Source organism: Carcharodon carcharias, chromosome 5, assembly GCF_017639515.1.
Source record: "Carcharodon carcharias isolate sCarCar2 chromosome 5, sCarCar2.pri, whole genome shotgun sequence".
Classification (NCBI taxonomy): domain Eukaryota; kingdom Metazoa; phylum Chordata; class Chondrichthyes; order Lamniformes; family Lamnidae; genus Carcharodon; species Carcharodon carcharias.
Window position 1 is genome coordinate 121,166,778 of NC_054471.1, and position 975,175 is coordinate 122,141,952.

A 975,175-nucleotide genomic window follows, 5' to 3' on the forward strand; every position below is an offset into this window, starting at 1 on the left:
GGGCATATGCCAAGCCATTAGGTTACAGATTGTGGTTGAGTAGAATTCTGCTGCTTCTAATGGTCCACAGCACCTCATGGATGCCCAGCCTTGAGTTGCTAGGTCTGTATGAATTTTATCCCAGTTAGCATGGTGGTAGTGCCATACAACACGACAGAGGGTATCCTCTTTATGAAGGTGGGACTTTGTCTCCACATGATCACTCCTACTGATACTGTCAAGGACAGATGCCTCTATGGCAGGCAGGTTGGTGAGGATGAAGTCAAGAATGTTTTTCCCTCTTGTTGGTTCTCTCATCACCTGCTGCTAGCAGCTGTCCTTTTGGACTCAGCCAGCTCAATCTGTAGTGGTGCTACCAAGCCACTCTTTGTGATGAACATTAAACTCCCCCACCCAGAGTACATTCTGTATCCTTACTGTCCTCAGTGCTTCTTCCAAGTGGTATTCAACATGGAGGAGTACTGATTCATCAGCTGAATGTGGGTGTGGGTGGCGGGGGCCGGTGGGGAGGTCTGGTGTTGATGTTGAAGACTCCCAGGGCAACTATCTCCTGACTGTATACCACTGTGCCACCACCTTTGCTGGGTTGTCCTGCCCCTGGGACTGCACATACCCAGGGATGGTGATGGTGTCTGGAAACATTATCTGTAAGGTACAGTCTGTGAGTATGACTATGTCAGACTGTTGTTTGACTAGTCTGTGAGATAGCTCTCTCAATTTTGGCATGAGGACGCTACAGGGTCAACAGGGCTGAGTTTGTTGTTGCTATTTGCCAAAGTCAATGCTGGGTGGTCTGGCCAGTTCTTTATCTGATTTTCTATAGCAGTTTGATGCAACTGAGTGGCTTGCCCTAAGCTATTTAAGACATATGTAGGCCAGATTTCCTTCCCCAAAGGGCATTAGTGAACCAGATGGGTTTTTACAAGATGGTTTCATTTTCATCACTAGACTTTTAATTCCAAATTTCTATTGATTAAATTCAAATTTCACCATCTGCAGTGGTGGGATTTGAATCAGAGTCCTCAGAGCATTACCCTGCATCTTTAGATTATTAGTCCAGTGACAAGACCTCTACACCACTGCCTCCCCACTCTGAGATTGGAGATAGCAAGAAACATAGCCATGGAAAGTTTTGAAAATGTGAAAAAAGTTTTGAAATGTGAATTTCAAAATCAATGCCAGGAGCTGATGTACATCTATAAGCATGGGATGGTGGGTGACTGGGACTTGGTGCAAGTTAGGACATGGGCAGCAGAGGTTTGAATGACCTTAATTTTATGGAGCTAGAATGATGGTTAGGAATACATTTGAATAGTCAAGTCTACATATAACATAGGCATGGATGAGGGCTTCAGCAACAGATGTGCTGATCATGGTGATGTGATGTTGGAAGTTCGTTTCAGGGTCAGATCAGGCACCAAGATTGTAAACAGTCTGGTTCAGCCAGGGAGAAGGATGGATTTGGTGATTAGGCAAAGGAGTTTGTAGTGGGGGTTGAAGAAAATGGCTTTGGACTTCACAGTATTTAATTGGAGGAAATTTCATCTCACCCAGCACTGGATTTTGAATATGCAATCTGATCATTTAGAGACAGTGAAGCATGAGAAATTGTAGTGGCACAAGGTTAGATCCTTGGTGTATACTAGAGGTATCATTGTGGGGCTGAGAACAGAAGCCATTGCAGGTAATTCTTTGGCTAAAATTATATAGGTAAGAGTAGAACCAGGTGAGTGCAGCCACATACAGCGGGATGAAGGTACCATTGGAGAAGGACGGTATGGCCAAAGCTGTCAAAGGCTGCGCACATATTGAGAATGACAAGAAGGGATAATTTACCTTTGTCACAGCAACACAGGATGCCATTTGTAACTTTGATAAGAACCATTTTAGTATTGTGGCAGGGTCAAAACCTGATTGGAGGGATTGAAACACGATGTTCCAGGAAAGACAGGCATGCTTTTGGGAGGTTACAAGATGTTCGAAGACTTTGGAGAGGAAAGGAATGCTTCAGATGGGGTAAAAGCAAAATGCTGCAGATGCTGGAAATCTGAAACAAAAACAGAAAATGTTGGAAAAACTCAGCTGGTCTAGCAACAGTTGTGGGAAGAGAAACAGAGTTAACGTTTCGAGTTCATATGAAGAAGTCTCAAGTCCGTCAGCTCTGAAGAACGGTTATACGGACTCAAAACGTTAACTCTGTTTCTCCTTCCACAGATGCTGCTAGACCTGCTAAGTTTTTCCATAATTTTCTGTTTTTGTTTCAGATGGGGTCATTGTTTCCAAGGCTGGTGGAATCAAGGGTTGGTATTTTGAGGAGGGGGATGATGATGGTAGATTTAAAGGAGAGCAAAAAACAGCATTTGAAGAGAGAGAACCATTAACAATATCAGCTAATGTGTGGATCAGGAAGGGAAGTTGGGTGGGCAGCAGTTTAGTGGGAATAGGATCAAGGGTCCAGGAGGTGGGTCTCATGGGCAATATGAGCTCAGAAAGCACAAGGAGAAATAAGAGAGAAATTGGAGAATGATGCAAGACGAGGGCAGGGGAATTTTCCTGCAAAGTTGGCCTGATGGGCTTGGGAGAAGGAGAAAAGTGGCAAAGGTAGTCGATTAGATAGTCTTAACCTTAGAGATAAAGAGATCCATGAGCCCCTTGCACCTGTTGTTTGATGTGAAGGTGGAGGAGAAAGAGGAGAGGGCTTTAATAAGTCAGTTTGCAGTAGAGAAAAGAAGTCATGGTTGTCTTTGCATTCCAGGATGATCCTTTCATATGAACAGTTTTGGCAGACCCAGTAGTGTTTTATGTGGTCAAGCCAGACCTGGCAGTAAATGGCTAAACCAGTTATCTGCCATATTCATTCAAATTTGCATCCCTTGGACCTAATGGAATGGAGATGAGAACCATACCAGGGGGATGACCAGGGTGAGAAAGAGTAATGACTTTAATGGGGACTATAGCATTAAAGGTGGAGGTGAGGGTATAGTGGAGCAGATCAGTAGCTGCAGACATGTCATGGTGAATAGAGGGCCAAAGGCCAGACTATTGAGATTTTGAAAGTGCATATGCAAATTAACCACTTACTTTTGTGTTTTCCCTAACTTTTTATGCTAGTTTAAGTTTCAGTTTGCCTGGATCAAGCCCTGCCATAAAACTGGCCAGACCCCAGATCAAAATTGCAAGTTTCCACCAGTTGCACTGCTTAAGGAATGCTCTGCAAATTGCATGCATTTTTAGACATGCAGACACCAGCAGGCATGTTATAGAAGTTTGTCCATATGAAGAGATCATTTTTTTTCTAAGAAACTGACAAATGAAATTAGTAAATGGTTCATCATAGTTCTTTTAAGTCATTTTAGTGATTTTAAATCAGATTACTCACATATGGTGGACTGGATATTCTTATTAAAAATATTTAATTTTGGTGACAAGCCCATTTTCAGCTGAATTAATAAAGCGGCCCTGAGTTGCCACTCTTAAACACATCAAGGAATATCTTTTAATGGAAAAAGAAAAGAAGGGCACGTTTACATGCTATTACACTGTCCAATTTTACAATTTGGTTAGGCAAATGAATTTTAATGGAAACCTGAACTATAATTTATCCAGCTCAATTTTGAGTGCATTTTGAGTGCAATTTTCCAATTGCGATCAAAGTGGAAGCTCTTACCCGATATGTTAGCCTTAATTGCCAAGGCAGTCTGTCATGGAGTTCAAACATTTCACCTTCTAACTCAGAAGTGGAAAAGCTGCACTATGGCAAATACTCAATCTCAATTCCAGAAGTGCCATTGCACAATTTTGGGAAGCGTTATTGATTTTTGTTTTTCTCAAATCTCACAGATATTTAACATAACTCACAGCTTGTAAGTTGACCCAGTGTGTAAGATGATTTAATTTCCCGGCCTCAAAGTTTTGTTTTTACATACATGAAAATATACAAATTAGGAGCAGCAGGAGGCCACTTGGCCCCTTGAGCCTGATGTGCAGTTCAATAAAATCATGACTGATCTGATTGCAACCTCAATGCCACATTCCTGCCTACCCCCAATAACCTTTAACCCCCTTGCTTATCAAGAATCTGTCTAGCTCTGCCTTAAAAATATTCAAAGATTCTACTTCCACCGACTTTTGAGGAAAAAATTCATCTCACCTCTGTATTAAATGGATGACCCCTTATTTTTAAACAATGTCCCCTAGTTCTAGGTTTTCCCACAAGAGGAAACATCCTTTCCACATCCATCCTGTCAAGACCCCTCAGGATCTTATATGTTTCAGTCAAGTCACCTCTTACTCTTCTAAACTCCAGCGGATACAAACCTAACCTGTCCAACCTTTCCTCATGAGTCAACATGCCCATTCCAGGTACTAGTTTAGTAAACCTTCTCTGAACTGCTTCCAATGCATTTACACCCTTCCTTAAATAAGGAGACCAATAAGCACAGTATTCCAGAGGTGGTCTCACCAATGCCCTGTATTACTGAGGCATAACCTCCTGAGTATTTAATTACCCTCACAATAAACAATGACATTCCATTAGCTTCCCAAATTACTTGCCGTACCTGCATATTAACCTGTTGCGATTCATAGGACATCCAGATCTCTTTGGTCCTCAGAGCTCTACAATCTCTCACCATTTAGATGCTGTGCTTCCTTTTGATTCTTCCTGCCAAAATGGACAATTTCATATTTTCCCATATTGCACTCCATTTGCCAGATCTTCACCCACTTACTTAACCTATCTATATCCCTTTATAGCTTCCTAATACTCAGCATATAAGTTGACCGCCATTTTCAGTCATTACTTGCTATAGTCGTATCAGTAGTCAACTTTAATTTGCTCCCCATAAATGCATGTTTTATGGATCAAGCAGGTGATACAGGCTGTGTTGCGAAGGTGCACAGGATTTAAGATGCACCCGCTCTTGGAGCTGAATTTTCTCAGAATTGCACTAAGTGCAGTAGTGAGCAGATAAAATGGAGTCCTACCCGCCAATGAAATTGACAGGTTTTCATGCTATATCTTCTCGAGCCCATCTCATTATGTATTAACTCTCGCGAAACACACCTTTTCCATGGTGAGCGGTATCTCTTTCGCCCGCTCGCCATTACCCCGCTGGTGCATCACACCAGCCATCATCTTTAAAAGGCAGCCGCCAGCAAAGTGCTCATCGCCAGCTCACCACTGCTGCCTGGGAAACATGGCCTGCAAAGGCAAAAACACTGCAGCCCCACCACTTCAATGACGGGTCCCTCAAGCGACTGCTGGATGCTGTGGTGGCCTGCCGGGATGTGCTCTACTCCTACTCTGGCCACAGGATGGGTCGCAATGTCACCAACCCAGCTTGGGAGGCAGTGGCAGCAGTAGTCAGTGCCAACGCCTTTCAATAGACAATAGCCACCCAGTACCACAAGAGGATGAATGATCTACTCCGTTCCACCAGGGTAAGTCACTCTTTTCATCACTCCCAACCCACACACTCATAAACCCATCGCACGCCCACTGTGCCCTCACTCACTGCCAGTGCAAGGGACATCACCATTCACTCTTTCACACACACCTTCATCCTCCTCATCCCATCTATGGGGCCACTCATCACCCACACAGGCCAGGCATACTTATCATCTGGTGAAATATAAGCTGGCTGAGGGGGGGGGGGTGGGACAGGTAGAGCTGGATAGAGGGCCAGTGATAGGTGGAGGCAAAGAAAAGATTGCCAAAGATGTCATAGACAAAAGGGCAAAGGGGTGTTGATGGTGGTGATATTATCTAAGGAATGTGCTAATGGTGACATTAAGGGTAGAAAGCAGGACAAGCAAGCAACAGATGGCCTTAGTGGGGGTGGGGTGGGGGGAAGGGATCGAAATCATCCTCCGCCATTTCCGCCAACTCCAGAATGATGCCACCGCCAAACACATCTTCCCTTCACCCCCCCGGCAGCATCCCGCGGGGATTGTTCCCTCCGCAACATCCTGGTACACTCTTCCATCACCCTCTACACCTCAACTCCCTCCCACGGCAGCTTCCCATGCAACCACAGAAGGTGTTACACCTGCCCCTTTACTTCCCCCCTCCTCACCGTCCAAGGGCCCAAACACTGTTTTCAAGTGAAGTAGCACTTCACTTGCACTTCCCTCAATTTAGTCTACTGCATTTGCTGCTCCCAATGCGGTCTCCTCTACATTGGAGAGGCCAAACGCAGACTGGGTGACCGCTTTGCGGAACACCTTCAGTCTGTCCGCAAGCGTGACCCAGACCTCCCTGTCGCTTGCCAGTTCAACACATCACCCTGCTCTCATGCCTAAATGTCCGTCCTTGACCTGCTGCAATGTTCCAGTGAAGCTCAACACAAACTGAAGGAACAGCACCTCATCTTCCGGACTTAACATTGAGTTCAACAACTTCAGATCATGTACTCTCTCCTCCATCCCCACCCCCTTTTTCCAATAATTTATAATTTTTAAAATATATTTTTCTTTTCCCACCCATTTTAAAGTTTATTTCGATCTATCGTTTTATCTCCACCTTTTAGCCCTTTCGATCCCTTCCCCCCCACCCCCACTAGGGCCATCTGTCACTTGCTCATCCTGCTTTCTACTCTTAATGTCACCATTAGCACATTCTTAGCTAATATCACCACCGTCAACACCCCTTTGTCCTTTTGTCTATGACATCTTTGGCAATCTCTTCTTTACCTCCACCTATCACTGGCCCTCTATGCAGCTCCACCTGTCCCACTCCCCTCTACCAGTTTATATTTCACCACATTTCTATTTTTCTTTAGTTCTGATAAAGAGTCATACGGACTCGAAACGTTAACTGTATTTATCTCCGCAGACACCGTCTGACCTGCTGAGTTTTTCCAGCTATTTTTGTTTTTGTTTCAAATTTCCAGCATCCGCAGTATTTTGCTTTTATACTTATCATCTGGCCCGGCAGGCGTCCAGATACATTCGCCCCATCTCTATCCATGCAGGACAAACTGGTTCACAACAGGAGGGAAAGGTCGCAGACAGGTGGAGGGACACTGGAGATCAAAGTTCTGACAGAGTTCAAAAACAGAGCCATCCAGCTGGCCGGCAATTACCACGACCAGTCCTGTGCTGACGGTGAAGGTGGCGCTGCTCTACCAAGTGAGGGTCTGGCAGTGCAACATCCATCAGAAAACCATGCCGTGAGTGATATGTCCTCTTTCACAGGCCACTGCCATGCACTAATTATCTCCCCTTGCTTTCGCAGGCACATCTGACAAACAGCCGACAGAGTCTATGACCCAGAGTCTCCAAGCAAGCTCCAAAGAAACCTCTGAAGAGGAATCTGAAGGCACCCTCCCTGAAGTCCCATCACAGCGCTCGCCCACACCCTCCACCAGTGCACAGACACACACCTCAGTGGGACCTAGCTTTAGAGTAGCCTTGGGATCACAATCTGGTGAGCACATCGCACTTTCTGATCCATAGCAGGCGGAGGCAGGGACTTCCCAGGTACCCAGCACTCAGAGGACTGCTGGAGGCCAAAACATTGCTGAGTCCGAATCAGAAGACATGCCCCTGGAATCGATCATGTTCCAGTTGCTGGAGCTGCAAAGGCAAGCTTGGGAACATCAGGAAAGGATGTCTGCTGCACTCCTCAGATTGCAAGGCATGATGGAGGGGTATGTCTGCCTTCAGGCTGAGGTGATAGCGCCGGCATTGCAACGCACCTAGGTCAACAATGGCAGGTTGGCGGCCGCCATGGAGATCTTGGCCTAGGATGTCACTCCTGCACTGCTGCGCAGGCTCAACTCCGTCGCTGATGCCATAGTTGGCCTCCAGCAGTGTGCTGGGCTGCTCAATTTCACTCCAGCTACCCATTCCGCCTTTCTGCTCACAGAGTCAGCCAGGGACCCTCGTGCACCCAAAGGGAGGAGGATCAGCAGGTTCACGCTTCAGGGCCATTCACCCAGGTGACTGTCTGGGAGTGACCGACCCATCTGACTCCCCTCTTCCCGTGACCACCGCAAATACAGCTTCACAGGCCAAGGAGGGTGCCACTGCCACACAGCAGGACCCCAAAAGCAGGCCAGGGCCCTCCAAGTCTCGGCCTTCCAGAGGACACCCGCCAAAGTCATCACAGACAGGGAGCCACGGTCAGCAGGCTGCCTCCACCTCTGCTGTGGATGTCCAGGGAGCACCAAGACGTAGCGGTAGGGTTAGGAAAGTTAGGCAAAAGTTGCACAGCCTGAGCATGGGTGTTAATCACATGTACATAATGTTCACTATTGTCAATAAACTCCTAAGAATATCTCCCTGCCTATGGCTCCTTGTTCTGATGAGCAGTGTTCTTGTCACTCAAATGTGAAACCTTTCTGTACAAGATAAAGGCAGGTGTCTCAGTCCAGAGCCTCTTCCCTGTGCTCAGTGCTGTCTTCAGATCACAGTGATGGTCCAGCCTCACACTCCCTGGAGACATTACTGATGCCTGCACCTTGGGAATGCTGGTCATTGCTGACAGAATGTAGTGGGGAGGCAGAGTTCTCTCATTCTATCTGTATGCTCTCAGCATCTTTAAGGTGAGGCTGGCCCCCATCACAGCAGCATCTGCAACCAGTGATGCTGTGCACCAGCTCCTGGAGGGTTGAGGTGCTGAAGGCAGACACAGTATCTAATGCGTCTAAAGTTTCAAGGCTCTGTCTCTGAGATAGCCCTGATCATGGAATGCAAGTGAGCTGCTCTCGGACAGACAGGAGTCAGACATTCTCAGAGGCTATGTGAAGATCTATGGAGTGTCCTCACTGCATGTTGTCATCATCCTCCTGTGATCGAGCGGCTATTAGGGCCTCCACTACATCTCCATGACAGGAGCATTATCACAGACGGTATTGGCGCTGAGATAAGCCAGGCTGGAGTGAAATGTTCACAACTGTGATGTGAGGATCTATGGAGACACCTCACTGCATGTTGTCATCATCCTCCACAAACCTGGCAGCTATGAGGACCTCCTGTGTGCACCTGCCTGATCTAGGCAGTGAGAGAGCCTCATCCCTGATGTTGTCATCACTGAGGACCCCCTCACACTCATCCCTGTCAGCCTCCTCCTCATTGAAGGAGACGTGCAGCTCCTCCATCTCTTCCTTAGCCAGCTCCTCTCCCCGTTGCAGCACCAGGTTGTAAAGGATGCAGCAGTTGACGATGATGTGTGATACCCTCTGCGGACTGTATTGCAGGGCTCCACCAAACTGGTTCAGGCATTGGAACCGCATCTTCAGCATCCCAATGGTTTGCTCCACCAAGTTGCGAGTTGCAGCATGAGCCTCATTATACCTTCGCTCTGCTGCAGTCTGAGGCCACTGCATGGGTGTCATCAGCCACGGCCTCTGTGGGTAGCCCTTGTCCCCAAGGAGCCAACCGTGCAGCCTCTGTGAACCCTGGAAGACTGCAGGGATCTGCAAACGACTCAGGATGTAGGCATCGTGCACACACTCTGGAAAATTTGCACACACCTGCAGGATGCATTTCTATGGTCATATACCAGCTGCACATTCAGTGCGTGAAAGCCCTTGCAATTGATGAAATCCCCTGAGTGTAGCGATGGAGACGTGAGCACCACATGAGTGCAGTCAATCGCGCCCTGCACCTGTGGGAATCCCAAGATCAGGGCAAATCAAATGGCCCTTGCATCCTGGCTGTCCTGGTCCCGGGCGAAATGTACAAAGTTGTGTGCCATGGAGAAGATGGCATCTGTGACCTCAAGGATGCATTTGTGGGTGGTGGATTATGAAATCCCACAGGGGTCACCTGTGGAACCCTGAAAGGGCATAGAAATTAAACACAGCCACTGACAGTGGAGACCCTCTATGTCCCCTTGGTGCCAAGTCCTGCAGTAAGTGGCAGATGTGAGCCATCAGCTCCCTAGAAATGTGCAGTCGTTGGTGACACTGGTTCCCAGTCATCTTCAGGAATGGCAGGTGGCATCTATAGGCCCTGGGTGTCACTAGGCACCGACCAGCCATGGCTCGCTGTCATTCCTGGGCAATGTGTGCGGGAGCCCCTGCTGCCCCTTCTTCATGAAGTTCTGCTCCTGTCTTTGCGCAGCCAGGAGCCTCAGTCACTCTCTCCTCCATCTTCTACGGTCTCTGTAGGCCATGAGGCACACAGCTAGGTCACCAGGATCCATGATCCTGACATGGTCCTCCTGCAGCATGAAAGAGAGAGAGATGTGGTTATCATGGCTGTACTGAGCACCTTTCCTGGCCCTGTGTGACCACCCCTTAATGCTTCCCGGAGCATGCTGGTCACCCCTCAGATGGCCAGAGATGAGTGTGCTGCATGGCTGCCCTGTCAACCTGCGACATGGGGGACACTGGTCCAACCTGGGATGCTGAGATTGCAAGAGGCAGTGAGCGCTTCCAGCAGTGACTGCTACATGGCCAGCGTTGGCGAGGAGATTGTACAACGTGTGCAGTCCAACTGCTCCACTGTCCAACAAAGTGGCGGCAGACTTGAAGTCTGAGCTGGGGGGTGGGAGGGGTTGGGGGCTAAGGGGGTACAGTGTGAAGCACTTGCTGGTCCTTTGATGCCTCTGTGTTGCTTGCATTGGGCGGGCAGGCTAGGAGCCTGATCCCAATCATATCACTGTGGCTGTGCCTGATCTGTCTCAGTTGCTGAAGCATGGTCAGTTTATACAGGTGTCCCTAATGCATAGCCATTTCCCTCGCTTACCCTGCCCCCCCCACCTATGCGCAGGATGCAGCGCCAGAGCAGCACATGAACCCCTGCCCTCAGCAGTCTCCTCCGAGGTTGGCCAGCACTTGCCCCTGGACACCTCCACCCCTCAGCAGTCGCCTCTGAGACTGGCCAGCACTTGCCCATGGTCACCCCCACCCCTCAGCAGTCACCTGCGGGACCAATCATCAGTTTCCCCCGCCCCACCCCGATGCCCCTGAGGCCTGTTAAAAACGGGCAAGCTGCGCAGAATGCTGCTGTTCACTCATCTCAGTTCCCCTAAAGTGCACGTCGCCTGCATGCTGTTGTGAAACACGTCGACATGATTTCCCGCCGTTGTGGATGGACGAAACGGCAGGGTTCCAAGAGCCTGGCGGGATGGCCTTTTAATTATATGCTAATGTAGCCTGCCTTCATGTCATCGTGAAGTGGTCCCGCCATATTTTCCGTGCTCACCACCTATCATGCCCGCCGCCACCAGGCTTGGAAAATTCCGGCCTTTGTGTCGGAAACAGGTGACATTTCAAAATGGCGATCACCACACTGAAGCCAGTGTTTCACTCTTATACTCAGTTAAAAGTCAACCCCTGTTTTTGGAGAGATTTTTCACGGCTTCAGGTGTCAACATCTATGGTATTTAACTGCAATTATTGTCCTATTGTTACACAATTTTGCTATTACATCCTTGTTAAGTTTGTTATGTGACTAGTTATTTTGATCACCTGTCAAAATTTGGATAGCCCCATTTATTACATATTTCACGACAATTAAAAGTCGATTTTAGAAAAGCAGCTGTTGGTTTTATAATACAAATGGGGAATGCAGTGACAAAGCAATTACCAGGAGATCTACTTGTGCATAATAATAAAATTTGAGTTTTCCAGAAAGTCTCAATCTTACTTTGCTTATAAATGATGAACAGCAGGGGTGGGCAAACAAAAGACCAAAAGGAATAATAGAAGGAATAGGATCCATCTGTACTTTTTTGTCATGAATTTCAACTAGTTGCTGCTACTTGCATTTCTCTCTGAAAAGCATAGCTACAAAAGATCCAGACTGGGCATGGGATACAATGGCCAAACTATGCTTTCTCCTCCAGCCAACACTAGAGAGACTGTCAAGCAATATTATTGCTTTAATGGTGCCAATTAACAGGAAAATTACATTGAGCTTTTATATTCTAGCTTTTTCCTAGCACTTAAAGAGGTCATAGTAGATATGAGCCAGTATGTTGCTCTCACAGCATGATAGAAGTCACAAATGCACTCTTTGAGCACCACCTTTATCAAATTCAACAGCATTATTAGAAGCAGTAGAAGAGACATATTAAAGTTAATAGTCCAAGTGGCTTTGGAGAGTACAAGGCCTAATGGACTACACACATGTAGAAATCTGAGCAATCACTCAGAATGCACCACTATTGCGCTACACTATAAATTTGAATAGAAATAGATTCTACTCCATCAACATACAGATTTTTGTGACCATCGCCTTAGAAGTTTGCGTTTAGAAGAGTCTTTCCATGCCAGTTGCAATATCTCAAGACAAAACAGTATGCCATAACTTTTTCAAGGAGTGAATAGGCTGGAAAGTTGACTGCAAGGAGATTATGTTTACCCTGGCTCATGGCATCCATACGTTACCCTGAATAAGTGGTAGATCATTAAACCGACATTTAGTATCTTGGAGTTAATGTTCTTCTGCAAGACTACTCGAGGGGACCTTGCAATACATGCTAGGACATGTTTACAGAATATTAATCATGCTATGCAGAATGCACAGTGTGCAATCAAAAAACGTACAGTCACAAATTCGAAAAAAGTCACAGCAGCCATGCAAGATGAAAATGAAAATGTGCAGGCAGCACTTCCAGCAGAAGTACTTGACACTAGATTTTTTTTGATAGGTTTTAATTAATGAGTACTACAATCAATGCATAGACATGGCCTTTTCAATAGATCACTTCTGTAGCAAACATACGGATGAATTACCTTGCCTATTACTGTTGTTGTATTTCATCTACCTTCGTAACCCACATCCAATTAATCCCTAAGACTACCTACTTAACCTCCAAAATCTCACCAACTCCAACCTCATCTTAGGTCAACAGCCACAGAATCCCTCCTCCAGTGTTTACTTCTCCAGTGCTCTTCTCAATGGCTTCCCACTCAGCACCTTTCATAAACTCCAACTGACCAGAGCATTGGCAGCTGTATCCTAGCCCACATTAACTTATTTGCACTTATCATCTTGATTTTCATTAACTTCAACTGTCCTTTCATCCTTAATCACATTAATTTCAATATCCTCATCCTCACTTATAATACTGCAGGGCCTTGCTCCTGGTAACCTCTTCATACATCCATCCCCAATCATACAACCCACTCTTTCAACAATAACTACTGAATTTTCTAACCTCCCTTCATCAATATTTTACCTTCTCATCCTCTGAATTTCTACTCCCAAATTTGTCACAGCTTTGCCCAGCATCAGCTTGAAAATCAGACACACACTCGATTACATCTAAAAAGTAGGTCAGGTGGTAGTTAGCTGAACACATGATTCATGCATGTCATGCACAGAGCAGAAGCAGCACCTTCCTTTTTAATGAAAGTGATCTAAATCCCTGAGTACCACTCTGTAACTTGTGGTCAGTTGAGTCCTCCACCTAACAGTGGTTGCCCTTTCCTGGCCTTCATGGCATCTCTCTACCTGTGCTTCATGCATCATTTTGTGATCTTCCCTCTTATTCACTGTCATATTATTATCATGATACAGTACAATGGGCTTATTTTCTATACAAGACTCAAGGCACAAATCACTCATAAGGGATTTGGCAAACACATTATGGGTTCATTTATTAAGATTGGATACATGAGAACAATCATACATAGATTTAAAATTTGAAGACATCAGACCTGTGTGTATGCAATGTTCAAAGCAAAAGTGAAACTATAACAGGATCACATGACACACTTCCCTTCTAGTAATAACATGCTGATAGCCCTTAAAGGCATCTTACAAATTCCCCATTATTTTAAAGATACTTTCCCCCCTTCCAAAGGAGTATAACTGTTTACAATACATGTCCATGTGTAGTTACCATTACATAGAACTGACATATCTATGAGACTGTAAAGTGTAAAGGTAATTTGTTGGTACACCCAGATCTTGTAATGGTAACTTTATCTGGAGGTTTCTTTAATTGCTTACAGTGGTTTGTGTGATTGTAGAGGTAGATTGATTCCCTTACCTAACAAGAATCTAAGGTTATCAGGATAGAAGGGAATGTGGAATTTGAAACAGATCAGCCATGGTTTTCTTGAATGGTGGAGCAGGCTTCAGGGGCTGAATGGCCTACTTCTGCACATATTTTGTATGTAAGTTCATATTATCATTCTTGGCAGTTGTTCCAGGCTGCATCTGGGATCTTTTCCTAGGTTGAAAAGGACTGTAAGACGGTTGAGGAATTGAAATGGATATGATTTGTCCTTGGTTATGCCTCATTTCATAGGACCTTGGTTCTGAGCATATCCTTGTCACCTCGACTGGTTGGCATGTAACTGCTGTGGTATCTTGGATGTGAACTTATTGTCCCAACTGTAAACTTGGCAATTCTGCACTTGCATTTTTATTGTACACATTGGTAATCTTCTCTTGTAAAAAGAGAAGATTAAAAGTTACTCTCTTGCTTCCAAGAGAGTAGAATGGGTTTGAGTGCATAAATTGGTACACGTTGGTCTGCCAAATATGAGCTCTGACAGTGATGGAATAGTTCCACTTAAAGGTGTTGCCATCAGGGGTAACATTGCAATGCACAGACATTGCTTGGTCTGTCTACATTTGAGAACTAGGTATTTCCCCATTTGAATTATTCATTCAGCTAGGCCATTAGATCTAGAATAATGAGGAGAAGAAGTAGTGTGATCAATATTCCACTTCTCACACATTTCCTGAAATGGCTTACCAATAAATTGCGGATCATTATCCATAATGTTCTCTCGAGGCACACCAAATAAATTGGAAATAGCACTTAGAGTGAGTGCGACAATTGTGCTTGATGCTTTCTGCAATTGTCGAATGATGGGGTACTTGGTAAAGTAGTTAACAATGACAATGAAGTCGGTGTCATGGGCATGAAAGAGGTCAGATGCAATTTTGAACCAAAGATGAGTAGGAACTTCATGTGGAATCAATGTGCTTTGTGCTGACTTGGCATAAGTTCCTGACATGCCTTGCGCTTCGTGACAATGACATTGTTCATACCTGGTGAATAGACTGTCTTTCTTGTAAGACTTCTCATCTGATCTAGTCCATGTGTGAGTGATAAGGTTGTTGAAGAATATCAGGTCACAAAAGTTCCAGTATGATGACCTGCCTGCCTTTAAAAATGACTCCTCAGAAGATGCCTGGTTCTCCTAATAAGGCCAAAATGGCCACACGTGTTCGTGTACATGCTGAATTGAATCAAGTCATCCTTCGATGATGGTTTTCCACAGTTTCTGTAGTGTAGAATCTTTCACCAATTCTTCTTATAGTTGCTGTCATATGCATTACAGAAAATGCACCAGATCAGTTTGGAGAACATCTTTACTTTCGGAAGTCAGTGAAGTCAACTTGTAGATCTACAGATATATCTTCTGCTTTCGCTGGGTTAGGCAATCGGCTAAGTGTATCTGATGTGAACATTAGGTTACCTGGTTTGTACCTAATCACACAGTCATAAACTTGAGTCTTTATCAAGAGATGTCGCAATCTTGGCGGTGCACTGGTCAATGGTTTTTGCCAAATCACCTGCAGTGGCTTGAGGTTGGTCAGTCCCACAAATCTTTTGCCAAAGAGATAGGTATGAAAATGCATGATTCCAAACACTAAAGCTAATATTTCCTGCTCGATGTCGGAGTAGTTGGATTGTGTCAGACAGAGATTTTGAAGTAAATGCAATTGGCTTGCCTTTTTTTAGTACGCATGCTCCTAGACTTGACATCTATCTCTAGGATCGTTGTCTCCCTAGGATTGTGAAACAGTAGTGTCGATGCTTCTGATAATGACTGCTTCGAAGAGATATTGGTGGCCTTTGTGGCACAGGAAAGGCACATTCTTTCTCAACAATTCCCTTAGGGATGAAGATTTTAGAGCAAAATTAAAGAGACCTAGCCATCTTTGAAGGTCGTCCTTATCTTGAGGAGTTGACACAGCTTTAATAGCCTCTATTTTACTTAGATCAGGATGTATGCCAGCAGTGGACTAAATAGGACCAAAAAATTGATCTGCTCCACATTGATGTTGCATTTCAGACTGTTGAACACCAATCCTTTGTTACGTGCATCAATAAATGCAGATTATGGTCATGTTCTTGCTTTGTTCTTCCCACAACAGCCATCTCATCTGCAATACAAATGCATCCTGGTACAGTGCATGTAATGTGGTCCATGTGAGCTTGAAAGGGATTCTGGCTAACAGGTAGCCCGAAAGGATGTTATTGATACAGTCTCGTCCGAATGGGGTATGAAATGTAGTAAGCTCTTGCTTTTTCTCAATGAGATGTATTAACCAGTAAATATTATTGGCATCAAGCTTGGAGAAGAATTTTGCACCTACAAATTTTGGATTTAACTCTTCTAATCTGGCTCCTTTTTAATGGTAACATTTAAGAACTGCATTTAAATGTTGTGGATCGAAGCATACTCTCAATGATCCATCCATCTTTATGACACGTGATTCAGCTACACCAATCTGTGTGCACTTGTACTTTTCTAGTGATTCTGTCTTTCTCTATTTTATCTAGTTCGATCTTTATTTGTATTATATGTGGATGCTGCAGTAATGTGGTGGATCAATTTATGGATTTACATTCTCCTGCAAGTATAATATTTGCAACCCCCATGGACCTACCAATTTTTTCAAAACTTTTCAGACATTTCACTGTTAGGTTGTGAACTGTAGTGCTAGGAGTCATTTCTGAGATTGATCTGCATTGTGATGCCTGACTGATTCCATGGATTGTTAATAGCTGGTAGACCTGCAATCACTGGGCCTTAGGATTGTGCGGTGTAGAAGATCTGTGATACCCAGGAGTCTTGATTGTACTTGCACTCCAGGATAATGGGTTCTGCGCATGGAATTAGTGAACTGTTGTATGCTGAAAGTTTCACGGCAGTAAGTTTTGCCATGGCCTTCCACATTTGTGGATATATGTCTTTTAGAATTTAGAATAGAGTTGGGGTAGTATGTTAGCACTTGGCCCTGTGTCAATCTTAGCCAATTACAAATAGTTACCAACTTTCTTAGGGCAGATGATTTGAATCTTGGCAAACACTTTGGATGGTGTAACGGCATCTATGCTTCCCATGAAATTCATGGTGTGAAACATGTGTTCACCAACCTTTGATTCATCATGAACATCATTATCATTTTATGGTTTGTCAATCACTTAATGTATATGTTTCTGATGGAATAAGAGATGGTCACTCTTGTTGCTTGATGTACCCATTGTGCCCCGTCCGTTTGGACCAGCGCACACCTCTTTGTAGCTGCACCAGCCTTTGCTCTACTGCGCTGCCACTGAAAATGGCTCTTTCTGCCACAGGACTTGCAGAATTGATGAAAAGATGGGCATTTCCTTGATGCATGCAGAAAACCATACCTCCACACGTCTCGCTAGCTTTGGGTGTTCTGGTGAGTGCATCATTAATTGGGGTTATACTTAAGACCTATAAGTTTTGTCAACCTGCAAATATCGCTTCATGCTTACATCCATCCTTGATTAGCTCTTCGATGCTATATGTTTTGGGCTTGTCCAGCAGATCTTTCTGGAATCTTTCCATGGGAGTGGATGTGATCACCAACTCAAAAATTCTGTCTGCTACATCTGCATTTTAAAATCACAGCATATAACCTTTTCTCTGCATCTGTAGATGAAGCGGTCTGTGAATTCTGTAGGCTGTTGCCGAAATGACATGAACAGTAGTTGATGGACAGAGAAGTCTAACTTAAATCTGAACCAGTCTTCCAATGTAGTCCATATCTTTTAGGGATCCTTTAGCTCTTTTCCAGTTAATCCTGACATGTTCAATCTGCGTAGTCCTTCATTCCCAATTGCTGGGCAAATTTTTATAGCTTGTTTGTCTGGTTCAGATACACCTGAATCAAGAAACCATAACTCACAATACTGTTTAGACATTTTGAATTTAGATAGTAGGTCAGCTGAATCCCAATTTAGACAGGGAAATTTTGCGGACATTCTGACAATTTCCCTTTGACATTCCTTCTTCTGTCGTACCTGGGATGAGTGTCACTTGTAGCTGCTTTTTTGATGCTCCACATATGAAGATGAGTTGTGGTAGGAATGCAGCACAGAGCAATGGCATCTTCCCTTTTTATGCAATTTTTTGTTCAGTAGTTCCCGAAGACACCCATAATAATTGCAACCTTCTCTGGCCCAATTTTTATGGTTTTTTTTTGTTGTTGTTTGACTCCCTCACTTGCTCTTGATCCGGCCCACACCCGGGTCACTTGCCTTTCCCATCTGAGCTAACCCAATGCTGGTCCTTTCTATGCACTGTCCCACTCACTGAACTGCAATCTCACCATGAGGGATCCATCCGCTTACCAGCTCTTTATTTTTGCACTGTGTCTTCAAAGCTTTTTGTCGGACCCAGCACGCTGTGTGTTAACATTCTCTGACACTGAGCAAAACGTCAAGGTTCTTCTCATGCACATTGTACCTGTACTTAATCTTGCTGCCACTGGTGTGACTACTGCTGGTCACCATGTCATGTTATTATAATGATATAATACCTTAGCTTTATTTACTATTCAAGACACAAGGCACCAATCACTCATATGGGATTTGATAAAAACATTATGGGTTCATTTATCAATACTAGGCACACGAGAATAGTTATATGTAAGTGTGAAGCTTGAAGACATCAGAGCCCTGTGTGTATATGCACTGCTCAAATCAAAAGTTAAACCAAGACTGGACCACATGACACACTTCCCTTCCAGTGATAACATGCTGATATCCCTTAAAGGCATTTTATAGCACTCACTTTTTAAATCCTCCCCAGTGGCTGTAACTAGGATGGTCCTTGCATTGTGGCAATGCTACATGGTGGCCCTGTGCCTAGCTTCCATTCTTGTAAGAAAATTCCAAAAAGAAGAGTAGCAGTTTCAACAGTTCACATGCTACTTATGCCATGTTGTCTATATGGTAATAGGACGCAAATTATGTGTTGTCTACTGTGGTAGATCACTGTTACTGGATTATGCTAATTATTAGGGCAGGTGAAAATCCATGTTCCCAAGGACACTAACCAGTAGGTGTGACTTTTGCACTTGTACTGGTGTCATCTACACCCTCTAAGGTCTCATGATGCATCTCTTCTCATTGCACAGTGAGTGATAATGACCTAGAAGATGATCAAAAGAAAATCGCATGAGCACTTGAGGGAAATAAATGTTCAGGGCTTTGGGGATAAAGTGGGGAAATAGGACTAACTGGATATCTCTACAGAGAGCCAACATGGACGAAAGGCTGAATGGCCTCCATCTGTGTCATGCTGACTCTATGACTCCATAACAAGGATTTTACCAACAGCCATAAAGTTCCAATGTCAGGGTGGCATGGCCACACAGGCGAGGTGCAGAATTGGGAGCGCAAGTCATAGAGTCATAGAGTTATACAGCACAGAAACAGGCCCTTCGGCCCATTGTGCCCATGCCGGCCATCAAGCACCTATCTATTCTAATCCTATTTTCCAGCACTTGGCCCATAGCCCTGTATGCTATGGTATTTCAAGTGCTCATCTAAATACTTCTTAAATGGTTTGAGGGTTCCTTGTTCTACCACCCCCTCAGGTAGTGTGTTACAGATTCCAACCACCCTCTAGGTGAAAATATTTTTCCTCAATCCCGTCTAAACCTCCTGCCCCTTACCTTAAATCTATGCCCTCTGGTTATTGACACTTCTGCTAAGAGAAAATGTTTCTTCCGATCTATCCTATCTATGCCCCTCATAATTTTGTATACCTCTATCAGGACCCCCTCAGCCTTCTCTGCTCTAAGGAAAACAAACCTAGCCAGTCTATCTTCATAGCTGAAACAGTCCAGCCCAGGCAATATCCTGGTGAATCTCCTCTGCACCCTCTCCAGTGCAATCCCATCCTTCCTATAGTGTGGCGACCAGAACTGCACACAGAACTCCAGCTGTGGCCTAACTAGTATTTTATACAACTCGAACATAACCTCCCTGCTTTTATATCCTATGCCTCATCTAATAAAGGCAAGTATCCCATATGCCTTCTTAACCACCTTTGCTGCTGCCTTCAGGGGTCTATGCACATGTACACCAAAGTCCCTCTGATCCTTTGTACTTCCTAGGGTCCTACCATTCATTGTGTATTCCCTCGCCATGTTAATCCTCCCAAAATGCATCACCTCACACTTCTCAGGATTAAATTCCATTTGCCACTGCTCTGCCCATCTTACCAGCCCATCTATATCGTCCCGTAATCTAAGGCTTTCCTCCTCACTATCATGATGCCATCAATTTTTGTGTAATCTGTGAACTTATTGAACATTCCTCCTATATTCACACCTAAATCATTAATGTACACTACAAACAGCAAGGGCCTGAGCCCGGTACACCACTCGTCACAGGCTTCCAATCGCAAAAATAACCTTCAACCATCACCCTCTGCCTCCTGCCACCAAGCCAATTTTGGATCCAATTTGCCAAATTACCCTGGACCCCATGGGCTCTTTCCTTCTTGACCATTCTCCCAATGTGGGACTTTGTCAAAAGCCTTACTGGAGTCCATGTAGACTACATCAACTACACTACCCTCATCTATACAACTAGTCACCTCCTCGAAAAATGCAATCAAATTTGTTAGACATGATTTCCCCCTGACTCCTCAGATGAGCAGAGAGGGACAAGTGTGCCCTGAAAGTGTAGAGGAGTGGCTGCCTGAAGCATCTGGGGGCTCCTGTCAGGACGCTTCTGGCATGGACAGCAAGCCCTCTGCCCCTTTGATGGTGACACAAGCACCTCAGGAAGCTGCAATGACAGAGGCAGCTCCTGCACCTGTGCAGAAGGTTCCCAATATGTCTGGGCCCTCAGGGCCTCAGGTAACCAGAGGACGACTGCCACAGCCACCGAAAACCACAGCGCGGAAAGGTCAGCGGTTTGCCTCTACTTCAGCTGACTGGCAAGCATGTAAAGAAGTCCACCTAGCCCCACTTGGGTTTCACAGCGTTAGATTATGTATGTATATGGCTCCTTGCTGTTTATTTGTCTGTAATGAATTATGAAATGCTGCATCAAAGAAAGATTCCTTCAATTATTTAAATAGAGCTCACCACCATCTTCTCAATGGCAACTAAGGATTGGCAATAAATACTGGCCCAGTCAGCAAAGCCCACATCCCATGAATGAATAAATCAAAATAACAGATGGATGGCTCTGTTGGGATTTGGATTCTATGCTAAACCCCAGAGCAAGAAACCTCTTGTTAGGGAATAACATTATTGGTAAAAAGGATAATCACTAACTTAGAAAGCAAACTAACAGTGTTTATTGGACAACAAAAATTAATGCTTAACATTCCACTAGTTGAGCCATGGCACAAACACTGTCTTTCCCATGGATCCCAGGACTTCTGTGGTCTTCTTCTTGGTTCCTTGAACCTGGCCGCTTGACTCACAATGTTCTTAGAGATTTTAACTCAGTCAACTTAACTCTAACATACATAAAAAATCCCTTTGCTGCTTTCAGACCTCAACTCTAATTTCTCAGTCTACCTTAACTGCTGTAGCCGCATGTTTCACAGCTACTCGCTGAGTGTTTTTCTCTCTCTCTCTGGGCAGAATTTTCCATGCCCACTGGTTGCTATTGCCTTAATGGAGATTAGTTTGGGAATTTGTTAAAAGTTATGATAGTAGTAATTTGTAACCATGTACATATATTCTAACCAGTGTAAATTAATAAAATGTTTCATTTAGGCCAATGTAAAACCTCAAACTAATGGTCTGGTTCCTGAGTTTAGAGTCACATCTCAAACATAGCACTTAAAATTATTGATTATGACAGTTGTTTAAGGTTTCCCACTGGAATTTTTAAATAACTCTGCTTTACCAGCTGCATCGGCCATAACAATAGGGGGCTCGTCCGGGATAAATTATATTTCTAATTCCTCGATTGGCTAGGAAGTGGTGAATCATAAAGCTTATGAGTAAGAAAGGGGCTCTTTAAATTCAGGAGTTGGTGAGTCATTTTAGAGGTGGTGAAACTGCAAGATGGCGTTGGCAATTCCTAAGACTTGTCTGGGAATAAAAGAAATAACTCTGATTGGGTTGGAGAAAATAACCAAAAGCAAGTTAACAGAGTTGGCGGATAAGTTACAATTGGGGTTACCTGCGAAAGCTAGGAAATCTGATATAGTTAAAAGTATAGCATAGTATCTACAGTTGGAAGTGAAACCTGACACTAGTGAGTCACAGCTGGAGGTGGTGAGATCTCAGTTGCAAAAGAAAAAGCTTTAATTAGAAGCAAAGGACCGAGAAATGGCTTTTAAAAGGGAATTAGAAATTCCAAAGATGGAGAAGGAGGAAAGAGAAAGAGAAAGAGAATTCCAATTGAAAATTTTGGCAGTTAGAAAAGAGACTTCAGAAGGTGAGGAAAGATTAATCTTTACAATAGAACCCAGCGGGGATATGTTTAAATATGTACAAGCTCTTCCAACGTTTGAGGAAACAGATATTAAAGCATTCTTTATTTCAGTTGAGATGCTAGCTAAACAGATGAAATGGCCACAAAAAATTGGACATTATTATTACAGTCTAAGTTATTAGGTAGGGTGCTTGAGGTGTATGCTTCATGTTCAGAAGTAATGTCTATGAATTATGATGTGGTGAAAAAAGCTACTTTGAGTGCATATGAGTTGGTTCCTGAAGCATACAGGCAGAAATTTAGGAACATGAGAAAACAGCTTGGGCAAACTTATACTGAGTTTGAAAGAGTAAAACAAAGTAATTTTGACCAGTGGATACGTAAGTTAAAAATAGAGACAACATATACAGCTCTTTGGGAAGTCGTTCTTTTGGAAGAATTTAAAGATTCAATCCCTTCAGTTGTGAGAACTCATGTGGAGGAATAGAGGGCTGATTCTGTAAGACAAGCAGCAGAGATAGCTGATGATTATGAGTTAATTCATAGAGCTAAACCTTTTTTCCATCACCCTTTCAAACTGGAAAAGGATAAAAGGTGGGAAGGTGAAAGGAAGGAAGGTAGTCAGGGAAGAGGAGTAGTTGGAAGTTCCCAGTGAGCTTTTTCTCAGAACAAAAAGGAAGGTGCTGAAGGTAGAAGTGACATTCAAAAATCGAGGTGTTTTCATTGTAATAAAGTGGAGCACATGAAGTCAGTGTGTTGGAGATTACAGGAAAAATCTGTAGGAATTATTGAGGTATAGAAAAGCTCTGGAAGTGAAAGTACTATGGATTCTGAGGTTCAGGCACAGGAGAAACCAGTGGTTTGTGTACAGGTGAAACAGGGAGAATCAGTGAAAGGTAAGTAAGTGGGGATGTGTTCACAGTTTACTCAAGAGAACTCTGAGGAGCAGGTTGCAGAAATGTTTAAAGACTTTGTATGTGAAGGAAAAGTCTTTCCATGTGTACAGGGTGGAGCAGGTAAGGATGTTAAAATATTAAGAGACATGAATGTTGTGGGATAGCAATATTTGTTGTTCAGAGGGAGTGTTGCAGGAGAAGGTAGTAAGAAGTGGGGTTCATGGAGATGCTAAATCTATTCTGTTGTGGAAGATAAATTTAAAGAGCAAATGGAAGAATGGTGAAGTTATAGTTGGAACGGTGGAAAAATTGCCCATTGCAGGGGTTCAATTTATTCTGGGTAATGATATAGCTGGATCACAAACATGGGTGATGCCTATGGTAGGTGAGCAGTCTGTGGAAGTGTTTTCAACAGAAGTGCTGCAGAAGGAACACCCTGGATTGTTTCCTGATTGTGTTATAAAGAGACTATAGGCCCATCGGGAAGAACAAAATAAACAAGATATGCAGGCAGCTCAAAGGCAAGGAGAAGGTGTTCAAATCCAATTAGCTGGCACTGTACTTGATAACATTTTTCTGGAGGAAGGAATGCAGTTCAGTTGAAGTGTTTAACTTAAAGAGGCTAGTGGAGTTACAGAAAAATCATTTGCAATTAAAACAGTTATGTCAGAAAGCTTATTCAGAAACTGAAGCAATTCTTTGTACCAAATGGCATGACTTTATACTGATATAGTCCACTTGGCATTCCAGTATGTATTATCTTCGAGGGAATATGTTAATAAGAAAGTAAGGATCGGGTTATATCTCAGCAAATGAAAGTTTGAGGGAGGTGCATCAGATTGTGATCCCATTAGGGTATAGAAATGAGATTCTAAAGATTGCTCATGAAATTCCAATGGGGGGACATTTAGGAATTAGGAAAAAACAGGAAAAGATGCAGAGGTTTTTTTTTTTGGCCAGCATTGCATAGGGATGCAGTCAAATTTTGTAGAACCTGTCATATATGTCAAATAACAGGAAAATCACAGCACGTGATGAAAGTGAAAGCTGATAAGAAGGCTAAAGTCCACAATATTGTTTCTGGAGAGTAAGTATTAGTTTTATTACCAGTACTCGGGGATTCATTAAATGCAAGATTTAGTGGACTTTACAGGATTGAAAAGAAATTGAGTTAAGTAAATTATTTAATAAATACTCTAGTTAGAAGAAAGAAGCAGAGGGTGTGTCATGTAAATATGCTTAAAAAGTACTTTGACAGGGAAGAGGAACAAAAAGAGTTAGTGATGGTGGATGATGAGAAAGAGATGGAAGTGCAAGACTCTGAAATTGATTTTCCTCTAATCAAATTGGATAATAAGGGGGTGCTTGAAAATGTAAAGGCAATATTGAGTTACCTTCCAAACAAGTGTAAAAGTGATTTGGAAACGCTATTGCAGTCACACAAACCTATTTATGGAAATTAAGTTGGGAAAGACACATTTAGCTTTACATGATGTATGTATCGAAATATCATCTTCAGTGAGGCAATAACTTTATAGATTAAATCAGGCAAAATTATCGCAAGTACAAAAAGAAATTGATTTCATGCTTCAAAATGATATCATTGCGTCTAGTTGCAGTGACTGGAGTTCACCTATTGTGCTGGTACCAAAACCGGATGGAACACAAAGACTGTGTGTGGACTACCGAAAAGCGAATGCAGTGACAAAAGCGGTTCATATCCCTTACACAGTTGGAGGACTGCATTGAGAAAGTAGGACAATCGAAATTTATTACAAAGATTGACTTGCTAAAAGTATATTTACTGGTACCATTGTTGGAGAGAACAAAGGAGATATCAGCTTTCGTAATGCCAATTGGACTATATCAGTTTAAAGTCTTGCCATTTGGTATGAAGATTTCACCTGTTATATCTCAAAGACTGACAAAGTAATTGCGGGTCTAAGCAATTTTGCGTTTATATTGATGATCTAATTGTTTTCAGTCAAGCATGAGAGGAGCCTTTACAGCACCTGGAAGAATTAATTATTCGACTACAAGAAGCTAATTTGGTGATGAACTTGGCTAAAAGTGAATTTGCAAAAGTGCAAGTTACGTATCAAGGCCATATCGTTGGATATGGTAAAGTGGCTCTGAGAGATGTGAAAGTCAAGGCTATCCTGGATTTCCCAGTACCTACAACAAAACGAGAAGTTTTGAGATTTCTGGGCATGAGTGGGTTTTACTGGAAATTTGTACCAAATTTTAGCCAAGTGTTTGATCCACTGACTGAACTATTAAAAAAGAACAAGAAGTTTCAATGGACACTGGAGTCTCAGAAGTCATTCGATAGTTTGAAAACTGTATTAAGATGACACCAGTTTTGTCAGTACCCAATTACGCCAAGCAATTTGAGTTGGCCATTGACGCAAGCGATATAGGCATTGGGGCTGTACTGTTACAAGAAGATGACACTGGAATTGAAAACCGATAGGGTATTTTTCACAGAAATGGAATGTACAACAGAGAAGATATTCAATGATTGAAAAAGAGACTTTGAGTTTGGTGTTAGCATTGCAGCATTTTGAAATTTATGTTGCAAACAATTCATCAGAAACAATTGTTTATTCAGACCATAATATTTTTTACATCCATTTAATCTATGTATTATACATATTGTAGGAAGATATGCTATTAAGAGTTTGAAGTTTAAAGTAAATTGGGACATTTAAAAAAAAAACCTGGACTCTGAGCTGGAGTGATTTCTATTGATACCAAGGACTTGTGTGTGTGTATCTATATATATATGTATATATATATAAATATATAAAATTTTGTTAATGCATGAATCTGGTAATGTATTAGTGTAATAAGTATAGAGATATATGAGATGGGTTATTAAAATGAAGTCGTCTTTTAGAATTCTGACAGTTCATTTTTAAGAAGGAGGAAGGTGTCATAAAGCTATTAATGTATATAATATTTTGGAAAATATTTTTCCAAAAAGAGGTTTGGTCTGTGAGTATGTCTTAATTGGATTAAAGCCAGTTGGTCTGGGTGCTTTGATATGTGTTAGTTTGAGATGTAAACAGAGGTAGAGTGTATTTGCATTTTTGAATAGAGCATTCAAAAAGTGGGGTGAAAACCTTTCTAACAGCTATCAAGCAATATGTTTATATTACTAATAAAATTGGTATAATGAATGGGGTTTCATGACTAAAAGGTAAAGTTCAGATAGACTGGTGATACAAAAAGAATTAACATTCAATGGGACTGGTAGGCATAACTTCAGTGGTTTTCGGGTGTGCAGGCAGAGGCAATGTAAGATCAAAAGGCAGCTGTAAGCCTCCAACTGGCCCCACAGTGAAAAGAGCCTCATTTTGAATTTTTAAGGTGAAAATGCTTTGCCTGGTGTTTTGGTTAAGCCTCTGGGTTGCTATTGCCTTAATGGAGATTAGTTTGGGAATTTGTTAAAAGTTATGACAGTAGTAATTTGTAGCCATGTACGTATGTTTTAACCAGTGTAAATTAATAAAATGTTTCATTTAGTTTAGTGCAAAACCTCAAACTGGTGGTCTGATTCCTGAGTTTAGAGTCGCATCTCAAATATAGCACTTAAAATGATTGATTATGACAGTTGTTTAAGGTTTCCCTCTGGGATTTTTAAATAACTCTGCTTTACCAACAGGAGCCATGAGCGGACAATGTGGGGGAAGGCCAAAAATTGGTTTCATGACGTCGTCAAACCTGTTTGCAGTTGTCCACTGCGCCCGTCAATAGTGGGCTGCATTTCCCGCCGCCGCAGATTGGGAACTTAATTTTAATACATCTGCATATCATTATAAGCCCTGATCACCAGAATCATCCCCCCACATTGGATCATCTGGTACCACAATGACATGTTTCACAACATAAGCGACGTACACTTGGTGATCTGCACTTCTCTCAGGACTTTGAGGCTTGTTTGCCTACCTTGCTTCAGGCAGCACTCATGGCCATCAGCGTCAGGCTTTGCAGGCAGCACCACATTACTTTTAGGGGGGCTCACAGGCAGGTCTCTACTTACAGGACCATCCATGAGGCGGGGGTTGCTTTTCAATGGCTGCAGTGTGAGGCCTGAATTGGGGAAGGGAATTATCCCAGGGTGTGTGTGGGGACATATGTTTGATCTGTGCAAGTGACCTCAAAGAGGTGAGAGCTGAGGAGGCAGTCTCCAGAAGAGATGAGGCCGGGGTGTGTGTGAGAGACTAAGTATTGATGTCCCCTGAGCTGGCAGTGAATGTGTGATGGCCCTGTGAGTGTGTGAGTTTAGAGTAATGAGATGGTTGCCTTACTCTGCTGGCATGGGTGAGATCATTCACCCTCTTTCTGCACTGGATGGCGAACCGCTTCTGTGCAGCATTAGCACTGACCACCACTACCACTGCTTCCCAAGCTGGAGTGGTGACACTGATGGGCCCCTGGGGTCAGAATGGGGGTGGAGGACATCATGGCAGGCTCCAAGGATGCCCAGAAGGCATCCTAGGGATGCGTCACTGAATCAAGGGGCTGCAGTCTTCTGTGCAGCAGTCCTGGGCTGGAAACACTAAGAGATGTGCAAGAGGTTGCACTTTAAATCTGGCGCCGAGCGTGAGGAAGCAGCAGGTGACAGCATGACGGGAGAATCAGAGAACGCCCGCCAGCGATATGGCATGTTTCCTGGGAATGTATGATTAATGAGCTGGGATTGGGATGATATGGTGTGAAAAGCCGCCATTACAGTCAGCGGGTAAAACGTTCCTCTTTCCCAACCGGTACCACACTTAGACGATTCCACCCTCTGTCTCTGAAAGCAGCTTCTTGACAAAGACTGTTCACTTTTTCTTAAAGCAATCACTGTAGCTCTAATACTGGATTGTAATACTGATCTAGATTTATTACGGCAAACCCTAATCCCAGTAACAATTAGGTTAGGCACTTTTGTGGATTCTTATGGAAATCTGCAGTCTATGAAAATGTAGTCACTTCTGGGTTCTTACAGCAATTGCCCATCGACTGGCAATGTTTTATGCAAATACTAATTTCCTGGCCAGTGCCTTACTACTACTAACTTTCCTTCCTGGCAAGATCCCACTTAGCAAGTGTCCTGAGATGAATGCTACCCCCTGGCAAGTGCAAAGATCTCTGGAAAGTGCCCTATTTATATAACCATTTTGCAGGCAGCTTTTGCAGCATTAAGCCCAAGTTGCACATCTGTGTCAACACAACTAATAACTTCTACCCAAACATTTGCAATTCTTGACCGATAGAAAAAGTGCTCCTGGCTTCTCTAAAGTACTATAACCTTAACTTGTATCCTATACTTACAATTCTTGACCAATGGGAAAAGTGCGTCTGGCTTTCCTACAACAACCCAAACTTAGCTTGCACCCTTTATTTACAATTCGGTTCCTCAGGCTTTCTAGTCAATCAGCATCCCAGTTTTGACTTTTGTTTACTGCTAATGTTTGACTCACTAGAGCCCAAACATGGTTTAAACATGCCCCAGCTATAACTCCATGTGTTCTTTCTTAAAACTACATTACAGTATTTTGGCATTTAAAGAGATGCCAACTTAAAGACTTCTTAATAACATTCAAATAATACATACAAATTAAGGCTTTTCATCTTATGTCCAGTACAGTTTGATAAATTAAGCCTTACTAATTTCACAAATGTGTCAATGAGGCGAAGTCCAACAGCTCTAGCCAAGGGTGTGATGGGAAGGAGCAACCAGATAAGTCAATGCATTCCCGTGCTGTGGCCTAATGATGACCAGTGAGATGCTAAGTGCACTCAAGGAATGTGCAACAAGGCTTTGGAAGGTTAAAGATTTATTTGGATGAATTGGGTGTATAATGAAGGCTTACGAGAACCATGGCTGTATTAGTGAGTTGTAATTCTCCTTGCATGTATCTCATCATGCCTTGCCTGCTGTCCCTCTTCTCTTCATCATGTTGTGCCTGGTCACTATCCCCTTCCATATCCTCATTCTTGGGCAAGGCTTCATGTTCCAGAATGTCCTCATTGTTCCAAACCTCTCCCCTCTGTTGTGCCGGCTGTGCAGTGCACAGTACACCACCACAGTATGCAAGACCATTTTCGGGGCATATTGAAGGGCTCCATCAGATCTATAAAGGCAGATAAACAATATCTTCAGGAGCCCATTAGCCTGCTCAATAGCCACTCAAGTTGCCCCATGGCAGATGTGGTATTACTCCCCTGCATTTGTGCTTGGATTCCACTCAGATATGAGTAGCCAGCTCTTGTCATCCAATATTCCTCCTTGAAGGCATGTGTGAGTCCTGAAAATGTTGGCCAACAGGGACTGCCTTAGTATATGCTTGTTGTGACAGCTTTGCAGGAACCTTGCTCAGAACTGAAGGATCTGTTACACATTGAGCAAGGTGGAAGCCCTTCCTGTTGGTTAAGGCTGCTACATTCTCCTTGAGAGCCTTAATGGCCACATTCATGGAGTCGATTACACCCTGTACTGAAATATTATAGCTAATTCAACCTGATTGTCTGGATCAGTATGGAACTGTATGTATTGGCTATCCTCCTTCAAGATGGCATTCATGACCATCATAATGCAGTGATGAGTGCAGATAACTGGGGGACCCCACACATATCTCCAGGAGATACCTGGAATAATCCTGAGACATAGAAATTCAGTACCATGGTGACCTTCAATGGGACAGACATTGGGTGCCAACACTTCCAATTGGGCTCAGCTCCTCCACTGTGGCAAACTGCTCAGTGAATGTCACCTGAGAGAGATGCAGTCTTCGACAACACTGCTTCTCCAACATTTTCAGGAAGCAGAGCCTCTGACAGTACACCCTCTGTGGTGGATAATGCCTTCTGTGCACAAGAGACTAGTTACATGCCTCTCTTCATTCTCCTGTTCCCTGCCCCCTTCCAGCATCACATCCTGGTTTTAGTCTGGGTGCTGCAGCTTTCTCCCTCTCTGATGCTTCTCCCCACTGGAGGTCTCAATGCCTGACTGAATAAGGCTGACAATGCCCCCCAACCCACCACCCCCACCTGTCAGCTGTTAACTATCTGGCTGGAGTGAGATTTCAGCAAGATCAGGAATCAGAAAAGGAACAGCAGTGTCACCCTCTTCTAGCCCCACCTTCTCCTGCTCGCTGATTCACGCAAGAATCTGGCCTATGATTACCTGGTGGTTTCATTTCCCACGTTGTGTACTGGAAATTGAACACCAATTTAAAGCATGCATGTCTCTTCTAGTGTCAGCCTGGGCTCAATGGTAACACTCTCACCACTGCATTAGAAGATTATGGGTTCAGGTCCCACTCCAGAGAATTGAGTACCCAATCTATGCTGTAGTACTGAAAGAGTGCATTGTCAGATATTCTGTCTTTTGAATGAGAAGTTAAACATAAATGATAGAAGTAAAGTGGAGGAGCCTGCTTTGGTTTCCTGGTCAATATTTACGCCTCAACCATCATCATTTATCTCATTGCTGTTTGTAGGAGCATGCTGTGCACATTCCAACGGTTCCATAGTCCCACGTTTCAGCATACCAAAAGTACCTAAGTACCTGTAAAGCACTTTGGACCATCCTAAAATAATGGAAGTTGCAGTAGAAACACATGTCTTTCTTTTTAATAACTGTCCAAGTGGCCATAAGCTTGAATTCTGGCACTGGGTCATTGAAAACATCAGCAGAGGATATATACCAAACTTCACAGGAAGCAGTGCATCATTACATAAAGCAGGTGCTAGGTACATTATCTATCAATGTTGACTTCTTCATCATTTTCCCCATGGAAAGTAGCCAGCAGCTCAAAAACGCATTGCACATTTTCTGTGTGGCCGATTTTCCCAAAGTGCAAAGCATATGTTTGACAGCTGGGGGCCCTGCCTTCAATCTCATATCTTTCATGAGGGTAAGGGCATTCACTTCATTAATGTGCAACTGCTCTGTGACAAAGCACACTAAATTATACATGTGAATACCCACTTCCCTGGTAACAGTCATGATACATTCATTTTAGAAATGATAGAAATAACTTGCATTTCTTTAGTATCTTTCATGACCTCAGGAAATTCAAAGCACTTTACAACCAGTGAAGTACTTTTGAAGTGTAGTCACTATAAAAATGTAGGAAAACATAGGAGTTAATTTGCACATAGTAAGATCTCACAAATAGCAATGACATAAACCACCAAATAATCTGTCATTCGATTTGTGCCTTTTTTTTATTCCTTCTTGGGACTTGGGCATCACAGGCGAAGCCAGAATTTATTGCCCACCACTGATTGTCCTTGAGAAGGTGGTGGTGAGCTGCCTTCTTGAAAGGCTGCCGTCCATGTGCTGTAGGAACACCCATAGTGCTGTTAGGGAGGGAGTTCCAGGATTTTGACCCAGCAACAGTGAAGGAATGGCGATATACTTCCAAATCAGGATGGTGAGTGACTTGGAGGTTGGAGGGGAACTTGCAGGTGGGGGTGCTCCCGTGCATCTGCTGCCCTTGTCCTTCTTGGTAATAGAGGTTGTGGGTTTGGAAGGCACTTTCAAAGGAGCGTTGGTGTGTTGTTGCAATGTATCTTGTAGATGGTACACACTGCTGCCACAGTGCGTCGGTGGTGTAGAGAGCAAATGTTGAAGTTGGTGGATGGGGTGCCAATCAAGTGGACTGTTTTGACCTGGATGGTGCTGAGCTCCTTGAGTGTTGTTGCAGCTGTACTCATCCAGGCAAGTGAAGAATATTCCAACACGCTCCTGACTCGTGCCTTGTGGATGGTGAACAGCCTGATGCGATTACAACTATACGTTATTTTGAAGGTGGTCGAGATGCCTGCCAAAAAGGCACCAGAAGGTCAGCCAGCAGGTTTGGTCCATAGAAAAGCCTTTTACTTCATTGATGTGATCAACATAAAAATTTTGCAACTCTGTGTCCGTTTTGCAGGCACTATCACAACATCTCTTTCTGCAACAGTCGTCCGAACTCCACATTTGACTCTTTCACAATTATTAGAGGATGGGCACTTGGATACGTGGGCTACCCCTTTCATACATGGCAGACGACACCCAACTATAAATCCACCACAATTGAACAGTTCAGATATAACTCGAGCCATGTGGCTGCAAGAAACATCATTAAGCATGCAATAGGGATTTTTGCAGGTGCTTGGATATGTCCAGGGATCCTTACAATACGAACTGGAGAAAGTTTCCTGCATTATTCCATTGTGTTGCATGTTGGATAATGTGTAATCCAGAGTGGACTATATTTGGAGAAGGGTATTTTGAATGAGAATGAGGGGTGATATCCTTGTGATTGGTGTGAAGGATGTGTTGCAGTGGAGGGAATTGTTCAGGATGCTGGGAGAGAAAGTGCCTGGATTGTTGAGAGAGATGGATAAATAAAATGATGACCAGTTATTGAAACATTTCCCACATTGAATGCAAGTCCTGGGTGAGATGCTGTTGGAACTGACCATCTTTGCCAGGCCGGCTGTAAGTTTGGCTTGAGCATCTTTTTTTTGTCCTGTTTATTCAGTGACAGGATGTTGGAGTCGAGAAAGCCAGCATTTATTGCCCATCCCTAATTACTCTTGTGAAGTCAGTTATGACAACCAATTGGCTTGCTAGGCCATTTTGGAGGGCATTTAAGAGTCAACCTCATTGTTGTGGGTCTGAGGTCACATATAAGCCACACTGGCATTGGCAGCAAGTTTCCTTCTCTAAAGAGCATTATTGAATCTTTTTAAATGACAGTCCAGGAGCTTCTTGGTCACCATTCCTAATGCTAGCTTTTTATTCCACTTTTAGTTAATTAACTGAATTTAAATTCCTCACCTGCAATGGTGGGATTTGAACTCCTGTCTCTGTAATACTAATCCAGTAACATAATCGCAACATTCCCATATCCACCTTGGGCATCTTCTATACACTTGTAGTCAGTAGAATGACCTTCCTTGCCCTCTCCTCTACCATTAATACCACCAGAGATGTTTCAGTGAACTTGGGGACAGCTTTGCAGCTAATTTCCTCCTTCATGAGCAAATCCATCAGAAATAAATGCAACTTCCATTCACAATTTAAATAGACTTTTTGAGGGCCCACTGGAAATCCTGCTGGAATGTGGATGGCTTCACATTCACAACGCAAACCACTAATCATTGCAAATACCCTGTGCTCAAACGGATGATGTCAGGAGAGTTTGACACTTGCCCTACAACCTGTCTGCTCACAATCAGCTCCCAGTTAAAATCCCTTCTCTCCTGTCAGCCTAGATTTTAAGTTCAAGCCCAGGAAGATATCTTGAGCACACAGCCATTCACAGCCATCGGAGATAAAAGTGCTACTAATCGAATTAAGCTGGTAAAGCACAATTAGAATAACAATATAAGATACTTCTATACAATACTAAAATATCACTCAAACCTTTTTCCAGTCTCAGACAATACAGAACTACTTTTAAGAATATGTGCACACTTGTTGGAAGATAGGAACAGAAGTAAGGCCATGCATGCCCCATTCAATTCCCCCATTCAATTAGATCATTGTTGATCTAACTCTTAACTCCATTATCCGCCTTGGTTCGTAACTCTTAACACACTTGCATAACAAGATCTGTCAATATCAATATTGAATTTTTCAATTGGCCTTGCCTCCCTAAAAATTTTCCATTCAAATGTTAGACAGAATATGTGCACTATTTTTCAATGGATGATGAGCTGTGGATGAGCGAGGCTTCAGACTGCAACTGTGCGTTTGTAAAACTGGTCCTTAGAGCTAATTGCATTATTATTTTCTAGTTTTGTGGATCCCTGTCATCTTAGACTTTCCGTTATTTTAAAAGGTGCTCCAGATAGAGTTCTGCAGTCAGCATTTCCCACTTTGTCTAGAAAAACCGGTATCACCCTGCCTCTCAGTTAGCATGTAACAGAATACTAGCATATGACATTCTTTACCAGGCACTCATTGAAGCGCCTGTTACTTTAGAGAAACAATGCTACAACGTAAGAGGATCACTGCAAGCCTGAAATATAATCAAATACAACAATTTAAAAGACTGGGTCTTATATGTAAAGTAGTTCCTATGTGTTTTATTCCTACTATTAGCAGAACTCCACTCACATGTGCTTACTAAAGTGGACTGGCACATTATCCTCACTATTGCCCTCTACCCTACTTCCACATTGCCATGGATACCAATCCATCCTTCTGCAGTTATCACGTTTTGCCCCATTCAACTGAACTCTCATGACACAGTGGAAGTAAAATAAACTTGTTTTATTTATTCATTTTACTCACCGTAACACTATGAGGTGTACATATGCTCAGTGGGCTAAATATTCCTTCTGTGTGTTTTATGGTAGCGACATGAATGGGGTAGGTGAGGTCAAGAAAATGGCAGGGTCGAGATTAATGCATGCCTAACTATGGGTGGCTACATTGAAATAAAGCAGTAACGATATGGTGGCCACATACATCACATTGTGTATTGTTACTACTTAATTTACTCTTGTCATAAGTAATGCCTAGATACAACAGACATCCAGTCTTGCCAGGCACTGGTAAAGGTGAAAGTGAATTTAAAGGATCACAGCAGGTTGTCAATTTTCTGTGTCTTTTAGAGGAAATAGAGGCAGGTGAACAAAGTAAAACTTTCACGAGAAGCATATGATGCCCTCCTGATATACCCTTACCCTAGAATATAGAGACAAAGCGCTGCCTTCAGCTGGCTCAGGAGCAGGGCTTCCAGAGGTTGTGTTTCACACAGGATTCCATCAATGAGTATTGGCAGATTTATTAGCTACTGCCACCATATGCAGAAAATTGCCAGTGACTGTGAAGACCCCATCACCCTGCATTTTTATGCTACTGGGTTATTCCAGGATAACTCTAAAAACATTATGAACATTAACTAATCAGTTGGGCACAGATGCATCAAACAAGTGAAAAATCCTTTCTTCCCTAAATCTCTTCCTCCATATAAACTCTCCTACTCATTTTTTTTTTATACATTCATGGAATGTGGACGCCTTTGGCTGGGCTAGCATTTATTGCCCATCCTTAATTGCCCTTGAAAACTAAGTGCCTTGCAAAGGAAGCTTGTAACTTGCCATTTCAGAGGACATTTAAGAGTCAACCACATTGCTGTGGGTCTGGAGCCACATGTAGGCCAGGCCAGGTAAGGATGGCAGATTTCCTTCCCTAAAGGGCATTAGTGACCCAACTTTTACGACAACCAACAATGGTTTCATGGTCATCGTTTGACTTTTAATTCCAGATTCTTTCTTGAATTCAAATTTCGCCATCTGCCATGGTGAGATTGAACCTGGATTCCCTGACCTTTAGCCTGGGTTTCTGGATTACCAGTCCAGTGACAATACCAGTATGTCACTGCCTCTCCATAACGATGGCTGCCCTCTTGACCTCGCCATTTCACATGGCCCCGCTACTCCCATTGTGACAGATAAGACCATCTCTGATCAATTCTTTGTATTGCTCTTCACTCCCTTCTCCCATCCCCCTCCTGACGCTACTTCCTCCTGTGTCCATCCCTGGAAAGAAGTCTGCCTCAAGTCACTTACCACTACACTTTCAAGTTCACAACTGTCTAGCCTTTGGACCTCCATTCATTATGACATTTTTGCAACTACTGATCTGCTAAATGATAACTTCTCCTCTACTTCTGATGCCCTTTTCCCCAGTATACCCCTCATCTTCATTCCTTTAAGTCCAAGGCAGGCTTCAATATCTGTGGTGGACAACTGGTTTAACCATCCATTGTCAGATCTTGCTCTCCTTTACTAACGCTGATCAAAATTCAAAGATCATCTTGGAATGTATTTTCTTCTTCAAATCATCTTCTTAAACTATATTTCCATGCCTCGTCCACCCTTCCTATCTGTTACTCCAGTGCAGCCTGGCCTTGCTTTTTTTTCTCTCACATATGCAAGTACCTGAGGGTGCCGACAAGTGATCATTTCTGTACAGCTTTGCCAAGAGACAGTAAAATAATGGACTGAACTTTGTTGGGTGGATCATGATCCTAACATCAGCCTCAAATCTGGATTAGGAACCCGGAAGTGGCCAGAGCAGAATGTCAACCTGATCTTCCTAGAGGCAGCCAATTGAAGTCATCTTGGGAAGCCCCATCCTGTTGGGGTGGCAGTCAGGTTTCCAGTATTGGGAAGGTCTGATCAGCATAGCTTTTTTATGTTCAACAGGATGGCTGAAATTCAGTTTTGTAATTGCATGGGGAAATAGTTAATTCCAATCTTCCTTACTGAAGTGTGACCTCCATAAGTTGATCCCTTCTAAGATATCATCGAAAGAATGATGTTTAAATACTCTGATGCAAGTGTACCTTTATCCTACATAACTCTGTCATTTCCTTTTCCCATGCTCCTGTTCTGTCTTCATTAACAGACATATATGACAATGCTGTAGTAAACTCTATGGCAGAGAATAGAAGATGAAAGGATGGGAAGCTTAAAATGGCTGAGACCCAATTTTCAGAATCCTTTCTTAGTTATACATCTGAGAAATGATATTGCTAACCAATTCAGTCAAAGTTAATATTTCAAAGTTTGTGGACTGTCAAACCTTGTGAACGCAATCACTCCCTGGACAACCTCTGAACTCAATCACTTCCTGGTTTGACAAACCATGCATTTAACTTACCCTTTTCTTCTACAAGCTTAATTTAAATCAAGTGCTATTTTTGTGTAATTGGCAAGATTCCTGGGATAACAGCTTTTGCCCTTATTATTCTGTAATTTACAAACATGCAGCAGGCTCACTCCCTATCTCCATTTTAGCATCAGCTGGCACTTCCACATGGGCTCTTCTGACCACCCACCATAACTTCAGCATAAATTTCTTGTTTAAGTTACTGCAAGAGATTAGGGAACTCACATGGAAATTTTACCACCTATATTTTTGAACTGGTGTAACACTGGCTTGACTTAGATGCCAATATCAAACTCCCTATTCTACTCCAGAAAGCCAAGTGGTGATGGAGCCTATCTTTGCAGACTTTTGTAAGCATACATTTACAGAGGTGTACATTACAAGCATTCACCTCCTAATTCAACAGCATTAGCTTCCGTGGGCAGGATTTTCCCATCGGCGAGCAGGGGAGTGGGGCTCGCTTGCCGACGTGTCAAATGATGCGCGGTGAGATCGGACAGAACTCCTGATGTCACCGCGTCCCATTTAAATTTTCAGGTAAATTTTCAGTTTAAAGTTTTTAAAAAAGTTATGGACATGTCCCAACTCATGTGACATTTCAGGGATTTTTTTCTCTATTTTTAATAATTTATACATTTGGTGACGATCTCCCTGAGGCAGCACTTAGCCTCAGGGAGATGAGTGCGCTCTTTTCTGTGCATGTGCGAAAGACCGGACCCTCGGGTTTAGGGACTCCCCCCCACCCCACCCCGCTGTCCACACAGGGAGCGCATAGCGCTTCCGTGCGGACATCACACTGGGTGGGCCTTAATTGGCCCACCCACGTAAAATGGCAACACGTCCCCGATTGTGGGGGGAGGCACTGATCAGAAGTGAGCCTCCACACACCCGCACTTCAACGTCCCTCCCAATGGGGGGAAAGTCCTTCCCCATCTATTCCTATTTATATTTCCCCTCTTTTTGCTTTTAAAGTGGGATTATTTCATTTCTAATTTCATCTTCTAATTTCATGCCTAATTGATCTTTCCACTGGTAAATACTGAAGCAAAGCAACTTTTTCATATTTCTACCTTTTCATTGTTGTTGCCTGTGCTTTTATTCTATCCATCCTTTAGTCACCCTATTCCCATCCTGACTTTTGTTTTTTACATTTGTACAGGTAAAATGTATTACTATTTTATTTCATGTTCATTGCTAATTAAATTTCATAGTTCCTCTTTGCCTTGCTAACTATTTTTTTACTTCTTTCCTAGTCTCACCGTATTCTCCCTTGACATGGTCTTCTCTGCTGTCCATGAGCTTAGTGTATGTCCCTGTCCTGAATTCAATTTTTACCTTATGCCTTTATTAATCCATGGTGTCTCATGAGTGTTGAGCTTGTTCTTGTTGTTATTGGAATACATTTGTCATGGACTTTGTTGAACAGTCTTAAATGTTTCCCATTGTTGTTCTACATCATTGTTTGCCAATATTGTTGTGCATATTAATTTTCTAAGTTCTGTTTTCATCCCTTCACAATCAGCTTTTCTACAATTTATTATCCTTTGTTATGCTTATGCCCTTCTCAATTATTATCCTAAATTGTTTTATATTATAGTCATTATTACATAGGTGTTCCTTTACTTTTACTTCTCTTAACTTAACTTTCTGGTTCATGCTCCATTATGAGATCCTGTACTGAATCCTCCCTTGTTGGGCTTCTTACAAAGTGTTAGAAAGGAGCCTTGTACAAATTGTAGGAACTCCGTTCACTTTTTCCCTTTACCTATCTTTTCTTTCAAGATAGTTGAAATCCCCAGGGATTATTATTCCGTGTTTTCACTGATTTCCTTAATTTCTTTCCAAATTTCTTCCGCCACTTCCCTTCTACTATTAGATGGTCTGTAGATGACACCTATTCATGTATTTAATTCTTTTCTATCTCTTATCTCTATTAACATGGATTCTATTTCTGTTTTTCTGATGGCTGCATTACTTTTTACTACTGTCATTATGTTATCCCTACTAATTAAAGCTACTCCATTTCCCTTTAACCCTCATATCTCTACTAAACATGTTAAATCCAGCAATGTATAATTCCTAGTCCAGATTGTTTTTGCAGCATGTCTCAGTAATCCCAACTGTATCAATTCCTTGCATTGTATTATTGCCTCCCGTTCCCTGTTGTGTTATGGACGCAGTGTGCATTGCTCTACAGACTTAGCTCACTTTTACCAGCAGTTTCTCTCACGTTATTTTTAACCATCTTTTTACCCATCTGTTCTAAAACCCTATGTATTCCCTGGCCATTTATGTTCTTTCTTAATTTAGCTTATCCCTAGCTCCTCCTTACTGAGATTAAGGAATACGTCAATAGAGGCTCCGTGGCAGACATTTAAAAAAACGTTTCAGAATGCACAGAATGGATACATTCAAGAAAGAAAAAGTCAAAGAGGAGGGCCTACTATCCGAGATGAACTATAAAAGTTAAAGGCAGTGTCAAACTTAAAGAAAAATCATATAATTATGCAAAGACGGTGGCAGGTCAGAAGATTGGAAAGAATATAAAGAACAGCAAAGAATGAAAAAAAGATTAATAAGGAGGGAAAAATTAAATTATAAGAGAAAGCTAGCTAGTAACATAAAGACAAATAGTAAGAGTTTCTATAGGTATTTAAATAAGAAAAGAGTTAACAAAGTGAGTGTTGGTCTGGGGAATTGATAATGGAAAGAAGGGAGATGGCAGTTGAATTAAACAAGTGTTTTGCTTCAGTCTTCACAACAGAGGACACAAGTAACATCCCAGAAATAGCTGTAAATCAGGAAATGGAAGGCAGGGAGGAACTCGGGAAAATTACAATCACCAGGGAAGTGGTATTGAGCAGATTGTTGGGGCTGCGGGCTGACAAATAATCAGGTCTGGGTGGACTTCATCCTCAGGTTGTGAAAGCAGTGGCTAGTGAGATAATTGATGCACTGGTTTTAATTTTTCAAAACACCCTAGATTCAGGAAAGGTTCCATTAGATTGAAAAATAGCAAATATAACTACTTTATTCAAAAAGGAAGGGAGACAGGAAGCAGGAAACTAAACCAGTTAGCATGACATCTGTCATTGGAAAACTATTAGAAGCTATTATTAAAGATGTTAGAGCAGGGCACTTAGCAAATTTAAAGGCAATCAGGCAGAGTCAGCTTGGTTTTGTAAAAGGGAATTCATGTTTAAGCAATTTATTGGAGTTCTTTGAAGAAGACACGTGCTTGATAAAGGGGAATTGGTGGATGTACTGTAGTTAGATTTCCAGAAGGCATTTGATAAAGTGCCACATCAAAGGTTATTGCAGAAAATAAAAGCTAATGGTGTAGGGGGTAACATATTGGCATGGATAGAAGATTGGCTAGCATACAGGAAGCAGAGAGTTGGCATAATTGCTTCTTTTTCTGGTTGGCAGGATGTAGTGTGCACAGGGATCAGTGCTCAGGCCTCAACTTTTTACAATTTATATAAATGACTTGGATGAAGGGACTGAAGGGATGGTTGTTAAATTTGCTGATGACACAAAGATGGGCAGGAAAGTAAATTGTGAAGTGGATGTAAGTAGGCTATAAAGTGACATAGATAGGTTAAGTCAGTGGGCAAAGATCTGGCAAATGGAGTATAATGTGGGCTAAAGTGAAATTGTTCATTTTGGCAGGAAGAATAAAAAAGAAGCTTATTATCTAAATGGTGAGAGATTGCAGAGCTTTGAGATTCAGAGGGATCTGGTCCTCGTGCATGAATCACAAAAGGTTAGTGTGCAGGTACAGCAGGTAGTTAGGAAAGCTAATAGAATGTTATCAGTTACTGTGAGGGGAATTGATTTCAAAAGTAAGGAGGTTATGCTTTAATTGTATAGCGCATTGGTGAGACCACATCTGGAGTATTATGTACAGTACTGTTCTCCTTATTTAAAGAAAGGTTTAAATGCATTAGAAGCAGTTCAGAGAAGGTTTACTAGACTAATACCAGGAATGGGCGGCCTATCCCATGAGGAAAGGCTGGACAGGTTAGCCTTGCATCTACTGGAATTTAGAAGAGTAAGAGGCGACTTAATTGAAACCTTTAAGGTCTTGAGGGGTCTTGACAGGATGGATTTGGAGAGGATGTTTCCTCTTGTGGGAGAATCTAGAACTAAGGGTCACAGTTTAAAAATAAGGTTTTCTCATTTAAGACAGAGAAGAGGAGAATTTTTTTCTCTCAGAGGGTTGTGAGACTTTGGAACTCTCCTCCTCAAAAGGCAGTGGAAGCAGAATCTCTGAATAGTTTTAAGGCAGAGCTGGATAGATTCTTGATTAACAAGGGGGTGAAAGGTTATCAGGAGTAGGCAGGAATCTGGGGTTGAGGTTACATTCAGATCACCTATGATCTTATTGAATGGCAGAGCAGGCTCAAGGGGCCAAATGGCCTACTCCTGCTCCAAGTTCACATCTTTGTATGTTTCATTTCTTGTAGGTCCCTCCTCCTATCTTATTGTTTAATGCATTTGTCACCTCCCCAATTACTATTTCCACCAGGACACTCATTCCACTTCAGTTCAGAAGGAACTTGTCCCATTAGTACAGCGCCTTCTCATCCCATCAGTGTAGCTCATTCCTGTCCCAGTACTGATGCTAGTGTCCTATGAAAAGGAACCCCTCTTTCCCACACCAGGCCTTTAGTTGCATGTTAACTTGCCTGATATTTCTGTTTCTATGCCAGTTTGTGTATGGCTTGGGCAATGATTCATTGATTATTACCCTCAAGATCCTGCTTTTTAATTCCTAACTCCTGATATTCCCTCAGTAGGTTCTCCTCCTTGCCTATACCTTTATTCTAACATGGATCATGGCAAATGGATTAACTCACTCTTTCCAAATTCTTCTCCAGCTGCCTCAAAATATCCCTTAATTTGTTACCAATGGTTATCAGCCATTTTGTGAGACCAAGATTAATATTGTGTTATCTACATTAGCAATTAGAAATAATTGATTGAGCTCAAAAAAATAATAGAACGATTTACATTGGTGTTGCGCTCTGAGGGCAGAACTTTTGTGTTCTATGATTCTCTCCAGCACTGACCACACCAAAAATCCCAGGGCTGCTCATTTGCATATTACTTATCATTGGCTGAACACAACTCCCATGTAATACGTGAGTGCAAAACTGGGGCAATAGAAATTGTTAGCGGTGCTTACCTTTAAAGAACCAAGAATGACTGAAGGTTGCAGCAGCAGTTTGGGAAGCAATGGTTAAGCAGTAAACGTTATGCCAGTAAATGTTTTGTTGACAGTTCACCTCAGGCAGACAACATGGAGAAAGTGCACCCAGCTCTTCTGCTAGCTCTAGAGGAGCCAGCAGAGGGTGGCCCAGGATCAGTACCAACAACAGCCAGAACACCAACAAGGTACAAGCAGATGGTCAGAAATCTTAGGATGCTGCCAACCAGGGGCCTGTGTTGAGCATTGGCAGGTAATTTCTAGATCTCTATAAAGGCATCTTGCAATCAGCCACTCATAAATGCATCAGGGAGGTCACCATTGCCTTGTTCACAAGAGCCAATGAATTTGTGCGATTCACCACAAACCCCAAGTGCCAGGCAACCAGAGCTGTGGGTTTTGCTGCCGTTGCTGGATTTCCACAGGTGCAAGGAGCATGTGACACTGAGAGCTGCCTGGGAACAGCCAGCAGCATTCATAAACTGAAAAGGGTTTCACTCTCTCAATGTGCAGCTGGTTAATGAACACTGCAAATGAATCCTGCAGGTGTGTGCTCAATTCCCAGCGAGCTCTCATGATTCTTACATCCTCACTCACTCTCAGATGCCAGGACTGTTTGCTCCGCCTCAGCAACTGCATAGTGGCTCCTGGGTGACAGGGAATATCAGTAGAAGATCTGGCTCATGACACCTGTGCGGAACCCACGAAGCAGAGGAGAGGGTACAATATATCAGCAAGGACAACAATAGAACAGACCACCAGGCTGCTGAAACTGAGGTTCCACTACTTGGACCTCTCCGGTGGAGCTCTGCAGTATGCAACAGAGAGAGTATCCAGGATCATTGTGGGCTGTGTCCTACACAACCTCATGCAACAAATGAGATCATTCATCCTTTTCCTGTACTGGACCCAGGTTTTGTATGGACCCCATGGCTGCTAACCTCTGCTGGACCTCCGTCCAAGTCACCTAGGTCAGGTGAGAGAGCCTCCAGCTGCCATCCCTAGGAAACATAAGCTCCTGCCCCTTTCCCAGACAGCCTGGAGGAGAACCTTTAGGGAGGCATCGCTGAACCATGGGCCATTCTTTGTCTGCGCTCAGACACTTCTCACATTGGTATGGGGCGGCAGCAGCTCCTGTGATCTCAGTGGCGGTTAGGGAAGAGGTGGCAATAGCTGCAGTTCCCCAAAGCACTTCAGACAGTGGGAATGATGCTCCTGGCTTGCAGAAAAAGAATCACTATCTGGCTGCCCTTTTAGTCATGGCGCCTGGACCTTCAACCGTGTGAGATAACAGGGAGGTTGTTAACTTCCTGCCACCCCCACCGCATGATTCACTGTGCTCTTCGCATGTGAATTGCTAATTGGCTGGCCACTGCAAGCTCATCTGTGGCCAGCTGTCCCACCTATGAGCAGAAGTGTCACATACATCTGGCCCCTCCACTGACAACCTCGCTGCTACCAGAAGATTCCACCCAACATTTCTGATAGGGTGACTTCTATGTATACCGGTTTATTTCAAACTGTTTTGTGTTGGGTTTGGGGTCTTGATGGGTTTTCTTTCGGGTTTTCCTGTTACCCTAAAAATGCTACCATAAACTGTTATTCGTAAAAAGCATTCTTATTTATTTACAGATCTATGTACATCTTAGTACTCTTTACAAGGTTACACTTCTGCTTCCCACCAGATCTGTCTCTTAGTCATGTGACATTGTATTATAGTTACATCAGTAGTTACATCAGTATCAGGTGTTCCTGATGTTAACTCTTCACTCTATATCTCCCCCCAATTCTTTAACTCAACTATGTTCATCCTCATATATTTCCCCTACAAAGTCCCAGACTTCACAGGTTACTCTCTGCAGTGCCTTGACCAATCTCATTGATCTGGTCCTGATTTCATTTCAATGTTGAGGATGGACTTCAATCTCTCATCATTCAATAGGAGTGCCTTCCACCTGGGTGGTTGTCGAGCTTCTACTTGTTTCTGGTTCTTCGTCTCCATCTGGATCTAAATAGTGTGTTTGAGGTTCCATTGGTTTCCTTTCCAATGATATTAGGGGTCTTTGGTTCCTTCTGATATTTCCCTGTCCAGCTCAATTCTACAAGATCTTGGCTGTGTAGCTCTTTCTATTACAAAGTCTTCTTTCTGTTGATCTCATATCTACACTCTCTCCCCACGCTGTAGAACTTTCAATCCTTGTGCCCTGTGCCAGAAGTTGAAACTATGTGCTTGGCTGCCTCTTTGTTGCTCCTCATGTTCCCTAAATTTCTCATGATCATCTAAGATAATGTTAGGTTGTAGTGTTTCTTGTAGAGTTGGAAATTCACAGCCATTTTCCCATCAATAATTTTGATGGCGAGAACCCAATTTATATCGATGAGGTTCTGTAGTTAAGAAGGGGTAAATTAATATCTTTGTTCTTTTTAGTCAATCCCTTGATTGTTCAAATTCCTCTTTCTGCTTTTGCGTTCGACTGAGGATATCTAGGCGAACTAGTCACACACACGAAATTATATTCCTGCTCAAAGTTATGGAACAGCTCATTAGCAAATTGAGGACTGTTGTCTGACACCACAATGTCCAGAATGTCATGTGTCACAAAGATTCTTCTTAGTGATGTAATGACTGCCTCTGCTTTGTGCAGTTTACTCACTTCAAGCCATCTGGAGTAGTAATCAATGATAATGATGAAAACTTTGCCTTTAAAGTCAGATAAATCCATTCCCAGGGGCTGCCATGGCCTCCAAGAAAAAGTTCTGTGGAGAGACTGATGCCTCGCCACCAGACTGAATGCTGGGCTCTTGCTTAGCATTTCGCTATTGATGAATTTTCTGGAAACTGTTTAGTCAAAATGTTTTTGGGATGACTAGCCTGTCATTAAAAACTAAGAAATCATCGATGATTGTGAGATGTTTTCTCTGTTCAAAGTATTGGGACATTAGGAGCATAATCTGGCCATCCATTCTGGCAACACCATTTTTATTTTAATGCACTCAGCATCCTGTTGTTGTGCTTGCTTAATTTCTTGTAATTTCTTTTCAATGTCTGGTAAGTGTTTGGCAATGAGTGAAGTATTATGGTTTTACTTCCTCAATAAAATTTAAACCGTCCATCTTGACTCCTTCCACAGATACTCTTGACAATGCATCTGCTGTTGTCTGGTACTTCCATTGAATGTACTCAGTAACTGAATTGTATCTCATGAGTCTCCATGTATAACGTTGAATTCTAGGCGGCATTTTTTCAATTTCCTTTCACTTAAGAAGAGTAACCAATAGTTTGTGGTTGGTTTCAATTTTAAACATTAATTCCATTATGTGATCAGAGAACTTCTTGCAAGTCCATGTGGCTGCTATTGCTTCTTTCTCAATGGATACCTCTTCTTTGTGTCAATGAGAGATCTTGTGGCATAATAAACTGGTCTTCTTTGTCCATCTTTTTGAACTTGAAACAGTACTATGCCCAAGATGATGCATCTGCTGCTACAACTGTTGGCAACTCTGAATCGTAGTACACTAGAATTTCTGGTGAAATTGGGAGATTTTTGATAATGTCAGGAGTATTTGCTGGTTCACATTCCAACATAACCGCCGACCTTGTCTCAACATCTGTCGTAATGGCTCATTGATTTCCAGCAAGTTTGGTAGGAACTTGCCTATTTGATTGACCATACCATGGAGTCTTTGCAGTTGTGTGATGTTTTTAGCTCTGGGAACTCTCTAATGATCTTTGTTTTCTGCAGGTCAGCTGTAATTCTTGAAGCTTGTACAATGTGCCCTAAGAATTGTAACATAGGCTTTGCAAATTCACATTTGTCATTTAATGTCAAACCTGCTTCTTGTAGATCTTTAAGGACTGCTCTCATTCAGTGGTCATGTTCTTCCCACAATGAACCATGTATGAGAATGTCATCCATTTAGCATATTACTCTTTCCATGCCTTTCAGGGTCAGAGACATTTTTTTTTAGAATATCTCAAGTACAGAAGCAATTGCAAATGATAACCCATTAAAACAGTAGTGACCAAATTGGGTAATAAAAGTAGTTAGCAACCTGGATTCTTTGTCCAGATGCAACTGCCAAAAGCTACTATTAGCATCCAATTTTGTGAAGAGTGTGCATTTTGTTAATTTGGCGGGACTTACATCCACTGATGCCATTGGGTGGATCTCATTCTCTACTGACTTAGTTAATTGAGTCAAGTCCACTCAAATTCTAATTGAACCATTAGATTTTGGTACTGTGACCATTCCAGAACACCACTTTGTTGGCATGGTTACTGGAGAGATCACACCTTATTGTAATATGTGTTCAATCTAGCTCTTGACTTTGTCAAACAGTGGATTAGAGACCTTCCGCTCTGTGAAAAGACACCTAGGCTTAGCATCCACCCACAGGGTTGCATGATATTCTGTTTCAAGCATTCCTAAGTGTGAAAATAGGGATTGAAATACATTTCTGAATATCTTACTGGACTGCTCATTAGCAATTTCATCAACCTTGTAAATGAGCCTCAGCTTCCAGCATGCTTTTCTGCTCAATAATGATGTTTCCTGGTTCTGTACAATGTACAGGGGTTCCACAATTTCTTTATCCTTGTATCTTAATCTTGCTAAGTGTTGTCCCATTACTTTTAGTGTTGTCCCTCTTGGACCTTGCAACTGGATGAAGGTTGACTGCAACATGATATTTTTAAGCCTTTAATTCATCAAATAATGCTAAAACACCTGCTCAGGCATCTAGCTTGAATTCTGTGAGGCGACCATCAATTTCTAATTTAATGCTCCAACACTTATTTTCTGTTTTTTAGCTTCTAAGATATTCTGTGGGCAGAACTTTACAGCCCCGTTTCGGCGGGGATGGGGCCGTAAAATGCAGCAAGATATTCTAAACCTCATTGGCTTTGGCAGGAACGTAAATTCTCACTGCCACAAAATTTCACCCTGCAGCTCTTCCACTTCTTGGATTTTACTTGGTTTCACTGATACTCCTTCTTCCTATGAGCTAAAGGAACTTTGGATCTATAGACTATTTTAAAATGCCCTAACTTCCCACTGTTGTGGCATTCAGCTTCCATTGCTGTGCATTCTTCCCACTTGTGTAGGGTTTTCCTGCCACAGTGAGAGCAACTTGATGAGCAAGGGGGTAACATGTTATTTGGGGTAGGTGGGAATGTGGAGTTGAGGTTAGAATTCGATCAACCATGATCTTACTGAATGGCGGAGCAGTTTCGAGGGGCCGAGTGGCCTACTCCTGCTCCTAATTCATGTATTTGTGTCTCAAGATGGTGGTTGGCGTGCTTTCTCCTGATTTTTTGGGCTTTTTCTTCACTGCACTTTCTCTTTTTTTATCTGACATAAATGGCTTCATTCATTTCTTTACAAGGGGCATCACTTTCTCCATGAATAGTCATTCTGTTTTGCTTCCTGAGCTCAGTCTGTCAAGCTATTTGTGCTGCCTTTGTGAGAGTTAAACCTTTCATTGTTTACAAATGATCTGATAGGGTTTCATCTAAGACCTGAACCAATATATGATTGTATATTAATTCATCTGTATAGGTCATTTATAAATGAGTCAATGGAGTCACCCAGTTTTTGTCTCCTCTTATTAAATTTCCCTCATTTGACGATCAAGCTTTTTCAAACACTGAAGTATGAATTGAATGCGACTCACATGAGCTCAAAGCCTCATCAACGCCATGTCTTGCAACAACATCATCTGCTATGGCCCCGACTGCATAGAGTAAATCACTGACCTGATCCCTCTGGAGGTTCTTATGCAAACATGAAGCTGCTCTTTACCTGGAAAACTTATTCCTCCAGTTGTCCTAGTGTTGAGCCTGTTGCAAGCCTGCGGTGCTTTGGAACAATTCTGGGAGTGGCAAACTAGATTCCATGCTTATCCTAAGCTCTGGATCTGATGCAGCTTCAGTAGTATGGTTTTTAGGTTGTTATCTGTGCTTACTGCTGTCTGGACTCCGGGTTCTATGTATCTGCTTGCATCTACAGCACCCATGATGCTCCGTTCATAGGCGTGTCTTCAATCTTTGTTTTCTTCTTTACCTTTTTCCAGGATTTGTAGGTCTTTCAGGTCCACTGTCTTCTCTTGGGGTTTTTCTGGGTCTTTACACTCTGTCAGCTGCCACCATGTTTTGGATGGTGCAAGTGAACAGAAACCACCAGCTGTCACCATGTTTCATTTTGGGTTCTGTAGTAGTAGGTTCTGGTACATAAAGGGTTAATATGTGACTGAGTACTGTACTACCCACACAGTGATGTCAGGAAGTACATGACCTAGAGTGAGGGTCAGTCTAGAGATGGACAGAGTTGAGTAAACATCTAGACTGGAGTCAGCCCCATACCTGTACCCGCTACTGTAAATATATACATAGTTATGCCTTGTTAATAAAGACTTGCTGTTAACATACTTTCATGTTAACATTCATTGTGTCTGAAGCAGGATTCTTCTTGGTGGCAATATCAGGTTCAAACACCTCATCCTCACTATAATACTGAGGAATTAAAAAGGACACCTTCAGCTGATTCTGCAATGACCCTAACTCCCAACTGAAGCTTCAGACCATGAGAAAACTCACCAGAAAAAAAAATAAAAAGCTCCAGAGACAGAAGAACCCGAACACAAACAAGAAAAGGTAGAAGTTTTACTCAAGCAGAAGATTCCATTGCATCCTCCTTGGAAGTCCAACTCCAGCAAACAGAGTTCACAGACTGCCAGGTGAGATAATTGTTTTAAATTCCAGGCCACCCAGTTGGAGAAACATTTTAAGTCATTTAGCCAGAAGCACCATTTGAAAGCAACCCACTGCTAAACCTAATCCCAGAGCCTGAGTCTCACACATAGTCCCGAGTCCGGCAAAAAAAAATCATTAGTAATTGGTCCAGTCTGGGTACCTCACAACCATCCAAGTTTGGAAACAGCAATAAGATAAAAGCAAAGTACTGCGCTTGCTGGAAATCTGAAACAAAATCAAAAATTGCTGGAAAAACTCCGCAGGTCTGACAGCATCTGTGGAGAGGAAGACAGAGTTCACGTTTTGAGTCCGTATGACTCTTCTTCATCTGATTTCTAACAGACTTGAAACGCTTACTCTGTCTTTCTCTCCACAGATGCTGTCAGACCTGCTGAGTTTTTCCAGCAATTTTTGTTTTTGTTTTGGAACCAGCAAGCTTGCCTTTCTTTCCCAAGAGTCCTGACTTGTAGCATGATATCGCTGAATGAATTAGGTCGGCAGCCAGCCAACCTACACCTACACCGACACACATCGTGGTCCCTTTTTTTCAGGCAGACGTGCTGCTGCCATTTTGAAAACATAGAGTAAATCATTTGCAACTCATGATTTACATAAACCGGCAAGCATGGGAAGATTCTTTCTTCAGCAGTAACCAGCGATTCCATTGTGGAAGCCTGTAATCTCTTAAAGCTGTACCCACACTTTTTAAAATCATCAAAAATGCATTGCAATTTCACACTTCAAGCTTCACTGGGATTCACCCATGGGCCAGACCACTTGCAGAATTGGCATCTTTTTGAGGAAAAGATTTTTAAGGTTCAGCATTGCTGCAGGTCTCAATAAAAAATCAGAGGCAGAACAAGTTAGTACACTTCTTTACTCGATTACACGACAAGCTATTGATGAATCATCTGCCAAATTTGATGATGTTTTGAAATATATTTCCACTTGAGATCCAATTAAATACTAGAGAGCGGTAAATTTAATAAGACAGTCCAGCTCCCTGGGAGCCTGTCGATTCCTTCATTAGCAATCTCTATGGGATGGCAGAGGGATGTGAATATGGTGATTTAAAGTCTGAGCTCATCCGAGGCAGAATCGTGCTGGGTGTTGCAGATGATTTACTTTCTGATCTCCTACAAGTTAAAGATGATCTTAGCCTCGATGAGGCAATCCAGCTAACTAGCTGCCTGAGCTACGTGAACAACACAAGACCATCTAAAGGGAAGAGAACACTTCATGGGGCAGAAGCCCACCCTCAGTCCACCATTTTGAGTCACAAAAATACAAGGAAAGCCCAAGTCAAAGAAAGCAATCCCTGAGCCGCCCAGCAGAGTGGCCTTGCAATGCTGTGGTGTGGTGCAAAGCGCCCTCACAGGAAAGCTCAGTGCGCTGCGGGTACTGCCAATGCTTCCACTGCAACAGACAAGGACACTTTGGTAAACTGTGCAAGCTAAACCTCGGCACGGCACAGATAGGCCAAAGTTCACCCAAGAGACCAAAAACCCAGAAGACACACAGCCATTCTTTTTGGGGGACATCAGAGAATGCGGTTCTTCATTTTGGAATGCTGACACCCTGGTAAACGGTCAACTAACAAATTTTAAATTAGATTCAGATGCCAGCATGACAGTCCTGTTAGTCAAGGAACCATGGCTCCTAGGCCTTTGCACAACAGGTATTCCACTGTATGGGGCAGGGGGAGTCTGACTCCAGGTCCTCAGCATGATCCTTGAACCACTGAGGTGTGGTGACAAACAAATCTTTGAGCTGATGTATGTTGTCCACAATCAGCCTTCCTCTCTTTTGAGCAGAGATGTTTGCGTAACTCTCGATCTTCTCCAGCTGGCAGAAGGTGTCAAGATTGCCACAGTCAGTGGCCGGCCAAAATGGCACGGTCCTCAGTCCTCAAACACAAAAGAGTATTCAGACCCTGATTTCGCCTGTGATCTTTCTTCTCTTATTGCAGAGCAGGCTTGTCCATTATTATTCCAGTTCTCGGAAAGTCCCCAATGGTCAGATCAACCTACCGCATACGAGATTACCATTGCACCTGAAGTGGAAGTGGTACCAGAGAAGAATCAAAAATCTAAGGAGCCTCTACATCCAACTAAGATTATGGTACAGTTGGTAGACACGCCAGCCACTGTGCACACACAGCAACTTGCAGCCAGTGTGCCAAAACCACAAGGGCTAAGACCATAAGACCATAAGACATAGGAGCAGAAATTAGGCCATTCGGCCCATCGAGTCTGCTCCGCCATTCAACCATGGCTGTTAAGTTTCTCAACCCCATTCTCCCGCCTTCTCGCCTGAATGCTGGAGCCTGGCAGCAGTTGTGCACCATCAACAACAAAAAGCAGAGGTGAGCATGCTCCTCAATCTTCTTCTTGCCACAGGAATGCGCTGCTTCAGCCTCAGGGAGCTTCCACTCAGCCTAAGCAGAAAAGAAAGAAAAAAATCACAACCAATTAGACGAATACTATTTTCATCCACTCTGCAAGAAACAACCAAGAGTAACAACAACCATACACTGCCAAGCCAGCCAGACCAACCAGACATGGTTTAACATCAAGCAATGGAAGAAATGGGTGAAAGCATACCCAAACACCAGTCCAACCTCCAAACTAACAACAAGATAAATCAACACCAGAGCCTACCACTCGCCTGACAGAACAGCGAACGAGATATGTAAGTGTTATAAATCCTCCAGATCACCTGAAGCTCTAACTTCAAGGACCTGAAGGAGGGAGATGGGGTAGTGAGAATGTTGTTAATGTTGATTCTGTAATAGCAAAATGTTAGAATAGCATTAAGGTTGTAATAATAAAGTTAATGCACAAGACTTATAACAACATAAGACTTGGAAGTAAACTAGAGTAACCCTATATCCATGGGACAAAGACTTGGGGGGAGGTGTAGTGTTAGGGTCTAGTACATACAGGGTTAATGTGGGACTTAGTACAGTACTACCCAAACAGTGATGTAAGAAGGCACATGGCTCAGAACCAGGGTCAGCCTATAGATGGATAGAGAAGGGAAAAACCTAGACTGGAGTCAACTCCATACCTATACCTCTACTATAAATTTGTACATAGTTATGAGTTGTTAATAAAGACTTGCTGTTAACAAACTTTAGATTATGAAGATAAAAGCAAAGTACTGCGGATGCTGGAAATCTGAAACAAAAACAAAAATAGCTGGAAAAACTCAGCAGGTCTGACAGCATCTGCGGAGAGGAATACAGTTAACGTTTTGAGTCCGTATTCTGACGCATTCTGATGAAGAGTCATACGGACTTGAAACGTTAACTGTGTTCCTCTCAGCAGATGCTGTCAGACCTGCTGAGTTTTTCCAGCTATTTTTGTTTTTGTTTTAGATTATGAAGTCTACTTCATGGTGTTCAAAGCAGGATTTTTCAGGTTTGGGGTCTAGATGGGTTTTCATTAGGGTTTGCCTGTTACCCTAAGAACGCTACCGTAGGCTGTTATTTGTAAAACCATTCTTGTTTAATTACAGATCTATATACATCTCAGTACTCTACTCAAGGTTGCAGTTCTGCTTCCCAACAGATCACAGTCTCTTAGTCATGTGACCTTGCATCATAGCTACGTCTATAGTTACATCAGTGTCAAGTGCTGCTGATGTTAACCCTTTACTCCTCACAAACGTATTTCCTATTTGCATGCAGAGAATCACTTAAATTGTGAGTTTGGAGCAACTACTTTGCTCCCAGGTTAATACTATTACAGGAGCTATTTGGATACATGAGACTTTTTGAAGAAAAGTGCAGTAATGCACTTACATGTGTGCTATGATAAGTCTTACTTCCGGAGATAGTTACGGAGCACTAATATCTAAGCACTAAACGCACATCTCTCCTGTGTGATTGCCTTATTGAATTTGACAGATGGCTCACACTTCTTTCCTTGATCACATAATCCTGTCACTGAAATGATTACCTATAGAAATGCACTGAAAGAGAAAGGGAATTGGATGCTATTGACTTTGTCTGCCACCTTTGGAGGGACCTTTCTTTGACATAGTATGTGGGCTTAAATGTTTACATGGCAGTGAAATTCAAGGTCACAGATACGAAGGTATCAAGTGCACACAATTTTTCGTATGTATTGAATAATCTAGATTTTGGCATTACGATAAAGATTATACGAAGCATGTTTCAGCTTTACTGTTATTAGCCTGAGTGATGAAGCTGAAATATTCAACTGGTTTGCTCTGCATTGTACTTGATTCAGAATTTATGTCAAAATTAATTAATCAGAGGTATAAATATTTTTATTGAATCTAACAGTTCTCATTTTGTGATTTTTTTTGGCAGACTGTTCTCTTACAATTACTCGTATGTTTGATGACCTTCTATGCTGTCTATTACATCACCAGCAGCATATCCTTTGGAGCTTTCAGGTGAGAATTCCTAATGCTACAGGAAAACCTACACATTAATGTTAAAACTCAGATGTCTTGAAGAATCTGTTTGTTCTCTGTTTAAAAATGATATCCCTCCTTACCGATACTTCACCCAAGCAAACATTTTAGGTGGCGAAGAGAATCACATAGGCTATTTTATCACAAGGGACATCATACGCAAACATGGCTTCTGCTTCACTTGACATGCATTGAGAAGAATCAGCAGTCCGCACTAGAAATGTGTAGCAATGGCTTTACCCTAGCTTGTTTTCATCTCACTAATATTTATGTACAAATAAGTGCCATAAAGGGTTGGATGTAGTTTGGTAGGTCTTATTAAGGTATTTGTAGTCTTAGGTAGTTCAGCATTAAGTATTTATTAACTACTAGAACCTATATACATAGGTACAGTAAAAATCCAAGCTGTCTCCATGCTTGCTTCAACAATGGCTCTGACAAACACTACACTAACCCCTGGTTGCAGGTCATGTGTTTTCTTACATCACTATGTGGGTGGTACTGTACTCAGTACCATGTTACGCCTTTATGTGCCCTTATACTACACCTTACCCCAATTCTTTATCCAACGTAGTTACAAGTTATCTCAGTTTGCCCCATGTATTTACGTTATTACTTCTACCTCATCTCCCTCCCTCAAGTCTCTGAATTCATAGGTTCAAGAGGTCTGGAGAGCTTGGGCAGAATTTTTGGTGACTGCTTTCAGCGGGCATGATAGATGGCGTGCGCCACAATATGGTCAGTTTCACTACGGTGGGAAGGCAGGTGGCGATCCTCTGCTCAGCCTGTTGACGGGGGACCGCGTTTTCCACCAATGGTTGTTGAGGAGCTTATTATAATACATCAGCATATCATTAAAAGGCCACCCCACCAGGGTTTTGGACTCCTGCCAGATCATCTGTCCAAGTTGGTGGAAAAGCACGCCAACGTGTTTCACAACAGCACACAGGTGACATGCACTTGGCAGCCTTCAGTTTGGGGGAACTGAGGTGAGTGAGCAGTATCGTTTTCCACAGCTCGCCGTAGTCACCTGTTGCTTTGCAGGCTTCAGGGCTGCCGGGGGCCTTGGTGAAGTGGCGTCCTGCCTCGGAGGTGAATGTTTTCGGGGGGGATGGTGTCCAGAAGCAACTGCTGCCCAGCCTTGGAGGCGACTGTTGCTGTTGTTGGAGGAGGCAACAACTGCCCTGGCATTGGACCCCACACACAAGAAATTGAGGTGGGGGATAGGGTAGGTGAGGGATGTGTCCATGCATTAGAGACACCTGTATAAACTGACCATTCCTCTGCAACTGAGACAGATCAGGCGCAGCCACAGTGATATGATTGGGGTCAGGCTCCTAGACTGCCCGCCCAATGCAAGCATCGCAGAGGCACCAAAGTGCCACCAAGTGCTCCATACCTTACCCACACTCCCCCAACCCTCACACCCCACCCCCCCAACTGGCACAAACTTCAAATCCAACACCACTTTATTGGACCGTGGAGCAGTCGGTCTGCACACATTGTACATGGTACTATAAATGTAGCAGTCACTGCTGGAGGCGCTCACAGCCCCTTGAAATTTCAGCATCCCAGTAAGAAGCAATCTCCCCCATGTCGCAGGCTGACAGGGCAGCCATGCAGTGCACTCATTTGTGGCATCCGAGGGGTGATCAGCACTCTCCGGGAAGTGTTAAGGGGCCATCACAGACGGACAGGAAAGGTGCTAAGTTCACCCATGCTAACAACGTCTCTCTCTCTCCCTCTTTCATGCTGCAGGAGGATCACATCAGGAAAATGGAGCCTAATGACCTAGCTGTGTGCCTGATGGCCTACAGAGAGATGAGAAGACGGAGGAGAGAATGACTGAGGCACCTGGCTGTGCAAAGGCAGGAGCAGCAAACTCATGAAGAAGGGGCAGCAGGGGCTCCCGCACATACTGCCCAGGAGCGACAGCGAGCCGTGGCTGGTCGGCGCCTAGTGACATTCAGGGTCTATAGACGCCGCCTGCCATTCCTACAGATGACTGAGAACCAGTGTTGCCGATGACTGCGCATGTCTAGGGACCTGTGGCTCACACCTGCCACTTACTGCAGGGCTTGGTACCAAGGAGACATGGAGGGAAACTGCAGCGCTCAATTTCTATGCCAGTGGCTTCTTTCAGGGCTCCACAGGTGACCTCTGTGGGATATCACAAGCCTCCACCCACAAATGCATCCATGAGGTCACGGATACCATCTTCTCGAGGGCACATGACTTTGTGTATTTCACCCGGCACCAGGACAGCCAGGATGCATGGGTCATTGGATTCACCCTGATCTTGGGATTCCCACAGGTTCAGGGTGCGATTGGCTGCACTCATGTGGCGCTCAGGTCTCTGTTGCTTCATATAGTGGACTTCATCAACCACAGGGGCTTCCACTCACTGAACCCGCAGCTGGTATGCGACCACCAGAAACGCATCCTGCAGGTGTGTGCAAGGTTTCAAGGGAATGTGCACGACGCCTACATCCTCAGTCAGCCACAGACACCTGGAGTCTTCCAGGGTCCACAGAGGTTGCAAGGATGGCTCCTTGGGGCCAAGGACTACCTGCAGAGGTCGTGGCTGATGACACCCTTGTGGCTGCCTCAGACTGTAGCAAAGTGAAGGTATAATGAGGCTCATGCTGCAACCCACAACTTGGTGGAGCAAACCATTAGGATGCTGAAGATGAGGTTCCGGTGCCTGGAGCAGTCTGGTGGAGCCCTGCTCACTATATTCTGGCAGCAATGACCAGCACTGTCGAGGTGCAGGCATCAGTAATGTTTCCAGGGAGTGTGAAGTTGGACCATCACTGTGGTCTGAAGGCTGCACAGAACACAGGCAAGTGGCCCTGGACTGAGACACCTGCCTTTTTCTTCTGCAGAAAGGTTTCATATCTGAGTGACAAGAACACTGCTCATCAGAACAAGGAGCCATAGGCAGGGAGACATTCGTGGGAATTTATTAACAAAAGTGAACATTATGTACAAGTGATTAACACCCGTGCCCAAGCTGTTCAACGAATTCTCCTTAACTTTCCTAACCCTGCCACTACGTCTTGGTGCTCCCTGGACATCCACAGCCAGGTAGAGGTAGCCTGCTGACTGTGACACCCTGTCTGTGATGACTTTGGCGGGCGTCCTCTGGAGGGCCGAGATTTGGAGGGCCTCGGTCTGCTCTCGGGGTCCTGCTGTGTGGCAGTGGCACCCTCCTCGGCCTATGGAGCTGGAGCTGCCGAGGTCACAGGAAGAGAGGATTGGATGGGCCAGGCACTCCCAGAGTCACCTGAGTGGATGGGCCCGGAGTGTGCACCTGTTGATCCTCCTCCCCGCTCCTGGCTGACTCCTTGTGGGGAAGGGGCATCTGGAGTGAGGCCGAGCAGACCTGCACCCCTCTCGTGGACTCACTGTTGTAGGCCAACTATAACTTCAGCGATGGAGTTGAGCAATGTCTTGGACCAAGGTCTCCATGGCAGCCTCCATCCTGCCAGTGTTGATCTCGGTGCATTGCAATGCCGGTGCTATCACCTCAGCCTGAAGGTGGATGGACTCCTCCATTGTGCCTTGTAATCTGAGGAGTGCAGTGGACATCCGTTCCTGATGTTCCCAAGCTGCATTTGCAGCTCCAGCAACTGTGACATGACCAAGTCCAGACACTCATCATCTAACTCGGATTCAGCAAATTTCTGGCCTCCAGCAGTCCTCAGAGTGCTTGGGACCTGGAAAGTCCCTGCCGCTGCCTGCTGTGGATCAGACAGTGCGAAACACTCACCAGATTGTGATCCTGTGTCTATTTTAAAGCTAGTTCCCACCGCGGTGTGTGTCTGCACTGCTGGAGGGCATGGGTGAGTTCTGTGATGGGACTTCGAGGATGGTGCCTTCAGATTCCTCTTCAAAGGTTTCTTCGGAGCTTGATTGGAGGCCCTGGGTCATTGACTCTGTCAGCTGTTTGGCAGATGTGCCTGCGGAAGCAAGGGGAGATAATTAGTGCATGGCAGTGGCCTGAGAAACACGACACATCACTCACGGCATGGTTGTTTGATGGATGTTGCACTGTTGGATCCTCACTTGGCAGAGAAGCGCTAACCAGCTGGATGGCTCTGTTTTCAAAGTCCATGAGGATCTTGATTTCAGACATACCTCCATTGGTCTGCGACCTCTTTCTTGTTGTGTGCCAGCATGAATAGAGATGGAAAGAGTGTAAACAGGACGCCTGCCGAGCCAGATGATAAATGTGCCTGGTCTATGCGGGTGGTGACTGGTCCCATGGATGGGCTGAGGACAATGTGTGTGTGTGAGAGAGTTTATGATGATGTCCCTTTCACTGGCAGTGAATGAGCGCCGTGTGGATGTGTGCTGGGTTTGTGACTCTGTGAGATGAGAGTGTTGAAAAGAGTGACTCACCCTGGTGGAGGGCATGGGTGAGTTCTGTGATGGGACTTCGAGGATGGTGCCTTCAGATTCCTCTTCAAAGGTTTCTTCTGAGCTTGATTGGAGGCCCTGGGTCATTGACTCTGTCATCCTCTTGCACCACTGGGCGGCTGTTGTCTTCTGAAGAACATTAGTGCTGACCATGGTCATATTGCTGCCCATCCTGCGGCCAGAGCTGGAGTACAGGACATCCCAGCGAAACTCCACGGCATACAGCAGTAGCTTGAGGGACCTGTCTTTAAACCAGGGGGCGGCGATCTATTTTCCTTTGTTGGCCATGTCTCCCAGGCAGCGGTGGGTGAGCGGATAGTGATGAGCAGTGTGCTGGTGGCTGCCTTTTAAACATGGTAGCCAGCGTGATGCAATGGCGGGGTGATGGCGGGGAAGTGAATGAGAGTCAGCCCGCCATGGAAATGGCATGCTTACCGGGAATGAAACATAGAAACATAGAAAATAGGAGCAGGAGTAGGCCATTCGGCCCTTCGAGCCTGCTCTGCCATTCATCACAATCATGGCTGATCATCCAACTCAAGAGCCTGCTCCCGCTTTCTCCCCATATCCTTTGATCCCTTTCACCCCAAGAGCTATATCTAATTCCTTTTTTAAAACATACAATGTTTTGGCCTCAGCTACTTTCTGTGATAGTGAATTCCACAGGTTCACCACTCTTTGGGTGAAGAAATTTCTCCTCTTCTCAGTCCTAAATGGTCTACTCCGCATCCTCAGACTGTGATCCCTGGTTCTGGACTCCCCCACCATCAAGAACATCCTTCCTGTATCTACCTTGTCTAGTCCTGTTAGAATTTTATAAGTTTCTATGAGATCTCCCCTCATTCTTCTGAACTCCAGCAAATATAATCCTAACCGACTCAAGCTCTCCTCATATGTCAGTCCCGCCATCCCAGGAATCAGTCTGGTAAACCTTTGCTGCACTCCCTCTATAGCCAGAGCATCCTTCCTCAAAATAGGAGACCAAAACTGCACACAGTATTCCAGGTGTGGTCTCAGCATGGCCCTGTACAATTGCAGCAAGATACCCCTGCTCCTGTACTCGAACCCTCTGGCTATGAAGGCCAACATACCATTTGCCTTCTTTACTGCCTGCTGCACCTGCATGCTTACCTTCAGCAACTGGTGTATGAGGACACCCAGGTATCATTGCACATTCCCCTCTCTTAATTTACAGTCATTCAGACAATAATCTGCCTTCCTGTTTTTGCTACCAAAGTGGATAACCTCACAGTTATCCACATTATACTGCATCTGCCATGCATTTGCCCACTCACTCAGCTTGTCCAAATCACACTGAAGCATCTCTGCATCCTCCTCACAGTTTACCCTCCCACCCAGCTATATGTCATCTGCAAATTTGGAGATATTACATTTAGTTCCCTCGCCTAAATCATTAATATATATTGTGAATAGCTGGGGTCCCAGCACCGATCCCTGCGGTATCCCGCTAGTCACTGCCTGCCGTTTTTAAAAAGACCCGTTTATTCCAACTCCTTATTTCCTGTCTACCAACCAGTTTTCTATCCATCTCAATACACTATCCCCAATCCCATGCTCTTTAATTTTACATGCCAATTTCTTATGTGGGACTTTGTCGAAAGCCTTCTGAAAGTCCAAATAGACCACATCCACCGGCTCCTCCTCATCAACTCTACTGGTTACATCCTCGAAAATTTCCAGTAGATTTGTCAAGCATGATTTCCTTTTCGTAAATCCATGCTGACTCTGTCTGATTCTGCCACGGTTTTCCACGTGCTCAGCTATTAAATCTTTTATAATGGACTCTAGAATTTTCCCCACCACCGACATTAGGCTGACTGGTCTATAACTCCCTGTTTTCTCTCTACCTCTCTTCTTAAATAATTGGGTTCCTCCAATCTGTAGGAACTGTTCCAGAGTCTATAGAATCTCAGAAGATGACCACCAATGCATCCATTATTTCTAGGGCCACTTCCTTAAGTACTTTGGGATGTAGATTATCAGGCCCTGGGGATTGATCGGCCTTCAATCCCATCAATATCCCCAACACCATTTCCCTACTGTAACTGATTTCTTTCAGCTCCTCCCTCTCACTAAACCCTGTGTTCCCCAATATTTCTGGTATGTTATTTGTGTCGTCCTTTGTGAAAACAGAACCAAAGCATGTGTTGCGTAAATAATGAGGTGGGTTTGGGACGATATGGCGTGAAATCCTGCCATTGTGGCTGGCAGGTAAAACAACATTTTACCCACCTGCTACTGCACTTAGTGCAAACCTGGGAAAAATCTGCCCCTTATAGCCATTCCATATCTTGTTCTCATCGCTGTCTGAGGGGTGACAGGCTCTGATGCTGTCGGTAAACTTTGTTAAATTGGTGGTTATTCTGGCATCTGTATGTATATTCTTTTTCTTATCCCATTCTTTGGCATTGAATCAACCTTTGTTGAGTTCCCTATTGTAGTGATAGATTGTAGCAAGTTTATCCCACCCTTTATGACGTGGGTGTATTCTGGGCTCATCTCTATAGTGTTTTTTTCTCTTCTTCCTTCATGTGGCTCACTGTGACACTTGCAGCGATGGAAGATGTCTCTTCCTGTTGTGCGGGTGTGACTTGGCAGTAAGCTCGCCTTTGCATTTGGCTATGTTGGTGTGCTATCATCAATCAATGGCTGCTACTCAGTTTTAGCATTGCTTGTGGCACTGTCATTCTGGCTGGGGATTGCAGAATCTACCCTGTGGTCTCAGGAATTATCTCTGCAACTGAAGTGAGGTTGGGGCTCTTCTTGTTGCTGGTTCCTCTCTCGGCTGTCATGTCCTCAAGGTGTCATGGTAACTATCTGAGTTGTTGACTGGTCTGACAAATGAGAGTCTTCTGGCACCTGTAACAAAAGTGAGCAAACCTGCTCTGCAAAGAGAAAATACAATTTTTATGGATAGAAGGGGGTTAGTTCAAACAGCACTGTCTTGCTTTTATCACTCGTCCATAAACAAAGGTGTTTTGAATTAGTGTTTTTTAAGAATAAGCGGGGACACATTTTCCCAACTCTTCGGTTTTTGTGTGATCTAATTTTACTAATAATCCCACAGCAAACTCGAGTTAGGATTAACTCAGCAGGTTAATTTATTGTACACATTCAAAACCCACGAAAGGAGTGTTAACATCGTCCGACTCCCATACACAGTAAAGGGAGGGAGAGAGAAAAGGAGGTTTTATAGTATATGGACCACAGAGAAAATTAATATTGGTTCCCGTGAGTTCCAGGGCCCCAAAGTCAGAGTCCAATGAGGAATTCTTTCACGTAGATATTTGATTGTCAGCTGGCTGGAGACTAATGTTGTAAGATTCACTTTTTCAAGTGTCTTCTTTTATTCATTCATGGGATGTGGGCATCACTGGCCGGTCAGCATTTATTGCCCATCCCTAGATGTCCTTGAAAAATAAGTGGCTTTCTAGGCCATTTCAGAGGGCATTTAAGAGTCAACCACATTACTGTGGGTCTGGAGTCACACGTAGGCCAGACCAGGCAAGGACGGCAGGTTTCATCCCCTAAAGGGCATTAGTGAACCAGATGGGTTTTTGCAACAACCAATGATGGTTTCATGGTCATCATTAGACTTTTAATTACAGGTATTTTAAAAAATTGTATTAAAATTTCACCCTCTGCTGTGGTGGGATTCAAACCTGGTTCCCAAAGCATTAGACTGGGTATCTGGATTACTAGTCCAGTAATGTTGCAAGATGAAGTAGGCACTCAGTGATGGCATCAGTTCTGTAGGATATGAAATCTTCCAGTAGATCAGGTTTGGTGGGCCAGTAGACCAATCTAGACAGAAGCTTGCTACTGTGTGGCCTGCCAGTTGGATGTTAAACAGCAGATTGGCCACACGGTTCAGAAAGGTATACTAAAGAGCTCAAAAGGCCAGTGACTTGGGTTATGTGATGTTCCTTCTCCACAGCGACTTCAACAAAGGATGTTTATCCAGCATTTGGAATTTGGCTTTATTTTCAGGACTAATAATTTCTCAGCCATTATGGGTTGAAAGGGGTGTCATTCAAGTTGAGGGTCTGGTGTTTTGAAAGCCATTGTCTCAACAGACCCACGGACTCTGCTAGCAAGGTTGGCTTAATCAAATGCAAATTGAATTCCTGTAGCTCCTTTTGAAATTGGTCTGTACAGCCAACGGTAGTCTGTTAGAAACTCCTTAGGCATAATGATTGTGACATTCCCGAAACTGAGAAGAGAATTCTTTTGTTCTGGAGACTGCTGAGGATAATTTCCGGAGAGACAGTGAACCATCTTAATTGTCTTTGTTCTGCAAAAAAGAATAGTTTAAAAATAAGAAATGGTAATAAGGATAAAGTTTTTAAATATATACAGGGTTGAGTTTCTGGTCCATGTTGGAGAAATCCAACACAATTCAGAGCTGAAGTCCCAGACGAGTGAATCTTTCTTGTTGGAGCCCCTGGTCTCTCAGCCAGGGGGTTCTTTGTCTGATAGGACCATAACAATGGCTCCTGTGTCCAATTTAAAGTTTGTGAGATGACTGTTAAATGAGATGTCTGCATTCCAAAATCCAGGATTTTAACCTCACCTAAGAAGCATGGCTGTGTAATTTCTTGATGTGCTGCCTTGACTTTGTGAATCCTCTTGGGATCTTTTGTGTGTTTTGATGTTTTAGCTTTACACAACTTTCCAGAGTGTCCTTTTCAATTACATTGAAAACATTCAGATGAAATTGCTGGATATTGCTCATACCTTTGAAGGTGCTTCATTCCACAATGCCGGCATGGTCGCTATATTGGTTGGTTAGGGTGTTGCTTCCCTTGGAATGGGGTGTCCCTGTTTCTGTGATGTTTCACTAGCTGGACAGTGGGGTTTACTTTGTACCATGATTTGCTTTCTCCCCCTAATATGGACCTGTCTGCAAGTAGATTTCAGATTGCCTGACAATCTGGTTGGCCTTCACAAGGATTTGATCTTCCTTTGTTTGAAGCATGTCTGAGAGTGCGTTGTCCACCACTCCTTCAACTCTTCAAGTTATTGCTATTACAGAGACATGGTTGAAGGATGGACAGGATGGGCAGATGAACGTTCCAGGATTTAGATGTTTCAGGCAGGATAGAGAGGGATGTAGAAGAGGTGGGGGAGTTGCACTGCTGGTTAAGGGGAATATCACAGCTGTACGACAGGAGGACACCTCGTTGGGCTCATGCAGCGAGGCAATATGGGTAGAGCTCTGGAATAGGAAGGTTGCAGTCACAATGTTGGGGGTTTACTATAGGCTTCCCAATTGCCGGTGGGAGATTGAGTAAATTATGTAGGCTGATTTTGGAAAGATGTAAAAGCAATAGGGTTGTTGTGGTGGGTGATTTTAACTTTCCCTATATTGACTGGGAATCACTTAGTGCTAGCGGTTTGGATGGTGCAGAATTTGTAAGGTGCATCCAGGAGGGCTTCCTTAGACAATATGTAGATAGTCCAACTAGGGAAGGGGCAATACTGGACCTGGTATTAGGGAATGAACCCGGCCAGGTGGTAGAAGTTTCAGTAGAAGAGCATTTCGGGAAAAGTGATCATAATTCAGTAAGTGTCAAGTTACTGGATAAGGATAACAGGAGTCCTCGGGTTAAGGTGCTTAATTTGGGGAAGGCTAATTATAACAATATTAGGCAGGAACTGAGGAATCTATACTGGAGGCGGATGTTTGAGGACAAATCAACAACTGACATGTGGGGGCTTTCAAATGTCAGTTGATAAGAATTCAGGACCGGCATGTTCCTGCTAGGATGAAGGATAAGCATGGCAAGTTTCAGGAACCTTGGATAACAAAGGATATTGTGAGATTAGTCAAAAAGAAAAGGGAAGCATTCATAAGGGCTAGAAGGCTGAGAACAGATGAAGCCTGTGGAACTTACAAAGAAAGTAGGAAGAAACTTATGCAAGGAGTCACGAGGGCTAAAAGGGGTCATGAAAAGTCACTGGCAACCAGGATTAAGGAAAATCCCAAGGCCTTTTATACATATGTAAAAAGCAAGAGGGTAGCCAGGGAAAGGGTAGGCCCACTCAGGGACAGAGGTGGGAATCTGTGTGTGGAGCCAGAACAAATGGGAGAGATACTAAATGAGTACTTCTCATCAGTATTCACCAAAGAGAAGGACTTAGCGGTCGATTTGTCTAGGGAAGAGTGTAGCCTGGATCATGTTGTGATCAAAAAAGAGGAGGTGTTAGGCGTCTTGAAGAATATTAAGGTGGATAAGTCCCCAGGGCCAGATGGGATCTATCCCAGAGTACTGAGGGAGGAAAGAGAGGAGATTGCTGGGGCCTTGACAGAAATCTTTGTATCCTCACTGGCTACGGGTGAGGTCCCAGAGGACTGGAGAATGGCCAATGTTGTTCCATTGTTTAAGAAGGGTAGCAGGGATAATCCAGGAAATTACAGGCCAGTGAGCCTTACGTCAGTGATAGGGAAATTATTGGAGAAGATTCTTCGTGACAGGATTTACTACCATTTGGAAGCAAATGGGCATATTAGTGAGAGGCAGCATGGTTTTATGAAGGGGAGATGGTGTCTCACTAACTTGATCGAGTTTTTCGAGGAAGTGACAAAGATGATCGACGATGGAAGGGCAGTGGATGTTATATCCATGGATTTCAGTAAGGCCTTTGACAAGGTCCATCATGGCAGACTGGTACAGAAGGCAAAGTCGCATGGGATCAGAAGTGAGCTGGCAGGATGGATACAGAATTGGTTTGGTCATAGAAAACAGAGGGTAGCAGTGGAAGGCTGCTTTTCTGAATGGAGATCTGTGACTAGTGGAGTTTCGTGGGGATCAGTGCTGGGACCTTTGCTGTTTGTGGTATACATAAATGATTTGGAGGAAAATGTAACTGGGCTAATTAGTAAGTTTGCAGATGACACTAAGGTTGGAGGAGTTGCAGATAGTGAAGAGGATTGTCAAAGGATACAACGGGATATAGATCAGTTGGAGACTTGGACGGAGAAATGGCAGATAGAGTTTAATATGGACAAAAACGAGGTAATGCATTTTGGAAGGTCAAATACAGGCAGGAATTATACAGTAGATGGCAGAACCCTTAAATGCATCGACGGGCAGAGGGATCTGGGTGTACAGGTCCACAGGTCACTGAAAGTGGCAACGCAGGTGGATAAGGTAGTCAGGAAGGCATATGGCATGCTTGCCTTCATTGACAGGGGTATTGAGTATAAAAGCTGGGAAGTCATGCTACAGCTATATAGAACCTTGGTTAGGCCACACTTGGAATATTGCTTGCAATTATGGTCACCACATTACTAGAAGGATATGGAGGCATTGGAAAGGGTGCAGAGGAGGTTTACCAGGATGCGGCCTGGTCCGGAGGTTACTAGCTATGAGGAGAGGTTGGAGAAACTCGGATTGTTCTCACTAGAGCGACGGAGATTGAGGGGCGACTTGATAGAAGTTTACAAAATTATGAGTGGCATGGACAGGGTAGATAGTCAAGAGCTTTTTCCCAGGGTCGAAGAGTCACTTACTAGGGGACATAGATTTAAGGTGAGAGGAGAAGACTATAAAGGTGATGTGCGGGGCAAGTTTTTTACGCAGATGGTAGTGGGAGTCTGGAATTCGCTGCCAGAGGAAGTGGTGGAAGCAGGTACGATAGTGGTGTTTAAAAGGCAGCTTGACAGATACATGAATAGGATGGGAATAGAGGGATACGGACCCTGGAAGTGCAAAATGTTTTAGTTGATGGGCAATATGATCGGCGCAGGCTTGGAGGGCCGAAGGGCCTGTTCCTGTGCTGTACTTTTCTTTGTTCTTTGTTCTTTGTTCTTCTATCCCTGATTAGCTCAGATTTCAGGTCATCTTATTCACAGCATTCAGCCATTCTGTACAGCTCAATAATAAATGAGTCAATAGGTTCTCCTGACTGCTGGACACATTTATTTATTAAATATTTTTAAATATTTATTTATATAAATTTATTTATATAAAATAATATTTATTAAATTCAGCCCTTTCCAAGGATTTTGTTACTTTTTGAATTCTTTCATGGGCCTTTGATAAGCTTATGGTGAGCTGCCTTCTTGAACATTGCAGTTCATGTGCTCTAGGTACACCCACAGTGCTGTTAAGGAAGGAGTTCCAGGATTTTGACCCAGTGACAGTGAAGGAATGGTGATATAGTTCCAGGTCAGGATGGTGAGTGGCTTGAAGGGGAACTTCTGGGTGGTGATCTCATGTGTCTGCTACCCTTATGCTTCTAGATGGTAGAGGTCATGGGTTTGGAAGGTGCTGTTTAAAGTGCCATGATTAGTTGCTGCAGTGCATCTTGAAGATGATACACATTGCTGTCTCTGTGCGTTGGTGGTGGAGGGAGTGGGTGTTGAAGGTGGTGGATGGGGTGCCAATGAAGAGAGTTACTTTGTGCTGGATAGTGTTGAACTTCTTGAGTGTTGTTGTCATCCAGGCAAGTGGAGAGCATTCCATCACACTCCTGACTTATGTCTTGTAGATGGTGGACAGGCTTTGGGGAGACAGGGAGTGAGTTACTGTGTGCAGATTTCCCAGCCTCTGCCCTATCCTTGTAGCCACAGTATTTATATGACTAGTCCAGTTCAGTTTCTTGTCAATGGTAACCCCAGGATGTCGATAGTGGGGGATTCAGTGATGAAAATGCCTTTGAGTGCTTTTGCCTGACACTTGTGTGGTGCACATGTTATTTACCACTTGTCAGCCCAAGCCTGAATGTTGTTCAGGTCTTGCTGCATATAGACATGGGCTGCTTCAGTACCTGAGGAGTGATTAATGATGCTGAATATTGTGCAATCATCAGCCAACATCCCCACATCTGACCTGATGATGGAAGGAAAATCATTGATGAAGCAGCTGAAGATGGTTGGGCCTCGGACACTACCCTGAGGAACTCCTGCAGTGATGTACTGGAACTGAGATGATTGATCTCCAACAACCACAACCACCTTCCTTTATGCTAGGTATGACTCCAACCAGCAGAGAGTTTTCTCTGATTCCCATTGACTCCAGTTTTGCTAGGGCTCCTTGATGCCACACTTGGTGACATGCTGCCTTGATTGTCAAGGGCAGTCACTCTCACTTCACATCTTGAGTTCAGTCTTTTTTCCATGTTTTCACTAAGGCTGAGTGATCTTGGTGGAACCCAAACTGAGCATCAGTGAGCAAATTATTCCTGAGTAAGCGCCATTTGGTAACATTGTCAACATTGCCTTCCATCACTTTTCTGATGACTGAGAGCAGAATGGTGGGGTTGGATTTTTCTTGTTTTTGTAGATACACCTGGGCAGTTTTCCACATTGCTGGGTAGGTGCCAGTGTTGTAGCTGTCCTGGAACAGCTTGAATAAGGGCACAGTTAGTTCTGGAGCAGAGGTCTTCAGTAATATTTGTAGACCACTGCCAGGGCCCATAGCCTTTGCAGTATCTTGATCAGGTGTTTCTTGATATCATGCGGAGTGAATCAAATTGGCTGAAAACTGGCCTCTGTGATGCTGGGAACATAAGGAGCAGGTTAACATAAGTGTCAAATGATTTTAAAATTTTATCAAATTTTGCAGATGATTTGTTGATTCCTTATCTAACTCTTAGATCGTTGACTACTGGCCTACCGAATAAAGCAGTGTGTTAACTTTTTCAGCTCCTGTCTTTTGATCCAGACCCGAAGGAATCATGTATCTAAGGAATCTCTTTCTCCAAAGTCTCCAATTTTGTGATTATCTGGGCCTTGGATAAGTCCAAATTGATCAGGAAGAGTGGATTTCTGATCCATGGTTAAAATTTTTTGAATTCAGGCTCAGCTTTCAGAGGTTTCTGAGAATCCAAGATGGCACTGCCATGTCCTTCTTCATAAAGGGTTTTCCTGCGCTTGCTGGTCTTGGCAGGCTCCCGCAATAATGGTGCTTGTGATCTCAGTGGATAAATTTTTTAAACCCTGGCTGCCTGGATCGATGGTTAGAGTTTCCCCCACTTTAACGCAATGTTCTTGGGTCTGGTAAGCATCAAATCGTGGCTTTCGCAGGGTTTTTTAAGCTGCCTACTCAGTCGCAATTAATTTTTAATTAATTTCTTTTTGTTCGGATCAAGCTCGGCTGCCATGTGTTCAGGTGCCAACTTGAGAATAGGGTTTCCCTGACTACAATTTAAATAGTAATTTCTGACCACTGCATTATTTAACTTTTTTCAAGACTTGTGTTGTCCAGGAATTTAAAATTTTTAGCTTACTTCTGCTAGGTATGATGACTCTGCTCACTCTGGGTATTGAAGCTGGACTTTCACAGGATTCAGTGGAGCCGTCTGCTGCAGTGAGGAATTTACTTTCTGCCTTCAAGTTCCAAACCTTCCTTTTGAGCTTTTCCCTGGCAATTTCTCCTGTGCCTTCACTTCTTGAGCTTTTCTCCAGGTCAGAATGCTTCTTTGATTTTCTTTTACAGTTTTCCAGTATTTTAATTTTCTTCTGCCGTCTCTACAGGGTTTTGAGTTGTTTCATTTGCTGCGATGGCCGTAGTTTCATAGATCTTATTAAGGTAATCATAGCCTTAGTTAGTTCAACAGTAAGTATTTATTAACTACTAGAAACTATATACCAAGGTATAATAAAGTTCCAAGGCAGTGCGTATGGTGGTGAAGCAGTATGGGAAGTGTGTCCTATAAACAGCCTCGCGGTGAAACAGTCTGGGATTAGAGTCCGATAGACAGCATCATGGTGAAGCAGTCTGGGAAGTGTGTCCTATATAGCTGTCTACATGCTTGCTTCTACACACAGCTCTGTCCAACACTATACTGACTCCTAGGTGTGGGTCATGTGTTCTCATAGAGTCTACAGCACAGAAAAAGGCCCTTTGGCCCATCAAGTCTGCGCCGGTCAAATAAGTACCTAACTATTCTAATCCCATTTTCCAGCACTAGGCCCATAGCTCGTATGCCATGGCATCGCAAGTGCACACCCAAATATTTCTTAAATGTTATGAGGGTTTCTGCCTCTACAACCTTTTCAGGCAGTGAGTTCCAAATTTCCACCACCCTCTGGATGAAATATTTCTTCTTCACAATCCCTATAAACCTCCTGCCCCTTACTGTAAATCTATGCCCCCTGGTTATCGATCTCTCCACCAAGGGGAAAAGTTCTTTCCTTTCTACCGTATCTATGCCCCTCATAATTTTATACACCTCAATCATGTCCCCCCTCAATATCCTCTGCTCCAGGGAAAATAACCTCAGTCTATCCAATCTCTCCTCATAAATAAAACTCTCCAGCCCAGGCAACATCCTGGTAAATCTCCTCTGCACCCTCTCTAGTGCAATCACATCCTTCCTATAATGCAGATTCCAGAACTCTAGCTGTGGCCTAACCAGTTTTTATCCCTGCTCTTATATTCTATGCCTTGGTTAAGAAAGGCAAGTATCCCATATGCCTCCTTAACCACCTTATCTACCTGCCCCGCTACCTTAAGGGACCGTTGGACATACACACCAAATTCCCTCTGATCCTCAGTACTTCCCAGGGTCCTACTATTCATCATGTATTCCCAATCCTTGTTTGTCCTGCCCAAGTGCATCACCTCTCTTACATCACTGCGTGGGCGGTATTGTAATTAGTCCCACTTTAATCCTTTATGTGCCAGACGCTTATACTACAATAAGCACTCATTTTGTCGTTGTATTAATGAACTACTTTTATTTAAAGCTACCTTTAAATTATTCCCACCAATGTATACAAGAGAAATGTAATAGAAGCATAATGTATTTACTTTTATCACAGGACTATCTGGGACAAAATTGGATAACATCCGAAAATGGGCACAGTGCTCACAATGTGCAATTAACTAGTGCCAGCTAACTTCATGCTGCATTGTAGCATGCAGGCGGCATTGAATGTACTATTGATTGACTGCACTCAGCATGAGGCCTGAGTTCAGGTGAGACTAGTACCACTTTAAGCAAGCCTGTACTATTTAAAGCCAGCCTGCACTTATTAAAAGGAGGTGCTTTCTGGCTGTAGCAGGTGTTGGAAGTAGCTGGGGAAGACTTTCCAGGCAGGAAGAACTCAGAATAATGACGCAACAGGACAGAAAACTCTAGATTTCTTCAACATAGCACTGGAGGTCTTGGCACAGGAGTAGGAAAGGAGAAGAGAGATCCTCGATCCATAGGGGACCAGGAGGGCCTCCAAACAGACGTTGCAAAGGCAGTGAAAACAGATAGTCATTGCAGTCAATGCCAGGAGTTTAACCCTGAAGATTTGGATGCAGTGCTGCAAGGAGTTCAATCAGCCATACAAGTGATCAAGATCAGTAAATGCATCTCCAAATCCCATATCCTTACAACTGAACCAATAGCCTCACATACTGCTTAATTCACCACAACCCCATCACTCATCTACCAACAATTTCTAACAACTACAATTCACACCTCACATTCATAGTTTCATTTTACCTTCATTTTACCTTTACCATAGCACTGCTGCAAATCTCACATTCACATCTCAAAGCAATGCCAGCTATTCAGCCATGAAGGGCACATCATCCAAACACCTCTCAACAGACTCACTGACACGCTTTCCTCTCTCTTGCAGAACAAGGTGACATACAACCCCAATAGAGAAGATGGTGCTCACTCAACCATGACCACTGACCATGTGGCCAGCAGTGGGTTTGAAAGCATCAAAGGTGATGGTGTGCTCATGTTTAATCCTCCTCCCACTTTCCTTACATCCCAGCCTCTCTTTTGATTTACAAGCAACAGATAGTCTAGAATTCACCTCACGCTTTCCCATTTTCAACCCACTGTAAGCCTACCGAAAATTGCCACTAGGTAGAGGAAGAAGGTAGTGATGATGAAGAAACTGTCACTCACTCTCAATCTTGCAGCCATCAGTTCAGAAACTGACAAACACATTTTAGAGAACAGCTTAGAAGCTGCATCTGTTTGTGGTGAGACACTGGACGTGAGTGACCTGCAGGGCAGGCAGGGTGAAAGGGTAGCACAGGTGCCAGCTCACTGGAGGATGAGGCCACACGCAAGGTCTGTTGCAGAGGACAGATCTTTGACTGGATGGTTACAGAAAAAAGCTGATGGGTATTCACACTTAAATGCTTGATGCATTGACAGGCTTGTCAGAAAGCCTATGATCACTGTCAAGGAGCATTGAAGAGTCTGGCACCAACCTTGCATGCGACTTTGTGCAAAGATTGGAGCCCCTCCTTTCTAGCGTGGAAGTAGTGGCCAACTCCATGACCACACTTGTGGACCCAAACATGATGTAGCGTCCAATGGTCGATGTCTCAGTTTCCATTACAGTACAAATTGAAGCCACCCAACCTCTGAATGCTGTAGTGGAAGCTCAAACTGAAGTTATGCAAGCTCAAAGTATTGCCATTATGGCTGCGAGTACCAGTTCTGAAAGGTGGTTGCAGGGTCTCACAGCAGCCCAACAATCGATCAAATAATACTTTGCTAGGATTTCTGAGCAATGTCGCGGGGAGTGGTAGTGGCATTGTGGAATATGGTTGCACACCAACTAGTGACAGAGGGAGTGAAACCCTACATGGCTGCCTATACCCTGGTTGGCCACAGCCAGCAGTCAAATGAAGATAAAACTGCAGGAATATGTTAAAATCAGCATTTGAAAAAAATATCTTTTCATTATCATAGTGCCTGCTGGTGGTTTAACTCTGGCTGCAAAGAATGCTGCACCAATGTCAATATGACCTTCAAGGATTTAAGTCAGTAGGACCCTGGCAGGCTTACGTCTGGATGCCCACCAACTGCTGGAGGGTTGTGGTTCAGGAACCGAAGGTGCAATCATTTCACTGACATTAATATAGAAGTAGCCGACATTTTGGCATTATACAGATGAACAAGCATTAACAACCCTTTCAAGATTTCTGAATCGTCTTTCAAGATAATCAAATTTTCTTTATGGATGATTTTTATGTTTATAAAACTAAAATAAAACTCTGAATTCATACTGAATGTTTACTGTGCAAACTTGTTTACACTGTAATAGGTGCTTCATCTTTACTTGAGCTTTTTTTTAAATTGACACCGCAGTTGAAACTGTTTAAAAAGATCCAGAAATCACCACATTCAAATCCTATCTCAGCTATCATTGTGTTGGCTGCCAGGAACAATTTATGCTGCAGGAGATGTTATGTTATCTCTAGAGTGAAATTTTGTGATATGATTTTCATATTTTTACTTTTTTCTGAAACTAGAACAAAGGTAATTTGTGGCAGCCGATGCAGTTATGTTATTGTATCAATCAGCCATTGCATTATTGCACACTCTTCTGTATAATACCACAATAAACAATTCCAATGCATTTCACCATGGCAACCGTATTTCTGGAAAGGAGAGAAAGGTGTCTAGACATATTGTGACGAGGTACAACAAAATGAGTAATCAGTTCAAATCTAAGACTGCTTCACTGGCACTTATTATTTTGGTGGTTTCTACATCGTTGGATAAAACACCACCAGGATAATCCAGTTGTGCAACACATGAGTTCACCCATTTGTGATCTGAATGGTGGGAAATGCATTCTGTCTATGTTTCCTCCACTTAGTAATAACCCAGCTTCAGCTGGAGGAGGCAAACAAACTCATAAAATAAGTCAGTCTCTGCAATATTCCCGTATCTCTCATCAAATGATTTAAGAATGACTGTGCTCAAAACCCATGAATAAACTCAGCCTGCTGTCTCAGCTTGAGAGTGATATGTGACAATGTGGGAGAAGGGATGAAATGAAAAGACTTGAATTCTTCTTGAAGCATGCTGTAGTCCATGCGGTGAAATTACCCCCACAATGCTGTTAGGCAGGAAGCTCTAGGATTTTGACTGAATAATGAAGCTACAGTGATATCTGCTCAAGTCAGACTGTGTGCGTGACTTTGAAGAGAACTTGGAGCTGATGGTACCTTTGTCTTTGCCCTTTTTGGTGATGACATTTGTGGGTTCAGGAAGCGCTGCTGAAAAACCTTTGATGAATTGCTGCAGAGTGTTCTGTAGAAAGTACACACTGCTACCATTATGCCAACAGGTAGGCAGTGGTTGCTAAGGTGGTGGATGGGGTGCCAAGCAAGAGTACTGCTTTGTCCTAGATGGATGATTGCTGCTGGAGCTGCATCCATCCAGGCAAGTGGAAATTATTCCAACACAGTCCTAGGGTTTGGGGAGTAGGACATAAGCCATCTTTCCACACAAACCCTAGCCTCTGATCTATTCTAATAACCTTGGCATTTATGTGGCTGGTCCAAGTTTCTGCTCAATGGTGAATTCTGGAAGCTGATGGTGGTGTTCAATGTTGTGAACTATCTCATTATTTGAGGAATTGTAAATGGAGTTGAACATTGGAATCATTAGCAAACAAGCCTGAGGCCTGACCTTAAAATGGGGGAAAAAAATCATTGCTGAAGCAGCTGAAGATGGTTGGGCCTAGAGCATTGCCCTGAGGAACTCCTGCAGCAATGTCCTGGGGCTGAGATGATTTGCCTCCAAAAGCCACAACAATTTTCCTTTATGTTAGATATGACACAAGCCACTGGAGAGTTTTCCCATTAACTTTGGTTAACTAAGGTTCCTTAAAGCCACCTTTTGTGGAATGCTACTTTGATGTCAAGGGCAAACACACTCGCCTCACTTCTAGAATTCAACTCTTGTATCCATGTTTGGACCCAAGGCTCTAATGAAGTCCAAATCCAAATGGTAACATCAGAACCCAAACTGAGCACTTATTGCTGACTAAATCCACACACCTGGCTAAAGATAGTGTCAAACACTTTCGGTGGAATTTCCCCAGATTTGGGAAAAGGACGTTTTTACCCCTTGGCTGCAATGGCTACTTTTCGCACCATATCATCCAATTCCCGACACATTCTGCCTCATTAATTATGCATTCAGGGGAACATGCTGGATCGCTGGCAGGTGGGTTCAGATTTGCCCCCCACATCTTGACCTCAGAGCTTCCTCGCTCCAGACGCCATATTTAAAGATCATCAGTGCACACGTCTACAGACCAGGACCAGTCCTGTCCCCGAAAGCAAAGAAGAGGCAGTCCCCAAATTTAGTGGAAGGCTGCTGCAATGTCCTCTACCCCAATCCCTGTTGCACGAGGTCCACCAGTGCCACCAATCCTCCCTGGGAGTCAGTTGCAGCGGCAGTTAGCACCACCAGAGCACAGAGGAGCTCAGCCATTCAGTGCAGGAAGAGGATGAATGCTCTCATCCGTTCCTCCAGGGTGAGTCAACCAGCTCATCATTCTCAACTCACACACTTACAAACCCATCACACATCCACAAGGATCTCACACCTCAGGGGACAACACCACTAACTCACACACACACTCACATCTCCATCAGGCTCATACCCTCTGGAGCTTGCGTCCTCATCCCATCCATGGCTCTGCCCTCTGCACAAACATTCCACGCAGTGCCATGCATCCTGCTCACACTGTCCATCTGTTTTCATGTTGGAGAAGCTGGCTCACATCAGCAGGGAGAAGTCCCAGACTCGGATTGGAGTGGCCCACATTAGGACCCTCACTCACTTTGAGGAGCCATCACACTGACTGGTGAGGATGTGGACCCTGTCTGCAGTGACAGTGAGGTCAGCAGTGAACACCCTCATGAGGATCCTGCACCAGATCATCCCTCTCAACGCAACTGTGAGTGCTCTCTCTCTCCTGCTTTTGACTCAGCTGACAGCCGCTACTAATCTCAACTTTGGATCACAGGAGCTCTGCCAAGTGACTAGCATCCTCAGCCAGCCAGTCCCTCAGGGTCCACCCAGGTCCTCACCTCCAGCCAAGAGGACACCTCCTCCATTGAAGAGCTGGAAATAAGCAGCATGGAAGACCCATCACAGCTTACCCACACCCTTCACCAGTGCAGAGACACACACCTCGGTGGGACCTAGATCTAGACAGGCTCAGGTTCACAATCTGGTGGCCACCACAGGGACACATGTCCATAGGAGGAGGAGGCAGATTCAGCTGAGCTCACCAGCACTCGGAGGACTGCTGGGGAAGAGGCATCTGTGAGGTCCGAGTCAGATGACAAGCCTCTGGATTTGGCTGACTCTCATTGTGGATGAGTCAGCAGAAGGCAGGGGAACATCACACAGAACTGTTGGAAGCCCTCAACAGAGTGACGTGCAAGTCAGAGGAGTGCGTCTGCCTGCTCTCTGATGAAGTGGTGCCCACATGTGCCTGAATAAAGTTCTCCATAGGAAAGATGGTGGAGGCAATGGAGACACTGATCCAGCAGAATGTGAGATGCGTGCAGACCTGCACTCCATTGCAGTACCCTTGGGTGAGCCTTCCTGACACTGCTGTAACATCTGCTGTAACCTGAGTGCACCTTCACTTTAAGAGGGGCAGGTTGCCTTTAAGAAGTGCAGGTTAGTCGTAGGTTGTGTTAACCCCATAGGCTGCTGGGTCCCTTGCAAGGGAAGGTACACACAGATTACAGCTAAGCAGAACAGAGAGGCATCCCAGGTTCTCAGATGCTGAAGGCCTCAGTGATGGAGAATGAAAGGAAGAGAGAGGCCATACTTTCACAGGGACCAGGAAGCATTCAATGTGAAAGGAATGGGAAAGGTGGCCAAGGAAGTCAGTTCCTGGAGCCATGTTCTGAGGACCTTTGCTATACTGTGAGAAAAAGTTCAATGACATTACACAGTTGGTCAAGGTCAGTAAATGCATCTTCAAAGGACAGCTTCTACCCTTCTACCCATAGCATCTCTCACATTGCTCAATGCATCACAACTCACCACTTGCCCATCAACAACCGGGACTCATACTTAACATTCAAACTCTCCACTTCACCCTCACATACTTAACAATGCTGCAGCCCCAGAACCAACAATGGCAGCTTCCCCTCCCCACCACCCCATCCCACCCCACCCCACCAACTATTCAAATGGCTTGTTGGCCTTTATTGCAAGGGGATTGGAGTACAGCTATGACGAAGTCTTGCTACAGTTGTACAGGGTTTTGGTGAGACCAAATCTGAAGTACTGTGTGCAGTTTTGCTCTCCAAATTCAAGAAAGGATATACTTGCATTGGCCGTGGTACAGCGAAGATTCACTAACTTGGTCCCTGGGGTGAAGGGGTTGTTTTATAATGAGATGCTAAGTAAATTGGGCTTAAATTTTCTGGAGTTTAGAAGAATGAGAGGTGATCGCATTGAAACCTACAAAATTCTGAAGGACTTGGCAGGGTGGGTGCTGAGAGGTTGTTTCCACCAGCCGGGAAATCTAAAAGATGGGGGCACAGTCTCAGGATAAGGAGCCAATCATTTAAGACTGAGATGAGGAGAAATTACTTAAATTAAAGGTTACAGCAGCTGTTGCAACAGTGTTAGGAAGGCTCACCCATGGCTACTGCAATGGAGTGCAGGTCTGCACACATCTCCGTGTTCTTCTGGACCAGTGTCTCCATGGCCTCTGACTTCTTTCCCATGGAGACCTCCACACTTTCACGTGTGGGCACTACTTTATCAGAGAGCAGGCACCTGCACTCTTCTGACTCGTGTGCCACTCTGTTGAGGGCTTCCAAAAGCTCTGCATGATATTCCCCCATCTTCTGCTGACTCTGTACAATGAGTTGGAAGGCCACACCCAGAGAATTATTTGAACTCTCTACCTCAGAGGGTTCAAGTGCTCCTTCGTTGAATACATTTAAGGCAGGGACAGACAGATTTTTGGACTGTCAGGGAATTAAGGGATGTGGAGTGGGTAGTAAAATGGAGTTGAAGCCCAAGATCAGCCATGATTGTATTGAATGGTGGAGCAGGCTTGACGGGCCATGTGGTCTACTCCTGCTCCTATTTCTTGTGTTCTTATTCAGCTATGGCAGACACATGATCCAGACACATTGCAACACACTCATTGACATTCTTTCCTCTTGCTGGACAAAGTTGTATATAACAGCAGGAAGCAGCAGAGAATCGGCAGGAGACCAGCACACCTGTATCTCTTGACCCTGTTTGGAAGAGACAGTGCTCTACATCATGGGACTGGCTGTGGCTGAGGCTGTTACATCTGGTATTGCTGAAAGCATTCAGGATGATGTGTTCCTTCCTTATTTCCTTTCTCAAATCCCACTGCTACCTGGCATGAAGTGAAAGCAGGATATGGGATGACCATGGACATTTAATTCCACTACTTCTTTTTTCCTCACCCTAATCCTTCCCCTCTGCATTTCCGCTTTCAGATACCCACTTGGCAAATCAATGAAGCTTCACGATGAAGGGTGAGAGAAACACTAGGCCTCTAATAGAAAAGCACCATTCTCACACTTGCAGCTACCAGCTCAGAAACTGGTACTATGTGCTTAAAGGCTGGTTCAGAAATGGGATCTGCACACTTGGAGGGCAAGCTCGTAGATGAGTCCTGCTGCTGAGTACTCAGCTGAGGACTTTGAATGGATAGCGTACAGGAAAATGCTGATGAGGATGCAATCTGAGATGATTGGCACAATGGCAATGCTGCCGCAGAGCCTCCTGTCATTGTCAAGGAGCATGGAGGAGTCTAGCTCCAATGTTGCACAGGGCTTCCTGCAGAGCCTAGAGCTCATACTTGCTAATTTGGAAGCGGTGACCAACTCCATGACGACACTTATGGGCCTACCAGTGATGCAGCATCTGATGCCTTAGCTTTCATTGCAGCTCAGGCAGAAGCCACCCAGCTCAGACTGAGTTCATGAGATCCATGTCTGTTGCCAAGGAAGCCCAGGCTTGCTACTATGCAGACATATACTTGTGCTATTATAGCTATGGATATCAGTGTTCCAAGGTGCATGCAGGATCCCACAGCAGTCTGTCATCCAGTAAATTGCTAGGATTTCTGAGGCACTGGCCCAGAGAAATGGCAGCAGTTCCGTGGTGTACAAATATGTAGTCCTCCTTCAGGGATGCCAGCACCTGTGCCCCTACCACTCCCACTCTACCAGTGGCCCTGTTGGTGCTTCTCAGCTAGACAACTCTCTCTGCTGCTGCCTATTCTAAGCTGGTGCAATCTGAAGCCTGGGTTCTCAAGATCCAGAACTGCTATAGGCTGCCCTGAAATGGATCAAAAATTCTGTCCAGCCAGGATGAATGCAGCATGATTGCTTCCATGATGGTGGACATTCACTGAAAGGATTTTTCTGGGCATAGTCACATACCAACTGCATGTTCATAGAGTGGTAGTCCTTGTGGTTGCAGTAAGACTCTGTTGATATGTGAAGACTATAAAGTCACATGCATGCAGCAGATGGACCTCTGCACAATTGGGAAGTCTGTTAGACTGGCAAACTCACTTGCCTGTTCCTTCTGTTTCTCTCTACTAAGAGAGAAGACTATGAATTTACCCCTCCTGGCCTCTGCTGCCTCCTTGGTGCAATTAACTGTTGGAAATATCAACTTCTTCCATCTAGAAGGATTTGGTTGCGAAGAAATTAAGGGCCATGGTTATCTTCACAGCCACTGACAGTGTCACCTTCACCCTGCTGTGAAACTGCAGATCTTGTTTTTGGAGGTGGCACAGTTCAGTCACTGTCTCTTTGATGAAACACAGATGATTCAGACACTGCTCCTGGCTGAGGTGGAAGTAGGAGAAGTGCTATATGAAGATCCTTGATGGGTAAGGCATTCTATGAGGATTGCCTTCCTCCTCCCTCAGTGGGCAGCTTCCCCTCTCTGCTGCCTGCGCTCCATCTCCCTGTCAAAAGGTATCTGCAACCATAGTCCCCATTACTGCAAACAGTCTATCTCCTGACATGCCTTCCAAGTCCTCTGACCTCCTTTCCAGAGACCAGCACCACTCCCTTGTTAATCCATAAACTTCTGTCAACTTCTCCAATAACACAGTACTTCCAAACACTCAGCACTTCACCTAAAAGTTGCATGGTGATCCCATTAAGAAGTGCTAGTGGGGTTACCTCACTTGAATGCCAGCTGGGATTGATTAAGCTAGGACGTGAACAAGACCTATGAAGTCTAAAATGGTAGTCGGGTGCCAAGTCATGTTTGATATCATGATCTACCTCTCTGCATGCATTGGAGCACACATGGCACAGCCATGCTAGTGCTCCTACAGTCACAGTGCACTGTGTGGACTACACTACAAGTGGCTGGGTGTGCTCCAGCTGACATTTTTAGAATTTTGGGCTTCTGTAGTGTTTCTTTATTCTATTTTATTTTTATTTTTTATCCCTACAAATTTTTCCTATGTTCAAAAAGGAAGTAATCGTTAAGATTGCTAGCTTATTGTACACAGTCACTTCTCCCATACTAGTTTCTGTGAACTGCAGTATAGTGATAGATATCAGTAAAACAGAAAGACTCAGGTGAAAAATTAACATCTGCGTGGACATGAGCATTGAATTTTGTGCCTTGTCTCAGCTACATGCACTGAGAAAGGAAAGTCAGAGCTGCAAAGTTTGAATTTTAATGTATCTGTAGTCAGAAAATTCTGAAATTATATCTGCCTGAATTATAATTGTCTCCTTGTTTCAACTCACTTAACACTTAACCAAATTTCAGCCTTGAAGGAGGGATATGACACCTGTCATAAGCCTCAAAACCAGACATAATTACACACACAAGTGCACCAGTAGACAGTCAGGGGCACAGCAGCAATGAGGCCTTTCTGATTTATAATATACAATAATTGTACCACTTTGAGATATGGAAAAGCTAGTGGGAAGCATGGAGCAAAAATAATCAGCCCTAAGATCTGCACGTATCTGATGATAACTTTCTCATTATACTCAATTGGTTACTTAGAACAAACAACAGTTCATTCTAGACCTCATTCCAATTTGACATCTTTGTTGTTTAGAGCTGTTTTGTAAAAATACAACTCGTCACTGTCAGTGATAACTATTATAGATGCAATGAATTAAATATATGTATTAGTCCTAAACATACCACAAGGTGTGGATCACACATTATTCCAATAGTGCTAATTGGAATAATTGTATGTGTAAGATGTATCTCAACATATACCCCATATATACAATAAAGTTAAAGTTTTGACAAGATTACTGTATTGGACCAGATCTCTGTTTTCCATGTTTATCTGCATAACCCATGGTTAATGAGGATGATTGCATATTCAGCAAACTGACACTGCCTCGATTTTTTGGATATAATAGAATCACATAACTCATTTGTTGTAGAGGGTTTATTTTCTAAACCCCATTATTCCAGGAGTGCATGTCCTGAGTGTATTCCCCATAGTTTTCTATCCATTAATTTTCCTCATACATACTCCCAGTGGGTAAGCCTCTCTGGTGGGAGGATTTTTTTTTAAATTGGCCCTTAGGTATTGATTACTAAGAATCAAACTATTAAACTGGCACCTGGTGATTTGACTGGATAGAGAACCACCTGACATTTAAACCGGCAATTTTTTGTGAATGGAAATAAATCTTTTCTGATTATCAAAGGTTCTCAATAAAAGCAGAATTAAATATGGACACAATTTTGTTAAGAATTTCAGGTCACTAAATAATTAACTATAATGGCCTGGAATTTGATGGAAAACTCTCAGCATTCACTATTATTACCCCTCCACATCCACCTACAATTTCAGGAATTAGCACAGCATCAATTAATGCAGAAACTTTGAATATTGTGATCTGTAATTTACTGCTCCACCACAGGCTGTGCTATGGACACCACTCCGGAGTCAGCAGTCAGTGAAATCAATAGATCTGACAAGGACACTTTTCCCATTCTCAGATTACTGTAAGGAACCCCATAAAAAGTTAAATGAAATGTAACTGGATTTTTAATTACAATCTGAGACATAACTATTTCTGTACAATCAATCCAGCCCCTGAAAAAAATATTTTTTATATTTGTGGAACTTGCTAAATGTTTTGATGATTAATGCTGGCATTGACATGATGGCCTCCTATGCTATAAATTTTTCTGTGTTTCTATATTTCTAAACACTAGATTTTTAAAATAATTATAATAGATATTTCAGTTTCTACTTTAAGAGCCAATAATTTACTTTCCATAAACGTTTAAGAAAGATTTGATTATTAGTGCCTTGGCTTTCCTGGTTTGCGGCCCCTCACAATTCTTTAATATGTTTGGTTATTTGGAAAACATGATGACATCACTGCAGCTCAACACTGGGAATCCCCATTAAACTAAGCTACAATCAATTAAACATCAAGAGAGTTAAAGTTCTTGCCACAGAGCTCGCTAGAATTCATTTCTCAGCGCAGTTTTCTTTCATGAGTGAGCACATTTGCTTTGCTCCTGACCTCAAAACCTGGGCCAACAAAAGAGGACAAAAGTTAAAAATTAGAAATTGGAGACAGTACATCCAAGATTTCCTGATATACTGTCCCTTTGGAAAGCCCTTTTGCTTCTTAAAATTGGGTCCTTATGAATCATATCTATGCATGCAAATTTTTGTGAAGAGAAGGATGCAGATATCCATGGATACAATTCTCCTAGTCCCTACAACAGTATTGTACAATTGTGATTGGAATAGCCTTTGTGCATTTTGCTGCAGGGTTTTCTCTATGTCTTTTTAAATTGATGGCTTTCAATAGCAACAGGCCAAGAGTCGTGAACCTATAAGGCAGTGAAGCAACTTTCAAAGAGTACCCAAAATAGGTGTGACGTCGACGGGCTGGCTTCTGCCTGTCTGCTTATACCAGCATGACGCCTGAGCAATCTTGAGATCCGAATCTCATTACTGTGCCACCTATGAGCCAGGAGTGCCAAATAGATGCCAGCAGCTCATCGGGTCAAGGAGGGTAGAAATTCAAAGAACTCCCACACTGAGATAGCTAGCAGCTCAAGTCTGGTGCAATGGAAGGCAATACTTGGGGGGATGGCGCTCGAGAACTTCTGCAGTGAACTGGAGTGTTTTTGGGGAAACCCAGGAGCACAAAATAAATGTCTTAGGCTGTTTAGTGATCTAGACGATACAATGAATAGATAATAAGAAATTGCATAATTGTATAGATTAGCCAAAAGGTTAAAATTGTGGCAAAAATTTATAAAAACAAATAATGAAGGAAAATTAGATAAATGTTTGAAACAGAGGAAAGTACAGAGCTGGAAATAGAGGGCCAAGCAGTTCAATTAGCTTTGCGTTGATCTAAATGAGTGTTTACCATCCTCTATTTTGTTAACTTTTCAGTTCTGTGGTAGTAGATTTAGGATATAAGATGGAAAAACAATCTAAGTAGAGCAACACTGAAGGGCAGGGTAGATGAACAAAGGAATTTTTAACATGCAGATATATAAATCATTAAAAGCTTGTTCACAGATACAAAAAGGTGACCAACAAATTCTGATGAGATGCTGAATTCTATCACAAGAATATAAAAGTGAAGAAACACGAGTGCTATTATACAGAGCACTACACAGACCCCATTTGGAACATTTAACTGGATGGCCATTAAAGTTTTAAAGGCTGTTCAAAGGTGACTGTGGAGCCAAAAATTATTTCAGGTGTAGTTAAATCTGGAAAACAGAAGGTAGAAAACATGTTTTAATATTTTCTTCTTTATCGTTAAAAATATACTAGAAGGGCCATAGTGCCTCAAACATGATGTTATGCAGGATCATATGCCTAATCTGTAGTCAGATCATGCTGTTTCTATTATATTTTAGTATATGTTTATACTCCAGCAAGCGTTTTTAAAATTCTGCTATGAAAATGTTGATTACATTTTTCAGGCTTCAAACATATGATTATCTGATACCATTCGACTTCAAAACAGAACCATCATGCCCAAGCTCAAAATACATGGGTAAGCAAGTATAAAGTTAATGTCGCACTGTGCATAATAATGCTGTTACTAATGACTGCTATGAGGTTTCCTTTGATTGTGAGTTAAGGAGACATTAATGTTGGTGGTAATATTAGCACATTATTGTGGTACTGAATGATAGGCCATTCATTTGCATCTGAATTTCCATTCATAGTGAGGTAATTTTAACTTTTGCTTATGGTGTAAAATGAGCAATATTGGATCGACTACCCTTTACACTCCTCTGACTTCAATTGAAAGGAAAAATTGGGCATTGTTTTAGTAGGCGGTTAAAGGTTAAAATTACCACCAGTGAGTTTTTAATCTTGCCATTGAGAAAAGGCCATGCGGTTGGAAAAAAATAAATTACATTTTATATTTTCCTTACCATGACCTTAAGATATGTCAAAACCCTTCTCAGCCAGTGAATTACTTTCAATGTTTAGTCATTGTTGGTTTGTAAGTAAACAAGGCAACAATTTGGTGCTAAGTCAAAGGGAAAGTCACAACAAAAACAGCAAATTTGGAAAAACTCAACAGGTCTAACATCATCTGTGGAGAAACAGAGTTAATGTTTCGAGTTCATATGGCCCTTTTTCAGAGCATTCTCCACAGATGCTGAGTTTTTCCAGCATTTTCTGTTTTTGTTTCAGATTTCCAGCATCCACAGTATTTTGCTTTCATCAAAGGGACAGTCACCCAGGCTGTTTCCCAGCCACTCCTAATCCTATATTTTTCATTGTTACCTTCACATCATCTGCTACGTTTGTGAAATCAGATGCAAAGTACTCATGTAATACTTTAGTTGTGTCCTCTGCCTTTACATGAAGATTTCCCTTTGGGTCCTAGATAGACCCAACTTTTCCCTAGCTAATCACTCACGGTTTATGATGGACAAATTCATTGTACAATGCAGACCCATATCGATTCCCAGGGGGAGGCAGTTCTGCATGAGTTTCTTCATAATATTAATGAATGATGCCATATGGGCCAATGAAGGTAGTAGCCCATGGCACTGCCTGCCCCTTGGGAATCCACATAACTCTGAGAGAACAAATTTCTTCCCTGCAAATATTAATAAAATGTTTTAGGGTTCAATTTAATGTTGCCTGATGATCTTTCACACAACCTTTCTTTTCCTCCTACATTAACTTTTTCAATTCCCTCCTGTACTTTCCATAATCTTCCTAGTTATTAACTGAATCTTGCTCCTGACTTCTGCAAAAGTCTCCTTTTTCTCTTTTATTTTTAACTTCTATTCCCTTAGTCACTCAGGTGCGTTAGCTTAATATTCTCTACCTATTCCTTCCCAAGGAAGATGCCTAATTTGTTCTATCACTTCCCTGAATGCCTTCCCTTTCTGTTACTGCTTTACTTTGCACTCACACTTTCTGATCTACCTGTGCTAGGTCCCTTCTTAAATCACTGAAACTGATGCTTCCCAAGTTGAGCACCTTTACCGTCAATATTTTCTGGCTTCTTTTCATAAATATTTTAAACCAAATTATGCTGTGATCAGTGTTGGTTATGTGACCTCTTACTGTAACATATTCCACTTAACCTATTCCATTTCCCAGAACCATATTCAACACTACTTCTTCCCTTGATGGACTGGAATCATATTAGAGGTAATTTCAGATGCGTTGGTGGTGAAGGGGTGGGATTGGTCAGCAGTAGCATGTGGGAAATCTGGAAGTTCATGTTTCCCCATAGCTGTAGAGTTAAAACTCCACAGAGTACATCTTGTATCAATAATATGTGCGGTATAAGGTATCCGGCATTGCAAGGGTTAATGTGGGACTGGGAAACAGTACCACTAACAGTCTGATGTAAAGAGACACATAACCTGAGACTAGAGTCAGCTGTGGACTCGACAGAGACCTGTGTAGAAGCAAGGATGGAGTTAGCACATAGCTTGGGTTATACCTTGGTACATGTACATAGTTATGTGTTACCAATAAACACTTAATGTTCAACCATAGAAGACTCAGAACCTCTTCACAAGACCAAATGAACATACAATACACACTATGTGGCAGCTAGTGAAAAAATCCAGAACCACGATGAAGCTGGAGCGGAAAATAAAGGAGCAGCATTCTGACCTGATTGAAAGCACCTGAAGTGAAGACACAGTGAGAGATCACCTGAAAGAAGCTCCATTACAGAACTGGAAGTAGATAGGCAGTAGAAAAATCTCCATAGTGTAGCTGAGGACCCCACAAGATCTCATGGAGGTCCATTGTGAATGCCCATAGAGTACAGAGTCAATGGACCTAGCAGGGGTGAGCAAAAAGATTCAGTTCTAAGCCAGGACTAGTTTAAAGCTTCAGTGCTGTAAAAACAGCCCATTTTCAAAAGCACTGCAGCCAGCCCTGCTCCATATTATGTGGTGACCAAGCTCATTCTAAAGGAAAATAAAAGAAGCAGAGGTTTAAAAACCTTAGACAAAGCTAGAAATACACTGTAAAACACTCCAAAATCCTCCATTGTGTAGGGAAGGCCCAGAATAGTTGATTGAGTAAATCAAACCTAAAGACAAAGAGGCTGGGACCACCATCTCCATGGAAGCCCACCAAAGCATTGGGAAAACTGAAAAATCAGTTACTGTGGTGTCATCTTTTTAATCTGCATAGCATTTAAAGCTGTACTCCTCTGAACTTTAAAGCAACTATTGCCAACAAACCAACCTCACCAGACCAACTTGGATTGATCCAAGGGCCAGACCAAACACAAAAGTGGGACTTTAGTGAAAAAGATCTTTAAGATACATGATAGCTTAAGGATTAGATGAAGGGGCAGAAGCTGAACAAGTGAATACACTACTTTATACAGTAGGTCTGATAGTTGATGATATTATTGCGAGGCAAGGAATAAACAAATCCTCCGATAAATTTGATGAAGTTTTAAAATCATTCAATAGATATTTTAATCTAGGAAGCAACAAAATTTTAGAGACAGCAAAATTCAACAAGCATATCCAACAGCTTGGAGGACTTGTTGACTCTTTTATAAATGAATTATACAGATTAGCTAAAGGCTGTGACTATGGTGACCTTAAGTCAGAACTCATAAGGGATAGACTTGGAATGGCTGATGATGCCCTTTCAGGCATACTACAGGCCAAGGTAAAGATCTGACTCGAGTAAAGGCCATCCAAATAGTCAGATAGTCTGAAATCTGCCAACAGCACCGATCTGTGCTGGCGCTAGAAAGATTATTTCAATGACTCCCTGGAGGGCATCTAGAGACCCCCATTTGAGAACCAATGTGCTAATGCTGTGCATTTCCAACATCTATCTATTGTTAATAACTTGACCGAGACCAGAATTTTTTTTAAGACAAAGAAATTCAAAATCCCAGTTATTTACTGAAATAATGAAACCACAATATTACACAGTTTAAAAAATGAATTTTTACTATAAAAGAGCCAACACTAAATATTACCTTAGCTAACCCCATATACTCTAAAACCCAGAAAGTTAAACATGAATTAACAGGTAAACTTTGGTCAATTATAACTATACACACTAAATGGATCTAAGACAGATTTTATGAATGAGCTCAGCAGTCCATCCAGCATATATGTCATCAATCTTAGTCATGAAGTCCTTCAGAACCCCGTCATCCTGACAAAGCATTTCAGCCCCTCTTCTAGGGTTTAACCTGACCCACAAATGACAGCAGTGTGCAACCAACCTGAATTCCACAGCCACAGTCTTCACCAAAAATGGCACATGTTTGCAGAAAATCTTCAACTCAGCTCATGGCAGTCTGGATGGTGTAGATCTACAAATCTTATCTTTAAATAAGAGAAACAGCTGCAGCAACTATATATTTGCTTATTCTCAACTTCTGGATCTAGCCTCTATCTTCTTCAGCCTGTCTATACTGCACCACTGGAATCATCAACTATTGAGTTCTGATCACTGTGACTTTTTATATAGTTTCAAAAAGAAGTTTTGGTTTCCAATCTCAGTTTCAGTCTTTGTTTCCTTAGGAAAGGGGAGGCTCAGTTTCAATACTTAGTTTCCCTTTTCAGTTTTCTTTTTCAATTAGGGTCTGGCTCAAAAAAATACAAGATATGAAACTGGATTCCATCACAGTATTTAGTTTTGTATTTCAAGCAGTTACAATTTTTGAAATTGGTATTGATTTTTAATTTGACTTTAATTAAAAACGATTTGTGGGTGTGCTTTGAAGGAAAGTAATTTTACCTGGACTGCAGTGGTTCAAGGCAGTGGTTCACCACCAACTTCTTAAGGGCAATTATTGATGGGCAATAAATGCTGGCCTAGCTACCGATGCCCACATCCCATGAATGAATAAATAATAAAAATTGATGGATGAGAGTAGATCAGATTTTCTAGGCCTCCAACCACTGATGGCATGCAGGCTGTAATGTTGAAGGCCTATGTACCAGAGTTAGCTGCTCCCCAGCTGCCAATCAAGTTATTCTAATACTGTATCTCGATGACACTAACACCAACCTGATAAATTGAGAGTTTGCCCATGAATGTCCTCCATACAGAAAGAGATGAACCTAACCCAACCAATTATTGTCCTACTAGTCTCCTCTCAAACAGTAGTAGAATGATGGAAAAAGTCATCAATAGTGTCATGAAGTTACTTGTTAATAACCTGCTCACTAATATGTCATTCTGGTTCAGCCAAAACCACTCGGCTCCAGACCTTATAAAGCCTTATTCCACACATGAATCTGTGAGCTAATGCTTAAGAGGAGGCAGCTGTCATTGACATCAAGGCAACTTTTAACTGAATGTGACACCAAGGAGTCCTAACATGACTGAGGACAATGGAAGTCAAAGGGAAAACCTTCCAGTAGCTGGAATCATATCCAACACAAAGAAAGAGGGTTTACTTGTTGAAAGTCAATCATCACAGTTCCAGGTCATTACTATAGGAGTTCCTTGAGGAATTGTTCTTGGCTCAAATATCTTCAGATGCTTCATCAATGATATTGCCTAATTTCAGTTGATCAATGCTAATGCCACTGACTGGATATCCACCCTCTCCTCACAGTTGCACTATGACTGTCATTTGTATAATCTACAGAATGCCCTGCAGCAACTCAGCAAGATGGCACTAACAGCACCTTCATCCCCTGCAAGTTATACTACTGAGATAGGCAAGGGTAGAAAGGGGGAAACAATCAACTACAAAGTTACCTCCATAAATCTCAAACCATCCTGACTCTGACATATGTCACTGTTCCTTCACTGATGCTGAGTCAGAATCCTGAGCACCATCACCAGGAGGACTGCATTGCACCAAGATCATGTAGTGGGCAATGACAAGCTGGATGTGATGTCATTGCTGGGGGTGATGAGAGACAAATGCAAATCTGGCAATGAGGTGGTAGTTGTTCCAATTTTCCTTCCTTCTCTGCTGTTAGTCTACTAAATCTACTTAGTTTGAGTCAAAAAACAAAGGAAGAGCTGCTACATTGCTAGAATATTTTTTTACATATCTAGAACTCCAAACAATGAGCAAATTTTCAAAACTGAAAGCAAAAATAGAGTAGTGATATTAGGAAACTTTATTGGCTGGATTTTCACTACAAAGGGCATTAGCTCAGGTCGGTAAATTTCCAGAGTCGACAGACCCACCTTGGTTTAAAGGCCCCTGTCACACACAATTGTCTCAGTTGGAATAAAAACAGTTAGACCCCCTAGCCCCCAACCCTCACACCCACTCACCCTCTCACCAAGCCACCCACTCCACATGGCCGTTCCATGGCTTCTATGCCAACTCACTGCCAACTCATGCCCCCACCCATTACAATGTTGTCTGGCTTTCTAGGTATTTCCATCCCTTTCTGTTTAAGATAATCTCTTGTTTGTTTGATTCCTGAAATTGTGGTAAAGCTGTCAGTTTCTCTTACTTAAATCTTCCACCATGTTGTCATAATGTAAATTTCTTGAATAGTTATCATCCCTGTGCTTGCTGACCTACGTTCTCATTCTTGTTTTCAAATTCTTCTATTTCCCCGCCCCTCCCTATCTCTGTAAGTTCCTCCAGCTCCACAACTCTCAGAGATATCTGTGCTCCTCTAATTCTTGCCTCTTGCATATCCCCAATTTTAACTGCTCCACCATTGGTGGCTGCGTCTTCAGTTGCCTAGGACCTAAGTATAGAATCCCCTCCTTGTGCCTCTTCACCTTGCTTTCCTCCTTTAAGACGCTCTTTAACATCTACTTCATTGACCAAACTCTTGGTCATCTGACCTAATCACTGGGATTCTGTTGGGCTGACGGGGGTCTCATCCAACAGTTGGATAACCAGAGAGGAACCTCTTATCAGTTCTGTGGGGGTGGCCCGACAGAATTAAGTGCTGTTCAGGCACTTGAGTAGCCACTATTGGGTCTTCCCGGCAATTGAGGCCCAGGCGGCGGACGTCCTGCCGGCTGAGTGTTGCTGGCCAATCAGAAGCCAGTAGGAACAATTATTAGAGGTCTGGATCATTGAGGGAACCCAGGCCAAAGGTGAGTGAGGGTGGGGTCATGGCATGAAGGTCATGGGAGTGATGGGGGGAGGTCAGAGGCAAGGGATAGGGGCTTTTCAGTGGCCACCCCACTGCCCAATGCCAGGTTTCTCAAATGTGCTTAGAGATCATCCCCCCCCTCAGGAGGCTGCTGGCAAACCCAACAGGGCTTGCAGGGCAGCCTTGCAAGGGCATGGAAAGGCCATCACTAAATTGTAGTGGGCTCAGGATAATGGTTGCCAATTGTCTCATTAATAAACCTAATTGACACCAAGACTTTCAATCTAATCGGAGGAGGCTTTGCTGCCACTGGGAAACTAACACTGGGATTCTCTTGCAATTAGGTGGGCCTGGTTGCTCACTTTTACCATCACAATAGGTTGCATTAAATTCAGCCTCATGTCTCTTAATATGACTCTGTGTCATATTTTGTTTTATTATCCATTATAATTTAGGTTGGGTGTCTCTCATTACCAATCCATTTGAAAAGGAGTCTGACAACCAAAAAGGTTTGAGAACCACTATATTGATATCTCAATTGTATCTGTTTATGGGTACATAACTGTCTAAACATGGGCAGAAATCTGTAATGCTGAGCCTCCAGATGAACCTAGGATGGATATTAGGGCCAAAAGATTAGCATTTCTGAATGCCCCTTTATGTACTTCCTGTCTTTATTTTACATTTGGGCTGAATATAGGTTGGAAGATCTGAGAGAAAAGTATTGCACGTTATATGACAGTTTTGACAGATCAATAAGCAAACCATAATCTTTAAAATAGATGCTTCCTAATAGGCTTGGTAATTCTCTGGATCAAATGACTTCATGTGAGAAATATTTGAAAAACATGGTAAAATGCAAATCATACAAATAAAAACAATGCACAAATATAGAAGCAGCTGCTTGGTGGTACAGAATTTGAGTATTGCTGAAAAAAAGCTTTTCATCTCACACTCATCAGGACAGATGCATAAATGCCAAATTTCAAAGGGACCAACAGTTTGTACTGCAGAAGAAAAGGGTGCTGATTGGTTGGCAAGTCGACTCTGATTGGCTGAGGCATTATCATGGAGATTGCATGCTGGAACTTTGTCCCCCATGCTTTTGTTTAATTCAAAAAAATCCACAAAGGCTGGACATGTTCTTTCTGCTTGCAGAGGACAGGTCCTTGCGCATGAATATATGTAGCTTCTAGCAAGTGTAAATGAACCACATTGTTAGCCTGACTGATAATCTTAAATTGGTTATTAGTGTAATTCTTCGCACGTTCAAGATTGTTCAGCAAGTGGTGTCCACCCGCATCTAATATCACATTTAATATTAGATATTATGTTCTGAGTTTTGCAAGCACAGGTTGGTTGAGTACGGTCTGCATGGTGCCTCTTGTGAACAGCTGCAGAAACATGATGTTTGAAATGAGCCACCAGTTGTTGAGATGAATGGCCTACATACCTGGCATTGCACTAGCACTGAAAATCATATACCACATTATTCATTTATGTTGTAGGGAGATGTATTTTTGGCTTGATTGCAGCATTCTGTTAGTGGAACTGTTACGGTATCTGTTTATGGATTATGTAGACTAAAAATGGGCAGAAATCTGTAGCCCTGTTACTGCCTTAAGGTAGCCATTCTCTGCTACCATATTAAACTTCTTTCAGACAGTTAGTGAAGGAAAAGACCAGAAGTCAATCTTTACTCAGTTTTAGATTAACTACAAAGTTAGACATTATAAGTATATAGCTTCTAATTCTAAAATCCACCATCAGTGTCAATAAGTGTCTATACTCTTTTGAGCAAACTAAAACAAATGGCCAAATTAACTAATTAACAACCACTTAGTGGAGTACTGCTGGGCCTGGGCCGCTTCTCTGTCAGGATGGTGTCCACCCTGTACTCGCTGCTGCAGGCTGCTCTGCTCTGCGACAACGCCATGGCCGTGCTGCATGAGGAGCGGTTCCTCAACAAGGTCGGCTGGGGATCAAACCAGAGCATTGGTGGTTTTGGAGAAGAGCCGGGGATTAAATCGCAGCTTGTAAATCTAATCTGATCTGTATGAATGGTGATGGGATTGCCATTGATAGTACTGAACTCCATAACAATTGTACTCATTACTTTTTGGATGAAGAATTGGAAGAGAGCATCAACACTCTCTATGGTGATGAGAGAATGCAGGATTTTCTACATAAGTGGAGATTTGCAACATATTTTGTTGTTTAGAGGAGATTTGCAACATATTTTGCTGTTTAACTCCACAATCTCCCTCAAAGTTCCTCTGAACTGTAATAAAAGCAAACCTATGGCATTACATATTTCAGTGTTTTGTAGACATAAAAATTAAAAGAAAATGGGATCAATGCAAAAAATGATTTGAACTTTTCAGTGTCCTGTTCCAATTAAACTATGGAAATTTTCAGTTAAAAAAAACAGAACTTGAAAGGAAACTTGTCAAAGTTAAATTAAGTGTCATTTTGGGAGCTAATGATGTTCTCCAGCCCCTGTGGTGTCCACAGATTGCAGATCTCAAGCAGACCGGCAGAAAGTGTCTCTTTGTACTCTTTTGTTACAACCGCTCCCCAGGCCAGGTTCCCCCAGTTTGTTATGATCCTGGACGAAGTACTCCAAATTGTTATTCTCCTGGGTGAGGGGGGATGAACTGGTTCCCCTTCTTTATTTAACCCCCTCAATTGGTCGCAACAAGGTTAATTTAAAATTAATTTAATTTCCCTTTAGGATACCTTTTCCCAGTTCAAATATATTTCTGTTTCAAAAGGAGCTAATTTAACCAGGTTTTCTTGAGTTAAAGAGGGATTGAGTTTATTAGTTACTAAAACGTGATAAAAAAAATAAAAATGCAACATACTTACGTACACACAGATTAGAAATGAGAAGTGAGCACAGAAATAAAACTTAAAAAGATATACAAATCAGTTTTTGGCTGATCCGCGAGGAGTAGATGATGAAATGTTGCAGCCATTCATAAGACCATAAGACATAGGAGCAGAAGTAGGCCACTCAGCCCATCGAGTCTGCTCCGCCACTCAAAGAGATCATGGCTGACCTGATAATCTTCAACTCCACTTTCCTGCATTGTCCTCAAAAGCCTTGATTCTCTTACTGATTAAAATTCTGTCTATCTCAGCCTTGAATATACTGAACAACTCAGTCTCTACAGGCTTCTGCGGTAAAGAATTCAATTGGTTGATTCTGATAGAGCTGACTTTGGGCAGTTGAGCAGTGGGTTTGGATATTCTTGGTTCTGCAGGTTAGCTGAAAGGAGTTGTCCTGTTTCCTTTTTGACTGTGGCTTTGCTAACTTGTGACTTGCTTCTAGCAATCAGAGTGAGAGGACTTATTTACCTGCAAGTGCAGGGATGCCTAGTTGATGTTCTTCAGCTGTGACCTCCCTAGCACACCCTCACACACCAGGCCTGGAACGCTAAAACTAGCTCACAGAACCAGGGTTGCAGTTGGCTTTTTAACCCCTTTCTTGTGTATTCCTGAAAGGGAAAAAACAAACATGTCTTTCACCCAGATCTGCCTTCTTTTCAACTCATATCATGTCCACAGTCTGGGATATAAGTCACAGGAGATGGTTTCTGCTAAGGTGGTAATCAGCCTTCATTGTTTCTACAACTACAGGAAGTTACAGTTCAGTTTTTGCATTTCATCTTTTCCATTGAGGTGTCTCTGTCTGAAGGAAGGCTTGACACCTTTTTAGATGCAACATTCCATTCTCTGGACTAGTTGGTCAAGCATAATCCACATAGAAATTTTCCAGCAAGTGGTTACTTTACAGCCTCGGCCAGCTTTTGCTTGTATGTCCTTTTTAAAAAAACACCACTTTATTTAAAAAGTTCAATATGTCCATAAGTAATTTGTGGCTATGACCCATGGTCATGACGCTTTTGAGTAACAAATAAACAATGAGCAAATGATCAAATGGTTAGCCCCTTAAAGGAGCACTGTAACAAAAAAAGACAAAACTTTAATGAAAACTTATCAAATTAAATTAAAATAATGTTCCCGGAGCTGGTGATGCACTCTAGCCCCTGCAGCACCCACTGGATGCAGAAGACCCCAGATACACCAGCCGAAAGTATTTCTTTAAATTTGCACAATTCATTATCAAATTATTGCCTCCCCCAACCCCATCCCTCGCCCCCCCCCCCCCCCACCAACCACACATCCCAACATCTGTAGACATCTAACCTCAATTTATACAATTAACGTGGCTTTTCAAACTTTCCTTGACTTTATTTCATTAGACTCTGGGAAGAAAATACATTTTTTGCTGCTACATGCCTGATTATAACATTGTAGTGTAAGTAAGTTTGCTTTTATTGTTTCTTAAATGATTGTGTTAATTTTTTCCTTTGCCTTTCAGCCAACCTGGTCTCAATGGAGATGACCTACTTTGTCTGTGGGTTGCTGTTTGCTGTTGTGGTTAAAGAGTGGGTATGGGATTATGCCATTACAGTTACTCTTATTCACATTGCAGTCACCTCAACAGGTACGTAATGTTTTAGCTCAAATATGTCTCAGCTAAAGGTATTCTGTATCATTTAAATGCTCAAAATATAATTATATTTTCTTAAGAGATGTATAATATTGATATAAACAGAACTCCATGCCTCTTACACTCAGAATAACACCATAGGTCTGTACGGAAAAAAACATATTGTATCACCATTTGAAGAGACTGCAAGAGGATCCATTTTCAGTAGAGTATGTATATGAGTGATGAGATGTGTAGTGTATTGAAAATTGAATTGTGCAATACACATAGAAGGAGTCTAAAAGGAGAATAAAGAATCCATGTTTTAACAGCACATGCAGTTCTGATTCTGAATGCATTTTGCTGAGTCTTATTGTTTCTTCCCAAGGACTCCACAGAGAGCAATCTGGTAATGTCAAATTTCCTGACCAACAGAGCTCTATGGTTACGGGCTTGCGGACACATAATGTGACAAATAGCCTTTTGTAGAATTGTCTTTAGATCAAAGCTAACACTACACAGTGGGAATGGGGGCGGGGCAATTTATTAGTCTGAGGAGTCTTGGATACAAATAATTGTCCTGGTCTCCCAAGAGCCATCATTATCAATGCAGGCACAGTGGACACCTGCAAACTCAATATTAGTCCCCAGGTGATGGGCTTTAATGTGCAGAATCACATTTCTAAGATCAGTAAACACCTAAACATAGCTATACCTTGTCTTGTGCTCATTCGATATTACAAGCTTATTTATGAACATGACACCGAAGGAAACCATCGACATTTGTGCCGCGTGGTTATATCATGACAATATGGACGCACCATCATTTTCTGAATCTGTATTCATTGAACTTAGGAATTTAGCATCTCAAACAGTCAAGTTGAGTTTTAATAATACCATGTGTGCCCAAATAGATGGCGTAGCCATGGAATCCTCTCTAGGTCTAGTGATTGCTAACATTTTTGACGGTTTCCATAAGAAACATTCTTTTGATGGAATGAGCCTTAACCTCCTACCAGGGGCATATTTCTGATATGTAGATGATACATTCACAATCTTTGAATATACAGCCACGTGTGAGGATTTCCTTACACACCTTAATATGCTCCATCCCATGCACAAAATTACTTTTGAGATGGAGCAGTTTAATGCACTCCCTTTCCTCAACATGCTAGTTGAGAAATCCGTTAATGGGCTCTCTATTATTGTCTATTGCAAGCTTACCTTTGCCAGGCAATATACGTATTGGGATTTGTACAGCTCCACGTACTATAAGATAGGCAGAGTACAGACCCTACTCAACCAGGCCGCGCTTGCAAAACCCAAAATAAAATGCCTACTTTTAGATGTGATTCTGAGATTGGGAAGCACTTGCTGAACAATCCTGAGTGCATTAATAGCTCCAACAACCAATCTAAGCTATTCAGTTGAGCTCGAAACGTGGCTTATTTATGCTTGCTGGAAGCGACATACATTCATAGGCATGTATCATTCTCTGCAAACAAAAGGAATATGTTCAATTACTAGGAAGCTTGAGGACCCTATAGTTCCCTGTTGCTTTCTCCATAGCAAAGCCTCAGTCAACATGCCAACCAACCAGCACTCTTTTCTCCTGTGGTATAAATTGTTGTGATCATTGAAATTTGACATTCTTGTGTTTGTTATGTTGAGTGCAAGAAGAGTTTTGGCAACATGTCTCTCTTCAGCAATACCTTGGGCTTTACTCACCTTGATCTGAGCTTCCCTGCTGCCAGCCTTTACTGCAGCATAGGAGCAAGATGTGCAGCCACAGCATGGACCACTGGTGAGGAGCAACAGGAGCAGTCACACCAATACTAGAAGCACCAGGAATCAACAACGGCAACTGCATCTGTCTTGTCCACTGCCATGCATCACTCCACAAGACAGAGAAAATGGACACAGGTCTCCAACTCGAAGGAAGCCCCAGCACAAGATATACAGGCAGAGGATTAGCCTTCTCAACTGAGTGCCTTAGGAGGCTCAAGACCTTCATGGCAGGTTTTTGCTGACACCTGCAGCCGCCCTGGAACAAGATCTTCTTCGAAAAGGGCCAGGTGGCCAGTGGTCATCAAGTTCACCATGGTCCTGAATTTCTTCACTTGCAGCTCTTTCCAGGGATCTGCTGGTGACGTCTCCAACCTGGTGTTCTCAAGTGTATCTTTCAGGTGACCAATGCCATGATTGCCAAGGCCACCTCTTTGTCCACTTTGGCACTGAGGCCAGACACAGAGAGCAGTCGGTTATGCTGCAGTTGCTAGATTCCCACAGATCCAGGCAGTCATTAACTGCACAATATGGAAATCAAGGCACCCAAAGATTAGCCAGGATTCTTTGTCAATCACCAGGGATTCCAGTCCATTAATGTTTAACTTATTTGTACTGTCATGCATGTATGAACAAGGTACATGGAAACTGCCATTATTCATTCAAACTGCAGCGGTCACATCTTCCATAGGTTTTTGTTCCTCTGCACAGAATTAGTGCCTGGCACCTTAGAGTCAAGGCTACCCTCTGAGGCCCAGGCTGATTACCCCAGAAAGGACTCCTGTCAGTGACCCCACCACCAGCCCCCGCCACCCACCCCCCCCCAACCCCCAACCCCCAACTAACCCAAAAGAAATCATTAATACACTTAAAAATCTAGCCATCACATTTCACATCCTCTTCTCATCTTCCAAACTGGTCATGCCATTCTCCTGAAGACTACTGTCCATTTAGAATTTGGGATAACAGATGACAGGAGAATGAAGAGTTCAGACAAAGTGTTTGAATTAGTGAAATCAACAGATAGATAACAACATTAATATTGTTATACACACCCAAGTGAAGCCCCTTGTGCAACTAAGTCTTTCTCATCCGCTTCCTATTACTCCTCCTATGTGGTGTAATCCCTGTGGCTTCAGCAGAGCTAGAGACAAGCTGCTGTTCCCCTGCTCTGACAGATGCGATGCCCATGGTGGACATCCTCTGGGTTTTGAAGTCAGTGAGGGCCCACCAAAGAGTGCTCTGTCTGCACTGGTGCAGGGCTAATTCTGTCATCAGGGCAGGAGGCAGCATGGGCTGAGGAAGGAGTAAGGGATGAGTGATGGGAGAGCCTTGAGAAGAATTCCTACTGCATTTTCTCTCTCATGGCTTGCATACATTTCCCTGCTATCCAGGATCTGGAGAGAACTTGGCTGCACTTCAGTGAGTCACTGAGTCACCAAGCCTCTTCTCCTTCCAGTGTAAAATGACAGACTAAGTGTATAGGCCATTAGTCATGGCCAATACAAACTCGAAGGCTTGCATTGTCCAATTCTCCATGCAGATGGCCACTCTTACCATGGAGGTCAGTATAAAATTTTGCTTTTAGAGTGGAACTCACCTGAGGTCGTGAAACATGATACAGAACTTCAAAAACATTAGAGATCCTTGGCTTCATAAGGAGAGGCATGGAAAACAAAAGCATGGTAGTTATATTAAATCTTTTTAAAACACAGGTTAGTCCTCAGCTGGAGTATTGCATCCATTTCTGGGCAACACACTTTATGAAGAATGTCAGCACTTTGGAAAGGGTGCAGAGACATTTACCAGAATGATACCAGAGATGAGGGACTTCAGTTTATGTACATACTGGAGGTGCTGAGATTGTTCTGCTTAGAGTGGTGAAGATTAAGGGTTTTAATTAAGGTGTACAAAAGTATGAGGGGTTTGATGGAGTAAATAAGAAAGTGTTCCCACTGGCTAGAGAGTCAGAAAACAAGGGGCGAAATTTTCACAGAATTGCACTAAGTGCAGTAGTGGGTGGGCAAAATGGAGTCCTACTCGCCGATGAAAATGGAGGGTTCTCAGGCCATATTATTCCAAGCCTGCCTCACTGTTTATTCACTCTTGTGAAACACGCCATTTCCATGGCGAGCAGGCTCTCATTCGTCCACCTGACATCACCCCACTGTTGCATCACGCCGGCTGCCATCTCTAAAAGGCAGGCGCCAGCAAAGCGCTCATTTCCACCAGCTCACCACATGGTCAGCAAAGGAAAGAAGGCTGCAGCCCCCGCTTCAGTGACGGGTCCCTCGAGCAATTGCTGGATGCAGTGGAGGCCCGCCAAGACGTGCTCTACCCCTGCTCTGCCTGCAGGATGGGCAGCAAAGCCACCAACCCAGCTTGGGAGGTGGTGGCAGCTGTGGTCAACGCAAATGCCCTGCAGAGGAGGACAGCCACCCAGTGCCGCAAAAGGATGAATGATCTGCTCCATTCCGCCAGGTTAAGTCAGTCTTTTCATCACTCCCAACTCATAAACCCATCAGACACCCACAGGGCCATCACTCACTGCCAGTTCAAGGGACATCACCATTCACTCTCTCACACACACCTTCATTGTCCTCATCCCATCTATGGGACTGCTCACCATCCACACCAGCCAGACATGCTTATCATCTGGCCCAGCAGATGTTCTGATACATTCTCCCCATCTCTATCCATGCAGGACAAACTGGCACACAACAGGAAGGAAAGGTCTCAGACAGGTGGAGGGATGCCAGAGATCAAAGTTCTGACAGAATTTAAAAACAGAGCCATCCAGCTGGCCAGCGATGACCGGGACCAGTCCTGTGAGGTCGGTGCTGCTCTACCAAGTGAGGATCCAGCAGCGCAACATCCATCAAACAACCATGCCACGAGTGATGTGTCCTGTTTCACAGGCCACTGCCATGCATTAATTATCTCCCATTGCTTCTGCAGACACATCTGGGAAACAGCCAACAGATTCCATGACCCAGGGCCTCCAATCAAGTCTCGAAGAAACCTCTGAAGAGGAATCTGGAGGCCCCGTCCCTGAAGATACATCACAGCGCCCACCCACACCCTCCACCAACACAGAGACACACACCTCGGTGGGACCTAGTTTTAGAGTAGCCTCGGGACCACAATCTGGTGAGCACATCACATTTTCTGATCCACAGCTGATGGAGGCAGGGACTTCCCAGGTACCTAGCACTCGGAAGGCTGCTGGAGGCCAGAACGTTGCTGAGTCCGAGTCAGATGACAAGCCTTTGGACTCGGTCATGTCACAGTTGCTGGAGTTGCAAAGGAAAGCTCAGGAACATCAGGAAGGGATGTCCAATGAAGTCCTCAGATCACAAGGGACGATGGCGGAGTCCGTCCGTCCTCAGTCTGAGGTGATAGCGCCAGCATTGCAATGCACCGAGGTCAACACTGGCAGGATGGCGGCAGCCATGGAGACCGTGGTCCAGGATGTTACTCCTGCACTGCCACACAGGCTTAACTCCATTACTGATGCCATAGTTGATCTCCAACAGTGTGTGCACAAGTGGTGTGCTGGGCAGCTTGATCTCACTCCAGCTACCCCTTCCAATGACGGAGTCAGCCAGGGGCCCTCGGGCACCCAAAAGGAGGAGGATCAGTAGATGCACACTCCAGGGCCATCCATCCAGGTGAGCCTGGGAGTGACCGGTCCATCCAACTCCACTCTTCCTGTTACCTCCGCAGCTCCAGCTTTACAGGCTGAGTAGGGTGCCACTGCCACACAGCAGGACCCTGAAAACAGGCCAGGGCCCTCCAAGTCTCAGCCCTCCAGAGGAAGCCCGCCAAGGTCATCAGCGACAGGGTGTCACAGTCAGCAGGCTGCCTCCACCTCCGCTGTGGATGTCCAGGGAGCACCAAGACAGCAGCAGGCTTAGGAAAGTTAGATAAAAATAGTTGCAAAGCCTGGCCACGGATATTGGTCACTTGTACATACTGTTCACTATTGTCAATAAACTCTTAAGAATGCCTCCCTGCCCGTGGCTCCTTGTTCTGGTGAGCAGTGCTCATGTCATTCAGATGTGAAACCTTTCTACACAAGATAAAAGGCAGGTGCCTCAGGCCAGGGTCTCCACTGCATCTTCATGACAGGAGCTTCTCACAGAGGGTATCAGTGCTGAGATAAGCCAGACTGGAGTCAAACGCTCACAACTTCGATGTGAGGATCTACGGGGACACCTCATGTCGTCATCATCCTCCACAAATCTGGCAGCTATGAGGGCCTCCCAAGTGCGCCTGCCTCGTCTAGCCAGCGTGAGAGCCTCAACCCCATCGTCGTCACCACTGAGGACCCCCTCACTCTCATGCCCGTCAGCATCCTCCTCATCAGAGGAGACATGCAGCTCCTCCATCTCCTCCTCTGTCAGTTCCTCTCCCCGTTGCAGTGCCAGGTTGTAAAGGGCACAGCAGACGATGACGATGCGAGACATGCTCTGTGGACAGTATTGCTGGGCTCTATCAGACTGGGCCAGGCACCAGAACCTCATCTTCAGCATCCTGATGGTCTGCACCACCAAGTTGTGAGCTGCAGCATGAACCTCATTATAGCGTCGCTCTGCTGCAGTCTGAGGCCGCTGCACAGGTGTCAGCCATGACCTCTGCGGGTAGCCCTTATCCCCAAGGAGCCAACCTTGCAAACTGTGTGAACCCTGGAAGACTGCAGGGATCTGAGAGGGACTCAGGATGTAGGCGACGTGCACATTCCCTGGAAACTGTGCGCACACCTGCAGGATACGTTTCTTGTGGTCATAAATCAGCTGCACATTCAGTGAGTGGATTCCCTTGCGATTGATGAAGTCCACTGAGGGTAATGATGGAGACCTGAGCGCCACATGAGTGCAGTCAATCACACCCTGCACCTGTGGGAATCCCGAGATCAGGGCAAATCCAATGGCCCTTGCATCCTGGCTGTCCCGGTCCCAGGTGAAATGCACAAAGTTGTGTGCCATGGAGAAGATGGCATCCGTGACCTCATGGGTGCATTTATGGGTGGTGGATTATGAAGTTCCACAGAGGTCACCTGTGGAGTCCTGAAAGGAGCCACTGGCATAGAAATTGAGCACCACAGTCACTTTTACAGCCACTGGCAGTGGATACCCTCTATGTCCCTTTGGCGCCAAGTCCTGCAGTAAGTGGCAGATTTGAGCCACCAGGTCCCTAGATATGCACAGCAGTCATTGGCAACACAGGTTCTCAGTTATCTGCAGGAACAGCAGGGAGCATCTATAGACCCTGGGTGTCGCTAGGCGCTGACAAGCCGTGACTCGCTGTCGCTCCTGGGCAGTGTGTGTGGGAACCCCTGCTGCCGCTTCTTCATGAGGTTGCTGGTCCTGCAGCCAGGAGCCTCAGTCGCTGTCACTTCTGTCCTCTGAGGTCTCTGTAGGCCAGCAGGCACACAGCTAGGTCACCAGGATCCATGATCCTGACGTAGTCCTCCTGCAGCATGAAAGAGAGAGAGAGAGACATGGTTTTCAGTGCTGTACTTAGCACCTTTCCTGGCCTTATATGACCACCCCTTAATGCTTCCCGGAGAGTGCTGGTCACCACTCGCATGGCCAGAGATGAGTTCGCTGCATGGCTGCCCTGTCAACCTGCGACATCCAAACCAGGATGCTGAGATTGCAAGAGGCTGTGAGCGCCTCCAGCAGTGACCTGCTACATGGCTAGTGTTGGCGAGAAGGTTGTACAACGTGTGCAGCCCAACTGCTCCGTGGTCCAATAAAGTGGTGGCAGACTTGAAGTCTGTGCCGATGGTAGGGGAGAGCCGGGTGGGGGGGTGGGCTGGTTATGGGTAAGGTATGGAGCACTTGGTGACAATTTTGTGCCACTGCGTTGCTTGCATGGGCAGGCAGGCTAGGACCCCAGCCCCAATCATATTACTCTGGCTCCACCTGATCTGTCTCACTTGCAGAGGCATGGTCAGTTCATACAGGTGTCCCTAATGTGTGGCCATTTCCCTTGTTTACCCCGACTCCCACCTCGATTGCCTGTGTGCGGGGTGCAGCGCCAGAGCAGCACTTGACACCACTCCCCCCCAAACCCGCCACCGACAATGGTCGCCTCCAAGGCAGGCCAACACTTGTCCTCAGACACCAGCCCCCCCAGCAGTCACCTCTGGGGCCTGGCATCAGTTGCCTCCATCCCCGGTGCCCCGAGGCCTGTAAACAACAGGCGAGCTGTGGGGAACGCTATTGCTCACTCACTTCAGTTCCCCCAAAGTGAAGTGCACCTGTGTTTTGTAGTGAAACATATCGACATGCTTTCCTGCCAACGTGGATGGTCAATTCAGTGGGTTCCAAGAGCCTGGCAAGATGGCCTTTTAAAGTTATGCTTATGTATTACAATTAGCTCCCCGCTGACCGATGGCAGGAAACGCGGTCTGCTACCGGCAGGCTGAGCGGGCGACTGTGACCTGCCTTCAGGCCATCGTGAAGCAGGTCGCATCATATTTTCAGCGCATGCCATCTATCACGCCCACCACCAACGGGCTGGGAAAATTCCGCCCAAGGGTACAGGTCGAAGATAGTTGGCAAAAGGACTAGAGGGAGATGAGAATTTTTTTACGCAGCAAGCTATTCTGATCTGGAATGCACTGCCTGAAAGTGTGGTGGAAGCAAATTCAACAGTAAATTTCAAATGGAATTAAATAAATACTTGAAAAGGGGACAGAGTGCAGGATTGTGGGGAAAGATCAGGGGAGTGTGGCTAGTTGGATAGCTCTTCCAATGAGCTGGCACAGATACAATGGGTCAAGTGGCTTCCTTTTGTGTATGATTCAATGATTTTAATAATTAAACAATATTACTGAAGCTTACGCTTGCTATATTGAAAGGTCATTTCATGCCCTGAAATTACATATTGCAAACTGCTGCCACAGTGAAATGGCACCACCATGAAGGGACTTTGTAAACTCAGGTCTTGCACCTTTTCTTCTTTATCTACCACACCTAATATTCTTATATTCAAGTGTTGATTCCATGATATGGCGTTCTAAGCAGGACTTAAGATGGACTCCTCAAGAATGCTGGTCTGCACTGCTGGATCAAGTGATCAGCCAGGCCTCTCTTAGTAAACTGTACAGACTATTATGAGAATATGTAACTTTCCAACAATGGTGATACAGTTCAGAACTGTAGACCTCCAATTATTCTGCTGCACATCCTGAACAGCCTTGCTTATGTGTGCACATTTCAAAGAGGCAGGAATGAGTTCAATGGAATCAATTGCCCTGTGACATACATAAATACAAGAAAGATGAAAGGCAGAATTTTACGCTTCACGGGCGCCCAACCTGATCGGACGTAAAATAGCACGAGAAGACGTCGGGGGGACATCATTCCTCATGCGCACAATCTTCAGGTCAGTGGGCACACGCAGTTGTCAGAGTTGCACCCACCATCAATTAAGAGGCCACCTAAGGCCATCAAAAACCCAAATTATCACAATTTTACTTTGCCTGTGCAATTTTGCGCTCGTCGCACAGGCAAAGCGGGCAGGTGGCAGTCCACATTTTGAAAAACCTCATTTTTGGGTGAGGTGAAAAAAGTAAGCAGCATTGCCATTGTGAGTAATGAGAAATTTAGGAAATAGTTTGCTGCTTGTTGCTTATTTGAACATGACAGCTTCATCTCTGTTCTGAGTTTCATTCTTAACATTTCTAGATTTCATTTCAGGACTCATTGGTGTCTCTAAGACCCCCGGAGGATTTTGACCATGTGGACCCTTCCAGGTATCAGGCAGCCTTCTTTTACCCTGGTAATGGGGATTGTGATCTCCACTGAGGAGGAAAAGAGGGACAGAAGGGAGAGGGGGCCAGGTGTCCCAATGCAGATTCCAAGGGAGCAACCTGTAGGAGGAGAGGCGCAGGCACAAGGGGCGCAGGCACAGCAGGTAGTTTTTCTTCTCTCAGAGGGTAGCAAATGTCTGGAATTCTCTATCCCAGAGAGTTATGGAGGCTAGATCACTGAAAGTATTTAAAGAGGAGGTAGATAGATTTTTGTTGAGGACTTTGGGTATTTGAGGGCTATGAAGAGCTGGCACGAAAAAAGAGTTTAGGTCTGGGGCAGATCAGCCATGATCATATCGAATGGCAGGTCAGGTTTGAGGGGCCAAATGGCCTATCCCTGTTCTTATTTCTTATGTTCTAATGTGGAAGGGGCCGCAGAAGACGGCACTATCCTACTGCTGATTGCTGCAAGGCAGCTACCTCAATATTTCTGAAGTACAACGCTGAAGGAGGCTCTACCTCTCCAGGGAGACCATGACCTCCATTTGTCAGATGATTGGGCCTGAGATCAGCTCCAACAATGTGGGTGGACACCCCATACCAGTGGCTCTGAAGGCCACAGTGGCCTTCAACTTCTCTGCCTCCGGCTCTTTCCAGGGGTCTTTCTGGAGTCTCCCAATCAGCTGTCTATGGTTGCGTCAAGCTGGTGACAGAAGCTTTGTTCAGGTGGGTACTGAACTTTATTCATTTCCGTACGGACAAGGCCAGCCAGGCTGAGCGAGCCTGAGGTTTTGTAGCAATTGCTGGGTCCCCCCGCATCCAGGGTCCCATCGACTACACACATGTGGTTGTCAATACACCTAGCAGGTCAGCCAGATGCCTTTGTCAACAGGAAGGGCTTCCACTCCATGAACATGCAGATAGTGTGTGACCACAGGATGCAGATTTTGCAAATCTGTGCACAGTACCCTGACAGCTCCCATGATGTTTATATCCTCAGACACTCCCTATTCAGTGCTCCAGCCCGACTGGATGGATGGCTGCTGGGTGACAAGGGCTTACTGTTGAAAAGGTGGCTCATGATGCCTCTCTGCCGCCCAAGAACAGAGGGAGGGTAGAGTTATAATAGGAGTATTGCCTCCACAAGGGTAGTGGTAGAGAGGACCAGAGGCTTTCTGAAGATGCGCTTCCGATGCCTGGACTGTTCAGGGGGAGCACTACAATACCCACCCGGAGCAGGTGTCACTGATAATGGTTGCATGTTTTGACCTCCACAACCTGGCACTAGTAAGGGGGGACCTACTGGAGGAAGAGGATCATGACACAGTTCCACAAGCCACAGGTAATGAATCCAGTCTGATTCAAGAAGAGGAGCACGGTGAGGAGAATGCTGAGGGCATGGAGGCAGACCTCTGTATCCTTCAGGGAGGCAGGGACACCAGGAATGCATTGTTCCAATGCTCCTTCAGCTAGGCTTTCAAAGATCTGCTCCCACTTCATGCCAGGGCTGCCACCTCCATCCCGGATGACTGAAATTACCCTTTCATTTGAACCCAAAGTCTACTCAGTGCCTGTGCAATAACGTTTAGAGCCACTCATGCCCATCATTACATATTGGTGTACCCTGCACCATAAAAATAAAAAGGTGAAGCGTACTCAGACCATTACAAGAAAAACAAAATTGATCTCATTTTGACATCCAAAAAGAATTACATAACGTTCTCTGGTCTTCATTCCCAGACCAGTAAACATAAACAAAACATTACACAGATCACCCGTGACCAGTCCCTCTTGTGCTCATGGTGCCTTAAATTTATGTTTGTGAGTGCTGTCTTGATGCCCCTCCCACCCCCTTCTCTGGCACCAGCATTGGAGACAGGCTGCTGACTCTGATGAGATCGCTCTGGACCTCTCTGCTCACCATTGATGGATGGGCACTTAGCTGGGATACTGGGTGCCTCATCCATCTCCCACATTGGCACTGACCACCTGAGGTCATTGCCTGTGTGAGGGTTTGCAGGTCAGAGTGCACCCCAGGAATCCCTGATTCTGTTCCTGGAGCTGCCTCTACATGAGAGTCGCCACCCTCTCAATGGAGGAGGCTGTGCATTTGGCCATTAGGCTCCACATGCACTCCTCCACAACAGAGACCATGGCATGCAGACATTAATGGATCTCTGTCAGATCCTCCTGCACATCCCGCTGGACATCCAGCATCTGTCACCTAATGGACGACTCCAGAGGCTCATCATCAGCTTTTGACTGAGCATCAAAGTGGTCTCCAGCAGACCTCCGGCGCCGGTGCCCTGGGCACTCTCTGCCTCCGCCTGCACCTCAAGCGAGTGTGAAGTGTCCTCACCGCTGTGCTCTGACATTATAGCCTAATGCCCATCGAGGTGCTGGTATCTGCACTGCTGACTGGTTCAGAGAGCGGGTGTGACGCAGGTGCAACAGAAGTCTGGCGGTCCTCTGGCATCAGGGGTAAATCTTTGGGGTCCTGCGATTGAGTGTGTGCTGACGAATCTAAGGGAGAACAAGATGTCATTAGTTTAAGTTGTCACACCGTCATCGTGCCTGCCTGGCACCCTGGTGAGACAATGGAGATCTGCATCATGGTGCCATCATCTTTCAATGATCAATGGGGGATCCAGTTTTGAGGCTCCCATCAATGAGAGACAACACAAGATTGTTTGCACCACCTGAAACTCCCACCTCTGTGCACAGCAATCTTACCTTCGTCTGACACCCCAGCCTCTCTGCGGTCAGTTGACTGAGATGTGTGGTGTCTCTCCAGCTACAAGGCATCCTGCTCAAAACTGGATAAGATTAGGAGGTTTGGGGGCCTCCGTCTGTCAGTGACCTTTCAATGGGTTGTCTTCTCCTGAAAGGACAGAGGAAGATTGATTAGTCCACTCTCTACCCATAGTGCCATTCCAGCCTGGCCAACCCCAACTGTGGAACACCTTACAGGGCACATCCGGATCATGACCCTTGAGCTGGAAGGCGCTCAGTCAAAGCAGCTAGGGCTCATCCCCTTGGCCAGCTCCAGCGTCATTGACAGTTGTCAATCAGACTCCAACATCCCTGAGCTCCACGGGGGATGGGCAGCCCTTAATATTTCTCCATGCTGATCCATGCCAACATGGTACTCACCCTTCCCGAGCACAACAGGTTGTTAAACCTTTTGTGGTACTGCACCCATTTGCGCCACACAATGTCGTGGCTGCTGATCTGTGCTGCCACCTCCTCCCAAGCTCTTTTTGTCAGGTGCAGTGGCCTCCTCCTTCCATCTCTGGGGACAAGGGTGTCCCTCCTGGCAGCCACCTGCTCCAGGAGGACCCTGAAAACCGGGGCACGAGTGCCAACCTGACCTGCCCTCCTGCCTGGCGTCTCCAGCCGCACTTGAGGCTATAACTTCGGTATTCAGAACGCTACAAATATGTTCTTCCTTGGCAGCCTTCAAGGAGCTGCCTGTGCCATTTTTAAACCGGCTGCCGGGTCGCCATTGGACCTGGTGACCAACAGGCCCCCACCTCTGCCCGGCCCTTCCCGACCACTGACAAGACGCATTTCACGCTGGGCGAGCCTTAATTGGCTAGCCAGCATGAAATTGTGGTTGGGGGCCGATCACAGGTGGTGACCCGTTTCCCAACCAGTCATGGGTCCGCCGATCGCGCCCACCAACCAAGGGTAAAACACAGGCCTAAATCTACCTGGTGTCAGTCTGCTAGTTCTATGTACACTTGGAGTGTCCTATTTCTATTTTGTGCAAACACACTTCTCTCTCTCATTACAGCTTACTGCTTCTGATTAGATCTGACTGTTTATTCAAACTGTTCAGAAAATGCTTGTTCCAATTAAATATAGGCCGAATAGTCCCAGATTTACACTAAGTGGGATAGCGGGCACGAGAAAGACGTTTTATCCATCGTCCGTAATGGCAGGTTTTCACACCATATCGTCCCCTTCCCAGTGTGTCCTGCGTCATTAATCATGCAATCATGGGAATCATGCCGGATCGCAGGGGGGCATTGCCCGTTTTGCCCACCACACTGTTATCTCATCGTTTTCTCACGCCTGGCATCACATTTAAACTGCAGCCGCGTGCATAGTTCTCAATGCTAGCAGCCTAGGACTGCTCTGGTGAAGACATGGGGGAGAATTTTCTCCCCGTCTGGAGGGGGTGGTGGTGGCGGGGGGGGTGGTGGGGGGGGGGATGTTGTGCGGGAGGCGGGTGTGGGCGCTGCCATTTTACGTGGGCAGGCCAATTAAGGCCCACCCAGCGTGACACTCACCCGGAAGCACTGAGCGTTCCCTCTGCGGTCGGGGGTGGGTTTATCTGAGTCAGGGAGTGGTATGTGTGCGAAAGAGTGCAAAAATCTCCCTGAGGCACAAAGCCATCTCAGGGAGATTAGTTTCACTTATAAAACATTGAATAAAGGTAAAAAATAAATTTTAAGGACATGTCCCCTCATGTGAAACTGTCACATGAGCTGGGACATGTCCATTTATTTTATTAAAAGTTTTTCAAATGCTTTAAAGATGTTCATGAAACTTCATCTCACCTGTGGATGAGGTTCCATGAAAAATGCAAAGGCCGCCTGGGATCTCCGCCTGCTCGCCAACCTTAAGGCTGGATGGACAGCTCAGGTAATTGCTTTATTGGCTTTTTAAGTGGCCTTAATAGGCTTTTGAACTGAAAATCTAAATGATGCGCTGTGACATCAGGGTGCATGCCCGATGTCACCAGGCCTCATTTTACACCTCAGCAAGTGGGCCCTGCCCCCGCTTGCCTAGCCGAAGATTCTGCCCATGGCCCCAAAAACCAAGAAGAGTGCAGCCCCCTAATTCAGTGACACATCCCTGAGATGCCTTATGGATGCCATGGAGGCCCGCCGTGATGTCCTCTATCTCCGCTCTGGCCGCAGTAGGCCCATCAGTCTCAACATCCAGCTTGGGAGGCAGTGACAGAGGTGGTCAGTGCCAATGCTGCACTCAAGAGGTCAACCATCTAGTGCAGGATGAATGATCTCATCCATTCTACCAGGTTAAGTCAACCATCTTATTATTCTCAACTTACCGACTAACAAGTCCATCACACATTCACTGGCATCTCACTCACTGCCAGCTAAGGGACATCACCACTCACTCTCTCACATGCAGCCTCACATCTCCATCTGGCCTCATCTCCCCTGGAGATCGCCTCCATGTCCTGTCCATGGCTCCACTCAGCACATACACGCATCTGGCATCCTTCTCATTTGGCCTGTCATGCGCCTTGCTCATACTCTCTCCATCTGTCTTTAAGCAGGACGAGATCACACACAATCAACGGGAGAGGTCCCAAGCAGGGGGCAGAGCGCTGGACATCATGGTCCTCACTCCTTTCAAGAGTCGTGCATTGGAGCTGGCCGGAGAGGATTTGGGCCATTCCTGAGGCGATGGTGAAGTTGGCAGTAACCACCCACGTGAGGATCCTGCTCCACATCATCCCTCTCGCAATGCTACTCTGAATCCACTGTTCTATGTTCAATGCGGCTGCCAAGCATTAATAATCTTCACTTTCTGCCCCAGGCGCATCTGACACATCACCCTCAGGCAAACTTGACCCTGATCCCAGCTCCCAGAGCACCTTGGATGAGGAGCCTGAGGGCAGCACCATTGAAGACCCATCACAGTGCTCAGCCACACTCTGCACCCACACAGAGATACACACCTTGATGGGACCTAGATCTCGATCAGGCTCAGGTTCACAATCTGGAGGTCACTACATGGACACGTGTCCACAGCAGGAGGAGGCAGGTTCAGCCGAGCTCCCTGGCACTTGGGGGACTGCAGGGGAAGACACCTGTGAGGTCCGAGTCAGATGATGAGCCTCTGGATTTGGCCTTCCAACTCATCCTGGAGAGTCAGCAGATGGTAGGGGGATGTCACGCAGAGCTGTTTGGAAGCCCTCAATAGAGTGGCACACAAGTCGGAGGAGTGCGTCCGCCTGCTCTCTGATGAAGTGATGCCCTCATGTGCACACATGAAGGTCTCCATGAGGAGGATGACGGATGCCATGGAGACCTTGGCCCAGTAGATTGTGGAGACGCACATAGACCTGCACTCCATCGCAGTCACCATGAGTGAGCTCCTGCAGTGGCAAAGTGAGAGGAAAACGGGACATCGCGACATCCCTTCAGGTGCTCCTTCCCCTCAAGGAGTCAGGCAGGGGCCCTCAAGCACCCAAAGGGAGGAGGAGTGGCAGCTGGACACCCCTGGGTCATCCACTCAAGAATCTTAGAAGCTATCTGGTCCCTCTGAGTTCTCTTTGCCTGTGATGCCCTCAACCCCATCTTCTGTCATCGCAGAGGGAGCAGCTGGCCCACAGGAGGGCAGCCAAGGCAAGCCAGGGCTCTCAAGGCCTCGGCTCTCCATGCCTACTTTATCAGAGGCAACCATTGCACAGGCTGTGGATGTCAGGGCAGCAATTGGGCCTAGAAAAGTTAAGAATTTCTGACTACAAGTGGTTGCATGGGTGAACACATTGTGTCATTTTACAACCTGAAAATATATTCACTTTCACTGAATAATGTATAATGTCTTTCAGCATCATTGACAGGCTTCACGTGTGCTCCCCCTGCATCTCCCCTCACCACCCCCACCCACCCCACTAGCAGTTCAGCTGACTGCTGGGGTTCACTTTCAGATGTCCATCTGAGCTGACCTGCATCTCCAGCCACTGATAACACTCCCAGGCAGTACCTGTGCCCGTCCAACATGAGGCTCCGCTCACTTTCAATTTTGACAGCCATGATAGTAGTTAATTTTCTAATCAGCTCCCCTGAACTTTCCCCTCCCCAGTCACCCACGTCCTTCCTCCATCATTGTGGACCCTCCTGGCATCACCTTCCCCCTCCCCACCATCACCAACCAGCCCGAACCATTGTCATTCCAGGACGTCCAGGTGAACGTGCACATTCCCTACCTTCCTGCAAATCCCACCCCCATCCACAATTACCTCCCTGACCTCCTCCTTCCCACCCCCCAGGGTCCGTGGTTGCCTCCGTGTCCCCACTTCTTGCTGTCTCCTCTACCATTATTGATGCATCCTCACCCTCACACCCTACTAGCTCCCTCTGTCCCTTTGCACATTCACCATTCCCTCTTACCATGCCCGCACTCTGTCCACTCCCCAGGAGGCAGTTATTGACTACACAGAGCCCTCCCTTTCACGTTCACCTGGACATGTCCCCCCACCTTACTCCCTGCTACACCCTTACTTCCTCAACCACCTTTACTCCCTCCTCACCCCCAGACACCTTCCCCTCTCTGAACTCCCTCCTCCCCTGGATACATTCCCCTCTCTGAACTCTCTCCCCTCCCCCGGACATCTTCCCCTCTCCGAACACCCTCCCTTACACCTTCCTCCCTCCTTACACCTATCACTCTACCTGCAACATTCTCCCCCATTACCCCCTCCTCTCCCCATACTCAGTTACTCAGTCCTCCATCTTCAAACCCCTCCCAACTTCACCCCTCCACCTTTGTTCCTCCCACCTCAACCTCACCCCATCCTGACACCCTCGTCACTCCCTCCCACCCACCTCATCCCCCTTCCCTCCAGGTACACCTTCCTCTCCCACTCATTCTTAGACCTTCCTCTCCCCCACCTTCGCCAGTCATCTGCTGCAGACCATGGCCAAGACTGTGTTGTTCCGAAGAATACCTGAAGCATCAATGGAGACCATGGAAGATAGTGCGAGTCCATGGCCAAGACTGTGATGTTCGAAGCATCAACAGAGACCTCCCACCTTCCGTGAGCTGCTTCATGATGGAGCCACGTGCATGAAGTTCCAACCAACATGTGATGCATGTGTTCCCCCAGGGTCCGGTAGCTGTAGGGCTCCAGCATCTTCTCCTCCTCAGATGTCCATGATCTGAGCAAGGCCCTACAGCTGAGTCCCAACTTCTCGCATGTCTCGCTTGCCCAGGCATGTTCCGGGCTGACATGTTTTCCCACCAGCGTAACGGTAAATCGGGCATGAGGGGAAAATTCCGATCAGATCTTTCATTACATCTCATTCGCGGGATTCAAATCATGTTGATGCCGGCCTCCAATGTGATTTGCATTCTGCCATGGTGGGCACCATCAGATGGTCCTACAGTGATTTCACACCGGCATGAAACCGATTTCCGCCCTTCATGCCTAATTCTCCTCCATGCCCACCATAACGACCCCACCGACAGGACCGGACAATTCTGCCCATACTCACAGTTCCACTGTGTTAAACAGTGACTGACAAGATCAACAAATATCGACATATGAAGTTGCAATTTTTTGTAAATTGTAATAACAGGAGTATTGTTGTTGGTCATGACTTACAATTGAATATCAGCATTACACACTTCTTTCAGGACAACTGAGGAATATGTGCATGACAGGTCTTTTCCAAGCCCTCCTATTCCTGGAATTTTCCAAATTTTAGGGAGAATTTTACAAAGTAATACTCCCAGGGGGAGTTTTGTCCACCAGGAGCACATATTGAGAATTCTGATTGAGTATTTTCCCCTGATTTTGCATCCATAAATATAATGGCTGAACAATCATATGCTCGGTTCTCATAGACAAGAGGTGGAATTTTTCCAGATTTGCACTATGTGCAGTCGTGGGTGGGTAAAACAACATTTTACCCGTCGGCCGCGATGGCAGGTTTTCACGCCATATCATCCCGAACTCGCCTCATTATTTATGAACTCCCGGGAAACACGTCGTTTCCATGGTGGGCAGGCTCTCATTTACCCGCCAGCCATCACCCCGCCACATCATCATGCCGGGCGCAATGTTTAAAGTCCAGCCACAAGAACAGCACTCATTGCTTCCAGCTCACCACCGCTGCCCAGGAGACATGGCCAGCGGAGGAAAAAAGACTGCAGCACCCCCGCTTCAATGAGGGGTCCCTCAAGCGACTGCTAGATGCCATGGATGCCCGCCGGGATGTCCTGTACCTCAGCTCTGGTTGCAGGTTGGGCAGCAACGTGACCAATCCAGCTTAGGAGGTGGTGACAGTGGTGGTTAGTCAATGCCCTTCAGAAGAGGACAGCCACCCAGTGCCGCAAGAGGATGAATGATCGCCTCCATTCCGCCAGGGTAAGTCACTCTTTTCATCACTCCCAACTCACGCACTCACAAACCCATCACACATCCACATGGCCCTCATTCACTGCCAGTTAAAGGGACATCACCATTCACTCTCTCACACACATCGTCATTGTCCTCATCCCATTCATGGAACCACTCACCACCCACACTGGCCAGACATACTTATCATCTGGCCTAGCAGGTGTCCTGCTTACTCTTTCCCCTCTCTATCCATGCAGGACAAGCTGGCACACAACGAAAATGAGAGGCCGCAGACTGGTAGCTGAATGCCCGAAATCAAGGTCCTCACGGACTTTGAAAACAGGGCCATCCAGTTGGCCATTATCTTGTCTGGTTCTGTGCTGGTGGCAAGGTCAGCGCTGCTCTACCAAGTGAGGATCCAGCAGTGCAACATCCATCAGGCAACCATGTCCTGTTTCACAGGCCACTGCCATGCATGAATTATCTCTCCTTGCTTCCACAGGCACACCTGCCAAACAGCCGACAGAGTCCATGACCCAGGGCCTCCAAACAAGCCGTGAAGAAACCTTTGGAGAGGAATCTGGAGGCACTCTCCCTGAAGACCTGTCACAGTGCTCACCCACACCCTCCACCAGCACAGAGACACACAGCTCAGTGGGACTTAGCTTTAGAGTAGCCCCGGGATTACAATCTGGTGAGCACATCGCACTGTCTGATCCACAGCAGGCAGCGGCAGGGATTTCCCAGGTGGGCACTCAGAGGGCCACTGGAGGCCAGAACATTGTTGAGTCAGATGATGAGTCTCTGGACTTGGTTGTGTCACAGTTGCTGGAGCTGCAAGGGCAAGCTCAGGAACATCAGGAAGGGATGTCCGCTGCACTCCTCAGATTGCAAGGCACAATGGGGGAGTCCATCCGCCTTCAGGCTGAGGTGATATCACCAGCATTGCAATGCACCAAGGTCAACACTGGTAGGGTTGCAGCTGCCATGGCGACCTTGGTCCAGGACTTCGCTCCTGCACTGCTGCACGGGCTTAACTCCATCTCTAATGCCATAGTTGGCCTTTAACAGTGTGTATGTGAGAGGGCTGCAGGGCAACTCGATCTCACTTCAGCTACCCCCTGCTCCTCAAGGAGTCAACCTGGGACCCCCGGGCACCCATAAGGAGGAGGATCAGCACGTGCACACCCCCGGGACCATCCATCCCAGTGACTCCAAGAGTATCTGATCGATCCGACTCCCCTCTTCCTGTGACCTCAGCAGCTCCAGCTCCACAGGCCGAGGAGGGTGCCACTGCCACACAGCGTACGAACAATTCCACAAAACACTGCCACAAAGCAGGCAGGGGCCTCAAGTCTCGGACCAGCAGAGGACGCCCGCCAAAGTCATTGCAGAGTGAGCATCGCAGTCAGCAGGCTGCCTCCACCTCTGCTTTGGCAATCCAGGAAGCAACAAGACATAGCAGCAGAGTTAGGAAAGTTAAGGAGAATTAATTTCACAGCCTGGGCATGGATGCTAATCACTTGTACATGCTTTTCACTATTGTCAATAAACTCCCAAGAATGTCTCCCTGCCTGTGACTCCTTGTTCTGATGAGCAGTGTTCTTGTCACTCAGATGTGAAACCTTTCTGCACAAGATAAAAGCATGTGTCTCAGTCCAGGGCCTCTTCCCTGTGCTTTGTGCTGCCTTCCGACCACAGTGATGGTCCAGCCTCACAGTCCCTGGACACATTAATGATGCCTGCACCTTGGCAGTGCTGGTCATTGCTGCCAGAATGTAGTGGGCAGGCACCACAAAGTTCTCTCATTCTCTCTGTGTGCCCTCAACACCTTTAAGGTGGGGCTGGCCCCCATCACACCAGTCTCTGCGACCAATGATGCTGTGCTCCAGCCCCTGAAGGGCTCAGGTGCTGAAGGTGGACACAGCATCAGAGCTTCTAAAGTTCCATGGCTGCGTCTCTATGATATGACCCTGATCAAGAGCGCAAGCGAGCTGCCCTCGGCCAGACAGGAGTCAGGCATTCCCAGAGTCTATGTGAAGATCTATGGAGTGTCCTCACTGCATGTTGGCATCATCGTCCTGCAATCAAGTGATTATTAGGGCCTCCTCCACGTCTCCATGACAGGAACATTATTACAGAGGGTATTGGCACTGAGATAAGCCAGACTGGAGTCAAACGTTCACAAATGCGATAAAGATCTATGGGGACACCTCACTGCATGTCACCATCATCCTCCACAAACTTAGTAGCTATGAGGGCCTCCCGAGTGCACCTGCCTCATCTAGCCAACGCGAGAGCCTCATCCCCGTCATCGTCGCCTCTGAGGACCTTCTCACCTTCATCCCTGTCAGCGTCCTCCTCATCGGAGGAGACGTGCAGCTCCTCCATCTCGTCCTCAACCAGCTCTTCTACCCATTGTAGCGACAGGTTGTAAAGGGTGCAGCAGACGATGATGATGTGTGATTCCCTCTGCGGACTGTATTGAAGGGCTCAACCAGACTGCTCCAGGCACCGGAACCTCATCTTCAGCATCCCGGTTGTTTGCTCCACCGAGTTGTGAGTTGCAGCATGAGCCTCGTTATATCTTCGCTCTGCTGCAGTCTGAGGCCACCGCATGGGTGTCATCAGCCACGGCCTTTAGGGGTAGCCCTTGTCCCTGAGGAGCCAACCCTGCAGCCTCTGTGGATCCTGGAAGACTCCAGGGATCTGTGACTGACTGAGGATGTAGGCATTGTGCACACTCCATGGAAACTGTGCACACACCTGCAGGATGTGTTTCCGATGGCCACAGACCAGCTGCACATTCATTGAGTGGCATCTTTTGTTATTGATGAATCCACTGAGTTTAGCGATGGAGACCTGAATGCCAAATGAGTGCAGTCAATCGCACCCGGCACCTGTGGGAATCCTGAGATCAGGGTGAATCCAATGGCCCTTGCAGCCTGGCTGTCCCGGTCCCAGGTGAAATGTACAAAGTTGTGTGCCCTCGGAAAGATGGCACCCGAGACCTCATGGATGCATTTGTGGGTTGTGGCTTGTGATATCCCACAGAGGTCACCTGTGGAGCCTTGAAAGAGGCACTGGCGTAAATATTGAGCACTGTGGTCACTTTCCTAGTCATTGGCAGTGGATGCCCTCCATATCCCCTAGATCATAACAACCGGGTCCCTAGATTTGCGCAGTCATCAGCGATACTGGTTCTCAGTTATCTGCAGGAATGGTAGGTGGCTTCAATAGGCCCTGGGTGTCACTAGGCATGGACCAGCCACGTCTCGCTATCACTTCTGGGCAGCGTGTGCGGGAGCCCCTGCTGCCCCTTCTTCATGAGGTTGCTGCTCCTGCCTTTGTGCAGCCAGGAGCCTCAGTCACTCTCTCCTCCGTCTTCTGTGGTCTCTGTAGGTCATCAGGCTTATAGCCAGGTCACCAGGATCCATGTTCCTGATGTGGTCCTCCTGCAGCATGAAAGAGAGAGAGATATGGTTAGTATGGGTGTACTTAGCACCTTTCCTGGCCCTGTATGACGGCCCCTTAACGCTTGCCGGAGAGTACAGGTCGCCTCTCAGATGGCCACAGATGAGTGCTATCAGCCTGTGACATGGAGGAGAAAGCTCCTAACCAGGATGCGGTAAGCACCTCCAGCAGTGACTGCTACATGGCCAGCATTGGCGAGGAGATTGTACAACGTGTGCAGTCCAACTGCTCCACGGTTCAATAAAGCAGTCGTGTTCTGACAATCTGTGCAAGGGGTGGGGAGGGTTGGGGGGTGTTGGGGGGGTGGGGGGGGGTGGGGGGGGTGTGTGTGTGTGTGGTTGGGGCGGCCGGGTGAGGCTAAAATCTGGAGCACTTCTGGTGCCTCCATGTTGCTTGCGTGTGCAGGATGAGGCTAGGAGCCTGACTCCAATCGTATCACTGTTGCTGCACCTGATCTGTCTCATTTGCAGAGGAATGGTCAGTTTATACAGGTGTCCCTAATACGTGGCCACATCCCTCGCTTACCCTGCCCCCCACCTCGATTTCTTGTGCGTGGGAACCAATAACAGGCCAGCATTGCCCCCCACCCCTGACAACCGTCACCTCTGGCAGGGCGGCACTTCACCCTGGCGCCCCTGAAGCCTGCAAAGCAACAGGCGACCCTGGTGAGCTCTGCAGAATGATGCTGTTCACTCACCTCAGTACCCCCAAAGTGAAGGCCGCCAAGTGCACATCTCCTGTGTGCTTTCCCGCCAACGTGGATGGATAATCCAGTGGGGATCCAAGAGTCTGGTGAGTTGGTCTTTTAATGATACGCTGATGTGTTACAATGAGCTCCCTGATGACCATTGGCAGGAAATGCAGCCCGCATTCGGCAGGCTGAGCAGACAATCACGAGCTGCCTTCGCACTGTGCCAGTGGGCACAGAAAATTCTGCCCAAGGCCTTTATCTAAGTCACAGGGCTGTGCAATGAACCCTCCATGACAGGCATAGCGAGGGTTTGGGAGGGGAGGGGGTGTGTACGTGAGGGACTTAAATCAGCAAATTTGGGAAGGACCACTTCTAACCAGCTCTGGAGAGGTGATCCATAAATATAATTTGTAAGAGAGGATCTGTTCCTCACATTTTGGCAGTGATTTGAAATTAATACTGGTCGGTGAGTGTTCCCAGGGCTCCAGCTAAAGGGAGATGGGAGCAGCTGAATCCAGCAAGTAGGTGATTTTTGTAGTACTGTTTGTGGTCTAGCAGGAGCAGAAGTGTTGTCTTTGGCACCTCAAGCAAATCTTCAGTTGTGATCGGCCAATCCTGGCTCCCCAAACTGCCCCACATCAACTTCCCACCCTCAACCTGCAATGTTTTCTGGTTTACCCCTCTCTCCCAATTGCTGGTCTGACCTCACCACCCCAGCGCCAACACTCCCTTCAGTACCTGTGCCCCCACCATGTTTCTAGGCCCCCTTTCCTCTGAAGATGTCATACTGGACTCAAAACATTAACTGTATTTCTCTCTCCACAGATGCTGCCAAACCTGTTAGCTTTTCTAGCACTTTATGTTTTTAATCCCTGGCCCTCCTGATTGCTTCTTCAAACCTCTCCAACTTACAATGTTTCTCAGTTTCCTGGGATTGTTTCCTATGCTGTCCAATTCTCTCCTCCCTAACCTGGGGCTCAAAGGGCCAACTTTCATGCTCCTGCTTCCACCCTAGCTGAGATCAGCTAACTCAGCACAGACTATGGATTTTGCCAGCACTTTCAGATCTGAATGTGGCAGTTACTCACTGTGTTAATTCGCTGGGTCAAGTGAGACAGTGCACAGAACTTGACTTTATGAAACAATTCTGGCAGTTGTCTTTATGTGATTGATATGCTCAGTACCTTTGTCTAAATGTGATTCACCATACCTGCATCTTGGTTATAGCAATGGACTTCTTCATTGATTTACCTAAGCTAAGGCATTTTACCTGATTAGCTAAACTGTGTATTAATTAACTAGATGCATGTATACGCTGAAAAAAAATGTATTGTTATGTATGCATATGCATTAATATTTGTACATACATAGGTACAATATTAGCAGGTTCAATCAGTGAAATTGAATAAGATGATGAAGTGATAATAAGCTAATTATTGAGACGGTTAAAGGACTAGAATTAAATCTTTCACCATATTAGCAGTAATCATTAACATTTGGATATATAGCATGCATTTATTATACCTAATGTTATACTGAAATAGAGTTTGACTCAATTTCCATAGGTGTTATCTTGATCTACTCCAGTAAATAGGTGCAAGATTAGTAGAACCTCCAAAAAAATACAGTAAAAACAACTTAATACACCACTGCTCTTGGGGTTTTACTGATCTCCCATAGAAGTTACAGCAAGAGATCAAAGCGTCCCCTGTTGAATTTCAGGGTCAGACAATTACGAGTATATCCATGCAATTATATCTGTAACTATACAACTGGCCCTCAATCACTCACACTGATCCCCCAACTGACCATGACCACAGAACTAAACCCCCTGACCCCACAACTACCCCCCTGACAATCCCAACCCAACCTGACTAGCCTGCACCATCCACTCCTCCCCGAAACCCTGACTCCCCCCACCGACCTGACCTGACCAGACCTGACCTTACCTGACTAGTCCCCGACCCGACCCTGCTGCTTCCAACCCAACCTGACTCGACTACCCTAAACCCACATATCCACTCACCCATATACCACTCTACCAGCCTCAACCACCTCACCGACCTACAACCTTATCTATCTATCATCCTGCCACCCTACCTACTGGCCATCCTGCCCACCCCACGCACCTACCATCTTACCCACCTATCACCCTGCCACCCAACCCACCTGTCACCCTACCCACCGGCTACCCAACCCCCATGACCACCCTACCCCTTACCCAATTACCTTACACACCCTATCCCATTATCCACTTACCTTACATCTCAACTGTGGTTTTCAAAGCAGCTTTTGGGACATTTAAACTTTTTACTTATCAGAATATGGCAGCTAGTGCGTAAAAAGAGGTCGTGGTTTCTGCACAGATTCTTTGCACTGCATCCTCCAAGGTTTCCTGCACTGAGTCAGATGTGAAAGATCCTCCATCAGAAGATCACTCAGAGGAAGTAAGTGGGCATTTTTTTGCCGGATCAGAATCGGAAATACGGGCTCCAATCCTGATCAGGAGAACTGGGCCCTAAATGAAAATAAACTTCACTGTTAGTATAAATTAAAAATAGATGTCCAAAGCAATGACTGAAAATATATTAAGGTTTATTGAAATTTATTTAGAGCTAATATTGATGCACTATCAATATACCAAAGTGGCAGTTTGTAAGTGTCTCAGTGAAGACCTAAAAAGATTGATATATGTCAATTTATTTTTTCAGTTATGGCAGAGTTTCCACTATTATGGCATTGGTGGTTGGCGCTAGGTAAGACTTTCAATTTTATGTACAAATATTGTTCCAATTATGATATGAAAACAGTAAATCTTTCAATTTGCTCTGCCTTCTCTGTCTGAAACTGTTAACTCTGTACACATTAGGGACTGCACTTAGGACTTTCTTTATCTATTTAATTCAAAAGTATACCACACATGCACACACGTTAAGATATTTTCCAGCCCCAGCACGAAAGTGGTGATTTCTCATTGAGCTGAACTCCCAAGATTTTTTAGGTTGACTAATGAATAAATATCTTATTACCCTGTATTTTTCAGCTCATATTCAGCCTGGTGCTTGAACTTCACAAAAGGGACGGCATAATAACTGCTAAAATTTAAAGGGATATCACCACTGGTAGGCAGGTGACCTTATACAAAGGGAAACACTTTTATAGAGGCTGTCAAAATTTCCCAAGTATATTTTAGTCTTTCCAAAAGACAAAAAATTGTTTGTTTAAAAAAGTGGAGCCTTGTAATGGAGAAGCCTTCACTTTGGGTTACAAAGTGGAGGCTCTGCTGCATGTGTTGGATGTGAAGAAAGTTGCTCCAATTGACAACCATGGCCTCCCTTCTCAGGCATCTAATATGCCGGTCAGGGTGTGACAGCCAGGTCCAATAAAGTATACACATCCTGCAACACCTGAGAACAAATGCAGAAGGTAACATATCTTAAGGAAGCTGCCAAGATATGAATGCCCACTTAGAACCATTTGCAAGATAGATACCGCAAAGTGTTGCAAGCTAATCTGTTTTACATTTACTGCTGGCCTATGCCAAGCCTGCAAAGTACCTTCCAGCTCTTTCATTACTTATCTGGCATACTCATACACCAGTATTGCACATAGTTAACCTGCATCTTACAATTGAAATGCTTGAAACAGTCACATCTTCATATAAATTGTTCCAATACTGTAATAAACTTGGAATGCAGGGCAGGTTTATTTTAAGAAACAGTAAACTTTATTTACAGAGCTCCTGATGAAGCTTGTTCCGAGACCTAGGCTAGAAAGTTCCGCCCCTACAATTACCCACGCTTAGGGCTGATTAGTCTGTACAGTCACATGACTGCCATAACAGTATGATAGGTTTAACTTACAATTATGACAAATTTCAACCTAACTAAATGGTGGTAACACACATGACAGGTTGCAGGAGGGCCATGTGGCCTGCTGTCAATGACCTCTCTACTTTGGAAATGTAGTAGTGCATTGAATTTGGACAGCCATATCAATGCAAAAGCAGATGAAAGTGCTCTTCATGCTGGTCAATGCACCCATGGACAGCGAATTGACGAGTGTAGTAATTATGACACCTTTAAGAATAATACTTGTTAAGAAAGATTGCATGATCTGCAGTAACCAACAGGAGAGTAGCAGGGGCTACCTAAGCAGTCAATGTAGAGATAGAGTTGCAGTTGAAAGCACACACATATAGTTGCTGCTGAGTATAATGTAAATAAACTTAATGTTTCCACCCAAGAAGTGTCTGCAGATCAACTCTATCATTAATAGCACAACTCAGCCATCCCATAACAACTAGAAAAACTCTTCTGTTGGTTCATACAAGGGAAGCACCTTCATAGATGTCTACTTCCAGTAAAAAAAACATTCTAACCTGAAAAATAAAAATCATTGGCAAAACTTGGAAAATAGGCAAAAAATCCTGTAGAGTTAGACAAATCATTTGATAAGCTGACTGAACATAAATTCTGCAGTTGCAATATCTTAATTAACAGAAATTAAAAGTCAGATTGTTAATATTAATACAACAGCAAAAGCACTTATATAACAGCCACAATAATTGAATTAACAGGTCAAAGCTTCTAAATATATAAAGTTAACCTGCATTTAAAAAGTAACAATATAATAAAAACTCAATTTAGCACCTCTGAGGATCATTTAAACAAGGTATAATAATTTACAAACATACATGATGAAGTGTGATAAAAAAGAACATTTAAGAAAATTTTATAAAATTAAAACATTGAAGTGTAAAATTTAAACAATAAACAAGGTAGAATGCAACTTAAAAGAAATGAGAAAAATAGCTTTGCAGCAAAACCAGTCAAATATGAGTACATACACACATAAAACATGAACTATTGGACTCTGCTTGCTATTGCTTGTGTAATGTTGAGACATGCTGATAACTCTTTTGTGGCGTGTTGGGGGTGGGGAGAGTGGGATCGAAAAAGAGCCTTCACTCATGCAGTTGATATTAAAAGTGATGGGTAAATATGGTAAAATTTATTGTTTGGCAGCTGGATGGTAAAAGCAATTATTATTAGCAGCTCTCTTTTAACATCAGAGTCAGTTAGAAGGGTGTGACAGGGAAAATGCGATTGGGAGAGTATTACAAGAAGCAAGTGAGGCACAAAGACTGAGTGGTACATGCAAGGCTTTTAGTATTATTGTACAGGCACTAGAAAATCTGAAAAGTACATATGATAAGTAAGAAAAATCAACCCAGGAATTGAGTAGAAAAAGTGGGGACAAGGCAGGGAGCAGGGGCTCATTTATTTTTTTTTAAGTTAGCAGCAGAAAAACATTTTTTAAATTTGCAATTTATATTTTAAAATTTAAATTCGTTTCTTATACTTTCCTTAAACTGATTTCCTGCCCAAAATCTGCATCTAGTAAATGAGATTTTCAGTTTAAGAGCAGCCAAGGAGATTGCAGCAGCTCTGTTGATGGGCCCAAGTCTACAACTACAATATGACAGCATGTTGGCATGGCAACTTTCTATTTTAAATGTTGGCTTTAAAAATCTGACATAAAATGATGCTTATGCAGGATGATTTGCCGGGCCTTCTTTCTTCTGGAGACACTGGACATGTGGAGTATGCTATGCCTGTCCATGCCCCTTTAGCTATCACTCATTACTAGTCTATCAGGCACCCCCTCATCACCACCCACCCCGCCCCCAGTCTCTTTCAACATATACTTCAAAATCAACCCCTTAAAATAATATATACAAGTAGTAAATGAAGTGAAAAAGATTAAAACCAGTGTATCTTTTGTTAAAATGCTAAATGTTCAAAAGGAAATTCATTTTCTATATTCTTTCATGGGATGTGTGTGGCACTGGCAAGGCCAGCATTTGTTGCCCATCCCTCATTGCCCTTGAACTGAGTGGCTTATTATGCCATTTCAGAGGGTGGTTAAGAGTCAACCTTGAGTCACACATAGGCCAGATTGGGTAAAGATAACAGATTTCCTTCCCTAAAGGACATTAATGAATAATTAAAGATAGCTGTTATGGTCACCATTACTGCTTTATTACTTGAATTTAATTTCCACCAGCTGCTATGGGATTTGAACCCATGGCCCCCAGAGAATTAGCTTGGGCCTCCCAATTACTAGCCTAGTGATAGTGGCACTACACCACCATCACCTGATGTCATAAAATGAATGGATAAATGTTGAATAGTACCATCTTGTGGTGTAGTTATGTAACATTTATTGTGAAGCTGTAGTTGTTGTCAATGTTGTGAATTGTGGGCAGATTTTTAAAATTGAAATATTAATTTTTGCAAAGCATTTTATTTCTGCTCCTTCACGCATCTTTTAACATGCTATCATGCTTGCACCAATTTTTTTCTGAAGTTTTACAATTGAGATGTTTAGAGTGTTCATGAAAGAATATCTCTGCCAACAAAGGAGATTTGCAATCACATTTTAGGATGAATCACCAAGAAGAACTGCTCAGTTCATAATGTTAGTCCATCTTCAAAAATGCGAAACAATTCCTTCCACAAAGAAAGAGCATATTGCAATGCTGTAGAAACTATTTTATTTATTTATGATCTTCTCTCCTGTTTTGAAGACACTAACTTGATGATGGCACATTGCCTTGGTTATTATCAGCCACCTAATTCCTTGGCCAAAAGGCCATTCTTCTTGTGTGGCAGCAGGTGTTGGCAGGCAATTCAACTTTAGGGAATATCACACCAGTTCAATGCCATCCTCAGTCAGCATCCACACATTTACACAAGAGCTCATTAAATAGTGATCACTAGAAGTCTCAGCTAATCCTCTCTCACTGGTCTGGAGACACTGGAACCAAAAATAGCACAGCTACCACTTCCTAAGCCAACATTAACTAACTGAAAAAATGCCAGTGGTTAATTCTATGGTTTTCATTATAAGGCTCAATACCTCCCAATACATCTCTGTGGATGAAATTGCAATCTAAAATTAAGGGCATGGAATTGGACTTAGCTAGAAAACTGGGTAGGAGATAGAGACAGAGAGTTGGAACAAAAGGAGATCCATGGACTGGGGTCAGTGAAAACTGGAGTCTCCATTAATTAGATCTGAGAAACCATTGACTCTCTCTACTTCTCCCTCTTGCTCACACGTATAATCTGGACTAGGGAATGAAAAGTAATACATTCCTATTTACTAACGTCACAGATATACTGAATTGTGAAAAAGAGAGCAGAAAATTCCCAATGAATGAAATAGATTATGCAAGTGAACAGAATTATGACAAGTGCAGTTTAACTTAACAAACGCAAAGTAGTAAGCTTTGTTCATAATTCAAGACTAGAACTGCTCAATAACATTTCCATAGTCTTCATCTCCATTCACAGCTACTCTGGTCATAGAGTAGCTCATGACAGCCAATAGCAGAACTTAGACAACTTGTAAGCTTTGAATGATGACTGCTGCTACCACTACTACACCCACTACAGCTTCTCTTTTTGTTGTGCCTTTAATGTAACAAAACGTCCCAAAATGCTTCACAGGAACATTATAATACCAAGTATGACACCGAGCCACATAAGGGGATATTAGGTCAAGGGCAGGTTTTAAGGAGTGTCTTAAAGGAGCTAAGTGAGGTAGAGATGTGGAGAAGTTTAAGGAGGGTATTCCAGAGCTTATGGCCTAGGCAACTGAAGGCACGGCCACCAGTGGTGGAGTGACTAAAATCTGATATGCTCTAGAGGTCAGAATTGGAGGAAAGCAGGTGTCTCAGATGGCTGTGGGGCTGGAGAAGATTGCAAAGATAAGGAGGAGCAAGACCAGTAAGGGACTTGAAAATAAAGATGAAAATTTTATAATCAAGATTTTGCTTGATTGTGAGCCAGAGAGCACAGGGGTGTTGGAAAACAGAATTTTGTGTGAGTTAAGATGTGAGCTACAGAATTTGGATGACCTCAAGTTTACAGAGGGTACCATGTGGGAGAGCAGCCAGGAGTGTGTTGGAATAGTTGACCCTAGAGGTAATAAAGGCATGAATGAGGGTTCCATCAGCAAATGAGCTGAGATAGGACAAAGTTGCGTGATATCACAGAGGTGGAAAAGCAGTCTTAGTGATGGCATGAATATGAGATTGGAAACTCATGTTGGAGTCACATGTTGCAAACAGACTGGCTTAATCTCAAACTGTTGCCACAGAGACAGCTAGAGTCAGTAACCAGAAAATAAAGTTTGGAGTGGGAACTGAAATTAATAGTTTTATTCTTCACTATATTTAATTGAATGTAGTTTCTGCTCATCCAGTACTGGGTGTTGGGTAAGCAGTCTGATAGGTTAGCAGCAGTGGAGGAGTCGAGAGAGGTGGTGGTGAAATAGAGTTGGGGGTCTTCAGCGTATATGTGAGAGCTAACACTGTGCTTTGTCCTATGAGAAATAGGAATAGCCACAGATAGATCCTTGGGGAACACAAGTGGATATGGTGGCGGGGAACAGGAAGAGAGGCCATTGGAAGTGATTCTTCGGGTACAATTGGATAGTTAAGAACAGAACCAGGTGAGCACTTCCACTCAGCTGGACAACAGTTGAGAGGCATTTGAGGAGGATGATGTGGTCAACTGTGTTAAAGTCTGCAGCCAGGTCAGAAAAGACGAGGAGGAAGGTTTACCTTTCTCACAGTCACTTTGGATATCATTTGATAGGCAACATTCAAAGAAAAAAAGAAAGATGCACATTTATATAATGCCTTTCATGACCACAGGATGTCCCAAAGTGCTTTACAGTTAATGAACTGCTTTTGGAGTGTAGTCACTATTAAAATGTAGGAAACACGACAGAAAACTTGCACACAGCAAACTCCAGCAAACAACAATGTGATATTGACCAGATAATCTGTTTTTGTAATGTTCATTGAGGGACAAATATTGATCAGAACATGGAATAATTCCTTTGTTCTCCTTTGAAATAGTGCCATGGAATCTTTTACATTTAACCGAGGTAGCAGACAGGGCCTTAGTTTAACTTCTCATCTAAAAGATGGCACCTCTAAGAGTGGAGCACTCCCTCAATACCTCTGTATGATCTTTGCGCTCATGTCTCTGCAATTAGAATTGAAACCACAACCTTCTGACTCAGAGACAAGAGTCCTCCTGAGTTAGGCACAACTAACTTCACGTTAGTAATAGAGAATGACCATCTCCAACAAGAGAAAGCCCAACCACCTAACAAGAGGATATGGCCAACCCACATCAACACCATGGCTACAAGGCCAAGTAGATAATGGGTACTCTGATAATAAATGGTATACCTCCTGACCAAATGAAGCTTAGCAGCAATTAACAAGCTTAGGTTAGGAGTGTGGTGGAATATTCACCATTCACCTGGATGGGTGTAGTCACAATAACACTCAAAATGTTCAATGTCATTAAGGTCAATGCATTTGATTAGGGCTCCAGCCACTGGATTCAATACCAACTCCTTCATCACAGACATGCTGTGGTTGAAGCAAGCAGTCTAAACATCAAATCCATATCTTAAATTGAAATAATCATGAACATAGAGGGTTAGGGGGAATAGGTAAACAAAGGAATTAAAGGGTTAGATGGCTGAGAAAAGCTAGTTTCTAGGTGGTAGAACTAATCAAACAGGCGTTAGTCTTTTTCATTTTAAAGTTTAGAATCTAAAAGCAACAAAGTATTGCTACAATTCTGTTTGGATTAGGGGACAATTCAGTTTCACGCATTCTCTATGTGTTCATTTTTGGATGCCCCATCTTAGAAAGTATACACAGGCCTTGGGGGCTGATCTATATTCAGAAATTGGGTAACTTGCGTTATATTTCCTGGAGATGAGTACATTAAGGGGTGAGCAGATGAAAGTTTTCAATAAAATGAAGGGGCCTGCTAAGTGAGATAGGGAACAAATGAAAAGCAAAAACAGAAAATGCTGGAAATACTCAGCTGTGGAGAGAGAAACAGAGTTAATGGGCAAGATTATAACTCACTCAAAATTCATCCACTTGTACAGAGTTAAAATTGGGCCCAATGTTTTAAATCGATGACCTTCTGCCAGTTCCAACAATATTTATCTATTCTTTCATGGGATGTGGACGTCAGTGGCAAGGCCAGCATTTGTTGCCCATCCCTAATTGCCCTTGAACTGAGTGGCTAGTGATTTTATACAGTGAAGAATGCTGATCTCAATGCATATGAGTTAGTGCCAGACCAGTCCAGAAATGCCTCTGTGGACATGGTAGCTGGTGGGATTTGAATTCAATGAATAAAATCTGGAATATAAAGCTAATCTCAGTAATGGTGCCATGAAATGATCATTGATTGTTGTAAAATCACATCTAGTTTACTCATGCTGTCTAGGGAAGGAACTCTGCCACCCTCACCTGGTCTGGCTTGACTCCAGACTCACAGCAATGTGGTCGACTCTTAACTTCCCTCTGAAATGGCTTAGCAAGCATTTCAGGTCAAGGACACTTAGGGATGGACAACAAATGCTGGCCCTGCCAGTGACACCCAAATTCCACCAGCTGCCCTGAAAAAGAGGATCAGGATTTTTTGACTGATCATAAATGCCAATTAACTGGGCATTTAAGCCAATTCACAGTGCAATTGAATGTGATTTTTTGTGACCCGTCCAACCTTACAGTTGGAGGACAGGCCAATTGGCCAAGCGGCCTTTACACTTTTCATGAAACCTCATCCAAGGGCGGGATGAAATCTCCATTAGGAAATAAAATAAAAAGCAATATCTAAGAAATCAGTTTTATGGGGTATGCTTTCAGATGCCTGATTGTGCTGCATAGACATTTTTTGCACCTTCTTTATGCTTTATTTTAGTATTTGCAGGTCTGCAGCTCCCTGAGGCAGCTGTCTGCCTTTAAGGAGCTCTCACAAAGTGTTCACCCATAACCGCAGTGACATCATTGCCCACCCTCTATCTGCCCCCACCCCGGCAGCGCTGAGCCTTTCAGCACACGTTTCACACTGGCTGGCCGTTAACTGGCCAAAGGCATAAAATTGCAGTCGGAGGCCAATCACAGTTGGGGGCCCGTTTCCCAACTGCTCCCGAGCACCTCAATCACGTGCGCTCAACAAGGGGAAAAGTCAGGCCTTAATGTTTAACTAATGGAAAAGATAAAGATAAAAATAATCCTGCATTTAAGCAGGAGGACAATTCAGCTGTATGGCTGCCTGAAACTTTGATAGATTTGGACATTTTAAGACCTGCCACCATAAAAGTGAATGGAGATTCAGGGTTAAAACATGAACAGGATAGTTCAAAGATTGTGTTAAAAGGTCAACACCCTGATGACAGTTTAGTGTCTGGTTTTAAAGATGAACAAAAGGAATTACTGAATCCAGTCGGTAAGAAGCATTATGGCAGAGAATTTTTTCTGGATTTATAATTCATACCTGGTGGTATCAGAAGGCCTGAGCGATTATCAGAAATCAGAAATGTTGCTCTTGACAAAATTAACCAGACTGAATCAAGAATACAATTTTCTAACCAGGACATGGGAACTCTGGAAAACCTATTCGAAATGAGAAAGGAGATTTGCTGCATTAAAGACAGAAAGTGAAGCCACCAATAGTAAAATGAACACTCATTTAGTAGAAAGTTGGAATTCCAAAAATTCATAGACACTGAACTTTAAATCTGAATTGTCATGTGAGATTGGGTGTTACAGTTTAGGCCTTATAATGCTGCCAAGACAGACTGTTTAATGGTGAAACGTGACAACAAAGGAGAGACTATTCTTTGCATTGCACGTGGTAACGTGTTAGACTGTTTACAATGTTATATTTTGATAGTGTTGTTGGAAATTATTTCTTCAGTATAAGTTTTCATCTTTTAGGGGCGGTGTTACGAGTGTGAGATTTTATAAAATGATTATATTTTGGACTGTCTTTTTAATTCAAGGTAAAATGATGTGCTGAAGAGAGTCATGTGACTTTCTGAGTTCTGCCCAACATTAATCTGGTGCAGTTTAGTTAACATTGAAGCTGAGGATCCAAGTTGAGACTACTTACTGAGAGCATGATGGAAAATGTTCATACCTTGAAACAGAGGCTGGTATAACTGGACTGATTGTGAGCAGACTTTCTACCTCAGAATTTTTGGACCAAGGGAGAAAGAGAGGTCTCACAGAGACAAAAAGCTGCAGCAGTTATGGTCAGGTGATGTGGGGGGAAGGCTGCTGCTCCTCTGTAAGTACCAAGCAGAATGTATGAGGCAGATGGCCTCTGGTCAAAGAGACACATCCTGCAGGAATCTAAATACTGTGGAAGATTTGTCCTGACGAGGCGGGCAGAAGGAATAACTGGAATTAGTCTTAATGCTCTGGAATTTTCCAAAACTGAGGGAAGCATCTTTCAACAATCATGGTCATTATGACTCAATGAAATGGGGAGAAGTGAACCCATTGGAAGCTGGGGATGAGTGTGGACTGTTTCCTATAAAGACTGTGATATATTCCTGTGGAGAGTGTGTTGTAAAATATGTATATGTAGCATGAGGTTATTGGTCATGTTAAGACATTAATAAGATTATTGTTTCTGTAGTTTGGAGTATTAGTTGTCTACTTAGTAATGTAAAATTGATGTTGATTTTAGTTTGTTTGTTATGATAAAAGTCTTGTGCAATTCCTTTAAGTTGGGCACTGGGAATTCAAGTCTCTTGTTTGAAGTTATTGTCTCCATAGCGATCGTTCAAACCTGAGGACCTCAATTGCATTCAATTACTGTACCCTTGGTATCTATTAGACCTCGAACAGGGGACTTTGCTGGATTGCATTGCTATTTGGCTCAGAGAGCCTCATAATAGGTGACAGAGGCATTGCTTGGGCATGTATGTTTACATTTTAAATTTCACATGGAGCAGTGCTTCTGAATGCAGCATGTCCTCCTCCAACTTGCACAATTTCCTAAGAGCTGAAGTAATAATTGTTAGTAGCCAAGTGGTCACTTGAACATTACTTGGCAATATATGGGGTACTCTAATCAGAGGTTCTTCTGCACTTTTGTGCAGGTGACATGCAACCATACTAATGTTCAACTTCCTGGGTTTACACATGAGTCATAAATCCTGTGCTAAGCCAATGTTATTGAACTGTTCCAGAGGGAGGAGTGGTTCAATAGGTGGATGCTGGATGATATGGGTCTTGTATTGCAACTTTGCCTTATGACATCTTGGCACAGCACAAACAGTCGTGCTGAGGCACGGTACAGTGAAACACTGATCATGCAGACCTTACTCTTAAGAAAGTCACCAGAACTTTGATAGAAAAGTGTTAGTGTTACTAAATTTGAATACTAGGTTTATTAATTATCCCAATATAACAGCAGAAAGAGGAACTTCAGTTCCATGCGTTAAGAATATGCACCAGTAAATAATTTCAATGCCACAGTGTTGTTACACGGGCAGTTACTTTAAAAGGCGTAGAAGATAATCAGGAAGCAGGTATCACTATTTACGGGTGAGGCAACTGTGATAACATGAGATTGTATTTTAAAGTTACACAAATTGATGATTCTTATTTCGATAGTAATAAGACAAACATCTTTCACTCATCAGGAAGAATGGGGGGGGGGCACACGGACATGAGACTATGCCTGAGTAAGACCATAGATTGAGTGAGTGAATTTGGTTCAGGTGGGAATTCGGAGCAGAGGGGCAAAGAGGCGCGCCTTTTTCTACTTTTTCTTCAGCTTCCAGTGGTTGGTGAGTTTCCTTCCTTGTCTTAAAGCTAAGTGAGAGCAAATTTCTATTACTTAATCTGTATGAATTATTAACTTTTAAAATAAGATTGGGCAGAAATGGCAGGGCTGATGGCATGACTTGCCTGCAGTATGTGAAAATCTGTGGAATGCACTGCAATCCTGGACAACCATATCTGCAGAAAGTGTCTGCAGCTTAGGCAACTTTGGCTCAGAGTTGCTGTGTTGGAGCCTGAGTTGTGGACTTTGCAGGGAATCAGGGAGGGCAAAGAGTTACCTGGACAATTTGTTCCTGGAGGCCTTTTGGTTAGGGAGAACTTTAGAGCTGATCAATGGTCAGGGGCAGGAGGGTGTGACTACGAGTCAGGAAGGTGAGGGAAAGCAGCATGTAGTGGTAGAGGAGCCTCAGCCATTGACATTGTCCAACAGGTACGAGGTGCTTACTATCTGCAGAGCTGGACTGCAGATGAACAGACTGACTGTGGCACTGTGGTGAAGAATGCTATTCAAATAGGTGGAGTGAAGAGGAATGTGGTAGTGATATGAAATAGTATAGTCAGGGGGATAGATACTGTTTTCTGCAGTCATGACCGGGACCTCCAAAGGTTGTGTCGCCTGCCCAGTGCAGGGTTAAGGGCATCTCTTTGTGGCTGTAGAGGACCTTAGAGTGGGATGGAGAGGATCCAGTTGTTGTGGTTCCTGTGGGAACCAAAGACATAGGCAGAACCAGGAATGATGTTCTGCTAAGGGAATGTGAGGAGCTAGGGACAAAATTAAAATGCAGGACATCAAAGGTGATTATCTCTGGATTATTACTTGAGCCACGCACCAACTGACATAGCGTCAAGTAGATTAGAGAATTAAATGCATGGTTCAAGGAGTGGCGTGGGAATAAGGGGTTTCAATTCATGGGCCATTGGCATCAGTATTGAGGGAAGAGGGAGACATTCAGCTGGGATGAGCTGTACTTGAACAGGGCTGGAGCCAGTCCCTGTCCAATTATCTAACTAGGGCTGTGGACAGGGCTTTAAGTTAATGGGGTGGTGGGGGCTTGGGTAACGGGAGATTTAGAAATCCAAATGAAAGTTCGAGGCATCAGAACAGTATAGCAATGTGGGCAAAGGCAAGGAGAGTGAGTTAGGAAGGGACAGAGTGTTTAACAAAATGTGTACATAGGCAAAACAGGACATTGCAGGGAATAGAAGTAAAAAATTGAATGTGCAAAGCATCTGCAAATTTTCACATAGATTGGGGCAATGAAATTGGCAAGAGTAGTCCAGAGGATGAGTTTGTAGAATGTTTTTGTGACAGTTGCTTGGAGCAATACATATGGAACCAACTAAGGATAAAGTTATCTTACATCTAGGGTGGAATTTTCCATGCCTGCTGGCATCAGGCATCATGGCGGGCATAAGCGGACAATATGGCAGGAAGGCCAAAAATCGGTTTCAAGACATCCTGAAACCAGTTTGCAATCGTCTGCTCCGCCTGTCAATGGTGGGCTGCAGTCCTGGGCTAGAAGCACTGAGACGTGTGCGCATAGTTGCACTTTAAATATGACACTCAGCATGAGGAAGGGGCGAGGTGATGGCATGACGGGCAAATGAGAGGCTGCCTGCCAGTGACCCAGCATGTTTCCCAGGAATGCATGATTAATGAGGCTGGATTGGGAGGATACAAGATGAAAAGCCCCCATTGCAGCCGGCAGGTAAAACGTTCTTTTTCCCGCCCGCACCACACTTAGTGCAAATCTGGGACAATTCCATTCCTGTATTGTGTAACGAGGCAGGATTAATTAGTAATGTTGTGGTAAAAGATCCTCTTGGAAATAATGATCATAATACCTTTGAATTCCATGTTAAGTTTGAAAGTGACATATTCCAATCTCAAACAAGAATCTTAAATTTGAACAAAGCCAATTACATGGGTATGAGGTGAGAACTGGCTAAGGTTAATTAGGTAAATGGACTAACAGGTATGGAGGTAAATGAATATTGGGAATCATTTAAAGAAACAATTCAAAAGATTCAACAAAGATACATTCCGTTGAAAAACAAAAACTTAATGAGAAAGACCCATCCATGTGTCACTCAGGGCGTTAAGGATAGTATGAGATCAAAAGAAGCGATTTACAATGTTGTAAAAGAAAAAGCATAAGCAAGTCTGAGCATTGGGAGTGTTTTAGAAACCAGCAGAGGGCCACCAAAAAATTGATAAAAAGGGAAAAATTAGAACATGAGAATACGCAATCCAGGAATATAAGAACAGGTTGTAAGAGTTTTTATAAGAATATAAAGTGAAAGAGAGTAACTAAAGTAAACTTTGGCCCCTTAGGAGCAGAGACAGAAGTAATTATCATGGGGAACGAGGAAATGGCAGAGGCATTGAACAAATGTTTTCTGTCTGTCTTCACAGTAGAAGACACAAGTTTCATACCAGAAATAGATGGTAGTCTAGAGGCTAAAAAGAATGAGGAAATTAAGAAAATTAATATCAGCAGAAGAAAAGCATGAAACCAGAGGGATTAAAATCCGACAAATCCTGGAACTTGATGGCCTACACCCGAGGGTTCTAAAAGAGAATGCTGCAGAGGTAGTGGCTGTGCTGGCTATGATTTTCCCAAATTGCTTAGATTCAGGAATGGTTCCATTAAATTGGAAGTTGGCAAATGTTGAACCACTTTTCAAAAAAGGAGGGAGAAAGAAAATAGGACAGTTAACCTAACATCAGTTGTTGGGGGAAATGCTGGAATCTATTATTAAGGAAGTCTTAATGCACTTAGAAAAGCCTTATGGCCAGGATTTTACTGCGGCATGTCTCTCCACCCACCCCCCTGGCAGATGCGGCAAGCTATTTAAATCTCCATTCAGTTCAGTGGGACCATAATATCCCGCCAGGTGGGAGGGGCCATAAAATCCTGGCCTATAATTAGAACAAATCAACATGGTTTTACTCAGGGGAAATCCAGTTTGACAAATTTATTAGAGCTTTTTGAGGACTAGTAGGGTAGATAAAGTACATTAAGCGTATCTGGATTTCCAAAAGACATTCAATAAGGTGCCACACAAAAGGTTAAAAGGCAAGATAAGGGCTCATGGAGTTGTGGATAGTATTTTAGCATTGGTAGAGGATTGTTTAGCAGATAGAAAGCAGAGAAACTGGGCTTTTTCAACTTGGTATGCAGTGAATAGTAGAGTGTTAGAAGGATCGGTCTTGGGTGCTCAGCTATTGACAATTTATCTTAATGACTTAGATGATGAGACGAGTAATATATCAAAGTTTGCTGATGACTCCAAGCTAGGTAGGAAGTAAGCTGTGGGGAGGGCACAGAGAGGCTGTGAAAAGATATAGATAGGTTAAGTGAGTGGGCAGCAAGATGGCAGATTGAGTATAATGTAGGGAAGTATGAAGTTATTCACTTTGGCTGTAAGAATATAAAAGCAGAATATTTTTTCGAAGGTGTGAAACTTGTAAGTGTTGATATTCAAAGAGACTTGGGCTTCCTTGTACAAGGAACACAGAAAGTTAGCATGCATGTGCAGCAAGCATTAGGAAGGCAAATGGCTTTTTGGCCTTCATTGCAAGGGGATTGAGTACAAGAATAAAGAAATTTTGCTGTAGTTGTACAGGGTTTTGGTGAGACCACTTCAGGGACTGAATAATATCCTCCAAAAGCAGGAGTGTTACTCGCCCGCGCTGACATATTATTGGGCATGGTGACATTAGGTCGCATTCCTGAAGTCATCACACCAGTTCTAGTTAATTCAGCTGGTGGGCGGGGCTAAAAATTAAGAATCCACCCGCATTGTTCAAATTGCATTAAAGTGGGTATTTAAGCTCGTTAATCAGGTAATGGACTGAAATTATACGTAGTGTGTGCAATAAAACGCTTGCGGAGTGCATCTCACACCAGATTTTTTGTTATGCAGCTTGTTAGGGAATCTTTAAAGGGTTCAGCTTAGCAGTTCTGAGTCCTGTAACTGATGCAAGTGCTTCATGCAAGAAGCAGAATTTTCATTTCAAACTTAACTTATTTAGAGGCCTTAGTCTACTGCAGAGAGATGCATTTAGACTTGACCATCACCCTAACTAGGCCAAATATGGGGATTGTGGTCTCTTTGGGAGACACAACCACCAGTGAGGAGGAGGGGATTGAGATAAAGAAGGGCATAGCGGGAGATCCAGCTAGCACTGATGGTGCATGATGGTGCCAGAGCTGCACCAGGCCCAGAGGTTGATGAAGCCGCCATGCAGTCCCAGCAGAGGCATAGAAGGATCTATGCAGCCCCTCAAGTTAAGAGACAGAGACTGCGCTATCTGCAGATGTCTGAAACACAATGCAAGAGGAGGCTTAGTCTTTTGAGCCACAGTCATATCCCTTTATGACATGCTGGCAGGGTAGATTTCATCTAACTGCATTGGGGGTCACCCGATGCCTGCAGCTGTCAAGGTCACTGCCATGCTCACTTTCTTTGTGACAGGATCATTTTAGGCAGCATGTGGAGACCTCATTGGCATAACACAGCCACTGTGTCAAGGTCTTCACTGATGCTATGTTTTGAAGGGCAGGAAACTACATCTCTTTCACAGTGGACAACCAGAGTCAACTCGAAAGAGCCAAGGGCTTGTGGCAATTGTAGGGTACAGGGAACCATTGACTACATGCACTACACTATAAAGGCTCCAGCTGGACAGCCCTACACCTTTATTGAGTGGAAAGACATCCACGCATGGAATCCAGCTGGTCAGTGATCATCATCTATGGATAATGCAGGTATATGTGAGTTACCAGGGCAGCAGTCATGACTCCTTCATTATGAATAACTTACAGGTACCAGACCTATTCAGCGGCTCTGATGCCCTGGATGGATGGCTTCTGGGTAACAAGGGTTACCCATTGAAAAGATGGCTCATAAAGGACACTCAGAACAGACACAGAGAGGACATACAATGACAGCCACAGGAGCACCAGGGCCATCATCAAACCATTGGGCTATTGAAAAAGAGATTCAGATCCCTTGACAGATCAGGAGGGCCATTGCAGTACATTCCATCACATGTGTTTCTCATGGTCATGATGTGCTATGCCCTCCATAACCTCATTATTTAGAGAGAGGGTGCACTTGAGGAAAGGGGGCGGCAGATAGGGGCCATTCATCTGAGGATGAGGGTGAGGGTGAGGTGAGGGAACATGGCAATGTTCAGTTGGAAGACCTTGGACGTGATCTCATGGACAGCTGTGACACCATGAATGCCTTGATAAGGCAAAGGTTTCAATAGTTTTTGAAGCCGCAGCTTCAGAGATGCATGCATGGCATGTGTCCAAACCTTATCACTTACGGAATGAGACTTATGTCACTGTTTTAACAACACACTTACCCTGTTCAGTTATTGATATTCGATGCATCCTGCCCTGCCTAAAGCTATTAAAGCTATTGTCTACCTCCCTAAAGAAGTGTAACAGCTATATCATATTAGAATAACTGCCCCCCTCGCTTGCAGCTGCATAGGAGAATAGCTGCTGATCTGCCACCTCCCTTGCCCTAGATGACTTCGGTGGGCATCCTCTGTGCAACTGAAGCCTGAGTGACCTGCCGCCTTAGAAGACTTCTGCTGAATGGCAGGAGGATCTTCTATCGCCGCGGCACTGGACGAGGAGTGCCTCAGGATAAGGGGTCAATTGTTTAGGGCTGAGATGAGGAGAAAATACCTCACTCAAAGGGTTGTGAATGTAAGGAATTCTCTACCCCAGAGGGTTGTGGATGCTCCATCACTGAATACATTTAAGGCTGGGATAGACAGTGTTTGGTCTTACAGGGCATTAAGGGATATGGGCAGCGGGCAGGAAAATGGAGTTGAAGGCCAGATAAGCCATGATCAGATTGAATGACAGAGCAAGTTAGACAGGCTGTATGGTCTACTCCTGCTCCTATTTCTTGTGTCCTTGTATTATCTTTTCACAAAGTTTACAGTAGCTTTTGAAACTGTAAACAAAAGATTAGAACACAGGTCACTTTCTGTTAAATTATATTGTGGCCTTTGGAAAAAATGTGTTTATGCTTTTTAGGTACTGTTTCGTTTAGGTTAATATAGCAGAGTCAGATAAAAATATGGTTGAGCTAACTGTTGAATTCTCAGGGGAAGAATATGACCTTTAACTCTAAGTACCTTCAGTTTAGAATTTATATTTCTGAGCAAAAATAGAATTACAAGGCAGCCTAATAGGCACCAAAGGAGTCATACATTGATGTGACAATTTATTAGTGACTACAAGTCAACGTATGAGATGCCAGATATAACACAAGTATTAAAGCTAGGTGACAGGAAAACATGATGGCCAAAAAATCCAGCACCTTAGTGTACATTTTTTTGGCGCTACAAGGGCATTTTGGATCTGAAATGGCATCTGCTGTGCACATGCACAAAGCTCTGATGTGAGCTACATCAAATGCCATTTTGGTGATTGTGTCAGCACCCTTGCAGTGAGGGTCTGCTGAGGGTATGAAGAGTATGCAGATCATGATGTCAATCATTGCATACTGCTGAATTGACACCATCACTGCCATTTTGGAGGTCAACACTCAAGCTAATGCCCTTTCTTCAACACACACTGCCGAACACCTGTTCAGCAGCAGGAAGTATACTCATCTGTACTGTTTAAAGGAAACATCAGCAACTTACAGGTTGGTTGTAGAAGCGTTTGCTGGTTCCCAAAGTTGTTTAAAATTGCCGCAGTCTACAGGTGTGGCACATGCTAAGGGACTCTTTTCTGACTTAAAAGATTCTCTACAAACCATCTGCTCTGAGACATGGGTGCAGTAGTTTGCATTCACCTTGGTCTACAGCATGGCAGGAAGGATGAGCAGATGTGAAACAAAGCAGGAAAAGCTGCTGGAAAAGAGAGGGGGAAGTGGAGGGATTGAAAGGCTCTCAGCAATTGCACACAGGGTATTCATGGAGCAATTATCTTACCTGACTTCCACAGTTTGCCACCCAATATAGTCTCGGTGATCCCTCTGAGACAGTGTATCCCATGGGAGCTGAATACATTTCCTCCTCTCTTGACAGAGAGAAGCAGGCAGAGAGAACACATGACTTTGCAAGGATTGGAGTCTTCTCTATGATACAGGCACCATTGACTACATGCACATTGCTTTGTAGGTACCACACGTTAACTCTGAGATCTACCACAACTGAAAGGAATTCCACTTCTCTAACATCCAGCTGGTGTGTGACCATACATAATATATCATGCAGGTCAATGCCCAGTATCCTTGCAGTAGTTATGATGCCTCCATTCTGCAATAGTCCGCTGTATCATCTGCATTTGAGATGCCACAGAAAATCAGGGGGCAGCTACTGAGCAACAAGATTTATCCTTTGAGGTCAAGGTTCATAACTTCAGTGTGCAACTTACACACAGAATGAAACCCATACTGTCACACAAAATGTGATAGGGCAGAGCACTGGGGTCCGAAAGCAATACTCCTGCTAATTGAACCACTCTGAAGGAGCCCTGCAGTATCTGGCAGAGCTCATGTCAAGATTTCTGGTGCTCTACTATATGCTGCACAACTTTATCATCATGAGGCACAGCCCTTGCCACCAACTATATGGCAACTAGCTGAGCTGCAGGAGGAGCAGGAGGAAGAGGAATGGGGGAGGAAACCATCCCCTTTCTGGACAGTAATATAAAAGCAAAATACTACTGAAGCTGCAAATCTAAATTCAAACAAAACATGATGGCAATACTCAGCAGACCAGGTAGCATCAATGGAGAGAGAAGCAAAGTTATTGTTCAGGTCCCTGTTCTGATGAAGGGTCATAGACCTGAAATGTTAATTTTGTTTTTCTCTCCAAAGGTGCTGCCAGACCTTCATCAGCCATCAGAAGTTGCATCATGATTGGATCCACAAGTGTGCTAATGGAGTTGGGCACCACTTCCATTCTGCGAAGGATGGTCTCTAAGTTCTGGCAACACCCTGTGCCAAGTTAGTGGCAGACGCCTCCCTGACATTGCACACAGGTTTTCTGGCAGGCCTGGAAATGCACCAAGCATTCCATTGTACATGCCCATCAGTCTTCTTCTTTAGCCTATCCTATCAAAGTGCTCATTTGAGTCCTCTGCGGCAAAACTTATGCACAACTTCACCCTTCAGCAAGCTGGTGCCTGCATTACTTTTGTCCCTGTCTGCAAGCCACTTGTACCCATTGTCTCATCGCAATTCAATCTCTAAGCTATCCTCTAAATTATGCAGGGGCTGGGATTTTCCATGGTTGCTGACGTCGGGTGTTTTGTTGCGTGAACGGACAATATGACGAGATGGCCAAAAATCAGTTTCACGATATTGTGAAACTAGTTTGTAATGTCCGCCAATGGCGGGCCGCACTCCCCGGCATCGGACATCGGGAAGCTCAATGTAATACATCAGCATATTATTATAAAGCCAGCCTGCCGGACCCTTACCACCACCAACCACCCCCACCGCACCCCCCCACCCCACCGCACCCCCCCCCCCCCCCCCCCCCCCACCCCCACCGACTGCTGGATCATCTGCCCATGTCAGCAGGAAAATACAACAGCATATATAAGGCATGCACTTGGTGGGCTGCACTTCACTCGGGTCTTAAAGGCTTGTTTGCCCATCTTGCTTTGGTCAGCACTCGCAGTCATCAGCGCCAGGCTTCACAGACAGCACCACATCACTTTTAGGGGGGCTCAAGGCAGGTCTCTACCCACCAGATCAGCCAAATGTGGGTAGCTTTTCAATTGTTGCAGGCAAGGGGGGAGAAGTAGTCTCAGGCAAGGTAAGAGGCTGTAGGATGAGACCTGTACTGGGGAAGGAGGGTATCTCAGGTTGTGTGTGGGGGCACCTTTTGATCTGTGCAAGTGGCCTCAAGATGGTGAGGGCTGAGGAGGCAGTCTCCATAGGAGATGAGGCCAGATGGACATGTGAGTGGTATGTGTGAGAGAATGGGTGGTGATGTCCCTTGAGCTGGCAGTGAGTGAGATGGCAGTGAATGTGCGATGGGTTTGAGTGTGTGAGTTTAGAGTTATGAGATTGTTGTCATACTCTGGCTGCATGCCATCCTCTATCTGCACTGGGTGGCCAACATGTTCTGTGCAGCATTGGCACTAATCACCATTGCCATCGCCTACCAAACCAGAGTGGTAATGTAGCTGCCCCTCCTGCGGCCAGAGTGGGCCTCCACGGCATCCAAAAAGCACTCAAGGGCTGCAGTCTTCTTGCCTTTCGGGGCAATGTCTTCTTTGCTACAGTCTGGGCTGGAAGCACTGAACAGGACTATACTTTAAATGTGGTGCCTGGCATGATGAAGCGGCGAGGTGATGGCATGATGGGTAAATGAGAGCCTGCCCACCATGGAAGCTGCATGGTTCCTGGGAATGTATAAGTAATATGGCAGTTTAGAATGATATGCTATCGCGGCCAGAGGTAAAACATTGTTTTATCCTCCTACTACTGCACTTAGTACAAATCTGGGACGATTCCACCCAGGGTCTCAGAATCTGATTAGGTGACTGCGACCATGAAAGCGAATAATGGTGTTTTTTTCTTTATCACTGTCTTCCTGAGCTCCCACCTTGTGCTTTACCAATTCTGCCTGGCTGGAATTCCAGCTCTCGTGTATCTGAAAGAAAAAAGGCACAATCATAGGGCTGTGCGAGGGGAGGGAGGGAAACTTGCTTCCACCATCTGCAGCTTGTATATTAGAAGAGATAGTGGGATGAGGGAGAAGTGGGATGTGAGAAAGAAGATTGGGCATGAGAATACCATTATCTTCAATAGTTTCAGCCTTTTCATTGCCCACCATCTCACCAATGGCTTGAGGTGTGAGTAGTGCCAAGTGGGTGAGCGTGAGGTGATGTTATCAATGTTAAGTAGGAGTCGTGATAGATGGAGATTGTTGTAGTTGTGTGATGGAAACATGGTGCATTGAGAAGTGTGTGGGACTAGTGGTGCAGTTGGTAAGATATGGTATTTGAAGATGCATTCACTGACCTTGATCACTCCTGTGACATCACTGAACCTTTTTGCCGCACTGCACCCAAGTCCTTGAGGCTTGACTGTTGGCATTGAGTACCACAGCTATCTGCTCCCACGGATTTTGCACTTTTTACCTAGAGGGGCTCCTGGCCCCGTGTGGTCTTGTCCTCCCCAACTCTGCACCAAGGTATCCAGTACAGAGCCAAAGAACCTCCGAGTCCATTCTCTCCTATGTTGCACTATAACCTTTTTCTTCTTGCTCAGACTCTCTTCTACAAACATTTCCAGCATCTGCTCCAGCCAGTATGCACCTCTCCTTTAAGTACTTGACGTGCTGTCTAATGGAAAGCCATGCTGAGAGTTAATCATGCATCACAATATCTTTTTTCACGATCTAACAAATTTTGGCCCCAGCATATATCTAAGGCAATAAACTGTCATTTGATGAGCCATTTTCCAAGATGTTAAAATTTCTTTTAACTATTCTATACTAATAACTAGCATTTTTTTTTTTAGGCCTCGCCTTTTTATTAGACCTTTCTGAAAAATACATCAAATAATGCAGATGGTCAACCTGCATTCAGACTTTCTGATGCCATAATAAAACCAGGCACTAATAAACATACAAGAGTGCTTAAATGGCTCATCTTTTATTTTTCTTGCATTCTAGCGGGAACATCTTTGGCCTCTCGTGCATTCCTATAACAGCATGACTGAGGTTTGTAATTCATTGGGTGAACAGCTGAGGGCATGAAATCTACTTTATAGCATTCACTGAGGCTAAAACAACATTGTGCTGAAGGATCCTGTTATAGTTTAATTGGGGTATTTTTCTGAACATGTACTTACTCTGGACAGTATTATGTGTCCCTTATGTAATCCTATCAGAATGGATTTCCTCTAACTACCCAAACCTAATTATCAGACCTGAAATCAGTGTTTACTTGATGGCTGCCATTATATCCGTAATATATATTTTAAAAAACTGATGTTTATGCACACGTTCTGGCTGCACCACTTGACTTCCTGGTGTCATGTTTTTATCACACTTTTTCAGTCAATACTTTTCCATTATAAATTAATTTATCAACACTTATAAAGCTTTTATACTTATGCGACTTGCCAGACTTTTAATTATACCTTAAGTAGTGATGACAATGTAGCACTTCTGCCTCCTGTTGTCCAACACTCATGGCAAAGGTGTCACTGACTACTTTCCATTGCTGAATTTCTATTTTCTTGCTGTTGCCACTCATGTTCTTCTTTCTACTGGACCAAAACATGGCTGGATGCCCCACTTCATGAAGAGGTAGCCCTTCTTCCTTAATATTGACAGGCCTCAGTGGGGAGGAAGGTTAGTGGGGATTGAGGGTATTACGTTGAAAAATATTTACCAGTCAATTGAATTTTAATAGCTGTAGCAGTTAGAAATATTCACTACACTATATAAAATAGTTTACCCTGAACTGGCAAAAAATCCAGGGGAATATGAGAACAAATTTCTTAATATAGCAAGTTGTTGTGATCTGGATTGCACTGCCTGGGAGGGTGATAGAAGCAGATTCAATAGTAATAGGGAATTGAGTAAATATTTGAATCAGAGAAATTTGCTGGACTATGAGGTAAGAAGTATGGAAGCGGAACTAATTGGGTAGCTTTGTCAAAGAACGAGCATAGACATAATGGTCTCCTGTGCTGCACGATTTAATGATTCCTTGAACTCTAGAATTTGGGAAAAATAAAAGGCAGCTTTAAAATTGTACTGTGTTAAAATAAAAATATTGTTGTTAGAACTTATTGTGGTATTGCTCAGTTCAATAATTTTTTTCTGAATATGCTGGGGAATTTTGAATTGCTATCTAAATTAAGGCACCTTCTCATGGGCAATTAGGGATGGGCAATAAATGCTGGCTGAGCCAACGAAAGCCACATCCCATAAACCAATAAAAAAAATTTGCTTTCTGGGGGGAATAAAACTTGATGGGCCCCACTAATTGGTTTCCTTGGGTGATTGTTTCTAATGTATAGAATACAAGACTGGTGGGAGGATGTTTAAATATACAAACTGAGGTCCAACAGCAATTTTGGGAATTTGCATGAGAAAATGTGTGTAACATCTGAAGTACATGTTAAGTCCCAATTTTTCCAGAAGTGGAGCAGCTAGTGGTCCTTAATTGGACAACTGAAGGATGAGCAGACAAAGTAAGTGTTAGTGCTTTTTAAGTTTAATGTGGGGCTATAAGGGGCTTTCATTGCTGCTCCTGGCCTCACGATAATCTACCGACACACTGCTAGCCTGTCCTGTGCCCTATCCCCCAACACCCCAGGATCTGCTGTCCCCTCCCTAAACAGTCTCCCTACATGTACAGAAACTAACTGATTTTCCAAGGCTGGCAAGTGGAAACAAAGGACAGAATTTTCCATGCTCACTGGCATCAGGCGTGATGGCGGGCATGAACGGACAACATGGCAGGAAGGCCAAAAATCAGTTTCATGCCTTCGTGAAACATGTTTGCAACTGTTCGCTTCACCCGTCAATGGCAGGGCTGCGTTTCCCGCCACCAGGTGTTGGGAACTTCTTTATAATACATCTGCATATCATTATAAGCCCAGCTCACCGGAATCAGCCTCCTCAGCACCCCCACCACTGGATCATCCAACGCCGATGTATTTCACTACAGCATTTATAAGGCATGCATCTGGTGGGCTGCACTTCGGGGGGAGCTCAGAGGTGACTGCACACTAACGTTGTGCAGCACATGCAAGAGTTGCCTGTTGGACCTCCAGGTTTTTAAAATTTATTTAGTGGATGTGGGCTTTGCTGGCTAGGACAGCATTTATTGTCCATTCCTAATTGCCCTTGAGAAGGTGGTGGTGAGCTGCCTTCTTGAACCGCTGCAGTCCCTGTGGTGTAGGTACACTCACAGTGTTGTTAGGAAGGGAGTTCCAGGATTTTGACCCAGCAACAGAGAAGGAATGGCGATATATTTCCAAGTCGGGATGGTGAGTGGCTTGGAGGAGGATTCTAGTGGTGGTGTTCCCATTTGCCTGCTGCCCTTGTCCTTCTAGATGGTAGAGATCGTGGTTTTGGAAGGTGCTGTCCAAGCAGCCTTGGTGAGTTTCTGCAGTAGATGATAAATACTGCTGCCACTGTTTGTTGGGGTGGAGGGAGTGAATGTTTGTGGAAGGGGTGCCAATCAAGCAGGTTGCTTTGTCCTGGATGGTGTCAAGCTTCTTGTATGTTGTTGGAGCTGCATTCATCCAGGCAAGTGGAGAATTCAATCACACTCCTGACTTAAGCCTTGTAGAATATGAACAGACTTTGCAGACTCAGGAGGTGAGTTACTCACCGTAGGATTCCTAGCCTCTGACCTCCTCTTGTAGCATCTGTATTTATATGGCTAGTCCAGTTCAGTTTCTGGTCAATGGATATTGATCGTGGGAAATTCAGCTATGGTAATGTCCTTTAATGTCGAGGGGCAATGGCTAGATTCTCTCTTCTTGGAGATGGTCATTGTCTGGTACTTGTGTGGCAAAAAAATTACTTACCACTTGTCAGCCCAAGTCTGGATATTGTCCAGGTTTTCTGCATTTGGAAATGGACCGCTGCAGTATCTGAGGGTTTGCAAATGGTACTGAACATTGTGCAATCATCAGCAAACATGGTTGGGCCTAGGACACTACCCTGAGGATCTCCTGAAGTGATGGCTTGGAACTGAAATGGTTAACCTCCAGCAATCACAACCAGCACAGGAATGGTCCAGATCCTCACCAGCCAGCTGGATGGCCCTATTTTCAAAGTCCGTGAGCACCTTGATTTTAGACATTCCTCTACCAGTCTGCCACCTCTCCCATTTATTGTGTGCCAGCTTGTCCTGCATGAATAGAGATGGAGAGAGTGTAAGCAGGATGCATGTCAGGCCAGATGATAAGTATGCCTAGCATATGTGGGTGGTGTGTGATCCCCTGGATGGGATAAGGCAAGTGAAGGTGTGTGTGAGAGAGGGAATGGTGATGTCCCTTGAATTGGCAGTGATTGAGAGCCCTGTGGATGTGTGATGGGTTTGTGAGTGTGTGATTGAGAGTGATGAGAAGAGTGACTTACCCTGGCGAAACGGAAGAGATCATTCATTGGCACTGGGTGGCTGTCTCTTTTGCAGGGCTTTGGCACTCACCACTGCTGCCACCACCTCCCAAGCCAGATTGGTTATGTTGCTGCCCCTTCTGTAGCCAGAGTGTGGGGATAGAGGATATCACGGCGGGCTTCCTCAGTGTCCAAAAGGCGTTCCAGGGATGCGTCACTGAATTGGGGGGGCGGGGGTGGGGGCTGCAGTTTTCTTGCCTTTCAGGGCCATGTCTTCTGTGCAACAGTCCTGGGCTGGAAACACAGAGTTGTGCGCGCAGCTGTACTTTAAATATGGCGCCCAGCGTGAGGAAGCAGCAGGGTGATGGCAAATGAAAGCACACTCACCATTGAAACGGCTGGTTTCCTGGGAATGCATGATTAATGAGGCAGGTTTGGGATGATACGGCATGAAAAGCTACTACACAGTGCAATTCTGGATGATTCCACCAAAAGTGTCTGTTTGACACCCATAACGAATTGCTGAAATTTAAACGAGGCCTGAATCTTAACCTGATTTGTGGCCTTGGTTAGTGGTTGTGGGTGCATCATTGATAATGAGCACATTTTGGAATCCAACCAAAAAATCTCACATATTCCCTGCCAGAAATAGGACACTGCTATTGGGGCTCAATTGTAACCCTCTGCTCTACTCAAAATGTCCACATTTAGATACAAAAATTATTTTATTATTTCTAACAGTGCATCTCCAGAAAGTACTTGTTTAATTTATTCTGTTATCAATTACATCAGGGGATAGCATGGCATAGGGAGAAGGATATTTTCACAGAATCAAAAGTACATGGAAACATAGAAAATAGGAGCAGGGGTATGTCATTCAGCCCTTCAAGTCTGCTCCAACACTCAGTATGACCATGTCCGATGTTTTGTTTTTTAAGCTCTACTTCTAATTTTTGTGGTAGTTTTAGTAAATTCCAATCTTTCTGTTTTAAATATTCTCAGCTGGTTCTTTTTAACTCCTGATATTCACTTTTAGCCCCAGTCTCTGTGTTTGTGGATTTCTTTAACTTATAGTCTGACTAGTTTTACTACCTATTCCCAGTATTTTTGGATTCTGTTTTTAGTGGCACTCTTGAGTCTGCTATTTCCTTTTAAGTTCTGCTCCCTGTATTACTGTTTCTTTTACCTTGCCCCTAGTCTGGCATTCCCACTTTCAGTGTGTGCAATTTCCCAATTCCACTCCTGCGGCAGGCTTTTGAGGTAATCGAGTGGGCACGGCGGGTGGGCCCGGGAGCAGCCGGGAAATGGTCCACTGCCTGCAATCTGCTCCCGACCGCGATTTCACGCTGGCGAGCCAATTAAGGCCTGCCCGGCGTGAAACGTGGCTCCACGCTGGCCGGGAAGGTGCAGGCGGGGGCAGGGGCCTGTCGGTCGCCAGGTCCAATGGCGACCCGGCGGCCGGTTTAAAAACAGCCCGGGCAGCCCCTGGAAGGCTGCCACGGAAGGACGTGTGTTCAGCGTTTCCAATGGAGTCGAGTGCGGCTGGACAAGACAGGCAGGAGGACAGGTTGGGTGGGCACTTGGCCCCCCGCTTTTCCAATGAGTGCCTTGCCGTCTTCCTGGAGCACACAGCTGCTAGTAGGGGATACCTTTGTCCCCAGAGATGGGAGGAGGAGGCCACCACGCCTCATAAGTAGGGCATGGGAGGAGGTGGCAGCAATAGTGAGCAGCCATGATGTGGCGCAGTGCACATGGGTGCCGTTCCGGAAGCGCTTCAATGACCTGCTGCACTCAGGAAGGTTGAGTACCATGTCGGCATGGGCCAGTGTGCAGAAGTGTTAAGGTTTGGCTGTCCCCCCGTGGAGATCAGGGGTGCTAGATTCTGAGTGCCAACTGTCAATGACGCAAGAGCTAGCCAAAGCGGTGAGCCCTGGCTGCTTGGACTGAGTGCCTTGCAGCTTGAGGACCACGACTCAGATGTGCCCCGTGAGGTGATCATCAGCTGGTGTTGGCCAGGCTGCAATGGCGCTGCAGGTAGAGAGTGGGCTAATCAATGCTCCTCTGTTCTTACAGGAGAAGACAAGCCATAACCAAGCAGAGGGGGCACGTACAGGTGGAGGGCAGGCCAAACTCCTGGTGCTCAGCAGGTTCGAGCAGGACATCCTGGAGCTTGAGAACCGGCATGCTCCACATGCAACCGGGTGTGAAGAGGCAGGGGTGCCAAACAAAGGTAAGAGTACAGTGAACACAGGTGAGAGTTTTGGAATATGCAACAATTCTGATGTAATGTCTTCATTGATGTGAGTTGCGAACCTGGAGTCCGCATTGATCATTGAAAGACGATGGCACCATGATGCAGATCTCCATTGTCTCACCAGGGAGCCTAGCATGCACAATGACAATGTGATAACTTTAATTAATAACAAGTCCTTGTTCTCCCTTCTAGGTTCACCAGCAGGTGTTCACTCTGTGGACCTTGAAGGGCCACTTCTGATGCTGGAGGATCATTGGACTTCTGTTGCGTCACACCTGCCCTCTGAAGCAGGCACCAGCACAGATACCAACACCTTGGTGGGCATTAGTTCAGCCACTAGTATCTTGGTGCACATTGGTGAGGGCACTTCACACTCGCTTGAGGTGCAGGTGGAGGCAGAGAGTGCCCAGGGTGGAGGACTGCTAGACACCAGGGCGATGCTTAGTCAAAGGCTGAGGATGAGCCTCTGGAGTCTCCAATAGGCAGCAGATGCTGGATGTCCAGCATGGTGTGCAGGAGGATCTAGTGGAGATCCATGAGGGTCTACATGCCATGGTCTCCATTATGGAGGAGTCTATCTGATGAGGTTGCAACAACTGGGGAGATGCCAGCCGTGGCACCGATCACTCCCTCCCAGGTGGGGCCAGCACAGACTCCACTGGCCAGAAGACAACCGCCAAGGTCATCAAGGCACTAGAGTCAGCAGGCTGTCTCCAATGCTAGTGCCAGTGAGGTGGGGGGAGGGGGAGTATGGCAGCACCAAGGTGTGGCATTCGCAAGCACAAGTTTAAGGCACCATGAACACAAGAGGGACAACTTACGGATGATTTTATGTTCATTTATGTTTACTTTATCTATACTGGTCTGGGAATGAAGATTAGAGAAGTTTATGCAAATAGTTTAGAATTGTCAAAATGAGATAAATTGTGTTTTTGTCATCATGGCCTGAGTATGTTTCACCTTTTTATATCATTGGTGCAGAGTGCACCAGTATGTTATGCTGGACAAAAGTGGCTCTGAACTTTATTGCACAGGCACTGAGTGTTCTTTGCATTCAAATGAAAGGGTCATTTCAGACATCCAGGAAGGAGGTGGCAGCCCTGACATGCAGTTGAAGCTTATCTTTGGTATCCTAGCTGAAGGAGTGTTGGATCAAGGCATCCCTGCCTCCCTGGAAGTTACTGAGGTCTCCCTCCACGCCCTCAGCATTCTCCTTACCGTGCTCCTCTTCTGACTCACTACTGGACACATCCTCTGTGGCCTGTGCAGCTGTGTCAAAATGCTCTTCCTCCAGTGGGTCCCCCTTTGCCAGTGCCAGATTGTGGAGAGCACAGCATACGACCACTATCAGTGACACCTGTTCTTGGGTGGTTATTGTAGTGCACCCCCTAAATGGTCCAGGCATCGGAAGCGCATCTGGAGAAGACCTATGGTTCTCTCTATCACCACCGTTGTGGAGGCATGACTCGTATTATAACACTTGGCTACCTCTGTTCTTGGGTGTCAGAGCCACCTCTTCAATGGATAAATGGATAAACCCAGCGGCCATCTATCCAGCTGGGCTGGAGCACTGAAGAGCCCCAGCACCTGGGAGTGTCTGAGGATGTAGGCGTTGTGGGAGCTGCCTGGGTACCTTGCACAGACTTGCAGAATCTGCATCCTGTGATCACACACTATCTGCACATTCGTGGAGTGGAAGCCCTTCCTGTTGACGAAGGCTCTCAGCTGACCCACTGGCGCCTTGATGGCCACACGTGTGCAGCTGATGGCACCTTGGGTGTGACGGAACCCAACTATTGCTGTAAAGCCTCTGGCTCGCTCAACCTGGCTGGCCTCATCTGTATGGTAAAGAATAAAGTTCAATACTCACCTGAACAGAGCTTCTGTCACCAACTTGATGCAACTCCCAGCTGATTGGGAGAGTCCACACAGATCCCCCACTGAGCACTGGATAGAGCCAGAGGTATAGAAGTTGAGGGCACTGTGACTTTCAGAATCACTGGCATAGGGTGTCCACCCACACAGTCGGAGCTGATCACAGGCCCAATCATCGGACAAATGGAGGTCACGGCCTCCCTTGAGAGGTGCAGCCTCCTTCAGCATTGCACCTCGGACATATTGAGATAGCTGCATCATTGCCTGTAAACCCTGGCGACAAGATAGTGGCATCTTCTGCTGCCCCTTCAGCCTTGGACTTCCTGCTGGCCCTGCGCCCCTTGTGCCTGCGCCTGTCCTCCCACAGATCTCTCTCCTGGAAGCTGCATTGGGGCACCTGGCCTTCTCTCCCTTCTGCCCCCCTGTTCCTCCTCAGAGGAGGTGCCACCAGTGGAGACCACAATCCCGATTACCAGGGCAATGGAAACCTATCTGATACCTGGAAGGATCCATATGGTCTGAAGCCTCCAGAAGCCTTGCAGATACCCTGGAGTCCTGAAATGAAATACTAAGAATGAAGCCCTGAACAGAGATGAAGCTGCCAAGTACCAATAAGCCACTAACAGCAAGCTATCTACCAAACTCCTCACTCACACTGGCAATGCTGCTGAGCCTTTTTATCCCACCCTTGGATGAGGTATTTGAAAATGTCGGCTGGCCGCCTGCCCATTTTATGCGTGCGACAAGTGCAAAATCGCATGGGCAATGAAAAATCATCGTCAATTGGACTGTTAGTAGCTTTAAGTAGCCTGTTAATTAATGGCAGGCGCAGGTCCAGCACCTGTTCATGCCCACCGAGCAAAATATCACGTGATGATGTCAGGATGCTTGCCCAACATCATCGTCTGCTGTTTTTCGTCCGATCAGACATGCGCCCACCCATGGGATGTAAAATTCTGCCCCTGGTGTTTCTTTTTAATAGCTACTCCTGTCCTTTCTGTCCCTAGCCTGTTTTAGGTATTTTCCACACCATAAAACCTTCTGAGATGTCCTGTCCTCAATTTTTATAATTACGCATTTAATTTTTATCATTTCTCACTACATTTTCACTCAGCATTCTCTTCAGTGTAATCTCCCTAACTCCCTTTTTCTACCATCTTCTATGATTTGCTAACTCCAAATTCTATGAAATCCCTTAAATTTCTTTGCGAATTTTCAACACATCCTGTCACTCGGGCTTTACCATCCATTTAGCACCACAACCTTTTCCGCACTAGCTACCACTGACCTCTCTACAGCCCATCTGTTTCCTCTCCTAATGTTTCTTACCTCCCAAGCACTTGAGCACTACTCTAAAATCTACCTCTTAAACCATCATATATCTAATACGACATTAGCCCTTTGACTAACAGAGAACCTAATATACAAATCTTAAATTCTATTAATGCTTTTAATACATCAGTTTTGTATAAAATATAATATACAAATTATATTCAGCATTTTATACCCAGAATAGAAATATATTCAATTAGGTTTTTAAGAAATATATGCCCATATTCCAGACTAATTTTCAACTTGCTACTTGGGCGTAAAGCTGGTGTTTTCTAGTCCTTTATGGCTTTAATTTCTATTCCAGTTCTATTCCTACATCTATAAATACATTTTACAGTACAATTTATATGTTTTTCATTTTTTTCTTGCTTCTACTCCATGCCTCTACTACTGGATGAAACCTTACTTGCCATGATATTCAAAATTGAAATTGTTGTTCATTATAGTTCTTTTCAACATTTCTTTATTGACTTACAATAACCCATTTTCCATTGAAACAGTCAAAGCTACTGTCCTTGTCAAATACTTATCATCTGACTTCCCATTTGCAATACCACAAGTGATCAACAAGAAATATATTAAAAATCACACATCTACAAACGCTTCCTGTCATTTTTTCCATTATAAATTTCCATGTCCACATTCATACTAGAAATAATTTAAGTAAGCATGTGGCATTATAATTACCCTATCCCTCCTGTGAAAATGTTGCAGTGCCAATCCTGCCAGTAGGGTGTAATTACAGCATAGTAGGTTTACATAGGCAGTTCCAGTTGTAAATAGGCACCTATAGATTTGCAATGGAAATATAGAAAGAAGGACAGAATGAATGACTTTGAGATGGTGACATGTGTGTGCTGAATGGTTTTGTTGTTGGATGTTAATATAAATGTAACCATGCACGATGGCAGGAATTACAGTTCTTTCTGTTGAGCAAATGTAATGAGAGATTTGGAGAATCTTTTGCTGGTGTCTCTGAAACAAATGTACAAGTTGCCTTATTTTTATTATATTTCACATATGACAATAGATTTCATTAGTACTGATCACATGATTGCAAAAATCAGAGCAAAAAGATGATTGACAAGCTAACTAGTTAAAGTAATGCCTCTGGACTAGGGGAGGGGAAGAAAGGGAGGGAAATAACCTGTAGGATGAAAACAATAGCCCACAGTTGCACAAGCTGAGAGGGGCATCCACACACCACCCACAGCCACATACTGGTGCCAAACTGTTTCATATGCAATGAGTATTCACAATATAAGATTTGAGCTCTGTGAAATATATCATGAGATGCCATAACTTAATGCTCATTTAAGGGGACGAAATCTGTCATCCTTATCTGGTCTGGCTTACATGTGACTCCAGACACACAGCAATGACTCTTAACTGCCCTCTGAATTAGCCTACCAAGCCTATCAGTTTAAGGGCAATTAGCGGTGGGCAACAAATGCTGATCTTGCCAGCAACACCCACATCCCATGAAAGAATTATTAAAACTAAAATGGTTGCAACAAATAATTAAAAACACACTAAACATCTAGAAAATTGTATCTAATTATAATCTGAAGAATTTCAATTAGAAAATATGTTGTAAAGTGCTCTAGGAAATGTAACCAAATTTATTTTAATTAACATCAGTTTAAAATGCCCATGGGTTTCCTGAGTTATTAGGTAATTAGAATTTTGTTCCTGCTTATACCATGTAATGGCACAACTTTGTAAAAGTCTGATCACTTGACAGGGTATTTCTTCATCCAATCAAGGAAAAAGATTTCCCTATGTGATTTTCATGAAACAAGCTTACAAAGAATCACTTCATAATTATTGCACTCACAGGTAATCCCCTCTTCCTCCAGACTGTTGGAATAAAAAAAAAATCCAAAGGTCACTTTGAATCTAGAAATGAGGATGTCTGTCTGCTGGACCAAAATCTGATTATGTTTCAATGTCTGTTTTGGTGTACACATTCTAAATCTTCTATTATTTCTAACTAGGTTGTGCTTTGTTAATAATGATCTGCAGTGGACAACTTCTTGTGCATTTTGCATTCCAAGATAACCTCATCTATCCACTTCTGGATGACTTTTGAGCAGAGAAGACCCTTTATGCAAGAGCTGCACTGTTGAATTGTTGCTGTGTTTTCCCTCTAAGATTGGATTGGGTTGAAATTTCACTGCACCACATTTGGTGTTTTTGGCCAACATAAAAATGTAAGAATGAGAAAAGGCCATTTAAATGAAGCAGATCACTCTGCCCTCTGGATGCAGATCAAAACATTAAAAAGTACTTTCTATCCAGAGCTATTGAGATAGATTTACAATTTATCAACTGGATGTAAACTGGCACTGGAGTCTGCCATCTGTTATAGAAACCAACCAATTCTCATTTCATGAGAAATGAATATTGGACCGCTCCTATAACAATCGATTGATCCATAATGGCAGTCTTTTACTGGGTGGTAAGTTGTAAATCTATCACAATCTCTGAACTCTCTCCTTAATCAGAAGTTAATTCCATGGAGTGAGTTTTGCTGCACTAGGTGGCAGCTTATTCCACAAGTTGACAAACTCTGTGTAAAAAGAAGGTTCTTATTTATTCTGGATTGGTCAAATAGCATTTTTCAGTTTATTACACTATCCTCTGATTTTGTGTCTGCTAATTGTGCACAAAATACCTTTCTACATCTTATCAGTTGCCTTTAATATTTTTTAAAAGTTGGATCATATCCCTTAACCTTGTGCTTTTTCTTATGCATAGACAAAAGGCAAGGTTGTGCTTAGGCTGTGTCTTACACTACAACTGTACAACTATAATTGTTTCTTTACAGGGAATCCAACCTTTGCAGCAGGTTATGTTACACTGAATGACTGACAGTGGTGTGACTGATGAGAAAAATTATTTTAGAAATTGTGAACTTCAAGTAGATTTCTCATTTGATGAGACAAGAAAATGAATTGACATTCATATTCAACAATTATTGAGAGAAATTTTCACTTTGGGCATGGGCAGTAATTTGTTGTTGATTGACTCTCCACTATACTTCCCACTCAATCTTCCTTTCCATTAAAATATTTTTCAGTATTGCCAGGAAAATGCTGATGTAATCAGGCGTTGCAAGCTGCTGGCTGGCCTATGTTTGCAACAAAAGCACTGGCCCTCTCTTGACAGCACTTGGAGTTTAAATATCTCAAAAGAGTTTAATTTTAATATCTTGGATGATACTGTACTGCAGATATTTCATATTATAAACCTAGAAGAATTGAATAGCTTATGCACAAAACAACTACAGTGAATCTGTTTATGTTGTCTTGTTTCACAAAAATCACAAGGAAACATTGAACAAAAGTGAATAGTGTTCAGTTTAAAAATATTTTTGTTTTGCTCCAGGTCCACAACACCAATTGAAATGTTACTGTAAAAAAATTGTTTAGAAACTAATATTTGTAATCAAACCACAATACTCTCAAATTTCAGAAGAAAAATCAAGCTTGAAAAATAATAGCAAGTTATATAGTTATATACATGTTTACAGAGTGTAATATTGTAATAAACTACCAGTGTGAGAAATAAATCTGACTGATCAATTGTAGAATGTGTTACAAATATGAAGTTTAAAAGCTTGTTAAGTTTTGGGGCTGTCTCTTTAATTTAAGGTAAAATGGAGGAATGAAAGAGTCATGTGACCTACTCTGAATTCAGTGCAACAAAAAATCCTGTGTGGCTTGGTTGCTATGGGAACAGGTGGGACCTAACTCAGGAGATTGTTGAGGAAGATGTGAAGTTCTCATACCCGTGGATAATGATAACAGCAGCTGTGCTGACTGTGGGTAGACTATTAGTCCCCAAATCTCACTAGGAGGTGTTAGGAATTTCAAGTTTTATAAATGGTTATACTTTGAACTGTCTGTGTAAGATAGCATGGAGTTGGATAGCTGGGGAATAGCTAATTAGCATTTCAAACTAGATACAAGGCCCATGTGATTCATGTTGCCATGGAAATGGGCTTTGGGAAGGAAGAGCCAATAGCAAACCATTGTAGTATCAGATTACAGAGTTACTAAGATATCTTTGAAACTCAGGCATAAGTCAGTTTGCAAGAATCTGAGAAACATAGAGCAGGAGACAGAGCCAGCTAGTCCTACATCTTAAAGCAGAGAAGATGCTGACGCTATTGTTCACCACACAGAAAACACTTGGGAGCTTGCTCTTAGATCAAAGAGACCAAATTCATGAGGATTTAAAGGAAGCTGGAAGATTTGCCTTGCTTGGGCTAGAGGGAAGGAATCTCCAGTGTAATTCTCACGATGAAAGTCAGTTCCAGGACTTAAAAGTTCCCTGGCTGGGAAAGCAAAAAGGAAACAAGCCATCAGGAACAGAGAATAGCTTTGGACTGGTCCCAGGAGAATGAAGTGTCTGCTTAAGAGGCAATGTAAAGTATAACCATAGCAGGAGAACTTTGGCCATGCCTTTAAGTTGCCTACAAAATGATGTTTAGTCACATTCTTTTAGTTTGTTTGTTACAGTAAAAGTTTTAAAACTTGAAATCTTGTCATGTGATTCTTTCAGTCAGTCACTTTTAAAGTTAACAGTCTCTACAGAGATCATAATAGCTGACTGGTATTAAACTTAAATAATCCAATTATTTGAGATTTGTATTGCTTGTGTTTCTTCCTTAAATCTGATGGATAAGAGCAGGATGAATATTGCATGAACATGTCTGGTCTTTGTATTCTGTCATTTTGAGATGTAAAATTCCTCTTTTGTGTTCAGCTTTTGAGGTTGAAACATCAGGGAAGTTTGTTCTCTGACTGCAGTCCCAAACAACCACTGGATTCAGCCTATAACACAACAAACACATCATTAACATACATATGATCTCAATTTCAATTGAAGTAACTTGCACTTTGACGAACATACAAATGTACCATAGCAAAAAACCTACCACATCCAAATTATTCAAAACTGTGCCTTAAAACTGCGTTATAGTTAATTATAGGCTGGTCCATATTTAAGTGTTTTTAAGAGGGATCTGCCTTAATTCCCCCGCATTCACTGCTCAGAGCTCAGTCCTGAGTATTGGTCAGTGTAACAATTTGAAGTATCGGCAGCACTCATGGATTAAAATGAGTCATAAAACTTGCACATCTGAGAGGGCTGTTGCCTTGGACACACTTTACAATGTCCTCAGGTTGTGAAAGATATATAAATAATTAACTTTATTCCATCCATAATTACTTTTTAATGTAGAGGGTTTGTGAAAACAACCATTTGGATCACATGTATGATTCAACTACCTCTTGATGGTTGAATAATATAGCAACACCCCAACACGTGAGAAAAGTTATTGTTCATGGAATAAAAGGGACAGTAGCATTGTGGATATAAAATTGGCTGAAAAATAGGAAGCAGAGAGTAATGGTCAATGGATATTTTTTGGGCTGGAGGAAGGTTTGTAGCGGAGTTCCTCAGGGATCAGTATTGAGACCCTTTCTTTTCCTGATATATATTAATGATCTAGATCTTGGTGTGCAGGGGACAATTTCAACATTTGTGAATGATATGAAGCTTGGGAGTGTTGTGAATTGTGAGGAGGATGGTGTGGAACTTCAAAAGGACATAGACAAGTTGGTGGAGTGGGCAGATAGGCAGCAGATGAAGTTCAATGCAAAGAGGTGTGAGGTGATGCATTTTGGTAGGAAGAACATGGACAGACAATATAAAATAAGGGGTGAAATTTTAAAGGGGTTGCAGGAGCAGAAAGACTTGGGCGTATATGTGCGTAGATAATTGAGCATGACAGGACAGGGGAGAGAGTAGTTAATAAAGCATATAGTATCCAGGGTTTTATTAATAGGGGCATAGAGTTCAAGAGCAAGGAGGTTATGCTGAATTTCTATAAGACACTCGTTAGACCTCGGCTGAAATATTGTGCATAGTTCTGGGAACCATATTACAGGAAGGATGTGAACACACTGAGACAGTGCAGAAGAGGTTTACAAGAATGGTTCCAGGGATGAGAAATTTCGGTTATGATGATAGTTTGGAGAGGTTGGGACTGTTCTCCTTAGAGAGAAGAAAGCTAAGAGGAGAATTGATAGAGATGTTCAAAATCATGAGGGAGCTGGACAGAGTGGATAGGGAGAAGCTGTTCCCACTCAGAAAAGGATCAAGAATGAGAGGGCACAGATTGAAAGTGATTTGCAAAAGAAGCAAGCATGATGTGAGAAAAAAAACTTTTTCACACAACAAGTGGTTCAGATCTGGAATGCACTGCCTGTAAGTGTGGTGGAGGCAGATTCAATCGAGGCATTCAAGAGGGCCTTAGATGATTATTTGAATGGAAACAATGGGCAAGTGTCTGGGGAAAAGGCAAGGCAACAGGACTAGGTCATAATTCTTATTTGGAGAGCCAGTGCAGACACAATGGGCTGAATGGTCTCCTTCTGTGCCATTAAGATTGTGTGATTCTGTAATAACACTTTTGTCATTTTGAACAAGGGATGGTTTAATTTTGTGAGGTTCAAACATTGCAGGTAAAGCCATAAAATATGCTCATTCTAATTTTGAACTAGAGATTGAAGCAAGCACACAAACGTTTGTGTCATCAAAGTGCACAGACTGCCTTGCTTCAAGAAGAAGACTCATCACCAACTTCTTAGGGCTCTAGAGATGGAAAATAAATATGCAGCTTGTCAGTGATGCCGATATCTCGAGAATTAAATTTAAAAAATAAAATCATTCAGCTTGTTATCCTTGATTTAGTTAAAAAAAATTTTATTTGCACCTATTATTTACAGAACACACATAAAAATTTCACCTTAGGGTACGTATTGCATTGCCTGCAATGTGCTATTAGATCTCTGGTCTTTGGGCATTGTGCACACTGACAGCATTTCCTTCTGTCCTCATACTATAATGCAAGATTATTTCATTAAAATAAATAGTCACATTCTGTCTGTAAATGTTTGATGTGCTGGAAGCACCACTGGGTCACATAAGCTGATTATCGTGCCACAACAACTCTTAAAGGGCTGTGGTTTACACCTAAAGATATCCTGTAGTTAAAAGGGGAAAAAGACTGCAGTTAGATTGGAGACAAACTGTTGCACTCAGTCACTTTGGGATCTTGTGCAGGATGTACCGCAGAGGCGAAAAAGGTGATTTTTTTTTCAAAGAAAGGAAGGGAAAGGTGGAGGTGGTGGTGTAGTGGTATTTTCACTGGATGAGGCCCAGTGTAATGCTCGGTGACCCGGGTTTGAATCCCACCATCATTTTAAATCTATTTACATCCATTGTTTTATCTCTACCTTCTAGCCTATTTCGATCCCTTCCCCCCACCCCACCCCCACTAGGGCTATCTGTACCTTGCTCATCCTGCTTTCTACCCTTAATGTCACTTATTAGCACATTTCTTAGCTAATATCACCACCATCAACACCTCTTTGTCCTTTTGTCTATGACATCTTTTGGCTATCTCCACCCATCACTGGCCCTCTATCCAGCTCTACCCATCCCCCCACCCCCCACCCCAAACCAGCTTATATTTCACCTCTCTTCTATTTTTCCTTAGTTCTGTTGAAGAGTCATATGGACTCGAAACGTTAACTGTGTTCCTCTCCGCAGATGCTGTCAGACCTGCTGAGTTTCTCCAGATATTTTTATTTTTGTTTTTGCACAGAAATATGGTGTGGTTGACTCTTAAATGGCCTAGCAAGGCACCAAAAAAAGTCTAAAAGGAGTGAAACCAGACAGACCGCCTGGCATCAACCCAGGCACTGGAAACAACAAAGACAAGCTCAGCCCTGTCGACCCTGCAAAGCCCCCCTTACTAACATCTAGTGCCAAATTGGGAGAGCTGTTTCACAGACGAGTCAAGCAACAGCCTGATATTGTCATACTCATGGGCAGAATTTTTACCTTGGCAGGTGGGTGCGTGCCCAACCGGCTCTAGCATAAAATCATGCACGTTGATGTCAGGCAAGCGTCCCGAAGTCAGCACGCAGTCGCGCGATATTTCAGTCAGCAGGCACGTGTGGGAATTGGCAGCGCACCGCCAACTATTAAAAGGTCTATTAAGGCTATCAAAAGAATAATTAACTTAAATTTTTCGCTGCCCAACCAACCTTACGGTTGGCAGGCAGGCGAAAAGGCCAAGCAACCTTTGCACTTTTTAGGAACTCTCATCCACGGGAAGGATGACTTTTCCAACAGCAAATAAAAATAAAATAAAACATTTTACATTTCATTTATAACTTGTCCCTGTTCATGCGACAGAGTCACATGTGGGGACATGTTCTATAACATTTTAAAAATCTTTATATATTTTTTGAAAACTGTTCATCTCCCTGAGGCAGCTCTGTGCCTCAGGGAGATTTTCACTCATGCGTGCTTGAAGTTCCCCACTTGCCATCCCCCCACTCCCCACACAGGCAGCACTGAGCGCTGCTGCTCACGTTTCACACTGGGTGGGCCTTAATTGGCCCGCCAGCGTGAAATCATGGTCTGGCCCTGATTGCTTCCCGACTTCCCCCTCTGCCTGAGCCCACCTGAGAAGGGCAAGATCCTGCCCCATGGAATCATACCTTACAGACAATGCCCTAGATACCTCCTTCACCTGCCATGGGTATGCCCAGCCCAACCAGCAGGACAGACCTAACAGGATGGTGGTACAGTCTGGAGAGAGTTGCTGTGGGAGTCCTCAACATTGACTCCGGACCCCATGAAGTCTCAGGGCATCAGGACAAACATGGACAAGGTTACCATGATTACCCAAGTATGATTACCATGTACCGCACCCACCCTTCAGCTAATGAATCAGTACTCCTAGATGTTGAACACCAATTGGGGGGAGCATTGAGGGTGACAAGGGTGCAGAATGTACTCTGGGTGGGGGATTTCAATGTCAATCACCAAGAATGGCTTGGTAGCACCACTACAGACTGAGCTGGCTGAATCCTAAAGAACATAGCTGCTAGACTGGGTTCAGGACAGGTGGTGAGGGAACCAACAAGAGGGCAAACCATGTTTAACCTCATCCTCACCAACCTGGCTCCCACAGATGTATCTGTCCATGACAGTATGGATAGGAGTGACTACTGCACAGTGAAGTCCCATCTTCACATTGAGAATGCCCTCTATCATGTTCTGTGGTGCTAACAATGGGCGAAGTGGGTTAGATTCGAACAGATCTAGCAACTCAAGACTGGGCAACCATGAGGCACTGTGGGCAACAGCAGAATTGTACTCGAACATAATCTGTAGCCTCATGGCCCAACATATCCCCCACTCTACCATTACCATCAAGCCAGGGGATCAACCCTGGTTCAATGAAGAGTGCAGGAGGGCAAGCCAGGAGCAGCACCAGGCATACCTAAAAATGAGGTGTCAACCTGGTGAAGCTATAACACAGGACTACTTGCGTGCCAAACAGCATAAGCAGTGAGTGATAGACAGTGCTAAGCGATTCCACAACCAATGGATCAGATCTAAGCTCTGCAGCTCTGCCACAGCCAGTCATGAATGGTGGTGGAGAATTAAACAACTCACTGGAGGAGAAGGCTCCATAAGTATCCCCATCCTCAATAAGGGAGGAGCCCAGCACATCAGTGCAAAAGATAAGGCTGAAGCTTTTGCAACAATCTTCAGCCAGAAGTACCAAGTGGATGCAGAGGCCCACAGATACCAGTCTTCAGCCAATTCAGTTCACTCCATTTAATATCAAGAAATGGCTGGAAGCACTGGATACTGCAAAGGTTGTGGACCCTGATAACATTCTGGCAATAGAACTGAACACTTGTGCTCCAGAACTTGCCGCGCCCATAGCCAAGCAGTTTCCGTACAGATACAACACTGCATTTACCTGGCAACCTGGAAAATTGACCAGGTATGCCCTGTACACAAAAAGTAGAACAAATCCAACCTGGCAAATTACCGCCCCATCAGTCTACTCTCCATCATCAGTAAAGTGAGGAAGGATCATCAACAGTGTTATCAAGTGGCACTTGCTAAGCAGTAACCTGCTCACTGATGCTCAATTTGGATTCAGCCAGGGCCACTCAGCTCCTGACTTCATTACAGCCTTGGTTCAAACATGGACAAAAGAGCTGAACCCCAGAAGTGAAGTGAGAGTGACTGCCCTTGACATCAAGGCCACATTTGGCCAATTGTGGCATCAAGGAGTCCTAGCAAATCGGAGTCATTGGGAATTGGGGGAGAAATCTCTGCTGGTTGGAGTAATCTAGCACAAAGGAAGATGGTTGTGGTTGTTGGAGGTCAATTAAACCAGTTCCAGTACATTACTTCAGGAGTTCCTCAGCGTAGTGTCCTAGGCCCAACCATCTTCAGCTGCTTCATCAATGACCTTCCTTCCATCAAAGGTCAGTTGTGGGAATGTTCACTGATGATTGCACAATGTTCAGCACCATTCATGATTCCTTAGTTACTGAAGCAGTCCATGTCCTAATGCAGCAAGACCTGGACAAAATCCAGGCTTGGGCTGACAAGTGGCAAGTAACATTCGCTCCACAAGAAGCAAGGCAATGACCATCTCCAACAAAGTGAATCTAACCATTTCCTCTTGACTTTCAATGGCATTGCCATCGCTGAATCCCCCACTATCAACAACTTGGGGAATACCATTGACCAGAAACTGAACTGGACTAGCCATATAAATACTGTGGCTACAAGAGCAGGTCAGATACTAGGAATCCTGTGGCGAGTAACTCACCTCCTGACTCCCCAAATCCTCTCCAGCATCTACAAGGCAAAGTCAGGAGTATGATGGAATACTCTCCACTTGCCTGGATGAGTGCAGCTCCCACAATACTCAAAAAGATTGACACCATCCAAGGCAAAGCAGCCCATTTGATTGGCACCACATGCACTAACATTCACTTTCTCCATCACCAACAAACAATGGCAGCAGTGTGTACCATCTACAAGAGGCATTGCAGGAAATCACCAAGGCTCCTTAGACAACACCTTCCAAACTCACGAGCACTACCATCTAGAAGAACAAGGGCTGCAGACACATGGGAACACCACCGACTAGAAGTTCCCCTTCAAGCCACTTATCATCCTGACTTGGAAATATATCGCTGTTCCTTCACTGTCGTTGGGTCAAAATCCTGGAACCCCCCCTCCCTAACAGCACTGTGGGTGTACTAGCACAACATTGGCTGCAGCGGTTCAAGAAGGCAGCTCACCACCACCTTCTCAAGGGCAATTAGGAATGGGCAGTAAATGCTGGCCCAGCCAGCAACACCCACATCCCATGAATGAATAAAAGAAAATGAGCATGAAAGTGATATCTGGGTCACTGAATAACAGAAGAATGGAAGGCAATTTGAGAACAATTCTTCACAACTACAATTTGCAGTAGAAGACAAAAGAATCAGCTCAGATCCGTATATCTAACTTGCATATTCATTGGTCAGCCCAATGCTGAGTTTCTCCTGAGATATCCACCTCCTTTTTTTGCCCCAGCCCCTGTATGGAGTGACTCCCCATCCTCAGCAATGTGGAAAAGTGTACAAGTATGTCCTGTCCACAAAAAGTAATATTTAAACAAACCAGCTAACCAACTATGGCACCATCAGTCTACTCCCTCAATCATCATCAACAAAGTGATGGAATATGTCAGTGACATTGTAATCAAATGGTATACCTACCAATAACCTGCTCACTGATGCTCTGTTTGGGTTCCATCAGGAACACACAACTCCAGACCTCATTACTGCCTTGATCCAAACATAGACAAAAGAGCCAATGAAGTGAGATTAGCATCAAGGCAGCATTTGAATAAGTGTGGCATCAAGAAGCCCTAGCAAAATTGAAATAAACGGGAATCAAGGGAAAGCCCTCCCCCGGTTGGTGTTATACCTAACACAAAAAAAGATGGTTGTTGTTGTCAGAGGCCAATCATCTCAGCCCCAAGACATCGCTGCAGGAGTTCCTCAGGATAGTGTCCTAGGCCCAAGCATTTTTTGTTGTTTCATTAATAACCTTCCGTCCATTTTCAGGACAGAAGTGGGTATGTTCGCTGATGATTGCACAATGATCAGCACCATTTGCGACTCCTCAGATACTGAAGCAGCCCATGTCCAAATGCAGCAAAACCTGGACAATATCCAGTTGTACCCACATCAGTCCTAGAATTTTGTGCATCTCTTTCTCTCTCCCTCTCCCTTCCTTTCCCCTCTCTCTCTACCTTTGTCTGACAGCTGGTAGTAAATTAGAATGATTACTGTGTTCAGCTATCAACAAAACCTGAATGATAATCAAATGCTAACTAAAGGCTGTTTACTTTAAAATTCAGCCTTTCTTTAAAAAATGAATTCAAATAATGATGAGGAAATGCATTTTGTCTCCCTCAGCTTAATTCATGTTGAAGTTTACATGATAGCAAACAGAAGTTCCATTAGGTTTGTAAATATTAAACTGTGTTTTTTTTACTCTGCCTCTTTTCTTTACTCTCTTTTTCTCAACCTCACACAGGCACAGTTTCTTAGTTTTAAGAAAGCCTCAAGATACATGAATAAACTTATAACATGCATCCTCCAGTTTTCCTTCAGATAATTTTGAAAAGCAACTGGATCGAAACTGACAGAACAAAAGAAAGACTTTTCATCAGTGCTAATAGAATGGTATTAATGTAGCAATGAACATTAGATACATAGAAACATAAAAGCATTTACGGTACAGAAAGAGGCCATTCTATTTGTGCAGGTTAAATAAGACCCATCCAGCCCGGCCTCAATTTTGATGCTGTCAGGAGGAGTTCAGGGGTGGGTGGATGGTGGTGGCGGTGGTGGGGTTTGGGGGGGGCGGGGTGGTGGTGTGGTTGTAGGGCGATAAAGCCCCCCAGGTCACCCTGCTTGAGTTTTGGTTGGATGGAAGAGGATTGCTTCCCTCATGACCGCCATTTCCACGTCGGTTATCACTTCCCCCGACGGTCTAGGCCCCTCCCCACAAGGGCACTTCCTCCCTCCCAGCCTAGGCGCCCATCCTCCCCCCACCACCACTGCCACTGCTTCCCCCTTCCCTCACACCCCACCCTGGGTCTCACCTCCCCTCCCTGCCATGAAATTTCCAGCCCTTCCAACCACCCCCCCCAACTAACAATTACCTGCAGCCGGACTCTGGGACTTCTTGTAGTCCCAGCCATGGATGCTGCTGCCAAAGACACTGCTGGGACAACAGAGCTGCCGACCAATCTCTGAGATGGGACTTCCTCCTGAGTGAACGGTGGAAATCCCATCACCAACCGATTAATGTTCCTCAGAAGGTTAAATGGCTGTGGGGCTGCCATGATCAGTGAGGAAGCCTTCCCCATTGGTGGGGTGGAAAACCCCACTATTTGAAAAATCCTGCCATAGGTGTGATCATGTTTTTCCTGTAATTCGGTGGCCAGAACTGTATGCAATACTGTAGCTGCAGTCTAACTAGTGTTTTGTACAGTTTACTATAACTTCCCTACTCTTATATTAGTTGTCGTCAAATAAAAGAAAGCATCCCTTACACTTTCTTTACTACCTTATCTACCTGTTCTGCTACCTTCAGAGATCTGTGGGCATACAATCGAAGGTCCCTCAGTTCCTCTACACTTCTCTGAATCATACCTTTAATTGTTTACTCCCTTGCCTTGATTGTTCTCCTCACATGCATTTCCCATATTTCTAACCACCTGATCAGTCCATTGATATCTTCCTAAGGTCTATAGATTCCTTCCTCACTATCAACCACATGGTTAATTTTCATATTGTTTGCAAACTTCTTAATCATGCACCTGGAGTACTGTGCACAGCTTTGGTTTCCTTACTTGAGGAAGGATGTAGTTGCATTGGAGGTGATTCAGAGGAGGTTCACTAGATTGATACCAGAGACGCGGGGCTTGTCTTATAGGGAGAGATTCAGCAGTTAAGGCATATATTCGCTAGAGTTTAGAAGGATGAGAGGTGATCTAATTGAGGTATATAAGATGCTAAAGGGGATAGACAAAGTAGACATGGAGCAGATGTTTCCCCTTGTGGGGCATTCTAGAACAAGAGGCCATAGTTTTAGGCTAAGGGGTGGTAGATTTAAATCCGGGATGAGGAGGAATTACTTTTCTCAAAGGGTCATGAATTTGTGGAATTCACTACCTCAGAGTGCAGTGGATGCCGGGACACTGAATAAATTTAAGGACGAGATGGAAAGATTTTAAATTAGTAATGGGTTGAAGGGATATGGGGAGAGGGCGGGAAATAGGAGTTGAGGCTGGTATGAGATCAACAATGATCGTATTGAATGGTGGGGCAGGCTCGAGGGGCTGAATTGCCTACTCCTGTTCCTAGTTCTTATACCCTTATGTTCTTATGTTCCTACATGTAAGTCTAATTCATTAATATATACTATGAACAGCAAGGGACCCAGCATTTCACTCTGCGAAACCTCAGCAGAAACAGCCTTCCAGTCACAAAAACATTCGGCCATTACTCTTTGCTCCTGCCTTTGAGCCAATACTGGATCCAACTTGCCACTTGCTTTTAAATTATATGAGTTTTAAATATTTGGCCAGTCTGCCATGTGGGGCCTTGTCAAAAGCATGGCTTGAATCCATATAAGCTGCAGCAGACATGTTAACCTCATTGACCCTCCTTATGTCCTCAAAAAAAAACACAATCAAGTTAGTCAGACATGGTCTTCCCTTAAAAAAAACTTATGTTGACTATCCTTGAATAGTCCATGCCCATCTAAAGAACAATTTATACTTAGCACTTTTTCCTGCAACCATGCCCAAACCCCACTGTGGAACCATGATGTCTCTGCTCCTGCACACCTCCACTACTAATGCCTCCAGCATCATTATAATAGCACTTTTTCCAATAATTTTCCCAACACTGAATTTAGGCTGACTGATCTGTAATTACTTAGGCTATCCCTCCCTCCCTTTTTGAAAAAATGGTGCAATGTTACCAGTTCTTCAGTCCTCCAGGACCACTCTTCAAATATTCAAAGAGCATTATTGTCATGAAAATATAATAATTCTCATAACATTATTGCGATTTATTGAAAAATGGGTTAATAGTGGGATTTAACTGAGTTGGAGATAGCTGGTCTGGAGGCTTTGAGTATCAAAGAGGAAGTTAGTTTTGAAATGCTAAGTATGTAAACATGGCTGAAGTTTGAGAATATGAGTTTCAAGGAAAATTTATGTTTATAGATAAGTTAGGTTAGTTTGAATTTCAAAGCGATGGTAGGATTTTACACTAAGCCAAACAGTGTGTTTATTTTCCCCAAAAGTTACTGATAAAATTAGCACTATGAAAGATTTATATTATGAGAAAAGTAAAGTTGCAAAAACATAGGAACAATGGAATTTGCAGTAAAAAGGGAGAAACATGTACAAAGGAGATGAGGCTATGTGTCAGAGAAGAAGACATTCTAAGATCTAACACAAGTGTGAAAAGTCTCCTGCCTCTGTGGGTCAAATCACAGGAACAGAAGCTGAGAAAACTCACTTTGAATTCCACTGTCCAGGACACTGTGTGGCTTTGCCGGGGTCTGTTTAAATCTATTTGTTTCTACTGTTGCCTGAACTGAGATGTAATTGGGAACCAGATTAATTAGGGGTTTTAAGAGTTATTAAAGTAGTAATTTGTAGACCTATGTATGTGCTTGAAATCTTTTCTTTTGTTAAAAATATTTAATTTAGTTTTCTAAAACCTGAAGTTGTGCTAGTTTTATTACTGCTGAATTCAGGGCACAAAATAAAATACATCTTACAAAATTGTTGTGACCTCATGGATTTGATCCACCTGGCACACACCATCTGCCACATCATAACATTATACAAATTCAACTTAGAGTGCCATAGCTTTGGGCAAAAATATTAGCTCAGGTTTTGCTGGAGCATGCTATTAATTTGGTCCATTTGTGCATATTCATGTTTTTTTTTAATTTTGCCCACAACATTGCTGATAATGATGTAAGTGAGGGCAACAGGGCACCTAGGACCTTGGTAACAATGGGGCAAACAGCATGGGTGCAAATTTTAGCAGCTCTACAAAGGCCTGGCACCATTTTTCTGGGAAGTGCTGTACTGCCAACCTCTTCTAGTGCAGCCCGTATGGCATGCCCTCTTGACAAGGGCATCCCTAGTGTTTTCCACTGGTCTATGAAGGAGCATTAACCTAATGTCACACAGCCCAACTGGCTGAAGTGGCACCAGGATACCTAGTTTAGACCACATAGATCTAGGCTACAAATTTACGTATCACTCTGAAAATAAGTGTTAAGTTGCAAAATGGGCCCCCTACTCATGCAACTTAAAGGAACAGAAACCCAAACTTAAGTAAGGTAATTCATAAGAACCTCTGCTATTGCAAAGTGTATGTAAGTACCCTGGAGTGTTAGAGGTGTTTTTCCTGGATTTGGCAGAAAGCATTGCAGGGAATTGGATGATGTGTGCACACAAAGGCTGTAATAGGTATGGGGGCAGCAGTGGTTATGCCTTTGTGATGGCAACACAACAGGAAGATGGAGCAAGAAATCCATGCTCACACCATCAACAATTTATCATGATAGATAGTATGATAGTGTGCTGAGAGTTGAGAAAAACTCATAAGGTAAGAACATACCATTATCCTCAATGTTTTCAGCTACGATGAATACCACAAACTCCCTCACAGCTAGCCCAATGATGCTGAAAGCCATCTTTGCTGTTAAGTGTCCTTGCCTCCCATCAGTTCTGCCCTCCCAACTTGTTCTGCAAGAATATCAGTGGTTGCATTGTACTGTCTTTGGGTGATGTGCCTGCCATAGCTGAATAGCTTGAAGCATTGAGAGATGGGTGTGAGTTTGGCAGCATTGGTAATCATGTGGAGGTGAGGCAGAGTATCTTTGTGGTCACCACAAGTCCTCAGTGCCAGGGAGTGTTGCTCTGTGGGTGATGGGGGTGTGGTGCTTTGAGCAGCGTGAGAGGCTGGTGTTGCAATGGGTAGAAGATGGGTCATGTGAAGATACACTCCTGAATGAGGTCATTAGATATCCTGTGGCACTATTTCCATGTCCTCTGGTCCAGACTCCTCCCTGGCCACGTGCTCCTATTCCCTTCGGAGTTGTCTGCCCTTGAAGAGCCTCCTGCAACCACACCCTCCACCCCACTGTGGAACCATGGTGTCTCTGCTCCTGCATACCTCCACTACTAATGCCTTCAGTCGGTCTCCCTGGAACCTTCTCCATGCTCTGGTCCAGATTTTAAATTCCACTAACATTATAAAATGCATAACACTGTTCAGCCACTCTGTTGAGCGCAAAGCAACCAACAGTACTAAGAGGAAACAGCAGTGAGGAACCCACTCTGCCCCACATTACAATCATGGTAACCTGGTGGGAGAACCAACATTATATGCTGCCCACCTCCAACGGAACTGACGTAGTGAGCCCTGCAAGTGACTCGCGTGCCCCACACCCAAAAAAACCAGGAAAGACCAATTTTTGATCCTATATCTCTTTAATTAATGACATTTAATGATTGAGAGATAAATAGAGGAAATACTGAGGAGTGTAAATTAAAATGGGTGAACTTAATGTCAAATCAGGTGCAGAAAGAGAAATAAATTGTGGGAAAGATTGGATTAAAAGGGAGAAAAAGATGACAAAGTATGCTCTAAATTTGACTTTTTAAGATCTAAAATAATTTGCAACCTGAAGAAATTAGACTTTTAATGGTCTACTCCTGGGTAAAGCGAGGTTGCTCAACATTCATAAACAATTCTCATGTCATTAAGTGGGTTCATATATTGTTAATTACTAGACCTATCTTGCTATGGCAAGTTTAATAGACAATTAATTTGCAAATGCACCAACTTCATGACACTGATGGGAAGGTTAAGCATGAGATGTTGTTTTCAAAAAGCTAACGACAGAGCAGTGTGTTATCAGTCAGCAACTGGTGGTAATTCACGATTCTTATTTGCTGCCAAGTTGCTAGTTGTCTTACTCAGTAATAATGATGTGCATCCATCAAACGTGTTACTCCTTCAGCAAAATCTAGGACATTGGGCCCATGTCTACTTTTATGAGAGGCCGAGTTTTTCAAGTAAATACTTAAACAGGGGGATTAAGGATACAAGAGGAAATTCAAAAGGCGTATTTAATTAGGCTTTTGTGATTTTGATATTTTTTTGTTTTTAACATTAGATACCCAATAATATCTTGAATTCCCCAGCAGCCATGAAAAATAAAAAGATGATACGTCATTTTCAAAAATAAACTTTATTAAAGGGGCTGTTTTCAGGAAGAGTTTGATTTGCTTGCAACGCAATGAGGGATTTCACGGATACAAAGCTCCTTCCTCCAAACAATAAGCTTTGTAAATATTTCCAGAGGACTATCCTTGCAGTAGTTTATTGGCGGCTATCCCAAGGTGACTGTGGTATCCGTGGGCGGAGAAAGCAGCGTCGGGGAAGGGTAAGGGTTCTTTCCCTAGACGCTCTATGGGGTGTTATCAGATTCGCCTGGTCTAGGATAAATCACTGCTCTTGTTTTTGTGTCGCCAAGTTGGTGCAGGCGCCACATTTTACTTTGGAGAGAGGCTGCGCTCTAACTTGACCTCGGCGTTTGACAGATGGGAATAAAACTAAGCCGGGCTCCAGCGTCTGTTACTTCAAATCATGTAATTCGATATATTCAACGGGAAGAGGGGGAGAACCCCAGTAACAGCATATGTGTTTGTTCGTTTAGTATACATTAATGTATTTTTAGAGATGATTTCCAGAGGGATTACAGTTTGTTATGTTCAGGTCCCCTAGGAGAATAAATACTGTTGCAGGAAAGTGACGAATGTTTTGAGCTACCAAAAGGTGGAAGAGGGATTCCAAAAATGGTCACGATGTATACTAAACTGGTACATTACCTTCATCTGAGGTGAGATTTATTGCTTTCAAAATGTTGGCGCAGCCAAATTTGGTTTTTTTTTGGCAACGTTTTTTTTTCATTTCCTGCCCTGCTATCATTCTGATGTTTGGACACTGAAAGAATTTGAGTGGTTTGTAATTTGGGTCCGTGACCAGGGTAAAACAAAAGGAACAGATGACTTTAGACACTTTGAAATGTGAATGATCCACTGACGATGTTTAGGGACATGGTCCATTTTGCAGCTTTAATTGTTTCCGCTACCATCGTTTACCTGGTACAATAACAGACTGTGTTTTGCTCTGATTTGTTTTTCTGTAAGTTCAGTTGGCCTGTCAGAACTGCGTTGGTGAAAGTTTCAGTAGGGTATATGCTTATAAAAGGAGGCATTGATAAGATGGATCAAAATGTAGAGATTGGATAATACACCATTGCAACACATAATTTTGATAGGATTTAACTTGACTGCATGCATCTTGCACCTATCTTTCTACAAGCCATAGTGCCCTACTATATGGGAATTTCTGAACTGATTGTATGTGATATCTAAAGATAAAAGAACGTCACAAATGCTGGGAATCTAAAAAAGAACAGGAGCAGGTGGGCATGCTCAATAGATCAATCAGTAAATAGAAGAGAAAAATAAAAGAGTGGATTTCCATCCCTTATTCAGCACCTGTTCGAAGCTCAAAGAAGATTGTGTTCAGAGGATTGCACACCCCTTATGCAACTCCTGTTCAGTGGTACAGCAACACTGCTCGACACTGACATGAAATCAATCTATGTATAAACCTACTGTGATCTCCATGGAGGGAACGTCGGGTTTCCTTCCTTCCACCTTTGGCTGCAGTGGGGCACAGCAGTGCAGTTACGCACGGGTGCAAACATCAGGCAGTTGTGGTGTGGCTTCCAGTCACTACATCAGGAAAGGTGTAGAAACCAGGCTGATGAACTCAAAAGAAAAATCAAATTGAGTACATATGATTCATTTTGAAAAATTGAAAATGTAAACATAGTTTTCAAAAGCACAATGATTCAGAACCATTTTCATTTATTTATTTTACTCTTCAATGGGATGTGGACGGCACTGACTAGGTAAACATTTTTATTGTCCACCCCTAGTTGCCCTTGAGAAGGCAGTGGGGAGCTGCCTTCTTGAACCGCTGCAGTCCTTGTGGTGTAGGTACACCCATAGTGCTGTTAGGGAGGGAGTGCCAGGATTTTGACCCAGTCAGTTTTGAAGAAGTCTGAAAAATCCATTTTAAGAAGTAATACCCATTGAAACATTTAAAAAATCTGATAAACCATGCTAACAAGTCATAATGTTACTTCTTAACAAGATTTACCAGACGTTTCATGTTGGTCTTTTAACAAAATTTATCTAACTTAAAAACACCAAAAAGCCTGATAAATCTTGTTTTAAAAAGTGATTACATTAAAACAATAAAAAAGTGTGATAAATCATCCTTAAAACATTTAAAAAGTCAGATTAATATTCTTAAAATCAATCCACTTTTAATATCTAAAGGATCTTTTCTGGTTTGGGCTTCCACGTTAAGTTTTTGTGAATTTATAGGAGGTCCATTACATCTGACAATACAAGCACTGCATTTTTAAGTGGAAATAGTTAATTAGTGAGAAATCAGTCCAAATTCATGATGGTTCCATACATGCCATTAGAAGTGGTTAACCCTTGGGAGTAGTGCTGTTGGCCCATTGCAACTTCCAGATTTACATGCCGCAGAGTACATGTTTCGGAGGTTGCAGGCCTCTCTGACATCTTGTGATCAACCATGTGCTGGGAAAAGTCTGTATTTTCTTTTGTGTGATACTCCTTTAAGAATAAAATGAGCTGGGGAATATTTTGAAAGAGGGTTAATTGGTTTCCTGATTCGCACTTCACTAGATTCCAAGATATACCCAAATGGTCTGGGATTGAACAGCTAAGAAACAAAGGGTAAGTAGAAAGCTAATTGCAGTGAGGTGGGGTCAGCCTGTTTTTTTTCTGTTTGGCAGTTCAGAACACTGGGAATTTGTGCAAAGAGAAAACAAGCTTTACTCTCTCTGAATGGAAGTTTTTTGTTTGGCAGTCTCCAGACAGATCTTGGTGTTGAAGTAGGTCTCTGAGAGTAGAGCAAATACTGTGTTACTGTTTGTGTTATATTGTTGAAAGACAAGAACACTGAAGACAAGGAGTGTTAGAGATTGTGGATCTAACAATACCTATTGGTGCAGTTTAAGGGGTGCCAGAGCCCACCACACTTAAAGGACTGGTTGAAGAGTCTCTGGGCATTCTGTGCCACCAGGCCTGCCGTAACCTGAGTTGAGAGAGGGTTTGCAGACATGTGCCTTGTCGGTGGTAACCATGTCCAAGAACTTCGGATGGAATACTGCTGCTGATGAACACAAATCAAGGGCCAAAATGATTAGATAGGAAATGAGAGATCCTGCAAAATGAAGGCCAAGTTAGAAAGACTGAGAGATTATATGTGAGATCATATGTGCGGGAGGTAATGAAGGTTTGTAACTGCATAAGGCGTATCTTTGTTGTACTGACTATTTTAAGCAAAATTTACCTTCTTTATTTGAAATATCCTTCACCTGGTAATTAATGTTTCAATTATGTTGATCTTAGTTGGTTTATTAAGTAAAAGTTTTTAAAAGTGAAATCTTGTCCAGCAGTTTTCTTTCCGATGGTTCTGTTGCGATTCCTTTCTTTTTAATAAGTTGCTGGTGTCTGTGCGGATCATAATCTAAGAACAGTAGGGGCTGAATACACAAAATCTGGGTCATTACCATGAGAATGTGTGAGATTGCCTATTGCTGTGTTCTATCTGTACATCCAAGCAATGTGTGAAACATCTCTCAGAACAGCAGTGCTGCAACTGTTCTTCTCCACTATAGGAAGAAAACTGGGCAAATCCAGAATTATTGAGGAAGAAGTGAATATTTTATCTCTGACATCAAAAGCAGAAAATGTATTTTTGCTCTAGAGGACCATAAGGATGATTTCTAAATTATTCTCAAAAATGTGTTGAATCTGATGTCATCCACAGTAATGAACAAACTGTGAAATTTTGGAAAAAACAATAACATTTATTTCTGGATGTGGACCAGCTGATTAGGTTTGTGAATTGTTGCTCTGTTTTGCTTTAATTCAGTGCAATATTCTGCCACAGCCCAGTTTACCCATTTGGTTATTTTGTGCTGCTCTGTTATGTTTGCTCTCTTGTGATCTTCTAAGTTTATATAGTAGATGGCTTCTGGAAGTGATAAAATCTAATCAGTACTGGTCTATACCTAATGACAACTCAGCAAGTTACTGTAATGTTTTCTCAACAATTGTGTTTAGTAAAACAAAGTAATTATCTTCCTGTTTTCCCAACCCACACCCATTTACACAGAGAATTGCTTTGTTTAGCACTATTCCCTTAGAACTCTAAGCAACACAGGTATGCAGGCATAAAAACAGAAAATACTGAAAAAAACTCAGCAGGAATGGCACCATCTGTGGAGAGGGAAACAGTTTAATAGTTTGAGCCCGTATGGTTCTACAAAGTCTGAAAAAGTGTCATATGGGCTCGAACCATTAAACTGTTTCCCGCTCCACAGATGCTACCAGACCTGCTGAGTTTTTCTAGGATTTTCTGTTTTTATTTCAGATTTCCAGCATCACAGTATTTTGCTTTTATCTAAAGGTGTGCAGGCCTTGTTTGTTCCTTTACAAATCATAGTTTTAGTAAATTATGAAAAATCAGATCTTGTTACATCTCCTATTCACACACGACCCTGATTTCAACATATTTCTACATTGCCACTGGATCAAAATTCTCAAACTCCCTATCTACCAGCATTTTAGGAGTACCTTTATCGGAGGGACTGCAATGATTAAAAACAAAGGCTCACCACCACCGTATAAAAGGCAACTAGGGATGGGCAATAAATGCCAGCATCGCCCACATCCCAAGAATGAAAACAACAATTTACCATCTTTAGGGAATTAAGGTCAAAGCCTAGTTCATTGCCCCTGTTAACTCAAATATTTAATTGTCAAAAAAACAAAAAAACTGCGGATGCTGGAAATCCAAAACAAAAACAGAATTACCTGGAAAAACTCAGCAGGTCTGGCAGCATCGGCGGAGAAGAAAAGTTCTGTCGAAGGGTCATGAGGACTCGAAACGTCAACTCTTTTCTTCTCCGCCGATGCTGCCAGACCTGCTGAGTTTTTCCAGGTAATTCTGTTTTTGTATTTAATTGTCAAAGTTAGTCTTGGGTAGCAGCATATAATGTACAAAAGCAAATTGGCAGCCTGGTTTGTACCTAGACCAATTTTCTTTTCCTTCGATTTAAATGATAATTGTCAGGCAGAGTTTAGAACTGGAGATTATCTACTGTTTTGCTATCTACTGCTTCAGGCTACCACTCGACAAACTTCACCCTGAATATCTTATTTTTTTTAAGAAAAACTTCTGTGATTACACTTTTCTTTGAACCACAAGCTTTCAATGTAACCTTTCAAAACCATTCATGGCAAATATAAACAAAGGATGACAAAACATTACATCAGATTTATCCTTCCCTATCTTACTGAACAGAGATGTTACATTGACTTCTCTCCAATTCTACAACATCATTTGCATACTTAGATTTGAGAATTTCAGCTAGAACCTTTGCTACCCTCTCTGACTTCTTTCAACAGGCTAAGGTGCAAGGCATCAGGGCTGTTGACCAACTCAACTTCAGTTCCACTAAACATTTTAGAACGCAAAACTTTTCCACAATTATTTCGAGCAAATGTGCAACATCTTATGTTCCTTTCTTCTTCAATACACCTACATTCTTGTTTCCGCTATCATTTACATTTACTTAAAATCCACAATTAAGCTCCTTTCCTACAACATATGCTTTGTTTTTTTTTGTTTTTAGGCATCTAGAAAGATCCTTGCTATTTTCCAATACATTATTTGATAGCCTTTTCTTAAGCGCTCCTCTCACCCTTTGAATCTCAGATGAATATAAAAGATCACATGACACTATTTAAAGAAGGACTAGAGAATTTCCCTTGATAAAAGCAGAGAATGCTGGAAATACTCAGCAAGTCTGGCAGCATCGGTGGAGAGAGAAACAGAGTTAGAGTTTCATATCTCTGACCCTACATCGGAAATTAAATGTTAGAAATTAAATAGATTTTACATAGGTCAAATGAGGGAGGATGGTAAAGGAACAAAAGGGAAGGTCTGTGATAAAGCAGAAAGTGAGAGACATTAAACGGCAGTACAGTTGGGGAGAATAGCCAAAGGAAATAATCATGGGACAAGTAAAAAAAAAAGTCCAGAGGAGGTATGAATGGCAGAAAAATGAACAACTGCCCTCCCAGGGGTACTCATAAACATGGGTGGATCTGAAACATGAAGGATGGAATTTTAGTTGGAATCCATGTGGAATAAGTCAGAGAGAATCTTGCTGAGGAAGTTGATGTGGCAGTGAGAGTAAGTATGAATGGATGCCTGATTAAACTCAAGAAGGGAAATGGAAAGTATTGAAAGTGAACAAGGTGAAAGAGACAAAGGGTATCCTCATGATGTTCTGCCCAATATATATTAACTAACCTCATTGAAAAACAGACTTTTCTCGTTGCTGTTTGTGGAACTTTGCCATGTGATATTGTTGAATGTGTTTACTCAATTATAATCATGAATGTACTTTCAGAAATGCTTGATTGGCTGTGAAACACTTTGGGGCATTCTGAAGTTGTGAAAGGTAATATGTAAATACACTTTTTTTTTCAGTTTCCTTGTTGGATCGGAAACATACTGATCTAGGATAAATTCCCGGATATATTCTAAAAAAAAATTCCCTCCTTTTGAGAATATATATTACCTTTATTTCAATCTAACTTGCAATAATTAGCATTATCCCTTATTATTGTCCTGTTGTTCTTGTATGTTTCTACAAGTGCCTTAAGATTTTTATAATCTTATTTGTGGCCTATACTAGACACCAAGATTTGTATTATTTCCCTTATGATCTCCTAATTCTATCCACATGGATTTAATGCAACAGTTTCAAAGTTTAGTGATAAGGCAAACAGTGAGCTGGACTGGAAAAACATCGGGAAGGCTTAGGTTAGTAGAATGTGCAGACTAGTAGAATATGAAATTCAAAATGAAGAAGTGTGAGGAGTAGTATTTTGGGAGGCAATCAAGGCCCATGGTTTGTGTGGGCAGGTTGGAAACAGTGTGGTGGCAGTACTTAGTACTTAACGAAATGAAAATAGTTCTGGAGGTCCTGACAAGATTTGAATATTTTAGCTCTGTCAGTGCTTGTTTCTGGTTGGAGTGCTGGCTGGAAAAATCAAGGGGTGGGGGGGGCAGCTGAAATCAGAATAGTTGGAACTTCAGCAATAATTCAGTATTTTCTTCCCCAGTTTTAGAAAATCAGCCTTCATTTCATTCAGCAGCATAGGATGCAGTACAGCCTCTGGAAAGCACCTTGGCCCATTTTAGTGGCCAGGTATCATTAGATAGATTACATAAATATGGCAGAAACACAAAGAAAATGACGATATGCATCACTTCTGAGGTTTCTGCTGAAGTTACAGAAGGAGACTGGGAGAATCTGCACAGAAATTTCACCCATATAACTATATGCAGCTACACTAGGTTGCCGACAGAGATAGGATTTAGTATGTCTAGATTTATTTAGTCTAGCCTACCAGGGGTCCTACCACCACCATCTAATCTCCTGCTATGCATTATTTTCAATTTACCCTATCATGTAGATAAAAACAAAAAAACTGCGGATGCTGGAAATCCAAAACAAAAACAGAATTACCTGGAAAAACTCAGCAGGTCAGGACTTGGAAAAATTTATTAATTTTGCTTCCAATCTCCACCCCTCCATCATTTTCACGTGGTCCATCTCTGACACTTCCCTTCCCTTCCTTGACCTCTCTGTCTCAATCTCTGGTGATAGACTGTCCACCAATATCCATTACAAACCCACCGACTCCCACAGCTATCTCGACTACAGCTCCTCACACCCCACTTCCTGTAAGGACTCCATCCCATTCTCTCAGTTCCTTCGCCTCCGTCGCATCTGTTCCGATGATGCTACATTCAAAAACAGTTCCTCTGACATGTCCTCCTTCTTCCTTAACCGAGGTTTTCCACCCACGGTCGTTGACAGGGCCCTCAACCGTGTCCGGCCCATCTCCCGCGCATCCGCCCTCACTCCTTCTCCTCCCTCCCAGAAACATGATAGGGTCCCCCTTGTCCTCACTTATCACCCCACCAGCCTCCGCATTCAAAGGATCATCCTCCGCCATTTCCGCCAACTTCAGCATGATGCCACTACCAAACACATCTTCCCTTCACCCCCCTTATCGGCATTCCGTAGGGATCGCTCCCTCCGGGACACCCTGGTCCACTCCTCCATCACCCCCTACTCCTCAACCCCCTCCTATGGCACAACCCCTTGCCCACGCAAAAGATGCAACACCTGCCCCTTCACTTCCTCTCTCCTCACCGTCCAAGGACCCAAACACTCCTTTCAAGTGAAGCAGCATTTCACTTGCATTTCCCCCAACTTAGTCTACTGCATTCGTTGCTCCCAATGTGGTCTCCTCTACATTGGAGAGACCAAACGTAAACTGGGCGACCGCTTTGCAGAACACCTGCGGTCTGTCCGCAAGAATGACCCAAACCTCCCTGTCGCTTGCCATTTTAACACTCCACCCTGCTCTCTTGCCCACATGTCTGTCCTTGGCTTGCTGCATTGTTCCAGTGAAGCCCAACGCAAACTGGAGGAACAACACCTCATCTTCCGACTAGGGACTTTACAGCCTTCCGGACTGAATATTGAATTCAACAACTTTAGGTCGTGAGCTCCCTCCCCCATCCCCACCCCCTTTCTGTTTCCCCCTTCCTCTTTTTTTCTTTTCCCAATAAATTATAAAGATTTTCCTTTTCCCACCTATTTCCATTATATAAAAAAAAAAATAAAAAAATTAAAAAAAAAACCCACTAAAGCTATACCTTGAGTGCCCTACCATCCATTCTTAATTAGCACATTCGTTTAGATAATATCACCAACTTTAACTTTAACACCTATGTGTTCTATTGTACTATTGTGGTTGACATCTTTTGATGATCTGCTTCTATCACTGCTTGTTTGTCCCTACAACCACACCAACCCCCTCCACCTCTCTGTCTCTCTATCTCTCCGCCCCCCACACACACACCTTAAACCAGCTTATATTTCAGCTCTTTCCTGGACTCGAACTCAAGTTCTGTCGAAGGGTCATGAGGACTCGAAACGTCAACTCTTTTCTTCTCCGCCGATGCTGCCAGACCTGCTGAGTTTTTCCAGGTAATTCTGTTTTTGTACCCTATCATGTACTCTGTCTCAACTATTTAATCTAGAGGAAAGCTTTTTAAAATGAAACTATATGAAATCCCAGAGTATCTGTCTCATTTTATAGCCTGACAATCGACTTTTATTTATTCCTAAAACTTTTCTGAAAATCATTAATCTTACAACCTTAGCTAAGAAAATGATGGAAGCAGTCAAACCAGATTGCAAAACACACTCATCCTACTTGGGTAGGAGCCATGAGGAGCAAAGCCTGCCATCTGTAGCTCATTGAGACTAACATCATGTCAGCCATATGTTGTAGCTATGTTCCTGGTGATAACTAATGGGAAATCAGTAAAGTGCTGGCTGCCCATTTCTCACTTGAAAACAGTCAATCAGCAGTTTAAGGTCTGGCAGGAACTGTGTGCACCTTTTTTTTAGTGATTTCATGGATGTGAATGTTATTGGCAAGGCCAATGTCTGTTCATCCCTAATTGCCCTTGAGAAGGTGGTAGTGAGCTGCCATCTTGAATCGCTGTAGACCATGTGATGTAGGTACATCCACAGTACTGTTCGGGAGGAAGTTCCAGGATTTTGATCCAGCGACAGTGAAAGGACAACAATATATTTCCAAGTCAGGATGGTGTGTGGCTTGGAGGTGAACTTGCAGGTGGGAGTGTTCCCATGTATCTGCTCCCCTTGCCCTTCTAGGTGGTAGAGGTCATGGGTTTGAAAAGTGCTATTGAAAATTGGCTAGCTGCTGCAGTGCATCTTGTATATGGTATACACTGCTGCCACTATGCGCAGTGGTGAATGGGGTACCAGTCAAGTGGGCTGCTTTGTCCTGAATAGTGACAAGTTTCTTTGAGTGTTGTTGGAGCTGCATTCATCCAGGCAAGTGGGGAGTATCCCATCACACTCCTGACGTGTGCCTTGTAGATGCTGGACATGCTTTATGAAGTCAGGAGGTGAGTTACTCAAAATTCCCAGCCTCTGACCTGCTCTTGTAGCCAAACTATCTATATGGCTTGGTCCAGATCTGGTCAATGGCAATTCTCAGGACGTTGAAAGTGGAGGATTCATTGATGGTAATGCCACTGAATATCAAGGAATATGGTTAGATTCTCTCTCTTGTTGGAGATGGTCATTGCCAGGCACTTGTGTGACGCAAATGTAACTTGCCACTTATCACCCCACTTGCTGTGCCCCTAGCCAAGCTGTTCCAGTACAACTGCAACACCGGTATCTACCTGGCTATGTGGAAAATTGCCCAGGTATGTCCTGTACACAAAAAGCAGGGCAACTCCAACCTGGCCAATTACGGCCCATCAGTCCACTCTTGATCATGAATAAAATAATGGAAGTGGTCATCAACAGTGATATCAAGCGGCACTTTCTTAGCAATAAACTGATCACTGACGCCCAGTTTGGGTTCTGCCAGCGACACTCAGCTCCTGACCACTTTACAGCTTTAGTTGAAACAGGGACAAAAGCGCTGAACTCCTAAGGTGAGGTGAGAGTGACTGCCCTTGATATCAAGGCCGCATTTGACAGATTGTGGCATTAAGGAACCCAGGAAAACTGGTATCAATGGGAATCGGGGGAAAGTTCTCCGCTGGTTGAAATCGTACCTAACACACAGGAAGATGGTTGTGGCTGTTGGAGGTCAGTGATCTCAGCTCCAGGACATTACTGCAGGAGTTCCTCAGGGTAGTATCCTTGGCCCAACCACCTTCAGCTGCTTCATCAATGACCATCGTTCCATCATAAGGTCAGAAGTGGGGATGTTCGCAGATGGTTGCACCATGTTTAGCATCATTCACGAATCCTCAAATACTGAAGCAGTCCATGTCCAAATGCAGCAAGAACTGGACAATATCCAGTCTTGGGCTGACACCTGGCAAGTAACATTTGCGCCACACAAGTGTCAGGCAATGACCATCTCCAACAAGAGAGAATCCAACTATCACGCCTTAATGTTCAAAGACATTACCATCACTGAATCCCCCACTATCAACTTCCTACAGGTTACCATTAACCAGAAACTGAACTGGACTAGCCATACTGTATAGACTCCCCAAAGCCTGTCCACCATCTACAAGGCACAGGTCAGGATGGAGTACTCCCCACTTGCCCGGATGAATGTAGTTCCTATAATACTCAAGAAGCTTGACACCATCCAGGACAAAGCATTCCACTTGATTCGCACCACATCCGCAAACATTCACTCCCTCCACCGCCGATGTACAGTAGCAGCAATGTGTACCATCCATAAGAAGCACTGCAGGAATTCACCAAGGCTCCTTCGACAGCACCTTCCAAACCCATGACCGCTACCACCTAGATGGACAAGGGCAGCAGAGAAATGGGAACACCAGCACCTGAAAGTTCCCCTCCAAGTCACACACCATCCTGACTTGGAAATATATTGCAGTTCCTTCACTGTCACTGGGTCAAAATCCTGGAACTTCTTTCCTAAGAGCACTGTGGCTATACCTACACCATATGGACTGCAGCAGTTCAAGAAGGCAGTCCAGCACCACCACCTCAAGGTCAACTAGGGATGGGCAATAAATGCTGGCCCAGCCAATGAAGCCCACGTCCCGTGAATGAATTTAAAAAAAACCTGAATGTTCTCTCGGTTTTGCTGCATATGAGCATGGATTGCTTCTGTATCTGAGCAGTCATGAATGTTTTTGAGCATTGTGCAATCATCTGCCAACATCCCCACTTCTGACCTTTATGATGGAAGGAAGGTCATTGATGAAGCAGCTGAAGATGGTTGGGCTGAGGACACTACCCTGAGGAACTCCTGCAGTGATGTCCCTGGGCTAAGATGATTGGCCTCCACCAACACAGCCATCTTCCTTTGTGCTGGGTATGGCTTTAAACCTGAACCAAATTCCAGGCAGGCTTTTAAACATCACTCAGCACACCCACCCAAACTAGGCAGGAGGCTGTTTCGGAATGAAGTTGGAGTCCTACTTCTGTTTCAGCTTCCAGAGGGAACTGATGATAAACATGCATATTGCAAGCTAAATTCATTTCTCCAGGCACTTAGAGTCCTAACTGGTGGTGCTTTATACAGATAGCTGGAGGTTCTCCCAAAATGTATGTTTTATGTATTTTTAAGATTTTAATGTGGTGAGGAAGAACAGCAGTGGTCCTCCAAGCCTGCAAAACCTTCTAACTTATGCTGATTTGTTTTACATCTCACCGAACCCATCCACCACATCCTCGAAACAGGCCTTAGCCACCAACCAGTTGTGCAATTTAGCCCAATTCCTGCCTGGGAAACTGGCAAGCTGCAGAAGAGTGCCTGTGTGGTGTCCATAGCTCACTGTTAACTAGGCCCAAACCTGAAGGTGTTTCAGGACTCCTGACTGCTGCATGGGGCCGGTTCCACAAGTGCATCGCCAATATCTTATGAGACATTGTGAGGGACATTGTGCCATGGAGTATCAAGGGGGACAATGTCGGTAGGTCTTTATTACAGGTAGAAACAAGTTTGAGGCCAAACTAGCCTGTTCTGTCACCTGCACTATCTCTATATCAAATGATAGCTGCATGTGTTTGAGGAGCAGATGGTACAGTTCGACATCTGGCTCTCTGACGATCTGGACCTGGTGCCATAAATTCCCAATGCCAATTGCCAAGCAGGTGTACCAGGTCCTTGAGAAATGGTCGGTGGTTTCTTGGCAGAAGCAACTAATACACCATGTCAGCTCTTGATCACTTTACATCCCTTCTTTCATGTAGTACCATGTAAAAGCTGACAGAATTTGGGGTCCTACTGAGAGAGCATGTAACCTTATAGTTAATCGGACATTTTGTACTAGCAGGTCTGCTGTCCCAACTTCCTTTAGGAATAGGATCCACTGGTGACCCCTATTAAAACCTGGTCTGTGTACCCCTGTTTGTAGATACAAATATGCAGATAACATCAGAAGCTGTCTGGCCAGCCTGGTGTCCCTCTGTTGTTCCTTCTCTATTTATGCAAATGATATCACTCCAGAGCTATTTTAATGGGAAACACATTGGACCAGGTTTTTATCTTTGAGGTGGGAATCAGGAGTCGGGAGATTTCCCTATGTTGCGGTCCTGCTTCCTGACAGGCAGTGCCTGCCAATGCTATTTTCGTGGCGAGGAGGTGGGCATCGGCTCGAGCTGGGCCTGCATCTCAGCCAGAAGGCTTGAGATGGAGATGAAGGCTGACTGATGCTAAGGCAGCCCGGTTAAAAGACCCGTCTCTGATCGCTGAGACAAAAGTCCAGATCTGGAGATGAATGCAAGGCCCCCCAGTCATCACCACCTTACCACACTCACCCCCTTAACTTCCCAACCCCTTGCTCCCTCATCCCATACCTCCAACGCACTCGCCCAGTATCCACTATACACAGAACACATAAGCCCATTATAACAATAGGAAGTCTTTGAGAAGCTCATGAATCTGTCAAAATAGGAATATAAAAACATAGATAATAGGAACAGGAGTAGGTCATTTGACCCTTTGAGCCTGCTCTGCCATTCAATATAATCACGGCTGACCCTGTACTTCAATACCATACTCCTGTTCTTTTCCCATACTCCTCGACACTTTTAGAGTCCAGAAATCTATCTATTTCTTTCTTAAATAAATTCATTGACTTGGCCTTCACAGCCCTCTATGGTGGGGCACTGCACAGGTTTGCCACCTCTGAGTGAAGAAGTTTCTCCTCATCTCAGTCCTAAATGGCCTACCTCGTAACCTGAAACTGTGACCCCTTGTTCCAGACCTCCCAGCCAGAGGAAACATCAGCCCTGCACCCAGTCTGTCCAGCCCTGTCAGAATTTTATATGTTTCAGTGAGATCCCCTCTCATTCCTCTAAACTCTGGTGAGGTCTAATTGGCCCAATCCCACCCCCACCCCCCCCCAATATAACAATCCTGCCATCCCAGTAATCAGTCTGGTGAGCTTTTGCTGCTCTATGGCAAGTATATCCCTTCTTAGGTAAGGAGACCAAAACTGTACACAATACTCCAGGTGTGGTCTCACCAAGGCCCTGTACAGCTGCAGTAAGACATCCTTGCTCCTGTACTCAAGTCCTTTTGCAATGAAGGCCAACATACCATTTGCTTTTTTAACTGCTTGCTGCACCTGCATGCTTGCTTTCAGCGATTGGTGTATGAGGACATCCAGGTCCCTTTGTACATCAACATTTCCCAATCTATTACAATTTACATTAGACTCTGCCATTCTGTTTTTCCCAACAAAGTGGATAATTTCACACTTATCCACATTATACTGCATCTGCCATGTATTTGCCCAATCACTCAAACTGTCTAAATCGCCTTGAAGCTTCTTACCACCCTCCTCACCACTCACATTCCAACCAAGTTTCATGTCATCAGCAGTTTGTTGGATCTTGTTCTCATGCTTGTTGGAAGGAGTTGCTACTCAACTCTTAAGTAAAAATGCTGCGTTTATTTACAAAGATACTCAGCAGCAACTAAACATGTGCTAACACTTCAAACTCTATGTCCACACTCTGCTGCTGCTTCTAACTACTGACTACAGAGGTAGCCCACAATACTCTGTTGTTGGATACTAAGATCACGTGATCTTCCATTATAAAATTATTCTTAAAGGTGTATCATACATCAGATTACCACATCCTTCCCCCTTTACTCAGAAATAAATTTTATATTGACGTTTCCAATCTTCTCAAAACAGCTAAATATTTACACTGGTAAGTAATTTACAAATTCATTCATTCTGGGGGTTTCCTTATGTGTGTAAAGCATCTCAGCTCTACAACTTCATATACTTTGTCAGGAACTCCTTTTCCAGAGTTGCCTAAACATCAGGTGCTTCACTGGTCTCCAGCAGATCTGTATCCTTCACTCTTGAAGGAACAATAGATGTGCCTGAACTGGGTTGAGTTCTCTCAACAGGAAATGCTGACCTGGTCACCAGCACTGATGGAATCAATTCTTGGTGCATAGTTTCTCTTTTCCTTAGATGATCCGCATGTCTCCAGATGACTCAGCCTTCCATCTCCACACGGTAAGATAGAGGTCCAGTTACTGCACTTATTTTACCCTGTAACCACTTTGGTCCTTCTCTGAATTTCTTCACGTATACCGTCTCTCCCATGGTAAATTTCCTCTCGTGACTATGCCAGTCGTGTCTAGTTTTCTGAGTTCCCTGAATCCTTTCCACCTTCCTCCCTAAATTTGGTGTTATTAAGCTCAATCTCAACCTAAGACGGCATTTCATCAATAAGTCTGCAGTTGTAACACCTGTTGTTGTGTGAGGGGTGGTCCTATAATGGAAAAGAAAGTGTGCTAGCTTGGTTGTTAAGGAATCTCCAGTTAATTTCTTCATGTCTGCCTTGAACATTTAAACCGCCCTTTCAGCCAATCCATTTGAGGAAGTATGGTACATGAGTGATACCGTTGAGGCTGATAAACTGCTGAAACTCAGCACTCTTATATGTAGTGCCATTATCAGAAATGACCACTTCTGATAGTCTGTTAATGGCAAAACCTTGACATAAATTCTCAATTGTAGCAAAAGACTTTAGTGATTTCACCTCATATATGTCAATCCATTTTGAGTGGGCATCAACAATGAGCAGAAACATTGTTCCTATGAAAGGTCGAACATAGTCAATGTGCACCCACACCCATGGTCTTCCTAGCCGTTCCCAAGAGCTGTTGAAGGTAACTTTTGCAGTTGCTGACATTGTACGCAATTCTTCACTAAACTCTCTCTTTCACCATCTATCGCAGGCTACCATAGCTGGCTGCAAGCTATGGTCTTCATTCAGGATATTCCTGGATGTGAGCTGAATAGTTCAATTAGCAATGGCTGTCCACCCTTTTGGAGGTACTATCACTTATGCTCCCCACAAAAGATGCCATCCTGGCTGGTTATTTCATGCCTTCTGTTGAAGTATGGTTTCATTTTGTCAGATACAGGCTCTTGTGACCAACCATGAAATACTTGTTCTTGTACTTTTGATAGGACTGGGTCCCTACTTGTTTTGTCTCTGATCTGTCGAACGCATACTGGTGATGGATCTAAGAAATGTAACAACAAAATAAGTTCTTGTGGAGCTGGGACTGCCATATCCTTTTCTATTAAGGCAAATGACTAAGTGCATTGGTGTTTGCAATTTAACTACCAGGCCTATGTAAGAAAGTATACTCTTATGCTGCCAGGATTAAAGCCTTATTTGTGCTTTTGCGTCTTTTTACGAGCTGCCGCCTTTCTAGCTGACTGTAATCTTTCCTTTTTGGGTTTCATTATTGACCTGACTAATCTCAGATGTAAGCTCAACTTGAGTGAACTCAGTGGTTGCGTCTCCCAGAATTTCATCATCTGCCTCCTTAGAAAATTCTGCAACTTTTCCTCCAAAGCCTCTTTGGCTTCATGTAGCGAATTCTTCAGCTTTTCCATCTCCTTTTTGTATTGGTTTGCTCTCTCCTGGAAAATTTAAGCATTGTTGTGTCTTTCCTGTCAACTCATCCTTCATTTTGGTCAGAGAGGTGCTGAATTCTTTCCATTTCTTTTCGTAATTTTCCAGTGGTACAAACTTTGACCTGAGGAAATCTGGTATTGTGTGAAGGTCTTTCAGCAGGTTTTCCTTTTCCTTTCAGAGATTGCTCCCCTCATCTCGAACTCTGTCCTTAAGCATGGTCTCTTCAAGTTCCTTCTGTTTTTCTTCCTTGTTTTGGCTTAAGACAGCCTGCAGTTCTTCAGGTTGTTGAGTCTTTACACACTCCTTTTCCAAAGCAGAAATGTTTCCTGCTTCTGTTTGTAATCTCGGTGATCCCTCAAGGCTGATTTCCCTTTGCCAGTTTTGTCCTAGGAGGCTTGGTCCTCTGCCTCTCAGTACCAACACTGGTAGCTTTACCGATTGTTTCTCATAATTAACAGTTACACTACTTATGCCTTTGACTTGAATGTGTTCACCCATGTATGTTTTTAATTGGGCAGTTGTTTCCTCCACATTTAATTGATGTCCCCCATTACTCAGGAATTTGAAGGTGTGTCCCCCAGTTACTGTAGTGGAAGCTCCTGTGTCCACTTCCATTCGAACAGGTCAACCATTCACTTTCACTGTTACATAGATTGGTTCCGTTCTTCCAACATTCAAGTTATAGAATGAATAAATATCTAAATCTGTTGCTTCAGGCTGTTCCACACTGTAGATCTCACTGTTCTTTTCCTTTTGTTTAAAAGTCTGCTTGACTCTTTCCTTGTGTGAGTGTTTTTATGACAATAAAAATATTCTATTTTTTTAAAGTGCCAATTGTTAAAAGATTATTTCTACCTCTATTGATATTATTCCTTGTTTTCACTGCAGAATTATTTTTTTCTCATTTTCCTGCTAGCAGGGGCTGTTTCCCACCTCTCAGCATTTTTGCGTCCTTTTTGGCTAGGGCTTCCCACCCGATGTAGAGGTCAGTGCCATTTTGTGCACCCTGTATGGCTTTCAAATCTCTTACCGCAATTCCCATTGCCAGTGCTATCTCTAGCGCCTTCTTAAAATCCAAATTTGTTTTGGATAACAATTGCTTCTGAATCATGTCCTCATTCACAGTACACACTAAACAATCTCTAAGCATATCATTTAAGGATGTACCAAACTCACAATGTTCTGTTAATTGCTTCAAGCTTGCCAGATAGCTTGCAACTGTCTCTCCTGGGGATCTAATTCTTGAGATAAACTTTGCATCATTACTAACGGCTTTGGTTGATAATGGCCCTTCACCAGGTTCACTAATTCATCAAAATTTCTCGAGTCTGGGGCACTGGGTGCCGTCAAACTTCAAATCAAACTATAAGTCTTATTCCCACATGTACTTAAGAGGATCACCCGCCTCCTCCCCTGAAATCTCATTTGGTTGGAAAAAGAACGAGAGACGTTCAATGTAGTGGGACCAATCATCTGTTGCTGGATCAAAAGGATCAATTCTTTCGAATTGCGGCATGCTATGAGGGAGTTACTTCAACGATTTGAATGGAACTTCTACTTACAATTGCTGTGCAAGGTACAGTGCCAATTTTGCTTCTCATGCTTGTTTCTGTTTAACTTGTTTAATCCTCGTCGCCAGTTGTTGGATCCTGTTTGCATGCTTGTTGTAAGGGGTGGTTGATTTGGTACTAATGATAGAGTTGAGTAGCAGACACTTCATAGGTAGAAACTCTGTTTATTTGCAAAGGTACTCAGCAGCAACTAAACATGTGCTAATACTTCAGACTCTATCTCTACACTCTGCTGCTACTAACTACTGGCTACAAACTACTAAGTACAGACGTCGCCCATGCTACTCTGCTATTAGATACTAAGATCATGTGATCTTCCATTATAACATTCTTCTTAAAGGTATATTACACATCAGATTACCACAATTACATGTTGTTCCCTCATCCAAATCATTGATATATATTGTGAATAGCTGGGGCTCAAGCACTGATCCCTGCAGTACCCCACTAGTCACTACCTGCCACTCTGGGAAAAATACCCATTTATTCCTACTCTCTGTTTCCTATCTGCTAATCAATTCTCAACCCATGCAAATATATTGCCCCCAATCCCATGTGTTTTAATTTTACACACTTATCTCTTACATGGGACTTTATCAAAAGCTTTCCAAAAATCCAAATACACCTCATCCACTGGTTCTCCCTTATCTATTCTGCTACTTATGTCCTCAAAAAAACTCCAGTAGGTTTGTCAAACATGATTTCCCTTTCATAAATCTATATTGACTTTGTCTAATCCCATTGATATTTCTTAAGTGTCCTGTTATTACATCCTTTTTATAGCCTCTAGCATTTTCCCTACTACTGATGTTAGGCTAACCAGTGTGTAATTGATTACTTGGAAATATTCTTTAAGAAAATCATAATCCTCTTAACAGCTCATAAATCTGTCAAGATAACAAAGCTCACATTCCTATTAACAGCTGATGTGAAAATTTAGCCCATTGTGCCTGCGCCAGATCATGTTGGGGGAAGGCAACACCAAAGCAAGTGATTTAAAATAAGATAAAAATATTAAGAGTAGTAACAGTTTCCTTCCTGAGTTCTTTAAATGGATTTGTGCATGCTGCTGAGTGCCTAACAAGCCATGGAACCCGATTTTCTATTAGTGAGAAGATGAAACAGTGCTATTCAGGGGAAAATTAAGGTAAAATGGCATGCATTACATACATCATGACCTTACTTTTGGCAAATATATATCCACATGACCAAAGGTAGGCAGATGCTTGAATGGTTACGGAAAATTAGTGAGAAGTAAAGGTGGACAGAGATCCATTTTAATGGAACTTCACCCCATTTCCCAATCAGGCCAGCCTGCTTTGCCCATTCAAATGGGACATTGGAAAGTCTACCCTAGGGTGACAACACTGAAATCTCTTTACATTGATATAGTGGCCATTTCAAATTAAATTTTGCAGCTGTATTTAATTAAATTAGTTTTCATTACTCAGTTAATATATGTTATGAATAGAATATATAGACAATATTCCACGATTTGTCATGCTTCACTAATTACGCTGACAGGCAATTGAGAGTTATCTAATCAGCCACCTTGTTGGGTGTAAATAATGTCCAATGTCTCCTTACACCTATATTTTCAGAGTAGTTATATGATGGAATTTCTTGTTTATTTGGACAAAGAAGAAAGAGGACAGATTACATAAGCCTCACACTCGTTCCTTATGTTTGAATTGATGCTTAAAGAATCAATGATTACTCTGCACAAAATGCTGCAGCATCCTACAGCAAGTAAGCTGGCCCTGAGTAATGCTGTTCTAAAGAATGGATTGAACTACTTTAACAACTCAAGCTAGATAATCTGGATCTAGAATCTATTTTAACAGATCCACTGCCAATTATGTGGGAGAAAACAAAAGAGACTTCAGTTATTTTATTGTCAATAAGAGTGCAATTGATCTGAAGTCTAAAATCGAAACTTCTTTTAATTGTGTCTTATGTACAAAAATTGCTATTTAATGATGAATTCTTTGATATGTGAGGCTCAGACAGTGGTGTATGGCCTCTGATAGGCATATGGGGATCAGACAGTGGTAGATACATTGGAACAGGAGTAGGCCATTTAACCTCTGAGCTTGTTCCATCTTTCAATGAGATCAAACTTGATCTGTGACCTAATTCCATATACCTTTGCCCCGTTTCCCTTAATACCTTGGATAACAAAAGTGTACCAATCACATATTTAAAATTAAGAATTGATCTAGCATCAGTTGTCATTTATGGAAAATAATGTTTCCTAATTTCACTTCTGAAAGGCCTGGCTCTAATTTTTTGATCCTGACCCCTTAGTCCTAATCACCTGAAGCAGCAGAAAACGCTTCTCTCTATTTACCCAATCTGTTCCTCTGTTTCCCTTAGCCTTCTAAATTCCCAGGAATACAACCCCAGTTTGTGTAGTCTCTTCTCATAATTTACGCCTTGGAACCCAGGTATCAATCTGGTAATTCTGTGCTGCACCGTTTAGAAAGTACTATGTTTTCTTCTTTTTGGATCCAAAGTAGATGACCTCACATTAGTTTATATTGAAATCTATTTCCTAGAGTTTTCCTGTTCATTTTATTTATCAACAACTCTTCGCTTGGCATCAGGTGTCTTGGTGGGCGGGGGGGGGTGGGCAACAATATGGCAAGAAGGCCAAAAATCGGTTTCACACCATCATGAAACCAGTTTACAATCGTCAGCTCCACATGTGGGGAACCTAATTTCAATACCTTATCATCCCATTATAAGCCCAGCTCACCAGAATCACCCCGCATATGCTGCATCATCCGAGCACATTGGCGTGATTGCATGCCACATGTTTCACAATTGTACATAAGTGATGTGCACCTGTTTGCCTACCTTGCTTCAGGCAACACTCGCAGTCATCAGCGCGAGGCTTCGCAGGCAGCACCACATCACTTTTAGGGGGGCTCACAGGCAGGTCTCTACCTACTAGCAGGGGTGGCTTTTCAATGGCTGCAGGGCTAGGGCTTGCTTGGGGAAGTGGGTGAAGTGGCCTCAGGCAAGGGAATAGGCTGCAGGGCAAGGGCTATACTGGGGAAGGTGGTTTCCCAGGGTGTGTGTGGGGGTACATGTTGATCTGTGCAAGTGGCCTCAGGATGGTGAGAGCTGAGGAGGCAATCTCCAGAGGAAGTAAGGCCAGATGGTGACGTGTGTGTGTGTGTGAGAGAGAGAGTGAGTGGTGATGTCCCTTGAGCTGGCAGTGAGTGAGATGCCAGTGAGAGTATGAAGGCCTTGTGAGTATGTGTGAGTTTAGAGTGACAAGACGGCTGCCTTACCTTGGTGGCACGGATGAGATCATTCATCCATTTTCTGCACTGGATGGCCGACCTCTTGTGTCCAGCATTGGCACTGACCACCTCTGCCATCTCATCCCAAGTTGGAGTGGTGAGACTGATGGATCTCCTGTGGCCAGAGCAGGGGTAGAGGGCCTCGCGGTGGGTCTCCAAAGCGCCAAGAAGGTGTCCTGAGGATGTGTCACTGAATTGAGGGGCTGCCCTCTTCGTGGATTTTAGGGCCATGTTTTCACCAGAACAGTCCTGGGCTGAAAGCATTTAGAAATGTATGTGTGACTGCAGTTTAAATATGGTGCTATGCATGAGGAAGCAGTGAAGTAACAGTGTGGTGGGCAAATCAGAGGCTGCCTGCCAGCAAGACAGTGTGTTTCTTGTGGCTGCAAAATTAATAAGGTGGGAATAGGACGATATAACGCGAAAACATGCCATTTCGGCCAACGGATAAAATGACTTTTTTCCTGCCCCCTACCGCACTTTGTAGAAATCTGGGACGATTCCTCCCTTTGTAATTTTATGCTCCCATGTATGCTGCTTACAATATCGCCTTTTTTTTTCTGTCATCGGTAAATTTAGATATGTGGCTTTCTATCCCATCATCTAAGTTGTTAATAAATATGGTGAATAGTTGAGGCTGCAACGTAGATCCTTGCAAGACACCACTAGTCACATCCTGCCAATTTGAGTACCTGCCCATTATCCCTGCTCTCTGTCTGCTGCTGCTCAGCCAATTTTCTAACCAGCTCAGTAATTTGCCTTCAATTCCATAAGCTTCAAGTTTAGCTCACAGTATATTATAATGGGTTTTATCAAATGCCTTCTGAAGTGCTGTAACCTGCAGAGCAATGGACCAAATACTGCAATTTCTTTCTCTTCAGATGCTTATCTCCCAACCTTACAACTCTCCCAAGTGTCCTCTCAATGTTCTCTGCTCTGAGGAGAACAACCCAAACTTCTCCAATCTACGTAAGGACGACGCAAAGAGGCTTCAAGAGGATTTACACAGGCTAAGTGAATAGGCAAGAACATGGCAGATGGAATGTAATGTGGGAAAATGTGAGGTTATGCACTTCAGTAGGAAAAAAACCCAGAAATGCGGAGTAATTCTTAAATGGTGAGAGATTGGGAAGTGTCGCTGTCCAAAGGGACCTGGGTGTCCTTGTTCATAAGTCACTGGAAGCTAACATGCAGGTGCAACAAGCAATTAGGAAGGCAAATGGTATGTTGGCCTGGGATGTCGGGATTGTCCAATGAGGAGAGGTTGAGGAGACTGAACCTATGTTCTCTAGAGTTTAGAAGAATGAGAAGCAATCTCATGAAGCATACAAAATGCTTACAGGGCTCAATAGGATAGATGCAAGAAAGATGTTTTCCCTTTCTGGGTAGTCTAGAACCAAGGGGCGCAGTCTCAGAATAAGAGGTAGGCCATTTAGGACTGAGGTGAGGAGTAATTTAATTACTTAGAGGGTAGTGAATCTTTGGGATTCTTTACCCCAGAGGATTGTGGACATTCAGTCATTGAGTATATTCAAGATAGAGATTGATAGTGTGGGATAATGGCCTACTGTTGCTCCCATTTCCTATGTTTCTATCTACGTAACCGATCCCCTCATCCCTGGAACCATTCTCATAACTCTTTGTTGCATCCTCCCTGAAACCTTCACATTTTTCCTAGAATTGGGTGCAGTACTCCAGCTGAGGCCAAACCAGAGTTTTATAAAGGTTTATCATAACTTCCTTACCTTTTTACTCTATACCTCTATTTATAAAGCCCAAGGCCGTTTGCCTTTTCAAAGCACCTTCTCAACCTGCCTGCCATCTTCAGTGATTTTTGCATTTATACCCCCAGGTATCTCATGTCTGCACCCCATTTAGAATTACACTCTTTGTTTTATATTGCCTTGCTTTGTTCTACCTAGCAAAATGTATCACTTCATTCTTCTCTATATTAAATTGCATTTACCCTGTGCCCACTTATCCCATCAGCCTATGTCCTTTTGAAATCTGTCACTCTCTTCCTCAAAGTTCACAATACTTCCAAATTTTGTGTCATCTGCAAATTTTGAAATTGTGCCTTGCAAACCCAAATCTAAGTCTTTAATATAGACCAAGAAAGGCAATGGTCCTGGTACCGACCAATTAGGTCTTGGAATCTCACTTCATACCTTTCTCCAGTCCAAAAACAACCATTCACCACAACAGTCTGTTTCCTGTCACCTTTTATTCCATGGATTTTAACTTTGCTGGTAAGCCTGTTACTTTAGGCACTTTATCAAAAGCCTTTTGGAAGTCCATATGTAAATCAACCGCATCACCCTCATCAACCATCCCTGTTACCTCATCAAAAAACTCAATCAAGTTGGTTAAACACTGCCACAACATGCTAGATTTCTCTAATTAAGTCACACTTGTCCAAGTGACTGTTAATTTTGTCCCAGATTATCGTCTCTAAAAGCTTTCCCACCACTGAAGTTAAACTGACTGGTTTATAGTTGCTGGTTTGGAAGATTATGGGCAATTTCAACCCTTACTTCCCTCAGCATCTTTGAATGCACACTATCTGATCCTGGTGACTTTAAGTACAGTCATCCTTTCTAATATCACCTCTTTATCAATTTTTAGCCCATCAATTATGTCAAGTATGCCCTTTTTCTCTATGACTTGGGCAGTATCTTCTCTCTTAGTAAAAATAGGTGCAAAGTAATCATTTAATACCTCAGCCATGTCCCCTGTCCCCTGCCCCCTTTCAGCTCCATAATTAACCCCACTTATTTTCTTACTACCCTTTCACTGTACATGCTTATAGAAGACTTTTGGATTCTCTTTTACGCTAGCTGCTAGTCTCTTCTCATCACTTTCTTTGCATCTCTAATTTCTTTTTTACTTCCTCTTTGAACTTTCTAAACTCAGCCTGTTTTTCACTTGTGTTATCAACCTTTCATCAATCATACACCCACTTTTTCTGCTTCATCTATCTCTTTATCCCTTTTGTCATCCCAAAAGCTCTGGCTTTGCTTATCCTACCTTTCTACTTTGTGGGAATGTACTTCGACTGTGCCTGAACTATTGCCTCTTGAACAGGTTTGCTACAGTTTTGCCTGTCAATTGTTGATTCCAATTTTCCTGGCACAGATCTGTTCTCACTCCACTGAAATTGGTCCTCCTCCAAATTAGTATTTTTACTTTAGCTTGCTCCTTGTCCTTTTCCGTGGCATAAAATTTATGATACTATGATCCCTAAAAGTTCCTAGCCTGATGCTTGATCCACTTGACCCACCTCATTCCCCAGAATCATAGGCAGCAATGCCTCTTTTGTCATTGGGCCAGAAACACACTGATCAAGAAAATCCTTTTTGATACAGAGTTTCTTAGGGTTCATTCCATTTCCTTGGCAATGATGCAGTGGGAGTTTTGCTGTCGATGGGGAGCCTGCGGTATAAGGACAAAATATCCCAGTAATGCCTCTTAGGTGCAACCCAAGGACAGTATTTCAAGAGATGGTTAGCTACTCCTGTGGTTCAAGATTCCCTTGGACCCTTGATGGCACTTTGATCCAAGGAGATAACCTCTGCTGTCTGCATAGTGCCTGTGTCTGGGCAGCCTGGTGTCACCTCCTATGTGTCACCTTTATGGAGAAAGAAAAGGCTGGTCCCATGAAGTGCTGCTGCTGCCCTGAGTAATGGCAGCATTATGCTGGTCTACTCAAGCTATTTTGCAGGGACATGGAGCTCAATGCCCACTGTGGACTTGCTGATCTGATGGCAGCTATCAGATCCTGAAAGCTCTGAGAGACAAAAGCCAGTGGAGCAACCAGTGGCCAATGGGTAGTATCCTGGTCTCCAGCGGGATGGCTAATCAAAAGCTGCTGTATATTCTGCTTCTGACTACAAACATGGGCAGTATTCTGAGCTTCTGTGGAGCCACGTCACTGAGAAATTTGAGATAGAGAGCTGCATCATATTTGAATTAAACTGCAATTCACACCTTCAGCTGTGGAAAATATCACAATGTTTCTCTGACTGCCCTCTCCATCTGTCCCAAAATCAACCCATTTCTCAATCCCCAAATAGTGCAAGGAAATTAGAAGAGCAAATATGAAGGTAAATTTCTGAGTACAAAAACAATAGGGCAGTAATAGTTGGAGACTTCAACTATCCTAATATCAGTTGGAACACAGAGAGCATGAAGGGCACAAAATTCTTAAACTGCATTCAAGAGAACTTTTTTAGCCAGCACGTAACAAGCCCAATGAGAGGAAACACAAGTCTAGATTTGGTCTTAGGGAATGAAGCTGGGCAAGTGGATGAAGTAGCAGCGGGTGACCATTTTGAAGATAATGACCATAGTACAGTTAGATTTAACATCAATATGGAAAAGGACAGAGATAGAACAGGAGTAAAAGTTCTAAGTTGAGGGGAGGCAAATTTTAGAAAGCTGAAAGGTGAACTGATGAAAGTGGACTGGATACAGCTACTAGGAGGGAAAACAATGTCAAATCAGTGGGAGGTATTCAAAAGCGAATTTTTACAGTCAATATGTAGACATGTCCCCACAAAGAAAAATGATGGTACTGCCAAATCTAGAGCTCCCTGGTTATCCAGAAGAATACAGGCTAAGATAAAGCAGTAAAAGCAAGCTCATGACAGTCACAAAAAGCTTAACACTGTAGAAAGCCTAGAGGTGCATAGAAAGTACAGAGGTGAAGTAAAAATGGAAATTAGGAAAGCAAAGAGAGGATACAAATAAATATTGGCAGGTAAAATCAAAGAAAACCCAAAGATGTTTTACCAGTACATTAAGAGCAAGAGAATAACTAAGGAAAGGGTAGGGCCTATCAGAGATTTATATGGTAACTTGTGCACTGATGCAGAAGATGTGGGCAAGGTTCTCAATGTGTACTTTCTCCGTCTTTACTAAGATAAGGGATGATTCAGACATTCAAGTTCAAAAGGAAGAGTGTGAAATATTAGATACAATAAGCATAATGAGAGAGGAGGTATGGAGGGACTGGCTTCCTTGAAGGTGGATACATCACCAGGGCTGGATGGATTGTATCCCAGGCAGCTAAAGGAAGCCAAGGAGGAAATAATGGATGCTCTGAAGATCATTTTCCAATCCTCACTAATTACAGGTAAGCTGTCAGAGGATTGGAGGTCTGTGAACATTGTACCAATATTTTAAAAAGGTGTAAAGGATAGGCCAAAAAATTGGTCAGCCTGACTTCAGTGGTGGGCAAATTATTGGAATCAATTCTGAGAGACAGGGTAAACTGTCACTTAGAAAGGCAAGGATTGATCAGGGATAGTCAGCATGGTCTTGTTAGGGGAAGATCGTATCTTACTAACTTAATAGAATTTTTTGAGGAAGCAACAAGGAGGATGTTGTCTATATAGATTTTGGTAAGGCACTTGACAAGGTCCTACATGGCAGACTGGTCAGAAAAGTGAAATCCCATGGGATACAGGGAAAGGTGGCGAATTGGATTCAAAATTGGCTCAGTGAAAGGAAACAAAGAGTAATGGTTGATGGATTGTTTTTGCAAATTGAAAGTAGTTTCCAGTGGCATTCCACAGGGCTCAGTGTTGGGGCCCTTGCTGCTTGTTGTATATATTAATGATTTGGGCATAAATGTGGGAGGTATGATCGGGAAATTTGCAGATGACAGAAAAATCGGCCGCATAGTTGACATTGAAGAGGATAGCTCTTGTCTCCAGAATTATGTCAATGGTTTGATTGAGTGGGCAGAAAAGTGGCAAATGGAATTCAATCCAGAGAAGTGTGAGGTGATGCATTACAAAACTAGGGAATACTCAATAAATGGGAGGATATTGAGAGGGGTTAAGGAAGTGAGAGACCTTGGAGTACATGTTCACAGATCCCTGAAGGTGACAAGAGCGGTGGATAAGGTGGTAAAGAAAGCACATGGAATGCTTTCCTTTTTTGGACAAGATATTGAATACAAAAGCAAGGATCTAATGCTGGAACTGTATAAAACACTAGTTAGGCAACAGCTGGCATTTTATGTACAATTCTGGTCACCAAATTACAGGAAGGACATAATTGCTCTGGGGAGAATACAGAGGAGATTTACAAGAATGTTGCCAGGGCTTGAAAATTGCAGCTATGAGAAAAGATTGGATAGGCAATGGTTGTTTTCCCTAGAACAGAGGAGGCTGAGGGGTGACCTAATTGAGGTGTACGAAATTATGAGGGGCCTAGATAGTGTAGACAATAAAGACCTGTTTCCCCTTGCTGAGGGGTCAATTACCAGGTGGTGTAGATTTAAAGTGATTGGTGGAAGGATTGGAAGAGACATGAGGAAAAATTTTTCACCCAGAGTGTGGTGGGCATCTGGAATTCACTGCCTAAACTGGTGGTTGAGGCTGAAATGCTCAACTCATTTAAAAGGTAGCTGGATCTGCACTTGAAGTGCTGTAACCTACAAGGCCAAGGACCAGGTGCTGGAAAGTGGGATTAAAAATGATCAGTGAGCTGCTGCTTTTCTCTTTTTATGGCTGGCACAGATACAATAGGCTGAATGGCTTCTTTCTTCGCAGTAACTTTGCTATGGTTCTAATGCTCCAGCAATTTAATTCTGCAGACTTATGAGTTGTACGTGCTTGAAAACTGACTTCAGAGCCTGCACATGGGCATGGTGCTCTTCAAATGACTTCCTTTTCCTGTGAGTAGCCATGAGTTCCAATCCGATAACTCTAGAGCCACTGGTAACCTTCTCCTCAACTTCTGCTGCAAAGTGGCGCAGCCCTCACCTATTCCCCACTCTCTGGTGCTGTCCTGCTCTGTGCATCACCCTAAACCAACTTCCCATAATCTAATTCCCCTGAGTCACTATTTGGCACATGACAGTGAGAGACCAAGTCATGCAGGGCACAACATCCAAAGGTTTCGCTGCAGGAACATGAGTCAGGCTCTCTTTCCATGGGCTGCTGTGCAGCCTGGTCATCATACTTACTATTATCATTGTAGTCAACAAAGAATAAATGTCTGTCTTGCTGCTCCTCAACCTCTTTATCATCATCATCTTCCTCACTGCCTCCTGGCCCCATCCCCGCGCCGCCTCCCCCTCCCCTCACCGTCCCATAATAAATCAGTTTTAGACAGTTTAATTGTTTTCTAAAGCAATCCAAATTGTTTATAATGAGGATACTCATTAAGATGTAAGAGACAGCAGCAGACACAGACTGCTGTTTTTATGATGCAGCCAGCATTAATTTATAAACATTAACACAGCTTAATAATTAATTACAGAAGAAATAGGTACATGTTGTGATCTTTGCCATTATTTCTAGTAATGGTACTTCTTTTGCTTAACTTGTATTATTCTGTGCTCATTAAATACAACTAATGTTTATAAATAAATTTGCTTCACCTCACCAGACATATCAAAATATGAACAGATACTTTTACTAGTTTGATCTAAAGTCCGATAATAAAAGTATGCTGTTATTTAGCCTCTCAAATCATGATATGAAAAAGTTATTTATGTGAAAATGAAAGTTTTCCCATTGAATCTGATACTGAGATTTATGGGATTGATTCTAAATACCTTGTCTAGACAATGAACCACTGATATTTATACAATACTAATATACTTTGGTTTTATGTTATACAATTGTCCAAATAATTAAATCATACATAAATTCTGCATATTTCATTTCTGAAATGTGAGAAATGCTAATGCAACCAATAGATAATGCTAAATGTATCTTTACCAATTGAGGGACAGAAAAGAGTATGAATGCTGTTCATGGACAAACTCCCATTAGGAGCCCAGTTAGAGAAATAAAAGACACAAGCATCAAGCTGCTGTGTCTCAGCTGAGTACTGCTGGGAATTATTTTTAAGTACTGCAATAAAAATGCATTATAGATAGACTGAAGAACTGGTTGGTAATTGGCCTCCTGCTATTTTCTAGATAGTGAAATGTAAAACAATGCATTTTGTGAACTGAAAAAAAGGAAAATATAAGGTTTTATGTTTGTTTTCACTTGGTCAAATTGGAGTCAACTATGGGACAAGAAATCTGCAGAAGTTCCTTCACTGCATCGTGTCTACATTGGTGAGGAGAAAAATCTACAAATGGATTAATGGTGCTTTAAACTGTATTCAATTATGATTAATAAGGGTTGGAATAGGCATTTGCACATAAGCTCCTACAGTTTGTATGTCATAAATAATGGTCAAAGCTATAGTGCCCTTCATAATCACTAACATTTGCTTGCACTTGCAATCTGCTGCTGAGCTCCTGTATTCATCTTCTTTATAGGGTTACCATCTACATGTAAAAGTGGGTGGCAAAAAGGTTTGTTATTTCTGTACACAGTATGATAATATAAATCACATTGAGGTGAATTATTGTGCTCCTAGTGCCATCAAAGATGTGGTTAACTGGAGAGGGGCCATATATTAAATACTGACTAAATTCATTATAAGCTGATTGCAACAGAAATTGTCTCCCAACTATGATAACTCAGGTGCATGTAAGTCAGATGACATTTTGGGTAAGCCATCAACAATTGACTTTGTTACACCAAAGAACAATAGTCCTTAATAATGAATATGTGCATTGTGCCTTTGATCAGGTTTGATAACTGTTCTCTAGTGGGCTACTAATAAAGGAGAATATCTATAGGTTTACCATTTCAAGTTGATGACCTTCATCAGAACTGGAAAAGGTTGGAAATATTAAATATTAGAGATTTTGGAGTTTTTAATCTAGGACAGAGGCATGGAAGTGGGAAAGAACAAGAGGGTTGATTATGCAAGGGAAAAGGGGATGATAATGGGACAAGTAAAGAAATAAATGTGGGACCAGAGAAGCTGTAAATTACCAGCACCCACTGGTATGAAATTGTTGAACTCAATGTTGAATCAGGAAGGTTATGAAATACTTATAGAGCTTTCATTGAGATTCATCGGAACACTTGGAAGGTTAAAAAATTGCAAAATAGGAAATCAAAGCACAAGGATTGTAGGAAAAAAGAAAGATAAATCCAGGAAGTTTTCAAGAACAGATCAGAAGGAGCATAGATTAAAATGAAATAAAACAATACATGCTAAAAATATTCAGTAGGTCTGGCAGTATTTGTAGAGAGAAACAGAGGTAATGGGCTGGATTTTCATCCTCAAAGTGGGTAGTGAGAGTCAGGAAAATTCTGGGCTTGCCCACCTTAGGAGAAAGTGCCCACAAGGATGGGATTTTCGTTATTTGGATTGGGGAGGTGGGAGTGGGTGTGGGCTGCAGTTGGGCCAGTCAATCTGGGAGAAAGTTTGGAGGCTGCCACAGGGGTTGCCGGGTGCTATAGGATACCATCCCAGTTATAATAAAAACAGAATGGCCCTCAAGCTCTTACCCCTCATTCCCAAACCCCGTCCATGCCACCTCCTGGCCCCCAACCAACCCCCAAGGCCCTTCATGCCCACATGCCAAGCTAAGCCCCACAAACAACCCCAATGGCCCCTCATGTTCCCATGCCAGTCTATACGTCTATACCTTCCATGCCCATTCAACCCCCTAAAACTGTATAGAAGCAATGAACGCTGTAATGACAGTAGGATGTGTTAAAAGAAAGCTTTAAAAAAGTCATTGGTAACTTTCCACTTTAAAAAAAAAACTCCTTTCTACTACAACCCAATAAAATGAATCATCCACACCCTTTTAAAGTATCAATAGCAGAAACTACATGCACTTAAAAACACTATATCTTGTGTAAATAAACATTGTAAAATTGACAGAGCTGACAATCATACTATGTTTTCCCTGGGGTGTAGGTGTTTCAACAGGCTAATGGGCTAATAGCTTTCTGGGGTCTCAGCCAAGCATACAAAAATGGGGCCATAAGGGTTGCTTTGGGGTGCATACTTTGGCATGGGCGGCATGAGAAGGACTTTTGAACTAACCTTTCAAAATGTTTCCTCAAACCGACTATGGTTGATGAAATCTCTGCGGTGCCATGAACCACAGCTCTTTAAAAAGCCTGTTCAACTCCATGAAAATTGTAGAGAACGAGGATATGCCTATCCCCCATAATGGTGCCAGCCAGGTTAGGAGTACAGAGTGTGATTTTCACACGTGAACCAGCCCACACCCTTAATAGGCACTCCCAAATATCAGGAAAGGGGTCAGGAATCCTGAAATTGGGACCCGCCTGCTATTTTTAAAGGGCTCCCAAATCATCCTGACTAATCAAAAATCTAGCCCAACGTTTTAGCTCTGATGACAGGGTTAGACAGACTGGATGCAGGATGATATTTCCTCTGGCTGAGGAGACTAGAACAAGGGGTCACAATCTCAGGATACGGGGTAGGCGATTCAGGATTGAGATGAGAAACTTCTTCACCCAGAGGGTGGTGAACCTGTGGAATTCTCTACTACAGAGGGCTGTAGAGGCCAAGTCACTGAATATATTTAAGAAGGTGATAGATTTCTAGACTCTAAAGGCGTCAAGGGGTATGAGGAGAGAGCGGGAGTATGGCATTGAGATATTGAATGGTGGAGCAAACTCGAAGGGCCAAATGGCCTACTCCTGCTTCTATGTTTCTATGAAGCGTCACAACATTGAAATGTTAATTCTATTTCTCTCTGCACAGATGCTGCCTGACCTAATTATTTCCAGCTTTTTCTGTTTTTTGTTTAATGTTTCTGGCATCTGCAGTATTTTGGCTTTTGTAATAGATTAAAAGGAGTAAGATCACCAAACTGATTTGTTTTTTCAGTACAACATTGAATTGTACATATTTGCAGTACAAAGTATTGCTCAAAAAATTGGTAAGCTAAACCACAAGTTTTTAAAAGGGTTATGATATAACATTGGAGGGGTATATAACGGCTGGTCAATCCATTGCAGCCTGTTCAAAAAATATAAGAATTGTGAGTTAAAGCACCTGAAGTTTCTTCTGATCAACAGAAATTTATTAATTTAATGCCAACTATTTGCTAAATAGGCTGGTTTCAGCTCGGGATGCACATCCATAACAAACTGAATAGAAACTGGCCAAACTCACTTTATGGCCAGCAGATGGAGAAAAGTTTCCGACCATCAATCTGAGTTAGCTTTCAGCTTGTGTCCTGAAAACAAAACACAAGCATGTGCTAATGTTAATCTACTCCATTACTGTTGCTGATCCCAACAACAGCACATTTTCTCCTCCTCTCTCCATTTCCCAGAGAGACTACTTTGCGTTGGGATTATTTATTCTTCAGCCACTCCAAACTTCCAGCTTCTCTTCCCTGGAACTTTGCAATGCAAAAGCAGCAGCTGCACCACATGTTTATTCCTCTCTTTCCATACTATTGTCCGGCTCCACAAACAGTCTTTCCATGTGAAGCAGCAATTTGTGTGTATTTTTTCCATTTCCTTATGTTATACCCAATGTACACAGTTCGGTCCCTCCTACATTGATCATCCAATAAGCTATAGTTATGACTAATGTGTATACAAGTTTGAACTAGACCTCTCTGTACATTTCCACTTCAGCACCACCCACTGCCTCCCTTCGCACCCACCAACTCAACTACCCGCAATTCCGTTTTCATTTCAATCATACCCTCTTTGGCTTTAAACACTGTTCCAATGAAACTCCAAAACAAACTTTAGGTGCTTTACCTCATAATCCTAGTGTCCACAGCCCTCTAGTTTCAATATTGACTTTCATAACAACAATCCTAAAGCTATAATGTTCCTTTTTTTCTATTTCAAGTGGTGCTGAAAATTTGTAGTTGACCTTGCTGATATCTAAGTGGAAAAGGCAGATTTTGGATGTAAGTCTCAAGGAGTTGAGGGTGATGTTTGTGGTTGGGATATTGACTTTTTGCCCTTTTTTTGGAACTGGTAAATTGTTTCCAGCATTTCCTGTTTAACTTTCAAGTTATTTGAATTTGCATCTTGTTTTTTCCATTTCCTTCATTTCCGTGTGTGGAACTCTTGGCTCCTTTTACAGTATCTTAATGGGCAGAATTTAACACTTCATGGGCGAGCATGTGCCGGACCTGAATGGACGTGATATAGTGTGAGATGACATCAGGCAAGCATCCTGACGTCATCCCACACGCGAGTAATTTTCAGGTTGGCGGGTGCTCCCGGGTGTTGGAGCCACTCCCGCCAACAATTAAAAGTTCACTTATCGCCATTATAAAGGTAATGTTTTGCGATTTTACATTTCCTGTGCAATTTTGTGCTCGTCGCATGGGCAAAATGGACAGGCAGGCAGCCCACGTTTAACAAAACCTCATCCAAGGGCGGGATAACAAGGGTCAGCAGCATTGCCAGTGTGAGTAGTGAGGTGTTTAGTGGATAATTTGCTGCTAGTTGCTTATTTGAACTTGACAGCTTCATCTCAGTTCTGAGCTTCATTCGTTGCATTTCTAGGATTCATTTCTGGACGGTGTCTCCGAGGCCGTGGGAGAATTTTGACCGTGTGGACCCTTCCAGTTATCAGACAGCCTTCTGTTACCCTGGTAATGGGGATTGTGGCCTCCACTGGAGGCACATCCTCTGAGGAGGAAGAGAGGGGCAGAAGGGAGAGGAAGCGAGGTGTCCCTCTGCAGCTTCCAGGGGAGTGACCTGTGGGAGGAGAGGCGCGGGCACAAGGGGCGCAGGGTGATGCAGAAAATGCCACTAAACTGCTGCCAGGGTTTACAGGCAGCGATACAGCTACCACAATGTGTCAGAGGTGCAATGCTGAAGGAAGCTCCGTCTCTCCAGGGAGACTGTGACCTCCACTTGTCAGATGATTGGGCCTGAGATCAGCTCCAACTGTATGGGTGGACACCCCATGCCAGTGGTTCTGAAGGTCACAGTGGCCCTCAAATTCAGTGCCTCCAACTCATTCCAGGGGTCAGTGGGGGATCTGTGTGGAGTGTCCCAATCAGCTGTTCACAGTTGTGTCAAGCTGGTAATACAAGCTCTGTTCAGGCGGGTATTGACATTTATTTATTTCCTTTTGGATGAGTCCAGCCAGGCTGAGTAACCCAGAGGGTTTGTAGCGATTGTTGGGATCCCCCACATCCAGGGTGCAATCGACTGCACACATGTAGCCACCAAAGTGCCAGCGGGTGAGCTGGGTCCCTTCGTCAATAGGAAGGAATTCCACTCCATGAACGTCCAGGTAGTTTGCGATCACAAGACACAGATTCTGCAAATCTGTGCAAGGTACCCCGGCAGCTCCCATGACGCCTATCCTCAGACAGTCCCAGGTGCCAAGGCCATTCAGTGCTCCAGCCCACCTGGATTTATGGCTGCTGGATGACGAGAGCTATCTGTTGGAAAGGTGGCTTATGATGCTTCTTCCCACCAAGAACAGAGGAGTGATATTATAATAGGAGCCGTGCCTCCACAGGGGCAGTGATAGAGAGGACAACAGCTCTTCTGAAGATGCGCTTCCACTGCCTGGGCCAGTCAGGGGGAGCACTACAATACCTCCCAGAATGGGTGTCACTGATGGTGATTGCATGCTGCATTCTCCGCAATCTGATATTGGAAGAAAAGGAAGTTGATGCAGCTCCACAGGCCACAGAGGATAAATCCAGTACTGAGTCAGAAGAGGAGCACAGTGAGGAGAGCGCTCAGGACATTGAGGCAGACCTCTGAATCCCCGGGGAGGCAGTGACACCAGGGACACCTTGATCCAATGCTCCTTCAGCTAGGCTGCAGGAGATCTACTCCCACCTCATGCCAGGCCTGCCGCCTCCATCCCGGATGTCTGAAATGACCCTTTCCTTTGAACACACAGTCCATTCAGTGCCTGTGCAATAAGGTTTAGAGCCACTCACGCCAGCATTAGACACTGATATGCCCTGCACAAAAAAAGGGTGAAGCATGCTCAGACCATTAAGACACAAGCAAAATTTATATCATTTTGACAACCACAACAAATGAACAGAACCATATCTGGTGTTAATGACCACACCAGTAAACATATTAACAAAACATGGAAGAACAGAAGATCACCCATGAACGGTCCCCATAAGAAGTACTAGCAGAAGTAGAGCATTTGGCCCATTGAGTCTGCTCCACCATTCAATGAGATCATGGCTGATCTGATAATCCTCAATTCCACTTTCCTGCCTTTTTCCCATAACCCTTGATTCCCTTACTGATTAAAAATCTGTTTATCTCAGCCTTGAATATATTTAACGACCCAGCATCTACAGCCCTCTGCGGTAAAGAATTCCACAGATTCACTACCCTCTGAGAAGAAATTCCTCCTCAAATATGTCCTAAATGGGCGACCCCTTACTCTGAGATTATGCCCTCTGGTCCTAGAGTCTCCCACAAGGGGAAACAACCTCTCAGTATCTATCCTGCCAAGCCCTCTAAGAATCTTATATGTTTCAATAAGGTCGCCCCTCATTCTTCTAAACTGAATGGGTATAGACACAACCTACTCAACCTCTCCTGATAAGAAAATCCCTCCATACCCAGGATCAACCTAGTGAGCCTTCTCTGTGCTGCCTCCAATGCCAGTATATCTTTCCTTAGATAAGGGGATCAAAACTGTTCACAGTATTCTAGGTGTGGCCTAACTAGCTCCTTGTATAGTTTTAGCAAGACTTCCCTATTTTTATACTCCATTCCTTTTGAAATAAAGGCCAACATTTCATTTGCCTTCCCTAATTCCTGCTAAATTTGTATGCTAGTTTTTTGTGATCCATGCATGAGGACTCCCAAATTCCTCTGTGCTGCAGCTTTCGGCATTTAAATAATATTCAGCTCCTCTATTCTTCTTGCCAAAGTGCATAACCTCACATTTTCCCACATTATATTCCATCTGCCAAGTTTTTACCCACTCACTTAACCTGTCTATATCCCTCCATAGACTGTGCCATCCTTGCCACTTGCCTTCCGATCTATTTTTGTGTGATCTGCAAACTTGGCAATAGTACATTCACTTCCCTCATCCAAGTCATTAATATATATATATTGTAAAAAATTGAAGCCTCAGCACTGACCCCTGTGGCACTCCACTCGTTACAGATTGCCATCCTGAAATGCCCCCTCTTATCCCAACTCTCTATCTTCTTTTAGTTAGCCAATCCTCTCTCCATGCTAATATATTACCTCCAACACCATGGACTCTTATTTTCTTAAGTAGCCTTATGTGCGATACCTTATCAAACGCCTTTTATAAATCCAAATATATTACATCTACTGGTTCCCCTTTATCTATCCTGCTTGTTACCTCTTCAAAGAACTCTGATAAATTTGTCATTTGATTTCCATTGCATGAAGCCATGCTGACTCTGCTTGACTATATCATGTATTTGTAAATGCCCTGCTATTGCATTCTTTATAATAGACTCTAACATTTTCCCAATGACAGATGTTAAGTTAACTGGCCTATAGTTACCTGTGTTTTTTTTAAATTTCCCTCCCTTTTTGAATAAGGGTGTTGCAGTGGCTATTTTCCAATCCTCTGGGACTTGTCCAGTATCTAAGGATTCTTGGAAGATTACTACCAGTGCATCCACTGTTTCTGTGGCTACTTCCTTTAATATCTTAGGATGCAACCCATCAAATCCAGGGGATTTATCGGCCTTTAATCCCATTAGTTTCCACAATACCTTTTCTCTAGTGATAGCTATTGTATTTATTTCTTCCCCTTTTTTGGTATTTTTGGAAAGCTATTTATATCTTCTACCGTGAAGACTGATATAAAATATTTATTCAACTCCTTTGCCATTCCCTGGTTCCCTATTATTATATCCCCCAGCCTCATTCTCTAAGGGGCCTGTGTTCAGTTTGGTCTCTCTCTTCCTTTTTATATATTTAAAGAAGCTCTTACTGTCCATTTTTATATATTAGTTTACCCTCAAAATTTATTTTCTCCCTCGTTATATTTTTGGTCATCTTTTGTTGGTGTTTAAAACTTTCTCAATCCTCTGGTTTACCACTAATCTTTGCCACATTGTAATGTCTTTTCTTTCAATTTGATACTATCCTTAACTTGCTTGGTTAACCATGCACAGTTTATGCCCTTCCCAAAATCCTCCTTTCTCACTGGGATGTATCTTGTTGCGAGTGATGGACTATTTTCTTAAATGTCTGCCATTCTTCATCAATCATTTTATTTGTTAAACTCCTTTCCCAGTCCACTCCAGCCAACTCTGCCTTCATTCCTTTGTAATTACCTTTATTTAAGTTTAGCACAATTGTTTCCGACCCAACTTTCGCACTCTCAAATTAAATGCTAAATTCTACCATGTTATGGTCACTGTTTCCTAGGGGATCTTTTACTCTGAGATCATTTATTAAACCTGCCTCATTACACATTATCAGATCCAAAATAGCCTGATCCCTGATTGGATCCACAACATATTGTTCTAAGAAACTGTCCTGAATACAATATAAGTTCTTGCTTGTGGCTACCTCTGCCAATTTGATTTTCCCAATCTATATGAAGATCAAAGTCACCCATTTTTAGAAAATTCATTCATGGGATGTGTGTGATGCTGGCGAGGCCAGTATTTATTGCCCATCCCTAATTGCCCTTGTTAAGAGGGCATTTAAGAGTCAAGAACATTGCTGGTGTTTCTGAAGTCACATGTAGGTCAGACCAATTAAAGATAGCAGCTTTCCTTCCCTAAAGGGCATTAATGTACTGTCTTTTTTAACATGCCCTCATTATCTCTGATTTATTCCCTGTCCTACAGCATAGTTACTGTTACGGGTCCTATAAACTACTCCCAGCAGTGTCGTCTTCCCGTTGTTATTTCTTACCTCCATCCATATGGATTCTACATCATTCTATCCAAGATCATTTCTTGCTGTCGTACTTATTCTATCTGGTACTAATAAAGTTACCCCACCACCCTTTCCTTCCTGTTTGTCGTTTCGAAAAGTTACGTACCCCTGAATATTTAATTCCCAACTTTGATCTCCTTGTAACCATGTCTTCGTAATGGCTATAAGATCATACGCATTAACCTCTATTTGTGTCGTTAGTTCATTTATTTCCAAATACTACGTGCATTTAAGTAAAGAGCCATTGCTTTTGACTTTTTACCATTTTTTCCCCCTTTGACCCTATTTGCTGCTGTTTTGTATGTTTGCACACTCTGTCACTTCCTGCCACATTCTGGGTATCATTATCTAAATAGCTGCCCTGCAATGCTGCCGTATCCTTTTGCTTTATAAGCCAATGTGTCCCCTCTCCAGAACCCTCCCCCCTCCTCCCCTTCCCCCAGCAGCGCTAGTTATTCGATTCGCCAGGACACTGGTCCCAGCAAGCTTCAGCTGCAGCCCGTCCCACCGGAACAGCTCCCTACTACTCCTGTACTGGTGCCAGTGCCCCATGAACTGAAACTTATTCCTCCCACACCAACCTTTGAGCCACGTGTTTAAGTCCTTGACTTTATTTACCCTATGCCAGTTTGCCCATGGCTCAGTTAGTAATCTTGAGATTGTTACCTTGGAGGTTCTGCTTTTTAATTTAGCTCCTAACTGTTCAAGTTCTTTCAGCAGAACCTCCTTTCTAGTCCTATCAATGTCATTGGTACCAACGCAGACGACGACAACTGGATTCTTCCCTTCCCACTCCCAAGTTCCTCTCCAGCTCTGAGGAGATGTCTTTAATCCTGGCACTGGACAGGCAATACAGCTCTTGGGACTCACGCTCATGGCTGCAGTGAACAGTATCTATCTCCCTAATTATACAGTCCCCCACCACTACTACGTTCTTACTTCCTCGCCCCACTTGAATGACTCCCTGTACCACAGTGCCGTGGTCAGTTCACTCATCCTCCCTGCAGTCTCTGCTCTCATCCACACAGCTTGTAAGAACCTCATAACTGTTGGAAAATTGCAGAGGCCAAGACTCCTTGAACGCTACCCCCGGGTCCCCCTACATGCCGTCACATCCCCCTGTCCCTGATCACTGACCAAATTTGAATTACCTAATTTGAGGGGTGTGACTGTGTCCTGGAGAAACCAGGTAACTTTGCCCCCCTCCCTGATGTGGCACAATGTCTGTAGCTCAACTCCAGCTCCTCAACTCAGAACTGAAGTTCCTTAAGCTGCAAACAGTTACTACAGATGTGTTTGCTCTGGATCACCTTGTTGTCCAGCAGTTCCCAATGCTGCAGCAGCAACACATCACCCATCCTGCCATCACAATAGTTTTTTAATTAATTAATTACTCCAGTATCCCCACTCTTTACGCTTTATTGTAATTTATTTTTACACCAGTATCAATCTTATACTTAGCAAGCTATTTTTAAGAAAACGAGAGAGAAAAAGAGTTAGAGTCCGAAACTCAAATTAAAACCCTTACTTTTACTTTAAAGACTAGAAATACTGACCAATCAGCTGCTTTCCTTGCATTCATGTCACATTGTGCTTCGTGACATCTCTCCGCCACTGGTCTCACTGCAGGTAGGCCTTTCAATCCACACCATTTATCCTCTCCTGCTCACCTCTCGCTCAAAATATAATGTCTTGAGCCTTAAGAATAGGATAAACCTTAATCACTTACCAGATACTCACTCACCAATTAATCAGTTTCTTCCCTTGTAGCAAGAATCAATTCCTGGAGGCTGAAAAAGTTTAAGCAAAAGCAACCAAACATCTCTTTCCTTTTTAACTCGCTTAACTCCCTGACGCACTCAACTCCCACACTCTATTGTAAGTCGCATTCAAGTACTAAGTCGCACTAAGTTGGCTACTTATATATGCTCCTAACAAAAGGCCTATCTGAGTCACGTAATGAGGATTCAGTTTCAGCTGCTCCTTGATTAAGCTGTTCTTTCTTTGGAAGCCTTGAAAAAACCCGCTTAAGGTTGGCAACTACAGAATTTAAACTGTAGATTTCAGTTTAATGCCAACTACAAACTAAATTAGGTTTGTACAAGTTAAAAATTTAGACTTTTTTTACCCAACAGCTGCACGCACTCAGTCCTAGGTTAAACTTGAGTCTTGTGCTCACGATGCCTTAAACTTATGTTTATGAGTGCTATATTGTGTTGCTGACCTTGCTGGCAGCAGCGTTGGAGGCAGTCTGCTCACACTGCTGTCTTGTTGGCCTTGATGACCTTGCTGGTCATCCTCTGGCCAGCCTGTGCTGGCCCTGCCTGGGAAGGAATGGCCAGTGCCATGGCTGGCATCTCCCCAGTCATTGCAGCCTTATCAGATGCCATGGTCACTGGTAGAGGGGCAGAGGAGCTGCTGCCATCATCCAGAGACAACAAGCAGGTCGTGCGCCAATGTGAGGTCACTCTGAACCTCCCTGTTCCCCATTGGTGGACAAGCACCTAGCTAGGATAGTGGGTGCCTCATCCATCTTGCACACTGGCACTGACCACCTGAGGCCATTACCTGTGTGAGGGTTTGAAGGTCCGAGTGCAACCCTGGATTCAGCTCCTGGAGGAGCCTCTCCATGAGGGTTGCCAATCCCTCAATGGAGGAGGCAGTGCACTCAGCGATGAGGTTCAATGTAGTGTTCATGCTCTGCATGGACTCCTCCAAAATAGAGATAATGGCACACACACCCTCATGGATCTCCACCATATCCTCCCACACATCCCGCTGGACATCCAGCATCTGCTGTCTAATGGAAGACTCCAGAGGCTCATCGCCTTCAACTCAGCATCATCCTGGTCTCCAGCAGTTTTCCAACAGCTGGCGCCCTGGGTAGTCTCTGCTTCTGAAGCTCCTCAAGCAAGTGTGAAGTGCCCTCGCCAATTGTGCACCAACAATCTAATGCCCACCAAGGTCCTGGTATCTGTGCTGGTGCAAGGTTCAGAGAGGGGGTGTGACGCAGGTGCAACTGAAGCTCAGTGGTCCTCCGGCGTCAAATGTGGCTCTTCAGGGCACTGAATTTGAGTGCATGCTGACAAATCTAAGGGAGAACAACAACATGTTTAAATAATCGCACTGTCACTGTGCATGCCAGACGCTGTGGTGAGGCAATAGAGATCTGCATTATGGTGCCATTGTCTTTCAATGATCAATGAGAACTCCAGCTTTGAGGATTCCATTAATGATGAGACTACACAAGGATGTTTGCACAATCCGACACACTCATCTCTATGCACTGCCCCCTTATCTTTGTCAGAGACCCCTGCCTCTCCATGACAGGCTGACCAAGGTGGGTAGCAACTCTCCAGCTCCAAAGCATCTATTTCATACCTCGTCATGATTAGGAGGCTTGGGGGACCTCCGCCTGTCCTTGACCTCTGGATGGTTTTATGGCTCCTCGTCTCCTGAAAAGACAGACCAGCATTGCAGCCTAGCCAACCTCACCTGAGGAGCACCTTGCAGGGCACACTCGTGTTGTGACCCTCGAGCCGCAAGGCACTCGGGTCAAGCAGCCAGGGCTCACCCCCTTGGCCAGCTCTGGTATTATTGACAGTTGGCACTTAGACTCTAACACCCCTGAGCTCCACAGGGTGATGGCCAGCCCTTAACAGTTCTCCATGCTGATCCATGCCAACATGGTACTCACCTTTGCTGAGCACAGCAGTTTGTTGAATCTTTTGCGGCACTGCACCCATGTGCGCCTCACAATGTCGTGGCTGCTGACCTCGGCTGCCACCTCCTCCAAAGCGTTTTTGGTCTGGTGTGGTAGCCTCCTCCTCCCATTTCTGGGTACAAGGGTGTCCCGCCTGACACCAACCTGCTCCATAAGGACTGCGAGGCACTCATCCGAGAAACGGGGGAACCAAGTGCCCACCTGACCTGCCCACCCACCTGATGTTTCCTTTGAAATGTGCCATTGTAGAGCCCTTGAGATGATTTGCATGGCGGATGAAAAAGGCATACTTAGCGATGTCAGCCAAATGGCCCAGGATCTCATCACAGAGAAAATGAACACCTTTTGTTGCCCTTGGTGTAACTTGCACATTCAGTCAGAAGAAATAACCAATTAACATGCTTAATTTTTGTCCTACCAGAGCCACAAAACATTTCTTACTTCTAAACATTGTGTTCCCAACTCTTTACTGGGACTGAAGCGGCTAAAGAGGTCACCTTGCCCTGCTCTTAAACTACAGTAAGACCTCCTAAGTGTTACTGGTGAGAGGCTGAAATTGCTTTTGTTCTAGGTGCTGGTACATGTTAAGCATTTGATTCTGTACCCTGGGTCAAATATATTTGCATTTTGGCACCAGGGAAAGCATTTTGGCACCAGGGAAAATATTACAGTATTGAATACTATTTTCATCATCAGTGATTAAGCACAAGTGATAAAGAGTCTGTTCAAAGTTTTTAAAAAAACTGCATTACTGTCAAGGGTAGGTTTCAGCTTTTGGACTGCCAACCAGCAATGTGTGCCAGCCACCCATCTGCCTGTACTGACAGTGAAGAAGAGGAGCTGTTTTAAACCCTTGGACTTATTTGACGCGAACCAATGAGTTGTAGGTAGCCCATATGCTTTGATTGGTACAATATGAGGCAGCTATCTGTACAGCAGCAGGGTATGGGAGCTGGTGGGACTTGTAGTCCTGGGGTGTGATGATGCCCCGAGCTGCAGCAGCTCAGATTATTTCTTTGGTGCCCAGAGGAGAACTCTTGCCCCTTCTGATCTCTCAACGATATTTTCAAACTTGCCTTTTTGTGGTCTTTTGGCAGGACTAGTCAGAATCTGTATTATGCACATCAGGCAACCCCAGTTTGCATATTAAATATGATCAGATATTTTAGCTGCACAGCAGTGGCCCCTAAAAATGGTGGTGATCAGAGTAATGATATCAATGTGCCAATCAGCCTACCAAATGCATTGAGGGCATTACTGCCATGTGAATGCCAATTTTGGTAAGTTAATATCTTTTACATAGATTTGATTTGACTTGTGTTGACAGAGAGAAATAGCTTAGTACATTGTAAAGCATGCAGGTCTGTCCTAAATATAATTATAATATTTCCTTTACATAGCTTGAGTGCACAAATCCTTAGGGTTTATATTGGACTGAAAAATGTGGAAACATTTACATTTATGTCTTTATGTGCGTGTAACACAATGAGCCTCATGGAAGTACGGCTTATGGACTAAAGCTGTTATTCCAGCATTCAAAAGATAGGAAGAGACAGGAATACCAATAACCCACAAACGTCATGTCAGATCTGAGTGCCAAGAGTATACTTCACCTAGGTGCATAACATTATTGCCAACACAAACACACCACTGCAATTCCATTTCCCAGTTCCCATCTCCCACTCACCAGAGCAAATACGGCAGTCACTGAGAATATCATCGTATGTTATCATCATGGAGGAGAAGAAAGTGAAGCACAGGATGGAGAAAAGGAGACTCAGGCACTTTTTATTGCAATGGGTTATCTCATCACTCAATTCTTTTTTTAAATCTTTCATTTGATGTGGGCATCACTAGCAAGGCCAGCAACTGTTACCTATCCCTAATTGCCTTTGAGAAGGTTCTGGGGAGCCACCTCCTTGAATCACTACAATCCATGTGGCACGGGTACACCCACAATGCTGTTAGGAAGGAAGATCCAGGATTTTGACCCAGCAACAGTAAAGGAACAGAGATATGGTTCCAAATCAGGATGATATGTGGCTTGGAGGGTAACTTGCAGGTTCTGGTGTTTGCCAGCATTTGCTGCCCTTGCCCTTCTGGGTTGTAGGGGTCGTGGGTTTGGAAAGTGCTGTTGAAGAAGTCTTGGTGAATTGTTCCAGTGTATCTTGTATATGGTACGCACTGCTGCCACTGTGTGTCAGTGGTTGAAGGAGTGAATGTTTAATTTGATACATGGGGGTTGCGATCAAGTGGGCTACTTTGCCCTGGATGGTATCGAGCTCCTTAAGTATTGTTAGAACTGCACTCATCTGAGCAAGTGACGAGTAATCCATCACATTAAAATGTTGCATAAGGATAAGCACTGAGGCTCTGCATGCAAGAAGAGCTGAATTCATTTCATTATCTCTAGCCAGATGGAAGCAGGTTGAGCAAGCATGCACGTTTGCCACGATTGCAGGCTTCTCCGTGCTGTAGAATCCCATAGATTGTCAGAGGGTACTGCTTGTAAATTTAGAGATATACTACAAAAGGAAAAGATTCCACTTCCTCAATGTCCGGCTCATGAGCAACCATACTCAATGCCTCGTATAAGTCAATGCTCAGTATCCTGGTAGCAGTCATGATGCCCATATGTCTCACCGTATGCAGATTCAGTTTATAAGCTACTCTTGAAAATAAGTACCTCAGTTAGTATTTGAGCTGTTTGCAGAGAGAACAAGTGCTAGTGTTCCTTCATCATCAGTCTCTTCTTACCCTTCCACTTCTTGTGTCTTTCCCAGGTCAAACTCAACCTTGCAATGCCTTCCAGCATCTGCTGCAGCCAAAATGCCACTTCCATTTAAAAGATGCAAGCTGGCTTTCCATGCTGCAGGATAGCTTGAAACACATGCTGGCCTCTCACAATGTTGCAGTCCCCGCTCAGATTTGCAGCCACTCATCTGCACACTCTGTGCTGGTGGCATAAAGTTGACATGTGGCCTGCATCAGAAGGAACGGACACAGGGTCAATTACTCATTGCACTCCCCGCACCTGTTTTCGGGGTCAATCTAATTTGAGATAAAATGAAGCCAGATTATTATTTCACAAAACCTCAAAGTATGAGCAAAGGACAAAAGTGGAAGTGAATGAAAAGCAAATTTTGAACAAATATCAGGAAAATATTTTACTCATTCAATGCTGAAAGTTTAGAATAATCTGCCATGCAAATCAATAGAGTGAAATTAATTAAAATGCCATGGTGGGAAAGTTAGACCTGCAGTATCATAAGAACTAGGAGCAGGAGTAGGCAATTTAGCCCCTCGAGCCTTCCCCACCATTCAATGCGATCATGGCTGATCTCATTTCGGCCTCAACTCCAATTTCCAACCCTCTTCCCATAACCTTTCAACCCGTTACTAATTTAAAATCTGCCTATCTCCTCAAATTTATTCAGCGTCCCGGCATCCACTGCACTCCGAGGTACTGAATTCCACAGATTCACAACCCTTTGAGAAAAGTAATTCCTCCTCATCTCTGATTTAAATCTACCACCCCTTGGCCTAAAACTATGGCCTCTCGTTCTAGAATGCCCCACAAGGGGGAACATCTGCTCCACATCTACTTTATCTATCCCCTTTAGCATCTTATATACCTCAATTAGATCTCTCATCCTTCTAAATTCTAGCAAGTATAGGCCTAAAATGCTCAATCTCTCCTCATAAGACAAGCCACGCGTCTCTGGAATCAATCTAGTGAACCTCCTCTGAACCCCCTCCAATGCAACTTCATTCTTCCTCAAGTAAGGGACCAAAACTGTGCACAGTGCTCCAGGTGCAGTCTCACCAATGTCTTGAGCAGTTGCAACAACACTTCCCTATTTTTATACTCTCTTCCTTTAGCAATAAGTGCCAAAATTCCATTTGCCTTCCTTATTATCTGCTGTTCCTGCATACTAGCTTTCAGTGATTCATGCACGAGGACACCCAGATCCCTCTGATTGAAGCATTCTGAAGTTTCTCTCCGTTTAAATAACAAGTCGCCTTTTTATTCTTCCGACACTTGTTCACGTTAAACTCCATCTGCCAGTTTTGGCCCATTCACCTACCCTGTCCATATCCATTTGTAGATTTCTTACTTCTTCATTGCAACATACTTTCCCACCTATTTTGGTGTCATCTGCAAATTTAGCTTTAGTACCATCTATCCCTGAATCCAAGTCAGTCCAGGGCCTCTTTCCCTATGCTTTGTGCAGCCTTTAGACCAAAGTGCTGGTCCGGCTTCTCACTCCCTGGACACATTACTAATGCCTGCACCTCGATGGTGCTGGTCATTGCTGCCAGAATGTCGTTGGCCGGCATCACAGAGTTCTCTCATTCTCTCTGTGTGCTCTCAGCACCTTTTAAGGTGGGGCTGGCCCCATCTCTTCGGCATCTGTGACCAGTGAAGCTGTGCTCCTGAAGGGCTCAGGTGCTGAAGGTGGATAAAGGATCAGATGCTTTTAAAGTTTCCTGGCTGCGTCTCTATGATGTGACCCTGATCACAAAGTGCAAGCGAGCTGCCATCAGACAGACGAGTCAGACATCCTCAGAGGCTATGTGAAGATCCATGGAGTATCCTCCTGCAATCACTGAGTCTCCATGACAGGAGCATCATCACAGAGGGTGTGTGCACTGCCATAAGCCAGACTGGAGTCAAACATTCATAGATGCAATGTGAGGATCCACGGCATCTCTTCACTGCATGTTGTTATCATCCTCCACAAATCTAACTGTTATGTGGGCCTCCCGAACAAGCCTGCCTTGTCTGGCCAGTGCGAAGGCCACATCTCCATTATAGTTTTCTTTGAAGACCTCCTCAACATCATCCCCGTCAGTGTCCTGCTCATCAGAGGAGACCTCCAGCATCTCCTCCTCAGCCAGCTTCTCTCCCCGTTGCAGTGTCATGTTGTAAAGCAGATGACAATGATGTGTGACACCCTCTGTGGACTATATTACAGGGCTCCACCAGACCAGTCCAGGCACCGGAACCTCATCTTCAGCATCCCGATGGTTTGCTCCATCAAGTTTGTGAGTTGCAGCATGAGCCTCGTTATACCTTCGCTCTGCTGCAGTCTGAGGCCGCTGCACGGGTGTCATCAGCCACGGCCTCTGCGGGTAACCCTTGTCCCCAAGGAGCCAACCCTACAGCTTCTGTGGACCCCAGAAGACATCAGGGATCTGTGACCAACTGAGAATGTCGGAGTTGTGGACATCCCCTGGAAACCATGCGCAGACTTGTAGGAGGCGTTTATGGTGGTGGCACATTAGCTGCACATTCAGTGAATGGAAGCCCTTACAGTTGATATAGTTGACCCCTTGTTGCGACTGAGATCTGAGCGCCAGTCAATGGCACCCTATGCCTGTGGAAAACTCAATCAGGGAAAATCCAATCACTCTTGCAGCCTGGCTCACTTGATCCTTTGTGAAATGCACAAATTATTGTGCTTTTGTGAAGATGGCATCCGTGACCTCATGGATGCATCTGTGGGTGAAGGCTTGTGATATCCCACAGAGGTCACCTGTGAAGACCTGAAAGGAGCCACTGGTGTAAAAAAAAAATTAAGCACTGCAGTCATTTTCACGGCCATCGGCAGTGGATGCTCTGCATGTTTCTGTGGTGCCAAATCCTGCAGTAGCTGGCAGGTGTTACCGACCAGTTCCATTTACATGCTCAGTCTTTGGCAACATTAGTTCTTGGTCACCTGCTGGAATGAAAGGTGGCGTCTGTAGACCCTGTAGCGTCTAGCTAGGTGCCGACCAGCTCTCTGTGGCTCTTCAGTGTGAGTTGGAGCCCCATCTGCCCCTTCTTCCTGAGGGTGCAGCTCCTCCCTGTGCACAGCCAGACAACTCTGTCGCTCTCTCCTCCATATGCCACGAGGCATACAGCTCATTCATCAGGCCACATGTTCCTGATGTACTCCTCCTGCAGGGTGAAAGAGAGAGACGCATGGGTGTACTAAGAACTTCCCTTGATTTAAGTCTGAAGGTCCCTTAACGTATCCCAGAAAGTGCTGGCCACCACTTGGATGGCCAGAGTTTAGTGCACTGCATAACTGCCCAAAACCCCACTCACCTCTGCCCCACTCCGGCATCCTTGCCCATTAGACTGCATGCTGTGCCCACAGTTCAGGTATTCTCCTAACCCGTGCTGCAAGGCTGCACTGTTAGCTTTAACCATTGAGGAGACAGGTCCAAACTGAGATGATGACATTGTAAGGGGCTGTGAGTGCATCCACCAATGACTGCTCCATGGCCAGCTTTAGCAAGGAGTTTGTACAATGTGCCCAGTTGTCCAACTGTTCTGTAGTCCACTAAAATGCTCATTAGTTTGCAGTCTGTGCCCAAGGGGTAAAAAGCTCTGGAGCACTTGATGGCACTTGCATGCCTCTACATTGCCCAATGGGCAGATAAGCTAGAGGCCCGACTCCACACATGTTAATGTGGCAGCGTCTGAACTGTCTGAGCTGCAAAGGAATGGTTACTTTATACAAGGTTTCCCTAATGCATGGCTGCTTCCCTGCCCCACCCTGCCCTGCACGTGCTTGTGCACTACCTTCAAACACAGTGCATCCCTTGTCCCCACCCCCAAGTCACCTCAACTCAGGGCAGTCTTTGCCCCCACACCTCCAACATGCCTCAAAATTGAAGTCCAACAGGCGATTCGTGCAAGCACTGCGAAACATTACTGTGCACACACCTCCAAGTTCTCCTCAATGTGGAGCCTGCCAAATGCACACCTTATATACGCTGTTGTGAAACACGTCGGCATCCATCCACGCTAAAGTGGGCAGATGATCCAGCGAGTTGGGGGTGGGTGATTCTGGCAGGCTAGCCTTAAAATGATATGCAGATGTATTACAATGAGGTTCCCAATGCCCAGTGGTGGGAAATGTGATATGCTATCAACAGGCTAAGCAGATGATTGCAAACTGGTTTCATGAGGTCATGAAATCGATTTCTGGCGATCTCACCGTATTGTCTGCTCGTGCCACTGAGTACACCTGATGCCAGTGGGCACGGACGATTCTGCCCATCATCTTGCACCTTTAAAAATAATTTCCATAACATAGGTGCAGAGGGAGTTAGACATGGGTTTCCTGGTCTGCTCATTTCCATATGATTACTACAGTCGTTGGCATGAAGTCTGTGTCAAACAGGTGAAAGGAGCTGAGCTACATGGAAATTCCTATGCAGCTTTTGGAAAGACAGTACCTGCACCGCTTGAGACAACCAGTAAGAGAGGAACAATGTTAATTACTTTCGCTTCAATCCCTAATAACTTCACAGCATTTCTTGTGGCAGAGATCCCTGTTGTGGTTAACAGGAAAGCTGCAGGAAATTAATTCATGCAGGTGGCACTGGCTGTAACATCAAAACCTTCGTGCCCAGGGGTAAGACTGGTTCGGAAAACATCCAGTGACCCCTTCGTGGCTGGCAAATGCACCAACCTGGATACAAGCACCCTCATCACCATCTTAAAGCAACACTTGCGCAGCCAACCCTTCATAATGCATTCTGGTAAAGAGTGGCTCTAATATAATATCTGAAGCAATGGCTACACAGTTCTCCTACTCAATTATTTTCTTGCCCAATCCAAAAATCCCTTTCTCTACTTTAACAGCCTTATACTTCACATTTCTTACTTCAGCTCTTCCATGTCACTCATTCCGCACTCCGCAACTACTAGCTGTATCCTGGTTATTCTATCAACTTGTAAGACAAATTGGCGCACACTATCTTCCCAAAGTAGGTCACTACCCATAATCCACTCACCCCCTGTGAAAAGAAGGCCCGGAAACTAATGGGCATTTACTTGGCTCTGGTCATATGGCAAAGTTAGCAGCATCTTAATGTCAGGGTATTGTAAGTGTTCTATAACGACATGTTGCTTCCCAGTTTTCCCTGTGCCAACATTATTTTGATCATTGGATGTGATGGAGAAGATAACTGGTGCCTGAAGCTGAAGGTTTTTACTGAACTATTTTTGATATTTACCTGGTCTAGGAGCAAGAACTCATGGGCAACTCAATGTGCAGTAAATTTCAATGGTGATCAAATGAGAGAAGCATTTAACTCCATTAGACTAATGGCTGGAGTGTTTGCCTCTAACAATGTTGCAAATTGATAAGTCCAATTGTGTTGGGTGCAACTAATTTTCAGAGGAACTCACTAAGCAGGTTTTGTTTCTAGGCAAACTGTGACAGTGGATAAGATTTTCAGATTCTGCTTCAAAAATGTTGGAATTTGGATCTCTGAGGTCAAAGACTGTTGCTCGTTGAATTCTGCCGCCCTTATGGATGGCAATGATAAAAAGACAGTTGTAATGAATATCTAAACAAATTATTATTTTTCTTTGTTGGATTTCTTTCCTAAACTGTGTGAATACATTTTCGTCATGAGTTATAACCTTTAGAAAACTTAAAATGTCATCAAAATTAAAAAGTAGTAGCTTAGGCTTTTCAATAAATACTGTTAAATCAAATCAAAGCCTATCTTTGCAAAGTAATTTGTGGCAGTTTGCTACTAATAGACCAAGAAACTAATAAAATATTGTAACATATGCAGTAAAGGAAGAATTTATTAAGTCAGCTGTTGTCTATTAATATGTGTACACTCAAGATTGTTTTGTAGGCCAATTTATTACCTTTTATCAGACAGTAAAAACTGGAGGACGTAAGATGTTTATGACATCGCATCAAGGCCAAATGTGCAAAAATCTGTTCAGGAAGCATTTGTAAAGGAATGGTCAGCTGTTTGTCTAGTAAGTAACAAAATGCTTTATCAGTATTAGGAATGTGAGATCTCTAAAACATTGGGGGAAAACATTTGATAAGGTCTGTTTCTGGATGCGGCGATTGCAATGTGCACTTACTCCATGCCCGGTCAAGTTGAGGCAAACTTGACAAACTTCATGCTGCCTACTCATCAACATTATTGTAGCATGCAGCCCAATTCAAAACATGCTGCTGACTGACTGCATGCTCAGCAGGGGGCCCAGGTATGTGCTTGGCTAGCAAAACATACAGCTAGGCTGCACTTCTCAACGGCAATCTGTGGTGGTGCATTCAGGCTAATCAACTGCTGGAACAGTGTAATAAAGGTTTTGCTTGAAGGAAGAAGACTGCAAATTGGGCAACAAGCCAGAGAGAGGTTCTCTGCTGTGGAGCTAGAGACGTTAGTAATGAAGGCAGAAAGGCGAGAGGTGATGTTTCTGTAGGAAGCCAGGAGGTTCTCAAGGCAAACCTTCACAAAGAAATGGGAGCAGGTGGCCACGGAGGTTAACTCCTAGAGCCTGGCCCCAAGGACATGTGTGGTTAAGGTCAGTGAATGCATCTTTAAGTGCTAACTCCTACCTGCCGCATCACCAACCTCACGCTGCTGAATGCACCACACTCCCATCACTCATCCAACAATACTCGGGACTCATGCATAACATTCAGATACTGCAACTCACCTCACATACTTAATGATGCTGTCAGCCTCACACCCACTTCTTGCAGCTTCCAAATACCTCCAGCTATTCAGCTGTGGCAGACATGAAACCCAAACACATTGGTTGACATTCTCCCCTTTTTCTTGCAGGACAGGATCATGCATGGCCACAGGGAGCAACAAAGAACCAACCTTTGAATGAAACAGGGTTCAGCATTACAGGCCTGACAGTAAGGCTGACGTTGAATCCCACGTCACAGTGAACATTCTCAAATTGCATTTTACCCTCGTCCTGCCACCTGGCATGTAGTGCAAGTTGCAGAAGGTATAACCATATTCGTTTTGTTTTCCCACTCTTCCCTGTCCTTCACTCCCCTCTGCTCCGTCTTCTGCATTTTTGCTTTCAGACACCCAAGGTCTCTACCTGGGCAGCCACTGCAGCCTCACCATGAAGGGACTGAGCAACAGCAAAAATCTGATGAAGTATAATTGCTTAATTTGAAAATGTAGCCAACAGCTCCAATACTGGCACTGGGCAAGTGATAGAGTGTAGTATAGAATTGAGATCAACACCTGGTGAGTTACTGAGCACAAGTGGACTGCAGCCAGGCAAAAGGAACGTGTAGCAAATGTTCTCGCTCACTAGAATGTGAGATCATAGACAAGTTCTGCTGCAGAGCACCGAGATTAGAACTTCTGTAGGGTGGCATACAGGAGAACGCTGATGAGCATGCACACACAAATGCTATATGCAGGAATTCAACCCTTACCCATAAGTTGTCTTGCTTTTCCTGCCCCAAGGATGTTGGGTTCTTCCAAAAGTACCAAGCAATCAAACTTTATAGTCCTTCATAAAAAATCATTTTCTGAATGGAAATGAGAAAAACATTTTCACCCAGACAGTGTATTTCGCATTTGTGAATATATATCATGGGTGAATAGTCAACTGTCAGCTCTGAGCTAAAAAATCTCATTGTTACAGGACTTTACAGAGATAACAACACAGATTATAAGAGCTCATCTTATAAGCTTCCATTTCAACATCTTATGAGGAGGAATGAAGTAACTACTCACTTATTGGCCGATATCCTGCATAAGTATAAAATATTTCATTTTTGAGTTAATATTTACGAAACATGTTTTGCTTGAAACTAAGACTTTCACCAGTAAAATGTCTGGAGTTTATCAGTTAGAGAGACTGAGGATAATTTTGGTCTTCTGTAATAGTGTAACACCAGCTGCCAATTCACCATCAGCCATTTTACATTATTACATAAGTCAAAATTGCACTCACAAGGTCAAAATCTACAGGACAGTGATTTTGGCACTTAACCATGCTAAGGTCAGCAGTGTTCCAAGATCAACAGATGTTCCCCCATTACCTATCACATGGGACACATCTTGTGTATCTGTAATGCTGGGAGGCCGGTAAGTCCAGCCCAGTGGTCTAGAGTGGGGCCTGATAGGGATAGGGTTCTGTGTCCAGAAAGATTGGAGCTGTCCAATGCACCCAGTTGTTAGGATTGCCTAAAAATTGCTGTGTCAAATAACGGGCCCTCCTCATTGAGGGGGCTCAGTCACATGAAGCTGGGCCCCATCTCATATCCAGTGGCCCAATACACCAACAATGCTCCACAAGGCTTGAGAGTCCAGGAGCTTGTGAATCCCTCATGTTGGAATCCCCTGTTGCCATCTGCATCAAGCCTTTATTGGAGGTGGAGGTTCTTGGGCAAGGTAAGGACCTGGCAGATCTGGACTATATTTGTTACCTCCTGCTCTATTCATGCTGGACTTATGGTAGGTATGTGCCAGAAAGGCCATGCATTTTCAGCCTTTGCTTCCTAATGAAATAAACTAGCTCAAGTTGAGGCAGACCTTACCAGAATTAAAAGTCATGAGAGGAGGGGCTGGGAAGCTGAGCTCTGCCACCTGCACAGGAGAATAATGGAGTGCTCATAACAATGGAACTCAAAAAGTAAAAGGCTGGTTGATAATGAAAGAGTCTGATTTGTAGTTTGCTATTTTGTGCACATTTGTTAGGTGCGCAAGTATGCTGTTTCATAAGAAATGTAATTGCATAGCTTATTGCAGGGCTCAAGTGGAATCCAAAATTGAATGATTACCGGATCAGTAACTGCAAAATGGGATTTTAAATTGGATCCAACATTATTGTAATACAGTAGTAGTAGGTGGTTGGACCACAAAGGAAAAATTGGCCATGAAGGTACTTTTCAATCATACTAAGGTCTCTTGCTGAGTTATATCTGGTACTGGGTGCATTACTATTGTTCTTGTTGGTAATATTATAGGATTGCTGTTCAACTGTGTGTAACATGAGCTATGCCTGTGACAATTTAGAAAGTATTTACGTGGTGGCCCTGTTTGTCCTTGCTTCAAGCAGCTGGAAGCAACCCAAGTGAAAACTATTAGAGCAGTAGGTGGGAGATGATTAATGCTGGAGTATAAACCCAGACCACCACCATTACCGTAACTTGTCATGATTCTGAGCTGAAAGGAACAGTGAATAGTGACTTACTATAAATTTTGAGAATGATGAATAGAATTGGTCAATAGAATAATAAGTGTTTATCCTCTCCACCACCATCCTATACCTCATGATTGTTTTTGTCCATCTTATGTCCTGACACAACTTTTTTGGAATTTAATATTAGTAAGATGAAAGCCATCCTGTGCTGTCCCACCAAAAAATTCACTCCTTAGCATTTGATCCTATCCTACATCCAGAATGTTCTTTCAACCTTAACCCAATCATAATCTCAATGTTCACCCTCAAATCCAATCCATCACAAAGACTGTCTATTTCCACTCTGAAATATTAATACTGTTGTCTCTACTTCATCCCACCAATCATGTTCATAGATTGTCACCTCTGGCCTCATCCAAGTCACCTTCACTTGCTTCCTAAGCTCCAGTGTACAGAAATTCCAACTCATTCAGAAGACTGCCATCCATAACATATCCTGTTCCTCTTAGGCTTGCCCCTTGGGAAATGGATTACCAGCCCTTAATAGAAGCCATTCACTTTTCATTCCAATACATTTGACCAAGTATTTTGCCCAGGAAGTGATGGTGAAAATCTTCCCCATTGTATCTGCTCTCTGCTATTTGCTGCTCCTCCACTGCTTGCCATATCGCTGGTTGCAAAGACATGCGCTCATGATGTTGAGCTTGTGCAGTATGCAGGAGACCATCACGTAACTTGACATGCACTATGCAGATTATTCATATCAGAACCATGTTAAAGTATCCTAATGGTCTGCTCAATCAGATTCTGTGTGGCAGCATGGTTTTAGACACTGCTGCCCATGTGTGCATGGATTATGCACCAGAGTCATAAACCAGTTGAGCAGTGGATAGCTCTTGTAATTCAGTATTTTCTCTCTGGTTTTTTGTGGTGACTCTAAATGCAGTTGGTATAGTGGACTGCCACAGAATGAAGGCATCAGGATATCAGGCATTGCGGAAATTGAAAAAATGTAATACCTTCCTGTGGCTGTACATCACCTAATTGACAGAGTGCCACAAAGGGATAAGCATGCAGTCAATGGCACCCTGTATCATGTGCGATGCCCATTATCCTGGCAAAGCCACAGGCTTGTTCTGCCTGCTTCACTCTGGCAAGAGAGAATGAAGTGGAACATGGAACTTCAGTGATCTCCCTTGCACAGCAGTGGATGGTGAACTGCAAGATGCTGCATATAATGCCTGCTCCAAATTGGAAGGAGCCTAATACACGCACATTCAAGGTCATGATCACCTTCACAGCCATTGGCAATACCATCATTACTTTTCTGAGATGGAGTTTTGCATGCAACAGGGGGCAGTTTTCGGTGAGCACTGCCTTAGTGAAGTGGAGATGTTGCGCACACTGTTCCTCATGAAGGTTGAGGTACCAGAATTTCTCCCTGAAGATCCTGGGTGTATATGGCCACCTGCTGAGAACCCCTTTCCCCTTCTTCCTCCAATACTTATGGCAACTTGTTCTCCTCTGTGTGCCTATACTCATTTTTCCCATCACACTGTAGATTAAGGGGTATGCAAACGACTGCAGCCATCTGGGAGCAATTTTTTTTTCATTCATTCACTGGGTATGGGCTTCGCTGGCTGGGCCAGCATTTATTACCCACCCCTAGTTGCCCTTGGGAAGGTGGTGGTGAGCTGCCTTCTTGAACTGCTGTAGTCCATTTGATGTAGGTACACCCACAGTGCTGTTAGGAAGGGAGTTCTAGGATTTTGACCCAGCGACAGCGAAGGAACGACAATATATTTCCAAGTGAGGATAGAGAGTGACTTGGAGAGAAACTTCCAGGTGGTGGTGTTTCCATCTATCTGCTGCCCTTGTTGTTCTTCATGGCAGTGGTCATGGGTTTGGAAGGTGCTGTCCAAGGAGTCTTGGTGAATTCCTTCAGGGAATCTTGTAGATGGTGCGTCAGTTTGGAGGGAGTGAATGTTTGTGGATGTGGTGCAAATCAAGTGGGCTGCTTTGTCCTGAATGGTGTCAAGCTTCTTGAGAGTTGTGGAAGCTGCACCCATCCAGGCAACTGGAGAGTATTCCATGACACCACTGACTTGTGCCTTGTAGATGGTGGAGAGGTTTTGGGGAGTCAAGAGGTGAGTTACTCATTGCAGGATTCCGAGCATCTAATCTACTCCTGTAACCATGATATTTATATGTCTAGTTCAGTTCAATTTCTGGTCAATGGTATCCCCCAGGATGTTGATAGTGGGAGATTCAATGATGGTAATGCTATGTCAAGGGGTGATGGTTAGATTCTCTTTTGTTGGAGATGGTCATTGCCTGGCACTTGTGTGTTGTGAATGTTACCTGCCACTTGTCAGCCCGAGCCTGAATGTTGCCCAGGTCTTGTTGCATTTGGACATGGACTGCTTCAGGATCTGAGGAGTTACAAATCGTGCTGAACATTGTGCAGTCATCAGCAAACATCCCCACTTCTGACCTTATGGTGGAAGGAAGGTCATTGCTGAAGCAACTGAAGATGGTTGGGCCTAGGACACTACCCTGAGGAACTCCTGCAGTAATATCCTGGAGCTGAGATGACTGACCTCCAACAACCACAGCCATCTTCCTTTGTGTGGAGAATTTACTCCTGATTTCCATTGACCCCTGTTTCTCTAGGGTTCCTGATGCCACACTCTATCAAATGCGGCCTTGATGTCAAGGGAAGTCACTCCCACCTCGCCTTGGGTGTTCAGCTCTTTTTTGTCTATGTTTGGACCAGGGTTGTGATGAGGTCAGGGGCTGAGTGGCCCTGCTGGAACCCAGGCGACAGGTTATTGCTAAGCAAGTGCCACTTGATAGCACTGTTGATGACCCCTTTCATTACTTTACTGATGATCAAGAGTAGACCGGTGGGGCAAAAATTGGCCTGGTTGGATAGGTTCTGTTTTTTGTGTACAGGATACCCCTGGGCAATTTTCCACATTGCCGGGTAGATGCCAGTGTAGTAGCTGTACTCGAACAGCTTGGCTAGGGGCGTGGCAAGTCCTGGAGTACAAGTCTTCAGTACCATTGCTGGAATATTGCCAGGGCCCATAGCCTTTGCAGTATCCAGTGCCTTCAGCCATTTCTTGATATCACATGGAGTGAATCAAATTGGCTGAAGACTAGCATCTGTGATGCTGGGGACCTCTGGAGGAGGCTGAGATAGATCATCCACTCAACACTTCTGGCTGAAGATTGCAGCAAATCCTTCAGCCTTATCTTTTGCACTGATGTGCTGGGCTCCCCCATCATTGAGGATGGGGATGTTTGTGGAGCCTCCTCTTCCAGTGAGTTGTTTCATTGTCCTCCACCATTCAAGACTGGTAGTGGTAGGACTGCAGAGCTTTGATCAGATCCATTGGTTATGGGCTCGCTTAGCTCTGTCTATCACTTGCTACATACGCTGCTTATGATGTTTGGCACACAAGTGTTATAGCTTCACCAGTTTGACACCTCATTTTTATGTATGCCTGGTGCTGCTCCTGGCATGCCCTCCTGCACTCTATTAAACCAGGGTTGATCCCCTGGCTTGATGGTAATGGTAAAGTGAGGGATATGCCGGGACATGAGGTTACAGATTGTGCTTGAGTACAATTCTGCTGCTGTGATGGCTCACAGTACCTCATGGAAGCCCAGCCTTGAGTCACCAGATCTGTTTGAAACCTATCCCATTTAGCACGGTGGTAGTGCTGAATGGGATAGGTTTGGTTTGAGCATAAACCTTGAAATAAGCAAAAAGGCTTTGCACCTGCAAATTCAAATATCAGAACAAACCACCAAAGACAAACTGACAGGAGCCAGTAAAAAAAAAAATCAGTCGAAATCAATCAGCAACAAAATGTATGTACTTGATAATCCCTTTAAATAGCCCTGGTCATGGGCTATTTCCTGTTGCTGTATGCAACCGAGAGAGATTAAGAGAGGCGTTAGTTGGAGTGTTGAGCTTCTGATCTGGGGTCAAAATAATGTCTTTTTGAGGGTTTTTGAGATATTCTCGACGGCTATTTTCTCATTTTTTGATTTTTCATTTTCACAAGCTCCTTTTTATTAGGTAATGTAGTCATGTAGTAACATTACCTTCTATATTTGTGTTGAACATGTTTTTAGGGTTTCCCACCCCTCATAACCCTCTATGCCAATCTGTTCCCCACCACCACACCCTTGGCCCTTTATAGCCCCTATGCCAACTCATGCCTCTAACCCACCATCCCTTAGCCTGAGACCAACCATGTTAACTCACCCAGTATTCACAATGGGTGGTCCTCTGTGGTCATGCATCTATGAGATAAAGTAAAATTCTATTAAATAACGATTTAAGTGTCTATTGCAGGCTTCACTATATTGAATAAAAACATCATTTTAAAAACCCATTTACTATATTTATGTTCCTTCAATTCAATAAGGTCTTATGAGAACAAACAGCTCTTTCACATGTAAATCCTTTATAACAACATGTATTGGAATTCATAATTCCACTTCAAAGCGTCTATAACCACTTGTAGCTGGCAATCAAACTGAAATGACAGGCACCCTGCTGTGATAGTGTATGTATGCATCAGTCATGCAGCACTAATTCAATAATAGAAACCCTCGGGCTTCTGTCAACAGGCAATAGCAAGCAATCATTTTTGTTAACACTCCAGAAGTTTTTTCAAAGATTTAAAAGGCAGGATTTTTAAGTGTCTTGACAGCTCCCTTTAACAGGTGCTTTTGACAGCTCCTCTCGACAGGTGCTTCTGGGGGTTTTAACAGTTGATTTTGACAGGTCTGTTGACAGTTCTAATCTGTTTGACAGTAAAGGATTTAGGCACTTTTACAAGCATTTATGCCTACTTTTAACAATTCCAAAGGGCACCTTACTTCCCTCAAAGGCCACTTAATGTCCCTCAACGGTGCCCTGGGGCCAGAACCAAAGGGGTAACTTACATCTCCAATGGGACATCCTGGCTATCCAAATGAATCTACAAAGCTCCTACCAGGTCTAATCTGCAGACTTTGGGATTTACACTCCATGCTACCAAAATCCCACATAAAATGAGCCTTGCCTCTATAAAAATGGGAATTGTCCTGGGCATGGGCGGGATTTACAATTTTAAGCCACTTCTGCCATTTTTGCCATGATGGAGAGGTTCTGTCCTGGCAAAAATCTGGACCCTAGATTGGAACTCTTTAACACAGAAGCACTGTAATTATATTAAAAACACACAGAACTTCATAAAGATGAACTGAATGATTGTAGCCCCCAATACCATACATTTTACAATGAACATTGAAAGCCTGTGCACAAATGTAGAAACAGACAGAAATATTCTGTCAGTCTGAAACATCTTTAATAAATTTCCCAAGCTTGAAAGATCAGATGAAGCTCTTGGGTGGAATCGTCCCAGATTTGCTCTATTTTAGGTAGCGGGCAGGGAAAACAACGTTTTATTCGTTGGCCACAATGGCGGCTTCTCACGTTGTATCCCGCCACATTAATTATGAATTCCCAGGAACCACGCCATTTCCATGGTGGGCAGGCTCTCTTTCACCTGGCATGCCATCACCTCGCTGCTTCATCACATTTAAAGTACAGCCGTGCACATGACTCAGTGCTCCCAGCCCAGGACTGCTGCACAGGAGGCAAGATGGCCCTGAAGGGCAAAAAGATTGCAGTCTCCTGGTTTAGTGACACATCCCTCGAGCGCCTTTTGGATACCGTGGAGCCCGCCATGATCTCCACTAGCCCCATTCTGGCCACAGGAGTGGCACCACCAATCCAGAATTGGAAGCGGTGGTTAGCACAAATGCCCTGCAAAAGAGGACTGCTGCCCAGTCCCACTAGGGGATGAATGGTCTCATCCATTCCGCCAGGGTAAGTCACTCTTCTCATCACTCTCAACTTTCACACACACAAACCCATCACACATCCACAGGGATCTCTCATCTCAAGGGACAGCACCACTAACTCTCTCACACACCCTCACATCTCCATCAGCTCATATCCTCTGGAGCTCGTGTCCTCATCTTGTCCATGTCTCCGCTCACCACACAAACATTCCATGCTGTGCCATGTGTTCTGCTCATGTTCTCTCCATCTGTTTCCCTGCAGGAGAAGTCTGCTCACATCAGCAGGGAGAGGTCCCAGACAGGGGGTGGAGTCACCCACATTAGGCCCCTCATTCACTTTAATGAGTGTGTCATCACACTGACTGAAGACATGGACTGTACCTGAGGTGATGGTGAGGTCAGTAGCAAATATCCTCGTGAGGATCCTGCACCACATCATCCCTCTTCAACGCAACTGTGAGTGCTCTCTCCTGCTTTTGACTCTGCTGCCATGCACTCATTATCTCTACTTTGGTTCACAGGGAGCTCTGCCAAGCGACCAACACTCTCAGCCAACCAGTCCCTCAGCTCCATCCACATCCTCACCTCTTGCCAAAAGAACACTTCCTCCATTGAAGAGCTCGAAACAAGCAGCCTTGATGACTCATCACAGTGCAGACACACATCTTCCACCAGCGCAGAGACACACACCTCGGTGTGACCTAGATCTTGAGCAGGCTCAGGTTCACAATCTGGTGGTCAACGCACGGCTACTTGTGCACAGCAGGAGGAGGCGGTTCCGGCAAGCTCCCTGGTGCTCAGAGGCCTGCTGGGGAGGAGGCATCTGTGTGATCCAAGTCAGATGACTTTAGGCCTTTCAACTTATCTTGGAGAGTCAGCAGAAGGTGTAGAAACATCACACAGAGCTGATGGAAGCCCTTGGGTCATGAGTTGGAGGAGTGCCTCTGCCTACTCTCTGATGAAGTGGTGCCCAAATGTGCATGTATGGAAGTCTCCATGGGAAAGATGCGGATGCCAATGCCATGGAAACCCTGGTCCAGCAGAACGCGCGGATGTGTGCTGACCTGCACTCCAGGGGAGCCATGGGTGAATTTCTACAGTGGCTACGCGAGAGAGAAACAGGGCACCTTGATGTCCCTCCTTCCTCTCAAGGAGTCAGGCTGGGGCCCCCGGGCATCTGAAGGGAAGAGGAGAGGCAGCTGGACATCCCTGATTCATCCATTCAGTAATATCAGAAGCTGTCCTGTCCCTCAGAGCATTTTCAATGCTGCGTGCTGGGGTTCTCTTTCAGTTGTCCATCTGAGCTGACCTGCGTCTCCGCCCACTGATCACACTCCCATGCAGCATCTGATATCGCCCACCACACCACTCATTTCACTTTTGATTTAGATAGCATGGTTGTGATTCAGTTTCTCATTTGCTTCCCCAATCATAGCTGACCCACTGGCATCACCTTCCAATTCCCCACCATGACCTACCAAAACAATCTTTTTCCTTCGGGGATGTCAAAGTGAATGTGCACATTCCCTTCTTTCCCTAAAATCCCATTCCCATCCACTTAAACCTCCTGACCACCTCCTTCCCACCCACAGGGTCCGTGTCTTCCTCGGAATCCCCACCATCCACCCTTGCCATCCCTTCTATCACTACCACTGAACCCTCACGCTGCAACCTTAATGCCTCACTCTGCCCTCATTCTCACCATTCCCTCCACCAGACCCACCCTCAGTTCACTCCCCAGGAGGCAGTGATGGACTCAGAGCCCTCCCTTGTACGTTCACCTGGACAACCCTACCACCCCCTCAGACCCATCCCCCTCCTCCCCCCATTAGCCCTGCCTCCTTTCTGACTCCTTCCTGCACTCTTACCCCTTCCCCCCTCCCCACTCGGACTCCCTCCGCAATCCTTCTCACCACCATTACCACCCCCCCAACCCCTGGCTCTCCGTACCTCATTCACCACCTCCCTCAATGAATCTCTCCCCTCTCTGCACTCCTCTCTCCACCCCCACCGGACTCCTTCCCTTACACCTTCCACCACCCCTTTACACTTACCTCTCCAGTGGCTGCCATCTGCCCCCACTCCCCCCCTACTCCCTCCCCCTCTGCCCCTGACACCTTTGTTTCCCCTCCAGCTCACAACCTCACCCCATCCTGGCACCTCTTCCTCTCCCAGTCGATCCTAGACCTTCCTCTCCCAACACCCTGGTACATCTTCCTCTCCCAAGCTCAGCTGGATCTTCATCTCTATCCCCTCGGCCATCATTCGTCATGAGCAGACCCTCAATGATGACTTTTCAACCTCGTGAGCTGCTTTGCAGAAGAGCCATGTCCATAAGAATCCACCCAGCATGCCATGGACATTCCTCCAGTGTGCCATTGCTGTCGGGCCCCAGTATATTCTGCTCCTTGGATGTCTGTGATGTGAGCAATGCCCTGGCAGCAAGTCCTGACTTCACACGTCACACTTGTCAAGACGTTTTCTGCATCGGCGTGCAATCATGCTGTTATGGGCAGACGATCCAGCCCGGTGGGGGGCGGATGGATCTGCTGGGCTGGCTTTATAATGATGTGTCAATGTATTGCAATGAGGTTCCCAACATCTGATCGTGGGAAATGCGGCCTGAACGGACGATCACAAACTGATTTCATGATGTCGTGAAACAGTTTTCTGGTTGGCTCGCCATATTGTCCGCTCACGCCGAGCACACCCGATGCCAGTGGGCACGGAAAATTCCACTCAATCTGGTTACTACACTTAGGTTTAGCAAAAAACAGAGAACAAGGATAGAACACAAGCTACCCTAAACTGTGGTGACAAACAATGTGGAAGATGCAATCATTAAAAGCCTTAACAATGATCCAAAATATGAACACAGGGAGAACCGCCTTTATAAATCAAAAGATGACATGCGAATAGCGCAATTTAGTCTATGCATTCCACTGTAAATAGTCCCAAATCTTATGGGAAACAGGATATACTTTCAGGACTAGCCTTTCAGGATACCTTATTGCCATTAGAATAGGGAATAAGGACAAAGATTTCAACAGGCATTTCATGCAACATGGGTTTCACTCCTTGAAAATGATGGGGCTTGAAACCAATATGAACTGGACAACACCACAAAGGAAAAGAAGAGAAACAATGGATTGCAAAATTAACAGTTAACAAATGATTTGAATCAAGTATAAGGCAGGAGTTTCCATCCAATCTTAAAACTGAAAATACCCATAAAAATCCCCTAAGTGCATTCCAATTAGATTTTTTTACCTAATGCTCAATAACCCTATCCAAATTCATTTTTGTTTGTTAATTGATATCCCTTTAGTATGTACATGCACTATGTACATACTAAAATACAGCTGACGCTGGAAATCTGAAACAAAAACAGAAAATGCTGGAAAAACTCAGCCTGTCTAACAGCATCTGTGGAGAAAAAAAAGAGTTAATGCTTCGAGTCCGCATGACTCTTCTTCAGTGCTGAGTTTTTCCAGCATTTTCTATTTTTGTTTCATAAAAATCCCCTGCCTGAAAGGGGGGGTGGGTATGCTGTGGTGTAGTAAAGGGCTGGAGAAAGGGGAGTCAAATGCCAACATAACATCTAAGGCATCACAAAGCCTGCCACCCGCCTGGCTCATGGAGGAGGCATTAAGAACATCTCATCTAATCATTGAGGAAACCTGGGGTTTGCAGATGGTCCTTCTGGAGAATATTAACAGAGATTCAGCTGTCTATCCAAAGCATGTGAAATATAGGACAGTCACTGCCCTGGATGTGGTGTATGTCCTGAAACAGCAGGAACAGACACTCTACACATTTGATGGTTGAAAAAAAAGTAAACACTGAGCCCAAAATAGCTAATTTACCCAGTTTATCTAACCCCAACTAGAAACCCCAAACATTCATCCAACCATAAGCTTGATCCTAATTTATGTAAGCCCAACACCAGGAACCATTTCTTACCTTCCTTCAAGATTGCCTCCTCTTGAAGTGATTGGTGATGATGGCAGCAGAACAATCCAGAATAAGTGCTCTAGTTTCTCCAATCACAGGCTCCCTCCCTCTTGCCGTTTCTGCTGTCAGGGCGATTAATAACCCAAGGACAGGTAACTGGCAAAGAACCAGAGGGGAGAAAAGGAGATTTTTTTTTATAAGTGAGTTATGATGAGCTGGAATGCACTGAAAGGGTGGTGGATACAGATTCAATAATAACTTTTGAAAAGGAATTAGACATATGTTTGAAAAGGAGATTTATTATAGGGCTATGGGAAAGGAGCAGGGGAGTAGGACTAATTGGTATCTCTTTCAAAGAGCTGGCGTAGGTACACTGGCCTACATCAGTGCTGTATGATTCTAGGATACAACACCTAGAATTGCTGGGAAGCCTGCCAGAAGGTGTAAGTTCTGTGCCCTTTCCAATTATAGTGTCTCCTTTCCATTGGCAAACAAGTGAAGGTGTTTTTCTTGGGAGTTCTGCATGGAGGAGAGGCAAGGTGGAATCAAAAGTGAGTGTTGGGGAATCTGTTGGAAACAGATGTGAGCAGAAACGCATATTTTGTAGTCGAGATGGATGTGTAGCACAACCACGGTTTTTATAAATCCCTAAACACACCAATCGTTTATATTAAAAATTGGAATTTCACTTCCTTTTATGTACATAGTGTATGTACATATTAAAAGGATATCAGTTAACAAACAAAAATGAATTTGGATAAGGTTATTGAGCATTAAGTAAAAAAAATCTAATTAGAATGCACTTAAGAACCTTATACACAATGATAGGTCTATAGTTAGAATGTTAGATAATGTGTGCAGTTTTACTTCAAAGATTCTGAGAGAAATAGAAAAATCCAAAAGGCTTGCATTTATATAGCACTTTTTATGATCACCAGAGTCTCAAAGCAGTTTACAAACAATTAAATACATTTTAAAGTGTGGTTACTGTTGTAATGTAGGAAACCCAGCAGCCAATTCAGAAAACTCCAATGAGCAGTATGCGGTCATGACCAGATAATCCATTTTTGTGATGTTGATTGAGGAATAAATATTAGCCAGGACACTGGGGATAATCCCTCTGCTCTTCTGAAAAACAGTGACATAGGACCTTTCACATCCACCCGAGAAGTTCAGTGGGGTCTCGGTTTAACATCTCATCTGAAAGATGGCACCTCCAATAATGCAGCATTCTCTCAGTAATGCACTGGAGTGTCAGCTTGATTTTTGCACTCAAGGCTGATGTAAAAATTCTGATGAAAGGTTACAGAGCTGAAACATTAACCTCTCCACAAATGCTGCCTGACCTGCAAAGTATTTCCAGTATTATCTGTTTTTATTAATAATTAAATGTGTGGATCAGGAGGAACTGTTGGATGATGCCAAGGAAAGCGACTAGTGTAAGATGTTTGGCATAGAATAAAAGGTTAGATTAGATTTTAGCTTGATTTAATTTTTTTTTGTCCAGATGGAAGAGAGGATGGAATAAAATGAAACTTTGCAGAATGTTTCCTGCATAGATTAATTTGGTGGAGTGGAGCCCACCAATATCTTTCATACTTGGGTAAAGATTTGGATGGATTTTTGTAAAATGTAAAAGAAAGTTTACAGAATAATTTTCATGTTATATTTTATAGAATAGAATCACAGAACAGTTACAGCACAGAAAGAGGTTGTCATGCCTGGTAAAGGCATGCCATATTATGAACTTTCAGTTAATATCTTTAAAAATTGCACACAAACAAGCTGTTACGATGGCTGCCACAAATCATGTGACTTTTGACATTTGGACTACGGAGTATCAAGTCACCAGTGAAAATCTAATTAAGTATGGACATAGGTGACAGTACCTCACAACGATTTGTGGTATTCACACATTTCCATTTCATTGTTTAAAGATGGGTTCACACCTAAAGACTTTGGAGTTTCCAGTCTGCCTGTCTCCATGTTTAATACTGGACAAAAGGAAAGATCAAAAGTCAATAGCCACTGTCAACTTTTCATTCTATTATAATGGCCTCCCCCTTCCAAACTAAAAACTTGGTGAGTCTCAGAAGTGTTTACCCAGTGGTCAAGTGATTGAAGCTGGCTTCAGGCACTTCACCCTTATTACCCCAGGACCCAGCAGATCCATCTAAACTAATCAGTTGTCAGTCAGTCTGAAAACTATACTCTGAAAGTATCTGCAAGTCATCAAGCAACAAAAGTACTTAACCTGTTCCAGTTTCAAAGTTCACCTGGAACCAACCTACTAGATATTCATTTACATGAAACCCCTCAACTGGCTGTGAACCCTTCATTTTACAAGAACATAACTTCAACTGTAAATCATCAAATCCATTTAAGAAACCATAGGCCTGCCATGTGAGAGACTGGAAACTGTAAATCAGGGACTGAATTAACTGTAATATGTAAAAGTGCACCATCAGTGTGTGTGTGAAAGAGAGACAGAGAGAATAGTGTTGCATTAATTCAGGGTAAGTGTGGAAAATAAATAACCTTTATTTTAAACTCTCAAAAGATTGCTGCTGAAATATTTAATTGGATATAGGCTCTATCTATTCCCATACAAGACACACATGTTATGAGAAGTAAGCAAGCAGATACATTGTTTGTGATAGAGACCAACAACAATTTAGCTAGCCACAATTCTCTGCACTTTCCCTGTAGTCCTGCAATTTTTTTCCAGGTGCTTATCCAATTCCCTTTTGAAATCTTTGTTTGAATCTACCTCTACCACCCTTTCAGACAATGCTTTCCAGATTGCAATCACTCGTGTAAAAAAAAGAATATTCCGTGCGCTGTTTTTGGTTATTTTGCCCTAAATCTTGTGTCCTCTGGTTTTTGACAATTTTGTCAATGGGAACTACAATCTGACCTAGGAGTACTTGATTCTGACAAGGGTGTCCAAAATGTTTCATTCTGAAATAGTACATTTAATCGCATCTATAGTAACATTCAGGAAAAGACAAATCAGTAAGATGTGTCATTAACCCAGAGCTTTTCAAGAATTAGGAGATTTCAACTGTGCCTGTCAATGCACTCCATTCACATTGTTCAATCAGAACTTGTTCCAAGCCAGCTCATTTAATGATGGCACAACATTTAAAAAAAAATTTAAAAAAATGAAACACATAAAAAAGCAGAATAATCTTAATGTTTATTGTCAATAGCTTATTTTTAAATGTGTATTTTTGATATTAATTTCCTTCACAACTTAATGCTTTTATTTGTAAAAGATGAAAAGAATATATATACCAACGTTGGCAAATACCAAGAAATTCGGTAATGACACGCTCGAAGTTCGGAGTCTTTAATTTTACTGTTCCTTGTTTGGAACAACAAAGGCTTTTTCATGCACTAACCCAACCCTTCTTCAGAATTGTAGGGGTGGAGTTTCAATATGGAAATAATCCACGTTGCCAAGCAAGGAAGGAGTTTTATTACCCTTGTCTGCTTTATGTCGTGTCCAGTTGATCAATAACTAGCAGAAATCATGCCTCACACACTATGGATCCACTGCCTACTTCTCAGAGCGTAGTTTTAACGGGATATTATTTAAATAATGAATCCACTGATGGTGTTGCGAATAGCGTAAAGGAGGAGACGGAACTCTCTTCACCAGGGTAGGAATATTATTCTTCAGTAAGAGGGATTGCATTATCTGTGAATGGCTTCAAAGAATCTCAGCACTTTGAAACATGCCTGTGCGTTAGTCATATTTCAATGTGTCAGTGCAGTGCAAAGGTTTCGGCTGCTGTGGTTAATTACTGTTGATCAATGATGCAAAGCTTTAAAAAAAAGTCTTTTCTAGTATTTCAGTATTTGTCTGACAATAAATTGTGGAACTGCATGTTGTTACAAACCTGAATACTATTCGGATTTTAGTCCCTGTGCTACATAGACTGAGCCTCTGTTAAGCATGTACGTGCTTGTTTTACTGGGCTAGATTGTTGAAATACACCACAAAGTCTTTAAAGTGAACTAAAACTGCAGCAGATCAAAACGAGTTGGAATTTTGTTTTGCAGAAAATATATTCTAGAAATTAGGAATTTATGTTCGCAAAGCAGAAACTCATTGTCATTATTGGCAATTGCAAAGAAATTATCTTTTGTATTCGAATCATAAATTACATCACATTATATGTTACATATTTCTGCATTTTTACGAGGTACTGGTGTTCAAATGTGTTTGCTGTTGCTACAATCACGTCATTGCACATCACATCTACTTCAAATCTCAAAAGGCTTTATTTTGATATGCCTCAGTTGAACATTTCAGCCTTTTTTTCTTGACAGTTTTGTGCCTCATTCAGAAACAAATACTGAGTTTACACAACTCCTGTCATTATAGCATTTCTTATCTGTGGTATTCTACTAAAGTTTTAAAAACTTCCAATAAAATCTTCATTTGCACTGCATGAATTATTGGTTCTGCCTTCTGTTATTATAAAACACATTGGCCTCATTGTTCCCATTTTAGAGGAGCAGAAGTGCTCCTCCCACCTCCACAGCATTACTGAAGACTGTTACCCATCAAATTGCAGAGGCTTGGCATCCAATCTTGCTCAGGGATCAGAGGCTGATCCTAACCAATTCCTCTGCCCTTTGACTCCATTGATAATTCAAAATTAAATAAGATTTTTGTTCATATACTTATTGGACATCTAGGCACTTGGATTCTTAATTGAAAGAGTCAGACCGATTCATTTAGTGATCATTATGAGTTGATACAGGAGAGAAGACAACTGGCTTGAAGACAAAGGGTGACTCCATAGACTGGACAGTGGAGCAGCTGGCGGACTTCATTCCCTTGGCAAGGCCCCTTAGTGTCACCTCTGAATAGAGCAATACAAGTAGCAAGACTAGTCAAAAACATATGGTGTGACATCAGTGGCAGTATTTTGGAGCAGGCCCTTCACTACCTCCACCAGATAAATCAGAGCATCCAGCAGGAAGGCATTGTCCTTATACTTGAAGCCAATATACACCTGTGGGCTCTTGGTGTTCCAGAGCATAATTATCAGTGTTGAAATTCCTGATGAATGTATCTTGGATGGGATGGAACTTCTGTCCACACTGACTGCATTCCTAACTCCAGTCCATATCTTGAAGGTAAAAACATTTCTATTTTGTGGGCAGTGCATTTGGTTCAGGTGAGATTCCACTGTGGTGAAATGCTGCAATTCAAAAAGTTTAGAACCTAAGGTTCCATATGCCAGTTTCTTAAACTTTATGATCGATTACCTTTGGGAAACTGTTGTCTTAAATTTAAATCTCACCCAAAGGTCTAAGCAATGTTGAACATACAGGTATTACTAAATGGTGAAATTACATAATATGACATGTTTCATTAATTTTTCAAAATAATTAATATTGTTCTCCCCCACTTCCACTTAGTGGAAAAAAGTGATAGGTATTTGACTTAAGTGGGTCCCGTCCCAAATTCACTACCTACTAAATTCACCTTGGGCCAGAATTTTCCATCAAATTCAGCATTAGATTAATAGAGTTCACTATCATTTATGCATAAACCCTACAGCAACTTCAGGCGTGCAGCTATACCTGAAAATCCCAAAGTTGCTGTCGATGATGTGCCACTCTCACTAAAATGGCATCTTTTTGTCTGATCCATCATTGAAATAAATTGAATGACATGAAGTTGCTGCATTAGCAGAAACAAAACTAAAATCAGAAACATAGAAAACAGGACCGAATGACCTACTCCTGCTTCTTCGAGCCTGCTCAGCCATTCAGGATGATCTTCTATCTGAACACCATACTCCTTGACACTTTTAGATTCCAGAAATTTGTTTCCTTTTTAAATATTCAGCGACTTGGCCTCCACAGCCCTCTGTGGTAGAGAATTCCAAAGGTTTACCACCCTCCGAGTGAAGAAATTTCTCCTCATCTCAATCCTAAATGGCCTACCCCGTATCCTGAGACTGTGACCCCTTGCGTAGACCCCCAGCCAGAGGAAATATCATCCTTGCATCCAGTCTAGCCATCCCTGTCAGAATTTTATATGTTTCAAGATCTCATCTTACTCTTCTAAACTCCAGTGAATACAGGCCTAGTCGACTTAATTGCTCCTCATGCAACAATCCTGCTATCCCAGGAATCATTCTGGTGAAACTTTGTTGCACTCTCTGTGTGGTAAGGAGACCAAAACAGATGTGATCCTCTAGGTCTGATCTCACCAAGGCCCTGTACAGCTGCAGTAAGACATCCTTGCTCCTGTACTTAAATCCTGTTGCAATGAAGACCAACATACCATTTGCATTCCTAACTGCTTGCTGCACTTGCATGCTTGACTGGTGTACAAGGACACCCAGACCCTTTGTACATCAACATTCACTGATCCATGCCAATATGTTACCCCCAATCTATAGTTTAATTTTACACACTAACCTCTTATGTGGGACTTTGTCAAAAGCTTTCTGAAAATCCAAATACACCACATCCAGGGGTTCTCCCTTACCTATTCTACTAGTTACGTCTTCAAAAAACTCCAGTAGGTTTGTCAAACACGATTTCCCTTTCATAAATCCATTTTGACTTTATTTAATCCCATTAATGTTTTCAAAGTGTCCAGTTATCTTTATAATAGACTTATCACATTCTCCACTACTGATGTTAGGCTAAGTGGCCTGTAATTCCATTTTCTCCCTTCCTCTTTTTTTACAGAAAGATGAATAATGGGGTTACATTTCCCACCCTCCAATCTGCCAGGATTGTCCCAGAATCTACAGAATTTGAGAAGATGACAATGCATCCAGTATTTCCATGGCCACCTCCTTTAGTATCCTGGGATGTAGATTATCAGGCCCTGGGGATTTATCAGCTTTCAGTCCCATTAATTTCTCCAGCACTATTTTTTTAGTAATACTAATCTCCTTCAATTCCTCCTGCTCACTAGACCTTTGGTTCCCTACCATTCTGGGGAGATATTTGTGTCTTCTTCCGTGAAGACAGAACTAAAGTAGTTGTTTAATTGCTCTGCCATTTCCTTGTTCTCTATTATAAATTCTCCTGTTTCAGACTGTAAGGAAACTACATTTTTCTTGACTAATCCTTTTTTTTTATGTACTTATAGAAGTTTTTACAGCCTGCTTTTATGCTTCTTGCAAGTTTACTCTCATACTCTATTTTTCCCCTCTTAATCTCGGTCCTCCTTTGCCAAATTCTAAACTGCTCCTAATCCTCAGGCTTGCTAATTTTTCTAGCAACTTTATATGACTCCTCTTTGGATCTAATACTATCCTTAACTTCTTCTGTTAGCCATGGTTGGGCCACTTTTCTTGTTTTTTTTTGCACAAGCATGAATGTATAACTGTTACAATGCACGCATTCTTTCCTTAAGTATTAGCCATTGCTTATCCACTGTCAAGCCTTTTAATTAAGTTCCCCAATCTGTCGTAGCCAACTCATCCCTCATTCCTTCATAGTTGGACCTTAGTTTCAGGTTGGATTACTTCAATTACCAGCCTAATGAAGAATTCTATCATGTTATGATTAATTTTCCCTAAAGAACCCCGCACATCAAAATTATTAATTAATCCCTTCTTGTTGCACAATACAAAATCTAGAATAGCCTGTTCCCGAGTTGGTTCCTTTTCACATTGGCCTTAAAAAAAATCTCATACATACTCAAGGAATTCATCTACTACCGTATTTTGACAATTTGGTTTGCTCAATCTATATGTAGGTTAAAGTCATCCATGATTACTGCAGCACCTTTGTTACATGTATCTCTAATTTCATGTTTAATGCTGTCGCCTAACACCACTATTGTTTGGAGGCTCGTAGACAACTCCCATCAATGATTTCTGCCCCTTGTTGTTTCTTAGCTCCACCCAGATTGATTCTGCATCTAGATTTTCTGAGCCAATATTCTTTCTCACTATTGTACTAATTTCTTCCTTAACTAACAACACCACACCACCTCATTTTCCTTTTTGCCTGCCCCTCCTAAATATCAAACACCCTTGGATACTCAGTTCCCGGCCTAGGTCACCCTGCAGCCTTGTCTCCATAATCGCAATTATATTTGCGCTGTTAATTTGTCTACCTTGCTTGTGAATCTGTATGCATTTAGATACCAGTGCCTTTAGACTTGTCCTTTTAACATTTTTACACATTTTTTGGTGCGATGGCCCTATTTGCTGCTAGTCCTTGTTTCTACTGCCTTCCACTTTTGCTTCCTACTTTTCTGTCTTTCATTCTTCTTTGTTCCCCTCTCCTGTATCTTCCTGCTCAGGTTCTCATCCCCCTGCCACTCTAGTTTAAACAACCCTCCCCCCCCACACCACCAGTGAATACCCCTGTGAGGATATTGGTTCTGGTCCTCCTGGGGTGCAACCTTTCCAGCTTGTACAGATCCCACTTTCCCCAGAATCAGTCTGAATGGCTCAGGAATCCAAATCTCTCCCACCTACACAATCTCTCCAGTCACACATTCATCTGGTCTATTCACCTATTCCTGATCTCGCTAGTATGTGGCACTAAGAGTAATCCTGAGATTACTACCTTTGAAGTCCTGCTTTTTAATTCATTTCCTTTCTAAATTATGCTTTCAAGACCTCATCCCTCTTTTCACCTATATGTCATTGGTGCCAATACCAATATGGACGACAACATCTGGCTTTTCACTCTCTCCCTTCAGAATTTCCTGCAGCCACTCAATGACACCCTTGACCCTGGCACCAGGGAGGCAACATAGCATCCTGGTGTCACATCTGCAGCCACAGAAATATCTATCTGTTCTCCTTACAATAGAATCCCCTGTCCCTATTGCTCTCCCACTCTTGTTTGTTTACCTCCCCCTCCCCCCCCATCTGAGCCACTCATGGTGCCACAGACTTGGTTTCTCAGGGGAATAGAGCAAGAGTCATCTTCCCCAGCAGTATCCAAAACAGAAAATCTGTTAGAGAGGGAGATGAACCCAGGGGACTCCTGCACTACCTGCCTCATGCTTTTACTTTGTCAGTCACCTATTCCCTTTCTGCCTGTGCATTCTTTACCTGCAATGTGACAACCACACTTTACATGCTATCCATGAAGATCTCAGCCTTGCAGATGCTCCGCAGTTGACTCCAACCACAGCTCCAGCTCTGAAATGCGGATTTCGAATACCTGTAGCTGGAGAAATTTCCTGCACACTGGAAGTGTCCCTGACTTCCCAAATCACACAGGAGGAGCACTGCATGTGGCCAAGCTGCCCTGCCATTATTTACCCTTAAATTGCTCCCTTTACTTTTACTTCCTCTAGTTAAAAAAGAGTATTAAATATATACTAGGGACCTTACTTCTTATAGCATAAACACTACTTAATCTAAACTAAAGACCAATTTTTAGTTTAAAGACTACAAAGTAGAAATACTGACCAGGTCCTACTTACCAAGGCTGCCATTGGTTTTAAGCCTGGTTTCCATCACTCTAAGGGTGCCACACAACTTGCATTATCAAAAACAAAAGAGCACCTCTTTCCCTTCCTCGCCTAACTCCTTAATCATCCAACCTCCACTAAGTTGGCTGGCTTTATATGCTCCTAAGAGAAAGGCTAGCTGACGTAGTCATGGAAGAACCAGTTTCAGCTGCTTCTTTGATTAACTAAGCCCAACTGTTCACTCATTGGAGACAGTTAAAACCCAGCTTAAGGCTGGAAACTTTAGAATTTAAACTGTAGATTTTGGTTAAATGTACTACAAACAAAATTAGACTTTTACAAAAACATTTAAAAAAAATTAAGACTCCTTACTCACCATCCACAAGCATTCAGTCCTAGGTCAAACTGAGTTTGCTGGCTGGCTTAAACTCTCCTAAAACAAAGTTAAGGCTTATTATTTCAAGGCTAAGTACTATTTCATCAGCATGCTAGGTGTTAATTACTGTCAGTCAATCTACATTTCAAAAGTACTTCATTACCTGTGGAGCACACTGGGACATCTGGTATGAAAGGAGATATAGATGCTTTCTTTCTAACACAAAAGCATAATAACTTGAACGTTGGAAATCTGAAATAAAAAAGCAAAATCGTGGAAATACGCAGCAGGTCTGGGAGCACCTGCGGAAAGAGAAAAACAGTGGAATGTTTCTGTTCGATAATCTTTCTTTCTAAATTGGCTTACCTTTGGATTGCCTCGTATACCCCAGTTCAGGCAACCATAAAGGCCAAAAAAGGTCCCAGTGAAATGTAGATGAAATGTAGCTTAACTTATTTGCTAAAGACATCAGTAACTGAGTCAAAGACAGATATGATTAACTAATATTACCTTATTTAGCGATATCAATGATAATGCAATGGGCACCATCACAGGCAAAACATCGAGGGTTGAAATTTGATATCAAACTATTTTAGACATTATGGTATTTTAGGTGCATTACCATGGGACTAAATTTCAATAGGGCCTCTCTTGTTTTGCTGTCATAACTGGCTGAATCACATTTATGTGCATAAAGTGGATTTCTGGCAAACCTCTGTCAAAGTTATGGTAGTAGAGCAGAAAGACCCCTAAAGAAATTCTCCTCCAATATCTCAGCATTAACTGGGTTTTGTTTAGTGACAGCATAAAATACATTGTTGAAGATTATAGTAGAGCTGTACCAATATTAAGCTTATAGCCCATGTAAAAATATATCATTGGTAAGTTTTCAATATCTGTCCCTTTATGCTGTGAGCATATACCCCTCCCTCCTTTATGTTGTAGTTGGCTGATGCAGCATTGAACATTTCATTCACCCTGGCATGCTTGGGTTTCATCACTGTTGTTCATCACCCACGGCCGTTGACTTATTTCTTTGATTGTGCTATAAATGTTTCTACTCTCCCTCTTCCTTAAAAAGGGCTATTAATTGTTTTGATGCAGTTTATAGTCTTCTATTTTGCTGCACACTTATCATTTTTACATTTCTAGCTTACCCTCTAGTCTTTGCCGAGGAGTGAATGATGCCTAAAATTTCTGATTATATTAGCATTTCCACTAGCAACTTCTCCTTAGGATTTGCATAGCCATCGGGGGAATGAGTTAATCCTTTCTCCAATTATCAAAAAGGCCAGACAACAAAAACACAATGAACTAACAATTAGTTAATTAACCATAGAATCATAGTCAACAGAACTTTAACATTGAATAGAGAAATAATTAGTAGAAAAGCTTAATTAATGAAATAAATAATAGTGCCAAAAGTAGTTTTGCTATTATATAGGATATGTAGCACAGAAACAGACAATTTGGGCCAATCAGTCCACACCAGAACAGTTTGTCACAGTAATTCAACATTTACCACTTGGTTATTATAGGTTTACAAGAGATCTGTCCGAGTTTGATACCAGTTGGTGAATCCTTAGACAGCTGATAAGTTAACTTAATTAGATAGCCAGTCTACTGAATAGATTAAAGAATGGAAGCTTATGGTTAAGAGTGTATTTAGAACTCATAGGACCTTGTCCTTATGAGCTGATGTAGATGAACTGGGGGCCTTAACTTCCTCTGGAAGAATAGTACCAGCCTTTCGAGATGTCAGATTAATGTATCTCTATCTGTAGATTAAATTCCTGTTAAGAACAAGCTGTTCCACTTGCAGACAGATTTTTCTCTTTTACTGCATGACACATTGGGCAGAATCTTGTGGAGGTGATGGGGGTCTGGCCTGCTGGCTGGAGAGCCAGCAAGAAACCCATCTACTGAGAGCTGCCAGCTTCTGATAGGCTGGCAGCTCTTTTGCTAAGCAGCGTCACAGGGGAGGCACTGGCTGTTCCCAGAACGACAACCAAATGAGGCCCAGCATCACAAAGCAATCCTAGCCTAAGGTAAGTAATGGTGAGAGGGGTTTCATGGGATGGGAGGGGTGGTATCAAGGTAGTGAGGATCGGCAGCAAGGACAGGATGGTGGCTCTCAGTGGGACTCCCTTCCTGGTGCTAGGTCCCTCAATCAGGCACTGAACACCCTTGAAGGCGCTACATCCGCCTTAGGGAGATGACAAGCAGCCACATAGGCTTACTTGTCATGCTCCCTGTGTGGCGATAGGCCTCAGTTGCAACTGAGTTAATGCCAGTGGCAGTGGTATGAGGCCCTTATGTGGTCATTAACTGTCCACTTAAGGGCCTCAGTTGGCGACAGGGTGGGAAGGTGCACCATGGGCCTTCCCACCCTTGACTTAATCCAGTTGGAGGTGGGAAGGCAGCAGGGAGCTCCCCTGCCCTCCTCCCACCTTATTAAATGCCCTGCCTTGCTAAAAACACGCCACTTAGAGAGGGTAGAACATTCCACTCATTACGGTTATCATGCTATCTGATTCAGAATCATGCCAACCACCAGCACTTCACACTGACATTCAGCATCACTGATACTCTATTGACATGCTGGAGGCAGGTCTCACAAAACAGCCATTTTGAACGCAGACATGTTTTTGTTTCAAATCAGCCAAGAGTGCTGTGCAATTTAATTAGACATAGGCGTACATCTTTATACATGTAAAACTGTCAGTAATCAGACAAGTGCAGAACTCTGCATATTGTATACATGACAGTCATCTGAATGAACAGGTACAAATGCGTTCTACATGGGTGGGCAGCAGATTCAATTGGGGATTTATATTTTAAGGTGGAAAATGCTTCTTACTGTAAACGAGTTTGTGTTGTAGCTAGAATGAATCGAGAAGAAAGGACTATCTTTCATTATTCTTATGCGGTTTTCCTTTCGATTTTTGAAAAGATGTAATCATAGATTCAAAGTGACTGAAGGTTTAGCAAAATCTGTCAGCAACCAGCTGCCATAAAAGAAAGGCTACCTCACTCCCAGGACGTTATTGTTAAGCATGAGCAACCAATGCTTCTCGCGATACTAGAACACAAATTACACCTAGAGGAAGCATTAGAATGGGTGATAGAATGGCAAGTGTCAGCACCAGGGCTAGGAAAGTGTAGGCTGGCATGTGTTCACTTTGGACTTTGTTATAATAAAATAGAATTGCACGGTTAGCTGCTCATACTTTGTTATTTACTTGGTTAGAGCCATAGACGAAAGGGTGCACTGATTTGCTGCAGACTATAGGCAGGGTTTTCCCCCCGTCGGGGGTGAAGTTAAATTGTGGGTATGCACAGGCATGCCTCCGATCAACGCCCCCAATCGGGGGCACGCCGCCATTTTACATGTGGGGGCCAATTAAGGCCCGCCCAATGTGAGGTCCACACGGAAGCACTATGCGCTCCCTGTGTGGCTGGAGGGGTGGGGGGGGGGGGGGGGAGATCCCTAAACCCAAGAGTGCGCTCTTTCACGCATGCACACAAAAGAACGCACTCATCTCCTTGAGACCAAGTGCTGCCTCAGGGAGACCGGCTGTTCTGTCACAAATGTTAAAAATACAAAAAAAAAATTGTGATATGTCCCCTCATGTGAATGCAAGGTGAAGAATAAGGAAGAAAATGAGAAAAAACAAAATAGCAAAGAAAAAGAAACAAAATGGAGCCGAGATTATGATCTGAAATTGTTGAGCGTAGTGTGGAGTCCAGAACGCTGAAGAGTGCCAAGTCAGAATATGAGACTGAATTTTGAAAAGTCACAAACAGCAGCAACTTTACACTGCGGATGGTTTTAACAAGCAGAGACTGGGACTTTTGCCTTTGGTAGGGGGTGATGCTGGGACTGCAATCAGCCCCCAGAATAACACGGCTTGGATCCCGGAGACAGGTAAGCGGACCTTTTCGGGCAGGGAGGGATCAGGCACCTCAGGAATAGAGCAAGTGGCATTATGGGGAGGGTGGGTTCTGAAGACTAGGTGGAGAGGCTCAAAAGGACGGGCATGATCTTGGGTGGGGGGGAGGGGCACAGTGGTGGATGTAACCATCCCCCTCCCCTTCCTTCCCACCCTTTCATTAACTTTGTGAAAAAAGCGGCTTCCCACTCTTGCCCAGCTTACACTGCCCAGCATACTATGACAGTGGAGACAGATTGAAATCCTGAATGACCATATAAGGGCCTCAATAGGCCTATGGGATGGCGAGCTAGTGGGCACCTTACCCACCTTCCTAGTATGTGCACCAGGTTAGGGGTAGGCAGGAACACCTGTTACATTTTATGTGCCCCGTGACTGAAAACATGCCAGGCAGTGGGGTCATAAAATCCAGCCCATGATGAGCTTATGTTAAGCTTCATTGAAACACTGCAGCAGGGCAAGGACAGAAAGGTCAGAGTGGGACCAAGGCGGAGAGTAGAAATGACAAGGGTCAGTGTCATGCTTGTGGAGATGTTCTGTAACGCTGTCACCCGGTCTACATTTGGTCTCCCCAGTGTAGAGGAGACATAGCATGAGCAGCGAATACAGCATACAAGTAATTTACTGTTTCATTTGGAAGGAGTGATTGCGGTCTTGGACAGTGAGAAGGGAAGAGGTGAAGGGCAGGTATTGCATCTCCTGCACTTGCATAGAAAGATGCTGTGCAAAAGGGAGTGGTTGTTAGAGATGACTGAGGAGTGGAGCAGAGTGTTGCAGAGGGAATGGTCCCTTTGGAATTCTGAAATAGACCCTTTGCTATGGCACATTTCCATGTAAGCGTGGGAGATGCAATACAATTCCTTTTAACTCTTTCTCAGCAGGGCTGTTTTGTTTGGTGAAATTGTGCAGAGTCCAGTAGGATCGAACTATGTCACATGAGCTGGAGCATATTGCAGAGCAGGTCCCAGTCAGCGCTCTGCCAGCATATCTTTGTTGAAATGAAGGATCCTATAAATCTGCACGAGAATACAAGTACACAAAAATTAGAGGCAGTAGTAGACGGTGGCATAGCGGTACTGTCACTGGACTGGTAACCCAGAGACCCAGGGTAATGCTCTGGGGTCCCGGGTTTGAATCCCACCATGGCAGATGATGGAATTTAAATTCAATGAAGGTCTAATGATGACCATGAAACCATTGTTGATTGTCATAAAAACCCATCAGGTTCACTTTAGGGAAGGATATCTGCTGTCCTTACTTATCTGGTCTGGCCGACATGTGACTCCAGGCCCACAGCAATGTGTTGACTCTTAAATGCTCTCTGAACAAGGACAAGGGAAATTAGGGATAGGCAATAAATGCTGGCCTAGCCAGTGACACCCATATCTCAAGAATAAATAATTTAAAAGTATCAGCCCCTTGAGCAAGCTCCACCATTCAATAAGATCATGGCTACCGTAGAGTTCTGCAGTTTCTCTCCATTCAAATAATATACTGTTTTTTGAGTCTTCCTGTCAATGTGGACAAGTTCACATTTTTCCATATTATACTCCATCTGCCAAATTTTTGCCCACTCACTTAACCAACTATATCCTTTTGTACACTCTCTATGTCCTCTTGACCACTTACTTTCCTAGCTACCTTTGTGTCATCAGCAAACTTAGCAACCACACATTCAGTCCCTTCATCCAAATCATTGATATGTAGATTTGGGAAGTGCAAGTCTTTCCTGTTGAGATAACTAAAGGATTTCTGTAAAAGTTCACAATCCCATTGTTCCAATACTCTATGCTGTTTGCCTGTTAGGAAAAAAAATCATTATGTTCAAATGTAGATAAATTCTTTGAAGTTTGTTTTCTTTTTCACTTTTTGATGCTAAAATGAAAATTTATACCATAGATTGCTTTATTCGACCTACAAGGTAACACACATTTGGCAGAATCTTTATGGAACATTTAATGCTGTATATACAGAAATAGCAGCACCCACTGAATGTTTAATCTGTGACAGTTGTTTTCTTTTATCTGCACAACACAAGAAAATCCCTGGAAATCACTGTTCCCATCGCAACCACACTCCAAATTCAGTGAAGCGGTTCAAAAGGCAGCTCACCACCAGCTTCTCAAGGGCGATTAGAGATGGGCATTAAATACTTATCTTGCCTGCAACTATCAAATTCTGTGAATGAATGATTTAAAAATGGTGAAAGGGAAGCCACTGGACATTATCCTAATGCAAAAGCTTGATCCAACACCATTATTTAACATTGCCTGGTCAGGTCTGTTTTTGGATAAATACTAATCAATTGTGTATTGCACTGCACATGGGGTGAAAGATTAAGTGTTATATTCAGGAAAAGCAGACTAGAGAGCAGAAGATAACTGCACTCAGGAAGTGGTAAGGGGGAGCAAAGGAATGCATAAGAGAGGGCAGGGAAGGGGGAAGTGGGGAGGGGGGGAAGAGGATGAGGGGAAGAAGAGGGAACAGGAGGGAGGAACGGTGGGATGAGGAGGAGCAGAGAGGTAGAATGAGGAAGGGGATGTAGAGGGGAGGAGAGAAGGGGAAGGAAGAAGGTGATGGGGTGGAGAGGAGAAAAGAGATGGGAGGGAAGGGAGAGACTGCTGAGGAGAGTATGAAGAAAGAGGGGAGAGATGGCGAAAGGTGGAGATAATGATAAGGGAGGGGAAAAGGTGAGGGACAGAGGAGATAGGGAGGAGGAAGTGGTGGAGAGGGAATGAGATAAGGGAGAGATGGGAGGATAAGACTAGAGGAGGATACAAGGAGACAAAGTGAGTCAGAGGTTAGGAAAAAGGGAGGAATAGATGCAGTATAGTGGGAAGTAGAGATGGAAGGTGCAGAGCATGAGTTTGAAGGAGGACAGAGGAAGGAAATAAGGAGCGCAAAGGGAGGGGTGAGAGTAGAGTGAATGGGAGTCAGCGGAGGAATATGAAACAGGGAATGAGCCAGGGAAAGCTATAAAACCCGCTTGAGCTGGTGACAGTAGTAGCAGGAAGGTTCTCCTTTCCTCTGCCAAGGCAATCACATCATTTCAGATGGGGTGAGAATGCTGAATTCCATTCCCTTCATCACACCCTGATTTCTCTTATGCTTAGAGGGAGGGAAGAAGTTCTGGTGAGCTTTAACAATTTGCTCTTCCCCGGTTTTTCCTAATTCTTCAATGCTCGAACTATTCAATGGATAGAGTAAATGCCCTTGACCTTAACAACAGATCATTGTGAGGGGGAACTTGTATGAAACATGATGACCTTGAGTGATCCCAATTTCTACCTTAGCAAGGGATGAACATTTATACCTGCAATGTATGTCCTTAGTGCTGTGGCAACAAGAATGGAGCAGCATTAAAGAGGTTGAATATAACCCCACCCTATCTGTGGCTCATCGCTTTAATTCACCTCACTCTGACCAATCTGCCTTTGATCTTCTACACTGTTTCAATGAAGCGCAATGCAAGTTTCAAGAACCTACCTCGGCAGAATTTTACATCCCATGGGCAGGCGCATGCTTGACCCGATTTGGCGTAAAATCACACGAGATGATGTTGGGTAAACGTCCTGACCCGTGATATTTCGCACGCGCAAAAGTCAGAAGCGAGCCCGCTGACAATTAAGAGGGAAATTAAGCCCATTAACAGTGCAATCGTCTCCAATTTTTCATGGCCTGTCCAATCTTACGGTTGGCAGACGGGCCAATCGGCCTGGCGGCCTTTACATTTTTCATCAAACCTCTTCCAAGGGCGGGTTGAAATCTCCTTTATGAATTAAAATAAAAATAAATATCTGTGAGCAGCATTTTGATGAGGTATATTTTCAGGTGCTTGATGGTGATGCATGGGCATTCTTTTTCAGCTTTTAAACTTTTATTTCAACATTTGAATGTCTGCAGCTCCATGAGGCAGCTGTTTGCCTTCAGGGAGCTCTCTCGCAGCGCCCGCCCTCTTCCTGTCCCTACCCCGGCAGCGCTGAGCTATTCAGAGCGTGTTTTACATTGGCTGGCCATTAATTGGCCAGCTAAGGTGAAATCGCGGTTGGGGGTTGACATCGGTCGGTGGTCCGCATCCCGGCTGCTTCTGGGCCTGCTGAATGCGTGCGCTCGCCAAAAGTAAAATTCAGGCCTCTGTAGTCTTAATACTGACATTACTAACTTCAGACTGTGGCTATACCCTCAATTCTTTTCACAACTTGTGATAGAGATCAGGTCTGCTAATATCTGAACAATTGGGATGTAGGTTGACACTTGAGTTGGAGACCCATCATCAAGCACAACGCTTGTGGAGATCTATGTGTTCTTATTCTCTCATGATTCGGGATTTACATTACTTCAATTGTATTTTCTGCTCAAATTTCATTTCTGCTGAACAGCTTTTTCCCTCTTTTTCTCAGTTCTTAATTTTTCAATTTTTTTTAACCAAGCAGACACTTCTTTTATTGTGGATTTTCCTGTGTCTTTTCACTCCTTCCCTCCCAGTTGCACATTCTTTTGTCCTTTCCATGACCCCATTACCTCACAGATCTATGATGCCACCTGTTTTGATTTTGTGTGTTTGCAGGCTATTTAAAACATCAATTCCCTCTCTGGCTCCTTCTGTTTTCCAGAATTATTAAAATGCCTGTTTATTTCTTACCCTTTGGTCAGATGAAGGTTGCATATCCAAAAGATATCCTGTTGTTTTCTCCTTACAGATGTGACCTGCTCTGTATTTTCAGCATATTCAATTTACTTTAATTTCATAATGACATCAAGCTATTTGTGCTACCTTTCTAACTCAGGTAACTCTTATATTATTGAAGTTTCTTGTGTGTCCTTTAGTGAATGAATAGTAACTTTTTAGATTGTGACGTAGTTTAATGTTTAAGAATTAAATATACATAGCACAACTTATCTGCAAATCGCACTGGTTTTGCGTACCTGATAACACACCGTAGGCCCCAGCTTCAGATTGCCAATATTATTATTAATGGCTTAATGTCAACTGGAAATAAGAAAGAACTTAAATTTACTTTGCTCCTTATCATGTTGTCAGGACATCCTGAAGCTCTTCTCATCTAATAAATTATTTTGGATGTAAAATTACTGTTATACAAGTAAATGTAGCAAGCAATTTAGCTCATCAGGTTCCACAATCAGTAAATCAGATGAAGGATCAATTAATTTGATTCTGCTCGAGGGTAATTTATTCACCGAATCACAGCATTATTACAGTGCAGAAGGAGGCCATTGAGCCTGTCATGTCTGTGCTGGCTCTCCATAGGAGTAATACACCCCACCCCTCCCACCACTGCCACTCCGTAACATTGTAGCTCTGCATATTCTTTCTTTTCAAGTAATATTTCAATTCCCTCTTAAATGCTTCTCTTGAGCCTGCCTCTGCTACACTCTCAGGCTGTGCATTCCAGATCCCAACCACTTGCTCCACATGTCACCATTGCTTCTTTTGCCAATTACCTTAGATCTGTGTCCTCTTGTTCTTGATTCTTGCACAAAACGGTAATAGTTTTTCCCTATGTACTCTGTCCAGACCCCTCATTATTTTGAACACCTTGATCAAATGTCCTCTCAACCTTCTCTTCCCCAAGGAAAAGAGTCCCAGCTTCTCCAATCTATTCATGTAACTGAAGTTCCTCATCCTTGGAACCATTCTCATGAATCCTTTCTGCACCCTCTCAACAAGGCCTTCATATCTTTCCTCAAGTGTGGCACGCAGAACTGGACGCAATACTCTATTTGAAGCCGAACCAGTATTCTATACAAGCTTAACATTACTTCCTTGCATTTGTACTCTATGCCCTATTAATAAAGCTGAGGATACTGTATGCTTTATCAAACACTCTGTCAACCTGTCTTGCCACCTTTTTTGATTCATTCATGGGATGTGGGTGTCACTGGCCAGGCCAGTGTTTGTTGCCCATCCCTAATTGCGATTGAGAAGGTGGTTGTGAGCTGTCTTCTTGAGCTGCTGCAGTCCATGTGGTGTAGGTACACCCACAGTGCTGTTAGGGAGGGAGTTCCAGGGTTTTGACTCAGCAACAGTGAAAGAATGGTGATATATTTCCAAATCAGGATGGTGGGTGGCTTGGAGGGGAATTTCCAGGTGGCAGTGTTCCCATGTGTCTGCTGCCCTTGTCCTTCTAGATGGTAGTGGCCATGGGTTTGGAAGGTGTTGTCTGAGGAGGCTTGCTGAGTTCCTGAAATGCATCTTGTAGATTATACACATTGCTGCCACTGTGCGTCGGTGGTAGAGGGAGTGAATGTTTGTGGGCGTAGTGCCAATCAAGCAGGCTGCTTTTTCCCGGACAGTGTCAAGCTTCTTTAGTGTTTTGGGAGCTGAACTCATCCAGACAAGTGAGGAGCATTCCATCACACTCCTGACTTGTGCCTTGTAGATGGTGGATAAAGTCTGGGAAGTCAAGATGTGAGTTACTCATCACAGGATTCCTAGCCTCTGACCTGCTCTTGTAGCCACAATATTTATATGGCTAGTCCAGTTCAGCTTTTGGTCAATGGTAACCCGCAGGATGTTAATAGTGAGGAATTCAGCAATGGTAATACCATTGAATGTTAAGGGGTGATGGTTACATTCTCTCTTGTTGGAGATGGTCATTGCCTGGCACCTATATGGTGAAAAATGTTACTTGTCACTTGTCAGCCCAAGTCTGAATATTGTCCAGGTCTTGCTGCAGTTGGACATGGACTGCTTCAGTATCTGAAGGGTTGCAAATGGTGCTGAACATTGTGCAATCTTCAGTGAACACTCCCACTTCTGACCTTATGATGGAAGGAAGGTCATTGATGAAGCAGCAGAAGATGGTTGGGCCTAGGACACTACCCTGAGATACTCCTGGAACTGAGATGATTGACCTCCAACAACTACAACCATCTTTCTTTGTGCTAGGTATGACTCCAACCAGAAGAGAGTTTTCCCCTTGATTACCATTGACTCCAGTTTCCTAGGGCTCCTTGATGCCACACTCATTCAAATGCTGCCTTGATATTAAGGGCAGTCACTGTCACCTCACCTTTGCAGTTCAGCTCTTTTGTCCATGTTTGAACCAAGGCTGTAATGAGGTCAGGAGCTGAGTGACCCTGGTGAAACCCAAACTGGGCATCAGTGAGCAAATTATTGCTAAGCAATAAGTGCCGCTTGATAGCACTGTTGATGACCCCTTCCACCACTTTACTGATGATTGAGAGCAGACTGATGGGATGGTAAGTGGTTTGGTTGGATGTGTTCTACTTTTTGTGTACAGGACATACCTGGGCAATTTTCCACATTGCCGGGTAGATGCCAGTATTGTAGCTGTACTGGAACAGCTTGGCTAGGGGCACAGCAAGTTGTTGAGCACATGTTTTCAGCACTATTGCTGGAATATTGTCAGGGCCCATAGCCCTTGCTGTATCCAGTGCCTTCAGCCATTTCTTAATATCATGTAGAATGAATTGAATTGGCTGAAGACTGGCATCTGTGATGCTGGGGACCTCTGGAGGAGGCTGAGGTGGATCATCCACTCAACACTTCTGGCTGAACACTTGCGAATTCTTCAGCCTTATCTTTTGCACTGATGTGCTGGGCTCCCCCATCATTGTGAATGGGGTTATTTGTGGAACCTCCTCCTCCAGTGAGTTGTTTAATTGTCCATCATCATTCATGACTGGATATGGCAGGACTGCAGAACTTAATCTAATCCGTTCGTTGTGGAATCGCTTAACTCTGTCTATCACTTGCTGCTTATGCTGTTTGGCATGCAAGTTGTTCTGTGTTACAGCTTCACCAGGTTGACACCTCATTTTTTTTTTTGGTTTGCCTGGTGCTGCTCCTGGCATGCCATCCTGCACTCTTCATTGAACCAGGGCTGATCCTTTGGCTTGGTGTTAATGATAGAGTGGGGGATATGCCAGACCATGTGGTTACAGATTGTGGTCGAGTAGAATTCTGCTGCTGCTGATAACCCACAGCGCCTCATGGAAGCTCAGTCTTGAGTTGCTAGATCTGTTCGAAATCTATCCCACTTAGCACGTTGATAGTGCCACACAACACCCCACTCCCCCCATACTCCCTCCCTCTCTGCCCCTGACACCTTTGTTTTCCCCCACCTCCTAACCTCACAATATCCTGGCACCTCTTCCTCTCCCAGTCGATCCTAGGCCTCCCTCTCCCAACCCCCTGGTACATCTTCCTCTTCCAATCTCAGCTGGACCTTCGTCTCCACCCCGTTGGCCATCATTCGTCGTGAGCAGACCCTCACTCACCATCGGCCGCAGACCCAGTCTAGCAGCTATGTCCTTTAGGACTCAACCAGCTTTATCTGCAGTGGTGCGATGGACATTGAAGTCCCCCACCCAGGGTACATTCTGCACCCTTACAATCCTCAGTGCTTCCTCCAAGTGGCGTCCAAATGGGGGAGTACTGATGCACCAGCTGAGGGAGGGTGGTACATGGTAATCAAAAGGAGGTTTCCTTGTCCATGAAACTTCATTGGGTCCAGAGTCGATGCTGAGGACTGCCAGGGAAATTCCCTCCCGACTGTATACCATTCTGCTGGTGGGACAGGAACATACCCAGGGATGGTGACAGTGGTGCCTGGGATATTGTCTGTAAGGTATGATTCTGTGAGGATGATCATGTAAGGCTGTTGTTTGACTAGTCTGTGAGACAGCTCTCCCAATTTTGGCACTAGCCCCCAGGTATTAGTAAGGAGGATTTTGCCATGTCAATAGGATTGAGTTTGCCTTTGTTGTTACTGGTGCCTAGGTCGATGCTGGATGGTCCATAGAGTTTTATTTCTTTTAGACTTTTTAGCGGCTTGATACAACCGAGTGGCTTGCCAAGCAATTTCAGAGGGCAGGTAAGAGTCAACCACATTGCTGCGGGTCTGGAGGGCAGGTTAAGGACAACAGATTTCCTTCCCTAAAGGGGTGAACCAGATCTTTTAATTCCAGATTTTTATTGAATTCAAATTTCACCATCTGCTGAGATTTGAACCCCAGTCCCCAGAGTATTACTTTGGATTATTAGTCCAATGACAATACCATTATGCCACCTTCAATGACTTATGCACGTAGACATCCAGCAGGTCCCTCTGCTGCTGCACTCCCTTTTGAATTGTATGCTTTATTTTATATTGTATCTCCATGGTCTTCCTACCAAAATGATTCACATCACCCTTCTCTGCATTGAATTTCATCTGCCACTTTTCTGTCCATTCTACCAACTTGTCTATGTCATCTTGAAGTCCTACAGTATCCTCGTCTCAGTGCACAATGCTTCCAAGCTTTGTATTATCCCCAAATTTTGAAATTGTGCCCTGTACACCCAAGTCTGGGTCACTCATTGTTTGTCTAGATAATTTTCGGCTTTTTTTCAAACATTACCAGGGGGGCATGTATATCCACTCAAGCTGGCAGGATCAAATGTTTTACATTTCATCAAAAAGACAGCGACTCCAACAACTCTCTCATTTCTGCACTGAAGCATCACCTAAACTACATGCCTTTTTAATGGGGCTTGACCTCATAACTGTACTTCGGAGGCAGGAGTAATGCCAATGGAGCCAAGCTGACACATGTTATCTTGAACTTAAAATGTGTTGTTAATTCACACCAACTTGTATGGGTTAACTGAGCAGTAAGCACGTATGGCTAGTGGGTTAAAGGCAACAAGTGAGTCCATTTAGAGGAGGAAGATTATCTTAATGTCAGTAAGGATTTTAAATACTTCAGACCATTGAAGCTATAAATGATGGGTGAACTAGGTTCTATACAGCTGGCAGACTTAAAATAACAGTAAATATTCCCAATAGAGAAAAATTGTCAACCTCACTGATATTTTGAGAACTAACAGTGACAATTATTTTTAAGTAACATTGTGGATTAATGCAATGCATTTGAAATAATGTTATAGGGATTTCAGACGGAGACATTTCTATTGTAAAGATAAGTTTAATAATTCCCTATAAATTCTTTACATTTTATGTCTTTATTATATACCTATTTCCAATAGTATACCCTGAGCTTAGAGGAGGAACTAAAATTAAGGCTGGAATTTTCCAGCCCCTCACACTGGCAGGATATACTGACCCTGCCATTGTGAACAGAGATTTCAATAGCTCGCCGGTTCTGCCACCAGGGAACCCGCTGTGGGGGGATGGAGGGCGGGGGGGTGGGAGGGCTAGAAAATTCCAGCCAAAGTCTTTTTTTGAAGGGGGAACTTGCATTAATTGTATTCTCTCTTTTTATATTGGTAGCTTTTGCTGGCTGTTCATGGGCTGTTATGGTTTGTTCTAGATTTTCTTTTCTACCTGTTTGAATATACAAGAGCCAACAAGTTTTCCCATCTGTGTTCAACCAAATTACATGATATTATCTACCATTATCACTTAACCATGCACCCCAGGATAACTAGATTGCACAGTAAACATGAAATCTCGTATTGGATCATAAGAAAGCTAATAAACTTCTCCAGCATAATTGATCATGGGATATGGGCATTACCGGCAAGGCCAGCATTTATTGCCCAATCCTCGTTGTCCTTGAGAAGATGGTGAGGAGTTACTGTCTTGAACTGCTAGAGTCTGTATGGTGAAGGTACACCAATTGTGCCATTAGGGAGGGAATTCCAGGATTCTGACTCACCGACAATGAGGGAACAGTGATATATTTCCAAGTCAGGATGGTGTATGACTTGGAGAGGACTTTTAGGTGGTAGCGTTCTCATGCATCCACAGCCCTTGTCCTTCTAGGTACCAGAGGTCAGGAGTTTGGAAGGTGCTGTTGAAGAAGACTTAGTGAGTTGCTGCATTACATCTGCTGCCACTGTGCTGGAGGGGGTGAATGGGAATGAACTGATCCAAGCAAGTCAGGAGTATTCAATCACACACCTAACTTGTACCTCATAGGTAAGTGGGAGGAGGGCTCATCTGAGGGGAGATTTGAAAAGTTCAAGAGAAAGGACAAGACAGTAGTGCAGGGTAGCGATCATGGATGAATTGATAGCACAACTAGAAGTAAATTAGTTTGATATGATAGCCATTATAGAGACATATTTGCAAAGTGACCACGGCTGGGACCTGAATATTCGAGTATATTTGACATTTTGTAAGGACAGGAAAAAAGTAAAAGGAACCCGGGTAACTCTGTTAATAAAGAATAAGATCAGTACAGTGGTGAGAAATGATCTTGGTTTGGAAGATCAAGATGTCGAATCACTTAGGATGAAGATAAGAAATAGCAAAGGAAAGTCACAGGTGGGGGTAGTTGATAGGCCCCCTGACAGTAGCTACATTGTCAGGCATAGAATAAATCAAGAAATAATGGGGGCTTGTAAGAAAGGTACCATAATAATTATGGGTGACGTTAATCTTCATTTGGTTTGGACACATCAAATTGGCAAAGGTGCCCTTTCATGAGTTCATAGAGTGTATTCGGAACAGTTTCTTAGAACAATAACTTCTGGAACCAACCAGGGAACAGGCTATTTTAGACCCGGTAATGTGTAATGAGACAGGATTAATTAATAACCTCATAGTAAAGGATCCTCTAAGTAACAACAATCAAATCATGATAGAATTTCACATTCAGTTTGAGTGTGAGAAATATGGTTTTGAAACTAATGTCTTAAACTTAAGTAATGGCAATTACAATAGTATGAAGACAGACTTGGCTTAAGTGGACTGGGAAAATAGATTAGAAGGTAAGATGTTAGGGAAGCAATGGCAGACATTTAAGGAGACATTTCATAGTTTTCAACAAGGATATATTCAATTGAATGAAACACCATAAGAGTAGGGTGCACACCCGTGGCTAACTAAGGAAGCTAAGATGGTTCAATTGAAAGAAAAGACATACAATGCTGCAAATAATAGTGGTAAGCCATAAGATTTGGAACATCTTAGAAACCAGCAAAGGATGATTAAAAAAATAATAAAGGGATGAAATTAGTGTATGAATTAGTGTAGAAAACTAACAAGAAATATAAAAATAAATAGTAAAAGCTTCTAGGAATATAAAAAGGAAGAGTAGCTAGAGTGAGTGTTGGCCTCTTGAAAGGTGTTACTGAGAAATTAATAATGGAAAACTATGGAATGTTAGAGATTTTGAACAAGCATTTTGTATCCATCTCAACGATAAAGTCACAAAAAGCATCCAAAGAATAGAATAAAATCAAGAGGCAAAAGGGAGGGAGGAAATTAAAACAATCATTATGACTAGAGGAAAAGTACTGAAAAACTAATGGGACTAAGGGCTGACAAGTCCCCTGAACCTGATGGCCTGCATCCTACCATCCTAAAACAGGTGCCTGCAGAGATAGTAGACGCACTGGTTGTAATCTTCCAAAATTCCTTAGATTCTGGAAAGGTCACAGCAGATTGGAAAAGTGCAAGAAAGGAGAGAGACAAAAAGCAGGAAACCAGAAACCAGTTAGCCTAACATTTATCATTAGGAAAATGCTGGAAACCATTATTAAGGAAACAGTAGGAGGATATTTAGAAAATCATAATGCAATTGACCCGAGTCAGCATGGTTCTGCGAAAGGGAAATCATGTTTGACAAACTTATTAAAGTTGTTTGATGATGTTACAAGCAGAATTGATAAAGGAGAATCAGTAGTTGTAGTATATTATTATTTCCAAAGGCACTTGATATGGTGAAACATACATCTTGTGTTATAACACACAACATAAGAGCTCATGGTGTTGGGGGTGATATCTTAGAATAGTTAGAGAATTGGCTAACTAACATAAAACAGTGAATCTGAATAAATGGATCATTTTCAGGTTTGTAAACTGTAACTAGTGGAGTGCCACAGGGATCAGTGCTTGAGCCTTAGCTATTTATAATCTACATTAAAGACTTGGATGAAGGGAAAGACTGCATTGTAGCAAAATTTATTTATGATACAAAGATAGGTGGGAAAGCAAATTGTGAGGAGGATACAAAGAGACTGCAAAGGGAAATAGATAGCTTAAGTGAATGGGCAAAAATTTGGCAGATGGAGTATAATGTGGAAAATGTGAAATTGTCCACTTTGGCAGGAAAAATAGAAAAGCAAAATATTAGTTCAATGGAGAGACAATGCAGAATGCTGCAGTACAAAGGGACTTGGGTATCCTTGTACATGAATCACAAAAAGCTAGCATTCAGGTACAGCAAATAATTTGGAAGACCTGGTATATGCCTCGCTCTACCATTATTATCAAACCAAAGGATGAACTCTGGTTCAATGAAAATTGCAGGAAGACATGCCAGGAGCAGCACAAGGTATACCTAAAGATGAGGTGTCAGCCTGGCAAAGCTACAACACAGAATTACTTGCAAGCGGAGGTAGCATCTGATAGAGTTAAGTGATTCCACAACCAACGGATCAGATTAAAGCTTTACAGAATTTTTAAAAAATTCATTCATGGGGGCTTTACTGGCTGGGCCAGCAATTATTGCCCATCCCTAGTTGCCCTGAGAAGGTGGCAGTGAGCTGCCTTCTTGAGCCGCTGCAGTCCATTTGGTGTAGGTACACCCACAGTGCTGTTAGGAAGGGAGATCCAGGATTTTGATCCAGTGTTAGTGAAGAAACGGTGATATATTTCCAAATAAGGGTGATGAGTGACTTGGAGGGAAACCTCCAGGTGGTGGTGTTCCCATTTATCTGCTGCCCTTGTCCTTTTAAATGGTAGTGGTCAGGTTTGGAAGGTGCTGTCTAAGGAGCCTTGGTGAATTCCTGCAGTGTATCTTGTAGATGGTATAGACTGCTGCTACTGTGCGTCGGTGGGTGAGGGAGTGAACGTTTGTGAATGTGGTGCCAATCAAGTGGGCTGCTTTGTCCTGGACAGTGTCAAGCTTCTTGTGTGTTGTAGGAGCTGCACTTAGCCAGGCAAGTGGAGAGTATTCCATCATACTTCTGGTTTGTGCCTTGTAGATGGTGGACAGGCTTTGTGGAGTCAGGAGGTGAGTTAACTTGCTGCAAGATTCCTAGCCTCTGACCTGCCCTTGTAGCCACAGTATTTATATGGCTAGTCCAATTCAGTTTCTGGTCAATGATGGCTTCCAGGATGTTGATAGTGGGGGATTCAGTGATGGTAATGCCATTCAACATCAAGGTTCGATGGTTAGATTCTCTCTTGTTAGAGATGGTCATTGTTAGGCATTTGTGTGGTACGAATCTTATTTGCCACTTGTCAAACCAAGTCTGAATGTTGTCCAGGTCTTGCTGAATTTTGATATGGACTGCTTCAGTATCTGAGGAGTCACAAATGGTACTGAACATTGTGCATTCATCAGCGAACATCCCCACTTCTGACCTTCTGATGGAAGCAGCTGAAGATGGTTGGGCCGCAGGCTCTACCCTGAGGAACTCCTGCAGTGATATCCTGGAGCTTAGGTGACTGACCTCCAACAACCACACACATCTTCCTTTGTGCTAGGTATGACTCCAATCACGAAGAGTTTTCCCCCTGATTCTCATTGACCCCAGTTTTGCTAGGAATCTTTGATGCCATACTCAGTCAAATGTGGCCTTGAGGTCAAGGGCAGTCACTCTCACCTCACCTCGGGAGTTCAGCTCTTTTGTCCATGTTTGAACCAAGGCTGTAATGAGGTCAGGAGTGAGCTGAGTGGTCCTGGCAGAACCCAAACTGGGCATCAGGTTATTGCTGAGCAAGTGCCGCTTGATAGCACTGTTGATGACCCCTTCCATTACATTACTGATGATGGGGAGTAGACTGATGGGGTGGTAATTGGCCGGGTTGGATTTGTCCTGCTTTTTGTGTACAGGACATACCTGGGCAATTTTCCACATAGCGAGTAGATGCCATTGTTGTAACTCTTTCGACTACAAACATGTTTCCATCTGTTTCAGATGAAGTTACATTGTTTCATAATTTGCCATTGTGAGATTTGAACTCTTGATCTTGGAGCTACAAACCCAATACCATAACCACTTGGCTATTTAGGCCAAGCGATGCCATTGTTGTAGCTGTACTGGAACAGCTTGGCTAGGGGCGTGACAAGTTCTGGAGCACAAGTCTTTTATACTACTGCTGAAATATTGTCAGGGCCCATAGCCTTTGCAGTATCCAGTGTCTTCAGCCATTTCTTGATATCACATGGAGTGAATCGAATTGGCTGAAAACTGGCATATGTGATGCTGGGGACTTCTGGAGGAGGCCGAGTTGGATCACCCATTCGGTATTTCTGGCTGAAGATTGTAGCAAATACTTCAGCCTTACCTTTTACACTGACGTGCTGGGCTTCCCCATTATTGAGGATGGGGATATTTGTGGAGCCTCTTCCTCCAGTGAGTTGTTTAATTGTCCACTGCCATTCACGACTGGATGCAGGAGGACTGCAGAGCTTAGATCTGATCCTTTGGTTATGGAATCACTTAGCTCTGTATATGCTGTTTGGCATGCGAGTAGTCCTTTGTTATAGCTCCACCAGGTTGACACCTCATTTTTAGATATGCCTGGTGCTGCTCCGGGCATGCCCTCCTGCTCTCTTTATTGAACCAGGATTGATCCCCTGGCTTGATGGTAATGGTAGGGTGGGGGATATGCTGAGCCATGAGGTTGCAGATTGTGGTCGAGTACAATTCTGTTGTTGCTGATGGATCTCATGGATGCCCAGCCTTGAATTGCTAGATCTGTTCAAAATCTTTCCCATTGAGCACGGTGGTAGTGCCACACAACACAATGGAGGGTATCCTCAATGTGAAGGCGGGACTTCATCTCCACAATGACTGTGTGGTGGTCAATCCTACCGATGCTGTCATGGACAGGTGCATCTGCAGCAGGTAGGCTGATGAGGATGAGGTCAAGTATGTTTTTCCCTTTTGTTCATTCCCTCACCACCTGCCGCAGACCTCATCTAGCAGTTAAGTCCTTTAGAACTCTGCCAGCTCAGTCTGTAGTAGTGCTACTTATCCACTGTTAATGATGGGCTTTGAAATCCCCCATCCAGAGTACATTCTGCACCCTCAATGCTTCCTCCCAGTAGTGGTCAATATGGAGGAGTACTGATTCATCAGCTGAGGGAGGGCAGTATGTGGTAATCAGCAAGAGGCTTCCTTGCTCATGTTTGACCTGATGCCATGAGACTTCATAAGGTCTAGAGTCAATATTGAGAGCTCCCAAGGCAACTCCCTCCCAACTGTATACCACTGTGCTGCCACCTCTGCTCAGTCCGTTCTGCCAGTGGGACAGGACATACCCAGGGATGGTGATGGTGGTGTCTGGGACATTATCTGTAAGATATGATTCCGTGGTGATGACTATGTTAGGCTGGTGCTTGACTAGTCTGTGAGACAGCTGTCTCAATTTTGGGCACAAGCCCCCAGATGTTAGCAAGGAGGACTTTGCAGAGTTGACAGCAGAGATTGCCATTGTCGTTTCCGGTTTGTAGCGGTTGCTAGGCCATTTCAGAGGCCGTTTAAGAGTCAACCACATTGTTGTGGGTCTGGAGTCACATGTAGGCAGATTTCCTTCCCTTATGGGTTTTTACAAGAATCATTAGACTTTTAATTCCAGATTATTATTGAATTCAAATTCCACCATCTGCTGTGGCGGAATTTGAACCCCAGAGCATTACCCCAGGTCTCTGGATTACTAGCCCAGCAACAACACCACTGCCATTTGTTTGTGGAACCTCCTGTTCCCAATAGTTGTTTCATTGTCTACCACCATTCACAACTGGTTGTGGCAGAACTGTAGAGCTTTGATCTGATCTGTTGATTGTGGGATTGCTCTTTTTCTATTGCATGTTTCTGCTGTTTAGCATGTATGTGGTCCTGTGTTGTAGGTTGACCAGGTTGGCATCTCATTTTTAGGTATGCCTGGTGCTGCTTCTGTAATGCTTTCTTATATTCCTCATTAACCTGATATGGTCCCCTGGCTTGATGGTAATGGTAGAGTGAGGGATGTTGGGGTTGCAGATTGTGGTAGAATGCAATTTTGCTGCTGCTGATGGTCCAACACCCCTCAAGAATATCCCAATTTAAGTTGTTAGATCTGTTGTTAATCTATTCTATTAGCACAGTAGTAATGCCACGCACCATTGAACCACAGATCCATAGAAAAGTTAACATGCAGAAAGAGGCCATTCAGCCCATCGTGCCTGTGCTGGCCAAAAAAAGAAACTAGCCGCTCATTTTAAACCTACTTTCCAGCACCTGTTCCCTAGTCTTGCAGGCTACAGTACTTCAGATACAGATCCAGGCACCTTTTAAATTAGTTCAGCATTTCAGCCTCAACTACCAACTTAGGCAGTAAATTCCAGACACCTACCACCCTCTGGGCAAAAAAGTTTTTCCTCATGTCTCCGCTAATCATTCTACAATCACCTTAAATCTATGTCCCCTGGTAACTGACTCCTTAGCTAGGGGAAACAAGACTTTCTTGTCTGCCCTACCAAGACCCCTCATAATTTTGTACACCTCAATTAGGTCAGCCCATAGCCTCCTCTGGTCTAAGGGAAATAACCCTAGCCTATCCCATCTCTCCTCATAGCTGCAATTTTCAAGCCCTAGCAACATTCTTGTAAATCTCCTCTGCACTCTCTCCAGAGCAATTATGTCCTTCCTGTAATGTGGTAACTAGAACTGTACACAAAATTCCACAATGGCCTAACCAGCGTTTCATACAGTTCCATCATTACATCCCTGCTTTTGTATACAATACCTCACCCAGTAAAGGAAAGCATTCCATATGCTTACTTGACCACCTTGTCCACCTGTCCTGCCTCCTTCAAGGACCTGTGGACATGCACTCAAAGGTCTCTCACTTCCTGAACCCCTCTCAATAACTTCCCATTTATTGAGTATTCCCTTGCTTTGTTTGCTCTCCCCAATGCATTACCTCACACTTTTATGGATTGAATTCCATTTGCCACTTCTCCACCCACTCAACCAAACCATTGATATCATTCAGGATTCGACAGCTATCCTCTTCACGATGAACTACACGGCCAATTTTTGTGTCATCTGCAAATATCCCAATCATGCTTCCCATATTTAAGTCTAAATCATTAATATATACAACAAACAGCAAGGGCACCAACGGTGAACACTGTGGAACACCACTGGAAACCGTTTCCAATTCACAAAAATATCGATCGACCATTACTCTTTGTTTCCCTTCCCTGAACCAACTTTGGATCCAATTTGCCACTTTCCCCTGTATCTATCCCATGAGATCTCACTTTCCTAACAAGTGGGACCTTGTCAAATGCCTTACTAAAATCTACATAGACAATATTCACTGCACTACCCTCATCATCCTTCTTGTTACTTCCTCAAAAAAATTCTATTAAGTTAATAAGACACAATCTTCCCCTCACAAAACCATGCCGACCATCCCTGATAAATCTGTGCCTTTCTAAGTGACAGTTTATCCTGTCACTCAGAATTGATTCTGGCCTATAATTTTCTAGCCTATCCCTCGCACCCTTTTTAAATAATGGTACAACGTTCACAGACCTCCAATCCTCTGGGATCTCACTTGTATCTAGTCAGGATTGGAAATGATCTTCAGAACATCCACTATTTCCTCCCTGGCTTCCATCAAAAGCCTGGGATACAATCCATCTGGCCCTGGTGATTTATCCATCATCAAGGATGCCAGTTTCTCCAGTATTCCTCTCTCACTATGCTTATTATATTTAATATTTCACACTCCTTTTAACTAGAATGTCTGCATCATCCCTCGCCTTAGTGAAGACAGAGATAACGTATTTATTGAGAACCCTGCCCACATCTTCAGCATCAACCCACAAGTTACCATGTACATCTCTGATAGGCCCCATCTTATCCTTAGTTATTCTCTTACTCTTAATGTACTGCTAAAATATCTTAGGATTTTCTTTGATTTTAACTGCCAATATTTTTTGCTAATATTCTTTGCTTTCCTAATTACAATTTTTACTTCACCCTGTACTTTCTATACACCTCTAGGCTTTCTACAGTATTAAGTCTTTTGTGACTGTCAAAAGATTTATTTTTCTGCTTTATCTTGGCCTGTGTGCTTCTGGATAACCAGGGGGCTCCAGGTTTGGCAGTACCACCTGTTTTCTTTGTGGGGAATTGTCCACACTGTGCCTATAGAATCTCGCCTTTGAATGCCTCCCACTGATTTGACAGTTTTTCCTTCTAATAGCTATATTCAGTCCACGCTCACCAGCTCTCCTCTCAGCTTTGTAAAATTTGTCTTCCCTCAGTTTAGAACTTTTACTCCTGTTCTATCTTTGTCCTTTTCCATAATGATGCTAAATCTAACTCTGTTAAGGTCACTGTCTCCAAAATGGTCCACCATTGCTACTTCATCCACTTGCCCAGCTTCATTTTCTAAGACTAAATCTAGAATTGTGCCCCCTCTCATTGGGCTTGTTACATGCTGGCTAAAAAGGTTCTCTTGAATGCATTTCAAGAATTTTGCAGCCTCTGTGCCCTTTACACTGTTTGTATCCCAACTGATATTATGGTAGTTGAAGTCCACAATGATTATTGCCCTACTGCCCACACAACATGATGGAGGGTATCCTCAGTGTAAAGACAGGCCTTCATCTTCACAAGGATTGTGAGGTGGTCCCTCATACCAATACTTTCATTGACATTTGCACCTGCAACAGGTAGATTGGTGAGCACAAGGTCAGTTAGGATTTTCTGTCATGTTGGTTCCTATCTGCCACAGGTGCAGTCTGGCAAATATGTCCTTCAAGGGTCAATTAGTATTGATGCTATCGAGCTGCTCTTCATGATTTACATTGAAGTTTCCTACCCAGGGTAAATTCTGTGCGCTTGCTACCCTTAGTGCTTCTTCCAAGTGGCGTTCAACATGGAGGAGCACTGATGCATCAGCTGAGGGAAGGCAGGAGGTAGTAATCAGCAGGAAGTTTCTTTTCGAATGTTTAACTTGATGCTCGAAGCCAAGTGGCCTGTCCGGTTTTATTTTCATTATACATCTTTTTAGCAGTTTGATCTAAATGGTTTGTTAGGCCATTTCAGAGGGCAGTTAAAACTCGACCACACTGCTGTGGGTTTGTAGTCACCCAGGAAGGATGTCGGGTTTTGTTCCCTAAAGGGTATTGGTGAACCAGTTGGGTTTTTATGACATTTTGATATCTTTATGGTCAGCATTACTGCTACTAGCTTTTAAACCCAGATTCGTTGGGGATTTTTTTGAACTGACTTCAAATTTACAAACTGCCACATTGGGATTTAAAACTCGTGTGCAAATTCTAGACCCCTGGATTACGATCTCATTAACATAACACCATAGCACTGTACCTGATAACATTGTGTGCATGGAGGGGTTTGTTGAAGGGCCAACTGTGCTGTTTTTGAGGTCCAGTTATTCTTCTTTTGTGGGGCTAGTTGGTCTTGAGTGGTGGTGCAAAATTGACGACCCACCTTATTTTTTTCCACTAAAAACCAGTTTCACCCCCTTTATTTCCAAAATAGTTATTACTCTTTGCATGTACTTGTAATGGACTTGCCCAGGTGCCTGGAACACAAGGTATCAGTAAACAAGGCTCCTGGTGGCACAGAGCAGTTCAATATTTAGCTGCCTGAATGACTGATTCTGCAACGTCAGCTGATAACATCTCTTTTTCCCTATATTATTTTCAAAATATGTTAGGTTAAAACACAATGCCAATAGCTGACATTTTGTTCCCTTTCTAGAATAAATTAAAAGTCACAGATGATTTTATGATATTTTCGTCCTGCAGCATGATTCTTTGTACTGCATAAACAACCCTTTTATTTTGGCACTTGAAAATAGAGACACTGTTTGTGTTCCCAGGTGACCTTGGCAACAATCTGAAAAAGTGCAGACTCCTTTTCTCAGTAGGTTGTATGTTGGAGTGTAACCATTAATTAACCTTTGGAAAAGAAATAGCTGAAAATTAAAAGCAATTGGAATGCAACATGAAACACGTAACCATTGTTTGAACTGATTAGACTACATTTTACTGCTTCTGCATTTCCTAGCCTACAATTTTACATCATTGAAGCGAATTGCTAGACAGTCCTCGGTTGACAGAAGTGGAAAACACTGGACATTATGTCACGAAAATCTAATTTGTTTCACAGAAAGAAAGAAAGAACTTACATTTATATCATGTCTTTCATTTCTTCAGGACAATTCAAAGTGCTGTACAGCCAATGAAATGCTTTTGAAGTATAGTCACTGTTGTAATATAGCTACGAGGGATAGTTTACTGAATGATAGCAGGAAAGCTTAATAGTTAGAAAATTACATGCAGCATGGGCCAAATTTGTACATGTTCTCCCACCAAGACCCTAACTGATAGACAAGATTGGAAAATATCTTTGAGATCACTGTGAGAAATGAAATGAGATGCCTCCCTACCTGTGATAAAGGCAGGGCTTCATAAATTGCATTTATTCCATTCTCCTTGCAGTATTTTATATGTTCTGAATAGAAGGACGGGTAACTGACTTCCATTCAGGCCTCTCCCAAAATTCTGTAACTGTCCCTTGTAAGTAGATGCCTGCATTATATCTTTTACAATGCTTTTTTTTCTGTTGTTTGCTACTGAATATTTGCAATTCAGTTCTTCCTTTGCAATCTATATTCATGGTTTCGCAAGGTCTCTCCATTGGGCTTACCAGGAAATGGAGTTCATCAAGAAGGAAGGAAAGCATGCACCCTTGTATTTTAGACGTCAAGTGTACACTCAGAATTGGCTCAAAAAACCATGTTAGCAGATCCATCTTTGCTATCTCTGCTCTACAGTGGAGATTGTAGATATGCCATTGATTGGTGCCTGAGCTGCAGGTGAGTTCTAGCACAAGGTCAGCCCTGCCTGTAACTATGAAAGTCACTGCAGCATGATTAGCAGCAATAATGATGTGACATTTAGCAAAGTGGAAAGTGTCTGTCAAAAACAGGAAGCTGCCTGAATCTATTGTATTACCATGTGTAATCGCGCAGTACTACTATATTACATATAATAAAAACAAAATATTTCAGATGCTGGAAATCTGAGATAAAAACAACAAATGCTAGAAATAACTCAGAAGGTCAAAACAGCATCTGTGGGGAGAAACAGAGTTCAGATCGTGATGACCCTTCATCAGTATGGAGAATATATTCCTTGACATGTTTGTTTCTGGTGTTGAAACAGCATTGTGTATGAAATTTACTATCACTCTGATTTTAGTTGTTTTAACTTATTTAAGACTTGCTCAGAAAGGTGTCTTTGTGTGGTTTGCTCCTGCTTCTTGGGGGCACTGTCCATAGGTTGTGTAAGTATCAATAGCTTGTGATGTTATAGAACTGTAAAATGTGTACTTTAGTCAGTTTATCTAAATAATACCTGGTATACTGCTATTGTATAGAGTACAGCCATTGTGTTGTGCAACTTAACCTGTTGCCTTGTTTTAATAAACACCTGAAGCTAGAGATTTCTGTTGTGGCAGATCTTGGGTAGGACAGAGCGTCTTCCTTCACCACTGCTGCCTGAAATCCTGAGGTCAGCAATGCTCTGCGCAAGGGGCTGCACCATTTCAATGCAATTGGGGCACCTGCGCTAGCGGAGGGAGAGATTTCGCTGTCTCACATATCAAGATTAAGGATCTCTTTTCAAAGAAATTGATATCGAGCCCTTTAAATGACTTTAATTTTCCTTTCTAAATCGTGTAAGCAAAAATATGTTATCTGATGGAACTCTGCGTTTTTCATTTCTTCCAGCTTTCATTGTCTTCCATGTTCACCTCCAATCCTGGAAGTATCATGGGTGTACTATTTATTTGCCTAATCTACATGTTTAGTGGAAAAATTACTCTTCTGAACTCTTTCACAAGGGAACTAAAATAACAACATCACATGCCAAACAATGTTCACTGTTTTATTAACCTGCAGCTCACATTGAGATAAAGTCTTTTTATAGGAGACAATGTTGCACCTGAGCTTTTAGCTGTCTTCTTGGAAGAAATAGTTTTTCAACAGAAAACTTCAATTGTTATTGTGCTGGTCTTAGATGGTTATTAATGCTGCTGACACCTGATGCGAGAGTCTTATGCAGACAGTGATTACTCCACTGTAAACTGGCTGTGTTCACAAATTCTGGCTGTCAGGGAGACTTGGACCCCCCCCCACCCTCCCCACCTCAGCCATAAGAATTGAATGAATCCAACAAACTCAACCATGCAAGAGGAGCCACCAGTACTACCAGCCATCTAAGACCAGTATAACAGTAGCTCAATGTAATAACTGAATGCAATAGCTTGCATTTTTATCATACTTTTTAAAAACAGGAAAATACTCGAAGGAGAGTTTGTCGTGGGGGCTGAATGTGTTTGTTATTCCCAATGTTTAGCTGGAGGAAGTTATGGCTTATCCAAGGCTGGATTTTGGATAAACCAGTCTAGCAGCATAGAGGCAGTGAAAATCTGAGAGAGCATGTGAGAGGTAGAACTAGTTATGGAAACTGATCCCTCATGGTTTAATGCCAACTACATAGTCCCAATAACCAATTCAGTCTAACATTAACCTAGAGCCAATGGGGTTTAGTGGGTTGGGTGGGGTGGTGGAGAGTAGTGTCTTAGTAGTGAATAATGGCTATTTATGGACTATGGACGCATCAGGAGAGACACAGAATGTTATTGTGAGGAAGGGCCTTGGAGTCCAAGTGGTCACAGTAGTTGGATGAAAGTCCATACAGGGGATCTGGAGAGGAGAGCTCTGACAAGGAGTCTTGCTACTCAGTAAAAGTGCATTTGTTGGAGATAGCGACATTCTCAAATAATGAAGGGGCACCTAAAAGAAAGTAATAATAAATAAATCTTAAAAATGTAACCATTTTAAACGATAAATTAACTGGAAGCGACAAAATCAGAAGATAATCAACATGGAAATAAGCCTGACAGCAATCTTTGCCTGCTCCCAGGCGCCGCTCAGTGGCCTTAGCATGCAACTGCAAAGCAGTATTTTTTAACCATGCTCTCACAATGGGCGGAATGTTCCGTACCTCCCGGCATTGGGCGCATTCGGTGGCTTCAGCGGACAGTGTGGCCTGATCGGTTTCAGTATGGTGTGAAACCAGTTCATGATTGTTCACTCAGCCCGCTCATGGCGGGCCGCGTTTCCTGCCATCGGACTTCGGGAACCTCATTGTAATACATCAGCATATAGTTATTAGGCCAGCCTGCTGGAATCGCTCCCCCCCACCCCCACCCTGCTGGATAGTCCATCCACGATGGCGGGAAAGCACACGACCTGTCTCACAACAGCACACAAACAACATGCACTTTGAGGGGAGCTCGGAGGTGGGTACACAGTAACATTGTGCAGCACTTGCCTGTTGGAACTCAAACTTGAGGGGCATCGGGACGTTGGGGTTAAGGGCAGCCGTGCCATTGAGGCGACTTGTGGGGGGGTGGGGAGGCAAGGGCAGCCCTGCTGTTGAATGTAGTGCACAAGCATTCGGGGGGCGGGGAGATGGTGGGGGGCTGGGGTGTTGTGGGAGTGGGGTGGAGGGTGGGCGAGGGAAGTGGTCACGCATTAGGGAAACCTGTCTAAAGTGACTATTCCTCTGCAACTCAGACAGTCCGGACGCAGCCACATTGATATGATTGGAGCCAGGGCTCTAGTTTATCTGCCCGCTCATGCAATGCAGAGGCATCAAAGTGCCACCAAGCGCTCCAAAGATTTTCACCCCCCCCTCCCCTATCCCACCCTCGGGCACAGACTGCAAATTCATGAGCATTTTAGTGGACTGCAGGGCAGTTGGACGATTGTTCACATTGAACAATCTCCTTGTTAAAGCTGGCCATGGAGCAGTCACCGGTGGAGGCGCTCACAGCCCCTTGCAATATCATCATCCCGGTTTGGAACAGTATCCCCCATGGTTCAAGCTAACAGGGCACTCTTGCAGTGTGAGTTAGGAGAATGTCTGTGCCTGAGCTGAGAGCACAGCATGCAGTCCAATGGGCAAAGCTGCTGCCAATCGGTCGGGTGGAGTGGGGCGGAGGTGGGTGGGGTCTCGGGCAGCCATGCAGCGCACTAATCTCTGGCCATCCAAGTGGCGGCCGGCACTCTCCAGGAAGCATTAAGGGGCCTTCACACTTAGCTAGGGCAGTTCCTTAGTACACCCAATGTAACTACGCATCTCTCTCTTTCATCCTGCAGGAGGAGTATATCAGGATCAAGGAGCCTGGTGAACTAGCTACATGCCTGATGACCTATAGAGAGTGAAGACGATGGAGGAGAGAGAGCAACTGAGGCTCCTGGCTGCCCAGAGGGAGGAGCAGCACCCTCAGGAGGAAAGTGCGGCGGGGCTCCCGCACACACCGCTGAAGAGCCAGAGTGAGCCATCGCTGGTCGGCGCCCAGCGACACCCAGGGTCAATAGACGCCGCCTTTCATTCCTGCAGATGACTGAGAACCAGTATAGCTGAAGACCGTGCATGTCTAGGGAACTGGTCGGTCACATCTTCCAGTTACTGCAGGATTTGGCACCATGGGGACATGGAGGGCATCCACTGCCAGTGGCTGTGAAAGTGACTGTGACGAGCAATTTCTATGCCAGTGGCTCCTTTCAAGGCTCCACAGGTGACCTCAGTGGGATATCACAATCTGCCACCCACAAATACATCCATGAGGTCACAGATGCCATCTTCTCCATGGCACACGATTTTGTGCATTTCGCCCAGGACCGAGACAGCCAGGATGCAAGGGCCATTGGATTCACCCAGAGCTCGGGTTTCCAACAAGTGTAGAGTGCAATCGACTGCACTCATGTGGCGCTCAGACCTCCATCGCAACACGCAGTCAACTACATTAACCACAAGGGATTCCATTCGCTGAATGTGCGGCTGGTGTGTGACCACCAGAAATGTATCCTGGAAGTGTGCGCACGGTTTCAAGGGAGTGTGCACAATACCCACATCCTCAGTCAGTCACAGATCCCTGGCGTCTTCAAGGGTCCACAGAAGCTGCAGGGTTGGCTCCTCAGGGACAAGGGTTACCCGCAGAGGCCGTGGCTGATGACACCCGTGCGGCGGCCTCAGACTGCAGCAGAGTGAAGCTATAATGAGGCTCATGCAGCAGCTTGCAACTTGGTGGAGCAGACCATCTGGATGCTGAAGATGAGGCTCTGGTGCCTAGACCAGTCTGGTGGAGCCCCACAATACAGTCCGCAGAGGTTATCACACATCATCATCGTCTGCTGTGCCCTTTACAACCTGGAGCTGCAATGGGGAGAGAAGCTGGCTAAGGAGGAGATGGAGCAGCTGGAGGTCTCCTCCGATGAGGAGGACACCGACAGGGATGAGGGTGAGGAGGCCCTTGGTGGTGATGATGATGGGGATGAGGCCCTCACACTGGCAAGATAAGGCAGGTGCGTTCAGAAGGCCCTCATAGCTGCTACATTTGTGGAGGATGGTGACAACATGCAGTGAGGACACTCCATAGATCTTCACATAGCCTCTGAGAATGTCTGACTCCTGTCTGGCCGAGGGCAGCTCTCTTGCAGTCTGTGGTCAGGGTCATATAATAGAGACTCAGGCAAGAAGCTTAGAAGCATCTGATCCTTTGTCCACCTTCAGCACCTGAGCCCTTCAGGAGCACAGTGTCATTGGTCACAGATGCTGAAGAAACGGGGACTAGCCCCAACTTAAAGGTGCTGAGAAAACTCAGAGGAAATGAAGGAACACTGTGGTGCCTGCCCATGACATTCTGGCAGCAATGACAAGCACCGTCGAGGTGCAGGCATCAATAATGTTTCCAGGTAGTGTGAGGCTGGATCATCACTTTGGTCCGAAGGCCGCACAGAGCACAGGGAAGAGGCCCTGGACTGAGGCACCTGCCTTTAACTTGTGCAGAAAGATTTCACATCTGAGTGACAAGAACACTGCTCATCAGAACAAGGAGCCAAGGGCAGGGAAACATTCTTGGGTGTTTATTAATAGTGAACAGTAAGTGCAAGTGATTAACACCCAGGCTCAGGCTGTGCAACTAATTCTCCTTAACCTTCCTAACCCTACTGCTACGTCTTGGTGCTCCCCGGACATCCACAGTGGAGATGGAGCAGCCTGCTGACTGTGGCGCCCTGACTTTGGCAGGCGTCCTCTGGAGGGCCGAGACTTGGAGGGCCCCGGCCTGCGTTCAGGGTCCTGCTGTGTGGCAGTGGCACCCTCCTCAACCTGTGAAGCTGGAGCTGCTGAGGCCCCAGGTGGAGTGGATTTGGATGGGCTGGACTCTCCCGGAGTCACTTGGGTGGATGGCACCGGGGGTGTGCACCTGCTGATCCTCCTCCCTATGGGTGCCCAAGGGCTCCAGGCTGACACCTTGAGGAGAAGGGGTAGTTGGAATGAGATCGAGCTGCCCAGCACTCCTCCGCGTACACACTGTGGAGACCAAATATGGCATCAGCGATGAAGTTGAGCCCATGCAGGAGCGGCATCCTGGACCAAAGAGTCCATGGCAGCCGCCATCCTTCCAGTGTTGACCTCAGTGTGTTGCAATGCCGGCACTATCACCTCAGCCTGAAGGTGGATGCACTCCCCCATTGTGCCTTGCAATCTGAGCAGTGCAGCGGACATCCCTCTCTGATGTTCCCGAGCTTGTCTCTGCAGCTCCAGCAACTGTGACATGACCAAGTCCAGAGGCTCGTCATCTGACTTGGACTCAGCAACGTTCTGGCCTCCAGCAGTTCTCCGAGTGCCAGACACCTGGGAAGTCCCTGCCACCGCCTATTGTGGACCAGACAGTGCAATGTGCTCACCAGATTGTGATCCCAAGGCTACTCTAAAAGTAGGTCCCATGAGGTGTGTGTCTCTGCATTAGTGGAGGGCGTGGGTGAGCGCTGTGACGGGACTTCAAGGAGGGGGCCTCCAGATTCTTCTTCAGAGCTTTCTTTGGGGCTTGTTTGGAGGCCCTGGGTCATGGACTCTGTCGGCTGTTTCCCAGATATGCCTGCGGAAGCTAGGGGAGATAGTTAGTGTATGGCAGTGGCCTGTGAAACAGGACACATCATTCATAGCATGGTTGTCTGATGGATATTGGACTGCTGGATCTTCACTTGGTCAAACAGCGCCGACCTCACCTTCAGCACAGGACTTGTCCAGATCCTCGCCAACCAGCTGGATAGCTCTGTTTTCAAAGTCCATGAGGACCTTGATTTCAGGCATTCCTCCACCGGTCTGCGACCTCTCACTCTTGTTGTGTGCCAGCTTGTCCTGCATGAATAGAGATGGAGAGAGTGTAAGCAGGATGCCTGTCAGGCCAGATGATAAATATGCCTGACCTGTGTGGATGGTGAGTGGTCCCAAGGTCGGGAAGAGAACAATGAAGGTGTGTGTGAGAGACTGAATGGTGATATGCCTTGAACCAGCAGTGAGTGAGGGCCTGTGGGTGTGTGATGGGTTTGTGAGTGTGTGAGCTGAGAGTGATGAGGAGAGTGACATCCTGGTGGAACGGAGGAGATCATTCATCCTCTTGCGGCACTGGGTGGCTGTTCTCTTTTGAAGAGCATTGGCGCTGACCACCGCTGCCACCACCTCCCAAGCTGGCTTGGTGATGTTGCTGCCCATCCTGTTCCCAGAGCAGAGTTAGAGGACATCACAGTTAACCTCCACTGTGTCCAAAAGGCGTTCCAGTGACAGGTCACTGAACCCGGGAGCTGCAGTCTTTTTGCCTTTCAGGGCCATGTCTTCTTTGCAGCAGTCCCAGGCTGGAAGCACTGAGATATGTGCATGTGGCTGCACTTTAAATATGGCGCCTGGATGATGAAGTGGCAAGGTGATAGCGGGCGGGCAAATTAGCGCTTGCTCATAACTGATACGGCGTGTTTCCCAGGAATGCATAAATAACGTGGCGGGTTTGGGACAATACAGCATGAAAATCCACCATCACAGCTGGCAGGTAAAACCACGTTTTACCCACCCACTACCGCATATCGTGCAAATCTGTGAGGATTCCATCCAATGTTACTATAATTGTGACCCCCAACTATTATGTGACAAAAGATATGACAAATGTAATATTGCAAGTCCTATTACAGCACTCCAAACAAATGTAACAGGACTTGTAGGGAAATGTTTGTACTATTAAAATAGAATTTTCCATTAAATGGGTTTTCACTGAAATGTGTGCTAAATACTGAAGTTAGTACATTCCCAATCTCTCATTGCATTATTTATGGGGAATCAAGACAGACTGAGATGTTTAGGTCAAGAATAGTTAGGGGGTGGTAGATAATTGCACCTGGCAGGGAAGAGAAGAGGAGACAAAGAGGAGGAAAGAGAAGGAGGCAGAGGAGGGAAGGATTGAGGAATGAAGGAGGAAAGGGGTGGGAAGGAGGGGGTAATGGGGAGAGGACAGACAGGGTGAGAGATTGCAGGTAAAGGGACAAAGCAAAGAAGGCAGAGGAGCTAAGGATAGAGAAGAGGAGGAAGAAAGTAATGGATAGGAAGATGAGAGGTTGAGGAAAAGAGAGCTTTTGCAAGATTAAATTCTCACAAAATGTAATGAGACAAATGGTCAGTTTTTTCCTTGTGGCATGTTTCAACCTCATAGGTTTCATTGGAATCATGTGAGTGACTTGTTTCAATTATTGTCTGACTTACTCTGTTAATCACAGGTTTTTGTAACTTAATGAAAATGAGCAAATTGAAGGTGATGATGGATTTGTGTTATTGTATAAAATAGGTAAAAGTGAACCAGCTGCCATTTAAAGACTGGAAATTAAAATTAAGAGAGATGTAAAGTGGACTGCAAATTCTCTACCTGTTGTATTATACAAGCAAAGTCAAAATCTACCCTATTGTTTTGGCTGTAGCAGCTAATGGAGACAATTCACTAGCTGATATAGCACTGAGCCATATGGACCAGGAGGGCCATTGGGTTTTTCCCTGCCCCAAAATGAGTTAGCAGTGAGATGATGTGAACTGGCCTCAGTATCTTTGGACTAGGGAAGAGAAGATTAGCAAGGATTAATAATCTAGTAGGTTCTACGATAAATAATCTGCAGTGCTACTGTTACCCCACCAGCACTCACCCACTAGGCTCACACTAGAAGAATAACATTTAAGTGAGGTTTTCAAAGACTCCTGGAGGTTATGGAACCGTTATGGAGGTTATGGAACCATCCTTCAATATAAGTTACAGGAGCATGTTTTTCTCTGGAGCCATGCTGGCACAGCACCAGTGGGCAAGGTGGAAACAATGAACAGGCATACTGCAAAGGAAGCCCAGATGAAAAGTTATATTTTATGATGTATTGCCTGCCATTTGAGCCATAGCAATACTGACTATGAGGAACATTCAAGCATTTCTGTTGCTCATGGTTGCTATGGCACTGGGGAGGAAGGATTATATATTTACATCTTGAAGGATTGTAATCGATTGCAAGATGATCAATCCAGTTGCCTGAGGCTTGTTACATTAAAACTCTTCTTTTAGAAAAACAAAAGATCCCCACTCTTCAGCTGCCCCTGGGACCATTACCTGTGCTGCCCTATTCAAATGCTTCCTCAAATCATTTTACTTGCATGCAGACTGCTCAAGGTCTTAAGAGTCCAACATTTTACTTTGATTTTTTTTTTCTGTTCATGCTTTGGCCATTTCCTTTCCTTTCAGTTTATTTCTTCTGTGGTTCTGCATCTCTACTTGTTTTAGTTATTACTAAGTTGGCATAAGACTAAGTTTAGTTTAGTATAAGAGGATAATTTAGTACTCATCATTGCAGTATTTGTCTACTGCCATAAAGTATCACTAGAAGATAATGAGTTCAGCATGAATGCAACAAAACAGGGTAATAGCATTCTATTTTATTGCAGTTTGCAGTCATGTTTAATGCGGATATGATGTGGTTTTGCACAGACAGAAGATCTGTCACTCATCAATATTTGTGACTGTATTCATAAAAATGCATTATAGAAATTTGAAATAAAAATAGAAAATACTAATTTGTCAGCGTTTGAAAAGAGAAAAGTAATTTGTATTTTACTTCATTTAACAACAATATCATGTGCACAGAAAAAAATCTTACCATGTTAACTTTTTTAGATCCAATGTAACAATTTTCCTTTACAAGAACGGTTGTAAAACAGAAGTTCAAACTCTCGAGTTTCTGATAAGACTTGGTAACTGATAACTATATTAGCAAACTACTTATTTCCATACATAAATAAAAGTTTTGTAGAAACTTTGCTAAAATTAACTTGAACAGTTTCAGCTCAGCTTCCTTAAAGTTAAAATCCTATGAACATAAGATATTCTAATAGGTGAAGTAATGTGAAGCAACTCTTTTTAAAGATCTGTGTTCTTTGCTTTACAGTCGAAGATGTGGGCAGTATAGTATGAACCAAGTGCATTCCAGTAACACTATGGCGAAGCTTCAGTATGAACGGTCCTACTCCCAGGATTCTCTGGACGAACTGTCCATGGATGACTACTGGAGTGAAGTGGAACACATCCAAACAACTCAGGAAAATGATCAGGAAGAGCGAGAGGAGATGGCTGTGAAAGTGCCTGATGGTATGTGAAGTCTATTTAGATAATTCCTCTCATGTTACTAAACTGAATTAATCAAACTACTATATCATTTTTAAGCTTGTTAAATAATTTCAGACAAGGGTTCCTCCATTCTCAAGGTTGAAGCTTGTAACCCTATGTTACAGAAAAATTAATTTTATTACACAGTATAAACTCTAAAATATGCACAAAATTTATCTGGAGCATGATGACAGTGCCTGAAGAGGTAAATCACTGTGCCCTCTCAACCTGAACTGATCATTATTTATTGCCATTTACAGCCATTTCTCAGAGAGCTCCACCAGTGTCCTATCAAAGTTATGACAGCAGATTCAGGAGAACCCTCAAGGAATTTAGGGCCTAGGGTTTCCATTTGCTTTTTTTTCTGCGGATAGAACATTTAAAAAAAACATAGTTCTTTTTATTACTCGGCCCTCGCCAATCGGAAGCTCAAACTTTGGAAGATTGAAGTGCTTGGATCCGAGACGCTAACAGAACATTTTTAGAACATAAGAAATAGGAGCACAAGTAGGCCATTCAGCCCCTTGAGCCTGCTCCACCATTCAATATGATCATGGCTGATCTGATTATGTACTTAACTCCATTTTCTGGACTGTACCCCATAACACTTGACTCACTTGTAGATCAAAAATCAGTCGTGAATATATTCAATGAACCAACTTGCACATTTTTCTGGGGTAGAAAATGTCTCCCTGTTCTGTTTCAGGTTACAAGATTGCCAACCCTCCATAATTGATCTGGAGTCTTCAGGAATTGAAGGTCAATCTCCAGGATATTGCTGTGTGCAAACCTGGAGAAAAATCATTGCGACATCACAAAAAATTGTTTTTTGTCATTTCCTTAAACATTTCTCTTTATCAGATATAATAAATATTGAAAATAAAAAAAAAGGCTGATTGGTCGGCAGTCAAGAATCATCCAATTAGGTAATGAGTCTTCTTGCTTTCCAATTGGCATAGGAAGGCAGTGCTTCACAAGGGTGGATGTGTTGGCCACTAGCGTAAGAGTGTGGGAGCAAGTCATGTGATGGAACCTCCAGGAATACATTTAATCACAGTTTGCAACCATGTTTCAGAATCTAGCCCCAGATTGTAGGGAGTAGATTAGTTTTTTTTTACAGCCTAATTAATTAAATTCCTTTATTGTCACTGTCTTTCATTTCATTTTTTTCCTTTTGTTTCCTGTGCAGAAGGGGAAGTGGAAGAAGAGTGGCTGAAGGACGCAGGTCTTTCAGGACTAGTCAGTGGAGACACCCAGGAGAGCATGGCATTACTGTCAACCCTGACCCGTACCCAAGCAGAAGCTGTTCAGAGAAGAGTGGAAACATTTACAATGACAATGAGAAAAAAGAACAAACAACACTTTCCTGATGTCAGGGACATCTTTAGTCTACAGGTAAGGAAGGTGGCTTCAGTCTAAAAGAAATCAGTGAAGCAGGCCTCTCATTCTGTTGAAGTTTGGATACCCTAAATAGAGCTTATGTGATGGAGACTTTAATCACAGGAGTTGCCAATGTTAAGACTGTCCTCCTCATATAGTAAGGAGACAGCATATTGGCGGGATTTGTAGGATTGGTAAAGACAAAGAATAACCATCACAGTTAAAGGCACAAGGACTTAAAATATACGCTCATAATACTGATTCATTTTTGGCCCTGAAACTCTATGGGGTTCTCCTGACTTTCTGCGCCAACTTGGAGTAAGTGGGAGAGCAGCAGATCTCCCAGGGAGACGGTTACCAGACAATTGCACCATTCCTATGGGGGTTCTGGCAAAGTCCCACCAAAGGAATATGGAGAGACTCCCACCAATGAATTCCAGGACAGTTATATGGTATAGTGACAACAACAACTTGCATTTATATAGTTCCTTTAATGTGGAAACTTGTTCCAACTCATTCAGAAAAAGAAGGAAAATGGAACATTAAACATTGAACATTAAAACCTGCAGCATTTCATGCAACAGGAGAGAAAATCAGAGGAGAGAGTCATGGTTGGTTTACTCTATATTCTTCTATTTATTGGCTAGACCGGACATTCTTATATGGTCTAGTAGCCTGCAAAGATATCAAGGATAGGTAAACAGAATACAAGCAACAATTTATACAATGATAAAGAGCATAAAAATTGAGCTTTCCTGCTAATAAAGATCAACAGTGATGGGCTGTGCAATGGCACAATGTGTTGGGACTGGAATGTACCAAGAGAAAAGAATGGATTTTGAACACCTGCTTCTCCATACAGCAAGTTCCCTATACATATATATAAATCTAATGGAATAGAAAAACACTTTAAATATACTTAAATATACTTTTGGAATTAAAAAGTTACACTTTACTGACAGGCTTAACCAACATTACTACTGGTGATATAAGCAGACAAAAGCTAAGTTCATAATCTGATGTTCCTCGATTGTTATAAATGGAGGAATCAACACATTTAAAATAAAATGGGCTAATATCCACACTTAAATTGCTGCAAAAAGGAATGCCATACAAAACCCATTAAGAATTTGTTTGCTGATATCACCAAAAGTAATTTTTAGGCTCATGATTTTCATTCAAATAAACAGGTAGAAATACGTGCCACCAATGTACATGGTACTTGATGCCAATATGTCACATATCCTATCATCTCACAATAACTGTGGGCAGAATTTTACGAGTCGACGAGCGGGGGCAGGGCCCACTCACCGATGCGAAAAATGACACACAGTGATGTCAGGGAGAACTCCCAATGTCACCGCGCCTGATTTAAATTTTCAGGAAGGCGGGAGCGCAGCAAAATCAACTGCGTACCCGCCGACCTGCCAATGGCCAATTGAGGCCATTGACAGGGTCCATTAAGTAATTAAAGGACCTGCCCGTCCAACCTTAAGGTTAGCGGGCAAGCCAAGAGGCCCAGAGGGAACTAGAAAAAACATAAAACCTCATCCATGAGTGGGATGATGTTTCATGTAGGCCTTAAAAAATTTTAATAAAGATTTTGTAAAAATTATGAACACGTCCCAACTCATGTGACATTGTCACATGAGGGGACGTTAAGGGAAATTTTATTTTTCTATTTTTATCTTTTTTACATATACAGCCGATCTCCCTGAGGCAGCACACAGCCTCAGGGAGATGAGTGCACTCTTTTGTGCACATGAGCGAAAGAGCGCACTCTCGATTTTGGGATTTCCCCCCGCCTGCACAGGGAGCGCATAGCGCTTCTGTGCGGATGTCACACTGGGCGGCCCTTAATTAGCCCGCCCACATAAAATGGCAGCACACCTCCGATCATGGGCGCGCCTGTACACGCCCGCCCATTAACTTCCCCCCAACGGGGGGAAAATTCAACCCTGTGTTTTCTCCTCATTTCCTTTCAGAGTTCTCCATGCTTCAAGATATTTCTGCAACTATGTATAATCAATCAAAATTCCAGGACACCCCACACAAAATTTTAGGCCTGATGTTCCAATTTACAATTTCTCAAAAAAGCAGCTGCATTTCAAGTGAATGTTCACAACCTTAGTGCAATATTTGATCCTGAGATGAGCTTCCAAACATATCTGTGCTATCACTAAGACCACTTATTTCCACCTCTGTAACATTGCCCAATTCAGCCCCTGCTTCAATTGCCCTTGTTGCCGAAGCCCTCATCTATGCCTCTGTTACATTTAGACTCGACTATTCAATGCATCCCTGTCTGACCTCCCACATTCTAGTCTCAGTAAACTTGAGGCCATCCAAAACTCTACTGCCTGTGTCCTAACTTGTACCATGTCCCATTCACCCTTGACTCTTGGCTCACTGACTTACATTGCCTCCTGGAGCAATATCTTAATTTATAAATTCCCATCATTCTTTTCAAATCGCTCCCTGGCTTTGCTCCTATCTCTCTCTGTAATCTCCTCTAACCCCACAACCCCCCAAGAAATCTGCACTCCTCCAATTCTGGTCTCTTGTGCATCTCTAATTTTAACTGCTCCGCCATTGGTGGCCATGCCTTCAGCTATTGAGGGCATGATCTCCAGAATTCCCTCCATAAAACTCTCCGCTTCTCTACTATTTTTTTCCTTAAGACACTCCTTAAAGCCTCCCTCTTTGAGACAACCTTTGTTCGTCTGCTCTAATCTCGCCTTATGTGGCTTAGTGTTAAATTTTGCTTTATAAAGCTCTGTGGAGTGCCATGGGCTGTTTTATTGTGTTCAAGGTGCTATATAAAGAAGGTTGTTGTGGTGAAATGACATCCTGCCTTCAGTGTCCCATTTTAATTATGTCACTTGTGCTGTAATTTAAAGTAAACCAGCAATAGGCCACAAATACAAAACCAGACTCCCATCATTTATTATCAACATACTCAACAAGGTCACCTCTTTTCATTTTTGGCTTTGGGGAATGGAAAACAATACTTGTCTTTATTTTTATGCATTCAATGCACAGTCTGAAGGCTGAATTTTTAAATCAAGTATCTCTTTCCAACAATAGTTTTTAATGCTATATTGGCCCAGAATTTGAAGAATAAAAGCATGTGAACAGCATACACCATTGTTAATGTGCAAATTGGCCAAAAACTTAAACAAAGTGCTCCTCAGTTAGCTTTTTAAAAGCAGCATCTCACACATAACCTCCCCTGACTTTCATGATGTAGCTGTATTCGCATATTAATTGTCTGGACAACTCACCACAAAAAGTTAAGTCTGGTAATTATAAGTGCAAGTGCTCTCTAAACAACATGAAAATTTGTAATAAACTTTGAGTGCAGGACAGGTTTCTTGTAAAAATCAGTGAACTTTATTTACAGACTCCAGATGGGGCTGCATGCTTCTTCCAAGACCAAAGCTTAAAAAGCTTCGCTCTTAAGATTCCCCATGCTTAGGGTTGATTGGTCTGTACAGCCACATGACCCCACAACAGCAAGAAATGGCCCAACCCACAATCACTACATAATTATTAATGACTGTCAATCGACATCTCTCACCCCTAAAATGAATAATTAAAAGTGTGGAGTCACATTCCTTCAGATAATGAAATGTTGGAAATTTCTAAAATGGAAAAACTTATATGGTTTTATTTTTTACTTTCTGTTTCTTTTTCTTTCTTAATCCATTTTCCTTTCCCATTTCTCTCCCTGTACCTGATTTAACATGGAATTCAGCCATCTCTGTCCATCCTCTATTTATTTCATTAAATAAGGAGTTACATAGTTTGTCCCATCCTTCATTAAAATCCTCGCACTTTGTCAACTCACAGCAAGTTACAGGACAAAATGTTTTTGAATTGAAAGGTGCAGAAAAAGTCCAACCAACTGAGAATGAGATACTCTGCTCAAGTAAATTCCAGCCCATTATCTTTCTCATTCTATTCACTTATATTAATAATTAAAGTAATTAACCAACCATAACCTGTGCCATATTGTTCAATTTCCTGCATGTACTCATGCAAAATTCCTTTGTTGACACATTGCCATCTGATAAAAAGAAAAGCCACATGAAGAAACAGCACATTCCTGACGTAACATTAGAAGGTCCAGCAGTATTACTGTCAGTCTCAATATAAATTTAAAAAGGCATGATGATATTCCCATAATTCCAGTGAGGGGCGGAAATCTCTCCATCAGCCAATTAATGTTCCTCGTGGCTGCGGGGCATCCCTGATCAGCGGGGATGCATTCCCCACCGACTTCATTGGCGGTGGGAGGGGAAATCCTGCCATCAGAATTACTCTGCCCCAGATGTGAGGAAGAGCTAGTATTTGTAAAATATTTATTCAATGGTGTAATTGTTCTGGTTGCTGTTTCCATATTCTCAGACTTTTCCCTTGGACATAAAGTGAATTGGTTGAAGGATTCACAATCTCATTAACAGTCTGACCAGCCATGATGTGAATGCCCGTTCCACCTTTATGCCAGCCAGTATGATGGCTGGTCCTCTCTGCTGGGAGGGCATTCTGAACTCCCACAACCCATATAATGAGGAGGGTAATCCACACCCACCAGACACAAGTTATCAACCGGAGATTAATCCAGAATTCAGAGCCGCCGCTTTCATCCCCCTTCACCAGGATTGTCTGGTGGACTTTGAATCCAAATCTTCTCAGTCATAAGTAGGAATGCCATCACAAAACCAAAGGCTCTTTTCTTTGCTATGGTGTACAATTTTCATGTAATTCATGCTTGGGACAAGTTGTAGGGCAGAAAGAGGCCACCTTATCAGAATTTTTTTTCTCTAATGCTTCAGCCTGATGGTAGTGAAGATCAGTGTTATGGCACTGACCTGCTCTTTGCCTCTGAATTTTGGAAATCATGTAGTCAGAACTAAAGTGCAAAGAAGATACCGTAAAGAGAAATTATAAAACAGATTTCAAATTGATCTAATTTTCGTACTGTAAAAATATGAATACATTCAAAGTAAATGCCAGTAAAAAGGTTGTTTTAAAAAGGTAGGGTTATTTACCCTCAACTATGTGCTCTCAACCAGTGCACACAGCATGAAGATGGAAATCATGCGTGCACTTAATCAGTGAAGAGCTGCACCCAGTGGTCGCTCATTATTGGGGAATTATGCATTCACTGCTCGTGATTTTAATGGGCAGCTTCACTATTTCCTGATCTACATGGCCAGTGATTCAGAACATTCCTCATGCTTTAAAAAAGCCTAACATAGTCTTTCTTTAGTGTGTTGCATGGATGTTCACTAGCTAAGCAAATCAATTGCTTACATTGCTAATAGGAGGGATGTGTTACAATTTGAAGGCTTATCTGTCAACAATTATGGAATATATTTATATCATTTCATTTTATCCACTTATGAAATGTTTTTTACTGTAACAAGAGGGAAGTATGTAGTACACTTCATTTTGCATTCTTTTCCCTTCTTTATTGTTTATAGCACAGCTATTTGAGTTGTCACCTTTTCTCTATTAGTCTTTCAGCCAGCAAGGAAATAATGTGAACCAACCAATCATCAGTGTCACTCTGATTACTTGATCGTCGCTGAATTATACATAGAGTTATAGACAGGGTCTTTATATTAACTTTCAGGCCTCAAGTACAAATGAAGCTTCAGCTGCTGCAATTGATGAAAATGAAAGGGAAGATACCACTGAGAAAATGGAAGGTATGACATATATTTTACAAAAAATAGTAAGTGTGCTCATATTTATCATTTTGGCTTTTATGCCACTTGTTTTCCAGTCATTATTACTCAACTGGATGAAAAAATATTTTACTCACATGTTCAGTTTTGAGCTACAGAGTTTCCAAAATCTTCTTACATGATGGACCATGTTCACCCCTGGCTATCCGTGGGTGTTTTTCAGTTAATGCCTTCATTAATTTTTAATTGCTTAATGAGGTAAACCATTTAGGCATTTGTGTTCTGCAATTCCTAGAGAAACTGTTAAATGTTGTTTCTTTTAACTTCCACGGTTCCAAAGTTGAGTTTCTCAATTTTAGGTGTGCTGTGACATGATATTATGGCCTGAATTTTCTCATTGGCGATTTGGGGGCGGGGCCTGCTCGCTCACGGGAAAATGATGCGGGATGACGTCGGGAGGAACCCTCGACGTCATCCCGGTCCATTTAAGTATTGAGGAAGGTGGGCGGACAGTGAAATCAGCTGTCTGCCCGCCGACCTGTCAATGGTCAATTAAGGCCATTGACAGGATAATTAAGGAGGTTAAAGGCCCTGCCCGTCCAACCTTAAGGTTGGCGGGCAGGCCAGGAGCTCCAGCGGGCAGTAGAAAAAACATAAAACCTCATCCACTGGCGAGATGAGGTTTCATATCCACTTTAAAAATGTTTAATAAATGTTATGTGATAATTATTAACATGTACCATCTCATGTGACATTGTCACATGAGGGGGACATGTTAATAATTTTTTTATTTTTCTATTTTTTAAGTTTGTAAAATTTTCACTGATCTCCCTGAGACAGCACTTAGTCTCAGGGAGCAATGAGCTCTTTTGCGCGCACGTGTGAATGCGTGCACGTGTGAAAGAGCGCACTTTGACAGATGGGGAATCCCTTCCCCCTGCCCCCCCCCCCCCCCCCGCTCAGGAAGCGCATAGCGCTTCCCGTTGGGCAGGCCGCTGGGCAGGCCTTAATTGGCCTGCCCATTTAAAATGGCGGCGGGCCCTGCTTTGACAGTGGAGTTCAGCTGCCCGCCGGCGGCCAAGCCGCTGGGGCCCGCCCGCCAACAAAGGGCAAAATTCTGCCCTATGTTATGGATAATTTATGCCAAATATAAGTACAATTCCTATAAAACATTGTGATATGATAGCCTTTTTAATATATAATACAGATTGGGTATCCTTCAACCAAAACCCTTGGGGCCGATTGCGTTTCGGTATTAAGATATTTCCGGTTTTCGGATCTACAGTAGACCTAGGCCAACTTATATTACAATAGCCTAAGCTTAGGCTAGCTATGGTCTACAAATACTAGGTTGTTTCTCCATTTGCCAACCACCACACACCCTACTTCTTACCTGTTAACACGTATTACACCTGTAATAAAATATTACATTGTTTTATTAACATACGAATTAACTGCATAGTCGTTCAAAGTTTGGTTTTTGGATGTGTTTGGTTTTCGGATATATGGATAAAGGATACTCGACCTGTAGATTGTTCTTTGATTACAATGCTCTATATGTCCTTTATTCATAAGGTAGAATTATGCAGCAGGAGATGTAAGGGAATGGTAAGCATTGAAATTCATTTCTCAGTTAGACTGACACAATCAGGACAATAACAAGCGCCTCTTTTCCTTCTAGGGCAGCTGATTGAACCAGCTATCAAGGCTGAAGGTATTCAACAAACAGCTGATATAAATTTAGAAATATCTTACTCTGAGCAGGCTGCAAAAAGAAAAAAAAAATCAAGCAACATAAATCCCAAAGGAGAGGATGATGCATCCCTGCCTGTAAGTAGAAACATAGAATGTCACAGAAGGAGGCCATTTGGCCCTTTGTGCCTGTGCCAGCCCTTTGAAAGAGCTTTCTAATTAGCCACACTACCCTGCAAAGATTTCCCCTTCAAGTATACATCCAATTCCCTTTTGAAAGTTTCTATTAAATTTGCTTCCCCCACCCTTCCAGTTGATGTATTCCAGATCAAAATAACTCACTGCATAAGTATTTCCCCCCCCTTCATGTTGCTCCTGATCTTTTCCTAATTCCTTTAAATCTGTGTCCTTTGGTTTCCAACTCTTCCATCACTGGAAACAGTTTCTCCTTATTTGCTCTATCAAAACGCTTCATGATTTTCAACACATTTATCAAATCTCCAAGTAACCTTCTCTGCTCCAATGAGAACAACCCCCCCACTTCTCCAGTCTCTCCATAAAACTGAAGTCCTGCACCCCTCATACCATTCTAGTAAATCCTTTCTGCACACTCTCCAAGGTCATGACATATCCTTCCTAAAGTGTGATATCCAAAGTTGGACATAATACTCTAACTGGGTCTAACTAGTGACATATAACAGTTTGATACAACTTCCTTCTTTTCGTACTAGGTCTCTAGCTTAGGGGCAGAAATTTACAGATGGCTGGGTTTTCGAACGGTCAACAGGTTTTGGCTGGATTTCCACCCACACTCCAGAGGATGTTCCAACTCAGGGAGCTGCTGGCAGGGACAGGAGGAGAGGCCTGGGTTGGTGGGGAGAGGAGTTGGGGTTCCTGATGGAGAGGCCGGGGGTAATATTGCATCCATGGGGAGGGGGAGGCAGACCTTGTGGGGCTCTGTGGGGGGGATTGTATCTTGGAAGGGGGCCAGTGCTAGAAGCGTTTCCCACCCCTTTCCCACCTGAGGTCCATGCAAGGTGATCTGCAGGCTTCCCCCAGGGCCTGAACTCCCCCTGCCAACCTCAAAATTGAGGCCGGGCCAGAAGTGACTCATAATATTGTGGGCAGGTCATGGGCAGGCAGGAAAGTGATAGGAAGGCCATCCGAGGAATTTTCTGGGTACCCCTGCCTCTAAACCTGCCAGTGGGCGACTGTAAAATTCGACCCTATAAAACAAATTTGCCTTTTTAACAGCCTTCTCAATTTGTCCTAACACCTTCAAAGATTTTTGTACATAAACTCCCAAGCCCCTCTGTTCCTGCACCCCTTTCTAATCGTACCATTTTTACTTAATATTGGGCAGAATTTTCTGTGCCCACTGGCGTCGGGCGTGTTCAGTGGCATAAGCAGACAATATGGTGAGAAGGTCGAAAAATTCGTTTCATGACATCGTGAAACCAGTTTGCAATCATCTGCTTAGCCCGTCATCTCCCTCCAATGAATGTCGGGGACCTCATTGTAACACATCTGCGTATCATTATAAAGCCAGCCCACCGGAATTATCCCCCCCACGCTGGACTGTCCGACCACGTCGGCAGGAAAACATGCTGGTGCAGAACATGTCTTGACAAGTATGACGTGCACAAGTTGGAACTTACTGTCCAGCCCTTGCTCACATCGCAGACATCCAAGGAGCAGAAGATGCTGGAGCCCAACACCATTGGGACACTAGAGGAATGTCCATGGTATGCTGTGTGGATCTTCATAAACATGGCTCTGCTGTGAAGCAGCTCACGGATGTTGGAAAGTCACCATTGAGGGTTTGCACACAACGGATGATGGTCAAGGGGGTGGAGAGGAAGGTCCAGTTGTGTTTTGGAAAGAAAGATGTACCGGCGGGTGGTAGAGAAAGGTCTAGGATTGACTAGGCAAGGGAGAGGTGTCAGTGGGTGGGGTGTGGGGAGGTGAGCTTAGGAGGGGGTGCAAAGGTGTCAGAAGGGTGAGGTTGGGAGAGGGAACAAAGGTCTTGGGGGGATGAGGTTGAGAAGTGGAAAAGAAAGATGTCGGCAGGGTGAGGTTGGGAGGAAAAACTAAGGTGTTAAGGGGTTGAAGTTGGGAGGGGGGAATAAAGGTGTCAGGCCAGGTTGGTAAGGAGGGTGAATGGGAACAGGAAGTGGATAACAGGGGGAAAATGACAACTGGGGAGGTAGGTGTAAGGGGGGGGTGGTGGTGGAAGGTGTAAGGGAAGGAGTTTAGAGAGGGAGGGAGTGTGGAGAGGGGAACGGGACCGGGGGAGGAAGGACTGTGGAGACGGGAGGGAGTAAGGGTGGAAGGAGAGGTAATGGTGGAGGAAGGAGTCAGGAAGGGGGAAGAAGTAAGGGTGTCCGAAGGAGTTAGGAAGTGGGAAGGACAAAGTGGGGCTGAGTCCAGGGTGAGAAGGAGTCCCATGGGGAAAGGAATTCCAAGGGGGAAGAGGTTCCATGGGGGAAGGGGCTCCAAGGGGGGAAGGGGTGCAGAGGGGGATATGTCTGGGTGAACGTGCAAGGGTGGGCTCTGATGAGCCCATGACTGCCTCCTGGGGAGCAAACTGAGGGTGGGTGTGGTACGAGGGAATGGTGAGAATGACCGAGGGCAGACTGAGGCCATAGGGTGGGAAGGTGAGGGTTCAATAGTAGAAGGGGTGGCAAGGGTGATTGGTGGGGACTCGGAGGCAGACACGCACCCTGGGGGTGGGAAGGTGGAGGTCGGAGGTGGGGGGGTGGGGGGTGAATGTGGATGGGGGTGAGATTTTCAGGAAGGAAGGGAACGTGTTCATTCACCTAGACATCCCCGAAAGAAAAGGGTTGTGGCTGGTAGGTCATGGAGGGGAGTGGAAGGTGATGCCAGGGGGGTCAGCATTGATGGGGAAAGGAAATGGGTGACTGGGGGAACAGGAAAGGATGGGGAAGCTAATGAACTGAATCACAACCATGCTATCTAAATTGAAAGTGAAATGAGAGTCGTGGTGGGCGAGGTCAGGTGCTGTAGGGGAGTATGATCAGTGGGTGGGCGGAGATGCAGGTCAGTTCAGATGGACATCTGAAAGAGAACCCCAACAGACAGCATTGAAAATGCTCGGGACAATGAGGTGAGCGTCTCTGTGTTGTTGCAGGCTGTGGGTAAGCCCAGGCAGCTTATTTCCAGCTCTTCAATGGATGAGGAGTCCTCTTGGCTGGAGATGAGGACCTGGATGGATTTGATGGACTGGCTGGCTGAGGGTGTCGGTTTTGGCAGTGTGCCTTGTGAACCAAAGTCGAGATAATTAGTGCATGGCAGCAGAGGCAAAAGCAGGAGAGAGAGCACTCACATTTGCCATTGAGAGAGGGATGATGCAATGCAGGATCCTCACGAGCGTGTTCACCGCTGACCTCACCGTCACCACAGGCATGGTCCATGTCCTCACCGGTCAGTGCAATGACATGCTCCTCAAAGTGAGTGAGGAGCCTAATGTGGGCCAATCCACCCTGGGGCAGAATTGTACGAGTTGGCGAGCGGGGGTGGGGCCCGCTCGCCGGCACGTAAAATGACGCGCAGTGACATCGGGGGGAACTCCCAATGTCACCGCGCCTAATTTAAATTTTCAGGAAGGCAGGAGCACAGCAAAATCAGCTGTGCGCCCACCGACCTGTCAATTGACAATTGAGACCATTGACAGGGTCAATTAAGTAATTGAAGGACCTGCCTGTCCAATCTTAAGGTTAGCGGGCACGCCAGGAGCCCTGGTGGGAGCTAGAAGAAACATGAAACCTCATCCACAGGTGGGATGAGGTTTCAATAAGTCTTTAAAACATTTTAATAAAGATTTTGTAAAAATTATGGATATGTCCCAACTCATGTGACATTGTCACATGAGGGAACATTAAAGGAAATTTTATTTTTCTATTTTTAATTTTTTTAAATGTACAGCCAGTCTCCCTGAGGCAGCTCTTAGCCTCAAGGAGATTGAGTGTGCTCTTTCATGCGCGTGCGTGAAAGAGCGCGCTCTCGATTTTGGGATTTCCCCCCCCCACTACCCCTACCCGCACAGGGAGCACATAGCGCTTGCACAGGGAGCACATAGCGCTTGCACAGGGAGCACATAGCGCTTGCACAGGGAGCACATAACGCTTGCACAGGGAGCGCATAGCGCTTGCACAGGGAGCACATAGTGCTTCTGTGCGGACATCACATTGGGCGGATCTTAATTGGCCCACCCACGTAAAATGGCAGCATGCCTCCAATTGGGGGCACTGATCAGAAGTGCCTCCGCACGAGCTCGCTAATCAACTCCCTCCCCGCCCCCCCGATGGGGGAAATATTCAGCCCCTGGCCTGGGACCTCTCCCTGCTGATGTGAGCAGGCTTCTCTTGCATGGAAACAGATGGAGAGAGTGTGAGCAGGACATATAGCACTGCATGGACATTTTTTCTCTCTTTTTCTTAAAAATAACTTGGAAGAAGATCTATACTGGTGTAAAAAAATTAATTACAATAAAGTGTAAAGAGCAGGGGATTCTTCAAGCGTGAAGAGCAGGGATACTCGAGTAATTAATTATTAAATGAAAAAAACTATGATAGTCATGGCAGGATGGGTGATGTGTTGCTGCTGCAGCATGTGGGAACTGCTAGACACCAAGGTGATTTGGAGCGAACACACCTGTAGTAAGTGTTTGCAGCTCGAAGAACTTCAGAATTGAGTTGAGGAGCTGGAGTCCGAGCTGCAGATATTGCGCCACATCAGAGAAGGGGAAAGTTACCTTGGCAATTATGAGTTTCTTGCAAGCTGTATGGATGAGAGCAGGGACTGTAGTGAGGATGAGCAAAGTGACTGTGGCACTGTGGTACAGGGAACCATTCAAGTGGGGGGAGTAAATAGGAATGTATTGGTAGGGGACAAATAATTAGAGGCATAGATACTGTTTTCTGCAGCCATGAACATGAGTCTTGAAGGCTATGTTGCTAGCCCAGTGCCAGGGCTAAGGACATCTCCTCATGACTGGAGAGGAACATGGAGTGGGAGGGGAGGGATCCAATTGTCATCATCTACATTGGTACCGACAACATTGATAGGACTAGAAAGGAGGTTCTGCTGAAAGAATTTGAACACTTGGGAGTTATATTAAAAAGCAGAATCTACAAGATAATAATCTCAGAATTACTACCTCAGCCACGGGCAAACTGGCGTAAAGTAAATAAAGTCAAGGAGTTAAATGCGTGGCTCAAAGATTGGTGTGGGAGGAATGGGTTTCAGTTCTTAGGACATTGGCACTAATACTAGGGTAAGAGGGAGCAGTTACGGCAGGGCAGGCTTCACTTGAACTGTGCTGGGGCCAGTGTCCTGGCAAATTGAAAATTTGGGCTTTAATCTAGGTGGGGAGGAGGTGCCAGAGGGGGTTGGGGGGTGTGCTCTGGAGAGGAGATACGTAGGTTTGCAAAGCAAAACGATATGGCAGCATTGCAGGGCAGCTACTTAGGTAATAATATCCAGAGTGTGACAGGAGGGAACAGAGTGTACAAGCATTTAAACAAAGCAGCAAATAGGGTCAAATGGAGAAAAAAAATGGTAAAAAGGCAAAATTGATGGTTCCTGAATGCACATAGTATTCAGAACAAAATAAATGAATTAATGGCACAAATAGAGGTTAATGGGTTTGATCTTATAGCCATTACAGAGACATGGTTACAAGGGGATCAAAGCTGGGAACTAAATATTCAGAGGTATGTGATTTTTTGAAAGGAAAAGCAAGAAGAAAAGTGGGGTAACTTTGTTAGTATGAGCTGGAATAAGTATGATAGCAAGAAATGATCTTGGATTGGAAGATGTAAAATCCATAAGGGTGGAAGTAAGAAATAACAAGGGGAAGAAGACACTGTTGGGAGTAGTCTATAGGCCTCCTAACAGTAGCTATACTGTAGGACAGAGAATAAATCAGGAGATAATGAGGGTATGTAAAAAAGGCAGCATATTAATCATGGGTGACTTTAATCTTCTTGTAGATTGGGAAAATCAATTGGCAGAGGTAACCATGAGCAAGAATTCATAGTGTATTTGGGACATTTTCCTCGAATAATATGTTGTGGACCCAACCAGGGATCAGCTATTTTGGACCTGGTAATGTGTAATGAGGCAAGTTTAATAAATGACCTCAGAGTAAAAGACCCCCTAGGAAACAGTGACCATAACATGGTAAAATTTAGCATACAGTTTGAGAGGGAGAAACTTGCATCAGAAATAACTGTGCTAAGCTTAAATAAGGGTAATTACAATGGAATGAGGGCAGAGTTGGCTGGAGTGGACTGGGAAAGGAGGTCAGCAGAAAAGACGGTTGATGAACAATGGCAGATGTTTAAGAAAATAGTTCATGACTCACAACAAAGATATACCCCAGTGAGGAAGAAGGATTCAAGGAAGGGGATAAACCAACCATAGTTAACCAAGGAAGTTCAGGATAGTTTAAATTTGAAAGAGAAAACATACAATGTGGCAAAGATTAGTGGTAAGCCAGGGGATTGGGAAAGATTTAAAAAGCAACAAAAGGTGACCAAAATAATAATAAAGAGGATGAAAATAAACTTTGAGTGTAAACTAGTAAGTAATATAAAATAAGCCAGTAAGAGTGTCTTTAAATATATAAAAAGAGAAAGGCCAAAGTGAACATAGGCCCCTTAAAGAATGAGGCTGGGGAAATAATAATGGGGAACCAGGAAAAGGCAGAGGAGTTGAATAAATACTTTGCATCAGTCTTCACAGTAGAAGACACTAATAGCATTCCAAGAATACTAAATAATCAAGGGACAAAAGGGGGGAAGAAATAAATACAATAACTATCACTTGAGATAAAGCAGTAGGGAAACTAGTGGGGCTAAAGGCCAATAAGTCCCCTGGACTTGATGGGTTGTAGCCTAGGATACTAAATGAAGTAGCTACATAGTGTTCTGTGGAAGGATCATGAGGACTCGAAACGTCAACTCTTTTCTTCTCTGCCGATGCTGCCAGACCTGCTGAGTTTTTCCAGGTAATTCTGTTTTTGTTTTGATTTCCAGCATCCGCAGTTTTTGTTTTTTTGTTTTTAACTACATAGATATTGGATGCAGTAGTAGTATTCTTCCAAGGACCCTTAGGTTCTCGAAAAGTCCCAGAGGATTGGAGGATGGCCGATGTAACACCCTTATTCAAAAAGGGACGGAGACAAAAAACAGATAACTTATAGGCCAGTTAGCTTAACATCTGTCATTGGGAAAATGTTAGAGTCTAATATAAAGATGTAATAGCAGGGCATTTAGAAATACATAATATAATCAAGCAGAGTCAGCATGGCTTCATTGCAATATTTAAACCAGATGGATTTTGATAAACGTGTCCACATAGCAGCAAAGTTCTGACGGCAGCAACACCCTGGAGTAACAGGTTGTTCACATCAGAACTGAGGGGCTACATGCCAATGACTCAAGTACCTTTGACTGTACAACCACAAGTTGATGAATGTCACCTGCCAGCACACTGGAGAACCCAACACCAGGGTGCAGAGATCTACCAGCAAGGCAGAACATGCCTGACAAGTTTATTAGAATTCTTTGAGGAGGTAAGATAAAGGGGAACCAGTAGATGTAATACATTTGGATTTACAAAAGACATTCGATAAGGTACCGCACATAAGGATACTTAATAAGATAAGAGCCCATGGTGTTGGGGGTAGTATATTAGCATGGATATAGGATTAGCTAACTAATGGAAGACAGAGAGTTGGGATAAAGGGGGCATTTTCAGGATGGCAACCTGTATCTTGGAGTGTCACAGGGATCAGTGCTGGGGCCTCAATTATTTACAATATATATTAATGACTTAGATGAGGGAAGTGAATGTATCATCACCAAGTTTGCGGATTACACAAAAATAGGTGAGAAGGCAAGTGATGAGGATGACACAAGGAGTCCACAGAGAGATATAGACAGGTTAAGTGAGTGGGGAAAAAACTTGGCACACAGAATATAATGTGGGAAAATGTGAGATTATGTTTGGTAGGAAGAATAGAGGAGCTGAATATTATTTAAATGGAGAAAGACTGCATAAAGCTGCAGTACAGAGAGATTTGGGGGTCCTCGTGCATGAATCACAAAAATCTAGCATACAGGTTCAGCAGGTAATAGAGAAGGCAGTGGAATGTTGGCCTTTATTTCAAAGGGAATGGAGCATGAAAATAGGCAAGTCTTGCTAAAACTATACAAGGCACTAGTTAGACCATACCTAGAATACTGTGAACTGTTTTGGTCCCCTTATCTAAGGAAAGATATACTGGCATTGGAGGCAGTCCAGAGAAGGTTCACTAGGTTGATCCTAGGTATGGAGGGAATTTCTTATGAGCAGAGGTTGAATAGGTTGAGCCTATAATCATTGGAGTTTAGAAGAATGAGAGGTGACCTTCTTGAAACATAAAAGATTCTTAGGGGGTTTGACAGAGTAGATGCTGAGAGGTTGTTTCCCCTTGTGGAACAGTCTAGGACCAGAGAGCATAACCTCAGAGTAAGGGGTCTCCTATTTAATACAGAGATGAGGAGGAATTTCTTTTCTCAGAGGGTAGTAAATCTGTGGAAATCTTTACCGCAGAGTGCTGTAAAGATTGGGTTGTTAAGTATATTGAGGGCTGAGATAGACAGATTTATAACAGTAAGGGAATCAAAAGTTGTGGGAAAAAGGCAGGAAAGTGAAATTGAGGATTATCAGATCAGCCATGATCTCATTGAATGGCAGAGCAGACTCGATGGGCTGAATGGCTTACTTCTGCTCCTACATCTTATGGTTTTATGGAATGTTTGTGTGGTGAGAGGAGCCATGTGGAGATTGAGGATGTGAGCTCCAGAGAACATTAGCCTGAAGAGAATGTGAGGGTGTGTGTGAGAATTGGTGTTGTCCCTGATATGTGATGGGTTTGTGAGTGTGTGAGTTGAGAGTGACGAGAAGAGTGACTTACCCCGGCAGAACAGATGAGACCATTCATCCTATAGTGGCACTGGGTGGCTGTCCTCTTTTGCAGGGCATTAGCACTGATCATCACTACTATGCTGGATGGGTGATGCCACTGCCCCTCCTGCAGCCAGAGGGGGGGGTAGAGGACATCATGGTGGGTCCCCACGGCGTCCAGAAGGCACTCAAGGGACATGTCACTAAACCGGGGGACTGCAATCTTTTTGTCTTTTGGGGCCATCCCTTCTTCTGTGCAGCAGTCTTGGGCTGGGAGCATTGAGAGGTGTGTGCACGGCTGCATTTTAAATATGGCGCTTGGTGTGATGAAGTGGTAAGGTGATGGCATGGCAAATGAGAGCCTTCCCGCCATTGGAATGGCGTGCTTCCCAGGAATGCATAATTAATGCAGTGGATTTGGGATAATACAGTGTTAGAAGCCACCATGGCGACCGGCAGGTACAAGGTCATTTTCCCTGCCCGCTACTACACTTAGTGCAAATCTGCGACAATTCCACCCATTGTCTCTCCTCATTTTCTTTACCAAAATGAATCACTTCACGCATCTCTGAATTAAATTTCATCTGCTCAATTCACCAGTGTTTCTGGCCTGAAGACTTTTGCTATCCTTCTCACTGCTTACTGCATTCTGAATTTTGTGCCCTCAGCAAACTTTGAGATTATGCTGTATGTACTCAAGAGCAGGTCATCAATATATACCAAAAATGCAGTCACCCTCATACTGACCCCTGATATACACCACTGTATACTTCCCTCCACTCTGAAAATTGTACACGTGCAGCAATTGCTCATTAATCCCATCAGCTTCAATTTTCCCAATCGCTTTAACATGTGTTACTTTTGACTAGATACAAAACGTCAATCATATAACCGTCAGCAACGATCTCCGGTACTTGGTCAAGGAACTCCAGTTAGTCAAACACATTTTGCATTTAACAATTTCAAGCGATTTTCATTTATTATACCACATTTTTCCAAGTGGAATTCATTTTTTCCCAAATTATTATCTCCAAAGGTTTACCCATCATAATCATCAGGCTGATTGGCCTGTAGTGCAGGGTTTATTACTCTCCCCTTTTTTTTGAAAGGGTATTAAGTTTGCAATCCTTCAGTCCTCCTGCATCAATAATAATTGGAAGATTGTGGCTAGTACCTCCATAATTTCCACCTTCATCTCCCTTAACAACTTCGAATGCATTCCATCCAGACGGAGTGACTTTTTTATTTTGGGTAATGCCAACATTCTCGGTACCTTTCCTTTATCCATTTTATCCTATCCCATTTATCAACTGCTTCCTCTTTACTATGACATTGGCAGCATCCTTTTCTTTATTGAAGACAGATGCAAAGTACTAATATTCTTTCCAACAATGTACTTTATTCATGAAGTTTGTAAAATTACATTACATGCCTATTCAATTTCAACCTTACATAATGTGTGAAACAGATCAGTTTCTTTCAATGCCATTCATGAGGTGCTTCACTATACTTGTAAGATTTTTGGATTCGGGCCCACAGATACCTAATTAGACAGTTGACTAATCATAGGTAATTTTAAGATGGTTTATTAAATTGATTAAGAAGCAACAGTTTAGATATGATGCATTAATTAATTAGACAGAGAAAGTATACGACCCGTGACCGTTTACCGGTCCCAGAGGATAGACAAATAGCTGCAGCCCCAGGTGGTGGGGATGGCAGTCTTTCACTGATTGCAGACGGTAGTCTTCCTTTCTTTCCTTGTTTGCCTTTCCCTCGGCTCGGCTGAGACGTCAGAAGGCTCTTGGCCTTCTCCCAGGCAGTAGTTCCTCCTTTGTGCCCATTGATATATTCTATCTCTGGGGTCTGGTAGCTTACCTAGTGTCAATCCCCTACCTCTACCCTTCAGACCAATGGATACGGGGCAGGTATCCAGACTGACAGGTTGGAGTTGTGCTCACAATAAGGAATGGGATCAGTGAATTAGTAAAGGAGGATCTCAGATCAGCAGAACTTGTTTGGAGTTGCTTACCAGCCACCAAACAGTAGTGGTAATGTGGGGCATTGCATTAATCAGGAGATGAGAGAAGCATGTAGCATGGGCAATACAATAATCATGGGTGACTTCAATCTGCATATAGACTGGATAAACCAATTGAGCACTAATGCTGTGGTGGAAGAGTTTCTGGAGTGTGTTAGGGATGGTTTTCTAGCGCCGTATATGTTGAGGAACCGATTAGAGGACAGGTATTTTAGATCTAGTATTATGTAATGAAAAAGGGCTAATTAATCATGTTGTAAAAGAACCTTTAGGGATGAGTGACCACAATATGATAAAATTTTACATTAAGTTTGTAAGTGAGGTAGTTCACTGTGAAGCAAGGGTGTTAAAGTTGAATAAAAGAAATTATTAAGGTATAAGGGACAAATTGGCTCAGGTGGATTGGGAAAATACATTAAAAGGTATGACTGTACATAGGCAATGGATCATCTTCAAAGAACTATTATATAGCTTACAGCACCTATACATTCATTCAAGGTGCAAAAACCCAAAAAATGTCAGTGAACCATGGCTGACAAAGGAAGTTAAGGATTATATAAGATTTAAAGATAAGGCTTACAAAGTTGCCAGAAGTAATAGTCAACCTGAGGATTGGGAGGTCTTTAGAATCCAGCAAAGGAAGACCAAGAAAAAGGTAAAGAAAGCGAGAATAGATTAGGAATGTAATCTGGCAATAAATATAAAAAACGGATTGCAAAGGCTTCTATAGGTATGTAAAAAGGAAGTGTTTGACTAAGACGAATGTAGGTCCATTTCAGGCAGTCAGGAGAATTCATAATGGGGAATAGAGAAATGGTAGAGAAGCTGAATGATTACTTTGTGTCTCTTTTCACTGAGGAAGATACAGGAAATATTCCAGATTTAGAGATCCAAGGGACTAGGGAGAATGGGGAGTTGAAGGAAATTAGTATAAGTAAGAAGGTTGGATAGGAGAAAGTAATGGGACTGAAAGTTAATAATTCCCCGGAACCTGATATTCTGCATCCCAGAGTATTGAAAGAGGTTGCTATAGAGATAGTGGATGCACTGGTAATCATTTTCTATAGATTGTGAAATGATTCCTGAAGATTGGAAGGTAGCAAATGTCACCCCACTATTTAAGAAGGGAGGGAGAGAGAAAACAGGGAACTACAGACCTGTGAGCCTTATATCTGTGGTAGGGAAAATGCTAGAATCTATTATAAAGGATGTGATAAATGGATTCTTGGATAATTGTGATCTGATTGGGCATAGTCAGCATGGATTTGCGAATGAGAAATCATGTTTGACTAACTTGTTGGAGTTTTTTGAAGATATTACTAACAAAATTTACAAAGAAGAGTCAATGAACTTAGTATACTTGGATTTTCAGAAGGCTTTTGATAAAGTCCCTCACAGAAGGTTGATTAGCAAAATAAAAGCACATGGTATAGGAGGCAATGCACTAGCATGGATTAAGGATTGGCTAACAGGCAGAAAACAGAAAGTAGGAATAAAACAGTCACTCTCGCATTGGCAGGCTGTGACTAGTAAGGCACCATAAGGATCAGTACTTGGGCCTCAGCCATTCACAATATATACCTATGATTTGGATGTCGGAACCAAATGTAATATTTCCAAGTTCGCGGATGATACAAAGCTAGGCAGGAATGTATGTTGTGAAGAAGATGTAAAGCCAGGAGGATTTGGACAGGCCTTGTGAGTGGGCAAGAACATTCATGGAACATAGTGTGGAGAAATGTGAGGTTATCCACTTTGGTAAAAGGAACAGATGTGCAGAGTATTTCCTAAATGGTAAGATATTAGAGAGCGTAAATGTACAAAGGGACCTGGGTGTCCTTGTCCATAAGTCACTGAAAGCTAACATGTAGGTGAGCAGTCACTTAGGAAGGCTAATGGAACACAAGAAAATTTGAGTACAGGAGTAGTGAAGTCTTGCTTCAATTGTATAGAAGCTTAGTTAGACCATACTTGGAGCACTGTGTGTAGTTTTGGTCCTCTTATCTCAGAAAGGATATTATTGCCATAGAGTGAGTGCAATGAAGGTTCACCAGACTTGTTCTGGGGATGATGGGACTGTCTTATGAAGAGAGACTGGGGAAGCTGGGCCTGTATTCTCTAGCGTTTCGAAGAATGAGATGTGATCTCATTGAAGCCTACAAAATACTTAAAGGAATAGTCAGGGTAGATGCAGGGAGTCTAGAACCAGGGGACCCAATTTCAAAATAAGCCACTTAGGACTGAGATAAGGAGAAATTTCTTTACTCAGAGGGTTGTGAATCTTTGGAATTTTCTACCCCAGAGGGCCATGGAAGCTCAGTCATTGAGTATGTTTAAAGTAGAGACAGCCATGATTGTATTGAATGGTGGAGCAGGCTTGATGGGCTGAATGGCCTTCTCCTGTTCCTATGTTGCCACCCTTCCCTGTTCGTCATCCCGCTCAAGGTCAGTTTTTAGTTTACGTCATGCTGAGGGTCATATCATGGTCTTTTCTAAACATTTGAGAGATAAGGGGGTGCACAGGATGTCATCTAACAACTCAGGAATGTCAACACAGCAGCCTGAACTATGACTGTTTAGAGGTCAAAGTGTTCAAAAACACTCTTTGCAGAAAGAAAATCATCCTGCTTAGCTAATTTCATAAAATGCAGAAAATACCCACTTATTAAAGACCCCCAATTTCTTACACACTTGCCATTACAACAACACACTACATGAGGTGCTTCACCTCAAGCTTCAGTGTATCCCTAAGCACATAGTCCTGGGCCTTGCAATGTTCAGTCTGCAACACTTGGCCATCAACAGCTCCTTGCACTGGAAGACCAGCAAGTTTCAGGCAGGCCAAAGAGGGTTTTTCACCAAGTTGATGATCCTCCAGCAGTGGTTGATGTTTATCTTGGTGTGCATCCCTGAGTGGAGCACAGAAGCTTACATTATGGAGCTGCTCGGGATGAAACTTGACTTAAACCATTGCATCTCTTTCCAGACCTTCTTTGCAAAGGCACACTCCAGAACAAGGCGGGTAACAGCTTCTTCCTCACTGCAGCCGCCTTCAGGGCAGCAAGCAGAGGTGGTGAGATTCCAAGCATGCTGGAAGAGTCTGAGGAGGAGGGCCCTTCTTACCACCAGTCAAGCTACGTCCTGGTGTTTGTTTGAAAGTTCTGGTGATAAGGCATTTTGTCATAAGATTTTGACAGTTTGCTCAGGGAATTATCTAACAGGATTTACCATCTTTTTCCACAGGGCCTCGAAGAAATTATGTGTGGACCTCTGCTTGATTGTCTCATGATTCTTGAGGGACAGGTGGTATGGTATTACACAGCAATGTGGCCAGATCCATTCTTCAAAACATCTGGGACAATTAGAACCTCAGCATGCAGTGACACTTGGAGCCGGATTTTCCCGGAGTCAGTAAAACTCCATGGAACTTCAAAAATTGCAGGCGGGAAGTCCTGCTCCCAATTCTGACAAATCCCATTTTTTGCCAGTAGGGGGAAAGGGAACAGAGTGCGACTCACACAGGAGATAAATCCGAACTCAGCAAACCTATTGCACATTATGGGATACATTTTACCAAGTGGTTCCGGTGAGTTGGGAACTTTCCCAACTCAAATGACCTGCCTCGGTAGTCAAAATCCAGCCCCAGGTGATTGCATACCAAGGGTCTATGCACAGTTTGATGCAGCCATACGCAAAGGTGGCCATCAGAGTGCAAGCGACATTAAATACATTTTTCCCTCTTTATCTAAAGGTTTTGTACATCATGACCCTGCAGTCACAGTTAAATTTCAATCTCCAAATAAAGCGGAAGATGGCTTGTATTTTCGCCATGGCATAGGAGCAGGGTTCGGGCCAGGTTTGTTCCATACAGAGCAACACTGAGAACACCTCACACCTAATGACCAGGTTTGAACCCACAATTTGAAGAGGGAGTATTATTCCCATTTGCTCAGCTTCTGTCTCACCATGTGTTTATTCTACTGCCAGCTCTTTTCTTCTTTCACAGGAAGAGGGCGTCGCTGGCTAGGCCAGCATACATTGTGCATCCCTGTTGCCCTTGAGAAGGTGATGGAGAGCTGCCTTTTGAACAGTCCATCTGGTGTAAGTACACCACAGTGCTGTTAGGAAGGGAGTTCCAGGGCTTTGACCCATCAACAGTGAGGGAATGGCGGTATAGTTCCAAGTCAGAATGCTGAGTGACTTGGAGGGGAACTTGCAGTTGGTGGTGTTCCCATCTACCTGCTGCCTTGTTCTTCTACATGGCAGAAGTCACAGGTTTGAAAGGTGCTGTCCAAGTAGCATTGGTGAGTTTCTGCAGTGCATCTTCTAGATGGTACACACTGCTGCCACCGTGTGTCAGTTGAGTGAATGTTTAAGGAGGTGGATAAGGTGCCAATCAAGGGCAGCTCTGCCCTGAATGGAGTCAAGCTTCTTGAGTGTTGTTGGAGCTGCACTCATCTAGGCAAGTGGAGAATATTTCATCGTACTTCTGACTTGTGCCTTGTAGATGGTGGACAGGGTTTGGGGAGGTGAGTTATTCTTCACAGGATACCTAGACTCTGACCTGCTCTTGTAGCCACAGTATTTATATGGCTGGTCCAGTTCTGTTTCTGGTCAATGGTAACCCCCAGGATATTGATAGTGGGAGATTCCTTACCAATGCCAATGAATGTCAAGGTAAAATGGTTGGATTCCCTCTTGTTGGAGAGGGTCATTTCCTGGCTTTTGTGTGGCGCAAATGCTACTTGCCACTTGTCAGCCCATGTCTGGATATTGTCCAGGACTTGCTGCATTTGGTCATGTACTGCTTCAGTACCTGAGGAGTCGCAAGTGATGCTAAACATTGGGCAATCATCTACAACCATCCCCACTTCTGAATTTATGATAGAGGAAAGGTCATTGATGAAGCAATTGAAAGTGGTTGGGCATGGGACACTACCCTGAGGAACTCCTGCAACAATGTCCTGTCACTGAGATAATTTACCTCCAACAAGCACAACCATCTTTCCTTGTGCTAAATGTGATTCCAAAGAGTGGAGAGTTTCCCCCCTGATTCCCATTGACTCCAGTTTTGCTAAGGCTTCGTGTTGCCACAATCAGCCAAATGCTTGACATCAGTCAAGGACAGTCACTCTCACCTCACCTCTTGAGCTCAGCATTTTTATCCATGTTTGAACCAAGGCTGTAATGAGGTCAGAAGCCGAGTGGTCCTGGTGGAACCCGAGCTGAGCATCAGTCAGCCGTTTATTGTTGAGTAAGTGCCACCTGATAGCCCTGCCAATGACACCTTCCATCACTTTGCTGATGACGGGAATGATGGATGGTAATTGGTCAGGTTGGATTTATCTTGCTTTTTTTGGTGCACACCTTGGCCCTTCTGAACCACACCCCCAGCACCTTTAGGAAGCCTGACCTGACGGTGAAGGGGACAATGGAGCAGTTGGCCCAGTTCCCAAAAAACATGGCCTTGTTCTTGCCACAATTTAATTTGGCTCCTGAGGCCAATTTGAACTGGTCACAGATGCTCATCAATTGGCAGACTGCTAATGTATCAGAGCAGAAGACAGCCATGTCATCCATATGCTGGAAAGCTTTGACTTGGGTACCTCTGCTGCCAAGGATTGCCATTCCTCTTTTGCCTGTATCTTTCCTGATGGACTTTCCAAAAGGTTCAAAACAGCACACAAACATGATGAGAGAGAGGATTGCCTTGTCAGATTCAGATTCGAGTGGAAAGCATTCCAATTTCTACCCATGTATTCATACTGTGTTACTAATGTCTGTGTAGAGAAGTTGAATCCATTTTTAGGTTCCCTATTTTGGAGACCACATCCATCATGTGTGTGTGCAATATTTTGTCAAAGGCCTTTTCTTGATTCAAGCTGATAAGGCAGTTGTCCACCCCCATGTTACACACATACGCAGTCGCATCCCTGAGTTGCGCTAGGCTATTAGAGATCTTCCTGCTGGGTACAGTGTAGGTCTGATCAGGATGGAGCCAACTGCAGAGCAGACTTGACTGATTGGCGATGACTTTGGACAGAATTTTGTAGTCATGTTAAGCTTTGAAATGGGCCTCAATTTCTGATTTCCTCCCCCTTCCCCTTCTGCTTGTAGATGAGGGTAATGATGGCTTTCTTCATGGATTCTGTCATGCTGCTAGCTAGAAACATGTACTCGTACATTTGCAGCAGGTCTGGGATGATCCAGTCCCACAGGATCGAATACAACTCAGCCAGTAAACCATCACATCTAGCAGTTTTACTCAGTTCGAACGACCAGATAGCTTTTGACAGCTCGTTCAGAGTTGGCAATTTGTCCAGACTCTTCCCAATGTCATCCAATAACTCCGTGATAGAGGACAGGAAAGATTGGGAGGCCATGCTGTCAGTGGGTTTAATGTCATATAGCTGGACATAATCCATAGTGTATCTGGCTACAATGACGTTACCAAGCCAGCTTCTTCCTTCGGGTGGTTGATCACAGAGCTCTTTCTGTGTGTATCTTTTGGAAGAAGAAACATGATCACAGCTCATTCTGCTCCACAGTAGAGCATTTTCACTGGCTCAAAATTTGCTTGCGTAAGCATCATTTGAGGATAAATAGCTATAAAAAATAGTGATTTTACCGAGTTACCAAAGGATAACTACTATTCATTAAATTATTCCTTACCAAGGAGTCTACACACGAAATAGACTTCCAGATGTAGAGGCGAAAACGACTTAATAGTCAGTTGGATGATCTAATACCTTCAGGAAAGGAAAAGGGAAGTAAAAAAAAAACTGAAGGAAAGTGGGGAGAAATAATAAACAGCCACACATTAACAAGCTCACTGCAAGAAATATTTTTCACAATCATGGAATAATCCTTACCCTTTTAAAGGAGCTGTGCCTCATTCAGATGTTACTGAGTTAGTTGAATGTAATACTTTGATTCAACTTTAGAAATCTGCAATTCAAAATATTTAATTGGAAAAGGTACTTCCAGCAGAGTGGCACCCCTATTACTTCTAAGACTGGCATTACTAATCCACTCATTACACGGGGAAAATTAATCCTAAAATCCATCCTAAATCTGGCTTTTACTGGCTTGAACCTTTGAAGCAATTTACTTTGAAGAAATTTTTCACATTTTTAAAAATTCTTTCATGGGTTGTGGGCATTGTTGGCAATGAGAAGGTGGTGGTGAACCTCTTTCCTGAACCTTTGCAGTCTATCTGCTGCAGATACACCCACAGTGCTGTTAGGAAGGAAGTTCCAGTATTTGGATCCAATATGCCTCTACAGGATCAGGTTCAAACTACTTCTTTCAAGGCTGAAAAGTCCAAATTTCTCTAATCATTTGTCATAGCTAAGACATCAAACATTAGAAATCAACCAGCTATGATGTTTCTGTTGCTTTCAATGCTTGAATACCTACCTTGCATCTTGGTAACCAAAACTGGACATAATATCCAATATTCACCAGACAACAGCAGCATGCAATTTGATCATGACTTCCACAGACTTACATTCTACTATAATAGATTTATGTTTCAGCATTCTGTTGGTTTTAATTATTATTGCTCTGTATTGGTAGGTCATGTTTAGCACCGAGTATACTCAGACTTCTAGGTTTCTTTCAGTTTCATTCTTGACTTTTCCACCATTCATAGGGAACATGTGTCACCCACTTTTTTCCCATGTTTAATATTTTACACTTAACTACAGTACATGTTGAAGTGTGAGATAATACGTTTTGAGGAAATAAAACAAGGAATAGGAGTGGACAACCATTGAAAGACATTGAAGGGTGACCAAAGAGATTTTCAAGTTTAAATACATAATCAAAAAAAAAATGTTGGCCCAGGTCTTTCACAAAGTCGCAATCACCATTGAATTGCTGCTCCAACCATACTTTTCTGAGCTCCTAGGCAGCTCTGCATTTCCGGCCAGGTATCTGAGCCCAGTTTCTCTAGAAATGCGGAGTACACTGTCCATTGGAGAACTCCTTGGCAGCAGAGTGGTGTCGGGGAAAGACTGGACACACACCTATTTTACAGCATTAGCTGCCATGTGATCAGTTTAAATGTCCAGTGTGAATGGTAGTGAATGGGTAAATGGATGAATGGGTGAGTGCATGAATGATTGATAGGCAAGGTGATAGGGAGGGTAGGTGGGTGAGGTAATTTGGTAAGTGGTTAGAGTTCCAGGTGATGAGGTGGTAGGTGGGGTAGGGTGGCTGATGGGTAGGGTGGCAGGTGGGCAGGGTGGAAGGGGAGTTGGGTGGCTGGTGGGCAGCCTGGTAGGTGTATAGGGTGGTTGATGGGTAGGGTGGCAGGTGGGTGAGAGGGATGAAGTGGGTAGCTGGTGAGTAGGTAAGTGGGTCAGGGGTTAGTCAGGTCAGATGGGAAGAGGGGAGTCGGGGCTGGGGGTTAGTCAGGATGGTCAGGTCGGTTCAGGCAGGGTAGTCGGGAGGTCTGGGGGGTAGTTAGAGGTCAGGAGGTAGTTAGGGGGTCAAGGGGGGAGTCAGTGGGTGGGGGGGGCGGTGGTGTGGGGGGCGGGGGTATGGAGGTCAATGTCAGTTATTGAGGCATCATGTCTGTAGTTACCCAGGAGTTAGATTAGGATTTTTCTAACTTTTCTTGAGTAACTATAAAAGCATGTATGTCAAAACTGTCCAAAGTCTCTGACTCTAACTCAGAGTTGGAGACTTCTGCGGAGGGTCCCAGAAAGCAGGGGAATTGCCCGTCCAAAGTTCAAACTTCCTGGTCAGTTCCCTCAGAGGTCAATGCGTCGGGACATCTGTAGGGTCAAAGCACAGCTTGGGTCATACACCCAGTCTGCCATGATCTAGAGACTGGAAGATCTGAGTCATAGATCAATTTATTCATTTCTTATGTTCCATGCTCATCTGCACTCATGCTGCATGTTAAGCATTATTCTTTTAAAGATGTTTTGTTTGTCCTATACTGAATCACCATTGAAAATCCTCTCCAGCTAATTTTCTTGAGTTGATCCCTCATTTCTTTGAAGCTAACCCTCCTAAATTTATACACCCTGTTCCTCATCAATCCTTAATATCCAGGCCCCAATATAATATCTAATAACCAGATCTCTATATATCATTGCTATAATGCCATAATTATATAATAACCAGGGGCAGAATTTTTTGCTCTGTGTGCAGGTTTGTGCCCAACCCACTCGAGTGTGAAATAGCACGTGATGATGTCAGGCGAGCATCCCGACATCATTGTGCACTTGCACGATATTTTGGTCAGCAGGCGTGCACAAGACTCCCCGCTAGCAATTAAGAGCACTATTAAGGCCATTAAAGTAGTAATTAACTGAGATTTTTCATTGCCCGTCCAACGTTACGGTTAGCGGGCAGGCGAATCGGCCAGGCGGCCTTTACATTTTTCAGGAAATCTCATCCACAGGCGGGATGAGGTTTCCGATATTAATAAAAAAAGATTAAAATGTTTGGACAGAATTTTCATCTGGTGTGTGTTCCAGTGATTGATTCTGATGCACGGGCATTTTTTCCCAGTTTTTAAAAGCTTTGTTTTTTGCATTTAAATTCTTCAGCTCCTTGAGGCAGCTCTTTGCCTTCAGGGAGCTTTCCTTCTGTGCTCCCCTACACCCGCGCTCACTTCAGCACTCACCCTCCTCCCATCCCCTCCCTGGTAGCACTGAGCATTTCAGTGTGCCTTTCATGCTGGCTGGCCATTAATTGGCCAGCCAGCGTGAAATCGTGGTCGGGGGCTGATCATGGTCAGGGGTCCATTCCCCGGCTGCTTCCGGACCCGCTGATCACAGGCGCCCACGGAACTAAAAATCCTGCCCCAGATTTCTGCACATCGATGTTACATCTCCTCATAGATACTTAAAAAGTGCCCTTGGCAAAATTCAAAAGTTCACCCAATATATCAACCAACATTTATCCTTTAAGCAATACCAACAAAAAACAGATGGTCCAATCATTTATTTCATTGCTATTTGTGAGACCTTGCTGTGCATGAATTGAATGCCAGAATTTGCTATATTACAATAACGATTACGCTTTAAAAGTATTTAATTGTCTATGAAGCACTTTGGATGGGCTGAGGCTGTGAAAGGCACTATGCATCTTTGTTTCTCTCTTAAGAACTACCGGCTGCCAAAAGAAAAGACAGGCACCACTAAGGCCGGAAATCTCGCACCTCAGGACATGAAGAAAGTGCGTTCATTGGCTCTGATTGAAATAACAGCTCTTTACGATACGGTTGGTGTGGATTTCAAGCATCATAAAGCAATTAAAGTCAAAATTAGAGGTAATGAGAATACATAATATTCAAATTTTGAAACACCTGCTTCCATATGAGGCTGATATATTTAACACTTTGTATATAAACTTTTCACTTATTTTATTCTTCATAAAATTTAAGATTTTCTTTATGCATGGGCATGGACTTAATTGCATTATTTTCTCTCAGGTTGAGTTGACACTGGATTGTAGCACTTGTGATATGTGTGGCAATAAGTCAGTAAGGAAAATAGTGCTCTCTGTCGTGAACTTCTTAATATTCCACAGCAATGTAAAGGGTTTACTATAGATAGCAACAGGTGAGAGTGCTGATTTAGAGTAAACTCCAAAGTTTGCATTGGAAAAACAATAAAATGGATAAACTCTTGTCACCACTATCAGCAAATTGGCATCTTCAACCCAGGATCAATTTGAATTGCGTGAGGTCATTTTTTTTCCTAATCCTAGCATAATCTTCAGGTATTCAAGCTGCCAAGGTTGATGACAAGGAGTGCAGTTGTAGGCCCAGATTATGTAAATAAATCTGAATCAGCAAAATCAATTGGGGTCATTAGATTAATGGTCAGCCAGGTGCTCATATGCTCATTTGGATGTCACATCAGGAAATCCATCACACGGGCTCCATATGCTTCCTGCATAATGAAAACTAACCCTTCTCCTTCTCTTTCATTTTCAGTTAGGACCATTCTGTTATGTGAAAAAGTTATTTCTGATCTTACGTTTGAAATCACTGCATGTTGAAAAAGAAAAAAAATCTTCTAACCATAAATTATCATATGAAATGTTGCAACGGCATCAGGATCTTTGTTTCAGTTTTATGGAACAGAAGGAGCACACGGTGTCCTTCAAGCTCAGTGAACTCTGGATTTTCAATATGTCCTTTCAGAAACGGGATTGTTTGGAGTTCCGCTTTCAATGCTATTGGAACAGGATCAGAAAAAAGTACCAGGAACCAGGGTCCCACTCATATTTCAGAAAGTAAGTACATGATGCAATGTATATTCAGCTGAAGGTCACTTCAGATTATCGGACTCCTGACAATTTGATAGCAGAGCTGCTTGAATTTTTCAAACGTTACATGAAGAAAAGCCATTTTTGCAACCAAGAAATCAGATCAGGAGCACCCCAGTGGAGACAAAAGGCAGAGTGTTAATGTAGTATCTCAACCATTAAGAGCTTATTATTTTATATGTTTGGAGAATGCACTCAGAGGTTCCTTGGGATGTCCATATTACTTCAGTCTGGTGCAGCATTAACGTATGATTTGAATTTGATAGACTAGCCCAAATCTTCTGGCCTCAGGATCGTCTGAGGCTGGACATACGACTGAAATGTATATTGGGACCCGTGGAAGTCCTGACACGCAGACCTACATGGGAATTGCGCGGGAAGTTTCAACTTGCTCCCAACATGACCCGACTACCCCCCGACATGACCCAAGTACCCCTGACCTGACCCAACTACCCTCTGTTCACACAACTACCCCTCGCCAAGCACCAGACTACCCCCTGACCTTCCCTAATAGTACCCCTAATCCACCCACATGTGCACCCTGACAACACTTCCCCAACCACTTGACTACCTGCTGACCACCCGACCTGGCTACCCCACTGAGCACCACGCTACCCTAATCGGTGATCATTCAGCTCTCCTCTGACCTGGCCAGACTACCCTCCCGACCCAAGCCCAACATACCCCCAACCATCCAACTATTCCCAGACCCAACCAGCACCTCACCCACCTACCACCTCACCCACATACCACCTTACCCACATACCACCTTACCCACCTGCCCCGCTACACACCTACCACCTGATCGGCCACACCTGATCCCACCTACCACACCACCCGCCTGCCATCTCATTCACCCTACCCACATTCCCTACCCACTATCCCACTTACTGATGTACCCACCTCACCCACCGACTACCTCACCCAGCCTACCCACCTCACCCACTACCCAATTGCCCACCTGTTCAGTTCACCCAACTACCCCGTGCCCACTTGCCCACCTTACCCACCTACTCACTTACCTCATCCACCTACCCACGATACCCATTCATTCATTCACCCATTCGCTAACACTCAAACTGGACATTTAAACTTACCACGTGGCAGCTGGTGCCATAAAAAGGGGGGTGTCCTGTCTTCCCCCAACTCTGCTTCAACGCAGCTCTCTGAGGGATGCTAAGCTTCACATTTCTGGAAAAGCCGGGCTTGGTAGGTGTCAGAACAAATGCAGAGCAGCGTCAAATCAGGGGAATTTTTGAACGGCGCGGCAATCCAACAATGATTGCCATTCCTCAGAAGATACGGGCCATTATATATGTACAATCTTTCTTCTTTATAGATCCTTAGCTGCATTGTATGTGTGTGAGTTATATATAACTAAGTCCTTATCTGGATAACCTAATTTGTTTCTAACTTTCTCTGCATTTGCCAATTTGTCTTATCCCTGATTTAGATATTGGCCAGAATTTTACGGCCCCATAACGGTGGGATGGGACCTTAAAATGTGGCAAGTTATTCTAAACTCCATTGACTTCAGCGGGACCATAAAGTTCCGCTGGTGTAACATTCCGCCCATTGAAGTTGGTGTGATACCGATTTTCTAACATGAAATTACAAATATTTTTGCAGCTTATTATTCACATAGAGGAAGAAGGGTTGAACACGGAAGGGATTCTCCGAATACCTGGACTTACATCAAGAATTAAGGTATTTTTATATTAATTGGAAAAAGACTACCTGCAAACGTACAAACTGGAAATATGTATTAAATAACTGAATCTGTGGATCTCCTTTATAATAATTATTTAATTTACACTTGAAGTGTCAGGATATAGCCATCTATGCTGGGTGTGCACAGATCAGAAGTCTAAAAACCCTTTGAAGGTGATGTTAATGCTATTTTTCTCAGTCAGAACAGGGTAGGTAGTTAAAATTGCTGTAAAGTATTTTAACTCAATTCTTTTTTAAGGGGAGGCATAAGGGTGGGGTGGGGGGAGGGGGTTGCAAGGGTATAATGTTAAAATTAGAGCCTGACCATTCAGATTTGAAACATAAAAGGGAGTGAAAATCTGGAACAATCTTCCCCAAAAGGCTGTGGGGCTGGACAAATTGAAACTTTCAACACTGAGATTGATGGATACTTGTTAGGCTAGTAACACAGACTTCTTTTGTAACAGCCTGACTGCAGTGAAGGTGGTATGAGAAACAAAGATATGAGTGTCTCCGGGATGAGAAAAAGAAAGATTATATTTTTCCGTTTGATTATATGCTAACAATAATGATGGATTGTTGAAAGTGATGGGGGAGGGAGTGACAGGAGCATTGGGGGATGTTGTTTTTTTTATAGTTCACAGGACGTGGGCTGGGTCAGCATTTATTGCCCATTCCCAATTGCCCTTAAGAAAGTGGTGGTGAGCTGCCTTCTTGAACCTCTGTAGTCCATGTGTTGTAGGAACACCCCTGGTGCTATTAGAGAGGGAGTTCCAGGATTTTGACCCAGCGACAGTGAAGGAATGGAGATATATTTCCAAGTCAGGATGTTGGGTAACTTGGAGGGGAACTTGCAGGTGGTGGTGTTCCCATGCGTCAGCTGCACTTGTCCTTGCAGGTGGTAGAGGTCTGGGGTTTGGAAGGTGCTATTGAAGGAGCCTTGAGTTTTGCAGTGAATTTTGTAGATGGTACACACTGCTGCTACTTTGCATCAGTGGTGGAGGGAGTGGATGTTGAAGGTGGTGGATGGGGTGCCAGTCAAGCAGGTTGCTTTGTCCTGGATGGTGTCAAGCTTCTTGAGTGTTGTTGGAGCTACAATCATCTAGGCAAGTTGGGAGTATTCCATCACACTTCTGACTTGTGCCTTTTGGATGGTGGGCAGGTTTTGGGAAGTCAAGAAGTGAGTTACCCTCCACAGAATTTCCAGCCTCTGAACTGCTCTTGTAACCTCAGTATTTATATGGCTGGTCCAGTTCAGTTTCTGGTCAATGGTAAGCCCCCAGGATGTTGATAGAGAGGCATTCAGCAATGATAATGCCATTGAATGTCGAGAGGAAATAATTGGATTCTTTTTTGTTAGAAACGGTCATTGCCTAGCACTTGTGTGGTGCAAATGTAACTTGCCACTTGTCAGTCCAAGCCCGGATATTCTCCAGGCTTCGTTGCATATGGGCACGGACTGCTTCAGTATCTAAGGAGTCGTGACTGGTGCTGAACATTGTGCAATCATCAGCGAACATCCCTACTTCTGACCTTATGATGGAAGGGAGGTCATTGATGAAGCAGCTGAAGATGGTTGGGCCTAGGACACTATCCTGAGGAACTCCCGCAGTGATGTGCTGGAACTAAGATGATTGACTTCCAACAACCACAACCATCTTCCTTTGTGCTAGGTATGACTCCAACCAGTGGAGGGTTTTCCCCCAATCCCATTGCCTCCAGTCTTGTTAGGGAGTTTTGTTGAAAGATGAAGTGATGAAGAACTCTATGATCCTTTGCCTGTGTAGAAGATGATTAAATTCATTGATGATGTGGATGTCACTGGCTGACCAGCATGTATTGCCCATGCCTAGTTGCTCTTAAGAAGATGGTGGTGAGCTGCCTTCTTGAACTGCTGCAGTTCTGCATTGAACCCAGGTCCTGGTGTGGTGCTGCTGACACTGACCCTGTCAGCCACCACTGTCCAGCCATGGGTCGTTTCTGTTCCTGCGGGTACTTGGGGACAGCACCTCCCTCTTTGTCTTGACCTCCACAATGACTTCCAAAGAAGCATCAGGAATCTGAGGGGTAGCTCTGTGACTCATTGCTGTGAAGATAATTGTTGCCACATTGTTTCAACAAAATCTTTCAAAAAGGAATGCAAGCTTTGTTCAAGAGCTTGTTGTGCAGAGAAATTGGACATGCCCATTTTCCAATGTGATTAATCATATTAAAATTAGGGGTCTAATTTCATTGCCAGTGAAATTCAGAGTGTGCCATGTGAGGATACTACAGTGAATCAGTAAGTTATACAATAGATCTCTTAATTTGTACAAACAAACAGATTACCCACATGAAAAAAAATCTACATGGGAAATAAACAACATTGTCCGTGCTAAGAGGTATGCAGGACTTTGCTTTCAAATGTAACCTAATGTGCTACTGATGATGTTGCTGAAGGTGATGCGGTAATCTTTTCTCCCCATATGTTTTAAGAGTCTGTGTGAAGAGCTAGAAGCACAGTTCTGTGAAGGAACTTTTAGCTGGGAAAATGTACGTCAGCATGATGCAGCAAGTATACTAAAGCTCTTTGTAAGAGAGCTGCCACATCCGCTTGTCACTCTGGAGTACCTTGATGCCTTTCTAGCTGTACAAAGTAAGTTATTAATCTCCTGTTTTACTGGCATTCATAATAAAAATGGAAACACAGGACCTGATTTTTCACCATGGAGACGAGTAGCTCAAGTCAGAAAATTTCCCAGCTTGGCTTACAAAGTGCCATGATTGGCCTGTTTTCATTCCGGGGGTGCGGGGGTGAGGGATGAAGTCATGCCCACCATCCCCTGACACAGATTGGAGACGGCCACAGGGGCTGCAGAGTGGCGAGACGGGCTGTTTTAAAGGCCTGCCTCAGCTCTCTGGGACTTCGTCCCATATGTTTTGTTAAATATTAGGCTCTTTGGCCCTCACCCCCCACTTCCCTTACCCCCACCCACTCCCCAAGCCCCAGCTATGCCAACTCTTGTCAACACATGTGACCCCTGCCTACCCCCCAATGGCCCCTCATACCCTCCATGCCAATCCATGACACCCACTATCTCCATGGCCTCTTATAGCCTTTATGTCAACTTTGTGCCATCTCAAGACCCCACCACCCTTTGCTCTTACACCATCCATGCCAACTTACCCAGTATGCATCTAAGCAAACCTCAGGAGCCATGCTGATTTGAAATAAAATAAAGTTCTAAGTATTTATCACAGACTTCACTGTATAAAATAAAACTCTTATTCATGAAAGTCTGTTCATAGATTTAAATCCCCTCAAGTATTTAATCCCTTATAAAAACAAACATTTGTATTCATAGCTAATCCTTTCGTAACCGCTTTGAGCTGTCAATCAGACTGAACTTACAGCTCCCCACTGTGATAATGACAGGTTGTGGAAAGCAGTCAAGCAATAACAACACTATAGTAATAGCACTAGGATTACATCAGCAAACATCTATTGAAACTGCTAGCACAGGTTCGTTTTACTCAGAGACTCAGGCCGGCAGTTTTTTTTTCAAATTTTGAGGGGTAGAGGATTTAGATATCTTGACAGTTTGACCATTCTACATACATGATGTATGCTTCAAGAGACTTATGTCTCCACCATAAAGTTGTGGAACACACACTGCAATTTAAAGCCGTTCCTGGAGCAAAAATCATACCTGCTTGTCTTTTGCCCCGAATTTGAATAGCCCGGCTGATTTGCAATTTCTATCTGTACACTTCACCACCCCTTCCCTTTGCCCCCTTTCCCTTTCTGGCGAAAATGGGATTTGTCAGAAATGGAGACAGGACTTCTGGATTCAGGTCTCATCCGCCATTTTTATTGGTTGACAGAGACTCCATGACCCCTCAAAAATCTGACCCATAATTCCCATGTGCGTACATAGAATTGTTTTCTCTGCAGAGGTCAATCAAGATTTTAATGCAAAATAGTCTAAATCTGGAAAGATGGTCATATCTATTTATATATTCGTAAATGTTTGTGCTTTGTAAGAATATATATTTGTGGTGATATAGGCAAATGCTACATTAACTAGAAAGTGAAAAGGTAAATTCCTGACATAGATTTTAATGAGCAGGGAATACTGCAAGATTTCCTGCAAGGATCTCAAAACTTGAATTTTCAATAAGCCTGATTCCCTGATCTCATTCTAGAATGGAACAGTAGTTGCAGGGATGCCAGTACGGAACAGTTGGGCCTGAAGTCTCTGATTGTCCATTCATTTAAATAGACCTGAAATCATAATCTACAGGTTGGCAATTTCCCAACCAACAACACCATCAAGCATTCCTCTTCACCAGAAACATCCAACTGGGGAATCAATCACAAAGTGTACTCTTGGCATGAAGATGTGCCCACTGTAAATATATATAATCTATAGCCTATAATTAAACATGAGAGGAAAACACAAAATTGCTTTTTTTTCCTGTACTTGCTTGTGTTTGACTTTCATTTCCTACTTTTTTTAAATTTCTGTCTTCCCGAATTAATCATTTTAATGGTAAGGCCCCAATTAACTCCAGACAGGTTTTGGGTAGTTGGGTAGGGTGTTGAGTTGGAAATTCTCCACTGCGTAAGAAATTATTTCTGGGCTATTTTAACTCCCAGGCCTCAATCCAATGACTCCTGGATTCTTCAGTGAATGCTGTCCCTATCAAATAATAGTTTGATATTTTAATGCAAACTTGTAGAAAAACCTTCCTATGTTGCCAGGAGAAGAAGGAGAGCTGCCTTGACAGTTATCTTAATTGCCCCACCCCACCTCTTGCCCATTCCAGCCCCTTCTCAGGATTTTCTATCGTACCATGACTGGAAGTGGCCCAACTTTTGTGCTGTTAAGATAAGGGAACTGCATGTGGAGAGGTGACAGGCAGGAGCAGCTCCCATATAAAACTCTAATGAAGCCCAAGGCCCAAATTCGGGCCAGACTTGGATCTATTAGTTGAGCGAATAAATTTCTGCCTGATAAAATTTTACCCTTTTGTTTGTGTGAATTTCACGGTAGTTTGGTTTGGGAACTGTTAGGTATGATCGTTTTTAATAACATGATGCAAATATTTGATTGACAGATCTATCAAGTAGAAAACTTCAGCTACAGGCTCTTAACTTGCTGGTGCTTCTCCTCCCAGACCAAAATAGGGACACACTGAAGGTATGATAGTCTGTTGTATTAAAAATACATTTATTAATTTTTCCCCTCAAAATTACATTTTAAAATGTGAATAAAATTGTTTATTTATTTTGACACAAGTTTCTTATTCAAAGCAAAATAATTTTGGCTCACGTTGCATGATTAAGGAATTTTTGGGTCTAGCTCTTGTGAACAATAGGTGGGGTTCTTTGTGATCAAAATTTGCACATTTTAGGAAATCTTGGCTGCGTATTCTGTGATTCCCTGAGATGTACTAACTGAAAATGTTGCTACCTGATGAAGCGTATTGGGTCAATCTCTTACGTTTCCTGACTGACACACATTTTTGATGAAAAATTAAATATTAATAAGATTTACTTGGGTAGCCAGCAGAGACTGGGTTAACGCACTATCTTTCTCCTTTCGGATTTCAATCTGAATACCGCCTAGGGATGAAAGTTTTCTTTTTCTGCTGGATTCATTAAGTATGAATTTGGGTGATAGTTTCAACCACATCTCTTACGAAATGTAGGTCTAGAATACAAAATTGCACATAACTTGCCCAGTGTCTATGGGATCCAAAGGAGGGAAGTAAAATGAGAAAAAGCTGGAAGTAGTCAGCAAAACCGACAGCATCTGTGGAGAAAAGAAATAAGGGCAGAACTTTGCCCTCGTCGGGCGGGCTGGGTGGGAAGCTGACCGCTGCCCGCGATCGGGGCAGGACTGCGAAATCAGTTAAGGCCCGCCCAGAGGGAAACACGCGCAGCAGCACTGCTTGTGTTGGGGGGGGTGGTGGGGGAGGAGGGTGAGCACGTGAGTTCACACATGCAAGAAAGTCCGCGCAGGAAAAGCTCCCTGAGGCACAGAGCTGCCCCAGGGAGATGAAGATCCAACAAAATAAAAATAAAGCATTTTAAGATGTTAAAAAACATGTCCCCTCTGTCACATGAGGGGACATGTGCCTCAGGGAGCTTTTCTTGCACACACTTGTGGCTCTGTCACATGAGCAGGGGCATGTTAGAAATTAGTATGAACAATTTTTTTTAATGATGGATTGAAACCTCATCCCACCCGTGGATGACATTTTGCAAAAAATGCAAGGGCCGCTTGGCCTTTTCGCCTGCCTGCCAACCATAAGTTTGGATGGGCAGCAAAAAATTTAATTCAATTAAATTCATTGTCATTTAATTCATTGTCATTGCCAACTCCCACACATGCCCGCTGACTGATAAATTGCGTGAGTGCACAATGGCATTGGGACGCTCATCTGACATTATCATACATCATTTTATGCTGGTTTGGGTTGGGCATGTACCTGTCCGACAAGCTAAAAATTTTTTGCCTAAGAGTTTAGAGATTGTTCATTAGAATTGTTCTGATGAAAGATCATTACCCTGAAACATTAACACTGAGCTGGATTTTACATGCCCTCGCCAGCGTATTTGAGGGGACCCGTAAAATGCAGCACGTGACCTTCCCATTGCCTCCCCGCCTGCCCCTGACCTGTCTCCCATTTTACAGGTGTCTGTGGTTGTGCTGAGCAACATGCCCACCCTTGGACCTATTGAAACCCTTAAGTGGCCAATTAATGGCCAGTTAATGGCCACTTAAGTGCCTCATCCTGCCCCCACCGATATTTTACCTGTGGCAGAGGAAGGCCCATGCCAAACAGATAGCCTAGCAGCTTTTATCGGGCGAGCTGGTGACAGGCAACAGTGGGACCTCCTTTGGGGGAACTCTGTGCCCATCGGAGGTAACCCCAAGGTCATAAACCCCTTTAACCCTCCCCCTCAGCCTTTCAATCCTGGTCCCCCATGTCTCTCACCCCCTTGCTGGCCACAATCCACTGATACACCAGACTTAACTTCAGTCTGTCCTCCAAAATTCAGGGACTGGCTGTAGTCCCAGCACAGGCCACTGCTCGAGCGTGGCGCTTCTGGGACTTCAAAGCTGCTGGCCTATTGGAATGCCAGCTCTCTAAGGCAGGATTTCCTCCCCAGATGGGGGCAAAAGTTAATGCTCTGCTGAGCGTAAAATAGCTGCAGGTAAATGGCTTTTCCATGGGTGGTGTCCTGAATAGTTTTTAGTTATGAGGGGAGGCAAGGAACACAGTGCCCCATAAAATGCAGTTTCTCTCTCTACAGATGCTGCCAGACCTTTTGACTATTTCCAGAATTTCTGTTTTCATTTCCGCTTTCTGGCATCCACAGTATTTTGTCGAAGTGGGTGAAATAGGTTTTGGGTCATAGCACAAAACTGGCAGTAATGAATCATCAATACTTTTTGCTCCCAGCTGATTTTCTTCCCTATTGACTTTATTGGACAAAGATTATTAGACCGGGTGTAAAGGGGCAATGAATTCACTCTCCCCAGTTTTCTGATGACACCCATGAACACTTAGTTTCAACAGAAGGAGTCCACAGGATGTTGTTTTATTTTTCATTTACAGGATGTGGGCTTCGCTGACTAGACCAGCATTTATTGCCCATCCCTAATTGCCTGTGAGAAGGTGGTGGTTAGCTGCATTTTTGAACCGCTGCAGTCCCTGCTGTGTAGGTACACCCACAGTGCAGTTAGGGAGGGAGTTCCAGGACTTTAACCCAGCAACAGTGAAGGAACAGCGATATATTTCCAAGTCAGGATGGTGAATGGCTTGGAGGGGAACTTTCAGGTGGTGGTGTTCCCATCTATCTGCTGCTCTTGTCCTTCTAGATGGTAGTGATCGTGGGTTTGCCCAAGGAACCTTGGTGAGTTTCTGCAGTGCATCTTGTAGATGGTACACACTGCTGCCACTGTTCGTTAGTGGTGGAGGGTGTGAATGTTTGTGGAAAGGGTTCCAATCAAGCGGGCTGAATTTTCCTGGATGGTGTCAAGCTTCTTGACTGTTGTTGGAGCTGCGCTCATCCAGGCAAATGGAGATTATTCCATCACACTCCTGACTTATGCATCATGCTGTGGACAGGCTTTGGGGACTCAGGAGGTGAGTTACTCGCCACAGGATTCCTAGCCTCTGACCTGCTCCTGTAGCCATAGTATTTACATGACTAGTCCAGTTCAGGTTTTGGTCATTGATAACCCCCAGGATGTTGACAGTGGGGTGTTCAGTGATGGTAATGCCATTGAATATCAAGGGGCGATGATTAGATTCTCTTTTGTTGGAGATGGTCATTGCCTGGCACTTAGTATGCCACGAATGTTGCTTGCCACTTGTCAGCCCAAGTCTGAATATTGTCCAGGTCTTGCTGAATTTTTACATGCTTCAGTATCTGAGGAGTTGTGAATGGTGCTGAACATTGTACAATTATCAGCGAACATCCCCATTTCTGACCTTAAGATGGAAGCAAGGTCATTGATGAAGCAGCTGAAAATGGTTGGGCCTAGGACACTACACTGAGGAACTCCTGCAGTGAAGACTGGAGCTTTGATGACTGACCTCCAACAACCACAACCATCGTCCTTTGTGCTAGGTACGTGGAGAGTTTTCCGCCTGATTCCCATTGACTCCAGGAAGGATTCTTGATGCCACACTCGGTCAAACGCTGCCTTGCAAAAGAGAAACCTCAAGTGTAGATGGGGTGTTCTTGTAAGATTGCAGTTACGCCACAATTTCAGGTTTATTCAATGAAGTTGTGCAATGTTTAACTTGGTATTGTTTAATGTTCCAGTTAGGTTGTGTGCACTGTGTATCTTAGTTCTGAATAAAGCTTGGCATTGGCTATGGCCCAGATATGGTCATAAAGTTAGTAGCCCCAAATTTAAAACAGCTGTTAAATATTTGCAATGCATATTGAAATAAAAACTGGCTGCATAATAAATATGTCAGCAGAAAACTGATTACATAGGTTTAGAATTGGAACAGAGCAGTATCTAAACCCTTCGTTTAATGGCTGGCAAAGTTGAGTGCTGCTACACTTGAACACTGCAGAGAAAGTTGCCCTGTGTGCCACTCCAGGACTCATGCCCAAAGAACAGCAGGGCATCTTGTATGGCAGGTGCCAACGGCAAAGCTTGCACTACCCACAAGACCATGGAACAGAGGATAAAGTAAAAGAGACACTTTAAAGAAGCTGCCAAGATAAATTTATCCAATATTGCAACTATCAGGTGTATCATTTAAAAGCACACATACTATGGTGGGATACCTCTTGGTAGGATTAATGTCAGCTGATTTTCTCATGACCTCAGGACATCCCAAAATACTTTACAACCAATGAAGTGTTTTTGAAATGTACTCATTGTTGTAATGCAGGAAACACACTGCCAATCAGTAAGCTCTTATAAACTACAATTTGATAATAACCAGGTAATCTGTTTTAGTGATGTTAACTGATGGATCAATATTGGCCAAGGTACCAGGGATAAATCTCCTGTTCTTCTTCAAAATAATGGTATTTTTGCAGGCCTTGATTTAATGTCTCATTCAAAAGACAGCATCTTTGACAGTGCAGAACTCTCTCAGAATTGCTTTGGAGTGTTGGCCTAAATTTTTGAGCTCAAGCCTCTGGAGTTGGACTTGAACCCAGAATATACTGAGTCTGAAACTGAAGAAAATCGTCAACTCAAAGTCTGTTTAAAAAAAACCCACCATATTTGCACTGAAGAACTTTAGTTTTGTGACTAAATCAGATTTACTATCCACAAGACAGGCAGTAAATTTATTAACAATTATTTAGAGGAAAATATTTGATGGCACTTAATGAATTGCTTGTTTACATTACAGATTGTGAAATACAAGGCAGAAACCCCTGAGACCGAAGCTCTTTTAAATATGCTAAAAAAGAATTTAGAATGTTTCCAAAATATAAGCAGTCATGTGTTTTTGATTTCTTTCAAAATGACACCTTTTTCTTTTTAAGATTAGGAATACGCTGCAGCCTTGATCATTCAATTAATATTCTTTTCCAGTCATTGCTTGAATTTCTTCAGAGATTAATAGACAACAAGGAAAGCAACAAAATGACACTAAACAACGTTTCTGTCATCATGGCACCCAACCTGTTTATGTTCAAAGGATATTGTACAAAAACACAGTTAGAAATGGCTGCTGGGACAAGCAACATAATGCGCTATTTGATTAAATACCAAGAGTTGCTTTGGATGGTAAGAACACTCTCAAATCTGCAAAGCATGATTTTTGAAGCTAAGCTTCTTGTGGTAATGTTATGACTTTGTAGCCCTGGTAGAGAGCCTAATGCTAAGAGTGCATATTGAGGACTCTGGCATTCCTGGTATAAGTATATCCAAATGTTCAGAAAATTGCGCACAGCGTATGGTAGAATGAAGTTATAAAATTATTCATCTTAAGCTTGCATAATTTTGCATGTCCAAGTGACAGTGAAGTCTTACATTGGCCAATAAAAAGTGAGGCCTAAATTTTTGTTCCTGAGTTAGGAGACAGAGTCTGGATAATTCCTAGCTCTGCAAAACCAACCTGGGTAAAAGTTCCCCGGAACCCTTGATTTTTGATCTGGTGAGGGATGGATGGGGGAGGCAGGGTGTAATGGGGGTCATGGTGCGCAACCCCAGACACAGTGTAGGGGCAGCACAGGGGCTGCTGGTTGAGGAGGTGTCTGGACGGAAAGGCCCCCTCAGTGCTGTGGGACTTCATTGCAGCTTTGAAAAAAACCAAAAAAGCCCTCTAGCCCTTACTCCTCATGCACTCTCACCCTTCCCGCACACTCCCCTGGCCCCATCCATGCCAACCTATGCTGCCACCTCATGCACCTCCATCCATGGCCCTTTTATAGCTCCTAAGCCAACTTAGTGGCAACTCATGCCTTCACCCATCACCCTTTGTCCTTACAGCTTTCATGCCAGCTCACACAGTATCTACCATGGACAGACCTCAGGGCCCATGCTGAGATTAAATAAATTTCTTAAGTGTCTGTTGTTGAATTCATTATTTAAAAACTAATACTCTCATTAATAAAAACCCTTTCACTACATTCAACTTTCTTCAAATATTTAACCCCTTATAACAACAAGCATTTGTATTCATAGTTCCACTTCAAATACTTTATAAGCATTTGGAACTGTCAATCAAACTGTGAACTGACAGGCACCCCAGTGTGATTGTGGTAGGCCATGAAATCAGTCATTTAACACCAATCCTGTAATGATAACTCTCAGGCTTATGTCAACCCACAGAATGAAATAGCAGGCACTTTTTTAACATTGCAGACAGTTTTGTTTCCAAATGGTTAAAGGGCAGGAGATTTAAATGATGTGACAGCTCCCTTTGACACCTCCCTTTGACAATTCCCTTTAACAGTTCCCTTTGACAGTTGCAATGAGTTTATCTACTTTTTATAGACATTCATGTCTTCTTTTAATAATCCCAAAGGGCACCTTACCTCTCCCAAAGGTGTACCAGAACTATATCCAAAAGGATACTCTACCTCTCCAGAAGGGTACCCTACCTCTTCAAATAACTCCGCTAACTTTAGACTTTCTTCCACTGGGGTAAAGTGCACAATTTGTGTTTTGGGCATCCCACTAACCAAAATCAGAACATACTGAAGGAAGTTGTACTTTAGTATGTGCTGTTGCCTCTGTGAACCATGGATGTGGAAGTGTGACCCGCCCCTGTCTTCCCCCACCTCAGCAAAAATGCTGGGGCTGAGTTCAGGGGTGGGACACCACAGCCATTCTTGCGAAGACAGGGAACATGAAAATTTAAGCCTGAGTGTTTCCAATTTGAAATTTCTATCCGTTTACTCCAAAACTCCAATTCTCCATTTCTACCATGTGTGTGAGTGGTGATGCCACCTGAGCTGTCAGTGAGTGAGATGCCAGTGAATGTGTGTTTTCCACCGACGTGGGTGGTACATTTGATGTGGGGGGGATGATTCTGTTGAGTTGGGCTGATAATGATATGCAGATGTATCAAAATGAAGCTCCCAATGTCCGGTTGCAGGAACCGTAGCCTGCCATTGACGGGCAGAGCGAACGATTGCAAACTGGATTCACAACGTGGTGAAACTGATTTTTGGCCTTCCCACCATGTTGGCTGCCCATTCCCGCCATGATGCCCAATGCCAACAGGCATGGAAAATTCTGCCCAAAGTCTTACAATGTGGATGATTAAGCCTATACAACAACAAAAAAGTACACTGATCAAAATGCTTATGAAATAATATAATCTCAAATAGTAACTTTTCAACTAGATAAGTACATTAAAAGGAAAAGAAAAATCTATATAAATTATTGGAAAAAAGGGGGGGGTAAATCGGAAAGGGGGTGGGGATGGAGGAGAGAATTCATGATCTATAAGTAGACATGAATAAAAAGTTATAGTAAAAGCAAAAAACTGTGGATGCTGGAAATCCAAAACAAAAACAAAAATACCTAGAAAAATTCAGCAGGAGAGGAGCACAGTTAACATTTCAAGTCCGAATGACCCTTCAACAGAACCAAGTAAAAATAGAAAAGAGGTGAAATATAAGCTGGTTTGGGGGGTGGGGGGATGAGGGTAGAGCTGGATAGAGGGCCAGTGATGGGTGGAGATAACCAAAAGATGTCACAGACAAAAGGACAAAGAGGTGTTGAAGGTGGTGATATTATCTAAGGAATGTGCTAATTAAGGGTAGGAAGCAGGACAAGCAAGGTACAGATGCTTTAGTGGGGATGGGGTTGGGTGAAGGAATCGAAAAATGCTAAAAGGTAGAGATAAAACAAAGGATGGAAATACATTTAAAAATAATGGAAATAGGTGGGAAAAGAAGATCTATATAAATTATTGGAGAAAAAGGGGGTGGGTGGGAATTGGAAAGGGGGTGGGGATGGAGGAGAGAGCTCATGATCTAAAATTGTTGAACTCAATATTCAGTCCGGAAGGCTGGAAAGTGCCTAGTCGGAAGATGAGGTGCTGTTCCTCCAGTTTCCGTTGAGCTTCACTGGAACAATGCAGCAAGCCAAGGACGGATATGTGGTCATGAGAGCAGGGTGGAGTATTGAAATAGCAAGTGACAGGGAGGTCTGGGTAATGCTTGCGGACAGACCGAAGGTGTTCTGCAAAGCGGTCACCCAGTCTGCGTTTGGTCTCTCCAATGTGGAGGAAACTGCATTGGGAGCAAGAATGCAGTAGACTAAATTGAGGGAAGAGCAAGTGAAATGCTGCTTCACTTGAAAGGAGTGTTTGGGCCCTTGGATGGTGAGGAGAGGGGAAGTAAAGGGGCAGGTGTTGCACCTTCTCTGGTTGCATGGGAAGGTGCCGTGGGAGGGGGTTGAAGTGTAGGGGGTGACGGAGTTGTGGACCAGGGTGTCCCGGAGGGGGCACCGGGGGGTGGGGGGGGGGGGGGGGGGGGGGGCGCTGAAGGGAAGATGTGTTTGGTGGTGGCATCATGCTGGAGTTGGCGGAAATGGCAGAGGATGATCCTTTGAGTGCGGAGGCTGGTGTGGTGATAAGTGAGGACAAGGGGGACCCTATCATGTTTCTGGGAGGGAGAAGAAGGTTTGAGGGTGGATGCGCGGGAGATGGGCTGGACACGGTTGAGGGCCCTGTCAACCACCGTGGGTGGAAATCCTCGGTTAAGGAAGAAGGAGGACATGTCAGAGGAACTGTTTTTGAAAGTAGCATCATCAGAACTGATGCGACGGAGGCGAAGGAATTAAGAAAATGGGATGGAGTCCTTACAGGAAGCGGGGTGTGAGGAGCTGTAGTCGAGGTAGCTGTGGGAGTCAGTAGGCTTGTAATGGATATTGGTGGACAGTCTCTCACCAGAAATTGAGACAGAGAGGTCAAGGAAGGGAAGGGAAGTGTCAGAGATGGACCATGTGAAAATGATGGAGGGGTGGAAATTGGAAGCAAAATTAATAAATTTTTCCAGGTCCAGACGAGAGCATGAAGCAGCACTGAAGTAATCATCGATGTACCGGAGAAAGAGTTGTGGGAGAGGGCCGGAGTAGGACTGGAACAAGGAATGTTCCACATACCCCATAAAGAGACAGGCATAGCTGGGGTCCATGTGGATACCCATAGCCACACCTTTTATTTGGAGGAAGTGAGAGGAGTTAAAGGAGAAATTGTTCAGTGTGAGAACAAGTTCAGCCGGACAGAGGAGAGTAGTGGTGGATGGGGATTGTTCGGGCCTCTGTTTGAGGAAGAAGCGGTGAGCCATCAGACCATCCCGGTGGGGGATGGAGGTGTAGAGGGATTGGACGTCCATGGTGAAGAGGAGGCAGTTGGGGCCAGGGAACTGAAAATTGTTGATATGACGTAGGGTGTCAGAGGAATCACTGATGTAGGTGGGAAAGGACTAGACAAGGGGAGAGAGCATGGAGTCAAGATAGCAAGAAATGAGTTCCGTGGGGCAGGAACAGGCTGACATGATCGGTCTGCCGGGACAGTCCTGTTTGTGGATTTTGGGTAGGAGGTAGAAGCGGGCCATCCGAGGTTGGGAGACTCTCAGGTTGGAAGCGGTGGAAGGAAGATCTCCAGAAGACATGAGGTCAGTAACAGTCCTGTAAACAGTGGGTTGATGTTCAGTGGTGGGGTCATGGTCCAGGGAGAGGTAGGAGGAAGTGTCTGCGAGTTGACGCTCAGCCTCTGCGAGGTAAAGGTCAGTGCGCCAGACAACAACAGCACCACCCTTGTCAGCAGGTTTGATGACAATGTCAGTGTTGGACCTGAGAGAATGGAGTGCAGCAAGTTCAGAGAAAGACAGGTTAGAGTGGGTGAGAGGAGCAGAGAAATTGAGACGACTAATGTCACGCTGACAGTTCTCAATGAAATGATCAAGAGAAGGTAAGAATCCAGAGGGAGGGGTCCAGCTGGAGGGAGAATATTGGAGGTGGGTAAAAGGATCCGTTGAACGGGGAGAGGACTCCTGCCCAAAGCAGTGAGCACGGAGACGAAGGCGGCGGAAGAAGAGTTCAGCATCATGCCGAGCCCGAAATTTATTGAGCTGAGGGCGTAAGGGTATGAAACTAAGTCCTTTGCTGAGCTCTGAACGTTCAGCATTGGAGAGGAGAAGGTCAGGGGATATGGTAAATACACGGTTGGGGCTGGGATTGGAAGACAGGATGGGGATAGAGGGACAGACAGGGGTGGAGGGTCCTGGATGGGTGTTGGTGTCGATGAGTTGTTGGAGCTTGTGTTCCTTTGCACCTAAAGGAAAGAGACAAAGTTTCTTGTTGAGGCGTCGGATGAGACGAAGAATTAAATGAAACTGGGGGCACGCGCAGCTTTGAAAAAGGGTGCAGTGGTGCTGCTGGAGGGAGAGGTCGAGTGTGTTCATATGGCGGCGCGTGGCACTGAGTGTGGATCTCAGAATGCGACGAGAACAGCAGTCCGAGGAGCGTTGTATGTCCCGGAGGTAACTGTAATCCTGGGTGGGTTCGAAACATGACGGATGGAACTTCAGTTGAAATCCATGTGGGGTAAATCAGAGACGGAAACAGTCACTGAGGAAGGAAATATGGCCGTGAAAACAGGTTTTAGTAAACACCTTGTCAAACACCAGGAAAGAAATGGAAAGCAATGAAGGTGAACAAGGCAAAAGAGAGATACAAAAATCCTGACGGAGAGAAGTTATGCTGCTGGGGTTAGATGAAGTAGAGTTCAGGAGGCTTCTGTATAGCATAAAGACAGGCATAGACCTGTTGGGTAGAATTGCCTCTTTCTGTGCTGTAAATATTTTGCAATATTTTGTAATCAATAATTCTGGTCCTGTCACAGGGTGTTGAAATGATCTCTTAAGTTAATGAGCCAAGTGTTGACAACTGTCAAAGAAGTCTATAAATGAGTATTTTCGTCCAACTCCTTTCAGATTCCAAAGTTTATTATGAATCAAGTGCGACAACAAAACATTGAAAACCATAAAAAGCTGTCCAAGGAAAAAGCTATGAAAAAGCTCCTGAAAAAGATGGCATATGATAAAGATAAGCATGACCGGAGCCAAACTGAGAAGAGTCTACCCAATGTGAGTAAGCCAACATTTAAATTTATTTTAAAATAGCTTAAAAATATAACTAATTATTTTATGGCACCCTTGCAGGAGTAATAAATGTGCCAAAAGACGCAAATTAGGCAGGAGGCAATTTGTAAAATATTACAATGTTATATTCCATTAACTGGACTAAAATTGCTTAATAGGGCCAAAGAAATCTAATTGGAAGGAACCACAGGAGGCCACTTCACAAATAGCATAAGATATTTTGAACTTTTACTTTTGTGCTCCTCCTGGGGCTATAAGTAAAATCCAGCCAGCCCCCAGCCGGCACCCCAGGGATGTCCCCCCTCTCCTAAACTCTGATTAAAAGCCAGCTGATTTCTATTCCTTCCCCAACAGTGAGCGAGCTGCCTTGAAATAAAGGTTATGCAACCAGCAGACAGGCTGCAAATGAGACATGAGCCTCAAAATGGCTCAGGACTCACTGCAGTAACAATACTAGTTGGTGTGTATAATTTTGCAGCTTTTATGCAGAATAGAGATAGATTCCAGTTATTCTTTGGATGAAGGATTACCTCCTGTGGTCATTTATACGGAGCTTTTCACCTTGATTACTGTTTCATATTTAAAGACAGCAGTGTTTTTCAGTGTTTTTTCCTTGCAAGTCTTTATTGAACTGATCTCAACATGCCAGCCTCCAGTAAGCTGCCGCATGGTAGAGATCACATGACTATGGAGAACCAGATAGGACATGTAGAACTGATTGCATTTCAAACCCAAACATTCCCTTTTTCAAACCAAACAAAGATACAAGCATTCCCCTTTTTTCCTAATGAACCGAAGACAGCAGTACACTGTTATCATGCCGTAATAACTGTTTGTTCAACTAGTCAGTCTCTGCACCTGCATTGCATACATATTCTTTAAATCCTGCAGGTCTTTTAATGGTACATGTGCACATTGTCATTGGCTATTTGTCTGGATGATGTTCCTTGTCCGGAGAGCGTAGCTCCTGTAGCACTTGTCGCCATCGTAGCTGTAGTTGCTCCATTTCTGTTGTTGGGGACCCTTCAACCTCTGGGATTGATGGTAGTTCTGTACTCAGTACAGCTGGTGAGATCCCTTCTTCCTGCCTGCCTGATTACTGTGAAGGAACAGCTTCACTAGTTGTGTGTATGTGGCTGCGGTTACTCCGGTATATTTGATCATTCACTTCACTGCGTACGATTGAAGTGACAATTTCTCTATGCATGTCTCACATTTCCATGTGGGCTGACTCCTGTTGAGAGTGTTAAAGGTTTGTACCCTGACTGGCTCTCCAATTCTCAGCTCTGGCAGTCTTGTCAAACTGGAATTTGGCTTTCTGTCATTTCACCATGGATTTTTCACTCATGCCTGTTACTACTTTTAGTTTTAGAGGCCAGAATTTTCCCGTCAGCAATTTGGGGGCGGGGCCCGCTTGCCAACAGGAAAATGATGCAGGATGACGTTGGGAGGAACCCCCGACGACATCCCGGTCCCTTTAAATTTTTAGGAAGGTGGGTGGACAGGGAAATCAGCTGTCCGCCCGCCAACATGTCAATGGCCAATTAAGGTCATTGACAGGATAATTAAGGTAATTAAAGGCCTTGCCCTTCCAACCTTAAGGCTGGCGGGCAGGCCAGGAGCCCCAGCGAGCAGTAGAAAAAACATGAAACCTCATCCACTGGCATGATGAGGCTTCATGTCCGTTTTTAAAAAGTTTAATAAAGTATATGTCGTTTTTATTAACATGTCCCATCTTGTGTGACATTGTCACATGAGGGGGACATGTTAATAATATTTTTATCTTTCTGTTTTTTAACTTTTGTGCACTGTCACTGATCTCCCTGAGACAACACTTAGTCTCTTTTGCGCGCATGCGTGAAAGAGTGCACTTTGACATCTGGGGATGCCCTCTCCCCCCTCCCCGCTGGGCAGGCCTTAATTGGCCCGTCCACTCAAAATGGTGGCGGGCCCCGTTTCAGCGGTGGGGGTCAGCTGTCCGCCTACCGCCAAGCCGGTGGGGCCCGCATGCCCACCAAGGGTAAAATTCTGCCCAGTATCTTTTTTGCTTATGGAAGAGTAGTTTGTGTGACATCAGTCTTTGGACTGGACTAATTTCCATGCCTTCAGTCAGTGTGTTTCTCCACTCGAGGATTGCCTTGTGTACATCTGTGCTAGATTTGCTTAATTTCTTGATGATGCCTTTGGCGATTTTCATTGCCACCTTATCCTTTTCATTCAACTGGGGATAGTGCAGAGATGACGTGTCATGTTGAATTTCCCAATCCTTTGTGAATTCTTCATTCATGAACTGAGAGCCATTGTCATACATCACAATGTCTGGAATGCTGTAACAACTGAATTGTGCTTTCAAGCATTCTACTATCCCTCCTTTCATCATTGAAGTCAGCTGGTCTAATTCCCAGTAGTCAGAATAGTAGTCTACAGTGATAAAATAATCAGTTCCTGCCATAGTGAAGAGGTCTACTCCTAACTTCATCCATGGTCTGTCTGGGATGTCATGCATCATCAACAGCTCTCTAGCTTCTTTAAATCGGTATTCATTACACACATTACACTGGCTAATGTGGTCTTTAACTTCATTGCTCATGTTTGGCCAGTAGAGCACTTCTCTTGCCTTTCTCTGGCTCGATTCACTTCCTGATGGCTTGCATGGATATGCTTCAGCATCTCACCTTTTATCTCCTTAGGGATGATGACTCTATTTCCTTTATTCAAGATGCCATCTTAGGCTGTCAATTCATCTCGGTATGCCCCATGTATGCTCTTGTGACCACAGGTGTATCCTGGATGCTCTCAGGCTATCCTTTCGTTACTACTTCTTGTAGCGCTTGGAGAGTTGCATCATGTTGTGTAGCTCGCTTGATTTGAGCAGGGCGCTTGTCTGTATTCACTGTCTCTGCTGGTCACAAGCCACTTGTCATTAGAGGTTTGAAGTAAGTGACCTGTTGCATCGTGTATAGTTCTTGATCAGACTCTTGCTGATCTCTCTCCAGTTGCCATCTGTTTAGACTTGTTTTGCTTCTTTCTAGACAACCACTTTGTGCAAAATGATTCATCTTCTTGCAGTTAAAACACTGCTTCCCCCATGCTGGGCAATCCTTCTTTTCCTTTGTATGATTTCTTCCGTGGTATTTGCATCGTGTACTTTGTCTGTGATTGCTCTGCTCTTTCAGCCTGGAATGTCTCTCAGAATAATGTAACTACTGGTCTGTTCTGCCATACATGTGCTCTAACTGATGTTTTACAAGCTCTGCAAACCTACACTTTCCTGAGCATAGATACAAATTCACATGATTCTTTAAGCTGTGTTACTGTAGTCACATACTCTTCAACCTTTGCACCTTGGGCTCCAGTATTGAATACATAGCATTCATACGTAACTCAGGGTTTAAAGCATTCATTCAAGGCTTTCAAAATCTATGTCATCTGCTTTCTTTGCTCATCAGTTAGATTTGGGGCAGTGTACAATTTGTAGTAGTCCCTCCCCAGCAGTGTTAGAAGTGTGGCTACCCTTATCGGATCTGGCTTGCTAATTAAATCTGTTGCCAGCTTATAGTTTTGCCATTGCAAGTGGAAAAACCAGCAGTTCTACCATGTATTAACTTTCAATTTGACAGGAGCTGGGATTGGAAAGTTTATTGTCATGTTCACTTAATCAGTATTTTACTTGCAGCCTTCAGTTTGTTTGCTTTCCCTTGTCCTTTTTCAGCAGCTTTTAGCAGATTTGAACATTTCTATCTGCCTGGGTTCTCAATGTCTTCTCTGCAGGACTTCAAATCTCTATGTTAATTCCACTTCCTGACACCATGTTTCATGTTTAAAGACAGCAGTGCTTCTCAGCGCTTTCTCATTGTAAGTCTTTACTGAACCAATCTCAAGATGGCTGCCTCATGGTAGATGTCATGACTATGGGAAGCCAGATAGGACATGTAGAACAGATTGCATTTCAAACCCAAACAATTAACAACTGCTATCTCTGGAACAAAAGAATACATGCAATTAACTTCTGTCAATGTGTTCCTACAGTCAGTCACTCTTCAAGGTGTAATACGAGTTCAGGCACCATCTCTTTCCAAAGTTTCCATGGCGATTCAACTAACAGAAGAGCTCAAAGCTGGTGATATTCTGGCACGTTTCCAGCAATGTCTTAGTCAGAGCAGGTAGGCCAAAACCTCAGGTTTACTTTCTCTGCAAATATTTTTCTTAATTACTCATTATTCTACCTTGACATCAAGACTAACCAATTGCTATCAGGTTATAATTTGGACTATATTTTCTTGCTTACTATTATTCATTGTACACTAAAAAACATTTAACTCCATTTTGAAAAAATAACCATCGTGTAATAAAGACTGCACTTTGTTCACAACAACAGGATGGCTGAATCTCCGCACAAAGAGGAAGTTTGCTTATATGAAATTGGAGGAAATATTGGTAAGAATTTACTATCAGTTGCATCTAGCATGAGGAATCTATAATTAAATTGCAGGAAGGAATTGATTTTATTAAGTGATATCAGTTTTGGAGAATAGTCATTTTGCAGCCAGTTTTAGCTTCACGTCCTGAGAGCAATGGGATAGATTCATGTCAAAGCTTCCTGTACATTGTCTCAATCCCAATCAAAACGACCAGTGTGGTGATTCCATTTCTCACACCAGTTGTCTCTGAGTGAGAACACCAATTATTGTTGAAAGTTATAAATATGTTCTGAGTAAAGGTTTAATAGGTTGAATAACTTGTTTTGCTTCATTACTTTTTGTTTTTTCTGATATGTAATCACTGAGAAATTGGATTTGTGACAGAGCTGATAGAATTTATATTTCTCATTGTTCCGAGCTGGACTCAGACAAAGGTCCAAAAGGTAACAGGAGCGTGCAATGTCTAATCTAATTCTTTGTGTATCATTCAAACATACATACAAATTAGGAGCAGGAGTGGGCCTCAACTCCACATTACGCCTGCCCCTAATAACCTTTGACTCTCCTGTTAGTAAATAAACTGTACCTCTGCCTTAAAAATATTCATTGACCCTGCCTCCTCCTCTCCCTGGGGAAAAAGTTCCAAAGATTCACGACCCTCTGACAGAAAAAAGTTTCTTCTCATCTCTGTCTTAAATGGGAGACCCCTTATTTTTAAACGGTGTCCCCTAGTTTTATTCCCTCCCACAAGGGGAGACAGCCTTTCAGCATCCACCCTGTCAAATCCCCTCAGGATCTTATACATTTCAATAAGATCACCTCTCATTCTTCTAAACCCTAATGGATGCAGGCCCAGCCTGTCAAACCTTTCCTCGTAAGATAGCGAACCCCCGCCCCACTTCATCCCAGGTATCAATCTAATGAACCTTCTCTAAACTGCTCCTAATGCATTGATATCCTTTCTTAAACAAGGAGACAAAAACTGTACATAATACTCCAAACATGGTCTTACCAACACCCTGTCCAATTGTAGCAAAGCACCTCTCTACTTTTATATTCCATTCCCCTTGCAATAAACAGCAACATTCCCTTTGCCTTCCTAATCACTTGCTGTACCTGCATACTAACTTATCCTGATTCATGTACCAGGACACCCAAATCCCTCTGTACCTCAGAGTTCTGCAGCCTTTCTCCATTTAAATAATATACTGCTTTTCTATTCTTCCTGCCAAAGTGAACAAGTTCACATTTTCTCACATTATGCCCCATCTGTCAAATTATTGTCCACTCACTCAACCTATCCACGATCCTTTGAAAACTCTTGATGTCGTCTTCCCAACTTACTTTCCTACCTATCTTTGTGTCATCAGCAAATTTAGCAACCATACATTCTGTCCCTTCATCCATGTCATTGTAAATAGTTGAGGCCCCAGCACTGAACGCTGTGGCACTCCACTTGCCACATCTTTCCAACCCAAAAATGGCCCATTTATGCCTACTCTCTGTTTCCTGTTAGCCAACTAATCCTCTATCCATGCTAATATGTTAGCCCCTACACCATGAGCTCTTATTTTGCAGAGTAATCTTTGATGTGGCACCTTGTCAAATGCCTTCTGGAAATCTAAGTTCAGCACATCCATAGGTTTCCCCTTTCTCCACATTGCTTGTTACTTCTTCAAAGAACTCCAATAAATTAGTCAAACATGATTTCCCTTGCACAAAACCATGTTGACTCTGCCTGATTGCATTGAGATTTTCTATGTGCCCCACTATAACCTCCTTAATAAAAGATTCCCTATGACTGATGTTAAGCTGACCAGTTTGTAGTTTCCTGCTTTGTGCCCCCCCCCCGCCTTTCTTTAGTAGAGGAGTCACATTCACAATTTTACAACCTGATAGGATCTCTCCAGAATCTAGGGAATTTTGGAAAATTAAAACTTATGCACCTACTTTCTCAGAAGCCACTTCTTTTAATACCCTGGTATGAAGCCCATCTGCTCCTGGGGACTTATCAGCTTTTTCTTCTAATAATTTTCTTAGTACCCTTTCCCTGGTGATTATAATTATTTTAAGTTCCTCCCTCTCTTTCACATCCTGATTCATAATTATTTCTGGGATGTTATTTTTATCCTCTACAGTGAAGACATGCAAAATATCTGTTCAATTCATCTGCCATTCCATATTTTCCATTATTAATTCTCCATTCTCACCCTCTAGAGGACCAACCCTCACGTTACTTACTTTTCCCTTTTTAAATATCTGTAGAAACTCTTACTATCTTCTATATTTCTCGCCTGCTTTATCTCGTACCCTAATTTCACCCTCCCTGTAATTTATTAGTCATCCTTTGTTGTTCTTTATATTCTGTCCAATCTCCTGACATGATCTTTGCAGAATTATACATTTTATCTTTCAGTTTAATAATATCTTCAACTTCTTTCATCAGTCACAGATGGTGTGTCCTTCCCTTGGAGTCTTTCTTTCACACTGGAATGTATCTTTTCTGACTATACTGAAATATCTCCTTAAATGTCTGCCACTGCATCCCTACTGACCTGTCTATCTCTTATCCTAATTTTCTAGTTCACTTTAGTCAGCTCTATCTTCATGCCCTCATAATTGCCATTCCAAACACTTGTCTTAGATCCAGCCCTCTTCCTTCAAACTGAATATGAAATTTAATCAGATCACTGTTACCTCGGGGTGCCTTCAGTATGAGGTCGTTAATTAATCCTGTCTCATTGCACATTACCAGATCTAGTATAGCCTATTCTCTGGTTGGTATTAAAACGTGCTGCCCTAACAAACTGTCCCAAAAATATTCTATGAACTCATTATCCAGACTACTTTTGCCAACCTGATTTGTCCAATCTATATGTGGATTAAAATCACTCATGATTATCACTTTCCCTTTCTCACAAGCCCCCATTATTTCTTCCCTTATACCCATCCTACAGTGTGATTACTGTTAGAGGCCCTATAAACCATTCCCACAAGTGATTCCTTACCTTTACTATTTCTCATCTGATCAAACTGATTTTTTGCACCTTGATTGCCAGAACTAAGGTCATCTCTCTCTATTGTACCAACATCATCCTTAATTAACAGAGCAACCCTTCCAACTTTTTCTAGCTTCCTGTCCTTCCTAAATGTCATGTACCCTTGAATATTCAGATCACAGCATTTGGCATCCTGCTGCCATGTTGCTGTAATTGCTATCAGATCAATTCATCTATTTTGTTATGTATGCTACATGCATTCAGATACAGAACTCTTTGTGCTGCCTTTTTAACTAGTTTTGTAACCGGTAGCCTTAACTGCTAGTGCACTCATAGGTTTGTACACTCTGTCCCTTCCTGCCACACTCTGATCATCATTTCCCTTATTGCTACCTTACTCTCTTGCCTTGCCTTCTCTATTTAATTTATCACATCTTCTCAAACTTATTCCATTGCCCCCTATTTATCTTAAATCCCTCTCTCCTGCCCTAGTTATATGGCTCTCCAGAACACTTCTCCCAGCACGGTTCAGATGAAGACCATCCCAACAATACAATCCCCACTTACCCCACTACTGGTGCTAGTGCCCCATGAATTGAAACCTATTTCCCCCACACCAATCTTTGAGTCATGAATTTAACTCTTTAATCTGATTTACTTTATGCCAGTTTGCTCATGGCTCAGGTGGTAATCCAGAGATTATTATCTTTGAGGTTCTGGTTTTTAATTTAGCCCCTAGTTGCTCACACTCCCTCAGCAAAATCTGTTTCCTAGTTTTACCTGTGTCATTGGTACCTACGTGGATTACAACTACTGGAACCTCCCCCACCCACTGTATGTTCGTCTCCAGTCTAGAGCAGATGTCGCAAACCCTCGCAATGTCGGCAACATAGCCATCTGGACGCCCACTTTTGGCTGTAGAGATCTGTATCTGTCCCCTTAACTATTCCATCCCCAACTACCACTACATATCTATTAACTGTCCCCGCTTGACTGGCTTCTTGTACTATGGTGTAATGGTCAATTTGTTCATTCACCCTGCAGCCATCACTTTCATCCATACAGGCTGCAAGAACCTTAAACCTGTTGGACAATTGCAAAGGCTGAGGCTCCTCTGCTGCTACCTTCTACATTCCCATAGTTGCCTCACTTACAGTCACATCTTCCTGTCCCTAACCACGACCAGATTAGAAAACCCTACCCTAAAGGGCGTAACTGCCTCCTGGTACAAATTGTCCAGGTAACATTTCCCCTCCCTGATGCATCGCAGTGCCTGCAGTTCGGCCTCCAGCTCAATGGCTCTAAGCCAAAGCTTCTCAAGCTGCAGACACTTGCTGCAGATGTATTTGCCCTGGACCACCCCTCCACTCAGGAACTCCCACTTTCTGCAGTCACAACACAGCACCTGCCCTGCCATCTTTTATTATATGTTAATTCATTTATTTTTAATGAAATGATAATTAATAAGCACTGCTACTCTTGATAACCTTTACTACTGCCAGTAAATCTTACTACAACTAATAAAACCTTAAAATTAACTAATAAGTTACACAAGTTTTGAAGATAAATGAGCAAAATATTCATAAACCAATCACTTATCTGTTTTCCTGTGATGTCACATTTTAATTCCTCTCAGAATGCAGCTGCTTCACTGGAGTCACAGATTAGACTTGATTGGATAACTCGTCTAGGTGGTGGTTAATTCCTCTGAGTCTGCTTTTTGCCTGCTGTTCAAGGTTTTTTTTAAAAAATATACTTTATTCATAAAATATCTGGAAGAACATTACAAAACATTTCAAAATCGCCATCACAAAAAGTACAATCAAATTCAACTTTTACACATGGATCACGAGGTGCATCAATATGATCAATGAATATTACAGTCATTTCAATATGGTCATTACAAACAATCAAACAATGGTATTGGAGTTATTAATACATATCATGTTGCACTCTGAGGTGCTTCAATACAATTATAATACAATTAGTATTCACTGCATACATTCATTGTGAGTTGTACAGCCCGAGGGGCTCTCAACAGTTCCCAGCCCCTAGCCTGCTGTTCAAGGTGATAGTCACTTCCTCTTTCCCCCCAGTTTTCTAGGTGGTGATTACTATCTCCAGATCCTCTGTTCACCTGCTCTTCTAGGTGGCAGTTACTACCCCTGGATCCTCTTTTTCACCTATTCCTCTAGGTGGTGGTTATTGCCTTTGGATCCTCTTTTTAGCCACTCTTCTAGGTGGTTACTGCCTCCAGGTCCTCTTCCCACCTGCCCATTCAAGAACCGCAAATTAGCTGACTGTCCTTGAATAATCAAAGCTCATCAGGCTGAATGAATATTCAGTAGCCTCAAGGATAAAAAATGCCACCCCAAAAACACCCTCATAGATACTGACTGACCTGGCGACTCTTCCCACGATATTTGGCTTTTATTTCTGTTCATGAATTATTGTGTTCAGTAACTGATTATCATGGTACTCATTCTGCAGTTATTTGGTGCACTGAAGAAGAAACCTTTTGGGCAGAATTTTGACATCAGCGTGCGGGGGTGGGCCTGACATGCCAACGCACGATGATGTTGGGCATGCATCCCAACGTCACCGCACGCCATCGCAATACTTCAGTGGTCGGGCGCTATGAGCTCTGAGGCATGCCCACCATTAATTAACGAGCCACTTAAAGCTCTTGAGCCATTAATACACCGTGAATTTTCAGAGCCCGTGTGATATTTCAGAGCATTGCACAGGTGCAACGGGTAGGTGGGTAGGCCACATTTTTAAAAACCTCATCCACGTGCGGGATAAGGGGCGTGAGTGAGCTCCCAAGTGGTCTTTGATTTAAACTTATTCCTACTTGCTTGTGTGAACAGGACAGCTTCAAATCTCTCCAGAACTGCTTGGACAGGAATAACAGGCTTCAGGTCAGGATTCTGGAGTAAACATAATTATTGGGGCCTTGCAGGTTTCAGGCAGCCTTCCCTTACCCTGGGAATGGAGGTTGTGCTCTCCACTGGAGGCACCTCCTCTGAGGAGGAAGAGAGGGCCAGAAGGGGGAAGAGGCCAGTAGTCCATATGTAGCCTCCAGGGGAGCGAACTGTGGGAGGACAGGTGCAGGCACAAAGGGCGCAGGGCCCACAGTAAGTGCAAGGCCGAAGGTGCTGCAGAAAATGTCACTATCCTGCTGTCAGGGTTTACAGGCGGCGATGCAGCCTCCTCGTTATGTCTGAGGTGCAATCCAAATGAAGGCTCCATCTCTCAAGGGAGACACTGACCTCCATCTGTCAGATGGTAGGCCCTGAGATCAGTTCCAACTGTGTGGGTGGACACCCCATGCCAGTGGTGTTGAAGGTCACGGCTGCCCTCATTTTCTATGCCTCTGGCTCTTTCCAGGGGTTGGTGGGTGATCTTTGCAGACTCTCCCAGTCAGCTGACCACAGTTGTGTCAAGCAGGTTACAGACACTCTGTTCAGGCTTGCATTGACTTTCATTTACTACTGCTGGGATGATGCCAGTGAGACACAGCGAGCCAGAGGCTTTGCCGCAATTGCTGGCTTCCCCCGCATCCAAGGTGCAATAGACTGTACACATGTGGCCATCAAGGCGCCAGCAGGTGAGCCCGGTGCCATCATCAACAAGAAAGGCTTCCACTCCATGGACGTGCAGATAGTGTGTGACCACAGGATGCTGATTCTACAAGCCTGTGCAAGGTACCCAGACAGCTCCCATGAAGCATACATCCTCAGACACTCCCAGGTGCCGAGGCTCTTCAGTGCTCCAGCCTGGCTGGATGGATGGCTGCTGGGTGACAAGGGCTATCTCTCAAAAGGTGGCTCATGACGCCCCTCTGCCATCCAAGAACAGAAGCTGAGCAGCGGTACAATAGGAGCCACGGCACCACAAGGGCTGTGGTGGAGAGAGAACCATCGGTCTTCTCAAGTTGCGCTTCCGATACCTGGACCGTTCAAGGGATGCACTCCAATACACTCCAGATCGTGTGTCGCTAATAGTGGTTACATGCTGCGCTCTCCACAACCTGGCGCTGGAAAGTTGGGAGGTGCTGTGACGGAAGATGATATTGACATAGTTGCTCCGGCTGCAAACGATGAGTCCAGTAGTGAGTTTGAGGAAGAGCACGCACAGGAGAACACTGAGGGGATAGATGCTGACCCGCGTAACCTCCAGCGGGGCAGGGACACCCGGGAGGCTTTGATCCAACAATCCTTCAGCTAGCACACCACAATGGATCTCCAACACATGCCAGGGCTGCAGCCTCCATATTCAATACCTGAGAGTAACATCTGCCTGGTGAGTAACATTAACTATGTGCCTTGTCAATAAAGCTCAATGACAACCAAGTCACTCATAACTTCATGGCCTCCCGTATGCCTGCAGAAGTACTGAAGCACCCTGAGCCTTGTTCAGGACTCAAACATTTAATAGTTTCATACAACAAAACAGAAATGAAAGTTCATTCAGAGGTGTTGAGCTACACACCAACTAAGAAGCAACTAATACGGGGGCAACAGAAAACCACCAGTGAGAAGCCTGTGTTGTACCTAAAGTGATTTATGCTTATGTTTTCGGGTGCTACGTCTAGGTACTCCCCCATTGCTGACACTGGCACTGGAGACAGCCTGCTCACTCTGCTGTCCTATTGGCCTTGATGACCTTGGCAGATGCCTTCTGGCCCATGGAGTCTGTGCTGGCCCAGACTGGGAGGGAGTGGCCAGTGGCATGGCAGGCATCTCCCCTGTTGCCACAGCCTCATCGGATACCACGGTCACAGGCAGAGGGGCGGAGGAACTGCTGCCATCATTCAGAGCGCCCTGAGAGGAGCCCGCAGAGACAATAAGCAACTCATGCGCCAACATGAGGTCGCTTCAGACCTCCCTGCTTACCATTGATGGATGGGCACGAGCTGGCATACTGGGTGTCCAATCCATCTCCCATACTGACACTGACCACCTGAGGTCAAAGCCACTGCGAGAACTTGCAGGTCCGAGCACATCCCCAGGAAGCCCTGATTGTTCTCCTGGAGAAGCCTCTCCATGAGAGTTACCACCCTCTCCATGAGGGTCAGTGCATTGCTGATGCTCCGCATGGACTCTTCCAACATGGAGACCATGGCACACATTCCCTCATGTATCTCAGCCAGATCCTCCCGCACACCCTGCTGGACTTCCAGCATCTGCTGCCTCAGGGATGACTCCAGAGGTACATCATCAGCCACCAACTGAGCATGTTCCTAGTCCCCAGTAGTCCTCCGACTATCAGCGCCATGGGCACTCTCTGTCTCCGCCCGCACCTAAAGCGAGTGTGAAGAGCCCTCACCACTGTGCACTGGGACACTAGCTGATGATATTATCCCCATCGAAGTGTTGGTATCTGCACTGGTGCCTGCCCGGCTGAGAGGGTGTGACGCTGGTGCGTGTATATCTTCAGGGCCCTCAGGGGTCAGTGGCGGGCCCTCTGCCTCCTCGGTTCCAGGCGTGCTCCAGTGAGTCTGAAATGAAGGACAAGGACATTTGATTAGTTGAAGTCGTAACACTGTTAATGTACATGCCTGTCTCCCAGATCAGGATGCGCTCCTCCCTCTATAATCAATGGGAAACCCAGGTTAGATGCTGAATTCAAAAAACAGTCAACAGTGGAATAGTTGCAATGACAGACATTGTGACCTCAGTGCCCGGCACCCTTACCTCTCTCTGGCACCCCAACCTCACCACTGGAGGTGGACCTGGGCCTCTCCAGCTCGAGAGCCTCCTGCTCGTATCTGGTGAGTATGAGTAGATGGGCCTGCCCTCCGCCAGTCCGCATCCATTCTGCATTATTGTTTGTGGTCTTCTCCTGAAAGGAGAGAGGAGCATTGATTAGTCCACCCTGTACCTGGATTGCCATTGCAGCCCTGCCACCCCCACCTGAGTGAAACATTGCAGGGTTCATCCGATTCTTGACCCTGGAGCCACCATACACTCACTCCAAGCAGCCAGGGCTGACCCCCTTGCCCAGATGCTGCCTCCATCGCATTTGCCACTCTCACTGTTTGACGTTCCAAAGCAAGGAAGCACTACCACCTAGAAGGACAATGATAGAAGGTGGATGGCTGCCCCGCCACCTGGAAGTTCTCCTCCTAGTCACTCAGCATCCTGACTTTGAAATGTTTCAGTGTTCCAGCACTGCGCCGAGGCTCAGATCCTTCAGGTTGCCCTCAAAACAGTACTGTGGGTGTAGGTGCACCCCCATGTAGCAGACACAGAAGCCAGCTCAGCACCACCCTCTCAGGGGCAACTAGGCATGGGCAATAAATGCTGGCCCACCCAGCGAAGGCCACATGCTGTGAATGATTCAGTGCAGCAACTACATTCAGAGTTATGGGGAGCCAAGGAGGGCCAACCTAACTGCTGTGCTAAGTGACCCATGCCAACACGGCACTCACCCTTCCCAATCGCACTAGGTCATTGAACCCCTTGCGGCACTGAACCCAGGTGCATTGCACCACATCGTGTGAGCTGACCCCTTCTGCCACCTCCTCCCAGGCACAGTTTTGTCATGTTGGGGGGCCTCCTCCTCCCATCCCTTGGCACAATGATCTCGCACTGTGCTGCCACCTCCTCACAGAGGGCAGCGAGGCACTCATCTGAGAATCTTGGGGCACAATGCCCTGCCAATCTGCCCTCCTGCCTGGACTGTTCTCCAAGAGCACTCTCGGGCATCCTTCTGTGCACCATTGTTGGCAGCCTTTGGAAGGCTGCCTGCGCTGTTTTTAAACAGGCCGCTGGGTCACCATTGGACCCGGTGGTCATTCAACTCTCGCTGCTGCCTGCCCCCTCCTGCTGTTCCCAGGAGCCATGATTCACGCTGGATGGGCCTTAATTGGGCAGTCCGCGTAAAATGGCAGCACGGAGCCTGTCACAGGCGACGATCAGCTCCGTGCCCATCCGTGCCCGCTCCCGCCATGTTAACCATTCTCCCTTATGATTGCACTTGACTCTAGTAGTTAAAGGAGCAGTCTTGAATAGAAATCCAGACATTCAAATTTGCCAGTCTTGTTTTCGTAGTTTCTGAATCAATCTTATTGGTATAGCAGAAGACGTGGGTAAAATCTTTCTGTTGTAGTAGCAAGAGTGGAGGGAAAAAGAACAAAGTGAATTGAGTTTTTCCACTAAAATCAGTTGATGTAAATAGTTGGATTTAGGAGTACTGATGTACTTACCAAGTGAGCTGGACGCTGCTGAGGTAGCTTCTGCCACTGGAACAAATATTGTATGGATAAGCAAGACATATGGAAAATTGCCATGCTAGTGCTTATCTGAACGGAATTCTCTTTCAGGAACAATGTTATATTATCAGGAAAATACACCATAGCTACTGACTTTTTAATACTGGAAGCATTTGTGGCTTTAAGGTTTAAATGTAAGAAATATCAATATCAATTTAACTTTTCTATAAATGTTTTGCTTTCAGGAGAACGCTGTCTGGATAATGATACGTACATGAAAGACCTATACCAACTTAATCCAAATGCAGAGTGGGTCATAAAGCCTCGGTGTCAATAAAGTTATACTATTAATAGAAGGACAGCATGCTTAGGAAATACTGGAGACGACTGGCCCTGTACAGCAAAGGAAGTGACACCAACCAGACAGACTCTTTATACCAGTACTGGAATCTTATTATAGGCAGTAGACCAGAAGGAAAAAACAATAACAGAATTACCTGGAAAAACTCAGCAGGTCTGGCAGCATCGGCGGAGAAGAAAAGAGTTGACGTTTCGAGTCCTCATGACCCTTCGACAAGTTCTGTCGAAGGGTCATGAGGACTCGAAACGTCAACTCTTTTCTTCTCCGCCGATGCTGCCAGACCTGCTGAGTTTTTCCAGGTAATTCTGTTTTTGTTTTGGATTTCCAGCATCCGCAGTTTTTTTGTTTTTAGGAAAAAACAATGTTGTTTATGATCAGCAGTGTCTAATTCAAGAGCAAAAACTGAACTTGAAACAGGGACAAATACTGAAAGATCAAATCCGTGTGTCATTATTTTTAAAGATCAGATTTATTGGATTTGTGTACTTTTAAGGATTTGAGATTGGAAGAAAGCATATTTTAATATGAGAAGACCATAAAAGATCATTTATATCAACAAGAACAAAGCTTTGCTGGAAAACAGTCTACTTAGTAGCAGTGTTCCCTCTAAGCTGCATGCCTGCATGGCAAAACAGCGATCCATCAAGTGCTGCGTACTTAATTATTACAGCTGTGCACATCCTGATGGTTAAGTGAAGTTTACTGCCACTCCAGTCTACCGGTAAAGAACTGGTTGACTCCTGCATGATGGAAATTAACAGAAGAAAGCCAAGCCTGACATGATCGATCAGGTAGAATTAACAGCCGAAATTCACTTGTGTCAGCTCCTGGATCCTGAAGCTATCATTCGGTGCGTAACCTTCCTGCAACCTACTCTCCACCCCTCTCTGGCTCACAGGCCCTTCTGCTCACCTCCTGCTGGCCCTTTCTCTTCCCAACCCTCCTGCTCACCACTTCCCTCCCCAATCCTCCCTCTGACATCCCTCCTGCTCACCACTTCCCTCCCGGACCCTCCTCTCACCCTCCTCCTGCTCACTGATTCCCTCCCACTCATTCCTTCCTGGGGTAGTGGGCTGGAGGCAGGAAGCAGCAAGCGGGAGGGTGGAAGCAGTGAGCAGAAAGTAAGTCGAAAAAGTTGTTAAGAGTTAGTAAAAGAATTTTTGGGACAGTTAATACCACTGATTTAGTAATTTTGCTGCAGCTGGTTTTGTAGAATTATGAAAGGAATAGTGATCCCAAAGACATTTGACACATTAAAAACACAAGGGCATTTCCAGGGGATTTACAAAAAGTTTTGGATCCCTAGGCCAGACCTCCAAATAATAACGCAAAGGTTCTTGTAAGGTTATCTCATGGGGCACTTTAAACTGTGTATACTTCCAAACACTACCTCTCCCAATTCACTTCTGTATGCTTTGTGAGGGACTGTTTACCTTGAAAATGGTGAACCGGTTTATTACTTTATAATACTGGGGTGGAATAAATGTCACTACTTCTTTAACAACTACCTCAACAGTTACTCTTCCTCCTGGGATTCCATTCTCTCTTCGTCACAATGCTGGCTTCCTCATCTTCCAAGATGCAGCTTCCCCCTTCAATATTCACTTAAATTACAGGGATAATGTGTCTCTCTGACCTGTCCCCTCCAGTTCACAAGAACCAACCTCCAAATTCACAGAGGCACTTTACCTCTGCCTGATTAAGTTTGCTAACGTGAAGAAATTACTGAGCTATTTTCTTACTATTCATAGCAGTTTTACAGAAAACATTCAAGAAATAGAAGTTGACTTTTCCACATTTTCTAATTCAAAAGAAAAACCTTTTCTATTTTGAGTTTGTCAAATTGAAACAGAAGATCCTTGTCTTGAGTCATCACTATCAATTCAACTTTTCTTCTGTCAAATAACTAAAATACAAACTACAACATAATAGCTAGCACATACCCCTCATGTATGGTACTATAGTGGCTATGGTACTGAACTTAAAACCTAGTGGATATGGGTTCAGAAGCCACAATGGTAAATTTAAAATTAAATTCAGTAAATCTGGTGATTTGTGGACTAGCATATTACCATTCCAATGACTGGGGTTAATTCTTTCTTCTTCGACCATACCAATGGTAACTTATTCAAAATATATATAGGTTTTGTTGTTTGTACTGGTGGTGTGCATCTGTACATTACCTTGATTTTGACATACGTAACAAAATTCGTTATGGGCATGGGTGGAACAGTTAGATGGAACATTGCTATGTTGTAAAACTGTCAGTCAATCATGCAGCACATCACCAAAAAACAAATTAACACCAAGATCTTCTAAGAATAAGCTTGAAAATACTTTACAAGTTATATCACAGACAAATTAGAAGTAATTAAGCAAAAAACTCTCTTCTATAGAAGGAAATTATTGTGACCTTGGATTAGGCCCATTATCGTGCATGAGTTTAATAAGCAAACCGGAAGCTGGAGGCTGAAGGCAATTTCTGAACTGGGCCTTAGACCTCATCACCATGATCCCAGAGAGCTAAGGATATGCAACAGACTTAACATTATGCTTAAGTGGAGCATAACTCTAACCTGAACTGGTTGGGCTGAATGGTTTGCTTCTGCCCTTGATATAGGCAGCCACCAGGCATCCAACATGGCTTTGTACTTACTTCTAGCACTTTTCGTTCAGAAGCATTAATACACTTAAAATAAACAGGTTAATGTCTGTATTAAAATAGCAAAGAAATTTAGTATGAGTATGCTGTGTTCATATTGCAAACAGTAATATCTAAATTTATTTCCATGCAACCTAAAGGTATCAATGCTTTGATGAAAAGTTTGCAACTAAAATAAATTAGATAGATGTTTTAGAAAATTAGAAAAAGGAGACAGATTACATAAGAACAAAGTAACAACAGATCTGTTGAAATGGCCTCCTGTGCTTCAATACCAATTCCATGTGGAATTTAGTAAATATTCTACAATTTGTCCTCTCAGTCTTATGGGATGTTTGTCACAAAAAAAGCATGCTTTAAAGAGTCTCCACCACGTTGATTCAATGGTACTGCTTTTAAGAGGATTTATATGTGATTTTTTTTATAAACAAATTATCAAATTGTTTTAGATTTTTCTTTAATTGAACATGTTCAAAATTTAATGGCTGTTTTATATATAAATATCTATATTGTTTTAATACATTTTCAGTTTTTAAACTGTACAGTTACATTTTCTAGTCCTGTAAATAAAAATAGTATATATGATCTATTTGTTGCTGCATTTGTCATTTAAAGTTTTTAGTAAGAAAGCATTGTACTTGGAGAATATTTCTGTGGATTATAATGTAATCATCACTGACACAAACAAACTTATAATATTTTGTCACCTTTCAGGTTGAACAATATAGTAGACAATAATGGTTGCATGGGTATTATGGCTTCACCCTAGCAACATGCACTGCACATATCTGGATAAAATATTGTATAGTACATAATATAATGAAATATGCAACTTAGTATTTAGTCACTGGACATTAATATTATTGTAAAGCATCAGATTTTGCACTTCCTGTTTATAGATTAATAAAAACTCAGAATTAGTCTGTGTTTGCACATGGGAGAAAGTTTCCCTGTCCACTGTGGTAACATCCTAACCTTATTCTTTATACTTGATTTGCCTCTGTCAGTAAACAAAGAAAATATTTTTCCTTGTGTCTTTTTTAATATCATTATAATAAACAGTCACTTGGTAGTACAGAACTTGAATATTGCTGAAAAGAGAGACATTTTGCTGAAGATTCTGTCTTGACTACTGTTACTACTACAGGAGCACATTATTGACATTCCTACATTTGTCCTGATGAGTGCAAGACAAAAGTCTTGGGCAACATGTCTCTCTCTTTTATCTCTCTCTCTCTTCAGGTACTATGCCCTAAGAGAGCATTGGTGACCATGGACCTCCAAGTTAAACTTGCTCTGGAAGCATGGATCATCTTGGTTGGTGGTACATCCATCCAGTTTGCAAGGCTTTTTAAAAAGATTGTTCTTTGTCTATTTCTTTTACCATTGATCTTTCCCATCAACATCATACTTACTAAATCATGATTTCTTATTACATGCCCAAGAAATTCCAAATTTTTCTTCCTGATCTTGGTCAGCTGAGTTTATTTGGTATCAGATTTTGTTAGCACCTCTTCATTGGTAGTTTGACTCATCCACGATATCTTCATTATTTGCCTCAAAAACTACAACCTGCAGCCTCAATTCTTCTCTATATTGCTTCACTGATCACCCAATATTCTCTTCCATATGTCCAAATTGGTGTGATGTAGCCTTCCAGGATTCACAGCTTTGTTTTCATGGCTAATTTTGAGTTGATCATAATCTTTTTCATTTTTTGAAATTTTTGGCCATTCCAATCCTTCATCTTATTTCTTGGTTACACTTCCTGTCCAATATTACTATATTTCCTCAGTAACAAAATCTGTCTACCTGTTTAATTTTTTCATCCTTCACTCTTACATTCTGGTATGATTTTCCTTTTGGACACTAATAGACTTTCCTTACCATTTATGCTCAGCCCTTCTCACTTTCACTCACTACTCTATCCAAAACCTTTTGCAGTTTCTTTTCAGAGTCGGTAATAAGAACGGTGTCATCAGCATATCTTATGAAGGTTGCAACCTCTAACTAATAATTCAGAAGGTCTTCAACCTCTCTAAGAATATTTTCACTATACAAACTGAATAAATGTGGGGAGACAACATGCCCCTGTCTGACCCTTCATATCTTCACAAAATCGCTCAGATCATTGTCAACAATATCATTTTAATAAATAAAGCATTTGCATGTATATAGTACTTTATCACATCCTTGGAATGTCCCCTAGTCTTTTACAAGCAATAGATTACTTCTGAAATGCAATTGCTGTTGCTATGTAGTTAAATACAGAAGCAAATTTGTGTATAGTAAAATCCCACAAAAAGCATATTGTGGAATGAATGTATAATATGTTTCTGTGGTGTTGGATGAGGGATAAATTTGTCCAGGACATGGGAAGAATTTCCTGTTGTTTTTCAAATAGTGCCATGGGTTTGTTTGCATCAGCCTAAGCAGTAGGTGAAGCCTTTGTTTAATGTCTCATCCTAAATGACAGTAAAACTGTTGTTCAGTATTGTCGACAATTTTTACCATCAGTTATGTTCTTTCATTAGTAGTGGAGCTTGACTCGCAAAATCCTGATTCCTAGGCACCAGTGCTAACAACTGAGCATATGATACACTATATATTGGGATAAGAAAGATACAGGGTTTAGATCTCTATCAAAGTTCAACATCATTAAGTGATGTATGTAGGCAATAATTTTCTGAGGACCGAATGGTGTCCCCATTGATGAGAGACCTTGCTTCCCAGCAGCACATATTAAAGTATTTGCCCTCATGATGTACTTCCTGGTTACAGCATTTCCAAACAGCAAATGGTTTCTTGGTTAAACTTTATACAGTTGATTCCATGCTCCAGCATTCACAGGAAGTGCATACTAGATACAAAGCCTATGATTTTCCATATATAAATGTTAATAGACTGGAAATTACAGGTAGTACAACCATTTTTCTTCTTAGTAACTGAAATTCTAAGTGTCCAAAATAAGGTTTTGGCCTTAAACCATCAAAGAGCACATATTTCACAATCATAATTAAGTTTTCCCATTATTTTTCCCTTTTGTGCCTTTCAATTATACTTATTAAAATTTCTATTTCAAGGCCTCTGAACAGTTGAAGGAGTTACTAACCACATCTATGTATTCTGAGCGGAGCATTTCATAGAAATCCACAGCCTGTAGTGAGCTTCTCAACATTGAAGTGGTGAGGCAGGTGAAAGTGGCGTGGAGTGATCGTCAGAGAAAAACAAAATATTGCAGTTGAATAATGGTGAATGTAAATTACAATCAATAATGGCCAGAATTTTCCGCTCTCATTGGCAGCAGGTGTCATGGTGGGCAGGGGCACAGTTTGGCGGGAGGGGCAGAAATCGGTTTCATGTAGGTGTGCAATCACAGCGGGATCATCCGGTGGTGTCCACCACGGAGGATTGCAAATCCCGCTGGATGCCAGCATGAACTCGATTTGCATCCCGCTAATGAGATGCAAACTAAGGCCCGACCAGGATTGTCCCCCCAAGCCCGATTTACCTTTACGCCAGCAGGAAAACACATCTGCCCCAGAACATGTCTGGACAAGCGTGATGTGCAGAAGTTGGGACTTGCCTTTAAAGCTGTACTCAGATTGCAGACATCTAAGGAGAAGTTTACCGGGCCCTGGAGGAATATATGCATTGTATACTGGCTGGATCCTCATGCACAGGGCTTCTCCATGAAGCAGCTCGCGGAACATGGGAGATCTCCACACAGCAGCTTCGACTTTGCTGAGGCTTTGGAACTTCACGGACTTTACCAAGGATTTACACCACCTTCCATGGTCTCTGTTGATGCTTTGGACCTGCTTCGGAACTTCAAAGACTTCCCTGGGGCTGGTACAGATGATCGGTGAAGGGGGGGGTGGGGGGGTGTTGGAGGGAGAGGGAGGTCTGGGCGTGAGTCAGAGAACAATGTGCAATGGGGGTGGTGGGGGTGGGTGGGGGCAGTGGGGTTGGGGTTGGTGGGGGGACAAGTGTTATGACACAGCAGTTGATAAAGGTTGAGTTATTTAAAATCCCAGAGGGAAATTTTAAACAACTGTCGTAACCTATATTTTCAATTGGTATGTTTGCAATGCAGCTCGGAATTCAGGAATAAAACCACCAGGCCTCGAAAGGTTTTTTGCATAAATAAATTAAACATTTATTAATTTAACAATAAATTTAAATGCATATGCATGTCTACAAATTACTACCATACTAACTTTTAAACAAATCGCCAAATTAATCACTCCCAGGTAATCTTCCCCGAGGTAACAGTAACCCATAGACTTAAACAGACACCAGGCAAAGCACATTTTTTCTTACAAATTCAAAATGAGGTTCCTTTCAATTTGGTTCCTTTGCACAGTTGTAGGCTTATAGGTGGCATCCCTCTCGCTCACAGACAGAACTTTCTTCTGTAAATACGTATTCTTCCCTTTGAATGTAAATTCTCATTGTATCACCAGGCCCTTTGAACTCCACCTCTTCTAACAATAAAACCCCTTTCCTAGTACTAATTTTATTAGTAATATAAACATATTGTTTGGTGTCTCCTAGCTAGGTGCACGATTTCACCCCAAGTCTTTGAATGGTTTATTCAACAAAATGCAAATGTATCCTCTACCTTACTGTTTACATCTCAAAACTATTATATATCAAAGCACCCAGACTAGCTGGCTTTAATCCAATTAAGACACACACACACTCACACCCACAGACACAGACCCTACTACAAGTCCAATTCAAAATAATTTCCACTAACATTATATGCATTCATATCTTCATGACCACATGTTCGGGGGTGGGGCTGAGAAGGGGAGTGTAAAAGTGTGGGGGGAAAAGGTGCCAAAGGGTGAGATTGGGGGGGAGGGAGTAGGGGGCAGGAGGGAGAATGGTGGGGAGGAGGGTATAATGGGAAGAATGGTGCAAGTAGGGAAGCAGTTTTAAGGGGAAAGAAGGTGTAAAGGAGGGAATTCAAGGGGGAAGGTATCCAGGGGAAGGACAAAGTTTGTAGGGGGGATGTTGTCTGCGGGGAAGGAGGCTGATTGGAGGGGAGAATGTATCCAGGGGGAGGAGGGTGTTCAAAGGGGGGAAGGTGTCCGGGGGGAGGAGGGAGGCCGGGGGGGAGGAAAGAGTAAGAGTGAAGGAAGGAGTAAGGGTGTAGGAAAGAGTAAGGGTGGAAGAAGGCGTAAAGCTGGAGGAATGTGTAAGGGTGGAAGAAGGTGTAAAGGTGGAGGAAGGTGTAAGGGTGGAAGAATGAGTTGGAGGTGGCGGTGGAATGTCCAGGCAAATGTGCAAGTGCAGAGTATGTGGAGTCAATGACGGCTTCCTGGGGAGTGAACTCAGGTTGGGCATGGTTGGATGGAATGGTGAGTGTGAGGGGGGGGCAAAAGAAACTGGTACGGTGGGAGGGTGAGGGTACATTGGTACCAGTAGAAGGGGTGGTAAGGGTGGCTGGTTGGGACATGGAAGCAAACACGGACCCTGGGGGTGAGAAGAAGGAGGTCGGGGTGGACAATGCCAGTAGGGGTGGGATTTTCAGGAAGCCTGGAACGTGTACGTTCACCTGGGCATCTATGAAGGAGAAGGGTTTGGGCTGTCGGGTAATGTTGGGGAAATCGAAGGTGATGCCGGGGGGTGGACTGTGATGGGGGAAAGGACATGGGTGACTGTGGGAGGGCAAAGGGTGGGGTAGCTTATCAGAAACTTGACCACGACCACTTCGCACAAATCGAAAGTGAGCGGAGCCTCATGTTGGGCGGGTACAAGTGCTGCATGGGATCAGTGGGTGGGTAGAGATGCAGGTCAGCTCAGATGGGCAACTGAAAGTGAACCCCAGCAGGCACCAATGAAAATGCTTAGGACGGTAAGATTAGTGTGATGGATGGTGATTAGTGCATGGGAGAGTGCTTGCACGAAGCTCTGAAAGCCCTGCCGCACACATACGTCTCCCTCCAGAATCACTCTTGGTCGGGCTGGGTGCAGCTGAATCGCTAGTGGGTGGGGGGAGGGGGATTGGGTGGGGATGAAGGGGAGGATTCATAAAGCCTTATATGAATCTGAAAATTTATACATTATTTAGTGGAAGTGAATGATTTTCAGATTATAAAGTGGCAAAACATGTTCACCCACGCAACCATTTGTGATCAAAATTGCTTAATTTGTATAGGCCCAACATTTCTTCTAGGTACTGCCCGGACACCTGCAGCAGTGGTGTGCAATGGTTTGCCCTGTTGCCTCTGATGACTTCGGTGTGGTTCCTTTGTGGAACTGAGGCCTTAAAGGCCCCATCTTGCTTTAGCTGTCCTCCTTTGGGCCAGCTGCTCACTCTGAGGTGACACAGGACAAGGTTGAGGGGGTCACAGGCAAAGGGGACTCAAAGGGAGAGGGCAGCCTCTGAGATTCCTGATTGGATGACCCAGGGGTGTCCAGCTGCCTTTCCTCCTTCCTTTGGGTGTTGAAGGCTTCCGACAGCTCTGTGTGATGTTCTGATGCCTTCTACTGACTCTCCGTGATGAGTTGGAAAGTCGAACCTAGAAGCTCGTCATTTGACTCAGGCCTGAATGTGCCTCTTCCCCAGCAGTCCCCCGAGTGCTGGGGAGCTCAGCTGAACCTGCCTCCTGCTGCTGCGGACACATGTCTGTGTGTGATCACCAGACTGTGAACCCGATGCTGCTCTAGATCTAGGTCCCACTGAGGTGTGTGTCTCTATGCTGGCAGAGGGTATGGGTAAGCGCTATGACGGGTTTTCCAGGCTGCTTATTTCCAGCTCTTCAATGGAGGAGATGTCCTCTTGCCTGGAGGTAAGGACCTGGATGAAGATGAGGAACTGGCTGAATGAGGGTGTCGGTCGCTTGGCAGAGCTCCCAGTGAACCAAACTCGAAATAATTAGTTGAGGTAATCAGGATCAAAAGCAGGAGAGAGGGCACTCACAGTCACGTTGAGAGAGGGTTGATCTGGTGCAGGGTACTCACGTGGATGTTCGCTGCTGAACTCACTGTTGCCACAGACATGGTCCATGTCCTCCCCAGTCAGTGTGATGGCACACTGGTCAAAGTGAGTGAGGGGCCTTTTGTTGGGCCACGCCATCCCTGGCCTGGGAACTCTCCCTCCTTTTGTGAGCCAGCTTCTGCATGAAAACAGATGGAGAGAGTGTGAGCATGATGCATGCTACGGCAGATGATAAACATGCGTGGAATGTTTATGTGGTGAGTGGAGATATGGACCAGATGAGGATGTGAGCTCCAGAGGATATGAGCCTGATAGAGATATGCGGGTGTGTGTGAGAGTTAGTGTTTTGTCCCTTGAGGTGTGAGATCCCTGTGGATGTGTGGTAGGTTTGGGAATGTGTGATTTGAGAGAGATGAGCTGATTGACTTACTTGGTGGAACAGATGACAGCATTCATCCTCTTCCTGCCTTTGGCTGACCATCTCTCTGCTCCATTAGTGCTGACTGCTGCTGCCACCGCCTCCCAGGCCAGATTGGTGACCCTGGTGCACCTGCTGCAGCCAGAGAAGGAGTTCACAGGGGCCTTCCTAGGTGTCCAGCAAGTGCCCCAGAGAGAGGGCTACCATCACCTTTGCTTTCGGAGCCACCTGTTGCCTGGAGCAGAACTGGTCTATAGACATGAAGTAGACTGTGCTCTAGTATGCTTTAAATATGGCGCCCGGAGTGAGGAGGCGCTGAGGTCATGGTGTGGTGGACAAATCTGAGCCTGTCCACCAGCGATCCGGCATGTTTCCTGTGAATGCATTATTAATGAGGTGGGACGCTCCAGAGAGTGGATGATACGGCATGAAAATCTGCCATTGCGGCTGGTGGTAAAACATTGTTTATCATGCCCACTTAGTGCAATTCTGGGATGATTCATGTTAATGATCCATGCAATAATTATTCTACACAATTTATTTTTAATCCTGTTACTACGGTGACTTGGTTTTTGACCAGTCAAATGCCATTTTAAGTACATAGGCCCTTAGATTTATAAAGCAATATCACCTACCCTGTATGGTCTCCAGTGTTCTTCAAAATCTAGCATTGCTCACAAATTTTGCTTCTGTCACACCACCTGGTGGAGATCTGAGGAAATTTTGGTCCATGCTCATTTTCCTGATGTTACCACACCTTATGTGACCTCTGATTCCTGTAAAATGCCCAGGATGCAGATGATACCTCAATTCTTCATCATCTGGACTACCCAAAAATAAATCTTCCTTCAAAATTCCCTGACCTTAAAACAATACAGATCACAGTACTGCCACAGGATGGACTGGAGAGATTGTACTGTGTGAGGTATGCTGTCAGATGGAGAATTAAGGCAGCAAAATTTGACTTCGTAGTGCTACTGTCTCATTGCCCTGGGACCCCAGAGTTGAAAAAAATGACATGAGATCCTCCCTGTTGACTTTTTGGCACAGCCTGTGCCGATCGGCATATTAGGAAGGGCAATAGTGCAAGCATGTATGGGAAGCACACACAATTACACGAGGGACACCCCTCGCCTGTGCTCCTTAAAAGGAACACCGTGCAACCTTCTGGTTAAGTGCTTTGAACTTTTGTTGCTGTAGAGTTAGTGGAAATGCTGTATACTGTGTTTTTGGCATAGCTCATGCATAGGGAATGGTGCTGCATTTGGAAAGGATGCTGCAGGTTTGAAAGACCTCTGAACAGGTAATTTGCTCTCAGTCATGGGTGCTATATTTTCAGACACTCATGGGTTACAGCATGACATGAAAATGGAGTACAGGCAGCAGAGGAGAGAAGTTGCTCACAGAGGAAGGAGGAGGACTCTCAATAGAAGGTTATACCTACGTAGGGCATTCAGAGAGTATTTCCCTGACCTCCACTTCAGCCTGGATCAGTGACTGTGGTGGTCACTGAACTGTGCCACCTATTCCAACTGGATCTACAGCTGCAAAGCACAGTAAGGATAGTTCGGCCAGTGGCTGTCTGGTCACTGATGCTCTCAATTTCTGTCTCCCAGGTCCTTCCACCCCAGAGGTGGCGATGTCAGCAGCATTTCTCAGTTTGCCATGCATCGCTGGATTAGTGAGGTTACTGAGGCCCTGTTTGCAAGGAGCGGAGACTTCATTGTCTTCCCTCTAAGCAGAGAGAGGCAGGAGGAATGAACAGGTGATTTTGCCAGGATTCTCAATGGTGTAAGGAGCCTCTGACCGCAAGCACAAGGCTCTTTATTTGCCGCATCTTAATGGGAAGATGTACCAGAACTGCAAAGGCTTCCGCTTCCTGAACGGGTGTGCAACCAAGCAGAGAACATCTCGCTGGTGAATAACCACTAGCCTGGCAGCCATTATGATACTTTTATTCTGCGACAATCAGTCATTTCCACCATCTTCGAACCGTCACATCAAACCAGAAAGTCCCTGTTCAAGGGCAAGGTCTAACATCTCTACAGGTGGCCAATGATTCCTTCTCCACTACCTAATCAGATATGAACTGCACCCCTCCAACAAGAGCCGTGCTGCAACCAGGCATGTCATGGAGCAGACCATGGTGCCCTCAAACAACAGATCTGCTGCCTTGACTGCTCAGGGGGAGCGCTACAGTACTTGCTGGAGTGTGTCTCATGATTAATGGTGGTCATCTGCACAGTCCATGGCCTAGCCTGGCCTGGCCAGCATGAAGGTGCACTTCTTGCCAACTGGGCTTCGGTGACCAACTTAGGAGGAGGAGAAGGAATCTGAAGCATCATCACTTCAGACAGGCTGAGCTACCTCAGGGAGGTTGAAGCGCTTTTTAAAAAATAAATAAATACAGTAAAAAAAATTAAAAATATGTCCACTCATGTGACTCTGTCACATGACATGGGACATGTTTTAATAAAAAAATAAAGTTTTAATTTAATGTTTATTTGCTTAAGGAAACCTCATCCTGCTCGTGGATGAGGTTTGCTGAAAAAAGTAAAGGCCTTTTCGCCTGCCCACCAACCATAAGGTTGGATGGGCAGCATAAATTTGATTTTAATTAGGTTTTTAATGGCCTTAATAGGACTTTCAATTGTTGACAGGCGCACGCCGGAGTCAGCTGCAGGCCCACCGAACGAAATATCACATGAGTGTGCGATGACTTCAGGACACACGCCAGACATCACTGTGCATCATTTCATGCTTGGGCATGTCAGGTGCGAGCCCGCATGCTGAGTGTAATATTCTGGCCTAGGAACCTAAACATGAATTCTTGTTACAGGAGTACAGGAATACCTGATGAAGCCAAGCAATCTGATCTGATGCAGAGCCTTTGGCTGGGATTCTCTGGCCCTACTGTGTCGGGACCTGCAGTGGGGTGTGTGACAGGCCAGCAAAAAGTCCACTGAGGTTCCTGGGACCGGAAGATCCCAGCAGCGGGCAGGGCCAGAAAATCCTGACCTTTCTGTGGAATGCTATTGCTCTGTGATACTCAGTCCTGTCATGCCTTTTTACTGCTGTTTACCATCTCCCAGAGCAATTTTCAAAATATAATGTCACCCAACCTTTCACGGCGCAATGAATTACATTGAATGGAGGTATTAATTTTTTTAATAATAAAATGTATTGAAATATTTATATCGATTCAAATGCATAATAATTAAGAGAAAATGTCAAGATTGACTCATTACAAAGTCACAAGAAATCAAAGTCATGATTTACTTGAATACATATATATTAATTTTTTATAACTTTTGGTCAATTTACAACAAATAAAGAGCAAGTAAATAAATAAGCGAGGTCTCACAGAGAAAACTACTGTAACAACCAGATATTCACCAAAACCCATTAATCAAGTTCAGAGAGGTAGTCAAAGTAGGTAACACATAGTTGTTTACAGGGTGCTTGTTAAAGCAAATGATTCTGTAGCTAGAAGTGTATAAGCTATTTTTCAACTATTCTCAAACTATAATATATGTGTCGTGGAAGAGGCCAAAATTTAAGAATGATTAAAAATCCAGATTTGCCAAGTGTTGAAAAAGGAGAGGAGACATCTTTTAAAATTCTTCTAGAATAGAATAGGAAGATAAATAGTAAATTAATGGCAGTTTCCAAAAAAATCAATTCTTATTTGTTTTCAACCTAATGGAAATTTATTATTGTTAGTACAATTTATTACTAGTCTGTAATTTAGAGAGAGCATATGGTTTAAAACATTTTTAATGTTTAGCGAGATAAAAACATTGTTTATTGAAAGAAGGGAAAATGTAGGCAGCACTTGTTTACTGCACGTATATAATTTCAGGGAAGCATTCATGGGTGTTGTGTATGGTCATGGAGTGGCCCCTGACTTCAGAAGGAGTCTTCTGCAAGCTGGTTTCCAGAGCTCCAGACTATTTCACTTTGCCTCCTTATAACTGCCAGACAAGCTGGAATTTGGATTCAATCCATTAATAGCAAATCTTCAGCAATTGATTCATTAAAGAAGTATCATTACTGTTAGATCTATTAAACTATGTTGTGCATAGGGGAGATGGTAGTGTAGTGGTATTGTCACTAGACCAGCAAACTTAGGGTAATGCTGTGGGGACCTAGGTTCAAATCCCACTCATAGCAGATGGTGGAATTTGAATTCAATAAAATTCTGGTGATGACCATTGGAACCATTGCTAATTGTCATAAAAACCCATCTAGCTTGCTAATACCCTTTAGGGAAGGAAATCCTCTGCCCTACATGTGACTCCAGTTCCACAGCAATGTAGTTGACTCTTAAATGCCCTTTAGACAAGGGCAATAAATGCTGGCTTAGCCCAGAATCAATGAATAAAAAAACCATGTTTAGGTACTCAGGACTCTGTTGACCTGCACAAAATCATATTTTGTGAAAAATATTATTTAACAACATGATGCAATGAAGGATGTGCATCTTGTGCAGACCTAATAGTGCATAATGAATAATAATCTCATTTTTTTTATTTATTCATTCATGGGTCATGGGAGTCACTGGCTGGACCAATGTTTATTGCCCATCCCTAATTTTCCCATAGAGGGTGTTGGTAAGCCACCTTCTTGAACCGCTGCTGTCCATGTGCTGTAGGTACACCCACAGTGCTGTTAGGATGGACATTCTAAGATTTTGACCCAGTGTCAGCAAAGGAACAGTGATATATTTCCAAGTCAGGATGGTGAGTGACTTGGAGGGGAAGTTCCAGGTGGTGCATCTGCTGCCCTTGTCCTTCTAGGTAAAGGTCACGGATTTGGAAGGTGCTATCGAAGCAGCCTTGGTGACATGCTACAATGCATCTTGTCAACGGTACACGCTGCTGCCACTATATGTCAGTGAGGGAGGAAATGAACATGGGGTGCCATTCAAGCGGGCTGCTTTGTCCTGGATGGTGTGGAGTTTCTTGAGTGTTGATGGAGCTGCATTCATCTGGGCAAGTGGAGAGTATTCCATCACACTCCAGACTTGTGCCTTGTAGATGGTAGGCAGGCTTTGGGGAGTGAGGAGTTGAGTTACTCGCCACACAATTCTCAGCCTCTGACACGCTCTTGCAGCACAGTATTTATATGACTGGTCTGGTTCAGTTGCTGGGCAATGGTGGCCCCGAAGATGTTGATGGTGGGGTGTTCAGCAATGGTAATTCCAGTGAATGTTAAGGGGAGGTGGTTGGTTTGTCTCTTGTTGGAGCTGGCCATTGCCTGGCACTTTGTGTGTTGTGAATGTTACTTGTCACTTATCAGTTCAAGATTGAAAGTTGTCCAGGTCTTGCTGCATATGGGCACAGACTGCTTGATGAAGCAGCTGAAGATGGTTGGCCCAAGACACTACCCTGAGGAACTCCTGATGGCATCATGCTGGACCTGATGGAAATGACAGAGGGTGATCTGTTGAGTATGGAGGCTGTTGGAGTGGAAGCTGAGTACAAGGGGAGCACTATCATGGTTCCAGGAGGGAGGGGAAGGGGTGAGGGCAGAAATGTTTGAAATAGATTGGACACAGTGGAGGGCCCTGTCAACCACACTGGGGGGAATCCTCAGTTGAGAAAAAAGGAAGACATATCGAAAGTGCTGGTATGGAAGGTTGCATCATTTGAACAGATACTATGGAGACAGAGAAACTAGGAGAACAGAATAGAGTCCTTATAAGAAATGGGCTGTGAGGAAGTGTAGCCATGGTGGCTTTGCAAGTCCATGGGCTTGTAGTGAATTTTAGTTGATAGCTTATCCTCAGAAATACAGACGGAGAAGTGACCTTTCGTGCATCAAAGCTACCTTGTTCCAACTTGGCATTGCCCCTTTATTACTGCTTGGGTTTCCTAGATACCAAGCTTAAATTTAGTGATGTAGAGTACTGGAAGACTCATGGATGTAAGTGGGATGCGACTGAACAAGGCGAGAAAAAAAGTGGCAAAATAGGAAAAAATAAGGGGGGCAGGGAAAGACTGAAACTATGGGTCAACCAGGGCAGTCTTGTTTATGAATTTTGGGAAGGAGGTGGGATGGGGGACCATGAAGGTGGAGCCAGTTCTGCCTGTAGAGCAGATAAAATACACCTGCAGACCTCTTCGGTCAAAATGGTCAGCCCTTTGCCCTCACCAGTTGAGTGTCAGGTTACTGCTTCTAGCTTTCTCACCCTCTAGTAGGTGCATTAATTTTTGCAAATGCCCACAGCTTTGCACAAATTACCTCATCCAAGAGATTTGGAAGTGTCCCGGCCAGGTCAGACAACTAGCTGAAGTCTTCCCTTGTCACACTTCTGACAACAGAGCAGACATGCAAAATTTTAGGACCTGTGTGTCATATGATATAGACTTGCAGCAATATAACTGCACCTGCATCAACTCAAATCAGTGTCCATAAACATCAATACAAAAATCTAAATTTAGCTCAGAAGGGTGAACTGATTTCCATGTGCATTACAGCCAGTAGGTTTTTTCATATCAGTTCTGCTGGGGTGTTTATACTCGGGCCTTGATTTTCAATTACTGGTGGGGGCAAGTTCGGGTATGGACGTGCGTTGAAAATTGAGTTCCCGGGGGCTGACACTGGATTCCGACACCCCTAGAACACGACACAATTTTCAAAGGGAGGGCAGAAGTGAGGGGGGGAGGGTCGGGGACCTGCACACCTCCAATTAACTGGCTGATGAGCTCATTAATAGGCCCCAGAGAAGCAGTTTAAAATTTTCAATCAGGAGATATGGGGAACATCAGGTTGCAGCTGTTGTGAACAGACTGCGGGGCCATGAGGGCTCATGGGTGCAATGGTGTGGTAACTGAAGGTATAGCCTCTCTTCCTGTCTATCAAGGGTCATGTAATATACTTGGAGGCTCCGACCAGTGAGCCCTAAGCGCAGGTAATCCAGAGCTGGGACTTCCTGATGAGAGTCCTGATTGAACATGTAGCATCTGAAAAGCTCCCTGTAATAAAGTTTATCAGTTTCTTGTTGAAACCAGTCCAGGCCATCAAGTCATTACATTTGGTGACAAGGGTAAAATAGCTCCAACGCTGCACCTTGCCTTGTTGAATCTTAAGAAAAAGACAAGACTACTCCCTAGTCATGCCACTCTTCAGCAGAATTGATCCTTACAATGTGATTATGGGCAACTGGAGCCAGTATGTAGAGCGCCTTGGATTTTATTTCATAGTGAACAAAATTACCATGGAGGGAAAAACAGAATGCTATAATTTTGAGTGCATCTGGTAGCAAGAGGACTTGAGTACAGGAGCAAGGATGTCTTACTACAGCTGTACAGGGCCTTGGTGAGACCACACCTGGAGTATTGTGTGCAGGTTTGGTCTCCTTACCTAAGAAAGGATAGTCTTGCCATAGAGGGACTGCAGCGAAGGTTCACCAGACTGACTCCTGGGATGGTAGGATTGTCATATGAGGAGGAATTGGGCCGACTAGGCCTGGATTCACTGGAGTTTAGAGGAATGAGAGAAGATCTCACTGAAACATATAAAGTTCTTACAGGGCTGGACAGACTGGATGCAGGGATGATATTTCCTCTGGCTGGGGGGTCTAGAACAAGGAGTCACAGTCTCAGGATACAGTACTGAATGGCGTGGTCGTGGTCTCCACAAACTAATCAGTTCTGCTGAGATGAGGAGAAACTCCTTCACTCAGAGGGTAGTGAACCTATAGAATTCTCTACCACACAAGGCTGTGGAGGCCAAGTCATTGAATATTTTTAAGAAGGAAATAGATTTCTGGACTCTAAAGGCATCAAGGAGTATGAGGAGAGAGCGGGAGTGTGGCATTGAGATGGGGGATCAGCCATGATCATATTGAATGGCACAGCAGGCTCGAAGGGTCAAATGACCTACTCCTGTTCCTATTTTCTATGTTTCTATGTCTCTAAGATATACAATCTTATCCACAGCTCGACACCCTGAACACGCCCAATTTAAGCCATTGAATGAATTAGTGGACCTTGTGAAAAAGCATTTCCAGCTGAAGCAATATGTAATAATTCAGAGGTTTAAGTTCAATTCCAGAACTAGGGCATCGGGAGAATCCATCGCAACCTAAGTAGCAAAACTGAAGCAGTTGACAGAACACTGCAACTTCGGGAACACACTAAATGATACGCTGCAGGACTGATTAGTTTGTGGAGACCACGACGACGCCATTCAGCACCGTTTACTCACTGAGTTCAACATCATTTGAAGTGCACCATAGAAATAACACTTGCCATGGAAAGTGCTGCGAGAGACTTGCAGGCTTTGCAAGACATACAACATGGTGCTGTTCTTCACATGGGGTGGGAACCTACCACCAGGCATGGAGTGAAAACCAGGGACACAGCGGTAAAGCGAGAGGCAATGTCAGCTGTTAGAAAAATGAAAAGGCCTAATAGAAACACTTCAGCAGGTTAATCTGATGTTGATGTGGGGGTGACCACCGACCAGACACCTACAGCTTCAAGGAGGCAGAATTCCATTACTGCCATAAGAAAGGTCAAATAATGAGGCAATAGAGGGCAAAGTCAAAATAGCCCATAAAGCAGCAAACCAACACAACTGAAAAATACTGCAGCACCTGAAGCTGCCGATAGTGACATCCATTCCCCGCACGAGGTCACTGCTGTAAAAACCGAACCTATCACTGTCACAATCCAAGTGAATGGAGAGCCACTAATAATGGAGGTAGATATGGGAACCTCAACCACAGTGGTGGGAGAGCACACATTTAAATATCTAAATGAAGGTACCCAGCCACTGAATCTGGAGTGGACGACCGCTAAATTGAAGACAATCACTGGACTATCTGTGGTAAAGGGCATTACCACAATGCCTGTGTCTTATAGGCAAGAGACAGCTCAGCTTCCAGTGATAATAGTAACAGGTGAAGGAGCGAGGGCAGAATTTTAAGTCCCACGGGCGGGCAGGTGCTTGACCTGATCGGGCATAAAATTGCACGGGATGACATCGGGCGAGTATCCTGACATCACCGCGCACTCGTGCAATATTTCGCTCAGCGGATGTGCTCAAAAGTCGGAAGCTTACTCACCGACAATTAAGAGAGCAATTAAGCCATTGACGGCGCAATTGTCTCTGATTTTTCGTGGTCCGTCCAACCTTACGGTTGACAGATGAATGAATCGGCCAGACAGCCTTTACATTTTTCATCAAACCTCTTCCAAGGGTGGGATGAAACCTCTATTATGAAATAAAATAAAAATAAATGTCTATGGATAGCATTTATGTGAGGTATAGTTTCAGGTTGATTGTGACGTACGGACATTTTTTTGCAGCTTCTGAAACCTTTATTTCATTATTTACAGGTCTGCAGCTCCCTAAGGCAGCTGTCTGTCTTCAGGGAGTTCAATCACAGCACTCACCTGCGCCCGTGGTGATGGTATCACCTGCGCCCGTGGTGATGGTATCACCCGCCCTCTTCCTGCACCCCCTCCCCGCAGCACTGAGCTTTTCAGTGTGTGTTTCACACCCTTTGGCCGTTAATTGGCCAGGCAGCATGAAATCGTGGTCTTGGGCAAAAAACGGTCGGGGGTCAATTGTGGTTGGCTGTCTGTCTCCCAGGCCCACTGATCACATGCACCCACCAAAGGTAATGTTCTTACCCTAGTCTTCTGAGCCAAGACTGGTTACAGAAAATCAAGCTTGACTGGTTTGAAATATTTCACCTGAGAACAGGAGGAGCTCCTGAGCTGCTAAGTAAATACCACAATGTTTTTCGGGATGAGTTAGGGAAGTTAAAAGGCTTGCAAGCAAAATATATGCGGATTCTCAGGCGACACCATGTTTCATTAAGGCCAGACCTGTGCCTTATGCATTGAAGAAGAAGGTGGACGTGGAATTGTGCTGGTTAGAAAAGCTGGACATCATTCAACTATGGGCAGCACCCATAGTTCCAGTGGTTAAGCCTGACCAAACTATACACCTTTGAGGGAACTATAAATTGACCATAAACAAGGCAGCTAAACTAGATAAGTATCCCATTCCAAGGATAGACGACTTATATGCAAAGCTAGCTGGATGCAAATCCTATACAAAATTGGACATGAGCCATGCATACCAACAATTATAGCTGGATAGCATGTCTAGAGGATATCTGACTATAAACATGCACAAAGGTCTTTATCATTATACTCGCCTACCCTTTAGAGTATTGCCTGCATCTGCAATCTTCCAAAAGACAGTGGAAAGTCTTTTGCAAGGACTTCCCTAAGCAGTAGTATACCTAGATGATGTTCTGATCAGAGGGTCAACCTGGAAAAGGTGCTAAGATGATGCATGGAAGCCGGCGTATGGTTAAAGAAAGAAAAATGTACATTTCAAGTGCAAGAAGTTACTTACCTGGGTCACAGGATGGTCACGATGGGTTTGCATCCGGTACAGAAAGTTAGGACAATCAAAGATGCACCCTCTCCATCCAGTGTAACCGAAGTTATGTCTTTCCTGGGTACGATCAACTATTATAGCCACATCTTGCCAAACTTATCAACAGTGTTAGCACCATTATATTTGTTGTTAAAAAAGAATAATCATTGTTTGAGGAATTCACAACAGAAAGAAGGCTTTGTGGAAGTAAAGAAACTATTGCATTCATCATGTTTATTGGTACACTAGAACCCATCAAAAGAATTGACATTAACATGTGATGCTTCTCCTTATGATGTGGGAGCTGTGTTATCACATTGAAGGAAGATGGATTAGAATGGCCCATTGGCAATGTCTCAAACCCTCTCCACAGCCAAGAAGGGTTATTCCCAGCTAGAATAGAAAGCTTATCGGTGGTATTTGGAGTGAAGAAATTCCACCAGTACCTACATGGACAACATTTCACCATCGTGTTAGCCCACAAATCATTAATGGGTTTATTTAGTGACAATAAGGCCATTCCACCAATAGCATCAGCAAGGGTACAATGTTGGGCTTTGATATTATCTGTGTATGAGTATGCTTATCTGCAAATACCTTTATGCACCATTCTGGCTTATATATTGCAAATGCAGATGCACTCAGTCGTCTCCCATTACCAGATTGCATTTTACATGCTCCAGTGCCACAAGAAGTTGTATTAGTGCTGAATTTCTTGGATTCTTCATCTGTGTGTGTGAAGCAAATTAGAAACTGGATGAACAGAGGTCCAATGTTATCAAAAGTCAGAGACCTTGTACTGCAAGGGTGGTCAAATTCACATGTTTCTGAAGAGTAGGGACCATTCCTGTCCCAAAAAAAGAGTTAAGTTGTCAAGATGGAATCTGGTTGTGGAGATCAAGAATCTTCGTCCCTTCACAAGGAAGAGAACCACTCTTGACAGAGCTTCACAGTGCGTCTCTGGGCATATCGAAGATGAAAGTGCTGGTGTGAAGCTATGTTTGGTGGCCAGGCATTGACAGTGACATTGAAAGCATGGTCAAGCACTGTCTCCATTGTCAGCAACAACAGAATTTGGCTGTTTCAGCTCCACTGCATCCGTGGGAGTGGCCTGGTCAACCGTGGGTTAGACGACATATTGATTATGTAGGGCCATTTCTAGGTACCATGTTTTTATTGATCATAGATGCACATTCTAAATGGATCGATGTATGTGAATTTAGATCACCAACATCGAGCACAGCTATCGAAAAGCTGCATCATTGTTTTAGCACACACAGCCTACCGGAAATCATTGTTTCTGATAACGGTGAAATTCTTACCAGTACAGAGTTTCAGAGGTTTATGAATTTCAGTGGAATCAGACATATTAAAACAGCTCCATGCCATCCCTCTTAAATGGTTTAGCTGAGAGAGCTGTGCAAACTTTCAAATCTAGAATGAGTTTATCAGAAACTCGACTTCCTCGCTTTCTTCTCAGTTATTGAGCAACACCTCATTCAACTATAGGTTCAAGACCAACTGAATTATTGATGAAATGCCACCTACATACATGGTTAAGTCTGGTGTTTCCAAACTTAGAGGGGAAGGCAGAGAGGAATCAGAGTAATCAAAAATTGAATCACAATATTCTTAGCAAAGCTTGTACATTCACTGTAGAAATCACAGTATTCTTGTGAAAATTCGGAAGTGGACATTGTTGGAACCATTGACTGGAAGTGGAAGACAGAATTGTTTGAAGCCACATGGACCATCTCCAGGATAGAGAGACATTCCAACAGCCAACTATTCCGCCTGTGATTAATTTCAAACCATTAATCCCTGAGGACAGATCGACCTAGAATAGACATGCCCAATGTCTCTGTGGAGTTGCCTAACCCTTAACTGCCACTGTGTCTGGTGCTGCCATTCCTGAGCATGTCGATCCTGTGGGAGAACCTCAAGTGGTAGAGCTATGCCACTTTAACCGAATAAGGAAAGCACACCAGGGATTTAATCTTTAATCACCTGACCTAAATATATATATTGCTGGATAGTCAAGTGTTCTCTGTAAATAGAAACTGTGGAAAAAAAACTAAAGGGAGAGGAAATGTAGTAACTGAAGGTATAGACTCTCCTACTGTCCATCAGGAGTCATGTGACGGCCTTGGAGGCTCTGAACAATGAGCCCTAAGTGCAGGTAATCAGGATGGGGGGCTTCCTGACAAAAGTCCTGGTCAAACATGTAGCATCTGAAAAGTTCTCTGTAATAAAATTTATCTGTTTCTTGTTGAAACCTGTCCAGTCTGTCAAACCATTACAAATGGTTAATGTATTTAAGGAAATGAGATTTATACTTAGTTGTTCAAACCAGTCACTGGTACTAAGAGGCTTGTGCTTATGAACAGTGCATGGTAGGATACTTGAGAAGAATGCAAGGCAGCTGCCATCACTTGGAAAGCAGGGGTTAGTAGAACCAATGGGCACAAGCAGAAGGAGGTGAGATGGAAGCAGGCTACTCTAATATTGGACAGAGAGGAGGAACTTCAGCAGATGCTGTGGTGAGATTTGAACACATGTCAGCAGAGTATTGGCCTGTTGGTCCCATGACTTACCACTACACCACCATCTTCCCAAGCCTGGTATTGGATAAAGAGGAGGGTCTGAAAAGTCATTCTTCCCCTGAGAAGGATGGAGAGGAGGAAGAAAAAGAGGAAGAGGAGGATGAAGGGGTGCTGCAGAAGAGCCCGCTCCCAGGCCTCACAGTGATCAGCAGGTTGGCATAGCTGCAAGGGACACACTAATCTATGAATGTTTCACTTGAATGCCTCTCTGCTGTATGACAGATGACTCCAACTCAACTTCAATCAGAGAAAGCAATGATCCAGCAAACATACACATCTGAAGAATCCCATTGCTACCCATAAACATTGAGAATGGGGGTCTCTACCTGCCAACATTCTCCCACATCACAGGCATGTAACCATAGACTCAGACCACACCCCCACCCCCCCAACCCAGCTCCCCACCCCACCTTATTTCACTGTCAACATCAAGCAGTGCTAACAAACAAGACTGATCAAGATCATAATCAATTATTAAAGGAGAAATAAATGACCAAACAAATTGAGAAAACTTCACCCAGTGGACAGCAGCGTCCTGCATGCCCTTCACCTAAAGATAGAACAATCAAATGATACTGGTCTTCATGGCCTCCCATCTCATCATCACCCACGGCCTGTCACAATGCCACCCTTGTGGTGTCCTGCACTGCCTCCTGCATTGGTGTCAGTTCATGAAAGTCAGCAACAACAACATCTGTATAAGACATCTCGTGACTGTTGTAAGCTCTCTTTTCTTGCAGGATGATGAGAGAATGATGTGTGAGTAGCCTGGCCTTCCTCACTTATTCCAGCATGACACTGACATGGGCTGTTGCAATCCTCAGTGATAGCTTCTTTTCAACTGAGCCCTATAAATGAGGGTGGCTGGCTTCTCAATGACACAGCTGGCCTCTTATTCTGACAATGTTAGGGAGAACTACGGGCACTCAGTCTGCTCAGCTCATGGAAATAGAACCATAGAAAAGTTACAGCACAGAGGGTGGCCATTCGGCCAATCTTGTCCATGTCAGCCTGAGGACACCCAGGTGCCCTTTCTAATCCCACCTTCCTGCTCCTGCATGCAGTGTTAGAGGCCTGACACCTGGGAGAGTTGCTTACCACTCACTTTTCCAGGCTTTATCAGATCTTTTCTGATAATGGTCCCATGTCATCCTGGTCACTCCTCTACAGCTGACTTCTACAGTCACCTTTCGATATCAATGTGGATTTGTTCAACAAGAGGCCAAGAGCAATAACTCTTACCTCTCAGCAACTCCCTTGGTAATGTCTCAAGGGAGGCATCTGAGAACTTTGCGGCCACCCATGGATGCCTGCCCGTGCCAATGCTGGTCCTCTGCACCATCCCATGCCATCACCTGAGTGAACAGCAAGCCCAGTCATGCTTGCTGCTTGCCTTTTCAAGAGGCTCTTGGTTACTGTGTCCCACCTCCAGGCTGCTCCCGACGCCACTAATTGGGTAATGAACTTACTCCTGGGCCAAGTAAACTCTTCGCATTTTAAAATCATTGGCACAACATGGGGTCGGGACCCAGAAATATTCTGGATGTCGTATTCCTGACCCTAGATTGAAAATCCAGCCCTGGGTGTCTGAGTTCAGGTGCAGAGCAGCAAATGGCAACTTGTCATGATCACAGGAGCTGAAAATGAAAAATCCGTCATGGAAAACAATGTTTTCCCGAAGAATATAAAATGCTTTTGCTATGAACCATTACATTTATCTAATCCAATTTACAACAAATGTCAGCATTTTTACACGCTTCTAAATGTAAACATTCATGTGCATCATTACTCTGCTAACGACACGTTTAAAATTAAATTGCCACAGGCATGCGATTCATTACACAACCAATGATAAGTTTACCATTGATAGTGTAATGATCCACATTGATGGTGGAATAATAAAAAAGAAAGACTTTCATTTATATAGCGCTTTTCATGGCCACTGGACGTCGCAAAGCATTTTACAGCAAGTCTTTCTTTCTCTTTTTTAATCATTAAACTGCCAGTGTAGGTCATGTAGGTCATTAAAATGCCAATGGAATGTGGATCATTTCATTGTCAAGGAACATGGATCATTACACTGTCTAAAGCACATGCATCATTACTCCATCAATGGTTTGTAGATCATTATAACACCAATCACAGATCTCCAGAAAGGCAGCAATGGTTTTCAAATTCAACTAATTTTCCTGAGCAAAGAAACAATATAACTTCAGAGCAATCGGCTGATATGTATTGAAACACACAATGGACTTGGATTGCAATATGCACTGTATGCCCTCAGTCACAGAGTCTCTTGGCTTAAGATATTTAAAACAAAACTGGCATAACAGCAACAAGAAAATTCAGCTCGGGATGGGTAAGGCACAAAATTCATAGATTCATCTCATCTGAATGATTTTGATGCTAGTTCCTGCACCTCCAATGCTGGTCTCTCCCTATTAATGCTAGAAACGAGCTTTACACCAACAGGAAGCACTGTCAGTGTTGCTGTTGGCCATGTGATTGCTCTTTATTAAAGGCAGGCTGCCTCTCAAAAGGAAGCTGCAGAAAAACATTGCCTGAAAGGAAATTCTTGTAAAACTGAACATCAGGGCATATAGAGGGAGTCAGACTGATGGATGCAGTGTTGGAGACATTAGTGATGCAAGTGGGCATGAGTAGAGATGCCATGGTTCCTATCAAAGAGAATTCCAAAGCCTTCTTTAGGCATATAAATAGTGAATGGGTGGTAAAAGGAGGAGTAGGGACCAAAAGGCGATTTAGGTGTGGAGGCCAAGAGGTATTAAATAAATACTTTCATATGTTTTTACCAAAGAAGAAGATGCTATGCATAGTGAAAGAGGAGGTAGTTCAGACACTTGAATGATTTAAAATTGATAAATAGGGGGTACCGAATGAGATACATCCAAGGATACTGAGGGAAGTGAGGGTGGAAGTTGCAAAAACACTGGCCATAAGTTTTCAACCTTCTTTAATCACAGGGATGGTGCCTGAGGATTGGAGAATTGTAAACATTACACCCTTGTTCAAAAAAGATAAGCTCAGCAACAACAGGCCAGTCAGTTTAACTTTGGTGGTGCAGAAACCTCTAGAAACACTAATTCAGGACAAAATTAAGTCAACTGGCCAAATGTGGGTGAATAAAAAAAAAGTACAGATTTGTTAAGGGAAAATGCTAGAGTTTTTTTTGAAGAGGTAACACAGAGGGTGGATGAGAGCAATGCAGTTGGTGTGGTGTGCATGGACTTCCAAAAGGCATTTTATACAACGTGCATAACAGATTTGTGAGAAACGTTATAGCTCATGGAATAAAAGGTACAAAAGCAACATGGATACAAAATTGGCTGAGTGAAAGGAAACAAAGATTAATGGTTAATGGATGGTTTTTGTGCTGGAGGAAGGTTTATAGTGGAGTCCCCCGGGGGCCAGTGTTGGGACCCTGGCTTTGCCTGATATATGTTAATGACCTAGACCTAGGTGTATAGGGCACAATTTCAAAGTTTGTGGACAGTACAAAACTTGGAAGTATTGTGAACTATGAAGAAGATAGTGTAGAACTTCAGAAGGACATATACAAGTTGATGGAATGGAAAGATAGGTGGTGAGAAGAATGCCGAGAAGTGTGAAGTGATTAATTTTGGCAGGAAGGCATGGAAAGACAATATAAGATAATGGCTACAATTCTAAATGGAGTGCAAGAGCAGAGGGACCAGGGGTGCATATGTGCAAAAGTTACTACAGGTTGCAGGACAGGCTGATAGCATGGTTCATAATCTATGCAATATCCTAGGCTTTATTAATAAGGGCATAGATTAAAAGAGCAAGGAGGTCATGTTGAACTTGTAAAAGACACTAGTTCAGCCTCAGCTGGAGTATTGCATCCAGTTCTGGGTGCCACACTTCATGAAGGATGTGAAGGCTTTGGAGAGAGTGCAAAAAAGATACACAGGAATGGTTCCAAGGATGAGGAACTTCAGTTATGAAGATAGATTAGAACTGTTTTCATTAGAGAAAAGAAGGCTGAGTAGAGATTTGAAAGAGGTATTCAGAATCATGAGTGGATAGGCAGAAACTGTTCCCACTCATGAAAAGATGGAGAACAAGACGGGGCAGATTTAAAATAATTGGCAGAAGAAGTAAAATGACACAAGGAAAAACTTTTTCATGCAGCGATTGGTTAAGGTCTGGAATGCTCTGCCTGAGTGTGGTTGAGGTAGATTCAATCGAAGCATTCAAGAGGGAATTAGACCGTTATCTAAAAAGAAAGAATGTGTAGAGTTACGGGGAGAAGGAAGGAGAATGGCGCTAAGTGAAATGCTCATTTGGAGAGCCAGTGCAGACAGGATGGACTGAATGGCCTCCTTCCATGCTGAAACAATTCTGTGATTCTGTGGATTTGCAAGGACAAGTAGACCCTGAAGAATAGAATGGGAACAGTTGGCCAGGAAGATCAACTTCCAGAGACCGGGCCCAAGGATCTGGCAGCAGTGCCACATGACAACATTGGCCTCATACAGGTGGTCAACATCAGTGAATGCATTATCGTGTGACATCTCCAATTCTCGACAACACCACCCTCTGACACTGTTCAATGCACTACACCACCATCACTCAACCTGAAGCACTCCCTCTTAGTCAAGACTCACACCTAGCATCCAGATTCTTCACCTCACCCTTACACACCTTGCAATGATACCAGCCTCACACACCCACCTCTTGCTGCCTGCACAGTCCTCTAGCTATTCAGCTATGGCACGCTCATCATCCAAACACCCAAATTACTGAGCTTCTGCCCTCTTGCAGGACCATATCACCCACAATAGAAGGGAGCAGAACACAGTCCAGAAGGGGAGTGGATATCTGCATCACTTAAGCCATACAAGCAGATGGTTTTCAACATCATGTGACTGGATCCCTGGCATCCAGTGTCACTGAGAACATTGAGGATTACAGGATGTTGCTACCTTATGTACTTTCTCAACTCCCAGTACACCCTTCTCCTGCTATCTGTCATGATGAGCAAGCTGCAGATGGTGAACCATAGATCTCCTGATTCCTACCTCAATCCCCTCTCCCTCACAACAACCTTGCTCTTCTGACTTCTTGCTTTCAGACATCCAAGTGGGTGGTAGTGCTGACCTATTGGAGAGGAGCAGAATGTTTTGTTGCATCAATCATCGAGCAATGAAAGGGGTTAGATTGCAATTTCTACACTGTCAGGCCATCATGCAAGGCCACATGATGCAAGCAGAGATGTGCTGGGAATTGGAAAATGGCTGTTGGGCTCACAGGGGAAATACACAAAGGGGTGAGACCTGGTGTGTGTGTGTGTGTGTGTGTGGCTGAGAGGATCAGGTACCTGCAGTGTACTTTGGTTCCAATGTGGAGGCAGTAGCGGAGGTTAAACTTCTGCACTTTGAAGCCTTGGTTGCCAATACCAGGGACTCATAGCCTTCCACTTAATACATAGAAGAATGAACATAAGAACATAAGAAATAGGAGCAGGAGTCGGCTATTCAACACCTCAAGTCTGCCCTGCCATTCAATAAGATCATGGCTAATCTGACCCAGGTCTCAACTCCTCATTTGTGCCAGCTCCTCATAACTCTCAACTCCCCAATGTTTCAAAAATCTATCTACCTGCTCTTTAAATACTTTCAGTGATCTAGCCTCTGCAACTCTCTGGAGTAGAAAATTCCAGATGTTTACTACCCTCCGAGAGAAGAAATCCCTTTGCATCTCAGTTTTAAATGAGTGTCCCCTTATTCTGTAACTATGTTCCCTAGTTCGAGGTTCCCCCACTAGTGGGAACATCTTCTCAACATCTACCCTGTCAAGCTCCCTCAGAATCTTGTACATTTCAATCAGATCACCCCTCATTCTTATAAACTCTAATGAATAAAGGTCTAACCTGTTTAGCTGTTCTTGATCAGTCAACCCCTTCATCCCAGGAATCAGCCTAGTGAATCTCTTTTGAACTGCCTCCAATGCCAGTACATCCTTTCTTAAATATGGGGACCAAAACTGTACACAGTACTTGAGGTGTGGCCTCACCAACACCCTGTGCCATTGTAACAAGACTTCCCTATTTTTAAACTCCAAACCCCTAGCAATACAGGCCAAAATTCCATTTGCCTTCTTAATTACTTGCTGCACTTGCATGCTAACTTTTTGTGTTTCATGCACAAGAACACCCAGATCCCTTTGTGCTGCACTTTTTTGGAGTCTCTCTCCATTTACATAATAGTCTGCCTTTTAATTCTTCTTACCAAAGTGCATGACCTCATACTTTCCTATATTAAGATCCATCTGCCAAGTTTTTACCCACGCACTCAATCTGTCTATATCCTCTTGCAGATTCCTTATGTCCTCTCACCAATTTTTGTATCATCAGCAAATTTGGGTACATTACATTCTTCCCCCTCCTCCAAGTCATCAATATCGATCGTAAATAATGGAGGCCCTAGGACTGATCCTTGTGGCACTCCACGAGTTACATCTTTCCAACTAAAAAAGACCCACTTATCCCGACTCTGTCTTCTGTGTGTTAACCAATCCTCAATCCATGCTACTATATTACCCCAACACCATGAGCTCCTATCTTGTGCAATAACCTTTTATGTGGCACCTTATCAAATGCCTTCTGGAAACCCAAATGCACTACATCTACCAGTTCTCCTTTATCAACTCTGCTTGTTATAGCCTCAATGAACTCGACCAAATTTGTCGAACATGATTTCCCTTTCACAAAACCTTGTTGACTCTGTTTAATCACGTTATGCTTTTCCAAATATCCTGCTATTTCTTCCTTAATAATTGACTGTAGCATTTTCTCAACAACAGATGTTAGGCTGACTGGCTTTTTGTCTCCCTCCCTTCTTGGACAGGGGCATCACATTAACGGTTTTCCAATCCGCTGGGACCCTTCCAGAATCCAGTGAGTTCTGGAATATTTTGACCAATGCCTCCACTACCTCTGCAGCCACTTCCTTTAAAACCCATAGATGCAGGCCATCCTGGTGACTTGTCTGCCTTTAGTCTCATTAGTTTGTTAAATACTTTGTCCTTCATGATAGAGACTGTTGCCTCCCATTAGCTCGTTGCTTACCTGTAATCGACGGGATGTTTATAGTGTCCTCCACCATGAAGACCAATGCAAAATATTGGTTTAAGTTATCTGCCATTTCCCTGTTCTCCATTATCAATTATCCAGTTGCATCCTCCAAGGGTCCCATGCTCATTTTAACCACTCTCTTTTTATATTCCTGTAGAAGATCTTGCTGTTTATTTTTATATTTCTTGACAATTTACTTTCATAATCAATTTTCTCCCTCTTTACTGGGTTTTTAATCATCCACTCTGGTTCCTAAAAAAAATCCCAATCCTGTGGCCTACCACTAGTTTTTGATGCTTTGAATGCCTTAGTTTTTGATTGGATACTCTCCTTGACCACCTATGTTAACTCCGGGTGGTGCATCCTTCTCATCGAGTCCTTCTTTTTGACCAGGATACATTTTTGCTGAGCGTTATGAAAAATCTGCTTAAATGTCTGGCACTGCTCATCCACTGACTTTCCCCTTAGTCTACTTTCCCAGCTGCTTTAGCCGAATCTTTCTTCATACCTCTGTAATTGCCCTTATTTAAGTTGAGCACACTGGTTTGAGACCCGAGTTGCTTGCCTCAAACTGAATGTGAAATTTTACCATGTTCTGATCGCTACCCGCTAGAGGATCCTTAACTATGATTTCTCTTATTAATCCCACCTCATTTCACATTACTAGGTCTAAAATAGCCAGTTCCTGGATAGGTTCTGCAACATATTGCTCTAAGAAACAATCCCAAATGCACTCAACAAATTTGTCTTTCCTGCCAATCTGATTTGTCCAGTCAATATGCAGATGAAAATCATCCATGACAATTGTCTTACATGCCTCCATTATTTCCTGATTTAAACTTTGTCCTACAGTGAGGCAGCTCTTTGGGGGCCTATAGACGACCCCCACCTGTGATTTCTTCCCCTTGCTATTCCTTTCCACCCAAATTGATTTCTTATCTATTGCACCAATATCACTACTCACCACCTCACTGATATCTTCCTTTATTAACAAAGCTACCCAAATCCCTTTTCCTTTTGCCTATTCTTCCGGAATGTTGAACGCCCTTGAATATTGAGCTCCCAGTCTTGGTCACCCTGCAACCAAGTCTCTGTACTAATTCTCAAGATATATTCATTTATTTCTATTTGTGCAATCAATTCATCTATCTTGTTACAAATGTTGTGCACATTCAGATAAAGAGCCTTAAGCTTTGACTTTTTACTATTATTACTCATTCTGGTTCTAATTTCTGCTGCACTCTTCTGCTAATATTTTGTGCCCCTTCCTGTCACGCTTTGATTATCCTCCACCTCTTCAATACCCTGAACCGCTGTTCTCTCATTTCTTTCTGATTTTTTAAACACCCCTTCAATTGAACACCCCCCCCCCAACTAATTAGTTTAAAGTTTTATCTACAACTCTAGTTATACGATTCGCCAGGACACTGTTCCCAACATGGTTCAAATGCAGCCCATCCCAATTGAACACCTCTCCCATTCCCCAGTACTGGCCAGTGCCCCATGAATTGGAATGCATTTCTCCCACACCAATCTTTGAGCCACACATTTACCTCCCTAATCTTACTTACCCTATGCCATTTGTATGTGGCTGAGGTAGTAATCTGGAGATTATTACATTTGTGGTTCTGCTTTTTAATTTAGCCCCGACTTGTTCGTAGTCCCTCAGCAGAACCTCTTTCCTAGTCCTACCTATGTCGCTGGTACCTACATGGACCATGACAATTGGATCCTTCCCCTCCCACTCCACGTTTCTCTCTAGCCCAGAAAAGATGTCTTTAACCTTGGCACCAGGTAGGCAACACAGCTTTCGGTTCTCTCCGTCTTTGCTGCAGAGAACAGTATCTATTCCCCTAACTATGCTATCCCCTATTACTACTACATTTCTCTTTTCTCCCCCTACTTGAATGGCACTCTGTACTACAGTGCTGTGGTCTGTTTGCTCACCCTCCCTGCAGCCTGTGCCCTTGTCCACACCAGAAGCAAGAACCTTGTACCTATTGGACAAGGGCACTGGTTGAGGCTCCTCCAAAGCTAAATTCTGGATCCTCTTACTTGCCTCACTTGCAACCACACCTTCCTGTCACTGACCAAGGACATTTGATGTAATTAGTCTAAGGGGTGTGACTGCCTCCTGAAGCATAGTGTCCAGGTAACTCTCCCCATCCCTAATATGTCACAGTGTCCATAGCTCAGACTCCAGCTCATCAACTCGGAGCGAAAATTCCTTGAGCAGCCAATACTTGCTGCAGATGTGGTCACTGTGGATCGCACTGGCGTCCACCAGCTCCCACATATTACAGCTGCAACACATCGCCTGCCCAGCCATCCCTATTCTAATTAATTAATTTGAATGTTAAATATTTTAGAAGTTAATTTGTTAACTGTACTCTTCAACTGTAATAACATCTCCCGATTTAAACCACTTGGCCAACTGAAAGAGACATCGAAGAGATACCAACCAATTACCTACCTGTTTTTCTTTGTTGTCACACTTCAGCTCTGACAGGTAGAAACAGATTGAAGGGGCTCTGAGCCGCTGGTTTTTATCTCCCGCCATTGCTGCCCTTCTCACACACGTCTGCTCTCCTTATGGGGTCTCTCTCTCTGAACTCTATGCTGCTTTATGGCTTCATGGTTTTAACCTCTATCTCTGAAGTCCTGCTGTTTTAATCTTTTTGTCCCATAGTCTCGCTGTTTTGACCTCTGTCCCGAAATCTCACTGTTTTAACCTCTCTGTCCCGAAGTTTTTGCTGTATTAAGAATATCCTGGCATTTATATACAGCACCTCATCACAACTAAATATCTGGAATTTTCTAGGAACATTGGAGTAAAATTCCCTCCATGTCCTCTTTGGTTACTATGGACTTGGTAACTCATTGCCTCTCCACTCTCCCTGCGTTCTGCATTTGGCGCTTTTCGCTGCTAATTGGCCTCTGAGGGAGTGAGTCATTGAATCCCTCCTTAAGGTTGGACGGGCAGATCCATTAATGATTTGAATTAGTTTTTCAATGGCTTCAATAGGCCGTCCACAGGTCAGCGGGTGTGCAGCTGACTCGGCTGCTCCTCCTCCAACCTGAAAATGGAAATGACATGGGTTGATGTCGGGAGTTCCACTCAATGTCATCCCGCATCATTTTACGTGTCGGCGAGTGGGCCCCGCCCCTGCTCACAGACTGGAAGATCCTGCCCAGTGATCAGTTACTAATTTAAGTATATAAATTTATAATAGAATAACAATAGATTATTAATTTTATTTTGTTTCAGTTGAGAAGAATATGAATTGGAGCACTTCATGGAAGACAAACCTCCTCTGTGATCTGGCTTGCTAATCATCATATCAAATACCATAATTGAAATGCACCTGACTGTAGCCTTTTTCTCTCATCCTTTCTTGATATTATAGATTACCATTTGTGTCAACATAGAAGTAGAGATCCTACAAAATTTTACAACACTACAAATTCCTTGCTTCCCATATGGCTTGGTGGTATAAATACGCTCAATGGTGTGACACTTAGCCATAAAACCTTGACTTGATTATTTGAGTGTGCTGAGTATCTCACTCAGGCAGATAAACAATAAGGATGCTACAATTTTTTTCATTGTTCAGGCTGTGAGGAAAAAAGAATTCAGCCAAGATTCCTGAAATTGATTCTTAACTGATGATCCCTTGAGAAAGTGTGCATATAGATCAATGTAGGTCACAAGTGGGAGACCTGAAAGCTAGGAAATCTGAGTCCTGGATGTCAAGGTATGTTCCATATTGTATCAGTGCTTCCTTGTTCCGCCAGCAATCTACTTAATTATGCTACAGGACACCATCTGCTGATAAAGCTGATATCTAACTGATGGGGACAAGTATTTATGCTCCTGTATGTTTGTGCAGACCGAGTCTTTTATTCTCTTTCATGGTTGTGGATGTCACTGGCAAGGCCTCCATTTGTTGCTCATCCCTAAGTTGATGGTTACAAAGTTTGGTCACATAATGTTCGTAATTTCATTACCATGGGTGCTGTTTTGGTTCTAAAAATATTGTCTAAGTAGTGAAAAGCTAGAAACAATGGAGATCAAACAGACTTGGGGATGCATAGATCATTAAAATCTCATGAAGAAGTAGAGAAAACAATGAAAAAGGTTAATTAAATGCTGGTCTTTTATTTTGGAGGGCTGGAATACAAGGAGGTAGAAGTTATGCCTCAGCTATACAAAGCCCTGGTTAGACTACACTTGATCACCAAATCTTAAGAACAATATATTGGCCCTAGAGGGAGCACAATATAAATTTACCGGATGGTATCTCCAAGGGTTAAATTGCGAGGTAAGATTATACAAACTAGGGTCATATTTCTGTAAGTTAGAAGTTTATGGGTAATTTCATCAAAGTTTTCAAGATGTTAAGGGTAACTGATGGCATAGATAGAGGGAAACTATTTCCGCTAGTTGGAAAGACTGGAACTAGTGTGTGTAGTCAAATAATTAGAGCCAGATCTTTCAGGAATGAAATTAGGAAACGCTTCTCCACAAAGGGTGGTTAAAGTTTGGAACACTTTTCCTTAAACAGCAAATGATGCTAGGTCAACTATTATTTTAAATCTAAGGTTGATAGATTTTGGTTAACAAACTATATTAAGCGCTATGGGGCAAAGCAGAATTAGATATGAGCATACCGTCCTCTTCGATGATTTTGGTCGCATCACTGGCCAAGGCCTCAGTCATGGCCACTCCAATAATGGTGAACAGCATTTCCTCCATGGGGATAAGTGAATGCAGCTGTGCCTGTCCCCTCCACACACCCCCACCCCGCCACATCCCTGTTAACTGCTATTGCCTCCAGTCATATTCTGTCTTGCCTTGTAAGAGAGAGGGAAGTGTGTCAGTGAGTATGGTGCAATCTGTTTGGGTGATGTGGCTGTCATGGTTGAATAGTTGGCAGTGTGTGCAAGCTGTGGGATGTGGGTGCAGTTGTGCTTAGTGTGTGAGATATAAGTCATGATTGATAGAAACTGTTGGTAGTTGAATGAACTGTTGGTAATTAGTAACATGATGAATTGAACAGCTTCTGAGGCTAGTGGTTCGGTTGGTAGGATATCTTAAACAAGGGAAGAGAGGTTAGAGAGGCAGAGAGAGTTCTAGAGCTTAGAGCCTAGACACCTAAAGATACAACCACCAAAGTTAGAATGGTTAAACTAGGGGATGTGCAAGAGGCTAGAAATGGAGGAGTATAGCGATCTCAGAGGGTTGTAGGACTCGAAGAGGTTGCAGGGATAGGGAGGAGTGAGGCTATGTAGGGATTTGAAAAAAAACTTAAGAATTTTAAAATTAAATGGTAACCGGACTGGGAGACATGTAGCTAAACAAGCACAAGGGTGATGGATGAATGGGACACATAAATTGGAGTTTTGGTTAAGCTCAATTTTATGGCAGAAAGAAGATGGCATACCAGCTAGGAGTGCACTGGAATAGTACAATTGAGAGGTAACGAAGGTATGGATGAGTATTCAGTAGCAAATGAGCTGAGTCAGGGCAGAGTTGGGTGATGTCAAGAGGTGGAAGTAGATGATCTTGGTGATGGAGTAGAAATGTGTTTCAAAGCTCACCTTGGGGCCAAATATGACATTACCATTGTGAATGATCTAGTTTAGTCTTGGGGAAAGGATGAAGTCACTGAGTAGGAAATGGAATTTATGGCTAGGACCAAAGACCATGGCTTTGGTATTTCCAATATTTAGCTGGAGGACATTTCTGCTCATCCATGACTGGATGTTGGACAACAGGGTGAAAAGTTATAATCAGCAGAAGGGTAGAGAAGTGGAAGGGTAGAGCTGGGTTCAGCAGCACAACGTGGAACCTGAAGTGTTTTCAGATGATGTTGCTGTGGGGCAGCATATGGCTGAGAAATAGGAAGGGCCAAGAGTGGACCATGCAGGGCACCAGAGGTCATGGTACAGAAATGAGAATAGAAGGCATTGTAGGTGCTTTTCTGGCTACAATTGGGTAGTTAAAAATGGAACTAGGTGAGTCCAGTTTCACACAACAAGATGATGGAGGAGAGATGTTGGAGGTCAACCATGTTAAAGGCTGTAAAAACAGGACAAGAAGGATGAGAAGGGATAGTTTACTCCAGTCACACAGCATATAAATTGTGATTATGATAAAGGCTGTTTTGGTACAGTGACAGGAATGGAAACCTGATTGAAGGGACTCAGACATTGAGTTTTGGGAAAGATGGACATAGACTTGGGAGGTGACATCACATTCAAGGGCTTTGGAGGGGAAAGAGAGGTTGAACATGGGGTAGTGGTATGGAAGAACAAAGGGGTCAAAACAGGCTTTTTAAGGAAACGGGTGGTAACTGCATACTTGAAGGGGAGGGGGACGGTTCCTGACGAGAGGGAGCCATTAACCATATCAGGTAACATGGGGGTCAGGAGGGGAAGTTTAGTGGTCAGCAGCTTTGTGGGAATAGGGTCTGGGGAGGTGAGTCTCATGAAAAAGCTGAGCTGGGAGAGAGCATGAGGGGAAGACATGAAACTAGAGGAAGGTGCGAGATCAGGGCTAGTGCAGGGAGGAGCTTAGCAGAAGTTTGGTGAGGGGAAGGAAGAGAACTGGCAGAGACAGCTGAAAGGATTGTCTCATTCCTAGTGACAAAGAAATGCAAGAGCTCCACATACATGTTGTTGGAACTGAGGGTTGGGGAGGATATTTCAGAATACTCAGAATTAGTGAGAAAGACTCTAAGGGAAGGATGTTATTACAGCTGTAGAGTACAGTTATGAAATTCACTTAAAAATATTTAACCTCCAAATTAATTAATTAAATTAGAGATGGCTGGGAGGGCTATGTGTTGCAGCTGTAATATGCGGGGCTAGTGGAAGCTGTGCGATCCACGGTGACCACATCTGCAGCAAGTGTTGGCTGCTCAGAGTTGATGAGCTGGAGTCCGAGCTGTGGACACCGCGACACATCAGCGAGGGGGGAGAGTTACTTGGACACTGTTTCAGGAGTCAGTCACACCCCTTAAATTAATTACATCAAATTTGGTCTGTGGTCAGGGACAGGAGAGTGTGACTGTGAGTGAGGCAGGTATGGGGATCAAGAATTTAGCTTTGGAGGAGCCTCAGCCAGTGCCCTTGTCCACGAGGTACGAGTTTCTTGCTTCTGGTGTGGACGAGGGCACAGACTGCAGGGAGGATGAGCAAACTGACCACAGTACTGTGGTACAGAGCACCATTCAAGTGGGGGGAGAAAAGAGAAATCTAGTAGTAATAGAGGATAGCATAGTTGGGGGAATATATACCAAACGGCAGCAAAGACAGAGGCTGTGTTGCCTACCTGGTGCAAAGGTTAAGGACATCTCTCCTGGGCTGGAGAGGAACTTGGAGTGGGAGGAGAAGAATCCAGTTGTCGTAGGTACAGACGACATAGGTAGGACCAAGAAAGAGGTTCTGCTGAGGGACTACAAGCAGTTCGGGGCTAAATTAAAAAGCAGAACCACAAAGGTAATAATCTCTGGATTACTACCGGAGTCACGTGCAAATTAGCATAGGATAAGATTATAGAGGTAAATGCGTGGCTCAAAGATTGGTGTGGGAGAAATGGGTTCTGTTACATAGGGCACTGGCACCAGTACTGGGGAAGGGGAGAGCTGTTCGATTGGGACGGGCTTCATTTGGACCAGTGTCCTGGTGAATCATATAACTAGGGTTGTAGATAGGACTTTAAACTAATTAGTTTCTGGGGGGGTGGGGGCGGGGGTGGTGGGAGCTTCAATTGAAGGGAAGTTTAAAAAATCAAAAGAAAACAAGAGAACAGAGGTGCAGGGTAATAAAGAGGCGAAGGATAATCTAAGTGTGACAGGAAGGGGCACAAAATGTAAGCAGAAAAGTGCAGCAGAAATTAGAACCATAATGGTAAGAAGTCAAAGCTTAAGGCTCTTTATCTGAATGTACACAGCATGTACAAGATAAATGAGTTGATGGCACAAATAAAAACAAATGGATATGACTTGATAAATATTACAGAGACGTTGTTGCAGGGTGACCAAGGCTGGGAGCTCAATATTCAAAGGTATTTGACATTCTGAAAAAAAAGGCAAAAAGGAAAAGGAGGTGGGGTGGATTTGTTAATAAAGGAAGGTATCAGTGCAGTGGTGAGCAGTGATAACGGTGAATTAGATCATGATGTGGAATCAGTTTGGGTGGAAATAAGGAATAGCAAGAGGAAGAAGTCATGGATGGGAGTCGTCTATAAGTCCCCAAAGAGTTGCCTCACTATAAGACAAAGTATAAATTGGGAAATAATGGAGGCATGTAAGAAGGGTGCTACAATTGTCATGGGTGATTTTAATCTACATGGTGACTGGACAAATCAGATTGGCAGGGGTAACATGGAAGACAAATTTGTAGAGTGCGTCACAAATTGTTTCTTAAAGCAATACATTGCAGAACCTACCCAGAAATAGGCTATTTTACATCTAGTAATGTGTAATAAGGTGGGATTAATAAGAGATCTCATTGTTAAGGATCCTCTAGGGGGTAGTGATGACAACATGGTAGAATTTGAAATTCAGTTTGAGGGCGAGCAACTTGGATCTCAAACCAGTGTCCTCAACTTAAGTAAGAGCAATTACAGAGGTATGAAGAAAGAGTTGTCTAAAGTGGGCTGAGAAAATAGACTTGGCCTATTTTCTGTCAGGTGTTTCAAATGCAAAATAAAGTTTCTTCAGTTGTATTTTCCAAGGAGTCATTATAAAATATTGTCTTAAATGACAATACCACTCCCTCCCGACCAAGATGGCCTGATGGAGATCGCAGCAGAGCTTTGTAGCCGCTGGGTTAACAGGGGAAGCTGGGTCAGTGCCGAAGAAAGGTCAACGACTCCTGCACTCTGCCAGGGTAAATGGCATGGTGGCCTTTCAGCAAAGTAGCTCCCATGAAAGCATCAAGTAATGTAAGTGTGGAAATGGACATGAGAACATACAAACATACATACAAACATATGAACAAGGAGTAGGAGTAGGCCATTCAGCCACTCGAGCCTGCTCCACCACACAGTAAGATCATGGCAGATCTGATAGTAACCTGAAACCTCCATTCCACATACCGCCCTTTCACCCCCTTGCTCACCAAGAATCTATCCACCTCTGCCTTAAAAATATTCAAAGACTCTGCTTCCACTACCTTTTCAGAAAGAGCATTCCAAAGACTCAGGACTCTCTGAGGGAAAAAAATTCACCTCATCTCTGTTTTAAATGGGCAACCCCCTTTTTTAAACAGTGACCCCTAGCTCTAGATTCTTCCAGAAGAGGAAACATCCTCTCCATATCCACCCTGTCAAGAACCCTCAGGATCTTATATGTTTCAATCAAGTCGTCTCTTACTCTTTTAAGCTCCAGTGGATACAAGCCTAGTCTGTCCAAACTTTCCTCATAAGACAACCCACCCACTCCAGGTATTAGTCTGGTAACCTTCTCTGAACTGCTTCCAATGTACTTACATCCTTCCTTAAATAAGGTGACCAATACTGTACACAATACTCCAAATGTGGTCTTACTAGTGTTTTGTACAACTGAAGCATAACCTCCTTACTTTTGTATTCATTTCCCTCGCAATAAATGATAACATTCTATTAGCTTTCCTAATTACTTGCTGCACTAGCATACTAGCTTTTTATGATTCATGCACTAGGACACCCAGGTCCCTTTGCACCTCAGAACTCTGCAATCCCTCACCATTGAGATAATATGCTTCTCTTTTATTCTTCCTGCCAAAATGGACAATTTCACATTTTCCCACATTAAGCTCCATTTGGTAGGTCTTTGCCCATTCACTCAAGCTATTTATGCCTTTTTCAGGCCCTTCAGAGCTCTGAAGAAGGGTCATATGGACTCAAAATGCTAACTGTGTTTCCCTCTCCACAGATGCTGTCAGACAAGCTGAGTTTTTCCAGCATTTTCTCTTTTTATTTATGAGTCAGTCTGACTGCCTTGAAAGCCTCGGCCTTCTCTGACATTGCCTCTCAGACATTTGTAGATAGTTTGCCCGCGTGTGGTATACTCGATTATGCACCATTGCTCAGCATTGCATGGTCCCCTGGTTGCCTGCTGCCTGAGCAGCCTCACCCTCTGGTATCATCCATGTTTGTCTTCTGGCTATTGTTGTACCTTGTCTAAGGCCATCCCCTCCTGGTTCCTCTACTGTTCCACCCAAGCCTCCAAATGTACTGAGTAAATTAGACTCATCTAGCTTCCAGAAAATGAGCTGTAGACAGAAGGCAGGCAAAGATATGTGCACCAATATCTATATGGCCCTTTCCTGACCTTATGCCTGTGGGCCAGTGGGGATCCCACTGCTTTGCATTGACCACACACTGTTCTCCACCCACCTATCGTAGTCTCCTCCCTCCTCAACTTGGTCTCCTTCCAAGTCTTCCTGTTGTCACAGCGATGTCCCTCAAAACTCCCATTATCACCCTAGAGCTGCCAGCCATCACCCTCCACCCTCTCTCAGTCACATTTGACCTTCATTCCATCACCATCGATCCATCTTTGCCCTATCTTCAGTAGCCGTCAACCCTACCACCACCCTAGAACAACTCTCAGTCTTCCTCAACCTCCCATCCGACATCCTCAATCCAACGCTCCCTATCACCCTTTGCCTCTTTACCTGGAAAAACTCCAGGTAATTCTGTTTTTGTTTTTGTTTTGGATTTCCAGCATCCGCAATTTTTTTGTTTTTAACCCTTTACCTCTTTGCTGCCATACTTGACCCTCCCTCCATCACCCTTGATTTGCCCAAGGTAACCCTCAACTCCCCCAAAGTTACCCTTTACCTGTCCTCAATCATCCTAGACCTCACCTCCATCAAGCGTGCCCCCCTGTCAGTCAACCTTGACCTTCCCTGTGTCATCCAGCTCCTTCACCCTGTTCGTCATCCAGCTCCTTAGGCCCACCATGACCCACCTTCCCTTGGGAAGCCAACACTCGAGGTCCCTGGACAGACAACACCTGACCTCAAAGAGGGAATTCAACCTCTTCTCCCCATTCCAATGACCTTACCCAAACAAGAAAAGCAACTCCTACTCATTCCAAATCCATCTTGAAGGGTATACCTCACCAGCTTTAACCAGTCGTGAAAGTGAGGGGCATGTTTCAACTTCACTGCCGACTTTCATAAAGGTACCATTTAATCTGGTGAATTTGTGTGTTATTGTGTATTCAGGATATGCTAATGCATTATAAATTGGTTCATTCCACTTGCTGTTGGAAACTCTAATTCTCCTCTAAGCCATTGCTGATTTAATTCAGAAATTTCACCCTGACATCAGAAATCTGATGCTGGCCTCATTTCCCACTACTGGCATCACCATTAAATCCTGCCCACTGTCTTTCAGGTAAGAGGTTACATTGAGGCCCTGACTGTCCTCTCAGGTGGACATAAAAGATCCCATGGCAATAATGTGAACAAGAGCAGGGGAACTATTCCCAGTGCCCTAGCCAATATTTATCCCTTAATCACAAAGACATTTTTGGAAATTTTTATGGAGTTTTATTAGCCACCGGATGGAGTGCTGGGGAGAGACCTGTGTTGCTTTCTTTGGGAAGGCCTGCTGAATTACAAGCCAATCAGGCAATAACATGCCACTAGTGGGCCTTCCGTGGGATCAGGAGCCCAGGGGCAGGAAGTCCCAATTTTTAGAGCGGCTGGCCAATCAGAAGAAGACAATTCTTTTGCTCAGCAGCACCACCAGAGAGGCGCCTAATAGATGCCCAGGATCTCCGAGCGACCCAGGCCAGAGCTAAGTAAAAGTAAGAAGGGTTTCGTGGGTGTGGGGTATTGGGGGAGGGCTGTAGGGGGGAATCAACAGCAAGGGGAAGCGGGTGGCTCTCAGTGACCCACCCCCTTCCTGATGCCCTTCAATCAGGCACTGAGTGCCTTTGAATGAGGGACTACCCCAGGAAATGACAACCAGCCTGCACAGGTTTACTTGTCACTCTCCCCATGCGACAACAGGCCCACCTCCTGCTGGTTTAATACCAGCGGCAGTGGGCCTTAATTGGTCAGTCAGCGGCAGGATGGGAAGGTCTTCCCATCACGGACTTAATCAGGGTGGAGGTGGGAAGGTGACAGCTCCCCACCCACCACCATCCTGACTGATTAAATGCCTTCCTCACTTCCAAACACACCACGGGAGAGGGCATAAAATACTGCCCGTTATGTGGTCATAATCACTTTGTTCTTTGTAGAAACTTGTTGTGTGCAAATGTGTTTCCTACATTGCAACAGTGATTGAACTTCAAAAAGTACTTCATTCGCTGTAAAGCGCTTTGAGGCATCTGGTGGATGAGGCAGGTGCTATTGAAGTGCAAGTCTTTCCTGCTGTCTGGGCTTTAGAGAAGGAAGAGTAGGTTAAGAGGGGATATGCAGGACAGCTGCAGTTCTACCTTAGAAAGTTAAGAAGGAGTCACCATCCACATATACATGCTAAGGCAATTGTAATTTGATATGTCCAAAGATATCTGCAAGCAGAGATTAAGGGGAAACATCTTGGGCTCCTCTTGTGCCCTGCTCTGTGGAAAGTTTGGCTGTGGAGTGGCATTTAATCAAGTTGGAGGGGACTCCACTACCTTCCTGTCTCCACCCCGATTATGTCTGTGGTGGGAAAGCCCATGGTGGTCCTTCCCGCCCTGCTGCCATTGAGGCCTTTAAGGGGACAATTAATGCCCACTTTAGGGCCTCATACTGCTGCTGCTGGTATTAACCCAGTGGCGGGCAGGAGGCTCGCCATGTGGGGAGCATGAAAGGAAACCCGCTCCTGGGGGTGGGTCCCTCATTCAAAGGCACTCAGTGCCTGATGAAGGAATCCGACATCAGGAAGGTGGGAGCTGCCCACCACCCCCCCAACCCCCCAACAATCCGCTCCTGACGCTAAATCCCATAGACTCCCTCCTCACAACCCCCACCCTGTGAGCCCCTCACACCATCACTCACCTGTACTGGGATCCATCTTCGATCTGAAGCTTCGAGTGGCTGTAGTTCTGGCTGCAGCCCTGCCTCCCCTGAGTATGGAACAGCCTGTGATTGGCTGGCAGCTCTCAGCCGCCGGGATTTCTGACCCAGGGGTCCTGGATTCCAGGGGAAGGCCCATTGTTAAGTGCCTGAATGGCACAAGCTGAAAAGTGAGGAGCTTTGGGTTTCTCACCAGCTCTCCGGCTTGCGGCCGAGATCCACTGTTGCCGCCACAAGATTCCACTCCTTGTCTGGAAAATGGGATGCCAGCCGTGAAAGTCTGATGGGGCTCTATGGGGCCTGTTTGAATCAGCCTTCAGGCTGATTTAGCTAGGCACCCAACATTCCCTCCAAAATAGGCATGGGTCTTTTGAAATAGGTCTTATGCAAAATCTCAATTTCAACTTTCAAGGAGAAATGGGCAACTGTGCACACCAGTCTAATTTCTCAAGCATTAAGAAATCTAACCAATGATTCTTAAAGGGGCTGCTGGAAGTCTCTCATATTCCTGGAAAAACATAAAACTTTAAACAATCTTGGGTAAGAAAAATCACTAAACTTATCAATTGCATCTTATAAATTTCACCAACACCTTCCTGTCATTCAAGGGCCTTTCACTTTATCAGAGGCAGTGCTTTAATACCATAACTGCAACTTTTTTTCCTTGCAATGACTTTTGGTGTTCCATGAATGTGCCTGGTCAATGTCATTCCATTGCTCTTTGGGACTGCTGAATCTACATGGTGCAGAATGCTTCAAGTGCTTCCATTTGTCCATATCTCCAAAATGATCCCAACAACTCCTCCTGACAGCCATTCCTAGAATCCTCCAGCATTTGATCTGTTCCAGATGTCCTGCTGTCTCATGCCAGCTATGGCTGTTCTGTCTGCACCTTGTGACATAGGCCGCTCTATCTCCTCTCAAAGACTACACCCTCTGTTGCTGGGGGCCATGGATCCTTCTCATTAATGTGCTGAAACAATAATCTCCTGATCTGAGCTTGGATGTGTTCTAGTTTATCCCCTGCTTCCTGAAGTCTTGCCTTTCCAATTATCCCAAATGCAGATACCTTTGTCATTGTTGCCAGATATTCATTGCTTGCTTCTCAGTAAACGGAATTTTTAAGTAGATGATAACTTGAATTAGTCAATTTGGTTTTAGAGGTGGTCACTTTTGATTAGTTGGCTTAGTGAATGGGACCTTTCAGCTGATAAGCATACTTCATACTCCCTAATGAGTCTTTCCAAAACTACAAGAAAAGATGCAATTTAAAAATATGTAAAGATTTTCTAAACACAGAAATAATGATCAAAATTTCATTACTTTTATGACTGATCAGAAAATTATTCTGTAGCTAGAATTGTTTCAGCTGCTGAAGGCACTACGCAAGATCTATTTTTAAAGGGTGGCCAAACATCTCTAAAGAGAAGAGAAAGCTGCCTTGCACATGATGAAGAGAGCATTACATGCCGGCTCTAAACCCTAGTGAAATTAAATTTGACTACAATTTAGAAGGCATGCATTCCTCCCTACTAAAACTAGTATTTCACTGAATACTATGTCCACTAAAATTTTCAGATTCCAAGGAATTAGTAGTCATGATGGTACCTAAATAGCATTTTTTTCTTTTTTAAAATTCATAATGAGGTCAGATGGAGATGACTCTAACATGACTACATTTGAGAAACATTTTGGTCATGGGCCAGGATATTTTGGATAGCAGTGTTTCCCTCCTGCTGTCCGAAGTGCCGGCGGGGGACACATCCCCACCGACTCTGCCTGCCCCACAGCCACCTCATGCTAAACTGAGCGTTAGTTGGCTGCAGGCAGGACTTGTGCCCTTCACTCAGGAGAAAGTCCTGCTGCTGACCAATCTGATTGGGGGTGAGGGGATGTCCAGCGACCATTGGGCCTTAAAGGTGGGACGCTCGAACTTAGAAGGGTGTTTCTGATGGAGGCGCGCCTCCCCTTCCCACCAAAGTCCTAAACCCAATTATTTTTGGGCTTCGCCCGCACCCAGGAAATCCTCCCATCAGCCTAAAAATTGAGACTGGGTGGAAAATGGCCCTTAAGTGGTCAATAGTTGGCCACTTAAGGGCCTCAATTGGAGCAAGGGCAGGTGGCCTGTCCGAGTCCTCTCCCGACCTAGCATAAAATCACTGAGACTTCGGGACAAGCAGGAACCCAGCAGGAATCCCATTTGTACTATTTCACAGTACCCCCACCTAAAAACCCGCCAGCAGGGGAGCATAAAATTCAGGCCATGGGTCATTACGGATAATAAGTAACGGTTCTTGCAAGTTCCAACCCTCAACCAAACAGAAGAACTAATACTTTCACTTCAAAGAGGCATTTACTGAAGTAAATTTGTACTATATTTCACACCATGCATTACAATCTTACACACACAAGCTCAGAGGGAACTCTACATAATGTAAATAATAAGGTGGCCAACTGCAAGACAAAAGAATACTTACTTTAGTTTTAATGAATAAATGAAAACTGAGAAAATATTTTAGAGTCATAATGTTTAGTACAGAGAAAAAAATAGTATTAATGTAATATGAAGGTACTGTTTAATTTGTATCAGCAAAAATGTTTCTGCCATGTACAAGATATATAGGCTTATTTTGAACCATATACTTTCATTTTTGTTTAAAACACACCAGTGGATTCCATTATGCAGGACAGGTAAGGGGTTGAACTCCCTGGAGCTCGACTGCTTTGCTGAAGTCAACTTCTAGAGTCTGCGTTCCCTTTGTTAGTTTCAGGTTACGTATGCAACCCTTGAAAGGAGTATCAATGGTCAATGCTAACTGTTTCATGTCACCTGAAATAGATTCAAAAACATGCTATTTGGTATTTATGCAATAAAGTCACTGCAGAAAACAGCTTGTCATGATTAAGGATAACAAAAATGAAGTGCAGATACTTTCTGCACTTGGCTTGGCCTGAATAGCCAAGTGGTTATGGTACTGGGTTTGTAACCCCAAGATCAAGAATTCAAATCTCACAATGGCAAAGAATGTAACTTCATCTGAAACAGATGGAAACGTGTTTGTACTTGAAAGAGTTACTTTCTGCACTTGTAATTTGACACAATAAACAATACACTAAGTGCTGGAAGCAGGTTAGTTAACACTTATGGAGAGAACAGGGATTAATATATCACATTTGGACCCTTCAGCAGATCAGTGGGCAAGCTGGTGAAATTGTGTATTATTATTATTACTCATTTATTTGCCTTCTTTTCAATTTTATTTATGTTATGCAGTATCATACATTGAGGGGAGTCTAAACAGCAGTATTTGAATGACTGACCAATTTGTCTCCCTGTATATAACATTGCCTTTCCCATTAATTATGGGGTATTATGCAGATATGTTTAATATAATCTGCCATTAATTTCCATGACATGAAATCCTCTTCAATTCATTAGTCAGGGAAAGTTGTCCAGATCCTCCGGAATTCCCTGATTCAGTTAAGGCAAACATATGTGGCTGGAATTTGTGGGTTTTTGATGGCTAACTGTCAGCATTTACTAACATTACCCCTCTAAATCTCACAGAAACATCAGGGTTTAGCGCAGACACAGATTAATGTGAAAATCCTGAAGTTGCAGTCTGTTATCTACTGCTTTGTCATAGGCTGTGCTAAGGACCTCCTCCGAGATGACCATCGGCAAAGTGCATTGATACGGTGAGGACTTCATTTTCTCCGCTTTATTGCTGTTGGAAACACCATAAAATGTGAAGCCTTGTTCAATGAGGTGTAACTTGGTTTTTAACCAGGTTTTTAATTTTACATTTGTGGAATGTTGCTAAAAGCCTCCATCATAATTAACTACTATACTTTTAAACCAGCTGTTGTAAATAATTTAAAAATTACTGGTTCATGGCATTTCAGCTTCTACATTAACCCAATATGTATACCCCAATAGTTATTTTGCTCTCTATAAACTTACTTGATTATTAGTGCTTTTTATTGTTTTGTCTGTGAAAATACTTTAATGTGATTGGTTGTTCAGACAGCTTGATGACATCACTACAGCAGGATGTTGGGAATCCCCACTAAACAATGCTACAATCAATTGCACATCAAGAGGGGGAAAGTTCTCACCATAGAGATCGCTAGATCTCTCGGTGCAATTTTCTTCACCATCAGTGGCGAGCGCCCTTACATCGCCGTTGATTGCAAAATCTAGGCCATGATCTGCTCAAGTATTCAGTAAACCACAATGCAATGCCTTTTGTATGACATAGCCCATTTTGGCAATACTCCTTGAAGCATCCTCTAGTTATGTATAAGAAGATGATTCATTACTCTTTCTAGGGATGGATACAAGAGAATTGATAAACTTGGAACCGAAAAATGTAGTCCCCAGAGATGTATTAGAACCTAATTATGGACTTGACCTTCTGATGGTACTCCTTAAACATCCCTGAGTAGATCCAAAAAATATATGGCACAGATGAAATCCTGCCATGCATATAATCTGTTTTCTCCCCTTCTTCTTAACCCCTAAAGGGTTCTTTTACCAAGCTGACTACATTTTACATAGTTGGACTTTAGTGTGTGTGAAACATCTTTTTCTATTTGGAAAATTGGAATTGAAATTTAGGCTGAAGTGGAAAGGGACAAGAATATATCAATATTCAGTCCAGGAATTTTCTGTGTTTCTCTCAACCGGTTGCCAGCACTTTTCTGGAAGATCTGTAGGAATCTGTTTACACCTCTCTCCAGAGTTTCAGCCAATCTTTTTCTGACATTGCAGCAACCAATTGGGAAAATCCCAAGGAAATTCCAGAAGTAAATTTTCCACGACATACTGTGAATGATTGTTAAATTATTTAACTCTTTTAGAAGTCACTAATACACTTTGAGGTAAGTGAAACACGGTGTTTAGTGTGGTTCTAATTTTTCTTCGGCATCATTAGAACATGCTGTTAGAACACGTAGTCTTCACTTGAAGGCAACATTGTACGCATTATACTGCTGTTGGTTCTCTCCAGCTGCTTCTGTTTAAGAGTGGGTGAGCCACACAGATGCAGTCAGTTGTCTCCTCTTCTGAAAACATTTATAGATTATACTGTTTTTGATTTTTGAATTTGCTAATTAGTTCAATTATGCAAGTGATAAAATGAAGTGCGTTCTGGAATTACAAACCTGACTATCAGATTTCCATTTTTAAATTTTGATGAACGTAAAGTTAAATACAGATGGACCTTATTTCTGAATCACTAGCAAAGGGGGCTGAGGAGAGATTTGAAAGATATAAGATTATGGGTACAAGATTAGGACAGATTTAGGTAAGGCAGAGAAAGAAAACACTGTTCCCATTAGCTGAAAAGATAAGGACTAGGGGGTATATTGGTGGGTGGGGGTTGGGTGGGGAGTTGGTGGTGGAATTTTATGGAGGCATCAGGGGTCTCGTCTGCCGGCTGGAATGCCGGTCAGTGACCCGGGTTGCCTCCTCTGGAAAGTACTGCTGTTATTAAGTGCCTCTCAGGCACAAGCAGCCACACAATTTTACTTGTTGCACATGCCGCATGACGACAGGCCCACCTGCATCTAGGTTAATACCAGCAGCGGTGGGATGAGGCCCTTAAGTGGTCATTAACTGGCCACTTAAGGGTTTCAGTTAACAGCTGGGCGGGAGGTCCCACTATGGGACCCATAGTGGGACTTCAAACCTTGGACTTAATATTGATGGGGGCAGCGGGTTGCCCGCACACCGCCCTCCTGCCTAATTAAATGCCATCCTGGTCTCCAAACATACCATGAGAGAGGGCATAAAATTCCTACTGCCACTCACCCAGCCTGACTCTCACCCTAGGTTTGGGGCAAGAGATGCAGGGAGGAATTTGAGGAAGAATATTTTTTCTCTGGAGCTCACAGCCTATGAAAGTAATGGAAGCAGAGTGATTAAAGATTATAAAAGGAAGTTGGGGGGCACTTGAAGGAAATAAACTTGCAGGGCTACGGGGATAGAGCAGGGAAATGGGATTGATTGGAATGCTCTGCAAAGACTTAATGGGCTAATTGGCCTCCTTCTATAGTGTAAAGCTTCCATGATTAAGTTTCTGTTTTAAATGCCCTGCCTCCTCTCCAACGATGCTGGGGTCCTGTGCTGATTTGCAGTGGAATTATAGTCATGTGAGAACACCCATTTCAAAGTCGATTTAATCAACAAAGACATTTTCTGTACAATATTTATCTACTCAACTGGACTTGCTTTAATGCTTTTAATGTCATATTTCTGTATAAATAAAACCATTGGTGATTTGCATGTTTTAATCTGTGGTTACTGCTGGTGGGGCATAAAACTGAGGTAAATCTACCCCTGATTGAAATTCGCTGAGAGGAAAATACAAGCTAAAATCATCACTTTTGTTCATGGGCATTGAGAGAATTGCCAAATTATAAGTATAATCATTTTAAGAATTTAAGTTCTCTCTCATAAACTGTGCTGGGCAATAATTACTATAGGACTTTCAAAGTTAGAAGAATAGTGAATTCTTTCACTCTGCTTTGACAGTAGAAAGCAAATACTCTGTATTTTGTGACAAAAAGCTGCAGGCTAGGCAAGCATTTTTTTTGCCCATCACTAATTGCGAGAAGGTGGTGGTGAGCTGCTTCTTGAACTGCTGCAGTCCAAATTGTGTAGGTACACCCACAATGCTATTAGGGAGGGAGTTCCAGGACTTTGACCCAGCGACAGAGAAGGAATAGCAATATATTTCCAAGTCAGGATAGTGAGTGACTTGGAGGGAAACTTCCAGGTGGTGGTGTTCCCATGTGTCTTGCCCTTGTCCTTCTAGATGGTAGTGATTGTGGGTTCAGAAGGTGCAGTCGAAGGAGCCTTGGTAAATTCCTGCATTGCATCTTGTAGATGGTACACACTGCTGCTACTGTGCATTTGTGGTGGAGTAAGTGAATGTTTGTGGGCAATCAAGTGGGCTGCTTTTCCCTAGAGGATGTCAAGTTTCTTGAGTGTTGTGGGAGCTGCACTCATCCAAGCAAGTGGGGAGTATTCCATCACACTCCTGACTTGTGCCTTATAGATGGTGGACAGGCTTTGGGGAGTCAGGAGGTGAGTTATTCGTTGCAAGGTTCCCAACCTCTGACCTGCTCTTGTAGCCACAATACTTGTATGGCTAGTGCAGTTTCTGGTCAATGGTAACCCTCAGGATGTTGATAGTGGGGGTTTCAGTGATGGTAATGCCTTTGAACGTAAAGGGAAAATGGTTAGATTCTCTGTTGCTGGAGATGGTCATCGTCAGGCACTTGTGTGGCACAAGTGTTACTTCCCACTTTTCAGCCCAAGCACTGGGTATTATTCTGGTCTTGCTGCATTTAGACATAGACAGCTTCAGTATCTCAGGAGTTGCGAATGGTGCTGAACATTGTGCAATCATCAGCGAACATCCCCACTTCTGACCTTATGATGGAAGGAAGGTCATTGATGAAGCAGCTGAAGATCTTTGGCCTAGGACACTACCCTGAAGAACTCCTGCAGTGATGTCCTGGAGCTGAGATGACTGACCTCCGACAACCACAACCATCTTCTTTTGTGCTAGGTATGACTCCAACCAGTGGAGAGTTTTCCACCTTATTCCCATTGACTTAAGTTCTGCTAGGGCTCCTTGATGCCAAACTTGGTCAAATGCAGCCTTACTGTTAAGGGCAGTCACTCTCACCTCACCTCGGGAGTTCAGCTCTTTTGACCATGTTTGAACCAAGACTGTAGTGAGGTCAGGAGCTTAGTGGCCTTGGCGGAACCCAAGCTGAGCGTCAGTGAGCAGGTTATTGCTAAGCAAGTGCCAGTTGATAGCACTGTTGATGACTCCTTCCATTACTTTACTGATGATCGAGAATAGACTGATGGGGCAGTAATTGGCCGGGTTGGATTTGTCCTGCTTTATGTGTACAGGACAAACCTGGACAATGTTCCACATAACTGGGTAGATGCCAGTGTTGTAGCTGTCCTGGAACAGCTTGGCTAAAGGCATGGCAAGTTCTGGAACACAAGTCTTCAGTATTATTGTCAGAATATTGTCAGGGCCCATAGCCTTTTCAGTATTCAGTGTCATCAGCTGTTTCTTGATGTCATGTGGAGTGAATCAAATTGGCTGAAGACAAGACTGGCATCTGTGATGCTGGAGACCTCTGGAGGAGGCCGAGGTGAATCGTCTATTCGGCATTTCTGGCTGAAGATTGTAACAAATGCCTTAACTTTCGCACTGACGTGCTGTGCTCCCCCATCATTGAGGATGAGGATCTTTTTGAACCCTTCTGCAATGAGTTGTTTAATTTTACATTACCATTCATGGCTGGATGTGGCAGGATTGCAGAGTTTAGATCTAATTCATTGGTTATGGAATAGCTTAACTCTGTCTATCACTTGCTGCTTATGCTATTTGGCGTGCAAGTAGTCCTGTGTCGTAGCTTCACCAGGTTGCTAATTTATTATAGGAAGGATGTGATTGCACTGCAGTGGGTGCAGAGGAGATTCAACAGGATGTTGTCTGGGATGAAACATTTAAGTTATGAAGAGAGGTTGGATAGACTTGGATTGTTTTCGTTGGAGCAGAGAAGACTGAGGGGCGACCTGATTGAGGTGTACAAGATTATGAGGGGCATGACAGGGTGGATAGGGAGCAGCTGTTCCCTTTAGTTGAAGGGTCAGCCACGAGGGGACATAAGTTCAAGAGGTGAGGGGCAGGAGGTTTAGGGGGTGTGTGAGGAAAAACGTTTTTACCCAGAGGGTGGTGACAGTCTGAAAGCGCTGCCTGGGAGGGTGGCGGAAGTGGGTTGCCTCACATCCTTTAAAAAGTACCTGGATGAACACTTGGCATGTCATTACATAACATTCAAGGCTATGGGCCAAGTGCTGGCAAATGGGATTAGGTAGGTAGGTCAGGTGTTTCTCACGTGTCGGTGCAGACTTGATGGGCCGAAGGGCCTCTTCTGCACTGTGTGATTCTGTAATACTGTGAAGACTATTTGTGTGAAGGAGAACATCCTGATATCAATCCTAACTTTGGTTTTACTAATTTGAAGCTGTGTCCCATTTCTTACTCAAGTAATTTAAAGCAATTTTCTTAATTACTTTTGTGTTACATATTAAATACTATGATGAGATCAGTCACCAATCAGTTTGTGCATACCTGGATACCCTCCAACAAAGATTGGATCATTGGTGTCAGTTGCAGTGGAGGTTACACTTAAGCTTCTGCTTTCTACTTTCTCTCCATCAACTATCAGCTCCAAACGGTATTTAATTTTATTGACCACAACATTGTGCCACTGTCCTTGACACAAACCATTGAAGTGTGAAGGCTCATAGACAGCTGTAAATATGCCAGCCCCATTGTCTACGTGAACAAATATCTGCATTGTAAGAGGAAAAGAAAAAGTAAAAGCAAAATACTGTTGAGATCTTTTTGAAAGTCACTGACATCATCATTTAAAAAAGATATTTGAGCATTTGTGTTGCAAAAATTAAACATTTCCCACTGTATTCCCTAATAGGTTATCAAGTGCATCGATATACTCCTCCTCATCATAGAACAATGAATCAAAGCATTTTTCTTTTATTTATGATTATAACTTACTTTTCCACCAACTAGTTCAATGCCCAGTCCATCCACTCTCTGACTGCTGATTCCCAGCAAGACTGCATCTCTTTGAGAAGTGCGGAAATCAAACTCTATTCGTAAATCTGTTCCGACCCTATAATGTGCAACTGAAAAGGCACAAGAGAGCATACAGTAATATGAGGCTCAGCATGTTGTAAGTTAGCATGGAGTAATCAGTCAAACAGATCATTTTGTTTTTTGCTGCTAATGTGTCCCTTAGACAAATATTAATTGCTGTAATGTGAATAAACCTCAAACAATAGATTGTACACCAAGCTAACCATAAGCCGGTAAATATCTAAAAGGCACTTGAGTCAAACCAAAATAAATTATTCTTAGGGTTTATCAGTGACATTACATAGGAAAACTTGGGCTTGTGCTTCAAAAGAACAGCTGTACATTAGAGAGGGATCAGAAAAGAGCATCAGGGATTTTGGAGTGCTTTTCCTTTTTATTATACTTCTACCTCAAAGCTTGATCCCAAATCTCTCACAGGTGCCAGAATTTTTTGTAGTGGTGATGGCCCCACCCACTGGGCTGAACAGTCAGAGGCAAGACTGCTTCCACTGGGACGGGAAGCCACAATTGTATTTTATAGTCCTCAGGCAATTAATGGCTGATGCTGTGGCTTCCACCACCATGTGAGAGGATATCCCACTTCCAAGAGCTGCCAGACAATCAGATGATTGGCAGCTCTTCAAGGCCAGCATCACTGTGGGGTGGGGGTGGGGGAGGGCTATGATCGGAAGACTTGGGAGTCGGGGGAGCAATCAGAAGTAGACATATCCATTGGGGTGGGGGGGCATCTATTGGCACAGGATGCCCACCAGAGGCCCCCCTGCCTGGCCCAAAGCAAGGTCGCCAGAGTTTACCTGGCAACCTCACCTTGCCCTATGGCTTGGCACTACCCACCATGTGACCTGATCTTACACACAACCCCTGCCATACTGCTTATGCATTTGATAATATGTCCTGGCACAGAGACACTGGCAACACTGATCCTTAGAAAGAATATGCAGCACAGAAACAGTCCATTCAGCCCAGTGAGTCCAGTATTTGTGCTCCATTCAATCCTCCTCCCACCCTTCCTTGTCTAACTCTATCAACCATCTTGTATTCCATTCTCCTGCATATGCTTATCCAGTTATTCCTTAAAAGCATCAATACTATTCACCTCAACTATTCCATGTGGCAGCAAGTTTCACATTCTCATCAGTCCCTGGGTAAAGAAATTATTTGTTTTCTTTGATAACTATCTTATATTGATGGCCTATGGTTCTGCTCTTCCCCAAAAGTGGAAACATTTTCTATGTGTGTCTGCACTATCAAAATCTTTTATAACTTTAAAGACTTTCATGAGGTCACCCATCAGCCTTCTCTTTTCAAGAGAAAAGAGATGCAGCCTATTCATTTGTTCATCACTGATGTGGTATCATTCAGCACAATGTGCCCCTGCAGCACAAAGAGGTAACCTTATACTTATAATTTGAGGTCAAGTTTAATCAAATTATCACCATGTTCCTGGAGCACAAAGCATGATGTACTGGGAACACCCTAACATTAAGAAAGGTACCTCGGTGTGAGGTGAATAAAATTTGGGTTAACAAGTGTACTAGTATGCTGTGAGGTTTCATTAGGGATGAGTCTAAGTAAAATAGTTGAGGAGAATTCTTGTTGTGTTCATGTAAGGATGTGAGCAACAACAGTAATTTTTATTTTGCAATGTTTATTGAGCACATGTTCAGATAGATTGGATTTTGGGCATTTAAGTGAATGTTGATTGTCACAAGGCTGTGCCCCTTCATTTTTGAAAATATGATTTTTCAACTTTCAACTGACTGAAAAATTTGCAATTTGAACTGATCCAGAGCCATTGCTTAAAAATGCAAGGCCACATTCTAAGGTGAAGGTGAGAAATCAACAAATCACCCTGAGGGGAGTGAAAAGAGAGAGACATTTCCTATAATCCAGATACCCATCAGAACTCATACCTGACTAAGGAGCCAACATTAAAAATGTAAAGCACTGGATATTGAAACAATGGCTTCCACAGACAGACACACCTGAAACCTCTTGGAAATACACAATGGGTGAAGTATTTCAAGACAAAGCTACCAGCCACTAGAGAGAGATTGCAAGTGACACAGGCAATATCCAGGAAGTCTTTAGTAGAGGAAACAAGCCGAGGGCTGCTCTCTCTCCATCTCTCTCTTTTGGATTAAGAGTGCCACTCAGTTCAAGAAGCCAACTCCACCAAGGCCTACCAGCGAAGCAAGGTCTCATAACAACTGCAACATCTGTGTTGCCTGCCCAGTGCTAGGGTTCAGGACATCTGCTTGCGGCTGGAGAGGAATTTGCAGTGGGAGGGTGAGAACCTAGTTGTCGTGGTCCATTGTGGTACCAGTGGCAATAGGCAAGGCAAAGAAGGGGGTTCTGCTTAGTCAGCATCAGGAGCTTGGCATCAAATTATGAAGCAGGACCTCAAAGGTCATAATCTCTGAATTATTACCTGAGCTACTTGCAAATTGGCACAGGACAAATAAGGTTAGAGAGATGAATGCATGGCTCAAAGACTGGTGTGGGAGAAGTGGGTTCCGGTTTGTGGGACACTGACACCAATACTGGGGAAAGTGGGATCTGAACCGTTCAGACGGTCTACACCTGAACCGTGCTGGGACCAGTGTTCTTGTGAGTTGTATAAGTAGAGAAGTAGAGAAGCAGAGAAGGTTTTAAACTAAGTAGTGGGAGCATGGGATCAAATTTGGGAAGCTGTGGTAAATCAAAGAGTAAAGACACGGCAAAACAAAAAGATATTATTACAGGAAATGATAAACAGACAGCAACAGGAAGGAATAGAGAGCACAAATCTAACATTAAATCAACAGATGAGACTAGAGGTTATAAAAAGAATAAAAGGATGAAACTAAAGGCTCCGTATCTGAATGCACAAAGCACTCAAAACAAAACAGGTGAGCTGAGAGCACACATAGACATAAGTAAGTACAATTTGATAGGCATTACAGAGACATGGCTGCAGGAGGACATGGATTGGGATCTGAATATTTAAGGGTATAGGACATTTAGGAAGGACAGGAAGCGAGAAATAGGTGGAGGGGTGGCTCTTTCAGTTAATGATGATATTAGCACAATAGAGAGGGATGACCTAAGTTCAGGAAACCAGGATGTGGAAATGGTTTGGGTAGAGGTGAGAAGTGGTAAAGGCAAGAAGTCACTTGTAGGAGTCGTGTACAGGCCCCCTAATGTAACCACATGATAGAGTGGAGCATAAAGGAAGAAATAATAGGAGCTTGTCAGAAAGGCATGGTAATAATCATGGGAGATTTTAATCTACATAAAGACTGGAAAAGTCAGATGGGCAAAAGTAGCCTAGATGAGGAGATCATAGAATGTTTCAGGGATAGTTCTTAGAACAGCATGTTCTGGAACAAGCCAGAGAGCAGGCTGTACTAGACCTGGTATTATGCACCAAGATGGAATTAATTAATGATCTCATAGTGAAGGCACCCCTAGGTAGCAGCAACCAAAATATGATTGAATTTTACATTCAGTTTGCAGGGGAGAGGAGTGGGCCCCGACTATATTGTTAAACTTAAATAAGGGCAATTATGAGGGCATGAAAGCAGAGCTAGCTAAAGTGAATTGGCAAATTAGGTTAAGGGATGGGTCAGCAGAGATTCAGTGGCAAACATTTAGGGGAATATTTCAGAATACACAGAATAGATACATTCCAATGAGTAACAACAAGTCCAAGGGACACATCATCTGTGGTTAACTAGAAAGATTAAAGATACTATCAAACTTAAAGAACAAGCATATATTATTAAAATAGTGGAAAGTCAGAAGATTGGACAGAATATAAGGAAGTAAAGGATGACTAAAAGTTTAATAAGGAGGGAAAAATTAGAGTACGAGAGAAAGCTAGCCAGAAATGTAAAAACAAATAGAAAGACTTCCTATAAATATATTAAAAAGAAATGAGTTAACAAAGTGAGCATTGGTCCTATAGAAAATGAATCTGGAGAATTCATAATGGAAAACAAGGAAATGGCAGATATTTTGCATCAGTCTTCATGATAAAGGATACAAGTAATATCCCAGAAGCAGCTATAAATCAGGAAATGGAAGGGAGGGAGAAACTAAGGAAAATTACAATTGCCAGAGAAGTGGTACTAAGTAAATTGTTGGAGCTGTGGGCTGACAAGTATGCGGGTCCAGATGGATTTCATCCTAGAGTCTTAAAAGAAGTGGCGAGTGAGATAGTTGATTCCTTGATTTTAATTTTCTGAAACTACCTAGATTCAGGTAATGTTCCATTATATTGGAAGATTGTAAATGTAACTCAGTTATTCAAAAAGGGAGGGAGACAGAAAGTGGAAAACTACAGGCCAGTTAGCTTAACACCTGTCATAGGGAAAATGTTAGAATCTATTATTAAAGAAGCTACAGCAGGGCACGTGGATAAATTCAAGGTAATCTGGCAAACTCAACATAGTTTTATGAAAGAGAAATCATGTTTAACTAAGTTATTGGAGTTCTTTGAGGAAGTAACATGTGCTGTGGATAAAGGGGAACCGGTGGATGTACTGTCCTTAGATTTCCAGAAGGCATTTATTAAAGTGCCATATCAAAGGTTATTGCAGAAAATAAAAGTTCATGGTATAGGAGGTAACATTTTGGCATGGATAGAAGATTGGCTGGCTAGCAGGAAGCAGAGAGTAGACATATATGGGTCTTTTTCAGGTTGGCAAGATGTAACAAGTGGTGTGCCACAGGGCTCAGTGCTGGAACCTCACCTGTTTACAATTTATTTAAATGACTTGGATGAAGGGATGGATGGGATGGATGCCAAATTTGTTGATAATACAAAGATAGGTAAGAAAGTAAGTTGTGAAGAGCACAAAAGGAGGCTATGGTAAGATATTAATAGGTTGAGTGAGCGGGCACATAGCTGGCAAATGTGGGAAAATGTGAAATTGTTCATTTTGGCAGGAAGGCTAAAAGAGAAGCATATTATCTAAATGGTGAGAGATTGCAGAGCTCTGAAATGCAGAGGGATCTGGGTGTCTTAGTGCATGAATTACTAAAGGCTAATATGCAGGTACAGCAAGTAATTAGGAAAGCTAGTAGAATGTTATCACTTATTGCGAGGGGAATTGAATACAGAAGTAATGAGGTTATGTTACAGTTGTACAGGGCACTAGTGAGGCCACATCTGGAGTACTGTGTACAGTGTTGGTCACCTTATTTAAGGAAGGATGTAACTGCATTGGAAGCAGTTCAGAGGGTTACCAAGCTAATACCTGGAGTGGGCAGGTTGTCCTATAAGGAAAGGTTGGACAGGCTAGGCTTGTATCCGCTAGAGTTTAGGAGAGTCAAAGGTGACTTGATTGAAACATAAAAGATCCTGAGGGGTCTTGACAGGGTGGATGCAGAGACTGTGTTTCCTCCTGTGGGAGAATCTAGAACTAGAGGCCACTGTTTAAAAATAAGGGATGGTCCATTTAAAACTGAGATGAGGTGAAATTATTTCTCTCAGAGGGTCATGAGTCTTTGGAACTCTCCTCCTGAAAAGCCAGTGGAAGCAGAGTCTCTGAATATTTTTAAGGCAGAGGTAGATAGATTCTTGGTAAGCAAGGGGTTGATAGATTTTCAGGGGTAAACAGGATGCAGATTCAAAGTTACTATCAGCCATGATCTCATTAAATGGTGGAGCAGGCTCAAGTAGCCGAATAACTATTCCTGCTCCTTGTACATATGTCACGTTTTAATATTTTCCTCTGGTTAATAAATTTGCTCTTCCTTTCACTCATGAAAACCTTGCTTGATTGGTTCCTTATTGCTCACTGATTAAATAGTTAAATCCATTCTGATTTGGAAAAGGCATATCCTTGTGAAAAAAAAAACAATGAGTAGAATCATCCCAGATTAGAACAAAGTGTGGTAGCTGGAGGGAAAAAAGTCGTTTTACCCATTGACTTCAATGACGGGCTTTCCTGCTGCATCGTCCCATTCCCAGCGCACCCAGCCTCATTAATAATGAATTCACAAGAAACGCGCCAGGTTGCTGGTGGGGCATCCTCTCATTCGCCTGCCCCGCTGTCACCTCAGGCCTTCAGTAATCCAAATGCCATATTTAAAGGCAGCCCCTCTATCAAACTAGCACTCTCTAAGGGATCAAAAGCTGCTGGAAAGTCATGGCTTCCAAAGGAAGGAAACATGCTGCCCCCAAGTCTAGCAACACCTCATTCGGGTGCCCACTAGACATAGTGAAGGCCCACTGCGATGTCCTTTGCCCGCTCTGGGCAAAGACCAACAAGTAAGGTTACTAATCCAGCATGGGAGGCGGTGGCAGAGGTGGTCAGCGTCAACGCCCTGCAAAAGATGATAACCACCCAATGCCAAAAGAGGATGAATGATCACCTCCGTTCCGCCACGGTGAGTCACTCTTTTCATCATTCTCAACTCATACATTCATTAACCAATCACACACCCACAGGGATCTCACTCACTGCCCGTTAAGGGATAACATCACTCTCACACACACCTTCATCTGCCCTACTGATTGTGTCCTCATCCCATTCATGGCACCACTCACCACCTATACATGTCAGGCATCCTTCTCATGGCAGGCATCCTGCTTACACTCTCCATCTATATTCATGCAGGACAAGCTGACACACTACAAAAGGTAGAGGTCACAGACTGGTGGAGGAATGCCTGACATCAAAGTCCTCACAGACTGAGAGAATAGAGTCATCCAGCTGGCCAGCGAGGATCTGGACCATTCCAGTGCTGATGGTGAGCTCGGCGGAGCTCAACCAAGTGAGGGTCCAGCAGTGCAACATCAATCAGATGCCATACTGTGAGTGAGCTCCCCTGTTCCATGCTCCCCTACCATGCAATAATTATCTCTCCTTGCTTTCACATGCATATCTGGGAAGCAACTGAGGGAGACCACATACCAGGTCCTCGACTCAAGACCCAAAGATACATAAGAAGAAGAATCTGATGACACCCTCATTGTAAATCTGTCACAGCGCCCATGCACACCCTCCATCAGCTCAGAGATACACACCTCGGTGGGACCTAGTCCTAGAGTAGCCTCCAGTCAGATGAGGAGCCTCTGGACTAGGTCATACCTCAGTTGCTGGAGCTGCAAAGACAAGCTCAGGAACATTAGGACGGGGTGTCCGCAGCACTCCTCAGATTACAAGGCACAATGGAGGAGTCCATCCGCCTTCAGTCTGAGGTGATAGTGCTGGCATGCCAACGCACTGAGGTCAACACTGGTAGAATGACAACCGCCATGGAGACCTTGGTTCAGGACAGCGGTCCTGCACTTCTGTGCGAGCTGAACTCCATCACTGATGCCATAGTTGGCCTCTAACAATGTCAATGCGAGTGGGGTGCGGGGCAGCTTGATCTCACTCCAGTTTCACCTTCTCCTCAATGAGTCAGCCAGGGGCCCTCAGGGAGCCATAGGGAGGAGGATCAGAGGGGCACATCCCTGGAATCTGAATACCCTCCTCCTGCAGGTTCAGTTCCACAGGCCAAGTAGAGTGCCTGAAAGCAGGCTGGGGCCCTCCAAATCTCAGGCCTCCAGAGGGCGCCCACCAATGACATCACAGACAGGGTGTAGCAGTCAGCAGGCTGCCTCCATCTCTGCTGTGGATGTCGGGGGAGCATCAAGACATAGCCGCAGGGTTAAGAAGGTGTAATTGCACAGTCCGGACATGGGTGTTAATCACTTGTACATACTGTTCACTATTGTCAATAAACTCCCAAGAATGTCTCTTTGCCTATAGCTCCTTTTTATGATGAGCTGTATTCATGTCATTTAGATCTGAAATCTTGGTACCTGCCAAGATAAAGGCAGGTGTCTCAGTCCAGGGCCTCTTCCCTGCACTTTGCGCAGCCTTCGGACCAGTCACGGTCCGGCCTCACACTCCCTGGAAACATTACTGATGCCTGCACTTTGACAGTGCTTGTTATTCCTGCCAGAATGTCGTTGGCAGGTGCCACAGAGTTCTTCATTCTCTCTGTGTCTCTCAGCACCTTTAAGGCGGGGCTGGCCCCCATCTCTTCTGCATCTGTGACCAGTGATGCTGTGCTCCTGAAGGGCTCAGGTGCTGGAGGCGGACAAAGGATCAGGTGCTTCTAAAGTTTCATGGCTGCATCTCCATGACATGACCCTCATCACAGAGCGCAGGCAAGCTGCCATCAGCCAGACAGGAGTCAGGCCTTCACAGAGGCTTTGTGAAGATCTGTGGAGTGCCCTCACTGCATGTTGTCATCATCCTCCTGGAATCTAGTGACTAATAGGTCCTCTGCTGCATCTCCATGGCATGAGCCTGAGCACTGAGGGTATGTGCACTGCCATCAGCCACACTGGAGTCAAATGTTCACAGATGCAAGGTGAGGATGTCAGGACTGTCCTCACTGCATCTCATCATCATCCTCCATGAATCTTGCGGTGACAAGGGCCTCCCGAGCGTGCTTGCCTCATCTGGCCAGTGCGATGGCCTCATCGCCAGCATCCTCACCCCCGAGGACCTCATCACCTTCATCCCCTTCAATGTCCTCCTCATCGGACAAGACGTGCAGCTCTTCCATCTCCTCCTCAGCCAGGTCCTCCCCCACTTCCCGCGTCAGGTTGTGCAGCACAAAACAAGTTACAATGATACACAATGCCCTCTGGGAACTACATTGCAGTGCTCCACTCGACTATTCGAGCCACCAGAATTTCATTTTCAAAATGCCCATTGTTTGCTCCACCAAAGCCCAGGTTTCAACATGAGCCTTGTTATACTGTCGCTCTGCTGAAGTCTGACACACAGGGTCCATCAGACACATCCTCTGTGGGTAGTCCTTGTCCCTGACGAACCAACCCTGCAGCCTCCCTGAACCCTGGAAGATGTCAGGGATCTGGGACCTGCTAAGGATGCAGGTGTTGTAGGCACTCCCTGGGAACCATGTGCAGACCTTTAGGATGCGTTTGTGGTGGGTGCACACTAGCTGAATGTTCAGCGAGTAGAAGCCTTTGCGGTTGATGTAGTTGACTGCTTGCTGCTACCGAGGTCTAAGTGCCACATGAGCGCAGTTGATGGCACTCTGCACCTGTGGAAAACCTAAGATCTGTGCAAACCCCATTGCTCTTGCTTCCTGGCTTTACTAATCCCAGGCGTGATGCACAAAGTACTGTGCCTTCACAAAGATGGCAGCCGTAACCTCCTGTGCGTGGAGGCTTGCAGGGTCTCGCACAGGTCACTTGTGGAATCTTGGAAGGAGCCACAGGCATAAAAATTGAGTGCCACGGTCACTTCCACAGCCACAGGAAGTGAATTCCCTCCATGTCCCCATGGTGCAAAATCCTGCAGCAGGTGGCACGTGTAACTGACCAGTTCCCTAGACATGCACCATCTTCAGCAACACTGGTTCTCCGTCACCTGCAGGAACGACAGGTGCCGTCTATAGACGCGGTGTCTAGTGTGGTGTCTACAAGTGACGACTCACTGTGGTTCTTCAGCTGTGTGCTCAGCAGGCCCTGCCGCCCCTTCATCTTGAGGGAGGTGCTTGTCCATCTGCTGAGTTAGACACCTTTGCTGCTCTCTTCTTCTCCACTCGTCTCTTTAAGCGATGAAGCATACCACTAAATCACCAGGTTCCATGGTCTTGATGTTCTCTTCCTGCTGGATTAAAGAGCGAGATGCGTGGGTTAGCATGGGTGTCCTAAGAACCTCTCCTGGTTAATTCTGAAGGCCCCTTCACACATGTATTAGAGTGTTGGTCACCACTTGAATGGCCAGTGTGTAGTACACTCATTGGCTGTCCGAAACCCCATCCACCACCGCTCTACTTCACTTGACTGATTGACAGCAGTTTTGGCCATTGGACTGCATGCTGTGCTCTCAGCCAGGCGCAGGCATTCTCCTAACACACACTGCAAGGCTGCGCTGTTAGGTTGGACCATGCAGGATACAAATCCAAACCTTCATAAAGACATTGCAAGGGGCTGTGAGCGCCTCCACCAGTGACTGTGATAGCCACCTTTTGCAAGGGTATTTTACAACTTGCCTAGTCAGCCAATTGTTCTTCTAGCCTCTAAAACATACATTAATTTGCAGTCTGCCCCTGAGGAATGAAAGGCTCTGGAGCATTTGGTGGCACTTTCATGCTTTTGCGTTGCTTGAGTGGACAGAAAAGCTTCAGACGCCCGACTCTAAGCATGTCAATGGAGCTGCTGCTGAACAGTCTCAGCTGCAGAAGAATGCTCACTTTTGACAAGCTTTTCCAAGTGCGTGGCCGCTTCCCTCACCCCACCTCCACCCACACCGCCGGCATGTGCCTGAGTATTTTCTTCCGTCTGTGCCGCCTTCTCCCACACCATCCACCACCCACAGCCCCCCCCCACCCCCAACACTGAAAGCAAGCCAGGAAAATGCGTCTTGCCTGTGCCCCCCGCGAATGCACAGTGCCTCTTCCTTGATGGCACACAGGAGATGGTCGTGAGCGCTATGCAAGGTTGTGTGCACTCACCTCCAAGTTCCTCTTGAAGTTCAGATCACCAGGTGCATGCCTTTTAAAGGCAGTCATGAAGCATGTTATTCTGAAGTCACACTGAAGTGGGCGGTAAATTTGATGCGGGGAATGATTCCGGCAAACAGGGCTGATAATGAACTGCTAATATATTGAAATTAGGCTTCCAACGGTGATGGGAAATGCAGCCCGCTGTTGATGAGTTGAGCGGATGTTTGCAAACTGGTTTCACAATGGCGTGAAACTGATCTTTAGCCTTCTCGACATATTGTCCCCACCTACCATGGTGTCCAATGCCAACAGAGCAGGAAAATTCCAGTGGTAAATGTTTGCTGTGACTAAGCAAAGAGGTTCACTAGAGGGGCCCCTGTCCTTCCCACCTGGTCATAACATGACATTTGCTTCATTAAACTTCATTAGCTGCATGCACTTTTTGGGTATTCTTGGATGTTTCTCAGTGTCTCAGATAAGTAACTTAATCATAATTTTGGTGAAATAAAGAACAGGAATGATCAGGAAATCCACAGAGAGATAGGTAAATACTTAGAAAGCAACCAATGGGATGTTGACTGTTGAACTCCAATTCCACCCCCCACTCCCCTCTCGAAGGAGGTGGTACCATCCTCCAGTACTGCTGCTCTCACTCTGCTCTTGCTTCTGGTTACTCAGGGTTTGCACTTAGTAGCATTTTCTTCGTGATACATGGACAAGAAGGACATATATAAACGGTGAGTTTTGACAGAAGACAAGACTGTTCTTCCTGGGTGTGCTACTGAGACTCACATCAATGGAGCAGGGAAACTGCTTCCCAAATGGAAACTGCCACACCTTGTCACTATCAGAAGTGAACTGTAGAGGAAACAGATTGTTATGTCCTGGGACTGTGTCTTTAAGTAAAATGAAGGGGTCTTGTGACATGTAGTCTATTCTGAGTCTGCCTTGTCATGGTTTGTGCTAATAGCGGATAGACTGTGAGTCTCCAAAGTCCCAGAAAAGTGTTGAGAATGTTGGTTGTAACCAGTCATGCTTTAAGCTGTCCAGTTATTTCGAAAAAGCATTGGGCTCTCAAAATAGCTAATCAGCATTTCTACTTGGGTACAAGGCCCGTGAGACTCATGTGGCCATAGAAATGGGCTTTGAGAGGGCCACAGAAACTCTCAGAAAAATTAGTCTTCCAGGATCCAGAAGAGGGAGAACAGCTATAGGCAGAAAAAGGCTGTGGTTTACCTCACAGGAATGCAGGTAGAAGCTCGCACTCAAATTGGAAAGACTATTTTTGTGAGGAATTAAAATGAGGCTGGAAGATTTACCTAGCTTTAGCTAAAGAGCGAAGTTTCCAGGAAAACTTGCACCGTGAAAGACAGTTCTGGAGTTAAAAGTCTCCAGGCTGGGAAAGGAAAAGATCTGAAGTAAACCCTCAGGGACTAAGAATCATTTTGGATTGATTCTGGGAGAATTAAATGTCTACTTGAAGGATAGTGTAATGTACACATGATAGCGTCCTTCTTTTGGCTGTATTAAACGTCTTAACCTGTGGTTTAAAGTATAAGTTGCCGACAAAAATAACATTTGGTCAATAGTGATTTTAGTCTGTGGCAGTAAACATCTTAAAAAGTGAAACGTTGGCCCAATAGCTGATTAGCTATTTTGAGAGCCCAATGCTTTTTCATCTTGAAATAACTGGACAGCTTAAAGCACAACCGGTTACAACCAAATTTCTCAACACTTTTCTGGGACTTTGGAGACTCACAGTCTATCCACTATTAGCTCAAATCATGACAAGGCAGACTCAGAATAGGCCACATGTCACAAGACCCCTTCATGTTACTTAAAGACACAGTCCCAGGACATAACAATCTGTTTCCTTCCAGTGTTCAAATTGTCAGAGACCAGATATAACCTGCATGATACTGCATCAGGACTTCTGTAGAATCCCGAAGTGTAACTCCAAGGGAGTTGCCCAGGAAGTTTGACTTCCAATGGACAATTACCCTGCTCCCTGGGACTCTCGGAGAAAGTCTCCAACTCTGAATTAGAGTCGGAAACTTCAGGCAGTTCTGATGTAATTAACTGAATAGTTGCCCAGGGAAACGTTAGGCAGAAAAATTCTAGTCTAACACCTGACAACTATACTATACAAGTGATACCCCCAAATCCCCTCCCCAAACCTTCCCACTGACCACCTGATTTCCCCCGACCCAACCTGACTAGCCCCACCACCTGACTACTTCCTGACCCCCACATCTCCCTGACTCTCCCCAACCCCACCTCACTAGCCCCTCACCACCCAACTCTCCCCCTTGACCCTCCAACCCCTCCTGACCAGGCCTGAGTGCCCCTCCCGACCCACCTACTCACTTACACATCTACCCACCTCACCAACCTGCCACCCAACAGCTCTACACTTCTGCCACCCTGTCCAGCTGCCACTCTATCCACCTAACACCCTGCCTAGCTTCCACCCTACCCACCTACCTCACCCATCCTCACTTACCCACTTACCTCACCTACCCTGTTCAGTTACACGCCTACATATTCACCATTCATTCACCTATTCACTAACACACTGAAAAGCAGTTAAGACATTTCAAAGCTTTTCAGTGCGTTAATGAACACTTACCGGAATACAGCAGCTAGTGCCATAAAAAGGGGGCGTAGCTTGTTGTCCCCCCAACAATCCTGCTTTATGTGCAAGCAATTTGATGGAATACTGCTCAGCATTTCTGAAGAAGCCGGGATTGGAAGACCCAACCGGAAATGCGGAGCTCCATTGTGGTGCAGAAAAGTAGGGGCGGAGCAGCAATCCAACAGTGACTGCTGTTCCTCAGAAGATTCGGGCCATCTTGTTGTGTCACCTGTCCAGCTATTAACTGGAAGTTCGAATTTCTTTTTGAAGGCTATTGTTCTCTACTGGTATTATAACACAAATGAGTGACTTCTTACTGTAATTTCACTGAGCTAATTTCAACTAAGTATTCATTAGGCTTCAATTATCCCTGGTGCCCGGTCCAATATTTATCCCTCAACAATCATGATTAAAATAGATTATTTGGTCATCATCTTGTTGTTTTTTGTAGGACCTTGCTATGTGAAAATTGGTTGTTGTGTTTTCTCGATTAGAACAGTGACTACCCTTTAAAATATCTGTAATTAGCTACAACATGTCTTGTGGTGTCAGAGATCATGAAAGATGTTATAAAAATGCAAGTTCTTTCTATTTTTTTTGTTGTAGGTTTTCCAGTCCTGCTAGTGGGGTAGTGAGTCTGGAGGAATCAATGAGCTTTAAGTAGCAAAGCATTGACAATGCTTGATTGTCTGGAGTAAGGTCTCATTTTCTATTCAAGCAGAACTCCCAGCCACATTGCTTTCTCATCTACCTCTTACAGATAAAATCTTTTATATTCATCTTTTAATTAAAAACAAGTTATCTCACAAATGTGCATATGATAATATTAATAATTTTCACAACATGCTCAACTATTAAAAATGTTTAGCTGGTAAAAATATATTTACATTTTACTGTTTAAAGTAATTGTTTGCCTTATTTCAAAAACAGAACTACTAGAGATTTCTTACAGTATACACTCATTCATGAGACTAGAAATTTATGCCTCTGTAAACTTTGGAGGTTTACTTATATATGGACCAAAACTCATATGGGACTATACACAGTATTTTCAAATAGCATGAAGCTACTTTCTTTGCAAGAAAAGTATTTTAAGATGATGGCTGACTGAAATTACACTGGTTGTTAACTATAAAATAACTACAAACAATTTCATTGTCGAAGTAATCAAATACTTTACCTGCTTTAGCAAAACCTGTTCCATCAAAATAATTTCCTCTTTGACTATTAAGAAAACAGACACCAACATCAAGGCTGGAAGTCGGATTATTCAGATCAAAAGTGTTGTTGTTCAATTTAAAGTTACGGAGGCAACCATTTATACTGTAGACTACCTATGGTGAAAAAATGAGTGAACAACAGATTAATATGAGTGTAAATGCAATCACTAAGCCAACTTTCAGGTACTTTTAAAGTCTTCATAGCTAACTCATATTTTAAACCTGGCTGAAATGCTGTTGAAAAGGTCTGAGTGCAGTTTGACTGCACCAAACCGGGGTCAATCTTGACTGCCTTTGCCTGGAATTACATGGGCTGTAATGTCCTCAAAATGAAGTCAGTAGCCTCACCATCCCATTAACTCTGATGACACAGCTAGTTCTATTTTAAGAGGAGCCCACCACCAGGTATGCAAAGCTCCTGCCTGTTTCAAGTAGTAGATCTCTATTAAAATGGAAATCGATATCCTATGACCATAAATAAGGTTATAATTACCAATTTTTGGTTGGAACTGGGTGAAGCCTGTGCAGTAAAATATAAATATACAAACAAAGTAAAAGTCCATTGGTTTTTAAATGAAGTAAGAGAGGAGATCAAATAGACTCAAGACACAATTTTTTTAATCCTCCTTAATATGAGCATTGTGCTTTGAGATTAAAAAGTAGGCAAATCACACTTCTGTTTCAGATACACAAGGCAATTATAGACCAGTTAGTCTAATGCTAATTTTGGGTAAGTCTTTGGAATCCGGGGCTGGATTTCACAGCCTCCCCGCTGAGCATGTTTTTGGCAGGGGGGCACGGAAACTATGTCAGGTGGCTAGCCCAGCACCTTCCCACACACCCATCGAGCTGACCCCCATAACATGCTAGGTGGATGGGTGCTGAAATCGGCAGCCCAACTGCCATATTTAAATGAATAATTAAAAGTTAATTAGGTTTGTTAGTAAGCCTATTGACTGGGATAATATGCTGTCCATGCCATAATACGGTTAGCATGGGCAGTTGGACCGGAGTGGGCAGGCTATTTTTGGCGGCCTATACGATAAACAAACAGATGGAAGGGGAGGCACCTCATTTGGGAGGTGCCCTCTGTGCATCGGAAGCACTCCCCCTTCCCAAGATGTCACACCACACTCCCACTTCTTTCCTCGCCACCTGCCCTCCAAAACCCAGCCCCCCACCCCCGGCTACCTGCTTCCTTGGCTGTTGGATCTAAAAGCCTGAGATTTACCTTTCTGCAGCAGCCATCCCCCTCCTTCGTGCTTCATTCCTGCAGTCCCAGTAATGCCCGCCACTGAGCTCTGACACTGCCAGGACTGCTAGACCTGCCGATCAACCAGATTGACCCGCAGCTCTCGAGGGTGGGACTTCCTCCCACTGAAGGGCGGAAGTACCACTCTCAGCTAGTTTTGTCTGCTCGCAGTGTGTTATTGCGGCGGGATTCTTTCTGGCATGTCGGCTGCTGGCCAATTTTCCTTCTGAGGGTTGAAAGTCCACTTTCCCCATAAAATGCAGACCCAAGTTTGAGGCCACATTTATAAATGTGTAAGTCAATCAAGGATAGCCGCCATGGGCATGTTTGACCAAGTTTTGAGAGTTTTCTTGAAGAAGAGACTGATTAGGAAGGTAAAGGGAATGGGGTTAATTCTGGTTGTAGGCTGGTGATAGGCGGACCATCAATTTAACTAATTTAACTGTCACTAAGAGAGTAAGGAGAGGGGTTAGGAGAAATTTCTGCATAGAGGGTTGAACGCTTTCCCACGTAGAGAAGCTAAGATAGAGATCATTATATATTTTAAGAGGATTAGACATATATTTGAAGTAGAGAGGAGATAGAAAGGTTGTGTTTAGATTTAGACTGTTCTAGAAAAGAGCTAGTCTGACAGTGGGCCAAAGGGCCTCTTTCTCTGCTGAAAACTTATATGATCCTATGGTAAGACACACAATTGTGCAGTATATACTATTGTGTCCTCTGACCAAATTAAAAACATAAACTACTATTACTTATCTATTTTTGTGAGACATATCATCAGGAGCATTGCTCTTGGCTAGATAGAAAGACAATGTTGCAATGGATCTGCAGTCCATTAGCAGCAGTATAAAAATATTCCACTCCTCAGCAGTGATAACGGCTTTTATTAATAAGCGCGTAAAATGTCTGCATCATCCCCTCAAAGAAGGTAAAGAAAAAATAGTTTTGAGACAAGTGAAAAGAATCCATTGCTGAAAAAAGAACCATTAAGTATTGACTGAGGAGCTGCAAAGTCTCTAATAGTTAAGTTCCCAGCACAAATGATTGCAATGGGAGTTAAGTTCAGACACTTGGGTATTAAGGTCAACATGTCTAACCTAAATTGCTCTTGATTTTCTGGCAAAGATTTTAATGGTCAGGTGATGAGGGGTGTTGTGACTTGGCATTATGTCCTCCTTGCCTGAATTGTCAACATATGTTCACATCAAATAAGACTCTGTACTGGGAAAATAACCTCAAAATTTCAAGGGTGTGATTTTATGTACTTTTTACATGACTGCTCTTGTTCACAACTTACACGGCCAATTCTTCTTGTTGTGTAGTTCTTTGGCAATCCTCCAATATAAATCATACCTACAACATCCAGAATATCTGCATTTTTAGGACTAACTGTAGTTGCCACGTTGAGACCAATTGTAACTGTTACTCTCTTCCTATCCCGGACAATTCTGACCTGCAAAAAATAGATGAAATTTATTAAAACAGTTACTGTATGCCCTATTCCACTTAAGTACAATTGCAAATGACCATCAAGTAAAAAGAAAAAAAAAATAAAGATTCACATGTAGCAGCATCCACATCCTCAGGACATCCCAAAGTTCTTTTGACATGTGATCATTGTTCCTTTGCAGACCAATGTAGCAGCCCTTGTGTATGTCATAAACAGCAGTAGGATGAATTATCAGATAACCTGATTTGGTGGTTGAGGGTTAAAAATTGGCCGGAGACCAGGAGAAATCCTGTTCTACTTAGGAATAGTGCCATAGGGTCTCATATATCAAGTCAAAAAGGCAGATGGAATCTCGTTAAAATGTGTTTTCTGAAAGTCAGCATGTCTGAAAGGCCGCATTGTTTCAGTGCTGTATGAAGTGCTAACCACTGTCACACATTACCTCAATGTTTTTCAAATAGTGAGGTATTTAGCCTGCTGACATAATCTGTTAATTACTCATTGTTGATTACCAGAATAAAAATTGCAGGAATTTTCCTTCATTCTCACAGGTTATTGCAGATATGTTTCAGTATTTTTCATTGTCAAATCCAATGTTAAATATTTTAAAACATATTGTTTTTAGATGTAAAGCAGGTTTAAAATTGTTTATTAGTCTTCCCATTTATTCCTAGTTCATGAAGTCACTTTTCTCAGCCTCTTCACCAACTCTCACTGGTATATAATTCTCTCCCTTGCCCTCGCCATTTTTGCTGGAACTTGGCACTTCTTGGGTTGAATTTAACGGTCACGGCAGTGACCCCATCCACCAGCCAGAAAACCGGATGCAATGTCGCTATGGCAACTGTCGGAAGATCCAACATGACTGTATGGCCATCAGGTAGTTAACTGCCTGCTGTCAGGGCTTCCATCCATTAAGGACAGAGCCCTGAATCCAAAAGCCAATCAGAGAACCAGTAGCTCTTCCATTCCAGCAGTACCACCTGGAGTGGTAACCACTACCCCGGTGAGCAGGAAGAGGTTGTTGTTAAGAGAAGAGGCGGGCTATATGAGGAGGCGGCCCTTGCTGTTGTGGAGAGATGCCCTCCATGGACCACAGGGTGCCCAATCAGGAGGGTTCCCTATTCCCAAATGATAAGGAGGCTTTTACTGGACAGCCTCCTCATGTGGTGTGTCTCCCCAACCCCACCATTGGTAGAATACCAGTAACAAAGGAATGAGGCCCTTTAGTGGCCATTATTTGGCCACTTAAAGGCCTCAATTAGCCTCCAGGTGGAAAAGCCACCCTCGACCTTCCTCATCCCTCACTGAATCGGGGAAGTCAGGAAAGTCATTGGATCACCCGTCTTCCTTCCTGATTCTATGGCTCCCCTTGCCTCCCAGCCCACTCCCAAGAGGGGAGTAAAATTCCACCCCTTGAGTCGCAGTGCCTGCTGGTGTTAATGTTGCATATACTGTGACAATTGAGTGCATGCTCTAGTTGGGATTAAGAGCAGCTGATACTAATTGGGGAAAGGTTAGGGCATATATATAAGAACCAATTTCCACCTGTGTGGTGGAAAAATAGTCTGCACTTATGTTAAACTGGGTTCTATGAATAAATCTATGTTGAAGACTGACTGGCTCCGACTTCTTCTTTTACCAGGTACCTGCTCAGCAGAATAGCAGCTGGCACTATCCTCACCCTCGCCCTCAATTTAGGTCAGCATTCTTGATCCTTACCTTCAGGTCACATTGGCATGCTTGCCCTCCTTCCTTTCTTGTACATGTTTGCACCATTTCCGCCCACCCTGGCCCACCTCTTAGTTTATGATAATATTCTCTACTCCCTTGCCCCTCAGCTCATATTTATAGGAACTCTTGCCCACAGCTGCAGCATTGTTCAATTCCTGGAGCAATAGCAGCTAAAAGGGTTTCCAGAAAAAATTTGATAAGGTTCCAAATAAGAGGTGATTAAGAAAAATGAGAGTGCGTGGGTTGGAGGCATCCTGTTGGCTTGAATAGGGAATTGATTAAAAGGCAGAAGACAAAGTGTAGGGAAAATGGATATGTGACTAGTGGTACTCTCCAGGGATCTGCACTGTTGCCTGAGCTTTTCACTATATTTATTATTAATTTAGATGAAGGAATAGAGTGCTGCATATGTATTTGCTGATGACACTAGGTTAGGTTGCACCATAAATCGTGTAGATGGGAGCAGAAAGTTGCAAAGGAACATTGATAGATTAAGTGATTTGGCAAAACTGGCACATGTAATTCAACAGGGAAAGTGTGCAGTCATCCACTTTGGACCTCAAGGATAGATTAGAGTATTTTCTAAATGTTGAGAAACTACAAACTGTAGACAAGGAGAGATTTAGGGGTCCAAGTACAGAAATCACTAAAAACTAGGGGACAGATACAAAAACCTAAGTTCAAAGGCTAATGGAACTATGAGGTGAAAATCATGATATTATTGTAGAGAGCTTGGTTAGGCCACATCTGCAGCATGGCATCGATTTTAGGCAGCACATCTCAGGAAGGATATATTGACCGTGGTGCAGATGAAGCACAGATTTCCACCAGAGTGGAAAGGGTTAAATTATGAGGACAAATTGCATAAATTAGGCTTGTATTCCTTTGAATATGGAAGGTTAAGGATCTAATTGAGGAGATTGTTTATTAAATCTTTTAATAGGGTAGGCAGAGAAAAACTATTTCCTCTAGCGAGGGAGTCCAGGACAAAGGGGCATAATATTAAAATTAGAACTAAACCATTCAGGAAAAGTCAGGAAGCACTTCACACAAATTAAAGTGCAAATCTGGAACACCCTCTCCAAAAAAGTTGTTAAGATCAATTGAAAATTTTAATACAGAGATTGATAGATTTCTGTTAGACAAGGGTATTAAGCATTAAGGAAACAAAGTGGGTATAATTAAGATAGGTATCAACCATGATTTAACTGAATGGGGGAACATGTTCCAGGGGCTGAACGGCCTATTCCACAGATATGGTACCATGGCGATTATGTTACTGGATGAGTAATCCAGGAGACCTGGACTAATAACATGCAGGTATGAGTTCAAATCCACCAAGGCAGTTGGGGTCTTCATTGCAAAGGGGATGGAGTATAAAAGTAGTGAGCTCTTGCTGCAGCTATGCAGGGCATTGGTGAGACTGGACCTTCAGTCTTGTGTACAATTTTTGTCTCCTTACTTAAGGAGAGATATCCTTGCATTCGAAGCAGTTCAGAGAAGGTTCACTAGGCTGATTCGTTGGATGAAGGGGTTGCCTTATTGAAAAAGGTTGAGCAAGCTGGGAGTTTAGAAGAACGAGAGGTGATCTTTATTTTTTATTCATTAATGGGATGTGGCCTTCGCTGGCTGGGCCAGCATTTTTATTGCCCATCGCTAACTGCCCTTGAGAAGGTGGTGGTGAGCTGTCTTCTTGAACCGCTGCAGTCCATATGGTGTAGGTACACCCACAGTGCTGTTAGGAAGGCAGTTCCAGGATCTTGGCCCAGCGACAGTGAAGGAACAGCAATATATTTCCAAGTCAGGATGGTGAGTGACTTGGAGGGGAACTTTCTGGTGGTGATGTTCCCATCTATCTGCTGCCCTTGCCCTTCTAAATGGTAGTGGTCATGGGTTTGGAAGGTGCTGTCAAAGGAGCCTTGGTGAATTCCACCAGTGCATCTTGTAGATGGTACACACTGCTGCTACTGTGCATCGGTGGTGGAGGAAGTGAATGTTTGTTGATGAGGTGTAAATCAAGTGGGCTGTTTTGTCCTGGACGGTGTCAAGCTTCTTTAGTGTTTTGGGAGCTGCACTCATCCTTGTGCCTTGTAGATGGTGGACAGGCTTTGGGGAGTCAGGAGGTGAGTTACTCATCGCGTGATTCCTAGCCTCTGACCTGCTCTTGTAGCCAGTGTTTAAATGGCTAGTCCATTTCAGTTTCTGGTCAATGGTAACCCCCAGGATGTTGATAGTGGGGGATTCAGTGATGGTAATGCCATTGAACATCAAGGGGAAATGGTTGGATTCTCTCTTGTTGGAGATGGTCATTTATCTGCCGTTTGTGTGGTGCGAATGTTATTTGCCACATGTTAGCCCAAGCCTGGATATTTTCCAGGTCTTGCTGCATTTGGACATGGACTGTTTCAGGATCTGAGGAGTCACAAATGGTGCTGAACATTGTGCAATCATCAGTGAACATCCTCACTTCTGACTTTATGATGGAAGGAATGTTATTGATGAAGCAGCTGAAGATGGTTGGGCCGAGGACACTACCCTGAGGAACTCCTGTGGTGATGTCTGGGAGTTGAGATGACTGACCTCCAACAACCACAACCATCTTCCTTTGTGTTAGGTATGACTCCAACCAGTGGAGAGTTTTCCCCTTGATTCCCACTGACTCCAGTTTTGCCAGAGCTCCTTGATGCCACACTCTGTCAAATGCGGCCTTGATGTCATGGGCAGTCATTCTCTCACCTCACCTCTGGAGTTCAGCTCTTTTGTCCATGTTTGAACCAAGGCTGTAATGAGGTCAGGAGCTGAGTGGCCCTAGCAGAACTCAACTGGGCGTCAGCGAGCAGGTAATTGCTAAGTAAGTGCTGCTTGATAGCACAGTTGATGACCCTTTCAATTTCTTTACTGATGGAGAGTAGACTGATGGGGTGGTAATTGGCCGGGCTGGATTTGTCCTGCTTTTTGCATACAGGACATACCTGGGCAATTTTCCACATAGCCGGGTATATGCCAGTGTTGTAGCTGTACTGGAACAGCTTGGCTAGGGGTGCAGCAAGTTCTGGAGCATAAGTCTTCTGTACTACTGACTGAATATTGTCAGGGCCCATAGCCTTTGCAGTATCCAGTGCCTTCAGCCATTTATTGATATCACATGGAGTGAATAGAATTGGCTGAGGACTGGCATCTATGATGCTGAGGACCTCCGGAGGAGGCCAAGATGAATCATCCACTCGGCACTTCTGGCTGAAGATTGCAGCAAATGCTTCAGCCTTATCGTTTGCACTGATGTGCTGGGCTCCCCCATTTTTGAGGGTAGGGATATTTGTGGAGCCTCCTCCTCCAGTGAGTTGCTTAATTGTCCACCACCATTCATGACTGGATGTGGCAGAACTGCAGAGCTTAGATTTGATCTGTTTCTTGGGGGATTGCTTAACCCTGTCTATCACTTGCTGCTTATGTTGTTTGGCATGCAAGTAGTCCTGTGTTGTAGCTTCACCAGGTTGACACCTCATTTTAAGGTATGCCTGGTGCTGCTCCTGGCATGACCTCCTGACTCTTCATTGAACCACGGTTGATCCCCTGGCTTGATCGTAATGTTAGAGTGGGGAATGTGCCGGGCCATGAGATTACAGATTGTGTTCAAGTACAATTCTTCTACTTCTAATGGCCCACAGTGCCTCATGGATGCTCAGTCTTGAGTTGCTAGATCTGTTCGAAATCTATCTCACTTAGCATGGTGGTACTGCTACACAACACAACAGAAGGTATCCTCAATGTGAAGGCAGGACTTTGTCTCCACACTGATTGTGCAGTAGTCACTCTTACCGATACTATCATGGACAGATGCATCTGTGGCAAGCACAATAAGGATGAGGTCAAGTATGTTTTTCCCCCTTGTTGATTCTCTCACCACCTGCCACAGACCCAGTCTAGCTGCTATGTCATTTAGGACTTGGCCAGCTTGGACAGTAGTGGTGCTACCGAGCCACTCTTGGTGATGGACATTGAAGTCCCCCACCCAGAATACATTCTGCACCCTTGCCACCCTCAGTGCTTCCTCCAGATGGTGTTCAACATGAAGGAGCACTGATTCATCAGCTGAGGGTGGGCGGTACGTGGTAATCAGCAGGAGAGTTCCTTGCCCATGTTTGACTGCATACAATCCCTCTCGATTGAATAGTACTGTGCTGCCACCTCTGCTGGGCCTGTCCTGTCAACAGGGCTGAGATTGCCGTTGTCGTTTCCGGTGCCTAGGTCGATGCTGGGTGGTCCGTCTTTTCATTCTTTTTTGTGACTTTGTAGCAGTTTGTTACAACTGAGTGGCTTGCTAGGCTATTTCAGAAGGCATGTAAGAGTCAACCACATTACTGTGGGCCATGTGTAGGCCAGGCCAGGTATAGACAACAGATTTCCTTCCCTAAAGGGCATTAGTGAACCAGATGGGTTTTTACAACAATCGACAATGGTTTCATGGTCATCATTAGACTTTCAATTCCAGATTTTTATTGAATTCAAATTCCACCATCTGCCATGGCGAGATTCAAACCCGAGTCCCCACTGGGTTACTAGTCCAATGACAATATGCCATCGCCTCCCCACTTATTGAAACATTTAGGTATTTGAGGGGGCTTGACAGGTTAGATGCTGAAAAGTTGTTTTCCCTCATGGGGAAATCTTAACTGAGGGGACACAGTTTAAAAATAAGGGATCTTCCATTTAAGATGGAGATGAGGAGTAAGTTCTTCCCTCAATGGGTCATTAGACTTTAGAATTTACTTTTCCAGACAGCAGTGAAGGTTGGGTCATTGCATCTATTCAAACCTGAGCTAGATAGATCATTGAGCTACAAGGGAGTCAAGGGTCACAGGGTCAATGTCATCCACCTGACAAAGTGGAAAATGGCCCAGAATAGTCCTATAACCAAAAAGTGGACAAATGACTGCCCCATCAGTCTACTCTCAATCATCAGTAATGTGATGGAAGGTGTTGTCAACAATAGCTTTTAGTCTCCAATAACCTGCTCACTGATTCTCAGTTTAGGTTCCACAGGACCACCTGGCTCCAGACCACATTACAGCCTTGACACCTACATAGACAAAAGAGTGGAATTCAAGAGTTGAAGTAAGAGTGGGTGCCCTTGATATCAAGTCAACATTTCACTCAGTCTGTTGTAAAGAAGCCCTGATAAAATTAAAGTCATTTGGAATCAGGGAGAAAACTCTCCACTGGTTGGAATCATACGTAGCTGAAAGCAAGATGGTGTGGTTGTAGGAGATCAATCACCTCAGCCTCAGGACATCACTGCAGAAGTCACTCAGGATAGTGTCCTTGGCCCAACCATCTTCAGCTGCTTCATCAATGATCTTCTTTTCATCATAAAGTCAGAAATGGGGATATTCAATGATGACTGTACAATGCTCAGCACCATTCGCGACTCCTCAGATACTGAAGCAGCCCATGCCTGCGTGCATGATGACATTCAAGCTTAGGCTAACAAATGGTAAGCATCATTTGTGTCACACAGCTGCCTGACAATAAACATCTCAGTGTCTGGATATTCTGCAGAGAGCAACTCATCTCCTAACTACCCAAAGCTATTCTACCACCTAAAAAGGCACAAGTCAGGAGCATGATCAAATATTTTCTACTTGCCTGGATGAGTGCAGCTCCAACAACATTCAAAAAGATTGACACCAGGCCAAAGCAGACTGATTGGCTGGGACCCCTTTCATTACATTAAACATTCACTCCCTCCACCACCTGCGCAGTGTGGCTGCAGTGTGAACCGTCTACAAGGTGCACTGCAGCAACTTGCTAATGTTTCTTCAATAGCACCTCCCAAACCCATGAATTCGACTGCCTATAAGGACAAGAGCAGCAGGCACAATGGAACATTCCTACCTGCAAGGTTACCTCCAAGTCACACACCATCTTGTCTGTTCCTTCATTCCCACTGGGTGAAAATCCTAGAACTTGCTACCTAACAGCGGTATGGTACCCTTCACTAGACAGACTGCATGGGTTCAAGAAATCTATTCATCATCACCTTCTCACAGGCAGTTAGGGATATGCAATATATACAGGACTTGCCAGCAATGTCTGCAACCCATGAATAAATAAAAAAATCTCTTGTTCCTATGAGCCAAGAATGGTAATGAGAGATATGTCAGCAAGCAGAGTTTTTTCTGACAGTGTGGGATTGACATTTTCTGTGGAGATATAGATGTTTCACAGATCCTGCAGTAAAAAATGCAGCATTGGTTTTTCATTGGCTTTCAACTTGTTTTGAAATAAAAAGTTGAACATAAATTAAAATTCCATTTTACTTGCAACATAAAGTATAAAGTTGTTTTTTAATTTTGGAAATAAAAGTATAAAATCTTCATTTTTTGCAGGTATTTCTATTAAATCAATGTGGCTACAGTTTGTACAAAGATTAGGACCATGGAATGACATGAGTGATAGGAGTCTTTTATATTGGATGACAAGCGAACAATGAATTCCTGATATAGATGCATCAGGCTCCAATTATATTTTAATGTTCCTGCTATGACCAAGATTCATTAACTAATACTGGCTTCATTAATACTAATCTTATTAGATTGGACACACACAAGCATGAGATGCCATTGCTTTCTTTGAATCTCAGAGCAAAACTGAGGCATACATATACTTGCATTTGTATATGTGTTCAAATATGCATCTGTGCACAGTTAATGGCACTCAGACTATCATGGATGTGAACACATTGGAAAGAGTGCAGAAAAGGTTTATGAGAATGGTTCCAGGGATGAGACACCTCAGTTATGAGGAAAGATTGAAGAAGTTGGGACTATTTTCCTTGGAGAGGTGAAAGCTAAGAGGAGACTTGATAGAAGTTTTCAAAATCATGAGGGGTCTGGACAGAGAAGATAGGGAGAAACTGTTCCCGCTCGTAAATGGATTGAGAACTAGAGGGCACAGTTTTAAAGTGTTTTGCAAAAGAAGCAAATGCGAGGTGAGAAAAAACTTTTTCACACAGCGAGTAGTTAGGGTTTGGAGTGCACTGCCCAGAAGTGTGTTGGAGGCAGGTTCAATTGAGGCATTCAAGAGGGGTTTGGATGATTACTTAAACAGAATCAATAGGCAGGGTTACAGGGAAAAGGCAGGAGATTGGCATTAAGTTAAAGTGCTCAGAGAGCCAGTGCAGACACCATGGGCTGAATGGCCTCCTTTTGCACCATAACAATTCTGTGATCACCACATATGGGTGTCAGTGTAGGAGTCACAGCTGGAGCAGTGGGATTTTCTTGTTGCCTAACTGTGATTTCCAGATTTAGTTCACTTTCAGGTAAAAATTGACATCAAGGTCATGATACAGTAGAACAAAATGTTTAGCATGATTTTGGTTGAGCAACAAACCTGTGGTAGTGACTTCATAGTACAAAGATAACCAACTAGCAGTGTAGTCAACAGTGAAGGATTAGCAATTTGAATGCAATTTGGATGTTATGACAACTAGTTTACCAAATAACAATCAGTAGTTCATTATTAAAAGTTGACAATCAATATCGATATATGTAGATTAAGGCCATCATCTGTGGCTTTACACGTAGGGAGCCACAACAAAGAGGACTTTTCATGCCAAGCAGGGTTAGAGGTCAGAAAATCATTGAATCAAAGGGACAGGAGATAGATAGGGGAGAAAAGTGGGAGACGAAAGAGAGAACAGTATGGTCAGAGTGAAGGGAAGAATAACAAAGGGGAGGTGAAAGAGGGAAAGTCGAAAGGAGATGGGAGGGAACAGAGTGAGGATATGAGAGGAGAGTCGAGGAAGGAAAAGGGGGAGAGAATGGAGGAAGAGGGCAGAGAAGAGGAATGAGGAGGAGGCAAGGGGGTTGGGAAGGGAGAAGGAAATATGGGAAAGAAGGGAGGGACAAGAAGTGACAATTGCAGAGAGATATTAGGGAAGGATGGGAACAGAGAAAGATGAGGGCTAGGGGAGAGGAAGAGGTAGGGGAATGCCATGCCAGTACAGGCATGAAGATATTAACACATTTTAAAACTGTATATATTTTTAAAATAGACATTGATGAAGTGCTAAGATGGCTGCCAAGTGAGTCACGTGACCATTGCAACTTAAACAGAGACTATCAGGCTGTCAGAAAGTTCTGAAATGAACTCTGAATGGACATGCTTAAACAGCACTCCTTTGCGAAATTTCACATGTGCTATTGTCAAAGCTTACTGCAAATCACAGAGAAAATTGATTTCTAAACTTTATGTTTCCAGGCTGATGATGTATCAAAGGAAAACTAATGAGACCACTTACCCACAAGTTAAGTGCCAAAGACCACCATTTACCTTCTATTGAATCTCAATGACCTTTGACCATGTGATTGAAACTCGTTCTCTGATACTGAAAGATCATCTTCTACCTACTATTGAACATTAATGGCCATTAATCATGTGACTGGAAACCAGTTATTTGATTCTGAAATCTTTTACCTCAAAACTGAGTGAGACCTGGGCAGTCCACAGAATAGTATCGACAAAACAACAGCTGCAGACAAAGGCTCTGCTACCTTTGCTTTTCCAGACCCAAGAGGCTTAAAAGTTTTTTGAAAGTCTCCTAGCCTGTTTCAAAAGTTTCAAGTTCACCAGTAAAAAAATTGGACCTCTGGATACAACAGAGTGCCTGTCTACATGACGTGCTGAACAGTCTTCACTTCGAAGGAACCCTGCAGTTAATTCAGATCTGACCAAAGCCATCTGAATTTACCTGAACTACTAATTCCAGAGTGGGAAAAAGCTCGCTTCCTCACCGGGCCCTCAAAGTCACATGAACTGCTAACTATTCTGTTGATATTTGTACAGTCAAAATATCTTGTTTAATTGTGTCTCTCTTGAGTGCATAATATGTGACTGATGTAGTGTTAGACATTTGGGGAGTGTGTGAATAAATAATCCTCTTTGTTTAAACTCATGAAAAGTCTGCTGCTGATGACCTTTAAATCGATCACTTATTAAATGGGAGTTTAGAAACACACACATCTACCTTTTCAAAATAAACCACACTGATTATGGGCAGAAGGAAACGGAATTAACCATTTTCCCCTAGGAAAGTGAGAGAGAAGGGATACAGCGAGAAGTCAAATAATATTGTCTCAACTGAGTCTGAGGTGCTAATGGAGGCTTTCCATTCACTGAGAGGGGGCTTGATATGTGACTTGACATCACTGGGAAGGAGGCAAGTTCTGAATGTAATTTCAGTGGAGGAGGGAGAAGAGTGAAAGGGAGGCCTGGTCAGTCAGGCAAGCTGCCTGCGGTTACGTAACCATTTTCTTCTCAAGGTTGATTCCAAAAGTTTGTTCCTTATATTTGCTCTAGGTGCTCTGTCATGTGATGATATGTCACATAACATTGTGCTCATAGCATCAACTACAGGTGCCGTTCCTTGGCATGTGCAGCCACAAAGCATTTTTAATATATTGGTGTTATATACCTTGTAATAGAACTCCATTTAATTAAATTAGTAATGAAAATTATTTTGCATTTATTACCTTATGCCATTCACCATCATTTATCTTCTTTTGAACAATTGTGCTTGCATTTCCACTTCCAAGATCATAGCTGAAATGAGCCATTCCATCTTTTACTTGAATGGTTGCAAAGTCTGCATGGTTAATTCTGGCCATATAAAATACAAGACCAGATTCTGCTTCTGTTTGGATTTCAAACTCAATTATTAGCCTGCAAGCAAGTCAAAACCTTCAGTTAAAATCCAATAGCTTGTCATGAACATAGTAATAATACCATGCAAGAACTTATTTTCATGACTGGTTTCATCACACATTTACAGTGTAATTTTTAATAACTTTTCATTTAAAAGCAAGTATAAAATAGTATCTCCTCAAACTGCTTGTCTCTGTGAGAAGGTTTAAATCAAATTGAATTATTAACAAGTAAATACAGGCTGCCACTGCCATATAAAATGAAGTAAATCTCTTATTTATGGACTTTAAGCATCACCTGGGCATAGTCAGAAAGGAAAAACTGTCCAGGGGGATTGTACACCCTTATCAGAATCTATCAGCTTTATCCTGTTAATTTCAATGGGAAGAAAACCAAATGAATTCTATGAAGGGAACAGATACTCTCTGCTAGCTTTCCCTTTCGCCATTGCCGCATGATGCTTAACGCAAAGGCAGAAATAACAAAAAATGTAATTTTTCTTCTGCCAAACCACGCCAAAGGTGTCAAATATTTCAAATCATGGCAAATTATTTCAAATTATTGGTTTGAGGTTCTCTCGACTCGTTTGGATGAGAGTGGGGGCTGCAGGGTGGATGAGCAAACTGACCATGGCGCTGTGGTACAGGAAGCCATTCAAGTGGGGTGAGCAAAAAGGAACATGGTGGTAGTATGGCACTGCATAGTGAGGGGGATTGACACTATTCTCTGTAGCAAAGAGCGAGAGTCCAGACGGATGTGTTGCCTGCCCAGTGCCAGGGTTCAGAACATCTGCTCAGGCCTGAGAGGGGGAGGATCCAGTTGACGTGGCCCACATCAGTACCAATAACATAGATGGAACTAGGAAAGAGGTTCTGCACAGTGTGAGGAGCTAGGCGCTAAATTGAAAAGCAGAATCTCAGAAGTTATAATCTCTCGATTATTATCTGAGCCGTGTGCAAATTGACATAGGGTACATAAAATTGGATAGATGAATACGTGACTCAAAGACTAGTGTGGGAGGTAGGTTCCAGTTTGTGGGGCACTGGCACCATCATTGGGAAAGTTGGGGTTGTACCTTTGGGATGGTCTACACCTGAACCATGCTGAGACCAGTGTTGTTACGAATCACGTAACTAGGGGAGTAGAGGGAGTTTTAAACTAAATAGTGGGGGCAAGGGATTAAATGTGGAAAGATGTGCTATATCAAAGAGTAGAGAATAAGTAAGAGAGGAAAATAGTAAAACGAGAAATGAGGGTTGGAGAATGGCAAGAAGGGACAGAGCCAAAAAAACCACAAAGAATCAAAACAAGATATCACAAAGATAACAAAAAGACTAAACTAAAGGCTCTGTATCTGAATGCACATAGCATTCATAACAAGTAAATGAATTGATAGCGCACATTGAAGTGAATAAATATGATCTGACAGCCGTTACGGAGACCTGGCTACAAGATGACAAGGATTGGGTCCTGAATATTGAGGGGTATATGAACTTCAAGAAGAATAGGGAGCTAGGTAAAGGTGGAGGGGTAGCACTGTTAATCAAAGATGGCATTTGTGTAATAGAGATGACCTTGTTACAGGAGATCAGGATCAGATGAGGAATAGTAGGGGAAAGAAGTCATTAGTGGGAGTAGTACACAGGCCCCCTAACAGTAACCACAATGTAGGACAAGGTATACAGGAAGAAATATTGGGCATTTGTCATAAAGGGATGGCAATAGTCATGGGTGACCTTAATCTACAACTGGAAAAATCAGAATGGCAGTAATAGCCTGGATGAGGAGTTCAGAGAATGCTTTTGAGATAGCTTCTTGCAGCATGTTCTGGAATCAACCAGAGAGCAGGTTATATTAGATTTGGTATTGTGTAATGTGACAGCATTAATTAATGACATCAAACTAAAGGCACCCCTAGGTAGCAGTGACAATAATATGATTGAATTTTACACTCAGTTTGAAAGGGAGAAGAGTGGGTCTAAGACTAGTGTTTTAAACTTAAACAAGGGCAACTATGCGGACATGAAAACTGAGCTAGCTGAAGTGGCCTGGGATACTAGACTAATGGATAGATCAATAGACAAACAGTGGAGGACATTTAAGGGGATATTTCAGAATACCCAGAATAAGTAGGGGCAGCATTTTCCCCCTGTTGTGGGGGGGGGGGGGGGGGGAAATGTGAGGGAGCGGGCGCGGGCAGGTGGGTTCCCGGCCAGCGCCCCCAAATGGGGGCGTGCCACCATTTTACATGAACGGGCCAATTAAAGCCCGCCCAGTGTGATGTCCGCTCGGAAGCACTGTGCGCTCCCTGTACGGGAAGAGGGGAATTCCCTGAGCCGGGAGTGCGCTCTTTTGTGCATGTGTATGAAAGAGCGCACAGATCTCCCTGAGGCAAAGTGCCACCTCAGGGAGATCAGGTGAAGCTATGAAAATTTTTTGAAGGGTAGAAAAATTTTTCCTGACATGTCCCTTCAAGTGACACTGTCACATGAGGTGAGACATGTCAATTACTTTTATTTAAACATTTTATAAAAATTTTAATACCCTCATGAAACCTCATCCCGCCCATGGATGAGGTTTCATGTTTTTTATGAAGGCCGCCTGGGCTCTTTGCCAGCCTGCCAACCCTAAGGTTGGATGGGCAGGTCCATTATTCATTTTAATTACTTTTTTAATGGCCTTAATAGGCCTTGACAGTTAGGTGGGCACGCAGTCGATTCGGCTGGGCGCCCGCCGAACTGAAAATCTAAATGACGCGGGGTGACATTGGGACGCCCGCCTGACGTCACCTCGCGTCATTTTACGCACCTGCGAGTGGGCCCCACTACCCACCCCACCACCACCCCCCCACCCACCGCACCCCCCCCTACCACCCAACATCCCCTGACCAGAAGATGCAGCCCTATATTCCAATTCTAAAAAAAAATCTAAAAGGGACGACCCACCATCCATGGTTAACTAAAAAAACTTGGGAAAGCATCAAACTTAAAGAAAAAACACCGTACTGTGCAAAGATGAACGGCAGGTTAGATGATTGGTCAGAATATAAAGTACTGCAGAATGGCTAAAAGGTTAATCAGGAGAAAGAAATTAGAGTATGAGAGGAAGCTAGCTAGAAATGTAAAAAGATAGTAAGAGTTTCTACGGATATTTAAACAGGAAAAGAGTAGGTCCTTGAGAGAGTGAGAATGGGGAGTTAATAGTAGATAATAAGGAAATGGCAGAAGAAATGAACAAATATTTTGCTTCTGTCTTCACTATAGAGGGTAAAAAATACATTCCAGTAATAGTTATAAATCAGGAGGTGGAGAGGAGACAGTAACTTGGAAAAATTACAATCACTATGGAAGCATTACTGAGCAAACAGATGGGGATACAGGCTGACAAGTCTCTGGGTTCAGATGGACTTCACCCTAGGGTCTTAAAAGAGGTGGCTAATGAGGTAGTAGATGTATTGGTGCTAATTTTCCAAAATTCGCTAGACTCTAGAAAGGTTCCATCAGACTGGAAAGCAGCAAATATAATCCTTCTATTCAAAAAGGGAGGGAGGCAGAAAATGGGAAACTATTGGCCTGTTAGCTTGACATCTGTCGTGGGGAAGTTGTTAGAGTCAATCATTAAAGAGCACTTATAACTGGGCACTTAGAAAAGCACAAGGAAATCAGGGAGAGTCAGCATGGTTTTATGAAAGGGAAATCATGCTTAACCAATTTATTAGAGTTCTTTGAAGGAGTAGCATGTGTGGGGGTTAAAGGGGAGCCTGTGACCTATGATACTTGGAAAACATTTGATAAAGGTGCCACATCAAAGGGTATTGTGGAAAATAAAAGCCCACAGAGTAGTGGATAACATATTAGTCTGGATAGAAGATTAGCTGGCAGGAAACAGAAAGTATGCATAAATGGGTCTTTGTCTGATTGGTCGGATGTGACGAGTGAAGTTCCGCGGGGGTCTGTGCTGGGACCTCAAATTTTTACAATTTACTTCAATGACTTAGATGAAGAGAGCAAAGGCATGGCAGCTAAATTTGCAGACGACACAAAAATAGGCAGGAGAGTATGTTGTGAAGAAGACATAAGGCGTTTGCATACAAATATAGGTAAGTTGAGTAAGTGGGAAAATATCTGGCAGGTGGAATATAATGTGGGGAAATCTGAAGTTGTTCACTTTGGCAGGAAGAATAAAAAAGCAGAGTATTACTTAAAAGGAGAATAGCTTCAGAATTCTGAGGTGCAGAGGGATCTAGGCGTTCTAGTGCAGGCATCACAAAAAGTTAGTATGTAGGTACAGCGTGTAAATCAAGAAGGCTAATGGAATGCTATCCTTTATTACAAGAGGAATTGAACATAAATGTAAGAACATTATGTTTCAGTTATACAGGACATTGGTGACACCACATCTTGAATACCGTGTGCAGTTTGGGTCTCCTTATTTAAAGGAAGGATGTAAATGCTTTGGGGGCATTTTAGAGGAGGTTTATTAGGTTGATACCTGGAATGAGCAGGTTGTCTTATGAGGAAAGGTCGGATAGGCTGGGCTTGTTTCCACTGGAGTTTAGAAGAGTGAGGGGTTACTTGATTGAAGCATATATGATCCTGAATGGTCTTGACAAGGTGGGCGTGGAAAGGATGTTTCCTCTTGTGGGTGAGTCCAGAACTAGGGGACGCTGTTTTAAAATTAGGGGTCGCCCTTATAGGACAGAGATGAGGGGAATTTTTTTCTCTCAAAGGGTTGTGCTTTGGAACTATCTGCCTCAAAAGCTTGTGGAGGTGGGGTCACTGAATATTTTTAAGGCAGAGGTAGATAGATTCACATTAGGCAAGGGAATCAAAAGTTATCGGAGGTAGATGGGAACGTGGAACTTGAAACATAAGATGATCAGCCATGGTCTTATTGAATGACGGAACAGGCTTGAGGGGCCGAATGACCTACTTCTGCTCCCTTTTCATATGTTCATGATTCAGCTCATGTCATCAAGATATCATGGAACAAGATATACCAAGTAATGTAATATTCAATTTAAACAAGAGGACAACTTATTTTATCAAACATATTAGTACAGAATCAAGTCCTATTTACTTTAAAATCAAATTTCCAAGCATAATAAACAAAAATCAGAGGCTTAAAATAATTTTTGCAATATGTTCCTCAATGACATTCGATTCTCTTTTTCTTCCCATAAAATATGACCTCCTTGTTCTCTTTGTATTTATTAATTTATTATCAGCAGTGATATGTACTAATATGTTCTATGTCAGGACAAATATTTCAAAAATGTGCAAACTGAGGGGTGTGCTCTTATCATTTAGCCTGGTTTTGAAATAGAATAGAACATCACACAGTAATCAGATTGTGCAAAATTTCAACTGTTACCTAGTTTTGACTTTGGTATCATCAAACTCCATGGCTATATGACTGTTTTTGGAGAGACCAAAGCGCTTAGCTCTCAGCAGTGTCACTGGGGATATGTCCACCGCACATGTATTCTACAAATAAATGAGCAAGAGTAAAGATTTAAAACTCAGACCACAGAAATCAATTATCACTAAAATATCAATTTTTTGCACAGTGAGTTATTATGATTTGGAATGCACTGTCTGAAAGAGTGATGGAAGCAATTTCAATAATAACTTTCCAAGAGGAAGGGGAAAAACTTGCACGGCAAAGGGCAGGTAAGTGGGACTAACTGGATAACACTTTCAAGGGGCTGGCACGAGGCTTCAGTGAGCAGAGCGGGGCCATAAAGAGCGAGGCCTCAGTGAGCAGAGCGGGGCGGTAAAGAGCGAGGCTTCAGTGAGCAGAGCGGGGCTGTAAAGAGCGAGGCCTCAGTGAGCAGAGCGGGGCTGTAAAGAGCGAGGCCTCAGTGAGCAGAGCGGGGCTGTAAAGAGCGAGGCCTCAGTGAGCAGAGCGGGGCTGTAAAGAGCGAGGCCTCAGTGAGCAGAGCGGGGCTGTAAAGAGCGAGGCCTCAGTGAGCAGAGCGGGGCTGTAAAGAGCGAGGCCTCAGTGAGCAGAGCGGGGCTGTAAAGAGCGAGGCCTCAGTGAGCAGAGCAGGGCTGTAAAGAGCGAGGCCTCAGTGAGCAGAGCGGGGCTGTAAAGAGCGAGGCCTCAGTGAGCAGAGCGGGGCCGTAAAGAGCGAGGCCTCAGTGAGCGGAGCGGGGCTGTAAAGAGCGAGGCCTCAGTGAGCAGAGCGGGGCTGTAAAGAGCGAGGCCTCAGTGAGCAGAGCGGGGCTGTAAAGATCGAGGCTTCAGTGAGCCAAGTGAGGGCTGTAAAGATCGAGGCTTCAGTGAGCAGAGCGGGGCTGTAAAGAGCGAGACTTTACTGAGCAGAGCGAGGCTGTAAAGAGTGAGACATTGATGAGCAGAGTGGGGATTAAATTTAAGGAAATAACATTTTAATTAAAAACAAACAAAAAGTACAGCAAGGGAGCTGAGTCCCGTGTGTTGTACGGCCTGCAGAGTGTGGGAATTCTTAGACACTCCTTGCAGTCTGGATGACCACATGTGCAGGAAGTGCCACTGGCTTGACCAGCTGGAGCAACAGGTTTCGGAGCTTGAGCATCAGCTGGAGACACAGCAGTGCATCCGTGAGGTTCAGGGTTACGTGGATAGCACGATTTTAGATGTGGTCACTCCACAGATTAAGGAAGTGCAGTCAGAGGGGGAATGGGTGACCACCAGTCAGAAGAAGGGAGGTAGGCAGGTCGTCAGGAAAGCCCCAGAGTAAAGATCATTCAAGAACCATTTTTCTGTGTTGGAAAACGGTGAGGGTGAAAGTTCCTCTGGAGAGTGCAGCCAGAGCCAAGTTCACAACACTGTGGGTGGCTCAGCTACACAAAGTGGGAAGAGTAAGAGTGCAAGAGCAATAATGGTAGGAGACTCAATAGTGAGGGGTGCAACCAGGCACTTCTGCAGCTGTTGATGTGACTTTAGGATGGTGTGTTGCCTCCCTGGTGCCAGGGTCAAGGATGTCACAGAATGGCTGCAGGGCATTCTGCAGGGGAAGGGTGAACAGTCAGTCTTTCGTTCTGAATACTATCCTGCCTGTTTAAAGTGATCTTAGATTTTTCTGCAATGTACCAGTAAAAGTCCAAATTAATCTTTATTTTTAAAAAATGGCTTTCATGTTTGAACAATGTATAAGGGAATTTGTTTTAGAACAATGATTTTTAGGGGATAAGTGAGCACTTCCTAGGGACTAAGAAATCTGTTCAAACACAATTACTGGACGACAAAAGGTACCAGAATGGAGCCATGGTCAGTAGCAAGCTTGCTGTTCCGCAGTTCAGAGAGATGCACACCCTAAGAAGCAGTAAACGTAAGTAAAAAATGTTAGTGTTCAAAGCAAAGGATGAGCTCATATGTCAGCCATTTCCAGCAGAGCATTTTAAAACGCTGTTAATACCACACATAACAGAAGCCTTGTATATATTGATAATAAAAAATTAAATTGAGCTACATTAGAAAAATATTCTAATGCTAGACCTGTGTTAGTAGCATGTATACCTGCAAATGTTGAAAATGCAAATTATAATGGTCTCAATACGATGAATACGTCTCTAAATTTATAATCCATTATTACTAATCAAAAATGTTGAACTATTTAGAAAAGCACACAGACAAAGCCAGTTGGCCCAACCATGCCAGTGTATGCTCCACACAAGCATCCTCCCATCCCTCTTCACCTAACCCCATTAACACTATCCTCAGTTTGTTTCTTTCTCATATGCCAATCTAACCTCCTCTTAAATGTATCTAAAAAACGTTCATCTTAACCACTCTTTTTAGCATGTAACTCCAAACATTGCACTTTCATTCACTGGCAACCAAGCTGTTCAGGAGGATTCTGAGAGTGAGGTCAGGAAAGCATCACCAAACCAATTCTGACAATTGTAATTACCCTGCATTTTACAAAAATAAGCACATAAAATCAATAGCAAAGGGATGTTTATATATCCAACTTGTAAGTGAATAGAGTTTCCTATTTTTACAATCCCCTCAATATGTTTACGATTGCCTAACAAATCCTGATGGAGATGACAATAAGAGAGAAAGTAGTTGCCAACTTGTCTGTAAAAAAATAAAATATTAGGAGCCTAAACCCATTTCCAGCAATGCTATGCAATAAATATCACTCATCGCATATTGCTCCCGTGAAGCCTTTTAACTGATATAGTTAAATAAATAGTTAAATAAATGCTTCATTGGCCACTAATGCTGCATAGGTAAAAGAAAAAAGCAAGTGGTATTTTACCGACAAATATTTTGGTTGCAGCTGATATACAATAGCAGTATAAAGAGGCAACTTGCAATGTTGTAAGCAATGTATATAAATCTTTTAAAAAAATAGCATTATGTCTTTTGATCTGCATGAGTTTTCAATTAATTCCAATAAGTAAATCATAAAATATTTCTCATTATAATTGAGATTTGAGGCTCTGAGCTACCAAACAGTGTGTGATTTATATTATTTATTTCCAGAGCCAAAGCAGCATTTATTGAATCTGACCTCCCAGTAAGGCATAATTGCAGGAGAACTTTAAGATTCCTGATACCAGTGGGGAGCCTTGACTTCATCAATGCAATTCTGGAAACTTGTATGCAGACTGTGCATGATTTTCAGATCTTTTAGTGGGCCGAATTCGTCTCTATTTGCAACCAATGCTGTTGTCAAGAAAGCACAAACAAATGAGATCACCTGCTATGTTAAAGTATGGTCAATCAGTTCTTTTTGATTTGAAAGTGGGAGCAACTTTCATTAATGCATCATACAATTTATGCTAATTTGGAAAAAAGAAACTTACTGGAGCAGGTGTAGGAATTTTTTCCAGTTCTGTGATAGGTTTGACTGTGATTTCAGCTGTCTCAGTTTCCTCATCAGGAAGTGGTTTTGAAGGTTTTAGGGTAGGGCACCTCCCAATGTCTGCATGCTCAAAAGATACTGGTTGAGCAAAGTCCAGTGGTCTAAAAGAAAAATGCAAATATATGGAAGAATAATTGTATGACTAATATAAATCCTACGATATGCAGTACTGTAGGAATGGAACACCTATTTATAAAGGAACCAACTACAATAGATCCTGGAAACATAAAATAAAATCTGAAAATTCTCGAATTACTCATCAGGTCTGACAGCATCTCTGGAGAGAGAGAGAGAATTAGAATTCATTTTTCAGGTCAAGTGACCTTTCATCAAAACAGTTCATCAACCTGAAATGTTAACTCTGCCCAATATAGGGCTAGATCTGCTGTGTATTTCCAGCTAAATATAAAGTTTATCAAATCACACAAATTTATCACAAATTCTCCCTTTATATGTGTAACAGTTGACATCAGACACGTTTTAGTGATGTAATCGAACAATTAAGAACAATTCATGTCTCCAGAAAGAGAAGAGAAGCTAGTTGTAATCATGAAAATTTTGGACAAAAGTTGTTTTTACTCATGACACCTATAGTATCTATGACAAAATTAACCAAAATTAATCTTCTAGTATTATGAAAAGATTTATCCTCTGAACATATTCAACTATTTGCTTCAAAAGCATAAAAACACAGCAAGTTTTCTTTAACGTAATTCAATACCTTGTGACTGGATGAGTAATTGTCCGTTAAAAGCAGTTTTCAACCGATGCAAACTTACTATAAAGAAAACCTTTTCATTACAAATTTGTTGGGTAGTGGGAAAAAGAATAAAGTTAACAAAGGTTTTCAAGTTTTTTTTTAGGGAAAAGTAAATAATAAGCAATGCTGAACTAGATTAGATAAGTAGTGAAAATGAAGAAAAATAGATATAGGCAACGTTTGCCCCCCATCGTGGGGGGGTGGGATATGCAGGAGCAGGTGCAAGTGGGCGGCTTCCCAATTGGCACCCCCGGTTGGGGGCATGCCGGCATTATATATATGTGAGCCAATTAAGGCCCGCCCAGCGTGACGTCCACCAGAAAGTGCTATGCGCTCCCTGTGCAGGCAGGGGGGAATGCCTGAGCCAGGATTGCGCTCTTTCGCACATGCACATAAAAGAGCACACTCATCTCCCTGAGGCTAAGTGCTGCCTCAGGGAGATTGGCTCAGATTTGAAACTTCAAATAAAGATGAGAAAAAAATTTCACTGCAATGTCCTCTCATGTGACACTGTCACATGAGTTGGGACACGTCCATAACTTATATTTTGAAATATTCTGAGATTTTTAAAACACTCATGAAATCTCTTCCCACCCATGGATGAGGTTTCATGCTTTTTCAGAAGCCTGCCAGGGCTCCCGGCCTGCCCACCAACCTTAAGGTTGGATGGGCAGGTCCATTATGATTTTAATTAGTTTTTTAATGGCCTTAATAGGTCATTGACAGGTCAGCGGACACGCAGCTGACGACCTGAAAATCTAAATGACACGGGGTGACGTCAGGACGCACGTTTGACGTCACCCCGCGTCATTTTACGTGTTGGCGAGCAGGCCCTACCCCCTCTCGCTGAACAGACGATTCTGCTCATAGACTCTAAAGAACAGAAGAAAATAGGGATGGCAGTTTGAGTAGAATTAAAGGCGATGAAGTGCTTTAGTGTTCTCCCACTCATTAGCTGTAAGTTTGATCAAATACCTGTAGCAACTATGGGCAGAACTTTTAGGCTGGCGGGTGGGCAGGGAATAGACCTTCCATCTTGATTGGCCCCCGACCGTGATTTCACACTAGCTGGCCAATTAACAGCCAGCCAGCGTGAAGCGCTCACCGAGAAACTCAGCGCTGCCGGGGTGGGGGGGCGGGAGGACAGCGGGCGCTGACATCAGCGCAGGTGTAGGAAAATGCTGACAGAAAGCTCCCTGGAGGCAGGGAGCTGCCTCAGGGAGTTGATGATCTGAAAAACATCAAATAAAGCTGTTAAAATCAGAAAAAAAATGTCCAAGTATCACAATCAGTCACCTGAACATATATATGATGAAAATGCTATCCATAGATTTTTATTTTTCTTTCATTTAATAACTCCGCCCTTGGATGGGGTTTCATGAAAAACATAAAGGCCGCCTGATCAATTCGCTCATCCACCAGCCATAAAGTTGGATGGCAACATAAAATCAACGTAAAATTGTGCTGCTAATGACCTTAATTGGCCTCTTAATTGGACGCACTTCTGCCTTTTGCACGTTCCCACCAACTGAAATATTGCGCGAGCGCGCAGGATGACATTGGCGTGTGATTTCACGCCAGGTCGGGTCGGGTGCACACCCGCCCACTGAGCTAAGAATTCTGCCATATGAAACGTAGCCTAATTGTTGCCTCCACCTTTTGTGGAAAATCTACAGCTCTTCTGTCAAAGTTATGGAGGGTGACTGGAAAAGCAACAATGAAAATTCAGCCCCGAAATGTTTTAAAATATACATTTTTCTACAGAATTATTCTGGTAATCCTACTGTTGACAGTGAGGAACATAATCATTGTAACATTAGCATGTAGCTCAATAAGAAATTGAATGCAGTAAAAGCAGACTACAAATGAGACCATATCAGTGAAAGTATATTCAATGGGTAAAATAATTTTACATGAAAGCAAACATTTTACAAAGAACATAATTACATTAACGTCCACAGGAATTTCTAAATCATTCTCCATAGTATAATGTGTTCAACTCAATTAATTTAAGGAAATTATTTGGTAGTACAGAACTTGAGCATTGCTGAAGAAAGACATTTGGTCGAAGCGTTTCATCTTGTACTCATCAGGACAATCGCAAGAATAACAATGTCAGGGGAAGCAGCAACTTGATACTGTATGATTAGTTGACAAGTGGACTCTGATTGGTCCAGGTGTTGCTACAGAGAATGCACCAGCTAATGACAGTTAACTGTCAAGCGTTGTTTGAAATGTAAACCAGGCAGCTTAACTCCGATTGGTCAAGGCATTGCTGAGGAATAAACCAGTGAATGGCTATCACTTATTTTGTTTAGCTGCAATAGGTACAATGTGTGTGTACATGTCCTTTCTGACTGGAAAGAACAAAGCCCTGTGTATTAACATATGTAGCTTCCAGTACACGCAAAGGCACCACACTACGAGCCTGACTGACAATCTTAAATTGGTTGTCAGCATAATTCTTAGTGCAAACCTGGGATGATTCCACCCTCATTGTGCTAAGTGCAGTAATAGGCGGGTAAAATGATGATTTACCCACCGGCCGCAATGACGGATATTTGAGTTGTATCATCCCAAACCCACCATATTATTTATGCATTCCTGGAAAAGACGCCAGTCCATGGTGGGTGGGCTCTCATTTGCTTGCCTGCCACCCAACCTGCCGCTTCATGCCGCCGGGTGCCATACTTAAAGTCCAGCCGCAAGCAAACATTCTAGACCACCACTGGAAGACATGGCCCTAAAACTGAAGTAGACTGCAGGCCCAGGTTCAGCGACACATCCCTTGAGTGCCTTTTGGATGCCGTGGAGGCCTGCCAGGATGTCCTCTACCCCCGCTCTGGCTGCAGGATGGGCAGCGGCATCACCAACCAGGTTTGGGAGATGGTGGCAGCAGTGGTCAGTGCCAATGCCCTTCAAAAGAGGACAGCCACCCAGTGCAGCAAGAGGATGAATGGGTAAGTCACTCTTCTCATCACTCAACTCACACGCTCACAAACCCATCACACATACACAGGATCCTCATTCACTGCCAGTTCAAGGGACGTCACCATTCACTCTCTCACACACAACTTCATTGTCCTCATCCTGCCCATGGGACCAATCACCACCCACACACACTAGGCATACTTATCATCTGGCCTGGCAGGCATCCTGCTTACATTCTCTCCATCTCCATTCATGCAGGAGAAGCTGCACACAACAACAGGGAGAGGTCGCAGACAAGTGGAGAGATGCCTGAGATCAAGGTCCTCACCAACTTTGAAAACAGAGCCATCAGCAACGATCTGGACCTGTCCTCTGCTGACATTGAGGTCGGCGCTGGTCTCCAAGTGAGGGTCCAGCAATGCAACATACATCAGACAACCATGCTATGAGTGATGTGTCCTGTTTCACAGGCTACTGCAATGCACTAATTATATCCCTTTGCTTCCACAGGCACATCTGGGAAACAGCGAAGACAGTCCATGAACCAGGGTCTCCAGTCAAGCCCGAAGACACCTCTGAAGAGGAATTTGAGGCACCCTCGTTGAAGACCCATCACAGCGCTCACCCACGCCCTCCACCATAGCAGAGACACACACCTCAATGGGACCAAGCTTTAGAAAAGCCTCGGGATCACAATCTGGTGAGAACATCGCACTGTCTGATCCACAGCAGGTGGTGGAGGCAAGGACTTCCCAGGTCCCTGGCACTTGGAGGACTGCTGGAAGCCAGAAATTTGCTGAGTCCGAGTCAGATAATGAGCTTTTAGACTCAGTCATCTCACAGTTGCTGGAGCTGCAAAGGCAAGCTTAGGAACATCAAGAAGGGATGTCCACTGCACTCCTCAGATTGCAAGGCACAAATGGAGGAATCCATCCACCTTCAGACTGAGGTGATAGCGCTGGCATGACAATGCACTGAGTCAACCCTGGTAGGATGCCAGCCACCATGGAGACCTCGGTCCAGGATGTCGCTTCTGCTGCACAGGCTGAACTCCATCACTGAGGCCATAGTTAGCTTCCAAAATGTGTACCTGAGAGGGATGCAGGGCAGCCCCATCTCACTTGACAACTCACTGGGGATAGTGCGCTGTAATATCAGCCCCACTGTTCCCCGAGCCACAACAAATGTGAAAAGTTTGACCAAACCACCACATTGCCCCAATTCTACCTAACTGTTTAATTTAGGTTAACAGAATACGAGCACCAGGTTTGTAAGCTTAATAAGTTAATAACTGTTTATTGAACAAACTGTTGTTAACCAGTGGCAAAAGAAAGAAGTATAAACTGCTAATTTCTAACTCTATAATCTAAACTCTACCTCTTCTTAAATCCCTATACACACACATACAAGACACATAAGACACACAAAAACATGGATTTTAAGGGTGGGATAAAACAGTACAAGTAGTACCAATTTGGATACAGGATACGATGGTTTGATTTTGTTTGAGGTCTTCCAAATTCTTTACAGTTCTTGTTGATGGCACGAGTTGGTCTTCCAATACTTTCAGTATTTAGTTCACTGGAAGAGCACTTGCCTTTCAATGTCTCTAATAGTGATTTCACCCTTTTGCCTCTTGACAGGGGTTTTCAGAGAGAGAGTTGGTTATAGAGATATGAGGAGAAAAAGCCAGCTAGCTATCATTGTGGAATTGCTGGAATAATCCACACACAGGAGAAAGAGGTTTTAGGTCTTGTTCCTTTCAGGTTGGGAGTTATTCTGCTGCACTGCTCTCATACAAAACCTAATCACCTGACCACGAGCCATTAAAATGTTGTTGCCCGGCAGTTCCCTTCATCCAGGGCTCCTTCCTGGCACCATCCTGTCTTTCATGGCGCACTTTGTTCCAGCACTGCAACATTGTATATATCTCTCATTCTGTTCCAGTGGACATGTCTTTTAACCTGCAGCCGTTGTAATTTAAATCCACAGTCCAATAAAAAATAAAAAGATATGTTCTTTACAACAGTCCAACAGAAATAAAAAAGTATGTTCCTTACAACACCCCAGCTACCCTTTTTCTCAAGTAGTCAGCCTAGGGCCCTCAGGCACCCATAGGGAGGAGGATCAGCAGGTGCACACGCCAGGGGCCATCCGCCCAGGCGACTCCGAGAGTGTCCGGCCCATCCGAATCCCCTCTTCCTATGACCTCAGCAGCTCCAGGTCCACAGGCCAAGGAGGGTGTTACTGCCACACAGCAGGTCCTTGAAAGCAGGCCGGGGCCCGGCAAGTCTCAGCCCTCCACAGGACGCCCGCCAAGGTAATCACAGACAGGGTGTAGTAGTCAGCAAACTGCCTCCACCTCCATTGTGGATGTCTGGGGAGCAAAAAGATGTAGCGGCAGGGTTAGGAAAGTTAAGAATTAGTTGCACAGCCTGGGCATGGGTGTTAATCACTTGTACATACTGTTCACTATTGTCAATAAGCTCTCAAGAATGTCTCCCTGCCTACGGATCACCCTTGTTCTGATGAGCAGTTGTTACTCAGATGTGAAACCTTTCTGCATAAGATATAGGCAGGGGTCTCAGCCCAGGGTCTCTTCCCTGTGCTTTGTGCAGCCTCTGGGCCAAAGTAATGGTCCTGCCTCACACTTCCTGCAAACAATACCGGTGCCTGCACCTCTGCAGTGCTTGTCAATGCTTTCAGAATGTAGTTCGTAGGTGTCACAGAGTTCTCTTTCTCTGTGTGCTCTCAGCATCTTTAAGGTGGGGCTGGCCCCCACCTGTGCAGCATCTGTGACCAGTGATGCTGTGCTCCTGAAGGGCTCAGGTGCTGAAGGCGGACAAAGGATCAGATGCTTCTAAAGTTCCATGGCTGCTTCTCTATGATATAACCCTGATCACAGAGTGCAAGCGAGCTGCCCTCGGCCAGACAGGAGTCAAACATTCTCAGCGGCTATGTGAAGATCAATGGAGTGTCCTCACTGCATGTTGTAATCATCCTCCTGCAATCGAGCAACTATTAGGGTCTCCACTGCATCTCCATGACAGGAGAATTCTCACAGAGGGTATTTGCGCTGCCATAAGCCAGACTGAAGTCAAACGTTCACAGATGCAATGTGAGGATCTATGGGGTCACATTACATCATCCTCCACAAACCTAGCAGCCATGAGGGCCCCTCAAGTATGCCTGCCTCGTCTAGCCATTGTGAATGTCTCATTCCCATCATCGTTGCCTTCGAGGATCTCCTCATCCTCATCCCCGTCAGTGACCTCCTCATTGGAGGGTGTCTCCAGCTCCTCCAGCTTATCCCACCGTTGCAGTACCAGGTTGTAAAGGACACAGCAGATGACGACGATGCATGATACCCTCTGCAGACTGAATTGTAGCGGTTCCACCGGACAGGTCCAGGCACTGGAATCTCATCTTCAGCATCATGATGGTTTGCTCCACCAAACTGCGAGTTGCAGCATGAGCCTCATTATATCTTCACTTTGCTGCAGTCTGAAGCCACCGCATGGCTGTCATCAGCTACTGCCTCTGCGGGTAGCCCTTGTCCCTGAGGAGCCAACCCTGCAGCTTCTCTGGACTTGGAAGCCTTCAGGGATCTGTGACTGACTGAGGACTGAGGAGTCATGCACACTCCCTGGAAACTGTGCGCAAATGTAATATTTCCAAGTTTGCTGATGACACGAAACTTGGTGGGAATATGAGCGATGAGGAGGCTGTTAAGAGACTTCAAGGCAAATTAAATAGGTTGAGTATGGGAAAAATACATGGCAGATACAGTATAACGTGGATAAGTGTGAAGTTATCCACTTTGGTGGGAAAAAGAGAAAGACAGAGTATTATTTAAATGGTGATAGATTGGGAAATATTGGTATACATAGGGACCTGGGTGTCTTTGTACACCAACCATTGATGTATCGAACACCAAACGGAGGATGTGTTTCTGGTGGTCCCTCACCAGCTGCACATTCTGCAAATGGAATCCCTTGTGGTTGATGTAGTTGACTACTTGTTGCGACAGAGATCTGAGAGCCAAGCGAGTGCAGTCGATGTCACCCTGCACCTGTGAGAAAACCAAGTTCTGGGTGAATCCAATCGCTCTTGCATCCTGGCTGCCCTGGTCCCGGGCGAAATGCACAAAGTTGTGTGTCCTCACAAAGATGGCATCTGTGACCTAATGCATGTATTTGGGGGTGCAGGCTTTGAGATCCAGCAGAGGTCACCTGTGGAACCCTGAAAGGGGCCAGTGGCATAGAAATTGAGTGCTGCGGTCACTTTCACAGCTACTGGCAGTGGTTGCCCTCCATGACCCCTTGGCACCAAATCCTGCAGCAGGAGGCAGATGTGAGCGACCAGTTTCCTAGACATGCGCAGTCTTTGGCAACACTGGTTCTCAGTCATCTGCAGGAATAACAGGCGCTGTCTATAGATCCTGGGTGTTGCTAGGCGCCCCTTCTCCCTGAAATTGCTGCTCTGTCTTTGCACAACCAGGAGCCTCAGTCCCTCTCTCCTCCATCTTCTTTGTGCTATTAGGCATACAGCTAGTTCACCAGGCACCAAGATCCTGATGTACTCCTCCTGCAGGGTGGAAGAGAGAGACATGTGGTTAGCATGGGCGTACCAAGAACTGTCCTGGTTACCAAGAACGTGTCCCTTAACAATTCCTGGTAGTGCTGGCCAACACTTGGATGGCTAGAGATTAGTTGTGCTGCATGGCTACCTGAAACCCCACCATCTCCGCCCCAATCCATCCGACTGATTGGTGGCAGATTTGTTCATTGGACTGCATGCTGTGCTCTCAGCTCAGGCATACTCCCAATCCACATTGCATGGCTGCCCTGTTGCCTTAAACCATGGGACAGACTAGCATAAACCAGGATGCTGACATTGCAAGGGGCTATGAGCGCCTCCAGCAGTGACTGCTCCATGGACAGCTTTACCGAGGAGATTGTACAACATGTACATCGTCCAACTGCTCCACTGTCCACTAAAATGCCCAGGACTTTGTAGTCTGTGCCAGGGGGTGGGTGGCTGGGGGGGTGTGAAAAGCTTTGGAGCACATGGTGGCACTTAGATGCCTCTGCATTGCTTGAGAGAGCAGACAAGCTAGAAGCCCAACTTCCATTATCAGTGTGGATGCGCCTGAACTGGCTCAGTTGCAGAGGAATGGTCACTTTATACAGGTCTCCCAAACGCATGGCTGCTACCCTTGCCCACCACCCTACCTCCCACCCTGAATGCTTGTGCGCTGTATTCAACGGCAGGGCTGCCCTTCACAAGTCGTTTCAACCACAAGGCTACCCTTGCTCTCCTCCAACAAGTTGCCTCAACGGCAGGGCTACCCTTAATCCCAACCCCCCCGATGCCCCGCAAGCTTGAAGTCCAATAGGCAACCCTGGTGAGCGCTGCACAATGTTTCTGTGTACCCACCTCTGAGTTCCCCTCAAAGCGCAGGCCGCCATGAATGTCGCATATGTGCTGTTGTGAAACACGTCGGCAAGTTTTCCTGCCCACGTGGACGGACGATCTGGTGGGCAGGGGGGAAACAATTCCGGCGGGCAGGCCTAATAATGATCTGCTGATGTATTACAATGAGGCTCCCAATATTTTGTAGTGGGAAACATGGCCTGCCATTGGCAGGCTGAATGGTTTACCGCAAACTGGTTTCACGCTGACATAAATCCATTGCACCATATTGTCTGCTCACGCCACTTCGCCGGCGGGCATCGAAAATTCTGTCCTGAGGATTATTCAGCAAATATTTTCCAATCGTAGAATCACATCTAATGTTGGACACTGTGTTTTGAGTTCTGCAAGGATGGCCTGGTTGGGTACAGTCTATACTTTGCCCATTGCGAACAGCAGAAAGGACATGCTGTTTGATACAATCGGCAATCTTTGGGATGTATGCCCTAGATACCTAGCATCACACGGCACTAAAATTCATAAACCACATTACTCATTTTTTGTGACAGGCAGAATGTCTTTTTGGCTTAATGGCAGCATCCTGTTAATGGTGAATACCACTTATGTTGCTACTGCATAGTAGCAGCTTGAAACAGCTAGCTTCACCTGTTGCTCAAATTCTTGCCCTTCCAAGATAATCTGAGGTAGATTGGGCACTTTTCAGGGCCGGAAGAGACAGCCTTAGGCCCGTTCATGAGTTTGCACAATATAAGTGTGAAATGATCTGATCAGGGTAGCCATTATCCTGCTGTTTACAACAGGCAAGGTACAGACCATACCCAACCAGCCTATGCTTGCAAAACTCAAAACACAGTTCCCAACATTAGATGTGAACTTGAGAATGGACAACATTTGCTAAATAATCCTCAGTGTGTTCAAAATTATGCTGACAACCAATTTAAGATTGTCAGTCAGGTTCATTTGCATGTACTGGAGTCAAGCTGCCTGGTTTAAATTTATAACAATGCTTGGCAGTTAACTGTCAGTCACCAATAAAGTCCACTTGCCAACCAATCAGCATGCTGTTCTCATACAGTGTAAAGTTGTTGCTTCCCCTGACATTGGTATTCTTACAATTGTCCTAATGAGTGCAAGGTGAAAAGCTTCGACAAAATGTCTTAATCAGCAATGCCCAAGGATATTGTTATAAAGGTCATTTACCAATCAAGCATTTTAAGAGATCGTATACTAGGAAATCATGAGTCCACTGCCTGTGGTTTTCCCTCCAATTTTAATGGATGGAAATGTATGGACGGTTGCCCTGATTTCTTAATTTGCTCATATGTTCAACTACATTCTTTTGTAATATGCAATCTCTAGGAGTACCTAATTGAGAAATAATCCCATTTATTTTTCCCTTTCCCTAAATCTGTATTTTTCGTAGGAGTAATGAAGCCTTACTTACACTGAATTAATAACTAAGTTCCATATACAGCCTTCAAAAGGTGTGATACTTCTTAATTGGCTGACTTGGAATGAAACAGGAACACCTCCAACAAACAGCCTTTTAATATTGAGAGGCAGATCATTGGGTAGTCGTTGTCTTTGAGCTTTTTCTTCATTCACTTGCACTACAAGCAACCTGACAGCAAAAAGAATCTCATGTTATCTGCATATTTAAGGCTTTTAAATACAAGACAGTGGAAATAATTAATTAAAATTCATGCCAAACCATTTGTTCCAACAGAAACTTGTATAAGGAGCATTATGTTAACAGTACAAATGAGGAGAAATTTCCTCAGGTTTATAAGTTAGTTAGCAGACAGAGTAAATCGTCCCTCCCAGAAAGTGGCCAAGTTCAGTTTTAGATGCTTCAGTGAAGTTACCAGTGGGCACATAATAATCAACCAGGGCAGCATTGGGGGTACACAGTAGTCACCTAGGACAGAAATACAGGGACATAGTAGTCTGCTTAGACAGCATTGTACATTACATTGTACACAGTTGAGACAGAAATGGAGGTACTTAGTAGTCAGCTGGGACAACAATGGGAACATGGTAGTCAGCTGGGGCAGCTTTAGGCACATGATACGCAGGTGGCTAGTGACCTCATTATCTCCCTCATCAGAGAGGTGAGGATTAACATCAGGAAGTTTAAAATCAAATGGGGTTTCTGTTCCAATTATGATTCAATGACCATGCTACAAAATGCACACCAGAAGAGAGAGCAAGAGCTAGGTACTGTCCTTTCATTTTATCCACATATAACAGTGATTGCACGATGTAATTCATTTATGCAAAGTACATTATAAGGCACTAGTTTTAAATGACTAGCCTGCTAAATTTCAATGTCAGGCTCACTGGAGGAAATTCCAAACTTTTGTTAACAGTAAAGATATAGAAAACCCACTAGAATTTTAAAAATTCAATCTGAGGCATTGTCAGATAATTTAGGAACTATCATACCCTTTAGATCTATGCAGTCTAACACTATGTTCCTTTCCATCATTGAACACTACAGATTCTGGTTTTATTGTGACACGCCGATGTTCTCGAGTTCCAGTAGCGATATGTACTTCCAAGCGCCCTCTGTTTAGGAAAACTGCATAGTAGACCTATTTGTATAAAGCACAAACTTATAGTGCAAGTTACATGGACATTATTGGCAATAATTTATTGATCATAACAAAAAGTATTTCAAGGTAAATGTGATACAAGAATATATTCTCCTACTGCAATTTTTTTACTAATTTTCTTGGTTCTAGGGATACTACTGGGTGTTAGATGTCTTTGAAAATGTTGAATAACCAATACCAAACAAAAGAAAAGAACATTTTAAAATTGCATATACTTAATAAGTAACATAACAAATACTTAAAATATTTAGTACTTCACATGTCTATTATTTCCATTGGTTCAATATGTAAATACAATATGCTGAGGAGCATAAAATAAATACTTAAAAGATGTTAACAGTGACCAATACAACAGAATAACATATAGTAAACAACACCTGTCCAGTTTGGCGGCGTTTTCTCCTGAGTTGAGCTGAAGCTTTTCCACTTCCATAAAGTATCATTCCAGTCTCATTTTTAGTGCTGAAGGAAAGAGATATTTCTGTGCCTACATTCAATGCATGTGGTTGAAGCTCAACAAATCCAGGTTTATGGAAGCTAACAGTGTGGACATTCTGTCAAAAAGAGCACATTAGTGAACATCATGCAAAATACTAAGACAACCTCATAAACAGGAGCATGTACTGTATGTTGTTAAAATACATTATTTTAAATACAAAGAAAATTGCTGTCAAATGTACAATATCATAAAGCCAGAGATAACAAACCTCCAATATACAGCCTTTTGTTAATCCCAGGTAATCTGTGCCACTCAACAAATTATATGGTGACTGGGAAATTTCTATATCTCTGAGGCAGCCACTATATTTCTTTAAATTGACTTCAGGCCTGTAACGGATAAAAGTATTTTGTCAATGTAAATTTGTCAGTGTTTTTCTAAGATTATAGACACCTTACTGAAATAATGTTGAAGAAATAAAATTAAAATACTGGTGGTAAAAGGGATATTAATTGTAGGATTAAAATTGACAATAAATATTTCTCCTCACTTCTTTAACCCACAGTGGAAACATTTAGAAGGAGCACATAGTTACAAATAGAAGATTCACTGTTAGGGTGAAAGAAATATGGTTTAACTGCTCCATTAATATGTCATAAGAGTTCTTTTGAGATAGGGTGAGTGCAATTCTTGTGAAGAAATGCACTGTTGTTCATGATTCTTCATTTAAGGTTGAATGTATTCAGGAATCTTGCATTTTAGTAGGATATTGTGTAGATGACTAATGTACCATGGCAGGTACAAGCATTCAAATATCTCTATTAAATCCCGACTTAAGTCTCTTGCTGAGTCAATATTGTATAGTTACTAATAAATCCAATAGGGAATTCCGGAGAAGCTTCTTTTTCCAAAGAGTGGGTGGAAATGAGGAACTTAGTATCACAAGCAGTAGTTGAGGCAAATAGCTTAGATTTATTTAAGGGAAAGTTGGATAATCGCATGAGGGAGAAAGGAATAGAAGATTTTGCTGATATGATTAAATAGAAAGAAGAGTCTTGTGGAGCACGAACACCTAAATGGGCTAGTAGGGCTGAATTGCCTGCTTCTGCACTGTACATTTTATGTAATTCCATGAATGGTCCTTCTGAAGACATCTCTTCTAGCTCCTGTTCTTTGTCCTCTTCTGCTATTATTTGAGGATTGCTCTCCTTTTCAACCTAATATATGGCAATATCCCTTTATCAGAAGTGTTAAAAGACACAGCAGGTTACAATAACCTTAGACACCTTAGCCAAGCTCTACTACAGATGGTCTGAGCTTGGCCTAAATAGCTAAGTGGTTATGGTACTGGGCTTGTAACCCCAAGATCAAGAGTTCAAATCTCACAATGACAAACTATGAAACAATATAACTTCATCTGAAACAGATGGAAACAGGTTTACTCAAAAGAGTATCAAGAGTTCAAATCTCACAATGGCAAACTATGAAACAATGTAACTTCATCTGAAACAGATGGAAATGTGTTTGTACACGAAAGAGTTACAAATGGTCTGCTGATTAGTCAATGCATCAGATAGTTTACTTTCACATCTTGATAATTTGTCCTAACAAGACCCAAGTAGCTGCATGTGCTTCACTATATCTTTCTTTTGTCTGGTGAAAGGGCGTCTCAAAGGAGTCATGAGCTCAGTCTTGTTACCCAAGCGGCCATCCCATCATCCTGACTTGGAATTATATCGCTGTTCCTTCACTGACACTAGGTCAAAATCCTGGGACTCTCTTCCTAACAGCATTGAGGGTGTACCTATACCAGATGGACTGCAGCAGTTTAAGGAGGAAGCTCACCATCACATTCTTAAAGGCAATTAGGAATGGGAAATAAATACTGGCCTTGTCGGTGATGTTCAAATTCCATAAAAGAATAATGGTGACACCATGGATTTCTACTGCAAAAACCTAGCAACTACCATGGTAGTGGGCATTAACTTGCGTGATTCTGTGTCTAAGGTCACAGCAGCACATTCAGGGAGTGGAACCCTTTTCTGTTCCATAGTGGGTAAGGATCTATGTGTGCCATCGATAATATTCTGCTTTTTGTTGTGGGGGGCTGGTGATGGCGGAAGACAGATGGTAAAAGTTCAGATCTGTTTTCTCTATTGGCTGGTTTCCATGGAAGAGTTAATTAAATCACAGGTCTGGGAAAGCAACGCACCTGTTAATTGCTTGACTCAGCCATGCACTGATATGAATGATTTGAACGATTTGAGGCATAAAATTCAAGGTAGCAGACACCTTGGCAGCCTCTGATGGAGCAATCTTTGAAGTGATTGTAAGGTCTGCTAAAGAAGACTATATAGTGTCTCACAGCATCCCTGATGAACCATAGGCACCAACTTTAACTTTTCCACCAGACGGAAACAAATCAGGTATCAGTTGCAATGGGTTAAGTCACTTATGCCCTCTGGTTCAATTGCCTTCTGCTATGTCTTGATCTTAACCTGATCTTTTGAGCAGGTGAGTGTGTGAAGGGCACTAGGGCCTTCTCTAAATAAACCGATTGTGTCTGATGAATTCATCAGGACCTGATCTGTATTTTTACTTGAAAACTTGTGTGGGACAGCAGTGATGTCTTCCCCCTCAGGCCAAACCAGATTGTGGACCAGAAGAGGTCCAACAAGGCAAGTGTAAAGATACATTTTCAGGTTGTGGACCAGAAGGAGCAGGAGTGCTCCACCACTGATGGTCGTACCTTCAGCTGCATGGCTTGAAGCTCTCAAAAGTCTCCCTAATTGCCTTTGTCTCCCTGTCCTCCTTTAAGATCCTCCTTAAAACCTACCTCATTGACCAAGCTTATGGTCATCTGCCCTAACATGAAACAAAGTGTGACATTTTGGTAGGATGATTGAGGAGAGGTAATATAAAATAAAGGATAAAATTCTAATGGGGGAGCAGGTGCTGAGGGATCTGAGGATGTAAGTGCCAGGACAATTTGAAATGGTGGTTAATAAGGCACACAGGGATCCTGGCTTTATATGTGGAGGCATAAAGTACAAAAGCAAGGAAGGTGTAGAGAACCTTTATAAAACATTGGTTTGGCCTCAACTGGAGTACTTTATCCAATTCTGGGACTACACTTTAGTGAAGATGTGAAGGCTTCAGAGAGGGTTCCAGGGACAAGAACTTCAGTTACATGGACAGAATGAGAAGTGGGGCCTGCTCTCCACAGAGAAGAGAAGCTTAAGAGGAGATATGATAGAGGTGTTTAAAATCATGTGGGGTCTGGACAGCACAGGTACGCAAAATAGTTCCCATGGACAAAAGGATCGAAAACCTGAAGACACAGATTTAAGATGAATGAAAAAAGAACCAAATGTGACATGAGGAGAAACCTTTTTACACAATGTATGGTTCAGATCTGGAATGCACTGTTTTAGCGTGTGGTGGAGACAGGTTCAAAAGTGAATTGGTTCTTTACCTGAAGAGAAAAGCTCTGCAAGGCTATGAAGAAAGGGTGGGAGAGTGGCACCAACTGAGTTCTCTTGCAGAGAGCCAGAACAGACACAAAGAACTGAATGGACCCCTTCTGTGCTGTAACCATTCTATGATTCTATGGCCTGAATTTTCCCTTCAGCGATTTGGGGCAGGGCCCGCTCGCCGACGGGAAAATGACACGGGATGACGTCAGGAGGAACCCTCAAAGTCATCCTGGTCCATTTAGATACTGAGGAAGGCGGGTGGACAGTGAAATCAGCTGTCTGCCCACTGACCTGTCAATGGCCAATTAAGCTCATTCACAGGATAATTAAGGTAGTTAAATGCCCTGCCCGTCCAACCTTATGGCTGGCGAGCAGGCCAGGAGCCCCAGCAGGCAATATAAAAAACATAAAACCTCATCCACTGGTGGGATGAGGTTTCATGTCCGCTTTAAAAATGTTTAATAAACTTTATGTGACATTTATTAACATGACCCATCTCATGTGACATTGTTACATGAGGGGAACATGTTAATAATTTTTTTATTTTTCTATTTTTTAAGTTTGGAAAACTTTCACTGATCTCCCTGAGACAGCACTTAGTCTCAGGGAGCAGTGAGCTCTTTTGCGCATCTTTGACAGATGGGGACTCCATCTCTCCCACCCCACCACACCCCCCTGCACAGGAAGCGCATAACCTTAATTGGCTTGCCCACTTAAAATGGCAGCGGGGCCCGCTTCGGTGGCGGAGGTCGGCTGCCTGTCCACCGCTGAGCCAGTGGGGCCTGCCTGCCAACCTAGGGCAAAATTCTGCCCTATGATTCTAAAATCTCCTTATGTGGTTTGGTATCAATTTTTTCTTGATAATGTTCCTGTAAAATGCCTTGGGACATTTTACTCTGTTAAAGGTGCAATATTAATGTAAGTAGTTGTGCTCCTCCAGGCCACATAAGCAAGCCTTTAAGATTGGGGCTGTTGTCTGTCAAATAAGATCTTTTTGGGATATCAAGGTACAAATATTTTAGCCTGTAGGTGGCAATATATGGGCTCCTATATAAGTTTAAATACCTGTCTTTCAATGTCTGTTCCTTTGAAAGGATGCACAGTGGAATAGTCCTATGTAGATCCTGGATAATTAGTCCCTTTCCAACGAAACCCTTGATGAGTGATGTGCAGTTTGAGAAAATTTGAATAACCAGTAATGAAGGTTAAAAAAACCAAAGCAGCAGACAAAATCCTAGGTCAAGACAACCCCTAAGCTGACACGTTGTTAAGAAAGAAAACCTGATATGCCTCAAGGAGCCTAACAGCTAGTGCCTGTATTATATGTGCACTGAGTGACGCAGCACTACTCTGCCAATGTAATTGCATTATAGAACCATTAGTTAATTTATATTAAATTTAGGCATTAATAAAATTGGCTTATGCCAGATGTGCTGAGCATCCCTGACATATGGTACTGAGGGTTGTGCATGGTGCACAGAGTGAGCCTCAGTGTTCAATATTATGAATCACGCGTATCTGCTGAGTAGAGATATCCCCAGTAATAACTGCATTATTGACCCCTTTATCTTACATCAGAATCAGAAACTCATTCATCCGATCAAGCTTGAGTGGATCAACAAATGAACAATTCATTTAAAGTTCCGAAGCGATCTATAAGAAGTCAGTAATATGCTCACCCCTCTTTAGGGGCACCTAATGCAGAATCATATCTCACAATGTGTCACACATTCAACTGCAGCTAATCTTTTCTCAATTTCTGGCTTTTAGATTACAAACTGGGACTTACACCTGTGTGTTCTGTAAAGCATCCTCAGTGCATGATACATACCACCTGACTAGAATAGGTCAGCAGATTTTATCAATATTCAATGACCAGATCAAACCTTCTTTCTAAATAGCAATGAGTCATTTAAATACAGCATCATCAGTGTTTTGCACAAGCACACTGTGTATTGCAACATTTGATGTGCGTTGTTTGCCAAGGTGCAACAGCAGTAAGCAGTTTGACTGGCTAGCAGGAGTAAAGCTTGCACCTATGGCATAAAGAATGTGAAATACTAGCTTCACATGATGTAAAGAATATCAAATTGCGATGGAATTAAGTGCCTTAATTGTGAATATTAACATTATGCGCTATAAAAAAAAAACATGCACTGAAACACTCCTTACCTGGCCTTCATACTGGATTAAAAGAAGTACAAAAGGAAAACAAAATTATTATGTTAATATAATTTATATATAGTTATTAGAAAATTAGAATTTCCTGAAATATAAACAGAAAATGCTGGAAATACTCAGCAGCATCAGTGCAGAGTGAAAGAGAGTTGACATTTCAGATCTGTGACCTTTCAGATCTGTGACCTTTCATCAAATCTTTCTCCACTGAGGCTCCACAGATGTTGCTAAATATTTCTTGCATATTCTGTTTTCTATCATTTCAGATTTCCAGCATCTGCGGTATTTTATTTTCGTATCCCAAAATTTGCCTAATCTTTCTATACTGCTTTTGGAATCAAAGCTTTTCATAATTCTTGATTTTATAAAGGATTAATTAAGGATATTTTTAAGCATAGCTTTTTTAATAATCAAGCAGAAAAACAATTTGGAATTGACATCCTTTTCGTTTTCTTCCCACTCTTGAACTTAGGAGAATATATTGGCTGAAAGTGAGTGATTTTCACAAGACACTGACTGCAAGACTCTTCCACAAATGTACTCCCATAAACAAGAGAGAGTTATCATTGTTTCAAAGATTCATTACATGTGTCTCAGAGAATAAAGTTTTTACACAAAGCATTAGAATCCAATCAGGCATCTTTACAATTTGGATTAGTTTCCTCCCTCTTTAGCACCATATCATACACTAATGTGTCAGGAGAAACAGTTGCCTGACAACATACAATTCCATGGATTCTGCCAACGTAATTTCTTGATAAATTTGGTAATTGTGTAGTTAAGCTCTGTGAAAGGTTATTTCTCCAACAGTCTCGATTGCTAGAGTTTATACGTTAGAGGAAATCTAAGTAGTACTAATGTCAATTTGGTGCTGAAAAATCAAAAGTACTGTGATGCTGAAAATCTGAATTAAAAAGAGAAAATGTTGGAAACATTCAGCAGGTGAGGCAGTATCTGTGGAGAGGGAAATATCAGGTCAACAATTCAGATCAATGATCTTTCATCGGTACTGATGAATAAGGATTCTGACGAAAGGTTGTCAACCTGAAATGTTAAACTTCTGTTTTTCTTTCTCCACAGATGGTGTTTGGTCTGCTGAATGTTTCCAACATTTTATGCTCTAATCACTAGATTTTGGATTTAAACTCAATGAGGTAATTTTACAAGTCAGCAGCGAGTTTTACCTGCCAGGACAGCATTTTGGAAGTATGAGCGCACAATAACCACAAACCCCTTAAAATGCAGTCAGGGAATCTTAGGCAATTTACACTGAAGTTTATGATGCACACTGCTAGTGAGTAAGGCAGTTGGTGAAGCTCACTATCAGGAGTGCATGCTCATAAAGTTACCCTCATGTGTACAAACTACATACAAATGCAATGTACATACAGTTAATATCTAAGTACACTGGATTGGATTTTCTGCTGTGATGCTGCCCTTTTTTCATCTTCAGTATATTAAAGGTGATGTTGAAGTGGACACTTAGCTCAAGGAAGATTTATCTACTTTCCATCTCTGATACTGCCACTCTGTTAAGTGCATATTAACTGTATTTAATTGTATACATATGGTGAGCATTAACTGGGAATTCACTTGCAATCTTAAAAATAAGAACAGACTGAATCTATGGTGGTTGGGTTAGGAAATGCATGTTTGTAATGTGTGTCTCTGTAACAAATGATATAAAAAGGTGTGTGGAGGTTGGCTCCAGTTCTATCTTTCTCCACCTGCCTTTCTGTCATATAATGTGGTAGCAGAGTGTGGTTACCTAAAGGTAAAGATAGGGAACTAAGAAAGATATTTCAGACAGAAAATTAAAATCCCACTGGTCATTGTGGAAAATGGCAGAAAGCAAATGTAAATTGTCCGGGTATGATTACTCTCCAATGTTCTCAAATTCTGCACCATATGACTAGTGGAAGATTGAAATGGATTTGTGGACACAGTATGTCCTACCAAAGAGAAACCAATTTATGATCTTTTTTAAAATCAGAAGTAGAGTATTTTTGTGAGATGGATACCCATCAGTTGGATGGTGATGAAGGTTTTGATCTCTTCACAGAGTTCTTAGATGAAATCAACAAAAAAAATATTTGTTGAATGGTAATGAGGCATGGTTAGAATTTTATAGATTTTCCACAGGAGAAGATATAATGAACCTTCACAGAATACATAGAAGATTGACAAAACCAATTGGGGTTCCTGGATCGGTACTGGAGTTTAAATTACTGGATTGTGTTACAGTGCCTATGGACAGACAACTGGCTGTTGGAGACCCTGTTGGATTAGATGTCTAGTGTCTTAAAAATATATTGGAAAACAATCATTTCCTTTAGCCTTCATGGAACAAATGAAACATTTCATGGTGACATCAAGAATAGAAAACTCATTATTGCCAGATTTCAAAATGGTTGAAGGGTCTAGTCCCGATCAATTAGTCTATGGGAAAAGTCCTAAATTGCCTTCTGCGCTGTGTAATAGTCATCCTACTCTAGAAGGACAATTAAATATGGAATAACATTAAATCAACAATCCTATTTAGAAAGTACTACCCCATCGTAGTTAACCATACTAGTTCATCACAGAAAGATGATGTCATATCTAACAAAGAGACAGAGCAATTGCAAAGTTTAACTTAGTTAACTACAGTTGCATTGGGTGTGCTCTCAGGCTAGACCAGGTGTGAGTTTTGATATGTTAAAATTAAGCACTACAATGAAACACCCTAAAGTAGAGAATGTCTACAGACAAATAAAACATTAAGACAAGTAAATCTGGATAATTATGTATTTAAGTTCCCTTCCTTAGGTGACCAAAAGAAGATGAAGTTAGTCACTTCAAACAATGTTTCACATGGTAATCTTCCTGATAGGTATTCTAGTGCAACTGGTTTCATAATACTTCTGATGGGTGGGAATGGGAAATGTTGTCTTTAGCTTGGGAAGCTAAGAAAATAAGAAGGGTTGTTAAGAGTACCCTGGCTGCAGAATTGCTGGCTCTTTTACAGTGGATAGGGAATTCTATTCTATTTGTCAATTATTTTAAGTGAGATTCTGTACAATGAGCTTACTGAAGGTGGTATATCCATTGAATGTTATATAGATAATTATTCTTTGTAGTGTAATATACACCCTACATAAAGTTTGAGTAAGAAAAGGTTATGGATTAACCTAGCTGGCTTGAAACAAAAGCTGAAAAAGCAGGGAATCTCTAAAATTAAATGAGTGAATGCCATTCATCGACTGTCAGATTTTAAAATGAAAATAAATGCACATACAAAACAATTGTTAGGGATCCTAGAAAAGGGGCATCCCAATGTAACGCTTTGTACGGAATATAGAGGTTTTTGATTTAATTTGTTTTGAAATTTTTTTTGTACATATAAACTTTAATTTTTATTTAAAGAGAGAAGGAAATCTGTTAACTATGGTAACGATATTTGATTGTTTGCAAGTGGTGGTATTAATTAGGGATTTATTGTGCTTTTATAAATAGGAATAGACTGAAACTGGTGGTTAGGTTAGAAAATACATATTTGTAATATGTACCTCTGCAAATAAGTGCAAAGATTGAGTCCGTTCTATCCTTCCCCAAGTGGTTTTCCAGAGTATCATGAACTCCACCTTCTGAGACCATCAGAGAAGTCTGACATTCGCCCTGGGCAGAATGGAGGAAGAGGGCATACCTGGTCCTTTCTAGCACATGTGATGGTTATTTTCTTGATGTCAGGCCATAAATCAGCAGATTTGGCATGGTGGGATTTATGGCCCAGGATTTCCCGGTTGGTGAGCGGGGGCTGGGGGGCGGAACCCGCTCGCCAACATGTAAAATGATGTGGGATGACATTGGGCAGAACTCCCGACATCACTCCATGTCATTTCCATTTTCAGATTGGCGGAAGCTCAGCCGAATTAACTGTGCATCCGCTGACCTGTCAACGGCCTACTGAGGCCATTGACAAAGTAATTGACGTAATTAGTGGACCTGCCTGTCCAACCTTAAGGTTGGCGGGCAGGCCGGGAACCCTGGCGGACCTTGGAAAAAGGACAAAACCTCATCCATGGGCGGGATGAGGTTTCATGTAGGTTTTTAAAAATTTAATAAAAGTGTAACGGAAAGTGATGGACATGTCCCAACTTATGTGACAGCGTCACATGAGGAGACACATCAGGGAATTTTTTTTTCCTGTTTTTAACATTTTTTAATGTGGAGCCGATCTCCCTGAGGCAGCACTTAGCTTCAGGAACGTGAGTATGCTCTTACGTGTGCATGCGCCGGCTCAGGGAATCCCCCCTGTCCGCACAGGGAGCACATAGCATTTCCTTGCGGATGTCACGCTGGGCAGGCCTTAATTGGCCCGCCCATGCAAAATGGCGGCGCACCCCCAATTGGGGGCACCGAGCGGAGGCGTGCCTCCACGCACCGGCTCCTGAACTCCCCCACCCCCCCACCCCCACCAACAGGGGAAAAAAATCTGCCCATAATCTCTGGGATTTCAGCTTAGTACCATAACCATTAGATTGCCATAACACTAAATGTATATATACTGAGTATGCATATACTTGTCACAAATTAAACAAGCACAACCTTTTGGTTGTAAGTGAAAAGTTGGAAGTTTGGAAAGTGGGATTAAAAATGAGCGGCTAGTTTTTTTTTTCTCTACTTTTGGCTAGTGCAGACATGATGGGCTAAATGACTTCTTTCTGTTCTATGGTTTTTTTTCTATTTCAGGAAGCAAGAATATGTACAACTCATCATCAAAAATGTATTACTGCAGAAAGATGTACCTTAAATTTTGTAAGAGAGGCAAACCACCAAAATATATCTTCTCACTAGATTTCAGATTGAGACCAAAGTTCGTTCCTGAGGAAATTATGACCAGGTTTTCTTCTTTATTGCTTGTTGTATCACGTATGGAAATATTTGCTGCCAAAACAGAAAATATTTGGTTAATTATCAAATGTAATCAGAATGCTTTTGTGTAGTGAAAATATTACTGTAAAAAGCACACCTTGTTTCAGAATTCTTGATAAGGTGAAAGTTTTCCATTTCCCATCATTGTGGCGTCCTCTACTGGTGACATTAGCTGCACCTGAGCCAAGGTCATAACTAACCTTTATTCGCCCATCAGTCAGTTCAACGCTCATGAAATCTCTCTATTAAAATTTAGGAACATATAAAAATAGACAAAAAAATAATCAGTGGATTTCTGCTCAAACATGAGAACTGAAAAATAGTTTGTTTTCAATGTATTGACACTGCATTTACCAGATCCTTTGTGGCAAGGTACATGAGCAGTGCATCTGAAGTAAAAGTCCTGAATTTGAATATGATCGCTGACATATTTGGATTCCAGCGAGTTGGTCGACCAACAGCTGCATAACCTTCTCCATCAAACTGTACTGTGCCTTCAGTGTCAGTGGGTTGTGGACTTTAAAAAGGGGGAAACAGAGAATTTTATTAATAATATTAACATAATTTCATTTAAAATTTTCACAGGTAAAGTCACCTGAGAGCTTTAAAAGATCTACAATAGTTACATAAACCTAAGATATTGTGTTGGTAAAGTTCTTGTCTGTTTCATATTGTCATGCACACACTCTTCCCTTCAAGGTATAGCAGGGAAACATAGTAAGGATCAATCATCTAATTATCAACCTGCGGAACTATGTCATGAACATTCCCTCCGTGGCTAATAAGTCCAGTTCAAAGGCAGGAGTGCTATCCACTGAGCCACAAAACCATGCTGACAAAATATACACACTAATGGTTAAGAAATGCATATGATATTCCTTTGTCCACTATTAGAATTCAGGTGTTTTGATCCTTTCTCCTCAGGCACTGTACCTCTCACTGTGAAAAACATTGTTACAACTCTCCTCAAAATACCACCCTTGACCTCTCTGCCCTTGCTAGCTATTGCACCACCTCCAACCTCCCTTTCTTTTCCAAAGCCTAACCAAAGTCATGCACATCATTGGCAAATGCATATTCCATCATGTTCTACTCAACTTCTCTGCAGGCTTTAACATAATCAATTACACCATTATCCTCTAATGTCTTCCCTCTGTTGTCCAATTCTGTCCGGCCCCACTTTTACCTATTCAATTAATACCCAGGCATCTCCTGTAATAGTTTCTCTACCTGCCCCACACCTCTAGATTCCACCTTGGCTTCCTATCACAAAGATGGTCTACTTCTATTTCCATAATATTAATGTCCCAACAATCATTTCATGAGAACAAAAGAATATAAGAAATAGGAGGAGTAGGCCATTCAGCCCTTTGAGTCCACTCCCCCATTCAATGAGATCATGGCTAATCTACTTCAACATCATTTTCCTGCACTATCCCTGTATCTCTTGATGCTTTTAAATGTGTAGAAATCTATCAATCTCAGCTTTGAACATACTCAACGACTGAGCCTCCACAGCCCTCTGGAGCAGAGAATTCCAAAGGTTCACCATCTTGAATGAAGAAATTCCTCCCTATCTCAGTCCTAAACGGCCTGCCCCTTATTCTAAGACTGTGTCCCCTGGAGAAACATTCTTCCTGCATCTACTTTGTCAAGCCCTGCAAGAATTTTGTATGTTTGAATGAGATCACCTCTCATTCTTCTATACTCCAGAGAATTAAGGCCCAGTCTATTTAATCTTTCCTCACTGGACAATACCTCCATCCCAGGAATTAGCCTAGTGAACCTTGGCTGCACTCCCTGTCTGGTAAGTATATAGGTAAGGCCAAAATTGCACAATACTCCAGGTGCGGTCTCACCAATGCTCTGTATTATTGTAGTAAGACATCTTTATTCCCATATGGCAAATCCTCTTGCAATAAAGACCAACATACCATTTGCCTTCTTAATTGCTTGCCGTACCTGCATGTTAGCTTTCAGTGACTCATGAACAAAGACACCCAAGTTGAAGTTCAACAATACCCAGCCTCTCACCATTTAAGAAACACCCTGTATTTCTGTTTTTCCTACCAAAGTTGACAACCTTACATTTCTCCACATTGTATTCCATCTGCCAAATATTTGCCCACTTATTTAGCCTCTCCAAATCCCCTTGAAGTGTCTTTGCATCTTCCTCATATCTCACACTTCCGCCCAGTTTTGTGTTAACTGCAAACTTGGAAATATTACATTTAATCCCCACATCCAAATCATTGATATAGATTGTAAACAGCTGGGGCCTAAGCACTGATCCTTGCAGTTCCCCACTAGTCACTGCCTGCCAACCTGAAAATGACCCATTTTTCCTACTCACTGTTTTCTGTCCATTAACCAGTTTTCAATCCATGCCAGTTTACCCGCCCCCACCAAATCCCATTTGGTCAAAGTTGGTTTACTAATCTCTTGTGTGGGACCTTATCAAAAGCTTTCTGAAAATCTAATATAGCACACCCACCGATTCCCCCTTATCTACACTGCTAGTTACATCTTCAAAAAACTCTAACAGGTTTGTCAAACATGATTTCCCTTTCATAAATCCATGCTGACTCTGCTCAATGCTACCAACATTTTCTAAGTGTCCTGTTATTACATCCTTTATTATAGATTCTAGCATTTTCCATACTATCTCTAAAGCTACCTCTTTCAACAATCAGGTCCGGGGGATTTATCTCTTTAGGTCCATTAATTTCCCTAGCACTATTTTAAAAAAATACTATTAATATCTTGGAGTTCCTCATTTACACTAGTCCCTTGATTCTCCATTATTTCTGGGAGGTTTTTCCTCCATGAAAACAGACATTTGTTTAGTTTCTCTGCCGCTTCTTTAATCCCCATTATAAATTCTCCTGATGAAAGCATATGAAGAAGAAGAAGAGTCTGATCTGCCCTGTCCAAGCTGTCCAAGTCAGCTCTGAAGTAGAGTCATATGGACTCGAAACGTTAACTCTGTTTTTCTCTCCACAGATGTTGTCAAACCTGCTGTGTTTTTCCAGCATTTTTATGTTTTGGTTCATGAATTCTCCTGACTCCACTTGTAATGGGCCCACATTTGATTTTGCTAATCTTTTCCTTTTTACATACCAACAGAAGCCTTTACAGTCCATTTTTCTGTTTCCTGCTAGTTTACTCGCATAGTCTATTTTCCCCTTATTAATATTTTCTTGGTACTCCTTTGCAGAATTCTAATATTCTCCCAATCCTCAGGCTTAGCTTTTTTTGGCAACTTTATACAACTCTTCCTTTGATCCAATACAAACCTTGAATTTTTTTTCGTTAGCCATGGTTGGAACACTTTACTTGCTGGGTTTTTATGCATTAAAGGAATATATTTTTGTTGTAAACTATGGTTTAGTTCTTTAAATTTTAGCCATTGCCTGTCTACCATCACACCTTTTAACTTAGTTTCCAAAACCACCATAGCCAATTTGCCCTTCATACCTTCAAAGCATCCTTTGTTTAGATTCAAGATGCTAGTTTCTGATTGAACTACATCACTTCCGAACTTAATGTTAAATTCTATCATATTATGCTTACTCTTTCCTAAAGGCTCTTTTACAACAAGATTATTAATTATCCCTTTCTTATTGCACAATACTAAATCTAAAATAGCTTGTTCCCTAGTTGGCTCTTCCATGTACTGCTCTAAAAAAACCATCTTGCATACATTCATCCTCTACAACATTAGTACTAATTAGGTTTACCCAGTCTACATGTAGATTGAAATCTCCCATGATTACTATATTACCCTTGTTATATGCACCTTTATTTTCCTGATTTATATGGTGATTTACATTATCACTGCTGTTTGGTGGCCTATAAGCAACTCCCACCAATGCTTTGTGCCCCTTGCTATTTCTTAGTATTACCCAAACTGATCCTACGTCTTGATCTTTAGAATCAAGGTCATCTCTTGCTACAGTACTAATGCCGTTGTTAATTAACAGAGTTACCCCACTGCCTTTTCCCAGCTTCCTATTCTTTCTGAATGTCATGTACTCATGGATGTTCAGGTATCAGGTTTGGTTTCCTTGTAGCCACGTCTCTGTAATGGCTATCAGGTCATTCTATTTCAGCTGACAATTCAGCTGTTTTATTGAGAATGCTATGGGCATTCAGATATAGAGCCCTTAATTCAATTATTTTTTACTATTGTCGTAAACCCTGACCTTGTCTCCTGGCACACTCATAACCTTATAATCACTGTTCCATCCTGCCATACTATGGTTATCATAACCTTTATTGCTACTTTGGTCTATTGCCTTGTCATTTCCCTTTAATTTACTCAATCTTCCCCCGCATGATCCCTGCTCCCCTCTATCTAGTTTAAAGCCCTCTCTATTTCCCTTGTTATATGACTCATTGGAACACTGTTCCAAGCATGATTCAAGTGAAGTCCATCCCAATGGTACAGACCCTATTTTCCCCAGCACCGGTATCAGTGCCTCATGAACCAGAACCTACTTCTAATCTAATAATCCAAAGCTATCTGAAAAAAATGATGAGTCAGCTCTGCTAAAGCTAAGCTAGCTACCTAACTAATTAGTTACAGCTGCTCTCAGAGAGCTTGCATATCCCTGTTTAAGACTGGAAGTTACTTGGTTTACCACTTAACTTAAAGAGTAATTTTTAGTTAACTACTAATGTAAACAAAAACTAGACTTCAGAGAGAGATTAACCCTTACAATCCCCTCATTCCCCAAAATCTCAGCTTCATGCTCTGTGCATTCAAGCAGCAACTCAGTGCAGCCCACTTGAAGTGGTAGCATGGACAAAGAGTCCACGCTGCTGTATTTGAGATCCAGTCTAGTCACTGATGTGGGTTTGAACTCCTCTATTGTGAGAATGTGTTTGTGGATATGGTAACATAGTGGATATGTTACTGGATTAGTAATCCAGAGGCCTGGAATAATTATCTGGAGATATGAGTTCAAATCCCATCATTGCAGCTGGGGAATTTAAATTCAATTAATAAAATAAATCTGAAGTTAAAAGCTTCTGAACCCTTGACACGAGAAGATGATTCACCCACTATCAGTAATGGTGACTGTGAAACTACCAGGTTGCTTTAAAAAGTCATCTGGTTCAATAATAGCCTTCAGGAAAGGATATCTGCCATCCTTACCTGGTCTCACCTATATGTGCTTTCAGACCTACAGTAATGCGGCTGACTTTTACCTGCCCTCAGAAATAGCATAGTAAGCCACTCAGTTGTAAGAAAAACAAAAGTGCTGGGAAAACACAGCAGCTATGGCAGCATCTGCACTGCAGTGGTTCAAAAAGGCAGCTCATCACCATATTCTCAAGGCCAATTAGAGATGGACAATAAATGCTGGCTTAGCCAGCGAAACCTATATCCCATGAAAGAACAAAATAAAATTGTGGTGAGAGAAAGAGAGTTAACGTTTTGAGTCCAATATGACTCTTCTTCGGAACTGAAGAGATAGAAATGTGATGGATTTTATGCTGTTGAAAAAAGGGGAGAGGGTCCAGTGAAGCAAGAGAGAAGGTCTGTGTAGGTTAGAGGGAGGGGCAGAATAAATGATAAAGGTATCATCAAACAAGAAGCAAGAGAGTGGTGGTAGTAAAGAAACAAAGCATTGACCCATAGTAGGTGTTAATAGCAGAGTAAAAGGTCAGTAATGTCTAAAAGCGAAAACAAGCAGCAGCAGCAATGTGGGTGACTCTTAAATGCCCTCTTAAAAGCCAGTCAATTGGATCAAACCGCTACAAAGTCTAAAAGCAATTAAACCAGATGGACCATCCAGCATTGACCTAGGCACCAGGAATGACAATGGCATACTCAGCCCCATTAAACCTGCGAAGTCCTCCTTACTAACATCTGGGGGCTTGTGCTAAAATTGGAGGAGCTGTCCTACAACCTACTCAGGCAACAGCCTGACATAGTCATACGCACAGAATCATACCTTACAGACAATGTCCCAGACATAACCACCACCATCCCTGGGTACATACTGTCCCATCAACAGGCCAGACCCACCAAGGCGGTGGCATAGTAGTATACAGTCGGGAACGAGTTGCCTTGGGAGTCGTCAACATTAACTCTGGACCCCATGAAGTCACACTTTCCAAGATGGACTGTACTCAAAATATTTGCTACTTAACATCCACTATCTTGTATGGATATTTAAGTGCTTCATGAGCCTATTATTAACATCAAGAGGTTTTTGTAGGCATTGTATAGAGCTGAAGTTTCACATGCAAGTGTTTTTTCACTTATGAGTTTACAGAGGAATAGGAATACGCCATTCAACCGCTCAAGGCTCCTCTGGCATTTAGTTAGATCATGCTTGATCTGTACCTCAACTCTGCTAGAATTTTTTTCTGAAGCCAACTCCAGTACTCGCCCACCAAATTGAAAATCGGAATGACGTGCAGTGACGTCAGGACACATGCTTGAAGTCACCGTGTGCCATTTTACGTGTTGGCAAGTGGGGCCCGCCCCCGCATGCCGACCAGGAGATTAAGGCCTATCTCTTTGACCAAGATTTCTGACACCTTTCCTAGTGTTTCCTTCCTTAGCTTGGCATCCATTTCTTGGTTATGTCTGTAGAAAGCACTATGGGAATTTTTGTTGCTTTAAATACACATATATTAAATGCAAAATGTTGATGTTAACCCATTTTCCTTAAATAGCAGCAAAGGAATATCTTACAAATAAGTTTGCATTTTATTTCTCCAACAATTACAAGAAGGATGTGCAAAACCTCTAATTTGTGAATTATTAAACCTGAATCTAATTACTGTAAATGAAAATAGGAGAAGTGCACATTACACATGGAATGAGATAGGGTAGTCCCTGAATAAAGTAAAACTTTTAAACATTTGCTATTTTGTTCCAAAATATGTTCCACCATTAGATGATAAGAGAGGATAGATTACAAAAGTTAGTTAGGTCTCAGTTGAGTTTTATATTCAATTCTGGAGGCACACTTCAGGAAACATATTAAGGCATTAGAATGGGGGCAGAAAGCTTTACTGAAATGATATCAGGGATGGCAGACTCTAGTAATATGATGAGGCTAGAAAAGTTGGGATTGTTCTCCTTACAGCGGAGAATTTTAAGAGGACATTTAATTTGAGGTGCTCAAAAATCATGAGTGGTGTCCATCAAGTAAAGAAGCACAAGCTATTTCTGCTGGAAGGAGGGTTGGTAATTAGTGGCACAAATTTAAAATAATTGGCAAAAGAATCAGGTGAGAGATGAGAAAAAAATGTTTTTGCACAGTGAGTTGTTATGAGCTGGAATGTACTGCCTGAAAGGATGATGGAAGTAGATTAAATAATAACTTGCAAAATATAACTGGATATATAGTTGAAATGGGGAAAAAAATCCTGGGCTATAACAAAAGAGCAGAGGAATGGGACTAATTGGATAGCTCTTTCAGAGAGCCAGCACAGGGATGATATGGAACAAATGGAGTTGGAAATTGGGGCTACAATTGTAGCTATACAAAAAGCGAATATAGGCTCTCCACTGGGAGAGTGGAATTACATTTTAGTAATAATTTTGCAATGTAATGCCCCTAGCAGAAAGTTCCACTCATTTGGAAATCATGTCAGATATGACTTTCTGATACTTTTTAAATTCATTCAGACAAGGCCTGCATTTATTGCCCAAACCCTTATCATCCTTGAACTGAGTGGTTTATTAGGTCATTTCCAAAGCAGTCAAGAGCCATGTGTCTGAAGTCACATGTAGACTAGGCACATCAGTGAACCAGATGGGTTTTCAATTACAATCCAGTACTTCCCATGATTACTATTAATGAGACTAGCATTTTATTCCAGATTTATTAATTGTATTTAAATTCCCCAATTGCCATGGTGGGATTTGATACCATGATTCCAGAGCATTAATCCAGGCATCTGCTTTACACATACAGTAATATTACCACTATGCTATTGTAACCTGGTGGGTGAAGCTCCTAATCAGGAATGCAAAGTCAGAAAATTATCCCTTTTTATCCCAAATCAAAATGGAATAAATTGAAGTGATGCTTGTCCTGGGACTGGAAGCTTTACTTAGAAAAGCTAGGAATACATACCTCACAACACAGCCTTTGCATTCTCCCTGTCTGTCTCTGTAATTCCATAATCCAATAGGTTTACGATCCAAATAAGTTTCTCCCATACAGCCAGAGAAAGTGGTTGTTTTGACCACATCTGATTTCTTAAAGGATTTAAGAAAAAGAGCTTTAATTACAATACCGATGCAACCGATTTTATTATTTGCGATTTTTTTTGCCAGCACATATACTGTGATTCCAGTTACAAGCAGAGATTTTGAGTAGAGCGATATGTAAGATGCATCCAACTGATCCATTAGCTATTTTTTTCCTCTATGGTGCTCTAAGAAAATGGGGGTCGAATCAACTTGAGAAAGAAAGACATGCCCATCAGTAAAACTGTCTCCAAATAGAAGTTTGTCATTGGTTTATGAAAAATGGCATGGTCCTCCAAATTTAAAAACCTAAACACAAAGGTGTTATGGTCTAAAGCGTCAGACATCATTACCAACCACTTTATTTTTGTGGTAGGCAGAATGGCTAATTAGAAAAAACTGTTGGCCTGTAGGTTGCGGATCCGCAACATTTTCAGAAGAATCAGTCAAAATGCTGCTGGTCTATATCACTTGAAGAAAGGAGGACCTCGTTCAGATGCAAGGAAAGAGGCCATCCAAAGAAACTACCTAGGCAGAATGGAGAGAGGTGACTATCGCATCAAGTGCCACTTGCACTAATCCTCAAATGTCAAAATCTTAGCAGCTCAGGCAAAATAATAAGAATCCGCCACAGTTTCCAAGATGGACTGTACTCAAAATATTTACTACTTAACATCCACTATCTTGTATCATATTTAAGTGCTTCATGTGCCTATTGTTAATATCAAGAGGGTTTTGTGGGCTTTGTATAGAGCTGAAGTTTCACGTGCAAGTGTTTTTTCACTTTTGAGTTTACAGAGGAATAGGAATATGCCAATCAACTCAAGGGTCCTCTGGCATTTAGTTAGATCATGCTTGATCTGTACCTCAACTCTGCTAGAATTTTTTCCTGAAAAAATGTATATTAGTTTCATGTGGACTTGTTTCAGCCCAATTGATATTAAATGTTGTGCTGAAATATCACACAGAAGTAAAAAGGCAAAAAAAGACTAAAATAAATACTTTTGAGGTGGTAGTTTTATACCATTTGCATTGTTCTAGCAAAGTTATTTTTCACATTTTTTCTATGAAGGACATTGGAGAATTTGATGAGCATTGTACATTTTCTCTAATATGTCATTTAGCACAATTAGCCATTCACTGTTAAACCTAGGAACTGCAATGAATAATGTGTCTGCTTGTGGAAATTGCTTCTATTTGTGAACATGAGAACACATGTTGGGAAAATAGTCTGAATTGTAAGAAAGACTTCCCTTCATTTTCAATTATTTTTCAGACCTTCCCTTGTCACCTGTGTCATGCATTTGATTTGTTGGTGATAGACCTTCAGTCATATATTCATCAATGTTGCTTTGCAAAGTTGGTTATGAGGTAGCATAACAGTGATCCAGAGGTGACAGTAGTTTGGATTTTTCCAATGACTTCCCTCTATTTCCCTTTCCAATTGAGAAATGCCTGGCTTCATATCACATCAGCATCATTCACAACAGCATTGGAAAAAAGGCGACGTAGTGGCAGTGTCACTGAACTAGTAATCCAGAGACCCATCTGGCTCACTAATGCCCTTTAGGGCATTAGCCATCCTTACTTGGTCTGGCCTACACGTGACTCCACGCCACTCAGGTGTATCAAACTGCTACAGAACAGTGGACCTACAACACATGGACTGGAGCAGTTGAAGAAGCCACCACTACCTTCTCAAGGGAAATTAGGGATGGGCAATAGATGCTGGCCTAGCCTAAATAAAAAAAAGTGCTCCATGAAACAATGCAATCAAATTGTCAATAATATTCAAGAATACTAATTCTTAAAGACCTGATACAGAATAGTGTCAGTTGTAACTCAATGTTTAGTACTCTTGCCTCTGGGTCAGAAGGTTGTGTACTCAATTCTGCAGAGGTTTGAGCACAAAATTTAGACTGACACTCCAATTAAGGTTGAGGGACTGCTGCACTGTTGGAGCTGCTGCTTTCAGATATTAAACCTAGACCCTGTCTGTACCCTCAGCTGGATGTGTGGATGGTATGATATTGAGGAAGAGCAGGTGAGTTTTCCATCCTGTCCTGGCCAATATTTATTCCTTAAACAATACACTGCAATAGATAATGTAGTCATTACCAAATTGTTATTTTGGGTACCTTGTGTATAGATTGGTTGCCACGTTCCTACATTACAATAATGACTACACTGTGAAGAACAGTACTTCATTGGCTGAATAGTGCTTTGGGATGTCCTGATGTCGTGAAAAATGCCTTATGAATGCAATTCTTTCTGCTCCTTACTGCTTATTAAATGATCTAGTTATGTAACGAAAAACGTAATCTTTTAAATAAATATATCTACCACTTAAAGAACAGATCATATATGCAAATTGGTCTTTGATGATATTTCTGCTATATCATTAATATGATAGATCAAAGAACCATATTCTTGAATAAATGTTATACCATACCTTCACTTCTCCTGTTAGACCACCAACAAACAGGTAAGCATTTTCATCCACATCAAGAATTGTATAGCCTTCAGGTGATACTGCACTATATGTGGTTGGCATGATGCTTGCCCTTGGACCATCTAGCGCACGTACAGAAACTGTACCATTTCTTCTAAACCTTTTTTAATAAAAAAAGATGATCAATTACTGTTGTAGTTTACAAATTAAGAGATAATTGAAGATGGGACATTGCAGAATAAAATTAAATTTATTTCAAATGAAATTTAATTTTTGCTGCAAGCTTCAATAGCCAATGTATAATATTCTTTTCATCGTAGGAAGATGAAGGTAAGAAAATAATTATTGTGATAGCGAAAATAAAGAGTTAATACTAGGGCACTAGAATATGAAACGAACAATGTGAGGATTTTTAAAAATCATCCCCTTGCTTAACTTCTTTTCTCATACTTTTACATAGAAATACAGAAAATTTTTGTCAATGAAGGAGGCCATTTCAACCATTCATGTCTACGCTGGCCGAAAAGGAGCTATCGAGCCAGTTTGCACTTTACAGCTCTTGGTCCATGGCCCTGTGGGGTATGGCACTTCAAATGCACATCCAAGAGATGAGAGCATCTGCTTCTCCCACCCTTTCAGTTCCTGACCCTGACCGCCCTCTGGGTGAAAAGAATCTCCCCTCAACTCGTTTTTGCTTTAAATCTATGTTCCATAGTTATTGACCTCCCTGCTGAGGGAAATAGATTCTTCCTGTTCACTCTATCTAGGTTCCTCACTTAATACACCTCATTAAACGTCCTCTCAGTTTCCTCGGTTCCAAAGTAAAAAACATTCTCTAGCTTATCCAACCTTTTCTCCTAGATAAAGTTCTCCATTCCTGGCAACATCCTTGTAAATCTCCTCTGTACCCAGTGGAGCAATTTTTAAATCCTCCAAAACACTGTTCTCTGAACAAGCTGGGTGCAATGGAATCTTTTCTAATCCTTAGTTGGGCTTATATTAACCACTTTGCTTAGACATATGAAAATACAAGGATCACCTACATTGTTCCAATTGTGAGATTTATAAGGTTATTATATTTTGGGACTGTATCTTTAAATTTAGGGTAAATGTATGGGTTATGTGACCTGCCCAGCAGTCTGCCTGACAGCGAGCCAGGGTGAAAACAGAAAATTCTGGAAAGACTCAGCAGGTCTGGCAGCATCTGTGGAGAGAGAAACAGAGCTAATGGTTCGAGTCCGTAAGACTCCTCTTCAGAGCTTTGAAGAAAAGTCATATGGACTTGAAACAAGTGCCAGGCAATGACCATCTCCAACAAGACAGAATCTAACCATCACCCCTTGATGTTCAGTGGCATTACCATCACTGAATCCCCCACTATCAACATCCTGGGGGTTACTATTGACCAGAAACAGAACTGGACTAGCCATATAAATACTGTGGCTACAAGAGCAGGTCAGAGGCTAGGAATCCTGTGATGAATAATTCACCTCCTGACTCCCCAAAGCATGTCCACCATCGACAAAGCACAAGTCAGGAGTGTGATGGAATACTCCCCACTTGTCTCAATGAATGCAGCTCCCACAAAACTCAAGAAGCTTGACACTATGCAGGACAAAGCAGCCTGTTTGATTGTTTTTGGATGTGGTGCCATTCACTCCCTACACCACTGATGCGCAGTAACAGCAGAGTGTACCTTCTACAAAACGCACTGCAGAAATTCACCAAGCCTCCTAAGACAGCACCTTCCAAACCCATGACACTACTATCTAGAAGGACAAAGGCAGCAGATAGATGGGAACACCGCCACCTGGAAGTTCCCCTCCAAGTCACTCACCATCCTGACTTGGAAATATATCACTGTTCCTTCAATGTCACTGGGTCAAAATCCTGGAACTCCCTCCCAAAGAGCACTGTGGGTATACCTACACCACATGGACTGCAGCGGTTCAAGAAGGCAGCTCACCACCACCTTCTCAAGGGCAACTAAGGATGGCCAATAAATGCTGGCCCTGCCAGCTAAGCCCACATCCCGTGAATGAATTAAAAAAAAACCTGTTGAGTTTTTCCAGCATTTTGTGTTTTCATTTCAGATTTCCAGCATCTGCATTGAGCCTGAGTGGTTGATTGTTAGGGATCAAAGGAAGACACAGTTTTACTGAAAGGTACAAGATAATTACTCCTGGGGACAATGACCTGAGTACAATCCCTGAGTATACCATGAGTAGACCCTGAGGCCTGTGAAGCTGTCAAGGGAACTGTCAAGATGTCAAGGCATTTAAATCTCCTGGTCTTTACACTTTTGAAAACCCTTTCTGCAATTTTTTAAAAATCAGTGCACGTCATTCACTCTGTTAACATAAGCCTGAGGGTTATCATTACAAGACTTGTGCTGCAGGACTGATTTCATAATCTATCATTATCACTGTGGGGTGCCTATCGGTTCACAGTTTGATTGACAGATCCAACTGCTTATAAAGTCTTTGAAATGGGGCTATGAATAAAAATGCATGTTTTCATAAGGGATTAAGTAGTTCGAGGAAGTTAAATATAGTGAATGTTTTTTTAAAAATCAGAATTTTTTTTTAAAATAGTAAATTAATTAAGAATTGTATTTTATTTCATCTCAGCATGGGTCCTGAGGTCCACTCATGGTGGATACTGGGTGAATTGGCATGGAAGGTGTAAGAGCTCAGGGTGGTGGGTGGTGGGCATGGGTTGGCATTAATTGGCATTAAGTTGGAATAGGGCCTATAAATGGTATAGGTTGGCATGGAGGATATGAGGGGCCATGGGGGTGGGTGGTCATAAGTGGCATGGATGGGGCATGAGGATTGTGTGGTGGGTGAGGCAGCCTTGGTTCCTATTTGTAGGCTCCAATTAAAATGATGGTGGGAGGAAAGGCAGCAGGAACAGTGTGGTCAGTTCTGCTTCATGAGTCCACCACTATCCTGTTCCCACTCATCCCACTTAGGGATGAAAATTGAAGCCATAATATTTCAAACAAGGCAGTGAAATTTCACTGCTAACAGACTGGTTTACATGTACCCATGGGTTCTATTGATTCATTGTTTTATTTTTAATCAAAACTACAATCCAAACAGCAATGTGGATGATTTGTTCCCAATGTGAGGTACTAAGACCTCGCACTGTGTATTTTTATAAATTATATATAGATATGCTCATTGCTATTTCTGAAATTTTAAAACTGAACAAGGACCTTTAGAATGGCTGAACTTACGGGCGGAATTTTGTGTGCCCACTGGCATCAGGCGCGTTTGGCAGTGTGAGCGGACAATGTGACGAAAAGGCCAAAAATCAGTTACACGACATCATGAAACCAATTCGCAATCGTCTGCTCTGCCTGTCATTGCGGGTCTCATTTCCCACAAACGGACATTGGAAACCTCATTGTAATACATCCGCATATCATTGTAAGCCCAGCTCGCTGGAATCATCCCCGAAGCTAGATCATCCACCCATGTTGGCGGGAAAACTTGTCGGTGTAGAACACGTCCTGACAAGTGAGACATTTAGAAGTCAGGGCTTACTATCAGGGCCTTGCTCACACTGTGGACATACAAGAAGCAAAAGATGCTGGAGCCCGACAGCAACAGGACCTTAGAGGAATGTCCATCACACGCTGCGTGGATTCTCATGGACATGGCTCCACCGCGAAGCAGCTCACGGAAGGTGGAAAGTCACCACTGAGGGTTTGTTCACAACGGATGATGGTCAAGGGGGTGGAGAGGAAGGTCCAGCTGTGATTGGGAGAGGAAGGTCTAGGATCAACTGGGAATGGAAGGTATGTCTGATGGGGAGGGGGGGGTGTGGGGGGGGAAGAGAGGGAGGGGGTGAGGCTGGGATGGGGTCAACAAGGGCGTCAGGGGGGTAAGGTTGAGAGAAGGGAACTAAGGTTTTAGAAGTTGAAGTTAGGAGGGTGTTGCCAGATGAGTTTGGGGGGGTGGGAGTACAGGTGGAGGAAGGGGCAACAGGGGAGAACATGGCAAGTGGGGAAGTAGGTGTAAGGGAGGAGGAAGATGTAAGGGAAAGAAAGAGTTTGGAGGGGGAAGGAGTCCGGAGAGGAAGGAGGAGTCCAGAGAGGACAAGGAGTAAGGGTGGAGGAAGAAATAAATGTGGAGGAAACAGTTATATAGGGGAAAAGTAAGGCGGGAGGAAGGAGTCAGGAGAGGGGACGGAGAAGGGTGACAGAAGAAGTAAGGCACGGGGGAGTCCAGATAACTAACAGGCCGTTGGTCGGGGGGGGGGGGGGGGGGGGGGGGGAGTCCGAGGGTGGGGAAGTCCAGAATGGGAGGAAGGAGTTCCAAAGAGGGTGGCAGAATCCCGGTGGCTGGAAGGAGATCTAAAAGGAGAAGGAATTCCAAAAGGGGAAGGAGTTCCAAGAAGGAAGGAGTTCGGAAGTGGGGAGGCATATCCAAGTGAACATGCAAGGGAGGGCTCTGTTGAGTCTACGACATCCTCCTGGGAAGGGAACTGAGGATGGGGGTCACAGGAGAAAATGGTGAGAACAACTGAGGGCAGAGTGAGGCAGTACGGTGGGAGGGTGACAGTGCAATGATATAGGTAGAAGGAACTGCAAGGGTGGTTGGTAAGGACTCGGAGGCAGATGCAGACACTGGGAGTGGGAAGGAGGAGGAGGTTGGGTAAGTTAATGTGGATGGGGGTGGGATTTTCAGGAAGGAAGAGAACGTGCATGTTCACCTGGACATCACCGAAAGAAAAAGGTTGTGCCTGGAGGTCACAGAGGGGAGGCGGAAGGTGATGCCAGGGGGGTCAACAGTGATGGGGTAAAAGGAAATAGGTGACTGGGGGAGGGGAAAGGACAGGGGACCAGAAGAAAAATGTTAGTCGCATCATGCTCACTAAATCGAAAGTGAAACAAGAGTCGTGGTGGGTGAGATCAGAAGCTGCATGGGAGTGTGATCAATGGGTGGGCGGAGATGCAGGTCAGCTCAGGTGGACAACTCAAAGCGAGCCCCATTGAAAATGCTCAGGGCATTGAGATGAGTGTGATGGAGGCAGGATCTGTGTGTGTGGGAGAGTGATCACACGAGGATCCAAAAAGACCCTGTCACACACACATACAAACACTTCTCCCTCCAGAATCACTCATGGGCCGGCTGTGTGCAGCTGAATTGCTAGTCAGGGGCTGGGTGGTGGGAATGCAATGGAAGGACTCGCAAAGCCTGTCAATGAAGCTGAAAGACACCATTACACATTATTCAATGAAAGTGAATATATTTTCAGATTATAAAAGTGATAAAATGTGGTCATGCATGCAACCACTTGTGATCAGAAATTCTTAACTTTTCTCGGCCTACCACTTTTTCTAGGTGCTGTCCAGACATTTGCACATTATTCAACTGAATATATTTCCAGATTGTAACATGACAAAATGTATTCACCCATGTAACCAACTGTGACCAGAATTTCTTAACTTTTGAGCGCCTTAGACTTTAGCTGCTGTCCTGACATCTGCAGCAGCATGGAGACAGCCTATACAATTGTTGGCCCTGTTGCCTCTGATAACTATTGCATGGGTCCTCTGGAGATCTGAGGCCTTGAGGGCCCCAGCTTGCTTTGGCTACCCTCCAGTGGGCCAGCTGCTCCCTCTGCGGTGACAGAGGATGAGGTTGAGGGGCTCACAGGCAAAGGGGACTCAGAGGGAGAGGACAGCCTCTGAGACTCCTGAATGAATAACCTAGGGATGTCCAGCTGCCGCTCCTCCTCCCCTCAGGTGCCCTAGGGCCCCAGCCTGACTCCTTAAGAGGAAGGAGCACCTGGAGGAATGTTGAGGTTCTCGTTTCCCCCTCGTATTGCCATTGTAGGAACTTACCCATGGCTACCGATGATGAAGTGCAGGTCTGTGCACATCTCCATGTTCTGCTGGACCAGGGTCTCCATGGCATTCACTGTCTTTCCCATGGAGACCTTCATTCACACACATATGGGCACCACTTCATCAGTAAGCAAGCAGATGCATGCCTCTGCCTCGTGTGCCACTCTATTGAGGGCTTCCAACAGCTCTACGTGATGTTCCTGTGCTTTCTGCTGACTCTCCAGGATGAGTTGGAAGGCCAAATCCAGAGGCTCGACATCTGACTTGGACCTCACAGATGTCTCTTCCCCAGAAGTCCTCCAAGTGCCAGGGAGTTCAGCTGAGTCTGCCTCCTCCTGTTCCGGACATGTGTCCGTTCAGTGACCACCAGACTGTGAACCCCAGCATGCTCTAGATCTAGGTCCCCACCAAGGTGTGTTTCCCTGCAGGTGGTGGGTGTGTTTAAGTGTTGTGACAGGTCTTCCAGGTTGCTTATTTCTAGCTGTTCAATGCAGGAGGAGTCCTCTTGGCTGGAGGTGAGGATCTGGAGCTGAGGGGCTGGCTGGCTGAGGGTGTTGGTTACTTGGCAGAGCTCCCCGTGAACCAAAGTTGAGATAATTAGTGCATGGCCGCAGAGTCAAAAGCAGGAAAGAGAGCACTCACATTTGCATTGAGAGACGGAAGATGTGGTACAGGATACTCATGACAATGTTCAACACCGACCTCACCATCACCTCAGACAGTCCATGTCCTCACCAGTGAGTACGATAGCATACTCCTATGGAGGGGCCTAATGTGGGCCACTCCACCCCTGGTCTGGGACCTGACCCTACTGGTGTGAGCCAGCTTCTCTTTCATGAGAGAGTGTGTGCAGAACACATGGCACTGCATGGAATGTTTATGTGGTCAGCAGAGCTATGGGTGGGATAAAGATGCAAGCTCGAAGGATATGAGTCTAATGGAGATGTGAGGGTGTGCGTGAGAGTTAGTGATGTTGTCCCTTGAGGTGTGAGATCCCTGTGGATGTGTAATGGGTTTGAGAGTGTGTGAGTTGAGAGTGATAAGAAGAGTGACTTACCCTGGCGGAACGGATGAGACCATTCATCCTGTTGTGGCACTAGGTGGCTGTCCTCATTTGCAGGATATTGGTGCTGACCACCACTTCCCATGCTGGAGATGTCACCGTGTTTGCTGGCCTTTGCCAGAGCAAGGTAGAGGACATCACTGCTGGACTCCAAGGTATCCAAAAGACATTCCAGGGACGCGTCAATAAATCAGGGGGTGCAGTCTTCTTGCCCTTCGGGGCCATGTCTTTCATGCAGCAGGCCTGGTCTTGAAGCACAGAGGTGTGCGCACGGCTGCACTTTAAATATGGAGACATGGAGCCCAATGTGATAAAGTGGTGAGGTGCTATTATGGCGGGCAAATGAGAGCTGACCCACTATTAAAATTGTGTGTTTCCTGGGAATGCATAATTAATGCATTAATAATGATGTGGGATTGGGAAGATACGACATGAAAAGTTGCCAGTGCAGCTGGCAGGTAAATGTCCTTTTCCTGCCCGTCACCACACCATCACTGCAAATCTGAGATGATTCTGCCCTATGTCTCTCTGTGACTCCTGAACAAAAGAAGCTACTTGGCAGTTTCAGGAAAATTCACACCTCGTTATCTCTGAGGACCCACTAACAACCACTGTATACTGTACAGCCCAACTCCAAAGAGAGCGATACAAAGGCCATTGGCATTTAATACCCCAGGCTGGCCAGAAGGAGATGGGGCATCTGCTAAGAAAAAGGTTCTGCAACCTCTCTTTCAATTCCTAATGGCTGAGACATTTAACAGTATTTGGATTCCAGACATTTGACACACATCATTTGTCACAGGCCTGGTGGAGAGTTGGGAGTTATGTGACGTGAGTCTCTGGCTTGTGGAACAAGTAATATTACCTTGCTGAACTGCATAGCTCAATCTGCTCTTTACCATCTAATTAGCAGCTTCACAGACATGGAGTTCTGCCTAGGTGGAGTACCTGGCTCGCACCTTTATTGCTTCTGCTGGCAATTATGTACCATCACCTACAAGACAGGCATGCAGAGATAAATCTATCTCACCGGGTACGGTCATCACCATCGGAAAAGTGAATTAATCAGCATTGGCTTTCAACCCAATGACCTCCATGAAGGAATGCTGTACTGGACTTTGAATCTGGATTCTGCAACCCGCATGAAACCATACTTCTTTCCTCTGTGGTCTCAGTACTGTCAATCTTTCTTTTCTCTATCCCTCTCTTTACTATCTGAATGCGAGGGGGACATTGAAAACCCACTTTTGCATTTTGACTGTATGCAAATAAACTAACTCTTTGCGTTCATCCTATTTCGAGTTTGCTGTGGGGTTATTAATAGAAAATTGGATCATATCTAAACCGAGGTGTTGGGAAATATGCCACCACTTATAGAGGGAAACAAATCAAATCGCCTTTCTGTTTATGGATGGGTGGTGAGGAGAAATTAGTGCTGTTTAAATTAACCTCCCTCCGGTTCGTAGCACCAAGCCCTCACATACTACAGACAGAGTGTCATATTACTATACTGACCAACCACCTGGATATTTAAAACTCTGTGAAAGAAGAACACCACTGATAAGTTGAAGAGCAGGTTTTATTAGTATACGCCCTTGATGAAGGAGAGTTCTTGCCATCAGGAGTGGAACTTTGTAAAAAAAAGTCTTGAAATGCCATAGTTTAGTGTAAATAAAAGAATGCCTATTCACAGTTGCATTCCAAATGATTTGAGAAACAGATTTAGTCAGAAGAAATAAATTTAGAAGTGTGAAACTTACCTAGAGGCTTCAATTCTGTACCAGTACTGGTCATTAATGATCAAGTCTGGATATTCAACACGTCCAACACCAGATCCTACATCCCACAGGAAGTTGACTTTGCCTTTTCGCATCTCAATTGCTAAGAAGTCAGTCTGTTGAATAATAGTAAAATCAAAGTTGAAGGTTAATTTAGGAACCACACTAAAACTTTGATTTATTGTTTTTCAGAGAAAGCAATATCTGTATCATGCAAAATCTTCAAACACAGCAATGCAATGTGCAAAATGCTCCTTAAAATATATAGGCTACGGACATAGAATCATAGAATGGTTACAATGCAGAAAAATCCATTCAACCTATTCTGTCCTTGCCAGCGCTCTGCAAGAGCCATCCAGCCAATCTCACTCCCCTGCCATTTCCCACAACCCTACAATTTTTTACTCTTCAGATAATTATCCAATCTTTTGAAAGCCACAATTGAATCTGCCTCCACCACAATGCTGCTGGTTCAAAGCCAAATCAATTAAAAAATTCAGATTCTCTATCTATAACAAGCAATTTGGAAATCTCACTTAGTATACATGCTAACATTAAGTATTTAAATAGATAATTGATTCATCAATTAATATTCCACAATTCTTTTAACCCATTTGGTACTGATTTCTCTATTAAGTTTTAAAGTACATGCATTCACACATTCTTGGCTCAGCTGTAACACTGACACTGAGTTAGAAGGTTGCAGGGTGAAGCTCCACTTGAAAGACTTAAGCATATAGTCTATGCTGGCACATCAGTGCAGTAATGAGGGAGTGTGGCACTGGCAGAAGTGCCATCTTTCATGAGATATAAAACTGAGACCAATCTGTGCTCTTTGATGGACATAAAGGATTCCATGACTTTATTTGAAGAGGATTAGAGGAGTTCCCCTGATATTCTGATCAACATTTGTCTCTCAGGCAAAATCAGTAAAAGTGAACTGACAATCATTGCTATTTGTAGGACCTTGCTGTGAATTAATTGGTTGTCGCACTTCTATATATTATCAGTGACTAAACTCCATAAGTATTTTATTCACTCTGAAGCATTTTGGGATGCCCTGAGGATGTGAAAATATAAATACAAATGCTTTCTTCATTCTTCCACAATGAACTATGCTCAAACAGAACAACTGTTTTGTGAATTAGTGGTACATGCTGTAATTCTAATCCCAACTCATACTCCACTGGCAGTGCAAGATAGTTGAATTGGCCTAAAGCTTATAGTATATTATTCCACACAGCTAATATTCTATAAATTTACTTTAAGTACTAGCATTAAGAGAACCCATGAAATTCCACAGCTCTTATTATTTTCATAGTACTCTCCAAATAAAATCTTAAAGTTGAAAACTTTTCACAAACTAGAGACTCTGAATGCTTAAAATGTATTGTTTCATATAATATCCCAGTTGGACTATAGTAAGCCACTATCTGTTATACCTGGCCTTTCCTATGGCATCTGACTGTTCTACATGAAAGACCACTGTGGGGATTTAGATTACAGGTCAGAAATTGGTTTAACAGCCTGTAACTTCTGTTTGTTATTGCAATATAATAGTGATTTGTAAATGTAGAGTACTTTATTTTTATTCATTCATGGGATGTGGGTATTGCTGGCTAGTATTTGTTGCCCATCCCTGATTGCCCTTGAGAACATGGTGGTAAATCAACTTCTTGAACCATTGCAGTCCACATGATGGAGGTACACCCACAGCACTGTGGAGGGAATTCAGGGCTTTGACCAAGTGACAGTAAAGAAACAGTGATTTATTTCCAAGTCAGAATGGTATTCAACTGAAGGGGAACTTGCAGGGACTGGCTTTCCCATTCTTCTGATGTCATAGTTCTTCTAGGTATTAGAGGCGGCGGGTTTGGAAGGTGCTGTGAAGGAACCTTGGTGAGTTGCTGCACTGCATTGTGCAGATAGTACACACTTGCAGTCGCAGAGTGCCAGTGGTGGAAGGAGTAAATGTTTAATGTGGTGAATGGGGTGCCAGTCAAGCAGGTTGCTTTACCCTGGGTGGTGTTGAGCTTCTTGAGTGTTGTTGGAGTTGCACTCACCCAGGCAAGTGGAGAGTGTTCCATCACATTTTTGACTTGTGTCTTGTAGATGGTGGACAAGCACTAGGAGCCAGCAGGTAGTTAGTTACTTGCTGCAGGATTCGCAGCCTCTGATTAGCCCTTGTAACAATAGTATTTATTGTAGCAGGCCCAATAAAACTGCTGATGCTGTCTGATTAGTAGACTGTTGGTGGTTGGTAGAGTTCACTGTGAGGTTGGTACATGATTACTGTGGGTATGGTAGACTGTCATTGTGTGAATGATGGACTGTCACTAAGGTTGATAGAATAGTGATGAGACTGACTGCATTGACAGATGTACCAGCTTTCGCTTCTCTTGTCCATTACTAACGGGCTAACCAGAATGCGTCTGCTGAGACCATACGATCTTTCATAGCACTGGACCAATGACCCCAGGCAGGAAAGGAGTTAAGGCAGAAGATGAATAAGATCAGCCATGATTGTATTGAATGGCAGATGAGGGTCAAAGACTACTCATGCTCCTATTTTTTTTATGTTCTTATGTACCCTAAGCCTCTAATGGTGAACCTATGCGGTGTACTCTCAATGATCCTAATTTCTCCTAGATAACTGGACACCTAAAAATGTATTTAAACTGTACAAAACCGTGACCTAACCCAGGATTTCTCAGGTGGGAGTCTGCGACCCCCCCCCCCCACCCCCCCACCCCCGGCACAGCGGCTCCCTGTCTCCACACTGAAGTGAATCTAAAGTCTAACTGCCAGTCTTCAGCCAATTTGATTCACGCCACATGATATCAAGAAATGGCTGAAGGCACTGGATACTACACAGGCTATGGGCCCTGACAATATTCTGGCAATAGTACTGAAGATTTGTGCTCCAGAACTTGCTGTGCCCCTAGCCAAGCTGTTCCAGTGCAGCTACAAAACTGGCATCTACCCGGCTATATGGAAAATTGCCACGGCATGTCTTGTACACAAAAAGCAGGATAAATCCAACCTGGCCATCAGTCTGTTTTCCATCATCAGTAAAGTAGTGGAAGAGGTCATCAACAGTGCTATCAAACAGCACTTGCTTAGCAATAACCTGCTCACTGATGCCCAGTTTGGATTCCGCCAGGGCCACTCAGCCTTGATTACTTCATTACAGCCTTGGTTCAAACATGGGCAAAAGAGCTGAACACCCAACATGAGATGAGAGTGATTACCCTTGACATCAAGGCAGCATTTGACAGAGTGTGGCCTCAAGGAGCTCTAGAAAACCTGGCATCAATGGGATTAAGGGAGAAAACTCTCCGCCTGTTGGTGTCAGATCTAGCACAAAAGAAGATGGTTGTGGTTGTTGGAGGTCAGTCATCTCAGCTCCAGGACATCACTGCAGGTGTTCCTCAGGGTAGTGTTCTCAGCCCAACCATCTTCAGTTGCTTCATCAATGACCTTCCTTCCATCATAAGGTCAGAAGTGGGGGTGTTTGCTGACGATTGCACCATGTTCAGCACCATTCGCGACTTCGCAGATACTGAAGCAGTCCATGTCCAAATGCAGCAAGACCTGGACAATATCCGGGCTTGGACTGACAACTGGCAAGTAACATTTGCACCACACAAGTGCCAGGCAATGACCATCTCCAACAATAGAGAATTCAAACATAGCCTCTTGATGTTCAATGGCAAAACCATCACTGAATCCCCCAATATCAACATCCTAGCGGTTACCGTTGATCAGAAATTCAACTGGACTAGCCATATAAATACTGTGGCTACAAGAGCAGGTCAGAGGCTAGGAATTGTGCGATGGGTAACTCACCTCCTGACTCCACAAAGCCTGTCCACCATCTACCATCCCCACTTGTAGGAACTGCACTCGTCCAGGCAACACTCAAGAAGCTTGACCCTGTCCAGGACAAAGCAGCCCATTTGATTGGCACCACATCTACAAAAACTCACTCCCTCCACTACCGACGCACAACAGCAGCAGTGTGTACCATCCACAAGCTGCACTGCAGGAATTCACCAAGGCTCCTTTGACAGCACTTTCCGAACCCACAACCACTGCCATCTAGAAGGACAGGTACAGCAGATAGATGGGAACGCCAGCACCTGGAAGTTCCCCTCCAAGTCACTCACCATCCTGACTCAGAAATATATCACCGTTCCTTCACTGTCGCTGGGTCAAAATCCTGGAACTCTCTTCCTAACAGCACTGTGGGTGTAGCTACACCACATTGACTGCAGCGGTTCAAAAAGGCAGCTCACACCACCTTAAGGCCAACTAAGGATGGGCAATAAATGCTGGCCCAGCCAGCGAAGCCCACATCCCATGAATGAATAAATTTAAAAAGTAAATTTAATGCCAACCCTGAAAACACCTTAAGTATCCATGCTTTACCTTTCAGCCAAGTAACCGATTGACATTAGTACGGTATCACTTCAGTCCCTGACCCCAAACACGCACAGGACATAAAGAGCTGGAAACTGCTGGTCAATGGTCAGTCCTTGTGAACTGTCCATTGTTGGCTTCAAACATAACTGCTTCAAATGAAACAAACCCAATAATATAAATATTACTAAAAACGCAGCAGTCGGCTTTCAAAGAAAGGATTCATTCTAGGTGCTGAAAAAAATCCTGGTTGAAGACATTGCAATTTGATTGTTCAGTCAATAGATGGGGACAAACTCATTTTTAAAGCAGTCATGCTAAATTTGGTAAGCTCAGCTTCTCAAAAAAATGAATTTGCTATAAATTGAACCATTTTAAAATGGTGCAGTTGGCTCTTTGCTCTCTCATCATATCCCTTTTTCTTTGCTTCAAATATTCATCTTGCTTTTCATTAAAAGATACTATGATTTTTGTCTCAATAATTCCCTAATCCCAAAGCATTCCGTGTTCCAACAATCCTCTGCCTATGGAATTGTCTCCCAACATCTCTCCTCTGTGCTAGAATGGGAATTTTCAATTGACAACCCCTCGTGACTGACGTCACTATTCTATCAACCTCAGCAACAGTCTATCAACCACGCAATGACAGTCGACCAACATCACAGTGACAATCTACCAAGCTCACATTGACAGTTGACCAAACTTAGTAACAGTTTACCAACCACACAGCAATAGTCTGCTAATCACACAGAACCTACACACCACACAGTGGTAGTTCACTAACCTCAAAGTTACAGTGTACCAACCTTGGTGACAGTCTCCTAACCTCGAGAACAGTTCACAAGATTAAGCATAGCCAAGCCAGGATGAATATTAAGCATGAAATATCTGTGTTTGTTGAAAATACCTTCACATTTGGCAGAAATGTTGCTCAGCAGCAGCAACAAATTTCACATTAGATAAGCAAAATAAAAATAAATATTTTTATGTTTAACTGTATAACTTATTTTTGTATAGTTAAAATACTGGTGCTACCGGGTTTTTATAATCTCAGAGTGGGGTGTCTCAAAAGCAAAAAGGTTGACAGGGATAATGGTGAAAGTGGTCTCGAAAGTGGGACTTTGTTTAAAGTGCTTCCACTTCTCATTTGTTGCATCCATCGTCAGTCAGCACCTGCAGAGATCTGGGGGAAGCAGTCATTAGTGCAATATGTCACAGGCTTCAAAAGCCAGAGGACATTAGCCAAGAGCAACTCAGCCATCAAAGGAGGAATTTGAGCAGCCACCCTGATCTCTACTAAAACCACAGGGGTTTCACCAGGTAGGAGCACGAGGAAAAAGATTAAAGATTTATAATAAAAACAGAAAATGCTGGAAATCCTCAGAGGGCAGAACTTTATGTCCCATGGGCAGACGCACACCCGACCTGATTGAGCGTAAAATCACGCAAGAAGACATCAGATGAACGTCCTGACATCATCCCCCGATATTTCGCTCGGCGGGCGCATGCAAAAGTCGGAAGCGTGCCAGTCAACAATTAAGAGGACAATTAAGCCCATTAATGGCACAATTGACTACTTTTCATGGTCCATCTAACCTTACAGTTGGCAGATGGGTGAATAGCTCAGGCGTACTTTGCATTTTTCATGAAGGGAGGGATGAGGTTTCCATTATTAAATCAAAAAACATAAAAATCTATGCTCAACAATTTTATAATGTATATGTTCAGGTGACCGATTGTGATGCTTGGACAATTGTTGTTCTGATTTTCAAAACTTTATTTCATGGTTTTTGGGTCAGCAGCTTTCCCTCAGCCCTCGCCGGCACCCGCAGAAACGTCATTTCCTGCCATCCTCCTGCTCCCACCCCGGCAGTGCTGAGTTTTCCAGCGCGTTTTACGCTAGCTGGCTTTAATTGGCCAGTTGGCGTGAAACGGCGGTCGGGGGCCGATTTTGGTCGGCCATCCATTTCCCGGCCACTCCCGAGACCACCAATCGCACCCGCCCGCTGAGCTGAAAATTCAGACCAGGAGGTAGGGAAGCTTCTGCAGGGAGAGAAACAGGGCTGATTAACTTGGGGGCAGGGGATGGCAGGGGATGGGAGCAGAGAGATCGTGCTGTCCCCAGGCCCCATACCCCACCCCCGGAAGCAAGGTCAGCATGGAGCCGACCCACTCCATGCCCACCTACCCTGTAGCCGTGATGTGCTGTGGGCAGCTTAGACAAGGGCCAAGTGGCCCTTTACTGAGGAGAAAGCCCTGCCCTCTGAAGCTGCCAGCTAATCCTTTGGCTAGTAGCTCCATCTGTCCCAGCAGCTGCAAAAGCATGTTAGTGGCTGCTGCCAGGACTGCAAGAGGAAAAGGAAGAAGGTCATGGATCCTTGGAACCAGGTAAGTCCAGGGTCATGGCCAGGGAGGGTTTGGGCAGGTCAGGGAGTGGGGTTGGAGGGAAATAGGTTTAAGGCTGCAGGCAGGTAGGAAGAAAGAAAGGGGGTATTCCATCTTAGGTTGGCTGCTCCGATCCGCAAAGGGTAGCGCCTGAAGATAGAACCCTGCATTCATTCCCGCCCTGTGAAGAGATTAATTTGAAAAAAAAAATCGGGCTGCCCACTTCCATCCGACTGCCAACGCCGAATGTTTTATGGCGTGGGCTGTGTATTATCGGGTCAATTAGCTTGGTAACAAGCCTAATTAACGCTTGATTACCTATTTAAACATGGTAAGTGGTTTGCCAATTTCGACACACGACCATCCCTCATATTATGGGGGTGAGCTAAGGGGTGGGTGGGGAGGTGGTGGAGTGGGCATCTGCCCCATTTTACGTGGCCCTCCATCCCTACCTGTCAAAAACAGGCTGGGGCCGGGGGCAGGTGGGGGCATGTAAAATGCAGCCCAGAGTTAATGTTTCAGGTCAAGGACCTTTCTTCAGAACTGAATGAAGATGAAAATATAATAGGCTTTGAGAAAGTGAAATGGTGGGGGGAGAAAGAAGAACAAACACCTGACCAGCACTCTGGTAATACAGATCCCATTTGGAACCAGTGCTAACATTGATGCCCACGCTACTCTTCTGCCACTGCTGTGAACAATGTTCCCATCCCCATAACACCCCAGGCACATGCTCTTCTATCCCGAAAAATCCCAGTGTCTCTAAGGGCAACTGCCTGAAATTCCAGTTTCTGCCACCATCTCCTGCAACTCTGACCACATCATGAGTGATACGGTTGAAACTCCAGATAAATATTCTATTAAGCTGGCCTTGTGTTATCAAGCAAAATCAAGTCATTCTTCATAGGTATGCAGGGCACTTGGAATGCCACCAGTGCTGCAGATGCAGCACAAGATCTCGACTAGCAGCCCCAAAATTTTGTTCAATGTTAAAATTTACTTTCAAGGCAATAAAGAAAATGACAAAAATCCAGAGTCTGCTCTGGAAAAGCATACTCACATATTTTGCACTACCAAGATAAAATAGTAGATTCTCAAGCTCTGACGTCTTCACATTCAGAACAATTGAATTGTAGGTGCCCTTTTTTATGTCAGGACGGTAAGTGCGGATACAATCACCACCAGATGAGACTGATACTTTTATCTAAAATAAGTGGCAACAAATAGTTATTGAATGGAGAGTAGCAAAGTTAAGAAAAATACTGAACTTATATTTGTCTTATTGATCAAGTTACTCACTGAGTTGGCATGTTTACGGGCTTGATTTATAAGCTCTTTGATGTGAGAGATGTTCTTGCCTAGAGTGTCCTGAAGATTTTTGATAGGTTTTAGTTTATTCAGCAACTTATCTGTCTTGTCTTCCAATTCTTTAACTTTCATATCAGCATCAGCAACTTAATGTGACGAGAAATAAATATAAATGTACAAATTATTGTTTCATCATTTATTCAGAATTAAAACCTATGAACTCACTTTGATACATCTTTTGTAAGAAAGGGGATTACTCATTATAATAGTCTTTATCATTTCAAACTGAAGTTTGTGACACAAACTTACCCATGGATCTTATCAACTTCCCATCTGCAGATAAAGAATAATGGTACCTACAGAAGATGTCTAAAACCTGTTTAACATTAACTTATTTAAACTCTCAGAGACGTTCCCATCCCTAAACTGGACCCCATCTGGGTGAGTACAAAAGGTCGGTGCAGTATTTTGTTGAGCAATCTCCACCTGAAAAATCCGTCCCATACCTTGCCCTTTTCCTCACACCCAGTTACATTGTTGCTATAGTGAGAACATTGCTAAATGTGAAGGTTTTTGAGATATATAGCAACATGAAAAGCCATGATCCATTCCTATATTTAACATGAGTATTTTGGATTGGCTATGTAATTTTAAAAAGCACTGAGTTTTAATGATAGGAAACATGCCACAATATTGCGATTTTTGTTGCTTCTGGAAACTTTCTGCTTTGTGTATTCGGTTTTCTTTGTGCAGTTGTTGACGCACTCCTTAATGTAACTGATTATATCAGGAATAAATCCCCACTCCTTAAAGCTTCTGGGTGGAGCTGAAGTTTAGAGCAATAGGAACTTCTGGTTTTTTAGGTATAATTTTATGAACTCACTGATTCTCATCCACTGGGAGCATAGGTTAGGCTTTTGGGCACAGGTGCCACAAGATTGTCATCCATTGACTTTAATGGATATAAAATCAAACTCTGAATATGATCCGCTGGCAGACAACAATCTCTGTTGGCAGCATGAATTTGCAAAAACTATCCTTGTGATGCTTGTATCTTCTCTGGGGATCCAGAATAACATGCAGACTACACTGGCATTGGGCAAAATGAGAAAACTGAAATGATCCTGAGAACATTGAGTGCAAAACCACAAATGAAATGTTACTTAACTTAGACATCATACAAAGTGTGAAAATGGAGCTGATAATATACTTGAGGCAAATGGGGTGCAAAATAATAAAAGTTTAAAGAAAATGATCAACAAATCCTCAATCTGGAAGTTCCTGCTACTAACATACATTTGAAGACTAAATGTAAATAAAAAAGCTAATTCACTATGTTGGTTTGGATATCATGGTGATTACACATTTACCTCATTCCTAAATTTTCTTGAAACATCTACAGTATTGGTTATTCTTACGCTGTAAAGCTTCCAGGAAATTATGAAGTGAGTTGCACCATCTTTCACGCTGAATATTTCAGTGATAGAGTGGGATAAGCTCCAAGTACATCACTGGTCCCTGTATAAAAATGATTTACATATTCTATATGTCCAGTTATTACATTTCCTTTGTGAAGTATTTTGGTGAATTTTTGAAGTAATCAAGGTGAAACATGTCAACAGAGGGAAGTTGAACATTTTCCACTTTAGCTCACCAGTGGTAACATCAAGCACTCCTAATTAAAATGAGCTACTGGGTAAAGCTCTTGCTGTATTGCCACAACAGACTGACCCATACTTGATAGAATAACTCTGTAGTAATTATGGTTTTATTTAGTGTGTAATGTACCTTTAAGAATAATACTTATTAAGGAAGATCACATGATCTGTAGTAACCAATAAGAGTAGCGCAGCAAGCTCTGTTAGAATTGAAGAGGTAATCCTCTCGAAATGCCACAATTTAGGAGAACTGATCCTTTTGAACCAGCTGCAGACGTTTGGTCTCATTACATTGAACACTTCATGCTCTTTTTTTCAAGCAAAAAAGATTATGGGGGAAGAGAAAAGGTGAACGATCCTCTTGAGTACTTGTTGGAGCAAAACCTATAGTCTGATTCGAAATTTGACAACACCCAGTGCCCCAGATTCGAAGAATTTCGATGAATTGGTGGACCTCATGAAGGGTCATTTTCAACCAAAGCCCTCAGTCACGATGCAGAGGTTCAGGTTTAATTCGTGAAATAGAGCCCCGGGTGAGCCAACTGCATGATGCGTGGCAAAGTTGAAGCAGCTAATGGAACATTGTGAGTTTAGTGCAACTCTAAATTACATACTCTGGGATCACTTAGTGTGTGGTGTGAATGAGGACACTATTCATAAAGATTATTGTCTAAAGTGAATTTAGATTTCAATAAGGGTCTAGAGTTAGTGCTGGCCATGAAAAGTGCAGTCAGAGATTCAAAAGCAATACAGGGTGTGTAAAATGGCACTGTCCTCCACATCCGGCAGGAAACCCCAGCCAAAAAGGGTGCGAAAATGCAGGGCTCTGCCGAGAAGCAGGAAACAGCCCCCTCTAGCTGAAGAATAAAGAAAAATAACTTAGCAACAAAAGAATCATTTTAATAGAGGTGGAAACAAGCAGTCTTTTAGCAATTGGTAGTTTAAAAAAAATTGAATGCTATTATTGTCACAGAAATGGACATATGATGAGGCAGTGCAAGGAAAGATTCAAGCAGACTTGTAAACAAAAGGAGCCCAATGAAATCTACACTATAGAAGAGCCTGAAACAAACAACAAATTCAGACATTTACTCATTCTTTAATCTGAAAGTTAGAAACACAGAACCAATATTTGCCACAATGAAAGTAAAGGCAAACCTGTTAGAATGGGAGTGGATATGGAAGCTTCCACTACAGTAATTGGGGAGCATGCCTTCAGATATCTGAATAATGGTGACCACCAATTAAGTTTGGAAGAAACAACTGCCAAACTCAAAACATATGGGTGAAGGCATTCAAGTAAAAGGCATAAGCAGAGTAACTGTCCATCATAATACCATGAGCAGAATATTTTCCATGTTGGGCATGCTCAGCAGGAGCGGGAGGGGGTGGCCTCAGAGCTCTGCACCGCCATTTTACGCGGGTGGGCCAATTAAGGCCTGCCCAGTGTAATACGCGAGTAGTAGCGCTGAGCGCCATCTATGCGGGGAGGGGGAGGAGGGAGAGTTGGGCCCAGTGCTCTTTCACATGCATGTGCGCAAAAGAGTGCTTCAATCTCCCTGAGGCATGGAGCTGCCTCAGGGAGATTGAAGCAACTATTAAAAAAACAAAAATTTAATGAAACATGTCCCCTTATGTGACTGTGTCACATGAGATGGGACGTTCTTATTTTTCATTGAAACTTCTTATTTAAATTGTAAAAGCTTTAGGAAACCTGATGCCGCTCGTGGATGAGGTTTCCTAAAAAATGTAAAGGCTGCTTGGCCTTTTTGCCTGTCTGCCAACCGTAAGGTTGGACAGACGGCGTGAAGTTGAACTTAATTACTTAATTAATGGCCTTAATAGGCCTTGTAAATATCGGTAGGCACACAGCCGACTCCAGCGCCGGCCCACGGGACAAAAGATCACGAGACTGCGCAATGGCACGTATGCCCGATGTCATTTTACGTGCTGGCATGTTGGGCACACTCCCGCACACCGACTGAAAAATCCTGGCCCATAAGATGTAGGAGAAGTAGGCCATTTGGCCCATTGAGTCTGCTCTGCCATTCAATGAGATCATGGCTGATCTGATAATCCTCAACCCCACTTTCCTGCCTTGTCCCCATAACCCTTGATTCCCTTACTGATTAAAAATCTGTCTATCTCAGCCTTGAATACTCTTAATGACCCAATCTCTACAGCCTTCCGTGGTAAAGAATTCCACAAATTGAGTACCCTCTGCGAGAACAAGTTACTCCTCATCTCTGTTTTAAATGGGTGCCCCCTTACTCTGAGATTATGCTCTCTGATCCTAGACTTTCCCACAAGGGGAAATAACTTCTCAGCATCTACTTGTTAAGCCCCCCTAAGAATCTTATGTTTCAATAAGGTCATGTCTCATTCTTCTAAACTCCAATGAGTACAGGCACAACCTACTCAACCTCTCCTCATAAGAAAATCTCTCCATACCTGGGGTCAACCTAGTGAACCATCTCTGGACTGCCTCCACTGCCAGTATAAAACTTTCCTTAGATAAGGGGACTAAAATTGTTCACAGTATTCTAGGTGTGGTCTAACCAGTGCCTTGTATAGTTTTAGCAAGACTTCCCTATTTTTATACTCCATTCCCTCTGAAATAAAGGCCAACATTCCATTTGCCTTCCCTATTACATGGTGAACTTGTATGTTAGCTTTTTGGGATTCATGCACAAGGATTCCCAAATCCCTCTATGCTGCAGCCTTCTGCAGTCTTTCTCCACTTAAATAATATTCAGCTCCTCTATTCTTCCTGCCAAAGTACATGTTCCCATGTTCCCATGTTCCTACATAACGTTCCAACTGCCAAGTTTTTGCCCACTCACTTAACCTGTCTATATCCTCTGCAGCCAACTGGCAAAGCTACCAGTGATGGTGTTGATAGGCAAGTCTTCAAAGGTGAAGTTGGCTAAGGGAAATCAACCCTGATTGGCCACTGAGATTCCAAAAGGAAGCTGGAAGTATTCCTGTTTTGAAAAAGGAGTGTATAAGGCTTTTGACAAGGTCTCTTATGGGAGAATGGTCAAGAAGTTAAAAGCCCATGGGATCCAGGGCAATTTGGCAAATTGGATCCAAAATTGGCTTAGTAGCAGGAGGCAGAGGCTAATGGTCGAAGGTTGTTTTTGTGATTGGAAGCCTGTGATGAGCGGTGCACCACAGGGATCGGTGCTGGAACCCTTGCTGTTTATAGTGTACATTAATGATTTAGACATGAATATAAGTATTATAATCAGTAAGTTCGCAGATGACACAAAAGTTGGCGGTGTTGTAAATAGTGAAGAGGAAAGCCTTAGATTACAGGATGATATAGATGGGCTAGTAAGATGGGCAGAACAGTGGCAAATGGAATTTAATCCTGAGAAGTATAAGGTGATACATTTTGGGAGGACTAATATGGCAAGGGAATACACAATGAATGGTAGGGCCCTAGGAAGTACAAAGGATCAAAGGGACCTTGGTGTACATAGATCCCTGAGGCAGCAGCGCAGGTAGATAAGGTGGTTAAGAAGGCATATGGAATACTTGCCTTTGTTAGCCAAGGCATAGAATACAAGAGCAGGGAGGTTATGTTGGAGCTGTATAAAACACTAGTTAGGTCACAGCTGGGGTACTGCGTGCAGTTCTGGTCGCCACACTATAGGAAGGATGAGATTGCACTGGGGATGGTGCAATGGAGATTCACCAAGATGTTGCCTGGGTTGGAGTGTTTCAGCTATGAAGAGAGACTCGATAGGCTAGGGTCATTTTCCTTAGAGCAGAGAAGGCTGAGGGGTACCTGATGTAATTCTGAGGGGCATAGATAGGGTAGATATGAAGAAATCTCTCCCCTTAGCAGAGGGGTCAATAACCAGGGGGCATAGATTTAAGGTAAGGGGCAGGAGGTTTAGAGGGGATTTGAGGAAAGATTTTTTCACCCAGAGGGTGGTTGGAATTTGGAACATGCTGCCCGAGGGGGTGGTAGAGGCAGGAACCCTCACAACATTTAAGATGTATTTAAGAAATATTTAGATGAGCACTTGAAACGCCATTGCACATTGGGCAATGTGCCAAGTGCTGGAAAATGGGGTTAGAATAGATAGGTGCTAGATGGCTGGCACAGATATGATGGGCCAAAGGGCCTGTTTCTGTGCTGTATGACTATGATTCTGTGACTCAACAACCTGAAGAAATGCAGGCTGTCTTAAGCCAAAACATGGATTAACAGCAGAAGAAACTTGAAGAGACCCTGCTAGATGGCAGAGTTCAAGACGAGGTGAGCAAGGTTCGCAGGAAAAAAGAAAACCTTTTAAAAGACCTTCACACACTACAATGTTCCCTCAGGTCAAAGTTTGTATCTCTGGAAAAGTATGAAGAGAAACAGAAAGAATTCAGCACTTTTCTGAACAAACTGAATAATGAGTTGGCAGAGAAGACACAACAATGTTCAATTTTCCAGGAAGCAGCCAACAAATACAAAAAAAAAGAGATGGAAGAGTTGAATAATCAGCTAAATGAAGCCAAAGAGGCTTTAGAAGCAAAATTCACAGAATTTTCCCAAGAATCAGGCAGATAACGAAATTTTGGGAGACTCAGCCACCGAGCTCAGGCAAGTTGAGCTGGTTTCTGAGAGAAGTCTCACCAATAGTGAAGTCAAAAAGAAGACTGAAATTAAAGTCTGTGCTAGAAAGAAGAAGGCATATGGAACGAAGACACAGAAATACTAATCGGGCTTTAATTCTGGCAGCATCCAAATACACTTTTGTACTTAGGCCTGGCAATCAAATCGCAAATGCTGTTGCCCTTAGTTGCTTGCCTTTACAAGAAAATGATGAACGTGTCCCAGTTCCAGAGGAACTTGTTTTGTTATTACATTTTTTTAGATTCCTCACCAGTACGTCCTTGGCAGATCAGAGACTGGATAAGTCAGGACCCAGTCCTATCTCAAGTACGAGAACAAGTGCTGCATGGTTGGTCACAGGAGCCCGTATCTGATGAAATGAAACCGTACTTTAACAGAAGACATGAAATAACCAGCCGGGATGGCATCTTATTGTGGGGAGCACAAGTGATTAGTTCCTCCAAAGGCAAGGGAGCCACTTTTAATTGAACTAACTAGTGCCCATCCAGGAATTTCACAAATGAAGACTATAGCACACAGATATCTATGGTGGCCTGGGATGGATGGTGAAATAGAAAGTTTAGTAATCACTGTATGCAATGTCAGCAACTGCAAAAGTTGCCACTGACAGTTCTATTATACCCATGGGAGTGGCCAGGTAGACCCTGGGTGCGGTTACACATTGACTATGTTGGACCTTTTCTGAGAATAATGTTTCTGCTCATTGTCGAAGACCATACGGACTGGCCGAAAGGGCAGTTCAAACTTTCAAGGCAGGCATAAAAAAGCTAACAGGCTTTCTTTTTCATTACAGGACTACCCCTCACACAAACAACAGGTGTCACACCCATTAAGTTATTGTTGAAACACGGTCTCAGGACAAGATTGAACTTAATAATGCTGAATTTAGAGAGGAAGGTGGAAAGGAGTCAGGGAGGCCACAAAACTAGGCATGACTGGCATAGTCGCGAGAAGAAATTTACCTTGGGAGAACTGGTATAAGCGAAGAACTTCGGAGAAGGACTAAAGTGGTTACCAGGTGAAATAACTGCAGTGACTGGGCCTCTATCTTACCACGTGGAGGTGGAAGGCCGGATCATTCGTAAACATGTGGACCACTTAAGGAAGGGAAAGACAAATTACTAACTTTTGGTTCCACTTGTGACCATGACCGGGTCTGCGTTTCCTGTCGAGGATACTCAACCAAGAACAGATGTTTCTGATGTTCCTGTAAGAGAGTTAAGGATGTAGAACTGCAAGTTTCCACCAAACCACCTGATGTTCAGGCAACACTGGAGAAGGAGGTACCTGACAAAGAATCTGAAGTTGTGGAGCAGCAACATATTACACGTTTCAAGAAACCACCTGAACTTGTAAATTCCTTACCCAGTGTAAATATTATGTTGCCTTGAAAAATATGTACTTGTAAATACATGTGTAGGCAAGCTAAAGGGGGAGGAATGTAGTCATTATGGGCAGAATTTTGCCCTCATCAGCTGGGCACAGCAGGCAGGCTCGGGAGTGGTTGCAAAGCCGACCGCTGCCCATGATTGGGCCCGACATGGGTTTTATGCCAGCATGCTGCAGCGCTTAGCACTGCCGGGGTGGGGGCAGGAGCAACTCAAGCACAGTGGAAGCTGCCTCAGGGAGCTGAAGAATTTTTAAAATAAATAAAATGTTAAAATATTAATCACATGTCCCCTCATGTGACTCTGTCACATGAGCAGGGACATGTTGGAAATTAGTTTGAAAATTTTTATTTATTTATTTATTTAAATCACTGAATGAAATCTCATCCCGTCTGTGGATGAGGTTTCTCAAAAAATCCAAAGGCTGCTTGGCCTTTTCACTTGCCCACCAACCGTAAGGTCCGACAGGCGGCAAAAAATGACATTTAAGTAGAACTTTAATGGTCTTAATAGGCCTGTTAACTGTTACCAGGCACACTGCCGACTCCCGCATACGCCCACCGACCGAAATATCGCACAACGACATCGGGACGTATGACTGATGTCATCACATGTCATTTTACGCTCGTTTGGGTTGGGCACGCACCCACCCAATGAGTGCAATATTCTGCCCTCTGGTTTTATTTAGTGTGTGATGTACCTTTAAAAATAATACTTGCTAAGGAAGTTCACATGATCTGTAGTAACCAATAGGAGAGTAGTGTGGGCTACCTCATCTTTCATGCTGAATATTTCAGTGATGGAGTGAGATCAGCTCCAAGTAAATTCCTGGTCCCTATATAAAAATGAATTACATATTCCATATGCTCAGTTATTACATTTCTTTTGTGAAGTATTTTGGTGAATTTAAGTAATCAAGGTGAAAAATGTCAATCAAGGAAAATTGAACATTTTCTACTTTTGCTCACCAGTGGTAACATTAAGCACTCCTAATTAAAATGAGCTACTGGATAAAGGTCTTGCTATATTGCCGCCACAGACTATCGCATACTTGATAGAATAACTCTGTAGTAATTATGGCTTTATTTAGTGTGTAATGTACCTTTAAGAATAACACTTGTTAAAGATCACATGTTCTGTATTAACCAATAGGAGAGTAGCGCAGGCTACCTCAGCAGTCAGTTGAGATAGAGTTAGAGTTGAAAGCACATGTGTAGTTGCTGAGTACATTGTAAATAAACTTAATGTTTCCACCCAAGAAGTGTCTGCAGATCAATTCTATCAACAATGGTTGCAACTCAGCCATCCTTACAACAAACCCCTGCTTCATTTGTACAAGATAGGCAGTTTCCAAATAAATTGCCTGTGTTGCCTTTCTGATTGAGACTGTCAGCTTAATGCTAATGTAAGAGCAGAATTGTATTTTGCAATTTTCTCAGTGGGAATTAGGTTGAGATTCTTCAAATTCATTCTACTTAAGACTTCTCAAATTATCAGCCACATTTAAGCACTATAATTGAAGAGAAATTACTCTGATTTTTGATGTCAATAAGATGAAGTAAGTTAACTGTGATAATTGTACATCTTTTGATCACACAGAGATATGGCAAGTATAACTAGAACTTACTCGTTTTAGCTGGTGTGTTAATGGCAGCATTTGCTTTAGCAATGTCATCTTTCAGCTTGCTGCAGTTGTCCTGCAATCCAAGTAGATTCTGGTTCAGATCTTTTATTTCTGCCAGCACTGCATTTGCAGTATCATTTGCTTGTTTAGCTTTATCTTTAGCTGCTTGTATCTTTGTGCTTGCATCTATTGTGTGGAAGAAATGTACACATTACATAGTTGCAACTATTCACATGACATGACAGTATAAAATAGGTAAGTATTCACTTCACTATATAGTTAACATTAAACAGAAAGGGGGCATTGTACAGCTGATTTTCTGAGTTTATGTTGCCAATGGAAGTCCACTGGAGACACAGGCCAAAAATTGAGTACTTTTCCCATTGATTTTATACCCATTCAATAGAGTATAGCACAGAATCAAAGGAGAATCTCTGAATAATTTCTGTCAGTAGATGAGACTTACAAACAATGATAACAGAATGTGACCAATTTTATCCTAAAAAAAAGCAACACTGTAGAAATATAAAGAGCCACATATTAGAAAGACTTACCTTTGGGAATGGCGTGGAATTTTACAAGGCTATCATTTAAGGCTTTTAGCAAGCCTTTGTTTTTTGCAGTACCATCGTTTAGCCTATTTTGTAAATTATTCAAGTCATCTCCTTTTTCTGAAAGGCAACAATAAAAATTTCAAGAGATGGCATCAATGACATATATTTCTTAAAGTAAATAACTTATTTGTTTGTACATTTCTAATTGCCTGTGTTGAATTCTGCTGATTCTTTTATACTTTTGAATTATCCAAGCTATGGTTTAGTGGGTGGATGCACCATGTGATTTTGTGATGAGCCATATGAATCAGGGCAATCATCATTTCATGTGTAATCCACACTTAGTTTGATGATTTCACCTGTAGTTGGCAATGAAGGTGCTTCAATTGGCTTCAATGTCATTTAGCTAAGAAATTGAAAAATCAAAGTGTTCCCACTTCTGATAACCATTCATTAACTTACACTGCAAAGTATTCAACTCTGGGCATTGAGAGCTTGGTCTAAATAGCCAAGTGGTTATGGTACTGGGTTTATAACCCTAAGATCAAGAGTTCAAATCTCATAATGGCAAACTATGAAACAATGTAACTTCATCTGAAACAGATGGAAACGGGTTTGTACTCGAAAGAGTTACAGCTATTTCTGGGATATTACTTATGTCCCTGGACAGGGAGCACGCGGTGTCTGCTGGCACTCTCGAGGCCTTCCGTGCTCGGTGGGCACCGCGGGGACTGGGGTGTATTGTTGACCCCTTTAATCACATTTTGATTTAAAGTTTGTAAGGTTCCTTTAAACTTTTGTCCTTGGTTTTACAGCTGACCTGAATTAGGGGCTGTGTCTGATTTATCCCAATTTTGTTGATTTGGTTTTCATTTAAAAGATTATCAAGAGTTCAAATCTCACAATGACAAACTCTGGGCATTGAGTGAGGATGAGGTTGGGATAGGACAGAATTGAGCTGGACTGAACCCCATCATAGTCAGCCTACCAACAGCCACTGTGTGAACTCTTAAATTAGGTATGGTCACTTAAACAGGGTATTACATGTGACTGCTGGCACCATTACCACAGAATCCATCAGTACAATTGGGAGAGTGCAGAAAAATAAGAACTAACTCACCAGGAAGCAAAGTTGACAGAGATGTCAACTTGCTCATTAGTTGAAAGACATATAAATGAAAAAAATAAACTATTAAGAAATTACAGGCTAGATATATTGTGTTTTAAGGACAAGGACCATTGCATACTCTTCATGAATCAATCAGTTTGATTCTTCTGTCTATAATTCGTGTAATAAGTTGTTGATCACATGAGATAATGTTCAGTACCAGAAATGATAGTCAGCCTATCATATCAGTCATTAAATTTTACCAGGATGCTATAGACAAATTTAAACTTGACATAGTCTATGATTTAAAACAGCATCTTATAAGAACAAGCAGTATAAGTAATTTTGCATTATAGACTGCTGGAGGAAATAATGATTGGCATTACTAAATCAGTAATTTTTATTCAAACATTTCTCTTAACTCCAAAGCCCCTTCCTGTGAATAAAACTCTATTTCCTATAAAGCATAGTGTGTACTTATATGCTTAACATCTGTTAATGTAGCAAAACTATGGATTAAACAGAAACCCTTGTCACTGCAGTTAGCTCATTGGATAAGGAGTAGCATAGAAAGATGTAGATCTAGAGGCAACAGCCATAAAGGCTCTTCAAACACATCAGTAGTAGGAGGAAAACGAAAAAAAGAAAAAGCTTCAGTAATAAACTATGAATAACCTGTTTATCTGGATGGTTAAAGCGAATATAATTAAATGGCTGGAAATGATGGGAATCATGTATATGACATTATCACATCATTGTACATCAATTTGCATGCATCCATATACAGACTGGCAGGGTGCACTCTGCATCAGGCCACAATATGATTGGGAAATTGTAAAAGGGTTAATCAGGGCACTGAACTTGCATTATTGGTCTGGATCTAATTTTCTGATTGGGATTGGGAATGCTTTGTGCTCTAAGAAATGGCCATTCCTGATCAGAAATCTACCCCAGTATATAGACAGGTCCAGGGATTTCCTGGGGGGAGGTGCTGCAGTGCTGATCTATTGGGTGTTTTTACAAATCTATTTTTCATCTGACTGAAAATTTATTTTATTCATTAACAGAACTAAGCTAGCACATAATCAAAAGGTTTTTCTAGTGATATCACCCAGCTTGGCAGTTAACTATTATATAGCATATATAATGCTAGCCAGTCATCTTTTGTGTGAAGGAAACCAGTACATTATAAAATGTACAATCCCCAGGTCTTTGAATAATCCGGATTTTAACCCTAGAGGTACTGCACCAAAAAGACATAACAAAATAACACAAATATTCCTTTTCATAAATGGAGCTTTAAACAGCCTTGTTTCGTTATGTTTTGATTAGATACTGAGCCCTAAGCTTTTTGGAATATTAAGCTACTCAGTTAATTTTTTATTTACATATGGCACTTTATGAGTATAGATCCATCCCTTATCTTACCTTTTACATCTGCTCCCAATCGTTTGGCCTCATTCAACTGTCTAAAGCTTCTTTGTAGTGAACTCTTTGCAGTTTCCTTCAAAGATCCATCTGGACCAGATGCCTGATTAAAGAAGCATAAAGCATGGAAAAGTATTATTACTTATACGTAAATATTTACATTATTATGATAAAGCCACTGCCTAACAATGTCTCAGGGTGATTTTGTCAGAGCAAAATCCTGAGGCACTTGAAAAAAAATTACTATTTTCAGCTATGTGTAAGCATACCTTTGAGTAGATCACTCAAGCAACAGGTCTCCATCGTCATGCATAACTAAAATCAATCTCGCTTCCTAGAAGTTAGGGCTAATTTTACAATGACGTGCCAACAGCGGGTCCCACACCCAGAGGTCAGAGGCGATCTGACTTCTGGGTTTGCCATTGTTGTGTGCCCAACAAAATGCTAATAGCTGCCATTAGTGGCAAGGGGGTGGTGACAAACAGTCATCCTGCCCAATGTGTTCCGGAAGGTGGGAGGTCAGCTCTGAAGCTCAAGGCCGTGACCCGGAACCTAGTCACAGCCAGCCCTTTAAAGGGCCCCCTGTCAGCGGTCAATTTCAGGTGAGCCCTCAAAACATGCTGGAGGAGAACAAAGTTTTGAGTAGTGCAGACCTTTGTCCTTTTCAGTGTATCCAGCCAAGTAAATTTTAATTAGTGCTTATGCCTGTCAGGCATCTACAGCCTCACAGTAACCCAGATTTTAATAAATCAGCAAGTTTACCAGCTTTAGACATTGAGTAGTTATACATTGATTGTATCTTTTCATGCATAGATGTCTGCACCATCGGAGTATGGAGAAAGGCTGCAGAAGAGGAGGAACCACCAGCAGTTGCATGCTGCATGGCCAAGGAGGTCTTGAGTGTTGACGTACTCAGGAGGAGCTGGTCACAATGCCGTAAAAGATTCAATGACCTCGCGAGGTCAGCAAGGATGAGCATGGCATCAGTATGTGTAAAATGTCTCCAGTACGAGACAGACGTAGAGAGCGAATGCACTAAGTGTTCAAGATTATCAGCTCATCCACAGTTGCATATTTGCAAAGGTGCACAGCTGTCCGGAATGATGCCATGGATAATTCCAGCCAGTCATTAATTTTAAAGCAAAATACTGAGGATGCTGGAAATCTGAAGTAAAAGCAGAACATGCTGGTAGAAGTCAGCACATCTGGCATTGTCTGTGGAGACAGAAACAGAGTTAACCATTTCAAGTACAGATGACTCATCTTCAGAGCACTGAAGAAGAGTCATTTGGACTCAAAGCATTAACTCCATTTCTCTCTCCACAGGTGATACCAGACCTTCTGACTTCTACCAGCATTTTCTGATTTTAACGCAGTTATTAATTTGAATGGTGGATGGTTGGCATGATGACATTCTGACACCTGAGCATAGGTTTCAGCCGGCCATGTGCTGATCTGATAATGGTTTTGAGACATGACATGTGACCAGTTGAGATTGTTGACGCCAACTCCATATCAGGAGAAGCGAGCCAGGAACACTTGTGAGCACTCCTGCACAGGTGGGGGAATGGCAAGACTGTAGATCCTTAAGTAATTTGAGGAACAAGTGCTATCCCTTGTAGACAATCAGAGATCCAAGAGTATAGGCAGTGGTGAGATTGGAGGGAAGCCTGGTTCTGGTGAGATGGCAGATGTATCACATTGGGTGATAAGATGAGATGGTCAGTGTGGTTTAAAGCTGCAATAGAAAAATGCACCGTGTTGGCTGCTGGGATTGCACACTCTGGACCCTTGACAATCATCATGAGCAGAGGATTCACATCATCTTTCATGGATTCATTGTTACCGTGGAGCTCATTGGTGCATGCCTGGTCGTGAAAAGGTATATGTGATCAAAGATTAGGCGTAAGGTGTTATGTAACATGATAACCAATTACCCATCCCCCACCACCTTAATGATTTATATTTGTTACAGGAGACAATTCAGCAACTTCCCTCCACCTCCTCTGAGGAGGAACCCATAGTGGGTACACTGTCACACCCTCTCTCGGCACCTAGCACCATCGCAGATACTGGCACATTGGCAGGGTATAATGTGTTGGTAAAGGGTCATGCGCACACATTTGAGGGCACTTCACATTCGCATGTGCTGCTGCCGGAGAGTTTGGTGGAGAAGGCCCTGGGCAGTCAGAGGAGTGCCTGGGGTGATACAGAGCCTGATTCTGAGTCAGATGATGAGCCTCTGGAGTCTTCCCTAAAGTGGCAAATGCTGGATTTGCAGTGCGAGGTCTGTGAATATATGGCTGGTATACCAGAGGAGTTGTGTGCTCTGGCCCAGGCTGTGGAGGTGTCCATCCAGGCCATGAGCGCTGCGATCACCCACTCTTCAGAGCACCAAACCTCCACCATGGACAGACTGGCGACTGTCCTGGAGAGGCAAACCAAGCACATTGCAGATGTGATTGTCAGGACGTGCTCTGACCTTCACACCATTGCTCTGGCTGAGGCAGGGGTTCGGGCCCAGGGTGATGGTGAACTGGGAGCTTGGTCACCCAGCCAGTTCCTGGATCCTCACTGGTTGGCAGGGAGGACAAACCAGTATTAGTGGCGGGGGATGAGCAGCTGCTACCTCCATCTGTAAGTTCCTCTCATGGCACTTGTGAGGGGGCAACATCTGCTCCATCCAACAGCTGTTCACACAGGCCTCAACCAATGCCATGGCAACTGAAGACTCACACGTATCTGCACAACAGTCTCCTGGAGTGGCCAGCATCTCAAGGCCTAAGCTGTGCAGAGGATGCCCGCCGAAGTCATCCAGGTCAAGGACAGTGGCAGATTAGATGCCTCTGTCCAATGCAGCCACAAGCAAAGGGGGAAGCATTGCACCAGAGCACACATCATCATTTTTGTCCATATTCATTGTAGTCACTAATAGGGGCACATGGGTGAGAACTGCCAATAACAGTGTATTTTGTTTGTTAATCCTTGTGATTAAACTCCAAAGTCACACTTCCTCAGGCTTGTGTTCTTTATCATAGCTGCGGAAGATGTGACTAGTGTCTGTAGGTGAAGCTTGGGTTTCAAAATTTGAGGGATAGCTGGAGTACATGTGCATTCTTGTGGGTGAGTGGAGAAGTATGGCATGCAAGGGCTTCAGGAGTTTGCTCATTGTGAGTGGTCTTCTGCCCACTCAATTTGCCAATCAAATAAAATCTCTCCTATCTTGTACTTTACCTAATTTATGAACATGCACTGAGTGATTTTTATAACTACTGAGTTAGTGCATTCCAATGAAATTGCATGCCACTTTAACATGTTATTTAGCTACAGCAGTTACCACAGATTTGCTACTTTAATTGCTTTACCCATAGGTGGGGTGGAATCTTACAGCCCTGTCGTGACAGGGATGGGGCTAGAAAATGCGGCGAGCCATTAATAAGTCCACTGACTTCGGCGGAACTGGGAGGGGACATAAAATTCCACCCCTGTACTTGAAAAGGAGTGATCTGGAGGGCAATGGGGCAAGAGCAGCAGAATGGATGTGAATGGATGTTTTCTTCAAAAAGTCCACACAGGCATCATAGAATCACAGAATAGTTAGTGTAGAAGGGGGCCATTCAGCCCATGAGCCAAATCGTTTCCCTCGGTCCTGTGTGATATATATATATTAATGATTTAGATGAGGGAATTAAATGTAATATCTCCAAATCTGTAGATGACACAAAGCTGGGTGGGAGGGTAAGCTGTGAGAAGGATGCAGAGATGCTTCAATGTGATTTGGACAAGCTGAGTGAGTGGGCAAATGCATGGCAGATGCAGTATAATGTGGATAAATGTAAGGTTATTCATTTTGATAGCAAAAACAGGAAGGCAGATTATTATCTGAATGGCTATAAATTAAGAGAGGGGAATGTGCAACAAGACCTGTGTGTCCTTATACACCAGTCGCTGAAGCTAAGTATGCAGGTGCAGCAGGCGGTAAAGAAGGCAAATGGTATGTTGACCTTTATTGTCAGAGGATTCAAGTACAGGAACAGGGATGTCTTGCTGCAATTGTACAGGGCCTTGGTGAGACCACACCTGGAATATAGTGTACAGCTTTGGTCTCCTTATCTGAAGAAGGATGTACTTGCTATAGTGGGAGTGCAGTGAAGGTTTACCCGACTGATTCCTGGGATGGCAGGACTGACATATGAGGAGAGATTGAGTTGATTAAGATTATATTCGCTGGAGTTTAGAAGAATGAGGGGGGATCTCATAGAAACCTATAAAATTCTAACAGGACTCGACAGGGTAGATGCAGGAAGGATGTTCCCGATGGTGGGGGAGTCCAGAACCAGGGGTCACAGTCTGAGGATATGGGGTAGACCATTTAGGACTGAGATGAGGAGAAATTTCTTCACCCAGAGTGGTGAGCCTGTGGAATTTGTTACCACAGAAAGTAGTTGAGACCAAAACATTGTATGCTTTCAAGAACGAGTTAGATATTGCTCTTGGGGCAAAAGGGATCAAAGGGCATGGGGAAAAAGCGGGAGCAGGCTATTGCGTTGGATGATCAGCCATGATCATAATGAATGGCGAAGCAGGCTCGAAGGGCTGAATGGCCTACTCTTGCTCCTAGTTTCTATGTTTCTATGATTGTATGATCCCACCAGCTGCTTTCCTGTTGATATTCTCCCAATAGCAGTTTCTCACTGCTATTGCATCATGCATTCTCCCTCTGGCTGAATATGCTTCTTCTCACCACTTTGACTGTAAACAGCTGCTCTTGGTCCTTATGATACTCTAAGCTAGAGCCCATTCCTGTCCCATGATGCTAGCTGTGTCTTGTTGTTCCAACAGGAAAAGGCCATTCAGCCCCTTGAGCCTCCTGCACCATTCAACTAAAACATGACTGACCTGTGCCTCAACTGTTAAAGCTTTGCAAAGCTTAGAACATGGCATCCCATTTCTGTTGGGCTAATATATTTTATTTGTTTTGATTAATTTCATGAATCAGTCGAGTAATGAGGAAATGAATGAGTATAAACGGGTACATATTCGTACAATACAGCAATAATCAGAATTCATATAACACTTAGAGTCACGAGACACTCTTTCTCCTTACCAGCCTCACAGCTTGATTGGCTGTATCCTTGGCTTCTTTTGCCACTTTTTCAGCTTCATCAATTTTATCTTTGATATTTGTATAAGCTTTGAAGGCTGCAGTTGCATTAAAGGACAGATTCTTGGCTTCAGCAAGGATGCTGTTTTGTAGGAAAAAATAAATGTGTAAATAACAATAACCAAAAACAACTATAACATTGAACATTTTTATGCTTGCAAGTATTTTAAGAAGATTTTGAACTTTTCTTTTAAGGGAGATGTTCCCTCTAATGAATTAGCTGTATCTGATTTGATTTGCTTTTTCTTCTTTGCAAGGAAAGATGACATAGTTCTACAGCGAAGATGATGAGGCAGTTTGTGTGCTCCCAGGTCACCACCTGTGCTATTCCTCGACAGCTACCTGTAAGTACCACTCTGGCAGAGATAGCCCTGAAATAAAATCCCAAATCTGCTTGGCTATGATAGGGAGTTCAGCAACTGGGAGCTCCAATAAGTATCTCTGTAACTCCATGGTGCTATACAACAATGTCAAATGCAGAAAATACTGTAAATGCACAGGAAGTCTATCTGAAAAGAGGAAAGTCAATGTTAACATTTTGGACAAAGACTCTTCTTTAGAACTTCAGTTCTGATGAAAGGTCTCTAACAGGACTGTTAAGCTGCATTTTCTCCTTTTTGATGCTGTTGGACCCTCTGAGATAGCTTCCCACTTTGGTTCTATCAATGTCCGTTAGCAGCACATGTCTTAAGTTTGGGTATAATCTGGAAAGAACTTAATTTGTGTCATTTACCAATGATTAGAAAATCATGTATAATGTCTGTCTGAATTTCAGTTCTGTGGTTAAAGCTCTGAAAATTATGCCTATTATACATTTTCAGCACTTCATGTTTTATTTTAATATCTAATAATATATGTTTGCAACAGTCTCAATGTTCTTTGAAAATAATTGTTAAATAGTAGTGTTCTTTTCCTTGAGTTCTTAGGACTGTGAGGACTTAAACAATTTACACTGTTTCTTGGGGCTGTATCTTCCAGTCAGCAAGCGGGGGGGCGAGGCCTGCTCGCCGACGCGTAAAATGACGCAGGGTGACATTGGACATGCGTCCCGACGTCAGCCCCCGTCATTTAGATTTTCAATTCGATGGGTGCACAGCCAAATCAGCTGCTTGCCTGCCGAACTGTTGAAGGCCTATTAATGCCATTAAAAAAGTAATTAAAGTGATTATTGGACCTGCCCATCCAACCTTAAGGTTGGTAGGCAGGCCAGGAGCCCAGGCGGGCTTCTGAAAAGACATGAAACCTCATCCACGGACGGGATGAGGTTTCATGAAGTTATTAAAATTTGTATGAAATCTCCAAATAAAAGAAATTGACCTGTCCCACCTCATGTGACAGTGGCACATGAGGGGACATGTCAGTAATTTTTTTCCTCATCTTTATTTAATGTTTCAAATCTGAGCTGATCTCCCTGAGGCAGTGCTTTGCCTCAGGGAGATCTGTGCGTTCTTTAGCATGCATGCGTGAAAGAGCACAGTCCCAGTTCAGGGAATCCCGACCCCACCCCCCTCCCCGCCCGCATAGGGAGCGCACAGTGTTTACTGGAGGACATCATGCTGGGTGGGCCTTAATTGGCCCGCCCAGGTAAAATGGCTGCACTCCCCCACTGCACCCCCCCCACCCCACCATGGGGGCAAAATGTTACCCCCCTTAGAGATATAAATTGATTTTTCTCTTGCTCGGGAAACTCAAACTAACGCATTCTTTTCAAACTCATTTTGTAAAAAGGCATTTGTTCCTCCAATTCTTGCCACTGGTGCATCTCGTCCCTTTCACCCACCACTGGAATTCCCTCCCTACACCTCTCTGTCACAGCGTTGCTGCATCTCTCCCTTTAATACTTTCCTTAAAATCTACCTCATTTCCCAAGCTGTTATTCCACTCTCCCAATAATGTCTTCTTTGATTTGGCATCCATTTTACTCTGGTTAAATGGGCCAGATATTCAATTGCCCACTGAGTCAAACCAGGTGTGAGTGAATTTAAAAATGGCAGTCCCAGAGGTTGCCTCAGGATCACGATGCCTCCAGGACAGTTTGGAATTTTAAAAGTGCTGGTGCGGGGAGAGGGAACTGGAAAACTGCTCACCTCCAATTTAGCCTGATAAGCTCCTTTAAGAGCTTGTTAAGGGGCTTGTCCAAAGGACAGTGTGAGTCTTAATCTTTATTTTGGCGAACCCAAACAGTCTGGTGCACACCAGGGCCTAGCTGTTGGTTTCATTGTATGGACTTCGAAAAGCTCATTTGACCTAGTGGAAGTCTGAATGTTGATGGGCCAACAAGCGCTGTCCCTTTTTCTGTGCTTGCAGGCCGCTTCCCTCCATGATCCAGCTTCTATCCTTCTGATGAGCTGCATGCAAGGCAGCAACAAGCCCCAATGTAGCTGCTACCTGCCTCTGCTGATGATGCCAAGCTAGCAGCTTCCACCTCCTGGGGGCATTCGGTGCCACTAATTGGGCACTAAGCTCACCTCCCGCCCAATCAGCCCATTTACTTTTTAAAATAGCACGTCTTAGCAGCATACTTGGGATCCGGAATTCATCCAGGTGTTGGATTCCTAACCCTACTTTGAAAATCCGGTCCCGTTTCTCTGAAGCACCTTGACATGTTTTCCTATGTTAGAAGTCCTATATAAATATTGTCGTTAACTTACCCATCCAGGATTCCAGATGAGTCATTAAGTTCTGCAGCATGATACTCTGCATGAAGGACCAGTTCTGGAAGTTTATCATCATGAATGCCAGCTGCAAGTGCATCCATTTTGTCTTTTAGCTCTGTAATTAAATGTTCCAGATGTTTTTGCTCTTCTAGATCCTGTAAACCAACAGAAAAATGGGCTTAAAGTAAACAATGGATAATTAGTTGTCAATTTTATATTTGGTCAGAATTTTACGTCCCGCGGAGCAGGCGCGCGCCCAACCCATCCTGTCGTGAAATAACGCGAGCTGATGTCAGGCAAGCATCCCAACATCATCGCGCACTTGTGCGATATCTCACTCAGTGGGCGCGTGTGGCAGTTGGAAGCACGCTTGCTGATAATTAAGCGAGTAATTAAGCCCATAAAGGAAGCAATTGAAAGCGATTTTTTGTGGCCCGTCCACTTTTACGGTTGGCGGACAGGCCAAATGGCCAGGCGGCCTTTATATTTTTGCTTGATCAGAGAGGGATGAGATCTCCATGGGGAAATAAAGTCAAAAGAGATATCTGGGGACTGTTTTTATTATGAGGTATACTTTCAGGTGCTTGATTGTTCTGCATGGACATATTTTACAGCATTTTTGTTGTTTTGTTTATTATGTGAAGGTCTGCAGCTCCCTGAGGCAGCTGTCTGCCGTCAGGGAACCCGCTGGAAGTGCTCACCAGCATCCGCGGTGGCATCGGCCCCTGCCCTCTTCCTGCCCCCACCGGCAGTTCGAGTCTTTCTCAGTGTGTGTTTCATGCTGGCTGCCTGTTATTTGGCCAACCAGCATGAAATTGCGGTCAGGGACCGATCGCAGTCGGGGGCCCGTTTCCCATTTGTTCCCGGGCCCATCGATCGCGCGCGCTGATAAGCAAAAAATTCAGGCCATTGTTTTTCTACATGCAGGAAACATCCAGATATATTTCACCATGAAAATTAAGTCAAAATGCACAGTGACAGCAACAACTTAAGTAAATACTTGAGGCTTTACAGGATAGCTAGCAAAGTGGTTACTGAACTAGTGATCCAGAGGCCTGGACTAATCATTCAGCAAGATGAGTTCAGATTTGACGATGGCAGCTGGGGTATTGAAACCCAGTTAATTAAATGAATCTGGAATAATAAGCTAGTATCAGTAATGGTGACTGTGCAACTGCCGAACTGTTGTAAAACCCCATCTGGTTCACTAGTGGCTTTTGGAGAAGGAAATCCGCTGTCCTTACCTGATCCACCCTCTGTGACTCCAGATCCATAACAATGTGATTAACTCTCATCTTCCCTCTGGAATGACTCAGCAAGATACACAGTTCTCAAGAAGGCAGCTCACCACTACCTTCTCAAGGGCAGTTACAGATGGACAATGAATGCTGGCCTTGCCAGCGATGCATACATCCCATGAATGCATAAAATAAGGCATACATTAGGCATACACATGTTTTACTGATTTACAAGGTCTGTACTATCAGCTTTCCTAAAGCTACTTTCGAAGAGTCAATCTTTTATATCTCTGGATCTAAATGTAAATCATTTTAATACATGGTATGACCATACATTAGTTACTCTCATTGTTTTAATTTGGAAATACAAATCTCTTCACACATTTACCACAAAATAGATCCCATCAAAGGGGCACTATATTATACTGGAAGAAATATGCACCTGTCTGTACAGTATTGATAAGTTATTCCTTGTTACCATGATCATGGTTTAGGGCTGCAAATCAGAGGGAGCTGGAAGCAGGTATTTTGTGTAGGATTCCCCATGATGTGATATGAATGAAGAATGATAAAGACAAGCTGGTACATAGCAATCCAGGATTCTGAGTCATAACTGTGATGGCTAAGTCAGTATATGATATTGCAAGTTAAGTAATTTATCTTATCAACTGACTGATGGTGAGAAATTTCTGGATATTCTCCCCTAAATTGTTTATACTATGCACACATAATAACAATGCACTGCCATTATGCAGCTAAGTTACATTTATCATTATTAATTATTTTTTTTTTACTTACATCTAATCCCAAAGAGACTGCTTCCAAAAGTCGTTTAGCTTCAGCTACAAGGTAATGACCTTCATTAAGAATGTCTTCTGTGTCCTTCTTACTATCTTCAACTCCCTGTTTTCTTTTCTGAATTCGCATAATAAAAAGGAAGGAATCAGTTCTTACTATGTGGGCAAATACTTTCATTTTTTTATATAAATTTCAGTGCAGTAAGTCCTATTATACATGGAACCAGTAACTACTGCAGCTGGAAAACAGTGCCTTGACTCTCAAAAATGTGGCAGTGCCATTCTCCAAACTCTCCAGTCTATCAAAACAGCACAAGTAAATTATGTTCCTCATCTAGTAGGATAGGCTGAATTGACTGAATTTATTTAACTTTTAGTCTTCTACCGGTATAAGATACTTGTAAACTTATTTTCCTGCATTCACAGTTTTGGAAAAGAGATTAAATTGTTTTACTGTTCCAGAGCACTGTGCTAGAAACCTAAGAGTAGGGGTTCAAAGTTCTTGCTAAGCCCAAAACAAGGGCCACATTCGAACTGGTGGGCAGAATTTTCCATGCCCGCTGGCATTGGGTGTGTTCGGCAGCGCAAGCAGACAATATGGTGAGAAGGCCAAAAATCAGTTTCACTACGTCATGAAACCTGTTTGCAATCGTGCCCTGCCTGTCAATGTTGGGCTGTGTATCCCACCGTCGGACATTGGGAACCTCATTGTAATACATCTGCATATCATCATAACACCAACCAAACAGAATAATTTCCCCCACGCTGGATCGTCCTAACATGTTGACATGATTGCATGCCGAGGTGTTTCACAACAGCATATATGAGGCGTGCACTTGACAGGCTGCACTTTAGTTGGGACTTCAAGGTTAGTCTGCCTACCTTGCTTCAGACAGCACACTCATAGTCATTAGTGCCAGGCTTTGCAGACAGCACCACATCACTTTTAAGGGTGGGGGGGGGGGCTCATAGGCAGATCTCTATCTACCAGACCAGCCATAATGGGTGGGTGGCTTTTCAACGGCTGCAGGGCTAGGGCTTGCTTGGGGAAGGGGAAGAAGTGGCCTCAGGCAAGGGAAGAGACTGCAGGGCGAGGGCTGTACTGGGGAAGGAGAGCATCCCAGGGGCACATGTGTTCATCTGTGCAAGTGGCCTCAAGATGGTGAGGGCTGAGGAGGCACTCTCCAGAGGAGAAGAGGCCAGGTGGACACATGAGGGCATGTGTGAGAGAGTGGGTGGTGATGTCCCTTGAGCTGGCAGTGAGTGAGGTGACAATGAATGTGTGATGGGCTTGAGTGTGTGAGTTAAGAGTGATGAGATGATTGCCCTACGCTAGTGGCATGGATGAGATCATTCATTCTCTATCTGCATTGGATGACCAACCTCTTCTGTGTAGCATTGGCATTGATCACTACTGCCATCACCTACCAAGCTGGAGTGGTAATGTTGCTGCCCTTCATGTGGCCAGAACGGGGGTAGAGGACATCACAGTGGGCCTCCATGGTGTCCAAAAGGCACAAGGCAGATGCATCACTAAACATGGAGGCTGCAGTCTTCTGCCTTTCAGGGCCATGTCTTCTTTGCAGCAATGCTGGGCTGGAAGCACTGAGAAGTGTGCGTGCAGTTATACTTTAAATGTGGCACTCAGCATGAGGAAGCGGTGAGGTGATGGCATGGTGGGCGAATCAGGGCCTGCCTGCCATCTAAATGCCTTGTTTCCCAGGAATGCATAATTAATGCAGCAGGATTGGGACAATATGGGGTGAGAAGCCACCATTGCAGCCAGCGGTTAAAGGATCGTTTTTCCTCCCGCTAGCGCACTTAATGCAAATCTGGGACAATTGTACCTGATATCTGTGGATACCATTACCCAGCCATATCACCAGTCATTTATCTGCAAAAATCATGTGGTCATTTCTGAACTGCCAAGACATGGTTCCTGTTACTCCACCAAACATTCAGAAGAATAATGCTTTTTTTCCCCCCCCAAAACTGAGATACACTGATTGCCATGATGGCAGGAAATCAGTGACAGGACAACAGAAATTACAGCATATGCGCACTGCACCCTTTTATTTTAAAGAGCCAATGCATTCAAATCAAATTGGTTTAAAGTCCTTCAAATGTTGCTTCTTACAAATAGATCCAGGAGAGGAATTCTACTCTAAGGAATGAAATTCCAGTGGAATTGTACTTCCCATTGCTTCACGTCCACCCCAGTGCTGAACCATTTTCCAGGCACAGGGCTATCTGCATCCATATGGCAAGTTCCTGGAGGGATTCCTGCAATCAATCATTCCACCAATGCCTGCAAGGAAACTTTAGTGGTGCTAAACTGGGGACAAGAGTGGAACTGTAGCGCAGTAGAGGAACTGACACCTTCAGAAAACAATTAGAAGGGGAGCATAATGTATGGGAAAAATAGAAGTCCAAATGAATCAATATGTAGCAACATAGTCACAACAGTAACTGCATTAATTGACTGCCTTTAATGTAGAAACTGTCCAAAGATGCTTTGCTGTTGGGGGAGGGAGGAAGGGGTAGAAAAATTAAAACTATGGATACCAAGCATGGAGAGTAAGAGTAAATGACTAAAATGTTGGCTGGAATGATGGGATTGATGAGAAGATAATTAGACGGCCAGAGAAAATTGTACAGATAGAAGGGGTTTGGAAAAGGAGTAGAACCAAGGTGGTTGAAATAATCGTTTACCTCCAATGCAGTCATATTTTTCTGATTAACAGCAGACAGGTGATTAGTCTGCTTGATTTTTTCTTGTGCTTCTTTCAATAGCTCTTGGGCTTCATCAAATTTGTCTTTGTAGTCAGCTAGTTTGTTCATGAGCTCATCCTTCAGCCCTCCAGTGGTCTTATGGGGATCGTCAAACATCTTTTTCACCTTCTCCAAAAGCGCACTGGCAGCCCTGAAGTCCAAAACCATTAAGATATAAATACAAAGAAGAAAGATTTGTACTTTATGAAATAAATAAATAAGGACTGATTTTCATGTTTATTGTCTCAGGATATACACATTTTCCCTAGGTGCAAAGTTTTTTTTGCTGGGTCTCTGCCCATTTTACATTGCCCCAGAATTTCCAGAGCTTCCCAATGGAAGTTGGTGGGGGGGTGGGGGGGAGGGTTGGAGCCATGACTTCAGTGTGCGCAGGCCCAGAATTGAAATGTAAATGAGATGAGAAGAGGTCTAAGGAGAGGGGTGAAATATGAGCTGGTTTAAGGTGGGTGGGGGGGAGAGAAACTTCACTCCCTCCACCCACCTTAAACCAGCTTATATTTCACTCCTCTCCTTGGATTCACCCAGTTCTGTTGAAGGGTCATGAGGACTCAAAACGTCAACTCTTTTCTTCTCCGCCGATGCAGCCAGACCTGCTGAGTTTTTCCAGGTAATTCTGTTTTTGTTTTGGATTTCCAGCATCCGCAGTTTTTTGTTTTTATCTGAGAAGAGGTCTTCCTGGCCTCCCACTTCATTTTTTTCTGCTGCAATGTTTCCTGGATAGAGGTATCCAGTGAAACCTGGTTTGTCCCTGGATTCTAACCATGGGGTCTATGGATGTTTTGTGGCCAACAAAAGACAGGAGGTTAAGTGGCATTTTCTATGTTATTCATCCATGACTCACACAAGTCCCAGTTTCAGTGTGTTTTTAGGGAATAGGAACTTTCTGCCTGCTGACCCATCCACCAAAAGGCCCCAATTCCTGACCCTTCTGTCACTATAGGCCACATCAGGAAAGGAAGGCCTGTACTAGGGGTGATCCAAGAGCATGTACGTAGCTGCTGATATGAAATATCGGCACTGTTGTGCTTAGATAGAAGCAGTGGGCTCAGGGGATGCTGCTCTTCTACAGCACCAGGATGGGGGAGGGGTGTGTGTGAAGGGGAGCGGAAAATTGGCTTGTTGGTTTCAGTACTACCCACATCTTTTCAGTTTCCAGATATTTCCCATTTTAGAACAACTATCAACTTCACAAATCACAAGATAATTACAGGCGCAGAAGGCTATTTAGCCGATCTTAATTCATCCAATTCCCCCTATTACTGCATCTAATAATTTCTTAAAGAATTCCAAGTTTTTCAAGGTTTTCACATCCATTATTTCATATGGAAGTTCATTCCAAGGGTTGATTATTTGTCAGATGAAGAATTATTGATAGGAATCTTGAATTTATTTTTACTAGATTAGACTTGAGTTGCCCTCCGCTAAAAATTTAAGTAAAGGAATATTCCAAATTTGTCTATCCCACGCTTGTCGAAGATCACCAATTAAATGCCTGCTTCTCCATGCTAAAAAGGTTTAAGTTTTTTCCAGACCTTTCTGTGTAACTCCATCCTCTGACGCTGGGGGAGGGGGGTTTGGGTGGGATTTTTAAATTGTGAGTGCCTTAGTGGTGGAGTGCACCAATCGCTCGCCTGTGTCTGGAGTAAAGGCACCAAAGCCGCACTGAGGCTGAGACCTCATTTAAATAGAAACGGTGAGCTGCGGGTATCTAAGGGCTGTCTCAATGCAGCTTGCCGCATGAAGGCAGTACAACCAACAATGGGTAATTCAGTTGTTGGGGGGGGGGGGGGGGTGCGGGGGGGCGGTGGTGGTGGTGGTGGTTGTGGTGGGCACAGGAGGAAGGAGATGTACACAGTTGCAGAGGAAAAGCCTGGAGTGCCAGCACTCCTACTCCTCCTGACTCCACAGGAATACATTATAACTTACTGTTTTGATGCCACCTCTGCTGTAGCTGATGTAAAACTGATCAGAGAGAGTATTAGTGTTTTGAAAAGTGCAAAATATATGTTTTGTTCACTTTAAGTTACCATATAGAATTGTACCAGCAGAGGGGGCTTGCAAGCAAAAACAGAGGCCAGAATTTTTCTGTCGGCGATTTGGGGGCGGGTCTGCTCGCCAACGCGAAAATGACGCAGGATGACGTCAGGAGGAACCCCTGACATCATCCCGCCTCATTTAAATATTCAGGAAGGTGGGCAGACAACAAAATCAGCTGCCTGCCCGCCGACCTGTCAATGGCCAATTGAGGCCATTTACAGGATAATTAAGCTACTTAAAGGACCTGCCCATCCAAACTTAAGGTTGGTGGACAGGCCAGGAGTCCCAGCGGGCTTCTGAAAAAAACATGAAACCTCATTCACTGGCGGGATGAGGTTTCATGTCTGTTTAAAAAATCTTTAATAAAGTTTTTGTCATATTTATTAACATGTCCCATCTCGTGTGACATTGTTACATGAGGGGGACGTGTTAATAATTTTTTTATTATTCTGTTTTTGAGGTTTATGAAACTTTGACCCCGAGATAGCACTTTGACAGTTGGGGAAGCCCTCCCCCGCCCCCGCACAGCAAGTGCATAGCGCTTCCCATCGGGCAGCCCGCTGGGCAGGCCTTAATTGGCCCGCCCACTCAAATTGGCAGCGGGGCCTGCTTCAGCAGCGGCGATCGGCTGCCCGCCCGTTGCCGAGCCGATTGGGCCTGCCCGCCCATCAAGGGCAAAATTCTGCCCAGACAGTATGAAGAAGCTGTTTTAATAAAAAAAACCATGGTGCTGGTGCACTTCACTTCTGATCCGTTTCTAGTCCCAAGAACCTAGCACTGGTAGTGAGGATAATGCATAATAAGACTATATGAAATTCTTTGGAGGATTTTGCATATTGTCTCCTGAGAAAACAGCATTTTCAGTTGCAGAAAGTTTCAGACCTAGAGGAACACTCAAGCTGTTTCAAAAGCATAAATCTCAGATCAAACAGGCAGGAAAGCTTTAGAGAGAAGTTTCATCACTATTGCTGATGAAGGTGGAATTTTCTGTGCCCAATCTACCACGTATTGCTGTACATTTGGAACCATCATCTTCCTCCCATGTTGGCAAAAGCGGCTGTGATGTTTCAAAGGTGCTAGGGTAAGTTTTGCCATCACAGAGGATAAAATGAAAAAGGCATTACTTCTCCACTACGGTGGTGAAGAATTCATAGACATTTTTGAAACACTTAGACCGAGCAAAATGACTATGACTCAGCTGCAAAGGCTGAGTTTTTCCAGCATTTTCTGTTTTTATTTCAGATTTCCAGCATCCGCAGTATTTTGCTTTTATTTTATGCTAATGTGTTATTTCACACCTAATAAAAACACATCTTATGAAACAATGATCTACAAACACACGAAGCAATAGGCAAATGAGACAATTAACCAACATTGCACATGCTTGAGACAATTAGCAACCAAATGTGACTTTGGTAAAGTTGAACAGCTCAAAATGGAAATGAAAACACGAATCTTTGTCTTTCCTGTGTCACCAATGTGCCAGCAAGCACTGGAAAAAAATAGAAAGCACTCAGAACTGCTGGAGCTAGCAAGATCACTATCACCCTCAGAGTCCAGAGCTACTGAAGTTGACGCTGTCAAAAATCACACTCGAAGTTCAAATCCTGTGAACACTGTTCATCACTCACTTGAATGGAAACCACTTGCAAAGCAACAAAAGCAGTCTCACAGACAGATTTGTGACTTGTCCGAACAATGCTTCCATTGCCCACCACACCAGACAGTGTTCACGCAAGTTCTGTCGAAGGGTCATGAGGACTCGAAACGTCAACTCTTTTCTTCTCCGCCGATGCTGCCAGACCTGCTGAGTTTTTCCAGGTAATTCTGTTTTTTTTTTTGACACCAGACAGTGTCCTGCTACTGGAAAACTATGCAAAGCCTGTGGAAAACCCAACCACTTTGCTTGTGTTTGTTGCTCATCAGAAAAATCAAGTACGAAGACCAATACCAATGAAAGGGTGCCATGTATGTATACTGTAGCAACAGGCTGACAGAATGTCACCAAATTAAAGGCAAATGACCCTGATCATAATTTTGTCCTCTCTTTCAAACATAGCAACCAGCTATCTGTGACAGTGACCACTGGCTGCTCGAACGTAGATGCTCTCAGAGATACAGGAGCATTTGTCAATGTCATAGGAGACAAAACGTTTAACAAACTTCAGGATTGCCCCATTCTCTGCAAACCAGTGAACAAAAAAAATTTCCCTTACAACAGTAACAGACCTCTGAAAACTCATGGAACTTTTGAAACACCAATCTTATTCAAAGACACCAGAACGATGGCTATATTTTATGTCATATCTGAAGAATTTGACATGCTTACAGGTTTTCATAAGGCAAGAGATCTGCACGATTGCTGTCACATACTTGATTCCTACGCATACCAACAACATTCTTGAATTGTATGCTGATGGGTTCACTGGCATAGGCAAAGTGAAAGATGTTAGATGCAAGTTACATGTTGATCCCAATGTGCCCCCAGTAGTGTATCAACGATGAAAAATACCATTTCATGTCAGAAGCAGACTGAGAAAGAACTTCAACAGTATTTGACCTAAATATTATTGTTTAGGGGATGATCCTACCCCTTGGGCCTCACCCATAAAAGTCATCAAAAAACCCAAGAGCAAGAACCAGTTTAGAATCTGCTTTGACATGCAGATACCAAAGCAAGCAAAACAATGGGAAAGACACTTGACACCGACAATTGATATCATAGAGAAAGTACAAGGTGCTAAACACCTAGCCTCTATGTAGGATACAATCAAATTGAACTTCACGAGGCATCAAGATATCTTACAGTATTCTGCACTCAAGTTGGACTTTTTCATTACAAGAGGCTTAACTTTGGAGTCAATTCAGCATCTGGGTATTTCAGCACATCAGTCAGTCTGCATTTCAAGGACTTGAAGGCATGCTGAACATCAGTGATGATACCCTTATCTACAATGACATTGAGTGACACTTGGGACATGCCTACAACGTCTTAGAGAATGTAACCTCACCTTGAGCAAAGACAAGTGCTTGTTCAATGAAAGAAGAAACAAGTTCTTCAGTCACATGTTCAGTGTCGAAGGAGTATCCCCTGATTCGTGGAAATTTGAAGCCATTGCATATGCTGCAGATCGTACAAAAGTGCTGGGAGTCCAGAGTCTGTGAGGAGTTATCATGTACTGGGGTTGCTTCATTTCTGACATTGTTACATTATCTGGCCCTACCTACACGCTCTAACAAAAGAGACTACAAAGTGGGAGTGGACTACATTACACAAACAAGCTGTACATCAGATCAAACAACAGTTGTCAGCAAGTTGCACAAATGTCTATTTTGACCCTGAGAAAACCACCCAGCCAGTTTTGGATGCAAGCTCGATTGGCTTAGGTGCAGTTCTTGTGCAAAAAAACAAGACAGGGAATGCATCAACTGTTGCGATGGCAAGCCAATCACTAACACCCGTAGAGCAACGTTATTCACAAACAGAGAAAAGCACTCTCAATCCTACGGGATATCTTACACTTTCACCCCATTTGTATGGAAGCGATTTTGAAGTCACATCTGATCACAGGCCACAAGGGAGCTTATTCAACAATCTATACACTGTAGCAACCACCCACTCGAATAGAGCATTGGATACTCAGCTACAAAAGCATGAGTTCCATGTTGAGTATAAACCAGGCAAGCTCAGCTCAGCATCTTAACTATGTAAACCTAAATGCAGTGCCAAAATCGCTAAAACTAGTTGACATCAAAGCGGCAACAAAACAAGGTGAGGGGTTACAACTATGCAAGACAGCTACAAAATCATGAAACTGGAAAGATATGATCGAAAGAACATCTACAAATGAAGTCGCTCACATGCTACAAAGTCTTCACAATGTTCCATATGAGCTTACTGTTCTCAATACCTCTGATCTCGTGTTCCACAACAACTGCATTGTCATTCCACAATCATTGAAGGAATATGTTGTCGATATGGCACATGAAGGTCGCAGGGAATTGTCAACCCCTTAGGGAAAAGGTATGAATCCCAGGAATTGACCACATGATTGAACGCAAAATCAATCAATGTTTGTCATGTCTAGCAACCATAATGTCAAATCTTCATCATTGACAACTACAGCAGATTCCCAGTTGTGGAAATAGTTATGTAAACTTCAACGGAAGCAGTCATACCAAAGTTTGAACCAATTTTCACATTGTTTGAAATCCCTCAAAAAGTGAGAAGTGACATTGTACACCTATTCAACAGTGATGAGTTCAGTAAATTTGCAAACTATCTAGGTTTCACTCAATGAAAAATCACACCAAATGGCCAAGAGTTAATAGAGAAGTCGATAAACTTATGAGGACCTTCATTAAAGCAATATGCAGAGCTACAGCTGAGAGCAAGTCAAGGACGCGAGAACTGTATCATTTTCTTCACAATTACAGAGCGATTCCTCACTCAACTACTGGAAAGGCTCCAGCTACACTCATTTTTGCACACCCTATGTCTTCCTGAGCTCCCCATGGAGCTGACGATTGATATGTAAGTGAACATGATCATGAACAGAAGGATGGAATGAGAGTAAACCACAGAATCACACAGTGCAGAAGAAGCCCTTTGGCCCATCGAGCCTGCACCGACATGTGAGAAACACCTGACCTACCTACCTAATCTCATTTACCAGGACTTGGCCCATAGCCTTGAATGTTATGACGTGCTAAGTGCTCATCCAGGTACTTTTTAAAGGATGTGATGCAACCAGCCTCCACCACCCTCCCAGGCAGCGCATTCCAGACCGTCACCACCCTCTGGGTAAAAATGTTTTTCCTCACATCCCCCCTAAACCTCCTGCCCCTCACCTTGAACTTGTGTCCCCTCGTGACTGACCCTTCAACTAAGGGGAACAGCTGCTCCCTATCCACCCTGTCCATGCCCCTCATAATCTTGTACACCTCGATCAGGTCGCCCCTCAGTCTTCTCTGCTCCAACGAAAACAACCCCAGTCTATCCAGCCTCTCTTCATAACTTAAATGTTTCATCCCAGGCAACATACTGTTGAATCTCCTCTGCACCCCCTCAAGTGCAATCACATCCTTCCTATAATGTGGCGACCAGAACTGCACACAGTACTCCAGCTGTGGCATCACCAAGGTTCTATGCAACTCCAACATGACCTCCTTACTTTTGTAATCTATGCCTCGATTGATAAAGACAAGTGTCCCAATGCCTTTTTCACCACCCCACTAACATGCCCCTCCACCTTCAGAGATCTATGGACACACCACCAAGGTCCCTTTGTTCCTCAGAACTTCCCAGTATCATGCCATTCATTGAATACCTCCTTGTCAAATTACTCCTTCCAAAGTGTATCACCTCACACTTTTCAGGGTTAAATTCCATCTGCCACTTATCAGCCCATTTGACCATCCCGTCTATATCTTCCTGTAGCCCAAGACACTCAGCCTCCCTGTTAGCCACTCGGCCAATCTTTATGTCATCCGCAAACTTACTAATCCTATCCCCATATAGTCATCAATACAGCAATACAGGAAATTTAGAGCTACTTCACTAAAGGCAGGAGATGAAGTACTTGTGAAAGGTAATGGTCATGTTGGAAAGGAAACATTCCCTTATGACATCCAGCCATATGTTGTGACCAACACATAAGGACCAATGATCACATTGAGGATACCTTCCATCACATTGTGCAGCATTATCATTAAGCTAAATCGGATAGATTTCACAACTCAAAGCGGGGCAACTGTGAGGTGCTATGGGCCACCAGCAGCAGCAGGATTGCACTCAATCACAATCTGTAACTTCATGGCCCAGCATATCCCCCACTCTACCATTACCACCAAGCCAGAGGATTGATCCTGCTTCAATGAAGAGTGCAGGAGGGCATACCAGAAGCAGCACCAAGCTTACATAAAAAAGAGGTGTCAGCCTAGTGAAGCTAAAACAAAGGACTACTTGTGTGCCAAACAGCATAAGTAGCAAGTGATAGACAAAGCTAATTGATTCCACAAAAAACGGATCAGATCTAAGCTCTGCAGTCCGGCCACATCCAGTCGTGAATGATGATGGGCAATTAAACAACACACTTGAGGATGCACAAATATGCCCATCCTCAATGATGAAGGAGCCTAGCACTTTTTTTTATTATTCATTCACAGGATGTGGGCTTCGCCTGCAGGGCCAGCATTTATTGTCCATTCCTAGTTGACCTTGCGAAGGTGGTGGTGAGCTGCCTTTTTGAACCACTGCGGTCGATGTGGTGTAGGTACACCCACAGTGCTATTAGGGACCGAGTTCCAGGGCTTTGACCCAGCAACAGTGAAGGAATAGCGATATTTGCAAGTCAGGCTGGTGAGTTACTTAGAGGGGAACTTCCAGTTGGAGGCATTCCCATCCATCTGCTGCCCTTGTCCTTCTAGATAGTAGTGCTTGTAGGTTTGGAAGGTGCTATCGAAGGAATATTGGTGAATTTCTGCTGTCCATCCTGTAGATAGTGCACACTGCTGCTACTGTGCGTTGGTGGTGGAGGGAGTGAATGTTTGTGGATGTGGTACCTATCAAGCGGGCTGCTTTGTCCTGCATGATGTCAAGCTTCTTGAGTGTTGTGGGAGCTGCACTCATCCAGGCAAGTGGGGAGTATTCCATCACACTCCTGACCTGTGCCTTGTAGATGGTGGACGGGCTTTGGAGACTCAGGAGGTGAGTTACTTGTCACCCGATTCCTAGCCTCTGACCTGCTCTTGTAGCCACAGTATTTATATGACTAGTCCAGTTCAGTTCCTGGTCAATGGTAACCCCCATGATGTTGATAGTGGGGGATTCAGTGATGGTAATGCCATTGAACATCAAGGGGCGATGGTTGTATTCTCTCTTGTTGGAGATGGTCATTGCCTGGCACTTGTGTGCTGCAAATGTTACTTGCCACTTGTCAGCCCAAGCCTGGATATTGTCCAGGTCTTGCTGCATTTGGACATAGACTGCTTCAGTATCTGAGGAGTCGTGAATGGTGCCGAACATCGTGCAATCATCGAAAAACATCCCCACTTCTGACCTTATGTTGGAAGGAAGGTCATTGATGAAGCAGCTGAAGATGGTTGGGCCGAGGACACTACCCTGAGGAACTCCTGCAGTGACATCCTGGAGCTGAGATGACTGACCTCCAGAGGAATCCGAGATGGATCATCCACTCAGCACTTCTGGCTGAAGATTGTAGCAAATGCTTCAGCCTTATCTTTTGCAATGATGTGCTGGCTCCTCCATCTTTGAGGATGTGGATGTTTGTGGAGCCTCTTCCTCCAGTGAGTTGTTTAATAGTCCACCATCATTTGCGACTGGATGCGGCAGGACTGCTGAGCTTAGATCTGATCCGTTGGTTGTGGGATCGCTTAGCTCTGTCTATCACTTCCTGCTTATCACTCCCTCCAGATGGTATACATCTGTGCCACCATCTCTGCTGGTGGGACAGGACATACCCAAGGATGGTGATGGTGGTGTCTGGGACATTATCTGTAATATATGACTCCATGAGGATGACTATGTCAGGGTTGCTTCACTAGTCTGTGTGGCAGCTCTCCCAATCTTGGCACTAGCCCTCAGATGTTAGTAAGGAGGACTTTGCAGGGTCGACAGGGCTGAGATTGCCGTTGTTGTTCCGATGCCTAGGTCAATGCAGTGTGGTCTGTTCAGTTTCATTCCTTTTTTGTGACTTCGTAGCAGTATGATATAACTGAGTGGCTTGCTAGGCCATTTCAGAGGGCTTTTAAGAGTCAACCACATTGCTGAGGGTCTGGAGTCACATGAAGGTCAGACCAGGTAAGGACAACAGAATTCCTTCCCTAAAGGAAATTAGTGAACCAGATGGGTTTTTACAACAATCGACAATGGTTTCATGGTCATTATGAGACTTTTAGTTCCAGATTTTTGTTGAAGTCAAATTCCACCATCTGCTGTGGAGAATTACCTGGGTCTCTGGATTACTAGTCTAGTGACAATAGCATGATGCCATCACGTCCCCTGATGCCTCCCCATCATGCAAAAGATGAAATAGAAGCATTTGCAAAAACCTTCAGCGGGAAGTGCCATCTCAGCCTCCTTCAGAGGTCCCCAGCATCACAGATGCCAGTCTTCAGCCAATTCGATTCACTCCATATGATATCAAGAAATGGCTGAAGGCACTGGGTACTGTAAAGGCTATGGGCCCTGACAATATTCTGGCAATAGTACTGAAGATTTGTGCTCCAGAACTTGCCGCGCCTTAGCCAAGCTGTTCCAGTACAGCTACAACACTGGTTTCTACCCAGCAATGTGGAAAATTGCCCAGATATGTCCTGTACACAAAATGCCGGACAAATCCAACCCAGCCAATTACCACCCCATCAGTCAACTCTCAATCATCAGCAAAGTGATTGAAGGGGTCATCAACAGGGCCATCAAGCCGCATTTCCTTAGCAATCACCTGTCCACTGATGCTCAGTTTGGGGACACTCAGCTCCTGACTTCACTACAGCCTTGGTTCAAACATGGACAAAACAGTTGAGCTCCCGAGATGAGGTGAGCATGACTGCCCTTGACATCAAGGCAGCATTTGACAGAGTGTGGAATTGAGGAGCCTTGCAAAACTGGAATCAATGGGAATCGGGGGAAAACTCTCCACTGGTTGGAAGTCATACCAAGCACAAAGGAAAACGGTTGTGGTTGTTGGAGGTCAATCATCTCAGTCCCAGGACATCACTGCAGGAGTTCGTCAGGGTAGTGTCCTTGGCCCAACCATCTTCAACTGCTTCATCAATGACCTTCCTTCCAACATAAGGTCAGAAGTGGGGATGTTCATTGATGATTGCACAACGTTCAGCACCATTTGTGACTCCTCAAATACTGAAGCAGTCCATGTCCAAATACAACAAGACCTGGACAATATCCAGGCTTGGGCTGACAAGTGGCAAGTAACATTCATGCCAGGCAATGACCAACTCCAACAAGAGAGAATCCAACCATCACCCCTTGACATTCAATGGCAATACCATCGCTGAATCCCCCACTATTAACCTCCTGGGGGTTACCATTGACCAGAAACTGAACTGGACTAGCTATATAAACACTGTGGCTACAAGAGCAGATCAGAGGCTAGGAATCCTGTGAAAAGCAACTCACCTCCTGACTCCCCAAAGCCTGTCCACCATCTACAAGGCACAAGTCAGGAGTATGATGGAATACCCTCCACTTGCCTGGATGAGTGCAGCTCCCAATGACACTCAAGAAGCTTCTCAACATCCAGGACAAATCAGCCTGCTTGATTGACTTCCCATCCACAAACATTCACTCCCTCCACCACAGACACACATTGGCAGCATTGTGTAACATCTACAAGATGCACCGCAGGAACTCACCAAGGCTCTTCAGGCAGCACATTCCAAACTCATGACCACTACCATCTAGACTGACAAGGGCAGTGGACACATGGGAACACCACCACTTGGAAGTTCCCCTCCAAGCCACTCACCATCCTGACTTGAAACTATATTGCCATCCCTCCTAAACAGCACTTTTGGTGTACCTACACCACAGGTACTGCAGCAGTTCAAGAAGGCAGCTCACCACCACCTTCTCAAGGGCAATTAGGAGTGGGCAATAAATGCTGGCCCAGCTAGTAATGCCTACATCCTATGAATGAATTTATAAAATATCACTGTTCAACACGGTCACAAATCATCACACAAATTCTTCAAAGCACTGAAAGCACCATTCATTATCATTGAATTTGTTTCCCACATTGAAAAGCAGGCTGATTTGTCCTGGATGTTCTGCAGCTTCTTGAGTGTTATTGGAGCTGCACTCATCCAGGCAAGTTAGATTATTCCACCACACTCCTGCCTTGTAGATGGTGGGCAGGGTTTGGGAAGTCAGGAGTGAGGTACTCACCACAGGAGCTGTTCTGGTGGGATGGGCTTCACTTGAACCATGGTGGGACCAGTGCCCTGGAGAACTGAATAACTAGGGCTGTAGGGAGTGCTTTAAACTAAACAGAGGAGGTAGGGTTCTGGAGAGGGACACGTTGGCTTATAAAGCAAAAGATGTGGCAGCATTGCAGGGCAGCTATTTAGGTAATGATACCAGAGTGTGACAGGAAGGGACAGAGTGTACAAACATAAAAAGAACAGCAACTAATAGGGTCAAAGTGGGAAAAAATGGTAAAAAAGAAAAATTAATGGCTCTTTACTCAAATGCACATAGTATTCGGAACAAAATATATTATTTAACAGCACAATTAGAGGTTAATGGGTATGATCTTATAGCCATTTTGGAGACATGATCACAAGGAAATCAAAGCTGGGAAATAAATATACAGGGGTATGTGACTTTTTGAAAGGACAGGCAGGAAAGAAAAGGTGGTGGGGTAGCTTTGTTAGGATGAAATGGAATAAGTACAATAGCAAGAAAGGATTTTGGATCAGTAGATGTAGAATCCATATGGGTGGAGGTAAGAAATAACAAGGGGAAGAAGACACTGATGAGAGTAGTCTATAGTCACCCTAAAAGTAGCTATACTGTAGGACAGAGAATAAATCCGGGAATAATGAGGGCATGTAAAAAAGGCAGCATATTAATCATGGGTGACTTTAATCTTCATGTAGATTGGGAAAATCAAATTGGCAGAGGTAGCCATGAGCATGAATTCATAGAGTGTATTCAGGACAGTTTCCTCGAACAATATGCTGTGGATCCAACCAGGGATCAGGCTATTTTGGAGCTGGTAATGTGTAATGAGGCAGGTTTAATAAATGATCTCAGAGTAAAAGATTTCCTGGGAAACAGTGATCATAACATAGTAGAATGTAGCATTCAGTTTGAGTGACCTGCTAGGCCGTTCAGAGTCAACCACGCTGCTGTTAGTCTGGAGTCACATGTAGGCCAGACCAGGTAAGGATAGCAGATTTCTTTCCCTAATGGGGTTTAGTCAGCCAAATGGGTTTTTACAACAATCAATAATATTTTCATGGTCACCATTACTGAGACTAACTTTATATTCCAAATTTTATTTACTGAACTTAAATTGCACCAGCTGCTATGGTGGGATTTGCACCCATATCCCCAGAGAATGGACCTGTGCTTCTAGAACACTAGTCCAGTGACATTACCAGTATGCCACCCTCTTCCCTACTTCTACTTTGAATATTTTTGAGGAATAGTCACTCAGAATATTAAGTATTTTGTGCTTGTCTGCATTTATAAGCCCATTTGCTTATTTTATGGTTCACACCTCTTCCAGGACTGTCCTCTTGCTGTTGTGGTACTGAAAAAAATGTTGTTACATTCTACATCAGCTGCTTTGATATTTTCGATGTCCCTTTCGACCCTTTGTTCACCTGTTTTTGCTTGATCTTTTATTCATCCCAATGAGTCACTTCATCTTTTTCTCTCCAGGATTTGCAATTTGCCATCACTATTTTACTTAAATCAATGTAATAAATTATTATTGTACTGTTGGTTGAAATCTTAATTTTACAATTCATATTTTGATTTCTTACTGAAGAAAATACTAAGTGTTGAACTGAGATATAGGGCAGAATTTTGCCGTCGGTGAGCAGGGGGCAGGGCCCGCTTGCCGATGCATAAAATGACGTGGGATGATGTCGGGTGGAACCCCTGACATCATCCCGCCCCATTTAAATTTTCAGGAAGGCAGAGGCACAGCAAAATCAGCTGTGGGCCCACCGACCTGTCAATGGCCAATTGAGGCCATTAACAAGATCATTTAAACAGGTAAAGGACCTGCCTGTCCAACCTTAAGGTTGGCGAGCAGGCCAGGAGCCCCGGTAGCAAATAGAAGAAACATAAAACCTCATCCACCGGCGGGATGAGGTTTTATGCAGGGTTTTAAAAATTTTCATAAAGTTATTATGTAAATTATGAACATTTCCCATCTCATGTTGTCACATGAGGGGGGACATGTTAGGGAATTTTATTTTCTATTTTTAATATTTTTCAACATGGAAGCGATCTCCCTGAGGCAGCACTTAACCTCAGGGAGAGGTGTGCTCTTTTGTGCGCATGCGCGAAAGAACGCACACTCGCTTTTGGGGAATCACCCCCAGCTTGCACAGGAAGCACATAGCGCTTCCTGCCGAACGTCATGCTGAGCGGGCCTTAGTTGGCCCGCCCATATAAAATGGCGGCATGGCCCGCTTCTCTGGCGGGGATCGGCTCCCTGCCCGCCGGAGATTGGGTCAGGCCCGCCCGCCCAACAGGCAGAAAATTCTGCCCATAGTATGTGAAGAATAAAAAGACTTAAACCACGTACTCAAGTTCATCTTCAGCCATTTCTTCGTGTTTTTCAAATGATCTCTCACGCATCTCTGCAATCATCTTTTCAATATGCTTTTGCATGTATTGCAGATTTTTCTCTGTAACCCCATCTTTGATTCTCAGTGTTTCATTTAATTTTATAGTTTTTTCTTTTAAATCTGGAAAAACAAACAAAAGGAGCCAATTTCAAAATATAAAATTCCAAACGGTCCAAGATTTTCATTTATATAAGATTTCATTATAATGTCTCTCAGAAATGTGAAAATATTTCACCCAAATGAATCATTTTGGAAAGCAGTTATGATTATATCAGTGTAATTTTGCATACATCATAAAATCATTGGCCGAAAGAAAAATACAAGAGAATTCCCCGTACTTCTTGAATTGTACCATGCACCTTTATCATTTATCTGTACCACCAGAATAAAAACATTGGATGTCATCATCACCTCATCAGAAAGGCAGCCCCTCCAACAATTAAGTACCCTCTCAGAATCTGCACTACTACTTTATCTAGGTTACCCTAGCTTATTTGTTTGAGCGCATAATCGTCTAACTTAGATAGTTACCGTTTGAGACAAATTGCCACAACAGGGATAATTTCACAAAATTGTGATCTCTCTGGCATGCCAAGAGCACATAGCAGAAATTTGCATACAGGCTCCCATAATATTTTGCTGATTGATTTTATTGGATAGAAAATTATAGGGCACACCAGCCTGCATTCCTGATAATTCACCTCCAGTGAGCCAGTATTCCCACAGATAGCAACATTTTGTAAATTTGGCCTTAATATTTTTGTTTATGTCTAATTATAAGCACAGTGGTGCTGAGTTCATACTTATTGATTACTCTCTGATTTGATAATAGAAACACAGAAATGACTATTTGCTGATTTTACTTTTAATCTTAAGGATGTGTGAAACTCAAATCTGAAGCCTTAATTATACAAAATGTTAACAATCCTCATGTTGCTGCACTGAATGAGACTTCACAGAATGCACACAATTGATATTGGAATAAATTGCTTTCTCCTAATTGTTAATTGACACATGTGGGATGCGTTTCTATATAATGTAACTATATAATTGTGCTACTTGCTGTAAAAAATGCGCTGACATCAGCTGGAAAAGTGCCACCAGTGCAAATACTCGTGCCTACACTTGTCATTCCTTCATTAAGATAATTCAAATTGAGTCAAGATCTTGCACCAGGATCTGGCTGGTGTAAAAGAGGTAGAAATAACATCCTATCACACACAACCTCTAGTTTTTCTAAAATGTTCATGGAGACATAAATGTAGGGCAAAAAAAGACTGAAAATTAAATGCATAATGGTCAATTGGCATAAAAGAGAAAACCAGTGATGTTGGTGATAAATGTAAAATAAAATTTTACCAACCCATCAACTTTACACAAATAAATAGGTCTGAACAGCAGCCTGAAGTGTACATAAGGCTTGGAAGACTCCAATAAATAGAAATGTTATTGTCATAGCCTGAAGATTTTCAACATGTAGAGCTAGATTTTCATGGAGGAGCCAGGATGGCTGAGCCTGGAAGCTTAATGACTCAGCAGACCCATCACATATAAAAAGGATCCCATTTGCCATATTTCCATTTTGGGGAGGCAGAGGTGGAATAGTGTCTGGCTTGCCACCGCTGGAAGAGTCCACAGGTGGCTGTGGAGGCAGGTGAGTGCCAAAGAGGGATCATTAGAAGGCCCACCGCGGTTCTCTGGGCCTTTGGTCTGGTTGTATTAAAGACTATTAAGCCCTCTAGCTCTCACCCCTCACATTCCCACACCCCAACATCCCCATATGCTCCCACCATGCCCCCCATGTCCCCACCTACTTCCATGTGCCCTCCATGACCTGATACCCCTCCATACCCCCATCATATTGCCCAATTCCTATGACTTCATGTGCTTTCATGTCCACATGCTCCCTCATTACATCACTGATTCCATTAATGAATCTTGAAGCTCAGCCAAGCATTCATAATGAGGCCATCTGTAGAAACAGATGTCTGGCCACCTTTTTTGATGCAGTTGCCAGATGGCTTCGTTTTGAATGATTTGTTAATTTCCAAGACTCAATAATGGTATCAGCCCAGCAGGAAGTCTGTTTAGATAGCTTGACGGGAGTATTAGCTTTGATTGACTTACATATTTATGAGCTTATAATAAATTATTCTTTCTTTGATGTGGCATTTCAATGTCTGCATGTTTATTTAGAGAAGCTTAAAAGGTGTGAAGTTTGTGAAGTGAGGTAAAACTTCTGTTATTGATCTTATGAATGGCTGTGAATGATACTTTGGTAAGGTTGTAAGAGTAGCAATTTTTTCGAAGGAGATCTTTTTGGATGCTTTTTTAATTAATGAAAATTTCAAACACTTCTTACTGTTAGTATATGACTCATTGGTTATGTACATAGTGCACAGAGGGTGAATAGGTATGGAGAATGTGGGGTGGTGCTTGGAAGAAGTGTGGGGGCAATGGAAGGCATTTGGAAGGGACATGGGGAATATGAGGACATGGAAGGAGCATGGGGGTTATGAGGGGGCATGGGGTTACGGGTGTGCATGGAGGGCCAAGGGGGCATGGAAAGGGCATGGGGGATATGACGCAACATGGAGGGGAACGGGATTATGAGTGGCCATACCTGTCAAAAGGTTCTCAGATCAAGACTATGGTCCATGACTACTCTGAGAAGCTGTGAACCATGAGTCCTTGAGAAGCTGGACAGACTCCACAACAATTGTGGGAATGGGATGAGATGCCTACCCCCACAATGGAGCCAACTAGGTAGGGAGTGCAGAATGTGGGCTGGCTATCTGCTTAGTTATCCCGGGGCCAGCAAAAATTGCCAGAAACAGGAATGGAGTGGGAATCCCAGAATCGGGTCCCACCCGCTGTCTCTAAAGTCCTGCGGAGTTGACTCTATAAAAAGTCCAGGCTATAGGTACCTATCATGTTATGTGAAATTAAAACACTATCAAAAGTCAAGGATCACAGCAAGTGATGTCCAGAGCTTGACAATGAAAAAGCATCCTCATGATATTAATATAAATGTGGTGATGTCTACCTTCAGAAGCCAACACAGTATATCTGATGGAATTTTCTAACTCCATTGCTCGTTTGTAAGTCTTCTCGGTGTCCTTATCAGTTTGCTCACCATCTGCTGAAACTTTTGTTGTCTAATTTTAATATAAAAATAATTCAGTTAAAAATGATTTGGCCAGCAAAAAAGGGTTTGAATTAATATTATTTAAAATTAATTTGTACATATACTTGTCAAATTTAAAACATATTCAACAATTTATAATAATAGAAGCAAAAGTGCTTTAATTCACTGTAAAACTCTTGAACTATTACAACAGTAATTTTTAGACTATTACTATACATTTAATCCTTGTTTTTATTTATTAAAAGTATTTCATAATTTATAATAAAATGTTCACAAATGCAATAAACATTTATTTACTATATAAAAGTTTTATCACAAATGGTGAAAATATTAAATAAATCCTCTAAAACTAAATCCTCTCATTGTATGTGCTGAAATCAGGTATTACCAAGCAGAAATGTTAAGCATTCATCTATATTTTGCTGTTAAGCCTGCATTACTGTATCTATCCCTTACCCTGTTCAGTAATTCATCCATCTCTGTGATTAAGGTATCCAGGTTACTATCAGCCAGCTGTAGAAGTCTCTCTGGTGCTCTCTGAGGTGACATTAGGTACTGCAGATATATGAACAAATTCATTAATTACAAGAAATATTCAGAGTAAGCACTGAAATATATAACTCACGAGTTTGTATTTTTGTTCATTTGAAACACAATTAGTATATAAAAGACAAATGAACATTTTGTATTTTGCACAGTTGAACTTGCATTTACTGAACAACACACCAAAGTTATCAAATGTAAAACATTATGCCAGCTACTATGAATAGCATAAAAGCAAAAAACTGCGGATGCTGGAAATCCAAAACAAAAACAAAAATACCTGGAAAAACTCAGCAGGTCTGACAGCATCTGCGTAGAGGAGCACAGTTAACATTTTAAGTCCGTATGACTCTTCAACAGAACTAAGGAAAAATAGAAAAGAGGTGAAATATAAGCTGGTTTAAGGGGGGTTGGGGGGGGGGTTGGTGGGACAAGTAGAGCTGGATAGAGGGCCAGTGATAGGTGGAGATAACCAAAAGATGTCATAGACAAAAGGACAAAGAGGTGTTGAAGCTGGTGATATTATCTAAGGAATGTGATAATATTTAGCCTATTTCAATCCCTTACCCCCACACCACCCCCACTAGGGCTATCTGTACCTTTATTATCACATTCCTATCCAGCTCTACCTGTCCCATTACCCCCCCATCCACCCCCCACCCCACCCCCCGCCCCCCAACCAGATTATATTTCACCTTTCTATTTTTCCTTAGTTCTGTTGATGAGTCATATGGACTTGAAACGATAACTGTGTTCCTCTCCGCAGATGATGTCAGACCTGCTGAGTTTTTCCAGGTATTTTTGTTTTTGACTATGAATAGCATAATCTTTTTATAAATCTTAGTGGCATAATCCAAGAAAAGTAACAAAGAAACTCAACCAAATTATAAATTTTGTCCTCAGAAGTCAATACAAATGGAAATCAGGAGAGGAGGTGGCTAAATCTATATTGTCTGTTATACATTAACATTCAAAGACAAAATCACACCCGTGACTTGTACATTTCACAAGTGCAACAGTACCACAGCTGTTCTAAGGCTGCTTGTTAGCTTGAGTAAAATCTAACTTTTCTGGCACAATGGTATTCAGAAAGAGTGGGAAAACTGGACATTCACTGAAGAACATTGGGATGTGTGACTGAAGAAGTTACAACAGAGGAATGTGGAAATTTGGCAGTCAGTGAGAAGTAAGCGCAGTAGATGGCTAGGTCATCTACTTGCTATAAAAGTCATCTCAATGCATCACAACAAGACAAGTTTTTCTTTCAGGTTCTTAGCCCTTAAAATCACTCAGTGGACAACATGCAGCATATCTGCCCAATAGTAATACTGCATTGTTTGGCATGTTTTTGTATGAACAGCAATTTGCTGCATTCCCCCATGTTAACACATGTCCCCTTTCTCTGTGCATGGAATTACTAAGATTATATAGCTGGTATCAGGGAAGAGAGAAAGCTAGCTGACTGCATAAGCACCTACCAAGCACTCCACAGTGCATAGGCACAAAGTCAGAAACATTCAGTCTGGAGAAATAAGATAGAGAGGGTCAAGAGGTTTAAAATAAGAGAAATAAGATAGAGAGGGCCTAGTAAGGCACCCAGCACCTGCGAGAAGGAGCAGGCAAAGGTAACCATAGACAAGCAACATAAAGAAGAGGGAGTTAGGGAGGGTAAAAACAAGAAAATGAGTGCCCTGGCAAATAAAACTTCTGTGGCCTGTTTGATGTGGTGGTGAACTAAATTCTGATTAAAGTGGCAAATGTCACCAGTGGTGGCTTGAGAGATTCTAGTAGCTTGAAAGTTGAATGCAGGGTTGACCTACATAGCAATAAGCAGAGTTGTCTCTATGCAGGACTGGCACCTGACATTTCTGGGGGATTCTCTCACGGCAGATTGATGGAAGCCCCCAAAAAAGATGCAAATAGTTAAATATGGTCATTTACTTTGTATCTCTGGTGCTCTGCCAATTTCCCATTGAAATAATGACAGGAGGTTGAGGGAATGCCTTGAGAATTTAGAGCCCATGTCTATAGGTCAGACTTCTGTAGGTACAAAAATTGTCATGAATCAGGTGTGGGCATGTTTTCTCTGACATGACTAAAGAGATATGTCAGGGCTAAAATATAGAGTCTGGGCCAAAATTCTGAGGGGGTATCAGATTGCTGAGGCACAAGTGTACTTGCTTTTTCTTCCCTCTGCCTGATTTCCTCTTTCTTTTCCAGATTCATGGCAGTCATTGGCAACACACATTAAGATACACATTCTGAGCAGTCTGGAAAGAGCTGAAGTTGGCAGTTTGTGGGTAAAACAAAGGGCAGAATCATCCCAGATTTGCACTAAGCGCAGTAGCAGGTGTTACCTGCCTGCTGTAATGTTGGATTTTCAGACTTCCCATCTCATTGATAACACATTCACGGGAAACACACTGGATCGCTGGCAGGCGGCCTCTGATTTGCCTGCCACACTGGTACCTCACTGCTTCCTCACTCCGGGTGCCATACTTAAAGTGCAATCGCATGTACAGTTCTCAATGCTTGCAGTTCAGGACTGCTCCAGTAAAGACATGGCCCCAAAAGCCAAGAAGAGTGCAGCCTTCCTGCCGCGCACCCCCACCCCCCCAAAACCCCCTCCACCCCTCCCCCGGTTCAGTGACACATTCCAGAGATGCCTTTTGGATACCATGGAGGTCTGCTGCGATGTCCTCTGCCCCCTCTCTTGCCACAGGAGGCCCATCAATCTCACCACCCCAGCTTGAGATGCGGTGGCAGAGGTGGTCAGTGCCAATGCTGCATATAGGAGGTAGGTCATCCAGTGCAGAAAAATGATGAATGATCTCATCCGTGCCACTAGGATAAGTCAACCATCTCATCACTCTCAACTCACCCACTCACAAGCCCGTCACACATTCAGTGGCATCTCACTCCCTGCCAATCAAGGGACATCACCTTTTACTCTCTCACACCTCCATCTGGCCTCATCTCCTCTGGAGACTGCCTCCTCATGTCCATGGCTCTACTTAGCACACAGCATGCCTGACATCCTTCTCATTTGGTCTGGCACACGCCTTGCTCACACTCTCTCCATCTGTCTTTATGCAGGACAAGATCGCACACAATCAACAGGAGAGGTCCCAGACCTGGGTGGAGTGCCAGACATCAAGGTCCTCACTCCATTCAAGAGTCACACGTTGAAGCTGGACGGAGTGAACTGTTCCTGCAGCGACAGTGAGGTCAGAGGCAAGCATCAATGTAAAGATCCTGCACCCGATCTTCCCTCTGTTCAGTGCTACTCTGAGTCCACTGTTCTGTATGTAACGTGGCTGCCAAGCACTAATAATCTCCACTTTCTCTGCTGGATAAATCTGACACGTTGCCCTCAGGCAACCTCAATCCCGAGCCCAGCACCGAGAGCATCTCGGATGAGGACCCTGAGGGCAGCACCGTTGAAGACCCATCACTGTGCTCACCCACATCCTCCACCAGCGCAGCGACACACACCTTGGTTGGACCTAGATCTAAAGCAGCCTCGAGAGCACAATCTAGTGAGGACAGTACACAATATGTTCTAGAGCAGGTGGAGGCAGGGACATCGAAAGTTGCCGGCACTCGGAGGACTGCTGAAGGCAAGAAATCTGCTGAGTACAAATCAGATGATGAGCCTCTGGACTCGGTCCTCAATCAGTTGGTGGAGCTGCAAAGATAATCATGGGAACACCAGGAAGGGATGTCCGCTGCACTCCTCAGATTGCAAGGGACGATGAAGGAGTCCGTCCAGCTTCAGTCTGAGGTGATAGCGCCAACATGATGACACACGGAACTCAACACTGGAAGGATGGGGCTACCATGGAGACCTTGGTCCAGGACATCGGTCCTCCGTTGCTGCACAGGCTGAACTCCATTGCTGATGCCATAGTTGGCTTGCAGCAGTGACAATGCGAGAGCGATGCGGGGCAGTTTCCTGCACCCTCCAGTCCACCTCCACCCCACACCCCCAGCTTGTGCTTGTGTACTTCTTTTTGGTCTGTGCTGCCTTGCCTCCCCCCTCCCAGCCCCACCTGCAATCGAACCCTTGCCCTGGCACTGCACTGAAAGCCAGCTAGGAAGAAGTGACTTACCTGTGCCCACCATCCTCCCTTCCCCTGCACCAACTGAATGTGTGGTGCCTCTTCCTTGATGTCCTGTGGGTGATCCTCACAAGCATTGCGTAAGGTTGTGTGCAATCACCTCTTGAGTTCCCCTCGAAGTTCAGCTCGCCAGATGCGTGCCTTTTAAAGGCAGGTGTAAATCACACCATTCTGAAGTCACACTGACGTGGGAGGTAAATTTGACATGGGGGGGACGATTGCACATGTGGGCACAATGATGAGATGCAAAAGCATTAAAATTAAGTTCCCAACATTAAACAGCAGGAAACCCGGCCCACCATTGATGGGCAGAGCAGATGATTGCAAACTGGTTTCCTGACTGTGTAAAAGATCACTGGAAGTATTTAAAGAGGAGGCAGATAGATTTTTGAAATATCGGGGAGCTGAGGGCTATGAAGAGCTGGTACAAAAGAAGAGTTGTGGCCTGGGACAGATCAGCCATGATCTTATTGAATGGCAGGGTAGGCTTAATGGGCCGAATGGCCTACTCCTGCTCCTATTTCTTGTTATTTATGTGCTAAAACCGATTGTTGGCCTCATGACCCTCTGAGAGAAAAAATGTCACCTCAACTTCATTTTAAATGAGCGATCCCTTATTTTTAAATTGTGACCCTAGTTCTAGATTCTCCCACAAGAGGAAAACATCCTGTCCGTATCCACACTGTCAAGACCCCTCAGGATCTTATATGTTTCAATCAAGTCGCTTCTTACTCTTCTAAATTCCAGCGGATACAAGCCTAGTCTGTCCAACTTTTCCTCATAAGACAACCAGCCCATTGCAGGTACAAGTCTGGTAAGCCTTCTCTGAACTGCTTCCAATGCATTTACATCCTTCCTTAAATAAGGCGATCAATACTGTACACGATACTCCAGATGTGGTCTCACTAGTGCTCTGTACACCTGAAGCATAACCTCCGTACTTTTGTATTCAATTCCCCTCGCAATGAATGATAACATTCTATTAGCTTTCCTAATTACTTAGTGTACCTGCATACTAGCCTTTTGCAATTCACGACTAAGACACCCAGATCCCTCTGCATCTCAGAGCTCTGCAATCTCTCATCATTTAGATAATATGCTTCTCTTTTATTCTTCCTGCTAAAATGGACAATTTCACATTCTCCCACATTATGGACAGGACATTCCCCCCATCAGGGACGAAGTTGAAGGGTAAGCGTGCGCAGGCGCATTTCCAATCAACTCTCCGATTGTGGGCGCAGCGCCATTTTACGTGGGTGGACCAATTAAGGCCCGCCCAGTGTGACGTCCACTGTGCGCTCCCTGTGCAGGTGGGGGGGGGGGGGGGGGATTCCCAAAATCGAGAATGCGCTCTTTCACACATGCGCACGAAAGAGCGCACTCATCTCCCTGAGGCTTAGTGTTGCCTCAGGGAGATCGGCTGCTCTGTGACAGAAATTAAAAATAGAAAAAAAATCTCTGACATGTGCCTCCATGTGACACTGTCACATGAGTTGGGTCCATAATTTTAACAAAAACTTTATTCAAATTTTAAAAAACCTACATGAAACCTCATCCCACCCATGGATGAGGTTTCATGCTTTTCCTAATTCCCGCTGGGGCTCCTGGCCTGCCCAGTAATCTTAAGGTTGGACTGACTGGTCCATTAATTAGTTTAATTACTCTGTCAATTGCCTCAATTGGCCATTGACAGCTCGGCGAGTGCGCAGCTGATTTTGCTGTGCTCCCACCTACCGGAAAATTTAAATGGGGCGCGGTGATGTTGAGAGTTCCGCCTGACGTCACCGTGTGTCATTTTCCGCGTCGGCGAGCGGGATCCGCCCCCCACTTGCCGATGGGAAAATCCTGCCCTATACTTTTCCTACTCACTTAACCTATTTATATCTTTTTGTAGCCTCCTTTTGTTCTCTTCACAACTTACTTTCCTACCTATCTTAGTGTCATCAGCAAATTTTGGAACGATCCCATCCATCCCTTCATCCAAGTCATTTATATAAATTGTAAACAGGTGAGCTCCCAGCACTGATCCCTGTGGCACACCACTTGTTACAAAATGCCAACCTGAAAACGACCCATTTATGCCTACTCTCTGTTTCCTGTTAGCCAGCCAATCTTCTATCCATGCCAATATATCACTCCCTATACCATGAGCTTTTATTTTCTGCAATAACCTTTGATGTGGCACTTCATCAAATGCTTTCTGGAAATCTAAGTATAGTACATTCACCAGTTCCCCTTTATCCACAGCACATGTTACTTCCTCAAAGAACTCCAATAAGTTGATTAAAGATGATTTTCCTTTCATAAAACCATGTTGACTCTGCCTGATTACTTTGAACTTATCCAAGTGCCCTGCTATAGCTTTAATAATAGGTTCTAACATTTTCCCTATGAAAGATGTTAAGGTAACTGGTCTGCAGTTTCCTTTCTGTCTCCCTCCGTTTTTGAATAATGGAGTTATATTTTCTATCTTCCAATCTAGTGGGACCTTCCCCGAATCTAGGGAGTTTCAGAAAATAAAAGCCAATGCATCAACTACTCCACTAGCAACTTCTTCTAAGACCCTAGGGATGAAGTCTATCAGGACCCGGGCACTTGTCAGCCTGCAGCTCCAACAATTTACTCAGTACCACTTCTCTGGTGATTGTAATTTTCCTGAGTACTTCTCTCCCTTCCACTTCCTGATTTATAGCTGCTTCCGGCATGTTACTTTTAGCCTCTATCATGAAGAGTGATGCAAAGTCCCTGTTCAATTCATCTGCCATACCCTTGTTTTCCATTATCAATTCTCCAGACTCACTTTGTTAACTTGTTTCTTTTTAAAATATTTATAGAAACTCTATCTGTTTTTATATTTCTGGCTAGCTTTCTCTCATACTCTAATTTTTCCTGCCTTATTAGTCTTTTTGTCATCCTTTGCTGTTCCTTATATTCTGTCCAATATTCTGACCTGCCACCTATCTTTGCACAATTATATGCTTTTTCTTTAAGTTTGATACTATCTTTAACCTTTCTAGTTAACCAAAGATGTTGTGTCCATTCCTTGCACTTTTTCTTACTTGTTGGAATGTATCTATTCTGTGTATTCTGAAATATCCCTTTAAGTGTTTGCCACTGTATCTCTATTGACTTAACCCTTAACCTAATTTGTCACTTTAGCCAGCTCTGTTTTCATGCCCTCATAATTGCCTTATTTAAGTTTAAAAAAAAGTCTCTGATCCACTCCTCTCTCCCTCAAACTGAATGTAAAATTCAACTATATTATGGTCGCTGCTACCTTGGGGCGCCTTCACTATGAGATCATTAATTAATCCCATCTTGTTGCACAATACTCAATATAGTATAGCCTGCTCTCTGGATGGCTCCAGAACATGCTTATCTAAGAAAGTATCCCGGAAACATTCTATGAACTCCTCATCTAGGCTACTTTTGTCCATCTGGCTTTTCGAGTCTATTTGTAGATTAAAATCTCCCATGATTATCACTGTGCCTTTCTGACAAGCTCCCATTATTTCTTCCTTTATGCTCCACCCTACCATGTTACTATTAGGGTGACTCCGACAAGTGACTTCTTGCCTTTACCATTTCTCATCTCTACCCAAATCATTTCCACATCCTGATTTCCTGAAATTATGTCATTCCCCTCTATGGTGCTAATAACATCATTAACTAATAGAGCCACCCCTCCACCTTTCCCTCACTTCGTGTCCTTCCTAAATGTCCTATATCCTTTAATATTCAGGTCCTAATCCGTGTCATCCTGCGGCCATGTATCTGTAATGCCTATCAAATTGTACCTACTTACGTCTATGTGCATTCTCAGTTCATCTGTTTTGTTTCAAGTGCTTCATGTATTCAGATACAGAGCCTTTAGTTTTATCCTTTTATTCTTTTTATAACATCTAGTCTCATCTGTTGATTTACTGTTAGATTTGTGCTCTCTATCCCTTCCTGTCACAGTCTGGTTTTCATTTCCTGTAATAATACCTTTCTTTTTTGCCTTGTCTTTACTCTTTGATTCACCACATCTTCCCAAATTTGATTCTTTGTCCCCACTATTTAGTTTATAAGCCTCTCTACTTCCCTAGTTATACGGCTCATAAGAGTGTCCCAGCACGGTTCAGATATAGACCGTCCGAATGGTACAGATCCTACTTTCCCCAGCACTGGTGCCAATGACCCATGAACCAGAAACCATCTCTCCTGAACCAGTCTTTGAGCCATGCATTCACCTCTCTAATCTTATTTGTCCTATGCCAATTTGCACTTGGCTCAGCTAATAATTCAAAGTTAATTGGGTGAAGCTTTCAGCTGCCCAATATAAACTGGCAAGCAGCACACATAGAATTAAATTATGAAGTGGGATTTTTCCTTCGTCGGGTGGGCCCAGGAATGGCTGAAAAATGGTCTGCCGGCTGTGATCGAGCTCCAGCTAATGGCCAGCCAGCGTGATACACATGCAGGGAGCTTCAGCACTGGCGGGGTAGGACTGGGAGGAGCGCGAGTGCTAAAGTCTGCACATGTGCGGAACAGCGTGCATTGACAGCTCCCCGAAGGTACACAGCTGCCTCAGGGAGCTGAAAAATTTTAAAATGAGAAATAAAGATTTTAAAAACAAGGGAAACATGTCACATGAACAGGGACATAATAAAAATGATGTTTTAATGAGGTTTCCTCAAAAATGCAAAGGCCTCCTGGCCTATCTGCCCACCTGCCAACTGTAAAGTTGGACAGGCAGCGAAAAATAGGATTAAATTTATTGATTAATAGCCTTAATGGGCCTCTTCATCGTCGCGGGTGCATGTGAGAGTCGGCAGCATGCCCGCCGACCGAAATATCGCACGAATGCACAGTGATGTCAGGATGCTTGCCTGTTGTCATCGTGCACTATTTTACTCCCAATGAGGTTGGGCGTGCGCCCGACTGTGGGACGTAAAATTCTGCCCGTGAGAAAACATGAGGAATTCATTGTGGTATATACTTTAAGCAATTTGCATTAATATGAGGGCTATAACAACAATCACACGCATAAATAACTCAGACTTAACTATTCCAATGCTCTCTGGATAGCCAGTCTCCTATCCTTCATCCTCCTTTGTCTTCCATTCATCTAATACGTTGCTGTCCATATCCTACCCTACATCATCCGACATCTCTGTCCTCACAAACCAATATTAGCTTCCCATCACCCAATTCCTCAAAATCCTCATCCTTGTGTTTAAATCCAGCATGGACCGGTTGGTCCAAATGCCCTGTTTCTGTGTTGGATATCCTATGTATATCCTATGTAAAACACTTCATGGGCCCACCTCACTATATCTCTGTAAAGTCCACCAGCCCTGTAGCCCTTGTTCAAGTCTCTCTGTTCCTCTTGACTCTGGGGTCTTGTATACCTCCTCTTCCCTTCACTCCACCACTAGCTTTGCTACCTTTAGCTGCTTAGGTCCTGTACTCTGAAATTTCTTCCCTAAACTGATCTGCCTCCTTCCTCCATCTCCTCCACTAGAGGTTCTCCTTGAAACCTACGTCTTTGACCAAATATTTGGTTATCCCTCTTAATATCTCCTCCTTTGGCTTGACATCCATTTTTTTTTCTGATTACACTTCTTTGAAGTGCAGTGGGATGTTTGTCTTATGTTAAGGCGCTCTATAAATGCACACTATTGTTAATGATTCAAATTTGACCTTGTCTCAACAAATGTTTTATCAGCTCACCGTCTAGGAGGTTGAAGAAGTTCACTGCAATATGCATTTCAAGTGAGAAGCGGATACTAATGTTACACCTTGGGTTGTGCTATTGTACGGTTTGATATTGGACACACCCTTGAGCATAAAATGCTCAGAATACTTATGGAAGTGATCAGAACTGGAATGCCTGAGAAAATGTTCAAGACAAAACCTTTAAATTGTAAAATACCCTTGGCAAAAGAGGAGTAATTTTAAATGTCTATGGGCAGAATCGTCCCAGATTTGCACAAAGTGCACTCGTGAGTGGGAAAAAGGACGTTTTATCTGCTGGCCACAATGGTGGTTTTTTGCGTTATATCGTCCCATTCCTGGCGGATCCCGCCTCATTAATTGTGCATTCACGGGGAACACGCCAGATTGCTGGTGGGCAGGCTCAGATTTACCCACCAAGCCATGGCCTCAGCGCTTCCTCACTCCGGGCGCCATGTTTAAATTGCACCAGAGCGCATACCTATTTCATGTCTTCAGACCAGGACTGCTCCAAGTGACAGCACTTACCCACACCCTCCACCACACCTCTGTGGGGGGACCTAGATCCAGAGCAGGCTCGGGTTCACAATCTGATGGTCACTGCACGGACACATGTCCGCAGCAGGTGGGAGCAGGGTCAGCTGAGCTCCCCAGCACTTGAAGGACAGCTGGGGAAGAGGCATTTGTGAGGACCAAGTAGATGACAAGCTTCTGGAGTCAGCCTTCCAACTCATCGTGGATAGTCAGCAGAAGGTGGGGGAGCATCACGCTGAGCTGTTGGAAGCCCTCAACAGAATGGCAAGCGAGTCGGAGGAGTGCGTCCGCCTGTTCTCTTATGAAGTTATACCCACATGTGCATGCATGGAGGTCTCCATGGGGAGGATGACGGATGCCATGGAGACCCTGGTCCAACAGAATTTGGAGATGTGCGCACACCTGCACTCTATCGCGGTCACCATGGGTGAGTTCCTGCAGTGGCAACGCAAGCGGGAATCGGGGCACCACAACATTCCTCAAGGCACTCTTTACCCTCAAGGAGTCAGGCTGGGGCTCTTGTGCAGCCAACGGGAGGAGTGGCAGCTGGACACCCCTGGGTCATCCACTCTGGAATCTCGGAGGCTGTCCTGTCCTTCTCAATCCCCTTTGCCTGTGACCCCCCAACTCCATCCTCTATCACTGCAGAGGAAGCAGCTGGCCAACAGGAGGACAGCCAAAGCAAGCTGGAGCCCCCGAGGCCTCAGATGTCCAGAGCGCACAATCCAAAATCATCAGAGGCAAAAGGGCCAACCATTGCACAGGCTGTCTCCAACTGTCCTGTGGATGTCAGGGCAACACCTGGAAGAAGTGGGAGGCCTAGAAAAGTTAAAAATTTCTGATCACAAGTGGTTGTACAGGTGAACACATTTTGTCACTTTATAATTTGACTCTTACTTTTTCACTTTTACTGAATAAGGTGTAATGGTGCTTTTCAGCTTCATATACAGGCCCTCCTGTATCGCCCCACCCTCCCCACCCCCACTAGCAGTTCAGCTGCACGCAGCCGTATCATGAGTGATTCTGGAGGGAGAAGTGTGTGTGTGTGGCAGGACCTTTCGGAGCCTCATGCAAGTACTCTTCCACGCACGTGGAGCCTTCCTCCATCACACTCATCTCAATGTCCTGAGTATTTTCAATGCTGTCTGCTGGGGTTCACTTTCAGTTGACCATCTGTGCTGACCTGTATCTCTGCCCACCCACTGATAACACGCCCATGCAGCACCTGTGCCTGTCCAGCATGACCCGCTCACTTTCAATTTGAGAAAAATGGTAGTCATCACGTTTCTGCTCAGCTCCCCTGCACTTTCCTCTCCCCCAGTCACCCGTGTCCTTTCCGCCGTCACTGTTGACACCCCTGACATCATCTTCCACTTCTCCACTGTCACCTACCAACCAGAACCCTTTTCTTTCCAGGATGTCGAGGTGAATGTGCATGCTCCCTACCTTCCTGAGAATCCCTCCCCCATCCACATTGGCCTCCCTGACCTCCTCCTTCTCACCCCCAGCATCCATGTCTCTCTCTGAGTCCCCACCAACCGGCCTTGTTGTCCCTTCTATTGCACCCTCACCCTCCCACCGTTCCGGATCACTCTGCTCCCTCTCATACTCACAATTCCCTTCTTCCAGGCCCACCCTTAGTTCGGTCTCCAGGAGGTAGTTGTTGACTCCACAGACCCCTCCCTTGCACATTCACTGGTCATCCCTCTCCTTATGCCATTCTCCACCCTTACCCCTCCTCCCCTTGGATACTTTCCTCCACCATTACTACTTTCCCCTTCAGAGCTCCTTCCTCCCCCCGAACACCTTCCCCCTCCAAACTGCTTCCTCCCCCCAACACCTTTGTCCGCCCCTCCCAACCACATTCCTCTCCCAGCCACACCTAGACCTTCCTCTCCCACGCGCCCACCCCCCCACCGCCCCCCCCCATATAAATTATTGGAGAAAAGGAGGATCGGAAAGGGGGTGGGGATGGAGGAGATAATTCATGATCTAAAATTGTTGAACTCAATATTCAGTCCGGAAGGCTGTAAAGTGCCTAGTCGGAAGATGAGGTGCTGTACCTGCAGTTTGTGTTGAGCTTCACTGGAACAATGCAGCAGGCCAAGGGTGCATATGTGGTCATGAGAGCAGGGTGGAGTGTTGAAATGGCAAGCAACAGGGGGGGGTCTGGGTCATGTGCTTTTGTCCCTCTTTTTTCCAATAATTTATATAGATTTTTCTTTTCCCACCTATTTCTATTATTTTTAAATGTATTTCCATCCATTGTTTTATCTCTATCTTTTAGCTTATTTCGATCCCTTCCCCCCACCCCACCCCCACTAGGGCTATCTATACCTTGCTTGTCCTGCTTTCTACCCTTAATGTCACCTATTATCACATCCCTTAGATAATATCACCACTCTCAACACCTCTTTGTCCTTTTGTCTATGACACCTTTTGGTTATCTCCATCTATCACTGGCCCTCTATCCAGCTCTACCTGTCCCACCAACCCCACCCCCAACCGCACCCCCCCCTGCACCCCCCCCTCCCCACCCCGCCACCCCCCCCCCACCCCCTTAAACCAGCTTATATTTCACCTCTTTTCTATTTTTCCTTAGTTCTGTTGAAGAGTCATACGGACTCGAAACGTTAACTGTATTCCTCTCTGAAGATGATGTCAGACCTGCTGAGTTTTTCCAGGTATTTTTGTTTTTGTTTTGGATTTCCAGCATCTGCAGTTTTTTTGCTTTTATCTTAGTTCAAAGAAGAGATCGTTTGGGCACAGTCAAGGTATATTCCCATGAAGGGAAAGGTAGGGTAAGCAAATCCAGAGCTCCCTGGATGACAAAAGAAATAGAGATTAAGATGAAGAAAAGAAAGTGTTTATGACAGTTGTCAGGTGGATAATACAATGGAGAACCAGGCTGAATATAGAAGGTTCAGTGGGGAAGCAATAAAGCAAATAAGAGAAGCAAAGAGAATAAGAGATTAGCGGTTAACATAAAAAAGAATTCCAAAGTCTTCCAAAGGTATAGCAATAGGTGGGGGGCAGGGGTGTAAAAGGAGGTGTGGGATCGATGAGGGACCAAAAAATGGAGACATGGAGTCAGAGGAAATAGCTGAAATATTAAATGATTATTTTGCATTTGTCTTTACCAAGGAAGAAGATACTGCCCAGATTGTGCTGAAATTGGAGATAACCCAAACATGTGATAGATTTAAATTTGATAAGGAGGTGATATTGGATAGGCTGTCTGCACTTAAACATTGGTGAGGCACCAGGACCAGATGAGATGTATCCAAGGATACTGAGGGAAGTGAAAATGGAAATTGCAGAGGCACTGGCCATAATTTTCCAGTCTTCCTTAGACTCAGGTGTAGTGCTGGGTTCTGGAGAATTGCAAATGTTACGGCCTTGTTCAAAACGGGTGTAATGATAAGCCCAGAAACTATAGGCCAGTCAGTTTAACTTCAGTGGTGGTCTAGAAAGAATGATTCAGGCCAAAATTAGTAATCACTTGAGCAAATGTGGATTAATTAAGGAAAGCCAGCATGGATTTCCTAAGGATAAATTGTGTTTAACTAAATTGCTGGAAAGACGTAACAGGGAGGGTTGATGAGGGTAATGCTGTTGATGTGTTGCACATGGACTTCCAAAAGGCGTTTCATACAGTGCTGCACAACACACATGTGAGCAAAGTTATAGATCATTGAATAAAACGTACATTAGCAACATGGATGCGAAATTGGCTGAGTGACAGAAAATAGAGAGTAGTACTTAATGAATGTTTTTTTCAGACTGGGGGAATGTTTGTAGTGAGTACCCCAGGGGTCAGTTTTGGATCCCTTGCTCTTCCTGATATATATTCATAACTTAGACCTTAGTGTACAGGGCACAATTTCAAGCTTTGCTGATGATACAACACTTGGAAACATTGTGAATTGTGAGGAGAATAGTGCAGAACTTCAAAAGGACATAGATAAGATGGTGAAATAGGCGGACAAGTGACAGATGAAGTTTAATGCAGAGAAATGTGAATTGATTCATTTTGGTAGGAAGAACATGGAGGGACAATACAAAATAAAATAATGCGGGTGCAGGAGCAGAGTGACCTGGATATATATGTGCTTAAGTCATTGAAGGTGGCAGAACAAATTGAGAGAACAATTAATAGAGTATACAGTATCCTGGGTTTTATTAATAGGGGCATAGAATACGAGAGAAAGGAGGCTATGTTAAACTTGTATAAAACACTGGTAAGGCTTCAATAAGAGTATGTGTCCAGTTCTGGGCAACACACTTTAGGAAAGATATGAAAGCGTTAGAGAGAGTGCAGAAAAAGATTCATGAGAATGGTTTCCGGGATGAGGAACTTCAGTTAGATAGACTGGAGAAGTTGGGACTGTTTTCTTTGGGAAGAGAAGGTTGAGAGGAGATTTGATAGAGTTATTTAAAATCATGAGGGGTCTGGAAAGAGTAGATAGGGAAAAACTGTTTCTACTGGTGGAAGGATCAAGAAGGAGGTCACAGATTTAAGATAATTAGCAAAAGAAGCAATGGAGACATGAAAAGAAACTTTTTCACACAGCAAGTGGTTGCGATCTAGTATGCACTGCCTGATATTGTGGTGGAGGCAGGTTCAATCGAGGCACTCGAGGGAATTTGATATTAACTGAAAACGAAGAATGTACAGGGCTACATGGAGAAGGCTGGGAAATGGCACAATGTGAATTGCTCATTTGGAAAGCCGGTGCAGACACAATGGACTGAATGGCCTCCTTTTGTACTGTAACAATCCTGTGATTGTGTGATTCTGCTTATGTTTCTCCTTCAGTTTTTAATAAATTCGTCACCCTGTCAGTCTCTGCCTTACAAAAAATAAATTGTTGCGTAACTGAAATTACTATTTAGCTCAAAAAACGTTCACAATTTGTTGGTTACATAAATAGAAGAAAAATGCTGACTTTTTCAACTGATATAATACTATCAAAATACATTAAAAACAGTAAATCAATATTTTCAATACAATTCCTTTCCTTGTCTTATTCTTTTTTACTAAATTTAGTTAGCATATCCTAAAAGACTAGTTTGAAACAGAAATCTGTACTTGCCTTCAATTCTTGAGATACATTTTCATATCTGTAAAGCACCTTATAAGGAGGAGGGAAGGGTCCAGAGAGATTCAGCCTTGTAATCAGTTGATTAAGGTGTTCAAGGTCATTCAGCAGAAGTCCCGTGCATTCATCATCACAAGCTGATGTAAGATTTATTCAACATCAATATAAAACTAGTTAGACTACAAGCAAATGGTATAAAAGTTAAATGCAATCTGTCTTTTCCACATTAGTATGTTTATATGTTTACACAACAAACTTTTATGTTCAAGGAACAATAAATGATTGCAATAAAGTCTTACGATTAATATAGATCCCATCTTTGAAAATATTTTAAAGCACTAGGCTAGATATTACAGTTGGTCATTGTAGCAACTGAAGGCAATGTATTGATAGGATATTTTTACATTTTCAAACTGCTATATTAATTCACATTTTAACTCATTTAGTTATTTGATTCATTTTATACTGGTCAATGGAGTGTGTGACAACAGTGCACATGGCAATGAAATACAAGCATCTTAAATATTCATAAATGAACTTTGCTGACCAAATGTCCTATCCTTTTTACATTGTATGCAGCATAACAACATAATGCTTTATTACCATAACTTAAAAGACCATTTTCTATTCTTTATCCATTGAAATATGACCATTATCAGTACTGCAGATGTGTGTGGATAAAGTAATCTGAAAATATTTTCATTAAAAAGGCATGGAACAACTAAAGGTAATGACACAGATGTTTTAGCCGACCTTACCAGCATTAAAGTTAAATTCATTCCTGCTTTTCTTTACTAATCTTCCTGATTTGCCCCCATTCACATTTACCGTTTAGCTTGAGATCATAGCCTTTTCTCTTTGATTTACCTCTCAAAATGTATAAGCGCACATACTTTCTGCATTAAACTGCATCTGCCACTTATCTTCCCATTCTCCTGTTCTGCCTTGTCCTTTAAAATCTCATGGATTGCTCCTGGCAATGTATTTGTTACTCCTCCCAGTGGGTCTCATTCCTTGTTTTATCCCCTGTCTCTTTCTTCCCTTCTTGATTACCAGTTCCTCTGATTTCTTTCCTCACAACTTGTAGTGTGACTACCATTCAATGCTACTGTCTGGGAACCTTTCTTCTTTCTGAATATATATAACATTCCGATGATTACAAACTTCCTAAAAAAATTTTTTAATGTAAACTGAAAACCAAATGTCTCTGATCTAACCAACCAAGGAATAATTGCTGTTATAGTGAGAACGTTAGCACTTTCCAAAGCTGGCAACTGACACTTGTTAGTGTGAAAAAATGAAACTTAAACCTATGTTAAAACACAACACGTATCTCAAAACAAATCAAAAGCCACAATTTCAGACATTGCCCAAATCAAAGGCAACAATTCATGCATATATTTCTACTTTGTGTAACCTTTCTCCTGGCTTACTCCATTTTATCAAAATAATTGAATTTCTGTTAAGCAATATACTGGGAAATGTTAGGAAGTAAATTCAAGATCTCACAATTCTAGTGGAGAGCAATGCTCAAATATACTGCAATTCATAAAATCATCCTTCTGCCTATTTAGCTGGACCTCCAACCCTCGCTACCTTTGAAAATGGCTTCCTGCCGGGGTGCAAGATCAGTAAATTTAATTTTACAGCCACAAGGTCAAATGTATTTAAGAAATTTTATTTTGTCACTTAGCTTGTAAACATAAAGTGCTCATGCCATCAGCAATTTCCCTACAAAGATAGGAAGTAGCTCAGCTTATTAGGAATAAGCCACGTAGAGCAAAGGCCAGACCATTATTTCAAACATTGACAAGTTTCTCTTATGCCTTATCATGTAGAAATCATTAGCGGGACTGAGAATTAATTATTCAACTGCTGCATGATTAAAAACTTGTCAAAATATATAATTAGATCAACATACTGGAAATCAGTATGCCTTCATAATAATAAAACTTAGAACTCCTTGAGATGGTAGATTCTTGGAATAATCATGGATTTCAGTGTGAAATCTGTCATTAATTACGGAAATAAAGGACATATTCACAGAAAGAGGTACAGAACAGTTATAATGAAATGACAATAGGCAAAACTTATTCATCACAATGTTGGTGGATAAACACTTAGGAGAGAATTTTTCCATGTCGGGGCATTGGACGGGAACGGGCAGCCACGCAGCCAATCACCACCTGCGATTGGCTGCGCGCCGCCATTTTACATGGGTGGGCCAATTAAGGCCCGTCCAGTGTGACATGCACCCGGAGGTGCTGAGCGCTCCCTGTGCAGGTGGGGGGAGGAGGCTGAGTCGGGGCCTGTGCTCTTTCAAACATTTTTGAAAATTTTAATAAAGAAAAAAAATTCTTAAGACATGTCCCCTCATGTGACAGTGTCATGTGAGCTGGGACATACCAATGAATTTTATTAAAAATTTTAATAAAACTTTAAAAACCTTCATGAAACCTCATCCCGCCCGTGGATGAGGTTTCATGTTAAATGCGGAGGCCGCCTGGGCTCTTTGCCTGCCCGCCAACCTTAAGGTTGGACGGGCAGTTGAATTAATTAGTTTAATTGCTGTTTAGATGCCCTTAATAGCCCTTTGACAGTTCGGCGAGCACCCAGCCGACTCCAGTGTGTGCCCGCTGAACTCAAGATCCGAATGACACACGGTGACATCGGGATGCATGCCCAATGTCACCACACATCACTCTACATGTCGGTGAGCGGGCCCGGGCCCTGCTGTGGCTTGCCAACCCGAAGATTCTGGCCTTAGTATGTTCCCCTTTCTGTTATTTTATAAGAGACATTAATCACAGGCTATAAGTCTGTTCTTTTTAAGGGAATGTATTATTAATAAGGCTTTTCAAAAATTCAAAGGGAGGGCAACCACAGGTTAATACCTCTATTAAACTAATGGATGGAGTAATGCTTAGCAATGTATTGCTGAAAAATGAGACATGCTGTTGAAACCTTTTGTATTGCAATCATCAGGGTTGATGCAAGAATGCTAAATTTCAAAGGGAAAGACAATTTACACTGCACAAGAAAAGGATTGCTGATTGCTTGGCAAGTCACCTATGATTGGTTGAGATGTTGCCATGGCGAATGTACTAGGGAGGATTGCCCTTCATGCTTTTGTTTACTCAAAAAAGGTGCAAAGTCTGGACATAGTCCTTTTGGCTGCAGAGGACAGGTCCCTGCATATGAATATATCTAGCTTCCAGCAAGCATAAGTGAAATACCTTATGAGCCCAACTGTCAGGAATGAGAGATAGTTTAAGTTACATGCCTATTTGTGTGCGTTAGAAATAAGATATATCTTTAAGTTAAAGCTTAATTTGTATTTCTGTATTTATGTGCTAAGAAAGGGGGAACTTAAGTTTTAGTTTCACTTTAAAAGATGCCTGCATGTTAATGAGGTTTTGTGACTCTTGCAGGGAAGTCAAAACAACAGGGGTGCAGAGGGAGGGACCCAAAGGGCAAGAGAGGAGAATTTTCTCCCCAATGGGGGGCGGGGGCGGGGTTGGGTGAGAGCAGGCACGCAGCCAATTGCTACTCGCAATCGACTGGGCACCGCCATTTTATATGGGTGGGCCAATTATGGCCTGCCCAGCGTGATGCGCACCCAGAAGCACTGAGCGTTCCCTGTGTGGGCAGGGGGAGGGTTGCCTGAATCAGGGAGTGTACTCTTTTGCGCAAGCGCACTATAGAGTGCAGAAATCTCCCTGAGGCACAGAGCCGCCTCAGGGAAATTTGTTGAAGTTCTGAAAATTTTAATAAAGAAAAATAAATTTAAGACATGTCCCCTCATGTGAAAGTGTCACATGAGCTGTGACATGTCTATAAATGTTATTAAAACTTTTTATAAAACTTTAAATACCTTCATGAAACCCCAACCCGCCCATGGATAAGGTTTCATGATTAATGCAAAGGCCGCCTGGGCTCTTCGCCTGCCCACCAACCTTAAGGTTGGACAGGCAGCTCCATTAAGTGTTTTAATTGATATTTAAATGGCCTTAACAGGTCTTTGACAGTCTGGCAGTCGTGCAGCTGACTTGGGTGCGCGCCCACCAAACTGAAAATCTGAATGACGCGCGGTGACATCGAGATGCACACCCGACATCGAGATGCACACCCGACATCACCGCGCATCATTTTACGCATCGGTAAGTGGGCCCTGCCCCCACTCACTGAACCGAAAATTCTGGCCAGAGAAACCCAAAGCAGTTTGAGTTCAGTTGGTGATTATGCCCTAAGGTGGAGGAAACAGTTTAAGTCTCTCTCTAGCTGGACATACTAGCAGATTGCTGAGGAAAATAAGTCTAAGAATCTTGGATGTGTTGCTTTAAAGTTAAAGTAACAGGGAATGTCAAGTGAGTTCTGGATCTCAAAGCAGATACCAAGTTCTCAGCAGTCCACTGGGAGACGGAGCTGCAGGGAGCAGGTCCTACAGGAAAAAGGGAAAGGTCCCAAGAAGCCCTTTAAGTTAAGTCAAAGGACAAGGACAGGAATCTGGATCAAGATCCTATTCAGTTGAAGTGAAAGCAAGGAGCAGAGAGGAACACTCCAAGTTTAAAGAGAGAAAGCTGCAGGAAGCAGACTTAAGGCAAAATAGGCTTATGAGAAGCCAGAAGATTCAAGGAGACAGCCAAAGGCTGGTGACTCCTTATTATGGGCATGTGAAGCAGTGGTGTTCTGTTGGCACAGCTGAGTATTTGAGACAGCGTGCATGGAAAGCAAAGCTTGAATGCATGTAGCGATCCAGGGGGAGGAACATCATAAGGAGAGTTTGAAACCCTGGAGGTGGACCCTTGTGGAAGACGTCTGATAGAAAGTGTCATTTGGGAGAATATTCCAAAGCGGGTTTTTCGAGAGTAAAGATTTGAAACAGTGGAGGTTCGTGTGAAAAGTGGAGTTCACTGAGACTGGTTGGTCACGGGGTGACAAGCATCTGTGGGGAGTTGATGAGAGATCCATAGCATCTGTTTGGGGTGGCATCTGTCACTTGGTTTCAGAGTGTGGTGTGCCTGACCACAGGTCACCTATTGGTTTGCATGGACTATATTTTTGGGTGAAGGAGTAATTTAATATAGTTCATCTTTTCTTGTTTAATAAATGTTTTATTATTTTATTAAAAGTTCATCAGCTGATTCCAGCAACTCTGTTCAGTAGCCACTCTCCACATTTCAAAACAAAAATAAAAGTTAGGATCTATCAAGCCAGGTTCCACCCTGGGATCGGGCTTGTCCAGTAGTAACGCCAGCTGGGACCATAACACAACTGATAATCTTAAATTGGTTCTTAGTGTGAGTCCTAATGCACTCAGGATTGTCAGTAACTGCTGCCCAATCATGGAATCACATACAATGTTAGACATTGTGTTCTGAGTTTTGCAAGCACAGATTGGTTGGGTACGGTCAGTACTCTGCCTATTGAGAACAGCCAAAGGGTTGTGCCATCTGATATGCTCCACTAATTATTAGGACACACGGTCTGGGTACCTGGCATCGCACCAGCACTGAAATTCATATACCACATTACTCATTTGTGTTGTAGGCAACCTTACTGAATAATCAAAAGCATGGGGGCAATAGCTCCCTGGCGCATTCACCATGACAACATCTGAACCACTCACAGCCGACATGCCAATCAATCAGCACCCATTTTCTCATGCAGTACAATTTGTTGATCCCTTTGTAATTTGGCATTCTTGCATGTGTCCTGATAAGTGCCAAGTGAAAAGCTTTGACAGCATTTATCAAATATGATAGTAAATAGTAATTTTCAATTTCATGGTTTCAAAACTCATCATGGCCACTAAGCTTTATGGCTGGTTTCATTTTCAGCCTTTGTAGTATTATCTGTGCCGGCCTCAACCTTTCACCTAGATTTCTCAAAGGGAAAAGAAAATTGCTGTAATTTTAAAAAGTCTACCTCCCAATTGACAAACTCAACTTCATAACTTTCTGGAAGATGAAGTCTAAAGTAAAGTCCAAATTCAATAATTTAAACAGCTTCAGTATCAAATTATACAAGACTGAGATTAGTGATTTGTGTAGAATTTTGAAAATACAGCTATCTTTATTTCTTATACTGAATGAAAGTCAAATGAAGAGCTTCTAAGAGCTGCCACTATTCCTTTGTACTGAAGGTTTATGAATCTGCTACCATTTCTAGTTCTGGAAGAACTTTTTGACAATGTTGATACTTCATCCTTTAGCCTGATGGGCCTGGATTTTTCCCGTGTCAGGTAGGCTTGGCGGGTGCAGGCGGGGGTGGTCGCGGAACCGACCACCGCCGGCGATCAGCTCCACACCAACATTTTACACGGGTGGGCCAGTTAAGGCCCACCCAGCGCAAAATGCGAGTGATAGCACTCAGTGCTACCTGTGCGGGCATGGGAGGAGGGAGTGTCAGGGCCAGTGCTCTTTCGCACATGCACGCAAAAGAGCGCAACAGTCTGCCTGAGGCATGGAGCTACCACAGGGAGATTGAAGCACTTTTGAAAATAATAAATAAAATCAATAAAAATTGAATGCAGCATGTCCCATTTCATGTGACTGTGTCACATGAGATGGAACATGTTTTTATTTTTCATGAAAATTTTTTATTTAATTCATAAAAGCTTTCGGAAACCTCATCCTGCTCATGGATGAGATTTCCTAAAAAATATAAAGGCCACTTGGCCTTTTCACCTGCCCACCAACCATAACTTGACATTAATTAATTCGTTAATAGCCTTAATAGGCCTATCAATTATCAGCGGGGGCGCAGCCGACTCTGGCACATGCCTGCCAAATGAAACATCGTGCGTCATTTTTCACGTCGGCGTGTCAGGCCCACCAAAGCATGCCAAATGAAAAATCCTGGCCATGAAAACCAGAACACCTTTCTGAATACACGTAGTAATCTATGAAGAAACAAGATGAGGATTAAAACCATTCTCAGTATAGAATGGCATTAAATTAACAAGATTATCTGGTAAACTTGAAAGATTGTTGCAGGTCTGTTTAAAGAAACAGATTTCTGAGTACAATAAGTTTCTTATTTGTAAATACATCAGCACGAAATGCAACATTCTAGTTTGGTTATCAAAGGGTGCGAACTTGTCGCACTTAAAATTACTGGATTAACCCAAAGCTTGCAAAATTGAAAATCTGGCTTGTAAATGGTTTCAACAGCATCAATATCAAACTATAAAAAACTGAGGCTGGAGGCCATTTGGTTGGGCTCTGCAAAATCAGCTATTTGCATGTATTGCAAGCCTTCCCAAATGATGAATCAATAACTGCATGGTTTATGAAGTCCAGTGATTTGAATTTGTCATGTTGGAGAAAATATACATGCAGACAAGTCAGCACACATGATTTTAATAATATTTGATGTTAGGATACGTACAAATACATTTCGTGCCTTCACGAACATGCCACTCCATGCAGCTATCACAGGTCCAGCCCTTCATTCCTGGTTTGCATTTACACTGACCAGTGGCTTTGTCACATGGTACAGGTAATGAACCAAAAGGATCACACTCACATTGTATACAAGAGCTTCCTTCAATTCTTGGATTACCATAGTAACCAGGTGCACACCTAACAATGACAAAATCAGAATTTGCAAACAGTGATATTCAAATGCATTGGTAAACATAAACCGTAGACTCAGACGTCCTGAAAGAGGTTTTTTGAGATTGGATCCTGGAACTTACTTGTTGGATATGTTTCTGGCTCAGTGCCATATTCTTGAATCAGAGGTATTTAGACATTACACATGACTACCCCATCATTTCCAGTGCTGGTACATGCCTGCTCACATACCTGCAGATCCACATGCAGTGTAAGTGCGCCTGCACTCCAGGAAAATAAGTTAAAAAAATGTTTCAGTGTTGTTGCTTTCTCAATGGGCAGATCCCATAAAACAAATGATCTTTCTGTGATTGAATGATTTCAAGAAACTAGCCTGTTAAATTTTAAATCCCCAAGGCCTTTAGAAACACTAGCTTCAAGAGATGTATTAGCATCCTTTGTGTCCAGAATTGTTATGTGTGAATAATAGAGAATAGATTGTATGATGTAATGTCCATATTTTCATGGTCCATCCAATTTCTACCTGCTCTTGCCCAAACTACGCAACCCTTTTGCCTCCCCCTAATTTCAGGGCCAGCATATATATTGATTTTGTTTTCATATAAGAAAAGATCTTAAGCATTATAATGTTTTAAGAACATATGTATAATACCTTAGAATTGTTTACTATACCATAGTTACTTAACTATCCTAATAATTAACAAATTAATCCTTGAATTATTATACTACATGCAGATGATCAAAATGACACTTTACCTGTCACAGTACTGCCCCTCATATCCCTCTTGACATGCATCACAGCGGTAAGCATTATGTCCTTCCATAATGCAAGTAGGACTAAAGCTAAAAATAATTAAATACGAAAGGTCAACTAAAGCTAAATAGATAACACATTAATCTAAAAATATTTTACTTTCATTTTCAATAATGGCAATAAATGTCAGGCCGCACTGATATTAAAATAAAACTAATTACTTGATGTAAGTTTTCCTTGCAGGGCCAGACTGAACTGTAAGGTTATTTCATTGGAGTGCAGAAAGAATCTTCCCTCTATGACTGTATATCTAAATCGCAACATGGGTCAACATTCAACTCATCCAGAAAACATGTAAACAGTTTCATCAGGCAGGTGGCATGCCTGACTCACACAATGAAAAGTCTGAAGTGACACTGCTGCCAGGGTTGTCTCAACAGTTTTGTTAAATTCTTGGTCTTCACTGAAACATTGAGTAGCTTTAACCACAGATAATGAGAAAGTTAAAATACCATAACGCAAAAATAAAAAGATATGCTCTTAAGAAATTCCCATTTGCTCAGAAACAAAAATCAGGAAAAAGGAGCAGAGATATATATTTCTTACTTGAGGTTGAGAGAGGAGGTGGTGGCTATGCTAGGCCTATGCCTACAGCAAACAAAACTCCATCATTAAAATGCAGATGAGGTGGGCGGAAATTTTTCTGATCGTCTACCTCATTTTCTTCCTGATAATCTGTCAATCATCTTTCAACAAATCTCAGATAAAGGCTCTCCTGATCACTCAGTTGATTAAGCCTGTGAATAACTAAGCAATAAAAGGTAAGCAGATCCTAGGTTCATTCCCTGGTCAATATTGAGCTGCCTGATCTCAGCTAGGGCTACTGTATAGGCATTATTAGTGAACTTATTACCCACGGATTAAGGAGGGAAAAATTGACCAGATTGTGGTTGCTAATTGCTATTTTACACTTGTTGCTCCAATTGAACAAGTGAACTTAGGTGGGGATTAGATCAAACTTAGCTGCAGTGCTCTTTATGGTTGAACAGAATGTTGTCTAGAAGCAAACATGAACAAAGATCATTTGGTAGAGGTACTGGAGAATGACCAGCAAGAATAAAATGCATAAGAGCATCAGCACGTTAGGAGATTGGGTGGAAGAAAATGGGGAAAAAATTTCTAGTGACATGCAAAATATGAGGTTTTGCATAAAGAAAACATTTTTAGGAAGTGGTAAGAATGGTTTCTAAAGCTCACAGAATAATTTGGATGAGTTTATATATTTTATGTTCATAATTCTACCGGTTCTTAAAATTATTAAATTAAATATTCATATGGAACTTCCACAGATGTTCTCCAACTGGAGCTCAGCAGAACCTTCAAGAGGAATGATATAAATTTCTATACACAGCCACTGACTGGGTGTTCTGATCTCGAGATATGACGAGTGATCATGAGGACCTTACAAACATTCAGGCCCATTTTGTCTTGTGGATCTTGGCAATAGCATCTGAAATGTTGGAATGCGAGAATCTTACTTGTTACTGGAAATCTGAAGAGGGCAAGCACAAGGACGGCAATCATTTGGCGATCCTCTTACTATCCCATAGTACGCAGGAGCACACACTTCACAATGGCCACCAGCTGTGTTGTCACGACAATTCTGGTGGGAAGAGATTCTGGTTAGTAAAAATGTACATCTTCATTATGAACTGCATTAGTTGATATTTGTATATCTAAGCATTTCAAGTCAGGAACTGTTCACATATTATTTCAATCAAAAAAGTAATACCATGGAAAGCATATTATCCTGACATTTTGAACACAATATGTCCAAGCAGTTCACTGGAAAATGCAATGAAGCCATTTGAAAGTCTCTTTGACTGATATTTTGAGCTGAAAAAAATCCTGAATTTCTCAGAGCAGCCAAAATCAAGACTGTATTCTTATTAGTTCAGTGCACAACATTCTGCCTGTCCACAATCATTTCATGCGCCCAATGATTTATTGCTTTGTAGTAAAGGACTGTCAGCAGCCAAGTACTCAAAATCTGGCTTCATAACTTCAGAAGTTACACAAACAGCGAAAAGTATATTTTTGAAAAATAGCTGTTTTGAAACCATAGTTATGTGATCTCTCCTTTGAGCAATAAACTGCAGAAAAGGCTGAGCTCGAAGAACAGTCATTCTTCTTTCTGGGGAAAAAACATTTTCTATTGTTGAAAAATTGCTTTTTGTATAAAGGTTGTTGGTTAGAAAAGATGCATTAGACATGATTTCTTTGTTGGCAGTACACCAGTAACTTCTTTCCACAGGAAAAGTATTCACAATGGCCCAGATTTTGCTGCAGCGTGCCCTGTAAGACTTGTTTGTGCACACGTAAGTTTTAAAACTTTTTTGCCAATAAAGTTGATGGAGTTACAAGCTCATAGTGGCATATTGAGGACAACAGTGCACTTTGGTAAACAATGGGACAAACAGTGTGTCTCCTTTATGATGATTAAAGGATTGAAAAATAAACAAGCTGGTGAATTAGAGTGGGTGAATTCAATGTTACATTAGAAAAATAAATGAAAAGAGGGAAAGAAAGATTGGAAAGAGAAAGAAAATAGGCAAAAAGACAAATTTAGAAAAAATTAAGATTAAAAATTTTCCATGATAAAAATCCCCTAAAACATTTAGGAGGGGCATATTAGTGGGGTGGTGAAAAAGGCATATGGGATACTTGCCTTTTTCAATCGAGGCATAGATTACAAAAGTAGGGAGGTCATGTTGGAGTTGTATAGAACCCTGCTGAGACCACAGTTGGAGTACTGTGCACAGTTCTGGTTGCCACATTATAGGAAGGATGTGATTGCACTGGAGGAGGTGCAGAGGAGATTCACCAGGATGTTGCCTGGGATGAAACATTTATGTTATGAAGACAGGTTGGATAGACTTGGGTTGTTTTCACTGGAGCAGAGAAGACTGAGGGGCAACCTGATCGAGGTGTACAAGATTATGAGGGGCATGGAAAAGGTGGATAGGGAGCAGCTGTTCCCCTTAGCTGAAGGGTCAGTCACGAGGAGACATAAGTTCAAGGTGAGGGGCAGGAGGTTTAGGGGGGATGTGAGGAAAAACTTTTTTACCCAGAGGGTGGTGACAGTCTGGAATGTGCTGCCTGGGAGGGTGGTGGAGGCGGGTTGCCTCACATCCTTTAAAAAGTACCTGGATGAGCACTTGGCACGTCATAACATTCAAGGCTATGGGCCAAATGGGATTAGGTAGGTAGGTCAGGTGTTTCTCACGTGTCGGGGAAGACTGGATGAGCCAAAGGGCCTCTTCTGCACTGTGATTCTATGATTCTGTGATCTGAAGAAGTGAGATTCCATGCTAATAATTCTTCACTTTCTCAGCCAGAGAGATTGATTGGCAGCCATTAATAAGTAAAGAATCATCAGTTACCAACCTACAAGCTCAAAAATTTTATCTAAATCTTTTCAGCTTGCTATATTTCTCTCCAGCTTGAAAGCTCTCTTCAAAACTTACAACTTTACTCATGTTTTTGGTCACATCAATAATTTTTCCTCTATTCTGCCTCATTGTCCACAAATTCCTTTGGTAAAATAACCTTAGACATTTAATTTCATGAGTGGTGTTATATGAATATACGTTTTGTATTTTTATTCTCTACTTAGGTTTTGTCCAACCACATGTTGCTGCCCATGAAAAATGTATGGGGCATCATAAGTTATTCTGAAGTAACTTGGACTCTTATGTTTTTCTTGCCCTTCCCTCATCTCTTCTATTGGACCTCTACACTGTTCATTAAATGACTTAAAATTTAAAGAAAAGGAGTGGCAAAGGTTTTGTGAATTGAATGAAGCAACTCTAGATGTCATGAGAAGGTAGTTTCTGTGTGAACTGCTGCAGCCTTTGCGTTAATAGTACTCCTACGATGGTGTAGCTAGGGAACTGTGGGATTTTATATCAATGACAATGAAAGAATGGCAACTTTTGGTGGGGCTTGGAGGTAGGGGGAACCATATAATCGGGTCGGAAGGACCAAGTTGGAAAGTCCATTACTTTTGTAACTCCCCCCCTGATAAAGTCAAGGGACGGGAAGGCCGAGTCGGCCTTCCTGTCCACAGGACTGTTAAAGCCCTTAAGTGGCCCTTAATTGACCACTTAAGGGCCTCAACCCATGGTATTCTGCCAGCAATATAGTGTGGTGGTGGGGAGGTGCACGCCATGTGGGGAGGCTTTCTGGCATTCCCTGAGAGGGTATGCCTATGGGCTGGGGGGATACCCTCTTGATTGGGCACCCTGTGCCCCATAGGGTGCCCCCTCAAGTCGCATGTGCCGCCCAAGCTGGGTGAACACCCCTTGCCCTCCACAATGACCCCACTCCTCCCCAAGCCCTGCCTGGCTGGCCCTGGTGAGTCCACTCATCTTCTTTTCAGGCCTCCATCACTGATTGCTATTCCTAGCTTCCTGCAGTATCAGCAGTGCCAGCGCTCCCAGTGGAGCTGCTCCCAGATTGGCTGGTAGCTTTTGGAGGCAAAACCTTCAGCTTTAAAGGCCTGGGAAACCCAATGGCAGGCAGTAGACCGCCTGATCATCATTTAATACTATTGGGGTTCCTGGAAATGGTGACAGCTGGATTGCCACGGACCTTCTGGCTCATCAATGGGGCCACTGCTATGGCCAGTAAATTCAGACCATAAATGTCCAAGTCAGGATTGCATGTGATTTGGAGGAGAACTTAGGGAGATGATGTTCCTATGATATTGTTGCTCTTGTTCTTCTCAGTGGTTGAACTTGCAGGACTAGGAGCTGCTCTAAAAGAAAATTTTGTGAATGGCTGCAGTGCATCTTGTAGACAGTATGTGCTGCAGCCATAGTGCACCAATGGTGATTGGGTGGATATTGAATCAGGTACCAGAGCAGCTGAACAGCAGCCTTCACTGGCCTGAGTGATATTGAGATTATTAAATGTTCTTGTGTCTGAGCATATGAGAGGTGAGTATACCATCACATTCCTGATCTGTGCCTTTAGATGGTGAAGAGACCAGGAGACAAGCTCATACATAGTGTCCAATCTCTGTTCTGTTGTCATAGCTTGGCTGCTGATATGGCTGGTCCTTTTAAGCTTCTGGTCAGTAGTGAGCCTCAAGATGTTTATAGCAAGGGGCTTAACAATGATTATGCCTTTGAAGCTTAGGGGAGAAAGAAGGGCTTTTTCTTGCTGGAGATTGGCATGACTGGCACTTCTGTGACATGAAAGTTACATGCAGAGTACTATTTGAGCTAAATTCAGTAAGATTTTAAAAATGACTTAAGGATAAAGCTAAGGTTCCTTCACTTTTGAGCTCTAATCTGGTGTTGGATCAAAATCTGGTGTTGGGCTTCCAATAATGTAAGCCTTTTCCCTGTTTATAACAGTGATAATGTATGTAAAACAAAACTCCTGTCCAGAAATTAACTTCTTCAGCTATTTTGAGCAAATAATAAGAGACTATCTAGTACCTGACATATGGAGGTCTTACGGTCACAGGTTTCACTATGGCCATTGCACTGACAAGGTACACAGTTCCACACCATCGGTCTGGGCCCCCTGATTGTTGATCTCAATGATGTTCTGTAATAACCTAGGGCACAATCCTGAAGTATAAAGAAAACAGAAGTCATTGTTAGCTTTTATCACTTTCATGTTTTTGATGGACACTGTGCTTACCATGACAAGAGATATCAAGTGCTAGAAAATTGAACAATTTTGTACCTTGATACTTAGGCCCAGATTTTTGCCACAATGGAGAGGCTCTCCATCATGGTGAAAATCCTATAAATGGCTGAAATGTTTACATTCCGCCTCCGAACCTAGCATTTCCCACCTTCACGGGTAAGGGACATTAATCGGACCGGGATTCACACACATACAATTGACGGAGGCAGCTGGATATTTAAATCACTAGGGCCAGAATTTTCTTGTTGGTGTGCAGTGGCAAGTCCCGCATGCCGACGCGTAAAATGACACATGGTGACATCGGGCGAGTGTCCTGATGTCACTGCGTGCCATCGCAATATTTAGGTGGGCGGGCACGCAATGTTCTCCGATGCGCACCTGACATTAATCACCCAGTTAAAGCCCTTGAGGCAGCAATTTTTTGCTATTTTTTGGGGCCCATGAGATCTTCAGGATGTCACACGGGTGCAAAGGGCAGGCGGGTAGGACACATTTGTATAAACCTCATCCATCGGTGGGATAAGAGGGATTAGTGGGGTCGCGAGTGGTCTTTGTCAGATATTTAATTGTGAAAGTTACTCATACTTGCCTGTGTGAGCAGGAATACTTCAAAATTCTTCACAGCTGCTTAGACAGGTGTAACAGGCTTCAGGTCAGGACTCTACAGTAAAGATCATTTCTGGGGCCTGAAGGTTTCAGGAAACCTTCCCTTAGCCTGGGAATGGGAGTTGTGCTATCAACTGGAGGCACCTCCTCTGAGGAGGAAGGGAGGGCCAGAAGGGGGAGGAGGCCAGGAGTGCACATTCAGCTTCCAGGGGAGCCACCTTTGGGAGGAGAGGCGCAGGCACAAGGGGTGCAGGGCCAAGAGGAAGTCCAAGGCGGAAGGGGCAGCAGAAGGCATCACTCTCTTGCTGCCAGGGTATACAGGCGGCGAAGCAGCTACCTCAATATGTCTGAGGTTCAGTGCCGAAGGAAGCTCTGTCTGTCAAGGGAGACAGTCACCTCCATCTGTCAGATCATAGGCTCTGAGATCTGCACCAACTTGGTCGGTGGGTACCCAATGCCAGCGCCATTAAAGGTCACAGCTGTACTCAACTTCTATACCTCTGGCTCTTTCGAGGGGTCGGTGGGTGATCTTTGCGGAGTCTCCCAGTCAGCTGTCCACACTTGTGTCAAGCAGGTGACAGACACTCTATTCAGGCATGCATTGACCTTCATCCACTACGCTGGGACAATGTCAGCCAGACAGAGCAAGCCAGAGGCTTCGTGGCCACTGCTGGCTTCCCCCACATCCAGGGTGCAATACACTGTACACATGTGGCCATCAAGGCACCAGCAGATGAGCCCGGTGCCTTCATCAACAGGAAGGGCTTCCACTCCATGAACGTGCAGATGGCTTATGACCATAGGATGCAGAGGTACCAAGGCAACTCCCACAATGCTTACATCCTCAGACATTCCCGGGTACCAAGACTCTTCAGTGCTCCAGCATGGCTGGATGAATGGCTGCTGGGTGACAAGGGCTATCCCCTCAAAAGGTGGCTCATGACGCCTCTCTGCCATCCAGGAACAGCGGCTGAGCAGCAGTACAATAGAAGCCATGCCTCCACAAGGGCTGTTTTGGAGAGAACCATTGGTCTTCTCAAGATGCACTTCCAATGCCTGGACTGTTCAGGGGCGCACTCCAGTACCCCCCAGATCATGTGTCGCTGATAGTGGTTACATGCTGTGCTCTCCACAATCTTGTGCTGGAAAGGGGCAACACTGTGGATGAAGAAGATGTTAACACAGTTGCTCTGGCTGCACACGATGAGTCCAGCAGTGAGTCCGAGGATGAGCACGCATAGGAGAATGTTGAGAGGGTTGACGCTGATCCAGGCTTACTCCAGAGAGGCAGGGACACCCGAGAGGCTTTAATCCAATGAACCTTCAGCCAGCACACCACAGATGGACCTCAAACCCAAGCCAGGGCTGCAGGTTCCATGCTCCATACCTGAGTGCAAAATCTGCCTGAATAAGAACATTAACTAAGGACCTTGTCAATAAAGCTCAATGTCACACAACTCACTTTTAACATCATGGGTAATCGTCCACCTGCAGAAGAAAGGAGTCACCCTGGGCCATGCTTATGTATCAAAATTTAATGATTTAACAAAATGAAGTTCAGATAAAAAAAAACATTACAAAGGTGTTGCACATCACACAAGTGGTCATGAACTAATAGCGGGGCAACATAAATGCACCAGTGATAAGCCCGTGATGTGCCTAAGGTGCCTTAAATTTATGCTTATGGGTGCTACGTCTAGGTGCTCCCCCCTCGCAGGCATTGGCATCTGAGATAGCCTGCTCACTGTGCTATCCTGTAGGTCTTGATGACCTTGGCAGCCGCCCTCTGGCCCATGGAGTCTTTGATGATACCGCCTGGGAGGGAGAGACCAGTTCCATAGCTGACTTTTCCCAATCGCCGCAGCCTCATCAGATGCCACGGTCACTGGCAGAGGGTCGGAGTAGCTGCTGCCCTCGTCTGGAGCGCCATGAGAGGAGCCCACAGAGACGACAGGCAGCTGCTGTGCAGACGTGAGGTCGCTCCGGACCTCCCTGCCCACCCTAGATGGATGGACACCGAGCTGGGATATTTGGTCCCCAAACCATCTCCCACACTGGCACTGACCAGCGGTGGCCAATGTCGCTGTGAGGGCTTGCAGGTCCGAGCACAACCCCAGAAGGCTCTGATTCTCCAAGACAGTCACCACTCTCTCCATGGAGGAAGCATGGCGCTCGGCCATGAGGCTCATTGCATCGGTGATGCTCCACGTGGACTCCTCCAGCATGGGCACATGCCACGCATTGCCCCATGTATCTCTGCCAGATCCTCCCGCATGCCCTGCTGCACTTCCAGCATTTGCTGCCTCACGGACTACTCTAGAGGCACATCATCAGCCACCAACTGAGCATGTGCCTGGTCTCCTACAGTCCTCCGGCTGCCGGCGCCATGGGCACTCTTTGTCTCCACCCGCACTTCAAGCAAGTGTGAGGTGCCCCGGGACACTAGCCCATGATCCAATTCCCACCGAGGTGCTAGTATCTGTGCTGGTGCCTGCCTGGCAGAGATGTTGTGACGCTGGTGAGTCAAAATGTTCAGGGCCCTCAGGGCTGAGAGGTGGCCTCTCTGCCCCCTCCTCCTGGCCCTGCTCCAGTGATGCTGAAAGGAAGAACAAGGACATTTGATTAGTTAAAGTGGAGACAATGACAATGTGCATGTCTGTCCCCCAAATCAGTATGTGCTCATCCTTCCATAATCAAACTTCAAACATTGAACATTTAGCAGTGCCATGGCTGCTGGGACACACATGGTGACCTCAGTGCTCAGCAAACTTACCTCCCCATGGCACCACAGCCTCACCACCACCAGTGAACCTGGCGTATGGTGCCTCTCCAGATCCATGGCCTGGTGCTCGAATGGAGTCACAATGGCCAACTGGGCCTGGCCTCCACCAGTCCGCATCTGCTCAGCGGCATTGTGTGCAGTCTTCTCCTGAAAAAGAGAGAAGAGCATTGATTAGTCCAGCCTGTAACTGGATTCCTATCGCATCCCTGCCACCCCTACCTGAGTGGGACATTGTAGGGCTCCAGTGCTTCGTCACCCTGCAGCTGCCGTACACTCACACCAAGAAAGGGGTTGACCGCCCCCCACCGCCCCCACCCCAACCACCCGCCCCAGCCCACATGCTGCCTCCATCACATTTGGCAGCACACGGGCTAACCTTGCAAAGCAAGGAGGCACAAGCACCTGGAATGCAAAGGCCAGCAGATGGATGGGTGTCCCGCCACCTGGAAGCTACCCTTCCAGCATGTTAGCACCCTGACCTTGAGATGCTTCACAGTTCCAGGGCTATGCCTAGGTGCAGATCCTTGAGTTTGCCCCCAAAACTCTACTCTGGGTATCAGTGTCACACATGCTATGGTTCCAGAATCCATCTCAGCACAACCCTCTCAGGTTGAACTAGGCATGGGCAATATCTGCTGGCCCACCCAATGATAGAAATATGCCATGAAGGATTCAATGCTGAAACTGCACTTAGAGTTGTTTGGGTGGCAGGGGGGTGTGCCTTAGGGGGGGAAAGGCTGACGTCTGCATTAAGTGACCTCTGCCAAACATGGTACTCACCCTTCCCGAGCGCAGGAAGTCGTTGAATCTCTTGTGCACTGGACCCACATGCGTCGCACCACAACATGGGAGCTCACACTCTCGGCCACCTCCTCCCAGGCACGTTTGGTCAGGTGGGGGGTCCTCCGCCTCCCGTCCTTTGGAAGGAGGACCTCCCAACATGCTGCCACCTCCTCCAGGAGGGCAGCTAGGCACTCATCCAAAAACCGAGGGACACGCTGCTCCACTGCCCTATCCTCCAACCTGGTCTGCTCCACTGCCTTACCCTCCAGACTGGCCTGCTCTCCAGAAACCCTCTGGGGAGCCCTTCTACTTGCGATTGTGAGCAGCCTTTCCAAGGCTGCCAGTGCTTCATTTAAACAGGTCACCGGGGCGCCATTGGACCCAGCGGTTATTGCACGCCCGCCACTGCCTGCCCACTCCCACTATTCTTGGGAGTCACGCATTACGCTGGGCGGGCCTTAATTGGCCCAACCAGCATAAAATGGTGGCGCGGACCCAATCGCAGCAGCTCCCGCTTGGCCCGCCCAGCATAGGGAAAATTCTCCCCCAGCTGTTTCCACTGAAGTGGGATTTTGGATGGCTAGGAGTGTAAAACGCAAAATGTGCAGATTAGAACAGGTAAGAAGAGACCTGAACTTGGTGGATTCATTTGCATAGCCACGGTAACTCTTTGGAGAGATAAGGCACCCCTTTGCATAAGGTCCTGGGAGACCTTTGAGAGAAATAAGGCACCCTTAAGGAGAGGTAAAGAAACCTTTGGATTGCTAAAAGTGAACATGATTATGCACTATTTATGCACAAACTCATTTGAACTGTCAAACTGTCAAAGAAGTGTTAAAGAGCTGTCAAAGCTGATGAAGAAGTGTCAAAATTGTTAAACCTGTCCAGGAAGTGCGAAAGCGGTCAAGGAACTGTCTAAGGATGCTAGGTGATTTGGCATGGAGAGAGTAAGAGCAAAGGGTGGTGAGTGGGGGGAGCATGGGTTGGCATAGGGGTGTGGGGGCAATGGGGTGGGTAGAGGGGCATGGGTTTGCATTGGACATATGGGGGCAATAGGGGTTAGGTAGAGAGGCATGGGTTGGCATTGGGGATATGAGGTGTGGGTGGGCAGGTGGTATGGATTGGCATAGGCTGCATGGATGGGGAATAGGGAGTATGTGGGGGTGAGGGGTAAGGACTAAAGGGGTTTTTTTTGTTTTATTATTATTTATTTATTTATTCACAGCGCCAGGGCACATTGTGGGCCCAACCTGCCTGCGCATATTTTCCAGGGTCACCCTGACTCCTGTCTGTGACTCATGACCCAGACTGTGCAGGTATGCGGGGGCCTCGAAGGGCAGTGGCACCTGGGAGTGGTGAAGAATATAAGAATCATGAGAGCTCTCTGGGAACCAAGCACACAACTGGAAGAAATGTCTCCTGTGATCACAGACCAATTGCACATTAATAGAGTGGATTTGCAGGGAGCTCTGATCATCACATGTGTGCAATTGATAACCCCCTGTACCAAAGCCCACGGATCTTTCAGCCTGGCTCCCTGGAACTATTCTGAAGTGCACAAATTCTCCGATCATCTTAAAGAGGCCACTTTTCACCTCTGACACAGCAATGTGCAGCTGCAAGTGGGATGCCACACATGCCCACTTGGAGTCCTGGAAGAAGCCGCTGGCATAGAAGTTTAATGCTACATTAACTTTCAAAGCCACTGCCATTGGGTTGCCTCCCGATGCAATGAGACACAGGTGATCAATCTTAGTTCCAGATAGCCATCTAAGTCAATAAATATTTAGTACCACACAATTGTTTTTTCTGAAATGTACTTTGAAGAATGTGATTAAGTGATGTAATTATTGAACAACTGAAGTAACTTTTCTTGATTTTACAAAGCTTGCTTTGTAACAGATATGAGTTAAAATCATCTTCTAAACTAATGGCATCAATTCTTCTTGAAATTATTATTTGTTAGAACAAATGTTCAGCATGCTGAGTGAATAACAATGAACACAGTGCTATATTTTTTATGCATCTCATCATCTAACTTTGCAGGTGATTGGCTCAGTGTGTATTTATAAGAGCCATTCTTATTTGGTAAACTGTCTTAAGGATGAGTCATTGCCCAGCTGATTCTATCTAGCTGCACATGCTTTATTTTTAAAACTAAAAAGAATATAATACTGCTTCTAAATCTTACAGAATTTTTGGATTTCACATTTCTTACAAAGAAGTAAAAAAGACAGGATTTTTCATTTTCATTTTCAGATGAAACCTCTTAGCCTCTGAGTAATGCAGGTTGTGAGACAAGTTCATATGCCTGTAGCAGAGCTTCTGAGTTTTGATGTGTAAAAAGTATTTTTTCAAACTATTTTTAGAAAATTGCAGAGACAGCTCATTGTGACCATGATTTTAATTCATTGCTTAAAAGTTTCAGCCTAATTTCTTCATAAAAGGCATCATTACCATGACGTCAATAGAGTAACAACTTCTTTGAATCTACTTCTGACATAAAAAAACTTTATTTTTATTTTTTATACACTTATTTTTATTTATTTTTTATTTTTAGTCATTTATTCATTGTTTTATCCTTTTTTAATCCCTTGTCTATCCTTTTTTCCCCAACCATTGCCCCCTCCCTCCACCCCCAAGGGCCATATGTTACTTGTTCCATGTTGTTCTTTCACAGAGTGCTTACCCTTGTTCTGCTATTAACACATTCTGCTTTCATACCTTTATGCCACCATCAGTATCTTCTTTAGCCCTTACCACTACCATTAACACTCCCTTTGTCATTTTGTCCATGGCATCTTTGTCAATCTCTTCCTAGTCCCCACGTATTGCTGGCCTTCTATCCAGCTTCACCTGCTCCACCTTCCCTTAAACAGTATAAATTTAATCACATTTCTACTTTTATTTAGCTCTGATTGAGGGTCATATGTACTCAAAACATTAAAAACTCTGTTTGTCTCTCCACAGATGCTGTCAGACCAGTTGAGTTTTTCCAGCATTTTCTGTTTTTAATTCAGATTTCCAGCGTTCGCAGTATTTTGCTTTTATAAAAACTAGAGTATTATCACATCATTATCTGTTCATATATATTATTTGTTTCATTTATCTCTACAAACGTGTACTTTTATTTTTACTTCACCCTTTGTTTCATTGTAACATGGGCTCCAAGAACCATTCATATTACCTGGCATGACAGTCCGGAATAACTTTCTGGGCAAAAGCATTGCTCAATCTGTTGGGCATGTTCTGCCAGGAAGTAGCTATCACTGGCTTCAGCCACTTCCAGAGATATTTCTGAGATTCTGGAATGACAATGAAAGAGAAAAAGAATTTGGTAAAATTCTTGAAATAACAATTGTGCCTGTAAATTGAAACTTCCTCTATTTTGTTTTTACAGTCATTAATATGTGTATGTTTAGCCAGATTGCACATTTATGGCAAGTACATGAGCTGTTGGAATTGCAACTCATCATTCTCCATCAAATCAGCCATGCTGAACTTTAGTAGTAATGTTTTACAAACACTGCTTTCCCTGAATGCATACTGGGTGAAATTCAGCACCTACATATCATAGTCAATGGGAGAAAAAAATGTCACTTTGTTTTGTTCATGGAATACCATTAATATAATAATAATTCATTAAGTTCTTCTAGCACAGATAAATGTCACTCACGATCGTACATTTGGTATAATGATTCATTAAAATGGCAGGATCTTCTAATGGACGAACATTTTTGACAAATGAAATGGTCCCTTAATCTGATAAATTCTACTAAAAACTTTGCAACACATGGATAATTACTCACGGCCTTAACAAATAAACACCACCAATAAATGAAGCAAAATGTCTTAAGGATTGCATCACGTAAAGGAATCTAATCAAGTAACACATGTTGCTTTAGCATTGATACCAGCATAATACAGTCAAATTTCAAGTAGCAAAAGCCCCTGCTGCAACTATACAGACAGCAATAAAAAGGAACAGAAATAGGTATTTTAGCCCCTCGAGTCCATTCCACCATTCAGTGAGACCATGGCTGGTCTGCAACTTAGCTACATATAATTTTTTTTTGTTTTTTTTTCCACTTTGTTTTAAAATCCTATTTTTCAAGGTATGTTTTTGGCTGAGCTTGTTTGTACCCCCTCATATCCCAAACAACTCAAATTTTCCTAATTTGCATCTTTTCAAATTACTTCAACCTTCAGCGGACATGTATTGACTGGCCAAATCAGATAATTGTTTAGATTCGGGAGATTTTTCAAGCCAGGAGCAGGAATTCTAGAAAATCAATTGCAAAATGAAGACTTTTGGTCCAGGATTTGGATTTCCAAAACTAGCATTCTAATTTCATACATTGGTTTCTACTTATACCTGGTTTGTCTCATGAAAGTCCCATAAGATGCCTTGATGAGGATGGAATCAATGTCATATAGTACATCCATGAAGTCTTTGCGAGACACAGGTCTGCCATCTGGTGAATTGTCATATTTCCATTCATGCTAAAGAAAAAGTATTCTGAAGATTATTTACAGAAAATCGTTTTGTTTGACCTCACTCCTTCCCTCGGCCCCCAATCGTTATGAACTATTTGAGCGAATGAGCAATTTTTAATGTAAAAAGTCTAACTGGCATTTCCACATTAAAATGTAAATAATGGTGAGTTCATTAACCCTGCACCCTTAGTGATGAATGGTGCTTGAAAGGAAATTGTGTCAGAGATAGATTATAGTGTAACATTGTAACTCTATTCTTCATAGGAACATAGCATCAATAAATTTACCCTATAATTTTTGATTAACTTATATTATTACACAGGTATGAAGGGTAATTTCACAGCCCAGTGAAATAATCCACTAAGAAATTTAAAATGAGACCAATTTACTGTAATAAATTAGCCATTCATGCTTAGATTGAATTGTGAATTTCCAATTCAATAAGAATCATCAAGAGCCAACTGATTTTGCACCTGAACCATGGACTGGAACTCCATTACTGCACTGTCAAAAATTCCATCCTTGAGATGAGATGTTAATCCTGAAAATGTAAGATTACTGCTTGTGGCATGAGTTGTGTTTGATGGAAGCATTGTCAGTGAATCAGATATGTAGGTCAACAATTGTCTTTAAAGACGGGAAAATCAGGAATGCAAGAATTAGACACGCTAATCATTGTGCCTGATTCGCCAATTTGCATTCCCAACATCGAGACTTGAATAGAGTCTTGCAATTTCAGTGCCCGTAAGCCAAGATTCTATCTGATTCTTCCAGTGGTTCAGGGTGTACATTAATATTCCCAAGCCACTATTTGAGGTAGAATGTGGAGTTCTGATCAACGTCCAGTTCTCAACCAACAATAAGACAAATCAAATTAACTGGTCATTTATTTCATGAGTATATAACATTTGATTGCTGTGTTTTCCTACATAACTGCTATCACTGCACTTCAAATAATTATGTAAAGTGCTTTGAGATGATTCAACGTAATAAGGCATTGTATAAATGCAAATATTAGTTTTTTATATTGAAGACATATTTAGTATTGAAACAGTTGGAATTTCTAATGGCTTATTTAAGCAGTAAGTTTTTTTCTTATGTTCTTAAAGCTAATTGTGGCACATATGCTGTATGTAAATGGACTGGATGTAGATTTTCATCTTCATCATCTGGGTGTAACAGTGCAGAGCAGACCAGCAACCTCGTTTGGAGCCTGAGTGCCTGGGACAAAGAGAACCATAGCACCAGATTACCACATTGCCAAAAGGAGATAATATTTACTCCTCACTATATGTCTGTCAAGATCTAGATGATTCTGGGTAGCAATAGATTCTGAAAGCAAAATACTGTGGTTCTGGAAATCTGAAATAAGAACAAAAAAAGAAACTGGGAAAATGCAGAGGGCAAGAATCGTCCCAGATTTGAACAAAGTGCAGTAGCGGCCGGGAAAAAAGTTCTTTTATGCGTCGGTCGCAATGACGGGTTTTCGTGCTGTATTGTCCCAATCACAACATGTCTCACCTCAACAATTATGCATTCATGGGAAACATTATGAATTGCTGGCAGGCGGGTTCAGATTTGTCCGCCGCACCATGATCTCAGCGCCTCCTCATTCTGGACGCCATATTTAAAGTGCACCAGAGCGCATGCCTACTTCAAGGGGGGAATTTTCTCCCCGTCGGGTGGGCCGGTCGGGTGCGGCCGTGGGCGGGCATGGAGCCGATTTTATGTGGGCGGGCCAATTAAGAACCAAGGACAGCGGGAGCGGGTGTGAGGCGACGGGACTGCAATGACTAGCGGGTCCAATGGCGATCCGGCAGCCTGTTTAAAGACTGCTCCTGCAGCCTTGAAAAGACTGTGAGCCATGGCCAGCAGAAGGGCTCCCCAGAGCGCTGCTGGTGAGCAGGCCAGGCAGGAGGGCAGGTCGGCAGGGCACTGTGCCCCTTGCTTTTCAGACGAGTGCCTTGCTGCCCTCCTCGAGGAGGCAGCAGCACGGCTTGAGATCCTCGTCCTTAGGGACAGGAGGAGGAGACCACCCCACATGATCAAACGTGTCTGGGAGGAGGTGGCAGAGATAGTGAGTCCACACGATGTGGTGCAAGGTACTTGGGTTCAATGCCTCAAGTGCTTCAATGACCTCTTGCGCTTGGGGAGGGTGAGTACCATGTTGGCATGGGTCGCATAACACAGCAGGTAGGCTTTCCCCATTCCACTACCCCCGCCCCCCCTCATCTCTGAGTGCAGTTACAGCATTGAATCCTTCACAACATGCGTCCATTGCTGGGTGGGCCAGCAGATATTGCCCATGCCTAGTTCACCCTGAGAGGGTAGTGCTGAGATGGGTCCTGCACTCATGTGGTAGACTGACACTCACTGCAGTGTTTTGGGGGCAACCTCAAGGATCTGCACCTAGGCGCAGTGCTGGAACTTCAAAACCTGTCAAAGTCAGGCTGCTGACATGCTGGGAGGGGAACTTCCAGGTGGCAGGGCACCCATCCATCTGCTGCCCTTAGCATTTCATGTGCCTGTGCATCCTTGCTTTGCAAGGTGAAACCATGTGGGTGCAAAATGTGATAGAAGCAGCATGTGGGCAAGGTGGGTCAGCCCTGGCTTCTCGGTGTGAGTGTATGGCAGCTGCGGGGTGATGATTCACTGGAGCCCTGTAACATTTCACTCAGGTGGGGGTGGCAGGGATGCGATGGGATTCCAGATACAGGATGGACAAATCAATTCTCATTTCTACTTTTCAGGAGAAGACTGCACACGGCACCACCGAGCGGATGCGGACTGGCGGAGGCCAGGCCCAGTTGGCAATTATAACCAGATACGAGTAGGAGACGATGGAGCTGGAGAGGCGTCATGCACCCAGGTCCACCGATGGTGGTGAGGCTGGGGTGCCTGGGGGTGATAAGATTGCTGAGCACTGAGGTCACAATGTCTGCCCTAGCAACCATGCCACTGTTGAATGTTCTGTGATTTAAGCTCCCAAAATGGGTTTCCCCTTGACTATGGAAGGATAAGCGCATACTGATCCGGTGGCCAGGCATGCACATTGACATTGTCTCGACTTTAACTAATCAAATGTCCTTTTCTTCCTTTCAGCATCACCAGAGCAGGGCCGAGAGGAGGAGGCAGAGGGGCCACCACTAACACCTGAGGACCCAGAAGAATTACAATCACCAGCGTCACAGCATCTCTGCCAGGCAGGAACCAGCGCAGATATTAGCACCTCGGTGGGAATTAGATCATCAGCTAGTGTCCTGGGGCATGGCGATGAGGGCACTTCACGCTCACTTGAGGTGCAGGGGGAGACAGAAAGTGCCCATGGCGCCGACAGTCAGAGGACTGCAGGGGACCAGGCACATGCTCAGTCGGTGGATGATAGTGTGCCTCTGGAGTCATCCCTGAGGCAGTAGATGCTGGAAGTCCAGCAGGGTAGGCGGGAGGATCTGGCAGAAATGAGGAAATGCATGCCATGGTCCTTGTGCTGGAGGAGTCCATGCGGACCATCAGCAATGCATTGACCCTCATGGCCGAGCGCAATGCTTCCTCCATGGAGAAAGTGGTGACCCTTGTGGAGAGGCTCCTCCAGGAGAACAATCATGGCTTCCTTGGGATGCGCTCGGACCTGCAAGCCCTCACAGTGGCATTGGACTCAGCTGGTCAGTGTCAGTGTGGGGATTGGGCATCAAGTATCCCAGCTAGAAGCGCATCCATCAATGATGAGCAGGGAGGTCCGAAGCGACCTCACATTGGCGCATGAGCTGCCTGTCATCTCTGCAGGCTCCTCTCAGGGCACTTCAGATGACGGTAGCAGCTCCTCCGTCCCTCTGTCAGTGACCGTGGGATCCGATGAGGCTGCGGCTACTGGGGAGATGCCAGCTGTGGAACTAGCCGCTCCCTCCCAGGCGGAGCCAGCACAAGCTCCATGGGCCAGACGACGCCTGTCAAGGTCATTGAGGCCAACAGCACAGCACTGTCAGTGCCGGCGAGGGGGCAGCTCCTAGACATAGCACCTGAAAACATAAATTTAATGCACCTTAGGCACACCACGGGCTTCTCACTGGTGGTTTTATGTTGCCCTGGTATTGGTTGATTATAATTTGGTGTGATGCTGAACATATTTGAATTAAATTTCTTATCTGTTTTATTTTGTGAATTAATTAAATGCTTCATATGTGATCATGCCTCAGGGTGATTCCTTACTTCTGCAGGTGGACGGGAAACCATGATGTTATGAGTGACTTGTTTGTCATTGAGCTTTATTGACAAGGCACATAGTTAATGTTCCTAATCAGGCAGATATTGCTCTCAGGTATTGAGTATGGAGACTGCAGCCCTGGCATGTGCTGGAGGTCCCTTTGTGGTGGGCTAGCTGAAGGATCGTTGGATTAAAGCCTCCCAGGTGTCCCTGCCTCCCTGGAGGATGCCCGGGGTCAGCGTCACCCCCTCAGCATTCTCCCATGCATGCCCATGCTCGGACTCACTACTAGACTCATCATGTGCAGCCGGAGCATCTGCATCTTCTTCCTCCACTGCGTCCCCCCTTTCTAGCACCAGATTCTGGGGAGCGCAGCATGCAACCACTATCAGCACACACGATCTGGGGGTATTGGAATGCGCTCCCTGAACGGTCCAGGCATTGGAAGCACGTCTTAAGAAGACTGATGGTTCTCTCTACCACAACCCTTGTGGAGGCGTGGCTCTTATTGTACCGCTGCTCAGCCTCTGTTCTTTGATGGCAGAGGGACGTATTGAGCCACCTTTTCAGGGGATAGCCCTTGTCACTGAATAGCCATCCATCCATCCGGTCTGGAGCACTGAAGAGCCTCGGCACCTGGGAGTCTCTCAGGATGTAAGCATCATGGGAGCTGCCTGCTACCTTGCACAGACTTGCATAATCTGCATCCTATGGTCACATACTATCTGCATGTTAATGGATTGGAAGCCCTTCCTGTTGACAAAGGCACGCGGCGCAGCTGCTGATGCTTTGATGGCCGCATGTGTGTAGTCGATTGCACCTTGGACGCGGGGGACCCCAGCAATCGCTGTGAAACCTCTGGCTCGCTCTGTCTGGCTGGCCTCGTCCCAGCGGTAGTGAATGAAAGTCAATGCATGCCTGAACAGAGCGTCTGTCACCTGCTTGTTACAACTGTGGACGGTTGACTGGGAGACTCCACAAAGATCACCCACTGACCCCTGGAAAGAGCCGGAGGCATACAAGCTGAGGGCAGCCATGACCTTCAACGCCACTGGCATGGGGTGTCCACCCACACAGTTGAAGCTGATCTCTGGGCCAATCATCTGACAGATGGAGGTCACTGTCTCCCTTGAGAGATGGAGCCTCCTTCAGCACTGCAACCTAAGACATACTGAGGTAGCTGCTTCGCCGCCTGTATACCCTGGCAGCAGGATAGTGGCGTCTTCTGCTGCTCCTTCCACCTTGCACTTCCTGTTGGCCCTGCATCCCCCACATCACCATCAGGCTTGTGCCTGCGCCTGTCCTCCTAAAGGTGGCTCCCCTGGAGGCTGAATGTGCACTCCTTGCCTCTTCTCCCTTCTCGCCCTCCCTTCCTCCTCAGAGGAGGTGCCTCCAGTGGAGAGCATAACTCCCATTCCCAGGCTAAGGGAAGGTTTCCTGAAGCCAGCAAAGCCCCAAAAATGATGTTTAGTCCAGAGTCCTGATCTGATGCCTGTTACTCCTGTCCAAGCAGCTCTGAAGAGTTTTGAAGTATTCTTGCTCACACAAGCAAGTAGCAGTAAGTTTGAACATTAAATGTCTACCAGAGACCACTCAACCCTCTTATCCCGCTTGTAGATGAGGGTTATAAAAATGTGACCTACCTCTGCTCGTTGTGCCCATACGATGATCTGAAGGTCGCACATGCCCCGAAAAATCACCATCAATTCGTGGCTCAAGGACCTTAACTGGCCCATTAATTAATGGCGGGCACGCATTGGAGGTCATCACGTGCCCACCCACTGAAATATCGGAATGGCACGCAGAGGCTTCAGGACGCACGCTGATAAGAAAATTCTGCCCCATATCTACAGACCAGGACTGCTCCAGGCAGATGGCCCCGAAAGCAAAGAAAATGGAAACTCAAAATTTCAGTGATGCCTCTCTGGGATGCCTGCTGAACACAGTGGATGGCCACTCGATGTTCGCTACTCCCGCTCTGGCCACAGAAGGTCCACCAAAGTCACCAATTCAACCTGGGTGGCAGTGGCAGCAGCGCTTTGCACCACTGGGGCATAGAGGAGGTCAGCCATCCAGAGCAGGAAGAGGATGAATGCTCTCAGCCGTTTTACCAGGGTAAATCAATCACCTCATCACTTTCAACTCACACACTCACAAGCCTATCACACATCTACAGGGATCCCACACCTCAAGGGACACATCACTAACTCTCACAGACACCCTCACATCTCCATCAGGCTCATACTCTCTGAAGCTCACATCCCCATCCTGTCCCTGGCTCCGCTCACCACACAAACATTCCATGCACCCTTATCATCTGCTGTGGCATGCATCATGCTCACATACTCTCCATCCGTTTTTATGCAGGGAGAGGCCAGGGGTGGAGTGGCCCACCTAAGATCGCTCATTCAATTTGAGGAGCATGCCACCATGTTGATTGGCGAGGGCGTGGACGCTGTCTGTGGTGACAGTGAGATCGGCAGAAAACACCCAGGTGAGGATCCTGCACCACATCATCCCTCTCTCAACTGAGGGTGCTCTGTCTCCTGCTTTTGACTCTGCTGCCATGCACTAATTATTTCTACTTTGGTTCACAGGGAGATCCGCCAAGCAACCTGTGCCCTCAGCTCCACCCAGGTCCTCACCTCCAGCCAAGAGGGCATCTACTCCACTGAAACACTGGAAATAAGCAGCCTGGAAGACCCATCACAGTGTTTACCCACACCCTGCACCAGCGCAGGAAAACACACCTCGGTGGGACCTAGATCTAGAGCAGGCTCGGATTCACAGTCTGGCGGTCACCGCGTGGACACGTGTCCACAGCAGGAGGAGGTAGGTGCGGTTGAGCTTTCTGGCACTAGGAGGACTGCTGGGGAAGAGGGATCTGTGAGGTCCGAATCAGATGTCAAGCCTCTGGATTCGGCCTTCCAACTCATCCTGGAGAGTCAGCTGAAGGTGGGGGAATATCATGCAGTGCTGTTGGGAGTGCTCAACAGAGTGGCACACAAGCCAGAGGAGTGCATTCGCTTGCTCTCTGATGAAGTAGTGCCCACATGTGCATGCAAGGTGTTCTCCATGGGGAGAATGGGGTACGCCATAGAGACCCAGGTCCAGCAGAACACAGGGATATGCACAGACCTGCAGTCCATTGCGATAGCCAAAGATGAGTTCCTGCAGTGGCAACGCGAGAGGTAAACAGGGCACGTCGACGTCCCTCCACATGCTCCTACCCCTCAAGGAGTCAGGCTGGGGCCCTCGGGCTCATGAAGGGAGGAGGAAAGGAGCGACAGATGGACGCTCTTGGGTCATCCACTCAGGGATCTCAGAGGCTGTCCACTCCCTCCAAGTCCCCTTTGCTTGTGGCCCCCTCAACCCGTCCTCTGCCACCCCAGAGGGAGCAGTTGGCCCACAGGAGGACAGCCAAAGTAAGCAGGGGCTCTCAAGGCCTCCGCTGTCCAGAGGATGCTCGCTGAAGTCAACAGAGCAACAGGGCCAACCATTGCACAGGCTGTCTCCAACCCTGCTGCAAACATCAGGGCAGCAACGAGAAGAAGCGGTAGGTCCAGAAAATTTAAGAGCAGGCTGCAGGGGTGAATATATTTTGTCATTTTATAATGTGAAAATATATTCACTTTCAATGAATAATGTGTGCCTCAACTCCAAAGACCCAGGTTTGATCCTGACCTCAGGTACCTGTCTGTGTGGAGTTTGCATGTTCTCCCCGTGTCTGCGTGGGTTTCTGTCAGGTGCTCCGGTTTCCTCTCACTGTCCAAAGACGCGCTAGTTAGATGGATTGGCTACAGTAAATTGTCCCTCTATGTGTGTGTGTGTGTGTGTGTGTGAGTGTGAGTGTGTGCCCAGTGATGGACTGGTGTCCCATCCTGGGCGTATCCCACCTAGCGCCCATTGCCTGTTGGGATAGGCTCCGACTCCCCACAATCCTGAATTGGATGAAGCGGTTCTGGAAAAGTGAGTGAGTGAATAATGTGTAATGTTGTCTTTCAGCTTCATTGACAGGCTTGCAAGTCCTCCAACTGCAGCCCCCCCCACCACTGACAGTTCAGCTGCACGCAACCAGATCACGAGTGATTCTGGAAGGAGGAGTGTGTATGGGACAGGGCCTTTCAGAGCCTCATGCAAGCACTCTCCCATGCATGCAGACCCTTCATCCATCACACTCATCTCACTGTCCTGAGCATTTCAATGCTGCCTGCTGGGGTTCTCTTTCAGTTGTCCATCTAAGCTAACATATGTCTCCACCCACCCACTGACTGCACTCCCATGCAGCATCTGTGCCCGTCCAATGCGAGGCTCCTCTCATTTTTCATTTCAACAATGATGATCGTAGTCAAGTTTTTGATCAGCTCCCATGTCCTTTCCCCTCCCCCAGTAACCCATGTCCTTCCCCCATCACTGTTGACCCCACCCGGCATCACCTTCCACCTCCTCAGCGTCATCTACCAGCCCGAACCCTTGTCTTTCCAGGATGTCCAGGTGAACGTGCATGTTCCCTCCCTTCCTGCGAATCCCACCCCCATCCACACTGACCTCCCTGACCACCTCCTTCCCACCCCCAGGGTCCGTGTCTGCCTCTGAGTCCCCACCAACTACTCTCGCTGTCCCTTCTACTGCACCATCACCCTCCCACCCTTCAGTCTCCCTCTGCCCCTCTCACATACACCATTCCCTACTATAACGCCCATCCTCAGTTCACTCCCCAGGAGGCAATCATCGAATGTGCACATTCACTTGGACATCTCCACCCCTTATTCCCTCCTCCACCCTTACTCCTCCTCTCTCCAGACACTTTCTTCCCCCTGGACTCTTTGCCCTCTCTGAACTCGCTCTCACCCCCAGATACTTTCCCCACTCTAAACTCCTTCCCTTACACATTCCTCCCACCTTCCAACTACCTCCCCACTTGCTGCATTCTCCCTCATTGCACCCTCCTCTCCAGTACTCCCTCCTCCCCCACTACCAACCTCACCCCGGCACCTTCTGGCATGGGGCGATGATTCTGATCGGGCCTTACTTTGCATCACATTAGTGGCATTAGTGGGATGTAAAATGGGTTCTCGCCAGGCTCCAGCGGGATTGGCGTTCCACCATGGCAGGCACCATCGGATGATTCCGCTGTCTTCTCATCATATTGTCGTCGTCCCCCGGACCGCCTGCCATGCGCCCAATGCCAACAGATCCAGAAAATTCTGGTCAGGAGGTCAGGCAGCATCAGTGGAGAGAATCAGAGTTAATGACTAGAATTTTTCTAATCCCCCCTGCAACGGGTTCCCCCACAGCGAGGCTGGAGAGCCATTGAAATCTCCTTTCACCAGCAGGGCCGGAAGATCCCAACAGTGTGAGGGGCTCGAAAATTCCAGTCAATGTTTCAGGTCAATGACCTTTCATCAAAAGTGAAGAAAGATAGAAATGTGTGAGCTTTTAAGGTGCAACAGCTCCATTCTTTGGCTCCAAACTTACTGCTTACATAAGCCATTAGAAATTTCAACTGTTTCAATTCTAAACATGTCTTCTGTGTAAAAAAAACTAATATTTGCATTTATAAAGTGCCTTGTTACAATGAATCACCTCAAAGCACCATACACAATTATTTGTAGCACAGTGATAGCAGTTATATAGGAAAACACTGTAAACAAATGTTATACAGTCATGAAATAAATGACCAGTTAATTTTAATTCTCCACTTGCTCCCACATGGGCCTTTCTGTCCTTGGCCTGCTTCAGCATTCCAGTAAAGCTTGAGGAACAGCACCTTATCTTTTGGCTCAGCACTCTACAGCTTTCTGGACTCGACATCGAGCTTAACGCCTTTAGATCATAACCTCAGCTTCCATCTTGATCTATGTGTCTTTTTTACTTTGTTTTTGTTTTGCATGGTCGGTCTTCGTCTTGCTTCTTTCTTTAGTTCTTCAGTTGCATTCAAGTGGTTTTTACATAGCCATTCATGTCTCATTTGGACACAATCTTTGTTTCTTTACTATATCTGTTACCACTCTCTTTGACTGTACATCATGAAACCTTTTGTTATTTAATCTCCCCTGCCCTCCACCATGTCACAGACCTTCTTGCTTGTTTTTCCTGCCCCCTTCCCTCTTCTCCTGGCTGAAAAACTCTCACATTTCTATCTTTTGCAGTTCTGTTGAAAGGTCATTGACCTGAAGCACTGGCTGGAATTTTTCAGCCCCTCACGCCAATGGGATCTCCCGGTCTTGCCAATGTGAATGGAGATTTCAAAGGCACGTTGGCCTCACCGCGGAAGAACCCAGCGCGGGGGTGTCAGCAAGTCATTGAAATTTCCGTTCACATCGGTGGGACTGGAAGATCCTGCTGGCATGAGGGGCTGGAAAATTCCAGCCATTAATTCTGTTTCTCTCCACAGTTTCTGCCTAGCCTACTGAGTTTTCCTAGCTTTTTGTTTTGGTCCTTATAATGATAGGTTGCACTATGATGCTAAAAATGTATATTCCTATAGAATAAATAGTTCAAGGGTGACTTACTGTTACTGTCTCGCATATGAACTATAAATGTTTACTTTCTCTATCTCAAACATTTTTCTCATACATTTACTGCATTCCCTTATGGTGTTTGTTACTGAGAATGAATGTGGGCTGTGCATCTGGCATGGTTGGATGTGGGGACAGAGGGGCAGCATCCATGTGGGAATGTCAAGATTGCAGTGAGGATTAAAATAAATTGTGTATCTGGTAGGGCTGAGTGGGGGATGGCAGAGAGTGGCACAGATAGAAATTTAAACTTTGATGCTCAGACTGAGTTCAGATTCTAAGACTTGTGGTGTGAGGTGTAGTGGGAATGTATGGAGGTGATAACCAAGCATCATCTATGCACTTGGAACTCTCTTACCAACATAAATGCTGGGCAATTTTATGAAAAGTTACAGTGATAAAATTACTGGCACCAATTATATATTATTTGATAGTTCTATTTATGTGTTAGCTTCACAACTAAGCTCAATATTGCTTTTAAATTCCTCATTCTATTTATTGAGAAGAGCCAACAAGTCTTCCATTAGAGCTATATTGATGGCAGTGATAGCCTATTATCTTTTTAGGTAGAATATTATTGATTATTTCTGTGCATTACTTCTTCAGAAACAATACAAGAAGTTTTCATTAGGTTATAGTTTATAAAATGATTGGTTGAAGGGCTGCAATAATAATTTATGCTCAGAAGCAGACATTCTTACAAACACAAGGGGGTAAATTTTAATACCCAAAAATGGGTGTGTTGGGGTTGAGTCAGAGGTTAACTTTTAAAAATCTCAAGCCTGACCCCACCCACCTCTGGGTTTAATGGAGGCCAAGGAACAGACAGCCAACAGAATCCCAGGAGATGGGTTGGCAATTTAAATGTTTCAATGAGGTTGGAAGCCTCTAAGTTAACCCAGTTTGAAGACTTAACAGTGGCTGGTCGAGTTACTCAGGCCTCAAGAAACCCGGCAACTGAAGGGAGATGAAGACAGCTTTGGGGAGAAGGTAATTGCCTTTATAACAATGCTTGTGGGCTAGGAGAAACAGAGGTGCTTCCCCTCCCAGTTCTCCAATCCCAAGCCCCCACTATCCCAATTAGACATCTTTCCCATTCGAAACCCTGGGATTGGAGAATAGATTTACCTGCACCTGCAGCCTATTCTGGAGTCCTGTCTGCCTGACCAAAAGCCAAACCTATTAATTGGGCTGACTTCTCAGCAAGGTGCTTGTCAAAGATAAAAGATGAGGCTATGGAGTTAAAACTCCACAGTATGTTTCAATCAGAAACTCTACCCACCACCTGTCCGCAACCTATTCTTGTTAATATCCAGGACAAAACAATGGTATAGGTAATGATTGCTTTATTAATAATTTAAAAGTAATTAATATTTCTATGTTTTCCGTTTGCAACACTTGAGATTAAAAATACGTACCTCAGTGAGCTCTACCTCATGTCTGGTTAGCTGACCTATTTGAGGAGCAGATACATGTCGTACAACAGTCATCTCTCTTGTGGGCCCACCTCTCATAATAATTTGTGGCTCATAGGTAGATTGACCCACTTCTTCTCTAGCTTCAAAGTAAATGGCATACCTCAGCTTGCCACCATAGGCCATGAGCTATGAAACAAAACAAGGCATAATTACAGGTAAATTGAATACATTGCATTGACCTCTTGAATACTAAATACAGTTTGCAAAACACTCAAAATGGCAGAAAGCAAGAAACCCAACTGGAAGGGCCAGGAATTTGAGATGGATCCTGGTTATGCCTGAATTCTGTCCCATTTACAGAGCCCCTTTAAACCCTGGTGGAGGGGCTATGGGAGGATCTTTCATCCAATCCCTATGTCAAGTGGTATCTTTGGGGGAGCTTATTCGCTTGCCAGGAATTCTGCCTGTATGTCTCAGTAGGCTTCAGTGAAACTCACATCTGCAGAGCTGGAAGTAAACTCTCTTAAAGCCTTTAAAATGGCTTTCAACTTTTACTAATTAATTCTGCAGAAAACTGTTATCTTAAGGCTCTGAGGAATTTCTCAGCTTTTCTTTCTTCAACCCAAACCAGCCTGGAAGCATAGCCACTCTGCACCTCGTAGGGGGATTATTGTAGATACAATTGAAGAATTGAATTTAATTAATTAATTCTTTAATTAATTGAAGAACTCTCACAGGCGTGAAGTTTCTATCCTCACAAGCATTTGTTGTTAATCCCGAATTGCCCTTGAATAGGTGGTGGTGAGCCGCCTTCTTGAACCGCTACAGTCCATGCGGTGTAGGTATACCCACAGTGCTGTTAGGAAGTAAGTTCCAGATTTATGGTCCAGTGACAGTGAAGGAATGGTGATAATACTACCAAGTGAGGATGGTGTTTGGCTTGGAGGGGAATTTTCAGGTGCTGGTGTTCCCATGCACCTGACTGACTTCTATTTAACCAATGGCCTAAACAGGGAAGGCATTGCAGCCCTCCCGCCAAGTGAAACTAGCAGGGAGAAGACCTGGAACCATAAGAACATAAGAAATAGGTGCAGAAGTAGACCAACAGCCTGTCAAGCCTGCTCCGCTGATTCAATAAATCATGGCTGATCTTTGGCTTCAAATCCACTTTCCCACTCGCCCCCCATATCCCTAGATTCCCAGAGAAATCAAAATTCTATCTATCTCAGCTTCAAATATATCCAACGATGGGGCATCCATAACCTTCTAGGGTAGACAATTCCAAGATTCCTAGCACTTTGAGTGAAGGAATTTCTCTTTATTCAGTCCGAAATGATCGGCCCTTTATCCTAAGACTGTGCCCCTGTGTTTTAGATTCCCCAGCCAGTGGAAACAACCTCTCAGTGTCTACCCTGTCAAGCCCCTTCACAATCTTATATGTTTCAATGAGATCATATCTCATTCTTCTAAACTCCAGGGAATGTAGGCCCAATTTACTCAGCCTTTCATCATTGGAAACCTCTCTCATCCCAGGGGCCAATCTAGTGAATTTTCACTGTACTGCCAGGAGAATCTAAACAGATAAGGTTTGATTTAATATTTTTAATCTTGTCCTTTTCTGGCTGATGATTTTGGTCACAAAAATTGTTTGAGCTTTGTCTGAATTTAAATTAATATTATTTTGGACAAAAGCTATGTTTTGTGAAGAAAGGAGACATTTTAAGAAATTCCCAACTTTGATCATGTTTTGCCAGTGGACATTTTAAATTTTTGAATCGCTGCTCAGAGAAAACATGAAGTTTAATCACACTATTCATATCTAGAAGGACACTAGACATAATGGAGTAATCCAGTAATTCATTGGAATTCTTAAGCAGCTTTTTGAATACTCTCTTTAAGATAATTTGACTCTTCATTGTATCAGCCTTGAATATTTTCAGCAAAACTAATGAAGCTTTTTTAAAGTATTAAATTGTAATCTTAAAAAAATAATGACAGTCAGTTGTCAGTGTTCCAGAATATTTGGTTAAAGTCACAATGCTCACATTTAATTACCTGGAAATGGCATACCAAATGCAAAGTTATAAATGCCAGTGATTGGAGTTGCTCAATAATGCTCTCTGAATAAAACACAAAACATTTGCCATCCAACACATGTGATTCTCGTGGAGATTGTAATAACAATTTGTACCCTATGGGGGCACTTTCGTGCAGTTTGAAAACACTGGCCAGGATTATCTACCAGGGGCAAATTCTGTGCTGGGCATCTGTTGTGAGGTCAGGAAACCTGGAAAAATAGATCAAATGTATGGCAGAATTTAACTGCAGGTTGCAAGGCTGCTTCAAATATTTTTTCTGTGAGTTTTCCAGCTGTAGGCAGCCTGATAGGCAGGCTGGAGGCCTTTTGGGTGGGAACCTTGTTTCACAAAGCTGAAGCCTATGAGAGAAGATTATTGGGGGAATGAGAGATTGTAAAAGGTGGGACTCCAAGTTGTGGGGATGGGTCCAATGGTGGACTGAGGAGTAGGTTGTTGAAGTAGATGGTGGTCGTGGAAGGAAGGCAGTCAGATCGCAGCAGTGATGAGATGTAGGGAAGATTTCTTGTTGAGCCTGGAGGAAATTCTCCTGCTCCTCCTGCCCCACAGGCAGTGCTGTAAAGGTATTTACCCCATGCATTCAGCCCTTCTCACTTTCTTTAAGCTGCTAGGTTTCGAGAAACCGGGGAGTCCCGGCTGCCTGAGGGTATAAATAGAATGACTGTTAAAAAGAAGACACAAGGCTTCTGGTTCAGAGGTAGGGATCACAAGACCTCCCATTCCCATTCCAGCATGTAAATAGAGCACTCAACTTCCACAGCTTTATAGCAGATATTCATCACTACCAGAAGTGCATCTCTTACCACCATGTCATAACTCCATTAATCTAACCTAACTTCCACATTGATTAAGATAATCAATGATTTTCATCAGTTAGTTTGGTAAGTAATTGTAATCCATTTTATCAGTTTAATGTGAAGTTGAGAAGATAATTACCTTTTCCCCTTCAAACTGTTCTGGAAGTTTCCAGTAAAAAGGCTCATAAAGAAGATGCTTGATCACTATGCCTACGTTTGCTACTATCTCTGGATGCTGATGAAAGACACCACTGGTTGTTTTTCTGTCATTGAATTTATTTACTATTTCCAGTACAGTCTGATCAGATTTAAGCATCAGCTTCAAGAGAAAAACAAAAGTGATTAGATATAGCAAGAATGTAAAATTCCAGCTGAATCCTTACTGTGATTTTAGACATATTTTGTAATAATTTGCAAATACAGCAAAACATGTGCAACCAATATTAAGTGAACAATGCTAGGTCAAAGATTCATGCCAACATTTTACTCAAACAAAACAGACCTGCAGCGTGGCTGTAAATCTTGGTGAACTTTTTTGCCATTAAATGAAAACTGAAGGATAGTTTCATAACAATTCAAACCACAAAACATGGTATTAAGATGGCATAGCAGGTGTTATGTTTTGACCTGAGGTTTCACATAGTCACAATTCCCAACATAGTCAGTTAAAACATAAGACATAGGAGCAGGAGTAAACCATATGGCCCCTCTAGCTCGCTCTGCCATTTAATACAACTATGGCTGATTTCATGCCTCAATTCTTTTCCACCCATTTGCCATTGTTCTTGATTCTCAGAAAAATCAATAATTTATCTATCTCAGTTTTGAATGTATTCAATTATAGAGCATTCACAAACTCAGTGTTATTCAGAGTGGATGATGAACACATTCAAAATATTTCCCCACATAGAAGGGAAATTGGCAGATTGTCATCACCATCTGCTCTTGTAAATCACTAATGACCAGCTACAGCACTTGGAGGAAATGATGCATTGAAGGGCCTAAGAAGTGGGAAGCAGTCAAATTTTGAAAAGAAAACCCTCCTTTCAAGACTTTGTACCATAAACAGTGCTATACAAAATTTTAAACACTGTATTTTAATTCATAAAGCATCATTATAATATTAAGATCAATTATATCATTGAGTAAATCTGAAACCAACTTAAATATCTTTATCTGCAAATATATTTCCATTCAAATTAAATATGCTAACTCAAGTTTCAATTGCTCAGCTACAATTACAGCAGCAATCTTTGAAATTGTTCTGGGATTCTTTTGGCTTTTGATAGATGAATACAAAATGAATAGCAATACACAAGAGAGAGCTATAGTTACAGTAAACAACTGCTTTAATGCTTACTGAGATACATGCTGCTCAGAAGTATTTCATCAAAAGTGAAAATGATTAGCGGTTCACTTACTCTCCTGTGGATCAGCCCTTTTGCCTCAGTACATTGTGTAGTCACACCTGAGCAGTAACAACTACTGCATCCATGAGGATTGCTTGAATAGAGTGCAAAAGCACCAGTCTTGCACCTATCACAACTAATTCCCTCCACGTTCACCTGCAGAAATACATTTGGTTGCTTAAGAGATCGACATTAACAGTTCATATTGTTATTAAAATTCTTTATTTTAGATAATATTTTGCATACAACTACATTGGATATACAGTTCAAAAACAGGACATTCAGCCCAAACAATCTACACCAGCTTATGCTTCACTCAAGCCTCTTCCTGTCTTTCCTTATCTAAATCTATCAATGTAATCCAATATTTCCTTTTCCCTCATATGCTTGTCTAGCCTCTCCTTAAATGGTCTGATACTATTAGCTTCAACCACTCCAAGCCCAGAATCTTCTGGTCAGCATGTGGGGGCGGGCCCTGCTTGCCGACACATAAAATGACGGGTGGTGACACCAGACGTGAGTCCCGACATCACTGTGTGTCATTCAGATCTTCAGTTCAGCGGGCACGCACCAGAGTCAGTTGTGTGCCCACCGAACTGTCAAAGGCCTATTAAGGCCATTAATAAGTTAATTAAGCTGGTTGTCTGGGCTGCCCATCCAACCTTAAGGATCCACGGTAGGGATGAGGTTTCATGAAGTGTTTATAAGTTGAGTAAAAATTTGTATTAAAATTCATTGACATGTCCTAGCTCATGTGACACTTTCTCATGAGGGGACATGCCTGAATATTTTTTTTTTCTTTATTTAAATTTTTCACAATCAAATTAATCTCTCTGAGGCAGCTCTGTGCCTCAGGGAGATTTCTGCGCTCTTTTGTGCGCATGCGCAAAAGAAAGCAGGCCCAGACTCAGCCATTTCCCCCCGCGCGCACAAGGAGTGATCAGTGCTTCTGGGTGTGCATCACGCTGGGCGAGCCTTAATTGGCCTGCCCATGTAAAATGGCAGTGTGTAGCTGATTGCAGGCGGCGATCAGCTGCATGCCCACCTGCGCCCACTCCTGCTCAGCCCCCCCCCTCGATTGGGAGAAAATTCTCCCTGAAGTCTGACTGCAACATGGTTTTTGTGAATTTGTAAGAGGCTGAAGTATTTACTCAATGGCCAAGATTTTATGGGCCCACCGCAGTGTGTCTCCACCAGGCAGATGCGGCAAGCCATTTAAATCTCCATTCAGTTCGTCGGGACCATAATATCCTGCCGGGCGGGAGGGGCCATAAAATCCTGGCCAATGTCCGTGCTTAACCATTTACTAAAGAAACTAGTCTGGCAGACATTCTTGGCCAGAATTTTTATCTTGATAGACAGGCAGGCCCCAACGGCTTGGCGGCAGGCGGGCAGCTGAACTCCACCGCCGAAATGGGGCCCGCCGCCATTTTGAGTGGGCGGGCCAAATAAGGCCCACTCAGCGACCTGCCCAACAGGAAGCGCTATGCGCTTGCTGTGCAGGGGGGGAGGGATTCCCCATCTGTCAAAGTGTGCTCTTTCGTGCGCACTGCTCCCTAACACTAAGTGCTGTCTCAGGGAGATTACTAACAGTGTCAAAAACATTAAAAATATAAAAATTATTAACATGTCCCCCTCATGTGACAATATTACACGAGATGAGAAAGTTAATAAAAATATTAAAGTTTTAAAAAATGGACATGAAACCTCATCCCACCAGGGGATGAGGTTTCATGTATTATCAGAAGCCCGCTGGGGCTCCTGGCCTGCCCACCAGCCTTAAGATTGGACGGGCAGGGTCTTTAGTTATCTTAATGATCCTGTCAATGGCCTTAATTGGCCATTGACAGGTCGGCGGGTGGACAACTGATTTCGCTGTCTGCCCCCCTTCCTCAATATTTAAATAGATTGGGATGACATCGGGAGTTCCTCCCGATGTCATGCCACGTCATTTTCCCATTGGTGAGCGGGTCCCGCCCACAAATTTCCCCGATGGGAAAATTCTGCCTCTTGTGTTTAAAACAAATAGGGGTTCATTTTTATTGAGTCAGCGGCCCACCCAGGCAAAGATATAAAAATATTTAAAAAGGTAAACACATGTCTGTCCTTCACAACCCACTCACACACACACACACACAAGCATGAAGAATTACAAGTTATACAGTAGGAAGGTACTTTCTTAACCAAATTAATGTTCAATGCAGAAAGGAAAAAAATAGAGAGTTCACTGTTTATGAGTCCTTTGCTGGTAACTGTGGCTGAAGCAGAAATTTTTAACGGTCCCCTTGAAAATTCAGTGGAGTTGACGTCCATATAGATTGCAATTTCTGTAAATGGTCTCTTTTTAAAACATAATCCGTCTTTCCCAAAAAAGTCAATGATTTTTGCACTGAGGTTCCTTGCAATTAAACATTCTCTATCTCCGTGATGGATTTTCAACTGGAACAGAAATAGGGCCTTGACTTGAGGGAGAAGGGAAGAGGGAAAATATTACAGCCCCATTGGGAAGTTTTTCCAGCCTGCTCTTTTAGTAGCTCGCATGCTATATTAAAAGAGATTCAGAAAATGGTTACTCCAGTCACATGACCTCTCTCCCCACAATGATTTCAGAAGGTATTTGCTTAGCTGATGAACTGACTATGGTTTTTGTTTCATAGCTGAGATAATTAGATTCTGTAATGTGCAGCCATTAACTCCTGAATATCCTTTATCCATCTTGATGAGATAGGAAAACACCTTTCCATGCAATTATTGTCCTAGTAGACTTTCTGTCGCCACTTAAGGCCCTTACAGAAATGCAAATATGACATCCTGTGCAGTTTCCATTTAATTGTTTGGCAGTAGTTCCTGATATCAGCAGGTGTGAAATTCCATAGATATATGTTGTGGCATGTCTGAATTATAATTTGTATTAGAAGCTTTCAGAAACTGGTCAACTTGCAATACTAGACATCAGGTAATTTGTGGCAGCCATCTTAAATCAGTGTCTTTTCTTGCTTTTAAAAATGCCCTTTTTGAACAGTTCAATATATGTTGATCAGCCAGTGTACTCATGTACAAGCCACATCATCGTGAAAAGATAATTTTATGACCTTTTACTATCAGAGCAAAGCTCCATCAATCATGCTCTGTGTATAATTTTCCAACCATCTAAAATAATACTTAGAACGTTGTATTCAGACCAAAGCAGAATTTCCAATCTGTGCTCTTAGCAGAAAAGGCTCCAAGCCAGAAGGTCAGAAGTTTAATCTTCCCCTTACAGGAACTGCTGATTTTCTATCAATTTCAATGGGATGAAGTTCGGATCTGTTGATAGCAACAAGTAAAAAACTCCATCAAGCGATGAAGGTAAAAGCCACCCCCTGTGAGTCTTGACTGGGTGTACATCTCAATGAGCACATAGATAAATATAGATTGTCTCCCGCACTTTAAAAAAAAATTCTACCAGCTGATTATCAAGCATCAATGCAGAAATCACAGATATGGGGCAGAATTTTGCCCTTGGTAGGCCACCTCAGCGGGGGCGTTCAGGAAGCTGACCACTGCCCGCGATCAGCACCGTATGCCAATTAAGGCCCACCCAGCGTGAAATGCACCTGGGCAGCGCTCAGCGTTGCCTGTGCGGGTGGGGGGAGGAGGGCGAGCAGGCCAAGCGCGAACTTTGCGCATGTGCGTGAGTGAACACTTCATAATCTCCTCAGGGAGATGAAGAGATATATATAAAAAAATAAAAATGTCATAAAACATGTTCTCTCATGACACTGTCACATGAGCAGGGACATGTTCTTAATTCAATTTTATTTTATTTTTATTTGCTTTTGGAAACTTTATCCCACCCATGGATGAGGTTTCCAAAAAAATGCAAAGGCTGCTTTGCCTTTTCGCCTGTTCCCCAACTATTAGATTGGAATGGCAGTGAGAAAATGTAGCTTAATTGATTATTTAATGGCCTTAACAGACCTTTTAATTGTTGGCGGGTGCACTGCCGACTCCAGCATGCTCTGCCGACACGCTTGGCCAACATCAATGCGCGTCATTTCACGCTTGAGCGGGCCGAGCACGTGCCTGCCTGCCAAGTGAAAATTTTTGCCCATTCTTTCAATTTTGTTCAGATCTTCATATTTTACAAATTCAGGATGGTATTTGGTGAAGAATGGCCCAATTTGTGTCTATTGGTTTAAATCAATTCCAGAAGTTTAAGAACTAGTATTAATCTGTTCCAAATCAGATCAGCCATTCTTGGGATTATTCTCAAAACCATATTGAGGAATGCGTAGAAACACACTAATGGTGAGAATGAAAAACTACACGTTAGTGAAATTCAAAGGGATGGAACAATCAAAAGGAAAGTGTCAAAACAAGTTGACAGAGTTCTGAAAGCTTTTAGAAAAGGTGCAGAGGCATCTTAGTAATTTGAACCGATTAGCTGCATTTACAAACTCTGAATGAGCAGGAAATATGCAGTTACGACAAAAATGTAGGGTAAGGAAGCCCAGTATACAGTCTACGGTGTATGCTTGCAGAAGGTGTCCTTCCAACAGATGGCAAAACTCTGTAGCTGGTCAGGCATGAGTCTGCAGAGAAATCACAGAAGCCTAGCACTGTTTGATGGTTACTGAAATAGAAGTTGTGCTATGTGAGGTGGTTGCGAAGAGGATCAATTTCTGTGCCATTTCACAAAAGTATCCATGTATGTCTGAACTGCAATGTGTCTGGAAAGATGTAGAAGTAGGCTTGATATCACCACAGTAAAGTGCATGTTTGCACTGGGTGTTCTCACAATCAGTGGCATAGTTCTTTATCAAGCTTTCTGTTCATTGACAGGTAGCTATTTGTCCATCTGTCTTCTTTCAACCATTCTCTCCACATAAATTATCTTACCCATATCCATAGACACTGTCTTGACCATGCCTTCCATATAAGTTTTTCACATCCATCTTGCTCATAAAGACTTGTCCGATCGCTTCCTTGTCTCCCTAATTAGCCAGATCCCTCCACCTCTTTCTGACCCATCTTCTATGTGCATCCACCTGAAATAAGCTTTCTCCCAGTTCAACTACAGTTGTACTTTCAAAGTGCCAAAAGTCTAGCCTTTGGCTCTCTATATACCATGGTACTTCTGCAGTTATCACTCTGGTCAACCACTCTCTGTTCTACCTTTCATGCCCTTGACCCAGTAAAACCCTTAACTCTTTCCCAACCTGATGGTTCCATTTCATAATGCTCATGACTTCACTTCTTCAACTACAAATAAATGCAAATTATTATTTGTCTTTAGATTACCTACGCGCCATGGTTTGGTTCCTAGAATTAAATGCTGATTCTTTAATAGCATTCCCTTGACAGAAAACTAACTGATGAAGAAGGCTCTCCTATACTGTAAAGGCATTGCCAAAAAAGAGCTTTATTGCTACTTACGTTACTGTTTCAGTCCAAGGATAATTGAAGTCACCTATTATTATAATCCTTGGTTTTCCTGTATTTTTCTCCAATTTGTCTATATGCCTTTTTATCTGTTCTCCACTCTTTGGTCATCTATAATATACTCCCAATAGAATTATTTGTTACTACTCATTTCTTAACTCTAACGAGATTCAGTTTTTGGATAGTATGTTTATAGAGAAAAGGCAAGAAACCAGTACTGCTTAGGCAAATTTATCATGACGAACAAAATGGTGGCACCAGCTCCGTGAGCCAACTCATTTCCTTAGCCCCTGTCATGTGCAGGATGCTAACGCAGGTGAGTGAGAAGTTTGGTCATTTTAATCTTTGAGCCTCTTGTCCTTATTCGAAGATCGATTCCTGCCCAAAATCAGTAGCAATGAGGAGCAGGTTGGCAGGTAGGAATCAAATTTTGAGCATGAGGAGCTACCAACAGGGAGCTTATGGAGTGGTTCCCTAGCATGAAGCAATTAAGTCGCTGAGGAGTGGGATGAGGGGAGGAAACCCAGGGGAGGCCCACCGTTTCCTGATATGGCCCAGAAGAGTAACCTGTTGCCCCGATACTCAAGAAAATCATTATAACTGTGGAAAAATTTACCTTTCTGGGCCTCATCTGGCTGTGGATACATCTGGTGGCAGTTTTTGCAAGTGCATTTGGCAGCGTGTGCAACCTGCGCAGGCTGGGTTCAAAGGGCATTGGGTTCCAAGTGTATTATCAGACCCTGACTTTTGAATGTTTACAAAGCCTGTGGCAAATGTCTCATATGGCTCTCAAAATACAGCAGTTATTGTAAATTTTGAATCTATGCTATAACATAATTTGTTTCCTTTATTACATTTTTACACATTTGCTGTTCTTTGTGATAAAAAAGGTTGACTTACAAAACTCAAATAAACCTGCAGATTGTCAATGAGTTTCATAAAAGCAGCTTTTTAGCAGCTGCTAAGTATTTATTGGGCATTACAACTCCCACCCATTACAAAAGATAGACTTACCTTACAGTTACACTGTCCATTATATACTGCACATGAACAAATTCCGACTTCATCACAGGTTTGACTCTCTGTCCCTGCCAAACCACAGTCACAAAGCCTGCATTGTGGATAATTCCAATAACCTGCTCTGCATCGGTCACACTTTTCTCCTGTGAATTCTGGACGGCAGAAGCAGCAGCCTGTTACATCGTCACACTGTAGGTTTAACGATCCCTCAATAGTACAGTTACAGGGCTAAAAAAGAAAGACAATAAAAGACATTTTTATAAATTTGCAAAATTTTGCCAAAAATAAATACAATATTATGAAATACACAGTTTAAGAATCAAACAAAAGAATTGAACTAAAATGGCTGTCCCAATTATTATAAATGCCTAGCTCATGGTTCATAGTAATATTTTAGAGGTAATTTTTAGTTCTGGGAAGATCAAAGTTTAACTTTGGAAAATGAGATAGATGAAACTAAAGCAGCTTGGTGTAGAAGTAGGAATAGGCAATTCAGCCCTTCGAGCCTGCCCCACCATTCAATACCATCATGGCTGATCTAATTTTGGCCTCAACTCCAATTTCCCACCCTCACCCCATAACCTTTCATCCCATTACTAATTAAAAATCTATCTATCTGCTTAAATTTATTCAGCATCCACTGCACTCTGAGGTAGTGAATTCCATAGATTCGCAACCCTTTGAGAAAAGTAATTCCTCCTCATTTCTGGTTTAAATCTACCACCCCTTAACCTAAAACTATGGCCTCTGGTTCGTGAATGCCCCAGAAGGGGAAACATCTGCTCCACGTCTACTTTGTCTATCCCCTTTAGCATCATATGTACCGCAATTAGATCTCCTCTCATCCTTCTAATCTCTAGTGAGTATAGGCCTAAATTGCTCAATCTCTCCTCATAAACCAAGCCCCGCATCTCTGGAATCAATCTAGTGAACCTCCTCCAATGCAACTACATCCTTCCTCAAGTAAGGGGAACAAAACTGTGCAGTACTCCAAGTGCAGTCTCACCAATGCCTTGTACAGTTGCAACAACACTTCCCTATTTTTATATTCTCTTCCTTTAGCAATAAATGCCAAAATTCCATTTGCCTTCATTATTACCTGCTGTACCTGCATACTAGCTTTCAGTGATTCATGCACTAGGACACCCAGGTCCCTCTGCACTGAGACATTCTGAAGTTTCTCTCCATTTAAATAATAAGTCGCCGTGTTATTCTTCTGACCAAAATGGATAACCTCAAACTTATCCACGTTAAACTCCATCCGCCAAATTTTGGCCCATTCACCTAACCTGTCCATATCCATTTGTAAATTTCTTATTTCTCCATTGCAACTTATTTTCCCACCTATTTTGGTGTCATCTGCAAATTTAGCTATAGTACCTTCTATCTCTGAATCCAAGTCATTAATATAAATTGTTAATAGTTGGAGCCCAAGGACCAAACCCTGTGGCACCCCACTAGCTACAGCTTGCCATCCAGAAAAATACCCATTTATCCTGACTCTCTGTTGGTTAGCCAATCCTCCATCTAAGCTAATATATTACCCCAGCTCCTTGTGATCTTATCTTGTGCATTAATCTTTTGTGCAGCACCTTATCAAAGGCCTTCTGGAAGGCCAGATATACATCTACAGGATCCCCATTATCCACTTTGCTTGTCACATCTTCAAAGAACTCTAGCAAATTAGTCAAACATGATTTACTCTTCATAAAACCATGCTGACTCTGATGGATTGCATTTTGACTTTCCAAATGCCCCATTACTACTTCCTTAATAATGGATTCCAACAATTTCCCAACAACAGACGTTAAACTAACTGGTCTATAGTTTCCTACTTTCTTCCTCCCCCCCTTTTTGAATAAGGGCGTTATATTAGCATTTTTCCAATCCACTGGACCCTTTCCAGAATCCAGGGAATTTTGGAATATTATTTCCAATGCATCCACTATCCCCACTGCCACTTCCTTTAAGACTCTGGGATGTAGGCCATCAGGTCCTGGGGACTTGTCACCCTTTAATCACAATAGTTTGCTCAGTACTTTTTCTCTAGTGATGGTGATTGTTCTAAGTTCCTCCTTCTCTATACCCTCTGCATTACCTGTTACTACTGGGGTGGTACTAGTGTCCTCCACCATGAAACTGAGGCAAAATATTGATTAAACGTCTCTACCATTTCTACATTCCCACTATTAACTCCCCAGTCTCATCTTCCAAGGGACCAACATTCACTTTAGCATATTCTCTTTCCTTTTATATACTCGTAGGAGCTTTTGCTATCAGTTTTTCATTTTGCACTAGTTTTCTTTCATAATTTACCTTTGTTCCTTTTATTATTTTTTCATGACCCTTTGTTGATCTTTAAAAGTTTCCCAATCTTCCAGCCTGCCACTGACCTTTGCAATTTGTTATACCTTAGTTTTTGCCTTTATGTTATCTTTAACTTCCTTGCTTAGCCATGGATGTTTTTTCCCCCTCTTACCATCTTTCTTCCTCTTTGGAATATATTTTACTTGAGAGGAATTGAATATCTCCTTAAATAGCTGTCACTGTTCATCAACTGTCCTACCTTGTGGCCTTACTGCCTAGTCCACTTGGGCCAAATCTGCCCTCATGCCTATGGAGTAACCTTTGTTTAACTCCAGAACACTAGTGTGGGACTCATGCTGCTCTCTCTCCAACTAAACTTGAAATTCTAGCATGGTATGATCACTCTTCCCTAGAGGATCCTTTACTATGCAATCATTCATTAGTCCCATCTCATTACACAAAATCAAATCCAGAATAGCCTGCTTCCTGGTTGGTTCCACAACATATTGCTCCAAGAAACAATCTCTAATACACTCTATGAACTCTCCCTCGAGGCTACCCTTGCCAATTTGATTAGTCTGGTCTATATGCATATTAAAATCACCCATGATTATTGCCATGCCTTTCTTACATGCTCCCAGTATTTCCTGGTTTATACTGTGCCCTACTGCTGAACTACTGTTTGGGGAAGACTATTACACTTAAAGGGTTGGGGCCATGCAGACTTCAGGGATTAACAGCTAGGAATGTAAGATCATAAAACAGCAGGTCGGCTTACTTAGCTGGAGAATTGGAGATGAGGGCTGGGATTTTCTGGTCCTGCCCACAATGGTAGAGAGGCAGCCAAAAGTTCATTGACTTTCGGTGGGACTAGAAAACCCCAGCCACAGACAAGACTGGAAAATCCCACCCAAGGGCAAAATTTTCCCCCTGTCAGGGGGGGAGCAGGCAGGTTTCCAATCGGTGCCCCAATTCAGGGGCGCGCCATCATTTTGCGTGGGTGGGCCAATTAAGGCCTGCCCAGTGTGACATCTGTCAGGAAGTGCTATGCGCTCCCTGTGTGGGCGGGGGGTATTCCTTGAACCAGGAGTGCACTCTTTCACGTAGGTGCGCGAAATAGCGCACAGATCTTCCTGAGGCAGATTTTCAACTTTTAATAGAGGAGTTTCAAAATTTTCCTTGCCATGTCCCCTCATGTGACACATGAGTTGGGACATGTCCATAACTTTTACTTATACCTTTCATTAAAATTTAAATACTCTCATGAATCCTACCAGTGGATGAGGTTTCATGTTTTTTCACAAGCCCGCCTGGGCTCCCAGCCTGCCTGCCAACCTTAAGATTGGATGGGCAGGTCCATTAATGAGCTGAATTGGATTTCTAATGGCCTTAATAGGCCATTGACAGGTCGGCGGGGGCACATCTGACTTGGCTGCACCCCTGCCGATATGAAAATGGAAATGACATGGGGTGACGTTGGGAGCTCCACCCTAAATCACCCCGCGTCATTTTACATGTAGGCGAGTGGGCCCTGCCCCACTTGCCGACCAGAAGCTCCAGTGTTGACACTGCTTGCAAAGAAATGCAAATGCAGCCCAGAGAGCTGTTTTGTTTTTGGTGTCAGAGCTCCAATTAATTTAAAAGCATTCAGTGAGCCCTGGAAGGCTATGTCATCATGGAGATGGATGGAGCTTTAGAAAGATCTAGGGTTTCCATTTATCTGTGTGTTTGCTGGGATATGTGTAGTTCGCAGCAGGGGAAAAGGCCATTGTGAAAAGATGCTGCTGTTAGCTGGCTCTGTGTAGTTAGGGCTCAGGAGAATTCCTGGGAAACAGACAAGGTGGCAGGAGGTCACTGGCTCTGTGTTGGAAAAGGCTAAGGCTCAGAAGAAGTCCTGGGAGCCAGTTATAGATTGGTGTAGCTGGGAAGGTTGGGGCTTGGCAAAATCCAGGGCAGTACCAGCCCAGTGAATGCAGCCGGCTCTTAAAGAGCTGAAATTGCACCATTAAGTAGAGGCTGGAATGCAGATTTAGAAATCCAGGGGAATGGAATCTATGGAGATGAGATTGAAATGCTTGGAGTTGTGCAGTCATTGAGGCAGTCCAAGTTGGAGTGGCTTTGAGGGAATTCAGAAGTTTGATCTCCGAAAGTGAAAAGTTTGGAGTCCCTCATGAGGGAGAGAGAGTTCCAATGAGATTGGTTGATGTCTGAGTGGTGATGTTATGCGTATATTATTATATTTCTCTGATTATGTATATATTCCGTGTAGGTAAGGCTAAGCTGTGTCTGTGTGCACACAGGGTTAATCAAAGTTAAGGATGTTGGAGTTAGGTTGTCTGTAGAATCTAAGGGATGAAAGGTTAAAGGTGTCATTTTCTTGCATTTTGTAATGATGCCTTATGGTGGGTGTTAACTTCTAAGGAAACAGAGTAGATCAGAAATTAGTATTTGGGGATAGGTTTTGAAATTGATTTGTAGCTATTGCATTTCATACAAGTCTCAAAGGTAATAAAGAATATTTGCATTTTACAAGAGATTTGTGAGTAAACAAGGACAGGAATTTTAAATTTTATTGATCTGAAAAATGGAGGTAAAATAGGAAGATGAAAGGTTTTGATATTTGGGAACCTGAGTTTTCAAAGAAATATTTAAAGACAATGGAGGACTAAGATGAAAGGGGTGAAAAGGTATTTATGAAAACCGGGTTTCAGCTGTAGTAGTCCCACTGAAGGCCAGCTCTGGTGTTTTGGAGTGTGCTGAACAGCTGTGAAAATCCTTAAATTGAAGAAAGCAACTCAGATTTGGGCTAGGAGAACATTTGGCCTAAGAAACAGCTGATTTTAAATCTCCCTTTGGAAAACCCACATCAGCGTGGATTTGTTCTGGGAAGTTGTGGATTGTATTTCTGTTTGAAGTGAAAGCAATTTCTCGGTTTAGGTAATATTTCCTGGATTTTATCATTAAGAATCTATAAGGGCTGTTGCCAAAAAGATGGTTTTATTGTTACCTTTGATAAAGCATTTTTGGGCATTATTTTGTAAGATATTTTTTGAACTGTGTTCTTTTATCTTGTGTGTTTAAGTTTTTCCCCTTTTCTTTAATAAACATTTTAATTCTTCAAATTTTAAAAGGTATCACTGGAATCATGGGCTTTTATGTTCAGCAGCTTTCTCTCCTAATTTCTACAATACATGAAAAAAAAATTATGATCAGCCAAGCTGGATTTCAATCTGAGGTCTGGCTTGCTCAGCATCAACAAAAGCTGTGGTCATAACAACGGGTTGCTGAGAAACGAGATCTGTCTAGATCGCATTTGCTATTTGTTATACAATGTGCTGTGTTCACCACAGTTTGCCTATCCACAAACGTTAGAGTATTAGATAGATATTGTAAATTGTTTTATCTTTTCGACCCTGCATAGTAAAGTTTATGTTTGATTGTTCAAAACTCGTGGAATCTTGAGGATTTATTCTCTTAGCAAGTGCCTTGAACTTTGTCTCCTTTAAACAAAATGTTATTTGTTCCTAACCGGATCATACCACAACCTTGGGGGGGCCACCATGTCACCATGGTAGCCCATTATGTTCCAATATGCAGATCCATGAGGTGGAACAATATCAATTCATATCTATGACTCCCCTCATGGAAAATCCTATTCTTGTCATGCAATTGAGAGAGAATAAGAGGGAAAATCAGAGAATGATTTTCTAAGGATCAATTCCATCTTCCTCCAAAATGTCCACCTCAGTAATGATACCGACATGAAACCTGGGTACAAGTTATATGTTAATTCTCTCATCTGAGGATTGTGGATGACCAGAGAAAACCCAGGAGACAGAGTGGGGTGAAAACAATTCAATAATTTGAAAATTGTGTAACATACATCAAAACTAATCTTCTGCCTATAAGTGAGGTCTGGAAACCTTGACCTGCAGATAAAGGGATAGGATTACCAGCATCTCTCATGCCTCACAGGCCCTCAGTGATCCTCTGTTTCTTAAGAATATAAGAAGGTAATAAATAAAAATAGGGGTAGGCTATACAGCCCCTTGAGCCTGCTCTGCCGTTCAATTTCATGACTGATTCCTCTATCCTTAATTCCTCTATCCCACCCAAACCCAATATTCCATGAAATAAAAGCAGAAAATGCTGGAAAAACTCAGCATGTCGGGCAGCATTTGTGGAGTGAGAAACAGAGGGTGGAATCATCCCAGCGGGCAGGAAAAACGTATGTTTTTGTTCACAGCTTTTTCAGATTTCCAGCATCTGCAGCATTTTGCTTTTATCCCAATATTCTATGGTTCCCGATTCCAAGAATCTATCAATTTCTTCTATTTCTTCAAATCTCCTTAAAGGGGAATTTTAATTGGGAAATTCACAATTTCCCATAATAGTTCTGGGAATTTCAAAAAATAGAAATTTCATACAAAGGCTAAAAATAACAGTGCACGGAGATTAAAAAAAACAAAATATAGGAAAATTAATGTAGATAGGCCTCAAAAATGGTTAGCTAACTTTCTTTTCAGCCCTTTAAGTTTACTTTCTGTGTACTCCTTTAGCACCTATGAACCATGCAAAGTGGTGTATATTCAGCATATAAGCTGCAAGATACTGTAGTGTTTCAATGGCACTCTAATGTCATGAAAATATTTTATTGTATATTATAATATGTATAATAATGTAGCTTCAGCCCTTGACTACATGTCCACCTGTCTGTTGGAAATGTTGAAGAATGTAATGTTACAACTATCCATACATTCAATCCCTTTGTGGGAGGTGCAATATAACTAAAAGGGATTGATCAGATTTTCATGGGAATGAGAAAGGGGAAACTAATGAAAGATTGGGACCTTAATTTTGAACTTGAGGTTGGGAATCCAATGCCCAGACCATTACCAGGTCTGACCCTGCACCACGTCTGTGTCTTCAACCCTGACGCGATGCTATCCTTAAATGCAAATCCCCTAATTGGGCCGGTGGCCACTCAGTGCGCTGAGCAATGCCAGGAAACAATAACTGATTCCAGAGTGCAATCCTCAAAAGGCAGATGGCAGCCATGGCTGGGCTTGCTGCTGCCTTGGAGAATAGAGAAGGCAGGAGATCAAAGATCCAGTAGCCTCAAAGAGCAAACAAGTAGCCAAATGGTTCAAGAAACCCCCCCCAACTCTTTACCAAAATTTTTGTTCAGCAGAAACATGGCTCCCCGAATTGAACCTGACAGCTGCGTACTAATGTGCACCAGAGTGCTCTGTTTTGCCAATATGCAAGTTGAAAATCGTCTTCTGGCCTTCGCCAGCCCTTTCACAATCATCTCCAGGAGCTTCACAGGCTAGTAATTGGAGGCAAGCGAGTTGCTGTCTGTCCTGCCCTCACTTTGAAAATGCCAGTGTGTCCCAGAGGCATCGGGCTCTATTTTCAAAACCTGCCCACACCCGACCTCCACCACTTCAAGCAGTTGAAAATCAAGCCCAGGTGAAAGAACGAGTGAAAGAAGTGGGAGGGAATGAGTTAGAATGAGACAGAGAATGAAATCTAATATATATATATTTTTTGTTCTTTGGATTTGGGAAACATTAGCAAGGCAGTATACATATTACTCATCTTTAGTTACTCCAAGAAGATTAAATAAACCACAAGGTTTAGAACTGGTGTCACAAACAAGACAGCCCAGTTAGGAGTAGTAGGTTCCCTTTCCTAGAGGACATGAGTATTTTATAATCATTTTTCAATACTAGCCAGAATACACAATTTTTCTAATTTACTATGATGGCACTTATAACCTCTGAGCTGCTAATACAGTGCCATAATGACTAGACTACAGTATCAGTTGATGAGAAAGATAAATGGGAGAGAGGAAATAAATTCACAATGAATTGTGGTTACTCCATGATCATACTCAACAGTGACATTCCCTGCCCCTGACCAAGGGGTCATTAGGAATTCACCCTATTTCCATGGCTGGCATTTGCTCCAGTTAGGGTGAAACTCAGATGTTCACCTTCTTCAGTAGGGTCTTCAGTGTGGTGTTGATGGCCAGGCTGTGTGGCCTTTCCCATCACCATGAAAGTCCAGCATGGAACAGCTCTAAAAAAAATTCTATTCAGGGAATCAGACCACAAGCCCTGACCATACCTTGTCCTCCCTTACTCCATTCAGGGCATGCACTTTCAGGAGGTCAGTATGTCTCTTCTCACTCACCATATCAGCCTACTGTTTGCACCATAGTCATGAAGGTGCAATTACCTCCAGCATATTAAAGCCCCACCCTGGGCCCTGCTCTTGCAGTCTGCGTGATTTGAATTGTTTGGGGGTGAGGCAAAGCTCTGCCTCCAAACAAGGCCATTGGGAGTTCAATGTCTGTGTCCTAGAAAAGTCTGCAGAGTTACAGCAGGTGCCCAGTGAAAATCTCAAGCAATTTATGTCCCAAAGTTTTATTCTAGGTTTTTAGGTGCATGACCACTAAGTATTTGGCTTTTGACACTTTATTTGATGTTTTCCAGTATTTTGGAATCTGTAATGAACAAGGAGATTGCATTTTTATTTCATCTAAAAAGACAAGTGACATTTCGTCAATTTTATTGAAAACAGTTTATTTTATTTGACAGTTAGGAATTAATTATATTAATTCTTAGTAACTTCTTTCTCCCAAGAGCAATAGAAAAAAGTTTTGATTAATTTTCTGCTCTTTTTTTAAAAAGCCTAATAATGAACAAGAGATTCAAAATCTACTCCAGTGAGGGCTGTAGGAAGCAAATTCAAAACCTTGCATCTCTGTCCTCCATCTCCTGTTCAGTTTGGCGTTTATTCCCATCCCTGAAGTGAGCAACATCTTCTCTTTCTCTCCTTGTACAAATTGACTCTCATCCTTAACTTACGTGTACATGCCCCGTGCTGCTGCTCCCCATCAACTCATACACGCACTCTCTACCCTGCTCTGCACACCCTTCATGACAGCGCTCTCCTTCCTACTCCCCCCGCCAATTCACGTCCGCCTGCTTCTTGTTGCTCTCCACACCAGTTAAAGCTTTCACTTTCTTCCTTGTGTCCTTGCTCCCACCAGTTCACGGTGAAATTCTTCTTCCTTTGCAGGGAAATCATACAGATGTGCAAGAACTATAGAATGATGATATTGGGGGATTTTAATTAGCGGAAGCTGAGAAGAAAGAGTGGGATTTTGGTTTTCAAGGTTCCTCCCGACAACTTTTTTAGTCCTGACTTGAAAGTTTGGACGGCTCTCTCGGCTGGTCCGTTTGATGCTGGGTGGTAAGGGCAGCTTGGATCTGTTTAATGCCATCTGGACTGGTGAAGTTCTGAAATTCAGCACTTGTAAATACAGCTCCATTGTCTGGTACAATAACTTTGGGCAATCAGTGAGTCGAAAAGCATTGGGGTAACCTTTTGATGGTAGAATGCGATGTAGGTGATTTCACCTCAAAAATCTCCCCATTTTGAGTATGCGCCAATTATGAGCAAAGACACTGTGCCCAGGAATGGACCCAGGTAGTCTATATGGATCCACACCCATGGTTGGCCAGGCTGGTCCCAAGGGTGTAGTGGGGCTGCGGTTGGCAACATTTCCTGCATTTGGCAGTGTTGACAGTGATTGACTAGCTTCTCAACATCTGCATCTATACCAGGCCACCACACATAATTCCAGGCGAGCATTTTCATTTTAGAAATACCAGGATAAGCGCTGTGTAATTCAGTTAGGACCGTTGCTGCCTGGTACAGAAACGACCACTCTTGCTCCGCAGAGTGTAATGCCATCCTGACAACTCAATTTATATTTGTGGGTAAAAATGGTTTAATTTCCTCGGAGACTGGCTCATTTAACCATCCTGTAAGTACCTGGTCTCTTACTTTGGACAGAAGCTGATCTCGATTGGTCCAATTCCTGATCTGTTTTGCGCAGACGGGTGATGTGTCTAAAAACTCAATGCATAGACAATTTCTTGGAGTACAGGAGTACATGAGATGCTTTTTTGCAAGGGTTGGTGGCTAAGAGCTTCCGCATTTGCTATGTGTATCCCAGGTCGGTGCTCGAAAGTGAATTCATAGGCAGACAGAATTAATGCCCGTCGCTGAATTCTTGCCGAGGCTGACGACGGGATAGCTTTGTCTTCTTTGAAAAGCCCAAATGTGATTTATGATCAGAGATGATAGTAAAGTGCCTGCCATGTAAGTACAGATGGAAGTCTCTAACTCAGAAGACGATTGACAGTCCTTCCTTCTCGATCTGTGAATAACCTTTTCCAGCCACTGAAAGGGTTCTTGATACATAACCTATTGGCCTCTCAGAGCCGTCGTCCATTTCATGGGACAACACTGCACCAACGTCATATGGAGAGGCGTCACAGGTCAATATCAATTCTTCAGATGGGTCAAAGTACAATAACAAGGTTGAGGATTGCTTCAGTTGTTTAACTCTGTTGAAGGCTGCCTCCTGTGGAGCCTTCCAGGACCAATGATGGTGTTTCTTCAGCAGTAATGTGCAAGGGGGCCAGTACAGTTGATAAATTGGGTAAAAATTGCCCGTAGTGGTTTACCATCCCTAAAAATGATTTGCGTTCAGTGATATTTGTGGGGGAAAACACCTCCTTTATCACCTTAACCTTTTCTTCCACGGGGTGTAATCCTTATTCGTCTACACGGTGCCCCAGATAGGTAACCTCAGTGGCTTGGAAAATGCATTTCTCCTTTTTTAGGTGAACTCTCGCTTCCAGAAATCTTTTTAATACCTCCTCTAAATTTGCTAAACACTCAGCCTCTGTCGATCCAGTTATGAGGACATCGTCAAAGTAAAACACAACATATGGTAGTCCCTGTAGCAGACTCTCCATCATCCTTTGAAATATTGCACATGCCGAGGACACATCAATAGGGACGCACATATACTAGAATAAAACTTAGTGTGTATTTATTGTGACATACCCTGGGATATGTTAGCTAACTCGGGTTGCTGGTATGCATGGCTGATATCCCAACTTAGTGTAGGGTTGACCCCCTGCTAGCTTTGTGTAGAAGTCTTCAATTCTTGGAATTGGATATCTATCCAACTTGGCAGCCCAATTAACTGTTAGCTTATAATTGCCGCAAATGCGGACAGTCTTATCCAGTTTCAGTACAGGGATGGTAGGTGCTGCCCATTCCAAAAACGGAATGGCTCTATGGTGCCTAGTTCCCCCAACCTGTTTAACTCAGCATCCACTTTTTCTCTTAAGGCATATGGTACCAGTCTTGCTTTAAAAAAACTGGCAAGTTGCCTCTGGATCAACATAACTCTTGGCTTGCAAGCCTTTAATTTTTCCTAATTTGTTGTGAAAGATGCTGTCATTTTTTTTTAACAATTCCAGCAGTCTTCCAGCCAGCACTTGAAAAATCTCAGACCAATGTAACTTGATTTCTCTCAGCCAATCAAGGCCCAGAAGGTTTGGTCCTTCCCCAGTCACTATTATTACTGGGAGCTGGGCTGACTGCTGCCCATAGCTGACAGGTACCATGGCGATGCCTTTTACTTTCATGGCTTCTCCCGCATAAGTCTTCAACTGGGCAGAAATTCTCTCCAGGCTTAAGGATTGGGAACCTTCTCTCAGATACTGAAATGTGCGCTCACCCAGCACTGTGGCTCATGCCCCTATGTCCATCTCCATAACTAGAGGCTTCGCATTCACGTGGAGCGTGACAGTAATAGGGTTTGCCTTGACTGCTTTAATATCAAAAAGAGAGTGAATGTCAGAATCAGTTACTTCAGGCTCTTTCATATTATGCACTTCTAACATCTTTGCTGGCTGGTTACTTGGCAGTCTGGATTTAGCTCTGCACTGCTTTATCAAATGCCTTCTTTTGCAATAGTAATAGCACTCGGCATCCTTAAACCTATATGTTTCAGGGGTGTGGTTACCCCCACATTGGTAACATTTCAACTTCAGAATCACTGTCTGATTGCCTCTGGTATATTTTTTTGATTTCCGGGTAATGGGAACGATTCCCGCTTCGCAGCTGCTTCTGCGATTTTAGCGTCGCACCTGGCTGAAGGTTCCTGCCCTAGGTTCCTACCCTAGCTGGTAAACGGTGCTATTTTGCAAGCTCTGTAGCTCCTGCAAATCTTTTTCGGTGCTTTCCATGGCCAGCACTATCTCCATTGCTCATTTAAAATTTATATAGACTTCTGCCAGCAATCGACGTTGAATAGAGTCATTGCGCAAGCCACAAACTAACCAATCCCGTAGCATGTCGTTCAAGATCACTCCGAAATCACAATGTTCTGATGATTGCTTCAACCTAGCAATATAAGTCACAATCAACTCACCTGGGGCCCTCACCCTCGTATTAAATTTGAATCTTTACATAATGATTGATGGCTTGGGCTGAAAATGGCTCTTCTAAATCCACAAGCTCACTGAATGATATGGAGTTGGGCACGCTTGGGACTGTGAGACTGTGAATAAGGTTGTAGATTTGACTCCCACAGATGCTCAAGAGAATTGCTTTGCGCTTTGCCTCTTCCTCCCCTATTTCGTTAGTCTGGAAATAAAATCCGAGGCATTTGATGTATTGACTCCAGTCCTCCTCCATAGATTGATCCTCCTGAAGAGAGGCATGCTGGTGAGTATATATGTTTTTCTCTTTCTTTCTTTAAAATGAGATACTCCCAGTTGTAGGGTGAGAGGTAGCACCAGGACCTTTTATGCTCTTCGCCAGATGTAGAGATGTCCTACCGAGAGGCTTCTTTAGTTGGACAACAAACTTTATTTACAGAGCTGCTAAATTAGCTACCTTCTTCTAGCAAGGCTACAACACACACGCCTAACTAGGAAAATCCACAACTCTTTCTCCGGTACATCGATGATTACTTCGGTGCTGCTTCATGCTCTCGTCGGGACTTGGAAAAATTTATTAATTTTGCTTTCAATCTCCACCCCTCCATCATTTTCATGTGGTCCATCTCTGACACTTCCCTTCCTTTCCTTGACCTCTCTGTCTCAATCTCTGGTGATAGACTGTCCACCAATATCCATTACAAGCATACCGACTCCCACAGCTACCTCGACTACAGCTCCTCACACCCCACTTCCTGTAAGGACTCCATCCCATTCTCTCAGTTCCTTCGCCTCCATCACTTCTGTTCCGATGATGCTACCTTCAAAAACAGTTCCTCCGACGTGTCCTCCTTCTTCCTTAACCGAGGTTTTCCACCCACGGTCGTTGACAGGGCCCTCAACCGTGTCCGGCCCATCTCCCGCGCATCCGCCCTCACGCCTTCTCCTCCCTCCCAGAAACATGATAGGGTCCCCCTTGTCCTCACTTATCACCCCACCAGCCTCCGCATTCAAAGGATCATCCTCCGCCATTTCCGCCAACTCCAGCATGATGCCACCACCAAACACATCTTCCCTTCACCCCCCCCCCTCGGCATTCCATAGGGATCGTTCCCTCTGGGACACCCTGGTCCACTCCTCCATCACCCCCTACTCCTCAACCCCTCCTATGGCACCACTCCATGCCCACGCAAAAGATGTAACACCTGCCCCTTCATTTCCTCTCTCCTCACCGTCCAAGGGCCCAAACACTCCTTTCAAGTGAAGCAGCATTTCAATTACATTTCCCCCAACTTAGTCTACTGTATTCGCTGCTCCCAATGCGGTCTCCTCTACATTGGAGAGACCAAACATAAACTGGGCGACTGCTTTGCAGAACACCTGCGGTCTGTCCGCAAGAATGACCCAAACCTCCCTGTCGCTTGCCATTTTAACACTCCACCCTGCTCTCTTCCCCACATGTCTGTCCTTGGCCTGCTGCATTGTTCCAGTGAAGCCCAAAGCAAACTGGAGGAACAGCACCTCATCTTCCGACTAGGCACTTTACAGCCTTCCGGACTGAATACTGAATTCAACAACTTTATGTCTTGAGCTCCCTCCTCCATCCCCACCCCCTTTCTGTTTCTTCCCCCTTCCTTTTGTTTTTTTCCAATAATTTATATAGATTTTTCTTTTCCCACCTATTTCCATTATTTTTAAATCTTTTATGCCCCCCCACACCACTAGAGCTATACCTTGAGTGCCCTACCATCCATTCTTAATTAGCACATTCATTTAGATAATATCACCAACTTCAACACCTCTGTGTTCTTTTGTTCTTTTGTCTGTGACATCTTTTGATGATCTGCTCCTATCACTGCTTGCCTGTCCCTACAACAACACCCCCCCCTCCACTTCTCTGGCCCCCCACCTTAAACCAGCTTATATTTCACCTCTCTCCTTGTAAAGAAAAATCAGTTCTGTCGAAGGGTCATGAGGACTCAAAAACGTCAACTCTTTTCTTCTCTGCTGATGCTGCCAGACCTGCTGAGCTTTTCCAGGTAATTCTGTTTTTGTTTTGGATTTCCAGCATCCGCAGTTTTTGTTTTTATTTAGTAATAGAGAAAAGCAAGGAATAACCTGAAGTAAAACTTCTAAACTAGGAAAGGGCTAACTTCAATGGGATGAGAGTAGATCTAGCCAAGATAAAATTGAACCAAAGGCTGACAGAAAAAACTGTAACAGAAAAAAAGGTGATCTTTAAGAAGATGTTTCAGGTACAGGCTAAGTAATTCCAACAAGGGCAAAAGGTAGGGGAACCAAAGCCAGAGCTCCTTAAATGATGAAGGAGATAGAAAGCCTGATGAAACAAAAAAAAGAGTGTGCTTGACGCTTGTGAGGTGAATTCTTGAATGCGAAGCAGGTCAAAGAAAATAAGTTGAGTGTGGAAGTGAACAGGAAAATAAAACTGGCAAAGAAGGTATAAGAGATAGAATTGCAGTTGACATAAAAGGGAACTGAAGAATCTTCAATTGCCATGTAAATAATAAGCAGGTTGTAGGAGGCAGGGTGGGCCTATTAGGGACAAAGAAGGTGATATGTGCTTAGGGTGCAGGGGAAGCCTAGAATGATCACTTTGGATCTGTGTTTACTAAGGAAGAGGATGCCGACAAAATATCTGTAGAAGTGGAGACATTAGTGGTAATGCATGGGGGTGATGTACTGAAAAGGCTGGCTATGCTTAAAGTGGATAAGTCATCTGGTCCCCAGGTTGCTAAAATAAGTGGGATTGGAGATAGTGGAAGGGCTTGCCATAGTCTTCCAATCTTCCCTAGGTATGGGGAGGAGTTGCCAAAGGATTGAAGAGTAGTAAATGTGACACTCTTATTCAAGAAATGGTGCAAGGACAGTCCGATTAACTACAATAATGGGTAAGGTTTTAGAAACAATAATCAGGGGAAAAATCAACAGGCACTTGGAAAGGTTTGAGTTAATTAAGGATACCCTGCGTGGATTTATAAAAGGCAGATCAAGCTTGACTAATCTAATTATTTGTTTTGATGTAGTAACGGAGAAGGTTGTGAAGGGAATGCAATGGACGTCGTCTATTTAAGAAAACACTTGACAAAATACCACATAAAAGCATGGCCAAAAGAATTCAGGCTCATGGAATAGGAAGGTCAATGTCAGCTTGGATAAAATGTTAGCTTAAGGACAGAAAACCTCAGCCCATGGTAAATGGTTGTTTTCTTCAGAATGGAAAATAGAAATGGAAAGTAGACAGTACTTTCCCCAAGGTTCAATGCTACGACCCCTACATTTTTGATATATATATATATAAGTGACTTGGATATTAGGATACAGAGAAAAATTTCAAATTAAATGTTGAAACCGAACTTGTGGATGTGGCAAACAATGAGGATGACGCAAATTAATTGCAACAGGACATAGATAGGCTTGCAGAACTAGTCAACAAGTGACAGATGGAAGTTAATACATTAAGGGCGGAATTTTGCCATCCCACCCACATGGGTTTGTGGCAGATGGGAGCAGAGAATCCAGTTTCAAGCAAAAACTTGGAAATCCGCTGGCATAAAAACTGCTTGCAATTCTCCCAATGGTGGGTTTATGGTGGGTTGGTTGTCTTGCTGACTAGTGGTGTGAACGCCATTTTCATTCATTAACATTTCATGAATGCTCATTAAAACTGCTGCTCGCTGGAATCTTGTCAGGCCTTCCAATCTTGTGTCACACCAGTGGAAAATTACATCGGCCTCAAACCCATTTGAAAAGGGGTGCACAAGTCGGACCTCAGTTCACTGGTAACTTCGAGGTGAGTGGAACATACATAGCCTACTTGCAATAGTGCTGTGCCGGTCTTGTAATAAATGAACGCCACACAGTTGAGGCTGTAGGGTTGGTCAGCTCCTTCTCTTTGCACAATGTCCCGAAGAACACCACTGTGCTGTGGTACACATGCACTTTCATGCAGGCCTCCACTTTCAACCGAGGGTGGGCTGTGAGGCGAGAATGGGGTTGATGAACAAGAGGGGACCAATGGGGAGGGAAGGCTGTGGAATGGTAGTGAGGGGGAACGGCAAACATGAGGGGGGCAACAGGGAGGGAAGGCTGTGGAATGGCAGTGAGGGGGAAGGGTGAAAATGAGGGGACCCTTTCTGGGGTTGCCCTCCAACCTCTTGTTGCCACAGAAGTGAGCAGGGGCCGGCTTAGGAAGAAATGAGGAAGACCTCCTTGTGATGAAAGCCACTTAAAGCCAATGGCTTCATTAGCATTGTTAAAGGGCTACTCAGAACTCAGTGGCTTCGCATCACATCTAAAGGGTAACACATAGGGCTGAAAATTGCACTTGGCAGGTGTGTGTGCGCCCGACCCAACCAAGCATGAAATGACGCGCTTTGAAGTTGGCCGAGCGTCCCGATGTCGACGTGCCATCACACGACAGTTCGGTCAGCAGGCATGCGCCAGAGCTAGCAGTGCCCCCACCTATAATTAAAAGGCCTGTTAAGGCCATTAGGTAATCAATTGATAAAAACAAAAAACTACAGATGCTGGAAATCCAAAACAAAAACAGAATTACCTGGAAAAACTCAGCAGGTCTGGCAGCATCGGCGGAGAAGAAAAGAGTTGACGTTTCGAGTCCTCATGACCCTTCAACAGAACTGAACAGAGTTCTGTTGAAGGGTCATGAGGACTCAAAACGTCAACTCTTTTCTTCTCCGCCGACCCTGCCAGACCTGCTGAGTTTTTCCAGGTAATTCTGTATTTGTAAGTAATCAATTGAGTCTAATTTATCACTGCCCGTTCAACCTAACAGTTGGTAGGCAGGCAGAAAGGCCAAGCGGCTTTTGCACCTTTTTGGAAACCTCATCCACGGTCGGAATAAGGTTTCCAAAAGCAAATACAAATAAAATAAAACGTTTATTTTTTAATTAAAAACATGTCCCTGCTCATGTGACAGAGTCGCATGACCGGACATGTCTTTTTAAATTTTTCTGATGTTCAATAATTTGTTCAACATATTCTTCATCTCCCCAATGAAGCTCTGTGCCTCAGGAAGATTATTCTGTGCTCTTCTGCGCACATGCGCAAACTGCGTGCTAGGCCTGCTTGGCCTCCTCCCTCCGCCCGCACAGGCTGTGCTCAGTGTTGCTGCTGGCGTATCACGCTGGGTGGGTCTTAATTGGCCTGCCCGTGTAAAATCACAGTGCACTGCCGATTGTGGGCAGCGGTTGGCTTCCCGACCACGCTGGCCCACCCCCGCTGAGCCTGCACAAAGGAAAAATTCTGCCCATAGGAATGTAGGATTTGGGAATGCTGGTGATAGTGAAGGAGGCACAGCTGTATCATATATGGCATTCCATCAATGAAGGCCTGTCATGTGTTTCACAGGTATGACACCCCTAACAGGCCAAACATCCACTTATTGACCATGAGCAACTGATTGGTCATTAATATGCCACATCAGAGATTGGAGTACAGAGTTAGGTTGAGTCACTCATCTCACTTAAATTTTAGCATCCCACGCAGGGCTCAAGATGTTACATATCTGCGATGCCATCTTGGTCACCTCGATGTGTGAGCGAGTGTCTCAGGGACAAGGCAGCATCAGCCACCATGCAAGTAGGGCAGGAAAAACTATGGGCCCTTACAGTCTCCAAACATGTCATCTTCTGTGCTTCACTTTCTTGCCCCTTGAATCATTAATGTTTTCGATGTTTCCTTTCAGAGAGAAGGCAAAAGCAGATATGGATCCAGGGCTCAATGCTGCCTTTGTCAGGGTCCTAATGCAATGGAAGAGGCGAAGGGGGTCAGACGACTCTGTGCGCAGCTGCAGCAGGAGGGACATGGTCAAGCGGAGCTAGAGCTTGAGCAGGAGGATCAGGGAGAGAGGCCCAGACAATGCAGGTTTAAGGTAGAAAAGTTTCCTATTTACAAATGAGTGAGAGGCAATGCCATGCACGCCTGCACTTGTCGCAAGCTCTGGTACATCACATATGCCACATTCTTCGTGAAGACCTGACGCTACATGGAGTTGGAGGATATTCCCTGCCAGTGGATTTGAAGGTGACCACAGCGCTCAATTTCTTGGCATCTGTTTTTTTCCAAGGATCAACAGGGGTATCTATGCGGCATCTCTTAGTCTACTTCACATCAATGCATAAAGGAGGTCACAGATGCCCTTTACAGGAAGGCCCATCATTATGTCAGTTTTGCTGTAGACGAAGATAGCCAGTCTGCGAGATACACCGGCTTCACCGCCATCTCAGGCATCCCAAGAGTGCAAGGTGCAGTCTGTGGATATATGGGCTCCATGGCATCAGGCCCTAAGTTCACCTGGGAACCAACCTCCTTGATGTTCGACTACAAGAAACCTCACAACCTGCTGTGAACCCTTCACTCTATAAGAGCCTCAATTCAACTTTAAATCATCAAATTCGTTCAAGAAACCACAGGTCTGGGAGATCAGAAATCATATTAATTTGAGTTATTTAATTGGAATGCACACTCCAAGGGTAAGGAAAAAAACACCTCTTTATATACAAAAACATACTGATTGCAGACAGATAGAGAGCAAACACCTTCTGTCTGTGACAGCTGGCACTCTGTTCCTAATGCATGTTGCCACTTCCTTTCCGCACCAAACATGTTGATAGTCTCTTTTTCCCCATCAAGCTATAACTCTCATTCATCTCCCATCACTCTATTAGCATAGTTCCCTACCCATTGGTATCCCTTCCAGTTCCTACCTCCGGTTGTTGTTTCTCTGAGTGATTAAACTCCATCACGTTCTGTGGGAGGGAATTCCTCATCTTGTGAAAATTCCCACCCAACGTATACAGAGCCGTTCAGCCACTTAGGAGATAGACACAGAAACTAATAGCAGCACTGAGGGGACAACTGGAAGCCAAGATCACATTGATATTGCCCTGAAAATACTGACTCGGTGATAAACCAAATGTCATCCTGTGTCAGAATTTTTAGCGCAACAGCAAAGAAGAATTTGCAGCTTCATGTTTATATTTTTGCCTATAAAATCTCAATCCCATGCCCTTTCACCCTTGGCAATGATTGCTAACAGTTTAAAATTAAAAGAGTGATGTTTTTTGCTAAATATTTCTGTCCATTTAAATTTCACTTACACTCATTTACCCTCAGTGCTAGAATCTACTCTAGAAGGGGAGCTGTGAAGAATAATTAAAGTTAGCTTAGACCGAGGAAAATTAAGTATTATTTGAGTTCTAAACTATTCAAAACTGATTTGGACCTTTCATCAAAATTGCTCCAAGGGCTAAAAACAATATTCCCATTGCATGGATTTCACTTCGCCAACAAATTTTGCCAAACTCACTTAGGCTTTATCTGCCAAAATACATACCACCAAGAATAAACCCTTTCAAATCTTATTACCAACAACATTCAAACAAATCAAAATAGCAAATAACAAATATAAGCACAAATACAGAGTTGCCTGAGCTAAATTTTTTGCTCATTGGGTGCGCGCGATCAGCGGGCCCAGGAGCGGATAGGGAACAGACCCTGGCTGCAATCTGCCCCAACTCGTGCTGAGAAAGATTCAGCACTGCCAGCATGGGCAGGAAGAGGGCGGGTGCTGACGTCATCCCAGATGCTGGTGAGCATTTCCAGTGAACTCCCTGAAGGCAGACAGCTGTCTCAGGGAGCTGCAGACCTCCACAGAATAAAGAAAACAACAAAAATGCTGCAAAAATGTCCATGCTGCATAATCAAGTGCCTGAAAGCATACCTCATAAAAACACAGCCCCCGCAAATCTCTTTTGATTTTATTTCCCCACTGAGATTTCATCCCTCCTGGATCAAGGTTTGAACAAAAATGTAAAGGCATCTGGGTGATTGGCCCAACTGTCAACCGTAAAAGTAGACAGGCCATGAAACATTGCTTTCAATTGCCTCCTTAATAGGCTTATTTACCCACTTAATTGTCGGCGGGCGTGCTTCCAACTGCCGCGCGTGCCCACCGAGCAAGATATCGCACAAGTGTGCGATGACGTTGGGACACTTGCCCGACCTCATCTCACGCTATTTCATGGCCCGACAGGTCAGACACACACCCGCCTGTGGGACGTAAATTTCTGGCCCAGAGGTCAGAGCTATATGTGGCCCATTCATTTCAGTTTGGGCACTCTTTCTCAAACCATTCAAGTCACCTTTGATATTAACAAATCAGTTCAGCACCATCTCATAGGGTGAGGAGACATATGTGCCCATAGTTATGGTTACAAACAAAATTCAGCAAAAAGAAGACTTTCAAAAGGTTTCAAATGAAATTATAAAGTTATAAAAATGAATCTCTACAATAAAAGCATGTCAATTTTAGCCTAGCACAATAAGCATACTTCACTCAGCAGACATAACATAATAGAAACATTCTATTCATTCAACCATGATTTTATTAACTGGTAGAGCAAGTGCGATCCCTTGGTGGGATATATGGCCTAGTCCTGCTTCTATTTTTTATCTTCTGCTATTTCTTATTATACAATTCCAAGTTTCTAATTATTTTACACACAATTTAATAATTCACTATCAAACTCTTCCTGAAATCTTCGAGCTAAAATAAATAACAAGAATGTAATCATAAAACCACTTCAAACTCCTCTATTTTTGGCTCAACTGCATCACTTCAGTAGAGTGATATATCTTCCAAGTGCCAGGAAAAACGGTTTTATCTTCACTATTCAAATGCAAAAATGTTTCGATTTGTATAGATTACAGTCTTGGTTATAAGGCACTATCAAACTTAGAGATTTAGATGAATAAGTAATTTGTTGAAACATTGCTCTTGTACTTTACAATATTGTTACAGCCCCTTGATGTAATACAATTTGGCACGTGTGATCTTCCTTATGGTTTTTGAAACTGGAGTCCATTAGTAGGGCATTACAGCTGTCAGATAAAGGTGTTACACCAGGGAGCAGTTTAATTTTAAAACTTAGAAGAGCTTTACTATGGAATTGTAGTGCACAGATCCATGCCCACAATCCTCCACAAAGTGAGTACCAATTACACCTGTAACATAGTAGGCAAATATCATGCAAAGACTGGATACACGAGGAAGGGAAATTCATCTGGGAACTTAAAATATTTGATAGTGACCCATTTATAAGTTGAACTACCAGAAGGGAAAAGGCCTGCTGCCCACCCTCTCAGTTGGGAATGGAGTGTGACATGCAGAATCCCAAGAAACGGGAAAGAAATTATTCAATACTTTAAAATTAAAATCTCCCTATTTTTCTCCTTACAAACTATATTTTTACTATTTATGCTGCCTAAATAAACAAAGTAAAGGAATGGTAATATTTGGTAATAATGGTAAAGGCACAGTTCTCATGCACATATTAATAAGAATCACCTGACATTTAAAAAATGTATTTATTGATAAACTTACTTTACATCCACTGGCAAAGTTATGACCCCAGAAATGTGCAGCACATTTGTCACATTTTTCACCCACTGTATTTGGAGGGCAGACACACTGTCCGGTTTCTGAATCACAATGATTGCCAACATGGGCACATTCACATGCTTTGTAGAGAAATGGGAAAAAAAAATCAACAATCTAACACTTTTTAAAGAAAACAGATTAGCTTTCTTCCTCCCACTGACAACTTAGCTGCCAACCATTTAAGAGCCATTTTTACACATCAACAATTAAGCATAAATAAAATATGCAAAATTTCAAATCTTTGAGGCAATTATTGTTTGGTTATAACTGACAAGTAACTCATATTTATTAGGAGGAAATAACAAAGGGCAATAAAATGAAAAATATAGTTTTGATATTTATTAGTAATAATTCATGGATTTTTTCACAATATCCTTGCAGTAATTACGTTATCACATCAAGAACATAGTGCACAACTCAGTTTGCATCTGTACTAATAGCTGCTAATAGGACTGAAGCTGACCCAAAGCAAAATAAATGCTACAACACAACATTGAAACAATATGTAATATAATTGATAGCAGATGCAGAGAATTGATTTGAAGCAATGATCTAATCTTGGTGTTGACATGCCAGTTATAAAACATACTGTGCTGTTATGGCTTACAATGTAATCTGAGACCTTCCAATACTGGGGCAAGCCTACATTAATCTCTCTATACCATATATAAGCTTTCAATCACCTTAAATTTCCAATAAAGTGCAACAGTGGATGCAATTTTTTCATGTGATTTTGTACCTCAAAGCTAGTTGCCTGCTCCTTTCAGTATCTGCAATGCCACGGAGTCAGTGATTTTGAAATTATGTTGTGAGTTAATTGAGTTCAAATCCTTAACACATCCATCTAAAATTCCTCTCTTAGAAAATGCATTAACCCATTTAAAATAAAGGAGTTAATGCCACTGCTAAAATAGTAGAACAATGAATTTTAGACAAGTGCTTGAAGCATTTTTATAGTCTATTATCCTGCAGCCTAATTTCAAGGCAATTGTTCTTTACTTCTAACCTCTCCTTGGTCTGTGCATTGCCTCTATTTATTTATATGCTTGAAAGGCAGTTTTTAATTAATTGAAATATGAAAGAAAACTATTTGCACACAGTTAGCAAAATAACATTATCTGGAAATGAACAATAGATACATATCATGTTCCTCCTTTTGCTAAATTTAGTTCAGAAAGACATGAGCTATTACCTGTGTGTGAAATAACTAAGCAATTGTAGTAATCTGACGTGTAATATACTTTAAAGAAAAATGTTATAATAGAAGATCATATGATCTTAATATCCAATAGAAGAGTAGCGCGGGCTAGCTCAGTGGTCAGATGTCTATAGTCAAGGTCTGTAGTGTAGAGACAGGTTTTGAGTTGAAAGCACACAAGTGTAGCTGCTGAATATCTTTGTAAATAAACAGACTGTGTTTCACCCAAGAAGTGTCAGCTGATCTACTCTGTCTATTGTACCAACTTGGATATCCCAAAACAAGCATGCAGCCTGGGTCCCTAAGTCCCAACAAACTGGTGGCCAGGATCCATCAGCAATATTTACTAAATACTAAGTTGATTCCCCAATTCCTCCCTTCCTGTGGAACCTATTATGAAATCACAATATCATATAATTGTCTGGAATAGCTGTGGGGCTTCTCCTGATTTATGCCACATCTTTGGCAGAATTATAAAATGGTTAAAGCACAGAAAGAGGCCATTTGACCTGTTGTGTCCCTGACTACTCTCTTCAAGAGCAACTTAGCTAGTTCCAAACCCTACCCTTTCCCTGTAGCTCTGCAAGTGTTTCCTCTTCAGATACTTATCCAACTCCCTTTTGAAAACTCTGATTGCATGTGAGGAGACAATGATGTGGTACTCATGCCACTGGACTAGTAATACAGAGGGCCAGGTGAAAGCTCTGGGGGCACAGGTTCAAATGCCACCATTAATAAGCCAATTAGGGGCCTCAGTAGGCCCAAGAGCAAGCAGGCTGCCTGACACTTAACCATCCTTCGTAAAACTTTCAGGCCGGTTGGGGTTACGTGGTGGCAAGGCCATCTGCTGGATTTTACATGCCCCCATGTTCACCTTCAAATCCACTTGCAGGGAGCACAAAAAACAGTCTATCAATTCACCTTTCATAACCTATCTTTCATTCAACCACTCCCAAGGCTGAGATTAAGAGCAAACCCATATAGGCTGAATTTTGCCCTTGGCGGGGGTGCTCAGTGGGGGTGGGTGGGGGCGGCCAGGGAAGCTGACCACTGCCCGCAATTAGCGCCGCACCGCGATTTCACACTGGTGGGCCAACTAAGGCCCGCCCAGCATGAAACGGAAGTGGCATCGCTGAACATTGCCTGTGCAGGAGGGGGTGAGGGGGAGTGCAAATATGAGCACGAGTGACCACTGCATAATCTCCCTGAGGCAGCTGCGAGCCTCAGGGAGATGAATAGGTATAAAAAAAATTAAGTAAAAATGTAATGAGACATATCCCCTCGAGTGACTCTGTCACGTGAACAGGGACATGTAAACAATGAAAAATTAAAGTATTTATTTTATTTTTATTTACTTTTGGAAACCTTATCCCGCCCATGGCTGAGGTTTACAAAAAAATGCCACTTGGCCTTTTCGTCTGCCTGGACAGGCAGTGAAAAATTTGATTTAATTGGTTACTTAATGGCCTTAACAGGCCTTTTGATTGGCGGCAGCGCACTGCTAGCACGTGCCCGCCGACTGAACTATCGCGCGACTATGTATTGACATTACCACACTCGGCCGACGCCAACGCACGTCATTTCACACTCAAATGCGTTGGGCGCGCGCCTACCCACCTGCCAAGCGAAAATTTCTGCCCATAGAATTACATGGAAACAGGCCATTCGGCTCAACCAATCCTTGCTGGTTCTTATCCTCTATATGAGTGTTAGTCTTAATTCTACCTGCCTGCATATTCCCAGATGCCATTGCTTACTTTTGCCTATCCAGCCTACTCTTAAGCATTAATATGGTCTCCGTTTCAATAAGTAGCTCCAGGGGCAGAATTTTGCCATTGGCAAGCAGGGGGTGGGGCCCACTCGCTGACGCATAAAATGGCACACAGTGACGTTGGGCGGAACCCCTGACATCATCGCGCCCCATTTAAATTTTCAGGAAGGTGGGGGCGCAGCAAAATCAGCTGTGGGCCCGCCGACCTGTCAATGGCCAATTGAGGCCATTGACAGAATCATTTAAACAATTAAAGGACCTGTCCGTCCAACCTTAAGGTCGGCGAGCAGGCCAGGAGCCCCGGTGGCAAATAGGAAAAACATGAAATCTCATCCAGCAGCGGGATGAGGTTTCATGCAGGGTTCTAAAAAGTTTAATCAAGTTTTAGTGTAATTTATGAACATGTCCCATCTCATTTGACATTGCCACATGAGGGAGACATGTTAGGGAATTTTTTTTTCTATTTTTAATATTTATAAAAGTGGAAGTGATCTCCCTGAGGCAGCACTTAGCCTCAGGGAGATGTGTGCTCTTTCGTGCGCATGCGTGAAAGAGCGCACTCTCGTTTTTGGGGAATCCTGCCCGCACAGGAAGTGCATAGCGCTTCTCGCCAGACGACACGTTGGGCGTGCCTTAATTGGCCTGCTCACGTATAATGGTGGTGGGGCCCGCTTCTCTGGCGGGGATCAGTTCCCCGCCTGCCAGAGATTGGGTCAGGCCCACCCACCTGGCAGGCAGAAAATTCTGCCCCAGTAGCGCATTATTAAACACCATGCATGGATTTATGAACTATTTGGGTCTCTAAATAGTACTTAGTTTCAATAACCAATTACCAGCATCAGCAAAGTGTGTAATATCCAAATCTACTACAATGTTAATTAATTTAGGCATCTCTTAAAAAAAAATTAAATTAATTTACATACGAACACAGCCGCCTTCTTGGAAGTTGTGAAAGCCTGGGGCACATCTGTCACATTTTTGCCCCGCCACTCCAGGCTGACATCTGCACCGGCCTTTATCATCACAGTCAAATGATTTTGATCCAAAGGAATTGCAGTTACAGGGAATGCAACCCCTTGAAGAATGCAGATAAGTTCCACTCTATAAAATGTAATTAAATAGTTGTCAAAGATCAACATAAAAAGAGCCATAATCTAGAACAATAAGATATGCAATTCATTGCAGGGAAAGGCTGCATTAACTAAGGGAAGAAATCACAATTATGTCACAAATATCTGAATTCAAAATGCAATAAACCAACAATCCTTCCTTTTTGTGGAATTATGTATTTGTTTATACCACGGGAGTAATCAAAACTAGAATTTCTGTTGCTGATATTAGCAGATGAAGAATTAATGTGTTTGACAATTGTTTGCCCATTGCTTAACCCATTTATTTCAAATGCCGCAATGATATATTCAAAATTTGTTCAATTTTTAAGTCAATATGATTGAGTGTAACTTGTGATGAATAAAATAATTAATATAAATTATGTTTAAATACATATCTCCCATGTCACTGCTCATGGTGAATCAGAGAATGCAGTATTTTATAACCATATGAGCATTACATAATGCATGGAACAATATATTATTCTGCTCCAGAGATGATGACTGTGTTATGTAAACCCATCAAATTTAATTATTGTTAACTAAACATTAAACGTGATCAAAGTTTTATTGTTGTTCAGGTCATTTCTTAAAGTGTGATTGGTAAGTCAGAGGTTATAAACACGCTGGTTCCTGTGCACATTATTTTCAATTGCACAGGGACTTTTCCTGTACTTCCCAAATGACTGCTTTTTTTTGCTTTACAATATTAAAATTTGACACAGTAATCTGTTACAGAAAGAAACAAAAGAAAGACTTGCACTTATGTAACACTTTTCACAACCACCAGATGTCTCAAAACACCTTACAGCCAATGAAGTACTCTTTAAAGTGTAGTCAGTGTTGTAATGTAGGAAACGTGACAGACAATTTGTGCTCAGCAAACTTCCAGAAACAGCCTTGTGATAATGACCAGGTAATATGTTTTTTAGTTGTTATTGAGTGAAGGATAAACATTGGTCAGGCCACCAGGGATAACTCACCTGCTCTTTGAAATAGTGCCGTGGGATCTTCCATCCACCCAAGCAAGCAGATGGAGGCTCAATTTAACACGTCACCAAAGACAGCATCTTCAACAATGCAATGCTGCCTCAATACTGCACTAGAATGTCAACCTTGATTTTTATGCCCCTAAAGTGGGACTTGAACCCAGAACTTTGTGGTTTAGGAGCAAGTGTGCTATCAACTGAGCCACAGCTGACAAGAATACATGCACACAAAATATTATTTTTACCATAGTACCAACAATGCTACTATGGTACTCCTTAAAGTAAGTGGATGATATGCGTTTTCCTGAGAGAAGGAGCATTGCACAACAGTTGAATTATTCTGCTATTATGGTGAAACTTCGTTCTTTTAAGGCAGCAGGCTCTAAATATGATTAAGTAAGCACTGAGTGAGATTGTTAAAAGTTAAATTATTGTTCACCATGCCTGTTACAACTTGGCTATATTTGTTGTTTGTTAAGTGTGCTAGATAAGGTCAATTATGAAGTTGCAGTCATTTGACTCCAATATTCTCTGTTGTTGGACAGATTTTGTGTGCATTCTGAATGATTGTCTTTGCGACATGAAAATTGGAATTAACTATAATGGCTCAAAGCATACATTAACCATACCACTTATTTACATGTGTGCATACATACAATATCATCGAGAGACTAGCAAATAGAATTGAAAAAGTAATCTTCTGCATTTGTGCTTCTGGCAGAAAACTTTGGAGATGGTAGCGAAATCAAAATTTTGGGTGCAGCTTTGTACAGTTTTCTAAACATTGAAAAAAATATGGTTGCAAAATCATACAAAATATACTTGCAACAATAGCTACTAGGAGAAACTGTCAAAATTTAACAGCAACACAAAGGATGAGCAATGGCAAATGAAGAGAGATGTGATAAATGAGGGTATTCTGCATTATTGTGCTGTGTGCTGAGCTGTATGCAGTTTAACAAAAATATACCTGCAATGTGGCTGTGATAATGGGCTGAATTTTTACCTTAGTGGGCGGGTGCCCACCCAACCCGCTCGAGTGTAAAATGACACATGTTGACATCGGAAGAGTGTCCAGATGTCAAGGCACAGTCATGCAATATTTCGGTTGGTGGGCACGCTGTCGATTCCTGCATGCCCGCCAACAATTAAAAGACCTATTAAGGTCATTAAAAAGATAATTAACTTAAATTTTTCTCTGCCCGTCCAACCTTACGCTTGGCGGGCAAGTGAAAAGGCCAAGCGGCCTTTGCACTTTTTAGGAAACCTCATCCACAGGTGGGATGAGGCTTCCAACAGCAAATAAAAATAAAACATTTTACATTATATTTATAACATGTCCCTGCTCATGGAGTAGAGTCACATGAGGGGACAAGTTTTATAACATTTTTAAAATTGATATATTTTTTTTAAAAAACTGTTCATCTCCCTGAGGCAGCTCTGTCCCTCAGGAAGATTTTCAAGTGCACATGCATGAAGTTCGTGCTTGCCCACCTCCCCCACCTGCACAGGCAGTACTCTCCGCTGCCGCTTGCGTGTCATGCTGAGTAGGCCTTAATTGGCCCACCAGCGTGAAATCGCATTCCGGCCCCTATCGTAGGCAGTGGTCGGCCTCCTGACTGCTCCCACCCACCCCCGCCAACCCCGGCTGACAAGGGCAAAATTCTGCCCCATGTCCAATATAGTTTTTATAGTCTCAAGAATGTTAAGTGTCTTCTCCTTAGGCGGTCCTTCAGGCATGACTTGCTTCCACTCCAGTCAATCAGTTCTGAGATGGCTGATAAATACAATGCACAATCTGCCCATTCTGCCTCATGTGGGGCAGGTGATGCTTGGATGGTTGCATAGATGAGTTGAAGGAAGGTTTGTGCACTCTCTTTGATGCCTTTGCGTGTTCCCAATGGAGTCTTACAGGATAATTGGTGCCTTCTCAAATGGAGCTTCTCCATTTTGGTCGGTCACAATCCAGGGACTCCTGTGAGTCAGCAGGGGTGCTTGACATCTTCAGGGATGTGTTGAGGGCATCCCTAAAGCACCCATCTTCTCAAGGGCAATTAGGGATGGGCAACAATTGATGTCCTAGTCAGCAATAACCACATTCCATGAAAGGGTTAAAAAAAAATTAGGGGCAGAATTTTTACCTTGTCGGGCGGGCGGGGAGGGTAGGCCCGGGGATGTCCACTCAACAGTTCACCACCCACAATAGGGCCCTGACTGTGATTTCACATTGGCTGGCCAATTAATGGCCAGCTGGCATGAAATGCATGCCAATAATCTCAGCGCTGCCTGGGTGGGGACGGGAGGAGTGCGAGCGCTGAAGTGTGCGCATGCATGCGGGTGCACTCAGTGAAAGCTCCCTGAAAGCACAGAGCTGTCTCAGGGAGCTGAAGATTTTTAACCTGAAAAATAAAGATTTCAAAAATAACGGAAACATATACCCTCATGTGGCTCTGTCACATGAGCAGGGACATGTTAGAAATGAGTTTTAAAAAGTTTTATTGGTTTTTTATTTACTGTCCGAAACCTCATCCTGCCCGTGGATTTGGTTTTGTTAAAAATGCAAAGGTTGCCTGGTCTATTCGCCCACCCGCCAACCGAGCAGTTGAACGGGTTGTGAAAAATTTAATTTAATTAATTGATTAAGGGCCTGAATAGGCCTCTTAATTGTTGGCAGATGCGCTGCCACCTCTCGCACATGCCCGACGAGCAAAATATCGCGAGAGTGCGTGATGATGTCGGGACGCTCGGCCAATTTCATCATTTACTAATTCAATCCCGTTTGGGTTGAGCACGTGCCTGCCTACAGGATGAAAAATTCTGCCCTAGGTTTCATTCTTTATCTGGAATTTTACACAGGGGTGGTGTCTCCCACCCTGGCTGAAAAGTCAGGGGCAAGCATGTCTCCACTAGACCAGGTAGCCCTGCAGTGATTTAAACAGCCATCAAGTTATTAATTGGCTCAGGGTGAGAACTTCTGTCTCCATCTGGGAGGAAGTCCGACTGCTGATAGTCGTTGGCCAATCAGGTTGCCAGCAGTTCTCTAGTCCCTGCCATACTGCTGCTGAGTCTGCAGACAGTCTCCCTTGACAATCATCGAGGGAGCTGGATGAAAAGTTAAGTTGCAGTCTCTTGCCAGGCCAGTCTGGAAGGCTCTGGTGAAGGGTGTGAGATCAGGCTTGGGAGGGCAGTGGGGGAGGAGGTTGGGGGGTGGGGGGGGGGGTGGTGGAGTGGAACAGCTGGTGTGGGGGAGAGCCTTCAATTGGGTACAGGGTGCCCAAACACTCCAAAGCCCACAAAATGGCCACCTGGTCTGCCATGTGACATGGATATCTCCATCCGCTGGTAAAATACCAGCGGTGGTCGGAGGAGGGCCTTAAATAGTCATTAATTGGCCACTGAAGGGTCATAGTTGGCCTAAGGGCGTGATGCCTCCTCTATCACGGTAAAAATACCAGCAGAGGTGGCAAGGCAATAGCCACAATGCTGCTGCCATGATACCTGCTGTTATGCCCACCCCTGCCTGCCAGCCCATTCTCAGAGCAGAAAGCCAAGAAAATTCCACCCTTTGAACTCTCTTACTTTACCAATCAGCAAACTGAGTAATCATTGTCCAAACGGAATTTGCATTTATATTTTAGACACAATATTTAATGCTCGGAATAAATAGATTGGAGAAAAGAATGATTATGTTTACAAATGAATGGAATAAATTTTACTTGCAGTGTCATAGTTCTGGAAATATATGTGGCACATCTGATGGAATAAAAATAAGATGTTGCATTTATGCAATTTAGGGGAAATAGTGAAGTATGTTTTGAAACATGCATAGAATTAACATATCTTCACATCATACTTGAAATATGCCTATAAGTAATGGCAAGACATTCTAGATTTTAACCTAATAGGATCAATTAATAAATAAAATGAAGAATTAGATTGGCATTTCATTATAGTAATTTTCAACTCTGCTTCAGAACTCCCTTGAGAGTTCTACATATTAAGTCAATTCACACCATGCAAAATTATTAGTTTTCAAACCTGCAATCAACAAAAAATTGAAATATTATTTTTTCTAGCTGTTTCTCCAAGCAAAAAAATGCACTAATGATCCAAAATATATACATTTTATTGCTTATGCACCTTTTTATTGAGTCATACAAAATATGGGGTATACATAGCTCGTAAAATCACTTTTACTGAGGAAGTAATATCTTAAGTGACTCCTTTATCATTAAAAGCAGTAAATTCTGGATCAGATCCTATGCATACAACTCTAGGGGCAAAATTCTGCCCTAGATGTTCTACTGTGCAAAAAGAAAGGTGAGCTCTGAGCAATATATTTAATAATTCATAAAATTCTTTTATCACCAGATTCTTTTCTGTGACAAATACCTCCACGTCAGCAGAGTCTTGATTCTAAAGCACATTTATAATCTATTGCTTTGCTAGTTATTCACTCTGTTGATGCTAAATAAGAATATTCGCAAAGGTAGATTGTGGCAGATGAAGCACTTCCAAATTCATGTATTATGCTATAACTATTTGAAAGAAAAGGTAGCCTAACTCAAGTCCCAGCTAGTACAATAATTCTTCAGGGTGATTTAACTTAAGGCACACAATAAATAATCTAAACACACTCATCACTTGGCCTAAGTCACATTTTCCTGTGAGCTGCAGGTGGAAAATGGGCACCCACGTGCAGCTTGCTAGTTATGGGCAGGCAGGAAATCAGCCAGGTTCCCAGATTGACTGTCAGGTCACAGCATGGAAGAGCAGGAAGCAACCCTGGGAAGGTAAGGTTTGTGCTGCTCCTTCTGGCCATACCAGGAAAAAAAGAAAAACAATCCTGAGCCATTTTCTGAAGGGTCTTCAGTGGTCGCTACCCAGATAGTGGCTGCCAGAATGCAATCACAAGCGTGATGGCAAATGACCTGACCTCATTTTGCAGGCTGCTGAAACCCCATTTATACCTGGCAGGGGCTCCAAAAGTCAGTCCTGTTGTAGAAGAATGTTATCCAGAACCAGGAATGGTCCAATCTCTTGCTCAATAGCATTCTGTGCACATCTGCTATTTTTTGACTGGGTATTATGATTAGTTCATTATTTGCTAGTTGCTTTGACACCAAAAATTTGGATTTCCCCTTAAAGAATGCAGAATTCTTTTAAGAGAATATTATTTTGAATTGGAAGTGCTTCTATTCTTCCTCAGAATAATCCATTTTACTAATACTGAATTTATTATGCGATTTGACACTGAAAACTATTTTTCTTAATTTAAACCACTATTTTCTACTTGAGCTTTCATTGTCTGATGATTGGTAATGATACTATCAAAAATTATTTGAGTGATCTTAAGAGTTCTTTTTATTCAGATCGAAAATATTGCCATTAATAAATAGGAAATTAGTGAAAAATGGGAATTAGGCAATTTGTATTCATTTGTATTCATACTACACTGCTGCTTTATATTTAGTGATACCAGGGAACTTACAATGCAAAAATATTTTGAAGCTAAATCATCTAAAATTTTCATTAAATGTCTATTTTATGTGATCTGCTGTTGTGTCCACCAGAGCATGAAGAGGAACGGTTTTGCTATTTCACTCACAGCCAGGATCAAGCAAATGCTGATCAGGTTGAGCACAGGCAGTTACAGAATAAACTTCAATCTCCTGTGCCCAATCATGGAACTAACTGCACCCAACTTGAAAAAGCAATGCCCTACAGCACCAGATTAACATTTTCCATTGAAATAATAGCCCACCTTGCACCATAAGTGCTACAAATATGTGCCAAATTCTGTGCAGTTTTATGCTTGGCACCTTGCCTAATAAAAACTAGGCTAAGCCTGCCCAAGCTTGTTTATGTTATAGTCAGCAAAAGATAGGAAACATTCACTACATGAGTTTAAATTGGATTTAAATCCAGATCTAAAATCTTTAACATTGTATTGCTCTACAAAAATGTGCAATGGCAATATTTAAAAAATATGACACATGCTTCCCAAAAGGAGAATGCAACTATTTTTCTCAATCCACACAGTTATGAAGGAAGACACAGCACACAGGCATAATGCACTTTTACCCCTCTGGCAGAGGCTGTGACAGGCTTGTATGCACCACGTGGACAGCCACCAATGCCTGTTGCCCACCACCGTCGACGTTGGCTTTGAACAGGTTTTGCCATTTCTGAACCCTCATCGTACTGTTGTTCATAGAGCTGCCTGCTCAGAGCACAGTGTTTCCCCAAGAAGCCTGGCTTACAGATACAGGTCCCTGTTTTGTCACACCGGAGTGACATGGAACCGATGGGGCTGCACAGACATGGCATGCAGACTTTCTTTTCATGATCCCACCAGCAGTTAGGCTTTACAGTCGGCAGAATATAAAAGAAAACACAAACATCAAAGAACAAACGTAAGACCAAACAGATAGGAATAATTTTCAATCCTGAACCAAGCTACTAGGTGATGACCAAAGGGATGATAAGCTCTCATAATAATAGAAATAAAGTTCAACAGAACTTTAAACAGACTTCGTTATTCAAAATGCAAGAATTAAAGTAAAACCTCAGCCTTGAAATTTTCCTTTCGATTTCCTCCTCGTTTGCTTTTGTCACACAGACTGAAGAAAGGAATTGCATTTCTTAGCATTATTCATAACCTCAGGGCATCCCAAAACACTTTACAGTCAATGAATGATGTGTAGTCACTGTTATAATGTAGGAAATGTACCACAACCCAACCTTGATCAAAGCATACGAACCACAACCTTTCCAGTCTTCTAGGAATGTTGCTCTGAAATGGATATTAAGGGCTGTGTGAGTAGTATGGGTCTGCACAGCCTCTACCATCTTCCAGAACTTCCTTGGGGATGCACCTGACCTCCATTCAGCACTTCCTAGATGGTCCAGTTGCAATCACAAAATTACCCAAGTAAGAAGTACTGGAGAGACATTAAATCACTCGTATTTTGCCAAACCAGAGTGAACTAAAAACTCAGGAATTTCAGTCAAACTCAGGCTTTTGAGGTTTGTATCTAAATGCATGCAATGGATGTCAAGAAAGCATCTGAACTTCTAACCTAACTGAGATACATGTGGGAAGAATGACACATCTATAATGTATTAAAACCATGAGCTAGTAATGTGGCCGTAACACCAAAGCACTTCAGTGCAATGGCCATGGGTACTTAGTATTATTGAATAGTGAAGACCTGATGCATTGATTAAACACTCCAGTATTAATGGGGTGTCATTACATAGAATAACTACTGGGGTCTTAATGATCCATCTCTTTACAATGTTTGAGTGCCAACAACACTTGGGTGTCATATAGGAGGCACTGAGCACATTGGCACTGAACAAGCCTTAGCATTTCATTTTGTGACTTACATCAACTTGATGTGCTAAAGTTGCTTTGGCGCCATGTGTTAATTGTATCTGAATTGAGTGTCTAACGGTATTCAGGTGGTGCCTAGTAATTGAGTCCAACCTATGCTCCTCCACATGGGGCTGAAGCTCCGGCTCAGCATGCGGGGGCAGGGCCCATTTGCCGAGGTGTAAAATGGCGCGGGGTGACGTTGGGTGTGCGTCCTCACTTTACCGTGCGTCATTTAGATTTTCAGTTCGGTGGGCGCACAGCCGACCGAACTGTTAAAGGCCTGTTAAGACCATTAAGAACTTAAGGTTGGCGGGCAGGTGAAGAGGCCAGGTGGCCTTCGCATTTTTCATGGAACCTTATCCACGGGCGGGATGAGGTTCCATGAAGGGTTTATAAATTAAATACATTTTTTCATTAAAGTTCATTGACATGTCCCAACTCATGTGACACTGGCACATGAGAGGATGTCTTAATTTTTGTTTTCTTTATTAAAACTTTTGGAACTTAAACTAATCTCCCTGAAGCAGCCCTGTGGCCCGACTTAGGGAAACCCACCCCCACCCCTACCCCTCACCGCCCACACAGGGAGCGCTCAGCACTCCCGGGTGCGCATCATGCTGGGTGGGCTTTAATTGGCCCGCCCACATAAAATGCCAGTGCAGACCCAATAGGGAGCGCTGATTAGTTCTGCACCTGCCCCTGCACAACCCCCCCACCTCCCCTCCCTCCTCCCCTCCCCCCCTTCCGGAAGAGTGAAAAATTCTACCCACGGAAACAGATTGAAGGAGGTGCTGTTGGTTGAAGGTGCATGGTATGTGATGTGTGTCTCTGTAAATAAAAACCTGTAAGTCTAGGCCTCAGTTTAATCGTTCACTGCTTAGTTATCTGAGTTATATGTGATATGGGCCACATCACTGATGTACACCACTTTGCCATATTTCCTACATTTACTTGCTATTTTGGAGTAGGTTATTTAAGTGAAGGCCGCAAGTCAAATTGCCTTGCTGCACTCCCTCTCTTTCATACACAGTCACCCCTTGCCCAAGTTCCTCTTTACTCATGGCTGTGGAGGTTACTATGTGGCCCAAGTAAACCAGGATGTTGTTAAGGCCAGCCTTCAACTTGTTAATGGTTGCTAGAGCTTGATAACTCACCCAAAAATTCAAGGTTCTCTCAGTACATTATGCACTATACACTAGAACCACCTACTAACCATTTTAAATTCTTCTTGCTTTATTGTGTGAGTTCAGTTTTGAGGGGTACAGAGAGTTAGTGAAGTTTCCTCTGATGACCTCTTCATTTCAGCTCTACTGTTGCAAAACTGAGATAAGCCAATTTTCCATAAGGATGTGGGAAAATAAGGGAGAACAATCATTATACAGCTGCAACTGAACGTTTCATGGAAGCAGGCTCAAAGGAAACATTGGCCAGAAATCAAGTTGTCCGGCTGCCATCTTGGCTGCTTGAGACAGGTTCAGCAAGACCACAACAGGGAAGAAAAGAACTCTACTATTTGAAATGATTTGATTTCTAGCAGTAAACTCAAAGACAAGTCTCCCCCTTTAACTAATATGAAGTTTAACATGTTAAAGGGTAACTTCGGTGGTCCCTTGCTCCTTGTGGAGAGCAGTGCTCAAAGAAAATGAAAAACAATGGGATTACCATGCTGTTGCCCTGATACTGAGCTAGCTCCCTTCAAACATGCCGGAGTGTGATGTAGCTGAATTTGTGTCACAGTTTACACTAACAAATCAAAACAACTAATTCTTTTTCCAAAGTCAAATTTTATTTCTGCATTTGTTATTTCAGTTTCCAGTTCATTATCAGCTATCAGGAAAATCTCAGTATACTGAATTTTTGAAAAATGCCTTTAATTCACAGCATTTCCTTTTCAAATTTGTATTCTTAACTTAATGCAGTCATATGCAAAGTATTGATTTACAAGTTGTGAAAATAAAAGAAAATGTAGTAAAAAATAAAAAATGGGCTTATCTAAGTCAAAAATGTTAGTCTAATAAGATTGTAACGAAGGGTGGAATTTTCCATTCCGGGACTAAGTCACCTGGCAGGGGCGGAGATGGGGAGTGCTTCCCACCGCAGAGGCCACTGGGAATTTGCGCTGCATCGCATGACCCCAGCCTCATCAATTATGCAGTTGGGGGTTTGCGACATATCGCATGTTGGCGTGTGCCCCTCCATCCTATCCAGGCACCATTTTTAGAAGACGTACGGACATAGCTGACCCACTGTTGAGGATAGAAGATGGGCCTCCTGAAGATAGAAGATGGATCTCCAAGAACACTCTGAAGCTGGAAAATGGACCTCCTGGAAGACTGTGAAGCTGAAAGATCCATCTGATAGATGCTCCCCCCACCCACTGCTGTGTGTTTCAGAGTCCATTGTCACTGGAGGCCTCCACCCAGAGCTCTGGAGGCTGCCCCAGGTCTTCTTCAGATAAGTACCAACATGTACAACCCACATTGGTCCAGACCAATGTGTATGATCTGGACTGGCGTGATTTCCCCTAGCAGCCCTGACGATCGGGTGGGGTGGGGAACGATTCCGTTCAGGCCTTCATCTGCATCCCATTAAAAAAACAGGATGCAAGTTGGTTTTATGCCAGCCTCTGACAGGAATGGTGACCCACCATGACAGGCGGGAGTGCGAGATCCCACCGTCATTTTACGCTGGCGAGAAACCGACTTTTCAGCTCCCATCGCACTTTCCCCTCTGCCCACCTACCACGGGCGTACTGGAAAATTCTGCCCAAAGGAACTGATTGCCCAATGTGGTGATGCAGGAATCATTTGAGTCCATGATGTAGTTGAGTATAAAATGGAGCCTAGTCCAGAATTATTACATTGTAATGTATTGATCATTACATAATGGGCGGAATTTTCCAGTCCTGCCAGTGGCGGGATTCGTGGCAGACAAGAGCAGAGATTTCAGAGAGAGGTCAAAATCAGAATCACACCATGGCAAATCAATGCTGTGTTTTCCCCTCACCACTTTCATGGCAAGCTGATGGCGGGTCGGGTTTCCCACTGATCCATATTGGGAATGCCATTTACATCTCATGAATACTCATTAGAAACACAACTCACAGGAATCATGCTCCCCCTCCTAATTACTTGCCACGCCAGTGGGAAATTAGATCAGTCTAAATCACAATCAGATATAAGTGGTGTGCAGCTGTCTACCCTCACTTGGCTCATGACTTTGGGGTGAATGCATCTTGGCCACTAAGGTCTGTGCGTTCACGCCTCATCTACAAGGCTGTATCAGTAAAAAGCTAGTAGCACAGACACAGCCCTAGGGCATTACAGTGGCTTTCTGTTTGTGGGTGGGAGCGTTGATTATATTTGCGCAGTTATTCGTTAATCTGTTGCATCCATCAGTCTACAGGGAGAAGGAGGATTGAATAATGGAGCCTGCGCTCAATGCTGCCTTCTTGATGGCAGTGATCTGATTGAGAAGGAGAAGGGCCTGGTGCCGCCTTGTGCAGCTTCAAGAGGAGGCCCAGCCTGAGGTCCATGTTCCAGGGGAGCCCCAGCAACACCCAGAGGATGAGGAAGTTAGACGCATCCCATGGATGCGACTCACACAACCAAAGGTTCACCTATCTAGAGATGTGTGAAAGACAATGCCGCGCACGTCTGCACTTGTCAAGAGATGTGGTGGATCATATCTGCCACATTCTGCAGGAGGATCAAATGCCCCCATGGACTGGGAGGACATCCCCTGCCAATGCCCCTGAAGGTCACTGCTGTGCTCAATTTTTTTGCCTGCGGATCATTCCAGGGAGCCACAGGGGACCTATGCAGCATCTCACAACCCTCAGCACTAAATGTATCAAGAAGGTGTTAGATGCCCGCTATTGTAAGGCTCATCATTATGTGAAGTTCCCACCCAATGAAGCCAAGCTGCTGGATTTCTGGGGTTTGCAGTTATCTCATGGTTCCCTGGACTACAAGGTACAATTAATTGCCCACATGTGGCTTTGAAAGCTCCGTGGCAGCAGTCCCTTATGTTGACGAACAGGAAAGGGTTTTCCACCCCATGAATGTTCAACTGGTGTGCGATCATCAGAAGCACATCATGTACGTTTGTGCCAGGTACCCAGGGAAATCCCATGACTCACATCCTGAGTCACTCGAATATGTGCTTCACATATTCGAAGGGCCTCAGTTATTATAGGGCTGGCTGGTTGGGGATGGCTCATGACACCCATGCATCTTCCTCAGAGTGCCTCAGAGGAGAGATACAACATGATCCAACATCAAGCAAGTCATTGGCATTCTGAAGATGCCCTTCTGATATTTGGACCACTCAGCTGGGGCTCTGCAGTACTCCCACAGAGGGTGACATGCATCATCATGGTCTGTTGCGCCCTTCACAACCTGGTGCTTCAAAAGGGGGGATCCCTTGCCAGAGGGAGACATGGAGGAGGCTGAGACCTCCTCAGACGATGAAGAGCAGAAAGTGCAGGAACCTGAAGAGGGAGATGAGAATCACTTACACATGAGGATGCTATCGAAGGAGCACAACGTGGAAGATGTGCCCGTGCTATACTGATAGCCACATGATTCCAGGAATAAGGTCCATGCAATGGGGTACGGCCACATTCCTTCTGTCCCTTATTGCCATTCTAGTGCACTGAGAGGCCTTTACAACCAGTAACATCAAGGCAAGATTAGCATTCAGACTTGCACTTTCAACCCTCATGATTCACCGGGCCCTAATCTTTGGAAAGGTCAGTGGTGAGCTCTGGGAAGTGAAAGTCTGTATGAAGGCCCAAATGCTGCTTCAAAGGACTTGATACAGTCATCACCACCTTAATGAGAAATTTGTAGAGATGCATGTATGGGTGGAGGGACCATCATGGGTGCAGGTCTTGTGCTTTGGCGCTACCAATGAAGACGGCTGTCCCAATTTGAGAAACAATTACAGCCAACCTTCCAAGGCCATTGAGAATGCCTAACTCCATGTTGTCTTGTAAGGGGTAAAGATTACTAACACATTTTGCAAACACTTCCAATAAAGGATTTGACACATCTCCCTGACAAAACACAAAGGTTGAGTAACTATCACGACTCAGCTACACACCACATGAATTTGAGGCTCACAAAGGGAGATGATCACTGAGGGGGTGCATGGCTACCCTCGCAATAATTGATGCATATGCACGAAACTTTCAAATGACAAGATCATTCTCATGAACAGCAAATGTATTTACAAACCTGCATAATATAGTGACTGAACAGCCTTGACCCAGAAGTGATGATTTTTCTAACCTGACTGCTAGATCTTGGTGCATTCCCATCATCCGCAGCTGAGGTAGAGGCAGCCTGCTGACTCCTGTTGAGTTTGATGATTTGGGCAGTTGTCCACTAGAGGGATGTGACCTGGACGGCCCCAGCCTGCTTTGGGTATCCTCTTGTTGGGCAGGTGCACCCTCCTCGGCCTGTACAGCTGGAGGTAGTGGGGTCACAGGCAGAGGGGATTGGGATCAGCTAGCCACTCTGAGTGACCTGAGTGGATGGCCACCGGGTGTCCAACTGCTGGTCTTCTTCCTTATGTGTGTCTGAAGGCCACTGCCTGACTCCCTGAGGAGAAGAGACTCCTGGAGGGAGGTCAAGATGCCCTGCCTGCTCTCACCTAGTCACTGATGGATCCCACTAATACCTATAGCAATTGAGTGCAGGTCCAAGTGCATATCCAGCAGGATCTGCTGGGCCAAGATCTCCAAGGTGGCCACCACGCTTCCCATGAAGACCTCAAGGCGCTCGCATGCGGGAGCCACGACATCAGACAGAATATGGATGGGATCCACCATAATTCGCTCTAGTCTTTTGACCGTCGTTGCATCCACATGCATGTTATAGACTCATAGCAGTGCTCATCATCTGACTCAGACTCAGCAGGTGTCTGATCTCCAGCAGTCTTCCAAGTGCCAGAGACCTGGGCTGTCACTGCCTCACTGCTGTGGCGACGTGTCAGTGAGGTGTTCCCCAGAATGTGACCCCGAGCCTAATCTAGATCCATGATGTCTCTGTGCTGGTGGAGGATGCAGGTGAATGCATTGACTTCATCTGATGTATCCTCAGCATCCCCCTCCGAGGTGGCCTGGGTACTGGTGCTTATGGTAGCGCTGGTGGCCTGCCTGGGCCTGCTGGTGCCTGTCAGAGAGAGAAGATAGGTTTAGTTCGTAAGTAGTCAGATTGCAATATTGCATATCACTCACTGTGATTATCAGGAGGTGATCAACTGATGGAGGGCTCATCCGTACTAGTTTGCTGGGAGAGGTTGATCTTGCCTTCCCCACAGGAGCAATTTTTGCCTTCGTCTTCCAGTTCGGCGACATCCTCCTCAAAGTGGGTCAGCTCCTGGACGTCTGCCATCCCTCCTCCCTTCTGGGATATGACCCTCCAGTTGTGGGCGAGCTGGGCCTGCATGAAGACAAGTGGAATGGAAGGTGATGAGAAGAGATGGAGGAGAAGCCGGGAAGTGTGCATACCCGCTGTGTGTGCTGAGCCCTCCCCAGTAAAGGTTGAGGATGCAGTTTATGCAGCATGATAGATGAGCTTCTGGTGATGTGAAAGTGTCTGTGAGACAATCAGTGCTGATGTCTCCCCCGTTGGTATTGTGCGAGATCCCTGAACAGTGTAAACCTTTGAGTGCATGGTGCCATTATGAGAGTGAGGGATTGGATTGAGTTGACGGTTGACTTACCCTGGCAGAGCGGATGAGATCACTCATCCTCTTCCTACACTGGATCATGTTTCTTGTGAGTGGGGCCCGATGAACTGACCTCCCTTGCAGATGCCTTACAGGCCAGCTAGATGTGGGCCTTCTGAAACCATCCCTCGGGTAGAGGACTTCCTGGTGCTTGCAGACTCCACGGATGAGGGCCTCAAGGGAGTCATTGCTGAACCTGGGAGCAGATGTTTAATTTGGTGGGGCCATTTCAAGAAGTTTCCTGCATACAGCTGGCCTGCTGAGAGTTATGCCTGTGCTCAGGTGGCGTTTCAATATGGCACCTGGGCCTTCGGACCCCATTAGGTAACAGCAGGATGGATGAATCAGTGCCCGCCCTGTCATGTAATTCACTGCATAATTAATGAGCTTTTGCGCATGAAATCAGGCGCGATTTCCCTCCACACTGCCCAGTGAGAAACACGCCGCGAAACCTACCCAGCGCCACACTTTGTCTCTGGGAGGGAAAATTTCACCCAATGTCTCTAAAGTCTGAACACTTATTACTGATCAGAAATTAAAACTGCACTGTTTAAATAAAGCTCGGCAATATTTTCATATTCAACAGAGTCAACAGGGTCTGCCTGGATTACTGCATGGAGGACAGCACTAAGGGGATTGTAAATCGGAATAAAAGGGACAGAAGAGTATCTGTGCGAAACAAATATAAAATCACTGCCTTTGACCCTGGTCCTTGATTTGATTTAAACTCAATTATGCAATACAATCTGAAAGTTCCTGCACTTCTTAATTTAAGTTTTGCAGGGTAAATGTAAATGTGATATATTGGACTGGGTTTAATCTTGGCACATAAACCAGGATGGTGCTCATTGCTAGCATCCTGCGCTAACCCAACTGGAGTATGCCGGGTTAGCTGGGGGCGAATGTGCGGACATATTGGATTCCCAGCTGGCCTGTAGGAAGTGGGGAGTGGTTTGCTGGGCTACCGAGAGATGTGAGACAATTCACCAGCATGCTAACGAAGCTGAAAGAAAAGTAAAAATTGAAAAAGAAACTGACCTGCTCATTGGAGGTCCTATGAATGTGAGCTCAAGTTCCACCATCCATGAAGTTAACATGCCTTTTTCTTCTGGGAGGACTGGCCAGCAAGCCATGATGTGGATGATGCAGGTTGACACAGTAGCCTTAGAGACCCCACCCTTTCCATCTTATTGACTTTGAAAGGAGAAAATGAAAGATTTCTTTCTTACAAGTCCCATGGAAATCCCATGCACCGCTGGAACATGGCATATTTGGGTCCCCACAAAATTTTATGTCATTCTGATAAATTTGACAGGTGTATGCCAGGAACAGCTGGGGATACTCTTCTGCTCCTTTTATTTCACTCTCAAAGGAAAACATAATTCCTAGTTCACTCTTAGTACATAGAATGATAGTTATGAGAAGCTGTCAAAGAAATGTTTATATAAATATTTCAATTTCTAGAGTTTATTTAGCAAAACTTACCAAGCAATGATCACACTTTCTTCCTGCAACATTGTGTTTACACTGGCATTGTCCAGTCTGCTTGTCACAGAGCTCAGCAACAGATCCATTAACATGGCATTCACAGGCTTCAGATAAACAAGATCAGCATTATTCCAAAATGAACTGTACATTATATTTTAGCAATTATGTTGAAGTTGTATAAAATCACATTTAATGGGCTGATTTTCATCTAGAGGCGGTAGCGGCAGTAGAGAAATTTTTGGCTTGGCCCACCTACCTCAGGAGAAACTGGAATCAAGCTTGCCACACCTGGAAAGAGTTCAGAGGCAGCCGCAAGGCTTGCAAAGTGCGGAGGCGGGCTGTTTAAAAGGCTTTGGGGCTCTGTCTTAGCTGTAATAATGACAGCAAGACAAAAAACAGCCCTTTAGCCCTCACTCCTCAATCAACCCCCCACACACACTCCCATGCCCCATCTATGCCAACTCATGCCAAGCTATGCCCCTCCACCCACCCCAATGGCCTCTCATAACCTCCATGGCAAGCTTTACCCCCCCACCCACCAGCTTGGCCCCTCATATCCTCAAAGCCAAACTGTGCCCGCAACCAACCCCCATGGTCCCCCATAGTCTCCATGTCAAGCTATGGCACTTCTATGCCCATTCACCCATTGCACAGTCTGCACAGACCTAATGAACCCTTAGTAAGAATAAAATGTGTGAAATGTTATGGCACAGCCGATGGTAAATGCTGAGCTACTCAATTCACAAAGGGAAACTTGAAACAACTGCCGCAATTGTTTTGCAATTTGTATAAATTTCAAGATGCGTGCCTTGAATTCAGGAGTAATAAGACCACCGAGGCTTATAGGTTTCTTACAAAGCTAAATTAAACCTTTATTAATAAAATAAATGATTTTAAGTACATAGATCTACAAATTACTACTATGATAACTTCTAAATCCCTCTTAGTAATCTAACTCCCAGTTACACTTATGTGAAGGCAACAGTAAGCCACATAGATTTTAAAAGACCCAGGCAAAGTAACACACACTACCCTGAAACAGTCGAATTCAAAGTGAGTTTTCTTAACTTCAGTTCTTTGTAAAAAGCAGAGTGAGGCTTAGATGCTGGAGGCTTTTTATATGCTTTGATCTTAGAATGCCTTCCCTTGCACACAGCCTATTCTCTTTATTTATATTTTCCCCATTGAATGCAAATTCCTATTGTTTCACTATGTGTTTGGACTTTACCTCTCTAATAATAAAAAAATCTCTCATGGTATCAATTTTACCAATATTCTTTCGGAAAAATAAACACACTGGGCAGCGAACTGTCAAAGGCCTATTAAATCCATTTAAATATCAATTAAAATACTTAACTGAGCTGCCTGTCCAACCTTAAGTTTGGCGGGCAGGCAAAGAGCCCAGGGGGTCTTTGCATTTATCATGAAACCTCATCCACAGGCAAGATGACATTTCATGAAGGTTTTTAAACTTCAATAAATTTTTTTTAATAAAATTCATAGACACGTCCCAGCTCATGTGACACTGTCATATGAGGGGACATGTCTTAAAATTTTTTTTCTTTCTTAATTTAAATTTTTAAAAATCAAACTAATCTCCCTGAGGCAGCTCTGTGTCTAACGGAGTTTTCTGTGCTCTTTTGCATGTGCAAAAGACTGCAGACCCCAACTCAGCCTACTCCCCCCGCCCACACAGGGAGCACTCAGCGCTTCCGGGTCAGCGTCACGCTGGGCAGGCCTTAATTGGCTCACCTACATAAAATGGCAGCGTGCTGCCGATCACGGGCGGCTATTGGCTGCGCACCCCGACTCATACCACACACACACTACAACCCTATAAAAGTGTCAATCATCCAGACCCTTTAAAACATCAACAGCCGAAACTGCAAACACTTTATAATGTATAAATAAGCACTGTGCAATTAACAGAATAGATTAGAGAGCAATAGCTGTCAATCAAGCAATGTTTTTCCTGGGGGGCAGCTGTTTTAACAGTCTAAAGGACATCTGGGCTTTCAGTTAAGCCTTGTTATGCATTCTTGGCTGACAACCCAGCATTGGGACATGGGTAAGTCCTTTTGAACTCACCTTTCAAAAGATTCCCTCAGCCAGACTATGGTTCACCTCTGAGGTGCTGTGAACCACATGAATATAAAAGCTGTCCTTTAAAAGCTGGCCTGACTCCATGAAAGTTGCAGAGGGCTCGGACATGCCTATCCCCACAATGGAGCCAGCCAGGTCAGGAGTGCAGGGTTCGGGCTTGCAACCCACACAAGCCACACGCTTAACCTACAACCTACACTGGTGCAAATTGAGGTGGCCGGTAATGAGGTCGGGAATCAGGGAACCGGACCCCAGCCCCCCTTTTACATCTCCCCAAATCCATGAAAATCCAGCCCAATATGTCCATTAACATACCAAAATTCAACCATTATTGCACAGAGACTTCTAATTATACAGCCTGTGCCACCAATGTAATAAAGGGAAGTAAAACATATTTACAAATGACATACTGTATGGCATTTCAACAAAACATGCATCATCTCCGACCACCTTGTTATAACCTGTGTGTCAGTGAAATGACTTCAGGTGTATGGTATAACTCAAAAATTTGTTCAGTGGACTGATTTCCATGAATTCAAATGCAAGAATTGTGAGGTGCCTCTACTAGAGAGCGTGTGCATAGGCAGTTCCATACAACATATACAATTCCACATGATTGTTTGGTTGGGATAAGATCTGCATTTTACAAACAGTGTGAAGAAAAACTGGGTGAAATTTTGACTATGAAATTGTGATTTTTTGTGAAGTGCATATCAGGCAGATGGTGGGTGGAGCAACTGTGGCTCAGCCTGAAGGAATCAGTATGGCACCCACAGCAATTTTATTGTGGCCAGGCCTGATTTATATTAGTTTGCTGAGCTGCAAAGTGAAACCAATTGGGTGGACAGGAAATCCAATTACTACTTAAAAGTATTGAACAGCATCTTAAGGAGATGCTTTATATAATGTTGAAGTTTGGCCAGGGAGATTAAACAGCCATATGCAAAATTACTTTGAATAGGACATTCAGGTTCTCTGATGCAGCAATGAAGATGATGATTGAACAAGTAGCTTGGAGGAGGAAGATGCTTTCCTCTGAGACAGGTGTGAAGTTAATAGGCATGGAAAAAGGTGACAGCAAATGGCAAGAATCTGTGTAATGTTAATTTTGCAGCCTGCTCCCAATAAATAGTTTCAGACTCTCTGGGTTTCAAAATGGGTGGAACATAACTTCAGTCATGGAAAGGCAGATTTTAGAAGTACAGTTGCATTGAACGTTTACTAGTTAAGATAGGAGTAGTTGAAAAGCAATGATCATGACTCATGGCTTGGCCAAAAACCTTCTCATTCCAGGGAAAGCCTGCAGAAGCCATTGATTGCAAAACTATTTGAGTGTCCTGTACATGCAAGCCAAGAAATCAGATTGTTATGGTTGGAGACAAAGGATGGTCCAGGGTGTCTAATACAATAATTTCTCTTTGCCATTAATGAAACTTCACCTTTAGAGACATTGGGGATAGAAACCCCATGAAGATACACCTTCATTTACTTCAAGCTCATTCATGCTCCCTGGTTAATATTACAGTGCTAACATGGAATTTGTGGCAAATATTAGATAGGGCCGTAATGCAAATATGTCACTGGGAATTAGTTTTTTTTAATGCTTGTCTCTATGAAAATCAAATGTGTAAACAAAGTGTGGCAAATTAACAGCTGAGATCCCAGCACAACTAGAGTTAAACTTATGTCAAAGTTGTGCTCAGTTTCCATTCAATTACAAGATACAGCTACATGTTGTTGGACCTTTAAATCTTTTTCTACTTGTAGATCTGAATTTTAAATTTCCAGGGCCATCCAATCGTACTTACTTAATTAGTTTTGGCTAAAATGAATAGAAAAGATAGCTTGCTCGTGAACATAATATACTTTGAAAAAATAAAAAATGTATATAATGACGTAATTATGCACACTGCAAAAATCATTTCTTCATTCTTCTGTCCTTATAAATCAACCTGGATACATATTTAGGCTTACATACTTTCTAAGTTTTCTCACAAGCTTTCGGCCAATTATTTCTATTTGTACTCTCTCATTTAACAATGCTGCTGGATACTTGTAGGCTTCCTTTTTTAATATTTAAAATGGTATATTCTAGATAAAGTCATAAGGTTTTCAAAACATTGAAAGTACCTGCATTTCTGGAACATGTTATGGCCTCGGGATTTCCTAAAGTGCCTTTTAACCAATTATTCACTTATGAAATGCATCCGTTATTGTTATGTATGCAAAAAGGTTAAACAATTTATCTTGAATTAAGGCCACTATTTTGATTAAAAGATGCAATAACAAAATATGCATGTATCATTGCTTGGTTCGGTGCTGTCAGCCTATGTTTACATATGAGTCTGAAGATACTAACTGGTTTATTCAAAGTATGGCATTTGTAAGCAAAGTTACAACTGACTCCTGCGCATTCAAACTTATTTTATCTCTATTCCAATAACATAAGTTTCTTCCAGCTCATGTTTGCTATACTTGACAGAATAATATAATCAAAAGGAGACATGGGGCAATTTTCATAGCATTTTTAATGTTCGTATTCCTACTGTAATTAAAAATATAATAAAGACATTTCCTTTCAAACAGCTGTAGATCCTGCTGAGATTTGAATACAATGGAGTTCCAGACTGTAGAAGCATAGCACAGGGACAGAAAATGAGCCATTTGGATGCTGTTGTTTGATTTCTTTTGTGGATTTTTTTTGCAATTGACAGCTCTTTGAATTCTCCAACAATAGAGGGAAGGGCGCATACAATATATCAGAATGGTTGTGTGCTCTGAGTTAAAGATAGCTTTGAAAATATAACACAAAAAATAGTGAAAGAACACATGAATCCCACTGTTCGCATTAAAGCATGCTGATTTATCAGTATACAATAACACAAAAGATACCAGTGCAGTGACATACTTTATTTCGATTATTTTTCTGTTATTGTGCCAGAGGCAAATTATCTCATACAGGTGCAAGCTCATTAATGGTACCCAAAGCCAGCTCAGATACTGCATGTTTTGACGCTGAAATAATTTCAAAGATTGGCCTAGCTCTGTTGACTTATTGTAGCAGCATTACCATTTGAAGATGACAGACAAATAGACCAGAGGTCCAGTATCCACAAGTTCTTACCTATTTGCAGTAACCCATGAACACGGCTGACTGGGAACTGAAGGCCTGCCCAGGATAAGCATAACGTGGATTTGGCCCAAACTTTATTTCCAGTAATTCTCTATAACCTCAAACACTTTCATACTAATATTATGCCAATTATTTTTTGAAGTTCTTTGGATCCTGTTTCAAGTTAATAAGAAGTTAATTTTCTGTTCCCTACATAACAATAATCATTTAAGTCCTGTTTCGATCAGAATAAAAACGATCTATCAGCTGAAATAACCAAGTGGTTTTGAGACCCAATAGTCGGGCTTTTTAAATGGAGCCCAAAGTGTGACCTGCATTGTGCACGGAGAAGCTTTGTGCTGACAGGAGCCAGCATTTAATGAGTGATTCTTGATCTTCTGCATGGTCAAATTTGAATCCTCCTTCAAAGGCTCGGAGTGATTTTCCAATTTTGTGCTCTGGTTGGAAGCCTTGCCTGCTGCAAATGCAATTCGGATAATACTGATTCGCACTTGATCGGCAGCAAAGTTAGCAATTGCAATCATAAAGTCATAAAATTACAACTAGTGTACTAACTTAAGGTTATTTTGGGGTGCTTGTTTTTCACATCACTTTGTTTTATCACTTTTTTTTTTAAAAAGTCATCGGTTCTTATGGCTGCAACAATTATAATTTAAAATACACAACCCCTTTAAGCTACTGCAATAGGCTTTTAAATCCCCTATCACTGCCACTTTTTCCACCCCCACCCCCGCCAAGCCACAAGTTCACACTAGCATGCAAACTTGTGATGGGTTAAAATAATTGGGCTGGTCTCCTCCAGTCTCGCAGGTAAGAAACCTACCATATCCATGTCCCTCCTTTTTCCATTCTCAAACCGTAAGATTTACCCTTCTGAAAACATCAAGGTGAAGGATATATTGCTCTACTGTAACTTATGTATCCAGGTTTTTTATTGATCAAGATTCAAGGTTCAAAATTATTTCCATTTACCATCTGCCCAAAGTACCATCAGTTATTTTACTTTGTGACACAAAAGAAAGATAATTCTCATAATAATAGTGATTTATTATAAAAGTAGGTTAATAATGGGATTTGGGTAGTTTGTGTGTGTGTGTGTGTGTGTGTGTGTGTGTGTGTGTGTGTGCGTGTGCATGCATGTGTGATTTAAATGAATTGGAGACTGTTGGTCTGGAGGTGACTCATCAAAAGAAGCTAGGTTTGAATTGCTCAGTATGGAAACATGGCTGAAGTCTTAGAATGTAAGGTAAGGAGAATTTGCATTTTATGATAAATCAAGGCAGCTTGAATTTCAAAGAGCAGCTAAGCCAAGTAGTGTGTTTATTTTTCCCAAAGGTTACTGACACCATGAAAAGATTTATATTATGAGAAAGGTAAAGTTCCAAAGATATATTGGAACAATGGAATTTATATTAAAAGGAAGAAACATGAATAAAGGAGAAGGAGGCAATGTGTCAGGGAAGGCATCGTAAGATCTAACAGAAGTGTGAGAAGCCTCCAGTATTGTGCATTAAGCCTGCTGTCTACAGAAACCGAAGCTGGGAAAAGCCACTTTGAATTCTACTGTCCAGGGCATTGTGTTGACTTGCCTGGATCCGTTTAACCTTTTTTTTTTACTGATGCCTTAATGGGGGTGTAATTGGAAGCCAGATTAATTAGGGGTTTTAGGAATTGTTATAGTAGTATTGTATAGGCCTATGTATGTGCTTGAAATCTTTTCTTTGGTAAATAACTGTTCAGTTTAGTTTCCTAAAAAATCTCTGAAGTCCTGGTGTACTTATTACTTCTGAATTCAGGGTACGCATCTTGTAATAAATAAAATTGCAAAACCACTGTGATCGCGTAATAAAGTTTCCCTGTGGATTTGATCCGCCTGCCACACATCATCCGCCACGTCATAACATTTGTCATATTTAAGGAGCAAATACCAACTCAAGAATGCAACACACTTACGTCGGCAATTCCTGGCTACAATAGCATCTCCAAAGAATCCTTCAGCACATTCATCACAGAACTGACCAGAAATTCCCTCAATACAGCGTAGACACTCTCCTGTCAATGAATTGCAGCTGCCAGGTACTGACAGATCAAGGTTACCATTGCACAGGCAGGGCTGGCATAATCCACCAGGTTTACTAGGTCGCCCAAAGAAGCCTTCAGAACACCTGTTTAACAAAGCAAAATTTAGAATTAAATCTCTGAATGATAATTATGTTGCTTTACCTTGTAACACTATTTAGAATACAGATATTCCTAGAAACTCAAATTATATGGTTTTAAAGTAGCTTTGTATTCATGGATAGAAGTAGTGTTTAATTTTACATCAGTTTTGAATTACAACAATAATTCTGGGTCCACGGTGAGGCACACTCACAAGGTGCATAAATCAGAGAATTAGATATGGTGGTCTGAATTTTTGCTCCCAAGTCTAAGAGTGCAGAGTCAGGAAAAGTCCCAGCTCCACAAACCCAACTAGGGAGAAAGTGCCCTGAACAGTCGGATTTTTGTTGCAGGGTTTGGGGATGTGCAGGTGTTAACAGGAGTCAAGCACGCTGCCCCGGAAAGAGTTCAGAGACAGCCTGAGGAGCTGCCGGGTGCTGAGGCAAGTAGTGTGAAATGTTCGCCTCGGTGGTCTGGTAATTTGTCATAGTTATAAAAAAAACACTCCAGCTTTCACTCTTCACACCCCCTCAACCACACACACACATTCCCCAGGCCCTATCCATGCCAACCCATACCACCTCATGCCCCAACCCTCCCATTGCCTCTCATATCCTCCATGCCAACCTATGCTCCTCTACCCACCACCATTGCCCCATATAGGCCCTTTGTCAGCTTAGTGCCAACTCATGCCAACCCATGCCACCACCTGCTTCCTTTTGCCCTTACAGGCTGCATGTCAACTCATCCAATACAGACAGTCCTCAGGACCCATGCTGAGATGAAATAAAATAAAGTTCTAAGCGTCTATCGATGGCTTCAATTTAAAAAAAACTCTCATTCATAAAAAACAATTCACTACATTTACATTTCTTTAAGTGTTTAATCCCTTTTAAAACAAATAATTTTTGTTTGATTTGTTCGTACACAGATTCATACCTTACAGAAAATGTCCCAGACCGGACCATCACAACCCCTGGGTGTGTCTTGTCCCACTGGCAGGACAGACCCAGCAGAGTTGGTGGCGCAGTGGTATACATCGGGAGGCCGTTGCCCTGGAACTCCTCAATATTGACTCCGGCCTCCATGAAGTCACATGGCATCAGGTCAAACATGGGCAAGGAAACCTCCTATTGAATACCAAATACTGCAACACCCCACCCCCCAGCAGATGAATCAGTGGTCCTCCATGTTGAACATCACTTGAAGGAAGCACTGGGATTGGCAAGGGTGCAGAATTTATTCTGGGTAGGGGACTTCAATGTCAATCACCAAAAGTGGCATGGTAGCACCACTACTGACTGAGCTGGCCGAGTCCTAAAGGACACAGCTGCTAGACTGGGTCTGCAGCAGGTGGTGAGGGAAACAGACAAAGGGGAAAACATACTTGAGTTTATCCCCACCAACGTGTCTGCCGCAGTTGCATCAGTCCAGGACAGTATCGGTAGGAGTGACCACAGCACAGTCCTTGTGGAGACAAAGTCCTGTCTTCATATTCAGGATACCCTCCATCATGTTGTGTGGTACTACGACTGTGCTAAATGGGATTTCAAACAGATCTAGTAGCTCAGGGCTGGGTAACTATGAGGCACTGTGGGCCATTAGCAACAGCAGAATTGGACTCAACCACAATCTGTAATCTCATGGCCTGGTTTATCCCCGACTCTACTGTTATCACCAAGCCAGGGGATCAACCCTGGTTCAATGAAGAGTGCAGGAGGGCATGCCAAGAGCAGCACCAGGCATACTTAAAAATGAGGTGTCAAACTGGCGAAGCTACAACACAGGACTACTTGCATGCCAAACAGCGTAAGCAGCATGCCATAGACAGAGATAAACAATTCCACATCCAACAGATCAGATCTAAGATTTGCGGTCCTGCCACCTCTAGTCATGAATGGTGGTGGGCAACTAAACAACTCACTGGAGGAGCAGGCTCCACAAATATCCCCATCTTCAATAATGGGCGAGCCCAGCATATTGGTGCAAAATTTAAGGCTGAATTATTCTCAAGGGGAACTAGCGATGGGCAATAAATTCTGGCCCAACCAGTGAAGCCCACATCCCATGAATGAATAAAAAAAAATTGCTACAAGCTTCAGCCAGAAGAGCCAAATGGATGAGCCATCTCGGCCTCCTCTGGAGGACCGCAACATAGAGGTGCCAGTCTTCAGCCAATTTGATATCAAGAAACTGCTGAAGGCATTAGATACTGCAAAGACTATAGGCCCTGACAATATTCCTACAATATTACTGAAGACTTGAGCTCCAGAACTTGCTGCACCCCTAGCCAAGCTTTTCCAGTGCAGCTGCAACACTGGTATCTACTTGGCAATGTGGAAAATTGCCCAGGGATGTCCTGTACACAAAAAGCAGAACAAATCGGACCTAGCCAATTACTGCCCCATCAGTCTACTCTCAATCATCAGTAAAGTGATGGAAGGGGTCACCAGCAGTGCTATCAAATGGCACTTGCTTAGCAACAACTTGCTCACTGATACTTTGGGTTCCATCAGGGTCACTCAGCTGTTGACCTCATTACAGCCTTGGTTCAAACATGGACAAACATAGACACCCCATCCACAAACATTCACTCCCTCCACCACTGACGTACAGTGGCAGCAGTGTGTACCATCTACAAGATGCACTGTAGGAACTCAACAAGGCTCCTTAGACAGCACCCTCCAAACCCACGACCGCTATCATTTAGAAGAACAAGGGCAGCAGGCACATGGGAACACCACCACTTGGAAATTCCCTTCCAAGCCACTCACCATGCTGAATTGGAAATATTTTGCCATTTCTTCACTGTCACCATGTTAAAATCCTGGAACTCCCACTCTTTTAGCACTTTGGGTCTGCCTACACCATATGGACTGCAATGATTCAAGATGGCACCTCACAAGCACCTTCTCAAGGGGAATTACGGAGGGGCAATAACTGTTGGCCTAGACAGTAATGCCCAAATTCCATGAATGAATTTTTTTAAAAATTAATTCAAGTGCTTAATCCTCTATAAAAATAAGCATTCGTGTTCAAAGCTCCATATCAAAGACTTAATCATCATTTGCAACTGTTAATCAGTCTTTGAACTAACAGGTATGCCACTGTGATAATGATAGGTTGTGGAATCAGGCTTGCAGCACTATTTTATAATGACAGCTCTCAGACTTATGTCAACAGACAGAGTGAAATAGAAAGCACTTATTTTTTTTAAATTATGGGTCAGGTGATTTCAATGCCTTGACAGCTTGACAGTTTCCCCAGCAGCTTGACAGTTCCAATGAAAATGACAGTTCCAAATAGTTTATCCACTTTTTACACACATTCATGTCCACTTTAAACAATCCCCAAGGGCACATACCTCTCCCAAAGGGCACCTTACCTGTCCCAAACTGCACATTACTTCCCTCATAGGTGTCCCTGGACCTATCCAAAAGGGTATCCTACCTCTCCAAATAACTCCAGTAAGTGTTAGAGCCTCTCCTGAAAAGAGTAAAGCTCACAAGTCATGTCTTGAACATCCCACTAGCAAAAATTGGATCTGTTTGAAGGCAGCTACACATGAACATATGCAGCTGCATCCATGAATCATGAATGTGCAAATCACAACCCACCCGTTCCTTCCCTGGCGAAAATGGTGGGTGCCAGGTTTGGGGGTGGGAATTACAGAGTCAGGACTCCAGTGCCATTTTGGCTAAGCCATGATCCTCTCCGTCTTTACGAAGATTCAGGCCAGTGTTGTAACTTTATCTCTGGCCCTTTTTCTTTTAAATGGACAGCTTCCTGCCAGGAATCCGCTATATGAGCTGTCCTAAACATCAAAACTTCATTATTTGAAAGATAAGCCTTCCCATAATGTGAGCCTCAAAATTATTGCTGACAATATTAGATTACAAACACAAAGCGTATTACACTTCTGGCATGTATTAATTGCAGGTGTATCTTCCGGCAGAAGAGGCATCCTATAATGCTTTGGAATCTCATACCATAACTGGCTTCTCATCCACCAAAAATAAATATTCCAACCCTTGGGCAGGCACTCAACATATAACACTGGGGGCAGAGAAGTATGAGTGTGGGTGGAAGTTGTAGCTTTCCTTTGACCATCTCTTGCCTTTCCAGCTCAGTAGAGAAGAATACTCCCCACTTACCTGGATGAGTGAAAATCCCCCAATACTCAAAAAGCTCAACACCATCCAGGACAAAGCAGCCCGCTCAATTGGCACCACATCCACAAACATTCACTCACTCCACCACCGACGCACAGTAGCAGCAGCGTATACTATCTACAAGATGCACTGCAGGAATTCACTAAGTCTTCTTAGACAGCACCTTCCAAATCCACGACCACTACCATCTAGAAGGACAAGGGTTGCAGATAGAAGGGAACATCACCACCTGGAAGTTCCCCTCCAAACCACTCACTATCCTGACTTGGAAATATATCGCCGTTCCTTCAATGTTGCTGGGTCAAAATCCTGGAACTCACTCCCTAACAGCACCGTGACTACAGTGGTTTGAGAAGGCAGCTCACCACCACCTTCTCAAGGGCAATTTGGGATGGGCAATAAATGCTGACCCAGCCAACGAAGCCCATGTCCCATGAATGAATTAAAAAATCTTCCCTACACATCCATACCAACATTCATCTTATACATTCGGCAATCCAGAGAGATTCACTTGGTGGGGGAGGGAAGCTTGGGGCGGGGATACAAAATTTTAACAAAGTATTGTCACTGGGTGAGATATAATATATGGGGGGGTGGGGTCAACCGGCGAAGGTATGAATAAACTTCTGATGGCACTGAGTGGCTATTTAGAAGATGTTAGCCTCTGACTGAAGAGCATACAGACTCTAACCTCATGTCTCTTGTTCTAAATAGAGAGATGTCAAATGAGATTACAACAATGTGAAGGCACTGAGGATGATCTCTGAGAACATGAGGTAATTGGTAAGGTTTATGATGGAGTGCAATGCAATCCTTTATGCCACCATCTCCTATGGAATGCCCACTTGTTGGAATGGCAGTTCCAGAAACATATTTATCCATCCACTCCATTAGGGAAGTTAAGGAATGGTCAGTGGCTCCAATGTGGAGATAATGACTGCTGGCCATCAAGCCTTTGGAAACTGTATAGATTGGAATAAAAATAGAAATGTTGGAAACATTTGGAAGATCAGGGGAACGTGTGGAGGAAGAAACCTTTCATCAGAATCAAACAATCTAAGGTGGTGTCTGAGATCATCAGGCCACCACTCTCTTAGGATTTCCAAGTTCTCACTGATACCTGCTAATCAACTGAATCTAGGACCCAGTACTAATGACATGAAAGAGTCTGCACACAATGCTGTTATCCTTCATGAATGAAACACATATGGGCCCTTCAGCCTTCCTTGTCAGATATCACCTACAAGGCCCCGAGGGGAGGGCCAGCTGAGTCTCAAAAGACGTTTGGTCATGGTTTGCAGTCAGCCATCGTTGGCTCTCCTGGTCTTCAGGAAGTGCCTAGAAGGAGCACCATAGGCTTGTGGATAGTCCACAGGAATGTCAAGAGGATCACAATGTTCATAAGAATTCAGAACTGTAGTGAAATAGAGTGATGCTATTAAGGGGAGGAGCACGATGAAATCCGGGGTGCATAATTTGCCATCCCATCTCCACCAACATGCAAGAGGCTATGACTTTAACAGAGGCCTTGAAATAGATGACCCAACGCTCACTGGAAACAGGAAGGAACCTTGCTATCCAATGGAACATAGGATAATATGATGCTATTATGTCCCTCTTGAAATTTTGAAAAACCAATGGGTGATGCATGTGCAAATCATGTTTTGGGCAGCCTAAACAACCCCTCAGCACTATGAAGGCCACTTTCTTCTTCACACATGCACCTCAGATAGGGAGATCATCATTGGGAAACCCAGCAGTGGCAGTAGGAGGTAAGGGGAAGAAAAAATAAATTAACTGGCACAAATTGTCATGAGAGCTTCCCCACCATTTACAAACTTGTTTCAAGTGGAAGTTTCCTATGCAAGGTTGTTGCTGGTCTCCTTCATGGTTCTTGACAGTAACAGTAGGCTATTTTGTAGGCTGACCAATGCACAAACCATTTCTGTGAGAATTCCAATCAACATTTCTTTGTATACTGCTCTAACAAAGTTCTCTGCAGCAGAATTTGCACATGGCTTCACCCTCCAGCAAGTTAGCATCTGCACAATCTGACTCCATTATCATGCACTTATGGATCCAACCATGACACAGCACACAGTCTCAGCTTCCATTGCAGCACAAGCATCAGCCACCCAATATTGAGTGTTGCAGTGTCCTCTAACACATTCATCATCATCACTGACAATTCCTAGCATCAATGATGGTTCTTCCTTGCAGATGGCCTAATGGAAGTCAGATTTCAATGTTGGCTGTGGACTCACAAATGGATTATGAGCCCTATCCTAGCCTTGCAGGTTCTCCCACAGTGAGATCATCAATTGTTGGCCTCTAGAGGTTGTGACAGATTGTTGACATGAGTAGCTGCCCTTTTTCCCTCTCTCTCACTGTTCTCTCTCAGTGGCTGTTCTTGTTGATTGGAAGGTCTTGACACAATGTCTGATGATGGATTAGATTTTGGGAGCGGTTGGGCATTGACTTCCCATGTGTTGACATTAATAGAGATGACCTTCATGAAGGCTTTATGGTCTGATATCAAAATTCTCAAAAGCTGGAGTACATAATTTACCAAAGGCTGAGAAAGCACATTTGATTGGATGGAGTACCTCTTCATCACTCTCAGCTTTTTGCGACAGATATCTTCCAAGATATGGAAATTAAGGAACTTTTTCAACACTTCACCATGAATCTCAATTGAAGGCATTCAATTTGATACAGTTGGTGTGTGTTGGTAGGGGACTTTAGTCTTCCAGGGCTCCTTGATGTCACACTGAGTCAAATACTTCCTTGAAGTCATGGGCATTCACTCTCATCTCATTTCCTGTGTCCAGCTCTTTTGTCCATGTTTGGGCTAAGGTTCTAATGAGGTCAGGAGCCGAGGGCCCTGGTGGAACCCACACTAAGCATTCATGAACAGGTAATTGCCGTAAGTGCCACTTAAGAGCTAAACCTTCCCTCACTTTGCTGATGATCAAAAATAGACTGATGGGGCAGTAACTGGCCAGGTTGGATTTGCCCTTTTTTTGTGGACAGGACATACCTGAGCAATTCTGTCAGGGACTATGGCTTTTGAAGTATCTAGTGCCTTCAGCCATTTCTTGATAAACATGAGGTGAGTCAAATTGGTTGGAAGACTGGGGTTTGTGATGCTGGTGGCCTCAAGAGGAGGCTGAGATGGATCATCCACTCGGCGCTTCTGGCTAAGATGGTTGCAAATACTTCAGCCTTGTCTTTTGCACTGATATGCTGTGCTCCACCATCACTGAGGATGGTGGTATTTGTGGAGTGTCCTTCTTTGGTTAGTTGTTTAACTGTCCATCACCATTCATGACCATATATGACAGGACTGCAGAGCTTTGATCTGATTTGTTAGTGTGGGATTGCTTAGCTCTGGTTATCACATTTGCTTCCGCTGTTTGGCACGCATGTAGAACTGTGTTGTAGCTTCAACAAGTTAACAGCTCATTTTTAGGAATCACTGTTACTGCTCCTAGCATGCTGTCCTGAACTCTTCAGTGATCCAGTCTTGGTGGTAATGGTAGAATAGGGGATATAATGGGCCATGAGGTTACAGATTGTGGTTGAATGCAATTCTGCTGCTTCTGATGGATGGCCAGATTTGAGTTGCCTGTTCTGTTTGAAATCTATCTCATTTAGTACGGTGGTAGTGCCACACAATATTGAGGGTATCCTCAATGTGAGGAAGGGATTTCGTCACCATAACGACTGTGCAGTGGTCACTCCTACCAATACTTTCCTGGACAGATGCATCAGGTAGATCTCTGATGACAAGGTCAAGTAGGTATTTTCCTCTTGTTGGTTCCCTCAACACCTACTGCAGGCACAGTCTAGCAGCTGTGTATTCCAGGACTCAGCCAGCTTGGTCAGTAGTGGTAGGACCAAGCCACTTTGGTGATGGACACTGAAGCACCCCCCACCCAGGGTACATCAGAGATATCCAGACAACAGAACTGTTGCTTAAACACTGCAATGGTCTGCTCAAACACATTTTATGTGGCAGCATGGTAATCATTATAGGCCTGTTATACATGGGTGAACGGGTTGTAGACTGGAGTGGATAGCTGTTGCTCCACAGTAGCCACCCTCTGATTTCTCATGAGGCTCAAATGCTAATGGAATAGTAGACTGCCACAGAATAAAGATATCATTAATATTTCCAAGATACAAAGTACTGATCTGAATCAGGCACTGAGTATGGTCGCAGGCCAATTGGACATTGAGGGAGTAGGATCCCTTTCAGTTGCAGTACATCTCCAAATTTACACACAGTGCCTGCAAGCTAATGTGTGTGCAGTCAACGGTGCCCTGCCACCCTTGGGGAGAAGCCTACTATCCTGGTGAAACTGCATGCTCACTCTGCCTGCTTCTCTCTAACAAGAATAAATAAAATGTTTTCCCCTCTCTTGCATAGGGAACCTTCATGACCTCCATCATATAACAGAGCACAGCAAATGGGGATGTGTTGCAAATATCACCTGCTCCAGCCTGGAAGGAGCCTAACCAAAAAACACTCATGGCCAGTTCACCTTCCCACTCATTGGCAAATTAATCCTCACTGTAAGGTTTTGAAAATACTACTAATTTTTAGGCTTCTATGTTGGTCCGAAGCAACATTTACGGATTTTATCTTGACCACCTTTTAAACAGTTCAGTTTGAATTTGTGCTCATGAGACAATTAATGCTTAAGGCAGCCTGGGAACAGGATGGCAACTGTTTGTGAGGAATTGGTCTTGAAGATCTTAATGGCCTTACAGGTGCCGAAAAGCCTGGATTCAAGGAATTGTATTTGTTTAAATTACACTCCTTGCAATTGAGGGCTTCTTTGCCGGTTGTAAAGAAATAAGCAAGTTTGAATTCAGCAGGCTGAGCTTAGTATGATACAGCTTTAAACAAGAGCCATGTACTTTAATAGGTTTTAGTTTGCTAAATGTCTTAATCTACAAACCATATCTGTAGGACAGAACATCTATGGCCTGAAGCTTCTGGTCAGCATGTGGGGGCCGGCCTCGCTTGCCGACACGTAAAATGACATGCTGTGACATCGGGCATGCGTCCCAACATCACTGCGCATCATTCTGATCTTCAGTTCGAACTGTCAAAGGCCTATTAAGGCAAGTTAAATAGTAATCAAAACAATTAACAGGGCTGATTAACAGGTGAATAGCCCAGGCGCCCTTTGCATTTTTCATGGAACCTCATTCACGGGCAGGATAAGGTTTCATGAAGGTTTTTAAACTTTAATACAAATTTTTAACAAAATTCATAGACGTGTCCCAGCTCGTGTGACACTGTCACATGAGGGGGCATGTCCGAATAATTTTTCAAAATATTTTATTCACTTTTTGATAATGAAATTGAACTCCCTGAGTCAGCTCCGTGCCTCAGGGAGATTTCTGTGATCTTTCGCACACATGCGCAAAAGAGCGCAGGCCCCAACTCAGCCTCTCCCCATCCCCCATCACGCCCCCAGGCCCGCGCAGGGAATGCTCAGCACTTCTGGGTGTGCGTCACACTGGACGGGCCTTAATGGCCCTCCCGTGTAAAATGGCGGCGCACAGCCAATCGCAGGTGGTGATCGGCTGCATGCCTGCTCGCTCCCGCTCCTGCTCAGCCCCCCCGATGGGGAGAAAATTCTCCCCTATATTTCAAAAAGGCATCTTTTCCTCACATTATGGTAGGAATTATTACTTTTAATTGTCATAATATTCATAGGAATTGGGTACTAAAATTATATGAATTGTTTGTGGTAGGTTGTATTATTGAAAGGAGGGCATACATTGTTTGTATAACTGCTCTGCCCGAGCCCGGGGAATAAGACATGGACACTTGTCTTCAGTCCACATTGACCTAGTTACTAAGGTGGGATGACACCAGATTACTCTCACCCTTAAGCCAATGAACAAGATTAATTTGGACTATTTCCTAATAGTCAGAATTAGGGATAAAAATTGGAAAATCATAGTTTTCATTGACACATTGTTTCTCTGGCATAATTCTGCTGAAATGCAGTTCAAAGTATTGTAACTTCAAAGGCAGAAGAAGAATGACATTGCCTGTGCTGGCAGCACTCAAGGAATCCTAGAGCCTTGACGGATAAGAATCTTCCATGCTATCTTCACTGCTTTTGTTAAATATATGTGACATCTTGTTTAATAAATTCTACTTGAATCATAAATATGATTGTCTGTACCTTGATTGGTTGGGCACAACTGAGGACCCCATTGTTATAAACTAAGAATTCATAACTTAGGCATGTTAATTAAAAGGGTTTTATACCTCAAAACTTCCAAAACTTACGTCACCCTACTCTTGAGGCTGCAGTTCAAGCTGCAACAGATGACAGATTTCAGCGAGCACCTCCTTAATGAGTAAAGACATTTTATGCACACTGTCCTTTGCTGAGGCTAATAGAGGAGAAATGTTCCCTGCACATCCTGGGTTAATACCACCTCCTGCTAAGAGCTGTCTTGCAACTCCTCTCTCCTGGAGCAGCTTATCCTCCTCTGTGCTGCATTTGTTCATTCTCCCTGTCATGCTGCAGGCCAAGGTGGATAGAAACTAATCCACCCTTGACTTATGAGCAGAGCTCTTGAAGTCAGAACCAAGGTCTTCACCAAGCGTCCCACCATTCCTTGATGGCTCAAAACACTTCTACAAACACACCAGTAGCCAACAGAAATGAATCAGCAACTAATTTGAAAGTAGTTGATAATCTTTTTTTATTCATTCATGGTATGTGGGCATTGCTGGCCAGGCCAGCATTTATTCCACATCCCTAATTGCCCTTGAGAAGATGGTGGTGAGCTGCTTTCTTGAACCGCTGCAGTCCATGTGGTGTAGATACACACCCACAGTGCTGTTAGGAATGGAGTTCTAGGATTAGCTCAGTTAGTACCAGAAGTGCATGTGCACAATGCACGCGCTATTTCAGTACTGAAACAGCACCTATAATACTGAAAATACATGCGCTACACAACCTAATTTTTTTGGCATTGTAGCCCAGTTAATTTCACTTACAAATAATGAAATCCAGCAAGCCATCCAAACTATTCAATGAATCTAGGTTTACACATATTTTTCACTCAGCCTATTTTTCACTCTGTATAGCTGGACTAGCTATATTTCCTTCTTTTATAATACTTAATTAACTAGCTGGGAGCTAGAAATAATGGGCTGGATTTTGCGGTTGGCGAGCAGGGGGCAGGGCCTGCTCACCAATGCGCAAAATAACATGGGATGATGTCGGGGGAAACCCCCGACTTCATCCCGCACCATTTAAATTTTCAGGAAGGCAGGTGCGCAGCAAAATCAGCTGTGCGCCCGCCAACCTGTCAATGGCCAATTGAGGCCATTGACAGGACATTTAAAACAATTAAAGGACCTGCCCGTCCAACCTTCTGAAAAAACATGAAACTTCATCCACCGGCGAAATGAGGTTTCATGTAGGGTTTAAAAAAGTTTAATAAAGTTTTAGTGGAATTTATGAACATGTCCCATCTCAAGTGACATTGTTACATGATGGGGACATGTTAAGGTTTTTTTATTTTTCTATTTTTAATGTTTGAACAAGTGGAAGTGACCTCCCTGAGGCAGCACTTAGCCTCAGGGAGATGTGCGCTCTATTGTGCGCATGCGTGAAAGAGCGCACTCTCGCTTTTGGGGAATGCCCCCCCACCGGCTCACACAGGAAGCACATAGCGCTTCCCGCTGGGCATCATGCTGAGCAGGCCTTAATTGGCCCGCCCACTTAAAATGGCGGCAGGGCCCGCTTCTCCGGCGGGGATCAGCTCCCCGCCCACCAGAGATTGGGTCGGCCTCGGCCGCCCAGTAGGCAGAAAATTCTCCCCAATGAATATTTGTGGCTGTCAATGGCCGCTTTTCTACTATCAGATGTAACAGGTACATGTTTTATAAAATTGACAAGATTAAGATCAGAAAATTAGATTTATTGACAATGCATTAATTAATTAAAAGGAACTGAGCCAAAGCTGTAACCTTTCTTTTCTCATTTCATGCTTTCTTACATTCTTGTACTGAATATCATACAAATTCTGAAATCTCATCAGCCATCAGTGCAACTCAAGAGTTATGTGGTGAACATTAGAAGAAGCACAGCCAACCTGGAACATGGGAGGAGCAAGAGACAAAATGCTCTTTTTCACTGGGATGAGTGTCTTCTCTTTGATGGTTATTAAAGTGTTAACTGAAACACGAGTGGAATGTCTCAAACCAGGTTCCAGTGGATGTGAGTGTGCAACTTTAATTTGTACCAATTAAACAATCGCATGCTCATGTATTCCTCCTTGAGCTTTTATAGTGCCCTTTTTTTTATCAAAATGCACTAGGAAATGATGGAATAATTGAATCCAAGACAGCTCTGATGTAAATTAAAATAAAAGCTAAATACTGCAGCAGTAGGATGCTGGAAATCTGTAATGAGAACAGAAAATGCTGGAAACAAATAGGAGGTTAAACATTTGTTTTACATGGATGCAGCCAGATCGACTGGATGTTTTCTGGTTGTTGTTTTTATTTCAGATGTAAATTAATGCTTGAGACCTTCCCAAACCCAAACAAGTTAGCAGTTCATGTCAGAATAACTATAACACTAAATGTATTCTGTATACCTGGAAAAAAAGCTAATATATGATGGCATTTAAGCCTGTCTGTAAGGGTTTGACAAAACCAGTCAGGAGATTTGGTTCAAGAGCTAGTTTAATAGCGTGAGGTGCAGTTATAATAAAATCATTATGAACTAGACATGAGAGAAACTCTTCTTTAATCCAATGACAGAATTTACTTATACATGTCACATAATCTGTGTACATCATGGTGTTGTAACAGCCTTTCCTATTTAATTGCTAATGAATCTGACTCCTCAATTTAGGCAATTCATTGATAAGTCTAATATGTACAGGGCTGCACATTCTTTATCTTCAGTCCTCCACCACTGGGCATGTCCACGTTTATTAAATGCAGCATATGATGTGCATATATGATGGTGGTCTGAGGTTATATCAAAACCATTCCATCAACTGTATACAGCTAAAACAATCTGGCCATTGCAACTGAACAAAAACTACATGATGTATGCATATCATAGTAGGAGGTTTCATATTATAAAGCCATCACTAAGAGCCTTTGGATTTGATATTGTTTTAAGTAAATGCTGCTCACTGTGGTTGAAGTTAAAATGCTTTGTTCAGGCAAAGTAGAGGTCATTTTATTTTAGAGTAAACTGTTCAAGATTCCATTGCAGGCAGGAGTGAATCAGAATATCTGGCCCCAATCTTAGGGTGGGATTTTTTTGGCCCCATCAGCACAGGCATCATCTCCAAATTTTCCCATCCTGCCCGTGACAATGCTCACCGGTGTCAGGACCGGAAAATCCTGCTCTTGCTCTTCTGAATTGCTGCCCAGCATGTTTTGTGATGTGTGATTTTGATGCCTGTCGGTCTGGCTGCAGGCATGCATGCAGTTTACTGAAATTGAATATGTAAATTAGGCTTAATTTTAAGATTCTGGGTCCAATGGGCACCTCCACAAAATGGATACAGTCTGATTTGGAGTAATTAGTAAAATAAGGTGGAGGGATGTTATTTTAGTCAATATTGAATTCTTGTTTTTATTTTTTTGGCTGGAGCATTTATTTAGTCCAAATTATACATCTCACATAATTTCTCTCTGTATTTATGTCATATTACTAAAGCCACTAGCTTACTTGCCAACGTGTTTCTTCATTATTTGCAAGTGTTGCTAAAAGACAAAACAAACTGTGGCAAGCAAAGTTGAGAATATGCAACATTCCTTGACTGTTCACATGAGGTCACATGCACTAAAGGAGAGCTCAATTGTGACAGGACAACATCACAAGGGATAAGCCACCACCAGAGTTATGTGCTTGCCCACTGGAATCATGTACAAAAGCACAGTGGCTACATTCTCCACATGAGCGCGAAAGAGCGCACTCACCTCCCTGAGGCAAAGTGCCACCTCAGGGAGATCTGTGTTACTTTTAAAAAGATAATAAAGGATGAGAAAAATTTTATTGACATGTCTCCTCATGTGACACTGTCACATGAGCTGGGGCATATCAATTACTTTTATTAAAAATGTAATACAAATTTTAAATCCCTCATGAAACCTCATCTCACCCGTGGATAAGGTTTCATGAATTTTCTGAAGGCCGCCTGGGCTCTTCGCCTGCCCGCCAACCTTAAGGTTGGATGGGTAGGTCCAGTAATCATTTTAATTACTTCTTTAATGGCCTCAATAGGCCATTGACAGGTCGGCGGGCAGCTGTGAGCCTGTCGAACTGAGAATCTATATAACGCGGGGTGACATCAGGTGTGCGTCCCCACATCACCCCGCATCATTTCACGCGTTGGCCAACGGGCCCCACCCCCACTTATCGACTTGAAAATGCTGCCCTGTAGAAAGATGAGAGAAAGTAAGATTAGTCATCCTTCTAACAGAGGAGGATAAGGGGAGAATTAATAAAGGTGTTCAAAATTGTGAAGGGTTTTAATAGACTATTTAGAGAGAATTGTTCCACTGGCAGGAGAGTCAGTAACAAAGGACAGATGTAAGATAAATGACAAAAAAACACAGGGAGCAGATGAGATGATTTTTTTTTACGGAGTGAATTATGATGATCTAGAAAGCACTGCATGTAGGAAACAGATTTAACAGTAAATTATAAAAGAGAACTTTTACTTGAAAATTAACATTTTGCAAGGCTACAAGAAAAATGCAGAAGAGTGGGGCTAATTGGATAGTTCTTTAAAGAGTTGGCACAATGATCTGATTGGCCTCGACCTTCTGTGTTGAGAGATTCTATGAAAAAGTGGTAAATGCTGTGTGAAAGTTTTATGGTTATTTAACTGTTGGTGTGGCAAATGGCCATTTAGATGGAGTCGATGCTTTGTATGAAGGTTACTGTCAACCTGGAACGCTGCATTCGAACAGTCATCTATTCTACCCTTTCACCAGGGATTTTAAATCTTCATTTGTAGCACTTTCTGCAGCATCATCTCCAAAAGTTCATCATTAGATGAGAAAATGTTTGTTGGTTCCCTCATTGATCCTGTCAACCTTGTTGCTTCCTTCAGCCTCCAGCAGAACAATGACAGGCAAATACCTTTCAATGTCAAGCAGCAGTAGCCCTGGATCTTGTGAATGGCTTTTCATACATGTTTTTATTAAAATAGAGGAGTTGCATCACTAAATTTGATGAAACAAGTCCTCCCAACTGTGAGCTAGGGTGCACTTGCACTACATCCAGTCCAAAATTGATTTTGCTGGTCTGGCAAAATCAAGGTTGAGAGCTGACCCATGCTAAATTAGTTCAGAAGGCATGATACTCAAACTAGGTACAAACTATAAAGATATTCCATTCTGTAGCATGGATACCCTCAATCTAATGAATACAAATTCGCCAAAATTATATACATTTTTAAAAAGCTATTCTGTACAAAGTAAACACTATTACTTGCAGCAACAGTTTTGGGCTCCCACACAGCATGATGGCATGTATTTGGCACATCATGTATTTGTAAATTGTCACTGCCACAGATGGTTAGACGTGCCCCAGTTGAATGAAAATTAACAAATAATTTCATCAATAATGAAATAGGTAATTAGAAGCTGACATTCCATCACTAATTATATATTTAGTTTTCATTTTAGAAGTGTTTTGCTAAATTGTGCAGAGCTGTGGCTTGCATAACAAGTGCTGATACACGTAAAATATTTAATTTTCAGAAGAAAATTGAGCAGTGAATCATTTTCTTCTTCTGATTAGTTATTCCAAAAAGCTTGACATGATCTAGTACAGTGCAGTCTGCTTGATGGGCACTCCATCCACCACCTTAAACATTTGCTCCCTGCATCAGTGGCCACACCATGGCTACACTGTGTACATCTACAAGGAGTGCTGCAGCAATTCACCAAGGCTTCTTCAACAACACCTCCCAAATCCATGGCCTCTAACAATTAGTAGGACAAGAGCTGCAGGTGCATGGAAACGCCTTTAATTCCAAGTCCCTCCAAGTCACACACCAGCCCAACTTGGAAATATATCACCATTCCTTCACTGGGTCAAAATCCTGGAACTCCCTAACAGCATTGTGGGTGTATCTACACCAAATGGACTGCAGCAGTTCAAGAAGGTGGCTCACCATCACCTTCTCAGGGGCAATTACAAACAGGCAACAAATGCAACAAAGGCCGTCTACTTGCACCTTTGTAAAACTGCCTGCTTCATCAGCCTATCTCCTGCTAAAACCGTCATCAATTCTTTTATTTTTGCAATCCTGTGCAACCCTCTGCCTTTGTCTTCTCCTTTAAGACCCTCCTTAAAACCCAGCTGTTTAACTAAGTTTTTAGTCATCTCTCCTATTATCTCTTTCTTTAGCTAACCACACATTTTTCCTTAGGTCTGTGTGAATTGCCTTGGGATGTTTTCTTTGTTAAAAGTAATATATAAATTGAAATTGCTGAGTTAATGCTGTCACTGAATAAGGTACTTTGATGACAAGTTCAGAAAAAAAACTATAGAAAAATGCACCTACTGTGTCTCAAAACCAGCAATATTGGGACCAAAGTCATACCAGATTTCAAATCTTGCCGGATTTCAGATTGGGAAGTTTGGGCCACGGGTGGGTCAGGTCAAACCAGCTCGAGTGGAGTCCAGGGTTGCTCAGAGCACAGAACTAGACCAGTGCTCAAGCGGCAAAGGGGATAACTACTCAGGCACCACACTGTGCCAATGTACCACCTAGCAGAATTGTCCAGGCAAATTTTTTTTATTTTACTCAGTTAGAATTGACACATGGCACATTGTAAAAATATGCGGTTTTTGGTCTACTCTGGTTTTTGGACAGCCAGCTGAGACACTGGCCTGAATTTTTCTCATGTCGGGCAGGCTCGGCAGGAACGGGTGGGGGTGGGGGTGGCTGTGGAGCTGACCGCCACCCGCAATTGGATCCGTGCCGCCATTTTACGTGGGTGGGCCAATTAAGGCCCGCCCAGTGTAAGACACGAGCAGTAGCGCTCAGTGCTACCTGTGGAGGCGGAGGGAGGAGAGAGAGCGGGTCTGGTATGCAGTTTACGCGTGCGCACGAAAGAGCACTTCAATCTCCCTGAGGCACGGAGCTGCTTTTCAAATAAATATATAAATGGATTAAAAATTTTATTAAACATGTCCCCTCATGTGACTGTATCACATGAGACGGGACATGTTTTTATACTTCAGAAATTTTTTTTTTACTTAAAGCGTTAGGAAACCTACAAAACATAAAGGCCGCTTGGCCTTTTTGTCTGCCCACCAATCGTAAGGCTGGACGGGCAGCATAAAGTTGACCTTAATTATAGATTTAATGGCCTTAATAGGCCATTTAAATGTCGATGGCTGCACAGCCAACTCCATCGCGCGCCCGCTGAACGAAACATCGCAAGACAGCGTGATGACATTGGGACGCACGCTCAATGTCATCACGCGTCATTTTACCCATTGGCATTACAGGCCCGCCCCAGCATGCCAACTGAAATATTCAGGCCACTGTATCTCTATAGTGTTTCACTTAGTTTATTCCACTCCACCTAGTAAAATACAAGCATAACTGAAGTCGGGAAGGGCAAAATAAAACAATGAGTACTTGTTGGGTGGAGGCAGTACATATTAGACAAAGTAGACAGACACATACCATAATTTCAGCAGCATATTAATGGAAATCCAAAAAAAGTGGTGACAGTAGTAATTTATCTCATTTTGTTGGGGCTTCTGCTGAACACATGGCATGGCATCAGCGGAACTCCTGTGGAAATTCTACCCCATTGTTGCAAGTGGTTGAGAGTAACATTCGCACCACACAAGTGTCAGGCAAAGACCATCTCCAACAAGAGAGAATCTAACCATCGCCCCTTGATGTTCAATAGCATTACCATTACTGAATCCTCAACTGTCAACATCCTGAGGGGTTACCATTGACCAGAAAGTGAACTGGACTAGCCACATAAATATTGTGGCTACAAGAGCATATCAGAGGCTAAGAACAATGTAACGAGTAACCCAGCTCCTGACTCCTCAAAGCGTTCCACCATCTATAAGGCACAAGTCAGGAGTGTGATGGAATACTCTCCACTTGCCTGGATGAGTGCAGCTCCAATAACACTCAAGAAGTTTGACACCATCCAGGACAAAACAGCTCGCTTGATTGGTACCACATCCACAAACATTCACTCCCTCCACCACCAACACACAATAGCTGCAGTGTGTACTATCTACAAGATGCACTGCATGAGCTCACCAAGGCTCCTTCGACAGCACCTTCCAAACTCACAAACACTACCATCTAGAAGGAAAAGGCCAACAGATAAATGGGAACACCAACACCTGGAAGCTCCCCTCCAAGCCACTCACCATCCTGACTTGGAAATATACCGTTGTTCCTTCACTGTCCCAGGGTTCAAAATCCTGGAACTCTCTCCATAACAGCACTGCGGGTGTATCTACACCACATGGACTGCAGTGGTTCAAGAAAGCAGCTCACCACCGCCTTCTCAAGAGCGACTAGGGATGGGCAATAAATGCTGGCCCAGCCAGTGAAGCCCACATCCCATGAAGGAATAAAAAAAAAATGTGTGCAATAAGGGATATAAGATTACAAAACCTTAAGGACAGAAAACAGGAAAAATCATTTTAGACATGAAGCTATGAAGCCATACTGGAGTTAGTCACTCAAGCAGAAATCATATCAACATTGAAGAATAAGTTGGAGAGAATAGTTGATGGAAAGGAGGTTAATAGTATAAGGGAACAGGGCACATGCATGGAATTAGAATTACTGCTGTTATAGAGGATAAACGCAAAGATGGACTGGTTGGCTGGACAGCTTGTTGCTGTTTCTCTGTATTGTCAGGTACTGAAATCAGAATAATTCAGTAAGGATTGAGTGGCATTGAGTGCTTGTTCACTAAGTGCATTGTAGGCTCACTAAGAATCAAAAAAATGCCAGCAGGTTCATGGCTCATAATTAAGTTTCAGATCCTGAACTGAAGCTCAGCTCCATTATGAATTGGACACAGCATGGTTGGCCTTGTTTTCTTTTTCGTTTCCTTAAAATGGAGTCACTTGATAGTTGCATCTTGATTGGATGTCAATATTCTAGTCTTGCTGCAGCCATTTCTACCTTTAGCTAAAAGTAGCCCTTTAAGAGCTGCTGCACCACATAACACAGCCCTTATTTGCATCATGTGCTCTACACTGAAAATACTGCAATATTATGCAAAGCAGCTGGCCTCACCCATAATATCATTTCATAAAGCTACTGAAAACACAGCAGTCAAAATGTAACATGCCCATTGCCACAATGCCAGGTTTGCATTATCAATCACAAGTTTTAAGTTTGGATATCAAATTGTTCCTTATTTTTCTTTCTGTATATTTGCACTGTTAAGAAAATTAAAAATAAAAATAACTCTAGGCTTTACAATTTAAACTGGTTGCATGGTAGTTTCTGCTCTTTTTCATCCAGGGTTTTAAAAACAATAGATGAGAACATTGCAGATTTCCTAACTTTGAATTTCCAAAATTCTTTTGATTTGGGATTTAGATTGACAAATAACAAATGTCACTCCACTATTTAAGAAGGATCAGAGATGGAAACAAGAAACCATAGACCAGTTAGCCTAGCACCTGTTGTCTGGAAATTACTACAGTGTATAGTTAAGAATAGGGGGCTCAGTTGGCTAGATGGCTAGCATTGGCGCAGAATAATGTTAACAGCATGGATTCAATGCATTTTCTGGCTAAAGTAGACTTGGGACCTGCCACCTCGTTCTGCCCCTGAGAGTGGAAGACAATGGAAAACCACCACTGACAAAAACTGTCAAAGAAAAGCACAGGTCAAGCACCAGCAGACAATGAGTCAAGAGCTTGCCTTCAGGCACAGCACACATGAATGAATGAATAATTAAGGATAGTGAGTGAAGACCTTGGGCAGGGTTTTGCCCTTTGCCGAGGGTGCTTGGTAGGGGCGGTCAGGAAGACGACTGCCGCCTGCAATTGGCTCCGCACCTCGATTTCACACGGATGGGCCAATTAAGGTCCACCCTGCGTGGATTGCGCGCTGCCTGTGCGGGTAGGGGGAGGAGGGAGAGCCGAGTCTAGTGCGCAGTTTGCGCATGTGTGAGAAAGAACGCTTCAATCTCCCTGAAAGACGGAGCTGTCTCAGGGAGATTGAAGCGCTGTGTAAAAAAAAAATGAAGGTGAGTAAAACTTAATAAAATGTGCCCTCACTCTGTCACATGAGCTGGGACATGTTTTTAATTCAAAAATAAAGTTTTTATTTAATGTTTATTTGGTTTAGGAAACCTCACCCCGCTCGTGGATGAGGTTTCCCAAAATCGCTAGTCTTTTTGCTTGCCCACCAACCATTAGGTTGGATGGGCAGCGTAAATTTGAATTTAATTAAATTGTTAAAGGCGTTAATAGGACTTTTAATTATCGGCTGGTGCGCAGCTGACTCCGGTGCGCGCCTACCAAGCGAAATATCGTGTGACTGCGCAATGATGTCAGGACACACGTCCGATGTCGTCGCACATCATTTTACGCTTGAACGTGTCAGGTGCACGCCCGCATGCCAAGTGTAATATTCTGCCCCTTGAATAGTTTCAGATAATCAAAGACAACCAGCTTAGATTCGTAAAGGGTAGGTCATACTGATAAACCTGATTAAATTTATTGAAGAGGTACTAGAGTAGTGGCAGGAAATGTCTACCAATGTTATTCACATGGACCTTTGGAAGGCATTCAATAAAGTCCCTCATAAGAGACTGCTGGTTAAAGTTGAAACTCATAGAATTGAGAGCAAATTATTGACTTGGTTAGGAGATTGGCTGAGGGGCAAGAAACTGAGAGTTGGAACAATGGGTGGGTACTTTAATTGGCAGCATGTGGTGTCCCACAGAGGTCAGTGTTGGGGCCTCAGCAATTGCCTGTCTCTATTAACAACTTAGATGGCAGGATAGAGAGCTACATATCCAAGCTTATAGGTGACACAAAGATAGATGGCATGGCAAATGGATTTCAAAAAGGCAAGTGCAAGGTCATCCACTTTGGACCTAAAAAGGAAAGGTCAGAATGCTTTCTAATTGGTGAAAAGCTAGAAGCAGCGAAGATCCAAAAAGACATCAGGATCCATATGGATAGATTATTAAAATGATATTAGACTCAGGGGTGCTGCCAGAGGACTGGAAATTGCAAATGTTACACCCTTGTTCAAAAAAGGGTGTAAAGAAAAGCCGGGCATTACAGGTCCATCCATTTAACCTCACTGGTGGGGAAGCTTTTAGAAACAAAAATTTGAAACAAAATTAATAGTCGTTTGGGCAAATTCAAGTTAATTAAGGAAAACCAGCATCAACTTGCTAAGAGCAAATTGTGTTTAACTAATTTGCTGGAGTTTTTTCTTGAGATAACAGGGAGAGCTGATGAGAGTAATAGTGTTGATGTGGTGTACGTTGACTTCCAAAGGACATTTGGTAAAGAGCCGCACAATGGCTTGTGAGCAAAGCTAGAGCGCATGGCCTAAAAGGAACAATAGCAACATGGAAATGAAATTAGCTGAGTGACAGGAAACAACACCCGGAGGAACATGCTGCTTGATTTAATCTGCCAAAAGCTGGGACTTACAGCCTAAATACCAGGCATTGCAGCAGCACTGAAATCAAACAGCATGTTCCTTCAGTTATTTGTAATAAGCAGAGTACAGACTGTACTCAAACAGCTCACGCTGTCAAAACCCAAAACAAAATGTCTACTGTTAGATGTGATTCCACAACTAGGCAGCACTTACTGACAATCCTGAGTGTGCTAATTGTTGCACAAAGAGCTAATTTAAGATAATCAGTTGAGCTTGTAACATTGCTCATTTATGCTTACTAGAAGCGACATATATTCTGTTCTCTGCAAACAAAAGGAATACGTTCAAGTCTTCTACGTTTTTTTAAAATTACCCAGGAGCTTGGGGAGCCTATAGTTCCCTGCTGCTCTCCCCATGACAATGCCTCAGAGTCGACTTAGAAACCCATTGACCACTACCATCTAGAAGGACAAGGCAGCAGATATATGGGGGGGAATTATCCCAGATTTGCACTAAATGCGATAGCAGGCGGGAAAAAGGAAGTTTAACCTGTGGGCTGCAATGGCAGCTTTGCATGCTGTATCATCCCAAACCTACTACATTAATTATGCACTCCTGGGAATCACACCCTTTCCATGGTGGGCAGGGTCTCGTTCACTGCTATGCCATCACCTCGCCGCTTCATCACACCAGGCACCACATTTAAAGTGCAGCCTCGCGCACACCTCTCAGTGCTTCCAGCCCAAGACTGCCATAAGAAAGACAGGATGGCCCCTAAAGGCAAAAAGGCTGCAGCCCCCTGCTTCAGTGACGCGTCTCTCGAGCACCTTCTGAACGCCATGGAGGCCTACCATGCTATCCTCTACCCCACTCTGCATGCAGGATGGGCAGCTGCATCACCAATACAGCATGGGAGGCTGTGGTTAGTGCCAATGCCCTGCAAAAGAGAAGCTGAGAGGATATTCCCTTTCATGGGGGAATTGAGAAATAGAGTGCACAATTTCAAAATAAGGGGTCTCTCATTTAAGATATAGAAGAGGAGAAATTTCTTCTCTCAAAGGATCAGTATGTTTGGGATTCTCTTCCACCAGACAGCAATGGAGGCTGGGTCATTGAATATATTCAAGGCTGAGTTAGGTAGATTTTTGATTGACAAGAGAGCTAAGGGTTATGGGGGAAAGGCAGCAAGGTGGAGTTAAGGCCACAATCAGATCAGCCATGATCGTATTGAATGGTGCAGCAGGCTTGATGAGCTGAATCAAGCAGATCAGCCCCTATTTCTTATGATCTGATGAAATCAGGAATGATGTGATGGAATATTCTCCATTTGCCTGGATGAGTGCAGCTCCAACAGCATTCAGGAAGCTCAAGCCATTCAGGGCAAAGCAGTCCACTGAGTGACACCCCCTCGATCAACTTGAACATTCACTCTCTCCACCATTAGCACATTGTGGTTGCAGCATATACCATCTACAAGGTACATTGCAGCAACTCACCATGGCTCCTTTGACAACACCTTTAAGTCTACTCTACCAGCTAGAAGAACAAGGGCAGCGGGTGCAAGGGAGCACCACCACCTGCAAGTTCCCCTCTAAGCCACATATGAAATATATCGCCGTTCCTTCAATGTCACTGGGTCAAAATCCTGGAACTTCCTTCCTAGCAGCACTCTGGGTGTACCTACATCAAATGGACTGCAGCAGTTCAAGAAGGTAGCTCACCACCACCTTCTCAAGGTCAACTAGGGATGAACAATATAAGTTGGCTTTGCCAGAGATACCCACATCCCATGGACAAACAAAAGAAGAATTGGCCTAGAAGGAAATGGGACTTCCAGAATTATACCTGGGCTCCCTAAGTTAAATTACAAGGATAATTTGTATTCCTGGAGTTTAGAACATTAAGGGATAATTTGATCAAAGCTTAGAAGATATTAAGGGAAACTGGTAATGTAGACAAAAAGGAACCATTTCAGCTTTTTGGAGAATCCGGGAATAGGGGGCAGAGTCTAAAAATTACAGCCAAACCATTCAGGAGTGAAATTAGTAAACAATACTGCCCATAAAAGGCTGAATTTAATTCCCATGGTGGGGTCTTGGCAGCAGACACAGAAGTGGACACAATCTCTAAATGGAGAGGATATGAATGGCGACCACAATTACGTGGCGACTGGCCAATTAACATCTTGGTAGCATAGGGCCCATCTAATCCTAGTGCAGTGGTGGGCAGAGAGGCATCGATCATAGCATCACCTGACAGGAATGCAGGCACTGGCATCATCTTTAAAGGGCTGCCAGACCTACACACTGTGCTCACTTAATCTGTATGCTCAACTGAGTTGTCGTGGCAAAGACCCCTGTGGCTACACTGAAGACCCCTCAAATCTCTAGGGTGCACTTGAAACCCCTGAACCCTTTTGACTCAACTGGGAACACAAGGGGCAGACCAACAGACTTCTGCAAACATGCCAGAGGGCACACACCGCGTGGCACCATGGTTTAGCAATGCCTCCCTGCAGGTTCTCCTCCAGACTACAGGGAAGGGAAAAGGCAAAACTTCTATTCCCAAGGGACAGCAAGAAGAAACCCTGCCACCTGACCAAGGTAGCCTGGACAGAGATAGCAGAGGTGATCAGCAGCTGTGGGGTCACTCTCCCCAATCCTGGATGCAGTGCTGCAAGGGGGTTAATGACTTTCTCCACCCCGCCAGGATGAGCCCCACTTACTGTTCAGCTTGTTGAGGTTTAAAATTGGTAGTGCAGGATGGTTTGCCACATGTGGAGGGATTGTTCAAGCAGGTCCCGGCATTGAAGTGCACTCGCACCAGCTGTCTGATGATGCATTAATGCACCTGGGTGTCTATTGTTGGCAGCCCCCTCTACGTCCCATGAGAAATGACATATAGAGAAGGCATCTGGAGGCCCTTGTCATGGGCCAATGGGATGCCAGCAGCCATTACCACTCCCTTTGGCTTTTGAACCATGACATTGTTTGTTATTTTACCCTATCACAGACCTTCCCTCTCGTAACTTAAATATAACTTACATATCCTTCATTTCAAAGAAAATAAAAGATACCAGAATCAGAATCCAGAACCATTCTGCAAATCCAATGTCCTTTCTCATTTTGGAACAGGGTGAGGATGGATAAAGTCTGGTCTCAAATTGAGTTTATCTACAACTATCAAATAACAGACTAAAATATGATTCAACTATGAATAGCTCCTGATATATTTCAATCAGCTTATCACACTTCATACAAGCTATGTTTAATAATCATGGGAAACTCAATTATTTTTAAGCTTATTTCATATTTGCTTCTTTCATTTTATCTTTATTGTGCTGGCACCTTTATGCTCCCATTGCTCCTTTGCTTCTAAAATAATATGTACTGCAGCAGCTGTTACTTACCGTAGCTTCCCCACTGAGTAGTGTGAGTAGCCTGACAGAAATAGCCCTCTGCTACAGTGACACATGATGACAGGTGTCTCTTTCAACTGTAAAATTTGCAGACAGTCCCAATATAACATGTTTTCTTTGACATGACTATCAGTATATCAAAGCATACTCTTTAATTGAATCATCTCCTAATATGGTGTGAACGTTCCAATTATGTAATCACTTATGTTATGTTTTTGCATTTCTGGAAAACTAAAATCTTATGTTCAGAAATACTAGAAATTCAATAAAGTATTGTGTCCTAACTATTAATCGACTCACCATTTTATTTTTAATAAGACCAAAAAGCCTGTGAACTGAAAATATTGACATTTCAAATTATTAATTTTCAACAGGAGCAGAAAACCCTAAATTGTTTCTTTGGTGGAACAACTTCATGTGACAGCCTATGTTAACACTATTATAAAAGCATAAGACCACCTTTAGAAAGGTTTGAAGGTAATAGAGGTTACATTTTCTACACATGTCAGACTGAAGTATTCAAGTTCAATGATCTACACTGTAAGTGGCCAGGTTTATTTATGCACTGTTCTCAATCACCCTGAAAATATAAAGGGTGGTTTTTACTTCAGTTTGATCACTTTCAGATAAAATGCATATTCATGTGCCAGATGCCAATAGAAATACTTCAAAAAGGACATTTTTCCAGTTTGCATGAGACAATATGATTGTCATTATATATCATCTGTTTTGAAAACGATGTGCTATAACTATAAGCAAATAATGATTACTCTTACAAAACATGAGAAAAACAAAGTACAGAATGTGGAATATTGTTTATTTAAAATAAACTTGATAAAAAAGTGAAGAAATAAATAAATATTATTTGTGAGGGAAGTGGAAGGTTGATTCTGGTCCATGCAAAATTTAATTCACAAACAACTTTTCTGCAACAAACTTCCCTTTGAATTTTTTTTCATCAGTGAATCTTTTACTTGTGGATCAAAATTAAAAGGCCAAAAGTTTCTTACCTGTCACACCGAGATCCTGAATATCCAGGAGGGCACCGGTCACATATTATCTCTCCCCTAGAATCCAGGTGACAGGTTGGACTAAAACTATGTTGTTCATGTTGTTCAGACACAGACACAGACACAAAAAGATAAAACAAAAAAAATTGTATCAGCTGCATAGCCAAGTACTCTTTACTGAAATCATCACTGTGAAACAGACATGGACTGCTTTTCTTTTCCGGCACCAAAGATAGAACAGGGATCTCATTCCAGCTAACAGTTTCTGGAAAGTCTATTGGATATTTTGGTCGACACTGAGTATAGTAATAGGATGGCAGCATCTCAAAGGCATTTCAGCTTGAAATTCCCTGTAGCATATTACGGTGTACTATATAAAAAAAGGAATGTACAGCTGCTTGCCTGTGTCTCTAAGGTCTGGGAAAAGCAGTGTATCTGACTGTAATCACAAATTAGCTACTTAGTAGCTTAATTAGCTACTAAGATTAACAATTGTTTATTTTCCTAGACATCATTGGGCAGTATTTTCCAATCCTGCCAGTGGTGAGTTTCATGGCAGGCAGGAGCGGAAAATTGGGGGTGGGGCCAAAAGTCGGAGTCCTGGAAATGGAAAATCAATTTGGAATTTTCGCCTCACCACTTTCATGGTGGGCTAATGGTGGGTCGGGTTTCCCATTGATCCATGTCGGGAATGCTATTTGCATGCATTACCATGTCATGAATACTCAACAAAAATGCTACTTGCTGGAATCACATTCCTCCTCCCAATTACATGCCACACCAGCAGGAAATTAGACCTGTCTAAGTCGTGTTTGGATTTAAGTGGCATACAGCTGTCCGCCCTTACTTCACTTATGACTTCAAGATGATTGCAACTTTCAAAACCTATCTGCAACAGCACTGCTCCGGTTCCTCAGCAATGCCAGTGTGATGCCACACTGGTACGGATGTAGGGTCAGTCTGCTCACAGTGGGTGCCTCTGTACTACTGAAGGACAGCACTCAGTGTATGCCTCAGGTCTCAGGCAGGGCTGCACGTTGAAACAGGGGCCAGCATTGCGACCGGTGTGTGTGGGAGTTGTGGGGGCAGGTGGGGTGGTGGTGGTGGTGGTGTGGAAGGATGACAGAGACATAAGGGAAAATGTGATACGGTGGAATGAAGAGGTTGAGGGATGGGCGGGCAGGTGGCGATGACAGGCTGAAAGGAAACCAAGGGTGGGGAAGATGGAGCCCGACATGGAAGACTAGAACACAGACACAAAGGTGATTGGTGAGAATCAAACTGTATGAATAGGAGAGGATGTATGGAGACTCCAAAATAAGAGGGGGTGGGGGGTTGTGTTAGTGTGGCACAAGATAGATAGAGTGCACAGAGACTCTTTTTTGTTTCATTCACTCATGGGATGTGGCTGTCGCTGGCTGGGCCAGCATTTATTGCCCAACCCTAATTGCTCTTGAGAAGGTGGTGGTGAGCTGCCTTCTTGAGCTGCTGCAGTCCATGTAGTGTAGGTAAATTCACAGTGCTCTTTGGGAGGGAGTTGCATGATTTTGACCCAGTGACAGAGAGGGAATGGAGATATATTTCCAAGTCAGGTTGGTGAGTGGCTTGGAGGGTAACTTCCAGGTGGTGGTGTTCCCATTTATCTGCTGTACTTGTCCTTCTGGATGGTAGTGGTTGTGGATTTGGCAGGTGCTGCCTAAGGAGCCTTGGTGAGCTCATGCAGTGCATCTTGTAGATGGTACATACTGCTGTCACTGTGCGTTGGTGCTGGGGGGAGTCAATGTTTGTGAATGGGGTGTCAATCAAGTGGGCTGCTTTGACCTAGATAGTGTCAAGTTTCTCGAGTGTTGTTGGAGCTGAACTCATCCAGGCAAGTGAAGAGTATTCCATCACACCCCTAACTTATGCCTTGTAGATGGTGGACAGGCTTTGGGGGTCAGCAGGTGAGTTACTCACCACAGGATTCCTAGCCTCTGACTTGCTTTCATGGCCACAGTATTTATATGGCTAGTCCAGTTCAGTTTCTGGTCAATGGTAACCCCCAGGATGTTGATAGTGAGGGGTTCAGCAATGGTAATGCCATTGAACATCAAGGGCGATGGTTAGATTCTCTCTTGCTGGAGGTGATGATTGCCTGGCACTTGTGTGGCGTGAATGTTACTTGCCACTTGTATTGGGTATTGTTCTTGTCTTGCTGTATTCAGACATGGTTGCTTCATTATCTGAGGAGTTGCGAATGGTGCTGAACATTGTGCAATCATCAGCAAACATCTCCACTTCTGACCTTATGACGGAAGTAAGGTCATTGATGAAACAGCTGAAGGTGGTCGGGCCGAGGACACTACCCTGAGGAACTCCTGCAGTGATGTCTGAAACTGAGAAAATAGACCTTCAACAACCTCAACCTTCTTCTTTTGTGCTTGATATCACTCCAACCAGCAGAGAGTTTTCTCCCGAATCCCATTGACGCCAGTTTTGCTAGGGGTCCTTGAAGCCACACTAGGTCAAATGCTACCTTGATGTCAATGGCAGTCATCCTCTCTTAATCTCTGGAGTTCAGCTCTTTTATCCATGTTTGAACCAAGGCTGTATTAAGATCAGGGGCTGAGTGGCCCTTGCAGAACCCAAACTAAGCGTCAGTTAGCAGGTTATTGCGAAACAAGTGCTGCTTGAAGTACTGTTGATATCCCCTTCCATCACTTTACTGATGATCGAGAGTAGACTGATGGGGTTGTAATTGGCCGAGTTGGATTTGTCCTGCTTTTTGTGTACAAGACATATCTGGCCAATTTTTCACAAAGCCGGATAGATGCCAGTGTTGTAGCTCTACTGGAACAGCTTGGCTAGGGGCACGGCAAGTTCTAGAGCACAAGTCTTCAGTACTATTGCTAGAATATTGTCAGGGTCCACAGCCTTTGCAGTATACAGTGCCTTCAGCCATTTCTTGATATCACTTGGAGTGAATCAATTGGCTGAAGACTGGTATCTGTGATGCCGGGGGCCTCTAGAAGAGGTGGTGTAGGGGAAAAGCTTGCACATGAGGGATGAGCTGCACAGAGACTCATGGAGGTGGCGGGAAGGGAGGCTGTGTTGTGATCAGCTACGGAGATTCGGGAGAGCTCAGTAAAAGATAGTCACAGTAGATTAAAGGCAGTCCTGGGGGTTTATGGACCTCATAGTCAGGGTGAGAGATTAAAAGTAGTTCTGGGGCTTTGCAGGACATGCTATAGGGCTAAGCATGGCACCCACATCATAGTCACATTCCAGGGAGAGACAAGGCCTTTCTGCTCAACAGGGATAAGGCACAGCTTGGTGGGCAGGGCATGGTCATTGTCTCGTAGTCAGTGATGATGGGGTTGTCTTGCTTGGGTCTGGGCTGCAAATGGGATGGTCATGATTAGCGGTGGCATCTGCAGCCTGTAAATGATGAAAAGGTAATTAAATGGGTGGGTGGTTCTCCTCTATATGCGTCATGCACACAGCCTCAAGATGGGGAGTGGTGAGGTCCACATAGGGCATGGGGACATCAACAGTGATGGGTTCCAGAGAGGAACTGGAATGTTCACCATGATGACAATGGGATCCAGGGTGGCTGGAGAATAGGCAGAGGGAAGTTCCAGGAAGATTGGAGGGACAAGGACACTGACAAGGGGAGGGTTGAAGCTGGTCTCAAAGTAAAAATGCAGCACCACCATCTTGAAACCAAGAAATTGTTGCCCAGATTAAAATCAAAACTGGAAAAGAATCTGCCTGGGAGGGGTCTGACGCAGGGTGGGAGGAGTGCACAGCTGGACGAAAGGGCCCTTTCAGGGGACACCCTCAAACTACTTAGACTCACAACATTGAAATAGAGTCAGAGCTGAGAGAAAAGAGGAAGACTTTCTTGAGAAGATGCAATTGGAGCCATTGGCTTTTGGTGCACTTCAACGAGAGACTGCAGGTGTCATTGGCTTCACAACACAGTTGCTTCATTTGACCATTAACAGAGAGGAATGTGAGAATGGAAAATGCAGGCAACTGTTAAGGAAGCACAGCTGCTGCATATCTGCCAGATAATCAAAGAAAACCTCTAATGTGCTTCCTCCAATTGGCATGGATATGGACCAAAGGGCATCCAATCATTGCTGGAGTGCAAGTTGAGCTTAATCAGCATACCAGATCAGAGATTGCAGGAGTGTCTTTGATAAGGTGGCAAATTTCATGAATGCCTGCAAACTTCTTCCAACCTTTGTGAGACAGAGAGGTTAAGTATCAGGTTTGGTATCTTGGTCATTCAGATCTGTGATTTTGTTCCTCAGCTACAAGGCTGTATCAGCAGATATTAGTGCAGATGCAGCCCTAGTACATGACAGTTGCTTTCTGTGTGTGAGTGGGATGTCCACTATACTTTTCCATTGTTCATTAATCTGTTGCATCTATCAGTCCACAGGGAGGAGGAGGATTGAATAATGAAACCTGTGCTCAATGCTGCCTTCTTGACGGCAGTGAACTGATTGAGGAGAGAAAGGTCAGGCACTGCCTAGTGCAGCTTTGAGAGGAGACCCGGTCTGAGGTCCATGGTCTAGGGGAGCCCCAGCAACACCTACAGGATGAGGAGGTTAGAACCATCCCACGGAGGTGACTCACACGACCCAGGGCCTCCTGAAGAAGATTTTTCATGTCTCTAGATGAGCGAAAGACAATGCCGTGTGCCACATTCTCAGGAGGATATACTGGGAGGACATCCCCTGCCAGTGCCCCGAAAGTCATTGCTGTGCTCAATTTTTTTGCCTATGGATCATTCCAGGAATCCACAGGGAACCTATGCGCCATCTCACAGTCCTCAATACATAAATGTATCAAGGAGGTGAGATGCCCTCTACAGTAAGGCTCATCATTATGTAAAGTTCACACTCAAAGCTAGCCAGGCTGCTAGATTTCTGGGTTTTGCAGCTTTCTCAGGCTTCCCTAGACTACAGGGTGCAATTGATTGCACACATGCCACTTTGAGATCCCCATGGCGGCAGCCCCTTATGTTCATTAACAGGAAAGGGTTTTCCACCCCCTGAATGTTCAACTAGTATGTGGTCATCAGAAGCACATCATGTATGTTTGTGCCAGGTACCCAGTGAGTTCCCATGACTCACATCCTGAGTCACTCCCAGGTGCTTCACATATTCAAAGGGCCTCAGCGATTACAGGGCTGGCTGCTAGGGGATGGCTCATGACATCAATGCATCTCCTCAGAGTGCCTCGGAGGAGAATTACAACACGATTCATCTTCAAGCAGGGCATTGGCATCCTGAAGATGCCCTTCCAATGTTTGGACCACTCAGCTGGGCCTCTGTTGTACTCCCACAGAGGGTGACACGCATCATCGTGGTCTGTTGCACCCTTCACAACCTGGTGCTTTAAAGGGGGGATCCCTTGCCAGAGGGAGACACGGAGGAGGCTGAGAGCTCCTCAAACGATGAAGAGCAGGAACCTGAAGAGGGAGATGAGAGTCACTTGCACATGAGGATGCCATCGAAAGAGCACAATGTGGAAGATGTGCCTGTGCTACACTGATAGCCACAAGATTCTATGAGTAAGGTCCATGCAATGGGGTACAGCCAGGTCAGTGGTGAGCCCTGTATCCCTGAGCTCTGGAAAGTGAAAGTCTGCACAAAAGCACAAATGCTGCTTCAAAGGACTTGATGCAGTCGTCGCCACCTTAACGAGAAACTTTTAGTGGATACTGAGATGCGTGCATGTTGGACAGACCAACTGCAGATCTTGTGCTTTGGCACTACCAATGAAGCTGGCCATCCCATTTTGAGAAACAATTACAGCTAATCCTCCAAGGCCATTGAGAATGCCTAACTCCATGTTGTCTTGTAAGGGGTACAGGTTACTAACACATTTTGCAAACATTTCCAGTAAAGAGTCTGACTCATCCCCCTGACATAACACAAAGGTTGAGTAACTATCATGACTCAGCTGCACATCACATAAAGTGAGGCTCACAAAGGGAGATGATCACTGAGTGGGAGCTTGGCCACCTTCGCAATAATTGATGCAAATGCACAAAATTTTCAAATGACGAGGCCATTCTCATGAACAGCAAACGTATTTACAAAGGTGCATGATGTAGACACCCTTGACCCAGAAGTGATTATTTTTCTAACCCGACTACTAGATCTTAGTGTGTTCATGACATCTGCAGCAGAGGTAGAAGCAGCCTGCTGACTGCTATGTCCTGTTGCCTTTGATGATTTGGGTAGTTGTCCTCTAGAGGGGATGAGTCCTAGACAGCTTCGACCTTCTTTGTGTGTCCTGCTGCGGGACAGGTGCACCCTCCTCGGCTTGTACAGCTGGGTAGTGGGGTCACAGGCGGAGGGGATTGGGATCAGCTAGACACTCTCGGAGTGACCTGGGTAGATGGCCATGGGGTGTCCAGCTGCTGGTCTTCCTCCCTATGAGTGCCTGAGGTCCCCTGCCTGACTCCCTGAGGAAAAGGGGCTCCTGGAGGGAGGTTAAGGTGCCCTGACCCCCTTTCGCCTAGTCACTGATGGATCCCACCGATGCCTACAGCGATGGCATGTAGGTTGAGTGCATATTCAGCAGAATCTGCTGGACCAAGGTCTCCAAGGCGACCACCACATTTCCCATGGAGACCTCATGGCATGTCGGAGGCACAACTTCAGACAAAATGCGGATGGACTCCTCCATCCTTCATTCTGGTCTGTTGACTGCCTCTTGCAATTCTACCTGATTTTCTGCCGCCTGTCGTTGCATCTCCAGCACGTTCGAGACAGCTGTTTGCAGAAGCTCATCACCTGAATCAGACACCCTGGGTGCCTGATCTCCGGCAGTCCTTTGAGAGCCAGAGACCTGGGCTGTCATTGCCTCTGAATGCTGCAAAGACGTGTCGGTGAGGTGTTCCCCAGAATGTGACACCGAGCCTCATCTAGATCTCTGCCCCTGCACTGACGTGTCTCTGTGCTGGTGGAGGGTGCAGTTGAATGCCGTGCTGGTTCTTCATCTGATGTATCCTCAACATCCTCCTCTGAAGTGGCCTGGGAGCTGGGGCTTATGGTAGCTCTGGTGATCTGTCTGGGCCTGCTCATGCCTGTAAGAGAGAGAGAGGACAGGTTTAGTTTGTAAGCATGCAGAATACAATATTGCATGTCACTCACTGTGATTATGATCAATTCATGGAGGGTTCACCCATACTGGCCTTCTGGGAGAGGCCATACTCAATTCCCCCACAGGGGTGATCTTTGTCTTCATCTTCCGGTTCGGCAGCATCCTCCTCAAAGTGGGTCAGCTCCTGGACGTCTGGCGTCCCTCCTCCAGTTTGGGACATCATGCTCTGGCTGTGGGCAAGCTTGGCCTAAATGAAGATAAATGGAGTGGAACATGATGAGAAGAGATGGAAAAGGGGTTGGAAAGTGTGCATGCCTGCTGTGTGTGCTGAGCCCTCCCTGTTAAGGGCTGAGGATGGAGTTTGTGCAGGATGATAGGTGAGATTCTGGTGATGCTAAAGTGTCCGTGAGACAATTCCCCCCTGGCTAATATTGTGTGAGATTATATCAGGAAGTTTCCTGCACACAGCTGGATTGCTAAGAGTAATGTATGTGTTCGGGTGGTGTTTAAACATGGCACCCAGACCTTTGACCCCATAGGTAAGGGCAATGAATTAGTGCCTGCCATGCCATATGATTTGGAGAGTTACTCACTGATGCCTAATTATGAGCTTCTGAGCCTGAAATTGGGTGCACGTTCCCTCCCCACTGTCCAGTGGGAAACGTGTCGCAAAACCCATTCGCCTGAATGGAAAATTCCACCCATTGATTCGGCCTGTAAAAATGTAAGATGAAGATACTGTGCAACTGATCTTGTAGGAGAGTGATACAAAATAATTTGTGTGTGCTGTTCTTCTTTACCTGTATAGCCATTTGCTTCTACTCTCCTATACATTGCACAGAAGAGAAACCCATCTTCTGTGCATGCCTAAAGGAAGTTAAGGGTAGAAGATGAGTTAGAAGATACAATGAGGTAAATTTTTTACCTTGTCACCTTGGCAAAAAACTGGCATTACAGCTTGGCCTCCTGTTCCAAAAAAACTGCCCAATTTTCAGTTCTATTGATTCCACGCAGAGTCTAAAAATTTACACCATTGATTTGTAACAGTAGAAGTGTTTTATAGTGGCAAAACAAGAAGAGGCACTGAGCTACAGTCTAAGCCCATCTTTATTAAATCATGTTCTGAAAATTTTGCTGGTGCTTGGGGACAAAATTTCAAGACTATGTCCAATGTTCTATCAAAACCATAAATGAGTATCTTGTGAAGTGTTTCTTTAAGTTGATGCTGAATAAAACTTACTGCCTTACTTTTCGAGAAAAAAATTACATGTTATAACTGGAGCTTTGAGTCACGACTTCTTCAGGCTTTGTTTAATACTGAATACCAATTGGATGTTTCAAAATTAAGACTGCCTGTACTTTCTTAATAAGTGATTCATTATCTCTGTAGCTGTCAGACTGAGAATGTGAATGGCATTAAGATGGGGGTAGGGAACAATGAATCAGGCTGCAGTTAAGGAAGCATTACAGCATCCTCTGTGAGTTCTACTCACCATGAAAAAGATATATTTTAAAAATCCCCTAAAAAATAGTCATTACATTTATACAGTAGGAAGCAGTGTAGTACCCAAGCTATATAATTTTCCTCATTTTGTATCTTCATTGATTTCAGCACAATTAGATTATGTGATACTTTAGGAGATTATCTTAATGGACAAAATATAATTATGTTTTTCTGGCACTTGATATTATTATTAGTATATATTTGCCTGGATCTTTGTATGTAAAAATATACTTTGTATCAACCTGCTGAGCTATGGTGCTCAGCTAGGTTACGAAGACTGTATCAGTTACTGTGAAAACCCGAACTGAATGGAGACAAGGAAAAGAAGGTGAACGGAAAACAATGTGAACAACGTAAAAGAGACAAATGGAAATCCCATCAAAGAAAAGAAATTCTTCAAGGTGGACATTCCTGGAAGAGAATTGGCAGCAAATTAAACACCAATACCGAAGTAAAATACTGCAGATGCTGAAAATCTGTAATGAAAACTGAAAATGCTGGGAGTTAACATTTCATCAGAATCAGTTTGACCTGAAATGTTAACTCTGTTCCCCTTTCCACAGATGCTGTCTGACCTGTTGAGTATTTTCAGCATTTTCTGTTTTCATCTTAGATTTCCAGCATCCACAATATTTTGCTTTTGGAAAATTTGGCGAGTGGGCGGGATTGGTGGGCCCGGGGGCAGCTGGGGAACGGACTCCCAACTGCGATTTCACGCTGACTGGCCAATTAACGGCCAGACAGCGTGAAAGGTGTGCTGAAAGGCTCACGCTGCCAGGGTGGGGGTAGAAGGAGGGCGAGCGCTGAAGTCAGCGCAGATGTGGGGGAGCGTGAAATGAAAGCTCCCTGAAGGCAGAGAGCTGCCTCAAGGAGCTGAAGAGTGTAAATGCTTTAAAAAAACAGAGTTTAAAATCCAGAAAAAATGTCCACGCATCAGAATCAATCATCTGAACACATACAAGATGAAAATTCTGCCCATACATTTTTATTTTAAACATTTAATAACGGGAATCTCATCCCGCCCGTGGATGAGGTTTCCTGAAAAATGCAAAAGCCGCCTGGCCAATTTGCCTGCCCACCAGCTGTAAAGTTGGACGGGCAATGAAAAATCTTCTTTAATTCTAACTTAAATGGCCTTAATAGGCCTCTTAATTGTCGACAGGTGTGCTTCCGACTCTCGCGCACACCCTCAAGCCGAAATATCGAGCAAGTGCACAATAATGTCGGGACACTGGCCCAACATCATCACGTGTTATTTCACACTCAGGCAGGTCGGGCACGTGTCCACACACCAAGCAAAAGATTCCGTTAAAGTTAGTTATTTTGCCAGTGGCTGCTCATTTCACAACCCATGTTCTAACAATGATACTCAATCCCACTATGCATGCCACCAGGTGGACTATAGGACTATAGGGCAGAAACTTGTGCCCACCCCATGGCAGGCAGGCACTTTCCTGCAATGGCTTTCCTGCCCTGCTGCCAACTTTAAGGAGCAATTAATGCTGCTGTCTCATCCTGTAACTGCTAGTATTAACCTAGTGACAGGCGGGGACATGCATCGCCATGCAGGAAGCACAATAAGCCAACCCTTGTGGGATTGCTTATGGGCTCCCGGGACGGTGTGTGCGGTGGGGGGCAGGAGGCCTTCCCTCGTTCAAAGCCACTCAGTGCCTGATTTATGGCCCTGGTATCATGAAGAGAGGCCCATTGCGATTCACCACCCTGCTCTTGCTGCCAAGCCCTCTCCTCTGTGAACCCTACCCTGCGAACCCGCCCCACCATCACTCACCTCTGGCCTGGGATCCAGCGACAATCCTAGGCCTCAGCTGAGTGTAGTACCAGCAGCAATCACTGCCTCTGTGATGGGTCTCCTGTTCAAAACAACTGCTGGCCTTTGATTAGCCTGCCATGGGGGGGTACAGACCTCCAGGGTCTTTGATCCCAGGGAAGGCCTATCACCAGCAGGTGAGGTGCCTGAGTGGAACAAGATATTGCAGTCCTTCCCAAAAAGAAGCAACATGGGTCTCCAACCAGTGGCCAGGGCCCCATTGTCTCCATAAGAGTCCAGCCCTAATATGAAAAGTTCATTTCCTGATGCTACAAATATAGATATATTCATAGCTTACTTACTTATTTGTAGGAATTAGCAGTGGACAGCTGCAAGGATGACAATCATTGGGCGTTCCCCGAGTTGTGTCTCCATAAAAGCCAGACCGACACTTATCACAAAATGGGCCAGTGGTATCATGCAGGCAATTCTGGAATAAATTGTATTTCCTTTAAGAACCTTCTTGATAAAAGACAAATGATTATTTTTTTGTTTAATTATTTTAAATTAGATAGCAATTTATTGAATACATAGAAGAGTTGCCAGCAGAACAAACTGTCCCTCCACAGTGTCCTTTGCTGCTAAACTATATCTTTTTTGAATGAACAAATTAATTCTGACATCCCAGTTTCATTAGCTTTCTTAGAAGTAACTTCAACATCCCTCTCCAAAGATCACAGATACCATTAGAGAGTTAGTTATAATTTAACAGAAGCCTGGAGATTACTGTGGACAATGTAATTGTGAAAATGTTTAATACAGTTGCATCAATTTCTTCGTATGCTACTTTGATAGAGGTATCAATCCATTTAAAAAACCAAATTAATGTCTCTGTCAAAATACCAAAGAAAGAATTTGACATGAGCATCCATCAATTCTCAGAAAGCTGTAATGATTGCCTGATACAACGGATATACTTACTAAATATTGTTTTGAGAGTAGGAAGTCTGACTCTTTCTTCTCCAGTTCCCCTCTTCTCATTCAGCAATCAGTACTCCTTTCCTGATCTACACAGTTCTACTCTGAACCAGCTACAAAGAAGTATATGAGAGCTTTCCAGTCACCCCGCTGCTTCAGGAAAGGCATCGGGTCTGCACTGAAACTGCAGCAAAGCTGAAATTTGGTTCTCAGCAAAGTGGAGGAACTAGTCCTCCATTAGACCACCACATGGAGTCAGCAAAGTGGAGGAACTGGTCCTCAGTCACATCATCACATGGAGAGTGCTGAATATCTTATGCATGCTTTAGAACACTGATGTGATAATTAGCTCAAAAAACACACCAGGTTACTTTGCAATAGAAAAATTTTCCCTTCTTCAGGCAACTTCCAAGTAATGAAAAATATTGTAACAATTATAACAGCTTCAAAGCTGCAATGGAATTAAAAGTATTTAACATTTCTTCTCAGGTTTCGAAACACACATTCTGACTTTCTGTGAATTGTTTTGCAGTTTGCAAATTTTAATTTGGCGTAAGGTTATACTGCACACTATACTGCATAACAAAAACGAAGATTCATTATTATCAAAATTTTCCATAAATGTATGAACTATGTACAGTGCTTAGCAATAAATATTGCATTTCTAAAATGACATTTATGTGGAATGTCCTTCATTAATTAGAGTTAATCTGGGGCATAAAGATAGAACACTCCCTCAAGAGAGGAACAAATCATAAAACCAATTATTACAATGAAGAAAGCACCACAGTCTAAAGCTAATTTCATCATCCTAACACACAAGTAGCATTTCATGTAGCACTATTTAAATAATAAAATGATAAAAGTTGCTTTAAGCTTCATGCCTTGTCAGACTGGATAAAAACAAACTATCTTTGAGTTAATGAGAATAGTCAACTTGGCATATATGTGAGTCACAAAAATGATAAGAATAAAAGAAAACCATCATTTTAATGCAAGTTCACCCTCATTGTTGTGGATCTGATGTGTTTATGCATTATTCTGGTATGCTATAAACTTCCAAAAATAGTAGTGATATCAAAACTTTATAGCGATTCCTCTAATAGCTCAGCAAAAAGCTGAGTTTACCTAATGAGTTTGCTAATCTCAGCCACTGTGGGGGTAAAGGCACCACAGTTGCCTTTATTATGGACAGGAAATGTGACCAAGGTTCATATTCTTCTTGGAATCATTAGAAGTGCACATTTGTGAACATTAGGTGAAAACAGAATTGGGTAGTCTACCAACACTCATTATTTAATCATGAATAGTTCCACCCAAGCAAGGTATTAGAGGGTTCCTGGTACATGTGAACTGTCCTGCAACAAAGAGTCAACACCTTTAGAAGAGAAAAGAAGAGGAGACAAATATTGCAGGGGGAAATTTCAAAAATAATTATTTTAACAATTTTAATTTCTTCTATGTAATAAACTTTTATTATTTCATGTATTTAGAAAATCTTTCAGAAATGTCTCAAAGCCCCTAATATGTAATTGATTATGGTGAATTGCAATGATTTTCATTAGGCATGTTGTTATTCCATGTAAGTGAAAAAATGAGATGATTAACATACTACTTGTATGTGCACTTCACGGCACTTTTGCAGCTGAGCAGGGAACCCCTTTGAAGTTGTTGGGTAAGGTTCATTACATATTGTTGGCTGAGAGCGCAGGCAGGTATTAAAATATGAGAACACCTGCTCCCCAGAGGAAACGTTGTTTGATTGACAGCTCAGGATCCTGATCTCTGAGGTCAATTTCACAATGTTTGTTTAAAGAAGTTAAGTGATGCCACTGGTTTTTGAAACATCAAAGGGCCTGGATGATTGGTACTTTTATTTGCTTGTACTTCAGACTTTTTTCAATAAGAGAAACTTCTCAATGATGGACTTTTTTTCAAGGCCTTTTTTACATACCCAGTTTACACTATAGGGGCCACTGGTTCTAGAGAGTGTACAGTAAGTCAATGGGGATGCAAGTGCCATAGCTTGGTATGGGGCATGAGGGGATATGAGGCAGAAGGACAGAGCTTGGCTTAGGGGGCATGAGGGGAACTTTTGAGCTTAAATGATCCCCGTATGCACACTAGGGTTCATAATTCCACTGAGGGATCATGAGCCACGACACTTTAAAAACCTGGCTCAACTCCATGAAATTTGCAGAGGAGTAGGAGCCAGCCAGTTCGGGAGTGCTGGATGCAGACTTTTGACAGAAAGCAGCCATACCCTTTAAAGACACTCCCAAAAGTCGCACAGCCCGGGAATGGGCTCAGGAATCCCGGACTCGGAATCCAACCACCATTTTTAAAGGGCTCCCCAGTCAACTCAACTTGGTGAATATCAAGGTCATAGAGTTATAGGACTGGATTTTACCTCCCCACCAACCCCCCCACCCGCCCCAACAACTGCCGGTGGTGAGGAAGCAATTGGAAGGCCCAGCTACCCATGGGTCAATTGGTCAATTGAGGTCCCTAATTGTCCCATTAATGGACTTTGTCCCAGTGCCACAGGGATTCAACTAGTGACAGAAGAGGCCGACTTCAAGCATCCAGCCAGGTAGCTTTGACTGTATGTGTTGGTGACTGGCAAGGGAAGAGTGCCTTCTTAATGCACCCCCTGTGCATCAGACACCTCCACCCCCCACCATAGGGTAATTCTCCCTCCACAGGTTTTTCCCTCCGCCTCCAGCCCTGACAATCTAGGCCCCCAACCTCCCTTGCCGGGGCCAGCCAGCTTGGCCCTGGTGACACCCCAGCCTTACCTTATGTCCAGCTCCATCACTAAACACCCCCTCAGGGACTATATGCAGTTCCAGCAGTGGCCACCTGTCCCAAGGCACTCCTGGGATCAGACAGCTGCCGGCCATTTGATTGGCCCACAGAATCTTCCCCAATCAGGACAGGAGTCCCGTTGCAAGCCAGTTAAGGCCCGACAGCCATTAAATGGCTGAGAGGCGAGCCTGCGAATCACAGCCAGGATCAGCCCAATTTTTATGCCAGGGAGGCAGGGACACCACCCGCAGGGAAAAATTCAGCACTAGGTTACACTTTTCCCCAGCTAACTGTGATACTCAGACAATGCTCATTCTTTAGTTCATAAGTTTTTTTCTAACACTTGAAGCATGTTCTGTACTTCATTAGTTTAGATTCCTAATTGATTATTTATTTATATTATAATAACATAGTGAACTGGTTTACACATTTCTTCAAGCCTGGTATAATCAACTTCATGCTGATTTTCTGCTAATCCTTCAAGTCCTAGAAACCATCCAGTCACATTCCTCAATAATATATTTTATTCCTTTGTAATGGAACTCGTTTAAATGGCTTACTGCAAGACTCCTTAAATTACTCAGCATTTACCAAGTTTATTTAAAGTCAAAGATCCCAGGATTCAAATCATATGTTTGAAGAATGAGTATTTTCATTTATGTTTTAACTACAGCTCCGTGGTTCATCAGCACAGCAAAGGTTATTTTGATGAAACTGGAGTGCTGAGACAGAGATCTGGAATTGGAATAGGAGTTTCAGCACCACTAAGAATCCTTTATCCTTTAACTTGTGGAATGTTTTATGTGCAAATACTGCCCAGGGTAAAAATGCCCTTTGGTAGAAAGATGGGCTCTGAAAATCTATAACATGGCATATCGGAGCTTAAGTACAGGGTGGTCAGGATACAGTGTCAGATTCCCTATCCTCACCCCCAGGAGAAAACTTAAGATGCCCCTGCTGCCCTTATAAGAACTGGAGGGGATGGGGGATGGTGGTGGGGAGTGGGGGATGGGCAGGCAGCACAAAAATTAATAAAAATTTCCTGGCCACAATTATTTTTGGATTCAGGCAATGATTCCAGCCTTGAACTTCTGGTGAGCCCCAAGACCATCATTTTCTCAGCCAGAATGCCTGATCCCATCAGCAACAACAATAGGCTGTGACCCTGACATACTGGGCAAAATTTTCTGCCCACCGGGTGGGTGGGCGGGCCTGACCCAATCTCCAACGGGCGGGGAGCCAATCTCCGCTGGAGAAATGGGCACCACTGCCATTTTAAGTGGGTGGGCCAATTAAGGCTCGCCCTGTGTGCCACCCAGCGGGAAGTGCAATGCGGGCAGTGGGGGATTCCCCAAATGCGAGAGTGCGCTCTTTCACGCATGTGCACGAAAGAGCACACATCTCCCTGAGGCTAAGTGCTGCCTCAGGGAGATCGCTTACAGCTGTATAAACTTTAAAAATAGAAAAATAAAAAAATCCTTAACATGCCCCCCACACGAGATGGGACATGTTAATAAATTTCACTGAAATTTTAATAAACTTTTTTAAACCCTACATGAAACCTCATCCCACCGGTGGATGAGGTTACATGTTTTTTCATGATCCGCCTGCCAGCCTTAATGTTGAACGGCTGGGCCTTTAATTGTTTTAATTATCCTGTCAATGGCTTCAATTTGCCATTGACAGGTCGGCAGGCCCGCAAATGATTTTGCTGTGCCCCCGCCGTCCTGAAAATTTAAATGGGCTGGGGTGACATCGGGGGTTCCGCCGACATCATCCGCGTCATTTTGTGCATTGGCGAGCAGGCCCTGCCCCCTGCTCGCCGACGGCAAAATTCAGCCCACTGAGTTCCTGCCATATGTTCCAACCCCATTCTTTCCTTTGCTTGATTGGATAGCTGCTGGCCATGCAGAAACTATCTAGCTGATAGAATCCTGGTGAAGCTGAAATAGTAGGTCCTTCAGAATACTTGCAGATTTTTGAGGCCATTAGTTTATGGGTAGAATTTTGCACTTGTTAGACAGGCTTGGCTGGGGTGGGCGGGAGTGGTCGGGAAACTGACTGCTGCCCACGATCGGGGCCGGACCACGAGTTCACGGTGGGAGGGCCAATTAAAGCTCAGAGTCTGAGTGCCAAGTGTCAGTCACGCTGGAGCTGGCCAAGGGGCTGAGCCCTGGCTGCTTTGACTGAGTGCCTTGCGGCTCGAGGGCCATGGCTCAGATTACCCTGTGAGGTGTTCCTCAGCTGGGGTTGGCCAGGCGGCAATGGTGCTGGATGTAGGGAGTGGACTAATCAATGCTCCTCTGTCCTTTCAGGAGAAGACATCCCATAATAATATTGAGAGGTTGAGGACTGGCCGGGGATCCTCACACCTCCTTATCATCTCCATATACGAGCTGGAGGCCTTGGAGCTCGAGAGGCACTATGCGCCTCGGTCAACCAGCCACGGTGAGGCTGGTGTGTCAGGCGAAGGTAAGAGTGCAGTGCACTGAGGTGAGAGTTTTGGATGGTTCAAACATTCTTATGCAGTCTCATCATTGTTGGGAGCCACCAGACTGGATTCCTCATTGATCATTGAAAGACGATAGCACCATGAAGCGGATCTCCATTGTTTCACCAGGGTGCCTGGCAGGCACAGTGACATTGCTATGACTTAAACTAATAACATGTCCTCTTCTGCCTTAGATCTGCCACCAATCAGCGAAGTGCAGTGCCTGCAAGAGCTACCCCTGACCCCGGACGACCACCATGCTCCCCAAGCACCTACGTCACATCCACTCTGAACCAGGCACCAGTGCAGATATCAGTACCTCGGTGGGCATTAGTTTGGTGGCTAATATCTCGGTGCACATTCCTGAGGGCGCTTCACACTCACTTGAGGGCAATCAGAGGCAGAGAGTGCCCAGGGTGCCGGCAGTCGGAGGACTGCTGGAGACCAGGACGATGCTCAGTCGAAGGCTGATGATGAGCCTCTCAAGTCGTCCATTAGACAGCAGATGCTGGATGTCCAGTGGGATGTGCGGGAGGATCTGGCGGAGATCAAAGAGGGCATTGTGTGCCATGATCTCTGTTGTGGAGGAGCCCCTGTGGAGCATGAGCTCTGCATCGATCCCCATGACCGATAACAATGCCTCCTCCATGGAGAAAGTGGAGACTCTCATAGCGAGGCTGCTCCAGGAACAGAATGAGGGGTTCCTGGAGTTGCGCTTGGACCTGTAAGCCCTCACACAGGCACTGACCTAAGCTGGTCAGTGTCCGTGTGTTAGATGGATGAGGCACCCAGTATCCCAGCTGGGTTTCCATCCATCATTGATGAGCATTGATGCGTCGGTGCATGAGCTGCTTGTCGTCTCTGTGGGCTCCTCCCAGGGCACTCTGGATGACACAGCAACTCCTTCACCCCTCTGCCAGTGAACCGTTGCATCTGATAGGTTGTGGCGACTGGGGAGATGCCAGCCGTGGCACTGGCCACTCTCTCCCAGGCAGCGCCAGCACAGGATCCACTGGCCAGAGGACAACTGCCAAGGTCATCAAGGCCAACAAGACACCAGGGTCAGCAGGCTGTCTCCAATGCCAGTGCCTGTGAGGGGGGAGCACCTAGCCATAGCACCCTTAAACGTAAGTTTAAAGAACACAGATCCCCCATTGAGCCCTGGAAATAGCTGGAGGCATAGAAGTTGAGGGCCACTGTGGCCTTCAGAGCCACTGGCATGGGGTGTCCAACCACACAGTCGGAGCTGATCTCAGGCCCTATCATCTGACAAATGGAGGTCACGGTCTCCCTGGAGAGATGGAGCCTCCTTCGGATTGCGCATTGGATAAATTGAGGTAGCTGAATCGCCGCTTGTAAAGCCTGGCAGCATCTTCTGCGGCCCCTTCCGCCTTGCGCTACCTTCTGGCCCTGCGCCCCTTGTGCCTGCGTCTCACCTCCCACAGGTCCCTCCCCTGGAAGCTGCATTGGGGCACGTGGCCTCCTCTCCCTTCTGCCCCTCTCTTCCTCTGCAGAGGAGGTGCCTCCAGAGGAGACCACAATCCCCATTACTAGGGTAAGGAAAGGCTGTCTGATATCTGGAAGGATCCACACATTCTGAAACCGAAGGGGGCCTGGGAGACACCAATGAATCCAGAAATGACAAGTGGAAATGCTAAGAATGAAGCCCCGATCAGAGATTAAGCTGAAAAGTACCAATTAGCCACCAGCAACAAGTTATCTCCAAAACTCCTCACTACTCACATTGACAATGCTTCTGACTCTTCTTATCCCTCTCGTGGATAAGGTATTTGCACATTTGGGCTGCCCCCCTGCTCGTTTTGCCCATGTGATGACAAAAAATCACATGGGCAACGTTAAATCACCATCAGTTGGGTTGTTAAGGGCCTTAACTGGCCTCTTAATTAATGGTGGGTGTGGCTCTGACTCTTGCGTGTGCCTGCCAACCAAAATATCGCGTGAGAGCGTGATGATGTTGTGACGCTCACCCGACATAATTGCACGTCATTTGCCGCTCATTCGGGTCGGGCGTGCGACCACCCAGCATGCGGAAAATTCTGCCCTATGGTACTCTGGGAATTATCTGGTCGACTCACCAAATTTATTATGATACTGATTATTATGCAAATTTAGAGATATACACCAAACCAAAGACCTTATTTCAGCAAATACTGAATTAAAGAGAAAAGAGTGCCTCCCTAGTTATGTTGTTTGGCTGCATTCAATATTTTATGGCAGCTTTCTCAGAGTTAAAAGCAAATGTTTTGAACATCAACATGGAAAATAATTTTAAAGTATCATTATATCATAAACTGAGATTTCCCATTAAATTGGGTTTTTTTTTGTAACATGTGGTATTAAATGACTGTAACAACAAATATTATGAGAAACAAATGCAATCAATGTTACTACTTGAGTAGGGATGTGAGTAGTGCTGCTATATTTCAGAATAAAAAATATCACTCCAAATATGAGGGTCATGAGGACTCGAAACGTCAACTCTTTTCTTCTCCGCCGATGCTGCCAGGCCTGCTGAGTTTTTCCAGGTAATTCTGTTTTTGTTTTGGATTTCCAGCATCCGCAGTTTTTGTGTTTTTAACTCCAAATATTACACTGGTATAGACACATAATCCAGACAAAAAAATATTCTCACCCCCACACCCAGATGGATAAATACATTGCATTAATTGATACTTACCAAACATTCCCCAGTAACATCATCACAATAGTTAGAATGGCCATAACAAACACATGGTTCACAGATTCCTCCGTAGAGGGTGCCATTTACTCGTCTGTACCGAGGTGCACAGGACTGTGAAAAGGAAAATATCTTTGTTATTTACTGAAAGAACATTTTCCCTCCTTGTATATTAATAGATTTCATGATATGTGAAATGTCATATTTTTAATATTGGTATAAATATAATCAATATGAAGTTTTAATCTTGTCCACTTTAGTTTATGATTATACAAGATAGAGATGAATCTGAGTTTTGTGCTGATTAAGTTGGTGACTGCTAGTGATGACGAGTTGAATATCTTTCCACTATTTGCATTTGATGTAAGCACCAAGCACTCCAAGGTCAGGTATACCAATAAGTAAATACAGGGCAAAGCTTCATATCTATTACTTCAACATCAATGGATCGGATTTTATGATCAGCAACAAAGGAACAGTAAGCTGTTTTTCTAGATAAGCTCATTAGAGCTATCTTGTATCCATTATTGAAAGATGTAAAACTTCTATTACTATATAAACTTGATTACATTTTACAATTCTCTCCAATAATACTGCAAAGGCAATGCCTAATGATTCAATTTGACTGCAAATGTACTACTGTTATGGCTGCCCTGACCAAGAACATTTCAAATGGAATAATAAATTCTTCCATGTGTAGCAACATAGTTAATTACTTCTAGGGTAATAAAGAAATACAGCCACAATCGATGATTCATGCAAAAAAGAAATCCTGATTGGACTTATTTTTGCTTAGCAAATTAGAAGCATTGAAAGTCCTATCAATTTGTTTTTCTCTCCTTAACAGGATGAGATAAAGTCAAAAGCTTGGAGTAAAAGAAAGGTGACTGCATAAATATGTGAGCTGAATAAGGTAAGTTTGTCTATGAAGATAGAGGCAATTATAAACCTTTAATTCTTTTTTTGCCTTCTCACCCAGCAATTAACTATACCACCACAATGTCAAGGCATTTGCTGGAACCATCGTGCCTGGCAAAGGATAAATTGAAATACACAGGCATCATTATTCTTATAGAGATGAAATGACCTTCTGTGTCAGAGCTAATATACATACTAAAGCCAGGGATTTAACTTGGAGTGGGATTTGGGCAAGTAGGGTAAGCGTCAAATATGCCCAATATTGGCAACATGAGGTGCAGACGATATTAAGCCTTGGACCTCATCTGTATGCCTTCCCAAAAGATGGGTAAATAGGAATAGAGGTTTAGCTGATCAGAGCCCGTCAGCTTACACCAAAGCAAATTCTACTCCTATTCTGTCATTCAGCTATTCATAGCTGATCTATACCTCAGCTCCATTTATCTGCTTTTGATCTACACACCTTAGTAGCTTTACTTAATAAAATCTCTCCAAGAATTGAAAAGTTCAATATTTTCAGCATACACTATCTTTTGGGGGCAAGATTTCTAGATGACATCCTGTGCGGTAAAAAGGAGTTCTGATGTCGCTCATAAATGGCCTAGCCCGAATTTGAAGATTGTACACTTTTTCTGGATTCCCACAACAGAGGAAATAGCTTCTTTTCATCTACTTTATCAAATCCCTCAGTCATTTTAAACATCATGAATAAATCATTCCTCCACCCTCAAATCAAATTTATTCAACCTGCTCTCATAATTTAGTTCTTTAAGCCCTGATATCCCACCGGTGAATCTGGACTGCATCTCCTCCGGGCCACTTTAACCTTTCTGAAATGCAGTGCATAAAGCTGAGTGCAGTACTCCTGGTGGGCTCTGATTAAGACTTTAATGGAAACGTCAGTTTCACAAAATCAAAATATTCAGATGCTGGAAATCTGAAATAAAAACAGAAAATGCTGGAAATACCTAGCAGGTCTGGCTGCATCTATGGAGATAGAAACAGAGGGCTGAATTTTCTGGCTGACGTGCAGGTGGCGGAGTCCACACGTCAGCGTTTAAAATGTCGCGCGAGCGTCCCGACGTCAGCGGGCAGCATCGCGATGTTTAGGTCAGCGGGCGTGCTATGCAGCGCCATTAATTAAAGGCTTTGTTAAGGCCATTAAGTCACCAATTGATGATGATTTTGAGGAGCCCGTGCGAACTTGAGCTCACGGGTCTAACGGGCCAGGCGGGTGAGTGATTTTTTAACAAACATCATCCAGTGGCGGGATGAGGTTTGATTTTGGATTTTTAAAAAGTTTAATAAAGTTTTTGTGCACTTGTTAACATGTCCCATCTCCTGTGACATTGTTACATGAGGAGGACATGTTAATGATTTTTTTATTGTTCTATTTTTAATCTTTCACAGCCTTTCAGCGATTTCCCTGAGGCACCACTTAGCCTCAGGGAGATGTGCACTCTTTCATGCGCTTGCGCAAAAGAGCGCACTCTCGCAGTTGGGGAATCCTCCCCACCACCCCCCCTCCCCCCCCAGCCCATACAGGAAGCGCTTAGCACTTCCCATCGGGTGTCACGCTGGGTGGGCCTTGATTGGCCCACCCACGTAAAATGGCGGCGGGGCCCGTTTCGGCAGCGGCGGCGATCGGCTGTCTGCCTGCCGCCGGGTCAGTTGGGCCCGCCCACCCGCCAGTCAAGGGCAAAATTCAGCCCAGCATTTCTATCACTCTAACAGAGTGAGTTTTTTTCCCACTTTAAAGGTAAGAGTATCAGCATTTTTTTTTAAGAAAAACTAAATAGTTTTCTACTTGGCTTAAATTTAAGGAAATAGTCTTTTAATTAACAACAAAAAGTACAGCAAGGAAGCTCAGTCCCATGTGTTGTACGGCCTGCAGAGTGTGGGAATTCTTACACACTCCTTGCAGTCTGGATGACCACATGTGCAGGAAGTGCCACTGGCTTGACCAGCTGGAGCAACAGGTTTCGGAGCTTGAGCATCAGCTGGAGACACAGCAGTGCATCCGTGAGGTTCAGGGTTACGTGGATAGCACGATTTTAGATGTGGTCACTCCACAGATTAAGGAAGTGCAGTCAGAGGGGGAATGGGTGACCACCAGTCAGAAGAAGGGAGGCAGGCAGGTCGTCAGGAAAGCCCCAGAGTAAAGATCATTCAAGAACTGTTTCTCTGTGTTGAAAAACGGTGAGAGAGCAGAAAGTTCACAGCACTTTGGGTGGCTCAGCTGTACAAGGGGGTAGGAATAAGAGCGCAAGATCAATAGTGGTGGGAGACTCAATAGTGAGGGGTGAAGTCAGGCACTTCTGTGGCTATAGACACGACTCAAGGATGGTGTGTTGCCTCCCTAGTGCCAGGGTCAAGGATGTTACATAACGGCTGCAGGGTATTCTGAAGGGGGAGGGTGAACAGTCAGAGGTCGTGGTTCACATTGGTACCAATGACATAGGTAGAAAGAGGGATGAGGTTTCGCAACAAGAACTTGGGGAACTAGGTAGCAGATTAAAAAGCAGGAACTCAAAGGTTGTAATCTCTGGATTACCCCCTCTGCCATGTGCTAGTGAGTATAGGAATAGGAGAATAGAGAAGATGAATACGTGCCTGAAGAGATGGTGCAGGCGTGAGGGCTTTAGTTTCCTGGATCACTGGGTCTGCTTCTGGCGAAGGTGGGGCCTGTACAAGTCGGATGGGTTGCACCTGAACCAGAACGGGACCAATATCCTTGCAGGGTGGTTTGCTACTGCTGTTGGGGCGGGATTTAAACTAATTTGGCAGGGGGGTGGGGTACAGAGTGGAGGTACATTAGGGGGTGATGCACAGCCAAATGTGGTTGAGAAACTAAGTCAGACTGGAAGGCAGAGCAAATATAAACCTGTTAAGGCACAAAGGAATAATGTAAGACTAGATTGCATCTATTTTAAGGCAAGGAGTCTGACAAGTAAGGCAGATGAATTGAGGGCGTTGATTAATACATGGGGTATAAAAGAGGAGGTGGTATTGCACTGTTGACCAACGAATCAATTACTGCAGTAAGGAGGGATGGTATCTCAGAGGGTTCCTCAAATGAGGCCATATGGGTAGAACTTAAAAACGAAAAGGGGCAATCACTGTGTACTATAGGCCTCCAAACATAGATAGAGAAGCAGATATGTAGGCAAATCTCAGAGAAGTGTAAAAATAATAGGGTAATGTTTGTAGGGGATTTCATTATTAACTGGAATAATCTTCGTATGAAAGGTTTAGAGGGGGCAGAATTCTTAAAGTGCATCCAGGAGAGCTTTTTAAGCCAGCAGGTAGAAAGTCCAACAAGAGAAGGGGCGGTACTGGACCTAATCTTAGGGAATGAAGCCGGGCAAGTGATAGGAGTGTCGGTGGGGGAGCATTTCGGGGATAGTGACCATAACTCTGTAAGATTTAAGGTACTTATGGAAAAGGACGAAACTGGACCAGAAATAAAGGTCCTGAATTGGGGGAAGGCCAATTTCAGTATGATAAGACAGGATCTGGCCAAAGTGGACTACGTGCAACTACTTGTAGGAAAGTCTACATCAACCCAGTGGGAGTCATTCAAAAAGGAAATAGTGAGAGTTCAGGGCCAACATGTTCCTGGAAATGTGAAGGGTAGGACCAGCAAGTCCAGGGAACCCTGTACATCAAGGGATATAGAGGATTGGATAATGAGAAAAAAAGGAGGCTTATGGCAGATACAGAGGGCTGAAAACAGCAGAAGCCCTAGAGGAGTATAGAAAGTATAGGGGGTACTTAAAAAAAGTATTTAGGAGAGTAAAGGGGGGGCATGAAAAAATACTGGCAGGCAAGATAAAGGAAAATCACAAGGCATTTTATAAATATATTAATGGCAAGAGGATAACCACGGAAAGAGTAGGACCCTTTAGGGACCAAAGTGCAACCTGTGCAGGAGCTGGAAGACATAGGTGAGGCTTTAAATTACTTTTCCTCTGTGTTCACTATGGAGATGGATGATGTAGGTCTAGAAATCAGGGAGGGGGACTGTGATACACTTGAACAAATTAGCATTGAAAGGGAGGAGGTATTAGCGGTTTTAGCAGGCTTAAAAGCAGATAAATTCCCTGGCCCAGGTGAGATGTATCCCAGGCTGCTATCTGAGGCAAGGAAGGAGATTGCAGAGGCTCTGACACTAATTTTCAAATTCTCTCTGGCCACAGGAGAAGTGCCAGAAGACTGGAGGACAGCGAATGTGGTACCATTATTCAGGAAGGTAGTAGGGATAAACCAGGTAATTACAAGCCAGTGAGTCTAACATCAGTGGTAGGGAAACTATTGGAAAAAATTCTGAGGGACAGGATTAATCTCCATTTGAAGAGGTAAGGATTAATCAGAGATGGTTAGCATGGCTTTGTCAGAGGGAGATCATGTCTAACAAATTTGGTTGAACTTTTCTAGGAGGTGACTAGTTGTGTAGATGAGGGTAGTGCATTTGATGTAGTCTACATGGTCTTCAGTAAGGCTTTTGACAAGTTCCCACATGGGAGAATATTCAAAAAGATAAGAGCCCATGGATCCAGGGCAATTTGGCAAGTTGAATCCAAAATTGGCTTAGTGACAGGAGGCAGAGGATGATGGTCGAAGGTTATTTTTGCAATTGTAAACCTGTAACGAGTGGTGCACCGCAGGGATCGGTGCGGGGCCCTTGCTGTTTGTCGTGTACATTATGATTTAGACGTGAATATAGAATGTATGATCAGTAAGTTCACAGAGGACACAAAATTGGTGGTGTCATAGATAGTAAGGAGGCCTTAGATTAAAAGAAAATATAGATGGGCTGGTAAGAATGTCAGAGCAGTGGCAAATGGAATTTAATCCTGAGAAGTGTAAGGTGATGCATTTTGGGAGGACTAACACCACAAGGGAATACACAATGAATGGTAGGACCCTAGGAAGTACGGAGGATCAAAGGGACCTTAGTGTGCGTGTCCTTAGATCCCTGAAGACAATGGCACAGGTAGATAAGGTGGTTAAGAAGGCATATGGGATACTTGCCTTTATTAGCCGAGACATAGAATATAAGAGCACAGAGGTTATGTTGGGGCTGTATAAAATGCTAGTTAGGTCACAGCTAGAGTGCTGTGTGCAGTTCTGGTCACCACACTATAGGAATTGCACTGGAGAGGGTGTAGAGGAAATTCACTAGGATGTTGCCTGGGCTGGAGCGTTTCTGCTATAAAGAGAGACTGGATAGGCCAGGGTTGTTTTCCTTAAAGCAGAGAAGGCTGAGGGGGGATCTGATAGGTATACAAAATTATGAGAGGCGTATATAGGATAGATAGGAGAAACTTTTCCCCTTAGCAGAGGTGTCAATAACCCAGGGGAATAGATTTAAGGTAAGGAGCAGGAGATTTAGAGGGGGTTTGAGGAAGTCTTTTTCACCCAGAGGGTGGTTGGAATCTGGAACACACTGCCTGAGGGGGTGGTAGAGGCAAGAACCCTCACAACATTTAAGAAGTACTTAGATGAGCAATGGAAACACCATAGCATACAGGGCTATGTGTCAAGTGCTGGAAAATGGGATTAGAATGGATAGACAAGCCAGCACAGACATGATGGGCTGAAGGGCCTGTTTCTGTGCTGTACAATTCTATGACTCTATGAGAGTTAACTTTTCAGGCCGATGATTAACTTGAAACGTTAACTCTGTTTCTCTCTCTTCACAGATGCTACCAGACCTGTTGAATATTTCCAGCATTTTTTGTTTTATTTATATTTCTATGAAGCATCAGTTCCTCCATTTGTGTTCCAGTCACCTTCAGATAAAGACCAACATTGTATTAGGCTTGCTGTACCTGTTCATGGCCTGTTTATGATTTGTGTAGGTGGACATCAAAATCCGTATGTTCTTTCACAGCACCTAGTATTTTGCCATGTTCCAAAAAAAATTCAATTTGTCTTTCTAGGTTCCAAAGTGAATGACCTCACCCATGCTCAGAATGAATTTCAGATGCCACATTTTTGTTGACATATTTAATTATCTGTGGTCTTTTGTAACTTTGTCCTCCCATCTATGCAATTTTAACTGCCTCCAAGCACATGGTAGATTAAATTTAATGTGGACAAATATAAAGTACAGTACTTGGAAAGGTAAAATATGCAGCATATCTATTATGCAAATGATGCTGAGACAGGTAAAATGAAGCCAAATGTAGTCTAAGGAGGTTCAGCATTCAACATTCCAGTCAATGGAGGGCAGCAAGAATGTAAAAGAACTGCCATTTTTGCAACATCCGCCACATCCTCAGGATATCCCAAATTACACATAGGTATTACAGCATTGTCATGTGAAGCTGTCACAGCCAGCATTCTAAGTTATGCTTTTCTTCTGCTCCTGTGGATGCCCATACCAAGGAACTAGAAAAGCTCAATGTGGAGCCTCCTTTCACCAGCTCCTCCTCCAGTGACAAGATGAATCCACTTTGAGAGAATTAGGGATAGCATTTGGTGTGGCAGATAGGTGAAAAGGAGAAAGTACAGTTGGATTTGTAGGAGATATAACCATGTAACTAGAGGAGCAGCTTAAGAACTCCTACACCTATCAAGCTCAGGAATTTGGACCTCACAGGGCCTGTCAACAAATACACTTTGTAGCTCAACAGCAGTACTTTATGGAACCAATTAACAGTGTGTCAAGCAGCATTTACAGTTTGGAAGCACTCTGGAGACATACAAAACCGACAGCGATGCTGCATGAGTTGCTGATTGATCTGGAACAACAACAATTTGCATTTATACCGTTCCTCTAATATAGTGAAATATCCCAAGGCTTTTAAGTGGAGGGAGGGAATTCCAGGCCTTAGGGCCCCAGTAGCTGAAGCCATAGCCACTAATGGTAGATGTACAAGAGCACAGAACTGGATAAATGGAGATATCTTGGAGGGTTGTGGGGCTGGAGGAGGCCAAAAGATAGGGAAGCTTGAGGCCATGAAGAGATCTGAAAATAAGGATGAGAATTTTAAAATTTAAATATTGTTGGAGCAAGGATCAGGTCAGACCACAAGTGTGTGTGACTGGGGTGAAGTGGGGAGTCAGTTTTGAAAGGTCAGGGTTGGGGGGGTTGCAGAGCAAAGGAGCACCTGGGGAACATACCTTGGAGGGGAGGAGGTGAGTGATGGAGGCACCCTTCCCTTTCCTACCCATGTTCTGAGCAGGTGACCTGCTGGGCTTCACCCTCCCCATCCCAGACCACCTCCTGCCAGCCTCAAAATTGAAGCCAGGTGAGAAGCAGCCCTCAAGTAGTAATTAATTGGCCACTTAAAGGGCCCAATTGGATGGAGGGTGGATGGGCTACCCTAGACCTCGCCTGCCCTGAATAAAATTTCAGACAGGTCAGGGCGGGCAGGTAAGTGGCGAGAAGGCCACTAGGGAATTTTATGGGCTCCCTGCCTGCACACCTACCAGTAAAATTCTGACCATACCTACCCACAAATGCTCTGGTAACTGTAATTCTAGAATCAACCCTTGGCCTAGGATGAGCTTTATTCCTTTTGGCAGACTGTGGTACCAAACTTATCAAGCTCTTCTCCCTCTTAATTTAACTGAGGTAGTTAAATAAGTGGGGATATGGTAACATAGTGGTAGTGTTGCTGGACTTCTAATCCAGAGCCATGAATTCAAATCCCACAATGGCAGCTGGGGGAATTTAAATTCAATTAACCAATAAATCTGGAATTAAGTGCAAGTCTCATAAATAATGATCATGAAACTACTGGATTATAAAGACCTATCTGCTTCACTAATGCCTTTTGGATCTGGCCTATGTGACTCCAGACTCACAATGATGTGGTTGACTTTTAACTTCCTTCTGAAGCAGCATTCAGTTGTAGGTAGCTCACCACCACCTCCTCAAGTCATTATAGCTCACATGCCAAGAATATTTTTTTTAAATTAACGCAATTAAAGTAAATAAATCTGTTAAGAGTTCTTTAAGTGGTCATATATTAACAATTTCCACAGTCATTTCTGATTGTACCCCAAGACCTAAATTCTTACTTATCTGACCACTTTTCAGTGAAGCGGTTGGAAAGGCACAATAAACACAGGGGATTCCTCTGTACACTGTACTCGATGAAAATTTGGGTGCAGAGGTAAAAAGACCCTGCAGATTTTTCCAATTGTTCAATTCATATTTGCTGATTGATGTTGACAGTTCTAAACTGATATAGTTGCTTATCATTTTGCCATATTGATGATAAAAGATGAAATTTTGGAGACCGGGAGATTCACTGACAGCAAAATCTAGATTCTGCAATTGTTACTTACTTCACAAGATGTGCCAGAGTACTCGGGGGTACAGTGACAAATCTCAACGCTTGTAGCTGTATGTTGGCCTAATGAATTTGGATTAGCTGTCTGGAGAATAACAGAGCTCAACCTGTTCAGGCAAAAACAGAACAAAAATATATCCTCTTCATAAAACATCATTAAATTTAAATCCATTCGAATAATCACAGATGAGAAACTCTAATTACTTTTCTGCCCAGTGGATTTGTAGTGAGTTAATTGTCATGAAACAGTTCAGGAACTTGGTCTTCCAGCAACTTCTGTTTTAATTAGAAATAGCGGCATATCCATAAGGGCACCCTTGCTGAGAACATGCACCGTTGTCTTCGATGTAACTGATCCATGCAACTTGGCGAACTCATGGAATCATACAGCATAGGAGACCATTCAGCCTGTTGCGCCTTTGCTGGATCTTTGAAAGAGTAGTTATGCTTACTGCCATCATGCCCTTCCTCCCCACTTTTCACACTAAGTTATTTTTTTTAAAGTACCTCTCCAACTCCCCTTTAAAATTGTCTCAAAATAATCAAAACACGTTAAAATCTTTTAAAGCATTTCAATGTTGCAAAGTGCTGTATGAATGCAACTATTACTTCATGGATCACTGAAGTTTTAATCTCAAGATCTGTATTTTCAGGTTACAGTAATTAAAATAAATTTAATTTCCAGATAATAATTCATGCAGAGCACAGATACAATGGTTAACAGCACACAGGCTTGAAGTGGAAAATCTAATTAAATTTGTCTGACTAATAAAATGAACATCCATTTATATAGCACCTCTCACATCCTCAGGAAATCCAAAAGTGACTCACAGCTAATGAATGAAATGGGTAAAATTAGGGAAATGGTCAGAACAACAGTGAATAACATTGAAAACAGATAATGTAAAGTATTGCACATAGGAACCAACATAATATATTATAATGGCATTATTAGTTTGAGGGAGTCTCAAACATGAAGGCAAATCAGGGTCATATCATCTTAGGACAATGATGCCACCTTAATTGGGAAGTCAGCGGAAGTCTGCAGCAGCCACACCACCGAAGAAGCCCTCTAGGGTAAAATTGAAACTTTCCATTATGAGAATAGAAAGAGCAGGAATGTTCCGCTACCCCACCCCACCCTGCCTCAGCGCCTAGTCCCCCCAACCATCCCACCTCCAGTCCCGGGTTCCTTACCTTGAGCTTAACTTCCCCACTGTTTCGGCCATTAATAGGGTGTGGCTGTTAAAACTTGTTAGGCATTTCACTGTCAGTACTTAATAGGTCAGATGTCCTCCGAGCTCTTTATCATAGTAAAATATCTCAAGGTGCTTCACAGGAGCATTACGCAGCAAAATTTGACACCAAGCCAATAGGATAACATAAAGACAGATGACCAAAAGTTTGGTCAAAGATATAGGATTTAAGGAGAGAAGCGAGGGAGAGAGATGGAGAGGTTTCGGGAGGGAATTCCAGAGCTTAAAGCTGAGGCAGCCTAAGGGATAGCCACCACTGATAGAGCAGATAAAATCAGTGATGCTCAAATGCTAGATGTGCATGGATGTCTTGGAAGGTTATGGGGCCAGAGGAGATTATACTGATAGAGAGAGGCAAGGCCATGCAGGGGCTTGTAAACAAGAGAGTTGACCAGGAACCATTGTAGAGGATAGGAGAACAGGACTTCTTTTAATTCCTTCATGGGAGAAGGGCACCATCAGCAAGGCTAGCATTTGCTGCCTATCCCTAATTGCCTTTGAGAAGGAGTTGCCTTCTTGAACCGCTGCAATCCATCTGGTCCAGGTACTCCTGCAGTGCTGTTAGGAAAGGAGTTCCAGGATTTTGATCCAATGACAGTGAAGGAATAGTGATATAGTTTCACGTCAGGATGGTAGGGTAGGGAACTTGTAGGCGGTGGTGTTCCCATGCATCTGCTGCTTTGTCCATTTAGGTGGTAGAGCTGTGGATTTGGAAGGTGCTGATGAAGGAACCTTGCTATTCCTGCATTGCACTTTGTATATATATATATATACACACACTGCTGCCACGTCTGACCTTATGATGGAGGGAAGGCCATTGATGAAGCAGCTGAAGACAGTTGGGCTGAGGACACTACCCTGAGGAACTCCTGCAGTGATGTCCTGGCGCTGAGATAATTGGCTTCCAATAACCGCGGCCACCTTACTTTGTCCTTGGTATTACTCCAACCAGCGGAGAGCTTTACCCCAATTCCCATTGACTTCAGTTTTGCTAGGGCTCCCTGATGCCACACTCGGTCAAATGGTGCTTTGATGTCAAGGGCAGTCACTCTCACCTCACCTCTTGAATTCAGATCTCTTGTCCGTGTTTAGATCAAAGCTGTAATGAGGTACAGAGCTGAGTGAACCTGGCAGAACCCAACTGAGCATCAGTGAGCAGGTTATTGCTAAGTAAGCGCCACTTGATAGTACTGTTGATGACACCTTCCATCACATTGCTGATGATAGAAAGGAGGCTGATGGGGCAGTAATTTGCTGGATTGGATTTGACATGCTTTTTGTTGGCAGGACATACCTGGGCAATTTTCCAGTTTTGTAGCTGTACTGGATTGGCTGGCTAGGGGCATGGCTAGCTCTGGAGCACAAGCCTTCAGTACTAATGCCAGGAAGTTATTAGGGCCCATTGCCTTTGTCATATCTGGTGCCTTCAGCCATTTCTCGATATCACATGGAGTGAATCGAACTGGCTGAAGACTGGTATCTGTGATACTGGGGACCTCAAAGTAGGAGGCCGTGATGAATCATCCACTCAAAACTTCAGGGTGAAGATTGTTACAAATGCTTCAGCCTTGTCTTTTGCACTGATGTGCTAGGCTCCCACATCATTGAGGGTGGGGATATTTGTGGAGACTCCTTCTTCTGTTTATTGTTTAATTACCCACCACCATTGATGACTGATGTGACAGGACTACAGAGCTTTGAACTGATCTGTTGGTTGTGGGATCACTTAGCTCTGTCTATTGCATGCTGCTTCCGCAGTTTGGCACACAAGTAGTCCTGTGTTGTAACTCTTTTGAGTACAAACACATTTCCATCTGTTCCTATTCAGATGAAGTTACATTGTTTCATAGTTTGCCATTGTGAGATTTGAACTCTTGATAATCTTTTAAATGAAAATCAAATCAACAAAATTGGGATAAATCAGGCACAGCCCCTAATTCAGGTCAGCTGTAAAACCAAGGACAAAAGTTTAAAGGAACCTTACAAACTTTAAATCAAAATGTGATTAAAGGGGTCAACAAAACACCCCAGTCCCGCGGTGCCCACCGAGCACGGAAGGCCTCAAGAGTGCCAGCAGACACCGCGTGCTCCCTCTCCAGGGACATCCGGCAGCGAATAAAACATGTTTCCATCTATTTCAGATGAAGATACATTGTTTACCATTGTGAGATTTGAACTCTTGATACTCTTTTGAGTAAACCTGTTTCCATCTGTTTCAGATGAAGTTACATTGTTTCATAGTTTGCCATTGTGAGATTTGAACTCTTGATACTCTTTTTTTTTGAGTAAACCTGTTTCCATCTGTTTCAGATGAAGTTACATTGTTTCATAGTTTGCCATTGTGAGATTTGAACTCTTGATCTGGGGGTTACAAACCCAGTACCATAACCACTTGGCTATTTAGGCATCTTCACCAGCTTGATGTTAATGTTTTAAGTTGGTAATTAAGCACAGCTGTTCCCAATTGGGGAGGATTAGGGAATCATTGCAAGAGTATATAAACCAATTCACTCTGGGTGTCTTTGAGGAATTGGGAAAATCTGTGATTTTGCTTTACTATCTTGGAAATAAGTCTGTTTTAAGGTACGGGCTAATGTCAGATTCATTCTTCCTCAACATACAATTATTGAAATTGACATGGTAACAGAGGATGAACATAAGCTTTGACAATTGGTTGATGAATAAGAAGTTTTTTTGCCTCTGGCCTCTGAGAGAAAAAGAAGCATACTACTGCTGGAAGACGCAGTAGCAGAATGGCGGAAGGATGTTGCGAAATCTCTAGCTTTGACTATCCACCAATGTTTTTTGGAGGTGGAACCATATCAACAACGGAAAAATGAAGTTAATATGTGGACACCAGTTACTTCATTACTGCGAAAGAAGCAAGCCATGGCTTTGGCTTTGTCATTAGCAGCAAAAAGTAAGGTTAGGAGTAAAGTACTTTCAGAATTGGACAACAGATGATTTGGATAACGAAGACGGATTGATCTGTCTATTGCAGTTTTTGAATACATTTTACAAAAAGGATGATTTGTTAGAAGCATATGAAGCATGGTCAACCTTTGATAGGTTTAAGAAAACGGATGATCAGTATATTATGGACTTTGGTAAGTGGTATCAGAGACTGAAAAAGTTTAACCTTGAAATCCCTGAGTCCCTGAGTGTATTGGCATTTAAATTACTCGATTGTGCATAAATTTCCCATGTCGATAAACTTTTGGCATTGACAGGGCTTCAATTCCATGGGAAAGACTCTCTCCTAGACCAAATGGCTGCTGCCCTAAAAAATTTTGGAGGGAAGCCATCATTTCCAGCTACTTTCTATTAAATACAGGCAACTCTGCGGTAAAGCAAATGATGGCGTTCTCCATGGTGGCTGAATTTTGAGATCGCCAAAATTCCAGTACAAAGACATTGGCTGGGACTTTCCGGCCCAGTTTCGGCCGGGACCCGTCGCAGGTGAGGCCACGCCCCAGCCAGAAGTCAATTGACTTGCGGCGGGACCGGACGATCCTGGCGGTGGGCGGGTGCAGAAAATCCCGCCCAGTGTCGCTGATGGACGGTATGAAGGTAGTTGCACTTTTAGCCAATTTGAGATATGAGACAAAAAGCAGATCTAGGATGGCAACTGTAGGTGCTTGAACCTGAGAAATACATGGGGAATAGTTAATCGGTGTGATTCTAAGTATCATTACACGATGAATTGCCTGCAGCGAAAGAATCGTGTTTTTGAAATAACTCATGAAACAATGCTGAAACTGATGATGGTGACTTCCATGAAGAAATTGTTGGTTACTGGGAGTTTGAATCCAGTGATGAATATTTTGATGGCTGATTCTTTCAACTGCATGTACCGCGTGGTTACACTTCCACAGCGTGTGGAGTGAATTGGCTTAACTGCTACCTGGAACCTCTGGATGAAGCAGATTGGCGATAGGTTAAGAAGTATGGGAGCTTCATCTACTTTAGGTTGGAGGATATGCTAACATCATCCAAGAGAGTCATCCTCCCTAGCTGGGTTCAACCTCTTCATCAGTACAGATGTGATCTCTAGTAAGATATCTCTATTGTTGAAAATTCAATTGAAAGAAAGCACAGATGAAGCTAGACATGGAGAATGACAGAGTGATTGTGTTCAGGAAAACTGTGGATCCACATTTTACTTGGTCAGACCATTATTGTCTGCCATTAAGGAAGCTGGATATTTCTCAGAGTTCAAGCAATCTTGTTAACTTTTGGGGATAAAAGTTTGATGGACATAAAGAAGATTCCTTGGAAGTTGCAAAGAAAATTTGCACATGCAGGGTCACAAAAATTAAAAGCTCTGCTGTGGGATGCTGAAGTGGTTGATAAAGAATACAACAACCTTACTGAGCAAATCAAAGTTCAATGTGACATTTGTGTTAAATATTGAAGGACACCACCACATTCTGAGTCTGCCACTGGCCAGGGAATTTAATGATCTCGTGGCAATGGATTTAAAAATATAGGACAAGGAATGAGTTTTTTTTTTTTACTACACTTTGAAGATACGGTGACTATATTTAGCCTATCTACGGTAATAATTGGTAAGGACAGAAAGAATATTGTCGATAAGGTTATGAACATGGGTACCAGATTAGGGACACCAATGAAATTCCTGAAAAATAATGGAGGGGAATTTGCAAATTATGAATTTCAGGACATGTGTGAAAATTTGAATATCATAGTCATGCATACTGCGGCTGAGAGTATGTTCAGCAATGGCTTGTTTGAGAAGAATCATGCAGTTGCAGAAGATGTTGGCCAAGCAACCAGACTGCAAGTTGCAAATGGCATTGGCACAGGTGGTACATGCAAAGAATTCTTTACAAATGGTTGGGGGGTATAGCCAGTGCCAGGTGTATGGAAGAAATCCGACATTGCCTTCAGTGCTACTGGATGCACCCTTGCTTTGAAAGTACTGCAAGTATCCCTGTTTTTTTTCCCCCATTCAAATGCCTTGCATGCAGGCAGGAAAGCTTTCAGCAAGGCGGAGGTTTCCAAAAGAATTAGGAGAACAGTGCGACAATGGAGAAAATCATCTGAGGCAGAATTTAGTTCAGGTGATCTGGTTTGTTATAAAAGAGAGGAGCAAAAGGAATGGAAAGGCCCAGGGAAAGTTATAGGACATGAAGGGAAAACAGTGATTATTCAACATGGGAATCAAACGATAAAAGTCCATTCTTCACAGGTCATTGGAATGAAGTATGAATTTGCGAATATTGACAATGTGATAGAAGATGATGAAGGACCATGTGCATCGCATACTCATATATTTTGTGGGGCACATGCAGAGAGACAAGATATAATGGATCAGAAGTTGGATATCAGTAGAAAATCTGATTGTGACAAACAGGAAGGAGCTATTTTGTTGGAGATCAGATACCCAAAGTGGATTCCTGGGTATCGTATCGTCCAGAATGATCAGATAGCTGGAGAGATGCAACAACAATGGAATGGGGAGGAAAATCTACTGGAAAATATAAGAATTGGCTGCATGTTCAGGATGATGCTCAAGCAGTGAAGGCCATGGACTGGGAAAATGATGTACTGGAATGGAAAATAAGGAAGTGAAGCCCTAGTTGCAGTAATGGGTCGCTAATGAATCTCGGTTGAGGAAACATTCATGCACAGTGGATAGGGCCTCTGACGGGTTAAGCAGGGGAACTAACCATAGAAGCCTGGAAAGACTTAAATAGGCAAGTAGGGCTTACAGCCTAACTAGATGACATAGGAAAGTGGAGAATGCTGAATCATTACGACAAAGTGGCAGAAGCAGGCATCCTCATGACCGTGAGGCTTTTGTTATGGCTGACAAGTTAGGGGATAAAGCTATATGGGAGGCTAACCAGAGGGAGTTGGACAGTTGGAGGGATTTTGGGGTGTATTTAGAAGCCCAAAATAGGTGTCAGCCAGTGTTATCACATAAGCGTGTCTGCACGGAAAAGGTCCTAATGGATGGCATTTATAAGGCCAAGGCTAAGTTAGTGGCCTGGGGATTTGAAGAATGCTTAACAGATAGAAAAAGACAGTGGATTTTCCCTCAGCAGGGAAGGTAGTTTTAATTTTTTTCGGCCCTTCTGGCAACGTTTTCATGGGAGTGTAAGTTGATAGATATAAAAGTTGCATTTCTGCAGGGGGAATCACCTCCAGAGGGAAGTGTTTCTCAAACCTCCTAAGGAGGCACCAGAGGTGGAGGGAAATCTTTGGAAATTGAATAAGTGGTTTGTTAAAGTGGTTTATGGTTTAAATGATGCTTCTAGAGTGTGGTACTTTTCATTCGAATTGGTGTTGGTTTGTCTCCAACTGAAGGCCATGTTTGACTTGTACCACAGCAGAAACTGGCAGGTGTCTTCTTGATGACTTCCTATGAGACGGCGTTAGTGAGTTTCAAAACAGATTTATTGACAGGATTAGGACAGACTTTAAGGCTAGGGGTCAGGTTAATGGGGCCATTAATTATATTGGATTAGAAATAAAACAGTATAGGTCTGAGGTCACAGTGGATTAGAAATAAAACAATATAGGTCTGAGGTCACTTTGCATCAGCAATCATATTTAGAGAGTGTTAGCCCTATTGCAGTCAGTCGGGCTAGGTCTCCACAAAAAGATGTTGACGTTCCCAAGGATGAGACTGAGTAGCTGCAAAGTCTGGTTGGCCAATAAACTGGTTGGACACACAGACAAAGCCAGGTCCAAGCTTTGATGTTCTTGAGCTGAGCACTATAATGAAACAACCCAAGGTCCAGGATATCTTACGGGCAAACAAAACATTAAAAAAGTTAAAGATGGAGAAATGTATACTCAAGTTTCCATTTCTGGGTGACCCTAAGAATATAAAATTGATTGTGATCATTGATGCCTCTCATGCAAACCTTATTGATGAATTTTCAAGTGCAGCAGGTTTTATATTATTTCTTGTGGGTCAAAATGGGAAATGTTTTCCCTTGGCTTAGAAACCCAAGGAAATAAGGTGAGTAGCAAAAAGCACCCTGGCCACAAAGACTCTCGCATTAGTAGAGGTGGTTGACATGGCATTCTTTTTACCTAAAGCATTAGGAAAAATACTACATGGGGGAAATGATGAAGGAAATGTCCCAATAGAATGTTATATTGACAATTGATCACTTTAGGATAACGTACACTCCACAAAGAGTGTGAGTGAAAAACATTACAAATTGGTATTACAAGTCTAAAACAAATGGTGGTGAGAAAGGTAATCTCTAAGCTCCAGTAGGTTGATACAAACCGTCAGTTATCAGACTGTTTCACCAAAAGGAATGCTTGTAGTGAAAAATTGTTGGGGGTATTAGAAGGATGACTCAGGATTGAGTTTTTTTTTGAAAATTAGTGATTTGTTTTTCTGTCTTCAGTTTTTAACTTTTTTTTGAAAAGGAAATGCACTTTTTTTGCTGAAAGGAAGGGAATCTGTTGATGTTGAAATTGTACTGCAGTGGAATACACACTTTAAATAGGTAATTAAAAACAGCTGTCCCTAATTGGGAATTGGGAAAGGATTAGGGAATCATTGAAAGGGTATATAAACCAATTCACTTTGAATGTTTGAGAGGCTTGGCCTAAATAGCCAAGTGGTTATGGTACTGGGCTTGTAACCCCAAGATCAAGAGTTCAAATCTCACAATGGCAAACTATGAAACAATGTAACTTCATCTGAAACAGATGGAAACAGGTTTGTACTCGAAAGAGTTGAATGTTTGAGAGGAATTGGGAGAGTTTGTGACTTTACTTTGCTGTGTTGGAAATAAACCTTTTTTAAGATACAGGCTAGCTTCAGACTCATTCTTCCTCAACATACAATTTTTGGAATTAACACCTATTTTTTATGTATCCCTTGTGCTGCTCCTGGCTTGCCCTCTTGCACTCTTCATGGAACCAGGGTTGATACTGAGCAAAATGCATTCTGCCATGTTTATAAAAAAAACTTGTAATATCAGATTGTCTCTTTGATGTAGATTCTGGTTTATTGACACAAACCAATAGGATTTCAAGTATTACAACTTCTTCAAGCTGTACTCCATTCCCTAAAGAATGGAACACCTACTGTTCTGAAGCGGGTAGGCACTTGAAACTAGGCCAAGCATTCAGGGTGGCACAGCTGTCCAAACAATAGACTATTCTGCGGGAAGGAAAGCACAGCAAGTGCTCATTTCAAGTTCAAGGCAGAGTGCCTGTCAATGAATGTAAGGGAGTAGGTGGTTAGACTTTTTTCAAGTGTAGATTTTTTTCAAATGTCAAAACCAGAATGTAAGGGACAGGTGGTTAGATTTCTTCAAGTGTCAAAACCAGTTTTTTTGTTTTACCAGCCAAAGCCATTTATATCACAGTAGAAAAGATGACATCACAAGCTGACAGGACATTTTGTAACATTTTTCATTGCTTTATGATGCTTTCTCCTTTGGAAAAGCAGTGTAATGCATGTGAACAAATACACAAGGCTGGTCAATGTAAGGGTCAACTTGCCTTTGAAGGACAAATTCCTATGATGAATCACTGCATTAAACCTAGATCTGCATTACAATACAGCAACTAATAGTGATATTTGAAGATGAGAAAACACTTTATACTTACCTTTCACAAATGTTCCTGACTCTTCATCAGGCATTCCATTTTCTTCACAAACTCTCAGACTTGCTGTGCTTTTAATGGGTTCCTGAAACCCACCGATAGCAGATGAAAATAGTGTGCAAGAGCAAATCCGATTTTCAGCCCTGTTTAAAATAGGGAACTCGACCTCAGCGGGGGGTGTGGGCATGTTTTGCACACTAGGCATTCCTGACCCACAAAAAAGCCAGAGGAAAGTAATGTGGGATTGGGAATGCGGTGGAAAACCACATTTCCTCCAAAAGAAAATCTGTGTGGCCATTTGGGCACTGAAATGCACCTCTGCACCCATATGAAAATTCAGTGCTAGCTATTTAAAATATTTTTATACGCTATTTTTGTTTCCTGCAGCATTGCCAAGGCAGAAAATTTCCCATGTATTTTATCAAGAATGTCTAAGCAACTGATACCTTTGACTTCATTTGCTTATGAATTGAATGTCTATTTTATTACCAAAATTGAAGCTTTTAAGTCAGAGCTGCCTCCCTTTGGTGAAGTCATTTGCAGAAAATATTCTATGCATCCTGGAACAGTTTCACTGTCAATAGTGGGAAAGGAGGCACATTACTTTAAACCAGCCTGAGGGCTGTTTTCAAACCACTTGAGCGTAAGAATCCACACTAGGATTTGGGAAATTTGTAATACAGCCTGTAGCACAATGACTCCAGAGAGTCACAACTGTCCACTGTAAACAGCCAGCTCCATTGTTTATTATTTGTTTTGAGACATACCCTGCATTTGACAGCCACAGAATAGCTTAGTTAGTACAGGACAAAACCCTCATTTGAGATTCGCCATGTCAACAGGCAAATTACAGGAAAAGCTGAATTAAATTTAAGGTGAATACCATTCTTGTTTTTGAAAAGTAGTAGTAATTTAAGTAACAAACTCTCTCTCTAGATTTTTTCCTTTCCTTTTTAATAAATCACCAATAATGAAATGCATGACTAAGAATGTACCTGCACACCATGGTTGGTTAGTTACTTTAGATAAATTTCTCACAACAATGTAACTCAAGAATAATGGCAAATTAGCTGTAGCATATTTCACAACACCCCTCATTGTGGCACAAGCAAATAATACATGACTTCTTCATAAGTGGAAATTGTAGTTCTTTCAGCCAATAACTAGAAAATTAATATTGTGATTCTATTTGTAACAGGCAAGCAAATAAATGAAAAACAGAAGTAACTCTCCTGTCACTTAAATTTTGGTAAACTATCTCCTGAAACAGCATGCTCAGTTTGCGAAGGAACAACAGGAAAAGGTGTGATGGATCGTTTCTTATGTATGTCACTGGGCTCAGCATATCAGGATTCATGCGAATGCTTACAACTAAACAAAGGGGGGGGGGGTGGGTTGAAGCAAAATACTGTATTTTATTTTCAGGCACATGACCAGCATATCCTGCAGGATATTTAAATAAGAGCAGTGGTTCATTGAACTATTTTCATTGGCTGTTAAGTGTTTGCTGTTCCTATGTCCATGCCAGTGTAAAATTCAATCATTAAAGGTTTCAGTTAATAGACCTAAGTACAACAAGTGGGCTGAGGTCTTGAATTTCAATAAACATAATACTATCTGCTGTAAATGCAAAGAAAATGTATTGCAATAGTTTTTACCTATAGATGGCAGTCTGGTCGTAGCTATAGGTGGCCCTTATTAGAAGACGGGTAATGTTTGCCAGAACAGTCATGAAGTCCTTCCTGTTTACCAGTGACATTGTGGAATGAATCACAAAATTCTCAGGTCGTAGAACTATCATTTTGGTGTGGTCTGTCAATGGATCAAGCTCAATTCTTTCAACACCATTGCTTATGAGGATACCATTACCCTAACAAACAAAATGAAGGACAGAATTAGTGTGTCACAAAATCTGCAAGATAACTTTGCCCTAAATCAAGTCTTCACTTGAAATATTTTTGCTATCCACTGAAAGATGTATATCATGCCTTGTAACACTTCAGTAAATGGCTTGGTAATCTAGAAAAATCTTCCTTGATAACTCAACAACAGCTAGTGTTTATATAGCACCTTTTAATGTAGAAAAAATTCCCAAGGTGCTTCAGCAAAGAGTGAACATTTAGAAGGTAGCTCATCAAAGCTGTGTGTTTTAAGGAGGCATTAAAGGAGAGAAGAGGGAAATGAAGAGGTGGAGGTGTTAAGGGTGGGAATTTCAGGGCCTGAAGCCTAGAAGGGACAGCAGCCAATTACAAGCTGAAGGGAAGGATGGATAAACAACAGGCCAGAGTCAAAGAAACAGAGTTCTGGATGATGTAGGGCTGGAGGTGCTTGCCAAGATATACTGTAGCATGGCCATTAGGGGTTCAAATATGAGGATGAAAATTTTAAATCTGAGGCATTGAGAGACCAGGAGATAATGTAAGTCAACAAGGACAGCATGCAAGCTAGGATTGAGGCAACATAGTTTGAAATGGACTGTAGTTTATGAAAGATATACAATAGGAAGCTAAACCCAAATCCTCCGCTCTTGGCCATCCATCCCAGCTGAGCAACCTGTCCTGAGCTTGGCAATCACACAACCTCATAATCCATCTGGTCACGCTTTCCTGCACTCTGACTCCACTCTGGGACTGGACCCTCCATGCTATCTGGTGTCTTTTGGGTTCAAGCCAAGACTTAGAATTTACTAGTTTATACTTAACCAACAATACATTTAAGGAAACATTTGTAAACCTGCAGTTTTGTCTGGTTGAACAATGGGAACTTTTTTTAAAAATTCATTCCTGGGATGTAAATATTGTTGATCAAGTCAGCATTATTGTCCATCCTCAGTTGACCTGAGAAAGTAGGTTGAAGGGTACCAGCTACACCTCTTAAAAGGTCTTGCATAAAATCCCAGTGTTTATCTCAGTGATCAGATCCATGCCAATTTTCCAGCTTTATATGCAGAGATAATACACTACGTTCTGTGTGCGCAGGAGTTTTATTTACAAGTGTTTTTTTTTTAAATGTCTGCTCTTTCATGCTTCCAGCTTGTTGCTGTTTACCTTCAGTTTTTCTGTTTCTTTACAACCACAGGCTTCACTAATATTACACAGAAAGAGAAGAGGCAACAGACACAAAATCAAACACCGAACAACTGAACAAACATCATTTCCCCCTTCTAAACTAAAGGAGGGACGTCTTGTGGTGCAGTGGGTAGTGCCCCTGCCTCTGAGCCAGAAGCTCCGGGTTAAGTCTGACTCGAGACAAGGAGTGTGCTTTCATAATGCGGCCAAACAGGTTGAATATCAAATTGTAGATCCCTCCAACAAAACCAGTGGCAGGCAGTAAGAGCATGAGAGATTCCTGGTCAGCCATGTGTGAAAAGAAATTGGAGCCTCTACCATCACTATCCGTGGCTCCAGGCTGTAACATGCATGTAAAAGTGTATGTTGCCACAGCAATTTGAACTCCTTAGGGCGCTGGTTGGCTCAGTTACCTGGATGGCCGGTATGGATCAGATAGATGCCAACAGCATGGATTCAATGCCGATTCCGGCTGGGATGAATTATCTGTGGTGGTGATCATGGCACTGTGGTTTGGATCTGCCTTTGAGCAGGGAGATCAAGGAGAAGAAGCTAAAGGACCTTAGTTTAAATTAAAGCAACAAACATATGTATATCAAGTCATTAGAGTTCAGTGTGTCCATTTTATTTAAGTACAGAAATAGTCTTTGAGATACGAAGATCACCGATGACATCACTGAGATCTATGAACTTGAGGATGAGGTTCTGTGTCATAAGCTCGATAAGGCAGATGACCAACATTGCGGTCGCTCATCAGCAATAGAAATGTATCTTCATAATCACTGTCCTCGAAATATCCTGCTCTACTTGTTATCAAGCATCTCACATTGCACTTTGTTTTGTCATCCAACTTATATGTGTGGGTACTGAGCAATTGTTTGATCTGCTTTGGTCTCGATAGAGATGATGCGGGTTTGTGGTCATGATTTGGCCTTTTAATGTGAACCAAAATTCCAGCTTCAAATTGTGGTTTCTTTGTGCATGTTTGCTTATCAAAATATGCTTTTGCTTTACCTAGTGTTTTGCAATTTTTTTTTCTCTGTCTTTGGTATGAAATTTTCATTGGATAACTGTTAGCACTCAAGAATGTTCAGCTGTGTGCAAAAGTTACGACAATCATAAGTTCTGCCTGCTTTCCAGTCAGAGAACGTGGGGTAGATCAATTTATGCAAAGTAGGATATGAATGGATAGATCAGACTATTTCCCACCAACATACTAACACTCAGACTATCCTTGATCACCCTGATTAATCGATCAATGCCACCATTCAGTTGTGGGTTGTGTTGTGATGTCAGATTATGGTGAATTCTGTAGTTTGTTAGGAATCCGTGAACTGACTAAAATCAAACTGTGGTCCATTGTCAGCTGTGATATTCTCTGGCAAACTCAATTACATTAACAACTCATCTAGAATGTCAATGGCTGAAGTGGTAGTTATGGAATTTGTTGTAGCGATTTCCAGCCATTTCCTATATGGATCATGAACAAAAAGCGAAACACATTGATAGCTGGGAGCTTTTTTTATTTTTCATTTACAGGATTGGGCGTCACTGGCTAGACCAGCATTTACTGCCCATCTCTAATTACTCTTGAGGTGGTGGTGAGCTGCCTTCGTGAACTGCTGCAATCTATGAGACATAGGTACATCCACAGTGCTGTTAGGGAGTTCCAGGATTTTGACCCAGTGACAGTGAAGGAACGGTGATATATTTCCAAGCCAGGATGGTGAGTGGCTTAGAGGGGAACTTCCAGGTGCTGGTATTCCCATATATCTGCTACCCTTGTCCTTCCAGATGGTAGCAGTCATGGGTTTGGAAGGTGCTGTCGAAGGAGTCTTGGTGAATTCCTGTAGTAGATGGTACATACCATCTTGTTCGTCGGTGTTGAAGGGAGTGAATGTTTAAGGAAGGGCTGCTTTGTCCTGGATGGTGCCAAGCTTGTTGAGTGTTGTTGAAGCTGCACTCATCACTGCACCCAGGCAAGTGGAGATTATTCCATCACACTCCTGACTTGTGCCTTATGGATGGTGGACATGCTTTGGGGAGTCAGGAGGTGAGTTACTTGCCACATGATTCCTAGCCTCTGACTTGCTCTTGTAACCACGGTATTTATATTGCTAGTCCAGTTCAGTTTCTGGTCGATAGTAACTCCCCGGGATGTTGATAGTGGGGCATTCAGCAATGGTAATGCCATTGAATATCAAGAGGTGATGATTAAATTCTCTCTTGTTGGAGATGGTCATTACCTGGTACTTGTGTGGCACAAATGTTACTCGCCTGGATATTGTCTGGGTCTTGCTGCATTTGGATATGGACTGCTTCAGTATCAGAGGAGTCACGAATGGTGCTGAACATTGTGCAATCATCAGCGACCAGACCCACTTCTGACCTTATGATGGAAGAAAGGTCATTGATGAGGCAGCTGAAGATGGTTGGGCCTAGGAGACTCCCTATGGAACTCCTGAGTGATGTCCTGGAACTGAGGTGATTGACCTCCAACATCCATAACCATCTTCTTTTGTGCTAGGTGTGACTCCAACAAGTGGAGAGTTCTCCCCCTGATTCCCAATGATTCCAATTTTGTTAGGGCTCCTTGATGCCACAGTCACTCAAATGCTGCCTGCATGTCAAGAGCAGACACTCTCATTTTACCTCTGGAGTTCAGCTTTTTTGTCCATGTTTGAACCAAGGCTGTAATGAGGTCAGAAGCTGGATGAACCTGATGTAACCCAAACTGAGAATCCAGTGAGCAGGTTTTTGCTAAGCAAGTGCTGCTTGATAGCACTGTTGAAGACCTCTTCCGTCACTTTACCGATGATCGAGAGTAGGTTGATGCGGCAGTAACTGGTTGGGTTGGATTTGTCCTGCTTTTTGTGTACAAGACATACCTGGGCAATTTTCCACATAGCCGGGTAGATGCCATTATTGTAGCTGTACTAGAATAGCTTGGCTAGGTGTGCGGTAAGTACTGGAGCACATGTCTTCAGTGCTATTGCCAGAATATTGCTAGGGCTCATAGTCCAGTGCCTTTAGCCGTTTCTTGATATCACGTCAATTGAATTGGCTGAAGACTGGCATCTGTGATGCTGGGCACCTCCGGAGGAGGCCAAGACGGATCATCCACTTGGCACTTCTAGCTGAAGATTGTTGCGGATGCTTCAGCCTTATCTTTTGCTCTGATGTGCTGGGCTCCTCCATCAATAAGGATGCGGATATTTGTGCAGCCTCCTTCTGTAGGCTGTTTAATTGTCCACCACCATTCACCACTGGATGTGGCAGGACTGCAGAGCTGATATCTGATCTTGTAGTTGTGGAATCATTCAGCTCTGTCTATCACTTGCTGCTTATCCTGTTTGGCATGCAAATAGTCCTGTGTTTTAGCTTCACCAGGATGACACCTCATTTTTAGGTTTGCCTGGTGTTGCTACTGGCATGCTCTCCTGCACTCTTCATTGGTCCCCTGGCTTGGTGGCAATGGTAGAGTGGGGGTTATGCCAGGCCATGAGGTTACTGATTGTGGCACTTCTGGTAGATCTGTTCAAAATCTATCCCATTTAGCACAGTGGTAGTGCCACACAACACAATGGAGGGTATCTTCATTGTGAAGATGGGACTTCGTCTCCACAAGGATGGTGCCAGGGTATCTCCTATCGATACTTTCTTGGACAGATGCTTCTGAGCAGGCAGGTTAATGAGGATGAGGCCAAGTATGTTTTTCCCTCTTGTTGGCTCCCTCACCACGTGCCCCAGACCCAATCTAGCAGCTATGTCCTTTAGGGCTCATTCAGCTCGGTCAGTTGTGATGCTACCAAGCCACTCTTGGTGATCCCAACTCAGCACATTCTGTGCCCGTGGCACCCTCAGTGCTTCCGACAAGTGGTATTCAACATGGAAGAACACTGATTCATCAGCTGAGGGAGGGTAGTACGTGGTAATCAACAGGAGGTTTCCTTGCCTGTGTTTGACCTGATGCCATGAGACTTCATGGGGCTCGAAGTCAATATTGTGGACTCCTAGAGCAACTCCCTCCTGACTGTATACCACTGTGCTGGCACCTCTGTTGGATCTGGCATGCCGGTGGGACAGGGCATACCCAGGGCTGGTGATGTTGGTGTCTAGGATATTGTCTGCAAGATATGATTCCATGAGGACCTTGCAGTGTCGACAGAGCTGATTGCCGTTATCGTTTCCGTTGCCTAGGTCGATGAGGGGTTGTCCGTCCAGTTTAATTCCAATTTAGACTTTGTAGCAGTTTGATACAACTAATTGGCTTGCTAGGTTATTTCAGAGAGCAAATAAGAATCATCCATATTGCTGTGGATCTGGAATCACATATAGGCCAGACCAGGTAGGAAGGCAGATTTCCTTCCCTAAAGGTCATTAGTGAACCAGATGGGCTTTTATGACATTTGACAATAGGGTTTCATGGTCATCATTAGGCTCTTGGGGCGGAATTTTCATGCCCATTGGTGTCGGGCGTCATGGCGAGCATGGGCGGACAATATGGCAGGAAGGCCAAAAATCAGTTTCACAGTGTCATGAAACCAGTTTGCAATCAACTGCTCCCTCAGTCAATGGTGGGCCACATTTCCCACCATCGGACATCGGGAGCTTCATTGTAATACATCTGCACATCATTGGCAGCACTCATACTCATCAGCACTAGACTTCACATGCATCACCACATCACTTTTAGAGGGGCTCATGGACAGATCTCTACTTACGAGACCAGCATAAGGCAGGGGTGGCTTTTCAATGGCTGCAGGGTTATGGCTTGCCTGAGGAATGGGAAGAAGTGACCTCAGGCGAAGGAAGAGGTTGCAGTGCTAGGGCATTACTGGGGAAGGGGGTATCCCAGGGTGCATGTAGGGACACATGTTGATCTGTGCAAGTGGCCTCAAGAGGTTGAGGGCTGAAGAGGCAGTCTCCAGAGCAGATGAGGCCAGATGGAGATGTGAGAGCGTGTATGAGAGAGTCAGTGGTGATGTCCCTTCAGCTGGCAGTGAGTGAGATGCCAGTGAATATGTGATGGGCTTGTGAGCTTGTGGACTTGTGATGGGCGTGTGAGTTTAGAGTGATGAGATGGTTGCCTTACCTAGGCGGCACAGATGTGGTCATTCATCCTTTTTCTGCACTGGATGGCCAACCTCTGTGCAGTGATGGCACTGACCACCACTGCCATTGCCTCCTAAGCCGGAGTGGTGACGCTGATGGGCCTCCTGCAGCCAGAGCAAAGGTAAAGGACATTGCAATGGGCTCCACTGTGTCCAGAAGGCGCCCCAGGGATGCTTCACTGAATCCGGGGGCTGCAGTCCTTGCCTTTCAGGACCAGTTCTTCTGTGCAGCAGTCCTGGGCTGTAAGCACTGAGAGGCGTGCATGCGGCTGCACTTTAAATATGACACCCAGCTTAAGGGAGCGGTGAAACGACGGCGTGACGGGTGAATCACAGGCCGCCTGACAGTGAAACAGCATGTTTCCCGAGAATGCATGAGTATTGAGGTAGAATTGAAATGATACTGCATGAAAACCTACCTTGGTGGTCAGTGAGTAAAACATCCTTTTTCCCGCCCGCTACCGCACTTAGTGCAAATCTGGGACAATACCTTAATTCCAGATACTAATTGAATTAAAATTTCATGATCTGCTGTGGTCCCAGAGCATTACCCTGCATCTCTGCACCACCGCCTATTTGCGCTTCTCTAAGATATCAACTTTTGAGTTGTTGCCATGGTTTTGTTGGCCATTGGGTCAGTTGTAGAGGTGCAGGACACTGTTCAACAGATTTTTCACGAGTGTACATGGTGCCCAATTTCTAATGAACTCTTCCATGTGACAACCTAATGCTGGCCACCAGATTTTCTCACAGATTGTTGTTTCATCCAAACAGCACCCGAATGTTCTTCATGCACAAGATGCAATACATTGCTATCACACTTTTGGGATAACCACACGAGTTCCACATATAATCCAGTTGTCAAATAATGTGAGTTCGTTATGTACTCTGTAATATATGGCCAGTTCCTCTTCCATTTTGTGAGGTGCCTCAGTTTTTAGGTACTGGCATATTTTATACAGTTCACTGTCTGTCACTGATTTTGCTTTAACTCCTTTTCTGTGAGGTTGCTTGTAGGATGGTAAACAGCAGACTGAGCTTGCAGTTCCACAAGGCAATATTATTGGTTTCACAAAGTAAAGGTCCATGTCACATGACTCCCACCTCTCCTGTCTTTCACAAGGGATGCGCAATCCTCATCTGAGTCCCCAAGATAGTTAACTGTTCCTACCATTAAGAATTGAAAGGGAGGTTGTGGGGCCCTTTGTCCTCGCAGACGAGTACTCCAGTTAGCCAACCAGGGTTATGAAATGCAGATGGCCTTTTTATAACTTTCTTTGAATTTGGTCTTTGCAGTCCATGGGGGGATGGGGGGGGGGGTCATTAGTGTCTCTTCAGAGGTAACAAGGTGCAAGTTTTTTTAGATGCTGCCATGGTACATCTTTTTGTTTGAGGGTCACAGACAGACATAGCTTCAGCCATTTTAAAAGGTCTTTGTCCAATTTTTAAACTTTTAGAAATAGCCATGAGGATATCCATATCAATTTTATAAAAAATATACAGGGTGAGTTCTTAGTCCCTTCACAGTGCTCATGACCTTGGACGAAAAAAAAATAGTTCTATTTCATTGTTGTTTATGTGGTCTTATGAAGGAAGAATAGTAAGCGAAGAAGTGTACCTGCATTCTCTCATTCACACTGGCATATCAGACACACAGCTAGCAGGGGCAAGGGCAGCTACCTGCTGCATTTTCCCTTATCCAAGGTTTAAATCTGGGTGAATGTGTCAGCAAGGATACTGTCCTGTACTGGGATGGGGATGTTTTGGTGACTTGGGAAGATTAAAATCTTCCATATGAGAAAGTCTATTCGGGGCTAGAGTTCTGGGGGAGAATTCTCTCCCCGTCGGGTGGGCCATTCGGGAGCAGGCGCAGGTGGCAGCAGAGCTGATTGCCACCCATGATCGGCTCCGTGCTGCCATTTTACTTGGGCGGACCAATTAAGGCCCACCCAGCATGAAATGCGGCTCCAAAGGACAACGGGAGCGGGCGGGCAGCGGTAGTACTGCAATAACTGCCGGGTCCAATGGTGACCCGGTGGCCTATTTAAATAGCGCGCAGGCAACCTTGCAAAGGCTGTGAATCATGGCCAACAGAAAGGCTCCCCAGAGCGCTGCTGGTGAGCAGGCCAGGCAGGAAGGAAGGGCAGGAGGGCACTCTGCCCCTCTTTTCTCTGATGTGTGCCTAGCTGTCCTCCTGGAGAAGGTGGCAGCACGGTGGGTGGTCCTCGTTCCTCAGGACGGGAGGAGGTGTCCCCCCCACCTAACCCAATGTGCCTGGGAGGAGGTGGCAGACATAGTCAGCTCCCATGACATAGTGCGACGCACGTGGATCCAGTGCCACAAGCATTTCAACGACCTCTTGCGCTCAGAAAGGGTGAGTACCATGTTGGCATAGGTAACTTAACACAGCAAATAGGCTTTCCCCCCATTCCACCCCCACCAATTCTGAGTGCAGTTAATGCATTGAATCATTCACAGCATGTCTCCCTCGCTGGATGGGCCAGCAGATATTGCCCATGCCTAGTTCATCCTGAGAGGGTTGTGCTGAGCTGGGTTCTGCACCCACAGCATGTGGTAGACTGACACTCACAGTACTGTTTTGGGGGCTACCTCAAGGATCTGTACCTAGGCACAGTGCTGGTTCTGCAAATCATCTCAAAGTCAGGCTGCTGACATGCTGGGAGAGGAGCTTCCAGGTGGTGGGGCACCTATACATCTGCTGCCCTTGGCGTTTCACATGCTTGTGTGTCCTTGCTTCGCAAGATTAAACTGTGTGATGCCAAATGTAATGGAGGCAACATGTGGACAAGGAGAGTGTCACCCTGGCTTCTTGGTGTGAGTGTATGGCAGCTATGGGGTGATGATTCACTGGAGCCCTGCAATGTTTCACTCGGGTGGGGTGGCAGGGATGCGATGGCAGTCCAGATATAGAATGGACAAATCAAAGCTCCTCTCTCCTTTTCAGGAGAAGACCGCACACAGCACCATCGAGCGGATGCAGACTGGCAGAGGCCAGGCCCAGTTGACCATAATCACCAGACACAAGCAGGAGGCGATGGAGCTGGAGACGTGCCATATGCCCAGGTCCACCAGTGCCGGTGAGGCTGGGGTGCCAGGAGGAGGTAGGATTGCCATGCATTGAGATCACCATGTGTGTCCCAGCAGCCATTGCCACTGTTGAATGTTCAGTGATTGAAGCTTCTAACATGGGTTGTCATTGATTATGGAAGGATGAGCACATACTGATCTGGGGACCAGGCATGCACATTGACATTGTCTTCACTTGAGCTAATCAAATGTCCTTTTTTCCCTTTCAGCACCACCAGAGCAGGGCCGAGAGGAGGAGGCAGAGGGGCCACCTCTGACACCTGAGGGCCCAGAACATTTACAATCGCCAGTGTCACACCCTCTCAGCCAGGCAGGCACCAGCGCAGATACTAGCACCTCACTGGGAATTAGATCATCGGCTAGTGTCCCGGGGCATGGCAGTGAGGGCACTTCACACTCACTTGAGGTGCGGTTGGAGACAGAGAGTGCCCATGGTGCCAGCACTGGAGTACTGCAGATGACCAGGCACACGCTCAGTCGATGGCTAATGATGTGCCTTTGAAGTCATCTGTGCGGCAGCAGATGCTCGAAATCCTGCAGGGTATGCGGGAGGATCTGGCGGAGATATATGAGGCAATGCATGGCATGGTCTCCGTGCTGGAGGAGTCCATACAGAGCATCACCAATGCAATGAGCCTCATGACCGAGTGCCATGCTTCCTCCACGGAGAGAGTGGCAACCCTTGTGGAGAGGCTCCTCCAGGAGAACAATCAGGGCTTCCTGGGGATGTACTCGGACCTGCAAGCCCTCACAGCGGCATTGATCTCAGCTGGTCAGTGCCAGTGTGGAAGATGTATTAGGCACCAAGTATCCCAGCTCGGTGCCCATCCATCAATGGTGAGCATGGAGGTCCGAAGCAACCTCACGTCGGAGAAGGAGTTGTCTCTGCGGGCTCCTTTCAGGGTGCTCCGGACGAAGGCAGCAGCTCCTCTGCCCCTCTGCCAGTGACCATGGGATCCGATGAGGCTACGGCGACTGGGGAGATGCCAGCCGTGGAACTGGCCGCTCCCTCCCAAGTGGGGCCATGAAAGGCTCCACGGGCCAGGGGACACCCGCCAAGGTCATCGAGGACAACAGGACAGCACAGTGAGCAGGTTGTCTCGAATGCCAGTGCCAGCGAGGGGGAAGCAGCTAGATGTAGCACCCGGAAATGTAATCTTAAGGCACCTTAGGCACACCATGGGCTTTTCACTGGTGGTTTTATGTTGCCCCGCTATGAGTTGATGACAAGTTGATGTGATGTTGAACACCTTTGCATTCAGTTTCTTTTCTGCTTTATTTTGTTAATTCATTAAATGCTTCATGTGTGAACATTGCTGAGGGTGATCCCTTACTTCTACAGGTGGACAGGGACCCATGATGTTATGAGTGACTTGTTTGTCATTGAGTTTTATTGACAAGGCACATAGTTAATGTACCTAACCAGGCAGATATTGCTCTCAGTATCGAGTATGGAGTCTGCAGCCCTGGCGTGTATTGGAGGTTCATATGTGGTGGCCAGCTGAAGGTTTGTTGGATTAAAGCCTCCTGGATGTCCCTGCCTCCCTGGAGGATGCCCGGGTCAGCATCACCCCCTCAGCATTCTCCTGAGTGTGCTCATCCTTGGACTCACTACTGGCCTCATCGTGTGCAGCCAGAGCAACTGCGCCTACATCTTCTTCCTCCACTGCGTCCCCCCTTTCTAGCACCAGATTCTGGGGAGCGCAGCATGCAACCACTATCAGCGACACACAATCTTGGGGTTATTGGAGTGCGCCCCCCGAACGGTCCAGGCATCGGAAGTGCATCTTGAGAAGACCGATGGTTCTCTCCACTACAGCCCTTGCAGTGCTGTGGCTCCTATTGTACCGCTGCACAGCTTCTGTTCTTGGATGGCGGAGAGGCATCATGAGCCACGTTTTGAGGGGATAGCCCTTGTCATCCAGCAGCCATCCATCCAGCCGGGCTGGAGCATCGAAGAGCTCCAGCACCTGGGAGTATCTAAGGATGTAAGCATCATGGGAGCTGCCTGGGTACCTTGCACAGACTTGCAGAATCTGCATCCTGTGATCACACACTATCTGCATGTTCATGGAGTGGAAGCCCTTGCTGTTGACAAAAGCACCGGGCTCACCTGCTGGCGCCTTGATGGCCACATGTGTACAGTCTATTGCACCCTGGACGCGGGGGAAGCCAGCAATGGCTGCGAAGCCTCTGGGTCACTGTACCTGGCTGGCCTTGTCCCAGCGGTAGTGGATGAAGGTCAATGAATGCCTGAACATAGCGTCTGTCACCTGCTTGGCACAAATGTGGGCAAGTGATTGGGAAACACCGCAAAGATTACCCACCGACCCTTGGAGAAAGCCGGGGGCATAGAAGTTGAGGGCAGCCAGACCTTCAACACCACTGGCATGGGGTGCCCACCCACACAATTGGCACAGATCTCAGGGCCTATCATCTGACAAATGGAGGTCATGGTCTCCCTTAAGAGATGGAGCCTCCCTCGGCACTGCACCTCAGATCTATTGAGGTAGCTGCTTCGTCGCCTGTAAACCCTGGCAGTAGGATAATGGTGTCTTCTGTGGCCCCTTCTGCCTTGTACTTCCTGTTGGCCCTGCACCCCTTGTGCCTGCGCTTCTCCCAAAGGTGGCTCCCCAGGCGGCTGAATATGGGCTCCTGGCCTCCTCCCCCTTCTGGCCCTCCCTTCCTCCTTAGAGGAGGTCCCTCCAGTGGAGAGCACAACTCCCATTCCCAGGCCAAGGGAAGACTTCCTGAAACAAGCAAGGCCCCAAAAATGACGTTTACTCCAGAGTCCTGACCTGAAGCTTGTTACTCCTGTCCAAGCAGCTGTGAAGAGTTTTGAAGTATTGCTGCTCACACAGGCAAGTAAATGTCTGACAAATAACACTCGCAATCCCACTCGCCCTTCTTATCCCGCTCGTGGATGAGGTTTATAAAAAATGTGTCCTACCCGCCTGCCTGTTGAGCCCATGCGATGACCTGAAGATCGCAGTTCCCGAAAAATCAGCGTCAATTACTGGCTCAAGGGCCTTAAATGGCCCATTAATTAATGGCAGGCGCGCATCAGAGATCATTTTGCGCATCATTTTACACGTCAGCCCCCCACCCCCGCACGCTGACCTGAAAATTGTGGCCCTGAGTTTCCCCTGTTCGGGATAAGCAAAGCTACTGGTTTCAGAACTCTGCCTGTTCAACTCCTGATCAAGTATCTTCAAAAGAATCTGAGGGATGTTACTGGGTGGTTACCATTCAATGGGTGAGTGATGGTCAAGCTGCTCTGGGCTATCCACAGGGGAATGCTGGACATCTCACGCTGTGAGTGCCAGTGTTTTTGATCATGGGGCTGAGCTGCTCTTGACCAGCCTAGCTCCTCCATGCCCACCTTGGTAATCCTTGGGTTCAGCTATTCAAACCCAGGGACTGTGGTTAGTCTAATTGTCAGGAGATTGGGGTGTTTTAAAGGGACTTTGTCCTCTTTAGGGAATTCCGGTTCAGTGTCCAGCTCAGGTGCTAGCACACACGCTGCCTATGTCCCGGAACAGTACAATGGACTTGCTCACATTTCGGGACAGGTAGAGGACACTGTTCCTGAAGGGAGAAGACTCCAGAAGCTCTGTTGGAGTTTGTCCGGCTCAGACACACACAGCACCATGCCCTTCAAGGGGTAAGATTTGGTAGTGAGAGCTTCTGCCTGCTCTGCTGCACTATCTACTGGGGCATCCTTCAGGAGACTATTCATATGGAGCCCTATTAGACCTACAGGCTTCCCTTGCAATCTCCAGCACTCAGGTCTGGAATGGCCAATTTTATGGCAATGGGAACATACCTGTCTCTGGGGTTCTCCCTTTGTGCTGCAGGGAGGCTTCTTGCTCCCTGCTTTGTGTTTTCTTTTCTGGGTGGGGGCAGTCTTTCCTATCTAGATCACCCTGCTTATCTTTCCAATGCCCATGGGAATGGTTTGGAAAAGGTCTGTCTGACTTTTCAGTCCTATGGATAAGATTAGCTGCCTGCTGTGCCTGCTGCATGCCGGGCTGTGAGGGTTCTCTGCTCCTCTAAGTGCGTCCATAGTTGGAGGGTAAGCAATTTTTGAATTCCTCCAATCAATACCAACACATACAATCCCTCACAGGCGAGTGGGATTCTTAGGGGCCTTACCCATGGGCGAAAGTGATTTGTTTCAGCTGTTTGAACTAGATGTAGGTCTATGTGGGCTTCTTACCAGCATTCTGGAATTGCTGGCAATATGCATCCAGGACTAACACGTAAGCACTTATAAAATCAGCATGTTTACTTTCTCTACATTTATTTATTAATTTACTCTTTTAGAGAATATGAATCACCATAACAGTGTAAAAGATGACCTAATTACAGGAAGGAAGGATAAATAACTTGCTTTTATAAAGCACCTTTCACACCTTGGGACATCCCAAAGTGCTTCGCATTGAAGTACAATTCAATGAATGTCCAAGCAATTGTTTCATTGGTGCTTATTAAGAGATAAACATTGAGAATGACATTGGGAGAGGACCCCTATCTTCTTCCAATGGTGTCGTGACATCTTAGAATGGTAACATGAAAAAAAGTTGGTAAATAAGTTTGAATGCTGCATTGAAATGCCATTGTAACTTGGACTTACAATATGCTATTGTAATTTGGAGGCAAAGTATTTAGAGAATGAGGCTGAGACAATTTACAGCATGGTTGCTATGGTGAGAGAATAGGGAGAGAAATTTATAGAAGAAGCATGTTTATTACTTCATCCAAAAGATGGCACCCCCAACAATACAGCACCCAAGCACTCACTCAGTAAGCACCGAGTTGACAGCACTGTTTCAATGCTCAGCTCTCTGACAGGAGCCTTCTGACTCAGAGATGAGAGTGTTAAATTCACATTTACTTTTCATTAAGGTTAATGAAGAGAGGACAATATGCCTCAGTGTAATTAGATCAATACCTCACATATATATAAATATTGGTTCAAGGCTGGGATAGTGAAAATGAGCATCGTTCATGATTAAACAATGATTTTATGAGATAAAAGGATTTTCTTACATGTCCTACACTTCAAATAAAATTAATTTCAACTTATAGCTTCCAAATGACCAGACTGGATCATTAGTAACAATTCCCTTATGCTTCTGCATTATTCTTGTTTCATGAACATTTTAATAAATGCTTGATAATAACTGATGCACTTGTTCTTTGTGTGATTTAACAATAAATAAAAAGGTTAAAAAAAGAATCGGCCTCTAATTTGAAAAACACAAACAAAGTGAATTATAAACACCAACCTCTAAGAAGATTTGAGACTTTTGATTGTGAGACAGATATCCTGTGGAGTCAGCAGAGATGGTGAAAATCAATTTCCCTCCATAGGCTGTCAGCTGGAGTCAGAGAAGCACAATAATATGTTTTTAGAAAGTTCTCTCATACTGATTAAAACATGCACTTGAGATGTTCTCGTAGGGCATTGCAAAATCTGAGAATAAAACCCACGTTAATCTTTAAATTGTTGTCATTTTTCATATGTATGTCAGTCTCAAGAAGCATTTTAATGTAAAATGATAACTTTGCTAATTTATCTGTGATATAATGATAACTCATTGTAATAAATGAGAATATCAAGGTCTTGAATTGAACTTTGTGCACTAATGTGCCTAATTATTTTTATTTCAGACTATAACTTTTACAGCACCACTATTAACAAGACTTCACTGAAACATTGCAATTTCTGAATTATCAACAAGTTTTTTACACATGGGAAGTTGTGTTGCTTTTAGACAACAGTTAGAAATTGATGATTTGTGTTACACCCAATTTGTGAAACTGCCCATATCAAGAAAAGGGCACTGGCAGAACCCATTTCATGAACTGGATAAACCCATTGCATAGATCATGAAATAGGCAGTTTAACTGCCTCCTTCATGAAATGGCCAGTGCTATATACGAGTTTTAAAATCTTATTCATGGAATTGTTGCTCAAGCCTGTTGCAGTGTATAAGCTTAACATCATGTACTAAGTTGCCCAATAACAGCATGAGCATTGTAAAATAAAAAACAGGAAATGTTGATAAAACTCAGCAGGTCTGGCAGCATCTGTGGAGAGAGAAACAGAGTTAATGTTTCAAGTCCATATGACTCTTCTTCAGAGCTAAAGAGCATTGAACATTGTAAATTTGGGAAAGCAAGTTTGTCCACAAAGGCACAAATGATAGTTGGTGGAAAGTGTAAAATTTAATATAAGTTTCAAAACAATCAGTTCATATCTGCCTATTTGACTTCAAAAGCTCACACAGTAGGTGATAGAAGGTGTGCAATTCCATGCTGGAAGTGAAATTAACATGGTGTTGACTTCAAAGGCTCATATGGCAAGTAAGACTTAACAGTTCAATGGTGACAAGTTCATCTCTGCTTTGCTGTAAGCAGATGAAAATGTGATGGCATTCACACTTTTTGTAGAACCAGTATTTGGCATAGAAATCTATTGTTACTAGCATAACCCCTGCAAACGCTGAAGATGGATGACTGTTTTGGGAGCTGTACTGTTTTCTGGTCTGCTGAATATGAACAGAAGATCATTGCTATCCTCAAGCATGGCAAAACTGGACAGAAAATCCCAAGAGACAAATATCACATCCTGAAATTTTGTGCTTACTTCTCTCGGTGGTGTGGACAAGGTTACCAAGAGCAATGGTAAGTATGTGGCTACCAAGGAAGCAGCCCTAGACATCTTGCAACAAGACACATTGAAACTGGCCATGGTGGTGAAAAGAAGACTCATAAGAAACTTTCTAAAAAGTATGCAAATATCCCACGATCTCTTATAGGACAGTACATCAATCGCTGTGAGAGATGTATAAAAAAGTGCCGCAGGCAGGAGACAGCAACAGGAGTGGTTGTGAGACCTCTGTCAATGACTTGAATGAACATGGACAAGTAGACCTGGTTGACAGGCAGACTATGAAGAACAGAAGTTATTGGTTCATATTGCTTTTCGTGGAGTACCTGAACAAGTTCCATGTCATTCGTCTGTGGAAATGGGCAGTTTCACAAATTGGGTATAACACATACATGCATATACACACACACACACACACACACACACACACGCACAATCAGTGCTGTGCTACTAATAAGTATTGTAAAAAAAATGCTGGATAAATATATGATTAGAAAAATGATTCAAGGACAACATGAATAGCTACAGCTAAGAAAGATTGAATGCTGCATTGGAATGCCTTTGTAAATTGGACATATCATTTTTTATTTATTGTGGTTAGATGGAGGGAGAAGTGGAGAGGCAAAAACATTTACAGCGAGAGACCCAGACAATTGACCGCATGGTTGCCATGGTGAAAGAATGGGGAGGGAGATTTGTAGAAGAGCATGAGTCAGAGTAGCAGAGAGTTTTGGAGGATTGTCGAAATGAAAGAGCTAATAAAGATATGGGTGATATTGTGAATGAGGATGAGAATTTTAAATTTGGGCTATTGAAGGACTGGGAGCCAATGTAGGCCAGCAAGATTAAGAGTGACAGATGAATAGGACAGTGTGGGTCAGGCTGTGGTCAGTATTGTTTTGGATGGACTGAGGTTTCTGCGGGGTGATGGATGGTAGGGCATCCAGGAGACCATTGGAATAGACAAGTCCAGAGGTGACAAAGGCACGCACGAGGATTTCAGAGGCATGTGGGCTGAGGTGGAGGTGAAAATAGGCTGTCTTTGTGATGAGGTTGGAAGCTTAGTTTGGGGGATAACAGAATGCCAAATCTGAGAGCAGCTTGGTTCAACTTGACGCAGTAGCCTGGGATGAAGCTGGATTCAGTGGGAGGTGTACAGAGATTGTAGCGGAAGTCAAGGTAATGGCGTCAGTCGTCTCAATGTTTAACTAGAGGAAAATGCAGACTCAAATTCAAATTCAAAACTGGATGTCAGACAATCAATCTGACAACATAGAGGCAGTGAAAGGGTAGAGCTGAGTGTACTTGTGGTAGCCAGCTCCATTTCTTTGGATGATGTTATCAAAGTACAGTATGTAGAGGAGGATAGACCCTTCAGGAACTTCTATACTAAAAAGCCATTGTGGGAGATGCTCTGGCTACAATTGGACAAGTAGGAGCAGAATAAAGGGAGGTCATTGCACTGATCTGGACAAAGAAGAAAAGGCACCGGAGGAATATAGAGTGGTCAGTTGTGTCAGTGGTTGCAAAAAGGTTGAGGATCATGAGGAAGGATTGTTTACCATAGTCACAATCAAAGGGAATATCATTTATGACCAGGTTAGGATCATTTTAATGCTGAGGCATGGGTGGAAACCTGGTTGAATAGATTCAAATGTGGAGACAGATAGACACAGATTTGGGAGGCAACAACACATTGTAGCACCTTTGGAGAAGAAACAAAAGTTAAGACTCAGTGGTTGATTTGAAGGACAGTGTGTGTGAGAGTGTTTATTTTGCAGGAGACGATGGCAAATCTAGTTTTGGAAAGGAGCGGAAGACCATCTACACACAGGGAAGAATTTACAATGTTGGCAAACATGAGGCTATGGAAAGGAAGTTTGGTTGATAGCAGTTTAGTGGGAATAGAGTCTGGAAATTAGGAAGTGGGTCTCCTCAGAGAAAGTATTATGAGAGGAGAAGCTAGATAAAGCCACTTCGATAAAAGGAGACCCGGAAGGTGGTTTGACTTGGTGAGCATGGGGAAGAGGCGAAACACAAGAGACACCTGATTGTCATTAAGACTGAAAGCATCCAAAGAAGTCCATGAGCTTCTTATGTTAGTAGAAGGTAATGGTGGAGGGGACTGAGGAGACTCTTGATGGTAGAGAAAAGAGGCTGAAGTGATCTTTTTGCTCTAGGATGATTCTTGACTAGTGAACAATTTTGATACAGGAGAATAATTGGAACTCTTATTTTTCAGAAATAGCAGAATAAGCGAATGATACAATTTCTTCTAATTCTTCATTGCCAAAAAATAAGCGCCAGTTCAAGATTCAATTCTCGGATTTTACCCAAAGTGACGCCAGAGCTGCTATAACTTGCCACAAGGACACTGGTTAGGCAAGGAAATTAAGAAAGATTCCTACTACCGTGGCCCTATACTGAAGGTATATGTGTGTAAACATCACAAGGATGACATGAGCATCAAATATCATGGCCTATGTAGTTAAGTAGCCTGTCAGCAATCATAATAAAGGATCAAACATGAAATCTGACCATCTGGGCAAGGCAGCAGAAAGCAACTGGCACTGAAGAGCTCTACTGCAATGAAACTGTCTTAAGAAGTGGATGAAAAATTAGAGAAAGACTGCCACAAAGTTAATTTCAATGTGATTTATACATAAAACAGTTTCTACTTACTAATGCGCAAGATAATTATCTTAAAACTGTTTTTGTGGGACATCTCCTCTGGAGAAATTACATTATGATTTACAGCAACTTTAAACAATAATCATGAGCCAAAAATAAAATCCTTACTTATTGAAATAGGAAATGTCAAAGTGGACCTGATCAGGTCACTCATTTGATTCTCATAATTCTACAATGTAAAAATTTTTTTTTAAAGTCTGAGCATTCTTAGTTGGGAGATGACTGGAGGATTTTCACAGGATGTTGATCCAGCATAAGTGAAAATTACAAAGCAAACTGGAAATTAAACTCTTAATGAAAAAGTCCAAACAAAAAATGTTTTTGCAAGCATTGTAAACTTCCACAAACAGGATGCAGGCAGGCAGCATAGCCTATTAATATCTTTGTTGAGCTACCTTGGTTGACAATTCAACTAGTTGTTTAGTCTTCACTATTTATTGCTCTGAAAAGCAATTAAATTACAAGCATTTTCATCAGTCTAGAAAGGAAGCACTGAAATTCCCTAGATTCATAATTTCAAAAGTATTATTTTCTGTTGGCTTAATTTTAAATATATTCATTAAAAAAAGATTGACAATGGTGTTGCAGAAGACAAAATGCTTATATAATGAATTGATGCAAGAAATTGCAAGCAAGCACCAGACCTGGCTGCGATCAGGCCAAACCAATTTTGTATTGGGGGCCTCAGATGCAATAGGCCCTTTACTTCCATATTAACACCTGTTTCAGGTGTTTATCCTGGATGGTAATTCTTTTGCCTATACCAATATGTCTGAGGGTGCACATGTAATGCTCATGCACCTCCTGCCTATAATGTTGGAAGCTTAGACACCTATTTAAGGCCAGAAAAAAGTGTGCAGAACAAACAAATTTCTAGGACAGAGGGTTCAATGTGATTCTGAAGTCCTGAACTACATGAGCATGGGTACTAGTAGGAGGCAAAACCCTTGGGACCTCATTTGCATTTCCAGGAGAATCCTCAAATCGAGGTGGTGAGTTCTCATCTGCAGCAAGTGGAAGCATATCAGCAGATTGTTACTGAGATTGGAGTGTATGTGTCCCTCATTTTTTTTTTAACTCACTGTTTTTACTTCCTTTTATTCAGTGGTAGAGGACATGAAGCAAGAGGCCATTATGGCTTTGTAGAGCTCTCAGTCTACAGCAACACTGCACTTCCCACCCCCCACCCCCCCACACCCCCCCACCCCCCTGTAATTATAGATACATGCCCATTCCAAGGGCCATTCCTGTGCTGGAAGTAAGCCAGGACTGGGAATTCAGTCCTCAAGCCAGAACTACAGGTGACCTAAGTCCAGTCAAGTGCAATCTTACACTCGGTCAGAGAAAGAAAAAGTCAGCCCCATAGTGTCCTTCTGTAGCTGCTTGAAGCCATGCTGCACAGCATGGCATCCACTCTTCCCCAAGACCTTGAGATACATCCCATCTCCCTTCCTTTTTATGTTTAGACAAGGCTGACTACAGAATGCTTCCACTGGACTGAATTTTATGACCCTGTCGTGATGGGGGCGGTGCTGTAAAATGCAGTGAGCTGTTCAAAAGTCCATTGACATCGGCACGACCATAAAATCCATCCAGCATAAAATTCCGCCCACTGTCATAAATTTCAGGCCCAGGCTTCATTTACAATCCACCAGTCACCTGAAACAGAATAAGTGAATTAACTGGCAGTGGCTCGTTAAAATGACAGCCTGGAGCCACTAGTTAGCTAGAAAGGAGGGTTTTTCACAGAGTCTTGCAGGCTATGACTGTGGGAGTACCCATACTACATGGACTGCATTGGTTTAAGAAGGTGGCTCACCAGCACCTTCTCAAGGATAGCTATAGCACCTGGAACTGCCTTAGTTTGCAAACAGTTTGCAAAAAGGCTGCTCCCCAAGAGCCATGTACACACCTGAAGGATCTGTTTTTAATGGTTTCAGACCAGTTGTACATTGAGCAAATATAAGCCCTTCCTGTTGATGAAGGCCGCTGGCTGGTCCATGTGAGCCTTGATGGCCACATGTGTGCAGTCAATTACACCCTGCAATTGGGGGAATCCAGCAATGACTGTCTGGGTGATTCAGTAGTGTACATCATTGCCAGCACTTTTTAACAGGGCATTGGCCACTTCCTTGATGCAGTGAAGAGCTGCTGCCTTTGAGACCCCATACATGTTCACATTAGATCCCTGGAAAGAGCCGATTGCATAAAAATTGAATGCAACAGTTATCTTCAGGGCCACGGGCACTGGGTGTCCACTGAGGCCTGTGGATCATGGATCATCTTGCTGCATGGCACACAGGTCAGTGCTGGCCTTTGGCAGCTTTTGTCTTTGTTGATATTTTCACTTGGACATCTGCAGGTAATTTAGGCAAGTCTAGGACACACTGAGCCGCATTTGGGCCCTTTTTGGCATGGCTACATACTGCTGATTCCTTCTGCATGCTTCTGTAGCTTGCTGCTGCTGCAGTGGCGCCTCAGGAGCCTGGTCCTCCTTCCCTCGGCGTCACTCATCTGCTGCACGGGGATCCGGGAAGATTGGATGGATGAGACCCATGGCCAATGGTCTCTCCTTTTCTTGTGCACTGTCCTTGGAGTTAACCTCCATGGGACCCTTCCCTTTGACCCAGCAACAATGATCCTCAGCATACCTTACTGAGAGGTCACCCCAATATCTGCCCCTCTGCTGCTGTGAGCGGAAAGGTAGATTACTTCCCCATTCTTAGAAGTCTCCTGCTGCACTCTAGCATTGGACTCCTCGCCCCCTTTCTTCCATCAATGTGAACAACAATTTAAGGTAAGTACAATATGGCTAACTTCCATAGGTGAACCTGAGGCTTCGCCATAGTGCTGCCAGCTTTGAGGTCAGGAATCTAATGGCCCGTGATCTTCGTGTACCGCTCAAGTTAATTCCAAACCCTGCAGTAAATCACAAACAGCAGCAAGTAAATGAGAATAAATTACCTTGTCAGCGAGCACAATTATCTTCCCGACATGTCGTAGAATGTGGATCCACACCAGCATGTTCCATTCCAATTCTATACATCCCATCCGCAGCCTCACAACCTGCTCCCAATAACCCCCTTAAACTCCTCCCTTTGCCAATATTCAAAATAGGATTAAATAAGTGGATGAAGGTGCAGTAACTGAAGGTATTGCCTCTCCTACAGTCTATCATCACATGATGCTCTTGGAGGCTCTGACCAATGAGCTCTAAGCGCGGGTAATCCAGGGGGTGGAGCTTCCTGTCAAGGATCCTGTTAAAGCTTGAGATTCAGAAAAGCTCGTCTGTAATAAACCTCTTGAAACCTGTCCGGTATGCAAAGTCATTACATTTGGCGACAACAATGAAATAGCTCTGATGCTGCAACCCACCTTGCTAATGTGAGGGAGGACATTGAATCTAAAGTGAAAAGAAAAGACTGCTCACCATTCATGCCACTGTTCGGCAGAATCGATCCTTATGATGCGACTATGGAAGACTGGACCAAGTATGTAGAGCACCTTGGTTTTTATTTTGTAGTGAACAAAATTACCGTAGAAGAGCAACAGAAAGCAATCCTTTTGAGTATATGTGGTAGCAAGACATACAATCTCATTCGCAGTCTGATGGCCCTGAATGCACCCAATTCTAAGTCTTTAATGAACGAGTGGATCTTGTGAGAATGCATTACCAGCCGAAGCCATCCGTAACAATGCAAAAGTTTAAGTTTAATTCCAGAGTTAGGGCCCCAGGAGGTTCCATCGCAACCTATATAGCGAGGCTGAAGTAGTTGACAGAACACTGCGGATCCAGGGACACACTAAATGATACGCTACAGGACCGATTAGTTTGTGGAGTTCACGACAACGCCATTTAGTGCCTTTTACTCGTAGAGGTCGACATCGATTTGAAGCACACCTTGGAAATAACACTTGCCATGGAAAGTGCTGCAAGAGATTCACAGGCGTTGCAACACATACAATATGGCGCTGTTCTTCACATGGGGCAGGAACCTACCGCCAGGCGTGGCGCAAAAACTAGGAACACAGCAGTGAAGCGAGAGGCAATGTCAGCTCTCAGAAACGTGAAAAGGCCTAATAGAAACACTACAGCAGCCACTCCAAGGTTAATCTGTTATAGATATGGAGGTGACCATGTTCATGACACCTGCAGATTTGAGGAGGCAGAATGCCATTACTGTCATAAGAAAGGTCACATAGTAAGGTAATGCAGGGCAAAGTCGAAACAGCCCATAATGCAGCAAACCAATATGAATGAATTGAATAATACAGCAGAGCCTGAAGCTGCTGATACTGGCATCTGTTCCCTGCACAACATCACCGCTGTAAAAGCCAAACCTATCACTGTCACAATCCAAGTGAATGGGAAGCCACTAATAATGGTGGTAAATACAGGAGCCTCAACCACAGAGTTGGGAGAATATACATTAAGATACTTAAATGAAGATTCCCAGCCATGGTATCTGGAGCGGACAGCCATTCAATTGAAGGCATACACTGGAGAATCTATAAAGGTAAAGGGCATCACCAGACTACCAATGTCTTATAGGCAAAAGACAGTTCAGTTTCCAGTGACAATAGTGACATGTGAAAGACCTAGCCCAGGATTTTCCAGCCATCGGGCGGGCTCGGCAGGTAGGCCCAGGAGCGGTCGGGAAGCCAATCGCGGCCTGCGATTGGGTGGGCCTCGACCGCGATTTCATGCTGACTGGCCAATTAATTTATGCTTCAAAATTACATCAGAGGGCCCAGTTACGGCAATTGGATTTCACCCATGTAATAGTGCCAAAACCGGGTGAATCACAAAGATTGCTGACAAGTGAATGCAGTAACTAAAGCAGATTCATATCCTACTCCATAATTAGAGGATTGTATCGAAAAAGCGGGACAATCAATGTCTATCATAAAAATGGACTTTCTGTGAGGATATTGGCAAGTGCCCTTATCGGAAAGGGCAAAAATTGTATCAGCTTTCGTGACACTGGATGGTTTATATCAATGCAAAGTAATGCCCTTTGGTATGAAAAATGCACCTGCAGCATTTCAAAGACTAACAAACAAAGTGATTGAGGGATTGAGCAATTGTGCTGTTTATATTGACGACTCAATAGTATTCAGTCAAATGTATGAGGAACATCTACAACATTTAAAGGAATTATTTGATTGACTGCAGGAGGTCAAGTTGTTGTGAATTTAGCTAAAAATAAATCTGCGAAAGCACAAGTTGCATATTTAGGCTACACTGTTAGACATGGTCAAGTGGCTCCATGAAATGCAAAAGTAAAAGCTATTGTGGAATTCCAGCTGTCTACAGTGAAATGGGAAGTTTTGAGATTTCTAGGCATGAGTGGATTTTATCGGAAATTTGTGCCAAGCTTCAGCAGTGTAGTTGCTCCGCTGGCTGGATTGTTAAAAAGGGACAGAAAATTCCAATGGATACAGAAGCGTCAGAATGCATTTGACAGCTTGAATGCTGTACTAACAATTACACCTGTTCTATCAGCACCTGATTATACAAAGCAGTTTAAGGTGGGGCTATTGATACCAGTGATGTCGGTGTTGGTGCTGTATTGTGACAAGATGATGAACTAGGAATTGAGAAGCCAGCAGGATATTTCTCACAGAAGTTGAATGTACACTAGATGAAATATTCAACTATCGAGAAAGAGACTTTAAGTTTGGTGTTAGCTTTGCAGCATTTTGAAGTGTATGTTGCAAACAATTCTTCAGAGGCAGTTATATATGCTGACCACAATCCTTTGAAGTGTCCAGTAAAGTTTCGGAACAGAGGTGGAATTTATTATTGCAACCATTCAATTTAGAAATTATACATGTGGCTGGATGAGAAAATTTGATTGCAGGTGTGTTGTCAAGAGTTTAAAATTCAAAAGAACTTGAATATTGTCAACTAGAGAATGGACTGGAATGAACTCTATTTTTATAAAAGACTTGTGCAAACATTTTCATGGTTAATGCACACACACTATGGTGTAATAGTTTTGTTGGTATAGTTAAATGTAGTAAGTGATTATTATTAGGGCTTCTGTACACCTCTCCCAGAAGCGACTTTTCACCTTTATCATTCCTGAACTCTACCCAAACTGCTTCTATATCCTGGTTTCCTGCACTTAGGCCATCCCTCTCTACTGTGTTAATGTCATCTTTAATTAACAGGGCCACCTTTCCATCTTTTCCTAACTTCTTAGCCTTTCACAAGTCACATACCCTTCAATGTTCAGGTCCCAATCTATCCCATCCTGTACCCATGTCCCTGTAATGGCTATTATATCATACTTATTTATCTCTCTATGTTAGTTCATCTGTTTTGTTTTGAATGCTATGTGCATTCAGATACAGAGCATTAAGTTTTGTCTTTTTATTATTTTTGTAACCAATAGCCTTATCTATCAATTTACTCTTAGACTTGTACTCTCTGTCCCTTCCTGTCATGACCTATCATTTCCCAAATGAATATCATCCTCTCTTAACTTGTCTCTACTCTAATTTACCACATCTTCCCACATTTGATTCATTGACCCCACGATTTAGCTTAAAACCCTTTCTGCTTTCCTGGCTATACAATTCGCAAGAAAACTCATCCCAGCATGGTTCAGGTGTAAGCTGTCTCAACGGTACAGCCCCCACTTTCCCCAGTACTAGTGGCAGTGCCCCACAAACTGGAATCCACTTCTCCCACACCAGTCTTTGAGCCATGCATTCATCTCTCTAATCTTATTTGCCCTATGCCAATTGGCACGTGGCTCAGATAATAATCCATAGATTATTAACTTTGAGGCTCTGCTTCTTAATTTGGTACCTAGCTCCCAATGCTGACTATGCAGAACTTTCTTGTCTTAAACCATAGGAATGTTGAAACAATTCTGATGCCTTAGCCAGAATGTTATGTATCACTGGGGCTTTCTGTATTTTGTACAACTTTGCTGTGCACCATAGAACACACATTAAGCTGTCAGAAAGGATGGTATTGACATAGAGGATACTGAGCATTGAAATGCTGAACAAGAACTGTTAGCAACCAAAGTATCTAATAAAATATGATTCATGTATCAAAAAAGAAAGACTTGCATTTATATAACACCTGCCATGGCCATTGGACGTTTCAAAGCACTTTACAACTAATTAAGTACTTAAGAATTGTTACCAATGTTGTAATGTAAGAAACACAGAAGCCAATTTTTTCACAGCAAGCTCAGATAAAGATTGAGATCATCTGTTTTTGTGATGGTGATTGAGGGATAAATATTGGCCAGGAAACTGGAGAAAACTCCCCTGCTCTTCTTCATCTCAAGCATCATGTTTGATTTTGTGGTCAAGTCCTGAAGTGGGACTTGAACCCAGAACCTTGGTTCTCAGAGGCAACAGTGCCACGAATGGAGATATGCCTGATATCTCATGAGTCTGTCACATCAAATATGATTGTTCTCTCCCAGCATTGTACTCATTTCCTGGAAGTACATGCCTTCACCATTGCTATGAGTTATCCTTAAAGTGGCAAGCAAGTCATTCATCTTACTGGGGGTTCCATTCTACAATATTATTATAGGAACACTTCCTGGACATAATGCAAATGAAAAGATGTATACTGCTGCGTTGGTACTATTTGGCACACTGTAGTTTACTCTTGGTGTATAATGTGATTTTTCACTCCCTAACCTTCTGCGAAGTTCTCTCCCAATGATTGGAGAATGGGAGATGTCTGTAGCTTTGCATCCATCAAAGGCTGCTAAGATAGCAGTGGTCATTCATTATTGCGATCATTGGCCTGAGGGGCATTGGCTGTAGGCTGCATTTTTGACTCTACTTGATATTTGACACTTGCACAATAATTAGATGGAAAGAAACAAGGGTACAGAAATGTTGCTGTCTACAGAGATAACTGCAACACCAGCGCTTTTCTTCTGGGTTCTCTTTCAACATGCCCACTGATTGTATGGAAAGAGATTCAGAAAGAACATTGAAACATTGAAGTCCTTATCCATCCAGCCTCTTGGCTTGTCCAGACAGGAGAAGCAAAGGTCTAAGCATTCATAAGAGAAGCTACTGCTGCATTGCAATCAGCATTTCGTCAGCCCATTGTCCAAGCCAGAAGACAGGAAGAAAAAAATTATATATATATATATATATATATATAAGTTTATACACGTCAGCCAGGCTACTTTATAAAGTTATTATTTTTATTTTTAAAATGGACAAGGCTTTACCCTGACTAGTCATGACTCCTAGCAGAGGTATTTCTAACCTTCTGAAGCCAGCAGGGACCTTGTTATCTTTAAAGAGGTGCTAATGCCCTCTGTGATTGCTGACAATCAAATTCCAAAGAAATGCACCAACACCCCCTTTACATTTCTAAGGCAGAGCTCCGGCCAACGCAGATGGTATGTCTGCAGAGGACAAAAGGGACTCCGTCTCCTTTAATAAACACCTCAAAACTCTATACTTGAGAAAATACATCCTTTGTCCAACACCCAGGAGAAAAATTGGGAGGTAAGTCACATGACCTCCCCAAGCTGCTAGAACCTGTAATATTGCCATGTAGAACTGAACCCAAGCAGTCTACCATTGTATCATTTAACAGGTAGCAGCGGAAAGGGCTCTGTCCAGATAAAATTCCTGGCCCTTATCTACACTGTGAACTACTGGAACATTAAAACATCTGTTTCTGTGCCTTCAAGGCTAATTCACCTCTACGTGCCTTCTCCCATTGTGGCAGTCCTCGCTTCTGGAAAGACGGATCAACCTGCAACAGTTTCAGCCTGTTAATCTCTGAAGGAATACCCCACTGGACCTTTGGATTCTGGACTCTGGATTCACGTGAAATCATAAATCTTACTTTTATCATGGTTTTGCCCTGTACCCCATTCTTTCTCTAATCCCTATTTTAATGAGTGAGTGCAAAAAGGGGCAGATGTTATGAAAACCTCTTCCTGCATTTTGTGCCTGTGTGTAAAATAAACCAATCCTCTTATTTTACCTTATCTCAAGTTTGCTGTGGGGTTATTAATAGAGGATTGGATCAATCCAAACTGAAGGGTTGGGGAAAACATGCCACCACTTACAATGGGGGAAATAAGAAATCAAAAACACCTCTCTGTTTACGGACGGGAAGTGAGAGGAGAAATCAGGGCTGTTTAAATTAATCCCCCTCCTATCCATAACACTATTGATTCACCTTTGAACTGCCTCTACCCTCTCATTTTGTGCTTCTACAAGATGCTCCCCATTGGCTCTCCTACGGGAGGCTGCCCTTCAATCCATATGAACAGAGTGCACACTGAGAAAGGAAACCAGCAAAGCAAGAAAAACAAACTTTCAAGCTGTGCCCAGAAATTGACTGAGGGATGAAATCCTGCAGTTATTAAAGCTGCACAGTCTGTTAAAAGGAAGATTCCATGCTGAAATAGCCAGGACTGTAAGTTATAAGCAGCACCTTGTAATTGCAATTAACTTCAGTAGAAATATCAAATGTTTGGCTCCATTTGCCTGCTATAGGGAGCTACTTTTGAAATTGTGGATTGCACAAATGATGGAGACTGTGGCAGGGATTTTCCTTGTCCACTGGCGTCGAGCACGTTTGGTGGCATGAGCGGACAATATGGCAAGAAGGCCAAAAGTCAGTTTCACAAGGTTGCAAAACCAGTTTGTGATCATCTGCTCTGCCCACCATCTTCCTGCCATCGGAAGTCAGGAACCTCAAATCTTCTCTGCCCACTCAAGCAACACAGAGGCATCAAAGTGCCACCAAGTGCTCCAGAGCTTTTCATCCCTCAGACTGCAAACTAATGAACATTCTGGTGGACTGCAGAACAGTTGGACGACTGGGCATGTTGTACAATCTCCTTGATAAAGCTGGCCATGGAGCAGTCATTGGTAGAGGTGCTCAAAGCCCCTTGCAATGTCAGCATCCCAGTTTGGACCAGTCCCCCTAATGGTTCAAGCTAACAGTGCAGCCTTGCAGCATGGATTAGGAGAATACCTGTGCCTGAGCTGATGGCACAGCATGCAGTCCAATGGGCAAAGCTCCGCCAATCGGTCGGGTGGAATGGGGCAGAGGTGGGTGGGGTTTTGGGTGGCCATGCAGCGCACTAAACTCTGGCCATCCAAATGGCGGCCAGCACTCTCCCGGACGCGTTAAGGGGCCTTCTGACTTAACTAAAACAGGTTCTTATTGCACCCATGTCAAACCACATGTCGTTCTCTTTCATCCTGCAGGAGGAGTACAGCAGGATCATGGAGCCTGGTGAACTAGCTGTATGCATCGTGGCTTACAGAGAGTGAAGATGACTGAGAAGAGAGCAACTGAGGTGCCTGGCTGCGCAGAGGGAGGAGCAGCACCCTCAGGAAGAATGGGCAGCTGGGAATCCAGCACACACTGCCTAAGAGCCATAGTGAGCCATCGCTGGTCGATGCCTAGTTAGATCCGGTGTCTATAGATGCCGCATTTCATTCCTGCAGATGACCAAAAACCAATATCGCCAAACACTGCGCATGTCCAGGGAACTGGTCAGTCACATCTGTCAGCTGCTGCAGTAGGGCACAATAAAAACCAGAGAATACTGGGAGCATGTAAGAAAGGCACGACAATAATCATTAGTGATTTTAATATGCATATAGACTGGACTAATCAAATTGTCAAGGGTAGCCTCGAAGGAGAGTTCATAAAAAATGTTTCTTGGAGCAATATGTTGTGGAACTAACCAGGGAGCAGGCTATTCTGGATTTGATTTTGTGTAATGAGATGGGATTAATTAATGATCTCATAGGAAAGGTTCCTCTAGGGAAGAGTGATCATAGCATGCTAGAATTTCAAGTTCAGTTTGAGAGCGAGAAACTTGAGTCCCAAGCTTGGGTTCTGGAGTTAAACAAAGATAACTAGAGAGGCATGAGGGTAGATTTGGCCTGAGTAGACTGGGCAGGAAGACTACGAGGTAAGACAGTTGATGAACAGTGACAGATATTTAAGGAGATATTCAATTCCCCCCAAGTAAAATATATTCCAAAGAGGAAGAAAGATGGTAAGAGGGGGACAACGTATCCATGACTAAGCAAGGAAGTTAAAGATAACATAAAGGCAAAAACTAAGGCAAACCAAATTGCAAAGGTCAGTGGCAGGCTGGAAGATTGGGAAACTTTTAAAGGTCAACAAAGGGTTACTAAAAAAATAATAAAAAGAGCAAAGGTAAATTATGAACGAAAACTAGCGCAAAATGTAAAAACTGATAGCAAAAGCTTCTACGAGTATATAAAAGGAAAGAGAGTAGCTAAAGTGAATATTAGTCCCTTGGAGGATGAGACTGGGAAGTTAATAGTGGGGAACCTAGAAATGGTAGAGACGCTTAATCAATATTTTGCCTCAGTTTTCATGGTGGAGGACACTAGTACCACCCCAAAAGTAACAGGTAATGCAGAGGGTATAGAGAAGGAGGAACTTAGAACAATCATCATCACTAGAGGAAAAGTACTGAGCAAACTATTGGATTAAAGGGTGACAAGTCCCCAGGACCTGATGGCCTACATCCCAGAGTCTTAAAGGAAGTGGCAGTTGAGATAGTGGATACATTGGCTATAATATTCCAAAATTCCCTGGATTCTGGAAAGGTTCCAGTGGATTGGAAAAATGCTAATATAACGCCCTTATTCAAAAAGGGCAGCGGGGGGGGGGGGGGAGGCAGAAAGTAGGAAACTATCGAACAGTTAGTTTAACATCTGTCGTTGGGAAATTGTTGGAATCCATTATTAAGGTAGTAGTGGAAAGTCAAAATGCAATCCATCAGAGTCAGCATGGTTTTATGAAGAGTAAATAATGTTTGACTAATTTGCTAGAGTTCTTTGAAGATGTGACAAGCAGAGTGGATAATGGGGATCCTGTAGATGTAGTATATCTGGCCTTCCAGAAGGCCTTTGGTAAGGTATAGCACAAAAGGTTAATACACAAGATAAGATCACATGGAGTTAGGGGTAATATATTAGCTTGGATAGGGGATTGGCTAACCAACAGAAAGCAGACAGTCGGGATAAATGGGTCTTTTTCTGGATGGCAAGCTGTAACTAGTGGGGTGCCACAGGGTTTTGGTCCTTGGGCCCCAACTATTTACAATCTATATTAATGACTTGGATTCAGGGATAGAAGGAACTATAGCTAAATTTGCAGATGACACCAAAATAGGTGGGCAAGTATGTTGCAATGAAGAAATAAGAAATTTACAAATAGATATGGACAGGTTAGGTGAATGGGCCAAAATTTAGCAGATGGAGTTTAACGTGGATACATGTGAGGTTATCCATTTTGGTCGGAAGAATAAAAATGCGACTTATTATTTAAATGGAGAGAAACTTCAGAATGCTTCAGTGCAGAGGGATCTGGGTGTCCTCGTACATGAATTTCCAAAAGTTAGTATGCAGATACAGTAGGTGATAATGAAGGTAAATGGAATTTTGGCATTTATCGCTAAAGGAATAGAGTATAAAAAGAGGGAAGTGTTGTTGCAACTGTACAAAGCATTGGTGAGACCACACCTGGAATACTGTGCATTGTTTTGGACCCCTTACTTGAGGAAGGATGTAGTTGCATTGGAGGTGGTTCAGAGGATGTTCACTAGATTCATTCCAGAGATGCGTGGCTTGTCTTATGAGGAGAGATTGAGTAGTTTGGGCCGATACTCATTCGAGTTTAGAAGGATGAGAGGAGATCTAATTGAGGTATATAAGATGTTAAAGGGGATAATCAAAGTAGACGTGGAGCGGATGTTTCCCCTTGTGGGGCATTCTAGAACCAGAGGCCATAGTTTTAGGCTAAGGGGTGGTAGATTTAAATCAGAGATGAGGAGGAATTACTTTTCTTAAAGGGTCGTGAATCTATGGAATTCACTACCTCAGAGTGCAGTGGATGCCGGGACGCTGAATAAATTTAAGGAGGAGATCAGCAGATTTTTAATTAGTAACTGGTTGAAAGGTTACGGGGAGAGGGTGGGAAATTGGAGTTGAGGCCGAAATGAGATTAGCCATGATCGTATTGAATGGTGGGGAAGGCTCGAGGGGCTGAATTTCCTATGCCTGCTCTTAGTTCTTATGTTCTTATTTGTTGCCACAGGGACATGGAAGGCATCCACTGCTGGGGGCCATGAAAGTGACAGTGGCACTCAATTTCTATGCCAATTTCTCCTTTCAGGGCTCCACAGGTGATCTCTATGGGATATCACAAGCCACCACCCACAAATGCATCCATGAGGTCATGGATGCCATCTTCACAAGTACACACAATTTTGTGCATTTTGTCTGGGACCAGGACAGCCAGGATGCAAGAGTGATTGGATTTGCCCGGATCTCAGGTATTCCACAGGTGCAGGGCGCCATCGACTGCGCTCACATGGTGCTCAGATCTCCATCGCATAAAGGGGTCAACTATTTCAACCGCAAATGATTCCATTCACTGAATGTGCAGCTGATGTGCGACCACCACAAACACATCCTGAAGCTCTGCACACGGTTTTCAAGGAGTGTGCATGACGCTTACATTCTCAGTCAGTTACAGATCCCTGAAATCTTCCAGGGTCCACAGAAACTGCAGGATTGGTTCCTCAAAAACAAGGACTACCTGCAGATGATGTGGCTGATGACACCCATGCAGCGGCCTCAGACTGCAGCAGAGCGACGGTATAACAAGGCTCATGCTGCAACTCGCAACTTGGTGGAGTAGACCATCGGGATGCTGAAAATGACGTTCTGGTTCCTGGGCCAGTCTGGTGGAGCCCTGCAATATAATCCACAGAGGGTGTCATGCATCGTCGTAGTCTGCTGCACCCTTTACAATCTGGCGCTGCAACAGGGAGAGGAGCTAACTGAGGAGGGGATGCAGGAGCTGGAAGTCTCTTCCAATGAGGAGGACCCCGATGGGTATGAAGGTGTGGAGGTCCACGGAGGCGATGATGAGGGGGGTGGGGCCCTTGCACTGGTCAGGCAAGGCAGGCGCACTTGGGAGTCTGTCATAGCTGCTAGTTTGTGGAAGATGATGACAACATGCAGTGAGGAGGCACCATAGATCCTCACATGCATCTATGAACGTTTGACTCCAGTCTGGCTTCTGGCAGCGCGAATACCCTCTGCGATAATGCTCCCATCATGGAGATGTAGTGGAGGCCCTAAAAGTTACTCGATTGCAGGAGGATGAGGACAATATGCAGTGACGACACTCCATAGGTCTTCAAATAGCCTCTGAGAATGTGTTGACTCCTGCCTGGCCGAGGGAAGCCTGCTTGCACTCTGTGATCATGGTCATATCATAGAGACGTAACCATGAAACTTTCAAAGTATCTGATCCTTTGTCAGCCTTCAGCACCTGACCCCTTCAGGAGCACAGTATCACTGGTCACATTTGCTGAAGGGATGGGGGCCAGTCCCACCTTAAAGGTGCTGAGAGCACACAGAGAGAATGACGGAACTCTGTGACTCCCGCCCACGACATTCTGGCAACAATGACAAGCACCTTCGGGGTGCAGGCATCAGTAATGCGTCCAATGAGTATGAAGCCAGACCATCACTATGGTCTGAAGCTTATACACTGCACAGGGAAGAGGCCCCAGACTGAGACACCTGCCTTTATCTGTGCAGAAATGTTTCACATCTGCGTGACATGAACACTGCTCATCAGAACAAGGAGCCAAAGGCGGGGAGTCATTATTGGGCATTTATTGACAATAGTTAACAGTATATACAAGTACTTAACACTCATGCCCAGGCTATGCAACTACATCTTCTTAATGGCTTGGCCTAAATAGCCAAGTGGTTATGGTACTGGGTTAATAACCCCAAGATCAAGAGTTCAAATCTCACAATGGCAAACTATTAGGCTTGGCCTAAATAGCCAAGTGGTTATGGTACTGGGTTTGTAACCCCCAGATCAAGAGTTCAAATCTCACAATGGCAAACTATGAAACAATGTAACTTCATCTGAAACAGATGGAAACAGGTTTACTCAAAAGAGTATCAAGAGTTCAAATCCCACAATGGCAAACTATGAAACAACGTAACTTCATCCAAAACAGATGGAAACATGTTTGTATTCAAAAGAGTTACATCTTCTTAATGGCTTGGCCTAAATAGCCAAGTGGTTATGGTACTGGGTTAGTAACCCCAAGATCAAGAGTTCAAATCCCACAATGGCAAACTATGAAACAATGTAACTTCAATAGGAACAGATGGAAATGTGTTTGTACTCGAAAGAGTTACATCTTCTTAATGGCTTGGCCTAATTAGCCAAAAATAGGGAGGGTGGTCAGGCGCTAGTGTGCCTACGCACACAGGTGGCGACTTTCCGCATTCAGACCCTGCAGCGATACCTCTACGTCGAGCCTCCTCCTAGATGGTGTGCCCTGACGACGTATTTCTTCCGTCAGGTGCACAGCCTGAATTATGACGTGCAGCTCCTGTTTATAGAACAGAGGGGCCTCGGTGGCTCCTTGCAGGCGTTGCCCGTCTTTTACCAGGACCTGATCAAAGTCTGGAACATGGTTGCCTCACAACGCAGCTCTCCCCCGTCAGGAGTAGTGGCTATCATCAGAGAGCCGCTGCTCAGGAATCCGCCCCTCCGTCCTTTTCAGTGGTTGGTTGAGAGAAGGGCTGTGGCCGCAGGGGTGACTAGGATCGGGGACGTGCTGGGTGGCGGAGGACTAGGCTGGATGCTCCCGCAGGAGTTGGCGCTTCGCGCGTCTGTGAGTGTCCAGGTCGCAGCCGATGCCATCCAAGACCTGAGAACGGTCGTGCTCGGACCTGATGTAATTTTAGGTCTTGAGGTGGCCCAGGTGCGCGGTGGTCTTCCGTCTGAGCGTTCCCCTGTTCGGACGGAATTCCACATTGGCCCCAAGCCCCGAACCCTCCCTCGGGTGCTGGTGCCCCGCAATATGAGCCGCCTCGGGGACATGACCTCTGTGCCTTTTGGCACAGCAAAGAGGAGCTTTTTGTATGGACTGCTGCTGCATACCTTCCATTTTCTCGCCCTTGTCCGCCGCCCGGACACGCCCTGGCATGCCTTGTTGCCGTCCAGCAGCGGAGGCCGCCGATGGGAGGCCCTCTACGGAGGTGTCCTCCCCCTTTCTATCGGGGACCTGGGTTGGAGGATGTTGCATGCAGCAGTCCCCTATAATAGGAGAATGCATAGGTTCACGGACTCTCAGGACACATGCCCTTTTTGCAGTCTTGTGGAGTCCGTGGACCATGCATACATAGGGTGCGGTAGGCTGCACTCCCTTTTTAGTTATTTGAAAAACCTTTTATTGATGTTTTGTTTGCACTTCAGCCCCACGCTCCTGATCTATGGGCACCCGGTGCGGAAGGGGGTCGGGAAGGAGGAGGACCTCCTCGTAAACCTGCTCCTGGGCCTGGCCAAGTTGCCATTAACAGGTCCAGGCAGCGGGCAATCGACGGGGGAGTCCCGCCCGATTGCTTATCCCTCTTCCGCGGTACGTTCGCTGCCGGATGTCCCTGGAGAGGGAGCACGCGGTGTCTGCTGGCACTCTCGAGGCCTTCCGTGCCCAGTGGGCACCGCGGGTCTGGGGTGTTATGTTGACCCCTTTAATCACATTTTGATTTAAAGTTTGTAAGTTTCCTTTAAACTTTGTTCTTGGTTTTACAGCTGACCTGAATTAGGGGCTGTGCCTGATTTATCCCAATTTTGTTAATTTGGTTTTATTGGTTTTAACTCAAAAGAGTTACATCTTCTTAAATTTCCTAACCCTGCTGCTATGTATTGGTGCTCCCCGGCCATCCACAGCGGAGGTTGGGGCAGCCTGCTGACTGGTACACCCTGTCTGTGATGACCTTGGCTGACGTCCTCTGGAAGGCCAAGACCTTTTTTTTATTCATTCATGGGATGTGGGATTCACTGGCTGGGCCAGCATTTATTGCCCATCCTTAGTTGCTCTTGAGAAGGTGGTGGTGAGCTGCCTTCTTGAACCGCTGCAGTCCATGTAGTATAGGTACACCCAAGGTGCTGTTAGGAGGGGCATTCTAACACTTTGACCCAGTGACAGTGAAGGAATGGCGATATATTTCCAAGTCAGGATAGTGAGTGGCTTGGTGGGGAACTTGCAGGTGGAGGTGTTCCCATCTATCTGCTGCCCTTGTCCTACTAGATGGGAGGGGTCATGGGTTTGGAAGGGGCTGTCAAAGGAGCCTTGGTGAATCTTGTAGATGGTACACACTGCTGCTACGGCATGCCTCCGCAGCATCCAAAAGGCATTCCAGTGAGGTGTCATTAAACCTGGTGGCTGCAGTCTTTTTGCCTTTTGTAGACATCTTCCCTGTAGTAATCCTGGGCTAGAAGCACTGAGATGTGTGCGTGTGCCTGGACTTTAAATATGGTGCCTGGAATGATGTAATGGCGTGATGATAGTGTGGTAGGTGAATGAGAGCCCGTCCACCATGCAAACGGCATGTTTCCCGGGAATATATAATTAATGTGGTGAGTTTGAGATGATACGGCGTGAACGTTTAACCTGCCTGCTGCCACATTTGGTGCAAATCTGGGACAATTCCGCCCTGCGTATATGGACAAAATTTCTTCTTAAAGGATAGCAGGATTTTAAGTTCAATTTCAACTCAGTAACCTATCATTAGCTCAGTGAACTCTCTTTTACGTTTCTCTGCAAATAATGTCTTGTGACATGATCTGTTGGGAGTCTTTGGAAAGGGACACTTTGCACTTTTCAAATGGATTGCATTAAATATGTTCAGTCAGGTAAGAGTAAATGTCTGTAGCTATCCATGCAGACATGCCACACATAGCTGTCATTCTCGTCAATCTAAAGATGATAGCTAATGTTCTAGGTTTGGGTGAAACTACTGGGGTGTGCATTCAGCTAGAATCTTGAAAGATAGGTTATTTATCATCCTAATAGTCTATTACTTATAATAGGTCACTACTCATCCAAGAGACTATATATATATATATAATATATATATAATTGCTATGGTCTCTTTCACTATGAATTGGCTTGCTCTCAGTCAGTGCACTTCCAACTTTAAGCTAATTTATAAAATATTAATAATAGTTTGTATGACACATGAATGTGAATGATAAATCCCTTACTTACTGAAAAGAATAGCAATACTTGCAAACAAATTCCTTGCCCCTTTGTGAAGTATCTTCCAAAGTATAAGTCATTAATGTTGCAGTACTATCCCCACATGAATAGAGTTAATTTTTCTTTTTGATTATTAACCATCATGCTGCATGATTTAATGACAGGTATTTAAGTAGCCAATATATCATTTTTTAATATAATGATATGAAAATAAAGATGTGCAAATGTGTCATACTTTTTCTAGAAAAAAAGCATTAAATTATTAATGTGACTTGGAGAGGTAAATGATTGTAAACTGGATGACTTAACTTGACATAATACATTCAGTACATGGCCAATTAGTTGTTACTTCCCTAATAATTAGAACATGAAAATTCTACCAGCTTATTATCTGGGAAACTCTTCCACATTTACTGTTTTGTTTTCCATGTACTCATTTCCGTCTTAAATTCAATGCATTGTGGATACATTTAAATTAAAATAATCGTTTCACTAATGTCGTCTTATTATGGATTTATTGGACAGATTTTATTATCAGGTTAAACGATTTTACAGAATATCTTCCTATTTTATATCATGCACCTGATTCTAGCATGTAAAATATCTGTAAGATGAAGTGTGCCCCTTAAGAGACAGAAATTTAATTTAAATATTGAAGTATGTGCAGGACTATCTTGTATGACAGACCCCAAATTTGTGCACAGAGAATATCCTGCTATATAAACAGTTGCTTGGTAGTATAGAACACGACTATTGCTGAAAAGCATGGTGCTAAAGCTTTCCATCTTGCACCTATCAGGATCAAATGCAAGAATGCCAAATTCCAAATGATCACAACAATTTATATTGCAGGAGAAAAGGTTGCTAATTCCTTGGCAAGTTAACTCTGATTTGATTTACATGGGAGCTTGTGGAGCCTATAGCCCCTTATTTCTTTCTCCATAGCAACGCCTCAGCCAATCAGAGTTCACTTGCCAAACAGGCAACACCCTTTTCTTTTGTAGTGTAAATTATTATGATCGTTTGAAATTTAGCATTCTTGCATTTGGCCTGATGAGTGCAAGATGAAAAGCTTTGGCAACACTTCTTTCTTTTCAGCAATATTCTGATTATTATTAAACCCTTTTAAGTTAAGCACCCAGTGATGAAAGATAATATCAATTATATTGGTAAAGAATACAGTACAGTTACGTTAATAACTTTTTAGGTAGATCATCATTTTTATTTATTTCCTACTGGAGTTTGGATTTCATAGGTTTTATACCAAGTGAAATGCTCTTTTTTGCCTGCAATGCTTTTCCTAATGAGAATCTGATATTGAGCTTTTTTAAAAAAACAGGAACATCAGCAAAGGAATGGCAGGCAGTTCAGGCTGCTGTGCTCAGCTACTGGTATCACAAGATCATAAGAAATAGGAGCAGGAGTAGGCCATTCGGCCCATCGAGACTGCTCTGCCATTTAATAAGATCATGGCTGATCTAATTGTGGCCTAAACTTCACTTTCCTGCCCATCCTCCATAATCCTTGACTCCCTTCTCAATCAAAAATGTGTCCAACTCAGTCCTGAATATATTCAATGACCTAGCCTCCAGTAAGTGAGGTTCCAGCAACCGATATGGCCTCCCCAGTGGCACCGCTGGAGCTGCCAGCAGCTCTCGATAGACGGGACCTTGATCCCAGAAAAGGGCCGCCGCTGGCTACTTAAGTTCCTGAGTGGCACTTAATACCAGCGGGCCTTCCTGAGGGAGGCAGTACAGGTCTCTCGCTGGATCTCCAGCCAGTAAGCGAGATCTGAATACCTCCATAAAATCCAGCCCCTTTTTTAAAAACTGTGCCTGCTAAATCTAAATTCACCCACGAAAGGAAACATTCTCTGCGCACATAGCCTGTCAAGCCCCCTCAGAATCTTATGTGTTTTGATAAGATCACTTCTCATTCTTCTAAACTCCAACTGTGACTGCCCTTGACATTAAGGCCACATTTGAATGAGTATAACATCAAGGAGCCCTAGAAAAACTGGGGTCAGTGTGAATCAGGGGAAAACTCTCCACCAGCTAGAATCATACCTAGCACAAAGGAAGATGGTTGTAGTTGTTGGAGGTCAATCAACTCAGTCCCAGGACATCACTGCAGGTATCCCTCAGGGTAGTGTCCTAGGCCCAATGATCTCCAGCTGCTTCATCAATGACCTTCCTTCCATCATAAGATCAGAAGTGGGGATGTTCGCTGATGATTGCACAATGTTCAGCACTATTCACAACTCCTCAGATACTGAAGCATGTGGTGCCCATATGGACAACATTCAGTTTAGGCTGATAAGTGGCAAGTAATATTTGCACCACACAAGTGCCAGGCAATGACTATCTCCAACAAGAGGGAATCTAACATAAAATCAGACAATGTTGGTAAAACTCAGCAGGTCTTTTAGCTCTGAAGAAGAGTTGTATGGACTTGAAATGTTAACTCTGTTTCTCTCTCCACAGATGCTGTCAGACCTGCTGAGCTTTTCCAGCATTTTCTGTTTTTATTTCAGATTTCCAGCATCCGTGGTATTTTGCTTTTATATAAGAGAGAATCTAACAATTGCCCCCCTGACATTCAATGGCATTACCATCACTGAATCCCCCACTATCTACATCCTGGGGGTTACCATTGACCAAAAACTGAACTGGAGTAGCCATATAAATACTGTGGCTACAAGAGCAGGTCAGAGGCTGGGAATTCTGCGGAGGGTAGCTCACCTCCTGAACCCCCAAAGCCTATCCACCATCTACAAGGCACAAATCAGGAGTGTGATGGAAAACTCTCCGCTTGCCTGTGTGAGTGCAGCTCCATCAATACCCAAGATGCTTGACGCCATCGAGGAAAAAGCAGCCCGATTAATTGGCACCCTATCCACCACCTCCAACATCCACTCCCTCCACCACTAATGTACAGTGCATCTACAAGATGCACTGCAGAAACTCACCAAGGCTCCTTAGACAGCACCTTCTAAACCAACGACCTCTCCCACCTAGTGGGTAAGAGATACATTGGAATAACACCACCTGTAAATTTCCCCCCAAGCCACTCACCATCCTGACTTTGAAATATATCACTATTCCTTCATTGTCACTGGGTCAAAATCCTGGAACTTCCTCCCTAACAGCACTGTGGGTGTACCACACCATATGGGCTGCAGTGTTCAAGAAGATGGTTCATCACCGCTTTCTCAAGGACAATTAGAGATGGGGATTAAAAATGTTGGCCTAGCCAGCGACGCCCACATCCCGTGAAAGGATAAAAAAATGATCAACCTGCTCAACCTTTCTTCATAAGACAATCCCTTCACTCCAGAAATCAGCCTAGTGACCACTCTGAACTGTTTCCAATGCAAGTATATCATTCTTTATGTAAAGAGACCAAATTTCTACACAGTATTTTCCAAGTGTCGTTTCACCAATGTCCTGCACAGTTGTGGAAAGGACATCCCACCTTTTATATTCCATGTCACTTGCAATAAAGGCCAACATTCCATTTGCCCTTCTAATTACTTGTTATACCCACATGCTATCTCCATACCTCCATCTACTGGTGTATATAATCCATTTTGACAAATGATTAGAGCTAAGGCAGCAGACCAGATGGTATACATATGATAAGTGAAAGCCTGATTAATGATAATTAAGCAGCCTCGGCCCACATGTAACAAGACCTGGACAACTTTCACACTTAGATTAATTAGTGGCAAGTAACATTCACATCACATAAGTGCCCGCCAATGACCACTTCCAACAATAAAGAGTCTAATGACCATCCCTTGACATTCAATGGCATTATCATTGCTGACCATAGAGGAAGCAAGGGTTATGGGCAATATATAAGAAAGTGGAGATTAGGGCATTTAAGACTCAACCACATTGCTGTGGGTCTGGAGTCAAATGTAGGCCAGACCAGATGTCCCTAAAGGGGCATTAGTGAACCAGATGGGTTTTTGCAGCATTAGTTTTATGGTCATTATTGAATTCAAATTTCACCAACTGCCATGTCAAACCCAGGTCCCCAAAACATTACCCTGGGCCTCTGGAATATGAGTCCAGTAACAATACCACTAAGCCACCACCTCGCCACCAGTATAATCTCCTTGCTCTTGTACTCTATGCCCCTATTAAAAAAGCCCAGGATGCTGTATGCTTTATTAACTGCTCTCTCCACTTGTCCTTCCACCTTCAATGACCTATGCACATATACATCCAGGTCCCTCTGCTCCTGCACCCCCTTAAGAATTGTGCCCCTTATCTTATATTGTCTCTCCATGTTCTTCCTACCAAAATGCATCATCTCAAACTTGTCCATATCGAACTTCATCTGCCACCTATCTGCCCATTCCAACAACTTTTTATGTCCTTGTGAAGTTTTACACTGTCCTCCTCACAGTTTACTATGCTTCCAAGTTTCATATCATTTGCAAACTTTGAAATTGTGGCCTGCACACCAAGATCTAGATCATTAATATAGATCAGAAAAAGCAAGGGCCCCAATACCGACCCTGGGGAACTCCACTACAAACCTTCCTCCAGCCCGAAAAATATCCATTGGTCATTACTCTGTGTTTCCCATTACTCAGCCAATTTTGTATCCACATTGCTACTGTCCCTTTTATTCCATGAGCTATAACTTTTCTCACAAGTCTGTTGTGTGGCACTGTATTAAATGCCTTTTGAAAGTCCAGGTACACCTCATCAATGGCATTACCTTCATCAACCCTCTCTGTTACCCCTTCAAAAAATACCAGCAAGTTAGTTAAACATGCGGCAGAATTTTCCCATTGGTGTGCGAGGGCGGGACCCGCACGCCGACACGTAAAATGACACGCGGTGACATCGGATGAACGTCTCGATGTCACTGTGCGCCATCTCGATATTTCGTTGGGTGCGTACGCGATGATATCCGATGAGCCTCTGCCATTTATTAACAGGCCACTTAAGGCCCTTGAGGCGCCGATTGACGGTGATTTTTCGGCACCCGAGCGGTCTTCAGGTTGGCGCACGGGCACAATGGGCAGGCGGCTGGGACACATTTGCATAAACCTCATCCATGGCCGGGATAAGGGGGCTTAGTGGGGTCATGAGTGTGCTTTGTCAAATATTGCTTTTTCTAATTTACTGATACTTGCCTGTATGATCTGCAATACTTCAAAACACATACCAGCTGCTTGGACTGGACTCACAACCTTCAGGTCAGCACTCTACACTGAGGAATCTTTTTTGGGCCTGCACGTTTCAGAAAGCCTTCCCTTAGCCTGGGAATGGGAGTTGAACTCTCCACTGGAGGCACCTCCTCTGAGGAGGAAGGCAGGGCTAGAAGGGGGAGGAGGCCAGGAGTGCACATTCAGCCTCCAGGGGAGGACAGGCGCAGGCACAAGGGATGCAGGGCCAAAAGGTAGTCCAAAGCGGAAGGGGCCGCAGAAGATGCCACTATCCTGCTGCCAGGGTATACAGGCAGTGAAGCAGCTACCTCAATATGACTGATGTGCAGTGCCAAAGGAGGCTCCATGTCTTAAGGGAGACAGTCAACTATATCTGTTAGATGATTGGGCCTCAGATCTCCGCGAACTGTGTGGGTGGACACCCCATTCCAGTGGCTCTGAAGGTCACAGCTGCCCTCAACTTCTATGCCTCTGGCTCCTTCCAGGGCTTGGTGGGTGATCATTGCAGTGTCTCCCAATCAGCTGTCCACACGTGTCAAGCAGGTTACAGACGTTCTGTTCAGGCGTGCATTGACCTTCATCCGCTACCGTTGGGACCAAGCAAGTCAGGCACAGCGAGCCAGAGGCTTCACAGGTTGCACCCGCATCCAGGGTGCAATAGACTACACACATGTGGCCATCAAGGCGCCAGCAGGTGAGCCCGGTGCCTTCATCAACAGGAAGGGCTTCCACTCCATGACAGTGCAGATAGTGTGTGATCACAGGATTCTGATTCTACAAGTCTGTGCGAGGTACCCAGGCAGCTCCCACAACGCCTACGTCCTCAGGCACTCCCAGGTGCCGGGGCTCTTCAGTGCTCCAGCCTGGCTGGATGGACGGCTGCTGGGTGACAAGGGCTATCCCCTCAGAAGGTTGCTCATGACGCCTCTCCACCATCCAAGAACAGAAGCTGAGCAGCAGTACAATAGGAGCCACAGCACTACAAGAGCTGTGGTGGAGAGAGCCATCAGTCTTTTCAAGATGCACTTCTGATGCATGGACCATTCCGGGGGTCCACTCCAGTACCCCCCAGATCATGTGTCACTGATGGTGGTTGCATGCTGCGCTCTCCACAATCTTGTGCTGAAAGGGGGGACGCAGTGGCAGTGGCTGCACACGATGAGTCCAGCAATGAGTCCCAGGATAAGCAAGCACAGGGAAATGCTGAGGGGGTAGATGCTGACTTGGGCATATTCCAGGGAGGCAGGGACATCCAGGAGGCTTTAATCCAACAAACCTTCAGCTAGCACAGCACATATGGACCTCCAGGACAAGCCTGGGCTGCATGCTCCATTCTCGATACCCAAGTGCAAAATCTGCCTGGATAGGAACATTAACTAAGGGCCTTGTTAATAAAGCTGAATGTCCCACAAATCACTCATAACATTATTGGTAACCATGCACCTGCAAAAGAAAAAAGGCACCCTCAGCCTTGGTGACATGTCTGAGTTTAATATTAGAACAAAAGGAACTTAAGAAAACAAAATGACAAAGGTGTTAAACATCACACCAACTCATGAAGCCCTCATTGCGGAGCAACACAAAAGCACCAGCAATAAACCCGTGGTGTGTCTAAGGTGCCTTATGTTTACGCTTTCTGGTGCTACGCCTTGGTGCTGCCCCCTCGCTGGCACTGGCATCTGAGGCAGCCAGCTGACTCTGCTGTCCTGTTGGCTTTGATGACCTTGGCAGCTGTCCTCTGGCCCGTGGAGCCTGTGCTGGTCGCACCTGTGAGGGAGCTGCCAGCTCCACAGCTGGCATCTTCCCAGTCATCGCAGCCTCATCGGATGCAACAGTCACTGGCAGAGGTGGGGAGGAGCTGCCGCCCTCATCCGGAGCACCCTGAGAGGAGCCCACAGAGACGACAGGCAGCTGCTGCACCGACGTGAGGTCGCTTCTGACCTCCCGGCTCACCGGGATGGATGGGGACTGAGCTGGGAAACTTGGTGCCCAGACCATCTCCCACAATGGTACTGAGCAGTTGAGGTCAATGCCAATGTGAGGGCTTGCTGATCCGAGCGCATCCCCAGGAAGCCCCGATTGGTCTCCTGGAGGAGCCTCTCCATGAGGGGCACCACTCTCTCCACAGAGTACATATGGCATTCAGCCATGAGGTTCATTGCATCGGCGATGGTCCGTGTAGACTCCTCCACCACAGACACCAAGCCAAGCATAGCTTCATGTATCTCCCCCAGATGCTCCAGCGCATTCTGCCACATTTCCTGCATTTGCTGCGTTGCAGACGATTCCAGAGGCACATCATCAGGTACCGACTGAGCATGTGCCTGGTCCCCTGAAGTCCTCCGACTGCTGGCACCATGGGCACTCTCTGTCTCTGTCAGCTCCTCCAGCGACTGTGAAGTGCCCTCACCGCTGTGCCCCGGGACACTAGCCAATGTTCCATTTCCCACCGAGGTGCTAGTATCTGCGCGGGTGCCTGCCTGGCAGAGATGGTGTGACGCTGGTGAGTCCGAGACTTCAGGGCCCTCAGGTGTGAGAGGGGGCCTCTGCTGCTCCTCCTCCTGGCCCTGCTCCACTGATGCTGAAAGGCAGAACAGGGACATTGGATCAGTTAACAAGGAGACAATGTCGATGTGCATCCCTGTCAGCCGGATCATTATGCGCTCATTCTTCCATAAACAATGGTCAAGCCAAGTTGCAAACTTCAATCACTGAACATTCAGCACTGCCATGGCTATTGGGAGAACAATGGTGACTTCAGTGCTGGGCAAATCTACCTGCCTGTGGTACCCCAGCCTCACTGATACCGGTGGACCTGTGTGCATGGCGCCTCTTCAGATCTAGGGCCTCCTGCTCGAAGCGGCTGAGAATTGCCAACTAGGCCGGCCCTCCTCCATTCTTCACCCGCTCGGCGGCATTATGTGTATTCTTCTCCTGAAAAGGAGGGAAGAGCATTGATTAGTGCTAAATTTACCTGGACTCTCTTCGCGGATGGCCCACCCCAACCAGAGTGGGACATTGCAGGGCTCCAGTGCCTCCTCACCCTGCTGCTGCTGAACACACACACAAAGATGCTAGGCCTGTCCCCCCCACATCCCCAAACCCCCCTTGGCCACATGCTGCCTACATCACATTTGACACCACTTGGTCTAACCTTCCCTAGCAAGGAGGCACAAGCACGTGGAGCGCAGAGAACAGCAGATCGATCAGTGCCACACCCATTGAAGCTCCCCTCCCAGCATGTCATCACCCTGAGTTTGACGTGTCCTGGAGTTCCAGCTCTGAGCCAAGGTGCAGCTCCTCCAGGCTGCCCCCAAAGCAGTAAAATGGGTCTCAGTGCACCACATGCTGCGGGTGCAGAACCCATCCCTTCATCACCCTCTCAGGGTGACCTCGGCATGGGCAATATCTGCTGGCCCACCCAGCGAAGGACACAGGCCGTCAGTGATTCAACGCAGTCACTGCACTCAGACTTGAGGGAGGTGGGGAGGCCCGCCAGGGGGGAAAACCTACCTGCTGGGTTAAGTGACCAATGCCAACATGGTACTCACCCTTCCCGAGCGCAACAGATCATTGAAGCACTTGCAACACTGGACCCAGGTGCGCCACAACACGTCATGGGAGCTCATGATCCCCGCCACCTCCTCCCAGGCATGTTTGGTCATTTGGTGGGGGGTGGCCTCCTCCTCCTGTCCTGGGGCACAAGGACCTCCTGCTGTGTTGTCACCTCCTCGAGAAGGGCAGCAAGGCAATAGTCAAAAAAATGAGGGGCACAGTGCCCCCCTGCCCTACCCTCCTGCCTGGCCTGCTCACTAGCCAACTCCCGCACAACCCACCTGACAGGCTGAAAATTCTGCCCATCATTTTCCCTTTAGAAATCCATGCTGGCTCTTCCTAATCAAACCACATTTTCCCATGTGACTACTAATTGTGTCCCGAATAATTGTTTCTAGAAGCTTTCTCACCACCGAAGTTAAACTCACTGGTCTGCATTTGCTGGGCTTATCCTTTCAACCTTTTCTGAACAAGGGCATAGTGTTTGCAGTTCCCTAGTCCTCTGGGACTTCCTCTGAGTCTAGGTAAGACTGAAAGATTATAGCCAATGCCCCTGCAATTTCCACTCTCATTCCTTCAATATCCCTGGATGCATCTCACCCAGTCCCCAGTGCCTTGTCAACTTTAGTTTACGGCAGTTTATCCAACACTTCCTCCTTATCAATTTTGAACCCTTCCAGTTACAGGGTTTCTTCCTTTGTCACTGTGGCCTCAGTAGCATCTGCTTCCTTAGTAAAGACAGATACAATGTGCTCATTTAGCACCTCAGCCATGCCCCCTTCCTCCATGTGTAAATCCCCTTTTGGTCTGTACCTCATAGCAGTGTGAGTGTACTGACACTTCAAGACCTGCAGCGATTCAAGATGGCTCACCACCAACTTTTCTAGGGCAATGGGCCTTTCCAGCAATGCCCACTTCCATGGATGAACAAAAAATGCTCATGCTCTTGCTACCTCAGAAACATCCAAATCACAGCATGTCATGATTTCAGTAGGATTGCATGATGGAAGCCAAGCCAAGGTAATCATCAGCCAGCATAGCCTGATTAGACATATCTGCTATGCTTCCACCAACTGCACATGCAGGCAGTGTCATCCTTAACCTGGTAAAGACAATGGAGAACTGTCTTAACAGCAGAGAATCAGATGCAGAGCTGTAATCCTCCATAACCCAGTTGTTTACCTAAATTGCAAAAACTGTTCAAATATGCCAAAGGCCTAATCAAAGGGTTGAAGTTCTGAGAAGCGTGCATTTAATATATTGATCATGGAGAATTGTTCCCCCTTATTTTGCTTTGGAATGTCAAGATGGCTTGTTTAAGTGTGTGGCCCCTTTAATTCCTTTTGCATGGCTGCTTACACATATGTGTACACACATTCACACACACATACACGCGTACACACACAAGCAGACGTACACACACACACACGGCTGACTTGTGTGTGCACGCGTCTATGTGTGTGTATAATCTGTGTGGGCTTTATGGAATAGTTTACAGGGTAAATTGAAGTAGAGGGATTATGGACAGTGAAAGTTATGTTAGAATTGCTTAGATAAGCACAGGTTACAAGGAAGTTCCAGAGAGGGGAGATATAAAGGTCAGTACAGTCAGACTGTCACAGAAACTTTGGCTGAGCCCTACCATATTGAATGAATCAAATAGCCTTCATGATGACACTTTTAGGAGCAATACTTTTTAAATGTTGCAGCCAGTCAACAGTTTTAATATATCATTTGAAACTTCTTGAAAATTAGATACCTTTTGGCCCAAATATGCACTTGGCGCACTCCAATAATATGGCTGTAGTAGAATCCTGTTGCGTTCATATTCATTAATGTTCACCTGCAATAACCCATCTACGTTCTGCTGCCTGGGCAGAATTTTTGAAATGCCTTCCAAATTGGTGAGGAACCAATCAAACATGTCAGTCACCTAAAAAGCAAAAGTTAAGGAAAAAAATGTATTACTTATCTAAGTCAAATCCTTCTAGACATCGCAATGCTAGCATGTACCTTACTTTGAAAAACACGATCAAAAATGAGTCCCCTCACAATAAAAAGCTGTGAGCATAACAGGTGATTAAATGTTGATGGCCAGCAATCTCAACTCTGAAGATCTGTTGCAGTTTTTCCAGTGTCTGCTCTTAATTTTGACAAACCCCCAATCCCTCCAAAAAAAAAGACATAATCTGCTGACTACAGCTGTTTGCCTGTTTCCCTGTGTGCTTATATAAGTCCCTTTTCCGAAAGTTACAGTGGGACACAGGAAGAACCCTCTTGGGAATTTAGGGGTCCCTATGTCTTAATGCACACAGACTGAATAGACACTGAATTTTATTTTTTACCAGGCGATTTTCAGATCATGTCTTCAACTGACATTTACATTGAGGCTTCTCGTGGCGTATCAGTTTGTCAGCCTTAGCTGAGAGCCTAGGAAAGGTAGGAAAACTAACACAGATCCAGGTGACTGAGCAAGAATTAGCACTGATAAATGTTGAGTTTCCAATTGGGTTCACCCAATTTACAGGAGTTAATTGGACAAACCCAGCTGGAAAAGTGATAAGGTTCTGAAACATGTTCTACAGATATGAGGAGAGAGAAGATTAAAGTGGTGCTTCTCCAAGATCAATTACTGCCAGCCACATATATGAGGAAACCTTAGTCACACTACCCATAATTTTCCATTAATTCAATGGATGGAAAGTTAAAAAGACGCATGGCTAGCAGGTGAGCTCTCTGCCTTTCATGTAAACTCAAAAAGATTATTCCCCACTCCCCGCTGCAATAAAATATAAAAACATTAAACAAAGGTTATTTGCCACTTGATATCTCTTACGTTATCATAGGTCCATTGAGAGGAATCACATTCACTGGATATCCCTGAACAGAAACACTGGTCACAACCATGGTAGTTCTCTGACTGCAAGTTGAAGAATCCTGTCTTACATTGGTCACAGTTTTCTCCTTCAGTATTGGCCTACAAATTGCATAAAACAGAAGTTATATTAATGTTTATGTTTAATTTACAAAATTTTTCATGTAATGGAAAGTGCACATCATTCCAGAAAACCGAGACATTTTCTATCTAAGAGCATTTTGTTTCCAGTAAAATCACAGAACAACAATGTTAATAAATTACACTAGAGAATTTTGAAGTGTTACTTATATTACACCAAAAATATGAAATTGATGGTGAGATATGATTGTTGGAAAAGGATTTCTACACGCAGTGTTATTTCCTTCTTGGCTATAGCTTGAACTGAACAAAAACATGAACAGTTGGCTAGTGACGTGTAACTAAATTATCCATTACTTAAAGCTAATAGGATTTAACACTAGAAGCCTCCAGCAAGTTATTTAAATTCTTGAGCATTCACTGAAGTGGTGCAGCACAATAGTTTGCTGAACACGCTCCATGGGCAAAATCTTATGCCTGTCCCTGTAGAGTAATGGGCTAATGGCTATGTTAATGAGATCATGATGTTATTAATGATGTAAGTGTGACATCAAGGGTCAGATGATCAAGAGGCTCCAAGAGAGCAAGATGCAGAACAGTGTGTGTCCTAGAAACCATGTACTTGTTATGTAATCTTGTAAATAGTGTAAATTAATAGCTTTTAGAAAAATTATATACTGTCTATCTCAAGCTACTCATAGACTAAGTTAAACCTCCATGAAACATGGTGGCAACGCTAGAGACTACAATTTAAGAAACTGAGGCCACAGGTCAGTAACCCCACGGGTGAAGATCTGGAACAGATCTAGTTCGCAATGATGAAGCGAACCGCAAAGTACTGTGGTGAGGGGACAGTGAGATACGCACGATGTCTACAGCTACTGAACAACCATTATGCCTTCCACAGCCTTTCGAACACATCAAGGGTCTGAAGCAAGGAGAATGATGGGAGCTCTGGAAGAGACAAAACAAAAGATACCAAACAGCTCTGGATTTACAGGGGCAACTCAGAAACACCAGGTCTGTACACATTTATATTCAGTAAGGGTCACAGCTGATGATGATGTCTTGGCATGCCAAGGCATCAAAGAAACTTTGGTGTCATATGGCGAAGTTGTGGGGGCTTTCGAGAGTACTTCAGCCCTAAGAAGAATCTAGTTATAGAAAAAGCAAAATTCAACAGGAGGAGCCAAAGGCTGGGTGAATGCAATAATTCCTCTACTAACTATTTGAATCCGTCTGCTTGTGGTTACAGGGCCTTAAAGCATAAGCCTATTAGTGACCATATTGTCGTCACTGTCACTGTAGGCTCTGTCGGATCTTTTGCAATCCAAAGGTGATTTGACCTTGGAGACGGATGAACAGCTTTCAAGGTAGGCGGAGTTGCAACAGCAGAATCGGGATGTAATTCAGGGAGACTTCGAGACTTGGGAGGGGTCGATTTAGTATGCAGGCCCAAAGATGGATGCCCCACTGAAAAGCCCATGAGAAAGCATGCTAAAACCATCGAAGGGGTGGAATGAACCCTTCCAACTATTTTAAACTTTTTCAGATGCTGCGCTAAAGCACAGCGCCACTGCAGAAAATGCCCAGCAGGGGGAGTCAAATGCTTTCACTGTAGCGAGACTGGACATTTTAAACAATTTTGCAGATCTATAGCACAACTGAAAGGAACAGAAAGACAATAAACCTTTCATCATTCTGAAATACAGCAATTGGGATATAGGGACATTCAGGATGAAGTGTTCCTGGGGGAAATAAAAGTTCCCAATAAGCTGTTCTGGTCGGTAGAGCTAGATGTCAAAGGATACAGAACAGATTTTAAATGACACATGGTTTATGGTCACAATCTAATCAGATAAATTGGACTGGCTTAATAATGTGGCGATCCAGTTGTCAAAAATGAGGCCACAGGGGCTAGGAGGCACAGACCTCAAAATGAAGGGCCAGATCCCTACAACCTTTAAATATAAAGACAGAGAAATTAATGAAACCCTTTGTATCCTATAGAATCAGCAAATTTCTCTAATCAGTAGGGCGGTGCATTTAGACCTTGGCCTGGTACAAAGGGTCGATGAGGTAACACAAGACAACTGTGGAGCCGTATTTAGGAGGGAATTTCCCAGATTATTTCGGGGACTGGCAAAGCTTAAAAGTGAGTATCACATCACTCTACTCCCGGATGCCAAACCCATTTGTTTATTTACCCCTAGGGGTGTGCCACTCCTGCTGATCAAAAAAGCCGAAGAGCAACTCGACAAGATGCTACATCAAAGAATTATCTCCCTGTTACAGTACCTACAAAATGGTGCTCAGGTCCAATGATGGTCCCTGAACCTTGCGGTTAAATACTGACACAACTAAATAAAGCCATCCAAAGAGATGTCCTCTGTTGCTCTGTTGATGATAGCCTGGTGAAGTTGTCCAAAGGTGTACTTTTTACAAAGCTGGATACCCACAGTGGATTTTGGTAGATTCCCTTGACCAAGAATCAAGATGGTTGACCTTGCTTATCACTCCTTTTGGTCGCATTTGTTTCAATCCGACTTCCCTTTGGTTTATCCTCTGCACCAGAAACCTTTCAACACACTAAGTCCAATATTCTTGAAGGCAAAAAAGGCATTATTTGCCAGATGGGTGACTTGCTTATTCTTGGTGCAAGTAAGGAAGAACACAGCCATAGAGTTCAGGAAGTTTTAAAAGTGCTTGAACTTGATAAGTGTGAATCTGGGAAGACCACTATTAGATTTTCAGGTTACATCATCCACCAAAAAGGGATAATGGTAGATCCCCCAAAAAAACAAGGCAATTAAAGAGTTTCCACAGCCCAAGAGTGTTTCTGACGTATGACAATTTTTAGGCATGGTCAATCAGGTGGGAAAATTCATCCCACATCTGTCCGAAATCAATGAATCTCTGAAAGACCTGCTGAGGAAAGGTCAGCAGTGATACTGGGGAATCAAGCCTTCAACAACATTAAAGAGTTGTTTGTCTCTTCCAACATATTGGCACATTACAACCAAAAACTGCCAACAATAATAGCAGCTGATGCGTCAGTGAATGGGTTTGGAGCTATTTTACTGGAGATCCTTGAGGATAGCAGGAAAAAACTAGTTTACTATGCTTCTCGATCATTAACAAAACTGAATAACATTATGCAACAATTGAAAAGGAAGCACTAGCAGCAACATGGGCCTGTGAAAAGTTCTCAGATTACTTAATGGGCTTGCAAGTCAGGATTAACATGGACCATAAACCTCTGGTTACTCTCCTGAGCTCTAAAGAAATTTGTAAGATGCCACCAAGGATGCAGTGTTTCAGCTAAGATTCATGTGCAATGGAGTAAGTGCTAGGGAAAAGTCAGACCACAGCTGTCACGCTGTCATGAACTACAGTCAACCAGGCTACAGAACATCACTTGACACTCATCTCTGAGGTGGAAGCATGCTCCTGATCAATTACAGGTACCCTACTGGCCTGTGCAAGCAAACTCTGGGAGATCAGAGATGCCCAGCTGATGAACATAGAATGCAGCCAAGTCCAAACATACTGCTCTGAAGGTTGGCCTGAATGTGTCCCAAGCAATCAGGTGTTAAGGCAATACCACGAACAACAAAGACATCTAATGATTGTCGATGACCTTGCCTTTAACGAAAGACTCGATATCACGGGGCCGAAAAAATTCAGCACTGGAACTTCAAGAACCTTTAAGGACCCTATAGTGTGTTCCAACAATGTTTGTTTAGCAGCATGAGTCTCATTGACCCTTCTCTCTGCAGGAGCCTAAGGCCGCTGCACGGGAGTCAACAGCCACATCCTTTGCGGGTACCCTTTGTCACTGAGGAGCCAGCCCCGGATCCTGTGTGGTCCCTCGAAGATGTTGGGATTTACGATCTACTCAAGACGTATGAGTCGTGGATGCTTCATGGATATCTGTTGCAAACCTGCATGATAAGTTTCTTATGGTCGCAGACCAAATATACATAGTCTTTCCTGTTTATGTATTGGAGTGTCTGTTGCCAGTCACATGAGTACAGTTGATGGCACCTGCGCATGTGAGAGACCAAAAATCTCAGCAAAGCCCAGTGCTCTGGCGCCCTGGCTTACTTGATCTCTGTCGAGGTTGACGTAATTGTGGGCCTTGATAAAAAGGGCACCTGGTGACTTCAAGTATGCATTTGTGCGTGGATACTTGGGAGATCCCACTGAGGTCCCCAATGGAGCCCTGGAAGGAGCCACCGGTGTAGAAGTTGAGCGTGGCCATTACTTTCAGAGCCACTAGCAATGGATGCCCTCCCAGTCGGCGTGGCACCAATTCCTGGAGAATGTGGTGGATTTGAGTCACCAGATCCCTGGAATTGCAGAGGCGTTAGCTGCATTGGTTTTCGCTCATCTGCAGATAAGACATGCAAGTTCTGTACACCCTTGGTTTTGCGATCCCCCTACACACGATGTTTCTGTGAGCATCACGCTCTGCATCCGGAGAGGGACCTGCTGGCCCTTGGCCTTGAGAATTTTGCTCCTCCCTTTGGTGAGCCAGGCACCTCCATCACAATCTCCTCCTTCTCTCCTGCCTGTATGTGGTTATGCAGGCAATGATAAATCCAGGCTCCATCTTTCTGATTGTCTCCTCTCTGCAGCATCAATGAGAAACAGACAAGAGTCAGCATTAGCTTCCAAAGGTCCTCTTTCTGTCAACGACTCACCAGTGAATGTGGGTTCCAGGGCTTTGTTCCCACATCGGCAACTACTCGCCCCTGAAACAATGGCGGGTGCACATAAAGGTGCCTCCACATCCATCCCCCTCCCCCCACACTCCTTTGCATGGCCGATTGTTATGACATCGCTTTGGCCAGGCACTTGGCTGTGCTGCTTTCAGTCTAGGCGCTGGGATCCTCATTCACTGCACTCTAATAATACACTCTTTGTAATAAACATGGGCGTAAATGTATCATCAGGAAATGAGATTATTTGAGGGGGGCCTGAGGCTTCTATTCCGTAAACCGTCCAGCACCACAACTCTAACACTGAAGCTCGTCCAGATGCCCAAATGCTCAGGAGTTTGTTATTGCTCCAGGGAATCTCCACGCTGAAAACAAGGGGTTAAAACAAAGAAATCGATTAGTGCCACTTTGCGGGATTAGTCTCGCATGAATGTGCATCATTGCTTCACTTTCCTGATTCCATACATTGTCATTGAAAAGCTCCTAACATTCCTCAACTGTGCCTCTTTCCTCATTTGGGAATGCGCAGTTCAGTTGGGAGCCCCTTTAACCAGCCCCTCCAGTGCATGCACCTGCCCTGCCATCTGCCCGCAGAGCCCTCACCAGCAGAGCTTCTCCACATTTTAATTTTATACTGCGCCATTGCTACAGGTTGGGAGATGGTGGTGTAGAGCTCTCACTGCCAGACCAGCTTGGACCCTCCCTGTGTGACTGTGGAAACCCCTCTTATTGTCCTGGAGGAGCTTAAAGTTCAGATTTCCCTCCCTCCAAGAACCTCAATCTTCCCCCTGTATTCCTTGATCCCACTGTGATTGTGGTGGATATCCATTTGTTAACCCCTGAACATTTTGAGGTGGGTGTGACTATGCCCCATGTGGATCTCACCTCTCCCCATCTTCAGGCCACTCTCGGATACCCCCACAATGCCTTTTCCCCATCTGTAGGTTACAGGTGCCTCCCATGACTGAATGTGCCATCTACGGCCCAGTTTGACGCCAGAAACCCCACAGACCAAGGTGCGTGATGTCACAACAATGCTCAGCCTGCTGAGTACGACTGAGACTGAACTGACATGAGCTCCCCCTCCCTGGTCTGGGATAAAGACAGTCTTCGCAAGCTTAATGCCAACTGAAGCACTCCTTCACTCAACGCTCCTCCTATTCGGGCCCAAGTGGCTTATGTCATTTTGTAACATACTCTCTCCCTATCCTGGCACGAAGGATGTTAACCCCCCCCCATACTCTCCCCCCAGTCATGTGAGTGCAACCTTTCCCCCTCACACATCCAAGTACAGCCCTGACCCTGTAGCAGCCCCTTTCCATGCCTGAAGTCAGCTCCCCCTTCCCCCCTACAGCTCGAGCCCTGCAACCCAGCCTTACCACCAGCCTGGTAGGTAGACTTGCCCCCGACACCTCCCCCCGCCGAAAGCAGAGCAATGTGGTGTTGCCTGCGAAGCCTGACGCTGATTACTGCGAGTGCTGCATGATGCAAGGTAGGTGAACAAACCTTGAAGTCATGAGTGAAGTGCAGGTTGCTAGGTGCACGTCGCTTATATACCGCTGTGAAACACGTCATTCTAATTGCCCGCCAACGTGCCCTGATGTTCCAGCATGGGGGGATGATTCCGAGAAGGAGTCCATATAATGAGATGCAAATATATTGAAGTGATGCTCCCGACATGCCGCAGCGGGAAGCGTAGCCTGTCATCAAAGGCTGCAGCGCACAATCGGGAACTGGTTTTAGGGCACCGTAGAACTGATTTTTGACCTTCTCACAATATTTTCTGTTCCTGTCTGCTGCAAACGGAAGTGGAAAATCCCGGCCAATGTCATTTGCCTGACCGCAATAGTGAGAAGCCTGAACCATCTAGCTGATGGGGCCTTGCCTTCACACACTGACATGCTGCAAGTGCCAAATAGGCCCTGCCAAGCAACTCACAGGGTGATTGCCCCATTTGTAGTATCCACATCACCATATAAGTAGGGAATAGGTAACTTAATGCGCTTGAGAAATCAAACCTGGGGTCATCCTGGTCAATGTTCCCAAAAATAATACAATGCATATACCCACAGAATCACAAAAATATTAACTGATATCGTTTATGAATGATTTCTTGAAAGTTGCCCAGAATAGAAATACCACCTTTTTCAGTTTATCACTCACTAATTCTTACATTTAATGAATACTGAACTCTGAATGATATTGTGGATAGTCCATACTTTTATCATGCTTAACTGAAGAAAAATAAAGACATATTTTGATAAAATAAACTAAGCATTTATGTTTTACCCCACTTAATTTACAAACTCCATGGAACATTCATTAAAGTAGAAGCTTTAGTTATGTATAATTAGGATGCTACCTTGCAAATGCATGGTCCAATACACGGATCATCATTCAAGCTTCCATCAATACTACAGTTACATTGAACACAACTAGGATAGCCAGTGAAACCAAATGCACATCTGTCACATTTATCTCCACCATAGCCAGCCTTGCAGTGGCAAGAGCCAGGAAGCAAACCTAGAATGATAATGAGAACTTGCTGTAGTAAAAAGCCAAACACTTTACATTGTTGCTAAACATAAATATGATATATGTTTATAAGGACATTACCTCCTTCCATGCGTTTGATATCCTTAATACATTTATTATGCAAGGACCCAATTAGATTGCACAAGCAAGGTAAACATGGATTTGGTTCAAAAGGGGAAACCTGGAAAAAAATGTGAAAGCACGATTCACAAAAATGAAATCTACATTTTTTAATAATATTTTGTGGTATGATTTTTTACTTTGCTTTACAGTGCATTATGAATAAATACCAATATCTAGCACTCAATTAGTTGAAAGAAAAGATTTTGGAGCAAGTTTTATTTACTTGCAAATGGGAGTTAGCAGCTGCCACATTTCATTCTTAATCCTCCTAGGTACAATGGAACACCTGGAGACCTGGCACCTTCTCAGTGATTTTGTGCCATTATTCAGACAGGTGACGGGAAAAGAGGTGAGCACCTGTTTCATCATAGCCCCTCTGGCTTTTCTGCTGCCCTGTTTTCTGCTGTCATTTTCAGTGGCTGAGAGAAGCACCTATCTTCTTTTTTTCATTAATGGGGTCTGGGCGTCATTGGTAAGGCCAGTGTTATGTTCCTTCTATTGAGTCACTTTGCTCAGCGAACACAGTTGCACACTGATCTACTAATGAGTGAGTTGGTAATCAAGATGATGCAGTTGAAGAGACCATTGTAAGATGAAGCACATGCTGTTTATTAACATAATTAACAGAGGACTAACACAAGTGTCTTCTTAAACCAAACCTACTCTAAAACTACGGATTAACAATGTAGCTACAGCAATTGGGTAATCACATGATCAATCACAAAACAATCACATGGTCAATCTGCTCACATTCTCTGAAAGGTGTCGTGCACTTCAGATTACCACAGCCAGCATTTATGGACCACCCATAACAACTGAGTGTTTTGCTTGGCCATTTCAGGGGATGGTTAAGAGTCAGCCACATTGTTGTCATATACAGTCATATCTAGAGTCATATACAGATCAACATAGCAAATTTCCTTCCCTAAAGGACATTATGAACTAGATGGATTTTTTATGTCAATCTGATAATTTCATAGTCATCATTACAGGTTGCTATCTTTTTAGTCCAGATTTATTTAATTAACTGAATTAAATTCCTGAATGCATATTGGAGTTTGAACTCATTCCTCTGTGTAATTAGTCCAGGCCTTGGGATTACAGTGGCGTAGCCAATATGCGACTGTACCCCTAGTCATTTCCTGAATTGTGAAATGAATGCCCAAGGTTGCTAGATACTACCTTGAAGGCACAAGTTGGTTGAAAGGAAATACCATGTGCATTTAGAATTTCTTTGAGACTTTATTACCAAGTTATTTTTGTTGGAGGATATGCAGAGGGAGGCCAGGATGCCCTCTATGGCACTCATGTAATGGTTGCCTGACACAAAGGTACCCAGGCAAACATTCCTGTACCTTTAGTTGACAAAGCAACAAGTCTGCACAGTCTTCACTTTCAGAGAGCTGGACATCCACTCCAATTCTGGGTTCAGCCCCTGTGATGGGGCAAACCTTGGCCGGGTCCATTCAGCCCATGCTTTACCACAAATCCAGCTTCAGATCCAGAAAGGAATTTAAGCCAGGCAACAGGGGTCACAAACGCCAACTGGAGAGCCAGCAAGAGCCCCGCATCATCTCCTGGTATTAGGTGCCAGTCAGGCACATATGTTTCCTATGGTGGACATTGCCGGGATCATTATTCCAAAGACAGAAATATCCCCCCTCTAGAGCTGCTGGCCAATCAGAGGCCAGAAACTCTAGAGGGGGAAGGCGATGGTGTACTGGTATTGTCACTGGACTAGTAATCCACAGACCCAGGGTAATGCTCTGGGGGCCACGGCAGATGAATAAAATCAATAAAAATCTGGAATTGAAAGCCTATTGAAATTGATTGTTGTAAAAACCCATCTGGTTCACTAATGCCCTTTAGGGAAGGAAATCTGCTGCCCTTACCTGGTCTGGCCTACATATGGCTCCAGACCCACAGCAATGTGGTTTACTCTTAAATGCTCTCTGAAATGGCCTAACAAGTCACTCAGTTATATCAAACTGCTACAGAGTCTCAAAAAAAGGATGAAACTGGACGGACCACCCAGCATTGACCTAGGCACTGGAAACGACAACTGCAACTCAGACCCTGCAAAGTCCTCCTTACTAAAATCTGGGGACTAGTGCCAAAATTGGGAAAGCTGTCTCACACCAATAGTCAAGCAACAGCCTAGCATAGTCATCCTCATGGTATCATTGCTTACAGATAATGTCCCAGACACCACCATCACCTCCTGACTCCCCAAACCCTGTCCACCTCTACAAAGCACAAGTCAGGAGTGTGATGGAATACTCCCCACTTGACTGGGTGAGTGCAGCTCCCACAACACTCAAGAAGCTTGACACCATCCAGGACAAAGGAACCCACTTGATTGGCACCACATCCACAAACATTCAATCCCTCCACCACTGATGCACAGTAGTAGCAGTGTGTACCAATAACAAGATGAGCTGCAGGAATTCACCACATCACATTACATAGACAGCACATTACAAATCCATGACCACGACCATCTAGAAGGACAAGGGCAGCAGATAGGTGGGAACACCACCACCTGGAAGTTCCCCTCCAAGTCATTTGACATTCTCACTTGGAAATATATCGCTGTTCCTTCACCATCGCTGGGTCAAAGTCTTGGAACTGCCTCCTAACAGCACTGTGACTGTACCGACACCACATGGACTGCAGCGGTTCAAAAAGGCAGCTCACCACCACCCTCTCAAGGGCAGCTATGGATGGGCAATAAATGCTGACCCAGCCAGCGAAGCCCACTTCCCGTGAATGAATTTTTAAAATAATGCCTGGCTATGTTGGTCCCACCGGCAGGACATACCCAGCAGAGATAGCGGCACAGTGGTATACAGTCAGGAGGGTGTTGCCCTGGGGGTGCGCAACATCGACTCTGGACCCCATGAAGTCTCACGGCATCAGGTCAAACATGGGCAAGGAAACCTCCTGCTGATTACCACGTAACACCCTTCCTCAGCTGATGTATGAGTGCTCCTCCATATTGAACACCACTTGAAGGAAGCACTAAGGGTGGAAAGGGCACAGAATGCACATTGGGTGGGGGACTTCAATAGCCATTACCAAGAGTGGCTCGGTAGCACCGTTACTGAGGGAGCTGGTTGAGGCCTAAAGGACATAGCTGCTAGATTGGGTCTGCGGCAGGTGGCGAGGGAACCAACAAGAGGGAGAAACATACTTGACCTCATCCTCATAACCCTGCCTGCCACAGATGCATCTGTCCTTAACAGTTTTGGTAGGAGTGACCACCACACAGTCGTTGTGGAGAAGATGAAGTCCCATCTTTACATTGAGAGTACCTCCATCGTGTTTTGTGGCACTACCACCGTGCTAAATAGGATAGCTTTTGAACAGTTCTAGCAACTCAAGACTGGGCATCCAAGAGGTGCTATGGGCCATCAGCAGCAGCAGAATTGTACTTGAACACAATCTGTAACCTCATGGCCCAGCTCATCCCCCACTCTACCATTACCATCAAGCCAGGGGATCAACCTGGGTTCAATGAAGAGTGCAGGCGGGCATGTCAGGAGCAGCACCAGGGATACCTAAAAATGAGGTGCCAACCTGGTGAAGCTGTAACACAGGACTACTTGTATGCCAAACAGCATAAACAGCAAGTGATAAACACAGCAATGTGATCCCACAACCAACGGATTCGATCTAAGCTCTGCAGTCCTGCCACATCTAGTTGTGAATGGTGCTGGACAATTTAATAACTCACTGGAGGAGCAGGCTCCACAAATATCCTCAATGATGGGGGTGCCCAGTATATCAGTGCAAAAGATAAGGCTGAAGCATTTGCTACAATCTTCAGCCATTTGTTCCCGGTGGGTGATCTATCTCAGCCTTCTCTGGAGGTCCTCAGCATCAAAGATGTCAGTCTTCAGCCAATTCAATTCACTCCACGTGATATCAAGAAATGGCTGAAGGCATTGGATTCTGCAAAGGATATGGGCCCTGAAAATATTCCGACAACAGTGCTAAAGATTTGTGCTCCAGAGCCTGCCATGCCCCTAGCCAAGCTGTTCAAGTACAACGTCAACACTGGCATCTAACTGGCTATAAGGAAAATTGTCCAGGTATGTCCTGTTCACAAAAAGGACAAATCAAACCTGGCCAATTACCGCCCCGTCAGTCTACCTTTGATCATCAGTAAAGTAATGGAAGGGGTCATCAATAGTGTAATCAAGTGGCACTTGCTTAGCAATAACCTGCTCACTGACGCCCAGCTTGAGTTCCGCCAGGGCCACTCAGCACCTGACCTCATTACAACCTCAGTTAAGTATGGACAAAAGAGCCGAACTCCCGAGGTGAGGTGAAAGTGACTGCTGTTGAGGTGAAGGCCTCATTTGACCGAGTGTGGTATCAAGGAGCCCCAGCAAAACTGAAGTCAATGGGAATCGGGGGGAAACTCTCCACTGGGTGAAGCCAAAGCACAAAGGAAGGTGACTGTGGTTGTTGAAAGTCAGTCATCTCAGTTCCAGGACTTCACTGCAGGAGTACCTCAGTGTAATGTCCTCAGCCCAACCATCTTCAGCTGTTTCATCAATGACCTTCCTTCCATCATAAGGTCAGAAGTGGGGATATTCGCTGATGATTGCACAATATTCAGCACCATTTGTAACTCCTCAGATACTGAAGCAGTCCATGTCCAAATGCAGCAAGACCTGGACAATATCCAGGCTAGGGCTGACAAGTGGCAAGTAACATTCGTGCCACACAAGTGCCAGGAATGCCCATCTCCAACAAGAAAGAATTTAACCATCACCCCTTGACATTCAATGGGATTACCATCACTGAATCCCCCACTTTCAACATCCTGGGGGGTACCATTGACTAGAAATTTAACTGGACTCACCATATAAATACTGTGGCTACAAGAGCAGGTCAGAGGCTAGGAATCGCATGATGAATAACTCACCTCCTGACTCCCCAAGTCTGTCCACCATCTACAAGGCACAAATCAGGAGTTTGATGGAATACTCCCCACTTGCCTGGATGAGTGCATCTCCCACAACACTCAAGAAGCTTGACACCATGCAATGAAAATATATTGGCTTTCATAATATTATGTGATTCATTGTAAAAGTGGGTTCCCCCACCCAATGTGCATCTGTGCCCTTTCCACCCTTAGTGCTTCCTTCAAGTGGTTTTCAATATGGAGGAGCACTCATACATCAGCTGAGGAAGGGCGTTACGTGGTAATCAGCAGGAGGTTTCCTTGGCCATGTTTGACCTGATGCCGTGAGACTTCATGGGGTCCAGAGTCGATGTTGCGGACCCCCAGGGCAACACCCTCCTGACTGTATACCACTGTGCCGCCATCTCTGCTGGGTCTGTCCTGCCGGTGGGACCAACGTAGCCAGGGATTATTTTAAAAATTCATTCACAGGACGTGGGCTTTGCTGGCTGGGTCAGCATTTATTGCCCATCCATAGTTGTCCTTGAGAGGGTGGTGGCGAGCTGCCTTTTTGAACTGCTGCAGTCCATCTGGTGTTGGTTCAGTCACAGTGCTGTTAGGAGGCAGTTCCAAGACTTTGACCCAGCGACGGTGAAGGGACGGCGATATATTTCTAAGTGAGGATGTCAAGTGACTTGGAGGGGAACTTCCAGGTGGTGGTGTTCCCACCTATCTGCTGCCCTTGTCCTTCTAGATGGTTGTGGTCGTGGAATTCTAATGTGCTGTCTAAGGAGCCTTGGTTGATAGTTGGATTTGGATTTGTTTCTCTGTGTGTATCTGTGTGTGTGGGATTTAATTGAATTGTAGACAGCTAGTCTGAAGCTTTTGAGTTATCAAAAAGAAGCTAGATTTGACATGGTAAATACATAAACTTGGCTGAAGTTTTATAGTGTGAAGAGAATTTGGATGTTTAGATAAACCAGAATAGTTTGAATTTCAAAGAGATGGTAAAATGTTACACCTAGCCAAAAAGAAGCTAAGGCAAACAGTGTGTTTATTTTTCCAAAAAGGTTACTAATAAAATTATGAGGAAAGTAAAGTTGCAAAGACATATTGGAACAATGGTATTTACATTAAAAAGGGAGACACATGTATAAAGGAGACGAGGTTATGTGGAAGGAAAAAAGGCATTCAAAAAAAGCCTCCAGCCTCTGTGCATCAAGTTGCTGTCTACAGGAACCAAAGCTGAGAAACATCACTTTGAATTCGACTGTCAAGGGTATTGTGTTGCTATGCATGGGCCTGTTAAATCTAGTTGTTTTTAATGTTGCCTTCACAGGGGTATAACTGGGAGCCAGGCTAATTAGGGGATTTAGGAGTTTTTATAGTAGTAATTTGTATACCTACGTATGTGCTTAAAATATTTTGTTTAAATAATAAATGTTTAAATTAGTTTTGTAAAAAAACCTCTAAGTCTCGGAGGATTTATTACTACTGAATTCAAGACATGCATCTCGAAACAAAATATAAATTGCAAAACAGTTGTGGCAGCTGTTTCAAGTTTCCATCTGGGATTTGAGCAGCTCAGCACTTACCATCCACTATGCCATAACACATCATCCAGGACAAAACAGTCTGCTTGATTGGCATCACATCCACAAACATTCATTCCCTCCACCACTGAAGCACAGTAGCAGCAGTGTGTACCATCTACAAGATGCACTGCAGGAATTCAAGAAAGCTTCTTAGACAGCACCTCCCAAACCCACAGCCACTCCACCTAGAAGGACAAGGGCAGCAGATAGATGGGAACACCATCACCATCTGGCAGTTCCCCTCCAAGTCACTCACCATCCTGAATTGGAAACATATCACCGTTCCTTCACTGTTGCTGGGTCAAAGCCCTGGGACTCTCTTCCTAACAGTGCTGCGGGTGTACATACACCACATGGACTGCAGCGGTTCAAGAAGGCAGCTCACCACCTCCTTCTCAAGGGAAACTAGGGATGGGCAATAAATGCCGGCCCAGCCCACAGGCTGCATCCTGTGAATGAATAAAAAAAAGCAGCTCCTCATTGCCGTCAGCAACAATGTAAGGGCAATGGTTACTGCCAACATTGCACCCACCAGGGACCCAGGATCAGCGAGGGACCGAGGTCATAGGTGAGTGATGACATAATGGGGATTGTGGGGAGGTGGTCTCTGGCTGGGGAGGGCGGGGGAGTAGGAAGACAGGGGAGGAGAGTGGCGCTCAATGACCACTCCCCCTTCCTGATGCTGGGTCCTTTGACCAAACACTGAGCGCTTGACAATGAGGGATCCCCCGCCCCCACCACCCCAGGAACCTGCAAGCAAACATGATAGAGTTTGGTATGCAGGTTCGCAGCCTGGCAACTGCCCTACCTACCACTGGTTAAATACCAGAGGCAACATGATGAGACCCTTAAGTGAGCATTAATTTCCCACTTAAGGGCCTCAATTAGTGCACGGGCTGGAAGGTTGTCCATTCGTATTCCTGCCACAAATTTAATTGGGGCAGAGGCGGCAGGGCCACACCCACCCGATTAATTACTCCCCACCTTCAAACTCCCTTCAGAGTTGGGCATTAATGTCTGACGCCAACTTCAGGTGCACTGCATCTAACTGGCATCTGGTGCAAGGAAGGGAAGGGTAGGAAGAAAGGAGCAATGGAATGTTTGGGTCATGAACTTAAATGGGTAAACTTCGCAACGCCTTGCATTGCTGTCAAAGGGCAAAATAATGTGAGTAGTGTGCCCACGGTTTCTTTAGATGCACTGGCTGTGGCAAGCCCATTGAGCAACACAAGGCCTTGTGTGTTACCTCTAATTTAAAAATACAGACAAGTTAAAATAAATGAAGTTATTTTTAACCCAATCCCATATTTTTGTTGAGGATATGAAACAAGTGAATGCATAAAATAAATACAATACTTTAAATTTCTGAAAAATACAACTTCAAACTCTAAATAAAAAATTCTATTACAATAAAATGACTATTTTTCTTCTCCATTACAATTCATTTAATATTACTAATTCCAAATATGCATACAATTTTTTTTAATATTCATATCCACATCTATCTAGCATTATATAAAATGAAAGATTATCACAAATGGATGACCACATTTATCTATTTCCAAGTTAGTTTTGCACACTATTTGTAGGTGGTGTAATTATGAAAGTGTTGTTATGGAACAAAAGGTTTCGTAATGCATCCTTAAACATTATCCATGTAGGAATTGTCAGATTTGAGAGAAAAACAAGCAAACAGAAAAAAAATCCTTTGTTACTATACCCATTCAGGTCTGAAGTATTCATCAATGCAGGTCTCACAATTTATCCCAGTTGTATTGTTAGCACAGTCAATACATACACCTCCACCAATGTACTCTCCCTTTATGTTTAAACTCTGGCTCCTGTTGGCTACATTCTGGTCATAGTAGCAATCTCTAGCTTTTCCATGGCAATTACATTCTGAAATGATAAAGGTTACTTTGTAAGACAAAATAATGTCACAAAGTTCCACTTATATTAATTGTTCATTGAAGTGAGATGTTATTATTAAGTATGATTTTCTTTCATCGTTTTTGTAAGATATTTTGTCTTGGATCATTAATTCCTTTTAACCAAAGCATGTCACACATACAGAGCAGAAAGACTGCCTATTTTCTCAGCTTGGCTAGTTGTGCTTTGATCCAGTCACCGAGATGTGCAGAAAGGTGGCAAAAGGTAACTCACCTTCTGGTGCTCCTTCCACCCTTCTTGAGAAAAATAGTGGTAGCTAGTGACAGTCACCCACCAGAGGCCCAGGATCATCGTGGGATCCCAAACCAAAGATAAGTGGAGGCCAGATCGGGATTGCAGGATAGGAGAGTGGTGGTGGGGTGATTCAGAGGCAAGGGCAGAGGATGGCTTTCAGCCACCACCCCACTGCCCGATGTCAGATCCCTTGATCGGACACAGACAGGGTTTGCTGGGTGGCCTTCCAAGGGCACGGGAAAGCCATGCAGCCTCCATTTAATCACTGAGACACCACTTAATTTTAATCAGCTCAGGGTAAATGGATGTCAATTGGCTCATTAATTAACCTATTTGACATCCTGCTGCTGCTTTTGGCTGAGAATCCCATGTCAGCCCCTTCCAGGCTTCAACTTAATTGAGAGAGGTTTTGCTGCTGCAGGAAGACTGATGAAGGGTCTCTCCCACAATTAAATGGGCCTGGCCCCCATGACGGGATGCATTAAATCTGGCTCATAGTTACACATGGGAAATATCTTTTGACCCATCTGAATTCATCCATCCAGAGAAAGCCCAAAGCCAAAATAGGATCCAACCATTTCTTAAATGATTCTTGGATTTTCTCTCCTCTGCTCAATCTTCCTTTATATAGAGAAACATTTCCTGAAATCAGTTCTAAGTTTACCTTTTATGAGTTTGAAACAAAGTCCCTTTGACCGTCCTCTAAAAATTTAATTAGTATTATTCTGGATTCACGGTTTCCATTACTTAACCATCTTATATATTTCTATAAGATCAGTTCTGAATTGTTCCCTTTGCACGCCTAAATGCCTCATCTTAAATCAGCCTCATAGTTTGTCTCTGAGCTGCCTCCAGTATGTGAATGTCTCTCTTGTGCCTTGGTTACCAGAAATTACCAGTATTCAAGGTATGGCCCATAGCCTTTAATTTCTAGTTAATTTCATTGCTAACCTTTTAGTGATAGCATGCATTCCAACATGAAGCTTTGCATATGCATGCACTTCCTGTGCAGTAATACTTAATTATTTCCCTGTCAAGCTATTTCCATCTTACGATTTCCTTTGTATTTGACTGTCGTGCTTTCTGTCACAGTTAAGTTTATTGACAGTGAAATTAATCTAGTGTTACAGCTCAATACAAATAATACCACATTGACAGCTACTTCCAAACTCCAACCAAAGAGTAGTGGTTACAGGAAGAACCCTCTGCTGCTTTGTCATTCCTTGTCATTCATGCTGCTGAAGGTCTATCTCCAAATCGAGTTCCATATGTTGTCCTATATGCAGAGCAAAGTTATGTACAATGCAGCACTATAATCATGCAGGGCACTTTATGCAGGCTGTACTGCAGGAAATCACCAGACCTGGTGCTTGGAGATTTAAGTGGCATACTGTACTAGATGAGGGCTGTAGTTGGCCCATGGATTAATTATAATGGAGCCTTTGTAGTCAAACTTGGATTCTTAAGAGCCAAGTGTGTGGGAGATAGCCTTTATCTCACAGCAGACAACTTCTCACTTGCTGCGCAGGACAAAGAGTGGGGGACGGACAATTAACACAACAGAATAAACATCAAGGCACCTGCCAGAAAATCATGCTCAGATCTTATGATGTTGCTGGTCATCACCAACCAGCAATTCATGAAGGCAGTCACATTGTGTGAAGAAGCCTGCAGGACAACATAGAGAAAGGGAAGGCACTCAGCCTCTCAAGCCTGTTCCAGCATTCAATTATATCATGGTTGATCTGTACCTTAACTGCATCTACCTGCCTTGCATCCATTTAGAAACTTATTTTGGATATTACAAATTTCACTTATGTGGAAAAGAACATTTTTGAAGTATTTTAAATGATTGACTTACAATTATTCCTTATAATTTTCACTTATGTGCGATCACTTGGGATTGGTTATTTGCACAAGTCCTTAGTTATTTTTCACTGGTAATTTTTTACTTGCTTTCTTTGTTTTTGATTCATACGTTCCCCACCTTTTGAATTCCACTTTACAGATTTTTACATTTGAGTGAATCAATAAAATGTAATGCGTAAAGTATTGAAGACAAAAGTGTAATAGCAAAGTGCAAGCGGAAAATAGTGAAGATAGGTAATTAGTGTAAGTTTCAGAAAATAAGATTATTAGAAGAAAAGTATGTGCTAGATGCAAGATTTTTAGTGTGTAGAAGATGTGATGCCATTAATATTATTTGCATTCCTGTTATTTGGAAATCTGCATAACCACATGCTTTTCCCAAGTAGCAAAACAGGCTATGGTCTTTTATGTAGACCATAAGAAATTGAACCAGGTGCTAAAGCTGGCCATGCAGCAGTCACTGGTGGAGGCGCTCTCAGTCCCTTGCAATGTCATCATTCCAGTTTGGACCAGTCCCTGCCATGGTTCAAGCTAACAGTGCAGCCTTGTGAGGAGAATGTTAGGAGAATGCCTGCGCCTGAGCTCAGAGCACAGCATGCAGTCCAATGGACAAAGCTGCTGCCAACTGGTCAGGTGGAGTGAGGCGGAAAAAGGTGGAGTTTAGGGCAGCCATGCAGCACACTTTTCTCTGGCCATCCAAGTGTTGGCCAGCACTCTCCTGGATGCGTTAAAGAGCCTTCAGGCTTAACAAAAAGAGGTTCTTATATTTAAGAAGGAAATAGATTTCTGGACTCTAAAGGCGTCAAGGGGTATGGGGCAAGTGTGGGAGCATGGAGTCAAGACAGAGGATCAGCCATCATCATACTGAATGGCGGAGCAGGCTCGAAGGGCCAAATGACCTACTCCTGCTCCTATTTCCTATGTTTCTATGTTTCTTAGTGCACCCATGCTAACCCAAGCACCTCTCTTTCAATTTGCAGGAGGAGTACATCGGGATCACAGAGCCTAGTGAACCAGCTGTATGCCTCATGGCGTACAGAGAGCGAAGACAACGGAGAAGTGAGCGACAGGGGTGCCTGGCTGCACAGAGGGAGGAGCAGCACCCTCTGGAAGAAGGGGTTGCTGGGGTTCCCACACCGCCGAAGTGCCACAGCCATCCATTGTTGGTTGATGCCTACCTAAACCAAGGGTCTATAGGCATCACCTTTTATTCCTGCAGAGGACCAAGAACCAGTGTCGGCAAAGACTGCGCATGTCTATGGAACTGGTCGGCCACATTTGCCAGTGACTGCAAGATTTGGCACCACATGGACATGGTAGGCATCCACTGCCTGTGGCGATGAAAGTGACAGCGGCGCTCAATTTCTATGCCAGTGACTCCTTTCAGGGCTCCACAGGTACCTCTGTGGGGTATCACAAGCCTCCACCCACAAATCCATGAGGTCAGGAATGCCACCTTCACCAGGGCACACAACTTTGTGCATTTCGCCTGGGGCCAGTAGAGCCAGGACACAAGAGCGATTCGATTCACCAGGCCTCGGGTTACCCATAGGTGCAGGGTGCCATTGACTGCATTCACATGGCACTCAGATCTCCAACACAACACATGGTGAACTGTGTCAACTGCAAGGGATTCCATTCACTGAATGTGCAGATGGTGTGCGACCACCACAAACACATTCTGCAGGTCTGTGCACAGTTTTCAGGGAGTGTCCAGGACTCCTACATTCTCAGTTTGTCACAGATCCCTGAAATCTTCCAGGGTCCAAGAAGCTGCAGGGTTGGCTCCTCGGGGTCAAGGGCTACCCGCAGAGGATGTGGCTGATGACACCAATGCGGTGACCTCAGACTGCAGCAGAGCGATGCTATAATGAGGCTCATGCTGCAGCTCACAACTTGGTGGAGCAAACCATCGGGATGCAGAAAATGAGGTTCCGGTGCCTGGACCAGTCTGGTGGAGCCCTGCAATGTAGTTCACAGAGGGTGTCACGCATCGTCATCACCTGCTGCGCCCTTTACAACCTCATACTGCAACGAGGAGAGGAGCTGGCTGAAGAGGAGATGCAGGAGCTGGAGGTCTCCTCCAATGAGGAGGATGTCAACAGTGATGAGGGTGAGGAGGTCCTTGAAGGTGACGATGACGGTGATGAGGCCCTTGCACTGGCCAGATGAGGCAGGCATGCTCAGGAGGCCCTCATAGCTGCTAGTTTTGTGGAGGATGATGACGACATGCAGTGAGGAGATGGCATAAGATCCTCACATTGCATCTGTGAATGTTTGACTCCAGCCTGACTTATGGCAGCGCACATACCCTCTGTGATAATGCTACTGTCATGGAGATGCAGTGAAGGACCTAATTGTTGCTCAATTGCAGGAGGATGATGATAACATGCAGTGAGGATGCTCCATAGGTCTTCACATAGCCTCTGTCAATGCCTGACTCCTGTATGGCCAAGGACAGCTTGCTTGCGCTCTGTGATCAGGGTCAGATGATAGAGATGCAGCCTTGAAACTTTAAGAGCATCTGATCCCTTGTCCACCTTCAGCACCTGACCCCTTCAGGAGCACGGCATCACTGGTCACAGGTGCTGGTGTGATGGGGCCAGCCCCACCTTAAAGATGCTGAGAGCACACGGAGAGAAAGATGGAACTCTGTGACAACTGCCAACAACATTCTGGCAGCAATGACAAGCACCATCGAGGTGCAGGCATCAGTAATGTCTCCATGGAGTATGAGGCAGGTCCATCACTTTGGTCTGAAGGCTGCATAAAGCAGAGGGAAGAGGCCCTGGACTAAGACACCTGCCTTTATCTTGTGCAGAAAGGTTTCACATCTGAGTGACACGAACACTGCTCATCAGAACAAGGAGCCATAGGCAGGGAGACATCCTTGGGAGTTTATTGACAGTGTTGAACATGATGCACAAGTGATTAACACCCATGCCCAGGCTGTGCAACTAAATCTTCTTAACATCCTAACCCTGCCACTATGTCTTGGTGCTTGACGGCTATCCACAGCAGAGGTAGAGGTAGCCTGCTGACTGCTACACCCTGTCTGTGATGACCTTGGCAGACGTCTTCTGGAAGGGGACCTGCTGTGTGGCAGTGGCACCCTTCTCGAGCTGTGGAGCTGCTAAATTCATAGGAAGAGGGGATTCGGATGGGCTGGACACTCCCAGAGTCACCTGGGTGGATAGCCCTGGGGTGTGCCTCTGCTGATATTCCTCTCTATGGGTACCCAAGGGCACTTGGCTGACTCCTTGAGGAGAAGGGGTAGCTGGAGTGAAATCGAACTGCCCCACACCCCTCTCAAGAACACACTGTTGGAGGTCAACAATGGTGTCAGCGGTGGAGCTGAGTCTGTGCAGCAATGCAGGAAAGACGTCCTGGACCAAGGACTCCATGGCAGCCGCCATCCTATCAGTGCTGACCTCAGTGCATTGGCATCCTGGCGTTATCACCTCAGAGTGTAGGCAGACGGGCTTCTCCATTGTGCCTTGCAATCTGAGGAGTGCAATGGACATCCCTTCCTGATGTTCCCGTGCTTGCCTTTGCAGCTCCAGCAACTGTGACATGACCGAATCCAGAGGCTCGTCATCTGACTTGGATTCAACAAATTTCTGGCCTCCAGTGGTCCACCAAGTGCCGGACACCTAGGATGTCCCTGCCAATGCCTGCTTTGGATCAGACAGTGTGATGTGCTCACCAGATTGTGACCCTGAGGTTACTCTACAGCTAGATCCTACCAAGGTGTGCATCTCTGCACTGGTGGAGGGTGTGGGTGAGCGCTGTGACAGGACTTCAAGGAGGGTGCCTTCAGATTCCTCTTCAGAGGTTTCTTCGATGTATGATTGGAGGCCCTGGTTCATGGACTCTGTCAGCTGTTTGGCAAATGTGCCTACAAAAGCAAAGAGAGATAATTAGTGCATGGCAGTGGCCCGTGAAACAGGACATATCACTCATAGTATGGTTGTCAAATGGATATTGCACTGTCGGATCCTCACTTGTTAGAGCACTGCTAACCTCACTGTCAGCACAGGACCGGTCTCGATCCTCACTGCCCAGCTGGATGGCTGTACTTTCGAACTCCGTGAGGACCTTCATTTCAGGCATTCCTCCACCAGTAAGCGACCTCTCCCTCTTGTTGTGTGCAAGCTTGTCCTGCATAAGTAGTGATGGAGAGAGTGTAAGCAGGATGCCTGCAAGGCCAGGTGATAAGTAACAAAAACAGAATTACCTGGAAAAACTCAGCAGGTCTGGCAGCATCGGCGGAGAAGAAAAGAGTTGACGTTTCGAGTCCTCATGACCCTTCAGCAGAACTGAGTGAATATTAGGAGAGGGGTGAAATATAAGCTGGTTTAAGGTGGGGGGGTGGGGGTGGGGAGAGGAAGTGATAAGTATGCCTGGCATATGTAGGTGGTGAGTGGTCCCACAGATGGGATGGGGACAATAAAGGTATGTGTGAGAAAGTGAATGGTGATGTCCCTTGGACTGGCAGTGAGTGAGGGCCCTCTGAATGTGTGATGGATTTATGAGTGTGTGAGTTGAGAGTGATGAGGAGAGTGACTTACCTTGGCGGAACAGAGGAAATCATTCATTCTCTTGCAGCATTGGGTGGCTGTCCTCTTTTGCAGGGCATTGGCACTGACCATGATTGGCACTGTTTCCCAAGCCAGATTGGTGATGTTGCTTCCAATCCTGTGGCCAGAGCAGGGGCAGAGGACATCACAGTAAATCTCCACAGCATCCAAAAGGTGTTTGAGAGACGTGTCACTTGAACTTGGGCACTACAGTCTTCTAGCCTTTCAGGGCCATGTCTTCTTTGCAGCAGTCATGGGCTGGAAGCACTGAGAGGTGTGTGCGCGGCTACATTTTAAATATGGTGCCCGGCATGATGAAGCAGCAAGATGATGTTGTGGTGGGTGAATGAGAGCCCACCAGCAATGGAAACGCCGAATATCCCAGGAATGCATAATTAATGTGGGACGATACGGCGTGAAAAGCCGCCATTGCAGCCATCAGGTAAAATGTCATTTTACCCGCCCGCTACTGGGATGATTCGACCCTATGCTCCATTTGCTATATCTTTGCCCACTCACCTAAGTTATCTATATCCCTTTATAGCCTCCTTATGTCCTCTTCACAACTTACTTTCTTACCTATCTTTGTGTCATCAGCAAATTTACCACCCATATTTTTGGTCCTTTCAGCCAGTCATTTATATGAATTGTAAAAAGCCGAGACCCCAACACTGATCCCTGTGGCACACCACTCATTACATTCTGTCAACCAGAAAAAGACCCATCCATGTCTACTCTGTGTTTACTGTTAGTTAGCCAATCTCCTGTTCAAGCCAATATGTTACCCCCTACATGATGAGCTTTTATTTTCCTCAATAACCTTTGATGTGGCACCTTATCAAATGCCTTCTAAAAATCTAAGTACAGTACATCCACCAGTTCCCTTGATCCACACACGTGTCTCCTTCAAAAAGCTCAAATAAATTAGTTAAACATGATTTCCTTTTCACAAAACCATGCTGTCTCTGCCTGATTACCTTGAATTTATCTAAGTGCCCTGCTATACATAACATCTTTCATAATAGCTTCTAACATTTTCTCTATGATGAATGTTAAGCTAACTGGCCTGTAGCTTTTTTCCAATTGAGTGAATCTAGGGAATTTTGGAAATTTAAAACCAACACATCAACTATCTCACTAAAACAAAATCAGAATTACCTGGAAAAACTCAGCAGGTCTGGTAGCATCAGCGGAGAAGAAAAGAGTTGACGTTTCGAGTCCTCATGACCCTTCGACAGAACTTGAGTTCGAGTCCAGGAAAGAGCTGAAATATAAGCTGGTTTAAGGTGTGTGTGTGGGGGGCGGAGGAGCCACTTCTTTTAAGATGCAAGGATGAAATCCATCAGGACCAAAGGACTTGTCAACCTGCAGTTCCAACAATCTGCTTAGTCCCACTTCCTTGGTGATTGTAATTTTCTTGAGTTCCTCCCTCCCTTCCAATTCCTCATTTACAGCTATTTCTGGGATGTTACTTCTATCCTCTATAGTGAAGACGGGTGCAAATATCTGTTCAATTCATTTGCCATCTCCTTATTTTCCATTATTAATTCCCCAGAATCAATGTTCACTTTGTTAACTCTTTTCTTTTTTAAATATCTATAGAAGCTCTTACTACCTGTCTGTATATTTCTCTAATTTTTCCCTCCTTACTAATCTTTTAGTCATTCTTTATTGTTTTTTATATTCTATCTAATCTTCTGACCTGTCACCCATCTTTGCACAATGATAGGTTTTTCCTTTAAGTTTGATACAATCTTTAACTTTTTTGGTCAGCCACGGATGGCGGGTCCTCCCCTTGGAATTTTTCTTTCTTGTTGGAATTTATCTAATCTGTGTATTCTGAAATATCCCCTTAAATGTCTGCCACTGCATCTCTATTGACCTATCCTATTAACCTAAATTGCTGCTTTACTTTAATTAGCTCTGTTTTCATGCCCTCATAATTGCCCTTATTTAAGTTTAAAGTACTTCTCTCCCTCAAACTGAATGAAAAATTCAATCATATTCTGATCACTGCTACCCAGGGGGTGCCTTCACTATGAGGTCATTAACTAATCCTATCTCATTGCACAATACCAGATCTAGTATCACCTGTTCCCTGACCAACTCTAAAATGTGCTGGTCTAAGAAGTTATCCCAAAAACATATTACGAACTCTTCATCTATGCTAGCTTTGCCCACCTGATTTTTCCAGTTTATATGTAGATTGAAATTCCCCATGATATTCGCTGTACCTTTCTGACAAGCTCCCGCTATTTCTTCTTTGAGACCACATCCTACTGTGTGATTACTGTTAGGAGGCCTGTGCACCACTCCCACCATGACTTCTTGCCTTTATCATTCCTCATCTCTATCCATACCACTTCTATATCCTGGTTTCCTGAACTTCGGTCATTCCTTCTCTATTGTGCTAATGTTTTCTTTAACTAACAGTGCCACCCTTCCAACTGTTCCTAACGAAAATGTCACACAGCCTTCAATTCTCAGGTCCCAATCTATGCCATCCTGCAGCCATGTCTCTGTAATGGCAACTAAATCTTGCTTATTTATCTCTATTTGCACTATCAGTTCATCTGTTTTGTTTTGAATGCTACATGTGTTCAGATACAGAGACTTTGTCCTTTTATTATTTTTGTAACCTCTAGCTTTATCTGTTGATTTACTCTTAGTTTTGCACTCCCTGCACAATCTTTTTTCCCCTCTCTTTATTTTTCTCTGTACCTTATGTGATGTTGCATTTACCTACTCTAATTTAAACTTCTCTCTTTGTTATTCTATTTATTTCTTTGTTGTTCTTCTGTTTACATCTCAATTCTTCAATCTAATTTGGTTAAGAAAATACCCACTTAGTTGTCCCATTCACTCATGCTCCACATGCCATGTTGCTGAAACATTGTAATTTCAGCAAATTTCCATGCAAAAAAGTTAAAAACCTAAATGTACAAGAACAAGTCTACCTAATGGATGACCCATTAGATATCCTGATACAACAAAATCTGGATCAAAAGTTTTCCTTTTTTTCATATATTCCACAACAGAAGAATTGTCATGTCATGTAGAAGGATTTTTAATTTTGGTTTACCTATTCATACATTTTTTAAAATGAATGCTGCGCACGACAGCACCTCTAAAAGAAGTGAGGTATAAATTTGGTCATTAGCAGACTTAAGTTAATGCCCCAGAGGCAATTATTAACGTGGTCCACTACCTGCACAACCCGCAGAATGCCTGCCCTGGGGGAGTCGACATAAGTCTGTGTCGAACAAAGAAATAAATAGAAGAACAACAAAGAGAGAAGTTTAAATTAGAGTAGGTAAATGCAATGTCACATAAGGTACAGAAAATAATAAAGAGAGTGAAAGTAAGTTTGTGCAGAGTACAAACCTAAGAGTAAGTCAACAGATAAGGATAGAGGTTACAAAAATAATATAAGGACAAACTTAAGGTACTGTATCTGAATGCACATAGCATTCGAAACAAAACAGATGAACTGATAGTGCAAATAGAGATAAATAAGCAAGATGTAGTCACCATTACAGAGACATGGCTGCAGGATGGCATAGATTGAGACCTGACAATTGAAGGCCATGTGACATTTTGGAAGGTAGGAAGTGAGGGACAGGTGGAAGGGTGACTGTTAGTTAACGCGAACATTAACTCAATAGAGAAGGATGACCTAAGTTGGGAGTTTCTCTCCCAAGTAGTCTGGTATTTTATAATAATATTAATTGGTGGCGTGTGGCTTATGACTCTTTTGATACTTTGCTGTGGTGTAACATGTACAATAAATACAACAATGTTATTCCAATTCTTCGTAAACAATACTATTCTTCTTATCGTGTCCACGAACAGTGTATACATGGCCCAGCCAGAACTGGACAAATTTTTGCACCTTGTTGTTGAATTCGGCAAGATCTGCAACAGTGCAGGGCTCCTCTAGTGATAGGCATTGCAGGAGATGTTGTGTAGTCTGTGGCTCAGTTCCACATTCACAAGTTGTTGGGCTGGTTGTATATGCCCATACTATTAACAAGCCATAATTAATCAAAATTAAACTAACTTTGGCATTTACATGCTTTTCAACAAACCTCAGATCAATTGTTATATTTAAATGAATGTGGATGATAGATCCATTTGCAGAATGATCTGTTTGTTTATTTACTTACGTTCACATAACTTTCTGCTATAAAATGTTCCAGCTTCCCAGGGTTTCTGATGGAATCCAGGACAGCAACGATCACAACTTTCCCCACAGGTGTTGTGCTCACATTTGCAGCTAAATTTCTGCCAGATGAACGAAATACATTAAAATGAAATAGAATAGAACTATTTGTTAACTTAAATATGAACCGTAATTATTTTGTGACCACAGCCAGTACTTGCTACTTTGTATAAAATGTAATTATATCCATTTCCTACTAACAAGATAAAACGTATTAAGAAATAGGAGGATTAATTAGGCCATACAGCACTTTAAGCCTGCTCCGCATTCAATAAAATCTTGATCTAAGACCTCAAATCCACTATCCCACCCGATCCTCATATCCCTTGATTTCCTTAGAGTCCAAAAAGCCTTGAATATACTCAATGACTGAGTGTCCACACCAATCTGAGGTGGACAAGTCCTGACTCAAGAACCTCTAAAAAAAAGAAATTTCTCCTCACCTCAGCTCGAAATGTCCAGCCTCTTATCCTGAGACTATGACCCCTAGTACTAAATTCTTCGACCAGGGGCAACAACCACTCAGCATCTATCCTATCAATCCCTCGCAGAATCTTATATGTTTCAGTGAGATTATCTCTCATTCTCCTAAACTCAAGACAATAGTTCCAATCTACTCAATCTCTGCTCTTAGGACAACCTTCTCATCCCAGGAATCAATCTAGTGAACCGTATTCTTGCTTTGTCCCTCTTCAGGCAACTTGTCCTGTGGGGCAAGGATATCACAGAGCAGCTGCAGGACATTCTTCAGGGGAAGGGTGAACAGCCAGAAGTGATGGTTCACATTAGTACCAACAACATAGGTAGAAAGAAGGATGTGGTCCTGAAGCTAGATTTTAAGGACCTAGGAAGACATTAAAAGCAGTGCCATATGCTAGTGAGCATAGAAGTAGGAGGTTAGAGTTGATGAATGCATGGCTGGAGAAATGGTGTAGGAGGAAGGGATTCAGATTCTTGGGCATTGGTTGCGGTCCTGGAGGAGGTCGGACCTGTACAAACTGGGCAGTTTGCACCTCAATGGGGCTGGGACCAATATCCTAGCTGGGAGGTTTGCTACTGCTGTTGGGGAGGGTTTAAAGTGGCTTGGCAGAGGAATGGGAACCTGAGGACAGACTCAGATGGACCAAAATCAGAAATGGTAATGAAAGGCAGAAAATCAGTGAGTGAATCTGGAAGACAGAGGAAAGAAAAGATAGAAAAGAGAGAGTTTGGCAGTACTCAAAGGTATATACTTCAATGCAAGGGATATAGCAAATAAAGCAGATGAGCTGAAGGCACAGATAGAAACGTGGTGGTATGATATCATAGCTATTACAGAAACATGGCTTAAAGAGGGACAGGAATGGCTGCTCGACATTCCTGGTTATAGGATTTTCAGACGAATTAGAGCGGGGATAAAAAAAAAGGGAAGTTGCAATTTTGGTTAGAGAAGCAATTATAGCTGTGAGGCCATGTGGATGGAGCTTAAGAACAAAAAAGTGGCAGTCACACCACTGAGAGTGTTCTACAGACCCCCAAACAGTCAGATGAGCAAATATGTAGGCAAATCTTTAAGAAGTTCAAAAACATTAGGGCACTAATATTAGGGGATTTTAATTACCCCAATATTAACAGGGATAGTTTTACTGTGAAAAAAATGGAGTGAACAGGACTCATAAGGTGCATTCTGGAGAACTTTTTTGGCTAGTATGTAAGCAAGTCCAACAAGAGAGGGCATGGTTCTGGAATTCGTCTTGGGAAATGAAGCTGACCAGGTGGAAGGAGTGACAGTGGGAGGGCATTTTGGTGGTAGTGATCATAATTCAGTTAGTTTTAACAATTATGGAAAAGAACAAAGATGAAACAGGAGTCAAAGTTCTAAATTAGGGTAAGGCCAACTTTACTAAGCTGAGTAATTTAGCAAAAGTGGACTGGAAACAGCTACTTGAAGGTAAATCAATGACATGCAGTGGGAGACATTCAAAGGAGAGATTCAAAGGGTTCAGAGTAAACACATTCCCACAAAGAAAAAGGGTGGGTATGTGGCCAAATCTAGAGCACCCTGGACATCAAGGAGTTTACAGGGTAAGATAGGGCAGGAAAGAAAAGCTTATGTCAGACGTCAAGAGCTCAATACTACAGAAAGCCGAGAAGAGTTTAGATAGAGGAGGGGTGAAATCAAAAAGGAAATTAGGAAAGCAAAGAGAGGGCATAAAAGAATATTGGCAAGCAAAATCAAGGAGAACCCAAAGATGATTTATCAATACAATAAGAGTAGGAGGATAACTAAGGAAAGACTAGGGCCCATAAAATACCAAAAAGGTAACCTACATGTGGAGATGGAGGATGTGGGCATGGTTCTTAATTAATACTTTGCGTCTGTCTTCACAAAAGAGCGGGCCAATGCAGACAATGCAGACAATGCAGTTAAGGAGGAGGATGTGATGTACTGGATGTGATAAACATAGAAAGAGAGGAAGCATTAAGGGGATTAGCATCCTTGAAAGTGGATAAATCACCAGGGCTGGATGAGGTGTAACTCAGGCTGTTAAAAAGAAGCCAGGGAGGAAATTGCGGAGGGCCTGTCCATCATTTTCCAATCCTCACAGGATGCAGGTGAGGTGCTGGAGGATTGGAGGTTTGCTAATATTGTACCTTTTTTAAAAAGGGAGCAAGGGATAGACCGAATAATTACAGGCCAGTCAGTCTCACGTTGGTAATGGGAAAATTATTGGAATCAATTCTGAGGGACAGAATAAACAGTCACTTAGAAAGGCATGGATTAATCAAGAACAGGCAGCATGGATTTGTTAAGGGAAGGTCATGTCTGACTAATTTGATTTAATTTTTTGAGCAAGTAACAAGGAGTATTGATCACGGTAGTGCAGTTGATGTGGTCTACATGGATTTCGGCAAGGCTTTTGACAAGGTCCCCCATGGCAGACTGGTCAGAAAAATAAAAGCCCATGGGATCCAGGAAAATGTAGCAAGCTGGATATAAAATTGGCTCAGTGATAGGAAGCAAAAGGTAATTGTTAATGGATGTTTTTGTGACTGGAAGGCTGTTTCCAACGGGGTTCTGTAGGGCTCAGTACTAGGGCCCTGGTTTTTGTGGTATATGTTAATGATTTGGACATAAGTATAGAGGGAATGATCAAGAAGTTTGCAGATGACACATAAATTGGCCATGCGGTAGATAGCGAGGTGAATTTCTGCAGACTGCAGGAAGATATCAGTGAACTGGTCAGGTGGGCAGAAAAGTGGCAAATGGAATTCAACCCAGAGAAGTGTGAGGTGATGCATTTGGGGAGGTCAAACAAGGCAAAGGATTATACAATAAGTGGGAGGATGCCGAGACGTGTAGAGGAAGTGAGAGACTTTGGAGTGAACGTTCATAGATTCCTGAAGGTAGCAGCACAGTTTGATAAGGTAGTTAAGAAGGCATATGAAATCCTTTCATTTATTAGTCAAGGTACAGAATATAAGAGCAGGGAGGTTATGGTGGAACTATATAGAACATTAGTTAGGCTACAACTTGAGAACTGTGTGCAATTCTGGCCACCTCATTTCAGAAAGTATGTAATTGTATTAGAGAGGGTAGAGAGGAGATTTACAAGAATCATAGAATCACAGAATTTTAACGATCCCATGGGCTTTTCTATTCAAATAATCATCAGACGCCCTTTTGACTGTCTCAATTGAACCTGCCTGCACCATACTTCCAAGCAGTGCATTCCAGACTCAAATCAGTCCCTGTGTGAAAAAGTTTTTTTCTCACGTCACATTTGCTTCTTTTGTCAATCATTTTGAAACTGTGTTCTTGGTCCTTTTACGAGCGAGAACAGATTCTCCCTATCTCCCTTGTCCAGCCCCTCATGATTTTGCACATCTCTATCAAATTTCCTCTTAGCCTTCTTCTCTCCAAGGAGAACAGTCCCAACCTCTCCAATCTATCCTCATAGCTGAAGATTCTCATCCCTGGAACAATTCTTGTAAGCCTTTTCTGCACTCTCTCCAATGTGCTCACATCCTTCCGATAATGTGGTGCCCAGAACTGTACACAATACTCCAGCTGAAGTCTAATGAGTGTCTTAGATAAATTCAGCATACCCTCCCTGCTCTTGTGCTCTATGCCCCTATTAATAAAGCCCTAGATACTATGTACTTTATTAATTGCTCTCTCCACCTGTCCTGCCACCTTCAATGACCAATGAACATATACACCCAGGCCTTTTTGCTCCTGCAACCCCTTCAAAATTTCACCTGTCTGTCCATGTTCTTCCTCCTAACATTCATCACCCTACACTTCTCCGCATTGAACGTCATATGCCACCTGTCTGCCCACTCCATCAATTTGTCTCTGTTCTCTTGAAGTTCCAAACCGTCCTCTGCGCAGTTCACAACACTCCCAAGCTTCGTATCATCCGCACACTTTAAAAATTCCCCCTGCACATCAAGATCTAGATCATTAACATATATATCAGGAAAAGCAAGGGTTCCAATACCAACTGCTGGGGAACTCCACTACAAACCTTCCTCCAGCCCGAAAAATATCCATTGACCATTACTCTGTGCTTCCTATATTTCAGCCAATTTTGTATCCACATTGCTACTGCCCCTTTTATTCCATGAACAATAGCTTTTCTCACGAGTTTGTTGTGTGGCACTGTATCAAATGCCTTTTGAAAGTCCATGTACACCACATCGCCCTCATCAACCTTTTCTGTTACTTCTTCAAGTTGGTTAAACACAATTTCCCATTTAGAAATTCACGTTGGCTTTTCCTTATCAACCCATATTTTTCCAGTGACTACTAATTTTATCCCAAATAATTGTTTCTAGAATCTTGCCCACTGCTGAAGTCAAACTGACTGGTCTGTAATTGCTGGGCTTATCCTTAAAACCTTTTTTAAACAAGGATGCTGCCAGGACTGGAAAATTGCAGCAATGAGGAAAGACTGGATAGGCTGGGGTTGTTCTTGTTGGAACGAGGAGGCTGAGGGGAGATTAGATTGAGATGTACAAAATTGTGAAGGACCTGGATAGAGTGGATGGGAAGGGCCTATTTACTTTAGCAGAGAGGTCAGTGAATGGGGGTATAGATTTAAAGTGATTGGTATGAAGATTAGAGGGGAGATGAGGAAGCATTTTTTCACCCAGAGGGTTGTGGGAGTCTGGAACTCACTGCCTGAAAGGGTTGTAGAGGCAGAAACCCTCATCTCATTTAAAACTTGCCTGGATATGCACCTCAAGTGCCGTAACCTGCAGGGCTACGGACCAGGTGCTGGGAAGTGGGATTAGGCTAGGTGGCTCATTTTTCAACCAGCATAGACACAATAGGCCTCTTTCTGTGCCATAAACTTTCTATGATTCTAAGGCCCTTAAGTGGTCATTAATTGACCTTTTAAGGGCCTCAATTGGTGGCTTAGTGGAAAGTCCACAGGCCTACCCGCCTCAGGCTTAATTTTATCAGAGGCGGGAATGTAGCGGTGTATTCACACATCACCCTCCTGCCTCCAAACACACCACGAGAGAGCCACAAAACTCTCCCCGTGCTTTCAAATTCCTCCGTGGCCTCGTCCTTCCCTATCTCTTTGATCTCTTCCAACCCTCTGAGATATCTATGCTCCACTAATTCTGGTCTCTTACGCAAGCCCAATTTTAATCGCTTCATCATTGGTGACTGCACTTTCAGTTGCCTAGGCACCAAGAACTGGAATACTCTCCCTACACTTCTCTGCCTCACAACCTTGCTTTCTACGTTTAAGACATTCCTTAAAACCTGCCTCTTTGACCAAGCTTTTGGCCATCTGACCTAATATTCCCTTATGTGACTCAATGTCACACTTTGCTTTATAATGCCGTTGTGAAGAGCCTTAGGGCATTTTATTACGTTAAAGATATTGTATAAATTGTTGTTGTATTAATAGTGGCACCATTCTAGTGAATCTGGTGAATCTTTGTTACAGTAAGACCACCAAAACTGTACACAATACTCCAGGCATGGCCTTACCAAGGATCTATATAATTTCCGTAAGATTTCTTCACTCTTATATTCCAACCCTTTGTAATAAAAGCTAACACACCATCTACTTGCCTAGTTGCTGGCTGAATCTGCATGTTAACTTTCTGTGATTCTTATACAAGGACACCCAGGTTCCTCTGAATACCAACAGTTCTCAGTCTCTCACCATTTATAAAATATTCAGCTTTCTATTTTTCCTACTGAAATGGATAACTTCACCTTTCTCCACGTTATATTCTATCAGCCACATACTCTGATCGTATACTTGACCAATCTAAATCCCTCTGCAGCCTCTTTGCATCCAGCTTACAGCTTACTTTCTCTCCTAGGGGATTGTCAGTAAACTTAGATACATTACATTCAATCTCCTCATCTAAGTCATTGATATAGATTGTAAACAACAGAGACCCAACCACTGTTTTTGCAGTACCCAACTTGTTGCAGCTTGCCAACCCAAAAACAACCCTTTTATTCTAATTCTTTGTCTTCTCTTCATTAATCAATCATCTACCCATTCTAATATATTAACCCCAGTTGTATAAATGCTAATTCTGTGTAATAACTTCTTGTGTGACACTTGATGGAATGCTTTTTGAAAATCCAAATACACTACGTTCACTTATCTAACCTGCCTGTTGCAAGTTCAAAAAATTTTCAATAGATTTGCACAATTTCCCTTGTATAAATTCACATTGACTGTTCAATCGTAATTTGATTTTCTAAATGCCCTGTTACCATGTTCCTAACAATAGGTTCTAGCATTTATTCATCTACTGATGTCAGGCAAACTGAACTGAAATTCCTTGTTCTCTCTCCATCTTTTCTTGAGCAGCAGTGCTACCTCTATTCCACAAATCATCCTAAAATCTATAGAAGTTTGGAAGATCAAAACCTATGTATCCAATCCATTTAGAGGAGTGAATGTGCCCGAAAGGGGAGATTTGTGAGTTTCATATACCTTTTGGCTGGTCCACCATGAGTAGGCTTTACCATGAGTGGGCTTAACAAAGGAAGTGCATGACAGTTCTCCAAGTAACTTCTAAAAAAAAGGAATATACGTACATTTGTTACTAAATCGAGAGGACAAGCACTTGCATGTCCGTAGCAGATGCACATCCCACCAACAGAAATGTCTTTCAGAGAGTAGTAATACTAAAAGGGAAAAAGAACAAGCATTATAAACTTCAATAATTGTATATTATTGTTCTACCTTGCTTACTCTGGATGCGATCATTGAAATGAGAACGTCAAACATAGGGGCAGCATTTTTAAATACAATAGATAGCCCCAACCAGGGCCAATAATACAGTTAATTAAGCAGAGGATCCTAGCTTCAAATGCTGGCAAGTTTCATTCTATTTTAAATCATGTTCAGTTGAGCAAAATAAAAACACATTTTAGAATGAAAAAAGGAAGAGGGAGCCACAAACTGGATACAATGCTTCAAAACCTATCAAAAATAGGATCCTCAAACATTCCTGGTCATTGGCAATGAAAAAGTAAGCAAATTAGCATTCCCTCATGCCACTTATTGGGTGATGATGAAGTAAGCCTTTCTAATATCAATAGCCACTTATATTGTATATTTGAGTTACCAATAATCATGTCTAGTAGTATCTAATTTTACAAAATGTAAATGTTTGATACCATAGCTATGGTATCATTGTAGTTATGAACTACCAATTTCTCCCTATCCCAAATGATCAGTATTAAAAATATTAAAAACCATTATCCAAGATTAACACTTCCAATGAAATATTTTATTGGTATTACGATAATCATACCCACTTCACTGCAATGTACTATTAGTAACATGGATAAGGTACAATCTGAAACAGTTTTAATCAAATTAATATCTTTTATTTGTATCGTCCAAGGCTATATGCAGATTTTAATTAATTTATAGCTCAGTTATCCTGCAGCTTTGTATTACGCCAAGCATAACTATGGGCAGAATTGTCCCAGATTTGCACAAAGTGCACTAGCAGGTGGGAAAAAAAGTCATTTTATTCGCCAGCTGCAATGATGGGTTTTCGCCATTCCCACCCCATTAATTACAGAGCCACAGGAAACACGCCGTCTCACTGGCAGGTGGCCTCTGATTTTCCCACCACACCATTACCTCACCGCTTCCTCAAGCCAGGCACCATATTTAAACTGTAGCTGTGTGCACACTTCTCAATGCTTGCAGCCCAGGACTGCTCCGGTGAAGACATGCCCTCAAAACCCAAGAAGAGTGCAACCCCCCCAGTTCAATGATGCATCCCTGGGATGCCTTATGGATGCTGAGGTGGCCCACCACAATGTCCTCTATGCCCACCCTGACTGCAGGAGGCCCATCAGTCTCACCACTCCAGCTTGGGAGGTGGTGGCAAAGTTGGTATTGGCAGTGCATATGCTGCACAGAAGAGGTTGGCCATCCAGTGCAGAAAACAGATGAATAATCTCATCCATGCCACCAGGGTAAAGTAACCATCTTATCACTCTAAACTCTCACATTCACTGGCATCTCACTCACTGCCAGGTCAAGGGACATCACCACTCACTCTCTCACGCACACCCTCACATCTCGATCTGGCCTCATCTCCTCTGGAGACTGTCTCCTCAGCCCTCACCATCTGAGGCCACTTGCACAGATCAACATGTGCCCCCACACACACCCTGGGATACCCCCTTCCCCAGTACACCCCTCGCTCTGCAGCCTCTTCCCTTGCGTGAGGCCACTTCTCCCCATTCCCAAAGCAAGCCATAGCCCTGCAGCCATTGAAAAGCTACCTCCACCTTACAGTGGGACTGGTAGGTAAAGACCTGCCTGTGAGCCCCACTAAAAGTGATGTGGTGCTGCTTGCAAAGCTTGGCACTGATGACCCCGAGTGCTGCCGGAAGTAAGATAGGCAAACAAACCTTGAAGTCCCAAGCAATGTGCAGCTCGTCAGGCGCATGTCACTTGTGTACTGTTGTGAAACATGTTGGCGTAATTGCCTGGATGATCCAGCTTGGGGGCATGATTCCGGTGAGCAGGGCTTATAATGAGATGCTAAAGTATTGAAATTAGTTCCTGATGTGCGATGGTGGGAAACATGGCGCACATTGACGGGTGGAGCAGATGATTGTAAACTAACCAGTGTGTGAAGCATTCACGATGGCGTGAAACTGCTTTTTGGCCTTCTTGCCATATTGTCCACCCTCCCTGCCCACCATAATGCCCAATGCCAATGGGGCGGGAAAATCCTGGCCTACGTTTTTGAAAGGTTAAGCATTGCTTCACGTAATTTTAGCTCTACAGTTGCAGCATAACCTTAATATATTTTTAAAAATTTGTTCTTATGATATGGGCAAGACGAGCATGACCACAATTCTTGCCCATCCCTGGGCTCCTGGGAGCAATAAGAGCCACAAGTATTTTCAATAGTAGTGTAGGCTGTTCATGAATTAATTGCCTTCTTTTCACAACAAATTCAATGTCTTTTGTGGTCATTTTCTAGTGCTAACCAATCTATTACCAGGTTTATTGAATTCAGTTTCATAATTTGTCACGGCAGGATTTAATCTCAACATCTATTATTAGTTTATTACCATAATCAATACACAGTTGTAAAGTTTTGGGCATAGTTCTGCAGGTATTATTAAGGTATTCGTAGTCTTAGGTCGTTCAACAGTGAACTATGTACTTAGGTACAGTAAAGGTCCAAGCTAGGAGCTGTCTTCATGTTTGCTTCTACACATGGCTCTGTCCAACACTACACTGACCCCTAGGTGCAGGTCATGTGTTCTCTTACATCATTGATTGTACAGGTTGTACTGTACTCAGTCCCATGTTAACCCTTTATGTGCTAGACCCTTATACTACATACACTATCATATCTTATCCTCCCAAATTACATTTTAAACTTTGCCTATTTAAAGAATGATGTAGAACCAACAGTATCACTCAAGTCTGTTAGCTTTGTATGGCTTTACATAAGTAGTGATCTCACACTGATAACTTAAGTATAAAAATGTCACGAGGTTGAAATAGCTGCATTTTATTTGTTAATGTCCACATTATTGTGCAAAATTTAACTAAAATAAATTTACAAGTTAAGATATGGAATGGCTTGCATAATTAATAAAATGGAAGAAAAGTTTAATTAAACATTATTTTAATAAGGTTTCTTAAAGCCAAAGGATTTAAAAATCATTTAGAACTCAATCGAAAAAGTATCTATAATAGCTAAATTACTGAATGTAATATAACTCAACTTACATTGATTTTTTAAAAAATGGCAAAAAGTCTCACCCTTCTTGTAACAATAGGGTCAATATCCTTTGGATCATTGTATGCTAAAGTCATAAGATCAGCATTAAGTGTCCGAATTCTCTCAAGCCTCAGACGAATATAACGAGTCGAGGTGAACTCCAGCAAAGTTGAGGATGGATCTTCAGCACTCGGCCTTCCATTGATAAGGGAAGTGTGAATCTGAACACAAAATAGGGCAACATCAATATTCATGAGCAAATGCTCAACTTCATGTTCGCAAGTGTTCTGTAGGAACTCACTTTCATCAAATGTTTACAAATCTGTCAGTTATTTTCTAAGCATCTACTAATACAATGACAATACTGAATGAAAGCTTTACAGTAAGAACTGCAATATATTGCTTGTTGAAATCTAACCACTCAAATGATCACGCAAAACGAGCCGTACTTTAAAAAATTTGCCATATTTCACTCTATGCCATAGAAATACTTCACTTACAAAATTCTGTATAACTAGTATTTTTCAAAATATTAGTTCACAAATCATTTCTGACCATTGTGCTATAAGAACAGCTCTTTAATACACAAACATTTGTACAGTGGTTCACAGATAGCTGAAGTAATTACAGGTCTGGAACTGGAGACATTATTTATTTGGATTACTTCTTTCATTGATATTGAACAAGGCAGTTAATTTTAAAGTAATGGAACTTCAGCAAATATTTTCCAGTATAATGTGAGCAACCAGAAATAGTTCTAATTTACAAATGCTAAATAAAGGACTTGATCCAGTTACAAATGTCTTGTTTCCTCTCTACGACAGACATTTTCACATTTCGACCACGATGTCAACATTATAAGCTGTTGTTTTCATAAGGTTATTCAATAGCTGGCAGTTAAGCAGCTAACCCAGCTGGTTGATTACCATATTGGTAAGTGGCAACTTAGAGGAAGCAGGGGAATGGCTGATTGCCTTTCTCAGAATGGTATCACAGCCGATTGAATTTGCCTTTTTGAATTTGACGGGAGGGAAAGTTTGAAAATGTCTGTCCTTAGCATTATTCCTGATCAACAGAACGAAGGAATGGCAATTAAACAAATTCCTCCTTTTACAACAACGCTTGTGGTGAAAACTTATTTTTAGTGATGAAAAATGGCATACATCAGCTTTTTGACATATTTTCCTGTCAGACCAATTTTCAAAAGGAGAGGAGGTGAGGCTCAAAGAAATTATTGATATTTTAGAAGTGTGGCAGAAATGCGACAAATCTGTCCATTTCAAAATCCATTAAAAACAGTTGGAATAAGTTCACCCTCGTCTACGTGAGCTGATCTTGCTGTCACAGGAAAGATTCCCTCAATGGCCTTTCAGGTGATTCTCAAGGAGGGTTTAAAAATGTTATAGGCACTATTTAGTTCCTTGGGTCTATATCCAGATGCAATAGATTGCCAGGGTGCAGTGAATATCATAAAACTGCACGGGTTCTTTGTACTGTAAAACTCATACAATTTTCCAATATCTGCTGTGCATCAGACTATCCTGTGTACACAGGTGCAAATCCAGAAAAGTATTATGTTTTAATTTTAATTTCTTATTTCCCACTTATTTTCATTATTTTAAAAATTTATTTCCATTGTTATTCATTGTTTTATCCCCAGCTTTTAGCCTTTTCGATCTTTTTTCCCACCACCATCCCCTCCTCCTACCCCGCCCCCACTAAGGCCATCTGTCACCTTCCAGAGTGCTTACCCTGGTCCTGCCATTATCGCATTCTGCTTTCCATTCTTAATGTCACCATTAGCATCTCCTTTAGCCAGTACCACTACTATTAGCAATCCTTTGACCTTTTGTTTATGACATCTTTCGCAATCTCTCCTTTGCCTCCAACTATCGCTGGCCTTCACCTGTTCCACCTCCCTGAAACAGTTTATTTTTTTTTACCACATTTTTATTTCCCTTCAGCTCTGAAGAAGAGTCATACGAACTTGAAACATTAACTCTGTCTTTCTCTCCACAGGTGCTGTCAGACCTGCTGAGTTTTTCCAGCATTTTTTGTTTTTGTTTCAGAAAAATATCCCCTTATATTTTGACAGGTCATGAATTACTGCTTATATTTTTACCCTTTTCTTCAAAGCTCTTTGTGCATTTATTCATGACATGGATGCCACTCTTCTTCAGCAGCAGTTCCATTAAAATATGAAATATATAGAATTGCACTAATCTAACTGTGGGGCACAGTCCTGCTTGTCTCATGCTCAAAAAGATTTTGAAAAAGTTCACAGGACCATCAATATGACTGCCAGATTTGGCCAAGACAGGGATAGACTGGGTCCTGAACTTGCAAAGGACGCCATAACATTGTAAGGGGCTACGCCTTTACCTGCCCCTTGCAAGGCCAGTGACACAGAAAGGATGAAGATTCCAGAGGACAGCAATTTCAAGTTCCAGCCCGTAGTTAGGACCCGATGTGTGGTTGGTAGCAAGTGGAGTTCACCTAACAGTCCTACCCAGTTTTGGGGCCAACATATCAAAGTGATGAGCCAAAAATAAATAAATTTCAAAGCAGGTGGGGTTGCAGTTTCTATTAGTTTTCTTAAAATGGCCCCAGCTGAACTCATACGCTATGTGGCCTCTTCTGCTTCTCCTGGCCCTGCCCCTGACCTCATAAATATCAAGAAGGTCAGCAGCTGAGCATGCAGGTGGGTACATCTTGCCACTTACTGGGGCATACAGCCCTTGGGAGTTTTCTGGGTTGTGTTTCCTGAGTTTTCCTGAAGCATTTTTTCATTTTTGTGTGGTCTTTCCCTTCACCCGTGAGTTGTGTCCATAATGTTCAGCACAATATAAATTGTTTGTTATTTATTATAAATTATTCAGCACACTTATTGGTGATATCACACAGCACAGATGCAATATTATGTGCAAGTCAGTACTTGCAGTACTTCATTCAATTTACATTTAACTTTAATTACAGTATGTTATGTAGCATTTGTTTTAGTACAAGCAACATCAGTACTGCGTACCTTAACTTCCAGCCTTACCTCACCATTTTCCAGAGGTTGAATTTTTGAATAGAATGAGGTGCAAATAATTTCATCATCTGATGTATACGTTGGGTTACCTGGCCTAGGCACAATATTGTAACGAGTAAGGCATTCTGTATCTGTTACAGCGTAATACTGCCATGGTTTGTAAGTTATTCCATCAATTGAATGCTCCAAAATCCAATTCCCAGGGCGTGGAGAATTGGCTGCCTTTATTATAACATATGCAATCTGGAACACCTGTAAAAATGCATAGTAAATTTAGTATCAAATTACCAGTATATATCAGTAAATATAATTTTAAAGTTGTGGCCCTTTTGTAAAACTGAATAATTTTCATGCAGCTTTCTTTAAAAAATACAGAATCTACTTTGCAGATGGCTTTAGTTTGGAATCACTTTAAATGTATGCTACAGCATTTTTCTATAAGAAATTTTGCACAAAAATGTTAAAATGTCTACAACATAATCTCTAACATGTGACAAATTCTGATGCCAGTTTGTGGCTAATGGGTTGGATTTTACGGCCCCCCCACTGCCAGGCTTGTTTTCAGTGGCAGAGTGGGCACGTAATGTACAAGGGATGGCAAGCCCACCACCTTCCTGCCCACTCCTAAGCTGTCCCCCTAACATGACACATGGGCAGATGCTGAAATCAGCTTCCCACCTTCCATTTTTAGATAAGACAATTAACGGTCAATTGAACTTGATGCCAAGCCAATTGACCAGAACAATACGCTGTCCTTAGCATCAAACGGTTGATGCGGGCAGGTGGTAAGGAGTGGGCAAGTCATTTTTTAAGGAAACTTTAAAAGGCGGGATGGAAGGTGGGTGTGCATCCTTCAGCGGTGCCTGTGTGAATTGGGAGCAAACCTTCCCCATGATGACACCACCCTCTATGTTCCTCCCAACCTGGACTCCAAAACCTGCCCCACACCCCCCTCACCCCCACCCTAGTCTCCCTGATCCCTCCCTGTCCAATACCGTTGAGTTAGCTCTTTCCAGGATCCATGCCCTATTCACCTGTGGGGCTCCTTGCAGTCCCAGCAGCACCCACGATTAAGTTCTGGGGCTGCTAGAGCTGCTGGCCAATCAAATTTGCAGCAGTCCTCGAGGGCAGGACTTCGTCCCACTGAGGGGCAGAAGTTACACTCTCTGCTCATTTAGCCCACCCACAGTGCTTTATAGCTGAGGGGCGAGCTTCTTTCAGGTGCATCAGCTGCCGGCCAACTCTTGCGTTGTGGGGTAGTTGTGGCGGGTGCTGGGGGGGTGCAGCGGTGAGCCTCTCTCCCATGTGAAATTCAGCCCAATGTTTATTCAAAGCAAATCACTCGTCAAATACTCATGACTAAACCAGATAATCATCCAGGGGGGGATTTTCTCCTCATCGGGCAGGTATGGCGGGCAGGTAAGGGTACGGCTGTGAGACCGATCATGGCTCATGACTGGGCTACGACCAGGATTTCACACTTGCTGGCCAATTAACGGCCAGTCAGTGTGAAAGATGTGCTAAGAGCCTCAGCACTGACGGGGTTGGGGCGGGAGGAGCACGAGCGCTGAAGTGTGCGTATGCGCAGTGGGGCAAGCACTGACAGCTCCCTGAAAGCACAAAGCTGCCTCAGGAAACTAGTGGATTTTAAATACAAAAATAAACTTTTTACATATGAGATGAACAGTCACATGAAGGGGGACATGTAAAAAAAGATGTTAAAAATCTTTTATTGCTTTTTAGTAAGCATTGGAAACCTCATCCCGCCAATGGATGAGGTTTCATTAAAAATACAAAGGCTGCCTTGCCTATTTGCCCACACGCCAACTGGACGGTTGAGTGGGCAGCAAAAAAAACAGCTTAATGAATTACTTAAGGGCCTTAACAGGCCTCTTACTTGTCGGTGGGCGTGCTGCCGCCTCTCGCACATGCCCACAGAACAAAAGTTCGCAGGAGTGCACGGTGACGTTGGGACCCTTGCCTGACAGCATCGCGCACTATTTCACTTCTGTTCGGGTTGGGTGTGTGTCCACAGGACAAAAAGTTCTGCCCCCATTGTCCACACAGTCACATTTCCAATTTTTATTAACTGTTTGGCAATTTCAGCTTTATGCTATTGTGCACTACAGGTTTATTATTGATCACCAATATTGAACATTCTATGAATGTTGACCGTTGAGGTGAACCAATATTCAGATTGCTGTGTAATCGGAAACTACATAGAGAGAAAGTCATCTGATGAACGTTAACCTAAAGATTGTCACACAAATGTCTGGCATTCAACACCAGCGAAACTCGCATCCCACTTATGTGTCATGCCCAGAAGACACAAAGGAAAATATATATGTTTATATCATCCTGTCTACTTTATGGACAAATGGACAAAGGCTGTACATTGACTGAAGCCTGACTATCTCAGACAAAAGGAATTTCTAGCCTACAGAAAACAGCAAGCGTCTCATTATTTCCAAAGATGCGCTAATGGCCCTGTGACTGCGGAAATCAATTTCCAAGGCAATGCACAAAGGTCATTTACATTACTGAGGCAGAGCTCTGGCCAATCGTGACTATACGTCTGCAAAGACAAAGGGGCCTTGAAATCACTGAAACTTTTTAATGGATACAACATTAAACATCTCAATAATCCAGATTAGGATTAGGACCCTTTGTCCAAACCAAGGGGAAGAAATGCGGTTTATGTCAAATGAACACCCCCCCCAAGCTGCTAGAACCTGCAATATTGCCTTGTGGAGCTGAATCCAGGCAGTCTGCCATCTTCCATCAACAAAGCAGCAGCAGAAACAGAGCTCTTTCGAGGTTTAAATCACCTGGCACTCATCTACACTGTTTTCTACTGGAGCATCTGAACTTCTGTACCAGTGCCTGCTGCAAAATTCATTCCAACGTGTGTCTCCCATCGTGATAGTCAGCGTTACTGGAAAAGTGAATCAGCCCACATCAGTTTCAGCCAGCTAACCTCTCTGACGGAATGCACCATTAGACGTTTGATTCTGGACTCTGATCTCATGTGAATCAATAATTCTTACTTTGTCTGTTGTCTTTGCCCTGTACCTCTTTATTTCCCTTATCCTTCCCATGACGCTTGGCTGGCAGCCCAGGCATCTATTTTAATAACAGAATACCTGCTCCCCAGGCTCTCTGATCTCTGCTGTCAATTTCACAATGCTTATTGACACAAGTTAAGTGGTTTCAAGTGTTTGTGATTTGTAGTTTTTGAAACTTCAAATCATCTGGATGATTTACACTTTTATTAGTTAGGTAACTAGACCTTTTTTGTATAGAGGAGAAATTTATTACTGGATACATTTCTTCAAAACTTTTTTTTTACACAAACCATATTACACTGTTCATTGGTTCTAGAAAGTGAACAGTGGGTTAATGGCCTTGGAAGTGCCAGAACCTGGCATAGAGCACACAAGGGGCTTAAAGGGGTGGGTGGAAGGGCAGAGCTTGGCATTGGGTACATGATGGGCCTGAAGGTGGAAGGGGGGCATAACTTGGCATAGAAAGCATGAGAGGTCTTTTAAGCTTCTCTTTTAAAAGGTCCCCTCAGGTACACTAGGGTTCACAATTCCTCTAAGGGGCTATGAACTGCAACTCTTTAAAAACTTGGCCTGACTCCATGAAAATTGTAGAGGAGTAGGAGATACCTATCTCCGCAATGGATTCGGCCAAGTCAGGAGTGCCGGATCCGGGCTTCTGACAGGAAGCAGCTTGCACCCTTTAAAGACATTCCTAAAAACTAGAAAGCCTGGGAATGGGGTTGGGAATCCTGGAATTGGGACCCACCTGCCATTTTTAAAGGATCAGACCATAAGACCATAAGACATAGGAGCAGAAGGTTATTCAGCCCATCGTGTCTGCTCTGCCATTCAATGAGGTCATGGCTGATCTGATAATCCTCAACTCCACTTTCCTGCCTTGTCCCCATAACGCTTGATTCCCTTACCAATTAAAAATCTGTTTATCTCAGCCTTGAATATACTTAACAACCCAGCCTTTACAGCCCTCAGTTGTAAAGAATTCCACAGATTGACTACTCTCTGAGAGATGAAGTTCCTCCTCATCTCTTTTTTAATGGTCACCCCCTTACTCTGAGATTATGCCCTCTGGTTCTAGGCTCTCCCACAAGGAGAAACAACCTCTCAGCATCTACCCTGTCAAGCCCCCTAAGAATCTTATATGTTTCAATAAGGTCACCTCTCATTCTTCTAAGCTCCAATGAGTACGGTCCCAACCTACTCAACCCCTCCTTAAAGAAAATCCCTCCATACCCGGGATCAACCTAGTGAACCTTCTCTAGACTGCCTCCAAAGCCAGTGTATTTTGCTTCAGATAAGGGCACCAAAATTGTTCACAGTTTTCTAGATGTGGTCTAACTAGTGCCTTGTGTAGTTTTAGCAAGACTTTCTTATTTTTATACTGCATTCCTTTGAAATAAAGGCCAACATTCCATTTCCTTTCATATTATCTGTTGAACTTGTATGTTAGCTTTTTGGGATTCATGCACAAGGACTCCAAAATCCCTCTGTGCTGCAGCCTTCTGTAGTCTTTCTCCATTTAAATAATAATCAGTTCCTCGATTCTTCCTGCCAAACGTGCATAACCTCACATTTTCCCACATTATATTCCATCTGCCAAGTTTTTGCCTACTCACTTAACCTATCTATATCCCTCTGTAGGCTCCTTGTGTCATCCTCACCACTTGCCTTCCCACCTATTTTTGTGTCATCTGCAAACTTGGTGACAGTAAATTCACTCCCTTCATCTAAGTCATTAATATATATTGTAAATAATTGAGGCACCAACACTGATCTCTATGGCACTCCACTAGTTACAGGTTGCCATCCTGAAAATGCCCCCCATATCCCAACTCCATGTCTTCTATTAGTTAGTCAATCTTCTATTCATGCTAATATACTACCCCCAACACCATGGGCTCTTATCTTATTAAGTAGCCTTATGTGCAGTACTTTATCGAACATCTTTTGGAAATCCAAATATATTACATCCACTGGTTCCCCTTTATCTATCCTGCTTGTCACCTCATCAAAGAATTCCAATAAATTTGTTAGGCAGGATTTCCCCTTCATGAAGCCATGCTGACTCTGATTAGATTATGTATTTCTAAATGCTCTGCTACTACATCCTTTACAATAGACTCCAACATTTTCCCAATGACAAATGTTAAGCTAACTGGCCTACAGTTACCTGTTTTTTGTCTCCCTCCCTTTTTGAATAAGGGTGTTACATTGGCCATTCTCCAATCCTCTAAAGCTTTTCCAGAATCTAAGGAGTCTTGGAAGATTACCACCAGTGCATCCACAATCTCGGTGGCTACCTCCTTTAATATCCTAGGATGCAACCCAGCAGGTCCAGGGGACTTATCGGCCTTTAGCCCCATTAATTTCCCTAGTATCTTTTCTCTAGTGATAGTTATCGTATTTATTTCCTCCCTCTCTTTTGCCCCTTGATTATTTAACATTTTTGGAACGCTATTAGTATCTTCTAGACTGACGCAAAGTAATTATTTAACTCCTCTGCCACCTCCTGGTTCCCCATTATTATTTCCCCAGCCTCATTCTCTAAGGGGCCTATGTTCACTTTGGCTTCTCTCTTCTTTTTTATATATTTAAAGAAGCTCTTACTGTCAATTTTTATATTGCTTGCTAGTTTATCCTTGTACATTATTTTCTCTCTCTTTATTATATTTTGATCATCCTTTGTTGGTTTTTGAAACTTTCCCAATCCTCTGGCTTACCACTAATCTTTGCCACATTGTATATCTGTTCTATCAATTTTATACTGTCCTTAACTTCCTTGGTTAGCTATGGTTGGTTTATCCCCTTCCTTTATTCCTTCTTCCTCACTGGGATATATTTCAGTTGAGAGTCATGAAATATTTTCTTAAATGGCTGCCAATATTCATCAACCGTCTTTTCTGCTAAACTCCTTTCCCAGTCCACTCCAGCAAAATCTGCCCTTATTCCATGGTAATTACCCTTATTTAGGTTTAGCACAGTTGTTTCTGACCGAAGTTTCTCACTCTCAAACTGAATGCTAAATTCTACAATATTATGGTCACTGCTTCCTGGGTGATCCTTTACTCTGAGATAATTTATTAAACCTGCCTCCTTACACATTACCAGATCCAAAAAAGCCTGATCCCAGGTTGGATCCATAACATATTGTTCTAAGAAAATGTCCCGAATACGGTCTATGAATTCTTGCTTGTAGCTACCTCTGTCAATTTGATTTTCTCAATCTACATGAAGATTAATGTCACCCATGATTAATGTGCTACCTTTTTTACATGCCCTCATTATCTTCTGATTTATTCTCTATCCTACAGTATAGCGACTGTCAGGGGACTTATAGACTACTCCCACCAGTGTTTTCTTCCCCTTGTTATTTCTTACCTCCACCCATATTGATTCTACATCTTCCAATCCAAGATCCTTTCTTGCTATCATACTTATTCCATCACATACCTTTCTTTCTTGCCTGTCTTTTCGAAATGTCACATACCCCTGAATATTTTGTTCCTAGCTTTGACCTCCTTGTAATCATGTCTCCATAATGGCTATAAGATCACACCCATTTGTGCCGTTAATTCATTTATTTTGTTCTGAATACTACGTGCATTTAAGTAAAAGGCCATTCATTTTGCCTTTTTAACATTTTTTTCTACCTTTGACCCTATTTGCTGCTGTTTTATTACGTTTGTACACTCTGTCCCTTCCTGTCACAATCTGGATATCATTACCTAAATAGCTTCCCTGCAACGCTGCCACATCTTTTTGCTTTGTAAGCCTATGTATCCCCTTTCCAGAACCCTCCTCCCCTCTATTTAGTTTAAAGCCCTCTCAACAGCTCTAGTTATTCGGTTTGCCAGGACACTGATCCCAGCAAGGTTCAAGTGAAGCCGCACCCAACAGAACAGCTTCCTTCTACACCAGTACTGGTGCCTGTGCCCCATGAACTGAAACCCATTCCTCCCATACCAATCTCTGAGCCACACATTTAACTCCTTGCCTTTATTTACCCTATGCCAGTTTGCTCGTGGCTCAGGTAGCAATCCCGAGATTATTACCTTGAAGGTTTTGCTTTTCAGTTTTGCTCCTAACTGTTCAAGTTCTTACAGCAGAACTTCCTTTCTAATCCTATCAATACCGCTGGTACCAACATCCTTCCCCTCCTACTCCAAGTTCTTCTCCGGCCCTGAGAAGATGTCCTTAACCCTGGCACCAGGCAGGCAACACAGTCTTCAGGAATCACGCTCACGGCTGCAGAGAACAGTATCTATCCCACTATTTACACTGTCTCCTACCACTACTAAGCTCCCATTTCCTCCACTCACTTTAATGGCTCCCTGTACCATGGTGCTGTTGTCAGTTCACTCATCCTCCCTGCAGTCCCTGCTCCCATCCACACAGCTTGCAAGAACCTTGTAACTGTTGGACAGTTGCAGGGGCTGAGGCTCCTCAGACCCTACCCCCTGTTCCCCTTACCTGCTTCACCTGCAGTCACACCCTCCTTCCCTGATCACAGACCAAATTTGAATACCTAATCTGAGAGGTGGGACCTCCAACTGGAGCAAAGTACCTGGGTAGCTTTCCCCTTCCCTGATGTGGCACAATGTTTGCAGCTCAGACTCCAGCTCCTTAACTCGGATCCAAAATTCCTTGAGTCGCAAACACTTGGTGCAGATGCGGTCGCTCGTAACCATCTTGGTGTCCAGCAGTGCCCACATGCTGAAGCAGCAACACATCATTCGTCCTGCTATCGCTGTCGTATTTTGTACAATTTATTAATTAATTGCTCTAGTATCCCCACTCTATACACTTTATTACAATTTTTTTTATACACACCAGTATTGATCTTGTACTTAACAATCTATCTTTAAGAAAAAGAGAAAAAAAGGGCTAGAGGTCTAAACACAAACTAAAGACTTTACTTTTACTTTAAAGACTAGAAATACTCACCAGTCCTACTCATCAAACAGCGGCTCTCCATGTTCTTTTCCCTCTCATGCTCTTTAATGGTCTCACACTCTTCTCTCACTCTCTCACCATCAGTACCCCCGCTCCTCTCATACTCTCTCACTGTAAATGACCATGCTATTTCTCTCTCACTGTCTCCCTGTAAATGGCCCCGCTGTTTCTCTCACACTCTCTCACTGTAAATGGCCCTGCTGTTTTTCTCACACTTTCTCCCTATAAATGACCACGCTATTTCTCTCACACTCTCTCACTGTGAATGACCATGTTATTTCTCTCACACTCTCTCACTGTAAATAGCCATGCTGTTTTCTCACACTCTCTTCCCAAGTCAAATCAACTTGGTGAAAATCCAAGCCTTTAAGTAATGAACTAGTCTGGAAAAAATGAACCTGCTCTCTGGTATATGATGCTCTGCATCTCACTGCTTCAGTTCATAGTCTTTGTTTTATCTTTACATCCCATCAACAAAGTTCAGAGCTTGCCAGTGCAATTGTTGGAGTTGCTTTGGGTTCCACTGTAGCCAAAGGATCCAGTCCATCACTATGATACAGCAAGTTTGTTGAAACAACATAACACCTGACTCACTCAAGGTAAAAATATTACACACCCCAAATATATTGAAAGATACTGGCCTAATAATATAATTGTAGCTCTACTAATCCAAAGCTCTCTAAAACTTGCTTAAGATACAAATAGCTTTGCTGTTGCCTTCCTAAGATCTTTGGTTTCGAAAAATTTGCATTGTAATTTCTCCCTTCTTTTTCTGTTACACCTATGTATTAACAATATTCTACAACAGCATAGATTTCCTGTCCACAAGCCATGCATCCTGTATCATGATTCAATCACACTCCTGATGATAATTTGAAGCATTAAAAGCTCTACAGAAAAATCTATAATGAAAATCTGCATGTAAACATTTATACTGCACAACCCTATTTAGCATGTAGACATTTCACTATGTAGTTTGATGACGAACCAGTCAAAATTTTCAAATTGCTTTCTTTCCAATTTTTTTGTCCAGCAACTGGAATTTTAATCAATTACAATATTAAAATCACAAAAATAATAAAATTGCCCATCAAACCTCCTTGCGTCTGTGTCTTTCGACAGCTTCACCAATTTCTTCAACCCCTCAGCTTGATTCATAAGCCTGGATTTCAACTGGATAGTTATGCTTCATTGCACTTGGAAAGCGATTTCAATCACATACATGTATTTTGAGGGTGTGCATTGAGCAGAATTTCCAGCATCCAATCTGTGCATCAGCATGAATTAATGGCCTCTCATCCTGAGTTTGAAAGTTTCTTTGCTCTTTCCAAAAGACTGAACAAAACATAGGTTGAATTCTCGGAGTTTTATTTCAGGGAAGTTTTGATGAAAGATCGTTGACCAGAAATGTTGGCTGGGATTTTACATGGCATGTAGAAGCGGGATAGGAAGCAGGAAATGTGAAAAATAGGGAGGAAGGACAGTGGATGACAGCCTCTCTGTGGGCTTCTGGGGGGATCCCTGCTGATCCCACACTATGTGGCACATGGAGGATGCCCCTGCCACTCACAGTAGCAATAGCAACTCCCTTGCAACACCAGCCCAAACCTCACCAATCATCATATCCCCTGCACACAGCTCCTTCACTAGAGCCTGCTTGACTGGTCCCAGTAACCTTCAACCCCACTTATCTTGCTGCCAGGTCACCACTGAATGTCCTGGCTGGGTGCAGTTCCAAACGTGGCCACCGCTACAACTAGCCAGCAGCTCATGGAGGTGGAGTCTCATGCCTTAAAAGGACTGGAGCCCCAATCCCACCTCATCAGCTGTATGATGGACATAAAGTCCAGCTGGGCCTCCCTCAAATGGCTGAGGCAGGGTTGCCTCCGGCCTTCTGGCCTAACGTCAAGGCCACAGCCACCTTGACAAAATCCTGACCACAAATTCTGTTTCCTTCTCTACAGAAGCTATCTGACCTGCTGAGTATTTCCAGCATTTTTTTCATTTCTTATTTCCAGCATCTGCGCTATTTTGTGTTTGTAAAAGCAATGACATTTAGTAAGCTGATTAACAATTGTGCTTTTCTGTTCTGAAATGTTACAGACATCAGTAATTAGCAATACCTGCAATGTGTCGACGTTTGGAAAAGAGAAGTCAGATTGCTTATCGAGTGTGGATTACTTCTACTCATTCACTCATTTATTTAAAAATTACCGTTCATTTTTTGAGTCTTAAGGAACTTATTTAATATAAAAACCCATAACCTGTTCAAATGATTAAGATTTGAAAGTTCAGTCAGTTAATTTGTTGATGAAAATCTGTGTTTATTAAAGACTACACAAATTGGCAAGTTGCTAATAGTTTGCTAAAGGGTAATTTTTCTACCTCTATGCATGCCAGGAGAGGAATAAATTTAGCGAAGAGAAAATCAGAGGCTCGAGTGTGTAATTTCACAATATGTGCTCTCATTGTGTGCTGGGAGTGCATAAGTAGATAATTTATCCATAAGTGCTTAAAGGTAAGAACTGTTAATGATGTGGGCACAGGAGAGTGTAAACACAGCTGTAGACTGGTCAGGACAGGAGGCTGATGGATGGGAACATTATTGGAGGGTGGTGTGTGACAGTCCAAAGGAAACCAATTACATGTTTGTATCCCATTTTTCTGGACTCACTTCCATCACATGACTGCCAGATCCCTAAAAGGGCAGAAATTTCTGTGCCCACTGGCAGCGGGCATGATAGGTGGTGGGCGCAGACAACATGGCGCGGTTGGTTTCACAATGGCGGGAAGGCAAGTTGCGATCGTCCACTCAGCCCGCCAATGGCGGGCAGCGTTTCCCACCAACAGTCATTAGGGAGCTCATTGTAACACATCAGCATATAATTAAAAGGCCAGGCTCCTGGAAGCCCGCCATTTCGTCCGTCCATGTTGGCAGGAAAGTACGTCGATGTGTTTCACAACAGCACGCAGGCGACATGCACTTGACGGCCTTCACTTTGGGGGAACTGGAGGTGAATGAACAGCATCGTTATGCATAACTCACCAGGGTTATTTGTTGCTTTGCAGGCTTCAGGGCTGCCGGGGTGAAGTGCCACCCTGCCTCACAGGTGGCTGCTGTTGGGGGTGGGGGGCAGGGGGGTTGGCAACTGCTGCGGGCAAGAAATCGAGGTGGGGGCAGGGTAGGTGAGGGAGTGGTCACGCAGTAGGGGCACTTGTATAAACTGACCATTCCTCTGCATCTGAGACAGCTCAGGAGCAGCCAGTGATTGGGGTCCCGCCCCTAGACTGCCTGCCCAGGCAAGCAACGCAGAGTCACCAGTGCCACCACACACTCCAGACCTTACCCTTCCCCTGGCACAGACTGCGAGTCTGGCACCACTTTACTGGACCAGGAGCAGTTGGGCTGCACACATTATACAATCTCCTTGACAACACTGGCCATGTAGCAGTCACTGCTGGAGGCCTTCACAGCCCTTTGCAATCTCAGTGTCCCAGTTAGGCGCAATCTCATGTCGCAGGTTGACAGGGCAGCCATGCAGTGCACTCATCTCTGGCCATCAGAGGGGTGACCAGCACTCTCCGGGAAGCGTTAAGGGGTGGTCACACAGGGCCAGGAAAGGTACTAGGTACAGCACTGAAAACCATGTCTCTCTATCTTTCACGCTGCAGGAGGGCCACATCAGGAGCATGGATCCTGGTGACCTAGCTGTGTGCCTGATGGCCTACAGAGAGTGAAGAAGACGGAGGAAAAAGCGACTGAGGCTCCTGGCTGTGCAAAGGCAGGAGCAGCAACCTCATGAAGAAGGAGTAGCAGAGTCTCCAGCACATGCTGCCCAGAAGCGACAGTGAGCCGTGGCTGGTCGATGCCTAGGACACCCAGGGTCTATAGACGCCGCCTGTCATTCCTGCAGATAACTGAGAACCAGGGATGATGCTCTGGACTGAGACACCTGCCTTGATCTTGTGCAGAAAGGTTTCACATCTGAGTGACAAGAACACTGCTCACCAGAACAAGGAGCCATAGGCAGGGAGGTATTCTTGGGAGTTTATTGACAATAGCAAACATTATGTACAAGTGATTAACACCCATACCCAGGCTGTGCAACTACTTTTATCTAACTTTCTTAACACTGCTGCTACATCTTATTGTTCCCCGAACATCCACAGCAGAGGTGGAGGCAGCCTGCTAACTGCAACACCCTGTCTGTGATAACTTTGGCGGGCATCCTCTGAAGGGCCCCGGCCTGCTTTCGGGGTCCTGCTGTGTGGCAGTGGCACCTTTCTTGGCCTGTGAAGCTGGAACTGCTGAGGTCACAGGAAGAGGGGAGTCGGATTGGCCAGACACTCTCGGAGTCACCTGGATGGATGGGCCCAGAGTGTTGCATCTGCTGATCCTCCTCCCTTTGGTGCCCGGGGACCCCTGGCTGACTTTTTGAGGAGCAGGGGTAGTAGGAGTGAGATCAAGCTGCCTGACATCCCTCTCGCGTACACACTGTTGGATGCCAACCATGGCATCAGCGATGGAGTTGAGCCCACGCAGCAGTGCAAGAGTGAGGTCCTGGACCAAGGTCTCCATGGCGACCGCCACCCTACCAGTGTTGACTTCGGTGTGTTGGCATGCCAGTGCTATCACCTCAGACTGAGGACGGACAGACTCTTCTATCTTGCGTTACAACCTGATGAGCTCAGAGGACATCCCTTCCTGATGTTCTTTAGCTGGCCTTTGCAGCTCCAGAAACTGTGACATGACTGAGTCAAGCGGCTCATCATCTGACTCGGAATCAGCAACATTCTGGTTTCCAGCAGTCATCCGAGTGCTGAACACCTTGGAAGTCCCTGCCGCCTGCTGTGATCAGACAGCGCGAGGTGCTCCCAAATTGTGATCCTGGGACTACTCTAGAGCTTGGTCCCACGAAGGTCTGTGTTTCTGCACTGGTGGAGGGGACTTCAGGGAGGGTACCTCCAGATTCCTCTACAGAGGTTTCTTCGGGCATTGATTGGAGGCCCTGGGTCATGAGCTCTGTCAGCTGTTTGGCAGATATGCCTGCAAAAGCAAGGGGAGATAATTAGTGCATGGCAGTGGCCTGTGAAACAGGGCACATCACTCACGGCATGGCTGTCTGATGGTGATGCACTGCTGGATCCTCACTTGATAGAGGAGTGCTGACCTCACCGTCAGCACAGTACTGGTCCAGATCATGCCCGGCCAGCTGGATGGCTCTGTTTTCAAAGTCCATGAGGACCTTGATTTCGGGCATTCCGCGACGGGTCTGCGACCTCTCTCTCTATTCGTGTGCCAGATTGTCCTGCATGCATAGAGATAGAGGAAGAATAAGCAAGATGCCGGCTAGGCTAGATGATAAGTATGCCTGAACTATGTGGGTGATGAGTGGTCCCATGGACCGGATGAGGACAATGGCGGTGTATGTGAGAGAGTGAATGGTGATGTCCCTTTAACTGGCAGTGAGTGAGGCCCATGTGGATGTGTGATGGGTTTATGAGTGTGTGAGTTGAGAGTGATGAGAAGAGTGGCTTACCCTGGTGGAACAGAGGAGATCATTCACCCTCTTGTGGCACTGGGTGGCTGCCCTCTTCTGAAGGGCGTTGGTGCTGACCACCGTTGCCACCAACTCCCAAGCTGAATTGATCACATTGCTGCCCATCTTGTGACCAGATCAGGGATACAGGACATCCCGGCGGGCCTCCATGGCATCCAGCAGTCACTTGAGGGACCCATCATTGAAGGGGGGCTGCGGTCTTTTTTCCTTTGCTGGCCATATCTCCCGAGCAGCAGTGGTGAGCTGGGAGCAATGAGAGCTGTTCTTGCGGCTAGACAGATATTGACCTTGGAAGCCATCACTCACCTAGAAATTGAATGCCACTGTGACCTTGAAGGCCACTGGCATGGTGTTCCCACCCAAACCACATGGCTGCATGTCTTGATGAACAATCTGACATATCTCTGTGACCATTTCCTGGGACATCCTCTGACATCTTTGGCATCGCCTCTCTGACATCTGGAGGTAGTTTGTTCTTGTCCTCTGGACGCGTTGTCTTGTTAATATCCTTCTTCACTGATTTCTGGGTGTCTGCATCTGGCCCAGCTTCCCACTCTGGTGCTGCCTGTTGTTGGCCTGCGGCTTCTGTTGTTGGACAGCAAGAGCTCTCCTTTTTTGTGTTCTCTTCTCCTGTCCCTGAGGTTGCAGGAATATCAAGTGAATGAGACCCATTGTTATTGCAGTAATAGCACTGTGTGAAGAGGGCAGACATACATGTGAGAGCTTACTCATCCATGGTACTCATCCATGTAACTAATTATTAGGGAGTCCCTTTAATTAGCTAATTGTGCGCACCCTGAAATCCACCCACCCAAAGCTATGCTCCTCCCATTTTGATCTGCAATCCTTGCAACTGAACATGTATTTTTGGTGAGCCACAGTCAATGTTAAGGGTTACATTGAAAACCCAATCCTGGACCTTCCACCCTCCTCCTGTCATTCTCACACTTGCCCCCATCACCTTTGACTCACCCACCATAACCTTTCATCTTCCCACTGTTACCCTTGACCTTCCCCCCTATTACCCTGGACACTATTACCATTTTCCTGAACATTCCATCTCTCTCCCCTTTGCCAACTCCCGTGACCACCCCAATGCCCATTCTGACACTGAACCCTCTCATTATCTGCCTCAATGGTTTTGTCCAATCCCATGAACCAATGCATGAGACCTTCAAATATCCAACCCTGATTCTGGACCTACCCCCAGACTGAATTCAACTCCACCCTCTAAAGATGACTGTTCCTCAGCCACCCAGTGTTACATTCTCTTTCTCTTCTCGTAAACATTCCCATCATAAACAAGGCTTGGTGGAATAATAATGCTGGTTATTTCTATGAAGAGAAGGCAATTAACAGATAATGTTCACCAGGAGACAGGGTGCAGAATCACCTAGATTTGCATTAAGTGTGGTAGCAAGCAGGTAAAACAACTGGTTTTACCCGCCAGCTGCAATGGCAGGTTTTCATATCATATCATCCCAAACCCGCTGTATCAGTTATGCATTCCCAGGAAACAAAACATTGTTTCGATGGTGGTCTGCAGCAGCTGGTAAGGGAACCAACAAGAGAGAAAAACATACTTGACCTCATCCTCACCAACCTGCCTGCCGCAGGTGCATCTGTCCATGACAGTATCGGTAAGAGTGATCACCACATGGTCCTTGTGGAGACTAAGTCTCGCCTTCCATTGAGAATATCCTCCATCGTGTTGTGTGGCACTACCATCATGCTAAACAGGATAGATTTTGAACAGATCTAGCAACTCAAGACTGGGCATCCATGAGGTGCTGTGAGCCATCAGCAGCAGCAGAATTGTACTCGAACACTGTAACCCCATGGTCTGGCATATCCCCCACCCTACCATTACCATCAAGCCAGGGGCATCAACCCTGGTTCAATGGAGAGTGCAGGAGGACAGGCCAGGAGCAGCACCAGACATACCTAAAATTGAGGTGTCAACCTGGTGAAGCTTTCAAACAGGACTACTTGCCTGCCAAACAGCATAAGCAGCAAGTGATAGACAGAGCTAAGTGATCCCACAACCAACGGATCAGATCTAAGGTCTGTAGTCCTGCCACATGCAGTCGTGAATGGTGATGGACAATTAAATAACTCACTGGAGGAGGAGGTTCCACAAATATCCCCATCCACAATGATGGGGGAACCCAGTTCGTCAGTGCAACAGATAAAGCTGAAGCATTTGCTACAATCTTCAGCCAGAAGCACCAAATGGATGATCCATCTCAGCCTCCTCTGGAGGTCGCCAGCATCAGAGATGCCAGTCTTCAGCCAATTCGATTCACTCCACATGAAGGCACTGGATACTGCTAAGGCTATGAGCCCTGACAATATTCTGGTAGTACTAATGAAGACTTGTGCTCGAGAACTTGCCACACCTCTAGCCAAGCTCTTCCAGTACAGCTGCAACACTGGCATTTACCCAGCTATGTGGAAAATTGCCCAGGTATGTCCTGCACGCAAAAAGTAGGACAAATCCAACCCGGGCAATTATTGTTCCATTAGTCTACTCTCAATCATCAGCAAACTGATGAATGGGGTCATCAACAGTGTAATCAAGAGGCACTTACTTGACAATAACCTGCTCACTGATGCACAGTTTGGGTTCCGTCAGGGCCACTCAGCTCCTGACCTCATAACAGCCTTGGTTCAAACATGGACAAAAGAGTTGAACTCCCGAGGTGAGGTTAGAGTAATTGCCCTTGATATCAAAGCCGCATTTGACTGAATGTGGCATCAAGGAGCCCGAGCAAAACTAGAGTCAAGGGAATCAGGGGAAAACTCTCCACTGGTTGGAGTTATACCTAGCACAAAGGAAGATAGTTCTGGTTGTTGGAAGTCAGTCATCTCATCTCCAAGACATCACTGCAGGAGTTCCTCAGGGTAGTGTCCTCAGCCCAACCATCTTCAGTTGCTTCATCAATGACCTTCCTTCCATCATAAGGTCAGAAATGGGGATGTTCATTGATGATTGTACAATGTTCAGCGCCATTCACGACTCCTCAATTACTGAAGCATTCCTGTCCAAATGCAACAAGACCTGGACAATATCCAGGCTTGGGCTGACAAGTAGCAAGTAACATTCGCACCACACAAGTGTCAGACAATGACCATCTCAAACAAGAGAGAGCCCAACCATCGCCCCTTGATGTTCAATGGCAATTCCATCACCGAATTCCCCACTATCAACATACTGCGGGTTACCATTGACTAGAAACTAAACTGGACTAGCCATATGAATACTATAGCTACAAGAGCAAGTCAGAGGCTAGGAACCCTCAACAAGTAACTCACTTCCTGACTCCCCAAAGCCTTTCCACCATCTACAAGGCATAAGTCAGGAGTGTGATGGAATACTCCCCACTTACCTGGATGAGCGCAGCTCCCACAACACTCAAGAAGCTTATACCATTCAGGACAAAGCAGCCTGCTTGATTAGCACCACATTCACAAACATTTGCTCCCTCCACCACCGAAGCACAGTAGCAGCAGTGTGTACCATCTACAAGATGCACCGCAGGAATTCACCAAGGCTCCTTCGACAGAACCTTCCAAACTCATGACCAGTACCACCTAGAAGGACAAGGACAGCAGATAGATGGGAACACCACCACCTAGAAGTTACTCTCCAAGTCACTAACCATCCTGACTTGGAAATATATCACCGTTCCTTCACCGTCACTGGGTCAAAATCCTGGAACTCCCTTCCTAACAGAACTGTGTGTGTACCTACACCACAGGGACTGCAACCGTCCAAGAAGGTAGCTCAGCACCACCTTTTCGAGGGCAACTAGGGCTGAGCAAAAAATGCTGGTTCAGCCAACAAAGCCCAAATCCCGTGAATGAATAAAATAAAACGTTTAAGGTCGGGGACTGATCATGGTCAGTGGTCCCTTCCCCAGCCACTCCTGGGCCTGCCGATTGCTTGCACCCACTGGATTAAAAATCCTGCCCCACGTGTGCATGGACAAGAATCAAGGTACAGCAGAGAAAAAGAGGCCTTAATGTACTCCTTGCATGATTTGAGATGGTCCATAGTGCAGCAATAACATGATGTCATTCAGTTCCATCCAATGTTCTTTAAGGAACTACACTTGCATTTGGATTATTGTCTTGTGCTGTAAAAGCACTGACTTCTCATGCATCCCCCATTCCCTTTGCCCACCATTTGCATCCAGGTCTTTAATCATCCTGCCCTATGGCTCTGGAATTCTCTCCCTAATCCTCCCCACCTCACTCGTCCTTTAAGACCAAACCCTACCTTTTTGACCATATTTTTAGTCACCCTCCTAATATCTCCTTCTTTCATTCAGTACTTTTGTCAGATTACGCTCCTATGACATGTCTTGGAATGTTTTACTGCGCTAAAGGCTCTACATAAATTTGGTACTTTTTAAGGCTGGTTCAAAAAAAATTTAATACTAGTTAAGTGGCAGATTTGCACCTTGAGAAATGTTGAAGGATTGTTATTACAAATGTGTTGAACAGATTGCATTTTCTCACTTCCATTAATGAAATTGTTTCTCAGTAATGATGTTTTAAAACCATGATGGTGGATTTCCTTAAGGTTTCAGGCTTAGGTGAATATTTCCTGTGAGAAGTGCCATGGAGAAGCCATTTCCAGCACTTCTGCACCTTACCTTCTGGGAAACAGGTTCACCAACTTTCCGGTGCTTCTGGAGGCAATCCCGAATGCACCAACAAATCTTCAACAGCCTCATTTACATAGAGCTGCCCATTCTGGACTTGCATCATTATTGCACTCATGGTAAGTTACACTCCCAGACTATTGAGGTACAGCAGTTGCCAAGATGACCTGTTAACTTTCTGTCCACAGGCCTCTGCACTTCCTCTGACTGCTTTGTAGGGGTTTCAGAACACAAACAGATGTTCAGATATCTTTCCCCTCCCCAACCCATCAATATCAGGGACACTAAGAAGTTCATATGGCATATCTCATGGCCTCTTCTTGTGTTTTTTCTAGGTGTCACCTGAGGACCAGCATTACAGGAGATCGTTAGCTCCTCATGCTTGTCAAAAGGATCTTATAGCATTAATCTCATGGTAACTGGCTCCTGGTATGGAACCACTGCTGACTGCATCTCTGGAGGGTGTTCCTGGGTGGCCTGGCCTCAACTGCTATGGTAGTCTGGGAGGATGTCTGGCATGTCCTGAGTACTTGCAACTCCTGAGTGACTTGATGCTCATCACCCTTTTCATCACCATTATTATCCTCCTCCTGTGCTGCTTGCTGCTTTGGTGATTGTGCATTAAGGAAGGGTGGAAGGCAAGAATAGGATATCATCCCTTTTGGATTAAGGAGACAGTCAAGTTCTGGAGGGTTGTAGCTATGTGATGCTCCAAACGGAAGTCAGGGTGACACTGTATGGCCTCAGTCACTATCCTGGCACCTCCAAGATGCCTCTGGCTTCACCTTCTCCCATGGCTACAGCTAAACGTTTTGCATAAACTGCCTGACCTTTTCCTCATATCAGTTGGAGTTGTCTGCTGCAAAGAGTTAAGTAAATGAGGATAAAGCTGACGTTAAGGAATATGTAGGCACAGGAGAGGTGCAAGGGATGCGTTGACATGAGGACATTAAAATGGAGGAATTGTTTTGGTGTTCTGCATACAGTTGTTCAATGTTTGGGGATAACTCTAACAAATTGCAAGATAGGGGGTTGGAGGTGCCTTTAGCCGGACTGAAGTGTGAAGGATTAGTTGCAGAAGTGCCATTTTAAGAGAATGACGAGTGTCCTGGTGGGCAAGAATTGAAGGGGAGAGGTGTATAACACATTGCCTCAATTGCTCTGCTAAAGATGTTGAACTTGTTAATACACTGTTCTGCAGTCTTGGGGAATGAGAGATGCAGTTAGTGCCAGAGCCACCTCTTTCCAGGAGACATGAGTTTGGGGACATGACTTAAGGGCAGCCACATCTGTTCCTCCTGTACCCAATATGCCCCCAGAAATGTTTGGAAATCTGAATGAGTGGAATGGTGTAATCTTAGACTCTGCCAAGTGCCATTTCCTAATGTTCTCTGGGCACAGATATTGCCGGAATATTCAAAATTCTATACAAGTATAATAATAGTATTGTTAAGACATGCAGGGAATTAATGTGAGAGAGAACTGAAAGAGCAAAACAGTGTTCCTGCTTTAACTACTTGACTCCAGTGGGTGGAATTTTATGGCCCCTCCCACTGGCAGGATTTTCTGGTCCCACCAAAGTCAATGGGCTTTTTCTTTATTCATTGGATATGGGCATCACTGGCTAGGTCAACATTTTATTGCCAATCCCTAATTGCCCTTGTTCAGAGGGCATTTAAGAGTCAACCACATTGCTGTGGGTCTGGAGTCACATATAGGCCAGACTAGGTCTCTAAAGGACATTAGTGAACTAGATGGGTTTTTACAACAATTGTTTCATGGTCATCATTGGACTTTTAATTTGAGATTTTTATTGAATTCAAATTCCACCATCTGCTGTGGCAGGATTTGAACCCAGGTCCCATTGAGCATTATGGTGGGTCTCTGAATAACTGGTCTAGTGATAACACCACTACACCATCACCTCCCCCTTTTGAACAGCTCACTGCATTTTATGGCCCCAACCCCGCCACAATGGGGCCATAAAACTCCACTCAGTGTTTTGCAGAGCCCTTCAGGCTGAACTATGCATTTGAAAGTTTTCAGAGTTCAGCTGCTTGCACCAGGTTCCTATTATATACCAGTGGCTGATGTAACAATTTGAGCCATAACTTCCTCAGAGCAGCAATCATCATCGGATTGCCACTCCCATGTCCAAATAATATTGCAAAATGTCTTCCATGCCTGTCTTGTCCAACCTTCTGACTCAGGCCAGGTGAGATACAGGCATGTAGCTGTCTCCGAAACCCAGCGTCGCAGTCCAGCAGAATCATTTTGAAGAAGGACATGCCAATTTTTTACCGCACTAGCTGCCGTAAACCAGGTAAGTTTAAAGGTCCAATTGAAATTGACAGACCAGGGAGAAGGCAAGTGCCTAAGGTGAGTTGATAGGATTTGGGGGGTTTGGAGATCGGGTGGAGATGGAGGGTGTTGGACATCAGAGGGGGTGGAGTGGGTCAGGCATTGGGGTGGGCGGGGGGGGGGTCGGACATCAGTGGGTGGAGGGGTTGGACACCAAGGAATGGGAGGATTGGAGGTCAGGTGGGGGTGGGGGTGGTCGGACTTCGGAGGGTGGGAGAATCTGGGACATCGGTGGGGGGTGGGGAGGGTTGGACATCTGGGAGCTGGGAGGGGTTGGGACATCAGGGGGATGGGAGGATTTGGATATCAGGGGAATGGGGAGAGGGTCAGACATCGAGGGTGGGGGGAGCCATACATCGGGGGGCAGGACGTGTCAGTCATCAGCGGGGTGGGGGGTTCAGACCTCAGGGAGATGAGATGATGCTGGACAACAACTTGGGGGGTTGGACATCGTGGGGGTCTCAGGGTGTCAGACATCAAGGATGTGGGAAATGTCGGACATCGAAAGAGGTGGAGGGGTTTGGACATCGGGGGTATGGGGGCTGTCAGACATGGGGGGGTAGAGGGGGTTTCAGACATCGGGGGCGTTGGAGGGGTGTCGGATATCGGGGGGTATCAGATGGTGGGGTGGGGCTGTATAGGAAATCGGTGCGGTGTGGATTCGGGTCAGGTCAGGTTGGGGGAGGGTCAGTCCTGCAAGGGTGGTGGGGAGTCGATTTAGGGTGTCGGGCCTTCCAAGGTGGGGGGGATCGAGTCAGGTTGGTGGGTCAGGGGGATCCCCATGGGGAGTCACGGCGGGACGGGGGGGGGGGGGGTGGGAAATACTGGGTGTGATGTTTAGTCAAGGGAGTGTGGGGAGTCCGGGTTGTGCCCCGTGTTGGGTTGGGGGAGCGGCGCTGGGGCTGTCTGGGTCTTTACAATAGTTACCCAGAAGTTAGACAAGGTTTTCATTCTTCTAACTTTTTCTGAGTAACTATTTGTATAACACAGACAGAACCATCTTGAAGTTTACAATTTTAAATTGAATTTTCAGATAGTTCCCAGAGGCCAATTGCCCGTAGGAAGTTTACACTTCTGGGCAATTGTTGTGCAAACCCTTACCTTTGAAGTTCCGAGAGGGGTTCCCCCGTGCATCTTTGTCGTACCCCCAAATCCGACACTGGGGCGCTCGGAAGTTACAGCCCTTTATTTTAATGGTACAACAAAGGTGAAAATCACATCATGGAAATTCTGGATCCATATGTTTGTAAGATTTCATTAGCACGTTTTAAATTTGAACTTAGAATGGGCATTACACTAGTATTTCTTTCAACAAAGGACAATAAGAGATGCTAGCACAGGATGGGTTTGACCTTTGCATTCCTGGCAGTGAACCTCCTCCACTGAGATCACATATCAGGAATTCCAGTGTGCATTAAATAATGGTCAGAAAATTATGTAAAGTGTATGCCTGATTTTCGAGTATGTACTCAAAGTGGACAAGATGCCCAGTGCATATTTGGATTTAATGATCTTCTGTGAAGCACAACAGTCTAAGCACCACAATTGTAATCTTGAGGGAGAATGGATCGTTGTAACTAATAAAAGGTATTATAAGGCAATGTTTCATATTTATTATTATAAAAATACAGCCCCATATCAGGGAAAAGTTAGATTATGGTAAAAATTATCCTAAATGAAATATCTTTTACTGAATTAATTCTAAGAAAAAAATAGAATTCTAATAATTAGAAGTCTTCTAACCTTCTCATGTCAAGAAACAAATTAATATTTTTGTTTTTGTGTATGTTCATCATAATGGAACTTACACCAACAGCAATTACATGGCAACAAATGAATTATTTCCATTTTCTGCTTGGTGGTAATTGTGATTTCTTATCATCATTGTTTCACAGACAAGAACATGTATTATATGATTTATTTATTCCGAATTTTGTTTATCTAAATGCGACTGCAAATGTCACATTTAATAGTTGCTGATTTAAGCAACAGGCGTGTTTTCAGCAGACTGATGCACTAAAATGCTCAACAGATTTCTGTCTTGGGGCAGAATTTTACGTCTTACGGGTGGGCGCGCGCCCGACTCAATCGGGCATAAAATAGCGTGTGATATTTCACTCGGCGAACGCGAGTAGGTGCTGGATCTGTGACCGCCATTAATTAACAGGCTGCTTAAAGCCAGTAATAGCCCAATTAATGCCAATTTTTCATTGCCCGTGCGATGTCGCACTTGGTGCACAGGAAAAACATGCAGGCGACCAGCTGACATTTTCAAAAACCTCATCCAATGGTGGGATAAAAAGGGTCAGCAGCATTGCCAGTGTGAGTAGTGAGGAATTTGGTAGATAGTTTGATGCTGTTTGCTTTTTGGTACTTGGCAGCTTCACCTCTGTTCGGTGCTTCATTCTTTGCATTTCCAGGCTTTATTCCAGGCAAATGCACATGGGATACAGGATAATTTTATAAGGTGGATTCAAAATTGGCTTAGCTGTAGGAGATAGAGGGTGATGACAGAAGGCTGCTTTAGTGACTGGAAGCCCATGTCCAATGTACTGGGTCCCCTATTATTTGTCACTTATATAAACGACACAGATGACGAAGTGGGGGGTAGGATTAGTAAGTTTGCGGATGACACAAAGATTGGCCAGGTGGTTAAGAGTGAAGTTGAGTGTCTTGGGCTACAGCAATATATAGACGGGATGGTCAAATGGGCAGATAAGTGGCAGATGGAATTTAACCCTGAAAAGTGTGAGGTGATACACTTTTAAAGGAGAAATTTGACAAGGAAGTATTCAATGAATGGCATGACATTAGGAAGTTCTGAGGAACAAAGGGACCTTGGCATGTGTGTCCATAAATCTCTGAAGGCAGAGGGGCATGTTAGTGGGGTGGTGAAAAAGGCATTTGGGATGCTTGCCTTTATCAGTTGAGGCATAGATTACAAAAGTAGGGAGGTCATGTTGGATTTGTATAGAACCTTGGTGAGGCCACAGCTGGAGTACTGTGTGCAGTTCTGGTCGCCACATTATGGGAAGGATGTGATGGCACTGGAGGGGGTGCAGAGTAGATTCACCAGGATGTTACCTGGGATTAAACATTTAAGTTATGAAGAGAGGTTGGATAGACTTGGGTTGTTTTCGTTGGAGCAGAGAAGACTGAGGTGGGACCTGATTGAGGTGTACAAGACTATGAGGGGCATGGACAGGGTGCAGAGGGAGCAGCTGTTCCCCTTAGTTGAGGAGTCAGTCATGAGGGGACACAAGTTCAAGGTGAGGGCAGGAGGTTTAGGGGGGATGTGAGGAAAAACTTTTTTACCCAGAGGGTGGTGACGGTCTGGGAGGGTGGTGGAGGCGGGTTGCTTCACATCCTTTAAAAAGTACCTGGATGAGCACTTGGTACATCATAACATTCAAAGCTATGGGCCAAATGCTGGTAAATGGAATTAGGTAGGTAGGTCAGGTGTTTCTCATGTGTCGGTGCAGACTCGATGGGCTGAAGGGCCTCTTCTGCACCATGTGATTCTGTGATTCTGTGATTTCAGGTCTCCTTGGTATCTCCAAGACCCCTTGAGGATTTGGACCATGTGGACCCTTCCAGGTATCAGACAGCCTTATGTTACTCTGATAATGAGGATTTCGGTTTCCACTGGTGGGCCCTCCTCTGCGGAGGAAGAGAGGGGCAAAAGGGACAGGAGACCAGTGGAAGGAGAGGCACAGGCATAAGGGGCACAGGGGCCACAGGAAGTCCAAGGCAGAAGGGACTGCAGAAGACGCCATCATACTGCTGCCAGGGTTTACAGGCGGCGATGCAGCTACCTCAATATGTCCGAGGTGCAATGCCGAAGGAGGCTCCGCCTCTCAAGGGAGACCGTGTCTTCCATTTGCCAGATGATTGGGCCTGAGATCAGCTCCGAGTGTGTGGGTGGACACCTCATGCCAGTGGCTCTGAAAGTTACAGTGGCCCTCAACTTCTATGCCTCTGGCACTATCCAGGGGTCAGTGGGGGATCTGTGTGGAGTCTCCAAATCAGCCGTCCACTGTTGTGTCAAGCTGTTGACAGAAGCTCTGTTCAGGCAGGTACTGACCATTATCCTTTAGCGTACGGATGAGTCCAGCCAAGCTGAGTGAGTCAGAGGCTTTGCAGCGATTGCTGGCTTCCCTGGCATCCAAGGTGCCATCAGCTGCACACATGTGGCTATCAAGGCACCAGCGGGTCAGCCAGGTGCCTTTGTCAACAGGAAGGGATTCCACTCCAAGAATATACAGATAGTTTATGACCACAGGATGCAAATTCTGCAAGTCTGTGCAAGGTACCCTGGCAGCTCCATGACATGTACATCCTGAGACAATCCCAGATGCTGAGGCTCTTCAGTGCTCCAGCCCGACTGGATGGAAGGCTACTGAATGACAAGGACTATCCCTTGAAAAGGTGGCTCATGACTCCTTTCGGCCACCCAAGAACAGAGGCAGAGAAGTGTTACAGTACAAGTCATGCCTCCACAAGGGCGATGGTAGAGAGGACCATAGGTCTTTTCAAGATACGCTTCCGATGCCTGGGCCATTCAAGTGGTGCACTACAATACCCCCAGAGTGGGTGTCACTGATAGTGGTTCCATGTTTTGCTGTCCACAATCTGGCACTGGCAAGTGGGGACCCACTGGGGGAAGGGGATTTTGTCACAGCTGCACAGGCCACAGATGATGAGTCCAGTAGTGAGTCAGAAGAGCAGCACAATGAGGAGAACGCTGAGAGCATGGAGGCAGACTTCAGTAACCTCGGGGGAGGCAGGGACGCCTTGATCCAATTCCTTCAGCCAGGCTACCAAAAATTTGCTTCAACCGCATGTCAGGGCTGCCACCTCAATCCCAGGTTTCTGAAAGGACCCTTTCATTTGAACAGAAAAAACACACAATGCCTGTACAATAAAGTTCAGAGACACTTAGGTCCAGCATTACATACTGGCATTCCCTGCACCAATGTCAGGCCTTGACAACAAAAACAAAATTTATCTCATTTTGACAATTCCAAACTATTTACATAAACTTCTCTGATCTTCATTCCCAGACCAGTCTAGATAAAGTAAACATAAATGAACATAAAACCACCCGTGACTTGTCCCTCTTGTGCTCATGGTGCCTTAAACTTATGCTTGCGAGTGCTACATCTTGGTGTCACCCCCAACCTCCACATCACCCCACCTTGATGGCACTGGCATTGGAGACAGCCTGCTGACTGCTGTCTTGTTGGCCTTTATGACCTTTGCGGTCATCCTCTGGAGAGAGGAGCCTGTGCTGGCCCCGCCTGGGAGAGAGCAGCCAGTGCCACGGCTGGCATCTCCCCAATCATTGCAGCCTCATCAGATGTGACGGTCATTCAGAGAGCCCTGAAAGGAGTCTGCAGATGACAAGCAGTTCATGCACCAACATGAGGTCGCTCAGGACCTCCTTGCTCACCATTGATGGGCGGGCACCTAGCTGGGATACTGTGTGCCTCATCCATCTCCCACACTGGCACTGACCACCTGAGCTCAGTGTCTGTGCAAGGGCTTACAGGTCTGAGCACAACCTCAGGAATCCCTCATTCTGTTCCTGGAGCTGCTTCTCTATGAGAGTCGACACTCTCTCAATGGAGGAGGCAGTGCACTTGGCCATGAGGGTCAATGCAGTGCTCATGCTCTGGGTGGACTCCTCCATAAGGAGACCATGGCACACATACCTTCATGGATCTCTGCCAGATCCTCCTGCACACCTCGCTGGACATCCAGCATCTGCCACCTAATGGACGACTCCAGGGGCTCATCATCAGCCTTCAACTGAGCATCGTCCTGGTTTCCAGCAGTCCTCCGACTGCTGGCGCCCTGGGCACTCTCTACCTCTGCCTGCATCCCAAGTGACTGTGAAGTGCCCTCACCAATGTGCACTGAGTTACTAGCTGCCAAACTAATGACCACCAAGGTGCTGGTATCTGTGCTGGTGCCTGCTTCAGAGAGCGAGTGTGATGCAAAAGAAGCTCAGTTTTCCTCCGGTGTCAGGGGTGGCCCATTGGGGTCGACAGAATGAATGCCTGCTGGCAAACCTAAAAGGGAGAACAGGGACATATCATTAGTTAAAGTTATCACACTGTCATTGTGCATGCCAGGCTCCCTGCTGAGACAATGGAGATCTGCATCACAGTGCCATCGTCTTTCAATGATCAGTGGGGACTCCAGGATCAAGGCTCACATCGGTGAAGACATTACACTGTAATGGTTGCGCAATCTGAAAATCTCACCTCTGTGCACTGCAGGCTTACTTTCGTCTAGCACCCCCGCCTCTCTACGCCTGGTTGCACGTGAAGGTGCCAGCTCTGATGCTCTAGGGCATTTTGTCCGAACCTGCTGAGCAGCAAGAAGTTGGGCTGCCCTCTGCCTGTACCTGCCTTCTCTGGCTATGGCTTGTCTTCTGCCGAAAAAACAGAGGAGCATCGATTAGTCTGCTCTCTGCCTGCAGTGTCATTGCAGCCTGGCCAAACCCAGCTGAGGAACACCTTGCAAGGCACATCCGAGTTGTGGCCCTCAAGCATAAGGCAATCAGTCCAAAGAGCCAGGGCTCACCACCATGGCCAGCTCTGGTATCATTGACAGTTGGCACTCAGACCCTAGCATCTCTGAGGTCCATGGGGGAATGGCCACATCTCAACACTTCTGCACACTGGCCCATGCTAACATGGTACTCACCCTTCCTGAGCGTAGCAGATCATCGAAGCGCTTCTGGCACTGCAATCATGTGCACTGCGCCACATCATGGCTGCTCACCATTGCTGCCACTTCCTCCCTCTTGGTGAGGTGCGGTGGCCTCCTCCTCCCATCTCTGGGGACAAGGGTGTTCCTCCTAGCATCCATCTCCTCCAGAAGGATGGCGAGACACCCATTGGAAAAGTGAGGCCAAGTGCCCACCTGACCTGCCCTCCCACCTGCCTTGTCCAGCCACACTCAACTCCATTGGGAACACTGAACAGATATCCTTTCGTGGCAGCCTTCCAGGGGCTGCCTGAGCCATTATTAAACCGGCCGCCGGACCTGGTGGGTGACAGGCCCCTAGCCCCGCCTGCACCTTCCCGGCCAGTGCAGGACTATGTTTCACGCTGGGTGGGCCTTAATTGGTCCACCAGCGTGAAATAGTAGTTGGAGGCCGGCCTGTTACCCGGCCGCTCCCGGGCCTGCCCACCCAACGGCCTCAAAATCCTTCCATTGGTTAATCATGGACGGAGAAACCCCTGGGAAGAAAAAAGTTCTTGCCAGCTGGAAGTAAGGAAGTTCAGGGAGCAAATCAACTTCATTAAGCTTCTAATGACCAGTAACATAACAACCTTGCCTGAGGACTGGCAGCAAATCACTTGCCAGCTTTGGTTCAAGCATGGTGTCCTAATGGACTATAAAGAAGAAAAGAAATTGCTTTTAAGCACAAAAAACAGAAAAATTCAAAAAAAATTTCGAAGAGCACAATACAGGGATTCTGGTACACAATGGACATAATTTGCAACCAAATTATTATGTACATAACCATTGCTGTTGTTATAAACAAATAAAATTATTAAATCAAGTTTTACTTATTACAATGACATCAATGATTTTCATGTGATTACAATGCATCATAATTGTTTTGTTTTAATTCTCAAAACGTTTCTCTTGTGACAGCTGGCATGAGAAAAGTTTAAGTTAAAAATACGCTTTTAAAGTTGCATAAAGCATAAAAAATTCTGAGGTGAAAAGTGAATAACAGTAAAAGTTGGCATATGCTGTCAATACAAAAGTGATTTATGCTTAAGCTGACAAGCAATTTTCTTAACCCTCACCTCTATTATATCTTGTCAGCTGGAAAAATCTGTCAGTTGCCTATCAATCTCCAAATGCTTACTGTATATATTTCCAACTTCTGTCTTAAAAGCAAGTGAGGTGTGATGAGTGCATTCAGTTTTATACATTATACTTTATTTTCCATTACGTCTTTAGAATCATATTTCAAAATGAAATCTGAAATTATATCACCCCAAGCAACTGGTTGTGTTTCATTAACAGATGGTTAATATAAAAGTAAGCACAATAACAATTTTTAAAAATCATCCAAATTTGGTCAGTAAGTCACAGAATTGTTATGGTGCAGAAGGAGGCCATTTGACCCATTGTGTCTGCACTGGCTCTCCGAATGAGCATTATGATTCAGTGCCATTCTCCTGCCTTTTCCCCGTAACCCTGCATGTTATTTCCATTTAAATAATCATCTAATGCCCTCTTGAATGCCTCAGTTGAACCTGCCTCCACCACACTTCCAAGCAGTGCATTTCAGACCCCAACCACTTGCTGTGTAAAATTGCTTTTTCTCACATCACATTTACTTCTTTTGCAAATCACTTTAAATCTATGCCCTCTCATTCTTGACCCTGTTATGAGTGGGAACAGTTTCTCCCTATCTATACTGTCCAGCCCCCTTTTTATTTTGAACATCTCTATCAAATCTCCTCTTAGCCTTCTCCTCTCCAAGGAGAACAGTCCCAACTTCTCCAATCTATCTTCATAACTGAAGTTTCTCATCCCTGGGATCATTTTTGTAAACCTCTTCAGTACTCTCTCCAATGCATTCATATTCTTCCTAAAGTGCGGTGGCCACAACTGCACACAATACTCCAGCTGAGGTCTAACTAGTGTCCTACACAAGTTCAGCATAACCTCCTTGCTCTTGTCCTCTTTGCCCCTATTAATAAAGCCTAGGATACCATATGCTTTATTAACGTTTTATTAACAGCTCTCTCCAGCTGTCCTGCCACCTTTAATGACATTTGCACATATGCACCCAGGTCCCTCTGCTCCTACACATCCTTTAGAGTAGTACTCCTTAGTTTATACTGTCCCTCCATGTTCTTGATTCCAAAATGAATTACCTCACACTTCTCCACATTGAATTTCATCTCCAGTCATCTGCTCACTCCACCAACTTGTCTATGTCCTTTTGAAATTCTACACTGTCCTCCTCATAGTTTACAATGCTTTCAAGTTTTGTATCCATCCAAAACTTTAAAATTGTGCCCAGCACCCGAAGATCTAGGTCATTAATACAGACCAGGAAAAGTAAGGGTCCCAATACTGGCCCATGGGGAACTCCACTACAAACCTTCCTCCAGCCCAAAAAATATCCATTAACCATTACTTGCTGTTTCCTATTCCTCAGCCAATTTTGTATCCACATTGCAACCGTCCCTTTTATTCCATGAGCTATAACTTTTCTCACAAGTCCGTTGTGCAATACTGTACTGAATGTCTTTTGGACATCCATGCACACCACATCAACTGCATTATGCTCATCAACACTCTCTGTTACCTCTTCAAAAAACTCCAGCAAGTTAGTTAAACACGATTTTCCCTTAAAGAAATCCATGCCGGCCCTTCCTAATCAACTCAGATTTTTCCATGTGACAATTAATTCTATCCCGAATAATTGTTTCTAGAAGCTTCCCTACCACTGACATTAAACTGACTGATTGGGCTTATCCTTTTAACCTTTTTTGAGCATAGACATAATGTTTGAAATTCTCCAGACCTCTGGCATCTCACCTGAGTTTAGGGAAGGCTGAAATATTGTGGCCAACGCCCCTGAAATTTCCACTCTCACTTCCTTCAATATCCTTGGATGCATCTCATCCGGTCCCGCTACCTTGCCAACTTTAAGTACCAACAGTTAATCCAATGCCTCCTCCTTATCAATTTTGAGCCCTTCTAGTGAGAGAGTTTCCTCCTCTGTCACCATGACCACGGTAGCACTTGCTGGGTAAAGACTGATGCAAAGTATTCATTTAACACATCGGCCACACCCCCTGCCTCCAAGTGTAAATCCCCTTTTTGGTCCCTGATTGGTCCTACTCCTTTTACCACCCTTTTACTATCTATGTGCCTATATAATACTTTGGAATTCCCCTTTATGTTGGCTGCCATTCTCATAATCCCTCTTCACTTCTTTTATTTGCTTCTTCATCTCTCCTCTGAACTTTCTGTACTCAGCTCGGTTCTCAGTTGTATTTTCTCCCCGACACCTATCAAAAGCACACTTTTTCTTCTCTATCTTAATTTCTATCTCCATTTTCATCCAAGGAGCTCTTGATTTGTTTTCCCTACCTTTCCCTTTTGATGGAAAATACCTTGACTGTGTCAGAACCATTTCTTCTTATAAGGTAGCCCATTACTCAGCTATAGTTTTTCCCACCAACCTTTGGTTCCAGTCTATCCGATCCAGCTCCATTCTCGCCCCACTGAAGTTGGCTCTCCCCAGTTAAATATTCTTACTTGCACTGTTCATTGTCCTTTTCTTCCGTCATCTTAAACCTTATGATGCAATGATCACTATCTCTGAAATGTTCCCCCACTGACACTTAGTCTACTTGGCCCATCTCATTTCCAAGAACCAGGTCTAGCAGTGCCTCCTTTCTTGTTGGACTGGTCACATACTGCTGTAGAAAATTCTCATGAACACAATCTAGAAACTCTTGCCCTTCTCTGCCCTATATACAATCGCTATCCCAGTCTTTATTCAGGTAATTAAAGTCCCCCATTATAATTACTCTATAACGTTTGCACCTCTCTGTAATTTCCCTGCAGATTTGTTCCTCTACATCCTTCCCACTAGCTTGTGGCCTACAGACCACACCGAGCAATGTAATTGCACCCTTTTTATTCTTAGCTCTAGCCGAATTGATTCTGTCCTTGAACCCTCTGGGACATCCCCTTTCTCCAGCACTGCGATGCTCTCCTTAACCAAATCAGCCACCTCTCCTCCTTTTCTTCCTGCTCTATCTTTCCTGAACACCTTGTACCTAGGAATATTTAACACCCAGTTCTGCCCTTTCTTGAGCCAGGTCTCTCTCATCGCCACAACTTCATATTTCCACATGGCAATCTACCTGTAACTCACCAATCTTATTTACCATTCTCCGTGCATTCACATAAATGCAGTATAACCCTGATTTAGACTTCATTGCTTTCTTCCTTACTCCAACTCTGCCTAACTCCAACTAACTTACTATTCTCTATCCTAGTGCTATCTGTCTCACCCAGTATTTTATGCACCTTGGTATTACTCCCTAATATTCTCTCCTGGTTCCCACACCCCTGCCTAGTTAGTTTAAAGGCCCCCCTACCACCACCCCCGCCCCAACCAACAACATTAGCAAAACACCCCACAAAGAACTCGGTCCCAGCTCTGCTCAGGGCGAGCCTGTCTGGCTTGTATAGGTGATATCTCCCTCAGAGCCAGTCCCAGTGTCCCAGAAATCTAAAGCCCTCCCTCCTGCACAATCTTTCCAGCCACACATTCATCTGCCTTATCCTCCTATTTCTATACTTACTTACATATGACACTGGGAGAAATCCGGAGATTACCACTTTTGAGGTCCTGTTTATTCATTTTCTACCTAGCTCCCTAAATTCTGTCCGCAGGACAACATCGCCTTCCTACCTAAGTTATTGGTACCAATGTGGACCACAACCTCTGGCTGTTCACCCTCCCCCAGAAGAATGTCCTGCAGCCACTCAGTGACATCCTTGACCCTGGCACCAAGGAGGGAACACACCATCCTGGAGTCATGTTTGCTACTGCAGAAACACCTGTCTGTGCCCCTAACTAACAAATCCCCTATCACTATTGTTCTTCCTTTCTTCTTCCTCATGTCCTGTACAGCTGAGCTGCTCATGGTGCCACAAACTTGGCTCTGACTGTACTCCTCTGACAAATCAACACCCTCACTAGCATCTGAAATGGAAGCCGATTAGCGAGCGGGACCCTGGGGGACTCCTACACTACCTGCCTGGTTCTCTTGGACAGCCTAACAGTCGCCCATCCTCTTTCTGCCTCCATGCTTCTAACCTACGGTGTGACCACCTCTCTGAACGTGCTATCCATGTATCTATCAGCCTCACGGATGCACCGCTGTGACTCCAGCTGCCGCTCAATCGCTGAAACCTGGAGCTCAAGTTTCTGCAGCTGGCAGTACTTCCTGCACATGTGGTTGTCTAGGTCACCAGCGGTGTCCATGACTTCCCACATATTGCAAGACACGCATTCTACATGACTGAGCTGCACGTCTTAACTTTACTTCCCTTACGTTAACTTTATTTTACTTTGATTTACTTATATTACTTTAGGTTACTGGCCCTGACTTCTCCTTATTCCTAGCATTGCTTAGTAAAATCCAAGTAGCTACTTTTTAAAAAATAATACACGTTTCTAATTTACAGCTATTTAAAGACAATCCCTAACAACAGTTTCTTACCAACCAATGAACTTACAGTTTTCCTGTGATGTCGCTAATTTTTCTTTCAAAATCAGCTCCAAAGGTGAATGTTACACCCAGGTCCGTCTCTGCTTAGCTACTCCTGTTTCTGACTTAGAATAATTCCCATGAATACCACACATCTTTCCCCCATGCACTGAATTCCCACCTGAGTCTAATTTGCTACTCACTCAGTCTCTGTCTCACTCTGGCGTAGTTGCCAGTCTCCTCACGCACACCCCTTACTGTACCACATAAGTACATACTGAGCCGCACAGATTTGGAAGAATATGGGTTTAAGGCAAATATCAACTAAGATAACCCAAGTGTCCCCAAACAAGGAAGAGAAAAACGTTTAGAGGCCCTGCTGATTGCTATCCAATGAGCCAGTTCTAACAATATATGTGTATGATTAGCAGGGGGTTGAGATTCTCAGTGCATTATTCTTAGTGCACTAGTTAACATGCTTCTATCAAATTCTTTTGTACGTTACTTAAGCAGAGAATCCCCACATTTTAATTTGGTATGAATGCATGAACCATTGGGCTGGATACTCACTCCCCTGCCAGTGTGTTTGAAAGCAGGGAGCTCATAAAAAGCCTGCCCACCACCTTTCTGCCCACCCCCAACCTGTCTCCCATCTTACCGGGGCAGTGGAGGCATCAGGTGGCCCATCCATCCTTGGGTGTATTGAGGTCCTTGGGTGTCAATTAATAGCCATTTGAGTGCCCCCTCCTGCCCCCATTGCTACTTAACCCACAGAGGGGGTTGGGCCGCACCAAGCAGATAATCCAGTAGTTTTTACTGGGCCAGATGGTGCTGGGTAAGAGTGGGAAGGTAACCTCCTCTGGGGGTTCCCTGTGTCCATCAGTAGCATATCCCCCAACTTCCAAGGTCATAACCCACACCCCCTTTAACTTTTACCTCTAACCTCTCAAACTTGGACCCCTCACTCCTCTCACCCTCCTCACTGGGCCCTGCCAGCCAGGCCCCACCGATACACCGGACTTATCTTCAGTCCAGTCTCCATAACCTCCTTTTCTTTGAGGACTGGCTGTAGTCCCAGCAGTGTCCACAACTCAAACCCACCACTGCTGGAACTACAAAGCTACCAGCTGATTTGATTGGCTGGCATCTCTCCAAGGCAGGACTTCCTCCCAAATTGGCAGCAGAAGTCTCGCCCTGAGCCAATTAACACCCTGCCAAGCCTAAAATGGCTGCAAGGCAGCCACCTATCTCTTGGGTAGACTTCCAACTTGCTTTCAGCAGGAGGGGCGGGGAATATGGCACCCTCTAAAATCCAATCTTTCAAGTTAAAAATAGCCCTGAGAAGAATTTCAGCCTTCAAGTGAAACCAGGATTGGGTTCAATTCAAATAAACAGTTGAAAAGGCAGCATTTCCCCGCCCCCCCACTACCCTGTCGGGGGGGTGTTGTGCTGGAGTGGGCGCGAGCAGGCAGGTTCCCAATTGGAATGCATGCGCATGCGCACGGAAGAGTGCACAGATCTCCCTGAGGCAAAGTGCTGCCTCAGGGAGATCGGCTGAAGTTTTAAAAATTTATTGAAGGTAAGAAAAAATTTTCCTGACGTGACCCCTCATGTGACACTGTCACATGAGCTGGGACATGTCCATTACTTATATTTAAAAATTTTCCAAACATTTTAAATCTCTCATGAAACCTCATCCTGCCCAAGCTTTTTTGGAAGGCTGCCTGGGCTCTTTGCCTGCCCGCCAGCCTTAAGGTTGGACGGGCAGGTCCATTAATCATTTTAATTACTTTTTTAATGGCCTTAGTAGGCCTTTGACACATTGGCCAGCACGCAGCCGACTTGGCTGCGTACCCGCCGAACTGAAAATCTAAATGACGCAGGGTAACATCCAGATGCACGCCCGACATCACCGCATGTCATTTTATGCATCGGCAAGCGGGCCCCATCCCCACTCGCCGACCGGAAAATGCTGCCCTTGTACTCAATATCCAGATCATTCATAAGGAATGGATACTTAGACAAATCATCAGAGGACTGCTGGCCCCCTTCACCAAAAAATAGGTCAGTATCTTCAGGAGAAATGAATAAAAAATAACATGGTAAACAAAAAAGTATATATGAGTATGCTTATGATCATAGCTTAAATAACTCAACTCTTATTTACACTGATAAAATTACTGGCTGGGAATTTCCTCAAAGCTGTTCCCACTCTGCCAAAACATTGCCAGAAGTGTGTTGCAAACCAAATTTACCAACCAACTTATGGCAATGAAGTGGTAGCATCTCTGAGGAAATTCCCAGCCATTATCTTTGCAGCAGCTGAGCAGCAAAACGGGTGCTGGCAGCTTTTCAGTCTTTTTTTTTAAACTTATGCTTCAATTTTTGAAGCATATTAACTTATATGCGCAGCAGGCACCTAAATAATAGTCAAGTCAATTAAACACAAGCACTCACTGCAAAGACTCAGACATGAAAAATAGCCCCTTGGGCAAAGTGTCAGGTGCTGCAATAATCATGGACCTGTACCCCATAATGAATCACTCACCTTCAGAAGAGAAGCAAAGAAAAAAAGCAGCAGGAAATTTAGAAGGGAAATTATAAAATATAAATTTTGACCTTTGTTTAATTCATGTTATGTGTCCATAATAAATGAAAACCATCTAGAATAGCTACATAGAATGTAATACATCAACTTTTCAAGGAAGTCTCAGTCTTTCTTGGTAATAAATACAATTTATAGTCTATAACTTTGCACCATTAGGAATAAACGGTCTTATTCTAAAACATATGAGTTTTCCTGTTTGTGGAAATAAAAAAATGAGAGCTTTTGTTTGTACACATCTACTGATGGAGTATCATAATAAGCTGTCATCTGAGCACCATCATCGGACATATCCCTATTCAAGAACTCCTGAAATCATTGTTGCCAGGCATTCTAGGTGGCTTCCTCCTGATGTTCTTTTATTCTATTCTTCTTCTTACCCTTTACAAGTTCCAAACCAGGAGTCTTTCATTTCTTCCTATGAGCTCAATTAAAATCACAAACAATTACTCGTTGTCAATTCATCCGTTCATCTCTTCCACTCTTGCTGTTGTTTTGTTTCATCTAACTTCTTAATTCTCATCTAAGCCCTGGTCATATCTCATTTTCTCTTTCCTAACCATAGTTTCCACCAGAGTATATTTGGACAAAATAGGCTGCCACTTGCACATCAAGTTGAAGTGGGTCCAGATATAAATCAACACAAAAGTTGTATTATGGCTTGAGAGCCAGGTCCCAATCTGACTCCCAAACACATTAAATCCTAAAAGAATAGATGCTGTTGTCCATTTTCTCCTAATATTAAAATGATCTGCCTAGGAATGGAGTTCTGTGACATTTCAGAAATTTTTGACCTTTTTTCTACAGAACAGATTGGAAAATATGATATCCTTCCAATGCTCTGCTTTTGAAATAATACAAATTCTCAACTTTAAGAAGGCCAGCCTATGAAGGATTATTAATCTGGTAAACAAAAGTGTTTACTCCCCCAGAGACCAAATAACAAACTATTTATTAGCCTATCTGGGTAATCGAAAAACATCTCTCATCCACAGTGATGAGAAACTCTGATTTTTCTGCCTGTTAGTCAAGAGGGGGACAATGCATCTGAAAGGGAGCCATGGTACTGCAGCGGGAAAGCAGCTGGGGAAAACAGGCCATGAGAAGGAAGTAAAACTGAAAATGCTGCAAAAAGCGCAACTGGCTTATCAGCATCTGTGGAGAGGTTTATGGGCTGGATTTTACGGGGCGATGTGGCCCAATGCCTCTCCCACCTGCCGTAAAATTTCAGAAGGTCAGGTGTGGGCCCTTCCACCCATCCGAATGCGAGCTGGCAAGCAGGTTTGAGCGTAAAAGTGGGCAGGGTGGTGGACAGGTGCTATGATCGTTGCCTACCCACCTCTGCTGGTACAAATCAGCGGTGGGATAGATGTCAGGCAGCCCAGCCCTTAAATAGGCAATTAATGGCCACTTAATTGGACCTCTTCCTGCTGGCACTGGCACTTTACCAATGGCTTGATGTGCCTCCCCCACACCCCAACTGGCAAGGCCAGATGTATCCTGGTGGTCTGGCTGAAGGCTTGGGGGGCACATTCCCTCCCATTAAGTCACGGTGTGCCTCATGGAGGGCCCCTCAATTGTAAGGGCTGCCCCGCTTGTTCCCTACCCCCAACCTCCTGTCTGTCACTGCACTCAATCCCACACTGTCCTGCCTCTCACAGGGGCCTGCCTTAGTGTGGATGGGAGCAGGGACTGCAGGCAGGATGAGTAAAATTAGCACAACACCATGGTTTGGGGGGGGAATGAAAATGGTGGGGTGGGGGGAGAGTGAAAAGGAACGTAGTAGTCGTAAAAGACAGCATAGCTAGGGGGAATTAACACTGTTCTCTGCACCCAATAAAGTAAGTCATGAAGGCTGCTTTGTCTGCCCAGTGCCAGGGTTAACAAGATCTCCTTGTGGCTGGAGAGGAATTTGGAGGGGAACTGAAATACATGCATATGATATGACAGCCATTACAGAGACATGATTGCAAGGTGACCAAGGCTGGGAACGGAATTTGACATTTCAAAAAGATAGGAAGAATGGAAAAGGTGGTGAGGTAGCTCATTTAATCATGGATGAGATCAGTACATTAGTGAGAACTGATCTTGGCTCGAAAGATCAACATGTAGAATCAATTTGGGTGGAGATGAGAAATAGCAAGGAAAATAGCAAGGAAGTCATTTATAGGCCCCCTAATCATAGCTACCACTGTAGGACAGAGTGTAAAACAAGAAACAATGGGAGCTTGTAAGAAAGGTATTGCATTAATCGTGAGTGATTTTAATCTTCAAATCGATTGGACAAATCCAATTCACAAAAGTCGCCTTTAGGATAAGTTCATTGAATGTATTCAGGACAGCTTCTTAGAACAATATATTCTGGAACCAACTCAGGAACATGCTATTTTACACCTGGTAACGTATAATGAGATGGGTTTAATTAATGACCTCATTGTAAAGGATCCTTCAGGCAAGAGTGATCAAAGCATTATAGAATTTCACATTCAGTTTGTAGGCGAGAAACTTGAGTCTAAAGCTATGTCTTGAGCTTAAATTAAGACAATTACAAGGGTCTGAATACAAAGTTGGCTAAAGTGGAATGGGAAAACAGGTTAGAAGGTAAGACAGTAGAGAAATAGTGGCAGACATTTAAGGTTATTACATAACTCTCAATACAAGTATATGCCATTGAGAAAGAGAGACTACAAGAAGGATGCACCATCTGTGGCCAACAAGGTAAGTTAAGGGTGGTATCAAATTGAAAAAAAAGGTGTACAATGTTGTGAGGATTACCGGTGAACTAGAAGATTAGGCAAATTTCAGAAACCAGCAAAAGATATCTAAAAATTTAAAACAATCACGATCACTAAAGAAAAGGCTCTGCTGCCATCCTTCCACTTGCTTTACAGGGGCAAACAGCAGGAGATAGAACATCAATTTAGCTTCATGGCAGCTGCCAGGATAGTGAGTTCAGGCATCCCTGATGGTTTCTCCAGTTGTACTTTAATGGAACAGAAGCCATTGCAATTCATGAAAGCGGTTGGTTCGCCTGTTTGGCAACACGTGTGTAGTTCAATTTACCTTGGACTTGGAAAATGCCTGTGCAAATTCCTGAGCCCTATTCTCCTGTTTCCAGTTATCCATAGAGAATGTGGTGAAATAGTTCATTTTAGCATAGTATGAGTCACTTGTTTAATAAAAGTTTGAGTTGTGGCCTAATTAATTCTGCTGATATATTTGCTACACTTTGAATATAGCTAAGGACTATAGGGGTTTCATCTTACAGGGGCATGGTCCCCACTCACCACTCCCCCAGCCCTAACAGTTAGGAGTGAGCATGCCTCTGCTTGGCCTGTTCTCTGCCTAGACATTTAACAACCATCCAGCTATTAACTGGCTCAAGCCAGGCCTTCCACCCGCAAGTGGGGAGGAAGCCCTGTCTCCAAGAGATCCCAGCAGCACCACAGGGATCAGGGGCCATTTATGGGGCTGCAGCCAGCCCAGATTTTAAGTAAGTCATTGATATCACTGTGTGTTGGGGGTGGGGAAGGTGAGTGGTGGTGGTCAAGTGCCACTGGAGTGGAAAGCTCAAGGGTGAGATTAATTGGGAGGGTGCCTCTGATGGGCACATGGGTCTCATAATGGAGGTACCATCCCCCTTGACCAGTTACCAACCTGAGCAGTATAACATGCCAGGCTGCAAAGTTAGCCACTGCTAGGCCTCTTCTGCCACAGGTAAAATGCCAGTGGGGATGGGACGAGCCCCTTAAGCTGGCCATTAAATGGTCACATAAGGGCCTTGGTTGGCTCATGAGCATGCGGACCTCCCAACACCTTGCCCATCATTGGTAAGATTGCAGTGGGGGCAGGTGGGTAGGTGCCAGGAACAGTGCCCATGCACCATGCCCCCCACCACCAGCTGCCAACCTGGGCGCCATAAAATCCAGCCCTAGATATCTTCACTGCAACTGGGAGTGCCATATCAGGTGATGTCAAAGTTCTGTAAAAGTCTCTTTGGAGGTGCACCGTCTCCTTATGTATCACCTCTGAGAAGTTAAGGTTTGTAACTCTGCATCTCTACAAGCTCTCCTCGAGTCTCAGCAGTAGATATCACACATGGCTACTGGTGCTTCTCTCTTTCTGTGCAGAATGGAATAGCCAAAAGGATGCCAATTTTCCGAAAAAATAAAGCTGCTGGTATTCCATTAAGCTTTGTGGAAATTGTCTAGCTACAACAAGCAGTTAAAAAAGTTATTTTTTTTTTTAGCTAAAAATGAATGAATTAATAGCCAGGTGATTGTGAAAAATTTTGCAGAAATCCACATGAGAGTAGGCAAATGCCCCTTTATGTAGCACCTCTCATTGGCCAGTAAGTGCTAAGTCTAAGGGACAGTGTGTGGGAAACCAGCTTAGGACTGGAGAGTTCAGGTAGATCTATAAATAAAAAGAACTATAACTTTAACATTATAAACCAAAATTTGAAAACTTTAAAATTAAAATAAAATAATAAAGATAAAAAAGCAATAAAAATAAAGTAATTTAAACAAACATCTAAAACACATACCTTTGTAGTTAAGAAGCATATAATCTTTAGTTGTCAGTGGTACTAGCATTCAATCAGCGTAGTAAATTTTATCATACGTAGGAAGAAAGTAATTAAAGTAAATTATCTAAATAACATAAGTTAGGATGGCAGGACAGGTGTTATGCTGCAGCTGTGAGATGTGAGAGCTTTTGGACGCCAAGGCGATGCTTGAGGAATTCCAAATCAGGATTACTGATCTGGAAGCTGGAATGAAGACACTGCGCAACATAAGGGAGGGGGACAAATACCTGGGCACTTTGTTCCAGAAGACAGTCATAACTCTTAGAAGAGGGTCATCTGTTTTGGTCAGCAGTGAGGAGCAGGAGGATGTGACTGTCAGTGAGCCAAGTAATGGGACCAAGCAGACAGCAGTAGAGAAGCCACAGACCTTGCAATTGAAGTGCTCAACACATGTGTGGATGAAAACAAGGTCTGCATGGTAGAGGAGCTGACTGGCCATGGCACTGTGGTACAGGAAGCTGTTCAAACTGGGGGAGCAAAAAGGAGTGTAGTGGTAGTACAGTGGTATAGTGAGGGGTATTGACACTATTCCCTGCAGCAAAGAACGAGAGTCCAAATGGTTATGTTGCCTGCCCGGAGCCAGGGTTCAGGACATCTGCTCAGGGCTAGAGAGGAACTTGCAGTGGGAGGGAGAGGATCCAGTTATCATGGTCCATGTAGGCACCTATGACATAGGTAGAACTAGGAAAGAGGTTCTGCAAATCAATAGGAGGAACTAGGTAACAAATTAAGAAGCAGAACCTCAAAGGTAATAATCTCTGGGTGATTGCCTGAGCCACGTGAGCATTTGAGAGGGCAAATAAGATTAGAGAGACGAATGTGTGCTCAAAGACTGGTGCATTCTGGTTTGTGGGGCACTAGCATCAGTACTGGGGAAAGTGGGGGCTGTACCATTGGGATGGCTTACACCTGAACCGTGCTGGAACGAGTGTCCTCACAAATCGCATAACTAGGGAAGTAGAGAGGGCTTTAAACTAAACAAGAGGGGTAAGGGATCAAGCTTGGGTAGAGGCAGCAAATCAAGGTGTAGAGTCAAGACAGGAGATCAAAATAGTAATATGAGAAATGAGGGTCAGAGAATGGCAGGAAGGGACAGAGAGAAAAAAACCTAAGAATACACCAACAGTCAAGGCTAAGTATTACAAAGGTAACAAAAAGTCAAAACTGAAGGTTCTCTATCTGAATGTGCATGGCACTCATAACAAAGTAAATGAATTGATGACTCACATTGAAGTAAATAAATATGATCTGATAGCAATTATGGAGATGTGGCTACAGGACAACAAAGATTGGGTCCTTAATGTTGAGGAGTACATGACATTCAAGAAGAATAGGCAGCTAGGTAAAGGTGGAGGATTAGCACTGTTAATCAAAGAGGGCATTGGTGCAATAGTTAGATATGTCCTTGGTTCAGGAGATCAGGATGTTGAATTGGTTTGGGTGGAGAAGAGGACTAGCAGAAGAAAAAAGTCATTAGTGGGAGTGGTCTACAGGCCCCCTAACAGTAGGACAAAGTATTCAAGAGAAAATATTGTGTGCTTGTGATAAAGGGATGGCAATAATCATGGGTGATTTTAATCTACAGATAAACTGGAAATATCAGATTGGCAGTAGTAGCCTGGATGGAGAGTTCTTAGAATGCTTTCCAGATAGCTTCTTAGAGTAGCATGTTCTGGAACCAACCAGAGAGCAGGTTATATTAGCTTTGGTGTTGTGTAATGTGACCGGATTAATTAATGACCTCAGAGTAAAGGCACCCCTAAGAAGCAGCGACCATAACATGATTGAATTTTACATCCAGTTTGAAAGGGAGAAGAGTGGGTCTAAGATTAATACCTTAAACCTAAATAAGGGCAACTATGTGGGGATGAAAGCTGAGCTAGCTGAAGTGAACTGGGAAACTAGGCTAGAGGATAGATCAATAAAGAAGCTGAGGCAGACAATTAAGGGGATATTCCAAGGTATTCAGAATAAGTATATTCCTATTACAAAGAAAAATTCTAAGGAGAGGACCCACCATCTGTGGTTAACTAAGGAAAGCATCAAACCTAAGGAAAAAGCATACAACTCCACAAAGGTGAGTGGCAGGACAGATGATTGGTCAGAATATAAAGAACGGCAGAGAATGACTAAAAGGTTAACCAGGCGAAAGAAATTAGAGTGTGAGAGCAAGCTAGCAAGAAATGTAAAAATGGATAGCAAGAGCTTCGACAGGTATTTAAAAAGGAAAAGAGTAAGTAAAGTGAGTGTTGGTCCTCTAGAGAGTGGCAGGGGGAATTAATATCAGTTAGTAAGGAAAAGGTGGAAGAAATAAACAAATATTTTGCTTCTGTGTTCATTATAGAGGATAAAAAAACATTCTAGTAATAGCTGCAAATCAGGAGGTGAAAGGGAGAGAGGACCTTGGTGAAATTTAAATCACTAGGGAAACGGTACTGAGCAAATTGATGGAGCTGCGGGCTGACGAGTCTCCAGGTCCCAATGGGCTGCATCCTAGGGTCTTAAAAGAGGTGTCTAATGAGGTAGCCGTTGCACTGGTGTTAATTTTCCAAAATTCGCTAGATTCAGGAAAGATTCCATCAGGCTGGAAAGTAGCAAATATGACTCCTCTATTCAAGAAGGGAGGGAGGCAGAAAACAGGAAACTATAGGACAGTTAGCTTGACGTCTGTCGTGGGGAAGTTGTTAGAATCAATCATTAATGAGGTTATAGCTGGGCACTTAGAGCTCAAGACAATCGGAAGAGTCAGCATGGTTTTGTGAAAGGAAAATCATGGGGAGAATTTTTCCTGTGGCGTGGATGAGGTTTCCTGAACAACTCGAAGGAAAAACGCAAAGGCCGCTTGGGCTTTTCAGATGCCCGCCAACCTTAAGTTTGGATGGGCAGCGTTCTCAGCTAGTTTAATTACTTTCTTAAAGGCCTTAATAGGCCATTGACATTTCAGCAGGCGGCAGCCACCTCCGGTGCACGCCCGCCAAATGAAATATCGAGATGACATGCAATAACGTCGGGATGCATGCCCAAAGTCATCGAAAATGCCCGCATGCCAACTAGAAGATTTAGCCTCATGTTTAATCAATTTATTGGAGTGTTTTAAGGAGTAGCGTATGCGGTGGATAAAGGGGAGCCTGTAGACGTACTGTGCTTGGATTTCCAAAGGGCATTTGATAAGGTGCCACATCAAAGGTTATTACAGGAAGTGAAGGTGCATGGTGGAGGGGGTAACATATTAACATGGGTAAAAGATTGGCTGGCTGGCAGAAAGCAGAGAGTAAGCATAATTGGATATTTTTCAGATTGGCAGGATATGACCAGTGGAGCCCCAAGGGGTTTGTGCTGGGGCCTCAACTTTTTATGATTTACATCAATGACTTAGATGAGGGGAGTGAAGACACGATAGCCAAATTTGCAGATGACTCAAAGATTGATAGGAAAGTATGTTGTGAAGTGGACATGAGGAGACTGCAGTTGATATAGGTAGGTTGAGTGAGTGGGCAAAGATCTGGCAAACGGAGTTCAATATGGAAAAATGTGAAGTTGTTCATTTTGGCAGGAAGAACAAAAAAGCAGAGTATTACTTAAATGGAGAACATCTGCATAATTCTAATGTGCAGAGGGATCCAGGTGTTCTCGTACATGAGTCACAAAAAGTTAGTAAGCAGGTACAGCAAGTAATTAAGAAGACTAATGGAATGCTATCTTTTAATATGAGAGGGATTGAACTTAACAGTAAGGATGTTATGCTTCAGTTGTACAGGGCATTGGTGAGACCGCTCCTCGAATACTGTTTTGGTCTTCTTATTTAACGAAGGATGTAAATGCATTGGAGGTGGTTCAGAGGAGGTTTACTAGTTTGATACCTGGAGTGGGTTTTCTTATGAGGAAAGGTTGGACAGACTGGGCTTGTTTCCACTGGAGATTACAAGATTGAAGGGTGATTTGATTGAAGTATACAAGATCCTGAACGGCCTTGATAAAGTGGACATCAAAAAGGACCTCTTGTGGGTGAGTGCAGAACTAGGGGGGCACTGTTTTAAAATTAGGAATTGCCCTTTTAGGACAGAGGTGAGGAGAATTTCTTTCTCTCAGAGGGTTGTGCGACTTTGAAATGATCTCCCTCAGAAGGTGGTGGAGGCAGGGTCATTGAATATTTTTAAGGCAGAGGTAGATAGATTCTTGTTAGGCAAGGGAATCAAAGGTTATCAGGGTTAGATGGGAATGTGGAAATCGAAACACAAGAAGATCAGCCATGAACTTATTGAATGGCGGAGCAGGCTCGAGGGCCCAAATTATCTACTCCTGTTCTTATTTCTTATGTTCTTATGTTCACAGTGCACTGCACACAATATTTTGGCAGGCTGTGGAGGTGGCAGAGCTGATCAACATGAAAATGGTTGTCAGGTCCTGATTACAACATAGAATTCTCATTTAAATATATTTATTTGGCCACTGCCAGTTTTGAGATAGAGAAATGACCATTTCAGGCTATAAAAGTCAAACTGGACTGACTTCCAAAGGAAAGTCACCAAAAATGGGATAGTGACAAGGTGAAAATCATTCCCTGAACATATTGTGCTACATACTCAGCCCTGGACATGCATGGATACATTCTGGGCTGCGTGTTAATGTGCTTTGTAAAGACCAAAGGGTCTGCTTTCCAGATGCCAGTAATTTTCATGTTGGCTTAGTGCTAGATAGAAAATAGTGCTCTTGGTCTGATAAGTGCCACATTGCACTTTCTACCATGGGGTTTAGGTCAGTGATGAGCACAGACCACAACTGAAATAAAACATCAATCTAGTCTATTACTGAGGAAAGGGCTGAATCACCTTAATTTATTATTGCTGAAAAAAAGAGACATGTCAAAGCTTTTTGCTTTGCACTTATCAGAACACTTTGCAAGAAACCAATATTCTTGTATCCTGATGAGTGCAAGTCAAAGAGCTTTGCCATGTCTCTTTTTTCAGCAATACTCAAGTTCTGTACTACCAAACAATGACTTAATTTATGTAGGTGTGTAATTTCTCTACATTCTGCACTCCTTGCACAATGATTAGTAATCACTGAAATATGAATAAACAACCACTTGCATTTATATTTAACATAAAAAAAGTCCCAAGACGTTTAATAAGGACAACTCCAATTAAAATATTTTTGACACTGAGCAACACAAGGAAATATCAAAACACATGACCAACAGAGTTGGCCAAAGAAATGGTTTTTAAGGAGCATCTTAAAAGAAAAGAGGGAAAGATAGAGGTGCAGATTGTTTTATGGAGGGAGAATTGAGAGATCACAAAGCCTTATAGGGCTGGAGGAGTTACAGAGACAGGGAAGTGAACGGCATTAAAACGTGGATGAGGATTTTAAAATTGAGGTGTTGTTGGATCAGAAGGCAATGTAAGACACCAAGCACAGGGGTGATGGGTGAATGAGACTTGGAGAAAATTAAGATTTAGACAGCAGAGTTTTGGATGAGCACAAATTTATTGAAGGTGGAACATGGATGGCCAGGAAAGCATTGGAGGTGTCAAGTCCAGAGGTCACAGGTGAGGGCTTCATGAGCAAATGAGGGAGGGTCAGAATCAAGTGATGTTACAGAGGTGGAAGTAGGAAGTCTTAGTGATTAAATGAAAATTTGATTGTAAGGTAATTTTTGGGTCAAACATAATACTAAGGTTACAAACGAGTTCTGACAAAAAGCCACTGATCTGAGAATTTAATTCCGCACTTGAGAGGGTAGCTGGGAGGTAGGGGAGCCACAGAATCAGGATGAGAGGGGATTTGTAGTGTCTGTCAACTTCATGATGCAAGGTAATTCACTTAGCAGCAGGGCCTTCCCACCCAAAGACCAATTGAGGCTCTTAATTGGCCGAATAATGGCCTGTGGGGAGACCAGCCAGTAAAAGCTGGCGTTCTCCTTTTACAGATTCATTGCGAGAGGTCTCTCATAATTGAGCAGCATGTGCATTCCCACCCCTTCCCTCACCCTCCCCCTGCATAAAGCCCCACCATCCTCAACAATGACTACCCCCCCCCACCCCCCCACCCTCACACCACTTGCCAGTCAGGCGGACCCTATTGAGCCACACATATTTTCCTTAATTCTTCAGTCTCTTACATAAGGCCGGCCTGGCCAACTGAAGTCCTATCAATGACCAACGCACCCAGTGGCGGTACTGAGGCTGAACAGTCACCGACCTTCCGTCAACTCTTGGAGGTGGGACTTGGATGGTAACCTCAACACCAGGCAGTTAACTATTGGATGGCCATTGCATCAGGGATTCTGAAAAGGGTCGCAGTGGATTGCCCCTGGCTTTCTGGCTGCAGCGGTTTAATTCACCCATTAACTCTGTTTCTCTCTCCAAAAATGCTGCAGACCTACTGAATATTTCCACAATTTTCTGTTTCTAATTCAGGTTTCCAGCATCTGCAGTATTATGCTTAGTATGTATTCTGTGTTCTATGTTATTGACCCAAACCTTTTATTTAGGTTCTCAATATAAATATAGAATTGATGATCATGTTAGTTAAATAAAACTAAAATACTGCAGATGCTGGAGATCTGAAAGAAAAGCAAAAGGTGCTGGAAAAACTCAGCAGGTCTAGCAGCATCTGTAGAGGGAGAAAAACAGACCTAACATTTCCAGTCCAATACGACTCTTCTTCAGAACTGAAGAGAGGTAGACGTGTTTTTACGCTGTTTAAAAATGGGGGATGGGGGTGGAGTGGAACAAAAGGGAAGGTCAGGGGTGGGTTAGAGGATGGGGGAAATTAAATGGCAAAGAGGTTATGGAACAAAGGCAAAGGGAGTGGTAATGGTTGTAGTAAAGAAACAAAGCATAGGTCTAGACTTAATGTTAACAGCAGAATAAAGGTCAGCTCAGTCTGGAAGCAAATACAGACTGACACTTGGCAAAAGATAAAAGAAAAATGAAGGACAGAGTGTATGGTCTAAAGTTTTAGAACTCAATGTTGAGTCCAGAAGACTGAAAAGTGCCTTATCGTAAGATGAAGTGCTATTCCCCCAACTTGTGTTGGGCTTCACTGGAACATTGTAGCAGATCAAGGACAGAAATGTCAGCATGAGAGCAAGATAGTGAATTGAGCTGACGAGTGATCATGTTATCATGCTGTTACCTGTTTTAGGTCTAGAGTGATGGTCACATAATGGTATTCCATTCCATTTTGAATGCTGGGGCTTTGCCACCATCTGTTCGTGCCATCAATTGCATTTGTTATCGGATGCCGTTCTGTAAAGGAAATTGGGATGACACTCAAAAACTGTGTAAAATATGAGTTTAAACAGGCTTATTTTTGATGGAGGCCATTGTACGCAGCTCATTAAAATTTCATGAACTGGTACAGAAAATAATCAAAAGCTAATGGAGTGCTGGAATTTGTATCTAGATAGAGTAGATGTTATGCTACAGCTATACAAAATCCTGGTTTGCAATACTATGAGCAGCTCTGGGCACTGGAAGTTAGGAAGGATACATTGGCCTTGGAAGAATACAGTTTAAATTTACCAGAATAATACCCAGAGGCCAAGGATTAAATTACAAGACAAGATTACACAAACTAGGGTTGCATTTCCTGCAATTTAAAAGATTAGGAGTGATTTGATCAAAAGTTTTCAAGATATTAAGTGCAAAGAATAAGATTGATATGGAGAAACTATTTCTGCTGGTCAGGGAGTCTAGGACTAGAGGATATGGTCTAAATGTTAGAGCCACTGTAGGAGTGAAATGAAGAAACACCTCAACACTCAAATGAGTGGCCGATGTTTGGAATTCTCTTCTACAAATAATAATTGATGTTGGATCAATTGTTGATATGCAATCTGAGATTGATGTAGACTTTTGTTAACTAAAATGTATTAAGTGAAATGAGGCAAAGGCAGGTATATGGAATTAGATCACAGACCAGCAGTCATCTCATTGAATGGCAGAAGAGGCTCAAGGGGCTAAATGTCCTACTCCTGCTCCTATGTTACAAATATATAGATGATGAGGAGGAAGAATCCTTGAGGAAGAGGAAGGATCACTGATGAACTCCAGATGTGATATTGGGAAGAGAAGCTGTTACTGGAGATGCTCTGGCAACAATTGGATAAGTAGGGTTGAAACCAAGCAAGAGCAGCATCATGGAGCTGAACAATGGAGGACAGGTGTTGGAGGAGGATTCTGAGGTTGCAGGCTGCAGAGAGGTCAAGGAGAAGGCATAATGCATTATATACACAAACACAGGGAATATCATTCATGACTTTTGATGGGGCAATTTTGTGTGCTGTTGGAATGGTGGAAACCTGATCAGGGAGTTGTTACAATGGACTCTAATAGATTAGCAAAATGACTCTCGTTATAATTTAGAATTGGATTAGAATTATCACAGATGGGGATGGGGATAGAAATAGTATCACCATGCCGAAAGATGGGTAAGATGTAATAACATTTAAATTTGCTGGTTACTACCAGGAGTACGTCCAGGAACCGAATGAAAAAGGAGTTATTTGCTGATACCTTCCTTTACAGACTTGCTACCAGGCTACAGACAAGGCTACAGTGCAGCCAGGGGCTCTTTATGACAGAAAAAAATGGAAACTCAAATGCTTGCATTATAATAATGAAAATCATGTTACCGTGATCCAAAATATTGTGATCAATATTAAACCATCAGATATAATTAAATATATCTGTGATTCACTTGCAGATCCATTTTTGTTATAGTGATCAATTTTAGGTTTTGAAATAGTTGTAAAATAATAGTTCATTCAAACATCCAAACTAAGTAATTAAAATTTACCAGTTTCAGAAAGAAGAAAAAAACCTTGCTTCCTACTCTTAAGCCAAATCCCCATGTATAAGTTAATGAGTAAGAATAGTCTCCCTCCTTTCCAAATAATTACAGAGAACACCATTAGTCTATCCAACAGGAAAAATCCCAGACAGTAGTAATTTAAAAAATAAACAATTCCTTGAAGTCTGTCTCCATAAAGAATCTGCCACATACCCTTCGGATTTCCACTGCTCAAGTCACAGACTCTGCACTGTGGGTTCCTAAATGGTCGTCCAGGAACATGTTCTACCAGTTTACAATACATTTCAGGCCCATTTTGACCACAGGTGGCATTGGTACTGATTTCAGCCATAGTGGCAAGATTTAGCACAGCAGGAAACAACCCTAAAAAGAACAAAATAAATTATGTTAAAAGGCAGCTTCTCAGCATAACTTTTCATTTACTACAACTGAAGAAAAATTTCAATGATAAGCAACACTTTCTTCAGGACATTACACATTTTGGTGCAATATTGCTTCTGCTTCAAACGATTTACATACGATATGCAGGAAATTGTTAAGCATGTTCTTAAATAATCTTATACATTTAAGTTAGGCGATATTTAACAGATATATTTTATATACTTGCTTCTTGATGACAGTTGCATTATTTGATAGGTTTCTTTATATTTCATGTCAATGCTGCTTTCTTAAGAATTCCATAGGGGTGGATTTTACAGGGATTACCTGCAGCCCTCCCCCCTCCCCACAACCAAAAGGACCGTCGGCACTGCACTGATCAGAAGGGGGAGGATTTTGGAGGCTCGGGGTGGGATAAAGCAGGGATTCGAACTTGGTGGGGGGGGGGTGGGGGGGGTGGTGGAGGGCGCAAGCACCCAATGGGCACCAGGTCAACCCAAAGGAGGCAGTGAAAACTGTTGAACTGCTCGCCTTGCCTCCACCTTCTCCTACCGCAGATAAAATTATGGTGGAGGCAGAATAAGGCATTTAAGTGACGATTAATTGGCCACTTAAGGGCTTCAATAGGCCCAAGGGCTGCCAGACTTGTTGCCCACCTAACATAATATGGGAGAGAGGTCAGGCCTGGGCAGGTAGGTCACCTGTTTTATTTTACAAGCCCCCACCACTCCTGCCTTCAAATATGCTGGCAGGCATCATAAAATTCACCCATAGAATATGCTAAATCTTCACCCCTTTGTATTGTTTAGTAATTATTCTTACCAATTTGCACTGATTTTTAAACATAGAAACAAAATAGATTATTGGATTTCTTTTTTTGCAAGCAATCTGTATTACCTAACTAAAATAAATACTCTGCATTTTATGAAGATTCCAGTTTCATGCTTTGAAGGTGGAAAAAAGTGACTTTCCTGCACTGGGAGCCAAGTCCAATCTGGCAGCATTCAATGAAAACTGAGATAGAATATAATGTTGGTACTATGGCTGTTTGTGCTCGTACCAGGAATAATGGCATCACCTCAAATGTAGCAGATGTTGTTTCTATTGGTGTAGCAAGTCGAAAATTTTGGCCAATATGTTTTTAACAGTTTTGGAATTTGTTGCCAGCTGCTTGTACAATGCCTCAGACATTCAAAACATGATTACATAGAGCTCACAGCATTAACAGAAATAATCCCTGTGCTCTTGGCTTTCAGTAAAGATCAAAATTTTTTTTAAAAACGCATTAGTAAATTTATTTGAAAAATTAATCACGGCTGACCTCTGCAAATTCGAAAAGAATTTTAAAACAATTTGGGATTACAGATCAGCAAAGATATAATATACTTGTTACATATCAGTGGGGGAGGATATAATTTATGGGATGCCCTGGAAAATTGAACATTAGTATTCTGTCCTCTTACTTCAAAACAAAACTGCACAGAGAAAGAATTTGCATTTGTATAATACCTTTCACATTTTCTGGACGTTCCAAAGCATTTCACAAACAATAAGCATAGTCATTGTTATAATGTAGGCAAACACAACAGCTATCTGGCACACAGCAAGATCCCATAAACAACAAGATAAATAACAAGTTACTCAGTTTTTGGAAAGGTTTTTGAAGAATAAATGTGAAGACTCCTCCCCTGGAATTCTTCAAACAGTCCCATGCAATTTGCCCTTTTAAGTTTTTTTTTGTTGTGTGTGACTGGTTCATTTAAGTGTGTGGGCTCTTTAAATTGTTTTGTGCTGCAGTGCACATGTGCTAACTTAAAGGATCTGACTTGTACACAGCCAGCACAGGAATTCTTGGGTTGCTGTATGGCCATGCAGCAATGCAGCTTAAAGGGAACATTCCTCTGGGATCTTTTACATCCACTTTAACAGATGGACAGGGCCCCAGTTTAACATCATGTCCAAATGATGGCATCAATGCAGTATTCCCACAGTATTACACTGAAGAGTCAGCCAAGGTTATGTTCTCAAGCCCCTGGAGTGCAGTTTGAACCATGAACTTCTGGTGCAGAGGTGCAAGTGCTACTACATGTCCTGAACCAAACAAACACGTTGAAAATAAACTGAAGGCCCCCAAAGATAAATTATCTATTTATTGCAGCTTTGGAGTTAATAAAACAATGTGCAAAATGTCTTGGTGATTGTTATGCTGAAATTAAAGCATAACATTTTCTTCCTAAAGTACATTTATTTACTGCAGTAATTGTAGCTGAAAGGAACGTAGCAACTTATGATGTTGTATCGTATCATGTGACAGTGTAAACAAATTAGCTCTAAGCACGGGAAACCTTAGAGTGCAAGTTTTTCTTCTAGTTGTGGAGCTTGATGGAAGGATGTAACTGCTGCTGCAGCCTGTAAATAAAGTTCAATGTTTCTAATGAGAAACCTGTCTGGAAGATCAAGTCCATAACATTTACACATTGCAATCTTTGAATAAGTTTGAAATCTGGCAAAATGATAAAGCTATTACTTTTCCAAATAGTAACATTGACCAAGGATCTTTCTTTTTCTTTCAACTATATTTCAAATTTTAATTCTGAAAAGAATACACAAAACAGTTGGAAACCAAGATGAGACCAGGACCCCATCACATACTGACCTAATGCAAAAGAATCAAGGTACCCATAATTACTGTAATTGCAAGAACTCTTGATGCAGTCCTTGTGGAACAGATACCTGGCAATGGTGGTCAAGTGAGGAGACCTCCCCGACTCTTTAAACTTTGCTTTGGTTAGCAGCAAAATTTGACTGCAGGCACATCTCAGCACTTGCACAAAGATATCCCACCAAAAGAGGTTCAGAACTACAATGTGATTTTCCTCCTAATTCAACGAAAGATCCACAAAAAATTGTGATACGCATTTTTAAAAGAGACAAAATAAAGTTATCCGTTAATTTAATAACGCAGTTGCACAAAATGTAACTGACACTAAGGCTAAAACAGTAGCTGGAATTTTCAAGTCCTCCCCCCACTGCCCGCTCGTGGCAGGTTGCCCTGCAGTGGGGCCGGCAAGCCATCGAAATCTCCGTTCACATCAGTGGGACCAGAAGATCCTGCCGGTGTAAGGGGCTGCAAAATTCCAGCCAGTGTGTTGGAACAATGGGCGGGATCTTCTCCTCACGCCATAAGTTCCTTTGCGTGGAGAAAGCGGGAGTAATTTGCACCGCAGAGCGGGGTGGGCTTTTATGCGCAATCCCCACTTCATTATTTATGCATGTGCGCAGTGCATTGCAGATCATAATGACTCGTTATGCAAAAAGATTTTTCCTCACATTGCCTTTGATTCTTTTGCCAATCACTTTAAATCAGTGCCTTCTGGTTCTTGATCCTTTCAAAGGGAGCAGCTACTCTCTATTTACTCTGTCCAGATCTCTCATCATTTTGAACACCACCATCAAATCTCCTCTGAACATTCTCTTCTCCAAAGAGAACAACCCAGCCTCTCCAATTTATCTACCTAACTGAAGTTCCACATCCCTGGAACCAGTCTTGTAAATCTTTTCGTCTCCCTCTCTAAAGGCTTCACATTCTTCCTAAATTGTGCCGTTGCTCTCAGGGTAACCAAGTAATGAATTGCTCTGTGATGTTCTGTGCCCCTACCAGAGAAATAACTAAGCGTCATAGTGCATCTGCCCATAGCAATGTAACTGAGATTAAGTGTGAAAATGTCCCAGATTTGCACTAAGTGCGGTAGTGGGAGGGTAAAATGATGTTTAACTCTCCAGCTGCAATGGCAGCTTTTCATGCTGTATTGTCCCAAACACACCGGATTAAGTATGCATTCCCAGGAAACATGCCATTTCCATGGCGGGCGGGCTCTCATTCGTCGCCATGCCATCACCTCGCTGCTTCATCACACCAGGCGCCATATTTAAAGTGCAGCCATGTGCACACCTCTCAGTGCTTCCAGCCCAGGACTGCTGTACAGAAAACATGGCCCTGAAAGGCAAAACTGTAGCCCCCAGGTTCAATGATGCATCCCTCGAGCACCTTTTGGACTCAGTAGAGGCCCGCTGTGATATCCTGTATCCCAGCTCTGGCCACAGGATGGGCAGCAACCTCACAAATTCAGCTTGGGAGGTGGTGGCAGTGGCAGTCTGCACCAATGTCCAGCAAAAGAGGACAGCCACCCAGTGCCACCACAGGATGAATGGTCTCATCCATTCCACTAGGGTAACTCATTTTTCTCATCACTCTTAACTCACACACTCACAAATCCATCATACATCCACACCTCAAAGAACAACATCACTAACTCTAACACACACCCTCACATCTCCATCAGGCTCATATCCTCTCGAGCTCACGTCCTCATCCTGTCCATGGTTCCGCTCACTACACAAACATTCCACGCTGTGCCATATGTTCTGCTCACACTCTCTCCATCTGTTTCCTTTGCAGAAGAAGCCCACTCACATCAGCAGGAAGAGGTCCCAGGCTGGGGGTGGGGTGGCCCACATTAGGTCCCTCACTCACTTTGAGGAGCATGTCATCGCACTGACTGGTGAGGACGGTGGACTATGCCTGCGGTGATGGTGAAGTCAACAGCAAACACCCTCATGAGGATCTTGCACAACATCATCCCTCTCTCAACACAACTGTGTGTGCTCTCTCTCCTGCTTTTGACTCTGCTGCCATGCACTAATTATCTCTACTTTGGTTCACAGGGAGCTCTGCCAAGCCAACGACACCCTCAGCCAGCCAGTCCCTCAGCTCCAACCACATACTCACCTCCAGCCGAGAGGATTCCTCCTCCATTGAAGAGCTGGAAATTAGCAGCCTGGAAGACCCGTGAGAGCACTTACCCACACCCTGCACTGTGCAGAGACACACACCTCGGTGGGACCTAAATCTAGAGCAGGGTGGAGTTCACAATCTGGTGGTCACTGCATGGACACAGCAGGAAGCAGGCTCATGTGAGCTCCTCGGCACTCAAATGACTGTTGGGGATCAGGCATCTGTGAGAGCTGAATCAGATAACAAGCCTCTGGATTTGGCCTTCCAACTCATCCTGCAGAGTCAGCAGAAGGCATGGAAACATCACACAGAGCTGTCAGAAGCCCTCAACACGGTGGTACACGCGTAGGACTGTGTCCACCTTCTCTCTTATGAAGTGGTGCCCACACGTACCTGTATGGAGGTCTCCACAAGAGGGAAATGGGGCGCTTTGACATCCCTCCAGATGCTCCTTCCCTTCAACGAACCAGGCTGGGGCCCCTGGGCACCCGAAGAGAACGGTAGCTGGACAGCCCTGGGTCATCCACTCAGGAATCTCAGAGGCTGTCCTCTTCCTCCAAGTCCCCTTTGCCTGTGAGCCCCTCAACATCATCTTCTGTCACCTCAGAGGGAGCAGCTGGCCTACAAGTGATTCTGGAGGGACAAGTGTTTGTGTGGCAGAAACTTTTGGAGCCTTGTGCAAACATTCTCCCATGCACACGGATCCTTCACGTATCATACTCACCTCAACGTCCTGAGCATTTTGAATGCTGCCTAGTGGGGTTTGTTTTCATCTGAGCTGACCTGCATCTCTTCCCACCTAAAGATCACACTCCCATGTAGCATTGTCGTTTCACTTTCAATTTGGACAGCATGGTCTGGATTCACTTTTTTATCAGCTCTTCCCCTCCCCCATTTCCTTTCCCTCATCACTGTTGACCCCCCCGGCATTATCTTCCACCTCCCCTCCATGGCCTACCAGGCACATCCTTTTTCTTTTGGGGATGTCCAGGTGAACGTACACGTTCCCTTCCCACCCAAAAATCCCACCCCCATCCACATTAACCTCCCTGACCTCCTCCTTCCCACCGCCACAGTCCGTGTTTAGCCCCAAGTCCCTACCAACCACCTTCGTCATTCTTCTACCACTACCATAGAACTCTCACCCTTCCAGTATTCCACCTCACTCTGCTCTCGGTCATTCTCACCATTCCTTCATTCCACACCCAGCCTCAGTTCACTTCCCAGGAGGCAGCCATGGACTCATGAGAGACCTCCCTTGCACGTTCACCTGGACATCCCCTCCTCCGCTTCTCCAATTGAAACCCCTTACCCTTTTGGAATCCCTTCCCCCCTTGATCCTTTCCCACCCCAGACTCCGCCCTCGCTTAGTCCTTCCCCCTTACTGATTCCTTCAGGCACCCTTATTTCTTCCTCCAGCCTTACTTCTTCCACCACCCTTAGTCCTTCCCTCCTCCCAACACTTTCCTCCAGCCTTACTCCTCCCTCCAGCATTACTCCATCCCCTTCATGACTCCTCCAGACACCCTTACTTTTTCCTCCAGCCTTATTTCTTCCTCCCCTCTCTGCACTCCTTCCTCCCCTGCACTCACTCCCCTCCCCATACTCCTTCCTCCCCACAGACTCGCACCCCTCTTTGCACTCCTTCCCCCTCCAAACTCCTTCCCTTATACATTCCACCTCCCTTACACCTACCTCCCCAGTTGCCATCTTCTCCTCCGTTACCCCCTCCTCCCCACCGTACTCCCTTCCCCATTCCCAACCTCCCCCCCGAAACCTTGATTCACCCCCTCCCAACCTCACCCCACCATGACGCCTTCATTCCCCCCTTCCCAACCTCATCCCATCCTGACACTTCTTTCTCTTCCAGTTGATCCTAGATCGTCCTCTCCTAACCCCTGGTACATCTTCCCCTCCCAAACACAGCTGGACCTTCCTCTCCATCCTCTCGACCACCATCTGTTGTGAGCAGACCCTCAACAGTGACCTTCCAACTTCCGTGAGCTGCTTCGCAGAAGAGCCATGTCCATGAGAATTCACCCAGCATGCCCTGGACATTCCTTCAGTTGTGCCATTGGTGTCAGGCCTCAGTATCTTCTGCTCCTCGGATATCCATGATGTGAGCAAGACCCTAGCGATAAGTCCCTACTTTTGCACGTCACACTGGTCATGATGTGTTCTGCACCAACGTGCAATCATGCAAACGTGGACAGACAATCCAGCAGCGCATGATGAGTCTGGCGGGCTATCCTTGAAATGATATGCAGGTATATTACAATGAGGTTCCTGACTTCCGAAGGCAGCGAACATGGCCCACCATTGAAGGGCTGAGCGGACAATCACAAACTGATTTCACGACGATGTTTAACTGATTTTTGGCCTTCTCGCCATATTGTCCACAAACACCACCGAACACTCCCAACACCAATGAGCACGGACGATTCTGCCCTAAGACTTGAGTGATGAGAGGTTGCATTTTGGCACAACAGTATAAGCACAGCCGGTCATGTAGATAGCCACTTGTTTACTGAAAAATCTTCTGAGGCATCCTTCAGTGTACCATATTTTGATTGAGTAAAACTAAATTAACATTTATATCTTGTATTTTGATGATAAATACTCAAAAACATCACCATCATAATTTTTGAAAAAAATTCAGAGATTAAAAACAAGTCATGTGAGTACCCATTAATGCTTTAGAAAATATGGTGTTTAGATAAGCTAGTCAACACACACATTTAATTTAGAAAATGCTTTTTCAATTTTCAGCTGATGCAAGTATTTCCTTTGGAAGTGGTTAAAGAAAAATGAAGAATATTCTTTGATCAAAATCTGTTTTAAATTTTAGTAGCATGAAGTGTGGGAAGATCATGGCTAAAGAACATAAAGAAAATAAAATGTTGTACCGGAAATCTTTCCCAGCTGTGTACTGAGGGCTCTGTTATTCAGCTCCAGATGTCAAAAAAAAGTTCAAATAACTTCATAATTTTTCAAAATAACTTCAACCTTGGTAAAAAGAAAATTTGACCAGATAAAGGACAGTTAAAAGAAATGGAACAGGTACAACTTTATTGCTTTCAATTTCAGCACTTATAATAGCCATGGATTTTTTAAATGATTGTAAAGAAATAGCATACAGCCACTGCATATAAACACTGGCTGCAGCCAAAGGAAACAGTTTACCCTGCAGTTCCAAGACTGCAGTTAACATTTGTTTTACAATATCCTAAAACATTTTTTTTAAAAAAAGGAATTCCCGCCTGTACACTTTAATATATCCTCATGCTTCACTTTCTACAGCTTGTGGAAATTACTCACCAAAAACTATTGCCCTTTGCAAGCAATCTACACAATATGTTGAAAATCTGGCATTTAACACATATTCCCTGAACTGCTGTTTTACCATCGCATTTTGCCAAAGGACATTCTTCATCATATTTTGTTTTCTTGAGTGCAAGAAAGTAATTTTGCTAACGGAGATTGGTCAAGAAGTGAATGGCATGTTAACGAATCTTCTTGCTCCCAACAAGCCAAAAGATGTGCCATTCAAAATAATTATCATCAAATTGGAAGAACACTAGACCACAGGAGATAGAAGAAAGCTACAAATTTGGAAACAGAAAAATAGTGAAACACTTAGCGAATATATTGAGGCACTGAAGAATGAAGAATCATTACATTGCAACCTTGGTACATTCTTACATCGTGCATCACAAGACAGATTTATGTCTGGATTGGTGGATGAATAAATCAGTTACAAAACGCACAAAATCTTATGTTTGCCCAGGTCTTCTAAAGCACTGCTTTTCAATCTAGACATGCATTTCTCAAAAGGGAAGACCTTTATTTTGAGATAATCAAAAGGAGGAAGATTAAAACATGGAAGAAACCAGACTGGAGTCTCCTTAAATTAGACATCACTAAAAGCATCTCTTCCTGGCATGCACTCACTTACCAGACAATCTAAGAAGACCTTTCTTGGGTATTCCCATAGTACAAGAAAGGAAGTAGCAGGGGAGAGTAAGCAGCCAGCTGCCTGGTTGAGGGAATTTTGTCACACTGGTCCCTGAGCCACCTCCAATATTCTGTGCAGAACTCTCTGGTAGGCAGACCAGCAATAAAGATTACCCTTTTTCCTTTATTCTTTCATGGGATGTTCATGTCACTGGCAAAGCTGGCATTTGTTGCCCATCCATAATTGCCCTAGAACTGAGTGGCTTGCTAGGCCATTTTAGAGGGCAGATAATAGTCAATCACATTGCTGTAGGTCTGGAGTCAGCCAAACCAGATAAGGGCAGCAGATTTCCATCAGTGAACCTGATGGGTTTTTACAATAATTAATGATAGTTGTCATAGTCATCATTACAGAAGCTAGCTTTCAATTCCAGGTGTGTTAATTTAATTCAAATGCCGCCCCCTGCCATAGTGGGATTTGAACCCATGTTTCCAGAGCATTAGGCTGGGCTGCTAGATTACTAGTGACGGTACCACTACATCAACATCTCCCCAGGGATTGGAATTGTACACACTAGCTCTTAAATTGGATTATTTATTTAATGCCAAAAGGCTGTAAAAAAAAAACAAAATAGTCAGGAGCGAAAAATTCAGTTTTGTCTCAAATTCAGCCAAATAATGAAGCATGGAGTAGTTTTTACATGATGAGATCCTTGCATTCCAAATCACATCAGATGGGATTGTGACACCTTTTAGAACTTCCTTTGCAATATACACCAACATAAATTTAAAAAGCTATAGTGTCCTCATTACATTGAAGATGAGAAAACTTTCACTGCCTTGAACCAGCTTTCCTCATGTCATAATGCAAATCTGCATAGAAAAGATCTTTATCCAATTGCTGTTTCCTGAAGGTTTAATGGTAATGTTGTCCGTGCTACTAGATCCACACTGATTAAATGAGTATAATAAACTGCAGCCAACTACAAACCCATTACTACAACAAAAGTGCCCAGCAGCTTCTAAGCTATCTGCCTGATGCACATCTCATTCTTCTGCATTCAAGTTATACTCAATCTGTATATAATGCTTACATTACTGTGAGAATAAACTGAGATTCCAAATGAGAAGAAATTTCAAATTCATTAAAACAAAACTGTGATAAATATGCACAGAGATGAAAATGCATCTATGTGCATAACATGCAGTGATTGGCTATGCTATACCATTCTTATCATCCATGCTGTATATTTTGTCAGCATACAAGTCCCTGACATTTTAACTTTCAAAATCTCACAGTATCATAAAGCAGCAATAACTCAGAGGTACAGAATTCTTCCCATTGAAGTTAAAAATTGTAATTGACTTGGCATACCAGATAGGTTTCTTACTTGAAACAGATAGCTTTATTTACAGAGCTCTTGTATAAACTACACACTTGAAGCAGGTCCATGACTAGAAAGCTCCACCCCTAAGATTACCCACGCTTAGGGCTGATTCGTCAGTACAATCACATGACCCCTAAAAGTAGTAGGAAAGTTTTTATTCACATACACTACATTCTTCCCCCTTTCGTTGTTTTTTTACATTTCTTATTTACAAAAATATCTTAATCCACAACATATACACATGTACACAGGTCATGCCATTATAGATTACGTCTCTGAGGTGGTTTTTCTAATTTGGTTAGAGCGATGTAGCTCTACAACTTAAGAACCTCTCATTGGGTCAAAATGATCAGGAACTGCAGCATTAAGGTCATCCTTAGACAATGGCAGTTCAGGATTAGTTAATTCAACAGGTATGTCTATTCTAGGTCAACCTTGCACCTCAGGGATTAAAGGTTCTACATCAATGACAGGTGGAATAACTGGTTGTTGGACTGTCTCGCTACTTCTTAGATGATCCACATGTTTTCAAACAAACTGGTCTTCCACTTCCACTTGGTATGACAAAGGTCCATTTCAGAGACAATTATACCAGGAACCCAACTCAGTACGTTTCCAAAATTTTGCATGAAAACTCTATCTCCAAGTAAGTCTTCAAGCTTTGCGATGAATATCATGGGCAGGATTTTCCAGTCATGGGGGGTGGGAGGGTATAGCAGGTGGGCCCACGCGCAGCCACGAAACAGACTGCTGCCTGCGATCGGGATCCGACCATGATGTCACACTGGTGAGCCAACATGGCTCTGCACTGTCCAGGAAGGGCTGAGTGGGGGTGGGGCGTGTCGGCTGCCAGGTCCAATGGCAACCCAGTGGCTGCTTTAAAATGGCCCAGGCAGCCCCTAGAAGGCTTCCATGGAGGAAGACCACTGAACCTTCACTATGAACCTGAGTGAGGCTGGACATGGTAGGCAGGAAGGCAGGGCAGGTGGGCACTCAGCCCCCCCCCCCCCCCCCCCCCCCCCCCCCCCCGCTTTTCTGATGAATGCCTCATCATCCACCTGTTGGAGGTGGCTGCCAGGATGGACACCCTTGTCCCAGGGGTGGGAGGAGGAGGAGGCCACCGCACCTCACCAAGAGGGCATGGAAGGAGGTGGCAGCAATGGTAACCAGCTGTGACGTTGTGTGGCGCTCCTGGATTCGGTGTCGTAAGCGCTTCAATGACCTGTTGCACTCAGGAAGGGTGAGTGCCATATTAGCGTGGGTCAGTGAGCAGATGTGTTAAGGTCTGGCCATCCCCCTGTGGACCTCAGAGTTGCTAGATTCTGATTGCCAACTGTCAATCATGCCAGAGCTGGCCAAGGGGGTGAGCCCTGGCTGCTTGGACTGAGTGCCATGTGGCTCAAGGGCCACAACTTGGAAGGGCCCAGCCATGTGCTTCTCAGCTGGGGTTGACCAGGCTGCAATGGCGCTGCAGATACAGAGTGGACAAATCAATGCTCCTCTGTTGTTTCAGGAAAAGACAACCCACAAGAAAATAGAAATGTCGCGGGCCAGCAGAGGCCCCACTAACCTCCTAATCCTTTCTATGTATGAGCAAGACCCCCTGTAGCTCCAGAGCCAGCATGCCCCACGTGCAACTGGGCGTGGAGAGGCAAGGGTGCCAGACGGAGGTAAGCATGCAGTGCACAGAGGTGAGACTTTCGGCTTGTGCAACCATTCTAGTGTAGTGTCTTCATTAATGAGAGCCTCGAACCTGGAGTCCCCATTGGATCATTGGAAGATGATGGCACCATGATGCAGATCTCCATTGTCTCACCAGAGTGCCTGGAATGCACAGTGACAGTGTAATGACTTTAACTAATGACATGTCCTTGTTCTCATTTTAAGGTTCACCAGCAGGCGTTTGCTCTCCAGACCCCAAAGGGCCACCCTTGACACAAGAGGACCACAGATCCGGTGCCTGGGTACCTTCACTTAGGTATTTAAACGTGTGTTCTCCCACCACTGTGGCTAAGGCTCCCGTATCTACCTCCATTACTAGAAGCTTCCCATTCACTTGAAGGGTAACAGTGATTGGTTCAGTTTTTACTGCTTTGATGTTGTGTAGGGAATAGATATCAGTATCAGCAGCTTCTGGTTCAGTTATATTGTGCACTTCAATCATCTTGGCCTGCTGTCTGGTTGGCTGTCTCAATTTTGCCCTACATTGCTTTATTACAAGCAGTTTTTTGTGCTTGTAATTCTGCCTCCTTAAATCTGCAGGTTTCTGGTACATGGTTAACCCCACATCGGCATCAGAATAATTTCTGAATTGCTGGTGAAATGCTTCCACTATGCCTTTTTGTTTTTCGAGCAGTAGAGACTGTCTCATACTTTGTTGATGTCTCTCTGGTTTTTGCACCACACCCAGTGGTAGGTTCCTGCCCCAATTGCAGTACGGCGCCATGTTGCACACTCTGCAAAGCCTGCAAGTCCCCCTCAGTACTCTTCATTGCTTGCACTATTTCCATGGCCCACTTCAGGTCAATATTAATTTCTGCAAGTAAACGGCACTGAATAGCGTTATCATGTACACCAAAAACCAAATGGTCAAGCAACATGTCATTGAGTGTATCTAGCTCAGTCAACCGTTTCAACTTGACGGTATAAGTTGTGGTGGACTCACCCAGGGTCCTTACTCTGGAGTTGAACTTAAATCTCTGCATAATTACCGATGGCTTCAGCTAAAAATGTATCTTCACAAGGTCTACCAACTCATTAAAAGATTTAGAACTGGCCTCGTTCGGGGCCATCAGACTATGAATGTGGTTATACGTCTTGCTCCTGTGGACACTTATAAGAATTGCTTTCTGCATCTTCTCTGCTGTTATTCCATTCGCCACGAAATAAAAACCTAGGCACCCCAGTCTTCCATGGACAATAACGGTCAATTCTACCAAAGAGTGGAATGACTGGTGTGTATACTTTTCTTTCTTTCATAAAGAATTGATGTACTCACATTCACGAGGCAAGGTGCAGCATCAGGGCTATTTATTTCCATCGCCAATTGTAATAAACTTGGTGGACCAGGCAGGTTTCTTACTTGAAACAGATATCTTTATTACAGAGCTCTTGTAGAAGGTACATGCTTGAACCATGTCCACGACTAGAAAGCTCTGCCCCTAAGATTACCCACGCTTAGGGCTGATTCATCAGTATAATCACGTGACCCCCTATGAGCAGTAGGAAAGGTTTTACCCACAATGGCTACAAAAATATATCAACATAAGCATCTAAAATATACTGGGCAGGAATTTCTGCTAGGTTGTGCTCTTTTTTTCAACACAATTCAACTGAAATCAACTGAACAAGCACAAAAGATCATAGAATTTTAAACACTAATTACGCTCAGTGCAAATTAAGTTTCTGCAATACTTTGTGCTGGGCAGTTTTAAAAACATTATGTTAGAAGATGGCCCTACCAACAAAACTGGCCATGCCCTGGGATCAAATTAATTACCACTGCAAGTTGCCCCTAATTGCACCCATGTGCAGACTTACATGGAGGCTTGTAAAATTAAGTATAGGCACAAGGACACTAATGAGTAGGTTTTAGAAGCTTTCAAACTTTTTAATTTCCTAAGAACTGACTAAAAATCATTTTCATTTTTTTAAATCACGGTTAATGCAATAGGCAAATGTTTATTTTTGATGATTAACCAATTTTCAGTTGTATTAGTAAAGCTGTGCCAGGTCACTGCTCTTAAAAATGCCCAGAACTATTTTTAAAAAGAAAACATGACTTTCTGAAATGCTCCCCAATTGTGCTGACTCATGGCAGATTTTAAGTTCTGTGATCTGCAAATGGGTCTGAGTACAAACTTGAGGAAAAGGAAAACACATCTCAAAACGAGCTCATTTTAGAATTCAGTTAGTGTCCAGATCACTGATTACACTAAAAGCAGAAATCTTTGGGGCTGAAGTTTTACACGGGGGTTGGATGGGGCCGCCATCCCCCAGCATAAAAGCTGGACGAGCCCGCAAGCACTTGGCTGGCTCGCTCAAAGCCATTTAGCTGTTGAAAAGCCTTTAATTGACCATAAGCGATGACCACTCCTGGGAGTGCAATCAGCCCCAAAGGGGAGATATCTATGGAGCTCACACTTTTAGGTAAATCCAGGGTCTCACCAGGGACAAGTTGGCAAGCCCCAGCAAGGGGGGTTGGAGGCCGGATTCAGCAGGTTGGAAGTGGTTGAGAAATGTGGGGGTGGGGGAGGGAACCTTTAATGGACACAGGACAGGTGTACAGGACCCCCTGGCCCAGCCCTAGACACCAAGCCCTGGACGTTTCATATGGGATTCCCTGATTTCGGGAAGAATCCCAGCCGCAGCAGGAGGCAGGAGGAGGCCCTTAAGTGGCCATTAATTTGCTATTTAAGGGCTTCAACTGGCCTACAGGCAATCGGGCCACCCAATTCTGCAGTAGGTAAGTTATCCGTGGGGATGGGTGATGACAGGCAGGCGACAGATACCAAGTGCTACTGTGGTGCCCTTTTTAATGCCTCCCCTACACCTGCGGGTTGCAAAATTCAGCCCTTGATCACTATATTTAACTGGTATATTGCTGAGATTTCATGCACAATACTTGTAAGCTATTGGGATTTTTTAATACCAATTATTCAGATATTTCTCCTACTGCACACTATTCTCACTATATAATTATTCAGTTGTAACAATTGAGATTACTTTCTTGCCAGTCCCTCTTTGCTTGAAAATAAAGCTAAAATATTCCACCATAAGTTTTAGCACCTCTTCCCAAATGGGTAACCTCCAGAAAGATAGAATTGCAAGTTAATTCAAAATGAAGCTAGCAGAAATATTTTAGTTCAACAACTGAAATAAATTTTTTAAAAATTATACATTCAGAGTTACCAACAGACATGATAGATATAGCAGCAATGTTTATTAATTCAATTCCACAAGGCATGCTGTTAATATAGTACTAATGCGGTCATAAAACACAGATTTATGGGAACAGCATCACAGTTACGGACTGATGTATGTAATGGAATTAGTCAGTGGATGAACTATAACACTGAGCGATGATCAAAGAGAAATCTCAACACATACTTAAATGTTTTTATTTGTTTATGTGAAGTAATATAAATATTTTTTAAAATATGGTGATTCCACGCACCCTTCAGCCTGCATTAGGACTTTATATTCAGTCATGTTCCCTCACCAAAGGGAACTGTAATCTGCCTTAGCAACTGCCTATGAATGCAAAACTTATGCCGAATAAACCTTGCTCAATGAGCTTTGGCATACCAAACCTATCTGATTAGACCCCTGTGAGTACATTCATTGACTAAGTTCTTCAGTATATTTGGAATCATGATCAGAGGAGACTAATTTCAGGAATAACATCCTATTTTCCATGCTGAGAAATAATTAGGAGGAAAACAAATCAAGCCTATGCCTCGGTATTAAATAACAGCTTCACCAACTACCGGTGTATTCCACAGCTTCTTCCGGAGACTGACATTATATATATCAACACAGACCATTACAGGTCTAATGCAAAAAAAAAGCAGGAACGAATAACTTCCCAAATATTGCTTGTTGCAGTATGTAGGGGATCTGAAGAAGCTCTATTCAGAGATTGAAACCCCAGGAGAGAATACTGGGAGGCCTTGAGCATTTCATGAGTTTAAAAAACTTTGTTCAAGGGGTTGTTTTGGAATGGTTACCTGTGGATCCATTAGTTTTTTGGAACTACAACTTAGCCACCCACACCACAACACATGTTTTTTCTTTCCTTTCTCCACTCCTCTCCTGAGGATGCAAGCTCCCTTGAATATACTCAGTGATGCTGGCAGTTCTCTGAACCTCACCCAAGTTACCATTCTTCATTGCACTTTGAGATATAAGGGTCCATGTTACAAACATGAACAATGACAAACAGGTAAAGACTCTCTGGTACATTCAGCCTGTCCCACATAATTGTAGTACCCTGTGTATCACAATATATACACTCCCCAAACATACCCAAAACTGAGATTTCCTGAGAAAACCAAAAACACCAGATAAAATTAGGCCATCTGAGGGAACAAAATCTGGGAAATTCTGCTCTGACCTAATTAGCTCATTGAAACTAGCCTAGGGGACTGCTCTGCCCTGAATTTTCTGAAGTACCTATCTTCGGTAAGAGAAACAGGTCCAGATCACGCAAGAAGGAATTCAGTGAGTCCGTCCACTACACAAGTTGGTCGCCTGTACCAGAGGTCCACTGGACTCTTGGAAAAGAACCAGCCTGTGGTATCTAACCTAGATCTGACTTAATGCAACTTTAAATTGTGAGTCCTAGTCATCGCTAACCTATCTGGAGCCTGCATCTGCACAGACAGAATGGCAGAAAGAAAAATGATTGCAAAAAATTGTTGTCAGCTACAAATATCATTGGTGAAAGAGCATCAAAATTTAAGTTTAAGAAAAATCTTACATTTGCTTTTTCTCTTTTTTTCAATCCAATCTTTCACTCTCTATTTTTCTACCTGTACCTGATTTGACATTGAATTCACTTCCTTTAATTCACACTAAGTGCTCCTGCAATTTATTTCTCAATCCTTTACTTCCATTCATTAAGGAGATACTTTGTTGGTTACCCTATTCTTTCAGGTCCTTTTCTGTGCCAGCAACTTTGTGGGCAAAAGATCTTTTGATCTGAAGGATTCAGGGGAAAGCCTAACGAATGACAGATGTCACTGTGTGCTCCTACAGCAAAATCTGGCCCTTGGGGCAATTCTGGGTAAGGGTCAAAGGGAATGTTGAAATGGTTGTGGGGAAGGTAGTGAGGAGGGGTGAAGGGTCAAGTCATTGGAATAGGAAATTAGTTTTGCAGTGGAAAACTTTCAGTCCCACTATGCTGTCAAAACAGTTACTTGTACCGATTATATGATAAACATACGATTAAAGTGGAATGTAAAGTTCTCTCGCTCCATTCTCTAATTTTAGTGAAAGGGTATTTCACACTTAAACTCATGTCTACTTTTTCTCTAATACTAGCAAATGTAGGAAAATATAACTGATTATGATCAAATCATAACTTATACAAATTTCCAATCATAGGTTTGGTAATATCAGTCTCAGATGTGCTCATCAATCTACCAAGTCACATGTCTGCATTTCCCCTGTATAAAACAAAAGCTAATATTTTCTTTAGGACACATCATTTGGATCTCTAAATAATGTACCCCACAAGCTTAAATTGAACTGAGAATCAAACAGAGAAAAGAAGGAAAACAAATACTGTCTTCTGCTACCTTCTATTCAACTAACAAAGGCATGAAAAATAATCATTCCCTTGTGAGAATTAAAGATATTTTAACCTGGAGGAGGAAAAATTCATTTGGGAGTGTTAGTGAGGGGTGGTTAAAATCCACCACATTTCTAATATACCATCCGGAAAACCATTAACAAGCCTGTGATTATATCTGTCTACAATCAGTAATAATGTTTCCTTCAATTTTGACATAGATGTCATACTGTGAGTCATCAGGTTGTAATTTAGGTTTATATAATAATTTAATGCTTCCGTTGGCAATAAATTCCAGACAGTCCTGTGATAAGTAGAAGGTCACAGGAAACTCCTGCTGTGCAGAAAATTTACCCACACACAAATTTCTCTTCAAATACAGTTTCATTGGTGGTCTATTGTGTGAATACGTTTTGCTTTTGGACTATACACTCAGTGTCTGCCAATAAATTCTAAAAGCAGCTTTTGAGACTCTAATACAACTTCATGAAGTGGAGTTAAGGGGACGTTTAGGCCCAAAACAAGCTTAGTTCCATATGATCAGCTGACCTCCACCACCCCCAACAGAGATCTGATTCACCTCCTACCACAACCCCATGTCAGGCATACCTGATATCTGCTCTCAAGCTGCTTTTCCACCCAACAGGCAAGCAGGCAGAAAACCAGTTGAAAAAGTATAAAAGATATCCAGTGGAATGCCTAGGAAAGGATTACTTAAGGGCTTCCTGTCATAAATTCCTTCCCCCTCAACTACTGCCTGGTTATGAGCTATTTTTCATTCATTCATGGGATGAGGGCATCAATGGCAATGTCAGCATTTATTGCCCATCCCTAATTGCTCTTGGGAAGGTGGTGGTGAGCTGCCTTCTTGAAACTTCTAGGTGGTAGAGGTTGCAGGTTTAGAGGGTGCTGTTGAAGGAGCCTTGGTGAGTTTCTGAATCTTGTAGATGGTACACACTGCTGCCACTGTGCATCGGTGGTGGAGGCAGCGAATGTTTAAGATGATGGATGGGGTGCCAATCTAGTTGGCTGCTTTGTACTGGATGGTGGTGAGCTTTTTGAGTGTTGGAGCTGCACTCATTGAGGCAAGCAGAGAGTATTCTATCACATTCCTGAATTGTGCCTTGCAGAAGGTGGACAGGCTTTGGGGATCAGGAGGTGAATTACTCTCCATAGAATTCCCAGCCTCTGACCCGCTCTTGTAGCAACAGTGTTTATATGGCTGGTCTAGTTCAGTTTCTGGTCAATGATAACCCATAGTATGTTGATAGTGGGGGATTCAGTGCTGGTAATGCCATTGAATGTCAAGGGGTGATGGTTAGAGATGGTCATTGCCTGACACTTTTGTGGCGCGAGTGTTGCTGGCCATTTATTAGTTCAAGTCTGGATATTGTCCAGGTCTTGCTGCATTTGGACATGGACTGCTTCAGTATCTGAGGAGTCGCGGATGGTACTCAACATTGTACATTCATCAGCGAACATCCCCACTTCTGACCCTCTGATGGAAGGAAGGTCATTGACGAAGCAGCTGAAGATGGTTGGGCCTAGGACACTACCCTGAGGGATTCCTGTAGCGGTGTCCCAAGACTGAGATGACTGACCTCCAACAACTACAACCATTTTCCTTTGTGCTAGGTATGATCCAACCAGTTGGGACTTATCCCTCTGATTCCCATTGACTTCAGTTTTGCTACAGCTCCTGATGCCACACTTGGTCAAATGCTGTCTTGATGTCAAGGGCAGTCTCTCACCTCACCTCGGGAGTTCAGCTCTTTTTTTCCATGTTTGGACCAAGGCTACAAGAGGCCAGGAGCTGAACAGCCTAAACTGAACCCAAACTGAGCGTCAGTGCAGCTTGAGAACCCTGTTGATGATACCTTCCATCACTTTGCTGATGATTGAGAGTAAGCTGATGGGGTGGCAATTGGATTTGTCCAGCTTTCTGTGAACAGTACATACCTGGGCAACTTTCCACATTGTCAGGTAGATGCCAGTCTTGTAGCTGTACTGGAACAGCTTGGCTAGGGGCGTGGCAAGTTCTGAAGCACAAGTCTTCAGTACTATTGTCAAAATGTTGTCAGGGCCCATATCCAGTGCCTTCAGCCATTTCTTGATATCATGTGGAATGAATTGAATTGGCTGAAGACTGTAATGCATACTTGCATGGGGACCTCCGAGGAGGCCGAAATGGATCATCCATTCAGCATTTTTGGCTGAAGATGGCTGCAAATGCTTCAGCCTTGTCTTTTGCAATGATATGCTATGCTCCCCTATCAATGAAGATGGGGATAGTTATGGAACCTCCTCCTCCAGTTAGTTGTTTAATTACCCATCACCATTCATGACTGGATGTGGCAAGACTGCAGAGCTTGGATCTGATCTGTTAGCTGTGGGATCACTTAGCTCCCACAATTTCATGCTGTTTCTGCTGTTTGCCATGCAATTAGTCCCGTGTTGGAGCTTCACCATGTTGAACCCTCATTTTTAGGTATACCTGATGCGGCTCCTAGCATGCCTCCTGCACTTTTTCTTGAACCAGGGTTGACTCACCCCAGTTTAATGGTAATGGTAGAGTGGGGATATGCTGGGCCATGAGGTTACAGATTGTGGTTGTATATAATTCTGCTGCTGATGGCCCACGGTGCCTCATCGAAGCCCAGCTTTGAGTTGCTAGATCTGTTCGAAATCTAGCCCACAGATCATGGTGGTGGTGCCCCACAGCATGCTAGAGGGTATTCTCAATGTAAAGACAGGACTTCACCTCCACAAGGACTATGCAGTGGTCACTCCGACCAATACTATCATGGACAGGTGCATTAGCAGCAGGTAGATTGATAAGGACCAGGTCAAGTAGGTTTTCCCTCTTGTTGATTCCCTCACCACCTGTTGCAGGCCCTGTCTACCAGCTATGTCCTTTAGGGCTCAGCCAGCTCCACCGACCCAAAATACTGTCTGTGCTGCAGCCACCCTCAGTGCTTCCTCCAAGTGCTGTTCAACATGGAGGAGCATGGTTTCTTTTCCTATGATTGACCTGATGTCATGAGAGTTCGTAGGGTCTAGAGTCAATGTTGAGGACTCCCCAGGGAAACTCCTTCCCAACTGTGTGCCACTGTGCCACCACTTCTGGTGGGTCTGCCTGTTGGTGGGATAGAATGGTGATACCCAGGGATGGTGATGGCAGTGTCTGGGACATTTTAGGGTATAATTCCATGAGGATGCCTATGTCAGGCTGTTGTTTGACTAGTCTGTGGGACAGCTCTCCCAATGTTGGCACTAGCCCCCAGATGTTATTAAGAAGGACTTTTGCAGGGGCGACAGGGATGGCTGTGCGGTTGTCATTTCCGGTGCCTAGGTCGATGCCATCTGGGTTCATTCCTTTTAGACTTCATAGCGATTTGCCCCTGAGATTAAGGCACATTCACAATGCCATTAGGTTGGTAGCTTAAAGATTTTCACCCAGTGATGATGAATGATCTGCAATATATTTCCAAGTTAGAATGGTGTATGCTTTGGAGAGGAACAGGCAGGTTGTAATGTCGCCATGAGCCTGCTGTCCTTGTCCTTCTAGGTGAGTTTGGTGGTAGGCAGGGATCTAATCAGGTGGGGAACCTGCCACCTTCCCATTGCCATGCCAAATAAGTCCATGGTGAGAAGACCCGTGAAAGGCCTTCCTGTCCCACTTCCAATTGAGACCCTTAGGGGACTCCTCCCACCATTGCTTGCATTAATCCAGTGGTGGGCAGGGGGCTCACCATGCTGGAAGCACAACAAGCAAACCCTGGCGTGGGTCCCCGGGGAGGGTTCCTCATTGTCAGGCACTCAATTCCTGATTGATGGGCCCAGCATCAGGAAGAGGCTGAGAGCCATCACCCTGCTCTTGCTGCCAACCCTCTTCCACCACCTTCCCTGTGACCCTCACTCTGGCACCTCCATCTGCCATCAGTCACCTGTGCCTGGGTCCCTCCTTGATTCGAGGCCTTAGGTGGATCTTGTACCAGCAGCAGCCATTGCCTCCCCGGTGGTGCTGCTGAATACAGAAGAATTGCCTGTCTTTGATTAGCTGGTAGCTCTCAGTGGGTGGGACTTGTGCCCCAGGTCCTTGGTCCTGGATGTGGCCCACTGCTGGCCTGTTATGTGCCTGAGTGGCACAAGTGGTACAGTTTTAGTCACTTTAAGGAGGGATACACTTACACTGGGATCAGTTCAGAAAGGATTCACTCGGCTGTTTCTGGGGTGAGGGATTTGTCTTATGAGGAAAAGTTAGGCCCATAATCATTGAAGTTTGGGGATCTTACTGAAACATAAAAGTTTCTGAGGGGGCTCGACAAGGTAGATGCTGAGAGGATGTTTTTCCCCCGTGCAAGAATCTAGAACTAGGAGGCACAGTTTTAAAATAAGGGTCTCCCATTTAAGATAAAGATGAAAAGGAATTTCTTAATTTTCTCAGAGGTTAGTTAGTGTTTGGGGCATGCTTTCTGCCCTTCAGAGAAAGTGTTAGTAATCTTATTTCTAATACCCAGTAATCAAAATGGGAGCTGATCATAATTTTCCTGTACTGATTTCTGAAATACAAATAGCCAATCACTGCAGGTTCATCTTAATGCTCCTTTTACATGCCTGAAGTAGCTAAATTGCCAATTAGCTGGTATAACTTGAAAGGCTCAGTCATACTTAAAATTGTTCCATGGAAATAGAGATGACTTTAATTTATTCACAACATCTAACCAAGAGGTATTCATCTAAATCATAAATATCTACCTTCTGCATTAAAACTTCATAATTATATATCCTAGATTAAATGACCCATACAGGTCCCCTACATTATTCAGAGGTCATTTCATCCCTAGGCATCTTAGCCAAGACTGTTTCTGAAGTGCTTACATGGATGATTCAGCAAACATTGCTGTACAGCAGTCAAGAACCCTGACTCCACCCAGACCTTTCCTAATACAAGATGAGATTAATTATAAGACCCCAACTGCTGTTTCTGAATTCGCTTAGCTAATTCAACATAGATCAGGGATTGAAGCCATCTATCTTTTTGTCTAAGGTTCTAAAGTAAAAGCAAAATACTGCAGATGTTGGAAATCTGAAATGAAAACAGAAAGTGCTGGAAATATTCAGTAATTCCGGCAGCATCTCTGGAGAGAGAAACAGAGTTAACAGCTTGAGTTGAATAAGACTTATTTCTGATTAAGGAAGAACATACTGCCTTGGAGGCAGTACAGTGAAGGTTCAAAGGCTGGTTCCTGGATAATGAGAGACTAAGTAAATTGGGCCTATACTCTCTGGAGTTTAGAAGAATGGCAAGCGATCTCATTGAAACATACAAGACTCTGAAGGGGCTTGAAAGGGTAGACACTGAGAAGTTGTTTCCCCTGCTGGCAAATCCAAAAATCAGGGGCATAGTCTTAGGATGAGGGTTGATTCTGTTTGACTGTGATGAGGAGAAATTCCTTCAATCGAAGGATTGTGAATCTTAGGAATTCTCTACCCAAGAAAGTTGTGATGCTCCAGCATTGAATATATTTCAGGCTGAGACAGATTTTTGGTCTCTTGGGAAACCAAGTGATACTGGGGAGAAAGCAGTAAAGTGGAGTTGAGTGAGAAGATCAGCCATGATTGTATTGAATTGTGGAGCAGACTGGGTAACCGCTTTGCAGAACACCTTCGGTCTGTCCGCAAGCATTACCCAGACTACCCTGTCGCTTGCCATTTCAACACTCCACCCTGCTCTCATGCCCACATGTCCGTCCTTGGCTTGCTGCATTGTTCCAGTGAAGCTCAACGCAAACTGGAGGAACAACACCTCATCTTCCGACTAAGCACTTTACAGCCTTCCGGACTGAATATTGAATTCAACAACTTTAGATTATGAACTCTCTCCTCCATCCTCACCCCCTTTCCGATTTTCCCCCTTTTTGTTTTTTCCAATAATTTATATAGATTTTTCTTTTCCCACCTATTTCCATTATTTTTAAATGTATTTCCATCCATTGTTTTATCTCTACCTTTTAGCCTTTTTCGATTCCTTCACCCCACACCACCCCCACTAGGGCAATCTGTACCTTGCTTGTCCTGCTTTCTACCCTTAATTAGCACATTCCTTTAGATAATATCACCACCTTCAACACCTCTTTGTCCTTTTGTCTGTGACATCTTTTGGTTATCTCCACCTATCACTAGCCCCCTATCCAGCTCTTCTTGTCACACCCACTCCCCCCCCCCCACCACCACCACCACCACACCCCCCCCCCCGCCCCCCGCTTAAACCAGCTTATATTTCAACTCTTTTCTATTTTTCCTTAGTTCTGTTGAAGAGTCATATGGACTTGAAACGTTAACTGTGCTCCTCTCCACAGATGCTGCCATACCTGCTGAGTTTTTCCAGGTATTTTTGTTTTTGTTTTGGATTTCCAGCATCCACAGTTTTTTGCTTTTATCTTAGTGTTTAATTGACTGCCACTTCTCTTCAAGGAATGCCTACCTTGAAGAAATTTTTTTCTTCTCTCCGTCAGGATTTTCATATCTCCCTTTTGCCTTGTTCACCTTCATTACTTTCCATTTCTCTCCTGGTGTTTGAAAAGGTGTTTACTAAAACCTACTTTCACAGCCATATTTCCTTCCTCAGTGACGGTCTCCAGGATTACAGGTATCTCCGGGATATACAACGCTCCTCGGACTGCTGTTCGCATCACATTCTGAGATCCACACTCAGTGCCATGCACCGCCATACGAACACACTCGACATCTCCCTCCAGCAGCACCGCCGCACCCTTTTTCAAAGCTGCACGTGCCCCCAGTTTCATTCTATTCTTCGTCTCATTCGACACCTCAACAAGAAACTTTGTCTCTTTCTTTCAGATGCAAAGGAACACAAGCTCCAATAACTCATCGACACCAACACCCATCCAGGACCCTCCACCCCTGCCTGTCCCTGTGTCCCCATCCCGTCTTCCAATCCCAGCCCCCTGGCTTTCCCCTCTCCAACACTGAACGTTCAGTGCTCAGCAAAGGACTTAGTTTCATACCCTTACGCCCTCATCTCAATGAACTTCGGGCTCGGCAGGATGCTGAACTATTCTTCTGCCACCTACGTCTCTGTGCTCACTTCTTTGGGCAGGAGTCCTCTCCCCGTTCAACTGATCCTTTTACCCACCTCCAATATTCTCCCTCCACCTGGACCCCTCCCTCTGGATTCTTACCTGCTCTTGATCTTTTCATTGAGAACTGTCGGCGTGACATTAGTCAACTCAATTTCTCTGCTCCTCTCACCCACTCTAACCTGTCTCTTTCTGAACTTGCTGCACTCCATTCTCTCAGGTCCAACCCTGACATTGCCATCAAACCCGCTGACAAGGGTGGTGCTGTTGTTGTCTGGCAGCCTGACTTGTACCTCGCAGAGGCTGAGCGTCAACTCGCAGAGACTTCCTCCTACCTCTCCCTGGACCATGACCACACCATTGAACATCAAGCCATTGTTTCCAGGACTGTTACTGATCTCATCTCCTCTGGAGATCTTCCTTCCACAGCTTCCAACCTGATAGTCTCCCAACCTCGGATGGCCAGCTTCTATCTCCTACCCAAAATCCACAAACAGGACTGTCCCAGCAGACCGATCGTGTCAACCTGTTCCTGCCCCACAGAACTCATTTCTTGCTATCTTGACTCCATTCTCTCTCCCCTTGTCCAGTCCCTTCCCACCTACATCCGTGATTCCTCTGACATCCTACATCATATCAACAATTTCCAGTTCCCTGGCCCCAACCACCTCCTCTTCACCGTGGACGTCCAATCCCTCTACACCTCCATCCCCCACTGGGATGGTCTGATGGCTCTCCGCTTCTTCCTCGAACAGAGGCCCGAACAATCCCCATCCACCACCACTCACCTCCGTCTGGCTGAATTTGTTCTCATACTGAACAATTTCTCCTTAAACGCCTCTCACTTCCTCCAAATAAAAGGTGTGGCTATGGGCACCCACATGGGTCCCAGCTATGCCTGTCTCTTCACGGGTTATGTGGAACATTCCTTGTTCCAGTCCTACTCCGGCCCGCTCCCACAACTCTTTCTCCAGTACATTGATGATTACTTCGGTGCTGCTTCATGCTCTCGTCTGGACCTGGAAAAATGTATTAATTTTGTTTCCAATTTCCACCCCTCCATCATTTTCACATGGTCCATCTCTGACACTCTCCTTCCCTTCCTTGACCTCTTTGTCTCATTTTCTGGTGATAGACTGTCCACCAATATCCATTACAAGCCTACCGACTCCCACAGTTACCTCGACTACAGTTCCTCACACCCCGCTTCCTATAAGGACTCCATCCCATTCTCTCAGTTCCTTCGCCTCCGTCGCATCTGTTCTGATGAAGCCACTTTCAAAAACAGTTCCTCTGACATGTCCTCCTTCTTCCTTAACTGAGGGTTTCCACCCACGGTCGTTGACAGGGCCCTTAACCGTGTCTGGCTCATTTCCCGCGCATCTTCTTCTCCCTCACAGAAACATAATAGCCTCCCCCTTGTCCTCGCTTATCAGCCCACCAGCCTCCGCATTCAAAGGATCATCCTCCGCCATTTCCACCAACTCCAGCAGGATGCCACCACCAAACACATCTTCCCTTCACCCCCCACCCCCAGCAGCATTCCACAGGGTTTGTTCCCTTCGGAACACCCTGGTCCACTCCTCCATCACCCCCTACACCTCAACACTCTCCCACGGCACCTTCCCATGCAACCGCAGAAGGTACAACACCTGCCCCTTTACTTCCCCTCTCCTCACCGTCCAAGGGCCCAAACACTCCTTTCAAGTGACGCAGCATTTCACTTGCACTTCCCTCAATTTAGTCTACTGCATTCATTGCTCCCAATGTGGTTTCCTCTACATTGGAGAGACCAAATGCAGACTGGGTGACCACTTTGCAGAACACCTTCGGTCTGTCCGCAAGCATTACCCAGACTACCCTGTCGCTTGCCATTTCAACACTCCACCCTGCTCTCATGCCCACATTTCCATCCTTGGCTTGCTGCATTGTTCCAGTAAGCTTAACACAAACTGGAGGAACAGCACCTCATCTTCCGACTAGGCACTTTACAGCCTTCCGGACTGAATATTGAGTTCAACAATTTTAGATCATGAACTCTCTCCTCCATCCTCACCCCCTTTCTGATTTTCCCCCTCCTTTTTGTTTATTCCAATAATTTATATAGATTTTTCTTTTCCCACCTATTTCCATTATTTTTAAATGTATTTCCATCCACTGTTTTATCTCTACCTTTTAGCCTTTTTCAATTCCTTCACCCCACACCACCCCCACTAGGGCAATCTGTACCTTGCTTGTCCTGCTTTCTACCCTTAATTAGCACATTCCTTTAGATAATATCACCACCTTCAACACCTCTTTGTCCTTTTGTCTATGACATCTTTTGGTTATCTCCACCTATCACTGGCCCTCTATCCAGCTCTTCTTATCCCCGCTCCCCCCCCACCCCCCAAACCAACTTATATTGCACCTCTTCTCTATTTTTCCTTAGTTCTGATGAAGAGTCTTACGGACTCAAAACATTAACTGTGCTCCTCGGAAAATATGGTATGTTCCTGCTCCTATTTTTTATGTTCTAATCGCAATGCCTCAGATAATGAATTAGTGTGTGCCCGCATACAGCAACACCTGAACAACATTCAGGCTTGCGCTGATAAATGGCAAACAACATTCATGCCACACAAGTGCCACACAATGACATTTTCCAACAAAAGCAAGTCTAACTACCTTTCTTTGGCATCCAATGCATTCTCATCCTGCAGTTCCACCTTTAAAGATCCATGTAACTGCAGCTTTCAATCTCAACCCAAATGAATAGGTGCAGATGAGATAACAGCTGTCCAGAGTGATAGCCTGCATCCCACAATGGCAGCAGCTGAGACTGGAGATTTAGACATGACAAGACCTATTTTAAAAGAAGAACCCTTTCTGAGCATCAATTACTGGCACAAGTATGCAGTATCATACCAAAGGTTATGTTGCAGCTGACAGTCCAGGCAGGAGAGTTCACTAATCACACCACCAATACATAGTGACAGCAGTGTGTACCATCAACAAGAAGCACTGCAGGAACTCACCAAGACTCCTTAGACAGTACCTCCAAACCTGCAGCCTCTACCACCTAGAAGGACAAAGGCAGCAGATACATGGGAACACCACCACCTGGAAGTTCCTCTCCAAGCCACAGGCCATCCTGACTTGGAAATGTATCACCGTTCCTTCACAGCCGCTGGGTCAAAATCCTGGAACTTCCTCCCTAACAGCACTACTGTGTGCCTACACCACATGGACTGTAGCGGTTCAAGAAGGCAGCTCACCATCACCTTCTCAAGGGCAATTAGGGATGGGCAATAAATGCTGGCCCAGCCAGTGAAGCCCACATCCCATGAACAAATAAAAAAAAAGCAATGTGCAAAGCTTTCAATGACAAGTGTACACTGTAATCCACCATGGTGTTTGTTCCAATTCCATGTACACCTGCAAGACAATGGCCCTAATGCCAGTCAGTGTTTCTCCCATGGATATATGCTTCCATAAAGACCTGATGTTCTTTGTGGGCTTCTCTCTCTGGTTTCAACAGGCTTGGGGGTCATTTAAAGGGAACTTTGTTTCATTGATCCCATTTTTTTAATCTGCTGCAAAGCTGCCCAGTAACTATGAACTTTGCAAATTGCATCATAGTTATGCATAGTTTGCACCATGTGTTTTATTTTATAATGCATGCATACCATATGAGCAATTTACAAGCATGGCAGATGTTTCACTAGATTATTGTCATTCCATTGCAGTTAAGGAAAGTTAAGCTCAAAATTGTTTGAGTAAAATTTTCATCTTTACCACTTGGGTGTTAAACATTGTGTGGGCAGAGCACAGAAAGGATATTCTAGCAGGGAGGATAACACTTCTCTTAATGAATAAATGGGGTTTTACTCAACATCTAGGCTGTATATTTTTAAAAACTTGAACTCTAGAAGATTACTTTTAAAAAGTCTATTATAACAAGTACAGTAAACATGCTGAGTAAAATAACGTATAATTCATTATACATTGGCCATGACCTTATAAATGGATCTGATGTCACCCTCCAATAAACTGTAATTTGTTTTGTCATTCTTACCAGCTCAGTAAAGCCTTGTTAAATACTTCAAGTTGCATTAGCAGATCTGTACTTATTATGCCTAGAATTTTCAATTCATACAATGACTTTAGTAATTGCTATATAAAAGCAAGTTCTTGCTTATTTCTGAATAAATGCAAGCCCATTATTTCATTGATTACACAGATAAAATCAGTGGGGACATATATACAGCATTATTTTTATGCTGTGCACAGAAAGAAGCAGGGGAAGGAAAAACAGATCAGGAGAGTGAGATGGCAACAGACATGACCCCAGATTTAGTCACATTCTTCACAACTATTCCATCCCAATTAAGGCATGATTACAAATCATAGTGACTCTACTTCTGTCCACAGTTGGTGCATCAGTGTCCAGTACAGGATATCCCTTTGTCACCTTTCCCACCTTCATTCGCCATCAGATAGGAGCAGCATAAATGATCACCCTAATTTGAAAGGAATGTGAGAGCTGTTCAGAAAGTAGGCTTTGCCATGCATGAATGGTTGCATATAATGTCCCAATTTTATTTTTTAAACCCTTTCTAATCAAGTATAGTATAGCATTATGCAGAAAGGCCTAAATGGCAACGTGACTCCAAACAATGAAATGGGTAAGAGGGCAATTCTGTAAAATTGTATTTCTCCCTCACCTTGAGCCAAATCTTCCCCTAGGCTTGGGAAAACCCGACCTGCACACTTCCATGGCTCGCGCACCTGACCCATGTGTGACTTCACATGACATTTTTGTCTTTTCACACCAGGGTTGGATTTGCAGTGCAGTTTGCAAGTTCTGAACCAGTGCACGAAGAATGTGGGTGCAAAGGAGGCCAGTTAGAAGGCCCGCCTCAGTTCTCCAACACAGTATCCCAACAGTAGTTAAGTTCCGTGTAAAACTCAACTCTTACCTTCCTCACCCCACCCTCGCCACCACCCTAAGCCAGCCCATACCGCTCAGAACAATCATTTTGCCTCTATGCTCCCATGTATCCTCCATGATCCTTAGATCACCCATGCCATTTCTATGCCCTCCATGTAATCTCCATAACCATTTGCCCAGTATGCACTATGTACCTTCCTATGATTCCATGAAGAGCAATGGAAAATATTTTACATGCATTGGGGGGGGGTGGAATAAGCCTTGCACCATCTAATAAGAGCACTCATATTGATATAATTGATATTGATATCACTGATACATCGAAAAAATGCAGTGTGTCATGTGGAAAAAACTTGTAATAATTTTAAACAAAAACAAAAATACCTGGAACAAAAACAAAACTTTTAATCCTGTTAGCTCATCTCAACAAACAATAAACCAAATCAAAGGGACATTCTGTTATTACAACTTCTTAAACTGTCATTCATTCTCAGGCAAATGCAACACCTACTGTGTTGAAATCCTTGAGTGCTTGAAACTCAGCCAAGCTTTTAGAATGGCCACAGCTCTCCAAAAAATAGGCTACTCTCTGGGAAGGAAGGAACAGCAGGTATTCATTTCAATTTCAAATCAGAGTGCATGTCAATCAATGTAGTTAAACAGGTGGTCAGATTTTTTTTTACAAGTGTAAATTTTTTTTCAACTATCAAAACCAGGGCCAGGATTTTCCAGCCCCTCCAACCCAGTGGGCTATTATGGTCCTGCCGAACTGAATGGAAATTTAAATGGCTTGCCACTTTCGCTGGGTGGGGGACATGCTGTGATGAGTCTGCAAAATCCTGGCCCAGGCTTTTTTTTAATCAGCCAGAGCCATTTAAATCACAGTGGAAAAGATGACAGCATAGGTTGACAGGATAATTTGATACATTTTCACTACATTATGGTTCTTTTTCAATTCAAGAAACATACCAATGCACATGAAAAAAATACAAAAGGCTAGTAAATACAAAGGTCAACTTTACTTTCACAGAATCACAGTACAGAAAAGGCCCTTCGGCCCATCGCGTCTACATCAACATGTGAGAAACACCTGATCTACCTATCTAATCCCATTTACCAGCACTTCGCCCATAGCCTTGAATGTTATGACATGCCAATTGCTCATCCAGGTACTTTTTAAATGATGTGAGGCAACACGCTTCCACCACCCTCCCAGACAGCACATTCCAGACCGTCACCACCCGCTGGGTAAAAAAGTTTTGCCTCACATCCCCACTAAACCTCACCTTGAACTTATGCCCCCTTGTGACTCTTCAACTAAGGGGAATAGCTGCTCCCTATCCACCCTGTCCATGCCCCTCATAATCTTGTACACCTCGATCAGGTCGCCCCTCAGTCTTCTCTGCTCCGACGAAAACCCAAGTCTATCCAACCGCTCTTCATAACTTAAATGTTTCATCCCAGGCAACATCATGGTGAATCTCCTCTGCGCCCTCTCCAATGCAATCACACCCTTCCTATAATGTGGTGACCAGAACTGCACACAGTACTCCAGCTGTGGCCTCACCAAAGTTCTATACAACGCCAACATGACCTCCCTACTTTTGTAATCTATGCCTCGATTGATAAAGGCAAGTGTCCCATATGCCTTTTTCACCACCTCACTAACATGCCCCTCTGCCTTCAGAGATCTATGTACACACACGCCAAGGTCCCTTTGTTCCTCAGAACTTCCTAGTGTTATGCCGTTCATTGAATACTTCCTTGTCAAATTACTCCTTCCAAAGTGTCTCACCTCACACTTTTCAGGGTTAAATTCCATCTGCCATTTATCTGCCCATTTGACCATCCCATCTATATCTTCTTGTAGCTCAAGACACTCAGCCTCACTGTTAACCACCCGGCCAATCTTTGATGAATCACTGCATGAAAAACACATCTAACTTACAATATAGACCTAATTGTGACATTTGAAGGTATGAGAACACTTTACGCTTACCTTTCAGAATGTCCCTGACTCCTCAGCAGGCTTTCTATTTTCTTCACAAACTCTCAAAACTGGCTTTTAATGGGCTTGCAAAACCCTCACCGCCAGATGAAAATGGTATGCCGGAGAAAATGCAATTTTCATCAACCATTTAAAATGGGGTACCTGACATCAGTGGGGATAGGTCTGTGTTTTGTCCACTCGGCATCCCTGACCTGCAAAAAGGCCAGAAGAAAATGGCACAGGGTCAGGAATGCAGAGGAAAATAAGATTTCCTCCAAAAAAACTAAGGGCGGAATTCGCCATGCCCGTTGGCATCAGGCATCATGGTGGACGTGGGCGGACAATATGGCAGGAAGGTCAAAAATTGGTTTCATGATATCGTGAAGCCAATTTGCAATCGTCCACTCCGCCCGTCAATAGTGGGCCACGTTTCCTGCCGCAGCATGTCGGGAACTTCATTTTCATAGGTCTGCATATCATTGTAAGTCCTGCTCGCTGGAATCATCCCCCTATACTAGGTCATCTGGACATGTTGGCATGATTGCACATCGATGTTTTTAACAATTGCATTTATAAGGCATGCATTTGGCAAGCTGTACTTCAAGGGAAACTTGGAGGTGAGTGCACAGTTAATGTTGAGCAGCACTTGCGAGGGTCACCTGTTGGACCTCAAGCATGAGGCACCGTGCATTCAGGCAATGGCACAGGCATGTCGCTTTTTCCCAACTGGCTGACAGTGCAATGCCAGGACAAGGGTTGCCCTGCGGTTGAAGCAACCTAGTGGTGAGCAAGGGCTGCACTGCAGTTGATGTTAATGCACAAGCACATGCAATGGTGGGGTGGGGAGGTGGGGAGGAGGGTAGGAGGGAATCAGCCACACATCAGGGAAACCTGGTATAAAGTGACAATTCCTCCGCAGCTGAGACAGTTCAGGCACAGCCACCATGACATGTTTGGAGTCGGGTCTCGAGCTTGTCTTCCTACTCATGCAGTGCAGTGGCCTGAAAGTGCCACCAAATGCTCCAGAGCTTTTCACTCCTCAGGCACAGACTGAAGAGCCATTGGACGACTGGGCATGTTGAATCTCCTAGGTGAAACTGCTGCCAATCAGTCAGATAGAGTGGACCAGGGGAGGGTGGGGTTTCAGGCAGGAATGCAGTGCACTAAACTCTGGCCATCCAAGGGTGGCCAGCACTCTCCAGGGTGCATTAAGGGGCCTTCAGACTTAACCAAGAGAAGTACTTAGTACACCCATGCCCCATGCTAACCCGCACATCTCTCTCTTTCATCCTGCAGGAGGAGTACATCAGGTGCATGGAGCCTGGTGACCTGGCTGTATGCCTCATGGCTTACAGAGAGTGGAGATGAAGGAGAAGAAAGCTACGGAGGCAGTGCAGAGATAGGAGCAACATCCTCAGGAAGAAGGGGCGGCTGGGGCTCCTGTGCACGCTGATGAGCCACAGTGAGCCGTGGCCCATAGATGGCGCTTGTCATTTCTGCAGATGACCAGCAACCAGTGTTGCTAAAGACTGCGCATGTCCAGGGGACTGATTGGTCACATCTGCCAGCTGCAGCAGGATTTGGCACTATGGTTACATTGGGGGCACCCACTGCCAGTGACTATAAAAGTGACTGTGGTACTCAATTTATATGCCAGTGGATCCTTTCAGGGCTCCACAGGTAACCTCTGTGGGATATTGCAAGCCTCCACCCACCCTCCTCAGGGACATGGGCTACCTGCAGAGGATGTGGCCTCAGACTACAACAAAGAGAAGGTACAAAGAGGCTCATGCTGCAACTCGCAACTTGGTGGAGCAGACCATCAGGATGGTGAAAATGAGGTTCCAGTGCCTGAACCAGTTTGGTGGAGTGCTGCAATGTTTCCACAGAGGGTGTCACGCATCGTCATCGCCTGCTGAGCCCTTCACAAGCTGGTGCTCCAATGGGGAGAGGAGCTAGCTGAGGAGGAGATGGAGGAGCTGCACATCTCCTGTGATGAGGAGGACATCAACGGGGGTGAGGATGAGGAGGACCTCAAAAGCGAGGATAACGGCAATGAGGCCATCACACTGTCCCGATGAGGCAGGCACTCTCTAGAGGCTGTAATAGCTGCTGGGTTCAGGGAGAATGATGATGACATGCAGTGAGGAGACACCATAGATCCTCACTTTGCATCTGTGAATGTTTGACTCCTGTCTGGCTGATAGCAACGCACATACCCTCTGTGCTAAGTCTCTTGTCATTTCAGCAGGATGATGATGACATACAGTGGGGATGCTCCATAGATCCACACACAGCTCATGTGAATGTCTGACTCCTCTCTGGCAAATGGTACCTCACTTTTGCTCCGTGAATAAGGTAATTTCATGGAGATGCAGCAAGGAAACTTCTCCTGATCCTACAAATCCTTCGTGAGCTGAACCCTTCAGGACCACACTGTCGCCAGAGACAGGTAGTGTTGAGTTGGGGACCCAGCGTCACCTCACCTCAAAGGTGCCTTGAGCACGCAGAGAGAATGACAGAACTCTGTGCCGCTGGCCCAGGACATCTTGGCAGTAATGATAAGCCCCATCGAGGTGCAGGCATGATTGATGTGACCAGTGACAGTGAAGGCACACTATTAGTATGCTGGGAAGGTTGCACAAAGCACAGGAAAGAGGTCCTGGACTGAAATCCATTTTATCTGGTGCAGAAAGGTTTCACAGCTGAACAACACAAACACTGCTCATCAGAAAAAGGAGCCATAGACAGCGGGACATTCTTGGGAGTTTATTGACAGTAGTGAACATTATGTACAAGTGAATAAAACCTGTGCCCAGGCTGTGCAACTACATCTTCTTAACTTTCCTAACCCTGCCACTAGATCTTGGTCCTCCCTCGACATCCACAGCAAAGGTGGAGGCAGCCTGCTGACTGCTACACCCTCTCTGTGATGACCTTGACAGGTGTCCTTTGGAGGACTGAGACCTGAGGGGCCCTGGCCTGCTTTCAGGGTCCTGCTGTGTGGCAGTGGCCCACTCCTTGGCCTAAGGAGCTGGATTTGCTGGGGTCACAATAAGACGGGATTCGGATGGGCCACACACTCCCATAGTCACCTGGGTGCATGGTCCCGGGGTATGCACCTGCTGATCCTCCTCCCTATGCGTGCCCGAGAGCTGACTCTTTGAAGAGAAGGGGAAGCTGGAGGGAGATTGAGCTGCCCTGCACCCCTCTCACATACACACTGTTGGAGGCCAACTATGGTGTCAGTGATGGAGTTCAGCCTAAGCAGCAGTGCAGGAATAACGTCCTGGACCAAGATCTCCATGGTGGCCGTCATCCTACCAGTGTTGACCTCAGTGCATTGGTATGCCAGTACTATCACCTCAGAGCAAAGGCACATGGACATCTCCATCGTGCTTGCAATCTGAGGAATGCGGCAGACATGCCTTCCTGATGTTCCCAAGATTGTCTTTCCAGCTCCATCAACTGAAGTATGACCGAGTCCAGACACTCATCATCTGGCTCGGACTCAGCAGATTTCTGGTCTCCAGCAGTCCTCCAAGTGCTGGACAGCTGGGAAGCCCCTGCTGGCAACTGCTGTGGATCAGACATTGTGATGTGCTCACCAGATTGTGATCCCGAGCATAGACTAAAGCTAGGTCCCACCAAGGCATGTATCTCTGCACTGGTGGAGGGTGTGGATGAGCGTTGTGATGGGACTTCAGTGAGGCTTTCAACAGATTCCTCTACTGAGGGCTTGAGTCAAAGAGCTGGATTGTGGACTCTGTTGGCTGTTTCCCAGATGTGCCTGCGAAAGCAAGGGAAGATAATTAGTGAATGGCAGTGGCCTGTGAAATAGGATACATCACTCACGGCATGGTTGCCTGATGAATGTTGCACTGCTGGATCCTCACTTGGTTGAGCACCATTGACCTCACCATTAGCACAGAAATGGTCCAGATCAGATGACTCTGTTTTCAAAGCCCATGAGGACCTTGATTCCAGGCATTCCTCCACCAGCCTACAACCTCTCCATTTTGTTGTGTGTCAGCTTGTCCTGCATGAATAGAGATGGAGAGACTGTAAGCAGGACGCCTGCCAGGCCAGATGATAAGTGTGCCTGGCATGTGTGGGTGGTAAGTGGTCCCATGGATGGGGTGAGGACAACGAGGGTGTGTGTGACAGCGTGAATGGTGATCTTCCCTAAACTGGCAGTGCGTGAGATCCCTGTGGATGTGTGATGGGGTTGTGAGTGTGTGTGTGTTGAGAGTTCAGAGCCAGATTGGTGATGTTGCTATCCTTCTTGCAGCTAGAGCGGGGACAGACGACATCACAGCACGTCTCCATGGCGCCCAAAAGACATTCCAGGGACATGTCAATGAATTAGGGGGCTGCATCTTTTTGCCTTTCTGGGCCATGTCTTCTGCACAGCAGTCCTGGGCTGGAAGCACTGAGAGGTATGCGCATAACTACACATTAAATATGGCACCCACTGTACGGAAGCGGCAAGGTGATGGCGTGGCAGCTGAATCGGAGGCCGTCCGATATCGAAAGAGTGTGTTTCCTGAAAATGCATGATTAGTGAGGAAGGACTGAATGAAACAGCGTGAAAAACCGCCTATGCGGCCAGCAAGTAAAACATTCTTTCTCCCACCCACTACCACACTTAAAGTAAATCTGGGACGATTCTGCCCTAAGTGTCCATTTGTGCACTGAAACTCGCCTCCAAACCTGGACAAAAATTTGGCCCGTTGTTACAATAGCAATTATCACATTGTAAAAAGAGAATTTGTGTGTCAACTTAACTTCCTGTGGCCCGTTCTACGGACAAATAATGTGCGAATGCAGCAATGTCATGAAGCTGATAGCAAGCATAAGAGCAAGATGCCGATTTTGCAATGCTAATGACAGAGCAATGCAAATTATCCAGCAACTTGCAGTGATTTCCAATTTATGCAGTACCTCTCCTTTGCCTCAAGTTGCCGGTCGATTTATATGTTAATAATAGTGGGCGCCATTCGCATGTCATTACTTTTTTTAGCACATTCTGATCCATTGTCATTTGTTTTGCTCCATAATGTATCCATGACCTCCTTGACACAGCTGTGGGAAGCAAACTAGCTAACATAGAAGCATAGAAACAGACATAGCCATTCAACTCTCAAACCTCTTCTGCCATTTGATTAGATCATGGCTGATCTCTGCCTCAAAACCATTAACCTACCTTTCACTATATATAGCACCTTTCACTACCTCAGGGCTTCCAAGAGCTTCATAGCCAATTAGGTATTTTTAACACGTCATCACTATTATAACATATGGAAACTCAGCAGCCAATGTCACAGACTCACATAATTGTTACGGCATAGGAGGAGGCCATTCGGCCCATCATGTCAGCACTACTTCTCCAAATAAGCAATACACCTAGTGCCATTCCCCCACCTTCTCCCTGTAACTCTTCACATTCTTCCTTTTAGAAAACTATCTAATTCCCTCTTAATTGCCTCAACTGAACCTGCCACTACCACACTCTCAGGCAGTGCATTCCAGATCCTAACCACTTTATGATTGAGGAAGCTTTTCCTCTACTCTTTTGAGTACAGACCCGTTTCCATCTGTTTCAGATGAAGTTACATTGTTTCATAGTTTGCCATTGTGAGATTTGAACTCTTGATCTTGGGGTTACAAACCCAGTACCATAACCACTTGGCTATTTAGGCCAAGCAAGCTTTTCCTCATGTTGCCAGTCTTTCTTTTATCAATTAAATCTGTGCCCTATTGTTCTCGATCCTTCCCAACGATCAGTCTTCCCTATCTACTCTTTCCAGGCCCCTCAAGATTTTGAATACTTCTTTCAAATCTCCTCTAAGTTTTCTCTTCGCCAAGAAAAACTGTCCCACCTTCTCCCATCTGTACACATAACTGAAATTCCTCAACCCTGGAGCACTGTGTATAGTACTGGTCTCCATTTTAAGGAAAGATGTAAATGCGTTAGAAGCAGTTCAGAGGTTTACTAGACTAATACCGGGAATGGGCGGGTTGTCTTATGAGGAAAGGTTGGACAAGTTAGGCTTGTATCCAATGGTGTTTAGAAGAGTAAGAGGCAACTTGACTGAGACCTTTAAGACCCTGGGGGGTCTTGACAGAGAATATATAGAAAGGATGTTTCCTCTTGTGGGAGAAACTAGAGCTAGGGGTCACGGTTTAAAAATAAAGATCACTCATTTAAGACAGGGATGAGGAGAAATTTTTTTCTCTCAGAGGGTCATGGGTCTTTGAAACTCTCTTCCTCAAAGGGCAGTAAAAGCAGAGTCCATGAGTATTTTTAAGGCTTGATTAACAAGGGGGTGAAAGATTATCAGGAGTAGTCAGGAATGTGGAGTGGAGGTTACAATCAGATCAGATCTTGCCTTTGGAACTCTATGTTCCTGTACTCTATGTCCTTATTAATAAAGCCTAGGATACTGTATACTTTATTAGCCGCACTCTCAATCAGTCCTGCCACCTTTATTGACTGATGCCCATAAGACACCCATGTCCCTTTGCTCTTGTAACCCCTTTAGAATTGTACCCTTTATTTTGAATTGAATCTCCGTGACCTTCCTACCAAAATAAATCATGTAAAATTTCTCCTAAGTAAATTTCATCTACCTCTTGTGTGCCCATTCCACCTTGTCCACATCCTTTTGAAGTTCTGCACCATCCCCCTCACAGTTCACAATACTTCCAAGTTTCGTATCATCTGCAAATTTTGAAATTGCGCCCTGTACTCTAAGGTCTAGGTCATTAATATATATTGGAAGAGCAAGGGTCCTTACACCTAGTCCTGGGAAACTCCTCTACAAACATTCCTCGAGACTGAAAAATATCCATTAACCACCACTCTCTGTTTCCTGTCACTCAACTAATTCCGTATCCACATTGCTACTGTCCCTTTTATTCCACGAGCTCTAACTTTGCTCACAAGTCTTTTGTGCAGCACTGTATCAAATGCCTTTTGAAAATGCACGTACATAACATCAACAGCATTACCCTCATCAACTCTCTCTGTTATCTCTTCAAAAATACCAAGCAAGTTAAACACAATTTGCCCTTAACAAATCCATGCTAGTTTTCCTTAATTAACCCACATTTGCACAAGTGACTATTAATCTTGTTCCAAATTATTGTTTCTAGAAGTTTCCCCAACACCAAAGTTAAACTGACTGGTCTGTAGTTGCTGGGCTTATCTTTACATCCCTTTTCGAACAAGGGTGTAACATTTGCAATACTTCAGTCCCCCGGCATCACCCCTGAGTCTAAGGAAGACTGGAAAATTATGGCCTGTGCCTCCACAATTTCCACTCTAATTTCCCTCGGTATCTTTGGATGCATCTCATTCATTCCCAGTGCCTTATCCACTTTAAATACAGACAACCTTTACAATACCTCCTCCTTATCAATTATAAATACTCCTAGTATATTAAATGCCTACTCTTTCACCATGACCTGAGTAGCATCTTCTTCCTTGGTAAAGGCAAATGCAAAATATTAATTTAATACTTTAGCTGTACCCCCTGCCTCCATCCATAAATCCCCTTTTTGGTCCCTAATTGACCCCACTCCTCTTTTTATCACCCTTGTATTATTTAGATGTTTACAGAAGACTTTGGGACTGCCTTTTATGCTACTGCCAGTCTCTTTTCATACTCCCCCTTTGCTTCTCTTATTTGCTTTTTCACCTCCCCTCTGAATCTTCTCTATTCAGCCTGGTTCTCTATCTGTTATCCACCTGACATCTGTCATAAGCACAATTTATCTTGTTCATCTTAATCTCTATCTCTTTCATTACCCAGGGAGCTCTGGATTTGTTTGTTCTACCTTACTCTTTGTGGGAATATACCTTGCCAGTGCCCAAACTATCTCTTCTTTGAAGGTAGCCCATTGTTCAGGGCCATTTTTCCTTCCAGCCTTTGATTCTAATTTATCTGGCCTATATCCATTTTACCCCACTGAAGTTGGCTTTCCCCAAGATCAGTATTTTTATTCTGGATTGTTAGAACCATACAACCAAAGAAAAGTTACAGCACAGAAAGAGGCCATTCAGCCTATCATGTCTGTGCTGGCTAGAAAAAGATCAAAAAGAACTAGCTGCTCATTTTAATCCCACTTTCCAGCACCTGGTCCATAGCCTTGCAGGTTACAGTGCTTCAGATGTAGATCCAGGAACCTTTTAAATGAGTTGAGTGTTTCAGCTTCAACCACCAATTTAGGCAGTGAATTCCAGACACCCACCACCCTCTGCGTAAAAAAGTTTTCTCTCATGTCCCCTCTAATCCTTCTACCAATTACTTTAAGTCTATGCTCCCTGGTAATTGACCCCTCAGCTTGGGGAAACAAGTCTTTACTGTCTACCCTAGCGAGGCCCCTCATAATTTTGTACACCTCAATTAGGTCACCCCTCAGCCTCCTCTGTTCTAAGGAAAACAACTCAGCCTATCCAATCTTTTCTCATAGCATCAATTTTCAAGCCCTGGCAACATTCTTGTAAATCTTCTCTGTACCCTCTCCACAGCAATTATGTCTTTTCTGTAATGTGGTAACCAGAACTGTACATAAAATTCCAGCTGTGGCCTAACCAGCGTTTTATACAGTTCCATCATTATACCCCTGATTTTGTAATCAATACTTCATCCAATAAAGGAAAGCATTCCATATGCTTTCTTTACCACCATGTTCACCTGTCCTGCCACCTTCAGGGACCTGTGGACATGCAATCCAAGATCTCTCACTTCCTCAACCTCTCTCAATGTCCTCCCATTTATTGAACATTCCCTTGCTCTGTTTGCCCTCCCCAAAAGTATTACTTCACACTTCTCTGGACTGAATTCCATTTGCCACTTTACTGCGCACTCATCCAAACCATTGATATAATTCTGGAGACAACAGCTATCCTCTTCACTATCAACTACATGGCCAATTTTTGTGTCATCTGCAAATTTTCCAATCATACCTCACACATTTATGTCCAAATCATTAATATATACAACAAGCAGCAAAAGCCTGATCACTAAACCCTGTGGAACGCCACTGGAAACCATTTTCCATTCTCAAAAACATCCATTGACCGTTACCCTTTGTTCCCTGTCACTGAGCTAATTTTGGATCAAACTTGCCACCTTCCCAATATCCCATGGGATCTCACTTTTCCGACCAGTCTGCCATGTGGGACCTTGTCAAATGCCTAGGATCCATGTAGACAACATTCACTGCACTGCCCTCATCAATCTTCCTTGTTACTTCCTCAAAAAAATCATTTAAGTTAGTAAGACACGATCTTCCCCTAACAGGACCATGCTGACTGTCCCTGGTCAACTCGTGCCTTTCTAAGTGACAGTTTGTCCTGTCTCTTAGAATTGATTCCAATAATTTGCCCACCACTGAATTCAAACTGACCGGTCTATAATTTTCTGGCCTATCCCTTGCATCCTTTTTAAATAATTGTACAACATTTGCACAGCTCCAATCTTCTGATACCTCATCTGTATCTAGTGAGGATTGGAAAATGATCCTCAAAGCATCCCCTATTTCCTCCCTGGCTTCCTTTATAAGCCTGGGATGCAATCCATCTGGCCCTGGTGATTTATCTCCCTTCAAGGATGTCAGTTGCTCCAGTACTTCCTCTCTCAGTATGCTTATTGTATCTAATATTTCACATTCCTCCTCATTAACTGGAATGTCTGCATCATCCCTCTCCTTAGTGAAGATGGAGACAAAGTACCTATTGAGAACTCTGCCCACATCTTCAGTACCAACGCATAAGTTACCATGTATATCTCTGATAGGCCCTACCCATTCCTTAGCTATTATCTTGCTCTTAATGTACTGCTAAAACATCTTTGGGTTTTCTTTGATTTTATCTGCCAATATTTTTTCATATCCTCTCTTTACTTTTTGAATTTCTATTTCTACTTCACCCATGTATTTTCTATACTCCTCTAGGCTGTCGACAATATTAAGTCTTTTGTGGCTGTCATAAGCTTTCTTTCTTTGCTTTATCTTAGCCTGTTTGCTTCTGGACAACCAGGGGGCTCTTGATTTGGTAGTGCCACACTTTTTTTTATGGGGACATGTGCACATTGTGCACATAGGATCTCACTTTTGAATGCCTCCCACTGATTTGACACAGTTTTCCTCTCTAGTAGCTGTGTCCAGTCCACTCTCGCCAGCTCACCTCTGAGCCTCGTGAAATTTGTCTTCCCCTAATTTAGAACTTTTGCTCCTGCTCTATCTTTGTCCTTTTACATAATGATGCTATGGTCACTATCTCACCAAAATGATCCCCCACTGCTACTTCATCCACTTGCCCAGCTTCATTTCCTAAGACCAAATCTAGAATTGCACGCCCTCTCGTTGGGCTTTTCATGTGTTAGCTAAAAACATTTATCTTGTTCTTTGTCCTTTTCCATAACCAACCTAAACCTTATGATGCAATGATCACTGTCCCCTAAACATCCTCCTACTGACACTTGATCTACTTGGCCCACCTCATTCCCAGTAGCCAGGTCCAGCAGTGCCTCCTTTCGCTTTGGACTAGAAACATACTGCTGCAGAAGATTTTCCTGAAAATACTATAGGAACTCTTGCCCCTGTCTACTGTCTACACTACTACTACTATCCCAGTCTATTTTCAGATAATTAAAGTTCTCCATTATAATTACTTTATAATTCTTGCACCACACTGTAATTTCCTTGAACATTTGTTCCCCTACATCTTTCCCATGCTTGGCCTAAATAGCCAAGTGGTTATGGTACTGGGTTTGTAAGATCAAGAGTTCAAATCTCACAATGGCAAAACTATGAAACAATGTAACTTCATCTGAAACAGATGGAAACGGGTTTGTACTTGAAAGAGTTACATCTTTCCCACTAATTGACAGCCTGTAGACTACACTGAGCAATGTAATTGCACCTTATTTGTTCCCTAATTCTAGCCAAATTGATTCTGTTCATGATCCCTCTGGGACATCCTCTCTCTCCAGTACTGCAATACTCTCCTTAATCAATCCCACCACTTGCTCCCCTTTTCTTCCTTTCCTATCTTTCCTGAACACTTTACATCCAGTAATATTTAACATCCAATCCTGCCCTTCTTTGTGCCAACTCTCTGCTAGAACTAAACATCATATTTCCACATGGCAAACTGCGCCTCTGCACCTGTAACTCACTAATCTTATTTACCACATTCCGCACATTCACATACATGCACAATAACTCTGATTCAGGCTTTAGTACTTTTTCTTTTACTCTGGTCACACCTAATAACTTACAATTTCCCTACTCCAGTGCTATCTATCTCCCCCAGTATTTGAACACCTTGGTATTCATCTCTGATATTACCTCCTGTTTCCCACACCCCTAGCAAGTTATTTAAACATGTCATGGATCTTTTACATTCTTCTGTGAGGGAAAACAGCATCTCGGGTTAACATCTCTTTCAGGAGTCAGCACTGCCTCAGTATTGCTGACTCCTGAATCAGCCTAAATTATGTCCTCAACTATATGGAGTTGGATTAGATCCCATGATGATCTGACTCAAAAGTAAGACTGCTACTACTAGCCAAGGCTGGCACCCAAAAAATATAAACAGAATAATTGAGATTTCTGTGGTGTATGAGTACATTTAGCACAGGAAAGAGATTCCTATATGAACTTAATGTACAGACAAGGATAGGAATTTGTTTAGATTCGATTTCATATGTGTTGATATGGTGTAATTTTAAAATTTACACTGTTCATTAACTATACACAACATCCAAAATTGCCCAGAAATTTAGTGTTATGAAACACAAGAAAATATGTCAAAAATTCTGAAGCTTATTTCAATTTTACATTAAAGTCCACACATATTCACTGAGTACAAAAGCAATTTACCAAGACTGTGATCACATACAATGACAGAAACAGGCCATCAACAATAATTAAAGCAATTATGCAAGTGCTCAATAATGTTGTAAATTTTCACTCCACCTAAAGTAACGTGCCACCAGGGAAAATCTTTGTAGGTTTCATGGATTTTGCTGATGTGGAAAGCATAAATAAATTAATTATAAATGTAACCACACCAGCACCAATAATACAATGGCAGATATGCCCTAGAAAGATCAGATGAGGAGGCATGAGGCCTACCATGCAAGGTACTCAGTACATCCAATGAAGGCATATAGTGGGCAGGGAACCAATACAGCACTTAACTTATTCATAAGAGCCATTTCCTCACATGCTTTTTAAATGAATGAATATTCTGTGAGGCATTTGAAATGTCTTATTGGTGTTCCAGCAATACAGCTCTCATTTGGAATGCCCACTAAAAGGGAAGTTGTGGTTAATTAAAAAAAAAGACTGATTTGGGTACCTTGGTCCTATCAATCAAAGCACCCAAATGTCAGTGCGCCCATCAGTGATGCATGCATTTTTTCCCATCTTCCTCTCCTCTCACCCCTCCCATCCTCCCTCTCCCATCACTCTTCCCATCCTCTCTCTCCCTTCATGTGTTCCATTCTTCCTCTTATTTTGCAGGCTCCATTCTACTGCTCCTCACATATCCCATTCCACCTCCTCTCACACATGCCTCACATATCCCTCTCCTCTCACGTGTCCCATTCTACCTCTTCTCACGCATCCTATGCCATCTCTACTCTCATATCTCTCATTCTAATGTCCGCTCACTGTTTGTGTTCTCCCTCTCCTCACACATCTATTCTACCCTTCTTCATATCTATCCCATTCTATCTCTCCTCGTACATCCCACACCTATTTTGTTATTTTGTCTTTCCCAACACAAAAGTACACACTTTCAGGAGTGTAAGATGAAATGCAAAAAAAGTGGAAAGGATACACATGGTTTGGAAGTCTGGGATTAGATCATAAAGAAACTTAAAAATCCATTCACCATGCCAAACAGTGAAATAAACCTCACTAGTTTTCACCTGCATTTTCCAGCTGGTATGTGTGGATCACATGTATGCTCCCTATATAAAATCAATGGCCAAAACTGAATCATAATCCCGTCCATTAGAAAGCATTAGGAGCTCATTGAGTTTAAATGAATTGATCAACTTCATCCAAGGCTCTGCCTGTATATCTGGCCGTGATGGTCATACCCACTGGGTTTGGTACTTTAGTTGTTGTGGGCCTTTTTGGGCCATATGGATCCAGGTTGAGTCCTGGGCCATTAAGAACTTTTGAATGGGGAACAGTCCCAAATCTGACTCTAATTGACGGCTGACAGCCAGATGCTCAGCAGGCCCCATTACTTGCATTTGGTTCAAGCTCTCTTTTCCCCTCACAGGACAACAAACTACTGGAAAATTTTCCCGCATCTCCCACCCCCCTTCCACAACCCCTTGACCGATGAATCTGGGGTGGGGGGGCTCTCATTCTGAAGCTCAGTGCATGGCCTTGTCCAGTTTGTCGCTTCCTGCCCTTCTGCACATACACTGTGCATTTTATAACATACCTCCCCTTCCAGCTCAAGATCACGGCTCCTCCAAACAAAGCTGTGTTTTTCCCACTCTCTTGCTTTCTTTTAATTTCCTCTCTCTCACATTAGAAATTCCTTCAGTCACAGCTGCATTCCCCCCAGTGCACCCCACCCCCCGCCCCACCTCTTTCCAGCCACTTGCACTTACCTTTGGGGTTTAATGCTCAGCCCTGCCCCAGACTCAAGCTCACTGTTGTGCGCAGCCTGTTTATTACATTGTGTGCAGCATTCCAGGTAGCTGCTTGATCATGCATGTTGCAACTTGGAAGGAAGATTGCTGGTGAGGCACTCAGGGCAGTTATCCCCACTAAGCGAAGAATATAACAAACAAGACATAAAAAATATTCTGAGGAGAAATGAACTAAAATAGGCCACAGATGAAGTTCTAATGGTCTGCCATTGAACATTCAGTAGAAAAGAATGTACAGCCACCCTGGTGAAACAATGCAGACCATTCCATATCAAAGGGACAAGGTCATATGCAAGATCAAGGTGGGCTGTCAATATTGTCAAGGATGCATTTGTAATACCTGCACCAATCAAGGCCTTATGCTGCTGCTCTGAAGGTAAGCGAGAAGCTTGGAATGGTCCTAAACAAAAGGTATTTTCCCTTTGGCTCACAATGGGGATTAGTTTTCAGATAATCAATCCCCTTTTCTTGGTGAAGGTTTGGGTCCTTTCACTATACCTCAATAAGACTTGGGTCAATTAATGTTAATTCTACTGCAGACATGCACCAAATGGGCAAAATTCCCAAAGGATCTGGGAACTACCCCATTCATGCCCTTGATACAAGAAGATACATGAAAAATCTGTCCATGTGCCCCCAAAAGAAAAATGGCTACAGCTATGAAGTAAGACAAAATCTTGGCAGAACTTAGGTGGGCCCTAAAATAAAAGCAAAATTCTCTGGATGCAGGAAATTTGAAATAAAAACAGAGTACTGAAAAGACTCAGCAAGCAAGGCAGCATCTGTGAAGAGAGAAACAGAGTCAAGGTTTTGAGTCGAATATGACTATTCTTCAGAAATGAGCCCTTGGGGTCCAACCAGTATTTTGGTCCTACACATACATTAAAATTAATATAGACCTGTGCAACATTTATTCAATATATTGCACTGTCTTGCAATTATTTCATGATGTGGCTACTCCCAAAGGATATGCAGCAAGTTTTACAAACAAAGACTTCCTACATTTAACTGTTCTTGATCTGTCTCTGTCTTAAAACCTCCTTTGGATGCATGCAGCCTGGAAGCAGTCCACGTCATGGAAAATTCCGCTGGGAGCTTTTGGGTCAGCAGCAACAACTCAGCTACACCATAACTTTAAAAATGATTTATTTTCCTATTGTCCCAGAGGACATTTTTCTGAAATCCAAAGTGGAAAAACACCATCAACTACGTAACACATATGGACATAATGAAAAATAATCAGGATGTGTGGTAATGGGCAAAGAATTAAAATGAAGTCACTTTTCATTAATTAGTAAATTACAGCTCACAAAGATAATTTCAAATAAGCCATTATTAAGACACTGGCTCAGCGGATGTGCAGGTTAAATGTTTCATTAAAATTGGCGAGTTTACTGAGTTCTGCCAATTTTTTGCTTCATTGCAATAACATTCTTTACATTAACCCCCATCGGAACATTGTTTCTCTGTAGATTAGTTTTCAATTTGCTTTCTCTTCTTTATTTTAAAATCAAACCTCATTTCCATGGGCTCATCCTACTCACCCTATCCCCCAAATATACATTTGCACAAAGTAAAAATAAAGTTAAATCATGCGCTAAAACAAAAATTCCAGCACAGCTCTTACAAGCACTAGTCAATGCTATATCAAAAGTTACTGCATAGATGCAATGGGTCAGCCAAAAGGCTGAAGTAAATCGCACCCTCTGGGGATAGTTCAGTACATTCTGTTCAACTTCCTAAATGTTCTGTTTTTTTCCCTCTCTCCAAGGAATGCTATACTCTTCTTCATATATTTGAGACAATAAAAAAGGCGCATTTGACTTCTATACACAGTACCAAAGTTAAAACAGAGGGAAAAAATAATTATGTGTTATTATCAAATATATAAATTTCTAACATTGCGAGCTAAGAACAAGGTTTGCAAGTCTCATGTGTTTGTTGTCAAACAAAGGATCAATTTCCATATCATCAAAAAAAAAGATCCTTGCTCACAGGCATGCTGCTGTTGATTGTGTGGATTCCTGATATTCTAAATTCTGCAAATCTGCATCATGCAAATAAGCACCTGGAATTCATCTTGGTTTCTCCAGTAGAAGATTGGCAGAACCCCTGGAGAAGCAACGTTAATGACTATATGTGTCATTTCTCAAGGCATTGCACTGATCTTCCACCAATGTAGAAGTAGGAGGTTGAGAAAATTCTGTTGAAATTCAAGTGTATCATGTCCAAGTTTCATGCGAGTTTTTCCATTTGCGTATGGAGCACTCTTTTATCAGAGGGAGCAGAGCATGCTGTATCTAGCAGCTCTCAAAGGATTCCTACACTAATTCTGTTGCAAAATGTCTGCAAATGAAGCAAAAGGTAATCCACAGCGCAGAGCTTATTATACAGCAGGCACAGTGTGAATGCAGTCTCCTACATCCATAGATATTGGGGGCAAATGCACAAAAGTTCTCAAGACTGAGATGCACATCAAGGTGGGCTTGAAGAAATTATGTCCACTGAAAGGAAAACAATGTCAGTGTTCCAAGTACTCAGCCTATAGGATAGTGCTATGTCAGCATTACAGGGCATAGCAACATAGTAGTTCTGTCCGTGGATTAGTAATACAAATGCCTGTGCAATAATTCAGAGAATGAGTTCAAAATCCAACCATGAGAGTTTGAGAAACTTAATTCAATAAAAAAAAATCTGGAAATAAAAGGCTGGTTTGAGTAATTGTGCCTTTAAAGCTATCCAATTCTTGTAAAAATCTAATTAGTTCACGAATGACTTTTAGAGAAGCAAACCTGTCAACCTTATCCAGTCTGCACTGTTTGTGACTCCAGTCCCAAGCCAATGTAGTTGATTCATATCTGTCCCCTAAAATGGCTGAGCAAGCCATTAGCACCTTCTCAGAACAACTTCCGGAGTCAGGAGGCAAGTTATTCTCCATAGAATTCCCAGCCTCTGACCTGCTCTTTTAGCCACAGTATTTATATGGCTGGTCCAGTTCAGTTTCTGGTCAATGGTAACTCCCAGGATGTTGCTAGTGGGGGATTCAGCGATGGATGCCTTTGAATGTCAAGGGAAGACGGTTAGATTCTCTCTTGGTGGAGATGGTCATTGCTTGAAACCTGTGTGTCGTGAATGTTACTTGCCACTTATGCCCAAGCCTGAATATTGTCCAGGTCTTTCTGCATATTTGCATGGACTTTCTCAGTATCTGCGCAGTTGTGAATGGTAGTGAACATTGTGCAATCATCAGCGAAAATCTCCACTTCTGATCTTATGATGGAGGGAAAGTCATTGATGAAGCTGCTGAAGATGGTTGTACCTAGCACACAAGCAGGAGGAATTACTGCAGCAATGTCTCAGGATTGAGATGAAAGCCTCCAAAACCCAGCACTATCTTCCTAGGTCTGACTCCAACCAGTGGAGAGTTTTTCCCCTGATTCCAACTAACTTCATCCCACACTCAGTCAAATGCTGCATTGAGGGCAGTCACTTTCACCTCGGCTCTTGAGATCAGCTCTTTTGACTGTGTTTGGACCAAGGCTGTAATGTGGTCTGGACGCAAGTGGCCCTAATGGAATCCAAACTGAGCTTCAGTGAGCAGTTTATTGCTGTGCAAATGCAGCTTTATAGCAGTGTCAACTACACCTTCCAACACTTTGCTGATGATCAAGATTTGACTGACAGGGGCGGTAATTGACTGGATTGGATTTGTCCTGTTTTTTTTGTGGATAGGACAGAACCTGGGCAATTTTCTGCATTGTCGGGGAGATGCCAATGTTGTAGCTGTGCTGGAACAGCTTGGTGAGGGGTGAAGCTAGTTTTAGAGCTCAAGACTTCAGTACGATTGCCAGGTTGTTGTCAAAGCCCTTTACCTTTGCAGTATCCAGTGCCTTCCGCTGTGTCTTTAAACCACATGGAGCAAATTGATTTGGCTGAAGATTGACATCTGTATGCTGCTTACCTCAGGAGGATGCTGAAATGGGTCATCCATAGAAACATAGAAACATAGGAGCAGGAGAAGGCCATTCAGCCCCTCGAGCCTGCTCTGCAATTTAACTAGATCATGGCTGATCTACCTCAATGCCATCTTCCTGAGCTATCCCTGTATCCTTTACTGTCATTTGTAGCGAGAAACCTATTGACATCTGCTTTGAATATACTCAATGACTGAGTCACCACAGCCCTCTGGGGTAGAGAATTACAAAGATTTACCACTCTCTGACTGAAGAATTTCCTCCTCATCTCAGTCTTAAATTACCTACCTCTTATTCTGAGACTGTGTCCCTTGGTTCTAGACTCCCCAACCCAGGGGAAGCATCCTTCCTGCATCTAACCTGTTGAGCCTTGTAAGAATTTTCTACACTTCAGTGAGATCACCTCTCATTATTCTAAACTCCATAGGCCCAGTCTCCTCAATCTTCCCTCACAGGACAATCTCACCATCCCTGGGATTAGTCTGATGAACCTATGTTGCACTCCCTCTATGGCCAGTATATTGTTCCTTAGATAACGAGACCAAAACTGCACACTATACTCAAGGTGTGGTCTCACCAAGACTCTATTGCAACTCCATGCAATAAAGGCTAATATACTTTTGCCTTCCTAATTGCTTGTTGCACCTGCATGTTAGCTTTCAGTGACCTATGAACAAGAACACTCAAGTCTCTTTGGACCACAACATTTCCCAATCTCTCCCCATTTAAGAAATACTGTGCATTTCTGAATTCCTACCACAGTGGATAGCTTCACATTTTTCAACGTTGTGGATGGAATCATCCCAGATTTGCAGTAAGCGCAGAAGTGGGCAGGTAAAACGACGTTTTACCAGCCAGCTGCAATGGCAGCTTTTCACACTGTATTGTCCCAAACCGGTGCATTAATTATGCATTCCCAGGAAACAAGCCATTCCAATCACGAGTGGGCTGTCACTCGCCTGCCACACCATCACCCCACCACCTCATCACACCGGGCGCAACATTTAGACTACAGCCGCATGCACACCTCTCGGTGCTTCCAGCCCAGGGCTGCCGCACAGGAGACAGGATGACCCCACAAGGCAAAAAGATTGCAGCACCCCGCTTTAGTGACACGTCCCTTGAGCACCTTTTGAACACCGTGGAGGGCAGCGTGATGTCCTCTACCCCTGCTCTGGCCACAGGATGCCCAGCTGCACCACCAGTCCAGCATGGGAGGGGGTGGTCAGTGCTAATGTCCTGAAAAATAGGACAGCCATCCAGTGAAACCACAGGATGAATGATCTCATCATTTCCTCCAGGGTAACTCACTCTTCTCATCACTCTCAACTCACACACTCACAACCCATCACACATCCACAGGGAACTCACATGTCAAGTGACAACACCACTAACTCTAACACACACCCTCACACCTCCAGCAGACTCATATCCTCTGGAGCTCGCATCATCACCTTGTCCATGGCTCTGTTCACCGTACAATGACACTGCTCAATGATCACACTCCCATGCTGCACCTGATCTCACCCACCACGACTGTCATTTCACTATCGATTTAGACTGCATGGTTTGGATTTGTTTTTTTGTCAGCTCCCCCATCTTTTCCCCTCCTCCTCCTGTCACCCATTTCCTTTCCTCCATCACTGTTGACCCCCCTGGCGTCACCTTCCACCCCTCCCTTCGTGACCTACCGGCCACAAACCTTTTCCTTCGGGGATGTCCAGGTGAACATTCACATTCCCATCCTTCCCGAAAATTCCACCCCTATCCACATTCGCCTCCTTGACATCCTCCTTCCCACCCCCAGGAACCATGTCTGCCTCCGAGTCCCTACCATCTACCCTTGCCATCCCTTCTACCACTACCATCGAACCCTCACCCTCCCACCCTACCGCCCCATCCTGCCCTCAGTCATTCTCAGCATTCCCTCATTCTATACCCACCCTCAGTTCGCTCCTCAGGAGGAAGTCATGGACTCATCAGAACCCTCCCTTGGGAGTTCGCCTGAACATCCCCCTTCTGGCCCCTTCCGCCAACCCCGGACTCCTTCCCCCCTTGGTACCCCTTCCACCCCCAACCCAGACTCCCCCCGACCTTGGTCCTCCCCATCCCAGACTCCACCCCCGCTTAGTTCTTCCCCTTCCAGACTCCTTCAGACACTCTTACTTCCTCCTCCACCCTTAGTCCTTCCCCCCTCCCGACTATTTCCTCCAGCCTTGCTTCTTCCTCCAGCCTTACTCTCTCTCCTCTCCACACTCCTTCCTCCCCATGCACTACTCCCCCCACCAAACTCCTTCCTCCCCACGGACTCCCTCTCCTCTCTGCACTCCTTCCCCCTGCCGAACTCCTTCCCCTACCCCTACTTCCTCAGTTGTGGTCTTCTCCAATGTTACCCCTTCCTCCCCTGTACTCCCTCCCCCTTCCCAATCCCACCCTATCCTGACAACTTCATTTCCCCCCTCCCAACTTCCCCATCCTGACATCTCTTCCTCTCCCAGTTGATCCTAGACCTTCCCCTCCCAAACACAGCTGGACCTTTCTCTCCAGCTCCTTGACCATCATCCGTTGGAAGCAGACCCTCAACGGTGACCTTTCAACTTACATGGGCTACTTTGCAGGAAGCCTTGTCCATGAGAATGCACCCAGTGTGCCATGGATGTTCCTCCAGTGTACCATTGGTGTCACGCTCCAGCATCTTTTGCTCCTCAAATGTCCATGATGTGAGCAAGACCCTAACGGTAAGTCGTGGCTTCTGCATATCACATTTGTCAAGATTTGCTCTGCACTGGTGTGCATTCACAACAACTTGGATGGACAATCTAGCGGGTCAGATGAGTCCAGCGGGCTGGCCTTATAATCATATGCAGATGTATTACAATGAAGTTCCTGACATCCGATGGCAGGGGTCGCAGTCCGCCATCGACGGGCTGAGCAGACGATCACAAACCGGCTTCATGAGGTCATGAAACCTATTTTTGGCCTTCTCGCCATATTGTTCGTTCATGCCGCCAAGCACGCCCGACGTCAGCGAGCATGACAATTCTGGCCTGTATTTCATCGGACATGCTCCTGCCTACTCATTTAGTCTAACTCTCCTTGAAGTCTCTTTGCATCCTCCTCACAACTCACATTCCAACCATCTTTGGTGTTGCATTCCCACCATCAGCAAACTTGGAAATATTACATTTGGCCCCCACATCCAAATCATTGATCTAGATTGTGAATAGCTGGGGCCCAAGCACTGATCCTTGTGGTACCCCACTAGTCACAGTCTGCCAACTTGAGAATGATCCGTTTATTCCTACTCTCTGTTTTCGGTCCATTAACCGATCCTCAATCCATGCCAGTGTGTCTCCCCCAATCCCATGAGCTCTAATTTTGCTTACAAACCTCCTGAGTGGGACCTTATTGAAAGCTTTCTGAAAAATCACTCACTTCTAAAAATGCCACTCGGCATTTCTAGCTGTAAGTGTTTGCAAATGCTTCAACTTTATCTTTTGAACTGACGTGATGGGTTCCCCCATCATTGAGAGTGGGGATACTTGTGGAACTCTTCCTCCTGTTAGTTATTTAATTTTCCACCACTATTCATGCTTGGATGTTGTAGGACTGCAGGGCTTTGATCTGATCCATTGGTTGCAAGATCATTTAGCTCTGCCTTTTGTATGCTGCTTCCAATATTTGACATACAAGTAGTCCTGTGTTGTAATCCTGTGTTGACACCTCATTTTTAGGTGTGCCTGGTGCTGCTCCTGGCATGCCCTCCTGCACACATCATTGAAGCAAGGTTGATCCCCCAGCTTGACGGCAATGTAAAGTGGGGGATATGCTGGGCCATGAGGTTACAGATTGTGGTTGTGCACAACTCTGCTGCTGTTGATGGCCTACAGCTCCATACGGGTGTCCAGATTTGAGCTGCTAGACATGTTCTGAATCTATTTAGCATGGTGGTTGTGCCACACAACATGATGGAGGGTATGCTCAGTTTAAATACTGTTCTTCATCTTCACAAGGACTCTGCAGTGGGTATTCCTACCTATACTCTCATGGACAGCTGCATCTGCGATAGGTAGATTGGTGCGGACGAGGTCAAGTAGGTTTTTATGTCCTGTTGATTCTCTCACCACCTGCCGCAGGCCCAGCCCGGTAGATATGTCTTTCAGGACTCAGCCAGCTCAGTTAGCAATAGTGTTACCAAGCCACTCTGAGTGATGAACAATGAAGTCCCCCACTAAGAGTACATTTTGTGCCCTGGCCACCCTCAGTGCTTTTCCCAAGTGGTGTTCAACATGGAGGAGCACTGATTCATCAGCTGAGGGAGAGTGTTAGGTGATAATCAGTAGGATGTTTCCTTGCCCATATTTGACCTGATGCCATGAGAATTCATAGGATCCAGAATCAATGTTGAGGACTCCCAGGGCAACCCCCTCCTGACAATATGCCACTGTCCTGCCACTCTGGTGGGTTTGTCCTGTCATGGGACAGGGCATACCCTGGTGTCTGGGACATTGAACTTTTAGGTATGATTCAGTGAGTATGACCATGTCAGGGTGTTGCTTGACTAGTCCATTGGACACCTCTCCAAATTTTGGCACAAGCCCTCAGATATTAGGAAGGAGAATGGTTGCGTGGTGGCGATGTTACTGATCTAGGAATCCAGAGGCCCAGGCCCATGTCTCTGGGGACATGGATTGAAATCCTACCACAGCAGCTGGTGAAAATTCAATTAATAAAAGCTGGAATATTATAGCTAGTCTTATTAATGTTGACCATGAAACTATCATATTTTGTTGTAAAACCCCAGCTGATTCACTAATTTTAGAGAAGGAAACCTGGCCTGCATGTGACTCCAGGCCCATTGCAATGTGGTTGAATCTTAATTGGCCTCTGAAATGGACTAGAAAAGCCACTCAGTTCTAGGGAAATTAGGCATGGGCAACTAATCATGACCTTTCCAGAAGCATCCACTTCTCATGAAAGAATAAAAAAATGCAAGGTTGACAGGGCCCTGGTGTGCTAAAATAACAACCCTCTGTTTGCTCTGTTCTTATTGGAGAAGGCTGAAATGATTTTTTCAAAACTCTACCAACTCAACCAATATGAGTTACAGGCTTTCAAATAATTGGATGAAGGCAATGGAGTGTGGGGTCAAGGCAGGGCTTGATGGTTTCAAGCAAGCCTAATGAGTATCTTCAATTCAACTTCCTTATCTTGCATACGTTTTACACTCAGTCAAGGATTAACAGGCTACTACATATGCAGCACTGATTCCGTCTTGCTACTCTGCACACACCCATGAACCAGTCACTCCAGATGGACACAAATTCAGAGCCACTTACTCAACAAGTTCAAGTTGGCCCATTGTGTCTAAGCTGGCTCTCTGCTCGGCTAATCAAAAATTTGATCCCCCAAAGTCCTGATCTCCCTCCAGTGTCTTGAATCTTCTGCCTTAAATGTTTCTGATGTTTCCCTTAAGATTCAGTTATCCCTGCCTCAAAGTTCCTGTGATTATTTCCATGCTTCAAGAATTTCTCCTCACATTTTAATTTCAAATTAGTGACTCTTCATCACTATCAACACAACAAGAGGAAATAGTCTTTTCCTAATTGAAACCTAGCATTTTAAAAGGCTGAGTTGATTATGCATCAGCTCATTCATGCTTCAGTTGGAAGGGTCCAACTGAAGGATATCTCATGTCTTTTCCTATAACTAGCATTTTTTCTACAATGATGAAACCACAGCCAGATAAAAAGCAAATATTGTAGATGATGGAAATCTGAAATAAAAACAGAAAATATCAAAAACATTCAGCAGATCAGGCAGCATTTGTAAAGGGAAAAAACAGAGATAATGGTCAGAATTTTCAAAGGGCCACAGGAAGGACCCAGTGTGGGTGGGCTGTAAAAATCATGGTCCAAAGACATCTCCAGATCCTAATGCCTCTGGGATGGTTTCGAATTTTAAAGGGCCAATGGTAGAGGCGGGGGGTGGGGGGGTGCTCACTGCTAATTACCTGGCCTTTAAGCTCCTTAAGAAGTTTGTTAAGGGGCGTGCGTGTGGTAATTTTCAACTTTTAATTTGGAAACACTCCTTTCAAGCGAAGTAGCACTTCCTTCAATTTAGTCTACTGCATTCGTTGCTCCCAATGCGGTCTCCTCTACACTGGAGAGACCAAACACAGACTGGGTGACCACTTTGTAGAACACCTTCGGTCTGTCTGCAAGCATGACCCAGACCTCCCTGTTGCTTGCCATTTCAACACACCACCCTGCTCTCATGCCCACATGTCCATCCTTGGCCCGCTGCAATGTTCCAGTGAAGCTCAATGCAAACTGGAGCAACAGCGTCTCATCTTCCAACTAGACACTTTAAAGCCTTCTGGATTTAACATTGAGTTCAACAACTTCAGATCATGAACTCTCTTCTCCATCCCCACCCCCTTTCCCATCCCACTTTTTCCAATAATTTATGATTTTTTAAATTTTTTTTAATATATTTTCTTTTCCCACCTATTTCTATTATTTTTAAATTTATTTCTATCCATTGTTTTATCTCCACCTTTTAGCCTATTTCGATCCCTTCCCCCCACCCCACCCCAACTAGGGCTATATGTCACTTGCTCGTCCTGCTTTCTACCCTTAATGTCACCATTAGCACATTCCTTAGCTAATATCGCCACCATCAACACCCCTTTGTCCTTTTGTCTATGACATCTTTGGCAATCTCTTCTTGGCCTCCACCTATCACTGGCCCTATATCCGACTCTACCTGTCCCACCCCCCTCAACCAGCTTATATTTTCCCTCATTTCTATTTTTCCTTAGTTCTGATGAAGAGTCATACGGACTCGAAATGTTAACTGTATTCCTCTCCGCAGATGTTGTCAGACCTGCTGAGTTTTTCCAACTATTTTTGTTTTTGTTTATTTAGTGGGCCTGAAACATCCGGCGTATGTTAGTGCCCAACTGTCAGCTTCATTGAGGGGGCATTTGTAATTTAATTTTATTAGTTAAAAATGGAAGTACGATGGGCCAACCAGCACCAGGTCCAGCACTGTACCTTAAATTTGCTTGCAAGGCCACTTTCCTCCATTTTCCAGCTGCTAGTCCAAAAGTATTAAATAGGGCATACCAACTTCACCCGTTCAGCAGTTTAAGCAACACTCATTTGCCCAAGCTTTTACCCCTGTGCACTGGCTTAGTTAATTTGAACCAGGTCTCTTACTTGTTGAATGAACTTTGCCCTTTTTCCAGCCCAGCACACTAAACGTTGACAATCACATTGTAATAGGGTCACCGTACTACAGAGAGATGAAAAAAACTGTTTGCTAGAAAGGCTCAAGTGCTGTTTTTAAGTGCCGGAAGTCCCATCAATCGCTTTTTGATGCACCAGTCTGGTTAACTGCACATCAGCCTCAGTCTATAAATTGCAAATTTACATAGCAGGTAGCAGATGCAGTTATTATATTCCTTGTTGTTGGGAACTCAGCTGCTCGTGTACCCTATCTACTTCTTTGGTATCACAGGTGACTGCAGGGACTCTGTTGGTGATCTCCTTACATGCAATTTTTACTGGAATGTATTCTTCAGTCCTAAATGGGGCCAAATCCCCAAATTTTTCAGGAGGATCCAAAGTATGCATCTCCAGAGTGTCAATTATTGCCATCAATTCATCCATCAATTGCCAAATAATAACCAACTGGACCTCTCCAGGCCAAAATAAAAGCAAAACACTGCAGATGCTGGAAATCTGAAATAAAAACAAAAATGCTGGAAAAACTCAGCAGGTCAAGCAGCACCAATGGATAGAGAAACAGAGTTAACATTAATTCCCTTTCTCTCTCCACAGATGCTGCCAGACCTGCTGAGTTTCTCCAACATTTTTTGTTTTTATTTCCCATCCAGGACAAGTTTTCTAATCCCCAGACAAGGGTGCTGTAGGTCAAGTCTGCTGGCCAAATCTTCCAATGTCTCTGGCCTATTCAAATTAGGGGGATGGACTCAGTGGAAAATTAGACCAGGTCAATCCTCTGAGCTACAGATCAAAAAGAGCCTGTGAATTGAGCTGCCACAACCCAATTCTTCCCAGAGTCTGAAAATCGGGCATAAACGCTCTTGTGCTTTAACTAACCCCAGGAAGCGAATAAGCGTTAGATAGACAAATGTAAGCTATTTATTCAAATTCCTCACTTTATTGCAAGTTTTACTCATAGCAAATTAGTTGATTTGCTTTTTGGGACCAAATAGTAGACTTCTAGGATGGTCAAAGTGCCTGCACTAATCAAGCTTTGTGTAACTTTCCTTTAAGTACCAATGATCTATTAATACAATGCATCATGATGAAGCAATTTTCTACCTTCAAAATGTCAACTTAGTAAAAAGGTGCACTAAATAGGAGACTGCAAAGCATGGTACTGAGTTAAGGTTATCTAAAGCAAAGTTAAGATCATGGATTGGATCCCATTTTTTTAAATTAAAAAGAATTCTGTAATTATACATTTTTTTGGATAATATTCAATGGTGGATTCAAGAACGTATTGGAAATTCCAGCACAATTTACATATAATTTCCTGATTATTTAAAATATTGGTGAGAAAATCATGTAGAACATGCACCTGAATGTCCATTATGCACTTCCCACAAAAGTGAGAAATTGCTCCTACACATAATGCAATCTTGTTCATACAAGTTTACAAGTTCATACAGTTATGTAGTAAGCTGTGTTATTGACACAACTGTTTGTAATTAGAGAATATTACGCCATTATCCAGGCTATCTAGCCAATGAGTAACAACAGGCTGTGCTCCTGTACTTGTACAGCACAGTACTCAAGGGACTATTCTTGTAGCATGATTTCCAATGGTTATTGAGGGGTTTATGAGGCTGGAACGGGAAGGATAAACATCTGGCCTTAGAGCATCTAAGAGGGAGAGGGAGTCCATGGACAGCAAGAATGATATACAATTAGAAAAAGAATTGAGACAGCTGGTTGCATGTCCAGCTCCTGGGTTAATCCATATGTTGGTTGTTTGAATTGTACTTAATATACTTTTCTCACATAATCACTGGAGGATTTGGGGGGAGGGGAAAATAGAGAAACAGGGCTACATCATTATAACAATTTGTACCTTTTAATCCTGAGTTTAAACAAAGTGCCCACCTACAGAGGGTTCGATATTTCTGAGAAACAGTTACAGTCGTATTGGATTTGAGAAGAACTCAAGCAATGAACATAATTCAAATGTGTGCAAGATGTACCATGAGAACATAGCAAGTAACATAGGAACATAATTGGTTGGCTATTCAGACCCTTGAGGCTGTTGTGTCACTCAGTTAAATCATGGCTGATGTGTAGCTGCTTCAACATTAACCTAAAAAGGAGGGGATAAAGCTGGTGAAGACTGTGCAAGGTGTAGTATACGTAATGTACTATTTTCAACTTACCAGCTGCGTTCTGTCATTTGTGAAGGTGGTGAGTGACTGTTTCCATATCTCCTAAGGGTGCATTTTATGTTGCTTGGAGGTAGGTGGCCGTCCAACCCAGAAGTGGTGGATCGCTGACTCCCACCCCCACCCAATAATACATCTTTCATCCAATTAGCAGGCATCCAGCAGGACGCCAGCTAACAGCAGCGAAAAATGATGGGCAGCATGCCCAAAAAGCAAAGCATGTTGGAATGTCTAGGGGCAGAATGGTCAGGCTATAAACTGGAAGTCGGTCATGGCCACTCATTTAAAGGGCCCCCCAGAACAGGACTGTGGCACCTGCAGCACAAATAACACTATTGAAGCTGAAGCTTTTTGCAAGAAGATCTTTAAATCCTTTGAAGAATTGCAGCAGCTAAGAGTTTGGTTTTACTCATGCATTGACTTATTTGCTGTTAGTCGATGATTCAGGACCGTTCTCACAGAGGAAAGGATATTTGAACGCAGCTGACCCATTCCCCTTATGAATAGCAAGTGTCTAGGAAAAGACTCAAATTCAACCCTTTATCTGTCTTTGTTTCTCCACAGATGGAGTACAGAATGCAAAGGGGCCCAATTAAAGGACAGCCCCACAGTTTGATGATGATTCCCTGTGAATCCTCCTCCAGGCTGTGTGTGATTGGCAGGAAGTGAGAAAGAGGAGATCCTCTATTTAGATAAAACAAGCCTGGATGGAGGTTGCAATGGGGGTCAGCAGTGTGGGGTCATCCAGAGAACCTGGAGTGCTAGAAAAGGCTCAATGACCTCTTGAGGTCTGCCAGGGTGAGTGTCTAACCATTTTGGAGCTCAACATCAATGGAAGGGTGCGAGGGTGTGAAGTGGCTCGAAAGTGGTGTTGCCCAGTATATTGCCCAAGTGTAGAAGGTGACACGGCACAGACATTCCACTATGCATGTCAAGGGGAATTTTGGGAGCTGGGGAGTGGGAAGGTGCCTTAGCACTTGTTAGCAGACAAGGAGCATTGAGAAATGTTGGCCTCCGAAAAGTTGGCCACACATTTGAAGGCACGATTGCAGCATAGCATTATCATTCCAATGTCTTATTTCATTCGTGAGAAGAAGGCGCACAATGACAGGGAAAGAACCAGGATTGGAGGTGGTCAGTCCAAGCTAACCATCCTCACCCCATTGGAGGAGGATGTCCTGGAGCTAGAGGCCCTTTATTGGAGCCGATCCATTGGCTGAGATGAAGAGGAAGGCCCCAGGGCAGTGAGATTCTAATGGCTCATACCTCTCTCCTGCAAAATGTGCTTTAGGGGAGTCGGGGTTGGGAGGTGTGGGCAACTGTTTTGGAAACTGTTAAGGCTGTCTGCAAGGTGGCATTGATGGATTTTGTCTGTGGAGCCTTGCACCAGGGAGGATGGTCTGTCTGACTGTGGAAGGGTATAAAATTTAAACACTGGTTACTATCTCCTAATGGTGCCAGTCTGTGTTTTAAAGAAGCATGTTCCTCTGAACTCACCTCAAATGATGATGATGTTGCTCATTCTCCTTGTTTGTTTGCTCCGCAGGATAAACAGCAGCAACAGCTGTCACAAGCCCTGAGGCCACGTTGCTAACCTCTGAGGGGGAAAGTGCCTCAGAGGGTGCAGCGTCACATCCTTGTTCCACACCCAGCACCAGCGCAGATACATGCACCTCAGTGGGTATATGTGACTTGTCTGTAAGTGATCAATAAATTGGTGACAGCACATCACAGTCACAGCACCAGCTGTCGGAGACCGGCACTCAGAGGTGTTCTGGAGGCAGCCTAGATGCTGAGCCCCAGGATAGTGACGAACCTCTGGAGTCATCTGTCAGGCAGCAGATACTGGACGTACAGCACAAGCTTTGTGGAGATGTGACAGGGATTCCAGAGGGGTTATGCACACTAGCATGGACAGTGGAGGAGTCCATGCAGGCAATGACCGCCTGATTCACCCACTCTATAAAATGCATGGCTTCCTCCATTGAGACTGGTGACTGCCGCGAGGGGGCCAAACCCAGCAGTTGACTGATGGGATACATACTGGGTACACATTCTGACCTGCACTCTATCACCTTGTCTCTGAGCTCCAGGGCCCACACCCAAGACGAGAGAGGGATGAGGAGCCTGGAGTCACAACCAGATCCTGGTTGATGTAATTGACATAATTGGTCTGGTGAGAGTACAGAGGTGATTTACAAGAATGTTGCCAGGGCTTGAAAATTGCATCTATGAAGAAAGATTGGTAGGCTAGGGTTGATTTCCTTAGAACAAAGGAGCTGAGGGGTAACTTAATTGAGAAGTACAAAATTATGAGGGGCCTAGAGAGGGTAGACAGGAAAGATCTGTTTCCCCTAGTGGAGAGATCATTACCAGGAGGAACAGATTTAAGGTGACTGGTAGGAGGATTAGAGGGGGGGTAATGAGGAAAACTTCTTCACCCGGATGGTGGTGTGTCTGGAATTCGCTGCCTGGTTTGGCAGTGGAGGCAGAAACACTCAACTTTTTTAAAAGGTACCTGGATCAGCACCTGAAGTGCTATAACCTGCAAGGCTACAGACTAAGTGCTGGAAGGTGAGAATAGAGTGGGTGGCTAGTTTTTTTTTCTCATTTTTGGCCAGCACAGACACAATGGACTGAATGGCCTCTTTCTGTGCCGTAAGTTTTCTATGGTTCAATGGTTCCTCTCAGGAAAGTAGGAAGGGCCAAATGGACCTCATGGCGGCTGATGAGCAGCTACTGTTGCCACCTGGGGCACCTGTCAGGGCACTTCTGATGGGAACCGCCTCTCCTCCGTCCCTCTGAAATTGACACAGATGCTTCAGAATGGTGTGGTGACAGGTGGATTACCTGCCACTGTGGTGGAGACTCCCACTACACTGGGGCCCTCATGGCCTTAAGCAACTAGATGAGTGTTCTTTGAACATGATATTCCAGCTGCACTGATGCATTCTCTCTGTGTGTTGTTTTTAATTTGGATGGACTAGTTGGTGTTAAGGGAGTTTGTGTTCATGTGGGTTCCTCTGCATGGCATTGTTTATTGACTCTACATAGCGATGCAGACACAGCTCCAGTGAAAGGGATAAGAAGGTGGCAAGGGCCTAGGAGGTCTTGTTGTATTGCAGACATATCGCTAATGGAATCTTCTCACAATTAGTGCATCTCTTGTCTCCCTGTCATCCAGACCCTCCCGCAGACCTCCTTCCTCATTAGAGTCATCATCAGAGGATGGGGCTGTGTCCATCATATCATCCTCTGCCAGGGCTTCTCCTCTCTGAAGGGCCAGGTTGTGCAACATACAGCATACCACAATAATTAGTGACACTTTTAAACGTGCTATTGCAGAGTGCCACCTGATTGATCCAGACAATGGAATCACATTTTGAGCACACCACTGGTCTGCTCAATGAGGGCCCTAGTTGGTGAGTGGTTCTCATTGTATCTCCTCTCAGCCTCCATCTGTGGGTTTCGTACTAACGTCTTCAGCCATCTCCGAAGAGGGCATCCTATTTCCCCTAGAAGCCAGCCATCCAATGCTTGTGCCTGTTGAACATTCCTGGTACCTGGGAATGCCTCAGGATGTAGGCATCATGGCTGCTGCCTGGATGGTGTGTGCAGGCCTATATCATGTGTTGCCTGTGGTCACATACCAGCTGCATTTTAAGGCAATGATACCTCTTCCTGCTTATGAATGCCCCTGGCTGTTGGAAAGGCACTTTAAGGGTTACATGTATGTTGTCTGTTAGGCCTTTGGAAAACCAGCAGTACTGCTGAAACCTCTGGCTCTTTCAGCCTGACTTGCACTGTCATCTTTAAATGAAATTAATTCATGCACATGCCTGAACACAGCATCAGTCACTACCTTGAGGCTGAGGTCTGGAGAAACACTGTAGCAAAAAAAGTCAGGGCCTCTATGATCTTCAAGGTCACAGACACCAAGTGCCAACTTACACAGTTGGATGCAATGTCAGCAGCCAGCGTTTTAGAGATTTTTGTGACTGTCTCCCTTGACAGCCAGAGTTTTCAAAGGCACTGGCGCTCTGTCAACTGTAAGCTTGTCAGCCTTGTCAGTCTATTTGATTCCTATCAGCAGGATACTGCTTTCTCCTCTGTCTACCTGCATGCTGCTGCTGCCTTCCCTCCACAGGCCCTTGCTCTGCAGCAGGTTCCTCACCTTGCTGGAATCCATGGCGCACCTGTCCGTGGCCAGCTGCCCTCCTCTTTCTTCTTCTCCTCGCCCCCTCCTCACTGGAGGAGGAGCCTCCCATTGAATGTATGATTCCCATGGGAACAGCGATGTTCAGCACAAATACTGTACTGTAAAATGTTGGTTGTAGTACCTCCTGATTGATCCCTTCCTTCAGGAAAAGCCCTAATGCAATGATGAAATGAATGAAAAGCCAAATTACCAGCACTAGCAAAGTCTCTCAGCCTTGTTCTGGTGAAGTCAGCCATAGCCCCACTGGTAGCATTTATACCCCTCTTTGCAACACCTCCTGATATAGAACATAACTCCCACTAACCATGTGTCCCATGCACCCACTGTATTATGGCATGGGCAATGTAAAATTCAGGAGAATAGCTTTTTTTAAAATGGCGCCTACTTCCTTTTATGGCAGACCGGCGTGTTGACATTGGGTTCGCGACCTGATGTCATGACACCGGATTTTACATATGTGCAAGATTGCAGCAGCCCCAAATCCCGAATATAAAATTTACCCCTTAATTTCTGTACATTGAAGGAGTAGCCCAGATTGCATCCTGTTTCAGCTTTTAAGTTCACTGAGAAAAAGGAGAAGAGCAGCGTGCAGCAAGTGGAGACATGCAGAAATTCATTTAAGATATGGGCCAGGATTTAATGGAGCCACTGGAGAGGACATGATAGCAACTCTGCTGGGAGAATTGGCCGGGAGTACTTGCTTCCGATTCCCGGCATCAGGAAAACCGAACCAATTTAGTGGGACAGGAAGTGCCCGAAACAGGAATCCCACCCTCTAGCAACGTGATGTCAATTAGGCTCACTTAAAGCCAATTATCCCTGAGACTACTGGAATCTAATGATGGCTCAAGGATTTAAGGGGACTCCAGCGGCTCCTGAACCATGTGTCTCTTCACTTTATGAGGACAGCTGCTATCTTGGTCCATTGAACTCAATCAGCTACTTCCAACAAGACAAAATAGTGTAGTGGATAAGTGTGGCGGCTTCAATCTCCATGTTCTTTCGTGGGTTCTTATAGGAGAGTGTGTTCTAAGCAATCACCCAAAGTGCTGGATTGCCTAGTAGTAATATTGTAGTTCTCAAAGTGGGTCCTGCTTACTGTTTCTAGAAGCATAATCATTTAAGTACACTGCCATAAGATATGCAGCATCTGGTAAGTTTAAATTCCCAAAACAAAATATATGTCATAAAATAATATTTTGGCAATTAAATAAAATGTAAACATTCAAATTAGCCACATTGAAGGATATTCAATTATCTTTGATTTTGCACTTCCAGTTTGGAGTGTGGCGCTAAGTCTCCTTGAAATTTAGGCAAGTATGAATTAGTTTTCATAATAAGGCTTATGAACATTTTAAAAAAAAGACTTGTATTTATATAACACTTTTCATGATCTCAGGTTATCCATAAGCACTCAAAAGCCAATGAAGTACATTTTGAAAGCTGTTGCTGTTGTAATGTAAGAATCATGGCAGCGAAATTGGCCAGGTCCCATGAACAGCAATGTGATAATAACCAGATCATCTGTTTTTAGGTTTGATTGAGAGCTAGCTATTGGCCAGCGCACCAGAACTCCCCTGCTCTTCTTCAAATAATGCCATAGGATCCTTTACTTACACCTACTAGTGCAAACAGGGCCTTAGTTTGACATCTCATCCAAAATACAGTAACTCCAACAGTGCAGCACTCACTCAGTACTGCACTGGAAAGTCAGCCGAGATTTTGGATTCTGCATGAAAACTATACAAAAATCTATGATTTTCTGACTTCAAGGTGAGAGTGCTACCCCTGAGCCAATGCTGGAGAAGATCAAACCTGAATCCTAAGTTTGAAACTTACAATGAAATTTATTATAAACTGAATGAGTACTTCCATTTTACATAATTTAATCTTAATTTTCCCATGCAATTTTTTCTCTTGCAAGAACTTTAAGAAAAGTGATACATCCAATAAGAAGCAATCATGTCAATACAACCTATTTTATAATTAAACTATGAGCTTCAGGATAAGGTTTTGAAATTATTTGCAATGAGTTTTCACTATATAGTGCTAATTATATTTACTGCCTTATTTGGAAAATTGCCCTTCAATTTCTTTGATACAATTTCATTCTCATAAATAATTTGGTAATTGTTAATAATCCCTCGAATTGTGTCAGATTTGAGCAGCTCAATAACCCGTATATATTACTTTCCACATTTTAATGTGATTTTTTTTGGATTTCAACAACCTCATTTTATTGCAGCAGACTCTTTTAACAAGACTATTTTCCAATGTTAGGAGATTAAAGTGGAGTTTCATAAATCACTGGCATTTAAGTGCATGGGCATGATGATTCAATGATGAACCATGTAGTAGGTACTGAAGGTCTCCATCTTCAATCCACGTTTAGTAAACTGATCTCAGCCGGGACAACAGTGATAGTATCGCAATTGGTCAGTGTCCTTGGGCTAGTGAGGGAAAGAATCAGCTTGGGTTCACATAAACAATCACAATTTAATTACCCGTGGTAGAATGTGCCTGTGTATATGGATATCAGGAATGACTGCGATGCCCAATGGCATAATTTGATGACATTTACTCTCTGCACTATACATAAAGATGAAAATTGACCACTTGGCTAAGTCACCAGATGGTTGCAATGCCTGCACAGCTATAGCCAAGAAGAGTTAACATTTTCAAGAAAGGAAGCAATTCAGTTTAAGAAAAAAGACAAAGTCAATTTCAATGTAGAAGATCAATTGCAAATAAAGTAAATCTGGAGAAACATATAAAATTACAATACGGAGTAAGCCATTCAGTCCAAGCAATTCATGCCAGAGTTTACCCTCCATACAAGCAAATATTTCTAATCACATTCACTCACCCTGTTCCCATATACATTCAACACCCTTTCCATCATCCAGCTGTCTCGTCTAATCTTTAATGCTTACAACTGAGATTCTGCTCAATAAACGCTGGAAATGAATTACACAACCTCACAGCTATAGGTGAAGAGGTTTCTCTTATCTTCAGTTCTCAAACTCCAGTGCTTAATTTGATATCTATTGCCACCTCATTCTGCACCACTCAACTACTGGTACTAGGACTATGACTGCAGATATGAATAAAGATCCACAGAAAAATTTGTTTTCATTGTAGAAGAAAAAGATTGGGAGAGGAATGATGCAATTTTTTTAATGCTAGAGGGAAGAGATAATGTAGATGTAAGCAGGCTACTTAATTCAGTCATCATCTAGAAGCTGGATAAAAATCCTGAAACTCCCTTCCTAACAGCACTGGGGGTGCACTTACACAAGATGGACTGCAGTGGTTCAAGAAGGTGGTTCATCAGCACCTTCTCAAGGGCAGTTAGGATGGGCACTAACTACTGGCCTTATCGGCTATGCTCACAGTCCACGAACAAATAAAAAACAGCTGCAGAAAATATTGTACGATCATCTCTCATATGCTGGAAAACATGATGCAAGGTAAATGAAAATTTAGGGAGATAAAGGCTTACCCACTGGCCTGCCTGACTTCATTTTCAAGCGGGCTTCAAAAATGCACCCCTGTCCAAAACAAGCTGCAGCCTTGTCCACTGCCTTCCCCTTCCCGCCCAATCCCAAATTGAGGCCCTTAAGTAAGCCAGTTAATTCGTTCATGGGATATTCAACCAGTTAATTCATTCATGGGATGTGGTTTTCGCTGGCTAGGCCAGAATATATTGCCCATCCCTATTGCCTCTGTGAAGGTGGTGGTGAATTGCTTTCTTGAACTGCTACAGTCCATGTGGTGTAGGTACACCAACAGTGCTGTAGGGAGCGAGTCCCAGAATTTTGATCCAGTGACAGTGAAGGAACGGTGAGTGGCTTGGAGGGGGATTTCCAGGTTGTGTTACCATGAATCTGCTGCCCTTGTCCTTCTAGATGGCAGTGGTCGTGGATTTGGAAGGTGCTGTCTAAGGAGGCTTGGTGAGTTCCTGTAATGCATCTTGTAGATTATACATACTGCTGCCATTGCACGTCAGTGGTGGAGGAAGTGAATGTTTGTGGATGGGGTGCCAATCAAGTGAATTCTTTTGTCCTGGATAATGTCAAACTTCTTGAGTATTGTTGGAGCTGCACTCATCCAGGCAAGTGGAGAGTATTCCATCACACTCCTGACTTGTGCCTTGTAGATGGTGGACAGGTTTTGGGGAGTCAGGAGGTGAGTTACTTGCCGCAGGATTCCTAGCCTCTGACCTGCTCTTGTAGCCACAGTATTTATATGGCTAGCGCAGTTCAGTTTCTGGTCAATGGTAACCCTCCAGGATATTGATAGGGGGGGATTCAGCTATGGTAATGCCATTGAATGTCAAGGGATGATTGAATTCAAATTTCACCATCTGCCATGGTGGGATTCAAACCCAGGTCCCCAGAACATTACCCTGGGTCTCTGCATTACTAAGATAAAAGCAAAATACTGCGGATGCTGGAAATCTGAAACAAAAACAAAAATAGCTGGGAAAACTCAGCAGGTCTGACAGCATCTGCAGAGAGGAACACAGTTGACGTTTCAAGTCTGTATAACTCTTCATCAGAAACATCAGTTTTGATGAAGAGTCATACGGACTTGAAATGTCAACTGTGTTCCTCTCCGCAGAGGCTGTCAGACCTGCTGAGTTTTTCCAGCTATTTTTGTTTTTTATCTCTGCATTACTAGTCCATCAAAAATACCACTACACCACTGTCACCTCTCACGAAATCCGAACAAAACAAATCCAGTTTCATTTTATTCTACGTCTCATCCGGCGCCTTAACAAGAAACCTTGTATCTTTCTTTCAGGCGCTAAGGAACACAAGCTCCAACAACTCATTGATACCTACGCCCATCCAGGACCCTCAGCCCCTTCCCGTCCCTCTGACCCCATCCAGTCTTCCAATCCCAGCCCTGGCCGTGTACTCACCATACCCTCCGACCTTCCCCTCTTTGATGCTGAGCATTCAGTACTCAGCAAAGGACTCCGTTTCACAGCCTTATGCCCTCACCTCAATGAATTCCAGGCCCGGCACAACGTTGAACTCTTCTTCCGCCGTCTTCGTCTCCATGCTCACTTCTTTGGGCAGGTGTCCTCTCCCAGTTCAACGGATCCTTTCACCTGCCTCCAGTATTCTCCGTCCACCTGGACCCCTCCCTCTGGCCTCTTATCTGCCCTTGAACTTTTCGTTGAGAACTATCGGCGTGACATTGGCTATCTCAATTTCTCTGCTCCTCTCACCCACTCTAACCTGTCTCCTTCTGAACTTGCCACACTGTGTTCTCTCAAGTCCGACCCTGACTTTGTTATCAAACTTTCCAACAAGGGTGGTGCTGTTGTTGTCTGGCATACTGACCTCTACCTCGCAAAGGCTGAGCACCAACAGACACTTCCTCCTACCTCCCCCTGGACCATGACCCCACCACTGAACATCAAGCCATTGCTTCCAGGATGGTCATTTCCTCTGGAGATCTTCCCTCCACAGCTTCCAGCCTCAGTCTCCCAACCTCAGACCGCCCACTTCTACCTCCTCCCAAAATCCAAAAACAGGACTGTCCCGGTAGACCGATCAAATCGGCCTGTTCCTGCCCCACGGAATTCATTTCTTACTATCTTGACTCCGTTGTCTCTCCCTTTGTCCAGTCTCTTCCCACCTACATGCGCAAGTCCTCTGATGCCCTACATCATATCAACAATTTCCAGTTCCCTGGCCCTAACTGCCTCTCTTCACCATAGATGTCCAATCCGTCTACACCTCCATCCCCCACCAGGATGATCTGAGGGCTCTCCGCTTCTTCCTTGAACAGAGGCCCGAACAATCCCCATCCACCACCACTCTTCTCCATCTGGCTGAACTTGTTCTCTCACTGAATAATTTCTCCCTAAACTTGTCTCACTTCCTCCAAATAAAAGGTGTGGCTATGGGTACCCGCATCGGCCCCAGTTGTGCCTGTTTCTTTATGGGCTATGTGGAACATTCCTTGTTCCAGTCCCACTCAGGCCCCCTCCCACAACTCTTTTTTTGGTACATCGATGACTGTTTTGGTGCCGCTTCATGCTCTCGTACGGACCTGGAAAAATTTATCAATTTTGTTCCCAATTTCCACCCCTCTATAGCCTTCACATGGTCCATCTCTGACACTTCTCTTCCCTTCCTTGACCTCGCTGTCTCAATTTCTGGTGACTGTCCACCAATATTCAATACAAGCCCACCGACTCCCACAGCCACCATAACTACAGCTCGCCACACCCTGCTTCCTGTAAGGACTCCATCCCACTCTCTCAGTTTCTTCGTCTCCGTCGCATCTGTTCCGATGATGCCACTTTTCAAAACAGCACTTCTGACATGTCTTCCTTCTTTCATAACCGAGGTTTCCCACCCATTGTGGTTGACAGAGCCCTCAGCCGTGTCCAATCCATCTCCCACACCTCTGCCCTCACACCTTCCTCTCCCTCCCAGAACAATGATAGGGTCCCCTTTGTCCTCGCTTTTCACCCCACCAGCCTCCACATTCAAAGGTTCATCCTCCACCATTTCCCCCATCTCCAGCATGATGCCACCACCAAATACATCTTCCATTCAACCCCCCTCGGCATTCCATAGGAACCGTTCCCTCCGGGACACCCTGGTCCACACCTCAATCACCCCCAACACCTCAACTCCCTCCCACGGCACCTCTCCATGCAATCACAGAAGGTGCAATACCTGCCCCTTTACCTCCCCCCTCCTCACCATCCAATATTCATTACAAGCCCACCAACTCCCGCAGCTACCTCGGGCCCAAACACTTCTTTCAAGTGAAGCAGCACTTCACTTGCATGTCCTTCAATTTAGTCTACTGCATTAACTGCTCCCAATGCGGTCTCCTCTACATTAGAGACACCAAATGCAGACTGGGTGACCACTTTGCAAAACATCTTTGGTCTGTCCGCAAGCATGACCTAGACCTTCCTATCGGTTGCCATTTCAACACACCATCCTGCTCTCATGCCCACATGTCCATCCTTGGCCTGCTGCAATGTTCCAGTGAAGCTCAACACAAACTGGAGGAACAGCACCTCATCTTCCGACTGGGCACTTTACAGCCTTCCAGACTGAATATTGAGTTCAACAACTTCAGACCATGAACTCTCTCCTCCATCCTCACCCCTTTTTGTATCCCCTATTTTCAATATTCATTTTTATTTTTAAATTTTTATTTATTTTTTCCACTTATTTTTATTATTATATTTTTTAATTCATTTTCATTTTTATTCATTGTTTTATTCCCACCTTATAGCCTATTTTCAAACTTTTTCCCACCACTGTCCCCTTCCCCCCACCCCACCCCACTAGGGCTATCTATCACTTGCTCATGTTGTTCTTTCCAGTGTGCTTACCTTTGTCCGACTATTATCACATTCTGCTTTCTACTCTTAATACCACCATTCGTACCACCTTTAGCTAGTACCACCACCAACAACACCTCTTTGATCTTCTGTTTATGACATTTTTGTCAATCTCTCCCTTGCCTCTACCTTTTGCTGGCCTTCTATCGAGCTACACCTGCTCTACGACCTCCCCCCCCCACCCGCCACCCCCCCTCCCCCCCACCCCCACATTAAACAGTATAAATTTGACCACATTTTTACTTCTCTTAGCTCTAAGGAAGAGTCATACAGACTCGAAACATTAACTCTATCTTTCTCTCCACAGCATTTTTTGTTTTTGTTACAGATTTTCAGCACCCGCACAATTTTGCCTTTAAAACAAATCCTGTCGTGTTTGCATGTTTACTTGCAGGTTTCCTGGGGTTCCCTTGTTGAAAGGCACTCAGTGCCTGATTGAAAGAACTGGCATCAGAACAGTGGGGGACAATGGGGTCGAGGGGAGGGCACGGGCACCGCTAAAGGCAACCTCCTTCTCTTGCCTTCTACCTCTCTTTCCGTCCTTCTCCTGCAACCTGTACCCTGCCCTCACTCATCTTTGGTTGGGGTTCCTTGTTGATCCTGGGCCTCTGGTCTGTGCATTAGCGACAGCTGTCACCAGTCCCAGAAGGGCTGATGGCAATGGGAAGCTGCTAACCTCTGAGTGGCTGACAACTCTCAGGTGGGGAGGGATTTCCAACCCAGGGGTCCTTAATCTGGGGGAAGGCTCAAAACTGGTCACTTAAGTACCTGATGGGCGCTTAATGCCAGAAGACCTTTACCAATGGTAGCAACTTGGGGCTCCTGCCAGTTCTTCAGCCAGGAGGGAGGCCCCCATCACAAATATTAAATTCTGCCCTAAGACAACTATCCAACCATATAACTACCTGCATTTAAGGCCATCTGACATTATGGAATTTCTCAGAAAATAAATCGAAGCGGGACAAGATTGTTTTCAATATCATGCAGCACATTAACCTCACAATGTGGGACCATAAATCTTGGATGTCAGCTAGAAGAACTGGATCTGATGAGGCAGCCATCATTTGGTCATTAGTCTAGCACCTTACAATATATTTACAAACTCTTAACTCTCGAAGTTGAAAACAATTTTTAAAAAGCAGTGCTAGCACAACACATTGGAACACAAGCCCATTCACTCAAGGAATGGTAGGATGAAGATTTACTCTCAGTGTCCATCTGAAAGTTGGATCCTAATCTAATCTGTGCCAACAAGATTGAGAAGACCGTTCCAAAGACATATAGGATCCTTGCATTATAAATAGAGAATAAAAGCAAGGAAGTTAGTCTGAATGTTATGAAACACTGTTCGGCCCCAGCTGGAGTAGTGTGTTCAATTTTGGCCATCACACTTTAGGAAGGATTTCATGGCCTTAGAGAGGGATTGTTTTAATCCACTCATGGGATATTGGTGTCACTGGTAAGGCCAGCATTTCTTGCCCATCCATAACTACTCTTATGATCCCAGCTGAGGTTAATGTTGGACAAGTCAGATACCAGAATGGAACCTGGCTTGAAAGACCATGCGTGGAATTTTCTGTGCTCACCGCTGTCAGGTGTGAGCAGACAATATGGCGAGAAGGCCAAAAATCAGTTTCACAACATCGTGAAACCAGTTTGTAATCGTCTGCTCAGCCCATCAATGGGGACGACATATTTTCCACCATCGGACATCGGGAAACTCATTGGGCTGAATTTTCTGGCTGACGTGCGGGTGGCGGAGCCCACACGTCAGCACTTAAAATGTTGCGCGCTTACATCGCGTGAGCATCCTGACGTCAGCATGCAGCATCATGATGTTTAGGTCGGCGGGCGCGTTTTGCAGCGTGATGCGCACCCGCCATTAATTAAAGGTCTTGTTAAGGCCATTAAGTCTCCAATTGTCGACGATTTTGAGGGGCCCGTGCGAACTTCAGCTCGGGGCACGGGCCCAACGGGTAGGTGGGTAAGTGATTTTTTAACAAATCTCATCCACTGGCAGGATGAGGTTTGATTTCGGATTTTAAAAAGTTTGGTAAAGTTTCTGTGTACTTCATTAACATGTCCTATCTCGTGGGACATTTTCACATGACGGGCACATGTTAATGATCTTTTTAATTTTTCTAGTTTTGAACTTTCACCACCTTTCAGCGATCTCCCTGAGGCACTACTTAGCCTCAGGGAGATATGCACTCTTTTGCGCGCATGCCCGAAAGACTGCACTCTCGCAATTGGGGAATCCACCCCCGCCCACACGCATAGCGCTTTCCATCGGGCTTCACGCTGGGCGGGCCTTGATTGGCCCACCCACATAAAATGGTGACGGGCCCGTTTCGGCAGCAGCGATCGGCTGCCCGCCCACTGCCAAGTCGGTCAGGCCCGTCCACCCATCAAAGACAAAATTCAGAGCATTGTAACGCATCTGCATATCATTATAAGGTCAGCCCACCAGAATCATCCCTCCACAATCGTATATATAAGGCGTGCACTTGGCAGGATATACTTTGAGGGGAACTCGAAGTGAGTGCACAGTAACGTTGCGCAGCGATCGCAAGAGTCGCCTGTTGGACTTCAAGGTCTGAAGAAGGGGGGACAAGGGTTGCCCCATAGTTGAGGTAACTTGGGCGGGGAGCAAAGGCTGCCCTGTGGTTGAGGTGACTTGTTGGGGGGGGGTGGTGCCAAGGGCTTCCCAGTGGTTGAAGGTAGTGCACAAGCACTTGGAGGGGTGGGGGGGTGGGTGGAAGTAGCCATGGATTAGGGAAACCTGTATAAAGTGACCATTCCTCTTCAGCTGAGACAGATCAGAAGCAGCCACATTGACAGGCGTGGAGTCGGGCATCTAGCTTATCTGCCCAATCAAGCAACGCAGAGGCATGAAAGTGCCACCAAGTGCTCCAGAGCTTTTCACCCCTTGGGCACTTATTGCAGGCTCATGAGAGTTTTAGTGGACTGCAGAACAGTTGGACGACTGGGCAAGTTGTACAATCTCCTTGCTAAAGCTGGCCATGGAGCAGTCACTGGCTCACAGCCCCTTGCAATGTCTTCAATCAGGTTTGAACCAGTCTCCCCCATGGTTCAAGCTAACAGTGCAGCTTGCAGTGTGGGTTAGGAGAACGCCTACACCTGAGCTGAGAGCACAGCATGCAGTCCAGTGGGCATAGCTTCCACCAATCAATCAGGTGGAGTGGAACAGAGGAAGATGGGGTTTCAGGCAACCATGCAGCACACTAACCTCTCGCCATCCAAGTGGTGGCCAGCACTTTCCAGGATACATTAAGAGGCCATCAGACTTTCATTCCGAGGTGAGGAATCTGATACCTGGAGGTCCCAAGCCCATGTTGCGTCAGTAGCATTGAGGCAATGCAATTTTGAAATGCAAAGAGCCTGGTTAGCTTAGGGGTGGGTTCGGCATCCAATCTGTAGCACTGATAGTGGTCTGGAGATGGCACCTAGTAAATTAGGGCCCTTTGAAAAGGTGAACGTAGCCATAACTGGAGTTGCAATTCACTGATATAATGGAGCCACAGGAACCGCAAAGGGATAGTGCAGGCATCCACAGGAGACACATGATTTTCGGATGTCTCCCTTCAGGCTTTAACAAACACAGTGGCAGATAAGAGAGATACCCTGTCCCCAGAGTCTGGAAGAAAAAATGCACCTAAAGACACAAAGAAGGCCTGGGTGGAGGTGGTGACGGAGGTCAGCAGCTGGAGTGTAACCAGAAGGACGTGGGTCCAGTGTAGAATGAGATTCAATGACTTGATAAGGTCTGGAAAGGTGAGTGGCAAGTGACACCCAGGTAACAGGCCTTTAGCTATCTCCACATCTGTGTACATACAAGCTGAGCAGACTGAGTGTTCACTGTTCTCCTTAATATTGACAGAACAAATGCCCAGTTGCACTGAGGCATCAAAAACCCCAACATATAGGGCACAATTGAACAGGAGGTATCAATGAGGAACGCAACACTCCATTTGGATGTCATACTGGATTAGGTGAGGAAGGGCAGCCTGCTCATAAACCTTTATCTCCTTATCCTGCAGGCAGAGAGAGTGAATGAATCATATGAAATACCTCAGATTGGGAGTGATGTGTCAGAGTTGCACACACTGATCCCAACGCTGGTCATTGCAAAAGTGTCTTCCCATCAAGCCGTTGGTGATGGTGTGATGGGAGGTCATGAAGAGCAATGTCATTTTATGGCTGTACCTTCAGGTAATGGGCATGGAGGTCACTCCTGCCCAATACAAACTGTGGCTGTGCAACCATTGTCAGTTATGGGGTTGGTTCTTCGAAGGCACCAATTGAGTAGCCCAAATCCTCAACACCAACTTCTTGTGTTTCCCACATGGTCAGTCATGGAGGGGGAGTAACCTGTCCCAATCCAGGCATTGCTGGCCTCTTCAGCGAGGAGGGATGTTCTAGAGTGAGCAATAGCACATAATTCCCCCACACGCAGAAGCACTCACCTCAGTTGTGCCTCAGTCCAGCTTAGGCAAGGGAACACAGGCTGTACAGCACATCCACGTGAGCAGGAGGAAGGGAGCAAGTCAGAGTAAGCTATGGGCTCAGAGTACGGGGACAGATGCAGCCATGCTCCGCTGGGAGGAGATGCTGGACCTCAGGTGTCACAAACACAAAGGGTTTTTCTGGAGCATCAGAAGCAAATGAGTTTCTGTATGTCAGAGTCCCTGAGACATTATGGAGCCATGTTCAGTAAATAGAGGAGTCCATACAACGTTTGTGCTTCATGGTGACTCAGGGTTCTGAGTATGAGTTCCTCCATTGAGAAAGTGGCCAACCTCATTGAGAGCCATATATGGCATCACCCTGAGTGAATGCAGGAACAGCATGCTGACATACACAGAAAGAGTGAGACTATATAGCATGGGTCACTCAGTGTCACTGATGGCACAGAGATGCTTGGAGTGCATGCCAGCTGTTTGCCAGCCAGTGATCTCATCCAACAACAGCTTGCAACAGCTTACATTTATGTCGCAAATGTACCAAGGGACTTCACAGAAGCATTATCATACAACAAAGTATGACAGCATGCCACATAAGGGGACATTGGGCTGGATTTTCATCCTCAAAGAGGGTAACAGGAGTCAGGAAAATTCCTAGATTGACCCACCAGCCTCAGGAGAAAGTGTCCACAAGGACAGGATTTTCATTGTGGAGGGTGGGTGCAGGCTGTAGCCGGGCCAGCTGACCCAGAAAAAAGTCTGGAGGCAGCCACAGGGGCAGCTGGGTGTGGAGGTGGGCTGTTTAAAATGCCTGCCTTGGTGCAGTGGGACTTCATCCCAGTTAAAATTAAAACATAAATGTCCTCCAGTCCTCATCCCACAAATCTCATTACCCCAAACATACTCCCCATGCCGCATCCATGTCACCTCATGCCCCACAACCACCACACCCTATGGCTCCTCATGCCACATGCCCCCCCCCCCCCCCCCCCCCCCCCCCCCCCCCGCCCCAACAACTCTAATGGATGTTTTAGCCATCAGCCAAGAATGCATAATGAGTCTTTGATGAAAGCCCAGAAATCTATTAGCCTGTTGAAACACCTGAACCCCAGAGAAAACATTGCTTGATTTCCAGCTCTGGCTCTCTGATATATGCTGTCAATTTCACAATGTTTATTTACATAAAGTCTAGAGGTTTGAAGTGTTTGTAGTTCCTGCCATTGATACTTTAAAGGTCTAAATGATTGACATTCTTATTGCCCTGTAGTAAAAATAAGCTTTTTTTAAACTATGCTTGAAGCTTTTTTTCACACATACAACTGAAACTACTGGGCTCTTTGGTCCTATACACTGTATAGTGGATGAATGGGCATGGAAGTGCCATAGTTTGGCATGTGGGGAATTGGGCTTGTTTGGTGGGGGGAGGGCATACATTGACATGGGGAACATGAGGACCAAAGGGGTTGTTTTGGGGGGTAGGCCTTGTGTTACAGTGTACAGTTATGATATTACAAATTTTCTGAAAACAGTTTCAAATGTTACATTTTTTTAAAAAACTTGGACTGAGTTTAAAGGCTGTTTTAAAATGACCCCAGGCTACCAGACAAAATTGAAGGTTTCAGACCATGTCTCCTCTTCTGAGAGGACAAAAAATACTTCTTAATTTAATTATGATTCACTGTGGTCTCGTCCAGGAGATAACAAAGTTTTGTTGACACTTCATACTATGAGTGTAAATTGTGCCTTGGCCAATTAAGACAAAAGCTAAGGACAACAGGTGGGAGGAGGGCCATTTGAAGTGTTGATGCCTTTTTGGGACTTTTGGACAGGTCACATGATAATGGTGGCCACTTTGCCTTACCTGTAAAAAGCATTGAAAAGGTAAGGGAGCCACAGATTCATAGAGAACTGTCTTGAAGAAGCTTCAATCCAGGCAGGCAGAGAAAGAGAAAGGCATCTAAAAACAGCTACTGGTCCACTGTAACGTAACTAGGCAGCTAAAAGTACCATGCCTGCAGAAGTAAGGACCTTCTCTCCTCTCCATAAACCCTGATTCTACCTACAAAGCTTACCTTTTAAAGCAATCTCCAGCAATTCAACAGTGGAAGCTGTCATAGCTGCAGACAAGTCTGCAACCTCAAGACCTTCACTTCAGAGAATGCAACATCTCCAATTCAAAACATATCAGGCCTATACCAAAAACAGGCAAATCTTGATTTAGGTTTATAAGTATTGTTTTATCTTAATTTGTGACTAATCTTTGTGTGTGCTTATGTGTTAGTAACTTTGGCCTGAATTTTCCCATCGGAGATATGGGGGCGGGGCCCGCTCGCCAACGGGAAAATGACCCAGGATCACGTCGGGAGGAACCCCCAACATCATCCCGGTCCCTTTAAATTTTCAGGAAGGTGGGTGGACAGTGAAATCAGCTGTCGGCCCGCCGACCTGTCAATGGCCAGGAGCCCCAGCGAGCTTCTGATAAAACATAAAACCTCATCCACTGGCGGGATGAGGTTTCATGTTCATTTTAAAAATCTTAAATAAACTTTATGTGAGATTTATTAACATGTCCCATCTTGTGTGACATCGTCACATGAGGGGGACATGTTAATTTTTTTAAATTTTTCTATTTTGACACTTTGAAGCACTGTCAGTGATCTCCCTGAGGCAGCACTTAGTCTCAGGGAGCAGTGCGCTCTTTCGCACACATGTGTGAAAGAGCGCACTTTGATAGTTGGGAAATCCGCCCCCCCCCCCCCCACCCCACCCCACCCCACCCCCGGAACAGGAAGCGCATAGCGCTTCCCGTTGGGCGGCCCACTGGGTGGTCCTTAATTGGGCCGCCCCACTTAAAATGGCGACGAGGCCCACTTCGGCAGCGGAGTTCGGCTGCCCGCCCGCCAAGCTAGGGCAAAATTCTGCCCTTTATCTTTTCTTAAGTAACTTTAATAAAAAATAGAGCGAAATAAACTAACCTTTTCTTTGTAAAGTAAAAATGCCTTGCCTCTGGATTATTTTAACATTGAATTTCTCACTCCACAGGTAAGACAACACACAGATACAAATACATTATTCACAGGCCACTTTGAGGAAACACCTTTTAGGGTATCTGTGACACTGGCATGAAAGACATGAGGGGCCGTAAGGGTCGTTTTGGGGCCATAGATTGGCATGGGATGGACCTTAGGCGTTGTTTGGGGGGCATAATTTGGCATGAAAGGCTTGAGAAGGACTTTTTGAACTTACCTTTCAAACTTACCTCACGCATGAACCACGAGCCTTTGAAAAGCTGGCCCAACTCCATGAAAATTGCAGAGGACAAGAACATGTCTATATCCGCAATGGAGCTGGCCAGGTCAGGAGTGCAGGGTGTTGCTTTTCACCAAACCAGCCCATACCCTTAAAAGGTCCTGTTAGAAATTAGAAACCCCATTAATGGGTTTGGGGATCCTAGAATCAGGGCTCGTCTGCCATTTTTAAAGCACTCCTGAGTAATCCCAACTCAGTGTAAATCTAGATCCTTAAGTCAGATGACCAAAAGATTGGTCAAAGAGGTAGGCTTTAAGAAGTGTCTTAAAGGAGGAAAGCAAGATAGAGAGGCAGACAGGTGTAGGGAGGGAATTCCATAGTTTAGGGCTTGGCAACTGAAGGCACAACCACCTATGCTGCAGCAATTAAAATTGGGGATGGGCAAGAGGGCAGAATTAAAGGAGTGCTGATATCTAGGAGTGTTGTGAGATTGGAGGGACAAAGATAGTGTGGTGCAAGGCCAAGGAGGGATTTGAAAACAAGGGTGAAAATTTTAAAGTGAAGATGATGCTTGAGCAGGAGCCAATGTAAGTCAGCGTGCACTGTGATGATAGGGGGATTATTAAATTAAGATGCAGGTAGAGAGTTTTGGATGACCTCAAAATTATCAAGGGTAGGATGTGGGAGCCTACCAGCAGTGTGTTGAAATAGTTGAGTATAAAGATAACCAAATAATGAATAAGGCTTTCAACAGCAGATGAGCTAAAACAGGAATGAAGTTGGGCAATGTTATGGCTTTATTGGCCATGGCTTAATTGTCAGAAAAAGAGCTCAATGACCACTTAACTGGAGGCATGCGGATTTCTGCCCCCCCCCAACCCCCAAACCATTTTTGAAAATGACATCACACACCAGGGCCTTCGGGATTCAGTGATGCCATCTGAAAATGCAATTTTCGAATCACACCTTTACGTGAACTTGGTCCCATGGGCGATTGAAAATGCAGCCCCTGGATATTTCCTTCAAAGAGCCAACACAAGCATGATGGGCCAAATGGCATCCTTCTATGCTCTATCATTTTAAGATTCTAAAAGGTATCAAACAATTACCAACCAGATTCCCAAATAATAGGGGAAAAGCTGGGAAAAAAAAGTTAGAGATTTTCTTCAAATGCCTAAAGGTTTCTAGACAATGCTGTATTTATTACTGTCCCTTCTCTGCCTTATCTTTATCTGGGATCACATTTGCAACTGTTAGCAGCCTGTACTACTGGCATTACTGATTACAAAATATATTGAAATTAAGGGATACTGTTCTTCCTAGCTTTTTGGCTAAATTTCAGTACTGATTGTTAGTGCCACATTATCATAGTGCAAAAACTATGTGTGCAAATAAACATCTCCTTAGGGATATTAAAAATGCATTTAATAATAAAAACTAATCATCAGAGCCCAGGGCTAAGGCTGGAAGTAATCGACTAAGATTGCTGCTACTGATTGCTATCCAGTAAACTACTAAGAGAAAAATAAATGGACAGTGGATAATGACAGCATTGGGCTCAGCTGCACTGGCATTTGTAAGGTCACATGGTAAAAATGTCCTCTTTGTTGAGATGTTTCAAAGCTAGTGGCCATGGAATTGTACGCCAACATGAGCCAAAACATTCAGCATAGAAAAAACAATCAGTGAGACAGTGGAAATAAAAAAATGATTTATTTCCAATAGGTAGCCTGCAACATGTGAATGAATATGAATGAGCATGTGCTGAACCTACATTCTCACTCAAAATCTAGTGGACATCAAACATGACTAAATAGAGTTTCTAGAATTGGCTGATACCCTTAAAGTTAAATAACTCATTATAGAAATGGAAACACCTATTCTTTAAACTATTCGTGAGCTGATGAGTTGCAAAAACAGTTCTGAATTTTATTAAAGATAGTACCAAGACTTTGCTCCAGAATTCTTGCCTGTTTTCTCTGATTATTTCTGTAGGTATTTTCTCCCAAAGCTTAGATGCTCCCTCACTATACTATTTGCCAATGAGATAGTGGTTAAGTGTCCTGTTTCTAGGTTTTGCCCAATAGTTTACAGGCAAGTCCATTTTGGGGCCTTAGGTTCTGATACTGAGAGTTTCAATATTGGTCTAGGCAGTCAGAACCTCATTTATACTACCCAGCTCCAAATGAACTTTTCCTGTAGGCATTCTTGCATGTGGAACTCCCCACCTAGCAGTTAAATCATAAATGCCTAGGTTCTGCACCCACTCCACCACTGACATTTTAGCAGACCTTTAGATTTGCAACTTTATAAAAGCAGAGCCAGGTTAGAGTTCATAACAAGGTACATAAGGTAAAGTACTTCACTGGAGCATTGCCAAAATAACATATGTTTGTCTTTATTCATTTGGCAGCCGAATAGATTCATTTTCTCAGAAAAATTTTTCTTCAGTTCATTCCTCGCCAGATAAAATATTCTATACAAATAAGCATGGCAAATTTGTGAAATGTTATAACTGATTGAAAAAATTGATGGTTGGTCAGACACAGCAGATTCCACCCCTTCCCCATCTGCCGCGCCACCCACCCCCAGGACCAAAAGTGGGCATGGGGATTTGGGATAGCCCGCCTTGGTGGAATCTGAGTCTGCATTTTACTGGTGGAAGCCAATTAAGTGGCTACTGCCAAGGCTGCCATCCCGATTAAGGACAGTGGCTCGCCCCCAAGAGCTGGCAGCCCAATCAGAGGGCCAGCAGCTCAATAGGGGCCAGCAGTTCAACATCACAACTGATAGCAATGGCCACTGTTGGGGCCGCACCTGAAGAATGAAGGCGCATCATTGGATGCCATCCTCAAAGTAAGCTAAATGGGGTCTAGGGGTGCAGGAGACAGTCAAGCAGGACCCATGGTGGGGGGTTGGTTCAAGGATCAAGGTGGTAGGTTGCTGAGGGAATGAGACGCCCATTCCAGGGGGATGGCCATTACTGCTGAGGTACCCTTCATTGCTCAAAGAGTACGCAAAAGGGAGGCCCCAACCCCCAGATCCCAACAGGAGTACACCAAGGTTTACCTATCTCCCCATGCAACAGAAGGCTGACCTGACCTGGTAAAAGGCCAATGGAGGCAGAAAGAAGCCAGTAATTGGCCACCTAAGTGGCTCAATTGGGCTCCAGGTGTGTGAATGTCTTGGGAAAAAACTGTAAGATTCAGCAGGATTCAGTAAAAAGCAGAACTGCTGCTTGTGCTGTTAAAACATGGATTCCCTTATTCTCCCTCTAGACTCCCTCTGCCATAAATGGGTATGATAGCCTTAAGTGAACAAAATGCACAATGCAATTTTCAATAGGCTAGCAGGTGGGCAGGTCATCTGCCACCTTTCCTACAGCTAGAAAAGCAGGAAGGCATGGGCATGCCACCAGAAACCTTTCAGTACCATTTTGCCAGCCTTTTCTCCTCCGGTCTGACATATATCGATTTTAATGAATAAAAAATCAAAGGCTACATATCCAGTAGGCAGGGCTTCCTGCTGTCAGTGTTCACTCTGAAAACTATACCCATAATGTATCATTTTAAAATCAACTTATTGTCCAGAGACAGCCAGTACCATAAAGTTTGTGACTGTTGTCATTTCAAGACATCTGGCCTTTTGAAGAAAATACATCAACATTTGAATTCATTTGTAAATTCTCTGCTGAGCCTCAGTAATTGCTTTACATGCACGGTTAAGAAATCTGCAGGGGTCATGCGCACTGGCACTTCATCCTACCCCTGTGTTCATCATCACCATCTCACTGCGTTCAGTTCCAGGTGCAAAAGTAAAGTTTATGGAATATGTGCTATAGCAACACTAAACCCAATTATAACTAGGATTAAATGTTTAATGTTAAAATGTTTGACTTAAAGTCTCAAGTGAGCATTCTTTGCTACTCTGCACCCTTACCACCTGCTAAATAATCTAACAATAAGGAATACTGCAAGTCAATAATGTACAGTGGGTGCACTAAGCCAGTGATAAACAAGTCGTCTATAATTTTATTGCCAAAAAAGTGTAACTTGTATCTCACATAACTTAAGTGCAATCCCCTATTGTGATTAAAGCTTAGGAACCTAGGGATTTCAACGTATTCATTCTATTGACAACTTTCCAAAAGGTGTCCACATTCACATTATACCTTGAATGTATTTACGTTAACTGTCAGCATAAATGCTTATCAGGAAAAATATTGTCTGAAGTAAAATAAAAGTACCTTCTATTGAAAATCTGCCTGAAATTTATTGGGGGGTGTGCTATCATAATTGTGTTTGCTGGTGGAATATTAATTTCCATTTAACACAGCTAAAAATAGCTGTTCAGTTAACACATGTTAATTACAGTTTGGCCAGATTTAACTCTGTATACACAAAAATGTACCCTAAAACTTCTTGAAAAATGATAATATAGTGTATAATTAATAAAGATTTAATCATGCAAAAATTCTCACATTGGAAGAAACTCTAGGCATATCTCTAAGGAGTAAATACTTCAACATCTACAAAACTTCCAATTGTAATGTCGATATAACTTAACTGTTGATAGTAGCAAAATATTTTTTCAAAGGAGCAACATACTGTGGATGCTGGAAATCTGAAGTAAAAATAGAAAATGTAGAGAGTAGGCAAAAGACCATGTTAGGTTGGCAACATGTAACAAGTGGGGTGCCACAGGGATCAGTGCTGGCATCTCAACTTTTTTACCATTTATATAAATGAATTGGATGATGGGATTGAAGGAATGGTTGCCAAATTGCTGATGACACAAAGATAGGTAGGAAAGTATACTGTCAAGAGGGCATAAGGAGGCTACAAACAGATATAAATAGGTTAAAGTGAGTAGGCAAAGATCTGGCAGATGGAGTATAATGTGGGGGAGGTGATGGCATAGTGGTATTGTTGCTGGGCTAACAATCCTGAGCCCCAGCGTAATGCTCTGAGGACCTGGGTTCAAATCCTACCTAGCAGATGATGGAATTAAAAGTCAAATGAAACTATTGCTGATTGTTGTTAAAGACCCATCTAGTTCGCTCATGTCTTTCAGGGAAAGAAATCTGTCATCCTGGTCTGGCCTTCAAGTGACTCCAGACCCACAGTAATGTGGTTGACTTTTGAGTGCCCTCTGAAATGGCCTAGCAAGCCACTCAGCTGTAACAAACTGCTACAAAGTTAGAAAAAAGGAATGAAACCAGGCGAACCACCCGGCATCGACAACAGCAATATCAGTCCTGTCAACCTTGCAACGTTCTCCTTACTAACATCTGGGGACCAGTCCTAAAATTGGGAGAGCTGTCTCACAGACGAGTCAAGCAACAGTCTGACATAGTCACCCTCATGGGTAATGTCCCAAACACAACCATCACCATTCCTGGGTATGTCCTGTCCCACCGGCAGGAGAGGACCAGCAGAGGTGGAGGCACAATGGTTTACAGTCAGGAGGGAGCTGCCCTGGGTGTCCTCAACATCAACTCCAGACCCCATGAAGTCTCATGGCATCAGGTTAAACATGGGCAAGGAAACCTCCTGCTGATTACCACGTACCGCCCTCCCTCACTTGATGAATCAGGGCTCCTCCATGTTGAACATCACTTGGAGGAAGCACTGAAGGTGGCAAGGGTGCAGAATGTACCCTGAGTGGGGGACTTCAATGTCCATCACCAAGAGTGGCTCGGTAGCACCACTGCTGGCCTAATCCTAAATGGCAAAGCTGCTAGACAAGGTTTGCGGCAGGTGATGAGGGAACCAGCAAGAATGAAAAACATACTTGAGATCATTCTCACCAGCCTGCTGCAGATGCATCTGTCCAGGATAGTATCGGTAGGAGTGACCGCTGCACACTCACTGTGGTGGCGAAGTCCCACCTCTATATTGAGGATAGCCTCCATCGTGTTGTCCTGTACACAAAAAGCAGAACAAATCCAACCCGGCCAATTATCACCCCATCAGTCTACACTCCATCATCAGTAATGGAAGGGGTCATCAACAGTGCTATCAAGCAGTACTTGCTTAGCAATAACCTGCTCACTGATGCCGAGTTTGGATTCCGCCAGGACCACTCAGCTCCTGACTTCATTACAGCCTTGGTTCAAACATGGACAAAAGAGCTGAACTCCCGAGGTGAAGTGAGAGTGATTGCACTTGACATCAAGGGAGCACGTGACAGAGTGTGGCATCAAGGAGCCCTAGCAAAACTGGAGTCAATGGGAATCAGGGGGAAACCTCTCCGCTGGTTAGAGTCATACCTAGGACTAAGGAAGATGGCTGTGGTTGCTGGAGCTCAGTCTAACTCAGCTCCAGGACATCACTGCAGGAATTCCTCGTGGTAGTATCCTCGGCCCAGCCATCTTCAGCTGCTTCATCAATGACCTCCTTACCATCATAAGGTCAGAAGTGGGGATGTTCACTTAAGATTGCACAATGTTCAGCACCATTCCTGACTCCTCAGATACTGAAGCAGTCTACTTCCAAATGCAGCAAGACCTGGAAAATATCAGAGCTTCGGCTGACAAGTGGCAAGTAACATTCACACCACACAAATGTCAGGCAATGACTATCTCCAACAAGAAAGAATCCAGCCATCACCCCTTGATGTTCAATGGCATTACAATCACTGAATCCCCCACTATCAAGATCCTGGAGGTTACCATTGACCGGAAATTGAACTGGAGTAGCCGTATTAGTACTGTGGCTACAAGAGCAGGTCAGAGGCTAGGAATAATGCCCCTGTGGGTGTATCCACACCATATGGACTGCAGCGGTTCAAGAAGGCAGCTCACCATCACCTTCTCAAGGGAAACTAGGCATGGGCAATAAATGCTGGCCCAGCCAGCGAAGACCACGCCCCATGAATGAACAAAAAAATAGTAAACTACCACCATGCTAAATGGAATAGGTTTCGAACAGATCTAGCAATTCAAGACTGGGCATCCAGGAAGCGCTGTGGGACACCAGCAGCAGCAGAATTATAATCAAACACAATCTGTAACCTCATGGCCCGGTATATCCCCCACTCTCCCATTTCCATCAAGCCATGGGATCAACCCTGGTTCAATGAAAGTGCAGGAGTGAATTCCGGGAGCAGCACCAGGCATACCTAAAAATGAGGTGTCAACCTGGTGAAGTTACAACACAGGACTACTTGCATGCTAAATAGCATAATCGTCAAGCGATAGGGCTAAGCGATCCCACAACCAATGGATCAGATCTAAGCTCTGCCACACCCAGCCATGAAAGGTGGTGGACAAATAAACAATTCACTGGAGGAGGAGGCTCCACAATTATCCCCATCCTCAATGATGGAGGAGCCCAGCACATCAGTGCAAAAGATAAGGCTGAAGCATTTGCTACAATCATCAGCCAGAAGTGCCGAGCGGATGATCCATCTCAGCATCCTCCGGGAGTCCCCAGCCTCACAGATACCAGTTTCAGCCAATTCAATTCACTCCACATGATATCAAGAAATGGCTGAAGGCACTGGATAGTGTAAAGGCTACGGACCCTGACAATATTCCAGCAATAGTACTGAAGACTTGTGCTCCAGAACTTGCCGCACTCCTAGCCAAGCTGTTCTAGTACAGCTGCAACACTGGCATCTACCCAGCTATGTGGAAAATTGCCAAAGTATATCCTGTACACAAAAAGCAGGACAAATCCAACTCGGCCAATTACCGCCCCATCAGTCTACTCTCCATCATCAGTAAAGTAATGGAAGGGGCTATCAACAGTGCTATCAAGTGGGACTTGCTTAGCAAGAGCCTGCTCACTGATGCCCAGTTTGGCTTTCACCAAAGCCACTCAGCTCCTGACCACATTACAGCCTTGGTTCAAACATGGACCAAAGAGCTGAACTCCCAAGGTGAAGTGAGAGTGACTGCATTTGACATCAAGGCAGCATTTGACTGAGTGTGGCATCAAGGAGCCCTCGCAAAATTGGAGTCAATGGGAATCAGGGGGAAATATCTCAACTGGTTGGAGTCATACCTAGGAAAAAGGAAGGTGGTTGTGGTTGTTGGAAGCCAGGGTTCTCAGCTCCAGGACATCACTGCAGGAATTCCTCAGTGTAGTGTCCTCAGCCCAACCATCTTCAGCTGCTCCATCAATGGCCTTTCTTCCATCTTAAAGTCAGAAATGAGGCGAATTTTTTTCACTCAGAGCGTCGTGAGTCTTTGGAACTGTCTTCCTGGGAAGGTCGTGGAAGCTGAGTCTTTGAATATTTTTAAGGCAGAGGTGGATAGATTCTTGGTAGGCAAGGGGGTTAACAGCGGTAGGTTGAATGCAGATTTGAGGTTACTATCAGACCTTATTAAATTACAGAGCAGGCTCAAGGAGCTGAATGGCCTACTCCTGCTCCTTGTTCGTATGTTCAAAATATTTTGCTTCTCCCTTTACTGCGGCTGCTGAGTATTTCCAGCATTTTCAGAATTTATATTAAAAAAGGATTGTCTTTGTTTATTCAAGAGTATCTATGGCTCAGAACTTCTCATATTCCACTTTTAGATATTTACGATTAGAATTGCACATATATTTTGCACATCGTATGAAAAAGCAGTATCGATATTTGGAAAGCTAAACAGGTCCATCAAGAACCTAAGAAGTAAGGAAATTCTAACAAAATTATGTATTTAGCACATTTACAAAATCTCCAACAACATCTGGATAACCATTCAAACATACTGAAAAACCTACTATCTCATTGTCATCTGCTGGACTTGTTGTTCCAGGACTTGAACTATAACTTAAAGTCCAATTTTTTGATTAGCCAATAGTTAAGTCATTCTACTCACTAAAGTAGAATTACAAAATATTTTCCATGTCTAATATTACACTTGTTCTTTATTATACAATAACTGTTCCACAGATTAATTCTCAATTACCCAAACTTCCTATCTGCTTTGGAATGGCTGCATCCAATGCTGATCAGTTAGAAAACTGCACACTTACCTAGTTTAAAAAGTTTAAGTGCTGATGTAGCATCCTGAAGAATTCCCTCAGCTCAGGAATCTACACAGAGACCTGTGAAGAGGATCATCGCAGAAGACACAGCCTGTGGTATGAGGGTGTTCACATAACAAGCCTCTAGGCCTCTTAGTGTGACACCAAACAACATTCTAACATGGTGGCAGCAAGTAAAAGACCCCAAAAATCCTAAGACATGAAACGGTAAAGAAACTGCAGTCTGACCTGAGCAAAGTGCACCTAATTTGAAGACGCAGCTGAAGATCGCCTAAGAAAGCAACATTGCAGCCATGGAGGCTGAAGGGCAGAAGAAAGGTCCACTGGGCAGCTGAAAAGATGTCCAGCAGAGCACGTGGAGGTTCAAAGCCAAACCTGATCGAACGCAGAATCAAAGGGCCTAGCCAGATCATATAAAGGATGAGCAACTTCACTAAAAGGCTGAAGTAACCTTTAATTATGTAATAATCAGAGCAGTAATCAGGCAGGGCATACCGATTGTTTAATGTGCACAGCTGGAAGAATGCCGCTGTCGGGTCCGGAGATGGTGCCACATCACATGACGGCTGAGCTCAAATGAATGGAAAAAAAATTAAACAGAAGGCAGGGCAAAAAATTACTTTCAAATCAATTTTCCAAGCTCAGAGAAGCAAATTGCTGGCCAAAACTGTTGGTTTAAAAGATTTCCTGCAGAATCACAAAGTTTTAAAAATGGCTCCGAGATTACAATGGTAGCCCACCAAAACCTGGTAAGCACGAAAGAAGAGGAAAAACAATTACTGCAGCACCATCTTGAAAAAAAATTAAAGCTGTACTCCACTGTTCTGAAAAACAGCCCTGTAAGTTAAAACGACCAGACTAATTTGAGCTCATGCAAGGCCAAAACCAGATGCAAAATTGGATGCCGTAGAGAAGAAAATGTTTAGATTACAGAAGTACATCAAGATTAAGTAGGAAATCAGAGGGTGTGCAAGATGATACATTCTTGTACTTATTTGGTAAAAATGCAGGCAACACAATCACAAAACAAGGTATAGATGAATTCACAATTACATTTGGTGAGGTATTAAAAGCCTTTCAAAATTATTTTAAATCCAAGTTGTGGAGAGTGCAGACCTGAAAAAAGGTATAGAACACCTCCAGTAAAGCACCAAAAGGGCAGGAGACCCCAGAGCAACAGAGACAGTATCGAAGCAAGACACTAGATCACCACAGACCATGCCAGCGCAATTAAGTTCATGAGTCAAAGAGTTTAGTGCAGAGCAAAGAAAAGGCTGAATTGCAGGCTTAAACATAGAACTTCTTGAAAATGCTGACACAGTACCCAAACTGCAATAGCACATGGTAAAATGGAGCGAGCAGATGGCTGTGAATGAAGGAAAGTTATCTGATGTAACCCAAAAGCATAAAAACCTGCATAAAGAAAATGAGGCTATTCTGCAGAAAAATGCTCGTGTCAAAGCTGAGTTGGAAGAACTCAACCAAAAGTATAGCCGGGCACAATAGCCAGCAGAAAAGGCACTCAAAAAAAGTCACTGCCCTGAAAGGGTCTTTGATGAATCAATATGTGGCCCTGGGAAAACGTGAGGAGTTTTAAAAAAATGTTGAATACAACTTCAGAAAATGCTGCATTGGAACTAGCAGTAGTGGCAAAGCAATGCACTGATGTTCAGCATGAGTTGGCAAGAGGCCAAAAAGAAAATAAACAGTTGAAAGAATCACTAATCATCCTTCAAGATCAAATGCAAAAGGAGCACGAAGAAATGAAGGCTGCCTTGAACAGCAGAATGGAAGAGCAACAGAACAAAGTCAAGGTAACTCTGTTGAATTACAAGAAAACTCAAGGCAGAGCAAGTGAGCTTCACAAAGAAAAGGAAAACTTGTTGAAGGTGCTTTACAAGCTACAAGAATCCCTTGGGTCAAAGTTTGTTCCTCTGGAAGACTATGAAGAGAAGTAAAATTAATTTAATATCACTCTGAATGAAGTGAAGAACCAGTTGGCAGAGGAGACTCAGCAATGTTCAATATTCCAGGAGGAAGACAAGAGTTACAAGAAAGTGACTGCAGGGCTGAAGAAAATAGTTGGGCATTTGGATTAAAACTTGGAAAGACATTATATTTCTAAAGATATGTATGAAGAAATGAAAAGCAAGTTTATTAATGCTATGCTTAAAAAGGATAAGTGTGTGGAAAAATAAATGAGGAAGTATGCAGAGGTCAAACTGCAAAGTGAAAATCTATAGGAGGAAAAGGAAAAGATGAAGGATTCTTGTTAGGGGAGCAACAAAAAGTAGAAAACTTGCAGCTCCAATTCAACAGTCAGAAAAAGAGTTCTCCACCATTTTTGCAGCATATGCAAAGGAGAGAGAAGATGAACATGAATATTGTTAGGCTGACGACCAGCTGAATGGAAAAGAGGAGGCATTGAAAGGAAGAGCCATAGAGCTTTTCAAGCTGTGAGTGAATACTGAAGCCATGAGTAGCACAATTACAGAACTGAAACAGCTTAAGACTTTGTCGGTGACAGACCTGGCCAGCTGTGAAACCAAAATGAAGAACAAGGGCAAAGCACTTCTGTGGACGGAAAAAGAATAACTTGGTAGTTTGTCAGTTCTACAGTTCTCGTCCACCTTTTAAGAGAATTTACATCTTACTCTAAAAAATTTTAAGTCACACATTGCGGGATAAGGCCCTCACTCCAGCAAAAATGCTAGGAATGTAGGCTAGCATACCCCAGCCACTGTTCGCAACAGGGAAAGTACAGATGGTACCCAACTAGCCTGTGCTTGCAAAACTCAAAACCCAGTGTCCAACATTAGATGTGATTCCGTATTGGACAACATTTGCTAAATAATCCTCGGTGTGCTAAGAATTATGCTGACAACTGATTTAAGGTTGTCAGTCGGGCTCACAGTGTGGCGCGTTTGTACAGGAAGCTACATATATTAACACACAAGGCCTTGTTCTTTTCAGATAAAAAGAACATGTACACACATTGTGCCAGTTTCAGCTAAACAAAATAAGTGACAGCCATTCACTGACTCATTCCTCCGGGCAATGACTTGGCCAATCAGGGTCAAGCTGTCTGGTTTAAATTTCAAACAATGCTTGGCAAATAATTTTCAATTACCATCACTATGCATTCTCCATGGCAACACCTCTGCCAATCAGAGCCCACTTGCCAACCAATCAGCATTCTCTTCACATAATGTGTAATTGGTGTTTTCCCTTTATATTGGTATTCTTGCAAAGTGTACTGATGAAATCAAGACAAACAGCTTAGACATGTCTCTTTTATCGGCAATACTTAAGCTCTGTACTACCAAACAACTAATCGTATGGAATGTTGTTTCTGAATTTCTGGAACTCTGCTTGCAGTGTGTAGCAATCAAGGGCTAATAATGTAATTAGTAATGTTAAACTAGCATCCTAAAGCGTTTGTTCAATTATCTTTAGCATTCACACATATATATCCAGAAATCGTGGATAAAACTAGTTAATTGGCTGTGTTTTACACTAGGTCAAAAAAAGTTGCTAATATTTGGATGAGCTATCAGCTGAAGCATGACTAAAGTTTGCAAATAAAAACAGAAAATGCTGGAAAAACTCAGCAGGTCTGGCAGCATCCGTGGAGAGAGAAACAGAATTCACGTTTTGAGTCAGTATGACCCTACTTCAGAACTGCCGAAGTTTTCAAACCTCCTCTCCAACTTCCAACTATTTCCAATTGACATAGTCAATTGGCATTTGCAACACTCGAGCTCAGTCAGCAAATTTACTGCTTGACATAACACTGAGGCTTAAAAACCAGAATATCCTGAGTTTTGTTCCTCATCTATATCAAGTTAACCTTTCTCATTGGGCAAGCTGACATTTTGGTCAGCATCCCAAGGCAAAAAATAAGCTCTTGCTTCTGGTTAATGTTCAGTAACCCCTGATCTAAGCGCTCATATTCATCTGAGATGTTATTATGGTCTGAATGATTGAATAATTCAGAAACATTCTTCGGCCAAGCTTGCAAAAGGACAGCCCACTGGCAAGCTCCTATTATTGCTTGATATAAACTACAACCCATTACAAGCTGTATTCTTCACCAGAGGAGAAATAAGTAGAGAAAGCTGGGGGAAGTATCAGGTGGAAGAAATTGTGAACAGGTTTGTGTACCTTGGCAACGCTGTATGCTTACTGCAATTTAATCTAGATGTGCATAAGATATGCTTAGCAAGCAGGAGTCCATGTCAACAAGACCAATAAGTTCCTGCATAACAAATATTAAAAGCAATACTGTATATTTAAAATGTCAGAGTTATAGATCATCTGGTAGTGAGACATGGGGCGGAATTTTTCATGCCCGCTGGCATCAGACGTGTTTGATGGTATGAGCGGACAATATGGCAAGAAAGCCAAAAATCGCTTTCACAACGTTGTGCAACCAGTTTGCAATCATATGCTCTGCTTGTCAATGGTGGGCCGTGATTCCCACTGTTGGACATCAGGAACCTGATTGTAATATATCTGCATATCATTATGAGCCCAGCTCGACGGACTCATCTCACCATGCTGGATCATTCAAGCACATCGGCGTGATAGCACACCGACATGTTTCACAACAGCACATAAGCAATGTGCACCTGGCGAGCTGCACTTCGCTCAGGGCTTTGAGGTTTGTTTGCCTATCTTGCTTCGGCAGCACTTACAGCCATCAGCGCGAGGCTTCGCAGACAGCACCACATCACTTTTAGAGGGGTTCACAGGCAGCTCTCTGCCTACCAGACCAGCCGTAAGGCAGGGGTGGCTTTTCAATGTCTGCAGGGCTCAGGCTTGCTTGGGGAAGAAGGAGAAGTGGCCTCAGGCAAGGGAAGAGGCTGCACGACATGGATTGTACAGGGGAAGGGGAGTATCCTAGGGTGTGTGTGATCAGTGCAAGTGGCCTCAAGATGGTGAGGGCTGAGGAGGCAGTCTCCAGAGGAGATGAAGCCAGATGGAGATGTGAGAGTGCGTGTGAGAGAGTGAGTCATGATATCCCTTGAGCTGGCTGTGAGTAAGATGCCAATGAATGTGTGATGGGCTTGAGTCTGAGAGTTTATAGTGACGAGATGGTTGCCTTACACTGGCAGCATGGATGAGATCATTCATCCTCTTTTTGCAATGGATGGCCAACCTCTTCTGTGCAGCATTGGCGCTGAATGCTACTGACATTGCCTACCAAGCCTGAGTGGCAATGTTGCTGCCCCTCTTACAGCCAGAGCAGTGCGGGCCTCCACTGCATCCAAAAGACACTTGAGGGATGCGTCACAAAACCTGAGGGCTGCAGTCTTTTTGCCTTTCAGGGTCATGTCTTCTTTGTAGCAGTCCTGGGCTGGAAGCACTGAGAGGTGTGCGCGCACTTTAAATGCGGCGTCCGGCGTGATGAAGCGGCGAGGTGACTGCATAGCAGGCGAATCGGAGACCACCTGCCATCGAAACAGTGTGTTTCTCAGGAATGCATGATTATTGAAGCAGGATTGGGACAATATGGCGTGAAAAGCTGCCATTGTGGACGATGGGTAAAATGTCCTTTTTCCTGCCCACTACTGCACTTAGTGCAAATCTGGGACAATTCCACCCATGGATTTATTGAGAGGATGATAGAATATACTTGTTGATATTGAAAAATAATCTTAAAAAAATTGTTTGACAACTTCACTTGCAGCACAATCTTAAGGAACTGTAGAGAACCGTGATGGAGGTAATGTTTTTCTAAATGTTTTGTCAGCAGAATAAGGCCAGATGTTCCAGATGCTCAACTACTTAACAAAACTTCAAGCTTCAAATTGCAACAAATTATTGGAAGAGCAAAAGTTTTGGCATAGCCTATCAACAGGTGATCTCAACAAGACAGGAAACATCAAAGAATCTGTCAATTACAATCAATATAAAGAGTTGACTTGTATGCAAACTCTGTACTATTTAGTTGTATCTGAAATTGTAAAACGAACTCTTGATGAATTTACAGATGTTACGAGCATCAAGGAATATTGATCCAAAAAGCCTAACTTTTCAAACTAAGATTTAGAAAAACAGAAGTAGAAAATATTTACAGAACCATTAAATCAAGATATTTATGCATCCGCCCACCCACTGTGCAGCCCACATACGGAGGCAATTTAGCCTTCTCAATTACAGTTACAAATACATAAGAGTTACTACACAGAAAAGAAGGCATTTGGCCCAAGCGGTGCCAGTGTTTAACCACCACAAATAAACAATTCTAATCACTTTTGCTCACCCTGTTCAAAAAAATGCGCTGAATTATGATAATGAATTATTCAACTCTTCAAAAAAAAGTTTTACAGCTTGAACATAGAACAATTTGAACATAAGTGTATAATAGCTCCAAAGAGCTATATATTGCTATATAAAGAGCTATAGGCCAGGATTTTCCCCTCGTTGGGCGGGCGCGGCGGGTGGGCCCCAAGTGGTCGCAAAGCCCACGATCGGGCCCCAACATCGATTTCACACTGGCTGGCCAATTAGCAGTCAGCCAGCACGAAACAGGCGCTGTAGCACTCTCTGTGTTTGGGGGTGGTGGGGGGGTGGGGTGGGGTGGGGGGGGGGGCGAGTGCGGAAGTTTGCATATGCGCACAATGAAAGCTCTCTGAAGCACAGAGGTGCCTCAGGGAGCTGAAGACTTAAAAACATAAAAATTAAACATTTGCCACTGTTAAAAACATGTCCCTTTATGTGGCTCTGTTACATGAACCAGGACATGTTATGAATGAAGTTTTAACATTTTTATTTAATTTTTAGCTGCTGTTGGAAACCTAATCCCACCCATGAATGAGGTTTCCTAAAAAATCCAAAGGCCGCTTGGCCTTTTTGTCTGCCTGCCAACCATAAGGTTGGACGGGCAGTGCAAAACTTTCAGTCATTTATTATTTTAATGGCCTTAAAGGCCTGTTAATTGTTGCTGGGCATGCTGCCGACTCCCACTTGCGCCCGCCAGCCAATCTATCACGCAAGTGTTGTATTGTCACTGGACTAGTAATCCAGAGACGCAGGTCTGGAGACCCATGTTCGAATCCCAACATGGCAGATGGTGAAATTTGAATTAAATAAAAACCTAGAATTAAAAGTGACCATGATACCGTTGTCGATTGTTGTAAAAACCCACCTGGTTTACTTATGTCCCACTAGGGAATGAAATCTACCATCTTTATCTGCCTACATATGACTCTGGACCCATAGCAATGTGATTGACTCTTAAATACCCTTTCAAATGGCCTAGCAAGCCACCTCAGTTGTATTAACTGGACATCCATGAGGCACTGTGCACAATCACCAACGGCAAAATTGTTTACAACTACAATCTGTGACCTCATGGTCCAGCATATCCCCCACTCTACCATTACCATCAAGCCAGGGGATCAACCCTGGTTCAATGAAGAGTGCACTAGGTCATATCAGAAGCAACACCAGGCATACCTAAAAATGAGGTGTCAGCTTGGTGAAGCTAAAACACCGACAGGGATATGTGCATGCCAAACAGCATAAGCAACAAGTGATAGACATGGCTAAGCAATTCCACAACCAACAGAAAAGATCCAAGCTCTGCATTCCTGCCATGACATCCAGTCGTGAATGATGTTGGACAATTAAACATCTCATTGGAGGAGGAGGCTCCACAAAAGCCCCGTCCTCAATAATGAGGGAGCCCAGCACATTGGTGCTACAATAATCCTCAGCCAGAAGTGCCGAGTGGATGATCCATCTCGGGCCTCCTCTGGAGGTTCCCAGCATCACAGGTGCCAGTCTCTAGCCAATTTGATTTACTACACATGATTTCAAGAAGGGCCGCAGGTCCTGGATACAGCAAAGGCAATGGGCCCTGACAATATTCCGGCAATAGTACTGAAGACTTGTGCTCCAGAACTTGCCGCACTCCTAGCCAAGCTGTTCCAGTACAGCTACAACACAGGCATCTACCTAGCCATGTGGGAAATTGGTCAGGTACATCCTGTACACAAAAAGCAGGGCAAATCCTCCTCGACCAATTCCTGACCCATCAATCTACTCTCGATCATCTCATCAACAGTGCTATCAAGTGGCACTTGCTTAGCAATAACCTGCTCACTGGCCACTCCGCTCCTGACCTCATTACAATCTTGGTTCAAACATAAACAAAAGAGCTGAACTCCAAAGGCAAGGTGAGAGTAACTGCCTTTAACATCATGGCAGCATTCAACCAAGTAAAGAATCAAGGAGTCTTTGTAAAACTGGAGTCAATAGGAATAGGGGGAAACTCTCAGCTGGTTAGATCATACCTAGCGCAAAGGAAGATAGTTGTGGTTGTTGGAAGTCAATCATCTCAGTCTCAGGGCGTCACTGCAGGAGTTCCTCAGGATAGTGTCCTCAGACCAACCATCTTCAGCTGCTTCATCAATTACCTTTCTTCCATCATAAGGTCAGAAGTGGGGATGTTCACTGATAACTGCACAATGTTCAGCGCCATTCATGGCTCCATGTCTGAATGTAACAACACCTAGACAACATACAAGCTTGGGCAGACAAGTGGCAAGTAACATTTGTGCCACACAAGTGCCAGGTAATGACCATCTCCAACAAGAGAGAATCTAACCATTTCCCCTTTGGCACAAGTCAGGAAATATAGAAACTAGGAGCAGGAGTAGGCCATTTGGCCCTTCAAAACCACTCCGCCATTCATTATGATCACGGCTGATCATCCAACTCAATTGCCTACTCCCGCTTTCTCCCCATATCCTTTGATCCCTTTCGCCCCAAGGGTTATATCTATCTCCTTCTTGAAAACATACAACGTTTTGGCCTCAACTACTTTCTATGGTAATGAATTCCACAGGCTCACCACTCTCTGGGTGAAGAAATTTCTCCTCATCTGAGTCCTAAGTGGTCTCCCCCAAATCCTCAGACTGTGGCCCCTGGTTCTGGGCTCCCCCACCATTGGGAACATCCTTCCTGCATCTACCCTGTCTAGTCCTGTTAGAATTTTATAGGTTTCAATGAGATCCCCCCCCTCATTCTTCTGAACTCCAATGAATATAATCCTAACCAAATCAATCACTCCTCATATGTCAGTCCTGCCATCCTAGGAATCAGTCTGGTAAACCTGTGCTGCACTCCCTCTATAGCAAGTACATCCTTCCTCAGATAAGGAGACCAAAACTGCACACAATATTCCAGGTGTGGCCTCACCAAGGCCCTGTAAAATTGCAGCAAGACATCCCTGCTCCTGTACTCGAATCCTCTGGCTTTGATGGCCAGCATACCATTTGCCTTCTTTACCGCCTGCTGCACCTGCATGCTTACCTTCAGCGACTGGTATACGAGAACACCAGGTCTCATTGCACATTCCCCTCCCTCAATTCATAGCCATTCAGATAATAATTTGCCTTCCTGCTTTTGCTACAAAATGGATAACTTCACATTTATCCACATTATACTGCATCTGCCACGCATTTGCCCACTCACTCAGTTTGTCCAAATCACACTGAAGCATCTCTGCATCCTCCTCACAGCTCACCCTCCCATCCAGCTTTGTGTCATCTACAAATTTGGAGATATTACATTTAGTTCCCTCATCTAAATCATTAATATATATTGTGAATAACTGGGGTCCCAGCACCGATCCCTGCGGTACCCCACTAGTCACTGCCTGCCATTTGGAAAAAAGACCCTTTTATTCCTACTCTGTTTCCTGTCTGCCAACCAGTTTTCTATCCATCTCACTACACTACCCCCAATCCCATGCGCTTTAATTTTACACACCAATCCCATATGTGGGACTTTGTCAAAAGCCTTCTGAAAGTCCAAGAAAACCACATCCACTGGCTCCCCCTCATCAACTCTACTAGTTACATCCTCGAAAAATTCCAGTACATTTGTCAAGCATGATTTCCCGTTCGTAAATCCATGCCGACTCTGTCTGATTCTGCCACCGTTTTTCACGTGCTCAGCTGTTAAATCTTTTACAATGGACTCTAGAATTTTCCCCACTACCGACGTCAGGCTGACTGGTCTATAATTCCTTGTTTTCTCTCTACCTCCTTTTTTAAAAATTGGGGTTACAATAGCTACCCTCCAATCTGTAGGAATTGTTCCAGAGTCTATAGAATCTCGGAAGATGACCACCAGTGCATCCAATATTTCTAGGGCCACTTCCTTAAGTGTTCTGGGATGTAGATTATCAGGCCCTGGGGATTTATTGGCCTTCAATCCCATCAATTTCCCCAACACCATTTTCCTCCTAACACTGATTTCTTACGGTTCCTCCCTCTCACTAACCCTGTATTCCCCAACATTTCTGGTATGTTATTTGTGTCCTCCTTTGTGAAGAAAGAACCAAAGTATGTATTTAGTTGGTTAGCCATTTCTTTGTTCCCCATTATAAATTCCCCTGTTTCTGACTGGAAAAGACCTACATTTGTCTTCACCAATCTTTTTGTCTTCGCATACCTATAGAAACCTTTACAGTCAGTTTTTATGTTCCCCGCAAGCTTACTCTCATACTCTATTTTCCCCTTCTTAATCAATCCTTTGGTCCTCCTTTGCTGAATTCTAAACTGCTCCCAATCCTCAGGCCTGTTGCTTTTTCTGGCCAATTTGTATGCCTCTTCCTTGCATCTAATACTATCTCTAATTTCCCTTGTAAGCCATGGTTTGGCTACCTTTCCTGTTTTGCTTTTGCACCAGGTAGGAATAAACAATTGTTGCAGTTCACCCATGCGCTCTTTGAAATTTTACCATTGCCTATCCACCGTCATCCCTTTAAGTAACATTTCCCAACCCATCATCGCCAACTCGTGCCTCTTATCATCGTAGTTTCCTTTATTAAGATTCAAGACCCTAGTCTCAGAATCAACTACGTCACTCTCCATCTTGATGAAGAATTCTATCATATTATGGTCGCTCATCCCCAAGGGGCCTCGCACAACTAGATTGCCAATTATTCCTTTCTCATTACACAATACCCAGTCTAGGATGGCCTGTTCTCTAGTTGGTTCCTCAATGTATTGGTCCAGAAAAACATCCAGTATACACTCCAGGAATTCCCCTTCTACGGTATTGTTACTAATTTGGTTTGCCCAATCTATATGCACATTAAAGTCATCCATAATTACAGATGATCATTTATTGCATGCATCTCTAATTTCCTGTTTAATGCCATTCCCAACATCACCACTACAGTTTTGGGGTCTATATACAACCCCCACTAACGTTTTTTGCCCCTTAGCGTTTCTCAGCTCTGCCCATACAGATTCCACATCGTCGGAGCTAATATCTTTCCTCATGATTGCGTTAATTTCCTCTTTAACCAGCAATGCAATTCCACCACCTTTTCCCTTTTGTCTGTCCTCCCTAAATACTGAATACCCCTGGATGCTCAATTCCCATCCCTGGTCACCCTGTAGCCATGTCTCCATAATCCCAACTGTATCATACCTGTTTACATCTATTTGCACGGTTAATTCATCCACTTTATTGCGAATGTTCCTCGTGTTAAGGCACAAAGCCTGAAGGCTTGTCTTTTTAACATTACTTGTCCCGTTCCCACTATTTGTCACTGAGGCCCTGTTTGATTCTTGCCCTTGATTTATTTGCCTATCACTTTTGTTATTCCCCTTTCTGTCTTTTGTTCTTGTCCTTGATTTCCCTTCCTCTGACTCCTTGCATAGCTTAAACCATCCCCAATCACTCTAGCAAATATTCCCCCGAGGACATCAGTCCTGGTCCTGCCCAGGTGTAACCCATCCAGTTTGTACTGGTCCCAACTCCTCCAGAACCGGTCCCAATGTCCCAGGAAGCTGAAACCCTCCCCCTCACACCATCTCTTCAGCCACATATTGATCTGATAAATCCTGCTATTCTACTCTATCTAGCACATGGCACTGGTAGTAATCCTGAGATCACTACCTTTCAGGTCCTACTTTTCAACTTACTTCCTAACTCCCTATATTCTGCTTTTAGGACCTCATCCCTTTTTTTACCTGTGTTGTTTGTACCAATGTGTACCACGACCATTGGCTGCTCACCCTCCCCCTTCAGAATGTCCTCTAGCTGCTCTGAGACATCCTTGACCTTAGCACCAGGGAGGTATACCATCCTGGAGTCTCGTTTGCGGCCACAGAAACACCTAACTATTCCTCTTACAACTGAATCCCCTATAACTATTGCATTCCCACACTTTTTACTCCTCCCCTGTGCAGCAGAGCTAACTGCGGCGCAACAAATTTGGCTGTTGCTGCTTTCCCCTGAGAGGCCATTCCCCTCAACAGTATCCAAAGCGGTATATCTGTTTTGCAGGGGAATAGTCACAGGAGATTCCTGCACTGCCTGCCTAGTCCTCTTGCTCTGCCTGGTGGTCACCCATTCCCTTCCTGCCTGTGGACTCTTAGCCTGCGGAGTGACCACCTCTCTATACGTGCTATCCACAGTCCTCTCCACCTCGCGGATGCTCCACAGTGTCCCCAGCCGCCACTCCATCTCTGAAACCCAGGCTTCCAGGAGCTGCAGCTGGAGACACTTCCCGCAAACATGCTGGCCCAGGGCATTGGAAATGTTCCTAGCTTCCCACATAGAGCAGGAGGAGCACACCATGGCTTTGAGTTCTCCTGCCATGACTTACCTCTTCAAATTAAATTAAACCTTTTGAAAGATACTTAATATCAAATAATATCAATTACTCTGGGGCCCTTCTTCCCTGCTCCTCATTGTTACAGAATATAGCCCTTATAAACGATTTACCACAAAATAAGACCTTAAAATCTAGCAATAAAATTAGTAAATGCTTACCAGGCCATACTCATGGTACTCAAAGGATCGCCTCATTCCCTCCTCACCGAATTCCCTCAGTCACCCCTGCTCTCCCAGCTCCTTTTCAACTCCCGGCTCCTCTCGTGCTTCTTCTAAACTCCCAATTCCTCTCACGCTTCTCTTCAACTCCCGGCTCCCTCGCGCTTCTCTTCAACTCCTGGCTCCTCTTCAGCTTCCAAACTCTCTCGCGCTTCTCTTCAACACCCGGCTCCTCTCATATTTCTCTTCAACTCCCGGCTCCTCCCGCGCTCCTTTTCAGCTAGAAATAGTGTGATGAAATACCCTCCACTTGCCTGGATGAGTGCAGCCCCAACAATATTCAAGAAGCTTGATACCATCCAGGGTGAAGCAGCCCGCTTGATTGGCACCCCATCACTCTCTCCACCACCAACACACAGTGGCAGCAGTGTGTGCCATCTACAAGATGCACTGCAGGAATTCACCAAGACTTCTTGGACAGCACCTTCCAAACCCACAACCACTGAGGAAAGGGCAGGGGGGTGGCTGTCATCAGGCCCATCCTTCTCGATAGCAGGTTCCTTGATCAGGCCCTGACAGCCTTAGAATGAGGTTCCCCAACAACAACACCCTCATCCCACACCCACTCTCCCCCTACCCCACTGACGCCACCACTAGGCCGCAAGCAAGTACAATAGGGTTTGCTTGTCAGTCTCCACTCATGGTAGGTCCCCTGCCTGCCACTGGTTGAATACCAGCAGCTGCAGTGAGATGAGGCCCTTAAGTAGGCACTAACTGACGAATTAGGAACCTCAATTGCCGCCTGGGCAGGGAAGCAGCTCACAAGTCATCCAGCCCTGGACTTGATTGAGTGGGGAGGCATGTAGGCAGTGGAGTCCCCACTGCACACTCTCCTGTCCAATCAAATGGCAGCCCCAGCCTCAGAGCTTGCCTTCAGGGGTAAACATTAAATTCTGACTCTGGAGTCATAACAATACAAGAGACCGCCATTTGGTACATCGAGTCCATGGTACATAACATAGCGATCAAAGGAGCCATATTATGTTCCTGGAAGATGAGCAACCACAAGCTGTCGCATAAAAGGACAAGGAGGGGGAAGAGGATAATGCTAAGAGGCTCATAGAAAGCTCAGTCACCACTGCAGAAAGCAGAATATATGCAAGATTCCCTCCCTGAACAGATCTTTCCTCCAGTTCTACCTTTAACTTCAATTGGATATTTTCATATAAACAGGCATTCTTTAGTGATACTCTTTATGTGGAAGTTTTTAATTCCAAATGTAAGCAGTAGTTATGAAGTCCGAGATGATTTTTGCATCTGTATTGAAATTAATGGTAAAGCTGTGTTGTGTGTTTAGTATGACGCACATCTATGCTACTCCTGTGATAGCTAACCAAGTGTGAGGTGATATTTCTTACTCACCTAAAAGGAAGAAGAAAGCATGCAGCTTTCTGAGAATCCTGAGAATCCTGAGAACCCACTGCAAATTGTCTTACAATTCAACTAGCCACTTACCTTGATATATAGTGTAGTGGTTATGATACTAGGCTAATAATCCAGAGGCCTGGAATGAGAGTTCAAATCACATGATGGTTTGAAAAATTGAATATAGCTTCAAAAAAACTTTAAAATTCCTGATATGAGCCCGAGGAGCTGCAGAATCATTGTAAAAGCCCACATGGTACATCCAATCTGGCCTATATGCAATTCCAGTTCTGTAAGTAGCAACTTGAAGCCCCCTCATATTACCTACTATAAACTCCCTTGCTCTGAAAATTTGGGGTTATACTTATAATCATCCAGGTTTTTCCACAGAAATTGTAAATTCCATATCAAGTGGCTGTTTAGCTTTTAGGTTTTTGCAAGGTTTCCGATTGCCTATTCAGTTGGATGTCAGTTTTAGGTCACCTAATGCACCAAGCTCACCAGAAAGCACACAAAGTCAATTTATGCATTTCAGCTACTTTACAAAAAAGGGCATAAAATTTAGTTCATCTTTCATTATTCTTTCATGAAATGTGGACATCACTGGCAAGGCCAGCATTTGTTGCTCATCCCTAATTACCCTTGAAGTGATTGGCTTGCTAGGCCATTTCAAAGGGCAGTTATGGTCTGTGGGTCTGGAGTCATGCGTCGGTCAGGCCAGTTAAGGACAGCAGATTTCATTCCCTAAAAGGATATTAGTGAATGATATAGGTTTTTACAACAATCAATGATAATTTCATGGCACCATGACTGAGACTAGCTTTCAATTCCATATTTAATTGATTGAATTTGAATTCCACCAATTGCCATGATGGGATTTTTTTTTTTTATATTCGTTCCTGGTTTGTTGGCATTGCTAGCTAGGCCAACATTTATTACCCCTCCCTAATTGCCCTTGAGAAAGTGGTGGTGTGCTGTCTTCTTGAACCCCTACAGTCCATGTGTTGTAGAAACACCCACAGTGCTGTTAGGGAGTTCCAGGATTTTGACCCAGCAACAGTGAAGGAACAGCGATATAATTCCAAGTCAGGATAGTGTGCAGCTTGGAGGGGAACTTGTAGATGGTGGTGTTCCAAGTATCTGCTACCTTTGTCCTTCTAGTCTAGGTCACAGGTTTGGAAGGTGCTGTCGAAGAAGCCTTTGTAAGTTTCTGCAGTGCATCTTCTAGATGGCACACACTGCTGCCACTGTGCTTTGGTGGTGGAGGGGGTGATTGTTTAAGGTGGCAGATTGAGTGCCAATCGAGCAGGCTGCTTTGTCCTGAATGGTGTCGCACTTCTTGAGTGTTGTTGGAGCTGTACTCATCCAGGCAAGTGGAGAGTATTCCATTACACTACTGGCTTCTGTTATTCTCCATAGAATTCCCAGCCTCTGACCTGCTCTTGTAACACAGGCCTGAATTTTCCCGTCGGCGATTTGGGGGCAGAGTCCGCTCGCCGACGGGAAATGACACGGGATGACATCAGGAGGAACCCCCGACATCATCCCGGTCCATTTAAATATTGAGGAAGGCAGGGGGACAGCAAAATCAACTGTCCACCCGCCGACCTGTCAATGGCCAATTAAGGCCATTTACAGGATAATTAAGGTAGTTAAATGCCCTGCCCGTCCAACCTTAAGGCTGGCGGGCAGGCCAGGAGCCCCAGCGGGCTTCTGATAATACATGAAACCTCATCCACTGGCGGGATAATAAAGTTTATGTGCTTCTTATTAGCATGTCCCATCTCGTGTGACATTGTCACATGAGGGGGACATGTTAATAATTTTTATATTTTTCTATTTTTAAAGTTTTTTAGAATGTCAGTAATATCCCTGAGTCAGCACTTAGTCTCCATATAGTTCTGCAATCTGTCAGAAACGAAGTTCACCAACTTCTGTGTTCCCTAGTTGTGAAGAAGTTTTTTTTTTAAATGTTGCTCAGGATATGGGTGATGCAAAGAAGGTAGGACTTATTGCTCATCACTTGCTGTCAGAGGGGTAGTGATGCAGTTTTCCTTGGACCACTTACACAATAATGTTAGGTACAGAATTCCAGAATATTGCCCCAGCAACGATAAAGGAACCCCGACATATGTCCAAGTCAAAACCATAGAGCAGATGATATTCCCATGACACTTCTGCTTTTGTTCTTCTAAGCAGTGGAGATGAGTGCCTCCTCTTTCACTTTATTCTAAAACATTTTCTCAGCATTGAAACAAGATTTAAAAATTTATCATATGCCTTCATATTTGCAAAATATTAATGTACAAATGGAAAAAATATGTGTCCATTTGTTAAGTCTACAGAAAGGTTATTTAATTTATTACAAGAAAGAATGACTCACATGCATATAACTCCTTTCATGTCTTCTGAACACCCCAAGTGGTGCACAGCCAATTAATTACTTTTGAAATAGTCACTGCTGTTTTGTAGGCAAGCACACTGCCAATATATACACAGTTAAATTGCACAAACAGCATTGAGATGAATGACCAGCTAATTTGTTTTTGTGATGTTAGTTGAGGGATGAGGGATTTCCAGGGCATTGAGTAACGTTTCAACAGTTCTTCAAAGTTTTGCAATAGGATTTTCTGGTATTTAATTCAACAGACATCGGACAGGATTTTACGGCCCCTGCTGCCTGGTGGGTTCCTGCCGAATTGAATGGAGATTTAAACATCTCGTCGCATCCGCCAGGGGGAGACACACCGTGGCAGGGCTTTAAAATGCTGTCCATTATATCCTCAGTAATACATTTAAGGGTCAGTCTAAATCTCACGCTCAAATTTTGCAGTGGTCTTGAACCCATAACCTTCTAATACAGAGGCATGGATATTACCACTGAACCAGATAGAGGCTAAGGCTGATTAGAATGGAATCTAAATCAGTAGAGGTGATTTGAGACTCTAGTGGGACACAACAATATACTTTCATTTCTGTGATGGATTCCAACTGTCAGAGGGAGAAGACTTTAATCCTATTTACTGTAAGGGTCTGAAGTGAATGAGTTTAGAGGTTTCAATCTAGTTCTCAGTGGGTGTCAGTTTACTATGCAAAGCTACTCATAATTCAGACCGGTCTCATTCCAAGAAATACAAGGATGGCTGTTGTGGGAAAATAACAATTTGTACAGCTAAAATAAGATAAAGGCAGGGAACATTTTTTTGGAATAAATAAATAGCTTTATTCTGCATCTGCCTTAGACACAATCTAATCTATGCTTAACATCAGAAGCAGCACTGTCACATCTCACATAGTTGAGTGCAGATATGTTTCAATAATAATTATAATTAAATAATATTCAATACGACACACCCTATTAACTCTCAAGCAACCTTGCAGAAGCACTCAGATCTAAATTTTATTTCCAAATTCTGAAATTTGAGAAAAAAATCTGATGCTTATGCTTATATTTTTTCATAAACCTCTTCAGCAGAAACATACATGAAGTCCAGAAAGACAGGGTTGATCAGATAAAGACCTGGAAAATTATGTGTGCAGTATTAGCATATGAACAATCTATAAGAAATTGGCTTGCTATTTTAATAGAGCCATTGATCCACTTAAAAATAATTTCAATTATTTTGAAATAAGTTAACACCTTAGTTTAATTAAATTAAATTAATATAAAAGCATAAGCGTGATTTACGATATAATGAATCAACTGCAGGTCAGAGTTTGGGTATTTTCTGGTGAGTGACTCGGCACATGACTCCCAAGCTTGTCCACCATCTGCAAGGCAAAAATCAGGAGTGAGATGGAACCCTGCCCGGCTGAGTGCAGTTTCATAACTCAAGAAGCTCAGCATCAATCGGGGCAAAGCAACTATTTGATCAGCACTCCACCCACCACCTTAAACATTGACTCCCTCCACCACAAGTGCAGAGTGGCTGTAAGGTGTACTATTTACAAGATGCACTATAGCAATTCACCAATGTTTCTGAGACAGCACCTCCCAAATCTGCGATCTCCACCACCAATAAGGACAAAGGCAGCAGGCACATGGGAAGACCACCACCTGCAAGTTCCCCTCCAAGTCACACACCATCCTGACTTGGAAATAGATCATTGTGTTTTCGTGATAATCCTGGCACTTGCTACATAACAGCACCATGGGAGTACCTTCACCACATGGACTTGCAGTGGTTCATGAAAGCATCTCACCACCACTTTCTCAAGAGGAATTAGATTCTAGTAATAGAGACTAGCCTCAACAGTAAAACACACATCCCTCAAGTGAATTAAAACAACTATGAATTGCAGTAAGTGCAATAGCAGGTGTGAAAAGCGTTTTACCTGCCGGCTGCAATGACGGGTTTTTGCGCCAAATCGTCTGCTTGCCACCTCATTAATTATGCAGCCACAGGAAACATGCTGCCTTGCTGGTGGGCGACCTCTGAATCGTCTGCCACGCTGTTACCTCACTGTTTCTTCACTCCGGGTGCCATGTCTAAACTACAGGTGGGCACACAGTTCTCGATGTTTGCAGCCCTGGACCTCTCTAGTGAAGACATGGCCCCGAAAGCCAAGAAGAGTTCAGTGAGAGTGCCTTTTTGAAGCCTTCCCTGATGTCCTCCAGGAGGTCCAGCAATCTCACTACTCCAGCTTAAGGGAGGTGGTGGCAGTGGTGGTCAATGCCAAAGCTGCACAGAAGAGGTTAGCCATCCAGTGCAGAAAGAGGATGAATGCTCTCATCCATGCTGCAAAGGTAAGACAACCATCTTATCACTCTAAACACACATACTCACAAGCCCATCACATATTCACTGGCATCTCACTCACTGCCAGCTCAAGGGACATCACCACTCACTCTCACGCACACCCTCACACCTCCATCTGGCTTCATCTCCTCTGAAGACTGCCTCCTCAGCCCTGACCATCTTGCACATATCAACAGGTACCACCACACACCCCCCCACCTCCAACACACACCCCAGGATGCTCCCCTTCCCAGTACAGACCTTGCCCTGCAGCCTCTTCCCTTTGCCTGAGGCCACTTCTCCCCCTTCTCCACGCAAGCCCAAGCCCTGCAGCCACTGGAATGCCACCCCCACTTTATGGCTGGTCTGGTGGGTAGAGACCTGCCCATGAGCCCTAAGAGTGATGTGGTGCTGCCTGCAAAGCCTAGCGCTGATGACTGCGAATGCTGCCTGAAGCAAGGTTGGCAAACAAACCTTGAAGTTCTGAGCAAATTGCAGCTCACGAGGTGCACATTATTTATGTTTAGTTGTGAAACATGTCGGTGTCATGCCCAGGTGACCCAGTGTGGGGTATGATTCCGGTGAGCAGAGTTATAATGAGATGGTAAAGTATTGAAATTAGGTTGCCAACGTGCAATGGCAGAAAACACGGCCCTCATTGACGGGCAGAGCAGACAATTGCAAACTGGTTTCATGGTGCCGGAAAACCGATTTTTGACCTTCTTGCCTTATTGTCCGCTCACACCAGCAAACACGCCTGCTACCGATGGGAACGAAAAATTCCAGCCAATGTTAAAATGTTTGTTGAACCGTCTGTGGTGAACTGGAATTTTTGATGAAACTTGAACATTCAATGAACATGAAGCTCTCTAAATACATCAGATCCCATACAACAGTCCATGATGTACACAACACATGAACAAAATCAATTTCCTAGTTTCAGCATCCTAATTAGTTTACTTTGTTTCTTTTGCTTTTACACCTATATATGCAGCATTACTATTCCCAGTACTGCTGCCTACCTTTCTAAAGAACACAATGGAAGAAGTTACTCAAAATTATAACAGGAGTCAATGTTTTAAACATGCAATGGTCTATGCAGTTAATGGCCTAAAAATATATGGAGCGAAAGGGATGAAACTGGGATCCTTAAGCCAATGGAGGACATTGTTTTGAACCTGGATCCATCAGGTTTCTGCTCCATCAATAATCCACTTACAAATCTCGATCAGTGGGCATATCTTCTGCAAACTCCCAGTTAGGAGCATGTCTCAGGCTGCCCCAGGAGTTCCATCCAAGAGAGTTTCCATATGAGCCCTTCCTACATGCCCAAAAACAAAAGGAGAGGATGGTAATCAAGGTCACAGGGAACCAATTGTTTTCTGAATTGAAGTATCTTCATTAAATCTGAAAGCTTCAGCACATGAAGCACCTCATAAAAATGCTATTAGGCCTGAATCCTCAAAAGGCCTGGCTTGGCCATTAACAAATTTGAACATTTGTACAGCAATAGCTTGACCATTCTCACCAGTGCTGTGTATCTCAGTGTTCATCATGTTTCCCTGAACAGTGTCATGTGTCCCTCAGTCAAAGACACTATCCTGTGGAAAGCTCTAGGAAAATCTCTGATCAGGTTCTGACTCTTGTAATATTTCTAGAATAAACATATGGCGTTTTCACCACATGGTCTCGGCAATTCTGATGAAGGCTGCACCAACAGGACATGTAGACATGTTTTGTTGCTGTATTGATCTGCATTCCCAGATAATGCACCATTTATTGATAATGCTTCACAAAATAAGTTTATTATGCTTGTGATGTTCCCAATTTTGCTCTCTGCAGTGCCTGGGGAATTCTGATCTCCCAAGTATTGGAAAAGTTTAAGAGGACAGAGAGCATCCTGTAATATCCAGTCTTTGTCCCAGAATTCTTTTCTGAATAAGGGGAGCTTGCACACACAATAGAAGCAAGTCCAAGTTTTCAGCATGGGGTAACAGGGAATGTTCCTAGCCCGCCACTCAGTTTTCATCCCACAAAGATTAAGGCTGCTCACTTCCAGTGGCCATCATGAAACTGGCACAGTGAACTGCATCAGAACTCCCTCAAATCAGAGAGTCTAAGTGGCCCAGGAACAAAATGACGTAGCTGCTAAAGGCAAGTTTTCCCTTACCTAGTCAGAGATCTAGTTAGAAAATTCTTAGTTCTTAGGGCCTTTGGGTGCGAATAACAGAAATATTCACTGGGTTTCGGAGAAACCCTTTAAGCTTATATTGAGCACCTACATGCAACCATATCAGTACTGATCAAAATTAATGACAACAGAAAGCTGATTTCCTAATGACAGGTATTTTTGTCAAAATAAAGTTAATTCCAAATAACAACTTGCCCTGTAGAATGGTGAAAAAGTAAATCATCTAAGTAAGCTGTCTCCAATTACCGCAAGGAGAAAGAATTTATTTGTATAACTTATCACAGAATCACAGAATTTTAACGGCACAGAAGGCAGCCATTCGGCCCATCTTGCCCGAACCGGCTCTACAAATGAGCATTATGACCTAGTGCCATTGCCCTACCTTTTCCTCATACCCTTGTACATTGTTTCTATTCAAATAATCATCTAATTTCCTCTTGAATGCCTCGATTGAACCGGCCTCCACCACACTTCCAGGCAGTGCATTCCAGACCCGAACCACTTGTTGTCTGAAAAGGTGTTTTCTCATGTCACACTTGCTTCTTTTGCAAATCACTTTAAATTTGTGCCCTCTTGTTCTTGATCCTTTTATGAGTGGGAACAGCTTCTCCCTATCTACTCTGTCCAGCTCCCTCATGATTTTGAACATCTCTATCAAATCTCCTCTTAGCCTTATTCTCTCCAAGGAGAACAGTCCCAATCTCTCCAATCTATCCTCATAGTTGAAGTTTCTCATCCCTGGAACCATTCTTGTAAGCCTCTTCTGCACTCTCTCAATGTGTTCAGATCCTTCCTATAGGGCAGAAATTTTCCCTTGTCGGGTGGGCACGCACCCGACCCGAACGAGAGTAAAGTAGCAGGCGAGAATCCTGACGTCATCACGCACTCTCGCCATATTTCGCTCGGCAGGCACGCACGACAGGCAGCAGCACACCTGCCAACAATTAAGTGGCCTGTTAAGGCCCTTAATCAGTTAATTAAATTGAATTTTTCATTGCCCATCCAACCACCCAGGAAAAGCTTTCAACCAGTGATATATAAAAAAAACTTTTAAAACTCATTTTTAACATGTGACAAAATCAGATATGGGGACATGTTTTCCTTAATTTTGAAATATCTATTTTTATTGTTCAAAATCTTCAGCTCCCTGAGGCAGCTCTGTGCCTCACGAAGATTTCACTGGGCGCACCCCCGCTGATGCGCACACTTCAGCACTTGCGCTCCTCCCACCCCCACCCCGGCAGCACTGAGGCTCCCAGCACGCGTCTCATGCTGGCTGGCTGTTAATTGAGCAGCCAGTGTGAAATCGATGTCGGGGCCCAGTCACGGTCAGCTTTGTGACCTCTCCCCGGCCTGCCCACCATGCCCGCCTGACGAGGACAAAATTCTGCCCATAATATGGTGCCCAGAACTGTACACAATATTCTAGCTGAGGCCCAACGAGTGACTTATAAATTCAGCATAACTTCCCTGCTCTTGTACTCTATGCCTCTCTTGTACTCTAACATATAAAACAATTTTAATCTGCTTTTATTGCTGTACAAAAAGCCTGCTAAATATCAATATTACAATTACATTTCGCCAAACTTCTTTGAGATAATCCTCACCACATGACTTGCTGATTGGCCCTGTCATTTAAGGGGAAAACCTGAAATACTTCACAAACACAACCCTGAAATGAGTTTCAATGAAAGGGCATTGACATGAAAGGTAAATTGACATCAATGGATTTCACTAGCCCTAGGGAATTGACTGGGTGGTGGTGGGGTCCTATAAAATGATAGGAGAAGGCGATAAGGGGTGGTTGTGAGCCCTCCACCATGCCATCTTGCCAGCCACATGAAAAGGTGGCAGACGGTCCTCCCAATCAGAGGCCAACTGAACCCTTGATTGGCCAATTAAGAGCATCTTCCCACAACCACTGGCCATTTTACCAGTGGCAGCAGACTCCTGTACCACATGGGCAGACCATCAGACAAAACCAGGCAGCCTCCCAGCAGGCTTGGTGGGCTTGGTGGGGGGGTGGGGGGAGCTTCCTACTACTCGAGCACTCTTTGGCCCATGGAGCAGGCTGCCCAGCAGCAACGGCCAATTCTGCAGCAGCTGGGCTAATTGCCCTGAACAAACGACCCTGCCCCCTGCGTCGCTGTGACTGGCCCAGCTGCCCCCACACCCCATCTGCCTCATTGTGAGGGCACCATCCATCCATTGTGTCTTCTTCTTCCGTATACAGCCGCAGTAGTGAAACCACTCCCAGTGGGGCTACTCAGGCTGCTGAGCTGCAGGTTCTCTGATTAGCCAGAAGTTCTTGGGGGTGGGCAGTCATTTTTAAGAGGGTGTCTGCCTCGTCAGCAGACAATGAATTGCTCTGGGTCCCACAGACCGCTGAAGCAAGGTGGACCACTCAGCGGGGCCTATGCCACAATAACTAAATCACTCTGCTGTTTCTCCCTCCACAGATGCTGACAGGCTTGCTGAGCATTTCCAGCAATTTCTGATTTTATTACCTTAAATGGGCAGTTTTCTTTGTTCCTCACCTGTAACTTAAAAGTCAATTGAAAAGATTTATTATATGGGGAAACTTTTGTCACCCCTACAGGAGGGTGCACAAAACCCCCCATTATGTGGGAAAATGCACAGTCAACAGGCATAAATAAAACTGATGGCTGTACTCTTCTCGATCTTGCGTTGAAAACATTGACAAAGAAATTCTGCATATGTGTTTCTATGCATGCGCAGAGCTCTTGCATAAGGCCAGATTTTAATTCTAGCAGATAAGAAGCAAAAGCATGCATTTTCCCTTAATATTAAAAAATTGCAAAATAAGTTTGAAAAGCTCCCAGGAGGTCCTATGAACATATCTAAAGTTACTGCAAGTTCCACTACACCCAGTGCAAAACTCTCTCACAGTCATTTCATATCTCCTAACTTCAGTATACTCTGAACTCAAATCACCAACCTCACTTCAAACCATAGTGTCATTCTGACATCAATATCCATCCATAACTTATCTAAAATGGACTTGTTGAATTCAATTTCACAACTTACCTTGGTGACATTAAACTCAGCCTGCTCTATCACCACTACCATTGCACAATGAGGAAACTTTACTAAAGCATGGGCTTTCCAGCCTACAAATACAAAGAGGTGGCTTTGTAGAGGTACATGAGACTTAAAAAATTAGAGAAAGTTAACTCAGAATGACGTTTTTAAATGAAGTACATGTCTTTTAAATTAGTACAACTAGTACGCATGGGTATGAAATAACAAGATATTACTAATGGGATGGGTTAGATCTCTCTGAAAGGATAAATTAAGATGGGCCTAATGACCTCCCTCATCTTTAGTTGTCATGTGAAACTTAATGAGCGGAATTTTTTGTGCCCACTGGTGTCAGGTATGTTCGGCGGCGTGAGTAGACAATATGGAGAGAAGGCCAGAAATTGGTTTCTCAACATCGTGAAACTAGTTTGCAATCATCCTCTCAGCTCGTCAATTATGGGCCACACTTCCCACCGCTAGACGTCGGGAACCTCAATGAAATTCATCTGCATATCGTTATAAGGCCAGCGGTGGAGCAGTCACTGTTGAAGGCGCTCACAGCTCCTTGCAATGTCATCATCCTGGTTTGGACCAGTCTCCCCTCATGGTTCAAACTAACAGAGCAGCCTTGCAGCGCAGGTTAGGAGAATGCCTGTGCCTGAGCTGAAAGCACAGCATACAGCCCAATGGACAAAGCTGCCGCCAATTGGTCAGAAGGAGTGGGATGGAGGAAGGTGGACACTAAACTCTGGCCATCCAAGTGGTGGCCAACACTCTCCAGGATGCATTAAGGGGCCTTCAGACTTAACCAAGAGAGGTTCTTAGAATACCCATGCTAACCCATGCATCTCTCTTTTTCATCCTGCAGGAGGAATACATCAGGAGCATGCAGGCTGGTGACCTAGCTGTATGCCTCAGGTCGTACCGAGAACAAAGACAATGGAGAAGAAAGCGACAGAGGGGCCTGGCTGCAGAGAACGAGGGGCAGCTCCTTCAGGAAGAAGGGGTGGCTGGGGTTCCTGCACACGCCACCGAAGAGCCAGAGCGAGCCATCGCTGGTCAGCACCTAAATACACCCAGGGTCTATAGTTGCTGCCTTTCATTCCTGTAGATGGCCAAGAACCAGTGTTGCCAAACACTGCACATGTCTAAGGAACTGGTCGGTCATGTCTTGAAGATACTGCAGGATTTGGTGCCATGGGGACATGAAAGGCATCCACTGCTCATTGCCATGAAAGTGACCGCAACACTCAATTGTTATGCCAGTGGATCCTTTCAGGGCTCCACAGGTGACCTCTGTGGGATATCACAAGCCTCCACGCACAAGTGCATCCAGGAGGTTATGGATGCCATTTTCGGGGGGGCACACAGGGCCAAGACAGCCATGATGCCAGACTAATTGGATTTGCCCAGATCTCGCATTTCCCATAGGTGCAGGGTGACATCAACTGCGCTCATGTGGCACTCAGATCTCCATCACAACATGCGGTCAACTATGTCATCCGCAAGGCATTCTATTCGCTGAATGTGCAGCTGGTGTGCGACCATCACAAAGGCATCCTGCAGCTCTGTGCACGGTTTCCAGGGAGTGTCCATGACTCCTACATTTTCAGATGGTCACAGATCCCTGATATCTTCCAGGGTCCACAGAGGCTGCAGCGATGGCTCCTCGGGGACAAGGGCTACTTGCAGAGGACATGAAGATAACACCCACGTGGCAGCATCGGACTGCAGCAGAGAAAAGATATAATGAGGCTCATTCTGCAACTCACAATTTGGTTGAGCAAACCACCGGGATGCTGAAAGTGCCTGGACCGGTCTGGTGGAGCCATGCAATACAGTCCACAGAGGGTGTCACTCATCGTTGTCACCTGCTGCGTCCTTCACAACCTGGCACCCCAACGAGGAGAGGAGCTGGCTGAGATGGTGATGGAGGAGCTGGAGGTCTCCTCCAATGAGGAGGACGCCAGCAGGGATGAGGTGAGAAGGTCCTCGAAGGCAACGATGACAGTGATGATGCCCTTGAACTGGTCAGATGAGGCAAGCACGCTCGGGAGGCCCTCATAGCTGCTAGATTTGTGGAGGATAATGACAACTTGCAGTGAGGAGACACCATAAGATCCTCAAATTGCATCTGTGAGTGTTTCATTCCAGTCTGGCTTATGGCAGTGCACATACCGTCTGTGAGAATGCTCCTGTCATTGAAATGCAGCGGAGACCCTAATAGCCACTCAATTGCAGGAGGATGATGACAACATGCAGTGAGGACACTCCATAAATCTTCACACGGCTTCTGAAAATGTTTGACTCTTGTCTGGCCAAGGGCAGCTCGCTTGCAATCTGTGATCAGGGTCATATCATAGAGACGCAGCCATGAATCTTTAAAAGCACCTGATCCTTTGTCCACCTCCAGCACCTGAACCCTTCAGGGGCACAGTGTCATTGGTCACAGATGCTGAAGGTATGGGAGAGCGCTATGATGGGACTTCAAGGAGGGTGCCTTCAGACTCCTCTGCAAAGGTTTCTTCAGGGCTTGATTGGAGGCCGTGGGCCTGCAAAAGCAAGTGGAGTTAATTAGTGCATGGCAGTGGCCTGTGAAACAGGACACATTACTCACAACATGGTTTTCTGATGGAAGTTGTACTGCTGGATCCTCACTTTGTAGAGCAGCGCCGACCTCACCATCAGCACAGGAATGGTGCAGATCCTCACCGGCCAGCTGAATGCCTCTGTTTTCAAAGTCCGTTAGGATCTTGATTTCAGACATTCCTCCTCCAACATCTCCCTGCTGTTGTGTGCCAACTTGTCCTGAATAGAGATGGAGAGAGAGTAAGCAGGATGCCTGCCAATCCAGATGATAAATATGCCTGGCATGTGTGTGTGGTGAGTGGTCTCATGGAGGGGCTGAAGACAATGACTGTGTGTGTGAGAGAGTGAATGGTGATGTCCCTTGAACTGCAGTGAGTGAGGGCCCTGTGGCTGTGTGATGGGTTTTTGAGTGTGAGAGTTGAGAGTGATGAGAAGAGAAGACTTAGCCTGGTGGAACAGAGGAGATCATTCATCCTCTTGCGGCACTGGGTGGCTGTCCCCTTTTGCAGGGCGTTGGCACTGACTACCACAGTCACCACCTCTCAAGCCAGGTTAATGATGTTCCTGCTCATCCTGCAGCCAGAGCTTGGGTAAAGGACATCACGGGGAGCCTCCAATGTGTCCAAAAGGTGCTTGAGGGATTCGTCATTAAACCGGGGTGGGGCTGCAATCTTTTTACCTTTCATGCAGCAGTCATGGGCTGGAAGAACAGAGAGGTGTGCACACGCCTGCACTTTAAATATGGCACCTGGCAAGATGAAGCGGCGAGGTGTTGGCATGACAGGTGAATGAGAGCCTGCCAGTAATGGAAATGACGTGTTTCCCAGGAAGGAATAATTAAAGCAACAGGATAGGGATGATGCGGTGTGAGAAATCGCCAATGTGGAAAAACACCATTTTTCCCGCCCACTACCACACTAAGTGCAAATTTGTGATGATTCTGCCCAGTGTTACTTCAATTCAGTTTCACTAACTCTAAATTTGCTTTTATCACCCTAGTACTTAAAAGTCAGTTCATTAACCTGCCTGTTAAGTTGTACAGGTCTTCCACTGATTGACTCAGAAGTAGTAGTCTCTTTGTGAAACTTTAGCATAACTTAATTCCAGTTCCACTAATACCATATGCACAACAGGCATGTGTATTTGCACAGATTCCAGAAATCACTCACTGTCTCCAAAAATTCAAATGCTGTTCTTGAATTCCTATTCAGAGATGCACATGCAGTCTCACACTTCTCAAATTTCACAGGGGCTTAAGGTATTTGCTTACTGACCAAATTTCTAGAAGTTAACTATTTAATATACACAAATATAAATCATTGCATCTGTATACACACATAAGTATTATTCCCTATGTTGTGTATGTGCATACATACGAGATCATATGGTATGTATGTGCATACATATGTGGATGGGCCACACTCTATAAAAATGTCCTCAGGTAAGCTGTAAAAATGTCAAGGGTATTAATAAAGAAATAAATCATTTCCATTCAGAGTAAGGGGATACACAGAGAGGAGACTACATCAGAGTGAGGCATAGACAGAGTATGTAATTGGGAATTTGATTCATGTGGCAAGTTCTGGTAAGTTTGTTCTCAAGTTTAAATTTAGATTAGGAGTCAGGCTCTGACATAGAACTATCAACCACCAAGTGAGTTAAATAGCCTTGCTAAACAGGGAGCTGCCTGGTAGTGGCAGTTATCTATCAATCAGTTGAAGTAGTTGGTTCAATAGGAGTTTATTACTGTCACAGGAAGCTAAGCTAGCTAATGATTCATAAGCAGACAGGTTTTTCAAACCGTACAGAGTAAGGGGATATAAGGAAAGGAGACTACAGAGAGTGAGACATAGACAGATTGTGCAGCTGGGAATTTGATTCACGTGGGAATTCAATGCAGAGTGGGAAAGAGGTACTCCTTTTCTACTTTTTCCCTACCTCCAGTAGTTAGTGAGTTTCCTTCCTCTGTCTTGAAGCTAGGAAAGTACATTTTTCTATCACTTTAGCTTTGTAAATTATTAAGCTGGGAGAGTGAAGAGGCTACAGAGGGGCAGCAGACCTGGAAGAGAACACACTAGAAGGAAGGATATAAATTCGGACAAAGTCTCAGAGCCTACAGTTGCCTGGGAGAGAGCAGAGGCTGTGGCCACTGCAGTTTCTGCAGAACACCAGGTCTGAAAGGAAAATCAAATCATGGCACCACAGGAAAGTCATAAGTTAATTAGCTGGTGAGTATTGCTGTTTAGGGACTGAGTCTAAGCAACTGGGAGTTTTAAGTTGATTAAAATTATTAACTAATTCATAACAAATAACTAGTGAGTAGCTGGTGGGTCTTATCTTGTATTTTTACATAAGGTTTGTTACCACTAGTAAGGTGTATTATATTGGTAAAGCTTTATTGGTACTGATAAGGTTTATTAACAGTAACAAGGTTATTAATTAACTAATAGAGGAATGGCAGGGTTGTTCTTACCTCTTGAGTGCACAGCCTGTACAATGAGGGGAGGTGGTGGTTTAGTGGTAATGTCACTGAACTAGTAATCCAGGAGGCCAAAGCTAATATGCTGGGGACACAGGCTCAAATCCCACCACAGTAGCTAGTGGAATTCAAATTTGAGATTCATTAATTGAATTAAAAACTAGCTTAACAATTGTTGATTGTCATTAAAATACCATCTGGTTCACTAATGCCATCTAGGGAAGGAAATCTGCTGTCCTTACCTCCACAACAATGTGGTTGACTCTGAAATGGCTTGGCAAACCACTCAGTTGAAACAAAGTGCCCCATTGCCGAAAAAGAATAAAATCAGATGGACCACCCAATACTGACATACACAATAGAAACAACAACAGCACACTCAATCTTGTTGACCCTGGAGACCTCCCTACTAACATCTGAGAGCTTGTGCCAAAAATGGGAGAGCTGTCTCACTTTATAATGTAGTCATACACACAGATTCCTCCTTTACAGACAGACACTACCATCACCATCCCTGAGGTATATCCTGTTCCACCAACAGGACAGGCCCAGCAGAATGGTGGCACAGTGGTATCTCAAGGGAGACAGTGGCTGGTATTCCAGACACCCAGGGTAATGCTCTGGGGACCTGAGTTCAAATCCGATCACAACAGATGGTGAAATTTGAATTCAATAAAAATAAATAATCTGGAACTGAAAGCCTGATGATGACCATGAAACCATTGCTGATTGTTGTAAAAATCCATCTGGTTCACAAATGTCCTTTAGGGAAGGAAATCTGCTGTCCTCACCTGGTCTGGCCTACATGAGACTCCAGACCCACAGCAAAGTGATTGATTCTTAATTGCCCTTGTTCAGAGGGCATTTAGGGATGGCAATAAATGCTGACCTATCCAGCGACACCCACATCCCATGAACAAATAAATTTTTAAAAATATAGTCAGGACGGAGTTGCCCTTGGAGCCTTCAATATCGACTCTGGACCCCATGAAGTCTCATGGCATCAGGTCATGGGCAAGGAAACCTTCTGCTGATTACTATGTACTATTGGTGAGGGAACCAACAAGAAGGAAAAACACACTTGACCTCATCTTCACCAATCTATCTGTCCATGACAGTACTGGCAGGAGTGACCACTGTACAGTCCTTGTGGAGACTAAGTTACATCTTCACATTGAAGATACCACGAATGACCTAGCCAGCGACACCCACATCCCATGAACAAATAAATTTTAAAAATATACAGTCAGGAGGAAGTTGCCCTTGGAGTCTTCAACATCGAATCTGGACCCCATGAAGACTCATGGCATCAAGTCAAACCTTCTGCTGATTACCACACACCATTAATGAGGGAACCAACAAGAAGGAAAAACATACTTGACCTCATCCTCACCAACCTACCTGTCCCAGATGCATCTGTCCATTACAGAATTGTTAAGAGTGACCACTGCACAGTCCTAGTGGATATGAAGTCCTGTCTTCACATTGCGAATACCATCCATTGTGTTGTGTGGCACTACCACTGTGCTAAATGGGTTTCAACCCATTTTCAAACAAATCTAGCAACTCCAAACTGGGCATCCATGAGGCACTGTGCACAACCACCAACAGCAAAACTGTATACAACTACAATCTGTAACCTCCTGGTCCAGCATATCCCCCACTCTACCATTACCATCAAGCCAGGGGATCAACCCTGGTTCAATGAAGAGTGCACGAGGTCATGTCAGGAGCAGCACCAGGCATACCTAAAAATGAGATGTCAACCTGGTGAAGCTACAACGCAGGAGTACATGCATGTCAAACAGCATGAGCAGCATGTGATAGACGGGACTAAGCAATCCCACAACCAACAGATCAGATCTAAGCTTTGCAGTCCCACTATATCCAATCGAAATAGTGGTAGGCAATTAGACAACTAACTGGAGGAGGAGGCTCCACAAATAACCTCATCCTCAATGATGGGGGAGCGCAGCACATCAGTGCAAAAGACAAGGCTGAAACATTTGCAACCATCTTCAGCCAGAAGTGCCAGGTGAGTGATCCATCTCAGCCTCCTCCTGAGGTCCCCAGCATCACAAATGCCAGTCTTCAGCCAATTCAATTCACTCCATGTGATATTAAGAAATGGTTGAAAGCACTGGATACTGAAAAGGCAATGAGCCCTGACAATATTCCGACAATAGTACTAAAGACCTGTGCTCCAGAACTAGCCGCACCTCAAACCAAGGTGTTCCGGTACAGCTACAACACTGACATCTACCCAATAATGTGGAAAATTGCCCAGGTATGTCCTGTCCACAAAAACAAATCCAACCTGGCTAATTACCGCCTAATCAGTCTACTCTCACTTAACAGCAAAGTGATGGAAAGTCAACAGTACTATCAAGCAGCACTTGCTCAGCAATAACCTGCTGACTGACACTCAGGACGGAAGTTTCCACTCCCGTCAGCAGTAGGTATCTTGGTGGCTGGGCAGCAAGATTTGGTGTGAGTCAAAATATCACTTTCCCGATGGCGAGAAATTAGTTTGGAATCTAGTTCTCCTGACTTTCATGGCAGCTTAAAAGCAGGTTGAGTGTCCTGTGGATCTATGTTGGGAACCCTATTTCCATCTCATGAATGGTCATTAAAAGGCTAACATACTGGAATCTGTTTCTCCTCCAAATTTAGCACCCTGCCAACAGGAACCTAAATGTTCTATGTCATGACTGTACATAAGCAGCGTGTGCCTGGCAAGGGAGGCTTCTTTCTGGGCTTACCGGGCACGCAACTTGCCTTCTCCATTCTTGCAGACCACTTTGGCCAGGAGCCAAAGCTGCACCAAGGCTGGAAATGGTAAGCAGGGGAAGGTGGGGTGAAAGGCTGGATGGAAGTCGAGAAGATTGGAAGAAAGCCAGAAGGCTGGAAGGGGAAAAGGCTGAAAATGGGGTAGAAGGTTGAAGCAGAGGCTGGAATGGGGGTGGAAGGGGCATAAGCTGGAAGTAGGGTGGAAAGGTGAAGCGGAGGCTGGAAGGCAGCGTGGAAGGGGCAAAGGCTGAAAGTGGGTGCAAAGATGGAATGGATGCTGGAAAGATGGTTGAAAGTGGGATGGGTGGTTGAAGGCAAGAAGGGAGAGTAGAGTGTCAGGGGAAGGGATGGGCGAGTGTTTTAGAGGGCAGGGTCTATGAAGTCAGCGGTGGAGTCCAGAGGGGAGAACTCAGAGTACTGATGGTAGGAGGGAAGAGTGACAGAGTGGGTAGTGGGATATGATATGATACGGTTTAGGGTGTGTGACTGGCAGGTGTAGGTGTTATCGGGTAAGTCCTGGAGGGGACAGGAAAGGTGGCACGGACAAAGGGAGTGATCAGGGTCTGGGTAGGCATGGGCGCGGTAACAGGTGTGGGCTCCGAGGGGAGGAAAGGCATGACAAGATGAAAGGTGAGAGAGAGAACTGCCCCCCAGGGTAATGGGGGGCAGTTCAAGGTTATCAGAGGGGAAAATAAAGGTCACTTTGGGTGGGTTAATGGTGATGGGAGAAATTTGGTGGGTGACAGGGGGAGGGTAAAAGAAGGTGGAGAGGGCTTCAAAGGAGACACATACCATCTCTGCAGCTGTAAGGCAACGCCCTTGGTGTCAAACTGTGATACGTCGAAGTGGGAGGAGGGTATTTTCAGGTGGGTGGAGCTCAAGAACAATTGGCCAACTAAAGGGACATCCTTATAATCCTGAGGAAACTGTGTGAGAACAGTTGTCAGTTGTGATCCTCACTCTATGGTGAAGTAGGTCTGTCCCAGAATCATGGGTCTCATAACATTGAGATCCCAGCAAGGTGTGGAGCTGCCGTTCATGCTGTGCCATTTGGCGTTGGCCATTTCAAAATTTATTCTTTCATGTGATGTGGGCATCACAGACAAGGGCAGCATTTGTTGCCCATCCCTAATTACCCTTGAACTGAATGGCTTGCCACATTATTTCAGAGGGCAGTCAACCACATTGCTGTGGTCTGTAGACCAGACCAGGTAAGGATGTCAGATTTCCTTCCCTAAAAGACCCTAGTGAACCAGATGTGTTTTTACAAAAATCAACAATGGCTTCATGGCTAAGGTTAGATTTTATTCCAGATTATTAATTGAATTCAAATTCCACCAGCTGCCGTAATGGGATTCGAACTCTTGTCTCCCAGAAGTCTGGGCCACTGGGTTACTAGCCCAATGGCGTTACCACTACACCACCAGTCAGAGGTAGGGATGAAGGGAGAGCGGGAGGCAGATGCCTACAAGGAGCACGGCTAGTGAAGGGTTGCCAACTCGCCACTCCAAACATCCATTCTCCCGGGTGAATGGTCATGGCTGACATGGGATCATGCTGTTGGTCCACTATGCTGCTGAGGCAATGGTCTCTCCATAGAGTTTCAAGGGTGGTAGATACCAGCGGAAAAGTGTCCATGCCAGGCTTCTCGCACATGGCTCTCTACACTCTGGCCAAAAAGCAATGTATCCAAATGCACTCGTGCGTGAACGGGAGAAACACCCATTGCTGGCCTTCCAAGATGTCCTTTACCAACAGCAGCAGGATAATCAACAAGCCTGATGAGTGATTCTCCCACGCCCACATGATGTCTGCTTGAGATTGAAGGGCAACAGGTGTCTTGGTCAGCCATCAAGCTCACATATTATGTGATGCTGCATATATTCCATGGCACAGATGTGGATATAAAGCCTACTCACTTTGGTGAGGTCATATGGGGATCAATGTATCCGAAGTTCCAGATGGGAGTTCTCTGGTGGGGGGACATGTTTCACACCTGAATTCACATGGATTGTGGCATCACTGGAATATCCTTTGAATCAATGAGACTTGGAGAAGGAATAGAGCAGAATATATTTACGAAGTGCAAATTATATCCAATACCTGTGCCACCAATGTGCGTTCAAAATATTTTAATTTTCCTTACTCTACCACTATGTTTAGGTGCAGCACTGCCATCTGCAGCAGAGGTGGAGGCAGCTTGCTGACTGCTCTGCCCTGTTCCCTGACATGACTTTGGCGAATGCCCTCAGGAAGCCCGAGGCATATAGGGCCCCAGCCTGCTAAGGGGCTCTTGCTTTAGGAGAGTTGCACCCACTTTAGCCTGACCCGCTGGAGGTGGTGGACTCACTGGCAAAGACGAGGTGAGGCAGAGCACACTTAGATTGTCCTAGGCGGATGTCCCTGGGGCTCCTGGCTGGCACTCCTCCTCCCTGTGGGTGGCTGAGGGCCCCTCCCTGAGTCCTTGAGGGGAAGGGCCACCTGGAGGAAGGACGATGTTCCCCACCCCGTCTCAATTAACCACTGGTGGATCCCACCTATGGCTAGAGTGATGGAGCACAAATTCGAGTGCAAATCTGGCAGAAACTGCTGGACCTGGGTCACCAAGATGGCTGCCACCCTTCCTATAGAGACTTTGATGCGCTCACATGCCGAAGCCACAACAGAGAGAATGTGGACGGACTCCTCCATCCCATGTCCCAGTTTGTTGATGGCCTCTGAAAAATCTGCCTGATGTTTCCATGCCTCCCTTAGCATCTCCAATATTGCAAATTGCACAAGCTTATCATGGGACTCAGACCCTGCATGAGCCTGATCTCCAACAGTCCTCTGAGTGCCAGGGACCTCAGCTGTCACTGTCTCCACCTGCTGTGGACCTGTGTCAGCGGGGTGATCAGCAGATGCGAACCCGAGCCTACTCTACATCTAGGACCCATGGAGGTGTGTGTCTCTGCACCTTTGGAGGGTGCAAGTGAACACAGTGATGGCTCAACAAATGTGGGACCCTCTTCTTCCTCCTCCGAGGTGGCCTGGGGGCTGGGGCTTTCTTCTGTAGAGGGCGCTGTCCTCCCCCTCTCCCTGCTGGTACCTGGAATGGAGAAAAGATAAAATGAATGCTTGCCTAGGCTGGGTCAAACATTACACATAACTCACAGTCATTGTCTGAATGTTGTATCTGTATAATGGATGTTTCCTCACTGGGTTGTTGGGAGAGGCCGATCTCACTCTCAGCACAGGCACAGCCTGTGTTGTCCCCTGCCAGATCTGCAGCCTGCTCCTCGAATTGCTTGAAGGTCTTGAGCTATGGGTCCTACCTCCCATCTTCTCTCTCTCCCTCCTGTTATGGGCTATCTTGTCCTACATAAAGGCAGATGGATTGAATGTGAGCATGTGGATGAAAGAGCAGATCAGAAGGCCTCATGCCTGCTGTGTGCTGAGACCTCCACTGCAAAGAATTAGGATACTTTATGTGTAGGATCTTAGATAAGATAGTGTTGTTAAAGCTATTGTCAGATTTGTCCACCAAAACCAGGACAGATCCAACCCAATCAATCACTGCCCCATCAGTGTACTCATGATCATGAGCAAGGTGATGGAAGGTGTCATCTACAATGCTATTAGGCAGCATTCACTCGGCAATAGCCTGCTTACTGATGCTCAGCTTGGGTTCCGCCAGGGCCACTCAGCTCCTGACCTCATTACAACCTTTGTCCAGACATGGGCAAAAAAGGGAGAGTTACTGCAATTGACATGGAATCCCACACAATCGCAGAAGGCACAACACTTGCCCCTTTACCTACCACCGCTCACGCACCCCCCCTGCGACCACCCCCCCCGCCCCCCCGCACCATCCAATGGCCCAAACACTCCTTTCAAGTGAAGCAGCATTTCACTTGCACTTCCTTCAATTTGGTCTACTGCATTCACTGCTCTCAATGCAGTCTCCTCTGCATCACGGAGACCAAACGCAGACTGGGTAACCGCTTTGCGGAACAGCTCCAATGTGTCCACAAGCATGACCCAGACATTCTGGTTGCTTGCCAGTTCAACACACCATCCTGCTCTCATGCCCACATGTCCATCCTTGGCCTGCTGCACTGTTCCAGTGAAGCTCAACACAAACTGGAGGAACAGCACCTCATCTTCCGAATAGGCACCTTACAGCCTTCTAGACGTGAGTTCAACAACTTCAGAACATGAACTCTCTCCTCTATCCTCACCCCTTTTTTAATCCCCTTTTTTCTACATTCATTTACATTTATTACCCACTTATTTTTATTCATTTATCTGTGCTTTTATTCCCTTTTTTAACACATTTTCTATCCTTTTTTCCTTCACCACCACCCCCTCCCCCGAACCCCAGCCCCACAGGGCCATCTGTTATTTGTTCCATGTTGTTCTTTCACACAATGCTACCCTTGTTCTGCTATAATCACATTCTGCTTTCTTACCTTTACGCCACTATCAGGACTTTTTTTAGCACTAACCATTACCATTAATAATCCCTTTGTCCTTTAGTTCATTACATCTTTGTCAATCCCTCCTTTGTCCCCATCTATCACTGGCCTTCTATCCAGCTACACCTGTCCCACCTCCCTTAAACAGTATAAATTTTATCACATTTCCACTTCTCTTCAGCTCTGAAGAAGGGGCTCAAAACGTCAAATCTATTTCTCTCTCCACCAATGCTACTAGACCTGCTGAGTTTTTCCAGAATTTTCTGTGCCTATAAATGTGCTGTCCAAGTATGTCTCAACCTCATGGATGCACTGCAGTAAAGCCAGCTGCTGCTCAAGTTCTGAAACCCAGATCTCAATCTGCTGAAACTGGCAAACCTTCCTGTACAAATTGTTATCTAGGACATGGGAAAAGTTCTGGTGTTCCCATTTTTTCCTTCATTCATGGGATGTGGGTGTCACTTGCTTGGTTATCATTTTTTGCCCATTCCTAATTGTCATTGAAAAGAAGATGGTGAGCTGCCTACTTGAACCACTGTAGAACATGTGATCTAGGAACACCCACAATGCTGTTAGGGAGTTCCAGGATTTTGACCCAAAGACAATGAAGGAATGGTGATATAATTCCAAGTTAAGATGGCATGTGACTTGTAGGGGAAATTGCAGGTGGCGGTGTTCCCATTCATTGCTGCCCTTGTCCTTCTAGGTGGTACAGATTGTGGGTTTAGAAGATGCTGTCGAAGGAGTGTTGAGTGCATCTTGTAGATGGTACACATTGCTGTCACTGTGTTTCAGTGGTGGAGGGAGTGAATATTAGTGTGGTGAATGGGGTGCCAATCAAGCAGGCTGCTTTATCTTGGATAATGTTGAACATTGAGTGTTGTTGGAGCTGCACTCATCCAGGCAAGTAGAGAATATTCCACCATACTCCTGATTTGATCCTTGTAGATGGTGGGCAGGCTTTTGGAAGTCAGGAGTTGAGTTACTTGCCGCAGAATTCCTAGTGCCTGACATGGTCTTGGACACAATATTTATCTGGCTGGTCCAGTTCAGTTTCTGGTCAATGCAAACGCCAGGATATCGATAGAGGAGGATTCAGTGATGGTGGTGTCCTTGAATGTCATGGGGAGATGGTTAGATTCTCTTTTGTTGGAGATGGCCATTGCCTGACACTTGTCTGGCATGAATAATTGCCACTTATCAGCCCAAGCCTGAATGTTGCATACTCTTGCTGCATATTGGCATGAACTGCTTCAGTAACTGAGGAGATGCAAATGGTACTGAACATCATACAATCATCAGCAAACATCCCCACTTCTGACCTTACAATGGAGGGAAGGTCATTAATGAAGCGGCTGAAGATGATTGGGCCTAGGACACCACCCTGAAGAACTCCTGCAGCTATGTCCCAGGGCTGAGATGATTGACCTCCAACAGTCATAACCATCTTCCTTTGTGCTAGGTATGACTCTAACCAGTGGAGAGTTTTCCCCCGGTTCCTATTGACTTCAGTTTTGCTAGGGCTCCTTGATGCCACATTTGGTCAAATGCGGCCTTGATATCAAGGGCAGTCACTCTCACCTCACCTTGGGAATTCAGCTCTTTTGTCCATGTTTGGACCAAGGCTCTAATAAGGTCAGGAGCTGAGTGGCCCTGGTGGAACCCAAATTGAGGATGGAATTTTCCTTTCTGGAGACTAAGTCCACTGACTGAAGTGGAAGTCAGAGTGACTTCCGCTGAAGAGCAGGACGGCTGGACACGCGAGATCTCGCACTTTTCAGCTCATTAGTTATGCAGCCGCAAAGAGCACGTTGAACCTGTGGTGTTGTACCTGGGTCTGTGGTGCCCAGACTTATGCTCCAACGTCCTCCTGCATTTCTTCTCCCCTCCACTGTAGCACTGTCACTGCAGGGACTGAAGGGCTCTCTAAGGCAGGACTTCCTTCTGAGTGAAGGGCAGGAGTCCCGTCTGCAGCCACTTCACGCTCACTCAAGTGTGAAATGGCTGCCGGCACTCGGAGTTGGCAGTGGAAGTGAGACCGCACCATCCGAAAAATTCAAGCCATAGACAAGTTGGTGGAATGAGCAGGCAGGTAGCAGCTGAAGTTCATTGTGGAGAAATCTGAGGTGATTCATTTTGGTAGGAAGAATATGGAAAGACAATATAAAATAACGGGTACAACTCTGAGGGAGTGCTGGAGCAGAAGGGCCTGGGTGTTTATGTATATACTGTTCTGAGTTGCCACCATGTTTTGAGATTGGATCCTTCTGTCTTGGACTCTGGGCTGACTTGGCTCTCAGACAGACTGTAGACTTACTCTGGTATCTGCTTAGCACTTGTTTGTTAGCACCGCTTCTAAACAGGTTACAGAGTAGGCACATAGCTCTTAGTCATGATTCCAACCTCTCTCTTGAGAATCTAACACATGACTGACCAGTGTCAGTGTACATCAACATCTATGTCATATATTAGCATATCCCATCTGTTAACCCTTTATACTACACCTCCCCCCAAATATACTATCCTACTTTTTAACAACATGAAACTGCATTTGTAACTATTTATATTGCATTTCTATAACTCCCTTTTTATAACTACAGATTCTACTCAACTCTCACTCTCACTCTTCCCCTCCCTAAGTCACTGTGTTAGGGGATTCAATCTCTCTGTGTTTTCAGCCCTTAGGAAAGATGGCTTGGAGACTTGACAGCTTTCTTCCACATCTGGTAGGACATCATTGTCCACAGAATAGGAGAACGCTTTATCAGCATTGCTGCCATATAGCTGGGAAGCTGAGTGTACATTTCAGAACGACTGAATTGTGAGGACAACAAAGAGTTTTCAACGAAAGACTGATTCAAAAGAGAAGACTGATCATAAGTGAACTTTGGACCCTCTGGGACTAGCAGAGAAACACTAAGGGAATTCTGAAGGACTTTTTGCTCTGCTGAAGGACACTGGGAAGAAGCTTCTGAAGATGAGCGATCTACAATTCTTGGGAAGACCGTCACAGCAGTATCATCAAACGCTGTATCAAGGATTGAAAAGGCATTGAAGATCTGAGATTTCAATGAACTTAGGCAGTCAAGGGAAAAGCAACCAACTTCCTGTAAGACTACCAGGAAAAGAGATGATTTCTCAAAGATTTCTCAGGAGAACCATCTACTTTCTGTAGGCAATGGTAAGGGAGCCACACTTCTCTCTGTGTGAGGTTGCACCACTATGGGCAATGGGAAGAACTGCTGAGAATCTGGAAACAAGACAGCCTCATCTTCTGTAATGAGAGAAATTTCTTGTAGCCAATCAACTCTGGGACAAGATTGCCGTACAGGATTTTGGAGCTTCAGAAATGCTAAAGGTTCTGCCGCTGACCTCCAGCTCTGAAGAGAAGACGACTTTCAGCTGGGATTGAAGTATGGATGCCAGTTGACTTTCACCCTGGGAAGGTACAAGCTCTCTAACAGTATAATCCTCTATGAACTCTAACTTGAACTCAGGAAAACCATTCTTTTTGGAAGACTTTTCATGAACAACAGAAGACGTCAGTAGATTCAGTGAAACTCAGATCTGAATGATGCTCAGCCCCTAAAAGCACAGCTGATTCTTCCAAATCGACAGAAATCATGAGGTGCACCAAACAACAGGAAAGATGAATCATCCTCTAGGACCTCAACCTCCAAGAGATCACTCCATGCTGCAAGGGATTCTTCCTCATTACTCTCCAGGAAGAGCCAATTCAGGCCCAGTAGTTCTTCATGGGGATGGCCACCATCTGCCGCAGTGCCTTTTGAATCCTCCACTTTTGGCCTTACTTCCATGAAGAACTGAGAGATTTATAATTTCCTTGTCTGACCTGGATCTAGTGCATGGTGTCTCTGTGAAAGAAAAGAACTTACCACTGAGCGTATAAGCTTGTTCCACTTCTGAAGGCTGAATTTCCATAGTTTCAAAGTAAAAGGCTGAAGGTTGTTGCATGAAAGACAGTGGGTCATTCAAATGTTAAGCATCTTCTGGTTTTCCTAAGATTCCTAGAAGTATGCCAACATCATCACTCAATAAGGATGCACATTGATTGTGAAAAATGGTCTGCCACACCTTGTAGCTAAGAGGAGCAACAATCCTGCCTTTAATTGGAAGGTTAGTGCTCCCTGGACCTTATAATTTGATGTCTGATGGATAAAAGGTCATTGGCTGAAGCCAGTCAAGGTCATCTCCTAATATGTTAACAGCTGCTCCAGTATCAATTTCAAAAGAAGCATCGAAACCTTGAACTTGGACTGTAACTGACCAGTGGTCTGGATTAAGATTATTTATTAGAATGATTAGAGGGGAGATGAGTAATTTTTTTTTCACCCAGAGGATTACATGCTGGAACGTAGCAAGCTGGATACAAAATTGGCTCAGTGGTAGAAAACCACTGGTTTTTGTGACCGGAAGACTGTTTCCAGTGGAGTTCCGCAGGGCACAGTACTAGGTACCCTAGTTTTTGTGGCATATATTAATGATTTGGACATAAATGTAAAGGGAATGATCAAGAAGTTTGCAGATGACATAGAAATTGGCCACGCGGTAGATAGCGAGGAAGATTGCTGCAGACTGCAGGAAGATATCATTGGACTGGTCAGGTGGGCAGAAAAGTGGCAAATGGAATTCAACCCAGAGAAGTGTGAGGTGATACACTTGGGGAGGACAAACAAGGCAAAGGATTACACAATAAATAGGAAGATACTGAGAGATGTAGAGGAAGTGAGGGACATGAAGAGGGCTATGAAGAGAGGCTTGATAGGCTAGGGTTGTTTTCCTCAGAGCAGAGAAGGCTGAGAGGGGACCTGATAGAGGAATACAAAATTATGAGAGACATAGATAGGGTAGAAAGGAAGAATCTTTTCCCCCTTAGCAGAGGTGTCAATAACCAGGGGGCATAGATTTAGGGTAAGGTGCAGGAGGTTTAGAAGGATTTGAAGAAAAAGTTGGAACCAGAGGGTGGTTGGAATCTGGAACACACTGCCTGAGGGGGTGTTAGAGGCAGGAACCCTCACAACATTTAAGAAGTATTTAGATGTGCACTTGAAATGCCATAGCATACAGGGCTACGGGCCAAGTGCTGGAAAATGGGATTAGAATAGATAGGTGCTTGATGGCAGGCATGGACATGATGGGCCAAAGTATAACTCTATGATTCTATGATATTGGAGTGAATATCCTGAAGGTAGCATAAAGTAGATAAGGTGGTTAAAAAGGGATATGGAATCCTTTTATTTGTGAGTCGAGGCATAGAATATAAGAGCGGGGAGGTTATGCTGTAGCTATATAAAATATTAGTTAGGCCACAACTTGAGTACTGTGTACAGTTCTAGTCACCACATTACAGAAAGGATGTAAGTGCATTAGAGACGGTACAGAGGAGATTTACAAGGATGTTACCAGGACTGGAAAAATGCATTTATGAGGAAAGATTGGAGAGGCTGGGCTTATTCTCCTTGGAACAGAGGAGGTTGAGGGAAGATTTGACTGAAATGTACAAAATTATGAGGGGCCTGGATAGAGTAAATGGGAAGGGCCTATTTACTTTAGAAAGAGGTCAATGACTTGGGGGCATAGATTTAAAGTGATTGTTAGAAAGATTAGAGGGAAGGTGAGGAAAATCTTTTTCACCCAGAGGGTTGTGGAAGTCTGGAACTCTCTTTCTAAAAGGGTAGTAGAGGCAGAAACCCTCAACTCATCTGAAAGGTCTAGGTATGCACCTCAAGTGTGGTATTCAAGGTGCTATCTCATCGATGCCCTGTATAGCTGTATTTTTATGTTCAATCCCTCTCATAATAAAGGATAGTATTCCATTCGCCTTCTTAATTTCTTGTTGTACCTGCATACTAACTTGTTGTGACTCGTGTACTAGTACACCTCTAGATCCCTCTGCATGTCAGAATTATGCAGCCGTTCTCCATTTAAGTAATACTGTACTTTTTTGTTCTTCCTGCCAAAGTGAACAACTTCACATATTCCCACATTAAACTCTATTTGCCAGATCTTTGCCCACTGACTCAACCTATCTATATCCAAAGATTATAGGTTCAAAGGAGGCTTACTAGATTGATACCTGGAATGAGTGGGTTGTCTTATGAGGAAAGGATGGACAGACTGGGCTTGTTCCACTGAAGTTTAGAAGAGTGAGGGGTGATTTGATTGAAGTATACAAGGTCCTGAACAGCCTTAACAAAGTAGATATCAAAAGATGTTTCCTCTTGTGGGTGAGTCCAGAACTAGGGGGCACTGTTTTAAAATTAGGGATCACCCTTTTAGGACAGAGAGGAGGAGAATTTATTTTCTCTCAGAGGGTTGTGCGACTTTGGAGCCCTCTGCCTCAGAAGGTGCTGGAGGTGGGGTCATTAAGTATTTTTAAGGCGGAGGTAGATAGATTCATGTTAGGCAAGGGAACCAAAGGTTATCAGGGTTAGATGGGAATGTGGAAATCGACACTCATGGTCTACTCCTGTTCTTATTTCTTACGTTGTTATGGTAGCCTGCAGGGCTATGGACCAAATGCTGGAAAGTGAAGTTCGGCTGGATGCCTCGTTTTTCCACTGGCACAGACACAATGGTCTCTTTCTGGGGTCTAAACCTTCTATGATTCTATCTCATTCCCCAAGGAACTCTGTTGGATCATCATCTTCTGGACTTTATTTCTTGGAAAGAAAGTGTTTCCTAAATATTCTCTGGTCTGCAACTAAAATTTAAAATTGCTGGATTTTCAGAAACACTTGAAATGTCTAGTTTTGCCACACTGGAAGCACTCCATGCCCTTGCTGGGCAGTCTTGGTGCCTATGCTGGGTTTTGACACCACAACACAAGCATCTCAAAATGACTGCCAGCATGGAGTTTCCTACCCTTTCAGTTTGTTTGGCGGGCTTTCATATAGGTGGGGCCGCTGCCCGTGAGCCTATTCATCTACGGAGCCATGTGAAGATCCGGTATCACCACAAATTATAGCCTGATTTGCCGCTCGGAGTTGGGGCCATTTCATGCATCGAACCACCTGCTCAATAATGGGGTTGTGTGGTGGATTAAAAAAGGTATCCAAGGCTTTAATAATAGAATCAATATCCGCGGTGGGCTCCTGCACACCCTGCCTTAGGAGAACATCATCTGCGACTGGACCACTGCAAAAAGAAAGGAACTGACTTAAAGCTTTGGCTCCTTTTCATGAAGACCTATCACTGCTTGGTACCGGTGGAAATGGAGTTTCCACAATTCCCTGGCCTCCCTGCAGGCCCACGAGTCAGTCAAATGGGTGAGGCAAGGGCAGGGACTGCTCACAAGGTATGGTCATCATTACCTCTCCCCAGTGTGCTGCCCCCCTCAGCTGAAATTTCTCAAGCTGCTTTCAATGGTTTCTTCACTCTGTGGTTCCTTCCATAACATCAACATCTTTGACATCAATGTCTCCATCACTGCCTCTATGTTTTGAGTTACCATCATTTTCTGAGATTGGATCCTTCTGGCCTTGGACTCTTGCCGAGGAATTTGGTTCTCAGACAGAAGGTAGACATACTCTGGTATCTGCTTGACATTTGTTTATTAGTACTACATCTAAACAGGCTACAAAGTCGGCACATAGGCAGGATTCCAAGCTTTCTCTTGAGAGGCTAATACATGACTGGCTAGTGTCAGTGATACATCATCATCCAGGTCATGCAGTATGCATATCCCATCTGTTAACCCTTTAAACTACGCATTAGTCATTGAAGGTGGCAGAACTGGTTTAGAGAGCAGTTAATAAAGCGTACAGTATCCCAGGCTTTATTAATTTTGGCGCAGAGTGCAAGAGCAAGGAGGTTTATGGTATTAGGGTGTTCAGGACTGAAACAGTTAATGTAGGACTGGGCAAACAGTACCGCCCACATGATGATGTAAAGACAGTCACATGACTAGTAGTCATCTGGAAGTAGTTTGAATGGAGATGGTTCATGGCTTGGGCCAAAGAAGCCTACCGTTTTGTATATCTGTACATAGTTACGTTAGTTATTGTGCAGACTCAATGGGCAGAATTGTCCCAGATTTGCACTAAGTGCAGTAGCAGGCGGGGGAAAGGGCATTTTATCTGCCAGCCGCAATGGTGGCTTTTCATGCGGTATTGTCCCAAACCCGCCTCATTAATTATGCATTCGCGGGAAACATACCATTTCGATGGTAGGTGGGCTCTCATTCGCCCATCACGCCATCACCTCACCGCTTCATCATACCGGTCGCCATATTTAAAATGCGGCCTGCAACTGCTGCATAGAAGACATGGCCCTGAAAGGCAAGAAGACTGCAGCCCCCTGGTTTAATGGCGGATCCCTCGAGTGCCTTTTGGAAGCATTGGGAGGCCCACCATGATGTCCTCTACCTGCTCTAGATGCAGGATGGGCAGCAACATCAGTAATCCAGCATGGTAGGCAGTGGCAGTGGTGGTCAGTGCCAATGTCCTGAAAAAGAGGACAGCCAACCAACACCGCTATGGGATGAATGGTCTCATCCATTCCTTCAGGGTAAGTCACTCTTCTCATCACTCTCAATTCTCACGCTCAGAAACCCATCACACAGGGATCTCACACCTCAAGGGACAACACCATTAACTCTCACGCACACCCTCACATCTTCCTCAGGCTTATATCCTCTGGAGCTCGCATCCTCATCCCGTCCGTGGCTCCACTCACCACACAAACATTCCACGCAGTGGCTTGAGCCTGCTCACTCTCTCCATCTGTTTTCATGCAGGTCAGCTGGCTCACAACAGCAGGGAAAGGTCCCAGAGCTGGGGTGGAGTGGCCCACATTAGGTACCTCACTCATTTTGAGGAGTGTGCCATCGCACTGACTGGTGAGGATTACAATGAGGTTCCCAATGTCCGATGGCAGGAAACGCAGCCTGCTATTGACGGGCAGAGCAGGCAATTGTGAACTGGTTTCACAACGTCATGAAACCAATTCTTGGCCTTCTCACCATATTGCCCGTTCACACCACCAAATACCCCCCAATGCCAACGGGCATAGAAAATTCCACCCTATTTCTCTGAACCTCTTCCTTAGACAACTACATCAACATACATCATTTATGTTGAACTTGTATAAGACACTAATTTGGCCTTAGGTGGATGTGAAGGCATTGGAGAGAGTGCAGAAAAGATTCATACGAATGATTCCAAGGATGAGGAACTTCAGTTATGAAGATAGATTGGAGAAGTTAGCTTTCTCTTGTCCAACGAAAACAATCCTGACAGAGGTAATCAAAATCATGAGGCATCTGGAAAGAGTAGATAGAAGGAAACTGTTCCCACTTGTGAAAGCTTTGAGAACAAATAGACACAGATTTAAAGCAATTGGCAAAAGAAAGAAAAACAAAATAAGAAATAACAACAAGTAGTTAAGGCCTGAAATGCACTGTCAGAGTGTGTGATGGAGGCAGGCTCGATCAAGACATTCAAAAGGGAATTAGATTGTTATTTGAAAATGAACAATGTGCAGGGTTATGGGGAGAAGAAAGGAGAATGACACTAAGTGAAATGCTCATCTGGAGAGCCGGTGCAGACACAATGGGCTAATGGCCTCCTGCACTGTAACAACTCTGTGATTCGGTGATTCTTTTAATTCTATTTTAATTAAGATAGTAATTGAATAAATATATGCATAATGCAGATGTACAGAGAGAAAAAAATGTGGGCTATAAGTATATAATCATATGTTAATGTTCCCTTATGATATTTAAGACATTTTGATATATTCTTCTGTAAGCATAATAAAATATATTTGTATCATGTTTGATTTTAGACCATCATATGTTGAAACATAAATGCTATGCACATTTGAAGTAAATAGCAATTAAAAATATTTGATGCAAAACTTTCTTGCAAAGAAGAAAAATAGTGCCATTCATAGTCAAAATTCTTCATTAAAAAAACTTGTTTTCAGGTGGGTATCACTGGCAAGGCAGCATAAATCGACTATTCCTGGTTGTAACCCAGAAGCTGATTGTTCATCTTCTTGATCCGTTGCAGTTGATGTGGATTCTTTATCACCGTTTAGAGACAATCAGGTTGGTCTGGGACTTGGGCCACATACAGGCCAGACTGAGTAAGGGTGACAGGTTCAATTCCCGATAGGTCATTAGTGAACGAGTTGGGATTTTCTGACAATTCAATTGTTTTATGGTCATGGTTACTGATCCCATTGACTTTCTAAAATTGAAATTCTCAAATTGCCATGGTGGGATTTGAACTCGCGTTCTTTGGATTAGTAATCCAGTAACATAAGTAGTATCTGTCCGTCCCCACTAACAAACTAACAAAGCTAACTTCCCTGAAGAAAAATGTGGCAAACATTGCAACCTTCAAATACAGTGTCGTTTCTATTAATTTTATTAATTTAATTTCTCCAACGTTTCCCCCACCACAAAAGTAAATCATACAACTCATCAGAATAATTTGCATGCTACAGTATGCCTGTGACCTGTTGCTTTCTTAACTAAGGGCGGAATTTTACGGCCAGTCCCGCCGAAGTCAATGGCCTTTTGAACATCTCACCGCATTTTACGGCCCCATCACAAATTCTACCCAAGTTTTCCATTAATTGCAGGAACTATTAATGGTTGTTCCTAAATTCTTAATACTTCAATTAATACTTTTGTTCTTCTATTACTTTGCTTGTAACTCTATCCTATGAAAATCTCCACTGATTTGCAACATTTTATAAATTCTGTCATTAAAAAGATGAAATACCCAAGTATAAAAGAAACTTTCAATTGTTCAGAACATCACAATGTACTGCATGAAATTTGTGTGGTGTTTTTTGTTAAATTACAGAATTCACTATTGATTTTGAGTACCAGTTTCGTACAATCAAGGTCAATCTGTTAATGAGCACATAAACAAGTTCCATAATTCCCATGTTGTATCGGAGCTAAAACAGATTAAGTAATGCACAATACAATTTGTTTAGAAAACCTCTTTAGCTTCAATATCCCTACATTTAAGTTACTATATACACCACATTAAAATTCAACTTCTTAGTTGTATGCAAGTCTAGAAATTAGCCCACAGTTCGATCTCAACTTGAATATAACTACATTGGCAGTGCATTACTGCAGTCCTATTGTTTTAATGGACTATTTAAAACTGCCTCCAAAGTTGTGTCTTTAGCTATATGTTCTCCACAAGGTTAGATTTCAAAAATAATTACACTATAACGTTTCCGTGCCTGTAACACTCAGCACCCGAACGTTTCTGAAGTTGCTACAAATACAAATTTGAAAAGTCTGCCAATGAAGCGCTCAGCATGAACCGTTCAATATAGCTGTCAACTTTCACTTACCTCTCTGCTGACCGCTGCTGCAATGCCAACATAACAGTGCAGTGACTGCAAACACGAGTAAACGAGAAGTTTTCATTTTGTTCTTATTTTGTGATCTTCTTACTTCATTACCATAGCTTTCACTCACTTCAACTGCAAACTTTGCTTCCTCTGTATGCACTGAGTTGAGTGACACTGAGGGGCTGCTGCCTGCGCTATTCTCGCAGCCGCAGCATAGACTGGCGCAAGCGCCCCCTGACGCCCAAAGCAGGGAGTGCGCCAATCCGCTCCGGATCAGTCCTGGGACTGCCCGCCAGGTTTGAACAAAATTCATGGGCACAACACATGCTGAATATGTTTGGATTCTTGATATCAAAGTCAAGCCTCGCATGCACCCAAAATCTCGTGTACGTCTTTCTAGCTGAATTTCCTGTTTCCAGTGTCTAATTGTGC

The 975,175-nt window shown here is 43.8% G+C and overlaps 4 protein-coding genes across 5 annotated transcripts; 3 read left to right on the top strand and 1 right to left on the bottom strand.

Moving 5' to 3' along the window:
• Nucleotides 1–52,979: 52,979 nt before the first annotated feature.
• On the top strand, nucleotides 52,980–94,390 carry tmem244 (transmembrane protein 244). Its single transcript, XM_041187388.1, has 5 exons — nucleotides 52,980–53,012; nucleotides 53,252–53,337; nucleotides 82,510–82,583; nucleotides 93,473–93,598; nucleotides 94,197–94,390. Exons 1-5 carry the CDS (start codon nucleotides 52,980–52,982, stop codon nucleotides 94,388–94,390), a joined length of 513 nt encoding a protein of 170 aa, XP_041043322.1.
• Nucleotides 90,966–91,427, top strand: LOC121278069 (immediate early response 3-interacting protein 1-like). The gene is given in 1 exon segment (XM_041188123.1): nucleotides 90,966–91,427. A coding segment is annotated over 1 exon segment (462 nt).
• Nucleotides 94,391–235,052: 140,662 nt separating the features above from the next.
• On the top strand, nucleotides 235,053–340,776 carry arhgap18 (Rho GTPase activating protein 18). The gene is made up of 15 exons (XM_041187389.1): nucleotides 235,053–235,172; nucleotides 276,565–276,764; nucleotides 277,972–278,177; nucleotides 283,804–283,879; nucleotides 285,540–285,688; nucleotides 306,693–306,858; nucleotides 307,738–307,829; nucleotides 309,492–309,569; nucleotides 312,048–312,207; nucleotides 314,673–314,755; nucleotides 319,640–319,834; nucleotides 325,504–325,656; nucleotides 329,701–329,834; nucleotides 330,050–330,108; nucleotides 340,556–340,776. The coding sequence occupies exons 1-15, from the start codon at nucleotides 235,057–235,059 to the stop codon at nucleotides 340,645–340,647; spliced, it is 1,959 nt and encodes a 652-aa protein (XP_041043323.1). The 5' UTR covers nucleotides 235,053–235,056; the 3' UTR covers nucleotides 340,648–340,776.
• A 45,533-nt stretch (nucleotides 340,777–386,309) lies between these two features.
• lama2 (laminin, alpha 2) lies at nucleotides 386,310–974,913 on the bottom strand. 2 transcript variants are annotated; one of them, XM_041187589.1, is made up of 64 exons: nucleotides 974,744–974,913; nucleotides 839,800–839,970; nucleotides 837,928–838,040; nucleotides 790,716–790,958; nucleotides 787,714–787,893; nucleotides 784,497–784,586; nucleotides 777,375–777,492; nucleotides 766,296–766,474; nucleotides 758,024–758,123; nucleotides 757,770–757,930; nucleotides 750,564–750,704; nucleotides 749,487–749,660; nucleotides 716,808–716,900; nucleotides 701,885–702,096; nucleotides 690,359–690,470; nucleotides 681,137–681,250; nucleotides 672,524–672,651; nucleotides 661,783–661,869; nucleotides 635,309–635,520; nucleotides 628,117–628,223; nucleotides 611,338–611,515; nucleotides 607,389–607,525; nucleotides 585,333–585,566; nucleotides 578,907–579,050; nucleotides 577,625–577,804; nucleotides 574,593–574,778; nucleotides 562,331–562,458; nucleotides 561,143–561,260; nucleotides 553,568–553,702; nucleotides 549,599–549,723; nucleotides 548,063–548,149; nucleotides 547,119–547,312; nucleotides 539,721–539,863; nucleotides 524,165–524,263; nucleotides 523,607–523,718; nucleotides 520,518–520,680; nucleotides 506,092–506,302; nucleotides 503,381–503,497; nucleotides 501,339–501,499; nucleotides 498,631–498,769; nucleotides 493,524–493,626; nucleotides 490,988–491,104; nucleotides 490,437–490,619; nucleotides 481,119–481,273; nucleotides 480,880–481,023; nucleotides 472,995–473,128; nucleotides 464,312–464,471; nucleotides 461,744–461,868; nucleotides 453,993–454,155; nucleotides 453,736–453,880; nucleotides 453,512–453,650; nucleotides 448,719–448,730; nucleotides 443,339–443,459; nucleotides 443,009–443,185; nucleotides 442,462–442,610; nucleotides 441,461–441,637; nucleotides 430,831–430,990; nucleotides 427,403–427,515; nucleotides 421,858–422,047; nucleotides 410,435–410,590; nucleotides 407,846–407,999; nucleotides 393,459–393,589; nucleotides 393,012–393,234; nucleotides 386,310–386,671 (listed from the first exon to the last, which is right to left on the bottom strand). In XM_041187589.1, exons 1-64 carry the CDS (start codon nucleotides 974,817–974,819, stop codon nucleotides 386,520–386,522), a joined length of 9,285 nt encoding a protein of 3,094 aa, XP_041043523.1. In that variant the 5' UTR covers nucleotides 974,820–974,913; the 3' UTR covers nucleotides 386,310–386,519. The 2 variants fall into 2 exon arrangements, with proteins under 2 accessions (XP_041043523.1, XP_041043524.1); XM_041187590.1 differs by lacking the exon at nucleotides 448,719–448,730.
• Between the last annotated feature and the right edge of the window lie 262 nt (nucleotides 974,914–975,175).

Excerpts from the sequence above, each read along its gene's own strand:
- lama2 (XM_041187589.1), bottom strand. The coding sequence starts at position 974,819 with ATGAAAACTTCTCGTTTACTCGTGTTTGCAGTCACTGCACTGTTATGT. Across the intron at positions 787,894-790,715 it reads AACCTCTGGAAAATGGTGAG|ATTCACACTTCCCTTATCAA; the intron begins GTAAGGCTGGAA and ends TTTTGTGTTCAG. Across the intron at positions 757,931-758,023 it reads TATCAAACGCATGGAAGGAG|GTTTGCTTCCTGGCTCTTGC; the intron begins GTAATGTCCTTA and ends TTATCATTCTAG.
- arhgap18 (XM_041187389.1), top strand. The coding sequence starts at position 235,057 with ATGGATCCACTGCCTACTTCTCAGAGCGTAGTTTTAACGGGATATTAT. Across the intron at positions 285,689-306,692 it reads AGGATGATGCATCCCTGCCT|AACTACCGGCTGCCAAAAGA; the intron begins GTAAGTAGAAAC and ends TTCTCTCTTAAG. Across the intron at positions 309,570-312,047 it reads GACTTACATCAAGAATTAAG|AGTCTGTGTGAAGAGCTAGA; the intron begins GTATTTTTATAT and ends ATATGTTTTAAG.
- tmem244 (XM_041187388.1), top strand. The coding sequence starts at position 52,980 with ATGGCAGTGAAATTCAAGGTCACAGATACGAAG. Across the intron at positions 53,013-53,251 it reads TCAAGGTCACAGATACGAAG|ACTGTTCTCTTACAATTACT; the intron begins GTATCAAGTGCA and ends TTTTTTTGGCAG. Across the intron at positions 93,599-94,196 it reads CATTGCAGTCACCTCAACAG|GCACAGTGGACACCTGCAAA; the intron begins GTACGTAATGTT and ends TTATCAATGCAG.